At 48.0% G+C, this 1,111,247-nt stretch overlaps 4 protein-coding genes and 1 long non-coding RNA gene across 7 annotated transcripts; 2 read left to right on the top strand and 3 right to left on the bottom strand.

The window, feature by feature from the left end:
* Nucleotides 1-435: 435 nt before the first annotated feature.
* On the bottom strand, nt 436-57,668 carry tmem33 (transmembrane protein 33). Of its 2 annotated transcripts, none has more exons than XM_038791313.1 (8): nt 57,510-57,668; nt 54,348-54,401; nt 33,769-33,863; nt 27,512-27,699; nt 25,273-25,340; nt 12,989-13,122; nt 12,734-12,817; nt 436-1,778 (listed from the first exon to the last, which is right to left on the bottom strand). In XM_038791313.1, exons 2-8 carry the CDS (start codon nt 54,387-54,389, stop codon nt 1,649-1,651), a joined length of 741 nt encoding a protein of 246 aa, XP_038647241.1. In that variant the 5' UTR covers nt 54,390-54,401; nt 57,510-57,668; the 3' UTR covers nt 436-1,648. The 2 variants fall into 2 exon arrangements, with proteins under 2 accessions (XP_038647241.1, XP_038647242.1); XM_038791314.1 differs by having other exon boundaries at nt 57,486-57,648.
* Nucleotides 57,669-370,466: 312,798 nt separating this feature from the next.
* On the top strand, nt 370,467-373,102 carry phox2bb (paired like homeobox 2Bb). Its single transcript, XM_038793037.1, has 3 exons — nt 370,467-370,859; nt 371,721-371,908; nt 372,623-373,102. The coding sequence occupies exons 1-3, from the start codon at nt 370,619-370,621 to the stop codon at nt 373,100-373,102; spliced, it is 909 nt and encodes a 302-aa protein (XP_038648965.1). The 5' UTR covers nt 370,467-370,618.
* Nucleotides 373,103-450,250: 77,148 nt separating this feature from the next.
* On the bottom strand, nt 450,251-952,479 carry LOC119962960 (LIM and calponin homology domains-containing protein 1-like). 2 transcript variants are annotated; one of them, XM_038791315.1, is made up of 33 exons: nt 952,216-952,479; nt 766,946-767,016; nt 737,687-737,756; nt 705,215-705,321; nt 660,368-660,398; nt 653,480-653,590; nt 644,097-644,292; nt 633,596-633,848; nt 632,476-632,796; nt 624,591-624,899; nt 618,960-619,217; nt 613,609-614,004; nt 599,306-599,644; nt 584,911-584,946; nt 566,227-566,353; nt 562,914-563,068; nt 547,198-547,609; nt 545,994-546,233; nt 545,013-545,139; nt 541,867-542,039; nt 541,597-541,708; nt 525,039-525,113; nt 523,072-523,100; nt 516,813-516,926; nt 511,392-511,484; nt 508,337-508,516; nt 499,839-500,071; nt 489,938-490,056; nt 488,843-489,008; nt 475,769-475,852; nt 475,418-475,526; nt 461,754-461,856; nt 450,251-455,026 (listed from the first exon to the last, which is right to left on the bottom strand). In XM_038791315.1, exons 1-33 carry the CDS (start codon nt 952,315-952,317, stop codon nt 455,001-455,003), a joined length of 5,277 nt encoding a protein of 1,758 aa, XP_038647243.1. In that variant the 5' UTR covers nt 952,318-952,479; the 3' UTR covers nt 450,251-455,000. The 2 variants fall into 2 exon arrangements, with proteins under 2 accessions (XP_038647243.1, XP_038647244.1); XM_038791316.1 differs by lacking the exons at nt 599,306-599,644; nt 613,609-614,004; nt 618,960-619,217; nt 624,591-624,899 and having other exon boundaries at nt 952,216-952,473.
* A 74,812-nt stretch (nt 952,480-1,027,291) lies between these two features.
* Nucleotides 1,027,292-1,033,786, bottom strand: uchl1 (ubiquitin carboxyl-terminal esterase L1 (ubiquitin thiolesterase)). Its single transcript, XM_038791317.1, has 9 exons — nt 1,033,607-1,033,786; nt 1,033,500-1,033,511; nt 1,033,119-1,033,247; nt 1,030,748-1,030,898; nt 1,030,432-1,030,517; nt 1,030,273-1,030,320; nt 1,028,218-1,028,287; nt 1,027,918-1,027,976; nt 1,027,292-1,027,775 (listed from the first exon to the last, which is right to left on the bottom strand). Exons 1-9 carry the CDS (start codon nt 1,033,637-1,033,639, stop codon nt 1,027,689-1,027,691), a joined length of 675 nt encoding a protein of 224 aa, XP_038647245.1. The 5' UTR covers nt 1,033,640-1,033,786; the 3' UTR covers nt 1,027,292-1,027,688.
* A 59-nt stretch (nt 1,033,787-1,033,845) lies between these two features.
* LOC119962962 lies at nt 1,033,846-1,035,128 on the top strand. Its single transcript, XR_005459996.1, has 2 exons — nt 1,033,846-1,034,026; nt 1,034,705-1,035,128. It is a non-coding gene; the product is annotated as an uncharacterized LOC119962962 (long non-coding RNA).
* The last annotated feature ends 76,119 nt before the right edge of the window (nt 1,035,129-1,111,247 follow it).

Raw genomic sequence — 1,111,247 nt, forward strand, 5'->3', positions numbered from 1 at the left:
GGCTGCATGACTGCCTTTGCAGAGTCAGCTTTATGTAATCATCAGAAGTATCAGGATTTATTTTGTGTGTAGCACAGGGAGCCACAAAAGCTTTTAAATATGCGTGAATGCAATGGCTGTGAACAGCCTATAATAGGAGGGATATGGAGGTAACTGAACAAGCCAGTCAGAATAGAGATTTAAAAACAACAGGTCTGCTCAAAATATAAAAGGTAGGTTGAATGATCAATTTATGAAATATCAATACTCTTTCATGTATTAAACTGGGACATTCTAATTTGTGATCTAATATCTAGTGGCTGGCAACATTTCACTAAACTTAGTCAATACCAACTCAGTAGAAAAGCTTTCTCTCATCAAACTTTTCTGACAGAAGATAAGAAAATGGAGTAAAATAATCCAAGTACAAGAACAATATTTACATCACATGCAGCATTTGGGATTGTTGAAAATAACACAGACACTTCAGTGTTAAGCTTTATTAGGTACAGGAATTTGTCAATAAAATTTCCTACAATACATTCCAAAGCATAGATAACAGAACAAATCTAAAAAACACAAAGGTATCACAGTCATTTTTGTTTCATTTGTGGGCATGAGAAATTGTTTCCATAAATATTTAGTTTGTAAAGAAACTTAAAACATAATATTTTACAAAAGTTCTCTTTTAATTTACTAGCTAATTTAGCTTGAATTTCATTATTGTGAACATTCTGTACCAATACAGGTTCTCACAGGAAAGATGAAAATATTTGCAACTGTAAAGGAATTATTTCAGTGTAATCACTGGGACAAAGTTACATGCATTAAAGATAATATTCATTCATTCAAATATTGAAAATATGCCATAAATCAACATCAGACCTTTTAGGAAGATAATGTGAAATGCTTTGCCTAACACATTTCAGAATACACCTGGAAGTGTTCAATGCCCAGTTTATATTACACATTTTATTCTGCAAAGACCCCAGCATAAATTTAGTCCATACTCTAGTAATATTTACTTCAGAGTATTATCATAATCCGACTCTAAATTCATGCTATCCAAAACTCATTCTGAAACTATATATTGGGTATTTTGCTTGACTGGCAAACAGACATCCAAGAACAGTGCAACAATGCATCCAATGTCAGTTTACCAGTGCTTAACTCTGCATTTAGCACTTCAAGCTGCAGTCTTTGATCTTTAACCCAAACACTCAGTCAATTGGATAGTCCCTATTCCAGCCAGGTACCAGTACCGGAGGACACTAGAGTAGAAAATAACGTTTGGGTACAGATAACAAAATAGATCATGAACATCCAACAAGTGCACAACAAGACCTTTGCTGACATCGTCCCTTTTCCCTTACGTTGACTAAAAGTAAACTTCGATTTGATCATCAGTACCTAATTAAATCAGTCTTTTTTTTAAAAAGCCAATACTAACATTTTAGCTGACTATTTCAGTTAAGCAATTTAACTGAAAACCTTTAAAACTGAATTTCAGTTTTGTTTCAGTTAAAAGATAACATTTCATATGAAAGGGGTCTTATAAAAATACAGAGGCTTTTGGAATATATCTGGGATTGACAGAAACTAACATGGATACCACTTGCTCAGCATATTTATTCATCTTTCAGAGAGGATTTATCATTTCCAGTTCACCTCAATTTGCAGTCGGAGCCAATCGGCTTACAAAAGAAATACAGTTAAGACACATGTTTCGCAAAAATCCAGGGCAGGCAGGTTTCATAATTAAGTGTTGTAACAGCATTTTCAGCTCTGAAAAGAGAGTTCTGTATGCCAAAACACAATTGAGAAAGTTAGTTACATCTTAAATAGGAGTCAGGAATATTAAAAGTTCTATAGTTAGTAATAAAATTCAACAGTAAAAGTAAAAGGCTAGAAAAATGTCAAGTAAGAGCCTTCTTCCAACTTTAAAACAGTTACCCCCTCTGCTAGAATATGTGTTTAACTCTCATAGCAAATAAAAACAACATTGAGGACCTCCAAGGCATGTTTTGCAGTGACGGAGTGGGCCACCATTGGCAGGTGGCAGGATCTTCTGGTCTCACCACTGTCAACAGGGTTGCCTATCGTACGCAACCCTTCCGCTGCTGGTGGGAAGAGAAGATTCCACCAGCAGGAACAGGCAGAAAATTCCAGCCATTATAGTGATAGACATGAGTGACAGAAACCTCCTCTGAATAATGTTAAAAAGTTTAAATCAAGTTGTCTATTTACTGATGCCAGAACAGAATCTACATATTCAACTATCTAATAAACATTAGCAACATTATTAACTATATTAATCTTCAATTATGGAATGGATGCAGCACTTGGAAATTTCAGATATTATACAAATAACCATTATTCATGGAGATGATAAAAATTTACAGCAAAAATGAAGCTATTCTATGCTCCATGTCCACAATGGTTGAGAATGAGTATCACACCCACTTTCAATTTCTAGTTTTTGGTCCACAGTCTTTTCAGTCATGGTATTTCAAGTACTTGAAAAATGTGATGAGGGTTTCTGCAAACCACTTCTACAGTCAGTCAGTTTCAGATACTGTCCATCCTCTGGATGAAAAAAAAGTTCTCAACCCCCCCTCCATTCTACCATTGCCTTAAATCTAACCAGGGCCATAGTGGCCTCTCAATTGAATATTGTAATTTCTACACATTTTCCAGGACCCTCAGTTTTACACACATTAATTCAATCTCGTCTTAGCCTCCTCTGTTCCAAAGAACATAACCCCAGCCTACCTTTAGACCCCAAATTCTCCAATCCTATTAATGCCTGCCAAAAATCACATCTGTACCTTCCCTCATATGATCCTATCATTCTTGCAATGCAGTGACCAGAACGGTACACATTACTCTAACTGTAGACTAATTAACAAATGTTTTAGACAGTTCTACCAGAACCTACTCTTATATTCTATGCCTCAGCTAATAAATTAATGCCTCAGCTAATAAATTAAAATATCTCGTATGCCTTCTTAACCACCTTACCAACCTATCCCAATACCTTTGGGTATGGGGAATCTGTGGACATACACTACTGGGTCCCTTTGCTTCTCGACACTTCAGTATTCTACCATTTACTGTATATTCCCTCGCCCGTCTTCCACTTAATTAACACAAAGTAAAGATGGCAGGGCAGGTGATGTGCTGCGACTGAAAAATGTGGACGCCCCTAGACTCCAGGGTGATCCAAGTGTCTGCAGCTTGAGAGGAGCTTTGGCTCAGTGTCATTGAACTGGAGACCAAGCTGCAGACTCTGCAATGCATCACAGAGGGGGATAGGTTGCCTGGACACTTTGCATCAGGAGGAAGTCACACCCTTTAGGTTAGGGTCTTCTAACTTAGTCAATGGTCAGGGAATGATTGCAAGTGAGGCAAGTAGAAGGACTTAAAAGGTAGAAGTGGAAATGTCTCGACCTTTTACGATAATTATTACGAAGGAGGTAGCGTTGGGCAAGCTAATGGGGCTAACAGTAGACAAGTCTCCTGGCCCTGATGGAATGTATCCCAGGGTACTAAAAGAGATGGCAGGGGAATAGCAAATGTGCTCGTGGTAATTTGCCAAAATTCGCTTGACTCTGGGGCGATTCTGGCAGATTGGAAAACAGCAAATGTGACCGCCACTGCTTAAAAAATGAGATAGTCAAAAGGCATAACTAAAGCAGTATAGGGCTCTAAACTAAATAATGGGGGCAAGGGATCATGTTTGGGAAGATGTGGTAAATTAAATAGAGAAGTCAAGGCAAGAGAGCAAGGTAGGAATAAAGAAAATGATGTTCAGAGCATGGCAAGAAGGAACAGAGTGTACAAACCTAAGTGTGCACCAATTTATATGGCTAGAGGTTTAAAAAACAGTAAAGACAGAATGAAATGTTCTGTATCTAAATGCACAAAGCAATTGAACAAAATAGATGAAGTGACAGCACAAATAGAAATGAATATGTATAATCTAATAGACATTACAGAGGAATGGTTACACAATGACAAAGACTGGGACCTGAGCATTCAAGGATACAATACAGTTGGAAAGGTCAAAGCTTTCTGGAGGGGTAGCTTTGTTGATTAAGGATGATCATAGATATGGCGATCAAGATAAGAACTAGGAGCAGGAGTAGGCCATATGGCCCCTCGAGCCTGCTCCGCCATTCAATGAGATCATGGCTGATGTTTTGTGGACTCGGCTCCACTTTCCGGCCCGAACACCATAACCCTTAATCCCTTTATTCTTCAAAAAACTATCTTTACCTTAAAAACATTTAATGAAGGAGCCTCAACTGCTTCACTGGGCAAGGAATTCCATAGATTCACAACCCTTTGGGTGAAAAGGTTCCTCTGAAACTCAGTCCTAAATCTACTTCCCCTTATTTTGAGGCTATGCCCCCTAGTTCTGCTTTCACCCGCATCTATCCTATCTATTCCCTTCATAATTTTCTATGTTTCTATAAGATGCCCCCTCATCCTTCTAAATTCCAACAAGTACAATCCCAGTCTACTCAACCTCTCCTCGTAATCCAACTCCTTTAGCTCTGGGATTAACCTAGTGAATCTCCTCTGCACACTCTCCAGCGCCAGTACGTCCTTTCTCAGGTAAGGAGACCAAAACTGAACACAATACTCCAGGTGTGGCCTCACTAACACCTTATATAATTGCAGCATAACCTCCCTAGTCATAAACTCCATCCCTCTAGCAATGAAGGACAAAATTCCATTCGCTTTCTTAATCACCTGTAACCCAACATTTTGCGACTCATGCACTAGCACACCCAAGTCCCTCTGAACAGCAGCATGTTTTAATATTTTATCATTTAAATAATAATCCCTTTTGCTGTTATTCCTACCAAAATGGATAACCTCACATTTATCAACATTGTATTCCATCTGCCAGACCCTAGCCCATTCACTTAACCTATCCAAATCCCTCTGCAGACTTCCGGTATCCTCTGCACTTTTTGCTTTACCGCCCATCTTAGTGTCGTCTGTAAACTTGGGACACATTGCACTTGGCCCCTAACTCCAAATCATCTATGTAAATTGTGAACACTTGTGGGCCGAACACTGATTGCTAACCAGAGAAACATCCATTAATCCTATTAATTAACCAATCCTCTATCCATGCTACTACTTTACCCTTAATGCCATGCATCTTTATCTTATGCAGCAACCTTTTGTGTGGCACCTTGTCAAAGGCTTTCTGGAAATCCAGAAAATCCATTAGCTCCCCATTATCTCCCGCTCTGGTAATGTCCTCAAAAAATTCCACTAAATTAGTTAGGCATGACCTGCCCTTTATGAACCCATGCTGCGTCTGCCCAATGGGACAATTTCTATCCAGATACCTCACTATTTCTTCCTTGATGATAGATGCCAGCATCTTCCCTACTACCGAAGTTAAGCTCACTGGCCTATAATTACCCACTTTCTGCCTGCCTCCTTTTTTTAAACAGTGGTGTCACTTTTGCTAATTTCCAATCCACCGGGACCACCCCAGAGTCTAGTGAATTTTGGTAAATTATCACCAGGGCATTCGCAATTTCCCTAGCCATCTCTTTTAGCACTCTGGGATGCATTCCATCAGGGCAAGGAGACTTGTCTACCTTTAGCCCCATTAGCTTGCCCATCACTACCTCCTTAGTGATAACAATCATCTCAAGGTCCTCACCTGTCATAGCCTCATTTCTATCAGTCGCTGGCATGTTATTTGTGTCTTCCACTGTGAAGACCGACCCAAAAAAACCTGTTCAGTTCCTCAGCCATTTCCTTATCTCCCATTATTAAACCTCCCTTCTCATCCTCTAAAGGATCAATATTTACCTTAGCCACTCTTTTTTGTTTTATATATTTGTAGAAACGTTTACTATCTGTTTTTATATTCTGAGCAAGTTTACTCTCATAATCTATTTTACTCTTTATAGCTTTTTTAGTAGCTTTCTGCTGCCCCCTAAAGATTTCTCAGTCCTCTAGTCTCCCACTAATCTTTGCCACTTTGTATGCTTTTTCCTTCAATTTGATAAACTCCCTTATTTCCTTAGATATCCACAGTCGATTTTCCCTCTTTCTACCGTCCTTCCTTTTTGTAGGTACATACCTTTGCTGAGCAGTGAAAAATGGCTTGGAAGGTTCTCCACTGTTCCACCATAAAGTCTTTGCTCCCGGTCTACCTTAGCTAGCTCTTCTCTCATCCCATTGCAATCTCCTTTGTTTAAGCACAAAACACCAGTGTTTGATTTTACCTTCTCACCCTCCATCTGTATTTTAAATTCCACCATATTGTAATCTCTCCTTCCGAGAGGATCCCTAACTATGAGATCATGAATCAATCCTGTCTCATTACACAGGACCAGATCTAGGACCGCATGTTCCCTCGTAGGTTCCATTATATACCATTTCAGGAAACTATCACGGATACATTCTATAAACTCCACCTCAAGGCTGCCTTTACCGACCTGGTTAAACCAATCGAAATGTAGATTGAAATCCCCCGTGATAACTGCTGTACCATTTCTACATGCATCAGTTATTTCTTTGTTTATTGCCTGCCCCACCATAATGTTACTATTTGGTGGCCTATAGACTACTCCTATCAGTGACTTTTTCGCCTTACTATTCGTGATTTCCACCCAAATGGATTCAACCTTATCCTCCATAGCACCGATGTCATCCCTTATTATTGCCCAGATGTCATCCTTAAATAACAGAGCTACACCACCTACCTTACCATCCACTCTGTCCTTCCGAATAGTTTGATACCCGTGGATATTTAACTCCCAGTCGTGACCATCCTTTAACCATGTTTCAGTAATGGCCACTAAATCATAGTCCTTCACGATGATTTGCACCATCAACTCATTTACCTTATTCCGAATACTACGAGCATTCAGGTAAAGTACACTTATGTTGGCTTTTATACCTCTGTTTTGAATCTTAACAGCTCGATCAGTAACCTCTCCCAAGTTATATTTCCTCTTAACGTTTCTCCTAATTTTCCTTGTCGTTGAACCCATATCTTCATGTAACAACCTGCCGCGTTGCTTACCATTTATGTTTTTACTTCCCGTTTTATTCCTTTTAGTATTACTGAGCCTATTCACTGAGCTTCCCTCAGTCACTGTACCTTGTACTGTCACCGTTTTTGATTTTTGACTATGGGTTCTCTGCCTTACACTTTACCTCTTACTGCCTTTTGTTTCTGTCCCTGTTTTACTACCTTCTGAATTCCTGCATTGGTTCCCATCCCCCTGCCACATTAGTTCAAACCCTCCCGGACAGCTCTAGCAACCCCCCCCCCCCCCCCACCACAAAGGACAGTGGTTCCTGCCCTGCCCAGGTGCAGACCTTCCGGTTTGTACTGGTCCCTCCTCCCCCAGAACCGGTTCCAATGCCCCAGGAATTTGAATCCCTCCCTCTTGCACCATCTCTCGAGCCACGCATTCATCCTATCTATCCTGACATTCCTACTCTGACTAGCTCGTGGCACAGGTAGCAATCCTGAGATTACTACCTTTGAGGCCCTACTTTTTAGTTTAACTCCTAACTCCCTGAATTCAGCTTGTAGGACCTCGTCCCATTTTTTAATCTATATCCTTGGTGCCTATGTGCACCACGACAGATGGCTGTTCAAACCCCCCCCACAGAATGTCCTGCAGCCACTCAGACATCCTTGATCCTTGCACCGGGGAGGCAGCATACCATCCTGGAGTCTCGATTGCGTCCGCAGAACCGCCTGTCTATTCCCCTTACGATTGAGCCCTCTATCACTATAGCCCTGCCATTCTTCTTCCTGCCCTGCTTCGCAGCAGAGCTAGCCACGGTGCCATGAACCTGGCTGCTGCTGCCTTCTCCTGGTGAGCCATCTCCCTCAACAGTATCCAAAGCGGTATATCTGTTTTGCAGGGAGATGAACGCAGGAAGACACCTGCACTGCCTTCCTACTCTTGCTCTGTCTTTTGGTCACCCAATTTTCTATCTCCCTCAGTAACTTTCACCTGCCGTGTGACCAATTCGCTATCTCCAATATTTTATCCAATCTTCAAACCTGCTACTCATCTTTATGGAATCTGCTTTTTCTTTCAATTTGATACTATCTTCAACTTCTTTAGTTAGCCACAGATGGTGTCCTTTTCTGAAAAGTCTTCCCTCTTCACTGGAATGCATCATTTTGAATATTCTAAATAGCTCAAGTGTCTGCAGCAGCATCTTCACTGACCTATCCCTTAATCGATTTCCTAGTTCACTCTGGCCGGTTCGATTACCATGCCTTCAAAATTGTCCTTATTTAAGGTTAAAACACTGGTCTTAGATCATCATCTCTCCCCCTTTGGTAGGGAGAGAAAAGAGCTAGCGTTTCAAGTCCGATGACTCTTTGTCAAAGCTAACAGATAGAGAAAGTGGGAAATATTTATACTGTGGAGTGAAAATGAAAGATGAGTCATAGCCACAGAAACCCAGGGAAACCGGGTGCTAATGGTCACAGAAACCAAGGGAAAGAGTGCTAATGGCAGTCCCCAGAGAGAACAAAAGATGTGAAAGGTCAAATAGCAGGGAAACTATCAGAGGATGAACTGTAGATGTGGGGGGAGGGGAAGGGGGAAGCAAAGAGGAGAAAGGTGAAGGAAAGGTGGATAAGATTGGGGGGAGGGGGGAAAAATTAAATATATATTAAGAAAGAAAGAAATGGTAAAAGACAGTTAAAATGAAATGGGATGAAAACAAATGGGTCGAGGTGGGGTAGAGCTGATCATCTGAAGTTGTTGAATTCGATGTCCAGGCCGGAAGGCTGTAGCGTGCCTAACCGGAAGATGAGATGTTGTTCCTCCAGTTTGCTTTAAGCTTCACTGGAACATTGCAGCAGGCCAAGAACAGGCATGTGGGCATGGGAGCAGGGTCTTTTGTTAAAATGGCAAGCAACAGGAAGGTCAGGGTCCTGAATGTGCACAGGCCGAAGATGCTCAGCAAAGCGATCACCCAGTCTGCATTTGGTCTCTCCGATATAGAGACGACCACATTGGGAGCAGCAAATGCAGTAGCCCAAATTGGAAGAGATGCAAGTGAAATGCTGCTTAACCTGGAATGAGTGTTTTGGGCCTCGAATGTTAAGCATGGAAGAGGTAAAGGGGCAGGTGTTACACCTGCGATTGCATGGGAGCTGGGAGAGGTACTGGGTATGGTGGAGGAGTGGACAAGATTGTCTTGGAGGGAACGGTCTCTGCGGAATGCTGACAGAATGAGTGAAGGGAAGATGTGTTTGGTGGTGGCATCACGCTAGAATTGGCGAAAATAAAAGCAAATTACTGCGGATGCTGGAATATGAAATGAAAGAGAAAATGCTGGAAAATCTCAGCAGGTCTGACAGCATCTGTAGAAAGACTTGTGGAAGTGGTTGATAGGCCCTCTAAGAGAAACAGAATGGGGTATACAGGATGAAATAATGGGGGCTTGTGAGAAAGTATGGTGATAATCAGGAGTGATTTTAATCTACTTATAGATTGGACAAATCAAAAGTCACCAGGATGATGAGTTCATAAGACTGTTTCCAGGATAGTTTCTGGGGGCAGCACATTTTAGCACCAGCTAAAGAGCAAGCTACAGTAGATTTGGTAATTTTAAAATGTATTTACGGGATGTGGGCAGGTGCTGGCTAGGCCTGCATTTACTGCCCATCCCTAGTTGCCCTTCAGAATGTGGCGAGTTGCCTTCTTGAAAAGCCGCAGTCCTTCAGGTATAGGTACACTGTACTGTTAGGGAGGGAGTTCCAGGATTTTGTTCCAGGGACAGAATGGTGATATATTTCCAAGTCAGGGTAATGAGTGACCTGGAGTGGTGAGGTTCCCAGGTATCTGCTGCTCTTGTCCTTCTAGATGGTAGTGGTCGTGGGTTTGGAAGGTGTTGTCGAAGAAACCTTGGTGAGTTACAGCAATGCATCTTGTAGATGGTACACAAGGCTGCCACTGTTTGTTGATGGCGGAGGGAGGAGCAATCAAGCGGGTTGCTTTGTCCTGGATGGTGTCGAGCTTCTTGTGTTGTTGGAGCTGCGCTCATCCAGGCAAGTGGAGAGTATTCCATTACCCTCCTGACTTGTGCCTTGTGGGAGGTCAGGAGTGGAGTTACTCGCTGTAGGTATCGTAGCCTTTGACCTTCCCTGGTAGCCACAATATTAATGTGGCTCATCCAGTTCAGTTTCTGATCAATGGTAACCCCCCAGGATGTTGATTGTGGGGGATTCAGCCATGGTAATGTCATTGAATGTCAGGGGGCGATGGTTAGATCCTCTCTTGTAGGAGATGGTCATTGCCTGATACGTGCGTGGCGTGAATGTAACTTGCGACTTGTCAGCCCAAGCCTGGATATTGTCTAGGTCTTGCTGCATTTGGACATGGACTGCTTCATTATCTGAGGAGCCACGAATGGTGCTGCACATTGTGCAGTCATCTGCAAACATTCCCACTTCTGACCTCATGTGGAAAGCAGGTCATTGATGAAGCAGCTGATGGTTGAGCCTAGGACACTACCCTGAGGAACTCCTGCAGTGATGTCCTGGAGCTGAGATGATTGACCTCCAACCACAACCATCTTCCCTTGTGCCAGGCATGACTCCAACCTGTGGAGAGCTCTTCCCCCCCCCCCCCCCCCCCCCCACCCCCACCGGATTCCCATTGACTCCAGTTTAGTTAGGGCTCCTTGATGCCACACTCAGTCACTCTCACCTCACCTCTGGCATTCAGCACTTTTGTCAATGTTTGAATCAAGGCTGTAAAGAGGTCAGGAGCTGAGTGTGCAATGAGACAAGATTAATTAATTACCTCAGTGAAGGCACCCCGAGGTAGCAATTACCATAACGTGATTTGAATTTGATATTCAGTTTAAGGGAGAAAAGAATAAATCTAAGACTACCAACAAGCAATGTGGATAAAGGGGAAATCGGTGGATGTGCTGCACTTTGATCTCTAAATGGCATTTAACAAGGTGTCACATCAAAAGGTTATATAGGAAACAGTAGGTATAAATAGGTAATTTTCAGGTTGCAAGATGTGACAAGTGGAGTGTCACAGGATCAGTGCTGAGGCCTCAACTATTTACAATTTATATCAATGCCTTGGAAGAGACAGAATGTATGCTTGCTACATATGCTGATGAAACAAAGGTAGGTAGGAAGTAAGTTCTGAAAAGGACTTGAGTGTGCAAAGAGAGGGAGATGGGTTGAACGAGTGGCAAAAAAATGGGCAGCTGGAGTATAATGTGGGAAAATGTGAACCTGTCCAGTTTGGCAGGAAGAATAGAAAGCAGCATATTATTTAAATAGAGTGCGCAAAACTCTGGAGGTATCCTGGTACATGAATCAGGAAAAGTTTGTATGCAGGTACAGAAAGTGATTAGGAAGACAAATGGAATGATTTTTGCAAGGTGAATAGAATAAATCGGGGGCCGGTTTAGCTCAGTTGGGGGCAGCGGTTACCCCACCAGTTGGTTGCAAGGCCCATCCAAGCCCGGTCGCTCCAGAGGAAAGCTGCCAAAGGAGACTCGTGTCACAGGCAGGGAACTGCAGCAGACCGCCTCCACCCTGATGCACTGCCTCGGGACCCCTCAACGTGGAAAGCAGCCTATGGTCATCTAGGATTATGGGGACTTTACTTACTAGAAAAGTAGGGATATTTTGCTACAGTTGTGCAAGGCATTGGTGAGGCAACATTTACAGTACTGTGTACAGTTTTGATCTCCTTATTTAAAAAGGGATATAACTGCGTAATCAGTTCAGACAAGGCTCACTCGACTGATACCTGGGATATAGTGAGTCGGGGGGGACTTGTATTTTATGAGGAAATGTTGGACATGCTGAGCCTGTATCAATTGCAGTTTAGAAGTTTTGGAACCATAAAGCCCTGAGGGGGCTTTAAAGGGCGCTGAAAAGGATTTTTTTCTCTTCAGAGAGACTTGAACTAGGGGGACACTGTTTAAAAATAAGGGACCTCTCATTTAAGACAGAGGTGAAAAAGACATTTTTGCTCTGAGGGTTCTTTGGAACTCTCTTTTCCAAAGTGATGGAAGCAGGTTACTGAACATTTTTAAGGCAGAAGTAGATAGATTCTTGACTAACAGGAGAGTCAAAGGTTATTGGGGTGGGCACAATGTGGAGTTAAGGGCACAATCAGCCATAATCGTACTGAATGGCAGAGCAGGTTCAAGGGGTCAACTCATGCTCCCAAGTCTCATGTCTGTGAGTATATTACCCAAATTCATTACCCTACACTTGTCCAGTTGTATTTTACATACCATTTTTCAATCCAACTGACCAGTCCACATATTCATAGTCTCAGCTTCCTTCCTCACTATTCACCACATGGCCAATGTTTGAATCATCTCCAAACTTCTTAACATTCACTCAATAGTCTAAATCACGGCTATCTACCATGAACAGCAAGGACCTAATCCTATGGAAGAACAGTCAACAGCAATATTGCTGTTTCTAAAAAGCCAGAATTGCTAACCATGTTGGAATTGGCACTTTTAGATTAGAGTTAGAGACATTTTACAATGAGAATTGGGGTGTGTTTTGTATACATGCAAATAACTGCTCTGCTATTGGACCAAAATCAACACCCGTATTTGAAAAGAACATACAATTTTTACGTTTAAATATTTTACAGCCCATCCCAAGATTAATTTCAGGTTATATTTAGTACCTCAAGGTCTTTAGCCAACACATCTGTAAAGAACCGAAAATACTTACCGGCAGTAAGGATTTCTGTGAGAGGAGTATCGGAGTGCAAGGAATCGGTAGTATATGAAAGGCTGCAGCAAACTTCCATTCCCACTTTAAAAACGGTAGAATACAAAATTATTACATAGTACAGCATACTTCCCAATTACTTACTTCTATATTAAGCATAAGTGTAAATAGTTAGGATTGTTCAAATAGTAAATGCACTTAGAATTAAAATTTGCGGAGCTAAAAGCACACGGATGGGCCGACAAAATATATTACCTTAAAAGCATAAAGACTGTGGCTGGCATCAGAAAAATTTCATTGCAGGCAACAAACTTCAAAATGTTTTGCTGATTGGTTGAAATTTTATCCAAGATGGACCTTAGAAAAGCCAAACTGGCTGGACCCAGGATCTGAAAGGGAAGAAACAGAACAATGAATGAATATTGATTGCGCTCCAGCTAATTGTTGGCTGCAAATGGAAACTTGAAAGCCAATTTATGCAAACAACTCCAGCCTACAAGTATTTCAATACTCATTGGCTTAAATATATTTTGTTCAATAAAAACACGCTGTTTGCCTTCAGTGTTCATGAACCCCGGATCATGCTGTTGGAGAAATAAATAAATTGAACAAACTGCCACCAGCACCAGCAATCCCCACAAAGCAAGTGCTGCCTGCTTACAAAGCTACCCAAGAAATCATTACTCTATCTTCCACCCTCAAAACAACCTGAAAACAGATCTATTCAAGTTGCACCAGCAGATAGTCGCTCACCCTACACCCACCGTGTTCTCACAACCTGAAATACAAAGTGTTCCTATTTTCACTGAAGTTCCACTTACCTAGTTACAGGGAAATCACGCAGCTTTGCTCAAGTTTGTTGGTAATATTTCACTAAAAAGTGGGTTATCTGCACACTTTCAGCAAAGTCATATCAGCAAGTGGGAAGTAGAGGGAGATTACAGGTCAAAGCGATTTCACAGCCAGAGTTCCAATAATTTTTTTTAAAAATAATTTTTATTCAAATTATTCAACAACAAATGTTCCCCCAACAATAAAATAAACAAGGCGTAGAAAAAAAAGAGAAAGAAAAGCCCCTCCCCGCAATACAAAGCAATAAATTAATAACAAAAAAGTAAGTAACATATAGTTAACACTCTAACACTCCGCCAGGAAATCAAGAAAAGGCTGCCACCGCCAGAAGAACCCCTGCACCGACCCCCTCAGGGCAAACTTGACCCTCTCCAGTTTGATGAACCCGGCCATGTCGTTAATCCAAGATTCCGGGCTCGGGGGATTCACGTCCCTCCACTGCAAAAGAATCCTGCGCCGGGCTACTAGAGACGCAAAGGCCAGAATATCGGCCTCTCTCGCCTCCTGCACTCCCGGCTCCGATGCTACCCCAAAAATAGCGGGTCCACAGCCCGGTTCCACCCTGGAACCGACCACCTTGGACAAGGTCCCCACCACCCCCTTCCAGAACCCCTCCAACGCCGGACACGCCCAGAACATGTGGGTGTGATTCACCAGGCCTCCCAAGGAACCGGCTCAGCCTGGTCCCAGTCATATGCGCCCTATGCAGCACCTTCAGCTGAATTACGATGAGCCGTGCGCAAGAGGACGAATTCACCCTCCCCAGGGCGTCCACCCGCGTCCCCTCGTCGATCTCCTCCCCTAGCTCCTCCTCCCACTTCGCTTTCAGCTCCTCAACCGAGGCCTCCTCCCCCTCCTACATCACCTGATAAATTGCCGAGATCCTACCCTCACTGACCCACGTCCCCTAGAGCACCCTATCCTGCACCCCCCTTGGCGGCAATAGCAGAAACTCCGCCACCTGCCGCTTAACAAACGCCCTAATCTGCATATACCTGAAAGCATTCCCAGGGGGGAGACCCCACTTCCCCTCCAACTCCTCTAAAGTCGCAAACTTTCCGTTGAGGAAAAGGTCCCCCATCCGCCTGATGCCTGCCCTATGCCAACTTAAAAACCCACCATCTATTCTCCCTGATGCAAACCGGTGGTTGCCCCGTATCAGGGTCCAAACTGAGGCCTTCACTTCCCCCCCTATGCCGCCTCCACTGCCCCCAAACCTCGAGGGAAGCCACCACTCCTGGACTCGTAGAATACCTTGGAGTAGGAGCGGGGCCGTCACCAGTGCCTCCAAACTCGTGCCCACACAGGATGCAACCTCCAACCTCTTCCATGCAGCACCCTCCCCCTCCAACGAATCATTGCCACATTCGCAGCCCAGTAGTACCCACACAGGTTGGGCAATGCCAAACCACCTACCTCCCTGCCTTGCTCCAGGAATACCCTCCTCACTCTCAGGGTCTTCCGCGCCCACACGAACCCCAGAATACTCTTATTAACCCTCCTAAAGAAAGCCTTTGGAATCAAGATGGGGAGACACTGGAAGAGAAACAAAAACCTCGAGAGCACCGTCATCTTAACCGACTGGACCATGCCCGCCAAGGAGAGTGGCAGCGGATCCCACCTCCTAAACTCCTCCTCCATCTTCCACCAGCCTCGAAAAGTTTAGCCTACGTAGGGCCCCCCAGTTCCTAGCTATCTGGACGCCATAACATCTAAAGCTCCTCTCCGCCCTCTTCAATGGGAGCTCCCCTATCTCCCTCTCTTGGTCCCCCAAGTGCAGCACAAACAGCTCACTCTTCCTGAGCTTATAGCCCGCAAAGTCCCCAAACTCCCGAAGTATCCTCAACAGCTCTGACGGGCAGCCGGATCCCAGAGACTAACTGCCATCCGGACAGGTCTCAGGCTTTTGGAATCTTCACTGGCTCATTGACAGTGGAAATGCAGTTGCAGAGCCAGGGACTACATGATGGGTTGTCAGCGAGCATCCAGCTCCTGCAGGTGCAGTTGGAGAAGTCTAAACAACTGCAGGGGTAGGAGGCAGTGCAGACAATGCATGCTACCCAGGCCAACACCGCACGGGTAGCATCCACGGTGGAGGCCTTGGGGGTGAAGGAATCGGCCATGGGCCAGGATGCCCCAGATCTGGGGTACTCTGTGCGGGGGATGGCCGAGGCCCAGGACAGGGTTGCCCTGTCACAGGCAGCCATTTACCTGAGCCACCTGGACATTGCAGCGGCACTCCAGAGCGTGGCCCAGTCACATCGGGTCATGGCTAAGGCCAGCGACATTACCTAGGCACTGGCCGACCTGCGTCAGTCCCAGAGGGCGGTGGCCGGAAGAAGAAAGACTGGTTGATAAGGAGCAGGCCCCCAGGTCTGGCAGCCAGGTGGCTGGGGGGGCCTTATGGGTTAGCTCTGGCCACACCCCTGTCCAAAGGAGTAGCTTGGGGGGGGAGACAACATTGGGCAACCTGAGGGAGGAAGGGGTGAGGGAGCCCGTGCCGGTGACACCTGCAGGGATGGTGCCGGAACACCAGAGTACCTTGGACCCCCACTTCCTATCCCTGGCACGTCTGATGAGTGGTACCACACCAACTGGGACACCAGAGTGACTGCAAGGCCCATCCAAGCCCGGTCGCTCCAGAGGAAAGCTGCCAAAGGAGACTCGTGTCACAGGCAGGGAACTGCAGCAGACCGCCTCCACCCTGATGCACTGCCTCGGGACCCACCTAGACATAGTGTTCGGGTCCATAAGACTAGAAAGGTAGACACCAGTTAAGTTGGCACGATTGCAGCACATATTATAGCGTTAGGGGTCAGCCTGGTGGTGGTTTCTGGTCGGAGAACATTGGGGGGTTTTCTGAAAATATCTTATTAAAGCATTCCTAATTTAAAAAAAAAAAATTTAGAGTACCCAATTAGATTTTTCCAATTAAGGGGCAATTTAGCGTGACCAATACACCTAGCTTCCACATCTTTTGTGCGGTGGGGGTGAAACCCACGCAAACACGGGGAGAATGTGCAAACTCCAGAGCCGGGATCAAACCTGGGACCTTGGCGGCGAGAGGCAACAATGCTAACCACTGCGCCACCATGCTGCCCCATATTTATAATTTTTAACAACAATTTTTAAGAGGAAAAACAACAAAGTAAATAACACCTACCCAACCAACAACCAGACCCAGCCATCATGGCTTACATACACCGTTCCCCAGTCCCCCTTTCCCACTACTATTTCCCACCTCAACCAATCCGCCCTCCCTCCCTCTTTCCCTCTCCCCACCCCACTTCCTTTATCTTCTGACAGCTTAATTTTCCCCCAAAAAAGTCTACAAACGGCCACCACCTCCGGGCAAATCCTAACATCGATCCTCTCAGGGCGAACTTGATCTTCTCAAGCCAGAGAAATCCAGCCATGTCACTGACCCATACCCCCAATTTTGGCTGTTCCGAGTCCCTCCACACCAATTAGATCAGTCTCTAGCCTACCAGGGAGACAAAGGCCAACACATCAGCCTCTCTCACCCCTTGGACTCCCTGGTCTTCCGACACACCAAAAATCGCCATCTCTGGACTTGGAACCACCCGTACCCAGAACCACTTGTACCCTTAATACTGTGGACATGATGTCAACAAATCCTTGCCAGAATCCCCTGAGCTTTCGACATGCCCAAAACATGTGGATATGATTTGCGGGTCCTCCCGCACACACCTATCCTCCACCCCTTCAAAGAATCTGCTCATACATTGTGCTGTATCCCCTGGGGCGGTAGGTCGAAACCTGCCTCCATGCAAAGTCCCTCACCTGTGGGTAGCGGAACCCATTCCCGCCTGGTAGCTCAAACTCCTCTAAGTCCTCCAAGCATGGAAAGCTGCCGTCAATAAACCGGTCCCCGAACCGCTCAATCCAGCTCGTTGCCCCCTCCGAAACTCCCCATCTAACCCCCCACCCCGGCCCAAACTGGTGATTGCCACAAATTGGTCCCATACCAACGCTCCCTCCACTTCTATATGTTTCCACCACTGTCCCCACACCCTCAAAACCACCACTACCACCAGGCTTGTGGAATACCGAGCCGGCGAGAATGGCAGAGGTGCCGTTACCAGTGCCTCTAAACTTGTGCCCCTACATGATGCCGCCTCCACCCGCTCCCACACCGACCCCTCCCCCATTACCTGATCATTACTATGTTCACCGCCCAATAGTAGTTTCCGAAATTCGGTCGGGCAAGCACCCCCACCCCAGCAGCACCCTCTTTACCCGCTGGGTGTTGTCCACCCATACAAACCCAGAGATCACCGTGATCACCCTCTTTAAAAAAGCCTTCGGGATAAAAATAGGCAGGCATGAAATACAAACAAAAACCTTGGGAGAACTGTCACCTTTACCGTCTGCACCCTCCCCGCCAGTGTCAAAGGGAGCATATCACACCTTCTAAAGTCCTCTTTCATCTGCTCCACTAACAGAGCCAAATTCATCTTGTGTAGCTGCTCCCACCCCTGCGCCACCTGGATACCCAAATACCGAAAACTCCCTCCCACAACAGCACTCCCCCAATCTCTATTGTCCCCTCGCCTGAATCGCAAAGACCTCGCTTTTGCCCATATTCAATTTGTACTGCGAAAACCAGGCGAATTCCCCCAGGATCCCCATAATCTCTCCAATCACCCTCCAGCGGGTCAGAAATATACAAAAGTAGGTCACCGCATATAACAAGACCCTGTGCTCCACCTCCTCCCCCCCCCCCCCCCCCCCACCCCTGCACTATCCCCTGCCAGTCCTTTAACGCTCTCAGCGCCATCGGCAGAGGCTCTCTAGCCAAGGCTAACAACAGTGGGGAGAGTGGGCATTCCTGCCTCATCCCCGTGTAGCCTAAAATAATCTGAGCTCACTCAATTTGTCCGCACGCTTGCCAGCAGTGCCTGGCACAGCAGCCGGACCCAAATTCCTGCCCAAAACTCAAACCGCCCAAGGACCTCCCACAGATACTCCTATTCCATCCAATCAAAGGCCTTCTCCACATCCATGGAGACCACCACCTCCACGTCCCTTTTCTCGGGGGTTATCAATCACATTTAGCAGCCTTCTGATGCTAGCCATTAACTACCGCCCTTTCACAAACCCCGTCTGGTACTCCCTTATCACCCCGGCACACAATCCTATCCTCGAGGCCACGATTTTGGCTCACAGGTTGGCATCTACATTTAGAAGGGAGATTGGCCTACAACCCACATTTTTCCAGGTCCTTATCCTGCTTCAGGATAACCGACTCATACATCTTGCTATAAAAGTCCCTAAACACCCCATTCACCCCCCCCCCCCCCCCCCACCCCCTGCCCAAGATAGATTTCCCCGCTCTATTCTTCACTTCACTTTCCCCATCTCCCTCGCCACCTCCCATTTCCTTAGCTGGTGTGCTAGCAGCCTACTGGCCCTCCCCCAATATTCATACACTGTCCCTCTCACCTTTCACAACTAAGCCACCGCCTTCCCCGTAGATAACAACCCAAACTCTATCTGCAGCTTCTGCGCTCCTTCAACAACCCCGCCTCCGGGGCCTCCAAATACCTCCCGTCAACCTGGAGAATCTCCCTCACTAATCTATCCATCTCCGCCCACTCCACCGTCTCAGTGTGCCCGTATCGAGATACACTGCCCTCTCACCACTGCCTTCAGCGCCTCCCATACCGTAGCTGCCGAGACCCCCCAGTATCGTTGATCGCCACATGTCTCCAAATGGCCTCCCACACCCACACACCTCTTCCTCTGCTAATAGTCCGACATCTAACCTCCAGTGCGGGAGCTGGCCCAACTCCTTGCTCACCCGTAAATCCACCCAGTGCGGGGCATGATCTAACACTAATATCGCTGAGTACTCAACATCCACCATCCCCGCATTCCAGCATTTACTTCCTCGCTGAAGGTGTCCCGAGAAGGATGGATGAGCTGCCTTCTTGTACCATTGGTGGCTGATTCAGCAGAATGTAGTTAAGAATCAACTATATTAGTGTGGGTCTGGAGTCACAGATAAGCCAGACTGGATAGGATGGCAGGTTTCCTTTTCCAAGGGATTTCAGTGAACCAGTTGGGTTTTTATAATAAACTGCCAGCTTCATGTCCGCAGCTTATTTCCAGATTCTTAAAAAATGGGTTAAAATTCTCAAACTACCACTGTGGATTTAAACTCACGATCTCCAGAATACTGTATTAGCTTAGGCAACTGGAACATTAGTCCAGTAACATAACCACAACTGCATTGTATCCTGTAGAGGATTTTAAACTTGCTGAGCATTTTGCTCGATAATGCAATACTTCGCAGAAACAAAATAAAATTTACTGGATATCATGTTGTGCATATTGTGCCCTCTTTCCCTCCCCAAAAGGTTTCTGACTCCCACAGACTATTTACTCCATTCTTTGAAATCAATATAAAGCAGTCCACCCCCTAGTGAGAACAAAGAATAAGAGAAAACAGTGAAAAAGGGGAATGGCAAAAGAACACAGACGAAGAAAGGAGAAGTGAAAGAACTCAAAACATCAAGGAAAAAATCAAGGAGGAGAGAGATGAGAACGGAGAGATGAAAACAGAATTAAAAGAAACAAAAAGACAAATAAATAAAATAAATAAATGAGAAAAAACACTTTTTTGGCTGGTTTACCAGCAGCGGTTAACCAAGACAAGTAGAGATTGAGAAATTTTTTGGGATAGAGAGCAGGTAGGACACAACTACCATTTGATAACTACTGATACAATCAATAGAAGCCCTGATTAGAGAATACCAGAGGAACCAGAGGTAGAAAGCATTAAAAAAAACGGCATGCGGCGGGGTGTCTCAGTGGTTAGCACTACTGCCTCAGAGCCAGGGATCCGGGTTCAATTCTGGCCTTGGGGGACTGTCTGTTTGGAGTCTGCAAGCCCTCAGTGTCTGTGTGGGCTTCTTCCAGGTGCTCTGGTTTCATCCCACAATCCAGAGATATGCTGGTTAGGTGGATTGGCTATGTAAAAGTTGTCCCTTAGTGTCCAAAGATGTGGGGTTACAGGGATAGGGTGGGGAATAGTGCCTTGGGAGGGTGCTCTTTCAGAGGGTTGTTGCAGACTCAATGGGCCAAATGGCCTCCTTCTGCACTGTAGGGGTTCTATGGACATGTGGGAGTAAAAGAGCAAGCAAAAGCACAAAATTTAGTGTTTACATATTATGTAAAAATGTCCCGTGTTACTGTCAACTCCACGTTTTTTGTCCCTTTTTATTTCAGCACTGACTGGATTTTCCTCCACAATTTGGCAGAAGAAAACAAGTAAGGCAAGTATACTACCAGATTCACACCCTGAAACAGGTGTGAAGAACCATTCTCCCCCCCACAACCAGAGAACATGTCTGTCCAGCCTTTGACTGTCTTGCCAAAGCTAAATGATGGTGATGAAACAGATTCAGGCTTCCCTATCATGTAGCTCAAATATCATAAACCTCAGCTTTCAGCAGAACCAAGTTGACTATATATGCTCAGGTTGTGACAAATAACATGCTGATAAATTCACTGGAGATGGAGGGCCTCATGGGGCCACATCTCCCAGATTTCTGCACAATAATTACTTCAAAAGAGGCCTTAGGAAATGAAATGAAATGAAAATCGCTTATTGTCACGAGTAGGCTTCAAATGAAGTTACTGTGAAAAGCCCCTAGTCGCCACATTCCAGCGCCTGTTCGGGGAGGCTGGTACGGGAATTGAACCGTGCTGCTGGCCTGCCTTGGTCTGCTTTAAAAGCCAGCGATTTAGCCCAGTGTGCTAAACCAATGGATATCTTTCAACGAAAACGTTTAAAAAGAACTCCCACGGAGGTGGGTGGGGGGATTGATTAGTCGGGGATGGGGGGGGGGGGGGGGGGGGAATCCTGTGCAGGGCTGGGTGTTTAAAATAGTTCTGCTAAAATTAGAAATTCCTTCAGAGTAACTATTGGTGTAAATCTGGCAAAGCTATCCGAAGTTAGCGATTTAAAAACGCTTTGTCAGATAGCTCCCTGAGCAATTGTCATGGGAAGTAGCACTTCTGGACAATTGCCACATAAAGATTTATCTGGGAACTTCGGAGAATGATTCCCCAGCACATTTTGGGGGTTTTCCTCAAATCCAAAGCCAGAGAACCAGGACTTTACAGACCAATATGCCACCATAGTAGGTGCAGCCAATACCAGCTGAATCACAAACATTTCAACTTTCACACAGTATTACAGAAAACAACATGCTGAAATTGGGCACTGGTATTCCAGGTAAGATGTCACCAAGTGCTACGTTCACGTTTCAGACCCGATCCTTTTCCTTGCTTGCCAAGTGTCTACTCACTAGCCACTACACTGTAAAACGTTTGAGTGCACTGCTGTATAGCACCATAACGTAACTCAGTCTGTTTAAACCTGTTCCATTCTTCTGTTAGATCATAGGTGATTTGTACCTCAAATCCATTTACATTCCATTTGCCTTGATTTATCAAGGAAACCATATTTTAAATATTTCAGTTAGTTTCGCATTCACTGCATTTTAGTGAAGTTTCAGATTTCATCTATGCTTTGTGTGAAGTGCTTCCTGAGTTTGTTCCTCAATGGCCTAGCTTTAATTTTAATACTGCGATAAAAACCAAAAACGCTTGAAATATCTCTAACATTTTTTAAAATTTCAGATTTCCAGCATCTGCAGTAATTTGCTTTAAGACTGTGTCCTTGGTTCTGGATTGCACACCAGAGGGAACAATTTCTCTGTATTCTTCCTATCAAAATGCTCATCCTTTTAAACACTGCAGAAATGTAAGCTGCTGTTACAATCCTGCAAGTTTCCAGCCTTAGCCATGTTGTCAAAGACAAAAGATAACCAAAAGGAGGGAATCAACCACTGCTGCTACTTTAAAATACATCAGCATATTAAGAGCAGAGAAGACAATTTGGCTTTTCAAACCCGCTTCCGTATTCAACAAGAACATGGCTGACCATCTACCTCAACTCCACTTTCTCACATTATTCCATTCAATATCCCTTAATTCTAAGTAGCCAAATATCCATAGACCTGTGTCTTGGAATATATTCAATGACTAAGCATCCCCACACAACTCTCCAGGAGACAATATTCAAAATATTTGCAAGCCTTTAACTAAATACATTTCTCATCTTAGTCCTAAATAGCTGGACGCTTCTTGACACGTGAACCCCATATTCTAAATCTACTAGACAGGGGAAATATTTTCACAGCACAGTAGCGACCTTGTCAAGTTCAAGAATGTTATGTTTTAACTAGATTACCTCTCGATCTTCTAAACTCCAGGAATATGGGTCTTGTCTTCTCCATCCCTCCTTATAGGACAATCCCTCCTCCCGGAATATTTCAGTGAATGTTCTTTGCATGCTTCTCTAGGACAGTTGTCTCTTTCTTGGGTAACGAGAACAAAACTACAAAATCTTCCAAATATGGCCTTACCTGTATAATGTCCTGTATAATTATAGCATGTCTTCTAACTCTTTTACTCCACTCCCTTTGTAACAAAAGCCAACATATCATTTGTCTTCCTAATTGCTTGCTGTACTTGCATGTCAGTTTTCTGTGATTCATGTTCAAGGACACCAAAATCTGAATGCAAACATTTTCCAGTATTTCGACATCAAATATTCTTCTTTTTTATTTGTTTACCAAAGTGGATAACTTCACACTACAGCGCGCTGTATTCCACCTGTGATCTTCTCGTCCACTCACCAAATCTATCTGCATCCCTTTGTAGCCCGTTTGCATTCTCATCACTTACTTCCCCCATCCAATTTTGCTTCATTAGCAAACTTGGATAGATTACATTCAGTTTGCCACATCCAAGTCATTAATATAGAATGTTGGGCTTAGGCTCATGTCTTGATTCTTTTGGTGCTACACTAAGCCTGCAAACCAACAATGCCCAGTTTATTCCTGCTGTTTTCTGTCTATTATCTAATCCTGAATCTATGCAAATATTTTACCCCCAATCCCATGAATCCTAATTTTCCTGAAGATCTATAATAACCATAACATTAATAGAGCCCGGGAGGAAGATTGCTTTGCTCACTATTCAGAGATCAATGGTGCAGGGCAGGGGTGAAGAGACATGCTGTTGCATCAATACAAAAATCCTGTGATCTATGCCATAAAGCATGTTGAAAATGAAAATCGCTTATTGTCACGAGTAGGCTTCAATGAAGTTACTGTGAAAAGCCCCTAGTTCGCTACATTCCGGCGCCTGTCCGGGAGGCTGGTACGGGAATCGAACCGTGCTGCTGGCCTGCTTGGTCTGCTTTAAAAGCCAGCGATTTAGCCGAGTGAGCTAAACCGGCCCCTTTTTGCGAGTCAGTAGAAGAAATACCTCAGATCCAGCAAGTTGCATTCTGATAGGATTTGTTAATAATGCACAGTATAACTTTTACACATTTATAGATTATTGAAAGAAAAAAAACAGCAAGCCACATTACTGTCTCTTTAGCTACCACTAGGATCATAATCCTTTTTTTAATTCGTTCATGGGAAGTGGGCGTTACTGGTTGGGCCAGCATTTATTGCCCATCCCAGAGGGCATTTAAGAGTCAACCACATGGATGTGGGTCCGGAGTCACATGTAGGCCAGACCAAGTAAGTATATACCGTATATGTCACTCCACAGTTAAAATCAAATACTCAGTACAACCAATTTGAAAACTGCGCTATTGGTTACAATAACCTGTATACAACTAGTTGAAAGTAATTAAAATTTTAAAAGTTTTCCCATTAAGGGGAAGCCTTCAACTATAGACACAGTTGTGTCAATGGCACAGAAATGTGAACGGTGCAACTCAAACAATTTTACAAATTATCACCAGTTTCACAAAATTATGATACTGAGTGTTAGCAGTACCTACACCAAGTGCAGTACAAGAACAGCTAACAGTACATTTAAACATGTGAACTGAGTCACATATGCAAAATAAAACCAAAATTTGTTTAGTTCAATACGATGTTTATAGGAGAATTAATACTGCACGATATAGGTTTTACAATATTGGAATGGATTTGTTTATTGTCACGTGTGCCGAGGTACAGTGAAAAGTATTTTTCTGCGAGCAGCTCAACAATTATTAAATACATGGGAAGAAAAGGGAAGAAAAGAAAATACATAATAGGGCAACAGAAGGTAACGAGTATAAGTTCGTCCTTGCTGTGGGACCATTTACCGAAATCATGCCCATATTTTCCGGTCTTGATTACTACACACTGGGAGCGATGTTACCCATATTTTTAGCTCTTCATCAAAATCACTGGAAAGGTAATTTAATAATGTACTTTGTGCATACTACATAATAGTTTGCGTACAATTCTATTTTGAAAGTTAGCAACCAAAATTCCACAGTCCAGTAAATAAAAATGTTTTCTCTTTGGCTACTAAATTCTGTAACATGGGTCTCCTACAACACATATAAGCCTGCCCCATTTATTGGCTGGTGGCAAGGCATTCATGGAATGGTTCCATGGATCACATCCACATTTACTGCCATCTCTAATTAAGAAAAATGGCAAAATCATTTTTAAATGTAGTTTTTGAAGTTTATAAAGTTAAAAAACAAAGACATGTTACATATCAATAAAACAATAATAAATTTTGCCCATCGTAACATGCAGGCCAGGATGTCAATCGAAAGCACCAATACTTACATCAAAAATTTTCTTTGTGTAGGCTGTTGCATGCAGCAGAGAAAACAGGAAAACTGGAAAAATACTCACTAAAAGTATATAGTTAAGGAAGATACTATTCACTATAGTAAGAAAACTGCAAACTAAAATTATATATTAATGGACTTAAGCTAGAAATTACTATAAAACGGACAGCATGGTGGCGCAGTGGTTAGTGCTGCTGCCTCACGACGCCGAGGTCCCAGGTTCGATCTCAGCTCGGTGTCATTGTTCGTGTGGAGTTTGCATCTTCTCCCAGTGTTTGCATGGGTTTCACCCACACAACCCAAAAGATGTGCAGGGTAGGTAGATTGGCCATGCTAAATTTCCCTTTAATTGGAAAAAATTATTTGGGTACTCTAAAACGTATTTTTAAAAAATGACTTTACTATGAACCTGGAAATACTCTATATTCAGAAATGTTGCTATGAAGCAGAATTAATTTGCATTTTATAGCACCTTTTACATCCTCAGCAAACCCCAAAGCACTTTTTAGTTAGAGGATCACTTCTAAAACATATTGTTGTTATTGTTACATTAATGAATACAGCAACCACTTGGCACACATGGTTCTATGCAACGCAAATTAAGTGAATGAATGACCAAATAATACATTTTTGGTGTTGATGATTTGAGGGAGGAATGTTGGCAAATATCAAATTCGCAGATTTTCTCAGTATGCATCAATAGAAACTGAAATTATGGTGGTGTTTTCGGATAGTCAGGATTCGTCTTTCTTTGCTTTGTTTTCCAATATACTAAGAAAAGTAACATTATATTGACAGAGCTCCTATTTCAGACGTGTCTGGCTTTTGTTTAAATTTATACAAGAGTTCACACACTTGACCAGCAGTATCTGTATTTGTAGTTTGTTTGCTGCTGGTTAGCCAATATTAGAACCAATATTGCTGATAAAGAATGGGTTACAATTTAATGCTGCTGAAAGTTTGGTTAAAACCCTGTCCCAGCTGAATCAGTAGTTTAAGGATTGTGTAAATTTGTAATCCACATAAACAATAAATTTTGAGCATTTTATTAAATAATTAATGTTTGCTTTCAACAATTTTAAGTTGCCAAACTCCGTATAATTTGCCATTTTTTGTAATCTGTGCTTCTGGTACACTGTGGAAACTCTACCCTAGCCTTCTGCTTATTTTATTTTTATAAGATGAAAATGTACCTTAATTGCTTTAAGTTAGGTACAAAATGACAGCAACCAGCTGATAATGGGCAAAATGATGGTGGGGAACCAAAAATGCAAAGGGGTCGATGGGCTGATAAGTAACAATAATAATCTTTATTGTCACAAATAGGCTTACATTAACACTACAATGAAGTTACTATGAAAAGCCCCTAGTGCCACATTCTGGTGCCTGTTCGGGTACGCTGAGGGAGAATTCAGAATGTCCAAAAAACCGAACAGCACGTCATTTGGGACTCCGGAGCACCCGGAGGGTATCCATGCAGACACAGGGAGAACGTGCAGACTGAGCACAAACAGTGACCCAAACCGGATTCGAACCTGGGACCCTGGAGCTGTGAAGCAACAGTGCTAACCACTGGGCTACAGTGCCACCCTGATAACCTGGCTGCAGCTTGGGATATGCCCCTAATGCTAATATTAATCCTAATATCTGAACACACTAATTGTCTGAATTACCATTTCCTTTAATAGTCAATTTACCATGAACCACCTCACTGAAATATTTCCCAGACAAACATATACATTTGCAGTTCCTTTGGCAGCAATTTCCAAACCCACGACCACTACCATCTAAAAGAACAAGAGCAGCAGATAACTGGAAACCCCACCACCTGGAGGTTTCCCTTCAAGTCACTCGCCACTCTAATTTGGAAATATATCACCATTCCTTCAGTCACTGGGTCAAAATGCTGGAACTCCCTCCCTAACAGCACCCAAGGGACTGTAGCAGTTCAAGAAAGCATCTCACCACCACTTTCTGAAGGGCACTCGAGATGGGCAATAAATGCTGGCCAAACCAGCGACAGTTGCAACTGATCTTATCTAGGATTAACTCCTAAATGAGCAAAATGCATAAATCTTGACAATAAACTATTCTCAATAGAAACATTCAATTATTTCATTGACAGAAGTATAGTTGGAAACTGGCTTAGACTGTCAGAAATATTTAAAGTGCATAAAACTGTGTTGCATGGCAGTCTTAACTACATTGTGATGCATCCAATAATTAAAGGATACTTGTAACAGGATAGGAGTTGACGAATATCAACGAGAAAAGGAGATAGTGACAGCTGTCTTCTAATAGGGCCTGACTCAGAAAAGCACGGCTCAACTGGAAGTGAGGCAAACGTTGGTGCAATCGAAGTGCACTGGTAAGGGCATTTGCCAACAGGGCACGCTGGTAAAAGTTGGCAGCCTCATATAATCTGTAAAGACAAAGAAGCAGATTTTAATAAATACCTTCAACAATACCATTTTTTGGAAAAAAATAAAGGATTTATTTTCCTTCATATTCCAATTTGTGAAGGCAGTAAATTATTGTATGTAGAGTATCATTTGTACAAGTGATCAATACTCATTACAGGTCCATGGATTGAGTGTTCATCATTGTATTTCTTCATCAGAGTCACAACCTGATGGTGGAACCAAGTTAGCTGAAGAGAAAGGTGGAGGGGTTCAGGGAGGGAATTTCACAGCTTTGGCATCTAATGGTGGAACAATGAAAATCAAGGCTATGCCAAAGGCCAGAATTGGAACAGTGCTGAAATCTGAGAGGTCTGTAGAGGAATTATTAAACATGTAAAGGTGAATGAAAGGTGTTGTCATATCAGAGAATTATAGAAGTTACAGTGCAGAAGGAGGCTATTCGGCCCATCAAGTCTGCACAGGCCCTTGGAAAGAGCAACCTACTTAAGCCCACGTCACCACCCTATCCCCGTAACCCAGTAACTCTGTCTAACCCATTTGTTTTGGACACCAAAGGCAATTTTAGTATGTCCAATCCACCTAACCTGCACATCTTTGGATGTGGCAGGAAACAGTAGCATCCGGAGGAAACCCACACAGACACGGGGAGAAAGTGCAAACTCCACAAAGTCACCCGAGGCCGGAATTGAACCCGGGACCCTGGAGCCGTGAGGCAGCAGTGCTAACGTGCCGCCCATGAGAAGCTGATGTCGGTCAGTAAAGTTTTGGATGAGCTCTGGTTTATGGAGTGCACAAGGTGGGAGGCTGGCCAGGAGTGCACTTGTATAGTCAGGCACAGAGATAATGGCACAAATGAGGATTTCAACAGATGAACTGAGTGGCAAAGATGGGCTGTTTAATAAAAGTGGAGATGGGCAGCCTCAGCAATGAAGTTGACGTTGTGTTGGTTTCAGGTTGAATTCCCCCCGCGCACTGCAGTTTATGGGCCTGGGGCAGAGGAAAAACGGGTGACCGCAAGGTGGTCCCAAGAGAACTATGCAGGTAGTGCAGGAGACCCAAGGGGTCTAGCTCACACATCAGTTTTCTACTTTGGATGCTGGTGAAGACACTGGTTTCTCAGAGCAAAGTTGGTGGCACCACAAGTAGCCCAGCTATATAGGGAGGTAGAAGAAAGGAAAAATAGTGATAGAGATAGAGGGACTGACAGGTCTTTCTGTGGCCATAGACCAGGATGGTATGCTGCTTTCCTACTGCCAGGATCAATGATGTAACAGAGCAGCGGCAAGACATTCTTCTGGGGAAGGCTGAACAGCCAACTGTCATGGCCCACATTAGTACCAATGACTTAGATAGGAAGGGGGAAGTGGTCCTGCAATCAGAATTTCAGGAATTAGATTGAAAATTAGCAAGCAGGGCTTCAAACGCAGTAATCTCCAGATTACTCCCACTGTCACGCGCGAGTGAGTACGGAAATAGGAGGATATGACAGATGAATTTGTGGCTGGAAAGATGGTGCAGGAGGAAGGGCTTTACATTCCTGAGACTGGCTCGGGGGAGATGGCACTAGTACCAGCTGGACTGGTTGCACCCGAATTGCGCTGGGACTGCTATATATGGTAATGTAATCATACTGAATGGGATAGCAGGCTTAAAGGACTGAATGGCATACTTCTGCTGCTTGTTTTGCTGTTTCCACATGTAAATTCCCAGCACCACTCCTCCTTTTACCATCTTTTCACTATTTGTATGCCGATAGAAGGCTGTATCATTTATGTTGGCTGCCACTCTTCTCAAATAATCCCTCTTGGCTTTTCCAGTTTGTTTTTCACCTCTCCTCTGAACTTTCTGTAATTCTCTTGGTTCGCAACCTGACACCTGTCATAAGCACATATTTTCATCCTCATCTTAATTTCCATCTGCTTTTACATCCGAGGGATCTGGATTTGTTTGCCTTACCTTTCACTTTTAAAGGGAATGTACCGAACAATTTCATTTTTGAAGGTTCAGTTTTTCCTACCAACCTTTCATTCCAGTCCATCCCACTTAGCTCTGTTCTTGCTCATTTAAGTTGTCTGTCCCCCAGTTAATTATTCTTACTCTGGATTGCCCATTTCCTTTTTATCATCCGAAACATTGCGATACAATGATCACCGTTTCCTAAATGCTCTCCCCCACTGACCCTTGATCTACTTGGCCCAACTCATTTCCAAGAACCATGACCCTTTCTTTCTTGTGCATCCTTTCTTGTTCGAGTTCTGCAGAAACTTTTCCTGGACATAATCTAGGAATGTTTGCCCCTCTTCACCCTTTAAACTACTGCTATCCAGTCTACATTTCGGTAATTGAAGTCTCCCATAATAACTACTCGATAATGTTTGCAACCCTCTATAATTTCCCTGCAGATTTGTTCTTCTACATACTTTGCACTAGTTGGCGGTCTACAGACTACACTGAGCAATGTAATTGTACTCTTTTTGTTCCTTAGCTCAAGCCAAAATTATTCTGTCCCTGATCCTCTATCTCAAGGGCATATTCTCATGCTCTCCCCAAACCCCTTGATGCTATTAAAATCCCCCAAAAATCTTTCTTGAAAACATACACAGTGACATGGTGCCCATAACCTTCTGTGGTACAGAACACAGTGACTTGGTGCCCATAACCTTCTGTGGTACAGAATTTCACAAGTTCATTACCCTTTGAGTGAAGAAACCTTTCTTTGTCTCAGTCCTAAATGGTCTGCCCCATATCCAGAGACTGTCCCCACGGTTCTAGATTCCCCACAGAAGGAAAACATCCTCGCTGGATCTAGTCTGCCCAGCCCTGTTAGAATTTTATATGTTTCAATCAGATCTCCTCTCACCCTTATAAACTCGAGTGAATACAGTCCCAGTCAAACCAATCTCGCCTCATAAGACAGTCCTGCCAACCCCGGTATTAGCCTAGTGAACCTCCACCACACTCCGTCTATAGCAAGTCTGTCCTTTTGTCGGTAGCAAGACCAAAACTGAGCTCAGTACTCCTCAAGTGTGGTCTTACTAAAGCCCTGTATAACTGCAGTAAGACATTCCTAATTCTGAACTCAAATTTTCCTGCAATGAAGGCCAACATACCATTCATCTTCCTAATTGCTTGCTGCACCTGCCTCTCTCCACTTTCATTGATTGGTGTACAAGGTTCTCCCTTATCGATTTAAATAGTTACATCCTCAAAAACGGCAGTAGATTTGGGAAGCATGGTTTGTCTTTCATAAACCCGTGCTGGATTTGTCAAACCCCATTAATGCTTTTCAAATTTTCTGTTATCACGTCTTCCATAATAAACTCTACCATCTTCCCCATTACTGATGTCAGGCTAAGTGGTCTGTAATTCTCCATTTATTTCTCATTCTCCCTTTTTAAATAGTGGGGTTAGATTTGCCACCCACCAATCTGTAGGAAATGCTCCGGAGTCGATAGAATTTTTGGAAGTAGGCCACCAATGCATCCAATATTTCCAGGGCCACTTCCTTTAATACTCTGGGATGCAGATTATCAGGCCCTGGTGATTTGTTAGCCTTTAACCCCATTAATTTCCCTGCACCATTTTCCTTACTAATATATGGAGGTATGGATGTAGAGGCATGGCTGAGGTATTAAATTAATACTTTGCATCCACCTTTCCCAAGGAGATGCTGCCCAGGCCATGGTGACAAGACAAGGAAACTCTTCCCCTTGAAGAGTTCAAAAGCAAGAAGAAGGAAGTGTTGAATAGAATGTCAGTATTAAAAGTTGACAAGGCACTGGGACCGGATGAGGTGCATTGAAGGATATCGAGGGGGATGAATGGGAATTGCAGGGGTGCTGGCCATACTCTGATGTGCCAGAGGACTGGAGAATTGTAAGTATTACACCCCTGTTCAAAAAAGGTTGCAAAGATAGCCCCAGCAATTACAGACCAATTAGTTTATCACTAGTAGGCAAGCTTCTAGAAACAATTAGTCGTCACATGGAAACATGTGGGTTAATTAGGAAGACCCAGCATTGATTTCTGAAGGGGAAATAGTGTTTAACTAACTTTTTTTTTTTATAAATTTAGAGTACCCAATTATTTTTTCCAATTAAGGGGCAATTTAGTGTGGCCAATCCGCCTACCCTGCACATCTTTGTGTTGTGGGGGCGAAACCCACGCAAACACGGGGAGAATGTGCAAACTCCACACGGACAGTGACCCAGGGCCGGGATTCGAACCCAGGTCCTCAGCGCCGTAGGCAACAATGCTAACTACTGTGCCACCGTGCTGCCCCGTGTTTAACTAACTTGAAGTTTTTAATTGAAGAGGAACACAAAGGGTCGATGAGGGTATTGCTATTGCTGCGGCATACATAACCTTCAAAAGGCATTTGGTACATTGGTACAAAACAGACTTGTAAGGTTATAGATCGAATAAAAGGGACAGTAGCCACATGGATACAAAATTGGTTGAATAATAGGAAGCAGAAAGTAATGGTCAATGTATTTTTGGGGTTGGAGGAAAGTTTGTACTGGCTTTCCCCAGGGGTCAACTTTGTGACCTTTGCTTTTCCTAATATATATTAATGATCTAGATCTTGGTATGCAGGGGAAAATTGCAAAGTTTGCAAATGAGACCAAACTTGGAAGTATTATAAACTGTGAGGAGGACATATAGATCTTTAAACGGACATGGGCAAGTTGGTGGAGTGGCATAGTTGGCAGATGGAACCCAATGCAGAGAATCAGAAGGTGATTCATTTTAGTAGAAGGAACAAGGAGAGACAATCTCAAATAGGGGAAAAATTCTAAAGAGAGTGCACGAGCAGAGAGGCCTGGGTATTTATGTGCACAGATCATTGATCAGGAGAGGTGGAAAGAGCAGATATTAAAGCATATAGTATCCTGGGCTTTATCAATAGGGGCATATAATTCAAAAGTAATGAGGTTATGTTGAACTTATAGAAGACACTTGGTAGACTGCAGATAGAATATTACGCACGATTCTGGGTGCCGCGCTATAGGAAAGATGTGAACGCATTGGCGTGCAGAAGGTTTACAAGAATGGTTCCAGGGATGATAAAACTTCAATTATATGGATAGATTGAAGGTGTTGGGACTGTTCCCCTTGGAGAGAAAACGGCAAAGAGATTCGATAGAGGTGTTCAAGTTCATGAGGTTGCTGGTCGCCGCACTATAGGAAAGATGTGAACGCATTGGAGTACAGAAGGTTTACAAGAATGGTTCCAGGGATGATAAAACTTCAATTATATGGATAGATTGGAGGGGTTGGGACTGTTCTCCTTGGAGAGAAAACAGCAAAGAGATTCGATAGAGGTGTTCAAGTTCATGAGGGGGCTGGTCGCCGCGCTATAGGAAAGATATAAACGCTAGGTCAGAGTAAATGGGTAGAAACCATTCCCAATCATTAAAAGGATCAAACAAAAGTGCACAGATTTAAAGTGATTTGCAAAAGAAGCAAACATGAAGTGAGGAAAAATGCGTAGTTCAGGTCTGGAATGCACTGCCAAGAAATGCGGTGGAGGCAGGTTCAGTAGAGCATAACATGATTATTTGAATAGAAACAATGCGCAGGAGTACAAGGAAAAACCAGGGGAATGACAAAAGTCATAATGCTAATTTGGAGAGCAGTGCAGGCACAATGAGCTGAATGGCCTCCATCTGTGGCGCAATAATTGTGATTTATCAGGGCAGCACGGTGGCGCAGTGGTTTGCCCTGCTGCCTCACAGCGCCAAGGTCCCAGGTTCGATCCCGGCTCTGGGTCACTGTCAGCGTGGTGTTTGCACATCCTCCCCGCGTATGCGTGGGTTTCGCCCCCACAATACAAAGATGTGCAGGCTAGGTGGATTGGCCACGCTAAATTGTCCCTTAAGTGGAAGAAAAATCAATTGGGTACTCTAAATTTAAAAAAAATAATTGTGATTTATCAAAATCACCTCAATCCCAAAATATACTGATGCTTAATAGAAAATGTATTAAACACATACAAACTTAATGATATGCAATAGTAGTATTTATATATTTTTTTAAAGACCTATAATGTAACAAACAACACTTACCCCATGAAAGGAAATATAAAGAGGATGGAACAGTACACTGTGAAGAGGCGAGAGAGCCACATAGCAGCTTCCAGTTTGTTTGACATCATGAATTGCTGAAACACAAATGTGGAAATTAATTATGGACTATTATTAATAAAATACCCCGTGCCAAAAACTTGGTGATGAACATTTACCTAAAGAATATTTTCCAAAATCCCTAAAGATAATCAAGATTTACAGATCAATCATTTGCTTCTGAAAAGAATCCTTGCATTAGGCGAGGTGGTGTCAAACCAGTTTAAGAGAAACCGCACGCAATATTAGGAAAGTATATGTTTCTGCCAAATCACAAGATTTCCACTTGCTAATTTATTTATAGATCAATGGTTATTACTGAATAATTTCCTAATAACAAGTTCCTAGAAATTAGCAGTAGCTTTCTTCACAATGTATAACAAAGCGTTGCAACCAGTAAATTGAACAGGTCCAACAGCACCTGTAAAGGCAACAAACGGTTCATATTTCAGACGAAAGAGAAAATGCTGGAAAATCTCAGCAGGTCTGGCAGCTGTAGGGTCTGTAGGGAGAGAAAAGAGCTAATGTTTTGAGTCCAATGGGGCTTATATTTAATGAAAACTGATCCATACTTTTCATTTGTAGATGTAACAATTTTTACTGACTTGTGTGCAAAAACTTGAATTTCTATAGTACCTTAATGCCAGAGCAGCCAGAACTCTTTATTGGGAGGAAGACCGACGTCCTAGCCTTCCTAATCGCCTGCCGAAGAATCCTGCTCGGCTGACGATCAGCAACAGACTAAAGATGCAGACTGGCCGACCGACGTGTGTGAATTTCTCCAAATGGAGAAAATCAATTCACCAACCGGGGGTCTGAATAGGGCTTCCACAAGGCCATTCATCAACTTGTTTGTAGTGAACAGCCAATCGGCCAAGGGGAGGGGGTGTCCACAGCCACCAATGAAACAGGAGAGGGGGAGGAAAATAGGGAGGCACAAAAGCCGACCACCACTCCCTCTCCATCCCCCCCCCCGCCAAAAGTTTGTTAATACAGACAGCTAAATAAGAACCTACCACGATGTAACATATGTATCGCTATGTTACCTCACTACATATTGACAAAGCAGCGAATAAAGAAAACACGCCAGAAAGCAAGACAGGGAGGGGGTCTCAGGGAAATAAGGAGAGTTGGGGTTGGGAGACCAACTCAAATGTGGGCTTTTGTAAATTGTAAACTGTAACTGATGTGTACAGATTTATTACTACCTCCAGTAGTGAGATTCATTCACTGATGAACTGCATTCTAGAAAAGGCAGCACATAATAAGCCCAGAGGAGGCACAATTCGAAATTTAGTCTTCGGAAATAAAGCAGGGCAAGTGGATGAAGTAGCGGTGGTTAACCATTTTGGAGACAGTGATCTCATAATATGATTAGATTTAGCATCAATATGGACAAGGACAAACATAGAACAGGGGTAAAAGTTCTAAATTGGGGGTGGGTGGTCAAAAATTACAAAGCTGAAAGGTAAACTGGCAAAAGTGGACTGAATACAGCTATACAGCTTAGAAGGAAAATCAGTGACAAATCAGTGAGCAGCAGTCAAAAGTGAGTTCTACGGACACAGTGTGGACATGTCCCCACACAAAAGGGTGGTACTGCCAAATCTAGTGCCCCCTGGTTATCCAGAAGCATACAGCAACAAATTCATATACTGTAGAAAGCGGAGACGAGTACAGAAAGTACAGGGGTGGAGTAAAAAAAGAAATTTGGAAAGTGAAGAGAGGATAAGAAAAAATATTTGCAGGTAAAATCAAAGAAATCCCAAACATGTGTTATCAGCACATTACGGGAAAGATGATAACTAAGGAAAAAATGATGGAATAGAATCCCTACAGTGCAGGAGGCCATTTAACCCATTGAGTCCTCACTGACCCTCTGAAGGAGCACCCTACCTAGGCGGACTTCCCTGTCCTATAACCCCAGGATCCCACCTAACCTACACATCTTTTTACACCAAGGGACAATTTAGCATTGGCCAATCCACCTAACCTGCACATCTTTGGACTGTATGAGGAAACTAGAGCACCCGGAGGAAACCGATACAGGGAGAAAGCCACACAGTCACTCAAGGCTGAAATTGAACCCGGGTCTCTGGCACTATGATGCAGCAGTGCTACCCACTGTGCCATCATGCTGCCCACATGTACATGGTATTTTAAGCATGGTTGCAGAAGGTGTGGGCATGGTTCTTAATGAGCACTTTTGTCCTCACGAGAGGGATGGTGCAGACATTCTATAAAAGAGGAAAGTTGTGAAATATCAGATACAATGAGCATAATGAGAGAGGAAGTACTGGAGAGACTGACATCCTGGAAGATGGATAAATTACCTGGGCCAGATGGAATTTCTCCCATGCTGTTAAAGAAAGTCAGCGAAGAAATAGCGGATCCTGGAGGATCATTTTTCAACCCTTATTAGATACAGGTGAGGTACCAGACAATGAGAGATCTGCAACCTTGTACCATTGCTTAAAAAGGGTGCAAGGAATTGGCTAAATAGTTAAATGTCCATCAGTCTGACTCCGATGGCGGGCAAATTATTAAAATAAATTCCGAGACACAGGATAAATTGTCACTTAGAAAGGAATGGATTAATCAGGGATAGTCAGCATTCGCGTGGGACGGTGGTGCAGTGGTTAGCACTGCTGCCTACGGCACTGAGGACCCAGGTTCGATCCTGGCCCTGGGTCACTGACCGTGTGGAGTTTGCAAATTCTCCTCGTGTGTGTGGGTTTCACCCCAACAACCCAAAGGTGTGCAGGTTATGTTGCGCTAAATTGTCCCTCATTGGAAAAAAAATAATTGGGTACTCTACTTAGGGGTAGTCAGCATGATTTTGCCAAGGGAAGGTCATGTCTTTTGAGGAAACAACAAAGAGGGCTGATAGGGATCATGCAGTGGATGTTGTCCACATGCATGTTAGTGAGGCATTTGACAAGGTCCCACATGCAGACTGGTCAGAAAAGCCAATGGGATACAGGAAAACATATAGAGTTGGATCCAAAATTGGCTCTGCAGCAGGTAACAAAGGATAATGATCGATAAGATGTTTTTGTGACTGAAATGGTGTCCAGAGGTGTTCCACGGGGCTCAGTTTGGATCCCTTTCTGTTTGCGGTGGGTATTAATGATTTGGACTTAAATATCACAGGCATAATTGGGAAATTTGCAGACGATTCAAGAATTGGTCATTTAGTTGTGAAGATAGCTTTTGACGCCAGAATTATATCCATGGCTTGGTTGAGTGGGCGGGACTATGGAATTTGATACCGAGAAGTGTGAGGTAATGCATTTAGGGAGGGCACACAAAGCTAAGTAATATATAGTAAATGGGAGAATGCGAAGAGAATACTTGCATGTCCCTGAAGGTGGTAGGACAGGTGGATAAGGTGATAAAGAAAGTATATGGGATACTTTAGGTGTGTGAAGAGAAAAAGATTGGTGAGGACAAATGTAGGTCCTTTACAGTCAGAAACAGGGGAATTTATATTGGGGAATAAATGGTTGATCAACGAAATACATACTTGGGTTCTGTTTTCACAAAGGGAGACACAAATAATAGTGTTTAGTGAGGGAGGAATTGAGGGAAATCAGTATTAATAAGGAAATAGTGTTGGGGACATTTATGGGATTGGAGGCCAAAAAAACCCCAGGGACTACTACTCTAAATCCCAGAGTACTAAAGGAGTGCCCCTAGAAACAATGGATGCATTGGTGATCATCTTCAGAGATTCTATAGACTCTGAAAGCTACTACAAATTGGAGGGTAGTTCACATAACCCCACTATTTAAAACGGGAGGTAGAGAGAAAACAGGGAATTATGGACCAGTAATCCGAACGTCAGTAATGGATAAAATGCTAGAATCCATTATAAAAGAGTACTTGGAAAACAGTGGCAGTATCAGACAGAGTCAGCATTGATTTACAAAAGGGAAATCAAGGTTGACAAATCTACTGGAATTCCTCAAGGATGTAATCAGCAGAGTTGACAAGGGGGAGCCAGTGGATGTGGTTTATTTGGACTTTCAGAAGGCTTTCAACAAAGTCCCACATAAGAGATTAGTATGTCAAATTAAGGTGCATGGGATTGTGTGTAGTGTATTGAGATGGATAGAAAACTGGTTGACAGACAGGATGAAAGAGTAGGAACAAACGGTACTTTTCCAAATGGCAGGCAGTGACTAGTGGGGCAACGCAGGAATCAGTGCTCAGACCCCAGCTATTCACAAAATATATTAATAATTTAGATGAGGGAACTAAATATAAAATCTCGAAATTTGCAAATGACAATGCTACGTGGGAGGATGCAGTGTGATTTAGACAAATTTAGAGTGGACAAATGCATGGCAGTTGCAGTATAATGTGCATAAATGTGAGGTTATCCACTTTAGTAGCAAAAACAGGAAGGCAGGTTATCTCAATGACTATAATTTGTGTGTGTGGGGGGGGGGGGGGGGAATGTTCAGCGAAACTGGGTGTCCTTGTACACCAGTCACTGAAAGCAAACATGCAGGTGCATTAGGAGGGTACAAAGGCAAATGATGTGTTAGCCTTCATGAATTCAGGAGCAGGGATGTTTGCTGCAATTATACAATGCCTTGCTGAGACCACATCTGGAATATTGTGTGCACTTTTGGTCTCCTTAGCTGAGTAAGGATGTTCTTCGATAGAAGGAGCGCAGCAAAGGTTTACCAATTGATTTCTGGGATGGAAGGACTGACATACGAGGAGCGATCGAGGCGGTTGGAATTATATTCACTGGAGTTTAGAAGAATGAATGAGGGGGGAATGTTATAGAAATCTATCAAATTCTAACATAACTAGACAGGGTAGATGGAGGAAGAGTGTTCTCGATGGTAGGGGAGTCTAGAATCAGGGTCCACAGACTAAGGATACAGGATAAACCAGTTATGACTGAGATCAGGTGAAATTTCTTCACCCAGAATGGGGAGCCTGTGGAATTTGCTACCATAGAAAGCAGTTGAGGCCAAACTTGGGACTAAAAAGGATCAAAGGATAGAGGGGGAAAGCAGGAATAGGTTACAGAGTTGGATCAGCCATGATTAAAATGAATGGCAGAGCAAGCTGAAAGAGCTGAATGGTCTGCTCCTGTTTTTTGCATTTCCATTCTTTCCTGTATTGGATGAGGTATGGAATACAAAAGCAGGGATGTATTGCTGGAACTGTGGAAAATACTAGTTAGACCACAGCTGGAATTTTGCATACAGTTTAGTTACCACATTGCAGGAAGGACATAATTACTTTGGAGAATGCAGAGGAGATACAAGAATGTTGCGACGGTTGGAGAATTTCAGCTTTGACGAAAGATTGGATAGACTAGTGTTGTTTTTTCCTGGAGTAGAGGAGGCTGAGGGGTGACCTAATTGAGATGTACAAAATTATGAGGAGCCTAGATAGGGAAGACATGAAAGACCCATTTCTTCAAGCTGAGGGATCAATTATTGGGGGTATAGGTTTAAGGTGATTGGTCAATGGATTAGCAATGACATGAAGAAATACTTCTTCACCCAGAGGATGTTAAGTGCCCGGAACTCGCTGCCCAGTTTGATGGTGGAAACCCTCAACTCATTTTAAAGGTACCTGGATCTGGACCTGACCGACAAGGATACATTCCAGGCGCTGGTAGGTGGAATTAGAATGGACGGCCACTTTATTTATTTTTCAGCCAGTGCAGACAAGATGGGTTGAATGTACCATAACTTTTCTATAGTGCCATCACATCAGTCACTGGTGCATTCCCTAGAATTCATAAGCCTAAAGGGTGATCTGATCAAAGTTTTCAAGATATTATGGGGTAGAGAGAGAGAGAGAGAGAGAGAGAGAGAGAGAGAGAGAGAGAGAGAGAGAGAGAGAGAGAGAGAGAGAGAGAGAGAGAGAGAAACTATTTCTACAGGTGGGGAATCCAGGATAACATGAAGAAGCCTAAAAGTTAGAGTCAAGATTTTCAAGAATGTAGGTAGGTAACAATTCTACACACTGACGTTGGTAGAATCGAGAATTCTGAGATTGATAAATTATTGTTAGCCAAAGACATTAAAGGACATGGGCAAAAGCAGGTATATGGTGTATCTACCACATTCTCATTGAATGATACCGGAATAGGCTCGAGGGGCTAATTTTCCTTTGGTACTTTTAATGTTGATGGATCTGTTAGACATTTTTTCTTTGCAAACTGAAGCATCAGTATTTATTGAATCTAGTGCTGCTCGATTGCTGACATGAATTCCCAGAGGAATAGTTAGACCCTGGTAACTTAGTCTTTCTCATTGGATTTCTAAGTCTCCCATCACCCATACCCACCTCCTTTCTGTCTGTTACTTTAAAACCTGTCCACTGCCCTAGTTATACAATTGGCCAGGATACTGGTGCCAGTTCAGTTCAAGTGGAGCCCAACCCAATGGTAACAATATTTGCTGGATAAATTAGATCAGTCGAGCAAATAACCACATCTTCAAAGGCGTTTCCTTCACAAGATCTGATTTTAAAATTTATCATTTCATGGAATGAGGCGGTCACTGAATAGGCCAGCATTTATTGCCCATCCCTAATTGCCCTCGAGAAGGTGGTGGGGAGCTGCTTTTTCAAACCACTGCAGACTATGTGATGTAGGTACACCCACAGCACTGTGAGGAAGGGAGTTTCAGGCTTCGACCTTGCAACAGTGAAGGAACGGAGATAATCATATGGTGGGTAACATGGATGGAAACTTGCAGGCGGTGCTGTTCCCATACATCTGGCTGGTAAAAGTCACAGGTTGGGAAGGTGCTGCCTAAGAGTGTTGGTGAGTTGCTGCAGTGCATCTTAGAAATGGTACACATTGCTGCTACTGTGTATTGGCAGTGAATATGGTGAATTAATCAGTTCATGGGACACTGGCATCAGTACTCAGGGAAGAGTGAGCTATTCCGTTGGGCTCTACTTGAACTCGACTGGGACCAGTGACCTGGTCAATAGTTGACTAGGGCATTGGCCAGGGCTTAAGTAACAGAAGGGGCGGGGTGGATATAAGTGAAGTGAGACTTAAATCCAATGAGAAAGGCTAAGGTATCAGAATAGAATGGTGATGTGGGTAAAGACACGCAGAGTGGCAGGAAGGGCAGAGAGTTTAACAAAAATGTACATCAGTGAAAAAGGTAATTGCAGAGAAAACAAGTTAAAAAATGAAATTAAAAGACTTTTTTTCTAATGTATGAAACATCCGCAATAGGGTAGATGAACTAGTGGAGCAAATAGAGGTAAATGATTTAGATCTAATCACCATTACAGATCCGTGGGCATAAGGAAATTAGGGTTGGGAAATAAATATTCCACAATGCATTATTTTGGAAAGACTGACAGAATGGCTAAGGAGGTGGGCTAACCCTTAGAGTAAACAATAAAATAAGGACATGAGTAAGAATGGATTTGACCTCATGAAGTAAAATCAATTTAGATAGAAAATAGGAATAGCAAAAATACTGGTGGAAGAGGTTTATAAGCCCCCTAACAGTAGTTCAATCATTGGGAAGAGCATTACACAAGAAATTATTGGAGCCTGTAACAAAAGAATGTATTCATTCATAGGGGGCTTTAATGTTCATATAAATTGGCAAAAAAGGTCCAAAAAAAGTTTTCAGAATATTTTTCTGATAGTTTTGTGGAGCAGTAAATGGTGGACCCACCCAGCATTAAAGCTATCTTAGATCTAGTAGTGTGAAGTTTAATTACTAACGCCACGGTAAAAGGTCAACTGGAAATAGTAACCATAATACCATTAATCCCATGTTAAATTGAAAGTGATATATTCCAATTGCAAACAAAAATATTAAACAAAGATAATTACATTAGGTACGAGGGGAGAACTAGCTACGATTAATTGCTGAAAGAGGTATGGAAATAAATTGGGTGAAAGAGGTAAGAAGATAAATGGACAGTGGGAAACGCATTTAAAGAAACAATTCAAAATGTTCAAAAATAAATTTCATTGAGGAACAGAAAATAAGCAAGGAGGACCTTTCTATGGTTCACTCAGAAGTCAGGGATAGTATTAAATTGAAAGTTTACAATATTGCAAAAGACAGTTGCAAGTCTGAGGAATGTTCTAAAAACCAGAAAAGGACCACCAAAAACGTTGATAAGGAAAAAAAGAATGAAAGCAAACTAGCCAGAAATATAAGAATTGTGAAATCTTTTATAACAACATAAAAAGGAAAAGAGCAGCTAAACTAAACATTGGTCCCTTAGAAGCAGAAACAGAAAAAATCATGGGAATGAGAAAACGGCAGAAACACTGAATAAATGTTTTGTGTCTGTCTTCACAGTAGAAGACAAGTTTGGTACTATAACCTGGGGGCTAAAAAGTGTCAAGGAAATTAATATAAACAGATTAGGTATTGGAGAAACTTGAGGGACTATAATCCAACAAATCTCTAGGACCTGGTGGCCTATACCCGGGTTCTAACAAGAACATAAGAACTAGGAGCAGGAGTAGGCCATCTGGTCCCTCGAGTCTGTTCTGCCTTTCAATAAGATCATAGCTGATCTTTTTATGGACTCAGCTCCACTTACGTGCCTGCTAATAAGCCTTAATTTCTTTACTGTTAAAAATGTATATCTTTGTCTTAAAAACATTCAACGAGGTAGCCTCAACTGCTCCATCGGGCAGGGAATTCCACAGCTTCACAACCCTTTAGGTGAATTTCTAAAAGAGATAGCTGCAGAGATAGTGAATGTGCTAGATTCAGGAGTGGTCTTAACTAGATTTGAAGTTGGTAAATGTTACACAACTTTTCAAGAAAAGGAGATTTTTAAAAAGCTACTGAAGTACATGCCAGTCAACCAAACATCAGCTGTTGGGTAAAATCTAAAATCTATTAAGGAATTCATTTTTTTTAGAAAATATTTTACTGAGACATTTATAATTAACAATTTTACACATCAAATTTTCAACAAAAAACAACAACAATGTAACCAATAAACCCCCACCACACCTAGCACAAAACTCCAGCCAACATGGTTTACACAAACAGCGCCACCCTCCCCAACCAGCCCTCCGTTGGTTCTCCTGCCCATACTCGTCTCTCTCATGCCTCCCCTTTCTATCCCCCACCCCCTATTAAGGAAGTCTTAACAATGGACTCCAAAGAGTGAATTAGAACAAGTCAAGATAGTTTTACTAAAGGGAAACTGAACTGATTCAATTGAAACAATCAAGAGGGCATTATTTGATGATTATTTGAATAGAAATTATGTGGAGGGTTATAGGGAAAAGGCAGGAAAATGGCACTAAGTCACAATGCTCATTTGGACAGCCAAGACAGACGCAACAGGCCAAATGACCTCCTTCTACAACGTAACAATTCTGTGATTTAATTAAATCCTGTTTGACCAATTAATTGCGTGAATGTGTAACTAGTGGAGTCGAAGGTAAAGGAGAACCATGATAGGGTAGCTAGATTTGGTAAGGTGCTGCAGAGAAGATTTATAGGCAAGGGCTCATGGAGTTGGGGGTAAAATATTAGCATAGACAGAGAATTGGTTAACACGTAGGAAATATAGAGTGGGCATAAATGGGACTTTTTCAAGTTGGCAGGCAGTGAATAGTGGAGTGCCACAAGGATCAGTGCTGTGGTCTCAATTATTTACAATCCAGGGGCGAAATTCTCCCCTACCCGGCAGGGCGGGGGGTCCCGGCGTAGCGCCAACCAGTCCGGCACCTCCGCACCTTTAGGGGCCAAGCCCTCACATTGAGGGGCTAGGCCCGCGCTGGAGCGGTTGGCACCACACCGACTGGCACCAAAACTGGCAACGACGGCCTTTGACGCCGGGGCTGACCGAAAGGCCTTCGCCGGTTCGCGCATGCGCCAGTGCATCAGCTGCCGCTGACGTCACCACCGCGCATGCGCACTGGGGGATTCTCTTCCGCCTCCACCATGGTGGAGGCCGTGACGGCGGCGGAAGAAAAAGAGTGCCCCCACGGCACTGGCCCGCCCGCCAATCGGTGGGCCCCGATCGCGGGCCTGGCACCGTGGGGGCACCTCCTGGGGTCTGATCGCCCCGCGCCTCCCCCCCAGGACCGCTCGCGCCGCCGATCCCACCGGCACAGAGGTGGTTCAAACCATGGCGGCGGGAGAGGTCTCTCAGCGGCGAGACTTGGGCCCATCCGGGCTGGAGAATAACAGCAGCACAGAAACCCGTAGCCTCCCGCCCCCCCCCCCCCCCCCCCCCCCCCATTCTCCTGCTGGGGATCAGAGAATTTCGCCCCATATTAATGACTTTGCTGAGTTTGCTGATGATTCCAAACTAAATGGAAAAGTAAGCTGTGCGGAGGACACAAAGGTTGCAAAGAGAAGTGACAGGTTAGATGAATGGGCAACAAGATAGCAGATGGGAGTATAATATAGGCAAATGTGAAGTCATTCACCTTGGTCGCAAGAATTTTTAAAACTGGATATATTTGAAAAGGTGAGAAACTTGGAAGCCCTGATGTTCAAAGAGACCTGGGTATGCTTGTACAGGGAACACAAGTTAGCATGCAGGTGTAGCAAGCAATTCGAAAGGCAAATGGCATGTTGGCCTTTATTGCAAGGAGGGCTGGTGTACAAAAATAAAGCCTTTCTGCAGTTGTACAAGATTTTGTGTGGAGTTTTGGTCTCTACATTCAAGAAAATATATGTTTGCTTTGGAGGTGGAATATCAAATATTCATTAAACTGGTCGTTGGAATGAAGAGATTATCATATAATGAGAAGTTGAGTAAATTGGGCTTATATTCTCCGGAGTTAAGAAGAATGAGGGGCAATCTCATTGAAACCGACAAAATTCTGAAGGGGCTTGAGGGTGGACTTTGAGAGATTGTTGCCATTGGTCAGGGAATCTAAAACATGGGGGCAGTCTCAGGATTCCCGTACCAGCCTCTCCGAACAGGCGCCGCATTGTGGTGACAAGGGGCTTTTCACAGTAACTTCATTTGAAGCCTACTTGTGACAATAAGTGATTTTCATTTTCATTTCATTTCACATGGGCTGATCATTTAGGGCGGAGACGAATGGAAATTTATTCACTCAACGGTTGAGAATCTTTGGAATTCTCTACCCCAGAAGTTGTGGTGCTTCAATGTGGAATACATTTATGGCTGGGACAGACAGATTTTTGGCACCTCAGGGAATTAAGGGATACAGGGAGTGGGCAGGAAAATAGAGTGAAGCCCAAGGTTAGCCATGATCAGAATAAATGGTGGTGCAGTCTTGATGAGCTGTGTGGTCTATGCTTGCTCCTATTTCTTATAGGATGCCAATAAAGCTGGCTGCTTTGTCATAAAGTCAGAGTTTTACAGCACAAAAAGGAGCCCTTCAACCCATCGTGCCTGTGTCAGCCATAAAGCACCTATCTATTCCAATCCCATTTTCCAGCACTTGGTCCATAACATTGTATACTATGGCATTTCAAATGCTCATCTAAATGCTTAAGCATTGCTGTGAGGGTTCCCACCTCTACCACTCTGGCAGGCAGTGAGTTCCAGCTTACCACCACTCTGGTGAAAAAATCCCCTTGAAATCTCCTGCTGCTTACCTTAAATCTACACCCCTGGTTACTGACCCCCTCGAAGGGGAAAGGTTTCTTCCTATCTACCCTATGTTGCTCATAATTCTGCACACCTCAATCAGGTCCCCTCCTCCAGCCTTCGCTGATCTAAGGAAAGCAACCCCAGCCTAACCAGCCTCTCTTCATAGTTGAAACACTCCAGTCCAGGCAACATCCTGGTGAATGTCTTCTGCACCCTCTCCAGTATAATTGCATCCTTCCTATAATGTGGCGACCAGAACTGCACACAGTACTGTGGCCTAAAGTGTGCTTTATACTCTCATGTCCTGGATGATGTCAAGCTTCTTACTGTTGGTGGAGCTGCAGTCATCCAGACAAGCGCAGAGTATTCCAAAGCACTACTCACTTGTGCCTTGCAGATGGTCGAGGCACTTTGGAGAGTCAGGAGATGACTTACTTATTCATTGCAGAATTTCCAGCCTGGTCTAGTTCAAGTTCTGTTTAATGTTCATCCTCAGGATGCTGATCGTGATGGAATTTTGAACTTTCAAAAGATCCTTTGAGTTTGGTTATAATTGCAAACTATTTGCAAGAGTGAATAAATGTATCCTTTAAACTGAAATTCCAACAGTAGAATGGGACTGACTAAACTGCTCTACAGAGAGCCAGCATGAATGGCCATCTCCTGTGCCATAATCACGGTGTAATGATTTGTCCTGTGCTATTATATTAAGATTGTTACTAGGCTTTAATAATATTATTTTGAGTACAATTCCTTGTTTTGTACAATGTATTTAAGGTTCCAGTCAATCGGTTCTTGCTAACATAGTATGAGAATTAAATCATACCCAGTTAAAATCAACTACAGAAACATTACATCGTATTTACGGTATAGAAACAAGCCATCTGGCACATGATTCATGCTGGTGTTTATGGTCCACATGAGCCTCTTGCCATCTTTCTTCATTCAACACCATCAATATATCCTTATATTTCTTTTCCCCCCAATGTATTAATCTAGCTTTCCCCAAAATGCAACAATGCGAGTTGCCTCAATGCTCCTGTGCAAGTTCCACATTCCCAACACTTTGGAGGAAATAATTTCCGACTGGATTGATTAGTTACTATTCAGGTCAATAGTTCTGGTCTTGTTGCAAGTTGAAGCAACTTTTCAGTATCCAAGATGTCACACCCTTTCATAATCTTAAACATCTCTTTTCAGGCCACTCTGAAACCTTCTACATTCTAGTGAATGAAGCACCAGCCTCTTCAATCGTTCCTGATCGACTCAGTTCTATCATTTGAGTGAATATTTGTGCACCTTCTCTCGCGTCGCCCATCTCATTATCATGAGGACCAGAACTGCTCACCATACTCCATGTGGTATAACAAAGGTTCCAAACAAGTTTAACACATTTCTGCATTTTAATTCCACCCCTGTGGAAATGAACCAGGGTGCTTTAATTGCTATTTTAATAGCCTTATTAACCTGCACTGCTCCTTTTCTTGATTTGTGCATCTGAACCTTCTATTCCTCTATCCTATTTAGACACATTTTCCACAGAATATGCCACCATCTTATTTTGCCCAATAAAATGCATCTCAATTGAATTGGATTTGTTTGTCACGTGTACCGAGGTACAGTGAAAAGTATTTTTCTGCGAGCAGCTCAACAGATCATTAAGTACATGGGAAGAAAAGGGAATAAAAGAAAATACAAGGGATACAATGTAACTACATAAACACCGGCATCAGATGAAGCATACAGGGGTGTAGTGTTAATGAGGTCAGTCCATAAGAGGGATATTTAGGAGTCTGGTAACAGCAGGGAAGAGGATGTTTTTCTGTCTGTTCGTGCGTGTTCTCAGACTTCTGTATCTCTTGCCCGATGGAAGAAGTTGGAAGAGCGAGTAAGCCAGGTGGGAGGGGTCTTTGATTATGCTGCCTGCTTTCCCCAGGCAGCAGGAGATGTAGATGGAGTCAATGGATGGGAGGCAGGTTAGTGTGATGCACTGAGCAGTGTTCACAACTCTCTGAAGTTTCTTGCGCTACTGGGCCGAGCAGTTGCCATACCAGGCTGTGATGCCAGCCCAGCCAGCCAGATAGGATGCTTTCTAGGTTGCTTTCTATGGTGCGTCTGTAAAAGTTGGTAAGGGTTAATGTGGACATGCCAAATTTCCTTAGTTTCCTGAGGAAGTATAGGCGCTGTTGTGCTTTCTTGGTGGTAGCATCGGTATGGGTGGACCAGGACAGATTTTTGGAGATGTGCACCCCAAGGAATTTGAAACGACTAACCATCTCCACCTCGGTCCCGTTGATGCTGACAGGGGTGTGTACAGTACTTTGCTTCCTGAAGTCAATGACCAGCTCTTCAGTTTTGCCAGCATTGAGGGAGAGATTGTTGTCACTGCACCACTCCACTAGGTTCTCTATCTCCCTCCTGTATTCTGACTCGTCGTTATTTGAGATCCGGCCCACTATGGTCATATCGTCAGCAAACTTATAGATGGAGTTGGAACCAAATTTTGCCACGCAGCCGTGTGTGTACAGGGAGTAGAGTAGGGGCTAAGTACGCAGCCTTGCAGGGCCCCGATATTGAGGACAGTTGTGGAGGTGGTGTTGTTGTTTATACTTACTGACTGGTCTGTTGGTCAGAAAATCGAGAATCCAGTTGCAGAGTGGGGAGCTAAGTCCTAGTTTCTGGAGCTTTGATATGAGCTCGGCTGGGATTATGGTGTTGAAGGCGGAGCTGTAGTCAATAAATAGGAGTCCTTGTTGTCGAGATGCTCTAGGAGTGTTGGGCCAGGGAAATGGCGTCTGCTGTGGACCGGTTGCGACGGTATGCAAATTGCAGTGGATCAAGGCGTTCTGGGAGTATGGAGGTGATGCACTTGATCAACCTCTCGAAGCACTTCATTACAACTGAAGTCAGGGCCACCAGACGGTAGCAATTGAGGCACGTTGCCTGGTTCTTCTTTGGCACCGGTATGATGGTGGTCTTCTTGAAGCAGGTGGGGACCTCGGAGTGGAGTAGGGACAGGTAAAAGATGTCCGCGAACACCTCTGCCAGCTGGTCCGCGCAGGCTCCGAGTGCACGACCAGGGATCCCGTCCAGGCCCATTGCCTTCCCAGGGTTCACTTTCAGGAAGACCGATCTGACTTTGGAAGCTGTGATGATGGGTATGGGTGAGTTATGGGCTCCTGGGGCACTAGACAGCAGATTGTTGGTTACCTGCTCGAACCGGCATCGACTGCATCGAGTTTATCGGGGAGGGGTGCGCTGCTGCCAGAGACTGCTCGGCTTCGCTTTGTAGCCCATTATGTTGTTTAGTCCTTGCCACAACCGCCGAGAGTCTGTCTGTGACTAGTTGGTTTGATATTCTCGCTTGGCATAGAATTATATAAAATTATAGAATTTACAGTGCAGGAGGCCATTCGGCCCATTGAGTTTGCATCGGCTCTTACAAAGAGCACCCTACTGAAACCCACATATCTACCCTATCCCCGTAACCCAGTAACCCCCACTTAAGAGTTTTTGGACACCAAGGGCAATTTAGCATGACCAATCCACCTAACCTGCACATCTTTGGACCGTGGGACGAAACCGGAGCACCCGGAGGAAACCCACGCAGACACGGGGAGAACGTGCAGACTCCGTACTGACAGTGACCCAGCCAGGAATCGAACCTGGGGCCCTGGAGCTGTGAAGCAACTGTGCTACCGTGCTGCCCTATCCGTGCTGCATCTCGGATGGCTTTGCGGAGGTTGTACCTGGATTTCCTGTATAGGTCAGGGTCGTCTGACTTGAACGCCTCAGATCTGTATCTATATTGAGGTACATTTACCAATGGCACACCCATTCTGCAAGTTTATTAATGTATTTCTACATTTTGTCACGGTTCCCTTCTATATTAAATGAGTCTACCAATTTGGCGTCATTTGCAAATTTTTAAACTTCCTGATTCCCAAATTTAAATGGTGAACAATGGTCCCAGCTGCAATGCTTCTGGTACCCCACTTCATATCTTTTACCAGGCTGAATAATAGAATAAAAGATATGTAATTGTTCAAACATCTGTCAGCAATTAGAAAGGAGAAAAACAATTATTTGACCCACAAGAAATGTTCAGAGGGGAAAATGGATATTGGTAAAATGGCAGTGAATGATTTCAATTTCAGAGTACAGAACGATCCTGTGAAGAGTGTTTTGTGAAACTGCGAAAAGACTCCATTTATTCTCAAACAAGTAATATATATTTCCGACAGAGACCAGACTGCCAATCATGGTCATAACCCAGTTATTCGTCCATATCCCTCCTCACTGGGAATTTTAAGGATGTAGTTATAATACATGCGGAAGACAGTCTGTTATTTGGATTCTCACTAATTAAATAAATCAGATTGATATAGATCCTTCACTCAGGTGAATCTTTGGTGGTCTGAAAGTTTGGCTGGTTTCCCAGACACATTCACAATTTCTGAGCCGAGATGGGTACTTGAATCATGTAAAATAGGTCATCTGTGGGCTGCTCACAATTGAGTCAAAGGTGTCTTAATTTTCTAACAATCGAGGTATTATGACCAAAGTACAGTTCGGAAAGTATTAGAGTAAATGCAAGTCTTACAAGAACTGCATTTCCTCTGGAAAATCTGTGTGTAATGTGCATAAAAGATGCCTGTGGCATTGTGCACAGGTACTTCAGACCTGTTCAGGCTTAAATTGATTAATCTGCATATGGGTTAGAAACATTATGAGATTACGCATTCATTAGTCTTTTGGGTGAGGAATTAGATGTAATTAGTAATGAATTGAGAAAAATGAAGTGCTTGAATAAATGGATTAGTTAAATAAATGTTGACTTGTGGCAAAGTAATAAACTAAGAGATACAGAAATCAAATCTCTAAAGCAATGAATTGCCAAAGATTTTTCTTATCTATAAGTAAATTTAAATGTGGGATTAACATGATGGGAATTAGAAAAGAAAGAATCAGAAGGGGAATGGAGTGAAATCAATTAAACAAAATCAGGCTTATTGCCTTCTGTGAATTGACTCTTTGGCTTGAGTGAGAATTTAGATGAAAAATTATTTCTTAAATTAAGTGACATTTGTTGTTAGTTTACCGTAGGCAAATGTTAGCAGTAAGTAAGTTAAGGTTTAAGTGAGTGGTATTAAAGAAAAAAGATTAAAATAAGTCAAATAAATTGGGACAATGAAGTAGGCTACAGATAAAAAGATGTCTTTCAGAATAGGGGAAATTTGGTAATTAACTAAATTAAATAAACTCAGGAGAGGGTGGTGAAGAACGGGTGTGATAGGAGAGGAATGAGGAAGGCTAGAGGCACTTCAACCACATTGATATCTTGTCTCGGATTAAAATTTGTGTCACAGATGGCAACAGCTTGCAATGAAACCACTCCACCTGGCTATATTTCTTACCACATGTCCCATCCAAACCACCGTACTGGCAATATAACCCTCATCATCAAACTGCATCTGATACATTCATTCCTTGGACTCTACCACAACCCCAACCTCCTAGTTAACCTCCCTTTATTCTTCACTCAGCCTCTGCTCTGAACAATTTCTTACCTTTAGCAATGTCGAACAATCTCAATTTGCCTTGTTCTCTCCAGATTTTGTTGTCCTCCTATCCTCACATAACCTCTCCTCCCATATAAATTCCCATATCCATTTTCAGAACTATGCCTTAAAATTTACAATTTAATATCTCTACTCCTGTAATCTTGATTATATACACCGACTACCTCCAAGCACTCTCACACCGATCGCCTAATCCTTCTCCAACCTCACTTGCTTCTGCATCTGCCACTGTAAAAGAAAAGACTCTCTCCACCACATTAGCCTCCTACTTGTCATCACATTCAGCAGCTATCAATCTGCTCACCATTATCTTACTTTCATCTTTGATGCCCTAGTCTTTAGTAAATCTTTGCTATCTTCAATCATGGTTGTTCTTCTTTGTTTCACCTCCATCTCTGCTCAAATTCAAAGGTAGACCTGAGCACATCTGACATATAGCTGATTTAGTCACACATCATCAAAACCAACTGGATCACATCAAACTGTACTGGGTCGCTCTTCTTTGCCAAAACCAATCATGATCCCAGGATCATCCGAGAGTGAAGACAACTTAGTTTCTTCTCTTCACTCTCACCATGACAAACAAGTGCCATCAGATTATGGGCTGCTTTACCACTAACATCGAAATGACGTCAGCTGTGTCACAGTGGTATTTTGTCAGAAGATAGGGAATGCAAGCCCCACACTGGAGATTTAAGCACATAATCCAGGCTGACGCTTCCGTGCAGCAGAAGTAGCACTGCACTCTCTGGGGCTTAAAAGATCTTATTTAAAAAAAAAAAAAAAATTGAGTACCCAACTTTTTTTTCATAGTGAGGGGCAATTTAGCATGGCCACCTATCCTGCACATTTTTTGGGGTTGTGGGGCAAGACCCACACAGACATGGGAAGAATACGCAAACTCGACACAGATAATGACCCAGGACTGGGTTTGAGGCTTAAAAGGTCCGACTGCATTACTTGAACAGGGAGGTGTTGGTCAACACTGAACCTAAAAGCATGTTCTGATTAGTTATTTTATTACTATTTCTGGGACCATGCTGTGAAAAACTGACCTCCAGCATTTCCCACAACTTGGCTGTAAAGGTCTTTGTGACATCCGGCGGTCAAAAAAGACTGCATATAATAATAATAGCTTATTGTCACAAGTAGGCTTCAATGAAGTCACTGTGAAAAGCCCCTAGTCGTTACATTCCGGCGCCTGTTCGGGGAGGCTGGAATGGGAATTGAACCCACGCTGCTGGTCTTGTTCTGCATCACAAGCCAGCTGTCTTAGCCCACTGTGCTAAACCAGCCCCTCTATGCATTCAGCTGGCAAAGCTAGAATTTCCTACCCAAGTACAGAGCCTCCCTTTCTTTTTGAAAACCTTTTTTAAGCCCATCTGAAAATCCACCATCCGACCAGAGTTTTAGTTACTATTGCCAATACCTCTTCCTTTGATTCAACAATCATTTTTATCTTATTTTGCCTTAGTGAAGTGCCTTTGGATGTTTTCCTACTGCATACATATAAACTGTATTTGTTGCTCTGCTACCAAGTGAAATTGAAATGAGGTTGCACATAGATGCTGGCTTTAAGAGCTATATTAAGAACAATAGCTCAGAACTTTGATCTTGCAGTGTAACTTTTAACATTAAAAATCCAATCATACCCTCATTTTCGGGCGTGGCAGATATAACAGGTAAAATGACCCTGTTTAAATTAGGTTTTTCTTTGGAAACTCCTGTCAGGACTATCAATGCATTTTAAGATTAAATGTTATGCCCCATGCCCATGTAGTATTTTTGTATCAAAGGAATAGAAAGTGATGCAAGGCAATCTCCCTCAACATGTCTGAATGACAAAAATTAAGCGCCAAAGATGAATTAGAGAGGTTGCAATTTATATTGCACTATATTTGCTCCATTTCCATAACCAGCCAGCTTGCAACTTCTTTAAATCATCTTGCTAATGAATGCTCGATTAGGGACAGTTTTGTGTTTAAAGCAAATGTGCAACAGGAACTGGAGAGAGAATGCCCAAACCTATTTTGGATGGGAATGCCAATAGACAGAGAAAACTTTCATCCAACAGTCTGGTTAGATTTGAAGAGAGGTGAAAGTTATTATTTCCACTGTAGTGAGTCACTTCTCTTCCAATATTTAGATAAAACTGACTCTTTAAACAGATTATGGACACTTCAAGTAGTGATTTGGGAGCGTATGTGGGGCTGAGGGATGGGTGCTTTGTTATGAAGTGTTGTTTAACCAACAGCTAATGTTAAGTCAGTGGTTTTGGGCATTTGTTGCAAGTTAGGACACGGGCAGAGTTTCCGATGATTTCAAGTTTATGGAGAGTAGAGTGTGGGAGGCTGGCCTGGACTGCATTAGAAAAGTCAGTCAGAACTTAACAATGGCATGAATGAGGATTTCATAAGAGCTGAGGCAAGGGTGGAGACAGGTGATATTACAGATGTGGATATAGGAAATCTTCTTGATGGTCAGTTATGTGGTTAAAAGTTCATCTCAGGGTCAAATCTGACACCAGGGCTGCAAACAGTCCATTTCAGCCTTAAGCAGTTTCCAGGTAGTGGGATGGAATTGCTGACGACGGAGCAGAATCCGTGGCAGGGACAAAAGACAAGGGCTTCAGTCTTCTTGATGTTTAATTAGAGGAAATCTCTGCTCATCCAGGACTAGATGTCAAATAAGCAGTCTGACAATCTAGAGATAATATATGGCTTAAGAGAGGGAGTAATGAAGTAGATTGGATTATGTTGCTGAGGGGTGGCAGGTAGATGACAAATAGGATGGGGAGGCTACAATATGTTCAAACACTTGAGAGAAAAGGAAAGTTGAAGACAGTAGTAGTTTGCAAAGAAAAGGGGGTCAAGGTTTTTTTTTGAGGAAAGTGATGAGGCAGATTTGAAAGAGGGGAACAGAACCAGAGGAGAAGACATTAGTGAAAGGGTTACATTTTTATTACAATCTGACAGCCTCACATTCACACTTTAATTGATCTTGATGTTTTAATGTCCACATTTTGTTTTAAAATTGAATTTAAATTCTCAAATTTCTAAGGAGGGGATTTAAATTCATGTCTTTGAATACAATTTCAGGAACATATCTACTACTTTACCATATCCTGAACAAGATGTAGTGAGAAGAAGCAAATGGTCTGCATCAAAAAATAGGAAACCAATACTAGATATAGTTAGGTACTCCAACTAATATGGGAAGGTATTTGAGAAGACAAATCTCAGACAGAAATGCACATAGTTTCCTCAAAAACCACAATAGGAGAGAAAAGGATACATGCAAGATCAAAGCGGAGAAATTAATGGTTGTGACAATAACTGGTCATGAACTACGACAGTATTCAGCTGTACTCACCAAGATGCCACCCTGAGGGCCATTTCTAGTTGCATCTGCCATATCTGAATAATGCTAAAAGAAAAGCAAAATTTTAATTAAGACCAACATAAACTACAAAAAAATGCATTAACTGACCATTAATCTAATTACCATATGTGGGATGAATCCAGCACAGAAATTCTATACAATCTGCCACAGGACTTCTGCTTCATAAGGCAGCACGGGAAGCTCAGTGGTTAGCACTGTTGCTTCACAGCACCAGGGTCCCAGATTCGATTCACGGCTTCGATCACTGTCTTGTGTGGAGTCTGCACGTTTTCCCAGTGTCTGTGTGGGTTTCCTCCCACAAGTGCCAAAAGACGTGCTGTTAGGGGAAGTGGACATTCCAAATTCTCCCTCAGTGTACCCGAACAGGTACCCAGTGTGGTGACTAGGAGATTTTCACAGTAGCTTCATTGCAGTGTTGATGTAAGCCTACTTGTTTACTTGTGACAATAATAAAAATTATCAAGGTTCTTTTCTATGAATTATCCAGTAATTCGAAGTAATGTAACTATCAAAGCAAACTAAAAAACATTTTAATTGAATGAATTGATATTTTAAATTAGGCACTGTACATCACATTCCAATTACAAAACCACCAGTGAGTGTCTCCTCAATTGCATAAGCAGATCTTCTGCAATGTTATCTCCTCTTGCATTTTATGCAAGATTGGGTTTAAGAGTATTTACCATTGCAGAACCTCATCTGAAATACAAAAGAATTGATGCCCAGGGGTAATGAAGTAGCAGTGTTTACAATTCAAGAATGAAAGCTGCTTTTTGTTTTGTTCCTTAGTGGTTGACAAGCAAATTACAACATGTCAACTGAATATTCCTGTAGGAATTCCACTGGTCATATACTAATTTCAACAGTGCATCGTTTAATGGAAAATAGATTTTACAATTTAACCACCGAGGGGGGAAACGGTGTCAAAAATTTAAAGTAGACAAAGGCCCATAACTTTGCGGTTTCCTAGTGTCGCAGTTAGGGGTACCCCAATGATGCACTGGGGAATTCCTCAAGGAAGGTCCCACATAGGGGTTTAATGGGCAATTGCTCAAATGGGTTAACTTCTCCTGGAGTGGGAACCATCTGAAAAAATTGTTAACTTCGAGTGGTTCTGCCAGTTTTACCCAGATCATCACTCAAAGATTAGAAGAAAAAAAGAGTACTTCTCTTCAAAAAATCCTGATCGGCCCTGAACGGGACACTCTGTACACCCACGACCCCCCAAGGTGCCCCACACCACTTCCATCCCCAAGCCCACCAACCCCCAGTGGAACCCCACACCATCCCAACCAAGCACACAAACCTGCCCGATCCAACATCAGCCACCATCTTTCCTTCGGACCAACACCTCCAACTTCCACCCCTCTCTCCCAATTTCCCGGTCTGAAATCGAACCCACCCCCCCCCCCCTTTCCTGGTCCACTCCCCCACCCCCCCTTTCCCAGTTCACTCCCCCACCCCTTTCCCGGTTCACTCCCCCACCCGCCCTTTCCCGGTTCACACCCTCTCCTAGTTCACTCCCCACCCACCCAGGCATTCCGATGCCCCATTGGATCACCCCTGTCATTATGACCCTACCCCCACCACGCAAACAGGGTCTCCCCTTGCCATACCCTGCCCCAAACAGGGTCTCCCCTTGCCGTCCCACCACCTCCCCCCCCCCCCCCCCCCCCCCAACATTTGGCTGCCCTGGCTGCTCTGATGCCCCCCCCCACTCTGAACCCCACCACCAACCAACCACCCCCCCCAACCAACCAACCAACCACACCCCCCCCCCCCCAAACCAGGTCTTCCTTTGCCATTCCATTCTCCCCACCCATGTCTCCCATCTTTCCGACATCCCCCCCTCCTCCCACTTGCCCCGGGTCTTCTATTGCAACACCCCCCCCCAAAAACTATTATGTTGAGTTCTGTGCTGGTTATTGTGTTGAGTGGTACATTATTGAACAATTTTGATTTTGCCATCTGCTTCAAATTATTTCCTTGCTCTAATACCAAAAAAGACTGATATCACATGCACAAATTACACTTCTGGGAAATGAAACTCAAAAGCAGAGTGCAGCACATTTAAAACATGGCACATCAATGGAAGAAGCTCTTCTGGTAATGAAAGTCCAAAACTGGAGAATGCACTTGGCAGGGCAAATTTATCCACATACTCACAAGGGTGTTTACCTTATGAAGTGTAAAGTAGAACATAAGAATGAAAGATTAAACTTTCCAATAAATCGTAGAATTTACAGGGAAGGAGGCCATTCGGCCCATCAAGTCTGCATCGGTTCTTTGAAAGGTTACCCTATTTAAGCGCAGACCGCCACCTTGTCCCCGTAACCCAGTGACCCCACCTAATCTTTGGGATGTGGAGATGCCAGAGTTGGACTGGGTTGGGCAGAGTAAAAGTCTTACAACACCAGGTTAAAGTCCCACAGATTTGTTTGGAATCACTAGCTTTCGGACCACAGCTCCTTCATCAGGTTCACTCACCTGGGCAGGTGAACCAGATTAGGAAACCAGACCACCCAGAGGAAACCTACACAAAGATGGGGGAGAAAGTACAAACTCCACACAACCACCCGAGGCAAGAATGGAACCCTGGAGCTGTGAGACAGCAGTGCTAACCACTGTGCCATCATGCTGCCCAATGCATCAACTAAGCAGAAGAGTGCAAGCATTGTCATGTGCACACATGACAGGGGAGAATGGAGAGTTAGGCACCCAACTCCCCATTCATCATTGAATGCTAACAACACAGAAAATGGTCATCTGTCCATTGTACCTGTGCTGCTTCGGGGGGGGGGGGGGGGGGTGCCGAGGGGAAGGGGGGGGGTTTCAATCAGCTTGAACATCTCAGCCCAGCTGGGCCTTACAGGCAGAAGTATATAGGACAATGATTACTTTGCTCGCCACACGCAGACAACCGAACAGCCGAGCCCTGTAGCTCGATGCCGAGGGTTGTTGCAATGTCCCAGGAAGGGGCTCAGAGCCGCTCCCGGTAATCAGCTGGTGCATTGCCGCACCCTCTCCTTAGTCTGAAAATGGCGCTCCCCTCTGTGCCGGCGGCAGCGCTCTATCTCCGGCACTCTAGAATGTTCTACGCGACATTACCGGAGTAAGCTGGCCGGTTCCCACCTGTTCAGCCACAGAGAGTGAGGGTGGCGGGGCCGCTGGCAGCAGGAGGAGGGGGTGAGGGGAGGAAACTGACGCTCAGCTCCCTGTCGCTGTCGATCCCACCGGCTCAACTCCGCTTCAACCGGAAACAGCCCAAATTCCTCGGAATCACTTCCGCTGCCGGAAGACAACTTGGTGTGCGCAGCCGCAGTGTAAAGCTGCCTGCGGCCCCGCCTCCATTCCGCAAAGAGTTCCTGCTCTGAGCCCGCCCCGAGCAGGGAGTAGCACGTTTAAAGTAATGGCAGGGATGTGAGTTTAAGAAGAATGGTATTTGAACTGGGATAATTCGGCCCATGAAACCTGTGCTGGGTCTTTCAAAAAGTTATCTCGTTAGCAACACTCCCCCACCCTTTCTACAATATTTATCCATTTCCAATTTGAAGGTTACCAATTAATTTGTATCCATTACTCAATCGTTACCCATTAATCCAAATCCTAAATACTCACTGGAGAAAAGCTTTGTTCTGTCACCACTGGCTCCTTTGCTAATCATCTTAAATATTGTTGTCAAACTTTCCGCCGTTGGTGGCGTTGTGGTTTTGTCACTGGATTAGTAAACCAGAAACCCCGGGTAAAATGGGGACCCGGGTTTGAATCCTGCCACTGCAGATGGTGAAATTTTAATTCAATACAAATCTGGAATTTAAAATCTAATGATGGCCATGAAACCATTGCCGATTGTCGTAAAACAAAAACCACCCCATTCACTAATGTCCAGGAAATTTGTTGTCCTGCTGGGGCAGCAGGGTAGCATGGTGGTTAGCAAAAATGCTTCACAGCTCCAGGGTCCTAGGTTCGATTCCCGGCTGGGTCGTTCGATTCCCGGCTGGGTCACTGTCTGTGCGGAGTCTGCACATCCTCCCCGTGTGTGTGTGGGTTTCCTCCGGGTGCTCCGGTTTCCTCCCACAGTCCAAAGATGTGCGGGTTAGGTGGATTGGCCATGCTGAATTGCCCGTAGTGTCCTAAAAAGTAAGGTTAAAGGTCCGGTAACGTGAATTTGTCCAGTCATTCTGCCACAGTCGTGCCGGTGACTGGCAAATGCTGTCCTATGTTTGTTTAATACTGCCTTAACTTGTCTGTCCGTGTTTAGTGTAGTCAAGTCAAATGAATAGTCTCCTACTGCGCTAATCCTATTAGCGTAGTCTCCTACTGTGAGGGTAGCGGGTGCTCTGTCCGATCTTGCCATTCGCCAGACACACTGGTTCACTGGGTCGAACGACAGGCTATGGGCATTCATGAAATCTATCCCTAGGATGTGTTCTGCTGTCCGGGGAAGATTTACTAGAACAACGGGGTGTTTGGTGGAAATGTTCCCTAGCTGGATTGCTACGGGTGCTGTAATGTGTCCCTGCTGCGAGTGTCCTGTGAAACCGCTAAGTGTGATGGTGGAGGTGGTCGGCCACGTGTCTGCCTGTGCCGTGGTTGTGGAATTAATCGTGGTGCGGGACCCTCCTGTGTCCCAAAGTAACTCTATGGGCTTCCCTCTAACTTTAGCTGTGACTACCGGTCTTCCGGATTGATCCCAAAGAGTGTCACAGACCCAAGTGGGGGAGCCCGAACACCGTCAGTCCGTTCCGTCCACATTGGCCTCTTCTGACTGGATCCCTATACTATGGATCGGTTTGGCTTTATTCCTGTTCAGAGTGCCTGTCTGCTGGCCTCTCTGTGATCTCTGGGGTGCATTACATTCCTTAGCCCAATGTCCTAACTGGCCACAGTTGTAGCATTCCTGCGACTTCTGTGGAGGGCTGCTCTTTCCTTCATTCACCCACGCGGGGTTTTGGTGCGCTCTCACTGCCTGTATGTCCGCTGCAGCCTGAGCCTCTTCTGGGGATTTCACTTTGCCTCTGCCCTGAACTGATTGCTCCCAAGCGCGGGACAATCTTTTCAGGACCCACTTCTCATTATGGGCTTCCTCTGAGGGGTCATAGCTGTTGCAAGCGCTCTGTCCTGCATCTGTTGCATGGGAAATTATGGTGCGCGTCCATTTAACCATATTTTCTCGGTTCAAATGGGCTCTATTTAAATCTCCAAAAACTGCGTTAAAATGGATCCACAGCCTTCCTGCGAATGCTGTGGGGTGCTCGGTTTTCTTCTGTCGGCACTTATTAAGTCCTTCTACTGGGTCACCTCGATTATACCCTATGGCATCTAAAATGGAGGTGTGCATTTCCTCTAGGGTGCCTCCGCCAACGTTCTGTGGGTCGGGGAGGGCTGCTACAACCGATGGGTCTAAACTCAGAACTGTGAGTTTAACCTGCTCTGTTTCGTCCAGGCCGTACATGGTTGCCTGTTGCTTTACCTTTGCGAAAAACTGGTGGGGGTCTGCGGTGGGGAGAAACGGAGTGATCTTTTCACACGCGTCCCTTAGTTGGGTTACAGTTAAGGGGGTGGTGTAAGTAATATCGGGTGCGCCTTCTGTGGTCGCTTTCCTCTGGGTGGTGACTGGATTCATTGGGGCGGTAACTATCTGATCTGTGGGGGGTTGGGGTGCTTGTCTTTTCTGCTGCGCTGCTGGCGCACATGTTCCCTGAACATAACGCTGCGCTGTCTCACTTAACTCTTTCCAGTCTGGGGCATTCTCCTCATCTAACTGCGTTCCAAGGGTGCTTTGAAACCCATTTTGTACTGAAAGCAGCGATTGCAGCTCCGCAATCTGCTTCCTGCATTTCGCATGGTCTACAGTACTCTGTCTTTGTTCTGTGGTGGCAGCATGGAGTGCTCTCAAAGCTGCTTTAAGGTCAGAGCATTGCCTCTGCAAAGCCTCTACCTGCTTCTCTGATTCTTCTCTTATCAGGACGGCACGTTGCACGTCCTGATAGGCCTTTTCGTACTGGGTCTGGGAACTGCTGAGATGGGCTAGACAAGACTGATGTGCCCTCTTGGCATCATCCACCTCTCTACCTTTCTCTGCCAACTTCCCTCTAAGATCCATATTTTCCTTCTCGATGTCCCTGACATCCACTTTACTCATTCGATTTCTCTCCTCTAATTCTGCCCGGAGCGTCTGAACGACCTCCTCTGTGCCTCGCAATTGTGCCAAACAGGACACGATTGCCATCGGCTTGCGTGCTTTACTAAGGGTCTTCTTATGAATTTGAGAGAGGTTCTCCCACCAAGTATGTCCTATACTTCCGGGACCTGTCTCCTCATTCAAACAGAATTCTTTCCAAAGGGGCCATCCCTTTCCTTGCAGATACTTGCGGAGTTCCAGCTCCCACACGGGACACTGACCTACTCGGCTACTGCTGGTCGCTGCGACCACAAACCGTTCTGGGTTCATGAGGCGTTCCATTGCCTGCATGGCCATTTTCTCTGACTCACTTAATTTGGAACAGGGGGTGTTAAGGTTATGTCTCACGAAACGGGTAAGGCTTACGCTATGTTCCGTTCACAAAACTACCGAAAGTTTGTCGCAACAAAAATGCTTTCAGGTTTTCCTTACAACCCTGTTAGTACGCATGCACTAAACACACTTCCGAATTACGTTTATTCCTTTGAACACCTTGAATACTTGTGATTTCTTTCCTTTTTCTTTACCAGATTTCTAATTCAAATTTCAGGGTCCTCGACGGAGTGGGGGTACCACTTATAACCGTGTCCCGTCAGGATGTCGCCACTAAATGTTGCACGTTTTACTTGAGTGTAATACGCGTTTATTGGAGTGTATTAACACGCCTCCGTTTAAAGGCCGTGTGCTTAACACTGCTAGGCTCTGTATGTGTATTTTCAGCTCGGGAGTCGCCAGGTGTCGTATATAAACACCTCACAAATATTCCAAGGTCAGGTTCAAAGTAATAAAACTATACACCGATTAGTAAGTTCCAACGATCAATATTTATTATACAAATATAATAAATACGCATGCACACGCTAAAGACTAATACCTATTTCTGCTATTAAACGACTAAATACTTATCTAAGTGGGAATCAGCAAGGTCAGGGGACAAGGCCTTTGGTCCTTTCTTAGCTGCACCTTCTGTTCGTTCTTAGAAGAGTACTGTATAAGTTCACGTAGCGAGCGTCGTTTTGGGACTTACTGAACGATGGCTGGTGCTCAACGGCTGGTGATGGAAGACAGGATCTAGAGACTGGAGTCGAAGTCGAAACAGCAAGCCAGAGCAACAAAACAGCGGAGCCGGAGCAAAAACAGATCAAGCCGGAGCACGAACAGACAGGACCATGTGTGGGGGTCTATCTTTATAGTGGTCCCCAATGTCCGTGCCTTTTCGGGGCGGGCTTTACCTTCCATGCATTGATTGGATCAATTCTCAATCGATGTCTCACTAATTCCCCAATCTGAGGGTCCCTTCTCGATGGGTGGGGCGGTCTCTAGGGTCTTTTGAGATGGATACTTTTGGTGCCGTTTTGTCTGGGCCTTCACTTAAAGTATCTATTCAAAACCAAATGTTGCTATTGTGTGTGCCCAGATCTGGATTGCCTCATTAATATGCAAAGCGTTTTGCTATTAACACCTTTGGTTGAGATCTTCCACCTGGCCAGAAACTAGTTTTGCTGCGTGCAAAATGCTAATCAGTCTTTGCAGACTGCTTGTCTTGGCTAAACTGCTTTCTCCCTGCAGTCTTAGCAGTTCTCCATTTTGTTAGCCCAGTGTCCATCTTAGGTGGCTACAAGGGGGGGTTGTTGGGTTACGGGTATAGGGTGGATACGTGGGTTTGAGTAGGGTGATCATGGCTCGGCACAACATTGAGGGCCGAAGGGCCTGTTCTGTGCTGTACTGTTCTATGTGTGGGTTAGGTGGATTGGCTATGCTAAATTGCCCTTAGTGTCCTAAAAAATAAGGTTGGTTGTGGGGGGGGGGTTACTGGTATACGTTGGTGGATACGTTGACTTGAGTAGGGTGATCATTGCTCGGCACAACATCGAGGGCCGAAGGGCCTGTACTGTTCTATGTTACCTGTTCGGGCCTACATGTGACTCCAGACCCACAGCAATGTGGTTGACTCTTAACTGCCCCCTCAAGGCAATTAGGGATGGGCAATAAACCCAGCCAGCAATGCCCACGTCCCATGAACAAATAAAGAAAAGTCAAGGATGGTATTAAGTGGAAAGCAGAAACATACAATTCGGCAAAGGTTAGTGATAGGTCAGAGGGTGGGATAGATTCAGAATGCAGCAAAAATGGACAAAGAAATTAATCAGAAAGGAGATAAGAAACACAGAGGGCAAGCTCGCAAGAAACAAAACATATTTTGCTTTTAATGTACTTAAAAAGGTTAAGTAAAAGAAAGAGTTAAATAGATATTTTGCATCAGTCTTTACTGTACAAGATATTGCAAGCAGAAATAGTAAAACATACTGGGGTAGAATTAATCCATAAAATCCCAAGTGTAGAAAGAAGCCATTTGGTTCATTGAGTCCACAGTGACCCTACAAAAGTGCACTTTACCGAAGCCCACTCCCCCCCCCCCCCCCCCCCCTTAATCCCTGTAAATTGATCAGGGCTAGTCCACCTAACCTGCATATCTTTGGACTGATAGGAAACCAGAGCACCCAGAGGAAACCCATGCAGATAAGGGAAGAAAGCTCAAACCTCACACTGACAGTCATCCGAGGCTGGAATCAAACCTAGGTTCCAGATGCTGTTAAGCAGCAGTGCTAATCACTGTGCCACCCCTAAATACAGTCACCGTTACCAGAGCCAGAGAATTTGTTTTTGGAAAACTAATGGGGTTAATGACTGACAAGTCTCCTGGACCCGATGATTGCACCCCAGGTTCTGAAAAGGAAGTAGCTACAAAGATTGTGGATGCATTGATTTTAATTAATTTTTTCCATAAGAGGATGCTCATTTTCCAAAAAATCCTTAGGTTCTGGAACTGTGCCAAAGGATTGGAAAATTGTCAATGTGGTACCGTTTTCAAAAATGGAACGAGGCAAAATACAGGAAACTACAGGCCAGTTAGTCTAACTTCAGTTATGGAAAAATATTAGAATTGATTATTCAGGAGAGAATATTAGTTCATTTGGAAAGTCATAATATGATCATGAGCAAGCAAAGTCCGTGTGGTTTCACGAAGGGGAAATCATGTTTGAAAAATTTACTTGAATTCTTTGAGGAGGTATCAGTCAGATCAGAAAGAGGAGAACCAGTCAATGTTGTATATTTGGATTTTCAAAAGACTTTTGATAGTTTGGCACACAAAAGGCAACTGCGCAAGATAGGAGCTCATGGTGTTGAAGGTAATATTCTGGTACGGATGGAGAATTGGCTAACTAACAGGAAGCAACAAGTAGTGATAAGGGCTTTTTCTCAATTTGGTGGGCAGTAACCAGTGGAGTGCCACAGGGATCAGTGCTGGGACAGCAGCTCTTCATAATGTATATTAATGATTTGGAGGAAAAGGGACAGAGTGTACTGTGATCAATATTTGGGGGTGATCCAAAGGTGGGCGGGAAGGCAGGTTGTATGGAGGATATAAATAACTTAGATATTGACAGGTTAGGTGAGTGGGGAGAAAGTTGGCAAATGGAATTCAATGTGTGAAAATGGGAGATTGTTAATTTTGGAAGAAAGACAGAAGGCAGATTATTATTTAAATGGAAAGACACTGCAAAAGCTGCAGCACAAAGGGACGGGGGGGGGGGGGGGGGGGGGGACATCCTTGTTCATGAAGCCCAGAAAGCTAGCTTACAGGTGCAGAAGGTAATATGGAAGACAAATGGAATTCTGGCTTTTGTTTCAAGAGGACTGCAATGTAAAAGTAGTGAGGTGTTGCTTCTGCACAAAGTACTAGTGAGGCCACGTTTAGGATGCTGTATAGAGTTTTAGTCCCTTTATTTAAGGAAAGATGCTGTTACTGGAGGCAGTACAGAGGAGGTCTACTGGGGTGATCCGAGGTACAGGTGGACTGCCATATGAGGAAAGGTTACAGAGGTTGGGTCTGTACTGCTTGGAGTTCAGAAAGGAGAATGAGAGGTGATATGATTGATAAATATAAGATTCTTAGGGGGTTAGACAAGGTAACTGTTGGGAGAATGTTTCCACTCATGGGAGAGTTTGGGACCAGAGAGCAAAATTGCAGAATAAGGGGATCTTCATTTCAGGTGAATTTGAGGAAGAAACCTTGAACATTTCATTGATAGGTTTTTAAAATCGGGAGGGAAATTAAGAGTTATGGAGACAAGGCATGAATTTAGAGAGATTAGCCATGACTTTATTAAGTGGCATAATGGGCTCAAAGGGCTGAATGGCCTACTCCTGTTTCTATTTCTTATGGTCTTTATTTCATAAAATCCCTACCGTGCAGAAGGAAGCCATTCGGCCCATTGTGTCTGCATGGACCCTTGGAAAGAGCACCCTACTAAGCCCACACCCCCACCCCACCTAACATTTTGGACACTAAAGGGCAATTTAGCATGGCCTATCCTCCTAACCTGCACATCTTTGGACTGTGGGAGGAAACTGGAGCACCCAGGAAACCCACGTAGATACATAGAGAATCCACACCAACAATCACCTGAGGCCGGAATTAAACCTGGGTCCCTGGCACTGTGTGGTTTTAAACATATCTGTAAAATCTGTTAATCTTCCCTGCTCCAATGAAAACAAGCCCAATTTTTTCAGCTTAACTGGACTGGCCATATAAATAAATTGTCTATCACATGTTCTATGTTTTCATTTATGGAGCAATCTGCCTGGAATGTACGCAGAACAATACTTTTCACTGTACCTCAGTACACAGGATAATAAATCTACAAGAGCAAGTCAGAATCTGACAATTCTGTGGCGAGTAACTCACCTTCTGAATCCCAAAGCCTATCACCATCACAAAGCATAAGTCAGAAATATGATGGAATACTCTCCACTTGCCTGAAAGAGTGCAGATCCAACAACATTCAACATCACACCATCTAAGACAAAGGAGCACACTTGATCAATACCCAGCCACCACCTTAAATATTCACTACTTCTACTATCAATGCAAAGTTGCAGCAGTGTGTATCATGCAGATGCAGTGCAGCAGTTCACCAAGGTTCCTTTAATGGCACCTTCCAAATCCACAACCTTTACCACCTAGAAGGAACAGAATAGCAGACACATCTGAAGACTACCTCCGGCAAGTTCCCCTCAAAGCCACACACTATCCTGCCTTGGAACTATATCACCGTTTCTTCACTTGCTGGATCAAAATCTTGGAACGCCCTAATGGCATGGCAGGTATACCTATACCACATGTATTATAATGTCTGGAAAGGAGTCCACACCGAGCTGAACAAGGTTGAGTCAAAGGAAAAAGGTTTAATGCAACAGAACAAGAGTACAGAGCAGTTACTCTACTGCAGGGGCCAGCTCATAGTTCATGGCCCTGCGGTTTTTATGCAGGATGTAGAAGGGGTGCCCTGCCCCTCAGTATATCAATCCCTCAGTCCCATAAGTGTCCCATGACCTGCTTAATCCCAGGTTATGGCAACATGGACTTCAGTAATTCAAGGAGGCAGCTCTCCATCATTTTCAAGGGCAATTAGAAATGAGCCACAAATTCTGGTCTTGCAAGCATGCTCACATCCCATTAAGGAATTTTTAAAATTGAGACTAGTGAAAGATATATTCCATTTATTTCTCTGAGAGCTTCACATGAATTGTCATAGATCAGGAAAACCAAGGAAGCCAGCACCTCACAACCAGTAGCATTTTACTCTAGTCCTCCAAATTATTAGCTCAGATATATGTACCCTGGAGGTGTTTGAGAGAAGAGTGCACTACGTAAGTCACAGGGTACACTGGAGCAGGTGGTGGTCAGACCATAAGACACAGGAGCAGAATTAGGCCACTCGGCCCATCGAGTCTGCTCCGCCATTCAATCATGGCTGACATTTTCTCATCCCCATTCTCCTGCCTTTTCCCCATAACCCCTGATCCCCTTATAAATCAAAAAACCTATCTATCTCTGTCTTAAAGACACTCAGTGATTTGGCCTCCACAGCCTTCTGCGGCAAATAATCCCACAGATTCACCACCCTCTGGTTGAAGAAATTCCTCCTCATCCCTGTTTTAAAGGATCATCCCTTTAGTCTGAAATGGTGTCCTCTGGTTCTAGTTTTTCCCACAAGTGGAAACATCCTCTCCACGTCCACTCTATCCAGGCCTCACAGTATACTGTAAGTTTCAATAAGATCCCCCCTCATCCTTCTAAACTCCAAAGACCCAGAGTCCTCAACCGTTCCTCATACGACAAGCTCTTCATTCCAGGGATCATTCTTGTGAACCTCCTCTGGACACTTTCCAAGGCCAGCACGTCCTTCCTCAGATACGGGGCCCAAAACTGTTCACAATACTCCAAATGGGGTCTGACCAGAGCCTTATATAGCCTCAGAAGTACATCCCTGGTCTTGTATTCTAGCCTTTTTGGCATGAATGCTAACATTCCATTTGCCTTCTTAACTGCCGACTGAACCTGCATGTTAACCTTAAGAGAATCGTGACAAGGACACCTGTGAATTGCGCTTTCACGTATCTGATCGTCAGTCCAGAAGTAAAACACTCGAACACGTCAGTAACGAATATTCGTTTATTTACGGCCGGGACAAATCTCTAAGCAGTCGGGTAACCACCTTCGAGAAGTGCCAAAGTCCAAAATATGGACTGTCTCTTTATACAATCACAGCTTAGGGGTGGTCCCTTTAAATTCCTAGATACACCTATGATTTGGCAAGGATCCAGAACATGTACATATATGGAATTATTCTTCGAGGTCGGGAGGTTATTTTTGACATAATCATTAGCACAAGTCACTATTAATATTAATACAAAGGTTTTTGTATCCCATGGCCATCTGGCTTATCTCATTCCAAGGCCCTTCCTTTAACATTTCAATGTTTATTTGTTCCAACTGGTCAAACGAGCTTAATTATGTTATCTCTGCAATAAAGTAACGGTTCCCATTCATTCCATTCTTTGCCTTTTTGACCTCTCTGCTTTTACAGATACGGTCAGAACATTAATTAGTACCAATGCCACACTCCCTATATCCCATCCCATAACCTTCTGACATCTTTGCTTTTACAGATACAGTCAGAACACACTCCCTTTATTTCATCCCTTGACCTGTTGACATCTCTTTCACAGAGCTTTTCAGAACTGTTATATTAACCCTATCAGCGAAGTTCCAAATGAAATCCACTTCTACATTCCCCCCTTTGATCATTCCTTGATCACATAACACTCAGGATACTTTAGATGGAAATAAGAGCGAGGCGGAGGTACTCCTCCTCTACTAGGCTCCGGCAGGATGCCACTTCCTCATATAGGTCAGGGGTAGGTGGAACCAGTTTTTCTCTTTCGTCTAGGGCGGATCTCTGAAGCATCTGTGGTAATGCAGTGGCACCCAAACGGTTGCATAGGCATTTCACACCAGTAGCTATGATACAGAGCAACAAACAGATGGTAACGAAGATAATGAGCCCATGGAATAGGTAAGTGGCCCAAGAATTGGACCACATCCAGCTCCACCAGTCAGCCTGACCGGCGAGTCGCAAGCGCTGTACTCCATCTCTGATATGGGTTACCAGACGCGTGATATTCTCGGAACTGTCTGGAATATAACCCATGCAGCCGTCTGTTCGATCGAGAAAGGAACAGATATCAAGGGAACGCCTCCACGGGCATGGGTCGGGACCTGTGTACATACCCAGCAAGAGGAGACACCCACTTCCTTAGCACAGACATAGGACATAAACAGAAAAGAATTTGCCGTTACATGGTGCGTTGCCCGCTTCCTTCTGGAAGGCGAGTAGGGGTGAGTAGTCCTTGGTGGTAAAATTTGTACCCTGTCCTTATCAATGCACCGGTGGTTCCACCGGCATGTGCGGCGATCGTAGATCAGAACCATGTACGTAGTCAGGAATCGGGGCTTCTGGTCGTCGGGAGGACCGGTGGTTGGGCAGGTTTTGATAGCGGTGGTGATCCATCGGAGATCTGTCGTTGTTCCACATCGTGGGGTTCCTTCTCGGCACAGGGGTGGACGTCGGCTTCCGTACAGGCATCTCCTTCTTTCGGATGCAGCGAGAGAGAGCAGGGTGGCGAGTATTGTGACGGCGAAGAGGGGCCTCATCCTGGTACTCATGTTCCTAGGACTTAAAGGAAAAGTTTAGAACATCATGGATACTTAATTAACTTACAATGGTGCATATGTACCCATGCGTTCCGGCCCTCCACTTTTACTGCAGTGGGGGTAGTGAGTAGAACCTGTAGGGGACCCTCCCATCGAGGTTCCAAACCCTTACGTGTCCAATTTCGAATTAGGACATAATCCCCAGGGTTGATGGAGACGTCATGAGTAATGGAGGGGACTTCTTCCTGGGTGGCACGAACTCGGGAGTGTAATCCTTTCAAAATTCTAGTTAGTGTTAATATATAATTAGCCATCTCGGTAGTCATGTAATGGAATTGAACATTCCGTGGAACACTGCTGTCCCAAGGCGTTCGAAAGGGTCTGCCATATAGTATTTCCGCTGGGCTTAGGCGAGTTTTTCCTGCGGGGGTGGCACGTAGCTGGAAGAGTGCTAAAGGCAGGAGTTTGAGCCAAGTGGCCCCAGTGTCTGCTTGTAGTTTAGCGAGTTTAGTCTTTAGAGTCTGATTAGCCCTTTCCACCACTCCAGCGGCTTGTGGTCTGTAGGCACAATGAAACTGTTGCTTTATTCCAAGCAGAGCACAGAATTCCTTATTGATTTGACCTATGAAGTGGGGACCATTGTCAGAGCTCAGCCGGGCTGGAATTCCAAATCGCGGAACAATTTCTCGCATTAACACCTTAACTACTGTCGAGGCCTTGTTATCCGTAGTCGGGTAGGCCTCGATCCATTTGCTAAAAGTGTCCACAATGACTAACACATATTTATAGCATTGACATCTTTCCAACTCAATGTAATCCATTTGCAGGGTCTCAAATGGACCCTCAGGTAAGGGGGTTGTGCCAGGATCACAGGGGACGGCCTTACCGGGGTTGTGCTGTTGACAGATTAGGCACCGACTGCTAATTTGTTGGGCCATTTCTTGCAGTCGTGGGTGCCACCAGCTTTTTAACAATATGTCCCCTGTGGCACGAGCTCCACAGTGAGTTGCAAAGTGTACACATTCGGTCACCCAGGCTGCTAATGCATTGGTCATACATGTTTGTCCTACCGGGGTGACCCACAGCTTATTTTCGATATCATATATACATCCTAAGTTTTTCCACATATTTACAGCAGTTGCAGGAGCGTCCTCCTGCATTTGGATTATGTCAGCAATGGTTGGCATAGGTTTTTCAGAGGGGGACTTTCCCGAGGGGGTTTTAGTCTGCCTCATCATTCTAGGCACCATTAGTTTGCCCGATTTAGAAATTTCTTTTGCCTTCTCGTCCGCTCTCCTGTTGCCCGTTTCCACCAGTCCTGTGCCTTTTGTATGCGCTGCGCATTTTATCACCGCTATCTTGTCTGGGAGCATAAGGGCCTGCAATAACTGGGTTACTAACTGCTGGTGTGAGATGGGTGTACCAGCGGAGGTTAGAAATCCTCTGTTTTTCCATCACCGTCTTGATCGATGATTGCATAGCCAGATTGTCTATCCCCCCTTTCGCCGACGGAAGAACTTCCATCGGTGAAAAAGGAACAATCTGCACTTGGGAGGGGTATATCGGAGAGGTCGTCTCGAACCGAGGAGACTTCCTGCAACAGTTGCAGACAGTCATGAGTTGGGTCGAGCATGTCTGTGGGAGGATGCGTCAAAAAGTTAGCAGGGTTGATAGTGGTGCAGTGGGCAAACTGGACCTTTGGGTTATTAAGGAGAGCAATCTCATATCTATTCTGATGAGCCATCGTGAGATGCTGAGTCTGTAGCTGTCCCAAAAGGGCCGTAACAGAATGGGAACTATAGACAGTGATATCTTGTTGGAGGGTAATATTAGCAGCCGATAGCAGGCTGTTGTAGATAGCTGCAAGAGTTTGGGTACAGATAGGATAGCCAAGGGCCACCGGATCGAGTTTAGAGGAGTAGTATGCAACCGGGCGACAGCGGTCGCCGTGGCGTTGGGTCAGGACAGCTGTGGCGCAGTCGGCAAGGACTGTGCAATAGAGCTGAAAAGGGCGATCATATAAGGGTCGACCAAGGGCAGGGGCCTGGAGGAGTGCCTCCTTGAGGCGGTTCTGCTAGTGACTGTTTGTGATCTGCGGGCACTAGGACCCTGCGGAGCCATGCAGTGTCAATTTCAACGCAGCAGTTTCGAAACTGCCCAGCACAAATTCTTTATCTGTTTATTCTGAGACCAATGTAGTTCTGAACATACTGAGTTACTCATAATACTGATCACATTCCAGGGGCGGTGGCGGAGGTGGCTGTGGGGGCTGTGGAGGCTGTGGGGGCTGTGGGGGCTGTGGGGGCTTCTGACGTCCCTCGCAATTGAACAGATGTTCCTCATCCCCATCGTCCCCCTCCTCCCAACCTTGCTTCGCATTGCTGACCGGCGCCAGGGTAGGATTAGCATTCTTACGTCTCTTATATTCTTTACATTCCCTTTTTAAGACCTCTACTGTTTTAACAATTCCCCCTTTTGTGAGGCCAATACCCAATTTTGAGGCATTTTCCTGCCAGCTAGCCAGTATAGATGCATCTTTCATTAACTGACAGTATTCCCTCCACAAGGCAATTAATTTCTTTGCGGTGGGTTCTTGATAATACAGAAAAATGTGTCATTTGAAACATGAAAGTCTGGCAATATCTGGTTTGAGAGGGTACAGGGAAAGATCCCACAAAAGGTTAATAGCAGCTGCAAAGAGCAGGGTTATAAAATGCAGATACTTGCTCACAAGCAGGCCTCAGCAGACACACAGGCTTCATGTGGTAAGCTAAAACAATGGCTCACACCTTCATGGAATGTAACTATCTCAGAAAGCATCTGAAAAAGCATGGATGAGAGTTTCAATTGCATTAAGTGATGAATGTTTAAAACAGGCAAGTCTTTCAAGTCACAACCAAGTTAAATTTTAGCATACAGCTAAGGGCAAAGTTTCACACCTTAATTGAAATAAACTCTCTTAGTAAACAGCTGGAAAGAATGGAAGATGCGCAGTCGAATTTAGTGTCAATTTCAGGGGTAAAATTCTACGAACATCAAGTTAATTAAAAGAAAATTGGAGATGACCTGGCTACGAGAAACATCATTTAAGTCAAAATCAAAGGCAAAGTTATGAACTGGGGACAATTGGAAAATTAAACGATTTGAAACCACAGAAATAAAAGTTAACTATTGAAACAAAAGCATTTTTTAAAATCAGATCTGAGAGGAGACGATATGCCTGAAATGAATAATTAGTTGTAGTAAGATGTTTACATCAAAGATACTTTTAAACTATCAAAGTGAAACAAGCCCATATACAATACAGTCGTTAAAACTTAATAACTCTTCGAACGAGAATATAAACCCAGGGAGCAGAAGCACCAGCACTCTGCAACAGCAACAGGAGAGAGAGAGAGAGAGAGGGAGAGAGACGCAGCCTGCTGGAGAAAGACAAGGAAATCTGTAACTGACTTTGTAAGCAAATATCAACGATAACCCACTAGGATAGACAAGGAAAGCAGCCGAATTTAAACAGCTAATACAACTCAAGAAGACCAGATTTTAAGTGGTTATTAGCTTACTTCACTTCCTTAATAACACAGGACCCAGGACACCAATGCTATTAAGGGGTAAGTAGGTAAAATTCTTCGGTGAAGGTATGGGTTATACCGGGGGATAGGCTCCGAGAACCCCGCCCGTAACTTCCAGAGAACGCTGCCTGGAATCACGGCGGCAGTCCCGTCCGGAGCCCACAGCCCGTTAACCGTCCCCTAGCAATCCTGAGAACCCCGCCCGTAACTCCAGCGAACGCTGCCTGGAATCACAGCGGCTTCTCAGGCTGCCTCTAGCAGTCCTGGCAACCCCGCCCGTAACTCCAGCGAACGCTGCCTGGAATCACGGCGGCAGTCCCAGGCTGCCCACAGCCCGTTAACCGTCCCCTAGCAATCCTGAGAACCCCGCCCGTAACTCCAGCGAACACTGCCTGGAATCACGGCGGCTCCTCAGGCTGCCCCCAGCAGTCCTGGCAACCCCGCCCGTAACTCCAGCGAACGCTGCCTGGAATCACGGCGGCAGTCCCAGGCTGCCCCTAGAGACGATAACCACAGGGTTCACTCACTTACCCTCTTTAAAACGGGTTCGCTGGACTGACCTGGATCTCGCAGAGGCTTCTCGACAAACCAACGGCAAGGCTGAGCAACGATCAAACTAGTAGTAGGCGAATACCAAGGTGGAAAAGAAATTTTTACTCACGTTGGGGGCCAAATTCGTCCTCTACTTTGAACGAGCTCAGTCAATTACGCCGGTTAGTTGCGCAGACCCCTCTGGAGATCCCCGTACGGGCCACCAAATGTGAATTGCGCTTTCACGTATCTGATCGTCAGTCCAGAAGTAAAACACTCGAACACGTCAGTAACGAATATTCGTTTATTTACGGCCGGGACAAATCTCTAAGCAGTCGGGTAACCACCTTCGAGAAGTGCCAAAGTCCAAAATATGGACTGTCTCTTTATACAATCACAGCTTAGGGGTGGTCCCTTTAAATTCCTAGATACACCTATGATTTGGCAAGGATCCAGAACATGTACATATATGGAATTATTCTTCGAGGTCGGGAGGTTATTTTTGACATAATCATTAGCACAAGTCACTATTAATATTAATACAAAGGTTTTTGTATCCCATGGCCATCTGGCTTATCTCATTCCAAGGCCCTTCCTTTAACATTTCAATGTTTATTTGTTCCAACTGGTCAAACGAGCTTAATTATGTTATCTCTGCAATAAAGTAACGGTTCCCATTCATTCCATTCTTTGCCTTTTTGACCTCTCTGCTTTTACAGATACGGTCAGAACATTAATTAGTACCAATGCCACACTCCCTATATTCCATCCCATAACCTTCTGACATCTTTGCTTTTACAGATACAGTCAGAACACACTCCCTTTATTTCATCCCTTGACCTGTTGACATCTCTTTCACAGAGCTTTTCAGAACTGTTATATTAACCCTATCAGCGAAGTTCCAAATGAAATCCACTTCTACACACCCAAGTACCTTTGTGTTTCTGATTTCCTAAGCATTTCCCCATTTAGAAAATAGTCTATGCCTAAATTCCTCTTTCCAAAGTGATTAACCTCACACTTTTCGACAATGTATTTCATTTGCCACTTCATTGCCCACTCTCCTAGCGTGTCCAAATCCTTCTGCAGTCTTCTTGCTTCCTCAATACGTAGTACCTGTCCTTCTACAGATCTTTGTATCATCTGCAAACCTAGCAACGGTGCCCTCAATTTCTTCTTCCAGATCATTAATGTATATTGTGAAAGTTGTGGTCCCAGCGCAGACCCCTGAGGCACACCACTAGTCACCGGCTGCCATCCTGAAAAAGACCTCTTTATCCCCACCCTCTGCCTTCTGCCAGTCAGCCAATCCTCTATCTATGTCAGGATCGTACCCTTAACACCATGGGTTCTTAACTTATTTAACAGTCTCCTATGCGGCACCTTGTCAAAGACCTTCTGGAAATCTAAGTAAATCGTGTCCACTGGTTCTCCTTTATCTAACTTCCTTGTTACCTCCTCAAAGAATTGGTGGTGGAAGAGCAGCAGCAGCTGATTGGGCGAAGGTTTCTGACTTCAGTGCAATTGATTTAAAAAACTAGATAATTTCTGAATAACAGATTGCTCAAGTCAATGATGACTGTAATGCACTTTTCCAACAGGTGATAATTTAAAGGAGTTCACTGCCTACTTTTATGCTGTATAAATGCATTAAATTTAAATTATAAAGTGCACCATGGTGTGTGAGGCAATTCCAGGGACATCAGCCTCCACCGCCAGCACACAGTACCACTCCAGCTGTACAGTGGCCTGGGGCTAGTGAATCATTTTGTCAATACTCTCTGAGGGTTTTTCAAACTCAGGGTGGGTTGCGCGCGGGTCTTAGGAGGGTCGCACAGTGATCAGTGGTGGCGTTCCAAATCGAGGGAAGAAGTTCCAACAGCTGCAACTGGCTTCTAAGAATGCCAGCTGCGGGCAGTCCCCGATTGGTTGCGGCATTTGAGTGGGCGGGCGGTGCGAGCTGGGTTGTGTGCTGGTCACCACGTTCACGTGAGGGGGTTTGGGAACAGGGGCTGATGGGCGTCCATGTGGGCGCGCGATGCTAACAGTGGTGACCCCAGCTTGGAGCTCCGCTCTGTTGCTAGTGTCTGCATGCTGCTCGGCTTGTCCCCCGCCACCGATCGGCAGTTTGTGACCTGCGGCTCCATGGTCAAGCTGTTTAACGGCCTCACAACGTCTGCTCGCACTCCCACTGTTGCTCGTTATGCTTTCCTTCATTTGCTCTGTTTCTAATTACCTTTGCTCAAGAGTCTGATACCACCACAAGGTTCAAAACCGAATACTGATCAATGACTCGATACACCAGTTAGTAAGTTTTAAATCAATGCACATTTATTTACACACACAGTCAATTATTACTCATGCACAAACTCTACTCACTAAACTACAACTACTACTAAAAGCCTATACTTAGCTTTGGGCGCCCACTCAGTCAGTGGAACAATGGCCGTTGTCCGGTTCTCATACTGCTGGCTTCGAACTGGTAGTTCCTGAACTTGGTCCCAATTAATTGGACCATGTCCCAATCATTTGTATCGATTCTCTCCAATAAAGGGGACGTTGCTCAATCACTGAGCGGGCCCTAGGTAACCGTTGGCCTGCCTTTGTTTTAGTCTCCACTGGCGCTGGGGAGTCTGCCCTGGTACCGATTGTTTAAATGTTTCTCTTTTGTCCCCGGAGATAGCTCATTACTATGCTAATGGCTGATCAGTTCTGTCTGGGACCTGCAAGTTCCAATCCACAGGCAAACCTTGCACCTGCTTGTTTTTCTAGTACTGTCCAATTTTCCCTGTACTCTTTGCTAATGACTATTTTGTAATCGGGACGTGGCCACCCAAGGTGGCTACAATCCCTCCTTGTGATCCTCAACGCGAAGCATGAAGGATCACATTACTGCGATGTCTTTGTTCTCTGACCAAGCTGGGCACCCATGACTAGGCTCTACACTGACCTAAACTATGCAACATATTTTTACCTAAACGATTTTACATACACACATCATCAAAACTCTACGGGGCGCTATGGCATTAAGGCATGCATTACAAAATTTAAAAACTGGAACCTCTAACTATTCTTAATAAACTATCCTCACTCAAACAATTCAAATATATCCTAATATCTTAACTGTACAAAATAGCAGCATACAAATTTCTCTGGCTTGGCAGTCAAACACAGAGATTACACTTTTTATTGAAACAAACGAACACACACAAAACAAAAAAAAAACAGATGCACATTAATTCATGTCAAGGGGTTCGGGGGTCTGGTGGAAACCGAAGATAGGGGATCTAATTCTGTATACCTGGGTGCGAGAGCGGTAGGCTCTCCTTCGCCATTTCCTCATTCTAATGGTCTGCACGACACTGCAAAGTATCGCCAGTGCTAAAAGTGCTTCTGCGACATACGAGAGTGAATAAACTTATCACACCATGTTGGGGTACTGTTGACTGTTACTGGGCTCTGTGTACTGTGGGGGAGTGAATCATTGACGGCCTGTGGGGTGGGGGTGAGGGGGTTAGCGTTCACGTGCAACCAAAGGGATCCTGCTAGTGTCACTATAACAAAGATGGAGGTCGTCTTCATCTTTCCTTCTCTTCTCTTCTTTCTTCTCTTCTTGTCTTCTTCTGGAATCCTGTGAACACAAGCATAATATCTGTCATTATCTTGCTTAAGATCTCATGTGTTTGTCTGTCTGTCCCTTATTGTCAATTACCCTTTATAATTGGTCACCATCTGTGACTCCCTCATTTTTTTTAAAAGCCGAATTTCTGGACAAGACATTCTGGAAAAATACTGACACAGTGCGAGCCGTCTCGCAGCCTGTGCGATTTACCATCCCAATGTTTGAGGATGTAAATAGCATGAGGAAAGCAACCGAAGGGTCACTGTGAATCAAAACAAAAATCTTTTGACATAAAAGAGCCAAATTGAAGTGCGTATCGGCCGCGGCGGGTAAGAATTGGATGGAATCCCCGGGTACGACGGTATGTGCTCTACCCGAGCTTAGCTGAACAGAGGGGGGTCCTCAGGCAGGGCGGGGATAAGTGCCATTTCTCCACCGCCTGAGTAACCAGCAAGAACGGGTACAAATGTGGTCATCGTGGGGGGTTGCAGTAATGCCTCTTCTACCTTCAAATCAGAAGAGCAGTTATGAACCGGGGACTGGGCAAATTCTCAGAGGTATCTGCGGACAAGCTAGTCGGTTGGACAAACTTGCTCCATTAACTGCCAGGGGGCGTTAAAGGAGTGGTGGCGGGGTCTGTGAAAGCTGTATAAATTCTAAACATTGAACACTTAACAAACATACAAACGCATCAAACATCATGCAGGTTCCATCGGAAAGGACACCGTATCTCTCTATCGGTTCCTTTTTAAACCATCATGTGGACACCTCAGTTTTCAGTTGCGAATAGGGTCGCAAAGGGATTCGTCTGGTGTGAGTCAGACTCAATGTCATTATCTTCTCCCGGCTGCCATACTCTTGACTGTAGTAGCCTTGCCAAAGCTGCGTGGGGCGATTTAGGGTCCATCTCATCGTTCCTGATGAGCCTGAACGAATTGTCTCGGTGCTAGATACGTGTGTCAAGGTTTGAACTGTTGGAGTTCAGTCCGTAGTCGTCGGGCGGTGGGTCTGGGTCAGGGGCTTTGATGTATGTGATCTTAAAGGGATCACTTGAATTGTACTCAGAGTCGCTGGGAGTGGGTCCTGGTGCAGGGGTATAGTTGTAACGTGGTGTGCTGTGGCTGTTGTCAGTGCTCTCGCTGTCACTGTCGCTGTCGCTGCTGTTTGGGGGCAGGGAGAGGCGGAGTCATCTGTCAGGGGGCGGAGTCGAGGTCGAATCCGTGGATGGGCTGGGCGGGCTGGGGGAGGGTAGGAATGCATTTTCTGTGGGCGGGGCGAGCTCGTCTGCTGTTGCGAGCAGGATGTGGTTTGTGTGGCTATTCTGCGAGCCATAAGCCTTAACCTGGTTTATGTGAAACCACGCAGACTTTCCATTAGGGTATTTTATTTTGTAGACAGAGGAGCTTACTTTGTCCCAAATGGAGTACGGACCTGAGTATTTTGGTGAAAGGAATGTGCTTGAGTTGTATAAGGAAAGCATCACTTGCTGCCCTACTTCAAACTAAGTATGTCGTGTCGAAACAAGCCTTGCTCTGTTACTTCCTTGTTCCCAGTCTCACAGCTGCTGCGGGTTGGGATGATTTAACATTTTCTATCAACTTTTGCACAGCGTTTTCGTTTGTGAGGGCTGTCACTGCGGGCCTGGTCAGATCTAAACCTAATAAATATTCTGTTCCTTCATGGGGCGTCCGGTCATGAGGGTGTGGGGGGTGTATCCTGTGGACGTGGATACTGTGTTTCTCAAAAACATTAATGCAAATGGGAGAACTAAATCCCACGTGCTGTTATTCTGCTGTACCATTTTCCTACGGGTGACTTTTAGTGTCCTATTCATGCGTTCAATGATACCATTTGACTGGGGGTGGTATGCGATATGAAACTTTTGAATAATGCCGAAAATTGTGAGGACATTTTTCATAACTCGTCCTGTAAAATGGGAGCCTGTAAAATGCGGGGGAGTCCCCATCTTGTAAAGATGTGGTGGGTTAGTATTTTTGCCGTTGTCTTTGCCGTATTGTTGCGCGATGGAAAAGCTTCCACCCATTTCGTGAAGGTGTCGATGACCACCAACACATACCTATATCCGTTTTTGCAAGGGGGTAGGGGTCCTATGAAGTCTATCTGGAGATTGGTCCAGGGGCCATTAACGGGGCGGGTATGGCTGAGCTGAGCCTTCTTTGTGTATCTGTTCTAAGCAATTCGCTACGTAATGTGTCACATCGGCTTTTAAATTTGGCCACCAACAGAGCGGTCTGAGGTGGGCTAAAGTGGGTTCAATTCCCTGATGTCCGTGGTTGTCATGGAACTGACAAATGAGTTGGTTCCTATCATGCTCTGGAACTACACAAAGGCTGTCTTTTAGAATCACACCGTCATGTGTGGTTATGGAATTCTTGAATTTGTTATAAGGGGCTGGGAAGGTTTCCTTTAAAACTTCCCTGAGTTTCTCATCCTGTTCTGTGACTGGACTAAATCCTGTATGTTGGTCTGTGAGACCTGAATTGCGTGTACTGGGGCGCTTTCAGGGGGGTTCCAAAAATAACCATTTCTAGAACCTGCCTTTGCTAGGGCGTCTGCTTTAACATTTCCAGGTGGGGAAGAATGGTGGTGACTGCAAACTTTAACAATTCCGTATTTCCTGTCCTTTGCCTGCTTTAAAATATGGCGGAGTAATGGGGCTGATGGTAGGGGTTTTCCGTCTGCGGAAACAAATCCTCTTGTTTCCCACAGGGGTAGGAATTCCGTCAAACTATTGCAGACATACAAACTGTCTGAATAGATGTCTGCTGGAGTGGGGAACGAGTCAGGGTGGTCTACTATACACGCTATTGCTGCCAGCTCTGCTGCCTGCGAGCCTAAGTGTCCTGGCAACTTTAGGGATATCTCTTCTAGAGCACGTCCCTGCGCGTCCTCTACATAAATGCCGCATCCTGTTATACGTATGCCATCTAACACTGTGGAGGAGCCATCCACATAGATTTTTAGGGGTGCGCACGTGTCAGTGGGCTGGGGTCTCTGGGGTGAACTGCCTATTGTCCTGGGAGGTGTCTTTGGAATGAATGGGCCTGTGTTGTGCTGTGTGGAGATAATCTCACATTCATGAGGGGTGCCTGGGTACTGTAAATTGTCTGCAAGGAAAGTGTATGTCTTTGTGCGTTTTACCATGATGTCCCGTCCCTGTAAAAGAAGGGTCCAACGGGCTGCTCGGATTTGGCTGACTGTGCCATCTTTAAGTCGGCCGTCTAACAATAACTGTGTTGGGGGGTGTTCGGTGAGGTTGGTGATGGGGTTGAGTCCTGTGATGTATGAGAAGTACTGTACTGTCCAAAAAACTGCGAGCAGGTGCCTTTCACAGGCAGAAAATCCTTGCTCAACAGGGTCTAACACACTTGAGGCGTATGCCACGGGTCTTAACTGCTCATGGCGTTCCTGGAGGAGCACGGCCGAAAGGGTTCGGTTGGTGCTTGCTACTTCGATAGCATACGGGGATAGGAAGTCTGGGACCTGTAGTGCGGGGGCTGTGCTGAGTGCTCTTTTTAAAGCATCCACGGCATCTGTATGCTGTGGAAGCCATTCCCAAGGTGCCTTTTTCTTGAGGAGGTCAGAAAGGGGTGCTGCTTTGGTGGCGAAACTGTCGATGTGGTTTCGGCAGTAGCCAACCAGTCCTAAAAATGACTGGAGGGCTGAGACATTGTGGGGAAGGGGCAATTTGACAATTGAGTCAATTCTCTTGTGCTCGATTTCGCGTTTACCATGCGTGATAACTGTTCCCAAGTAAATCACTTTTTCTTCCAAAATCTGGGCCTTTTTGGGGTTAACCTTACAGCCAATTTCCTTTAAGAGTCCTAGGAGTTTTGCTAGAAGCGAAATGTGCTCTGCTTTTGTGTCTGTCTGTAGTAGCAGGTCGTCTACATACTGGACCAGACATTCGGGGCGGGAAAACTTTGCTGATCCATTTGCCAGCTGTCGGTGGAAAATGGAGGGGGAGTTGTGGAAGCCTTGTGGAAGGCACGTCCACGTATACTGCTGTCCTTTAAAGGTGAAGGCAAATTTGTACTGGCACGCTTTAGCCAATGGAATGGACCAAAAGCCATTACTAATGTCCAAAACCGTAAAGAATCGTGACTGGAGTCCCTGCTTGAGCATGGTCTCGGGACTTGTGGCTACGGTGGCGGCTGCTGCTGGGGTTACTTTGTTCAGTTCCCGGTAATCAATGGTCAGTCGCCGTGATCCATCCGGTTTCCTGACGGGCCAAATCGGGGCATTATTAGTTTAGGCTACTGATCTCGGTACGCGCTGGTCTAATAAGCTATCTATAACTTTCGAGTTTTCTCCCTCTGCTTCCTGAGGAAATCCGTACTGCTTCTGGGATCTGGGGTCAGGATCTGTAATCTGCACAGAGCCAGCCATTCTGCCACAGTCGTGCTTGTGCTGTGCAAATGCTGCTTTGAGTTCTTGCAGGACTGCCCTAACCTGTTTGTCTGCACTAATGGTTCGCGGGTCGAACCAGTAGTCTCCTACCGAACTAATCCTATTTACATACTCTCCTACTGTGAGCGTGGCGGGGGCTCGTGCTGCCTTTGCCATTTTCCAAACACATTTATTGACTGGATCGAATGAAAGGTTGTGGGAGCTCATAAAGTCGATCCCTAAAATATGTTCTGCTGTGTGGGGCAGATCAACTGGCACTATGGGGTGCTTGGTTGTTATATTGCCGATTAGTATGGGTACAGGGGCTGTGATGTGTCCCTGCTGTGAGTGGCCTGTAAAGCAGCTGAGGGTAATGGTGTCTGTCGTGGGCCACGTGTCCCCCTGAAACATCGTGGAGGAATTGAGTGTGGTGCAGGACCCTCCTGTGTCCCAAAGAAATTCAACGGACTGACCCCGGACTCTGCCTGCTACGACCGGTCGACCGGACTTATCCCAAAGGGTGTCGCAGACCCAAGTTGGGGAGCCGGAACACCGTCAGTCAGTGCTGTTCATGTCTCCATGGTCTGAACGGGCGCTAACACTATGTACCGGCTTTGCCCTATTTCTATTTAGGGTGCCTGTCTGTTGCCCTCTCTGTTGTTTCTGTGGCGTGTTGCACTCTCGTGCAAAGTGTCCTAACTGACCACAGTTGTAACACTCCTGTGATTTGGGCTGGGCTGTTCCTACTCTCATTTATTCATGCGGGGTTCTGGTGTGCTTTAACTGTATGCATATCTGCATCTGCCTGCTCTTCCTCTGCTTTCTTAAATGTGGTCTTGTTCTGAACGGATTGCTCCAAAGCGCGGGATAACCTTTTCAAAACCCATTTCTCATTGTGGGCCTCATCTGAGGGGTCGTAATTCGCGCAAGCTCTCTGTCCTGCCTCTGTTGCATGAGAGACTAAGATTCAAGTCCATTTCGCCATGTAATCTGGGGACATATGGGTGCGGGCTAATTCTCCAAAAACTGCTGTGAAATGAATCTGCAAGCGTCCAGCAAACGCTGTGGGGTGCTCTGTTTTCTTTTGCCTACATCTATTTAGGCCTTTTACCGGGTCTCCTCTGTTATAGCCGATCATATCAAGGATCGCTGTGTGCATCTCTGTTTGGGTGCCTCCTCCTACATTCTGTGTGTCGGGAATGGCTGCCACGACTGAAGGGTCGAGGCTCAAAACTGTCAGCTTCATCTGCTCTCTCTCGTCCAGGCCATACATGGTGGCCGGCTGTTTAACCCTAGCGAAGAATTGGTGGGGGTCTTAAGTGGGGAGGAACGGTGTAATTTTCTCACACGCGTCCCGTAATTGGGTCACGGTTAAGGGGGTTGTGTACAGAAAATCTGCTTCTCCTTCTGCTGCGGTCCTGCGGTGTGTGGTTACCGGGTTCATGGGGGTGTGTTCTGCCTGTTCGGTGGGGCGTTGGAGTGCTCTCCTTTTCTGGGGCTTCTCCTGCGTACATGCTCCATGTACGTATCTATGGGCTGTCTCATTTAATTCTTGCCAATCTGGGCCATTTTCCTGGTCTAGTTAGGGTCCGAATGTGCCCTGAAAGCCATTTTGAACAGAAAGCAGGGATTGCAATTCTGCAATTTGCTTCCGGCACTTTGCGTGGTCTACCGAGCTCTGCCTTTGTTCTGTTGTGGAAGCATGGAATGCTCGTAGGGCTTCTTTTAAATCATTGCACTGTTTCTGCAATGTCTCTTCCTGCTGTTCTGTTTCCTGTCTTACCAAGACCGCACGTTGTGTGTCCTGGTAGGCCTTGTCATACTGGGTCTGGAAGCTACTTAAGTGCGCCAGACAACACTGGTGTGCCCTCTTGGCATCATCCACCTCTCTGTCTTTTGCTGCTAACTTCTCTCTTAACTCGCTGTTCTCTCTCTCTATCTCACTCACGTCTACCTTACTGGTTCTATCTCTCTCCTCTATCTCTCTACGGAGCGTCCTAGTGACCTCCTCTGTGCCTCGCAATTGTGCCAGACTGGACACGATTGCCATCGGCTTGCGAGCTTTTCTCAAGCTCTTCTTGTGGATCTCTGTCAGGTTCTCCCACCAAGTATGTCCTATACTCCCAGGACCTGTTTCCTCATTCGCGCAAAATTCGCTCCAAAGTGGCCATCCTTTCCCTTTGAGGTACTTCCTTATTTCATCTTCCCAAACGGGACACTGTCCCACTCTACTGGTCGCTGCGACCTCGAATGCCTGGAGGTTCATAAGGTGTTCCATTGCCTTCATTGCCATTTTTCCTATCTCTGGGTTCGTTACTGAATTTGGAACAGGGGGTGATAAAGCGGTGATGTAAACACGGGTACCGCTTATTCTAATTTCCGGCCTACAAAACTCCCGACAGTTTTATGCAACAAAATCTCTCAGGTTTACCTTATATCCCTGTTAGTACGCATGCATTAACACACTTCCGAATTCTGGGGGCTTGATCAGTACTGTTTAAAAACTTGTGGTTCTTTCTGTTTCCAATTGGATTTCTAATTCAAATTTTGGGTTCTCTCGGAGTGGGGGGGCCACTTCGAAGTTGAGTCCCACCAGAGTCGCCGGTAAATGTTGATTGTTATGCTTTCCTTAATTTGCTCTGTTTTAATTACCTTTGCTCAAGAGTCGCCAGGTATCTTTCTGATACCACCACAAGGTTCAAAACCGAATACTGATCAATGACTCGATACACCAGTTAGTAAGTTTTAAATCAATGCACATTTATTTACACACACAGTCAATTATTACTCATGCACAAACTCTACTCACTAAACTACAACTACTACTAAAGCCTATACTTAACTTCGGGCGCCCACTCAGTCAGAGGAACAATGGCCGTTGTCCGGTTCTGATACTGCTGGCTTCGAACTGGTATATAATAGTAGCTAGGAGTGCCTATCTTGTAGCGTGTGTTGACCTTAGACTTACTTGGCTGGTGCTTGGCGGGCCTCTCGTCGCTGAGAGCCAAAGACCAAGGTGAAGAAGAAGAGTCCAAGAGTTCTTAAGAGAGCGCTCTGACCTTGGGGACTCTGTTTTATACCCCAAAGGGTTTCGCACCTTTCTGGGCAGTTCCTGAACTTGGTCCCAATTAATTGGACCATGTCCCAATCATTTTTATCGATTCTCGCCAATAAAGGGGTCATTCCTCGATCACTGGGCGGGTCCTAGGTAACCGTTGGCCTGCCTTTGTTTTAGTCTCCACTGGCGCCGGGGAGTCTGCCCTGGTACCGATTGTTTAAATGTTTCTCTTTTGTCCGGGGAGATAGCTCATTACTATGCTAATGGCTTGTAGTATCAGTTCTGTCTGGGACCTGCAAGTTCCAATCCACAGGCAAACCTTGCACCTGCTTGGTTTCCTAGTACTGTCCAATTTTCCCTGTACTCTTTGCGAATGTCCATTTTGGAATCGGGACGTGGCCACCCCAGGTGGCTACACTACGACATGAAGTACTGGTTGCGAAGTGGTCTGTGACTCGGGTGGATGCAGCTACTAGAGAGTGAGAGGGAAGCCAGGCCAGGTTTGTCGGTGAGGAATACTGATCAAACGAGGCCAGTCAATATGGCTGACACATGTCAACACTGGAAGAAACCTACAGTCATCACTTAGTGTCACCACTCTCTGGAAACCAGGAAGTGCTTTTGGTGAGAATGGAGAAGGAGATGACTTGGATGTTTTGATAGTGCAATGCAGTGGAGCCAGTAAGAAATATTGTGACATTGTGTGTGTTTGACAAGGTCCTTCATCTCATCTAAAGTCATAGCTTGTAAAACAAGGTTGTACTTTTTTCCATACCTGTTTACATTTCTGAAGTAATGGTAATATCTTACAAACAAAGTTTATGTGTAAATGTAAGGATGCGCATGTTCAACTGAAATTGTTTTAATTTTCAGTAGTAAAAGGTTGTAAACTTGGAAAAATCAGGTATTGGAAATAAAATTTCAAAGTAAAACAAAGAACGCCAGGCGCAATCGGTCTTTGAATATGAACAATCGAGTCTTTCCGCCAGAGGCAGCGGAAGAGAGAAGGTCACGCAACCAACACATACCCAACACCACGCGCCCTGTACATCCCTGATTTGGGCACAAAATCATGGAGGAGAGATTCCTCCATTTTGTAGCTGCCAGCAAGCAAGCAACAGGACTGTGTGCAGAACTGGAGATGGATTATTTTGTAATAAGGAAGAGAGGGCCAGAGACACAAACAGGCCAGAATCTCACAATTGAATCTGCAGGAGAGAGCTTCACAGGAGAGTCCACGGCAGGACAAAGCAGTGCTGGTGTGAGCTGTATCCAGAGCTCCTGGGCCTCTGGTGATCAAACAATTAAGAAATCAGGAACAAAGCAGTAGAAAGATGATTTCTTGAGGTATGGCTTTAATTGTGCCAATGCAAATCAGGATGCAAATCCCATATGTGCTATGTGCAGGGAAGTAATGGCAAACGAAAGTTTGAAACCCTCAAATCATCAAAGGCATTTGAAGACTAAGGATGGCATGTTTGCGGACAACGTCTTGATTTTTTTCAAGGGATGCAGTGAGAACTTAAATCACCAGTTGAAATCCTTCACAGAAATGTAACCTTGAATGACGAAGCAAGTGAGATCGTGAGGACCAAGCAGGCTCATCTGCTGCATTAAAGGTAAGCAACAATGGTGCGTTGCGAAGGTCGACTGGCGTGGGTCATTAAGGTCGGCCGGCGTGGGTCACCAAGGTCAGCCTGCATGGGTCGCTAAGATCAGCCGGCATGGGTCGAGACTGTCGGCCAGGCTGGGCCCCGAAGGTCTGCTCGTTGGTAAAAGTGGGTCCCGGGGGAAAAAGTTTGAAAAACACTGCTCTTTCTGATCTCATGAAGTCACTGAAAAGCAATATACAATCATTTTTTTCTCATCTTTGACAGGTTTTGTTATCATGGGGAGATACCTGCTGACAGGTGTTCAAATAACCCTTATTATTACATCAGGTCCACTAATGAGCTGATCAGTGGATCAGTAACATGGGCACACATGACATTTAAATTGGTTACAGTGCAGTCTATTGGGATGTAAATACACCCAAACCTTCTATTAGTCCCTTCTGATAACCACACATTTTCCTTAAAATAAGAAGAGCCAAGCCAACCCTGTATCTGTGGTAGAGGGGAAGCTTGCAGCTGAACTGCCTCAGTCCTTCATTCACAAAAGTAAAGCCCCATGTCAAACATGAGTTCCTTATGGAAATAAAGAAGCAACATCTATCACTGGGGAAGAATTCAATTGGGTTTTAGAGTGCATCAATAACACAACATCATGAAAGAGAAGCCCCTGCATATGAAAGCAATAATTATCGACACACAGCACATTAAATTAAATAATATTTGTTTGTACTGTAGCTCCACTATGTTTAAGTAAATACTCTTGTGTTGGCTAATATATCAACTGGTGACTTTAATGGAAACTTTGGTAGTTTATTAGAAAACCAGTACAATATTGGTAATACAGATGTTTTAATGGCCTAGTAACGTTGAAAAAAGAACTGTTTACGCAATGGTGAAGAGGAAGTCTCCACAACTGAGCCTGATGAACACCTCCAGCACCTAGCAAAGATGCAATCATCAGAGATAAATCAAAGGTGTAGGGACAGTCTAGGACTCTCAATAGCCATCTTACATTTGTTAATTTTTGGATTAAGTAAGGATTGCTTTAAAGCAAATACAACATTACTGTTATTTCAGAAGTCTTACACTTTCACTATCTGTGCATGTGAACCATGTTGAAGGACTGGTGATCCTTACCAGTTTTGAATGCTAAATTATTATGTTCAAGAGAATATTTGGGCACATCAATGATATGCTGGAGTTTAGAAAATCCCAGTAATTGGATTAAAATGTAGTGTCTTCTGACATTGTTGCCTGATGTCCATGGTGTAACCGAATGAGCCTGATACATTAAAGTTTAAGGTTGAAATTATCTGAACACAAACTCAAAGAATTCAATTAAGATGTTTGATATCCAAATTCAAAAATGGAATAGCTCAAAGCCCATGAGGCAAGTCCTTCTCAGCCACTGTCTCAGCGCAGTTGGGAAAAAAACAGTTTCAAAAACAAATTCAGAAGAAAACATTAACCTTGTAGGCACACCTATTAAATATATTTCATTGAAAGATAGAAAACGTGGAGGATGTATTTGTGCCGGTAAAATTAAGAAACTGTACTGATATAAGGGGCAGGAAGTTAATATTCACAACCAAATGACATTATTTATCCCACTTTACCATATTACCATTTATATACTGTATATACAATAGGAAACAATAACATAGTCATTGTTTTACACTTCTTGAATTACATGCACTGAATGAAATGCAAATATTTCGAATCTTAGGCTTTTATAAATTATACATGTATTTCTGAGGTAAAAAGTGTTCCAAGTGAAATGGACTGGATGTACTTACAAAATATTCTATTAATGCAAATGTATAAAATCAAATAATTTAAGTTGTGTTTTTTTTAAGCATTTTTAATATGGAGTACTAGAATGCTTTAGAACTGGTAAGCCTTGCAACTCTGTAGACTAGACCTATTGCTAGCTTTAAATAATTCATAGCAGGGATGAAGTAATATTCATTTCTTGGCTCCAGATACAACTTGGCATAACATGAATATTTGGCATCAACACTTCTATGAAACAAAACAAATTTGATTATGTTGCCAATTTCTTTTATAATTGAATGGAAATAAATGTTACTCATGCCCAATGTTTTAAGTAATTCACCTTAATAATTCACCTTAATAGGCTGGAGAAGTAGTAATGGGAACAAAGACATGGCAGAGGAACTGAATAGATACTTTACATCACTCGTCATGTTGGAAGATACCAGTGGCATACCAGAACTTCAAGAGAGTCAGGGGGTAGGGGTAAGTGTTGTGGCCATCACTAAGGAGAAGGTGCGGGGGAGACTGAAAGGTCTGAAGGTGGATAAATAACCTGGACCAGGTGGACTTTAGCCCAGGGTTCTGCAGTAGATAGCTGAGGAGATTGTGGAGGCATTGGTAATAATCTTTCAGGAATGATTGGAGTCAAGGATAGTCCCAGAGGACTGGAAAATGGCTAATGTAACAACCCTATTTAAGAAGGGAGGGAGGCAGAAGGCGGGAAATTATGTGCCAGTTAGCTTGACTTCAGTCACTGGTAAGATTTTAGAGTCCATTATTAAGGATGAGATTGCAGGGTACTTGGAAGTGCATGTTAAATAGGGATAAGTCAGCATGGCTTTATCAAGGGGAGGTCATGCCTAATAAATCTGTTAAAATTCTTTGAGACGGTAATGAGGAAGTTAGACAAAGGAGAGTCAGTGGACATGATCTACTTGGATTTCCAGAAGACCTTTGACAAGATGCCATACAGGAGGCTGCTAAAAAAGATACGAGCCCATGATATTACGGGCAAGGTACTGGCATGAATAGAGGATTGGCTGAGTGAAAGAAGGCAGAGAGTGGGGATGGAGGGGTCTTTTTCAGGATGGCAGCCAGTGATGTGTAGTGTTCCTCAGGGGTCAGTGTTGGGACCACAACTATTCATGATGTACATTAACAAAATGGAAGAAGGAACTGAGGGTATTGTTGCTAAGTTTGCAGATGGTACAAAGATACATAGATGAACAGGTAGTGCTCAGGAAGCAGAGAGGCTGCAGAAGGACGTAGACTGGTTAGGAGAGTGGACAAAGAAGTGGCAGATGGAATACAATGTGGAAAGATGTGAAGTTATCCTCTTTGGTAGGAAGAATAGAGGCATCGACTATTTTCTAAACGGGGAAAGGCATCAGAAATCTGAAGTACAAAGGGACTTAGGAGTCTTGTTAAAGATTCTATTAAGGTTAACATGCAGGTTCAGTCATAATTAGGAAGGGAAATGGCAATGTTACCATTCATTGCGAGAGGGCTAGAATACAAGAGGAGGAATGTATTGCTGAGGCTGTATAAGGCTCTGGTCAGACTCTATTTGGAATATTGTGAGCAGTTGTGGGCCCCGTATCTAAGGAAGGATGTGTTGGCCTTTTAGGCGGTCCAGAGGAGGTTCACAAGAATAATCTCGGGAATGACGGCATGTCATATTGTTAATGGGCGAGTGCATGGTCAATTCCAGCCCCACAGACCCTGGAGTCCCAGCACAAGTGAATTAACCAATAATTTGTATAAAATTCCCAAACTCTTTGGCCCTTGGCTGCCCAATAATTTAGTCACCAGGTTTGTAAGTTGAAACACAGTTAATGTTTATTTATAACAGAAATAAAGATGAAATATGCAGTGAATTTAATGGATTAATGGCAAGCTAACCTACTACTACCTCCCCTTTAATTGTCCTACCCTCTACCCACCCAGACACATGACAGACACACAGAGAGGGGAAAAAAGAGGTGAAAATAATAAGGGTAAAATGCAAAAGATAAGAGTCCTTGCTTCGGTTGATGATTTCTTCATGCACCTTCTTCCCGGGATGAGTGAAGATTAAATTCTCCAATGTTGCAGCCGCAAGGCTTTCCTTCAGTTTTTTTAAACATTGGACTCACACCTTTCCTGGAATAACAGAGACTTTGTTTCTTCAGACTTTGTTCTCAGCCCGTGGGTTCTCCTTCAGGTCCTTTTTTCAGGAATCAAACATTCACAGGCTTATTGGAGAGAAAGAGTTGGCTGGATCATTTCATGCAGATGCTTAGTCTTCATTTTTCTGGAGAGAGTTCAGCTGGATCTTTCACCTCTGCTGCCTGAATTCAAACTGAAAGTAGAAATGAGACCTCATGGCTCTGAAGAACATTCCAGAGAGGTCAGAACCCATCACCACCGTGTATCGGCAAAGCCCCACCTTTTTGAACCAGCTCATTGCTCGCCAACCAAGTCCATCAATCTGAGTCACCACTGATATCAGTCAAATCGTTCTGGAATCTGCTTGTTTGAAACAAAAGCATCACAACCCTTTAGAATCTGCTGATTTGAATTACAGGCAGCTTCATGCAGACTGCTTTGCCTTAGTGTCTCAGGTCAATCTTTAGTTTAAACCAGCTCAGGCTTCCACTCAAATTAAAGGCTTAGTCCATTCGATCCTTCATGGATAAAAAGGTAAGATGTTGATAGCAAAAATAAAATAACAGAAAGGGAAAAACAGTGAACCAACAGAGTTTAAACAGGAGAGTCCTTACAATATGAGGAGTGGTTGAGGATTCTGGGTCTGTACTTACTGGAGTTTAGAAGGATGAGGAGGATCTCATTGAAACTTGCAGAATACTTTTTAAAAATAAATTTAGAGTATCCAATTCTTTTTTCCCACAATTAAGGAGCAAGTTAGCATGGCCAATTCACCTACCCTGCGCATCTTTGGGTTGTGGGGGCAAGACCCACACAGACAAGGGGAGAATGTGCCAATTTCACATGGGCAGTGACCTGGGCCAGGATCGAACATGGGTCCTCGGCGCCGTGAGGCAGCAGTACCAGCCACTTACAGAATATTGAGAGGCATAGGTAGAGCGGATGTAGGGAAGATGTTTCTACTAGTAGGAGAGACTAGAACCTGAGAGCACAGTCTCAGACTGAAGACACAATCCTTTAAAACTGAGATGAGGAGGAATTTCTTCAACCAGAGGGTGGTGAATGTGTGAAACCCGTTGCTGCAGAAAGCTTTCAGGCCAAATCACCAAGTGTCTTTCAGACAAAGATAGGTAGGTTTTTGATTAAGAAGTGGATCAGGATGACAGGGAAAAGGCAGGAGAATGAGAAACATATCAGCCATGATCGAATGGAGGAGCAGATTTGATGAGCCTAATGGCCTAATTCTGCTCCTACATCTTCTTGTCTATGGTCTAATACACCAAGATTAGGCTTAGGAGAGAACAGTGATTTTCATCAAACTGTTAATCTGTTAAACAAATTTTTTGTCACAACTTTTTTATTTTGTAACCTCATTGAAACATCAATTTTAAAACTTTTGTTCTAGTGCTAAATAACCAGATTTACTCTTATAAGCGGCAATGGATTCCAATGAAAGCTGATCTTCTGATTACTTCATTGGCATTTCAAATGGACATATGTTTTGGGCATGTTTCGTGAAGCTTACCGAGTGCGGCACAAGAGGTTTTCCCCAGTGGCACATGGAATCCCTGCTGTGTCAGCAAGCCAAAGCCAGCTTCACAGTGGGAGTCCGAGCAACAACTTATTTGAGGATTTAGATTTATTTAATAACCATAATTCACAAAGGGGTCTATCCTCATGCAGAAGGCAAGCCATTGTACCCACTTCATTGTGCCTCTGCTGATGCTTGATCTGCTTCAATGGCAGCCACCTCCTTTCTACTAAAGCTGTCTTCATGGTGCCACTGTCATTCTTGCAAATGACCATGCAATGCCCACACTGCAAAAGTGACCAGCGGCCCTACCCACAGACCATGCTGAATGGAACCTGGCCGCTATCCCTAACTGGACAGCGCACTCTGAGGCAGCTTCACCATTGGCTGCTTCTGGGAAGAACCCGTCTGTGGGCCCACCAGAGCCACTTGTAGTTTCCCCACCTGGAATTCATCCAGATGTTGGGGTGAGACCTACCTGAAAATAATCAGCGCAATGGCACTGGATATTCATTTGTTACTTAAAACTTTTAATATTTGGCAGTTTCAGGAGAACAATGAAGGTTCAATAGCATGAAAATAAAAACATTTTCATATTCTTCCTCTTTTGAATGTTTATCAACCTGTGGATTTCAAACATATTTTTGGTGTTTTAAACCTTAAATCACACAAGACAAATATGACTTCAGACAGTAATAGTGTCCAAACATATGACATGTTTTTTTGGCATTACTTTGACCACTGTCTTGTGGAGGCATTAACCCATGCATTTTAAATGGGTTAACATCAATGTTAAAATGTCTTAAGTAAAATAAAGTCGCCATAGCCCCAGATGACCGTAGGCTGCTTTTGCCTTTGAGGGAAAGAGCTTACTGGTGATGATTTAACCTCAGGATCATTACACCACAGGCGAGGAGACAGGTTGACAAGGTCATGGAAGAGGTTGGAAGAGAGAATAACCCGGGTGGGAGGGGTCTTTGATTATGCTGCCTGTTTTCCCAAGGCAGCGGGAGGTGTAGACAGAGTCAATGGATGGGAGCAGGTTCGCGTGATGGGCTGGGCTGTGTTCATGACTCTCTGTAGTTTCTTACGGTCTTGGGACAGGCAATTGCCTTACCAGTCTGAGATGCAGCTAGATAGGATGCTTTAAATGGTGCATCTGTAAAAATTGGTAACAGTCAATGTGGACATGCAAATTCCTTAGTTTCCTGAGGAAGTATAGGCGCTGTTGTGCTTTCTTGGTCATAGTGCCGACATGGGTGGACCAAGACAGATTGCTGGTGATATGCGCACCCAGGAATTTGAAGCTGGCAACCATCTCCACCTCAGCACCATTGATGCAGAAGGATGTGTACGATACTTTGGTTCCTGAAGTTAATGACCAGCTCCTTAGTTTTTCTGACATTGAGGGAGAGATTGTGGTAGTTTCTATATCTCCATCCTGTACTCTGACTCATCGTTGTTTGAGATCTGACCCACTAATATTGTGTCTTCAGCAAACCTGTAGATGGAGTTGTAGCCGAATTTTGCCACACAGTTGTGTGTGTATAAGGAGTGTATTGTAGGGTGCTAAGTACACAGCCTTGCAGGGCCCCGGTATTGAGGACTATTGTGGAGGAGGTGTCGTTGTTTTTCCTTACTAATTGTGGTCTGTAGGTCAGGAAGTCCAGGATCCAGTTGCAGAGGGAGGAGCCAAGTCCCAGGTTTTGGAGTTTGGACATGAGCTTGGCTGGGATTATGGTGTTGAAGGCAGAGCTGTAGTCAATGTATAGGAGTCAATGACGTAGGAGTCCTTGTTGTCGAGATGCCCCCAGGATGAGTAGGGCCAGGGAGATAGCGTCTGCTGTGGACTGATTGTGACGGTATGCAAATTGCAGTGGATCAAGGCATTTTGAAAGTATTGAGGTGATGTGTCTCATGAAGCACTTCATAATGATCGATGTCAAGGGCACTGGACGGTAGTCAAAGAATCATAGAATCATGGAATTTACAGTACAGAAGGAGGCCATTCAGCCCATTGAGTCTGCACCAGCCCTTGGAAAGAGCACCCTCCCCAAGCCCACACCTCCACCACATCCCCATAATCCAGCAACCCCACCAAACTTTTTTGGACACTAAGGGCAATTTAGCATGGCCAATCCACCTAACCTGCACATCTTTGGACTGTGGGAGGAAACCGAAGCACCCGGAGGAAACCGACACAGACATGGGGAGAACATGCAGACTCCGCACAGACAGTGTACCAAGCCAGGAATTGAACCTGGGACCCTGGAGCTGTGAAGCAACAGTGCTAACCACCGTACTACCGTGCCGCACGTGGGTGGACCAAGACAGATTATTGTTGATGTGTACAACCAGGAGGCACGTTGCCTGGTTCTTCTTTGGCACCGGTATGATGATGGTCTCTTTGAGGAAGGTGAGAACCTCGGAACAGTCCTCAGGACAGGGAGAGGCTGAAGATGTCCGTGAACACACCCGCCAGTTGGTCTGTGAAGGATCTGAGTGCACGACCAGAGACTCCGTCAAAATCCGTTGCTTTGCATAAGTTCATTTTCAAGAAGGCCGATCTGATTTCTAAGGCTGTGACGGGAGGTATGGGTATGTGTGAGGCTATTGGGGCAGTTGACAACTATTTGTTGGCTCCTTAGTTAACACCTCATTTATTAATCTTTGCAATAATGAAGACTTGATTATTTATCTCACTGTTGTTTGTGGGGCCTCGCTGGGTGCGAATTGGCTGATATGTCTATCTAAAGTAAAATAGCAAGGCATACTGCAAAAGGTTCCAAGGCAAGGAGAATAAATGTTTTTGAAGGCGCATTTTCACAGCTTGATATTAATTTTTTAAAATTCAAGTCAAGAACTGAATAAGCACAGCTATAAATGTGACTCCGAAACTAATTATACAATCTTTATTAGTGTCACAAGTAGGCTTACGTTAACACTGCAGTGAAGTTACTGTGAAAATCCACTAGTCGCCACATTCCGGCACCTGTTCGGGTAGACAGAGGGAGAATTCAGAATGTCCAATTCACCTAACAAGCACATCTTTCGGGACATGTAGGAGGAAGCTGAAACACCCGGAGGAAACCCATGCAGACATTAGAAAAGCGTGCAGACTCCGCACAGACAGGGGCAGGATTCTCCAAGCCTGCGCGCTGAAATCGCATTCGGCGCGGCGGTGGAGAATGGGCGTTCGCGCGGGAATCATGGCCGGCCGCGCTGAAGTGCTCGGGGATCACGCCTCTGTCTACTCGGCGTGGCTAGGGGGCCATTGAGAGGACCCCCGCCCCCATGATTCACCGAGGGTAACTGGTCGAGTTCCCTACGGCGTGGTTCTAACTACCTATCGGCCGTCGGGTGGCAGCTGCGGACTCAGTTGGGGGGGATCCTTCACTGGAGGGGGGGGCCTCATTGACGGCCAGGCAAGCGATTGGGCAGCACCGATCCACGGGCGCGCGATCTCGGGGGGACCTACTTCTTCCATCATGGTCTGCGGTGGGAGTCCACCATGTCACACAGGGTGGCCGCCTCAGGCCGCCGCCGTGCGCATGCGCGGACTCCCGACAGGAAGTGCAGGGCCCCGTATCTGCAGCCAGAGCTGCGAGAAGCACTCCGGGGCCCTGCAAACCCCCTGCAGGTAAGAGAATCACTGGACTTTCTTAAGGAAAGTCCAGAGTGAAAGGCCAGCGTACAGCGCCCCATTTTTGGAGAATCCAGCCCAGAGAATCCAATCCGGTTCCCTGGTGCTGTGAAGCAACAGTGCAAACCAACTGGTTAAAAAATCTTTCTGCCTCAAATTCATGGACAGCTAATAGTGTGAGTGTTTCTAACCATCTCTAGTCCCTTTTTCCAATTAGTCAGATCGAATCTTACAGGCTGCAGGTGTGGCATCAAAATAAACGAGTTCTGATTGTCTGCAAACCCACCTTCAGACCGATTATTCCATTTTGACTGCCTCCAGTCTCAATGAAAATGATGATTTGACTTGTCAAATGCTAACAAATTGATAGGTGAATTGAAACATTTTCCACTTGACACTTCCGGTAGCAAAAGTAGAAGAGCAGCTGCACAGGAGTTGACTCCTGCCAGAGAACTCTTATTGAAGTCCATTTTGCCTGATTTTTGGGATAGAATTAGACTGGGTTAAGAATATCATGTCAAAGGGATGTCCAATAAATAAAAGACAAGCAGCAGAAAAACACAGAAATGTCATTAAACTCAGAAGCTCTGTCTGTGAGGCAAATGGCGGAGGCTCCTGGAGCGTCAGTGGCCACTCCACTTACCGCAGAGATGCTCACAGGCATCTTAGTGGAGTAGCTTCAGAAATTATGATGAGAGCTGCTGGAGGATCATGAAAGAGCAATTAAGGGGGCAATGTCCTTGATTCGAGCGACATTGGCAAAAGTGAAGGAAGTGGTAAAGGCGCAGAATGTGGAGCTAAATGTGGTGGATGTGGCTCTGACAAGGCAAAGTGCCCAGATTACCTCCCTGGAAGTGGAGATGCGTGAGTTGCCGGTGACAATAAGGCAGTAAGAGCCAAGGTGCACGATTTGGAAAATCGTTCCAGAAAACAGAAATTGAGGATGATTGGTTTGTCGGAGGGCTTGGAGGGCCCAAGTCCGACAAAGTTTATGGTGCAGTTGTTTTGGAAGATATTGGGTGAGGGGGATACTGCGCGCCTCTTGAGTTGGATCAGGCCCACAGGACTTTGAGGCAGAAACCTCATGCTGATTTTCAAGAGAAAGAAAGTGTTCTGCGGTGGGCAATAGATCATCAGGACTCCAGGTGGGAGGTCCATGTTGTGAGAATCTATCAAGTATTTGGAGCAGAGCTGGCCAGGAGGTGGGCAGCTTTCAACAAGGCCAAGGCAGCGTTTATCTGAGCACAGTTCGATTTGGCGTGGTTCACCCTGCGCGCCCGCGAGTGACTTATGACTCGAAAGATTATTACTTTGAAACTGGAGGAGGCTGAGGCGTTTGTGCAGAAGCATGGGCAGCGATCATGCTAACTGTGATTTATACTGGTGGGGAGATATATGTCTGAAGGTGGGAGTTTGAATTTTGGTGTTTTGGTGGGGTGTTTATTGGGTGTTTTTGGAGCTTTACCTGGATTTGTATTGTGGAGTTTGTGGGATGGTGTTGTTGTTCATGTATCTTTTTGTTTTCCTGGAACAATTAAAGTTGGATTTGGACAGGTGACAGGTTGCTTTATGGGTTTTTATTGTTCCCTTTTTTACTCTGTGTGGGGCCATCCTGCTAGCTAAATAGCTGACTAGTTAGTTAACAAGAGAGGAAGGATGGGCGTACTGCAGCTCATGCTGTGAGGGGTTACTTCAGCATGAACTTAGGCATTTGTTTCTATTTTGGTTGGGGTTTGGGAAGGAGAGGGAGGAACATGGGGATCTTTGTTTGTCTTGTTGTTCGCTGGGTAAAATTGGTGTCATATGATGGCAGACAGGGGGGGGGGGTAGTTCTCTCACAATGACTTTCTTTGTTCTATTTTGATGGGGAGGTATAATGGCCATCTTCAGTGGGCCTGGTATAGGCTCTCCTTGAAGAGCTGCTGGACTGTGGACTGTCCCACAGAGTGGGAATGGCTGACTCCGGGATGGGCGGGTGGATGGTGGGGGTAGACTGTCCCCTATATGACTGGTCACTTGGAATGTGAGGGGGTTGAAAGCCCAGTAAAAAAGATAGAGGGTGTTTTCACACCTTAGTAGTTTGAAGGCTGATGTGGTGCTGTTGCAGGAGACTCATTTGCGGATTAAAGATCAGGCGAGATTACAGAAGAGCTGGGTGGGGCAAGTATTTCATTCTGGATTTGAAAGTAGGGTCCGGGGAGTTGCGATCCTGATTAATAAGAAAGTATCTTTTTTGGAGGCTACGATTCTGATCGACCTGAATGGGAGGTATGTAATGGCCAGAGGGTCATTCGCAGATACCTCGGTGGTCATAGTCAATGTATATGCACCAAACGGGTGGTGCAGCATTTCTCAACAAATTGCTGACTTCTGTTCCCAATCTGGACTCTTAAGGCGCGATTCTCCGCCCCCCACGCCGGGTGGGAGAAGAGCGGTAGGGCCTCCCGACATTTTTTATGCCCTCCCGCTATTCTGCCCCCCCCCCCCATCACGACCGGCCTACGCCACAAATCGCCGCTCACCGTTTTTTACGGCGAGCGGCGATTCTCCGAGGCCGATGGGCCGAGCGGCCGGGCCTTCGCGCCCGTTTCAACACGGCAACAAACACACCTGCTTGCTGCCGTCGTGAAACGGGTGGCAGATGCCCATTTGGGGCATCTGGGGGCCCGATTGACATGGCAGTACCACGGCTCGGTGGGCACCGATCGCGGGCCGTGCGTCCGCAACGGACGCACTCTTTTCCCTCCTCCGCCCCGCAAGATCAAGCTGCCACGTCTTGCGGGGTGGCTGAGGGAAAAGACGGCAACTGCGCTTGCGTGGGTTGGTGTTGTCCAACCTGCGCATGCGGGCTGACGTCATCGGCCGCGTCAGCCGGCGTGACGCTTGACGTGCGGCCTTGACGACCATCATCAAGGCCGCGCTGCCGTGACGCACAGGACTGCGCTCCTAGCCCCGCCCGGGGGGGAGAATCGGCCCCGGAAGTGGGCGTGAAGGCTGCCGTGGGTCACGGCCTGTCCCACGGCAGCCATTACGATTCTCCGCATTTACGGAGAATCTCGCCCCTAGTCTTTATACGTCAAGGACCCCTGAGAATGGGTTGTCTATGTCAGAGTTTTTGGGTGGTATGTCTATCCCGGTGGGAGAACAAGAGAGAAAGGAAGAATTGGAGTCCCCACTAACACAAGAGGTCATGAAATGCATGCAGTCGGGTAAGGTGCCCGGACAGATTCCCGATCAAATTTATAATAGATTTGCGGGTCAGTTGGTCCCATTGTTGTGATAGATGTTTCATGACTCCATGTCTAGGGAGATGTTGCCAGCCACTTCAGCGCAGTGGTCAATTTCTCTGACTTTAAAGCAAGATAAGGATCCGGCAGAGTGTGAGTCCTATTTAGGGGTAGCACAAGTGGTTAACACTGTGGCCTCACAGCGCCAGGGTCCCAGGCTCGATTCCCCGCTGGGTCACTGTCTGTGTGGAGTCTGCATGTTCTCCCCGTGTCTGCGTGGGTTTCCTCCGGGTGCTCCGATTTCGTCCCACTGTCCAAAGATGTGCAGGTTAGGTAGATTGGCCATTGTTGGTCATTCTGGGTGAGTGTGCTTAACACTCAATTTGGCTCTGTTTCTTTACTTAGCTCTGGAGTCGCCAGGTGTCGTTAAGAGACCGCCACAAGGTCAAGGTGAAGTTCAAAGCAATAAAACCATACACCAATTAGTAAGTCCAAACAACTGAGTTTATTATAATACAATTATAATAACTACCCATGCACACGCTAAAAGGATTAAACTTATTCCTACCGCTAAATAAACTAATACTTATCTCGAAGGAACTGCTGTGTCAGGGAACAAGGCCTCTTGCTCTGATCTGGTCTGCAGACTTCTGGTTGGTATAAGTTAAAAGGGGTCAGGAGTGCCTATCTCTGGTAGCGATCGTTGTGAGGCACTTACTTGTTGGCGGCTGCTGTCCGAACCCTCTCCTCTCTCTCGTTCAAGATCGTCTTGGCAAAAGCTGGTCGAGGTGTTGGTCCACGGAGGAGTGTTGGTCAAAGAGAGAGAAGGGCTGGAGGGCTGGATCAGAAGACTGAACCATGTGTGGGACCTGTCTTTGATAGGTCCCAGGGGATCCGCGCCCCTTTGGGCGGACTCCCTTACCTGCTTGGAATCGATTGGGTCTCTTCCCAATCGATATGTTTGAATCCCCCAATAATGGGGCAGTTCCTCGGTCACTGGGGCGGTTCTTGGGACTTATTGTTTTGGGCTTCTCTGGCGCCGAAAGGTCTGGCCTTCCATTCAATGTATCGATCTGTGTTTAACTTGTTTCCATTGTATTTGGGGATCGCCCGGTATCGCCTCATTAGTATGTTAACTGGTTTCTTTTCACAGTGCTGTCTGGTTTCTGCAGCAGTCAAAACTGGTTTCTGCAGCAATCCAAATATACAAGCGCTTTGCAAGCTGCTTGCTTTACAACATGTCCATTTTCCCTGCATTCCTTGCAATCTTCCATTTTGTGTTGGGCAGTGGCCACCCCAGGTGGCTACACCATGCTAAATTGCCCTTAGTGACCAAAAAGGTTCGGAGGGGTTATTAGGTTAAGAGGATAGGGTAGAAGTGTGGGCTTAAGTGGGTCGGAGCAGACTCGATGGGCCGAATGGCCTCCTTCTGCACTGTATGTTCTGTGTGTTCTATTTCTTATTGAATGTGGATGTTGTTGGTGAAGGTTTTGGCATTGCACTTGGAGTCCTGCCATCCGGAGGTTGCATCGGAAGAACAGACTGGGTTTATTAAGGACAGGCAGTTGTCGGCCAATATTCGGCATTTGCTTCAAGTTATTCTGTCCATTGTCCAGCCCCTGAACCAGAGGTAGTTATTTCATTGGATGCTGAGAAGGCATTTGATAGGGTGGAGTGGGGGTATCTGTTTGAGATCTTTGGAGATGTTTTCGGACCGAGATTTATATCTTGGATCCAGCTCCTATATACAGCCCCACCACAAGCATTCATACGAATGCTTTGAGCTCAAAATATTGAGCTGAGGAGAGACAAGAGGCAGGAGGGTCCATTGTCCCTGCTGTGATGATATATGTCTGTGAATAAGATTGTATGCAAATAGCAATGCGACCTCCTACCAGCTGGTGGTCTCAGACCTTGGTCACGCGATGTGGCACACTCATCAGTTGGTAGTAAGGCATACACACAGACAGTCGCACATCGGGTAGTTCCAGAGCAACTTAGTTTGTACAGCATTCTGCATGTTACTGTGGTGAATGTATTACTGTGACCATTCACCATTGTATTACATTACATTACATTGTATTATGTTGGTGCCCTTGTGGGCTGCGCCTATGGCTCTGCCCCCTCGGGGGGAGGTATATAGATCTGCAGCCTGTAGACGGCACTCAGTACAGAGCAGTCGCAGGCAGATTCTAGATGATTAAAACCACGGTTCACTTCAACTGTCCGTCTCGTGTATCACGAGACCGCCCCAAAGGGCATGAAAACCCAGAGGAATAAGAAGACCTGCAAACTGAGAGATCGGCCTCTTTTGGAACGGCCTCTGTGCGACCAATTTAATCAGCTACAATATCGCTATGGAAGCAGCCCTCAAACCTGATCGACTGGAACTCGACACACGCGGACACTGGGAGAACGTGCAGACTCCGCACAGACAGTGACCCAGCTGGGAATTGAACCTGGGACCCTGGCGCTGTGAAGCCACAGGGCTATCCACTTGTGCTACCGTGCTGCCCATGCAATTGTGATCAACTTGGGGCACAGACAAGCACACAGCCTCTGTGTATTGTGCAAAGAAGCCAGACCTGACAGAAACTTGCACCTATTAAAGGTCAATCACCACTTCCCCAGGACAATAGAACTCGAATCAAGGAACGGCAACAGTAGCAGATTAACCGGTGCCACTTCTCCTTATTTTGAAAGGCATACGTTCCTGGGACAATGATAGCTAGGACCCACCCAGCCATCGAGGTATGCGCCCCCTAATTGACCAGGATCAGTGAGATGATCGAAACCCTATCGATCGATTTGGATCTGGAGTTAGGACTGCCCCAAAGGGCGCGAAAACCCAGAGGAATAAGAAGAACTGCAAACTGAGAGATCTGCCTCTTTTGGACTGACCTCTGTGCGATCAATTGCAGCATATCAACCAGCCAAGTTCAAGGATCCGCGATCGCTACCTGAAGGACAAGCCACAGCCGAGACGAACCTGACGACTTCCAACCGACCCACGTGGACACAGATAAAGGCCTTATCTCCCGCACAGAGCCGGTCACCCCAAAGTTAAGTAAAGGTCATCTTAGTTATTAGGCATAGTTTAGTGCGTAGCCGCGTGTATCGTTGCAAATAGAGATAAGACTTGTGCTTATTAATAAACTATCTTTTGAACTATGTGTGGTCATTTGGTCAATATAAGAAACAGCTTGTGGTTCACATAGAAATAAAGAAGTCAACATTGCCCAATTTGTTATTTTATTATTGGACGGCGAATATTGAGAAGATACGGGGGTGGTTTATGAATATAGAATCCGTGTGGTGACGGATAGAGAGGAGTGCCTGTAGAGGCACCGGTCAGAGATGCTTAGTTACGGCGCCTCTTCTATTTTGCCATGCAAAGTGGTCCTCAAACCCGGTGGTTGTGCCCACAGTTTAGGCAGCATTTCAAGCTGGGTGATATGTCGCTGTTAGCCCCATTTTAAAATAACCATTGTTTTGTTCTGGCAGCCTTGGGTTTGTCGTTATGGGTTTGGGAGGAGGAGTTGGAGCGATTTGAGGATATGTTTAGAGAGGGGATGTTTGCTGTTTTGAGGAGTGGTTGGGTAAGTTTCAGCTTCCAAGAGCGAATCTGTTTAGGTATTATCAGCTGCTTAATTTTTGGGGGTAGGGAGATTCCTTCCTTCCCCCAGCACCCTTACACTCGTTGATGGATGGGGTTCTTTCAACAGTTGAACTGGGGAAAGGGAATATATCGGACACCTATAGTCGACTGGTGTGGGTGGAGTTCGCTCCATTGGATGAGGCCAAAGGGAAGTGGGAGAGAGAGCTGGGTAGGCTTTTGTGGAGGGTGTGGAGTGAGGCTCTACACAGAGACAACTCCACCTCCTCATGTGCTAGACTCAGCTTGATTCGTTCAAGGTTGTGCATAGGGCACATTGACAAGGGCATGGATGAGTGTTTTTTTTCCGGAGGTGGAGGTGGGTGCGAGCATTGTTCACGGGGAGCCTGCGAACCACGCGCACAAATTCAGATCTTACTCTAAACTTATGTGGCTGGATTCTCCGTTTCTGAGAATCTGAGAAGTGTTGATGCCGACACAGGATTCATGGAGTTCCGCGTCAGCAAATCTGGTGCCGCACCTGGACCGATTCAGCGACTGTTATGGGGCTTGCACCGGCGCCACATGGAACACAGTCAATTCCTATGAGAAATGGTGCGGGATTCGCCAGTTTCACAATTGATGCTCAGGAGGCTGACAAGCTGCAGCCGCATATACACACTTCACTCCCCACACACACCATCCCAGCCAACAGGATGGCAGCAAGGAGAGCTTCCTGGATGACGTGGAGGAGAGGTAGATGACATTGTACCCCGGGCCTGGGAAGGAGGCTACCAGCCTCCACCATTCACCGTGGCTGGGCGCAGGTGTCAAAGGTGGTCAGTGCCGTGGGCAACACCTTCCAGCAGTGCCAGAAAAAACTGCACAATTGCCTCAGGGCAGCCAAGGTGTGCAGCACCGTGCCCCTGGCACTAACCCGTGTCCCACACACCCGCAACCCGCCCCCGGCAGAACCCCCACCCTGCACCGCATGCTGGCACCCATACCAGCTGCCAAGCCCAGGTGCCCTGGCCACTGAGGTCACCAGCGTCGGACTGTCTAACACTGTCATTTTCTGTTTGCGCCCCCCCCCCCCCCCTCCTTGCAGGAGAAGGCCACCATAACCGCCGGGAGTGGGAGAAGATTGGACGGAGACTGCCTGACCTGCAGCCCCTGACCATGGCAGAGCAGAGAGCCCTGGACGTGGTCGGCTGCCCGGAGGAAAGCGAGGTCGCCATGATGGAGTTCAGCCGCGGGCGAGGAAGTGAGACCCCGCTGAGTTGCGGTTTCCCCTGACACGTGTGTCAACGCTCCCCCCCACCCCCAACAACAACACCCCCACACCCTCACCATCACTCCACCTTCACCCCAACCCTCACAACCCCCTCATGTCCACCCTCACCCTCACTTCCACCCTCACCTCTACACTCCACCCCAGCCCATGGTCTACTCATGCGCCTTGTCTTGTGTCTTGCAGGACCAGTTGGTGATGGGGCGGGTCTATCCGGTGTCCCCCGCCCCAGCCACAACTGGGGCCCCTATGTTCGCTGAGCAATGACGAGGTGAGCAGCTCGGACGGCAGCCCTCAGCCCGAGACTCAGGAGACCCTGGAGCTCGAGTCTGAGGGTCACATGGATTTCCCATCACAGCTGTCTCCAACACCCTCCGCCATCCCAGAGACACTCACCTCGGTTGGGCACTTTAGTGAAGAGGCTTCTGGGATACTCTCTGGTGCTCACCATGCAGCTGACCCGGTACATTGGGTGGAGGTAGGAAGTCCTGAGGGGGCAGACGGTCGGAGGGGGGGTCGACCCTAGGGTCTAGCTGCTGCTCAGATGGGTTTTGGGCTTCTGGAACAGCCAGTCCCATTGATTGTGGCGATGCAGTCGCAGAGCCAGGGGCTACAGAAGGGGTTGCCAGCGAGCATCCAGCACCTACAGGTGCAGTTAGAGGAGTCCAATCGCATGCATGAGCAGGAGGTAGTGCCAACCATGCGTGCGATCCAGGTCAACACTGCACGGGTGGCGTCCGCGGTGTAGGCATTGGGGGCGACGGTTTTGGCTATGGATCAGCATGTCCAAGACCTGGGGCATTCTGTGCAGGTGCTGGCCGAGGCCCAGGCCGGGGTTTATGCCTCACAGGAGACCATGTTTCGGAGTCACCTGTAAATCGCAGCGGCACTACAGAATGTGGCCCAATCACAGCAGGCCATGGCTGGGAATGTCGACGACATGACCGACATGGTGCAGACAGAGAGGAAGGTGGCCCAGTTCCAGAGGGAGCTGACGCAGTCACTGGCTGATGTGACACAAATCCAGAAGGTGGTGGCACAGTCAATGGGTGATGTGGAGCAGCCCCAGACAGAGTTGGTCCACTCCTTATGCTCCAAAGTCATGGGCATGCAGACCCTGTCGCGAGCAGAGTGGGCCTCCAGGGCTAGCAGCGCCAGGTGGTGGGGGACCCTCAGGGGATAGCTTTGCTCTTCCCATGCAGCAGCCTGGGGTCCATCGGGTCCATTGGGCACCCCGGGGGAGAAGGTGATGGGGCCCATGCTGGTGACTCCTGCAAGGGAGGTGCCGAAACACTGCAGCACCTCGGACTCACCCCCCCCCCCCCCCCCCCCTCCGTGGCCCCATCCTATCCTTGGTGCATCTGTGGGCAGCGGGCAGAACAAGATGACACCACACCACCCGGGACAACCGAGCAGCAGGTGGGCCCGTCCAGGCGTGGTTGCCCCAGAAGATGGCCGCCAACAGTTACCCAGGTTGCAGGGCAGGAATCACAGCAGGCCACTTTCTCTCCTTTTCTTAAAAAATTTGGAGTACCCAATTATTTTGTTTTTCCAATTAAGGGGCAATTTAGCATGGCCAATCCTAACCTGCACATCTTTGGATTGTGGGGGTGAAACCCACGCAGACAATGGGAGAATGTGCAAACTCCACACGGACAATGACCCAGGGCCGGGATTCGAACCCAGGTCCTCAGGGCCACCGTCCCAGCGCTAACCACTGTACCACATGCCGACCTTAGGGCATCTTCTCTCCTGCTGTACCATCTGGGGTCCGCCAAGATGTGTCAAAGGGACCCGTTATGATGATATGCATAGGCAATCTTGTATATAATGATGTACATGACCTCCGAAAGCAGGTGGCAGTGTAAACCTACCATGTGACTCTGAGCCTTAGGACGTTGGGAGTTAGTCATGTTGGTGGATAGTCATAATTGCAGTAGCTCTAGGATGATTTGTTAGTGTTAATAGTTTGCAATATATTTCTTCCAGTTTCTTCCACGGAGAGGGTGCAGGCAGAGGTTGTGGCCAGGAATGGGGGTGGTGGTGGTGCGGGGATGGGATGCGTTATCCGTGTCCTTGGTCAGTGTCCCCCACTCCCCTCCCACAGTTGGTGAACCTGGAAGCAATAAGAGCATCCTGTGGCCTTGGCCCAGGCCCATATGTCGTGCGGCCTTCCATGCCTACCTGGGCCCCATGTCCTGCCCACCCTCAACCTCCAATGATGCATCCTCATCATCGGACGAGGTCTGGCCTTCATCCTCGCCCTTCAGCACATCACCTCTCAGCTGCGCGATGTTGTGAAGTACGCAGCAGGCTGATACAATGCGGCGACCTTCTCAGCGTCATACAGAGCGGTCCAGGCACCTGAACTGCATCTTTAGGAGGATGAAGCACCACTCAATCATGGACCTGGTCGCTGAATGGGCTTCGTTGTAGCAGGCCTCTGCATCGGTCTGTGGCCTCCGGATAGGTGTCATCAGCCACGACCGCATTGGATAACCCCTGTCACCCAGGAGCCAACCCCCCAGTTGTGGGGGGAGGGCATCTCGAACATGCCAGGAATCGTCAAGTGTGCCAGGGTGAAGGCGTCATAAACACTGCCCAGGTATCAGGCGCAGACGTATATGATGCACAGCTGTTGGTCACATATTAGTTGCATGTTCATTGAGTGGAACCCCTTTCGGTTCGTGTAGAATGGCCTGTCATCTGCAGGTGCTCATAGGGGGACATGCATCCCGTCGATCAACCACTGGACCTGGGGCATGTTGGCGATGGTGGTGAACCCCGCTGCTTGGGCATCCTGGTGGGCTCTGAAGGGAGGGGTTCAGCGATGATACCTCTTAAAACTGAATAGTTAGCATGCCACGAGAGTAGTTTTACATAAATCATTTAACTAAGGATTGAGATGAATTATAGGACTGAGTAATCATTATTAACCATTAAACATGTATTTTTAGGACATAGCAGTAATAAGTAATCAAATGGGATTTAGGATAGCTAACTTGACCAAAAGGACATTACTTCTGACACCGTGGGCGAAATTCTCCGACCCCACGCAGGGTCGGAGAATCGCCCGGGGCTGCCGAGAATCCCACTCCCGCCATGTCCAGAATTCTCCCACCCGCCAGAGGTCGGCGTGCCGCCAATCCCGCCGCCCGCCTCAGAGAATGGCTGTGGCCTGCAGTATGCAACGGTTTGATATGCTGCCGTTATTCTCCGACGTGGTCACGGGTCACGTCGGTGTTAATCAAAGTAGGTATTTAACGGCGTCAACCAGTGCTGATGGTTGACACCGTTCAGCGTGGAGGTGGGTGACAGGCCGGGGAGAGAGAGAGAACTGACAAACTGCGAGTGCCGGTGGGTTGTTTGGGGGGGGGGGGGGGGTTGGAAGAGAGAGAGAACTGACAAACTGCGAGTGCCGGTGGGTTGTTTGGGGGGGGGGGGGGGGTTGGAAGAGAGAGAGAACTGACAAACTGCGAGTGCCGGAGGGTTGTTGGGGGGGGGGGGGCTATTTATGTGATGTCTCGCTTGATGAAGTCACCCGACGTCAACCGACGCGCCACTTCCGCAGCGGGTGAAACCGACGTGAATTGCGTAACGCCGCTGCTGGCCCATTCGGGCCCGGAGAATACGCAATATTGTGCGGGGCCCAACGCCGGAGTCATCAGCGCCGTTTTTGGCCGCCATCCCAGGCATTGCGACAGACATCGGAGAATTTTGCCCCTTGTCTTTGTGAAACAATTCAGGGTTCTGTTGTTCTGCTTCTCACAAACAGTCAGCACAGGCTGCTGGGATTATACACAGCTGTCAGGATGAGGATCAATCATGCGCTGCGTGCAATTCTATTGGGTGAAGTTTAAACACTGCAATTCTATTGGATAAGTTTAAAAGTAGCAGCTTCAGGGATTGGATGGCTCCAACTGGGGTGGGCTATTGCTTTTTTGAACGTTGTATAAGTACTGTGGGTGGAATTCTCTGCTCCCGCGATAAATCGGGAAGGCCGACGTGAACTCGGACTAGTTCCACGACGGCCTCGGAGGCCGCTCCTCAAACCTAATTCACCCCCCACCCCCCGGAGGGGCTAGGAACGGCATTCTGTAAATCTCGGCCGCCGGCCCTTGACACTTACGTCAAGACGGCGCACTGAGAATGATGCGATGGCGGCGCCTATGTGACGTCAGCTGCGCATGCGCAGGTTGGCCGGATCCAACCCGCGCATGCGCGGCTGATGTCACGACGGCCGACGGCTCCAACCCGCGCATGCGCAGTTGCAATCTTCCCCACCGCTGCACCGCAAGACGTGGAGGCTTGATCTTGCGGGGCGGCGGTGGGGAAAGAGTGCGTCGCTTTGAAACACCGGCCCGACGATCGGTGGGCACCGATTGAGGGCCAGTCCCCTCCCGAGCATGGCCATGGTGCTCACCCCCCTCTCCGCCCCCCCACAAGCTTCAAACGAGCATTTGGCGCCCATGTTCACGACGGCAGCGACCGGCCCATCCAGGCCGGAGAATCACAGGTCGCCTTAAAAAACGGCGGACCAGCGATTCTTCCGAGAGGGGGTGGGAGAATCGCGGGGGACGCCAGGGGGGCGTGTTGTGAGTTGCCCGGCCCTCCCGCGATTCTCCCACCCGGCGTGGGAGCGGAGAATTCCGCCCTGTGTTCTGGTCTTTGTTCGGCAGAACAAGTCTTGACAGATATCCAGTCTGTTCTCCGTGTACATGTAAGAAGCTTGATTAAATAAGCCATCTTGTCCAGGTGGTCGTGTTTGTTCCTCTCTGTACTGAGTTGAGCCACAGGGAATAACCCCATGTGGAAGCTGACTCAATACACAAGTCTTGAAACTGCTCCTACATCAGGCTCGGTCCACATTGAAATGTATTGAGCCGCCTGGGCATATAGGGTCTCCACGCTGATGCACCTGTGCATTGTGGTCTGTGAGATCTCGGACAGGTCCCCACTTTGTGCTTGGAAGGACCCCATGGCTTAAAGGTTCAGGGTAACCATTATCTTGATGGCCACTGGGAGGGGGTGTCACTCCCCCATACCCCCGCGGTGCCAGGTGTGCCTTGATCTGGCAGTTATGTCGCACAATTTCTCTGCTCAGCTGGAGTCTTCAGCATGCCCAGCCCGAGGTCCTCGATTGACAGGTGCTGCCAGTTCACGCGGGGCCTCATGCAACACCTCCTTGGCACCCCAATTTTCTCCTCCACGGCTTGTTGGGCGGGCAGCTCTCCATCCTGGGCGACTGCCTCCTGTCCCTCCTGGAGCTCGCTCCATTGCTGCAGCTTCCTCCTCGAGTAGCACCAGCTCCTACAGCGCAGGGCAGCCCCAGAGCTGCGGCGACTAGCAGGAAGGCCATTATTGCTGGTTGAATTCCAATATCCATTGCCTGCAGGGGGTGGTAGGCTGACATGTTAGCATGGTGCGTACCCCCGTGTCCCACCTGATCTACCGGGCTACATGGTGGCCCCGATTGGCACTGTAGGCTCTGCCCCCACATCTTCGCACCCCTAGACCCGTCGTTGGCCGGCATCGTGGGGGCCTCTGGCCCTTGTGCCTGTCCCTGCTGCCATGGGTACTATCGGCTGGCGCTGCCAATGCCAGTGGTACACTTCGCGGCCTCCATCTGGTGCCCCCATAGGGGCTACAGTGAGCCGTTGTCCTGGGTGGTGTTGGCTGCATGATGCCCAGCAAGCAGGTCGTGGCAGGGTTTGGGGAGGGGAGGTATGGCAGAGGGTGGGGTTCCGGATTGGGGGCAGCAATAAGGCCGGTGTCACTCTGCAGACCAGGGTGCCAAGGAATTCTTGAGATTGAGTTGGAGCTGTACCCTTTTGTGGCTATCTTTGGATTCTCGGGCTAACTGGAGCTGCAGACGGTGCAAAGCTGGATGCCCTAGCCTTCGCCTCCCAAATAGCGCGAAGGCGAGTCCTGCGTGGGTGGAGGACTCCCGTTCTGCCCAGTGCCTCACTGTGGTTAAGTGACCTTATGGAGCCATTGCACTTATAAAAGGTCAAGTATACCATTCGGGGTTTGGCAGGAGGGTTCTATTCGAGGTGGCAGCCATTCGTTTCCCATTTCAGGAAACAGGTCAAATGTTAGGAGAAAGGGGGGTTTTCGGATTTGATTTGGGTTTTTGTCATGGTTGTTTTTTTCTTTGTGGGGTGGGAGGGGGGTGTTGAGTCCAGAAATGTCATTGTAATTGTTATGTAATTTGTTTTTTCACTATTAGGTTGAAAACAAAGAACAACATAGAACATAGAACAGAACAGGCCCTTCGGCCCTTGGTGTTGTGCCTTTTCTTAAACAAAATATTTTTTAAAACAGAAACATTTCCACTTCAAAGACTGATGGTTGTGATATAATTACAGTATTTACATTGCAATAATCTAAGAAGTTTCATGAAACCAACAATACCTGTAGAAGGAATATATACAGTAGCCTTTGCCAGAAAAGTCACAAAGCTTGAATACGAAAGACCAACATGTAATGGTGTTCCCAAGGTGTTTGATATTCTTTTATTCTGTAATTTATGGAGTAAAGCATTCCGTTAAATTGTAGCTATAATAATCTCAGTATCTTTAAAGACTCTTGGATAGATTCCAGCAACCAAGGGCTCAGTGCATGGTGCTCGACAAAGTTGTGTACAGGCCAAAATAAATTTATCAGTCTCCATAATGGCATATTTTCTAAGGGACCATTCAATTCTTTCAATATGTACCATATTTTGAGATTGAGGATTTCTGATCAAACCTTTCTGGCTATTGGTATCCAAACAATGGCTCTCCACATTAACCGTATTAACACAACATGAATTATTTGTAACTGTAGTACAAACTCATGCTGGGATTTCAAAATATTATTTGAGCCGCAATAATACAAGATTTATTTGCCCTAGAATCAGTGTTTAATTTTCAAGCCAACGATAATTGTTTTGATGGTGGAGGAAAAACCCTGGAATTATACACAGAAATATAGGACTCTGGAAACACCTGAGGGGCTGGTTTAGCACACTGGGCTAAATTGCTGGCTTTTAAAGCAGAGCAAGGCAGGCCAGTAGCACAGTTCAATTCCCATACCAGCCTCCCCGAACAGGCGCCGGAATGTGGTGACTAGGGGCTTTTCACAGTAACTTCATTGAAGCCTACTCGTGACAATAAGCGATTTTTATTTTTCATTTTCAGATGCAGACAACAAAAATGACTAAGAATGTACCACCAGCTACCGACAGAAATGATGGAACACCTCCCTGTGGTTCCATACAAGAATCCAAAGACTGATTACCATCTCTGGTAAAGGCAAAGGAACATAATGGCTACCTCATCAGAAGACCCTGGGTATAATTGTCTAGACTGACTAATAGACTCCAGATTGAATACACAAATACGGGGGTTAAAAGCTAGCCAAGAGACCTGTCCAGGATCGTCTGTCAGTCAATGGACATGTGCTGTGAGAAAAATAGCTGGGTGTTTGCCATATTGACAGTGATTCAGTAATCAAGACAGGGCTCTTGCAAAATAGCCAGTTTTTGCAAGAACTAAAACTGCCTCTCTGACTGTGAAAGTCAATCCAACAGCAGAAGGATCACAGCTGGACAAAGAACTGAATTCTCTCTGTCAAACTACAGACCACCTGAACTGAAGTGTCAACAACTAGAATCAACCTGTAATGGCCGCAACATGTCATCATCTACTCCTCGCAACTCAAGAACTGTTCTATATAACTTTTTATTTATATTTATTATTATTGGAGTCAATACTTACTTCTAATCCATATGCGATATGAGTGTAGATGCATGTGCTTTAACATTTCCCCTTGTGTTTTTGGTTGTTAATAAACTTATCCGCCTTACCTCAAGAAAGCCTGATTACTTTGACATTGAAAATGAAAATGAAAATCACTTATTGTCACGAGTAGGCTTCAATGAAGTTACTGTGAAAAGCCCCTAGTCGCCACATTACGGCGCCTGTCCGGGGAGGCTGATACGGGAAAAGGTATCCAAGGGAATCTTGTTAGATTAAACAGCTGTTGCTGCCAGTAGAGGACAGGTTGAATAAAGACACGGAGTCCGTCATCCTATTTATTCAGATTTGAACAATTTGGGCTATCTCAGATAGATAGTGTCATGTGAGAGTACCTGTAAGAAATGAGTGTTTAAGAAATGTACCTTTAAGAAATGGATGTTTATCAGTGATGTCAGAATGTGGGTGGAGCTGGGTTGTCTGTCAGCTTTTTACTTTTGTTCTAGGCTGCTTGCTGCAGGGTGTGTTTTAGTTTCGTTTTCAGAGCTGGATAGCTGCAGTCACAGTCAGAATAGGTATTAGTCTCTCTCTCTGTAATCTAAAAACTGTAAATCGATGCTGTGGTGATTTAAAATTAATAACTGCTCTCAGTAGTGACTTTAATATGATGTGCTTCTATTTAAAGGTTTTGTTTTAAGTCTTATGGATGTTAAAAGAACAACTTAAGGATTACTTAGTGTATTCTTTGAGGGTTGTATTTGAATTAATGGTTGCTAAGATGTTCACTGTATGTTTTAAAAAGGTTAACTTGAGTTCATAGAATAAACATACTTTTCCATTTCTGCTGTGCCACACCTGTAGAGTGGGCCGTGTGCTCCCCATACCACAGTCTATTAAAAGCTGTGGGTCAGGTGAACTCCATGATACACTTTGGGGTTCTCTAAAAACTGGCCCATAACAAATTGGGGGCTCATCCAGGATAAAAGTCTATCTATTAGATTGGCGTATTGAACTTAAAGTCAGTGAGGGTTGAGCATATTGTGGTTGCTTTTATGTGTGGTATTTTAGTTTAAGTAGGGAGTGTGTTGTGGACAATGGCTCTTTCAGAGGCTCAGAAGTTTTTGGGGGTAGAGACGGTCACACACAGTACCTTACAGGCAGAGACTAAAAGCAGGGTGTTAGATTTGGCAAAACCATTGCAGTTAACATTACCTGACAAAATGCGAAAAGATGAAGTAATTATGGTGGTGGCAAAGCATTTAATGTTGCATGGGATACAGTCTGCCTCATTAGAAATGGCAAAGATCCAGTTGCAGATTAAGCAACTTGAACATGAAAAAGAATTAAAGAGCTTGAATATACAATGAGAGAAAAAGAAAGAGAAAGGGAGATACAGATCAGGGAAAAAGAAAATGAGAGAGAAGAAAAAAACAAAGAAAGAGATAGAGAGGGAAAGGAAAGAGATAGAGAGGAAAGGGAAAAAAGAGAGAGTTTGAACTTCAGAAAATGGCTATGAAACATAACAGTCAGTTAAAATTGGCAGACATAAAGGGAAACGTACAGTTGGATGATAGTGATGAGGATAGTGAGAAAGAGCGACAAAGTGAAAGGCTTGGTGGGAATCTATTTAGATATAAGAACATAAGAACATAAGAACTAGGAGCAGGAGTAGGCCATCTGGCCCCTCGAGCCTGCTCCGCCATTCAATGAGATCATGGCTGATCTTTTGTGGACTCAGCTCCACTTTCCGGCCCGAACACCATAACCCTTAATCCCTTTACTCTTCAAAAAACTATCTATCTTTACCTTAAAAACATGTAATGAAGGAGCCTCAACTGCTTCACTGAGCAAGGAATTCCATAGATTCACAACCAAGGTTTGACGAGAAGAAGGTTGAAGCCTTTTTCAATTCATTTGAGGAGGTAGCTAAACAAATGAAATGGCCACAGGACATGTGGGTATTATTGATTCAAACAAAGCTAATAGGTAGGGCTAGTGAAGTGTTTGCATCACTACCAGAGGAGGTGTCTGGAATGTATGAGGAGGTGAAAAATCCATCTTAGGTGCATATAAACTAGTGCCTGAAGCTTACAGACAAAGGTTTAGAAATTAAGGAAAGAATTTGGTCAAACATACATGGAGTTTGAAAGGATCAAACAGAGTAATTTTGATAGGTGGATAAGGGCTTTGAAAATAGACCAAACGTATGACGCTCTGAGAAATTATTCTTTTGGAGGAGTTTAAAAATTCAATTCCTGGTGTAGTGAGAACTCATGTGGAAGAGCAGAGGATTAAAACTGCGACATTGGCAGCAGAAATGACGGATGATTATGAATTAGTTCACAAATCAAAGCTTGGTTTCCGACATCAGTTTCAGCCTGTGAGGGATAGAAACTTGGGATATGAGAAATACTCAAGTGGTAAAGGTAAAGGTGATCTGATAGGAGAAAATAAGGAGAGTGTATCTCAGATTAAAAAAGAAATCCAGGACGGTGGAGAAGAAATGAAAAATTTCAACTGTTTTCACTGTAATAAACTTGGCCGTATAAAGTCACAGTGTTGGTGGTTGAAGAAAAGCACTGGTGGTAAAACAGGATAAAACAGTGGGGTTTGTTAAAGTGGTAAAGGAAAGCCCAAGTGAAGCAAAAGATTGTACAGCCTGATCAAGAGGTGATTGATAAGAAGGTGCCAGATCTCTTTAAAGAATTTACTTGTGTGGGTAAAGTTTACTCATGTGTACGAGAAGGAGCAGGTAAAGAAGTTTCAATTTGAAGAGATACAGGAGCTAGTCAATCTTTAATGGTAAGAGATAAGGAGTTATGTAGTTTGGGAAGAATGTTGCCAGAAAAGGTGGTAATATGTGGAATTCAGGGTGAGAGGAGAAGTGTTCCATTATATAAGGTACGGTTGGAAAGTCCAGTGAAGAGTGGTGAAGTGGTAGTAGAAGTAATAGAGAAACTATCTTGTCCAGGAATACAGTCTATCTTGCGTAATGATATACTTGGATCGCAGGTGGGAGTGATGCCTACTGTGGTGGATAAGCCAACTGAAGTGTTGAAGGATGAATATCCTGGGATTTTTCTGGATTGTGAGGTAACAAGGTCTCCAAGTCACAGTTTAAGACAAGAGGAGAAATCAAAGAGTGAAGATGAAGTGGAAGTTCAATTATCAGAAACGAATTTTGATCAGATGGTGGAAAAAGAACAAGAACAGGTGAAGGTTGAGGCGAATATTTTTAGTTCAGGAAAATTGGCGGAGTTACACCGAAAGATATAGAAATAAACCGGATGTATTAGAAAGCATACACAGAAGAGGAATCTGCGTGTATACCAGAGTGTTATTACCGTAAAAGTGATGTCGAAATGAGAAAATGGAGACCTTTACATATGCAGGTAGATGAAAAGTGGGCAGAAGTTCATCAAGTAGTATTGCCGGTAGGGTATAGAAGGGAGGTGTTGCAAGTTGCACATGAGGTACCAGTGGGAGGTAATTTGGGAATAAGGAAAACTCAAGCTAAAATCCAAGACATTTTTATTGGCCTGGACTACATAAAGATGTAGTTAAATTTTGTCAATCATGTCACACATGTCAAGCAATAGGGAAACCTCAAGCAGTGATAAAACCAGCGCCCTTGATACCGATTCCAGCATTTGAGGATCCTTTTACAAGGGTCCTAATTGATTGTGTAGGACTGCTTCCTAAAACAAAAAGTGGAAATCAGTATCTTTTGACTACAATGGATGTGTCTACTAGGTTTCCAGAGGCCATTCCAGTACGCAATATTACAGCTAAAAAGATTGTGGTGGAGTTACTTAAATTCTTTACTAGATGTGGACTAACCACAGAAATACAATCTTATCAAGGATCAAATTTTACCTCAAGGTTATTCAAAGAAATTATGGATAGTTTAGGAATAAAACAATTTAATTCAACTGCGTACCATCCAGAATCTCAGGGAGCGTTAGAAAGGTGGCATCAGACATTAAAGGCAATGTTGCGGGCTTATTGTCATGATTCTCCAGAGGATTGGGATAAAGGAATTCCATTCGTACTGTTTGCAATTAGGGATGAACCTAATGAGTCAACCAAATTCAGTCCTTTTGAACTAATTTTTGCTCGTGAGGTAAGAGGACCACTTAAATTGATTAAGGAAAAATTGGTGAGTGAGAAATCGGAAATGTCATCATTGGATTATGTGTCAAATTTTAGGGAACGATTAAATAGAGTAGGGAATTGGCTTGATACCATTTAAAAGTTGTACAAAATGTGATGAAACGGGCAGCGGACAAGAAATCCAAAATTCGTAGTTTTGCAATTGGAGATAAAGTTTTTGTATTGTTACCAGTGGTAGGTGAGCCTTTAAAAGCATGGTTTTGTGGACCTTATCAGATTGAATGTAAATTAAGTGAGGTAAATTATGTGGTACAAACACCTAATAGAAGGAAGACTCACCGAGTGTGTCATGTGAATATGCTTAAAAGGTACTTTGAAAGGGGAGAAGAGAAAAAGGAGGCGGTTTTAATGATTGTAACTCAAAGTGACGAACCAAATCCAGATGACTGTGAATTTGACATTTAAAGCAGACCAAGCAGGCCAGCAGCATGGTTCGATTACCGTACCAGCCTCCCCGGACAGGCGCCGGAATGTGGCGACTAGGGGCTTTTCACAGTAACTTCATTGAAGCCTACTCGTGACAATAAGCAATTTTCATTTCATTTCAGTTTCATTAAATTGGAAAAAGAGGATGTTCTTAAAAATTGGGATACATTGTTGTGTTACCTTCCAGAAGAAAAGCAAACTGACCTGAAAGAGTTATTGATAAAGTTTGTGGAGATAAATTGGGAAGTACTAAAATGGCTATACATAATGTAGATGTGGGAAATGCTGTTCCAATCAAACAACATCCATACAGACTTAACCCTTTAAAATTGGCACAGGTTAACAAAGAGTTTGAGAGTATGCTTAAAAATGGCATAATTGAAGTGGGTTGTAGCCAATGGAGCTCACCCATAGTGATGGTATCAAAACCAGATAGTATCCAACGGTTGTGTGTGGACTATAGAAAGTTTAATACAGTTACAAGAACGGACTCTTATCCTATCCCACTTTTGGAGGATTGCATTGAGAAAGTGGGACAATCAGCTTTTATTTCCAAACCGGATTTACTTAATGTTACTGGCAGGTAATCGAAAGGGCGAAGGAGATTTCAGCTTTTGTGACTCCAGATGGTATATACCAATTCAAAGTTATGCCATTTGGCATTAAAAATGCCCCAGCCACATTTCAACGGTTAACTAACAAAGTTGTTTCCGGATTACCCAATTGTGCGGTATAGATCGATGATCTGGTAATTTTCAGCCAGACATGGAAAGAACATTTAAAACATCTGATGGAGTTATTCGATCGACTTCAGGAGGCAGGTTTGGTGATAAACCTAGCCAAAAGTGAATTTGGAAAAGCCAAAGTCACTTTCCTTGGCCATACAATCGGACGGGGTCGAATGGTCACACGTGATGTGAAACCAACAGTTATTAAGGAGTTTCCAATACCCTCAAGACGAAGGGAAATAATGCGATTTCTTGGCATGAGTGGATTTGATCGAACATTTGTGAAAACGTTTTGTAGCGTGATTGCAAAATTACAAAATTTCAGTGGACAGCGGACTTTCACAGGCATTTGACTGCCTGAAAGCTGTGATAACCAATGCTCCTGTATTGGAGAATTACAAGGGTCTCTGAGATCAGGTTGAACTAAAGTATCTTACTTTAAAGAGAAATGCCGAGGCGTAGAGAAATGGATGGATCGTGCAGAGACCTTCTTGTTCAAAGAGACTGCCAATTGAGAAGGATTCCAACTGGAGGAAGAAGAACAAAAAAATGGACTATATTATTATACCTGTTTGCATGTGTTGTTTTTTTGAAACAAAAAGTGCATTTCTTAAAGGATAGTGAAAAGGCGAAAAATGAAACCATCTTGAAGTTGATGGTTTATTTTTATTTCCTTGGGGGGAGATGTCATGTGAGATTATCTTTGAGAAATGAGTGTTTAAGAAATGTACCTTTAAGAAATGAATGTTTATCAGTGATGTCAGAATGTGGGTGGAGCTGGGTTGTCTGTCAGCTTTTTACTTTCGTTCTAGGATTCTTACTGCAGGGTGTGTTTTAGTTTCGTTTTCAGAGCTGGATAGCTGCAGTCACAGCCAGAAGGGGTATTAGTCTCTCTCTCTGTAATCTAAAAACTGTAAATCGATGCTGTGGTGATTTAAAACTAATAACTGCTCTCAGTAGTGACTTTAATCTGATGTGCTTCTATTTAAAGGTTTTTTTAAAGTCTTATGGATGTTAAAAGGACAACTTAAGGATTACTTAATGTATTCTTTGAGGGTTGTATTTGAATTAATGGTTGCTAAGATGTTCACTGTATGTTTTAAAAAGGTTAACTTAAGTTCATAGAATAAACATACTTTTCCATTTCTGCTGTACCACACCTGTAGAGTGGGCCGTGTGCTCCCCATACCACAGTCTATTAAAAGTTGTGGGTCAGGTGAACTCCATGATATACTTTGGGGTTCTCTAAACCCTGGCCCATAACAATAGTGACAAATTGAAGGGACTGTCCAAATCAACAGCTTTTGGGGATCTCACCTTGGACTGGTCGTAATATAATAAAGGAGTGCATTTATATAGCACCTTTCACATCCGCAGAACATTCCAATCTTCTTCACAGCCATTGAAGTGTTTTCAAAGTACTGTTTTAATTTGGACAAACACATCAGCCAATTTGCACTCATAAACACCACTGAGATAAATGATCAAAGATTCACATTTATTGGTGTTGGTTGAGACAGAAATGTTATCCTGGAAAGGTTTTGTCCTAAAATGTAATAACCTAGTCAAACTAGAAAGGGCCAACTTTATTTCCATGAGACAGCTAGAAATGTCTCAGGGAGTACCTGTCATTGGCAGAATTATCTACTCTGGAGGGCAGCACGGTGGCACAGTGGTTAGCATTGCAGCCTACAGCACTGAGGACTCGGGTTCGAATCCCAGCCCTGGGTCACTGACCGTGAGGAGTTTGCATATTCTCCCTGTGCCTGTGTGGGTTTCACCCCCACAACCCAAGGATGTGCAGGATAGGTGGATTGGCCACATTAAATTTCCCCTCTATTGGAAAAATAATTGGGTACTCTAAATTTATATCAAAAAAAGTAAGGCGGGGTAATTTTCTAACAAAATATAAACAGGAAATTCTGGGAGGAAAAAACTCAGCAGTTCAATTCAAAATTCAGCAGCTATGGACAGAGGAACAGTGTTAATGCTTCAGGTCGACTGTAAAAAAAAAGATTTTAAATCAGTACAGAGGCAGGAAAGGGGGATGGTGTTGGCAAAGGACAATAGGAAAGGTCTGTAGTAGAGTGGATTAAATAACTTCAAATTTCTGGCATCCACAGTATTCTTTTTGCTTGCTAATGTTTTGTCAAGGATCACACCCCAATATCCATATATTGTGACTTCAACTATAATGCAGTAGCTGACAGTAGTGAGAACAGGGATGCAAAGACGCACAGAGTGGCATTTCTTAACAAGTGAGATGAATATATTTTGATCAATTTATGACTGGCATTGTACAAGTGTCCTACAGTTGATTAACGTAGATAAATATAGCATAATGACATACTGATTATTTGGCAGAGATAATGTACCTATTGAAGGAATTTGGTGCAGTTAAAAAATGACTTTTGCTTCCTCAGTTAATAATTTAATAACAATTAATTGTTGCAATTGCAGCTTGGGACAATAATTACTGAAGATTGACAATCATTATGACAATTTAGTGAAAATCAGAAAATAAAAGATTTGATGTTATGGTGATCATATTACCAAGTTTCATTACCTAATAAGAGTTTCTAGAAAGGAATAATTTGATTAGGGATAGTCAACACGGTTTTGTGAAGGGTAAGCCGTGCCTCACAAACCTTATTGAGTTCTTTGAGAAGGTAACCAAACAGATGGACGAGGGTAAAGCAGTTGATGTGGTGTATATGGATTTCAGTAAAGCGTTTGATAAGGTTCCCCACGGTAGGCTATGGCAGAAAATATGGAGGCATGGGATTTAGGGTGATTCAGCAGTTTAGATCAGAAATTGGCTCACTGTAAGAAGACAGAGGGTTTTGGTTGATGGGAAATGTTCAGCCTGGAGTTCAGTTACTAGTGGTGTACCACAAGGATCTGTTTTGGGGCCACTGCTGTTTGTCATTTTTATAAATGACCTGGAGGAGAGCGTAGAAAGATGGGTGAGTAAATTTGCAGATGACACTAAAGTTGGTGGACAGTGCGGAAGGATGTTGCAGGTTACAGAGGGTCGTAGATAAGCTGCAGAGCTGGGCTGAGTGGTGGCAAATGGAGATTAATGCAGAAAAGTGTGAGGTGATTCATTTAGGAAGGAGTAACAGGAAGACAGAGTACTGGGCTAATGGTAAGATTATTGGTAGTGTGGATGAGCAGAGGGATCTCAGTGTCCATGTACATAGATCCCTGAAAGTTGCCACCCAGGTTGATAGGGTTGTTAAGAAGGCGTACGGTGTGTTAGCTTTTATTGGTAGAGGGATTGAGTTTCAGAGCCATGAGGTCATGTTGCAGCTGTACAAAACTCTGGTGCGGCCGCATTTGGAGTACAGCGTGCAGTTCTGGTCGCCGCATTATAGGAAGGATGTGGAAGCATTGGAAAGGGTGCAGAGGAGATTTACCAGGATGTTGCCTGGTATGGAGGGAAGATCTTATGAGGAAAGGCTGAGGGACTTAAGGCTGTTTTCGTTAGAGAGAAGAAGGTTAAGAAGTGACTTAATTGAGGAATGCAAGATGATCAGACGATTAGATAGGGTGGACAGTGAGAGCCTTTTTCCTCGGATGGTGATGGATAGCACGAGGGGACATAGCTTTAAATTGAGGGGAGATTGATAGAGGACAGATGTCAGAGGTAGCTTCTTTACTCAGAGTAGTAAGGGCGTGGAATGCCCTGCCTGCAACAGTAGTGGACTCACCAAAATTAAGGGCATTTAAATGGTCATTGGATAAACATATGGATGATAAGGAATAGTGTAGATGGACTTTAGAGTGGTTTCACAGGTCGGCGCAACGTCGAGGGCCGAAGGGCCTATACTGCGCTGTAATGTTCTATGTTCTCTTTTGCAAGTGGACTAAGAATACCAGTAAATGTGGAATATTCGGCCTTAATCATTGACCTTGTGGATTATTGCTTACTTCTATACCATGAAGTCAGTTTGCTGGGCTCATATGTTTTGGCTCTCGGGTAAAGAATGAATGCTTTTTGGATGATAATTTTTTGAGATCTGATAAGCTGACCTGACTGGCTTCTTGATTCAACAGTTCTGCTCAATTTCATTTGCTCCTCACATAGGACTGTTCTTTTAATAGAATCCTGCATGGAATCCCTACAGTGCAGAAGAAGGCCATTTGGTACATCGAGTCTGCACGACCCTTTGAAAGACCGTTCCTTTTAGGCCCACTCCCCTGCCCTATCCCCGTAATTCCACCTAACCTATACTAAGAGGCAATTTAGCATGACCAATCAATCTAACGTGCACATCTGTGGGAGGAAACTGGTGCCCCCACAGGAAACCCACTCAGACACAGGGAGAATGTGCAAACTTCCTACAGACTATCACCCAAGACTGGAATTGAATACGGGTCCCTGGTGCTGTGAGGCAGCAGTGCTAACCATTGTGCCGCCTTGCCTCCTTCATCCTGACTTTTTAAAAATAAATTTAGAGTGTCCAATTATTTTTTTCCAATTAAGGGGCAATTTAGCGGAGCTAATCCACCTACCCTGCACATCTTTGGGTTGTGGGGGCGAAACCCACGCAAACACGGGGAGAATGTGCAAAATCCACACAGATAGTGACCCAGATCCGGGATCGAACCCGGGACCTCGGCACCGTAAGGCAGTAATGCTAACCACTGCGCCACCGTGCTGCCCTCCTTCATCCTGACTTGATCATTCCTGTTATGCAACACGCCCCCAATGCTCTCTATCTTGAGGGTCTCCTGTCAGCAGTATGGACTTTCCTAATAACCCTGTTTCAATTCTGTTTGCCATTCTAGCTTGTCTCCTTGTGGTAGTATGACTAGGGAGATTACGGTACCCTAGAACCAAGCTGCCATTGGTGCAGAAGACTCGCTGCCCATTGGCCCAGGCAAGTCATGTGCCTCTCTGCCAATTGGCAGAGGCTAGTCTTGTGACTCCCCGCCGATTGGCGAGAAGTAGGTAGCTCCACCTACGAGGCGGTGTATAAGAACCCGTACCGGCTGGCAGTCGGCCTTTCTCTGTACGTCTACTGCCGGGCACATATCTAGTGTATTAAAGCCTGTCATTTGGAACTACCTTTCGCCTTATGTCTGATTGATGGTGCATCAGTCCTGCTGCAGTTCAGGCTTTCATCTCCAATCCTTTCCATTCCCATGCAATTCACCTTCTTCTTGTTTTTCAGATGCAGTCATCCGAGGTGGGATTCAACCTTCCTCATGCCTTCATGAGGAATTTCTGCTGTATTCTGATGTTCTGGAAAGGCGTGCTGTCAGTAATGGCTGACAAAGAATCCCACCTTCTTTTGTCATCTGCTATGGTGTATTGGGAGGATTAGCAGATAGATTATCAACCTTGGCCATTCCTGAACATTCCACCTGTGGACAACAATCCCTGGAGTTGAACTTGAATCCAGAGCTTCTGTCTCAGAGGCAGGAGCACAACCCACTGAGCTACACAACCTCCTCTCTTCCATCTTCATTTTCTTTAAAAAAAACACATTTAAAATATTGATTGCTTTAATTCAGGAAAACAGCAATGATTGAACCGCAATTATGCAGTTATGGCCTTTGTACATAACTGAATAACATGCACTTTGGTGGCTGTTGAATACCAAGCCAAACAATTTTGTACGGACTTCGGGTGTGGAATGTAGCGTACGCACCTGGAGACTCTCTGCGTTACCCCCAAACATTGCAGTGCAACGGTGACAGCCCAAACTTCAAAAAACCTAACTATCGCTGGGGGAATAGAAGAGCTAATAAACTTGCCCAACAAAAATAAGAAAAGGAAGGAGGGGGACTGCGTATGTTCCTCAGACTCTGCGGAATCACAAGAATTGGCGGGAGACAAAATGGCGGTGACAAGCTCCCTCTCCTCCCAGGAGGCTGCGTGGTTGTCGGCCAATGACATCAGCCACATCGTGGCGGCTGAGTTGAAGAAATACCACCAAAACTTGGCTGATGAAGTTAAAAGGTTGGTAGATGAGGCCCTGGCCTTATATTATTTGAATAACATCGAAGGTATGAATAAAATTCTGGAGGCAGGTGGGGAAAAAACAAGGAGGAGGCCGTCTATGATCATAGTGCTCGGATATCAGCCCTTGAAAAATACCTGCCTTCTGTAATGGAATCCACTAAATATTTAAAAGCCAAATTAGGGCAGCACGGTGCGCAGTGGTTAACACTGCTGCCTCATGGCGCCGAGATCCCAGGTTTGATCCCGACTATGGGTCACTGTCCATGTGGAGTTTGCACATTCTCCCCATGTTTGCGTGTGTTTCATCCCCACAACCCAAAGATGTGCAGGCTAGGTGGATTGGCCATGCTAAATTGCCCCTTAATTGGAGAAAATTAATTGGGTACTCTAAATTTTTTTTAAAAACCAAATTAAGTGACCTAGAAAACAGGTCCTCAAAGCAAAATATCCACCTCATGGGTTTGCCAGAGGGGATGGATGGCAACACCCCCATGGAATACGTGTCTGACATGCTGTCCAAAATGGTGGGCAAAGGAGTTTTCACATCCCACCTGGAGCTAGGTCATGCTCATCAGGCATTATCGAGACCTCGGGCAGGGGAACCCCCACATGTGATCATCACAAGATTTCACAATTTTGAGAAGAAGGAACGGTGCTTCGGTGGGCCAGGGTGCACTGGAATACAAAATAGGAAGGTTATTCGATCCAACTGTACCAAGGCCTCAGTGCTGACTTGGCAAAGAAGAGAGCGGCTTTCAACAGGAAGAAATTTTCTATTTAAAAAGGGTATTCGGTTTGGTTTATTGTTACCCAGCCTGCCTCCGAATTTCTGTCAGGGGGGGAAGGATCACTTCTTTAACTCCCCAGAAGTGGCAAACATGTTTGTCCAGAAGCGCAGTTTGAACTCTGTTTTATTATTTTTCTTTTATAAAGGTTGAAGTTACTGGGTGCTGTGGAGTTAAGTAGTTTTTACATTGTTGGTTTATACGAATGAATTATTGTTGGGGTTTTTTTTACAAGTGCTGTATATTTTTTTCTCGTTGTGTCATTATTATTGCTGTATTTTTACATCTTGAATTTTATACAAGTTAATAGTTTTTCTAATTTTTGAATATAGGGTTAGGCAGAGAGCCTCCCAGTTACGGATGAGATTAGCAAAGGGAAGGTATAAAAGTAGGTATACTGCAGCTCTTATTAGCAAAAACGCTTCAAATAGGAGCTAAGTTTTGCTAAGTTTATGCTTTGTATGTAAGACCATAAGATATAGGAGCAGAATTAGACAATTAGGCCCATTGAGTCGGCTCCGCCAATGGATCATGGCGGATATATTCCTCGTCCCCCTTCTCCTGACATCTCCCCATAACCCCTGATCCCCTTATTAATCAAGAAATCCTCTTATTAATCAAGAACACCAGATTTGTGCTTGAGGTGCTGTTACCTACAGGGCTACAGGCCAGGAGCTGGAAGGTGGACAGAATAGTTCTTTCATAGAACGTAAGTAAAAGGAGCAGGAGTAGGCAATTTGGCCTCTCGAGCCTCCTCCACTGTTCAATACAATCATGGCTGATCTCATCATGACCTCAACTCAACTGTCCTGTCCGTTTTCTGTAACCCTTCAACCCATTACTAATTAAAAATCTGTCTAACTCCTCCTTAAATTTACTCACTGTCACAGCACCCATCACACTCTGCGGTAGCGAATTCCAAAGAATCACGATACTTTGGGAGAAGTAGTATCTCCTCATTTCTATTCTATTCTCTATTCTGCTTTACCTGGATGGTTCGGATGCATAGTGTTGAATAAAGAACACAAAGCTTTGTTGACAAACAAAACTATAAATTTATTACACTACTAACTGAGATTTATTCACATTCCTAAAGTAGAAGGTTATTGTATAAAACTATGCTATCTCTAACTTACAGAACTCTCAAGTATACAACTGCTCTCTATTCGTGACACTCTTCCAGCCCTCTCCTAACTCTTAACTCCTAATCATCTTCTAATCCCAGAATCCCCTAGTCACGTGATATTTAGGTGACTGTTCTGTGGCCCCCTCTAGTGGTAAGAAGCATTATCTTTAACTCTTTACATCTCAGTCAATACACATATCATGACAATTTCTGTTTTAAATTTGCAACTTCTTATCCTGAGACTATGACCTTTCTTTCTCAGATGTTCCACAAAAAGCATCCACTCCACGTCTACTTTGTCCATACTTTTTCTCATCTTATAAACTTCAATTTGATCTCCCCTCATTCTTCTAAATTCTGAAGATTATAGGCCTAAATTGCTCAATCTCTCTTCGTCCAACAAACTACTCATCTTTGAAACCAATCGGGCAGCACGGTGGCACAGTGGTTAGCCATGCGGCCATAAGCCGAGGACCCGGGTTTGATCCTGGCCACAGGTCACTGTCCGTGTGAAGTTTGCACATTCTCCCCTTGCCTGCATGGGTCTCACCCCAACAACCCAAAGATGTAGCGGGTAGGTGGATTGGCCATGCTTAATTGCCCCGTAATTGGAAATTTACTTTTAAAAACATTTTTTTTTAATCTTTGGAATCAACCGGATGAACCTCCTCTGAATTGCCTCCAATGCCACTACATCTTTCCTCAAATAAGGGGACCAAAACTGCACAATACTCCAGGTGTGGTCTTATCAATGCCTTGTATGGTTGCAACAATACTTCATTACCTTTATACTCTATTCCTAGAAATGCCAACTTTCCATTGCTTTTCTTATTACCTGCTGTACCTGCATGCTAGTTTTCTGCAATTCACTCATGAGGACACCCACATCCCTGTGCACCAGAGCACTCTGAAGTCTCTCCTCATTTAGATAATAAATCGCCTTCCCATTTTCCAACCAAAATGGATGATCTCATACTTGTCCACGTTAAACTCACATCTGCCGCATTTTGACCATTCTCCTAACCTATCTATATCCATTTAGAAGGTCCTTATTTCCTCATTGGGACGGGCAGCACGGTAGCATGGTGGTTAGCATAAATGCTTCACAGCTCCAGGGTCCCAGGTTCGATTCCCGGTTGGGTCACTGTCTGTGCGGAGTCTGCACGTCCTCCCCGTGTGTGCGTGGGTTTCCTCCGGGTGCTCCGGTTTCCTCCCACAGTCCAAAGATGTGCGGGTTAGGTGGATTGGCCATGCTAAATTGCCCGTAGTGTCCTAAAAAGTAAGATTAAAGGGGGGGTTGTTGGGTTACGGGTATAGGGTGGATACGTGGCTTTGAGTAGGGTGATCATTGCTCGGCACAACATCGAGGGCCGAAGGGCCTGTTCTGTGCTGTACTGTTCTATGTTCTATGTTCTAAAATCACCCATGATTATTGCTGTATCTTTCTTACAAGCCCCCAGTATTTCCTTGTTCATACTGTGCCCCACTGTGGAACTACTGTTTGGGGGACGTATAGATTACTCCTACCAGGAGCTTCTTCCCTTTGCTATTTCTTTATTTTATGCAGACCAATTCCACATCTGGTCCCAATCTGGAATGTCTAGGGCATTAGCCTCTTTCATGGAACTGATTGGGGGGGGCTGATCCGTTGCATTTTCTGCATCCAAACAGGAAAGAATTGTCTTTTTTTTCTACATGTTCACCATGCCTACTCCCGAATTAATTTTTTAATTGTTAACAAATCCCTCCACCCCTCAGTGAGCGTAGCTGAATACTCGGCAATTGTTATCTCTGATCGTGCTCCTCATTTTGTTGATTTTCGCTTTAATTTTGGTCCGACCTGGAGACTAGGCGCGCCTTTACTTTCTGATGAAAAATTTTGTGAGTGATTGTTTGCTGCTATAGCAGACATTATCAAGCTCAACAAAACAGTGTCAATATCTCCTTCAAAACTCTGGGAAACCCTGAAGGCTGTCATATCTCATATAAAGCTCACATTGTGAAAACGGAGAGAGCGGAATGCAAAGACAAGTGAACTCCGTCTTGGAGGTTGACTGCCAATATTCAATTGCCCTTGCTGGATCTACTGATGCCCAAAATAAATTACAACTTAAATTTGAGTTGATTTCTACGAATAAAGTTGTGCATCAGTTACGACGTTCCGGGGCAATTTCTATGGACATGGGGAGAAGATGGGTCGTCTTCTCGCGCATCAACTCAAGAAACAGACTGCCTCCCAAGAAATCCCTCAGATTCGGAATAAGGAAGGCAACTTTGTGTCAGCCCCTATTCAGATTAATGTGACTTTCAGTTCGTATTACCTTGAGTTATATGAGTCAGAGCCTCCTCCAGCCACCTTGGACATGATGATGTTTCTAGATGGTCTATACATCCCGACCATTGAGGAAGGTATGAAATTAGAACTGGACTCCCCCTTAAACTCAGAAGAAATACAGAAAGATATTGGTTGGCTGCAATCTGACAAATCCCCCGCTCCTGATGGCTTCCCAACTGAATTTTAGAAGAGTTTCTCAGAGCAGCTTGCACCACTACTATTGGACATGTTCAATGATTCACTGTCTAAGGGTCACTACACCCCCCCCCCCCCCCCCCCCCCCCGTCCCTTGCCCAAGCCACATTCTCTGAGCTCCTTAAAGAGGGCAAGGACCCAATAGAGTGTGGGTCATATCAACTCATTTCACTCCTTACCCACACACATTAAACTACTGGCTAAAGACCTGGCATCCCAAATGGAACCCTGTCTTCTGGTTATAATATCGGAAGATCAGACAGTTATTGACCAATGTCCGATGTCTTTTGAACATTGTCCTTTCTTGCCTGCTGCTCAATAACCTGATGTCATAGTGTCTGTGAAGGCTGTAAAAGCATTTCATAGGGTAGAGTGGAATTACCTTTTTGAGATCTTGGGTAGATTTGGATTTAGCCCCAAATTTTCTTCCTGGGTTCATCTGGTGTACAATGCCCCAAAAGCCAACATCTGTATCAATACAGCTTCCTCAGAATATTTTCCGCTAGGCAGGGGCACTAGACAGGGCTGCCCCTTTCTCCATTGCTCTTTGTATTGGCCATTGAGCCTCTTTCAATAGTGCTGAGGTGATCAGATGGATGAAGGGGAATACACCAGTAGTGGAGCACAAAGTCTCACTCTAAGCTGATGATTTATTCATATATTACTGACCCAGCCACCTCACTAGACAACATAATGAAGATACTCATAATATTTGCCACTTTCTCAGGGTACAAGTTAAATCTGGATAAAAGTGAATGCTTTCCAGTGAACCCATCAACCAGAGGGGCTCAGCTTGGGTTGCTGCAACTTCGTCTCTCGCTCTCTAAATTTAGATACCTGTGGATCCGCGTAGCCCATAACTGGGACTTACTCCACAAACCGAATTTTTCAAGCCTCATCAGTAAGGTTAAAATGAACTTACAGAAATGGAATAATCTCAGTGGTTAGCACTGCTGCCTCACGGTGCCGAGGACTGGGTTCGATCCAGGCCTGGACACTGTCTGTGTGGAGTTTGCACATTCTTTCTCCCCTTGTGTGCGTGGGTCTCACCCCCACAACCCAATGATGTGCAGGGTAGGTGAATTGACCACGCTAAATTGCCCCTTAATTGGAAAAAAAGAATTGGGTACTCAAAATTTATATTTTAAAAAGAGGTGGAATAATCTTCCTCTGACTCTTGCAGGCAGGATCAAAACTGTCAAGATGAAAATGCTCCCAAGGTTTCTATTTTTATTTAAATCTATCCCCATTTTTTGCCCAAAGCATTCTTTATTACAGTTAACAAATTCATATCAGCTTTTATCTCGGCAGGTAAGAATCCCAGAGTCCGCAGCGCCCTGCTTCAGAGAGGTAGAGGACCAGGAGGCTTAGCCATCCTGAATCTCCTGTTTTATTACTGTGCTGCCAACATACAGAAAACACTGCACTGGCTTAGTAAACCTGTGTCGAGCTGGAGTAAAATGCAGACACAGTCTTGCACCACAACCTACTCCCTACACGCCATAATTACTGCCCCACTGCTCTTCTCCCCTGCAGGTCTTTCCTCTAGTCCTATGGCGATCTCCTCCTTCAGGATTTGGAAACATTTCTGACAGCGCTTCAACTTTCTCTCACTGCTTTCACTGGCCCCGATTCGTGACAATCACTTCTTCGCGCCTTTGAGCTTGGACCCATTGTTCAGGTCCTGAAGAACGGGAGGTCTTGTGCACTTTTGGGACTTATTTCGAGATGGAGGTTTTGCCAGCCTTGAGAAACTCATGGATAGATGCAGTCTGACTAGCTCTGACCTTTTTTGTTTCTTCCAAATTCGAGATTTCTCACGTAAATTATTTTCTTCCTTCCCCTTGGCCCCACTTTCTTCCTGCTGGAAAAGGTCTTGTCCTTGGCACAACAGAAAAGAGGGTCTCTCTCAAACCTGTACAATCTTATTCTATCTTCGGATCCTGCCACTTTGGATAGATGATTTGAGAAATGGGTGGGGGAGCTTGGCTCCGTACTGACTGAGGAGGCTTAGAGGGAATCCCTCTGCGGGGTGAATTCCACTTCATCTCCTGCCAAACTGAGTTTGATTCAGTTCAAAGTGTTACATAGAACACATTGGACAAAGGCAAGGATGAGTGGATTCTTTTTAGATGTGGAGAATAAGTGTGATCGCTGCTCACTTACACCAGCTTACCACATGCATGCATTCGGGTTTTATCCTAAGCTTGCTAGATACTGGGTTTCCTTTTTTGATATGATATCCAAGATTTTGCAGGTAACCCTAGAACCTTGCCCACTGATTGGGCAGACATTCTTGCTTTTGCCTCCTTCATAGCTAGGAGGTGAATACTACTTAACTGGAGATCTCCCTCACTGCCCAACATCTGCATGGGTGGAACATATAATATCATTCTTATATCTGGAAAAAGATTAAATAACCCGTTGGAAGCTTGGTGAGGCGGTTCTATCAGAGATGACAGCCATTCATTTCATTCTTTAAAGACCTGGACATGTTCAAGGGTTAGGTGGGTTGAGTTATAAGGGGTTAGTTGAGACGGTTTCTTGATCCATTATATTTATTCATCACTTTTTTTAAAATTCTGTATTGATTTATAATATGTGTATTTCTTTGTTAATATATTTGTTACTGTTTATATTTGATTATTTAATAAACATATTTGTAAAAATAAACATAATTTTGTATAAGTAAAGATTTTGAACTATCGAGGAATCATTAAAAGGACTGTTAGAGTCAATATAAAATTAATCCGAAAAGTAGAGAGAAAATTTATTTTTAAAAATAAATTGATGTGGTAATCAAACAAACTACAAACTACAAATAATTAGAATAGAAAATTGTGGGTAGTTTGTAATGTTGCATACATATTTATGTACTTGAGCAATAGTACCAAACCATAGCTAGTTTAATTAACAGGTAAAATAAATTCCTACAGTTACTGGTCTTCATTGAAAGTTCAGTGGCATTTTATCCTGGAAGAGAAAATAAGTATTGTTTCTTGGGAAATGAAATGACAGATATGGCTGCTTCTAAAATTGGTATTACAATTGGTCTAATAACAATTTGGATGCCACGATCATTAAGCTTTCAAAAGTTATATTTAAAAGTTGTGTAATATATATTTCAGGATATTGAATCATATTGTTTGGAAATGGCCACGAGCCTGGGAAGACCAGAAGTTGCAAGATATTGGAGGTTCAATAGCAATAGGCCAGTAACCACATTTTCACTTATTAGCCTACCTCTGCGGAAAGTCACGACCTAAGGAAAAAGTAATTGTTTTTATTATTTGTCCTGCTGTAAAATAATTTTGACATTGAACGAAGAAACCCACAATTTGAAGCCAAATGTCAACTGACTCTGTGGCCAATTTTTGTTTTTATTAATCTGAGGTTTGGATTGCCTAGGGAAGAAATGGAAACCAGACTATAAAATTCTCACCCACAGCATTCCAGTCTCTCACATGGCCCATTGGCCAAAAAATCACAAGCAGAGTCAACTCCAATATAGAACGGACTGGACTTATGTCCTGATCAAGATAAACCAGGAAGGATGAAGAGGAGGATGGTGGGAAACTAAGAGAAAACATTGTTTAAATTGCACATTTAATCAAAAAAACGATTTCAATTCTTTCCAATGCACAATACAGTTGGTATTGGTGTTCAGTTTTAAAGCAGCCCATTATACCAGGGTTGCTACTCTCAGAGCAATAAAGTTCAATGTGAGACTCATAGACATGCATTATACTGCCTTGATATATCTCCTTGCAGATTGTATGGAAACCAGTTAAAAAAGCACAGTCTGTACAGACTTTGATATGTGTGGTGTGCTCTGGTTCTCAAATGGCTGATGTTTAATCTTCTGAGGAAGTGTAGGGGAGCATTGAATTTTTTTAAATATTGGAGAAAGATAAAGATAAGCATAGTTTCCAGAAACTCTATTGGGCCATTTGGCATTTTGTCAAATATGGCTTCAGACCAGAATAAGAATATGTTGCACTGGGTGCCTAATGCAAGAAGTATGAGACTTGCTAATAATAGCAATCGGGCAGCACGGTAGCATTGTGGATAGCACAATTGCTTCACAGCTCCAGGGTCCCAGGTTCGATTCCGGCTTGGGTCACTGTCTGTGCGGAGTCTGCACATCCTCCCTGTGTCTGCGTGGGTTTCCTCTGGGTGCTCCGGTTTCCTCCCACAGTCCAAAGATGTGCAGGTTAAGTGGATTGGCCATGATAAATTGCCCTTAGTGTCCAAAATTTCTCTTAGTGTTGGGTGGGATTACTGGGTTATGGGGATAGGGTGGAGGTGTTGACCTTGGGTGGGGTGCTCTTTCCAAGAGCCGGTGCAGACTCGATGGGCCAAATGGCCTCCTTCTGCACTGTAAACTCTATGAATAGCGGTGGTCTTACTATTAATTTTGATTTTGATTTTGATTTATTGTCATGTATACTGAGGTTCAGTGAAAAATATTGTTCTGTGTACAGTCCAGCCAGATTGTTCCATACATGAAAAACATAGGACACGCGATAGATACACAATGTAAATACATGGAGATCAGGTGAAGCATACGGATTGTAGTACTACTCAGTAGAGAAGATGGGTGGAGAGATCAGTTCAGTCCATAATAAGGTCATTCTGGTAACAACGGGGAAGAAGCTGTTTTTGAATCTGTTGGTGCATATTCTCCTGCCTGTTGGAAGAGGTTGGAAGAGAGAATTCCTTGCTTTAGTACAGTTGGAGACCAGCTTGTCATACTAACCCTTGAGTTACACTCCTGCCTTCAAATCAAAGTGCAGTGGCAAGCCTAAAGAAACACAAACACCAAAAGAGAAGTTGCATTTCATGGCTGTTAACCCATTTCAATGTGAGGTACATAACTTTTTGGATCTAGAATAGATTTAATGTATAAATTGCAGGTCTAGTGGACACCTAGTTACGTCACGTGCTACTTGTCACATATATGATTCCCCTCCCCTCTTTAGCCAGTTCAGAATTCGTGTCCATTTACAATAGTAGATTATCAAATCATAAAATGATTATTCATACTCATTCACATCATGGTGGCACAGGGGTTAGCACCAGGGACACGGGTTCAATTCGGACCTTGGGTGACTGTGTGGAGTTTGCATGTCCTCCCCATGACTGTGGGTGCTCCACTTTCCTCCGACAGTCCACAAATGTGTACAATAGGTGGATTGGCCATGCTAAAATTGTCCCTTAGTGTCCCAGGATGTGCAAGTTGGGTTACCAGGAGAGGGTGGGTTAGGCGGAGGAATCAGCCTTGGTAGGGTTTGTCCCTTAGTGTCCCAGGATGTGCAAGTTGGCCCTTAGTATCCCGGGATGTACTCTTATGTGTAGGGTGCTCTTTCAGAGGGTCGGTGCAGACTTGATGGGCCAAATGGCCTCCTTCTTCACTGTAAGGATTCTAGGATCATTCATATGACACCATGATGAACTTTGATACTTCGACAAACTTGTTCCATAATAGGAAAAGTTAATACAACAGAGAAGGGTGGATTCGTTGAAATAATGTTATGTGTGGTTAATTTAAGGGAATTACCACAAGCCTACAAAGTGCTCTTAATACGACCCATTACGCTATTGTTCACCTCACTCCAGTCGAACACTTGGAGGAGCAAGGATGAAATCCATCCTGTCGTTTCAGTTTCACATTTTAGGTTTTTTTTCATGGGATTAGTAAGAACATTTAGACAAACGTTTATGTTACCATTTTGGTTTGAGCCGGACAAATTAATGCTGCTTTCATCCTGTTCAGCAGATAATTAGCAATTCTGTCCAGCAGCACCCAGTTCTGGCACAGCAGGTCCATTTGGGATGGGGGGAAGGTGTCAGGTCAGAGTGGACACCGTACTGTGTTGTAGAGTATTTACAAACACTTCACTTGGATGGTGTTAACGCGCAGGTAGCAGCTAATTTCCTCGTGCACTTTCAGAATTCTGGCCGCTTTCATAGAACATAGAACAGTACAGCACAGAACAGGCCCTTCGGCCCTCGATGTTGTGCCGAGCAATGATCACCCTACTCAAACCCACGTATCCACCCTATACCCGTAACCCAACAACCCGCCCCCCTTAACCTTACTTTTTAGGACACTACGGGCAATTTATCATGGCCAATCCACCTAACCCGCACATCTTTGGACTGTGGGAGGAAACCGGAGCACCCGGAGGAAACCCACGCACACACGGGGAGGACGTGCAGACTCTGCACCCTGCGCGAAAAGCGCTCAAAATATTTATTTATTGCCAGTTTATTGTAGATTTTAAAAAATATTGCAAGCTGACACCTAGATATGTTCACACGCGGAAGTTGCCAACCTCCTACTGAAAATTGAAAACAGAACGAGAAATGGTTTGGGTGTAACAAGTTATGACCTCTTTATAATAAGGGTTCTTCCGCATTTGTCGATGTTAGGTTTCTACTGCTTGATGACAAAGACCAGTTTGAATACGTGATGTGGAATGTAGAAGGAAAGACATAAAATTCAGCTAGGATTTAGAGGCTGATTACAGCAATCTATGCTTGAGATAATGAATCTGGATATTTGCTTTTATGATCAGTAAGGTCATTTTAACTGCAGTAAATAACACAATTTGATATGACAATAGTTGCAAAGCGACAACATTTCGTCTCCTTCCAGTAAAATAAGTCCCTCCTGCATTTCGGGGTGCCCCAAGCCGTACATATCAAAGTATGCATGAAAAACAATCGTTTAAGGGCCTGCACATAACACTATATCATCCGATGCAAGAGTGGCATGGCAGTGGTTAAAACAACGACCGGGTCAAGCAGTTTCTTCCAACTTTCAAGGATGTGAATAATACAATTGCTCTCAAGGTGTTAAAGGAGGTTGTGTCCACAGGAGGGCGCCCTACACTCTGCATTACAAGTAATTGACAGGGGCAGCAGTGGGTTATAATTAGTTTATCTGTTTATAATATTAGCCCGTGGAGTTGGTTAATAATCACAACTTATTGCCAAAGAAACAAATACCGCAAAAAAAGCGAATGTGTGTCAAAATGTAAAGTTGCGTGCTACTTTAGAACGGTGGGAATGTTTGTTTTTAAATATCCAATATGACGAGAAATAGCTTAACCATCAACAAAAATGGTAAGCAATGTAGAATCTAATTTTTCAGTTCAAAACTTAATTAGCCATTTTAAAAGGTTAACGCCAGCGCCTGAGACTGTTTTTTTGTGTAATAATCCTATTACTGATGGCTCATCATGTATAAAATGGTGCGGTATGATGCAAAAATCCCCACATTAGTTTATGTGTGGATTGTAACAGAAATATGTTACATATTCTACAAGGGAGGAAATGCAATAATTTTGAATGTAGTCGCTCACCCGCTCACTCTGTAAGTATTAGTACTTTACGCTTATTTGATCTTTTTTCTTCCTTATTCTTGAATGACCAACCTCAATGTCAGAGCAGCAAAGCTTTTACGAATTATTTTAGTTTTAGACCGCGATTGTGGCCATGATCTTTGTCTCGGTGTGAATCGGTAACATAAGAGTATGAATTCTCTGCTTTGAGTGTTTTATCCGACGTATGCAATATTGATATGGATTTGTTTCTGTTTATACGAGGCTTGTGTGAACAAGTGGAAGCGCATGAGAATGTGGATGTATTGTGCTCGCGTTTCACCAATAGAAAGAAATCCACTAGCTAAATATCTTTGATATTCCTTCTGTCTTTCGGGCATTGTTCCAATCATTCAGGTCCTGAATAAATCATTGCCGCGCGTTTATTGGGAAAATCAAAAAGCCGAAATTAGGAATGGGTGATTTTCTTTATCTTTTTGGGAGCCTTATCACAGATTCACGTTTGTTCTTGTGAGCTGGGTGCAGATTGCTAATGGCCCTGTTAATGATCAGCGGTCTTCATAGAGCTTTCCCGTCAGGGAGATTTGATTTGAAGTTTCGAATTTAAAAAAAACACTGACTTTTCTCATGTATCACTCTTGGAAATTTTCCAGCATTTTTATCTCATGGTTTTGAAGAAGATCATTACAAAATCGTGTTCAGCTTTTTCAGTGCCGAAAGATTTTTTTTTTCGCCTTGAACGGTTACTCGCAAGCAAATGTTTATTCGATGGAAGTGTGGATGCATCATTTGAAAGAGTGGAATGTTCGTTTTGTGTACGACGCTTTTGAAATGAAATGGATGGGGGGGGGGGGGGGGGCGCGGTTGGAATTCCGAGTACATTACTTTTTATCATCTAACCTGATCCAGCCTTTCTTTATGGATTATTACATAGCTACAATCCACAGCGGTGTCGAAAAGGACTCTGCAGAAGATTCCCCCCACATATTTTGATTAAAATTACAGTATGGGGATCGCTGTAATCTTACAAAATCAGAATCAATTTATGTTCCTGCTCAAAAAAAAATTGAAATCCTAGTGTAGCGCCAGATTGGTGTTATTTATCACCTTGAAAACAATAAAGTCAAACGTCAAATGCGAGAGAACATAGCAAAGAATATAATATCCTGTGGTAAAGCTAAATAATAAAGACTGCTTAGAGCGAAAATGTATTGCTCCGCATAGGTTGATGTAGATTCATATAGCGAGAGAGCTGACATGGTCTGTGTAATACATCCACTGTGCAAATTGGTAAAATACGGCTGTTACATCATTTTCACACAAAACAAAGTTATTTGGCAATTTTAAAGAAAATTGTTTTGTTTCTTGGTAAACCGGCCGCTCGATTGTAGTTTGGAAAATGCAACAAGGCTTATAAAAAACGTGGAAAGTGGGTGCATTTGAGAATAATTATACAGATTGATAACGTTTTTGTCCTTTAATCGCACATGTATATTTTTCTATAAGATTTTTACCTATACATATATAGAAAATATATATCATAAGAAAAGCTGTTTTAACCTGGGAACACTTCTGAATAAATAAAATCAAATAGTAACCGTAAATAAACTCCCTTTTCCCAATCTTTATTTCAAACCCCCTACTGTTATGATGCACCAACAACAAGCGAGGTATCTGCATTTTCACCAAAACAAGAGCAATTACTAAGGAAACCGGCTTCCCCAGTATTCGTTTCATTTGCTCCATTTTAAAGCTGATTCATCACTGGGTACCAAGCGTCTTCTGAAGAATTTCCTATAGAATATGTGGGAGGAGACAAAAGAAAGCAGCCCGACACGACTGACAAGAGAAGTCAAAGCCCGTAAATGGAAGAATCAAAGCTACAAAAAATGGGAATTCAGATGAAATCGAAAAATAAAAGGCTCCGATTCTTCTCTCAGCTGCAAAGAAACGTTCACCAAAGCAAACAGAGCGAAGAAAGAGAATCAGAGAATACAAACGAGAAAATAGAAAGAGGAGAAAAAAGGGGAAAGGAAACATTCTTATGAATACGTTTCCTTTGTGGGTGAATACAGTGGAAGTTAAAAACAAGAGCAGCAACCCCATTGGAAATGTCAAGATAGACAAAGTTTAATACAAACATGTCTTCTTAATGTTAATCGAATTATACACTTTAATGGGATTGTATCGGATTGATATCTTTTCCTCCTTTCTAACTATAATCAGCAAACGCCTCAAAGAAATTTCAACTGATAGCAGTTAATTACTTCACTAAAAGAAAATCCAGAACGTTTAGAAGGTCTTTTGTTTTTAATTCTTGCTGTTGTTTAGAATGGCACTGCAGCAGCGGTAGAGTGTTTGTCCGGTGTTAAATGTATCACTTATTCAAATTTGCCATAGACTTTCCCTCTGATTTAGGGATTTGCAACCTCAGTTGTACATTGCCCAGACAAGCAGCACAAATAATGGACTGATTGCAGTTCCAAAATGGGTTTCCACCGTAGTGTTCGATAAGGGAGGATAAAGAGGACGCCATGGTAAAAAGAGAGACATTTGTCTATTGTAGGCAGAGTGGTTTTGTCTGGTCTCTGCGTGTGTTCGGTAATGTGACAGGATTCCGTCGGGTTAGTACCCGGGCAGGTCGGATGAAGTCATGACCGTTCACTCGACAGGCCCTGATATTCCGCTGTTGCCATCCGGAGTCATGCTACTGAACAGAAATCATTTACAATGCAAGATTTTAAAAAAAGAATACGTGTACTGGACTGTTCAGTCCACGCAGATTGTGTAGATCCCAAACTATCGCTAATTGTCCAGAGTCGTTTGTTGAATTAAACCACTGTTCATAAAGCAGCAATCAGCAAGGAGAAGAGAGCAGGATCAACGTTAAATGTAGCTAGAGTTCTTCACACAGGTTTCTATTTCATTTTCAAGGCGCTGTGCATTTTACAGGACATATTTTACTGTATTTTAGCTGGTCATTCGCACAGCAGGATTCCCAAGGCTTTTTACACTTATGTGAGGAATAAAAGAATGACTAAGGTGAAGTTAGGGCCGTCAAGGACAGTAGTGGAAACGTGTGGATAAAGTCTGAAGATATTGGAGAGGCCCTAAATGAATATTTTTCTTCAGTGTTCACAAAGGAGAGGGGCCATGTTGTTGAGGAGGATAGTGCGATATAGGCTGGTAGGCTGGAGGAGGTAGATATTCGGAAGGAAGATGTGTTAGAAATTTTGACAAGCCTGAGGATAGATAAGTCCCCTGGGCCTGATGGGATATATTCTAGGATTCTTTGGGAGGTGAGGGATGAGATTGCAGAGCCTTTGGCTTTGATCTTTATGTCCTCACTGTCCACAGGGATAGTGCCAGAGGACTGGAGAGAGGCGAATGTTGTCCCCTTGTTCAAGAAAAGGAATAGGCATAACCCTAGGAATTATAGGCCGGTTAGTCTCACTTCGGTATAGGTAAATTATTGGAAAGGGTCCTGAGGGATAGGATTTATGATCATTTGGAAAGATACAGCTTAATCCAGGATAGTCAGCACGGATTTGTGAGAGGTAAGTCTTGCCTCACAAGTTTGATTGTATTCTTTGAGGAGGTAACTAAGTATATAGATGAAGGTAGAGCAGTTGATGTTGTATACATGGATTTTAGTAAGGCGTTTGATAAGGCGCCCCATGGTCGGCTCATGTAGAAAGTAAGGAGGCATGGCATAGAGGGATATTTGGCAGATTGGATCAATAACTGGCTATCACATAGAAGACAGAGGGTGGTGGTAGATGGTAAATTTTCATCCTGGAGCCCAGTTACCAGCGGTGTACCACAGGGATCAGTGCTGGGTCCTCTGCTATTTGTGATTTTTATCAATAACTTGGATGATGGAGTTGAAGGTTGGGTTAGTAAATTTGCTGATGACACCAAGATTGCTGGAGTAGTGCATAATGTGGAGGGCTGTTTTATGCTGCAAAGAGACATTGATAGGATGCAGAGCTGGGCTGAAAAGTGGCAGATGGAGTTTAACCCTGATAAGTGTGAGCTGATTCATTTTGGTAGGACAAATTTGAATGCGGATTACAGGGTTAATGGCAGGGTTCTGAAGAATATGGAGGAGCAGAGAGATCTCGGAGTTCATGTCCATAGATCTCTGAAAGTTGCCACCCAAGTGGATAGAGCCGTGAAGAAAGCCTATAGTGTCTTAGCATTTATTAACAGGGGGATTGAGTTTAAGAGCCTTGAGGTTTTACGGCAACTGTACAAGACCATGGTTAGACCACTTTGGAGTATTGTGTGCAGTTCTGGTCACCTCATTATAGGAAGGATGTGGAAGCATTGGAAAGGGTCAAAGGAGATTTACCAGGATGCTGCCTGGATTGGAGGGTATGTCTAATGAGGAAAGGTTGAGGGAGCTAGGTATTTTCTCATTGGAGCGAAGAAAGATGAGAGGTGACTTAATTGAGGTGTATAAGATGATGAGAGGGATAGATAGAGTGGACGTTCAGCGACTTTTTCCTCGGGTGGATGTAGCTGTTCCAAGGGGCATAACTATAAGTTTCATGGTGGAAGATATAGGAGGGATGTCAGAGGTAGCTTCTTTACTCAGAGAGTGGTTGGGGCATGGAACGCACTCCAGCTATGATAGTGGAGTCGGACACTTTAGGAACTTTCAAGCGGTTATTGGATAGGCATATGGAGTGCACTAGATTGATTGGGAGTAGGTTGATTTGATCTTAGTTTCAGACTAGTTTGGCACAACATTGTGGGCCGAAGGGCCTGTACTCTGCTGTACAGTTCTATGTTCTATGTTATAAAGTGGAATGGAGGGCCGCAAGGTGGCAAAGTGGGTTAGCACTGCGGCCTCACGGCGCTGAGGTCCCAACTTTGATCCCGGCTCTGGGTCACTGTCCGTGTGGAGTTTGCACATTCTCCCCGTGTTTGCGTGGGTTTCACCCCCACAACCCAGCAATGTACAAGCTAGGTGGATTGGCCAATCTAAATTGCCCCTTAATTATAAAAAATGAATTGAGTACTCTAAATTTATATTTAAAAAAACAAAATAAAGGGAAATAGTCCGCTATTTTCCTGAGCTTGATTTTTAATAGTATGTATGTCAGTGCTAATTTACAGTGTTGACTATGTGAGTGTTCCTGGCACTTGCCAATAGGTGTTTTACTATAAACAGGTGTTTATAGGTGTTTTACTTTAAACGTGGACAGCATAGTAGCACAGTGGTTCGCACTATGGCTTCACAGCGCCAGGGTCCCAGGTTCGATTCCCGGCTTGGCCCCGTCTGTGTGGAGTCTGCGCATTCGCCCCGTGTCTGCGTGGGTTTCCACTGGGTGCTCGGGTTTCCTTCCCCAAGTCCCGAAAGACGTGCTGTTAGGTGAATTGGACATTCTGAATTCTCCCTCTGTGTACCCAAACAGGCGCCAGAATGTGGCGCCTAGGGTCTTTTCACAGCAACTTCGTTGCAGTGTTAATGTAAGCCTACTTGTGACAATACAGATTATTATTATTATAGCAGTCCAATGTAAAGGTGTGCCTTTAAAAAAGACGAAACTAATAGAGTAGTGTAGACGTGGACTCACTCAGGAATCAGCAACTGAGCGGTATCGTGATTAGACAACCAGGAGAGGCGCTCAAAACATTGATAACAAAGGTGTGCCGGAAAAATAACCAGGTAAGTATGAATGGCGTTCTCCGTTGGAACCGACCGTCTCCGGCGGAAAATGACTAAAAGATAGTGAGAAGAAGGCGGGAGTTAATAGCAGGGATGCAGTGTACCAGGGCGGGGCTAGGTGGCGAAAACTTCCAGCATCCGACAACTCTTTACCATGCAGGAAAAAAATGGACAGTTTCAGTGGAATGTGTAGGCTCAAACGGTGAATTCAGCATCCCGTACTTTACCTAACCATATTGCAGCAGTTGATTCGACGGTAGTTCTTTATTTATTAAAACTCAATTTAGACATTTGTTGACAATCCATCAATTGGGGCATTCAAATAATACAGGGGCAATCCCGTGAAACTCAGAACCGGCCGTTCACTGTGAACCAAATAATAAGTTCGAAAACTCGTTGTTATGAGATCTGAGCTCCATACATTGGTCTCCGCTAATGTCCGGAAACAAATGGCATCTTGTCAAACACATGAGGCAGAAAGTAAGTTTCAGTGTTTAATTGTGCTTCATGAGTATTGTGACAAATAGTCAGCACTCACAATAGTTACTATTTGTTTGCAACATCGAACTTGGCGGGGAAAATGCTGAAATCCCCACCACCACGATCCACCCACCCACCGCCCACCAACTCCTTCTCCTACATCAATCAATTGATTTAATTTCAAGGTCGAAAACCAGATCTCGAAGATATTCAGGTGTCCCTGATCTGAAGACAGTGCTGTTTCCTCTTACCCTGCGTCTGCACTCGGTTTACTTTATCGCTTTGAACTAATTTGTTCAGATTACTGTTTATGGATTTACATGTTTATGTGTACCACAGGGCTGCATTCAAAAAGATCACCTCCCGTTCTAAATCAATGATGCATGTTTGTATTAAACGATGGAGAACTTAGAGCTTTGTGTGCAGCAAGACGTTTCTTGCCCATTTCTTTGTGTTTCATTGGGGTTTGGTCAGTCTCTCTAAAAATTGATTATTTTTCTTTTTTGCAAAGCAATGTGGAAAATTAATTGCAAGCAATTAATTATTAATAACATTTAAACAGCTTCATCATCTCACTTTAATGAGAGATATTCGCCTGTGTGCCCCCAGTGAAGAGCAAATGTCAGGCTCATCGTAATACTTATTGCTTTATCAAAAATAATCTGCAAATAAATTAATCAAAGTTAAATATACCATGCGTGCAGATCATTTGTCAGTAATAGATGTATATTAAGATTTGCCGATATTATTTTCTGTCATTCATTGTAACAAAGTGAACATTTATTGCATATATATTAAAAATTATCCCGTAATCGACTGTTGCCAGAATTGACGTTATTGGAGGGTTCCTTGAGGTGAAGTCCCGTTGGAATAATTCTCTGCTGGCGATTCCCTTCGGAAAAATGCTTCAAGAAGTGCTTCAAACCACCGCTAAATTGAGCTGTTTGACTAACAGTCTATCATCACACCATAAACAGTTTGAGTATGTAACAGACACGGAACTTTAATGTAAAACTACATTTGTTGTAAATGAGCCATACATTACATAAAGTGCACTTGACAAATTGCTGGGAGAGTGAACAGTGCAATCCTTGTTTGGTCGCAGGTTACATCACATTCCAGACCAGCACAAACTCCCATTAATACATAGGAAATATTGGTTCATAAACATGATCGGTTGGGCCCATAAGGGTGGCATTGTATACAGTTGTTGACCTAAAATTGGTCCTAAAATAGCCTGGGAAGTGGACAGGCATAAAGAAAAGCCGTTCTTTGTTTCCGGCCCCTGGCTGGATGAATGGGGAATGTCATGCAGATGATTAGTTTGTACTATTAAATTGTCAGAAAAGGAAGGATTTCTCTAATAATCACGTTTTTATGAAGAAATATGAAGCAAGAGAGGGAAGGAGACAGGGGTGGTCGGAAACGTGGAGGCTGAGAGGGGTAAAGGGAAACAAGGTGGCGAGGTGTGAATGTGTGGAGATGGAAGTTTAAAAAGTTATGAAGTGTAATCCAATTAAAACGCTGAGAGGCAGTTACAAGAAAATGCGATATGACAGGAAAGGTATAAGAGAATTGAAGAGGGAGAAACCACGGGAAGGGCGCCCGAAAGTAAAATGAATAGGATTATACACGGCAAAGGCAATAGAGAGTAAATCAAACTGACAGAGAAATATATACAATAAAATAAGCGAAGGTCTGGATTGCTCTGGAAAAAATACGAAAAAGCATTGGCGCTATATGGACAAATACTTGCACAGCTATTGATGATCTGGGCAAAATATAAGTAAAATGTTGAATTGATGACCCGGGATTAGCGAGCCGTGCACAATAGGATAACTGGATGGAGATTGATGGTGTCTCCAGAAGTGCACGACTTTCTGTCAGACCTGAGGCAATTACTGTCGCCTAATGGATGGACTGACCTCAGCACACTGTGCAACATGCCACCCAAATGATCTAATCTGTAATTTTCTGTATTTAACAGATATTGCACCCCAGAATATGACTGGGAAGTAAGAATATCCTGAGCTGTGTCCGAAGTCGTGTATCAAGTCCTGGAATCAGGGAGCCGTGTTTATTCAGATAGAGAGGCGGTGGCCGTTCATGACCCCACAGCAGGTGCATATAGACAGATTGTGCGTTGATATATTGTTACAACTGGTTTAATCCGATCAATTTAGACCTGTTCACTGAACTGACTCGAACTCCGCTCACTTATAGCTCGGAGTAGCTCACAAGCCTCCTAACGAAACGATTGCAGCTACACACGCCCCCCCCCCCCCCCCCCCAGAATATTACCGAGAAACATTGTAATAACAAGGTGTGTTTGTTCTGTAATGTACATTTATTTACACTCGAACATCAATATGTCGTGAGTCAAGCAAGTGCTTGATCACCTGTTAAGATGTTTTATTCCCATGGGGTTGCGGTGTTTTGAAAACTCATGAGCGATTTTCGTGTAATTTGTTTCAGGTTTCGAACTAATTGCTATTGTTACAGAATGTTGGGTTATAATTTTAGACGATGTTCGAATGGTCTTTTGCGTTTTGTTGTGTGATGTGTGAAACTCAATTCACAGACATGCCGTTGTGCGCTGTCATCCTTCAGGCTCCTGACAGCTTTTATCTCTTGTTAAGTTTTTACATCACATGTTAACAGGATGGAGCAATCCGTTTCCCTCCTATTATCAAATCAGTGTTGACTCGGACACTCGTCCTTTTTTTGTGTTCATTATGTCGCTGGCCTCACTTGACGATTTATGTAATTTTGATATTAAATTCCTTCATTCATTAAACTTGCTCTCTTGTTGACTTTTCTTGACCTTTGCCCCTGTCCCTAAACTTTCCCATATTTAATACTGAATCATTTTTTCAGTGTCATGCGCTTTGTTGCCTTCCAGTTGACTGCTGTTCCCTTTGGCATGTGCTGTTTGTTTTGTTCTTGAACTTCACAGGGTCACCTAGTCAATGTTGTGATGTTGCCTGTCCTCCCGTACTCTGAACCTTGCCTTCCCTCAGCGGTACCATGTCTAACAAGCCACTCTCCCCCCACTACCAGCTTCCTAATTAGTTAAACAAACACCTTCACTAATGATCCCCTAGGCCTCCTTGTCCCTCTGGGTTTTGTTTCGTTCAGTTCCTGGTGTATTTGTCGTCCTGCTGGCAACTTGGCCTCTCTGACCTGAGGCATCCCAGTTGTGCTCCTTGGAGCGGTGTCCCTTGTCCAATCCTCCCGGGCCAAAGGCCAGGACCATGGGAGCGTTGCATGCCACCAGCTGCTGGAGGTGACACTGGTCACAAAAGGACACGGGAAGGGGAGAACTTTTACTCGTAGATGATAAATAATGTCTTCATTCATCTTCTCTGGGACTTGGTGCGTGCCACAGCCTAGGAGCAGTTAGAATGAGGACATGCACTAAAAAGTCTTTGCATATCAGCTCTGGAGGGAACACATTCACAAATGGCCTCCTCGTAATCTGCTCAGCATCATTCGAATTTCCGGCTGTTTCTAGCTTTGGCGTTGCCTGTTGTTTTGTTTCTTCCATGGCTGTGTATTTGTGCCCTCGGGGTCCCTGTAAAAATTGATACTAATTGTAGGGGCCGCACACTGCTGCCTGCTCAACGCCCCAGGGCTGTGTGGACCTGCTTGTCAATGCCTTAATTGACAAGGGCTTGTCTGTATTTAGGAGCAGCTGTTCCTGAACATTGGCACACCAGCACACTCTTACCCTTAACACAGCACCCTCGCCCCGCCCGGAGGAGTCGAAGGGCAAAACTGGTTAAAACTTAAAGAAGATTTATTGAAACCCCTTTGGTAAAGTGACAAGAGACAGTCTCCACCCCCCCCCCCCCCCCCCTAGTAGGATTACATTCATCAACTTTTTACTCCATCAGTTTGTCTGGGAGATACTTTCCGTTTATTAAGAGGTGGCAATTTAGAACCATTAGGCAGGTGTCAATATTCTGCAGCAATACATCAAAGCAAACAAGACAAGACATGCACAGTAACGATTCGGCTAATCAGTGCATTAGCCGCCCGCCGAATAGTTTGCCTGCATGATGTACAGTATGAACTCTGACTTTTATTTTAGCACCCAAGCTCAAATGTCCCAGCGTTTCGAAATCTATTTTAATTCCTAAAACGCAACTTGTAGCTGAAGCTAAATAGAAGTTAAGGGTTTCAGGTTATCTTTGACATAACGTTTTCTCAAATGTTTAACAAGTTGCAGGTATATTACGTAATTCATTTTAGAAATCATCATCCTCAAAATTACAAAGCTGTTTATGCCCTTTTGTAAAAATGCCGATTAGGCGTTTGGAGAGAGGGTCATTGAAGAATGGCGGGAGGCAGTGGTTTATATTATTATACAGATGTCAATACGTCGAAGTTTGGGGTTGTATTTAGTGGTGGACGCTAGATTGCTTTGACCAAATGTGCAGACCATTGAGGCCCAAGTGTAACTTTACAGCGCCTCAGAGCGCCCAGCATCAATATGTGATAGGGTCTGATGTATGGTGCAATATTGCGCACGATCAGCCAATCATGATTTATGAAACGGCCTGTGGTCGATATAAAAACATTAAGCGTAATTATTATCATTTACTGCGACCCTTTTTGGTGTGGCGTTGTATCTAACCTCTCAGAAGCAGGAATGACCAATTGCAGAGAGAATAAAATTGAACCTAACAATTGTATTTCAATACATTCAGGAATTTCCTAAGGGAATAAGTGCTATACAATGAGAATAGTCACACATTCCACACACAAAAAAAATAGTCAAATTGTGTAAACCTGTTTACTTGCACGATAGGCAGAAATGTATTGGGAATACATACAGGGATTGTATGTGCCTGCGTGCGCGCGTGAGCATGAATAATAAACTTGTTACCTCCTTTTGAAAATTGTGGATTTTTAACAAAAAAAATCACTAACTTTTTACCCGTTTTCCACTTTTTTTTAACAGGGACAATACCAACATTGATGCACTCAGTTGGAGTTCCACTGCTGGGGATCTTTGGTGCCGTTTTAGGCGCCTTTAGATTTCATCAATCAAACTGACTGCAATTTTCCATAAAAATGCTGAATTTGGGTCAGAATCTGGGCAAAGCAGATAAAGATCATTGAAGCTGTCTTGTGAGATGATAAATGGAGCTCCTTTCAGGCAAATAAAGCAAGAGTTTTAGTTTGGTTTCACTTTCATTGATTATGGATATACTTGAGTCAGATATAAATATACTTTCTTTTGTAGGCTGAGCTTTGTGACCAGTGTTGGGCTCCACGAAGGCGTTTCAACGACCAGTGTTGAAGCCCCTCGCTCCCCTATTAGTGTATCTAATTTAGGTGTTAGAAGCTTTACTAACATTGCTTAACGTAATTAACATTTAACCGCGAAGTGCAGCCTGTAACTTTAAACCATTGGAATCGAGAGGCAATACTTGAACCAAACCTTCTCAAAATGGTTAGAAAGCGTGCATGAAAAGTTTTAGTCATTCTGGGGAGCTTCGTTTAAAACAAATCAATTGTATCTTATATGTGTTTAAATCTCCGCGAAAATAAAGAACAAAAGAAGCCCGGACGTGATGAATTAGAATAAAAGGGTCATCTTTTACAAAGTTTGAAACGATTACCACGGTGCCATAGATAATGACACACTATAGCAACACAGTATCAATGAATGTAATTCGAGCTGGAGGCTTGTATTATCTTACGTTATCAAAGCAGTTCAGAGAGAAAATGCCAATCGACTCCAATGCGTAAAGTGAGCCAGTATTCAATAAATCACATCCAGTCACCAAACTTTACTTTCTGAGAGTTACAAAGTGTTTTTGAGGATCTAGGGACACGTTAAACCATTGTGAAATGCGTTAACGTGATTATATTGTGCAATTGTAAAGAAGGTAGAGGTAAGATGGAAAGTGCAAGAGGATAAAGGGGGTGAGATAATGATCGAGGCACAAAACTAGGAACAAGTTGCGAAGGTGAAGGGAATGGGGTAATAGGCCATATGTGGGAGGGAAGTTGTGAACATGGTACAGTGCAATAAATCCACTTGGGGACTGCGGAGAGGGCAATTGAATAAAATCTGAAGGGATGCCGGGGAATCAAGTCACGAATCCAAATGGAAACCTGCCGAGTGAGAAAAGAAAACAGCATGACAATGACACGAAACCGATTGAAATAAATTAAAACCTTTAGATAATGTTTGCAAGAGCAAATCTTTAATGGGCTATGAAGACACATAGAGAAGCAACTCAGACCATTAGATGCAAGGCGCCAATTAAACTGGTTCGAGCAGCAGAGAGGATGGGAGAGGGGCAGAGAAAGAAGCAGAAAGTGAGCATTGATACGAGAACGCGAACGAAAATGGTCGCGCATAATGTGTAAAATAAAAAGGATTGAGAATTGTCGAGATACCGAAGGAAAAGAGAAGGGGAAAGGAGGAATGGAAAGCGGTGAAGTGCTTGGCGCAGCTCTTGGAAATGAGCTATTTAACTAGGAGTCTGCTGCCGCCGCCGAGGTGTTGAGGCAGAGGAAGAGCAGTCCTGGCCGGGGCACGTAGTGCCACTCACTCCGGCGGGGGGTGCGCAGTTCCGAGCTGCCCGGCTCTGCTCACTCTCAAAGACTCTTTGACCAGCTCTGCGGGCTCCTCACCGGAGGAGTCTAGCACAACATAAAAGAGCATTATGAAAATTATAATATTAGCCACAGAGCATGTCCATCTAAGCTGCTTTGCAGCTTTTATGCATTGACCAGAGTCTTCAGCTGGTTTTATTTGTAAATATCCATTTCAATTCATTGCACTGAATAGAGCAACAGTACTTTCTTTATACACAAACTTTTCTGCTTCGCGAGTCCCTTGATTTTTTTTTGCTTAGTTTCTAGCAGATTCGGTCTTTGTCACTGTAAAGCAGAGACACAGTTGTCATACTGCCAAACTATCATTGATGATAAATGATCTCCGTCTGTTGAGGGGATTTTTTGTGTGAAAAGTACTAGGTTTGAGCTACATAGAGGGAGGGGGAAAAGACGTTCAGTGAATACACCAAACAAAAGGTGAGTATCTTTACTCACTGCACGCATTTGCGTGAAGACGCTATTTTCAAATTCAAAGCTTTGTTTAAGTTACATTTCCACTCCAAATGTTTGAACCAGTGAGGACAACAGCGAAATGACTGAGCCAGCTTCATTCCCTTTACTTTGAAGTTTGACTGAGATAGTTTACACAATGCATTTTGCTTTCTCAAACAAAACAGAGCTTAGGTGAGTGTAGATCCCTAGAAATACAAGCTCAGATGAGGGATACATACTTAACCACATTTCATTTTCAAATTCTCTTTACTTAATTAAAAAGTTTGCGGTAAAGATAATAAAGGTACTGCCAGTGTTTTTAGAGATCTCTGGAAGTCCCGTGTACGATTAGACGATTGCATCCTCATGATTTAGGCTATTTTAAATGATTTGTTTTCAATTAAACAGGAGTAAATAATAACTTGACCGACACACTTTGTAAATCAAAGTAATAGAGGTGCAGTTGCTATTTACGAAGCAATTCAATTTTCGAACAAGTAAAAATAAAGGATGGATATGATTTTCTTTGGTGCATTAGTGGGAAATCTGTTGTGCAGGTGCATTGGGGGAACCTCCTCATACTGCACTGTTGTGTTTTTTTTTAAGAGGAGTGTGGTGGAAGCAGGTGTCGTGCTAAAAACAAAAGGGTTGTTGGGTTATATTTCGAACCATGAAGAATTGTTTAATTTGACGAGAAAGTGAAAGCACTGGATGTTCCTGTGAAGTGACATTTCCTGTGGCGAAGCCTGCATTGGCTGCTAATAGATATCTAATTGATGGGTGAAGTCCCATTTCCGCGCTGTTTGCTTTATTGCTCCATTCCGTCTGGTGGAAAATATAACGTTAATCAGATCTTTAATTCCTCCAGGATTTCGTGTGAGCTTGCTCGACAGAAAACGATCGTTATTAAAAACGTTTAACTGGAGACCCAGCTCCCCTCTTTTCTCCTCCTTTAATTTTGTTCGCTATTTCTTCGAAATTAGACACATCTTTGAGAGATCAAATCATCCTTATTAATGTAAACTTGCTTTCAATTAAAATGTAGATCACGTAATGAACCATATCAGGATTCGAGCGCTTACTTTTGAAGAATAGCCCTTGGAAATATCCAGAAAATACAATGGATTGTCATAAAGGGGAATAAGCTATAAACAATTGCAAACCGGGCGTTACAAAATGATTGAAGTTGATGTTTCCACTGAACTGCCAGTACAGGCTCTCACAATCCGATGATTTAAAGTTAGCCTCAGAGCCCGCTGTTATATAAACAAAATTGTACAGGGTGTTTGAAATGATTTCAAGGTAAGCTACCTGAAAGTTGCTTTGTCCACCCGCATCTGTTCTAACTCTGCTGTACGATGTAGAATTTTATTTGTGTCACTGAAAAACAATTGGTTCCTGCCTGGTTTTCGTTAACACTTGCAAAAAGAAATGTCCCATTATTTCAGAGAAAAGGAAAGGCAAACCCCGAACCGGCCCGTGGTGTACTTTATGGCAGTGTTAAAAATGACCTGCGAGTGGTTCAATATTTACTGTTGTAATTTACTCCAACCTTGAAGAAACTGATCAGAATGAATATGCCAGAGGGAAAAATAAAGTAATAATGAAAAGCATATTTTATTACCTGTTTTATTTAAGATTGAAATGATGAGATTGTTACATATTGACATTACATTTTAATTTATTCATTACAATTTGTTTTTATGGACCTTTTTATTGCCAGAAACGTCAAGCAATGAAACACTAAGAGGAGAAGTGTACAGGCATCCCGAGATACACAGCCCATTTCTGATGCGATTAATGAGGCGTGATTGTATGAAGGGGATCTGATCTAAATGATTGATGAAGCCCAGGGCAAGGCTGAGCCCTCGTCGGATAAAGCCCAATACAACCGCCTATAATGGATGCATACTACTTGGGCTGGACTGAGTCAAAGCCTCTTACCAAACTACATAGAGCTTAAACAGAGAGGGAAGGTGCTCAGTTGTTAGTTAATGATCTTTATGCATTGAGCCACCAGCCGTCTGCTACAGGAAAAGTAGTGGAGAGGAAGTAACTGGGGTGAAAGGGGAGAGCTAAGACATACTGTCCCTCCCCCAGCTACACAAGTGCACGATCTGTCCTCCAGCTGCCTGAGAACCCAGCATGGGGCCAAGACGCTTGTTACATCCATGGCAAGGCTAGAATGAAAGCATAAAGGGAAATAGTAGCTCTGTATATGGGGATCATGTTTCTGTACTTATGCCCAGTAGTACTACCTGGAACTGCTGCGATGCCAGTCGCAATCCATTTATATTGCTGCACGCTTTAGGATGAAATCTGCAAAATCTCTCCAATCCCAGTAGTCATAAATATCCAGATATGTAAAAATGAGCAGATTGCATCACTGCACATGAACTCGCTCTACAGTTGAATTGCACCAAGTATGACCCCTTCTGTAATGTAATTGATATGAGTCATCGGTTCTGTAAGGAAACCAGAAAAAGTTGCGATTTGAGCTGATGCCAATATAACCAGCAAAGATTTTGTCCACCAAATTAAACTGGTGGATATAAATTATTCGTTAAAAATCCAGATGTACATAAAGGTATTAACTAAACTAGGAAAAACCTGTCAAGAAACACAATGTGAAATTCACAGAATGGATAAATGAAGCCTAAACTCGATCACTTGTGCTGCAATATTATTCTCATGTGCAACACTATGGCAGCCCTTAAACCAAATGTGTAGAAAAAGCACACTGAAGTATCTACTTTGCTATGGGTGGGTGCATCCAGTGAATCTGATTTTCTGCTAACTCAGTCAAGTACAAGTTTCTGGGTGTCCATACTTACAAGGATATGTTTATTTGCTCAAGGAATGACAGGGGCCCAGGAATCTGTGTGTTGCGTGGAGTTGCAGTTTATGTAAGCATTCCAATTTAATTGATTTAAACCTAGTAAAAAATCTCCTCCTTGCTGCAGTACTAGTTTGGACTTGTATTGGCTCCAGTGTAAACTGGTAACTGATCCATCTTAGATCATAATAAACAATGGAAAAATCACAATGGTTCCTTTTTATATTAAATAAACAGTGTTCAGGAAATTGCAAGAAAGTGTGAACAGTGTAAATGAAAGCAAAACTGTTTGGTAGCTGGGGCAACCTGATATGGAGTAATTTGATCTCTTGAGTATGAATTGGGACAATTCCGTAGAAATTTAGAAGCGATGAGGAAAGAAACAAAGACTTGACAATGTTAATTTCTAACCAATTGAATAAATATCTATGTGAGAATAGAATTGAAGATGATAGAAACTAAATATAAATTAATATGATCAAACACTTCATGGAACATGGTGTTCATTGTGTTGCTGTTCTGAAAGAAACAGTAGGGGTTTAACATTGGAGATGTGTTGTTGATAGGTTAGCTGCAGTTTTGCGTGATTACCTGCCAAACTAGGAAAAAATGTTGCAAAACGTGTTTGCTCTCTCTTTTTATAGAACAAAGAACAAAGAAAATTACAGCACAGGAACAGGGCCTTTGGCCCTCCCAGCCTGCACCGAGCCAGATCCTTTATCTTAACCTTTCGCCTATTTTCCAAGGATCTACTTCCCTCTGTTTCCCACCCGTTTTATGTTGAATCAACTATACGTTATACCAACTTCCATAAAACTTGAAACTTTAGAACAAAAGAAATGGGAGTAGACCTTTTGGCTTGCACTACCATTCAATAGGATCATGCCTGATCTTCCATCTCAGCTTCATCTTCCCTTCTCTATCCCCATATTCCTTAGTGCCCAGAGAACCATCAATCTCTGTCTTAAAAATACTGAACAAATAGCACACACTGCCCTCTGGGGTAGAAAATTCCAAAGATTCACAATGCCTTGACGAAATAAATTTGTCCCTTTATCAGTCCTAAATGATTGCCTCCTTACTCTGAAGCTGTGGCACTAGTTCTAAACTCTTCTGCTAGGGGGAACATCCTCCCAGCAGTTACCCTGCCATGCCCCTTAACTATTTTATGTTTCAATTAGATCACCTTTCATCCTTCTAACTCAAGAGAATAGTGACCTAGTCTATCAATCGCTCTTCATAAGACAATCCCTTCATCCTTGGATTCAGTCTGATAAACCCTCCAGTTGAATAACTGTTTTCAGTTCAAACTAAATATAATCAAGTAATAGTGCTGAAGTGGGAAATGAGCAACACATAAATAGAAATAAAACTGACGCCACCATTCCAAGATATTTATAATCCACCCACGTCACTATACCTGTTAGAGTAAAACACAAAATTAGTGTTCACTTTAATTAAAAAAACACACACTCTTCATTACTTGATTACTCACTGTCCAGAGATTTCCAATAACTGCACAGAAAACATGTCTTTTTATAATAATAAAAAGTCTAACTATTAACTCTACCTGGATTGTAATAAATAATTACTTACACTGGTCAAAATAAGTTGTAAGAAATGCTGCCTTATTTAATTTAAGTTACATTCTGGGAACACACTGGTCAGGAATTGTATAGATCTAGGAAGTACAGGTCAGCCCTGTTCAATAAATAGAAAACACTTCCTAAATATATTATTTCACATTATAGGAATATCTATGTACCTGAAATTGGCATTAAAAGATGGCGAAGTGTGCTTTGTAGTATAATCATAGGTAGGATGGTTACTGGTTTAAATATATTTTTTAAATATACAGAAAGCTTTTTATGGCATTCTAATATTTGGATACTTTAAAACCCTCTTTATCCAGCAGGAATTGTAGGATATGCTTCACCATGGCATAACAAATGTTCAACTGAAGACATACTGAGCCTTGATGTACAAATCTGGTGTGGAGGTAGTGGGAGGAGAGTGTGGTGAGAGTACAGGGAGAGTAGGGTGCCCTCTTGATTGGGCCCCCAGGTTGCAAGGGCCGTGCCCTCAGAATGCCCTCCTCCCCCACCTCCTCATCAGGGCCTGTCTGATGGCCCTTGTCACCCCCAATTCCACTCACGCTGAATTCTAGGGTGACAGCAACGGCCTGCTCAAGGCTGAGTGCCAGTGGTTCTCATTCTCAGTGGTGCTACTGAGATCGAAGAACTACCAGCCCTCAGATTGGCTGGCAGATTTTGGAGGTGGACATAGAATTCAATTGGGGCCTCCAGAAACAGCAAAGGTGGGATTGTTCCTGGTTTTCTGTCCTGCTGTCAGGCGACTGTCATCCACATTAAATTCAGTTCACAGCACTGTCCTTGTTGTTTTAGACACTGCAGTATAACAATTTGAATATGTTGAAGATCTGGTGGGCTGGTATCTCATCGCAAAATATCTATAATTCTATGGGCAGTTCTATATAAGAGAATGACCTGTTTTGGTGCACAGTTTGTTTGTCCATACATATGTTCAAATAGTAATTTTAAAAATAGGCACAAAAAGACAGAAGAACAATATTTAATATTGTGGAAAGAGTAAGATATTCTGTACAGGCCCATTGGGTGACAAACCAATGTCCCCAAGGCAATTTCAAGAAAAAATAATATATACATAAATAAATCTGTCCAACCTAAATTTTTGTATGAACAATGATTGATTCAACATGTTACAATGCCATTCTAAACCACTGTCTGGTAAACCATTGGTGATTTCTATAATCAGATGGGCACATAGCTCAGATCTAAATATGAGTAAGTAGTCAAAGCGGTGCTCCCTAGATGCCTGTGTATGTTAAGAGCATCAAGAAACATGAAACAAGAACAAGCTATTGTCCATCAATTTATTCTGTCTATTGCTCAGGTACAATTGTGAAATTTAACTTATTTAATTTTCTGAAGACAAATTCTGTGTAATTTATTGTTGACCACCAATCATTAACATATAAATCTCCAGAATATTAAGTTATGATTGAAATTTTTACATCATTGAAATGAATCGTACTGTACTCTTTTAGTGAGATTCTCTGGTCTCATTTGTGGTGGGACCCGTTTGTGAGACAGGATGGAAAAATTGGCAATCCAGTCAAAACTCCATTCACTTCCAGCGTCACTGAAAATCCCAGCCATGAATGAGGACGGAGAATTTTGACCTTTGTGTTTAACTTTAAAACTTTGGCCCAGGTATTGCACTAGGAATTTCGTGAACTGTCAGCTTTTTTTTCTGGAACTGACAGCAATTTCTGGAGTCTTCACATGTGCAGCTAATTGTGGAAACCCTGAAGTTTCTACACTTTTCCATAGAGTGTAGTGTTGAAATCTCCACAGAGTGCTCTCAAATGGAAATCATTGAATAGACTGGAACTTTTACCCTATTAGTCTTGCTGTAAACAAACCCTTGAAAAAGTTACAAGAATAGCTAATGGTGTAGTACATTTATCTTCTACCTAAATTCCATACGTCCCGATCATTTATTTCGCTCTCAGAAAAATTTAATTAGAAATGAAGGATAATCAGTACATTTTCCTTCCTCGCTTGCTCTCTGTGAGAAAACCTCAATCCGATTAGCTGTGTACTCTGATTGGCTACTTACCTACATGCTACAAAGATTGCTAGTTCCTTCTGCGTAGCTTTCTTTGAGCTCAGCAACAAGAGCCATTGCTTCAATATTGACTGTGAACTCCAGGCCAATATGCTTCAATTTTAATTAAAGTTGTTATAAGGGACTGAATTTTTCTGGCTCTGTTATGGCTAGCTTGGAGCTGGGGTTGGGTCGGGAAAACGGGGAGTGGGGGGAAGCACCACGTTGGAGCCGCTCCCCAACACATGTCTGCTATTGGGAAAGTTTCCCTAAGGTCGGCTTTGGATGCAGATTAGTTGCCTGCTCCATGAAGGAGGGGAGGTAATTAAGGTAGTTAAGATAGCCAGTAGTTAAGGCCCAAATTAAGGCCAATTTTGCGGCCTTGCCAGCATTTTATGGGCATTGGAACATGCTCCTACTGTGTGTGGAGACCATCAGTTCAATGGAGGTAGCCTTCTTACTGTGGCCTGGGCGGATGTTAGTGCAGAGGATCAATGTCATATAAAGTGGTCTGCATGCATAAGTGGCTGAAATTGCAGCACAAATGATCCACCTGGAGGTGTTCCCCTCAGCTCTGAGGGGTCTACTGGCTTCACACCTCACAATTATTTACTTAATTTTGTGCCTCTGACTTACCTCAGCAGTGACATTTTCTGATGGGGCCACCAAGGTTCTGGAGCTAATGGCCTTCTGACTGTACCGCATTAGGCACCCACTCAGCAATCACAGAGGTGGCCAGTAAGGAGGCTGCCTCCGGGAAGATTGTACTGCCTGTCGCGATGCCAGCTTGTCCTAATATTGGGGTGCCAAAGTGTGTGGAAAAGTGCTGCTCATAAGGCATTTCACCTCTGATGGAATATTTTAAATGCAATTTATAGTTGCTTCCTTTTTGAGCCACAGTGAAAACTCTTTGAAGGCCTTCAAGAAAAATAAAGGATTTGGGCCAGCGTTATGAAATGCCCTGCAGTGCCATTTTCAGCAGAATGTTTAGAATATAAAACAATCCTGATAAAGTGTTATATTGAAACGGAATTGCATTTCAACAAGGCTTATCTAGCACAGGCATTGTCAAACTTAGGGGCGGGGTGAGTCGCGGCAGGTATCAAGAGGGTCACGGAGCCGTCCGTCACGGCACTCCCGATCGCAGCAAATTTGCGCACAGCAGCCAGCTTTCAACAATGCCGGCTGCGAGCAGTCTTCAAAATGGCCAGGAACAGATAAAAAAAATTGGCCGCACTGCGCATGTGTGCCCGATCATCGGTGCGCATGTGCAAAACTATGCACATGCGCACCGATGATTGGGCACGCATTAGCAGTGCGGCCGCATTTTAAAAATATGGTCGCAGCCTTTTTTTTCCAAGTTCGGGGGGGCCAAAGGGACAAAGGGGACCATTGGGGCCAAAGCAACCCAAAACCATTTCCTCCATTTTTGTCTGCAATAAACAAGATAAGAGAAAATGGTGGGTCGCGCAGGTCGGCCGGCGAGGGCCGCAAAGGTCAGCCAGTGTGGGTCACGAAGGTCAGCCGGCGTGGGTCACGAAGGTCAGCCGGCGTGGGTCACGAAGGTCAGCCGGCGTGGGTCACGAAGGTTGGCCAGTTGGTAAAAATGGGTGCCCGGAAAAAAAGTTTAAAAAACTCTGATCTAGCATATTACATATTGATGTTGTCAGCCTGGGTACATGGAGGCATATAAAGCTTCATCAGTAACTATGAAGTATAATATTCAATTAATAGCTACATATTAGTTAAATGGAGTATATCAGGGACCTTGAAACACATTATTCACAAAACTAAACAAAATCAGATTGTAGTTTTCTTGCACAGAATGCATATTGACTTTTCTTCTCATTTCTGTCAAAATTGGTTACCTTATAATAACAAATACCATTTAGTTAAAAGATTTATAAAAGGGATTATATTAGGGTCAAGTCTATCCAAAAATGTCGGAACAGCTGAGCCCATAGTGTACTTGTAAATGAAGGAGGCCTGTCGTTCAAGCACTGGCATCACTGTTTTTTGAACGCTCCAAACAAGAAATGAGGCAAATCACTTTTCAGCAATTAGAATTAAAGCGAAAAATTAAATGTTTACTTCCTCAGAATTTTCCAAATACTTACTTCTTTCTGTTATTTCATTGATAGATAGGTCTTAAATCAGAACATCAGCGGCACGGTGGTGCAGTGGTTAGCACTGCTGCCTCACGGCGCTTAGGACCCAGGTTTGATCCCGGCACCGGGTCACTGTCCGTGTGGAAGTTGGACATTTTCCTCGTGTTTGCGTGGGTCTCACCCCCACAACCCAAAGATGTACAGGGTAGGTGAATTGGCCACACTAAATTGCCCCTTTATTAGAAAAAAAAGAATTGGGTACTTTAAATTAAAAAAAAAATTAAATCAGAACATCAAGATCCTTGGTATTCACAATTTGAGAAATAAACAAACCAATACGAATATGGATTTCAACTTTCGGGCCTGCAGTACAAACCTGATTAGTCCATGCAGGCAAAAAGATTGTAAACTTCAGTACTCTCCCAAGCATAAAAGTGCGTCACCAAGATTCTTCTTTGTTACTCATTTTGTCAGAATTTTATTCTTGGGAAGATGTCGTGAATGTATTTTCCAGATTTCTAGATTTTTCGATGTGAAACAGGTGACCAATGATTTTTTAAAAACATATAACTTACTAAGATGTCTACAATCTCACAGAGCAATGTCCTATTTCTGTTCTCGTTGATGCAATCCCAATGCACAAACATAGTCACATTGCTTGCGACAGATTGAATCCGGTCTACACGGCTAAAGTAAAGACTCTTTTACTGGTGTCAAACCCTGCAGCAGAGATTACACCAAATAGTGTCATTAATAGTGCAGATTTTACTTACCAGTTAAGAAATAGCATAATCATTAATTTGCTCTTTTCATTAGAATTCCATCAGATAATGAATTAAATTATATTCTAACATGCAGCACATATATATTAATGGTCACAAAATATGAATTTTTAGACAGAATGCCTCTGAAAAGTTTAAACAGTTAAGATATAAGAAATAAAAACAAAAAAATACTGGAAATACTTAGTCTAAGAGCATCTATGGAACGAGAAACAGAGTTAATGGACGAGATTCTCGGGCTCCCCCCGTGGGGTGTTTCTCTACGTTGGGACACAGCCCGTCATTGGCCGGTGGCGGGATCTGTTGATCCCGCCACTGTCAATGGGATTTTCCGTTGATTCCACCCCACACTGCCAGGAAACCCGTGGTGGGGTTTCACTATCAGCGGGACCGGAAGATGCCGCTGGTGTGAGAAGCTGGAAGATCCCACCCAATGTTTCAGGTTAATGACCTTTTGCCAGAAGTATTCTGATTAAGGCCATTGATCCCAAACAAATACCTTGGGCGTGATTTTCCGGTCTTTCCCACCAGCGGGATCTTCTGGTCCTGCCAAAGGTATCCACTATGGTGGGATGGGTGAGCCATTCAATAAGCTATTGGCCTTGATGGGACCGAAGGATCCCGCTGTCAGCCAATAGTAAGCTGCCCGCCCATCGGAGAGTTTGTTGGAGTCCGACTGTTTCTCTTAACCGATGCTGCAAGGCAGGCTGGGTATTCCCCATATTTTTTATTTCCGATTTCCAGTATGTTTGCAATTGTCAGAACAGAAAAAGGACTGAGAAAAGGCAGGGTAGTCCATTAACTCGGTTCTTCCACAGACCATATACAGGCTACTACATTATGGGTTTCACTATTAAGCATACTAATCAGCTGAGTAGGAGTATTACAGAATGTCACTCTTTATCAAGAAGATTCTCTAGGAATCTTAATTTACTGTTTTAAATAAGTTGCAAATTTTTAATAAGCTGGTCACTGAAAATAGATAAAAAGGCTACCGAATATTTTTCCACTCTCAAAATGCATACTTCTCATCTTATCCTTTCTATTATAAAATGATCTGCAGAAATCTAATTCCAAACATCATGCGGTAGAATTAGAGAAATTTATAGAATTACAATAAGAATGTAATTTATTCTTTGATCTGAATTTATTTTTGAGAGCATTTGCAGCTTTGAAACAAGCCATTCAATTCTTCATGTCGACGATGCTGGTGTTATCCTCCACATGAAGCACTCAACCAAATTCCACCTTTCAGTTTGTTCCTCATATCCTTTCGTATTTTTATTTTCCAAACAATTACTATTTCCCCTTTAATATAATTCATAGGGTGTGCTTCAACATAAGTTTGTGGCACAGAATTTCACATTTAAACTGTCTTCAGTGTAAAGAATGCTTTTGTTTCAATCTTATGAAAACTGCAATCCTCCAAGTGTACATAAACATGATAATAAAGCCACTTTTTTAATATCTATATCCATTTCAGACATGCAAATGGATCTTCAAGAATCTTTTATCCATGATACTCACGTTCACATTTGTGAGCTGACATTTTTGTGTAGCCATCTTTTGAAACAAATAATATGAGTTTTATTTTAACGTATAATTCAAAATGATTCTATGTTCTTTCTCATTGTATACAAGGAATGAAATGGTACTTTGACTTATGTACTGCTCCCTTTCTTTTGCGCAGTGACTTCACTTGAGAAAGCTGACACAAAAACTAGACTCATCAACTATTTGTTTGCAAGACTGTGTTATTTATCCTTTTTGGGGTCTTTTCTCGAATAAAGTAAAAAAAAACTATACTTGGATAATACATATACTTAGAATGTATTAACTGTTACAAATTGTTTATAACATCACATTTACACAAAGCACAATTTCTAATATAAATGGAGAAGCTCTTATAGCTTTTCCAGCCAGAGTCTTTCTATGACTCTTTTCTTCTTTCCTGATGGGGCCACTTTTTTTCTGTGGTCAGTTATTATAAAAGAAAGCGCAACTTCATGGATGTTTCAAGAAAAGCTGCCTGTGGTTCCATTCAAATACTTTGTTACCCAACAGGCCGACAGACAGACCAGCCAGCTACCAGCAGGCAGACCTTAGCAGCCACACTTCAAAACTCCAGGAGCAATCAATAGATCCATAACTTTCAACCCTCCAGATATGGGGTCATGCTTCAATACTATCCCACAGCCATACATTGCGTTTGTCTTGTCCCACATTCATGCAGTTATGTCAGACCATGGGGCAACTATGTCTACAATAGCATAATACAAGCAATAATCTCTTACCCAGCGCCTCTATTTATTTAAGTGCTATTACACAGTTTCCTGCAGTAGTGGGTTGCTGAGAAGATACAAAACCATCCTATTTGTATATTTGAACCCCCACTTAGAGAGGCCATGTAGTTGGGAGCAGCATCCTTCTCATTAGCATTAAATATAAGCTGTGCCCATTGTTCATTGTGTCCAACATTATGTTAAATTCAGAATGCAAACAATAATTTAATGATATTTTCTTGTGTATATGGATATATATACAACACACACATTATTGCCTTGTTGCTAAACATTAGTATGATATGTATAAATATACTGCACAAAGACATTATTTGTATTTGTCAGTATTTTGTTTATCATGCATGTAATGCAGTATAAGCCTATTATTTCTACGTTAACCTCTCACAGCTTTTAAATGTCTTTTAATAAAATAATTTTGAAGGCCATCTCAATAGATTAATATTATCTACACCATGACTCTTTGAAATGTTCAAATAGTCTATGCATTTAATCCCAGTACAACTGTTTAAAAAGAACAGTGTAATATGTTACACTCAGATAGTGCCCACTTATTGAATGTACGCAAACATCCGCCTCCCAGAAAATAATTGTGAGTAATTTAATTTCAGATCCGATAATGGATACTCACATAAATAAAAGAATTCCAGGCAAATTTGTGCGAATGAAAAAAGATTTCCTGTGACATAATGGCATGGTGCAAGGCTGTTTGTAATGAGTTGTAATTTGTCTGAAACAGCATTTTAGAAGGTTTGATCCATCTATTGGAAGACCAGGGCCTGCTTTAAAACTGGAAGCAATGAGCCAGTCTGTGTTGTCTCTGAGGAAATTACACCACCAGCAGTCCAAATTTCTGACAACTTCCATAAATTATTTCGGATTTTCATATTTCAAATTTCATCTGCATTCATCAAGCAACTTTGACTGGAAAAGATGTCTAGGAGGAGCTATCCTAGCATTCAGTGCAGCAGCCTCGGGAGCCTGCCCTGGGAATAGATAATTGAATTTAGTTTTGATTAGATTATTCTTGCTGCAGTCTGCTGCCAATCTGAAGTATTGTGCCTTCTTCTCTACTTAACCTTCCTGCCCCATGCCTGCTCCAGCCTGCTTGGAGCTTTCTGTGTTGTAGAATATATTTGAACAATCAGAATTGGGAGTTATTATTTTCCTTTTCATCGTCCATCTCCATAAAAGCACATATCGTTCACTGGAAGCCTCGGAAGCCGTAAAATCTTTCCAGAGATTTGATTATTTTGCTTTTTTTGGTTTGTAATATTGTTTGCCATTTTCTGGAGGTAAAGGGGGGAGGGAGCCTTGTAATTTAGGTGGAACGTCAAAAATTGTTATTAACTCTCTTGGTAATGTAGACCGGCAAAACAAGGGTTACCGCTGTCTGTGTAGTGGAGGTGAATATTAGTAAAAGGTCTACAGGTATATAAGAAAATGCAAAGTCTAAGTAAATTATGTATTGGCACCCATCCTTCAAATGATGAACTGTCTCCTAAACTTACGTTGTCAACAAAAAGACTTAGGCTTAATAAAAACTCATAAACAGTGCCGCTGAAGTAACAATACATTTATTGCTCATAGAAAAAAGAATGCAAAGTATATTTAATACTTCCTTATTTTAATCAATGTAAACACAAAACAATAACACATTTCTTTGTGACCTTCACTTAAAGCCACATAGGCAATGTTGCCTCACATGTATAATAAATCCATTCATTCCTATATTTTGTGGCAACACTACAGGCTTTTTATTGTCACACTGACAAAATAAAACAAACAGATTGCTACAGTATTGCTTTTGGGTACAGAAATCCACTACACCTATAGTAATTTTCTTCCGTTAAAGATCTCTTAGCTAAAAACATATGAAGCAAAAAGAAAGTAAATTTATCAACCTATACAGTCTTGAAGGTAACATCTTACAATTTTCCTTTAATTACCTGCTTCCTCACTTCACAATGCATGCCGCTCTTTGATACGTGCCTGAGCTGAAGTCTGTTGGATCTTTATTGTTTCCATTGTGATGAAAACGATTGAACTAGTGTCTGCAATATTCAATTTTGTTCAATAAAATATACTGAAATCTGATTTTTTTTGTTAGAATCTATCAGTCAATCTTATATAAGAAAAGTAATAAGATACAAATATCAACAGGAGCTTTGCAAAGGAAATATTTGCAGACAGTATCCTCTGAAAACATATCAGGGATATTAAGCCAGTGCAAATGATCCCGGTTGTCTTTTAGATAAATGCAAAGAAGCCATGCTTTTCTTTGGCAAGTTTCTAACAAACACAAAATCAATTTACCAATAATTCAAAGTGAATTCAGATGTCAAGCTGTGTTAGAAACAATACTAAGAATGTGCATTGGTATTTACAGCGGTAGAAATGGGATGGCTACTTTGTGTCTTACTTTCAGGTTATATCCAGGGTCAAGTACTGAACTAAAGCAGTGAGTGAAATCATCCCCTGCCCAATATGTACAAATAAGATTAAAGCTACAATATCACTTTTCAAAGGAACTTTCTAGCCAATTTTACAAAATCTGCCACAGACAATCCAGTAATCTTATAATAGCTCTTATCAGCCCAAGTCTAGAAGATCTGTAGTTGTCTGCAACTAAAGTTGTGAATTGTTGAAATAATGATTTGATAAAGACATTGAAGCACAAAATATTCAGTTCTCTTAAAATGTTAAATATTTGCTTACAAACAGGGAGATAATTTCAGTGGTAGAATGTTGCACTCCTTAACTTAATGTCCCTCAATGGATGCATTTCCCTCGATGATATGCAGACCCTATGCTCATGGGGCACTGTCTCTTCATCCTGCAGAAGTGCACTCTTAATATGGTCATTCACAGAATGGCCTTGATAATAACCACAAGGACAGCAGCACTCAGTTCCACTTTGTTCCCTCAGTTCCCAGCTGAGTCTGGAAGAGTAGCTCCAGGATGTTAGAATGGGGATCCAAAGGATGAAAATAAAATAATGTATTTATAAAAAAGCTCTCTCTGCCCACAAACTGCATCCAAGTGAATTATTTTTTTCTTGGTTAAAATGTGCTTTTCTTTGACAGAAATATTTTCAGCCAAAGGGACTTGATTCATCTTAACAGAACAGGGCTGAAGGAAACAAACATCAGGAAAGCAACATTGGATAAAAGATAAGCTCCATTCTTGTCAGTAGTTTGTGTGAAATTATCGATGGGAGCCAAATATGAAAGCTTACAGAGAGGTAGATGTGTGCTATTCAGTAACGTCCCAATAAAGTTTATCTAACAGGTTTGCAGTAAACCGAAAAATATATCAGCAAGTGTGTGTTCAAAATCAAAATCTTTATGACAGGTTAGTGCTCTATCATTAAAGAAATGACCTATTTTCATAAGGTGTATGAATTGATTTGTCTTATGTATGGACTGAACATGAGGCGTGGTCTACCATCCATGTCCTGTCCAAACAGCCAGTAGACGCCGGGAGAGGTCTCTTCCGGGGTTTTCCCGGCTCGCCACGCCTCGGGTGATCTAATGGGATCTGTTGAGATGTCGCGATTTGGATCCCACCCTTTATGGGCAGGATTAGTATTTGGAAAATCTGCACAGTGGAATGAACAGCCAGTCTCACTCTAATAGCGCTCGCCTGATTTACCCGAGGCTTTGGGGTCTAACCCCATTCGCCTTGGAAACCTTAGGAGAGCACCATTCAGTACGGGCACCCACAAATGGGGACCGTGGGACAGCACTTGGGGGGAGGGGTATCTTGAGGATCGGAGGTCTCCGGGTGGTTGACCTCCAGGCAGGGTGGGACATCCTTGCACTGTTGGTGCCATAGATCATAGAATTTATTGAGAGTGCAGAAGAAGGCCATTCGACCCATCAGGTCTGCATCAGCCCTTGGAAAGAGCACCCTACCCAAGCCTACCCCTCCACCCCACCCCTGTAACCCAGTAACACCACCTAAGTCTTTTGGACACAAAGGGCAATTTATCATGGCCAATCCACCTAACCTGCACATCTCTGGACTGTGGGAGGAAATCGGAGCTCCAGGAGGAAGCCCACGCACAGAGAGAACGTGCAGACTCCACACCAACATGACTCAAGCCAGGAATGGAACCTGGGTCCCTGGAGCTGTGAAGCAACAGTGCTAACCACTGTGCCACCGTACTGCCCCAATGCCATCTTGGCACTGCCACTTGGCAGTTTAAAATTGGCACTATCCCCAGGCGATTTAAAAATGGCACCCATTTTACTCCTGCTCGGAGGAGTTCTGGCGAGCCGGGCTCCTCAGTGCATGAAATGCAACTGACTGCAGCCTCGGCAGGGCATTCCCAGGTGGGCCACCAAAGAAACCAATGCCATTAAATAGCGGGGTCATTGCCACTACTTGTAACACTGGGAATGATGTCTCGTTATCCGCCCAGAATAGACGCTGTTTTTTGGTTAGATGGTGCCCTTGAGATTTTACATCATATAAAAAGCGCAACAAAGCTACAAAGTAATACATCGCCATAAGCAAGGAAGGCAAAAACAGAAATGGCTTAACCTACATTACAGAATGGGAAAGGAGAATTATTTCACAACTGGCTTAATACCATCATCAGGCAAAACTAGATACCAACATCGCCCCACCAGAGACCGAGGAAGAAACAGGGTAAAATCATGAAAACATGACAAAATGGCAAAATGTTGCAACCCTCCCATGCCCCACAAACCAACAATTATCATGAAAAACCAGGATAAACTTCCTGCACCATGATCAGGCGCGCACCAACGTACATCCCCCTCAACTCTAGCAGCAGCAACAGCACCAATGACCCACTACAGCTATTGCATTCTGGATATTAGACACATCTGCACCCATGTAAGAGCCAAGAGTGGATTTGTCATACCAATCCTTGAAAAAATAAAAGAAAATACCTAGAAATCCTAGATCTAAGGTGAGGTACATACATCCTACTCAACACAATTAAACCCTAAAAACAGGCCGAGGGCAGAACCAATATCATTCCATACAACTGTGAAGGGAGGAGACCTATCCACCAAGAGGATAGAACCTGACCTATCACCAGGCCCTCTGTGTACCAGAGAGGCAAAGAAACAAAACACAGCCTCTCGGGAAGCCTCTCGCAACACCTTTGAAAAAGGACATCCCGAGCCTCTGCAGCAACGGGATAGCAGCTGCAACACCGGGTCTGGCCTAGCTCATTCATTTCCCTTCACATTTGAGTGACTTTAAGTAGCCAGCTGTGAAACTAACAGAGAACACTTAACTCTTTGATGTGGTCCAGGAGCTGTCATTCAAAGTTTGATTTTAAACATTGCGGGTAGTTTCACAGCTGACCACTTCAAAGTCACTCAAGGGTGAAGGGAGATGAATGGAACAATTCAGACTGCTGGGTGTGTGTGGAAGCTGTCAATCACAGTCTAGTAATATCAATATCAAATAGAAATAAACAAATGGCTTGTAGATCAAAGACCGTGAGGAAGCACGGTGGTGCAGTGGTTAGCACTGCTGCCTCACGGCACTGAGGTCGCAGGTTCGATCCCAGCCCTGGTTCACTGTCCATGTGGAGTTTGCACATTCTCCCCGTGCCTGCATAGGTCTCACCCCCACAACCCAAAAAATGAGCAGGTTAGGTGGTCACACTAAATTGCCCTTAATTGGAAAAAATAATTGGATACTCTAAATTTATAAAAATAAAGTAGATCAAAGACCTTGACAAATCTGTTGGAATTGCTTGAAGATGTAACCAGTACAGTTGACAAGGGGAGTCAGTCGATATGGTATATTTGGACTTTCAGAAGGCGTTTGATAAAGTCCCGCAGAAGAGATTATTGTGCAAATTTAAAGTGCATGGGATTGGGGGAAGTGTATTGAGGTGGATAGAAAACTGGTTGGCAGAGAGGAAACAAAGAGTAGGAATTAATGGGTCCTTTTCAAATTGGCAGGCAGTAACCAGTGGGGTACCACAGAGATGAGTGCTGGGATCCCAGCTATTCACAATATATATTAATGATTTGGATGAGGAGACAAAATGAAATATCTTAAAGTTTGCAGATGATACCAAGGGTGGGAGGGTGAACTGTGGAGAGGATACAGGATCCTACAGCATGATCTGGACAGGTTGGGTGAGTGGGCAAATCAATGACAGATGCAGTATAATTTGGATAAGTGTGAGGTTATTCACTTTGGAAGCAAAAACAGGAAGGCAGATTACTACCTGAATGGTTGTAAATTGGGAGAGGGGAGTGTGCAGCAGGACCTGGGTGTCCTTGTGCACCAGTCGCTGAAGGTAAGCATGCAGGTGCAGCAGGCGGTAAAGAAGGTTAATGGTATGTTGGTCTTCATTGCAAGTTGTTTCAAGTACAGAAGCAGGGATGTGTTGCTGCAGTTATACAGGGCCTTGGTGAGGCCACACTTGGAGTATTGTGTGCAGTTTTGGTCTCCTTTTCTGAGGAAGGATGTTCTTGCTCTCAAGGGAGTGCAGCGAATGTTTACCAGACTGATTCCAGGGATAGCGGGACTATCATATGAGGAGAGATTGACTAGGTTGGGATTGTTCTCGCTGGAGTTCAGAAGAATGAGGGGGGTCACATAGAGATTTGTAAAATTCTAGCAGAACTAGACAGGGTAGATGAAGGAAGATGTTACCAATGATGGGTGTGTCCAGAACCAGGGGTCGCATGCTGAGGATTCAGGGTAAACTATTTCCGACAGCGATGAGGAGACATTTCTTCACCCAAAGAGTGGTGAGCCTGTGGAATTCATTACCACAGGAAGTAGTTGACGCTAAAACATTGGACATATTCAAGAGGCGGCTGGATATAGCACTTGGGGAGAATGGGATCAAAGGGAGAAAGCAGGATTAGGCTATTGAGTTGGATGATCAGCCATGATCGTGATAAATGGCAGAGCAGGCCCAAAAGGCCTCCTCCTGCTCCTGTCTTCTATGTATGTATGTATCTATGTACCTGAGGGGATTTAAACCCAGCTGACTGGTTTTCTTTTTCCAGGAATTGACAGGTACTGCTTCCTCTGCCTGAGCCAGCAGATGAGTTTTAGAGCAGTGATTTATTTTCATTGCCTCTGTCTGGCCTGCTTTCTCGCTTGCAGACAGGCGGTTTCTCTTCTGGGGGATTTTCAGACAGGGGTCTCTGGTGGGGGTCTCTTTAATTAGGGGGTCTATTGTGGGTGCTTCTTTAATAAGGGGGTCTCTGGAGGTTCTCTTTAATTGGGCTCACTAGGGGGTCTCTTTAATAAGGGGGTCTTATTTAGGGGTCTCTTTAATTAGGGGGTCTTTGGCAGGGGAGCAGTGGGAGGGGTGGATCAGGCCACCCCCTGTACTGGAGACGAGGGGTGGGATGGGGCTGACCCAGAAAATCTGGGGGGGGGGGGAACAACCGCGGGACCTCACTATCGGGCCACCCACTTAAAACAGTGGCCTGATAGCGGGATCCCCTAGCATTCCACTCCTCACACACTCTCACACCAGTCAAGACGATGGCACCACGGAGAGCAGCCCTGAGGTTAGCAGACACAAAGCTGGAGATACTGCTGGATGCTGGAGAGGAGAGACGGGGCACCCTCTTCCCCGAAGTGGGAAGGAGGCAACCACCCGCCGAGGTCAAGTGGGTCTGGGCGGCGGTGGCAGAGGCTGTGAGTGCTGTTTGCCCCTCCATGAGAAACGACCAGCAGTGCCAGACGAAGCTGCATGACCTCCTCAGGGCAGCCTGGGTGAGTCACCACCTCCTTAACCCTGGCACCACCCCTGCCCACAACCTTCACCGTTCAGACCACAGCCCTCATGCAGCCCCGACCAGCTGGACAGGTAGACAGTGCTGCCTGAGGATGGTCAAACCCCCCCAGGGCAGCCAGGTTGAGTCCCCACCTTCGTGCCCCTGACACCACCCCAGTCCCACACTCCGCCCCCCCCCCCCCCCTTGAGCCCACCCACTGGCAGCTTGCTGCACACCACCCTGCACGACTTGCCAACACCCATACCGCCTGTCATGGCCGGGTATCCTGCACACACAGGCCACCAGCTGCGTGCTCCCGGTGCTGCCCATATCTGAGTGTCTTGGTCCCCCCAGGAGAAGCCACCGGGAGCGCAAGAGGACCAGTGGGGCCTTTAGGGGCTAGGGCCCCATTGATGGATCGGCTGCGGTCTGGAGTTTCCTAAGGGGGTGGCCTTGGACTGGTGGGGGGGGGACCCATATGGCCGGTGGTTCTCTGCTCATTTACAGGGCATAATGGGCAGTCAGTGGGCTGCACAGCCAGATGACAGTCTTATGAACTCTGGCAACGGGGGTCCGTGCCCGGACACCCCGATCTCAGGGAGACAACCTGGTCCCAGGGTCCATCTCGTGGTCGTCCTCCTGTTACTTCCCAAAGCCCAGGCAGACGGCCCCAACCAACTGTCAGTCCTCTTTTGTTGTTTTGGAAACTTTTCTTACCCGCTCTCTCTCCCTCAGCAGCCAGGGCTCCCAATCCCCGTTTTTAAATATCACAAGTGAACTGCGCTGGCGTGACTTTCGCCTGGCGAGGGCGGAGCATCGTGGAGGCCCGGAGAATACTGGATCAATCCATTCATGATATATTAACACATGCTACTGTGTATTTTGCATGCCCACACCGGCGTGGGGCGTGGAATGCATTCACACTGCCAGTGACGCACCGGAACAAGGTGTCCATTGGGAACCCGCCACTGACCTTGATTTTCGGCTGACGCACGATTCTCCGCCCAATCGCGATTTGCGATTCCGGCGTCACTGGATGGAAAATCCATCCCATAGCCCCCAAAACAGATAATCCTGCCCAACATCTTCAATAGAAGCCATCATCCGATTACCCCTGTACCACCAAGGTGAGAACCTGCTCAGCAGCAACTGCACCACTACAATGTGGGCCCCACCACAGCCCACTCCAACCGCAAGCAAAGGAGAATATTAGGATTTTATCTTGGCTTTCTCGCAAAAAAAAAAACAATCAGTGGGCGGGACTCTCCATTCCCCAACGCCAAATTCGTAATCAGCAATTGGGCGGAGAATCCCTTTTTATGTTCGAATCTGGGGTGCCGCCTGTTTTTGGATGCTCCGCCCCCTCTAAAATGGCATCACCGAGGAGCCTTTGGGACAGTGTCAGGACGTTACCTGAAGGCCTTCCCCCAATGCTCCGCACCTGATGGGCCGAATTCTCGACCACGCAGTTGACTCGTGGTCTCAGCGGTCAAAAACCCGGCGTGGCGGCTGCGGACTGTGTCCAGTGGGGCAACAGTCGGGCGGGAACCCTGCTGCTGGCCAGGGATGGGCTTCAGCAAGGGCTTGGGGGACTGGTGGGGGGTGGCCCGGGATGGCAAGGGGATGTCCAGGGGACTATCTAGCAGGTCGAGCCCACGCACGGCTGGCTCCATGTTGTACGACGTAGATGCACCTGTGCACTGAAGTCTGTGAAATCCCGGACAGGACCCCACTTGGTGCCTTGAAGGACCCCATGGCATAAAAGTTCAGGGCGACCGTCACCTTGACAGCCACCAGGAGTGGGTGTCCTCCCTCAATGCCCATGCTGCCAGATGCTCCATGATCCTGCAAATAGTTTGCACTGTTCCCCTGCTCAACCGGAGTCTTCGATGGCCTGCCCTGTCCAGTATGCCTTGAATGGCAGTCGGTGCTGGCACACACTGGGCCTTATGCGATGCCTCCTTTGAACCTCCTACTCCTGTTGGGCGGCCGGCTCTCGATCATCACCAGCTGCCTCCTGGTCCTTTGGGGCAGGCCCTGCCGCTGCAGGGTCCCCCTCAAGCAGCTCCTGCTCAACACCCTCAGAGCATCTCCCAGGGATGCGGTGGCCAGGACGAAGGCCACCATTCCCAATTGGATTCCAATGTTTGCAGGGACAAACATGTTAGCATGATGAGTACCCCTGTACCCAACCAAACACTGCAGACCCGGCCCCTGCATAACCCCCTTCCCCCCTCCCTCCTCCCCCATCTCCACACCCCCCCCCCCCCCCACCCCCCGGTCGTTCCTCCTGACACTCTCGCCTCCGCACCCTTGGCCCTGTTGGTGGCTGGCACCATGGGGGTCTCTGACCCTAGCGCCCATCCCTGCTGCCAGGGGTACCAATGGCTGGTGCTATCCAGGCCAGTGGTACGCTCTGCGGCACCCATCCACTGCCCTCCTGTAGGTGTTACTGTGGGCGTTGGTCTTGGGTGTGCCACATGTGCCCCGCTGATGGTTGGCGGCTGATTGGGGAGGTAAGTTGGTGGGGTGGTGTTTGGTGTGTGGGGGTTGTGGAGTGGAGGTGGGGGGGTCTGTAGGGTGGTGGGGTGCGGGCACCCATATGGCTGCTGTCACTCTGCGCAAGCAAGGGTCATGGTGGGCAGTCAGTGGGATGCGCAGCACGATGGTTGCCTTGCAGGCCACAGCAATGGAAGTCTGTGCCTGGATGCCCCGGTCCCATGGGGAGTCACGCCGACCCCACAGCCCATCCCTGGTCACCCCTGTCACCTCCCCTGGGCCTGGCAGATGTCCCCAACCCCCGCCTCCAAGCCCAGTCAGCCCTGCCAGTGTCAGGACCGGCAGCCCATGGCCAGCCGTGTCCTGTCTCCTCTCTCTCTCCCTCGGCAGCCATGGTGCCTATTTCCTGATTTTTGAAACAACAAGTGAAATCTACCGTTGGTAATTTCTTCTGTTGGAGGCGGAGGATCGCAGAGGCCCCACTGGCCGCGATTTTCGACTCTCGGGTTATTATCCGCCCAATCGCTTTTCCTGATTTCGGCGTTGGCTGACGGAGAATCCCATCTACAGTCTCCCAAACGGAGATCTTCGCTCCTACTCTTCCAAACTAAGAATTTCACATTTGGAATATTATTCACAGTACTGTTCTCCTTATGTAGAAGACGTTAAGTTTGTATCCACTGGAGTTTAGAACTGTAAAAGGTGACTTAATTGTCACCTTTATGATCTGAGGGGTCTTGACATGGTGGATGCGGAGAGGATGGTTTTCTCTTGTTAGAGAATCTAGAACTAGGGATAACTGTTTAAAAATAAAGGGCTGGAATCTCCGCTGGCGAGAGTCTCCTTTACGCTGGCAGTGCAGCCACGCCTGGGGATTGTCCGGCAGCATGGGGTTGCCCACAATGGGAAACCCCTTTGGCTGGCTGGCAGGATGGAGAAACCCACCCAAGGGCTCTTTCATTTAAGACAAAGACGAGGAGAAGTTCTCTCAGATAGTTGTGAATCTTTGGAACTCTCTTCATCAAAAAGGCAGTGGAATCACCATCTTTAAATATGTTTAAGGCAGAGCTAGATAGATTCTTCATTAATAAGGGGGTGAAAGGGGTAAGCAGGAATGTGGGGTTGAAGTTACAATCAAACCAACCTTGACCATACTGAATGCTGGAGCAGTCTCGAGGGACCGAGTGGCCTCCTCCTGCTCCCAATTCATATGTTCATATGGTAGTACGTAAGATCAGTAGAATGGCAATGTGTTCAATCCTTTTCAGGATTTGCACTGACTTACTATTTCGGTTATGTTGGGAAATCAGGGAAGCCCAGTAGGAATTCTGCTGCATGGCAAAGATTTATCACTTTTCTCCACCATTCCTGCACTCACCCACCCCCATTCCTCTCCACCACCACTCGACATCCGCCAGCCACACCCCAGCAATCTCTCAAGTCTAGGCAGAAGGCTGCTGGGAGACAAGTTAAGAAACTTAAATTCAGCTGTGCTTAAGGTCAACACCGCATCTGGCAGGCAGATGGAAGTCCTACCCAATTGCACTTAAGGCAATTTAACTATCCCAGGGAAAACCTAAGTCAGGTCATGTTCAGTTCTCTCAACCTATCTGCTAAATACATAAGCATGTAATCCTCAATTATATCCCATCACCATGTTCATGTTCAGAGGAAAATCGAGGCTGGTGTCAAGCACCCAACGGAATGCCCTGCTCCGGCATCCCAACAGCGGCGCGATTGCGTGGGCATGTAATTTGTACAGTAACTTCAATTAGCATATCATTAATGGGCCCGACTCGGTATTCTCCGGCCTCCCGCGATGCGGCGCCCCCCCCCCCGTTAGGCCCAAGCACCGCCGCCGTGGTTCACTTGTGGTATTTAAAATCGGGAACTGGGTGCCGTGGCACCTGAGGGTGTGAGAGGAGGGAACCCAAGTACCCAAAGGCACATCCATAGGCTGCCAGCCTGTTTCCGGCCGGGGTAGTGTCTGCCAGGGGTGAGGAGTTGTGGAAGGGGCGACCAGGTGACAGGCAGAGCACCATCAGCTGCATGGATACCCCAGGACAGATGCCACACCAGTGACATCATGGCCATCCCACCCCTCAGGAACACCTGCCGCCACCAAGCCACAGGGGCTACTAAGCATAACACTGGCAGGGGTGGGTGGCCAGGCAGGCAGGCAGCCTTGGTGACGAGCATCGGGGTCTTACCTGGCTGTCCCATGCCGATCTGCGTGTCTGTCCATCTGTCATCCCGCTGACCAGATCCAACGCTCTCTGCTTCGCCATTATGTGGGGCTGCAGGTCCCGGGGGCCCCCTCCAGTCTGTTCTTGCTCCCGGCGGTTCTGGGCCGTCTTCTCCAGACGGAGGACAAATAATATACAGTGTGAGACACTCGGAAGCAGGCAGCACAGGGGGTCCGCAGCTGGAGGCCTGTGTGTGCAGGGCACCTGACCATGGCGGGCAGTATGGCATGTGGTCAATGGTGAGGTGCGAGGGGGTTTCCGCTGTTTGGGGTTGGTCATTCTATGGAGGTGGAGTGGGCTGGAGGGTCGGGGAGTGTGTGTCTAGGGTGGTGCCAGGGGCACGGGTTGGTGGTGCACCATATTTGGCTTGGGGGGTTGCCCATCCTCATCCATCGCTGCCAGCCCACCTGCCAACTGGGGGCTGCATTGAGGTGCGCATGGGGGTGGAGAGGATCGGGGGTGGTGCCAGGGGCATGGGGGAGATGATTGACCTGAAACGCCCTGAGGAGATAGTGCAACTTGTTCCTGCACTGCTGCCCAGGCCTGGCGGCGGGGTCCACGGTGCTCACGACCTCTGCCACCTGCGCCCAGGCCCAGTTGACATCGATGGGTGGCAGACCCACTCCTGGGCCAGGGAACAGGGTGTCCCTCTTCGTCTCCACAGCATCCAGCAGCGTCTTGAGCTTTGCTTCGGCGAACCTTGGGGTCGCTCTTTGTGGCGTCATCTTCTTGGCTGGAATGAGAGTGTGTGGGGATTGGGTGCTTATATGCAGCTCCAGCTTGTCCGGCTCTCCACCGCCAATCCCGACAGTAGCAAATCCAATGCCGCTGTCGGTTGGAATTGCACTAGTTCCACGTGACACGGGTGCTGGCCATTTGCATGTCCTGAATTGCTCGGGGACCGTTGCTGCTATCGGGATCATAGAACACCACCAATTCAATCCCGGCATCAGCATTTAGTCTTCAGAACTATGAATCCACCCCAACATTTTATACATGCTTTGTGGGCCTCAAATGGACACAATAACCAACCTTGTAGCACAGACTATCGCCAAATCCCCAGAGTCTTTCAAGCCACTGATAAATGAGTGCAAGCCCTGTTTTGTAAAATGACTTTCTTGTGTTCATTTCCAATCCAAATTGATGAATTTGTTTACATTGGCCAAAAGTTTGTAATGTGCAAGCTCCAACTATTATATAGAATCCCTACAGTGCCGAAGGAGTCGATTCAGCCCATTGAGTCTGCACGGCCCTTGGAAAGAATGCCCTACATAAGCCTACAACTCCACCCTATCCCCATAACCTGACCTAACCTTTTGACTGTAAGGTGCAATCCAGCACAGCCAATCCACTTAACCTGCACATCTTTGATTGTGGGAGGAAACTGGAGCACCCGGAGGAAACCCACGCAGATACAGGGAGAACGTGCAGACTACACTTGGTCACCCAAGGTTGGAATTGAACCTGTGACCTTGGAGCTGTGAGGCAGTATTGCAAAGTACTGTGCCACCAAGCTACTGTGGGTTTTGCATAGCCAAACTGGGGTTATTCGGGCAGCATGGTGGCTCAGTGGTTAGCACTGGGACTACAGCGCTGAGAACCCAGGTTTGAATACCGGCCCTGGGTCAATGTCCGTGTAGATTTTGCACATTCTTCCTGTGTCTGGTGGGTTTCACCCCCACAGGGGTGAAAGATGTGCTGGTTAGGTGGATTGGTCATGCTGGGTACTTAAATTTAAGAAAAAATTAAAAACTGGGGGTATTTAAAGGGACCACTTGTGATGTTCAATATAGACTCAAAAGTTTCAGAATTCCTCTTTGTGAAGCCAGAAAGAGTCTAAGTGCTGCTTCTGTTTATGCAAAGGGGCATCCAATTAATCCATGCATCCACTCCATGGTCCTGCATTTTTTTCAGCCAAGTATTTCTCCAATTCTCTTTCTTGAATGTTCCCATTGAATCTACATCCGCCACCCTTTCAGGGAGTGCATTCCAGATCATAGCAATTCACTAGAGAAATATTTGTGTTTTCTCATGTCACCTCTGGTTCTTTTGCCAATTACTTTAAATCTGTCTCCTCTAGTTACTTCACCTTCTGTCATTGGAAAATGATTCTCCTGATCCATTATATCAAAACTATTCATGGTTTTGAACACTCTATTAAATCTCCTCTTATAATTCTCTGCCATAAAGAGAACAACCCATTTCTTCATTCTCTCCAAAGAATTGGCGACCCCCATAACTGGTGTTATCTTGTCTGCACCTTTTCCAAAGGCTTGACATCAATTCTAAGATGTAAATCCCAGAATCGAACACAATACTCTAGCTGAGGCATAACCAGTGTTGGCTCTGTAGTAACCTTGCTCATTGAGATCATTTGCCCACTTTTAATTTTGATAAAACCCAGTTTTGAAGAGTTGCAAATTAATGACGCATAGGATATTTATTGTATGATGAATGACAACGATAATGGACAATGGAATTACACCTCTCTTCTCAGACATGACAAGAATCAAGTTGTGAGCATAAATGAGCTACCTTTTCAATTGTAGAATGCAAAGATGCACATCAGCATGCCGTTTCCAACAGAGCAAGCGTGTAAATCATATGATGTCAAAATGATGTAGGCAGCCAACTTCTGATAAAAATGATAATATTCTCTTGTACTTACTGTTATGAAGCGTTATTTTATTATTTTGAGGCAAAATCCATAAATCACTAAAATGGAGCTTGGCTCAGTTGGCTGCATTCTCCTGATAAATTCAAAGTTTGTGAGTTCAGCTCCCTTGTAGATTGAATACATTGCCTGGACTGATATTTGAATAAAGCAGTACTGCGTTATAGGAGGCATGGTTTCAAACTCGCTGTTATCTGGAGGTAGGTTGGGAAAGTGACATTTGCACTTCTCCCAATCTTGGGCGTAAAGGGAGGGGTCCTTCACTTTAACGGTGCCCCATCCGCATCCCTACGCTTTGGTTGACCACATCTTCCCAAATCTGATTCCCTTGCCCCCACTATTTAGTTTAAAACCCTCTGAGGCAGATGGGAGAATGGGCCTCAGACTCAACATTCGGAAAACAAACTTTCTCTATCAGCCCGTTCCTGCCACACAAAGCTACCCCCTAATCATCAAGATCCACGGTGAGCCTGTGCACAATGTGGATAATTTCCCATACCCCGGGAGCCTCCTCTCGGTGCGACAGACATTGGCGACGAAATTCAACATCGACTCCAATGCGCCAGTGCAGTCTTCGGACACCTGAAGAACAGTGTTCGAAGACAAAGAACTCAAACCCAGCACCAAACTCATGGTCTACTGAGCAGCTGTGGTCTCCGCCCTCCAGTATGCATCAGAAACATGGACCGGGATTCTCTGTCCCACCGCAACAGATTTCTGGTGCGTCACTCGGGGTCCTCCATTTCGCCAGCTGGTCAATCGGGTTTCCCATTGCCTGTCGGGAAACCCCCAGACTGCCGGCAAAATGGAGAATCCCGACGGCGGAGAATTCAGCCCATGGACAATGCACAGCAGACACCTCAAAGCCTTTGAGAGATATCAACAATGCTGCCTCCGCAAAATCCTGCAAATCCACTGGCAGGCTAGATGCACCTATGTGAGCATCCTCTCCCAGGTCAATATCCCCAGTATCGAGGCACTGGTCATGCTTGACGAGCTGCGATGGATTGCCCGCATGTCCGATACAAGACTCCCAAAACAAGCGCTCTACTCAGAGTTCCACAATGTAAGCGATCACTAGGAGGGCAGAGGAAATGCTATAAGGACACTCTGATAGCCTCCCTAAGTAAACACCACATGGGAATTGCTTGCCTTAGCACGCACAAACTGGAGAAAAAAGCGTCTGTGAAGGCGCCAATCACCTTGAGCTTCATAGGGTGGAGCACACAGAGGCCAGTGGAAGGAGCGCGCAGAATCCAGAGTGTCCCACCCACCCACCTCATCAGCACCACCCATCAAACTTGTGGCAGAGTCTGCGGATCCATGATGGAAATTTGCAGCCACCGCAGAACCCACCTCCTCGGAGTGCAAGCAAGTCATCCTCGAATCTGAGGGACCGCCCATGAAGAAGAGAAGACTCTGTCCCTTTCTGTCATGGTCTGTTTATCATTTCCCATATTAATAACTTTCTCCCTTGTCTTGCCTCTATACTTTGGTTGACCACATCTTCCCAAATCTGATCCCGTCCCCCAATATTAGTTTAAAACCCCCTCTACTTCACTAGTTATGTAGTTTGCAAGAAAACTGGTCCCAACATGGTTTAGGTGCCAACTGTTTCAATGGTAGAGCCCCCATTTTTCTCAGTACTGGTGCCAGTGTCACACAAAGCAGAACCCACTATTCCTGCGCCAGTCTTTCAGCCACATATTCATCTCTCTAATATTATGTGTCCTATGTCAATTTGCATGTTGCTCAAGCAATAGTATGGAGGTGGCGATTTTCAGCCCGTGTTCGCCATCAGAGAGAATGGCGACAAGGGTGCAAACTCTAGAGAGAATCGGGAATCTGGATTCCATCCTTGACCTCGCATACCCCGATTCTGCCCACCCTCACCGGGGACATAACGTGATGTCAGCCTGCAAAGGGCAATGACCTCATTGTTTTACACTTGCATACATTTTAATATTATTACCGAGCCCCCCCTGACCACATTATTCCCCCCCCCACTTAATATTCATACATCTCAGCGAGACTTACAGCAGGTTTGGAAAAATTAGATTCAGTCGAAGGGATCCTTCTGGGGTTGCAAAGGAAAGTATAAGGGGTGGGGAAGGACATGCCTGGACAGTGCCCTAGCACCGTCCTTGGCACTGGCCCCAGCACAGGTTGGCACTGCCAGGTTGGCACAGTGATTTTCCGTTGACAGGAAGCCCCGATATTCTGGGGGCAGGGGACCGATCAGTTGCACTTCTGATTGGGATGCCCTTTAAAAACAGCACCCCAATCTCTGTGGAGCCGGGTGCCGGCTCTTTCAGTCCCCGCCCCGCCAGAGTGACGCCACAAACTACGCCCATTCCTTTTCTTTTCTTAAAAGCGGCTCAATATCTGGAGAGGAAACTGGTCTGTGCAGCTGGAGAGCTACACACCGGATGTCAGTCTGAGCCTGACACTTTGACAAAATATGGCAAGATTCTGTTTGGAGCTTATTACCTTTGAGCTTCGTTTTTTTATGTTGTTGCCTAGCTCCTCATACTCTCTATGCAGAACCTCCTTCCTTGTCCTACCTATGCCATTGGTGTGTAAATGCAAGGGTTAATCAAATGGCTATGTCAATCACTAGGAGAGCTAAATTACAACTATTTAAGGCATTGATGCTAAGCCTTGTGTGTGAGAGATTGAGGAGAAAGCTAGAGTACAGACTGCAGGAAAGATAGTGTGAGTCAGAACAGATCATAGTTAATGTAATAGTTTAGAGATTAGTAGTAGATGAGTGTAGACTATATGTTAATTATCAACTGTGTATTATATAGGAGTAAGTGTCAAATCCAATTAAGTAGTGTTCATAAATTTATAGCGTTGTTCAATTTAAAAGCTATTTGTGGTCTTTGTGAACACTAAGCCAGCCATCCTGAATTTAGCAACACAAAAGAACACCACAGTTGGTACCTACATGACCATTACAACAGGATCGTCTCTGATAGAAACTAACTTTTCTAATCAGCTATAATCATTAGAGTAAGGGGAGATGATAGAGGTAAAAGGATTAAATGAGAACGCATTAAGAATAATTAATTATAATCATATTAAGCATTACTTCAGTGCAACAATAGTTGGGAATCCACTAAGGGTTAATCCAGATAATACTCTTTAATTTTTAGGTTTCACATTTTGCAAGTTGCTTGAGACTTCAAGGCCAGTGACGTCAACTAGCTAAAAGGCCCCATTGTATGGCAAAAACTGGGCGGCTATGCAGTACAAGTAGTCCCATTTCTATAGTAACAGCCAGTCTAGGACTGATAATTTCTTAACGAAAACTGTGTTTTTCTAATTAAATTGGCAAGCGATGGAATGGGAAATTGGCACCAATATATTTAAATACATATGTCTCTTAAATTCATAGACAGACATTTTGGCCGAATTGAGTGAATTATAAATTAGTTAAAGCCAATCAGAAGTAAAAAGGCCAGACCTTAAGATAATAATCTCCTTAAGAGTCACTCACCGGGATGGAAAAACTCATTCCGGAATCACCCTATCTATATTTCTGAAACCTATTTCTTTGTTGCTTGCTTTTGCTAATCACCACCTTTCTTATGTTTAAATCACTTGGTTATGTTATCCTGTGTATTATGATTTGAAGAATTACCGCGATCTGTAATTGAATGAAAACTCAACCACTGTAAAGACAATCAATCTGACTAGCTTGCTAAAGGGCTAGTCGGAACTTCCTACATTTTGTATTGAAAAGAAGATTTCCAGTGGCACAGCTGACAAATAAAGTTCCAGTGGACTTTGCCAAAAAGTACAGACTTGACCTCTGTTATTTGGGAACTGAGAAGGGATAACGGATATCCAGGGTTCCGAATAGAACCCTGGATCCCGAACTGAATCCCGAATAGAGATCCATCACTCCCCCTCTCAATACAAGTTCCTCTCGGCCCTGAACAGATATCTCAAATCCTGGCACTGGGCAGGAAACACAGCCGTCCAAACTCTTGCTCTTTGTTGTCAACCCTCTTCACTATATGGTTTCCTACTATCACCACATTCCCTTTTGCTCCCCCCATTTGAATACCTTCCTGTAATATTATGCCATGGTCAGTTTGCTCATCCATTCTGCAGCCCTGCTCTCATCCAAACAAGCTGAGACACCTTCAGAAATATTGGACAATGAAAAAGGCGGAGGCTCCTGCACTCCCGCCCTCTGTCTCATTCGCAGTTACACTCTCCTGTCCCTGCTCACTGACCAAATCAGAAGACCGTGTCCTGTGTGGTGTGACTGCATCCTGGTACAAAGCAGGCAATCTTGCCCTCCATGAAGTGTTGCAGTGTCTGTAGTTCATTGAGCCAAAGCTCCACAAGCCTCAAACATTTATTGTCGACCTGTTTGCTTGGATCACACCAGCGTCGAGGTGCTCCTTCATACTGCAGCCTTAACACATCACCTGACCGGTGAACCTTAATGTATTTTACTTCATTACTTTGTTATATTATTCAATTTTTCAAGCCCCACAACCCAAAGATGTGCAGGTTAGGTGGATTGGCCACACTAAATTGCCCCTTAATTGGAAAAAATTAATTGGGTACTCTAAATTTATTTTTAAAAAAGAATTTGTATTGTGCTGACCAGGCATACAGGGCCTCCGTGACAGCACCGAGGTCTGGGAGATCCCAGACAGGTCCTCACTTGACACCTGGAAGGATCCCATGGCATAAGGGTGAATGCACCATTCCTAGTTGGATTCCAATAGCCATTGTCTGCATGGGTAAAAGGCAGACATGATAGTATGATGCGCACCCTCATGCCTAACCAGGTCCACTGGTCTATATGGTGGCACCGGTCTGTACTGCAGACACTGCTGTCACTTGCCCCCTCCCTCCCCACCCCCTCTTCCCCATACCCACCCCTGCCATTCCCCCGGCACTCTGTCCTCCCTATCCCTGGCCCCGTCGATGCCAGCCACCTTGGGGGCCTTTGGTCCTGGCGTCCATCCCTGCTGCCATGGGATACCATTGGCTGACGTTACCCATGATAGCCGTGCGCTCTGTTGCTGCCGTCCGGCACTCCCCTGCAGGGGCTACTCAAGATGTTGCTCTTGGGTGGGCCGTGTGGTGTCCCACTGGTGGGTAGAGGCCATTTAGGGGTGGGGGGAAGAAGTGGTAGGGTGGGATTGGTGTGCGTGAGCTAGAGGATGGGAGCTGGGGTGCGGGGTCGGTGGGATGAGGGCACCCATACTGCTGGTATCACTCTGCACAATCACGGGCAGTCAGTGGGGTGCGCAGCAGGATGGTTGCATTGCAGCAGCGGTCCATGCATACACACCTTGGTTCCATGGGGGTCACCCGGACCCCATGGCCCATCCCCTGGTCACACCCTGTCACCCCCCTTTGCTCTCCCTCCCCGAGCCTACCGAAGGCCCCCCCCCCCCCTCCCCACTCCTCCCAGCCAGCCCTGCCAGTGGCAAGAAAGGCTGCCCACGATCTTGCCTCTCCATGTCCTGCATCCTCTCTCGCGCTCATCAGCCATGGCGCCTGCTTCCCGGATTTTTAAAATCGCAAGTGAAACATGCCGTCGGTAATTCCCGCCAGTGGAGGCGGTGTAATGGAGCATCCCGGAGGCCCCCGGAGAATACCAGGTCAGTCCTGCTAATGATATGTTGATGGCGTTTACTGTACATCCAGAGTAAAACGAATTGACACCTCTGTCAAGGCAGCGGAGCATGGCAATCTGGCATGCGCCCATCGTCAGTCACGATTTTGGCCTGACAGCCAATTCTCCGCCCATTCACCCTGTACTTCTGCAAATTATGGGTGAACAGCCTGTAATTTGTCTTTGGAACCAAGAGAACGTAGACAGGTTGGTGGATTGTGGGACGTGTGATGGCAAGATTTGATGGTGAGAAGTGCAAAGTGACCATCCTGAAGAAGAATAATTGGGCTTGAAACATTATCTCTGTTTCTCTCACTACAGATGCTGTCAGACCTGTTGAGTTTTGCCAGCACTTCCTGTTTTCATTTAAGTGGAAGATGGTACATTTTAGTAGGAAGGACGATGACAGGCAATATAACCTGAAGAATATAGATCTGAAGGCATATAGAAACAGGGGGAAAAATCACATGGGATCTTGGGTTTTATAATTGGGGACATAGTATCCAAAAAGATGAAAGTAATATTGAATCTTTATAAAACACTGGTTTTCACGGCGCTGAGGACCCGGGTTTGATCCTGGCCCCGGGTCACTGTCTGTGTGGGGTTTGCACATTCTCCCTGTGTCTGCGTGGATCTTACCCCACAACCCAAAGATGTGCAGTGTAGGTGAATTGACCACGCAGAATTGCCCCTTAATTGGAAAAATTAAAAACAAACACTGGTTCGGCCACAAATCCATTTATTGTACTTTAGAAAAGGTGCTGGAGATGAGTGACTTTGATTACATGGATAGATTGGAGAAACTTGAGTTGTTGTCCTTGGAGCAGTGAAGGTTGAGAGCAGATTGATAGAGGTGTTCAAAGTCTTGAGTGGTCTAGACAGACTAAAGAAAAATTGTTCCCATTAGCAAAAGGACCGTAAATAGAGAACAGTGATTTGAGGGACTTAGCAGCAGAAGCAAAGGGAAACTGAAACATTTTCACACAGCCAGATGTTATGATCCAGACTGCACTGCCTGAAAAGATGATGGAGGCAGATTCAATGGAGACTTTCAAAAAGGAATTTGATAATTTCATGAAGGGGGGACCTAAAGAAGACTAGTGGAAAGTATAGGAACGAGCTGGAGTGTTCTTGTAGAGAGTTGGCACAGGACCAGCAGAGTGAATGGTTTCCTTCTGTACTGTAACTATTCTGTGACATCAACAAGCATTCTTGTTCTTTTGTGGGGATTTAAATGGTGAACGTGGAACTTCATTATCAGGTTCAAAAATAGGCTCAATATTTTCGATAACTATTAAATGGCGGCACGGTAGCATTGTTGGTTCACAGCCCCATGGTCCCAAGTTCAATTCCGGCTTGGGTCCCTGTCTGTGTGGAGTCTGCACATTCTCCCTGTGTCTGCGTGGTTTTCCTCCGGGTGCTCCGGTTTCCTCCCACAAGTCCTGAAAGTCATGCTGTTAGGTGAATTGGACATTCTGAATTCTCCCTCTGTGTACCCGAACAGGTGCTGGAATGTGGCGACTAGGGGCTTTTCACAGTAACTTCATTGTAGTGTTAATGTAAGCCTACTTGTGACAATAAAGATTATAATTATTAATACATGAGGGACCTTCAAATTAGGTACAATGACATCTGGGGCATTCTGTCTAAACACATCACCAGCTCAGGCCTATATTTATAGCCTCATCCATGTACACCTGCATAGTCCAGAAGAACCCGTTGTGATGATATCCATAATGTAGTTATGTACATAATGTTTATGCACAACCTCCAACCACTAGGTGGCAGTTTTTACCCACCACATGACTATGGTTCTGGGAATTGGGAGTAGATCGTGCTAGGAGACAGACGTATTTTGGTGTAGCACTACATTAATTCATTTTTCAGCAGTTTAGTTGTCTTAGTTATCTTAATCAAATATTTGTTAAATAATACATTATTTAAGTTCGATGTTCTGCAAGTTTATCATTTACTTCGGCCAGTCTACAGAACATGACATCTGTTTTCATTGCCTCTGCTTCACAAGACACAGTGGTACCATCTGCTGCAGGATGTCCTGCAGACAACAGCTAGAGTACTGTAGCAGTGGAGGATACCACAGCATGACGCTTACATTTCGTCGCATCATTTCCATGTTACCCGCTACAACAGATGTTCCGCTGTGTACACCTGTATCAAGCAAGTGACAAGAACTGTTCTTGCCAAGCAGACAGGATGGAGAGCTACCACTAGGAAATGCATTGTCCTCGGCACTGTGCATTAACATTCCTAATATCAACCCAATGGCCTATCTGGGCACAGAAATATCAGCCTGTACATCAATGTCCATCATTCAGGAAGCAGCTATTTCATCAGGAAATAAGGTTTGTACTGTTTCCAGTTTTGGAAAAAGTAACATTGCAGGTGGATGGGGAGAATAGCTCTGAGTAAATGTCTGATCTGCATTTATGGTCAAGGATTCTACTGAGAAATTTACCACCAGCAGAGAAGTATCATTGTTGGTCCTGTTTACACAAATGAATTGGGTTTCTACCATACTCTGATCATACATGATGAAGTTATAGTGGAACAGTGGCAGAACGTTTGAGCAAATTCAGAGTCAGCCATTCTTCATTGATAGGGGAATCAGGAATTGCAAAATCAGGAACTATCTGTTGTTACCTATTTTCAGCATCTTGATCATTTCCACATTAAGTTCCGATGGGGAAAGATTTCAGAACGTCTTCCACTCAACCACTTTGTCCAAATCTGCATTTGGAGGGGTTGCTGAGAGGGTGAGGAGTTCTCATCTTCTCCAGGCATGCTGCTGGAGAAACCCCTATTACAGCATTTGGTAAGTATGCATGTGAGCCCCACTGAGCTGGAAGTAAAGAAGTTGAAGAGTGAGGAAAGATTATTGAATCTCTGGCATATTCTGTCAGACTGGCCTATGTTCTCCCACAGAGCAGCACTGTGCCACTCCAGAATCCCAGCAGATCTACAGATTGGGCACTGCTGGAGAATCAGCACTATTGCAGGCACCTGCTCCAATCTATAAATGTTTGTATCCTGCAAATTTTCTCAATACAAATCCTGAAAGTCTTCTCAATACAAATGGTGAATTGTATCTTTTCTCAGGGTATAACAGTATTTCATTTTATTGTACAAAACAAGTGTACTAAACAAACTGAAAGATGAATTTAACAGCTGCATTTATTTGCATTTATATATCACTCAAGACATCTCCTAATGATGAACGGAAAACAGAAGCCAATGAATGAGAGATTAGAAGGGGGACCAAAATCGTAGCCAAACATGTGGAGGAAGAGGAGGGAGAGAGGGATGGAGAGGTGAAAAGATTTAGGAAGAAATGAAAAGAGGGGCGTGTATAAGAGGTTAGAGTCACAGGAAAGGGAAATTTGAGAGATATACGGGGCTGGATTGCTGTGTTTCTCGGCAGCTTGCTGTTCGCTGGAGGTGGTATTCTATCTTACTGCCACTTGTCAATGGGAATTTCCATTGAAGCCAGCCCAAGGCGGCGGGAAACCCATGGAAAGGGGTGCGCTGCCAGCGGGGAAAGAGAATTCCAATGACCAGAGAATTTCGGCCACTGTCTTTACAACACAAAAGCAGCTGTTTAACACTGGTGTTTATGCTGCACACAGACTCTTCCTGCTCTTCTTCATCTCACCCCATGGAACATACTTTTATTCCTATTCATAGGAGGGGTGCCATTGTAGGACTAAAGGACATTACAGGGATAGGAGAGACCATTGTGGGATTAAAGACAAGAACAGTTATTTGAAATTGGAAACATTGGGGAGGGGAGTCAATGTAGATCCAGAAGTAAGGGACTGATGGATGAACAGGACTTGATAAATTAGACATTAGAGTGCACAGATTGCAGTGGCTGTCCAGGAGAGCATTGCAATAACTGAGCCTGGAGGTGACCAAGTCATAGGGTGAAAGTTAGTTGAGGCAATAAGGATCCAACTCACCACTTTGAGAATCAGTGGGAACCTGCATCTCCTTCCACAGTAGACCTGATGCTATGTCAGTGAAATCAGGTGCTTAGTTGAACAGCATTGGGCCCCAAATGGATGGCACGACAGCACAGTGGTTAGCACTGTTGATTCACAGCTCCAGGATCTGAGGTTCGATTCCTGGCTTGGGTCACTGTCTGTGCGAAGTCTGCACATTCATCCTGTGTCTGCATGGGTTTCCTCCGGGAGCTCTGGTTTCCTCCCACGTATCCCGAAAGACATGCTGTTAGGTCATTTGTGTAGTGATATGTATATATACAGACAAGTAAAGGGTTAATGGTGACATCTCAGTGTAACACAACCACTAGAGGGCAACACGAGATCCCACTATAAATATGAGAACTCAAAGGATCTTGGGTCTCTTCCAATCAGGCGTGACTAGACAGCAGAGTGTCAGAAAGATCACAGAATAGTTAGCACGTGTAGTTTAAATTAGTTAATAATTTAATATAGATTACTTGATTACTAGTTATAGTTCTGTCGAGTGTGCAAACTCAATATTAATCAATTCGTTATTCATTAAATCAGTTTTGCTTTAAGTTAAAGATTGGTGGTTTTGTCAGAATCACACCATCAGACCATTCTGGATATTAAAGCAAAGAGTAGCGATATATTACCAAAGAATAATATAACAATTTGGACATTCTGAATTCTCCCTCTGCATACCCGAAAACCGGAATGTGGCAACTAGGGACTTTTCACTGTAACTTAATTGCAGTGTTAATGTAAGCCTACTTTTGACAATAAAGATTATTATTATTATAAGTCTCCAGTCAGGCGGGAAGTTTGCCCCAAGAGATGTCGGACAATACCAGGCCAAAATCTCTCCAGGAGCAGCAATGCCACCTGTAACACATTGAGGCCTTCCCTAGGGATCAATGCTGGATCCCTGGAGAGAGGTAAGTGGATGGGGGACACAAGGGGTGGGCTGCCAGCAAGGATGGATAAGGGGGTTGGATGCCAGGCAGGGGGATGTGTGTCTTTCAGTACTCCCGATGCATTGCCCCATGCTAGGTCCTTCAATTGGGAACTGGGTACCTGGAAAGGAGGGACTCTTCCAAAAGGCCCTAATAGGGATGGTTGGGCGGCTTTTCGGAGGAGTGGGAGATCCGGGTGAGTCCCATTAAATCCCTGAGCCACCATTAAACACCAGTGGGCTCAGCAATAATTTCTCAAAGGTGGCTCATCAATCAGCCTAATTAACATCCACAAACTGATGGGATCCCTGAGCCAAACATTTCCCATCCCTGACCACTAAAGTGGAGACAATGGGCTGGATTCTTCAATTTTGAGACTAAGTTCCGACGCCGCGTGGGAACGGTTGCGTTTTACGACCTGAAAAATGATGCAAAACGGCCACCGATCCTCTGTCTGGTGGGGGGATAGCAGGCACGCAGTGTAGAGCACCCGGCTCTAGCTGCAGATACGGCCAGAGAATTGACGGGTCTGTGGCCGTACATGCACACGGCGGCGGCTGCGCAGTGCAACATGGCACCGGCCAAGCAAGGACCCGGTGTGCCAAATAGTGACCACCCTTGGCCAGGTTCACCACCCCCAGACCACCCTCCACAAGTGCCCCCAACCCCCCCCCCCAAAGCCCCCCCTGCCCACGGATCGACACCCCCCACCGCTCCCCTCCCCCCGCCGATTGTGGCGACGCTGGACTTAATCCGCAGCTGCCATGGCAATTTCCCAAAAAAGAATACCAAACGCGACTGACGACGTTGGGAATTCAGCCCATCGGGGGTGGAGCATCGGGGAGAGGGCCTCAGATAACACCCTGAGGCCGTCCCGAGGGCGTGCGGCTTACTTCTAGAGTATGCAGCTTTGGAGGGGGCAGAGCATCGCAAAAGCGGCACCGCCCTAATTTCGACGCCAACATGGATTCTCCGACCGATCGCCAAATGCGATTTCGGCATTGGAGACCAGAGAATCCGCCCAATTTTTCCAATGCCAGGAACCAGAAGCTGGAACCAGACTCCTGTCCAATTTTCCTGGCTGCCTGTCATCATGCCTAGTCTGGCGAACTCCATCAATTCCCAACCATGACTGAAGGTTTCATCAGCAGATAACCTAAGATGTGGCAGAGACAGGCAATGGTGATCTTTATGACGGTGCTGTTATGGTGTTGGAAACTCGGCTTGGATCTAAAACAGGATAGCAAGTTTGCAAATAGTGGGAAAAGTGGTAAAGGTAGGGAATGGAATCAGTGGTGTGGGAATCGATTTTGTGGCAGGGCAGGAAATAATGACACTCCATCTTGCTCTTGATCAATGACACGAGAGATTCTTGAATAATTTTAGAAAATTGCATCCAGTACATGTTTTGTCTGTCATACCTGAGCATCACATCTTAGTGTATGCACAGTTTAACATATTCCATCCTTATAGCTGATTGGTTCCAATGCCATATCCTGATAACTGCACAAATATGATCCGAAGGGGTAGGAAACACGGATAACAAATGAGGAAGGCGGGTAGGAAAACTATCAGCGAGGAATTACCGAGAACCTCTGCAAGCAATTAATCAAGCATAAGCCATCAACATAACCTACGAACAAAACAAAGGTAAAACAAAGAAGCCAATTAAAATCACCCCAAATGTGTTATGAAAATCTTATTACTGGCATATTTGTTTTTCTTTAGTTGCTGAAGTAAATTGAGCTGAAAGTAAGGTTTTTAATTGGATTAACATTTAAAATGACAGATTTCACAACATAAAATTAAAATTAACTGTAAAAGTTCACTGTGTCCTTGGATGTCTTTATTGATATTTATGGTCAGAGACATGTTGATGTTTGGGAATTCAGAAGCCAGATTTGAGGTTGAATGTGCTGTTGATAATTTCTCCAGAACCTTTCAGTCAATCTTTCTGCTGTGGGACATGACCACTGGGCACGCATTGTCACCACCAAATGGTTTCCCACCCATGCACTTGATTTTTATTTGTCCTTTATTTGCAATTTTGTTTTTTATGTATTTATTCTTGGTAAAAAAAAAATGACAAGTCAACTAACTCAAGGATTTCACCTTCGAATCTCATTGTCCTTTACAAATCTCATCTAAAATTTAAGCACAGTGTGCTTTGTTTTCCCAGTGATGGAAGAGGTTGGTATCCCAAGGAAACTAATATTGATCAGGAATAGGAACTCAAAATGAACAGAAGCAAAATAAGATTAATGAAGAAAAGAAAACAATGGCACTAAAGAGGGGGAAATCCTCAGGACTAGAAGGTTTCCATCCCAGGATTGAAAGGATTGCGACTGCCTGAACTATAAATCTCCAAAGTTCTCTGGATTCGAGAAACATTCCTTCCGATTGGAAAATTGTGCATATCATTCTGTTATTTAAGAAAGGAGAGAGAGGGAAGTCAAGGAATTAAAGACCAATTAACGTAGCAACTGTTGTTGGCAAATTACTAGTCTATTGGTAAGGATTAATTGACTGAGCATCTTGAAAACTTTCAGATGATCAGAGATATCCAACATGGAGCTGTAGAAGGGAATTCATACCTGAGGAACCTAATTGAACCTAGATGTAGACAGGGGAATGTCTGTGGGCCTTATTTATATGTATTTATAGAAGGCATTCAATAAAGCTCTTGATAAAAGATTGTTACCTAAAGTTGAAATCTATGGAACGGAAGACAAATTATTGACTTGGTTAGGAACTTGTCTGAGGGGTACAGGCAGAGAGAGTAAGGATAATGGGTGGATACTTTAATTCCTAGGATACGACTCGTGGTTCCCCACTCAGATCTGTGTCAGGGCCTCAATCATTCACTGTATTTATTAACATGTTAGAGATGGGGTAAAGTGCCACGTATCCAGTTCACTGATAACATAAAGATGGAAGACATTAAGCAGCATCAATGGAAGCATAAAACTACAAAGCAATAACACCAGATAAGTGAGTGGGCAGAACAGTGTCAAATAGAATTCAGTGTAAGAAAATGTGAGGTCATCCTGTTTGGATCCAAAAACAAGAGAGCTAAATATTTTCTAAATACTGAAAAGCTGGAAACATTTGAGGTCCAAAGAGACTTTGGTGTATAGGTGCAGACGTCATGCGACAATTATGTCAAGCCCTGGTTAGACCACATATGGAATACTGTGTTCCCCAATTCTGGTGCCTACACCTTAGGAAGCATATATTGAAGTTACGAAGATAAGAACATAAGAACTAGGAGCAGGAGTAGGCCATCTGGCCCCTCGAGCCTGCTCCACCATTCAATGAGATCATGGCTGATCTTTTGTTGACTCAGCTCCACTTTCCGGCCCGAACACCATAACCCTTAATCCCTTTATTCTTCAAAAAACTATCTATCTTTACCTTAAAAACATTTAATGAAGGAGCCTCAATTGCTTCACTGGGCAAGGAATTCCACAGATTCACAACCCTTTGGGTGAAGAAGTTCCTCCTAAACTCAGTCCTAAATCTACTTCCCCTTATTTTGAGGCTATGCCCCCTAGTTCTGCTTTCACCTGCCAGTGGAAACAACCTGCCCGCATCTATCCTATCTATTCCCTCCATAATTTTATATGTTTCTATAAGATTCCCCCTCATCCTTCTAAATTCCAATGAGTACAGTCCCAGTCTACTCAACCTCTCCTCGTAATCCAACTCCTTCAGCTCTGGGATTAACCCTGTGACTCTCCTCTGCACACCCTCCAGTGCCAGTACGTCCTTTCTCAAGTAAGGAGACCAAAAATGAACACAATACTCCAGGTGTGGCCTCACTAACACCTTATACAATTGCAGCATAACCTCCCTAGTCTTAAACTCCATCCTTCTAGCAATGACCTGTTGCACCTGTAAACCAACTTTCTGTGACTCATGCACTAGCACACCCAGGTCTCTCTGCACAGCAGCATGCTTTAATATTTTATCATTTAAATAATAATCCCGTTTGCTGTTGTTCCTACCAAAATGGATAACCTCACATTTGTCTGAAACCTCACATTCACCTGAAGAAGGAGCCGTGCTCCGAAAGCTCGTGTTTGAAACAAACCTGTTGGACTTTAACCTGGTGTTGTAAGACTTCTTACTGTGCTCACATTTGTCAACATTGTATTCCATCTGTCAGACCCTAGCCCATTCACTTAACCTATCCAAATCCCTCTGCAGACTTCCAGTATCCTCTGCACCTTTCGCTTTACCACTCATCTTAGTGTCATCTGCAAACTTGGACAAATTGCCCTTGGTCCCCAACTCCAAATCATCTGTGTAAATTGTGAACAATTGTGGGCCCAACACGGATCCCTGAGGGACACCACTAGATACTGATTGCCAACCAAAGAAACACCCATTAATCCCCACTCTTTGCTTTCTATTAATTAACCAATCCTCTATCCATGCTACTACTTTACCCTTAATGCCATGCATCTTTATCTTATGCAGCAACCTTTTGTGTGGCAACTTATCAAAGGCTTTCTGGAAATCCAGATATACCACATCCATTGGCTCCCCGTTATCTACTGCACTGGTAATGTCCTCAAAACATTCCACTAAATTAGTTAGGCACGACCTGCCCTTTATGAACCAATGCTGCGTCTGCCCAATGGGACAATTTCTATCCAGATGCCTCGCTATTTCTTTCTTGATGATAGATTCCAGCATCTTCCCTACTACCGAAGTTAAGCTCACTGGCCTATAGTTACCTGCTCTCTGCCTACCTCCTTTTTTAAACAGTGGTGTCACATTTGTTAATTTCCAATCCACCGGGACCACCCCAGAGTCTAGTGAATTTTAGTAAATTATCACTAGTGCATCTGCAATTTCCCTAGCCATCTCTTTTAGCACTCTGGGATGCATTCCATCAGGGCCAGGAGACCTGTCTACCTTTCGCCCCATTAGCTTGCCCATCACTACCTCCTTAGTGATAACAATCCTCTCAAGGTCCTCACCTGTCATAGCCTCATTTCTATCAGTCACTGGCATGTTATTTGTGTCTTCCACTGTGAAGAGCGACCCAAAAAACCTGTTCAGTTCCTCAGCCATTTCCTCATCTCCCATTATTAAAACTCCCTTCTCATCCTCTAACGGACCAATATTTACCTTAGCCACTCGTTTTTGTTTTATATATTTGTAGAAACTTTTACTGTCTGTTTTTATATTCTGAGCAAGTTTACTCTCATACTCTATCTTACTCTTCTTTATAGCTTTTTTAGTAGCTTTCTGTTGCCCCCTAAAGATTTCCCAGTCCTCTAGTCTCCCACCAATCTTTGCCACTTTGTATGCTTTTTCCTTCAATTTGATACTCTCCCTTATTTCCTTAGATATCCATGGTCGATTTTCCCTCTTTCTACCGGCCTTCCTTTTTGTTGGTATAAGACTTTGCTGAGCACTGTGAAAAACCGCTTGGAAGGTTCTCCACTGTTCCTCAACTGTTCCACCATAAAGTCTTTGCTCCCAGTCTACCTTAGCTAGTTCTTCTCTCATCCTATTGTAATCACCTTTGTTTAAACACAAATCACTAGTATTTGATTTTATCTTCTCAGTCTCCATCTGTATTTTAAATTCCACCATATTGTGATCGCTCCTTCCGAGAGGATCCCTAACTATGAGATCATGAATCAATCCTGTCTCATTACACAGGACAAGATCTAGGACCGCTTGTTCCCTCATAGGTTCCATTACATACTGTTCTAGGAAACTATCGCGGATACATTCTATAAACCCCTCCTCAAGGTTGCCTTGACCGACCTGGTGAAGCCAATCGACATGTAGATTAAAATCCCCCATGATAACTGCTGTACCATTTCTACATGCACCAGTTATTTCTTTGTTTGTTGACTGCCCCACCATAACATTACTATTTGGTGGCTGATAGACTACTCCTATCAGTGACTTTTTCGCCTTACTATTCCTGATTTCCACCCAAATGGATTCAACCTTATCCTCCATAGCACCCATGTCATCCCTTACTAATGCCTGGATGTCATCCTTAAATAACAGAGCTACACCACCTCCCTTACCATCCACTCTGTCCTTCCGAATAGTTTGATACCCTCGGATATTTAACTCCCAGTCGTGACCATCCTTTAACCATGTTTCAGTAATGGACACTAAATCATATTCATTCACGATGATTTGCGCCATCACCTCATTTACTTTATTCCGAATACTACGAGCATTCAGGTAAAGTACACTTATGTTGTTTTTTTTACCTCTGTTTTGAATCTTAACTTCCCCAGTTTTATTCCTTTTAGTATTACTGGGCCTATTCACTGAGCTCCCCTCAGCCACTGTACCTTGTACTGTCGCCCTTTTTGATTCTTGACTATGGCTTCTTTGCCTTACACTTTCCCCCTTACTTCCTTTTGCTTCTGTCCCTGTTTTACTACCTTCCAACTTCCTGAATCGGTTCCCATCCCCCTGCCACATTAGTTTAAACCCTCCCCAACAGCTCTAGCAAACCCCCCCCCCCCCCCCCAGGGCATCAGCTCCAGTCCTGCCCAGGTGCAGACTGTCCGGTTTGTACTGGTCCCACCTCCCCCAGAACCGGTCCCAATGCCCCAGGAATTTGAATCCCTCCGTCTTACATCATCTCTCGAGCCACGCATTCATCCTATCTATCCTGACATTCCTACTCTGACTAGCTCGTGGCACTGGTAGCAATCCTGAGATTAATACCTTTGAGGTCCTACCTTTTAGTGTAACTCCTAACTCCCTGAATTCAGCTTGTAGGACCTCATCCCATTTTGTACCTATATCGTTGGTGCCTATGTGCACCACGACAGCTGGCTGTTCACCCCCCCCCCCCCCCCTCCCCCCCAGAATGTCCTGCAGCTGCTCCGAGACATCCTTGACCCTTGCATCAGGGAGGCAACATAACATCCTGGAGTCTCGATTGCGTGCACAGAACTGCCTGTCTATTCCCCTATCACTATAGCCCTGCCATTTTTCTTCCTGCCCTGCTGAGCAGCAGAGCCAGCCACGCTGCCATGAACCTTGCTGCTGCTGCCTTCCCCTGGTGAGCCATCTCCCTCAACAGTATCCAAAGCGATATATCTGTTTTGCAGGAAGATGACCGCAGGGGACACCTGCACTGCCTTCCTACTCTTGCTCTGTCTTTTGGTCACCCATTTTCTATCTCCCTCAGTAACTTGAACCTGCGGTATGACCAACTCGCTAAACGTGCTATCCACGACCTCCTCAGCATCGCGGATGCTCCAAAGTGAGTCCATCCGCAGCTCCAGAGCCGTCAAGCGGTCTAACAGGAGCTGCAACTGAACACACTTCTTGCATGTGACAGTTCCAGGGACAGTGGATGTCTCCCTGAGCTCCCACATCGCACACAAGGAGCATGACACGGGTCTGGGATCTCCTGCCATGCCTTAAACCTTAGGTAAACCTATACAACTACAATTTCAAAAAACGAAAGAAAAATAAATAAATTAGACAATGAAAAGAAAAACTACTTTCCAGTCACTTACCAGGGTTAAATGTACCTCCTCCCCACCCAGCTTCGAATTCCCCCTAGCTTCAAATTCCCAAACTCACTCTTGGTTGTGCATCACTCTGGCTGTACCTTCTCTGGCTCACTGGGAGAACTCACCCAGGGTCTCAGATGCTCTCTGGTTCTCTCCCTGCAGATTAAAAGTTACAGGCCAGAAGAAAGAGAGAGAACAAAACAGTAGAGAAAAAGCTCCTTCTCCCACTCTGCACCGAATTACCTCACTGCACCAAATTACCAAGTTCCAACTTCCCACTCTGGATGTGCCTCACTCTGGCTGTGTCTTTTCGACTTGCGCAAAGCTTACTGAGTGCGCTTTCTGTCTGTCTTTTATACAGACCTCAGCTAACCAGGATAACTCACTACCTAAAGTCCAAACAGAAGAATACAATGTGCACCTTTGTGCCCCTAAACAGGCCTCAGGTGACTGACAGATAACTGCCTCTCAGCAATTAGGGTGGGGGCAGCTTCAGCCAATCAGACACTAATCTACACTCTGCACTTTTACCTTGGAAGGAGTGCAACAAAGATTGACCAGAATGACATCTGGTTTCCAGAGGTTCCATTACAAGGAGAGAGTACACAAACTCCGATTGGGTTCTCTGGAATTAAAAAGATTAAGGAATGATTTGATCAAAGTTTTCACAATATTAAGAGAAACAGATAGGGTAGTTTGAGAGAAACTATTTCTGCTGCTTAGGGTGTCTACAACGAAGGTGCAGAGTCGAAAAACTGCAGTTAAACGTTTAGGAGTGAAATTAGAAAGCACTTCTGTCTGCAAAATATGGTAGATATTTGCAATTCTCTTCCAGGAATGGCAATTGATGCCAGAACAATTGAAATGAAATGAAATGAAAATCACTTATTGTCACGAGTAGGCTTCAATTAAGTTACTGTGAAAAGCCCCTTGTCGCCACATTCCGGCGCCTGATCGGGGAGGCTGTTACGGGAATCGAACCATGCTGCTGGCCTGCTTTGATCTGCTTCCATAAGCCAGCGATTTAGCCCAGTGTGCTAAATAGCCCCTAAAATTGTTAATTTTAAAAATGAGATTGATAACATTTTGTTAGTCGAAGGTATTAAGGGATATGATGCAAAGGTGGGTTTATGGAATCGAGCTTCAGATTAGCCATGATCTCAATGAATGGTGGAACAGGTTTGAAGGGCTAAATGATCTCCCCCTGTTCCTCTATTTCTAAGTTCCTGGGCGAAATTCTCCCCCCCCCACGACGGGTGGGAGAATAGCGGGAGGGCCTTCCCGACTTTTTTGACGCCCTCCCGCTATTCTCCCACCCCCCCCGCCGAAATCCCGACAAGAATCGCTGCCGCCGTTTTTTTACGGCCGGCAGCGATTCTCAGCTGTTAGAAGGGCCGAAGTCCCAGCCCTTTACGACCTTTTTACGAACGGCAAACACACCTGGTCCTGCCGTTTGTAAAAACGTCGTGACAAACTCGCAAAAAATAACCATGGCACCGATTGGCACGGCAGTACCACGGCCGTGCCAAGGGTGCCATGGGCCCGCGATCGGTGGGCACCGATGTCGGGCTGCTAGCCCCGACGGGGGACCAGAATCGGTCCCCCGTCGGGAAGGGGCGCGCTGCCGTAAAACCCGCCTGGGTTTTACGGCAGTTTTACGATTTCTCCCGTTTTGGGAGAATTTCGCCCCCTATTTTTAAAAGTGATCCTGCATTAATAAGGACACGCCAAAGTGATCATTAGGCAGAAATGTGACAGGAGGTGACCTTCCAAGTAAATACAGTCTTCTTTGTTATTTTATTCTTTTATTTTTTTCTCTGGACAGAGAAGGAGTGCAAAAGTACTGTTGACAAAACTGTACCCATTCAAAGGAGAGAAATACTGCACTATCTATGCACTAAACACTTAGCACTGGAGAAATAAATGTTAAAACTGGGACACAAAGCTCAAACAGATAAATAACCCTCTTGCACCAGAGTGTCAATATTTATTGTCAGGAGCAGTCCCTTGAAATTGAGGATGACCTGTTTCAATGGGTTCTAAAATGGTTGATAAGTCCAATATTCAATCTGCAAACTCTCCCACATGCGGGGCAGGTGGTGCTTGAAGGGTCAGGTAGATGGGTTGTTTGGAGGTTTGTGCGGGCACAAGGGTCTCCTACATACTGAAGCTCTATGACTGTAGTTGGAATAGTTTAGCTTTGGATTGACGGTAGCGTAAATCGAATAGTTTTCTGTATCCCTCATCTGGAAAGAGCAGCACATGCTGGGGGATCTCAGGGGAGCTGTGATCATGACTACTCAAGAAGGGTGACAAGTCTGATTGTGGTAGCTAAAGATGAGTGTCCGTGGCATCTGGCACAGGGAAGATCATTGCAAGGATCCTCCTCAACTGCCTTCTCCCAATGGCTGAAGATTGCTTTCCAAATCTCTGTGTGGTTCATACTTGCTAAGAGGTACCAGTGTGGTAAATTCAAACAACGTGCAAGGGACAGCGCCAGAAGCTATGCATGGTCTTTTTTGACCACACAAAAGTCTTTGACTCTGTCAACTGTGAAATCTTATGCAGTATCCTCCTCAAATCTGGCTGCTCTCAGAAATTCTCCACCATGTTCTGCCCATTCCACGGTGACATGCCTGTCCTGATCCTCACCAATGAAGAAGAATAGAATCGCTACAGTGCAGAGGGAGGCCATTTGGCCCATCATGTTTGCACCAACCCTGAGCACCCGATCTAGGCACATGCCCCCAACCCAATCCCCATAACCCAGTAACCCCACCTCACCTTTTGGCCACTAAGGGGCAATTTAGCATGACCAATCCACTCTTTGGATTGTGGGAGGAAACCGGAGCACCCAGAGGAAACTCACACAGTCAGGGGGAAAATGTGACATGGAGTGTTACCCAAGGCCAGAATTGAACTTGGGTCCCTGACTCTGCGAGGCAGCAGTGTTAACCACTGTGCCACCATGCTGCCCTATAGGGACTTTCACAAACTCTATCACAGTGGAAATGGGTCACACTAGGTTGTGTCATTACACCAGCTCTCCCCTCCATTTTCTTCATTGAAATACTAAACTTTGCCTCCAGCAAATTACCTATGGATAATCTACAGAACAGAATAATCTACAGAATATTAATATTGCAAGTGCTGAGATGATTTAGATTCTCGAACGCACTCCCTTTATTCCACTTTTCCAAATTTGTGTTCTGAGAGATTAGGAGCTGATTTTTACATTCTTAATTCTCATGTGCATCACTGGGGATCAGACCAAGTGTTTTGTTCATTGGGGCTAGATAAGCATAGAAAGAGCAACAGGACTTGGTCCGTGGTCAGGGACAGGAGGGTAGGTATGGGGATCGAGAAAGTAGGAGTGGAGGAGCATCAGACTTTGCAATTGCACAATAGCTTAAATATCAAGGTTCTTGCAGCTTTTATGGAAGAGAACAGGGACAGCAAGGTGGATGAACATACCGACTGTGATGCTGTGCAGGGACAGGGAGCCGTTCAATCGGGGGGTCTGTGGAGTTAATAGGAATGCAGTGCTAATGGGGAATTGCATAGTCGGGGATAGAGATGGTTCCCTGCAGCTGAGAGGATGTGTTGCCTTCCTGTTGCCAGGGTTTCACAGATCACAGAATTTACAGTGCAGAAAGAGGCCATTCGGCCCATCGAGTGTGCACCGGCCCTTGGAAAGAGCACCTTACCCAAGCTCACACCTCCACCCTATCCCAACAGTTCCACCCTATCCCCGTAAGTCGATCTTACCTTACATGGGCAATTTAGTGTAGCCAATCCACCTACCCCTGCACATCTTTGGACTGTGGGTGGAAACCGGAGCACCCGGAGGAAACCCACGCATACACGGGGAGAACATGCAGACTCTGCACAGACAGTGACCCAAGTCGGGAATCGAACCTGGGACCCTGGCGCTGTGAAGCCATTGTGCTAACCACTATGCTACCGTGCAGCCCACATCTGCTTGGGGCTGGAAGGAAAAGTGGGGGTGGGGGAGGATCTACATGGGTACTAATGACATAGATGGGACTAGGAATGAGGTTCTGCATGAGTATCTAGGGGTTGAATTAAAAAGCAGATCCTCAAAGGTAATAGCCTCTGGATTATTACCTGAGCCACAAGAAAATTGGTGTCGGGTAAATACGATGAGAAAGATGAACGTGTAGCTCAAAAGCTGATGTGGGAGAAATGGGTTTCAATTCATGAGACACTGGCACCAGCACTGGGAAAAATGGGAGCTGTACTGTTGGGTCTGCTTTCATCTGAACTGTGCTGGGACCAGTGTTCTGGCAAATCATATAACTAGAGAGGTAGAGAGGGTATTATACTATATTGTGGGGAAAGAGATCATGTGAGATAAGATGTGGTAAGTCAAAGGGAAACAACAAGGTGATAGAGCAAGATAACAACTTGGGTAATGATAATCAGAGTGTGGCAGGAAGGGACAGGGTGTACAATTTTAAGATTTCATCAGCAGATGAGACCAGAGATTGCAAAAATGATAGAAAGGCAGAGTTAAAGACTTTGTATCAGAATGCATGCAGCATTCATAACAGAATTTTCAGCGCAGATAGAAATCAATACGTATGAGCTCATAGTCATTACAGAGATGGGGTTGCAAAGTGACCAAGGATGGGACCAAAATACAGAAGGATATTTGACATTTCACAAAGACAGGAGGCTAATGTTAGACAGGAGGGGATTTAATTTAAAACAGGCCTGATCTCTCATCGCCAATTCGTAAACAAAGAACATAGAACAGTACAGCACAGTACAGGCCCTTTGGCCCTCGATGTTGTGCCGAGCAATGATCACCCTACTCAAACCCTCGTATCCACCCTATACCCGTAACCCAACAACCACCCCCCCCCCCTTAACCTTACTTTTAAGGACACTACGGGCAATTTAGCATGGCCAATCCACCTAACCCGCACATCTTGGACTGTGGGAGGAAACCGGAGCACCCGGAGGAAACCGGAGCACCCGGAGGAAACCCACGCACACACGGGGAGGACCTGCAGACTCCGCACAGACAGTGACCCAGCCGGGAACCGAATCTGGGACCCTGGAGCTGTGGAGCATTTATGCTAACCACCATGCTACCGTGCTGCCAGGTGTTTTCGATTTTTGATTTCCCCTCTTTATCAGTGTTGGTGTATTTTCCCCAACCCTTGAGTTTTGGAATTATCCAAGTCTTTATTAAGCTGCAAACTCAAAATAGGATGAAATCAGAGGGTTAGTTTATTTTACACACACTCAAAACGTGGGAAAATGGTTCGCAACAATCAAGGAGATGACAAAGAAAAAGGTACAGGGCAAAGACCACAGACAAAATACAAATTATTGTTTCACATGAGTCCGGAATCAAAAGCCCAATGGTGCATTCCTTTAGAGAGGTTAGCAGGCTGAAGATGCCATGGAGGTCATACACTTTTCCAGCAGCTCCAACTTCCATGATGGGAGAAGCATTAGAGTTAAATCAGTCTTGCAGTAGGCACTGGTGCAGAAGTTCAGGCATTCTAGTAGAAACAACATAGATATGGGCTAGGCAATTTAAACCTGAAAGAGAGCTTGGGTCATGCTTCTGTTTTATTTTTTATTTTTTTTAAATTTAGATTACCCAATTATTTTTTCCAATTAAGGGGCAATTTAGTGTGGCCAATCCACCTACTCTGCACATTTTTGGGTTGTGGGGGCGAAACCCACGCAGACACGGGGAGAATGTGCAAACTCCACACAGACAGTGACCCAGGGCCGGGATTCGAACCTGGGACCTCAGCGCCGTGAGGCGGTTGTGCTAACCACTAGGCCACCGTGCTGCCCATGCTTCTGTTTTATTAGCGGAAGATGGCTCTTTTACTTCACAAGGCAATATAACACAATTTCCCGCAACTTGGGAAGGGGGGTCATGTGACATAACTCCTATTTCCTCCCTTTTAATTGGACAAAGAATGTATATTCTTGGTATTCATTCTTGAGATGGCTAGTGCTTCATCAATTAATACGTTTACCAGGGGTTTCAGGATATTTTGTCCTTGCAGGTGGTCCAACTCCATTGGCCAGGGCTTTGACTCAGAAGTGTAAAAGGACCTTTGTGCTTTTTACAGTCAGAGGGGCATTAGTGCATCACTGGTGTCATGGGAGTGTTCCTTTAAGAAATGTTTTTGTCTTATCACATGGCTTCAGTGATGTTATTGTGTGGGTGAAGCTGGGCTGTGGCTCTGGGAGTTTTTAACTTTCGTTTTTGAGTTGGGAGCTGGCTGTGGATCTGGGAGTTGGTTTTACGTTTGCTTGGAGTTTGAACTGAGTTGTTCTGCACAGGTTCAAAAGAAGTGTTTCTGTATCTTCATTTTAAAAGCCGTTTCCAGACTGCTTGATAACTTAAAAAAGATAACTGTTTTCTGGAAGGAATTCAAACCTGCTGTTTTGGAAAGGAAGTAAGAGAATCCATACAAAGTCTTAAAGACAGTAAGAGTGCCGTGAGCTGGGCCACACCTCTGAAAAGAGTTTTTTTGTTTATGGGATCTTGTTATTAAATTGGAACAGTAAGGGGGATTCTTTAAGGGTTATACAATAGATTACTGTAGCTGTGTGGGATCTTTATGTTTGTAGTTGATATTAATTTTTATTGTGCGTGTTTATAAAGATGTTAACTAAATTTGTAGAATAAAGCTTGTTTTTTGATTAAAAGCGCCTAAGATCGCTGTTGAATAACACCTGGAAGGCAGACTCTTGTGCTCATCGTAACCAAAATCAATAAACAGTTATAGGTCAGGTGAACTCCATGATATACTTTGGAGTTTTCTAAACCCTGGCCCATAATACTAGAGATAACAAGGTTGCTGTGGTTTTCTGAAGGCTTCAGTCAGGTAAAGCCTTTGTTGATTATAGTTTATTAAATAATTTATAAAGTAGCCTGGATGATATAGGCATATATTTTCTCATGTCTTCTTGGCATGACAAACCCCCACTGTTGGAAAAAAAAAGTTCTATTTCATTATTTATGCATGTGGTCTTAAGAATGGAGTACAGTAAGTGAAGAAATATGCATGAATTTGCTCATTCATACTAGCACATCAGGTATACAACTAGCAGGGGAAATGTCAGTTCCCTGCTTCATTTTCTTTTTTTGAAGTTTAAACCCTGGACAAGGACATCTGCAAGGACATTGTCTGGTCTTGGGATTTGAGAATGTTTAGTTGATTTTGGAGGATTCTCAATTTATCTGCATGGGTCAATTTATTTGGTGCTAGAGTTCTGACCTGCCTCTGTTGGGGAGTCAGGCATACCAACCTCCCGATTAAGTATCCTCAAAATGATCTTGGGTTTTTTCAGGGTGGTTAGCACTCAGAGGAGAGTGATGGTCAAGCTTTCTCTGGGCAATCCACATCAATTGCTAGACATCTAATTCTGTGGGTGCTCAGCCCTGGGATACCAAGGTAAGCTGCTCTGGCCCAGCCTAGCTCTTGCCTGTCCTCTTGGGTAACCTAGGGTATCAACTATTCAGGTTCAGGAACTATGGGTAAGCTGAGGGCTATGTGAGTGTTGTCTTTTAAAGAGACTTTGGCCTCTTTAGGGAATTCCAGTTCAGGGTCTGGTTCACGTGCTAGCACAAATGGGGAGTCCCAGCTTCTGTTGTTTGGGGCTTTGGGTTGGCATGGAAACAGACGGATAGTTGGCTCTTCAACTTGGGCCAGCCTTTCTGAGCCTGGATGAATGGAAGTTGGCTTTCTGGCAGGAGCCTCTCACGCATCCATATCAGAAGGGGCTGCAGTGCTGTAGTCTTGTAGGAGTTTATGGATAATTTTTAATAATATGGTTAACCCTATCCGGTCACCTTGTGATTCTGCATTATGGTGGGTGAGCATGAGACCCAATCTGGTTAAAGTCCCTCTGCTGGTCAGTTGCATGGCAGGTTCTGTGTCTTGTGGGATACCTCTGCCCCCTGGTGGATGATCAGATCTTCTGGCACCTTTGGGTGGCTTTTCGCCTAAGTAAGGCATCACTCTCACTCTTTTGGACCAAATTAGGAACTTTTCTGGTCCACATTCAAATTTGCCATAAAGGTGGGCAGCAAGGTGGCACAGTGGATAGCTGCCTCATGGCACTGAGGATCCGGGTTCGATCCCGGCCCCAGGTCATTGTCCATGTAGAGTTTGCACATTCTCCCCGTGTCTGCGTGGGTCTCACCCCCACAACCCAAAGATGAGCAGAGTAGATGAATTGGCCATGCTAAATTGTCCCATAATTGGATAAAAATTGAATTGGATACTCTAAAAAAAAATTAAATTTGCCATAAAGCTGCCTGCCAAGCCAATCAAAGCTGGGGCTGTTGTCTTAGGAGATACTTGTTCCATATCCATAGCTACAGCTTTCAATTGTTCTGTGCTAAGTACTGCCAAACATCTAGTTAAATTCCCTTGCTAAACAAACATCTGGGCATCAAACGTTGCCATTTTCTTTGTGTTCAGGAAAAGGAATTTGCTGTGGTAAGTTACTTCTGTTTTAAAATTAGTTCCAGCCACAATTTTTCCGGTTAGTTTCCAATTGGCTCTTTTATATCAGATTTGGCTCGTCTCTTAACTTGGACTCTGTTCACATTCTAAATGTGTTCCTCCGAGACTGGAGCTCCCAATTTCTGTTACAGACAGGACGGGATATAAGTTAAAACAGGTTTGCTTTCCCCCCTTACCACCCATCTGTAAGCAGAAAGGTGTTTTTGATTTCCCTCTTTATCAGTGGTGGCGTATCCTCCCCAACCCCTCACTTCTGAAGTGATCTAATCCTCTAGGAATAACCCTACAGCAAACCCGAGATAGGATAAAATCAGAGAATTTGTTCATTTTGCACACACTCATAAAGTGGAAAGAGAGTTCACAACATCCACCCCACCACTCCTTCCATCACCCCCACCTCTTTTGGCATTCATACAATTAGAGAGGGTTAAGGGAAAAAAACAGGTACAGGGCAAAGACCACAGGCAAAATAAGAATTATTGTTTCATGTGAGTCCAGAGTCAAGAATCAATAGCCCATGGTGTATTCCTTTAGAGAGGGCGGGCGGGGGGGGGGGGGGGGGGGGGGGGGGGGGGGACTTTTCTGCAGCTCCACCATGAGAGATGCAGTAGAGTTGAATTAGTCTTGTAGTAGGCACTGGTACAGAAGTTCAGACATTCCAGTGGAACAATGTAAAGGCGGTCTAAGCAATTTAAACCTGGAGAGAGCTCGGGTCCAGCTGCTGTTTTACATAGAACATTACAGCGCAGAACAGGTCCTTCGGCCCTCGATATTGCGCCGACCTGTGAAACCCCTCTAAGGCCCATCTACACTATTCCCTTATCGTCCATATGTCTATGGCTATTTAAATGCCCTTAGTGTTGGCGAGTCCACTACTGTTGCAGGCTGGGCATTCCATGCCCCGACTACTCTCTGAGTAAAGAACCTACCTCTGACATCTGTCCTATATCTATCTTCCCTCAATTTAAAGCTATGTCCCCTCATGCTAGACATCACCATCCGGGGGAAAAGGCTCTCACTGTCTACCCTATCTAATCCTCTGATCATCTTGTATTTGTTGATGGAGGATGGCAGACCGCCTCTTTTAGCTTCACAAAGCAATATTACAGAGACCACAACCAAATCAGCCATGATCTTATTATATGGCAGAGACAGCTAGAAGGGAGGAATGTTTTACTACTGCTCCTAAGTTCTGTGTTCATATGCTCCTATGATTAACATATGTTCCTCTGATTAACACATTAATATTTCTGACTGTGGCATCGACCGAGCACATTTCACCTTCCTCATTGATCCCTCACTTCTCTGCCAAGGTTGCAAAGTGAGCTTCGTGGTCCACTAGCTGATTGAGTTCCTATCGCTAAACTGCATTTTGCAGGATACAACAGCAACAGATCATTTCCAATGTCATTATTTTAGCCCTATCTTCATATTTAGGATGGGTATGTTTACTATTTAAAACTGTAGGTAGTCCAATTGAGACAATAAAGGGTTAAATAAATGCTCCACTCCAATTTTCTTACCAAGCAGAATGAGTTAAAATTGGGACCAAAATGCATTTGTATATTTCATTAGTATTTGTCCAAAGTCATGTGTCTCATTGTAGCTTTTGCCAGCTATTGTTTAGGTTCCTGATTGTGCAATGATTCTTGGGGGGGGGGGGGGGGGGGGGGGGGGGGGGGGGGGGGGGGTTGTTGGTCCCCTGGAGGCTTCTGTGTGCCTGTTTCTTCCCAACAATTTGGAACAGGGGACTGCTGCAAAATGTAGACAGCATGGCTGCTGTTGGGGTATTACCCATTCACCTGCATTACCTGACTCCATCTCTATGTTGATGGAATGAAAGTCTTTCCTATTCACATCTGCCAATGAGTCATTGATAAAACCACAACACTTTACATCACTAAAGGAGGCTTCTCATAACATTGCGCTTTTTATGGCATTTTGGTACAAGAATCCAATATTAAACACACTGCCTAGCCTCTCCCTATAATGCTTCCTCTGTATCTTCCGCTGCTTCAAAGATTAATCCCATTTTTCATTCAAACAAATCATTGCCCTCAGTCTCAATGTTATAACAAGGCATTCCATTCTCCAACAGCCTGCTGCATCTTCTCATTGAGAACTGATGGTGTGAGATCAGCTGCTTTCATTTCTCTGCTCCGCTCACCTACTCGAACCTGTCTCCTTCTGAGCTTCCTGCACTCCGATCTTTAAATTCCATCCCTGACTTTGTTATCAAATCTGCTGGCAGGGATGGTTCTGTTGTTACCTAGCATACCGACCTCTACCTTGCAGAGGTTGAGTGTCAACTCCCAGACACTTCTTGAAATCTTCCCCCGGGCCATGACGCACCACCGAATATCAAACCATTGTTTCCAGGGCTGTCACTGACATAATATCCTCTGATCATCTTCCCTCCACAGCTTCTAACCTCAGTCTAACACTACACAGCCTGCAATTACCTCCTTCCCAAAATCCACAAACAGGTCTGCCCTCGTGGACCCTGTCTTGTTATGCTCTTGACTTAGCATAAACTGCTTCCTTGATGTGCCCTCTGACAAAGGGAGGTTCAGACGTGGAGATAGCTTGAACACATTTATTAAACTATTAACAATTCTCCTACTCGGATTCAGCTGTATTGTTAATCCTTCTACAGCTACTCAGACTGACGAACCAGTCTGCTACTATCCACGTGGTGGGTGTAATGTTCAATCAACCCTGTGTCTGTACTCACTGAGTGTCTCCACTGGAAAGAGGAAGATCATGTGTGCTCGGTCACGTACGATTCTGGCCTGCACAGGGGGCCAGCATGACGCTGGAGCGATTCGTGCCGCTCCAGCCTCCTTATGCAGCACCATATGGGCACTGTGCCAACCCACACATGCGCAGTTGGGCCGTGTCAACCTGCGTATGCGCGGGGGACTTCTTTTGCACACCGGCCCCGACCCAACATGGGGTCGGTGTTCAGGGGCCGACCACGCCAGGACATGGGCCCGGGTGGGGGGGGAGAGGCCGGCCCTCCAATCGGTGGGCCCCGATCGTGGGCCAGACCCCATCGGAGGCCCACCCGCGCGAGGGAGCCCTCCTCCACCCCCCACAGGCCGCCCCCTGAGCGTTCCCGCAAAGTTCCCGCCGGCAGCGACCAGAGGTGAACGGCACCGGCAGGACTCTGTTGTATCGGAGCGGCCACTCGGCCCGGCGCGGGGCTCGGAGAATCGCCCCCCACATTCTGCTATTTTGCTTTCAGACTGTGTTGGCCTTTATCTTGCTATTAACTCCTACTTTGGACCTAAGTTTTAGTTTGAAATGCTTTGTCACTTAATCTCTCTCACCCTCAAGCCTATCCCTGAACCTTCCATTTTGCTCCAGCTGCCGCTCCTCCCTTTTTCAACAGAAAAAACATCCATCACAGTTCTACCTCTCACCCGTTCTAACGAAGAGGTATATTGGACTTGAAATGTTAACTCTATTTCTTTCACAGATGCTGCCCAACCTTTTGGGTTTTTCCAACATTTTCTATTTTAATTTCAGATTTCCAGAATCCTCAGTAGTTTGTTTTAATTTCTGATCACTGCCTTCTATCACTCTCCCCCCACATCACGCCTCCCCCCTCTCAACTCTTTTTTCTATTGTGTCTTCCCTTGGAATGAACCCTCTCTCATTCCTTTGGAACTGAACTTTCGAGATCCTTTTGGTCTAACTTTAGGGATTTACGCAACACCCCTACACTATCACCTCTAGCTTTGATGTCTGAGACTCCATTGAAACTATTACTGTCTGTATCCCCAGTACAGCCCTCGACTCGCTTTCATTAAGTCTAAGTCAGGCATTGTCAAACTCAGGGGCAGGGCCGGCCCAAGGCACCGGCAACTCGGGCAGTCGCCCGGGGCACCATGTGCGAGGGGGCGCCAGAGACTCGGGTCCCGTGCATGCGCAGTTGGGCCGGTGCCAACCAGCGCATTCGCGGTGGCCGCCCTCCCCCAGGGCGGCCCACTCCGCCCCCGCCTCGGGCCCGCCCCCCCCCCCGCCTCGGGCCCGTCCCCCCGCCTTGGCCCCGTCCCCCCTGCCTCGCTCCCCTCCCCCCGCCTCGCCCCCCCCACCTCGCCCCCCCCGCTTCGGCCCCCTCCCCCCCTGCCTCGGCACCCTCAGCCCCGCCCCCCGCCTCGGCCCCCCCCCCGCCTCGGACCCCCCCCCGCCTCGGCCCCCCCCGCCTCGGCCGCCCCCCCCGCCTCGGCCCCCCCCCGTCTTGGCCTCCCCCGCCTCGCCCCCCCCCGCCTCGGACCCCCCCCCGCCTCGGCCCCCCCCGCCTCGGCCCCCTCCCCCCCCGCCTCGGCCCCCTCCCCCCCCGCCTCGGCCCCCTCCCCCCCCGCCTCGGCCCCCTCCCCTCCCCCCGCCTCGGCCCCTCCCCGCCTCGCCCCCTCCCCGCCTCGGCCCCCTCCCCCCCACCTCGGCCCCCTCCCCCCCCCCCGCCTCGGCCCCCTCCCCCCCCGCCTCGGCCCCGCCCCCCGCCTCGGCCCCGCCCCCCGCCTCGGCCCCCCCCGCCTCGGCCCCCCCCGCCTCGCCCCCTCCCGCCTCGGCCCCCCCCTGCCTCGGCCCCACCCCCCCCGCCTCGGCCCCCCCGCCTCGGCCCCGCCCCCCCTCTGCCCCACCCCCCCTCGGCCCCGCCCCCCCTCGGCCCCCCCCCGCCTCGGCTCCCCCCGCCTCGGGCCCGACCCCCCCCGCCTCGGGCCCGCCCGCCCCCGGCCCCGCCCCCCCGCCCCCGGGCCCGCCCCCCCCGGCCCCCCCCCCCAGCCCCGCCCCCCCTGAAGGGCGCCGAAGTTCAGCTTGCCCGGGGCGCCAGCAACCCTAGGGCCGGCGCTGCTCAGGGGCGGTACCCGCGGGTTGGTCGCGGGCAGGTGTCGAGAGGGTCACGGAGCCGTCCGTCACGGCACTCCCGATCGCCGCAAATTTGCGCGCAGCATCCGGCTTTTAACAATGCCGGCTGCGAGCAGCCTTCAAAATGGCCAGGAACAGGGCAGCACGGTGGCACAGTGGTTAGCATTGCTGCCTACGGCGCTGAGGACCCGGGTTCGAATCCCGGCCCTGGGTCACTGTCCGTGTGGAGTTTGCACATTCTCCCCGTGTTTGCGTGGGTTTCACCCCCACAACCCAAAAGATGTGCAGGATAGGCGGATTGGCCACGCTAAATTGCCCCTTAATTGGAAAAAACAATTGGGTACTCTAAATTTATAAAAAAAAAAGGCCAGGAACAGATAAAAAAATTTGGCCGCACTGCGCATGCGTGCCCGATCATCGGTGCGCATGCGCAAAACTATGCGCATGCGCACCGATGATTGGGCACACATGCGCCGTGTGGCCGCATTTGTTTTATATGGTCGCAGCCTTTTTTTTCGAAGTTCGGGGGGGCCAAAGGGACAAAAGGGACCATTGGGGCCAAAGCGACCCAAAACCATTTCCTCCATTTATGTCTGCAACAAACAAGGTAAGAGAAAATGGTGGGTTGCACAGGTCGGCCGGTGAGGGCCACAAAGGTCGGCCGGCGTGGATCGCGAAGGTCAGCCAGCGTGGGTCGCGAAGGTCGGCCAGTTGGTAAAAATAGGTCCCCGGAAAAAAAGTTTAACAAACACTGGTCTAAGTGATGCAGATTGAGCAGATATGGCCAACAATGGGTTTATTCATTCAGCTAGACTGACTGGATGATCAGGTCCTACATTTGTCCACCAAAAATGCTCACAATTCCAGGATCGTCCTGGAAAGCAAGAACCAAGGACTCAGCAGGGAGCATTGCAGCAAGGGGACTGAATCCAGGGAATGGTGACTTAGTCAGTCCGAAGGCTGAGCCGGGAACCCCACAACATGCAGCATAAAGACAGAAGATGGACAAAAGAGAGAGCAGGTTTATCAATTACCTATTTGATGACCTGAGAAGTTTAGTGCTGGTGACATGTCCTCTATTCTCCCATTGGCACTGCCACTGTTGGAATCCACTGCCCTCATCTGCATTAACATCAGAAAAACACTTCCCCCGTTTCAGTTTCATTGCAGTCTGTGATTATTTCCTCCCCCTAACCATGCAGCAGTATCCCAGCCGATATTGGTGCCTCCTTTGTTGCTCGTTTTCGATCCCAACAGCGTTGTCAATACTGTTGCTAATATTAATGATAATGTTGGTGAACCACAAGCCTTTCCCTTATATCGATCAAATGACCACACAACCAGTTAATAAGTTCAAAAGATGGTTTATTTACACACACAAGAGTTACCTCGACATGCAAACACAATATATACTACGACTTAAACTACACCTATCAGCTACAATAACCTATACTTAACTTCAGGGCGACTGGCACTGTGCAAATGGATAAGGCCTTTATCTGGATTTCACTTGGCTGGTTCTAAGAAAGTGGCTCTGTCTCTGCTGGGCTCATCCGTCAGGTAGCGATCATTGGTCTTGAACTTGGCTGGGTGTTGCTGCTACAATTGGGCTGGCACAGGCCGGATCCAAAAGAGAGCGAACACATGGCTGTGCTCTCTTTTATCTCTCTGGGATTTTGCACTCTTTGGGGCGGTCCTTAACCTTGGATCCAATAGTACAACAGGGCTCTGATCACTGTCTTCGATTTTGGCCAATAAAGGGCCATTACCAATTGGTGTCAGGTGAAACTATGCTTTTGCTTCTCAGGATAAGAGCCTCGGGATTCGGCCTTTTCAAAGAGAATGCCAGGGGCAGGCTGTCTGTGTAGGCTGCTCATAACAGATCCATTGCGTGATTCAGCTATCATAAGATGAGGGGCACCCTGGTCTGAAGATTGTATTGTAGTAAAGCAGCAGCTAAACACTTCTGATGACATAAATCCTCACAAAGCACCTAAAAGCACCAGAAACTTCATTAAAGTTTAACCCATGTACCTCCCACAAACATAATGGGTGTGGATCAGCAACCGTGTTCCTCCCAACGTGGATTGGGCGAACAGGGGGAGATGGCAAATCAAGGTTCGCGCCTTTGCGATTCACTCAGTCCGCTCCCGACGGCGAGATCTAGATCATGACCAAAAAATGGCGAGAATATCATTAATCCTCATTGGAATTAATTTCAACCTCATTAACGAGATTGAAGTTGAATGCAGTGGCCACTGGGGATTTACTCGACTCCTCAGCGGGAAGTCAGCCAGGCGTTGTTTGTTACACCTTTTCAAAAACGAGAACCTGGCGCAATGGCTACTAAGGGGAAGTGAGTAGTCATTTCCAGCATGCAGTTCAAGGGCACCGGAGCTGCTACCCCATTGCTGGGTTGGGGAGGGGTGGGGAACCTTAAGGGGGGTTGGGATTAGGGTTTGGTCAGGGGGCTGAAGCGGGGAGACCCATAACAGGGTCAACCACAGCTGCAGGATGTCCGTCCTACCAAACATTTTCAGAACAGAGCCCTGCTGTGGCTTCTTTACTGAAATTCAGTTTCACTCCCTTTGACTGTGAGCAGCCTCTAGATTCACAGATGAAGGCTATTTCAAATGAGGAATTAGCCTTGTTACTTGTGAGAATACCTCATGCCCCTCAACTCTCAAGTGCCTTCTCCAGGGCCCACGTGCCATACCTCAAAAGATGAACAGTGTCAGCATCAGAGGCAGCTGCCAACACAGCACGCTCACACCCATCACTCATCCTCTGACAGGGGCCTGCATCGGGAGCTTTTGATTTTGGGCCACTGTGTCTGGGAGTTGGGGCGATCAAAGGGCAACACGGGGCAGGGGTGGAGGCAGACCCACTGTGGGGAGACGGTAGCATAGTGGCATTGTCACTGGACTAGTTAACCAGAGACCCAGCGTAATCTGAGGATCCAGGTTCAAATCCCACCACTGCAGATATGAGATTTGAATTAATTAAAAATCTGGAATTAAAAGTCTAATGATGACCATGTGTCATAAAAAAACCCATCTGGTTCACTAATGTCCTTCAAGGAAGGAAAGCTGCCAACCTTACCTGGTCTGGCCTACATGTGACTCCAGACCCACAGCAATGTGGTTGACTCTTAACTGCCCCCTCAAAGACACTTAGGGATGGCAATAAATGCTGGCCCAGCTTGCTACGCCCATGGGCCATGAACGAATAAAGAAAATATTTTCAAAGATTAATGTGACAGGGGCTCCCTACATATGAGGTGTGACATGTTTTAATAGTGAACATTTCCCTGTGGCAGATTTCCATCCCCCCCCCCCCCCCCCCCCCCCCCCCCCCCCCGGCAGTGCCCACTCAGTGCTCCTCACTCTTCTTGATCTTCCGTGGCCTAGTGCAATGCTGAGGTGTGTCCCCAGGATGCACATCAGAGGTGGAGGCACCCTGCTGCTTTATTCGCCATGTGGCCTTTGATGCCATTGGTGGACGTCCTCTGGAGGTCCTGGAGCCAGAGTGCCCTGACTGACTTACCGGTGTCATCGCTGTCATCATGCCAGCCTGTTCTGCCTGCTGCCCTTGAGATGCGCTGGTGTCAGGAGGGGGGGATCGCTGGAGTGTCTTTTGCGGCAGGACCCAGATTGTCCTCCAGCGTCTCCTCCTCCCTGACGCTGCACGGACGGCCGTGGAAGACTCCCTGGGATGGAGGGGCCGCTGGAGTGATCTTTAGAGGCCTTTGAATCATCTGGCATTGCCAGTCCTGAAGGCTCCCCATTGTCTGGTATTGAGCCCTTCAGCAATGCTCCTCAGTGACTGGACCATGCTCTGTAGTGCCTCGGCAATGTCCATCTCTCAATGACTGGGATATGTTGTCAAGGCTCTCAGCCATGGTCATCACAGACTGAGCCATGCCTTGGACACCAGCACTCAAAACGCGTTCGTCGTGCACCAGGTTTTCCACAGCAGTCGCCACTCTAGCAGTGTTAGCCTCGGTGCCACACATTGTCAACACCATCTCCTGCAGCTGCAGCCTTTCCCGTACCAGCCTCCCCGGACAGGCGCCGGAATGTGGCGACTAGGGGCTTTTCACAGTAACTTCATTGAAGCCTACTTGTGACAATAAGCGATTTTTATTTCATTCATTCATTTGGGACTCCTCCAATCAGCCTTGCAGTCACTGGAATGTCGCTGGTACCCCCTCAAGAACATCACAGCTCAGTCCTACCATCTGCATCAACTCTGGGAGAACCTTGTCCAGAAGCTCGGCATCTGACTGGGACCCAGCTGAGCTGGGATCCAGTAGACCTCGGACTGCTGACTCCCTTGGATGTTCCTGCCTCCACATGATGAACATCAGCAGGTGTGTGGTGCTCACCAGATTGTGCCCCAGAATCCTTCCCACTAATGCCACCCACCAAGGTGTGTGTCTCTGCACTGGTGGAAGATGGGGTGATAGCTGTGGTGCCTCGCAGTGGTCTTCTTGGAGCTCTCCTCTGAGGTGATCTCTTGGGAGGTGTTGGAGGGGGGTGAACGACTCTGGATGGCCCGGCCTCATCTAGAAGATGGCGATACTGCGAAAGAATGGACATGTGGTCACTGAGAGATAAGGATAGATCCTTAGTTAGGCCACACTTGGAGTATAGTGTTCAATTCTGGTCACCACACTACCAGAAGGATGTGGAGGCTTTAGAGAGGGTGCAGAAGAGATTTACCAGGATGTTGCCTGCTAGGGAGGGCATTAACTATGAGGAGCGGTTGAATAAACTCGGTTTATTCTCACTGGAACGACGGAGGTTGAGGCGCGACCTGTTAGAGGTCTACAAAATTATGAGGGGCATAGACAGAGTGGATAGTCAGAGGCTTTTTAGTTTAGATGGGCAGCATGGTCAGCACAGGCCTGGAGGGCTGAAGGGCCTGTTCCTGTGCTGTACTTTTCTTTGTTCTTTGTTCATTGATAATTTTGTCATGAACAACTGACTTGAGACAATTCATCTGGGTGAAGGGGAAATGGATTCTCAACTCTCTGGTGCAGGCCAACCTCGCTGTCAGTGATTTGTCTGTCCTTGGGAAACCCCATGATTTCCAGGGCCTGTTCCTCACAGGGGATGAGGACTCGAATCTCTGGTACTCCGTACCCCCCCCCCCCCCCCCCCCCCCCCCCCCCCCGTTTTGGCCCTTTCTCATTAATTATGGGCTATCATCTCCTGCGGGGACAAAGAGAGGGCATTGTGAGCCGCACGGTCTTGGGTCAGGGGGTCTATAGCAAGTGGCATGTGTGGGCACTGCACCTGGATATGAAGGGGTTCTGCTGGTGGGTGCCAAGGTATTCAGAGAAGCAAGCACAAAGATCAGCTGTGGGATTCGCCATCGACGGGATCCTCCACTTGACCAGCAGCACACCGACGCTCGCGGGTTTCCCAGACGGCATGGTATGGCCACGAAGGGAAACCCTATTGGCCGTCTTCTGGAACGGAGAATCTCGCTGCCGGTGGGAAACCAGAAAATGGAGCTGGCAGGACGGAGAATCATGCCCAAGTATGGGGAGGGTGTGAGGTGTATGCCAGTCATTTGGGGAGAACAAGAGGGTTTTGGGTAATTTGAGGGGTGGCAAGCAGAACTGATGCCAGGAGAGAGGTGGTAACCTATCCTTGCAGCTCGTTGGAGGTCATTGGTCTTCTTCCGACATTGGATGCGTTCCTCCTGGTCATGCTGCCCGCACTGACAGCCACTGTCACTGCCACTGCCTTCCAGGCAGCACTGCTGACCCTGTTGCTGGCCCTCTGACCCCCTCGGGAGAACATGGTGCCCCATCTCTCATCCACTGTGTTGAAATACCTGGGAACACCACCAGCTGGAAGTTCCTCTCTTAGCCACTCAGCATCTTGACTTGGATATACTTCTCTTTCCTTCACTATCACTGGATCAAAACCACTGGAACTCGTTCCCTAATAGCACAGTGGGTGTACCTACATGGACTGAAGAGTTTCAAGGAGTCAGCTCACCACATCTTCTCAAGGGCAATTAGGGATGGCCAATAAATGTTGACCATGCCGGCAACACCCACATCCTTTCAATGAATAAAATGAAATAATATGTTAGATTATACTCCCACAATTCATTACATTCATAAAAATCCTTGGCTGTGCCCCAAAGACAACCAGCTAGTGATTTCCTTCCCTCAGCCCATGCAGAATCTCTAACATTGGCACATATACTGTCTAGAAGCTCCAACAAGAACACAGGGTCACAGGAAATAGGAGCAGAAATAGACCATGTGGCTTGCCGAGCCTGCTCCACATTCAATACGATCATGGCAGATCTTGGGCTTCAACTTCATCTTCCCATCCACATATCCCTTGGATCACTGCGCTACCAAAAATCAGTTGATCTCAGCTTTAAATGTATTCAATGATGGAGAACCTGCAACCCTCCTGGGTAGTGAATTCAAAAGATTCAAAACTCTTTGAGTGAAGTGATTTCTCCTTTATCTCACTATTCAAAGATGGTCACTTCTGCAGAGACTCTGCCTCCACATTTTAGATTCCCGGACCAGCGGAAACAATCTCTCTGTGTCTGCCCTGTCAAGTCTCTTCAGAAAATGTATGTTTCAATGAGATAAACTCTCATTCTTCTGACCTCCAGAGAGCACAGGCCTTACTTACTCAGCTTCTCATCGTCAGACATCATCCCCCTCTACGAGGGACCAATTTAATGACAGTTTGCTGTACAGCCTCCAATTTAAGTATATTCCGACTTAAATTTGGAGACCAAAACTGCACAGAATATTCTAGATGTGGTCTCACCAAATTGTTGCAAGACGTCATTATTCCTTTTCTCCAATACTCTCACAATTTGCTTCATGCCATTTTCCTTCCTACTTCTTGATGTACTTGTTTGCTAACTTGCGGCGTTCTTTGTATGAGTCAAGTCCTTTTGGGCGTCAACATTTACACCTTTAAAAAATATTCCGTTTTTCTACTCTTACGACCAAAGTGAATAATTTCATACTTCCCCATATAATACTCCATCTGCCATCTTGTTGCCCGCTCACTTAACTTGTCTATGAGCGAGATTCTCCGGCCTCCCAGCCGTGTGTTTCTCGGCAGCAGGAGGCGACGCGCCATTCGTTGGCGGCAGGATTCTTTGCTCACCCCGCGGTCAATGGGAATTTCCATTGAAGCCACCCCATGCCACCAAAACCAACGGGCAGGGGTACACTGCTGGCTGCAGAGAATTCCACTGGCAGCAAATGACTGGAGAATTCCAGCCTCTATCTCTTTGTACCTCTCTGAGTCCGCTCCACACTTACCTTTATAACCAAGCTTTGTAGCATCAACAAACTGTGAATCCAGAAAATCCCCTGTGATCAAGATGCCTGTGTGAGCTGAAGGCCCATCCCCACAACATTGTGCCAGCACAAGACATAAAAGGAAAGTTGGCTTGTAATATATAACTTTAAATATGTTTTAGTGCCATGTATAGGTCATTACGCATGATTAATAACTGATGGAGCATTGACAGTTTGAAGCAAAACAATCATATTCCAAGGCTAAATTCCCAAATTCACAACAGCTTCATCCATTACACGTGCATTAGAAATTCACACCAAATCATATTAAAAATCATGTGAGCACCACTCAAATGTCCAATATAATATCTCAGCAGGTGAAACTTTATTTCAGAGAATTTACAGTGCAGAAGGAGACCATTTGGCCCATCGAGTCTGCACCGGCCCTTGGAAAGAGCACCCTACCCAAGGTCAACACATCCACCCTATCCCATAACCCAGTAACCCCACCCAACACTAAGGGCAATTTTGGACACTAAGGGCAATTTATCATGGCCAACCCACCTAACCTGCACATCTTTGGACTGTGGGAGGAAACCGGAGCACCCGGAGGTAACCCACACACACACGGGGAGGATGTGCAGACTCCGCACAGACAGTGACCCAAGCCGGAATCGAACCTGGGACCCTGGAGCTGTGAAGCAATTGCGCTATCCACAATGCTACCGTGCTGCCCTTGGAGACCAAAACGGCACAGAATAGTCTACATGTAGTCTCACCAAAGTACTCTACAATTGTTGTAAGACGTCTTTATTCCTGTTCTCCAATCCTCTCGCAATTTGCCTCATGCCATTTTCCATTATGCATATCACCCATAAAGTAGAGGTGTATATTCATTTAGTCATACCTGGTGCACAGAATTTTTCAGATGGCTGTATTTTCCCCTCAACTGATCTGTTCCCTGTTAGAACACTGTTCACGCTGCCCTATGCTGCTCTTGCTCATGTATTTGCTTTGTTTGGCCTCTTGTTCGCATTGTAACCAACAACTGTTTGTCAATGTACTCTGTCGATTATTCTTTTTGTCTACTATGAACGTACTGTGTACGTTCCCTCGGCCGCAGAAAAATACTTTTCATTGCACTTTGGTACATGTGACAATAAATTAAATCAAATCAAATCAAATCCTGCCCTGCCACTCAAAGGGTTGGTGGAGGACACATCCCTGCAATCGCAGCAGCACCACAGTTACTTAATACTCTAAACAGTGCTAATTGGCTGGAGACAAGACTTCCACCTCTCCCTTGGGCAGAATCTCCCCTCAGAGAGCTGCTGTTCAATCTGAAGTGTCATTGGTGGAGGGGTTGAAAGTTTAAGATGGTGGATGGTGTGTTATTCATGCAGGTTGCCTTTTCCCAGATGGTGTCAAAATCCTTGAATTGTGTCTGGATGGCCGAAAAGCATTTCCCCTGCAAGGTCCTGTTTTCTCAACTCTCAAATGGCCAATATTCCAGGGAGGACAAGAAATGCTTCAGAGACACTCTGAAGGTCTTCTTGAAGCACAAATGTGTTGACATTAGTGACTGTAAAGCTTGCCACAAATCGTTCAAAATAGCAACAGCTTGTTGTTCTAGTTGCAACATGCTTTGTGCCACAATGTCTCAAAGATGAGCAACATTGTAGAATGAAAGAAAAGGAAGCAAATCGTACTCTCCAGATCCCACTGCCTCATGTGCTGAAAGATCTGTGGGTCAAGAATTGGTCTGTTTAGTCACATGAAGTCTCATTACAGAAATTTGTGACCCTGAGTTGACATCCTTCTCAAATTGAGGGACATTCTTAAATCCACGATGGCAAGTATCATGCAACATGCATAGTGTCATCAGAGGAAAGACAGGACTTTATCTCCATAAGGACCATGCAATGGCCACCCCGACCAATACTGTCATGAACAGTGGGCGAAATTCTCCGACCCCCAGCAGGGTCGGAGAATCACCTGGGGCCGCCGAAAATCCCACCCCCGCTGTGGCAGAGATTCTCCGCCACCCGGGAAGTGGCGGTGGCAGGAATCTTGCCACTCCGATCGGAGAGGCCCCTGCGGTGATTCTCCGGCCTGGATGGGCCGAAGTCCCGCCGCTGGGAGGCCTCTCCCGCCGCCGAGGTTTGAACCACCTCTGGAACGGCGGGATCAGCGGTGCGAGCGGGCCCCGGGTTCCTGGGGGGGGCGGGGGCGATCGAACCCCGGAGGGTGCCCCCACGGTGGCCTGGCCCACGATCGGGGCCCCCCGCTCAGACTCAGGGCCAGTGCCCTGGGTGCACTATTTCTCCTCCGCGGCCATGGCGGAAGCGGAAGAGAACCCCACATCGCGCATGCGCCGGCAGTGACGTCAGCTGCCAGCTGCCGCTGACGTCACTGCCGGCGCATGCGCCGACTGGCGAAAGACTTTTGGCCAGCCCCGCTGCCGGGGGCGCTGGTTTTTTGCACCAGTCTTCTGCTGCCAACCGCTCCAGCGCGGGACTGGCCCCCAAAGGTGGGGAGAATTCCCCACCTTTGGGGAGGCCCGACCCATGAGTGGTTGGCGCCACTCCCCTATGCCGGGACCCTCCGTCACGCCGGGTATGGGAGAATCCTGCCCAGTATCTGTGAACCCATCTGGCAGCAACACACTAAACCCTATGCTGCTCTTGCTCATGTATTTACTTTATTTGGCCTCTTGTTCGCACTATAACCAACAACTGTTTGTCAATGTACCATTTGTCAATGTACTCTGTGATGTAGATGCTGCAGACGAGGCCAAATTGTTTTTTCCTTGTGCTGTTTCTCTCACTTGTTGCAGGACCAAAATGGCAGCTATGCCCTTCAGGGCTTGCCAGATCAATCAATAATGTTGCTACTCTTGCTGATGATCATTAAAGTCACTCGCTCAGAGGATATTCTGTGCCCTTGCTGCCCTTTGTGTAACTTCCAAGTGGTGTTAATGTGGAGGAGTATTGATCCATCATTTTAGGGAGAACAGAAAGTGGTGGTCAGCAGGCCATGTGTGCTCTGATGCCTTGAGACTTCATGGAGTCCATGTTGAGTACACCCAGGGGAACTCCCTCCCCACTTTGTATCTCTGGTGGGTCTATTCTGCTAGTGGGACAGGATACACCCAGGAATGGTGATAGAGGAGTCTGAGACATTGGATGAAAGCTATAATTCTGTGAGTCTGATTATGTCAAGCTTCCACATGACTAGTGTGTGGGCCAATGTTAACACAAACCCCCAGATGTTAGTGAGGAGGACATGGCAAGGTTGACAGGGCAGGGTGGGTCTTTGTCATTTCTGACGCTGAGGTAAATGCCAGGTGTCAGAATGGTTTTATTCCTATTCAGCTTTTGTAGCAGCTTAATACAATTGAGTGGTTTGCTAGACCATTGCAGAAGGCAGCTAAGAATTGAGAGCCTTGCTGTGGGTCTGGAGTGACATGCAGGCCACACTGGGTCAGAAAGGCAGAATTCCTGTCCTAAAGGACAGCACTGGACCAATGTGTTATGTATTGTTGGATTGTTAAGTTTCAGTTTAATTTGAGTCAAATAAATATTGTTTACATCACTTCCCTGTCATGCCAATATTTGTGCACTGCCTGCCAATTGGTCTTTTCAATTATGATGAATTGTAAGACAAGACATAAAATTCAGTAGTGGGAGGCAGTGAATGGAATGCTTGTGTGATTGTGGGATTGCTTTGTGTTGGGGGAGGTTTGGGTGGCTAAGTGGGTTTAGTGTGTTGCTGTCAGATGGGTTCACTGGTGTAACCTAACAGAATCTCACCATTCTGAGAACAACCTGGGTATTCCAAACGGCAATGTGTACCACTGCAGTGGTCACACCACATTCCTCCTTCTTCTCTGAATAGACTCTGCTGTGATCCTTGAGGGTAGACTGGCACAGGATTAAGGTATTGGAATTTCCTGGGAATCTTGTGCACTCCAACATGATCATCTTGTTGTGGGTGTACATTAGTTGCACATTGATGGAACAGAAGGCCTTGCAGTTCACTAACACTCCTGGTTAATCCACAAATGTTTGGCTGGCTGTGTGTGGTTGAGGATGCCAAGAACCTGGGGAAAGCTAGCCAGAGACATGAACCTCAGCATGCACTTACACTTACTGGCATCGTAAATGGCAAAGTGTGCATAATTACCTGCTCTGGGAAACATGGCATTGGTCACCAGTGCGATGCATTTGTTGGCTGCCAACTGCAAGATCTTAAAAGTACCTCCAGCTGATCCCTGGTGGGACCATGAGGCAAAAATGTTGAGGATAATGGTGGCATTGCCAGTGATTGGTAAAGCATTGCCACCAGGTCCAAATGGCAGCACGTCTTCTTCCAGTAGGCTTCACCTGCCTGACACCACCTGACTTGTGACCCTGAACCTCCAGAGACACTGGCGTCCCGATGTAGGATTACAGAATTACAGTATTGTTATGGCACAGAAGGAGGCCATTCGGTCCATTATGTCTGCACACGTTCTCAGAATGAGTAATGTCGTTACTCTGCTTTTTCCCTGCAATCCTTCACATTCTTCCTTTTCAGATAACATTCTAATTCCCTTCTCAATGCTTCAATTGAACCTGCCTCCACCACATTCTCAGGCACACTTCAGACCCCAACCACTCACTGTGTGAAAGAGTTTTTCCTCATGCTGCTTTTGCTTCTTTTAAATCTGTGCCCTCTTGTTTTGATCCTTTCATGAGTTTCTCCCTATCTACTCTGTCCAGATCCCTCGGGATTTTTAATCTCTCTCTTCTCCAATCTAACTTCATAAATGGAAGCATCCTCCTCCCTGGAGTCATTCTCATGAATATCTTCGGCACTCTCTCCAATGCCTTCACATTATCTAACCGTGCCAGCTCTTTGCAAGAACAACCAAACTCCCCTTTCCCACCTTTTCCTGTAGTTCTATATATCTTTAGATAATTATCCAATTCCCTTTTGAAATCAATGATTGAATCTCCCTTCACCAAAGTGGGTGGTAGGATCAAGGGGAAAGTTCTCCATTGTATGGAGTGAAACTGAGTACAAAGGAAGATGGTTGTGGTTATATAAAATAATAGAGTCATAGAACAGCGACAACACAGAAGGACGTCATTCAGCCTGTTGTGTCTGGGTTGACTCTCTGTAAGAGTAACTCAGCTGCCTTTTCTTTGTAATCCTGCAATGTTTTCCTCTTTGGATAACGATCCAGATCTTTTTTCAAAGCCACAATTGATCATGCCTCCTTCGCACTCTCAGACAGTATGTTCCAGTTCCAGATTCCAGACCTAACCACTCGAGACACAATGCGGTTTTTCCTCAGGCTGCCATTACTTCTTTCGCCAATTATCTTAAATTGTTGTCCTCTGGTTCTTGACTCTTCCACCAGTGAAAATTGTTTCTCCCAATCTACTCTGCAAACCCCTCGTGATTTTGAATACCTTTATCAAATCTCCTGCGAACCTTGTCTTCTCCAAGGAGAATAGACCCAGCTTCTCCAATCCACCTATCTATAGTTGTTTGAGGCCAGTCATCACAATCCACAGCATTGCTGGAGAAGTGCCCTAGGACCAACAATCTTGAGCCGCTTCGTTAATGTCCATCCCTCCATCATTAGCTTGAAGTTGGGATGTTCACTGATGACTGCACAATGCTCCACAACATTCACAACTCCTCAGGTACATAAGCAGTCTAGCCAGGCAATCTCCATCTCCAGCAAGGTCAGAAATATGGACTTTTGCTGATTGTGCAATGTTACACCTCCTCACATACTGATGCAGTCCATGTCCATATGCAGAAAGGCCTGGACAACATTCAGACTTGAGCTGATAATTAACAAGTAACATTCACACCACAAAAGTCCCAGGCAATGACCATCTCTAACAAGAGAGAATCTAATCAGCTCTTCTTGGCATTCAATGGCATTACCATCACTGAATCCCCCACTATCCTGCGGGTTACCATTGATGAGAAACTGAACTAGACCAACCATATAAATTCTGTGATGACAAGAGCAGGTCAAGAGGCTGGGGAATTCTGCAGTGAGTAACTCACCTTCTGACTCACCATCTACAAGGCACTACTCAGGAATGTGATGGAATACTCTCCACTTGTCTGGATGTGTGCTGCACCAAAAACACTCAAGAAGCTCAACACTACCCAGGACAAAGCAGCCCGCTTGGTCAGCACCTCATTTACCACCTTAAACATTCACTTCCGCCATCACCGACTTAACAATGTGTGTCAAGAACAACGAACAATACAGCACAGGAACTGGCCTTTCGGTCCTCCAAGCCTGCATGATGCACTGCAGCAACTCACCAAGGCTTCTTTGACAGCAATTTCCTAATGCATGACCTCTACCAGCTAAATATATCTTGATGCCATGCCCCAGTTTTTACAGACTTTCAGTCAATACCTTTAAGACTGGACACAATCTGGCTTTTTAAATGACTGTTGCAAATCACGCCACATTTGTATTTGAGCTTCAGAAAGCCCCACATCTCAAAATTAAATATGGGCATTCACGGTCATCTGGGGAATCCACACATCTCCTAGTTTAAGAATAACCTTCTCAAATGATGTGATTCAATGTCCTTCCCTGAGATCAATTGAAAAGGCTATTGTCAGATTGAATAGACCATTCTAAAACAAAGACCTTGCCTGTCTCAGAATCTCAAAGGGTGTTAAACAACAACACAGGTTTTAAAAATTTTTTATAAATTTTATTTAAAATTTAGAGTACCCAACTCATTTTTTCCAATTAAGGGGCAATTTAGCCTGGCCAATCCACCTAACCTGCACATCTTTGGGTTGGCGGGGCGAAAGATGGAGGTTGAGGGGGGACCTGATTGAGGTCTACAAAATTATGAGAGGTATGGACAGGGTTGGTAGCAACAAGCTTTTCCCAAGATTGGGGGTGTCCATTACAAGGGGTCACAATTTCAAGGTGAGAGGGGAAAAGCTTAAGGGAGATGTGCGTGGAAAGTTTTTTACGCAGAGGGTGGTGGATGCCTGGAACGCTTTGCCAGCGGAGGTGGTAGAGGCGGGCACGCTAGCATCATTTAAGATACATCTAGACAGATATATGAACGGGCGGGGAACAGAGGGAAATAGACCTTGAAAAATAGGAGACAGGTTTAGATAAAGGATCTGGATCGGCGCAGGCTGGGAGGGCCGAAGGGCCTGTTCCTGTGCTGTAATTTTCTTTGTTCTTTGTTTGACACGGGGAGAATGTGCAAGACTGTGACCCAGAGGCGAGATCAAACCTGGGACCTCGGCGTCCTTAGGCAGCAGTGCTAACCACTGTGCCACCATGCTGCCCAACAACACAGGTTGTTGGAATCAACATTCACAGCATTTTTATTTTGGAAAAAATACTTTGAACTTATAAAAGTTTCATGATGTGGGATCCATCTTGTTGTCTGCTTTCAAAATCAGCTCGGAGCCTTTTACAGATGATGGGCTGAATTCTTCCACCCTGGTTGCCACAATAACTGCCACGGGCGAGAGGTGGACAATAGAGAACTCCATTGACCTTGGGCTGGATTCTCCGGTCGCCGGGCGGATGTGGCTGGAGAATCCCGCCCGATGTTTCACAAAAGCCCTTGAATTAGGTGCAAGTCATTCAAGCAACCAAGGTAATAGCAACACTTCGAAAGTGAGAGATCTCAACAGAAAGAAGGATCGCCCCAATCTGTTCCAATTAAAGTTCACCTGAGAACAAATCTTCTAGTAATTCAACTTTGAGAGACCTCACAATCTGCTAGGAATTTACACACATTATACAAGAAATTACTTTGCTTTACAAGAACCTTGCTTCAACTTTAAAGCACCAAAACCATCTAAGAAACTGCAGGCCTGCCATGAGGGGGACAGAGACTGTAAATCAGAGATAATCATAGTCTGTAACAGAGTAAATAATATTATTTATTTTAAAACTCATAAAAACTTACTGCTGGAATTATTTAACTTGTTAAATATCTGAGGTAAGAAAACACACAGCTCTTTAAATTTTGATATGACTTTGAGATGAATTTCACTGTAGAATCATTTGGTGTGTTAAATCTTCTCACTTATGTCAGATTGAGGAATGAAGCATAAACCTGATTGAATCAAAATGAACCCACAGATCACCAAAGATAGCTGAATTAATTCAAACCTTTCAGCACTGAAATCCTTTAAACCATAAATACATGTCATAACCACTAGAGGAGCTAATCTCATTATGTATTTAAAGATGCACTAAAGGCTGTTTCTAATATACCCCCTCTCTATAGTATGACACTTGGAGACGCCAACCAGTGTGGCTCCTGCCACAGCACCAGGAGAGGTGGAATCTTGACCACCACTGCAGGTTGTTTTTTTTTATGGTCACATTAATTTATCATTCACTTGCCAAGGTCAGGAGGCTTGGAAGGTGAGATGGAATGGTGCTGGGCTGGTGGGGGGACTATAGCAGAGCATTACCATTAACTCTATGACATGGCAGCAATTTGGTAATTCTTAAAAAGATATTTTACTCTCATTTTACTCTCAATATCATGGAATCATACATCACGGATGTGGCCCATTTGGTTCATTGAGGCCTATGCTAACTCAATTAGAGCTAGCTAATTAGTACCACTCCCCCCACTCATCCCTGCCCATAGGAACGTAAGAACAGGAATTGCCCATGTGGTCTGTCTTGCCTGCTTTGACATTCAATTATATATTATATGGTCGATTATCTATTTGAACACCACATTCCTGCACCATCGCCATATCCCTTAATGTATTAATATCCAGAAAACTATTTTCTGTCTTGAACATGCTCAATGATTGAGCTTCCATAAACCCAGGAAGTAGAGAATTCCAAAGGTTCACCACCCTCTGAGTGAAGAAATTCCTCTTCAGCTGAGTCTTAAATGGCCTTTGTCCTTATTGTGAGCCTTTGTCCCCTGGTTCTGGGCTCACCACATTTCCATCATCACATCCTATATGCTATATGATATCCACATTGCTCCATGGCAAGTATATCACTCTGCAAGTGCAAGTCACACTGAGACTTAGATGAGTCAGCTCTAGAAACCAGATTAACTAGTTAATTAACTAAATACAGCCACTCTCTAGTACAGGTGGCTCAGGATTGGGCCCGGCTCCCTAAATTGAATTTCACAAGTCTGGTGGGTCGGGTCAAGGCGGACCTGTTGAGATGGGACAGCCTTCCCCTATCATGGCAGGCCAGGTGCAGGCAATTGAGATGAATATTTTGCCATGATTTTTATTTGTGTTTCAGTGCCTGTCGGTCTTTGTGCCGAAAATATTTTTTATCGGGATGGAACAGCTAACCTCGTCATTTGTGTGGGCAGATAATGTGGCGAGGATTTGGAGGACGGTGCTTCAGAGGGGGCGGCAATTAGGGAGCCTGGCCCTCCCAAATCTGTTGTATTATTATTGGGCGGCGAACCGGGAGAAGGTGCGGGGCTGCTGCAGGGAGTCGTAGGAATTGTGGGTGAGGATGGAGGCAGGCTCGGGGCCGCAGGTGCTGGCAATGGCGTCGCTCCCATTTGCCCCAGCGAAATATTCGGGAAGTCCGGTGTGGTGGCCACGTTGAATATATGGAGGCAATTTCAGCAACACTTTAGGCTAGGGACGGGATCGATTGATGCTGATTCGAGACAGTCATGGATTTGAGCCAGCGAGGTTGGATGCTAGTTATCGGGGTTGTGAGGAGTGAAGGGTGATGAAAAGGATGGACTTATTTCTAGATGGGTGGTTTGCGGGTTTGGAGGAGCTGGAGGAGAAGTTTGGGATCCAGTGGAGAAAGACCTTTCGGTATATGCAGCTGCGGGATTTTGCGAAGAAGGTTTTCCTGACTTTTCGGCGATCCACGGGAGGATTTTGGAGGAGGATAGTGTGTCTCTGGAGGTGGTTATGGCCACGTGAGAAGAGGAGCTGGGGATGGCGCTGGAGGAGTGATTGTGGTGTGAGGTGTTGCAGAGGGTGAACGCCTCAACCTCGTGTGCGAGTTTGGGGTTGATCCAGCTAAAGGTGGTACATAGAGCGCACCTGACAAAGTCGAGGATCAGCCGGTTGTTTGAGGTGGTGGAGGACATTTGTGAACAGTGTGGGAGGGGCCCGACCAATCACTTTCTGTTCCGGCCCAAAGTTGGGAAAGTTTTGGAGGTCAATCGTCAGCACTATGTCAGCAATCGTGCACGTGGGAGCCATATTTGGGGTGCCGGACTTGCCGGAGCTGCAGGGGGCAGATGGTTTAGCCATCGCCTCGCTGATTGCTCACAGGCGGGTCCTGTTGGGATGGAGGTCAGCTTCTTCCCCCTGTACCTCAGTGTGGCTGGGGGACCGGTTGGTCCTGTTGGGATGGAGGTCAGCTTCTCCCCCCTGTACCTCAGTGTGGCTGGGGGACCGGTTTGAGTTCCTGTATTTGGAGAAGGTCAAGTTTGTCTTGAGGGGTGCGGGTGAGGGGTTCTACAATCGATGGGGTTTGTTTGTGTTACATATAAAAGAGCCGGTTACCGACAGCTGTTAATTGGGAGTGGGGGGCAAAGTGGGATTTTTGTTCTAGGCTATTGGATGGTGGAGGGGGAGTTCGGGATTTGTGTTGTTTTTGCTTTGTTATGTTGTGTATTTACAATGTTAAAATTTTAAAAACTTGAATGAAATTTTTTTTAAAAACAAGTAATTTTTAGTTAAACGCCAAATACAGACTAAATCAAAATAGAAGTCCCTCACTCACCAAACTCCCAGCTGCTCACTGTGTAAAGTTGCATGCTGCCCAATGTTTCTTTGCCAGCACTGGTTGAAATGATAATCGTTGGTGTCATTTAATTAATATCAGGCTGTAATGAGGGTCGCCTCTTTTGTTGCAGGCCTCTTGATCTGTCAGGAAAGATACAGCCAAAACTTTAATGGTGACAAGTATTTTTATGCATCCCATCTGTACAAAGCGGTTGCTGGTCCAAACACAGAAACCCAGGGAATGCAAGGTACAGCGGGGCCTTCTCGGTCAGAGTCCGGCCTTCCCTTTAAAAGTGCTTTTGTCAGAGCTAAATTCAGACAGAATCCTGCAGTCTGGGTGAAGAAATATGATAAATATGACACCCAGGAGGGATCATTACAACTTTGGGTGATGTGTAAAATGTATGATATTGAACCAGCCACCTGGTTTACATCATTGCTGAATTTCAATTCTGTTGAGTTCAATGAAAATTGGGAGAGGTGCAGAGTGGTCAGCTGAAATGATTTCATCTCACCATATCTCCCAAAGTCAAAATGAGACCTCATGGTTTCGTGCGCTGCTGTTTTAGACACTCCCAGTGTGGTGAGATAGAATTCCTTTATAGTTTCACAATAAATAATGGAACCATTCGGCACCAGCCCAACTTAAACAGCAGAAGTACAGCCAACCCAAGAGGCCATTGGATACAATCCTGGTTCCCTGTCCAGAGACAATAAGACGTTGGTGCAGAAGTAGGCCATTCGGCCCAGATAGCCTGCTCTGCCATTGAATGAGATCTTTACTGATCTGATGTGATAATCCTTCACTCCACTCTCCCGCCTTACTCCCATAACCCTTGATTCAGTTACTGATAAAAAAATCTGTCTATCTCCGCCTTGAACATACTTAATAACCCAGCCTCTACAGCTCCCCGGGATAAAGAATTCCACAGATTCACTACCTTCTGAAAGAATAAATTCCTCCTCTTCTCTGTCTTAAATGGACAACTGCTTAGTCTGTGATTACGCCCTCTGATCCTAGACTCTCCCATAAGGGGAAGCAACCTCTCAGCAACTATCTGCCAAGCCTACTGAAAATCCTATATGTCTCAGTAAGGTCGCCTCTCATTCTTTTAAACTTCATTGAATACAGGCTCAACCTACTCAATCTCTCCTAATAAGAAAATCCCTGCATACCCAGGATCAATTTAGTGAACCTTCTCTGGACTGCCTCCAATGCCAGTATATCTTTCCTTAGATAAGGGGACCAGAACTGTTCACAATATTCCAAGTGCAGTCTAACTAGTGCCTTTATAGTTTTAGCAAGACTTCCCTATTTTTATACTCCATTCTCTTTGAAATAAAGGCCAACATTCCATTTGCCTTCCCTATCACCTGCTGAACTTGTGTGCTATCTTTTTATAATTTATGCAGGAGGACCCCCAAATCCCTCTGTGCTGTAGCTTTCTGCAGTCTTTCCCCCTTTAAATAACATTCAGCTCCTTTATTTCTTCCCACCAAAATGCATAACTTCACATTTTCCTACATTATATTCCATCTACCTTTTTACCCACTGACTTGAACAGTCCATATCCTTCTATAGATTCTTTGGGCGCGATCCAACAGCCACGCTCTGCCCGAAAAGCAGCTTGCCGCGGCGCAGCGTGGCCTTGGAAGCTGGGTGACCCCGCTGCCAGGATCTACCCGGCTCGCAACTCCTTGCGAGATTCAATGCAAGTCATGGAGGGAGACCCTTCGAGACGTGGACAGTGTAATATCTTAAATAAATCTAATCTTTGTTTTATATCTGCTTGGTCAATGTGTCCTGCTTTAGCGGATTCCACAAGGACCCAATTCACTTTCCCATTTCACCCTCACTCCACATAGTGGGGAGTGATCCGAGTAGCCACACAGATCCCTCACCAGGGACAGAATCGTCTTCAGCAAGGAAGAAGGTGGCGCCAAACGAAAGGAAGGAATAACTACGCTAAAAGTCACAAATTTGAAAATACTTAAAAAGGCTGGAGTTGGACAGCTTTAATTTATCAACTAACTCACTAAAACTGGCAACCGCACCCCCCCCCCCCCCCCCCCCCCCCAATGCTCCAAACCCTTCTCCTTCAAAGATCTAAATGTTGGATCCAAATCAGAAGGCAGGAAAAGGTGATTGTTATAAATCGGGGTTGTGAAGACAGGGAAAGGAGCTTAAAGTGATGTCAAAACTGCTTCCAAATCCTATGAGAGCAGGCCACCACTGGGTTTGAGGAACATATAGCAGAGGAAAAGGGCAATGGTGGAGAGGAGAAATGGTATCGGGGCGCGTCTCCATTTGGCCCTAAATAGAATCAGGGTCACTGAACCACAACAGAATTCTTTGGGTGTTAGCAGCCAGCCCAGTAATAAAACAATAAATTGGGGAGGGCCAAACCTCCCTCTATGCCTATCTTGTTGGAGTAAAACGGGATGAATTCTGGGATTCTTACCCGCCCAAATAATGCAGATATCAATTCGTTAAACTTGGTTAAAAAAAAGATTTGGGCAGAAAAATGGGAAGACGTTGAAAGAAAAAGAAAAACCTTGTGAGTACATTAATTTTACTTTTAAAAGTGGGCAACACTGTCTAGTGCCCTTATTCAAGGGAAAATAATCAGAGTATAAAGTGCTCATTGAACATTGGCCAGAGGGGCATTATATAACAGGCAAATCCAAGAACAGACCAAATCCAAATCTCTCGAGAATCTCAAATAAATACTCCCATTCCACTCTGTCAAATGCCTTTTCAGCAGCCAGAGATACTATCGCCTCAAGTTCGGGGACTGGGGAGTGGGAAAGATGACATTTAGCAAGTGCTGTGTATTGGCCAGCAATTGTCAGCCCTTCACAAAGCCTGTTTGATCCTCCAAAATTATACTCAGGGCCAAGGATCCAAAAAGAGCGTCAGAACCTTAGCAAGCAGCTTGACGTACGCATTTAAAAGCAAGATAGGATGGTATGAACCTTACTCTATTGGGTCCTTGTCCCTCTTAAGGTGCAATGAAATAGAGGTTTGCGTGTGGGCCAGAGGCAGAGACCCCTGGGATACGGATTCATTGAACATGCCCAATAACAAAGGTGCAAGCTGCCCCGAGAACTTCTTGTAAAATTCGATCGGAAAGCCATCCGGACCAGGGGCCTAGCCAGACTGCATCAGCCCAGTGATGAGCCATCAATTGCACGAGAGACGAGTTGCTTTACAAAAGCTAGGCTTTAATAAGCTAGAACTTAGCCCTGCGGTTGTCTACAATAAAATGGACGACCGGCGGGCGTTTCGACTATTTATACCTCGGCAAGGAGGCGTGGTTAATTCAGCCTCTCGACCAATCGGAGATCTGTCACATGACTGGTCTCAACCAATCGGTCGAGAGGCACATGACCGACCAGCGCCAATGGTAAGCCGGCGTTCTTCCCCAATGGCAGACAGCTATGCAAATCATATCACCACACCAAGTATGTATTAAAATCACATTGGGGCGTAATGGGGAGTCCAACTCATTGCTCTTACCCACATCGACAGTCAGACATGGCCGATTTATTTGCAGGAGGCTCCAACCTATAAAGATCGCAATAAAAGGATTTAAAAGCTGCCTTGACCTGGAGAGGGGCGGAAACGAGATTGCCACCCGTATTAGGAGGATGCTTTATGTTTAAGTTGGTGGGCCTTGAGGTGACAAAGCTTCTCCCCATACCCATATGAAGTGCCCCTGCAGCATTGTAACTAACTTACAGCCTTGTTAGTGGACAGTAGCTCAAAATTGGTCTGTAATTTTTTTCCAATTTGCCAGTAGCTCTGGAGTAGGATCAAGCAAGTACTAGTGATCCACATCTAGAATGGATTCCATCAGCCTCTGCTGCTCCAACCTCGTTGTCTTCAACATATATGCTCTGAAAGAGATCATTTCCCTTCAGGACTGCCTTTGCAGACTCCTACAGTGTGGAAAGTGAGATTGAGTCAGACCTGCTTGACTTTATATAGTCATCTATAAAGGTTTGCAAACGCTCACAACTATTTCTATCCACCAACAATATAGTATCTAAACTTTAAGGTGGACATTGGATGGGACCAGACTTTAGCAAAAAAATCAATAAAGTGTAGGGCATGGTCAGAAATAACAATTGCCAGGGCAGCACAGTGGCACAAGAATCGCAACAGTGCAGAAGGAGGCCGTTCAGTCCATGAGGTCTGTACCGATCTTCTGAAAGAATACCCTACCTCGGTATACTCCTCCACCCTATCCCTGCAACCTGGCCCAACCTGTACATTCCTGGACACTAAGGGGAAATTTAGCATATCCAATCCACCTAACATGCACATCTTTGGACAGTGGGAAGAAATTGGAGCACTCAGAGGAAATCCACGCAGTCATGGGGGAAACGTGCAAACTCAGACAGTCACCCAAGGCTGGAATTGAACTCAGGCCCCTGGCGCTGTGAGGCAAAAGTGCTAACCATTGTGCCGCCTTGCCAGACTGTTCGAAAAAGAAAACACTGTGGGGCTATGGGGACAGAACAGGAAAGAGGAATTAATTGGAGGGCTGTTACAAAGAGCCAGCATAGGCTCAATGGGGCAAATGGCCTCCTCTGCATTGTATGATTCAATGATATTTTTTTATCACAATTATGTACCACCGATGAAGGTCATGAGTTCTGAGTGTTTTTCAGTAGCTGTCAGGTGCTGGGAAACATACTGTTTTGTTAATTTAATTAAAACATCACATGGCTGTCAAACTAATACCTCAATAGATTAGTAATAAAAATGAGAGTAATTGTGAAGTATCCTCGCGTTTCCCTTCAGATATGTCTGGGATATTATTTGCGGAAGCAGAATACATTCAGGGATAAATTTACTTCATGAATTGCTGCAAGTACGTCTCATTCATTGACAAATGGTTTTCTTTCAGACAAAATTAAAGGCATTGCTTTCAGAATTTCAATGCACAATGTTCTGCTTTACATAGCACAAATTTCTTACCCTACGTAATGCAATTTTTAGTGATTTTAATGAAAATGGATGATTTTGTACTGAGTAGCTATATTGGAAGATTAACAAACGTAAAGGCAATTAAATCTTGAGAGGCTACATAGACATATTGCATGATCATGTTCTATTGAGTAGATTCGTAAAAACAAAACCATGAGTAATGTTATATTCAATAGGTTTGTAACATCAAATTTTGAGTAATGTTTTGTATCTTCCACTAATGACCTTCTGGTAACAGAAGAAAGCTCCTTGGGTACATAGATTCAGGGGTTAAATTTTAAAAGACTCCTCTCCTGGTGAATCCAGGAATTTGAAGCGATTAATTTCAAAGATTGGAAAATCAGATCACAGACATCCAGTACCGATCCTTTGATCCACGTTGAGGAAGATTCTGCCCAAAGCCTGGCGTTCCCAACAATGTATCCTCACTATCAGCTCCATGGCCTCACTCCTATTTCTCTCTGCAATCTTGAACAACCATCCATTCCTCTCAGATACCTGCGCTCCTCCAGTTCTGGCTTCTTCCAAATCCTATTCATTCTGCTTCACCATTAGTGGTCATGTCTTCAACTGCCTAGGCCTGACATTCTGGAACTTCCTCCCTAATTCTCTCTGTATCCCAGCTCGCTCCTCCTTTCAGACATTCCTTAAAGGCTACCTCTTTGTCCAAGCTTTTAATCAACTGTCCTAATATCTCCTTATGTGGCTCGGTGCCAATTTCATTTTGCTTTGTGAAGCATTGGGGAACTTTTATTGCATTAAAGATAACTTGAAGATAACATATAAATAAATGCAAGTTATTGTTGTTGATGTGTTATAATATGGAGACATCACAGTGTTGTGCTGAGTTGGTTGTTGTCAGCCAAATTAATTATAGAGTGTTACAATTGGCCTCAGGATCCTCCCCCAGAAACAACAACAAGAAGTGTGATTCTCCAGAAAGATTTCTAAGTGTGGTAGCGAGCGGGAACTGCCCCGACCTTCCCGGCGCTCGGCCCGGCGAGGTCGGCAACGTTACTCAACGTTAATTGGACCACTTAACGAGGCCCCGCGCTAACAAGGGCGAGCAGCACTTAAATAGCACTTGTACAGTCAACCCCACTCAGCTCGCAGCCATGGCACCGAGAGGACCGGCCCCAAGATTCAGGGATGCAGACCTGGGGAGGCTCCTCAATGTGGTGGAGGCCAAGAGGGATGTCCTCTTCCCCCATGGGTCCTGGAGTGTGAGACACAGGGCAACCAGTGCGCCTGGGATGAGGTGGTGGCGGCTTAAGCTCGGGGAGTGTGACCAGGAGGACTGGCCTCAAGTGTCGCAAGAAGGTCAATGACCTACACACCCCAGTCCCCCCCAGACCTTTAAGCCCCCACGATGCTATCCACATCTCCCAACTCTCAATCCGGTCCAGCCCACCCTTCACCCCCTCCCTTCAATCCCCCCCAATCCTTCCTTCACACATCCCCCTCCCACCACTGTGAACCACGCATGCGGCTAACGATGTCCTCTCTGTGTCTCCTCAGGAAAAGCTCTCCCACAATCTCTGGAGAGGGGCCCCAGACTGGCAGAAGTGTGCCGACATATAATCCTCCCACCTTCGAGGAACAGGCCCTGGAGTTGACTGGGGGGGCCAAGGACAGAGGGGGTCACCAATGAGGGGGTTGGTGCACATCGCAGGGTGAGGATCCACTGGCCCCACCTGGAGCACCTATCAAACGTGAGGTTTTATGTCATACTGACTGACCCATCCGTCCCATTGACCACATGTCCATTCTCCCGCAGGTCCTTCAGCCGATTGCACCGGCAACATCCGGGTGAACCCTCCCTGCCTCCCAATGAGAACACCTCAGAGCAGAGCTCTGAGGATGCAACGATCGACATATTACAGCTGTCATCCCCAACCTCCACTAGCGCATAAACACACACCTCGGTGGGAAATGTTAGTGGTTAGGCTTCTGGGGCACAATCTGGTGAGCACCACACAGTTGCTGATGCACATCAGGTGGAAGCAGGAATCCCCAGGCTAGACAGGAGTCAGAACCAGCTGGGTCCCAGCCAGATGCTGAGTCTATGGAATAGGCATACCTGTAGCTGATGGAGACACTAGGAAGTGGCCGGAACATTCAGAAGTAGATGTCAGTGACACTCCAGCATGTCTCCAACTCCAACTTGCCTGAATCGTCTATTCTCACAGTGTCATCACTACTCAGAGGCATTAAAGTTCTAGAAACCCTAACATAGAACTGATTTTGTTTTGCTTTAATGTTTTGTTCCAATCCTTTGTGGATGCTATATACCAACTGCACTAGACCTAATTCTTCACAGTACTGATCACCTAATGTTGAATCCAAACCCTCGGATACAATACAGAATGGGACGGAATTAACTGTGTTCTTCACAACCACACTCAGGTCACAAGCACCGTAACATTTAATGCTTGAACCATTATAACCTCTCAGAGATATTTTGTGATTTATTCTTATCAGCTGAATGTTTAGGTTTTTTAAAATCAGTCATGCTGATTAAATTGGCTTTGGCACCAGTGTCTAACTTCAGTTGGACCACTGTACTGTTCATTCAAGTGGTAGCATTTATTTTAAATGGAGTGTCAGTTTACATTTTTTAAGTGCTGGAGAAGGTTTTGATTTCTCAAAAAATTCTTCTTCTCTGTTATTACACCACAATAATGATGTTTCATCACTAGAGACTGTGTCTTCCACTGTGCTGACTGATCTGGGTTAAGCTAGAGTAACAATTCTGAGCAAAGCGATTGTTTCCTTGTGTCTGGAACACAACTTGCCAACCGCTGGACACTGCCTTAATTTGTGTCTTTGACCACATCTTTTACACAGAAAACTTTGTCCTGATCTTTAACCTGTTTGTGTGGTGTGCGAGGAGCTGCAGGAACTTTTCTGCTTTTTTTGAGTTTCTCACCTTTTTGGGAAAAGGGCGACAACCGAGTGCTTTCCTCCAATAAGACACCGCCAATACTGAGAAACATTTTAGAATGATGTGCTGCAAGCCCGTGAGCCTGACAAATCTTAACTGTTTGTTCCAAAAACAGCTTCCGATTCCCTCAGCAACCATTCCTCAGCTATTTTCATTCACACTAAATACATTTTGGCCCCGAATCATGGAGATTCCACCGCAGAAAAATGACAGGGTTTAGCTTTTAACTTTAAATCAGTGATGAATGATCCATGGGACTCTTCTGTCTCCTGTAAACGTGATCTAAACACATAGGGTACTGGGGATGCAATGTGCATCAAATCTTCAAATTACTATCTTCATCGTTTGCAATATATATGTGTGAAACACAGCAATTGCTTCAAGTCCTGCCGTTGTTAGGAGTATTGCTACCTTATGGCAAATGAAAATGAAAAAAATGAAAATCGCTTTATTGTCACGAGTAGACTTCAATGAAGTTACTGTGAAAAGCCCCTAGTCGCCACATTCCAGCACCTGTACGGGAATCGAACCATGCTGCTGCCTGCTTGGTCTGCTTAAAAGCCAGCGATTTAGCCCAGTGAGCTAAACCAGCCCCTGATTGATCTCCTACATTTACTGCAGTAAGAAACTGATTAAAGTGTTGTTTAAACACAGGCCAGTTGCTGTCCACATTACCATAGAATCTGAGACTCATTGGTGGCTTCAATGACTCCATGTGGTTCATTCCTGTACCAGCCTCCCAAACAGGCGCCGGAATGTGGCGACTAGGGGCTTTTCACAGTAACTTCATTTGAAGTCTACTTGTGACAATAAGCGATTTTCATTTCATTCTTGCAGTCTGCAAAATCTCAGTGGATCATGTGGCTTCACTCGATGAGTGATAGTTTTTCCTCCGTGTTAATACCATCTAACCCTGGTACCATGTAGCATTCTTGTCAGATGCAGCACTCCCACCCTCCCCAACAAAATACACATGCTGCCCAGTGGTGATAGCCACATTGAGGACATTGAATCCAATGAGACAAAATTTTGGTTTAACCAAGATGTCCTCCATGGCCCCCATCTGCGGAATCACAAATTCCCACCAGCCATGGTTTATGCCACCTTTAACAAGTGGAGACAGGATTGGGGGGGGGGGGGGGGGGGCGCTAGCGGTCAGGGACATTTACATGGCGGGCAGCCTCACAACCCCCAACGAACTAACAGAAGAACTGGAGCTACTGGAAGGACAGAGCTCCGGCACCTTCAAATCAAACACTCAGTTGGTTTAAACCCCTAAATTGTCTGCATTGGGGCCTTATTTCTCCACCCAATTTCCTAATATCTCCGTTGTGTAACAAGCTTCAGAAATTAAGCTGGGAGATCTAGTAGGAACCATGAGAAAACAATTGAGGTGGCAATATTCCTCGATTCGAGTGGCTTGCCAAAGGTGACAAGATGATGAAGGTTCAGGGCGCGGTGCTGAAAGCGGTGGGGGTACCTGTGTCAAGACAGAGTGATCAATCACCTCCCTGGAGGTGGGGATGTCTCGAGTGGTGGCAGATAAAAAAGTATTAAGGTCCAAGATGGACAACTTGGGAAATCGGTCTAGAAAGCAGAACTTGAGGTTGGTTGGGTTGCATGAGGGTTTGGAGGGCCCAAGCCCCAAAAAGTTCATGTCGCAGTTGTTTTGAAAGATAGTGGGGGAGGGGAAAATGATGACCCCCTCCATGGTTGGATTGAGCCCACAGATCATTGAGGCAGAAGCCCCGTGCAGATGAGCCACCGCATGCGATCATTGTGTGCTTCCACAGCTTCTAGGAGAAAGAAAGAGTTTCCAGTAGGCAAATGATCATCGCAATTATAAATGGGAGGGCCATGCATTGAGAATTTAGCAAAATGTTGGAGCAGAGCTGGCCAGGAGGCATGCAGCATTTAACAAGGTCAAGGCTGTTTTGTATCGCAATAAGGTTCGATTTGGCATGGTTACTCCACGTGCTTCCGTGTGACTTACGAAAATAGAGACTATTACTTTGAGACTCCAGAGGAGGCTGAAGCGTTCGTGCAAGCAATGGCCTGTGATTGAGATAAATGTATTTTGTATCGGTTGGAAGAGGGTCGAGACGGGGGTTGGAGGGAGCATAGGGTGTTGTGTAAGGACAATTGTTGTTGTATGTGATGGACCCTCTAGCCAGTGCAAAGGAGATAATTAAGTTATTTGGAAGATTTGGGTCTTTCTCGGGGTATAAATTGAACTTGGGCAAAAGTGAATGTTTCTGATGAATCTTCCAGGGAGGGGAGCCAATCTGGGGTGGTTGCCCTTTCGCCTGGCCCGGTCTAGCTTCTGTTATCTGGGAATCTGAGTGGCCAATGATTGGAACTCTCAACTAAATTACGTCGAATTGGTCAATGCGGTGAAGGCTGATCTGAACATTTATAGTCGGCTTGTGTCGATGGAACAGGTTTCATTGGATGAGGTCAAGAGGAAGTGGGAGAGGAAGCTGGGCCAAGTGTTTGAGGGGTGGGGGGTTATGGAGTGAGGCTCTACGCAGAGTCAACTCCACCTCCTCGTGTACTCGGCTCGCCTGAATCAATTTAAGGTGGTTCATAGGGCACATCTGACCAGGGCATAGATGAGTGGGTTCTACTTGGAAGTAGATCGGTGTGAGAGGTGTTCTAGGGGTGCTGTGCGTCATACGGACATGTTCTGGTCTTGTTTTCAGCTTATGCGTTTTGGGTCTCCATCTTCAGCACCATGTCGGGAATTCTTGGGGTTGAGTTGGAACCTTGACCTTTGGTGGCTACATTTCGGGTTTCAGATTACCGGAGTTGTAGACGGGGGCGAAGGCAGATGTCCTCACCTGTGCCACATTAATAGCTCAAGGGTGAGTTCTGTTTGGATGGATGTCTTTGGTCCTGCTCAGTGCCCCAGCATGGTTAAGTGACCCAATGGAGTTCTTACATTTAATTTCACAGAATGTACAGTGCAGAAGGAGGCCATTCGGCCCATTGAGTCTGCACTGGCTCTTGGACAGAGCACCCTACCCAAGCCCATACCCAATCCCCATAACCCGAAACCCCACTTAACACTAAGGGCAATTTCGACCCTAAGGGCAATTCAGCATGGCCAATCCACCCAACCTGCACATCTTTGGACTATGGGAGGAAACCGGAGCACCCGGAGGAAACCCACGTGCACACGGGGAGAATGTGCAGACTCCACACAGATAGTGACCCAAGCCGGAATCGAACCTGGGACCCTGGAGCTGTGAAGCATTTGTGCTAACCACTATGCTACCGTGCTGCCCAAAAAGTTTAGAAAAAGTCAACATTATCTTGAGAGGGTCGATGGAGGGATTCTACCTGAGATGGCAGCTGTTCGTTTCCTACATCAGGGAACTGGTCACCATCAGATGTTAGGGGGTCTTTATTTTTGGTGGGAGGGGGGGGGGGGGTTGGTTTCGGGGGTGGGGGCTTGGGGGGTTAAAATATTGCAATTGTTGTATGAAGATGGCTGTGAAGGTGTTATATTGGAAAAACCTTTCTTAATAAAAATATATATATTTTTTAATGACTTCCACAAGCACCAAAATAATAATGAAATTAGCTGAACATGTGAAAATTGAATGGCACAGAATGACCAGTTGGACAATCATGTCTGCCATACTTGGGATAGCTGAATGATCAGAGCCAGGTACTTTCACACCCCAAGATCTTCCAGCCCTCAGCCACACAATATCTCTCGCCGGAACATACAAAGGAACAAAGAATAATCCAGGGCCAATAAAATAATAAACATCCTCAAAAATACCTCTCCGAGCTCCTCAGGCAATGAAAACCAATCCAGTAGATCATATGAATCGTGCACTGGTTTTTTCAATATTGTTTATTGAAGTATGCATTTTTGCAGATAGCAAACCATTTTATTGAATGAGTACAGCTTGACCAGCATCAGTGACAGTGTAGAGAGGGACTGCTTCACCAGTCCCTTGGATAGAAGGCAGTAGTTCCTTTCATATCCTCATGACGCCTGCAAAGCTTTACGATCAAAACATTACTTTTGTAATGCACACTCTTGTGTTGCAGATAAATGTAGAAGTTAATGTGTGCACAGCAATGTTCCACATATAGTTTTAATGTAATGTTTCTGTGCCTGGAAAGGTAAAACCTATGGTTAGATTCACGGACAAAGGTGTTTGTATGGGTGCAGGTTGGTTAATTCCAAATATACTTCCATTGTGCTTAGAGTGAGCTACGGTGTGAAATATAGCAACTTGAATGTTAAAAAGCATTTGTGTTTCAATTTAGGTAATTTGTGGGCAGTTGGAGACAGAGGGGTGGATTCTCCGTATTCGCGACTATGTCCCCACGCCATCATGAAAACTGTGGTCTTTTCGCCAAGAAAACTGGTGTCAACAGGCCACATATTCACAGCCTTGCAGGGGGCTAGCAGGGAGCTCTTGTGGAGCTTGAAACTCAAGCTGCCGATATGGCCCCCCCACACTCCCGGGTCAGAGGCCGCGCATGCGTACGGTGGCAGCCTCCAGCGGCCATGTCGAGCTCAATGGCGGACTCAGACCGCGGACCTAGACTGCGGAAATAGTGCGCCCGATTGCCCGACCTGGACAGCCCACAGAAAAAAACTGCAGTCCTGAATGAGGCTCCCCCACCCTCCGATCGGCCCGTCCTGACTGTGCAGCCGTGGCCTGAGTCCGCAGCCGCCTCGTGAGTTTCCCGAATGACAGGATCATATTAGAAATATGCCATTGGGAATTCAGCTGGTTAGGGATGGTGAATTGCGAGGTGGGCCTCAGCCAATGGCCTCAGGTGGTGGATACTCAACGCAGCGTACGTCCTGAACATCGCGATGATCAGGAAGTGGGTAGTGGTGGAGGGGTCGGTGTGGGAATGGTTGGAGGCGGCATCATGTAGGGGCACAAGTTCAGGGGCACTGGTCACAGCACCTCTGCCGTCCTCGCCGGCTCAATACTCCACAAACCCGGTGGTAGTGGCGGATTTGTGGGTGTGAGGAAGTGGCAGAAGCGTCAGGCAGTGGAGGGAGTGTCGATATGGGCACCAATTTGTGGCAGTCACTGGTTTGTGCCGGGGGGCTAGATGGGGGTTTGGAGGAGCCAGCGAGCTGGGATTGAGCGGTTAGGGGACCGAATATCGATGGCAGCTTTCCATGCTTGGAGGACTTGGAGGAGGTGTTTGAGCTGCCAGGTGGGAATGGGTTCTGCTACCCACAGGTGAGGGACTTTGCATGGAGGCAGGTTCGATCTTTCCGCGCCTACCGCCCAGGGTATACAAGACAAGGTAGTGTCGAAAACGGGAGTGGGGGAGGGGAAGGTCTCAGAAATGTATAAATAGCTCATGGAATGGGAGGAACCCCGATAGGGGAGGTAAAGCGAAAATGGGAGGAAGAGTTGGGCAAAGGACAGTGAGAGGATGCCTTGAGTAGGGTTAACACGTCCTCTCGTGTGCCAGGCTTAGACTGATACAATTCTTGGTGGTCCACAGGGCGCATATGACTGTGGCGCATATGAGCAGATTCTTTGAAGGTGTGGGCGGTGTGCGGGAGGGCCCTCGAATCATGTCCACATGTTTTGGGCATGTCCAAAGCTTAGGGTATTCTGGCAAGGATTTGTCGATGTCACATCCACTGTATTAAAGGCACGGGTGGTTTCGAGTCCAGAGGTGGAGATTTGTGGAGTGTTGGAAGATCCGGGAGTCCAGGGGGCGAGAGAGGCTGATGTTTCGGCCTTTGCCTCCCTGGTAGCCCGGAGACAGATCTTATTGGTGTGGAGGGACTCGGAACCCTGTAATTGGGGGAATGGGTCAGTGGCATGGCCGGATTTCTCTGGCTTGAGAAGATCAAGTTCGCCCTGAGAGGATCGATGTTAGGGTTTGCCCGGAGGTGGCAGCTGTTTATTGACTTTTTTCAGGAAAATTAAGCTGTCAGCAGATACAAAGGTGGGGGGGGGGGGGGTGGTCAAGGGAAAGAGGGAGGTGGGGGGTGGGGGGGGGGGGGGGGGGGGAGTTGTTTGAGGCGGGAAATAGTTAGTGGGAAAGGGGGACTGGGGAATTGTGTATGTAAGCATGATGGCTGGGTCTGCTTTAATAAAATATTTTCAATAAAAAGAAAAAATCTGCAAAAAGAAAGACTGGACAGAATGGGAGCTGCAAAATGGCTTATTTCCTAAAGTACGAGTTACAGTCCAGATAACGAGGGAATTGGGACAGAAGCCTAAGAAGCCTGGAGTTAAGTGAACAGAAACCAAGGTATTGTTCAGAAGAATTCAAGGAAGACCAGCCAAAGTGTTCTGAATTAGAGACACTACATGTCACATCCATAAAGTGGGACAGCAGACTTCATTGATAAGTGAAACGTTTGATATCATTTTAATACAGTCTGGGATTTGAAAGTTAAAGCAATTGTGAGCAGTTTGCACAGCAGTGGAGACAAAGACATCTGAAAGGGGCTGGTGTGAAATCTTGGACTGGATTTACTTTCAAAAGTGGAGCAAAATCTTTGTTTGGAAGTGTTATTTGTAAAACCTGGACTGGACTTTACAATGCAAACCATCGAGGGGAAGCATTATTATGGGAGAAGAATTTAATGAGTGTTTTGGGGAGTGGAGCTGGAAACTCACCTGACAATCATCTGGGGGTATTCTGGGGAGAAAACCATTGACACTAACTTGGGTTCAGAGCGGAGTGAGTATTTAACCACAGTCATCTTGTGCATTTAAAAAGGGGCTTTGTGTGTTAATGAGACCACTGTAGCTTAAAATGTACTTTGTAATCCATGTTAATCTTTAAATCTATGTGTATTTGTTAAGATATTATATTATAAACCAATTTTTCATGTTTAATAAATGATTTTTTCTTGTTGCTAAAACCATTTTGCAGCCCTGTGACTCTGGGAGGGATTCTCTGGGAATCGGCGCGATGGCCCAACGCTGGCACCAAAAACGGCGCAAAAAACTCCAGCGTCGGGCCCCTTGGAACGGCGTGAATTCTCCAGCCGGGAATGGGCTAGCAGTGGCGTGACGCCATTCGCGATGGCGTAACCCGTCATGGACGCGGCGCTGTCATTGACGCCACGCGGTGTCGCAGCACAAAAGACGGCCTCCCCCCAGAGACCCAGCAAAATGGCCGCCAGCCGCACAGCTCCGAGGTTCCAGGAGCGCGACATCGAGGCGTTCCACAACGCAGCGGAGCAGAGGAGGGGGGCCCTGTACCCTGGACACGGCCACAGGGTCGCACCATGCCTCAGCCGGCGCTTGTGGCGGGAGGTGGCAGATGCCATCAGCGCCGTGGCCGTAACAGCCAGGTTAGGCGTCCAGTGCCACAAGAAGGTCAATGATCTTGTCAGGGCAGCCAGGGTGAGTACCCTCCCCCACCCCCGATGGGCGGCACAGCCCAAAACAAAACCGATATGGCTCCACACACCCATGCAGGCTGCAGTGGCAGGATGGGTTGTGAACCTCTGCCAACATACACACAACAGCTGGTTCGCATGTATAACACTGTTGCCCTTTAACCCTGCCACCCCCCCGCACACCCCCCCCCCCCCCCCCCCCCCCCCCCCCACCCCACCCGAGAAGCACGCTCACAACAACCAGGAGAGGACCGGAGGGGTCCACCCGAATTGCGACCACTCACCATTCATGAAGAGAGGGCCCTGGAACTTGCAGGTGGACCCGAGGACCGGCAGGTTGCGGATGCAGAGGTCGGGGGCGCACCACCAAGTGAGATCCACCACTGCCTGCCCCCCTTTCCCCCAAATCCCCCTTTCCCCATATCCCCCCTTTCCCCATATCCCTCTTCCCCCATATCCCCCTTCCCCCATATCCACCCTTTCCCCATCCCCCTTCCCCATAACCCCCTTCCCCATATCTACCCTTCCCCATATTCCCCCTTTCCCCATATCCCCCCTTTCCCCATATTCCCACTTCCCCCATATCCCCTTCCCCCATCCCCACTTTCCCCATCCCCCCATGCCCCCTTCCCCCATATCCCCACATCCCCCATATCCCCCCTTTTCCCATCCCCTTTCCCCCATATCCCCCTTCCCCATATCCCCATATCGCCCTTCCCCCATATCCCCCCTTTCCCAGATCCCCCTATCTCCCTTTCCCCCATCCTCCTTCCCCATATCCCCCTTCCCCCATTTCCCCCTTCCTCCATATCTCCCTTTCCCCCCATATCCCCCTTACCCCATATCTCCCCTTTCCCCATATCACCCCTTCCCCATATCCCCCCTTCCCCCATATTCCCCCTTTCCCCATCCCCTAATTCCCCCCTGGCACCATATCCCCATTCCTCCATAACCCCCTTTCCCCATATCCCCCCTGCCCCCATATCCCCGCCCGCGTGTCTAACCATGCATGCTGTATTGTGTATTGCAGGACCAAACATCGACCCACCCGTCCCTGCGGGTGCCGACTGCCCGCAGGATGTGCCCGGGCGCCCACGAGCCAGGGACAGATCTGGAGCACCAGGCGGACGCCGCCCCCATCTAGTGCGAGTGCAGCAACGCCGGCGGGCCACACCCAGCGACGAGGAGGGCAGCCACAGCACCAGGCCACCGTCTCAGCCGACCCAGGACACTGACGCTCAGGACACAAGCACCCAGGAGAACTACATACAGGACACACCCACCCAGGATGCACCCACCCTGGACACCGACTCCCAGGACTCCGACACCCAGGACATCGACACCCAGGATACTGACGCCCAAGACACTGACACCTAGGACACTGACGGCCAGGACATTGACGCCCAGGACACTGATGCATAGGACACCTACACACGGGGGCCCTAACACACAGGACACTACCATAAAGGACACCGATGCCCAGGACACTGATGCACACGACACCCACACACAGGGGACAGATGGACAAGAATCACCACTCCAGGGGACCCCAGACTTCGGATCAGATGAGGAGCATGACACAACACCACTGATATCTCCTACACCATCCACCCAGGGCCGGCTCAAGGCACCGGCAACTCGGGCAGTCGCCCGGGGCGCCTTGTGCTAGGGGGCGCCAGAGACTCGGGTCCCGCGCATGCGCAGTTGGGCCGGTGCCAACCAGCGCATGCGCGGCGGCCGCCCTCCCCCAAGGCGGCCGCCCTCCCCCCCCCCTCGGTCCGCCCCCCCCCTCGGTCCGCACCCCCCCCCCCTCGGTCCGCACCCCCCCCCCCCCGGTCCGCCCCCCTCCGCCCCCCCTTCGGTCCGCCCCCTCCGCCCCCCCTCGGTCCGCCCCCTCCGCCCCCCCCTCGGTCCGCACCCCCTCGGTCCGCCCCCCCCTCAGTCCGCCCCCCCCCTCGGTCCGCCCCCCCCCTCGTTCCCCCCCCCCTTGGTCCGCCCCTTCTCGGTCCCCCCCGCCCCCCCCCTCGGGTCCGCCCCCCCCCCTCGGGTCCCCCCCCGAGTCCGCCCCCCCATCTCGGCCCCGCCCCCTCCCTCTCAGCCCCGCCCCCCTGTGCTCGCCCCCCTCGCCCCCCCCCCCCCCCCAAGGGCGCAGAAGTTCAGCTTGCCCGGGGCGCCAGCAACCCTAGGGCCGGCGCTGCATCCACCATCACAGAGACACTCACCTCAGTTGGGCACTTTAGTGATGAGACTTCTGGTACACTCACTGGTGCGCACAGCACAGCCGTACCGGTACAGCAGGTGGAGGCAGGAGCAGCTGAGGGGCCGGGCGGTTGGAGCGCAGCCCGGTGCAGGCAACTATCTGCCGCCCAGACGGGTCCCGGGTTCCTGGAGTTACCACACCCACCCATAGACCCGATGCAGTCACCGAACCAAGGGACGATCGAAGGGGGTGACAGCAACGGGTAACCCTTGTCGCCGAGCAACCAGCCCCTCAGCCGGGGGGGGGGCGTCCCTCGAACGTGGTGGGGATAAAAGATTGCGCCAATACGAATGAGTCATGTGCACTGCCCGGGTACCAGGCGCAGACGTGCAGGATCCTCATGCGGTGGTCACAGACCACCTGCACGTTCATGGAATAAATCCCCTTCCTATTCGTGAACACGGCCCTGTTATCCGCAGGTGGCTGCACGGCGACGTGCATCACATCGATCGCCCTGCTGACCATAGGCACCCTGATCACCACAGCGAAGCCTGCTTCCCGGGCATCCTGGCTTGCCCGGCCCACAGGGAACTGGATGTAGTGGCCCGCAATGGCATATAGGGCGTCTGTCACAGCACGGATGCACCGGTGCACCAATGACTGTGAGACGCCGGACAGGGCCCCACTCGGCGCCAGGAATTACCCCGTGGCATAAAAGTTCAGGGCCACCGTAACCTTGAACTTGAGGGTGTCCTCCCCCAGTGCCACGCAGTGCCAGGTGTGCCATCAGGTGGCAGATATGGGCGACGGTTTCCCGGTTCATCCGGAGTCTCTTCCTGCATGCCCGGTCTGTGCGGTCCTGGTACGACGAGCGGGGCCGGTACACACGGGGCCTCATCGGGCGTCTCCGTCGCCGTGGCACCACCACCACGTCCTCCTCCTCGTCCTGTCGGGCGTGCGGTCCTCCAGCTTGGGTGCCTGCCACCTGCTTCACTGCGGCACGCTCCTCTGCAGCAGCCTCCGCCGCCTCCCTGACACGCTCCTGCTCCAGCTCCCCCAGGGCAACATGTCGAAGTGTGGCTCCCGCCACGGCAGCCAACATCGCTGGGTGATGACCAAGCATAACGGGCTGCAGGGGATGGGGGGTGGGGATGGGGGGAGGACAGACGACGTGCCATCATTGCCCGTACCCCCCCCCCCCCTCCCACCGCAGCCAGGTTCCATGGGCTGCATGGCCGCAACTGTTGCCAGCTGGCACCTGGCCAGGCGAACACACCCCCCCTCCCCGGAACACACCCTCCCCAAACCCTCCTCCCTGATGTGTTGGGTATGTTGGGTCTGCGAGGACTGCGTTTACCAGAGCAGTGAGAGAGACAGGCTACCAACACTTGTAGAAGTACAACTCTATTTTATTTAACTATGAGCTGTTAAACATACTTGCACTGTGGGTCGACACTATGTTAGGTTGACAGGAGACCGAGGCTAACCTGACCAGACTAAACTGCTAGCACATGGTAGATGTTCGTGTTACTGATTACGGGCTCTGGCTGTCTCAGAGGCTGCATCCCGAATGAGCGGGAAAACTAGTGCCCTCTGGCTTTATCATAGATTATCATAGAATTTACAGTGCAGAAGGAGGCCATTCGGCCCATCGAGTCTGCACCAGCTCTTGGAAAGAGCACCCTACCCAAGGTCAACACCTCCACCCTATCCCCATAACCCAGTAACCCCACCCAACACTAAGGGCAATTTTGGACACTAAGGGCAATTTATTATGGCCAATCCACCTAACCTGCACATCTTTGGACTGTGGGAGGAAACCGGAGCACCCGGAGGAAACCCATGCACACACGGGGAGAATGTGCAGACTCCGCACAGACAGTGACCCAAGCCGGAATCGAACCTGGGACCCTAGAGCTGTGAAGCAATTGTGCTATCCACAATGCTACCATGCTGTATAGTGGCCGTGTCCAGTCTGGTGATTGGCTGCTGTGTTCTGTGTGTTGATTGGTCTTTCAGTGTGTCAGTCAGTGTGTGTCTATGCACCATCATATACTTGTGTGTATATTATGACACCCCCCTCCTCCCCAGCACGCACCCTCCCCAACCCACCCCCAACCCCCCCCCCCCTCCCCGGCACGCACCCTCCCCAGCCCCTCCCCATCCCCTGCCCACTCCCCAGCCCCTCCCCATCCCCTCCCCTGCTCCCCACACACACTCCAACGACTTCTCAGACCCTCCCCACCAACTGCGGCCATGCCGTCTCCTCTCCGGCAGCCGCCCCACGGCGACCCCTACCTCCTCGCTGGCCGGCGTCAACCAGCACGACTGGTTGCCGCCGTTAAATCGGTGGTTCGATTTACACCGGCGTGACCCATGGTCATCAACTGGGATCGTAACAATGGCAAAGTTCATGTATTAGCATTTAAAAAGATATCCCTATTATCAGCAAGAAAGACTGGACAGAACGGACTGGACTATCCCCTTATAAAGTCTGGACTATCTCCTTATAAAGTTCAATTTATCTGCAATAAATCTAGTCCTGTAGCTTGGCAAAGTTACAAATTTACAAATAATAGTGTCATATGTAGCATGACTGAAGGCAGCATTCAGATCTGTTTTAGGAAGCGTTGGGCTGGCTTCTCCTGTCCACCGCCGTGGGTTTCTTGGCGGTTCGCGTTCGCTGACGTTGGGATTCCATAATCCCGCTACTTGTCAATAGATTTCCCATTGTAGCCACACCACGCCGTTGAGAAACCCACTGGAAAAGAGAACCCCAACAGCCGGTGAATTGAAAAATGAATGCTGAAGAAGGGAGGCTTTAAATGCAACATTAGCAGGCCAAGAAAATATTTCTCACTGAGACATATGAAGCCGAGAGCTGAAAAGAATATCTTGTTGTGTACACCTCCACTCAGTGCACTGCAGTTCCCTGTTGTTTGAGTACGGTTTTAAATGCTTTATAATCACAACTTGGGCAGCGGATTTTCTTTTAGGTACATGCTGATGATAAATGGTCCAGTAATGCACCATTTGAGCATAACCAGGAGCACCGGGAACAAAGACATCAAGTTTGAACCTGTGCCATTAGTGACATCCCATGATTGTTTTACAAACTTGGCAATTGAGATTGAGAAATCTATGTTAAGGAAAGCACCAATCGTATGTTAAAAAACACTCCCCAAGATCGCATTACTCTCAGCACCATGCTACTGATCATTCCAATTGACAGTTTTAAAATACAGTTGAAATGTTGAAGAAAAATGATTTTGCAACATTATCCAAAACAGCAATACTGCGACCGGTTGGAAGATAATCATTGTAAGTTCTGCACTGTCTATCCATTTTCTCTCAATATTCTCAGCAAAAACCAGGTTATGACAAAAATGCAGTTGTAATAACCTTGAATGAAGTTTTGAAGATCGAGCCAGTACAATTCTTACACTTAGAATAGATCCAAAATTTATAATGATACCACGTTAACTGTAGGGGACCAGTCTGCATTCAATTATTGAAAAGAAGATGCAACGGGGAAAACGAAACATGGTCTGATGTTGATAAAATGCACAAAAGAACTCTCTCATCTTTGCTTAGTGTGACTTCCCCTCCCTAATATAGATAACTAACATTAGCAAGAAATGAATTAAAAACCATTTTTACTCCTTTAGGCCTCATTAAAGTTATAATGATGAATTTGTGCGGTGTTCCACAGCTGCAGATTCAAATCACAAAATGAACATTTCATTCCAGCTCCGTCCAGGAGTAGTGTGTTTAATACAGAGGAAGATTTGAAAGCAATACAACATTGCAGGCAAGACTATATTTATTGTCCATCTCTAGTTTCCTAAGAATGCGATGGTAGTCCTTCACCTTGCAACTACTGCAATTCTTGTGCGGGTGCTGTTCCCCCAATGGTGTTAGGTAGTGAATCCCACGATATTGGCCCAGGAATTAAGGAATATGGAAATAATGCATTGCATATACTGAAGCCGCCAATTTTGGACCTGAAAAGTGCCGAGTTAACTTCAAATTACCCTGGAAGGGTAAAGTATCCAAAAATTTGAGCAACAGCTGTTTCATGCTGCTGCTATGCAATAGCAACCGAATGGTACTCTCTGCCAACAGAATGTGTGTCAAGTCAAAAAGATGTTCTGCCCATCACACAAATGAGCAATGTGGTATAAGAGTTTCAGTGCAATTGCAATGCCAGGTACATAGGCCATATGTACCAATGGTTGGCTAATCACATCAAACAGCTGTTCACACTAGGCAGAGGACTTACTCAACCAACTTGTGCTGGCAAACTCAGAACATAATGTCTAGCATTAGATGTGATTGTACAATTGGCCAGGACTTGCTCATCAATCCCAAGTGTGCTAACAATTACACTAACTACCAATTTAAGATAATCGGTTGGGCTTGAAATGTATCACACTTATTCTAGAAGCTATTCATATGCAGAGACCTGTTCTCTACAGGCCAAAGGAACATGTCAAGGCATTGCACCTTTTTTGAAATAACAAAAGCATGGGGAACAATAACTCCAGGGTTCATTTGCCATTGCAATGCATCAATCAATTAAAGCCCACTTCCCAACTAATTAGCATTTCTTTCTCACACAGTATAAGTTGTTGTGTCCTTTGTCCTGATGAGTGCAAGGCAAAAAGCTTTGAGAGCTTGTCTTTTTATTCAACAATACAGCAATACTTGTCAATCAAAGTGATACGGTTGAATTGAACAGAACCAGTGCATAAAATGTAAAAACTTTAATTAAAATATATATTTTTTAAATGTATAAAATGTAAAAACTTTAATAAAGCTATTTATTTAAATGAATTGAATAGAACTGTTAATTCAGCAGAGGCTGATCAAATCAGGTAGGTAACCACAGCAGGAAAGGAAGGAATCCTTACATGGCTACGCCAACGGAAGACAATTTGAGAATACACTAACCAACTAACAGCTTATCATGCACCCAACGAACAAAACTACATTTAGAAAAGGATTGTGCATACGATCTTTTAAAAACTGTGAATTCTGTGTGGAAAATCCGGAAAAAGCCACTCACAGGAGTGTTCAAGGAAGAAGAAAGAAGGGACATACATATCAAGGAGAATCCCGGTGAACCAAGCAGGAAGATCTTGGTCAAGAGTCATTACTGGGCTCCCTACAGTCATCACAGATTGACCAGCTGAATCGCAACTGTATGATTTAATTGAAACTCTTTTGTTTAAAATTTTCGATAAAGATGTTGGATTTTGTATGAGATTGTGCCAATTTGAATTCTCAGTCTTTGAACTTAAAAAAGAAAAGAAAATCATTGGCAGCTTTCTTTCTGTTTGCAGGAGTTGTGAATGGAGCTGGCCACTGTGGAATCATCAAGGAACAGCTACCCTCTTGGTAAGATTACTGAACAATCATTTGAAAATGACTTGATGCACGGGCGGAACAGTGGTACGGTATGGTGGCACAATGGTTGGCGCTACTGCCTCACAGCACCAGGACCCAGGTTCAATTCCGGCCTTGGGTGACTCTCGGTGTGGAGTTTGTATGTTCTTCCCATGTCTGCGTGGGCTTCCTCCTGGTGCTCCGGTACCCTCATATAGTCCAAAGATGCAAAGGTTAGGTGGATTGACCGTGATGAATTGCCCCTTAATGTCCAGGGATGTGCAGGTTAGGTTATGGGGTTACAGATATAGGGCGGAATGGATTGGTGAAGGCTCGATGGGCCCAATGGCCTCCTCCTGCACTGTAGAGATTCTATGATACTATGATTCTGTACACTCTTGTTAATGTTTCATTATGTTTGAACAGTATCTTTAACATCTGTTACTTCCTTTATAGCCATATTTCATGATACCCTCTCATAGGTCATAGAAACCTAGAAGCTAGGCGCAGCAGCAGGCCATTCGGTCCTTTGAGCCTGTTCCTCCATTCATTATGATCATGACTGATCCTCGATTCCAATGTTATATGGGTGGCACGGTAGTACAGTAGTTAGCACTGTTGCTTCACAGCGTCATGATCCCAGGATCGATTCCCGCTTAGGTCACTGTCTGTGTGGAGTCTGCACGTTCTCCCCGTGACTGTGTGGGTTTCCTCTGGGTGCTCTGTTTTCCTCCCACAGGTCCTGAAAGATGTGCTGTTAGGTGAATTGGACATTCTGAATTCTCCCTCTGTGTACCTGAACAGGCGCTGGAATGTGGCAACTAGGGGCTTTTCACAGTAACTTCATTGCAGTGTTAATGTAAGCATACTTGTGACAATAAAGATGATTATTATTTTTTTTAAATCTTTTTATTGGTATTTTCAAGAATTATAAACAATTATGTACATTGCTGGTCGTGTTCATTACTGTACAATACAGAAAGGTTTGTCCTTCATTCCCCTGGGTTTTCCTATATACAGTCTGCCACCATCTGACTCGGCATGCAGTCCCTTCCGTCCCCTCTCATCCACCTAAACCTTTGTGAATACAAGCCCAGTTGAACCAGTATTTTTCCTGATAGGACAGACCCACCAACACTGGTTTCAGCCTAGTGAACCTCCACTGCATTCCCTTTATGGTAAGTATATTCTTTATTATTTAGGGAAACCAAAACTGCACACAATACTCACAAAGGCCCTGTACACTGCAGTAAGACACCACTATTTCTGAACTCAAATCGTCTTTCAATGAAAGCCAACATACTGTTTGCCTTCCTAATTGCTTGCTGCACATGCCTCTCCATTTTCATTGACTGGTGTACAAGGACATCCAGATCCCTTTATACATTCACACTTCCCAATATATCACCATTTAAATCAGTGTTTCTCAAACTTTTTTGCCCGGGACCCATTTTTACCAACCGGCCATCATTTGAGACCCATGCCGGCTGGCCTTTGCGACCCACGCCGGCCGACCTGTGCGACCCATGCCATCTGAACTTCGCTACTCACGCCACCCAAACTTCACGAGCCACCATTTTCGCTCAGCTTTAATGTGACAGGTGAACTGCTTGGTCCTGACGATCTTACTTGTTTTGTCATTCAATGTTACATTTCTGCTAAGGACCTCAGCTGATGATTTAAGTTCTCGCTGCATCCGTTGAAAAAAATCAAGAGGTTTGTCCTCAAACTTGCCATGCCTAGTCTTGAAATGCCTTTGAATTTTTGAGGGTTTTAATCTTTCATTTGCCAGTACTTCCCTGCATATTACACAGATGAACTTTGCATCCTGATCTGCAGTGGCACAAGTAATAAACCCATACCTCAAGAAATCATCTTTACACTGTTTTTTTCCTGTTTTCAGCTTCTTCTTCATGGGTTTTTCACCAGAGACCTGGAGCTCACATCAGCACTGCTGGCAGCTACAAAATGGGGGAATCTTTCTCAGGCCCAGAACACGTGATGTCAGTGTATTGACGTGACCTGCTCTCTGCTGTCACTTGTGGAAAGAAGACTCCATCGAGTGTTTAAAGGAATCTGTCCTGGGTCAGCATGCTGACGTCAGGAGGAGGCAGTTTGCCTTGCTGGGCTTCGGGCCTGTGCACTGCTGAGTGAGCACATATACGCGGGACGGCCAGCATTCTGAAAGATCCTCCCAAGTTGTCAGTGGAAGAGACAGAGAGGCGAGCACTTCTGATGAAGGAATGGTCACGCTATAAGCAAAAAGAACATGAAAAGGAAGCTGAAATGATCCAGTCCATGATTGAGGCACAGCAGCAGGCTCTGCAGGAACTGCGGCTAGAATCGGAGGACAGGAGTTGTACCAGGCTGCCATTAAATGGGACCAAGGACTGTTTCCATTGGAGTTACAGGGATGTAGTTTTACTCCACCCATAGCTAACTACGAAGCACCTGATGGGAAGTACAGAGATATCACAAAAGTGTATACACAGTGACACAGCTGAGACCCTGGCTGCTTTTTGTGTTGTCCTTTTTAAGCAATTTCTTTTCTAAATAAAGCGAATATTGACATGTAAATATACCACACAGCTGTAGCATGAATGTGTATGTCATGCATATAATATACAAATTTCCAGAAATTTTACTGGACTTTATTAAATGTCTTTAGTTAATTTTTTTGACTGTTGTCCATTATTGCATTGTGGTAATATACTGTCATGTGACCAGGTGCCTGTATTCATGGTGCACTTTGTGGCACAGTGGTTAGCACTGTTGCTGCAGTGCAAGTGACTGAGTTCAAATCTGACCTCGGGTGACTGTGTGGAGCTTGCATGTTCTCCCTGTGTTCTGCATGGGTTTTCTCTGGGTGCTCCAGTTTCCTATCAGTCCAGAGATGTACAGGTTGGGTGGATTGGCCATGCTAAATTGACCTTTGGGTACAAAGGTTAGGTAAGGGTTACGGGGATTGGACGGGGCATTGGTCCAGGTAGGATGCTCTTTCTGAGAGTCGGTGTAGACTTAATGGGCTGAATGGCCTCCTTCTGCACTGTACAGATTCTGATTCTGATGATTGAGGCTGGCATTTTAAAAGCTGGGCGCGGCCATTCGGCACTTTTTCCTGCGGTAGGGAATGCCGCAACCGATGGCCCCGCAACCCTCCCGACACCCGCTCCCGACCCATCCTCGGGTCGCAACCTTTTCTTTGAAAATGACTGATTGAAATAATACTCTTACTTTCTGTTTTTCACACTGAAGTACATTACTTCATTTAGCCACATTGTACTGAATCTACCATTTGTTTCCCCACTCACTCAATTTGTCTCAATCACTCCTTGCATCCTCCTCACAAATCTGCCCAGTATGTGATGTAGGCAAACTTGGAAATGTTACATTTGGTTTCCTCATCCAGTTCACTTATACATATCATGAACATCCGGGACCCAAGCACTGATCCCTGCGGTACCCCATTAGTCACTGCCTGCCACTTGGAAACAAACCCATTTATTCCCACTCTGTTTCTTTTCTGTCAACTGACTCTTGATCCATGCCAATACATTATCCCCTGTTCCGTGTGCTTCAATTTTGTCTACTAACCTCTTTATGAGGAGCCTTATCAAAAGCCTTCTGAAAGCCCAAATACACCACATCCACTGGTTCTCCCTAATCGATTCTACTAATTACATCCAGAGGCACAGTTCACTGCTACCTACTTTGTTGGAAAACACTTTGGTAATGAGGCATTGTAAAACCAAATATAAGGGACGCGATTCTCCAATAATGGGGCTATGTCCCCACGCTGGCGTGAAAAGCGGCACCAACCACTCCGGCGTCAACGGTCCCCGATAATGGGGAATGCTCCCCTTCCTAGGGGGCTAGGTTGGCGCCAGAGTGGTCCCCACAGCTCTAGCAGGCACGGAACGGATGGCGCGAGTTCACGCTTGCGCGCTACGGCTGGCATATTTCCACGCATGCGCGCTGCTGCTGGTGTATTTCCGTGTATACACGGAACGGCCGGTATGATTCCGCCATGCGCGGGGGTTCCCTTCTTTGCCCCGGGCAATATGGCGGAGCCCTACAGGGGCCCAGCGTGGAGTAAAATAGGCCTACGGAACCAGCGTGCCCATTGCTCGGTAGGCCCCGATCGCGGGCCAGGCCACCGTGGGGGCCCCCCCTGGGATCGGACCCCCCCCACCTCCCCTCCAGGACGGCCCCCGCAGACTCACCTTCCAGGTCCCGTTGTGTAGGACCTGAGTAACTCACGCCAGCGGGACTCGGCCAAGCTCTTGGCCACTCAGCCCATCGGGGCCCGGAGAATCGCCGGGGGGGGGGGGGGGGGGGGGGCACTGTCAACGGCCCCCAACCGGCGCGGCAGAATCCTGCGTGCGCCTGAGAATCGGCGGAGGAGAATGGGGAAGCCGGCGGTGGGGCACGATTCCCGCATCCCCTAGGGATTCTCCGACCCGGGAGAATCCTGGCCAAGGTATCTGATAAGCTTTCAAGGCAGCAGACATGTTGGCCTCCAAATTACGCATTAACATGGTCAAGGGGCACAAGGACTAATTTGATTACCTGATTTGATGTTTTACAGAATTGACTATTATATCCATGGAAGAAGTCACCATCACCATGCCGTGTTTCATCGTTCCTTCCATGTTTGTGGCAGATCACTCCATTATCCCTGAAATCATGATCAGTGAACACAGATATTGTACTTCCTCGCTGCTGTTCCTCAGTGATTCTTTTTTTCATCGATGGCCCTCAATATACAGCATCTGTCTCCAGCTAAGCAGAGCTTAGCGAGGGCTGTGCCCTCAAATATGGGCCTCCCACAGGTATCCTTGTCACCATCATCTGTCCTTTCTCACTTCTGCAGTGTGAGTCACCAGATGAAAATGTAACCATCTATCTAAATAGTCTTACCAAAGTGTGAGTATCTGAGATGGTGCATGGTGAGTATGATTCCTGTAACAGTGCACCCTCCCAGCTCCTCTTGGGATTGATCATCCATGTGGTCCATGGACTTCTGCTGTGTATATGAAGATCCTAGGAAAGCAAAATGATATTAATTAATAATGACAAGCAAAGTGTGTTACAGCATATGATTATGAATTTTGATTACTTGTGGGCCACTGATAATTATTTGTGTTACCAGGTAGCTAGGAGCATTAAATTACCAATGGTCCAGAATGCTGAATCACGATCAATACTTTCTCCTCTGCAGTTGTTAGCTGGGATATCTATGATGGACTCATTTGATTTCTCTCCTCCCCCTTATGTTCTGTGCCCTCTTCTATAATGGGGATAAGGTCGAACCTATGAATGATTGTCAGCCAATGAATATTGTGCAATTGGCATGGATGACTATTGGGGAGGGTCATCAAATTTCCTGAGGATCAGAGTGAGTGATGGATCAGTGAGGAGGTGAGGACGTTTGTAGAAAAAGAAAGGTGGATGAACGAGCAAAAGGTAATGAGGTGTGAGAGACATGTGATGGAGCATCCTTGACAAGGCAGAATGAGGGGTTGGGGTGATGCACACAGCTTGATGGAAGTGAATGTGCAATTTTGCTCAACTTGTCTGACCTAGGCAGACCATTAAAGTGCCTCCTTCACTGAATCCAGGAGCCTGCCATATTACACCTGCTGCTCACCTCCTGGACCACCTTGGCCAAGCATTCTGTTGGCAGCAGCAGGTTTCTTCTTCCTGCTGCTGTGAAAATATACCTCTCTTCTGCTCCTCCCACCCCTCAGCAGCACATGGGAGAAGCCACAAGAGAGCCACAATTGAAGCAGGACACCGTCTTTCACCACCCAGAACCAATTTTCACATCTCCTTTCTTGCTTCCAACTCCAAATTCCTCCAAATGCCTTCTTTGGGTCATAAATGCTGGAGTTGAGATCGCATCGTGGGGGTCCTCATCATGCCAGCTACTGGGCAATCAGCACCAAACCCCAAAGTAAAATGATAACGAGCTGGCTGCATTAAATGGCGATATCGGAACCCCTCCCCGCACTGCCCCACTACTCCCAACAAACCTGCAATTTAATATCAGGGCCAAGAGTTTTGCCTTTATAACAATTGTGACAAAATCTGCAGAAGTGTGGAATCCAAATCCCTTTTACCTGCCTTGTGCAGTTTTTCGAGAAAATAAAGAATGGATCAGACGCAATATAGGGTGCTGTTAGAGGGATTGTTTCTGTTCTTTGATCTGACAGCGAAGGGAAGTCGCTTCTGACGTGGGAATAAGGAAGAATCAAGTTACAGGAAGGAAAATTGTAAATCTATAATGCATCCAAAATTAGTCAGTGACTGAGTGAAAATATGATGAGTGGGATGTGCAAGCTCCAGCCCATTTGTGATCCTCTGAGTAACATTTCCTCAGCGAATGCTAATCTATTAGCAAATCTACCAAATAACGTTTTGTTTGTGTAATTCCATGCATTCATGAAGCTGCTGAATAACACTTGCTGCAAACTGGTTCAGTACAGTGCACTCTGTAAAAAACAATCCATTACTAATCCTTCTGCGTGGCATTTTTGATATATGATTGTATCCATTGGAGATCATACAGAACAGCATGCTCCCTCTCTTTTCCTGAATCTATCTCCAAGTGTTTTAAGTAACACTCCCACCTTTTGGTCTGACCGACTCTGCCATCAAGTCCCCACAGACATAGTTTACAGTGAGTGACTTGAATAAGAAATACAGCAAGGAACATTACAGTCTAATATAAGAGAGCCTGGAATATAGTCTGCATAAAATGAATAAGAATGATTACCATTTTAAAAGTAAATTTAATCTAAGAATACTTGCACTGCAATGGTTAACAATTCAAGTATTTCAGAAGTGACTTAGAGTGTGTTATCATGTTTCACATCCATAGCTGGAGGCATTATTTCACTCTCAAGGTCACATACTTTAAACCCCAAATCTTTCTCTGATACTTGATTTATTGTATCCTTAAATAATTTATTTCATACCGGACAATATTGTTTCAGTTTATATACCATACCTTGTGACAGTAAGGGCAATTGTTGCTATTTTATTGTTTGAAGATGTCACTCCTTTTTCTTGGCAAAATAGGACTGATTTTCCTGCGAATAACGCCCAGGAGTACTTAGAACATAGAACATAGAACATAGAACAGTACAGCACAGAACAGGCCCTTCGGCCCTCGATGTTGTGCCGAACAATGATCACCCTACTTAAACCCACGTAACCCGTATACCCGTAACCCAACAATCCCCCCATTAACCTTACACTACGGGCAATTTAGCATGGCCAATCCACCTAACCCGCACATCTTTGGACTGTGGGAGGAAACCGGAGCACCCGGAGGAAACCCACGCACACACGGGGAGGACATGCAGACTCCACACAGACAGTGACCCAGCCGGGAATCGAACCTGGGACCACTGGAGCTGTGAAGCATTGATGCTAACCACCATGCTACCGTGAGGCCCCGAATCAGATCAGATGGGTGGAAATTTGTAATGCTAGGTCAGTGTTCCCATTGTCCTGGCCTTTTCTGAGAAAGCCTTTGCAGCCCTGTGCCTGAAGGAGGCGCCGGGATTCAAATCAATTAACATTGTCATATTTATGACATAAGAATGACCTGCGACCTGATTTCCTGTCCAACGTCAGTTGCAGGTCATGTCCTGGCTGCCCCTCATAAATAGAGGCCACTGGAAAATAACAAAGAGCTTTCTGAGCAAAGTAAAGCCTGAGCCACCAAAAATGCTGAGGTAAAGGATCTTTAGTTACTGAGAAAATTTCATTGCATTGTTGCTGTTCGAGAGATAGAGGTTGAATTCTCATGAAAGTTCTCCCATTTCTGCCATTTTTCTGGAGTTTCCCACTGAAGATCTGGCGGATCATGGTGAATGACCACTGTGAAATTGAAACTTGGAAGCATCCCAAAAATGATTTAGATGCAGTGAAAATTATGGACTAAGGTTTAGGCTGAAGGTCCTATTTGGAGTTCCTCTGTCCTATCTCTATCTCACGTGATGAAGGAACCACGCTCCAAAAGCTCGTGAATCCAAATAAACCTGTTGGACTTTAACCTGGTGTTGTAAGACTTCTTACTGTGCTCACCCCAGCCCGACGCCGGCATCTCCACATCTATCTCTCTCTGGAGGAGGAGGAGGCGATTTTGGAAGAAAAGGAGGAGGTGCAATTTAAGCATGAAATTATTTTGGACATAACAGCAACAAAGCAGAACCAGAAGAAGAATGTTCAACCTTGTAGATATCTTGTTGGGTGGGTTTATAGATTCCAATGGACATCCCTGGACGTTGCTGAGAATAAATGATTCCAGTAACTATGGGCGAGATTCTCCGCAAATGTGGAGAATTGTAAAGGCTGCCGTGGGACAGGCCGTGACCCATGGCAGCCTTCACGCCCACTTCCGGGGCCGATTCTCCCCCCCGGGCGAGGCTAGGAGCGCGGCCCCGTGCGTCACAGCGGCGCGGCCTTGACAACGGTCATCAAGGCTGCACGTCAAGCATCACACCGAATGACGCGGCCGATGATGTCGGCCGCGCATGCGCACGTTGGACAACGCCAACCCGCGCATGTGCAGTTGGCGTCTTTTCCCTCAGCCGCCCCGCAAGACATGGCGGCTTGATCTTGCGGGGCGGCGGAGGGAAAAGAGTGCGTCCGTTACAGACGTACGGCCGGCGATCGGTGCCCACCGATCGCGGGCCTATGCCCCCCTTGGCACAGCCGTGGTACTGCCGTGCCAATCGGGCCCCCATATGCCCCAAATGGGCATCTGGTGCCCATTTCATGACGGCAGCGAGCAGGTGTGTTTGCTGCCATGTTGAAACGGACGTGAAGGCCCGGCCGCTCGGCCCATCGGCCTCGGAGAATCGCCGCTCGCCGTAAAAAACGGCGAGCGGCGATTCATGGCGTGGGCCGGGCGTAGGGGGGGGAGAATAGCGGGAGGACGTGAAATATGTCGGGAGGCCCTCCCACTATTCTCCCACCCGGCGTGGGGGGGTGGAGAATCGCGCCCTATGATTTAATAAGATTACCCGGAAGGTGAACCCACAGTCCTGAGCCTCGAACCCACTCACTGTAAGTGATAGTGAGATTAAGTATAGAACCCAAATTGGAAAGTTGTCCAAGAATGCATCTTCTGTGAATTACTATTATTGATTAGTATAAGCTTGCATGGTGCCTTCATTCTCACTCATTTGGTATTCAGTCCTTGATTGCACTAGGACAAGGGTAGAGGGGCTGATTGACAGAGGAACTGAGCTACCCATTGTGGTTAGTGACACTAGTATGAGCTCCACCTAATGAAGTGGAGCAGCAATATTATGATTTAGTTCCAGTGACCATTAAGAACACCATTGGCATTCAGAAGCAGAGTTTCTGATATCTGTATTAATAAGGTCCAGAGTGCTATATACATTATTAACTGGTCATTTCATCTGTCCTGCCACCTTCAATGATCTATGCACACACAAACACAGGTTCCTCTTCTCCTCTACCACTTTCAGAATTTTACTCCTTATTGTCCCTCCACGTTCTTCGTATCAAAATGTATCACATCACACATCACTTCATTGAACTTCATCTGTCATCTATCTACACACTCCACCAACTTGTCTATGTCCTTTTGAAGTTCTACGTTATCCTCTTCACAGTCTGCAATGCTTCCTTTTTTTATATTATCCGCAAACTTTGAAATTGTTCCCTGCACACCAAGATTTAGATCATCAATATATATCAGGAAAAACAAGTCTCCCAATACCGTCCACTGAGGAACACCACTACAAACTTTCCACCAGCTGGAAAAATATCCATTGACCATTACTCTCTACTTTCTATTATGCAGACAATTCCATTCCACAAGTCTGTTGTGTGGCATTGTATTGAATGCCTTCTGGAAGTCTACCTACACCACATCAACAGCATAACCCGCATCAACCCTTTCTGTTATCTCTTCACGATGCTCCAGAAAGTTAAACATGATTTCCCCTTTAGAAATCGATGCTGGCTCTTCCTAATCCACCCACATTTTTCCATGTGACTACTAATTCTATCCCAAATAATTGTTTCTATAAATGTGTCCACCACCAATGTTAAATGTCTGGCTAAAGAATCTGGAAAAATTTCATCAGGAAACCATCTCTTGACTTTGTCAAGAACAACACCTCCATTCCACCCCTGTCTCTGGAACATTACCTTTAATACTTGTTCCTGAGTCAGTTCTGCAATCTCTCTCATCATCATTTAGCTTTCTGCAATAAATATCTTCAACTCCCAGTAATATCAAAAATGCTTTAAGTGAAACATGTTTTTATCAGGAAAGTTTTTATTGCACACGCATCTAATTTTCACTGTCAACCGAATTCTTTCTTCCATGGTACTTCATCTTTTATGTACTATTAATTAGACTTTCTCCTAAGTGGTTTCCTTGAGATGGGAGAGGGCAGCAAGATAGCAGCAGTGTGCCATTTTCAGGGGGTGTGATCCAAGATGACATCTGGGGCGGGATTCTCCGACCCCCCGCTGGGTCGGACAATCGCCGGTGGTGGCGTGAATCCCGCCCCCCCACCGGCCACCGAATTCTCCGGCACTGGAAATTCGGCGGGGGTAGGAATCGCGCTGCGCCGGTCGGCGGCCGCTCGCAGCAGCCCCCCTGGTGATTCTCCGGCCCGCGAAGGGCCAAAATCCCGCTGGTTCTTTGCCAGTCCCGCCGGCATAGATTAGAATAGGTCCCTTACCGGCGGGACCTGGCGGCATGGGTGGGCTCCAGGGTCCTGGGGGGGGGGGGGGGGGGGGCGCGGGCGAAGTGGCCCCAAGGGGTGCCCCCACGGTGGCCTGGCCCGCGAACGGGGCCCACCGATCCGCGGGCGGGCCTGTGCCGTGGGGGCACTCTTTTCTTATGCGTCGGCTGTGTCAGCCTCCACGATGGCCGACAAATAGGTGAACCCCCCCCCCCGCGCATGCGCGGAGATTACGTCAGCAGCCGCTGATGCTCCCGCGCATGCGCGGACTCGCGCCGGCCGGCGGAGTCCCTTCGGCCCTGGTTGGCATGGCGCCAAAGGCCTTCCACTCCAGCCTGCGGGGCGTAAACCACTCTGGCACTGGCCTAGCCCCTGAAGGTGTGGAGGATTCTGCACCTTTGGGACGGGCCGACCCTGGAGTGGTTCACGCCACTCTGTCCCGCCGGGACCCCCGCCTCGCCGGGTACGGGAGAATCCTGCCGGGATCTCTATGTGTTTGCACACCACAAAGCAAAGCTACAGGCCGCAACTCATCCACTGATACAGGTTCAGTTTGGCGCTGTCTGTTTTCAGGCTCCTCTACAGCCAATGGCTAATGATGGATACTGTTGTGTCCCCCTCGGAGGTCACAGGATGTGCACCATCCGTTTCCTGTGACCACGTCGGAAGACGAACCTCCCCGAGGAATGGGGCGGGGCTTCCCGCTTAACGAGGGGAGCATCTCAGTATAAAAACCCTGATCTGGATGCAGGTCGAGGAGGGAGACCATTTGGGGATTGGAGGGATTGCTGTATGAGAAATAAATCTGTGTTCATTTTGCATCCCTTGTGGTCACTCCGTCGGATTGTACAGATACCACGGAGGCCATCTGGAAACAGAGCACCAACATCCAGAGTCAGTTCTAACTGTCCTTTTTTCCAGCCCTCTCTGTCACTGTATCTATAGATCTACGTGTAGTCAGCCTCCACGACACAGGGTGCATTATAAACCCTTTTCCTCCTGTTTTTAAGCTACACTTTCTAATAGCCTGCCCAAGTAGGCTGTCACAGTGTAACTGAGGGCCTGTATTATAGAAAGTTTAACATTCCTAATCAAAACGTAGATCCAGTCCCTTCATGTTTATGTTACGGGTGTGGTAATCCAGAGATATGGGGCCGGATTCTCCGTTTCTGAGATTAAGTGTCGACGCCAAAGGAAAATCCGTGACTCTCACATCAGAAGAATCGGAGCAAAACCCACACCATTTCTGCTACAGGTGAGGGGCTACCACCGGTGCCGTGTGGAACACCATTGAATCCCATGGAAAATGGTGCGAGAATCGCCGGTTCCATGATGGACACTCGCAGGGCTGACAAGCTGCAGCCGCGCTTAAACTATACACTCCCCACACACACTGATCGCCGCCGGAAAGATGGGCCAGGTTGTGCTGGAGCACCCATAAAGTTGATGGGTCGGCTGGGGTCAGAGGACACCCAGGGGGGTGCCCCGGGGGTCACCTATATGACCCAGGGCACCAGGTTTATAGCGGGCTGTCAGCAGCATGCGCAGCTGCATGGCTGCCTTGCCGGCTGTGGAAATGGCGCACCCATCCACCCCGACCCCATACCACCTCCCGGCAACCCCCACTACTCCCCCAACCCTGGCAGAAGTCCCCCAGCCAGCGGTACGGCTGTTGGCGATATATGGCAGTGCTGTCCGTAAGCCCTCTGTCTCTCTCAGCAGCCACCATGCCAGGTTAACGATTTGTGAGAGCACACGTGGGCCGTGCCGTTGGTAACTCGGCCCATCAGAGGCAGAGAATCGTGGATAGACCCACAAATGATATGCGAACGGTGTTTCAACTACGTACGACGTGCATTGCATTGATGCCATCTTCGAGGACGTGGAGCATCACGATTCACGTCAAACTGGCGCCTGCCGCGATTTCGGTGTCGGGAGTTACTCTCCACACGATCGCATGCCCGATTTCAGCATCAGCTAATGGAGAATCCTGCCCATGAGATATTGATCGCAAGAAATTAGTTCAAATCCTATCAAATTTGCTGGGGAATTTAACTTTGGAAGAAGGTATGAAATGGAAGCAGGAATAAGTAATTTGCCATCAATTATGAAAGTTGTCATCGTCCCAGAGGACCAAAGGCTGCTCTTCCATTTTGAAAGATAGATGACTGATGGTAATTTAACCTGAGGGTCACAACACCTCAGGCGAGTGGGAAGGTTGAGAAGGCAGGGCCTACATGGATAACCTCAGCCAGTACAAGAATTGAACCTGCGCTCTGCCATTGTTCCACATCACAAACCAGCCATCCAGCAACTGAGCTGTACCTTCCTGCATTTTCCCCAAGTTCATTCATTTCCACGGTACCAAAATATTTATTGGCCTTTGTCTTAAAGTGACTGAATGACCAAGCATCCACAGATTTCTGGGGTATAGAATTCCAAGATTCACACACTTGAGAGTGAAAAATGTTTTCCTCGTCCCAGTCCTAAATGGCTAACTCCTTATATTGAGACTCCAACCCCATGTTCTAAACCCATTTGGGGAAGTATTGATATGACACCCTGGGCTTGTGCACAGTCGATGTCAATCCCACAGATCCCGGAGAACCAACACAAGTGAATCAACCAATAATTTGTATATAATTTCTGAGACCTTTGGCCCTTAACTGCTTCAATGACTTACGAGCACCAGATTTGCAAGTGAAAAACAATAACTGTTTACTTATAACAAAAACTAGGAAATGGAAGATGAGTGTCCTTGCTTCAGATCATAGAATCCCTAGAGTGCAGAAGGAGACCATTTGGCCCATCACATCTGAACCGATCCTCTGAAAGAGTACTTCATCCAATCTCAGTCCCCCACCCTTTCCCAATAACCGCTTACTGAGGAGGAAATAGAGTCTCCAATCGGGTGTCTGAGAGAGGATCACTCTTTCAGGGAGAGAAAAACTCAAAAGAGTCTCCTCCAGCTCTGAATACGAAAGGAAACTAAAATTGGAAACACAGTCTTACAGAGAAAGGAACGTTCCAGAGAAAAACCTGGCCTATCAACATGATCCATTGATAAGGCCTGGCAATCTGAAACAGAACACTGGCCAACAGCCAAGTCCATCAAGGTGTCTCATCATTAATGTCAGATCTAACAGCACATTCTGCTGGAGGTTCGTTCTTTTTAAATTAAAGGTGAAGCCCATCTTAAAGGCATAGGAGCCATTAACTGTCCAGGTACAAAAATTGAAATAGCAGAATAACAAAAATTTAAAGGAAAAAGCAAGGGTCAGACAAGGATTCACAGGAGGATCTTTACAGCATTCTCTCAGCATTTACACTGTCAAACACTTAAAAATTTTCTATCAGCTCTCATTATTCAAAACTCCAAGGAATATAGGTCAAGTTCACTTAATCTCTCATCAGTAGACAATCCATTCATCCCAGGGACCAGTCTTGTGAACCTTTGTAATACTTTCCCGAGAGTTTTTCCTGAGATAAGGAAACTAAAGTGGAACACTACTCCAAGTAAGGGTTCATGAATAATTTATTTGTTCATGGCACAGAAGAAGGCCATTTGGCCCACTGAGTCCATGTCGGCTCCTGTAGAGTAATCCAATCAGTCCCATTTCCCAGCTCGACCTCCATAACCCTGCTTATTTCCTTCACTTGTCCATCCAATTTACTTTTGAAATCATTGATGGTTCCTGATTCCACCATCCTCATGGGCTGAAAGTCTCTTCCTCTTGAACCTCTTGACCAAAACCTTAAAATCTATGTCCCCTAGACCATGTCCATCAGCTATTTGGAACAGCTTTTCTTTGCCTACATTATCTAGACCTGTCATAATCTTGTATGTCTCTATCAGGTGTTTCCTCAGTCTCCTTTGCTCCAAGAAGAACAACAACAGCTTCTCCAGCTTAACCATATAGCTAAAATCCCTCATCCCTCGAACCATTCTGGTAAATCTCCTTTAATCCTCTCATGGACCCTCTGGTGACCAGAACTGGATGCAATACTCGAGTTGTGACCTGTAGCCAGAGCTTTATAAAGAGCCAAGCATAAGTTTAAAAAAATTCTTTCATGGGATGTGGTCTTCGCTAACTGGGCCAGCATTTGTTATTCATCCCTAATTGCCTGTTGATCTGAGTGTCTCGCTGGTCCATTGCAGAAGGGCAGTTAAGAGTCAACCACAATACTGTGGCTCTGGAGTCACATGTAGGCCAAACCAGGTGAGGACGGCAGATTTCTTTCCCTAAAGGACATTGGTGAACCAGGTGTGTTTTTACAACGATTGACAATGGTTTCATAGTCATCATTAGACTTTTAATTACAGAATTTTTCAAATTAATTTCACCACCTTCCCTGGTGGGATTCCAAACCACGTCCCCAGAGCATTACCCTGGCTCCCTGGATTATTAGTCCAGCGACAAGACCATTGTGCCACCACATGCCATGCCACTGCCTGTTTTTATACTGAGTACCTGTATTTATGAAGCCGAGGATCCCATGTGCTTTGTTAATTACTCTCTCAATACGTCCTCTCCCTTTCAAAGATCTATGCAAATGAAACCCAGCACTCTGATCCTGCACATTCTTCAGAAGAGTGCCATTATGTCTATGTGGCATTTCCATTTCTCTATATTAAACCCCATCTCCCACTTGTCTACTCATTCTGCTAGCCTATCTAAGAATTATTGCAGGTGAATTACATCCTCCTCACTATTTACCATGCCTCCACATTTGGTATCAGCAGCAAATATTGAATTTTTACTCTGTATTCCGCTATCCAAATCGTTTATATATGACAGAAAAAGCATCCATCCCAGCACTGACCTTGGGGAACACTCCTGCCAAACATCCTCCACTCTGAAAGATTTACCATGACTTGATGCTCATGTCCTTTAGCCACTTTTTAATCAAAGCTGACCCTGACCCCCCCCTATTCTATGAGCCACCATTTTGTGAACCAGCCTTATTTGTTAAATGCTTTCTAAAATCCAGGTAAACAACACCCATTGCATTTGCTTCATCAACCTCCCCTGTCACTTCATCATGAAATTTAATTAGATTAGTCAAGCACAATCTGTCTTTCACAAATTATGCTGACCAGCCTTATAATTAATCCAAGTCATTTGATGTGCCCGTTAATTTTCTTCCCTGATTATTGTTCCTAAAATATTATCCACCATTGATGTTAAACCAACTGGCCGGTAGTTACTGGGATTATAAACAGAAAATGCAAATCCACTTGAAACATTAACTCTGTTCCTCTCCACAGATGCTGCTGACTTGCTGGGTATTTCCAGAATTTCTATTTTAATGTCAGGTTTCCAGTAACTGTATATTTTTCTTTTGTTGCTGTGGTTACGAGGACTGCCCATACACTCTTTTGTGAATATGGATGACTTATTTGCCACTCTCCAATCCTCTGCCCAGGATCTGAGGAAGATTGGAAGATTATGTAGTTAGTATGGCATAGCACTGGATTTTCTCAACATTGACCCCATGAAGTCACATGGCATCAGGTCAAACAGGGCAAAGAAACATTGTATTGCTTACCACCTTCCAGCTGGTGAATCAGTACTTCTCCATATTGAACACCACTTGGAAGAAACACTGAAGGTAGCAAGAACATAGAATGTACTCTGTGTTGGGGACTTCAGTATCACCAAGAGTTGGCTCAGTAGCAGCAACTGTTGTGAGAATCAATAAGAGGGGAAAGACAACTTGGCTTTGTCCTCTCCAATCTATCTGTTACTGTCCTTGACAGTGTTGGTAGGAGTGACCAGTGCACTGCCCTTCTAGAGATAAAGGGCGCAATTCTTTGACCGCGTTACACTCTCACTTGAGCGCAACGAGGCTGCTGAATAGCGGGAGAGGCCGAAAATGAGAACCGCGCCAAACAGTTTGCGAAGAAACCGGCCTGCTCCGTAGGTGAAGTCAGGATCCCGACGTAGCATGGCAAGGGACCAATTATCACTACTTAAGCCCTATTTCCGTACAATTAACGGAAGCCACACCATATTCAATGGGCTCCCGTTATTCAACGGGATTCCCAACAAGTGGTCACACTGGTGGCGATTAGGACTCCTATTGAAAAACGTGAACCTGACCGAAGGGCTTCTGCGGGGAGCCACGTAGCCACCATTGCGCACAGGTAAGAACATAAGAAACATAAGAACTAGGAGCAGGAGTAGGCCATCTGGCCCCTCGAGCCTGCTCCGCCATTCAATGAGATCATGGCTGAGCTTTTGTGGACTCAGCTCCACTTCCCAGCCCGAACACCATAACCCTTAATCCCTTTATTCTTCAAAAAACTATCTATCTTTACCTTAAAAACATTTAATGAATGTTTTTTTGTTGGTATAAACCTTTGCTGAGCACTGTGAAAAATCGCTTGGAAGGTTTTCCACTGTTCCTCAACTGTTCCACCATAAAGTCTTTGCTCCCAGTCTACCTTAGCTAGTTCTTCTCTCATCCCATTGTAATCTCCTTTGTTTAAACACAAAACACTAGTATTTGATTTTACTTTCTCACCCTCCATCTGTATTTTAAATTCCACCATATTGTGATCGCTCCTTCCGAGAGGATCCCTAACTATGAGATCATGAATCAATCCTGTCTCATTACACAGGACAAGATCTAGGACCGCTTGTTCCCTCGTAGGTTCCATTACATACTGTTGTAGGAAACTATCGCGGATACATTCTATAAACTCCTCCTCAAAGTTGCCTTGACCGACCTGGTTAAACCAATCGACATGTAGATTAAAATCCCCCATGATAACTGCTGTACCATTTCTAGATGCATCAGTTATTTCTTTGTTTATTGCCTGTCCCACCATAACGTTACTATTTGGTGGCCGATAGACTACTCCTATCAGTGACTTTTTCGCCTTACTATTCCTGATTTCCACCCAAATGGATTCAACCTTATCCTCCATAGCACCGATGTCATCCGTTACTATTGCCCGGATGTCATCCTTAAATAACAGAGCAACACCACCTCCCTTACCATCCACTCTGTCCTTCCGAATAGTTTGATACCCTTGGATATTTAACTCCCAGTCGTGACCATCCTTTAACCATGTTTCAGTAATGACCACTAAATCATAGTCATTCACGATGATTTGTGCCATCAATTCATTTACTTTATTCCGAATACTACGAGCATTCAGGTAACATACACTTATGTTTGGTTTTTTTACCTCTGTTTTGAATCTTAACTTCTCCAGTTTTATTCCTTTTAGTATTACTGGGCCTATTCACTGAGCTCCCCTCAGTCACTGTACCTTGTACTGTCGCCCTTTTTGATTTTTGACTATGTCTTCTCTGCCTTGCACTTTTCCCCTTACTTCCTTTTGCTTCTGTCCCTGTTTTACTACCTTCCAACTTCCTGAATCGGTTCCCATCTCCCTGCCATATTTGTTTAAAACCCCCCCCCCCCCCCCCCAAGGACATCGGTAAACAGCCCGGGGGCAGTGGACTTGCTGCCCTAGTGCTCTGTGGGGGGTGTGAGGTGGGGAAAGCACCCTTGACTGAGATGGGCTGCCTTGGGAGGGGAGAGTGGGGCTGCTGGGGGGGGGGGGGGGGGGGGGGGGGGGAGCCGCAAGTGCGGCTCAACCATGCCAACCCCTGGATTGTGTGTACCCATTCTGGAGGCAATCCGTGTTCCTGCCTGTCTGCCCCACCGGCCACCCGTAACCCCCATTGGCCGTGGAGGCCTCTGACCACGAGGCTGAAGGCGATTGATGAATTGGCAATCATGGTTAAGTGAGAACCTCACACATGCCAAGTGGGTCCCCATGAGAGGGCGGGCCATAAAGCATGTGGAAGTCATTGTCTAGCATCCCAATCAGACCGTGATGCCTGGACACTGTGCCTGAGCACTGTGGGAGGCAACACCACAGACCCAGCAGCCAACACCCAAACACCCATGGGATGGGATATAGCTCCTGGGACATGTCCAGAGCCGGAAGGGTGGATGAGCGCTATGCAGAGGGGACCAGCTCCCGGTCCAGATGACGTTATGAGCGAGTGTCTGGGGTACAGAGTCTGGGATAGTTGAGGGGGACCGGCTGCGGCCGGGAATGCGAGGGCAGGGCCCTTCCACTGCTGCCCTTTGCCTTCTATGACCAAGCCAGTTCTGTATCCATCTTACCACCTCACCTCTGTTCCGGATGTTACATCACTCCGGGGTACTGGGACTGTGGCGGCACCATCCCCGGTTCACTGTTAAGGGCAGAGGGGTGATGATAACCGTCAGAGAACTAAGTGCCAGTGATCCTCAACCAATGCCAGAGGTTGGCGCCTGCCTGTCTGTTGAGTGCTCGCTCGCACCCATCACCTGCACGTGGTGTGCCCAGGGGTGGGGGGGAATACCTGGAGAGAAGGGTTCAGAAGTTGGCCTGCATTGTGGAAGAAAGTGACAGGCGTCATTCTGGTTGTGGTGCAGGGTTTTTAATGTTTCACAGGTGTCCGACAAAGCCCCGCTCTCCTGATGATGCCACCCACTCTCTTCCCCCACCCCTTCACCCCCGCCTCACCCCCTACCTGCGCCCCCTCCCCCTTCCCTAACGCCCTCAGTTATCCTCGATGTACTTAGCCCTCCTAGCTCTACCGCTACGTCTCGGTGTGTCCCCAGGATGCACATCAATGATGGAAGTTGCCAGCTGCTTAACATGTTCCATGGCCTTCGATGCCCCGATATGCATCCTCTTGGGCCTCTAGGGCGCTGGCACACCTGTTGGTGCGCACAGATGTGCCACCCTGTCCTGTGTGCTGATTGCGGGACGCGGCCTCATCAGAAATGTGGAACTCGGGGGAGCTGGTGGCCACCATCCCCACTCCATGGGCCAAGTTCGGGTTGGCACCCAGCGGCGTCCCACTTGGTGCCCATAGGGTCCCGGGGGCCACCTTGGGATGAAGGGGCAGCGGGTTCGAGCTCCGGATGCACCTGTGTCCTCTGGCACTGCCAGCCCTGGCGGCTCCCCGATGTCTGCACAAGCATGTTGATGCCTTTGGCAATGCTCCTCAGTGATTGGGCCATACACTGCAGCGCCTCAGTCATTCCCATCTGAGAGTGGAACATGTCCCACAGCACCTTATCAAGGTCAGCCTGGCACTGGTTCACATCCCCCAGCAAGTCAGACATTCTGCCATAGCCATCAGCCATGGCCTACACAACTGCACCACACCTTGGTCACCTCCACTAATGTTGCTGCATCGTGCACCGCGGTTGCCACTCTAGCAGTGTTGGCCTCGGTGTCACTCATTGTCGACACCTTCCCCTGCGGCCATTGCCTCTGGGACTCGTCCAATCAGCTATTGGACCTGCTGGTGTGTCACTGGGACTCAGCTGAGACCTGGGATCCAGCAGAACTCTGACTGCTATCTCCCATGGGCGTTTCTGCCTCCACCTGATGTACATCAGGGACTGTGTGGTGCTCACCAGATTGTGCCCCAGAAGCCTGTCCACTGACATTCCCCACCAAGGTGTGTGTCTCTACGCTGGTGGAGGGCGGGATGACAGCTGTGACGTGTTGATTGTGGCATCCTCGGAGCTCCCCCCCAAGGTGGTCTCATGTGAGGCAGGGGAGGGGGTCACCCCGGATGGGCTGACACTGTCGGCTCGAGAACCTGCAGGAGAATGGACATGTGGTCATAGGAGGAATAGGTCAGACTGTATGTCAATAACAACTCGTGTTTGACGGGGCCTCTGGAGGAGGGGGCCGGTAGATTCTTATCTCTGCGGGGTGAACCAACCTCTGCATTGGTGACCTCTCTGTCCTCGGCCACCCTAGTCACCTCCAGGGCCTGTTCCTCAAAGGTCGTGAGGATACTGATTTTTGGCACCCCTCCACCAGTATGGGCCGTCTCCCGGTGATTGTGGGAGAACGCCTTCTGTGGAGGCACAGAGTGGGCATTGTTAGCCGCAAGCATGGTTCCCAGTGATTTAGGGGGCTGTGCAGGAATGGTTGGGTAGGGGATTGAAGGGAAAGAGAGGTGAAGGAAGGCTATGCAAGTGCTGTTTAAGTGCTGCTTGACATTGGGGTTGGTGAGCACGCTCCTGGCGAATCGGTTGGTGAGTCTTCATTTGTGGTGAGAAGTCCGTGGGGCCCCGTTAAGTGGACTAATTAATGTTGAACCATGTTGCCGGCCTTGCCGGGCTGAGCGCCAGGAAGCTCACGGCAGTTCCCGCTCGCTACCACACTTAGAAATCTTTCCGGTGAACTGTGCCTAAAGTTATGTGTTCACAATGAGCATACCATCCATCGTGTTGTTCTTTATTAATTCAACTTATGTAGGCTTTGCTGGCAAAGCCAGCATTCATTGCGCATTGATCTTGAGAAAGTGGTGTTCAGCTGCCTTCCTAAACCGCTGCAGTCCCTGTGGTGTAGGTAAATCCACATTGCCGCGAGGGAGAGAGTTCCAGGATTTTGATCCTGTGACAATGAAGGAAGAGCGATATATTTCCAAGTCAGGATGGTGAGTGCCTTGGAGAGGAACTTCCAGCTGCAGGTGTTTGCATGTTGTTTCCTGCCTTTGCCCTTCTAGATGGTAGTGGTGATGGGTTTAGAAGGGGCTGTCTAAAGAGCTTTGGTGAGTGCCTACAGTGCATATTGTAGATGGTATACATGGCTGTTACTGTGTAACCATGATGGAGGGGCAGTAAATATTTCTGGATGGAGTGACAGTCAAATGAGCTGTTTTTTCTTGGATGGTAACCAGCTTCTTGAGTATTGTTAGAGCTGCACTCATCCAGGTAAGGGGGCAGTATTCCATTACACTCTTGACTTGTGCCTTGTAGATTGTGGATAGGTTCTGGGGAGTTCGACGATACGACCATAATGAAAAATGAAATGAAAATCGCTTATTGTCACGAGTAGGCTTCAATGAAGTTACTGTGAAAAGCTCCTAGTTGCCACATTCCGGCGCCTGTCCAGGGAGGCTGGTACGGGAATTGAACCGTGCTGCTGGCCTGCTTGGTCTGCTTTAAAAGCCAACGATTTAGCTGAGTGAGCTAGGAACAGAAGTCAGCCATTTGGCAGATTGAGTCTTCTCCACCATTCAATGAAATCATGGCTGGTCTAATATAACCCTCCACTCCACTGTCCCACCTTATTCCCATAACCCTTGCTTCTCTAACTGATTAAAAATCTGTCTATCTCAGTCTTGAACATACTAACAACACAACTCCTACAGTTCTCTGTAATAAAAACAATCAATTGAGTGACACTACCACTGTGCTCAATAGGATAGATTCAGAACAGATTTAGCAGTTCAAAACTGGGCATCCATGACGTGCTGAGGGCCGTCAGCAGTAGCAGAACTGCCACAATCTGTAAGCTCATGGACCGGCATATTCCTCACAATACATCAGGGAATCAACCCTGGTTGAAGGATGAGTTTAGGAGATCGTGTGAGTGCTGAGGCCAGACAACAGACCCCCCCCTCCCCCCCCGGCAAATAACACCCACTGCCCTGGGTTGAATCATTACTGTTTATTTGCTGGCTGAGTGGGGAGGGGGGGGGGGGGGGGGCATGATGTTGCCATCTCCATGCATTGCCTGTGCTACAGCACTTTGGTTTGGTGTTAGGTATTCCTGGTCTCTAGCAGTGGCCATCCTACATCTAACCGTGTTTTTGGTCAAACTGTGACAGTACAGCTATATCACTGACATCTACCCAACAATGTGGAAAATTGCCCACAAAATGGCCACAAAAAGCAGGCTGAATCCAATCCAGCCTATTACTGCCCATCAGTAACACCCAATCATCAGTAAAAAAAATTTAAAATAAATTTAGAGTACCCAATTTCTTTTTCCAATTAAGGAGCAATTTAGCGTGGCCAATCCACCTACCCTGTGCATCTTTGGGTTATGGGGGTGAGACTCATGCACAGACGGGGAGAATGTGCAAACTCCACACGGACAGTGACCTGGGGCTGGGATCGAACCAATCATCAGTAAAATGATAGAAGGTGTCATTGACAGTGCTATCAAGTGGTACTTAATCAGCAATAATCTACTCGCTGATGTTCAGTTTAGGTTTCACTCAGCCCCTGGCCTCATTACAGTCTGACATGGATGTGGTGATCGTAGATCTGAGTAGATGCAATACAACTGAGCAAGCACTAGAGGGAGCACGGGAGAGCTATATATTCACAGGGACAGGAAATGACAACACACTTCACGGAAGGCAGAACTCGTAGCAGGACAGACACACAGGCAGGCAGCATTTGAGGTAGCTGTAAGTTAAGCTCTGAAGAGAGAACAAATTCACAATAAAACATCTTCTCCACCATTGAGATAACGAGCTTTATTAAGACACGAGGAACAACACATGGTACCAAGAGTGGCTTCAGACGCTTACTACAGGACAACTCAGCTGCAGATACAGAAAGAACAAAATGGCATGGAAATCTTCTACTGGACATTCGACTTGGGAAGACATCACTAATTCGAGGATGTGGCTTGGATACCCACCTCAGCTGGACACGACTGGCAATGTAAGAAATGTCTGGAAAATGTTTAAACAATGGTTCGATTTATAAATCATAGCTAATGATGTAGCAGCAGCCTCAGACGAAATTAAAATAGCAATGCTCATTGCAGGACATGAAGCTAGGAAAGTATATAATGGATTTAAATACTCAAAAGATGAAGACAGCAACAGCTTACAAACAATACTAAACAAATTTGAAGAGTACTGTAAGAAATTTGAACAGCACGATATGCTCAGAGGCCAAACTGCACAGAGACTGAGTGATGCAAAACTCTATAAAAAGAAAGGGTTCAGTCAAGAAATCGCGAGTGGAAAGTACAGACCAAAAAGAAATAACTTGAATTTTTCACAAAGCCAAAATGCTGAAATCCAGTCCAGATCGAAAGGAAAAGGTAACTTACAACTTTTAGAAAGAAAAAACGCTGAAATCCACGATAAGATGGCGTCGGACCACATTTTACAGTCTCGGGCAGACAAAGAACTACAAACTGCATCTGCGCATGCGCAGGAAACGGAAGCCGCGCATGCGCATTGGACACAAAACCGCACAGTAAAGGAAGGCCGAATTGCGCATGCACAATTGCTTCCTACGCATGACGTCACGAGCGTCATGACGTCTGAACATCCAGACCACGCCTACTTAAAAGGGAAATGCCCGAAAATTGAAAACAAGATACTTAAAGTAGTAAAACCAAACTTTCTTGCCTCAGAAGACAAAAAAACGCCTGAACTTAAACCAGCAGTTGAAAATAACTCTCACAGCACCCTGGAAAAAGCAGTCTGCACCACCCAAAGTGAATAGAACAAAAAGAATTCCGAAACAACAAAAGATGATTTGTTTTTCGAGGATTACTACTCAGACATGGCTGAGTTATTCGGATATGCTGATCACAGCATCAGCGACACGGTCGCAAAGTTCAACATGAATCTACTTGTGGTAGATGAATCCAACACCATAGTGCCATGGCAGATCGTTGATACATTGGATGACAGCAATACCCAAGACGAAGATGACGCCACACAGAGAGCACAGAAAGACTCAACAGAGCGAGCGATGACAGGCTCCACAGTGCGAGTGATGAAAGACTCCAAAAGGGAAGCAAGCAAACACTCCCTGGCGAACACCATGCATGAACAAGACCATGAAGGTCAACCCGCCGTATCTGACCAACCGCAAGCAGACTATGAAAGTCTACCAAGCTCACATAATCAAAAAGAAGACAATGTACATCTACCCACTGCATGCGAGAACAGTGACAAGGTGATCACACTCGACGTACAGGATCACAGCGAGACTGACAGTTCTCAGCTTGTCTGTACAGAAGCTTAGAGTCGGGCCACCCAAGAGTCCAGAGAGACCACGCCAATAGAAACCATGCAGATTTTGACTCCAGAGGAGGAGCACCAAGAGTCCAGTGAGACCACGCCAATAGAAACCATGAAGATTTTGACTCCAGAAGAGGAGCACCAAGAGTCCAGAGAGACCACGTCAATAGAAACCATGCAGATTTTGACTCCAGAGGAGGAGCACCAAGAGTCCAGTGAGACCACGCCAATAGAAACCATGAAGATTTTGACTCCAGAAGAGGAGCACCAAGAGTCCAGAGAGACCACGTCAATTGTAATCATGAAGATTTTGACTCCGGAAGAGGAGCACCAAGAGTCCAGAGAGACCGCGTCAAATGAAATCGTGAAGAATTTGACTCCAGAAGAGGAGCACCAAGAAAGCAAAGATGAGGAATCAAATCCTCCACAAATGACTGATGTCACCAGCATCGATGCAACATCAGATCATTCTCACCATTCTCGAGACGAAACGTTCAATGACTCAAATTATCCACACTGGACACTCATTGAGCATAACAAGAAAAACAAAAGCCAAAAGAAGCACAGCAGAAACAAGAACAACAACAGCAAGAACAAAAGCAACATGAAGCGCGACAAGAACAACAAAAATCGCAAGAAGCACAGCAGAAACGAGAACAACAGCAAGAACAAAAGCAACATGAAGCGCGACAAGAACAACAAAAATCGCAAGAAGCACAGCAGAAACAAGAACAACAACAGCACCAACAAAAACTACAAGCACAATGACAAAAACTACAAGAAGAACAACAAAACCAACAAGAAGCATAACAAGGATAGTGACAACAACAAAGACAGAAACGACAAAAACAGCAACAAGAACGGCAACGAAAACAACAAAGACAGGACCGACAGAAACGACAGCAATGAAACAACGACTTGTACAAAATGGTACAACTCTGCACATGAAGGACAATGCCACAGCACACTGCAAAGCAATGACAAGACTACAAACATGCCATGGGATGACAACAAATCGCACAAACTCACATTTGCTCCGGAACAAGCAAGCACACCAGCTTTCAAGGCAGATGAAATACTAAATCGATACCACAAGCACAGAAAAAAGTCCATGTCAGTCAACATCAGTGGTTCGACCATGCAAAAACCATGGGATGACGTATTGGTTACTTAAAATAACAAGGAACACCGACAACATTCACAACGGAGTTGCAATATCAATATCACCACGTCAACAACAACAAAAGAAAAAACTCTGAACAAATTCATCAAGTTTGGACTCATAAATGTTTTTATTAAGATTGGACTCATAAATATAAATTGGCTTTGTAAAATATGCAATTGCACCATCACTTGTATAGATATACATACCATAAGTAACTGTTTTGTACAATTTTCTTTAACGATGTACAGAAAATATGTAAAGAAAAAAGGGGGATGTGGTGATCGTAGATCTGGGTAGATGCAATACAACTGAGCAAGCACTAGAGGGAGCACGGGAGAGCTATATATACACAGGGACAGGAAGTGACGACACACTTCACGGAAGGCAGAACTCGTAGCAGGACAGACACACAGGCAGGCAGCATTTGAGGTAGCCGTAAGTTAAGCTCTGAAGAGAGAACAAATTCACAATAAAGCATCTTCTCCACCATTGAGACTACGAGCTTTATTAAGACACGAGGAACAACACAATGGACAAAATGGCTGAACTCCAGAGGTGAGGTGAGAGTGACTGCCCTTGACAACAAAGCTGCATTTTACCAAGTTTATCTTCAAGGAGCTCTAGTAAAATTTAAGTCAATGTGAATCCAAGGGATAATTGCTCCACTGGTTCGAGCCTTACCTCGCACAAAGGAAGATGATTATGAAAGTTGGAGAGAAATCATCTCAGTCCCAGGACATCACTATGTACGTTCCTCAGGATAGTATCCGAGGTCCAACCTCTTCAGCTGCTTCATCAATGACCTACCCTCCGATATATGGTTAGAAGTGGGATGTTTGCTGATGTTTGCAGTTTTCATTTCCATTCATATCTCCTTAGATACTGAAGCAGTCTGAGTTGCATGAAGCAAGACCTGAACAAGATGCAGGATTGGACTATTAATTGGGAGTAAAATTTCCACCACACAAGTGCAGGCAATGACCATCTCTAACAAGAGAGTGTCTAATCATCTCCTTTTAACAATCAATGACATTATCATCACTGAACCTACCAAGATTGTTAGCTTCACCATTGACCAGAAACTTAACTGGATCAGCCATGTAAATGTGGCTACAAGAGCAGATCATAAGCTAAGTATTCTGTGGCAAATAACTCAACTCCTAACTCCCCATATCAAAGACATAAGTCAGGAGTGTAAGGAATACTCTCCATTTGTCTGGATGAGTGCAGCTTCAACAACACTCAAGAATCTTGACACCATCTAGGACAAAGCAGCCCTCTAGGCCAGCACCCCACTCCCACCCTAAACTTTCATTCCCTCTCCCACTGGCACACAGTGGCAGCAGTGAGTACCATCGACAAGGTGCACTGCTGAACTCATAAAGACTCCTTCCAAAGCACCTCTCAATCCATGGCTTTTACCACCAGCAGACACATGGAAACACCTATAATGACGTTCCTTCACCATTGTTGGGTCAAAATATGAACATGAGATATAGGAGCAGAATTAGACCACTCAGCCCTAGGAACTCCCTACTTAACAGCACTGCGGGATAACCTTTGTCACTCAGGCTTCAGCACTTCAAGAATGTGGTTCACCATTTCCTTCTCAACAGCAACTGGGGATGGGCAATAAATGCTGTCCTCACCACTGATGCCCACATCCCATGAAGATATAAAAAAAACTGGCAAGAGGGCCTCAACTGTGAAGCAGCTGTACCTGGAATTGGTACTTGTCTGCACAATTTCAATAGGCTCCATCAGCACTTTATACATGTGAAATATGTGCAACTCTACACTTATTGCCATGGTTCAAAATCTGCAGCGCATGCCTTTGAATGGGCTGAATTGAATGACCATGGTGGTGATCTCGAAGGTGGGTCAGAACATTAGGGGCAGCCCCACTATGGCCGTATTCAGAGACCCCTATATGATTCTCTGCACTCAGACATCAGCGGCAGGATTCTTCATTTCTGAGACTAAGGGCGCGATTCTCCGATGCCGCGCCGCATCGGGAAAGCCGTCGTGAACTCGGTCGAGTTCCACGACGGCGCGAAACGGCCCCGATCGCAATCGATTCTGGCCCCGGAAATGGGCTAGGAGCGGGGCTGCGCGAAACACGGGGGGGGGGTGACGTCTGAAGCCCGCGACGCCCGATTGAAGCCCGAATGACGCCGCTCCACGTCGTAAAAGTGCGTGGGCAACGATAACAAGGGAGGGGGTGAAAATGTCAGAGCCACGGAGGGCCGCCCCGAGACCCTCCTCGATGAGGTGGAGCAGCGCAGGGGCATCATCTGCCCAAGACGAGGGCATCGCCACCCTTCCAGCGTTGTGCGACGGGCCTGGCGTGAGGTGGGCACGGCAGTCAGTGCTGTGGGGCAGACCCCTCGGTCTGGGGAGCAGTGCCGCAAGACGCTCCACGACCTCACCAGGGCTGTCAGGGTAAGTGCCACGAGGGTGCCCCTGGGTCACAACCCCACCCCCAATGTCCCTCATCACCCACCTCCCCCCCGGGCACGTGGTTAACAAAGTTGTCACAGACCCACATGAGCGCTGCGACCCCCTGGAGAGATGCCATGGTGTAGCTGCAACTTTGCCCCCAACCTGTGCCAATATCTGAACGCCCTGATGATACCTGCCAAATTGTCTTGATCTATCTATGCCCCCCCCAACAGGACAAGACTGCTCACAACAGCCGGGAGCGCAACAGAACCGGAGGGGGTTCACCCATTATGCACCCCCGACAGTGTTCGAGCAGAGGGCACTGGACCTTGCTGGGGGACCTGGCACCCAGGAGGTCGCGCAATGCGAGGTTGGAGGTGCAGAACCAAGTGAGCCAACCCTGCATGACAACCCTCCCCCCCCCCCCCCCCCCCCCCCCCCCAGCCCATCCTCTGTCCCATCACACTCTACCCACTGGACTCCCCATCCTCTGTACCCTCACACTCTATCCACTGGACCCCCCATCGTCTGTCCCCTCACACTCTACCCACTGGACCCCCCCTCCTCTGTCCCCTCACACTCTACCCACTGGACCCCCATCCTCTGTCCCCTCACACTCTACCCACTGGACTCCCCAACCTCTGTCCCCTCACACTCTACCCACTGGACTCCCCATCCTCTGTCCCTCACACTCTACCAACTGGACTCCCCATCCTCTGTCCCCTCACACTCTACCCACTGGACCAACATCCTCTGTCCCCTCACACTCTACCCACTGGACCCCCATCCTCTGTCCCCTCACACTCTACCCACTGGACTCCCCATCCTCTGTCCCCTCACACTCTACCCACTGGACCAACATCCTCTGTCCCCTCACACTCTACCCACTGGACCCCCCATCCTCTCTCCCCTCACACTCTACCCACTGGACTCCCCATCCTCTGTCCCCTCACACTCTACCCACTGGACCATCCTACACCCGGCCGAGTGTGTCTAACTAACCCCGTAATATTCTGTTCCCTTGGGCGTGCTGACGAACGTCAAGGGCCATCTGGTGCCACACACAGGCGACCATCCATGACAACCACCGCACCCAGGGCCGCACGCCAGAGGGTGGCAGGAAGTCGGCCAGGAGTGCCATCCTCCAAATCTGGGATCCTCGAGCAGGACGCACAGAGGACGGCGACGCAGTCAACGGACTCACCTGACACAGAACCAGACATGGGCCGCGTGCGCCTTGCGCTGGGATATGACTGGGACCAGGACACTCCTGAATTTTTGACAGACGAGGACCTAGAGCTTGTGGCACTGCTGTCTCCCACCCCATCCACCATCCCAGAGACACTTACCTCGGTTGGGCAATTCAGTGATGAGGCTCCTGGGTCACGGTCTGGTGTGCAGCACACAGCTGAGCAGGTACAGCAGGTGGAGGTCGGAGCAGCCGAGGGGCTGGACGGTCGGAGGGCAGCCCAGGCCCAGCATCCAGCTGCCGCCCAGACGTTTCCCAGGTTCCTGGATTTACTCGACCCACCTGGACAGCCGATGCATTTTGAAACCCAGGGACACAATGACGGGATGAGGGCCGTCTTCCAGCAGCTGCAGACGCAGTTAGAGGAGTCAAACCGCGTCCAGGAGCAGGGAGCGGTGCCACTCATGGCAGCCACCCAGGCCGACACCGCACGGGTGGCGTCCGCGGTCGAGACAGTAGGTGAAATGGTTTCGGCCATGGGTCAGGTTCTGCAAGGCGTTGGGCTTAATGTGCACGCGTCATCCATGGCCCTGGAGAGGGTTGCCTTCTCACAGGCAACAATGCGCCAGAGCCAACATGACATTGCTGGCGCGCTATGGGCCCTGGCCAAGTCTCACCAGGTCATGGCACAGTCCCAGCAGTCAGTCGCGGGGAGCATCGACCGCCTCACGCTCGTGCTGGATGGCGTCGCGCACTCACAGGTTGAGGTCACACAGTCCCTGGCGGGAATGTCTTGCTCCCTGGACTCGGTCTCAGCGAACCTTCGGACCCTGGTCGGTACGGTTGCAGGCATCAAGGACTGGCAGCGCCAGGTGTCGGTGGGGCGACGGAGCACCTCCCCGCTCACACCTCCATCCCACAGTGAGGCCCGGGAGCAACCGGGCTCCCCGAGGGAGGAGGAGGTTCTGGGGCCCGTCCCATTAACTCCATCACGGGGCGTCCCTGAACGCTCTGCCTCCCCCCGTCCCATCCCTGGTGCATCGGGTGGGCAGCGGACAGAGCAGGGTGGCACCACATCATCCGAAATGCCCACAGAGCAGCCTGGCCCATCAAGGCCGGGTCGCCCTCGGAAACGAGTGCTGACGGGGAGACATGTCGCAGGGCGTGATTCTCAGCAGTCCGCCTCCACTCCTGCTGTATCATCTGGGGAATCACTTAGACGTAGTGGTAGGGCCTGTAAGGCAATGAAGAGGGACACATAGTAAGTTGGCACGGGTGAAGGGCACAGTTTAGTTGTAGGGGCTAGGGCATCTGTACTTAATATTTACCATTAAACTCATTGTTGCACCTAACTTGTAAGACTGTGTGATTTTTCCGTTGCCACGGGGATCGTGATGGTGACCGAGTGTTGCTGGGGTTGACGAGCGGTGAAACTTCGGTGCCGGGTGTGCAGTCCCTTCCCCCCCCCCAACCCCTCCCACAGCTAGCCCAGGCGGGCACGTGATGGAGTGTCCCTGATGAACACAGCGACCATCGAGATGGATGGTTCAGCTACTGCCATGAGTCAGACTCTGTCTAACGATTCTGAGCTCACAGCTCATCGCAGAGCGGGCTGTCATCATTCCACATGGCACTGATCACACCCGCTGACACAGCCATCAATGTCGTGCCATACCGTTGTGCCGCAGTGGTAAGGGTGATCTCGAAGTGCAGCAGTGTACACAGAGCCGGGGTGCCCGGGGGGGGGGGGGGGGGGGGGGGGGGGGGGTGGGTGTTTTGTGCTGACCGTCTGCACGACTGGCGATGCAGATGGTAGTGGTAATGTTCAGCGGTGCCGTCACACGCGATGTGTGAATCTTGCAGCCACCAACGCGTCGCATGCCTGCTGTCCTCGCCGGTGCCAACGTGCAGCCCCCTGGACATTATCAGCACCCGGGTCATGTCTGTATGCTGCGCCCCACTCACCACCAACCTCCTCCACCTCCTCCTCTTCCTCCTCCACCTCCTCCTCCTCCGTCTCTGTGTTGGCACCACTGCCACTGGCTTCTCCCTCCCACTCCTCCACCAGTGCATCTCCCCTCTGCATCGCGATGTTGTGCAGCGCACAGCATACCACAACAATGCGAGTGACCCTGTCGGGCTGGTACTGCAGGGCCCCTCCGGAGCGGTCCAGGCACCTGAATCGCATCTTTAGGAGACCAAAGCAGCGCTCCACCACACCCCTTGTTGCTGCATGTGCCTGATTGTAAAGGGTCTCCGCGTTGGTCTGAGGCCTCCGTATAGGCATTATCAGCCAAGACCTCAGTGGATAACCTCTGTCGCCCAGCAACCAGCCCCTCAGCCGGGGGAGGGGGGGGGGGAGAGGGGGGGCGTCCCTCATACATAGCTCTCTCCCCCCCACTTCTCCCTCTCTCCCCCCCTCCCAATTCTCCCTCTCTCCCCCCCTCCCACTTCTCCCTCTCTCCCCCCTCCCAATTCTCCCTCTCTCCCCCCTCCCACTACTCGCTCTCTCTCCCCCCCTCCCACTTCTCCCTCTCTGCCCCCCACCCCCACTACTCGCTCTCTCCCCCCCCCCCCCACCCCACTAGCCGCTGCGTTCTCGGGGATGCCTTCCCCAGTTTGCAGAGACTCCGGGACGGTCCGCCCACCTCCTCACTCCTCGTCAGCCAATCGTGTGGACGGCGACGGCATGCCGTCGGGACTTCGGCCCGGAGAATAGCGGGGGTGCCGGAGAATAGCAGGGGTGCCGGAGAATCGCCATTTTGGGTGCATCGGGCGATTCTCTGTGTTTTTGCGCGCGAAACATGATGGAACACATTTGGCCGTTTGGGAGAATAGCGGGAGCGCGTCGGACCAGCGTCGCGTGAAAAACTGGTGCGGCCCGCTATTCTCCCAACCAGCGTGACATTGGAGAATCGCCCGATGCACCCAAAATGGTGATTCTCCGTGCAGTGTTGACGATGGCGCAAGATTCATGGAGAACACGACTGCAAAACTGGCGCCCCACCTGGACCGATTCAGAGACTGTCAAGGGGCTAGTACTGGCGCAATGTGGAACACAATTGATTCCAGTAAGAAATGGTGCGAGAGTCACCAGGTCAGAGATTGACACTCAGGAGGCTGACAAGCTGCTGCCGCATATCCACACTGCATTCCCCACACACACCATCCCATCCAACAAGATGGTAGCAAGGAGAGCAGCTCCACACTTCACCGAAGTCAAGCTGGAGACCTTCCTGGATGCAGTGGAGGAGAGATGGTTGACCCTGCACCCCAGCCCGGAAGGAGGTCCAAGGACGCAGGTGACAGAGGCGGTCAGTGCCTGAGCAGAGCACCCTGGACGTGGTTGGTGGGCCAGAGGAAAGGGAGGTCGCAGTGGTGCAGGTCCGCCGCTGGTAAAGAAGTGAGACTCCGCTGGGTTGCGGTTCCCCGTGACATGTGTGTCAACCGACCCCCACACCACCCTTACCCCCACGCCACCCTCACTCCCACACCACCCTCACCCTCACCCCTACATCATCCTCAGCCTTGTCCTCACCCTCACACCAGCCTCACCCTCACACCACCCTCACCCACACCCTTACCTTCACCCACACCCTTACCTCACCCTCACCCCACACCACCCTCACCCTCAACCTCTCCACACACCCCACCCCTGTCCCACCACCGTCATCCCAGGGGCTCAATGGCACCGTGTGATGGAATGACCAGCTCGCATGCAGGGATCACCCAGGTGGACCGTGGAAAGTGCTGATGTAGGCAGGAGTCAGATGTTGTCATACGATGTGGAGCACCAGAGCTCATCGCAGAGCGGTTTGTCATCATCCTCCATCCCATAGACCAGACCTGCTGATAATGCCAACCTAGGGCCCGCACTTCTTTCTGGGACTGTTGTATTCATCACAGTGGCCAAGGCACCACAAGGATAAAAGAGTGCCCCCCCCCCATTTGATTAGTGAGCAGTTCTCAGAGGCAGGATCTCCATCCCCAGTTGCTCATCAAAGTACAAACATCTCTGTCCCTTGCTGGGCTCTTCCAAGGCCCCAGATTCTCCAGGCTGCTAAAGCATCTTTTGAGGCCTGCAGCAGTGCCAAAATTTCCAGTGTCCTCATTATTATGATCAGGAAGAAGCTATAGAGCCTACCTCCATAGCTGACACGATAAATTGTGCAGCATGATGAGATCAGTGGGGCTACAATGATATTTCTTTACTGCAACTTGAGAGGAGGCCCAACGAGTGTAAAATCCGCCAGAGAAACCAGGCAGGATGCAGCAGTGTGACATGGACAGGATAAGGTCAGCTAAGTTTTTAAATTTGGGAAAATTTCCTTAGGGGATAGGGAGCAGCAAGTGTCCTCTGCTGCACCTTGCAGAGAATCCTTATACCTCCTTTATCTTCATCGTTCCTCTCCATCCCACCAATGGCATCAGCTCAGCAAAACCGGCAGCCCCTCCCTCACCTGAAAATTTTCTTTATGCTGGGAACCACCCGGAGGATCTCCGGAGGTGTCCAGCTACTACTGTAATTCCTGCATCCGCCCTTCGGCCTTGACCTCATTCCCACCAATTTTTGGCGGGAGGCAGATGGCCATTATTAAAATAAGGTCTGGTGATTTAAATTGGTCATGCCTCTCTCTGCTCGCTCGGTGCTTTTATCCTCAATGTACCAATCCTGCCTCCAGCTAAAATTGATCTCGTCTGGGCCTTAGGTTAAACTGGGCAATGTCATCACAGTTTGCATCATTAGGTTGAGAATAGTTTTGTTCTGTGTTGCACAGCACAGCTTTTATTTTCAAATACTAACAGGAAACCTTGCATAAAATTTAACACAGACCAGCTTTTAAAAAAGGGAAATCTGTATTTTACTTTTATTATCAATAATAATAATTCTCGCTAATCCAATAAGGCACTAATCCAATCTTGGGGTTCAGATGACAATAAACCACTCAAATATCACTCTCAGGGGATTATGACATCACCTGAACCCCTGGATTGGATTACTGCCATGTAATTCATTTACAGCTACCCATTACGTCCTCTATATATAGTGCAAAAAGAAAGAGAGAACACATCCCTATTCAACCATTTTTATCTTTATTTCAATTCCCTTATAAGGTAAACCATGTATTTATAGGTTCTCAATATCTGAGCGGATATTTATCTAATTGTACTGTGTGTACAAAGTTGTGACTGAACCCTATGTGCTTGTCTATCCACATTGGGTAAGGAAATGTCAAGCAAAGAAAAATCCACTTGAATTGGGAATGTCGTCTGTATAATAAGGGTTAAAAGTTGGAGAATGAAGATAAACTGTTCAGAACTTGAAAGGCACATGGGCTGCTCAGATGGATGACGTCTGTAAGGCCCAGACCCCCTCCCCAACCCTTGGGGAAATGGAGGGCCAGGTGCATCTTTTTCTAAATCAAATTACCCACAAGATGCCACATCCAATCCTGGTAAATTGATGTGAGACTTTGTGCTGTCTATAGTGGATCTTACAGCAAAGGTCAATGCTGGTGTGTGCTCAGACACAACACATCAGCCTGCTGCATGGCAACACGTATAATGGAAGGAAAATATCTGAAAAAAATCCAGCAATCAGTAAAAACGGCCCTTGGAAAATTATGCCTGCAATTATGCAAGTCATAATACATCTTCATTAGGCTGTGGTATAACCTCCATATGTAGTAATTTCTGTACAATCATGTAGACTTACTGAGAAAGAATACAACATGCAAACAAATTTTAAAAATCAAAGACGGCTATGTTATTGCAATATGGTTGAAATCATACACTAATATCCTCAGAATATTTGTTTACATTTTTAAGGCAATGCAATCGCAATCTGTATCAGGCTTTCATTTTTTCTCCATTTCCTGTTTGCTTTATCACTTCGCTCCGCAATAAAATAAAACTTACCTTTTGTTTACTGCTTGAATCAAAAATCCCTTAAACTGACTTCAGATTTCCTCTATAAAATGGAAGTGATCTTGAAACACCTATTTGTGACGGATGCTGTCTGCTGACTATAATGTACTGCTTTCAAAAGGCGGCATTAAAATGAGAAAAATGAGTGTAGTGTTCACATCACTTGCCTCCTGTGTTGGTTCTTTGACTGAGAATGTGTGAACCGTTTAGTAGATTTGACATCTGTGCTGTAAGTCACATTGGCACAATTTAATAGAAATTAATTTAAATCTTGAATCCAATGGCATTCGTTCTGTAGTGAGTGCTGCAGAGCTCACTTCTCAATTTCTATTGATCCAGAAAGATTTAAAGGGCTATATTGGCAAAACAATTCAAATTAATAACTTTCATCAGAATATTAACTAGTCTGCAACTGCAGCATTTTGTAACCATGAGAAAAGAGTGGAATAACATTGTCTTATTAATTTTATAAATACATATTATGCAAGCCTTTTCCAAACTTTGGTTCTCAGAATCAAAAAATGTTGTGTTATTCTTGCTGTTTTCATACTTTTATGATGCGTATTTTGTGGCTTGTTGGTAAATTATGGATTTACTATTTAGGTTTGAAAGATATCATTAACAAACAATTTTATATTGGTTTGTTGCTCAATTATGTATATACTATTTACATTCTCAAACGTAGCTAACAAATATATTATTATATTAACAATTTTTTAATCTTTTTATGATTTTGGTCAGTGAAATAAATACATAATTTAATTGCTTCCATTTTGAAGTAATTTTGTAAAACATTGATGACTTTAATATGTTTATAAAAGCATAATTAACAAATCTGTGTCACACACATGCAATTGTATTTGTTAAATTATAGATTCCATTATTAATTGCTATGTTAAAGTAAGGCTTCCCAGTTAATCAGAAATCCTAAATTACAATATTTGCCTGCATCAATAAGCTTTTTGCATATCATCATTTGCTTTTTGTCATCTTCCACATGAATTCAATTGAATTTGGAGAAATTAAATGAAGCAGAGTTATAAATTATACCTTTCCAAGGCAAAGCTTTAAATGGTCACTGTAGAACATTCAAGAGTCTTTTGGGCAGCACGATGGCGCAGTGGGTTAGCCCTGCTGCCTCACGGCACCGAGTTCCCAGGTTCAATTCTGGGTCACTGTCCGTGTGGAGTTTGCATATTATCCCTGTTTGTGTGGATTTCGCCCCCACAACCCAAAAGATGTGCAGGCTAGGTGGATTGGCCACGCTAAATTGCCCCTTAATTGGAAAAAATGAATTGGGTACTCTAAATTTATTTTTTAAATTCAAGAATCTTTTAACCAATTCTTATTGCTCGGAATGTCATGAACTGAATTTCTCTTTCTGGTTCCTATCCTGAATCAGGCAGAATTGAGGTAAAATAAGACAGGAAAGCCCATTGCTGCATCTCTGCCCATCTCTCCCAGCCATCACTGGGATGCTTATTCCTTCACTGCCTGTTGCCTGCTAACCCAGGGAAAGGAAGAAAATAGGCTTTGGGTTAGCAGTGGCAAGCCCGCTGTTGAAAGGATGGACTGAGAGGCTCTAGCAGTGGACATTCTCCAAGGAATGTTATTATGGAATAAATCAGGTGGCACCACGGCCTCCACCATGGCGGAGACGGAAGAGACCCCTTCCACCGCGCATGCGCCGGTGGTGACGTCAGCGGCCGCTGACACTCCGGCACATGCGCGGACTCACGCGACCGGAGAAGGCCTTTCGGCCAGCCCCGACGCCGATCGGCATGGTGCCAAAGGCCGCTGGCGCCAGTCGGCGGAACGGGAGCCACTCCAGCGCAGGCCTAGCCCCTAAAGGTGCGGAGAATTCCGCACCTTTGGGGAGGCCCGATGCCGGAGTGGTTGGCGCCACTTCACTATGTCGGGACCCCCCGCCCTGCTGGGTAGGGGAGAATTTCATCCAATATAAGCCTTAATCACTGCCAAACAAGTTCTCTGGCACTGAAAATTAACTTTAGAAGTTTAGAGTCTCATTCCTTCAGAATATGGTTATTGTTGGAATTTCTTAAACAAAAAATTTCAATTAATTTTATTTTCTTTCTATCTCTCATAATGCCATCCAATTGCTCTTGAACTGAATAGCTGTTACTATTTGAAAATAAAAGCCGTGCTGTGAAAAGGGGATTCAAAAGGAGAACACTGAGTTCACAAGAGTTTGATTTGTCATCAAGAATGAACTTGTGAACTGGCTTCATGAGTTCCCTCTTGGAAGAAATGAAGCACCTCATGGATCTTTGTCTCAAACTGGTAAGAAGCCAATTCACCACCATGATCAGATGGTGATTTAGACATCAACCAAGGAAGCTTTCAATGCCGAACGTGACCAAGCTCTCTATGGAGTCCTGAAGGAGGACAAGCTTATTTTTCTTGTGACTTCAATGCCAAAGTCGGAAGAGATTCCAGTCTCTGAAATGGAACTATTGGCAAGGAAGGAATTTGAAATGTCAACTGGCATCCTGTTCCTTACCAAATGCACAGAACATTGGCTTATGATCACTAATACCTTGTTCCACTAGAAGAACAAGTACAATACATCATGGCAACAGCCATGGTCCAAGAACTGGCACCTGATCAATTACGTAACTGGCTGGGCCCGGAATTACAAAGTTGCCTGCACCACCAGAGCGATGACAGAAGCTGATAACTGCTGGACTGATCGCTGACTAATTCATTCAATTATGTCCATCATATTAACACCAAAATGATGGGTGCAACAAGAGAGATGCCCATTAATGATGAACGTCAAAGCTCTGAAGAGTAGGGCCCAATCAGAAGAGCCTAATTCCAAAAATGCCTTCAGGAGAAACTTTAAAACTTCAATCACGAACAGAAGAAGATTGTCCACAGTGCTTGGAATGGACGTTATTCCAACATCATCAGTACCTGCAAAGAGACATTTGGATTTTCTGCCAGGAAGCATCATGATCGGTTTGAAGAAAATGATCAGGATATCAATGAAATGATTGATCGCAAGTGCAAGAATTATTGCGTCTGGTAGAATGATCCAAACTCAAAGCAAAGGAAATTGGCTTCCCAACAAAAAGAGGCAGAGGTACAAAGGTACAGCCGAAACATGAAGAACATGTGATGGGCAGACAAGGCAAATGAAATGCAACATCTTTGGCTCACGGGAGTGCTATGGAGGGAGGGGCGCGGCTAGGAGGGGTCCTAGCCTGGGGGTCGGGGGGGGGGGGGTACCGGGTTGCTGCTGAAACGGTCAGGAAGGAGCTGGAGGACGCAGGGGGTGCTGGAGGGGGGGGGGGAGTTGCTGCCGTGGGGAACTGGCAGAGCGGGGGACGCTGGCCAGTGGTGGACAGGGGATGGGTTATGGCTAATCGGCAGGGGAGGGGGGCAGGGAGCCCTCTGATCCGGCTGATAACCTGGAATGTGAGGGGGCTGAATGGGCCGGTCAAACGGGCCCGGGTGTTTGCGCACTTGAAGGGGCTGAAGGCGGATGTGGCCATGCTCCAAGAGACACACCTGAGAGTGGTGGACCAGGTTTGGCTGAGGAAGGGATGGGTGGGCCAAGTATTTCACTCAGGGCTGGATGAGAAGAGTAGGGGGGTGGTGATCCTGGTGGGGAAGAAGGTGTCGTTTGAGGCGTCAAATGTAGTGGCTGACAGTGGCGGGAGATATGTGATGGTGAGTGGTAAGCTGCAGGGGGAGCGGGTGGTGTTGGTGAATGTTTACGCCCCAAATTGGGACGATGCGGGGTTTATGCGCCGTATGTTGGGCCGCATTCCGGACCTGGAGCCTGATCATGGGGGGGGGGGGGGGGGGGGGGGGGGGACTTCAACACGGTACTGGATCCCCCATTGGATCGATCCAAGTCCTGGACGGGTAGGAGGCCGGCGGCGGCTAAGGTGTTGAGGGGATTTATGGACCAGATGGGGGGGTGGATCCCTGGAGGTTTGCGAGGCCAAAGGCCAGGGAGTACTCGTTTTTCTCCCACGTGCATAAGGCCTATTCGAGGATTGATTTTTTTGTCCTGAGTAGGGGGCTGGTTTCGAGGGTGGAGGATGTTGAATACTCTGCCATTGCCGTTTCAGATCATGCCCCACACTGGGTGGACCTCGGGTGGGGGAGGAGAGGGACCAACGTCCGCTCTGGCGCTTGGAGGTGGGGCTGCTGGCAGATGAGGAGGTGGCCGAGAGGGTTCGGGGGTGTATTGAGAGGTACCTGGAGGCCAACGACAACGGGGAGGTCCTAGTGGGGATGGTCTGGGAGGCATTGAAGGTGGTGAATAGAGGGGAGTTGATTTCCATCCGAACCCATAGGGAGAGGGGGGAGCAGAGGGAGAGGGAGAGACTGATAGGGGAGATGGTGAGGGTGGATAGGAGATATGCGGAGGCTCCGGAGGAGGGATTGCTGGGGGAGAGGCGTAGCCTTCAGGCCAGGTTCGACCTATTGACTACCAGAAAGGCGGAAGCTCAGTGGAGGAAAGCACAGGGGGCGGTGTATGAATATGGCGAGAAGGCGAGCAGGATGCTGGCACACCAGCTCCGAAAGCGGGACGCGACCAGGGAGATTGGGGGAGTGAAGGATACAGCTGGGAAGGTGGTGCGGAGGGGGGCAGATGTTAATGGGGTCTTCAGAGACTTCTATGGGGAACTGTACCGGTCGGAACCCCCGGTGGAGGGGGGTGGAATGGGGCGCTTCTTGGACAAGCTGCGATTTCCGAGGGTGGAGGAGGGGCAGGTGGAAGGACTGGGGGCGCCGATCGAACTGGAGGAGGTAGTCAAAGGGATAGGGAGCATGCAGTCGGGGAAGGCGCCGGGGCTGGACGGGTTTCCGGCGAAGTTCTATAAAAGGTATGTGGACCTGTTGGGCCCCCTGTTGGTCCGGACCTTTAACGAGGCAAGGGAGAGGGGGGGGGGCTTTGCCCCCAACTATGTCACGGGCGCTGATTTCCTTGATCCTGAAGCGGGACAAGGACCATCTGCAGTGTGGGTCATATAGGCCGATTTCGCTGCTAAATGTAGACGCCAAGCTGCTGGCAAAGATCCTAGCCACAAGAATAGAGGATTGTGTGCCGGGGGTCATTCATGAGGGCCAGACGGGGTTTGTGAAGGGAAGGCATTTGAATACAAACGTACAAAGGCTCCTCAATGTTATTATGATGCCGGCTGTGGAAGGGGAGGCGGAGATAGTGGTGGCATTAGATGCGGAGAAGGCCTTTGATAGGGTTGAGTGGGAGTATCTGTGGGAGGTGTTGGAGAGGTTTGGGTTTGGGGAGGGGTTTGTCCGTTGGGTGAGGTTGCTCTATGAGGCCCCGATGGCGAGTGTAGCCATGAATAGGAGGAGGTCGGAGTACTTTCGGCTGTACCGGGGGACGAGACATGGGTGTCCCCTGTCCCCCTTGCTCTTCGCGTTGGCGATTGAGCCCCTGGCCATGGCGTTGAGGGAGTCAGGGAACTAGAGGGGCCTTTTGTGGGGTGGGGAGGAGCATTGAGTGTTGCTTTATGCGGACGACCTGTTGCTGTATGTGGCGGACCCGGTGGGGGGGATGCTGGAGGCGATGATGATTCTTAGTGAATTTGGGGGCTTCTCTGGGTATAAGCTGAACCTGGGCAAGAGCGAGTTGTTCGTGGTGCACCCGGGGGTTCAGGAGGCAGGGATTGGTAGGCTCCCACTGAAGCAGGCAGGGAAGAGCTTCAGGTACCTAGGAGTCCAGGTGGCTGGGAGCTGGTGGGCCCTGCACCAGCTCAACCTCACAAGGTTGGTGGAGCAGATGGAGGAGGAGTTCAAAAGGTGGGATATGTTACCGCTGTCACTGGCGGGGAGGGTGCAGTCCGTTAAGATGACGGTGCTCCCGAGGTTTTTGTTCCTATTCCAGTGCCTCCCCATCCTTATCCCAAAGGCCTTTTTTAGGAGGGTCAACAGGAGTATTACGGGATTTGTGTGGGCGCATGGGACTCCGAGGGTGAGAAGAGTGTTCTTGGAACGGGGCAGGGGTAGAGGGGGGCTGGCGCTGCCCAACCTCTGTGGGTACTATTGGGCAGCCTATGCAGCGATGGTGCGTAAGTGGGTAATGGACGGGGAAGGGGCAGCATGGAAGAGGATGGAGGTGGCATCCTGTGTGGGCACGGGCCTGGAGGCACTGGTAACGGCGCCGTTGCCGCTCCTCCCAACGAGGTATGCCATGAGCCCGGTGGTGGCGGCTACCCTCAAAATTTGGGGGCAATGGAGGCGGCATAGGGGAGAAGTGGGGGGCTCGATGGAGGCCCCAATACGGGGGAACCATCGGTTTGTCCCAGGGAGCATTGATGGCAGATTTCTGGGCTGGCACAGGGTAGTGGTTAGGAGGTTGATGGCCCTGTTTGTGGAGGGGAGGTTCGCAAGCTTGGGGGAGTTAGAGGGGAAGTTTGGGCTCCCCGGGGAACATGTTTAGGTACATGCAGGTGAGGGCGTTTGCCAGGCGGCAGGTGGAGGGGTTCCCCTTGCTGCCTCCACGTGGGTGTGGGACAGGGTGCTCTCGGGGCTGTGGGTTGGAGGAGGGAGGATTTCGGACACATACCGGGTAATGCAGGAGGTAGACGAGGCCTCGGTGGAGGAACTGAAGGGGAAATGGGAAGAGGAGCTGGGTGAGGAGATTGAGGAGGGGACGTGGGCGGATGCCCTGGAGAGAGTGAATTCCTCCTCTTCCTGTGCGAGGCTTAGCCTCATACAGTTCAAGGTGCTGCATAGGGCCCACATGACTGGGACAAGGATGAGTAGGTTTTTCGGGGGCACAGACAGGTGTGCTAGGTGCTCAGGGAGCCCAGCAAACCACGCCCATATGTTTTGGGCGTGCCCACCGCTGGGGGAGTTTTGGAAGAGGGTAGCAAGGACGGTGTCGAGGGTGGTGGGATCCAGGGTCAAGCCAGGCTGGGGACTCGCAATTTTTGGGGTTGCAGTGGAGCCGGGAGTGCAGGAGGCGATAGAGGCCGGTGTTCTGGCCTTTGCGTCCCTAGTAGCCCAGCGGAGGATCTTGCTCCAATGGAAGGATGCGAGGGCCCCAAGCGTGGAGGCCTGGACCAATGATATGGCGGGGTTCATTAAATTGGAAAAGGTGAAATTTTCCCTGAGGGAATCAGTACAAGGGTTCTTTAGGCGGTGGCAGCCTTTCCTGGACTTCCTGGCGGAACGGTAGGGAAATAGGCCAGCAGCAGGGGGGGGGGTTTGGTTCGGTGGGAGGGAGAACTGTGTACATGGGTTTGTGGGATGTGGCGGGTGTTATCTCTTTCCCTTTTGTTGTTTGGGTGTTTTTTTGTTTTTTCCTTTGTTTGCAGTTGCTTTTGAAGTTGGGTGGGTGTTGTTCTTGGGTTTTTACCGCGGTTGTTCTGTTAATATTGTTGTTATGTTTATATTTTGTAAAAACCTTAATAAAAATTAGTTAAAAAAAAAAGAAATTCAACATCTCATTGACATGAATAATATATGTGGCTTCTTCACTGCCACAAAGCCTATTTATGGCCCAAATACTCAAGGATCAGCTCCTCTAAGACCGGAAGATGGGAAGATCTGATCAAGAAAAGGGAAGTTGTGAACGCCAAAAGAGAGAGTATTTTGAAAACCCTTTCAATCAAGAATCGATTGTTGAGGAGTGTTTTCAACAACATCACACAACATCCAGTTAGAGATGAGCTCAGAACTGCGCCAATGCCTATGGAGGTGATGAAAGCCGAATCACAAATGAAGAACAGCAAAGCAAAAGGAAGTAATGAACTACCCACTGAAGTGTGGAAGAGAATGGAAGAAGGGAAATAACATTACAGCACCTTGCCCTTATCCTACAGATCTGGAATGAAAAAGGAAGTCCCAAATGATCTGTAGGCTGCCATGATTGTTACAATCTTCAAGACAGGAGATGAATCCAACTGTGGAAATTACAGAGGCATCTTCCTGCTTTCAATTGCAGGAAAGATAATTACAAGAACCTTATTTAGATTGCCTGTTAGATTTTTCAACCTTTAATCTTCTGGTACACAACTTGTTCTCTCTTATTAGCTTTAACGTTAATAGTTATTTGTTCAGCAACTGTTCTGTCCCAAAACCCTTGCTGTTTAACACCAAATTTCAAATGTCTTCTCAAAACATTTTTCTTCCTCTGCTCATTTGGCTCCATTCTCTAATTCCATTCTATGTGTTTTTGGCCTCGAGCTCAACATTCTTTTATGTTTTTTTCACTCTGTAAAGTGCTTTAAAATACAGTTCCAATTTTAGGAATAGGAAGTAATTTGTTTATTAATTCATGGGATTTTGGCATCACTTTCTAGGCTAGCATTTGTTGCCTATCCTTAAGTGCTGCTGAGAATATGATGGCGAATGTCTCCTTGGACTGCTGCAGTCTCTGATATAGGTACACCCACAGTGCTGTTTAGAGGAAGTTTGAGAATTTTCACTCAGCGTCAGCGAAGGAATGGTGATATATTGCCAAGTCAGGATGATGAGAGATTTGAGCGGGAAGGTGGTGCTTGCTGCCCTTGTCCTTCTAGATGGAAGAGGTCATGGGTTTGGAAGGTGGTACCTAAGGTAAGGGGAATATTCTTGCAAAAGGATGGTAATCAGGCACAGGGACAGTGACGCACGATAAACCTGTGTCCATTGTACTGATGTGGGCAGTAGTGACACACCCCAGCAGAGGACTTAAGATTGTGCAAAGCTAGCATCATTTATTGCTGGCGTGCACTTTTTAAAACTAACCTTCACTTTGAAAACGCAAGGTGCATTTTGACTGCAGTAGGAGCTGGAAATTGATGGGACAGAAATTATGAGTAAAAAGAGGAATGAAAATGGCAAAACCAGTCAGAGAATATGACCAAGACTTTTAATACAATACTGGAAGTGGCTGGTGCAGGAGGTGGCCGGGTGGAGAGAGAAGTCCTCTTTCCTTGGGGTAGGGGATGGGAGCAGGAAGCCCTCCATGCAGAAGGACAATATGAAGGCAATGGGGATAGATAGCCACTGGAGTCAATGCCAGCAGTCTAGCTCCAAGGAAGAAATGAAAAAATGAAAATGAAAATTGCTTATTGTCACGAGTAGGCTTCAATGAAGTTACTGTGAAAAGCCCCTAGTTGCCACATTCCGGCGCCTGTCCGGGGAGGCTGGTACAGGACTCGAACCGTGCTGCTGGCCTGCTTGGTCTGCTTTAAAAGCCAGCGATTTAGCTGAGTAAGCTAAACCAGCCCCTGGTTGAGGTCCCCTCAACAGCACTTAAGAGGATGCGATAGAACAAAAAGTTCAATAAACTCGCACACGAGGTCAAGGTCAGTGAATGCATCATCATATCCCACATCCTTACAAATGAACCATTAGCCTCATACACTGGTCAACGCACCACCCGTCCTTCACTCACCTAATACACTTTACCAAGCACAACTTATAACGAACCTTCATAAGCTCACTTCACCTACACATGCTTAGCAACACTGAAAGTCTCACACTTGCATTTCATAGCTTGCACGCACTGCCAGCTATGCAGCTGTGGTAGGTGCATCATTCAATACATTGCAGCACACTCTGTCACACGTCCATCTCTTTTGCAAGACAGCATTGTCTAATCAGTACAGAACAGACATGGAGGGCGATTTTGAGCCCGCACTCGTGGTCTGTGAGAAACGTGGTTCAATATCCGGAGAGAATTGAAAAACGCGATTGGGTGGGGGCCCATGACAGGCCAGACTGCAAGGGCAGAGTGGGGCTCTCAGGAATGGGTTTCATCCTCGCGTCATGAGGAACGGAGAACCTCTCACTTTGGGAAGCCAACTGAACGGTGAGTAGAACCACACACTCAGGCTGCACTTGGAGGACATTGGGGTTAAGCTTTATGGAAGTTCAATTCCACTTCTGCACAGTGGGTTAAACAGCTGGCTTGTAATGCAGAACAAGACGAGCAGCGTGGGTTCAATTCCCATACCAGCCTACCCGAACAGGTGCCAGAATATGGCGACTAGGGGTTTTTCACAGTAACTTCATTGAAGCCTATTGTGACAATAAGCGATTATTATGTTTGACTGTCAGGAATTAGTGCGTTGGGCTGTGAAATGGGAGAATGAGGGTGCTCTCTAGGTCTGTGTTTGTCATGCTAATTGCAGGCTTCACTCTAATCAGCTGTGACTCATCTGCCACAAGAGGCAGTCATTTGCATGATATGCAACCGAACCCTTCATTGACAAGTCAGTTGTGCCAATGAATTCTGACGAGCTAAACTTCACTGTCACTGATTGGAGTTCCAATCATTAAACTCCAATGCTCATACAAGGGTTAACCTCACACCTGATCTGCTGATGTGAACCCCAATGCAAGGCTTCATGGTGAATTTTATCATTATTCAACCCACCATAGGTCATGACGAGAGTATCTTGAGGGGCCCGTGAGAATGCAAATGTGCGTCCAATGTATCCACTCGATTGTCCTGCCATCTAACTCATATATTAGGGGAGGGATTGGGGAAATGTCAGGAGAAATGTGTCAGTGGGTTTCTTGAAGATCCTGGAGTCTAATCCTGGTGCAGTTGGGAGTGACAGGTGTGAGGACTGTTCAGTATGAGAGGAAAGGGTGTGAGGCTTAGTGGAGATGGTGAGTTCCAGAGGAGTGGAGACTGAGGGGCAGCTCTTTCTCAGGAATCCTCACAATTCACTTTGGTGTTCTCTTTTTAGTGCATGATTCTGGAAAATCATGTAGCCTGTCAAGATGGCTTTTCTACTACTAGCAATAGAGCAGTAGCAGAGACAGAGGGCGGGATTCTCCGATCCCCCGCCGGGTCGGAGAATCGCCGGGGACCGGCGTCAATCCCGCCCCCGCCGTGTCCCAAATTGTCCGGCACCAGAGATTCGGCAGGGGCGGGAATCGCTCCGCGCCAGTCGGCGGCCCCCCCCCCCCCCCCCCCGGCGATTCTCCGGCCCACGATGGCCCGAAGTCCCGCCGCCGTCAAGCCTCTCCCACCGGCGTGGATCAAACCACCTACCTTACTGGCGGGAGCAGGCGGCGCGGGCGGGCTCTGGGCTCCTGGGGGGGGCGCCGGCCGATCTGGCCCCGGGGGGTGCGCCCACGGTGGCCTGGCCCACGATCGGGGCCCACCGAACAGCGGGCGGGCCTGTGCCGTGAGGGCACTTTTGTCCTTCCACCATTGCCATAGTCTTCGCCATGGCGGAGGCGGAAATCATCCCCTCCGCTGCGCATGCACAGGGATGACGTCAGCAGCCGCTGCGCTCCGGCGCATGCGCGGACCTCCGCAGGCCGGCGAAGTCCCTTCGGCCTCAGCTGGCGTGGCGCCATAGGCCGTCCCGCCAGCCAGCGGAGCGCCAACCACTCCGGCACGGGCCTAGCCCCTCAATGTTAGGAGACTTCCTCACCTTTGGGGCGGCCCGATGCCGGAGTGGTTCACGCCACTCCATCACGCCGGGACCCCCCGCCCCGCCGGGTAGGGGGGGAATCCTGGCCAGAGACTTGGCATTGCATTTGGCCAGGACCAGTATCTCCCAGTGTGGTATCTCCCAGTCAGCCATGCACAAATGCATTAGGGAGGTACAAATTTAGGTGAGGACCCACATATATATCAACCAGAATAGCCAAGATGCCTGGGCCATGGGCTTTGCCTGCTTAGTTGGCATACCACAGGTCCAGGGTGCCATAGATTACATCCACGTGACCCTACAGGCCCAATGGCTTCATACGGTGCAATTCCACTCCCTCAATGTCCAGATTATCTGTGGCCACATGATGTGACTCATGTATGGTGTGTGCCCGTTTCCTGGGTGTATCCATGATAATTACATTATGCGAGAGAGCAGTGAGTGGAGGGATGGGTCCTCAGGGACAGGAGCATCCACTCAGGAGGTGGCTGATGATACCAGTGAAGAGTCCACAAACACCTGTGGATACTCAGTACAACAAGGCTCACGTATCAACACGCGTGCCAGTCGGGCATGTGATTGGGCTGTCCAAGATGCGGTTCTGAAGTCTGGACCAGTCGGAGGGAGCCCTGCAATACTGTACAACCCTCAGAGGGTGTCCCACATACTAATGGTCTCCTGTGCTCTACACAACCTGCTATTGCAAACGGGAGACCAGCTGGACCAGGAGGAGATGGAGGAACGCCAGATCTGAGGAGATGGTCGAGGGAGTGAGGGGCAAGTGCAGAGGAGGAGGAGGAAGGACCTTGCACCATGGCGAAGGCAGTATGAGCCAATGTTAGGGGCTCCCTCACAGCCTCTCGCTTTGAGGATGAACAGTACTCGGGGGTGAGGAGCCCTATCACTGTAGGGACTGTAATCTCATCATTACTGTGGTGCCAGCGGTACGTTTTTGTGACGATGCCCTATCCCATGGGCAAGACACTAAAGCCATTGGCAGGATTCTGCGGATGAATAATGATGACTTGCTTTGGGGACTGAGAGATGCTCCTCTCTCCCTCAGAGATATGTCTGACTCCTACCTGACAGAGAGCTGACCACGTCCTGCCAATAACCGGGCTCATCACGGGGTTTAGAGCTCTCATCTGCAACAGCCATCTTCCAGGTTGGGGATTCTGTTATGTTTCTCCAACTAGTCTTTGGGATTGGTCAGCGTCTACATTTTATCAGCCCATGGCATCCTCATCACTGGAGAAGAGTGGCTGCAATGAGAGGCCTGAGTGTTGATGCTGTTGGGGAGGAGGGGCGGGGGGCGTCCAGCAGCAGCGGCTCTTTACTGAACCATCAGTGTGGGAGGTGGGAGAGACACAGTGTTGCCATTCTCACTCTGCACAGGGATGAAGCACCAAGTGTGCCCAGAGGATTGCACAGCATGGCGCCATGGAATGACAGGGTGGAGGATCTGCTGGTGAACAAAACAATGTTTATTTACAAATGTTTTTTCTCAGCGATGACGTATCTTAACAAGTGTTAACCTATGTTCACTTGTGCCCACTAGGTGCCTATTGTTTGTTACTCTTCCTCACCCTCCCACTGCATCTAGGTGTAGCCCCAGGACCCACAGCTCAGGTTGAGGTAGTCTGCTGTCTTCCACACCATGGAGGTCATGAGCTGAGCCATGGAGCAGACATCCTCTGCCATGGAGTACACGTCCTGAGCCAAGTCTCCACTGTAAACGACATCCTTGCAATGCTAGCCTCATTGCGATGGAATGATGACATCATCTCCTCAGACAAATTGGACTCCTCCAGTTGGCCTTGCAGTCTGAGAATGGATGCTATCGTCCCTCCCTAATTCTCGCCACTCTGCCTTTGTAGTTCCATCAGCTCTGGGATGCCCAGGAGCATGTCATCAGTCAGGGGCTCAGCAGTGTTCTGGGCTCTGCCACCCCACCCGATGCTGGATCCCTGGGATGTCCCTGCCTCCATCTGCTGTGGATCATCTGCACGGTAGCACAGTGGTTAGCACTGTTGCTTCACAGCTCCACGGTCCCAGGTTCGATTCCGGCTTGGGTAATTGTGCGGAATCTGCATGTTCTTCCCATGTCTGCATGGGTTTCCTCCGGTGCTCCGGTTTCCTCCCACAGTCCAATGGGGTTAGGTGGGGTTACTGGGTTACGGAGATAGGGTGGAGGTGTGGGCTTAAATAGGGTGTCCTTTCCAAGGGCCAGTGCAGGCTCGATGGGCCGAATGGCCTCCTTCTGCACTGCAGATTCTATGATTCTAAAAAGGTGTAGACCAGTGAGTGACCCAGAAGCCTGCCTACTACTTAATCCCACCGTAACGTGAGTATCTGCTGAAAATTCCATAAGAAATCCTGCCAACATTTTCAGAGGGATTTTGCACCATTTTCCTGACTGGACCTGACACTTGCCATGTTTTGGTAAGTGTGTCCTCAACCTGATTGGGGGGGGGGGGGGGGGGGGGTGTTAGTGGTAATTATTGGTATGGCTACAACTGAGGACAGGGTTGGTGTGGCTGAGGATGATGATAGGTTCCTACCCAATCCGCCTTTCCACACCCCACTTCGCCCTCATCCCATCATCTCTTCACTTACAAGGTGCAGATGGGTAACCATATGCCCCATGCCTTCCTCCCTCAGCCCTCACCACAACCTCCTTCTTGTGCCTTATTCATCCAGATACCCAAAAACGGACACTTGTTCAAGAATTTGTGCAGGAGTGTGAAGCCCAAGAGGAACAAGGGATTAATGAAGAAGGCACACTATCAATCCAACCCCACACTCACAGCCACCAGCTCAGAAAATGGCTCAGAGCATAATTTAGATGGTAGCGTTGATGCAGCATTGGCAATGGGGAGTAACCGGGCACAGGTGAACTGCATGAGGAAGTTCGAGGAAATGATAGCCCGAGCATGAGGAAATGATAGCCCAAGTGCCAACTCCCCGGACAGCTAGGTCATACACAGGATTCCGATGAAGACTTCAATGGGCAATGTATAGAAAAAAGCTGGCGGGCATACACACAGAAATGATTGATACATTGGCAAGCCTGCTAGAGTGCCAGTTGACATGGTCAAAGAACATAGAGGAGTCCAGATCCAAGTTGGTACAGGGTTTTAATTCAGACCTTAAAGCTCATCCTTTCCAGAGCAAAAGTGATGGCCAACTCGACGAGAACAATTGCTCACTCAACTCTGATGCAGTATCGGATGGCTGTGCCTCAGGTTTCCATGCAGCACACACACAAATCACCCAATCTCTCAGTACTGTACTGGAAGCTTAGACTGAGGTGAGGAAATCTCAGTGTGTTGCCATGCAGGCTCATACTGCTGCCACCATGGCTGTGGATCCCAGTTCTCAAGGGCCTTCCAGGCTCCACAAGAACCCAGCAATCTGTGCTCCAGCAGGTTATTAGAATAGGTGAGTCACCCCACCCCAGCAGAGTGGCAGTGATCCTGTGAGGAATTAACCTGCTGTCCTCTCTCAGCATTCAGGCTTCCCCCACTATTGCTCTGCAGTGCCCTTGCAATTGTCTGTCTGCCAGCCCAGACTGATGCCACCAATGCCAAGCTGGTGCAGACCAGAGCTGCTCAATGGAACCCTGCAAGGTCAGCTGCAGCCTCCCCCACGGTGAAAGTGAACAACCCATCAGCAGACATGCTGCACCCACTGGGGTAGCTCTGCAGAGGAACAAGAGGCCAGGCTGAGGCACCAGCAAGACAAACACTAAAGGAATTGCACAAGGTGTGTATTTGACTTTTGTATGGAATAATGGATTTTGTTTGGTTGATGTTATGATGGTCAGTAACAGAGGGACGACAAAGATGTGCAACAATGAGAATTTCTAGTTCTTTTCTGAGGAAGCATGGTTCGATGAGGCAATCACGAAGAGCACAGCAGGAAGTGGATATATCCGTTGTCTTCTCTCTTCCCACATTTCTCCTCTTCTGCCTCCTCCTCCTGTACATCTTTGTTAACCTCCCATTCCTGCTCGTCAGTTACTCGCTGTATCCCATGTGGCAAGAGTTGTGCCCTCATGATTGTAACATTTTGGGGGATGGTGCAGACTAGTATGAATGAAGACACACGCTCCAGTGAGTGCCGAAGGACTCTTCCAGATTGGTTCAGGCAGTTGAACCATTTCTTCAACACCCCATGATACTTCTCATTGCAGCATGGCTCTCTATATATGCATGCTGACCACATTTTTTTTAGAATTAGAACAGTATAGCACAGAAGTTGGGTTGCACGGGGAATCATGAACTACTTGATCACATCGTCATCCAGTAGTCAGCCTCTGGTTTGATCTGGTGGCTCAAATACTGAGGGAACAGCAGACCAATGCATGATGGATGGCATGGTGTCACAGTGGTTAGCACTGTTGCTTCACAGCACCAGGGTCCCAGGTTCGATTCCTGGTTTGGGTCACTGTCTGTGTGAAGTCTGCACGTTCTCCCTGTGCCTGCATGGGTTTCCTCCGGGTGTTCCGGCTTCCTCCCACAAGTCCCAAAAAGACGTGCTGTTAGGTAATTTTGACATTCTGAATTCTCCCTCAGTGTTCCCGAACAGGCGCCGGAGTGTGGCGATTAGGGTTCTTTTCACAGTAACTTCATTGCAGTGTTAATGTCAGCCTACCTGTGTCAATAAAGCTGATTATTATTATTGTTATTATTATTAATGAAATCATCATGACTACTGCCAGGATAGTGGACCGTGATGTGCTGAATATAGTTACACATCAACTATACATTCAGCAAGTGGTAACTTTTGTAGTTTCAGTACATCTCAGCATTGCAATGCGGTGCCCACAAATAGCACCCTGCACCATGGGGTAGCCCACTATCCCAGGAAAATCACGTATAGGCTCTGTCTGCTTTTTTGTGGTTAGAGAGGCAATGAACTCCTCACTATGGACATAAAGAATGTCTGTCCCGGCTCTGATGCAGCAGTGGATGGCAAACTGGCAAATATTGCAGATATTGCCTAAACCAAACCTCAAGGATCCCGAAACAAAGAAACTCAGACCCAAAGTCAATTACACAGCCAATGGAAATGCAATCTTTTCCCAGCTCTGCAGTTGCAAGTCTGACTGTAAATGGTGGCAGAGTTCTGTGAGCGCTTTCTTCATAAAGTAGATATTGTATACATGTACTGGCTTAGGTGGGGTAAGAAAAAGGCTCCCTGAAGCCTCTAGGAGGCAAAGCCTCCAGTTAAGAGCCTTTCTTCGCCTCCTCATCCTCCTTCTGTGAGCAGCTTGTCTGCTTCTTTGTTGCCTCTGTGATATTTCCCTCTCATCCAGCAGCCCCAATGGAATTGTAACGTCACCACCCAAGGCCTGAGCAGAACTCTTGCCATCACAACCAAGGCCATTACCATTTGTGGCATCTACCCTGCTGACTTCATCAACTTTAACCAACTTTTCAAACCTCCAAGCTCTGCCCGAACTCAAACAGAGCAAGCAGAAATTAATCAGCAACTAGCCTGTTTATTGTTGATGAACCCTTTGAACAGCACAGGTTGGGAGTGCTTGCTGCTGATGAATGCATGTTCAATTGTGCATGTTTAAGAGAGGGACATAGCTAGAGCAGCAAGGCAGTAAATGGCAATGCTGGTGTCAAACCAGTGTTCAATGTTCATGATCTGCCTACTCACAACATTTCTGATGCATGCTCAAAACACCCATACTAACGGCCTCACCAAGATGGTGTTCAATGCGCACTACACCAGAAGTGTGCCCATACAATGTGGATGCCATTTTGCTATTCTTAGCACTGAAACTATGGGCACTGCATGACCCAGTTCAGTGGCCAATCTATTATTGTTTTGTTTGTAGCAACATTAATATTTTGTAAATGCAAAGTTAAATACCAAATATAAAAGACTCGCAGATATGCAGGTCAGAAGTCGACTCCAAATCCCTAAATAATAATACCTCTCACTTCAACGGCTGCCTTTTATATGCACCTTGTCATTAGTAGCTTGTGGGAATGGGCAGACATTTGATCAACGTTAATCTCAAAGATCAGTAAATGTTTTAAGGCACCAACAGTGGACAGAGGGAAAAGGGGGCCAGGTGATAATAGGTCATGAGAGCGGGAGGGAGTTGTTTGCAGCGTAAACACTGGATTGTCTAGTTGGGCACAAATGGCCCATTTCTGTGCTGTAGCTTTTTTATTTATTTTTTTAAATATAAATTTAGTGTACCCAATTAATTTTTTCCAATTAAGGGGCAGTTTAGTGTGGCCAATCTGATGTGTTGGGCAGGCTGGGTCTATGTGGACTGCGCTTGATGCAGTGTAGCCAGAGACAGACTTCCAACACTTGATGAGGTGCAACACGATTTTATTTAACATCTAACTATTTTCCATGTCCAACTGTGGGTTGACACTATGCTGACTTGACTGGAGACCTGACGCTAGCCTGACCAGTCTTACTGACTACCACATGGTGTTTGCACTGGCTATGCTCACGAGCTCTGACTGTCTCAGAGGCTGGATCCCGAGAGAGCGGGAAAACTGGTGCCCTCTGGCTTCATAGTGGTCGTGTCCTGTCTGGTGATTGGCTGCTGTGTTCTGTATGCTTACTGGTCATTCAGGCAGCACAGTAGCATTGTTGATAGCACAATTGCTTCACAGCTCCAGGGTCCCAGGTTCGATTCTGGCTTGGTTCTGCGGAGTCTGCACATCCTCCCCGTGTGTGCGTGGGTTTCCTCCGGGTGCTCCGGTTTCCTCCCACAGTCCAAAGATGTGCAGGTTAGGTGGATTGGCCATGATAAAAATTGCCCTTAGTGTCCAAAATTGCCCTCAGTGTTGGGTGGGGTCACATGGGTTATGGGGATAGGGTGGAGGTGTTGACCTTGGGTAGGGTGCTCTTTCCAAGAGCCGGTGCAGACTCGATGGGCCGAATGGTCTCCTTCTGCACTGTAAATTCTATGATAATCTATGATAATCCTGTGTGTCAATCACTGCCTGTCTGCACTCCATTATATACATGGATGTATATTATGACATCTCCCCCTTTTTTTTGAAGTTTGTGTTCAGATAATAAATATTAAGGTGCATGTGTGTGAAGATGTGTATGTGTACGTGACTATATCCAGAATATGCTAAAATGGACTGATATACATAGGAAGATATCGCTAGTGCAGTTATAGGGCAGATGAAACGGTAAAAAAAACGATATTTACAGATGTCAAAACGATGAGGTAACAAAATTGTGCAAACATTCAGTCTATAAGTTTAGGCTCTGTGGTGGGTGACGAATTCTGGTTGACCGAATGAGCATTTGGCCCTGTTGAGTCGGAGGCCCTGCTCGTAGATCCTGTGGAATACCTGCTTGAGGCGAGCGATGTGTTCTTGAGGAGTTGTGGACCAGATTATGACATCATCAACATACACGCGCACCCCCTCGATACCCTTATCATCTGTTCCATAATGCGGTGAAATACCTCTGAGGCAATGATGATGCCAAAAGGCATCCGGTTGCAGCAGTAGCGACCGAACGGGGTATTGAATGTGCACTGCTTGCGACTGGATGCATCCAGCTGTATTTGCCAAAACCCCTTGGAGGCGTCCAGCTTCATAAAGAATTTGGCATGAGCCATCTCGCTGGTCAACTCTTCTCGTTTTGGTATCGGGTAATGTTCCCTCATGATGTTGCTGTTTAAATCTTTGGGGTCCATACAGATTCGAAGCTCCCCTGACGACTTCTTGACGCAGATATGGAGCTTACCCTGTCCGTGGGTTTTGTGACCTTTGATATGATGCCCTGGTCCTGGAGGTCTTGGAAACTGCTGCTTGAGACGGTCCTTGAGGGGTCCCGGCACCAGACGTGGTGCGTGAACCACAGGGGTGGCGTTTGGTTTGAGCAGGATTTTGTCTAGGTATGGGAATGTGCCCATACCGTCGAACATGCTATGGTACTGCGCGATGATGTCATCAATTGGAGCCTGGAAGTTTTCATCAGGTGAGGCCGTCGCCTGTGAGGATGACATGGTGTTGGACTCGCTGAACCAGGTTCAGGGGTTTGCAGGCCTGAGCACCGAGCAGGGAAGCTCTGTTGGGTCCTACGATCTCAAATCGCAGCGTCGCTTTAAAAGACTTATTGGAAACTCTGGGTTGGCATGAGCCACTGGCGGCAATGGCATTGCCATTGTAGTCAAGGAGCTGGCAGGCCAGTGGGAGAATGCTTGGTCTGATGGTGTCGAGATCGGACTTCGAAATGAGGTTCGCTGATGCGCCGGTGTCCAGCTTGAAACGGATGCGAGCCTTGTTAACTGTGAGGACAGCACACCACTCATCGTCAGGGTCCACGCTTAGGATTGGGAGGTGTTTCACCATCTTTGAGAAAGGCAGCGCATGCTTTGTAATGATGCCCACCCGGAATGGGGATTTGAGGCACTTGGCGTCAGGATCTGTTGGGCTGTCGGGGTCGGAGTCTGACATGGCCTGCTGTATTGAACGGACGCTTCTGCGCCGTGGCTGGGATCGCTGGATGCTGGGCAGTGGAGCAGATCTGCAAAGGGCCGCGTAGTGGCCAAGCTTGCCACACTGTAGACACCGTCGTGATTTTGCTGGACATTGCCACTTTAAATGGACGGGGCCACAATTCTGACATGTCATGACGCCAACATCAGCGCATTCCGTGTGCCATCGTGCATGCACAGTGCGGTCGAATGACGTACGCACCTGCGCAGGCTGGTCGTCAGTCTCACCGTCCCATCGGTCGTGGCGCACATGCGCTGGAGCCCAGGAAAAGCGCACAAAATGGCCACTCTCATCAAGACTCAGGCCCTGCATTTGTGCGATGGCCTGCACCCATTCCACCTCGTGGGGGTTTAGCTTTGCCGTTTCTGCCGCCCTGATGTGGGAGTACCGATTGTTAGCATGCTCGTGGAGAACGCACTTTTCGATGGCGATGGTGAGGGTGAGCTGCTTGACTTTCAGGAGCTGCTGGCAAAGGGAATCGGAGTGGACCCGTAAATGATCTGATCCCGGATCATGGAATCAGCTGTCGAGTCATAGTTACATGACTGCGCGGGGATGCGGAGATGGGTCAAAAAGGACTGAAATGGTTCATCCTTACCCTGAAGCCTCTGCTGGAAAATGTACCGTTCAAAGCTCTCATTCACCTCGATGTCGCAGTGGCTGTCGAATTTCAGCAGGACTGTTTTAAATTTTGTCTTGTCTTCGCCTTCAGCGAATGTAAGGGAGTTGTAGATGTGAATGGCGTGGGCCCCGGCTGTAGAGAGGAAGAGTGCAATCTTCCTGGCATCTGATGCGGCCTCGAGGTCGGTGGCTTCGAGTTAGAGCTGGAACTTTTGTTTGAAGATCTTCCAATTTGCCACATCAAATCCGAGGTTGCCGGCGATGCAGAGCTGCGGAGGAGGGCGGACGTTTTCCATGTCACCGGATGGCTGTTTGCTGGTCAACGCTGATTCACTCAAGGCAGGTCTGTCAATTTTCAGCATCCATACCTGGTACCGTGATGTGTTAGGCAGGCTGGGTCTATGTGGACTGCGTTTGATGCAGTGTAGCGAGAGACAGACTTCCAACACTTGAAATGAAATGAAATGAAAATCGCTTATTGTCACGAGTAGGCTTCAATTAAGTTACTGTGAAAAGCCCCTAGTCGCCACATTCCGGCGCCTGTCCGGGGAGGCTTGTACGGGAATCGAACCGTGCTGCTGGCCTGCTTGGTCTGCTTTAAAAGCCAGCGATTTAGCCCAGTGAGCTAAATGAGATGCAACACAATTTTATTCAACATCTAACTATTTTCCATGTCCAACTGTAGGTTGACACTATGCTGACTTGACTGGAGACCTGACGCTAGCCTGACCAGGCTTACTGACTACCACATGGTGTTTGCACTGGCTATGCTCATGAGCTCTGACTGTCTCAGAGGCTGGATCCCGAGAGAGCGGAAAAACTGGTGCCCTCTGGCTTTGTGGTCGTGTCCTGTCTGGTGATTGGCTGCTGTGTTCTGTGTGCTTACTGGTCATCCTGTGTGTCAATCACTGCCTGCCTGCAATCCATTATATACATGGATGTATATTATGACACAATCCACCTAACCTGCACATCTTTGGGTTGTGGGGCGAAACCCACGCAAACACGGGGAGAATGTGCAAACTCCACACGGACAGTGACCCAGAGCCAGGATCGAAACTGGGACCTTGGCGCCGTGAGGCAGCAAAGCTAACCAGTGTGCCACCATGCTGCCCCTGTGCTGTCGCTTTTATGTAATTCTATGTAAAAGTCCCTCATTTTCAGGCTGGATGTGTGACAAGCGAATATTTCACACAGAATGGGTAGTCAGGGAAGTTATGCTGAACATTTAATGAACACTGTTTAGGCCACAACTGGAATATTTCATCCAGTTCTGGTCACCACATTTTAGGAAGAATGTGAGGGTCCTTGAGAGGATGAAGAGGAGTTCTACTAGAATTGTTCCAGGACAGGGGATTATAGCTACAAGGTTAGGCTGGAAAAGTAGGGCTCATTCTTCTTGCAGCAAAGGAGATTGAGGGAGATCTGAGTGCAGAAATTAAGGTCGACAAGTAAAGGTATTAGACAGTAGTATAAGGACTAGGGGAGACGGATTTAAGGTTTGGGCAAGAGGAGCAGGGGAAATCTGATGAAGAACAGTTTTATGCAGTGAGTGGTAATGGAGGCAGAAACAATCAATGATTCAAATCAATACTGGATGGACACATGATTGAGATAGAGCAGCATGGTAGCACAGTGGCTAGCACAGTTGTTCACAGTTCCAGGGTTCCAGGTTCGATTCCTGGCTTGGGTCACTGCCTGTGCGGAGTCTGCATGTTCTCCTTGTGTCTGATTGGGTCTCCTCTGGGTGCTCCGGTTTCCTCCCATAGTCCAAAAATGTGCAGGTTAGCTTGGTTGGCCATGATAAATTGCCCTTAGTTTCCAAAAAAAAGGTTGGGTGGGGTTACTGAGTTATGGGGATAGGGTGGGGGCATGGACTTAAGTGGGGTGCTCTTTCCAAGCAGACTTGATGGGCCGAATGGTTTTCTTCTGCACTGTAAATTCTATGAAATGAAGGGAATTCATCTGTAAGGTAATGGGAGTGAGCAGGAGAGTGGGACTGACTGGATCGACCAATGTATTTGCTGATATGGATGTGACGGGTTAAAGAACCTCCTTCTGTCACATAGGGCAGAATTCTCCCACCCCACCCATGGCGGGCTTGGTGGCGGGCAGAAGTGGAGAATCTAGTGGCAGCCAAAAAGTCAGAAACCAGCCAATGTAAAACCAGATCACAATTCTCCCAATGGAAAGTTTTTTTAAATTTAGAGTACCCAATTCTCTTTTTCCAATTAAGGGGCAATTTAACATGGCCAGTCTACCTATTCTGCACATCTTTGGATTTATGGGGGTGAGACCCACGGAGACACGGGTAGAATCTGCAATATCCACACGGACAGTGACCCAGGGCCAGGATGGAACCCAGGTCCTCAGTGGTGTGAGGCAGAAGCGCTAACTACTGCGTCACCGTGCCGCCCTCTCCCAATGGCAAGTTAATGACCGGTTGATCTTCCTGCTGACTGAGGGCGTGAACGCCATTTGCATTCATTTGCATGTCATGAATGCTCATTAAAAAGGTGCCCGCTGACACCCCATCAGACCTTCCAACTTTGCACATTGCCAGTGGGAAATTAGGTCGGTCTAAAACATGATTGCTGAAGATTGGTATGCTCAAGAAAGTCCTCAGTTCACAAGAGATTTTGAGGTGCATTATGTGTTACTGAAGTTGACAGGGCCTTGGTGAAACAACAACTGGAGTATTGCATGCAGGTTTGGTCTCCCTATCTATGAAAGGATATATTTGCCATAGGGGGAGTTCAGCGAAGGTTCATTATGAGGAAAGATGGGTTTGACTGGGCCTGTACTCACTAGAGTTTAGAAGGATGAGAGGAGATCTTATTGAAATGTATAAAGTTCTAACAGGGCTGGACAGACTAGATGCAGGGAGGATGTTTTCCCTGGTTGGGGAATCTCGAACCAGGGGACACAGTCTCAGGATACGGGTTAGTCCATTTAGGTCTGAGATGAAGAATGATTTCTTCACCCAAATGTTAGTGAACCTGTGGCATTCTCTACCACAAAAGGCTGTGGAGGCCGTCACTGAATGTATTCAAGAAAGAGATAGATATTTTTTAGAATTTAATGGCATGAAAGGGTATGGGAGGAAAGCAGGTGTATGGCTTTGAGATCGAGGATCAGCCATGATCATATTAAATGGTGGAGCAGGTTCAAAGGCTGAATAGCCTACTCCTGCTCCTAGTTTCTATGTGAGTGCAACAAAGCCTTTCTGCCATAGTGCTGCATTGTTCCTGATTTACTATTCCATACTCTGCCCAGACAGACTGGTTCCTGCCCTCCAATCTCCATGCTGAGCTGGTTTTCAGGAACAGCACGGTACGGTTAGACCGATGGACTCTCCTATGTCAACAAGTCAAGTCAGTGCTATTCCTGGGATTGGGGAGTACAGGGGTCTCCTTGCCACAGGTGCCACAGACCAGTGTCTATCTAGACTGCACTTTGCTGCAGGACTCAAGCAGCCACCACAACAAAAGTCCAAAGCTTGACCAAGGATGGAGTGTGGGGTGGCCTGGCGAAGACAAGAGTTGCAATGTGGAAGGAGGGCTGTGCAAAGTGGGTGGGCAGGGTGGAAGGGTGCGGACTCAGGCAGAGGGGAAAGGAGGTGGATGAAGAAGATGAACCATGGAAGGCAGAGGGGGTGGCATGTGGCACAGTGGTTTGCACTGGGACTGCGGCGCTGAGGACCCGGGTTCGAATCCTGGCGCTGGGTCAATGTCCATGTGGGTTTTGCACATTCTCCCCATGTCTGTGTGCGTTTCACCTCCACAACCCATAGATATGCAGGTTAGGTGGATTGGCCAGCCTAAATTGCCCCAAAAATCGGAAAAAATTAATTGGGTACTCTAAAAAAAAATTTTTTAATGGAAGGCAGAGGGAAGATGAAGGGGAGAGAAACTGAACCTTGACAAGGCTGCATGAAAAGTTCACACAAAAGGAGATCAAAGGAACACTGTTTACTGGAAGGGGAATCATGAAGCCTCCAGATGCGGTGGCTAGAGGTCCAAGTGTCACCCAGCCTACAAATGCCTCTTTCTCTCCACGTATTGAATCCATAGTCTATAAGACCTGGTAGGACATCCGTGCTGCCCTGAATGAGTTTAGATCTCCTTCTAGTTGATGGACCATCTGCCAAACTCTACACATATTCACAATAATAGGAGTTTTCACAGAGCAAAACCCAACCTAAAGTCTCCATAAAATAACAAGACCAACAAGGGGGAAACTGACTGGTCTGCTTCAATATCAAGCCAAATGGAAGTGGAGTCCTTTCTAACCCTGTCCCTTATAACCCGTTTTTAAAATTTAGAGTAACCAATTATTTTTTCCAATTAAGGGGCAATTTACCATGGTCAATCCACCTAGCCAGCACATCTTTTGGGTTGTGGGGGTGAAACCCACACAGACACAGGGAGAATGTGCAAACTCCTCATGGACTGTGATCCAGAGCCGGGATTCGAACCCGGGTCCTCAGCGCCATAGGCAGCAATGCTAATCACTGTGCCACCGTGCTGCCCTATAAACCTAAGATGAGAGGCTATTTGGTACAGCCTAATATTCGGGGGGGCCTTGACTCCCCTTGGCAGCTTGGTGAACTTTAAAGGAGGTTTCTTTGGATTCCAAATAAACAAGCTAATCAATCTATTAATCTCCTTTTAAGACTTGAGCAGACAACAAGATTGGCAGCATCTGCAAGGGATACAACAACGTAGGAAACATATTCATCTTAATCAAAGCAATCCTACCCAACCACTATACCAGTTGGGAGGATCAATGAGTTAAGTCCCACCGAATAATTGATGTGATTATCTGAGGAAATTTGGCCCCATTTATTTGTTTGAAAAAGAGGTAATTGCAACAACCAGGTAAGTGAAGCCTGATCGAGACCACCAAACAGGAAAACTAGCAAAGGGGGGAGGTGTTTGCCACTCCACTCTCCCACTGGCATAGCTTCCGACTTTGTAAAATTTATCATATAACCAGAGATGGTGCTAAATCTATCTACCACGTCAATAATAGCGGGAACTGAAACATCTGGCTTCGACCCAAACAACAGCATATTGTGAGCATAAAGCACAATCTTATGTTGCTTCCCCCCCACAGCACAGGCAGATATCAAGGGATCTTGCCTAATAGCCTCCACAAAAGGCTCTATGGACAGTGCGACCATCAAAGGGAACAGAGGACAGCCCTGCCTAATCCCTCTTTGAAGACTAAAATTCTCAGACGTTTAACCATTCATAAATACTGCCACCAAAGGCCTATGGTACAACACCTGAATCCACTTAACATATTCCTCACCCAGGCCAAATCGCTGCAACGCATAAATTAAGTAATTTCAATCCAATTTGCCAAAAGCTTTCTCCAAGGAGATTTTCAACCCATCCAAAGCCCGCTTCTGGAGAACTTGGATCATGTTCAGTGGCCTTCTAACATTATTGCTCGAAAACCCTTATGAACCCATTCTGGTCCTCCCAATGATCATTCGGAGAATTCTGTCTAACCAGCGTGCCAACACTTTAGACAACAATTTCAGATCAGTGTTGAAATGCAAAATTGGCCTATGGGAAGCATATTCCTCCAAGTTCTTGCCTGCCTTCAAAATCAGGGAAATGTTCATTTCTCAGAGCATTGGTGATAGCAGACATGTCTCAAAAGAATGGCAGTTCAAACCAACTAATGGATCTTTTAATAGGTGTGGTGATTGTAACTCTGTAATTCACACTGTGATATATATATGAGACCGTACGGTTGTAAGTGCAGTTGCGTTGCCCGACCACTAGGGGGAGTAGCTCTGGGAATGCTTAGGAGTTTGTACAGGGCTCCACCCTTGGCTCCGCCCACTGCTCCTCCCCCTGGACTGCTGTCTAAATATCGATGCCCAGAGCCAGCCGACCAGTTCATCGAGAGTTTAACGTGTAACAGGCTGGCTCTGTAGTAAGTAGATTAAAACCACTGTTCATATCTCAAAGCACGTGTCTAGTGAATTGATGGTCTCATCAATTTAATCTACTTACATAGAACATAGAACAGGACAGCACAGAACAGGCCCTTCGGCCCTCGATGTTGTGCCGAGCAATGATCACCCTACTCAAACCCACGTATCCACCCTATACCCGTAACCCCTTAACCTTATTTTTTAGGACACTACGGGCAATTTAGCATAGCCAATCCACCTAACCCGCACATCTTTGGACTGTGGGAGGAAACCGGAGGACCCGGAGGAAACCCACGCACACACGGGGAGGATGTGCAGACTCCGCACAGATAGTGACCCAGCCGGGAACTGAACCTGGGACCCTGGAGCTGTGAAGCATTTACGCTAACCACCATGCTACCGTGCTGCAGGCAGGATCAATCATGGAATCAGCCTTCAAGCCTGAGCGACTGGAACTCGACCCACAGGATGCAAAGGCAAAATTAATTTTTTCTCATTGGCTCCGGTGTTTTAAAGCCTACCTGGCGGAAGCAAGCACAGCCGAAACAACGGAGGAGCAGAAACTGAGCCTACTGCACGCGAGGGTGAGCCACAGAATCTCTACTCAACTAAACTGTGCCGGTTCGTATACTGAAGCCCTAACGCTACTCGACAAAATGTATGTGAGGCCTGTTAATGAAGTCTATGCACGACACGTGTTCACTACTCGCCGCCAGTGGCCTACGTAATCACTCGCAGAATTCCTGAGAGAGCTTAAAACTTTATCTAGTGACTGTAATTACCAGGCGGTTACTGCAGCAGAACATAGAGAACTTGCTGCACGCGATGCCTTTGTTGCAGGCCTTAGGTCAAATTACGTGCGCCAGCGACTGCTGGAAAACGGGGCCCTAAATCTTGAAGTGACTGTTGAACTTGCTACCACTATGGAGGTCTCCTTCCGCAGCCTCACCTCGTTCCCCGCGGACCCCGCGACCCCGTCATGGGCCCCCGACCAGCGACTCCCCCTGGCCTGCGCCGCACGGCCACCCAGCCACAATGCTGCCCCAGCCTGCCACTTTTGCGGCCAGAATCAGCACTCGCGGTAGCACTGCCCGGCCCGCAACGCGACCTGCAGCAGCTGCGGGCGAAAAGGACACTATGCCAGAGTGTGTCTGGCGAAGAAAGCTCCAGCCTCCAACCCTCCCACGGCTCAAAGCACTCATTCCCTGAATTCACAGGCCCGCAGGCCCCGAAATGCTGCAGCCTGTATGCCGACTCCGCCCCCACCCGACATGTGCGACTCATGGGGGCGGCCATCTTGGCAATCCTCCTCCATGCGGCCGGCCATGTGCGACTCATGGGAGCAGCCATCTTGGCAATCCTCCTCCATGCGGCTGGCCATGTGCGACTCATGGGGGTGGCCATCTTGGGATCCATCCCCTTCAAACTCTGAAACTCACCTGGACGACTACGAACTCAGAGGGCAGTCATCACGGGGCCACTCCAGCACAGCTGATCGAGCCGCCGACTACCCGCAACTCAGCGCAGTCATTCTGGACCAATCGCACTCGAAGCATCTGCTAAACTCGATGGCGATGGTCCAAATTAACGGGTAGAGCACGCCGTGCCTTTTCAACTCCGGGAGCACTGGGAGCTTCGTACACCCTGATCTGGTAAGACGCTGTTCGCTCCCCGTTTTCCCCGCGCGGCAAACTATCTCCCTCGCTTCGGGCTCCCACTCTGTCCAGATCCAAGGGCGCACCACCGCGACGCTCACAATCCAAGGCGCTAGCTATGCCAAATTCCAGCTCTACGTCGTGCCCGAACTCTGAGCCCCACTCTTATTGGGCCTAGATTTTCAGTGTAACCTCAAGAGTCTCACCCTCAGTTTTGGCGGGCCCCTACCCCCACTCACTGTCTGCAGCCTAGCCACGCTGCGAATCTCCCCCCCCCTCCTCTCTTTGCCAATCTGACCCAGGACTGTAAACCCGTAGCCACTCGCAGCAGGCGGTACAGCCTACAGGATAGGGTGTTCACCAGATCAGAGGTCCGAAGGCTTCTCAGTGAGGGGATCATAGAGGCCAGCAACAGCCCCTGGAGAGCTCAGGTGGTGGTCGTCAAGACCGGGGAAAAATTCCACATGGTCGTAGACTATAGTCAGACCATTAATAGATTTATGCTCCTCGACGCGTACCCCCTCCCCAGGTTTGCAGACATGGTAAATCAGATCGCCCAGTATCGGCTCTTTTCCACGGTGGATCTGAAGTCTGCATACCACCAACTCCCAATCCGCCCGGAGGACCGCCACTACACGGCATATGAGGCCGATGGCCGCCTCTTCCATTTCCTCCAGTTCCCTTCGGCGTCGCTAATGGGGTTTCGGTGTTCCAACGAGCAATGGACCGAATGGTGGACCAGTACGGGCTGCGGGCCACGTTCCCATACTTGGATAACGTTACCATCTGCGGCTATGACCAGCAGGACCACGACGCCAACCTCTACCGTTTTCTCCAGACGGCTCAGAAACTAAACCTCACCTATAACAAGGAGAAATGCGTTTTCCGCACGACCAGACTAGCCATCCTCGGCTATGTCGTGGAAAACGGAGTCCTGGGTCCCGACCCGGACCCTATGCGCCCCCACTTGGAACTCCCTCTCCCTCATTGTCCCAAGGCCTCAAACGGTGCTTGGGATTCTTTTCGTATTACGCGAGTGGGTCCCTCAATATGCGGACAAAGCCCGCCCACTCTTTAAGGCCACACTATTTCCCCTGTCAGCTGAGGCGTGCCAGGCCTTCAACTGCATCAAGGAGGACATCGCCAAAGCGGCCATGCGGGCGGTGGATGAATCCACCCCCTTTCAGGTTGAGAGCGACGCCTCAGAGGTATCTCTTGCAGCCATTTTAAATCAGGCAGGGAGACCAGTCGCATTCTTCTCCCGAACCCTCTCCGCTTCGGAACTCCGACACTCGGCAGTCGAAAAAGAAGCACAAGCCATTGTGGAGGCTATCCGTCACTGGAGGCACTACATCGCAGGTAGGAGGTTCACCCTCATCACCGACCAAAGATCGGTTGCCTTCATGTTTGACAACTCGCAAAGGGGCAAAATTAAAAACGATAAAATTCTGCGGTGGAGGATCGAACTCTCCACCTATAGTTACGATATTAAGTATCAACCGGGGAAGCTTAACGAGCCCCCAGATGCCCTATCCCACGGGACGTGTGCCAGCGCGCAGAGCGACCGCCTGAAAGTCATCCACAACGACCTCTGTCACCCGGGGGTCACCCGGCTCGCCCACTACATCAAAGCCCAAAATCTGCCTTTCTCCAACGAGGAGGTAAAAGCTGTCACCAGAGACTGCCCGATCTGTGCAGAGTGCAAACCGCTCTTCTATAGACCAGGCAGGGCCCACCTGGTCAAGGCTTTTAGGCCCTTTGAACGCCTCGCGATCGATTTCAAAGGGCCGCTCTCCTCAACTAACAGGAACGTTTACTTCCTAAACGTCATAGATGAGTTCTCCCATTTCCCCTTTGCTGTCCCGTGCCCCGATATGACCTCCCACACAGTCATTAGGGCCCTGCATAGTATCTTCACCCTGTTTGGTTTCCCCAGCTACGTACACAGCGACCGGGGTTCGTCCTTCATGAGCGACGAGCTGCGTCAGTTCCTGCTCGACAACGGCATCGCCTCGAGCAGGACTACCAGCTACAACCCCAGGGGGAACGGGCAGGTGGAGAGGGAGAATGCGATGGTCTGGATGACCGTCCTACTGACCCTTCGGTCCAGGAATCTCTAAGTCTCCCATTGGCAGGATGTCCACCCAGATGCGCTCCACGCTATTAGGTCACTCTTATGCACCGTGACCAACCAGACGCCTCACGAGAGGCTCTTTATCTTTTCCAGGGACACTACCACGAGGGTCTCACTCCCGGCATGGCTGAAGACACCGGGCCCAGTACTCCTGAGGAAGCACGTCAGGACGCACAAAACTGACCCCCTTGTAGAGAAGGTGTGCCTGCTTCACTCAAACCCCCAGTACGCCTTCGTAGAGTTCCCTGACGGCCGTCAGGACACTGTATCCCTCCGGGACCTAGCACCCGCTGGATCCAGCATCCCCACAATCACTGCAGAGGTACCCCTCTCTCTACACCCCATCCAGCCGCCCCCTCGCGCTCCTGAGCCCACTAGCTCGCTACAATTGTTTCGCGCACCCACACCGGCTAACCCCCAGCGACCCCAGACCCCAGTCGAACCAGACGGGTATGGAGCTCGGACAGAATCACCCCTGGAGTCCGCCATCGTACCCCAACCCACAACACCTATCCAGCCACCACAAGAGGCTGCAACCCCGGTGCTCCGCAGATCGCAGCGGACGACTCGACCACCGGACAGACTCAATTTATGAACCACCACCCCCGCCAGACTTGATTCTTTTGTCGGGGCTGAATGTGGTGAATGTAACTCTGTAATTCACACTGTGATATATATATGAGACCGTACGATTGTAAGCGCAGTTGCGTTGCCCGACCACTAGTGGGAGTAGCTCTGGGAATGCTTAGGAGTTTGTACAGGGCTCCACCCTTGGCTCCGCCCACCGCTCCTCCCCCTGGACTGCTGTATAAATATCGATGCCCAGAGCCAGCAGACCAGTTCATTGAGAGTTCAACGTGTAACAGGCTGGCCATGTAGTAAGTCAATTAAACCCACTGTTCATATCTCAAAGCACGTTTCTAGTGAATTGATGGTCTCATCAATAGGTCCTTAATTTCCCTGTAAAATTCCCACCCAAAACCATCTTGCCTCGGGGCTTTCCTCAGCTGGAACTCTCGAATGGCCACAGCCACCTCACTTTTACAGAAAGGAGCATTAAAGGCCGAAGGCTGATCCTCCAAAGCCACAGGTAGCTCGAAGGAAGAGAAGCAGTGTGTTATACATGTCAACACATCACCAGACTAAACTGATTGATATAATTCAACATAAAAATCCCTAAATGCCCAATTTATTTGCTCAGTTTTCATTACCTTATTACCCCTAGAGTTACACCCAGAGGGGACAGCCCTAGAGTTAGCCCTCTTCTTAGTTGGAAAGGGCAAGGGCTTAATCTCCTACCAATTCAGGCACTATAAGGGGCTAGCACCAGCGCCACGTGGAACATAATAAATTCCAATGACAAACAGTGCCGGATTCGCCGGAGTTGGGATTGACACTCATGAGGCTGACAAGCTGCAGCCGCACATACACACTGCACTCCTCACACACACCATCCCAGGCAACAAGATGGCAGCAAGATGCGCGGCCCCATGTTTCGCGGATGCAGAGCTTGAGACCCTCCTGGATGCTGTCAAGGAGAGGTGGATGACCCAATGGTTAGCACTGTAGCTTAACAGCACCAGGGATCCAGGTTCGATTCTGGCTTGGGTCACTGTCTGTGCGGAGTCTGCACATTCCTCCTGTGTCTGTGTGGGTTTCCTCCGGGTGCTCCGGTTTCTTCCCACAAGTCCTGAAAGACGTGCTTGTTAGGTGAATTGGACATTCTGAATTCTCCCTCTGTGTACCCGAACAGGCGCCGAAGTGTGGCGACTAGGGGATTTTCACAGTAACTTCATTGCACTGTTAATGTAAGCCTACTTGTGACACTAATAAAGATTATTATTATGATTATTATTATTCTGTTTTACTCCCACACCACCCTCACCCCCACCCTCGCCCACAGGCTGACCGCCACTCCCCCCCGGCTCGCGGTCTAATCATGCATCTTGTCTTATGTCTTGCAGGAGCAGCTGGACATGGGGTTGGTGCATCCGATGGCCTCCGCTACCATCCAGTGCCACAGCTGGAGATAGCAGTTCGGCCACCAGCCCTCTGCCTGAGACCCAGGAGACTCCGGAGCTCGAGTCCGGAGATGACACTGACTTTCCATCACGGCTGTCTCCAACACCCTCCACCATCACAGAGACTCATCTCAGTTGGGCACTTCAGTGAAGAGGCTCCTGGGACACTCTCTGGTGTGCACCTCACAGCTGACCTGGTACAGCAGGTGGAGGTAGGGGCTCCCAAGGAGGCGGATGGTCGGACGATCCCAGGGACTAGCTGCCATCCACACGGGTTTAGGGCTCTGGAACGGACAGTTGCATTGATTGCGGAGATGCAATTGCAGAGCTAGGGACTACATGAGAGGATGTCGGCGAGCATCCAGCACCTGCCGGCCAACCACGTGCAGCAGCAGGAGGTGGTGCCGTCCGTGCCTGCCAACCAGTCCAACACCGCATGGGTGTCATCCGTGGTGGAGGCATTGGGGGCACTAGTTTTGGCTATGGATCAGCATGTACAATGCCTGGGACATTCTGTGCAGGCACTGGTTGAGGTCCAGGACAGGGCTGCTGTCTCACAGGCAATCATGTCCCAGGGCCACTTGGAAATTGCGTGGCGCTCCTCAGCATGGCCCAGTCACAGCAGGCCATGGCTGGGAACGTCGGCTGCATTGCCCAGGAGCTGGCCGATGTGGTGCAGGCACAGAGGGAGGTGGCCCAGTCCCAGGGAGAGATGGCGTAGTCACAGGCTGATGTGACCCAGATGCAGAAGGTGGCAGCACAATCAGTGGGTGATGTGGCGCAGTCTCAGACAGAGGAGGTCCACTCCCTGTGCTCCATGGCCACGATCATGCAGACCCTGGTCGAGACCAGTGTGGGCCTCCAGGACTGGCAACACCAGGTGACGGGAGAGCCTCACGGTATAGCTCCGCTCGCACCCCCGTCCCATGGAGTAGCCTGGAGACCATTGGGCACCCCGAGGGAGGAGGAGGTGATGGTGTCCGTGCCGGTGACTCCCGCAGGGGAGGTGCCAGAACACCACAGCACCTCGGACTCCCCCTCTCCTGGCCCTGGTGCATCTGGTGGGTAGCGGGCAGAACATGACTGCACCACACCACCTGGCATTTCCAGGCCCAGTCACCCCAGAAGATGCCCGCCAACGGGGTGCCAGTTGCAGGGCAGGATTCACAGCAGGCTGCCTCCAGTCCTGCTGTATCACCCTGGGATCCACCTAGATGTAGCATTAGGGACTGTAAGGCCAGAAACTTAGCTACGTTGGCACAGGTGCAGGGTGCAGCTTAGTTATAGGGGCTAGGGCATAAATCTGTATATACTTTGTCACATTAAACACCTGTTACCACTGTTACAACCTGTCTTAGTGCTCTGATGGGTGTGAGGGGTGGGCTGGGCTGAGCTGTCCAGAGAGGGGGTCGGAGGCTGAGGGAGAAAGGGCGGACTTGTGGTTGGCCTGGGATCCCCTCACTCCCACTCCCTGGCCCCCGGCCCCCGACCTTCCTAACACCATCACCCCAGGGATTCGACAGGACCGTGTGATGGGCTGGCCAGCTCGCATGCAGGTATCACCCAGGCGGAAGATGCTACCGTGGGCAGGAGTCAAATGTCGAACGATGTGGAACACCAGAGCTCATCGCAGAGCGGGTTGTCATCATCCGCCATCCCATGGACCACACCCGGTGTTACTGCCAACCCAGGGCTCCCAGCTCGTATTGTGGCAGGTATGTATTATAATAAATAAATAATAATAAAATCGCTTATTGTCACGAGTAGGCTTCAATGAAGTTACTGTGAAAAGCCCCTAGTCGCCACATTCCGGCGCCTGTTCGGGGAGGCTGTTACGGGAATCGAACCGTGCTGCTGGCCTGCCTTGGTCTGCTTTCAAAGCCAGCGATTAGCCCTGTGAGCTAAACAGCCCCTATTACGGAGTGTGGTGCCCATGCCTCTTTGCCCCTGGCCATTCCCCCATTCCCCCCCCCGCCCCAAGTTGGTCAACCTGGAGGCGATCAGAGCATCCTGTGCACGTTATCCCTAGCGTACATGTCCTGCGGCCTCCAGTGCCTGCCTGGGCCCCATGTCCTGTCCACCTTCGCCCTCAGCCCTCTGCTGCTTGACGTTGTGGAGGAAGCAGCAGGCCACCAGGGTGCGGGCGGCTCTCTCAGCGTTGTACTGGAGGTCCCCCCTCCAGAGCGGTCCAGGCCCCTGAACACATCTTCAGGAGGCCAAAGCACTGCTCGATCACGCCCCTGGTCGCTGCAGGGGTGTTGTTGTAGTGGGTCTCTGCATCGGTCTGTGGCCTCTGGATAAATCAGCCATGACAGCAGTTGATAACCCGTTACCCAGGAGTTGGGGGCGAGGAGTCTCGAACATGTCACCAATCATCGAGTATGCAAAGATGAAGGCATCGTGCACGCTGCCTGGGTATCGGGTGCAGACATGTATGATACGCAGCTGATGGTCACATATCAGCTGCACGTACATCGAGTGGAACACCTTCCGGTTGGTGTAGAGCGGCCTGTTATCTGCGAACCCAGCTGCCTGGGCATCCTGGTGGGCTTGGTCCATGTTGGAATGGATGCATTGAGCCACCTGGGTATATAGGCCTCAGTGACGGCACAGATGCACCTGTGCACCGAGGGCTGTGAGATCCTGAACAGGTCTCCACTCGGTGCCTGGAAGGACCCCATCACGTAAAGGTTCAGGGCGACCATCACCTTGACAGCCACCGGGAGCGGGGCCCTCCCCCATTCCCCTGAGGTGCCAGGTGTGCCATGATCTGGCAGATATGTTGCACTATCTTTTGCTCAGTCGGAGTCTTCGATTCATGCCCAGTCCGGCAGGTCCTCAAATGACAGGCACTGCCAGTACAGACGAGGCCTCAAACGGCACCTCCTTGGCACCGCCTCCTCCTCAGACTGTTGGCAGTTCACTCTCCAAGCTGGGCGACTGCTTCCTGTTCCTCTGCTGCACGCTCTGTTGCTGCAGCTTCCTCCTCCTTGAGCAGCTCAAACTCGCACAGCTGCAGGGTATCCCCGAGGGCTGCGGTGACCAGCAGGAAGGCCACTATTGCTGGTTGACTTCCAATATCCATTGTCTGCAGAGGGTGATAATCCGACATGTTAACATGGTGCGTACCCCCGTGCACAACCAGCTCCACCGGGCTACATGGTGGCCCCAGTTGGCACTGTGGGCTCCGCCCTCGTGTGCCCCACCCCCTCCATCTCCGGAGCCCCGTTATTGCCCGACAGTATGGGGGAATCTGGCCCTGCCACCTGTCCCTGATACCAGGGATCCATCAGCAAGTGCTGCCCTTGCCAGTGGCATGCTCCACGGCCCCCGCCCGGAGCCCCCATAGGGGCTACAATGCATGTGTCCTTGGGCGGGCCACATGATGCCCCACCGGCAGGTGGCAGGTGGGTGGGGTGCGGGGGTGGGGGCACCCATGCAGCCAGTGTTACTTTGCAGAACCAGCGGCCAAGGTTGGTGGTCAGTGGGGTGCGCAGCAAGATGGCTGCCTTTCAGGCTGCAGCAATGGCGGTCTGTGGCTGGACACTGCCCCAGTCCCGTGGGGAGTCACCCCGGTCACACAGCCCATTCCCCCGTCACCCCTCCCCCTCACCCGGCCCTAATAAGGCCCCCCCCCCCCCCACACCAGTCAGCCTGGGCAGTGTCTGGCCTGACAGCCCACAGTTGCGCCTCTCTCGTACCACCTCTCTCTTCCTCATCAGCCATGACGCCAATTTCACGATTTATTAAAACTCAAATGAACCGCGCCATCGGAAACTCAGCCCATTGGAGGTGGAGAATCGCAGAGGCTGCAGAGAATACCAGGTCAGGCCCTCTAATGACAGGCAAATGGTGTTTACTGTACGTGCGTTCTAGAACACATTGACATCACTGTCGAGTTGATGGAGAATCGCAATTTGGTGCCAAAACGCGCCCGCCGCGATTTCGGCATCAGCCAATGGAGAAGTCTGCCGGAAGTGCTGACGCCGGGACTGAATTGGTGGTGTCTACAACCCTGAAAGCAGCGCTGGACCCAAAGAAATTCTGGACTAACACCGGCATCACATGGAACTAGTACAATTCCAAGGCAAAATGGTGTCCGATTCGCTGGGGTCAGGATTGGCATTCGAAAAACACTCCACTCCCCACACACACCCATTCCATCCAACAAGATGGCAATCTGAAGAGTGGCACCCCATTTCGCTGATCCAGAGCTTGAGACCCTGCTGGATGTTGTGGAGGAGGGACGGGGCACCCTGGGATACCCTGTTCACTGGGCATGGGCACAGGTGGCAGAGGCCATGATTGCCGTGGGTCCCACCTGCAAGACCGGCAGGCAGTGCCATAAAGATCTGCGTGACCTCATCAGGGCGGCCAGGGAGTGTAGCTTCACATGTCCCTGGCACCAACTGCCGTCCCATACACCCATAATCCTCTCCCCACCCAGAGGGCGCCCAAACCTTCCCCGTTGGCAGTCTGCTCGCATCCCACCCTGCACCACATGTCAATAACCATACAGCCCGCCATGGCCGGTTGCCCTGCACACACAGGCCACTGGCTGCCTACTCCCTGTGCTGCCCATGTCAGACTGCCTCACACTGGCCATTTTCAGTCCGCCTCCCAGGGGAAGGCAGCGCACAACTGCAGAGAGAGAGAGAGCAGACTGGAGGGGGCCTACTGGACCTGTGGCTCTGCACTACCACAGAATGCTGGGCATTGGACGTGGTCAGTGGGCCCAGAGAGTGGGCAATCATTGAGGCGGAGAATGTCATTGGGGAGCCAAGAGCCCCTGCTCCATTGCGATGTTCCAATGGCACCGTGTCACCACCCCCACACGACGACCACCTCCATACCCCCCCCTCCACGTCCCCACCCCACCACCTCCACACTGCTCCTCCCAGCCCCTACCCAGGATCCAACCATGCATCATGACTTCTGTCTTGCAGGATTACCTGACAATGAGGTCGGCCCTTCTGGTCCCCCAGCCCCCGACCAAAACACCAGGGCACGTTGAGTGATGAGGTGGGAATGGACTGTGTCGCCAGCCCCGAAAGCCAGCCCACGATACCCCGGAACACCGGGGACAACACCAACGTCCATCACAGATGTCTCCAACGCATTCCACCATTCCAGAGTCACTCACCTCATTTTTTTTCTTTTTAAAATTTAGAGTACCCAATTCATTTTTTCCAATTAAGGGTCAATTTAGTGTGGCCAATTGACCTACCCTGCACATCTTTGGGTGGTGGGGGCGAAACCCATGTAGACACGGGGAGAATGTGCAAACTCCACACAGACAGGGACCCAGAGCCGGGATCGAACCTGGGACCTCGGCGCCGTGAGGCAGCAGGGCTAACCCTCTGAGCCACCGTGCTGCCCCCTCACACACCTCATTTAACGAAGAGGCTCCTGGGGCACTATCTGGTGTGCATCGCACACATGTAGCGTTACATCAGGTCAGCCGAGGGGGTGGGTGTGGGGTTGGGATGGGATGTTCGTGCCGTTGTCGGCCAAGTCCCCTAGTCGGTGAACCTGGAGGCGAATAGAGCGTCCTATGTGTGGCGGCCCTGGCGCACAATTTGTGCGACTTTCTATGGCTGCCCCGGCCCTATGTCCTGCCCATCCTGTCTCTCCTCCACATCCTCCTTGTCTGTTGAGGCTTCACGTTCATCCCCCTACTCCAGCACGTTACCCCTCTGCTGCGCCATGTTGTGGAGGATGCAGCACGCCACCATGATGTGGGAAACCCTCCTAAGGCTATACTGGAGGGCTGCTCCAGAGCGGTCCTGGCATTTGAATCGCATCTTAAGGATGCTGTCGCACCGCTCGATCATGGCCCTTGTCACAGCATGGACATTGTTGTAGCAGGTCTCCATGTTGGTCTGTGGCCTCTGGATAGGCACATCAGCCACGATCACAGCGGATAACCCCTGTTGCCCAAGAGCCAAACCCTCACCTGGAGGTGTGCCGCAAAAATGTCAGGAACTGTCGAGTGTGCCAGGATGAAGGCATGTGCACGCTGCATGGATATCGGGCGCAGACGTGCATGCTGTGCATTTCAACCACATTAGTTCTGAGTTGACATTCCTCAACATAGGTGAGGACTCATACCGCCATAATATCATTACCATATGGAGGCAAACTCCTAAATAGAGAGGAGAAGAGAGGGTTACGTTAGGTGGGGTAGTGGGGATGGGGCGGAGTTGGCCTAGATAGGGTGCTCTTTCAGAGGACTGATGCAGACACGATGGGCCGAATGGTCTCCTTCTGCGCTATAGGGATTCTAAAAGCCAACAAGGGAATGGGAGCCAAATGTCCCTCCCGTAATTTGAACCCACCACCCATGAAATCCTAAACCTTCCACCCACCTCGAGGCAATGGCGCCATTTGTTCTGTCACGGTTAAAGAGAGGACACCAAACAGTCAGTATTACCATCATAAATACACAGAGAAGAAAAAAAGATGATGGATAATTAGCAGCTACCACGAATAAAAATCCCTGAGTTTTTTAAGGATGAGGATAAAACGTTCATCACAGTGCTCAAATATTAACACCACCCAATAAACAGGATGTATGACAATATAATATGAGCATGGTAGAGAGGCGCAGGCTGCCGCAGAGGGGCATGCCGCAGAGGGGCATGCGGCAGGTGCCCAGGCTGGAGGGCCACCCGCCCGACAGGACAAGGAGGAGGAGGAGGAGGGGGAGCACGAAGAGGAGGAGGAGCACGAGGAGAGGGTGGAGGACGTCGTGGCGCCACGGCGACGGAGACGCCCAAGGAGGCCCCGTATGTACTGGCCCCGTTCATCGTACCAGGACCTCACGGACTGGGAATGCAGAAGGAGACTCCGGATGAGCCGGGAAACCATGGCACACATCTGCCACCTGCTGGCACACTTGGCACCGCGTGGCACTGGGAGAGGACACCCTCTCCCCGTGTCCGTCAATGTTACGGTGGTCCTGAACTTTTATTCCACGGGGTCATTCCAGACGCCGAGTGGGGACTTGTCCGGCATCTCGCAGACATCGGTGCATCGGTGCATCTGGGCAGTGACCGACGCCCTTTATGCCATTGCGGATGGCTACATCCGGTACCCTGTGGACCGGGCGAGCCAGGATGCCCGGGCTGTGGGCTTCTCTGCCGTGGCCGGGTTTCCCATGGTCCAGGGCACGATCGATGGGATGCACGTCGCCATGCGGCCACCTGCAGATAACATGGCAGTGTTCACCAATAGGAAGGGGACCTATTCCATGAACATCCAGGTGGTCTGCGACCACCGCATGATTATCCTGCACGCCTGCGCCCGGTACCCGGGAAGTGTTCATGACTCATACGTTTTGTCACGGTCTTACATCCCCGGCATGTTCGTGGGACGCCACCCCCGGCTGAGGGGCTGGTTGCTGGGCGACAGGGGTTACTCGTTGCGGTCGTAGCTGATGACGCCTATACGGAGGCCACAGACCGATGCGGAGAACAGCTGCAATGATGCTCATGTACCGACAAGGGGTGTGATAGAGAGGTGCTTTGGAGTGCTCAAAATGAGTTTCAGGTGCCTGGACCTCTCTAGGGGGGCCCTCCAGTACCCGCCAGATAGAGTCGGCCACATCGTTGCGGTCTGCTGTGTCCTGCACAACATAGCCCAGCAGAGGGGCGATGTGCCGCAGTCAGGGGGCGACTGGGATGGCGATCTGCCAGCCTGTCCTGCCCGCTGCCCACCAAATGCTCCTGGGACGGAGGGGGAGTCCGAGGTGCCGCGGTGTTCCGGGACCTCCCCTACAGGGGGACCCGGGACGGGACCCAGCACCTCCTCCTCCCTCGGGGTGCCCGATGGCCCCCGGGCCTCTACATGGGTCGGGGGTGCGAACGGACCAGCCATCCGACGCCCCCCCGACACCTGGCGCTGCCAGTCCTAGAGGCCCGTGCTGATATCGACAAGGGTCTGTAAGTTTGCAGTCATGGAGCTCAGGGAGTTGGCCATCCCTGTCTGTGTCTGGGCTACGCCGGCCAGCACATGGGCAATGGCGCTGATGCCCTCAGCCATGGCCTGCTGTCACTGGGCCACGGCCTGCAGAGGCTGGGCTATGGCCTGCTGAGACTGGGCTATGGCCTGCAGAGACTGGGCCACGGCTTGCTGAGACTGGGCCACGGCCTGCTGAGACTGGGCCACGGCCTGCTGAGACTGGGCCAAGGCCTGCTGAGACTGGGCCACGGCCTGCAGAGACTGAGCCACGGCCTGCTGAGACTGGGCCAAGGCCTGCAGAGACTGGGCCACGGCCTGCAGAGACTGGGCCACGGCCTGCTGAGACTGGGCCATGGCCTGCTGAGACTGGGCCACGGCGTTGAGCGCCTCTGCCGTCTGCCGCTGGCTCTGGCTCATGGCTTCCTGTGAGAGAGAAGCCATGTCCTGGGCCACACACGCCACCCTCACGGAACACCCAAGGCCTCGCATCCTGCTCCCCATGTCTGACATCATCGCACCCATTGCCTCCACCGCGGACGCCACCCGTGCGGTTTCGGCCTGGGTGGCACGCATGACCGGCACCAGTCCCAGCTCCTTTACGGGGGCGCACTCCTCCACCTGAGTCTGCAGCCGCTGCAAGCCACCCATCATCCTCTTCCTTCGTCCCAGGTTTGGTGGCTGCATCGGGTCTATGGGTGGGTGTGGTAACTCCAGGAACCCGGGACCCGTCTGGGTGGCAGATGTTTGCTTGAGCCAGGATGCCCTCCGGCCCCTCAGCTGCTCCTACCTCCACCTGCTGTGCCGGTACGGCTGTGCTGTGCGCACCAGTGAGTGTACCAGAAGCCTCATCACTAAAGTGCCCAACCGAGGTAAGTGTCTCTGAGATGGTGGAGGGTGTTGGAGAAAGCAGTGGCGTTGTGGCGTGCACATGGTCAGACTCTGAGTCCATGGTCCCCTGGGGTGGCGCCTCGTCTCCACCCGTCCGCTGTGTGTCACTGTCCTGTCTTCCAGTGTCATGTGTGTCGGTGTCCTGGGTAGGGGTGTCCAGGGTAGGGGTGTCCTGGGTAGGGGTGCCCTGGGTAGGGCTGTCCTGGGTAGGACTGTCCTGGGTAGGGCTGTCCTGGGTAGGGCTGTCCTGGGTAGGGTTGTCCTGGGTAGGACTGTCCTGGGTAGGGCTGTTCTGGGTAGGGCTGTCCTGGGTAGGGTTGTCCTGGGTAGGAGTGTCCTGGGCAGGGCTTTCCTGGGTAGTGGTGTCCTGGGTAGGGGTGTCCTGGGTAGGCGTGCCCTGGGTAGGGCTGTCCTGGGTAGGGCTATCCTGGGTAGGGCTGTCCTGGGTAGGGGTGTCCTGGGTAGGGTTGTCCTGGGTAGGAGTGTCCTGGGCAGGGCTTTCCTGGGTAGTGGTGTCCTGGGTAGGGGTGTCCTGGGTAGGCGTGCCCTGGGTAGGGCTGTCCTGGGTAGGCGTGCCCTGGGTAGGGCTGTCCTGGGTAGGGCTGTCCTGGGTAGGGGTGTCCTGGGTAGGGCTGTCCTGGGTAGGGCTGTCCTGGGTAGGGGTGTCCTGGGTAGGGCTGTCCTGGGTAGGGCTGTCCTGGGTAGGGCTGTCCTGGGTCGGGCTGTCCTGGGTAGGGGTGTCCTGGGTAGGGCTGTCCTGGGTAGGGGTGTCCTGGGTAGGGGTGTCCAGTGTAGGGGTGTCCTGGGTAGGGAAGTCCTGGGTAGGGCTGTCCTGGGTAGGGCTGTCCTGGGTAGGGGTGCCCTGGGTAGGGCTGTCCTGGGTAGGGGAGTCCTGGGTAGGGCTGTCCTGGGTAGGGCTGTCCTGGGTAGGGCTGTCCTGGGTAGGGCTGTCCTGGGTAGGGGTGCCCTGGGTAGGGCTGTCCTGGGTAGGGGAGTCCTGGGTAGGGCTGTCCTGGGTAGGGCTGTCCTGGGTAGGGCTGTCCTGGGTCGGGCTGTCCTGGGTAGGGCTGTCCTGGGTAGGGCTGTCCTGGGTAGGGGGGTCCTGGGTAGGGCTGTCCTGGGTAGGGCTGTCCTGGTAGTGGTGTCCTGGCTCAGCTGTGACGGGGGCCTGTAGCTGCTCCCCTCATCGCTGGGTGTCACACGCCTGCATCGCTGCCCCCTGTTGTTCCAGGTCTCTCCCTCTCTCGTGGCCGCCCTGGGGCATCCTGCGGGCATCGCACGTCAGAGGGGCCAGGTCTCTCCCTCTCTCGTGGCCGCCCTGGGGCATCCTGCGGGCAGTCGGCATCCGCGGGGACGGGTGCCTCGACATTTGGTCCTGCAATACACAATACAGCAAGCATGGTTAGACACGCGGGCAGTGATCGGGGGATATGGGGGAGGGGGATATGGGGGGTATTGGGAAGGGGGGATATGGGGGATATTGAGGAGGGGGATATGGGGGAGGGGGGATATGGGGTAGGGGGGATTTGGGGAGGGGGGATATGGGGGATATGGGGGAGGGGGATATGGGGGAGTGGGATATGGGGGGTATTGGGAAGGGGATATGGGGGATATGGAGGAGGGGGGCTATGGGAGAGGGGGGATATGGGGTAGGGGGGATTTGGGGAGGGGGATATGTGGGATATGGGGGATATGGGGGAGGGGGGATATGGGGGAGGGTGTATATGGGGAGGGGGATATGGGGGATATGGGGGAGGGGGGATATAGGGATATGGGGATATGGGGAGGGGGGATATGGGGATATGGGGTGGGAGGATATGGAGGATATGGGGAGGGGGGATATAGGGATATGGGGAGAGGGGATATGGGAGAGGGGGGATATGGGGAGGGGGATATGGGGGATATGGGGAATATGGGAGATATGGGGGGAGGGGATATGGGGGATATGGGGTGGGAGGATATGGGGGATACGGGGGAGATATAGGGATATGTGGAGTGGGATATGGGGAGGGGGATATGGGGTAGGGGGGATATGGGGGATATGGGGAGGGGGATATGGGGGGTGGATCTGGGGGATATGGGGGAGGGTGGATATGGGGATATGGGGAGGGGGATATGGGGGAGGGGGGATATGGGGGATATGGGGGAGGGTGGATATGGGGGATATGGGGTGGGAGGATATGGGGGAGATATAGGGATATGTGGAGGGGGATATGGGGAGGGGGATATGGGGGAGGGGGGATATGGGGGATATGGGGAGGGGGATATGGGGGGTGGATCTGGGGGATATGAGGGAGGGTGGATATGGGGATATGGGGAGGGGGATATGGGGGAGGGGGGATATGGGGGATATGGGGGAGGGTGGATATGGGGGATATGGGGGATATGTGGGAGGGGAAAGGGCCGCGGGTGGCTCACTTGCTGGCGGGCCCCCGACCTCTGCATCGGCAGCCTCCCGGTCCTCAGGTCCTCCCGCCAGTTCCAGGGCCCTTTCCTCATGGACGGTGAGTGGTCTCTCATCAGCTGGGCCCCTTCCAGTCCTCTGACACTCCCTGTTGTTGTGTGCACGCTTCTCCTGTGGGGGGAGGGCGGGTGGGGGGCAGGGGTAAAGGGCAACAGTGTTAGACAGTTTTATGACTGCACGATAGCGGTTACGCGTATATTGGCAGAGGTGCGCAGCACATTAGGGTTAGGGTTGGGTTAGCGTTAGGGTTGTTTGCACCTGGGGGTGTGCCGCACATCGGGGGTGGGTTGGGGGGGGACTCACCCTGGTGGCCCTGACGAGGTTGTTCACCTTCTTGTGGCACTGGGACCACATGGAGGAGAATCAGGAGGGAGGACCACATGGAGGAGAATCAGCCGGGAAGACCACATGGAGGAGAATCAGCCGGGAGGACCACATGGAGGTGAATCAGCCGGGAGGACCACATGGAGGAGAATCAGGAGGGGGGACTACATGGAGGAGAATCAGGAGGGAGGACTACATGGAGGAGAATCAGGAGGGAGGACTACATGGAGGAGAATCAGGAGGGAGGACTACATGGAGGAGAATCAGGAGGGAGGACTACATGGAGGAGAATCAGGAGGGAGGACTACATGGAGGAGAATCAGGAGGGAGGACCACATGGAGGAGAATCAGGAGGGAGGACTACATGGAGGAGAATCAGGAGGGAGGACTACATGGAGGAGAATCAGGAGAGAGGACTACATGGAGGAGAATCAGGAGGGAGGACCACATGGAGGAGAATCAGGAGGGAGGACTACATGGAGGAGAATCAGGAGGGAGGACTACATGGAGGAGAATCAGGAGGGAGGACTACATGGAGGAGAATCAGCCGGGAGGACCACATGGAGGAGAATCAGCCGGGAGGACCACATGGAGGAGAATCAGGAGGGAGGACCACATGGAGGAGAATCAGGAGGGAGGACTACATGGAGGAGAATCAGGTGGGAGGACTACATGGAGGAGAATCAGGAGGGAGGACTACATGGAGGAGAATCAGCCGGGAGGACCACATGGAGGAGAATCAGCCGGGAAGACCACATGGAGGAGAATCAGGAGGGAGGACTACATGGAGGAGAATCAGCCGGGAGGACCACATGGAGGAGAATCAGGAGGGAGGACTAAATGGAGGAGAATCAGCCGGGAAGACCACATGGAGGAGAATCAGCCAGGAGGACCACATGTCGGAGAATCAGGAGGGAGGAGCACATGGAGGAGAATCAGCCGACCACATGGAGGAAAATCAGCCGGCAGGACCACATGGAGGAGAATCAGCCGGGAGGACAACATGTCGGAGAATCAGCTGGGAAGACCACATGGAGGAGAATCAGGAGGGAGGAGCACATGGAGGAGAATCAGCCGGGAAGACCACATGGTGGATAATCAGCCGGGAAGACCACATGGAGGAGAATCAGCCGGGAAGACCACATGGAGGAGAATCAGCCGGGAAGACCACATGGAGGAGAATCAGCCGGGAGGACCACATGGAGGAGAATCAGCCGGGAGGACCACATGGAGGAGAATCAGCCGGGAAGACCACATGGAGGAGAATCAGCCGGAGGAGCACCTGGAGGAGAATCAGCCGGGAAGACCACATGGAGGAGAATCAGCCGGGAGGAGCACATGGAGGAGAATCAGCCGGGAAGACCACATGGAGGAGAATCAGCCGGGAGGACAACATGGAGGAGAATCAGCCGGAGGAGCACCTGGAGGAGAATCAGCCGGGAGGACAACATGGAGGAGAATCAGCCGGGAGGACAACATGGAGGAGAATCAGCCGGAGGACAACATGGAGGAGAATCAGCCGGGAGGACAACATGGAGGAGAATCAGCCGGGAGGACAACATGGAGGAGAATCAGCCGGGAGGACAACATGGAGGAGAATCAGCCGGGAGGACAACATGGAGGAGAATCAGCCGGGAGGACAACATGGAGGAGAATCAGCCGGAGGAGCACCGGAGGAGAATCAGCCGGGAGGACAACATGGAGGAGAATCAGCCGGGAGGACAACATGGAGGAGAATCAGCCGGGAGGACAACATGGAGGAGAATCAGCCAGGAGGACAACATGGAGGAGAATCAGCCGGAGGAGCACCTGGAGCAGCATTTCAAGCTGCAGGGGGTCCACAGACAAGAATGCAAATGAGGCCGAACCATTCAAATGGTTTGTGTCTCTCACTGGACCAACATCTACCAAAGATCAACATCGAGGCATTCAGTTATAAAGGGGCACTAGAGAACTGAAAATAATTCATTTTGTTCTGGCAAAGAAGATAAAAAAAGAAAGATTTCCATTTATATAGTGCCGTCCAGGACATCCCAGCTTACCTCACATCATCCCAAAGCACTTTCCAACCAATGGAGTACTTTTGAAGAGTGGCCTTTGTTGTAATCTCGGAAACGTAGTAGTTAATTTGCACACAGCAAACCCTCATAATCAGTAATGTGGTAACAGTGAGATAATCTAGTTTTGTGCTGCTGACTGGGGAATAAATATCAGTCAGGGCTAAAGGGATAATTCTCATGTAAAAATAATAAATAAAAACAGAAAATGCTGGATAAGTTCAAGAGGTCTCTTCAAAAGTCATATGGACTCAAAATGTTAACTCTGTTTCTCTCTCCACAGATGCTGCCAGACCTGCTGAGTTTGTCCAGCATTTTCTGTTTTTGTTCCGATTTCCAGCATCTGCCGTATTTTGCTTTGACTTGAGATAATTCCCCTGCTTTTCTACAAATAATGCCTTGGAATCTTTTCTATCCCTTTGACAAGGCAAACATGACCTTAGTTTAGCATCTTGTCAGAAAGATAGTGGGCGGGTTTCTCTGTCGACCCACGCAAAATCGGGAAACGCGTTGGGGGCAGAATAGCCTCTGGTGCCAAAATCACGGAAAGCGCCAGTTTGACGCTAAATCACGATTCTCCGGCATCCCGAAAATGGTGTAAATGCGGCACACACTGTGCGCCGTTTGCATATTATTAGCGGGCCTGAAACGATTCTCCACCTCCGATGGGCCGAGTTCCCGAGGGCGTGGTTCGCTAGTGGTTTCAGAAATCAAAGAACCTGGCGTGGTGGCTGCTGAGAGAGAGGGAGAAGAGGTAGGACACGGAGAGGAAAGACGGCGGGCTGTCGAGCCCCGGACACCGGCTGTGCTGGCTGGGGTGTGGGGGCCACTGCCAGGGTCGGGAGAGGGAGAAACAGGATGAGCAGCTGGGGTGACCCCCCTATGGGACTGGGGCGGTGACCAGGCACCATCCGTCATTACGGCGGCCATCTTGCTGTGCACCCACTGACCAGCCACCCTGGCCCCTGGTTCTACACAGTGTCACCGGCCATATGGGTGCGCCCATCCCTGCACCCCAACCCCCTGCCAACAACCCCCCCTGCCCCAAACACCCCGCCCAACCGGTTGCCACCCACCGGCGGACCCCCAGGGCCACACACATGACAGACCCCAGTAAGGGCAGTGCCAGCCAACAGCACCCCTGGCATCAGGGATCGGAGCTAGGGCCGGAGTCCGCACGGTGCCGGCCACTGATGTGGAAGGGGTGAGTTGTGGGGGAGGGACATGCAGAGGCGGAGCCCGCACTCCGGGCCAACCGGGCCACTGTGTAGCCCATTGAACCTGTTTGGGCACGGGAGTACGTACCATGCAAACATGTTGGCCTTTCCCCCCTGCAGACAGTGGCGTTTGAAGTTTGACCAGCAATGGCGGCTAACGTGGTGGTCACCATAACTCTGGGGGATGCCCTGCGTCCATATGAGTGTGAGCCGAACAAACAGGAAATGGAAGCTGCAGCAGCGGAGCAGACTGCAGCGGAGCGGGCTGCAGACGGTCAGGTGGCAGCCGCACAGGCTGGTGGGTCGGCCGGCCAACAGGCAAGGAGGAGGAGGTGCCAAGGAGGCACGCATGAGGCCTCGTGTGGCCCCGGAAGCGCCTGACATTCGAGGACCCTCCGGTCTGGGCATGCCATCGAAGTCTCCGGCTGAGCAGAGAGACAGTGCAACACATCTACTATATGGTGGCACACCTAACACTGTGAGGGTTTGGGGGAGGACATCCGCCCCCGGTGTCCATCACGGTGACGGTCGCCCTGAACGTTTACGCCACGCGGTCCTTCCAGGCACCTGTCCGGGATCTCACAGACCTCGGCGCACGGGTGCATCCGTGCTGTCACAGAGGCCCCATATGCCCAGGCGGAACAATACATCCATTTCGATGTGGACCGAGCCCACCAGGATGCCCGAGCAGTGGGGTTCGTTGCCATCTCCGGGATGCCCCAGGTCCAGGGGAATTTCGACGGGATGCATGTCACCCTACGGGTACTTGCGGATAACAGGCCACTCTACACTACCGAAGGGGGTACCACTCAATGAACGCCCAGCTGGTCTGTAACCATCAGCTCCAATTTGTGCACCTCTGCACCCAATACCCGGGCAGTGTGTATGATTCCCTCATCCTGGCACACTCGGCGATTCCTCACACGTTCGAGGGGCACCCCCTACGGCAGACGGGTTGGGTCCTGGGTGACAGGGGTTATCCGTTGCACCCGTGGCTGATGACTCCGATCCAGAGGCCGCAGACTGACGTGGAGAAGCATCGAGCAATGCTTCGGCCCCCTGACGCATCGTTCAGGTGCCTGGACTTTGTACGAGGCTGAATGGGTCGCCTGGATCATGGCGGTCTGCTGCATCCTGCACAGCATCGCGCAGCAGAGGGGTGATGTGTTGGAGGAGGATGATGAGGAGGAAGGGCAGCCAATTCACCCTGGCTGCCCTGAGGAGGTTGTGCTGTTTCTTCCTGCACTGGATGCCGGTCCGAACAACGTTGCCCATGGCGCTGTACGCCTCTGCCACCTGTACCCAAGCATGCTGAACAGTAGCACCTGCCAGCCTTCCTCCCGGGCCGGGGTGTAGGGTCATCCACCTCTCCTCCAGTGCGTCCAGTAGGGTCTCCAGCTCAGCGTCCCTGAACCAGGGCACTGCTCTCCTGGCTGGCACGGTGTGTGTGGAGGGATGGATTGCTTAAGTGTGGCTGCGGTGTGTGAGCCTCCAGAGCGCCAATCAGGGACCCAACAAATCCAGCACCGTTTTTCGTGGAATTGAGTGGTTCCACGTGGCAATGGTGCTAGCCCAATTAAAGTAGCTGAATCGGTGCAGGCTTTGTGCCGCATTTTCTGTCGTAAAACTCCACACATCCTCCGCTGGCGTCAACACATAGCCTCAGAAATGGAGAATCCAGCCCAGCACCTGTGGCAGTGCAGAACTCCCTTAATACTGCACTGCAGTATCAGCCTAGATTCCTGGGCTCAAATCTTGGGAGTGGAACTTTAGCTCCCAACCTCCTGTCTCAGAGGAATAGGCAGAAACATTAATGGAAGCAAAACGGGTAATGACTTTTGAAATAAAAGTGCATGAATATTTGATTTCAAAAAGCATAGAGAAGGAGGCGACATTTGTATAGCACCTTCCACAACCTCATAACATCCCATGAATTGCTCTGTCAGTGAGCCAGCATAATCACAATGGGTCAAGTGGCCTTTTTCTGTGCTGTAATTCCATGGATTCAATTTTAACTTTTCAGAATTGACAGTAGTCACCACTGTTGTATTGTATATATCGCATATGAGGTGTATTACAGTAAGGATCCTGTACTACAGGTACGGGGTAGATCCCTGCCTGCTGGCTCCACCCAGTAGGCAGAGTATAAATGTGTGGGCTCTCCGAGCTGCAGCCATTTCGGCAGCAGCTGCAGGAGACTAGACATCTCTGCGTAATAATTCCTCGATTACTCTCTACTCTCGTCTCGTCGTAATTGATAGTGCATCAATTTATTATGCAGAGATTTTACAACGATGGATCTCCGCATCAAGCGTGATCGCCTGCGGCTGCACCCTCAAGCAGACAATGCCAAGTCGGCCTTCGCACATTGGCTAGCTTGCTTCGAAGCTTACAATGGATCTGCGACAGAACCACCCTCAGAGGCACAGAAGCTCCAGATCCTGTACAGGCGGCTGATATCTTTCCACTCATCCGGGACGTGCCTACCTATGCTGAGGCCATGGTGCTACCAAAGGAGAACTACACTCAGCAGACCAACAACATCTATGCCACGCACCTCCTGTCCATGCGGCATCAACTCCCCAGTGAGTGTGTGGAAGATTTCTGGGGTGCCCTGCACGCCCTGGTGAGGGACTGTGATTGCCAGGCCGTTTTGGCAGTTGAACATTCTGAACTTCTAATTAGAGATACGTTCGTTACAGGCATAGGGTCAGTTTATATCCGCCAGCGCCTCTTAGAGGGGACTACCCTCGACCTCGCGGTGACCAAGAAACTAGCGATCTCCCTCACAGTCGCCTCCCGCAATGTACAGGCGTTCGCCCCCGACAGCACAGCCCACTCCTCATGGGCATCGTGGATCCCACCAGCGACCGCCCCCAGCCAACCCCAGGCCTGCGCTGCGCGGCAGCCGACCAATCCCGGGAGACCCAAGTGCTATTTCTACGGACAGATAAAACACCCTCGGCAGCACCGCCCTGTGCGGAGCGCGCTCTTCAAGGTCTGCGGGAAGAAAGGACATTTCGCTGCTGTGTGCCAGACCCGCACGATCACCGTTACTGTCCCTGCACCCCCCACGTACGACCTGGCGGCGCTGCCATCTTCCTCGCCTCAGACCACGTGCGGCCCGTGGGCACCGCCACCTTTCCTGCCTCAGGACAAGTGTGGCCCATTGGCACCGCCATCTTTAATGCCGCCCGCCACATGCACCCGTGGGCGCTGCCATCTTCCCCGCCTCAGGACCCCTGCTTGTCGGGCAGCTCATCAGGCCGCTCATTGCCTGCAACCGCCGCCAACCAGCCGCGTCTCGCCTCCATCACCATCGACCAGTCCCGACCGCACAACCTTGTGACTGCATCGACGACAGTGAAGGTCGATAGGCATGAGACATAATGCCTTCTGGACTCCGGGAGCACTGAGAGCTTCATCCACCCCGATACAGTAAGGCGCTGCTCCCTCACAGTACACCCCATTAACCAGAAAATCTCCATGGCCTCTGGATCCCACGCCGTGGTGATCCGGGGATACTGCATCGCCACCCTCACCATCCAGGGTGTAGAGTTCAGCGGCTTCCGGCTCTACGTCCTCCCCAACCTCTACGCTGCCTTGCTACTTGACCTAGACTTCCAGTGCAACCTCCAGAGACTAACCCTGAAATTTGGCGGGCCCCTACCACGCCTTACTGTCTGCGGCCTCACGACCCTTAAGGTCGACCCGCCTTCTCTGTTTGTGAACCTCACCCCTGATTGCAAACCCGTTGCCACCAGGAGCAGATGGTACAGCACCCAAGACAGTACCTTCATCAGGTCTGAGGTCCAGCGGCTGCTGCGGGAAGGTATTATCGAGGCCAGCAACAGCCCCTAGAGAGCCCAAGTGGTAGTTGTGAAAACTGGGGAGAAAAACAGGATGGTCGTTGACTACAGTCAGACCATCAATCGGTACACGGAGCTCGACGCGTACCCCCTCCCACGCATATCTGATATGGTCAATCAGATTGCCCAGTACCGGGTCTTCTCGACAGTGGACCTGAAATCTGCCTACCACCAGCTCCCCATTCGCAAGGCGGACAGCCCGTACACTGCATTTGAAGCGGACGGCCGCCTTTACCACTTCCTTAGGGTTCCATTCGGCGTCACTAACGGGGTCTCAGTCTTCCAACGGGAGACGGACCGAATGGTTGACCGGTACCGACTGCGGGCCACCTTCCTGTACCTGGATAACGTCACCATCTGCAGCCACGACCAGCAGGACCACAATACTAATCTTTCCAAATTCCTCCATACCGCCAAACTCCTCAACCTAACCTACAACAAGGAGAAGTGCGTGTTCAGCACTAACCGATTAGCCCTCCTCGGCTATGTGGTTCAAAATGGAGTTCTTGGGCCCGACCCCGATTGCATGGGCCCCCTCATGGAATACCCCCTTCCCCACTGCCCCAAGGCCCTCAAACGATGCCTGGGGGTCTTCTCGCACTACGCCCAGTGTGTCCCAAACTATATGGACAAGGCCCGCCCACTCATTCACTCCACTGTTTTCGCCCTGACAGCCGAGACTCACCAGGCCTTCAACCGTATCAACGCCGACATTGCCTAGGCCGCGATGCACATGGTCGACGAGACCCTCCCCTTCCAAGTCGAGAGCGATGCATCAGATGTCGCTTTGACCACCACCCTCAACCAGGCAGGCAGGCCCGTGGCATTCTTTTCACGCACCCTCCACTCCTGCAAAATTCGGCACTCCTCCATCAAGAAGGAGGCCCAAGCCATAGTAGAAGCTGTGCGGCATTGGACGTATTACCTGGCCGGCAGGAGATTCACTCTCCTCACTGACCAACGGTCGGTTGCCTTCATGTTCAACAACACACAGCGGGGCAAGATCAAAAATGATAAGATCTTGAGGTGGAGGATCGAGCTCTCCACCTACAATTATGAGATTTTGTATCGCCCCGGTAAGCTCAACGAACCCCCCGATGCCCTATCCTGAGGTACATGTGCCAGCGCACAAGTGGACCGACTCTGGACCCTGCGCGATGATCTCTGTCACCCAGGGGTCACCCGGTTCTTTCACTTCATCAAGGCCCGCAATCTGCCTTACTCCATCGAGGAAGTCAGGGCTATCACCAGAGACTGCCAGGTCTGCTCAGAGTGTAAACTGCACTTCTACCAGCCAGACCGAGCGCACCTGGTGAAGGCCTCCTGCCCCTTTGAACGCCTCAGCATGGATTTCAAAGGGCTCCTCCCCTCCACCAACCGAAACACGTACTTTCTTAACGTGGTCGACGAATACTCCAGATTCCCCTTCGTCATCCCATGCCCCGATATGACGTCTGCCATCGTCATCAAAGCCCTCAACATCATCTTCACTCTTTTCGGTTTCCCCGCCTACATCCACAGCGACTGGGGATCCTCATTTATGAGCGGTGAGCTGTGCCAGTACCTGCTCAGCAAGGGCATTGCCTCGAGGAGGACGACTAGCTACAACCCCGGGGAAACGGGCAGGTGGAGTGGGAGAATGGGAGGGTCTGGAGGGCCGTCCAGCTGGCCCTACGGTCCAGGAATCTCCTGGCCTCCCACTGGCAGGAGGTCCTCCCCGTCGCCCTTCACTCCATTCGGTCGCTCCTTTGCACTTCGACTAACGAAACTCCCCATGAACCTCTCTTTGCCTTCCCCAGGAAGTCCACCTCCGGGGTTTCATTCCCAACGTTGCTGGCAGCTCCAGGACCTGTTCTCCTCTGCAAGCATGTGCGGCTCCACAAGGCGGACCCGTTGTTTGAGAGGGTACAGCTACTTCACGCGGGCCCGCAGCACACCTACGTGGCTTACCCCGATGGCCGCCAAGACACAGTCTCCCTCAGGGACCGGGTGCCAGCCGGATCCCCACACACACACACCCCCCCCCCCCCCCGCCCTGGCTCCACCCCCCCTCCCCCCAGCGCACACCACCACAGCCCCCGCTCCGGGACGATCCTTCCTCCCCTTGGTCCCACCCGGGGATGAAGATGATGTCGACACGCTCCCGGATCACCGACGACCGAACCGACACCTGCATCGCCACCGGGACTGCGGCGCTCGCAACGACGGATCAAGGCGCCCGATCGTCTGAATTTGTAAACTTTTCCTAAAATGTTAAACACCTGCATGTAAATAGCCTTCCAGCCCCCCCCCCCCCCCCCCCCCCCCCCGCTGGTAGTCACCATTGTTGTATTGTATATATCGTATATAAGGTGTATTACGGTAAGGCTCCTCTACTACTGGTACAAGGGTAGATCCCTGCCTGCTGGCTCCGACCAGTAGGCGGAGTATAAATGTGTGGGCTCTCCGACCTGCAGCCATTTCGGTAGCAGCTGCAGGAGGCTACACATCTCTGCGTAATAAAGCCTCGATTACTCTCTACTCTCGTCTTGTCGTAATTGATAGTGCATCATGCTGATGATTGACCAGCTGCCACTTTTATAGGGGCCTACTGTTAGGCGGCCGAAGCACCTGCCTACATTAGGAAATAGGACCCTTGTAATATGTCTGTGTCGTACATAGGAACACAATTGGCATCTTAGGATAGAACTAGCTATAAATGTGAGCCGTACACTCTTTAACCAGGTTCACTGTCAATACAGCCAAACAGGCCAATGAAAGGTAAGCTTTATGTTATTTGTGCGGAGCTGGAAGAAACAGGAGAGGGACACACAAAACTAATCTGAGTAGCTACAAACTGGGCATCCTTCCAACCCCTCCATAACTGTTACCACCCACCCTCCGCACCTTCACCAGACTTAGCTTTCTGCGGAATGGCCTGATATTGCACTGATCTGGATCAGACATCACAGCGCCGTCCTCCAGCTTAATATAAATGAGGCCTGGACCTTAAAATGCCTTTTTACATCTATGTTGTCCAAAGGTTAAAACCGACTTTCTATGATTCTATTATTTCTGCTTCCTCCTCCAGTAATCATGCATGTTAGAACTGGACAGCTTGGAGAATGTCTACTGTGGAATGAGAGCCTGGAGATGGTACAAATCAAGAATCATAAGAGGTAATCATAAGAGGAAATGTGGGACAAACAGCTGACAAATCTTGTTTGAAATTCAAATATCCTTTACCGCCAAAAGAATCCAATGATCAGTTTCTAAATTATTCACAGATCAAGGAAAGTCAGCAGAAGAAATGCTTTCAAACATGAGCAATTCAGAAAGACTTGGGATCGCAGCCAATGTAAACATACAGCGATTCACACAGTCAATAGCTTGGTTGCTGATGAACTGCTGTTGACCTTCCTTTGCTGCATTCTTTCTGTTACACACAACAGGGATGAGCAGCTAGCTACTTAACTCTTCATAACTAATTTTACTTACTTTACTGAAAGTTCCAGATAACAGTGCTGGGAGCAGGAGTCATGGCCTATTTAATTGGTGGGAATATGCCTCGGGGCAAAAGCTCACTGGTGCAGGAGAATGGAAGTAGTCAGGGACGTTAAAGTGATGTGATTTGCCACCTCATGCTCTGTGAAACCAGACGGCAGCATAAATAGAGTGGTTTCACGAAGCAGTTGGCTGGTGCAAAAACTCAGACTTGGGTCTGATTACAAGCACAGTGTTACTAGTTCTGGTTAGAATCCTCTCATGAAGGCAACCTCAGTAGATTGTGAAAAGTACTAATGGAAAAGTTAATCTATGGAAAATGCCATGAGTTACTTCCTCCTGTTAGTATAATGTCCTTTTGTCATGTTTTTGGTCATGTAGAATATACAGCATAGAAACAGACCGCCTGGGCCACCCAGCCCATGCTGGTGCCTGTGATCCACTCAAGCTTCCTCCCATCCTTCCTTATCTAACTCTAGAAGCATGACACTCTATTCTCTCCTTTATGTGCTTATCTAGATTTCCCTTAAGTGCACCAATACTTTTCACCTCAACTGTCTTTGAGAGTAGCGAATTTTACATCATCAACAGTCCCTGGGTAAAAGTGTTTCTTCTGAATTCCCTATTTGATTTCTTGGGAAACTCCTCCCTTGTTGACCTCTAGTTTTGCTCTTCCTCTCACTTTCTGTATCTACTTGATCATAACCCTTCACACCTCAGCCTTCCCTTTTCCAGACAAAAGGGGCCCAGCCTGTTCATTTGTTCCTAATAGGTATAGCCTTCTCATTGTGATCGCACCCTTGTGAATGTTTTTTTAGTACCCTCTCCCGTACCACCTTGTCCTTTTTATAATATGTTAAATAGAACTGCACAGAGTTCTTTTTTTAAAATATATTTTTATTCCAAACATTGCAAGAGTCTCACACACACCAATTAAGAGGCAATTTAGCGCGGCCAATCCACCTACCCTGAACGTCTTTGTGTTGTGGGTTGAGACTCACGCAGTCACGGGGAGAAAACTGCACACGGACAGTGACCTGGCGCCAGGATCGAACCCAGGTCCTCGGTGCCCTGAGGCAACAGTGCTAACCACTGCATCACCGTGCTGCCCAAAACACTCAAATATAATACAAACAGTTCATCATTTTTTGTTTTAAAGAGCTAACAGTAATAACCCCAAAAGCCCAAGACCCCCTAGTCCGACATCCCAGAATTCGCCACCAGTGGACACTGCTCCAGCCTGACCCCCACGATCTCCAACATGGTCTCAAAGAACGAAACCCAGAACTGAAACAATCCCCACACCCCCACTAATTCAAACAACCGCTCAACCTCAAACAAACCATTGTTTGCAGCAAACTACCCAGCCTTCAGAACAGCGACCACGACACCACACAACCCTGCCATGGCAATCTCTGCAAGACGCGCCAGATCATCGACATGATCACCACCATTACACGTGAGAACACCACCCACCAGGTATGCGGTACATACTCGTGTGACTCGGCCAACGTTGTCTACCTCATACGCTGTCGGAAAGGATGTCCCGAAGCGTGGTACATTGGCAAGACCATGCAGACGCTGCGACAACGAATGAACGGACATCGCGCGACAATCACCAGGCAGGAAATTTCCCTTCCAGTCGGGGAACACTTCAGCAGTCAAGGGCATTCAGCCTCTGATCTCCGGGTAAGCGTTCTCCAAGGCGGCCTTCAGGATGCATGACAACGCAGAATCGGCGAGCAGAAACCTATAGCCAAGTTCTAATGTGCTAATGCTCGCATTCTAAGCATTGCCTGGCATCTTTGAATGTGTCTATATGTTTCTGGAACTTACCTCTTCATTCACCTGAGGAAGGAGCAGTGCTCCAAAAGCTAGTGTTTGAAACAAACATGTTGGACTTTAACCTGGTGTTGTAAGACTTCTTACTGAAACAATTTAGGGTAGGACCAGAACATGTGTGAGTGGTTCGCCGGCCCCCTTAGACACCATTCACACCTGTCCTCGGCACCAGAGAAATACCCACTTGTGCGCGCTCTAGTCAGGTGCACCCTATAGGCTCCTTAAAATTGTAACAGGCTCAGCCTGGTGCAAGAGGAGGTGGAAATCACCTTATACAAAATCTCATTCCAGACCCCTCCCTCCAGCCCCAGGCCTAATTCCTCTTCCCACTTCCCTTTTATTTCCTCAAACGGAGCCTTCCCTGTTTCCAACAACCACCAATATATATCAGGGGCTGGATTCTCCAATTTTGGGGCTACGTCTGGAGGATCTGTGGAGTTTTACATCCCAAAAAGTGGCGCTATCCCAGCACCGATCCTCCGACCGGTGAATGGCAAGCAGCCATGCCACGTAAAACCCTTAGCCTCCATGATATAAACGGCCGGAGAATTGCCTGGTCCGTGGCTGAACATGCGCACGGCGATGACCTGCAGCAGGCGGCCGCAAAGCACCCCTTCGCCACCCCCTGGCCACACCCCACCAGTCCCCCCCAGCTCTCGCTGAAGCCCTCTCCCACCGGCCAGCAACACGGCTTCCGCCCAACTGTGCCGGCGCTCGACACAGTTCGTAACTGCTGATACCACACGTGCCCCGCGTGGTCGGGAACTCAGCCCATCGGGGTGGAGCATCAAGGGAAGGCCTTCAGGTGACATCCTGAGGCCATCCCAATGGTGTGCACCGCAGTCCTCGACTACGCCGTTTTGGAGGGGACGGAGAATGTGAAAACAGGCGCCGCGCCCAATTCCATCGTAAAAAGGGATTCTCTGCCCAATCGCTGATTCCGAAATCGGTGTCGGCCAATGGCAAATCCCATCCCAAATATCTTGTAACTCATCACAAGACAGCAACCTGTCCATCAGTGTAGGTCTCGGTAACAGAGGGAACAAAGAACCACACCTGCAGATACCTAAATGCGCTCCCCGTTGGCAGTTGTAATTTTCCCAGCATTTCCTCCAGTCCCACAAACCTACCTTCCACAAACAGATCCCTGAACCTCTCAACCCTCTCCCTCTTTCAAATCTTGTACGTTGCACCCATCCTCCACGGTGCAAACCTTTGTTTCAATAAACATTTTATTGAATTGTCAAACATAATCAGTAATATGCATATAGACAAAATGGGGATACGTTGAAATCGGAACAAAAACCTTGGTAGGGCATTCATCGAACTAGTTTGAATCCTCCAGCCAGAGTCAGAGGGAGATTATTTTACCTCTGTGGGTCCATTGTAACCTTACCGATGAGGCTTGAAAAGTTCAGTTTGTGGAGTAAAGCCCAGTTATGGGCCACACAGATCCCCAGATATTGGAAATTAGAGGGCGGGCGACGAAACGGCAGCGAACCAAGCTGAGCTGAGCTGTCAGGTTCACTGGAATCCACCCGTTAAGGTGCCAGAGTGTGGCGACTAGGGGATTTTCACAGTAACTTCATTGCAGCGTTAATGTAAGCCTACTTGTGACAACAATAAAGATTCTTAAAACACTCACTTTTACCACATTTAATTTATGACCTGAAAATGTGCCAAATCTCTTTCGTATCTTCAGGACGTTTTCTTTTTTTTAATTTAAAGTACCCAAGTTATTCTTTTTCCAATTAAGGGGCAATTTAGCATGGCCAATCCACCTACCCTGCACATCTTTGGGATGCGTGGGTGAGACCCATGCAGATACGGGGAGAATGTGCAAACTCACGTGGCCAGTGACCTGGGGGTACCCAGGTCCTCAGCACTGTGAGGCAGCAGGCAAACCACTGCACCACCGTGCCGCCCCTTCATGACATTTTCTATTGAGGAGATTGGATCCGTAATATATAAGAGTCGGTCATCTGTGTCTAGTGAGACCCGGTGCTTCACCCCCTCTCGGTGTATTCCCCTCCATTCCTTCTATGACCTCAATGCTATCGCCAGAGGTTCAATGGCCATCGCAAAGAGCAGTGGAGAAAGGGGACAGCCCAGTCTAGTGCCCCTGCCTAGCAGAAAGCATTCAGCGGAGGTCATAGTTTAAAAAAAATAAATTTAGAGTATCAATTATTTTTTTCTAATTAAGGTGCAATTCAGCATGGCCAATCCACCTGCCCTGCACATCTTTTGGGTTGTTGGGGTGAGACCCACGCAGACGTGGGGAGAATGTGCAAACATCGCACGGAGAGGAGGTCAAAGTTGTGTGAATGTTGGTTTTTGGAGCATTATACATTAGACAAAGCCAGAGGATAATTTAGGGCCAAATCCAAATCTGTCCAAGATCTGACAAGAGTAGTTCCACACCACCCTGCCACATGCTTTCTCTGCATCCAAAAAGTATTATAACTTCTGGTTCTCGAGCAGATAGAGGGGAAAAGGTGTGTCGTGAGGGTCTTGGCAGCTTGTAAAGGACAATGTTCAAGAGACATCGGACATTGGCCGATAACTGCATACCTTTGACAAACCCTATCTGATCCTCCAATATTATAGTTGGAAGCCAGGGCTCCATCCAGGTTGCCAGGACTTTTGCCAGTAACTTAACATCAATGCTAAGGAGTGAAATGGGTCAATAAGACCCAGACTCTACTGGGTCCTTACCCTCTTTAGGGAGCACCAAGGTTGTTGCTTGGGCGAGAGACTGGGAGTAGTGATCCCCTAGATAGTGAATCATTGAACAGGTCCAACATTATAGGTATTAGTTGTTCTGAAAACCTCTTATAAAGTTCAGATGGGAAGCCGTCAGGACCTGGGGCTTTACTGGATTGCAGCTGACTGATACATTTGTGTATTTCTTCTGGGCTTAAGGGGGATTCCAGTTCCCATTTCCTGCCTTCCTGGTCAGGATGTGTAAACCATCTAGAAACCTCATTATGTCTAAGGTACCTGCAGGAGGTTTGTGATTCATATAGCTGATGGTTAAAGTACAGAAAGACAGGGCAGCATGGTGGCACACTGGGTTAGCCCTGCTGCCTCATGGCGCCGAGGTCCCAGGTTCGATCCCGGCTCTGGGTCACTGTCCGTGTGGAGTTTGCACATTCTCCCCGTGTTTGCGTGGGTTTCGTCCCCACAACCCAAAGGTGTGCAGTGTAGGTGGATTGGCCACGCTAAATTGCCCCTTAATTGTGGAAAAAAAAATGAATTGAGTACACTAAATTTATAATTTTTTTAAAAAGTACAGAAAGCCACATTTACCTGGAGAGGGGCTGAGACTAGATTACCTTCTTTGCTCCGAATCTGAGGGATTTCTCTGGACGCAACCTGCTTCTTGAGTTGATGAACAAGAAGATGACCCACCTTCTCCCCATGTTCATAGAAGGTGCCCCTAAAACGTCGCTTCCGATGCACCACTTTATTCGTGGAGATCAATTCAAATTGAAGGTGCAAGTCTTTTCTTACTGAACTTTTCAGTAATTCCAGCGTTGGGGCAGCAGAATATTGGCGGTCAACTCCAAGATGGAGTCCACCAGCATTTGTCATTCCTCTCCCTCCTTTTTCACAACGTGAACTTTTTAATGAGACAATCTCCCCCCTTATGGCAGCCTTTAGGCTTTCCCAGAATGTTGAAGGAGAAATTGACTCTGTTTTGTTGAGTTTGATAAAGTCTGCTATAGCAGCAGACAATCACATAATTTGTCATCAGACAGTAAGTGGCGTGTAGTCTCCAAGGCGGGCGCTCAGGGAGGCTGGAATAAAAGCACAATTCATTAAAGTGAGGGGCATGGTCCAAGATGACAATTGTCGAGTACTCGGCTGCTCTCACTCAGGGGAGGAGGGATTTGTCAACAACACAAATATCAATTCGGGAGTAGGCACGGTGAACATGCAAAAAAAAGGAAAATTCTTTACTGTTTGGATGCAAAAAAATGCCACGGGTCACCCCCTCCAATCATATCCATGAAAAAGGTCAATGTCCTGGACATCCCAGTTTGAGGCGAGGATTTGAACATGGAACGGTCCATTTCAGAGTTCAGACACAGTTTAAGTCTACTCCTAGAAACATCCGATCGGGGACAATGTTCACTCGGGAGTTTATGAAGCTCGGGTCATCCCAATTGGGAACATAAATATTCACCAAAATATCTGTAATGTTTTCCAGTGAACCACAGACAATAATGTAGTGCCCATTGGGGTCATCCATAATCCACGAGGGAGTAAATTGTATTTTTTTGTGGAGTAGTATTGCTGTGCCTCTGGCCCTACCATTAAAGACTGATTGAAAGACTTGTCCCACCCAATTTTTGAAAAGCCTTATCTGATCCTTCACTCGCACATGGGTCTCCTGTAGGTACACAACACCTAGGTCCAAACCCTTCAAATGTGCAAAGACCCTTGCCCGCTTCACTGGTCCATTCAAACCCGTCATGTTCTAGGTTATAAGGAGAACCGATACCGCCTCTCCCCCTGGGGTCAGTCATTGCATCTGTAGTTCAGCAAGAAAGAAACTATGTAATGCCAGGGCAAGGAGATCCTACCAGGACAGTGGCCTGCTCTGGTCCAAGGACTGAACAAATACAAATTAGTGGGCAATGTCAGACTACCATCTATAACCCCCTCCCTCCCCCAATCCCTCTAACCTCACAACCCCTAACAAAAACATCAAATTTGTATAAAACCTGAACTCTCTAACACTATAATCTAAGCTCCCCCTCGCCGGGTGTTTGGGAGACGGTGCAAACCTATGGTTCCCATATGTTTCTGACCTTCGATGTAGTGTGTCAAAAAGAATGGAGATGCTGAAGAAGTTTGAATCCTTCTCAGGATACAAACTGAATGTGAGCAATAATTTCCCGGTAAACGCCCATGTAGAAAGCCTCAAAGGCACCATTAATCTTGTCCGGAGATTTAACCAGCCCTCCCCCTCAGCCATAACCAGGGCTATCTCCCCTGTGGCTGCTTGCCGCCTCTACCTGTGAGCCAATGGATGGCTAGCCTTCCCAGTCAATACCAATTCAAATTCCATTTGTAACCTCTTTCTCTCCGCTAACTGCTCCTTTGTTGGGGTCATGGTGTACTGCCGGTCCACCTCTAGAATGGACTCAACCAACCTCTGCCTAGCCACCCTCCCAACCTTGTCCCTGTGGGCCTCGTATGAGATTACCTCCCCTCTGATCACTGCCTTCAGCACCTCCCAGAACGTAGAGGGCGAAACCTCCCTGTTCTGATTGAAAACTACATTGTTCCCTCTGGCCGGGGCTACCTTCTCACACAACGCCTTGTCAACAAGAAGCGCCATGTTGAGCTCCACTGGGCTTGGCCCACCTCCAGCCTCACATACACATAATGTGGTGTATGGTCCGATATTACAATTGCCGAGTGCTCGGCCCTCACTATCCCTGGGAATACCAATTCCCTACCACAAAAAAGTCTACTCAGGAGTATGCCCAATGCACGTGCAAGAAGAAGTACTTCCTCTCCCTCAGGTGACTAAACCTGAGGCAGGTTTGGGGCAGCATGGTAGCATTGTGGATAGCACAATCGCTTCACAGCTCCAGGGTCCCAGGTTCGATTCCGGCTTGGGTCACTGTCTGTGCGGAGTCTGCACATCCTCCCCGTGTGTGCGTGGGTTTCCTCCGGGTGCTCCGGTTTCCTCCCACAGTCCAAAGATGTGCAGGTTAGGTGAATTGGCCAGGATAAATTGCCCTTAGTGTCCAAAATTGCCCTTAGTTTTGGGTGGGGTTACTGGGTTATGGGGATAGGGTGGAGTTGTTGACCTTGGGTAGGGAGCTCTTTCCAAGAGCCGGTGCAGACTCGATGGGCTGAATTGCCTCCTTCTGCACTGTAAATTCTAATTCTATGAAACCTCCACATGTTCCCCCACCCCCATCTACTCCATGAACACTGCCAGCTCTTTTGCCGTATCCCAAGTTCCAAAAGACTTAAGACTTGGGACTCGATCTGTCCATTCTCGGGTCCAATACACAGATACCTTCTCCCCCCATGATCAGCTGATGAGAGTCAAGGTCGGGGATGGACGCCAATACCTTCTTTAGAAAGTCTACATCATCCGCATTCAGAGCATATATGTTTCCTAAAGCTACCGGCACACCTGCAAAGCTCCACTCACCATCACATATTACCCCCCAGGATCCATCAAAATACTGGCTGCTGTAAAAGACACCCTCCTGTTAAACAGATCACCACCCCTCTCGACCTTACATCAAAATTTGAATGGAATGACAGTCCCACCCATCTCTTCCTCAGTCTCATCTAATCCCTTATCCTCAAATTTGAGGCCTGCCCCCCGATGCTCCGCCCCCGACTGGCCAAGATCCCAACAGCGTGGGACATGTGTGGTCTCACTCATTGGGAACTCAGCGTGGCGGCTGCAGACTCAGTCCAGCGCTGCCACAGTCGGGGGAGGGCGAACAGCGGCCAGGGGTGGCCGTATTCAGGGCTGGGGGCACTGTGGCGGGCAGTCCAGGGCGCGCGAGCCGGCCGAAGGGGGGGGGGATTATTTTGCAGGCCAGGGATGCGAGTGGCATCCGCCATGAAGCACGGCGTGGCCGCTGCAGGCCGCCGCCATGTGCATGCACGGCCACGGACCCGGCAATTCTCCAGGCCGTATCGGCAGCTAGAACCGGGTGCTCTATGCTGCCTTCCTGGTAGCCCGCAGCAAAACGGGGAATCGGTGGCCTTTTTACTCCAGTTTTCCTGGCGTAAAACGCCACCATTCCAGCGCCGGTGTGGGGACATAGTCTCCACATCGGAGAATCCAGCCTCCCGTGTCACCATCATTCTACTGTCCTCCCCTATCCCAATCAATTGGCTTCCTATCCACCACCCCTCCCCCTTCTCCCCTGTAATCAGTCAGCCTGCCCACCCAACTCCACAAAACACCCTCCCCCCCCAACCCACACAAAGAAAACCCAGCCAACCTAGGCATGCTACCTTGCCCCACAAACCAGACAGAAACCACCCCTCCCCCAGAGAACCAGCCACGGCCCCCTACCTCACAATGCTAGCATGGTGACCACCCCACTCTTGGAAAACAAGAAGAGAACCCAACCAGAAAAAGTCCAAACAACCCCATTCTTCACTCCCCCATCCAAAATGGGATATACCAGGAAGAACGAACCCTCCTCAATGGGACAAACTAACCCAAACTCCCAGAGGAAAGAAACATGGAACGCAGAATAATAAAATCATCAGAAATGGTAAGAAACAGACACATGCACCTGCAAACATTCAAAAACTTCATGACTTCTCAGAACCTCAATCAGTTCTCCCCCAGACCATTCTTCCTCACAAAGTCATTTGCCTCCCCCAGCGTATTGAAATAATGGTCTCTGTCCTTAAATGTGACCCACAGTTTCACCGGGTACAGCATTCCAAGCCATACTTTGCCCTTGAAGAGGTCTTAGCCTTGTTAAACCCAGCTCAATGTTTAGCCAGATCAGCCCTGATATCCTGATAAATCTGAATGGAGTAACACTCCCAGAGACATTCTCACGTGGCCTTTGCCCACTTTAAAATTTGTTCCTTATCCAAATACTTGTGTAGACTGATGATTACTGCCCGAGGCAGATCCCCAGATCTCGGCTTCTCACGCAGCGATCAGTTGGACCGGTCCACCTTGGTGGATTTCGTGAAGAACCCCTTACAAGCAATTTTCCAAGCAGCTTTGCCACGTACTCATTCGCGCTCTTACCTTCAATTCCCTCTGGTATCCCGACTATCCTCAGGTTTTGATGCCTGGACTGATTCTCCTGGTCGTCCACCCTGGCCTCCAAGACTTAGTAGGCCTCTGCCAAAATTGAAACTTCCGCCTCTAAAAAGACAACCTGGTCACTGTGGTCCGAGACCGCCCTCTCCACCTACTGAATCGTCATGCTCTGAGACGTCAATCGCTGCTCCACCCTTTGCATCACCATGTGAAGAGGAGCTACTGCCACCTCAATTGCCCCAGACACGTCTTCTCACATTACCTGCCTATGTTCCTGGAATTCTACATCCAGCACTTCGGACATCACTTCCGAGAATCCCTGCCAAAACCCCCTCAATCTTGGACATGCCCAAAACATGTGGACATGATTCGTGGGCCAGCCCACGCACAGCCCACACCTATCCTCCACTCCCGCAAAGAACCTACTCATCCTCTCTGCTGTCATATGCGCCCTCTGTACCACTTTGAACTGGATCAGGCTTAGCCTTGCACACAATGAGGAAACATTCACCTCCGCAAGGTCTCTGCCCACGTCTCGCGCCCCCCCTCCACCTCCCCTCCCAGCTCCTCCTCCCACTTGCGCTTAATACCCCCCACCAGAGTCCCCTCCCAATCCATCAACTCCTTATAAACATCGGACACCTTCTCCTCCCCTATCTTATCCCTCGACAGCACCTTGTCCTGCAACCCCAGTGGTGACAGCCCAGAAAAGGATGACACTTCTCTCCTTACAAAGTCCTGAACCTGCAGGTACCTAAAGCCATTCCCCTGGGGCAATCCACACTTTCTCCAGGTCCTCCAACTTCGCAAATGTACCCCCTATAAACAGATTGTCAAAGTGTGCCGTCACACCCGAAATGTCGCTTCCAGCCCCGCCAGTGCAAACCTACGGTTATCACAGGTCAGTGCCTACAAAGAGGTGCCCTCCAGCTCCCAATTCTGCCCCCACACCATAAGGGCGGACATCACCACTGGGCTCACGGAGTACCTGGCTGGCGAGAACGGTAGACGCCAACAACAAAGCCCTTAAAAATGTTCTCTTACACAGTGCCACCTCCATCAAGTGGGAGCCACCTTGTGTGCAACCGCTCACCTCATGGCCGCCATTGGCACTTGTACACAGTACCGTACACAGGCCTAATTAAGCTCCATGCAAGTACGGCATAACGTCTCTTTCAATTCTATCTCGAGAAATAAAATGGGCGATTCTCCACTCCGCGGACCAAGTGCCCGCGCCGTCGTGAACGCCGTCGCGTTTCACGATGGTGCGAACAGGGCCCGGGCATGACCTATTCTGGCCCCCACAGGGGGCCAGCATGGGGCGGAGCAGTTCACGCCACTCCAGCATCCTTATGCAGCGCCAAATGCGCACCGTGCCAACCCACGCATGCGCAGTTGGGGCAGCTCAATCCTGCGCATGCGCAGTTGAGCCGCGCCATCCTGCACATGTGCGGGGAACTTCTTATGCGCATCAGCCCCGACGCAATATGATGGGCCAAACCCCTTTGGAGGCTTCCTCCGGTGAAGGAGCCCCCTTTCCCCCCCACAGGTCATGCCCCAAGCGTTCCCGCAGAGTTCCCGCTGGCAGCGACCAAGGGTGGGTGGTGCCGGCGGGACCCTGTCGTGTCAGAGCGGCCGCTCGGGGGTCAGGGCGGTGTGGCACAATTCGCACAGCGACTCGGCGATTCTCCCTCCCGGCGGGGGGGGGGGGGGGGGAATGCTGCTCAATTCTTGCTTGGTATGCTTTTGGTATGGCCTTATTAATCTGTAACACAACTTATAATGATTTATGTATTTGTACTCCTCTACCCCATTTAGAGTCTATTGTGTAAGCAAATTCAATGCACTGTTAATCCTCTCCTAACTCCATGGGCTCCCACCTTTGCAATGATTGTCAAATTAGTTGACCGCACATTGCATGGTAGGATCGGTGTTGGACTAAACTGAAAGACTTTTGTAAGTCAGAAGATGCTGATCATAACCTTACAGATGGAAAAAGAGTTACTAGTAATAATAATCTTTATTATTGTCACTAGCAAGCTTACATTAACACTGCAATGAAGCTAATGTGAAAATTCCCTCGTCGCCACACTCCGGAGCTTATTCAGGTATACAGAGGGAGAATTCAGAATGTCCAATTCACCTAACAAGCATGTCTTTCAGGACTTGTGGAAGGAAACCAGAGTATCCGGCGGAAACAGACATGGGGAGACCGTGCAGACTCCTCACAGACAGTGACCCAAGCGGTAATCGAACCTGGGACCCTGGCGCTGTGAAACGTCAGTGCTAACCACTGTGCTACCATGCCGCTTGTGGGCACAAGTTTCCTAGTATGCACTCCTACTATGTGAAGCTCCCTGTCATATACAACCTTTAATACAATTTTCCTACTTTCAGCACCTTAAGGTCGAGCAAGTTTAGACAGCAGGGAAGCGAGAATAATTGGACCAAGGTGGAGGAAGGGAGTAGAAGATGCCAGAAGGAGGAATGTGGAGGGTGAGGAAGGAAGGTAGGGAGAGAAAAGGTAAATGGAAGGAAAGGGTAGGAAATGGTGAGGCTGCACTACTGCAATAATCACTCCAATTTTTTACAGGGCTAATCTGCCTGATGTTGTACTGCAGGGATGGGACTTCTGTCCTTCAGTCTAGTCCACCCTATAATGTGCTCATTTGAACACCCATTGATATTGGCAAATCACTGATATTGGCATAGCCTGTAAATATGTAAATAGTCAGAATGGTTAAAAATTTCAGAGTCAGGCTGGGGAGCAAGGCAAACAGTGTGCCTGTGGCATGAATGAGTTGTTTGATAGATAGCTGTAATAGATGGTTCAAATAAGATTTTGTGGCACTTTTAAAGAATGTCTTCAAATTGAGAGACAGACAGGCTCTCAGAGGGTGTAGAACAACGGAAAGCAGCACGAAGGAGAGTACAAAGTTTTACTGGGGTCAACTATCAGACATTGCTAGATGAAATGCAATATAGAAGACGAAGTTTGCTGAGTACCCAAGGGAGAAAATCATACTTTCTTGAAATGCATTAAAGCAAAAGTGAGCAGAAAATGTTAGTGAATAGAAGGAGAGGGGGAAGGACGAAATTCATCCTAATGGAGAATGTGGATGCTGATGAGCATAGGGGACTGAAGAGTATCTAAAGCAACATAAATGTAAAATACTACGGAACCGGCTCTTCAGACCATGAACTCTGTCCTCCATTTTGATATGTTTTCCCAACCCCTCCTCCCAGCAAGTCCGTAACTTGTTTTGCTTCTGCAGAGTGCTGACCCTTGTTCTGCAATTAAAACATTCTGCAACCTCACCTTTATACCATTATTAGCACCATCTTTAGTGCTTAACACAACCATTAACACCCCCTTTATCTTGTCAAGCTGTCCTGAGCTCCTATCTGTCTCTGACCTCATACCCTGTTCTTTTTCCACCCCCTCTCCAACTATAAAAATCCATCACATCACTGACCTCTTCAGCTCTGAAGAAGTGCCATATGGACTTGAAACATTAACTCTGTTTCTCTCTCCACAGATGCTACCAGACCTGCTGAATCTTTGCAGCATTTTCTATTTTTAATCCAAAGTAACATGTTTGCTCAAGAAAAGAGAGGATAAATTGGATAAGTATAGAACAGTTTGTCTAATCTCAGATGTGGGCAAACTCTTAAAATACTTGAACAAACATGGGAAACATTGAGAAATGCATAGGTTAGTTGAGCCAGAATGGATTTATTAAAACGTAAATCAACATATGCTGGAAAATTGAAATAGAAACAGAACTTGTGAAAAATATTCAATATCTACGGAGAGATAAACAGAAGCCAGGATTCTTCATTGACATGGAATTTACAGTGCAGAAGGAGGCCATTTAGCCCAGTGAGTCTGCACCGACCCTTGGAAAGAGCACCCCACTTAAGCCCCCATCTCCTCCCCATATCCATAACCTAGCAACCCCACCCAACCCTTTTGGACACTAAGGGCAATTTAGCACCACCAAACCTGCACATCTTTGGACTGTGGGAAGAAATCGGAGCTCCAGGAGGAAACCCACACAGACACAGAAAGAACATGTAGACTCTGCACGGACAGTGACCCAAGCCGGGAATCGAACCTGGAACCCTGGAGCTGTGAAGCGACAGAGCTAACCACAGTGGGAGACCTTGGGTGGATTTCTGGTGCAGCAGGCCATCAAGATTCTCCTTTTATCTGGTTGGTCAATGGGGTTTGTCATTGTGGGGCAGCCCCACGCCGTCAGGAAACCCCCGGGCTGCCGGAAAAATGGAGAATCTTGGTGGAGAATTCAGCCCCATGTTCTCCGAACAAAGGAGAATTGATACTGATGGGAGCGCAAATCACGATGCAATTCAGTTTCCCCCACCATGCAAATTTATGCAAGGTGAGGAATATGACCCATTATCGGGCTGCCATTTTGAACAGGTGGCCCAAATGGCGAAGTCCTGTGGCTAATCAACCTCCCCCACACTGCAAATATGCCCCCCCCTCACTGTAAATCAGTCCCACCCCCCTCTCATCTTCTTCATGGATAGGTGATTCTACGTTCTGTAACGTAGTGTCACAAACATCAACCACATCAAAGAGAGTTAAGTGCATTCCAATTGTGCCCCTTCACACTTGAGTTATTTTGAAGTGCGGAGCTGGAAATTGACAGCACTTAACTCTCTTTGATGTAGTTGATGTTTGTGAACATATTGGTTTCATCACTTTGACTTACTCATCCATTAAGAAGACGGATGAAGCAAGGCTCACGGTTGTTTTGTGGAAGCAGTCAATCGCATCCCACTACCAGTTAGAGGGCCCCTGTAGGTGTCCCGTTAGTTAGGAAGTCTCTGTGGGGGAGTTCCTTTAGTTAAGGGGTCCTTGGGGGGTGTCTCCCTATTTAAGGGGTCTCGAGGGGATGGTTGGGCGTGTCTGGTAGAGGAGGCAATTGTGCATTGTGGGGGCTGGGGGGGGTTGAGTGGCTCTCGGATGGTCTTGGCCCACTGCGAGGTCCACCTCGTTCAGGTACACATTTAATGATACCTGTAGTAATCCCCACCCACATGATTCCTGGCTCAGAAGACTTGAGAAAAGCAGGGGCCCAGAGAAACTGGTGCCAGGGCTGCAAAGTGGTTGCAAATAAGTCATCTTATAATCTTTGTTAGTGTCACAAGTAGGCTTACATTAACACTGCAATGGCATTACAGTGAAAAGATCCTAGTCTCCACATTACGGCGCCTGTTCGGGTACACTGAGGAAGAATTCAGAATGCCCAATTCATCGAACAAACACGTCTTTCGGGGCTTGTGGGAGGAAACTGTAGCACCCAGAAGAAATCCACGCAGACACGAGGAGAACATGCAGACTCCACCCAGACAATGACGCAAACTGGGAATCGATCCCGGGCCTCGGCACCGTGAGGCAGCAGTTCTAACCACTGTGCCATCATGCCACCCCGTTATGGATTTATTAATTGTATGTGAAACAAATCACAGAATCTTTACAATGCAGAAGGAGGCAATTCAGCCCATTCAGTCTGCAGTGGCTCTCTGAAAGAGCAGTATAGTAGTCCCACTCCCCCTGTAGCCTTGTACATTCTTTCTGTTCAGAGAGCAATCCAATTCGCTTCTGAATACCTCGAACAAACCTGTCTCCAACACCCTCTCAGGAAGTTCATTCCAGACTCCAACCACCCTCTGAGTGAAAGAAAAGTTCCTCACATCACTTCTAATTCTTCCCATTGTTTGGAATCTGTGCCCTCTAGTTCTTGATGATGAACAGTTTCTCACTATTTAGCCTGTCCATCCCCTCAGGATTTTGAATACCTCTCTGAAGTCTCCTCTCGGCCATCTTTTCTCAAAGAAAACAGCCACCATCTCTCCAATCTATCCTCATAGCTACAGATCTTCATCCCTGGAATTATATTCATAAGAAGTAACCAATCAGATGGCTAATGGAAATGCAGTGGATCCAGTGGAATTGCAGAAGGCTTCAATAAGGTGTTCAACAAGGAACTTGTCAGAGAAAAAATGAAGTATTTGACAGAACAGAAAATGTAAATGTTGGTTGCCAGACAGGAAACAAAGGGCTTGGGTAAATGGGCATTGCTTTGACTTAAAAAAGGCCAATAATATCCCCGTAACTCAGTAACCCCACCTACATGCTAAGGGTGATTTATCATGGCCAATCCATCTAACGTGCACATCTTTGGACTGTGGCAAGAAACCTCCCCCACACTGCAAATATGCCCCCCCCTCACTGTAAATCAGTCCCACCCCCCTCTCATCTTCTTCATGGATAGGTAATTCTACGTTCTGTAACGTAATGTTACAAACATCAACCACATCAAAGAGAGTTAAGTGCATTCCAATTGTGCCCCTTCACACTTGAGTTATTTTGAAGTGCGGAGCTGGAAATTGACAGCACTTAACTCTCTTTGATGGAGTTGATGTTTGTGAACATATTGTTTTCATCACTTTGACTTACTCATCCATTAAGAAGACGGATGAAGCAAGGCTCACAGTTGTTTTGTGGAAGCAGTCAATCGCATCCCACTACCAGTTAGAGGGCCCCTGTAGGTGCCCCGTTAGTTAGGAAGTCTCTGTGGGGGAGTTGCTTTAGTTAAGGGGTCCTTGGGGGGTGTCTCCCTATTTAAGGGGTCTCGAGGGGATGGTTGGGCGTGTCTGGTAGAGGAGGCAATTGTGCATTGTGGGGGCTGGGGGGGGGTTGAGTGGCTCTCGGATGGTCTTGGCCCACTGCGAGGTCCACCTCGTTCAGGTACACATTTAGTGATACCTGTAGTAATCCCCACCCACATGATTCCTGGCTCAGAAGACTTGAGAAAAACAGGGGCCCAGAGAAACTGGTGCCAGGGCTGCAAAGTGGTTGCAAATAAGTCATCTTATAATCTTTGTTAGTGTCACAAGTAGGCTTACATTAACACTGCAATGGCATTACAGTGAAAAGATCCTAGTCTCCACATTACGGCGCCTGTTCGGGTACACTGAGGGAGAATTCAGAATGCCCAATTCACCGAACAAACACGTCTTTCGGGGCTTGTGGGAGGAAACTGTAGCACCCAGAAGAAATCCGCGCAGACACGAGGAGAACATGCAGGCTCCACCCAGACAATGACACAAACTGGGAATCGATCCCGGGCCTCGGCACCGTGAGGCAGCAGTTCTAACCACTGTGCCATCATGCCACCCCGTTATGGATTTATTAATTGTATGTGAAACAAATCACAGAATCTTTACAATGCAGAAGGAGGCAATTCAGCCCATTCAGTCTGCAGTGGCTCTCTGAAAGAGCAGTATAGTAGTCCCACTCCCCCTGTAGCCTTGTACATTCTTTCTGTTCAGAGAGCAATCCAATTCGCTTCTGAATACCTCGAACAAACCTGTCTCCAACACCCTCTCAGGAAGTTCATTCCAGACTCCAACCACCCTCTGAGTGAAAGAAAAGTTCCTCACATCACTTCTAATTCTTCCAATGTTTGGAATCTGTGCCCTCTAGTTCTTGATGATGAACAGTTTCTCACTATTTAGCCTGTCCATCCCCTCAGGATTTTGAATACATCTCTGAAGTCTCCTCTCGGCCATCTTTTCTCAAAGAAAACAGCCACCATCTCTCCAATCTATCCTCATAGCTACAGATCTTCATCCCTGGAATTATATTCATAAGAAGTAACCAATCAGATGGCTAATGGAAATGCAGTGGATCCAGTGGAATTGCAGAAGGCTTCAATAAGGTGTTCAACAAGGAACTTGTCAGAGAAAAAATGAAGTATTTGACAGAACAGAAAATGGAAATGTTGGTTGCCAGACAGGAAACAAAGGGCTTGGGTAAATGGGCATTGCTTTGACTTAAAGAAGGCCAATAATATCCCCGTAACTCAGTAACCCCACCTACATGCTAAGGGCGATTTATCATGGCCAATCCATCTAACGTGCACATCTTTGGACTGTGGCAAGAAACCGAGCACCCAGAGGAAACCCACGCATACACGGGAAGAACGCGCAGACTCCACACAGACAGTGACCCAAACCAGGAATCAAACCTGGGACCCTGGAGCTATGACGCAACTGTGTTAAACACAGTGCTACCGTGCTGCCCCCAAATACCCTGATGCATCACGATATTTGGTAGTTAGTATAAAATACTTCAGGAGGAGTTGGGCAGGTTACTGGAAGTAATTTAATATGATTATGCAACAGTCAGCACAGTTATTAGATATAACCAGGCATAGTCAAAGAAAAAATGCCACATGAGTAACACTTGTTCTGAATTTCAAGAAGGCTGAATTTACAAAAATGGCAAAGGACTTAAACAGGTCATCTTTGGGTTAACTATAAAACATTACCAATATGGATGAATAATAGAATATTTTTAAAGTGGGTTCAATGCAAAACAAAAGTCACGTATATCACTAAAGTTAAAGTGGGGCACAACGTAGAATAAAGGCTAGCTGGTCAAATACAGAGTCAAATAAGATTAAACAGAAATAATTTTACAAATTTAAAGATAAAATCTCTCCAGAGGCCAGAGTTAAATACTTGTACTAAGCTTAAGGCAACAAAAATTGCTACCAGAAATGGCTGAAAACGTCTAATCCTGGAGGGAGTAAGACGTCTCAAATCAGATTGTGTTGCTGATCCAGACAACATTTACCCGAGGTTGCTCAAAGAAATGGGAGCTGTGCTCAGTGAGCTCCGTTTTCAGATATTTAATAAGTCACTGGTGCCTGGCATCATTCCTAATGACTGGAGAGAGGATCATTACACCATTAGTCAGAAAGAGCAACAAGTCAACATGGAAATTAAAGGCTTATTTGCTTGAAGTCAGTTTACAGAATATTTTTACAAAAGATCATTAGGATACTCCGCTATTACCTTGACAGAGAAGATGTTATTAAGGATATACAACACAACTTCTGAAAAAGAAGGTAGTGCTTTCCAAATTTCTTCAGGGATGAGGAACTTCAGTTATGAAGATAGGAGTAGAGGAACATAGGAGCGGAGGTAGGCCATTTAGCCCCTCAAGCTTTTCAACTGGATTATGGCTGTTAGTCTATCTCAACATCATTTTCCCATGCCATCCTCATATCCCTTGATGTTATCAGTATCTAGAAATGTATCGATCTCTGTCATGATTATACCCAATGGTTAGAGAAGGTAGGATCATAATTCCTTGGAGAAAAGAAAGGTGAGAGGAGATTTGATAGGGGTATTCAAAATCATAAAGGATCTGGACAGAGTTGATAGAGGAAAACTGTTTGCACTCATGAACGATTACTAACAAGAGGGCTCGGGTTTAAGGTAATTGGTAAAGTAAGTAAAGGTGACTTGAGGAAAAGCGTTTTCACTTGTCGGCAGAATTTTATGTTCAATGATCAGGAGCGTTTCCCTCTTCGCAGAAAGTATTATGTGGCGTGATGGTGTTAGGCATTGTTCCCGACATCATCGTACTGGGTTCACATGTGCAGCCAGGTTAAGAAGTCGGGAACTCACCCACATTACTCAAATATCAATTTAAATGCCTACTGACACAATTAACAACAGTCTGACTGAAATAATAGTCAGAAGACAATAATAAACCTTCAAAGTCATATCTGCATCAGGTGGGAACTCAGGTTTTTAAAGGTTAATTTGTTTGGGCGGGTTTTTGAACTATAGCTGAGAGCCTTGCAGTTCAAAGCCATGGAGTGCTCATTCATGAGGCACAGTAGAATTTCAGATATTTTCTCTTCAGAAGCACTCTCTTCTCACTAGAGGGGTCTTCTGAAAGCTTATTTAATATTCCGTCCATGGCCCAGTGGGAGTGATTTCAACTCACACACAGATGAGATTGTACTCTCATTAGGAGATGCAAACTCGAGTGAGGAGGATGGGGAGGTGGAGGAGGATGAGAGGACTAAGTAATCAGAGGGAGACCCAGGAGGCATTGGGTCTGCAGGATGGGGATGAAATAACACCGGGCCTCGGTGGTCAGGAGGAGCCTTGAGAGCCTTATCACAAGGCCACAGAAGACATTATGCTTACCAAAAATACACAGGCAGTGATTCGGCTACCTGCAAATGAATGAGACTCAGTGCCAAAGATGACCGAGGCTCTCAAGGGCCACTGTTGCATACCCTTGAGAGATGCTGGCTGGAGAGATTTTGACAAACTGCCTAGGGGACCACCTGATGCCTGTCGCCTGAAGGTCACAGTGACCCTGAGCTTTTTCATGACAGGCTTTTTCAGGCATTATCCGGTGACTATAATAATCTATAATCTTTATTATTGTCACAAGTAGGCTACATTAACACTATAATGAAGTTACTGTGAAAATCTTCTAGTCACCACACTCCGGTGCCTGTTTGGGTACACAGAGGGAGAATTCAGAATGCCCAATTCACCTAACAAGCACGTCTTTTGGGACTTGTGGGAGGAAACTGGAACACCCGGAGGAAACCCACGCAGACACGGGGAGAACGTGCTGACTCCGCACAGGCAGTGAACCAAGCCGGGAATTGAACCTGTGGCCTGGCACTGTGAAACAACAGTTCGAACCACTGTGCTACCGTGCCGCTCTGATGCTTGAACCATTCAGGAGATGCATTAAACTACTCCCCCTCATGGGTGCCCCTGATGCCCGTGGTCTGTTGTGCCCTATATAACATTGCAATAGAAAGAGGTGCAACTCTGGAGAATGAGGAAACCCCAGAAGGGGACAAGTCATCTGAGGATGATGGCAAAGATGAGGCCAGGGACACCTTACTGCAACAATGGTTTCTGTAGAACCTCATCTAAGTAACAATTTTCTTGAAATATATTCTTCCATTTTGCACTCACAGTGAGTGCGTCCTGAATCCCTTACATGCAATGCTTCTCCATTCACCCACCGGTTTACACATTTCCTCCAGCCCTCCCTCAAATGTTGATACCCTCCCTCTACCATCAGCCACTAGTCACACTTTCCACAGCTATCAAAAAGAACACAAGTATGAGGGAATGTGACTTTTGAGTTTAATCACAAGCCTTCAAGGCAAACAAGCATACTTAAAGAGAAATATCATCCCTGTGTCCCTATTCACAACTACCGTGAATATGGACCAAAATGTTTACGAGTCCGACGGCACAGTGTTTCCCCCTCATTTGTGGCTAAACTGGAGAGAGGTATCTGATCTGCCACCTCCTTTGTCCTGGATGATTATTGTGGGCCTCCTCTGCACAGTTTTTAAAAATAAATTTAGAGTACCCAATTATTTATTTCCAATTAAGGGGCAATTTTTGGCGTGGCCAATCCACCTAACCTGCGCATCTTTGGGCTGTGGGGATGAGGCCCATGCAGACTCGAGGCGAATGCGCAAACTCCACACAGACAGTGACCCGGGGCCTCAACGCCTTAGGCACCAGTGCTAACCACTGTGCTACCGTGCCGCCCCCATCCTCTTCACGGTTTAGGCCTTGAGTGGCTGGCCACTCTTGGAGACACTTGCATAGTTGCATGTGAGGTTTCAGTTGCCATGGCAATGTTCAAAGCCTTTGTCAATGGCTGAAGGATCGAGGAGATTCTGCTGACATCAGAAATGCCATGACACGAATTCAAGCTGAAGGCAGCTGTTGCTCATTCCACACCACTGGGACCGGTTGGGCATCCATGTCAACAGGAGAGTTTCCAGGAGCTGGGTGGATGACCAAGTTCCCAGTTCCCTTTCATCCTAGGCCTGTGACCCTGAGCTCAGATCTAGGGTGATGGGGTGCAGTCAGAGCACATCCCAACAATTGTGTCTACAATACACTTGGTTTGCTCCTCCAGGATAGTCTCAAGTCTGTTTATGGAGGAGGTTTGGTGCCCCGAAGAGTGGATGACCACAGTGCTCATGGCCTGGATGGACATTCTAGGCCAGAGCACGCAGCCCCTCTGGTATTCCTAGCAAATCTTCATAGGCCTTGCATTGAACCTGTAGCATCTACCGCCTTATGGATTACTCCAGAATTTAAACATCCAACTCAGAATCATTCTCTGGGTCACCACTGGACTCCTCTAACTGCCCGTGGCCTACTCCAGCACACTCTCCGGCAGCTGCACTTGAGACTGTGAAGTTCTCTCAACAGCGTGTGCATGAACCCTGTCCGATGCACCAAACCGGGGATCACATTTCTTTTTAATTTTATTTTAGAGTACCCAATTAATTTTTTCCCAATTAAGGGGCAATTCAGCGTGTTCAATCCACCTGTCTTGCACATCTTTGGGTTGTGGGGGCGAAACCCACACAAACATGGGGGGAATGTACAAATTCCACACGGACAATGACCCAAAGCTGGGATTGAACCTGGGACCTCGGTGCCGTGAGGCAGCAGGGCTAACCCAGTGCGTCACCATGCTGCCCCCGGGTATCACATTTCTCAGCCCCTAACACTGGGCTGACATATAGCTGACATGCATTAATGAACTCCGCGGAAACAATGAATCCCTGAATGAATCTGATCATGACACTTGTTAAGGTTCCAAAATGTGAGATGCAAATCACCAAACACCTTCCGAACCTCCAGTAAACCACACTGGCCGCTTAGCACCCAGTCTGATACTGTTGCCATCTCACCAGAAGCTGGCGTCTCGCCAATCTCGTCACTGCCTGTACTCCTGGTCATCACATTTTCCAGGAGGGGCAGCATTTGCTGCTCATATTGAGTCAGGAATTCCATGTGTGACATTCCACTACATGTACAGCCTTGCTCATTGTGGGCTCACTTCTCCTGAAAAGGTTTGACACAGAGTTGGGCACAACTATCTCAAATAGTCACATGTCCTGTCTCATTAGATCAGTGCATGCTCAACTAAAGACTATGCTCAGGCATCAGAGGGTCATCCTGTACCACCTGCCAGTTACATTTATAATTGCTTGGAATGCACAATGGCATGGTTTGGGATAGCTGTGTACTTGTGGAATGATGCACCTTAGGATGAGCAGATAATGTTGAATGCCTACTGCGTATGCATGCAAGCCCTGTATCACACTGGACAAATGTTGCTCACACTGATGCCATATTCCCTTTTTGCCAAGCCCATGAGGTTTGTGGCACTGCGACTAGGTCGTCCTCACCAATGTCCAGAATACACACCTCCTCAGCCACCTCCTCCCATGCAGCACAAGTCTGCCTGCTGTTCGTCCTCTTCCCACCATTCAAAATGAGCTGGTCATGTCTCCCTTCAACTGCATGAAGGAGTGCACCAAGGACAGCCTTGATAAACCTGGAGGCAACTTTGTCTTTTCTGGAGTGCCTCACCCCACACTCTGATGGTGCAGACATCTACGTATAGAACAATAAAAGCAATGTAACACGACTCAACGTCTAAAGCTGGTAGACATGCTGATTTATTAAAATTTGGGTAATGGTGAGGGTTCAATGACTGGCAGACATAAACACTAATTAAAATTGGCCTATCTAGATAGACTACAAAAGATACAACTGTAGAAAACCTCCTGCTCCTCTCATATAATCTGATAACTGTGCCTTATGCCAGGGGCCCTTTAAAGGGATGTCTGTGAATTTGTGCTGGATTATGGTCTTCAGGCTCAAAATGGACATCTCACCCTCCAGCACACTGGGCAGGATGAACATCTATCTTTTATTCGCCTTTGCTGCTAATTGGCAGACATTTGTGTATTATTGGGTGCAGGCTAACGGAGGACCCAGAATTCAGGAGGCTGGTGACTTCCTGCTGTGGAACCTGCCGATGGCGCAGAACCATATTATTCAGCCTAGTGAATGGTTCAGGTCTGGAATGGACTGCCTGTGATGGAGGCAGGTTCAATTGAGGCATTTGAAAGGGAAAAAATTATTATCTGAAACTAAAGAATGTTTAGGATGACAGGGAGAGGACGGGAGAATGGCACCAAGTAAACCAAGTAAACCAGTGCAGACACAATGGGCCAAATGGCCTCCTTCTGCACTGTAATCATTCTGTGATTCAGTGATTCTGTGGGTGAATTCTTCAAGGAAGTTCGGAGGTTGATGAATGACAGCATCCTTGTTGGACTTTCTAAGGTCATTGACAAGGTTTCACCCAATATCTTCCAATAGAAAATAGAGCCCCAGTGAATTGGAGGGCAATCTGGATCAGATAAGAAATGGACCAAAGGTTTGTCATCAATGGTGGCAGCTCAGCCTGAAGTCTGGTTATACCAGTGGAGCCTGTTTAAGTATCCTTAGCAGAAATTGAACTGCCATTAGCAGAGCAAACCTCATTCTATTCTGCACAATTATTGGGGCTGTGGGTATAAACCAGCTAGTGTCTGCAACCAAATAGGCAATTAATTTAGAAATGGCTTAAGGGAATGCCCACCTCTCATCCTCTCGTGTATAGACCCCCTGAAAAATAATCAGTATAGGCCCACAAAAATAATAACTCATTTTAAAATATCAGATTATCACAGGGAGTTGGGACCTTTTTACTATCGAAAATGTAGACTTCAAGGAGACTTGGATTAAAGTATTTCAAATGTTGAAGAGACTCGACAATTTACTTGTGGACAGGTTATTTGAATGAGATAAATCAGGGTAAACAATGGAATGTGTATAAATAATGCAAGTACAAAACTGGATTAGATGTTAAGGTGTTTTTCTTTTCAAAGAGGATAATTGGTTATTGGAATCAGTACCAGTTGATATACTGGGTGCAGATTTATTGCAGACATTCAGAGGGAACTGGAGGAGCATGATATTCCTGCATACAAAATGTAGCTAGAATGTTGGTTCATGTGTCGCATGGTTACTGTTATTCCTTGGAACTTACTTTTGAATGTTTTCTAGAATGAAAGGGGCATTTCACATAAATTATTTACCTAAGTTGGTCGAGAGTTATGTTGAATATGCCTCTCCCAGGATGCTGAAGAGATGTATTGGGAATGATCTTGCCTAAATGCAACCAGTTGAATGGGACAGAATCAATCGATCAGCTAATCTTTGCTATCTGGACTTTATCATTTGCGTGCTTGTTGTCTGAGGTAATGCATTTAAGCAAAATGGAATGGAAAGGAGCCAAAGGGTTTGGATGAGCAGAGACATAGAATTTCAAATTTAAATTTAAAGGCAACCTCACAGAATCTTGAGTTTTATAAAAGGATAGGAATGTAAGAATGAGGAATGAATAATGAATTGATAGGTTAGGACAGAGCCAGAACTCAGTTTGTAGCTTTGGGTGCCCTATATGAGAAAGGTCACGAAAGCAGCAGAGAGTTTACAGCATAGGTTCATCATGATGATGCTGAGGTGAGAAAGTCTAATTATGAGGAACAACTTGAGATATTAGCATTGCTTCAACTTGAACTGAAATGGCTAAGAACAGAACTAATCAAAGTGTTTTTTTCATTTGAAAGGGTTTTTATTGTGAATGAAGAAAAATAAATTGTTCTGGCTGGGGTGTCTGCGATGGGGAATCATCAATTTAAAATGTTCTCGAATAGAGTTTAGTGGTGTGGTGGCACAGTGGTTAGCACTGCTGCCTCACAGCGCCAGGGACTTGGGTTCCATTCTGGCCTTGGGTGACTGTGTAGAGTCTGCACTTTCTCCCTGTGTCTGTGTGGGTTTCCTCCGGGTGCTCTAGTTTCCTCCCACAGTCCAAAAATGTGCAGGTTAGGTGGATTGGCCATGCTAAATTGCCCCTTAGTGTCCAAAGATGTGCCAGTTAGGTGGGGTTGCTGGGATAGGGCAGGGAAGTGGGCCTTGGTATGGATGTTCTTTCACAGGGTTGGTGCAGATTCAATGGGCCAAATAGTCTCCTACTACACTGTAGAAATTCTGTGAATCCAGTGACAACCAGAAATTTATTTACACGGAGGATTGTCTGAGTTTGCAATGCTTTGCCACAAGGAATAGATGCGGCAGAGAAAATTGCACCTTTTATGGGAAAATTCAATGTAATATTTGAAGCAGAGGAAGGTACAACGGAGTAAGAAGAGGGTAAGGTTCATTTCCCAATATCCAATTTATCCATGTGTGCAGCAATATTAGCTACATCCTCTTTTGAATGTCTACAGTGAATCTGCACTGTGTGATGTGGTAATTGAACTAATTTTGGATTATCCTGGCAGAGAACAAGTGCCTGCATGTTGGGCCAAGTGGTCTCTTTGCCACTGTGAAGGCCTACCGTTGATTTGATATGATTTGGAAGAGGAGGAAATGGTGAGGATCAGGGAATGTAAGAGCAAGAGGCAATCCCACATTCCCATAACTCAGCCCATTTGATATCAGCCCAGTGTCATTTTATTCTCCCTCTTACGCACTAACTCCGATGTTATCACTGGAGTGGTGAAGTGGGAGTGGTGTGGTGGGGAGAGAGGGCTGAAGTATTATGTGATTAGGTGATGCCAGTGAAGATGCGGCATAACTTGATTCACCGAGCAGTGGGGAAAGAATGAGAATGTATCTGCTTCATTTTGGAGATGCAGAGTCGAGTGCCCTTGATTCTGGAGTCATGGAACCCATATGCCCTGTGTACTCAGCCACACCACTCCTATATGGGGACTTTGATGTTATACTCTGTGCCTGTTTGGCAATTGCCATCTGTGCAGCACACATCTGCAGAAACATTAGGGAAGAGCTTTCCTTCTCGCAGGTATCAGTGAAACAAGTGGTAGCATCAGCTGAGCCTGTTGGAAGATCCTACCTGGGAGATTACCTGGGCCCATTGAATGGCTTTGCCTGCATGGGAGACAGACCAGGCAACAACCCTGTTGGCTATGGGTAATAAGGTAGACAGAGACAGAACCTTACCTACGGCTTTCAGGTGCTTAGGGGTGGAGGTTGCTTCTATTCTTTGCAGACTCTCCTTTGACAAAGCTTCTGGTCGCCTGTCCTAATATCTCCTTATTAACTCAGTGGTACACTTTGTTGAAGAACACCCAGGGCTTCAGTGCTCTCAGGATCTGGTAACTGCCCATGGATCAGTGGACACGCAGGTGAAGATCATGGGTCACAACTTATATCATGGGGATGTCATGGACAACAGACAGAGTTTGTTGCACAGAAGCGGCACCATTCTCCCTCAAAGACAAGTTACAGAAATAGCTCCCCTATGTCTGAACCAGCGGGTTACCGACATGGAACAGTCAGAAACACAGCACCATGTACATGGAATGACGACACTCCTCTAACAATATTGTATTGACCAAAACCGGAGATTATTATTGAGCTAAAGGTTACAGAAGTGACCCGACTATTTTATGTAAGGCAAAGCCTGAGGATATTACTGAGTGTTCAAAATTACAGCCGGAATCTACAAGAGCCAAAGGTTCATCAACTGCAGCCCCAATACTGGAGTTCGAATTTGTTCTATTGTCCCCTTGGACTAAATTAGGCTATTCTCTGAATCGGAAGGTTCAGGGGTCTACAGTTTCTGATCAATGTGCCCGATAGAATATAGCCCAGTGTACTATGAGCGAGGAGGGCGATGTTTTCATCTGCAGATTTTTCAGCTCCTCACGTTCACCCTCACAGCCCAGGGATGTAATAATGTGAAATGTTCACACTTTGGAACAAGACAAGTTTGCCCTGTCATGGAGATTGCCCCGCTGGCGTTAAGATTTCCCTATCTGCCTACGCACCCATCCTCGGGCGTCTCATTCTTCACTTTAAAGATACTTCGATTCAGCGAGAGCTCGGTCTGGCTGGAGACTTTCTCCCAGCGGTGCTCAAGTATTAACTCGGGGTTATAGGAGCAAAATCGGGTTGGTAATGTTATCAGCTATGGCCCTGTCACAGAAGGCAGGCCGGGGTAGTATTGTGAGACTGTTGTTAATAGGAAACTGATTTCTGTGCCCATGTTCCACTTGCAGTGGTGTCTGATGTTTATTAAGAATAGTTGTACTGGGTTGTTTATCCCAATGTGCGGACTCTCACCAACATGGTGGGTGAATTTCTAAATTCATATTTACCTCTGCTGCGCCCAAATGCAGAATTTGGAAAGCATGGCTTAGTGGGTCAAAGTTAAGATCATTAGCCAAAGCAATGAAGGACAACAGACAGAGTTTGTTGCACAGAAGCGGCACCATTCTCCCTCAAAGACAAGTTCCCTCCCCCGTTCCCCCTACTGTGAACTCCCAGCTTTATTTAAATATTCGCTGTTATGTTAAATGAATGATTAAACAATCTCAGCAACTTCTTCAACTAGTGACTGGAGAAGAGTCGTTTAGTTAAACGCAAACTTCGTGTGTGCTGGATATTAGCCGCATGGATAATTTGTCATAGGGTTAATGAATCGGTTGATTAAAATCAGTGTTGATACGGCTTAAAACATACATGATTTACAGACACAATGCAGGAATATTAATAGCGCGGAGATACAAATGAACTAACATTACATCCTATAACAGGTTTTGTTTTTCAGGTATGTGGCGATTGAAACTTTTACTTACTGCTGTTACTCATTATTCACCACACAAAAAAAGGAAGCAAAATGTGGCATTGTCATAATTTGTTTACGTATCCATTTAATCTGCGCCTAAGGTTTACATTAAACGCCTCGCTATGAATTAAAAGTGACTATCATTTGCTTCGTCGTAGGCGGAACTCATTGTGTATGGTGACACTAATCAGTTAATTCCACTGAACCTCTGGATAAACAATAGCTGGTTGTTGAACAGTAATGGATGTGGCCAGCCCCGTGGATGTCCTTGCTGTGTGTGTATCCATACAGCTCTATGGCAGCCAGGTTGCCTGAGGGGTTGTACATGCAAAACTCAGGACAGAAGCTGGTTAATGAGGCTGACCCAGACTCCCCCAACAGCACTTCAATTGATGCTTAATAAAGATTTGACAGGTGATGTGAATAATACTAATAATAACGTCAATTACTAATACAAAGGCAATTTGACAGCTTTAGTGCTATAGAGACCCCGTGATCATATCTTTTTGCCCGTCTATCTGTCTGCCCTTCTGTGTTGTTAAAGGACATTTTTTCATGAGCAATCAATTTAATGTTCATAATTTAACAGAAAGTTAAAATAGAGTATGCTGAATCGTGTGGCCACAATTATATTGGCAAAGATAATTTTCAACAATCTTTACCTACATTTAGGTCCTACAGTTTTAGGTGTGCGTTCCCAGTTTGATAATATAACGTACTTGACATATAGCACCCTTCTACATACGGCTGAAAGTTATCCTTGAAATCTTGAATTGATTTCTTCTCAAAATTGTCTGCAAAGTCAACCCGTCTGAGATTAAGCAGTGCGTTCTGACTTTAGAAGATGTTTTTAATCAAAGCCACTTAAACGGGAGCGCTCCCTGTATTTAGTAATGCAGTGATACAAATATTTCTTTATGTGCTTGTGTACGCCTCTCATAAACAGATATGAAAAGCACCAATTTCTATTGAAGATCCAGCTGGAATAAGTTAATCCTTTTTATTCTTGTTTGTCATGTTCGCTGGTTTTGAAGATTGAGTGTCAGTGCTGAACCGTGTCACGCTATATATGCTTTAAATTGAAAGGCACGGCCACTTGAACCTTAATGTCTTTATCTTGGTGATAAAGGGATGGAACATCCAGCTCCGATTCAATTCGAAAGCATTGAAAACCATGTCAGTGCACGGGATGCTAAAACGCTGGGAGACTAAATGAAATGTTGACAACGGATTCCGTTGAAAATTAAATTCCATCATATTTGTGCAGTTTCTTATGAATCAGCCTTGTGTTTAGTACTGGCAGATTTAATGATCGCAGATTTTTATCTCTCTGCCTAAGGTCGATAGCAATTTTTGTTCTGTTAATGTCCACTAAAAGCTTCGGGTAATTTAGTAATTGATTCTAAGGACAGCGACTCTCCAACGCCCGGCCTACATTTGGGGTAATAACTTTGCTAATTTTATCTATCAGAATGAGATTACCATGCTAATTCACGGGCAGCTCTCGTCTTCAGGTCACAAAGGGGCACGGGGCTGCAAATTGTCTGATTAAACACAATTCTTTCGATGAGGCCGAGGAGAAAGAGAGAACTAAAATCTCAGATGTGACACAACATCTAACAAATTCCTTTACAAAATGACTGCAAATGTCTCGATATAGATCACCAACCCCACACGGCATCGCCAGCTTGTTAGTGGAAACTCTCTGCCCAATGCTGCCAGTATTCTTTGCATTGCAGCAACACATGCAGAGAATTGTATTGGTGGGAAATAATGGGCAAGAATTGCTGAGCCGTTTGTTATTACTGAAAACCACATTTTGGGAAGCGCATTGTTGTACAACATTTTTATAAAGGGTTGTTTCTTTCAAATCGGGGTGAAATTTACTGGCGGGAGGGGTTTATTAATGTAGACTCGATATTATAAAGACGAGCGTGATGCTGTAAACTCGATTGTATAAACGCCGTCCTATACTAGTCGGCAAAATCTCCAACTCCAGGCTACATAGATGGCCAACGCAAAGACAGAGAAATGGCAGCAAGGCGAGTTGGTGGGTGTGGGCCGCCAGTGTGTCGGGTTGATCTTACAGGTTTAGGAGCTGTTTCAAGGCAGCAGGCAAAAGGCCTCTCACTAATTGAATTTCCCTTTTCCTCCTTTGTCATGGGCAGATGTCACTTTACATCTGTGCTTCTGTTCAAACGCTCTGCTTCTTTAAGCTTAGCAGATGTTCCCTCTCTTATAGACACTGTGAGGCTGGCGGAGAGCCGATGCACAGCTTTTCCAATGTATTTGTAATATTAACCTGGAAAACATACTTCCAGAATGACTGCCAATAAGCTTTGCATTTGAACCTACCAGAGACTGCCCGCTATGTGCTCGTTTTTAAAACAAATTGTTGCCACTAGTAGATTAAACATGTATTCGCTAATCTTGGCCATATTATTTATAATCTTCCGGATCAGTATCAAAATGACAGGATTGTATTATTAAACATTGACAAGAACACCTTTCAAATGCTTGTGTAGGATTGCCCATAATAAAACAGCCTGATCAACCATCTCTCTCTCAAGTAACCATTCCAGTTGCAGGAAGCTTATCAGCTGTCTTGAGCAGCCTTTACATTTGGCGGGGCAATGTTGGTGAATCAAATTTAATTGAAGTAATGGGAATATTTTCATATAATTCTCACTGGGGTTAACACTATTCTAGCTGGTCCCACGATGTTGTGTTTGGCCTCGGGTGAGGCATCTCCTTAAAGTGAGACGTTATGCTATCTTTGACAAGGCGTTTTTCAGTCAATACACAGCCGCAATACAATGGCATTTTGTTACCAGTTGTTTTGTTTCGCTGTCTTTCAACATTCCAATCTCTTCTTACAAAAAAAAGGAAAAAGGGGGGGGGGGGGGGGGGGAAGAGAAAAATCTTTCTCCTGTTTACAATTCAGGCCTAGAATGGAAAGAATAATCGCTGGTGTTTGTTCCCTATTGGGGGCTTTAAAATCGCTACAAGCACCTCAACCGCTCACTGAAATGTCTCCACTCAAAACTGCAATTACATTGCTCAAATACTGCTGCTACTCCGTTGATTTATATATTTACCGTAATTGGATTTTTGAAACGTGTGGAAAGTTTTGCATTGTGTTTATAATTAGCCGAGATAGAATGTGAAATTAATAGACACGGTTCATTTTCCAAATAAAGTAAACCTCTTCAACTGATTTATTACTTGTAGTTTTCAACGTTTTCATTCACTTGTGGCAAGCAGAGCCGGCTCTGTTTTTCTTGTTGTGTGTGTGTGTGTGTGTGTGTTTCTCTGAGATTGCAGACAATATTCAGAGCTTGGCTCCCATTCGCGCCTTTAATTGTATTGGTCTCGGCTTAAAATTCCAAACGGGTGCCCCTGCCTTCAGTTCTATTAAATTATATTTGGGACGGTCTTTCCCCCACCCCCCTTCCCTCTCCCCAGACGCGTGGTGGATGCCTGCTGGAGCAGTTGGTCTATAGTTTTAATAATTGAATTAACCATTTGGTACAACTTTCAAGCCGGAGCCAGGTCGCCAGAAGCTCGCGTGGAGAGCGCAAGTTGAACAAAACAGGGGGCTGCTGATTGTCACAGACACTCGTTTATCCCACAATTAAATAAAACCTGGAGACAAAAGATGTTTTTTCTTTGCCTTTGGGGGCAAAACAAACTTACAAAACTAGAAAGGCAAGCGAGATGGAGAAAAAAACGCCTCCAATTGTGCAGTTGTACAGTTACTGCTTTGCTTTTATGTTTTACTCGATGTAAGAGGACTCCGTGACTTATCAGTTAAGGTCTGAAACGGATGGGGGGCGGGGGGGGGGGGGGAATCAATGTTTCAAATATGCAACCCCCAAACATTGCAATTTGCCTCAAGGATTTTATTTATCGGGCGATGGTGCACAATTAAATTCAATAATTACTCAATATTAAGAAGACACTGACATTGTTAGAAGAGGTGTGAGGAAAAGGAGAGAAGCGGTTGCGAATTTGATGTTATGTGACGGTCGGTAGTAACGGCATTGTTGTATTAATGTTAACTATATTTTGAAAAATAAGATGCGCTTCTGAACCTGCTCCTTGTCCGGTTACAGGTCAAGCGAAGGATTGATAAACCGTTTCACGTTTAGCTTTGAACCAGGGCGATGCATTGTTGGCCTTTTCTGCAGGAGAGGTGACATGTGTAAAGAATTTCCACCTTTAAATGGGGATTCAATCCTAAATCCACATCACCGGAATATATGGTGGCAGCCTTAGTCTCAGGACGCTAGTGTGCGCCCCGATACTCAGCTTTCTTCAAGCACCCTGTGCTGTCGGTTTCTATCGCACCTGTATGTTTAGAGCAGACAGTTGCTCAGAGCTCCCTTTCAATCTGTTTGCATCGGATACCGAGTGAGCCCGATACCCACCAGTGAAATATTGCTGTTTTCTGCCATTCGGTTGTTCCTGAGCATTTCCTAGACATTCAAATTACTTCAAACATTAGGTGGACGCGAAAAAAGTAAGAGATATTTGTAATATTAAAAGGTAGCATTTGGAATAGGAAAGTTTATTTTTTTTAACCCAGGCTGTTTTCGCATTGGTAGCCGTTGTTTATTGTTCCTCTGCGGTGTGAGGGGGAGAGAAAAGGCATTCATATTCATGAAAGCGCGAATAAATAAAGATAAATTCTTGTAATAATACTCAGATTCACATTCGTCTTTGCAGCTCTTTAGGTTTGCGACTGAACAGATTTGGAAGACAGATGCCTCCCTCGCCTTTGTCGTCTGGCTAAAGACTGATGACGAGAAAGCAATTTAGTGCAATGCGCAATTTGTTTCCCAATGTCACTGGTAACACTGTTTTCATTTGCCCGGTAAACAGAACCAAAACAAAAAAACAATGTGTACAAAGCACAGGAGAAAGTCCTTCTTTATCAAAACCACAACTCAACGCAGATTACATGGCCCATCATCAATAAAACTGCAGTCCTCCACAACCTACCTGCTTCCAAATCCTGCTGCCTTTATTTATAAACCGGGATACAGCCTCATCAATCCATGTCCAGCTTCTTTACGTATTGTTTGTTGTACAATACCTGCAAACGATTTTTTAAAATCCCCTTCTCTCTTTTACTTTCTGTCATATTTATCTTTTTTTAAAATCCTCTGGCTATTAATTAGACTACGCCTACACATTCGAATAACCGCAACCCTTTGTTAAAACAATCATTTTTACATTGTCATTTATTTGATGTTTATGTTATTTAATTAATGTAATTTCCGGTTTAGTGCAGGTATTTCTGTGATCTCTCAGTTGAGATCCGATAGATAGAAATCAATGCGTGTTTCATATATTCTACATTTGGAATAATGTTCTTCAATTTCGCTTGGTATTTAACGCATAAAAGGCTCATTGATGTAATTACCCTAATTTTCTAATTGTTTAAAATCACATCAACTGTTGCCTTATATTAGAGTGTTTCTGTGTAAAATGCATACTTCACAGTTGAAGGATTAATTAGGAGGTAAAAAATATCCCGTGGAGTGTTGGATCAAATAAAATTGCACTTTTGATTCATGTTTTGAACCGAATCGATTGCATTTATTTTAACCTTGTAAATTACCCGCTAGTGTACGAGAAGAATATGTCCACGGACTTATTTCACAGGTTCCTCGCGTTTTACTGCAGCTCATGTTTGTTCAAACGACATGAAATGATTACTGGACAATTTTGTCAAGAAATTGTTCCTAAACTTAAATATTTCAGTGCAGTCTCATTTGTTGTCTTTCTGGTATTGCAAAGTATCAAAATATTTCCCCCACTGATTGCACGAAAGCGGCAGAATCTGCTAATGGCAATAAATCGGCAATGTTCGTGTTTTATGTTTATTATTTAATATGTCAACAGATTAAAGCGACGCGAATATATTATTTCTATTTTTAAAAATCAGCGCATCACAGAAAGATTTTTAAACTGGTTACCCTTGAATGCACAATATTTGTTCATCGCCTTTTGCCGTGTATTTCCCAGCCAGGTGTGTTTAAGAAAAAAAAACAATATGTTTGTTTCTCTTTCTGTGCTCGCTCCGTGCACGGTGTCAGCGTCCAGCCAATGTCCACCCGTGATAACATTTCACGCACAACAGGGAAGAGACTTGTTGTTAAATTGAGCGTGTAACATCATTACAAAAAAGGCGGACCATGACACCAGGCTTCCTCCCCGAAAAACAGAAAATATCTCAATTTGTGCCCGCGCTCTGATCGCTTCAAAAGCTTAAAAGCGCAGGAAAATTGGATCAGGGAGAATCGTCACCCAACTTTCATTATTTAAAAGTAGTCTGATTGAATTAAGGGCAGGGATATGGTTAGAGGGATGATGGAGGGGACTCTGTGCGTAATGGTGTGGTATTAAATTCTAATTAGAGATGCAGGAATCAATGATAGGGAGGTTGGCCAGCTCGGTCCCCCCTGTGCCAGCCCAATAGACTGATGAGTTATTGTCATGTAAAAGCGAAGGCAATAAGACCACCGCTTTGCTATTGTCCAAGTGGAAACAGCCAAGTTTATTATGAGGACTATATGCTCTAGAGACCTGAGGCAAGGCAGCTCATAGGAGGCATTTTGATAAAACTAAGCTCTCCTCTTAGAAAGAAGCCCAGTTGTATAGCAGGCTCTGTGCTGTGCACATCTACCCACCAAAGGCACCTTCTCTCTCTTTCTCTTTTCTCATTCTTTTTTTGGCCAGCTATCCAGAGCCTTTTCAATGTATAAAATGGAATATTCTTACCTCAATTCTTCTGCCTACGAGTCGTGTATGGCTGGTATGGACACGTCAAGCCTTGCTTCAGCTTATGCTGACTTCAGTTCTTGCAGCCAGGCGAGTGGATTCCAATATAATCCTATAAGGACCACATTCGGGGCCAGCTCGGGATGTCCATCTCTAACTCCAGGATCCTGCAGCCTTGGAACTCTTAGGGACCATCAGAGCAGTCCATACGCGGCAGGTAAGGACCTCTCGCAATCCTTTCCAAACAGTACCCCTTCTCCCCGCAACAAACATGTATATAGGAAGCTTGATTGCATTTGAAAATTGAAATGTGTTTAGTATTTACCAAACGAAATTTGCTTACACAAATGAAAGAATTTATCACGTTAGAAGCGATTGCAGGCAATGGATAATTCAGTTACAGGGTTACACTATACTAGTCACACCCGAACCGCCAACAAAATTATCTTAAGCTGCCAAAATGATAGGCATAATTTATTTACTTTGCGATGATACGTAAAGCTTAGAAAATCTGTCCTGGTGTAATTAAATAACCAAAGACTAAAGCTCATTACCAGAGTGTCTTTAAAGCAGAGTGGCTTGGACTTAATATGACGATCATTTTAAAACCTTAGGTAAACTTTAAGACACAAAACTTAGAAAAGGCAATTTCGAAACAATTTTTCACAAAAATAAATACACTTTAAGACAAATACAACAACATTAAAATGCGAATATAGCGGATTTTATTTCTAATTGCATATTTGCTTATATTTTGAGGGAAAATATTCTTTAATTTCTTCATTTTTTTCCACAGTATTCTGCGTTCTACTAATTACATATTAAATTAATCTCAGCTCTTGTCACACGCTTAACCACTTTTTAAATAGTTGGTTTCAATTCAGCGAATTTATGTCCGGATTGCGAGTTACCTCTTTTGCACCTATCTTGCGCTTAAGTACATTTCTCAATTCTACTTTTCCAGGAAGAGTTCATTGTGTTTTCCGCCTTTATTTTAAGGGTATTTTGCAAGCTATTTAAAAAAGAATATTGTACTGATTGCTGATCTTTCCTCTTGGTTCCCTTATTCCCCTGGCAGTCCCATACAAACTGTTCACGGATCACGGCGGCTTGAACGAGAAGAGGAAGCAGAGGCGGATACGGACCACTTTCACCAGCGCCCAGTTAAAGGAACTGGAGCGAGTGTTCGCCGAGACTCATTACCCGGACATTTACACACGAGAGGAGCTGGCTCTGAAGATAGATCTCACTGAGGCCAGAGTGCAGGTATTATTGGAACACTCATCTAGGACAGCAACATTTCCGATTAACACGAGCATTTTGGTCACCTTAATCTCGATAGTATCAGACAATAGATGGACATAACCTGGGAACGTGTTTAGACTCATGCATTTACTGTACATTCGGATAAAGCCTTCACCCTTGGTATGAATTAAGTAGCGAAATGGCCTTGTTAGAAGACAGTTATCGATACATATCTGTTTATCAGTGTATAAAATCATGTATTATTCGCATTCTGGTCATGTAAGTTACTGCAACATAGGATGGAAATCACATTAGAGAAATACTTCAATTTGAAGCCAATAACTGCGATAGTGGATGATTCAGGTACAATTCAGTATATTAGTGATATGTTCAGATAGATCGGCGCACACACGTGGATATATACAATCAATACAGAGCTCTAGGTATGTAGACTAATGCGAACCAAAAGTGAGCTGCTCAATTTGTGAAGCAGAAATGCAGCAGATCCTGGTTCACAACCAGCTCGCCCTGTCTTCCCGCAGCACCAGCAGATTCAACAGCATTTCCTCGCCAAGTTCCACCTTCGCCCTTTTCTTGTTTCTTTTTTTGGGAGGGGGAGCATTTTCCCATTTGTGGTCACGATTTAATGTTGGAATTTGACTCTATCTCTGCATTAGTGTTGAAGGTCTGTTTGAACGCCACACCCATCACTCTCTGCCCTCCCTCTTTCCCCAGGTTTGGTTCCAGAACCGGCGGGCTAAGTTCCGCAAGCAGGAGAGGGCGGCGGCGGCGGCGGCTGCAGCGGCCAAGAACAGCGGCTCGTCCAAGAAATCCGACCTGCGCTCCGAGGATGAAAACAAGGACTCGAAGCCGGCCGACCCTGACAGCACGGGTCCAGGCGGCTGCATGCCCGCCCCGGGCAACGGCGGCGGCGTGGCCGGCAACGGGGGAGCAGGAGGAGGGGGTGTCGGTGGAGGAGGAGTCGGAGGTGGTGGTCTGGGGGCCGGTGACTCCGCCAAGGCAGCGACAGCGGCGGCTGCAGCAGCGGCGGCGGCGGCGGCGGCTGCAGGGGTAGCGGGGACCGGCTGGGCGACGGGCCCGGGCGGGGTGAGCGCGGTGCCCGACTCAATAGGAGGCCCTTTCGCCAGTGTGCTGTCCTCTCTGCAGAGACCCAATGGAACCAAAACCACTTTAGTAAAGAGTAGCATGTTCTGAACCCCCCCCCCCCCCCCCCACCCCACTTCCAACACTGGGATTAGAAAAATGTAAAAAAAAAGAAAAAAAATCTTTTTGTGTGTCTTTCTACAGCAGTGTTCCGTGATTAAACTGTAAAAGTGTTATTCTCAGTATAAATTGTCTTCTTTAGGTGACCTTACGACTTTCCCCCCTTGTAATCCATATGGAGTGTGTTTATAGAGAATACAAAATTAAACAGATCATCACGGGTTGAGTTATTTTGTTTAGGTAAAAGGTGGATCATATAATAATAATAATGGTATATATTTTTGTTAAATGCATGTTGTCGTTTTTGTTTTGTTTTCTCTGTCCTGTTCCAAATTACGGTGAGCATAATCCTCATAAATTATGTTCAGGAGTTCAAAATTATTTATATGTGGTATAATGGATGCTTATATTTAAATAAGGGAAATATTTCTACGTGTGCATATAGTTTTCCAAGAGTGTACCGTTAACTTGATTGTTGATAATAAAATGCAAAGCCAAGGTTGGAATACGTTTGTGTTTTTTTTTGTTATTGAAGTTGTGGCGATATAATTTCGGAGCTGAGGGATAAAGTTAACCGAAAACAGGGTAGCGGCTGTGTGTGTTGTCAGCTTCAGGCTTACAGGAGAATGTCAATGTGAATTTCCTACATATTGTTTCCCTGCACAGAGTGAACATTATTCTAATATTCATCAACATCTGTTCGTCTTGTGTGAAGGAGCTCGGACACATTTTTAAGTGGAGTGGTTGGAATTGCAGCATTTTTGAACAAACTGTGAATGTATTCGTTTTCGCTATTTTTTAAATGTCATATTTGATGGAAATACCAGAGACGACGAAAGCAAAACTGTGAAATAATAAAAAAAAAAGACAAAACAGAACTGCTGGTTAAACTACATTTTGACTTTGTGTTGGCTACATATTAAATATCAACCTATGTAATAACACTTGTCCTCGAAGATCCACGTCTCAACGAAGATAAGAAATCCTCTATTTAAATAAACATATACTAGTTTTCGTTCATTGTTTTGTTAGGTCCCAAATTATGTTGGGTTTCCTTCAGTCGTATCAATCAAAACAATTTCGGATTTGTTGCAATGAAACATACTGATCAGAGCAAAACAATACGTTTTTGCAAGCTAATGTGTAAACCGAAGGAAGTAAAGAGGAAGAAACTTGCATTTATATAAAAGCTTTCGGGGGCCTTAAGATGCTCCGAGCCATTCACAGGCAATGAATTGCTTTTGAATTGTATTTACTGTTGTCATGTAAAACGTCGTGACAACCAAATCTCCCACAACAAGGTCCCACAGACGGCAATTAGATAAATGATCAGGTCACAAAAATAAAAAAACTGGAGGAGCCAGAAATCTGAAATAAACATAGAACGTGCTGGAAATACACAACGGTTCAGACAGCATCTGTGGAGAACAGAATTCCCCATAGATACTGAGCATTTTCAATGTTATTGTAAGCGATCAGATAACCTGTTTCCGCCCTCATACTGCTCCGAGTGAGGTCGATGCTATTTCACTTTTGATTATGAGACAAAACAAGTGCCAATTGGCCCACGTGAGTTATTTACTACGATTCAGAATTAACTAACAAAAAAGCTTTAAGCCATTTCCACTGACATATGAACGACACAATTTGCATGGGAGAGCCATGTGCATCGAATTAATCCTTTTCATTTTCTGGGCCTTTGTGTCACGCACACGTGAAGAACCACAAACCCTCTAAATCAAACAATTTGAATGGAACCCATGAAGAGAAAGGTCTCCCAACAATTTCCAAGTTCTCGTTATTAGAAGAGACGATTTCGGAGCTAGAAATGACAGATTTAATAATATTTCCTTCAGTGACGTGCAATCCTCAGATTCTCAACCTATCTTTATTCGCATGGCGACCAGTGTAAATAAGGACGTATTTGCACAAATTCTACAGATTCTTACTGATAATGTCTAAAATAACTCAAATAATGAAAGCAGATTTCCTCCTTTTTATCGAAAGTCATTGCTATATTTTTGGTGAAAAGCTGATCTGAAATCTTGAGCATTCAAACACTTGTAGTTTATACCATAAACGAAATAACATCAAACTTAAAATAGTTCCCAATATATTTCGTGACTGCAACCGATGATTATAAGTGGCAAAGGAGTTGTGGGTCCTTACAGATTGTTGCCAATGTTTCCTGAAATTACTATGCGAAATTCGCTTGTATCCCAATGTCCTCCGGAATACCTGTCATTGATATCGATACACAAATCCGGATTAAACAGTCTCGGTGTCACCCTCCGACGTTCTAATTGCGTTCCCATCGGGTGTCAATCTATGATGTCCCAATGGAGATTCCCATCAAATAGATGGGGAGTCAATCTCTGTTATACCGAAAGAATTCATATCAATAGATTTGGTGTCAGTGAGTGATCCCTAGTTCCCATCAAATAGACTGGGTGATATCCCAATAGGGTTTCAATCAACCATATTTGATGCTGGTACAAGTCCCCGGTGTCCTAACAGAGACTGCAATCAAATAGATGCACGATCAAGCACAATGGATGTCAATTCATGGAATACCAGAAGTCGTTTTAATCAAAATGAGTTGATTTCAGACCTTGAAGCTCCTATAAAGTTTCCTTACAATAAATGGGGGCCAGTCAGTAATTTGCCGCTGGAATTTCCACCAAACTTTGAACTCGACCCCAGTCAACCGCTGGAGGTTTCTACCAAGCAAATTGTTTGTCAGTCATTGGAAACCTCGTGGATTATGGTGATTCTGAATATGAAAGTAGAATTTAGTATGCCAGTAGAATTTCCCGTATAAAGCTGGGTATCACTTTTCAATATCTTAAGCTATGTCTTCATCAAACAGACTGGGTTCAACCCTTGCGATCTCAGTAGAGATTCTCCTCTCAAACTGCCTCTCCTATCAGTGATTAGTTGTCGTTAAGTTGGCAGCATTCTCCCCTCTAGTTAGAAAGTTGTGGGTCCAAATCTCACATGAGCACAGAGCTGTAGGCCGACACTCCAGATGTGTATTGCGTTCTTGGCGGTGCTGTCTTGCAGCTGAGATATTTAATGGAGTCCTTATCTACTCTCTCCAGCAAGGCAGTTACCCTCAGTGTCCCGGTCAATATTTATCCTTCAATCATCATCACAAAAACAGATTAGCTGGGCATTCACACATTGCTAATAGTAAGAGCCTGCTGTGCAAAAAGTGCCCATTTCCTCCATTGCAACGAAACTAATGCAACTCATTGGCTTTGAAGTGTTTTAAGACGTGTCCCTACAAATGAAAATCTTTCTTATCATCTTAGTAGATACTCAGTCCACAAAATCCCAATGATTCTCCTCAGACTGGGTTATATGCCAATAGGAATTCCAATCATAAAGATCGGGCACCAATCCTTTATATTCCGACATGGATTCCCAGCATACAGAAGGGATACCAGTCTTTCATCTCCCAACAGAGACGTTCATCATTTTCTGTAGTCGGTCTGACTATCAAAATGACAGCAAGTCAATTTCTGGATATCCCTCACGGGCTGCTCGAGTTTCTTCTCTTGCTTCAGTGTCTGTCGCCCTCTGCAGTGTTAATGGAAGATTCGGGAGCTTCCCAGCAGCGAACCGCCCAGGTTTTGTTCATATTTGTTTAAGCAATTAATTACTATTAACCAGACCAATTTCGCATCGAAAATGTAATGATATATTGTTTCCCGATGAAATTTAACGAATACATAAGGAAACGTTGAGCGTCTCTTCAAATAGTTATATATAAAAGTATAGTCAACCCTGGAAATATAGATGATGCAAAGAGCACGGACATTCTCAATGAAGAACTCATTTTTATATCCCCATATAAAAGTAGACCCCGTCCGGTTTTGAACTTTTGGCTATATGTAGTGGGACTACACACCATCTTTAAACATCCTTGGCCATTCTTGTAAGTGAAATATCTAGCGGTACAGATGTTGAGCCAGAACCACCCATTCAGTTGCTGCAAAGGGAACTTCACATTTACAGGTTAGACCTCATGCTGAGGTCTTTGAGACCTGCGATTCAATGCTCTTCCACTTTTAGGGAATTGAAATATTTCCAGTCCATGTGTACTTTCCAGGTGTGAAGTAAACCGCAGAATGAACACAAGCATAATTCAGTAGGGTTTCTGCCATGTTCTTCTTTCTTTGCCATCCTTTTAAATGGGAACAAAGGAAGCTCCATTTATTTCATAGAATTTACAGCAGTGCAGAAGGAGGCCATTCGGCCCATCGAGTCTGCACCGGCTCTTGGAAAGAGCACCCTACCCAAGCCCATATCTCCACCCTATCCCCATAACCCAGTAACCCCACCTAACACTAAGGGCAATTTGGACCCTGAGGGCAATTTAGCCTGGCCAATTTACCTAACCTGCACATCTTTGGACTGTGGGAGGAAACCGGAGCACCCGGAGGATCCCACGCACACACGGGGAGAACATGCAGACTCCACACGGACAGTGACCCAAGCTGGGATTCGAACCTGGGACCCTGGAGCTGTGAAGCATTTGTTCTAACCACTATGCTACCGTGATGGGAGAACTCTTAAATCACCGGTTTTTGTGGCCTTCACAAGTTGGTGTGATATTTTTATTCGACTTCTCATTCTTTTGCATTTTTTAATTAATTGTTTTTGTGAAAAATTGAGGTATTTTAATTCCTTAAAGTAAATTTGATTCTAAGGCACATTAAATGTAGTATTCCGCCATTTAGGTGGTAGAAGAAAAAAGAAAACATGCCAAAAAGACCAGCCCCATACCTACAGGACATGCGTAAGATCGTTATGAGTTAGCAGGGTAGAGTTTTGCAACTTGCAGCTAATTGTCAATATAATGCAGCACCATTGGTAGTTGGCAAGATTATTACTGCATTCAACAACCATGGCCGTGGTACAATCTGGGCCAGCACTGCAATATCAAATAATACTGTGCCTCAAGATGGATCAAACAGGTAACTCAGGCATTGGCCAGCATGGCTGGTACTTTCATCTCTTTTCCCATTCATTTGCATGACGCTGTTGCCCAAATACATTGTATGTCTGGCAAAGAATGAGTGGTTAGTAAATTGCAAGAAATTTGAATGTTGGATGTGTGGGAATTCATTTTTCACTGACTGAATCACTAATTTGGAATAAGGGATGAATGCTCTCTAAACTCAATGAGGTCCCACTATATGGTACTGTCTCAGCAAGGCTCAGTCTATGCAGGGAACATCTGTTCTGGATCTGGCTCTCTGACATGGTGAAATCAGATCATTATTCTGCTGACATGGGAACTGGCCTCAATTTCTGGGATTAGAGCTGCCACCAATCTTCAAATGTAAGGGAAGTGCATTATGAGAAAAGTTCAGAAAAGTGTCTGCATTGAAATGAGACAAATGAGAAGAAACCAGATGGAGGTAGAAAGATGCTTTTCAAAATAGTTAATCTTTATTTAAAATTGCTAATACCAACTGTCTAAACTGGGGCTTTGGTGGCTGGGAGTCGTCAGTGTCCTGGCGGTTTGGGGGGGGGGGGGGGGGGTGGGGTCAGTATCCCAGGGGTTAGGGGAGGGGGGTCAGTGTTTTCCAGGGTTTAGGGGAGGGATGTGTCCCAGGGGTTCAGGAAGTGTGTGTTCAGTATCCGGGAGTGGGGTTTTTGAATAGTTCAAAAAAGATTCAAAATCGGGGCCTCACGGTAGCATGGTGGTTAGCATCAATGCTTCACAGCTCCAGGGTCCCAGGTTCGATTCCCGGCTGGGTCACTGTCTGTGCGGAGTCTGCACGTCCTCCCCGTGTGTGCGTGGGTTTCCTCCGGGTGCTCCGGTTTCCTCCCACAGTCCAAAGATGTGCGGGTTAGGTGGATTGGCCATGCTAAATTGCCCATAGTGTAAGGTTAATGGGGGGATTGTTGGGTTACGGGTATACGGGTTACGTGGGTTTAAGTGGGGTGATCATTGTTCGGCACAACATCGAGGGCCGAAGGGCCTGTTCTGTGCTGTACTGTTCTATGTTCTATGAATCCAGCCCACTGATTCAAGTTTAGCCAGAAAGGTTGGTCAATGAGATGAGACAAGTTTGGGACTGATGTTAGGCAGCACTTCTTGACTGAAAGAGTAAATGCTGAAACAGTTGGCAGCTGTGAGGTGAGGATAATAGGTTCCAATGAGCTGGATACACAAAGTGGTTTTCCGGATCTGTACTCTTTTTATTGAATTTTTAAACATTTTCTACACTCTTCATTCGGTAAGGATAAATGCGTCGGTTTCAATGTACACATCACTTTCGTCTGTGCTGATACCTCCTCTCCCCCTTAGTCTCTCCATCCCCCCTGCCCCACTTCATTCATTGTTTCCGGGTCCTTTCCTGGGTCCCTGACTGGACAATGGGCAGTTATCTGCTATATAATGTGAGCAGTGCCGTCTCCTTCCCTTCCCCTCCTTTTGTCGATTGCCTCCCCTTCTCCCCTTCCCATATCATATTTTCAGCATTCCCTTGGGGGTTCCTTTTCATGTGGCCTTGTTCTAGACCTCCTAGCCTCTGTATTGGACATTTTCCAGCCTTCCCCTCCTTTCTCTCTACCCTCCCCGCTCCCAACCACCCATTCCTGTATGTTCCCTGTGGTCCCATTGGTTCCCGTGTGTAACCCCTCCCTGCACTCTATTGGCCATTGGCTTCGAACAGGTCCAGGAACAAGTTGGTGAATGGCCTCCATGCTTTGTGGAAGCCCCCCCTCTGGCCCTTGGATGATGAAGTTGAAGTTTTCCAGGTGTAGAAATTCTGGCAGGTCTGCCAACCATTCTGCAGCTGTGGGTGGTGCTGCTGATTGCCAGCCAAACAGGACTCTCCGGTGGGTGATTAGGGGAGCTAAGGCAAGGGCATCGGCCCTCTTCCTCATGAATATTCTGGCTGGTCCGGTACCCCGAAGACAGCCACCTTTGGGCACAGCTCCACCCTCACCCCCAGAACCTTGGACATTGCCTCGAAGAAAGCTGTCCAGAACACGACAAGTCTGGGGCAGTCCCAGATCATATGGGTGTGGTTGGCCGGGCCTCCCTGGCACCGTTCACATTTATCCTCCAACTCCGGGAAAAACCTGCTCATTCGGGTTCTTGTCAGGTGTGCTCTACGCACCATTTTCAGCCTTGGGAATGAGGAGGTGGAGTTGACCCTGCACAGTGCTTCACTTCAGAGTCCCCACCCTATTTCCATCCCTGGCTATTCCTCCCATTTTCCCTGTGTCTTATCCAGTGTCAAGTCATCCATATAGGTGCCCACAGTTTCCCCTCCCCAGACTGTCCCCGCCCAGTACCTCTTCTAGCATTGTGCTTCCCGGGGTCCATGGGTATGCTGTTGTCTCCTTGCAGAGAAAGTTTTTGATCGGCAGATGTCGAAGTTTGTTCCAGTTTAGTAGTTCCAGCCGGTCCGTCAGTTCCTCTAATGTCACTAATATTTCTTCAGGTGGCGTCAAGCATGGTTGGTGCGAACCTATGGTTGCCACAGATGGGGGCTAGAATGGACATTTTGGTCAGGCCAAGTGCTGCCTCATCTGGTTCTAAGTTCTCAGGGTAGCTCCCACCACTGGGCTCCTGAGTATTTTGCTGGTGGGATGGGAGCACTGCTGTAGCGAGGGACCAGAGGGTGGTTCCTGTACAGGAGGACTCCCCCACCCTCACCCATTCTGAGTCTGGGTTCTTCACCCATTCCCTCAATCTTTCAGCTGTGGCTCACCCTTCCACCCCCGGGCTTTCTGGGTCCCCCCCCCTCCCCCAAGTACGTGGTGACCTGACTCACCTGCCCCCCCCCCCCTCCCCAGAGACCCCTTGAATATGGGGAACCCCCAGACCTCCTGGAAAGAAGAACCCACAACTGACCTCCTAGATCAGCAGAAGCCCAGCAGAGACCTCCTAGATGACAAGACTTCCCCCAGTGACCCCCTAGACCGAATGGTTTATTTCATCTTCCTTATCGTACCAGTAACTCAATGTACTGTAACCACAACGTTTACAAACATCAACCACATCAAAGAAACTTATTTTTTCTTTTTAAATTTAAAGTGCCCAATTATTTTTTTTCCAATCAAAGAGCAATTTAACGTGGCCAATTCACCTACCCTGCACATGTTTGGGTTGTGGAGGTGAGGCCCACACAGACACGTGGAGAATGTGTAAACTCCATACATCAAAGAGAGTTAAGTACATTCTAAATACCCCTTTGTGCTGAGTGATTTTGAGGGGCTGAACCTTTTTTGGGGGGTGTCTGGGAGGAGCGGGAGGTGGTGGGGGATGTCTGGTAGAGGAGCGGTGGGCAAGTCGTGCATTGCGGACAAATTCCTTAAGGGGTTACTCTTGGTCCACTGCGAGGTCCACCTCGTCAGGGTCACGCTGGTAAATACCAGTAACGATCCGCGCCGACGTGATTCCCGACCCTGAGGACCGGAGAATTGGGAGGGCCTGGAGACTCTGGTGCCGGGCCCACTAAGTGGATGCAAATCGGTCATTTGCATCTATTAGTGTCTGCCCGCTGGTACACAGGTGTAAACCCCTATCCCAGTGAGGGGCTAGAGCACAGCGTTTGGCCGCCAGTGAGGGGCTAGAGCACAGCCTTTGGTTCGGCACCCGGCACAAACCTCGATTTCGGCTGGATGTCTGGTTCTCTGCCCAATCGCGGTCATGTTGCCAGCATCGCGGGTCTGAGAATCCAGCCCATTGTTCAGCATTACTTGCAGCATTTCAGATATTCCCTGGAAGGTTTTCCTCAGGATTGGAGGACAGTATTCCATCATTTGCAAGGCACTGTTATTTTGCACCTACTCCAATAGGGATGGTGGACTCTACTCGTGGGACCTCTCCGAAAAAGAAAGAGAGTGCAGAAGGGAGAGAATGTCAGATGAGAGCAAGCAGTCCCAGCAGAGACCTGAGAGGAGAGGCACGGGCTCAGTTGGTGCAGGGCCAGTAGGGAAGGGTATGGTGAGAGGGGTCGCCAAAGACATCACTACCCAGTGGAAAGAGCATAGAGGCAGCACACCAACTACCTGTAAATGTCTGAGGTTTGGTGCTGCAGGAGGCACATCCATCTGCAAAATAATAGTTCCTGAAACTGCCTCCAACCACGTGCAGATTGTGGAACGTTCGGTGGCAGCCATGGAGTGAGTGGTCGCACACGGGGCAGTTCCGGCTCGAAGGTGTTGGTTTGAACATTTTATACCCATTAGTGGGGGAGCTCCGGCAGGAAAGTGGTGCAGAAAGTGTAGAGGGAGAGGTTCTCCCCATGAGTGACATGTCTACTGGCTACCAGACCTGGCAAAAAACAGATAAAGACATGGCTAAATGCATGCAGCGCGGCGGTGCAGTGCTGCCTTACGTTGCTGAGGACCCAGGTTCAATCCTGGCTCTGGGTCACTGTCCATGTAGAGTTTGCACATTCTCCCCGTGTCTGCGTGGGTTTCACCCCAACAAACCCAAAGATGTGCAGGTTAGGTAGATCGGCCATGCTAAATTGCCCCTTGATTGGAAAAAAAAAGAATTGGGTACCCTAAATTTATATTAAAAAAAGACCTGGCTAAGGAGTTGGAGAGGACCTGTGGCACAGCAACAATTGTGAGAATGGCTGAGGGGGGAAGGGTTGTTGTCAATGGGAAAGCCCCAGATGGAGAGTTGATGGCCTTCATCAAGGAGTAATTTTGGCAGCACAGGAAGGAGATGCATGGCAACTGGCTGAAGGCCATTGAGGGAGCAGTGGGACCTCTGCGAGGATCGCTGGACCATGTGTAGAAGTCCCTTGAGGCCTCGAGGCGATGATATGTGAGGTGAAGAAGGTGGTGTCCGACCAGAGCAATTGGATCATGAGCCGGGAGGTGGAGGTGGGGATCCTGGGGGGATCGATGCAAGTCGCTGCGAGTGAAGGTGGAGAAGCAGGATAACAGGTCCAGGCGACAGGATTTGTGGTGTTTTTTTTGAAGGGAGTCATTTGCGATTTTGGCTGTTTTTTCTTCATGGGTAAGGGATGTTTGTGGTGGCATCCATTGGGTGGGGTTGTCGGCTGGGGGGGGCATTCAGGTGGGTAAGGGGCCACTGGCACAGGCTAAGGAGGGACTGGTGGGGGGGAGGGGCAGAGGGATGTTTAGGGGAGTGTCTGCGAGTGGAAGCTGCCACACTGCCAGGTAATGCTGGTGAACAGACGTGAGGTGCGGGGGGAGGCCGCATGAGATGGCCAGGTTGAGGGGGGGCGGAGTGGGGGGAAGAGAAGTGGCGGGGAGGGGAATTGCGACGTGGCAGAGTTGGAGACTGAGCGTGGTCATGGACAGAGAGGGGGGCCATATTGAATGGGCCTGGTTTAGGCTGATATCAGAGGAGGTAGTACCGGAGGGGGATGATGGCCGACGGTCGAGGGGAGTGAAGGCATAAGCCTCTGGTAGGAATTGTAACATGAAACGTCCGGAATTGTAATATGGAACGTCCGTGGGTTAATCAGGCCAATTAAGAGGTCTTGGGTTTTTGCATACCAAAGGAATTTGAAGGCGGATGTGATCTTTTTACAGGAGGTGCACCTCCGGGTGAAGGATCAGGTTAGGTTGAGGAAAGGGTAGGTGGGACAAGCATTTCATTCGCGATTTGACTCAAATTCGCTGGGGCTGGCCATTTTGTTGAACAAAATGACGGGGTTTGTGGGATCCAAGGAAGTGCGAGCCCCGGGGGGTAGATATGTGATAGTGAGTGGGGTGGTCGAGGTGATGCCGGTGGTGCTAGTCAATGTACATGCACCAAATTGGGATGATGTGATATTGGTGAAAGGTTTACTGGGAACGATCATGGACTTTGATATTCACCAGTTGAATATGGGTCGAGGTTTTAATTGTGTGATGGAACCGTGGGTGGACAGGTTGAGCCCCAAGTCAATGGGAAGGTTGAGGACGGTGAAGGAGTTGGGAGGGTTTCTGGGAACATATGGGAATGGTTGATCTGTGGAGGTTTAAGAATCCAGTGGGGGGGGGGGGGGGGAGCATTCCTTCTTCTCGCACGTGTATAAGGTGTATTTGAGAATTGATTTCTTTGTGGTGAGTAAAGCGGTGTGATGGGGGTGGTGGGGAATGCTGGAATTGTGAGTTTGGATCACGTGCTGCATTGGCTGGAGGTGAGGCTTAGCTTGGGGCAAGTACAGCGGCTGGGATAGAGGCTAGATTCTGGTCTTTTGGATGATAAGGGGTTTTACGAATAGGTGAGGTCGGCGATTGGGGATAACGTGGAGCTTAATCAGAATGGGGAGGTGTCGGTAGCCACGTTGTGGGAGGCTTTGAAGGCAGTGGACTGAGGGGAGATTATCTTGTTCAAGGATAGGAGGAGGAGGGAGGAGCATGGACAGTTGCTGGATGAGATAGTCGAGGTGGACAGGAGATACTTAGGAGCCCTGACTAAAGAGGCAGGCTGCATCTAGTGTAATTCTAAGAGTGCGAACAGAGAAGGGGCCAGGGAGGATAAATGAGGTGTTCAGGGGTTATTATGAGCCGTTGTACAGGGCTGAGCTGGTAGAGAGGGAGGGGATGGGTTGGAGTTTCCAAGGTTGGAGGAAGAGAGGAGGTAGGTGTTGGAGGAGCCGCTGCGGCTGAGGGAGGTGATTAACAGCATTTGGGTATGAAGCCGGGGAAGGCTCAGGGGCTGGACGGCTTTTTGGCGGAGTTTTATAAGGCTTTTGCAGCAGAGTTGGCACCACAGTTGTTGGGGATGTTTAGTGAAGCGTGGGGGAAGTGGGAGTTGCCAGAGATGCTGACACAGGTGTTAATCATGCTAATCCTGAAGACGTGGAAGGATATGTTGGAGTGTGGGTCGTATAGGCCCATTTCGTTGTTGTATACAGACATGAAAGTGCTGGGCAAGCTAGTGGTGGGGAGGATGGAGGGATGTGTGCCAGGAGTAATCGCTGAGGATCAAACAGATTTTGTAAAGGGCAGACAGCTCTCTATTATCATCATGAGGCTGGTAAATGAGGTTATGACTCCATCGGGGGGGCCGGTGAAAGAGGTTATTGTTTCTATGGATGCAGAGAAGACTTTTGGTCAGGTGGAGTCGAGGTATTTATTTGAAATCTTGGGTAGATTTGGGTTTGGCCCGAAGTTTGTGGGTGGGTACATCTCTTGTATGTAGCCCCGGTGGCAAGTGTATGAACAAATGAGATGAGCTCAGAGTTTTGGACTGCAAAGGGGAACGAGACAGGGGTGTCCACTGTTAATTTGGCGATTAAGCCCTTCGTTATGGCCCTTTAGGGGGGTCTGTGGAGTGAAGAAGATTGTGAGGGGAAGCAGGGAGCACCGAGTGTCATTTTACGTGGACAACCTGCTGTTATTCAAATTGGACCCTTTGGAGAGTATGGGTAGGATCATGGAAATATTGGAGAAGTTTGGGGGTTTTTCTGGGTATATGTTAAATGTCGGGAGGAGTGATGTTTCTCCGGTGAATGCGGCAGGGCAGGGGGCCAACTTGGGGGTGTTGCCGTTCAAGTTAGCTGAGGAAAAGTTTAGGTATTTGGGGATTCAGGTGACGAAGAAATGGCCTACGATGCACAGGTGAAATTGGACAATGTTGGCAGAGGAGATGAGGGGGGGGGGGGGGTTTAAGAGATGAGGTACATTACACATGACATTGGCAGGGAGCGTGCAAGTGATAAATATGGATGTGCCGCCAAATGTTCCCGTTTGTTTTCCAGACCTCCCGATCTTTCTCCCTAAGGCGTTCTTCTGGAAATTGAACACAGTGATTTCAGAGTTCATATAGGCAGGGAAGGTGCCAAGGGTAAAGAGGGCTCTGTTACAGAGGCAGAGACAGAAAGGAGGGTTGGTGCTTCCGAACCTGCTGCACTATTATTGGGCGGCGAATGTGGAGAAGGTGAGGTGATGGTGGAGGAGGCGGGGGGTGGGGGGGGGGGGGGGGGGGGGGGGGCTCTGCTGCCGCTAGCTCCAGGGAAGTATACAGGGAGCTTAGTGGTACTGTCGGTGGTCAGGGTGTGGAATCGGCTGCGGAGACACTTTTTAAAAGAAATTTAAAATACCCAATTCTTTTTTTTTTCTAATTAAGAGGCAATTTTAGCGTGGCCAAACCTGCAACCCTGCACCACAGTAGTTCGCACTGTTGATTCACAGTGGCAGCGACCCGGGTTCAATTCCTACTTGGGTCACTGTCTGTGCAGAGTCTGCATGTTCTTCCCGTGTCTGTGTGGGTTTCCTCCCAGAAGTCCCGAAAGACGTGCTTGTGAGGTGAATTGGACATTCTGAATTCTCCCTCTGTGTACCCGAACAGGTGCTGGAATGTGGCGACTCGGGGCTTTTCACAGTAACTTCATTGCAGTGTTAATGTAAGCCTACCCTAATAAAGATTAATATTATTATCTTGGTTTGTGGGGGTGAGACCCATGCAGACATGGGGAGAATGTGCAAACTCCACATGGACAGTGGCCCGGGGCCGGGATCAAACCCAGGTCCTCATCGCCGTGAGGCAGCAGTGCTAACAGAAACACTTTAAGTTGGAGGAGATGTTGGTGTCGACACCACTGTGCAGGAATCATAGGTTTAAGCCGAGAAGTTAATGGGATGTATGGGAAGTGGAGGGAGGTGAGGCTGATCAGGGTGAGGGTCTGGATGAGTTGCGGGAAAGGTTTGAGATGCTGAGCGGGAGTAAATTTAAATATATGCAGGTGAGGGACTTTGCGCAAAAGGAGTGGAGGCTGTTCCCCAGGTTGCCAGAGTTAGCTTATTGGAGCAACTGCTGCTCCTAGATGAGTTGGGAGTGGGTGGGATCGGGGACATGTATGGATGGTTGGGAGAGCAGGGCAAGGCACAGGTGGTGAGGATCAAGGACAAATGGGAGGAGGAGTTGGGAGGAAATAAGCCGGGGACTGCGGTTCGAGGCAATGCGGAGGGTGAACTCAACCTCATCCTGTGCAAGGATAAGCTTGATTCAATTGAAGGTGGTGCATAGGATACATATGATTCCGACGAGGATGAGTGGGTTTTTCCCGGGGGGGTGGCTGATGGGTGCGAGAAGTGTGGGCGGGGCCCAGCAAATTATGCGCACATGTTTTAGGGTTGTGAGAAGCTGGAGAGATACTGGGAGGCAGTGTTTGTGATGTTATCGAAGATAGTGGGGATGGAGGTCAGGCCGGATCCTATGGTAGTGATTTTTAGGGTATCGGAAGTGCCAGAGTTTCTGGAGGGGAAGGGTGCCAATGTTGTGGCCGTCGCTTCTCAGGTGAAGGATCCTGCTGAATGGGAGGTCAGATGCGCCACTGGGGGTGGTGGCCTGGCTGGGGGACTTGTGCGACTTTCTCCGGTTGGAAAAGATTACATTTGAGTTGAGGGGGTCATCAGAGGGCTTCGAGACACGGTGGGGTTGCTCATGACAATGCTTGAGAAACCAGGGGGGCATGGGGGCCAGGGAGTGGAGGGGGAGGGGAGGGTGTAAAAAGGGGGTAAAGTGTACAAACAATGGACTGTGAGTGTGTGGAGTGTGTTTTTGTATACTTAGATGTTGCTGGGGTTTTTTTTACACACGTTTGGGATAAAATTCATTAAAAAAAGAATGTGCCGATTGTCTGTGGCCACAGTGCACAGACTCTACAAGTCTGTATGATCCAGGGAGATCACACGGTTCATACCTCCTGTGGTGCTCCCAGGTATCATGGTTGTTTGTTACTCCTGCCCAATGGATGGATAGTTTCTGTGTGACAAGGGTTATCTCTTGAAGAAGTGGCTGATGGGAGATATAACACGAGTCGTGCTTCCACAAGTGTGCTGGAGAAGAGGACCATCGGCTGCTCAATATACGCTTCCAATGCCGTAACCGATCTGAGGGGTCATTGCAAACTCTGCGAGAGCATGTCTCCCTTATAGTTGTAGCCAGCTGCACCCTGCACAATCTGGCTCTGACAAGGGAGGACCCAGTAGATGCTGAGGAGAGTGAGGCAGTACCACAGGCCTGGAAGGATGACTCCTGTGATGGGTCAGAGGATGAGCCTGGGGTCACACAGGGTGCAGACATCGAGGCAGATGATGGAAATAGTCAAGGGACAAGGGATGCACTGAACCAACAAGTCTTCAGCTGGGCATCCAAGACATGGCAGCTGACTCAATCGAGTGGCAAGGTCTCATTCACAGTAAAACCTTCCTTGAGAGCCCAAGCCAGAATTCTTGCATCATACAAAGCCCTCCACTTACAAGTATGTGCAAAATCTGAACAATGTTCAAAGCATGCAGCCAACTCAACCCATTGAATTAAGGACAACTCGGGACTTTTTACAGTAACTTCATTGAAGCCTACTTGTAACAATAAGTGATTATTATTATTAAGGAGCGAGATCTTCCGGCTAACCATGCTGGTGGGATTTTCCAGTTCTGCCAATGGTGTACTCCCACCATGGGCTTTCCAGCGGCATTGGTGAACCAGAAGATCCCCCCGCCGGCCAAAGCCGGGCTGCCCTCTACCATCGAGAAACACGCAGTGCAGAGGCCAGAGAGTCTCACCCAATGTTTATGCATTAACAGAAAAATAACATATAAATATTCCAAAGCTAAAAGAAATATCAAAGTAATAAACACAAATAATGTCACTCATGACATGTCTTAAACACCTTGGTGCCCAAAACCCCTCACTGACATTTTAATTTAATTTTAATTTAAATCGCTTATACTCACAAGTAGGCTTCAAATGAAGGTACTGTGAAAAACCCCTAGTCACCACATTCCGGCGCCTGTTCAGGGAGGCTGGTACGGGAATTGAACCGTGCTGCTGGCCTGCCTTGGTCTGCTTTAAAAGCCAGCTCTTTAGCCCTGTGCTAAACCAGCCCCATGGACATTGGGAGCAGACTTCTGACTTTGTTGCCATGGTGACCATTTTAAAAATTCATTCATGGGATGTGGGTATTGCTGGCTGGGCCAGCATTTATTGCACATCACTAAGTGCCGTTTCAGCGGGCACGTAATAGTCAACCAGATCAGGAATCATATGCAGGCCAGACCCTCGTACTTGGGGGTGGGGGTATCCGGGAAATCTTGGGATTAGGGGCTGTTGTGCAGTGCGGTGGGGGGTTGGGGGGGGGGGGGGGGATTGGGCCGTAGATGGGCCCAAATGGTCGCTACCATCATGGCCCTAGATTGGTGAACCTCGCAATGGGCCAGGTCGGCAACATTGCCCCCTCGGCCCACTGCGAGGTTCATCACGCCTGGGCCACAATTGCAAAGACCACATGTGAACCTGACCGTGGGGACGGGGGATTCAGAGGAGGGTTGAGCGTAGGACACCAGGCCTGCTACATAGATGCAAATGGGTCATTACTCATTCACGCCGCCAGCAGGGGGTCGGAGCATGACATTCGGATTGGCGCCTGGTGCTGATCCTGATTTTGCCCCAACGCACGATTCTCCGTCCCATCGGAGAACGCATTCCAGGCATTCTGGGTCGGAGAATCAAGCCCAATATCTTTTCTCACTATTACGTTAATTTCCTCTTTAACTAGAAATGCAATCCCACGTCTTTTCCTTTTTGCCTGTCCTTTCTAAACACTGAATACCTCTCGACTGAATACCTCTCGACTCTTATACCTAGACTGGTACAAAAGGTGAAGTTACACGGGATCAGGGGTTAGCTGGCAAGGTGGATACAGAACTGGCTAGGTCATAGAAGGCAGAGAGTAGCAATGGAAGGGTGCTTTTCTGATTGGAGGGCTGTGACTAGTGGTGTTCAGCAGGGATCAGTGCTGGGACCTTTGCTGTTCGTAGTATATATAAATGATTTGGAGGAAAATGTAACTGGTCTGATTAATAAGTTTGCAGATGACACAAAGGAATTGCGGATAGCGATGAGGGCTGTCAGAGGATACAGCAGGATTTAGATTGTTTGGAGAGATGGCAGATGGAGTTTAATCCGGACAAATGTGAGGTCATGCATTTTGGAAGGTCTAATGCAGGTGGGGAATATACAGTGAATGGTAGAACCCTCAAGAGTATTGAAAGTCAGAGAGATCTAGGTATACAGGTCCATAGGTCACTGAAAGGGGCAACACAGGCGGAGAAGGTAGTCAAGAAGGCATATGGCATGCTTGCCTTCATTGGCCGGGCCATTGAGTATAAGAATTGACAAGTCATGTTGCAGCTGTATAGAACCTTAGTTAGGCCACACTTGGAGTATAGTGTTCAATTCTGGTCGCCACACTACCAGAAGGATGTGGAGACTTTAGAGAGGGTGCAGAGGAGATTTACCAGGATGTTGCCTGGTATGGAGGGCATTAGCAATGAGGAGAGGTTGAATAAACTTGGTTTGTTCTCACTGGAACGACGGAGGTTGAGGAGCGACCTGATAGAGGTCTACAAAATTATGAGGGGCATAGACAGAGTGGACAGTCAGAGGCTTTTCCCCAGGGTAGAGGGGTCAATTACTAGGGGGCATAGGTTTAAGGTGCGAGGGGCAAGGTTTAGAGGAGATGTACGAGGCAAGTTTTTTACACAGAGGGTAGTGGGTGCCTGGAACTCACTGCCAGAGGAGGGGGTGGAAGCAGGGACGATAGTGACATTCAAGGGGCATCTTGACAAATACACGGATAGGATGGGAATAGAGGGATATGGACCCAGGAAGTGGAGAAGATTTTAGTTTAGTCGGGCAGCATGGTCAGCACGGGCTTGGAGGGCTTAAGGGCCTGTTCCTGTGCTGTACGTTTCTTTGTTCTTTGTTCTTTGATGTTCAACTCCCACCTCTGGTCACCCTGCAGCCATGTCTCCATAATCTCTTTTTTTTAATAAATTTTAGATTATCCAATTATTTTTTCCAATTAAGGGGGCAATTTAGTGTGGCCAATCCACCTACTCTGCACATTTTTGGGTTGTGGGGGCGAAACCCACGCAGACACGGGGAGAATGTGCAAACTCCACACGGACAGTGACCCAGAGCCGGGATCGAACCTGGGACCTCGGCGTCGTGAGGCGGTTGTGCTAACCACTAGGCCGCCGTGCTGCCCTCATAATCTCTTTTTTTAAAGTATTTTTATTAAGGTTTTGCAGAATATTTCATAATAAAACAGTAGTAACCATAATAACCAAAATAGAGTGAACATTAACATAGTGCAAAAAGGGGCAGCACGGTGGCCTAGTGGTTAGCACAACCGCCTCACGGCGCTGAGGTCCCAGGTTCGATCCCGGCTCTGGGTCACTGTCCGTGTGGAGTTTGCACATTCTCCCCGTGTCTGCGTGGGTTTCGCCCCCACAACCCAAAAATGTGCAGAGTAGGTGGATTGGGCACGCTAAATTGCCCCTTAATTAGAAAAAAAAAATAATTGGCTAATCTAAAATTTAAAAAAAAACATAGTGCAAAAAGAGAATATACAATAACAATTAAATAGACATTACCCCACGCAACCCAGTCTTCCCACACCATCCCAATGAAGCACTCACCACCCCCCCCCCACCCCCGCACGGATTGCTGTAGCTGACATTTTAATTTTCCCCGAGAAAGTCGACGAACGGCTGCCACCTCCGAGAGAACCCTAGTGTAGACCCTCTTAAGGCAAACTTTATTTCTCGAGGCTGAGAAACCCAGCCATGTCGGTAACCCAAGTCTCTACACTCGGGGGCTTCGTGTCCCTCCATATTAATAAAATCCATCTCCGGGCTACAAGGGAGGCAAAAGCCAAGACATCGGCCTCTTTCGCCCCCTGAACTCCCGGGTCTTCTGACACTCCAAAGATCGCTATCTCTGGACTCGGCATCACCCGTGTGTTAAGCACCTTGGACATTGCCCTCGCAAACCCTTGCCAGAACACTCCAAGCTCTGGGAATGCCCAAAACATGTGGACATGGTTTGTAGGGCTGCCCTTGCACCTCATACAACTGTCTTCTACCCCAAAAAACTTGCTCATTCTCACTGCCGTCATGTGTGCAGGGTGGACCACCTTAAATTGAATTAGACTGAGCCTGGCACATGATGAGGAGGAATTAACCCTGCCTAGGACCTCTGCCCATAGACCCGCTTTCAACTCCTCACCTAGCTCCTCCTCCCACTTGCCCTTGAGCTCCTCCACCGGGGTTTCCTCCGCCTCCTGTAGTTCCTGGTAGATATCCGACACCCTCCCCTCCCCTATGCAGATGCCGGAGACCACCCTGTCCTGTATCCTCAGTGCCGGCAGCGTCGGAAAGGCCACTACCTGTTTTTTCGGGAAGGCTCGTACTTGCAGATATTTAAAGGCGTTTCCTGGCTGCAGATTAAATTTGTAGTCTAGCGCCTTCAAACTGGGAAAGCTTCCCTCTATGAACAGATCTCCCATCCTTCTGATGCCTGCCCTCTGCCAGCTCTGGAAGCCACCTACCTGGGACAAACCTGTAATTGTTGCATATCGGGGTCCAGACCAACTCTCCCTCCACCTTCTTGTACCTCCTCCACTGTCCCCAGATCCACACGGTCGCCACCACCACCACCGGACTTGTGGAGTAACGGGTCGGCGAGAACGGCAAAGGAGCCGTTATCAAAGCTCCCAGTCTAGTACCTTTACATGACGCCGCCTCCAGCTGCTCCCACGCTGCCAGCACCCCCCCCCCCCCCCCCCAATCGCCCACTTCCTAATCATAGCTATATTGGCCGCCCAGTAGTAATTGCGAAAGTTTGGCAGCGCCGCCACCCCCCCCCCCCCCCCCCACTCCCGACTGCGCTCCAACAGCGATCTCCTTACTCGCGGGGGCTTATTCGCCCACACAAAGCCCGTAATGATCCTTTGACCCGCTTAAAAAAGGCCTTAGGGATGAAGATGGGGAGGCACTGAAAGACAAACAAAAATCTGGGGAGGACAGTCATTTTCACGGTCTGCACCCTCCCTGCCAGTGACAGCGGGAGCATGACCCACCTTTTAAAGTCCCCTTCCATTTGCTCCACCAACCGGGTCAGGTTGAGCCTGTGCAGGGCATCCCATTTCCTGGCCACCTGTATACCCTGGTAATGAAAACTTTTCTCTACCATCCTGAGCGGCAGCCCCTTCAGTCTCTCCTCCTGTCCCTTGGCCTGGATCACAAACAACTCGCTCTTTCCCATGTTCAGTTTGTACCCTGAAAAACTAACAAAATCCCTCCTGATCCGCAGAACCTCCCCCATCCCCGCCACAGGGTCCGAAATGTACAGGAGCAAATCATTCGCGGACAGCGAGACCCGATGTTCCACCCCTCCCCCCCCACCCGGAACCAGTCCCCGCCAGTTCCTCAAGGCTCTCAGCACCATAGCTAGTGGTTCTATAGCTAGGGCAAATAGTAACGGGGAGAGGGGACACCCCTGCCTCGTTCCCCGGTGAAGCTCGAAGTACCCCGACCTCAGCCGGTTTGTACATACACTTGCTACAGGTGCCTGGTACAGTAATTTCACCCAGCCAATAAAGCCCTCACCAAACCCGAACCTCCCCAGCGTTTCCCAGAGGTACTCCCACTCCACCCGGTCAAAGGCTTTCTTTGCTTCCATCACTGTTACCACCTCCGCCTCCCTTCCCTCTGAGGGCATCATAATAATATTCAAAAGTCTCTAGACATTGGTATTGAGTTGTCTGCCTTTAAGAAACCCAGTCTGGTCATCCTCTATCACCCCTGGGACGCAATCCTCAATTCTTGTGGCCAGAATCTTAGCTAGCAATTTGGCATCTACGTTTAAAAGCGAAATCGGCCTGTCTGACCCGCAATGCTCTGGGTCCTTCCCTCGTTTAAGAATGAGTGAGATCAAAGCCTGTGACATTGTTGGGGGGAGGGTTCCTTTCTCTCTAGCCTCATTGAAGGTCCTCATCAGGAGTGGGCTCAATATTCCCGAATATTTCTTCTAGAATTCCACCTGGTAAACGTCCGGCCCGGGGCTTTACCCGATTGCATGCCCTCTATACCCTTAACAATCTCCTCCAATTCAATCGGGGCCCCCAGCCCCTCCACCAGATCCTCTTCCACCTTTGGAAACCTCAACTGGTCCAAAAATTGCATCATCCCTTCCGCTCCGGTCGGGGGCTCCGTATAGTTTACTATAGAATTCCTTAAAGACTCCGTTCCCACCCCCCCTGGATCCAAGACCGTGTTACCCTCCTTGTTCTTTACTCCCCCGATTTCCCTGGCTGCCTCCCTCTTTCGCAGTTGGTGTGCCAGCATTCTACTCGCTTTCTCCCCATACTCATAGACTACCCCTTACTTTCCTCAGCTGTGCTACCACTTTCCCTGTAGTCAGCAGTTCAAACTCCGCCTGCAGACTCCGCTGCTCCCTCAGTAGCCCTGCCTCGGGGGCCTCCGCGTATCCCCTGTCCACTCGGAGTATCTCCTCCACCATTCTCTCCCTCTCGGCTCTTTCTCTCTTTTCCCTATGGGATCGAATTGAGATGAGTTCCCCTCTGACAACTGCCTTCAGAGCCTCCCAGACCATTGCCGCTGCTACTTCACCCGTATTTTGTTTCCAGATAATCCTGTATGTTCCTGCTAATCTGCCCACAAACCTCTTCGTTCGCCAGCAGCCCCACATCCAGTCTCCAGAATGGGCGCTGCCGTCTCTCCTCACTGAGCCACAGGTCCACCCAGTGCGGGGCATGGTCTGAGACTGTGATTGCTGCATATTCTGTCCCCGCCACATTTGGGATTAACACCCTGCTCAAGACAAAGGAGTCTATGCGGGAATAAACCTTATGAACGTGGGAGAAAAAAAGAGCACTCCTTCGCTCTCGGCCGCGTGAACCTCCAGGGATCCAACCCCCCCCCACCCCCCCATCTGCTCCATAAAATTCTTCAGTTCCTCAGCCACTGCTGGTCGCTTCCCCCCCCATTCTGCTCCATATAATCCTTCAGTTCCTCAGCCACTGCTGGTCGCTTCCCCCCCCATCTGCTCCATATAATCCTTCAGTTCCTCAGCCACTGCTGGTCGCTTCCCTGTCCTGGACTTCGGCCGGTCCAGCTCGGGGTCAGTGACTGTGTTAAAGTCTCCCCCCATGATCCGGTGGTGTGACTCCAAGTCCGGGATTTTGCCTAGCATGCATCTCATGAATTCCACATCATCCCAATTCAGAGCATAGACGTTCACAAACACCATCCGGACCCCCTCCCACTTTCCACTCACCATTATTTACCTGCCCCCCTTATCTGCCACAATTCTCCCAGCCTCGAATGCCACACCCTTACGGATCAGAATTGCTACCCCCTGGTCTTCGAATCCAGTCCTGAATGAAACACCTGGCCTACCTATCCCTTTCTCAATCTCGTGTGATCTGTGAGCTTTAAATGTGTCTCCTGAAGCATTGCTATGTCTGCCGTTAACCCCTTTAGATGCACGAACACGCGTGCTCTTTTGACTGGTCCATTCAATCCCCTCACATTCCACGTGATCAGATTGGACGGGATGCTAACCTTCAAATACTCAAAGGGGCAAAACAAGAGCGACTTCCAGGCAGTCCTGGACAAATTCCAAGAATTCTGTGAAGAACATATGAGAAAAACAGTAAAAGATGTGCCAGTACTGACCACGAGGCGAAGGTAGGCTTTCCATTGCAGAAAACGGCAGTTTTGATTAGTGGCCACCTTGGAAAAGGTGCCGCGCATGCGCAGTTGAGAGAAGGGCGCAAAGTAAAAGAACAGCGATCCGCGCATGCGCAATCCATTCCTATGCTCTATGTCACAAGCGTCATGACGTCAGAGGCCCCGACCACGCCCACTTAAAGGGGAAATGTCCCAAAACATGAAAAAAACGTTTTAAAGCCGTAAAACCCGATTCTTTCACCTGGAACGACAGCACAATGCCTGAAATTCGACCAGTAGCTGAAAGTAACCTTCTACAAGCAGTTAGCACCTCCCAAAGAGATGATACAGTCCTTGAAGACTACGACTCAGACGAAGATTTCATCATTGGACGTGGCTACCCCAGTACAAATCCGAACCGCAACTGTTGTAGATTGAAGATCCTGACGATGAGTTCTTCAGATTGGGGAATCCTCAGCCCAGCAGATATGACATCCCGACTCGTGAGTGCAGGATTATACTGTGGCCTGACACCAAGAGACAGTGAGCGATACAAGCCCACGGAGAGTGGCCTGCTGCCACACAGAGAATGGTCCATGCACCGCGAAGAGTCCCCGACTCCACACAGAGAGTGGTCCATGCACCACGAAGGGTCCCAGCCTCCACACAGAAAGTGACTCTAGTGACACAAGCCTCCACAGCGAGCTCGTGGACAGCCTCCACGATAGAAGCAACGCAAGACTCCAAAGCGCAGTGTGGCAGGGGGATGGGAACCAATGCTGGAAGTTGGAAGGTAGTAAAACAGGGACAGAAACAAAAGGAAGTAAGAGGAAAAGTGCAAGGCAGAGAAGACATAGTCACAAATCCATAAGGGCGACAGTACAAGGTACAGTGACTGAGGGGAGCACAGTGAATAGGCCCAGTAATAACAAAAGGAATAAAACTGAAGATGTTAAGATTCAAAACAGAGGTAAAAAAACCAACATAAGTATACTTTACCTGAATGCTCGTAGTATTCGGAATAAAGTAAATGAGTTGGTGGCACAAATCATCGTAAATGACTATGATTTAGTGGCCATTACTGAAACATGGTTAAAGGATGGTCACGACTGGGAGTTAAATATCCGAGGGTATCAAACTATTCGGAAGGACAGAGTGGATGGTAAGGGAGGTGGTGTTGCTCTGTTATTTAAGGATGACATCCGGGCAATAGTAAGGGATGACATCGGTGCTATGGAGGATAAGGTTGAATCCATTTGGGTGGAAATCAGGAATAGTAAGGCGAAAAAGTCCCTGATAGGAGTAGTCTATCGGCCACCAAATAGTAACGATATGGTGGGGCAGGCAATAAACAAAGAAATAACTGATGCATGTAGAAATGGTACAGCAGTTATCATGGGGGATTTTAATCTACATGTCGATTGGTTTAACCAGGTCGGTCAAGGCAACCTTGAGGAGGAGTTTATAGAATGCATCCGCGATAGTTTCCTAGAACAGTATGTAATGGAACCTACGAGGGAACAAGCGGTCCTAGATCTTGTCCTGTGTAATGAGACAGGATTGATTCATGATCTCATAGTTAGGGATCCTCTCGGAAGGAGCGATCACAATATGGTGGAATTTAAAATACAGATGGAGGGTGAGAAAGTAAAATCAAATACTAGTGTTTTGTGTTTAAACAAAGGAGATTACAAGGGGATGAGAGAAGAACTAGCTAAGGTAGACTGGGAGCTAAGACTTCATGGTGGAACAGTTGAGGAACAGTGGAGAACCTTCCAAGCGATTTTTCACAGTGCTCAGCAAAGGTTTATACCAACAAAAAGGAAGGACGGAAGAAAGAGGGAAAATCGACCGTGGATATCTAAGGAAATAAGGGAGAGTATCAAATTGAAGGAAAAAGCATATAAAGTGGCAAAGATTGATGGGAGATTAGAGGACTGGGAAATCTTTAGGGGGCAACAGAAAGCTACTAAAAAAGCTATAAAGAAGAGTAAGATAGAGTATGAGAGTAAACTTGCTCAGAATATAAAAACAGACAGTAAAAGCTTTTACAAATATATAAGACAAAAAAGAGTGGCTAAGGTAAATATTGGTCCTTTAGAGGATGAGAAGGGAGTTTTAATAATGGGAAATGAGGAAATGGCTGAGGAACTGAACAGGTTTTTTGGGTCGGTCTTCACAGTGGAAGACACAAATAACATGCCAGCGACTGATAGAAATGAGGCTATGACAGGTGAGGACCTTGAGAGGATTGTTATCACTAAGGAGGGAGTGATGGGCAAGCTAATGGGGCTAAAGGTAGACAAGTCTCCTGGCCCTGATGGAATGCATCCCAGAGTGCTAAAAGAGATGGCTAGGGAAATTGCAGATGCACTAGTGATAATTTACCGAAATTCACTAGACTCTGGGGTGGTCCCGGTGGATTGGAAATTAGCAAACGTGACGTCACTGTTTAAAAAAGGAGGTAGGCAGAAAGCAGGAAATTATAGGCCAGTGAGTTTAACTTCGGTAATAGGGAAGATGCTGGAATCTATCATCAAGGAAGAAATTGCGAGGCATCTGGATAGAAATTGTCCCATTGGGCAGACGCAGCATGGGTTCGTTAAAGGCAGGTCATGCCTAACTAATTTAGTGGAATTTTTTGAGGACATTACCAGTGCAGTAGATAACGGGGAGCCGATGGATGTGGTACATCTGGATTTCCAGAAAGCCTTTGACAAGGTGCCACACAAAAGGTTGCTGCATAAGATAAAGATGCATGGCATTAAGGGTAAAGTAGTAGCATGGATAGAGGATTGGTTAATTAATAGAAAGCAAAGAGTTGGGATAAATGGGTGTTTCTCTGGTTGGCAATCAGTAGCTAGTAGTGTCCCTCAGGGATCCGTGTTGGGCCCACAATTGTTCACAATTTACATTGATGATTTGGAGTTGGGGACCAAGGGCAATGTGTCCAAGTTTGCAGATGACACTAAGATGAGTGGTAAAGCGAAAAGTGCAGAGGATACTGGAAGTCTGCAGAGGGATTTGGATAGGTTAAGTGAATGGGCTCGGGTCTGGCAGATGGAATACAATGTTGACAAATGTGAGGTTATCCATTTTGGTAGGAATAACAGCAAACGGGATTATTATTTAAACGATAAAATATTAAAGCATGCCGCTGTTCAGAGAGACTTGGGTGTGCTAGTGCATGAGTCACAGAAGGTTGGTTTACAAGTGCAACAGGTGATTAAGAAGGCAAATGGAATTTTGTCCTTCATTGCTAGAGGGATGGAGTTTAAGACTAGGGAGGTTATGTTGCAACTGTATAAGGTGTTAGTGCGGCCACACCTGGAGTATTGTGTTCAGTTTTGGTCTCCTTACTTGAGAAAGGACGTACTGGCACTGGAGGGTGTGCAGAGGAGATTCACTAGGTTAATCCCAGAGCTGAAGGGGTTGGATTATGAGGAGAGGTTGAGTAGACTGGGACTGTACTCGTTGGAATTTAGAAGGATGAGGGGGGATCTTATAGAAACATTTAAAATTATGAAGGGAATAGATAGGATAGATGCGGGCAGGTTGTTTCCACTGGCGGGTGACAGCAGAACTAGGGGGCATAGCCTCAAAATAAGGGGAAGTAGATTTAGGACTGAGTTTAGGAGGAACTTCTTCCCCAAAGGGTTGTGAATCTATGGAATTCCTTGCCCAGTGAAGCAGTTGAGGCTCCTTCATTACATGTTTTTAAGGTAAAGATAGATAGTTTTTTGAAGAATAAAGGGATTAAGGGTTATGGTGTTCGGGCCGGAAAGTGGAGCTGAGTCCACAAAAGATCAGCCATGATCTAATTGAATGGCGGAGCAGGCTCGAGGGGCCAGATGACCTACTCCTGCTCCTAGTTCTTATGTTCTTATGTTCTTATGAACAAGACCATGAGGGTCTAGCAACCTCCTCTGAGCAACCAGCAGCAAACAATGCAAGTCTGCCATGCTCAAGTGAACAACAGAAAGACTATGACAGTCTGCCATGCTCAAGTGCACAGCAAGAAGACTATGACAGGCTACCCAGCTCAAGGGAACAACAAGAAGACACTGAGGCTCTACCCACTGTACGTGCGACAAGTGACGATGGCATCCCACTTCCCATACCAGGTGTTCAAGGTGACAGACCTCAGCTAGTGTGTACAGAGGCACCTGACAATCACAGTGATACTACTGGTGACTCCGGTGACACCACATTACTTCAAACCTCATTTGCTCGAGCCTCTCCTCAAGCAAATGCATTCCTGAACTTTTTGACTCTGGACGTGGAGCATTAAGAAACCTCAGAAGGTGCAAGTGATCCTGAAATGACTCCTGACGGGGAGCACCAAGAAACCTCAGCTAACACAAGTGAACCTGCAATGACTCCGGACGGGGAGCAACGACAAGCCAAAACTGACTCAGGTGAAACAGACCAGACTCCAGACGGGGAGCATCGACAAGCCAAAGCTGATTCAAATAAGCCGGACATGACTCCAGACGGGGAGCGCCACGGAATCAGAGATGGCACGGTCAATGAAACAGCAGATGCCACAAAGGATGCTGACACAAGTAACTGTGTGAAGGACTCGTATAATCCACTCAGTGTGGTCATTGAGCGCAACAAACTCAATGACAAAATCTACACAAACAACAACAAAGACAATGACACAAAGTGTACCAGAGGCAACAACGTCGACAACAAGCACGACAAAAACAACAACAATGGAACTACAACTGGTATGACATTGTACAACACCGCAAATGAGGGACACTGTTACTGCTCAGCTCAGTACAATGACATGCCATGGCAGGACGATGCATCTTACCAATTCACGTTTGCTGCACTACCAACAGGCAACATGGCTTTCAGGACATATGCCATCAAGAATTACCACCACAAGCATCGAAAGAAAGAAAGAGTCCACCTCAGACAACAAAGTGATTTGACCATTTCTTGGTTCCGTAAGCACAGGGACATTGACGGCATTTACAAAGCAATGCCACCATGAACATCACCAACTCACCAACCAAACAAGAAAGCCACTCGACCATATTAATTCATGAACTATTGGACTCATAACTTTTATTTTGTATTGTCTTATAGTCAAAGTCATCGCAACTATTATTTGGTCTTGTATACTATTGTATAGTCATCACAGTCATCATAACTTGTACATAGCATCACTTATCTACCTGTTTTTGTTCAATTTTTTTTAACACTGCACAGAAAATATGTAACACGAAAAAAAGGGGGATGTGGTAATATGCATCACTGTAAATACACAAGGGGTTAATGTAAATACATGTAGACTAGATAGACACTAGAGGGAGCACCAGAGACATGACACACAGACATTCAACCAATAGGCCGGTAAGATAGGACATGACCAATGGGCATGCAAGACACTCACAGAGGTGACACTACCACAGGAGGGCATTACACCAACCCATATATAAGGACACAGCACACATGATCTTCCTCTTTCCAGTGGAGACACTTAGTGAGTACACAGGGTTCATTGAAACACATCACACTCAACACGTGGATTGTAGCAGACTGGTTCATCAGTCTGAGTAGCTATAGCAGGAATAACAGGAGAGTCGAATCCAAGTAGGAGAAGCGTTAACAGTTTAATAAATGTGTTAAAGCTATCTCCAAGTCTGAACCTTCCTTTTTCAGAGTGTACATCAAGGAAGCAACTTATGCTACGTCAAGAGCATAACAAAACACTCCCCACGTGAATAAACCAATTAAACTACCTCTCTAGTCCCAGTGAGTAAATAGTAATACGAAACAAAATATAAACTGAAGACACTAACATTGCCCCGTGAGGAGTCACTTGTTGAACCAAGGCTCCAACTTCCGGAAAATTCGCCCTAAGTACAGGGTCCCTTCCCCCCTTCGTATCTCAACTTTGCCGAAAACACTGCACCCTCCAGCCACCACCACAGCCCTTACACGCACCCAACATTGCATACAATCTTATATTAGAAACGGTACCGTGTTACCCAGCCCCACCGCTGCATTCCACCAAAGCTTAGCCATCCTTTAATTCGAGTCCAGCTTTCCTTGTTTGACGAATGACCACGCCTCGTCCGGTGTCTCAAAATAGTGATGCCGTTCCTTGTACATGACCCATAGCCTCGCTGGGTGTAGCATCCCAAATTTCATGCCCTTGCTGAAGAGGGTCGCCTTCACCCGGTTGAATCCAGCACGCCTCTTGGCCAGCTCCGCACCCAGGTCCTGGTAGACGCTGTTCTCCCACCTGCTGCTCCGTTCTTTTTTTGCCCACCGCAAGACAAGTTCCTTGTCCGAGAAGTCATGAAATCTCACCACCATGGCCCTCAGCCGTTCATTCGCCTTGGGCTTCCTTGCGAGGGCTCTGTGCGTCCAGCTCCAGGGGTCGAGGGAATACCCCCATCCCTATCAGCGGCTCCAGCATCTTGGACACAAATGCTCCCGCATCCGACCCCTCCACACCTTCGGGAAGGCCCCCAATTCTCAAGTTCTGTCTCTTGGACCTGTTTTCTTGGTCCTCCAGCCTCTCCTGCCACTTCTTGTAGAGGTCATCCAGCTCCTCCACCTTAAGGGCAAATACGACCAACTCGTCCTCATGGTCGGATAGCTTTTTCTCCATCTCCTTAATCCCTTTCCCTTGTGTTGCCTGAGTTGCGATCATTTGGTCTATTGATGCCTTCATCGGGGCCAGCATGTCCTTTTTAAGATCATCAAAGCAGCCCATAAGGAACTCCTGTTGCTCCTGTGCCCACTGCGCCCATGCACCCTGGTCGATACCAGCCGCCATGCCATGCCTCGGCGCCCGCTCCGCACGCTTCTGTCTGTTGGGACTTAAACGCTTCACCCGGCCACTCCTGGTCCAGCTATCCATACAACAGAGGGAATCCTTTTGGCAGTGTTCACTTCACCAATCTGCCCCAGTGGAAACGCCTAAAATAGGTCCAAGAGTCCGTTCCAGGTGGGAGCTGCCGAATGCGCGACCTACTCCTCCATGGCCGCCACCGGAAGTCTCGTCACCGCTTCTTCAATGGCCTTGGCGAGATCTTTTCACAGTTGTTCCCTCTGCTGCTAGAATTCTGCTTTAATAAAGGCCCTCAAGTCAGCTTGAAGCCTTTAAGCTTGCCCTTCCCCCGCCTGCATGCTGGAACAGGCTTTTTGCCTTTACTGCAGCTCCAGCCAAATCTTTCACCGTTTCTGCCGGGTCTGGTAACCAAAAGACATACCATTCCTGGAGGAAAGTACTCCTCCAACATTCACCTACATCTTTTCATCAAAATTCCACCCCGTAATGATTAAAAAAGAGCTCTTTTCTGTAACCTTGGACAGGAGCTGCCTTGTGTGTGACCACTTACTCCATGGTCCACACCGGAAGTCATGTCTCTATAATCTCGACTATACCACACCCGTTTACATCTATTTGCGCAATTAACTAATTCACTTTACTGGAAATGCTCCGTGGATTAAAACAGAAAGCCTTAAGACTTATCTTTTTAACATTCCTTTTTTTAAAATATAAATTTAGAGTACCCAAGTATTTACCCAAGTATTTTGTCCAATTAAGGAGCAATTTAGCGTGGCCAGTCCACCTATCCTGCACATGTTTGGGTTGTGGGGGTGAAACCCACGCAGACACAGGGAGAATGTGCAAACTCCCATGGGCAGTAACCCAGGGTCGGGATTCAAATCCGGATCCTCAGCGCAGTAGTCCCAGTGCTATCGACTGCGCCACCGTGCTGCCCCTATCTTTTTAACAATCCTTGTCCCTTCCAATTAGTTTTCACTGTGGCCTTGTTTGATTCTGGCCCTTGATTTCTCTGCCTATCACTTTTCTCATTGCCCTCTCTGTCTTGTTCTTGACTGTGTTTCGACCTCCTCTGATTCCTTATATAGGTTCCCAGCCCCCTGGTTTTAAACCTTCCCCAAGCAGAAGGCTATACCAGAAGGCAATAACAAACCACTGCAGTACTTCGCCAAGTTTAATCATGGACCAATCCAATGGAGGTCCATGGTGGTCAATGCCCTCGTAAGACATGGTACCTGAAGGAGGAGGAGGAGGTCGAAACAAAATATTCACACAAGCTGCCTGAGCAAGCCTATTTTTTGATTAGGATTGGTGTTAATTATAATGGAATGCATTAAAAATAATGAGCGTTGGGAGAGCACAGATGATCAAAATGAACGTACTACCCAGGTACCTCTTCCTATCAAGATCCATCCCAATCTATATCCCCAAGGGCTTTTGTAATGCACTGGGCAAGTTAATCATGGTGTTTGTATGGGGGGGAAAGAATGCTAGGATCACAAAGAAGGTCCTACAGAAAACAAAATCCAAGGGAGGGCTAGCCCTCCCAAACCTACAATTCTACCACTGAGCAGCAACAGCGGAAAGATAATAATAATAATCGCTTATTGCCACAAGTAGGCTTCAATGAAGATATCTGTGAAAAGTCCCTAGTCGCCACATTCCGGTACCTGTTCAGGGAGGCAAGTACGGGAATTGTACTGCGCTGCTGGCATTGTTCTGCAGTGCAAGCCAGCTGTTTAGACCTCTGTGCTAAACTAGCCCCTAAAGAGTGATGATCAAAGGAACCAGAGGCCGAGTGGGTACGTGCGGAGGAGGCCTCCTGCAAGGGGACCTCTCTCCAGGCCCTTGCCATGGCGTTACTCCCATCCCCGCCAAGAAACACTCCAGCAGCCCAGTGGTGATAGCCACCCTCCAGACCTGGAACCAACTATGGCAGCAATTTGGACTGACGGAAATGTCCGACAAAGCCCCCATCTGCAATAACCACAGATTCACACCATCACTCACCGAAAGGTGGAGACAGGACAGGGGGACATTGACAGTCAGGGACCTATACACTGACGGTAGGGTCACAACACTGGAAGAACCGACACAGAGATTCCAACTAGCTAAAGGCAACAAACTCAGATACCTGCAGCTTAAAAAGTTCCGACGGAAGGAGACAAGGACATACCCGCTACCACCACGACAGACACTATTAGAAGAACTACTGGACGCAGACATCCTAGGCAGAGGGAACTGTAGTGACATGTACGAGTGACTGCTAGAGAGGGCCGACACCGAACTGGACATGACAAGGAGGAAATGGGAGGAAGACTTGGGGTTCTAAATAGGGTGGGGACTCTGGAGTGAAGCACTACACAGGGTCAACTCTACCTCCACATGCGCGAGGCTCAACCTAACATAGCTAAAAGTGGTACATAGAGCAGCCCACTTGACTGGAACCCAAATGAGCAGGTTCTTCCCGGAGGTGGAGGACAGATGTGAACGGTGCAAAGGAGGCCCGGCCAACCATGCCCACATGTTCTGGTCTTGCCCCAGACTTGTGGGATACTGGACAGCCTTCTTCGAGGCAATGTCCAAAGTGGTGGGGATGAGGGTGGCGCTATGCCCGAAAGTAGCGGTCTTCGGGGTATCAGACCACCCAGATCTATTCCTGGGGAGGAGGACGGACGCCCTTGCCTTTGCCTCTCTGATCGCCTGCCATAAAATCCTGCTTGGTTGACGATCAGCAGCACCACCCAAAGCTGCAGACTGGCTATCCAACTAATCAGAATTTCTCCAAATGGAGAAAATCAAATTCACCATCCGTGGGTCAGAAGATGACTTCCACAAAACATGGGAGCCATTCACCCGACTGTTCCAAGACCTGTTTGTGGCCAACACATAAGTAAATAAATAGCCAGTAGCCAGGGGGAAATAGCCAGGACAAGACAGAAAGAGGGAAGCGAGGGAGGACCGGTGGGGAGGGGGGGTGGCGGTGAACAAGGTGAGTTGGCAAAACCCATTAAGAAAGAATGGGGAGCAGCGGTGAAGGGGGGGAGGGGCGGGGAAGAGGTTGGAGGGGGAATTGAAAGAGAACAAAAACGGGGGTGGGGAGGGAAGGGGGGGGTGGGGAGCACAGGGGAAGACAACAGTGGCAGCAACCAAAGCACAGCGAGCGAACGCAAAGACAAACAGAAAGGGGAAACGAGCAATGGCCCAGGTAGATGATCGGTAAAAGGGAAAGAATAGAAGCGAGGGGAGGAAAGACTCCTCCCATCCGGTTGTATTTCCTAGAGCCAGTGTGTTCTGCTTTGCAAGGTATATACCTGTATCCATAACTTGTACTTGTACAAAACTGTATTTTGAAACATTTATACCAAAAAATTTGGGAGGGCATCAGGAGGGAGGGGGGAGGGGGGGTTAGGGAGAGGGGAGCTGGGGGGGGGGGGGGGGTAGGGAGGATTGTACGCTGAGTCAGACGGCGACAGACTGTAAATAGAGAAACCTAAGAAGAAGCCTTTCTGTACTGTACAATAAATTAAAATGAATGGCAATATATATAATTTTGAAAATGCCAATAAAAAGATTTTAAAAAAACATTATGGGCGGGATTCTCCGTCAACTGATGCCAGAATCGGGAAACGCAATTGGCAGAAAATCAGTTGCGACGCAAAATCGTGGCAGACGCTGATTTCATGCAAAATCGCAATTCTCCGTTGCCCCGACTGTGGCTTCTATAGGTTCCAGAACACGCGTACACTAAACGCCGGTGGTATATCATTAGCGGGCCTGTCCCGGTATTCTCCGGTGCCTCCGCGATTCTCCGCCTCCAATGGGCTGAATTCCCAACGTCGCGGTTCACTGTGCTTTTAAAATTCATGAAACCAGCGTCGTGGCTGCTGAGAGAGAGAAAGGAGATAGGCCACAGAGAGGCACAACCTGGGGGCTGATCCTGACACTGGCCGCGCTGGCTGAGGTGGGGGGGGCGGTAGCCCTGCCAAAGCCAGGCGTGGGTGTGGTGACAGGGGAAGGGCAGTGGCGCCGGGGTGACCCCCGATGGGACTGGGGCCTGCAAGGCAGCTATCTTGCTGCGTATCCCACTGACCACCCACCTTGGCCTTAGTTCTGCAGAGTGACACCGGCCGCATGGATGCTCCCACCACACCATCCCCACCCCTGCACCCCACCTGCTGCATTCACCTCCCACCCCCCCCCCCCCCCCCACTCAGTCGCCACTCACCGGCACGGCATCAGGTGGCCCACCCAAGGATAATGCCCATTTTAGTCCCTACGGGGGTACCAGGCGGGGGACATGGAACACACCACTTGCATAGCTGTCTGCCATTGGTGCAGAACACTGGCTTACCATTGGCCCTGGTCGGTAATGTGCCTCTCGACCGATTGGTTGAGACCAGTCATGTGACGGCTCCCCGATTGGTCGAGAGGCTGAGTTAACCCCGCCTCCAGAGCGAGGTATAAATACCCAGAACGCCCGCCGGTCGTCCATTTACTGTAGTCGACCGCAGGGCTAACTTCTAGCTTATTAAAGCCTAACTTTTGTACAGCAACTCGCCTCGCGTTCGATTGATGGTTCATCACCCTGGCAGCAAGGAGGGGCACCAGGGTTAGAGGCCCCACGGTGCCAGGTACCAATGGGGCCCGGGGTGCAGAGAAGAGGAGGGAAGTGGGCAGGGTCCACAGTGTCAGCCGGGTCCACCATGTAGCCCGGCACTGGCTGCTGGTTGGGCACAGGTGTGCGACGATGCCAACATGTTGGCCTTTCACCCCCTGCAGACAATGGATATTGGAATTCAACCAGCAATGTTGACTTCCTGCTAGTCACCGCAGCCCTGGAGGATGCCCTACAGCTGTACAGGCTGGTGCTGCTTGAGGAGGAGGAAGCTGCAGCAGCGGAGCATGCAGCAGAGGAACATGTGGCAACCGGTGAGGATGGAGACCTGTGCCCAACAGATCGAGGAGGAGGAGGAAGAGGAGGTGGTGCGAAGGAGGTGCCACATGAGGCCTTGTGTCTACCAGCAGCTTGTCATTTGATGACCAGACGGACTGGGCATGCCATTGAAGACGCTGCCTGAGCAGGGCGACAATGCAACATATCTGTCATATCATGGCGCACCTAGCACTGCGGGGGTATGGGGAGGAAACCCGCTCCCGGTGGCCATCAAGATGATGGTTGAACGTTTAGGCCACGGGGGCCTTCCAGGCACTGGGTGTGGCCCAGTCCGGAATCTCACGGAGCTCGTTGCACTGATGCATCCATGGGTCATGGAGGCCTTATATGCCCGGTCGGCCCCGAGTTCAGGGGGAGAGCGATGGGATGCAGGTCGCCCTATGAGCACCTGCGGATAACAGGCCGCTCTACACAAACCAAAAGGAGTTCCACTTGATGAACGTGCAGCTGGTGTGTGATAATCAGATGCCCATCATATACGTCTGCGCCTGATACCTGGGCAGTGTGCACAATGCCTTCATCCTGGCACACTCAATGATTCTTGTGCCTCTTCCAGGTGACTCCTGGGCAACAGGAGTTATCCACTGCAGTCATGGCTGATGACACCTATCTGGAGGCCACTGAGGGCGCCGAGCCCCGCTACAATGAAGCCCATTCAGCGACCAGGGGTGTGATTGAGCGGTGCTTCGGCCTCCCGAAGATGCGGTTCAGATGCCTGGATTGCTCTGGAGGGGCCCTCCAGTATGGCACTGGGAGGGTTGCCCGCATCATGGTACGTCCTCCACAATATCACGGAGCAGTGGGGCTGGGTGCTGAGGAGGAGGATGAACATCAGTCCTCATCCAACGAGGAAGATGCAGGGGAGGGCAAGGATGGGCAGGGCATGGGTCCCAGGCAGACATGAGAAGCGCACGATGTGTGCGCGAGGGTCAACATGCACAGGACGCTCTGATCGCCTCCAGATTCACCGACTAAGGGGTGGGCGCACTGGCCAGGGACATGGATACCACATCCAACACCGCCCCCAGATGGGTCACCCAGCCCACCCACAACGCCCACCCAATTCCCCCCCCCTTGCCTCCTCTGTAGCCAGCCCAGACCAACCCACCCCTCACACCCATCAGCCAGAGCACCAAGACAAGTTGTAACAGTGTGAACAAGTGTTTAATCTGCACAAACATATACAATATGTGCCCCAACCCCTATAACTAAACTGTGCCCTGCACCAGTACTAGCCTAACTGGTGTCTAACTTTCTGGCCTTACGGGTCCTAACACTATGCTGAGGTGGTCCCCCAGACGGTACAGCAGGAGTGGAGGCAGCCTACTGTGACTCCAGCCCTGCAACTGGGTCTCCGCTGGCGCGTGTCTCCTGGGGCAACCTGGCCTGGATGGACCCAGCTGCTCCTCAGGTGTCCTTGGTGGCTTGGTGACCACCTGTCCTGCCCGCTGCCCACCAGATGTGTCAGGGACAGCAGGGGGGAGTCTGAGGTGCTGCGGTGTCCCGGCACCCCCCCTGCGGGTGTCACCAGTAAGGGTCCCATTACCCCCTCCTCCCTTGTGGTGCCCAATGGCTCCTGGGCTACTCCATGGGACGGGGGTGCGAACGGAGCCATCCCCTGAGGCACACCTACCACATGGCGCTGCCAGTCCTACCACATGGGTCTGCCTGCTCACGGCCATGGAGAACAGGGAGTAGACCATCTCTGTCTGGGACTCTGCCATATCACGCTGCGATTGTGCCACCACCTTCTGGGTCTGTGACGTATCAACCAGAGACCACGCCATCTCTCTCTGCGACTGGGCCACCTCCCACTGTGTCTGTGCCACGTCGGCCAGTGTCTGGGCAATACTGCTGACATTCCCAGCCATGGCCTGCTGTGAATGGGCCACACTCGGATGTGCCACTGCAATGTCTATGTGGCTCTGGCACATAGCTGCCTGTGAGAGGACAGCCCTGTCCTGGGATTTGGCTAGCATCTTCGAAGAGTGCCCAGGCCTTGGACATGCTGATCCATTGCCAAAACCATCTCCCCCAATGCCTCCACCGCATACGCCACGTGTGCGGTGTTGGCCTGGGTAGCATGCATGGTCGGCACCACCCCCTGCTCCTGCATATGGTGGACTCCTCCACCTGCACCTGCAGGTGCTGGATGTTGCCGACAATGCCCTCATGCAGTCCCTAGCTCTGCGACTGCCTGAAACCCATCTGGACGGCAGCTAGATCCGTGGATCGGCCTACCCTCTGACTGTCCGTTTCCTCGGGAGTTCTTACCTCCACCTGATGTAACAGAGCCGCTGAATGGTGCGCACCAGAGAATATTCCAGGGACCTCTTCATTGAAGTGCCCAGCCGAGGTAATTAGCTCTGGGATGGTGGAGGGTGTTGGAGACAGTTGAGACGGGAAATCAGTGTCACCCCCGGACTTGAGCTCCGGGGTGTCCTGGGTTTCGGGACGATGACGCCTGTCCGTAGGGATTGTGTGGGGGGGTTGACAGACTTGTCATGGGGACAGCAGCTCAGCGGGGTCTCACTTCATCACCCGTGGCGACTTGCCTTTCTTCTGGCCTACCGACCATGTCCAGGGCCCTCTGCTCTGCCACGGTGAGGTGCCGCAGGTCTAGCGATCCCCCTTCAGGTTTCTCCAGCTCCCGGTGGTTATGGGCGGCCTTCCCACTGGGGCAGAGAAACAGAAAACGACAGTTTTAGACAGTCCGACGCATGCAGCCTGGGGGTAGCTGGTAGCCTCAGTGGCCAGGGCCATGGCGGCCAGTATGGTTGCCGGCAGGTATTGAAGTGTGGGGGTTCGGCAGCTCTCCTAGTGAGGGCGGGTCATGGGTTTCAGGGGCGAGGGTTGATGCAAGGGGCATAGTGCTGCCGACTCACCCCAGCTGCACTGAGGTCGTGCAGTTTTTTGCTGCACTGTTGGTTGGTCCAGATAGTGTTGCTCGTGGCGCTGACCACCGTTGCCACCTGCACCCAGGCACGGCGAATGACGACGGCTGGCAGTCTCCTTCCCAGGCAAGGATACAGGGCACCTGTTTCTCCTCCACTGCATCCAGGAGGGTCTCGAGCTTGGTGAACTTTGGTGTCGCACATCATGCTGCCATCTTGTTGGCTGGGATGGTGTGTGTGTGGGGAGTCAAGTGTGTATATGTGGCTGCAGCTTAAGAGTGTCAATCATGGACCCGGCGAATCCGGCACTATTTCTCATTGGAATCGTTTGTGTTCCACGTGGCGCTAGTGCTAGCCCCTTAACAGTCGCTGAACAGGTGCAGCGCCAATTTTGTTGTTGTGGAAGTCCACGAATCCTGCCCCAGCGTCAGCACTTAGAGCGGGATGCTCCGTTGCCCGTTACCGATATCGTAATTGGCGATGGGGCGGAGAATCCCTTTTCATTCCGAAATCAGGGGTGGCACCTGTTTTCTGACGCTCTGCCCCCTCCAAAACAGCGTCATTGGGAGTATGGCGCATGCCATTGGGACGGCCTCAGGACGTTACCTGAAGGCCCTCCCCGATGCTCCGCACCCGAAGGGCCGACTTCCCGATGGCGCGAGGCACGTGTTGCTCTGAGTTTTTGTCAACCTCACGTGACGGCTGCGGACTGTGTCCAGCGCCGCCACAGTCGGGGGGTGCGTGGAGGAGCCATTCCGCTGGCTGGGAGCACTTCGATGGAGACTAGTGGCGGGGGGGGGGGGGGGGGGTCCGGGGTGGCGAGCGGGGATACAGGGGAGCACAACATGGCAGGCCGGGTCCACGTACAGCCGGCGCCATGTTGTACGCCGCGACCACTGCAGGTCGTCGCCGTATGCATGTACGGCCATGGACCCTGCAATTCTCCGGGCCGTTTATGTCGGGGACATCAGGAGTTTTACGTGGCGTGGCTGCTATCCTCCCACCTGGCGGAGCATTGATGCAGTGTCGCCGCCGACGGTTTCATTGTAAAACTACACACTTCCTCCGGACATTGCCTCAAATTCAGAGAATTCAGCCCTTAGCCTCAGGAATGGAGAATCCAGCCGAATGCATCTGGCAGAAGAGTTTGCAGGTACAGTGATTACACAATCAAACTACATCTGAGAATTCCATTGACTAAAATCGATGTGGGATAAGTTTGCTTCTGGAAACCATCCCACCTCCCCCATATTCCTGAACTTTGCATTGTCTTAAAATGTTTCTGGGCAATGTCAGACAGAATGATCAAATTAGCATTGCCGTGATTATCAATAATCAAGGTAAGTCAAACTGATGGGTCTGTCATTCTAGATTTAGGTGAAATCAATGGGAGATTTGTTTCTGTACCTCGTGAAATGTAAACAGTTGGGTCCCATACATTTTCACACTATTTTCAGCAGTATCTGACGCAGACTTGACCTGGACATCTCAACAGAGGGTGGATTCAAGGTGGGTTTCCGGGTAAAACAGTTGGTGAGGTACGGGTCCATCTGCATGCAGAGTCCACAAACTGTCAGATAAGGCTGTCAATGTTTTGATAACAAGAATAACAACAAAACATTTTCTGAAAGTACTCAGCAGACCTAAACACATTTGTGGAGCGAGAAACAGATTTAATATTTCAGGTTGATGATCCTTCATCAGAGTAATCCTTTATTTCCCTCCCTCAGATGCTGCAAAGCCTGCTGAGTATTTCTTGACACTTTCTGTTTTTATTTCAGATTTCACGTATCCACAGCGCTTTATTTTTATATTAATGCTTTGAAAGTATTTTCTGCCACCTGCATGAAAGTGGATTTTCATCATGTACTGGAATGAAACCCAAGTACAGTCAGCATCTTGTGTAGAAAACAGCTTATCACTCAAACCATCATCCATAACGCCAAACATTATGCACAAATGCCCAAACAAACAACGTCACCTGTCACATTAATGGTGAGGCATACTATTGAGGCATTGCTTAAGTACATTTTATTTTATCTATTTTGTACAATGCTTGAACATTTAAGGGATTGAAATATTAAACCGACATGTCGGTATGGGTACTGCGAGACGTTGAGAGCTCTGGAAGCTGATGTGCAATATGAAGTTTTGGGAACCACTTAGCTAGGGTATCAGAATGAAATGAAAATGAAAATGCAAATCGCTTATTGTCACGAGTAGGCTTCAAATGAAGTTACTGTGAAAAGCCCCCTAGTCGCCACATTCCGGCGCCTGTTTGGGGAGGCTGGTACGGGAATTGAACCGCGCTGCTAGCCTGTCTTGGTCTGCTTTCAAAGCCACCGATTTAGCCCAGTGTGCTAAACCAGCCCCAGCAATGCAAAAAGTACAAATTTATGCTTCAGCCCACAACATCATGTGAATTTAAGCACAGATGCAATAAATAATTGAGACTTATGTGCTTTAAGATTAATTGTTCAGCTCTGACTGAGTGCAGCGAGGAATGGCTCGTACAAAAAGGAGCCCTGGGCACATTGTGCTGACTCCACACTAATCTTCCACGGAAAAGTACATTAAATAATTAATATGAGCGCACAAGGTTTTCTTTGGCCTTGGAATCTGACCAAGTTTGACTTATGGGCAATTTGATCACTATCTACTTCTACATAGAGAAGAAACAGAAACATAGCAAAATAGGGGCAGGAATAAGCCGTTCGGCCTTCATTCATAATAATCATGGCGGATCATTCAACTCAGTAGCTGTTCCCACTTTCCCCCCATATCCTTTGATTCCTTAGCCCCAAGAGCTATATCTAATTCCTTCGTGGAAACATGTGTAACAGGTTTAGGGAGATGGTCACACTGCAGATTAAGTGCATTCAGGCAGAGAGGGAATGGGTGACCGCCAGGCATTCGAAAAAATCTAGGTAGGTAGTGCAAGAGTCCCCTGTGTCTTTCCTGCTTGCTAAACAATTTTCCATTTTGCTTACTAGCAAGGACGATGTTTCATCAGGAGAGTGAAGCCAGACCCAGGTTTGTGGCTTTCGGAGCGCAGCTTTTTCTTCACGTGAGAGCTAGTGATTCAAAACAAACCTGTTGGACTTTAACCTGGTGTTATAAGACTTCTTACTGTGCCCACCCCAGTCTAACACCGGCATCACCAGATATATGGCATAATTTAAAAAATAAATATATTTATAGTGCCCAATTCATTTTTTTCCAATTAAGGGGCAATTTAGCGTGGCCAATCCACCTACCCTGCACATCTTTGGGTTGTGGGGGTGACACCCACGCAAACACGGGGAGAATGTGCAAACTCCACACGGACAGTGACCCAGAGCCGGGATCGAACCTGGGACCTTGGCGGCGTGAGGCAACAGTGCTAACCACTACACTACCGTGCTGCCCTGGTGTGTGGCATCATGGGTGGTTCAACTGCACAGTGGGGGAAAAAGAAGAGTGGAAGACCAATAATGATAGGGCATTCCATAGTCAGTGGATCGGCCAGGCATTTCTGCGTCAGTAAATGTAACTCCAGGATTGTGTGCTGCCTCCCTGGAACCAGGTTCAAGGATGTCACAAAGCAGCTGCAAGATACCCTTCTGGGGGAGGGAAAACAGCCAGAGGTTGTGTTCCAGTGGCATAGGTAGGAAGTAGGATGAGGTGTTGAAAGTAGATTTCATGTAGTTCGGAAGAAAATTAAAAAGCAGGACCTCAAGAGTAGCGATCTCAGGATTACTCCCATTGCCACGGGTTAGTGAGGATTCAGCGATTGGACATATGGCTGGATGACTGGTGTCGGAGGGAGGGCATCTGATTTCTGAGGCATTGGGACTGGTTTTGGGGCAGGTAGAACATGTACAAATTGGACAGGTTACACCTTAACAGGACCTGATATCCTCACACGGAGGTTTGCTAGTGCTGTTGAGAAGGGTTTAAACTAGCTTTTCAGGGATTGGGAACCTGAGCAGTTGCTCAGAGAATAGAAAGGTGGAGTCGTAGTTAGGGAGAAAGTAATGAAGTCTAAATCAGGGTTATACCATGTGCATGTGAATGCATGGATATAGTAAATAAGATTGGGGAGTTACAGGCACAGATTGCCCTTTGGAATTATGGTGTTGTGGTGATAATGGAGACCTGGATCAAGGAAGGGGAGGACTGGGCATTAAATATTCCTGGCTACAAGGTGTTCAGAAACAACAGGAAAGGAAAAAAAGGATAAGGGGGGAACATTGTAGTGCTGACGGAAAAGGATGTGCTATATGGTTCAAGGACAGAATCTATTTCAATGGAGCTAAGGAAAAAAAAGAGATGCAATGACATTGTTCAGTGTAGTCTATAGACCACCAACAGGTGGGGAGGATTAGAGGAACAAATCTGAAGGGAAATTACAGAGAGGTGCAGACAGTTTGGAGTAGTTATAATGGGGGACTCTGATGACCCCAACATAGGCTAGGATAGAAACTGTAAACGGCAGGGAGCGGCAAGCATTAAAAGATTGTTTTCAGGAGAATTTTCTGCAACAGTCTGTGTCCAGTTCAACAAGAAAGCATTAGTGTTTACTTCCGGTGGCGGCTATGAGGGAGTAGGTCGCACATTTGGTGGCTCCTGTTTCGGTCGGACTTTTGGACCTTTTCCCCCGACTGTTTTTGCACTTTTGAGCTCGGAACTGGAAAGCAATAGTACTCAGGCACAGGACCCATACAGAATTGTATGGACCCAAGAAGCTGGACGGACCATAAACAGCAGAAGAGGTGGTCGGGTAAGGGCACAGTGGAGGCTGTGAGAGAGACCAGCATGGCTGGTGTTCACAGCAAGGAGCCGACAGCCCAGCCCACAATGGAGCAGCTGCTGCAGACTATGCAGGAGGGCTTTTTGGCTCTGAAGCATGACAACGTGGAGCCGTTTCAGAAGTCGATTGACCGGATGGAAAAAAGGCTGGATGATCAGGCTGAGAAGCTCCAGCAGTTGGAGAAGTCAGTGGAGCAGCAGACTGACTTTCAAACTGTGGCAGATGTGGAGATTCGGAGGCTGAGGGACCAGCAAAAAGTGCTTCTGGAAAGGCTGGAGAACCTGGATAACAGATCTCGTCGGAAGAACGTGAGAATCATGGGCCTCCCGGAGGGGGTAGAGGGGCTAGATGCTGCTGCGTACTTGGAGGGTATGTTTCAGAAGTTGCTGGGGAACGAGGTGTTCCCTCGCCCGCCGGTGGTGGACAGGGCACACAGAGTACAGGTGAGGCAGCCGCGACGAGGGGATCCCCCACGAGCAATGGTGATACGCTTTCACAGGTACCTGGACAAGGAACAGGTGCTGCAATGGGCATAGAGCACACAAAGCTGTATTTGGGACAATACCACCCTGTGTGTTTCCCAATATTTGAGCACTGAGGTGGCCAGGAGGAGGGGAGGCTACAGGCAGGTGAAGGAGATACTGTATAAAATCAAGGTGAAATTCGGGCTGCTTTTTCCGGCATGACTGTGGGTTACGTATAAGGGTCAGCACCACTATTTTGAGGAACCCGAAGAGGCGATGGACTTCATTAAGAAGCAAGGGCTGGCCCTGAGCTGACGGCGTTTGGGCGCATGTTAGAGCTTTTAGGTATATGTGGTGTCTCTCCCGTTTTGAAAATTGCCTGTATGCTTGGGTCCATTTTTGTTGTTTCTTTGTGTGCTTTTTGCGTGGTTTACCTGAACGTTTCCGTTTTGGGTTCTTTGATTAGTTGGAACTTGGCTGGGGGGGAAAAGAATAAAGAAAACAGTTAAAATGGTTGGGTTAAGAGGGATGCTTCTGGGGAACTTTGTGCAATCTTTTCTGTGCCTGCATGGGAAGGACTGAGAGTGCGTTATTTCTTATCACTTTCTTTTTTTTTTGTCTTGTTTAACTTGAATTGTGCTATTGTAGGGGTTGTTTATGACTTGTATAGAGTGTTTGCTTAAGTAGGGCTGATCTGGGGAAGTGGTATGGATGGGTCGGGGGAGGGGTGACTGGGAACAATGGGTGGGAGATGCGCTGGCGCCGAGGCTGGGAGCCCCAGGCTAGCTGAGTGGGGCAAGTCAATGGAAGCCGAGGTGGGGGGTGTGCATATAGTTAGATTAGAGCAGGGGTTAGGTGATAGGATGGTGTTGCAAGGGGTGGGGGGTGGGGGGAGTTGTTCTGCTGATGGGGATGGAAACTGGGCATGGCAACAGTGAGGAGGTCATGGGTGGAGCCGGTCAGGAGGCGGGCCAGATGAAGCGCGACACATGACTGGGGGGCTGGCCAAGGAAAGAGGATGGCTAACCGGCAAAGGGGGGGGCGAAGTGCCCCCCCAACCAGGCTGATCACCTGGAATGTTAGAGGGCTAAACGGGCCAGTGAAGAGGGCGCGTGTGTTTGTGCATCTGCAGGTTCTGGAGGCGGACATAGCCATGCTGCAGGAGACGCACCTGAAAGTGGCAGACCAGGTTAGATTAAGGAAGGGCTGGGTCAGTCAGGTCTTTCATTCGGGGCTTGATTCTGAGACAAGGGGTGTTGCGATCCTGATTAATAAGAGGGTACAATTTAAGGTGGAGGGCACAGTCGTGGATGGGGGTGGCAGGTTCTTTATGGTGAGGGGTAAGCTCGAAGGGGTGAGAGTAGTCCTGGTCAGTGTGTATGCCCCTAATTGGGACGATGTGGATTTTATTAGGAGGATGCTAGGGAAGATCCCCGACTTGGACTCGCGTAAGTTGATCATGGGCGGGGACTTTAATACAGTCCTGGACCCAAGCCTGGACCGGTCATGCTCAAGAACGGGCAGGTTGCCAGCGATGGCAAAGGAACTGAGAGGGTTCATGGAGCAAATGGGGGAGCAGATCCGTGGAGAATTAGCCGGCCGGCGGCGAGGGAGTTCTCATGCTACTCCCACGTCCACAAGGTGTATTCCCGAATTGACTACTTTGTTGTGAGTAGGGACCTGCTGGCCGGAATGGTGGGGGCAGAACACTCGGCAATTGCTCCGCATTGGGTAGACCTGCAGTTTTGTAAGGACAGCTTTCAGTGCCCACCATGGAGGTTGGAAGTTAGATTACTTGCGGACGAGGCGGTTTGTGAGAGGCTGAGGAAATGCATGCAGAATTACTGCAGGTGAATGATACTGGAGAAGTCTCGGCAGCGGTGCTCTGGGAGGCACTGAAGGCAGTGGTGAGAGGGGAGCTGATTTCAATCCGGGCGTACAGGGACAGGACAGATAGGGCAGAGACAGACCAACTGATTAAGGAAATTCTACGGACGGACAGGAGTTACGTGGAATCCCCGAGACCAGAGTTACTCAGGAAACGACAGAGACTGCAGGCCGAATTTGGGGTGCTGACAACAGGCAAGGCTGTAGAGCAGCTTAGAAAGGTAAAATGCGCGATTTATGGGCATGGGGAGAAGGCCAGTAGAATGCTGCGCAGCGACTGAGGATGAGGGAAGTGGCTAGGGAAATAGGGAGGGTAGTGGATGGGGAAGGTAATCTAGTGAGTGATCCAGCAGGGCTGAACAAGGTCTTTAGGGACTTTTATAGGAAGCTGTACACTTCGGAACCACCCGGGGGACCGGGGGGGGGATGAGGCGATTCCTGGTTCGACTGACCTCCCCAAGAGTGGGGAGGGGGTTGGTGGACGGACTGGGGGCCCTGGTCAGGATCAAAGATGTATTGGGAGGCCTGAAGGTTATGCAGTCGGGTAAACCCCCGGGCCGGACGGGTATCCGGTGGTGTTTTACAAAACATTTGCGGGATAGTGGGGCCGGTGCTGGTCAGGGTCTTTAACGAGGCAAGAGACAGAGGGATTTTACCCCTGACGATGTCGCAGGCCATCATCTCGCTTATTCTGAAACGGAATAAGGACCCGGAGGCTTGTGGGTCAGACAGGCCGAACTCTTTGATCAACGTAGACACCAAGTTACTGGCCAAGACCTTGGCGACCAGAATTGAGGACTGTGTACCAAATGTAATTGTGGAGGACCAAACTGGGATGGTAAAGGGGAGGCAACTGGTAGCCAACCTAAGAAGGCTGCTCAACATGATTATGATGCCCCCGGAGAGAAAGGAGGTGGAGATAGTGGTAGCCATGGATGCTGAAAAGGCTTTTGACCGAGTCGAGTGGGATTATCTGTGTGAGGTACTAGGATGGTTCGGGTTCGGGGCGGGGTTCATTGACTGGGTTAGGCTATTGTATCAGGCCCCGGAGGCGAGTGTAAGGACGAACAGGACGACATCGGACTACTTTAGACTGCACCGTGGGACAGGACAGGGCTGCCCTCTCTCCTCTCTGCTGTTTGCGCTGGCCATAGAGCCGCTGGCAATTGCACTGAGAGCTTGTAGGGGCTGGAAAGGGCTGGTCCGGGGGGGGGAGTGGAACATAAAGTCTCGTTATACGCAGACGATCTGTTGTTATATATATCGGACCCAATGGTGGGGATGGACGGGATTATGGAAATCCTGAGGGAATTTGACCGGTTCTCCGGATACAAACTGAACATGGCAAAGAGCGAGTTCTTTGGAATTCAGGCGAGGGGGCAGGAGAGTAGGCTGAAGGGATCGCCGTTCAGGCTAGTGGGGGAGAATTTCCGATATTTGGGGATTCAGGTGGCACGGGACTGGGGCAAGTTGCATCAGCTCAACCTGTCCCGACTGGTGGAACGAGTGAGGGAGGAGGTCCGGAGGTGGGATGCGCTTCCACTGTAATTGGCAGGGAGGGTGCAGACTGTTAAGATGACTATTCTTCCACGGTTCTTGTTTGTTTTTCAGTGTCTCCCCATCTTTATCCCACGGTCCTTCTTTAAGAGGCTGAATAAGATTATTCTGGGATTTGTATGGGCAGGGAATTCCCCGCCAGTGAAGAGGGTGATGCTTGAAAGAAGCAGAGGAGAAGGGGGCTGGCGTTGCCGAACTTCAGCAACTATTACTGGGCGGCCAACATAGCGATGATAAGGAAATGGATGGTGGGTGCGGGGTCGGTTTGGGAGTGGATGGAGGCTGCTTCGTGCAGGGGCACTAGCTTAGTAGCCCTGGTCATGGCGCCTCTGCCACTTCCGCTGGCACGGTACTCCACCAGCCCGATAGTGGTGGCGGTCCTTCGGATCTGGGGCCAGTGCAGGAGGCATGTAGGGGAGGTAAGAGCATCGGTGTGGACCCCAATCTGCGGCAACCACCGATTTGCCCCGGGGAACATGGACGGGGGTATCGACTGGGAGGGCGGGGATTGTGAGGATGGGGGATCTGTTCCTGGAAGGGAGCTTTCCAAGCATGAGGGCGCTGGAGGAGAAGTTTGGGCTGGCGGGAGGGAACAACTTTAGATACTTACAGGTGCGGGATTTTGTACACAAACTGGTGCTGTCCGCCGAAGAGGAGACAGGACAGGGTAGTTTCTGGGGAGAGGTGGGAGAGCGTAGAGTCTCAGACGTCTACAAGGAACTAATGGGAGCTGAGGAAACGCAGACCGAAGACCTGAAGCTTAAGTGGGAGGAGGAGCTCGGGGGGGAGCTGGAGGACGGTATTTGGGCAGAAGCCCTGAGCAGAGTAAATACGATTGCAACATGCTCAGCCTGATCCAGTTTAAGATCGTGCACCGGGCACACATGACGGTGGCCCGGATGAGCAAATTCTTCAGGCTGGAGGACGTGTGCTAGATGCGGCGGAGGGCCGGCTAACCATGTACACATGTTCTGGTCGTGCCCTAAACTCAGGGGGTATTGGCAGGGATTCGCAGATGTCATGTTCCGGGTATTGAAAACTGGGGTGGTAATAAGCCCTGAAGTGGCAGTCTTTGGGATTTCGGAGGACCCGGGAGTCCAGGAAGAAAGAGAGGCCGACGTTCTGGCCTTTGCTTCCCTGGTAGCCCCGGCGATGAATATTGTTAGCATGGAAGGACTCAAAGCCCCCAAGGGCTGAGGTATGGCTTTCGGACATGGTGAGCTTACTTGGCCGAGAGAAAGTCAAGTTCGTCTTGAAAGGTTCGCTATTAGGGTTCACCCAAAGGTGGCAGCCAGGGGTGGGGTGGGGGGGGGGAGGGGCTAGGGTAGAGTAGAGTAGAGTAGAAGGATATTGAGGCAGGTCGGTGTGTGAACATAGCCGTGGTTTGCACTATGTTTAATTTGTGTCTTGACTTCTTTTTTTTGTACTGTACAATGTCACTTTTTCTATATGCCTAAAATACCTCAATAAAATTGTTTGTTAAAAAAAAAGAAAGGAGGCATTGCTGGGCCTGGCTCTTGGAATTGAGGTGGGTCAGATCGATCAAGTGCCAATGGGGGAACATTTAAGGAACAGTGATGATTGTATCATTAGGTTTAGGATGTTGGTAGAAAGGGACAATGGGCAATCCAGAGTAAGAATACGTAACTGGGGGAGAGATGACTTCAGTGGGGCAAGAACGGATCTGAGCTGCTTATTATGGAATAAAAAGTTGGTGGGGAAAACTGTAACTGGACAATAAGCTGGGAGTTATCACAAAATAAATGGTTCCGGCGCAATAATCGTGGATTACTTCAGAAGAAAAAGGGAGGGCAAACAAATCCAGAGCTCCATGGATGAAAAATGAGATAGAAATTAAGATTAGAAGAAAAAGTGTGCTTATGACAGGTGTCAGGTAGAAAGTACAATTGAGATCCAGGCTGAATACAGAATGTTCAGAGGGGAGACAAAAAAGAAAATATGAGAAGCAAAGAGGGAAAATGAGAAAAGACTGGCAGATAACATAAATGGGAATCCCAATGTCTTTAATCGGCATATAAATAGTAAAAGGTTGGTAAAAGGAGGAGAAGTAAGGCCGATTAGGGATGAAGAAGGGAATTTACATTTAGGGGGAGGGGAATGGCTGAGGTATTAAATTAACACATTGCATCTGTCTTTACAAAGAAAGCAGATGCTACCCAGGACATGGTGACAGATGGGGAAACTCTGGGCGGGATTCTCCGACACCCCGCCAGGTCGGAGAATCGCGCGGGGGCAGCGTGAATCCTGCCCCGCTGCTCTGACGCCGGCTGCCGAATTCTCCGGCGGCAGTTTTCAGTCGGGGGCGGGGATCACGCCGCGTTGGTCGAGGGCCGTTGGCAGCGCCCCCGCCCCCGTCAATTCTCCGGTCCCCGATGGGCCGAGCGGCCACCCGTTTTCGGCGTGAAAGGGACATAGTCCAACCGGGCGGGACCTGGCTTGGAGGGCAGTTAGCGGGATCCTCGGGGGGGGGGGGGGGGGGGGGGGGCGCGGGGAGATCCGGCCCTGGGGTGGAGGGGCCTACGGTGGCCTACAGTGGCCTGGCCCGCGATCTGGGCACACCGATCTGCGGGAGGGCCTGTGCCGTGGGGGTACTCTTTCCCTCCGCGCCGGCCTCTGTAAGGTTCCGCGATGGCCGTCGTGGAAAAGAAACTCCCTGCGCATGCGCCAGAACATGCTGGCAGTGCCGCAAACAGACTTGCGAGAAAAGTTATAGCTCATGGAAGAAAAAGGAGCAGTGATAATGTGGCTGAGTAATAGGAGAAATGGTAAACTGATATTTTTCGGGCTGGCGGAAGTTTTAGCGTAGGGTTCCCCAAGGGACGGTATTGGGACGCTTGTGTTTCCTGATATATATTAATGATCCAAATCTTGGTGTCCAGGGAACAATTTCAAAGTTTACACAAAACTTGGAAGCATTCAGGTAGCACGGTAGCATGGTGGTTAGCACAAATGCTTCACAGCTCCAGGGTCCCAGGTTCGATTTCCGGCTGGGTCACTGTCTGTGCGGTGTCTGCACGTCCTCCCTGTGTGTGCGTGGGTTTCCTCCGGGTGCTCCGGTTTCCTCCCACAGTCCAAAGATGTGCGGGTTAGGTGGATTGGCCATGCTAAATTGCCCTTAGTGTCCTAAAAAATAAGGTTAATGGGGGGGAGGCTGTTGGGTTACTGGTATAGGGTGGATACGTTTGCTTGAGTAGGGTGATCATTGCTCGGCACAACATTGAGGGCCGAAGGGCCTGTTCTGTGCTGTACTGTTCTATGTTCTATGAATGTGAGGGCACAGATTTAAAGTGATTTACAAAAGAAGCAAATGTGATGTGAGAAAAACGTTTTCACACAACGAGTTGTTTGGGTCTGGAATGCACTGCCTGGAAGTGTGATGGAGGCAGCTTCAACTGAAGCATTCCAGAGGGCATTTAGTGATTTTTCTGAATAGAAACAATGCGCAGCTTTAAAAATATTTTTGATTCTAGGGTCCTGCTATTTTCGAAAGGACTCCATGAAATTATATGTAGGATTTGCTTATAAATGTTGTGAGGAATTTGAGATATAATTGTTAAGGGAGGTTGGTGGGTATCAGCAGAATATTTGCAAATTTCTCCATCACTAGGGCTGAGCTGTTGATTTTCTAAGATCCATGCATATTTATTGACACCCAGTACAAGAACTCAAATCATGCATTAAAGAGGAAATGCCTAACCAATGAACAGAAATGTCAATCCTTTTCAAAGATCTGCTATATTCCCAGCAGTGGTACCATTAGTAACAGCAGCACTGACATTGTGATTCTTTGTTGAGCTAAGGGAAGCTTTTTATATTGTTTCACCAACCTCGAGAACAGAAGACTGGCCATTTGCTGGGAATAGTATGCATTTCTTAAATTGCTTCTTAACCTCTTTACGTTGTTTCTCAGGTAATTTAATATGATTTCAGGGCATTAAGGCTCTTTGCTCTGTGGTAACTAAGTTTGAAAATGTTCTGTGTTCCACGCTTGGGAAGTTGTTAATGAAGAGAGAGCATTGATGCACGGTCAATTTGATCAATCAGTTAATCTGACAAAATTGTACACAAAGTGGTCACGAGCAAATATGATCCAATTATCTTCAATTGCGTCAAGATCTATTTCATTGGCTGGGACTGCCTTTGCTTCTATTCATAATTTTGATTTCATCGCAGGGCTCTGGATAACTTGAAAATGGGTGAACTGAGGTGGAACTCTCCTGGGGCAAGTGCTGATTCCAGAATTTGGTATATGTTGGTTAGGATTAAATGTACCATGACTTCCCCAAACAGGACAATACATAAATCTGCTTTTATTAGATTATGGTTGACATCTTTTTGTTTTTAAATAATTTTTATTGAGATTTTCAAAAAATATCAAAAACAGAAAATAACAACTAGAAAACAGTATTAACAACAAAAAAAGAGAAAAAACACACTAACCCCCAAAACCAACCCCCCCCCCCCCCCCCCCCCCCCCCAGCAACTACAAAAAGAAGAAATAGGTAAGCACCCGGCATAGAACATAGAACAGCATAGAACAGCACAGCACAGAAACAGGCCCTTCGGCCCTCGATGTTGTGCCGAGCCATGATCACCCCACTCAAACCCACGCATCCACCCCATACCCGCAACCCAACAACCCCCCCCCCCCCCCCCAACCTTACTTTTTAGGACACTACGGGCAATTTAGCATGGCCAATCCACCTAACCCGCACATCTTTGGACTGTGGGAGGAAACCGGAGCACCCGGAGGAAACCCACGCACACACGGGGAGAACGTGCAGACTCCGCACAGACAGTGCCCAGCTGGGAATCGAACCTGGGACCCTGGAGCTGTGAAGCATTTATGCTAACCACCATGCTATTCAATAAACACATGTACACATTTCTTCCCTCCCCCAAAACCAACCCCCCCCCCCCCGGGCCCGGGTTGCTGCTGCTGCCGGCCTCTTTTCCTACCGTTCTGCCAGGAAGTCAAGGAAAGGCTGCCACCGCCTAAAGAACCCCTGTACTGATCCCCTCAGGGCAAATTTCACCCTCTCCAATTTAATGAACCCCGCCATGTCATTGATCCAGGCCTCCACGCTTGGGGGCCTCGCATCTTTCCAGTGAAGCAAAATCCTCCGGCGGGCTACTAGGGACGCAAAGGCCAGAACACCGGCCTCTTTCGCCTCCTGCACTCCCGGCTCCACTGCAACCCCAAAAATTGCGAGTCCCCAGCCTGGCTTGACCCTGGATCCTACCACCCTTGACACCGTCCTTGCTACCCCCTTCCAAAATTCCCCCAGCGCTGGGCATGCCCAGGACATATGGGCATGGTTCGCTGGGCTCCCCGAGCACCTAGCACACCTGTCTTCACACCGAAAAACCTACTCATCCTCATCCCAGTCATGTGGGCCCGATGTATCACCTTGAACTGTATGAGGCTAAGCCTCGCACAGGAAGAGGAGGAATTCACTCTTTCCAGGGCATCCGCCCACGTCCCCTCCTCAATCTCCACACCCAGCTCCTCTTCCCATTTACCCTTCAGCTCCTCCACCGAGGCCTCATCCACCTCCAGCATGACGTGGTACATGTCCAAAATCCTCCCCCTTCCAACCCACACCCCCGAGAACACCCTGTCCCGTACCCCATGTGGGGCAGCAGAGGGAACCCCTGCCGCCTGGGAAACGCCCTAACCTGCATGGGCCGAAACATGTTCCCTGGGGGGTGCCCAAACTTCCCCTCTAACTCACCCAGGCTCGCAAACCTCCCATCCACAAACAGGTCCCTCAACCTCCTAATACCTACCCTGTGCCAGCCAAGAAACCCGCCATCGATGCTCCCTGGTACAAACCGGTGGTTCCCCCGTATCGGGGACTCCATCGAGCCCCCCACCTCCCCCCTATGACGTCTCCATTGCCCCCAGATTGTGAGGGTAGCCGCCACCACCGGGCTCGTGGTATACCTCGTTGGAGGGAGCGGCAACGGTGCCGTTACCAGCGCCTCCAGGCTCGTGTCCACACAGGACGCCATCTCCATCCTCTTCCATTCTGCCCCTTTCCCGTCCATTACCCACTTATGCACCATCGCTGCGTTGGCAGCCCAATAGTACCCACAGAGGTTGGGCAGCACCAGCCCCCGCCCTATCCCTGCCCCGCTCCAAAAACACCCTTCTCACCCTCGGAGTCCCATGCGCCCATACAAATCCCGTAATACTCCTATTGACCCTCCTAAAAAAGGCCTTCGGGATAAGGATGGGGAGGCATTGGAACAGGAACAAAAACCTCAGGAGCACCGTCATCTTGACTGACTGCACCTTGCTCGCCAGTGACAGCGGCAACATGTCCCATCTTTTAAACTCATCCTCCATTTGCTCCACCAGCCTAGTGAGGTTAAGTTTGTGTAGGGCCCCCCTGCTCCTAGCCACCTGGACTCCCAGGTACCTAAAGCTCCTCCCTGCCTTTTTCAGTGGGAGCCTACCAATCCCCTCCTCTTGATCCCCTGGGTGCACGACGAACAGCTCACTCTTACCTAGGTTGAGCTTGTACCCTGTGTGGTGAATGTAACTTGGTAATTCACACTGTATCTTTGTAAGCGCAGTAGTGTTATCCGACCCCTAGGGGGAGTAGCTCTGAGAATGCTCAGGAGTTTGTACAGGGCTCCACCCTTGGCTCCGCCCACGACTCCTCCCCCTTGTGCTGCTGTATAAATACCCTTGTCCAGAGTCAGCCTGCAGTTCACTGAGAGTTCATCAACGGGTAACAGGCTGGCTCTGTAGTAAGTAGATTAAAACCACTGTTTATCTCGGAAAGCACGTGTCTGGTGAATTGATGGTTCCATCAATTTAATCTACTTAAGAACAGTCAAGATCGATCATGGAATCAGCCCTCAAGCCTGGACGCCTGGAACTCAACCCACAGGATGCAGAGGCAAAAGAAATCTTCTCCCACTGGCTGCGGTGCTTTAAGGCCTACCTGGCAGAAGCGAGCACAGCCGAAATGACAGAGGAACAGAAGGTAAGTCTACTGCACACGAGGGTGAGCCACAGAATCTCTACGCAACTAAACTCGGCCGGTTCATATACTGCAGCGCTAGCGGTACTTGATATGTAAGGCCCATTAACGAAGTTTATGCACGCCATGTGTTCACGACTCGTCGCCAGCGGCCTACAGAATCACTCGCCGAATTTTTTAAGGGAACTCAATAATTTATCAAATGACTGTAACTATCAAGCGGTTACCGCGGCTGAACACAGGGAACTTGCTGTACGCGATGTTTTTGTAGCGGGCCTCAGGTCTAATTATGTGCGCCAACGACTGCTGGAAAAGGGGGCCCAAGACTTAGAAACAACTGTGGAGGCTGCTACCACGATGGAGATCTCCTTCCGCAGCCTCAACTCGTTCCCCGCGGACCCCGCGACCCAATCATGGGCTCCCGACCAGCGACTCGCCCAAGCCTGTGCTACGCGGCCACCCAGCCACCATGGTGCCCCAGCCAGCCACTATGCTGCTCCAGCCAGCCACTATGCTGCTCCAGCCTGCCATTTCTGCAGCCAGAATCAGCACCCGTGGCAGCACTGCCCGGCCCGCAACGCGACCTGCAGCAGCTGCAGGCGGAAAGGCCACTACGCAAGAGTGTGCCTCGCTAAAAGGGCCCCAGCTTCCAACTCCCCAGTGGCACAAAGTAATCGCTCCCCTCACCCGCAGGCCCGAAACACTGCGGCCTATGCCCCGACTCCGCCCCCTCCCGCCACGTGCGATCCATGGGGGCCGCCACCTTGGCAAACCCGCACCACGCGGCCGGCCACGTGCGACTCATGGGGGCCACCATCCTGGACGCCATCTTCCTCGCCGCCCGCCACGTGCGATCCACGGGCCCGACCTGCATCTCCACGCTCGGACAACTCATCGGAAGAGTACGACTACGAACTCAGAGGGCAGTCATCACGGGGCCACTCCAGCACAGCTGATCGAGCAGCCGACTACCCGCAACTCAGTGCAGTCACTCTGGACCAATCACGCCCGAAGCATCTGCGAAATTCGATGGCAGAGGTCCAAATCAACGGGTACAAAACGCCATGCCTCTTCGACTCCGGGAGCACTGAGAGCTTCATACACCCAGACCTGGTAAGACGCTGTTCGCTCCCCGTTTTCCCCGTGCGGCAAACTATCTCACTCGCTTCAGGCTCCCATTCGGTCAAGATCCAGGGGCGCACCGCCGCGACACTCACAATCCGAGGCGCTAGCTACTCAAAATTCCAACTCTACGTTTTGCCCGACCTCTGCGCGCCACTCTTATTAGGCCTAGACTTCCAATGTAACCTTAAGAGCCTCACCCTCAGCTTCGGCCCCTGCCCCCACTCACTATCTGCAGCCTCGCTACACTGCGAATCTCCCCCCCTCCTCTCCTCGCCAATCTCACAAAGGACTGTAAACCCGTAGCCACTCGTAGCAGGCAATACAGCCTGCAGGATAGGGTATTTATTAGATCAGAGGTCCGACGGCTGCTCAGTGAGGGGATTATAGAGGCCAGCAATAGTCCCTGGAGACCTCAGGTGGTGGTCGTTAAGACCGGGGAAAATTTCCGCATGGTGGTCGACTATAGTCAGACCATAAATAGATTTACGCCCCTTGACGCGTATCCCCTCCCCAGGATTGCAGACATGGTAAATCAGATCGCCCAGTACCGGCTCTTTTCCACGGTGGATCTGAAGTCTGCATACCACCAGCTCCCAATCCGCCCGGAGGACCGCCACTACACGGCATTCGAGGCCGATGGCCGCTTCTTCCATTTCCTCCGGGTCCCTTTCGGCGTCACTAATGGGGTCTTGGTGTTCCAACGAGCAATGGACCGAATGGTGGACCAGTACAGGCTGCGGGCCACGTTTCCGTACTTGGACAATGTCACCATCTGCGGCTATGACCAGCAGGACCACGACGCCAACCTCCACCGTTTTCTCCAGACGGCACAGAAACTGAATCTCACGTATAACAAGGAGAAATGCGTTTTCCGCACAACCAGACTAGCCATCCTCGGCTATGTTGTGGAAAACGGAGTCCTGGGCCCAGATACAGACAGTATGTGCCCCCTCTTAAAACTCCCCCTCCCCCATTGCCCCAAGGCCCTCAAAAGGTGCTGGGGCTTCTTCTCCTACTACGCCCAGTGGGTCCCTCAATATGCGGACAAAGCCTGCTCACTCTTTAGGGCCACACGATTTCCCCTGTCAGCTGAGGCACGCCAGGCCTTCGACGGCATCAAGGAGGACATCGCCAAAGTGGTCATGCGGGCAGTGGATGAATCCACTCCATTCTGGGTTGAGAGCGACGCCTCAGAGGTAGCTCTAGCAGCCACACTAAATCAGGCAGGGAGACCAGTCGCATTTTTCTCCCGTACCCTCTCCGCTTCAGAACTCCGACACTCCTCAGTCGAGAAAGAAGCACAAGCCATTGTGGAGGCTATTTGTTACTGGAGGCACTACCTCGCAGGTAGGAGGTTCACCCTCATCACCGACCAAAGATTGGTTGCCTTCATGTTTTTTTTTTCTTTTTATAAATTTAGATTACCCAATTATTTTTTCCAATTAAGGGGCAATTTAGCGTGGCCAATCCACCTACTCTGCACATTTTTTGGGTTGTGGGGGCGAAACCCACGCAGACATGGGGAGAATGTGCAAACTCCTCACGGACAATGACCCAGAGCCGGGATCGAACCTGGGACCTCAGCGTCGTGAGGCGGTTGTGCGAACCACTAGACCACCGTGCTGCCCTTTGCCTTCATGTTGCAAAGGGGCAAAATTAAAAACGACAAAATTCTGAGGTGGAGGATCGAACTCTCCACCTACAATTACGATATTAAGTATTGACCCGGAAAGCTCAACGAGCCTCCGGATGCCCTATCTTGCGGGACATGCGCCAGCGCTTAGATTGACCGACTGAAAGTCATCCACAATGACCTCTGCCACCCGGAGGTCACCCGACTCGCCCACTACATCAGAGCCCGAAACCTGCCTTTCTCCAACGAGGAGGTAAAAGAGGTCACCAGGGACTGCCCGATCTGTGCGGAGTGCAAACCACACTTCTATAGACCAGACAGGGCCTACCTGGTCAAGGCTTCTAGGCCCTTTGAACGCCTCGCGATTGATTTCAAAGGGCCACTCCCCTCAAACTAACAAGAAAGTTTACTTTCTAAACATCGTGGATGAGTTCTCCCGCTTCCCATTTGCTATCCCGTGCCCCGATATGACCTCCCACACATTCACTAGGGCCCTGCATAGCATCTTCACCCTGTTTGGTTTCCCCAGCTACGTACGCAGCGACCGGGGTTCGTCCTTCATGAGCGACGAGCTGCGTCAGTACCTGCTCGACAAGGGCATTGCCTCGGGCAGGACTACCAACTACAACCCCAGGGGGAACGGGCAGGTAGAGAGGGAGAATGCGACGGTCTGGAAGACCGTCCTGCTTACCGTCCGGTCTAGAAAGCTCCAAGTCTCCCAGTGGCAGGAAGTCCTCCCAGACGCGCTCCACGCTATTAGGTCCCTTTTGTGCACAGCGACCATTCAGACCCCTCACGAGAGGCTCTTCATTTTTTCCAGGGGCCTACCACGGGGGTCTCACTTCCGGCATGGCTGAGGACACCGGGCCCTGTACTCCTGAGGAAACACGTCAGGGCACACAAAACCGACCCCCTTGTTGAGAAGGTGCGCCTGCTCCACTCCAACCCCCAGTACGCATTCGTCGAGTTCCCTGACGGCCGTCAGGACACTGTATCCCTCCGGGATCTGGCACCCGCCGGATCCAGCGCCCCCTCTACCCCCACAGAAGGGCCCCTCACCCTACACCCCCTCGCGCTCCCGAGCCCACGAGTTCGTTCCACCAGTTCCGCGCACCTGCGCCGGCCAGCCACCAGCGCCCCCAGTCCCCGGTCGAACCAGGAGAGTATGAAGCTCGGATACAACCGTCCCTGGAGTCCGCCATCGTACCCCAGCACACAACACCCATCCAGTCACCGCAAGAGGCTGCATCCCCGGTGCTCCGCAGATCTCAGCGGACAGTTCGACCACCGGACAGACTGACTTTGTAGACCACTACCCCCGCCGGACTTGATTTTTTTGCAGGGGGTGAATGTGGTGAATGTAACTTGGTAATTCACACTGTATCGTTGTAAGCGCAGTAGCGTTATCCGACCACTAGGGGAAGTAGCTCTGGGAATGCTCAGGAATTTGTACAGGGCTCCACCCTTGGCTCCGCCCACGACTCCTCCCCCTTGTGCTGCTGTATAAATACCCTTGTCCAGAGTCAGCCTGTAGTTCACCGAGAGTTCATCAACGGGTTACAGGCTGGCTCTGCAGTAAGTAGATTAAAACCACTGTTCATATCGGAAAGCACGTGTCTGGTGAATTGATGGCTCCATCACCCTGAAAAGCCCCCAAATTCCCTAAAAACCTTCATCACCTCCGGCATTCCCCCCACTGGGTCCGCCACATATAGCGACAAGTCATCTGCATAAAGTGACACTCGGTGCTCCTCCCCACCCCGCACCAGACCCCTCCAGTTCCCTGACTCCCTCAACGCCATGGCCAGGGGCTCAATTGCCAGCGCAAAGAGCAAGGGGGACAGGGGACACCCCTGTCTCATCCTCCGGTACAACTGAAAGTACTCCGACCTCCTCCTATTCGTGGCTACGCTCACCATCGGGGCCTCATATAACAGCCTCACCCACCTGACAAACCCCTCTCCAAACCCAAACCTTTCCAGCACCTCCCACAAGTACCCTCACTCAACCCTATCAAAGGCCTTCTCCGCGTCTAATGCCACCACTATCTCCACCTCCCCTTCTACCGGCATCATTATAACATTCAGAAGCCTACATGTATTGGTGTTCAGCTGCCTTCCCTTCACAAACCCCGTCTAGTCCTCATGAATAACTCCCGGCACACAGTCCTCTATCCTTGTGGCCAAGATCTTCGCCAGCAGCTTGGCATCCACATTTAACAACGAGATCGGCCTATATGATCCACACTGCAGGGGGTCCTTGTTCCGTTTAAGGATCAAGGAAATCAGCGCCCGTGACATAGTCAGGGGCAAAGCCCCCCCCCTCCCTTGCCTCGTTAAAGGTCCTAACCAACAGGGGGCCCAGCAGGTCTGCGTACATTTTGTAAGATTCGACCGGGAACCCATCCGGCCCCGGCACCTTCCCCGACTGCATGCTGCTTATCCCTTTGACCAGCTCCTCCAGCTCAATCGGCGCCCCCTGCCCCTCCACCTGCCCCTCCACCTGCCCCTCCTTCACCTTCAGAAATCTCAGCCTGTCCAAAAAGCGCCCCCCCCCACCGGGGGCTCGGACCGGTACAATTCCCCATAAAAGTCCCTGAAGACCCCATTAATGTCCACCCCCCTTCGCACCACATTTCCTCTTCTATCCGTCACTCCACCAACCTCCCTGGCCGCGTCCCGCTTACGAAACTGATGGGCCAGCATCCTACTCGCCTTCTCTCCATATTCGTACACCGCTCCCTGTGCCTTCCTCCACTGAGCTTCCGCCTTTCTGGTGGTCAGTAAGTCAAACTTGGCCTGAAGGTTACGCCACTTCCTCAGCAATCCCTCCTCCGGAGCCTCCGCGTATCTCCTATCCACCCTCACCATCTCCCCACCAACCTCTCCCTCTCTCTTTGCTCTCCCCTCTCCCTATGGGCTCGGATGGAATTCAACTCCCCTCTAATCACCGCCTTCAATGCCTCCCAAACCGTCCCCATTATCATTGGCCTCTAAGTACCTCTTGATACACCCCCGAACCCGCCCGCCCACCTTCTCATCCGCCAGCAGCCCCACCTCCAGGTGCCAGAGCGGGCCCAGGTCCCTCTCCTCCCCCAGCTCAAGGTCTACCCAGTGCGGGGCATGATCCAAAATAACTATGGCCGAATACTTGGCATCCTCCACCCTCGAAATCAGCCCTGCTCAGAACAAAAATATCAATCCGAGAATAGGCTTTATGCACGTGGGAGAAAAATGAATACTCCCTGGCCCTCGGCCTCGCGAACCTCCAAGGATCCACCCCTCCCATCTGGTCCATAAACCCCCTCAACACCTTAGCCGCCGTGGGTCTCCTGCCCGTCCTGGACATGGATCGATCCAATGGGGGATCCAGCACTGTATTAAAGTCCCCCCCCCCCCCAGTAGCAGGCCCCCCGTCTCTAGATCCGGAATGCGGCCCAACATGCGCCGCATAACCCGCATCGTCGCAGTTTGGGGCATAGACATTCACCAGCACCACCTGCTCCCCTTGCAACTTGCCCCTCACCATCACATACCTCCCTCCACTGTCAGCCACCACCTTTGACGCCTCAAACGACACCCTTTTTCCCACCAGAATCGCCACCCCCTGATTTTTTGCATCCAGCCCCGAATGAAACACTTGGCCTACCCAACCCTTCCTCAGTCTAACCTGGTCCGCCACCTTCAGGTGCGTCTCCTGGAGCATGGCCACGTCCGCCTTCAGCCACTTTAGGTGCGTAAACACCCGGGCCCGTTTGACTGGCCCATTCAGCCCCCTCACATTCCAGGTTATCAGCTGGATCAGAGGGCTCCCTGCCCCCCTCCCCTGCCGACTAGCCATAACCCATCCTCTGCCCGCCCCAGACCAACGCCCCCTGCGCGGCCCGTTCCCCACGGCGGCAAACCCCCACCCCGGCCCCCCCCTGCATACTCCAGGTCCTTCCTGGCCATTTCAGCAGCAACCCGGTACCCCCACCCCCCCAGGCTAGGACCCCTCCCAGCCGCGTTACTCCCTCCATAGCACTCCCGTGAACCAGCTAACTTCTGCTGACCCCGGCGGCTCCCACCACACCTCCGACCCCTCCCAACGTGGGGCTACTTCTCCTCTCCCATATCCATCAGCAGACCCTCCTCCTCCCCCTCCCGCCCGCGTGCGGGAAAAAAGCCCACGCTTCTCGGCTCCGACCCCGCCCCCATCCATCCTCAGCGCGGGAAACAAAAGAAAAGCCCGCGCTTTCCCCCTGCCCGACCCCGCCTCCTCAAGGGTAGCCCCCCTTGTCGGCCCCCACCACCAGCTCACCACACTCCAAGTCTACCCCCCAACTCGAGCCCATCCACCGAGCCACGCAAAAAAGACACCGCCCCACCCGCCCTAGAAACAAGACACAACCAGTTTGAAACAGCATGAAACAGCATAAAACAGAGACCCTTCCCACCAAAAGTTAACACAGTTATTTACAAACCCCCGACCCTCAGTTAGAAGCCAACATCTCGGCCTGCACAAAGGCCCACGCCTCCTCCGGGGACTCAAAATAAAAGTGTCGGTCCTTGTAGGTGACCCACAGACGCGCCGGCTGTAACATGCCAAGCTTCACACTCTTTCTGTGGAGCACCGCCTTCGTCCGATTGTACCCGGCCCTCCACTTAGCCACCTCAGCACTCCAGTCCTAGTAGATCCGCACGACCGTGTTCTCCCACTTGCTGCTCCGCTCCTTCTTGGCCCACCTAAGCACGCACTCTCGGTCAACGAACCGGTGAAACTGCACCAGCACCGCCTGTGGCGGCTCATTCGGCTTGGGCCTCCTGGCCAGTATTCTGTGGGCCCCCTCCAGCTCCAGGGGCACCTGGAAGGACCCAGCTCCCATCAGGGAGTTCAGCAAAACGACCACATAGGCCCTCAGGTCTGACCCCTCCAGCCCCTCCGTGAGGCCCAGCATCCGCAAATGTTTCCGCCTCAACCGGTTCTCCATCTCCTCGAACTGCTGCCACTTCTTATGGAGTGCCTCATGCATCTCCACCTTTACTGCGAGGGCCGCGGCCTCATCCTCTCTTTCAGAGGCTTGTTGTCGGAGCTCCCGGATCTCCACCCCCTGGGCAGTCTGCGTCGCCAGCAGCTTGTCCGTATTAGCCTTCAGCGAGTCTAGCAGCTCCATTTTTAGCTCCCGAAAACAGTGCTGGAGAGTCTCCTGCTGCTCCTGCGCCCACTGCCTCCATGCCTCGAGGCCTCCGCCGGCCGCCATCTTTCTTTCATTATTCTAAATTCCAGAGATTACAGGGACAGTGTCTCAAATACAGTTGTCTGAAAACTGGTGATGTCTGAAAACCAGGCACTATTTTAAGCTGCCACACATGAATTTTAATTATTATTTATAAGTGACTTATTTATCTGGCACTTCAGAAAATGCCTTCTGTAAATCTAAATATAATATGTTCACTGGTTCCCCTTATCTACCCAACGATTTACATTGTGAAAAAGCTCTGATAGGTTTGCAAAAACCACGTTGGCTGTATGTAACCACGGTATGGGCCAGAATTCTCCGGCCTTTGGAACTTTCTGTTCCCTCGGGCAGCACATCCCCGTTGGGGTTCCCTGGTGGTGTGGGGTGGTTTCAATGGGAAATCGCATTAACAAGCAGTGGGAGTGGAGAACCCCACCACCAGCACAAGGTGCGCGGGGCTGAGAAACATGCGGCTGGGGAAATCGAGGAATCCAGCCCATGATTTCTAACTGTGCTATTAGCACGTTTCCAATAATAGACTGCACAATATTCCCTACTACTGATGCCAGGATAACTGACCTATCGTTCCTTGTTTGGTCACTCCCTCTTTTCTTGAATACTGTTATAATTGCTACCTTGCAATTACCAGGATCTAGGTAATTATGGAACTCAAAACCAATACATTGACTATCTCAGCAGCCTACTGTTTTAAAACCCTAGGATATAGACCATCAAGGCCAGGAAATTTGTTGGCCCTTAGTCCCATTAATCATTGTAGTGGAACTCCCAATCTAACAACACTATGGATGTTAGCTACACCACATGGACTGCAGCGGGTCTGAAGACAACTTACCATCGCCTTCTCAGGGCCAATTATTCTGGAACAGCTAAGTATCTCAAAAATGTAAACAATATGTTAAGTAAGTCATTTCACATCGCTACTACGCAGCGGTTAAGAGAATGGCATTGTCCATTGATAGAATACTGTTGTCAGTCCAAAAGGAGTCTCTGCCTATCACACAATTGAGCAATGTTGTGCAAGCAATATATCCCAACAAATGGAGGATCAAATCAAACAGCATGTTCCTTTGGTTGTTCACACTTGGCAGAATACAGGCTGTACTGAACCAGTCCATGTTTTCAAAATCGGAAACAACACCTCTACTGTTCAATGTAATTCCTGATTGGGCAGCACCTGCTGAACAATCTTGAGTGCATGAATAGCTACACTAACATCTAATTTAAGTTAATCAGTCCATCATGTAACATTGCTTATTTACAGTTGCTAGGAGTGAACATACATACACAGGAACCCATTCTCTTCAAACAAAAAGAATATGTTCAAGCCTTGCACTGATTTGAATTACACCAGTGCTTGGGGAACCTATAGTTCCCTACTGCTTTCACCATGATAATGCGTCAGCCAATTAGAATTGACTTGCCTCCCAATCAGCAGCCATTTCTGCTGTAGTATAAATTATTCTGATTGGGAATTTGAAATTTGCCATTCTTACATTTGTCCTGATGTGTGCAAGATGAAAAGCTTTGGCAGCATGTCTCTCTTTTCAGAAATATTCAAGTTGTGCTCTAGCATGCGACTATTTATACACTCAGTTTTTCCTCTTAATAGAAGAGGGGAAACAGTGGCATGGTGGTAAAGTCATTGGTAAGATTTTAGAGTCTGTTATTAAAGATGCGGAACCCTACGCACCTTCAGGGGCTAGGCCGGCGCCGGAGCGGTGTGCACCCCGCCGGCTGGCATGGAAGGTATTTGGCGCGTGCCAGCCGGGCTGAAGGGACTCCGCCGGCCGGTGCAAGTCCGTGCATGCGCAGGAGCGTAAGCGGCTGCTGATGTCATCCCCCCCCACCCCGGGGGGGGGGGGTGGGGTTCACCCACGCGTCGGCCATCGCGGAGGCTGACACGGCCGATGCGTAGGAAAAGAGTACCCCCACGGCACAGGCCCACCCGCGGATCAGTGGGCCCTGATCGCAGGCCAGGCCACCGTGGGGGCAGCCCCCCGGGGCCAGATCGCCCCACGACCCCCCAGGACCCCGAAGCCCGCCCACGCCACCAGGTCCCGCCGATAAGGGACCTAGTCTGATCCACGCCGGCGGGACCAGCGAAAGACCAGCGGGACTTCGGCCCATCGCGGACCGGAGAATTCAGGCAGCACCGGGGCCCATTGAGTCGGGCCGTTCCCCGCCATTCTCCGAGGCGGGAGGTGCGATTCACGCCTTGCTGATTTTTGGAGGGCCGGAGAATTCAGAGGATGGCGGTGGCAGGATTCACGCCGACCCCCGTCGATTCTCCGACCCGGCAGGGGGTCGGGAATCCCGCTCGAGATCGCAAAGTACTTGGTGTGGCTTTGCCAAAGGGTGGTCATGCCTGACAAATCTGTTAGAGTTCTTTGAGGAGGTAACAAGGAAGTTAGACAAAGGAGAATCAATTGACATGATTTATTTCGATTTCCAGAAGGCCTTTGCCAAGGTGCCACATAGGAGACTGTTAAATAAGTTAAGAGCCCATGGTGTTAAGAGTAAGATGCTGTCACGGATAGAGGATTGCCTGACTGGCAGAAGGCAGAGTGTGGGGATAAAGGGGTCTTTTTCAGGATGACAGCTGATGACTAGTGGTGTGCCTCAGGGGTCTGTTCTGGGACCACAACTTTTCACACTATACATTAGTGGTCTGGAAGAAGGAACTGAAGGCACTGTTTGCAGATGATACAAAGATCTGTGGGGGGGGGGGGGGCAGGTCGTATTGAGGAACAAGGGGGCTGCAGAAGGATTTGGACAAGCTAGGAGAGTGGGCAATGAAGTGGCAAATGAAATACAATGTGGAAAAGTGTGAGGTTATGCACTTTGGAAAGAGGAATTTAGGCATAGGCTATTTTCTAAATGGGGAAATGCTTAGGAAATCAGAAGCACAAAGGGACTTGGGAGTTCTTGTTCACGATTCTCTTAAGGTTAATGTGCAGGTTCAGTCGGAAATTAAGGAAGCAAATGCAATGTTAGCATTCATGTCAAGAGGGCGAGAAAACAAGACCAGGGATGTACTTCTGAGGTTGTATGGAGTATTATGAGCAGTTTTGGGCCCTGTATCTAAGGAAGAATGTGCTGGTCTTGGAAAGGCTCCAGAGGAGATTCACAAGAATGGTCCCTGGAATGAAGAACTTGTCATATGAGGAATGGTTGAGGACTCTGGGTTTGTACTCGTTGGAGTTTAGAAGGATGAGGGGGGATCTTATTGAAACTGATAGGATACTGCGAGGCCTGGATAGAGTGGATCTGGAGAGGATGTTTCCACTTGTATGAGAAACTAGAACCAGAGGACACCATCTCAGACTAAAGGGATAATCCTTTAAAACAGAGATGAGGAGGAATTGCTTCAGCCAGAGGGTGGTGAATCTGTGGAATCCTGCCGCAGAAGGCTGTGGAGGTCAAATCACTGAGTGTCTATAAGACAGAGATAGATAGATTCTTGATTAATAAGGGGGTCAGGGGTTATGGCCAAAAGACAGTACAATGGGAATGAGAAAATATCAGACATGATTGAATGGCGGAGCAGACTCGATGGGCCAAGTGGTCTAATTCTGCTCCTATGGCTTATGGTCTTATGGTCACTGGACTAGTAATCCAGTGAGACAGGCTAATGCTCTGGGGACATGCATTCAAATTCCCTGTGACAGTTGGTGTAGTTTATTCAAATGTCCTCATCCATACCAACCTTCCTGCCGTAGATGCTTCTGTCCATGACAGTATCGATAGGAGTGACAACCCCGCAGTCCTTATGGTATACATAGTCCTCTCTTCACATCAAAGTTACCCTCCATTGTGTTGTGTGCCACAACCACCATGTTAGATGGGATAGATTTTGAAGAGCAATGATCTAGCAATTCAAGACTGTGCATCCATGAGGCATTATAGACCATCAGCAGCAACCAATTTATTCAACCACAATCTGTAACCTCATGACTCGGCATATCCCCTACTCTACCATTACCACCAAGCCAGTGGATCAACCCTGTTTCAGGAGGGCATACCAGGAGCAGTACTAGGCATAGCTAAAAATGAGGTGTCAACCTGGTGAAACTATAACTCAGGACTACTTGTGGGTGAAACAGCATAAGCAGCAATTAATACACAGAACTAAGTGATTCCACAATCAACGGACCTGATCTACGTTCTGCAGTCCTGCCACATCCAACTGGGAATGGTGGCGGAGGCTTCACAAATATCCCAATACTCAATGATGGGGGAGCCCAGCACAGCAGTGCAAAAGACAAGGTTGAAGAATTTGCAGCAATCTTCAGCCAGAAGTGCCGAATGGATGATCTATTTGGTCTCCAGAGGTCCCCGGCATTGCAGATGTCAGTCTTTAGCCAATTCAATTCATTCCATGTGATATCAATGATGTGGAGATGCCGGCGTTGGACTGGGGTGAGCACAGTAAGAAGTCTTACAACACCAGGTTAAAGTCCAACAGGTTTGTTTCAAACACGAGCTTTCGGAGCACGGCTCCTTCTTCAGGTGAATGGAAAGGCTTGTTCCAGAAATGTTTATATAGACACAGTCAGAGATGCCCCGGAATGCGTGCACCTGCAGGCAATCAAATCATCAAAGATGCAGAGAGAGAGGTAACTCCAGGTTAAAGAGGTGTGAATTGTCCCAAGCCAGTTCAGTCGGTAGGCCTCTGCAAGTCCAGGCTTGTTGGTGGGGGCCGAATGTAATGCGACATGAATCCCAGATCCCGGTTGAGTCCGCATTCATGCGTGCTGAACTTAGCTATAAGTTTTTGCTCAGCAATTTTGCGTTGTCGCGTCTCCTGAAGGCCTCCTTGTAGAATGCTGACCCGGAGATCAGAGGCTGAATGTCCTTGACTGCTGAAGTGTTCCCCAACTGGAAGGGAACAGTCCTGCCTGTTGATAGTCGCACGATGCCCGTTTATTCGTTGTCGCAGTGTCTGCATGGTCTCGCCAATGTACCACGCTTCGGGACATCCTTTCCTGCAGCGTATGAGGTAGACTACATTGGTCGAGTCGCACGAGTATGCGCCGCGTACCTGGTGGGTGGTGTTTCCACGTGTAATGGTGGTATCACTGAAACGACTACACGATGACATCAATAAGTTCCATCCCACCATCAAACTCACCATGGACTATTCTCCAAATTCAGTTCCATTCTTGGACACACTCGTTTCCATCAAGGACGGTCACCTCAGCACCTCGCTTTACCGCAAGCCCACAGATAATCTCACGATGCTCCACTTCTCCAGCTTTCACCCGAAACACATTAAAGAAGCCATCCCCTATGGACAAGCCCTCCGTATACACAGGATCTGCTCAGACAAGGAGGAGCGCAACAGACACCTACAGATGCTGAAAGATGCCCTCGTACGAACGGGATATGGCGCTCGACTCATTGATCGACAGTTCCACCGCGCCACAGCAAAAAACCGCACCGACCTCCTCAGAAGACAAACACGGGACACCACTGACAGAGTACCCTTCGTCGTCCAGTACTTTCCTGGGGCGGAGAAACTACGACATCTTCTTCGCAGCCTCCAACACATCATCAGCGAGGATGGACATCTTGCCAAGGTCATCCCCACACCCCCACTACTGGCCTTCAAACAACCGCGCAACCTCAAACAAACCATTGTTTGCAGCAAATTACCCAGCCTTCAGAACAGCAACCACAACACCACAAAACCCTGCCAGGGTAATCTCTGCAAGACATGCCAGATCATCGACATGGACACCACCATTACACGTGGAAACACCACCCACCAGGTACGCGGCGCATACTCGTGCGACTCGACCAATGTAGTCTACCTCATACGCTGCAGGAAAGGATGCCCCGAAGCGTGGTACATTGGCGAGACCATGCAGACACTGCGACAACGAATAAACGGGCATCGTGCGACTATCAACAGGCAGGACTGTTCCCTTCCAGTTGGGGAACACTTCAGCAGTCAAGGACATTCAGCCTCTGATCTCCGGGTCAGCATTCTACAAGGAGGCCTTCAGGAGACGCGACAACGCAAAATTGCTGAGCAAAAACTTATAGCTAAGTTCAGCACGCATGAATGCGGACTCAACCGGGATCTGGGATTCATGTCGCATTACATTCGGCCCCCACCAACAAGCCTGGACTTGCAGAGGCCTACCGACTGAACTGGCTTGGGACAATTCACACCTCTTTAACCTGGAGTTACCTCTCTCTCTGCATCTTTGATGATTTGATTGCCTGCAGGTGCACGCATTCCGGGGCATCTCTGACTGTGTCTATATAAACATTTCTGGAACAAGCCTTTCCATTCACCTGAAGAAGGAGCCGTGCTCCGAAAGCTCGTGTTTGAAACAAACCTGTTGGACTTTAACCTGGTGTTGTAAGACTTCTTAATATGTGATATCAAGAAATGGTTGAATGAACTGGGCACTGCAAAGGCTATGGACCTTGACAATATTTACACAATAATACTGAAGACTTGTGTAAGGTTCCTACTGTTAACCCCTGCCTGTCCCTTGTTTCTCATTTCAATTTCTGTTAATCTGCTATTTCAGTATTTGTACCTGGACAATTAATGGGACCTATGACTTAAAAATGGACTTCACTTTTAATTTTTAAAAATTAACTCCAGCAGAATGCACTGTTCGGTCTGACGTCAGTGTTAACACCTCTTGATGAATTTGGCTGGCAGCCAATGAGCTGTTTTACAATTGCCAGGCCTTAGCTGATATTCAATGCTGATTGGTCCTGACCGTTCTGAAATGTTCCTTCCTCTATGAGACTGTGTTTTGCTTTAAGGTTTGTTTTGAACAGAAGTTGGAGGGTTAGGGTTAGGGCTGGGGTAGGATTAGCCTGTGAGATATGACTGAATGTTCTTGCCAAAAGATCCTCGTTAGCATTCCAACCTCTGGTTTCAATCACTCCACATCCTGGAAGGAGTAATAATAATAATAATAATAATAGCTTACTGTCACAAGTAGGCTTCAATGAAGTTACTGTGAAAAGCCTCTCGTCACCACATTCCGGCGCCTGTTCGGGGAGGCCGGTACGGGAATTGAACCCGCGCTGCTGCCTTGTTCTGCATTATAAGCCAGCTGTTTAGCCCACTGTGCTAAACCAGCCCAACAACTTCAACATCTGAAGCAAGGACACTCATCTTCCATTTCATATATTAATTCCTATTATTTTTACCTCTCCCACCTCTGTGTGTGTCTGTCTTGTGTGTATTTGGGTACAGGGTGGGACGGTAAAAGGGGGATGTAGTAGATTAGCTGGCCATTATTTTAAGTATTGCTTTTATAATCTCTATTTTTGTTATAAAAAACAGTTGTGTTTCACTTACAAATCTGGTGCCTGTAAGTCATTGGAGCAGTCAAGGGCCAAAGGTCTCAGAAACTTTATACAGAGTATTGGTTAATTCATGTGTGGCATGTCTGGGGCCTGCGGGGATGGATGTGGCCGTGCACTCACCAAGGGTGTCGTAAAACCTGTGCTCGAGGAATTTCCATGCCCTTAGTTAAGGGGCTGGATTCTCCGTCCGGCTGTGCCAAATTTTTTGTTCAGTACACCAGCGGGATGCTCCGTTTCGCCAGCTGGTCAATGGTGTTTCCCATTGTGGGGCAGCCCCACGCTGTCGGGAAACCTCCTGGCTGCCGGCAAAATGTGCATCCTGCCGGCGGAGAATCCAGCCAAGATAGTCCAGTATAGCAACAACACTGGTACCTACCCAGCAATGTGGAAAATTGTGCAGGTATGCCCTGTATACAAAAAGCAGGACAAATTTGATCCGGTGAATTACCATCCAATCATTAAAGAGATGGAAGGAGTCAACAACAATGCTATCAAGTTGCTCTTGCTGAGAAATAACCTGCTTGCTGATGCTCAATTTGGGGGCGCGATTCTCCGCACCCCACGCCGGGTGGGAGAATCGCGGGAGGGCCGGGTGAATCACGCCACGCCACCCTGGCACCCCCCGCGATTCTCCCACCCCTCCCAAAATGGCGTGTCGCGTTTTGCGACAGGCCGCTCGGAGAATCGGCACTCGCCGTTTCTCACGGCGACCGGCGATTCTCTGGCCCAGATGGGCCGAACGGCCTGCCGAACCCGACCGGTTCACGCCGGCGCCAACCACACCTGGTCACTGCCGGCGTGAACAGCGCGCGACCACTTTGTGTGAGGCCTGTGGGGGGCGGAGGGAGGATCGAGCATCACGGGCATGCTCAGGAGCTGTCTGGCCCACGATCGGTGCCCACCGATCGTCGTGCCGGCGTCTCTGAAAGACGCACTCTTTTCCCTCCGCCGGCCCGCAAGATCAAGCCGCCATGTCTTGCAGGGCAGCGGAGGGGAAGACAGCAACCTGCGCATGCGCGGCTGACGTCACTTCGGCGCCGCTGGCCGCGTCATTCCCGGCGCGCCGATTTGACGCAAGCGTCAAGGCCGGGCGCTCGGAATTCACGCGCTGCCACTCCTAGCCCCCTGGGGGGGAGAATAGGGGGCGACGAGCGGCCACCGACACGGGAGTGAAACACTCCGGGGTTCACTCCGGCGTCGGCTGTTTGTCTCCCTTTGGGAGAATTGCGCCCTGGGTTCTGCCTGGGTCACTCAGTTCCTGACCTCATTACAGACTTGTTTCAAACACGGGCGAAAGAATTGAATGCCAGAGGTGAGGTGAGAGTGACTGCCCTTGACATCAAGGCAGCATTTGACCAAGTTTGGCATCAAGGAGCCAGGGAGAAACAGGAGTCAATGGGAATCAGGGAGAAAACTCTCTGCTGGTTGGAGTCAGACCTGGCACAAAGGAAGATGGGTGGCGTTCAATGATCTCACTCAAGGACATCACTGCAAGAGTTCCTCAGGGTAGTGTCCTCGACCAAAGCATTTTCAACTGCTTCATCAATGAACACCCTTCCATCATAAGGTCAGAAGTGAGGATGTTCGCAGCTAACTGCACAATGTTCAGCACCAATTCCAACCCCTCAAATACTGAAGCAGTTCATGCTCAAATTCAGCAAGACCTTGTAGCCTCCTGGCTTGGCCACTTCCCGAGTTAAAATGGAGATTCGCAAAGAACGCAGGGAAAAACGGACAGTATCAGAAAACAAGCAGTTTGCAGAGTTCTTCTGTGTATTCGGTCTGCAGAAAGCAGACAGCACTGAAACCAGCAGCCATACATATTAAATGAGCAATTCCCGGGCACAATAGATACAATTAAGGATGACCAAGGTAAAGCCAGACTCCTCGGCGCCAGCAAGAGTCCAAGACAAAAGAGGCTAACGAGCACCCAAGGACCGCCCAGCGATCAGGAAACAGCCCCAGTATTGGGGAATTCAAACTGATCGATTGGTACGTGATCCAATTGATTGGAGTCAGGTACGGGGTCCGCCCAAAAGGGCGTGAAGTCCCTGGGGCCTATAAATTAGAGGCCACAAGTTCAACTCATCCTTCTTGGCAGGGTCTCTCAGCAGCTCGAAACAACCCTTGACAGAGACCTGCCTAGCAGCTGCACCAACAAGTAAGTGTCCAGTCAACGCCGCTACGAGATAAGCGCTCCTGACCCTTAGTCCGTACCAGTTGAAAACCCGCAGCCCCAGGATTGAACAAGAGGCCATTGTTCCCCGACCCAGTGGGTTCCTTTTCCAGAAGATAAGTATTGGCCTTTAGTGGTAGAAGTAGCTTAGTTTTGTAGTATTTATGCATGAGTAGCGATTGACTGTGTATATAATAAATGTGTTTTGATTTGAACCTTACTAACTGGTGTATTGAGTTATTGATCAGCACTTGAACTTGAACCTCGTGGTGGTATCATAAAGATACCTGGCGACTCTAGAGCAAGGTAATAAAACAGAGCCAATTGAGTGTAAAGCACACTCACCAAAACGAGCAACAACCTGGACAATATCCTGGCCTAGGCTGAAAAGTGGAAAGTAACATTCATGCCACACAAATGTCAGACAATGGTCATCTCCAACAAGAGAGAATCTCACCATTGCCCTTGACGTTCAATAATATTACCGCCACTGAATCCCCCACTATCAACATCCTGGGGGTTATCATTTAACAGAAACTGGTCTAGCCATATAAATATTGTGGCTACAAGAGCAGGTCAGAGGTTAGGACTCGTGCGGTGAGTAACTCACCTCCTGAATCTCTAAAGCCTGTCTGCCATCTACAAAACATAAATCGGAAGTGTGATGAAATACTCTCCACTTGCCAGGAAAGGTGCAGCATCCAACAACACTCAAGAAACTCAACACTAAAGCAGCCTGATTGATTGGCACCCATTACACAAATATTCACTCCCTCCACCACCGCTGAACAGTGACAGCCGTGTGTACCATCTGCAAGATGCACTGCAAGAACTTACCAAGGCTCCTGAGGCATCAACCTTCTAACCCACGACCGCTACCATCTAGGAGGACAAGGGCGGAAGACATATGGGAACACCACCAATTGGAAGTTTCTCCCAAAGCCACTCACCATCCTAACTTGGAAATATATCACCATCCCTTCACTGTCGCTGGGTCAAAATCCTGGATCTCCCTCCCCAACAGCACTGTGGGTGTACCTACACCTCAGGGAATGCAGCAGTTAAAGAAGGCAGCTCAACACCACCTCCTCAAGGGTAATTAGGGATGGGCAATAAATACTGGCATAAAATAAATAAAGAATTCTGTAATATAAAGCTAAACCATGTCAACTGTCATTGGTTCACTAATGTCCTTTAGGAAAGCAATACTGCCATTGCTATACTATCTGACCAGTATGTGATCCAGACCTACATTAATGTGGTTTACTCTTAGCTGCCCTCTGAAATGCTCTAGCAAGCTAATCAGTTCAAGATCAATTAGGGATGGGCAAACAATGTGAGAGAAACCCACATCCCAAAAGAAAATCTGTTTTAGCAACAAATGCTCAAAATGTACAAATGTACGTGCTGTATGAATATGAGTATTGAGATGACATTACCCAAGGACAGTGTCTATTAATCATTTTTATTTACTAATCAGTCATATTTAAATTGGCAATTTGTTGCAAGTGGCAAGTGGCTAATATATTGGATGATATGGGCCTAAACAATACCAGACTGAATTTAAAGCTGCAAATACAAATTAAACATTCCCTCTGAAGTGAGATGATTGGGAATGTTCTGAGAAATATAAAGGGGAAGGGGAAAAATGGCTGGGATGGTACTGATCCTGGGAGGCAGGTTGGGAGGTGCAGGGGCTGGAAAAAGTCATGTGATCAAATGTGGAGAGGCTGCCCACCCCAAGGAGGTAGGCAGCTAATTTACATAAAGGAACAATTAAGGGCAACTTAATTGTTGCCATTTTGCTGATAATGGGGCGTGGAGTGGCTGGTCAGTAAATGAGGAGGCTTTCTTGTCACAGTCTGGTGGTGAGGGTTGGCGGTGTGTGCTGGTTGTGGAAGACTCCATGTGCTGAACAAAGGGCCATTGGCAGGAAAGGCTATGCCTGCAGCCCCAGAAGCCTTCCTGGAGAGGTTTCCCCTCTGACACTCGGCCCCAAGATTTTTAAAAAATCTTACATTTGGGAGGCTGCAGGTCTCCTAAATACCTCAGCATCAATCACCAACCAGTGTTCCTGATGGCGCAGCTGAGGCTCAGAGTTGCTGGCCACTTAGAGGGATACCTGTGAAAGAATTGCTATGCAGGTCTCGATTCTACTCCGACATTGGAATCCTGACATCCCTTGTAAAATTCAGTCTAATGGTTTACTTGTACTTCTTTCAATTAAGCATACTGTATTCGCTGCCCTCCATATCTCCTCTACATTGGCGAGACCAAGCAGATTGGGTGCCTGCTTTATGGAGCCTCCTTTCAGTCCACAAGTGTGACCCTGTGCTTTCAGTTGCTTGTCACTTTAATTCCTCTGTCTCCTCTGACCTCTCTGTCTTCGACCTACTTCACTGTTCCAACCAAGCAGAATGTAAGCTCGAAGAACAGCACCTCATCTTTCAGCTGAGCACTTTACAGCTTTCCAGATTTAAGATTGAGTTCAACAATTTCTGCTCATAATATCTGCCCCGATCTTTTTCTCATCGTAACTTTTTGTGTTTTTTTTCAGACCAAGCTGTTAGTGATAAATCTGCTTTCTCATTTACATCACCTCTAGGTCCATCTTTTGTTGCTATACTTGTCTCATTTCCATCTCCTTTTAGAACATAGAACATAGAACGATACAGCGCAGTACAGGCCCTTCAGCCCTCGATGTTGCATTGCAGCATCAACTCATTGTCATTTAATTTCTCCTCCTTTTCTATCACAGGCTTTCCATCCTGGACCCAGTGAGGTGGAGGAAAGATAAGGGAAAGGTACAGTGCTTCCATAAGGGCAGGTGGCTTTTAATTGATGAGCTCCCTCTTAGCAGAGCTCCCCCCCCCCCCCCCCCTGAAGAGGCCTTAAACTGCCCTCAATTGGCCACAAAGGCCTCAATTAGTCTCTTGGCAGGAAGGCCATCTTCGGCCTTCCCCCATCTCTGAGTGAATTGGACAGAGTCAGAAAGGTGATGGGCATTCCATTCCTGCGTTATCCCTCCCGATTCCACAAACACCTCTGCCTCATACATTGGCCACGCTATCATATTTACCACTGCTAAGAACATAGCTGTTTGATTTGGTCCTAGGTCTGGATGTAAGCTGTGCATCATAGATCCTCAAATCATGCATATTTTTTTTTATTGTTGCAACAAGTCATGCTGCTGCTCTGCATTGCACTCTGTTCATGTATGATCGCAAATGTTGAACTCTACTCATATGTGGCCAAATGCTGGATAAGTTTAGTGTTTGTGAATGAATGACAATGGGCTGTAACTTCTGATGGAGTGGCAATTGAGTTGGATTGCCACTCTGCTCAAATGCTCTTATCTTGAAATCCAGGTGATCCTATCTCGCCCAACCTTTTGACCCAGGCTGGGTAAGATTTGAACAGTGCTGCTCGCTCCTGAGGCCTAGTGTCAAGGGCTGTAGAGTTGGAGGCAAGTAATAATAATAATCGCTTATTGTCACAAGTAGGCTTTAATGAAGTTACTGTGAAAAGCTCCTAGTCGCCACATTCTGGCGCCTGTTCGGGGAGGCTGGTAAGGGAATTGAACCCACTGTGATGGCCTCGTTCTGCATTACATGTCCACAGCTGTTTAGTGATTTTGCTCACTTTGCAACTGAGTTATATTTTCCTCAATGTAAAAAGTTAAAATAATGACACATCATTTTTTAAAATTTAGAGTACTCAATTTTTTTTTTCCCAATTAAGGGACAATTTAGCATGGGCACTTCACCTACCTGGCACATCTTTGGATTGTGGGGGTGAGACCCACGCAGACACGGGGAATTATACATAATATGGTTTCAATTTTGCTGTGATTAGAGAAGAAACAGTCCCTTTTAAAATGTATTAGTTCACAGGACATGAGCATCGCTGGCTAGGTCAGCATTTATCGGCCATCCCGAACTGCCCTTGAGACAGTGGTGGTGAGCTGCCTTCTTTAACCGCTGCAGTCCACCTGGTTTAGGAATGACCACTGTTCACCTTGTATACAGTTCTCCACAAATCTTTAGTGGGTTTTCAGTGGAGTTTTCCTGTCTTCTGGTGTCTGTTTGAATTTGGCAACCTCTAGGGGAATCTGTGGCATCTGTGGACATGTCAACCAGCATGGAAGTTGTACAACCAATCAGACTGAAGAATCCTAACAATACGCAGATAGCAAAGCAGGAAACAAAAAACAGGAAATTTTAATTACGCCATCCAGGAAACTAAATAAATATGGGGATGTACACATATGATTAAGGAAAATACATAACAGAACAAAACAGGAAAATTTGAAAAAATGAAATTTCTGGGCCAGCTCACCTGCTATAGTGTTAAAAACTCGTGATTAAACAAGCCCTAACGTCATCCATTTTTAGGATGAAGAGAGTGGGTAATAGGAAAGAAAAAAAGACTGCATTTATATAGCACAACCACCAAACATCACAAAGTGCGTTTCAGACAATGAAGTATCTTTGAAGTTTAATCACTATCGTGATGTAAGAAACATAACAGCCAATTTTGTGCACAGCAACTCCCACAAATAATAATGTGACAATGACCAAATGGTTTGTTTTTGTGATGTTAATATGAATGCGGAATACAGGGTTAATGGTAGGGTTCTTGGCAATGTGGAGGAGCAGAGAGATCTTGGGGTCTATGTTCATAGTTCTTTGAAAGTTGCCACTCAAGTGGATAGAGCTGTGAAGAAGGCCTATGGTGTGCTAGCGTTCATTAGCAGAGGGATTGAATTTAAGAGCCGTGAGGTGATGATGCAGCTGTACAAAACCTTGGTCAGGCCACATTTGGAGTACTGTGTGCAGTTCTGGTCACCTCATTTTAGGAAGGATGTGGAAGCTTTGGAAAAGGTGCAAAGGAGATTTACCAGGATGTTGCCTGGAATGGAGAGTAGGTCATACGAGGAAAGGTTGAGGGTGCTAGGCCTTTTCTCATTAGAACGGAGAAGGATGAGGGGCGACTTGATAGAGGTTTATAAGATGATCAGGGGAATAGATAGAGTAGACAGTCAGAGACTTTTTCCCCGGGTGGAACACACCATTACAAGGGGACATAAATTTAAGATAAATGGTGGAAGATATAGAGGGGATGTCAGAGGTAGGTTCTTTACCCAGAGAGTAGTGGGGGCATGGAATGCACTGCCTGTGGTAGTAGTTGAGTCGGAAAAGTTAGGGACCTTCAAGCGGCTATTGGATAGGTACTTGGATTAGGGTAGAATAATGGAGTGTAGGTTAACTTCTTAAGGGCAGCACGGTAGCATTGTGGATAGCACAATTGCTTCACAGCTCCAGGGTCCCAAGTTCGATTTCGACTTGGGTCACTGTCTGTGTGGAGTCTGCACATCCTCCCCGTGACTGCGTGGGTTTCCTCCGGGTACTCCGGTTTCCTCCCACAGTCCAAAGATGTGCAGGTTGGGTGGATTGGCCATGAAAAATTGTCCAAAATTCTATGATTAACCTAGGACAAAAGTTCGGCGCAACATCGTGGGCCGAAGGGCCTGTTCTGTGCTGTATTTCTCTATCTATCTATCTAATTGGAAGATAAATATTCACCAGGATACCACCCCTGCTCTTCTTTCAAATAATGGAATCTATCACATCAACCCAACTGGGTAAATTGGTCCAGGCATCTGAAAGACAGCACCGCCAACAGTGCAGCACTCCCTCCATTACTGCACTGGAGTGTCAGCCTTGATTTTTGTGCTAAAACCCTGGAATTAGACTTGCACCTGAAACCTTGTGATTCAGAAGCACTGAGCAGCGACTGACACTACTCATTAACCTATTTCATGCTGGGCAGCACGGTGGCCTAGTGGTTAGCAGAGCTGCCTCATGGCGCTGAGGTCCCAGGTTCGATCCCGGCTCTGGGTCACTGTCCGTGTGAAGTTTGCACATTCTCCCCGTGTCTGCGTAGGTTTCGTCCCCACAACCCAAAAAATGTGCAGAGTAGGTGGATTGGCCACACTAAATTGCCCCTTAATTGGAAAAAATAATTGGGTAATCTAAATTTATAAAAAAAACAAAAACCTATTTCATGCTGTAATATTAATTTCTGTGCAGATTACACAGTGAAGAATGCAGCAGTGCAGCTTGTGGAGAAGCAGGGTTTTACTGGCAACAATGTTTAGATTTCTGTGTTTAGCTGTCCATGTGTGGATTTCAGAAGTTGCTGTCAGTTTTACCCTGTACAATGGCGAGTGCTGATAGCCTCAACATTATTAGTCAGGCAAAATACAGGCCATTATATCTTAAAATGCTGAGTGAATCACAACAGCCCATTTCCAAATCATTTAAATCTTTGAAGTGTCAATATTTATGAAGTGTTGAGCCCTGAATTCTTTCACAGGTAATTTACCAGGGTGTGTTGCATTCTTGAGGAATTTCAGGACAACATTATTTTCCTTATTTTTGTGCATTTAATTATTTATAAATAGCTAATTCTTCAGTAGTTTGGGCAGCAGAGAAGTCAAGTTGATCAGACCGTTGGAGCTTCTCTGCAGTGGAGGCTGAAAATCAGGGAGGCCTGAAGTACTATAGCACCACCATTGGCTAGAAGCTGTAACTCCACCATTAAAAATATTTCCACAGAATTTCCAATTTAAATGTGTACAGGAATTTATCAAAAAGCCTGTGCAGACATAGGGCTTCATACATTATATAGGCATGCATGTTAAAATGTTCTAAGGCTTTATCTGTAGAAAATAAAAGCCTTACACGGTTGCATATTTATTTTTTATTTATAAACAACATACATTTACTAGAAAAGCCGTTGCATTATTTGAACGCATTGTATTTTTTCCTCACAAGGCAAATCACAATACATTTAGCGCAATGGTTGAACTGTAGCATATACCAGACAATTTCAATTGTTTATTAGCCCCAGCTACAATCATTCACTGAAAAAAAGCACCAGACCAAGTCCAAATTTGGTTAAGCATGTTTTGGAGCAATGTTGTTAACTGTATACAGTCAGATCTAACAACTCACTGCACAAATGTTAGCAGATGGTGGTATAGCTTCATAGCATGCTACTTTAAGGATACTGCATCCGACCGTGCAAATAAAAATGGACCAGTCTCACAAACAAGCTGAGAAGAGTGAACACAATAAGTACTTTGATAAAGCTTTAATGATTTATGAACCAAATATGGACTTCCCAAAGTCAGCAAAGTCAACCATACGCATAGTGGAACATTTCAACACAAAGTATAATTTCCAAAAACAGAATTACACTTATTTTAATTTTACTATTTTGTTACTGAGGCTGTGTTTTCATATTGTTGGTGCTATACAATTTGGTTAAGCAAAATGTTCATCTCTGGTATGATTGACAGAAGTTCACTTCTGTGAACAGCTAAATTAACATATTAGATAAGGACTTACTATTGATGTTGTTAGTGGATGAATACAATGGCTGGGATTTTCCAGCCCCGCCCGTTGCAATGGACTTTTGACTGACATGCCACATCCTATGTGAAGTGTCTGTCCATGGCGGGCCCAGAAATTCCCGATCAACGTATTTTATGGAGTTCCCCTTCTTATTTTAAATGAATTAATAGCTCCTTTAAAATAGTGGTGATGGTGTGTTACAATCCACTCAGCAAATCTGAGTTGTTATGGGAACATGCATATTTACATGCATGTTACCGCCTGGAGCCATGGATAATGATGGTAGACGCTCCAACTATTTTTCCATCACATAGCTGACCAGGGATGTCTCCCATGCTTACCACCTGCCGTTATCATGTGTTGGAAAGATTTGTAGGTTGATAATCAACCTGTTTGGTCACATTATGAACACACCTTCCATGGCCATCAAGTCCTGGGGTGGGACTCGAACCTGGAGCTTCTGGCTCAGAGGGAGAAACACTACCCACAGTGCCACAAGATTGCTTTAAAATAGTAAACAGAGGAATATAACTTAAACCTGCAATTCATTCATGCTCAATATTGCCAATTGTATTTTCCAGTCCATATTCTGTCTTAAGTACTAGCATTCATTGGTTTTGAATATTAATGTTTAATAGTGTATTACATATAGTGTCTGTATTAAAACAGTTTACTGTACAGGCCAAGAAATTTCAATGTTATCACTTAAATGCTTAATGAATTTGGCCCTTATTCAAGTTGGCGCCACTTCAAAAATGTTTTAAAAATAAAGAGAATTGCAAATGGGGCTCTTGGAACAGGTATAGAATGTGCTACTATACATGTTCAATGTTCCTCTGAACTTGTAATTTCTGAGGAGAAAAGGAGTACAAGAATATGTAAAAAGTCCTCTTTAAAAATATTTTGGGTGCTGAAACATGTATTTTACACAATAGATAAGACTGCAAGATGAACATCAGCCTTTGCTGAAACCATGCAGAAGATTAGAATTCAGTTTAATATGAACTGGTCACAAGAGATAAACCGATTAGACCTCAGCTTCATGTTTAACTCATCTCCCTTGCAGTATCCCTTACACCCAGCTTATTTGAGAGCTGACAGGTGTTTATCAAGCCAGATACCAATTACTTCACATTCACTGCAGACGCTCAACACTTTTGACCATCTATGTGCAACAGCCTGCATTTTCTAAGGCACAGTTTTAACGTGAAAGAGATAAAGTATTCTTCCAACAGATTGATGCAACAATGGTTACAAATAAAAATACAGCAAACAATTGTCATATAATACCTCAGCATAAGGACTCAACCAGCATGCAAAACATGTTTTTATCTATTTCAATAAATAAATGTCAAGTGTGTAATTTTAAGAAATAATTATTGTTGAGCTAAAGAAGAGATTTATTTATTTGCGTACTCTTTAACACTGTTGTTAAATGATTATGGACTACACTTTAATATTTATCCTACAGTATGGAAATCATAAGCCTCAGTGAGTAGGGGTTGATTCTGTATTGCTGTGGTTTAAGGCAGAGACAATGCAATTGGCTGATTAGGTGCTTTCAGGTCTCCATAGATTCCCTTTGCAGATATCTGCTTGTGATATAATTGGTTTGCTAAGCAAGGGAACATGGCATATCTCAGGTTTGTTGTTTGGCTATCCTCATTTAGTTCCAAATCAAGAAAAGTGACATCTTGAAAGTTTGTGGTAAATATAATGATATTTCAGTAAAAAACAAAACAAATGCAAGACTGCAGCTGATTCTTTCATTAATGTATTCGCATTTTCGCAGTAATTTAAAATAAAACCTTCAGCAGCCTGGTGGAATATTCCAGCAGTGACTTGAGATGGACTTAGAAATAATTTTAAAATGATGAATGTAATCAAATTATTTTCCTGCTTGGAAAGTTTGACTATTTAAAATGTTTCATAGTTTTAATGTTTTATAGTAGGTAGAATGCTTTATAATAAAGGTATAATCATCTACAAAATAATTTTACTTACTTGTTGTTACCTTAAACAGGTTCTGACACTTTACAATGTACAGGAATCCTGGCATTTTGGAGAGAATATTTGAACCAGTTTGCGGCAAAAATGTGAGACTTCAAACTTGCTGCGTAATGGGTTTTGGCCATCTCCAAAATAGATGGTCTGAGTTCCAGAATTTAAAATGGTGGCGCAGGCCATCTTTACAATTCAAAATAGTAAGGGTGAGCATTTGAGCACGTGCAGGCATATCGCATTGTATTTACTGAAATTTCATTATTTTAATACTTGGTTCATCTTGATTTACAGGAACTATACCAAATTTACAGGAGATAAAAATCCATATCGAGAAAACAAAGTAAACACTGGGTCAGCAGGAAAATTAGAGCCTGGTTCTGTATTATACAAGAAAACCTGAACAAAGTGAGGAAGAGTTAATTCCTTCTCTTCGTGACCCTGAATATGAATTACAACCTGGTTGTTGATTACTTCTTAATTATTAAGTTGCAGAAAATGTTGATCCAAGTTCTTCTTTATCATAACTTAGATCAATTAGATGAACAGTAGGTGAGAGAGGTCAGTATTATACATTCAGAAAATCTGGTGCAATGTAACAGCCGTTACCTGTACACATTTGAGAACAGGCTTTGATTGCCAATTGTGTCCTTTCTGGTGTAATAAATCTCAGGATTGGAGTATTTCCCTAGATGGGCAAGCATTTCCGCTTTTCTTTTTAGTTTCTGATACATTAAGAAATTGTGCAGTTATTGTCCAATATCGAAAAACTCCGTTATTGTCTCGATCATGATCCATTTATTCACATGCCAGATTGTGAGGTGACATTCTTGCATTATGAATAAAAACATCTGCGGTATTTAGCAATTTAAAATATCCGAATGAATGTAAATTTAGAATTAACTCTACATTCCATCAATGTTGCACAGATGGCTCAAGTTAGTTCCAGGAAAAGGAAGAAGTCAATTATTATCCACTACATAGGACAAACATAAGGTAGAATCCCGCAGAGGCAATGGATAGGGCCAGGGAGTTGGAGGGGGTGGGGGGTGTTTAGACCACAGCCACTGACTGGAGAGCCAGTGAGACTCCTGCATCATTTATTTTTAGGGCCTGCCATATCTTCTGCCACTTAGGCATTTAACAGGCCAGTGACGGCCTTCTCCCAGGATTAAGGACCCTGGGATTGAAAGTCTCGCCTGCTGAGAGCTCTCCACTAACCAGAGGCCAGCAAATCTTCTGTACGCAGCAGTGCTACCTGGAAGGTGTTTGCTGCTGCTGCTACAAAACACACACGAGGCCTTGGATCGAGGAGGGACCCAGGCGCTGGTGAATGATGGTGGGAAGGGGGTTGCGGGAAGAGCATCTTGGGGAGGGAGAAATCAGCAACAAGGGAAAGGGGAGTTGTCCTCAGCACGTGTGTTCTTTCCCAATGCCAGGCCTGTCGATCAGACACTGAGTGCCTTTGAACGAGGGTCCCCCCTCTGAGAGACTGCAAGCAAATATGCCTTGGCTTGCTTGTCATGCTCCCTGTGTGGCGAGCCTCCGGCCCCTGCTGCTGGGCTAATACTTAAGGACCTCATTTGGCAGCAGGAAGGTGGTGGGGTCCCCACCTGCCCCCATCCCAGCCCATTAAATACCACCTCCACCACCAAGGAAAGGCACAAGATTCTGCCCTAGTTTTATTCAATTACTCCAATAATCATTGCACCTTTATGTTTTTATCATAAAGTAGGCGTAGGCAATAAAATAAATTACATATCGCACAATATTAATTAAATACATGTTGAATCCAGTAAAAGCTTTTATTCAACAGCAAATATATGCTACTTTTGTAACTATAGGCACAAAAGAATGGTGGTTTCGCTAGGTATGAAAATGATCCAAGGTGTGGACTGCCAAGGTAACAATGCAGGTAAAAGCTGTTTTGGAAAATGATGGTTCTTCTAATGAGAATGCCAGAGAATGACAGGTTCTATCCGCGATTGTCAGTCATCACTAGGATCAGCATTGAGCATCGGGGCCACCTGTGTTCTATCCGACTTCCAGTTGCTGTTGCTGATTGGCGTGTGGCAAGGTCATAAAGTGGTGGGCTGTCCGGCAGCTAAAAAAAACAGGTAATCTTGGTATGGGCAATATTTAATTATAGTGCACCTCAGTTTGTAAACGTTGCAATGCTGCATAGATTTATAGGAGACTAATACCAGCATGGAATCACTCAGTTGTTTTATGTTCAGTTGACATTCTTAAGCAGATCTCTTTCTAACATTGACAGGACTGTAATTTTCGAATTGGGCCTCCAATAGGCCACCCAGGCTTGCATATGATATGGTGATAGTCATACTATTATGGGCCGTTTTATTTTTTTACTGATTTCCTTCTCATCATTTTGAAACTCAGATTTGGAAATTCAATTCAGGATTCTTTCAAAAGGTAACTAAAGAGCTGATTTTTCTACTGATGATCTCCTGACATATACCTGGTATATATATTGTCAAATTACATACTTCCAGCTCATACTTCCCCATTTATAAAAGTTGACGAATGCAAAATCATGAGCTGACTTTCCTGATATGAGCCAGAAGCAGTACGAGAAATGTTTGATCCTAAATTAGAGGAGAAAAATTGTGTATTTAAAAATCCAAGTAATGAATTTACCGCTTATATAATGTCCACTTGCAAATCAGTTAAAGGCTAAGGTTAAAGGAATAAATGCGGAATCTAGATTAATTTAAAAATGGCTTAGTCACAGAAAGCAGAAAAGAAAAATTTAATGTAATGAACTTTAAAAAAAATAAATTTAGAGCACCCAAATATTTATTTTTCCAATTAAGGGGTAATTTAGCGTGGCCAATCCACCTAACCTGCACATCTTTGGGTTGTGGGTGAAACTCACGCAGACATAGGGAGAATGCAAAATCCACACGGACAGTGACCCAGGGCCAGGATTCGAACCCGGGTCCTTAGCGCCGTAGGCAGCAATGTAATGTAATGAACTCTGAACCAAAACAGTGACTAGTCCATTTCTGGAGAAATCTGTTCTGAATCCATACTATAAATGCCAGACATGAAAATAGTAGGATGTTTCCCATATTACTAAAACCCTATTATTGACAGAGGAGGAGGAGCAGTCTCTGGGTGAGTATAAAAACTCACTTTAACCCGGGGATCGAGGCCTAGTTTCGGGAGCCGTTCAGAGGAGGAGGAGCAATCTCTGGGTGAGTATAAAAACTCACTTAAACCCGGGGATCGAGGCCTAGTTTCGGGAGCCGTTCAGAGGAGGAGGAGCAGTCTCTGGGTGAGTATAAAAACTCACTTTAACCCGGGGATCGAGGCCTAGTTTCGGGAGCCGTTCAGAGGAGGAGGAGCAATCTCTGGGTGAGTATAAAAACTCACTTTAACCCGGGGATCGAGGCCTAGTTTCGGGAGCCGTTCAGAGGAGGAGGAGCAGTCTCTGGGTGAGTATAAAAACTCACTTTAACCCGGGGATCGAGGCCTAGTTTCGGGAGCCGTTCAGAGGAGGAGCAGCAGTCTCTGGGTGAGTATAAAAACTCACTTTAACCTGGGGATCGAGGCCTAGTTTCGGGAGCCGTTCAGAGGAGGAGGAGCAGTCTCTGGGTGAGTATAAAAACTCACTTTAACCCGGGGATCGAGGCCTAGTTTCGGGAGCCGTTCAGAGGAGGAGGAGCAGTCTCTGGGTGAGTATAAAAACTCACTTTAACCCGGGGATCGAGGCCTAGTTTCGGGAGCCGTTCAGAGGAGGAGGAGCAGTCTCTGGGTGAGTATAAAAACTCACTTTAACCCGGGGATCGAGGCCTAGTTTCGGGAGCCGTTCAGAGGAGGAGGAGCAATCTCTGGGTGAGTATAAAAACTCACTTTAACCCGGGGATCGAGGCCTAGTTTCGGGAGCCGTTCAGAGGAGGAGGAGCAGTCTCTGGGTGAGTATAAAAACTCACTTTAACCCGGGGATCGAGGTCTAGTTTCGGGAGCCGGTCAGAGGAGGAGGAGCAGTCTCTGGGTGAGTATACAGACCTAACGGTAACTTCCTGTTTTCCACTTTTTTTTCAAAAGTGACGTCAGAGGGAAGCTGTGATCTGATTGGTTGATAACCAATCTGCCCCAAATTTAAAACTCGTAAACTTAAATTAAACAAATTAATTAATTAGAGATGGCTGGTCAGGTGATGTGCTTAAGCTGCTTGATGTGGGAGCTGGCAGATCCCATTGCGAGCTGCAGCGACCACATCTGCAGTAAGTGTTGGCTGCTCGAAGAACTTCGGCTCAGAGTTGATGAGCTGGAGTCTGAGCTTCACACACTGAGGCACATCCGGGAGGGGGAGGCTTACCTGGACACTTTGTTTCAGGAGGCAGTCACACCTGTCAGAGTAAATAGTTTAAATCCTGCCAGTGGCCAGGGACAGCAGGGTGTGACTGCAAGTCAGGCAGGTAAAGGGAACCAGCAGTCAGGAACTCAGGAGCTTCAGCCCTTGACCCTGTCCAACAGGTACGAGGCAATTGCTCCCTGTGTGGATGGCGAACAGGGCTGCAGGAAGGATGAGTCAGCTGACCAAGGCACCATGGTTCAGCAGGCCATTCAAGGGGAGGAAGTAAATAGGCAAGTTGTAGTTGTAGGGGATTCTATTATCAGAGGGATAGATAGTATCCTTTGTGAGCAGGATAGAGGGTCCCGCATGGTATGTTGCCTGCCCGGTGCTAGGGTGCGGGACATCTCTGACCGGCTTGAAAGGATATTGGAGAGGGAGGGGGAGGATCCAGTTGTTGTGGTCCATGTCGGTACCAACAACTTAGGCAAGTCTAGGAAAGAGGACCTGTTTAGAGATTATAAAGAGTTAGGATTCAAATTAAAAAACAGGTCCTCAAGGGTCATAATCTCCGGATTACTGCCCGAGCCACGTGCAAATTGGCATAGGGAGGCAAGAATAAGGGAAGTTAACACGTGGCTGAAAGAGTGGTGTGGGAAAGAGGAGTTCCTTTTCATGGGACACTGGCATCAGTTTTGGGACAGGGGGGACCTATACCGTTGGGATGGTCTCCACCTGAACCAAGCTGGGACCAGTGTTCTGGCGAAAAGAGTAAATAGGGTGATCAATAGGACTTTAAACTAGAGATTGGGGGGGAAGGGAAAGTCAGGGAACCAAGAGGTGAAGGAATCAGTGGGAAGCGTAGCTGCTTAGGATTACAAAAAATCACGAAAAGACAGAGCTCAGGAGAGGTTACGATAGTCCCCATCTCACAAAATATGACACAGTGTATGGAAAGGCTCAGTAAACCAAGGTCCACCACACTAAGAAAACAAAAAGGGACAGTCAATAGGGAATTAAAGGTGCTATATTTAAATGCCCGCAGTGTACGGAACAAGGTAGATGAGCTTGTGGCCCAGATTGTGACTGGCAGGTATGATGTGGTAGGCATCACAGAGACGTGGTTGCAGGGGGTTCAGGACTGGCAGTTAAACATCCAGGGATTTACAACCTATCGAAAAGACAGAGAGGTGGGTAGAGGGGGCGGGGTTGCCTTGTTAATTAGAAATGAAATTAAATCAATAGCACTAAACGACATAGGGTCAGACGATGTGGAGTCTGTGTGGGTAGAGTTGAGGAACCACAAAGGCAGAAAAACCATAATGGGAGTTATGTACAGGCCTCCTGACAGTGGTCAGGACCAGGGACACAAAATGCACCACGAAATAGAAAGGGCATGTCAGAAAGGCAAGGTCACAGTGATCATGGGGGACTTCAATATGCAGGTGGACTGGGTAAATAATGTTGCCAGTGGACCCAAAGAAAGGGAATTCATTGAATGTTTAAAGGATGGCTTTTTGGAACAGCTTGTGATGGAGCCCACGAGGGAACAGGCTATTCTGGACTTAGTGTTATGTAATGAGCCAGAATTGATAAAAGATCTTAAAATAAGGGAACACTTAGGAAGCAGTGATCATAATATGGTAGAAGTCAGTCTGCAATTTGAAAGAAAGAAGGTAGAATCAGATGTAAAGGTTTTACAGTTAAATAAAGGTAATTACAGGCGCATGAGGGAGGAACTGACGAAAATCGACTGGAAGCAGAGCCTAGTGGGAAAGACAGTAGAACAGCAATGGCAGGAGTTTCTGGGAGTAATTGAGGACACAGTGCAGAGGTTCATCCCAAAGAAAAGAAAGGTTATCAGAGGGAGGATTAGGCAGCCATGGCTGACAAAGGAAGTCAGGGAATGCATCAAGGCAAAAGAGAGAGCCTATAGTGTGGCAAAGAGTAGTGGGAAGTCAGAAGATTGGGAAGGCTACAAAAACAAACAGAGGATAACAAAGAGAGAAATAAGGAAGGAGAGGATTAAATATGAAGGTAGGCTAGCCAGTAACATTAGGAATGATAGTAAAAGTTTCTTTAAATACATTAAAAACAAACGGGAGGCAAAAGTAGACATTGGGCCGCTCCAAAATGACGCTGGTAATCTAGTGATGGGAGACAAGGAAATAGCTGAGGAACTTAATAAGTACTTTGCGTCAGTCTTCACAGTAGAAGACATGAGTAATATCCCAATTCAGGAAAGTCAGGGGGCAGAGTTGAATATGGTTGCCATCACAAAGGAGAAGGTGCTGGAGAAACTAAAAGGTCTGAAAATTGATAAATCTCCGGGCCCAGATGGGCTACATCCTAGAGTTCTAAAGGAGATAGCTGAAGAAATAGTGGAGGCGTTAGTTATGATCTTTCAAAAGTCACTGGAATCAGGGAAAGTCCCAGAGGATTGGAAAATCGCTGTTGTAACCCCCCTGTTCAAGAAGGGAACAAGAAAAAAGATGGAAAATTATAGGCCAATTAGCCTAACCTCGGTTGTTGGCAAAATTCTAGAATCCATCGTTAAGGATGAGATTTCTAAATTCTTGGAAGTGCAGGGTCGGATTAGGACAAGTCAGCATGGATTTAGTAAGGGGAGGTCGTGCCTGACAAACCTGTTAGAGTTCTTTGAAGAGATAACAAATAGGTTAGACCAAGGAGAGCCAATGGATGTTATCTATCTTGACTTCCAAAAGGCCTTTGACAAGGTGCCTCACGGGAGACTGCTGAGTAAAATAAGGGCCCATGGTATTCGAGGCAAGGTACTAACATGGATTGACAATTGGCTGTCAGACAGAAGGCAGAGAGTTGGGATAAAAGGTTCTTTTTCGGAATGGCAACCGGTGACAAGTGGTGTCCCGCAGGGTTCAGTGTTGGGGCCACAGCTGTTCTCTTTATATATTAACGATCTAGATGACGGGACTGGGGGCATTCTGGCCAAGTTTGCCGATGATACAAAGATAGGTGGAGGGGCAGGTAGTATTGAGGAGGTGGGGAGGCTGCAGAAAGATTTAGACAGTTTAGGAGAATGGTCCAAGAAGTGGCTGATGAAATTCAACGTGGGCAAGTGCGAGGTCTTGCACTTTGGAAAAAAGAATAGAGGCATGGACTATTTTCTAAACGGTGACAAAATTCATAATGCTAAAGTGCAAAGGGACTTGGGAGTCCTAGTCCAGGATTCTCTAAAGGTAAACTTGCAGGTTGAGTCCGTAATTAAGAAAGCAAATGTAATGTTGTCATTTATCTCAAGAGGCTTGGAATATAAAAGCAGGGATGTACTTCTGAGGCTTTATAAAGCACTAGTTAGGCCCCATTTAGAATACTGTGAGCAATTTTGGGCCCCATACCTCAGGAAGGACATACTGGCACTGGAGCGGGTTCAGCGGAGATTCACACGGATGATCCCAGGAATGGTAGGCCTAACATACGATGAACGTCTGAGGATCGTGGGATTATATTCATTGGAGTTTAGGAGGTTGAGGGGAGATCTAATAGAAACGTACAAGATAATGAATGGCTTGGATAGGATGGACGTAGGGAAGTTGTTTCCATTAGCAGGGGAGACTAGGATGCGGGGGCACAGCCTTAGAATAAAAGGGAGTCACTTTAGAACAGAGATGAGGAGAAATTTCTTCAGCCAGAGAGTGGTAGGTCTGTGGAATTCATTGCCACAGAGGGCGGTGGAGGCCGGGACATTGAGTGTCTTTAAGACAAAAATTGATAAATTCTTGATTTCTCGAGGAATTAAGGGCTATGGGGAGAGAGCGGGTAAATGGAGTTGAAATCAACCATGATTGAATGGTGGAGTGGACTCGATGGGCCGAATGGCCTTACTTCCACTCCTATGTCTTATGGTCTTATTGTTCGGCTTTTGGCCACATTCTGAGTATAAACGGGACAATAGCCCTTGAAGGATCTGTTTCAATTAAGTTGATTGGCTAAGAATGACCAAAGAGTTTTGATATTGTCAGATGCTGAATAATGCATATTGGAATACTTAGGTAGGAATTTTCTGACTTTATTCGAAGCGTCAACGGGGACGGGAAAAGCGATGTGTATCTTGCCAGCTACGCTGCTGGCTTTTCATGCCGAATATTTGAACACTTTGGAAAAAGAACAGAAGGCAGGTCCCGTGGCGTCATGCTGGTGGAGCAGGCTCATTTGCCAGCAAATTAGTTTCCTGAGAGAAAGGGCACCTTGCCATCAAGAATATTTTAAAAAACAAATCACCCCAGGGACACAGAATCCCGTCAATCCACCAATGGAAGCCCACCCATCTGGTACAGCCCTGGCACTGCCAGGGGGCAATGGCAGGGCAGTGCCAGGGTACTGTCTGGCCAGCAAGATTTCCGGCCCCACTGAATCAATGGGCTTTTAAATGACTCACCACAGTTTACGGCCCAGTCCGTACCATGACGGAGCTATAAAATTCCACCCAGGAAATATTTTACAAGAAGCACAGTGCTCAAACGCAACTCACTTCGGGACCTGATGTAGCAATCATTACAATTGAGAAGTCCATTGCGGATCCGCACGTCTGTCCCAGTTGTTGCATCTCCAAGTTGTCCTTGACAGATACCACACTGTAATATCATAAAAACATTGATTAGCCATTTCAGTTCAACAAACAAAAATTATAATAATGTCTTGTCAATTTATCTGCATAAGAAATGATCAGGAATTGATCGTGGACCTTTTGTGTCCTTGTTTTAGACTGCAACATCTACTTTCAGCCACATTCCTTCTGTGAGCACACAAGAATTGATTCATCTTTTCTGTTTCTCTCATTTTTAGCTCATACATTTTTCTCATGTCTTCACCAAGTAAAAGATTTTGGTGATGCAAAAGAGGACTTAGCATAGCTCTAATGAAGCACTCCTTTAAAATAACATATGAAAATAGCATTCATAGAATCATAGAATCCCGGACTTCCGGTGGCGGCCATGGTGTGAGTGTTCGTGTATTTGGCAGCTCCAGCTTGAGGCTGTTTTTTTTGGACCTTTTCCCGTTTGTAGGGTGATGTTTTGCAGCAAAAAGGTGCAGGGCTGACTGGAGGACAGTTTGACTCCACTGGTGGGGCTGGTGGATGGATCCATGGACCAGAAGTGGGTCGAGAAGAAGGGAGCAGTTGGAACAGGAGAATTTTCGTGCAACACAGGTCAGGATGGCAGAGAGTAAAGGGTCTGCCTTGTCTGTCCAATGGTCGACAGACCAATTGGTGATCTTTTTAAATGAAAAGATTAGCCGACAGAGGGAAGCCCAGGAGGCCCTAGCCAAGGTGGGGGAACTGTTGAATGCGTGAATTGACCGTGTGGAGCAGAAGCTGGAGTCCCAGGGCCAGGCAATTTGGAAAGTGGAGGAGGCGGTGGGGGAGCATCAGGAGCAGCTTGCCTCATTGGTGGCTGCAATTGGTGTGATGCGGGAGACTTAGAGCGGTTAAGGGAGAAGGTGGAAGACCTGGAGAATCACTCCAGGAGTCAGAATGTAAGAATCGTGGGGATGCCTGATGGCTTTGAGGGAGCGGATGCTGGCTTGTATGTAGCCAAGAGGCTGGAGACGTTGATAGGGGTGGGGGCCTTTGACCGGCCCCTAGAGGTTGACCGAGCACACAGGGAACTGATGGGGAAGCTGCAGGTGAATGAGCCGTCGAAGGGTGATGGTGCTGCGTCTTCACCGGTTCCTGGACTAGGAGAAGATATTGAGATGGGCGAGGCAGACGAGGAGATGCACCTGGGAGGGGAGCAAGCTTTGGGTGTACCAGGACCTGGGGGCGTACCTGGCGAAGAGGAGAGCAGAGTTTAATCGGGTGAAGGCTGCCGTCTTTAAAAAGGGGGTGAAGTTCGGGATGTTGTACCCGGCTCGCCTTTGGGTGACTTTTAACAGAGAACATTATTTTAGAGCACCAGAGTAGGTGATGGAGTTTTTAAGAGACAATGGACTGGCAGGAGAAGGAGGACATTGAACTGATGAGGGGGGGTGAGGAGGTGGGTGCTTTTTTCTGTTTTTTCCTGTATCTTTTGTTTTGTCAGTTGTTGGTGAACGTTTCTCCTTTGAGATGTTCTGTCGCGATTGAGGGTGAGTGCACCTTTTTTATCTTGTTGCATTGTTGGTTGTGATGTGTGTGAGTGGGGAGGGGGGAATGGAATCTGCGGGGTGGTAGGAGGCTTAGGCGCCTTGGGCAGAGGCTGCCAGGCTAGCTGGGCGGGCTAGTTAACGGGAGCACAGTTGGGGGGGTGGGGGGGAGCAGGTTGTTTGTGTAGTAGAGGGGGATAGGGTAGTTGTTCTGTGTATGGGAAGGGGGGAGGATGGGTGCTGCTGACAAGGGTGTTGTTGGTATGGCATAGAATGGGAGGGAGTGATGACGGTGGACATCTGAGGGTGGGCCTGGAGGGGTGTGTGGCAGGGGCTGGGGGCTGGCCTAAGACAGGGCCACACTGTGGGAGGCACTCAAGGTAGTGGTTAGGGGGGGAGTTTATATCGATCCGGGCGCAGAGCGAGAAGGAGCGAGCAAAGATGGCAAGGTTGGTGGACGGAATCTTGCGGGTAGATAGGAGGTACTCGGAGGCCGGATTGTTGAAGGAGAGGCAGACGCTTCAGATGGAGTTTGGGCTGGTGTCCACGGGAAAGGCAGTAGGGCAGTTGCGGAGAGCCAGAGAAAGAAGGCTAGCAGGATGCTGGCCCACCAACACAGGAATCAGAAGGCAGCGATGGAGATTGGTAGGGTGAAGGACATTAAGGGTGGAGTGGTATTAGACCCAGTCAGGGTGAATGAGGTATTTGAGGAGTTTACAGGAGGCTTTATGAATCGGAGCCCCTGACCGAGGGGGAGGGAATGCGGCGATTCCAGGACGGCTGGAGTTCCCCAAGATGGAGGAGAGTCTGGTAGAGAGGTTGGGAGCACCCATTGGACAGGTGGAGGTGATGGTGGGTATGGGGGCGATGCAGGCAGGGAAGGCCAAGGGCTCTGTTGATTTTCCAGTGGAATTTTATTAAAAGTTTTTGGGTGACCTGGGGCCCCTGCTGGTAAGGGCATTTAATTAGGTGAGTGAGAAGGGGGACTCCCCCCACGTTATCGCAGGCCTCAAAATCTTTAATTTTGAAGAGGGATAAGGCAGTGTGGGTCGTACCGCCCAATATCACCGCTGAATGTGGATGCCAAGTTGTTGGCTAAGATCTTGGCTTCACAGATCGAGGACTCTGTGCTGGGGCTGTTGGGGAAGGATTATGCTGCAGCAAAGCATTCAGCACTGTCTGCCTTTTGTTGGACTTGTTCTTGTGTATTGAGATTTTTAGTATTTTGTGCATGGCAAGTTGCTGATAATATTGCAGTGAGGGAAATCGGACATCTGGGGCTGGAGTGAAGAGGGAAATGAACTATATCTCCTTAACCAATCTGATTGAAGGATTGAGCAACACATAGGCGAGGAGAAACTATGCATTAGAGTTATTTCAATGCAAAATCAGGAACAGGAAAAGAAATAAAGAGAGGGAAAGAAAAATTGGATTAAAGGAATGAGAACAGACATATGGCGTGATCCAAAGGCCATGTTGCGCCGGATAAACAGCTTGGCCCAGCTTAGTATGGCCGATAAAAGCCGGGAGATCTTGCTTTCGGGATCCACCAATCGGAAAAAGACGCATTTATTGCAAATTTTTGCTTCTTGCCTGCGAACCAGCTTTCTACCCATCTCAGGACAATACCCCAACCCCATGCACTTTTAACTTTACACAGTAATCTGCTATGTGAGGCCTTGTTAAAAGCCTTCTGAAAGTCTAAATAAACCACATTCACTGGGTCTCCATGATCAATTCTACTAATTGCATCTTCAAAGAATTCCAATAGATTTGTCAAGCATGATTTCCCTTTTATAATCCATGCTGACTTTGTATGATTTTACCACTGCTTTCCAAATGCTGTGCTATGAAATCCTTGAGAATGGACTCTAGCAACTTCCCTATTACCGATGTTAGGCTCACTGGTCTATAGTTCCCTGTTTTTTCTCTACCTCCCTTTTGAATAGTGGGGTTACATTCGCTACCCTCCAATCTGCAGGAACCATTCCAGAGTCCAAACAATTTTGGAAAATGACCGCCAATGGATCTACTATTTCTAGGGCTACTTCCTTAAGTATTCTGGGATAAAGATTATCAGACCCTGGAGATTTATCTGCTTCCACCCCATTAATTTCCCTGAAGCTATTTCTCTATTAATACTAATTTCCTGCAGCTTCAGAAAGCAGGTAGAAAGCGCTGCCATCTTCAAATTATTAGAGTTTCATGACACAGTAACTCATCCATTGATGGGATCATTACATTAACAATCCTGTGCGGCACGGTGGCGGAGTGGTTAACACTGTTGCCTACAGCACTGAGGACCCAGGTTCGATCCTGGCCCCGGGTCATTGTCTGTGTGGAGTTTGCACATTCTCCCCGTGTCTGCACAAAGATGTGCAGGTTAAGTGGATTGGCCATGTTAAATTGCCCTTCATTGGAAAAAAAAATTGTGTAGTCTAAATTTATTAAAACAAAATTAAATTAACGATCCACCTATTCATTTGTGAATTTTTCCAGCCTGATTCCTTAGTTGAAAAAAAAAGTCTTTCTCATTGGTTCAAATTGAGGTTGCTTGAGGCTCAATTTTAAGTTAATGGAAACTCTGGCCAACTGCACTTCTGGATATGTAACCTTGCCATGGAATTTATGAGTTAGGTAACTAAATATTGTGCAGAAGGAAATTTATTTCTGTATTAGTTAACGGAAGTATTATTTGATTACAATCTGGTTAGGAACTGTTAACATTTAAAGAAGAAATCCAAACAACCAGCAATTAATTAACAGAACTACGCGGCAAGGGTCAGGATTCTCCAAACCCCCAGCCATGTGTTTCTTGGCAGCACGCCATTCACTGGCAGCAGGATTATCTCTTCCTGCGTCTTGTAAAAGGGATTTTCCATTGAAGCCACACCACACCGTTGGCAAACTTTTGGGCGGGGGTGCCCTGCCGTTGGGAAAGCAACTGGAGAATTCTGGCCAAGATATCATAGGCGGGATCTCCATTCCTGTCGGACATGAATTGCACTAGTTTAATGATAGCTTTGTGGTCGTAAAGCAAGTGGCAATTCTGTATTCCTTATCATGCAAATTTATGCATGGCATGGAAGACAGCGTGATTCCCAGCGGATCCTGATATCAGGCTGCTACCATCTTTTTTTGTAGAAAATATTTAATTGAAGCATTTGCAATTTTCACAATTTAACATGTTGACATTTCTAAAACAGTGCGAGTCGACGCGTAAAATACCCCCTAAAATAACAACAAACAATAAACCACTTTATTATTTACCCCTCTTCTCCCGCCCTATCCCCATTTACCCGTATACTAAGTTCCCTGTCCTTATTTAACATTACCCTGCCTCCTGTTTTCCTACCCCCCCCCCCCCCCCACTTTTTCCCTTTCCCCCCCTTACTGCTGACGTTCAGTTTTTGTTAAAGAAATCGATGAACGGCTGCCAACTCCGGGCGAATCCCTGTATTGATCCTCTCAGAACGAACTTGATTTTCTTCAGACTGAGAAACCCTACCATATCGCTGACCCACACTCCTGATTTTGGGGGCTCCGAGTCCCTCCATCTCAGCAAGATCTGTCTCCGGGCCACCAGGGAGGTGAAGGCCAGGATATCGGCCTCCCTCCCCGCTTTGCGCCCGGATCCTCCGACACCCCAAATATTGCCAATTCTGGACTCGGAGTTACCCTACCTTCCAGGACTTCTGACATAACATCCGCAAATCCCTGCCAGAATTACCTCCGTTTCGGACATGCCCAAAACATATGAACATGGTGTGCCGGGCTACCCCCACACCGACCACATCTGTCCTCCACCACCTCAAAGAACCTACTCATTTAGGCTAGCGTTATGTGGGCCCTGTGGACTACCTTGAACTAAATCAAGTTGAGTCTAGCACAGGACGAGGATGCATTTACCCTTTTCAAGGCATTTTCCCACAGTTCAGTTTCCAGCTCCCCTGGGCTGCTACCATCTTGAGTGGGCAGCCCAATACCAGAGTCCCGTGGCTGGCAACACCCCTGCACTGCAAATCGACCACAATCCCCCCCACCCCGTCACCACGTCGTACCGCACATTGGCCACGATCCCCCCTCGCACCACACGGCAACCCCCCATCCCAAGATCTCCTGAGTGCCCCCTAAGCCCAAGTACGGGGGTGACCCACCCGCCCGCATGGACCATTGTAATAGGGGGACCCCACCATGGACCCCTGTAATAGGGGAAACCCCTCAAAGGGATCCCAGTAATAGGAGCCCCCCCACAGGGACCCCTGTGAGAAGGGCCCCCCACAGGGACCCCTGTAATAGGCGGATCCCCCCACAGGGACCCCTGTAAGAGGGGACCCCCAGGGAGATCCCTGTAATAGGGGAAACCCCCCACAGGGACCTCTGTAAGAGGGGGACCCCCCACAGGGACCCCTGTCAGAGGGGGACCCCCAGAGGAATTACTGTAAGAGGGGCTCTCCCACAGGGACCCCTGTAAGAGGGGATCCCCCACAGCGACCAATGTAAGAGGGGGGACCCACAATAGGGACTACTGTAAAAGGGCCTCCCCCACAGGGACCCCTGTCAGAGGGGGACCCTCCCATAGGGACTACAGTGAGGGGAACACCCCACTGGGACTACTGTAAGAGGGGACTCCCAAGAGAGATCCCTGTAAGAGGTGGATCCCCCACAGGGACCACTGTAAGAGGGGAACCCCCCACAGGAATCCCTGTAAGAGGGGAACACACCCACAGGGACCCCTGTAATAGGGGAAACACCACATGGCCCCCTGCCTAAAGGAACCCTGACACACAGAGACCCCCCCTCACAAAGACCTCCTCCAAAAAAAGACACCATTTGGAAGCTAGTGAGCAGTCCGGACAGGGTCTGTGGGAAGCATTATAGCTGTAATACTAACCTTGCAGGTCCTCGAGTCCATTCCTTGAAGGTGAGCAGCTGTGCCTACGTCTGGTTCTCACAGATACACTGGGCGCGATTCTCTGGCCTTGTTGCGCACTCGCTCAAGCGAAACGAGGCCAGAGAATCGCGCTCAGTGTATCTGTGAGAACTTAAGCCCTATTTCCAGACAATTAACGGGAGCTACCCCATATCCAACGGGTCTCCCGTCATTCCTCGGCCTCCCCAGCAAGTGGACACGTTGGTACCCATTAATACTCCATTTGAAAAGCGTGAACATTGCGGAAGGGATTCTGTGGGAAGCCGTGGAGGTGAGTAACCATCTTTGCTCACAGGCAAATGACCCACGGTGCTGGGCTTGCCACCCCAGTGTGTGGCAGGTCAGTGGGGAGGCACCCTCCGGAGGGTGGGCCACCATGGGACGGGAGCGGGAAGGAGAGTGGGGGAGGTGCTGGGGGGGCAATCGCATGCAGCACCAGCATGCCAACCCCTGCATCATATGTTCCGGGACAACCCCAGCCCCTGCCCGTCTGCCCCACTGACCACCCATAACCTCCACCGATTGCTGAGGCATCTGGCCGTGCGGCTGAAGGCTATTGCTAATAGGGAATTGGCAACCGTGGTTAACTGAGCACTTCACACAATCCAAGTGGATTCCTGTAGCCATGTAGGAGTCATTGGCTAGCATCCTGATCACACCTTGATGCATGAACACTGTGCTTGAACACCACACACGCAGCAGCCAACATCTGAACATCTAGGATATGGGACACAGCTCCGGGGACATGTTCACGGACGGAGGGTGTGTGAGTCCTATCAGGCAGGGAGAGATGCCTGGTGAGATCGGCTAAGGGTTCGGAGGTCAGGCCGCATTGAGGAAGAATGTGACTGCGGAGTCCTACTGGTTGTGTTCAAGGGTTTTTAATGTGTCACGTGTGTCAGACAATTCCTCACTCCCAATGGTGACGCCCCATTCGCCCCACCACTCCTTCCCCCTCACCGCCTACCTTCCGCCCCCCCCCCACCCCCACCCCCTCCCCCCTCTCCCAGTGCCCTCAGTGATCCTCTACGTTCTTCACGTTCCTAGCTCTATCGCTACATCTAGGTGTGCCCCAGGATGCACATTTATCATAGAATTTACAGTGCAGAAGGAGGCCACTCGGCCCATCGAGTCTGCACCGGCTCTTGGAAAGAGCACCCTACCCGAGGTCAACACCTCCACCCTATCCCCATAACCCAGTAACCCCACCCAACACTAAGGGCAATTTTGGACACTAAGGGCAATTTATCATGGCCAATCCACCTAACCTGCACATCTTTGGACTGTGGGAGGAAACCGGAGCACCCGGAGGAAACCCACGCACACACTGGGAGGATGTGCAGACTCCACACAGACAGTGACCCAAGCCGGAATCAAACCTGGCACCCTGGAGCTGTGAAGCAATTATGCTATCCACAATGCTACCGTGCCGCCAACTACTTACCTCCTCCCGAAGTCTTCTATGCCCCTGGGAGCTCTGGGGCCGGAGGGCTCCTGTGCACTTGTCGGCGGTACATGCACAGCCGTGCTTGCCCTGCCCCGTGTGCTGACCTCCGCGAAGCGGCCTCATCAGAGGTGTGGAACATGGGGGTGGGGGGGAAGGGGCACCATCCCCACTCCATGGGATGGGTCCGGGTTGGCACCCAGTGCCCCCAGTGCTGCCCCACCGGGACGTCAGATCTATTGCAGGTGGTGGCAGAATGGTATACAGTTGCGAGAGACTGGCCGTGAGAATTTCCAACGTGGACTTTGGACCCCATGAAATTTCATTGATTTATGTCAAACATGGGCAAGGAAATCGCCTGCTGATTACCACCTACCACCCTCCATTAGCTGATGCCAGTGCAAAATACATCTTCAGCCAAAGGTTCCGAGTGAATGATCCTTCTTGATCTCCACCTGAGGTGCCCAGCATCACTGATGTCTGTCTTTAGCCAATTTCATTCAATCCACGTGATATCAAGAAATGAATGAACATACTGAATACTGCAAATGCTATGGGCCCTGACAATGTTCTAGCTATACACTTGTGCTCCGGAACTAGACAGGCACCTAGAAAAGCTATTTCAGTACAGTGGCAACACTGGGATCTACCTCACAAAGTGGAAAATTACCCAGATGGGTCCTATGCTGAAAAAGCTGGACAACCCAGTCTTCAAGTTACCACCGTCAATCATCAGCAAAAAGAAGAAAGGTGGTGTCAACAGCGCTATCAAATGGCACTTATTAGCAATAACCTGCTTATTGATGTTTAGTTTACATTTCATAAGACCATAAGACATAGAAGCAGAATTAGGCCACTCGGCCCATCGAGTCTGCTCCACCATTCAATCATGGCTGATATTTTCTTATCCCCATTCTCCTGCCTTCTCCCTATAACCCCTTATTAATCATGAACCTATCTATCTGTCTTAAAGACACTGAGTGAATTGACCTCCACAGCCTTCTGCAGCAAAGAGTTCCACAGAATCACCACCCTTTGGCTGAAGAAATTCCTCCTCATCTCTGTTTTAATGGTCATCCCTTTAGTCTGAGATGGTGTCCTCTGGTTCTAGTTTTTCCTACAAGTGGAAACATCCTTTCTATGTCCACTCTACCCAGGCCTCGCAGTATCTTGTAAGTTTCAATAAGCTCCCCTCTCATCCTTCCAAACTCCAACAAGTACAGGCCCAGAATCTTCAAACGTTCCTCTACGACAAGTTGTTCATTCCAGGGATCATTCTTTTGAACGTCCTCTGGACTCTTTCCAAGGCTAGCACATCCTTCCTTAGATACAGGGCCCAAAACTGTTCAGAATACTTCAAATGGGGTCTGACCAGAACCTTATACAACCTCAGAAGTATATCCCTGGTCTTTTATTCTAGCCCTCTTGACATGAATGCTAACATTGCATTTGCCTTCCTAACTGCCGACTGAACCTGCACATTAACCTTAAGTGAATCGTGAACAAGGACTCCCAAGTCCCTTTGTGCTTCTGATTTCCGAAGCATTTCCCTATTTAGAAAATAGTCTATGCCTAAATTCCTCCTTCCAAAGTGCATAATCTCACACTTTTCCACAATGCATTTCATTTGCCACTTCATTTCCCACTCTCTTAGCTTGTCGAAGTCCTTCTGCAGCCCCCTTGCTTCCTTAACACTACGTGTCCCTCTACAGATCTTTGTATAATCTGCAAATTTAGCAACAGTGCCTTCAGTTCCTTCTTCCAGATCATTAATGTATATTGCGAAACGTTGTGGTCCCAGCACAGACCCACTAGTCACCGGCTTCCATCCTGAAAAAGACCCCTTTATCCCCTTTATCCCCACTCTCCGCATTCAGCCAGTCAGCCAATCCTCTATCCATGCCAGGATCTTACCCTTAACACCATGAGCTTTTAACTTATTTAACAATCTCCTATGCGGCACCTTGTCAAAGGCCTTCTGGAAATCTAAATAAATATCTCCACTGGTTCTCCTTTGTCTAACTTCCTTGTTACCTCCTCAAAGAACTCTAACAGATTTGTCAGACATGACCTCCCTTTGACAAAGCCGTGCTGACTCAGTCCTATTTTACCATGCACTTCCAAGTACTTTGCAACCTCATCTTTTTTTAAATTTTATTTTATTTTTGAAAATAAATTTAGAGTACCAAATACATTTTTTCCAATTAAGGGGCAATTTAGCTTGGCCAATTCAGCTATCTTGCACATCTTTGGGTTGTGGGGGCAAAACCCACGCATAAAACAGGGAGAATGTGCAAACTCCACACGGACAGTGACCTACAGCCAGGATCGAACCTGGGACCTCAGCGTCGTGAGGCAGCAGGGCTAATCCACTGCGCCACCGTGCTGCCCTGCGACCTGATCTTTAATAACAGACTCTAAAATCTGACCGAAGTCAGGCTAACAGGCCTATAATTTCCCTTCTTCTGCCTCCCTCCATTCTTAAACAGTGGTGTTACATTAAACACCTTCCAGTCCTCTGGGACCCTTCCTGTCTCCAGTGATTCCTGAAAGATCATCACTAATGCCTCCACAATTTCCTCAGCTATCTCTTTTAGGACCCTGGGGTGTAGACCATCCTATCCAGGTGACTTATCCACCTTCAGACCTTTCAGTTTCCCCAGAACCTTCTTAGTAATGGTCACTGTACTCACCTCTGCCCCCTGGTTCTCCTGGAGCTCTGGCATCCCACTGGTGTCTTCCACCATGAAGACTGATGCAAAGTAACTATTCATTTAGTCTGCGATTTCTTTGTTTCCTATTATTACTTCTCCAGCCACATTTTTCAGTATTCCAATGTCTATTTTTGCCTCTCTCTTACCTTTTATACATTGAAGAAACCTCTTCCTATCTTTGTTTATATTACTAGCTAGCTTGCACTCATACTTCATCTTCTCCCCCCCCTTATTGCTTTTTTAGTTGTCCTCTGCTCGCTTTTAAAGGCTTCCCAATCCTCTGGTTTCCCACCAATCCTCGCCACTTTGTAAGCTTTTTCTTTAGCCTTTATGCTGTCCTTGACATCCCTCGTCAGCCATGGATGCCTTTTCCTCCCCTTACCATGTTTCCTCCTCCTTGGGATGAATTTCTAATGACCCCCAAAAACTCCTGCCATTGCTGCTCCACTGTCTTCCCTGCTCGGCTCCTTTTCCAATCAACTCTGGCCAGCTCCTCCCTCATGTCTTTGCAGTTACCCTTATTTAATTGTAATACCTTTACATCTGATTGCAGCTTCTCCCTCTCAAACTGCAGGGCAAATTCTATCACATCATGGTCACTGCTCCCTAAGGATTCCTTCACCTTAAGTTCCCTAATCAAGTCTGCCTCATTACACATCACCAAATCCAGAATTGCCTGTTCTCTAGTAGGCTCTGTCACAAGCTGCTCCAAAACACCATCCCTTAGACATTCCACAAATTCAATTTCTTGGGATCAACTACCAACCTGATTTTCCCAGTCCACCTGCATATTGAAGTCCCCATGATTATTGTAATATTGCCTTTTTTACATGCCTTTTCTATTTCCTGATTTATTTTCAGCCCCACAGCCTGACTACTGCTAGGGGGTATGTACATAACTCCCATCAGGGTCTTTTTACCTTTGTGATTCCTCAACTCTACCCACAGAGATTCTGTGCCTTCGGATCCTATATTGCTCATTGCTATCAATTTAACTTCATTCCTTACTAACAAAGCAACCCTTCCCCCTTTGCCCATCTGCCTGTCCTTTCGATAGGACATATATCCTTGGATATTTAGATCCCAGCCTTGATCCCCTTGCAACCATGTCTCTGTGATGCCCACAACATCGTATCGGCCAATTTCAATGTGGGCAACATGCTCATTTACCTTGTTCCGTATACTGCGCGAATTTAGATTCAACACCCTCAATCCTGCATTGGCCACCTCCCTTTTCACACTCTCGTCAGTCACTGTACCCTGTACTGTGGCCCTTTTTGATTTTTGACTATGGCTTCTCTGCCTTACACTTTCCTCCTTACTGTTTTTTGTTTCTGGCCCCGTTTTACTTCTCTCCGACTTCCTGCATCGGTTCAAATCCCCCTGCTACATTAATTTAAACACTCCCCAACAGCATTAGCAAAAACCCCCCACCTCAGGACATCGGTTCCAGTCCTGCCCAGGTGGAGACTGTCCGGTTTGTAATGATCCCACCTCCCCCAGAACCGGTTCCAATCCCCCAGGAATTTGAATCCCTCCCTCTTGCACCATCTCTCAAGCCACGCATTCATCCTATCTATCCTGACATTCCTATTCTGACTAGCTCGTGGCACTGGTATCAATCCTGAGATTACTACCTTTGAGGTACTCTGCCAGGGTATCTCATCTCCTGACCTCATTACAACCTTGGTCCAAACATGGACAAAATAACTGAACTTCAGAAGTAAGGTGAGAGTGACTGCCCTTGACAACAAGGCAGCATTTGGTTGAATGTGCCAACAAATGGATCTAACAAATTTAAGGTCAATGGGAATTAGGAGCCTGCAAAAGGAAAGATGGTATGGTCATTGGAGGTCAATCATCTCAGTCCCAGAACACTGCAAGAATTCCTCAGGATAGTGTCCTTAGCCCAGTTGTCTTCAGCTGCTTCATCAATGACCTTCCCTCCAACATTAGTTCAGGAGTAAGGTTATTTGCTAATGATAGCACAGCGTTCTCCACCATTCACAACTCCTAAGATACTGAAACATTTTTTGTCCACAAACAGGCAGGATCTGGACAATGTTCAGGATCTGGACAATGCTTGGGCTGATATGTGGCAAGTAACATGCACTTCATACAAGGACCAGGCAATGACCATCTCAACAAGAGCGAATCTGACCTTCTCCCATGCTATTCAATGGTATTACCATTGTTGTAGCATCATCATAGTGGTCACCATTGACCAGAAACCTATCTGGATCAGCCATTTACGTACTCTGGCCACAAGAGCAGGTCAGAGTCTGGGCATTTTGCAGAGAGTAACTCACCTCCTGACTCCCCAAAGCCTGGCCACAGTCTACAAGGCACAAGGCAGGAGTTGCCACTTTCCATTACACACCATTCAAGGAGCTGAATACTATCAAACACAAGGCACACACCTAATTGGCAACCCATTCACTCCCTCCATCACAACTCACAATGGCAGCAGTGTGTACCGTACATAAGGTGCGCAGCAGCAACTCAACATGTTTCCTTTGATAACATCTTCCAAGCCCATGGCCTCTGCCATCTAAAAGGACAAGACAGCCACATGGGAAACCTACCACCTGCAAGTTCCCCTCCAAGCCACACAAGATCCAAACTTGGAAATACATTGCCGTTCCTTCCCAGCCATTGGATCAGAATCTGGAGCTCCATCCCTAACAGTACTGTGGGTGTACCTACATTAGGTGGACTACAGCAGGTCAAAAAGGTGGCGCACCACCACCTTCTGAAGAACAATTATGAATCTCATCCCATGAGCAAATAAAACAAGGAGCTACCTTAATGGGCCTGTCGATCGTTCTCTCTTTTTGAGATGATTAACTCGACAATAATTTCTACAATAATATTTTCATACACAAATATATTGCCTTTATCCTTGTTTGTGAAAATATCTGGTCACCGTGACAATTCAATTGTGTGCAGTGTTTTGAACGAGGTCAGGTAGATGGTCTCACCGTGAAACACTGAATATGGAAGTAAAGACTGAGTGTTTCGATGATCATGGCTGCGCCTTTTCCAAGAGGAAGCCCACAAGTTGTGCACAGCTTCTTCCCACTGACTGACCTACAAAACAAGGTAGAGAAGCAATGATCAAAGCCGCGTCTTCAAAGAATGAAACATGATAGGTCTCTTTGTTGGCTATAATATTGACCATTTACTAGATAAATAATCAGTAGATACACATCTGCACCTCCATATTCCAAATCAGGATTAAACCAGTATCAGCACACCTTTATGTTTATCTACTGACACACTTTAATTTAGCAGAGGCTGTTCGTGCCACTGATCCATTTTGTGATGCCCACCTGCTGGGTGACTGGAGCGGAAGAGGAGACGAGTGTGGGAGAGGCAGAGATTGGCCTGACTGTAAGTTTTCATGAGATCCAGACCTAGGAAAAGAACAAATATTCAAAAATGTTGACAATAGCCATTATTACAAGATTAATATCCAGTTTACGGAATATTGCAGGGTAGTCTCCTCGCAGATGGGGGCACCATTTTGGAAGCCTGCCATCCCATTTCAGGCCCCCAAGTTTTGACCCCCCCATCCCTCACCAACCTTCGGGAGGCCCCCTGAAACTCTCCATCACCTCCCTCTACTTGATAAGGCCCCCCAGGCCTGATCCCTGGCAGTGTCAACCTGGCACCCGGGCATCCCGGCAGTGCCACCTGGGCACCCTGGCAGTTCCAAGGATGGCAGTGCCAAGGATCCGGAGTGCTAGCGGGAGTGCCAGGGTGCCACCCTGCCCTGTCCCCGACCAGGTCTCCAATGGCCTTGGAGGACCCCTTAGATGCTGCTATGCCCGGTCCATATTTGTGTGGACCAGTATTAAATGGCGCCCTGGCGAGATCTCTCAGGCGCGGCCGTTGAGTCCCGGGGGCTGGGAGAATCCGGCAAACGTATATTTAAATGAGCCAAATTATTCATTTGAGTAAGATGTTTTGAGCATCAGAAATCTCACGAGAGACTTCTAGAATCCACACATGCTCAGTTAAATGCAGCAATCCAGAAGTTGCTGTCAGTATTTTTTTGCTTCTTCACTGCGTGTGCTTTTGAAGTTCTCACAGATTGAAAGCCATCACTGAACAAATGGGAACTTGCCCATTTGTGACATTGGCCTCATGGTAAAAATCCTTGGAAATATTACACATCGGCCGGAATTCTCTGGCCATTCACTGGTGGTGGGATTCACTGGTCCTATCCGCAGCGCATCTCTGCCCATGGGCTTCCCAACAGCATGGAGTGGCTTCAATGGGAGCAGGGAATCCTGCTGCCAGTGAACTGTGCACCACCTCCTGCTGCCGACAAACATGTGGTTAGGAAACTGTAGAGTCCCTCCCAATGTTGATGAAATATAATTGGATTTTTCATGGTTTTCTAAGTTCATAATTGCTGCTGAAAAACCTTTCTCGGGTTGGTAAATTAATGTTATATTTATGAAATATTGGGTGGTATTTTCCACTCCAGAAACTGTGCGGTGCTGGGCGGGATCAGCACGGGTTTGCCACTGATCTGTGGGTCACATCCCACGCCCTGTCTTCTGCTTCAACCTCATTAATGTTTCTTTAAAATAAATTTAGAGTACCCAATTCATTTTTTCCAATTAAGTGGCAATTTAGCGTGTCCAATTCACCTAGCCTGCACATCTTTAGGTTGTGGGGGTGAAACCCACGCAAACACGGGGAGAATGTGCAAACTCCACATGGACAGTGACCCATAGCTGGGATCGAACCTGGGACCTCGGCGCGTGAGGCAGCAGGGCTAACCCACTGCGCCACCGTGCTGCCCTTCAACCACATTAATTACTCAGAAGCAAGCAGTTGACTGAAACACGTGACAGGGCGGGTACGGATTCGTCTGCCCCCGTTACCTCATGGGGTTGAGGTTCCTGGCTCCATACTTAAATGCCAGTCAAATGCACACATTAGCGATGGGATTCTCCAAAAATGGGGCTATGTCCCCACGCCCGCCGGAAAATGGACGCGAATCACTCCAGACTTTTTTTGAAACGTCCGGAGTGATTCTGCGCCATTCAGGGGGCTGGCAGGGCCCTGGCATGCTCCCCGCAGCTGCTACTGTGGATACGGGGCCCTGCGCTTCCGGCCATCGGTCCGCGCATGCGCGCGGTGGCCGTATTCGCGCCGGCCCCCGCGCAGCATGGCAGATCCCTACAGGGGCCCGGCGCAGAGGAACATTGGCCGCCCCCCGGAATGAGCATGCCCGCCGATCGGTAGCCCACGATCGTGGGCCTGGCCACTGTGCAGGACCAACCCGGAGTCAGATTCCACCCCCCTTCCCCACCAGGACGGCCCCGCAGCTGCGATGCTGAGGTCCGGCCAGGTGGGACCATACGCGAATGATGCCGGCTGGACTTGCCAGAATTTGGCGGGCACTCAGCCCGTCGAGCGTGGAGAATCACCGCGTGGGCCACTTTCAACGGCCCCGACTGGCGGCGCGTCGATCACGCGCGTGCGACTAGCAACGATTCTCCGGTCCCCGCAGAATCGTGTGCCGGTGTGGGAGCCTATTTTGGGTTATTCTCCACCCCCGCACCGAGCGTAATTTCAGCATGGAGGATCGGAGAATCCTGCCCAACACCTCTGCAGCCTAACTGTATGATCGGAACTCTCGAGATGCCCCCAAGGAACAAGAAGAGTATACCAAGGTTTAGTCACTATGTCTGCCAGCTCTGGGGGGTTCTTTTCCCCAGGGATTGATGTAGGAAGTCCAACAGCCTCGCCTTGCCAGCCTGGAGGTAGTTGTGAAAGTGGTCAGCTTCATGGGCAACGGCTAGAGAAATGCCATCCAGTGCAGGAAGAGAATGAATGATCTCATCCGCACCACCAGGGTAAGTCAACATTCAGCTACTCCAAATTCATACACTCATCATGGCATTATGCACTCAAAGCATGACACAGCTCAGGGATTTCCAACAATATTAGCGGGGGAGATATCAGCATTGAAAACCTGTTCACCAGCATCTCATCTATCATGCTGCACAAATAGCATCTTCAGCTCTTACTGTGGAAGATTCAGCACACACAGCAGGCATGCATGCTTCCCAACCTCTGCTCTATCCCTCTCATCACATCCATCCATTTGCCTTCATGCCAAGCTTGACCACAACAAGAGGGAGAGATCCCAGACTGCAAGAGGGATGGCCAACATCCAGGAGCTCTCCAAATTTGAGGATGATGTTGCCGAGTTGGCAGGAGAAGACAGAGATCACTCCCGTGGTGAAGGTGAGATCGGCCTCTCTCACCAAGTCAGTATGGATGATCCCTCCTTGAGTTGATCACATCTTGACATTCACAATGAGTGGCATGCAATGTTGTATTCAGCCTGTTCATAAGCTAAGTCTTTCTTCTCTCTTACAAGCAGCAACAGGGCCAGACAACATAAGCCCTGCCTCCAGACTATGTCAGAGGAGAATGCCGAGGAGCCATTTGAAGAAGACCTGTTCCAGAGTCCACCTGCACCCTCCACCAGTGCAGAGACACGCACCCAAGCTAGTCCGAGATGTAAAGTAGCCTTGGGGTCACATTCTGAGGAACACCTCATTGACACATCTCCACAGCATGCAGAGGTACTGACAGTCCAGGTCTCTGGCACTCGGACGACGGATGGAGAACAGGCATCCGCTGAGTCTGAGTCTGGTGATGACCCTCAAGAAGCACCTGTTGCAAACATGCTGGAGATGCAACTCTCAGTGGTGGTATATCAGGTACTGTTGTGGGAGTCCGTCAATAGACAAGAGCAAAGGATGGAAGAGACCGTGGCTCTGACATGCGAGTGTCCCGAGGTCTCCATGGGACCAGTGGCGGCCACCTTGGAGACCGTGGTCCAGCAGTTTCTGTCAGATTTTCGCTCTGACCTTTACTCCATCACTCTAGGCGCTGATGGGATACATCAATGGTTATGCAAGAGAGGGGCTGGGAACCTCAATCTCCGTACAAGTGCTCCTTGCTCCTCCTACTCAAGGAATCAGTTGGGGGCCATTGGACAGGGAGCAGGACAAGCAGCTGGACACCCCAGGGCATCCATTCAGATGATGACTCCCCGAGTGTTCAGCCAATCCCAATCCACTCTGCCTGTGACCGCCATCATCTCCACCTGTACAGGTTGAGGAGGGTGAACCTGCCTCGCAGCAGGAGACCCAAAACAGGCCAGGGCCCTCCAGGCCACATCCCTCCAGAGGCACCTGCCAAAATCATCAAAGACAAAAGGGCAAAGCAGTGAGCATCTCTGCTGCAGATGTCGGGGATACAGCAAGACATAGTGGCAAAGGTAGAAAGATTAAGAATCATTGATGTCACTTTTTGGTGATGGGTATTCACTCACTGTATATGTCATGCACCTTCATAAATATATTTACTGTTCATGACAATGGTCTCAGTGTTTGAATGTGTTGTGCATATGCATCTACCTAGCCTCTTAGTGCAAGGGTGACCCAAACTCCACTGTGTGATTGTCTCCTTTTGTGAGGTTCACATTCATGTGAAGTTGAGCATGTTAGTTAATCATCCCTTGCCTAATGTCAGGGAGATGTGTCAATGTCTTTATTGAAAGTGACAGCAAATTACTTTAGAAAGTGATCTTCAATAAAATACACCAGGAGTTATGCATGCTCAAAAGCATTGGTAGGTTACCACTGATGTTGCCTCATCATCAAATAGCTGCCTTCATTATTTGTGCCAAAGTACAACACCTGCAGCCATGATGGTGTCTCTAGCCATGTGAACACCTCTGTGGCAGCAAGACTTGTCTCATTCAGGAGGGCACTTGAAGCAGGCTTGGTGCTGGTTAGCTGTCTTTCAGTTCCCAGAGCAGCTACATACAGCTTTGGCTGCTGACCTTCCCAAAGATTAGGACCTGGTGAAAGATGAGGGTTGGAGATCCAAGGCCCAATGTTGACCTTTCCTTCAATGTTATGGCTTGCAAAGGCCTTTCAGACCACGACTTGCTACAAAGAGACAAGAGAAATTTGCTTGTGTTCCCTTGCTTGCATTTGACGCCTTCTGGAACCTAGTGGCTATCAGAGTGTCAAAGGCACATCTTCTGCATTTTGTGGCTTTAGCTTAGGTGGGGTTACAGGGATAAGGCAGGGGAGTGAGCCTCGGGAGGGTGCTCTTTTGGGCAGTCGGTGCAGACTCGATGGGGGAATGACCTCCTTCTGCACTGTAAGGATTCTATGGAATTGCATCCTCAGGCAGATACTCCACATCATCGTCTTCTTCAAGTGTTTGTTCTTCCAGATCTTCATCACCTGAGGAGCTCTCAGGCCTCCTCCATGTCTCCCTGTGGCAAGTGATATCCCCTTTGAAGCTCTATGTTGTGCAGGATGCAACCATGGTGATGCAGGACACCCTCTCTGGAGAGTACTGCAGAGCCCCAGTTGAGTGGCCCAAGCATCAGAAGCACATCTTCAGGTCTGCTATATGATGGATCATTTTGAATGAAGCACTGCATTGTATCGTTCTGGGAACCTATGCAAGGAATCAGAAGTGGGGGAAACATGGACAAGAACAAAAGCAGAAAGGGGAATAAGAAAAGTGATAGATGGAGAAATCAAGGGCCAGAATCACCCAGGGCCTCAGTGAAAAATAATGGGAATGGGATAAGGAATGTTAAAAAGACAAGCATTAAGGCTTTCTACCTTAATGTCTGGAGCATTCGTAATAAAGTGGATAAATTCATTGTGCAAACAGGTTCAAACGGTTATGATACGGTTGGAATTTGGGAGACATCAGGACTCACATGATGAAGGAGCTGCTCTCTGAAAGCTAGTGATTCGAAACAAACCTGTTGGACTTTAACATGGTGTTGTAAGACTTCTTATTTTGCCCACCCCAATCCTACGCCAGCATCTCCACATCATGGCTTAATCTGCATATAGATTTGGCAAATCAAATTAGTAACAATACTGTAGAGGAGAAATTCCTGGTGTGGAGATGGGTTGGTTTTCTGGGCCAATACATTGAGGAACCAACTAGAGAACAGACCATCCTAGATTGGGTATTGTGTAATGAGAAAAGAATAATTGGTAATATAGTTGTGCTTGGGGATGAGCAACCATAATATGACAGAATTTTTCACCAAGATGAAGACTGACGTAGTTGATTCTGAGATTATGGTCCTGAATCTAAATAAAGGAAATTACGATGATGTAAGTTGTGAATTGGCGATGATGGATTGGGGAATGTTGCTTAAACGGGTGACAGTGGATGGGCAATGGCAAACATTCATACAGAATGTGGAGATGCCGGCGTTGGACTGAAGTGAGCACAGTAAGAAGTCTTACAACACCAGGTTAAAGTCCAACAGGTTTGTTTCAAACACGAGGGTTCGGAGCGCAGCTCCTTCCTGAACACCTGAGGAAGGAGCAGTGCTCCGAAAGTTCGTGTTTGAAACAAACCTATTGGACTTTAACCTGGTGTTGTAAGACTTCTTACTGGATTCAAACAGAACACAGGGGAACTGTAACAATTGTTCATTCCTGTCTGAAGCAAAAGTAAAACCGGAAAGGTGGCCAAACCATGGTTTACAAGGGAAATTAGAGATAGTATTAAATCCAAGGAAGAGGCATCCAATTTCCCAGAAAAAACAGTAGACCTCAGCATTGCGAGAAGTTTAGAATTCAGCAAAGACAAAGAGATTGATTAAGAAGAGGTAAATAGAGTACGCTTGCTGAGAGCATAAAATTAATTGTAAACGTTTCTGTAAATATATGAATAGCATAAGATTGGTGAAGACAAATGTAGATTCATTACGGTCAGAAATAGAGGAATTTATAATGGGGAACAAAAAATGGCTGACCAACTGGATATATATTTTGGCACTGTCTTCACAAAGGAGGACACAAATAAAATAGCAGAAATGTTGGGGATAGTTTAGTGAGAGAGATGCATCTGTCCAGGACAGTATCGGTAGAAGGGACCATCGCACAGTCCTTATGGAGACAAAGTCCCGTTTTCACATTGAGGATACCCTCCATCGTGTTGTGTGGCACTACCACCGTGCTAAATGGGATAGACTTTGAACAGATCTAGCAACTCAAAACTGGACATCCACGAAGTGCTGAGGGCCATGAGCAAAATATTATTCAACCACAATCTCTGGCCTGGCATATCTTCCAATCTACCATTACTACCAAGCCAGGGAATCAACACTGATTCATTGACGAAGGCAGGAGAGCATGCCAGGAGCAACATCAAGCATACTGAAAAATGAGGTGTCAACCTGGTGAAGCCACAACACAGGACTACTTGTGTGCCAAACAGCATAAGCAGCAAGTAATAGACAGCTAAGCGATTCCCCAACAAATGCATCAGATCTAAGCTCTGTCGTCCATGTTTGAACCAAGGCTGCAATGAGGTCAGGAGCTGAGTGACCCTGGTGGAACCCAAACTGAGCGTCCATGAGCAGACTATTATTGACTATTGCCACATCCAGCGTGAATGGTGGTGGGCAATTAAACAACTCACTGGAGTTGTTTAACTGTTCACACATATCCCCATCCTCAATGATGGAGGAACCCAACACGTATGTGCAAAAGACAAAGTTGAGGCATTCGCAACAATCTTCAGCCAGAAGTGCCAAGTGGATGATCCATCTCAGTCTCCTCCAGAGGTCCCCAGCATCACAGATGCCATACTTCAGCCAATTCGATTCAACAAGAAACGGCTGAAGGCACTGGATATTGCAAAGGCTTTGGGCCCTGAAAATATCCCAGCAATAGTACTGAAAATCTGTGCTCCAGAACTTGGCGCACCCCTCACCAAGTTGTTCCAGTACAGCTACAATACTGACATCTACCCACCAATGGGGAAAATTACCCAGGTGTATCCTGTACACAACAGGACAAATCCAACACAGCCAATTACCGCCCTATCAGTCTACACTCCATCATCAGCAAAGTGATCGAAGGAGTCATCAACAGTGCTATCAAGTAGCACTTACTCAACAATAACCTGCTCATGGACGCTCAGTTTGGGTTCTGTGGTGAATGTAACTCCGTAATTCACACTGTATTGTATACACATGAGACCATGCATTGATAAGCGCAGTTGCGTTGCCCGACCACTAGGGGGAGTGGCGCTGGGAATGCTTAGGAGTTTGTACAGGGCTCCACCCTTGGCTCCGCCCATGACTCCTCCCCCTGGACTGCTGTATAAATACCAATGCTCAGAGCCAGTCGTTCAGTTCATCGAGAGTTCAACGTGGAACAGGCTGGCTCCGTTGTAAGTAGATTAAAACCACTGTTCATATCTTAAAACATGTGTCTAGTGAATTGATGGTTCCATCAGGTTCCACCAGGGTCACTCAGCTCCTGACCTCATTACAGCCTTAGTTCAAACATGGACAAAAGAGCTGAATGCCAGAGGTGAGGGGCGGAATTCTCCGCAACGCCCTACGCCGTCGTGAAACCTGGAGTGTTTCATGACGGCGTCGGAGGCCGCTCCTCGTCCCCTATTCTCCCCCCCCCGGGGGGCTTGGAGTGACGTGCCGTAAATCTCGGCCGCCGGGCCTTGACACTGGCGTCAAGGCACGGCGTGCCGAGAATGACGCGGCGGTGACGCCAAATGACGTCAGCTGCGCATGCGCAGTATGGCCGGCGCCAACCCGCGCATGTGCGGTTGCCGTCTTCCCCTCCGCTGCCCCGCAAGACGTGGCGGCTTGATCTTGCAGGGCGGCGGAGGGGAAAGAGTGCGTCCCTTGGAGACGCCGGCCCGACGATCGGTGGGCACCGATCGCAAGCCAGTCCCCTCCCGAGCACGGCCGTGGTGCTCACTCCCCTCTCCGCCCCCCACAAGCCACAAACGAACCTTTGGCGCCATTTTCACACCGGCAGTGACCAGGTGTGGTTGCCACCGGCGTGAACAGGTCGGGAACGGCAGGCATTTCGGACCATCCGGGCCGGAGAATTGCGGGTCGCCATGAAAAATGGTGACCCACGATTCTCCGAGCGGTGTGTCGCAAAACGCGACACAGTATTTTGGGGGGGGTGGGAGAATCGTGGGGGGTACCAGAGCGGCCCTCCCGCGATTCTCCCACCCGGCCTGGGGAGCGGAGAATCGCGCCCGAGGTGAGAGTGGACTGCCCTTGACATCAAGGCAGCATTTAACCGAGTATGGAATCAAGGAGCCCAAGCTAAACTGGAGTCAATTGGAATCAGGGGAATCTCTCCGCTGGTTAGAGTCATACCTGGCACAAAGGAAGATGGTTGTGGTGGTTGGAGGTCAAAAATCACAACTCCAGGACATCACTGCAGGAGTTCCTCAGTGTAGTGTCCTAGGCCCACCACCTTCAGCTGTTTCATCAATAACCTCCCTTCCATCATAAGGTCAGAAGTGGGGATGTTTGTGGATGACTGCACAATATTCGGTGTCACACGCAACTCTCAGATAATGAAGCAGTCCATGTCCAAATGCAGCAAGACCTGAACAATATCCTGGCTTGGGCTAACAAGTGGCAAGTTACATTCGTGCTTCACAAGTGCCAGGCAATGACCATCTCCTACAAGAGAGGATCTAACCACTGCCCGTTGACATTCAATGGCATTACCATCGCTGAATCCACCACAATCAACATCCTGGGGATTACCATTGATCAGAAACTGAACTGGGCTAGCCACATTAATACTGTGGCTACCAGAGCAGATCAAAGGCTAGGAATTCTACAGCGAGTAACTCACCTCCTGACCCCCAAAGTCTGTCCACCATCTACAAGGCAGAAGTCAGAAGTGTAATGGAATACTCTCCCCTTGCCTGGATAAGTGCAGCTCCAACAACACCCAAGAAGTTCGAGACCATCCAGCCCACTTGATTGCTCCTCCTTCCACAAACATTCAAACCCTCCACCACCGACGAACAGTGGCAGCCGTGTGTACCATCTACAAGATGCACTGCAGTAACTCACCAAGGTTCCTTAGTCAGCACCTTCCAAACCCACGACCACCACTATCTAAAAGGTCAAGAGCAGCAGATACCTGGGAACCCCACCAATTGGAGGTTCCCCTCCAAGTCACTCACCACCCTGACTTGGAAATATATTGCCGCTTCTTTACTGTCGCTGGGGCAACATCCTGGAACTCCCTCCCTAACCGCACAATGGATGTACCTACACCTTAAGAACTGCAGTAGTTCAAGAAGGCAACTCACCACCACCAGGGACTGATAATCCACATCCAGAGTACTTAAGGAAGTAGCTCTAGAAATAGTGGATGCATTGGTGATCATCTTCCAAGATTCTATAGACTCAGGAACAGATCCTACAGACTGGAGGGTAGTTAACATAACCCTACTATTTAAAAAGGGAGGTAGAGAGAAAACAGGGAATTGTAGACCAGTCAGCCTGATGTCGGTAGTGGGGCAAATTCTAAAGTTCATTGTAAAAGATTTAATAGCAGGGAACTTGGAAAACAGTGACAGGATTGGATGGAGTCAGCATGGACTTACAAAAGGGAAGTTATGCTTGACAAATCTACTAGAATTCATTGAGGATGTAACTAGTGTAGTTGACGAGGGGGCGCCAGTGGATGTAGTTGATTTCAACTTTCAGAAGGCATACGATAAAGTCCCACAATAGATATTAGTGTGTAAAATTAAAGCGTATGGGATTGGAGTAGTGCGTTGAGATGGATAGAAAACAGGTTGGCAGACAAGAAACAAAGAGTCGGAATAAATAGGTATTTTTCCAAATGGCAGGCAGTGACTAGTGGGGTATCGCAGGATCTGTGCTAGGACCCCAGGTGTTCACAATATATATCAATGATTTAGATGAGGGAACTAAATGCAATATCTCCAAATTTGCAGATGACCATTTGGTGGGAGGGTGAGCTGTGAGGAGGTTGCAGAGATACTTCATTGTGATTTGGACCATTTGAACGAGTGGGCAAATGCATCGCAGATGCAGTCTAATGTGGATAAATGTGAGGTAGCAAAAACAGGAAAGTAGATTATTATCTGAATGGTTATAGATTGAGAAAGAGCAATGTGCAACGAGGCCTCGGTGTCCTTGTACACCAGTTGCCAAAAATAAGCATGTAGGTGTAGCAGTTGGTAAAGAAAGCAATTAGCTGGCTTTCATAACGGGAGAATTTGAGTACAGGAGCAGGGATGTCTTGCTGCAGTTGTACAGGGCCTTGGTGAGACTACACCTGGAATAGTATGCAATTTTGGTCTCCTTATCTGAAGAAGGATGCTCTTACTGTGGAGGGAGTGCAGTGAAGGTTTACCAGATTGATTCATGGGATGGTGAGACTGATATGTTAGGAGAGATTTTTTTGGACTTGGTTAGGACTATATTCGCTGGAGTTTAGAAGAGTGAGTGCGGATCTCATAGAAGCCTATAAAATTCTAACAGGACTGAACAGAGTTGATCACAAAGATTGTTCCCAATGGCAGGGGAGTTCAAAACCAGGGGCACAATCTAAGAATACAGGTAAACCATTTAGGACTGAGATGAGGAGAAATTTCTTCACCTAGAGAGTGGTGAGCCAGTGGAATTCGCTACCACAGAAAACAATTGAGGCCAAAACATTGTATGTTTTCAAAAAGGAAATAGATATAACTCTTGAGGCTAAAGGGTTCAAAGGATATGAGAGAAAGCGGGAACAGGTTACTGGGTTGGATAATCAACCATGATCAGAATGAATGGTGGAGCAGGCGCATTAGATCAAATGGCTTACTCCTGCTCTATTCTTTATGTTTCTACAGACTTTGAAGATGGCGCATGTGTGTCATAAACCATCATTTCAGCATGTACCCCTTATCACCCAACAGCCAGTCCTGTTAGCATCGTGGCCCTGTGAGTATCTGAGGCATCTGGGAATGACTCAGGATTTTTGGGTCATGGCAACTCCAAGGATACCTGGCACTAATGTGCATGATGTACTTCTGATGGCCACACCAGCTGAACGTTTTGTGAGTGGAACCCTTTCCTGTTAATGAATATCAGAGCTGCTGCTATGGAGCTCTCAAAGCCACATGTGTGCAATGGATCGCTCACCAAACTCTAAGCAATGCAGAAATTGCCACGAAACCCAGAAATCTAGCAGCCTGGCTAGCTTGATCCAGTGTGAACTTTACACAATGATGTCCCTTGCTGCAGACAGCATCCATTTCTTCCTTGTTACATTTAAATTTGGTTCCAACTCCATCTACAAGTTTGCTGACGATACGACCATAGTGGGCCGGATCTCGAATAACGATGAGTCAGAATGCAGGAGGGAGATTGAGAACCTAGTGGAGTGGTGCAGCGACAACAATCTCTCCTCCAATGCCAGCAAAACTAAAGAGCTGGTCATTGACTTCAGGAAGCAAAGTACTGTACACACCCTGTCAGCATCAACGGGGCCGAGATGGAGATCGTTAGGAATTTCAAATTCCTAGGGGTGCACATCTCCAAAAATCTGTCCTGGACCACCCACGTCAACACTACCACCAAGAAAGCACAACAGCGCCTATACTTCCTCAGGAAACTAAGGAAATTCGGCATGTCCACATTAACCCTTACCAACTTTTACAGATGCACTATAGAAAGAATGCTATCTGGCTGCATCACAGCCTGGTATGGCAACTGCTCGGCCCAGGACCGCAAGAAACATCAGAGTCGTGAACACCACCCAGTCCATCACACAAACCTGCCTCCCATCCATTGACTCCATCTACACCTCCCGCTGCCTGGGGAAAGCGGGCAGCATAATCAAAGACCCCTCCCACCCGGCTTTCTCACTCTTCCAACTTCTTCCATCGGGCAGGAGATACAGAAGTCTGAGAACACGCACAAACAGACTCAAAAACAGCTTCTTCCCCGCTGTTACCAGACTCCTAAATGACCCACTTACTGACTGACCTCATTAACACTACACCCTATATGCTTCATCCGATGCCGGTGCTGATGTAGTTACATTGTAAACCTTGTGTTGCCCGATTATGTATTTTCTTTTATTCCCTTTTCTTCCCATGTACTTAATGATCTGTTGAGCTGCTCACGGAAAAATACTTTTCACTGTACCTCGGTACACGTGACAATAAACAAATCCAATCCAATCCAATGTGTTGAGGACTGAGAGATGCCACACAGATCCCATGTGGATCCATGGAATGACCCGCTAGCAAAACAATTGAGAGCAGGGGTGACCTTCAGGGACACTGGCAGGGTATGTTCTCCCAGTTCATGCAGCATCATCTCCTCCTGCAGAATATGGCAGGTATGATTCACCACCTCTTTTGACAAGTAGTGTTCAATGTATAAAGGAAAATCAAAGCTTCCCATTTTATACTATAGGATTTACTGCCAGACCAATGTGGTACAAGGTTCACAATGTCAAATTCAAATTGCAAGAGAAATCTAGCCAAACAATTTGACTCCTTACCATTTCTTTCTGTCCATCATACCGGATTGAAGAGCCCAGTTTCTGTCCAGAGACCCAGTCTTCAGTCCATCCTGAACTCCCTGTTGTTGCTTTCTCTGAACTTCAAGGAATGAAGAAAATTCCTGTGTATTCCAAGATCTGCCTGTAATTACTGGGGACCTTGCAGCTGAAATTGACAGAACAAAATGTGTGTTTTAAATAAATGAGAGTCCTATGAATTAATTGTCATCAGAATACAGTCATTCATTTCCGAAGCTACAAAATAATTTCATCTCAATTAAGTGAAACTGCTGGTTTCAGAACTAAAGGAGCCAGGAAACAACAAAATGGGGGGGATCCAATCCCATCAACATCCAGTGTGACCGGTAGTTGTTGAGGCAAACTACCTTGTTCTTCTTTGAACTGGGAGAACATACCCTGCCAGTGTCCCTGAAGGTTACCGCTGCTCTCAATTGTTTTGCTAGCCGGTCGTTCCATGAATCCACATGGGATCTGTGTGGCATCTCTCAGTCCTCAACACACAAATGTAACAAGGAAGAGATGAATGCTCTCTGCAGCAAGGGGCATCACTGTGTAAATGATTATGTTATGTTAGTCTTCTTGAAGCAGGTGGGGACCTCGGAGCGGAGAAGTGAGGTATTGAAGATATCTGTGAATACACTTGCCAGCTGGTCAGCGCAGGCTCTGATTGTTCACCCAGGACTCCGTCGGGGCCCGTCGCTTTCCGTGAGTTTACTTTCAAGAAGGCAGCTCTTACCTCCGAGGCTGTAATAGTGGGTATGGGTGTGTCCAGAGCTGTTGGGGTGGGTGGCACTGATGTATTGGCTGATAGTTCTAAGCGGGCATAGAATTTGTTCAGTTCACCAGGGAGGGATGCTTCAGCATCAGAGATTGTGCCTGGCCTTGTTTTGTAGCCTATCTTGTGTAAGCCCTGCCATATCCTGCCACAGGCCAATGGCAGGCAGCCCACTCTGCCGGAAAATATGCGTGGGGGCGGGAGCACAAAATCCCGCACAGGGTTATTTTTGGAACGATCTGGTGCTTCAAAAAAAAAGAAAAAGCATAAATTGAGAAGATATGTCAAAGAAGCCCAACCTTGAGCTGGTAGTTGCTGGTGACCTGAGGAGGGTGTTTGCCAGTCTGTCTGGTTCTGACTTTCACTAACAGCCTCTTTGTCCATTTGGAAAATGTCTATTTCAGACTGGAGGTTCAACCTGTTGGCACAGAACTCAAAATGTTACTGAAAATTATTTTATATTTCCAACATTGTTCTCTTCTCATATCTTTCAGAGGTAGATTAGTGACACAATGCATTATGAAATGTATTGTCATGAGAATGTCGCTTTAAGAAATGTTTGGCTGTTCATGTTACTACAGTGATGTCAGAGTGTGGATGGAGCTGAGCTCTGGTTCTGCTTTTTAGTTTCACTTTGAAAAAAAGCTTGGGTGTGTCTGTCTTTTTGGTTTTGTTTTTCAGTGTGTTGCAGCTGAAGTCAAAGCAGCTGTACTGCTGTTCTCTCTGCCAGGAAAGACTATCTCTGGATCATTTGGTGAATTCAGAATTATAAATGTTTTCAGTAGTGAATTTAACCCCTGATGTGCTTCTGTTTAAAGGTTTGTTAAGTCTTCTGGATGTTAAAAAGGAAAGCTTAAATGATTACTTAGTGTTGTATTCTTTGGGGGTTGTATTTGAATTAATGGTTGCCAAGATGTTCACTGTTGGTTTTAGAAACGTAAACTTGAGTTCATAGAATAAACATTGTTTTGTTTTAAAAAATACTTTTCCATTTCTGCTGTACCACACCTGTAGAGTGGGCCGTGTGCTCCCCGTACCACAATCTATTAAAAGTTGTGGGTCAGGTGAACTCCATGATACACTTTGGGGTTCTCTAAACCCTGGCCCATAACAGTATTTAGGATAACATCTTCACGTGGCCACTCTTAACCTCCATTCTTTGGGGATGGGAGATATTAAGTGGTGTACAGAAGTCTTCTGGTGCAGTGAGTAGGGTCCCTGCCTCGGAGCTGAGAAATTCCGGTTTTGAGTTCCACTCCAGGAGTTGATGGACGAGGAAGGTGCATTCATAACCCAGCCAACAGGTTAATTACCAGCCTGCAAACCTTTCCAACACACACTAATGACAGGAGGTAAGAGTTGATGAGATTCTGGGTTGGCCATGTGATTGAAAGAAAATTGGACATAGATAGAAATAGGGATATGGTCCTGTAGTCAAAAGTTTGGAGCTAAGTAGGAAATTAGCAAGCAGGGTCTCAAAACTGGCAATCTCCATGGGCGCGATTCTCCGTAAATGCGGTGAATCGTAAAGGCTGCCGTGAAACTGGCCGTGTTTCACGGCAGCCTCCGCGCCCCCTCCCGGGACCCGATTCTCCCCCCGGGCGGGGCTAGCAGCGGGGCCCCGTGAAGCACGGCATCGTGGACTTAGCGACGGTCGCTAAGTCCGTGCGCCAAGCGTCACGCCAGCTGACGCGCATGATGACGTCAGCCGCGCATGCGCGGGTTGGACGGCTCCAACCCGCGCATGCGCTGGGCCGTCATCTCCCTCGGCCGCCCCGTGGACTGATCCTGCGGGGCGGCGGAGGGAGAAAGAGTGCGTCCGTTACGATGCCCACCGATCGCGGGCCCATGCCCCCTTGGCACGGCCGTGGTACTGCCATGCCAATCGGGGCCCTGGATGCCCAGAATAGGCATGTTGCGGCCGTTTTGTACGACGGCAGCAAGCAGGTGTGTTTGCTGCCGTAAAAACGGTCGTAAAGGCCTGGGCACTCGGCCCACGGCCTGGGGAGAATCGCTGTTCGCCGTAAATAACGGCGAGCAGCGATTCGTGTCGTGGGGCGGCCGTGGAGGGGGCAGAATAGCAGGAGGGCGTGAAAAATGTCGGGGCCTCCCTCCCGCTATTCTCCGACCCGTCGTGGGCAGCGAAGAATCTCGCCCCATATTACACCTGGCACCACGTGCAAGTGAATTTAGAAATAGGAGGATAGATCTGGTGAATACATGGCTGAAGAGATAGTGCATGAGGGAGGGCTTTGGATTCTTGGGACACTGGGACCGGTTTTGGGGGAGGTGTGACCTATGCAAAGCCCGTAACAATTTCTTTTTTTTAAATGTTTTTATTGGCATTTTCCAATTATTACAGTATAAACAAGGGCTGTTTAGCCAAGGATAATTCGCTGGCTTTGAAAGCAGACTAAGGCAGGCCAGCAGCATGGTTCAATTCCCGTAACAGCCTCCCCGAACAGGCGCTGGAATGTGGCGAGTAGGGGCTTTTCACAGTAACTTCATTGAAGCCTACTCGTGACAATAAGTGATTTTAATTTCATTTTCATTTTTCAACAGTTTAACATATAATGCACCTGATATTTACATGTTATGATGTTTCTTATTTACACATTTTACATACATTCAGTCCATCGGCCTCCCCCCCCCCCCCCCCCCCCTGCTCTCCACCCTCTCTGCTCCCCCCTCCCCCACCTCGATAGTCAGGCTCTTTCCTGGCATCCCCTTTCGACCTAGGTGTCGCATTGCAGTACTTTGCTCCTCTCTTAAGCAGTGTCTATTGTTGTCTTTGTGGGTTCTCTGGGGGGGGGGGGGGGTGCTCCCTGCAGCCTCCTCTCCTTTTCCCTCTTTCTCTAGTCACTGTTGGCTTCGATTAGGTCTTGGAAGAGGCTGATGAATGGCCCCCGCACTTTGTGGAAGCCCTAATCTGACACTCGGATGGTGTATTTGATTTTTTCCAGGTGGAGAAAGTCTGACAGGTCTGCCAGCCAGCTTGCAGCCAGGGCCGGCTCAAGGCACCGGCAACTCGGGCTGTCGCCCGGGGCGCCATGTGCTAGGGGGCGCCAGACTCGGGTCCCGCGCATGCGCAGTTGGGCCGGCGCCAACCAGCGCATGCGCGGTGGCCGCACTCCCCCAGTGTGGCCGCACTCCCCCAGGGCGGCCCCCCCCCCGGTCCGTCCCCTCGGTCCGCCCCGCCGCTCGGTCCACTCGCCCCCCCCCGCCTCGGGTCCGTCGCCCCGCCCCCCCCCTCGGGTCCGCCCGCCCCGCCCCCCCCTCGGGTCCGCCCACCCCCCCCTCGGGTCCGCCCGCCCCGCCCCCCCCTCGGGTCCGCCCCCCCGCCCCCCCCTCGGGTCCGCTCCCCCCCGGGTCCGCCCCCCTCTCGGCCCCGCCCTCCCTCTCGGCCCCGCCCCTCTCGGCCCGGCCCCGCCCCCCCGCAGCCCCCCTCGGCCCCGCCCCCGTCTCGGCCCCCCCCCCCCAAGGGCGCCGAAGTTCAGCTTGCCCGGGGCGCCAGCAACCCTAGGGCCGGCGCTGCTTGCAGCTGTGGGTAGTGCTGCTGATCGCCAGCTGAGTAGGATTCTTTGGCGTGCGTTTAAGGAAACAAAAGCCAGGGCGTCAGCCCTCTTCCCCATATGTAGTTTTGGCTGGGCTGATACCCTGAAGACTGCCACTCTCAGGCATGGCTCGACCTTCATCTCCACAATCTTGGACATCGCCTTGAAGAAGGCTGTCAAGAACCTGACAAATGTGGGGCATGCCCAGAACATGTGAGTGTGGATTGCCTCCCTGGCACCATTCGCAGTTATCCTCCACCTCCGGGAAGAACCTGTTCATTCGGATTCTAGTTAGGGTGTGCACCACATTTAAAAAAAAAACATTTCTTTTATAAATTTAGAATACCCGATTCATTTTTCTTCCAATTAAGGGGCAATTTAGCGTGGCCAATCCACCTTCCCTGCACATCTTTTGGTTGTGGGGGCAAAACCCACGCAGACGCGGGGAGAATGTGCAAACTCTACACGGACAGTGACCCAGAGCCGGGATCGAACCTGGGACCTCGGCGCCATGAGGCCGCAGTGCTAACCCACTGCGCCACCGTGCTGCCCTCTCTGTGCGGCACTTTAAACTGCATGATGCTTAGCGTTGCGCAGTAGGAGGTGGAGTTGCTCCTACTTAGAGCTTCGCTCCAGAATCCCCAGCCCACTTCCGTCCCGGGTTCATCCTCCCATTTCTGGCTCGCTCCGACCAGTGGTGTTCTTGCCCTTTCCAGCAGTCTTCCGTAGATGTCCCCACAGTTCACCCTCTCCTTACTGTCCGTGCCCAGTAGTTTCTGCAGTAATATTGAAGAGTGAGTTTGGGAATTTGAAGTTGGTGGGAATTCAAAGCTGGATGGGTGGAGGTGTTTTTTTTAAATCCCTTGATATGTTGCACAAGTTTCCAGTGAGTGGCCTTGCCCTGCTGCAGGTGACTACAAGGGAGAGAGCTGATTGGTGAGTTGCAGGTGAGGCAGGTATGTCCTTCATATCGGGAGCGGAGCAGAGCGGGAGGAATCGGGACTGCAGTCTGAGAAGGTAAATTGTATTTGTGTCTGTGTCTCTGAGCGGGAGAAATCGGGACTGCAGTCTAAGCGCGTCAGTGAAATTTGTGTCTGTGTCTCTCTGTATTTTCAAATTGTGGAGGGGTGGGGAAACAAAGAGGCATCACAGTAAAGCTGTGACCTTTTTGAATCTGTGTTAAATTTGAAATAAAAATATTGAAAAAGCTAATTAAAACTAAGTACTTAACTTGGTAGAGGAGTAACTAAACCTGAAGGCAGAGATTAGTATTTAGCATTTAATTTTACAGTAAAAATCTAGAGCCAGAGACCATATAGTTAATCGTAACTTAATCGAATAACGATTTGAGTCATTTTGGATTGCGGACCCTAAATTGCCCCTTAATTGGAGAAAATGAATTAGGTATTCTAAATTTTTAAAAATGTGTCACTCAGCAGGGTGTAGTGCTCTAACTGTGAGATGTGGAAATTCTGTGACGCTTCCAGTGTTCTGGTCGACTTTGTCTGCAGGAAGTGTAACCAATGGCAACTCCTCACAGACCGCGTGGTTAAGTTGGAGCAGCAGTTGGATGCACCTAGGAGCATGTAGGTGGCGCAAAGCATCTTAGGTAAGAGTTGTAGAGACGTGGTCACACCCAAGGTGCAGGCAGACAGATGGGTGACCGCTAGAAAGGGTAGGCAGTCAGTGCAGGAATCCCCTGTGGTTATGCCCCCTCTCTAACAAGTATACCGTTTCGGATACTGTTGGGGGGATAGCCTATCAGGGGAAAACAACAGCAGCCTGAAAAGTGGCACCACAACTGGCTCTGTTGCTCAGCAGGGGAGGGAAAAGTGGGTTTCCTCCGGGTGCTCTGGTTTCCTCCCACTGTCCAAAGATGTGCAGGTTAGGTGGATTGGCCATGCTAAATTGCCCTTAGTGACCAAAAAGGTTGGGTGGTGTTACTGGGTTACGGGGATAGGGTGGAAGTGTGGGCTTGGGTAAGATGCTCTTTCCAAGGGCTGGTGCAGACTCATAGTCATCCGCATAGAGTGAAATTCTGTGCTCTCTGCCTCCTTTTCGGATGCTCTTCTAGCCTTTTGCGTCTCGCAGAGCAATCGCCAGGGCTTCGAATGCGAGGGCAAACAGGAGCGGGGACAGTGGGTATCCCTGCTTTGTGCCTCTGTGCAGCTGAAAGTATTCAGAGCTGGTGTTTTTGGTCTGAATGCTCACCTTGGGGGCGTTGTACAGGGGTTTCACCCACAAGGTGAACTTCGTCCCCAGCCCAAACCGTTCCAGTACCTCATTGAGGTACCTCCACTCGACACTGTCAAAGGCCTTTTCTGTGTCCAGAGAGACAATCACCTCTGGTGTTCTCTTCCCAGGCGGGGTCATTCATCGGCCATTTAATATTCCGTACCAATTTCTTGCTCGTACTGTTTGGGAGGGTGTGATGTCCACAAGACATGGAAGAGACCATAAACTGTTGAATCAAACTTTACTTTCTGCTTATTTAAAAATGGACTTTGCTGGACCATTAGCATAGCTGCTACAGACCATTTGATTTCAAGCTGGATAAAGTTCTGGAAACTTCCAAAAGTAATTGCAGAACAAAGCTCAAACCACTGCCCTGTGAATTTCACATCTATCGTTGTGTGAACTCATTACAATCAATGAAACTAGGGAGCAGCAGACAGTCTGTCATCCCAGCCTCTGCTTATAACAAAGAGAGGGAAAATATCATCAAAACTCATTATATCTGTGGAGGTGCTAATAGCCATCATCTATCACCTAAAGTGAGCAATGGATTTTGACCAAAGACAACCCGAAACTGACTCAGCAATGGGTATCACCACATACCTTAAGTTCCTTTGACCGTTAGAAAGTTTTGGTAGGGGCTTTTAAATGTAACTTCATTGAAGCCTACTTGTGACAATAAGCAATTATTATTATTTTCCTGTTAGATTTCTGGGCCGGGATTCTCCCCTAGCCGGTGGGGCGGGGGGTCCCGGCCTGATGGAGTGGCGTGAACCACTCCAGCGTCAGGCCGCCCTAAAGGTGCGGAGACTTCCGCACCTTTAGGGGCCAAGCCCTCACATTGAGGGGTTAGGCCTGCGCCGGAGTGGTTGGCGCTCCGCCGTCTGGCGGGAACGGCCTTTGGCGCCACGCCAGCCGGGGCCGAAGGGACTTTGCCGGCCGGCGGAAGTCCGCGCATGCGCCAGAACGTCAATGGCTGCTGATGTCATCCCTGCGCATGCGCAGGGGAGGTGGTCACTTCCGCCTCCACCATGGTGAGGACCATGGCGAACGTGGAAGGAAAAGAGTGCCCCCACGGCACAGGCCCGCCCACCGACCGCTGGGCCCGATCGCGGGCCAGGCCACCGTGGGGGCACCCGGAGCCCGCCCGCGCCACCTGCTCCTGCCAGTAAGGTAGGTGGTTTGATCCACGCCGGTGGGAGAGGCTTGACAGCGGAGGGACTTTGGCCCATTGCGGGCCGGAGAATCGCCGGGGGGGGGGGGGGGGGGCGCCAATAGGCGCGTTGCGATTCCCGCCCCCGCCGAATCTCTGGTGGCAGAGAATTCGGGACAGAATTCTCTGGGGGGGGGGTCGCAGAAACTCGCCCAAGGTCTCGAAGGGCAGTCTGCTGTTAACAGCTAGACTGTCAACATCAAAGCGGAGCTCCAGGATGACAACAAAGTCTGCCTTACATCTAAACCTCCTTGAAACCTGATTATTTGGAGGATTCTTGCCATTGCTTGTAGAGTGGGCCAAGGCTCTGGATAGCAACCTCATCTTTTTGCATCATCATCAACTTTAAAGGAATTCAATAACTTTCAGCTCGCTGAACCTATCTGAACGTTAATTCCTACTTTAAGGAATCCTCATTGGACTCTGATGTTCTGGACTCTGACATTCAAGTGAATTAATAACCACGGGCAGGATTCTCCATTCCTGAGACTAAATGTTGACGCCAGCACAGGATTTGTGGACATTCACAACAGCCAAACTTGCTCCGAACCTGGACCGATTCAGCGACTGTGAAGGGGCTAGCCACATGGAACACAATTGATTCCAATGAAAACGGTGCGGGATTCGCTGTGTCTGTGATTCACACCCGAGAGGCTGACAAGCTGCAGCCCCGCTTGTACACATTATACACACGCACACACACACACACACATCCCAGCCAATACGATGGCACTGGTTGTGCTGGAGCATGCCCATACAGCTGATGGGTCGGCTGGGGCCAGAGGGCACCTAGGGCAGTGGCCTGGGGGGACACCTAAATGACCCGTGGCCCTGGAAGTTCAGTGGGCTGTCAGCGGCCTGCGCAGCTGCATGGTTGCATTTCAGCTCTCCAACTCTTGTAGTGACAAATTATAGAATCATAGAATTTACAGTGCAGAAGGAGGCCCATCGAGTTTAAGGGTCCCTGGATGGGGAGAGTAGGAAAGGCCTGGGGGCGGAGGGACTAGGGTGGGTTGGGGGAGGGGGTTGCGGTGCATAGGCGGCAATCAGGCTGTCAGGGAAAAGACTGGGGTGGGAGGGGGATCCAGTGGCTGCTGAACCTTACGGGGGTTGGGGGGTGGAGGGGTGCTGCAATCAGAAGGTAATTTCTGATGGAGGTTCTCCACCCATGATCTAGGCCCGTCCTTTATGGGCTTCCCCCATGCCAGATAGATTCACCTGCCATCATACAAATTGAGGTTGGGCGGGAAACAATTGGGGCGAGGGCGGGCTTCCTGTCCAAGGCCCTGCCTGCCCCAGCATAAATTTACAGTATTGTGCGGACAGATGGGAATCTATAGGGAATCCAGTTCCTTAATTTCATGACTCCCCCGCTCCCCCACCTAAAAGTCTGCTGGCGGGGGAACATGAAATTCTGGTTCTGGAAATGAGGTATAAAGGAAAGAGGTTAATGGAAGAGAAGGCAAATGGATGGCCATATTGATTAAGGGAAACATTGCTGTACTGGAGAGAGAATATCCCAGAGGGGTCAAGGACAGAATCAATTTGCCTCGAGCTAAGGGACAAAAAAGCTGCTATCACATTGCTCTGTATAGTCTACAGCGTGCCAACAAGATGCTCAGATGCAATGAAATTATATTGATGTGTGAGAATTATAGAGTGGTTTTAATGGGGGAATTTAATTATCTGAATATAGACTGGGATAGTAACAATCCAAAGGGCAGAGAGGGGAAAAAATTCCTGTAGCGTGTTCAGGAAACCTTCAACAGGAATATGCTTCCGTCCAATGATGAAGGAGGCATTGCTGGACCTGGTATATGGAATTAAATGAGCCGATTAGATCATTTAAGTAGCATTTAAGGAACAGAGATTATTGTATCGTACCGCTTAGGTTGGCTACGGAACAGACATCGACAAAAAATAATTCATTGGGGGAAAGCCAACTTCAATGGGGTAAGAATGGATTTGACCCAGATAAATTGGAATGAAAGATTAGCAGGCAAAACTGCAATGAACAATTTTGAGAGCCTTTGAACACCAGTCAGTGTGTGTGGCACTATCGTACTGAAAAATCTTCACCCGCCTTTTCAGATTTCCAAATCTTAAAATTTTTTTTATGAAGGTCTTGTCAAGGGAAGGAATGTTAGAATTGGGACAAGGATTACTTTGGACATCCAATATCAGCATAAGATATTCATCAGATATAACACAGTGAGGTGCAGAGTAAGGTTTTTCGTACTTTGTCCCAGCAATGACCCTCAATTGCAATCTCAGAACAGCACATTCTACTTTACCAGAATGACATGTCATGTTTTCTATAGTAGTCATCCCCTGGTCTCTGAGTGAGATTCCCTATCAGTGCTGAATTAGGGGCAATCTTACATAGTGGCCCTCCATGAATTAGCTGAGGATAGTCCAAGCTCATTTTATAAAGGAGGGCCTGCAGTCAAAGAAGATTTTTACTCATTATTTAATAATTTCCTAAATTTAATTCAAGCTTGATTATTTGATCTAATATTCGTGAATGGCAACATTTCTTGTCTTCAATCTTCAACATTGATCAATTCTTAAAAATGTTAATTTTGCTAGACTTCACTCATAACAGGCAACGTTGCCCAATGTGAGTGTAGATTGGAGAATCAGGTGCAGAAGCCAGCATTTTGCAACTTACTTAACGTTTCAATCAGTAAATTCTCAGAGGCTTTGCATCTGCTGTGAGTCGTGCTCAATGGCAGCACAGATTGGGGAATTGTGCACAGAGAATAACAGTCTCAAATTGAAGTGCACCTGATTATCAAGTCATTATGTATAAAAACTATGAAAAGTAGTTTAAATAGTCAGAAAATTAGGTTTATCACACTTTGGAATCACTGTCCTCTAATCCCTGTTGCCTGCAAGTGAGACCATATTGAAAAGAGACTCAAAAAATGTTTTGCCTTTGGTATCACTAGATTACTTGGCTTTGAGCTGATGTGACAGGTTCAAGATGATTGGTATGTCAAAGGGCGGTGAATTAAAAATATATCATTGGACCTCGTAGTGGCAAATAAGTAATGATTTGTTATAAACAATAATCCAGCATTTTAATGTTCCTGTTTTATAACTAATGTAGCAATAATGTGAAGAGTGGGACTACAATTACTGTACAAAATGAGAGGTAAGAGGGTTTGTGAAACTTATTGTTTTACTCACACGTACCTTTGCTCTTCAGATCCCAATTGTTTGGTCTCCTGCCAGTGCCATTTCTCCAATTTGTTCTTCTCAGTTTCATCCCTGTTTTCCTGCTGTCCATCCTCATCTTTTTTGAAGCCTAGTGTCTCTTTTTGCTCCCATGTCAACTTCTGCTGTCCTCCCTTCTGCCACTGCTGCTCCTCTTCTTCTTGCATTCGTCCCTTGCCTTCTGCCTGCCAACTTTCTGTTTCCACCAGATTCTAGCAGTTGATGGCATGATTTGAGTTTATAGATCAAAAGAGTATACATCATTTGTCTAATACAAACATAAAATACCATGCGTGCTGAAAGTCTGAAATAAAGATAGAAAAGCCAGTTCTGGCAATCATCTGTGGAGAAAGAAATAGATTTCAGGTTTTAAGTCCATGACCTTTGATCAGTATTGGAAAAGGTTAGAGATGTAATGGATTTAAAGCAATAGAGAGGGAGGGAATGGGCGATGGAGGAAAAGGACAAATGACCTGATCTGTGTCAGGGCGGAAGATAGGTGAGATTAAATGACAAATTATATGATGCATCAAGGAAAAGCTGCAGTGGTGGTGGGGAGAGTGGGGGTGGGGAGGGGGCTGGTAAAGAGGCAGCTAAAGAAATAAAAGATGTGTCTAGAGGAGGTGTACGTGGAAAATCAGTATCAACAGCTGCCATCGAAAAACAAACAAACCAAAACAAAAGGGAGCAGAGGTTATCACCTGAAATTGTTGAACAAAGTATTAAGTCTGGAAGGCTGTAAAGAGACTGATCGAGAAATGAAATTCTCTTACTTGAGCTTCTGTTGAGTTTCATTGGAACAGTGTGGGAGGTCGCGGACAGAAATAGCAGAGTGAGAGTGGAGGAGAGAATTAACACAACAGGCGTCTGGAAGCTCAGGATCTGAAAGGCTCAAGATGACTGGTATATCAAAGAATGGATGAACTGAATAGAGGTGCTGTGCAAAGTGGTAACCCTGTTTATGTTTGGTATCTCCAAAGTAAAACAGACCACGAACAGTGAATGCATTCTACCAAATGGAATGAAACACAAATAACTTCATCTGCAAGGCATGTTTGGGGCTTAGTACATTGAGAAGGAAAAAGGCCAAAGGGCAGGTACAGCATCTCCTACACAGGTATGAGAAGATGTGGTGGGAAGGGGAGGTTGTGTTGGTCGGTGACAGTGCAGAAGGTCAAGATATCATGGAACGAACAGTCCGTTGCTGAATGAGAATGGGACGTGAAGATGTGTTCAGTGGCAGCATCACATTGGAGGTGGTGTAAATACCAAAGAATGATGTGTTGAATGTGAAAGCTCCAATGTGATGGCACCATGCTTGCTTTAAACCTGCTACATTTTGAGCTACTCCCACCTCTGATTAAAGGCCATCAACCTGAAATATCAACTGTCTCCACAAATACTGCCAAACCTACTGACTATTTCCAGCATTTTCTGTTTTTATTACAAAATTTATCTCTTGACAGGTAAAGTCTTAGCAGAATAACAGACCAAGCTAATTATCTGTGTTGCATGCCAATTGTCAGCATTTCCTTCGTATTGTTAATTTGCCAGCAATATAAGATTAAAATTTCCAAAAAAAAAACAAAGTTACTGGAAATCTGAATCAGAAAAGAGCAAAGGTAATAAACAGAGAGCAAACCTGTCAGCACCTATGGAGAGAACAAATAAGTCAGCTTTTCAGGGTTAACCTTAATTAAAACTGTCTTGAGGCCATGTCAAAATGTTACTGAGTAAGACTTTAAAGTACTCAAAGCCCATCTCACACTCCACTGGAGTGCAACCCACAAGAAAATATGAACTATCTACATACGTACAGAAGCATGGCTACAGGAAAAAGACTTGTGGCCATGTTTTTCTCTCTTGCTGTTTGACATCCTTGTTCAGTTTTGAAACTTATGCTGCATATGAAAAATCTGGCACGGAGTGTAACTTCTAGAAAGTTAAATCAGAAATACTGCAGCTACATTAAAATGCAAATAGAATGGAGACACTGGGAGTGACTTTTCACAGACCCCCCCTGCTACGTTGCTGTATGTTTGCTGGGAAACCCACCCACAAATGTAAATGGGACTTTTCCTAAAGTTAGGATAGTGTAGCCAGAGAAATCCTGAGAGAATTCCCCTCCACTGAGACAAGATTAACTTTCACCACTGCCATTAATATAGAATGTATCTGCGATAGTTTCCAAGGACATTATGTGATGGAGCCTACGAAGAACAAGCGATCCTAGATTTGGTCCTGTGTAATGAGACAGGATTGATTAATGATCTCATAGTTAGGGATTCTCGCGGAAGGAGATATCACAATATGGTGGAATTTAAAATACAGATGGAGGGTGAGAAGGTAAAATCAAACACTAGTGTTTTGTACTTAAACAAAGGAGATTACAATGGGATGAGAGAAGAGCTGGCTAATGTAGACTGGGAGCAAAGACTTCATGGTGAAACAGTTGAACTTAGAACATAGAGCATACAGTGCAGAAGGAGGCCATTCATCCCATCGAGTTTGCACTGACCTACTTAAGCCCTCACTTCCACCCTATCCCTGTAACCCAATAACCCCTCCCAACCTTTATGGTCACAATCCACCTAACCTGCACGTCTTTGGACTGTGGGAGGAAACCGGAGCACCCGGAGGAAACTCACGCAGACATGAGAAGAACGTGCAGACTCCGCACAAACAGTGACCCAGCAGGGAATCGAACCTGGGACCCTGGCACTGTGAAGCCACAGTACTATCCACTTGTCCTACCGTGCTGCCCAAATGATGAGGAACATCAGTTGAGGAACAGTCGAGAACCTTCCAAGTGATTTTTCACAGTGCTCAGCAAAAGATAATACCAACAAAAAGGAAGGATGGAAGAAAGAAGGAAAATCGACCATGGATATCTAAGGAAATAAGGGAGAGTATCAAATTGAAGGAAAAAGCATACAAAGTGTCAAAGATTAGTGGGAGACAAGAGGATTGGGAAATCTTCAGGGGGGCAACAGAAAGCTACTAAAAAAGCTGTAAAGAAGAGTAAGATAAATTATGAGAGTAAACTTGCTCAGAATATGAAAACAGATAGTAAAAGTTTCCACAAATATATAAAAACAAAAAGAGTGGCTAAGGTAAATATTGGTCCTTTCGAGGATGAGAAGGGAGTTATAATTATGGGAGATGAGGAAATGGCTGAGGAACTTAAAAAGTTTTTTGGGTCAATCTTCACAGTGGAAGACACAAATAACATGCCAGTGACTGATAGAAATGAGGCTATGACAGGTGAGGACTTGAGATGATTGTTATCACTAAGAAGGTAGTGATGGGTAAGCTAATGGAGCTAAAGGTAGACAAGTCTCCTAGCCCTGATGGAGTGCATCCCAGGGTACTAAAAGAGATGGCAAGGGAAATTGCAAATACACTCGTGATAATTTACCAAGATTCACTAGACTCTGGGGTGGTCCCGGTGGATTAGAAATTAGCAAATATGACACCACTGTTTAAAAAAAGAGGTAGGCAGAGAGCAGGAAATTATAGGCCAGTTAGCTTAACTTTGGTAGTAGGGAAGATGCTGGAATCTATCATCAAGGAAGAAATAGCGAGGCACCTGGATGGAAATTGTCCCATTGGACAGACACAGCATGGGTTCATAAAGGGCAAGTCGTGCCTAACTAATTTAGTGGAATTTTTTTAGGGTATTACCAGTGCGGTAGATAACGGGAGCCAATGGATGAGGTATAACTGGATTTCCAGAAAGCTTTTGACAAGGTGCCACACAAAAGGTTTCTGCATGAGATAATGGTGCATGACGTTAAGGGTAAAGTAGTAGCATGGATAGAGGATTGGTTAATTAATAAAAAGCAAAGAGTGGGGATTAATGGGTGTTTTTCTGGTTTGCAATCAGTAGCTAGTGGTGTCCCTTCGGGATCAGTGTTGGGCCCACAATTGTTCACAATTTACGTAGATGATTTGGAGTTGGGGACCAAGGGCAATGTGCCCAAGTTTGCAGACAACTCTAAGATGAGTGGTAAAGCAAAAAGTGCAGAGGATACTGAAGGTCTGCAGAGGGATTTGGATAGTTTAAGTGAATGGGCTAGGGTCTGGCAGGTGGAATACAATGTTGACAAATGTGAGGTTATCCATTTTGGTAGGAGTAACAGCAACAGGGATTATTATTTAAATGATAAAATATTAAAACATGCTGCTGTGCAGAGGGACCTGGGTGTCTTAGTCCATGAGTCACACCATGTTGGTTTACAGGTGCAACAGGTGATTAAGAAGGTGAATGGAGTTTTCTCCTTCATTGCGAGAGGGATGGAGTTTAAGACTAGGGAGGTTATGCTGCAATTGTATAAGGTGTTAGTGAGGCCACGCCTGGAGTATTGTGTTCAGTTTTGGTTCAGTTTCCTTAACTGAGAAAGGGTGAACTGGTGCTAGAGGATGTGCAGAGGAGATTCACTAGGTTAATCCCAGAATTGAGGGGTTGGATAACGAGGAGAGGTTAAGTAGACATGGACTGTACTCGTTGGAATTTAGAAGGATGCGCGGGGACCTTATAGAAACATATAAAATTATGAAAGGAATAGATAGGATAGATGCAGGCAGGTTGTTTCCACTGGCGGGTGAAAGCAGAACTAGGGGGCATAGCCTCAAAATAAGGGGAAGTAGATTTAGGACTGAGTTTAGGAGGAACATCTTCACCCAAAGGGTTGTGAATCTATGGAATTCCCTGCCCAGTGAAGCAGTTGAGGCTCCTTCATTAAATGTTTTCAAGCTGAAGATAGATAGTTTTTTGAAGAATAAAGGAATAAAGGATTATGGTGTTCGGGCGGGAAAGTGGAGCTGAATCCACAAAAGATCAGCCATGATCTCATTGAAGGAGGAGCAGGCTCGAAGGGCCAGATGGCCTACTCCTGCTCCTAGTTCTTACGTTCTTCGGTTCTTTTGTGCTTTAAATATAATGGTCAAACATAGCGATTGAAACATTTAGAAAACTAAAATGGTTGCCTTAATACTGTAATGTAAAATAAAGAGTAAACGTTTTGAAAAATGCATCTTAAAAATGGAAATGCCAGGAATGGTCAAACTGTTTTAGTAATTCCAAAAATGGCAGGTTTGTGTTTTTCAGGATTCAGATTCAAGAACACACCCCATCTCTTAACTATGAAGATAATGCAATGTAATCTGATTTTAAAAAATGTATTCATTCACACGATGTGGGGATCATTGGCTAGGCCAGAATTTATTGCTCATCTGTAATTTCTTTTGAAAAGGTGATGGTGAGCTGCCTTCTTGAACCGCTGGATATGGTGTAGATAGTCCATATGGTGTAGATTGACCCATAGTGCTGTTAGGGAGGGAGTTCCAGGATTTGACCCAGCGACGGTGATATAGATCCAAGTCGGAATGTGAGGACATAGAGGGCAACATGCAGGTGGTGGTGTTCCCATCCATCTGCTGCCCTTGTCCTTCTACGGGATAGAGATTGTGGGTTTGAAAGGTGCTGTCAAGGGAGCCTTAGTGAGTGCCTATATTTTGTAGATGATGCTGTGCGTCGTGGTGGAGGGAGTGAATGTCTAAGGAGAATATTTTATCACACAGCTGACTTGTGCCTTGTAGACTGTGGACAGGCTTTGGGGAGTCAGGAGGTGAGTTACTCTCTGCAGAATTCCCAGACTCTGACCTGCCCTTGTAGCAACGGTATTCATATGGCTGGTCCAGTCTATATATTATACACATATAATTGTATAAATGTGCAACATATTGGACAATCTTTTCAAACTAACACAAATAGGTTAATGCCTCCATTTGTACAGCAGAAAGGAATTTGTTATAAATGACTAAATTGATCAATGTGGTAAAGACACATCATTCATATACTTATATTTTAGTTTTAATTATAATTGATTAAGAACTGACATGTACAGCTGCAGTATGTAATCCACTATAATAACAGAATCATGCAGCATCCCCGAATGTCACAAGTGCTTTTGTTTTGTTGGGTTCTGCTATGTTTACTCAACTCCTGACAGCCTTGGTTCAAACATGGACAAAAGAGCTGAACTCCAGAGGTAAGGTGAGAGTGACTATACTTGACATCAAAGCAGCATCAGGGAGAAAGTCCTCCAATGACTGGAGACATATCTGGCATGTAAGAAGATGGTTGTGGTGTTGGGAGGTCAAGATATCACTGCAGGAGTTCCTCAGGGTAGTGTCCTAGACCCAACCATCTTCAGCTGCTTTAACAATGACCTTCCTTCCATCATAAGGTCAGAAGTGGGAATGTTTGCTGATGATAGCACAATGTTCAACATCATTTGCGACTTCTCAGATGCTGAAGCAGTCCATGTTCATATGTAGTAAGACCTGGATAATATCCAGGCTTGGGCTGACAAGTGACAAGTAACATTTGAGCCATGCAAGTGTCAGGCAATGAGAGAGGGAATCAGACCATCACCTCTTGACATTCAATGGCATTACCATCACTGAATTCCCCCACTATAAACATCCTGGGGTTTACCATTGTCCAGAAACTGAACTGGACTAGCCATATAAATACTGTAGCTACATGTTCAGAGGCTAAGAATTCTGCAGCGAGTAACTCACCTCATGACTTCCCAAGCCTGTCCACCATCTACAAGGCACAAGACAGGAGTGAAATGGAATACTCGCCACTTCCCCAGATGAGTGCAGCTCCAACAACATTCAAGAAGTTTGACAACATCCAGGACAAATCAACTCGCTTGATTGGCAAACATTCACTCCCTCCACCACCGCTGAACAGTGGCAATGTGCACCATCTACTAGATGCACTGTAGGAATTTGCCATGGCTGCTTGACAGCACTTTCCAATTTCGATTCCGGCCTTGCGAGGCTGTGCAGAGTTTGCACATTCTTCCCACGTCTGGGTGGGTTTCCTCCGGGCGCTCCGTTTTCCTCCCACAGTCCAAATATCTGCAGGTTAGGTGGATTGGGCATGCTGCAATTGCCCCGTTGTGTCCAAAATATTAGCTGGGGTTACTGGGTTACAAAGATAAGGTGGGTGAATGGGCTTAGGTGGAGTGCTCTTTCAGAGAGTCGGTGGAGACACGATGGGCCGAATGGCTACCTTCTGCACTGTAGTGATTTTACGGTTCTCGGACACTTCCTCTGGTTGCTATATATACATAAGGGGTGATTTGCTGTTTCTAGTTTTTTTAATAGAAATATGTTTAACAATTTGCCTTTTAGATAATGACAATGCGTCCACTGCTGTCATAACATGGGCAGGCGGAGGAAAGTGGCTCGTCCACTTTTTCACCAACTCTGGTAAGCGTGTATTGTCAAACATAAAGTGGTGGAAGGGCCTGATGTTGTCACTTGCCAGATCTAACCCCCAGACACGCAGAGGATGGCCCTGAACACAAGCCATTAAGCTGCCACACCCTATATTGTGCAAACGATAGACAAGCAGAGCCATCATAAATCCAGAAAGGCCTAAAAAAATAGGAAGACAGGCTGGTCCGAGCAAACCCAGATTGTTTGGCCACCATGGTTTGGGGGGAGCCAGGAACATCCAATCCCACCCCCTAACATGGGACCTCATTTTGTGCCACCAGCTCCCCTCCCACCGAGCCTCCAATCAGTCTGGCCGTCAGCTCTTCAGGGCAAGACTTCCTTTCCCTGAGGGGAGGGAGTCCCACAATGTTCTCATTAACGACACCCCCAGTATATTAAGGTTGCGGAGCAGCCTTATTTAAAGTTGGTCAGTTTGCGGTCTACCTACCTATTGGGTCGGGGTGAGCAAAAGAGTCCCCCTAAAGTTCAGCCTCTTGCAGTGGTGGCACGGTGGTGCTGAGGACCAGGGTTCGATCCCGGCCCTGGGTCACTATCCGTGTGGTGTTTGAACATTCTCCCGATGTGTGCGTGGGTCTCATCCCCACACCTAAAGATATGAGGCGGAATTCTCCTGTGCGGGAAAACCGGCGCGATCCACTTCGGTGCCACCAGCCCCCGAAAGTGTGGAATCCTCCGCACTTCTGGGGGCTAGGTGGACGCCGGAAGGGACGCCACTGCGCCAGCTGGCGCCGAAGGGGCTGCGCGAGTTAGTGTATGCGCCGAAGGGCCGGCGTGATCTCGTGCATGCACAAAACCGCCGATCGGTGGACCCCGATCTCAGAATTGTCGTGGGGGGGCAGCTGCCAACGGCCCCTGACCGGCGTGATGTGAACCCCGCACCCGCCCGCAAACCGGCGCCGGGATTCGCGCCGCCCCCCCGGGAATTCTCCGACCTGGCGGGGGGATCAGAGAATCCCGCCCATGCATTCTAGGTGGATTGGCCATGCTAAAATTGCACCTTAATTGGAATAAAAAAAGAATTGGGTACTCAGCTTTTTGTAGAAGACTGGAACCAAATGGAGAGTTAGGTATTTCTGATAACAGTAACACTGTATAACAATTAGAATTATATTTACAGAATTTAAATATTTGAACAGACTCTAACAAAACCAACTTACTGTTTGTGTTTGCAATTTGACCAGCTTGTTCTCCCCATCTGAGGAGGGTCCATCAAGGGGCTCCGAATTCCTATTTTCCTCAGTTTTTGCTGGGGAGATCCACTCATTGGGAAGATGGATGGACAATGCTGGTGATCGTGGAGTCAGTGGAGCCACCGTTTCCTGAATGATTTTACATTCCTGGGAAAAGGAAAGTTGGAAACAAATGAATCACAGTTGCTCATAAGTTCAGACAAGTAATTCAAAAAAATCTTTGCAAATAATTAATTGGAGAAATGTATTCTGTAGGATTTATGCTCATCACTAGGTGTCACTTTCACATTTAGGAAAATTATAACATTCTGGACAGAATTCTCCATTCAGGAGATAAGTGCTTCCACCAGATTAGATTCGCTCCAGGTCTCTGCTGGCGCTGTGAGCCGGGCCCAGTGTGTGCAATTCCCTCTCCTTTGCCATGCAAATTTGTGCATGGTGGGGAGTGGAATCCTGGTATCGGGCCGCCATTTTGAATGGGCAACCCTGTACCGAGGTCTGGCAGTGTCTCCCCTTCCCCACAATGCAAATCCTGCCACTTCCACTGACAAGTAGGGGCAACCACCCCCACCACAGGAATAATGGGTCACCCTCCTCCCACATCATGCATGCATGAGGGTGACCCAACGTTCCCCCCCCCCCGCACTGACCCCCCCCCAATCGGACCCTAACAGGGACCCCCCATCAAAGCCACCCCCATCAGACTCCCAACAGACCCCCAATTATAGAGCACCAACAGAAACCCCCACATCAGAGACACCTGAGTTAGAGATCCCCATCAGACCGTCAGAGACCCCAAATAGAGACCCCTATCTGAAAGCTAAAGTGCAGCCCAGGCAGTAGGTTGAAGAATTATTGCATTTTTCACTCAGCCGTTGCTAACATCTGCTGCCTCAGATAGAAGTGTTCAAAGCAGCAGCTGTTACAAGTGTCTGAGGCTTACTCAAAAGCCCAGACAACTTCAAAGGGCATGAAATCCTTGACGGCCTTTTAAATGCAGATCTTCTGTTCACCTTCACACAGCAAAACATCGCATTAGCCAGTGATTGACAGTTTGATTACCTCAGAGACATCTTTCCCTGCGCACCTGAATGCATCTCCATTACCCTGATTTGATGTTGACCACAATATTTCTAAACACCCTTGCTATGATTGACAGCTCCTTGCCACATCAAAGGCAGCTAAGTGCTTCCTGCTGTGAAAAAGAGGAAGTCAAAGCACCAATTCAGTTTTTAACCCGATGCAAATTCTCTGCCGGATCAGGAATGTCGCTATCGGCAGCAGGAGGCGGAGAATTTATTCCTATATATTGTAGTCAAAGCATTTTACAGGGATTGTAGGGGTAATGGTGGCAAAATATCAGCTTTCTCCATCACCCCTCCATCAAAACAGACTACAAATTCAGAGGTCTGCAAATGGGCAGGATATCATGGAATCCAGAATTTGCTGGTTAGTGATTCTATGCTTTTCCAGAGAATGTGTTGTTGAGGTGCTGACAGACCGGCAACCGATAGGAAATCAAGAACTTGCAGTCTTAAGTTGTTAGTCTCACTGGTAACATTTTGAATGAGATGTAACTGGATTTTTATTTGCGATGTAACTGGGTTTTCAATGGAGTACTGCTCCAGTATCATAATTATTGCTAAACATCCTCACTGGCCCTGAAAAACTAATTTTGTATTTGCAAAATGATAAAAACATCTATATATTGCTAAAATAATAAAATAACATTTTAAAAAAGTATTGTATTTTAGTTTTTTAAATAAGTATTGATATTTTAGTTTCTATCTAAATCTAATCATAATTTATTTCACTATCTAAAACTTTAGTTCAACAGTGAAGGACAAGAAGCTTTTAATTCCCTAGTTTGTTGTTGGTAGGTATACTTCAACATGATTGACTGCTTTCCATGCTAGCACCACTGCTGCTGCATGACTTGGCACCAGAATTAAGCTGCTGTCAGTAAGGGAAATTCCGCTATTCCTTTGTCACTGACTTCAAAACCTATACCATTATCTGTGTACACACCTCCATCATTTTTAATTCTGGGGATGGTAGCATAATGGCAATGTTACTGGGCTAGTAATCCTGTGCCCCAGATACAGTCCCAAGATAGGAATTCAAATCCCACCACAACAGCTGGGAGAATTTAAGTTTTATTCATTCATAAGTTTTGAATAAATGAAAGTGCTAATTTCATTAATAATGATCATGAAATTACTGAATTGTTGTAAAAATCCATCTGGTTCATTAATGTCTTTCAGGAGAGGAAATCTGCTGTTCCTATCTGATCTGGCCTACATGTGACTCCAGAATCACAGCAATGTGGTTGACTCTTACCGGTCCTCTGAAATGGCCTACTAAACCAATCCGTTATAGATGGCTCATCACCATTCAAGGTTGGCTTTGCCAGCAATGCTCAGATTCCAAGGATAAATTAAAACAAAATCAATCATCAGACTCCTGAAAAATTAGCCATGGGAGTCTTTTTCTTTCTTTTCTTCTGAGGTTACTGACTCATGCTGCAGATTGGTTCACGAGCACTGGCTGCTTTCCAGTGCCTCTGCTGAGTATCCATTTCTCAAATGCCAGCCTCGAGATTAAGCATCAGCCGATTTTTTGACTCTGAGGCACGTCACAGCCAAACACAATCTAATCCCCACAAGAGATGATCATCAAAGGGTCATCAAAGAGGTTGCTTATGTCATGGAATCTTTGTGAGCTCACATCCCTACTGAGATGATGGGGAAACAATGAGAAGCTAATCTGGTGGTCTCTTTATCTCCATATTGCATTGTCAGTGAGGATAACTACCCTACTGGTGTTACCCTGTCCACATGTAGGAACAAGAGCTTAGACACTGTTCCTTTGTGCCACACCACACAGCTCATGGAGGAAGTACAGGTCATTAATCACATCATCAATGGAATTACTCACAGAGACTGATCTTTTATTAAAAGCAAAGTGATTTTAAAATTGACAGTGTAACATTAGATCACAAATCAGTTGATTCCTTTCTTGCCTCCTCATGATATCGACGTTCATCTTCCTCAACCTCTCTTTGCGCTTTCTCCCATTCAAGGCGGAGTTTTTCTTGCTCTCTTCTGTACCTCTCCTGTCATTGAGTGAAACACTTGTGTCACTTATCATTGTCAGTCAGTGAGTTAAACCTGAAGGAACAGATCAGCCACTAAGCCTTCCTCTCAGAGACTCATGCCTTCGTCTCTTTTGGTGAAAACTGTCATTAGATTAATTATTAAGTGATCTCCTTGTTGCTTGAAATGAAATTAATGGAATTTTTACCAGTTTGTTGTTTTCCCAATAATTGCATTCAACATTTCAGAGCAAGCCCAGTCAAGCTAGACCACTAAATATATTAAAAAATTATTAGCTAGAGTGAGAATTCTAATCACAGTCAATCTTATTGCCACCACCAAATTTAAAATACATAATATGTAAGATATACTTACAAGTACAGGTACAGTCCACCCTAAAATAAGTTGAGTACTCAGAAAGTATTTAAGAACAACATTTACACAACTTTACAATTATGTAGTTAGAAAATATTGCAGTGAAAGACCCCACAGAAAGTTTTCCTGTGATGTTTACCTTCTCAGTTAGCCCTGAATATCCCCATATTTAAAATCAGACTTGGAATTTGGATCAACTGGAAATATATACGTCTGTTGTCATCAACCCACATCCTAACTCTCCGATCTTAGTACAAACATTTGATATCCCACTGCCTTATTGGAACATCATGATCACAGACCAGCATTAATGAGTACCAAAGTTTATGTCCTACATGATCAGCACATGCATGGCTGTTAGCAATCAGCCTGCTTCATCAAATAATTCCATGCTCTAGAAAGATTTGACTAAATAATGACATAATTATGATTAATTAGAGTCTCTCATAGGAGGTGGTTAATATTTCCTGACAGTTGAGAGAGGAAATTCAATTTATGGAGAACCTTGGATGGAATCTCATGTTTTAGCATGTGTCATGTCAATTTTATACTGGGATAATTGTGTCAAATTTACATGAGTACTATGATGAATTCAGCATGAAAATTTTCATTTAGACCACCTGAATCACATTTATTTGACTTCTCCATTGTGGAATAACATCATGCAAAACTGTGGCATGGTGGTTAGCACTGCTGCCTCACAGTGCCAGGGACCCGGGTTCAATTCTGGCTCGGGTGACTATGTGGAATTTGTATTTTCTCCCCATGTCTGTGTGGGTTTCCTCTGGGTGCTCCGGTTTCCACAGTCCAAAGATGTGCAGGTTAGGTGGGTTGGCCATGCTAAATTGTCCCTTAGTCCAAGAGTGTGCAGGTTAGATGGGGTTACGGGCATGGGGTGGGAACTACATAGGGTGCTCTTTCAGAGGGTCGGTGCAGCCTCAATGGGCCGAAAGGCCTCCTTCTGCACTGTAGGAATTCTATGGTTCTATGATTGTTGGCTTCGCAATACAATGGCAGAGTGCAAGCTTCAATATAATAGCTGGAGATAGTTGAGTGCCTCAGAAATCCATTTATTTCATGACATTGCCCAAAATGCCTCACTTGTGCCAGCACGCTCCACACAAGAGTATTTAATGAAGTTAACACTTTACTGTTATCAGTACACTCATAGCCTGGAGTGTTAGCATCCTTTTCAAAGTTTGCATTGGTATATCAATGTTAATTCTTCTTCTCAATGTGTCCCAATCTCCCTGCACTTCTAAAAGTGCTTCATGGGTTCCAACTGCCCTCAGCACCTGAACCAAAGAGCCTCAAATATGGACCTAACCAATTGAGCATTGCAGATAGCTCAATTTGACCTCACATGTGGAGTTGTTACTAGATAGTAAGAAGGAATGCAAACCTTCACTAACTTCTCCCTGCTCCAGGTTGGTGAGGATAATTATAGCACTACATCAGATGTCAATTAACAGCCACACCCGGGATCGTAGCTCTGAGTTTCTTGTTCTATTTGTCTGAGTTTGATTGTTAGATACTTATATATTTTTAAAATATATTCCAAAAGCTTCCCTTCTCAACCCTTTGTGTTCCTTTCAGTTCTCATGAACACTACCGGGCTAAGTTGACCCTAGAATACGCTTTGAAACCATTATAGGCTTTGGGATAACAGCTTACAATTAATGTCCCATATCTGTGAGAGTCATGGTGTGTCCTCCGCAGAACTAACACCTCAAAGGATGAGGTAACTCCAGATTCTGACCACTTTAAAGTATTTGGGGTTTATATGTTCAGGTGGACCATCAGCCCACATTCCTTTATTTTTATTCACACTCAGGATGTGGGCATCACAGCCAAGGCCAGCATTTGTTGCCCATCCCGTTTTACTCTGTGAAGGTGTTGTTGAGACTTCATTGCGAACCACTGGCAATTTTTCTTTATAGTGATTTTATACAACTGAGAGACTTGCCTGCACAAATCAGAGTGTGGTTAAAAGTCAACTATGTGAAGGATCACCTTAATTCAAGCAAGTGCAATAAATGCATATGTGTAATATTGCAAAAGGTTTAATTCAAGCAGCCTCAGTAAATGTTTGGAAAGCAAGTGCTCAATCATTCTTTCAGTTTGGTTTCATTTTCACTAATCCACAGGCAAGCAGTCATGCTATTGCAATGATAACTAAGGTTTCAGCACAACAGTCCATGCTATTCTTAACCATGGTGTCTTACCTGTTGAAAATCAGGAGCAATTATTTAATTCACATAAATTGATGCAAGCCAGTTGTTCTGTATGACTGATTTAAAAAAGCTCACAGCAGCTCCCACACACTGTCAATCGTGTCTACTGTTGAGTTAACGAGGGGCATGCAGACATTTACATGGACTGAAGAAAGTGAATATCAAGAAAAACATGCTCCCTCAGCTGGGTTCATTGGTTAGATAGTTTAACCTCTTGTAAGAGTGTCATACACTATGCAACACTTTCCAGAAATATTAAGCAAAGATGACGGCCACGTAGCACAGATATATTTTGCGTGAAAAAGAATGAAAGCTGGGATCATGCAGAAAATCACAATTTCACCTGCCACAACTTCCATCACCTCATACAGTGCTTGGCAACCACTTTTTAACTATCGATCCCACTGAATCAGCATTATCAGCCTTTTCTTTATAGAAAATTAGTCATTCACCTTCCTAATCATTTGCTTTCTGCAGTAGTCAGCAAATTACTGTTAATGTGAAGCTTTGTACTTCTAGGCATTACAGCTTTGTATTATTAGGAACATTACTGCAAGAGACACGATAGTGTCAATGGACTAGTAATCCAGAGACCCACGGTCATACTCTGGGGACCCGGGTTCGAATTCCACCACAGCACATGGTGGATATAGTTGTAAAACCATTGTCGATTGTCATAAAAAAAACCCGGCTGGTTCACTAATGTCCTTTGGAAAAGGAAAACTGTAGTCCTCAGCTGGTCTGGCCTACATGTGACTCCAGATCCACAGCAATGTGGTTGACTGCTAAATAATAATAATAATAATCATCACTTATTGTCACAAGTATGCTTCAATGAAGTTCAATGAAAAGCCCCTAGTCACCACATTCTAGCGCCTGTTCGGGGAGGCTGGTACGGGAATGCCCACTGAAATGGTCCAAATAACCCACTTCGCTGTATCAAACCGCTACCCTGTAACATCCTCCTTACATCTAGTGCTTGTGCCAAAGGTGGGAATATTGTCCCTTAGACTAGTCAAGCAACAGTCTGACATAGTCATAGTCACAGAATGATACCTTACAGACAATGTTCCAGACACCACTAACACCATTCCTGGGTATATTCTGTCTCACTGGCAGGACAGACCCAGTAGAGGTGGCAGCACAGTGGTATACAGTTGGGAGGGAGTTGGTCTGGGTGTCATCATTATCAACTCTGGACCCCATGGTATCTCATGGCTTCAGGTCAAGCATGGGGAAGAAAACCTCCTGATGATCACCACGTACCAGCCACCATCAGCTGATCAATAAGTACTCCTCCATGTTGAACACTACTTGGAGGAAGCATTGAGGGTGGCAAGGGCACAGAATGTACTCTAGGTGGGGGATGTCACTGTTCATTACCAAGAGTGGCTTGGTAGCACCACTACTCACAGACTGAGCTGGCCGACTCCTAAAGGACATAGCTGCTAGATTGGGTTTGCAACAGGTGGTGATGGAACCAACAAGAGGGAAAAATATATTAGACCTCATCCTCACCTATCTGCCTGCCACAGATGCATCTGTCCATGGCAGTATTAGTAGGAGTGACCACTGCACAGTCACTCCCCACCCTGACTTGGTAATGTATCATCGATCCTTCACTGTCGCTGGGACAAGATCCTGGAACTCCCTCCCTAATAGCACAGTAGGTGTACCTACATGACACGGACTGCAGCAGTTCAAGAAGACAGTTCACCACCACGTTCTCAAGGGCAATTAGGGATGGGCAACAAATGCTGGCCTAGCCAGCGAAGCCCACATCCTGTAAAATAAATTCTATAAAAGAACGGCGAGAGTATGAATAAAATGGATCCAATCAACTACATTCAGTTTTGAACAAAGGAAGATTTAAAAATATATATGTTGGTGCAATTTATTTTGCAAATCCTCACTGAACTGAGTTAATTCCTCACACTCATGTCTTTCTTGGTCAAGAAGACAGGTCCGTTGAATCAACGGATGTGCTTGTGAATGCTATCAGCCACTTCTTACAGAAGTCATAAGTGACATTCCCATTGAAAAAAATTAGTTGTTACATGCAGCCAGAGTTTTCAGTGTGACTCTTTCCAATTCAATATTAGATAGCACAGAATGTCTGACTGGTCTCCTAAAAGCTGCTGTGCAGTGGTGCACCAAGCAACCTAGTGGGAATGTTGGTCAGAAGATGTGAACAAAGTTTGTTTTCTATTCCCTGGGAGATCCAGTCAGTACAAGTGTTACGTCATCTTAGGGGAGTTAAGAGTTTGAACATATGCAAAAACTGACAGTCAAATGGAGGTGACCTAGTCCAAAGGTCAAGAAACCTTCCGAGGAATGCTGATCTTCAACAACCACCAGAGAAGATAGGCCGGATTGAATAATTTCATAACTGCAGGTAGGATCAATCTCACCTCAACTTGCACCAAAATCAAATTTCAGAAATATACTTGATTGAATTACAGTAATTTGCTCCCTACTGTAGCAATCTTATAATCCTTTTTCATTTCAGTTTCTCATGGTTCCAATTTGCCTAGTATGACAGTGATGCACTGCATCTCTTTCATTACCATCTTCTGGTTGGCTAATCAGAACCATGTTTGTGAAAAAAAAAACACATATGAAGGATTAGTGCTGAGAGCCTTAACTGAAGGTGCACCATATTTACCCAAACCTATATGACAAGCAGCAGCAGAACAAGCAGTTTGGAGCAGAGGGTCAATGCAAGTTGTGTTAATGTACCTGGAGCAAGCGTTCCTGCTCTTTCTGCCATCTTTCCTGACGCTTGCGTTCTTCTTCTGGGTCCCAATACCAGCGGTCAAAACGCTTAGGGAGATTTAAAGGAGCAACTGGGATCTAACAATCCACATCAAGAAAAAGTTGTGTGACAGACTGATGTTATTTCATGATTTGAAAAATTTCAATTGAGGTGCTGTTTCCAGTAATCAAAAGTACAAATGACAGCTATTGAGGAAGGCTGACAAAAAAGATTACAGCAGGGTAGGACAAATTAAATTGTCATCAAAAAAATTAAGTCAACAGTTTCTTAAATATGAGGAATATGAACAGATTATTTTTACAATGAAATATTTTAGCCATGAAATCTGCAGTATTCCTGATTGTTATGTCTGAATTTATGTTCTAGTACAATATTGCTTAGCAGATGTATTTAGAAAAGAGGAGCTTTATGAGCACTGATGATCCTTATCCATTTGTCCCCACTTTTGAAGTGGTTACCTTCCTTTGTCCTGGGCATAGGCAAAGGAATTGGGATATGACATGTGCCAGGATCTCCAGCAGCTTAGGAGACACAAAAGAGAAACAAGGCATGATTCATTCAATAACTTCCCTCCCATACCTCTGGTTAGACAGTTAAGCTGTGCACGATGTCTCTGCTGGATGGCACACTTGAGATTTGGCACTTTACTGAAAATGATATAAGGCACGATTCAGTGGACTCTAGTTAAAGTCCGCTGAATAGCTCGTTTAGCGGTGTGCTTCTCAGCAGCTGCAGCGCCAAGAAACAGGTCATTATCAAAAAGGCTCTTTGCCCCTTTTTTGGTCTCGGTAAGTTTCTCCCCACCGAGGCCACATTTAGAGGGATTTCCTGCTGGCGAGCCTTTGCATTTCGGGGCGCCATTTTGTCTGGCTGCCCCGATCTTTCCACACACCCCTCTTTTAGGCCCCTCACGCTTTTGTGACTTCTCCTCACTCCCGAGCCTTGGAGAGGCCTCCGGAAACCCCCCCCCCCCCCCCCTTCCCCACGTTAACTTGGCAAGGCTCCACCAGGCATGACCCTTGTCATATCCAACCTGGCACTTGTGCACTTTGGCACTTCCAGACTAGCACGGGGCCGTGCCCTGGCACCTTGGCAGTGTCAGGATGGCACTGCCAGGGTGCCAGTCTGGCAGTGCCATGATGCCCAGCTGCCAGGGAGAGTGCCATGGTGACACCATGGCTTGTCCCTGACCACCTGGGGTCGACAATGGCCTGGGAGACCCCCCAGGTGCCATCACGCCTGGTCCACGTTTGTGTGAACCAGTACTAAACAGCGCCCTGGCGATGTCTCCCAGGCACGGTCAGGGAGTCTCAAGAGCCGGTGAATCCGGCGCCTGGGTATTTAAATGAGCCGTGGAGTGAGTTGGGTGACTCCCACGAGGTTTTGCGGCTGGTGCGGAGCCCGATTTGGGGCTCAGGCGTGATTCACCTGTTATTCCTGGATCTGCGCCAGGCACAATGCAGTTGCTGAATGGCGACCATGGAATCTATTGAAACAGACCACTTAGCCTAGCTAGTCTATGTCAGCGTTCTAAGTCCATCCGGGTCTCCACACACTCTTTTATCTCTTTGTCTCTTCTCTGTGGGTACAGCCTCCCTCTCCCTCAAATCTACTGGCATTGTCCATCTCCTCAATAATCCCCCGCTTGACCCCTCTGTCCTTGCAAATGATCGCCCCATATTCACTCTCCATTTCCTCTCACAAGGTCTCAAATGTGATGTTGTCTTCGAAAGCTATTCCCATCTTTCCCAGAAATCTACCTGTGAATCTCTCCAATCTGGTCTCTGCCTTTACTACAGTACCAAAACGTCCTTTATCATAGTCATAAATTACATCCTGTGCGACTGCAAGGTAATCCATCCTCTCCAAAACTTTTGTCTGCAGCCTTTGACACCTCTTCCAACGCCTCTCCATTGTTGCACAAGTGTGTTGAACTGCACTTGCCTGGTTCCATTCTTATCTATTTAATCAGTCAGAGAATCTATTAGCTTCTCTTCCTGCTCCTACCCAGTTACCTTTGGTGAGGCCAAAGATCCGGCCTTGGCCACCTTTCATATTTCACGACATGCTTCTCTCAGCAACATCATCTAAAAACACAATGGCCTGAATTTTTGCTCACGGCAGTTGTACAGAGTTGGGAAAATTCCCAGCTCAGTGAATCTGACTCCAGATCTGACAGAAGTTTGGATTTTCATTTTGGGGTGGGGTCTTTTCATTCTGTGCCTACTGCCCTTGGAAAGATTCAATGTGCAGACATGAGGGCTGCTGGGCGCAAAAGCAGGCTGGGCAAAATGCCCGCCTCAGTGCTCTGGCACTTTGTCTCCACCACCCACACACTCTCCATGCCCCCAACCACCTCCACGGCACTTCATATCCTCCATGTCAATCTATGCCCGTCCACCCACCCTCATACACTCCAATGCCAACCTAAGCCCCTCCACCCTCACCCCATGACCCTTCATAGTCCCTGACAAATTTGAGCTCACACATGCCAACCCATTCTCCACACCCACCTCCCATTTCCCTGACACACTCCATGTTAACTCAGCCAGTATCCGCCACGGGGAGACCTCAAGATCTATGCTGAGATTGTATACAGTTCTTAAGTGATAATTGGTGAATTTGTTACTTAAAAAAATTCTCATTGATAATAGTAAAAGATAATTAAAACCAATTCACTACATTTAACTTCCTTTAATCCTTCATAAGAACACGCATTTGTATTCATCGACCCACTTCAGGGATTTTCTCAGCATCAGTTGTGAACTGACAGACACCCCGCTATGATAAGGGTTTTGTCAACAGATAGCCTAAAATATAAAGCACTGATTTTTTTTCCATACAGCAGACCAATTTTTCACATATTTAAAGGGCAGCAGATTTAAATGCCGTAACAGCTTCACAGCTCCCTTTGATAGTTGCAATGAGCCACACAATGACTTTATGCACATTTTACGCACATTCATGTCTATTTTCAGTATCCCAAAGGGCACTTGATCTCTTCCAAAGGGCACTTTATTTCTCCCAAAAGACATCCGACCTTTAATGAAGGTGTCCCGGGACCATATGCAAAAGGATACCTTGCCATTCCAAAGCACTCTGGTAAATTTATATCATTATTACCAGGTCTACTCTGCACAAATTATATTTTCCACTTCCTTCTTACAAAATTAAGTGCAGACTGAAAGCAGCTGCACATGTTTGGATGTGCAAAGTTTGGCCCACACCCATTTCACACCCCCTGCAAAGCTGGTGAGGAGCATGTTCAGTGGCTGGGACTACCAGACTTAGGCCTCCAGTGCCATTTTTGCAAAGATGGAGAGCCTTTTCACCTGCGCAAAAATTCAGGCCATTGTCAATTTCCACGTCTTATAATTCATTCACCTCCCTGGCCCCTGACTCTTTGGGAAGGATTTTCAAATTGGTTGAAGCTGAGATGAGAGGCAGGCAGGCGTGCGATTTTAAGTGACGGTGGCTCAGACTCACAGTTGGCCAACTCAAGTGAATAGATGTTAATCATGGGGTCTATTAAGACCTATTTATGAGCAGGCTGAGGTTTTCAGTTGACAGTGTTGTGACCTGCATTAGCCTGGAGCATGTGTAGCCCAACATGGTGGGTTCAGGTTGGAAAATGTGGGTGTTTGCTTAATGAATCATAGGAGAGACAGCCCTGTAGACCCATAGCTGTTGCCAGATGACAGCTGCAGCCTCTGTCCATCCCCTGGAGGATTGTCTCTGAAGGATTGTGGCCTATTAAAAAATGAAAATAACCTAGTGTGGCAGAGTGTCCATGCCGTCGTAAACGCCGAGGCGTTTTACGACGGCGTGAACGGGCTGCTGCCAAGAGTAATTCTGGCCCCTACAGGGGGCCAGCACGGCGCTGGAGCGGTTCGCGCCGCTCCATCTGCCGATCCTGGCATGAACTGTGTGTCACAGGATCCACGCATGCGCAATGGGCTGGCGCCAAAGCACACATGCGCAGTGGCACTGGCGCCAACGCGTGCATGCGTGGTGGCCTCCTTCAACGCGCCGGCCCCGACGCAACATGGCACAGGACTGCAGGGGCCAGCGCATAGGAAAAGAGGCTGGGGGACAGAGGGGCCAGGCCACATCGGAGGCCCTCCGCGGGGTCGGAGCCCTCCTCCCCACCCCCCCCCAGGCCGCCACTCGACCCTTGCGCGCAGAGCCCCTGCCGGCTGCGAGCAGGTGTGGACGGCGCTGGCAGGACTCAGTGTTTTAACTGCGGCCACTCGGCCCATCCCCGCGAATTAGCGGAACGGCCGCGTAGAGCAGCCTGCGACCGGCGCCGCGCCAAACACGCGAGGTGTGGCAAAATATGTAAATCACGTAAGAGGCCTCGCGCGAGCTTTCCCAGTTGTGTCGCACCCCGAGTTGGGCGAAGTGTGACCGTTAGATCGCACCCTGAATAAGACTGATGAGTAAACTAGGAGAATAACTTGAAGTTAAATTGTTTTTACTTCAGTTCAAGTTTAAATTGGTGAAGGTGAATTTAGGATTGAAGCCAGAAGGAACATTTTCCTGCACTCAGCTACTAAAACCAGGAACAGATTGTAAAATAGAGGAGATAAAGCAAGTTGGATACTGTGATGTGGAGAAGAACTGTAGGTTTTTCTTTCAGAATTGGAAAGCAAAGATGAATTTTCCTTATCTTGTGAGCGTGACTTCTGTTACAGATAAGGCGACTGTAAGCCAATCATCCAAATAATCAGTATTCTGAGAGTGCCATCTCCAATGAAGAATTTTATTTTAATTCAAATGTATCACAATTTCAAAATTTCAAAACCAAAATTACTTAAGGTCCACTTAAGTAATGAGGAAATATATTCTGCTTCTATTCAATGTAGATAATCTCTGAATTCGGGATGAGAAGAAACATGACTTACAAACAGAAATAGTGCCATTCTGGTAACAACTAAATATGATGCAGAGTATGGTAGCGTTAATGCATGTGCCATGGAATAATAAGGTAAAATTTCCATACAGTGCACCATTATAGCAAGTGGGTTTATCATGGCGATTCCCCACTGTGAGAAAAAGGAGGGAAACCTAGAGGTTTCATCCCAGAGCATCCGGGAATGGGCCTGTGACCTGGTAGACAGGACTGGTTCACGTAACACCTGGAGACAAAATAATGTCCGTGAAGAAATGGTAAAATAACTATCTGCCACTCCATTGCTGAAACTTGCAAAAGGGCCCTATATGAAAGATTTTCAGATCCTTAACTTTTATTAAAGCTTCAATTTAACATTATTGCCTTGTCTTTGAAAGATATCAGTTTTCACATTGCTACTGTTAAAATTGTTTGAATATTCGGCAACTTGGGGAACAAATTTAAAGAAAACACTGAACATATGGGCCGGGGATTCTCCTTTCCGGGGACTAAGTCCCCACGCTGGCGGGAAAACTGGCGCCAACAACTCCTGCATCAACTCCGGGCCCCCATGGTGAGATATTCTCACCTATCTCGGGGGCTATGTGGATGACGGAGGGGTTGGTGCCGCTCCAGCCGGCGGCGAAGGGACAGCGCGAGTTCGCGCATGCGCTAAATGGCCGGCGTGATCTCACACATGCGGGGAACCGTCAGCGTGGTTCCGTGCATTCGCAGAACCGGCCGTCGTATTTTGGTGCATGTGTGGGGGTGGGTTCTCTTCTCCGCGCAGGCCAAGGCGGAGCCCTACAGGGGCCGACGCAGAAGGAAGAAATGCCCCCACGGAACAGGCTCGCCCGCAGATCGGTGGGCCCGAATTGCAGGCCAGGCCACCGTGGAAGTCCCCCCTGGGGTAGGATCCACCCCGCCCCCCCTGAGGACCGCCCCCATCGACTTACCTGCCAGGCCCCGCCGTGTGGGACCATACGTAACCCACGCCGGCGGGACTGGCCAAAAATGGACGGCTGTTCGGCCCATCGGGGCCAGTGAATTGATGACACGACCGGCGTGGCGTGAATCCCACCCCCGCCCGAAACGCGGCGCTGGAGAATACGGCAGCTGGCGTAGGAGCGGCATGGCGGGATTCGCGTTGCCCCCTGGGGATTCTCCGACCCATGGTTCTCACTGATTCTGTACTGACCAAGGTGATTTTTCATTACAATGTTGAAAAGTAGTAACACACAACACTACACTGAAGATGTTAGCTGCCAGGAAGAACTGTTGCTCTTTCGAGACCATATTACACAGATAAAACAATAACGTTATGTACTTACATGTGTATTTTCATTGCTTTTCACTTCTGCTGAAAGAGAAAGAAAAAGTATTTTATATAGGATCAACAATCATGGTTTGAATTTCCACCAGTCCATGGAGGTGACCTACACGTAGTGGCAGTAACACTGGAAACATTTTCCAAAATGTTTTATTAATTAATTTGCTCTAATATGTTGATGCCCAACTAGACTGCCAAATGCAAGCAGCTTCAACAAAGAGCCAGCAATCAGCACTGTAATGCCAGGCCAGAAAAGATTATTTAGAAATTATGTCACATTCTTGAAATGTGCAGATGCATCAATTGAGGTTTTTTTTTTGGAGCTTGCAATCAATATCATGATAAGCATGAACAAAGATGTTGAAAGATCAAATAAATATTATCATTTATCCATAATTAGTGATGCCAAATAAAAAGAAAAGCAAGACATATATTGACATAGTGCCTTTCAGGGCCAAAGACATTCTAAAGCTCTTTACAGCCAATGAAGTGCCTTTGAAATATGCTTATTGTTGTAATGTAGGAAACAGAGTGATCAGTTTCCACGCAGCAAGTTACGACAACCAGCAGTAACATAAATGACCAGATCAGCTGTTTTTAATATCAGCTGAGGGATAAATATTGGCCAGGACACCAGCGAGCACTCCATGTTGCTCCCCAACTGTTGAAACCATCGATTGACAGGTGGAGTTCCAGGCTTACATAATGAACAAAAGGATGTAATGATCAGGTAATTGGACATGACCCACCACCAACAAAATGATTTCCAAAAATGATGGCAGAACCGCAAGATGGTAGAGGAAGTGAGCCACAGAGCTGGGATTTACTATCTATACTATTGGTGGTATCCAGAAGCTGCTAAATTAAGTAAATTTAACGCATAGTTGAGGTTTGCGGAGAACTTGTGCAGCAACACCATGCTGTTGTGATTCTTTCTAATTTTCAACTCTTATTATTTGTCACCTGAAATAGGGAAACAGGCAGATTAGTACAGAGAACACATTTGAGTCCCAAGGATTTGCAATGTACATAGTTGCCAACCCTACCAATTTTAGGTACAGTTTTCTGGGGGCATCAGACTGGCATTTTAAGTAAAGACAAATAAGTTTATTAGATGGAGAAAGTCTTAGAAATGTATGCAGCTATTAAACAAATTGGAGAAAGAAACAGTTGTGATGGGGAAATAGTGTCACCTTGCCCATATCCGCAGGAGAATGGTTCTGAATGTTGTTAATGTTGGTGTTCAGCATATATTCGCTAAGATTACTTTTAAAATTTGTTATTTATATCATAGCTAGCTTTGGCCAGGTCTTAAGATTCTCCGTGAGCCCCGCTTGCCTAGAAATACTAATTGTTACTATTCTTAATAAGGGTGTTCATGTGGTAGTTACAGGCCAGTAGTCTCATGGTAACAATTATGGCCAATTTGTGATAATAACATTTTTGTTCAAGCATTATATTCAGATTGTGGCATATTGAATGGAATTGTAAGATCGCTGAATCGTTTTTTAAAAGTGGAGTTCTAATTACAATGGTCAATTTTTAAATGAGTTAAAGAGAGACCAGTTGTTGAAGTCCGGTGTAGCTGATCTCTCCGCATTCCCTGTACCGTGGAGGTTCTTATTTAACTCCAACCTACTGTATCCAATGATGTAAAGCACTATTTTTTAATGTCCTTTAGCTCTGACCTAATCCTAAGTCTCCATCTGTGGAGGATCTCACAAGTTTTGTCAACTTACTGGAATTCCTAAGTGTTGACGTTCATTTTGAAAGGAAACCTTTAATGAACTACTTTCACAGTTGTTTTTTTCCCCCACATTGGCATGCTTTGGCAACTATGCATCACATAATGAGGTCAGCAAATCTAGAAAAGCAGGGAATGACTCATGTGATCATTAGTGTGTCCCAAAGCACTCCCAGGTTCAGGAAGCAAAATAGAAGGAGGAAATTACTAAGCACAACTTTTACCTGGCTGTGAGAAAAATTCTGAGCGTCGCCAGGAGTTCCGAACTGTAACCGGAACACTGGCAGTAATAGGTGGTTCTAAGGTAGGTAGCAGAGTAAAATGAAAAAACAGGAAACAGAAATCATAAAAAAATGACTGACAACAAAAGTATATTATTTAGGTATTTATTACAATCGCAAAATAGGTTTTTTTTAAAGATAACAAGTACTTACATATATAAAAAAGTATGTAACATTAACAAAAAAAATCTTATATCTGATTTTGACAAGTGATTATTTACTGCTCCAAAGATCCTTCTACAGACTGTAATCCCATAGAAGTAATTGGTTTCCTGATATTTTGCATGCAAATCTGTGAATATTTTACTCCTATGCCACAGAAATGCCATTTCTATTTCGGTGCTTACCCTGTGAGTTACACCACTGTCTCAACTAAACACACTCAGATGGTATAAAATCTGAAGGTAGTATGCAACAGATTTTGTGATGCATATTTAGTAATTAGTGTTGTATTAATACCATGGGCGGGATTCTCCCATCTGACGGCAGAATGTTGACGCCGTCGTAAAAACTGATGAGTTTAACGACGGCGTCATCGGACCGCTAAGTGTAACGATCCTCTGCCTAACAGGAGGCCAGCATGGCACTGGAGCGACCCATGCCGCTCCAGCTGCCGATACCGCTGTCAAATGGATGCCGCGGGTCTGCGCATGTGCGCTGCAACTGGCGCAAATGCACGCATGTGCGGTAGCCTCCTTCTCCGCGCCAGCCCCAATGCAACATGGCGTAGGGCTACAAGGGCCGGCGCGGAGCAAAAGAGGCCCCCACCAGGAGAGGCCGGCCCCCCCTGCCCCCACCAGGCCGCCCCCGACAGGATGGACGCCGAGGTCCTGCCGGGTAAGACCAGGGGCGGGATTCTCCCCTACCCGGCGGGACGGGGGGTCCCGGAGTGGCGCCAACCACTCCGGCGCCGGGCCTCCCCAAAGGTGCGGAATTCACCGCACCTTTAAGGGCCAAGCACTCACATTGAGGGGCTAGGCCCGCGCCGGAGCGGTTGGCACCACGCCGACGGGCTCCAAAACCGGCAACAATGGCCTTTGACACCAGCCCCCCGGCGTCGGGGCTGGCCAAAAGGCCTTCGCCCGCTCGCGCATGCACCACCGGCGCATGCGCGCTGGGGGATTCTCTTCCGCCTCCGCCATGGTGGAGGCCGTGGCGGCGGCGGAAGAAAAAGGGTGCCCCCACGGCACAGGCCCACCCGCCGATCGGTGGGCCCCGATCGCGGGCCTGGCCACAGTGGGGGCACCCCGCTGGGCTCCGATCGCCCTGCGCCCACCCCATGACCCCGCTCGCGCTGCCGATCCCGCCGCCACCAGTGGTGGTTCAAACCACGTCGGCGGGATTGGCCTCTAGTGCAGCAGCAGACAAAGTCAATATGTTAAACTCCAATGATAACTCTATAATGAGAACTAGAAAGCAGATTTTGACTTCTTTGACTCGAAGTTTATTGTGTTCTGCAATCTCCAACAACACCACAGTACCATGTGTATCCCCTTTATATTTGAGGTGGTCTATTAAACAATGAGTGCAATCTATTAAACAATTAAAACCTCAATTCCAACTTAAGTACCATGGAACATTAACTCTTTCCTAACACAATAGTGTTGAATTATATGACTGAAATAATAAAGCGTGAGTCAGATAAATTTGTGAACATACTGTGTAGCTATCTTGCAAGAATCTCCCTTAGCTGGTGGGTCCACTGCTGATCATAGAGAAATGAAGACAATATTCTGGCATGGAAGCAAATGCAGGGAAAAAAACATGAAACTGACCCCTATTTTCAAGTATCTGAATTACCTGGAAAGGTTAGGGAAACTTATCGAAAGGATACATTTGAGATGTGACCTAATGAATGAATAGAATGAAAAACAATAAGAGAACAAGTTCAAACTAATGTAGGACTGCTATCAGGAAGAGCTACTTCATACAAAGAGTTATTAACAGTTGAATTAACTTCCGTATAGATCAGTGAAAGTAAAACATCAGATAATTGAAAAAAACAATTTTGATGTGGCAATGGGAGGACTGTAGGGTAATTCTGGTTAAATGAATCATCCTTCGTTTTGTTGTGACATTATGATTACAATCTAGTTAAGATGTTTGGATATTCAACAGATGACTTCATAAGTGTACGACAAGCAATTTGCAAGTTATTGAGTTCCACAATTTCTAAATCTTCTGAGTCAGAAATTATTTCTTAGATTATCCAGATTTATCTTCCTTTGATTACCTCTATTGTCTAAGCATGCTGCATCCAGTGCCATGAAGTGATAATGCAAAAGACATGGGAGCAACTCGCTCACCCCCACAACACCCACACCCCTCCATTGTTCATGCTGTGCTGCTGAGCTTTTTGGACACAAATGACTGAATATATCCATCATAGAATATTTTCAGCCATTTCCTTCTTCACTGTCTGGTCGATAATAGGCTGGATTTTCCTCCTCAAGGCGGATAGTGGGAGTCGGGAAAATTTCTGGCTCGACCTGCCCACCTCAGGAGAAAGTGATCGCAATTAGAGGGGTTTCATTCCTGGGGAGCGGATTCAGGATGCAGTCGGGTTTAGCTGACCTGAGAAAAAATTCAGAGGCAGCTCGAGGGGCTGTCTGGTGCAGAGGCAAGTTATTTAAAAGGCCCTGCTCGGTGCTGTAGTTATAATAAAAACAGAAAGGCACTCAAGCCCTTCCTCCTCACAGCTCTTCATCCCCACTCACTCCCCATGCCCTATCCATGCCACTTCATTCTCTCCACCGGCCTCTATAGCCTCCCTGCCCTATGGCCCCTCAGGCTAAGCTATGACATTTACGTGCCCATTCACCCACTGTAAACCATATAGAACCAATGAACTCTACAGTGACAGCAGGATGAGTAACAAAATGTGTTTAAAAAGTCATTGATAACTTTCCGGAAAAATAACCTTTTTATTACAGAGGAATAAAATGAGATCAATCATCCAGACCCTTTAAATATCAGTTGCTGAAACTGCAAGCATTTGAAACCTCTTTATGGAGGAAATATCTTCAGGTTTTTAATAATGGGAAAGAAGACATAAGGGGACAAATTTAGCCTGTGTTGGCTGTCAATGAGAATGGTGACGCGGGTGTAAAATACGGCAAGTATTGTGAAACGTAATTCTCACCAGCAAGATCAGTATTCCACTTTTCCAGGACACTTGCAGGTGGCAGAACCAGAATCCCACCTCGGAAGGTCAGGAAGCTCACTTAAATACATGAGCATCCAATTAGCGAGCTCTCCTGCAAGGAGACACCCCCTCACTGAATGTGCATTGGATGTCAGCATGTTGACATCCCAGGGTGATTTACAACAGCTGTATAAAATGAGAACCTAGCGACCCCATCTTTTTTTTTTAAATAATTTTTATTGAAATTTTTCGATACAAACATTTACCCCTATTACATTTTAAATTATAACACTACAAGTCCCCCCTGGAAAAACCTCCCCACGCCCTCCCCCGCGCGCACCCCCCCCCCCCCCCCCCCCCCCCCCCCCCCCCGCGCTATCAGTCTAGCAACCAAACCGCTTTTCCCTTTCTGCCGATGGCCTCGGGCAGTCATTGCCCGCGACCCCCCGCTGGCGTGCTCCCTTCATTGCCATCCCCCCCCCCCCCCCCCTCCCTTCCCCCCCTTTTCTCCCCGGGTTGCTGCTGTTTCGGCCTCCAGTTCCTATCTCTGATCCAGAAAGTCAAGGAAGGGCTGCCACCGCCGGAAGAACCCCTGTACCGACCCTCTCAGGGCGAATTTGATTCTTTCCAATTGGATGAAGCTTGCCATGTCGTTTAACCAGGTGTTAACACTTGGTGGCCTTGTGTCCCTCCACTGAATCAAGATCCTTCTCCGAGCTACCAAGGACGCAAAGGCCAATATTCCGGCCTCCCTTGCCTCCTGTACTCCTGGCTCCACCCCAACCCCAAAAATCGCTAGCCCCCACCCTGGTTTGACCCTGGTTCCCACCACTCTCGATACCGTCCCCGCCACCCCCTCCCAGAACTCTTCCAGTGCCGGACACATCCAGAACATATGTACATGGTTCGCAGGGCTTCCCGAACACCTAACACACCTGTCCTCACCCCCGAAGAACCGACTCATCCTAGTCCCCGTCATATGGGCTCTGTGCAGCACCTTAAATTGGATGAGGCCCAACCTTGCGCACGACGACGACGAATTGACCCTCTCTAGGGCATCCGCCCATGTCCCATCTTCTATCTGCTCTCCCAGCTCCGCTTCCCACTTGTCTTTCAGCTCCTCTATCGGTACCTCCTCCACCTCCTGCATTATTTTGTAGATGTCCGAGACCTTCCCTTCTCCGACCCAGGCCCCAGACAGCACCCTATCACTCGCCCCTCCATCGGGAAGCAAGGGGAATCCTTCCACCTGTCGTCTGGCAAATGCCTTCACCTGCAGGTATCTAAACGTGTTCCCCGGGGGGAGCTCAAATTTCTCCTCCAGCTCTCCCAGGCTCGCAAACCTCCCCTCTATGAACATGTCCCTCAGTTGCCTGATGCCCGCCCTGTGCCAGCTCTGGAATCCCCCGCCAGTGTTCCCCGGGACAAATCTGTGGTTCCCTCTCAGTGGCGCCGCCATCAGACCCCCCACTTCCCCCCTGTGTCGCCTCCACTGCCCCCAGATTTTAAGGGTGGCCGCCACTACCGGACTCGTGGTATACCTTGTGGGGGGGAGCGGCCATGGTGCCGTTACTAGCGCCCCCAGGCTTGTATTGCCGCAGGACGCCCTCTCCATACGTTTCCAAGCTGCCCCCTCCCCCTCCATCACCCACTTGCGCACCATCGATGCGTTCGCCGCCCAGTAGTATCCGGAAAGATTGGGTAGCGCTAATCCTCCACTGTCCCTACTCCGTTCCAAGAAAATCCTTCTCACTCTAGGGGTGCCATGCGCCCACACATAGCCCATAATGCTGCTAGTTACCTTCTTGAAGAAGGCCCTGGGGAGGAAGATGGGCAAGCACTGGAACAGAAACAAGAACCTCGGGAGGACCGTCATTTTAACTGACTGCACCCTCCCTGCTAGCGACAGCGGTACCATGTCCCACCTCTTGAACTCCTCCTCCATCTGCTCCACCAGCCTTGAAAAGTTCAGCTTGTGGAGGGTCCCCCAGCTCCTTGCCACCTGCACCCCCAAGTACCTGAAGCTCTTTACTGCTCTCCTAAAGGGGAGCCGCCCAATTCCCTCCCCCTGATCTCCCGGGTGTATCACAAAGACCTCACTTTTACCCACATTTAATTTATATCCCGAAAAGTCCCCAAACTCCGCTAGTATTTCCATTACCTCCGGCATTCCCCCTTCCGGATCCGCCACATACAACAACAAATCATCCGCATAGAGTGATACCCGATGTTCCTCCCCTCCCCTTGTCAGTCCTCTCCAACCCCCTGAACCCCTCAGTGCCATCGCCAACGGTTCGATCGCTAATGCAAATAGTAAGGGGGATAGGGGGCATCCCTGCCTGGTACCTCGATGGAGCCCAAAATACTCCGACCTCCTCCCGTTTGTAACCACACTCGCCATCGGGGCCGAATACAGCAGCTTCACCCACTTGATAAATCCCTCCCCAAACCCAAACCGTTCCAGCGTCTCCCACAGGTATTCCCACTCCACCCTATCGAATGCCTTCTCCGCATCCAGTGCTACCACTATCTCAGCCTCCCCCTCCACTGCTGGCATCATAATTACATTCAACAGCCTCCGGACATTTGTATTAAGTTGTCGTCCCTTTACGAAACCCGTCTGGTCCTCATGGATTACCCCTGGCACACAATCCTCTATTCTGGTTGCCAGGACCTTTGCCAACAGTTTGGCATCTACATTCAAGAGGGAGATAGGCCTGTAGGACCCGCACTGTACAGGGTCTTTGTCCCGCTTCAGGATCAAGGAGATCAGGGCCTGTGACATTGTCGGGGGCAGAGCCCCCCCCTCTCGCGCCTCATTGAAGGCTCGCACCAGCACTGGGCCCACCAAGTCCACATACTTCTTATAAAATTCCACCGGGAACCCATCCGGCCCCGGCGCCTTCCCCGCCTGCATCTGGCCTATCCCTTTAACTAGTTCCTGCAGCTCTATCGGCGCCCCCAGCCCCTCCACCCGTTCCTCCTGGACCTTTGGGAACCTCAATCTATCGAGGAAGTTCTCCATTCCCCCCCTCCTCCTGGGCGGCTCAGACCGGTACAATTCCCTGTAGAAATCCCTGAAGACCCCGTTCACCTCCTGCCCCTTCTGCACTACGTTCCCTCCCTTCTCTCTCACTCCCCCAATCTCTCTGGCTGCATCTCGCTTGCGCAGCTGGTGTGCTAGCATCCTGCTCGCCTTTTCCCCGTACTCATAGACCGCACCCTGTGCCCTTCTCCATTGCGTCTCCGCCTTCCTAGTGGTCAGTAGGTCAAACTGGGCCTGTAAACTGCGCCGCTCCCTCAACAGCCCCTCCTCTGGTGTCTCCGCATATCTCCTGTCCACTTCTATAAGTTCCCCCACCAGTCTCTCCCTCTCCTGCCTCTCCTTCCTTTCTCTGTGTGCCCTTATGGAGATCAGCTCTCCTCTGATCACTGCTTTCAGGGCCTCCCAGACTACCCCCACCTTCACCTCGCCCGTGTCGTTCGTGCCCAGATATCTCTCAATGCCCTTCCGGACCCTTCCGCACACCTCATCGTCCGCCAGCAGCCCCACATCCAGGCGCCACAACGGGCGCTGGTCCCGTGCTTCCCCCAGTTCTACCTCTACCCAGTGTGGTGCATGGTCCGAAATCGCAATGGCCGAGTACTCCGTGTCCTGCACTCTCGAAATCAGCCCCCTGCTCAGTACAAAAAAGTCTATTCTGGAGTACACCCTGTGGACGTGGGAGAAAAAAGAATACTCCCTCGCCCTTGGCCTGCCAAATCTCCAAGGGTCTACCCCCCCCATCTGCTCCATGAACCCCCTTAGCACCTCCGCCGCTGCCGGCCTCCTATTCGTCCTGGAACTCGATCTGTCCAGCCCAGGGTCGAGCACTGTGTTGAAGTCCCCCCCCATGATCAGGCCTCCTGCCTCCAGACCCGGAATGAGGCCCAACAGGCGCCTCATAAAACCCGCGTCATCCCAATTCGGGGCATATACATTTACCAGCACCACATTCTCTCCCTGCAGCCTACCCTTCACCATCACGTACCTACCCTCCTTATCTGCTACCACCTGCGCCGCCACGAACGACACCCTCTTTCCCACCAAAATCGCCACCCCCCCGGTTCTTTGCGTCCAAGCCTGAGTGGAACACCTGTCCCACCCACCCCCTTCTCAGGCGCACCTGGTCTACTACTCTCAAGTGAGTCTCCTGCAACATTGCCACATCCGCCTGCAGTCCCTTTAGGTGTGAAAAAACCCTTGATCTCTTGACCGGTCCGTTCAGCCCCCTCACATTCCAAGTAATCAACCGGGTCGCGGAGCGACCCGTCCCTTTCCCCTGTCTATTAGCCATGTTCTGTCCCCTGTTCGCCCCGGGTCGACCCTCCCCTTCTGACCCGTTCCCCATGGCGATGGCCCCCCCCCCCTCTCTCCTCCCGTTCTTCCCTTCCCGTCCTCAGCCTTTCCAGCAGCAACCCGGTATCCCCCCCTAACCCCCCTTCCCCCCCCCCCCCCCCCCCCCCCCGGCTAGGACCCCTCCTAGCCGCGGTGTACCCACCATCGTACTCCCGAGAGTCAGCTGGTTTTCGCTGACCCGGCTGCCCCTGCCACACTCCGACTCCTCCCGATGTGGGGGGGGAGGGGCCTCCCCCCCCCCCTTGCCATCCCTCTCTGACCCCGGTTCAGCGCGGGAAAAGCCGCCATTGCTGGCCCCACCCCACTCTTCTCTCCTCCCCCTTCCTCCGTCCCGCGCGCGGGAGACAGGGGAGAGCCCGCGCTTTCGCTCGGCCACACCCTACCCCGCCATCTTCAATTCCACCCCCGTCCCCATCCACACCGATAACAAAGCCCCCTTAATACGAGAGGAAGAAAAAAGAGAAAAAGAAAACACGCATAACCCACTTGCTCCCCCCCCGTCCCGCCTCCCCAACTTAACAATATAACAATATAAATAACAAATCGCAAACAAATACATAAATACATAACTATGCCTGCATAACTAAATAACTAAATAACTCCCCAATAATAACGTACTTAACCAACAGTAACCATAACCCTTAAAGAACAGATCAAAAAACAGTAAAAAAGCCCCCCCTACAACAACAATAATTAAGGGAAGTTGGCAACGGGAAGAGACACACAAAAAGGAACAAAGAAACCCCCCATAACACAAGTTTCAAAGAAACCAAACGATCCATCAACTTTAACCAAGTTCCGACCTGGCCTAAGAAAGACATGGGCCACTTGATCAGTCAAGGGTACTCGGGCGGCCTCGACCGCCGGCGTTCCCAAGTTCTAGTTCAGGTCCAGCTTTTCCTCCCGAACAAAAGTCCATGCCTCCTCTGGGGTCTCAAAGTAATGGTGCTGGTCCTTGTAGGTGACCCACAAGCGCGCTGGCTGCAGCATTCCAAACTTGATCCTTTTTTCGTGCAGCACCGCCTTCGTTCGGTTAAACCGGGCCCGCCGCTTTGCCACCTCCGCACTCCAGTCCTGATATATCCGCACCGTCGAATTCTCCCATTTGCTGCTTTTCTCCCTCTTGGCCCACCTCAGCACTTTCTCCCGATCGCAGAGACGCTGGAACCGCACCAGCACCGCCCTCGGGGGCTCGTTTGCCCTAGGCCGCCTAGCCATGACCCGATATGCTTCTTCCAGCTCCAGGGGCGATGGACCGGCCCCCTCTCCCATCAGGGAGCTCAACATCTCCGCTACATATTTCGGGAGATCAGGCCCCTCCAGGCCTTCTGCTAGGCCCAGGATCCTCAAGTTCTTCCGCCTCATTCGCGTGTCCAGCTCCTCAAAGCGGCTCTGCCATTTCAGGTGGAGTGCCTCGTGCACCTCCACCTTTCCCACGAGGACCGTGGCTTCCTCCTCCCTCACCGCCATCTCCTGCTGCAGCTCTCTTATCGACGCCTCTTGGGTCGCCTGGGCCCCCATCAGCCTTGTGGTCGTCGCGTTCATGGACTCTAAAAGTTCCACTTTCAGCTCCGTAAAACACCGGAGGAGAGCGGCCTGCTGCTCCTCCGCCCATTTTCTCCAATCTTCTAGTGCGCCCCCGGCCGCCATTTTGGTCCTCTTCCCCCGCTTTTTTTGGGGAGCTGCTGCCGCTTTTTTTGTCGCCCCTCTCCGCGTACCGACCATAAAGTTGGTCTCACTCTCCTCAGGGAGCCTTCCCCCACCGGGAATCGTCTTTACAGTACCGTCGGGGCCCTCCAATCGGCCCTTAAACACCTTTGTCGCAGGAGCTGCCAAATGTGTGACTTAGCTGGTCATAGCCGCAACCGGAAGTCCAGCGACCCCATCTTTGAAGGTGATATCCGAGGTGAGCGCTCCGGTCACCATCACCCTTCAGAGTGCCAATTGCAGAGGGGCAGCCGGAGAGGACGCGGGGGACCCAGACAAATGCAACCCAGAGCAGGGTGTGGGGGATCCAGACTCGGCAGCAGCTGCTCACAGGCCTTAACAGCCCTTCATGTCTGTGAGCCTCCTGGTTTAAAGGAGTCTGGCAGCTGGTTTGCAGACAGTGCTTCCTGTGTCCTTATTGCTTGGGCTTGTGGCAATATCACTGCTGAGGGATTGCCCTTCCAAAGTAGCAGCTGGAAAGTGGGTGGCAGCAGCTGAATCCATAGGGTCAGCAATGGGGGTGACAGTGAGGTCCCTGGGTGGGGTCCTGTGAGTTGCCAGCCTACATGGGCAGAGTAGGGGACTCTGACAAGGGGTGGTTTCTTGCCTCATGAAGGCAGAAGGCCCTCACACAAGGGGGAGGATGGGTGCAGTCAGAATGAACCCCACGCTTAGGCTGCACTTTGAAGCTGGAGAGAATGAGATGTCTGGAAGTTCAAGGCCATTGGTGATGGAGGAAAGGCTGTCAGGGATTAGTGTACGGGTGGCTGACTGTTCAATTTGGAAGGTTTGCTTAATCCACAGCCTAAATGAGCTGGGGGAATGAGGGTGCCCTCTAAGGATGAACCTATATGCAAATTGCAGTCTTCACATGTATCCGGTGCACCTTGCCTGCCACAAGGTAAAGCCTGTTGCCTAATCAGCTCTCTGACTCTTCCTTGATGAGTGATTTGTGCCAATTTAGTCAGCTTTGCAATGCATGATTGTGCCACTGATTAGCACCCCTTTGGAAACCTAACCCCCAACCATTGAACTGACCCCCAACCATTGAACTGACCTCACTCCTCACCCTTGGCGGAGTCACATGGTCTACTGAGGCTCTCATGGATTCAAGGACATCATTTGGGTGGAGTTGAGAGGGCCACAGTGATGAAGAGACTATTGTGTGATAGGGGAAGAGAGAGGCTCAATGGGAACAGGGGGATTGGGGGTGGGGTGGTGAAGGGCACCATGAATAGTGTTGTGATTCCGTGAGGTGGCTAGGTGCGAGATCACCGTGGAGGTGTGAAGGGTGTGTGTAGGGGTGCAGCGGGAGACATCAGGAGGCAGACCTACCCTGGCTGCGTGAAGAAGGTCATTCATCTTCCGGCACTGTAGCCCTGACCACTTATGCAACAAGCTGGCACCCACTGCGGCATCCACTGCCTCCCGGTGGGGGTGCTGACCTTGATTGATGGATGTGAGTGGGAATGCGGGTGGAGGATGTCACAACCTTTGCTCCACACTAAACAGGAGTTTAGTGAAGTCTCCCTCTGAAAATCTTGGTGCTCTCTTCCTGGCAGCCATCAGCCGACTGGACTTGGGACAAGTTCTGGGGAGTTTAAAAGGAGCAGCCCCCTGATTACAGAGATTAACAGTGGGATTCACCATACCTGAGACTAACTGTTGACGCCGGGACAGGATTCGTGGACTTCTATGACAGGGAAACAGATGCCACACCTGATTCAGCGACCACTGAGGGGCTAGCACTGGTGCCATGTGGAACACAACCAATTCCAAAGAAAAACGGTGTCTGATTGACACTCAGGAGCTGACAAGCTGAAACTGCATATACATACTTCACTCCCCACACACACCATCCCAGCCAACAAGATGGCAATGGTTGCGCTACAGTGAGCCCATCCCATTGATGGGTGAGCTGGCACCTGAGGGTGCCTAGGGGGTGGCCTGTGGGGAGCACCCAGACGACCCATGACACTAGGTTCACACCAACCCCAACTCCACAACCCACCTCCTGGTCATGCCCCGCTACTCCTCCCGTCCCTGGCAGAACCCCCCCCTGGCCAGTGGCACAACTGTCAGCACACTATAGCGATGTTGGACACTTTCCATTCTCCCTCTCTCCCCCTTAGCAGCCACGGCGCCTGTTTCACGCTTTTTTGAAAGCACAAGTGAACCTCATGGTCAGGAATTCCCCCTGGTGGAAGCGGAGAAACGCGGAGAGGAATAACGGGCCAGGCCCACTAATGATATGCAAATGGCGTTTAGTGTACGTGCAGAGTGGGACACATTGGGTGGGATTCTCCGGTCTTCGACGCCAAAATCGCGTTCGGCAATCGGTCGTAGAATCCACGTTGGCGTCGAAATTGGAGGCGGTGCCACCTTTGCGATGCTCCATCCCCTCCAAAATGGCGTACTCCAGTAGTACCACACGCCGTATGAATGGCTTCGGGACGTTACCTGAGGCCCTCCCCCCGATGGGCCGAGTTGCCGATGGCGTTGGTCGCATGCGGTATTTATTTTCGGGAACTCGACGTGGCGGCTGTGGACTACGTCCAGCGGCGCCGCAGTTGGGGGGGGGGGGGGGCTGGAGCCGATCCATGGGCGGGGGGGGGGGGGCTTTGGAGGGGGCTGGGGGCACTGGTGGGGTTGGTGCACCTGACCAAATGGGGTCACTATTTGGCATGCCGGGTCCGAGTGCGGCCAGTGGCATGTTGCATGGTGTGGCCGCTGCAGGCTGCCGTCGTGCGCATCCGCGGCCACAGATCCGGCAATTCTCTGGCCGTATCCATGCTAGAGCCAGGGGCTCTATGCTGCGTGCTTGCTAGCCCCCCACCAGACGGACGATCGTTGACCGTTTTGCGCCATTTTTCGGTCTTAAAATACCACCGTTCACATCTGGTCTCAGAATCGGAGGATCCAGCCCAGTGATGCCGCTGTTGAGGCACTGGAGAATTGCGATTTGGTGTGAACCCGGTGCCCGTCATAATTTTGGCGTCAAAACCAATTCTCCGCCCGATCGCCTTTCCCGCTTTTGGCGTCACCCAGTGGAGAATCTCGCCCTGGGTGAGATTCTGCCCTACCTTTCACAACCTCAGGATATCCCAAAACGCTGAACAGCCAATTAAGTACTTTGAGCAATCACTGTTGTAAAGTAGAAAGTGCGGCAGTCAAACTGCACGCAGCATAGCCCCATTAACACCACTAAGATAATGACCTAAGGATTTTTGTGATGATGGGTGAGGGAGAAATATTGGCCGGGACACTAGAGAGTGATCCTGGGCTTTTGTTTAATGCAGTCATGGGAATTCTGAGGCCCATCTAAAAGTTAGAAGATTAAAAGCCAGAGAAGGAGGCAGTAATAGATCTTCTCTCAATGTATTGAAAGCTTGTTGACTGTATAACTTTCTTCATAGTAAGTTCATAGTAAGTTAAAATTGCAGATTATTTTGAAATTATTCGCTCCATCCCAGTATCTTGATTTTGTGATGCACAATTGTGAATGGAAGATCATTGTTAATCTTGTTTGTATCAAGTTTATCTGATAGTTGAATGGTGATACATTAGACTCCCAGACTCTTCCTTTAGAAGCAGTTATTGCCAGATGACTCTGTAATTACCGTGAAATTATGGAGTAACGAGATGTGATAGGAGTTCCATTGATAGATCATCACTGCACTTACCTGGTTTTAACTTGTATCCTATGCTTCTATCACATTACTGAATGTTTGCACCATTAGTGTAAAGGAAAGTTCACACAAACTTAAAAAGAAGCAATGAGACAAAGGATGGTTAAAATATTATTGAGCAAAATATTGAAGTTATTTCCCTAAAGACTAAATCATGGATTTTGAGATCATAATGATCCCAAAGTTGACAGCATTTGCAGTCATTTCACCTCAGAATTTCTGAGTGCATCCATCGTTAAATGATCCAGGAGTTACTGTCAGTGATTCTGTACAATTCCACAGCGTTTGCTGCTGAACTCTCTGGTGTTTAAATAAATACAGAAATCAACAGTCTGACACAAACTAATTACTCATTTCTCAGAAACATTCTTTGCTAAAAATGTTTCGAGCTTACATGAAGAGATGCAGGGGGGCAGTATTGAATAGAGGAACAGGCATTTTGCCCACTGACTGGAAAGTGAGCGAGAAGCCTGTGTTGCCTCTGTTAGGGAAGGTCTGCTGAATTAAGTGTCTCTCAGCTACCTGGACAGCAGAGGTCCTGTCCCAGGATCAAAAACCATGGAGCAGAAGTCCCACATGCCAACAACTGCAGGCCATTTAGAAGTGAGCGTCTTTATGAAATGACAACGGCACCCGGGAGGCGGTGGCTGCTGCCGAGACTACAGCCACCCAAGGCCTGTCACTGTCGCTGGCTCCTAAGTCAGAGGTGTGCAATGGTAGAGGGGAGGGTGGGCGTGAAGCACTGAGAAAGCAGTCAGGGGATTGGTATCAGCAGGAACAGATCCAGTAACTGTTAGAATTCTCAACCACGCGTCAGGGGTTCATTTTTCAGAACTAGCTGTCACTTCAATCTGTTCACCTCAAAGTTAGGATTTTGCTTTAATTGTCAGATTACCGGTAAGTTTTTAGGTCGTGTTTCTGATTTGTGCGCAACTGGTGGATTAATTGTGCCCAAAATTGTGCACATTTTGAAGTGTTTAATTGTTTTGTGGTTCTGCTCAAACTAACTTTCATATTGCCACAAATAAACCCACCATGAGCCTGAACAATTAGGCTGCGTTTTAAAATATGACTTTTTAAAAAATCAAAATCTGCTTTAAAAAGTATTCCAAGATATATTGAAGTGGCAATGGTTGGATTAAAAATTTTAAATCACGCTTTCAAGCCACCATTTATTAGGAGTTTAGGTGGAGGATTAGGCATTTCAGCCCGTTGAGCTAGCTCGGCCATTCAAACAGATCACGACTGATTGTCTACCTCGACACCATTATCCCCACTACCTCCATATCCCCTGATGCCATCAGCATCCAAAAATCTACTGATTTCTGTCTTGAACATGCAGAATTTTTGAGCTTCCACTGCCCTCTGGGTACAGAATTCCAAATGTAACAAAAAATCTGAAAATAGTTAAGACTGGGTACAGTAGAAAAAAAAAAGAAAATTTAAAAAACATATTTATTACTGCCCTTGCACCCAGAGCATCCACCTTAAACTTTGGAACCTCGTCAAAGGCTTGCAAACAAATGCTTTTCGCCATCCACATGGATGGGCGATAAATGCTGGCCCCAGCCAACGACGCCCACATCCCATGAATGAACAAAAAAACTCCCAATGGTGATTCATTCCCCCTGGGGCCATTGTCAGTTTTGTGAATGGGCCCTGCTTCGCGCATGATAGTTTTCAAAACTGCGCAAGCGATCACACAAACCCGTGCTGCACTGAGCACAATTTGTGCTTAAATGTGTGCGCTTTAGTGTGGGTTATCGGGGCAATTGTGCTGAAACAATCAGTGCTATCAAGTCGATGTTCTACTCCATGGTCTGAATACATCCCTGCCAACTCCAGCAGCCATATTACACTCTAACGAGCATTGATTGGCATAAGGTGAGAATTCTGCCCCTCACTTGGGGCAAACTGATTGGCCGGCAGCTCTTCAGTCCCTCCAGGCAGGCGCTGCAGTGGCTGGAAGAGGCACTAGGTCACGGGAACCGGGAGACAGTTAAGTTCCAGGGGTACCAGGGCAGAGAGGGTAGCGAACATGTGAGGGGGGGCGATCGGGGTCTCAGGGGATAGGTTAGCGGGAAAGGAGTTTCAGAGGTCAGCAGGCATTAAGGAGAGGCCACCTCTAGTCAGAATGGGACTTCTGATGGAGGCGCCCTTCCCACCTGAGATCAAGCTATGTATATTTATGCATTTCACCCCTGAGCTGTCATCCATCTGCAAGCCTAAAAATTGACTCTGGGCAGGATAAGGTCATTAACTGGCTGTATACGAACCTTAATTGGGGCAAAGGCAAGCTTCCTGCCCAAGGCCCTGCCTGCCCCAATGTAAAATCACTACCAGACGGCATCTCGGAGGGAATTCTGATCCAATTTTACACTAACCCCTTCCCGTCTTATCATTCGCCGGGGGCTGTAAAATTCTGTAAAAGTTGGAGGTTATGCACTTTGGAAGGAGTGCACTTTGGAAATGCTTAGGTGAGTAATTCACGCCAGCAGGATTGGCCAAAAATGGACGGCCGCTCGGCCCATTGGGGCCCGGAGAATCGCCGGGGGGGGGGGGGGGGGGGGGGTGGGGGGTGGGGGTGGCCGCTGTCAACAGCCCCTGACCGGCATGGCGGGAATCCCGGCAGCCGGCATCAGGGCGGGATTTGCGCCTCCCCACCGGGGATTCTCCAACCCAGCGGGGAGTCAGAGAATCCTGGCCATCGACCATACAATACAGGAGGAAGCCATTCGGCCCATCGAATCTGCACCGACTCATTTAAGCCCTCACTTCCACCCTATCCACGTAACCCAATAACCCCCCCCCCCCGACCCCAAACGTTTGGTCACTAAGGGCAAGTTATCATGGCCAATCCACCTAGCCTGCACGTCTTTGGACTGTGGGAGGAAACCGGAGCATCCGGAGGAAGCCCACGCAGACACAGGGAGAACGTGCAGACCCAGCACAGACAGTGACCCTGAGGGGAATCGAACCTGGGACCCTGAAGCTGTGAAGCCACAGTGCTATCGTGCTGCCCCTTGGAAAGGGTCCAGAGGAGGTTCACAAGAATGATCCCTGGAATGAAGAACTTGTCGTATGAGAAACGGTTGAGAATTCTGGGTCTGTACTTGTTGGAGTTTAGAAGGATGAGAGGGGATCTTATTGAAATTACAGGATACTGCGAGGCCTGGATAGAATGGATGTGGAGAGGATGTTTCCACTTGTAGGAAACACTAGAACCAGAAGACGCCATCTCAGACTAAAGGGGCGATCATTTAAAACAGAGATGAGGAGCAGACTCGATGGGCTGAGTGGCCTAATTCTGCTCTTATGTCTTATGGTCTTATGGCCCATGGCGTATTGATGAAGGTGTAAGTTTTGCAAGCACCGTTTGAAAAACAAAGCGCTATTTTATAACGCAACAGTGCATCCACGCAATTTGTTTTGTATTTGTTCATTACACTATTTTTAGTCAATGTTCACAGCTTTGGACATGAAACATTACTGTGTTACTTTTTAAAGCCAACTGCATCTCACAATGCAACAGGCATGTTCTCTGTGGTTTGGATCTCTCACCTGGCTGATTAATAGCACCCGCAGGCTGACTTCCCTCCACAGACTCTTCCTCCACAGTCTCTTCCTCCACGGTCTCTTCCTCCACAGTCTCTTCCTCCACTCTGCTTATCTTCTGAATGGAAACAAACACATCTCCTGTTTCACCATGTTGAAATGCCTCTGGTTTTAATGCCTGTTTTGTGTTAATATTGCAATGGTGCAGTAAATTTAATATACAAGGAAAGAAGTGAAACTTTTGAAAGCAGTGTGCAAGATTAAATTAATGGCTACCTCTTGTTTAAGCTGTTCCTGTGCACTTTCACTGGGCTCCTCTTTCTCGGGTTTTAAGCAGGCTCCATCAATGGTTAGAAGTTTGGAATCAACTGTGTTCTTGGTGCCCTGTGCCACACTGTTTGAGAGGGCAATGTGTACTGTCGATGTTTCTACATTCCAATGGTGATCTTCTTCATAGTTTTCAAGAAAATAAAAGTTGAATTTGTGAGTAAGTCTTTCAAAGTAGACAGATACTTGTGACCGGAACACAGGACCAGGGGTAGACCATTCAGCCCCTTGAGACTGTTCTGCCATTCTATGGTCTTTAGCAATTAGTAACAATCTAACAATTATAGTGGGACATGATGAGGTTCCAAATTGGGTTAAGTGTCTTTGAATTCTAGCCGTACTGGCATAAATGAACAGTCGGCTAGTGCACAGATTCACAGAGATGACGTATTCTCCGATACAGAGGAAACATTTTCAAGGAGGCCTATTCCTTTCTGAACATAGTGACCTCTGGTGCTGGACCATTGTCAATTGTAGTAAAGGCTAATCCGGCCTTCTTGGGCTCGATTTAATGGCGTAGTCGCGACCGACTTGGTGACTTGGAGGCAGCTTGCGAGATATGCGACAAAAGATATAACAAGATCTCGCGAGATGTCGAGATCTGGATCTCGCCCTCGCTGGGTGAGATCCAGGTTAACATACTGAAATGGGCCATGAGGCCCATTTAAATATGCCTGCTCCATATTCTCCCGGGGTCAGGGAACTAATAGCCTTGCCTGTGAGACCTCGCCTGGGTGCCGTTTAGCACTGGTCCACGCAAACGTGGACCAGCTATAATTGCACCTGGGGGGGGATGTCTTCCAGGCCATTAGACCATTAGAGACGCCCGGATAGCCAGGCTCTGGGCAGGGTTGCACCCTGGCACTCATGCTATCACCGGGGCACTGCCATCGGCACTGCCAGGCTATCAGGAGCACCTCAGGATGATAGGTTCACAGTGCCAAGGTTCCCGGGTGCCAGGTTCCTGTTCCAGGGGTACGGCCTGGGTGTGCCTTATCTTTAGGAGGAGGGGTGAGGGTGGGGGGGGCTCGAGGCTCCCCTAAGAGTTAATCTGGGTGGTGCCCCGATTCGCAAATACTCTTCTTGCAGCTTGTCAGTGCAGGAAAGTAGGTAAGTGCGGCCTTGGCGGGGCTTCCAAAGCGAGGCCAAAAGAAATGGCAAAGTCCCGTAAAATAGCAGTGTTGTTCTTGGTGCTTCAGGAATCGAGAAATACCCGGTAAACGTACCCAAAAGTGGACTCTGTTTTTGTCCCGTTAAATCGTGTCCTTTTTGCCCTGTCAAAAGAGGTTCAGTGCACATGGGATAGAAAAGCAACATAAGCTTAAAGCAGAGAATTCAGGCAGGAAAAGTGATAAACATATGAAACAAAGAGTGAAGGAACTGGAGTTGCATCAGGCATCATTTCTTTGATCATAAAATTATATTTCTTAAAAACTCCTCCACTTATTCCATTTTATTCCATTTATAGGGTATGGCTATCGCTGGCTGGGCCAGGGTTTGTTGCTTATTCCCAATTGCCTTGGAGGAGATGGTGGTGAGCAGCCTTCTTAAACTGCTGCAGTCTGTCTGGTGTAGTTACACACCGCGATCTGTTAGGGATTTGGTCTGGATCCCCAGAGGATCAGGGAGCGGGTGTAAAAGCAATTTTATAGCTGGCAAGCTGAACCCACGATAAATACTTTTTTTTTGTGCACACATTTTCACTAAACCTTTTGTATTTGTATATAATCGGCGCGATCTTACCAACACAAAAACTGCGTTCATTCTGAGCAGGAATCAAGGGGTTATTCACGGTACTATAAGCGGTGGGAACAACCTGTTAGAGTATCTAACGGCAGCGGGTACGGAGGCAGATGTTGTAGCCTTCACCTCGTTGATCGCCCAAAGGCGGATCCTGTTAGGGTGGAGATCAATCTCTCCACCCTGTGCCCTGGCGTGGCTGGGGGACCTGCTGGAATTCTTGACGCCTGTAAAGGTCAAATTTGAACTGACGGGAAGAATGGCGGGGTTCTACAATTCATGGCCGTTATTCATTATGCACTTTCGAGAATTGGATTATATCGAACATTAGTGGGGGGTGCTGGGAGGGTTGGGGGGAGGGAGACTGTATGTGTTAATGGGGACTATGGGTGATTCCTGATTCCTTTTTGTCATTTATTTATGTTAAAATGCAGGCTAATTTTTTGGTGTTTGGTGGGAAGATGGGATCATTGTTATTGATATGGGGATTGACATTGCACTCGTTACTGATTATTGTTTATTGTTGGGTGTAAATTTGGGAGAAAATGTGAAAAAGGAGAATAAAAATATTTTTTGAAAAAAGAGTATCTAACGGCACTCTTTGTTTTGGTGGCCCAGACAGGAAGGTGTCCCCCCTCCCCGGGGCTGTGCTCAGTCACATTTCCTGCACTGAGGGACTTCGCTCGCCGGAAATCCTCAGTGCAGGAGGAGATCTGGGCACCATTTTAAACGGCACACTAATCTCTTGACCCCTTGAATGCCCTAACTCACCTATAAGGGAGTCCTCAGGACCCCTGGCACCCCATCTCACACAGGCAGCACACTCCCGGGTCTGAACCCAACATGGGTAAATCACCCAGTTGGCACCACCAGGGTGCTCAGGCAGCACTGCCAGGGTGCCAGTGATAAGGTGCTCAATTGGCACCAGCTATTCTAGGGTGCCACCCTGCTGAGAGGCCAAGCACCTGGAGGCCTCTGATCTCCTGCATCCCCCAATGCCATCCTGCCTGGTCTCCATTTGTGGGGACCAGTACTGAATGGTGCTCGCCTAAGGTCTGTGAGGCATCATGCGAGATCCCTTTAGATCTCGCGAGGCGCAGCCAGCTGGGTTAATGCTGGAAGAGGCCTCTCCTGGCATCTACCAGCCATGTCACACCCAGGTGCGGGTGAGACGTGGCTGGTAGATCGTGCCCAATGTAATTACCAAGTCACAGTGCCATTTTATTCCCATTGAACCTCTCACTTGCAAGATTTGAAAACAACAAACTTTAGGGAAGTCTAACACCTGTAATATCACAACAAGACATAAGACTGAGCTGGAGCTTATTGCTGCATGTTTGAATTGAGCCTCACACCTTCTTGTGCTGCATCTTTCACTGTCTCTTCAGCACTCTCATTGCAGCAGGATTTCAAATCCGATTCTTCCTCTGTACTTGGCCCTTGGCAGGTGGGAATGGTGATTGACATCTCAATTTGTTCCTCCTACAGGAAAAAGAAGCCACTGATTTATTACAAAGCACCACCGTCGTAACGGCATGTGACTACCGGATAACATATGAGCGCTGATATTGAAGAGCATGATGTCTGTGGGGAGTGTTATGAGGCCCAGGCCATTTTCGCTCTTAGGCCTCATTTAAACATTCCAAACATGACGCCCTGTCAAATCTCCCAGCAATGATGTAAAGCTGACAGTCAGGAGTCAGCCAAGTGCGGGAGGAAGCCATGGCCACGGAGTGCCTAGCTGTAACGGTCCCAAAAGTCAGATAAATGATGTGGTGTAGGGATGTATGAAGTCGGTAGCCATGACAACTAAGAATTCCTGCTCATTTACCTCCTGGTCCACAAGGAAATCTCCTGAAGATTAATTATTCATATCCTCAGGGCTTGCTGCTCCCACTGGGTTTCTCAAATCAAATCAGAACTTTGTGACACAAAATTAACACAGCATTTGAGTCTGACTAAAGTAATCAAATGCAGAGTTTTACATTTTAATTAAGTCCTCTTCTGCCATCTAAAAACCAAGAGTAAGTTGGTCAACGTGAGTGCAGTAACACGTCAGAGGGCAAGATCCCGGTCTCTATTTTAACCCCTACATTTTATTTTTCTTTCTCATCAGACTTGGTGGTGGGGGGATTAAAATCAGCATCTCAAGTGGATATTTATCACAAGGAACACTGACAGAAAATAACATGAAGTGAGAATGTATTAACCACCTTAAATATCATGTAGAACACATACAAATATTGTGCTTGAGAATAACCTTTATCCAGCATTGTGGTAAAGGAACCAGTGGCAGTGCAGGGTCATGAACCCATGGTTACTAAAGCCGTACATACCTGCACTGTCTCCTCGGTCTGCCGGTCATTTATGGTTGAAGAAACCACCTGTTCAAGTCCGGGCACATGGCTGTAGGTATCTGTCTGAGATTTTAATGGAGGATTGTCCACTTTTGCTATACTTTCAAACATCTGTGATGTTGTAAGGGTTGGGGAAGATACTGCAGGTGTGTACTCCTTGTCTTCAACTCTGGTAAATGTTGGGCTGGTCCCTCCATTTATTCTAATCTTTCCATCTTTCTACATACGCACATGTATATCAGAAAATAATTCAAATCAGAGGTTAATTGTAATTTTCAGTTGAAACACAAAAGTAAACATTTCTATATGTGTCACTGTGGAAAAAAAACATTCAAAGCAATGCAGATAAAAACCCATTGGGTATACAGAATGTCATGTGGGATTTTACAGAAAATCACATTAATTATTTTACCAAAAGAAATATAAATTATTTATTTTTGAAATCCAACTAACAGTAATGCTCAAAAGGCACGAAGGACTTTTAAGACATTTTTAAAAACATTTAGAGTACCCAATTATTTTTTTCCCAATTAAGGTGCAATGCACCTACCCTGCACATCTTTGGGTTGTGGGGGTGAGACCCATGCAGACACTGGGAGAATGTACAAAATGTGCAAATTTTTAAGACATTCTGACATCACTATAAAAGGCAATTTAGCATGGCCAATCCACTATCCTGTACATTTTTGGGTTGTGGGGGGTGAGACCCACACAGACATGGGGAGAATATGCAAACTCCACATGGACAGTGACCCAGGACCAGGATCGAACCTGGTCCTCGCCATCATGAGACATCAGCACTAACTACTGCCCCGCCATGACGCCCTTAAAAACCCAGTCATGATTTTGAACACCTCTATCAAAGTCCCCTCTTAATCTTCCCTGCTCGAAGGAGAACAACAGGATTTCCACATAACTGAAGTTTCTTATCCCTGGCACCATTCTAGTATAACTTTTCTGCCCACTCGCCAATGCTTTGATATCCTTCCCAAAGTCTTGCAATCAGAACTAAACACAGTACACCAGTTAAGGACTAAGCTCAAGAAGGAATCTTCTCTATGGTTTAGTGGGCATTGACTGATTTGAATAACTATTTTACATGACTTAGCAACTAATATCTGAATAAGTAGTCATTCCATCAGTTTAAAGATCAAAGACATGGGCTTTAATAGTTCCTTCTTACCTTAAAAGATTTCAGCACAGTCTGTGAATCTTTTGGTTGTGAATAAGGCTTGGGGGTCAACATAGGCACTGCCTTCGAGGCAACAGATCTGGTTGGTGATGTTATAGTGGCAGAAAAGTTAGTCTGGGACTGGCTGCTTGGAATGATTATTGCTTCAACCGTGGCAGTATATTTTTGGACAGGCAATGATTGCTGTCGTAAGTATTTAAGTGAATTGGGGTCTTTTGTTGGCGAGGATGGAGTATCTGAATCCACAGATTGACTTCTCTCCAGGAATTTTGGCATCACCAAGCTTTCAAGAACAGGTTCGCTGATGATAAACCTCTGTGAAAACTTTTTCAAAATGTCTTCAGCTTCTTCTGGGGTACTTGCTTCCTTATATGCTTCTTGCAGTGCATGTTCTCTGCATTCCCTGAGATTCAAAAAATATAGTAATGAACCATAGCACAAGGTTTGAATATTTTAACTTAATAACCAGCTTTTCTCAATATCTATTTTGATGTATTCAATGAAGCAGGTCAGTTTAACATAAGCTGCCCAGCAGGAACAGGAGAAATTTGGGTCAGGTGCCCATTTTACATCCCATGTCTGATTTTACTATCTGTCAACTTTAATGTCTTCATTTAAAGTTTCCCACCACCTTATCCTGCAGCAAACAAAATACTGTAGGCATTAAGTCAGGGAAAAAAAGTTTGATTTTATAGTGGTAAGTACAGTCTACAGCAGCGTTATAAAGGTATACACCTCAGTGCTTTGTCTTTATGACTCACTGGGTGTATTTCAGATTTTGCAGTGGTTTTGGAACCAAGCTCATTCCAGATCGTTGTAACAAGGCCTAGGATGATGTAAAATTCACTAAACTAAAGTAGAATAGAAAAGACGTTTCAGACTGTAAGATGGTGTTCCCCAAGGGTCAGTGCTAGGACCACTGTTCTTTTATATATAGGATTATGGGATAAAATTTCAAAATTTGCCTATGATACCAATCTTTGAGGTGTGACAGACAGCGAGGGTGACAACAACCGACTGCAACAGGACATAGACTTGCAGAATGACTGAAATGACAAAAGGAAATTAAGTTTGAATTTTGGCAGAAGAGATAAAGAGGGACAATATAAACCTAATGGCACAGTTCATAAGAGTGTGGAGGAATGAAGGGATCTCGGGATTTATGTCTATTAATTTTTGAAGATAGTAGGACATATTGAGAGAGTAATTAGCAATGCATATGGCATTTTGAGCATTGTAAATTGAGGTATTGAGTTCAAAAGCAGGGACGTTGTGGTTGACCATTATAAAGCTCCAGTTAGGCCTGTGTTCAGTTCAGGGGCGGGATTCTCCCCTACCCGGCGTGACGGGGGGTCCCGGTGTAGGGGAGTGGCGCCAACCACTCCGGGGTCGGGCCTATCCAAAGGTGGGGAATTTGCCGCATCTTTGGGGGCTAGCCCCGCACCGGAGTGGTTGGCACCAGAAGACTGGCGCAAAAAACTGGCGCCAGCGGCCTTTCAGGCGCGCTGCCCGGCAGCGGGTCTGGCCGAAAGGCTTTCGCCGGTCGGCGCATGTGCCAGCGGTGACGTCAGCGGCCAGCTGCCGCTGACGTCACCACCGGCGCATACGCGATGTAGGTTTCTCTTCCGCTTCCGCCATGGTGTAGGCGGAGGAGAAAGAGTGCACCCAGGGCACTGGCCCGGAGTCTGAGCGGGGGGCCCCGATCGCGGGCCTGGCCACCGTGGGGACACCCCACAGGGTCCGATTGCCCCCCGCCCCCCCCAGGACTCTGGTCGCGGCGCCGATCCCACCGCCACCAGAGGTGGTTCAAACCTCGGCGGCGGGAGAGGCCTCCCAGCAGCGGGACTTCGGCCGGAGAATCGCCGCAGGGGCCTCGTCGATCGGAGTGGCGTGATTCCCGCCCCCGCCAATTCCCGGGTGGCGGAGAACCTCTGCCACGGCGGGGGTGGGATTTTCAGCGGCCCCAGGCGATTCTCCGACCCTGCTGGGGGTTGAAGAATTTCGGCCCTGGTCAACACATGTTAGGAAGGATGTTGGGCTGGATTCTCCAATAATGGGGCTATGTCCCCATGGCAGTGTAAAAATGCTGGCGCTTCACTCTGGACTTTCATAGAACATAGAACGATACAGCGCAGTACAGGCCCTTCGGCCCACGATGTTGCACCGACATGGGAAGTCAAAAACTAAAGGCCATCTAACCTACACTATGCCATTATCATCCATATGCTTATCCAATAAACTTTTAAATGCCCTCAATGTTGGCGAGTTCACTACTGTTGCAGGTAGGGCATTCCACGGCCTCACCACTCTTTGCGTAAAAAACTTACCTCTGACCTCTGTCCTATATCTATTACCCCTCAATTTAAGGCTATGTCCCCTCATGCTAGCCACCTCCATCCGCGGGAGAAGGCTCTCACTGTCCACCCTATCTAACCCTCTGATCATTTTGTATGCCTCTATTAAGTCACCTCTTAACCTTCTTCTCTCTAACGAGAACAACCTCAAGTCCATCAGCCTTTCCTCATAAGATTTTCCCTCCATACCAGGCAACATCCTGGTAAATCTCCTCTGCACCCGTTCCAAAGCTTCCACGTCCTTCCTATAATGAGGCGACCAGAACTGTACGCAATACTCCAAATGCGGCAATACCAGAGTTTTGTACAGCTGCAACATGACCTCATGGCTCTGGAACTCAATCCCTCTACCAATAAAGGCCAACACACCATAGGCCTTCTTCACAACCCTATCAACCTGGGTGGCAACTTTCAGGGATCTATGTACATGGACACCGAGATCCCTCTGCTCATCCACACTGCCAAGAATTTTACCATTAGCCAAATATTCCGCATTCCTGTTTTTCTTTCCAAAGTGAATCACCTCACACTTCTCTACATTAAACTCCATTTGCCACCTCTCAGCCCAGCTCTGCAGCTTATCTATGTCCCTCTGTAACCTGCAACATCCTTCCACACTGTCTACAACCCCATCGACTTTAGTGTCGTCTGCAAATTTACTCACCCAACCTTCTGTGCCCTCCTCTAGGTCATTTATAAAAATGACAAACGGCAACGGCCCCAGAACAGATCCTTGTGGTATGCCACTCGTAACTGAACTCCATTCTGAACATTTGCCATCAACCACCACCCTCTGTCTTCTTTCAACTAGCCAATTTCTGATCCACATCTCTAAATCACCCTCAATCCCCAGCCTCCGTATTTTCTGCAATAGCCGACCGTGGGGAACCTTATCAAACGCTTTACTGAAATCCATATACACCACATCAACTGCTCTACCCTCGTCTACCTGTTCAGTCACCTTCTCAAAGAACTCGATAAGGTTTGTGAGGCATGACCTACCCTTCACAAAACCATGCTAACTATCCCTAATCATATTATTCCTATCTAGATGATTATAAATCGTATCTCTTATAATCCTCTCCAAGACTTTACCCAGAACAGACGTGAGGCTCACCGGCCTATAGTTACCGGGGTTATCTCTACTCCCCTTCTTGAACAAAGGGACCACATTTGCTACCCTCCAGTCCCCTGGCACTATTCCTGTAGCCAATGATGACATAAAAATCAAAGCCAAAGGTACAGCAATCTCTTCCCTGGCTTCCCAGAGAATCCTAGGATAAATCCCATCAGGCCCTGGGGACTTATCTATTTTCACCTTGTCCAGAATTGCCAACACTTCTTCCCTACGCACCTCAATGCCATCTATTCTAATAGCCTGGGTCTCAGCATTCTCCTCCACAACATTATCTTTTTCCTGAGTGAATACTGACGAAAAGTATTCATTTAGTATCTCGCTTATCTCCTCAGCCTCCACACACAACTTCCCACCACTGTCCTTGACTGGCCCTACTCTTACCCTAGTCATTCTTTTATTCCTGACATACCTATAGAAAGCTTTTGGGTTTTCCTTGATCCTACCTGCCAAAGACTTCTCATGTCCCCTCCTTGCTCGTCTTAGCTATCTCTTCAGATCCTTCCTCGCTTCCTTGTAACTATCAAGCGCCCCAACTGAAACTTCACGCCTCATCTTCACATAGGCCTCCTTCTTCCTCTTAACAAGAGATTCCACTTCTTTGGTAAACCACGGTTCCCTCGCTCTACCCCTTCCTCCCTGCCTGACTGGTACGTACTTATCAAGAACATGCAATAGCTGTTCCTTGAACAAGCTCCACATATCCAGTGTGCCCAACCCTTGCAGCCTACTTCTCCAACCTATACATCCTAAGTCATGTCTAATGGCATCATAATTGCCCTTCCCCCAGCTATAACTCTTGCCCTGCGGGGTATACTTATCCCTTTCCATCACTAACGTAAAGATCACCGAATTGTGGTCACTGTTTCCAAAGTGCTCACCTACCTCCAGATCTAACACCTGGCCTGGTTCATTACCCAAAACCAAATCCAATGTGGCCTCGCCTCTTGTTGGCCTGTCAACATATTGTGTCAGGAAACCCTCCTGCACACATTGTACAAAGAACAACCCATCTAATGTGCTCGAACTATATCTTTCCAGTCAATATTTGGAAAGTTAAAGTCTCCCATAACAACTACCCTGTTATTTTCGCTCTTTTCCAGAATCATCTTCGCCATCCTTTCCTCTACATCCCTAGAACTATTAGGTGGCCTATAGAAAACTCCCAACAGGGTGACCTCTCCTTTCCTGTTTCTAACCTCAGCCCATACTACCTCGGCAGAAGACTCTCCATCTAGCATCCTTTCCGCCACCGTAATACTGTCCTTGACTAGCAGCGCCACACCTCCCCCTCTTTTGCCCCCTTCTCTGAGCTTACTAAAACACCTAAACCCCGGAACCTGCAACAACCATTCCTGTCCCTGCTCTATCCATGTCTCTGAAATGGCCACAACATCGAAGTCCCAGGTACCAACCCATGCTGCCAGTTCCCCTACCTTATTTCGTATACTCCTGGCATTGAAGTAGACACACTTCAAACCACCTACCGGAACACTGGCACCCTCCTGCGTAGTCAAATATGCGCTCCTGACCTCTATACTCTCAATCTCCCGGACCCCAAAACTACAATCCAGGTTCCCATGCCCCTGCTGAATTAGTTTAAACCCCCCCAAAGAGCACTAACAAATCTCCCCCCCCAGGATATTGGTGCCCCTCAGGTTCAGATGTTTTCCTTAACAAAGCCCTGAGCGATTCTTACCTGCAGGGGGCTGGCAGGGCCAGCTCTGGCTCTGGCTGCGGATACAGGACCCCGCATGGCCAGTCGGGAGTCCGCGCATGCGCAGGCCGCCCCGTGGGACATGGCGGATTCGGACCGCAGAGCGGCACCAAAAATATAGGCCCCTCCGACAGTGCGTGCCCACGGGTCCGTGACGCCCAATTGCTCCCCTGACCGTCCATGAGGATCCCCCTGGTGATCGATCCCCCTGCCACCCCCCCACCAGGGCGGCCGCAGACTGAGTCCGGTTTCCTCCCACAAGCCCCGAAAGACATGGGGCAGGATATTTCCGACCCCCGCCGGGTTGGAGACTCGCTGGGGGGGGAGGAGGAGGGTGGGTTGTGAATCCTGCCCCCACCGGCTGCCAATTCTCCGGCGCCGATGGCCGACGTGGAGATGAACCTCCCTGCGCATGCGCTGAGATGACGCCAGCCCACGCTGGCGCTCCCATGCATGCGCCAACTTGCGTCGGCCGGCGAAGGCCCTTCGGTGCCAGTCGGCACAAACCACTCCGCCGCTGGCCTAGCCCCTGAAGGTGCGGGGGATTCCGCACCTTCAGGGCGGCCCCACGCTGGAGTGGTTAATGCCACTCCTTCACGCTGAAGTTGCCCGCCTCGCTGATTCCCAAAACCCCATCCATGCTGTTTGGTCATTTGGACAGTTTGAATTCTCCCTCCATGTCCTCGAACAGGCGCCAGAATGGGGCGACTAGGGGCTTTTCACAGTCACCTCATTGCAGTGTTAATGTAAAAAACTTGTGACAATTATTATTATTATTAAATCGTAGCAGAGGTGATAAATGATTACATGGGTACAGAGATAGACAAATTGGATTGTTCTATGAAGAGTCAGAATAAACGTGATAGATTGAATGGCCTCTTTTTGTGCTGCAATAACTCTATTGGCTGGAATTTGCTGTCCCAACACAGGGACCCTGAGTCGAGGGGGTAAAAATAGTCAGGAGATCGAGAATTCTGAAATTGCTACCTAATTCCTGCCAGTCGCCATTTTAATCACGTGAGAAACATGGTGGGATGCAACTCAGTGAAAATCAGATGTTGGGAGTTCTAGTGCTGCTGCCGACCTCAATTTTGTATTTCCTAGAGTTTGAAATTTTTGGTGAGGCAAATGGGTTTCTGAAGCCTGTGTGAAGCACGTCACATAAACCATGGGGGAAGCCTGTTGGAGTTGGGAATCTTTTGATAGGAAAGGGTGAAAATTAGTGGCATCTTCATGCATCATAATTAGATGCTTTATGATAGTTTAAGTATGTTTTCATGCACTGATTGACATGGGCTTTGTTCTTAAATGTTCAGCAACCATTAAATTGGCCAGTATTAGGAATGTTCAGATGTATTAAAGTACATTATTAACTGAATAAAGTGCTCTTCTGTATTGAACAATATTGATATTCCAATTTTAATGTGTGAAGTGGACCCTGTGCTTTCATCTTTACATGAATTCACAGTGCATCCATCTCTTGAGTCTTTGAAGCAGAGGACCAGATAGCCATCTGTTCCACTAGTTTAAAAGTTTTAATATATTTAGCTGCTGAAAATTGCTATGGAGGGTGTACAGCATAGGTTTACCAGGCTGATTCCTGATATGGCTAGACTGGCATATAAGGAGAGAATATAATAGGATTATATCCATTGCCGTTTAGAAGAGTGATAGGGGATCACGTAGAAACTTGCAAAATTCTAACAGGATTAGACAGGTTAGATTCAGAAAGAATGTTCCCGATGGTGGTGGAGTCCAGAACTAGGGGTCATAATTTGAGCATATGGGATAGACCATTTAGAACTGAGGTGAGGCGAAATTTCTTCACCCAGGGAGTGGTGAATCTGTGGAATTTGCTACCACAGAAAGTAGTTGAGGCCAAAACATTGTGTAATTTCAAGAAGGAATTCGATGTAACCCTTGGGGCTAAAGGGATCAAGGGATATGGGGGGAAGACGGGATCAGGGTATTGAACTTGATGATCAGCCATGATCATAATGAACGGCGGAGCAGGCTCAAAGGGCCGGATGGCCTCCTGCTGAATCTATTTTCTATGTTTCTATTGTTGAAAAGTGCTACATATTGCCAAAGCTTTTCATCTTGCAATCATCAGGCCAAATGTAAGAATGCCAATTTTCAAACGATCGCAACAATTTATGCAACAGCTGCTCCTAAAGGTGCGACTTGGAAATGCTTCAGTAACATTTCTCTTCTCAATAATGTTCAGTTCTGCAGGCTGTGCTTATTCAGTTGTGCAATGGAACTGTTATAACCCGCATAAGATCTAAAGGGTAGAAGCAATCAATCACCCTGTGAGCCTCGATAAGTACAAGCTCCCCCGCAGAGGGGCGGGGAGCCCATGGACACTCTAATAACTTGTAATATAAAGGTCGGCCAGGTTTGGAACCGACTCCTCAGACCTGTCTGAGATCTAGAGAGTATTGTACATACCATTACCTCATAATAAAACTAGTTTCACTTATCTATTCGTCTCGGACTTATCTGTGGTCACGAAAGGAACCCAATTATGAATGTTTGGCTGATACTAATGGATTCAGTTTGACAGGGATTGAGAATACTGTTGACAAGTGGCCTGTGAACTTTGTTTTGATTGACAGTTTCACAAGCAATTAATAGGATTATGTTCTTTTCAAGATGTTTTTGAATGGCTGTTTATTTATTTTAACAAAGTTATGAGCACTTAAGAAGATTATTTTTTCAAGCAGCGTTTGAATGGCTACATGTTTGATTGACAGTTTTATGAGCCGCTGAGGAGATGAACATATTTTGAAAAGGTTTTTGGGTGACTATTTGTTATGTTGATTGTTTCATGAGGATATCAAAGATGTCCCTATGTTATTAGAGGGCTCATGGGTTCCATCTGTAGTAGATAATGGGTGAGTGGGCATGAAGGGAGGAGAAGACATATTGGGGTGAGTGGTGTTCCTGAAAGGTGAGGGCTAAGGTGCCAAACATTCATGTATAAAATATGGTGGTGGTATGGGTTCAAGGTAGTAAGTTGACAACTTTGACTTTAACTTTGCAGACCGCCTGTTGCTGCTGGGTGTTTATAAAACTTGCTGCCAGATCAATTGAAGATGTTGTCAGTTTTACCAAATTATGGAAAACAACCAAAGACTCCGAAGATTCAAAAACTGAAAAATTTGTAAGAACTAGCCTTGGAGAAAATGTCTCAGTAAGCAAAGGCAGCCTTCTAACCACCCCACCCTGGCATCCATCTACCTCCATCCCAGGTTTACTTTCAGAGGTAAGGCTCCTTACTCAAGCCCGGCCCCGTCACCAGATGAGTAATAGTTTGGGCAGGCATTGCTACTCGGGAATTGAGTTCACAATGGCAGGAAATGGTTTGGCTTGCGATCCCACCTCCAAGGGAAAAATTAGATCCTATGACATAAGGGTAGATGGTGGTGTAGTGGTAATATCAGTGGACTACTAATCCAAAGGCCCAGGCTATTACTCTGGAGACACGGGTTCAAATTTCATTACAGCAGTTGGTGGAATTTGAATCCAATTAATTTTTAAAATACCTGGAATAACTAGTCTCCGTAATTGTGACCATGTTGTAAATATCCATCAGGTTCACTGACGTCCTTCCGGAAGGAAATCGGCTGTTCTTACCTGGTCTGGGCCACATGTGGCTCCAGAACCACAGCAATGTGGTTGACTCTTTCACTTCCCTCCGAAAGCGGGTGGCCAACCGTTGAGTTCATGGGCAATTAGCTAGGGGCAATAAATGCTGGCCCATGAAAGAATGAAAAAGATAGACTGGCTAAATAATTCGATATCACCACTATTCTTTACTTCATTTATGCTGCGTGTCTCTCAGTAATGCATTATTAGGCTTTTTAAATACTTTTAAAGATTTATTTCAAGTTTTGAAATGGTGAGACAATAGTCGGATATACTTCAGTGGGATATTTGAGGGGGTTGGCTTTTTTATAGGTGTCTTGACTGCCCAGCAGATGGCACTGCTAAATATGGTGGCAGAATTAGAACAAGGCAGTATGTAAATCACCTTGATTTTAACTAAACTGGCTGGTCTGTTGCTAAAGGGTAGAGAGTGTTTAAAACCTCCTGTAAGGTAAAATCAATTCAAGAAGTTGTGACTGGAACCAAAGAACATAAATTGTGGGAAAGTGCCAAAGACGCAGAAGAATCAAAATGCTAACTATTTGAAGAATTGGGTTTGAAGAATAGCAGCCCTAGATTTTGAAAACAAAAAAGTGAGTTAATCCTCCAAACTTCTAAGCCTGTAGGACAGTTTACCCAATAAAGAACATGGAAGGGAATAGTTGAAATAGTGTCTGTTGAAAATAGTTTAAAATGTTACAACTGGATCATCATTGTCTACAGCATAATGTTATATTTTTTATCGAACTGTAATACAATGCTCACCACTACTTCCATTTATTAAAATATTAACCATTTTCTGCCACTGACTTAATAATAATAATCTTTATTGTCACAAGTAGACTTACATTAACACTGCAATGAAGTTACTGTGAAAATCCCCAGGTCGCCACATTCCGGCGCCTGTTCGGGTACACAGAGGAGAATTCAGAATATCCAAATTACCTAACAGCACGTCTTTCGGGACTTGTGGGAGGAAACCAGAGCACCTGGAGGAAACCCACGCAGTCACGGGGAGAATGTGCAGGCTCCACACGGACACTGACCCAGGCCGGGAATTGAACCTTGCACCCTGGACCTGTGAAGCAACAGTGCTACCCACTGTGCTACCGTGCTGCCCTTCCTGGCTTTATGACATTGCTACACAAACTAGTTTCATTGAGATGAACCTAAACCCTTTGACCCGCCAGGCCTGGGAAGGTAGTCAGTGAAGGGTAAGCAAACCGGAGGACAGGGTTCTCCCCACACGCTGTGGAGATTTTTGAAAGGTTTGGCTTCCAGTCGGCCAGCGAGCACTGAAAAAGTTACGTTGCAGGATCAGTTGGGAGGGTGATCCATTCCTGGAGTCAGGGGCCCGATATCAGGAAATTTGATGCTCCACGATTCACGTACCGGAGTCAAGAAATCCAGTCATGGTGGGGGTGGGGGAGTGAGATCAAGAAAAGTGTCGATGGTGAGCGGGACTTAAGCCCTGTGAGGAGCATTGAGATTGTGGGAAATGGAGGTGTGATCTCAATGGGAGTTGGAAGGGGTATATTGTCAGGGATGTTAAACCTAAGAGATTGGAGGCGTTGGGGTAGGAGAAGAGGGGAAGGGGAGATCAGAGGCCTGAGGAATGAGAGGTCTCAGGGGCCTAGGCCTTAGAGTGGGAGAAGATAGAGGTATTAGAAAATAGAACGATACAGCGCAATACAGGCCCTTCGGCCCACGATGTTGCACCGACATGGGAAGTCAAAAACTAAAGGCCATCTAACCTACAATATGCCATTATCATCCATATGCTTATCCAATAAACTTTTAAATGCCCTCAATGTTGGCGAGTTCACTACTGTTGCAGGTAGGGCATTCCATGGCCTCACCACTCTTTGCGTAAAAAACCTACCTCTGACCTCTGTCCTATATCTATTACCCCTCAATTTAAGGCTATGTCCCCTTGTGCTAGCCACCTCCATCCGCGGGAGAAGGCTCTCACTGTCCACCCTATCTAATCCTCTGATCATTTTGTATGCCTCTATTAAGTCACCTCTTAACCTTCTTCTCTCTAACGAAAACAACCTCAAGTCCATCAGCCTTTCCTCATAAGATTTTCCCTCCATACCAGGCAACATCCTGGTAAATCTCCTCTGCACCCGTTCCAAAGCTTCCACGTCCTTCCTATAATGAGGCGACCAGAACTGTACGCAATACTCCAAATGCGGCCGTACCAGAGTTTTGTACAGCTGCAACATGACCTCATGGCTCCAGAACTCAATCCCTCTACCAATAAAGGCCAACACACCATAGGCCTTCTTCACAACCCTATCAACCTGGGTGGCAACTTTCAGGGATCTATGTACATGGACACCGAGACCCCTCTGCTCATCCACACTACCAAGAATTTTACCATTAGCCAAATATTCCGCATTCCTGTTTTTCTTTCCAAAGTGAATCACCTCACACTTCTCTACATTAAACTCCATTTGCCACCTCTCAGCCCAGCTCTGCAGCTTATCTATGTTCCTCTGTAACCTGCAACATCCTTCCACACTGCCTACAACTCCACCGACTTTAGTGTCGTCTGCAAATTTACTCACCCAACCTTCTGTGCCCTCCTCTAGGTCATTTATAAAAATGACAAACGGCAACGGCCCCAGAACAGATCCTTGTGGTACGCCACTCGTAACTGAACTCCATTCTGAACATTTGCCATCAACCACCTTCTTTCAACTAGCCAATTTCTGATCCACATCTCTAAATCACCCTCAATCCCCAGCCTCCGTATTTTCTGCAATAGCCGACCGTGGGGAACCTTATCAAACGCTTTACTGAAATCCATATACACCACATCAACTGCTCTACCCTCGTCTACCTGTTCAGTCACCTTCTCAAAGAACTCGATAAGGTTTGTGAGGCATGACCTACCCTTCACAAAACCATGCTGACTATCCCTAATCATATTATTCCTATCCAGATGATTATAAATCGAATCTCTTATAATCCTCTCCAAGACTTTACCCACAACAGACGTGAGGCTCACCGGCCTATAGTTACCGGGGTTATCTCTACTCCCCTTCTTGAATAAAGGGACCACATTTGCTATCCTCCAGTCCTCTGGCACTATTCCTGTAGCCAATGATGACATAAAAATCAAAGCCAAAGGCTCAGCAATGTTTTCCCAGGCTTCCCAGAGAATCCTAGGATAAATCCCATCAGGCCCCGGGGACTTATCTATTTTCACCTTGTCCAGAATTGCCAACACTTCATCCCTACGCACCTCAATGCCATCTATTCTAATAGCCTGGGTCTCAGCATTCTCCTCCACAACATTATCTTTTTCCTGAGTGATTACTGACGAAAAGAATTCATTTTGTATCTCGCTTATCTCCTCAGCCTCCACACACAACTTCCCACCACTGTCCTTGACTGGCCCTACTCTTACCGTAGTCATTCTTTTATTCCTGACATACCTATAGAAAGCTTTTGGGTTTTCCTTGATCCTACCTGCCAAAGACTTCTCATGTCCCCTCCTTGCTCGTCTTAGCTCTCTCTTTAGATCCTTCCTCGCTTCCTTGTAACTATCAAGCGCCCCAACTGAAACTTCACGCCTCATCTTCACATAGGCCTCCTTCTTCCTCTTAACAAGAGATTCCACTTCTTTGGTAAACCACGGTTCCCTCGCTCTACCCCTTCCTCCCTGCCTGACTGGTACGTACTTATCAAGAACACGCAATAGCTGTTCCTTGAACAAGCTCCACATATCCAGTGTGCCCAACCCTTGCAGCCTACTTCTCCAACCTACACATCCTAAGTCATGTCTAATGGCATCATAATTGCCCTTCCCCCAGCTATAACTCTTGCCCTGCGGGGTATACTTATTCCTTTCCATCACTAACGTAAAGTTCACTGAATTGTGGTCACTGTCTCCAAAGTGCTCACCTACCTCCAGATCTAACACCTGGCCTGGTTCATTACCCAAAACCAAATCCAATGTGGCCTCGCCTCTTGTTGGCCTGTCAACATATTGTGTCAGGAAACCCTCCTGCACACATTGTACAAAGAACGACCCATCAAATATACTCGAACTATATCTTTTCCAGTCAATATTTGGAAAGTTAAAGTCTCCCATAACAACTACCCTGTTACTTTCGCTCTTTTCCAGAATCATCTTCACCATCCTTTCCTCTACATCCCTAGAACTATTAGGTGGCCTATAGAAAACTCCCAACAGGTGACCTCTCCTTTCCTGTTTCTAACCTCAGCCCATACTACCTCGGATGAAGAGTCCCCATCTAGCATCCTTTCCGCCACCGTAATACTGTCCTTGACTAGCAGCGCCACACCTCCCTTTCTTTTGCCCCCTTCTCTGACCTTACTAAAACACCTAAACCCCGGAACCTGCAACAACCATTCCTGTCCCTGCTCTATCCATGTCTCTGAAATGGCCACAACATCGAAGTCCCAGGTACCAACCCATGCTGCCAGTTTCCCTACCTTATTTCGTATACTCCTGGCATTGAAGTAGACACACTTCAAACCACCTACCTGAACACTGGCACCCTCCTGCGAAGTCAAATCTGTGCTCCTGACCTCTATACTCTCAATCTCCCGGACCCCAAAACTACAATCCAGGGGCGAAATTCTCCGCGGACCGACGTGACGCCCACTTCCGGTGGGAAAAAGAGGTGTGCATGACTCCGGCGTCCGGGCCTTCTTTTAAGCTGGCAATCCCGGAAGGGCCAGCAGCTGACTGACGTGATACGCGTCAGTGGTGAGACCCGGCGTTTTTTGGAGGAGGAGGAGAGAGACAGACCCGGCATTTGGGGGGGGGGGGGTTCCGGCATTGGGGGGGGGGTTCCGGCATTGGGGGGGGGTTCCGGCATTGGGGGGGGGGGGGGTTCCGGCATTGGGGGTGGGGGGTTCCGGCATTGGGGGGGGGGGGTTCCGGCATTGGGGGGGGGTCCGGCATTGGGGGGGGGGTTCCGGCATTGTGGGGGGGGGGTTCCGGCATTGGGGGGGGGTTTCCGGCATTGGGGGGGGGGGGGGGGGGGGGGGGGTTCCGGCATTGGGGGGGGGGGGTTCGGCATTGGGGGGGGGGGGGGTTCCGACATTGGGGGGGGGGGGTTCCGGCATTTGGGGGGGGGGTTGCGGGCAGCGGCGTGCAGAGAGGGGGGGCGACGGATGCCCGGGGCCAACGCACCGTTGCCCCCCCTCTGTACGCCGCTGCCCCCTACCCCAACCCCCCCCTCACCACCCCTACCTCCCTCCCCACCCCTACCTCCCTCCCCACCCCTACCTCCCTCCCCACCACTCCTACCCCCTCCAACGCCGCCCCCCATCTCTCGCAACGCCGCAACCCCCCCCCCCCTCAACGCCGGTACCCACACCCCCCCCTCCCTCTGAAGGCCGGTACCCACACTACCCCCCCTCTCTCCTCCTCCCCCCCTTCCTTCCTCCCCCCCCCCCACTTCCTTCCTCCCCCCCCTTCCTTCCTCCGTTAGTGGGGGGGGGTGCGGCGTTAGTGGGGGGTGGGGGGTGGGGGGGCGTTGGAGGGGGGTAGGGGTGGTGGGGAGGGGGGTAGGGGTGGTGGGGAGGGGGGTAGGGGCATTGGAGGGAGGTAGGGGTGGTGAGGGGGGGTGGTTGGGGTAGGGGGCAGCGGCGTACAGAGGGGGGGGCGACGGTGCGTTGGCCCAGGGAATCCGTAGCCCCCCCTCTCTGCACGCCGCTGCCCCCAAACCCCCCCCCGATGCCCCCCCCGATGCCGCAACCCCCCCCCCCCCCCCCGATGCCGCAACCCCCCCCCCCCCCCCGATGCCCCCCCCGGATGCCGCAACCCCCCGGATGGCGCAACCCACCCCCCCCATGCCCCCCCCCCCGATGCCGCAACCCACCCCCCGGATGCCGCAACCCACCGGATGCCGCAACCCACCCCACGGATGCCGCAACCCACCCCCCGATGCCGCAACCCACCGGATGCCGCAACCCACCCCCCGATGCCGCAACCCACCCCCCGATGCCGCAACCCACCCCCCTGATGCCGCAACCCACCCCCCGATGCCGCAACCCACCCCCCCTGATGCCGCAACCCACCCCCCCATGCCGCAACCCCCCCCATGCCGCAACCCCCCCCATGCCGCAACCCCCCCCATGCCGCAACCCACCCCCCCAATGCCGCAACCCACCCCCCCCCCCATGCCGCAACCCACCCCCCGACACTGAACGGCGTCAACCATCATCAATGGTTGACACCGTTTTAAAGCAACTGTGATTTTCGCTGACGTGACCCGTGGCCACGTCGGCGGGACTTCGGCCCATCCGGGCCGGAGATTTGTGGACACTAAAAAAAAAATGAAATCCCGCCGGCGCCAGCTGTTTTCAGAGGCTGCCGGCGGGATTTGCACAACGCCGGTTTTTGGCCGGTGGGAGTTTTAAAAACCCGGCGGGAGCGGAAATAACGCCGCTGCCCGCCGATTCTCCGACCCTGCGTGGGGTCGGAGAATCCCGCCCCAGGTTCCCAATTGTAGTATTGGGGGTGGTTGGAGAAAATTCTGAAGTAGCAAGGTGTGTGCCCAATTGCGGGGGTTTGGTGAGGCAGATATGCTGGAAATATTGTAATATTTAAATTTTCCACTTGCCTCCTGCAAATGTGTTGGTCGCTGCCCTCATCCCAGTCCCATTAAGCCAGAAGTGGGCAAGTTGGAGGAGAATTGCGGTTGGGATTTAGAGTTTTAACACTTTAACCTCCCACCCAGCCTCAACCTACCCTTTTTGAAGGCTTAAAATTCAACCCTTCATACCAATTATTTGAAAGTATGCTTCACAATGAATGGAAAACACAATCAGTTTAGAACAACATTATGTCCAAACTTCATACTTTTCCTCTACAATTTCTCTGTATGTTTTAATGCTCTTCCGCCTTTCTGAAATGGGCTCTCCACTCATGACCTTTTCCACAATATCTCGTTCTTCCTTCCTTTTGATAAGATCCTGGGAAGCACTCCTCCTTCGACTTTTCCAACGAGCCAGGTCCTGCATAAAAATAAAATTTTCCTTCAAATTGTACCACGTGGAATTTCAAATGTCAATCCTTTGTGACAGAAACGATTGAAATTTAATTATGTAACATCTTTATTTTGAAAAAAACCCTACAAATTGCTTTACAGAAGCATGGGAAATAAATGAATCCTAAACCAAAGAAGTTATTGTCCTGATATTGAAATGATAGAAAACATGGTGAAGAGGCGAGGGGAAGATTGGTTAAGGCTGGCAAATGGGTGTATTGTCTACAATTTCTCTGTATGTTTTAATGCTCTTCCACAATTATCCATAATTTCTCTGTATGTTGTAATGTTCTTCTACCTTTCTGAACAAGCCAGAGAGTAGGCTCGAAAGCTGTCTGATGCAACACTGGAGGTCTTGTTGTAAGAAAGAGGGGGGAGATCCTCCATCATGAGGAGGCCAGGAAGTCCTCAAGGCAGATATTACAAACACAGTGGGAACAGTTATCTTTCACATCAATGCCTGCAGCCTGGCATTAAAAACATGAACTCAGTGTCGCAAGATTTCACTAATATCACATGAGTCAACAAGATCAGTGAAATCATCGACAAATGCCTTACAAATGAATCACCAGTCTTACACTCTGTTCAATTAATCATCCCCTTCTGTGATGGTCCTCATGAGGACCTCGGAGATCAATTGATTGATCTATAATAATAATCTTTATTGCCACAAGTAGGCTTACATTAACACTTCAATTAAGTTATTGTGAAAAGCCCCTAGTCACCACATTCTGGCACTTGTTCGGGTACACAGAGGGAGAATTCAGAATGTCCAAATTACCTAAAAAGCACGTCTGTCACGGCTGGTGGGGGAAACCGGAGCACCGTAGGAAACCCACGCAGACAGAGGGAGAACATGTAGACTCCACACAGACAGTGACTCAAGCCCGGAGTCGAACCTGGGACCCTGGAGCTGTGAACCAAATGTGCTAACCACTGTGCTACCATGCCACCCGGTAGGGCTTCTGAAAATACGAGTTCCCGTCGTGAGCGGGCAGACGCCCACCCAGCTGTAGCTCCTTAGTGGGATCTTTAAATGTAGCTCCCAGATCCGCACCAGAAGTTCCTGATAGTCCTGGGCTGGGAAGTTTGTTTTGAATATCGCTGTAGCGACTTTATTTTCAGTCACAAATAGACCAGTTTGGCCTTTCACTCTGCGTCTCCTGGAAAGATCACACATTCACTCATCTACTACAAGCTCCATCTATCATGACATTCGCCGAGAATTCATAATCTCACTTCACCCTCACACACTTAGCGCTGCCACAAGTCTTACACAACTCTCAGCTTGCACATACCACCAGCCATTCAATCATGACATCTACACCATCAAAAAAGATTGTACCCCACTCACTGACACAGATTCAGGGCAAAATGGTGCAGAATCCCCAGCAGCAGCATCAACAACAGCAAAGACCTCTATTTATGAAAAGTCTCAAGACGTGTTCATAGTAGTATCATAAAACAAAATAATAATAAAAATAATAATCGCTTATTGTCACAAGTAAGCTTCAATGAATTTACTGTGAAAAGCCCCTAGTCGCCACATTCCGGCGTCTGTTCGGGGAGGCCGGTACGGGAAGTATTAGGTCAGATGACCAGAACCTTGGTCAAAGATTAGGTTTTAGGAAGTGTCTGAAAAGAGACAGACCATCCCGTTCTGTGTTGCCCACAGAGGCCCACAGGGGATCGCTAATTGATCTCTCCATGGGCTTCATAGAATATGAGTTCCCGTGGTGAGCGGGAGAGGTGGAATGGTACACTGAAGGTATTGTAGAGCCTGGGCTGGGATAAATAAAGGTGCAGCCACCAATGGTGTAGCATTTATAAATGAGGTACTTAAAAGGCCAGAACTGGAGAACACAGATGACTCGGAGGGTTTCTGGCTAGTGCAGATTACAGAGTTAGCGGCCATGAACAGATTTGGAAGCAAGGATAAGAATTTTAAAATCAGGAAGTTGCTTGACCAGGTGCTAAGTAGGTCAATAAGGACAGCAGTGACAGGAAAATGGACCATCCTGCAAGTTAGGACATAGGTAGCAGTTTTGGATGACCTCAAGTTCATGTGAAGAACAATCACGTCCAAAGGTAACAAAGGCAGGAATGAGAGCAGCTGAGCTGAGACAGGGGTAAAGGCGGGTGACGTCATGGAGGTGGAAATAGGTGGGTCATAGTGATGGGGGGGGGGGGGGGGGGGGGGGAGTGGCTGAGTATATTGAAATGAATTAAAATTTATTAAAATCAGGGTCACGCCCTTTGTGGACACCCTCGCCATCGATCCCACAGACGGCGATGATGGCCTCAAAAATTCTGCCCATGGTAATCTTTGCAGTTACAGTACATCACAGAATTTAGATGCGGTGCCTGCAAAGCCATGTGTGTGCAGTTGGTGGCATCTGTACCATGGACAAGCTCCCAATCCTGGCTAATCCAAGCTATGTTCCACCTGTTTCTCTTGAGTCTCATGCTCGACATAAAGAGCATTTACCCTCTCTCTGATGTAGCAGTGAATGGTAAACTGGGAGATATTACAGACGTTGCTTGCTCCAGCCTGGAAGGGTCCAACACAAAGAAAATCAGTGAGAAACCAATTTTGCAGCTGTGAATTTTGAATGGGGTCTTAGGGGAGCAGCAGCAATTTAAGGGAGGCAATTTAAAATCATGAGGCCTTGGTCGCTGAAGGCAAGGCAACCAAGTGAATGGGGGTGCACAAAAAGCCAGAGTCAAAAAATAGAGAGCTCACGTGGGTTAGTGTTGGGTGGGGTTACTGGGTTATAGGGATAGGGTGGAGGTGTTGACCTTGGGTAGGATGCTCTTTCCAAGAGCCGGTGCAGACTCGATGGGCCGAATGGCCTCCTTCTGTACTGTAAATTCTATGATAAGACTGTAAGAGGTTACAGAGATAGGGATGGGCCAAGACCCTGGATGGATTTAAATATCAGGAAGCAGATTTTAAATTTGAGGCATTGGCAGATCAGGGCGTAACGAGAGGGGTGATTAGAGAATGGGGTCTAATGAGAAATCAGGTTTGTGGACAGATGAGACAAGGGGAGATCCGTATTGTGGCAGTTTGTTGAATGATGTATGTGAACAGCAATGTCAAGCAGTTATACTTTCCACTCTTACATCTTGCCATTTGTCCTGCTCTTCACGGAGTCGACTGTGAATGTTGTGTAGCTCTTCATGGCGCGTTTTACTGTGAGGCTGGTTTGAAACATCTTCTTCGGGTCTCATATCATTCATACTGACACTTCTGTAATGCAGGTGGATAGAAAATAAGTGAGAATGCTTTTACTTTTCCTCTGAAAGAATGTTTAATTAGGGTCTATTCCTCCTCCACATGAGGGTGCTAGAATTCATCAAATGAAAACCTTTTCAGCTGTTTCTGCATGAATAATATAAAGTTTACCCATGGGATGGGCTATACCACACAAGAGTTCTACAATAATCAACCGGAGAGGAGAGCCAAGTTTTATAATCTCTGTTTTTAACACAAACCCTTTGTCATTCATTTGGGATTAAGCAAGTATCTGACAAGATTTAAGAAAAATGACAGGGAAAAAATGGATTCAACTTAATTTATAGATTTGCCAAACTGCAGTTCTAAAACAAAGTACTTTGATCTGCAGTTTATTTCAAATGGCCAGGCTAATAGCAAGTAGCAATGACAAAGAACAGTCAAAGCTTCCGACAATCTGGAAACACTTATCTGAGATTACAAGCCTTTTTTTTTAAGGTTATGTAAAGTGTTATTTGAGTATTGGCCAAATCAGCGCAGACAATCCTGAGGTTAGAACATTTTCCTAGTTTGCAAAACTGAGAGTTTTATTTTATCCTTACATCAATCTTTATCATTCAATAATATCCTATCTTTTAAAGAGAAAGTGGATTTCAGGGAGAAAAATGTTTAGGATTGCAAAATTGTGCCACGGGATCTCACTCAAAACTTTTTCCTTCTTACAGGATGCTCCTGGAAAGGAATTACGTTTGAACCAAATGAACTAACCACAAAGCCACTCGACAAATGTATCCATGACCTGACTTCACTGATGTTTTCAGTTAAAAACAGATGGGTAAAATGTTCATGTTCAAAGTATTTTTCCTTATTATTCGGTGTGATTTATGATTTGGAAAGGGAATGAAATGTCCAACTGCAAATGCTGCAAGTTTTGTTGGCCTTACTATATTCTCAGAGGTTTAAATCCACAATAGGGAATGATCATGCGTAATGTTTTGCATTGAATCTATTAAAATAAAATAAAATGATACAAGCCATGCAGTTTAATAAAATGTGAACCAAAGTAAAAAGAGACAGCACCATGACAGCAGCAGCACCTTTTTTTCACATCAATGCAAGATTTAGCTACTATCGAGTAAGCCAACAGAAGATCAGCATCCACTTCTAACCCACACTAAATGTGCTGCCACACAACATATGGGATAACAATAACTTTGTAGTGCAGCAAAAATTTACAGAAGCATCTATCTTTGTAAACACCCATAGAAATGTGCAATACATAAGACTAGTGACACTAAAGGATTTTGACTGAATGGTCAATTAGTCTGCACGTAAAGGGATCCACAAATGGAACCTCACCAGTCTGACGGAGGAAGTAAAAAAGGACCTGCAAAGATGGAACACACTCCCATTCTCCCTCGCGGGGAGAGTCCAGATGATCAAAATGAACGTACTGCCCAGGTTCCTCTTCCTGTTTAGATCCATTCCGATCTACATCCCCAAGGCCTTTTTCTTTTTTTAAAATCATTTTTATTGAAAAATTTTGTGTTTATACAACAACATCGAACCATAATAAAATACCAACAGTAACAATAATAATAGCAATCATAAACATTTGCCCCTCCTCAATGAACAACACAACATATTAACAACAACTTAAATTAACACAATGTTAAGTTACATAACCATAGAAAAAAAAATAGAAACTACAATAAGGAACACCCCCCCCGGGTTGCTGCTGCTATTGACCAAGATACCTATCCCTGAGCCAGGAAGTCCAGAAAAGGCTGCCACCGTTTATAGAACCCTTGTATTGATTCTCTCAGGGCAAATTTGACCCTCTCCAATTTTATAAATCCCGCCATGTCACTGATCCAGGTCTCCACACTTGGGGGCCTCGTGTCTTTCCACTGCATCAAGATCCTCCGCCGGGCTACTAGGGACGCAAAGGCCAGGACACCGGCCTCTTTCGCCTCCTGCACTCCCGGCTCCTCCGTGACTCCAAAAATCGCGAGTCCCCACCCTGGTTTGACCCTGGATCCAACCACCCTCGACGCCGTCCCCGCCACTCCCTTCCAGAATTCTTCCAGTGCCGGGCATGCCCAGAACATATGGGCATGATTCGCTGGACTCCCCGAACACCTGGTGCACCTGTCCTCACCCCCAAAGAACCTACTCATCCTAGTCCCGGACATGTGGGCCCGGTGCAGCACCTTGAATTGGATGAGACTAAGCCTTGCACATGAAGAGGAAGAGTTGACTCTCTCCAAGGAATCCGCCCAAGTCCCGTCCTCTATCTGCTCCCCAAGTTCCCCCTCCCATTTAGCCTTCAGCTCCTCCACTGACGACTCCTCCACCTCCTGCATTACCTTATAAATGTCAGACACCTTCCCCTCTTCGACCCACACCCACGAAAGCACTCTGTCCATCGCCCCCTGTGAGGGCAGCAAAGGGAACTCCTCTACCTATCGCCTAGCAAACGCCTTTACCTGCAAGTATCTGAACATGTTCCCTTGGGGGAGGCCAAATTTATCTTCCAGTTCCCCCAGGCCCGCAAACCTCCCACCAATAAACAGGTCCCTCAGTTTACTGATGCCCACCCTATGCCACCCCCTAAATCCCCCATCAGTGTTCCCCGGGATGAACCGATGATTTCCACCTATTGGAGCCTCCATCGAGCCCCCTTGATTCCCCCCTATGCCGTCTCCACTGTCCCCAGATTCTTAGGGTCGCCGCCACCACCGGGCTCGTGGTATACCTCTTAGGAGAAAGCGGCAACGGCGCCGTTACCAAGGCACCTAGGCCCGTACCACTGCAAGACGCCATCTCCATTCTTTTCCACGCCGCCCCCCCCCCCTCCTCCATCACCCATTTACACACCATTGACATATTGGCCGCCCAATAGTACCCCAAAAGGTTGGGCAGCGCCAGCCCGCCTCTATCCCTCCCTCGCTCCAGGAAAACCCTCTTCACTCTCGGAGTCCCATGTGCTCAAACAAAGTTCAAAATACTGCTAGTCACCCTCCCAAAGAAGGCCCTGGGGATGAAGATGGGCAGGCACTGAAAGAGGGACAAGAACCTCGGAAGCACCGTCATTTTGACGGACTGCACCCTCCCCGCCAACGACAATGGCAGCATGTCCCACCTCTTGAACTCCTCCTCCATCTGATCTACAAGCCTGGTGAAATTATGCTTGTGAAGAGTCCCCCAGTCCCTGGCCACCTGCACCCCCAGGTACCTAAAACCCTCCCCTGCCCTCCTAAGTGGGAGCCTACCAATTCCTTCCACCTGGTTTCCAGGGTGCACCACAAACACCTCACTCTTGCCTAGATTTAGTTTATAGCCTGAAAAGGTCCCAAACTCAGCTAGCAGCTCCATCACCCCCGGCATCCCTCCCACCGGGTCCGCCACATACAGTAACAGGTCATCAGCATACAACGACACCCTATGTTCCTCCCCACCTCGCACCAAACCTCTCCACCTCCCTGAATCCCTCAACGGCTCGATTTCCAATGCAAACAACAAGGGGGACAGGGGGCAACCCTGCCTGGTCCCTCGGTAAAGCCGGAAGTACTCCGACCTCCTCCCATTCGTGGCCACACACGCCATCGGGGCCTCATATAGCAGCCTCACCCATCTAATAAACCCTTCACCAAATCCAAACCTCCCCAACACCTCCCATTCCACTCCACTCCACTCTATCGAAGGCCTTCTCCGCATCCAGCGCCACCACTATCTCAGCCTCCCCCTCAATCGTCGGCATCATGATGACATTCAACAATCTCCGCACATTTGTGTTCAGCTGCCTTCCCTTCACAAAACCTGTCTGATCCTCGTGTACAACCCCTGGCACACAGTCCTCTATCCTGGTGGCCAGGATTTTTGCCAGCACCTTGGCATCCACATTAAGGAGAGATATGGGCCTGTATGAATCACACTGCTGGGGGTCCTTGTCCCTCTTTAAGATTAACGAAATCAGCGCCCGCGACATCGTCGGGGGCAAAGTCCGTCTTCCCACGCTTCATTAAGTGTCCGCACCAGCAAGGGGCCCACTAGGTCCACAAACTTTTTATAAAATTCCACCGGGAACCCATCCGGCGCCTTCCCTGACTGCATCTGCCCGATCCCCTTAACTAGCTCCTCCAGCTCAATCGGCGCCCCCAACCCCTCCACCTGCTCCTCCTGCACCTTCGGGAAAGATAGCCCGTCGAGAAACCGCTCCATTCCCCTCCTCTCCACCGTTGGCTCCGACCGGTACAGTTCCCCGTAAAAGTCCTTGAAGACCTCATTCACCTCTACCCCCTTCCGCACCACATTCCCACTCTTGTCTCTCACTCCAGCAATCTCCTTAGCCGCATCCCGCTTGCGGAGCTGATGAGCCAGCATCCTACTCGCCTTTTCACCATGTTCGTACACTGCCCCTTGTGCCTTCCTCCACTGTGCCTCAGCCTTTCTAGTGGCCAGCAAATCAAATTTAGCCTGCAGGCTGCGCCTCCCCCCCAACAGTCCCTCCTCTGGTGCCTCCGCGTACCTCCTATCTACCTCCAACATCTTCCCCACCAGTCTATCCCTCTCACTCCTCTCGCTCCTCTCCCTGTGTGCCCGGATGGATATCAGTTCCCCACGAATCACTGCCTTCAGGGCTTCCCAGACCATCCCCACCTGGACCTCCCCCGTATCATTCACCTCGAGGTACCCCTCAATACTTGCCCGGACCCTCCTACACACCTCCTCCTCCGCCAACAACCCCACATCCAACCGCCACAACGGGCGCTGGTCCCGCACCTCCCCCATCTCAAACTCCATCCAATGCGGAGCGTGGTCGGAGATTGCAATTGCCGAATACTTGGCTTCCTCCACTCTCGGAATCAGTCCCCTACTCACCACGAAAAAGTCTATCCGAGAATAAACCCTATGTACGTGGGAGAAGAAAGAGTACTCCCATGCCCTCGGCCTCATAAACCTCCATGGATCCACCTCTCCCATCTGGTCCATAAACCCTCTCAGTACCTTGGCCGCCACCGGCCTCATACCCGTCCTAGAGCTGGACCGATCCAGTAAAGGATCCAACAGCGTATTGAAGTCCCCCCCATGATCAGACCTCCCGCCTCCAGATCCGGGATCCGTCCCAGCATACGCCTCACAAAGCCCGCATCGTCCAAATTTGGGGCATACACACTAGCCAGTACCATCTTCTCTCCCTGTAGCCTGCCCCTAATCATAACGTACCTACCCCCCTTATCCGCCACCACCTCAGATGCCTCAAACGACACATTTTTCCCCACCAGAATCGCCACTCCCCGGTTCTTCACATCCAACCCAGAGTGGAAAACCTGCCCCACCCACCCCTTCCTCAGACGGACCTGGTCCGCCACCTTCAGGTGGGTCTCCTGAAGCATTGCCACATCTGCCTTTAGCCCCTTCAGATGAGCAAGTACCCTCGACCGCTTCACCGGCCCATTCAATCCCCTTGCATTCCAGGTGACCAACCGGATCAGAGGGCGTCCCGCCCCCCTCCCCCTTCGACTAGCCATAGCCCGTCGACTGCCCGCCCCAGGCCAGCACCCCCCGCCCGACCCAGTCCCCACAGCGACAACACCTCACCTCTGTCCCCCCGGCCCCCACCAGCTCCTTCCTGACCCTACCAGCAGCAACCCGGTATTCCCCTTTCCCCCCCTCCCTCCCCCCCCAGGCTAGGAACCCTCCTAGCCGCGAACCGTCCTCCATTGTACTTCCGTGGGTCAGCTAACTTCTGCTGACCCCGGAAACTCCCGCCAAAAACCCGACCCCTCCCAAAGTGGGATCATCCCCATCCTGTCCCTCCTCAAGGCACCGCTCCAGCGCGAGGAAGAACCAGTTAGCCCCCCCCTCCCGTCATCGTCTCCACACCCCAGCCCCGAAAAGCGGGAAACCAGAGGAAAGCCCGCGCTTTCACACTGCCCCACCACACCCTTCTGACGCAGCTCCCATCCCCACTCCATACCCCCAACCCGATATAGAATACAACAAACCCTCCCAACACTCTCCGCAAGATACAAAACTCAAACAATGCCCCCCAACAAAAAACAGAGCAACATCCCAATAAATAACTATATCAAAATTACAAAACAACAGAAAAAGAGAACACAGCAGCAGAATCCAACAATAAGGCATTTCAACCGACCCCGCAACCCCCAACCCCTAGTTCAAGTCCAGTTTCTCCGTCCGCACGAAGGCCCACGCCTCCTCCGGGGAATCAAAATAATAATGCCGGTCCAAATAAGTTACCCACAGGCGCGCAGGCTGCAACATTCCAAACTTTATCACTTTATCTTCTTCTTGTAGAGCACCTCTTTCGTCCGATTAAACCCGGACCGCCGCTTAGCCACCTCCACACTCCAATCCTGGTAGATCCGTACTACCCCATTCTCCCAATTGCTGCTCTTCACCTTCTTGGCCTAGCGCAGCACACACTTCCGATCACTGAACTGGTGGAACCTCACCAGCACCGCACGCGGGGGTTCGTTCTCCTTAGGCCTCCTGGCCAGTACCCTGTGGGCTCCCTCCAGCTCCAGGGGCAGATGGAAAGATCCTGCCCCCACTAGCGAGTTCAGCATCGTGGCCACGTAGGTTGTCAGATCCGACCCTCCAGCCCCTCCGCAAGGCCCAAGATCCTCAGATTTTTTCCGCCTCATGCGGTGATCAAGCTCCTCAAAGCAGTCCTGCCACTTCTTGTGGAGTGCCTCGTGCCCCTCAACCTTACTCACGAGGACCACGGCCTCCTCCTCTTGTTCAGTGGCCTGCGCCTGCAACGCCTGGATGGCAGCACCCTGGGTCATCTGAATCTCCGAGAACTTTTTATTTGTTTCCTGCAGAGAGCTCAGCACCTCAGCCTTGAAATCTGCAAAACAGCGCAGGAGAGCAGCTTGTTGCTCCAGGGCCCACTGCTTCCATTCCTCTGGTGCTCCGCCGGCTGCCGTCTTGGAATCCTTCTCCCGTTTTTTTCTGGGGAGCTGCTGCCGTTTTTTCCCCCTTTCCACTCCGAGTTCGAGTCATGAAATGCGGAGAAAGTCGATCAGCACACCTTCCCACACCGGGAGACGTCGAAAAAATTCCGTTTTGGGCTCTAAAAAGAGCCGAAAAGTCCGTTTGAATCGGGAGCTCCCAAATGTGCGGCTTCCTACGTCATCGCTGCCACCGGAAGTCCCCAAGGCCTTTTTCAAAGCGTTGGACAAACTTATCATGGCGTTCGTATGGGGGGGGGAGGTAAAAATGCTAGGATCCCAAAGAAGGTCCTAGAAAAAACAAAATCCAGGGGGGGGCTAGCCCTCCCGAACCTACAATTCTACCACTGGGCGGCAACAGCCGAGCGAGTAAGGGGATGGATCCAGGAGCCAGAGGCCGAGTGGGTGCGTGCGGAGGAGGCCTCCTGCATGGGGACCTCCCTCCGGGCCCTCACCACGGCAGCACTCCCATCCCCACCCAAAAAACACTCCAGCAGCCCAGTGGTGGCAGCCACCCTCCAATCCTGGAACCAACTGCGGCAGCAATTTGGCCTGACCAAAATGTCTGAAAAGGCTCCCATCTGCAACAACCATAGGTTCACACCAGCACTGACTGACGCCACCTTCAAAAGGTGGAGGCAGGACGGAGGGACACTGACAGTCAGGGACCTATACACGGACGGCAGGATCGCAACACTGGACGAACTGACAGAGAAATTTTGGCTAGCCAGGGGGAACGAGCTACGGTATCTGCAACTCAAAAACTTCTTACGAAAGGAGACAAGGACGTACCCACAACCGCCATGACAGACACTACTGGAAGACCTACTGGACGCAAGTATCCTAGAGAAAGGGAACTGTAGCGACATGTATGACCGACTGGTAGAAAGGGATGACACCGTACTGGACGCAACAAGAAAGAAATGGGAGGATGACCTCGGGATTGAGACAGGGTGGGGACTCTAGAGCGAAGTACTGCATAGGTTCAACTCCACCTCCACGTGCGCAAGGCTCAGCCTGACGCAACTAAAAGTGGTACATAGAGCCCACTTAACAAGAAACCGTATGAGTAGGTTCTTCCCGGAGGTGGAGGACAGATGTGAACGGTGCCAAAGAGGCCCAGCCAACCACGCTCACATGTTCTGGTCTTGCCCCAGACCTGTGGAGTACTGGACAGCCTTCTTCGAGGCTATGTCCAAAGTGGTGGGGGTGAGGGTGGAGCCATGCCCGATAGTGGCGGTCTTCGGGGTTTCAGACCAGCCAGATCTATTCCTGGGGAGGGCGGATGCCCTTGCCTTTGCCTCCCTGATCGCCCGCCGTAGAATCCTGTTTGGCTGGCGGTCAGCAGCACCACCCAGAGCTGCAGACTGGCTGTCCGACCTCTCGGAATCTCTCCAAATGGAGAAAATCAAATTCGCCATCTGAGGGTCAGACGACGGCTTCCACAGAACGTGGGAGCCATTCATGCAATTGTTCCGGGATCTGTTTGTGGCCAACGAACAAGAGGAAGAATAGTCGGGTGGCCAAGAATCAGGGGAAAATGGACGGGAATCGGGGGAAGGTAGCGGGGCGGGGGGGAGGGGGGGGGGGGGGCGGCTACTGGTTCGTTATAGGGGTTTGTTCTCATGGTTTTCGCTTATTTCTTTTTCTTGTTAATTTATTGTTTTTGTATTGGACAGGAGGGGTTACTGTTTTTCTCTGTTGTGATAAAATTTGTTGGTGAAAACTTGAATAAAAATTATTCCAAAGAAAAAGGAAGGACAAAGCCGCAAGCGACGGTCTGATCGCAAGCTAAGGCCCAAAACCAAATTGTAAATAAATGCCTACAAACATGTGCCTCGGCCATATTGGGGAATGTAAAATATGTATGCCGGTTAAAGGGGGTGGCCACAGTTGTTATTATGAAGATGCTTACCTGTAAATATACATGTTAATTTTTGCATGTGTGTTTTTTTTTTCTAATAATTTGTAATTTGTTGGATATAAAATATGAAAACTCAATAAAAAACATTTCCAAAAAAAAAAATTAGTCTGCATGTGATTATATGAAAACAGTGGTATTACAAACATAATATAGTTCACATATTTATTGTTTGACTGAAAAGTTCTGATAACTTCAATATAAATGCTAGATCAGTGGTTGATAGTTGTTTCTTTTAAAAGCATAAGCACCTTGTGAAATATATCTGTGTGAGAGCTGATGTACAGTACAGATGTGCAATTATCACTGACATAGAGCCCTACAGTATTACAGAATAGAATTTCGCAAACTAATGTCATAGAGTCAAAGATGTCTATAGCACAGAAAAGGCCCTTCGGCTAATCACATCTGTGCCAGTCAAAAACAACTACCTAACTGTTCTAATCCTATTTTCCAGTACTTGGCCCATAGCCTTGTATGCCTTGGCATCGCAAGTGCACCTCTAAATACTCCTTCATTGTTATGAAGGTCTCTGCCTCCACCACACTTGCAGGCAGTGAGTTTCAGACTCTCACCACCCTCTGGGTGAAGACGTTTTTCCTCACATCCCCTCTTAACCACTTTCTTTCCTTTTATCCAAATCTGTATATCCCTCGATATCCAGGATTCACTGGATTTGTTGGTACCACACGTTTTTGTATTATGATGACCCTGTACTCTCCCTATTTCCTCCAGGAATGCACCCCACTGTTCTGTCACAGATTTACCTAAAAGTGTCTGCTCCCCGTCCACTCTGGCCAAATCATTTCTTCAAATCTTATTTAAATTGGCCTTCCCCCAGTTTAGAACTTTGATATCCTTGGTAAAAATATGATAACGTGAGCAATGCTGGAAGCTGAACTATCCTTTTATTCTTGTTCACTCAGGAGCCCATTCTGAATCAGTGCCGTCAGCTACTAAACTGGAACACTTACGTTTGGAAATTCACCTATAAATTAAAGATTGATTGTTTACTCCATTGATTAAACAAACTTATTCTCAGAGCCACATCGAAAGCTCCTTTCTGATGTCCCCAATTAAGGGGCTATTTCCCCTCCCCTGCATTTAACTGTTGCAGCTTTGATTGTGTAAAACGTCAAACATAATTCCCCAACATCTGTGCATTCTAATTTACAGGAAGTAATCTAGTATTGTCACCTGGATTAGAATTATAAAGCGTAAACCCAATTGCTCTGAATAGACTATAAAGGTTTTGTAGATAAAGCCTCCTCCAAAGCTGTCACTGATGTAAGATTTGCTCCCACCCTGTGTACTTGTCACCTCATCCTGCCATTCAGCAGCTTTTGTTCAGTCCAAATGATTTGTTTCCATCTCCCATTGAAGTCTTATCTTCTCCTGACTGCAACAGAGAATGCAGTCGCTGTCAGGAAGCAGTGCATTCTGCATGTTTTGGTCATAATTTAGGTCAATATAGTTCTCAAATACTCACCATCACCAATTTCTTAAAAAGATTCATTCTTTCCTCAGTGTCAATTTTCTGATTGTGGCACGGTACACTGCAACATGCTATCTTCTATATGATCCAATTCCATTCAGAAATTTTTAGTATTCTTCCCCAGGTGCAATTTTAAAATTATCTGCCTGAGGAGTGTTGAGCTCTAATTTAAGCCAGTCCGCTTCATTCAATATGTACTGAGATGGATGAAGATAAAACACACTGTGGAATTTCAATCTAGATGCTCTCAACTTCCCACTGTTCCCCTGGCAGATGATTGGTGGAAACCTCAGAGAAACAACATAAGTTGGCATGTTTCTAGCTCCTGATCGAAGTGCATCTTTTACAAGTTGGCAGCTGCTACCTAGTGCTGTTCAAGTCCTGCAAGTACAGGAACCGAAGCGTACCTTTCCTTCTAAATTAAGAAAATATTGTGCTAAAAGCAGAACATCTGAAGCGCCACTCATAGTAAATTAAATCCTATACTGTTTTACATAGATGGTCATTAGTCAACTGCGTAGATTGTGTGGTGTCTCTTTAAATCCACAAAATATACAATAAGTAAACACAGTTTGAAGTCAAGTCGCATCCCATTGCAGATTGGAACGATCTTTCTAATTTCAGGTTCTGGATCAATGACCTTTCTTGCATAAAATTTTATGGTACAGAAATAAACCTTGCAACCCAACAGATTTATGCTAATGTTTATGTTCCACAAAAGTCTTCTCTCACCTTCAACTGAGCTTACCCATATATCTTCCTATTCCTTTCTCCCTCATGTACTTAACTAGATTTCTCTTAAATGCATCTATGCTATTTGCTTCAGCTACTCCATGCGATCCGGAGTTCCAAATTCTCCCTGGGTAGAGATGTTTCCCTGAATTTCCTATTGGATTTATTAGTGGTTATTTTATATTGATGGTCCTTAGTACTGGGACCGGATTTTCATCTTCAGTTCAGGAACCAAAGTAGGGTCATTTCTGTACATCGCAGTCCTTACCACTAAAATGCAGCCCATTTTGTGTCTCTAGTAATCAGGTGTGGGTTGGAGTTGGAGCTACCACCTCTCAAGGCAGGGCAAGGCAACAATGAAGACAAGGAGATGGCATGGCCAGCAGGTTAGAAGTTCCACCTCAAATTACTGGACATGGACCCAATGCTATAATAGTTGTTAGATCTTCTAGCACTCAATTCCCCTTCAACTTCCACCAACCCCCTTGCCCCCTCCATGCTCACTCACCCAGTATACACTGGGTACACAGCCAATAAGCCAAATAACACTGGCAAGCCTTTGAAATTCCCCTGAAATAAAAACAATCAGATATTCAAAAATCACTTTGAACACAAATTATTGTAAAACAGTCAATCAAACAAGGCAGTGAGAGTCTCATGGAAGGAACCTTTGATCCTCTCAACAACTATTAATCGTGTTCAAATAAACACACAGGCATTTAAAAACTGCTTTAAAGAAAGATAAACTGATTGCAAGTTAATAAAACTGACACCCAAACAAAGATTCAAGTTAGCTAAACAACCTACCACAGGGCTGAGTGCATTAGTCAACCTTGGAATTCGGCCAAGTAGTCATAATAATGGCCAGTTGGCAACTGTGATATTCAACAAGTACACATCCTTGTAGTATAATTTTTCATAGATTATTGGAATCAGATTTGATTAAACTCTAAAATCTCACTCTTTAAATAATCTTTCAGAACAGATTTGGTTTTAATTTGTACACTATTTGTTTTAGTTTATCATGCTTCTTACTCTCAAGCAATTTCCTTTGTTATGTTTAGTGAAATTGCAAACCTGCATTTAAAGAATTATATTATAGTTATGATTCTTATAATTCTATTTACGACTTTTTCCAAACATAAGTCACAGGCAAATCTTTATTGTTTGTTACATTTTTTTGTCACCAGCTATTTGCTATAACATACATAAAGTTATTCATTCAGAAATTTGAGTAACTCAATGACAATCTTCCTGGTTTCCCTCACATAGAGCAACATTTTAAAGCACAGTACAAGGGGAGGATACAATGCCAATTTGGAAATGGGAAGCTTAAGAAGAACTAGAAAGCTAAATGCACAGTCAAGAAATATGAGAGAAATATGAGACACTCTTCTCAACATTGTTGCTCAAACTCATTGTGTTATGTTATTTATCTTGGCTTTTGGCTGTTGTGTCAAATTCACTTCAACTGGGATAATAATAACATACTCCAAGCAATAGCACTTTGCATCACACCCATTCGAAGTTGAACAGTTAGTATTCCAAATCGTCACTTTTTCATGTAACACTACCGTATTACCGTATTGTAACACATTTCCAATGCATTTGTGCTTCTAAATGATTCTACTCCACCACCACCTCCACTGATTCATATTGTGCTTTGAACATTTCCGTGAAACTGTAATGTGATGATTATATCAAAGTATTGGCAAGAGCTCATAGCTTTGATTTCAATTTCACTAGAACAGTCGATCACGAATAAACATCAAACAGTTTACTCTGCATGCAAAACAGCGTCAACCAAAATCACATGCACCAGCAGAGAAAAAATTAGGCAGTCAAGAAATGTGTTTTTACAACTCCCTTAATGCTAGAATACCAATTTTTATTTCACAGAAGCATGCAGCACAGGAGGCCATTCAGCTCTTCAGGATGATGGAAGAGCTGTCTTATTAATCCTGCTGCCTGGCTCTTTTCCTATCGCCCTGGAAATAAGAAACAGGAGCAGGAGAAGGCCATTTGGCCCATCGAGCCTCCTTTGCCATTCAATGAGAATAAATTGTTCGGCGCTGATTTCCTTGATCCTGAAGCAGGACAAGGACCCTCTGCAGTGTGGGTCATATAGGCCGATCTCGCTGCTAAATGTAGACGCCAAGCTGCTGGCAAAGATCCTAGCCACAAGAATAGAGGATTGTGTGCCGGGGGTCATTCACGAGGACCAGACGGGGTTTGTGAAGGGAAGGTAGTTGAATACAAACGTACGAAGGCTCATCAACGTTATTATGATGCCGGCTGTGGAAGGGGAGGCGGAGATAGTGGTGGCATTAGATGCGGAGAAGGCCTTTGATAGGGTTGAGTGGGAGTATCTGTGGGAGGTGTTGGAGAGGTTTGGGTTTGGGGAGGGTTTTATCCGGTGGGTGAGGTCTATGAGGCCCCGATGGCGAGTGTAGCCACGAACAGGAGGAGGTCGGAGTACTTTCGGCTGTACCGGGGGACGAGATAGGGGTGTCCCCTGTCCCCCTTGCTCTTTGCGTTGGCAATTGAGCCCCTGGCCATGGCGTTGAGGGAGTCAGGGAACTGGAGGGGCCTTGTGCGGGGTGGGGAGGAGCATCGAGTGTCGCTGTATGCGGACGACCTGTTGCTGTATGTGGCGGACCCGGTGGGGGGGATGCCGGAGGTGATGAGGATTCTTAGTGAATTCGGGGGCTTCTCTGGGTATAAGCTGAACCTGGGCAAGAGCGAGTTGTTCGTGGTGCACCCGGGGGATCAGGAGGAGGGGATTGGTAGGCTCCCACTGAAGCAGGCAGGGAAGAGCTTCAGGTACCTAGGAGTCCAGGTGGCTGGGAGCTGGGGGGCCCTGAACAAGCTCAACCTCATAAGGTTGGTAGAGCAGATGGAGGAGGAGTTCAAAAGGTGGGATATGTTACCGCTGTCACTGGCGGGGAGGGTGAAGTCCGTTAAGATGACGGTGCTCCCGAGGTTTCTGTTCCTGTTCCAGTGCCTCCCCATCCTTATCCCAAAGGCCTTTTTTTGGAGGGTCAACAGGAGTATTACGGGATTTGTGTGGGCGCATGGGACTCCGAGGGTTCGAAGAGTGTTCCTGGAACGGGGCAGGGATAGGGGGGGGCTGGCATTGCTCAACCTCTGTGGGTACTATTGGGCTGCCAACGCAGCGATGGTGCGTAAGTGGGTAATGGACGGGGAAGGGGCAGCATGGAAGAGGATGTAGGTGGCGTCCTGTGTGGGCGCGAGCCTGGTGCGCTGGTAACGGCGCCGTTGCCGCTCCCTCCAACAAGGTATACCACGAGCCCAGTGGTGGCGGCTACCCTCAAAATTTGGGGGCAATGGAGACGGCATAGGGGAGAAGTGGGGGGCTCGATGGAGGCCCCGATACGTGGGAACAATCGTTTTTTCCCAGGGAGCATTGATGGCGGATTTCTGGGCTGGCACAGGGTAGGGGTTAGGAGGTTGAGGGACCTGTTTGTGGAGGGGAGGTTCGCGAGCTTGGGAGAGTTAGAGGGGAAGTTTGGGATCCCCCCGGGGAACATTTGTCGGTACATGCAGGTTAGGGCTTTTGCCAGGCGGCAGGTGGAGGGGTTCCCCTTGTTGCCCCTACATGGGGTATGGGACAGGGTGCTCTCGGGGGTGTGGGTTGGAGGAGGGAGGATGTCGGACATATACCAGGTAATGCAGGAGGTAGACGAGGCCTCGGTGGAGGAACTGAAGGGTAAATGGGAAGAGGAGCTGGGTGAGGAGATTGAGGAGGGGACGTGGGCGGATGCCCTGGAGAGAGTGAATTCCTCCTCTTCCTGTGCGAGGCTTAGCCTCATACAGTTCAAGGTGCTACATAGGGCCCACATGACTGGGACGAGGATGAGTAGGTTTTTCGGGGGCGAAGACAGGTGTGCTAGATGCTCGGGGAGCCCAGCGACCCACGCCCATATGATTTGGACGTGCCCAGCGCTGGGGTAGTTTTGGAAGGGGGTAGCAAAGATGGTGTCGAGGGTGGTGGGATCCATGGTCAAGCCAGGCTGGGGACTCGCAATTTTTGGGGTTGCAGTGGAGCCGGGAGTGCAGGAGGCGAAAGAGGCCGGTGTTCTGGCCTTTGCGTCCCTAGTAGCCCAGCGGAGGATCTTGCTCCAATGGAAGGATGCGAGGCCCCCAAGCGTGGAGGCCTGGATCAATGATATGGCGGGGTTCATTAAATTGGAGAAGGTGAAATTTGCCCTGAGGGGATCAGTACAAGGGTTCTTTAGGCGGTGGCAGACTTTCCTGGACTTCCTGGCGGAACGGTAGGGAAATAGACTGGCAGCAGCAGCAACCCGGGGGGAGGGGGGTTTGGTTAGGTGGGAGGGAGAACTGTGTACATGGGTTTGTGGCATGTGGCGGGTGTTATCTCTTTCCCTTTTGTTTGGGTGTTTTTTTTTGTTTTTCTTTTGTTTGCAGTTGCTTTTGAAGTTGGGTGGGTGTTGTTCTTGGGTTTTTACCGCGGTTGTTCTGTTAATATTGTTGTGATGTTTATATTTTGTAAAAATCTTAATAAAAATTATTTTTTAAAAAAATAGAATAAATTGATCTTTTTCAAATACATATATGATTCCCTTTTGAAGGTTTTCACAGAATTATTGAGAATTCATTTTTGTGACGATGCAAGTTGGAAATGGAAAACATAAGTTACTGGGTGTAAAATGCCCAAACCCAGCCAAGAAAATACAATAATGTGTTCCAGGTACTGGTACCATGCCTGATCCGTTCCTCCTGCCCAACTCTTCCCCCAGCAACTATCCGAGTCTCCTACCACAAACCTTTACTACTTTTCAGAATGGCACGGGCTTGCATTATGGAGGTAGTTGATGTTAAACCTAAATATTCCAGTTGCTTAAGTGTGTGGCTTGCAAAGGTCTGTAACTATATAGACATAAAATATACATGGGAATATAGGAGTAAGAGAGAAAGCTAGCTAGAAATACAAAAACAGATAGTAAGGGCGGGATTTCCTGTGCTCCCCACTGGGAAATCCACAGCTGGGGGGGGGGTCTGGAATGGCCAGAAAATTCAGGTCTAAGAGTTTCTACAAATATTTAAAAAGGAAAAGAGTTTCTAAAGTGAGTGCTATTCCTCTTGACAGTGATTAGGAAGGCAAGTGGAATGTTGTTATTTATTGCAAGGAGAATGAAATATTAAAGTAGGACCATTTTTCTACACTTGTGCAGGATTTTGGTGAGACTACGGGCATGATTTTCCTATCGCGTTGCGCCTGGCACTGATCCTGTTAGGCCGTGAACATTGCAAGAGAGGCCCAAATTGGACTTTCCGCCGTGCGCAAAACTGCGGGCCAATCACCAAACCCATGGCACCCAGGCGGGCAAGATCCAGGAAATTATATTAAATATGTATTGCCAGGTTGAGGCCTCATTTGCCCGGCTCCCAGGAGCCACCAGCCGCATTGGTGAAGTCTCATCCGGGCATTGATGAGAGGCCAGTACTCTGTCACCCAGAAACACTGGCAGTGCCAACCTGGCACTGGGGGATTCTCTTCCGCCTCCGCCATGGTGGAGGCGGCGGAAGAAAAAGAGTGCCCCCACGGCACTGGCCCGCCGGCCGATCGGTGGGCCCCGATCGCGGGCCTGGCCACCGTGGGGGCATCCCCTGGACCCCCCCTCCCCAGGACCCCGGGGGCCCACTCGCGGCGCCGATCCCGCCGGCACAGAGGTGGTTCAAACCACGGCGGCGGGAGAGGCCTCTCAGCGGCGGAACTTCGGCCCACCAGCCGGAGAATAACACCAGCACAGAAACCCGTAGCCTCCCGCCGGCCCCCGCCATTCTCCGAGGCGGGTGGTGGGATTGGCTGCACGCCGACGTTTTGCGGGTGGGAGAATTCTGGACATGGCGGGGGCGGGATTTTCGGCAGCCCCGGGTGATTCTCCGACCCTGCTGGAGGGTCGGAGAATTTCGTCCCTGGTCCCCACAACCTGGGACCAGATGGAACAACATTCTTGGGAGTTTCCCAGGGGATTGGAGGACCCCAGCTGCATGCCCTTTGGACATTGTGCCCTGACATTACTGGTGCCACCGGGTAACCCTGGCAGTGCCACCTGGACTCCCTGGCAGTGCCACCTGGGCAGCCTGGCAGTGCCTGTCACGTGCTGTGGCAGTGCCACCTGGTGCCAGCCTGGCACTGTCAAGGTGCCCAGGTGGCATGGCCAGCTGGAATGGGCACTGCCAGCATGCCAGGTTGGCACTGCAAACTGGCATCTTTTGAGCTTGTGCGATCGGGCTGGGGTGCCTGGCGTGGGTGTTGGTGGGGCTGGGGACCCTTCCATAGTGCATTTGATTTGGGGGGAGAGGTTAGGGATTGTTTCGGGGGCCTTGGCGATTAGGGCGCCATTTAAAAATGGCGTCCTGATCTCTCGCTACACTGGGGAGTTCCGGCAAGCAGAGCTTTCCACTGTACAAAACGGGGCTAGGTGCAGCCTGGGCTGCGAGTTCCCTGCTGAGGCCCATTATATAGTGCAAGTAGCGTTAAACAGCCATGTGTTTCCCGGCACTGCAAGCGCCGGTAAACATGCGGCTAAATGCTCTCGTTTGGGGACTTTATTCCCTTTTGGGTGAATCACGCCCGTAATCATTTTTGGGGAGAATCGCGCCCCACATCCTGACGACTGTCTACATTTTGGTTTCCTTACTTAAGAAAGGATATAATTGCATTCAAAGCAGTTCAGAAAGGGCTCAATCGACTGATTCCAGAAATGAAGGGGTTAACTTATTGGGAAAGGTTAGACAGGTTGGACCTGATCTTATTGAAACCCTAAAGATCCTGAGGGAACTTGATAGGGTGGATGTTGATAGGAGTTTCCATTGTGGGAGAGACTAACTAAGGGTCACAGTTTCCATCTCCCATTTAAGATACGGATGAAGTGAATTTTTTCTCTCAGAGGATCGTTAGTTTGTGGAATTCTCTTCCCTAGAGAGCAGCGGAGGCTGGATCTCTGAATATTTTTAATGCTGAATTCATTAGATTTTTGATTGACAAGAGAGTCAAAGGTTATAGGAGGTAGACAGGAATGTAGATTTGAGGGCATGATCAGGTCAGCCATAAATGGTGGAGCAGGCTCGTCGGGCCAAGTGGCCTACTTCTGTTCCTAATTCATATGTTCTTAAGTTTTGCAGTAGTCTAATAGTCTAATAGTCAAGAACTGAAATTTTGAAAGATCATTCCATTCCCAGTGCTCCCTGAATCTGGTGTAATATTTATAAGTGAAATTCACCTAATTTTTATAAAATGTTTTGTCAGTAATCCCTATATGTTAAATATAGTTAAAGTGGTTAAACACGCAAGCCTCGAGAAACTCATTATTCTTGGTGGTTTAGTAAGCAGTTGCAAATACTGATCAAGCACATGCAGCTCCACAATTTTTAAACACAAGATACCACTTACCCTGTATCATCAGACAGGGCATCTGTAGGACTGTATCTACAGGACCAAATATAAAAAAACACATAGAACATTTACAATGAAACATAAGAAACATCAATATGCATAAAATTGAGATTTTCAAAATGCAGAATGGAAATTTGTTTGCATAACAGGTGTTTGATATTTCAACTGATGACAGGTCCAAAATTTAAATCTCCCTGGGACAGTAAGTCACTGTACTGGTTCAAAATGCTGCTCAGATAATAGGTATAAGTTAATTATTGTAATATTTATTCCACAATATAAAAACAAACACCTAAAATGTTTCCCTATTTTCTCTCTCTTCAATATATATATATTTTAAAAATTCATTCATGGGATGTGAGCATTCCTGGCTTGGCCACCATTTGTTGTCCATCCCTGATTGCCCTTGAGAAGGTGGTGGTGAGCTGCAATCCATGTCTAGGAAGGGAGCTCCAGGATTTTGACTCAACGAAAGTAAAGAAACAGCAATATATTTTAAAGCCAGGATGGTCAGTAGCTTGGAGGGGAACCTCCAGGTGGTGGTACTCCCATGTGTTTGTTGCCCTTCCCCTTCTTTATGGTAGCAGTCATAGGTTTGGAATGTGCTGCCGAAGGAAACTTGGTGAGTTCCTGCAGTACACCTTGTAGATGGTACACACTATTAACACTGCATCGGTGGGAGGAGGAGTAAATGTTTGTGGATGGGGTGCCAATCAAGTGGGCTGCTTTGTCCTGGATGGCATTGAGCTTGTTGAGTGTTGTTGGAACTACACTCATTCGGGCAAGTGGAGGGTATTCCATCACACTCCTGACTTATGTCTTGTAGATGGGAGGTAGGCTTTGGGGAGTAATACAATTGCATGTCAGGGGGCAATGGTTGGATACTCCCCTGTTGGACTGGTGATTGCCTGGCACTTCTGTAGCGCAAATGTTACTTGCCACTTGTCAGCCCATGCCTGGATATTGTCCAGGTCTTTCTGCATTTGGACAGGGACTGCTTAAGTAGTTCTCCTAATTGGCCACTGTAAGGTTAACAGAAGATGAACAAATCCTCATTTACATTTCCACCAAAGTTACTTGGCCAACAGGGAGAAGCCCAAGGAAACTCGTGCTTTATGTTAATGTAGGCTTTTTCTTGCTGAATTGCTCTATTCTGATGCATTAATGGTTTTACTCTTTTCATCCTGACTTATACCATGCCATTTAGAGGTGGCTATGAATTCCACAACATTGTTCTTTTAATGACAGAAAACTATTTGCTGTAATTGCTGATTTTCTAGACAAACGAAAGCCAAAGCATTTTGGAATGATTTGAACTGGCTGCTCATTGATGTTGGAAAATGTAAAGCAAGAAGCAGCTCTACCAAATGTCTTTTAAAAATTCTTTCATAGGTTGTAGGTATCACTGCCATTGCCAGAATTTGTTGACCTTTCCTTTGAACAAAGGGCCATTAAGAGCACATTGCTGAGTCTGGAGTCACATGCATCCAGACCAGGTAAGGATGGCAGATTTCCTTCTTCCCCTAAGGGTATTTGTGAACCAGATGGGTTTTTACAGCAACTGCCAATAGTTGTCATAGTCACCATGACAGAGACTGGCTTTATATTCCAGATTTATTCATTGAATTTAAATTCCACCAGCTGCCAAGGTGGGGTTTGAATCCTTGCCTCCAGAGCATTTGGTTGGCCCCTGGATTAGTGGTCCAGTGATATTACCACTACGCCATCTACACAACCATTGGCAATTTCTGAAGTTCAGCACCCAGCAGTGGAACTAAAACATTGAAAAAGGATTCATTTTGGCAGCTGAATCAATGTATATATAGTTAATACAAGAAACAAGATGTAAAATTTATTTTAATAAATATCTCAAGGGCGGCATTATGAGCAGTGTGGGAGATCAAAATAAAGGGAGGAAAGAAATTGTTGGAGGACTGATTAATCTTAGCCAAGTGGGATGGTCTCAAAGATTCGGACCAACAATCAAAAAGCAGGACATCTTCCCTTCTGTTTTCTTTTTAAATTTAGAGTACCCAATTATCATTTTGTTTTTCCAATTAAGGGGCAATTTAGCATGGCCAATCCACCTGACTGCACATCTTTGGGTTATGGGGATGAAACCCATGCAGGCACGAGGAGAATGTGCAAACTCCACACAGATCCGGGGCCTGGATCAAACCCAGGTCCTCAGAGCCATAGGCAGCAGTGCTAACCACTGCATCACCGTGCCACCCCATCTTCCCTTGTGTGAGATAAGAGCAGAACTGGATAATAGAAAGAGGAGAAAAATACTTTGGCCTATACTTTCCCATCCCTAAGCTGGGTTGACATGAATCAGGAAGGCTTTGAAAATGAACCTGAATCAAAATATTCCTGATGTTGACAACTTTCATGCCATTATCTTGGCAGTGCCATCGTGGAAATTGACATTTCAGACCTTGGGCAAAACCCATGGGCAAAAATCTTACTGTAACAAACTGACTAAAATTAATATAATTCAAACATGAATGAACTGGTGAATCCTTCTCTGACCCTTTTAAATGATCTGGTTGGCGCTGGCAAAACTGAAACTGCAACAATATGGGTCTCGTCCATTCCACAATCCCCTCTCTCCCTTCCTTCAGCTCCCTGTATACCACACAGAGTATTACTGTTTTATTCTGAGAGTCTTTTCTTTGCGTTTATCACCAGGATATGTCATGAACTGCATTTTTTGATTCCAGCTATAATTTGATCACCCAATTAGCGGCTTACTAACCCTCTATTTTTTAACTTTCATCCTTGTGGCACCTCCGATCACATGGACATTTCTTGGAACAAAATGCTTGCCAGGAAGTCCCATTTCAGCCTTTTCTGAATACTCCCTAATTCACCTTGTAATTAAAATACATTGACAAAAGAAAAAACAAAGGCTTTTACCCAAGGCAAAAATGTAATCTCAAATGACTGATGATAGGACTTAGTTTTGAATAGGTAAGTGATACTTAAATAATGTGGTATCCAGGTTGTAACTTCTGAAAGCTGACAAGCTGTCAAGGGACTGAGCAGCATTATGAAGGTAGAGATGTCTTCAGCTGCATTATCATGCATTATCTATTGGATAAAGTGCTACATTACACAATGTGTCCTTGACTTTAATTTCTCCTCAAAACTCAGCTTAGCCATCTGTTTGGTTGTTTAAAAGTTTTAAGACACTTTCAAAGGTCTTAATGGTTTCAGCTCAGTAATTCTTGTTGATGCAGTGGTTCAATGGAATCTTACTTTGAATGTTAGGTTGACTTCAAAAAACATTCATGGATTTAGTTTGGCAGGAGTTGTAGTGGAATCCCCTTATGAGTGCTTGGTTGATTTCCAAACCTTAACAAAGCTGCTATTCAGGGTTGTTGACAAAGCTGTTTATCGGTTTGTTTTGACATATCTATGAGCTGTTAAGAGAATAATGTTATTTTAATGGGTATATAAGTTATATTTGTTATTTTGACAGATGTATGGGCCGTAATGATGAGAATGTTGTAAAGTGGATATTCAAATAATGTATACGAGTAATGTTTGTTGATTTTCACAGATGTATATGGGCTGCAATGAGGACAATGTTGTGAAGTGGATATTTAACTAATGTTTATTTCAGCAGATTTGTGAGCGTCTCAAAGACTTTTCAATATTATTGTAGGTCTTGTGAGTTCTGCCGAGGCAGATACTTGGAGAGTGGGTTGGGGGGTTTGGGAGGATACGAGAATGAGGGGAAAAGGGGGTGGGCGAGGGGGCCAGCACAGCGCTGGAGCGGTTCACGCCGCTCCAGCCTCCTTTTGTGATGCCAAATGGGCTCTGTGCCAACCCGCACATGCGTAGTTGGGCCACACCTACCTGCACAAGTGCAGGAAACTTCTTTAGCGTGCTGGCCCCGACTCAACATAGAGTCGATGTTCAGGGGCCGGCGCGCCAAAAAATAGGCCCGGGGGGAGAGGCCGGCCCCCTGAACGGTGGGGCCCGATCGCGGGCCAGACCCCATAGAGCAACCCCCCCTCCCCCCCCACAGGCCACCCCCCGACTGTTCGCGCAGAGTTCCCGCCGGCAGCGACCAGGGATGAACGGCGCCGGTGGGACTCTGGCGTATTGGCCCCGCCGATTCCAGCGGCCCGCGCCGTGCCAAACGCGCCTGCGCAAATGGCGCCGATTCTCTGCACCTCGGAGAATCGTGCGCCAGCGCAGGGCGTCGTGGCGCGGTTGTGGCGATTCTCCGGCCCGGCGCGGGGCTCGGAGAATCGTCCCCAATATTAGCCTTTTTAATTAATTTACGGAATTGCCGGCTTCACTGGGATGGCCAGCATTTATTGCCCATTCCTAGCTTCCCTCGATAAAGTGGGAGTGAGCTGCCTTATTGAATCGTTCCAATCAATATGAAGGTACTTTGACAACACTGTTAGATCTTGAGTTCCAGGGTTTTGACTTAGCGAAGATGACGGTTCAGCAGTATATTCCCAAAGCAGGTGAGAGACTAGGAGAGGAACTTGTATATGGTGGTGTTCCCATGTGCCTTCTGCCCTTGCTTTTCTAAACTGTAGAGGTTGCAGCTCTGGAGAGTGCGACTGAAGAAGCCTTGGTGAGCTTCAGTAGTGTATGTTGCAGATTATACACATGCCAACCAGGAAGTAGTAAATGTTTAAGGTGGTGCGGTGTGTCAATCAAGTGGACTGTTGGCTCCTAGGTTTTGTTGAGCCTTTTATATGTTGTTGGAGCTGCACTCACCCCAGCAATGAAGAGCATTTGATCGTCTTTCTGACTCATGCCTTGCAGATGGTGGACTGTCATACCCCTTAGGCTAGGTACTTAAGATTTGGTCTGTGCGGCCAATATAGCAATGATTAGGAAGTGGGCGATGGGCGGGCGGGGGGGGGGGCAGCAGCTGGAGACGGCATCATGTAAAGATACCAATCTGGGAGCTTTGATAACGGCTCCTTTGCCATTCTCGCCGACCCGTTACTCCACAAGTCCGGTGGTGGTGGCGACCGTGTGGATCTGGGGACAGTGGAGGAGGTACAAGAAGGTGGAGGGAGAGTCGGTCTGGACCCCGATATTCAACAACCACAGGTTTGTCCCGGGTAGGATGGATGGTGGGTTCCAGAGCTGGCAGACGGCAGGCATCAGAAGGATGGGAGATCTGTTCATAGACGGAAGCTTTCCCAGTTTGAAGGTGCTAGACGACAAATTTAATCTGCCGCCAGGAAACGCCTTTAAATATCTGCAAGTATGAGCCTTCCTGAAAAAACAGGTAGTGGCCTTTCCGACGCTGCCGGCACTGAGGATACAGGACAGGGTGGTCTCCTGCACCTGGGTGGGGGAGGGGAAGGTGTCGGATATCTACCAGGAACTACAGGAGGTGGAGGAAACCCCGGTGGAGGAGCTCAAGGGCAAGTGGGGGGAGGAGCTAGGTGAGGAGTTGGAAGCGGGTCTGTGGGCAGAGGTCCTGGGCAGGGTTAATTCCTCCTCATCATGTGCCAGGCTCAGTCTAATTCAATTTAAGGTGGTCCACTGGGCACACATGACAGCAGTGAGAATGAGCAGGTTTTTTGGGGTAGAAGACAGTTGTATGAGGTGCAAACCACTTCCACATGTTTTGGGCATGCCCAGAGCTTAGAGAGCTCTGGCAAGGGTTTGCGAGGGCAATGTCCAAGGTGCTTAACACACAGGTGGTGCAGAGCGTCAGAAGACCCGGGAGTTCAGGGGGCGAAAGAGGCCGACATCTTGGCCTTTGCCTCCCTAGTAGCCCGGAGACGGATTTTATTAATATGGAGGGACACGAAGCCCCCGTGTGCAGAGACTTGGGTTACCGACATGGCTGGGTTTCTCAGCCTCGAGAAAAAAAGTTTGCCTTACGAGGGTCTACACTAGGGTTCTCTCGGAGGTGGCAGCTGTTCGTCGACTTTCTTGGGGAAAATTAAAATGTCAGCAGCAGCAGCAATCTGTAGGGGGGGTGGGGGGGGGGGCAGGGGGTGGTGGTGAGTGCTTCATTGGGATGGTGTGGGAAGACTGGATCGTGTGAAGTAATGTCTATTTAATTGTTATTGTATATTCTCGTTTTGCACTATGTTAATGTTCACTTTAGTTTGTTTTGTGATTATTGTTACTACTATTTTATTATGGAAAATTCTGCAAAACCTTAATAAAAATACTTTAAAAAAAAAAGATTTGGTCTGTGGTCAGGGACAGAAGGATGCCACTGTAAGAGAGACAGGCATGGGGGTCCAGAGGTAGCAGTGGAACAGCCTCATCCCTTGCAATTGTCAGGTTCAAGGTATTTGCAGCATAGACAAGAGCAGGGATCAGAGGGAGAATGAGCAAACTTACCATGGCACCGTGGCACAGAAGGCAATTCAAATGAGGGGAGCAAAAAGCAATATAGTTGTAGTAAGCGACAGTATAGTCAGGGCAATAGACAATCGTCACTGTAGCTGAGAATATGAGTTCAAAGGCTATGGTGCCAGGCTTAAGGATCATCGCCTTGGGGCTGGAGAGGGGAAGAATCCAATTGTCATGGTTAACATGCATACCAATGATTGAGCAATAAGAAAGAGGTTTTGTTGAGGGAGTATGAACAGCTAAAGAGTAATGTAAAAAGCAGAATGTCTGGGTTACCTGAGCCATGAGAAAACTGGCACAGGATAAGGGCTGGATTCTCCCCTACCCGGCGTGACGGAGGGTGCCGGCGTAGGGGAGTGGCGCCAACCACTCAGGGGTCGCGCCTCCCCAAAGGTGGGGAATTCTCCCCACCTTTGGGGGCCAGCCCCGCGCCGGAGCAGTTTGCACCAGAAGACTGGCGCAAACACCCGGCGCAGTCGGAAGCGGGGCTGGCCGAAAGGCTTTCGGCGGTCGGCGCATGCGCCGGCAGTGACGTCAGCGGCAGCTGGCCGCTGACGTCACTGCCGGCGCATGCGCGATGCGGGGTTCTCCTCCGCGTCCGCCATGCCGGAGGCCGTGGCGGCGCGGAAGGAGAAAGAGTGCCCCCACGGCACTGCCCCGCGGAGTGAGCGGGGGGCCCCAATCGCGGGCCAGGCCTCCGTGGGGGCACCCCCCCGGGTCCGATCGCCCCCCCCGCCCCCCCAGGACCCCGGGGGCCTGCTCGCGCCGCTGAGCCCGCCGTTCCAGAGGTGGTTTAAACCTCGGCGGCGGGAGAAGGCCTCCCAGCGGCGGGACTTCGGCCCATCCGGGCCGGAGATTTGAGGTAAGTTTAAAAAAAATGAAATCCCGCCGGCGCCAGCTGTTTTCACAGGCTGCTGGCGGGATTTGCACAACGCCGGTTTATGACCGGCGGGAGAATTCAAAAACCTGCGGGAGCGGAAATAACGCCGCTTCCCGCCAATTCTCCGACCCTGCGTGGGGTCGGAGAATTTCGCCCAAGATCAGAGACCCTAATGTGTGGTTCAAAACATTGATTGGATTGGATTTGGGTTTATTGTCATGTGTACCGAGGTACAGTGAAAAGTATTGTTCTGTGTACAGTCCAGACAGATCATTCCATACATGAAAAACATAGGACACGCGATAGATACACAATGTAAATATATAGACATCAAGTGAAGCATATGGAGTGTAAGTCAACTCAGTAGAGAAGATGCATTTAGGGGCAGCAGGGTAGCATGGTGGTTAGCATAAATGCTTCACAGCTCCAGGGTCCCAGGTTCGATTCCCGGCTGGGTCACTGTCTGTGTGGAGTCTGCACGTCCTCCCCCTGTGTGCGTGGGTTTCCTCCGGGTGCTCCGGTTTCCTCCCACAGTCCAAAGATGTGCGGGTTAGGTGGATTGGCCATGCTAAATTGCACGTAGTGTCCTAATAAAAGTAAGGTTAAGGGGGGGCTTGTTGGGTTACGGGTATAGGGTGGAGATGTGGGTTTGAGTAGGGTGATCATGGCTCGGCACAACATTGAGGGCCAAAGGGCCTGTTCTGTGCTGTACTGTTCTATGTTCTATGCATGGAGAGTTCAGTTCAGTCCATAAGAGGGTCATTTAGGAGTCTGGTAACAGTGGGGAAGAAGCTGGGCGCGATTCTCCGCTGCCCACGACGGGTCGGAGAATAGCGGGAGGGCCTTCCCGACAATTTTCACGGCCTCCCGCTATTCTCCTCCCCCCCCCCCCCCCCCCCCCTCCGGCCGCCCCCCGACACGAATCGCTGCTCGCCGTTTTTTACGGCGAACAGCGATTCTCCGCAGGCCGATGGGCCGAATACCGCGGAGTTAATGGCCGTTTTCACGGCCGCGATCACACCTGCTTTCAGCGTTCGTGAAAACGGCCGCAAAGTGCCGTCCCGGACAACCATGGCACCGATTGGCACGGCCGCACCACGGCCGTGCCAAGGGTGGCATGGGCCTGCAATCGGTGGGAACCGATCGTGGACAGCGGGTCTGATACCCGCGCACTATTTGTTCTTCCGCCGCCCCGCAGGATCAGTCCGCGGAGCGGCTGAGGGGCATGATGGTCCGCGCATGCGTGGGTTTGACGCGTCTGTGTGATGATGTCATCCGCGCCTGCGCGGGTTGGAGTCGTCCAACCCGCGCATGCGCGGCTGACGTCATCGTGCGCGTCAGCCGTCGTGACGCTTGGCGCGCGGACTTAGCGACGGTCGCTAAAGCCGCGATGCCGTGCTTCACGGGGCCCCGCTGCTAGCCCCGCCCGGGGGGGGAGAATTGGGTCCCGGGAGGGGGCGCGGAGGCTGCCGTGAAACACGGCCAGTTTCATGGCAGCCTTTACAACTCGCCGCATTTGCGGAGAATCGCGCCCGCTGTTTTTGCATCTGTTGGTGTGTGTTCTCAGACTTTTGAATCTCCTGCCTGATGGATGAGGTTGGAAGAGAGAATAAGCCGGGTGGGAGGGGTCTTCGATTATGCTGCCCGCTTTCCCCAGGCAGCGGGAGATATAGACCAAGTCAATGCATGGGTGGCAGCTTCGTGTGATGGACTGGGCTGTGTTCATGACTTTCTGTACTTTCTTACAGTCTTGGGGTGAGCAGTTGCCTTACCAGGCTGTGATGCAGCCAGATAGGATGCTTTCTATGGCGCATCTGTAAAAATTGGGAAGAATCAATATGGACATGCCGAATTTCCTTAGTTTCCTGAGGAAATATAGGCGCTGATGTTCTTTCTTGGTCTTAGCATCGGCGTGGATGGACCAGGGCAGATTGTTGGTGATGTGCACACCTAGGAATTTGAAGCCGTCAAACACCTCCACCTTGGCACCCCATGTGGGTGGAATGGGATTTGATGCATGGGATACTGGCACAGTACTGGGGCATGAGGGAACTGGAACATAAAGACGGCCTTCACCTGAAACACATCCAGTTATAACTAGTCACCTAATTAACTCCCCTGCAGGTGCTGCTTGACAGTTTGCTCTTTGCCATGTTGCTCGATCATCATTCTTATAATAATAACCACTTATTGTCACAAGTAGGCTTCAATTAAGTTACTGTGAAAAGCCCCTAGTCGCCACATTCTGGCGCCTGTTCAGGGAGGCCGGTACGGGAATTGAATCCGCGCTGCTGACATTGTTCTGCATTACAAGCCAGCTGTTTAGCTTCTTCCTTAGATCAAACATTCTTGAACAATCACTTCCAAAATCGCTTTATACAAACTTGAGCCCCTGCTGGACCATGCAGACACTCAATGGCGCATTTCACGTTGTGCTGTACGCCACAATCACTAAATTAGCAGAATCAACAGGCAGCACAAAGTTTGTGCGCTACATGCATTGCACTGAATAAGCGCAAGTTAATCACGCATCATAATTACCTCACGGATTTTCAGGAATCATCAATGTTTTAGCCTTTAGTAGTTGGAGGAAGCAGAGGTGGATTACTCGGAACTAGGCATTAATTGACTAAAATATTGCCCCACAACAGACGTAATGCTTAATGTCCACTGAGCATAATTCTAATGGACTTGGAATTAAAGATTCAGTTTTAATGATCCCAGAACAAGAGCCGGGATTCTCCCCTACCCGGCGGGGCGGGGGGTCCCGGCGTGTCGGAGTGGCGTGAACCACTCTGGCGTCAGGCCGCCCCAAAGGTGCAGACGTCTCCGCACCTTTAGGGGCCAAGCCCTCACATTGAGGGGCTAGGTTTCCACTCCGCCGCTGACGTGAACGGCCTTTGGCGCAACCCCAGCCGAGGCCGAAAGGACTTCGCCGGCCGGCGTACGTCCGCGCATGCGCCGGTGCGTCAGCGGCTGCTGACGTCACACCGGCGCATGCGCAGGGGAGGGGGTCTCTTCCGCCTCCGCCATGGTGAAGGCCATGGCGGGGGCGGAAGGAAAAGAGTGCCCCCACGCCACAGGCCCGCCCGTGGATCGGTGGGCCCCGATCGCGGGCTAGGCCACCGTGGAGGCACCCCCCGGGGTCAGATCACCCCGCGCGCCCCCCAGGACCCCAGAGCCCGCCCGCGCCGCCAATCCCATCGGTATGAGAGGTGGTTTAAACCACGCCGGCGGGAAAGGCCTGTCAGCCGCGGGACTTCGGTCCATCGCGGGCTGGAGAAACGCCGCGGGGGGCCCGCCGACCAGTGAGGGGGGCCCACCGACTGGCGTGCGCGATTTCCGCCCCCGCCGAATCTCGGGGGGCGGAGAATTTGGGACACGACGGAGGCGGGATTGACGCCGGCCCTGGGCGATTCTCCGACCCCTGTGAGGAACTGGAGGTCGCAGGGTGGCTGAGGACAGAACAGTGACCACCATAGACGTCGGCGCATAGCACAGACGATCCACCAGCCCCCATCCAGATGATCTGTCAAACATGAGTTGTTACTGCTGTACAGACTGATCCACCCCTCCCACATGTTGTTCATTCTCCCGCAGGACCCGCAGGACCTGCAGGACCCACAGCAGATGGCGCCAGCACATCCGTGGCAACCTCAGTGGAGAATCTGGTGTACGAGTCGGTAGCATGAGTGGAGGTGTCAAGGTGTCATGCAGTCGGTGACGGCCATGGCTGAGCACCTCGACAGTATGCCCCATTCACTGGGAGACATTACCCAGTACCAGGAGGACCTTGATGAGGTGCTGCAGAGCATGTCCTAGTCCCAGGTGGCATAGCCAAGGCACTGCAGAGCATGTCCCGGTCGCTGGGGGAATGACAGACTAGGCCACATCCTATGTGAAGTGGGCGAGGATAAGGGCATCATTGGCCCTCCGGGCTTGCCGGACCCTTGCCGTTCCTGCCTGTCCTCCATTCTCTGGCTGGTCCTGCGGGTCCTCCCCGGGCTTGTTCTCCAGCCCCTCCTGGTCCGGCACCTGCTCGTCCTCCTCCTCGAAGATGGGCACATATTCCTCCCCTCCACCTCCAGCACATCGCCCGCTGCTGTGCCAGGTTGTGGAGGACACAGCAGACCACCACAAAGCGGCCAGTCCTCTGGGGTGCATACTGCAGTGCACCACTAGAGTGGTCGAGGCATCAGAAGCGCATTTTAAGGAGTCCAATGCACCACTGAATGACAGACTGGGTGGCCGCATGAGTCTCGTTGTATTGGGTCTCCTCATCGGTCACCTGCCTTCGTACTGGCATCATTAACCAGAGCCTCAGCGGGTACCCTTTATCCCCCAAGAGCCAACAAAGAGGTCGGGAATGTCTGACTGTCCCTGGATGAAGCTGTCGTGCACACTCCCTGGAAAGCGTGCATCCAGGTGCATGATCTTAGAACATAGAACATAGAACAGTACAGCACAGAACAGGCCCTTCGGCCCTCAATGTTGCGCCGAGCCATGATCACCCTACTCAAACCCACGTATCCACCCTATACCCGTAACCCAACACCCCCCCCCCCCCTTAACCTTACCTTTTTAGGACACTACGGGCAATTTAGCATGGCCAATCCACCTAACCCGCACATCTTTGGACTGTGGGAGGAAACCGGAGCACCCGGAGGAAACCTACGCACACACGGGGAGGACGTGCAGACTCCGCACAGACAGTGACCCAGCCGGGAATCGAACCTGGGACCCTGGAGCTGTGAAGCATTTATGCTAACCACCATGCTACCGTGTTGCCCCACGTAGCCCATCTTCATGGGCTACATGGCCACCAGAAGCAGATATCCTCCTGCTGCTTGTGGTGCAAAGTCCACAAGGACATGGCACAGGTGCTGCACCGTCGACTTGCTGAGGGAAAGTCTCGTATGGCACACGCTGTCTGTCATCTGCTCGAAAGACCAGTGGTGCTTGTACACCTTGAGCCGTCGCGGGCCTCTCCCTCTGAGTCCTTCCCTGGCCGAATAGGCGGCCGTGTCCTCAGGTTGTGGGGCAGGGCCCTGCACAAGTACTGCCACCTTGAGCCTCTGTCGGCGCTGCTGCCACTGTGTCCTCCAGCTCCTGGCCTCCTGGCCTGCCAGCAGCACTACAAGAGCAAGTTCCTCGGGTTCCAAGGTTTCATCCATCCCATGCAATATTTGTGAGGAATTGGTGAGGGTGGGAGACTGACAACTAGTGGTATCATCCGCCCCTGGACCTCCAGTCCCCCATTGCTCCCCTGCCCCCATCTGACACACCTTGCCCACACACCTCCGGCAGCAGCGGGGGTCCTTGCTCACCTAACCGCAGACAATGTTTCCTAGACACCTGCACTTAATGTTATCTGGACTGGGTGCTGGTTCCCTCCCTGGAGCACACACCCACACTCTGGATGCCGATATGTTCCTGGTGCTGGGGCCCAGCCCCTAGGTGTTTGGATGTCGGACGCTGCGTTCGTGGTGTAGCCTCCTGCAGTGCTCAGGCACAGTGTCCAGGCATCACAGTCTGATAGGCAATAACTCCCACAAGCTACCCATGGGAATCCACTTGCATTGTGTGAAGTACGCACTTAACCACGAATACCAATTGCTATTAGCAATAACCTTCAGCTGCAAGGCCAGAGGCCTCCGCTCTCAGTGGGAGTTATGGGTGGTCAGGCAGGGGTTGCCTCCGGAATGGGACCACATAGTCTGGGGTTGGCATGGTGGACCCGCGGGCGGGCGCCCCCCCCCCTCCCCCCCTCCCAAGCCACGCACAGGCCATCCCTTTCCGAGCTGGCTGCTGGGTGGCTCCCCCACCCCCTCCCAAGCACAGGGGCAGCAACCCCAGTGCCCTTGGATGTATTACCTGTGAGCGAATATGGATACTCACCTCCTCAGGTCCCAACGCCAGCTTCACGCTTTTAAAAAGGTGTACTAATCGGCACCTGCGTGACCACTTGCTGGGAGGCCATTAGATCACGGGGGGCCACTAGACAGGGTATAGCTCCCGTTAATTGTATGGAGGTTGGGTTTAAGTGGTGACAATTGGTTTCTTGCCATGCTACAATGAGATCCTGATTTCTCCAACGTAAACAAATTGGTGTCGGCGTGGTTCTCGATTTTGGCCTCTCCTGCGATTTAACTGCTGCGCTCTCGCTTAAGTTCAACATGGCCATTAAATCGCACCCAACAGTTCTGCCTGAATTAAAACTTTTCCCTCTTTTGTCGCATCCTCTTTTAGCAACTTATGATTATAATCAGTGTAGAAACAGAATGCACCATAATAAGATTCCAGTAGTTTACATCAAAGAAACCACTCGCAACATCAGGTGACATTAAATCAAACCTGTGACTTTGGTGATTGGGCTAAATTTCAAATGCCCACTGCTGAACAACAAGAAGAGTACAGCACTGGAACAGGCCCTTTGGCCCTCCATGCCTGTGCCGATCATGATGCTTGTCTAAACTAAAATCTTCTGCACTTCCAGGGTCTGTATCCCTCTATTCCCATCCTCTTTATGTATTCAAATGACATGCGCATTATCTCATTGACAAAGAGATCTGTGTGATTATCCTTAAATTGTCCTTTGTTATTTTGTTGTGTGCTTCAGAAATGCTGGTTAGATCTGTAATAGAATATTTTGCGGAGAATGCTCCTGCATGTGACAGTGGACCCAAGGCAACACATCTATTCCTGATGTCAGCAAAGCAAAACTGCTTTATGTTTTTGGACTGACGACATCATATCAGGTTAAAGCAACTGCCCATGTATTCAAATTTTAACAGTTCTAGGACAAAGCAATTTCCACTGTGCAGAAGAAGTACCACAAACTGGGTGTTAAGACATAACAAGCTGTCAAACCGAAAAAAAAAAAGTGATTTCCACTGTTATCGCTAGGACATGAAAATGTTAAAAATGCAGTGCTGTTTACCTTTGATATTATTTTTGTAATTATTTCTATATTGGCAATGAAACAGTTCATGATGAGTCAATGTGGCACACAGACAAGACAAATTCAAACACATGCTAACTGTTACTTGTTTCAACACAGGCATTTCCACACTTGCAGTCAGTTCAGTTTAAGTGCACTTCAGGCTCCAGCCCACAGCAACTGTTTAGTTAAATGAAACAAAACAAAAAGCTCACGTCCACGGAGATTCCTCCTCGGGTTTGTTCATTTTCTTTGCAGCTTTCTCACATCCGTCATTGATTCCACTCCCTGACTGGCCTTGCTGTGAACTGGGGGCCGGGAGGAATTTATTAAAGACAGCGCTGCTCTGCATGGAGGTGGCTTTTATCCGCCTGCTCATCATGTCATCTTTTTCTCGATCTGGGGCCCTCTTCTCTTCATCTTCAACTTCCTCACTGGAATCGTGACTGCTTTCACTTAGAGTTATAGTCTGGACAGCCAGGACAGGAGAGGGGGTTCTTCGAAAATACTCAGCTGTGCATGTATCACTAAGGAAAATTTCTTCCGGTTTACAGCTATGGAAGAAGAGGTAAATTAAGAAAGGAACAAAGAACATAGAACATACAGTGCAGAAGGAGGCCATTTGGCCCATCGAGTCTGCACCGACCCACTTAAGCCCTCACTTCCACCCTATCCCCGTAACCCAATAACCTCTCCTAATCTTTTTTTTTGGTCACTAAGGGCAATTTATCATGGCCAATCCACCTAACCTGCACGTCTTTGGACTGTGGGAGGAAACCGGAGCACCCGGAGGAAGCCCACGCAGACACGGGGAGAACGTGCAGACTCCGCACAGACAGTGATTTAGCGGGGAATCGAACCTGGGACCCTGGCACTGTGAAGCCACAGTGCTAATCACTTGTGCTACCATGCTGCCCAAGGCACTAACTAATGGGAAATAAGGAACAACAATAAGGTTAGATCAGACATAAAACATTCACTTCATGTTTACATTCTACTGCGTACAACTTCAGTGGGTAAAGACTTAAAAAAAACAAATTTGTTCTTTTAACATGTCCTGGGAGAAAGAATGCTGTTTAGACATATCTATGGCTATGGTGGGAATGGTGGCCATCTCTGTAGTTACAGGGCTAGGTCCAGAACTGATCTTAAACCTCAATACTAACCCCTACCACAATGAGCAGGAGGGAGATTGGATCTGGTGGACGGGGGAGGGGGGAGGCACCTGTGGCATAATGTGAGGTGTACATATGTACCATCTTGGGCAAAATGAGACTTTGTTGTCACATTTAAATCAGGATTCCATGGTGCAATTGGGAACTTAATTGAAATTTAACTGCTGCTGGCTGGGTTTCCTCGAGCTTGGGAAACATGGCAGGGAAATGGAGGCAGGCTCCGGAAGGTCGTGCCTTTTAAGCAGCACTCCATGTAGCCCAGGAGGAACAGGAGAGCACCCTGCCCCTCAAGAAAAGCTCCAGCCTCCCCTCAGTTGATCAGGCCTTCCTCCAAGCCCAACCCCGTGAACACAATTGCAGACCTCCTGCCATTTGTTTTCCCATCCGGTGGTTTGGTACGGTGCCAGGCAGGAAACAGAAGAAATAAATTATAGCAAGGCCATTAAATACAACAAATCTCCAGATGCTGGTGGCATTGTGGTAATGTCACTGGACTAGTAATCCAGAGGCTATAAGTTAACATTCTGGAAAAGAAGGGTTCAAATCCCACACAGGTCAGATGGTGGAATTTAAATTCAATTAATAATGTGGAATTGAAAAACTAGTCTCAGTAATGGGGGCCATGACAACTATCATTGATTGTTGTAAGAAAAACAACTGGGCCGGGATTTACCAAAATCCCGCCAAGTGTTGACGCCGGCGTAAACACCGGAGTGGTATATGCGGCGTCAATAGGCCTCCTGGCCCAGAAATTCATCAATCTAGGGGCTGGTTTAGCTCACTGGGTTAAATCGCTGGCTTTTAAAGCAGACCAAGCAGGCCAGCAGTACGGTTCGATTCCCGTACCAGCCTCCCCGGACAGGCGCCGGAATGTGGCGACTAGGGGCTTTTCACAGTAACTTCATTGAAGCCTACTCGTGACAATAAGCGATTTTCATTTTTCATTTTTCATCTTCAGGCGCCTAGCATGGCGCTGGAGTGCTGCGCACTGCTCCGGCGCTGAAAGGCGGCCCTCCACGGCCGGCGCGGGTCCGCACATGCGCGCGGCGGCTGTCTCCGCGCTGGCGCATGTGCGTGGTTGCTGTCTCCGTGCCGGCGCGGAGCAACATGTTGGGGACCTTACAGTGGGCCGCGCGGAAGGAGGTAGGCCCCCTCCAGATCACGGCCGCCAGGCGATCAGAAGCCCCTGATCGCAGGTCTGGACCCCATGAAGGTCCCCCCCCGGTGTCAGATCCTCCCACCCCCCCCCCCCCCACCGCATCCGCGTCCACCGCGTCCGAGCTCCCGCTTGGTGGTACCATGTTGGAACCACGCCGGCGGGAATCAGCAGAACTTGGTGGGCGTTCGGCCCATCGCCCACGGAGAAACACCACGGGGGCCTATTTCAGCGGCCCCCGACTGGCTCTGCGGCGACCGCGCGGGCGTGATCGGCACCGATTCTCCGGTCACCGGAGAATCGCGTCCTGGCGTGGCAGGAATTTCCTGCACCCCCGCGATTCTCCAATTAGAAAGGAACAAAGAACATACAGTGCAGAAGGAGGCCATTTGGCCCATCGAGTCTGCACCGACCCACTTAAGCCCTCACTTCCACCCTATCCCCGTAACCCAATAACCCCTCCTAATCCCGCCCCAGGTTCACTAATGTCCTTTGGGGAAGGAAATCCTTACCTGGTCTGATCTACATGTGACTCCAGACTCCAGCCAGTGATTGACTCTTAACTGCCCTCTGAAATGGTGTGGCAAGCCACTCTGTCCCAGAACAAATAGGGATGGGCAACAAATACTATCCTTGTCAGCAAAACGTCCCATGAAAGAATAAATTTTGAAAACTCCCCATGCCTTGTCCCGCACAACTAAAGTATACTTTCACTCCCTCGTGTTCCCATAAATATCGGGGCTATATAGTCTTTTGGGTCTAATGTAAAAGAATGTTTTCTCTGATATGCAATCACACAATGGCCAATAACGACCAAGACTGTCCCACAGAAAGAAGTCAATGCATTCAGAAACAGAGAAGTTGGGGAGGAAGGAAAAGTATAAAAATAGCGGATTCAATAAGAGGAGTGTACAATCACATGAATGATAGAGTCTAAATTGGTCCAGTTCTTGGTTTTGGAGAGGTTGTTGCTTATGGACAATGGTTCATTTGATCCTTGAGTATCAGATTGTCAGGGTTTACCCTCAATACAAGGGAATGACTTTTTTTTAATGAGACTAGATCCGAGTTTAGAAATCTTATGGCTGCAAATACACTTGGGTTACAGGGAGATTTGCTGATTGGTTGACCACGTATTACTCCCTTAGAGTCAAGGGGCTGGATTCTCCCCTACCCGGCGGGGCGGGGGGTCCTAGCGGTATGGAGTAGTGTGAACCACTCTGGCGTCGGGCCACCCCAAAGGTGCGGAATTTTCCGCACCTTTAGGGGCCAAGCCCTCACCGTGAGGGGCTAGGCCCGCGCTGGAGTGATTGCCGTCCCGCCGGCTGGCATGGAAGGCCTTTGGCGCCACGCCAGCCAGGACTGAAGGGACTTGGCCGGCCGGCGGAAGTCTGCGCATGCGCGGGAGCGTCAGCGGCTGCTGATGTCATCCCCGCGCATGCGCAGGGGAGGTGATCACGTCCGCGTCGGCCATCACAGAGGCGATGGCCGACGCGGAAGGAAAAGAGTGCCCACAGGCCCGCCCACGGATCGGTGGGCCCCGATCACGGGCCAGGCCACCGTGCGGGCACCCCCCCCCGGGCCAGATTGCCCGCGCCCCAACCAGGACCCCGGAGCCAGCCCGCGCCGCCAGTCCCGCCAGTAAGGGAGGTGGTCACGCCGGCGGGACAGGCATTATAGCAGCGGGACTTCGGCCCATCGCGGGCCGGAGATTCGCCGGGGGGGGGGGGGGGGGGGGGGGGGGGGCTGCCGACCGGCGCAACTCGATTCCCGTCCCCGCCGAATCTCCGGTGCCGGACAATTCGGTGGCTGGCGGGGGCGGGATTCATGCCAGCCTCCCCCCCGGCGATTCTCCGACCCTCCCATGGAGTTTTATGATTTATTCTACTAACACATTGCTACACCAATTTTCCGTAAGCAACTGTTAGCTATTCGTATTTTCCAAAAATTCTGTTTTTAAGACAATGCTGCTGCTTGAAGGAAATATTGGTCAGAAATTATTTTTATTGGTCTTCGATTAATTATAACACCGTAGTTTTTTGGAATTATGAAACTGCATAAAATTGATATTGATGTACTTAAATAAAAAATCGGCCAAAGTTTATTTTTTTTAATAATATCCCCCTCGTACAGCAAGATATACAGAATGATTTGAAATACCAACTCAATTCCTCTCAAAAAAAGATGTACATACTAGGGCCGCACGGTAGCACAGTGATTAACACAGTTGCTTCACCGCTCCAGAGTCCCAGGTTCGATTCCAGCTTTGGTCACTGTGTGGAATCTGCACATTCTCCCCGTGTGTGCGTGAGTTTCCTCCAAGTGCTCCGGTTTCCTCCCGCAGTCCAAAGATGTGCAGGTTAGGTGGATTGGCCATGATAAATTGCCCTTAGTGTCCAAAAAGGTTAGGTGAGGTTACTAGGTTACGGGGGTAGGGTGAAGGTGTGGGTTTAAGTAGGGTGCTCTTTCCGAGAGCTGGTGAAGACTCGATAGGCTGAATGGCCTCCTTCTGCACTGTAAATTCTATGATGATTCTATGTTAGACATGCCTAATGAACCTAATTAACGTGCAGCCAATGTGTTAGATGGTAAGAAGGGGGATGGTAAGAAAGCAGTGCGCGATAGGAATTAGCTGGCAGGTTTTTGAGTTGTGAGGGTAGTAGGATAGGATGGTAGATTGCTAACAGTGACTAGGGGTTCTTCTTTGACTCACCTTATAAGTAGGGCTGGTGGCCATCTTGGGTGGGCCTCGGTTCTAGAAACTTGGAAGAATGAGGGGATAATCCCTCATGGTGGAAATGGCTGATGTGAGAGGGAGGGGAGGTGAAAGACCCCCAATCCGACTCGTGGAACATCAGAGATTTGGGAAGTTCAGTGAAACGAGGTTTCTCTCATCTGAAGAATTTAAGGGCCAATGTGGCGCTTCTGCAGGAGACCCATCTGCGGGTGAGGGATCAGACTAGACTGCAAAAGAGCTGGTAGAACCAGGTGTCCCACTTGGGCTTTGATAGCAGGGACTGGGGCCTGGCAATCTTAATTTTAAAAAGGATCCGTTTTCTGACTGAATGGGTTGTGGCGGATCAGGGAGGTAGCTCTGCTATGGTCACTGGGATGCAAGAAGGTAAGTTAGTGGTGTTGGTGAATGCGTACACCCCAAACTGGGATGATGTAACATTCATGAGGAGATTGTCGGCCGCAATACCAGAATTGGACACTCATCAGTTGGTCCTGGGGGGAGACCTACATTGTGTCTTGAACCTGAAACTGGACTGGTCGAAGCCAAAGTCGTTGGTCCCTTCGGGGGTGGCAAATGTGTTGTTCGCATTTATGAAGGAGATGGTGGTGGTGAGGGGAGGGGGTGGAGATCTGTGGCAGCTTAAGCACCCCAGGGGTAAGGAGTTTTCATTTTTCTCTGTAGGACATAAAATATATTCAAGGATAGATTTTTGTTTTATGATAGTAAGATTTCTTATGCCTGGCGTGAGGAAGGCTGCGTACTTGGTGATAGTCATCTCAGGCCATGCTCCACATCTGGTAGATTTGGTATTAGAGGTAGGTTCTGTTCAGCCCCTGGAATGGAGGCTGGATGTGGGGTTATTGGTAGATTTGGGGTTCTGTGGACGGATATCGAGGATAGGATGATAGACGAATATGTGGGACTTAATGGGAATGGATTGGTCTCGCCCTGGGTTCTGTGGGAGGCTCTGAAAGCAGTGATTAGAGGGGAGATAGTTCCACACAAAGCGCATAAAGATAGGGAGGCTAGGGAGAAATGCCAAAGGTTGGTAGATTACATCTTTGAAGTAGGCTGCAGGTATTCGACTGACCCAACTCCAGAACTCCTGCAAGCAGGAAAAAGCTGCAGATGCAGTTTGACCTGTTATCCACACATTTTTTTTTTTTATAAATGTTTTTATTCAGTTTTCATATTTTATATTGAACAAATTACAAATTGTTAGGAGAAAAAAAAACAACAAACAAACACGCAAAACTTAACATACATATTTACAGGTAAGCATCTTCGTAGTAGTAACTGCGCCCGCCCCCCCCCCCCCCCCCCCCCCCCCCCCAACATGTTTATTTAGTTTGGTTTTGGGCCTTAGCTAGCCATCGAACCCCCGTACCGAACCTGTAGCCCCTCCCGCTACCTTCCCCCGACTATTCTTCCTCTTGTACATTGGCCACAAATAGGTCCCGGAACAGTTGCATGAATGGCTCCCACGTTCTGTGGAAGCCGTCGTCCGACCCTCGGATGGCAAATTTGATTTTCTCCATTTGGAGAGATTCCGAGAGGTCGGACAGCCAATCCGCAGCTCTGGGCGGTGCTGCTGACCGCCAGCCAAACAGGATTCTACGGCGGGCGATCAGGGAGGCAAAGGCAAGGGCGTCCGCCCTCCTCCCCAGGAATAGATCTGGCTGTTCTGAAACCCCGAAGACCGCCACTATCGGGCATGGCTCCACCCTCACTCCCACCACTTTGGACATAACCTCGAAGAAGGCTGTCCAGTACTCCACGAGTCTGGGGCAAGACCAGAACATGTGGGCGTGGTTGGCCGGGCCTCTTTGGCACCGTTCACATCTGTCTTCCACCTCCGGGAAGAACCTACTCATACGGGTTCTTGTTAAGTGGGCTCTATGTACCACTTTTAGTTGCGTCAGGCTGAGCCTTGCGCACGTGGAGGTGGAGTTGACCCTATGCAGTGCTTCGCTCCAGAGTCCCCACCCTATCTCCATCCCCAGGTCGTCCTCCCATTTCCTTCTTGTTGCGTCCAGTACGGTGTCGTCCCTATCTACCAGTCGGTCATACATGTCACTACAGTTCCCTTTCTCTAGGATACTTGCGTCCAGTAGGTCTTCCAGTAGTGTCTGTCGTGGCGGTTGTGGGTACGTCCTTGTCTCCTTTCGTAGGAAGTTTTTGAGCTGCAGGTACCGTAGCTCGTTCCCCCCAGCTAGCTGAAACTTCTCTGTCAGTTCGTCCAGTGTTGCGATCCTGTCGTCCGTGTATAGGTCCCTGACTGTCAGTGTCCCCCCGTCCTGCCTCCACCTTTTGAAGGTGGCGTCAGTCAGTGCTGGTGTGAACCTATGGTTGTTGCAGATGGGAGCCCTGTTCGACATTTTGGTCAGGCCAAGTTGCTGCCGCAGTTGGTTCCAGGATTGGAGGGTGGCTGTCACCACTGGGCTGCTGGAGTGTTTTTTGGGTGGGGATGGGAGTGCTGCCGTGGCGAGGGCCCGGAGGGAGGTTCCCATGCAGGAGGCCTCCTCCGCACGCACCCACTCAGCCTCTGGCTCCTGGATCCATCCCCTTACTCGCTCGGCTGTTGCTGCCCAGTGGTAGAATTGTAGATTCGGGAGGGCTAGCCCTCCCCTGGTTTTTGTTTTTTGTAAGACCTTCTTTGGGATCCTAGCATTTTTACCCCCCCATACGAACGCCATGATGAGTTTGTCCAGCGCTTTGAAAAAGGCCTTGGGGATGTAGATCGGAATGGATCTAAACAGGAAGAGGAACCTGGGCAGTACGTTCATTTTGATCGTCTGAACTCTCCCCGCGAGGGAGAGCGGGAGTGTGTTCCATCTTTGCAGGTCCTTTTTAACTTCCTCCGTCAGGCTGGTGAGGTTCCATTTGTGGATCCCTTTCCAGTCATGGGCTATTTGGATCCCCAGGTAGCGGAATTTATGTCGGGCTTGATTGAACGGCAGCCCCTTTAGTGCTGCCCCCCCCCCCCCTTGCGGGTGTACTGGGAAGATCTCACTTTTGCTCATGTTGAGTTTGTAGCCCGAGAAGGCTCCAAACTCTTTCAGGTTGTTATCCACACATAAGGAGGTGCACCAGTTGCGGCGCTCGAGGGGGGGTTACGTTTGAGTATGGGGAGAAGGTCAGACATCTATTGGCTTGTTAGTTGAGGTGGCAGGCAGCCTCCCTATCCAGGTTAGAGACGCAGGTGACAGACTGATGTCTGCTCCAGACAAAGTTAATGTATCGTTTGAAACATTTTATAAGAACCTATTGGTTGGAGCCGCCATGACGGAGGTCAGTTATATCGGAGTTTTGGAAGAACTGGAGTTTCCAGAGCGGGAGAGGAAGAGCCTGAAGGGCTGGAGGAGCCATTGGGCACAGAGGAGGTCCTGACAGCAATAGGACGGACGCAGACAGGTAAGACCCCGGGGCCAGACGGGTTCCCGGTGGAGTTTTATACAAAGTTTGTTGGACAGCTGGTGCCATTACTAGTGAGGATGTTTGTGGACTCGGTAATACGCAATTCTCTGTCTGAGATATCAATGCAAGCATCAGTTTCACTGCTACTAAAAAGAATAAGGACCCCGTGGAATGTGGGTCGCACTGCCCTATTTCTCTACTTAATGTGGATGCAGAGATACTGGTAAAGGTGTTAGCACTCAGACTGGAATCATGTCTTCCTCAGGTCATTGGGGAAGATCAGATGGGTTATGTCAAAGGCCGGCAATTGTTGCCTGACAGTTCCTATAGCTCAAGTACACCATGAGGGGTTTTACCGAAGGTGGCAGCCGTTTGTTATTTATTTTAAGGAGATAGTCGCTGTTAGTTGCTAAGGAGGCAAAGGGGAGAAGGAAACGGGAGAGGGGTTAGATTGGGTGAGGAGTTAGGCTATGTTTTGGGGAATAATGTTTGTATTTGTGTTTTATTCTATTCTGTATTTAATTTTTTTTCCCAGTTTTCTTCTGTTCTCTTATTTTAAAAAGAATTTCCAATTAAGGGGCAATTTTAGCATGGCCAATCCACCTACCCTGCACATCTTTGGGTTGTGGGATGAGACCCATGCAGACACAAGGAGAATGCACAAACTGCACACGGACAATGACCCGGAATCAAACCCGGTCACATATTTTAAAATTAGTTTAACTGGGGTCCTGGGGGCGCAGGGTGATCTGACCCCGGTGGGTGCCCCCACAGTGGCCTGGCCCGCGATCGGGACCCACCAATCGGCAGGCGGGCCTGTGCTGTTGGGCACTCTTTTTCTTCCGCCTTCGCCATGGTCTTCACCATGGCGGAGGTGGAAGAAACCCTCTCCCCTGCGCATGCACCGGTATGACGTCAGCAGCCGTTGATGCTCCGGCGCATGCACGGACTTACGCAGGCCGGCGAAGTCCTTTCAGCCCTGGCTGTCATGGCGCCAAAGGCCTTTCACGCCATCCGGCGGAGCGAGAACCACTCCGGCATGGGCCTAGCCCCTCAATGTGAGGGCTTGGCCCCTAAAGGTGTGGAGACGTCCGCACCTTTGGGGATGCCCGACACCGGAGTGGTTCACGCCACTCCAACACGCCGGGGCCCCCAGCCCTGCTGGGTAGGGGAGAATCCTGGCCAGTGTGTCTGCTGATGTGTAATGGCATATCCATATTTAACGATGTCCCGGATCAGGCTTTTACCAAGAGGAAACCAGCACCCCCCCCCCCCCCCCCCCCCCCCCCCCCCCCCCAATACAGCCAAGCCCTGTGGCAATTGGCGAGAGGAAACAGGGACAGGACCGTGAGATCTAGATGTTCCTAGCTTCAGATCAGCACATAGGTGGTGGAGATTGATTTGGCCATCTCACTGTTGGAATAGGAACAGGAGAGAGTTTTGGCAGCTTTCTTCACAACCAAGGAGGCCCTGAAAAGGAGCTTGAGAAAGGAATACGAGCAATCTAGAGACCAAGGACCGACTCCATCTCTCAGAAACACCTGCCAAGTGTGCGGTCCAACATGCGGCTCTAGGTTTGGGCTCATCAGCCATGCACGCACCATGACCAGAAATAGGGAGTTTCTTAGGTGGACACTCATACTCATTAGTGAGTGATCACTGAAGAAGAATAAGATTTTCTTCTGTAAAATTTTAATTGAAAATGAAAAATTCAGTACATTTTTGCTTCCTGCTTTGCTGTCAGTGAAAATACTTAAATGTGATTGGATGCTTTCCCTACTTGATGACATAATTGCTGCTGGACACCTGTATAATCCCTTGCCTTGATGCCAGAATCAACATGACGTTGAGAAGGTGTCACGTGAGAGTACGTTTAAGAAATGGGTGTTTATAAATGGGTGTGCAGGTGGGTATCTGTGGTGAGAGTACCTTTAAGAAATGGGTGTTTACTATTGCAGTGATGTCAGAGAGTGGGTGGAGCTGGGCTGTCTGTCAGCTTTTTACTTTCATTTTTGAGCAGGCTGCAGGGTGTGTTTTAGTTTTGTTTTCAGTGTTGGAGCTGAAGCCAGACCAAGCAGGTGTACTGCTGTTCTCTATGCCATCCAAAAGACTATCTCTTGATCATTTGATGAATTCAGAATTATAACTGTTTTCAGTAGTGACTTTAACCTGATGCACTTCTGATAAAGGTTTTGTTTTTAAGTCATATGGATGTTAAAAAGGAAAGCTTAAAGGTTTACTTAGTGTTGTCGTCTTTGGGGGTTGTATTTGAATTAATGGTTGCTAAGATGTTCACTGTATGTTTTAAAAAGGTTAGCTTGAGTTCATAGAATAAACATTGTTTTGCTTTGAAAAGTAGTTTTCCATTTCTGCTGTACCACCCCCGTAGAGTGGGCTGTGTGCTCCCCATACCACAATCTAGTAGAAGTTGTGGGTCAGGTGAACTCCATGATACACTTTGGGGTTCTCTAAACCCTGGCCCATAACAAAGGGGAAAATCCACACACAGATCACTTGATGCTTGTGGGCAGCTTTCTTCAGTAGTGAATGCTATAATTTCACTACTGACCATGAAATCTGGGCGACACTTAATTTAAGCTGAACCAGAAACAAACCTAGAGTCAGACTCCCTGGAGTAGTTGGTTCAATCCTGACACGATATTGCACAAGTTCAGTGCAAGCAAAGACATAATTTCTCTGTACAACTAGTTTAAATATACCTGAGAATAAATACAATGGGCAGAATTTTTCATTCTATGCCTAAGTCCCAGGGTGAGGATAGGAACTAGGAGTGTTTCCTGCCACAGAGACCAGTGAAAATTTGTGCCAAATTGCGCGATTCTGGCCTAATTAAATATGCAGCCTAGGATTTCCGACATATTGTGCAGCAGAACAGGCTGGATGGCAAGCCCCTGCTGTTATATCCAGTCTGCATACTTAAAAGGCGCCTGGATCAATTTCTTACCCACCGTTGAGGGAGGAAATCGCTCAATGATCCCAAGGAGCTCGGTCTCCCAAATTTGATGGACACTTCCATCAATGTGCCACTCAATGCTGTGGAGACCAGAAAGGGCACCCCTTTCCCTAAAGATTAAAAGAGGAGGCTGGACTGTATGACCAACCCTGAATGAGAGGAAGTCATCAGGATGGTCAGTGCCTGGGGCCTCCACCAGAGGACTGTCCTGAAATGCAGGAAATGGATGAATGACCTCATCCGCACCATTAGGGTAAGTACACCTTCAACTGGTCACACTCAACTCACTGAATGGTGTAGGCGACATGGACTTCAGTGGAAAAGGCACCATCCATGCAGCCCTTGCATAAAAGCGCACACAACGTGATACGGTGATGCCACATAGCCTCACTGCAGTCCATCTAATTTAGTGCATCTAGTAGGTCCCTGACCCTTCGATGCAGAGAGCTCAGATGTGGACTGGGAGTGGGGGGCATGACTGTTCTGCAGAGTGCAGCCCCAAAACCCTTGAGGACAACCTGCAGTCCATCAATCACATGGCACAAAATACAGTGGGTTATTAGTAAGACTCGAAGCATCAGAAAGATACTAGAAACCCAATAGCTCTCAATCCCAGCTTCTCTCATTGCGAAGGAAAATCGGTCGCTCACTACTGTCTAACATTCGATGGGCCCCGTTCCCGTCGGGTGACGTGTCGTAAGTGATGACTAGATGTTTACCCTAGTCATAGTGGGTCAACACATCCAATGAGGATAGTTGCTGTTTGACACGATGGAAATCCGCCTCTTGGGCATTGCCCCAGAGCCATTCCTAGTGTTTCTCCAACAGGAGGTGCAGAGGGGCCACCACCATTGGCAGGTGCGGGATGAACCAAAATCAGCAACTGTTCACCACACAAATTGAGATGGAGCCGACGTCAATGTCCGGACACCTTGAGGGATTTGGTCGAATGTGCCCTGGCCTATGACCGGCACTGCTGCCCCAGTGTCCAGCTCCATATGCAGCCAATGTCCATTCACCTGCTCAGGGATGGGGACGGGGGCTACACAGGGTACCGCTAAGCAATGAAGTTGCGCCATGGCCTCTTCTTCGTCCGGAGCATCCAAGTGGCAAGTCTAATCTCTGGCCGGCGTTGACCCCCACCCGGGTGACGGAACCTCAGGGTCCTAGCTGTCTTTGGCCACCCCGACCCTGGAAGCCGCATACCGCACATGGAGGTATGTTGCCCGCGAGCGGACCAACAACATGTTCTGGCTATGGAGGGCGGAGCAGCGATCCCTGCTCGACTGGGCAATGAGGTTGCCGCATAGTGCCCTGTATCCCAGGGCATTGACCTCCATGCCTTGGACTTCCCGGATGCCATGTTCCTGGGACAGGGCAATCTGCAGGATCTGCTGGAGCATCAAAGTGGACCCATCCAGGAACCAATGCTGGGTCTTAGCGTTGCCCATGCCCCAGACAAGGTGGTCCCGCAAAGCATCATCTAGGGATGCCCCAAACGCACAAAACTCAGCAAGGTTCCGTAATCGGGTCATGGAGTCTGCCACTGACTCACCTGGGGGGGGGGGGGGGGGGGGGGGGGGCGCGGCGCGCGCTCTGCTGCATTCAGACAGTACCGTTGGACAATTATAGAGGGAGGGGGGCTGAAATGTCGCCCAACGATTTCCACCAGCTGTTTGAAAGTGTGGGTGCCTGCCGCAAATGGATATGTGAGGTCACGGATCATCCCGTACATTTGAGCTCTCATGTCATCAGTAATATTACTGTCCACCGCTCATCATCCATAATGTCTTGGCGTGAAAGTAATGGTGCATGCACTCTACATAACAGATTCATGTTTCAACTCTGGCATCGAACGCATTCAAATGGCTGAATAAAGGCATTGCAGCGGACCACGGGTCCCATCCTGCACGGGAGGCCCAGGAGGTGCTTCAGGAGGAAGGTCAATAGGGGACTGTTAGTTTTATTTTTTTCCTCGTCTCCAGTATCGTAACCGTCCCCAAAGGAAGGAGGTTTATTTAAGTTGGTTACAGAGGCTTTCATGCAAGCTACTCCTCCGAGTGAGTGCCAGCCGGTTCTGAGTCAGCCGGCTTTATACCAGAAGTCCTGGGAAGCTCCGCCTCTTTAAGCAGGGGACCGAGTACTCTCCGAAGGCTTCAAGGAAAACCAGATCCCCGACTCCGCAGGCTTTTGTCGGGCAAGGATATGGCATGAGTGTTCTACATATTTAAGTGACAGAGATGCCTGTCCAACAGGGGTTTCCTGCGCACATTAGATCATGCATGGGTTTAAGGCAGAGACTGGTGGGTTCCTGCCACCCACACAGAAACCCACCCACCTTGAAAAGTTACACTTCCTTCCAACATCTTTAGTCTATTTTCCTTGAAGGTTGTTGTGGAGGGTGATTCTACCTCGCACCTAATTTTCTGTAAGCTTGTTAATCAGCTGCGTTGCGAGTCATTTATATAGATAAGTATTTGAAATGTGAATATTTTTACTGTCCACAACCAGAGTTATGAATATGGTGATCCAAAAGTTGCAAACGGTACCAAAAGGAACCAGAGCAAATAATAATCCTGAACCAATATTTCCTATTATACAGCAATGTATTTTCTAATATTGTAGCTTCTCTAATATTAAAGAAAGTAAGTGTCTCCCAATCGTACCAGAAAAAGAAATCTTTACAGCTTGGCAAAAGTGAAACATAACTAAACTGTTAAGGAAACGTGCATTTCTAGTGATTAATACTAACAACTGAACCCTCAAACAGCATAAATGACCAATGAACAATGTTTAGACTACTGCATTGTCCATTTTTGTGTCTATTTTATTATTAAAATACACACCAAACTATCTATATTACAAAAGGGGGAAGTCTCAATAAAACAAAAGCTATTTATAAAGCTAGAATTCATGAGCAAAGGAGAGTTATACAAGATAGGAGACCTCAGCCCTACATTGCAAACACCATACTTTATTAAGAGTTCCAATCACACCATGCAACTGAAAATGTTCAACCACTCTTGATCCAGACTTACTGGAGAGGTGGCAAGATGTACCTGAGTTCAATTTGGGAGTGAAGGCTGACCTCGCTGCCAGAAATGACTTGAGATTCACCTCTTATTATACTGTCCTGTGAGTTGAGCATGACTGCTGAAGCTACTGATGGTAAGAGATGGCAGGTGTAGGCTTTGATAGTGCAACTATCTTCCCCTTCCTCTGACTCACTGTCTTGAGCAGCCCCGGCGATGCTTAACTTCTCCCAACGTTGCTGATCTATTTCCGTCACTGGGCCAAAGTGCACAAAGCGCTGGCAGCTGCCTGAAGCACTTCTATTGCTTCTTGCCTTACGACAGGCAAGGTCATCTTGAGCTGCTCTTTCTATTTCACTTTCAGACATTGGCTTCATTTCAGAACAATTTCTAATTGGCTTGGAAGTCTCCTCACTAGAAGAACTTATGGAAAATGGAGAAAAAAGAAGATTAAAGGCAGAAACAGATCACTATTTCCCTAGTTTATACCAGTTAAAAGTAGAAATCACTCTATTAACAAACATGAACAATGTACTACTAACTACAAACATCTACCAAGTCTATTTGTGAGAACATCCAGTTTATTATGTGAATTTTTCAGCCACTTTGTTAATAAAAATAAAATTGAAAGCGTACGGAATTGGAAGCTTTGGTAAGGAATTGGTTAAGAAGTAGCAGAGAGAGGCTGGAATCTTGTTGCAATATCGAGTGTCCTGATGGCGGGACAGGAAGTGTACGGGACGTCTGCTTGCAGGTGGCCATGAGCAATCAGGCGCCGCTTAACCAATGAGATATTAATGGAAGAGATGCCCGGCCAATTTTGTAGTGTGGGATAGCAGGAAATCAACGACCCTGCCATTCCCTCACAGGGTCGAAGGTCCAGGCACCATACTTGAAGGGCACCTGGACATGCATTAATTTACTGCAATGCAGTAGCATTGGTCTGGCTGTGACACCTTGAGACTACAGCTGCTGCCAGAATCTTCTGATCTCTCCCCTCCCCCCACCTGTATAAAATCAACTGTTGCTACCATCTTCTCACCTCCCCTACTTACTCCTTGGGAGTGATGTTGAGAACAGACAGTGAGTGGCCCCAGTTTAGTGATGCCTCTCTGCGGGTTTTCTCAGGCTAGTTGATGACAGTGGGATGACCTATTTCCCAGTGATGGTAGCAGCAGCCGTGAAGGATAATGGATAAATACTCAATCGGCAGGATATGGTGATCTCTCCCCACCCCCCAGCGCTTCCCCCCATCCCCCCCACGCCCCAAAGGAACTGTGTTCGGACCACAGCTTTTCACTATGTTCATAAATGACTTGAAAGATGGAATAGAGATCTGTACATCCAAGTTTGCTGATGGCACTAAGTTAGGTAGCACAAAAATTGTTGAAAGTTGCAAAGGGACTTTGATTGATTAAGTGAGTGGGCAAATCCGTGGCAGGTTGGAGTTCAATGTGGAAAAGGGTGAGGTCATCCACTATGATCATCAGAAAGATAGATTATTTTCGAAGCTGTGAGAAGCTTGGAACTGTAGATGGGCAGAAATACTCAGTGGCATAAAAGACAGAAATGAATAAAAGCCAGTGGACAGGTACAAAAAATAATTTAAACGGCTAATACAATGTTGACTATTATCTCAAGGGGACTGGGATACAAGGGGTGGAAGTTTTGTTCCATTTCCACAGAGTTCAGAAGATAGCCCTTTGGAGTATTATATGCAGTCCTGAGCACCACACCTCATGAAAGTGTTGGCGGGAGAGCAACACAGATACACCAAAAGTATACTGGGGCTATAATAAGGGTAAGTTAGGAGGACAGGCTGCTGAGGCTAAGCTTGTATTTCCTCAAGTACATAAGTTTAAGGTTTGACATAATTGTGATGCTTGAAATGATTAATGTATTTGATTGGGTAAACAGGGACTACTTCCCCTGGTAGGGGAGACCAGAGCAAGGGCATAACCGTAACAATAGAGCTGGGCTATCCAGTGGGTGATGTCCAAAGCACTTCGACATGCAAAAGTCAGTAAAAATCTGAAACTCTCTCCCCCAAAGGCTGTGTTCACTGACTGTGAAAATGCTGACGTAATGGATAGTTTTAATGCAAACTCCTCAGGTCTACATTTGTTTGAAGAATATCACTGAAATTAAATGCAAAGATTTATTTCTCTGCTGATAAACATCTGCTGACAGGTTGTAAAGAAGTCTAAAGGCAGGCACAAATGGTGGCAAAATGTGGAAGGAAAATAAGGAACTGTATCCTAGAACTGACTGACTTCCTTCAGGAGAGAAAAAAAGAAGGAATAGAAGAAAAATTAGAGATAAATTTGGCGTTGAACAGATCTAGTAAATCTCCTCGTAACTGTTGCAACAGTGACCAAATCTGGAAGCTGGTCTCAGTTACCCAACTGCCTTCTTGATTAAATCTGTCCATTGTCTGAGGAGATAAACAGGAAAATTAACTTGGAAGCTAAAGAATACGCACACCCAGGAATAGTCTTTTTTGTGCAAGGGGGTGAAATGTGCATATAATTAATATAAGGGAGACAACATTTTTATCCTTCACTAATTTCGTTAAAGAGTAGATACAAGTAGTCACTTACATAGAAAAAGGCAGGAATTTTAGTCTGCTAGGAAATTGAAGTCTGGATAGGTGTGCTTATTTTTGCAGCAGACCGGGATAAAAGAACACTGAAGGTAACATGCTTAAAGGTAAAAGAGAATTTACCCACAATAAAGTTGACTATTTGATCACTATTTTGTCACTGAAAGGGGCATCCCAGGTGGAGAAGGTAGTCAAGAAGGCATACGGCATGCTTGCCTTCATTGGCCGGGGCATTGAGTATAAGAATTGGCAAGTCATGTTGCAGCTGTATAGAACCTTAGTTAGGCCACATTAGGAGTATAGTGTTCAATTCTGGTCGCCACACTACCAGAAGGATTTGGAGGCTTTAGAGGGTGCAGAAGAGATTTACCAGGATGTTGCCAGGTATGGAGGGCATTAGCTATGAGGAGCGGTTGAATAAACTCGGTTTGTTCTCACTGGAATGATGGAGGTTGAGGGGCGACCTGATAGAGGTCTACAAAATTATGAGGGGTATAGACAAACTGGATAGTCAGAAGCTTTTCCCCAGGGTAGAGGGGTCAATTACTAGGGGGCATAGGTTTAAGGTGCGAGGGGCAAGGTTTAGAGGAGATGTACGAGGCAAGTTTTTTACACAGAGGGTAGTGGGTGCCTGGAACTTGCTGCCGGAGGAGGTGGTGGAAGCAGGGATGATAGTGACATTAAAGGGGCATCTTGACAAATACATGAATAGGATGGGAATAGAGGGATACGGACCCAGGAAGTGTAGAAGATTTTAGTTTAGACGGGTAGCATGGTCGGCACAGGCTTGGAGGGCCAAAGGGCCTGTTCCTGTGCTGTACTTTTCTTGTTCTTTGTTGTTCTTTGATCACCGAAATTCATTCTACTTTGTTAACATTGAAACCATTTTTATTTCAGGGCCGGGATTCTCCCCTACCCGGAATTCTCCGCACCTTTAGGGATCAAAGCCCTCACATTGAGGGGCTAGGCCCGCGCCGGAGAGGTTCCCACTCCACCGGCTGGCGTGAACGGCCTTTGGCGCCACGCCAGCCGGGGCCGAAAGGACTTCGCCGGCCGGTGTAACTCCGCGCATGCGCCAGACCGATCGCGGGCCAGGCCACCATGGAGGCACCCCCCCGGGGTCAGATCCCCCTGCCCCCCCCCCTCCACCCCCCCCCCCCCCCCCCCACCCCGAGGACCCCGGAACCCACCCGTGCTGCCAATCCCGCCAGTCAGGTAGGTGATTTAATCCACGCTGGCGGGAGAGGCCTGTCAGAGGCGGGACTTCGGCCCATAGCGGGCTGGAGAATCGCTGCTGGGTCCCGCCGACCGGTGTGCCGCGATTCCCGCCCCTGCTGAATCTCGTGGGGCGGAGAATTCAGGACATGGCGGAGGCGGGATTGACGCCGGCCCCGGGTGATTCTCCGACCTCCCCGGGGTCTCGCCCCAGGATCAGCACGAGTGGAGGGAGTGTGGATTCTTAACATCACTCCACCAACCCCACCACCATTTGATGGCTTCAGTGAATTAAGTCGGAAGTAGTCACAAGAGAAGGATACTCAATGACAGAGATCACTACAGATTTCACCAACACATATGGGCTTAAATATTGACTTTTAACAGTGACAAAATAATTACAACTTGATACACTTGGAGGTAAGGAATTTTTACTCAAGGTGATTGCAGTCAATGCTGTAGGATCGAATGATTTGCTGCCTTATTTGTTTAGGTTAGGTGCAGTAAAGATTAATATAAAGCATAGCTATTCCTAATCTTCCTTAACATTATCATTTAACCGCAGTTCATCAGGGCACCCCTATTACATTTGGGTTATACAACAGTCATCTGTTTCAACCTCTCTCTAACATTGCCAACTTATTGTCATCCAAAACTGTTATGGATAGTTTGTGTTGGATTTCTTTTGTAAGGGGTAACGAAGAGTCCACACCGAGTTGTAGAGAGAACAAAACTTCCTTTATTTAAGACATTAACTATTATGTTTAGTTCCAGTAGTTCCTGACTGAGCCTTCTCTGGTCAGTGCCTTACTGGCCAACTCTATTTATGAACCTCGTTAAGGGTTAAGGGGACATATGAACCTCGTTAAGGGTTCCCCGCCCCCTCATCGGCGGAGCTCATATTATGCAAGCTCCACCGGGCAGTGGATCATCCCTATCCCATAAGACCCGGTCGGAATATAACAACTTCTAAACATACAAAGAATATTTTTGGGAATGACCACATCCATTTCATTTAGCATCCTTAAAACAAGCACATGGATGAGGCCTTAATGCCATCAACATGCCTGGACTGAAATGGTGATCCCAGGATGAAAAGGCAATAAACTAACCCACAGCAACACAGTCTCCCATAGGTCACTTGGTTTAATTACTGGTAATTTTGTTACTTTTTAAAATGCAGGTTCGGTATTCCCTTAAGAAAAATTTAGGTTAAACAACATAATATGATGCATGACGAATGATAACAAGCTATGTCGTGATTTGATTTGCTTCTTTAAGGGAAGAATAATATATTGGAAGGAAGTGATGCAAACACAGTACCACCAGTATTGCACAATGATATATGGAATTTGGTTGCATTAAATTAAAAACAAGTACTTCAACAATTGACTGAGGTTCTTACACGGACAGTTATTTTTTTTTCAAGCACTATTTTAAATATATGTTCAAATTACAAAAATATATATAAAAAATAAGATAGAACAGGAAAATTTGAAAGAGCAGCTTTCTCTATGATACGTTCTATACGAAACAACAAGAAGACAAGACCAGTAACAACCTGGTGTCAGTGGAAAGTTTTAGCCTCTGCCATATTTCCATATCAGCTGATGTGATAGAGGAATGGATGAAGGTGTGAGAACTTTGCCGACTGGTAAAGCCACCCAGGACCTTTCGCCGAGCCAGATCATCGCGCTCTATGGCTGGGGCTTTCAGCTGTTCTTCCGCTTCGGGCTCATTCTGCTGCTGTGACTTCAGGAGCACACTTGCTTTTTGTGGGACAACCACCTCACCCTCTGTAACCTGAATATGACTTTGGCTGAACAATTGTACGCAGGTCAAAGGAGGAAAAAGCACAGAATATCAAGTGAGAGGAGAGAAGACAAATAGGAAAATAAGTGAAGTTTTGCAGTAGGTGCTGGTGTGGCAACAGATTAGTAAGGTGAACTGGGAACTGGGGGAAAGGTGGCAGTATAGGTATTTCAGTGCACATTGTTAAGAATGAAGTTATATGAGGTTGGATAGAAGCAGGAAAATTTGTCAAAATAAATCAGGTTCATAATTCTATTAAAACAAAATTCTGACAGCACGGTAGCACAGCGGTTAGCACTGTGGCTTCACAGTGCCAGGGTCCCAGGTTCGATTCCCTGCTGGGTCACTGTCTGTGCGGAGTCTGCACATTCTCCCCGTGTCTGTGTGGGTTTCCTCTGGGTGCTCCGGTTTCCTCCCACAGTCCAATGACGAGCAGGTTAGGTGGATTGGCTATGATAAATTGCCCTGAGTGTGCAAAAGGTTAGGAGGGGTTATTGGGTTAAGGGGATAGGGTGGAAGTGAGGGCTTAAAGTGGGTCGGTGCAGACTCAAGGGCCGAATGGTCTCTTTCTGCACTGTATGTTCTGTGTTTTATGATGGGAAATTCCAGAGCAAGGGGACTTAACCTTCAGAAGTATACTTCGGCATGCCATTTCGGAATGAAATCAGGAAGCCCTTGTTCACACAGAGGACACTGAGAAGCTGGGAAACTCAGTCCCAGAAGACTGTGGGTGCTGAGTCAATTTTTCAAGACTGCAATCAATAAATTTTGTTAGCTAAGGGTATCAATAGATATAGGATAATGGCAGGTAACTGGAGTTGAACCACAGAACAGACATAGTCTAATTGAATGGAACAGACTCAAAGGTCTGAATGGCCTCTTGTTAATCTGTCCCGAACCGTGAAAACTGTAAAAGCTGAATATTCACACATAAACTGTAAACTAATGTGGCTTACATTTATTTGCAATAATTTAAGATATTCTATCTGAATTTAATTCTGAGCAGCACTTCAGCCAACACAAGCTAGCTCGCAACATTAGCGCCCACGAGACCTTCCCAGGATTCGGGGATGCAGATTTGGGGTGGTTCCTAGACACAGTGGAGACCTAGAGGGATGTCAACTGTCAGTCGGGAGAAGGCCAGACTGGGGGTGGGGTGCCGGACATAAGAATCATCACCACATTCGAGGATCAGGCCCTGGAGGTGACTTGGGTGGCTGAGGACAGAGTGATCACCAACCCGAGAGGCTGGTGGATGCTGCGAAGGTGAGGATCCACGAGGCTCCACCTGGAGGACCTGTCAAATGTGAGTTGTCATTGCCTTACTGACTGACCGCATGTCCATTGTCCCGCATGCCGACGGTGCTAGCCGATCCTGGGTGGCCCCTCTCCTGCCTCCCAGGAGAACACCTTGAAAGGGAGCTCCGAGGAAGACACGATCGAGGCATCACAGCTGTCAATCCCACCCTCCATCAGCGCAGACAAACGCGCCTCGGTGGGAAATGTTAGTGGTCAGGCTTCTGGGGCACAATCTGGTGAGCACCGCACTGCTGCTGATACACATCAAGTGGAGGCAGGAACCCGCAGGCGAGACAGTAGTCGGAAGTCTGCTGGATCCCAGAATCCAGCAGGGTCTCAGCCTGATGTTGAGCCTGTGGAAGAGGACATCCCGGAGCTGATGGAGACAATAGGGAGCGGTCAGGACATTCAAAGGGGGATGTCGGGGGGGGGGGGGGGGGGGATGTCACCAGTGCCAGACTGACCTTGGTGAGGTTCTGCAGAGCTTGTCTCAGTCGCAGGTGGGCATTGCCGAGGCGTTGGAGAACATGCCGCACTCACTGAGGAGGATCGCTGAGGGCGTCGCCACGATGGGGCAGGCATCAGGGAACTGCCAGGACTGGCAGGGCTCCCGCCAGGGCTTGAACCAGCTGCCCCTCCAGCCCAAGTTAAGCCCCAGGGCCCTATGTGCACTGAGTGGGAGGAGGAGTGCTGAGTGCCAATCCGGTCCCATGGAGTGGCAACGGTAGTCACCTGCTCCACCTTTGTTCCAACCCCTTTGATGAGGCCGCCTCTCACAGCTAGCACCCGGAACAGGATGTCACGGCTGTGCATGTGCCGCTGACGAGTGAGCGGGGGCCCTCCGGCCCCAGACAACACCTGCCAGAGGCATCGAAGGCCACGGGACGAGTTAAGCAGCTGGCTGCCTCCACCTCAGATGTGCAGCCTGGGAACACACTTAGTCCTAGCGATATAGCGAGGAAAGCATTGCAAAACGAGGATCACTGAGGGCATCGGCAGAGGGTGGAGGGATGGGAGGGTAGGTAGGGGGTGAGGGGTAGGGGGCGCGGCACCTTCGGGAGAGTGGGGAAATGTAAAACACAATAAATATCCTTGTGCACAACCAGTATGATGCCTCGTTACTTTCTTTCGCAATGCGGGCTGCCCTCCAAAACCTTGGCCCATCACTCCACGCATCCCCCTCCCCCCCCCAGGGCACACCGCATGCAGGTGATGGGTGTTGGTGAGCACTCCGCAGACAGTCAGGGGTCAGAATATGGCATAGACTGAGGTGCAATGGCGCTCAGCTCTCAGTGGATTATCATCAACCCCTGCCCTCGACAGTGACCTGCTGATAGTGCCGACACAGTCCCAGTACCCTGGAGTGATGTAACAAATACCCTGGGAGGGTGGGAAATGGCAGTAAGGGGTGACAAACCAGGCCACGTCCTAAGTGAATCGGGTGAGTATGAGGGCTTGCCGGACTATCGCCAATGCCACCTGTCCTGCAGCCTCTGGCTGTTCCTCAGGTTCATCCTTGGCCTCATCCTCCAGCCCCTGCTGGTCTGGCATTGTCTCATCATCCTCGTCCTCCTCCTCAGAGATGGCCACATGTTCCTCATCCCCCACCTCCAGCATGTCCCCCACTCCTGTGCGAGGTTGTGGAGGACAGAGCAGACCACCACGAAGTGGGCAACCCTCCGGGGGGTGTACTGCAGTACACATCAGAGCGGTTGAGACATCGGAACTGCATTCTGAGGAGTCCGATGCACCGCTCGATCACAGCCCGAGCGGCTGCATGGGCCTTGTTGTACCGGATCTCCGCTCCGGTATCCGGCCTCCATTCTGGCGGCATTAGCCAGGCCCTCAGTGGATATCCCTTATCCCCCAAAAGCCAGCCGCCCATCCTGGGCTGTTCCTCAAAGAGGCTGAGGATGTCTGACTGCCCCAGGATGTAGCTGTCAGGCACACTCCCCAGGAAGTGTGCATACATGTGCATGATCTTCATCTGATGATCTCACATGAGCTGCATGTTGAAGGAGTGAACCCCTTTCTGTTAAAGTAGGGCACTCCCAGATGGCCCGGTGAGTGGAGGGCAACATGTGTGGCATCTATTACCCCCCTGAACCTGGGTCGGCGTGGCGATGGCGGAGAAACCTGCTGCTCGGAATTTTGTTGGACTTGGTCCATGTCAAAGATTATATAGTGTTCCGCCCGGGCAAACAGGGCATTGTGACCTGTCGGATGCACCTGTTGGATGTGCCTGTGAGATGCCACCCAGGTCCCCGCTTGAGCCCTGGAATGAACCTGAGGCGTGAACGTTCAGAGCTGCAGTGGCCTTGAGGGCCACCGGGAGCAGGTGTCCTCTTCCTCCATGTGGTGCCAGGTCCGCGAGGACATGGCACAGGTGCAGCACAGTGTTCAAGCACAGTATCCAGGCACCACAGTCTGATTGATATCCTAGGCAATGCCTTGTTGAAGCGGAGTCTCTTGTGCCACATGCTGTCCATCACCTGTTCAAAGGACCAGCGACACCTGTACATCCTCGGCAGGACGGCAGGGTCCTCAGGTTGCGTGGCGGGGTTCAGCAGATGGTCCGCCGCCTTGAGCATCTTCAGGCGCTGCTGCCGCCATCTCCGGTGTCTGGCTGCCCAGCCTTGCAGCAGCACCACAAGGGCAAGTTCTGCTGGGTCCAAAATCCCTGCCATAGCGTTCAATGTAAGGTATTGGGAGAGGGTGTTAGACTGACAGACAACGGTGGCTTCCACCGCAGGACCCACCATTACCCCATTGACCCCCCATCCCTCCTCATGCGGAACGCCCTACAAATGCACACCTGGCAGCAGCGGGCCTCCATCAACGGACGCCAGACCCTGTACCCTATACACGCTCTCATAGAATCACCTGGACAGGGCGCTGGTCCCCTCCCCATAGCACTCACCCACCCTCCGGCCGTGGACATGTTCCCCGGGGGTTTGGATGTTGGCTGCTGCGTGTGTGGTGTTGCTTCCTGCAGTGTTCAAGCACAGTATCCAGGAATCACGGTCTCATTGGTATGCTAGGCAATGACTCCCACGTGACCCGCCCACCCACGGGAATCTACTTGGTTGTGTGAAGTGCTCACTTTACCACGATTGCCGATTCCCTATTAGCAGTAGCCTCAGATGCACGGCCAGAGCCCTTGGCAGTCGGCAGGGGTTATGGGTGGTCGGTGGGGCAGATGGGCAGGGATAAGGGTTGCCCCCGGAATGGCTACACATGATCCACGGGTTGGCATGGTGGTGCTGCGTGTGGCTGCCCCCCCCCCCCCCCCAGTGCCTCTCGCTCACCCTCCCATGGCAGCCCAATCCTGCCGAGAGTCCCCACCCCCAGCCGAGGGTCCTCCATCTCCGCTGAGTACTGGGGTGGCAAGCCAGCATCGGGCGCTCTTTGTCTCTGAGCAAACTACTCATCTCCTCGACATCCCACAGAAGCACTTGCGCCAGGTTCACACTTTTAAAATGGAGTACTAACCGGCGGCAGCATAACCACTTGCTGGGAAGGCCGATGAATCATGGGAAGCCACATTACAGCGAGATCCCGATGTCGCCCACGGGAGCGGGCTCGTTGAATCTCAAACTGTTTGGTGCCTGGAGCAGTTCAAGTTTTCGGCCTCTCCTGCTATTTACCTGTCATTCTGCTTGAGCGAGAACGCAACGAGGCCGGAGAATTGCAGCCAAAGTAGAAGCAATAATAACTAACAAGGTTATAAATAAGTAAATATTCAGTCACAAAGTTCTATAGAGGACTCGTGTGTCACTACCCCTTACACACCTCCATTGTGTTCTCTGCTAAATATCTCTCCAGCTAGCTCTTGAATTTGCTGAAACTGGATGGTAAATATGGACTGATGTGGATTTCAAGCAGCCAGTCAGGGGAGTATACCCATTGGCCACCCAATGGTCCCAATAAGAATCTTGGTTCATTTTGACAGCCGGACCTCATTCCAACTTGGCCAGAAAGTTGCGAACAGAAATGTTAAGTAGGTTGTAGGAAAGGATAGAAAGCAGTAAATAGTTACATAGACAGAAAGATATCTATTTGTAGGTAATATAATGCACACCTGTCCATTTTCTGCTCTTTACTTTGTGAAGCTCCAGCAGCTTTATATGTAGATTGTTTAATACTCTGCCAGCGCTCCCTATCCTTTTTCGTGCATGGGCCAGGTAGGAATTGATTGACAGCAATTTTGGACTTGGACTGATGCATCTGGGCCTTCCTTAAAGCGAGGTCATCTTTCTCAATATCTGGAACTTTTTGTTCCTCCTCAGACTCTGATTCGCTGTCCTGATAGTTTGTCAAGAACGTATTCTCCCTGCGGAGGATAATATCTGGAGTGGTTTGCCCACAGTTTTCGCCTTGTTGTTTTTCTCTACCGTAAAGAGGCAAAAGTTGTAAAAATACTTGTCAATCAATGGAAACAGTAGCATTTTTCAACTTGGCAAACGTCAGGCTGTGTGTTGTTAGCAGAAAAACCTCCATACTCAAGTGCTATATATGCAACTGTGAGTATTCCTTTAATTTATAGTTAGATGAGTTTTTCTCCATGCCTGTTTCCACACACAGTCCTTTGCAACTTTCATTCCACTTCCATGCACATGCCATTTTATCCCACATTGGCAATAAAAGAACAATTTTCCAAGATGATCCCAGCAGACAATGCCTTGCACGAAGACAGGCATTTAGGAGAACCCCAGGATAGGTCACTTGTGATTCGCTGTCTCTTAACTGTGTTAACTGTTAACTGGGCAGCACGGTAGCACAACTGGATAGCACTGTGGCTTCACAGCGCCAGGGTCCCAGGTTCGATTCCCCGCTGGGTCACTGTCTGTCCGGAGTCTGCTCGTTCTCCCTGTGTCTGCGTGGGTTTCCTCCGGGTGCTCCGGTTTCCTCCCACAGTCCAAAGACGTGCAGGTTAAGTGGACTGGCCATGATAAATTTCCCTCAGTGTCCAAAAAGGTTGGAGGCGTTATTCGGTTAAGGGAATAGGGTGGAAGTGAGGGTTTAAGTGGGTCGGTGCAGACTCGATGGGTCGAATGGCCTCCTTCTGCACGGTATGTTTTATGTTCTTAACTGTTAACTGTGCTCCTCCAATTTTATGCTAAGCTGTTTGCTGCAAGTGATGGCAAAACATTTTGGAAAAGTTTCTATTGCATTGTTTACCACGCATCTCAGCTAAATCAAACTAAAGGAGTCGTTGTTAGAGTTGGTACAATGTTTAATGGCAGCCACTGTCAATCGTTTAGAAATGTACGAAATAAATACAAGGGAATTTATTTCCCTACAACCATTAACAAACTAAAGCCCCTTATCAATACAGTACAGTTCATGTGATCCAATGTCGAAGTCATGTAGTGCAATATCATCTTATACTGAATTGTGGGGCACAGAAATGTGATCTCGTCTGAAAACAAGAATGTGGAAGACAGGGCAAGGGCTGTGTGAGCCTGTTCATGAGGACACAAGGTGAAATTTATGCGTGCAGTTCATTATTATGAGTCAGGTGTGCAGCCAGCATTATCCATGCTGTTTATAGAATGCACGTCTGTTTCAGAGTCAGAAAATTGAGTTTCTGTTGCCACTTTTCAGGATTTCTTAAACAGGAGGTGCACCATGGCTGGAAGCAGCAGGAAAGCTACAGAAAAATGGCTGCAAGACGTCCAGATAAGGTAGTCAGGTTTTCAGAATTGCAGGCCTTGATAAGAGTGGTGGACAAAGAAGAGCGATCTTATTCACCCTGGGTACAGTAAGCCCTCCAGGCAACATCTCCACTGGCATTGGGAAGGTGTCGCTGCAGATATCAATTCCAGAAGCTTAGCACACGGGACAGTACCACAATGCTGAATGGAGCTCAATAACCTTGTCAGAGTTGTCAAGGTAAGAATACTGCTCTCTACTCACACTTCAGCCTTCACTACTCATTCGATAAGAAATAGAATCATGAGTAAGTCATTCAGCCCATTGAGCCAGCACCGCCATTCAATAAGATAACAGCTGATCTGATTGTGGCTCTAAATCCACTTTCTTGCCTGTCACCCAAAAACCCTTGATGCCTTTGCAGATTAAAAATCTCTTTAACCTTGCATCGATTATATTCAATGATTCAGCCTCCACTGCATTCTGTGGAAGAGAATTCAAGAGACAAAAGACCCTCTGAGAGATAAAAATTCCTCCTCATCTCCGTTTTAAATGGTGTCCCCCTTATTTTATCCTGTTCTCCCTTGTTTTTCATTCCCCACGAGAAGCGGGGGGTGGGTGGGGAGAACATATTCTCAGCATCTAACATTCTCAGGTTAAACATGGGGGGCAAAGATGCATGAGGCACACCGAAAAATGAGATGGCAATCTGGTGAAGGTACAACACAGGGCTCCTTGTGTGCCAAACAGTAAAAGCAGCAAGTGAAAGACAGAGCTAAGCAATTCCTAAACCAATGGATGAGATCTAAGCTCTGCAGTACCATCCACCATCAGCTGATGAATCACCCTCCTCTGAGTATGGAGTGAGGCACTGCGAAGGGTAAGCAGGACCTCCTCTTGTGCAAGGATGAGCATGATACAGTTTAAGGTGGTGCACAGGGTGCATATGTCTCGGGCGAGAATGAGTGGGTTCTTTCAGGAGGTAGAAGATGAGTATGAGAGGTGTGAGCGGGGGCCAGTGAATCACGCGCACAAGATTTGGAGTTGCGAAAAATTGGGAAGATTCTGGGCGGGAGCGTTCGCGGTCTTCGCCAGGATAATGGAGGAGGAGGTGGACCCTGGCCCTTTGGTGGCGATATTTGGTGTTTCGGCGAAGCCAGAGCTCATGGAGAGGAGGAAGGCCGATGTCGTGGCCTTCACCTCTCTGATTGCACGGCGACGAATATATTGCTGGAGTGGCGGTCGGCATCGCCACGGGGGTAGCTGCATGGTTGGGTGACCTGTACGACTTCCTGTGATGAGAGAAGTATGAGTTAAGGGGCTCAGCGGGGGAGTTTGAGAAAAGGTAGGGGATGTTTGAGGAGCTATTCGGCGTTGGGGGGGGGGGGGGGGGGGGATGCGGTGTCAGTGATGTGGAGAGATGGGGGGGGATAAAGGGGAAAATCTGTGCAGACTGTATAGTTGATTGTTGGGAAGTATGTTTCCTGGGTCGTTTACTTGTTGCAACCTGCTTTGATACAAGTTTGTAATAAAATATGTTTTTTTTAAAAAGTACTCCTCCATGTTGAACACCACTTGGACGAAGCACTGAGGATGGCAAGGGCACAGAATGTACTTGGGGGGGGGGGGTCCATTTATGTGTAATATACTAGACCCCATCCTCACTAGGCTGCCTGCCGCAGGTGCATCTGTCCATGACAGTATCAGTAGGAGTAACCACCGCACAGACCTTGTGGAGACAAAGTGCCGTCTTCACATTGAGAATACTCTCCATCGTGTTGTGTGGCACTACCACCGTGCTAAATGGGATAGGCTTCACACACAGATATCGCAACTCAAAATTGGGCATTCATGAGGCGCTGTGGGCCATCAGCACAATTGTGCTGAGCCACAGTCTGTAACCCCATAGTCCGATATATGCCCTGCTCTACCATTACTACCAAGCCAGGGGATCAACCCTGGTTAAATGAAGTGTGCAGGTGTGGCACGGTGGCACAGTGGTTAGCACTGCTGCCTCACAGCACTGAGGACCCAGGTTCGATCCCAGCCCGGATCACTGTCTGTGTGGAGTTTGCACATTTTCCCTGTGTCTGTGTGGGTCTCATCCGCACAATCGAAAGATGTGCAGGGTAGGTGAGCTGGCCACACTAAATTGCCCCTTAATTGGAAAAAAAAATGAATAGTGCAGGTGCGCATGCCAGGAACCACACCAGGCATACCGGAAAATAAGGTGTTGACCTGGTGAAGCTACAAAACAGGATTACTTGTGTGTCAAACAGTAAAAGCAGCAAGTGATAGACAGAGCTAAGCAATCCCACAACCAATGGATGAGATGTAAGCTCTGCAGTCCTGTCACATCCAGCCGGGAACTGTGGTGGACAATTAAACATCTCACTGGAGGAGGAAACTCCACAAATATCCCCATCCTCAATGATGGAGGAGCCCAGCACTTACTGAGCAATAACGTGCTAACGGACACTCAGTTTGGGTTCCGCCAGGGTCACTCATTTCCTGACCTCATTACAGCCTTGATTCTAACTTCAGCAAAAGAGCTGAACTCCAGTGGTGAGGTGAGAATGACTGCCCTTGACATCAAGGTAGCATTTAATTGACAATGAAATCAAGGAGCCCTAGCAAAACTAGTCAATGGGAATCAGGGGAAAACTCTATGTTGTTTGGAGTCATACCTGGCACAAAGTAAGATGGTTTTTGTTGGAGGTCAGTCGTCTCAGTCCTGGAACATTACTGCAGCAGTACCTCAGGGTAGTGTCCTAGGCCCACCTAAGTTCAGCTGCTTCATCAATGATCTTCCTTCAACATAAGGTCAGATGAGGGAATGTTCACTGATGATTGCAACATATTCACCTCCATTAGGAACTCTTCAGACACTGAAGTAGGCCATTTCCAAATGCAGCAAGACCTAGACAATATCCAGGCTTGGGCTGACAAGTGGCAAGTTACGTTCGCGCCACACAAGTGTCAGGCAATGACCATCTCCGACAAGAGAGGATCTAACCACTGCCCCTTGACATTCAATGACATTACCATGGTTGAATCCCCACAATCAACATCCTGGGGGTTACCACTGATCAGAACCTGAACTGAACTAGCCATATAAATACTGCGGCTACAAGAGCAGGTCAGAGGCTGGGAGCCCTTATGGCAAGTAACTCACCTTATGACTCCCAAAGCTTGTCCATCATCTACAAGGCACAAATCAGGAGTGGAATGGAATACTCTCCACTTGCCTGGATGAGTGCAGCTCCAACAAGTCAAGAAGCTCTATACCATGCAGGACAAAGCAGCCCACTTGCTTGGCACCCCCTTTACAAACATTCACTCTCTCCACCACCGATGAAAAGTGGCAGCTGTGTGCACCATCTACAAAATGCACTGCAGTAACTCACCAAGGCTCCTTAGGCAGCACCTCCCGAACCCACGACTACTACCACCTAGAAGGACAAGAGCAGCTGATACCTGGGAACATCACCACCTGGAGGTTCCCCTCCAAATCACTCACCATCCTGACTTGGAAATATATCGCCGTTCCTTCACTGTCGCTGGGGCAAAGTGCTGGAAATCCCTCACTAATAGCACAGTGAGTGTTTCTACACCACATGGACTGCAGCAGTTCAAGAAGGCAGCTCACCACCACCTTCTCAAGAGCAACTATGGATGGGCAACAGATGCTGGCTTAGCCAGCAAAGCCTACATCACATAAAAATGAATTTTTAAAAATCTCGTGTTCGGGATTTTCCCACAATATTGTCATTTTGGGCACACAAATCGAAGCGAATTGTGCTGACTGTCCCGGCATGATTCCCATCGTCATCCTCCTGCATTTAGACATTTGGTATGGGGGCGGGGGCGTGATTTACACTTGCATTGAGAGGGGTGGGGCCTAAACGCACTGGCAGGTCTGGCTCCTCAGCCCCCATTTCAGAATAATGCTACAGAAACCCCCCTTCTAGCTGACACAGGCCCCCCCCCCTCAAATCGCTGGCATCAGACGCCTCCCGATCCCAGGTGAGCGACACCCTGTTATGGGGTTGCCAAATGCAACTTCGGGTTTCCTCCAGGTGCTCCGTTTTCCTCCCGCAGTCCAAAGGTTAGGTGGATTAGCCATGCGAAAATTGTCCCTTGGTGTCCAGGGATGCAAAGCTTAAGTGGGTTTACGGGAATAGGGCGGGGGGAGTGGGTCTAGGTAGGGTGCTTTTTCAGAGGGTGCAGGCTCGATGGGCCGAATGACCTCCTTCTACACTGTAGAGATTCTATGATTCCAAGACTAAGCTTGGCGTGTTTAAGGACAAACGTCTTGATTTTTTTCAAAGGATGCAGCAAGAACTTAAATCATCAGCTGAAGTCCTTAGCAGAAGTGTAACATTGAATGCTGAAGCAAATGAGATCGTGAGGACCAAGCAGGCTCACCTGTTGCATTCAAGATTAGCGAAAATGGTGTGTCACAAAGGTCAGCCAGTGTGGTCGTGAAGGTCGACCAGTGGGGTTGTGAAAGTCGGCCGGCGTGAATCACGAAGGTCGGCTGACTGGTAAAAGTGGGTCCCGAGAAAAAAGTGTGAAAAACACTGCTTTAAAGAACACGGCTGCAGGGTCCTTGCTGACTGTTACTGGCATGATGTGCTGGGTGATTTTATCAGATAGCAAGTCAGCCACTGGGGTTCATAAAAGAGTTCTGCAACAAATGTAGGACCCTAATATAAATATTAATTAGATCAGCACATCCTAACTATGGCACTTCTGACACAAAACAGCACCGCCATTTTGGATCCTTTGCTGCCCATTTCATGACTAATGCAGCATGATCTTATTATATGGTGCAGAAAGCCAGGAACTCTGATGCCATTTTCTTGTAAGAAAGTTGTGTTTGACTTGCAAATATAAATAATTTTATAGAGAATAACAGAATAGGGAATAATAGAGAATAAGGAGGTTTAAAACATGGGGTCCAAAATACTATGTGTAACAGGTCAACACGCCGATTGTGTAGTAATAATATTGGATTATAATCTCTACAGAGTCTGCTGCATGCAGTGAAGTCAAATCCAGGATTACTATAGTTCAAACCATATGACCCAGTGAGAGTCTGCCATGCTGATATGTGCTGCTGGGAAAATGAAAATCCTTGAAAAGTGAAAATAATCAATATGCATCTATGTATATTGACACTTCAAGGACAAAATCATTTCAGTTTCATACTGCATGTTACTCTATGGTGGATTTTCCAATTTTGCAATCCTACAGGAAGCTTCATGTATCAGTGGATGTGTGACACAATTTAACCACATGCAGCTCAAAGCTAGTCCATCTCCTATCAAATGAGGCTCTCATTAGTCATGATGAAGATCGGAAGTTATGCAACACACATTTATTTACCTACTCCTATTTGTGATATCACTTCCCTCCACATATCACTCTATATTGTAACGCACATTTACCTATATTAAATGCAATTTTATACGTGTGTGCCACACTTGTCTGCTGAGAAAACATAGTGGGAATTTGAGCTCATGCTCCTCATGACGTTCTATCTATTAACATTTCCAATATGCATTTTGGTGATAAGGTTATGTGCTGGGAAGAGGAGCTTCTAAAATCATCTCTATCATCTCCTCGACATAACAAACAAGAGAATGTTCATTATTTGGTGACAGGGTTATATTACTACGTTTAGGCTTGAGTACTACAGTGACAAAAATTTCCAACATTTCTATCAAACTGTTAGTTGTACAAGTGCTGCCATGCTAAGGTGAGTAACTCAGCACTGCCATATAGATAAACACACAGCAACATCTGTACCACGTATCCATTGTGATGCAAATATCAAACACAGCACAAGAGTTATTAACTGAGAATTTTTCCACATTAATGCAGTTAATATTGCTTGATGCCAAGGCAAAGTGAGCATCAGTCAGCACCAGCACACTTAGATTATACTGACACATTCCCCAACCTCATCACTGATTCTTATTATACCATGTCAAAATCAATCATTCAAAATCATTAAAAGCATCATTCAAAACCAAAATCCTTCAAATGAATTATCATTTTCCATTTTAAAAGCACATTAATTAACTGTCTTCAAATTTCATTAAAATGAAATCAACTTGTGCTTAAATATTTTCTCTGATCAAAATTAACCTCACGTTCAGTTTAAATATTAGTCATAATTTACAAATGTCTCACAGAACACCATGGTATAATAAAACCCAATAAAGCAACAACACATTGAACTTCAAGGCAGAATCTCATGCCTTTATTTCACCTATATGAGAGCTCAACACCATATTGCTGACCTGCAGTATCGCTTAGACGCTGACATGACCGTGATACCAGCTTTCTGAATTCTTTTCAACTTTTTAATTTCTTCTTCATTCTTCCTCTCCCATTTTGCACCTTCTATGGATGCTCTGTGCCCTTGGTCTTCCATCACACAAACGTGCAACTGTGTCTTGAGACCATCAGCATCTCCAATAGGAGCTGGTTCACATTTCTCTGCTGTCTTGGAATCATCAATTCCTTGAACTTTGAAAAATGTAGACTGTCTCTCAGCAAAATCTTCATCCTGACAGGATTCTTCATTTTGTTCTTCTTCTATAGTCTCAGGGTGACTATGACTAATGAGTTATACAACATATATTAAGGCAAAAAAGTTGTAGATCTTACACAAACACCCAGTTTACATTGTAAGCAGTGTTACAAGTCATTTGTATTCTTCAGTGGGATCAAGTACCCTGTCATCGGAGAGGGGCAGAAAAGCAATTGAGGGAATCTCTTACACCGTTGTTAAGGCAGAATTATTACCTTAGCTAAGTGAAGCTCAGCTACAACCTTTTCACAGGAGCATTTTCAAAATGCTGTGCAGTGTGACCTGGACTTGGATGTTTCAAGCTGAAGGCTGCCCTGTTTCAGTACAATCAAATTAACATTGCTGAGACTATTGCACCCTCCTCCTTCATGGCCAGCATACTTTACATTAAGGATTTTTCCTCTCACAAGCCGGGATTATTCAATATAACCAAAGAAGGTGACAATAATGTCCATTCAGCAGACCAATAATTTTACCACAGCTGACCTATTTACAAATGCAGCCATGTTGGTTCTCTTTATTGCGATTCAACTCTGTGAATCTCTGTGTCCAAATGCATGATGATGGCAAAGTCATTTTCATGAGACAATAATGTAATGTGTCTTCTACTGAGCAATAACTGGTAGCAACGGGCTTTGCTAGGATTGGAGAGATGGTCCAATTTAATAAAGCTATCCAATTCACAACAAAAACTATTTCCAATCATATCAAAATGTCTAGATTAATCACATTACATAGGTCCATAATTGAATGTAAAGGCTTAGGTCACATGTGAATGTTACTTAGTACCGGTCATTCACAAAACATGACCTAATGAGGTGACTTACCTGAAAGGTCGCTCTGCTCCTACAGGTGAGGTAGTATTACTCCAACTCTTCCGATAATTTTCCCCTCGTTCTGCCCGCTTTTTACGAAGAGGTGCTGGCATATAGGCTGTATGGTTGCTCTTGTTGGGTAGGTACTGGTTAAACGGTAAGGATGATTTGGGTTCACTACCGGAAGCCCGTCTTACAGACATGTCGTCTCGCTTCACATCGGGCGCCTTCTGTGTTATATCTGATTCAGAGTCACTGCCACGACCTTGCAGAGAGTATTCAACAGAAAATTGTCAGAAAATGACGCGTCAATTAGTTGTGACACATTTAAATAAAATTACAGACCAGTGGTACTGAAAAGGTCATTTGTCTCTTTTTCACAGATCTCATGTTCTGACCATTCCTGAGCCTCCACTCACACACTCTCCACACTCAGTGAAATGTGCAATCAATCAGGACTGTTCTGTTTCCTTTCATTATCCTGTCTTCTACGAAGAAGTGGCAAAGGAATGATATCAAGAAGCAGGGTAATCCCAACTTTTATACAGCAACTGAAAGTGTCCTAATTAAAAATATTTATTGATCCAACATGTCCTAATATACCCACAATGCAGCATGTCACTGTATTCCTGAAAGTGGCCCCTGTGCAAGATACTCATTAGTGCAATGGCCCTTGTCAAAGCATTTGCAACATACATCATGAAGTGGGAAGTACATTCCACATTTAAAAGCCACTTTATTTTCTCTCCTATCCCTTAAATTTCTGTACAGAAGAACAAACCTTCTATAGAAAGCCATACTCAGACCACCAGCACATTTGTACAAAGTAACTTTGTGCTCCATGTGAATAGCCTGAAATAAGTATGTTTCATTATTTTCCAAAGTGCATGTTCTTACCACTACTCAAACCTTTTCACACAAGCTGCTGTTTGCTACGTTAATTTCCTCCAAAAGCTGAAAAAGAAACCTCCCACTGTCATCTTTTCATTCTCACAACCTCTCTGGAAATATTGGGTGCAATTTAACCATTGTGTTGTGCTCGGCGTGGATCTGAGCGTGCCAGTTAAATAGCGGACAAGTCAAAATCGAGATTTGCACCAGGCACAAATCAGCTGCCATCTAACCGGTCCGCTGCTGATGGCGAGTTCCAGATCTCGCCCAAATACGGCGAGCATTTCATGCATCCCATTTTGCATCAGCTTCCATCTCATTAGCGTGATTGAAGTTTAATATAATGGCCTCCCGGGAATTAACTGGCTCCCCAGCGAGAAATTATGCGGACATCGTTTAGGACACCTTTTTAAAAATGTGAGGCTTGCGCAATGGCTGCTGAGAAGGTGAGCAGCCATTTCCATTTTCGGGCATGCATCTCAAGGTCTCAGATGCCCTGTAGGCACGGTCATCCGACTTTATCAACTTTGAGCTGGACCAGGCCCACCAAGGTGCCGAGGCTGCAAGATTCTCCCCCATTGCCGGTGTGGTGAATGAGATTCACACGATATTATAATCTGTATATATATGTATCAATATTGTTAGTGCAGTTGCACGACCTGACCACCAGGGGGCAGTAGCTCTGGGAGTACTCGAGAGTTTGTACTGGGCTCCTCCCTTGGCTCCACCCAGGACTCCTCCCCTGGAGCTGCTGTATAAAGATCCGTGCCACAGGGTCAGCCGGCCAGTTCACCGAAAGTTCAACGGCTAACAGGCTGGCTCTGTTGTAAGTATATTAAAACCGCTATTCTAATCCTACAAGCACGTGTCCGTAGAATTGTTGGTTCCAACAGCCGGGTTGCTCCAGGTCCATTGAGGCAACAGGGAGTGCCCTTCATGAACAGGAAGGGGTTCCACTTCCTGAATGTTAACTTGTGTGCAACCACCACCTCTGGATCATGCACATGTGTGCAAGCTTCCCAGGGAGTGCGCATAACACTCGGAGATTCCCAACATCTTTGATGAGCAGCCCCGGATGATGGGTTGACTCTTGGAGGATGAAGGGTACCCGCTCAGGTCGTGGTCGATGATGCCAGTACGGAGGTCAGAGACCAAGGCGGAGACCCGATATAACGAGGTTCATGTTGCACTCATGCTGTAATTAAGCGGTGCATCAGACTGCTCAAAATGCGGTTACGATGTTTGGACCGCTCTGGTGGTGCACTGCAGTACCCCCCAGAGGGTCTCCCACTTTGTGGTGGTCTGCTGTGCCCTCCACAGCCTGGCACAGCAGTGAGGCGACATGCTGGAGGAGGAGGAGGAGGAGGGACATGTGCACTTGTCTGAGGAGGCGGCGGAACTCAAGGATGAGCCCGGGAAGGATCCACAGGATGGAGGATAGAGTGGATGGCGCTGAGGGTGATGCCTGCCTGGAGGACCAAGGAGGCGCTCATCCTCACCCGATCTTCATAGGACCAGGCTTAGTCCGTCAGCTCACCTCTCCCCTCCCCCCCCCAATTCTCCTTCCTCTCCCTAATTCCTCTCCTTCCTCCCTCCTCATTCCCCTCCCTCTTCCTCCCCCATTCCCCTCTGTTCCTCAACCCCCCCCCCCCCCCCCCCCCCCCGGCTACCCTGTTCTATCCTCCAAGGGCCTGTGTACTATCACTCCGGGTTGATCAGAGACTGGAGTATAAAAGCAGAGAAGTGTTGTTGCAATTGTAAAGGGTGTTGATGAGGCCACAAATGGAGCATTGTGTCCAGTTTTGGTCTCCTTATTTGAGGAAAAAAGCGGTGACATTGGAGGCAGTACAGAGGAGGTTCATCAGATTGAATCCGGGGATGAAAGGGTTGACATATGAGGAGAGATTAAACAGCTTGGGTTTATACTCACTGGAGTTTATTAGGATGAGAGGGGGTCTGATTGAGTTACATAAAATTCTAAAAATGTTTGATAAAGTAAATGTAAACCAAATGTTCCCCCTTGTGGGGCAATCTAGAACGAGAGGTCACAGATATAGGTTGAGAGGCGGTAGATTTAAAACTGCGATGAGGAGGAACTACTTCTCGCAGAGGGTGGTGAATTTGGGCAACGCGCTTCCCCATAGTGTGGTGGAATCTGAGTCATTAAATGGTTTCAGGATGGAGCTAGAAATATTCTGATACAAAAAAAGAGTTAAAGATATATGGGGAACAGATAGGGAGATGGATTTGAGACCAGGTAGGCGTGTCCTCAGGATGCACATCAAAGGTTGAGACAACCTGCTGGCTTTCACAGCCTGTGACTTTAGATGCCCTTGCTGGACATCCTCTGGAGGGCCTGGAGCTGTAGGGACCTGGCCAACTTACCGCTGTCACTGGCTTCGCCATGCCACCCTGTTCTGCCCGCTGCACTTGAGATGCGCCGGTGTGGGGAGGGTGTCAGGGATTCGGATGAACTGGAGACCGCCGTCGTCTTCTTGGTGGCAGGCCCGGGGTTGGCCTCCAGCATGCCCTCCTCCCGGAGGGTGCCTCTATGGCTCTGGAGGCCACCATGGGATGGAGTGAGCTCCAAGGTCCTCTGTGCCACTTGACTCTGCCAGTCCCCAATCGTCTGCACCATGGTGTTGATGCCCTCAGCAACGTTCCTCAGTGACTGGGCTACACTCTGCAGTGCCTCGGCAATGTCCATCTGCGTCTGGGACATGTCCCTCAGCGACTGACACATAATCTCGAGGACCTCAGCCATGGTCCTCACAGACTGAGCCACGCCTTGGACACCACCACTCAAGACACTGACCTCGTGCTGCCGGCTTTCCATTGCAGTCTCTGATCTAGCAGCGTTGGCCTTGGTGCCATGCATTGCCGGTACCATCTCCTGCACCTGTAGTCTTTGGGACTCCTCCAATCGGCTATGCACTCGCTCGAATGTTGCGAACATCCCCTCCTGAATATCACTACCATATCATAGCATCTGCATCAACTCTAGGATAATCTTTTTTTTCTTTCTTTTTTAAAATAAATTTATAAATTAATTTTTTCTTTTTTTTATAAATTTAGTGCACCCAATTCATTTTTACCAATTAAGGGGCAATTTAGTGTGGCCAATCCACATATCCTGCACATCTTTGGGTTGTGGGGGAGAAACCCACGCAAACATGTGAAGAATGTGCAAACTCCACACGGGCAGTGACTCAGATCGAACCTGGGACATCGGCGCCGTGAGGCAGCAGTGCTAACCGCTGCTCCTCCGTGCTGCCCTTGTTTTGGGATAATCTTGTCCAGAGGCTTGGCATCTGACTGGCACCCAGCTGAGGCCTGAGATTTAGCAGACTTCTGACTCCCTCAGATGATCCTGCGTTCACCTGATGTGCATCAACAACTGCATAGTGCTTCCCAGATTGTGCCCCAGAATCCGGCCCACTAATGTCGCCCACCCAGGTGTGTGTCTCTGCGCTGGTGGAAGATATGGGTGATAGTTGTGACACCTTAGTTGTGGTCTCCTCGGAGATTTCCTCCGGGGTGGTCTCTTGGGTGGGGGTGCGGTGGCAGGGGGAACAAATCCGGATGGCCCAGCCCAATCAGATGGAGATCCTGCGAGTGAATGGCAGGTGGTCAGTGAGAGTTAAGGAATATTTTGTCCGACCTGCACATCTCACTTGGGACAGGTCATCTGGGCGAAGGGTGGATCCTCACCTCTGAAGAGCAGGCCAATCTCGCTGTCAGTGGCTGCTCTCTCCTCGGACAACCTCATGATTTCCAGGGCCCATTCTTCATGGAGGTTGAGGACTCGGATATCTGGTACTCTGCCTCCATCTTGGCTTTCCTGCTTATTATGGGCTATCTTCTCTTTTGGGGGCAAACAAAGGACTTTGTAAGCTACATGCTTGATAGAGTCATAGAATTTACAGTGCAGAAGGAGGCCATTCAACCCATCGAGTCTGCACCGGCCCGAGGAAAGAGCACCCCACTTAAGCCCACACTTGCACCCTATCCCCATAATCCAGTCGCACCACCTAACCTTTTTGGACACCAAGGGTAATTTAGCATGGCCAATCCACCTAACCTGCACATCTTTGGACTGTGGGAGAAAACCGGAGCACCCAAAGGAATCCGACACAGAATCGGAAAGAGCGTGCAGACTCCGCATATACAGTGAGGCAAGCCGGAATCGAACCTGGGATCCTGGAACTCTGAAGTAACAGTGCTAACCAATGTGCTGCCGTGTCACCATGGAAGAGGGGTGTCGATAGAATGTGGCATGTGTGGGCACCACAACTGGACAAGAGGGGGTTGTGCTGACGGGTGCCAGGTGATGCTGAGGAACAAGCACGAAGATCAGATGTGAGGAGAGTGCAAGGTGTCAGCCAGTGAATTGTTCGGGGACAGAGAGGGAGTTGGTTGGGAATTTGAGGGGTGGCAGGTGAACTGATGCTGGGAGAGAGGTGGTAACTTACCCTTGCAGCTCGGTGGAGGTCGTTGGGATATCATAGAAACCTATATAATTCTAACAGCACCAGACAGGGTAGAAGTATGGGCGGGATTCTGCCAGCCCTGGGCCAGGCCGGAGAATCCCCGCGACCGGGCAACACCACCCCAACGCTAGCACGTGATTGGTGTAGCGTCGGTCGCGGGCCGCTCTACGCGGCCGGTCCGCTGATTCTCGACCCGGGATGGGCCAAGCGGCCGCAGTTGAAACGCTGAGTCCCACCGGCGCCATCCACACTTGGTCGCAGCCAGCAGGAACGCTGTATGCAAGGGTCGGGTGGCAGCCTGGGGGGGGGAACTCTGAACCCGGGGAGGGGGGGCATCCGATGCAGCCTGGGCCACGATCGGGGCCCGCCGATCGGCAGGCCGGCCTCCATGTCCCCTGGCCTCTTTTCCTATGCGCCAGCCCCTCTGCGCCATGTTGCGTTGGGGCCGGTGCATTGAAGGAGGCCACCGCGCATGTGCGGATCCCACGGCGCACAGTTAGCGCCTGGATCAGCAGCTGGAGCAGCGCAAACTGCTCCAGCGCTGTGCTGGTCCCCTGTAGAGGCCAGAATTACTCCTGGCAGTGGCCGGTTCACACCGTCGTAAAACGCGACGGCGTTTGTGACGGCGTGGACACTCTGTCGCGGGATGGGAGAATCCCGCCCTATGTTCCTGATTGTGGGAGTGTCCAGAACCATGGGTCACAGTCTGAGGATATGGGATAGACCATTTAGGACTGAGATGAGAAGAGATTTCTTCACTCAGATAGTGGTGTGCCTGTGGAACTCGTTACCAGAGGAAGTAGTTGAGGCCAAAACATTATGGGAGGATTCTCCATTGGCGGGATCCCCCGCTTTGTTGGCAGTGTACTTGGGGATTTCCCAATGCCATGGGTGTTCCCACAATAGGAAACCCATTGGCCAGCTGCCAGGACAGAGGATCCCACTGCCGCACCAGAAAATGGATGCAGTAGGATGGAGAATCCCTCCCTGTATGTTTTCAACACGCAGGGGCAAAGTGGATCAAAGGATATGGGGGAAGGAGGCATTAGGCTCCTTGGATGATCAGCCATAATCATGAATGGCAGAGCGGGCTTGATGGGCCGAATGGCCTCCTCCTGCTTCTATTTTCTCTGTTTCTATGTTTCTTCTATACATTGGATGCTGGTCCTCCTGGTCATGCTGCCTGCACTGACAGCCTCTGCCACTGCCACCCAGACGGTTTTGACAACCCTGCTACTGGCCCTCCGACACGATGCTCCTTCTCTCATTCACAGCATTGAGAAGCTTGTCCAAGTCGGTGACCCAAAGTGAGGAGCAGATCTGTGTGCTGCCATGCTTGTAAGTTGACTGGGAGTGAGTGGTGAGGGAGTGTTAAAAGCAGCTCCCCTTTTGTTAGCTGCGAGAAACTTAGGCACAAGTCTGGCGAATCAGTTGGCGAGACAGAGATCACAGTATCACAGAATAGTAATGTGCATAAGCGGCCCTTCGGCCCATTGATACATGAAAGACCTTGACCTGCCCACCTAATCCCATTTGCCAGCACTTGGCCCATAGCCATCTACCACCTTCCCAGTCAGTGCATTCCAGACCATCACCACTCTCTGGGTAAAAAAGTTCTTCCTCAAATCTCCTTAAACCTCCCAATCCTCACTTTGAACTTGTGTCCCCTTGTAACTGACCCGTCAACCATGCCCCTCATAATCTTGAACACTTCAATCAGGTCGCCCCTCAGTCTTCTCTGCTCCAGAGAAAACAACCCAAGCCTATCAAACCTCTCTTTATAACTTAAATGCTCCATCCCAGGCAACATTCTGCTGAATCTTCTCTACCCCCACTCCAGTGCAATTACATCCTTCCTATAAGGACCAGAATTGCACACAGTACTCCAGCTGTGGCCTCACAAAGTTCTGTACAGCTCCATCATGACCTCCCTGCTTTTGTAATCTATGCCCGAAAGATAAAAGCAAGTGTCCCATATGACTTGTTCACCACCCTTTTATAATAATAATAACAATCTTTATTTGTGTCATGAGGAGGCTTACATTAACACTGCAAGGAAGTTACTGTGAAAATCCCCTAGTCGCCACACTATGGCGTCTGCTCGGGTACACTGAGGGAGAATTCAGAATGTCCAATTCACCTAACAGCACGTCTTTTGGGACTTGTGGGAGGAAACCGGAGCACCCCGAGGAAACCCACACAGTCACGTGGAGAACGTGCAGATTCCACACAGACAGTGACCCAAACAGGGAATCGAACCTGGGACCATGGCTCAGTGAAGCAACAGTGCTACCCACTGTGCTACCGTGCCGCTCTATTAACCTGCCCTTCTGCCTTCAGAGATCTATGGACAAAAATGCCATGGTCCCTTTGATTTTCAGAACTTCCTGGTGTCAGACCTTTCAAAGTATACTTTGTTGTTAAATAATTCTTTCCAAAGTGTATCATCTCCTTCTACTCCTTATATATCTATGATTGTGTGGCTAAATTCCCCTCCAACTCGATTCTCAAATTTGCTGATGACACCACCGTAGTGGGTCGGATTTCAAACAATGATGAGACAGAGTACAGGAACGAAATAGAGAATCTGGTGAACTGGTGCGACGACAATAATCTCTCCCTCAATTTCAACAAAACGAAGGAGATAGTCATTGACTTCAGGAAGCGTAGAGGAGAACATGCCCTTGTCTACATCAATGGGAACGAAGTAGAAAGGGTCGAGAGCTTCAGGTTTTTAGGTGTTCAGATCACCAACAACCTGTCCTGGTCTCCCCATGCCGACAATATAGTTAAGAAAGCCCACCAATGACTACTTGCTCAGAAGACTAAGGAAATTCGGCATGTCAGCTACGACTCTCACCTACTTTTACAGTGCACCATTGAAAGCATTCTTTCTGATTGTGTTACAGCTTGGTATGGTTCCTGCTCTGCCCAAGACCGCAGGAAACTACAACAGGTCGTGAATGTAGCCCAGTCCATCACGCAAACCAGCCTCCCATCCATTGACTCTATCTATAATTCCCGCTGCCTCAGAAAGGCAGCCAGCATAATTAAGGAGCCCACGCATCCTGGACATACTCTCCTCCACCTTCTTCCGTCAGGAAAAAGACACAAAAGTTTGAGGTCACGTACCAACCGACTCAGGAACAGCTTCTTCCCTGCTGCCATCAGACCTTTGAATGGACCTACCTCGTATTAAGTCTTTTTCTCTACATCCTAGTTATGATGCAACATTACATTCTGTAGTCTCTCCTTTCTTCCCTATGTACGGTATGCGTTGCCTGTATAGCATGCAAGAAACACTTTTCACTGTATACTAATACACGTGACAATAATAAATCAAATCAAATCAAATCTCACACTTTTCAGGGTTAAATTCCATCTGCCACTTATCCGCCGATTTGACCATCCTCGCTATTTCTTCCTGTAACCCAAGACACTCAACCCCAGTGTTAACCACCAGACCAATCTTTGTGTCATCCGCAAACTTACTGATCCTTTCCCCCGCATAATAATCTATGTCACCTATATAAATGACAAATAATAAGGAACCCAGCACAAATCCCCCTGGTACGCCACTGGTCACTGCCTTCCAGACACTAAATCAGTCGTCTATCATCACTCTCTTCTCCTGCCACAATGCCAATTATGAATCCACCTTATCAAATCACCCTGATCCTATGTGTATTTGCCTTCTTCATAAGTCTCCCATGTGGGACCTTGTCAAAGGCTTCCATGTAAACTACATTAACTGGGGCTGGTTTAGCTCACTAGGGGCTGGTTTAGCTCACAGGGGCTGGTTTAGCTGGGGCTAGTTTAGCTCACTAGGGGCTGGTTTAGCTCACTGGGATAAATCGCTGGCTTTTAAAGCAGACCAAGCAGGCCAGCAGCACGGTTCAATTCCCGTACCAGCCTCCCCGGACAGGCGCCGGAATGTGGCGACCAGGGGCTTTTCACAGTAACTTCATTGAAGCCTACTCGTGATTGAAAGCGATTTTCATTTCATTTTTAACTGCAGTACCCTCACTTGGTTATATGCTCAAAAGATTCAATCAAATTTGTTTGGCCTTCCTCTGACAAAGCCATGCTGATTATCCCGGAGGGATTAAACCTTGCCTCTCCAAATGGAGATAGATTCTCTCCACACGTGAGACGCCTGTGGGGGCTCATTGTCAGCATTAGGTGCCGTTAAAGATGGCCCGCAATCGCGCTAACACGGCCATCGGGATACACCCCACAAATTGCACCCAAAATCACACTTAGAAATTTTTCTGTTAAATCACACCCACTATCTAGGACAAGAGCTGTATAGCTTCATTTCCCAAACTCAATCATTTTAAGTGTGTGTTTTCTTTATTTTCATTAGTTAAGATTATATACTTTGCATTTGTGTCTCTGCTTTAAAAAGTCTCACTGGAATCTCTGTTTTTCAGTTTAGTGCTTTTACCAGACTTGCTTTTGTAAAGTCAAAAATTGTCATAATTGATAAAGAACATTGTAAACAGCAGGACAATTCATTTAGCTTTTTGTCAATGGTTATTCAATCACATACAGTTATTGTCAAATATCACCTTTCATAGATTAGATTCACATGCATATCACATTAATAGGTCAGTTATATTTCTATCTACATCAATGTAAGCTGTTTGGCATTGTATCAATACAAGCTTCAGAGTGTAATTTGGTGCCAACCTGCCCAGATTTAACTTAGCAAAGTAGTATGCAGCCTCCAGGAGATTGTCTTATATTACTCCAGTTTCATTCTTCTTGGTGTACAATTGAAGCCCAATGTGAAGTATTGTTTAGAATTTGTTATGTTGGCAAAGATTACAAGCTGCCATTTAAACAGCATTCTAATGGCACCGAGCAGATTTCTGTGTATTTATACGGGTATACTATGTGTTCAGCGCAGAATTGTCCCGCGTCTGAGCGGTATACGGAAGCTGCCTGTATAACTGAGTGCTGCTGGCACCAAGTAACACCAAGTACAGTGATGAACTATAGCCCCATATAGCGACTCACATCATTCTAGATTTATGCTGTGCACTCATAGCGGTAAACAGTCCCAGGCTTTTAACCACGGCTGGATTTGCATGTAGCAGATACCCTCCTGGGACATTATCACGACCTACCGTCACTACTTCCTCTAAGTATCACCTCTGGTGATGGAGTCTGCTGTGACCGTGATCCAAATGAATCCAGACTATCAAAGGAATCATCCCTGGTATGTCTGGGAGGCGAGAGGGAGTCACTGCGTTCAGAATCCCAGCTGTCAATGTAGCCACTGTCACGGATGCTTCGTTTTGGACTGTCTGTGTCCTCCAGCTCCTGGTGATAGGCAGAATATGAAATAACTCATTATGAAAGACATTGATTTTTTTTTAGAAATTACTTACCCCAGTCTCCAAGGGTTAAAAGTAGGAAACAAAAGCATTGACTCAGACACCGTCTTCCATTTGTGTAATATGGTCCAAAGATTACATTGGCTGTGTACTTTCCAACTTCATCGTTCTCCAACTAAATTATCCTTTCGTTTTCAAACAGCTCTCCAAATAGTGACAATCGAGTTGTGCCCTTCACCCATTCACACAAACCCTGCCTGTGGGCATTCCCAAGGTAGAGTGACAATTTGTGGACTGCAATGCAACAGAGTTTGTGCTCAACTTTCTCGACAAAATAAATTCCTGAATTAAGGAGAAATAGCTTTCAGAGGTAATCAGCAATGAAAATATGCAAAAGCTTTTCCTCTTCCCTTATAAAAAAATCATTCCAGCACTTTGCTGCTTGCCAGCTATTGGCTTTGAAGGCTATGAACGCACTTGCATCTGACGCGCATGGTCGGAGCTTTGAGAACAATCGCTGCCTTTCACAGTCCCTGATTATAAATTCTTTCCAAGGCAAGGAGCACATACTAAACACTGAAACTCTAGCCCAAGGAAAGGTCAATGGAAGCCATCCTATGCTACACTCAGCCCAGGACTATAATATATCCCTTGTCTCAATTAAAGACCACTTTAACGTTAATTGCTGTAGCAAATAACCGATCAGCACGCGTATGTTCAAAAAAGGCCTCAGTTTCATCTTACAAAAGTATATGATTTTGGATTACTTGTGACAATTTAATCATGGCATTTTCCTTGACTGGAATCAAAGTTATGCCTGATATCTCACCACACCGGTACAAAGCTAACAAGCAATTTAGAAACTGCACACGATTAAAATACAGTAGTGGTCTTGTTCACTTCTCTGCTCATATCACATGGGTTCAACGATCTAGTTCTTGTCCCATTTTGTTCCAGTCATTATCTACCTCACAAATATGTTTATTTTATTTCTCAGATTAAGAAAGTTAGAATTATACCAAGTGATGAAACTATATCATTGTGAACATTTGAAATGTTTTTAATAACTCACTCAGTACCTCTTTAAAAAAAAACATGGATATGAATGAAGGCAGTATTTGCCAAATTTACTGTTATTCAGTGTTGGGAGTGAAACAACTTTCACTCTCCCACCAATTCTCGGAAAAGCATTCAAAAATAAAAAAACTGGTGTTAAAAATGTTGAAATCACTGGAAGTATTCATCATGTAGGTTCAAAACTAGTTACATAACAACCTTGAAATTATTTTTGGGGATATTATTGTATGAACACCTGATAGGTTTGGATCAAATTCTTTAATCCACTATTTTAATAGAAGTTGCTGTACTATTGCCATGGTTACATTTGATATGATTGAATTTGTGATGAATACATCAAGAATCTGTGAAATAATATCATACAGCATCTTTTCCACACCTGAATATTTTTCTTCCTCTATAATATTAATTTAAAAAGTTTTATATGAACATTTCCCACATTGTTTTAATAATATGATTACACAAATGAAAATAAGCAGTACATTATGTAAAGTTAATAGTCCTGTACAGTAATTGTAACAACGCTTGGCAGTACAAACTTCCAGCATTAAAGAAAAACATACATGCACGCACACAGTTTCACTCACACACACAGTCTCACTCACAGAACCACACACACTAGTCACACATACACACACTCACAGTCTCACTCACACACACAGTCTCACTCACAGAACCACACACACTAGTCACACATACACACAGTATCACTCACAGAAACACACACAATCATACATACACACACAGTCTCACCCACACACCCACAGCATCACTCACACATAGTCTCACTCACAGAAACACACACACAATATCACTCACACACACAGTCTCACTCACAGAAACACACACGGTCACACACACACACACATAGTCTCTCTCACAGACACACACACACAAAAACAGTCTCACTCACAGACAAACACAAACACAGTTTCACTCAGCCACACACACACAAACACAGTTTCACTCACATACACACAAATATATATTCTCACTCTCACACACACACACAAACACACAAGGCACGATTTAGCCACTGGATTGCCCCCGACTCTGCAGGTGAATGTTGTGAGCTCCCCAAATTGGGCTCCGTGTCGGGCGCCGAGCTGATCACGAGACACTCGACTCACTCTGCCTGGTGCAATCTGGAGCACTCCCTCGCTGGGAGTGATCCAGATAGATATTACCCGGATGCCGTTTTCACTCGGCGCCAGGGAGTCAATGGCTGCGCCTGCGAGACCTCAACCGGGTGCCGTTTAGCACTGGTTTCCACAAACATCGACCAGGCGTGATGGTATCTTGGGGGATCTTGTATGCCATTAGAACCCATGGGTGGTCGATGACAGGGCAGGGTGGGACCCTGGCACTCCCCCTGGCAGCCATTGGCACTTCCACCCTGGCACTGCCAAGGTGCCCAGATGATAGTTCCAAGGTGTCTCAGTCGACCCTGGAGCGACCCTGCAAATGGAGGGAGGAGGGCAGTGAGGGGGATTTCAAGGCGCCCTAAAAAGGTTGGGTGGGATGAAGGGGGGATGGGGGCCCTGAAAGAAGGGAGGTGGGGAGCCTGTAAAGGAGGGTGGGTAGGGGAGGCTGCTGTTCAAAATGGTGCCCTGATCAAAGAGGATCCGGTCCCGCTGGCAAACTCAGCTCACCAGTGCAAGAAATCAGCCTATGAGTGGCCTCGATGTGGAGAAGCTCCTTCAGGCCCAAAAAACTGACAAAGTGCCTGTGACTAGCAGGGTTAATCTCGGTGCTGCAGTCGCTGAGACACACCTGCCAAACAACTTAGATTTATTTCCACTGAATTGTGCCCACAGTCTCACACACAGTCAAAAACACACACAAACACAGGCCACGACATGGGAACAGACTATCTTGAGGCAATAAACGAGAATCTTGCCAGGTGAGATCTTGTTTTCTGATTATCCACCCATCACCCTCCCCTGATGCTTCGCCCCAATGGGCCGACTTCCCGACGACGTTGGTTGCATGACCTCACAGTTTTCAGGGCCTAGCCTAGCGGCTGCGGACTGTGTCCAGCGCCGCCCCAGTCAGGGGGAGCTGTTCCGCTGGCTGGGGAGGCTTTGGCGGGGGCTGGGGAGACTGGCGGGGCAGTGGTCCGGGGCTGGCAAGTGGGGGGGGGGTTACACGAGGTTACAGGGGGCACGATCTGGCAGACCTGGTCCGCGTGCAGCTGGTGCCATGTTGTACGATGCCGCCGCAGCAGGTCGCTGCCGTGCGCTTGCACGGCCACGGACTCACAATTCTCCACCGGCAGGTAAAGCCGGGCTTACATGGCGTGCGCCCCCCCACCGGACGGAACATTAGTGTGGGGGTGCCACATACCTTTTCATTGTAAAACTAGACACTTCCTCTGAACATAACCACAAAATCGGAGAACTCAGCCCTAATTGTAAACGCTGGTGCAGAATTCGTGGAGATCTACGACAGCAAAACTGGCGTCACACCTGGACTGATTCTGCTACTGTCAAAGGGCTGGCAGCGGCACCACGTGGAACACAACTGATTCTAATGGTGCCGGATTTACTCAGACGCGCAGACGTGCTGCAGCTGCATATAAACACTGCACTCCCCAGACCATCCCAGCCAACAAGATGGCAGCGAGGAGAGTGGCACCCTGTTTCACGGATGCCGAGCTGGAGACCCTCCTGGACCTGGTGCAGGAAAGGCAGATGACATTACACCCCGGCCTGGGAAGGACACTCAGCTGGGCGCAGGTGGCAGGTGCGGTGAGCGCCGTGGGCAACACCGTCCGGACCGGACGGCATTGCAGCAAAGAAACTGCACAACCATCTCAGGGCGACCAGGGTGAGTCGGCAGCACTGTGCCCCTGGCATCAACACCCGTCCCACACACCCATAACCCTGCCCCTCCCCCAACCTGGGGGGCCGAACCCCCACCCTGCACCACATGTCACTACCCATACCGGCCACCAATGCTGGGTGTCCTGGCCACTGAGGTCATCACCTACCCACCTCCTGGGCTGGATGCGTCCGACTGTCTAACACTTCCGTTTTCTGTTTACCCCCCCTCCCAGGAGAAGGTTTCCCACAACCACCGGAAGCAGGAGAAGGCAGAAGGGGGACTACTGCACCTGCAGCCCTTCACCATGGCAGAGCTGAAGGCCCTGGATATGGTCGGGGGCCTGGAGAAAAGGGAGGTCGCCGGGGTGGAGGTCGGTCATGGGCGAGGAAGTGAGATCCTGCTGAGTTGTGGTTCCCTGTGATATGTGTGTCAACACCCCCCCACCTCCCAAAACCACCCTCACAACACCCTCACCCCCGAGATGTCGCCAGCAATGCGTGGCACCAATTGCCAGAATCTTCTATTCTCACAATGTCATCACTACTCAGAGGTGGTAAAGTTCCAGACACTCTATCATAGAACTCCTTTTGTTTTGCTTTAATGTTTTGCATTTCCTGCAGTACCACTGCATTCTCCTCCTTCTTTGCCAAGTATGGAAGTGTGGTACACAACCTTCAAGTCATGAGTAACTCTGCTGGCGATCTACCATGTGATAATGGTAACGCTTTGTAATGTGATTTCGCGAGATATAAATCAGATTGCGTGTCCACTGCTTTCTGTAATGATTGTTTTACAATATGTACACTTATTTCATTAAGATCTGTGGAATCTATGCATATATAAGCATCGCCATTTCTTTATTTCACATGTACCATGGAATTGGTAGGTTCTTCCACCTTCTTGATAACTTGTATCTGAAACGGGTGGTAGGTTAGAAATGAGATTGATATGCAGATCTACATCTTCAGCAATTTACCTACTAATAGTTTGTATCGGTGCTTTAGATAATACATCTTCTTTAAATTGTATTTCGTGGGAAAATGGTGGTGCACTAAAACTAGCGAACACATCGCTGAATTTGCTGATAATGTTCTCAGAATCATTGGAGAGTTTATCCAATCCTTTGTGGATGCTATATACCAACTGCACTTGACCAATTCTTCACAGGACTGATCACCTAATAATAAAACCAAACCCTCGGACACAATACAGAATGGGACGGAACAAACTATATTCTTCTCAACCATACTCAGGTCACAAGTACTAAAATATTTAATGTTTGAACCATTATAATCGCTCAGATATTTTGTGATTTCTTCTAATCGTCTGAATTTTTAGGTTTTTTAAATCAGTCATACTGATTAAATTGGCTTTGGCACCAGTGTCTAACTTTAATAGGACCACTTCAAATGTAGCAGCCATTTGTCTTCATCAATCGCATTTTTTAAAAATGGAGTATCAGTGTACATTTTTTTAAGTGCTGGAGAATATTTTGATGTTGCCAAAAAATTATTCTTTTCTGTTATTCATCCAACAAACAATGATGTTTCATCACTGTTTTCCACTGTGCTGACTGATCTGGGGTTGAGCTTAGAGTAACAATTCTGAGCAAAGTGATTTTCTTCTTTGCATCTGGAACAAAGCTTGCCAAACGTTGGACACTGCCTTAATTTGTGTCTTTGACCACATCTTTTACACAGAAATACTTTGGCCTGATCTTTAACCTTGGTGTGCGAGGAGCTGCAGGAACTTGCCTGTCTTTTTTCGGAAGTTTCTCACCTTTTTGATAAAGGCGGCAACCGGAGTGCTTTCCTGCAATAAGATGCAGCCATTACTGAGAAATATTTTAGAATGCTGTGCTGCTAGCTCGTGAGCCTGACAAATCTTAACTGTTTGTTCCAAAGACAGCCTCGATTCCCTCAGCAACCATTCCCTCAGCTTATTTTCAGTTACACCAAACATAATCATGGAAGTTTCCACCACAGAAAAATTATACGTTTTAGCTTTTAACTTTAAATCAATGATGAAATGATCTATGGACACTTCTGTCTTCTGGAAACGTGATTTAAACACACTGTGCGGGATTCTACGGTCGGAGACACCGAAGTCACAACTGCAATCGGCCAGAGAATCCCCATTCACGATAATCCGTCAACTCAAAAGCGGTGTACTTGGAGAGTGCGGCGCGCGCCGTAGTGACGTCTCAGGACATTGCCTGAAGCCCATCCCCGATGCTCAACCCCCTACTAGCTGAGTTCACGACAGTGTCGGTCGCGTGTGGTCTCATCCGTCGGGAACTTGGCGTGGCGGCTGTGGACTCAGTCCAGCGCCGCCACAGTCGAGGGAGGGGCGATCCACGGGCATGGGGTCTTTTCCAGGGTCTGGGGGCACTGTGGGGGGTCCTCTGGGGCACGCAAGCCTGCCAAAGGGGGGGCACTAATTCACAGGCCGGGTCAGCGAGCGGCCGGTGCCATGTTGCACGGCGCGGCCGCTGCAGGCCGCCACCGTGTGCATGCGCGGCCATGGACCCAGCAATTTTCCAGGCCGTATCGGTAGCTAGAGCCGGATGCTTTATGCTGCCGGCAGGCTAGCCCCCAGCCAAACAGGATCAGCGGCCGTTTTACACCACTTTTTCTTTTGTGAAACGCCACCACGCCCACGCCGGTGTGGGGACATAGCTTAAAAATCAGAGAATCCAGCCCATAGTGCTCATAAATGTCATTCTTTCTGAGGATGCAATGTGCATCAAATCTTCAAATTACTTTGTTAAAATATTTACTATTTTCATCGTTTGCAAGTTTGAATTTATTAAATGCAGGAATTGCTTTGGGCCCTGCTGCTGTTAGTAACATTGCTCCCTGACGTGAATCTCATTGATCTCCTACATTTACTGCAATAAGAAACAGATTAATTTGTTGTTTAAACACATGCCAGTTGCTGTCCACATTACCATGAATATCAGATTATTGGTAGCTTCAACAATTCCATGTTCTTAACTCTGGAAGTCTGCAAAATCTTCAAATCTCTGTGGACAGAGCTGATAGTTTTTTTTCTCAGTGTTTAAAACCACCCAGACCAGGGGCGAAATTCTCCGACCCCCAGAAGGGTCGGAGAATCGCCTGGGGCCGCCTCAAATCCCGCCCCCGCCGTGGCAGAGATTCTCCGCCACCCGGGAAGGGGCGGCGGCGGAATCTCGCCACTCCAATCGGAGAGACCCCTGCGGTGATTCTCCGGCCCGGATGGGCCGAAGTCCCGCCGCTGGGAGGCCTCTCCCGCCGCCGAGGTTTGAACCACCTCTGTAACGGCGGGATCAGCGGCGCGAGCGGGCCCCGGGATCCTGGGGGGGGGGGGCAATCGAACCCCGGTGGGTGCCCCCACGGTGGCCTGGCCCGCGATCGGGGCCCCCCGCTCAGACTCTGGGCCAGTGTCCTGGGTGCACTATTTCTCCTTCCGCCTCCGCCATGGCGGAAGCGGAAGAGAACCCCACATCGCGCATGCGCCGGCAGTGACGTCAGCGGCCAGCTGCCGCTGATGTCACTACCGGCGCATGCGCCGACCGGCGAAAGCCTTTCGGCCAGCCCCGCTGCCGGGGGCGCCGGTTTTTCGCGCCAGTCTTCTGGTGCAAACCGCTCCGGCGTGGGGCTGGCCCCCAAAGGTGGGGACAATTCCCCACCTTTGGGGAGGCCCGACCCTTGAGTGGTTGGTGCCACTCCCCTATTCCGGGACCCTCCGTCATGCCGGGTAGGGGAGAATGCCGCCCCTGATACCATGCAATGTGCTTGTCAGATGGCCTGATTTATATTACAAGAACACTTATAGCTAAAGCTGTAACTGATTTATTAACATTAACTGTGGGTCAAATATATACAAAACACAGATGAATAACAGAATGATCATGCTGTAATCTCTCTTCCAGATCTCAAGTCAGTCTGAGGTCTCCTGGGCGGAATTCTCCACTCCCCACGTGGCTTGGGAGAATCGTGGGAGGGCCTCATGACATTTTTTACATCTCCCTGGCGCCCCCAGCGATGCCCCCCCCCCCCCCCCACGCGCGGAAAAATCGCCGCTCGCCGTTTTTCATGCCGAACGGTGATTCTCCAAGCCCGATGGGCCGAGCAGCCGGCCCTTCACGCCCGTTTCACCACGGCAGCAACCACACCTGCTCGCTGCCGTCGTGAAACGGGCGCCAGATGCCCGTTTGGGGCATCTTGGGGCCCGATTGGCACGGGAGCACCACGACTGTGCTCGGGAGGGGACAGGCCCGCGATCGGTGCCCACTGATCGTCGGGCCAGGGTCCAAAACGGACGCACTCTTTCCCCTCCGCCGCCCGGCAAGATCAAGCCGCCACATCTTGCCGGGTGGCTGACGAGAAAGACGGCCACCGTGCATGCGCGGGTTCGTGCCGTCTGCGCTATGAAGTCATCCACGCATGCGCGGGTTGGAACCGGCAATCCGCGCATGCGTGGATGACTTCACATTCTTGGCGTGACGAGGTCGCTGCCGATAAAGACGGAGGCCCGCTCCTAGGCCCCCGGTTAGGGGTGAATTAGGAGCGGGGAGCGGGCTCCGAGGCCGTCGTGAACCTCGGCCGAGTTCACGACGGCCTTCACGAATTCGGCCCCCTGCGGAGAATTCTGCCCCCTGCGGAGAATTCTGCCCCCTGACTCTAACATTCACTTATATACTAATGAAACTCCTAGTGGTCAGTCGGTGAATTGCAACACACCCATGATATCACCACAGCTGTCTCACTCTACTGTGCAGATTTTGAAAACACTGATCCCGCCCACAATGGGCGGGAGTCAGAGCACGACATCTCGTGAGATCGCAATAGATCTGAGAGGCGTGGGGAGCCGAGTAGATCACGGAAGAAGAATCTCCCGGCATTTACCGGCCACGCCGCCTTTCAGGAGCAATGCAGCCGGTAGATCGCGGCCACTGTCTCTCACACACATATACATAATAATAATAACCTTTTATTGTCACAAGTTACTGTGAAAAGCCCATACACACACAGGGCAGGATTCTTCTTCTGGCACACTCTTTTTCACGTGTGACCCGTCCTTGCCTGCAACGGGGTCCTCCTTCCTGGCAGCGGGCCAATGGAGTTTCCCATTGTGGGTTTACCTATGCCATCAGGAAATCCACGGACGTGAGTGTGCTGCTGGCGACATGGACGAACCGGCCAACGGAGAATCCTATCCACAGTCTCTCACACCGTCACACATACACACATATACAAACATAACTGAAATTTAAAATTTATTACCTTTTGGATCAGAGACAAAAGTCCTTCAAATTCTTTCAAGTTCAGTGTCGGTCCATTGTAGGACGTGCAGCTGTTTGCTGTTTTTCCCAACCAGTAAATAGTAATCAGCACCTAAGGGGTATAAATGATTTTAGTGAATTATGATGCACAATTTTAGTAATGTAGTAATGTCATGGGGCAAGATTCTCTGGTTCAGAGACTAAAGTGCTCCCGCCAGCAGAGAATCGCTGGGAGCATGAGGGAGACGCAATCCCATCCATGCAAATGGGCCAGCATGCAGCCCCTGTGCATCCCACTGTGTCCCAGTCCCCCAGGCGTGTGATTCGCTAGGGTCATGATTCCCATTGTGAGCCTGACAAGCTGAAGCAGCTTTTGATTGCTCCACGCACCTCAGACTCTCATTCAAACACCACACTTCCTTGATGCGGACATTCACAGAATGTTGGACGCTGTTGAGGAGGGACACCCTCTTCCCCAGGGTGGGGTGGAGATACCAGCCAGCTATAACGAATCAAGCATGGGATGAGGTAGCAGATGCAGTGAGTGCTGGCAGCTTCACCAAGGGGACCAGCATACAACGCATTAAGAAGATGAATGACCTCCTTTGAGCAGTTCAGGTGAGTAACCACCTGTGTGATCTGGCATCGCTCCCAATCCTTGACATTTGACAAATGTCGCCAAACCCTTATATGCCAGTAACACTCCACTGTCCAGCATGTCCCACAGAACCCACCCTCCCGGAATCCCCAGCACATGTTCTGCCCTCCTTGGCCAGGCATCTTGTCCACATCTGCTACCAGATAAAAACTCTCCCCTAAAACTGACATGCTGGCATCTCACTGTATGCTTTCTGTGTCCCCAAGGATAAAGAGGGCCATAATCGAAGGAAGCATCAGAAGACAGGCGGGCATGTGCATGATATGGCCCACACTCCCTTTAAAGAGAAGGCCATGGAACTCGTGGGGGAGGCCGAGGAGCGAAAATGGCTGACATGGAATTTTGCATTCACAAAGAGGTGGAAGCCCAATGCAATTTTATCCAGATGTCCTTTTCCAAGTGAGTCTTCCATCCCCCACAGCCTGTCTTTCCCAAGATCTGACTCTGTGGCCTTTATCTTCCAGGATCCCTATCAGACGAGGTCGGGCTGTCCAGGGTCACAACCCTCCATCCAGACTCTCACAACATCCCGGACAAGATCTCCAGGAAAATCACCGAATTCCGGTACTGCTTTCACTAACACCATCCACAGTGCGTAGACTATCATCTTGGTGGAACATGTTAGCAGTCAGGCACCTGGGTCACCTCTTGTGAGCACCACACACATGCTGCAGCACATCAGGTACCACACATACCAAAAGGAGGGGCTGGTCGGATGGCTGCCTGATTCCAGGGAACAGCTGCCACCAAGACAGATGTCGCACCTCTGGAAAAGATTATCCCATCACTGGCGCAGATGCAGATTCAGAGATGGAATTTACAGGAGTGGGTGTCAGCAACTTTCCAGCGCCTGCAAGTACAACTGAAGGAGTCCAATCGCCATCAGGCACAGGTGATAGTGCCGACATTGCGTACCACTAAGGCCTGGGGTGGCATCCACAGTGGAAGGCCTTAGGCAAGAAGTCCAAACTATTTGTCAGAACGCCAAAGGCTTGGGTCACACTGTGCTGTCCATGGCTGAGGCACAGAGCATCAGGATCCAGCCAGTCTGCCTCTCATTGTGGTCCCAATGGGTGAGAAGGTTGGGCTGGGTCTTGGGCTGTGACAATGAGGGCGGAGGTACGGGGCGCATTGGACACGTGGACTTCCCACACGCATCCACCTTTACTGAGAACTGACAGGCCATGGGAGTCCACAGTTTGAGGCAGCCTAGTGTGACAGCATCCCCAGTCTATGTCCCCAATGTTTGCTCCATCTCGCCCCCCTCCCCAAAATAATGTGGCCCATGAAAAGGAGTCCTTATCGCACAACCAGAGATGGACATCTGGGTGGACAGTGCTATATCATCTAAAAAAACAGAAGTCAGACTTTGTCAGAGAATGAGGAGTACCAGGATATTGGAGTACCAGGAGTTTCAAGGATATTGGCAGCAGTCAAAAGTTTAAATAGTCAGGAGCCTGTAAGTAACACCGAACATGTGAGTTGCTCACCTTTTACAGCAGCAACGGCATGTTCAGCCATATTCTCCGATCCCGAAGGGGACACCCAAATCCACATATCTGGCACCAAGTCAGTCCCCAAAAGTCCCTGAGCTCCAGACGTACCTCCGCCCACCCCCGCAAGCCCTAAGACAATGAAATAAGCATTTACCTCCTTGCTCCTCCTCAAAGTCCATGGCACCAGGACCCTTTTTGTAAATACCTGCACCAAATCATGCTCACGTGATCTTGGAGGGGTAGCATAATTGGGGTGGGGGGGGGGGGGTGGAGATTTTGGCTCCCAGCCCATTAATCACATTCAAATGAATATATATGAGCTGTTTGCATGTTCCCGCCGACACGGGACAGGGAGCCTGCAATGGCCAGCGAGGTGAGACCTGAGACTGGGGCGGGTCAGATGCCCGGCGCCGATCAGGGTTTTAGCTGTGGGAACAGAGAATTCCGCCCATGGTCTCATTAAAAGAAAGTGATGTATTTGGAAAATGTTCTTTCCTGCCATAAAACAAACATTTTCAATGACAGCTAGGATGAAATTTATTTGAGGGCAGTGGGGGCTAATGCCCACCCCAAAACTGGTGGCCCCCCCACCAACCCAATTTCCAGGAGCCCTGAGAGAACTAAGTTCGTAATTGGCAGCAAGGACCCTATCACAGGGGCTCCCAGCTCCATGGAGGGCATTTAATTGCAGGATTTGTCCCGGTAGAGTGAAAACTCCACCCTTAGAGTGGTAGCCGGTCCTTCAACGGGGATCATTGTAACTGTGGAGAAAGATAAATGGGGGCAGGATGGGGGTTGAGGAGGAGGGGCTGAATCACTGGTGAGAAGGGAGAGAGGGATCTCAGGAAAGGTAAGCGAAGTGGCAGTCTTAGGATGGGATGGATTGATCAAACATGAAAGCTGACGAAAGCAGTTTGACATGAAGTGGGGTGAGTGAGGGGTGTAGTTTTGCCTGATATTGAGAAACCATTGCATCTCCCAGGATGCTTCAGCGGTGCCCGGTCCAGCGTACCCTTAGAAAGCACAGCATCCCGTAGCTGCTCTACCCATGGTGCACCAGGCTTCTCACAGACTGACGATCATACTGTAAAAACATTTTCAGTTCTCAAGTGGCGCCTTTGTCCCTGATGGATTGACTACCTTAATACAAATTTGGGGCTTTTCTAAAGAACTCAACAGGATTTACGCCAGCTTGTAGCTGAGGTCTATGAACAGACAGAATTCTCAAGATATCCCAGAAACTTTCTCAGATATACCCACTTGATGGTGGGGTGGAAGGTACAAAAGATCCACCAATTTTTGTCCTCCCAGAGGAGTTTAATAAAAAAGAGGCATGCAAATGAAATGGAATCTTAATTTAACCAGGTCCGTTCCCAATTCCTGCATTCCAAGACATTGGAAATATTCTTTTTCACACTCTGTAATACCAGGAATTTTAGGATTTGTGTTCTGAGCTAAATAAAGCAATACACAAGTTGAAATAATATTTGATTTAACAATCAATCAGTATTACTGGAACAGGGGCATTCTTGTCAATGAGTTATTTAGTTAATTGCAGTGCTTGGCATTGACTATCGCTGGTCTAAGGTAATTTTGGATAGAATCAACAATCAAAAATGCAGAAGGAGGCCATTCGGCCCATTGAGTCCACATCAACCCTTGAAAGAGCACCCTACTTAAGCCCACACCTCCACCCTATCCTGTTGATGTGCACACTAATTATGGTATTTCCTATAATCCCAGTATTCAATTGTGGTTTATACTGTAATGATCACCCAGCAAGTATTGATCTTCAGTGGGAAATTGGAATGGGAGGTCTTGGGATGCATTGGTAGCTTCCCTTCCTCTGACCCACAAGCTCTGAGTTCAAGTCCCATTCCATGACTGGATGGCCATCGAAGGTGCATTCGTAACATGGCCAAAGAGGTTGCTTGCTAGCCTGTAAATCATTCCAATATGCCTACTGCAGGTGGCAAGAACAGGAGAGTCTTCTGGTCAGCCAGAAGCTGCAGAAGGAAACGGCAAACCACTGCAGTACCTTGCCAAACATAACCGTGCACCAACATGTGGTAGTCCATTGTTGTCAATGCCCTCTTAGGGCACAGTACCTGAGGAGGAGAAGGGATATTGGACGAGATTTGCTTCTACCGCTGCAGCATCTGCCAGTGGGCCAGAACTTTGTTGTGGGTCTGACACAGGTTTGTGGTGGTTGGCTGAACCCAATTATGTGGTCGCAAGCTCATTAACAGGGAGTGGTAACGTTGTGGTAATGTCGCTGGACTAGTAATGCAGGGACCCAGGCTAATGCCCTGGAGACACAGGTTCAATCCCACCACAGCAACTGGTTGAATTTAGGGCACAATTCAGCTATTAGGCTCATTAAAATATCCAGATACCGCTTCCACCTGGCGCCCGGGAGTCAATGGCCGTACCGTGGGATCTCACCGGGTGCTGTTTAGCACTGGTTTCCACAAACATGGACCTGGTGTGACAACACCAAGGGGGTCTCACAGGCCATTAGAGACCCCAGGGTGGTCGGAGACAGGGCAGGGTAGTACCCAGGCACACCCCCTGGCACGCGGACACTTTGGCACTTTCAGGAGTACTACCAGGGGTTGGGCCCAGGGGAGCCTTGACCATTAGAGGGGGAATGTGAGGTGGCGTTCTAGTGGCTTCGAGAAGATTGGTGGGGGGGTGAAAGGGGACCATAAAGCAGGAGAAACTCCCCGATGCCTAAAAGAACATCAAAGTGCCTGTGCCTATGGGCAGCACGGTAGCATTGTGGATAGTACAATTGCTTCACAGATCCAGGGTCCCAGGTTCGATTCCGGCTTGGGTCACTGTCTGTGCGGAGTCTGCACGTCCTCCCCGTGTGTGCGTGGGTTTCCTCCGGGTGCTCCGGTTTCCTCCCACAGCCCAAAGATGTGCAGGTTAGGTGGATTGGCCATGATAAATTGCCCTTAGTATCCAAAATTGCCCTTAGTGTTGGGTGGGGTTACTGGGTTATGGGGATAGGGTGGAGATGTTGAATTTGGGTAGGGTGCTCTTTCCAAGAGCAGGTGCAGACTCGATGGGCCGAATGGCCTCCTTCTGCACTGTAAATTCTATGAATAGCGGGGTGAAGCTTGGTGCTGCAACTACCAAGAAACACCCGCAAAACATGTCTGAGACAGCATTTTAAATTTTTCCGCTGAATATGAAACTCATCTCAGTAATAGTGACTTCAAAACTATCATTGATTATTGCAAAAATCATCTGGATTACTCATGTCCTTTAGAGAAGGAGATCTGCCATCCTTATCCGGTCTATTCGACTGCAACTCCAGATCCACAATCTGTCCTCTGAAATGACCGAGCAAAAATGGCCCACAGCCCATTAAATAATAAAATATGTGAACTTACTGCTGTTTTGAATCACACCAGAGGAGGTGGTCCTAATGTCAGGTTGACTCCATCATCTGATGGCTGTGTATAGCTTGTACCATATTTAGAGGGCAGCCAGCCCTGTGTTTGAATTAAAAATCATCTTACAGGCTTTTTAAGAAAGCTCTCTGCACTTTAAATCTTCAGCATTTGAATTTCTGTTGCTCCAGCACAAAAAGACATAAAGATGCCCGGGAAGAAGTCATCACACAAGGTCATTTGGCGGTATCCATCGAATAAACTGAGGTCTAAGACTTTACAGTCCAGCCCCTAACCCCTTCATCGCCCAAGGGTGAAGAAGGACTGGGTGCATGATCCTCATGCTGTCACTAGCTCTCCATTTCCTTTCATATAGTCTCCTAAGTGTACTCCCTTTAGATATGTGGTAGCACTTTAAGGAGTGGCCCTCTGCACCTCAGTTGTATACTGTCCCGTTAAATAAGAAATCTGAATTTCCTCCGAGGCTGCAGCCCTCAGAGTGTTAGTTAAGCAGGTTTTTGCACAGCGAAACAACAACACGATCAACCCAGTGCCCTGTGACTCAGCCTCCTGGAAGTGCAAAGGGCTTTCACAGTGAGTCAAGGAAGCCACTTGTGTAAGTCACCAGCTTTCACTGACTGGGTTACTGAAGGCACATGTACATTCCACTTAATTAAGCAGGCAGGATGAAATCCCACCAAATTGCGTGTAAATCAAGTGAGTCATTGAGCACATCAGTGAGTTTCCGTTTTGTTATCTTGTCACCGCTGACTTAACTTCCTGATGGAAGTTTGATGCACAGCCTCCCATGCAATTCACTGTGCCCACCGCCATCTTGCCTGCTCCAACGAGCTCCATGTCCAGCCCACTCTCTGACCATTCATCAGTTGAACAAAATAGGCCCAAAGTAAAATATTCACACTTCCTCCCAGACTCTTCACATATCTGTAATGTTAAATATGGGATACATGAGTGGAACATCATGGGCGGGATTCTCTCAGCCCGGGGCCGGGCCAGAGAATCCTCGCGACCAGCGCGTTTCGCGCCACGCCGTCCCGACACGCAATTCTCCGCAGAGCGGAGAATCGGCGCCATTGGTGCCGGTGTGGTTGGCGCGGCACAGGTCGGGGGCCAGAATTGCTGATCCTGAGGCCGTGTTGACGCCATCGAGAAACGCAACAGCGTTTCTGACAGCGCCAACACTTAGCCTCAGGACCACAGAATCCCACCCCATGGGTTTACATTGGCATAGGTTTTGGCACAAAATCATGAAGGCAGTTTTTCTCTTTTTTTAATACAAATAACCCATAAAAATAGTTAGAAAAGGCACTTACGTTTTTCATTTTCCTGCTGAACTCTGATACCCTGAGTTAACAAAGAGACAAAATGATTAATTAATATCCAAAATGTGACATTACTCACCTATTAATAATTTTGTTGGTCATACAGTTTATTCAAATTTGAACCAACAACAATTATTTTTACAGGGAAAAGCATATTGTATTGCTTCTATTTCTTCTAACAGTTTTTTAAAAATAAATTTAGTGTATCTAATTCATTTCTTTTCCAATTAAGGGGCAATTTAGCATGGCCAATTCACCTATACTGCACGTCTTTGGGTTGTGGGGGTGAAACCCATGCAAACATGGGAAGAATGTGCGAACTCCACATGGACAGTGACCCAGAGCCGGGATCGAACCTGGGTCCTCGGCGCCATGAGGCAGCAGGGCTAACCCATTGTGCCACCGTGCTGCCCGTCCTCACTTAATAAATAAAACAACTTGCTTTTCCTGGAGGGATATTTTTGGGCAAGTGTTCCCCTTTGTTCATGAAATGCCGCCTTGCTTCTTCTTCCTCTGTCTGACTTGATACCTTGTAACTGGAGTTCAGGTATGTGAGATGGTCATTAATAAATTCATTAAGGAATTCAGATGGAACCTCTTTACTCCGAGTGTGGTGAATGTTTGACTCACCACCACATGGAGTAGTTGGGGCAAGTATCGTATTTAAGGGGAAGCTAGAAAAGCCACGACGGGGAAAGGGGTGGGAAAAGCTCATGCGGAACATAAACACCAGCACAGATCTGCTGGGCTGAATGGCCAGTTCCCTGACTGCAAAGCTGATGCAATTCCATGGATGGGCCATCAGGGTTTGAATTATTTTTCTTTTAAGATCATTATATTACAAACAATTTTGTATGAATTATGACCATGCATTTTAAAATGCAAACTTTGGAGACCCTGCTGTTCTAATTTCCTTACAGTTAATGAATGATGCATCTTTAAGACTCAGTCGCAAGTGACTAATTGCAATATTTCAACCATAACCATAGTTACCCTATTCTTAATGTCTGGCACACATGAAGCAAAGTTTTGCATTTGGGTTAAATGCAGGAGCGGACTTTCATTTCAGCATCATACAATGTGAAATATCTTTCCCTCATTAATATTTATGATATTCTAGCATGCCGCAGGTTCAGTCAAGCAGGAACTAGGGAATTAGACTTATTATCAGAAGAGGAAGAATGTGCAGGTTTATGGGAAGAAAGCAAGGGAATGGCATGAGGCGGGTTGCTTGATGGCATAGTCAGCACAGACATGGCAGGCCAAATGGCCTCCTGTGCAGGAACATTTCTGTGTTTAGATTCCATTCATTATATATTAACAAGAAAGAAGATAGCACCATTCGTGGGGAAATGTCAAAAGGATAGAAACTGTGTCACCTGATATAAATATATAAATAACCAAAGAGGTAATTCCATGAATAGAATATCATTGAAAGATAGTACACCAGTTAACCATGCTTTAAGTCTGGAAAACTGTAGTATCTTGAAAGACTGGCAACCACAAAGTAGAATAATGAATTAATGGTTTATTAAGGCAAATACCTATGAACAGAGAATGAGATAAATATGACTATTCCACGATATCGGACTCCAAACTGCAAGGGAAAACCCGTGCTTGTAACAGTATGGTTATTGTATGGGAGATGCACATACATCTTACCACCAGATGGTGATCAAGACCAGTCACATATATATCACGTGCCAACCCTTGATTCTGAAAGTAGGCGTGAGAGAGTAGTTGCAAATTTTAGAGTTCTGTAGAGATAGTTATAGCATAGTTTATTTTAACAACCTCGTACTTGAATCTAGTTTAAGTAGTGTTAATAAATCGACTTTGTAATTTACATAGCTTGATGTTCTTTGTTCAACACTACGCATTCAAGACATCAGACAAAGAAAACAGAGAACATCACAGCGCCCAGTCCCAGGATTTGTGCGCTCTAGCCCGATAGGCTGAATAGGTCACATGACCCTCTGAATACTTGCCCCTTCTTGAGCAGTTTGTGTATGGGTGCCAATAATGTAGCAAGATTAGGGATATATTTTTCATAATAATTCATAAATAATCCATAAATAAGATTTCAATTCTGATGTATTACTGGAGTAATATATGCTTAATTGCTTTCACCTTCACCTCCAAATGCATCAGCTCGAAACCCTAAGCATGTCACTTCCTGAGCTTGGAAGCGCATTTTTCCTTTTTCAGCCTTACTCCAGCCTTCTTAAATCTTTAAAAATTTTGTCGAGATTCGCTAGGTGCTCCTCTTCGTACGCTCCGATTATCAGTACATCGTTTAGATAGAAAACCAAGTTGGGTATCATAGAATCACCACATTGTAGAAGGAGGCCAGAAGGACGGATCCTGTAATAAGCTTTCCATCGTGCTCCGGAGAATTACACATACCGATGAGACACTGAAGGATAGCCGGGTATATTCATATAGGCTTTTGTTGGTATTTATAGTATTGGCAGACGGTAATCGAGAGACCCAGCACAATGGTTTTGAAACCTGGTTCAAATCCCGCCAAGGCAGATGGTGAAATTTGAATTCAATAAAAAAAATCTGGAATTAAAAGTCTATTGATGGCCATAAAATCACTGTCGTGAAAATTTAGTTGGTTAAATGTCCTTTAGGGGAGGAAATCTATTGTCCTTACCCGGTCTTGCCTGCATGTGACCCCAGATCCACAGCAATGTGGCTGACTGTTAACTGCCCCCTCAAGGGCAATTAGGGATGGACAATAAATGTTGGATCACATCCCATGAGCAAATAAACGAATTCCTAGATGCCTTGTCTAATCAAAATTGTTGATGCACATGGCTCACATCAAGTTAAATCTTTAATTGTTAGTATTGGTTATCAGTCCACGGTTAATTTGTAGTCCCTACATATCGTACTGGTTCGGTTTGGCTTAACCACTGTCACAATGGGAGCTGCCCCGTCCAAAAACTGTAAAGGTTGATGATGCCTAATTCTTCTAGCTGCTCGAGTTCAGGCTTAACATTCTCATGTGAGGCATAGGGGACAGGTCAGGCTCTGTAAAACATGGGCATGGCCTCAGAATCCACATAAATCTTTGCTTTCAGGCTCTGTGTCTTTCCTAATTCATCTTAGAAAGCCTCCTGGTACTTATTTAAGACGTCATGAAAATTTCCTTCATTAATTTTGAAGATTTCTAGACAATTTAATCTAATTTGGTGAAGCCAATCTCATCCATCAGACATGGCCCTTGGTCCCCCATTATTATTAGAGGCAGTTGGACTGACTGGTGTCAGTAGCTTACGGGCTTTGTGGTTGTTCCTCAGATCCTTAAAGTTTCCCCAGTATATGTAGCTAGCCTGACTGTTGTGCTTCTTAACTTCAGGGCTGGACTCCACCTTGCAAATAACGATATTTCTATTCACCTAAAAATGTAGCAGAGGCACCCTTGCCCACCTCCATTTTGAGTGGCTAACTATTATCAAATATACAATCCTAATTGGGGTCTTCTTGCCCACCTTAATGTTATTTAACCTGTATACTTCAGAGTTATTCTCAGCATGGGAACTGGAGTCAGATTTTTAATTTTTGTTGACCCCCGGTAGGCTCTGCTTATTCTTGCACTTTCTCCTAATGTGCCCCATCCTATTGCAGGCATAACATACAGCTTCCTTGAATTTATATCTCCCTCGAGCAGGATTTCCCCCACACCAGTAGCATTCTTCTTAATCCTGGTCTGTGGACCAAATTCCCGACTCCTCTGCACTCTCTTTAGCTCTGAGCATCTTTGCTGGTTGCTTTCTGCGCCTTCAGCTCTGGTGCCATGACTGTCAGTGGCTTCCCACCAAACTTGGTGGACATTGCCTGCTTTCACACTTCGCAGTTCCATCGTTCCTCCCCGCCCCTCCTTCTCGGCACTTTCCACACTCTGGGTGACCTCCAATGCCTTATTTAAGGTCATCTCTGCCTCTGCTATCAATTTTGTTTGTAGGGCCATGTAGTTAAAACCACAGACTAACCTGTCTCTCAACATCTTGTTGAGTGCAGACCTGAACTCGCACTGTTCAATCATTTATTTTAGGCACGCCATGAATGCCACTATCATTTGCCCTGTGGTCCTTGTTGTCGAATTAAATTTGTATCACTGCATTATCACCAAAGGTTTCAGGTGATAATGTCCCTTGACTAATTCCATAAGCTCCTCAAAAGCTTTGAAGTTGGAGGTTTCTGGAAAAGTCAGACTCATCAGGTTATAGATCAGTGCCCTGCAGGCTTTTAATAAGATTATCCACTGCTTCTTTTCCCCATCCCTCAATTTCATTGGCTTAAAAGAAATAGCACAGATATTTGGCATGTTGCACCCACTGCTCTGTGTTAGGATCAAATGGCTCAAGTTTCCCAAAAAGGGGCATTTTGACACTCACAGACTGATGGACAGGTTTGCTTCAAAAACATGGGGCGCGATTCTCCGCCCCCCACGACGGGTTGGAGAATAGCGGGAGGGCCTTCCCGACATTTTTCCCGCCCTCCCGCTATTCTCCCCCCCCCCCCCCCCCCCCCCCCCCGCCCAACTCCCGACACGAATCACTGCCGCCGTTTTTTTACGGCCGGCAGCGATTCACAGCTGATAGATGGGCCGAAGTCCCAGCCCTTTACGCTGTTTTTACGAACGGCAAACACACCTGGTCTGGCCGTTCGTAAAAACGGCGGGAACAACTCGCTTTTTATAACCATGGCACCGATTGGCACGGCAGTACCACGGCCGTGCCAAGGGTGCCATAGGCCCGCGATCGGTGGGCACCGATCGCGGGCAGCGGGCCCGATGCCCGCGCACTATTTCTCCTTCCGCCGCCCCGCAGTATCCATTCGCGGGGCGGCTGAGGGGCATCCCGGCCCGCGCATGCGCGGGTTTCGCGCAAATGCGCGATGACGTCATCTGCGCATGCGCGGGTTGGAGTCTTCCAATCCGCGCATGCGCGGCTGACGTCATATGACGCGTCAGCCGGCGCTAACTCCGGCAAGCGGGCTTAACGAAATTCGGTTAAGCCCGTGATGCCGGAGCTTACGGCATCGGGCTGCTAGCCCCGACCGGGGACCAGAATCGGTTCCCGGTCGGGAAGGGGCGCGCTGGCGTCAAACCCGCCCGGGTTTGACGCCAGCCTTACGATTTCTCCCGTTTTGGGAGAATCGCGTCCATGGTTTCCACACGAGGTCTGCTCTCCTGATTCCTGCATCAGTAGGAAAGGCACTCCAATTGATTCTCATTGTCAAATGCAGTATCTTGAAAAACTGGCATCTCCCAAGTAGATTAACAAATAAGTGATTTATCAAGGTAAATAGCTATTTGCAGAGAGAGAGAGAGAGAGAGTTAAATGTTACCGTACGCCATGTCTCCAAACTGCCAGGAAAAATCCATGCTGAGTCCCAATATTCGCATAATCTGGCCTGATTGTTCGAATGGGTCGCATGGCCCTCTAAGAACTTACCCCTTAAATGTGCTCGTGACAACAAAAATCTTGTGAGTTAAACGACACAAAGGCTTCAATATTAGCCAGACCCCACACCTCCCCCCCCCCCTCCCCCCCCCCCTCCCCCCCCCCCCCCCCACAAAAAAACAGGTAAAGAGGGTTTTGAGTTGGCTGATAAATCCAAGGCACAATCTGCAGAGTCTGCCATATGGGAGGGCATGTGGTGCTTGAAGGGTCAGGTAGATGAGCTGTTGGGAGATTTGAGCGTTCTCTTCAATGTTTTGGTTTGCCTGTGCATGTTCCCGCTTCGTGATCTGCTCGGGTGCCTTCCCAAATGAACTTGGGTCAGTCACAAACTTGAGACTTTAATTACTGGGAATGTTTAACCTTCTCAGGAAGGGCTTGAGGACATCCCCATATTGTTTACGCTATCCTCCTGGGAGTCTCCTGCCTCAACCGAATTCCAAGTAGAGCAGTTGTTTCAGGTGCCTGGTGTCAGACTTACTTACGAATAACATATACTGCCCAGGAGAGCTGATTTTGAGAGAATAGCACCTCGATGCTAGGCACGTGGCTTGGAAGAGGACAATGTTGTTGTCTTGCCTTTCTTGCCACTGGATTTGGAGGATCTTGTGAAAGCTACACTCCTGGTACATCTCCAGCATTTTGAGACACCTTCTGTAAGTTGCCAAGTCTCCAAAGCATATGGGAGTACAGGAATCATCACTGCCCAGTAAACAATGGTCTTGAGAACCTTGTCCTCAAATACCCTTTTCCTCAGTCGGTGGAAGGCTAAGCTAGCACATTGGAGGTCATGATGGGGACTGCCCCACCCACTCACATAACTGGTTGGCAGTTAAGTGTAAGTCACCTTAATCTACTCTGATCGAAAAGCAGGTGGGGGGGTGGGGGTGGGGGGAGAGGAGTCAACTCAGGCCAATTTAAAAGAGCAACTTGTAACTCACTGCCAGTGAGTTCTCCCAGTGAGCCAGATAAGACACAGCCAGAGTGAGACACAGCAAAGAGTGAGTTTAGGAATTGAAGCAAGGTGGGTATTCGAAGCTTAGGGGGGAGTAGATGATTTTCATCCCTGGTAAATGACTGGTAAGTAGTTTGTCTTTTTTCTTTTTCTTTTCATTGGTATATTTCTTTATTTTTTCTTCATTTTTTTTGGAATTGTAGTTGTTTAAGTTAACCGAAAGTTTAAGACATGGCAGGAGATCCCAGACCTGTGTCATGCTCCTCGTGTGCGATGTGGGAGCTCAGGGACATGTCCACTGTCACTGGCTCATCACGTGCAAGAAGTGTGTCCAGATGCAGCTCGTGTTAGACCGCTTGACAGCTCTGGAGCTGCAGATGGACTCACTTTGGAGCATCCGCGATGCTGAGGAGGTCGTGGATAGCACATTTAGCGAGTTGGTCACACCGCAGGTGAAAGTTACTGAGGGAGATAGAAAATGGGCGACCAAAAGACAGAGCAAGAATAGGAAGGCAGTGCAGGTGACCCCTGTAGTCATCTCCCTGCAAAACAGATATATCGCTTTGGATACTGTTGAAGGAGACGGCTCACCAGGGGAAGACAGCAGCAGTCAGGTTCATGGCACCGTGGCTGGCTCTGCTGCACAACAGGGCAGGAAGAAGAATGTCAGGGTTATAGTGATAGGGGACTCAATCGTAAGGGGAATAGACAGGCGGTTCTGCGGACGCAATCGAGACTCCAGGATGGTATGTTGCCTGCCTGGTGCAAGGGTCAAGGATGTCTCGGAGCGGCTGCAGGAAATTCTGCGGGGGGGGGGGGGGGTGAACAGCCGGCTGTTGTGGTGTACATAGGCGCCAACGATATAGGAAAAAAAACGGGACGAGGTCCTACAAGCTGAATTCAGGGAGTTAGGAGTTAAACTAAAAAGAAGGACCTCAAAGGTAGTAATCTCAGGATTGCTACCAGTGCCACGAGCTAGTCAGAGTAGGAATGTCAGGATAGATAGGATGAATGCGTGGCTCGAGAGATGGTGCAAGAGAGAGGGATTCAAATTCCTGGGGCATTGGAACCGGTTCTGGGAGACGTGGGACCAGTACAAAACGAACGGTCTGCACTTGGGAAGGACTGGAACCGATGTCCTAGGGCGTGTGTTTGCTAGAGTTGTTTGGGAGGGTTTAAACTAATGTGGCAGGGGGATGGGAACCAATGCAGAAAGTCGGAACGTAGTAAAACAGGGACAGAAACAAAAGGCAGTAAGAGGGAAAGTGTAAGGCAGAGAAGCCATAGTCAAAAATCAAAAAGGGCGACAGCACAAAGTACAGTGATTGAGGGGAGCTCAGTTAATAGGCCCAGTAATACTAAAAGCATTAAAACGGGAAGTAAAAACATAAATGGTAAGTGATGCGGCAGGTTGTTACATGAAGATATGGGTTAAACAACAAGGAAAATTAGGAGAAAAGTTAAGAGGAAATATAACTTAGGAGAGGTTATTGATCGAGGTGTTAAGATTCAAAACAGAGGTATAAAAGCCAACATAAGTGTACTTTACATGAATGCTCGTAGTATTCGGAATAAGATAAATGAGTTGATGGCGCAAATCATCGTGAATGACTATGATTTAGTGGCCATCGCTGAAACATGGTTAAAGGATGGTCAAGACAGGGAGGTAAATATCCGAGGGTATCAAACTATTCGGAAGGACAGAGTGGATGGTAAGGGAGGGGGCATTGGGACCGGTTCTGGGGGAGGTGGGACCAGTACAAACCGGACGGTCTGCACTTGGGCAGGACTGGAACCGATGTCCTAGGGGGGGTGTTTTCTAGAGCTGTTGGGGAGGGTTTAAACTAATGTGGCAGGGGGATGGGAACCAAGGCTGGAAGTTGGAAGGTAGTAAAACAGGGACAGAAACAAAAGGAAGTAAGGGGAAAAGTGCAAGGCAGAAAAGACATAGTCAGAAATCCATAAGGGCGACAGTACAAGGTACAGTGACTGAGGGGAGCACAGTGAATAGGCCCAGTAATAACAAAAGGAATAAAACTGGAAATGTTAAGATTCAAAACAGAGGTAAAAAAACCAACATATGTGTACTTTACCTGAATGCTCGTAGTATTCGGAATAAAGTAAATGAGTTGGTGGCACAAATCATCGTAAATGACTATGATTTAGTGGCCATTACTGAAACATGGTTAAAGGATGGTCACGACTGGGAGTTAAATATCCGAGGGTATCAAACTATTCGGAAGGACAGAGTGGATGGTAAGGGAGGTGGTGTTGCTCTGTTATTTAAGGATGACATCCGGGCAATAGTAAGGGATGATAACGGTGCTATGGAGGATAAGGTTGAATCCATTTGGGTGGAAATCAGGAAATGTAAGGCGAAAAAGTCACTGACAGGAGTAGTCTATAGGCCACCAAATAGTAACATTATGGTGGGGCAGGCAATAAACAAATAAATAACTGATGCATGTAGAAATGGTACAGCCGTTATCATGGGGGATTTTAATCAACATGTCGATTGGTTTAACCAGGTCGGTCAAGGCAGTCTTGAGGAGGAGTTTATAGAATGTATCCGCGATAGTTTCCTCGAACAGTATGTAATGGAACCTATGAGGGAACAAGCGGTCCTAGATCTGGTTCTGTGTAATGAGACAGGATTGACTAATGATCTCATAGTTAGAGATCCTCTCGGAAGGAGCGATGACAATATGGTGGAATTTAAAATACAGATGGAGGGTGAGAAGGTAAAATCAAATACTAGTGTTTTGTGCTTAAACAAAGGAGATTACAATGGGATGAGAGAAGAGCTAGCTAAGGTAGACTGGGAGCAAAGACTTTATGGTGAAACAGTTGAGGAACAGTGGAGAACTTTCCAAGCGATTTTTCACAGTGCTCAGCAAAGGTTTATACCAACAAAAAGGAAGGACGGTAGAAAGAGGGAAAATCGACCGTGGATATCTAAGGAAATAAGGGAGAGCATCATATTGAAGGAAAAAGCATACAAAGTGGCAAAGATTAGTGGGAGACTAGAGGACTGGGAAATCTTTAGGGGGCAACAGAAAGCCACTAAAAAAGCTATAAAGAACAGTAAGATAGATTATGAGGGTTAACTTGCTCAGAATATAAAAAGATAGTAAAAGTTTCTACAAATATATGAAACAAAAAAGAGTGGCTAAGGTAAATATTGGTCCTTTAGAGGATGAGAAGGGAGATTTATTAATGGTAGGTGAGGAAATGGCTGAGGAACTGAACAGGTTTGTTGGGTCGGTCTTCACAGTGGAAGACACAAATAACATGCCAGTGACTGATAGAAATGAGGCTATGACAGGTGAGATGATTGTTATCACTAAGGAGGTAGTGATGGGCAAGCTAATGGGGCTAAAGGTGGACAAGTCTCCTGGCCCTGATGGAATACATCCCAGAGTGCTAAAAGAGATGGCTAGGGAAATTGCAAATGCACGAGTGATAATTTACCGAAATTCACTAGACTCTGGGGTGGTCCCGGCGGATTGGAAATTAGCAAACATGACACCACTGTTTAAAAAAGGAGGTAGGCAGAAAGCGGGTAATTATAGGCCAGTGAGCTTAACTTCGGTAGTATGGAAGATGCTGGAATCTATCATCAAGGAAGAAATAGCGAGGCATCTGGATGGAAATTGTCCCATTGGGCAGACGCAGCATGGGTTCATAAAGGGCAGATCGTACCTAACTAATTTAGTGGAATTCTTTGAGGACATTACCAGTGCGGTAGATAATGGGGAGCCAATGGATGTGGTATATCTGGATTTCCAGAAAACCTTTGGCAAGGTGCCACACAAAAGGTTGGTGCATGAGATAAAGATGCATGGCATTAAGAGTAAAGTAGTAGCATGGATAGAGGGTTGGTTAATTAATAGAAAGCAAAGAGTGGGGATTAATGGGTGTTTCTCTAGTTGGCAATCAGTAGCTAGTGGTGTCCCTCAGGGATAAGTGTTGGGCCCACATTGTTCACAATTTACATAGATGATTTGGAGTTGGGGACCAAGGGCAATGTGTCCAAGCTTGCAGACGACACTAAGATGAGTGGTAAAGCAAAAAGTGCAGAGGATACCAGAAGTCTGCAGAGGGATTTGGATAGGTTAAGTGAATGGGCTAGGGTCTGGCAGATGGAATACAATGTTGACAAATGTGAGGTTATCCATTTTGGTAGGAATAACAGCAAAACGCATTATTATTTAAATGATAAAATATTAAAACATGCTGCTGTGCAGAGAGACCTGGGAGTGCTAGTGCATGAGTCGCAAAAAGATGGTTTACAGGTGCAACAGGTGATTAAGAAGGCGAATGGAATTTTGTCCTTCATTGCTCGAGGGATGGAGTTTAAGATGAGGGAGGTTATGCTGCAATTGTATAAGGTGTTAGTGAGGCCACACCTGGAGTATTGTGTTCAGTTTTGGTCTCCTTACCTGAGAAAGGACGTACTGGCGTTGGAGGGTGTGCAGAGGAGATTCACGAGGTTAATCCCAGAGCTGAAGGGGTTGGATTACGAGGAGATGTTGAGTAGACTGGGACTGTACTCGTTGGAATTTAGAAGGATGAGAGGGGGATCTTATAGAAACATATAAAATTATGAAGGGAATAGATAGGATAGATGCGGACAGGTTGTTTCCACTGGCGGGTGAAAGCAGAACTCGGGGGAATAGCCTCAAAATAAGGGGAAATAGATTTAGGACTGAGTTTAGGAGGAACTTCTTCACCCAAAGGGTTGTGAATCTATGGAATTCCTTGCCCAGTGAAGCAGTTGAGGCTCCTTCATTAAATGTTTTTAAGATAAAGATAGATAGTTTTTTGAAGAAAAAAGGGATTAAGGGTTATGGTGTTCGGGCCGGAAGGTGGAGCTGAGTCCACAAAAGATCAGCCATGATCTCATTGAGTGGCGGAGCAGGCTCGTGGGTCAGATGGCCTACTCCTGCTCCTGGTTCTTATGTTCTTATATTCTTATGAATTTTGTTATCTCTGTCTGCCTTATAAAGGAGGCTTCCAAGATATGGGAAATTTTCCACATTTTTCACCATTCATCCAGAACACACTATTTATCTGAAACGACAGGGAGAGTTGTGTTATAGGAGTCAACAATGACTTGGAGCACAGTTTCTGAGTGAACACACGTATACAACTGTCATTTCTATACTGGAGTTCTGTGACTTAAGTTGAAGTGGCATAGGGTAAACAGTTTAATGTCTGTTCTATAGATTATCTCCATGCCTGTGGGTAGTTTGCTGGCGGTGAGGTGCAGTATTGTAGTGAGGAAAATGAAGAGGGTTAGTGTGATGACAGTCTTGTTTGACCCCAGTCTTTACTGAAATACGGCCTGTGGTGATTCAGTTGAAGAGGATCATGGCTTTCAAGGAATAATGCATGAATGGAAACTATCACACTAGCTATATACTTCGTGAATAGCACATTTGTCATTCAATCTTGACATTTTCCAAAGGCATTCTACTGCTACTAGTACACTACTGTAAAAAGGAAGTAGCCTTTGGGCCTATTTTAAAGGGAATTAAGAGCTGAAAAAGCAGTTTATGCTGAGCCTTAAACTGTGAAGGAAGCTGATCCATTCAAAGCATTAAGTAAAGAGTTATGACAGCTTGAGTTGCATTGATAGCTTAGAGCAAATATTTTTTCTAAAGCCAAGGGTCACCTCAAAGAAGTGGACAATAGCTTCTGTTCGGGATAAGTGGGATTGCTCAGCACAGCATGAAAACATGCCAAGCCTTTTCACTATTTGAAGCCTTTTCGATTTTGATCAACATTTTTATACAATTGTTGCAAATTTTTTCTTCCAATTTTCTCACTTTTTCTTTGTTTTAAGGTTGCGATGGAAAATGATTCCATGTTCCCTGGTGGCCTACATCAGAGCAATCCGTTCTTCTGCTATTATTGGCAGAATGTGGAGGTGATCACACAGCCAAGCCTAACCCCATCTTCACCTTATGTCCCCAGGAAATGGTTGATATTTTTTATCCTTTACCCAATGGTACTGAAACAATTGTAATTTTCCCACCATCACACCAGCTCAGATCAACTACCCTACACAGGGTGCCAATCCAACCTGGGATTCCCAGTTTTATCAACTCAGGACAACACACACAAGCACATTGACCCGTCAGCCATTAGCAGAGTTCTTGTCGGCTTCAGAAAAAATGAATACACATTTTAGAAGGGGGATTAAATCTTTTGTCCATAATTTTACCCAATTTGCCAGTGTGAGCAGGAAATGGAATGTCTTTATTATTTATACTTTGTTTTTGCTAAAATTCAGAAAAAATATCTTTTTTTTTTACCTCAAAGTATGCGGGGTTTGGAATGATTCATGTCTGTTTTTCAACATAGGCTCCTGCGTTGTAAAAGTTATGTTCTGATTATGATTCATAATAAAACTGTGATATAATTCATACACTGGGGGTTTTAAATTTTAAAACAAAAATTCTGTAATCATTGAATATACCGTGGCTGCCATCTTTCCCTGAATCTATTCAGTGCAGCTGTAATAATGAGGTTACTTGGCATCTCCCCAGGGCACTGGACTACATTGGGAGTGATGCCAAACTGCATCCTTAGTGAATGAGTTAACTGAATGGCAAAAGGGACTAATGAAGTGTAGAAATGCTGTGTTATTGCATTCTAGATCAATTATGTAACTGTTCTGCTTTTTCTGTTGATTATTAACTGCATTCCAATATAAAGGAAATCTCACAGACTTCTGATTTCATGGACTCCACTTAAGCATCAAATTCAATCATGACACACAGTCCAATCAATTTACAAAGTTGTTCTTACTAAATTCTGAGGACTTCCCCAGAGCTGAGCGAGCTCTCTCATAAACAACAGATACATACCAACAATGTCCTAACTATTTAAAAAGGTAATTCAAACTTCTAGTTAATAGTCAAAACGATAACACAATGTGATTTCACGTTTTAAGTGTTTAACAACACATTAAAAGCATTATTGACTGAGCACTATATTTGTTGCCAATTTACTCTTTAAACTACATATCAGACCATTTAACACAACCAAAAAAAATACCACAATATGATATATGTTACACTGGGCGGAATTCTGTCCCCCCACGCCGGGTGGGAGAATCGCTGGGGCGCCGGGTGAGTCCCGCCACGCCGCCCTGGCACCCGCACGCGATTCTCCAACCGCCCCCCAAACCGGCGCGGCGCGATTCACGGCTGGCCGCTGGGAGAATCACCGCTCGTCGTTTGTAACGGGCGAGCGGCGATTCTCCGGCCGGATGGGCCGAGCGGCCTACACGACAGGTTCCCGCCGGCGCCGTCCACACCTGGTCGCTGCCGGCGGGAACAGCGCAGGAATGCTGGGGGGGGGGGGGTGGCGGCCTGTGGGGAGGGGGAGGGGGGTTCTTGCACCAGGGGGGATGCCTCAAAAGGGGTCTGGCTCGCGATTGGTGCCCACCGATCGGCAGGCCGGCCTCTCTAAAGGAGGACCTCCTTTCCTCCGCCGCCCCGCAAAATCAATCCGACATCTTCTTGCGGGGCGGCCGCAGAGAGGACGGCAACCGCGCATGCGCGGGTTGGTGCCGGCCAACCTGCGCATGCGCGAGTGACGTCATTTACGCGGCGCTGGCCGCGTCATTTAAGCGGTGCCGCTTTTATGCGGCGCCAAGGCGCGGTGCGCGTAAATGATGCGGCGCCGCTCCTAGCCCCCCGGTGGGGGGAGAATAGGGGGCTGGGAGCGGCCTCCGACGCCGGAGTGAAACACTCCCTTGGTCCTTCTCTCCAGGTATCTCCCCTTCCCCGTGGCACCCACCCACCCTCCGGCCATGGATATGCACCCAGAGCTCTGGGTGTTCGGATGTTGGCTACTTTCACTCCGGCATCGGGACTTAGTCTCCCGATGGGAGAATTGCGCCCACTATCTTTGAAGTTAACATTCAATTCACTCAGAATTTATCCAAAATCATTCTTAGCTTCCAAGGGTTTACTTCCAATCTTTTCCTTTTCCAGCACAGAAACTTTTAACTCCAGAGCTGTCTTTCATGGTGCAAATCTTCCTGGAAACTTCCCCCCTCTAGCTAAAGCTGGGCAAATCTTATAGCCTCATTTTAGTTCCACACAAAATTGACTTTTCCGATCTGAGTGTGAGCTCGCACCAACATTCCTGCATGGTGAACCATCAATACTATCAGTCTCTAGTTGCTCTCTCTCTTCCGGACCCTGGAAAGTAACCTTGGGCGGGTTTCTCTGTTAGCCGATGCCAAAATCGGAGTGGGCAATCGGGCGGAGAATAGTTCCTGATGCCGAAATCATGGCAGGCGCCGATTTGACACCAAATCTCAATGTTCACCTCCTCAAAAACAGTGTCAATGCGACGCATGCCACGCGTATTTGAAACACCGTTCGCATATCATTTGTGGGCCCACCCGCCATTCTCTACCTCCAGTGGGCCGAGGTGGCGACGGCGCGGTCCAAGTGTGCTCTCACAAATCGTGAACCTGGCATGGTGGCTGCTGAGAGACAGAGAGAGGGCTTACGGGCAGTGTCCAGCACCGCCATCTTTCGGCAACAGCCATGCCGCTGACCGGGGGGCTTCTGCCAGGGCTGGGGGGAGTAGTGGGGGTGGCCAGGAGGTAGGCTGTGGGGTCAGGATGGACGGGTACACAACACTATTATAGCAGCTGGCAAGGCAGCCATGCAGCTGCACATGCTGCTGACAGCCCGATTTAAACCTGGTGCCCTGGGTCGCATAGGTGACCCCCCGCCCCTGGAGCAACCCCCTGGGTCCCCTCTGGCCCCAGCCGACCCATCAGCTGCATGGGCGCTCCAGCACAACCTGTACCATCTTTTCGGCAGCGATCAGCGTGTGTGTGTGTGGGGTGTATTGTTTAAGCGCGGCTGCAGCTTGTTAGCCCTACGAGTGTCCATCACGGACCCTGCGAATCCTGCACCGTTTTTCATGGGTTTTGATGGTGTTCCATGTTGCACCGGTGCTAGCCTCTCACCGGTAGCGGAATCGGTGCAGTTGTGGCGCAATTGTTCTGAAGTGAAACTCCATGGATTCTCCGTTGGCGTCAGCACTTAGACTCAGAAACGGAGAATCTAGCCCCTTGTGAGTTTTGGGGGATATCTTCAAAACTCTTCCCCTCTCAAAGCTCATTTCCATGGCAACGTGAACCCTGTATCCTGGTGGAAATGCTGATTGGCTATCCTTTATTACTCAAACCTCTTTCATCTTGGAATTAAATGGACACTTTAAAACATGACTGTTTACAACCTGACATTCTCAATGTCCTTCTGGGATGTTAGAGACTCTTGGGTGCGATTCTCCAGAAAAAATTCTAAGTGTGGTAGCGAGCGGGAATTGCCGCAAGCTTCCTGGCGCTCAGCCCAGCGAGGACAGCAATGCAATTCAACATTAATTGGTCCACTTTGGAGGCCTCATGGGCTTCTTGCCGCAAATGAAGGCTCGTCAGCTGATTCACCGGGTCCCTGCTCGCCAACTCCCCGCTAACAAGGTTGAGTAGCACTTAAGCTGCACTAGCTCAGCTTAAGGAGGTAGGTTGGGGGGTGGGGTTGTGCCACCATGGGGAGAGTGGGGAATTGTATTACACATTAATCACCCTTGTGCACAACCATTTTGACACCTCTGTCACTTTCTTCTACAATGCAGGCTTACCGATCCCTTGGTCCTTCTCTCCAGGTATCTCCCCTTCCCCGTGGCACCCACCCACCCTCCAGCCATGGATATGCCCCCGGAGCTCTGGGTGTTCGGATGTTGGCTACTGCGTGTGTGGTGTTGCCTCCTGCAGTGTTTAGGCACAGTGTCCAGGCATCAAGGTGTGATAGGGATGCTAGGCAATGGCTCCCACATGCTAGGTGTCCCTCCCACCCATGGGAATTTACTTGGGATGTGTGAAGTGCTCACAACCATGATTGCCAATTCCCTATTAACAATAGCCTTCAGCCGCATGGCCAGAGGCCTTGGCAGTCAGTGGGAGGTATGGGTGGTCGTTGCGGCAGACAGGCAGGGACAAGGGTTGCCCCAGGAACGGGTAAAAGATCCAGGGGTTGGCATGATGGTGCCGCGAGCAGTTGTCCCCGGTTCACCCACAACGCCTCCCCCTCACCCTCCTATGGTGGCCCACCCCTGTGGAGGGTCCCCTACCCACAACCGAGGGTTCCCCACCACCCGCCGTGCACTGGGGTGGCAGGTCCAGCACCCCCGGGCTCTTTGCCCGTGAGCAAAGACGGCTAGTCCCCTCCTCGGCTCCCCACAGAAGTCCTTCTGCCAGGTTCACGCTTTTCAAAAGGAGTACTAATCGGCGCCAGCGTGAGCACTTGCTGGGGAGACCGATGAATGACAGGAGGCCGTTGGATATGGGGTGGCTCTCATTGACTGTATGGAAATTAGGGTTTAAGTGGTGATAATTGGTTTCTCACCACACTACGGTGAGATCCCGATTTCGCCTACGGTAGTGAGCTGGTTGCATCGCAAACTGCAACCCCCCCCCCCTCACCAGCCTCAATCACAGATATTGATTCCACTTCAGGCTGCTCAATAACAGACAATAGTACTGAAAAACAGATAAAGAGAGAGACCCAAGTGAGGGGAAAAGACAAATTTGACCAAAGAAAGAGTCAAATAGAACTCAGTGCTCCCCAAGTTAATAAAAGTCAGTCAGGGCCGATGAAGGATAAAAACACGGGTACTTAAACTCAAATCAAAAAGAAACAAAAGAGAAAAACAAAACCCGAAACGGATCAGCTCTAACTGGGAGGACTATCCTCAATCAAAGCGAGGATGAACTAATCCTACCATCCCCAAGCTTCCAACCCTCCCCTAACTCCGGCTCCATTCATCTTTCCAATAAATAATGGGGCTGGCAGTGCACCAGCCGGCGCCGAAGGGACTGCGCGGGTTAGCGCATGTGCAGAACCACTGGAGTGGTTTAGCACATGCGCATACTGGCCAGCGTATTCTGCCGCATGCGCAGGGGGCTGTTTTCTCCGCGCCGGCCATGGCGGCGCCCTACAGAGGCCGACACGGAAGGAAGGAGTGCCCCCCACGGCACAGGCCCGGCCGTAGATTGGTGGGCCCAATCACAGTCACAGACCAGGCCACCGTGGGCCCCCCCAACCCCGGGGCCAAATCCCCCCACGAGGACCGCACCAGCCGGCCTACCAGCCAGGTCCGGCATGTGGGACCATGACCAAACCACGCCAGCGAGACTGGCCAGAAACTGACAGCCGCTCGGCCCATCGGAGCCCAGAGAATTGCCGGGGGGGGCCGCCGCTGCCAACAGCCCCCAACCGGCATAGAACATAGAACGCTACAGCGCAGTACGGGCCCTTCGGCCCTCGATGTTGTGCCGACCTGTGAAACCATCTGAAGCCTATCTGACCTACACTATTCCATTTTCATCCATATGTCTATCCAGTGACCACTTAAATGCCCTTAAAGTTGGCGAGTCCACTACTGTTGCAGGCAGGGCGTTCCACACCCCTACTACTCTCTGAGTAAAGAAACTGCCTCTGATATCTGTCCTATATCTACCACCCCTCAATTTAAAGCTATGTCCCCTCGTGTTGGTCATCACCATCCGAGGAAAAAGACTCTCACTGTCCACCCTATCTAACCCTCTGACTATCTTATATGTCTCTATTAAGTCACCTCTCAGCCTTCTCCTCTCTAACGAAAACAACCTCAATTCCCTGAGCCTTTCCTCATAAGACCTTCCCGCCATACCAGGCAACATCCTAGTAAATTTCCTCTGAACCCTTTCCAAAGCTTCCACATCCTTCCTATAATGTGGTGACCAGAACTGCACGCAGTACTCCAGGTGCGGCCGCACCAGAGTTATGTACAGCTGCAGCATGACCTTGTGGTTCCGAAACTCAATCCCCCTGCTTATAAAGGCTAGCACACCATATGCCTTCTTAACAGCCCTATTAACCTGGGTGGCAACTTTCAGGGATTTATGTACCTGGATGCCGAGATCTCTCTGTTCATCTACACTACCAAGAATCTTGCCATTAGCCCAGTACTCTGCATTCCTGTTACTCCTTCCAAAGTGAACCACCTCACACTTTTCCGCATTAAACTCCATCTGCCACCTCTCAGCCCAGCTCTGCAGCTTATCTATGTCCCTCTGTATCCTATAACATCCTTCAGCACTATCCACAACTCCACCGACCTTCGTGTCATCTGCAAATTTACTAACCCATCCTTCTACACCCTCTTCCAGGTCATTTATGAAAATGACAAACAGCAGTGGCCCCAAAACAGATCCTTGCGGTACACCACTAGTAACTGAACTCCAGGATAAACATTTGCCATCAACCACCACCCTCTGTCTTCTTTCAGCTAGCCAATTACTGATCCAAACCGCTAAATCACCTTCAATTCCATACTTCCTTATTTTCTGCAATAGCCTACCGTGGGGAACCTTATCAAACGCCTTACTGAAATCCATATACACCACATCAACCGCTTTACCCTGATCCACCTGTTTGGTCACCTTCTCAAAAAACTCAATAAGGTTTGTGAAGCATGACCTACCCTTCACAAAACCGTGTTCAGTATCGCTAATCAACTTGTTCTTTTCAAGATGATTATAAACCCTATCTCTTATAACCTTTTCCAACATTTTACCCACAACCGAAGTAAGGCTCACAGGTCTATAATTACCAGGGTTGTCTCTACTCCCCTTCTTGAACAAGGGGGCATGGCGTGATCTCCGCCCCCGCCCGAAATCTGGCGCCGGAGAATACAGCAGCCGGCGTCTGAACGGCAGGGTGCGATTTGCGCCGCCCCCGGGGATCCTCCGACACGGCGGGGGGTCAGAGAATCCCGCTCCAAGGGCGAGATTCTCCGCAAATGCGGAGAATCGTAAAGGCTGCTGTGGGACAGGCCGTGACCCACGGCAGACTTCACGCCCACTTCCGGGGCCGATTCTCCCCCCCGGGCGGGGCTAGGAGCGTGGCCCCATGCGTCACAGCCTTGACGACAGTCGTCAAGGCCGCACGTTAAGCGTCACGCTGGCTGACGCAGCCGACTTCATCGGCCGCGCATGCGCCGGTTGGACAATGCCAACCCGCTCATGCGCAGTTGGCGTCTTTTCCCTCAGCCGCCCAGCAAGACGTGGCGGCTAGATCTTGTGGGGCGGCGGAGGGAAAAGAGAACGTCCGTTATGGACGCACCGCCCCCTTGGCACGGCAGTACCACTGCCCCCAGATGCCCCAAACGGGCATCTGGCGCCCGTTTCACGACGGCAGCGAGCAGGTGTGTTTGCTGCCGTTTTGAAACGGGCGTGAAGGCCCGGCCGCTCGGCCCATCGGCCTCGGAGAATCGCCGCTTGCGTGGGTCGGGCATTGGGGGTGAATAGCGGGAGGGCGTGAAAAATGTCGGGAGGCCCTCCCGCTATTCTCCCACCCGGCGTGGGGGGGCGGAGAATCGCGCCCCATATCTTTCAGGAGTGAAATTATAAAATACTTCTGCACACAAAGGGTGGTAGAGGTTTGGAACTCTCTTCCACAAACACCTGTTGATGCTAGATCAACATCAATGCTAGATCAGTTGCTCAATGTAAATATGAGATTGAGATCTGAAGTAAAAAATGCAGTGACTACGTGGTTAAAATCTTCCAGCATTGTGCATAAGCGATGGAAACACACTGGTTATGATCTCACCAGTCTGCAGAAGGCATGTTCAGTGTGATGCTTTTAGTGTGCAGACAAGTTTTTCAGTTATTTTGAAAAATACCTTTGTTGCTAACTTATGCGTGTTGTTTTCTTCTGCCAAGTTAAATATTATGTACCAACGCCAGTATCTCCACATCACAAATATTATGTAGTCCAGGAAATGTTTTAAATTTTAGAGTACCCACTTATTTTTTTCCAATTAAGGGACAATTTAGCGTGGCCAATCCACCTAACCAGCACATCTTTGGGTTGTGGGGGTGAGACCCACGTAGACAGGGGGAGAATGTGCAAACTCCACATGGACAGTGACCCAGAGCTGGGATTCGAACCCGGGTTCCCAGCGCCATAGGCAGCTGTCCTAACCACTGCGCCACCGTGCCACCTTTTGTCTAGGAAATTATCGAGTTTTGTGGCTTCAAGTTTAATGGAAGGGTGATGATTAGTAAGGATATTGATGTATTCTTCTCATTCTGCTAAGTCTAAATAGTCCATGGGCAAAATTCTCCCCTACCCAGCGGGGCAGGGGGTCCTGGCGTAGGGGAGTGGCGCCAACCACTCCGGCATCGGGCCTCCCCAAAGGTGCGGAATTCTCTGCACCTTTAGGGGCTAGGCTCGCGCCGGAGTGACTCCCGCTCCGCCAACTGGCGGCAAAACTGGCAGCAACGGCCTTTGGCGCTATGCCGCCCGGCGTCGGGGCTGGCCGAAAGGCCTTCGCCAGTCTGCGCATGCGCCGGGGCGTCAGTGGCCGCTGACGTCACCACCGGTGCATGCACGGTGGAGGGGGTCTCTTCTGCCTCCGCCATGGTGGAGGCTGTGGCGGAGGCGAAAGAAAAAGAGTGCCGCCATGGCACTAGCCCGCCGGCCGATCGGTGGGCCCCGATCGCGGACCAGGCTCCGTGGGGGCACCCCCCGGGATCTGATCGCCCCCCTCCCCAGGACCCTGGGGGCCCGCTCGCGCCGCCAATCCCACCGGCACAGAGGTGGTTTAAACCACGCCGGTGGGAAAGGTCTGACAGCGGCGGGACTTCAGCCCATCGTGGGCCGGAGAATCGCGGGGGGCACGCCCATCGGCGGGGCGCGATTCCCGCTCCTGCCGATTCCCGGGTGGTGGAGAATTCCGGCCACGGCGGGGGTGGGATTTACGCCGGCCCCGGGCGATTCCCCGACCATGCGGGGGGTTCGGAGAATTCCGCCCCATATGTCAATGCAAATACAGACGGTAATGTTACTACTTGACAGCATCATTGAATAAAATAGTTAGTGAGAATGAAAAAGGAGCCTTTGAAAACCGAACCCCCGCTCCCTAAATCAAACAGTGGCCCTTCAGAAAATCTCAAGAAGTTTACTGCAAAAATATATATTTTGGCCCCTGAAATGGATATTAAGCTTCAGGGTAGGGTGCCAATCAAACAGGCTGCTTTTACTTGGGTGGTATCCAGCTTCTTCAGTGTTGATGGAGCAGCACTCATCAAGGCAAGTGGTGAGTATTCCATCACTCTCCTAATTTATGCTTTGTAATTGGTGGGAAGGTTTTGGGGAGTCAGGAGATGAATTATTTGCTGCAGAACACCCAGCCTCCAACGTATACTTGTACTTATATTCCTGGTTCAGTTAAGTTCCTGGTGAATGGTGACTCCTCAGGATGTTAATGGGTGGTTTCAGTGATGATAATTCCATTGAATGTCAAGCTGAGGTGGTTAGAATTCTCTCGTGTTGCAGATAAGTACCTGGGAAATAGGACCTTTAGAGAACCATTTGGCCCTTCAAACCTGTTCCACCATTCAACAAGAAAATGGCTGATCATCTAGTCTACCTTTCCATATTATCCCTTAATTCCATTTGTACCCAAAATTCTCAGTCTTGAATATACTCAGTGCCCCACCATCCACAACTCTCAGAAGTAGAGAATTCCTAAGTTTCACACCCCTTTGAGTGGAGAAATCTCAGTCCAAAATGAGGCTGTGACCCCTGTGTTCTAGATTTCCCTGCCAGTGGGCTGGTTTTGCCACATTTAACCTGACAAACCCCTTACGAATTCTATGTTTCAATTAGATTACCTTTTATTCTTCTACACTCCAGAGAACATCGGCCGAGTCAATTCGATCACTCCTCATAGGACAAGCCTCTCATCTCATGGACCAGTCAAGTGAAATTTTGTTGCTCCCCCTCTCGGGCAAGGTTGTCCTTCGTTAGGTAAGGAGACCAAAGATGCATACAGTACCCCAGCTGTCTCCTCAAAAATGTCCTGTCCAACTGCAGTAAGATTTCTTTATCCTTACATTCTCTACTTTAACTGCACTCAACCAGAAATGTCAAGTGGATGATCCTTCTTAGTCTCTTCTTGAGGGCAGCACGGTAGCATTGTGGATAGCACAATCGCTTCACAGCTCCAGGGTCCCAGGTTCGATTCCGGCTTGGGTCACTGTCTGTGCGGAGTCTGCACATCCTCCCCGTGTGTGCGTGGGTTTCCTCCAGGTGCTCCGTTTCCTCCCACAGTCCAAAGATGTGCAGGTTAGGTGGATTGGCCATGATAAATTGCCCTTAATGTCCAAAATTGCCCTTAGTGTTGGGTGGGGTTACTGGGTTATGGGGATAGGGTGGAGGTGTTAACCTTGGGTAGGGTGCTCTTTCCAGGAGCCGGTGCAGACTCGATGGGCCGAATGGCCTCCTTCTGCACTGTAAATTCTATGTAAAAAAAAAATCAGAGATGCCAGTACTCAGTCTTCAGGAATGGCCTCACTTCTCTAAAATGGCTGCCCGCTGTGCAGTCGCCTCATCTCTTTGGATGTGTTGTTGACCCAATGTGTTTCCCATGCATCTTGCATCACAATCTCAAGGGCTCATTAACTGTCTCAACTGATAACTTGCCACTTTTAGTGGGTTGCCATGACCCCCAAGAAGATATCTCCGCCAAACGATTTGAACAGATAGGTGTTTGATTGCTGTCACGATGGGTAGAAGGGCCTCTTTCTGTGCTGTAAAACACTGACTCTAAGACTCTAAAATCACTGGGAGGTAGGAAGGCCTTGTGAACATAGAACATAGAACATAGAACAGTACAGCACAGAACAGGCCCTTCAGCCCTCGATGTTGTGCCGAGCAATGATCACCCTACTCAAACCCACGTATCCACCCTATACCCGTAACCCAACAACCCCCCCCTTAACCTTACTTTTTAGGACACTACGGGCAATTTAGCATGGCCAATCCACCTAACCCGCACATCTTTGGACTGTGGGAGGAAACCGGAGCACCCGGAGGAAACCCACGCACACACGGGAAGGACGTGCAGACTCCGCACAGACAGTGACCCAGCCGGGAATCGAACCTGGGACCCTGGAGCTGTGAAGCATTTATGCTAACCACCATGCTACCGTGCTGCCCCCGTGAAACCTGCATGCCGTTCACCACTGCAATGTTCTCAACGTGCCCGCCACCAAACCTACCTCTGCCATTCGATGAAAATTCAGCTCTCGGACGAGGGAGCAAGGATTAGAGACATAACCTCTCAGGAATGAGATTACACATGATGGGCTGTAGAAATTTGGAACACTCTTCCACCAATGGAAATTGATGACAGATCAATTGTTAATTTTAATTCTGAAGTTGATAGATTTTTGTTGACAAAGATATTAAGAGATATGGGAAAAGAGCAGGTAAGGTGAGACAATGCGGTAGCACAGTGGGTAGCACTGTTGCTTCACATCTCCAGGGTCACAGGTTCGATTCACGGCTTGGGTCGCTGTCTGTGCGTATTCTGCATGTTCTCCCTGTGCCTGCGTGCGTTTCCTCCGGGTGCTCCGGTTTTCTCCCACAAGTCCCGAAAGACGTGCTGTTAGGTAATTTGGACATTCTGAATTCTCCCTCTGTGTACCCGAACAGGCGCTGGAGTGTGGCAACTAGGGGCTTTCACAGTAACTTTATTCAGTGTTAAAGTAAGCCTACTTGTGACAATAAAGATTCTTAAAAATAAAATTAAGATCCAGTTGAATGGAAAGACAGGTTTAAGGGGCGAAGTGGCCTACTCCTGCTCCTGTGTTCCTATAGTACGATTCACAACCTCAGGATATCCCAAAGAACTTTACGATCAATTAAGTAATCTTGAATGGCAGTCACGGTAGTGATGTAGGAAATGTGGTAGTTAATTTGAGCACAGCATGGTTCCACAAACAACAATAGGACAACGTGATCATTTTATTTTAGTGATACTGGAGGAAGGATAAATATTAGTCAGGGTACTGGGGAAAATTCCTCTGATTTGTTTTTTCATCAATCACCTGAGAGGGCCACAGTTTAATGCCTCATCAGAAGGAAGGAGTCTGCAAAGGTTCAGCATTCTCTCAGCTCTGCCTGGGTTAAGTCTTTGGAATGGGCCTTGAAGCCACTGCCTTCTAACTTTGAGGCACGACTGTTACCAACTGATGCAAGGTTGACACCTTGTTTGGTCAGATATACCTATAAGTAGTTTAGCTCATCAGAGAAAACACCATCTTAGATATGAAATATTTTGTAAAATACAAATCATAGTAACCTGGTCCAATAAAAACATCAATTAAACCTTAGCAACATCACTTGAAGAGAGCAGCCAAGCTAATGCTGACAGGCTCTGATTGGTTAGCTAAGTATTTAGGATGAAAGCTCAACTGTTGCATAATTGATCAATGACAAAGTAAACAGTGAACGAGAGCTTCAATTTGAGTCTTATCAGAAAATAATGAAATCCATGGACAATCTGAATGTTAGATTTATATCCTTTCACATGGATAAGTTGATTGTTCTTCCTTACAATCTCTACTTCATGGGAAATATGTATTTGAAGGTACGAATGAATAAAAACCATTCACTCTACCTAAAGGGGAAAGCTTCCTGTTTAATGGCACTTGGCCAAAGCTTTATTGATAGGGCAGCATATCAGGGGTGATTCTGAAATCTGGTATTCCCAATCTAGAATTACAGTCCAAGGCACTATAGGTTAGGAAATCATGGACAGACAGACAGTCATATGTCATGAGTACTTGGTTGAAGACCACAGAGAGGTTGAGAAAGTGAAGAAGTGAAAAATAACATACAGTGACAGCCTTAAAGAATTCCAGCAGTTAATTTGATCAGGTTTATGCGCTGGAATTTTCCCGACAGTTTCTTCAATGGTGTGCCACAACTTCAGTGGGAAATCTATGGGAATCCCAGACAAGCAGCATAAATGTCAGATGATCAGGATGGCTGATCACAGAAATGAATGGGCTATGTCCCAGTTATGTGAATATGCTGGAAACACAACAAAGGTATTCAAGGGGTACATAACAGACGCTTAAAAAATAAGAAGAAATTGGAGAGGGGAAGGTGGTCAGAGAGAATGGAAGAGATGTGGGTAGTTTTTTTAAGCGGTTTTGTTTGATGGAATAGTGCTTCAGGAGAAGAAGCAGCTAACAATATCAGTGGGCACTGAGACAAAAAGGATTCTTTAGTAATCGTCAGCATCTAAGTGCCAAGCCAAGTGGGGTAGATAACCATGGTTTTCTAAACTCTGATCATAGAATCATAGAATCTCTACAATGCAGAAGGAGGCCATTAAATCCATTAGGTCTGTACTTACCCTGCAAAAGAGCACCCTTCCTAGGCCCACACCTGAGCCCTGTCCCTGTAATCCCGTAACCCCTCCTAATATTTGGACATTAAGGGACAATTTAGCATTGCCAACTCACCTAATGTACACATCTTTGGATAAAGCAACAGTGGATGACCTTGTTGTTGGGGTTGTGGTGAACAAAGAACAATACAGCACAGGTACCGGCCCATCGGCCCTCCAAGCCTGTACCGGTCGTGATACCACCCTTGGCCCAAAACCCTCAGCACTTCCTAGTGTCGTATCCCTTTATACCCATCCTACCCATGTATTTGTTGAGATGCCTTTTGAACGCCATTAATGTATCTATTTCCACAACTTCCCCTGGCAACGCGTTTCAGCCACTCACCATCCTCTGTGTAAAAAAACAGTCTTTAATGTTGTCTAGCTGCTTCCTTCACTGTCAGTTCCTTGCTCTTCTTCCGTTAAGGCGGTGGTGATGGGTGACGATTAGGCACTCCATGGGTAAGAATTCCATTTGCCTTCTGTCATTATTATTTAAGAGTTCTTTTGTTGTTCCAGCTCATTCAATATTTCTTCCTGCATTCATTTCCCTGTCTAGCTTACCCTAAGGATCCTTTTTAAGCAGCACATTTTGAAGCTGCTGGTTTTCTTTTCTTCCTCTTTCCCAATGCTCCAAACTTCATATTATCATTCATTACTTTCATTCATTTATTTAGTACACAGATTCTTGTTCGAAGACTCAAACTGACATTTTGTAGAATGTTGTTTAATTTTGTAAAAACACTTTTACTTATCCAATCCTTTTTCAGATTTCTGTCCTACTTTAGACATTGGGGACGGTATTTTCTCAGCCCGGGGCGGGCCGGAGATTCCCTGCGACTGGCGCGAATTGTGCCACGGCGCCCCGACGCCGGATGCGATTCTCCGCTGCCATTTGGGCCAGAGTGGTCGGCGCGGCGCCAGTCAGGGCCGCTCTACGCACCCCCCCCCCCACAGATTTGCGGCCCGGGTTCGGGCGAGCAGCTGTTACAAAAAGCCCGAGTCCCACTGGCACTGTTCTAATCTGCTCTCAGCCGGTGGGATCTTGGCATGGAAGGGTCCGGGGGCGGCCTGTGGTTGGGGGGGTGGGTTCGACCCCAAGTGGGGTCTCCGTTGTGGCCTGGTCCACAATCGGGGCCCACCAATCGGCGGGCCGGCCTCTCGGGCTGGGGGCCTCCTTTCTTCCGTGCCGGCCCCTTTAGACCTATGCCATGTTGCGTCAGGGCCGGCGCGGAGAAGGGAGCCACTGCGCATGCGCGCGTTGGCACCGGTGCCACTGCGCATGCACGGGCCCCACGGTGCCCAGTTGACGCCGGGATATGCAGCTGGCCCCCTGTAGGGGCCAGAATTTCTGATCCTGAGGCCATGTTGACGCCGTTGAGAAACGTGATAGCGTTTCCGACGGCATCAACACTTAACTTCAGGATCAGAAAATCCCGCCCTCAATGTTACTGCGCTTCCCAGATAATTGATCAATTGACCTATTCTAACTTGCCTCCATTTATTGTGATGTTGCATACTGAAATGTCCTTCTTCTTTGTCCTTACAGTAGTGTACGTTTTGTTGTGGTTGAGCGTCAGCTCGTATCTACCACTTTCATTTATGAATGCATTGAGTACTTATTGCAAACCTTCTCCAACTGTAGCTATCTTAAGTGGTACGACCTACATTGGTTGCGAGTTAAGTTAAAAAGTGGTGGGATCTCATGAATGGGGATCAGCTTTTAAGTCCTGGGGCACAAATTTGAGATAAAATGCAATATTATGGGGCAATATCCCCGGTGGACTGGAGCAGCAGAAAGGACAAAGATGCTTGAGCAGTCAAGTGGACAGCATCAATTTTGAATTCAATCCACAAGTTCCTCAAAACTGCCACCTTTCTAGCTTTCGTTGAACTGTGCTTTAATGTTCTAATGTCTTTTTCTCGACACAATTATCCATACTTGATATGATTTCTAAGTGTCGTCTTACTAATGCTTTAAAAAATATTGCGTAGTCCTTATCCAAAATATTGCATCAGTCCTTATACACCATAATCTTTTTGCTGGGCATGTTTTAGAAACATAGGGCGCGATTCTCTGGTCTCGTTGCAATCTCGCTCAAGTGTAATGAGGCCGGTGAATAGCGTGAGAGGCCAAAAATGAGATCTGCTCCAGGTGCGCCAAACAGTTTGTGATGCAACCGGCCCGCTCCTGTAGGCGAAATCGGGATTTCGCCGTAACGTGGCGAATAACCAATTTCCCAAAAAAGCCCAATTTCCATACAATTAATAAAAGCCATCCCTTATCCAATGGCCTCCTCTGATTCAGTGGCCTCCCCAGCAAGTGATCATGTTATAGAACATAGAACATTACAGCGCAGTACAGGCCCTTCGGCCCACGATGTTGCACCGTCCTGTGAAACCCTTCTAAAGTCCCTCTACGCTATTCCCTTATCGTCCATATGCCTATCCAATGACCATTTGAATGCGTTTAGTGTTGGCGAGTCCACTACTGTTGCAGGCAGGGCATTCCACGTCCTTACTACTCTCTGAGTAAAGAACCTACCTCTGACATCTGTCCTATATCTATCTCCCCTCAATTTAAAGCTATGTCCCCTTGTGCTGGACATCACCATCCGAGGAAAAAGGCTCTCACTGTCCACCCTATCTAATCCTCTGATCATCTTGTATGCCTCAATTAAGTCACCTCTTAACCTTCTTCTCTCTAATGAAAACAGCCTCAAGTCCTTCAGCCTTTCCTCATATGATCTTCCCTCCATACCAGGCAACATTCTTGCAAATCTCCTCTGTACCCTTTCCAATGCTTCCACATCCTTCCTATAATGTGGCGACCAGAACTGCACACAATACTCCAAATGCGGCCGCACCAGAGTTTTGTACAACTGCAACATGACCTCATGGCTCCGAAACTCAATTCCTCTACCAATAAAAGTTAACACACCATACGCCTTCTTAACAACCCTCTCAACAAGGTGGCAACTTTCAGGGATCTATGGAGATGGACACCGAGATCTCTCTGCTCGTCCACACTACCAAGAATCTTACCATTAGCCCAGTACTCTGCCTTTCTGTTATTCCTTCCAAAATGAATCACCTCACACTTTTCTGCATTAAACTCCATTTGCCACCTGTCAGCCCAGCTCTGCAGCTTATCTATGTCCCTCTGTAACTTGTAACATCCTTCTGCACTGTCCACAACTCCACCGACTTTAGTGTCATCTGCAAATTTACTCACCCATCCTTCTACGCCCTCCTCCAGGTCATTTATAAAAATGACAAACAGCAACGGCCCCAAAACAGATCCTTGTGGCACACCACTAGTAACTGGATACCAGTCAGAGCATTTCCCATCAACCATCACTCTTTGTCTTCTATCAGCTAGCCAATTTCTGATCCAAACTGCTAAATCACCCTGAATCCCATGCCTCTGTATTTTCTGCAATAGCCTACCGTGGGGAAACTTATCAAACACTTTACTGAAATCCATATACACCACATCAACTGCTTTACCCTCATCCACCTGTTTGGTCACCTTCTCGAAGAACTCAATGAGGTTTGTGAGGCACGACCTACCCTTCACAAAATCATGTTGACTATCTCTAATCAAATTATTCCTTTCCAGATGATTATACATCCTATCTCTTATAAACCTTTCCAAGACTTTTCCCACAACAGAAGTAAGGCTCACTGGTCTATAGTTACCGGGGTTATCTCTACTCCCCTTCTTGTACAAGGGGACAACATTTGCTATCCTCCAGTCCTCCGGCACTATTCCTGTAGACAAAGATGACTTAAAGATCAAAGCCAAAGGCTCAGCAATCTCCTCCCTAGCTTCCCAGAGAATCCTAGGATAAATCCCATCCAGCCCAGGGGACTTATCTATTTTCACACTTTCCAGAATCGCTAACACCTCCTCCTTATGAACCTTCTAGTCTCGTAGCCTGAATCTCATTATTCTTCTCGACAACATTGTCTTTTTCCTGTGTGAATACTGACGAAAAATACTCATTTAGCACCTCTCCCATCTCCTCGGACTCTACGCACAACTTCCCACTACTGTCCTTGGCTGGCCCTACTCTTACCTTAGTCATTCTTTTATTCCTGACATACCTATAGAACGCTTTAGGGTTATCCTTGATCCTACCTGCCAAAGACTTCTCATGTCCTTGCTTGGCTCTTCTTAGCTCTCTCTTTAGAGCCTTCCTAGCTAACTTGTAACTCTCAAGCGACCCCACTGAACCATCACGTCTCATCTTCACATAAGCCTCCTTCTTCCTCTTGACAAGTGATTCAACTTCTTTAGTAACCCATGGTTCCCTCACTCGACCACTTCCTCCCTGCCTAACAGGTACATACTTATCAAGGACACGCAGTAGCTGTTCCTTGAACATGCTCCACATTTCAATTGTGTCCATCCCCTGCAGTTTTCCTCTCCAGGCGATGCATCCTAAGTCTTGCCTCATCGCATCATAATTGCCTTTCCCCCAGCAATAACTCTTGCCCTGCGGTTTATACCTATCCCTTTCCATCGCTAAAGTAAACATAATCGAATTGTGGTCACTATCACCAAAATGCTCACCTACCTCCAAATCTAACACCTGTCCTGGTTCATTACCCAGTACCAAATCCAATACGGCCTCGCCTCTTGTTGGCCTGTCTACATACTGCATCAGGAAACCCTCCTGCACACATTGGACAAAAACGGATCCATCTAAAGTACTCGAACTATAGTGTTTCCAGTCAATATTTGGAAAGTTAAAGTCCCCCATAACAACTACCCTATTATTTTCACTCCTATCCAGAATCATCTTTGCAATCCATTCCTCTACATCTCTGGAACTTTTCGGAGGCCTATAGAAAAGCCCTAACAGAGTGACCTCTCCTTTCCTGTTTCTTAACTCAGCCCATACTACCTCAGTATTCGAGTCCTCATCAAATGTCCTCTCAGCCACCGTAATACTGTCCTTGACTAACAATGCCACCCCTCCCCCTCTCTTACCACCTTCCCTGAACTAAATGAAATATCTAAACCCCGGCACCTGCAACAACCATTCCTCGCCCTGCTCTATCCATGTCTCCGAAATGGCCACAACATCGAAGTCCCAGGTACTAACCCATGCCGCAAGCTCACCCACCTTATTCCGGATGCTCCTGGCATTGAAGTAGATGCACTTTAGACCACCTTCCTTCCTGCCGGTACACTCCTTCAACTTTGAAAACTTACTCTACTCATGACCTCACTACTCTCAGCTTCTTGTGTACTGGATGTTGGCGTGGATTAGTGCTCCTTTTTAAAAACGTGAACCTGGCGGAAAAGCTTCTGTGGGGAGCCGAGGAGGTGAGTAGCCATTGCTGCTTACAGTCAAAGAGCCTGGGGCTGCTGGGCTTGCCACCCCAGTGTTCGGTGGAAGGTGAGGGGCCCTCGGCTGGGGTGGGCCGCCAGGGAGGAGTTGGGGGTGTGCTGGGGAGGGGGGGGGGGGGGGGGGGGAGGGGGGGGGGGGGGGCAACCAGGAGGCAACCACTTGCAGCATCACTGTGACAATTCTGGATCGTGTGCACCCATTCCGGGGCAACCTCTGTCCTGCAGCCTCATCAGAGGTGTGGAGTTCTGGGGAGCTGTTGGCCACCGTTGCCTCTCCATGGGACAGGTCCGGCTTGGCACTCTGTGCCACCTCCTTCCAATCGGTGTCCATAGGGCCCTGGGATTCACCTTGGGATGGAGGGGCATCTGGTTCGAGCCCCGGCTGCTCCTGCATCATCTGGCTCTGCTAACCCTGGTGGTTCTCCATAGTCGGCACCATAATGTCGACCCCCTCAGCGATGCTCCTCACTGACTGGAAAATGCTCTGCAGCGCCTCGACCATGACCACCTGCAACTGGGACACGCTCCACAGTATCTCGGCCATGCCCATCTGAGAGCGGGACATGTCCCGCAGAACCTCATCAAGGTCAGCCTGGTACTGGGTGACATCACCCAGCGAGTCAGACATTCTGGCCGTCACCGACTGCATGACGCCTTGGACATCTTCACTCATGGTGCCGATATCATGCACCAGGCTCTCCACTGCGGTCGCCATCCTTGCAGTGTTGGCTTCGGTGCCACTCATTGCGGGTGCCATCTTCGGCCCCCCCGTAGCCTCTGGGACTCCTCCAAGTGGCTATGGATCTGTTGGAGTGATGCTGACATCTCCCTCTGAACTTCTAGGTTGGTTCCTATCATCTCCACCAGCTCTGAGTACCTCTGTACTACAGGCTCAGCATCAGGCTAGGACCCAGCTGGGTCCTGGGATCCAGCAGCCCTCTGACTGCTGTCTCGCCTGGGAGTTCCTGCCTCCACCTGATGTGCAGCATCAGCAGTGTGGTGCTCACCAGATTGTGCTCCAGTAGCCTGTCCACTAGCATGTCCCACCGAGGTGTGTGTATCTGCGCTGGTGGAGGGTGGGAATGACAGCTGTGCTGCCACCACAATGGCATCCTCGGAGCTCTCCTCCGATTTGTTATCCCCGGAATCAATAGAGGGTGCTGCCCAGGATGAACCGCGCCGTCGGCTGGAGTACCTTCTGGAGAATGAACATGGGTCAGTGAGAGGGATGGGCCAGTCAGTAAGGCAATAACAATTCATGCTATTGTGGAGCCTGGTGGCTCCTCGCCTCTGCGGCATCTGCCAGTCTCTGAGTGGCTGACCGATCTGTCCTCGGCCACACCAGTCACCTCGAGGGCATGCTCCGCGAAGGAGGTGAGGATTGTTGTTGCCACCCCACCGCCAGTTTACACCCTCTCCCGACGGTTATTACATAGAATTTACAGTGCAGAAGGAGGCCATTCGGCCCATCGAGTCTGCACCGGCTCTTGGAAAGAGCACCCTACCCAAGGTCAACACCTCCACCCTATCCCCATAACTCAGTAACCCCACCCAACACTAAGGGCAATTTTGGACACTAAGGGCAATTTATCATGGCCAATCCACCTAACCCGCACATCTTTGAACTGTGGGAGGAAACCGGAGCACCCGGAGGAAACCCACGCACACACGGGGAGGATGTGCAGACTCAGCACAGACAGTGACCCAAGCCGGAATCGAACCTGGTACCCTGGATCTGTGAAGCGATTGTGCTATCCACAATGCTACCGTGCTGCCAAAAGCTGTTATGGGACAGTTTTTCCTTAGAGACACAGAGAGGGCATCGTTACCCTCACGCGTGGTTCACAGTGGTGGGGAATGAAGGAGGGGTTTATGGGGGGATAGGGTTGATGGGGGTTGGGAGTGGAGGAAGGGCTTGGGGAAGCATTGGGAGTTGGGGGTTGGATACTCCCTTGGCGGGGGTGTGTTGGTGTCTATTCACTCATGCTGCCCGGTGTAGGTTGTTTTGGCACTGAAGGCCAATCTTCCTGTCATACTCCCCGACCTGACAGGTACCGCCACCTCATCCCAGGCCTTGTGGCTCACCCTCCAGGACCCTCAGGGGAACAGCACATCCCTCCTGGCCTCCACGGCATCTGGCAGCCTCCCCAGGTCAGCATCTCTGAATCTTGGGGCCGGTCTCCTGGGTGCAATTATTGCGAGCTGGCTGGGGTTGGCTGAGCAAGTGCAGCTTAAGTGCTGCTAGACTTTGTTAGCGGGAGCCTGGCAAGCGCGGTCACGGTGAATCAGCTGGCGAACCTTCATTTGCGACAAGGAGTCCGTGAGGCCTCATTAAGTGAATTAATAAAGTTGAATTGCGATGCCGGCCTCGCTGGTCCGAGCGCTGGGAAATTCACGACAATTCCCGCTTGCTAGAATACTTTGAAATTTTTCCAGAGAATTGCAGCCATGAAAATTAGTAGCAAGAATAGGCCATTCAGCCCTTCGAGCCTGCCCCTCCACTCAACATGATCATGACTGATCCTCTATCTCAATGTCATATTCACGCTTTCTCCCCATACTCCTTGATGCCATTAAAATCTAATAAATTGTCTATCTCTTTCTTGAATACATTTAGTAACTGGGCCGCGATTCTCTGGCCGCGTTGCACTCGAGCGAGAGCACACAGCGTCCGGAGAATCTCCGGAGAGTCTTCTTGTGGGCTTCCCGGCAGCCTCCGTGGCTCACGGGATTCATCCAAGTACCACGAGATTTTGGATTTGTGCCTAAAACGGGCGAGACCAAACAACACTCATGGAAGTAGGTCGTAAACCTACTTAAGGCCCCCCTATCCAGGATACAGTGGCCTTCCCAAATTCTCCGGCCGCCCCAGGGGGGCTGCCTGGACAAGGCGTAACAGCATCTGGGCATCTCCCAGTTCATGGGAGGCTCCTGGGTGATCAGAGTCAGTGCAGGATGGCTCCCCGGCCCTCCCCTGGAACTTGGACACATTGACAGTGCCTAGCTGGCACCTTGGCACTGCCACCCTGGCACGGCTCAGCTGCCCATGTGGCACTCTGACTGGAGCACTGCCTGGTGCCAGGGTGCCAGTGCAATGGCACCTGGGTGCCAGGGTGGCACTGCCAAGGGTCAGGGCTTGAGGGGGGCCAAGCCCATGAAAGATTATCATAGATTATCATAGAATTTACAGTGCAGAAGGAGGCCATTCGGCCCATCAAGTCTGCACCGGCTCTTGGAAAGAGCACCCTACCCAAGGTCAACACCTCCACCCTATCCCCATAACCCAGTAACCCCACCCAACACCAAGGGCAATTTTGGACACTAAGGGCAATTTATCATCTCCAATCCACCTAACTTGCACATCTTTGGACTGTGGGAGGAAACCGGAGCACCCGGAGGAAACCCACGCAGACACGGGGAGGATGTGCAGACTCGGCACAGACAGTGACCCAAGCCGGAATCGAACCTGGGACCCTGGAGCTGTGAAGCAATTGTGCTATCCACAATGCTACCGTGCTGCCCTGTCACCCTTTCAAAATGGATGAGTGCAACGCGGCCAGAGAATCGCGGCCCAGTTACTAAATGTATTCAAGAAAGAGATAGACAATTTATTAGATTTTAATGGCATCAAAGGAGAGTGGAGGGGTATTATTTGAAGAGTGGGTAAGTAGGGGCCTCCAGGAGGTTGGGGGCGTGACCCGGGAGGGAGGTTTCCAGCTGCTGCCTTTCGTCATGCCTGGGCGCAGGTGGCAGAGGCGGTCAGCGCCACCAGCGGCCAGCAGCACTGGAAGAAACTGCTCAACCTCCTCAGGGCAGCCAGGGTGAGTAGGTAGCACTGTGCCCCTGGCACTATCCCACGTCTCACACAGCTATAAGCGTAGCCCCCCCTCTGTGGCTGAGCAGGGAGTCCTGGACGTGGTCGGTGTCCCGGGGGAATGGAAGGTCACCCAGGTGGAGCTCGGTCGCTGGCGAGGAAGTGAAACCCTGTTGAATTGCGGTTCCCCGTGACACATGTACCAACCCCCTCCCAACCTCTCCCCGCTCCACCCTCATCACCACACCGCCCTCAACCCAACACCACCCTCAGGCCAACACCACCCTCATCCCCACACCACCCTCACCCCAACACCACCCTCATCCCCACACCACCCTCATCCCCACACCAACACCCCCCACCTCCACCCACCACCGACCTCCATTGCCCTACAGCCCGCAGTCTAATTATGAATCTTGTCTTGTGTCCTGTACGACCTGCTGGAGATGGGATGGGTCCATCTGGCATCCCCCGTCCCCAGCCAGTACCACAGCCGGAGGAGCCTCCCCGTGAGCTGAGCAGTGACGAGGAGAGCAGCTTGGACACCAGCCCTCCATCCAAGGCTCAGGAGATCTCGGAGCTCGTGTCAGAGGATGACAGTGATTTCCCATCACAGCTGCTCCAACACCCTTCACCATCCCAGAAACACTAACCTCGGTTGGGCACTTTAATGAAGAGGCTCCTGGGACACTAAGTGGTCCACACCACACAGCAAACCCAGTGCAGCAGGTGGAGATAGGATCATTAGAGGGTGACCGTGCAGAGAGCAGGCCGACCCAAGGAACTAGCTCCCATACAGAGGGTTTGGAGATTCTGGAACAAACAGTTATATCTATGGTGAAAACACAGCCACAAAGTCAGGGACTACATGGGGGGTTGTCGGAGAGCATCCAGTACCTGTAGGCACGGTTGGAGGAGTCCAACCGCTTGCAGCAGCAGGAGGAGGTTGGAGGTGGTGTCGACAATGCGTGCCACCCATGCCAACACCGCACAGGTGGCGTCCACGGTGGAGGCATTGGTGGTGACGGTTTTGGTTAAGGATCAGCATGTCCAAGGCCTGGTGCAGTCACTGGCTGATGTGACACAAACCCAGAAGTTGGTGACACAGTTGCAGCGTGATATGGCGCAGTCCCAGACGGAGGTGGCCCACTCGCTGTGCTCCATAGTCCTGCAGACCTTGGTTGAGACCAAAGCAGGCCTCCAAGACTGGCAGCGTCAGGTGGCGGGGAGCCTCAGGGGATAGCTCACCTCGCACTCCCGCCCCATGGGATAGCCCAACGGCCACCGGACACCCCGAAGGAGGAGGAGATGATGGGGTCCGTGCCGGTGATTCCTGCAGGGGAGGTGGCGGAACACTGCAGCACCTCAGACTGTCCCCCTCCTGTCCCTGGCTCATCTGGTGGGCAGCGGACAGAACGGGCGGCACCACGCCACCCAGGACACCAGAGCAGGAGCCGGACCCATCCAGGCCCCGGTCGTGCCAGGACACGCCTGCCAACGGGGTCCCAGGTCCCAAAGCAGGAATCACAGCAGGCCCCCTCCACTCCTGCTGTACTGTCCGGAGAATCACCTAGACGTAGCATTAGGGCCCGTAAGGACAGAAACTTAGACACTAGCTAAGTTGGCACAGATGCTGTGCACAGTTCAGTTATAGGGGCTAGGGCACAAACCTGTAAATATTTGTTCACATTAAACACCGGTTACTACCTCTCTCATTGCTCTGTCAAATGGGTGTGAGGGATGGGCTGACGTTGTGGGAGGCCTGGGCTCCCCACCTTCCCCCGACCGTCCCCAGCACCGCCACGCCAGGGATCCAATGGGACCGTGTGATGGAATGACCAGCTCGCATGCATGGATCACCCAGGTGGACGGTGGAAAGTGCTACCATGGGTAGGAGTCAGATGTTGTTAAACAATGTGGAGCACATCATAAAGCGGGTTGTCATCACCCTACATCCTATGGACCAGACCCGCTGTTACTGCCAACCCAGGGCCCGCACTCCGTAGCGTGACTGGTACGTATCACGGAGGGAGTTGCACGCGGGGTGTGATTGGTAGGGGTTGGGATTCAGTGTCCGTACCCCTGGCCAGTCCCCCTGTCCACCCCACCCTTTAGTCAGTGAACCTGGAGGCGATCAGAGCATCCCGTTAGCCTTGGCACACATGTCATGCGGCCTCCCATGCCTGCCTAGGCCCATATCCTGCCCATCCTCACCCTTCACTGCATCCTCTTGATGGTCACATATCAGCTGCTCGTTCATCGAGTAGAACCCCGTTCGATTTGTATAAAGTGACCTGTCACCTGCAGGTGCCCGTAGGGCGACATGTATCCTGTTGATCACCCCTTGGACCCGGGGCATGTCGACGATGGCGGCGAACCCCGCTGCCGGGGCATCCTGGTAGGCTCGGTCCACATTGAAGTGGATGTATTGGGCCACATGGGCATATGGGGCCTCCGTGATGGCGTGGATGCACCTGTGCTCCGAGGTCTGTAAGATCCTGGACAGGTCCCCAAGTCGCGTAATAGTACAGGGCAACCTTCACCTTCATCGGGAGCGGGTGTCCTCCCCCATGCCCCTTTCCTCCTCCTCCTCAAGCAGCGGCCACTCGTACAGCCACAGGGCATCGCCCAGGGCTGTGGCGACTAGCTGGAAGGCCGCTATTGCTGGTTGAATTCCAATATCCTTTGTCTGCTGGGCGTGAAAGGCCGACATGTTAGCATAGTGTGTACCCCCGTGCCCAACCAGGCCCAATGGGCTACCCAATGGTCTCAGTTGGCACCACCGACTCTACCCCCGCATGTCCCTCCCCCCCATGCCCATCAATGGCCTCTGCCCCTGGCGCCCGTCTATGATGCTAGGGGTACTGTTTGCTGGCATTGTCCTCGCCAGGATTATGCACCGTCGCCCCCGTAGGGACTACAGTGGGTGCTGCCCTGACAGGGCCGCCGGTGGGTGGCGGCTAGGTTTTGTGGGGAGAGGCACCCATACGGCTGGTACCACTCTGCAGAATCAAGAGCCAAGGTGAGAGGTCAGTGGGTGCGCAGCAAGATGGCCACCGTAATGGCGGTCCATGCCTGGGCACGGCCCCAGTCCCGTGGAGGGGTCACCCGAGCCACTTGGCCTTTTCCCCCCATCCCCCCTCTCCCCCAGCCCTGGCATGGTCCCCTCACTCCAGTCAGTCCGGCCAGTTTCCGGCCCAGCAGATTGCTCCTCCAGTCACTCCTCTGTGTCCTATCTCCTCTCTCTCTCCCTCAGCAGCCGCCACGCTGGTTTAGCGATTTTTGAAAGCACAAGTGAACTGCACCGTAGGGAACTCAGTCCATCGGAGGAGGAGAATCGTGAGCCCCCAGAGAATACCGGGTCGGGTCTGCGAAGTATATGCAAACGGTGTATACTGTACGTGCGTCCCGAATTGCATTGACACCGCTGTCAAGGAGGCAGAGAATTGCGATTTGCTGTGAAATCAGCGCCTACCGTGATTTTGGCACGGAACCGATTCTCTGCCTAATTGCGTTTCGCAATTTCAGTGTCAGCCAGCAGAGAATCCTGCCATAAGTATTTGAATGTCTAATCTAGAATCAATTAACTCCCTTTTTATAAAAAAAAGTCAATTTGCTGTCACTACTTTGAATGGCAAGATGAACGATGGTAGTCAGGTTCGTTCTCTTCATAAACAAAATAGATTTTCTAAATTCCGGCTCTGTAAAGTCACCATCTGTTCTTGGTTTAGTTGTGCACCACAAAAATGTATCAAGCAGAGGGGAGAGAGCCAAAATTCAGTAAAACCAGAAAATGTCAATAAGGTGGGAGGTGGGATTTATTTTACAGCAGCATCATTTCTAAAGACATATTTACAGCACTGTCCTAGGCAGTGGGCAGAACAATCATTCCCCCTTTCAATAATCATTCCCCCTTTCTTACCACGACTCAAATGCAACAGAATTTGATCCATACTGCTGTAATGTGATAATTATAGGGTTGACATCCGGAATTATTCTTTTACACAGAGAGTGATCGGCAGCTTGAACAGATTATCAGGAGGTGTTGGTTGAAGCCAGAACATGGAACTCACTTGAAAAACAGTGAGGTGCACCAAGTAAAAGTGTATGAGATGGTGTTTTGGAACGCTGAGGTCAAATGGACTGAACGCCACTTCCATCCAAATTTATCCTGCGACATTATGATTGTGTGATGAAAATAAAGTTACATTCAGTTGCAGTATGTGACATGTTTTAAAATCAAAAAAATTAATTTGTATAAACTCTGCTGCGCTTATTTATTTCCACAGTTTCCTTAATGAAAAGCCTGATTTCCTTTGACACAATGATTATACTTGTTTTCTTTTATGATTTAAATGCCATTTCTTAGTTGTATTTGGTCAAATATAAATAATAAAACACAGTAACTCAAAAAGAATACTGGTGTAAAAAGTCTGTCGAAGCTGCATCTGTTAAGCGTGCCAAAACAATTTGGTATTTTATTTCAATTAATTCAGTGAGAATTACAGAAATCTTGAAACAAATTCCAGATGTCTGGCAATTTTGAAGATATGATCGGCTCAATAGTGCCCATATTTTGGGGGCTATGATTGCCCTTTGAGTTCCAAAATGGTGTCAACGATGTGTCTACACAATTGGAGGGTGAGTTGAGCAAATTCCAGATTGGTGCTGGCGTCAGAATGTGCAGAATGAACATTGCCAGAAGTATGCATTTGCCATTTTGAAAGAAACAAAAACATACATTTATGTGATACCATTCATAACCACAGGATGTTTCAAATCACTTTACAGTCAATAAAGTACTTTTGAAGTGTAGCCACAGTTGCAGTGGAGGAAATACAGCCGCCAGTTTCTGCATGAACAACAATGTGATAATGACCAGATAATCTGTTCATGTTGTGTTAATTGAGAGTTAAATATTGCCCAGGACACCAGGGTAACACCCCAGCTCTTTTTAAATAGTGCCATAGGATCTTTGACGTTCACCTCAGAGGGTGGACAGGGCCTCTGTTCAACACTTGTTTTCAAAAGACAGCACCGCAAATGGCGTAGCACTGCAGTGTCAGTCTTAATCCTTGTGCTCAAGCCATGGAGTGTGAATTCAACCCACATCCATTGTGCACGATAGCATTGTGGATAGCACAATAGCTTCACAGCTCCAGGGTCCCAGGTTCGATTCCGGCTTTGGTCACTGTGCGGAGTCTGCACATCCTCCCCGTGTCTGCGTGGGTTTCCTCCGGGTGCTCCGGTTTCCTCCCTCAGTCCAAAGATGTGCAGGTTAGGTGGATTGGCCATGATAAATTGCCCTTAGAGTCCAAAATTGCCCTAAGTGTTGGGTGGGGTTACTGGGTTATGGGGATAGGGTGGAGTTGTTGACTTTGGTTATGGTGCTCTTTCCAAGAGCCGGTGCAGACTCGATGGGCTGAATGGCCTCCTTCTGCACTGTAAATTCTATGATCCTCTGTCACAGGGGAAAAGTAATACCAACTGAGCCACAGTTGACACATTTACATTCCAGCCAATGTCATTTTGCACAGTTGAACACACATCCTGAAGCAAAAAGAATGTCTAATGAGCAGTATTTAACGGGATCATCAACTCCAGGTTAGTTGCTTTTTTTCTCGCTGTTGTTCCAACTCTACAAGTGTTTGTGTTTTCCACGGCTGTTTCAATTTGCAAAAGTCTACAAGGAGTGGGTGGCAGGTGCTAAAGGAAATTTACTGACTTTAAGGCTTCTGTTCATACCCAGTTGCTCACAGGCATGGGTATGCTAATAAGTATTCTCCTTGGAACACAACATGACTTGGAGAATGAACCATGCAGAGCAGGACAAGCTTCTGGAAGAGGGAGGAGATGAAAGACAACGAGAAGGACTCTCAACCGAAGGCCATAGCCACCAAGGGTGTTCCTGTAACAATTCCTCTCACTGAATCTCAACTAAGAACAGGGTGTGTCTGATGTCTGTGTTTCAGTCAGAACATCTTCAGTGAAATCTGTCACTAACTGTAGCCATAATCTCAGAGCAGGATAAGGACTGGATTCTCAGTGCCCGCAAACATCACTAGTGCAATAAACTTGTATTCGCCTGTCGCTGTCCAGGGTCATGTTGAAGATGTTTGGAACATCTCCCATTTTACTGCCTGGTGCTCTGTAAGGGAAGTCACTGAGGCTTCTATTTAAGGAGAGATGAAGACATATGTTTCTCTCTTACCAGTGTGACAAATGGAGGATTTTAAGAATATTGGATTCCAAGTATTGGACAAAGTTAACGGTTAAAGTCTGGGCGTCAAGGTACCACAGTGGTTAGCAGTGTTGCTTCACAGCGCCAGGGACCCGGGTTCGATTCCCTGTCTGTGGAGAGTCTGTACTTTCTCCCCGTTTCTGCATGGGTTTCCTCCGGGTGCTCCGGTTTCCTCCCACAAATCCCAAAAGATATGCTGTTTGGTGATTTGGACATTCTGAATTCTCCATCCAAACAGGCTTCGAAGTGTGGCGACTCGGGGATTTTCACAGTAACTTCATTGCAGTGTTAATGTAAACCTAATTGTGACACTAATAAAGATTATTATTACTATAGCGTGGTCATGTTTTTAAAAAGAATCCTGTTTTGCAGGACCGGGGAGCTTTGAGGAGCCAGAAGATGAAATTGACCAGAGGAATGTGCTTTCAGTTTGGGCTAATGTACTGTGGTTTGACTGGGGATGTCCCTGGGGAGTAAATGTGCTTTCAGTCTGGAAATAATGTCCAATGTCCTGGCAGCAGTCACAATGGCAATCTGTTGTGCCAGTTGCATTTAGCCACCTCAGGAAACCAAAGAGTGGGTGCTGTGTAACAAGGTCTTCTGCTTTTGACATGGCTGATGATTTGGTGTGCAACCCACAAACAAGTGCACAACATATATAAAATGAAAGCCATGCTGACACAAAATGTGATACAGCAGTCCACTGGCATCCTAAAACAGCACTTCTGCTACCTGTTCTGCTCTGGAGAAATCCTGCACCATTGCATCAGCATGGATATCGAGGTTCATGATGGTCGGCTGCATCTTGCACAAATTTATCCTCATGAGGATGCAGCCCTTGCTACCAAGCAGCTGAAGAACAGGAGCATGAGGTGGAGAAGGAACAGGAAGGGAGGAGGTAACTCAGATTGCCTATTCGACTGAGCTACCTGTGAACAAGTTATCCAACTGCAGTTATCAAAACCTCATATGCTCAACTACCAGTAACCCCATACTTTGCCTCCCCTCACATCACAATATGCGCTTGGCCACAATGCAAACATTAAGCCACTACAAAATAAGCATTCCAAACTAAATTTATAAATGAATTCATGCACTATTCCTTAGTGCCTGTATTCTTAGTGTATTTGCTTATCCCAGTGCCCCAAAACAATGTTACTCCAGTGGTTGCAGGATGATTGGCAGAAGGCTGCTGACTTTAAGTGGGGACTGCAGCTGGAAGGTGACCACAAGCCACTCTGGGTCCTATGGGCCCAGCTGCAGACAGCACCATCTCAGCATGGGAGGCAGCAGTCTGAGAGAGATAGCCTAAGTAGCAGGCAATAGGAAGGACACTGACAGAGTGGCAGTGATGGGAACATGAATGTTCTCATTGTGAGAGAGGATAGCAGGTTCATGCTCCATAGAGTCACTGCCACTCCCCTGGAATGGTGCCTCAGCAATCCAGTAATCTACTGAAGGACAAATTGCTGGACTGCTGTAGTGCTCTGCAAGCACTGTAATCCACAGCCATGGTGACAGCAGTCTGAGCTTCCACTGCAGCACCCAGATATTGGGTACGTGCTCTGTGTGCTCTAATGGGAGCTGCAACATTAATTATTAATCATTGCATTAGGTACGGAGTTGGCTACACTTCCACACAGGAAATGATGGACTCCAAGCTCTGCGCAAAGCCCTGTGCCATGTTGGTGACCAACTCCTCCATGCTTCTCGGCATTGACTGCTGGCTTTCTGGCCGGCCTTCCATTGTAACAAGTATTTCTCTGCATATCCATCAGCCTTTTTCTATACACTGCCCCAAGAAGTCCTCATCTGAATCCTTTGAAACAGAACTCATGTGCAATCCTATCCTCTGGCAAGTTGGCAACTGGGCCATCCTTTCCCTCAGCTCTGGCTGTAGCCCACTCATGCCCACTGTCTCACTATGTGTAGATTCTGCCTTTAAACTATCCATTAAGATATGTGCAGGGTCAGTAACTGAGCTGGTCACTGTGAATGTGCAGTCAAATGATGATGTGGTGTCCTCATCATCAATGTCCTGCCTGGACAGTTGGATTTCTTAGACACCTGAGAGGAAATATGGGATGTGAGAAAGAGGATTAGGCATGAGGATACTGTCACCTTCAGTGGTTTCAGCCCCACCACTGGTCACAGCTTTGTTAATAGGTGTCCCAATAGTGGCCAGCGTTGTGTCCTCACACCTGACCCATTGGCCAGCTATATGTGAAAGCTGTGGGATGTGGGTCTGAGACTTACAGTAATGTGTGAGAGTGAGGTGAAGCTATGAGTCATTAATATGGATTGGTGACAGGTGAATGATGGGTATTTTTTGATTTGAATAATAGCTGAGGCTAATGATGCAGTTGGTTGGACATGGCAGTTGAAGATGCATTCACTGACCTTAACCACTCATGAGAGGTCACTGAACTCCTTGCTGCGCTGCATTGAGGTCTTCGGGGCTTGTATCCTGGCATTGACTGCCAAGGCTATCTGCTCCCACTGCCTTTTGTTTCTGTAGCCTGGCAATTCCTTCCCTTCTGCAGATACCAGGCATGCCTCCTCCTTTCCACCACCTCCACCAAACCTCTATTACAGCAACTGAAAAGCTTGGAGCCTCCTCTCTCCTCCGATGTGCCAATCCTCACTCTTTCCCAAGTCAGATTTTCTTCAACCCATGATTCCCAACACCTACTCCAGCCCTTTAAGAGGTGCAGGCTAGCTTTAAGCAGTACAAGTTAGTTTTAAACAGTGCTAGCCTCTCACAATATTGACCCCTAGAAAATGAATATCACAGTTACCACTTTCTGAGCTATCTGATTTAGACTCCGATATATTTTGTGAGTAAAAATGTATAGGCCGGGATTCACCGAGCCCGCGCCAGGTCGGAGAATTGCCCGAAGGGGGGGGGGGGGGGCGAGAATCCAGCTGCTCCGACACCGGGCTGCCGATTCTCCGGTCACCGGAGAATCGGCGGCAATCGCGATCGGGGGCTACCGATTGGCGGGCGTGCTCATTCCAGCGGGAGGCCTATGTTCCTTCGCGCCGGGCCCCTGTAGGGATCCGCCATGTGGTCCGGGGGCCGGCGCGGAGACGGCAACCATGCCCATGCGACGGTGTGGAGACGGCCGTGGCGCGCATGCGTGGACCCGCGCCGGCCACGGCGCGCATGTGCGGACCCGCGCCAGCCATGTAGGGCTGGCTTTTGGCGCTTGAGCAGTGCACAGCACTCAGGCACTGTTCTAGCTCCGAAGAAGAGAATTACTGGGCCTGGGGGCCCGTTGACGCCGGCGTCGCTCGTGCCGATTTTGACGCCGGCGTCAACACTTGGTCACTATATCGGTGAATTCCGGCCATAATGTGCTGCAAACAGAATGAGATGTTGTTACATACAGGCTGAGGATCAATAGATCAGGAGGGGGGGAAATGGCTGCTTACAACCATCCTGTACAGAGCTGGTTTGATTGCAGCCAAAATTGGGTGTGGTAAATATGTGGATTTATCAGGATATTTGTAAGTATATTTATTTTATTGTATGCAAATAATCTAAATTTATGTATTGCCAGAACTGAAAATGAATTGAAAGGAACTCACTTTGAAATCCTTTCACAATTTGCATCAGCTATTTTCTATATATTTACAACAACTGGTTATTTTTTTACTTACTTGATTGTTGCCCTGTTGGTCACATCTTGAAGATCACCGGGGTCAAAAAGCTGTGATCCCTTAAGTCCAAGTTCTTCACATGCTCTCAGAAACAATGTAATGTTGTCCTATTAGAGATATAAACACATTAATGTGATCAGGTCGATTGACTATATCAGTGCTTTCCATGCAAGTGCAGTGTTATTTATGATTTCATTGTCTTACACTAATTGTCTGTTATTTTATAGCCTATATTGCTGCTGTTTTCCTGCACAGCTCAAATGAAAGGAGTCAAATGATATTTTATCCTGCAGGTATGTCATATAATATTTAATCAACATGGCTCCTTATGTGACTGAATGGGTCAATTCTCAGCCCACAGACCTTTAGGAACTTGAGGTAGGTAGTGGGATCCAGAGTGAGGATTTGTTTCCTTCTCTGCCACCTCTTTGCCTCATTGTTAAGGAGCGTGATGCAGCATGATAGCCAAGTTGCCGCCATTCTGAACGATTGGCAGCAGGCTCCTCTCAGTCATTAATGTCAATGCTGCCGCACCCCCAAGAGAGTTTCTGAGTGTTTTTTGAAGTGTTTTCTTTGACCTCCCCTGGCCATAGTGCAGTACAGTACCTTTCAGAAACAAAACTGGTGGTTGACATGGGTTGGGGCATTGAGTATAAGAATTGGCAAGTCATGTGCAGCTGTACATAACCTTAGTTTGGGCACATTTGGAATATTGCATACAATTCTGGTCGCTACACTACCAGAAGGATGTCGAAGTTTTGTAGAGGGTCCAGAAGAGGTTTCCCAGGATGTTGCCTTGTCTGGAGAGTATTGGCTATGCGGAGAGGTTGAATAAACTCAAATTGTTTTCACTGGAATGAAGGAGGTTGAGAGGTGACCCGATAGAGGTTTCCAAAATTATGAGTGGTATAGACAGAGTGGATAGTCAGATGCTTTTTTCTCCCAGGGTGTAAACATCAGTTGCTAAAGGACATAGGTTTAAGGTGCAAGGGGGAAAGTTTAGAGGAGATGTGCAAAGCAACCTTTTTACACAGAGATGGTGGAAGCAGGTACGATAGCGGAGTTTAAGAGATATCTTGACAAACACATGAATAGGATGGGAATAGAGGGATTCAGACCCAAGAGGTGCAGAAAGTTTAGTTTAGACATGGTTGGCACAGGACTGGAGGGCCGAAGGGCCTGTCCCTGTGTTGTACTGTTCTTTGCTCTTGACACGTTCACATGATGTTCTTATTTTAACATATGTCATAAAATCATTACAGCAGAAAAGGAGACTATTCTGCCATCAAGCTCTCTGCAGACAGAGCATTCCAGTCAGTTCATTTCCCCACTCTATCCACATAATCAAGTAAAAGTATTTCCCTCATGTGACCATCCAATTTCCTTTGAAATCATTGATTACCTCTGTCTCCACCCCCTTTGTGGATGAGTTCCAGGTAATTATAAATTTACAATCAGGAAAATACAAGTGACTTGATCCTGAGACCACTGCACTTTTACAAGAAAACACAATATTCCGTCTGCCCTAGAGGTCCAATGAGTCCCATAGTTAGTCGTCGAGGATATATTTGCTGCAAAGTCTTCCACAGTTGAATGTCCAGTCTTCTCTTTTTAGAACATAGAACATAGAACAGTACAGCACAGCACAGAACAGGCCCTTCGGCCCTCGATGTTGTGCCGAGCAATGATCACCCTACTCAAACCCACGTATCCACCCTATACCTGAAACCCCCCCCTCCTTAACCTTACTTTTTTTTAGGACACTACGGGCAATTTAGCATGGCCAATCCACCTAACCCGCACATCTTTGGACTGTGGGAGGAAACCGGAGCACCCGTAGGAAACCCACACACACACGGGGAGGACGTGCAGACTCCGCACAGACAGTGACCCAGCCGGGATCTACCTAGTTCTGTTATAGCCACTCGACTGGTACCATGTTTTGTTAGCTGCGTGGTAGGTAACATGTGCTACTCAAACCTGGGTTAGTGATGAGGTATTCTGAATCCCGATGAGGAAGATTCGAACTCTTCCAGTAGTAACAAAAGTTTTATTGAGTAATTACAACAATATTTACATGAGTTCTTTACTTTAACTTTGATACTAGTGATAATGTTAACAAGATCTAACTATGGTAACTATACGTAACTCCACTAGCCATCTAAACTAGTCTGCTGTTGCTTTGATCACAGTGCACCCCAGAGAGAGAGGCCCAATGTGGCTGCCTTTTATACCCCTGTTGGCCCGGCTCTCTGGTGATCATGTGATGCTACTGATGACACATTAACCCCTTGTGTACATGCACATATAGAGATCACCACACTGAGAGCTGACTTATTTTTTCTATTTAACAACCTGCACAGGTTTATATCCTTAACCCTGATTTACTGAGCTCTATATATTCAATCCCTATTCCTTGGCATTCCCACCACATTTATTGGCTAACAGTTGCTACTATCATTTGTGGTCATGTGTCACTTCTGATTATTCATTTGCAATTTACAAAAGATGTTTTGCAATCTATTTCCAAATAACACTATCAATGTGATATCCCATGCTGGGAAAACTGGACAGGAGCAGACCTTGATTGTGCACTTATCTTATTATTGCTGTAGGGGACATCATAAATATTTCAGCACTGTGGAAATTGGGTTAAGTCAAGCTGTTTACAAGTCATACCAACAGTTCAAACAAAGAAGCAACCTATCCTTTGTAACATTTATGAAAATAAATTTATAGATATGTTTATCACCTACAGAAAAGTTTGCTGAATAACTTCCTTAAAACAAGGTAGATTCTGCCAGCAGGAACACAATGGGCCAAATGTCCTCCTTCGGTGCCATTATGATTCTATGGGCTGGGTTTCATGGGGGTGGCTGGGTCCCCACCCTGGCATCTTGAGGGGGAGGGGGGAAGCTCTGATGTTTACTGGGGTCTTGCAAAGGACGTATCCTCACCCTCCTTCACTGGTCACCAGCCTAAGCAGTGAACGATACCAGGCTTCACACTTGGAATGGGCTTCATCCATTGCAGCTTACATCCCAGTGGTGACAAAACAAAATAAACGAGTGGGGCTGTAGGGATAGAGTGGGGAAATGGACTGACTGGATTACTCAACAGAAAGCCAGTATGGAACCAATGGATGAATTGCCATTAATTGGTTCTTTAGAGCCCCAACTGGTCATGGGTGGGCAGGCCTCCAGGTAATATTGCAGCTGAGTAGTGGGGGGGGGGGGGGGGATATTAGCCATAGAACCCGAACAGGAGAGACAACAGGAACACACGGTAGAGTACAAATGAATGACTGGTTTATTACGGTACACACAAAAAATACCAACTCCTCTCCCCGAACGGCCACCCGCCCTGACCTGCACCCAGGCCAGGGTTTTTATGCTGAGTAGTTTCCCCTTGTTAAGGGAAAATCCTTCCCCCAATTATCGGGGGAGTTCCGACACAGCTGCGTAAGGGGAAAATCGAATGGAGCACTGTCCTTGGTCCCCATAGGGGTCATAAAAGTTGCCAGGCATGGGGCCTTTGGCATCGTGCCAATCTAATGACCCATCCCCCTGCCTGCTGGCCCCCCTAAGGGTCTTAAAATCCAGCCCTATGACTATGATTTTAAGCTAGTACTGTGTTGTCATTACTGCCACATATAGTTTTGCCCATTATAATTGTGCACATATTATTACATAGGTGGAGTGGAGCCATTTCAAGTCACAGATGAGGGGTAGTTAATACGTTGAACAACATAGTTTATCCACTGTAGGTGTTATTTTACAGTTGGTGTAAAATTAAATAATAAAATTACAAACAAAAAACTGAAGTAAGAGCCTCCTAAGTTCCCTACATCTTTTCAGAGAGATGGTCATTCCTCTGTGGCCTGACTAAACCTGGCATCTCAAGCAGCTGATGAAAGAAGAAAGACGCCATAGTCCCAGAGGACCCGAGGCTGCTTTCCCCTTTAAGGGGGAGAACTGGATGGTGGTGATTTAACTTGAGGGTCAGCACATCTCGGGCAAGGGGCAAGATTGAGAAGGCGGGGCCTTCAAAATTAGAGTCAACTTGTGGTGAATGTATAAGTACTGTTAATTCACCAGTATACTGTGTTGCATTATACCATGCTATAATGAACTCCAATTAGTTTTATTGGTTGGCCAATTGGAGTATGAGCTCCCTCAATGATAGCTCATTGAGGGGGCCCATATAATCACCTGTGTAGGCTTTGTGAGCCAGTCTTGAGTTGACTGGACTGCTAGCAGCACTGTTTGTAGCTGCTCCTGTAATATCGTTATTATAAATAAATATTGGTGTGGTGACGGAACTCCTGCCTCCCGTGGATTACTACACATGCTATTAACCCTGTGGGCTCCATCTATGGCCCACTGTGTGGCTTCACCCACAGGGGGAGATGTGGAGCATAGCTCCGCTCCTTATAGGAAGTATAAGAGCAGCAGACCTGCAGGACCGCCTTCAGTAATGTACCAGTCGCAGGCAGGCAAAGTTGTAAGCTGATTAAAACCACTGTTTACTGCGACTTGAGTCTCCGAGTGAATTGATTGTTGCATCAACTGTTACGGGAATTGAACCCACGCTGTTAGCATTGCTCTGCAGTCCAGCCAACTGAGCTAACCGACCCCTGCCAACAAAAATATCCAATTCAGTCATTTGGTTCAATCTAATTACAATCCTGTAAGATTACTGGTGTAATGCCAGAGGAAAGTGTCTAATCTACCAAACAAAACTTCCTAAATACTCGTCCACTGATAAAGAATGCTTGGTCCATCCCCTCTTTTGCACATAAACACTGTTATAATTGAATTGTTTCAGTATAATCTTTCAACTGGTGTCGGATAGAAAACAGAAGGCTTCAAACACAGCAATGTATTGTAGGCATCACAAAGGGGCTGCACATGGAGATATTCAGGTCCTGTGTTTTTGTACTTAAGGCTTAAGGAGGCTGTGTTTTACTGGCATTATTGTCCAAGCTGAAAAAACGAAATCCTTTGTGTCCCTGTGGTTCTGGTTTAGCGATGAATGATCATATTGTGTGCACTGCAGCTAGGTGGAGCCCAATGTCTTCAGATAAACAGCACACGGCTGCCAATGTCTGGCCAAGGCTGTAACTAAGGTTTGGCTCCCAGACACAAGAAGGAAAATAATTCTGCTGCCAAAGAATTTGCAATCCTGTATACTGTTTGACCCCAACTAAAATACAAACCAACTTCTCTCTTTGTTTGCTTTAAGGTGCTGAACTCCTTCATGCATAACTGAACACTCTTTTAAAAGTCCAGGCTCTTTAAAGTTTACTTCAAAATGAAATGTACATCTTTATTAAAATCAAGTACAAAATCCATAGATTTCCTGAAAAATTAGTTACAAATATAATTAAATCTTTTTTCTTATCATTTGATTTCCAGTATTAATTCTTGGAAGTTTCAATTGTGCAGTCTGTCAATTAATATTGTAAATATTGTTTGTCTTTCCACTGTTGTAGAAGAGTGATTATATCATTTAAAAGAAACAGATTAATGCTGCCTTTAAAATAGCACAGATTTGGTTTTGATGCAAAACAACTTTCAGATGTTAGCATCACCAACAGCAATTTCTCCAGCCAAGGTAGTCCTGTAAACAAATTATTCAATGTCCTATGAATTACAGCTCCTGGTCTCATGATGTTTAATGTTGAGGAATATAATGCTATCACAGGGCACATCAGTTGCAGGGCAATACAGAGCAATAATAGGTATGCTTTCAATGCATGCAATAAGAACTGTATGCTCTAGTCAATGGCATATCCATCACAATCACAGAAAATAACTCACAACTACATACAGGTTATTGATTCAAGCCCTCATAAGAACTGCAGAATATCATCTCAGTTAGCACTTTGGCACAGCATTGAGCGAGTGCCACATTGTTAGAGCAGAGACCTTTTGGATAAGACTTTAAAGAGAGGATCTAACCTTGATATTCAATGGCATTACCATTGCTGAATCCCCACAATCAACATCCTGGGGGCTACCATTGATCAGAAACTGAATTGAGCCAGCCACAGTAATACTGTGGCTACGAGGGCAGGTCAAAGGCTAGGAATCCTGTGACAAGTAACTCACCTCCTGACCCCCCCAAAGATCGTCCACCATTTACAAGGCACAAGACAGGAGTGTAATGGAATACTCTCCACTTGCCTGGATGAGTGCAGCTCCAACAACACTCAAGAAGCTCAACACTATCCAGGACAAATAAGCCCGCCTTGATTGCTCCTCCTTCAACAAACATTCACACCCTCCACCACAGACGAACAGTGGCAGCCATTTTTACCATCTACAAGATGCACTGCAGTAACTCACCAAGGTCCCTTCGACAGCACCTTCCAAACCCGCGACCACTACCGTCTAGAAGGACAAGAGCAGCAGATACCTGGGAACCCCACTACCTGGAGGTTCCCCTCTAATTCGCACACCACCCTGACTTGGAAATATATCACTGTTCCTTCGCTGTCGTTGGGACAAAATCCTGGAACTCCCTCCCTTTCAGCACAGGGGATATACCGCCACCTGAAAGACTGCAGCGTTTCAAGAAGGCAACTCACCACCACCTTCTGAAGGGCAATAAACGCTTCCTAACCAGCGACGCCCACATCCCGTAAAAAATGAATTAAACAAAAAAATCCAAACACCTGCTCAACTGAGCAATAAAGACCATTGTTTGAAGAAGAGTGGATTTTCCCCAGCTCTTTGCCAATGTTCCTACCTCAACCAACACCAACAATAAAATTATCCCGTCTTCCATTCATTTGTTGTTCATGATCTTATTGCGTGTAAACTGGCTGCTGCATTTGCCAATGTGACTCCAGTGAGAGGGCTTCCATTAGTTTAAAAATGTGTTGGGACATCTCAGAATGTGATAAGTTCTTTCTTAAACAGTGATTGCAACTGTGCATCCTATTGTATGTGAGAATGCTGCAACTGCAAAGAAATGCTCTGTGGACAGCTATGAATAGTAACATGGCAATTGCAGAAATTGTTAATGGTCCCCTTGTGAGGATTCTAAGCTGGTTTGTTTTGGTTTGAAGACAACTATGGGAAATTGAAAGGGAATAACCTTTCACAGATGTATTAAAAGTTACTCTTCACAGATGGCTGACCTTCTGAGGGAGAGAAATTAGATGAAAATGAAATGAGCCAAATCTCACCCATAATTTACAGCATGCATTCACAAACTTTGCTATGGCTATGGAAGCCAAGCAGCTCCCCTTCCGCTTGGTTCATGTCTTTGTGTACAGTGAAGTGCAATAGGAAACAGAGTACAAAAATGTTTGAGCTTTGGCAGAGCTACAGCATAACACCCTCTGATTTGGCCAAATATCTGAACTTTGCTTCAACACCCTCAAGGTATATTTAAGAAGAATCCTGGTGTCTGCATGTGCTTAATCATATCTCACTTCTAAACAGCTGTTTCAAGGAAGCCTAAGTCAGAGGTGGGTATTGTTGCTCTTTAAGAAGCAATTTGTTATGTCTTCAAATTTTCACCCCCAAAATGCCTGCCATTGGTAATGCCCCTAATCAGCAAATCAAGACAAATTAATGATGGGGTTGATTTTTACAGTATTCCATTCATGAACTGGTACATGATAAACAAAAGAATGCAAGAGAGATAATCAGGTACCAGAAATGAAGTGAGGCCACCTGCCCTTTTTGCCCACAACTACATCTTCAAATCTATGCACATTTACCTGGGAACAATCAAGTGAATCCAATCCTACAGGAACCAAATTAGTAGGGAGTCAACTGTAGATTTATACTGCCTACTACAAGGTCACCTGCACCATGGGAACAACAGTGCAAGCAGCGTTTAAGGTCACCCTGCACTCAACGTTTCATTTTTCACTGTAGCTTTCAGTCTGCAGCTTTCAGACCATCATAGGGGTTACCACAGTATTAGCTAATGTTCAGGTGACAGAAGCATTCATCAGCATGTCCAGCACTTTCACTTCTTTTCTCAGTGAGTAACAACAGCAACATGACAGAGCCACCAACCATCACAGTGCTGCTCCAAAAGCACCTTGCACTGTAAACAATCAGTACAACCCTCATACACACTCTGCCTGCTAGGCTGAGTCACGATGGAATGAACTGAAGCTGTCTCTCTGTGTAAAGGTAATCTCAGTGATATTCTTTGTGTAGCAGTGTACTGCAAACGGTGGGATACTGCTTAGATCTCCAACAGCAGGCTGCAAAGATCTAGACATATAAAAATTAAGGATCATCACCACCTTGACAGCCACAGGCAACATGGTCCTTGCCTTGCTTTCAGGTTTCAGTTCTGGTTGTAGTACGTGTCCATTTTCACTCGCAATTTCTTCAGTGAAGCAAAGTCTGCCTCGTGTATGGTCCTCGCTGAAGCTGAAGCAAGTGATTTTTTTCCCCTCTAATGTCTCTCTGAGTATGATATTCTGTTGGGAGCCTTTCTTCCCTTCCACCTCCTCCCCATTCCTGCAGCTTGTCCTTACATGCATGGCCTCTCTTCATTCCCCAAGTCACGCCCTGTTCCTCAAGGAAAGGACGATCATCCAGGCCGCCCACGTTTGGGAGAAAGTTGCTTCAGCACAAGCCTTTAAATTAACCACAAAAAGTATCCCCAAAAATGTACCTGTGCACTTCTGAATATCTGGACAGGTTGTAGGAATGCTCCAGAAACACAAAATTTCACCAATAGCCAGCTTAATCCAGCAACAGGTTGTTCAGAACACCTTTAAATTGCATTGGTGGAGCGGGGCACAGTGGTGTCCTTTCTGTCATTTGATTTCATGTTCAAGACTAAGACATGGCATAGACTGAAATATGGCATTCAAAAATGGTAGCACTGGCACAAAATCAGTTTTGAATACTGATTAATGTCATAATTTACCTCTCTGCATGCTGCCTGTGGTTGATAGGTGTGTGCGCACCAGATGCCATTTGGCACACTTCCCAGCAACAGTGTGCGTGCGAACATTATCAAGCATTAGAAAGTCATGTGGAACTGGCTCTTATTACCATCCCAGAACAGACCCCACCATTGGCTCGAAAACTGGACCGAAACCCCAATATTTAATTTTACTTTGTAAGATAGTGTGGAAAGAATACTTCGCTCCAGGAGTGATCGCAGCAAGAAATAGAGTTTAGGTATTTAAAAACAAAACTTTATTATTAACACACTATTAAACTCTTTAACATCAGACCCCAAAGTAGCTTTCAATTACCTCTTAAACAATACTACTCAATACAGTAAATACAATACCCTTAATTTAAAAGCCTTAAAGGGCAGCACGGTAGTACAGTGGTTAGCACAGTTGCTTCACAGCGCCAGGGTCCTAGGTTTGATTCCCGGCTTGGGTCACTGTCTGTGCGGAGTCTGCACGTTCTCCCCGTGTCTGTGTGGGTTTCCTCCGGGTGCTCCGGTTTCCTCCCACAGTCCAAAGATGTCCAGGTAAGGTGGATTGGCCATGATAAATTGACCTTAAGTGTCCGGGGAAAAAAAGGTTAGGTGGGGTTACTGGGTTACAGGGATTGAGTGGAAGTGTGGGGTTAAATATTAATAATAATAATCTTTTATTGTCACAAGTATGAAGTTACTGAGAAAATAGGGTGCTCTTTCCAAGGGCCGGTGCAGACTCAATGGGCTAAATAGCCTCCTTCTGCACTGTAAATTCTATGGAAATTTCTATCTCTATTCCTAATTAATCAACAAGAAAGGAAAAATATACAGCTCTCAACCCATCCCATATCCCAATGGCTCAGAGGAATCCTTGTTTTCAAGGGCAAATTTGGCTCCTGTTAAAACCCCTGCAGACTTTGGCTGGATGTCAAAAACACTGTTTCAACTGGTTTGTTTCAACTTTCCCTTTGTCCTCAGACAAGTCTGCCCTGCTTTAAATAATATGACTCTTTTTTTTAAACTATCCGACTGTGAGAGCAAAAGACTTTACTTGTGATCCAAAAGGGTAGTCAGATCAGAACTCAACTCAAAATATTTTCTCAAAATGTTTGAAAAACCTAGCGCCATCCAGCAATGACATCATCTCCCTAAGATGAAAACAAATTAATTCCACAGGCTGAAAACGCATTGAGCTGTATTCTTCATCCCGATGCTCGGATCCCGTTCCCCAATGGGACAGAGAATTGGACATCAGGGCAAAATCGAGGTCCATGCCGTGCGCCAGCGGGAACATGCAAATGGGACTAAATAACACATTTACATCCATTTAGCGGACCTGGCACCCTATGCTCTGACACTCCACGATTATCCGGTCCTTATGGCCGGGAATCACGTGGGCGTGGACCACTTGTTGTCTCTGCCAGGGTGGGACTTGCATGGTGGACCTCGCCGTGGGCCAAGGGAGTAACCCCGTCTCCCCCAAGGAGTTACCCCCTTGGCCGACAGGGCCCTCTGGTAGTGACCATCCGAGCTAACCCCCCAACGCTCCCCCCACCCCACCACGCACAGGCTATGAACACCCTTCTACCAGAACACCTCCCCCCCCCGGGCCGAAAAAAAATCGGCATTGACCCCTCACCGATTCAGGACCGGTGAAGGACTAGCAGCGGCGTCTGGTGAAACCCCCGGCTCCTGCGCTGAAAACGGCCTGAGAATGGCCGGATCCCTGGCCGCAAGGTGATGATCGGCAGCAGTCGTGCCGTAGAACATGGTGCTGGCCGTGTGCAGACCTGACTCGCCATCCACGACCCCACAGCCCACCCCCTGGCCACCCCCCACGCAGTCCGCAGCTACCATGCCAGGTTCCTGACTGCTGAGACCACACATGTCCCGCACGATCGGGAACTCGGCCCATCAGGGGCGGAGACCATGGGAGGGCCTGCGTGATGCGCCAACGCCCTTGCAATGGCGCAAGGTACGCGATTTGGGGGCGGAGCATGGATACCGGCGCCGGCCCCGATTTGGGCGCGGAGTCAATTCTCCGCCCGATCGCCAATTACAATATCGCCGACGGGCAATGAAGAATCCCATCCATAGGGCTGGATTCTCCGGAGCCCAACGTCGAAATCATGATCGGCGACGGGGCAGAGAATCCAGTTTCACGCATGAAATCGGTACCAGCCCTGGTTCTGCGATTCTCCGCCGCCTGAAAAGCGGCAAACCCGGGGAGTACGCCACACCGAGTATCCACCACCTGAGGCCATTGGCTGAGGCCCGCCCCGCTATTCTCCATCCCCGAATGGCCACATTTCCGAAGACGTATTTTTAATGTGATCCTGCCATTCAGGAAACCCGCCAGGCCACTCGCTACAGTCAGGGGAAGGCCGATCGGAGGGCAGGGGGGGCCTCATTCGTGACTGGGGTTTTGTGTGGGCAGTCCGGGTCGGGCGAGCGGTCGATCGGGGGCATTATTTCCGCCAGATTTGAGGGCTGAGTCCGCAATGGAGCACGGCGCAGCCATTGGAGGCAGCTGCCGTGCGCATGCGTGGCCTCTGACCCGGAAGTGTGGGGGGGCCGCATCGGCAACTGGAGCAGCATAGTCTCCCAAATGGAGAATCCACCATTAGCTCCCCAGGGACTTCCCCTAGTCAAACCACATTGCATTATCCCAGGCCCTTAACTCTGGTCACTTTCACCTCTGGTTCCGAAAAACGTTGTCTTGCAAAACAAGGGGCTGGATTCTCCATTTCAGGGACCGTGTCCCCACGCCATCCTGAAAACTGTGGACTTTTACGCCAGAAAACTGGGGTCAAAAGGCCATATAATCACAGCCCTGCAAGGGGCTGGCAGGGAGCCATCATGAAGCTCGCCAATATAGCCCCCTGCACTTTCGGGTCAGAGGCCACGTTTGTGCACAGCGGCGGACGCCGTGCTCCATGGCGGACTCAGACCGCGGAGCTGGACCGTGGAAATAGTGCCCCCGATTGGCCGCGCACCTGACCCGGACCGCCCGCTCAAAAATATCCCAGTCCCGTATGAGGCCCCCCTGCCCTCCGATCAGCCCGCTCCCGACCATGACGGCCGCAGACTGAGTCCACAGCTGCCACACAAGTATCCCGAATGGCAGGATCAATTAGATCCACGCCGTCGGGACATCAACCGGTCGGGGACGGAGAATAGTGGGGCGGGCCTCTGGCAATGGCGTAGGTGGGGGATACCCGGCGCGACGTACTCCCCGAGTACGCCACTTTTCGGGGCCTGGAGAGTCATGGAACCCGTACTGGTCCCGATTCCATGCATGGAACTATAAGTCTATTTGTTTAAAAGCTACAAAACAAATAGACGCGAATTCGGCGTCGGGGTGTGGAGAATCCAGCCCGATATTTAAAACAAAATATAACTCCTACAGCCAAACACACTGTAACCACAAGCTTTTAACCTTTAAATTGCCAGATGTTTATAATCGAATATATCTAAAATCCTGCATTTATCACACACTCTACAGAGCCCAATTTCTCTCCCTATATATTTAGTTATCTAACTTTTCAAGTGGGGAAGAAATAATAAGATAAAGCAAATTACCGCTGGAGTCTGAAACAATCAAAAAATGCTGGACAATCTCAGCAGATCTGACAGCATCTGTGGAGAGAGAACGGAGCTAACATTTTAAGTCTGGATGACTCTTCGCTAAAGAGTTTTAATAAGAGTTGTATCCAACGTTAGCAATTTTAGACATAATATTAATGTGCAGATATGCAACCAAATGCTCAAAAGAAATCAATCTTTGCCTGTTTGCGAGGTCCCAGCTACACAATGGGAGTAGATATAGTGGAGATATAGTCGAGATACCAGAAACAGGACCAGGAAGAATTCCAGTGGCTAATGCCATCCCACTCACCAAACCAATCTTGGGCAAACAAATAGATTTTTGTTTGAGGGGATTTTAGTCACCACTTTGGGCGAAAACCCAAAAATGTATCATGGGTTCAGTCTGAGCAAACAGCCAGAGAGGCAGATGGAATTGAGGCCAAAGTTACAGAGGTTTCAGGCAGAGGTCAAGTAGGGTGGCAGTTGTTCTGATGTAAGTTCATCAGGGTAAACATTAATTTCCTTTCTCTCTCCATAAATGTTGTAAGACCTGCTGAGCATTTCCAGATTTTCTGTTTTGATTTCAGATTTCCTTATTTTTCTTTTGCGTTGTGGCATTGGTGGGGTTGATGTTCAGATGGAGAAAGTTTTCACTCATCCAGAGCAACACAATGCTATTTGCTTCATAGAATCCTTATAGTGCAGAAAGAGGCCATTCAGCCCATCGTGTCTGCACCGACACTCTGAAAGTGTACCCTACCTAGGCCCACGCCCCCACCCTATGGTGGTTAGCATAAATGCTTCACAGCTCCAGGGTCCCAGGTTCGGTTCCCGGCTGGGTCGCTGTCTGTGCGGAGTCTGCACGTCCTCCCCGTGTGTGCGTGGGTTTCCTCCGGGTGCTCCGGTTTCCTCCCACAGTCCAAAGATGTGCGGGTTAGGTGGATTGGCCATGCTAAATTGCCCGTAGTGTCCTAAATAAGTAAGGTTGGGGGGGGGGGTGGTGTTGGGTTACGGGTATAGGGTGGGTACCTGGGTTTGAGTAGGGTGATCATTGTTCGGCACAACATCGAGGGCCGAAGGGCCTGTTCTGTTCTGTGCTGTACTGTTCTATGTTCTATGTTCTATGCCCGTAACTACACATAAGCTTTTGGACAATAACGGGCAATTTAGCATGGTAAATCCACATAACCTTCACATCTTTGGAGTACGGGAGGAAATCGGAGCACCCGGAGGAAACTCACACAGATACAGGAGAATGTGCAAGTCACCCAGGGTCAGAAACAAACCCAGGTCCCTCGCACTGAGAGGCAGCAATGCTAACCACTGTGTCACCCAGACACAATTGTGTTGTACAATCAATCATTCATGTAAATATGAACCAAAAATCTTCAGGCTATCCAGTACCAAATGGCAACCTCAGGCACTGAGCAGGTCGAGGTTTGTTGGTTTAGGGTATGTGATCTGTTAGGAATATTCTGGAATGGCTCTGGAGCCACAAAGGGAGCATTTTGAGTGCCCAACTGCTTGAGGGGACTGGAAATTCTTTGGAGAATGCAAAAGCTGGAAAAGAAGGGTATCAATACCTCACCCCATGGAGAGTTACTAAAATGCCCTATTGATCCTTTTACAGGGAACCATCAATGTTCACATGGAATTTCTGAAGTGTTTGGGCGTCTAGAAGCCTGGCTTTCACAACTAAGGCACAGAACTTGAGTTTGGACAATTTCCCGACTCAGCACACCCGCTTCAGTTTAAAAGGCCCCATGAGATTCAAATTGTCACTCTGGAAGCTGAGGGTGGGATAGAGCCGGGCCCGCTGGCCCCAGAAGCAGATCCAAACAGCCATGGTTAGGAGGCTGGTTAGAAACCCGCATCAGTTCTCTGGAACTTCATCCCAGTTGTTTTAGAAGGTGTTAGGCCCTCTATCGCTCAACCCCCACCCAACATCCACATCCCCATCATGCTAACCCATGGCCCCCCACCCACTCACCTGCCCTCTCATACCCCCACACCACCTCCATGCAACTCCTGCCTGCTGTTCTGACCACATGAGGGATAAAATGAGGGCAGCACGGCAGCATGGTGGTTAGCATAAATGCTTCACAGCTCCAGGGTCCCAGGTTCGATTCCCGGCTGGGTCACTGTCTGTGCGGAGTCTGCATGTCCTCCCCGTGTGTGCGTGGGTTTCCTCCGGGTGCTCCGGTTTCCTCCCACAGTCCAAAAGATGTGCGGGTTAGGTGGATTGGCTATGCTAAATTGCCCATAGTGTCCTAAAAAAAATGTAAGGTTAAGGGGGGGGGGTTGTTGAGTATAGGGTGGATACGTGGGTTTGAGTAGGGTGATCATTTGCTCGACACAACTTCGAGGGCCGAAGGGCCTGTTCTGTGCTGTACTGTTCTATAAAAAAAAAATTGACTCACCTATTCTTTTTTTAACAAACAATTTGATTGAGGTATTTTAGGCATACAGAAAAAGTGACATTGTACAGTACAAAACAAAGTCACAACACAAATTAAACATAGTGCAAACCACGGCTCTGTTCACACAAGGACCTGCCACAATATCCCTCTACTCTACTCTACCCTAGCCCCGCCCCTCCCCCCCTGCTGACGCTTACTCTTCTGCGAAGAAGTCAATAAATGGCTGCCACCTTCGGTCGAACCCTAATAGCTAACCTTTCAAGGCGAACTTGACTTTCTCTCGGCAAGAAAGCTCGCCATGTCCGAAAGCCATACCTCAGCCCTGCGGGCTTTGAGTCCTTCCATGCTAACAGTATTCATCGCCGGGCTATCAGGGAAGCAAAGGCCAGAACGTCAGCCTCTCTCTCTTCCTGGACTCTCGGGTCCTCTGAAACCCCAAAGGTTGCCACCTCAGGACTCATTACCACCCCAGTTTTCAATACCCGAGACATGACATCCGTGAATCCCTGCCAATACCCCCTGAGTTTAGGGCACGACCAGAACATGTGTTAGCCGGCCCTCCGGCGCATCTAGTACACTTGTCCTCCAGCCCGAAGAATTTGCTCATCTGGGCCACCATCATGTAGGCCCGATGCACGACCTTAAACTGGATCAGGCTGAGCCTGGCGCATGTTGCGGTTGTGTTTACTCTGCTCGGGGCTTCTGCCCAGATATCGTCCTCCATCTCCCCCCTGAGCTCCTCTTCCCACTTAAGCATCAGGTCCTCGGTCTGCGTATCCTCAGCTCCCATTAGTTCCTTGTAGACGTCTGAGACTCTACGCTTTCCCACCTCTCCCCTAGAAACTACCCTGTCCTGCCTCCCCTTCAGCGAGAGATGTGGTAAGGATGGAAACAGTCTGCGTACAAAATCTCACACCTGTAAGTATCTAAAGTCGTTCCCTCCCGCCAGCCCAAACTTCTCCTCCAGCCCCCTCATGCTCGGAAAGCTCCCTTCCAGGAACAGATCCCCCATCCTCACAATCCTCGCCCTCCTCCACAGTCCATATCCCCCGTCCATGTTCTCCGGGGCAAATCAGTGGTTGCCGCAGATTGGGGTCCACACCTATGCTCTTACCTCCCCTACATGCCTTCTCCACTGGCCCCAGATCCGAAGAGCCGCCACCACTATCGGGCTGGTGCAGTACCGTAGTGGCGAAAACGGCAGAGGCGCCGTGACCAGGGCTGCTTAGCTGTTCCCCCTGCACGAAACAGCCTCCATCCGCTTCCAAACCGACCCCGCACCCATCCATTTCCTTATCATCGCTATGTTGGCCTCCCAGTAATAGTTGCTGAAATTCGGCAACGCCAGGCCCCCTTCTCCTCTGTTCCTTTCAAGCATCACCCTCTTCACCCACTGAAAACGAACAAGAACCGCGGGAGAATCGTCATCTTAACAGTCTGCACCCTCCCCGCCAATGACAGTGGGAGGGCATCCCACCTCCGGACCTCCTCCCTCACTCATTCCACCAATCGGGACAGGTTGAGCTGATGCAACTTGCCCCAGTCCCGTGCCACCTGAATCCCCAAATATCGGAAACTCTCGCCCACCAGCCTGAATGGCAACCCCTTCAACCTACTCTCCTGCCCCCTCGCCTGAATTACAAACAACTCGCTCTTTGCCATGTTCAGTTTGTATCCGGAGAACCGGCCAAATTTCCTCAGGGTTACCATAATACCGTCCATCTCCACCATTGGGTCCGATAAATATAACAGCAGATCGTCTGCGTATAACGAGACTCTATGTTCAACTCCCCCCCGGACCAGCCCTTTCCAGCCCCTAGAAGCTCTCAGTGCAATTGCCAGCAGCTCTATGGCCAGAGCAAACAGCAGTGGGGAGAGAGGGCAGCCCTGTCTTGTCCCACAGTGCAGTCTAAAGTAGTCCGATGTCATCCTGTTCGTCCGTACACTCGCCTCCGGGGCCTGATATAGTAGCCTAACCCAGTCGATGAACCCCACCCCGAACCCGAACCGTCTTAGTACCTCCCACAGATAATCCCACTTGACCCGGTCAAAAGCGACCAGCATCCATGGCTACCACTATCTCTACCTCCCTACTCTCCGGGGGCATCATAATCACGTTGAGCAGCCTTCTTAGGTTGGCCACCAGCTTCCTCCCCTTTACAAACCCGGTTTGGTCCTCCACAATTACATTTGGTACACAGTCCTCAATTCTGGTCGCCAAGATCTTGGCCAGTAACTTGGTGTCTACGTTGATCAAAGAGATCGGCCTGTATGACCAACAAGCCTCCGGGTCCTTATCCCGTTTCAGAATAAGCGAGATGATGGCCTGCGACATCGTCGGGGGTAAACTCCCTGTCTCTTGCCTCGTTAAAGACCCTGACCAGCACCGGCCCCGCTATCCCGGCAAATTTTTTATAAAACTCCACCGGATACCCGTCCGCCCCGGGGTTTTACCCGACTGCATAACCTTCAGGCCCCCCAATACCTCTTCGATCCTGACCAGGGCCCCCAGTCCGTCCACCAACCCCTTCCCCACTCTTCGGAAGGTCAGTCAATCCAGGAATCGTCTCACACCCCCGGTCCCCCCGGGGGGTTTTACAGCTTCCTGTAAAAGTCCCTAAAGACCTTGCTAAGCCCTGCCGGGACACCCACTAGATTACCTTCCCCATCCACTACCCTCCCTATTTCCCTAGTACTATTGCTTTCCAGTTCTGCACTCAAAAGCGCAAAAAAGTCAGGGGAAAGGTCCAAAAGTCCGACCGAAACGGGAGCCACCAAATGTGCGACCTACTCCCTCATAGCGGCCACCGGAAGTCGACTCCCCTATTCTACCAATCTAGGTCTGACTGCAAGTTTCTTTTTGTAAATTTAGAGAGGATGTTGTCATGTTCTGTAGACTGGCCGAAGTAAATGATGAACTACAGAACATCTAGTTTAAATAATTTATTATTTAACAACTGTTTGATAAACTAAGATAAATAAAATAATAAACTGCTAACAATAAATTAAAATAAGTCTGCAAAATACATCTGCAAAGTACGTCTGTCCCTTAGCACAACCGACTCCAAACTTCCCAGCCACAGGGTCACGTGGTGGGTTAACACTGTCACCTAGAGGTTGGAGGCCACAAACCTCGGAGGCCGCAGACCACAATCAGTAAGAATAAACAACAACAGCTCCTCCACAATAGTCCTCAATGCAGGGGCCTCACTAGGCTGAATTTTTAGCCCGATACTATACTCCCTGTACACACATGACTGCGTGGCAAAATTTGGTTCCAACTTCATCTACAAGTTTGCTGACAACACGACAATAGTGGGGCGGATCTCGAATAACGATGAGTCAGAATACAGGAGGGAGATAGAGGACCCAGTGGAGTGGTGCAGTGACAACAATCTCTCCCTCAATGCCAGCAGAACTAAAGAGCTGGTCATTGGCTTCAGGAAGCAAAGTACTGTACACACCCCGTCAGCATCAACGGGGCCGAGGTGGAGATGGTTAGCAGTTTCAAATTCCAAGAGGTGCACATCTCCAAAAATCTGTCCTGACCCACCCACGTCGACACTACCACCAAGAAAGCACAACAGCGCCTATACTTCCTCAGGAAACTAAGGAAATTCAGCATGTCCACATTAACTCTTACCAACTTTTACAGATGCACCATAGGAAGCATCCTATCTGGCTGCATCACAGCCCGGTACGTCAACTGCTCGGCACAAGAAACTTCAGAGAGTCGTGAACACAGCCCAGTCCATCACACAAACCTGCCTCCCATCCATTGACTCTATCTACACCTCCTGCTGCCAGGGGAAAGCGGGCAGCATAATCAAAGACCCCTCCCACCCGGCTTACTCACTCTTCCAACTTCTTCCATAGGGCAGGAGATACAAAAGTCTGAGAACACGCACGAACAGACTCAAAAACAGCTTCTTCCCCGCTGTTACCAGACCCCTAAAGGACCCTCTTAGGAACTGACCTGATTAATACTCCGCTCCTCTATGTTTCACCCGCTGCTGGTGTCTATGTACTTACATTGTGGACCTTGTGTTGCCCTATTATGTATTTTCTTTTTATTTTATTTTCTTTTCATGTACTAAATGATCTGTTTGAGCTGCTCGCAGAAATAGTTTTCAATGTACCTCGGTACATGTGACGATAAACAAATCCAAAGGTGGTGCATAACACTATGTACAAACTTGATTTATGCATATCATCACAGATGTGTTTTGCCAATACTACAAGAGCACAACTATGTACAGGGCAGCACAGTGGCACAGTGGTTAGCACTGCTGTCTCACAGCACCAGGGACCTTGGTTCAATTCCGGCCTCAGGTGACTGTGTGGAGTTTGCGCTTTCTCCCCGTTTCTGTGTGCGTTTCCTCCCACAGTCCAAAGATGTGCAGTTAGGTGGATTGGCCATGCTAAATTGCCCTTAGTATCCAAAACGGTTAGGTGGGGTTACTCGGTTACGGGGATACAGTTGAGATGTGGGCCCAGGTAGGGTGCTCTTTCCAATGGTCGGTGCAGACCTGATGGGCCAAATGGCCTCCTTCTGCACTGTAGAGATTATATGATTCTATGTACACTTTTAGATCAGAAAGAATTAGTGAAACAGGTTTTCTGAGGTTAAACAAAGTACAAAATAAGTTTATATAATAATAATCTTTATTGTCACAAGTAGGCTTACATTAACACTGCAATGAAGTTACTGCGAAAAGCCCATAGTCCCCACATTCCGGCGCCTATTCGGGTACACAGAGAGAGAATTCAGAATGTCCAATTCACCTAAAAGCACGTCTTTCGGGACTTCTGGGAGGAAACCGGAGCACCTGGAGGAAACCCACGCAGACACATAGACAACGTGCAGGCTCCACACAGCCAGTGACCCAAGCGGGAATCAAACCTGGGACCCAGGAGCTGTGAAGCGACAGTACTAACCACTTTGCTACCGTGCCACCCGCTATTGTTATTGTTATAGTTATTGAACCTACTTGTCGAATTTTAAAAACTCTGTCAATAACAACCATTATTCATGCCCCACGCACATTCCCTGGGCCCATACATACACTAATACCGATGGTCTCATACCCACCATGCCACCTCCACAGTCAGTCACCCAGTATCTACATGGGTAGATCTCAGGAACCAAGTAGAGATTTAAAAAAATACTTCGAGCAATCTAACACAGCTCTCACTCATACACACTTGATAGTGAAAAGTCTTCCATTCATGAATGCCATTCAGAACATTAAAATCTAAATGATCAATATCCCATTAAACAAATTTTAATTAAAATCAGCCAAAGACAACTAACCCTTTAATAGCCTCTTTAAACTGCCAAACAAACTGTGAGTTCAGAATCTCCTTTTTGAATAAATGTAGCTTTTGAATCACAGCCAAGCTTTTCTAACAATGTAATAAAAGCCCTTGGTAAATGTCAACAAAGACCAAAAATGCTCAAACAGATGGCAGTGTGTCTCTCAAACTTACACCAGATGATCGTCAGTCAAAGGAGTCTAGCTGAGGGTTTTTCTAACTTTCACTGACAGCTCCGACTGATATATATATTTATATATATGTTATAGAGCAAGGAATAAAAAAAATCAGATCATGATTCTAATAGACCTCCTTTCAAGAGCATTTATGTCCACTCCAACAATTTGTGATTTCCACACAGAATCAGGGGCTTGTTTAGCACAGGGCTAAATCGCTGGCTTTGAAAGCAGACCAAGGCAGGCCGGCAGCCCGCTTCAATTCCTGTACCAGCCTTCCCGAACAGGCGCCGGAATGTGGTGACTAGGGGCTTTTCACAGTAACTTAATTTGAAGCCTACTTGTGATAATAAGCGATTTTCATTTCATTTTCACAGGATTGTTATAGTGCTGAAGGAAGCCATTCAGCCTATCATGTCTTCACCAACTCTCAAAATGGCCAGGGTCTTAGTACGAATCCCTTGCCTTCTCCCCATGCATATTCCAACTTTTCGGATAACAGTCTAATTCTCTTTTATATGCATTGATTGAACCAGCCTCCATTTCACTCTCAGGCAGTGCATTCAAGATCCCAAATACTCGCTGAGTAAAAACATTTTCTCAAGTTACTTTTGCTTCTTTTTCTTTTTCATCTTAATCTCTTTCTCTTTTGTCATCCAGAGAGCTGTAGATTTGTTTGTGCTACCTTCTCTTTTGTCATCCAGAGAGCTCTGGATTTGCCTGTCCTACCTCTTCCCTTTGTGGTAATACACCTTGACTGTGTTCACTTCACTGAAGTTGTTCCGTACTGTTTTTCCTGTTGACTTTTGTGTCCAATTTATTCTACCGAGATCCATTCTTACCACATTGAAGTTGGCTTTCCCCCAGTGATTTATTCCTACTCTGGATTGCTCTGTGGGTTAACGCCCTTGGACCAATGAAAATAACATCTGTTTGAACTGTGCGCAAAGTTCAAATGATGCTGCTGGATGCAGGCTTCATGCCTGTGTGATGCCCTCTTCCCTTTCCTGGGGAAAATAGGACCTGCTGGATGTGGGGGCAGGACTTCTGCATATGGGTTACGCTTGCCATTTTCAAAGTTTTGCAGAGTCTTACTGACTCCACAATAATCCTGCCCTTGGATACCATCGGTGCGATTCTTCGGAAGATTTCTAAGTTTGGTAGCGAACGGGAATTGCTGAGGGAATTGCTGAGGAACAGCGAGGCTGGCAATGCTATTCAACGTGAATTGGTCCACTTAACGAGGCCTCACATGCTTCTCTCCAAAGATGAAGGCTCGCCAGCTGATTCTCCGGTACCGCGCTCGCCAGCCCCCCATGAACAAGGTCGAGCAACACTTAAACAGCACTTGCTCAGCCAACTCCAGTTAGCTCGCAACAATGGCGCCCAGGAGACCAGTGTTGCTCGTTATGCTCTCCTTAATTTGCTCTGTTTTAATTATGCCTGCTCAAGAGTCGCCAGGTATCTTTTCGATACCACCACAAGGTTGAAAACCGAATACTGATCAAAGACTCAATACAACAGTTAGTAAGTTCGAAATCAATGCACATTTATTTACACACACAGTCAATTATACTCATGCACAAACTCTACTCACTAAACTACAACTACTACTAAAAGCCTATACTTAGCTTCGGGTGCCCACTCAGTCAGAGGAACAATGGCCGTTGTCCGGTTCTGATACTGCTGGCTTCGAACTGATATAGAATAGTAGCTAGGAGCACCTATCTCGTAGTGTGCGTTGACTTTAGACTTACTTCGCTGGTGCTTGGCGGGTCTCTCGTCGCTGAGAGCCAAGGTCAAGATGAAGGTGAAGAAGAAGAGGACGATCTGTCTTAGGGGCTCCTTTTTATACCCCAAAGGGGCTTTGCGCTCTTTTGGGCGGTTCTTGAACTTGGCCCCAATTAATTGGACCATGTCCTAATCATTTGTATTGATTCTCTCCAATAAAGGGGTCGTTGCTTGATCACTGAGCGGGCCCTAGGTGACCGTTGGCCGGCCTTAGTTTTAGTCTCCACTGGTGCCGGGGAGTCTGCTTAAATGTTTCTCTTTTGTCCCCGGAGATAGCTCATTACTATGCTAATGGCTTGTAGTGTCGGTTTTGTCTGGGAGCTGCAAACTCCAATCCACAGGCAAACATCGCACCTGCTTGTTTTCTTAGCACTGTCCAATTTTCCCTTTACTCTTTGCAAGTGTCCATTTTGAAATCGGGGCATGGCCACCCAGGTGGCTACAACAGCCCCAAGATTCAGGATGCTGACCTGGGAAGTGGAGACCAGGAGGGATGTTCTGTTTCCCTGAGGGTCCTGGAGGGTTAGCCGTAGGGCAGCCCGTGCTGCCTGGGATGAGATGGCGATGTCAGTGAGATCGGGGAGTGTGACCAGGAGGACTGGCCTGCAGTGCAGGAAGAAGATCAATGACTTAAACTGGGCAGCGTGAGTGGGTAGACACAAATTGCCCCCCCCCCCCCCCCCCCACCACCACCACCAACACCCAAGACCGTTCTGTCCACACAGGAGCAACTACCCCCTCTCCCTTTAGCCCCCCAAACTTTCCTCCACCCCTCCCCCTTCACTCCCCAAGCCTTCATTCTCAGCAGCCCCCCCCCCCCCACCACTGTGAATGACGCGTGTGGCTAATGATGCCCTCTCTGTCCCTCCTCAGGAAAAGCTCTCCCACAATCACCGGGAGAGGGCCCAGACTGGCATTGGTGTGCCAGACATAGGAATCCTCACCACCTTCGAGGAGCAGGCCCTGGAGGTGACGGGGTGGCTGAGGACAGAGTGGTCACCAATGCGGAGTGTGGCGGACGCCGCAGAGGTGAGGAACCACCAGCCCTCACCCTAAGGACCTGTCACATGTGAGTTATTATTGCCATACAGACTGAGCCATCCCTCCCAGGAACTGGTACACACAATCCAGGGGTTGGCATGGTGGTGCCGTGAGTGGCTGCCCCACTGGTTGCCCCCCCAGCAAACACGCCCATGCTTCCATGGTGGCCCAACCCTGCGGGTGGTCCCCACCCGCAGCCGAGGGGTCCCTAACACCCGGCAAGCACTGGGGTGCCAAGGCCAATGCCCCCGGTCTCTTTGTGTGTGAGGAAAGATGGCTACTCCCCTCCTCGGCTCCCCACAGAAGCCCTTCCGTCAGAGTCACGTATTTCTTCAGGAGCACTAATCGGTGCCAGTGTGACCATTTGTTGGGGAGGCCGGTGAATGCTCGGAGGCCATTGGATATGGGGTGGTTCTCTTTCATTGTATGGAAATGGGGCTTATGTGGTGATAATTGGTTTCTAGCCACACTACGATGAGATTCCGATTTCGCCTATGGGAGCGGGATGGTTGCATCGCAAACTGTTTGGCGCCTGGCGCGGTTCTCGTTTTTGGCTTCTCCCACTATTCACCGACCTCATTTTGCTTGAGCACAAGTGTAACAAGGCCGGAGAATTGCACACCATTTCTATAGAGTAAATATATCTCCCTCAGCATTGCAGTAAAATGTAATAAATGAAGAGCTGGACTTCCCTCATATGCTCCACCTGTCTTCGTACTACAATTTCTGTTGGAAGCTTCAAAATAATGAACAAAAACTTTGCTCAAATTCCACCATTACTGAGGCAGAGTTCTCAATATCTAATGGCAATTATCAAAATAATGTAAATGAAAAATCAAGCACACAATACATTTTTATTGAATGGGTATGCGTTTCAGACTGCTTTTACCGAGCAGTTTCTGCATTGCTAAAACCTTGCAACAGTCACCTTTCTCTGCCACATGTCAGCTACATATGCTGTTCAAGACAATTCCAGTGTCTCCAATGCTTCGATAACACTCTTCAACTTTTGTGCCATTCAAAATATATTGAATCAGATCACCAGGTGTAATGACTATAGGACGAAGGAGAATGTTGTGTTGTACCTATGAAGGTACACATAGAACACAAAGAAGTTATTGCTAGAAGTATTTATTCTTGACACACTTGATGGTAACCATGCATTTCTATGTACAAACAATTCCGTCTACGTTACTGTTGAACTAAGGAGGGAGATGACTGACATCTTGTCTGTCCTAGTATCAAGTGCCCGCCTCCTGTCCGTCCCCCGATATATATATATGTCTGTATGGGTGTCTGGTTCCACCTGCTGGTGGGAGGTCATACCTGTTCCTGCGTGTATTGCTCAGTGGCTATGTACACTGATGCTGTTATATACAAATATATACATTGATGCAGCTATTTGCAGTTATAAATAGATATGCCTATACTCATACAACATTAAATGTGTCCCAGTCCATTGAACCTAGCAGCAAAACTGTGAGAGAGTATCTGAGGGGAGGAGGCGCAAGGATGCCTGATGCATGGTGGTAATACCAACAATGCAATGCCATACTAAAACAAAGATTCACAATACAATCAATTCCGTTTGCTTATAACAAAGAGCTTCATGATAACTGAGCAAAAGCTGAGTCTGTGGCTACCCATATTGCAAGCAGTGTATGCCCAATGCTTGCTATTGGTTTACACTATTAACAGCATGAATGAATTCAAGAACACAGGCAATGAACAGCAAAGATGTTCGTGCATCAATGCGAGAAATCTCAGAAACCAGCAATATGATTTGCAGGATGGACGTATATTGACAGCAAAAGCAACAGACAGAAGAGTATGGGTTAAATGCAAAGCGCAGTATAGCCTAATAAAACTGATTGCAAAGCAGGAAAATTTAAAATATTCCTTATTCAATTGACAACGCAGGCTACACTAGTTGCAATTGCAGATTCTCAAACCCACCCAAGCCAAAATATTGCCGTAACCAAGCACAAATTATATAATCAGGCCAATCCTAGTAAGCTCAATGGGTCAGAAAGCAAAACTTATAGGAAACTCCAAGCCAAATAGTAGAAGAAAAAGTGACACCAAGAAAAACAGCAAGATTACAAGGATCACAAACACTGCTGGGAACCAATCCTTTCAACATTTGCCCCAAGAAGAGTTCTGAAACCAAGAACAGAGCCAGAGAGAACAGAGTTGGAATAAGGACAAGTGGTGCTTTCAATCATGGTAAATCTGTTAACTTACAGTGGACGCAAGATTGCTATTGTCTCACTGAAATATGTAATCCTTTAGACATTCTCTGCGAGCTTAATGTTTCCTGTATGCCTCTGCTCTCTCACAAAACAACAACAGTAACAAACTGCCTTAGTTGATTAAGCCTGTAGGATCCTTTCTTTCCCAGGATCCTGTTGTGTTTACTGAAAGCATTCATGCTGAAACTCTGAAGGTTGGTCACCAAGACTTCCTAGTATTATAGTCTGCTTGGACTTTGTGTCTAAAAGGTCCGAACAACCAACATTACTTGCAATTGATTTAGTGATAGATACTGACACCACATTGTTTAGTTAATGATCTCACTTCCTCAACCATAAAGTAAAAGGTAAAATCATCAAATGGCTGTGCTGTGAACAAAATATTGATCAGAAAGTTCTATTTAAAGGTAAATGGCCATTGTAAATCTTTCATAATTTTAGCACATTTATAGTAATGTATAAGTGCAATGATGTAATCAGTTACATTGGGCTAAAATTGATTGCATCCAGCATTATAATTTCTCCATGCCTGAAGCTCCATAATTCTTTCTCTAAACTTCTCTGCCTGTTCACCTCTCCATCCCTCTCTCCTGCTTCTTTGTCTGACATCAGTTCTTGTCCGATCATGCTCCTGTGAAACATCTTGGAATGTTCTTTCACATTAAAAGCAAGTTGTTGTGAACCACTTTCAATTGTAGCAGGTGTCAGTGTCTGTGCAACATATATTTACTTCAATAGCAGACATGGTGGATAGTAGCAGAGTTCACACAGCCAATGGTGCAGGAGCTACTATTTTGTGAAAATTCCCTATTAAATGATAAGGGTATCGCAACCCACAAAGACAAATAAATCAGAAAATCAGAAACAAAACCATGTATCATTATTCCAGCTCACGTTCCATTAGAAAGGCACAAGATGTCATAAAAGCTACAGGAGGTGGACTTGATGTTCTCCAGGGTGGCTCTGCTTCATTCCAGGGATGCATATTTGGAAAATCAGTCAGGTACTGGAATAGTTATGTAATGATATGTATAGCGTCAGTGTGGTAAAGGGATAATATCTGAATCTATGTGTAAATCAAGCACTGGAGGGCGTTACTAATTCACTGTATATAAGACAGCATCTCTAGGAATTCTGGGAGCAGCTGAAGAGAACAAGAAGAAAGCAGAGTGAATGTTGAATCGAGAAATATAGAACAAGGTCGAGTCATAGTGTAGTTTAATAGTTAGATAGAATATTGAATACTGTACGACAGATTCAGTATCATTAGTTTATTATCTATAACTCAGTGGAGTGTGCGAACTTCATTTTAGTTTAGTTGTGTAAAAATAAATTAGTTTTGATTCAATCTTCTTATTTGTATATTCTTTGTCAACACTACATATCTTGATATCTTGGAGGAAAAGGCAAGGAATGTAACAGGTTATAGCATATTGAACTCTCAGAGCTCAGTATTGGCACCGGATTTGTAACTCTGTGCACTGATTTATCTCTAGCTGGTGCCTATGACATCCAGACGAAGGGATTGTGTTTTTAAAAGGAAATAATGTGTTTATATCACACTATTTGCAACCTCAGGTCATCCCAAAATACTGTACAATGACATAGGGCTGGATTCTCCGATCGGGTGGAGAATGGATTCTGACGGCGGAATCGGGGCAGGTGCTGGTTTGAGTCCGGTTTGCGATGCTCCACCCCTGCAAACCGGCGTCATCGAGACGCACGATGCGCGCAGTCGCAAGGCCATTTGCACATCATCGGCCGGCGCACCCGATGGGCCAAATTCCTGACTGTGTCCAGCGCCGACACCACCGTCCGGGACCCGTGCCACTGGGTGGGGGCTTCTGCTAGGAGCACTGATTGGGAGTGGGCGGGTTAGGGTTCCAGCATAGCCGGTGCCATGCTTGTCCACGCAACCAATGCAGGCAGTCAGCCCTGTGCATGCACGGCCCGCGAACCGGCCATTCTCCGGCTGTTTTCCCGCCCGATCCGCAGGTGATTAACATGGTGCCGGTGCTAGCCCCTCACCGGTACCGGAATCGGGGAGGGATCATGCCGCTTTTTCTGTCGTGAACCACCCACAGATTCTTCGTTGGCGCCAGCACTTAGCCGCTGGAATGGAGAATTTCACCTGCAGTTTTCAAAGTTCTGACATAGAAAATGTGGCAGCCAATTTGCACACAGCAAGACTCCAGAAACAACAATTTGATAATGACCAGATAATCTGTTTCAGTGACGCCTATTCATCAAACCAGCACCTTTCCCGATTCCGGCGTCGGAATCCATTCGCCACCCAATCGCCAATCCCAATTTTGGTGTCGGGCTATGGAGAATCCAGCCCGATACTATGATGCATGAGAAATACTGGACAGAAGACCAGGGAGCACTCCCCAGCTTATCATCAAAATGATCTTTCACTTGAAGGCGTTAAGGTCTGGCTTTTTAAAAAAAGACATCTGGAATAATGGTTACTCTCCTGTGAACTTCATACTCTCAGTACAACACCAGCTGGTGAGAAACCTTGAGCCTCTTCTTCGTGAAAACAGCACAATTTGCTGACCTTTGATACTCAGTGGCCTGTTTTGTATTAAAACTGTGTGAACTATGAATTGAAACAAGAGCTTTTCATGCTCACGCTGCGCTCACCATATTCGTCAGGACAGTGTCAAAAACAAAACACAACAACCTTCGGGAGACATTCTCAGCATCCTGCAAGTTTCTTACAGCTCCGGTTAAAAACAGGCACACAAAGGCACAGGTTACCATAACATCCGGCCTTCCAAAAAAAAACATGGCTGAAACTGGAGGGAAGCAAATTGCAGAAGTAATATCTCTGGCCTGGTCAGAGAAATGATGAGTAATGGCCATTTTAACTGGGTTATTAACAGAGAACATGGGCTGGAGTCTCTTCTTTGTGACAAAGTATATTTTGGATCGAGCCTTCTTCCCGATCTGTGATCATTTACAGCTTAACCTTAATAGCGCCGATTCTTCGCTCGCATGCCGGCGTCGGGGTGGCGTGGCGCAATTCGCGGTAGTCGCGGGGATTCTCCGGCCCGGCCACGGGTTGCAAGAATCCCACCCTTGATGTCTGGAAGCTGTGGGCGGGATTCTCTCAGCCAGGGGCCAGGCCGGAGAATCAGCGCGACTGGCGCGAATCACGCCACGCCGCCCCGATGCTGGCACGCGATTCTCCGCAGAGAAGAGAATCGGCGGCATTAGCGCCGGCTGGTGGTTGTGGCGCCGGTTGGAGGCCACTCCACGCGTCCGGCCGGCCGATTCTCGGCCCGAGCGGCCGTCGTAAAAACGGCCTGTTCCGCCGGCGCCTTCCACACTCGGCGTGGTATGGTCGGGGGGGGGGGGGGGGGGGGGGGGGGGGAGCCTGTGGGGAGGGAGGGGGAGTCCGACCCCGGTGGGGGTCCTCCGCTGTGGCCTTGTCCGTGATCGGGGCCCACCGATCGGAAGGCCGGCTTCTCTAGCTGGGTGCCTCGTTCCTTCCACGCTGGCCCCTGTAGCCCTACGCCATGTTGTGTCTAGTCCAGCGCGTTGAAGGAAGCCACTGCGCAAGTCCCGCGGCGCCCAGTTGCCGCCGGGATCAGCAGCTGGAGCGGTGTTAACCGCTCCAGTGCCATGCTGGCCTCCTGTAGGGGCCAGAATTGCTGATCCTGAGGCCGTGTTGACGCCGTTGAGGAACATAACGGCGTTTCCAATGGCGTCAACACTTAGCCTCAGAATCACAGAATCCCGCCCCAAGTGTCTGTCTGCTGCCACCATTTTGTTTCTGTGGCATGGAACGCACAGAAAGGGTGAAGGTAAGGTGACCCATTACCAGTACTGGAGAGGGGAAGCGGTGGCGGACCGATTTGAACGAGCAACTTGCTGAACGTCTTGAAGGAATCCTTTTCCAGATTTGTGGTAATTTTATTGTATTGTATTGACTGTTTAGCGTTTAATGTCTGAAAGCCCTGCTGATTGCTGGTGACTTTATTGTACTGTTGACGGTTCAAAGTTTAATGTCCAGAGCAATAAGTTTGTGTTGTTCCTGGCAGCTGTGTGCTTGTCTGATTCCACTCCTCTTGCTTCTGTGGCTTGGGGCAAAAGGAAGTGTGGCAGTAAGATGACCTAGTACCAGTACTGGTGAAAGGGAAGGAGGCTCTTTCATTCTTCTGCCGTCCTCTGTGTCAGTGTGACATTCTGGTGTTTTGTTACACTCCGCTCGAGAGACATGCCACTGATTGAAGGTGGAACTACGGGAGGGGGAGAGAGTCATTGTACTGTTGACTGTGTAGCGTTTACTGCTTGGAGGCTGTGTGTTTGTCTGCTGAAGCCCTTTCTATGGCCTGGAGTATGGAACCTACCGCCAGTGGTGGAGAGGGGCGCTCTCTCACTCTTCTGCTGTGCTCCGCGTCAGTGTACTTTTCCAGTGTATTTCTACGCTACCCTCGAGTGGCTTTCACTGATGCGAGCCTACTGCTGGAAGCTGTGGGAGGAGAATTGAGCAGCGGGTCGGTTTAGATGCTGGTGACTTTGTTATACTGTTGACTGTTTAACGTTTAACGTGTATTTGATTTTCTTCATAGCACTGTTGTAACTTTGTTTTTGTACCCATATTCTGCAGCGAAAAGGTGCCCATGTGTGTATAGCACACTGCCATTTCTTTGTTATTTAATGATTATTGTGATATATGGACTGTTAAAGTAGTTTGTTTTTGTGTAAAGATATTGTTGACTGTTCAATAAACAAAATATTTTAAAGTGGATTCCCGAGGGTATACATGCCATGTCTCAGACAAGTGTTATTGCCCATCATTCCAATCAAACTGTGAGGTTTGGACACTTTGCCTGAACCCTGAGGGCACCGACAGGACAGAGGCAGCAGCCAACTCTTCCTGATCACATATGGTCTATCGCTACGTCTGTCTCCGCTTATCCACCGGATGGACCCTGTGCTTTCAGGGGCGAAATTCTCCGACCCCCCGCAGGGTTGGAGAATCGCCCGGGGCCGGCGAAACTCCCGCCCGCGCCGTGGCCGGAATTCTCCGCCACCGGGGCGGGAATCGTGCCGCGCCGATTGCGTGCCCTCCGCGCCGATCGACGAACCCCTGCGGCAATTCTCCGGCCCGCGATGGGCCGAAGTCCCGCCGCTGAGAGGCCAATCCCGCCACCGTGGTTTCAACCACCTCTGGTGGCGGCGGGATTGGAGGCGGGAGCAGGCCCCCGGGGTCCTGGGGGGGGGGTGGGGGCGGGCTGATCGGACCTCAGAGGGTGCCCCCACAGTGGCCAGGCCCGCGATTGGGGCCCACCGATCGGTGGGCGGGCCAATGCCATGGGAGCACTCTTTTTCTTCCACCGCCGCCACGGCCTCCACCGTGGCGGAGGCGGAAGAGAACCCCCCTACCGCGCATGTGCCGGTGGTGACGTCAGCGGCAGCTGACGCACTGGCGCATGCGCGAACCGGCGAGGCCTTTCGGCTAGCCCTGACACCGGCCGGCCAGTGTCAAAGGCCCTTGCCGCCGGTTTTGGCACCAGTCGGCGTGGCGCCAACCACTCCAGCGCGGGCCTAGCTCCCAAAGGTGCGGATAATTCCGCACCTTTGGGGAGGCCCGACGCCGGAGTGGTTGGCGCCACTCCGCTACGCCGGGATCCCCCACCCTGCCAGGCAGGGGAGAATCCCGGCCCAGGTCTTTAAAGTAAAGTCACCATAGTCCCAGATGACCATAGGCTGCTTTCCCCTTTGAGGGGGAGAGCTGACTGGTGGTGATTTAACCTGAGGATCACTACACCTCAGGCGAGGGGTAAGTATGTGAAGGCGGGTCCTTCATGAAAAACCTCAGCCGGTAACTGGAATTGAACCTGCGTTGTTGGCCTTGCTCTGAATCGCAAGCCAGCTGTCGAGCCAACTGAGGCTATTAATTGACCAGCCGCTGTGTGATTGCAGGTAGCCAGCCGCATTGCCCTCAGAGGACAATGTTACCCACTTCCACTTAGGGCTGCACAGCAGCACAGTGGTTAGCACTATGGCTTCACAGCGCCAGGATCCCAGGTTCGATTCCCGGCTTGGGTCACTGTCTGTGCAGAATCTGCACGTTCTCCCCGTGTGTGCGTGGGTTTCCTCCAGGTGCTCCAGTTTCCTCCCACAGTCCAAAGATGTGCAGGTTAGGTGGATTGGCCAAGCTAAAATTGCCCCATTGCAGGAATAGATCGTGCGAGGGGGCCTAGGAAGGGTGTTCTTTCAGAGTGTCGGTGCAGACTTGATGGGTTAAATGGCCTCCTTCTGCACTGTAGGGATTCCATGATTCTATAATTCAAATGTCACCATCAGCACAAAATTCACCCTTTGCTTTCCACACAACCTGGCTGAGTTTAATACCCAGCCACAGAAGGTATGTGAAAATGGCTGGCAATCTCAGCCACCAAGGCCAAGGCACTGCAATGGAACAAACGACGGAAAACTACAGGAATTACCCACGAGCCTGGGGAGCCTACAGTTCCTAGTTGCTTTCTCCATGGCAACATCTCAGCCAATTAGAATCAACTTAGAAACCAATCAGCAGCCTTTTCGTCTCTAGTACAAATTGTTGTGATGGTTTGAAACTCAGCATTATTGGGTTTGCTCCGATCAGTGCAAGGTGAAAAGCTGCAGCAACATGTTCCTCTCTCTTTTCAGCAATAATCAAAGCATTGTTGGTTCATACAAATCTTGTCATTATTCAAACATTTGCGTAAAAGAATTCCCTGACACGAAAGCAAATGGCGGCTGAGTCATCTCAGACTTGAGCCCAAGAAAGAGGTTACTGAGCATGTCACAGTTAAAAAGAAAGACTTGCATTCATATTGGGCTTTTACTGACCAGGATGGATTTGCTTAAGCAATAAGATTCCGTTTTCTGCAAATAAAAGCAATTCATAGTGCAAGGTGTTTCATAAACGAGCTATGTAGGTAAAGATAATAATGAGAACCCAAGACTCACCAATCCTGCGATGGGAGTCGGCAGCCGATTGATCTTCTTCACAGCTCCAGGCTTTATGGCATTTAATAACCTGGGAGTAAAAAGCAACAAAAAACAATAAGAATCCCCCAGATTTATACAGTTTGAAATATTTTGACTGAAGTTAATCGAATCAGGTTTATGTGAAGTCAGACAGTGAGACACTCTGGTCACCAAAGGAATGTCAGTCATTGCTGGAAACTAATCACTTGAACTGGTGTCAATTTCGAAGAGACATTTTACCTCCTTAAATACTTTACCTCAGGAAACTAACATCACACCAAATGAATAAACCATCTTTGCACAGCTCTGTCAAATATTCGCCAATTTCCCCGCACCAAATTTACACACCTCGTGTAAATACAACTGACAATTCATCTTATTTTACTGTAAAGGAGAGTTCAAAAATATTCATTTGAATCATTGCCCCAGAGAGACAAGAATCCAGAATCCAGAAAAACACATATTTCTTTTCCCTTGTGGTAAAATTAATAATAAATGCAATGAGATAGGATGGAACCCTGCCCTTAAAGCACCTTCAAGACCAATGGTCCTAGGAGAAAAATGCTTTTCACACAAAGTTAACAGTGTTTCTGCGTCATTAGCTAATTTGGCAAATGGCAGTCTGTACCAGTTAAAAGGAAATTTGGCTGCAGATTCTCAATATTATGTTAACTTATGGATGTGATCACATGAAAAGAGCATTTTATAAATAGTTACAATTTTGTAACAGTGTTGGCATGCCTAAATCATGCACTTGTAGCTGTTGATCTCAGATATTTTTCCATTGAGCTTAAATTAGTCTTCTTTCTATCTCTCAGTTGCTTCAAAGTCAGAATAATATATTAATTTATGGCAAACAAACATAATTAACTGATGGAAATGCAACACTTTCTATAGTGCACCATGGGGTGCTTTGTCGACTCAGGTTTTGGCAGCCATATGAGTTTATATTGGCTCTTCACATTGCTGTGGAATGCAGAGCGAAAGCAACAGTCTGTCCATGTGGATTCAAACTCACGAACACTGCTTCCTGACCTCTGGTTGTTTGCACTGATTGGAAAGAGCAATGGAATAACCAGTTCTATCATGATCATAGGGCGCTATTCTCCGCACCCCACGCCGGGGGGGAGAATCGCGAGAGCGCCGGGCAAATCACGACACGCCGCCCTGGCACCCTCCACAATTCTCCCACCCACCCCAAAATGGCGTGTCGCGTTTTGCAACAGGCCGCTCGGAGAATCGCCGCTCGCCGTTTCTCACGGCGACCGGCGATACTCCGGCCCGGATGGGCCGAGCGGCCTGCTGAACCCGACTGGTTCATGCCGGCACCAACCACACCTGGTCGCTGCCGGCGTGAACAGCACGCGACCAGTGCATGTGGGGCCTGTGGGGGGCGGAGGGAGGATCGAGCGCCACGGGCATGCTCATGTGATGTCTGGCCCGCAATCCGTGCCCACCGATCGTTGGGCCGGCGTCTCTAAAAGATGCACTCTTTTCCCTCCGCCATCCCGCAAGATCAAGCCGCCATGTCTTGCGGGGCAGCGGAGGGGAAGACGGCAGCCGCGCATGCGTGGCTGACGTCACTTAGGCGCCGCCGGCCGCGTCATTCTCGGCGCGCCGCTTTGATGCAAGCGTCATGGCCCGGCGCCCGAGATTGACGCGCCACCGCTCCTAGCCCCCCCACTGCAGGGGGAGCAAGGGAAGAGCAGAGTACACCCGAAACACTCCGGGCGCAATTCTCCGCACTCACGACGGTGCGGAGAATAGCGTGGCTCGTAAAATTTTACGGCCACGCTAGTCCGACGCCCTCCCGCTATTCTCCCCCCCCCCACGCCCGACTCCCGATACGAATCGCTGCTGCCGTTTTTTTACGGCCAGCAGCGATTCTCAGCTGTCCGATGGGCCGAGTTCCCAGCCCTTTACGGCTGTTTTTATGAACGGCAAACACACCTGGTCTGGCCGTTCGTAAAAACGGCCGTAAAGTCCTGATTTTTAAAACCATGGCACCGATTGGCACGGCAGTACCACGGCCGTGCCAAGGGTGCCATGGGCCCGCAATCGGTGCCCACCGATCGCGGGCAGCGGGTCCGATGCCCGCGCACTCTTTGTCCCTCCGCCGCCCGCTGTATCACTTCGCGGGGCGGCTGAGGAGCATCCCGGCCCGCGCATGCGCGGGTTTCGCGCAAATGTGCGATGACGTCATCCGCGCATGCGCGGGTTGGAGTCTTCCAATCCGCGCATGCGCGGCTGACGTCATATGACGCGTCAGCCGGCGCAAACTCTGGCAAGCGGGCTTAACGAAATTCGTTAAGCCCGCGATGCCAGGGTTTACGGCGTCGGGATGCTAGCCCCGACCGGGGACCAGAATCGGTTCCCGGTCGGCGAGGGGGGGCTGGCGTCAAACCCGCCCGGATTTGACGCCAGCCTTACGATTTCTCCCCCTCTGGGAGAATCGCGCCCTCCGGGTTTCACTCCGGCGTCGGCTGTTTGTCTCCCTTTGGGAGAATCGGGCCATTATGTCTGAACAGTGAATTGTGGGAAATAATAGGGTGGATTGTCCATCCAGCGACGCTGGAATCGCAAACAGGCAGTGAATTGGACCTCAATGGAAAATAAAGGTCCATGGCGGCATGGCTGCGTTCCACGCCCATGGTGGCGTGGGCATGCAAAACATACACTAGCATTCGTTAACATATCATTAATGGGTCCAACTCAGTAGCCTCCAGCCTCCTGCGATGTTCCGCCTCAACCAGGCAGAAATACCATTGGCAAGGTTCACGTTTTGTATTTAAAAACAGGGACTGGGTACACTGGCAGCTGAGGAAGAGAGAGGGGGTTATAATGTTTCCAAAGGCGCAACGGTGGGCTGTAAGTTGTGCCGCAGGCGAGTGAGTGTCTGCCAGGGCCGGGGGGGGGGGGGGGGGGGGGGGCAGGGGGGTGGAGCAGCTGGGGGTGACCAGGAGATAGGCCGTGGGTCCAGTGTGCGTGTGTGTCCCAGGGACTGGGGTGCCTACGCATGGACAACCATTGCTGTGGCCTGCAAGGCAGCCATCTGACTGCGCACTTCACTAACTGCTCACTATGTTCTGTAAATGTGCAGAGCGCCACGGGCCAAAAGGGTACCCACCCCCGCCCCTTCCATGCAAGGCCAACTGCATAGGAACCCCCGGACCCCAGCTGACACATCGATGCACTGGGCATGGTCCAGCATAACCAGTGGCCCACCTGGTGCCAGCACTCCTCAGTGCACCCATCCAAGGTGCTGCTCCACTGCAGGGGGAGCAAGGGAAGAGCAGAGCACACCCGAACAGCGGACACATTCACCGTGGCCTTTGCCACCCACCCTGGGACTCTGCCCCCCCCCCCCTCCCCAAGGTGGATACCCCACCAGTAGGACTATAAACTAGCCCAACCTGCAGGACCACCGGCCGTCACTAAGCCTGCCCACTGTGCCCCTGCTCCCATCCATCCCGCCTCTGGACAGATAGGCACAACTCATGCATCGGAAAGACAACCCATGGCTCACCATAGCTTCGGCCCCATCCCCTTCGCCCAGCCCCATTCATTGGCCCTGCCTGCAGGTGTGCCACCAAGCATGGCACCGGTTGGTGACTCTAGGTGCCTCACCTCCCCTCACCCCACAACCAGGTGTAGCCCTGCTGGCGGTGTACCACACGGCCCACCCAAGGAGGACACCCTCAGTAGACCACACAGGAAGCCACAGGACAGGGGCCGTGGAGCATTGTGCTGGCATGGGTAGAGCCAGCCACCGATACCCGTGCAGGCAGGGGTGGGTGGCAGGGTTAAAGGCGGCACTGACGGCTCCAGAGGCACGGTGTAGAAGGCAGGGTGTCAGGGGAAATGGCCGTGGCTAGGAGTGGGACATGCAGGGGCAGTAGTGCAGGCCAGGGCCACCGCGTAGCCCGTTGGACCTGGATTGTATGGGAGTACACATCATGCGAACATGTCTGCCCTTTACCCCATGAAGGCAATGGATTTCAGACTCCAGCCAGGATTGGTTGGCAGCCCTTGCAATGAGGCTGCATGAACCGGAATTTCTCGGGAGGACCCCGGCAGAACAGGAGCCTGCTCCAGAGGATCAGGAGCCAGCCGGTGACGCTGGAGAGCCCGCTGTCCTTCAGGCTGAGGAGGAGGTGGGAAGGAGGCATTGTATCTGGCCCTGTATAGGAGGCGGTGTATGAGGCCCTATGAAGGAGGTGGTGTAAGAGGCCCTATGTAGGAGGCATTGTATCAGGCCCTGTGAAGGAGGCTGTGTATCAGGCCCTGTGTACATCGGCAATGGCTATCCTTCGAGGGCCTTCTGGAATAAGCGTGTCGCCGACGACTGCGGTTGAGCAGGGAGACTGTGTGACATCTGTGCGAGATGATGACGCACATGGAACTGCGGGGTTATGGGGGAGGATACCTGCTCCCGGTGGCCATCAAGGCGATGGTCACCCTGAATCTCTTGCCAACGAGATCTCGCAGACATACATTCACATGTACATCCACGCTGTCAAGGATGCCCTATATGCCCAGGTAACACACATCCCCCTACTAGCAACAGCACATGAGAGGGTGCCCTTCATCAATAGGAAGGGCTTCCACTCAATGAATGTGCAGTTGGTGCGCGCCCGGTATCCAGGCAGCGTGCATGAGGCTTTCGTCCTGACACACTTGTCGGTGTCCGACACTTTTGAGGCGCAACCTCGGGTGAGCGGTTGGTCTTGGGTGACAGAGCTTATCCACTGCAGTCTTGGCTGATGTCATTGAGTGGTGCATCAACGTCCTCAAGATATGGTTTAAGTGCCTGGACCGCTCTGATGGGGCCTTTCAGTAGGGCCCCAGGAGGGTCTCCACATTGTGGTCACCTGCTGCGTCCTCCACAGCATCATGCAACAGAGGGGCAACATGCTGGAGGAGAAGGAGGACATTATGGGGGTGGTGAGCGGTGATGGGTCACTCACCGGATAGGCCCAACCACAGGGTGACCCCACATCATCGGCCTCCCACATGCACCCCTCAAACCCCGGCACAGACTCTGCAAGCCATCCCTCCCACTCTTCCGATAGAGGACCGAGGCAGTTCAGAACGTTGGTGCAGAGGTGTTTATTTGTGACTCTGCTATGTACAATAACCCTGCCCGAGCCCTAATGCTATCCTATGTTATGCATCTCTGCCAAGTTAACTTTTGGCAAACACTGACCACATCAAGGAGATGTGAGTACATTCCAAACAGTAAGTGCATTCCAGCACTCAAGCGTGTGATTTCACTGCACTTACCTCTCTTTGATGTGATCAATGTTTACAAACATTGGTGTTTCATCCATTAGGCCACTGAACCATGAAAGAAAAATGGATCAAAACCGCAGATGGTTTGTAGAAGCGGTCAATCACAGACTGCTACTGGAAAGCTATGAATGGCTTGCAGCTAATAGATCTGTGGAAACCAGACTCTCCTTCGAGGACTGGACACATGGAGCTGCAGGAAGCTATAATGCTTCTCACTGCCTCTGTCTGGACTGTTCTCTAGCTTTGAGGCTAGAGGAGGTGTGGGCTGGGGCAGGCAGTGCATTGTGGCAATGCATTATTAGGGGGGTTGGCCCTCAGTTGGGCTGGGATAGTCGCTCCCAGTGTGACACTGGCATCTTGGACCACCACGTCAGAACCACGCTGGTAAAAACCACACGTGATCCGCGCCCGTGTGATTCCCGGCCGCAGGGACTAGAGAATCATGAGAGGCCAGAGCATAGGGCACCGGGCCAACTAAATAGATGCAAATAGGTTATTAACATCCATTTGCATTTATTTTCTCCCTCCCCCCACCGCGGGCACGCATCATGGACTTGGTTCACGCCACCAGTGGGTGCTCGGAGTATCGGTTCCAGATGGCGCTTAGCACCGATGCTGATGTCCCCGACGCCCAATTCTCGATCCCATCGGGGGACACATTCCGGCACCCCAGAACGGAGAATCCTTCCTAAAGTCTCTCAACGGAGATTCCAGCCCAATGCTTGAATTTCAGGACTTTTCTTTGTGGTGAACTTTGCAGCAACTGGGCAGCAAGGTGGCACAGTGGTTAGCACTGCTGCCTCACGGCGCCGAATTCCCAGATTTGATCCCGGTCCTGGGTCACTGTCTATGTGGAGTTTGCACATTCTCCCCATGTTTGCGTCGGTTTCACCCCCACAACCCAAAGGAGGATTAGCCATGCTAAATTGCCCCTTAATTGGAAAAAATTATTTGGGTACTCTAAATTTTAAAAAAACTTTGCACCTACTGCTTTTAGGTGATCTGTCTATTAGTGCACGGTTTTGTTAGTTAGCTTCAAAGTGAGATCTTGGCTTCAAATTAATAACCAAGAAACCACTACAAAGTAGTAGAATTAAAGTTTCAAATGCTTTGTAGTCTGAACCCACGTTGTGGAAAATGCATTAATGCATAACATATTGCACCAATGTTCAGTTCAGTCCTATTAATCAGGAATATGTTCCTGTCTTAATATTGTCAGTCTAAGAGGGCACAGTTGATGAATAACTTAGAACACAGTTGCACAACTATTTCTGGAAAAATTCTGTTCTGTCACAGTGAAAGGATAGATTATGTACATGATGCCTGCATCAAACACATTGCCTCACACAAGTAGTTGTGTTTAAAAAACTTGATTTAAAACATATTTTTCCTTTGTTTGTTAGTTCCAGTGTTCACAGCCATTTTTCCACTCATTTTCCCTGATTTAATGGGTTTCAGGCCAAGCACTTTCTAGATCAGCTCACCTATAAAATCTTCAGGTCAACAAAAATAAGATAACATAGAGATGGAATGAATCTTCTTAGCGTAATATCCTTCACTGTGATCATGAGCATAGGACATAAAAGAGTGGGAATACAAGATTAACTATGGAATCAAAACTGTACTGGTAAAATCCAAATGATACTGTGTCTAACTGCTATTATAGTCACAGAGTGAGATTTTGTGGATCGGTTCGCCACGGGCCAAAATCTTGTAATGGCCGCTAAATCTCGCGAGAGGGCCGTAACGGGATTTGCGTCAGTGAGATCTCGGTTTGAGTTCCTCCCTGCCCCCTGCCGGTGCCGTGATCAGGTTCATGGCCCTTGCATGGTTTTGAAGTAATTTAAATATAGCTTTACGCCATAACCCCATGGAATGCTCCTCCCCTGGTGGTGTGATGTAACGACAGTACGATTCGCGAATGATTTTGAAATTGAAAACCAGTCATATTGACCAGGTCGAGGGTGCGGAGGCGCGTGGATGCCCGGGGGTTAAGGGCCATGGCTAGGCATTGTGTTATGGGCCAGGGTTTAGAGAACACCAAAGTGTATCATGGAGTTGATCTGACCCCCAACTTTTAATAGATTGTGGTATGGGGAGCACACAGCCCACTCTGCAGGTATGGTACAGCAGAAATAGAAAAGTATTTTTTTTAAGCAAAACTATGTTTCTTCTATGAACTCAAGTTAACCTTTTTGAAACATACAGTGAACATTTTAGCAACCATTAATTCAAAAACAACCCCCAAAGACTACAACACTAAGTAATCCTTTAAGCTTTCCTTTTAACACCCAGAATATTTAAAGCACCTTTCACCAGAAGCACATTAGGTTAAAGTCACTACTGTTATTAATTTTAAATCACCAGGATCAATTTACAGTCTGGAGATTACAGAGAGAGACTCATACACCTTCTGGCTATGACTGCAGCTATCCAGCTCTGAAAACGAAACTAAAACACACCCTGCAGCAAACAGCCTAAAACAAAAGTAAAAAGCTGCCAGACAGCCCAACTCCACCCACTCTGCGACATCACTGCATGGTAAACACCCAATTCTTAAAGGTACTCTCAGTACAGATATTTATATACACACCCATTTATAAACACCCATTTCTTAAAGGTACTCTCGCATGACAATTGTCCCTGGCACCCTGGCAGTTTCCCCTGGGAGCATTGCCAGGGGCACTGAATTTGGTACTAAGAAAGAATTAGCTGATCTTAATGGTTCGGCAGATATGTGTTCAGAAGTTCACCTCAGTGATCAAATGTAACATCAAGGTTGGGAACAGTTTGGTTTCAGCTCAGTCAATTGTCAAGGAGAAAGATGAGTCAACTCAAGGACATTTTCATTTCATTTCATTTCATTTATATGCCAGGCTCAGCCTGATACGATTTAAGGTAGTTCACGGGCACACATGATGGCAACCTGGATGAGGCTGAGGGGTGACCAGCTGTAAGTTTATCAAATTATATGGGGTAAAGATAGGTTGAACAGTTGGAGGCTTTTTCCCAGGGTGGAATGACAATTACAAGGGGGCACAAGTTCAAGGTGAGGGGGGAAATGTTCAGTGGAGATGTGCGGGGGAAGTTTTTTATACAGAGGGTGGTGGTGACCTGGAATGCACTGCCAAGTGAGATGGTTGAGGCAGATAAGTTAGCGTCCTTTCAGACTTATCTGGATAGGCACATGAATAGATGGAGTATAGAAGGATGCAGGCGGTTGGCTACATAGGACACATGATCAGCGTAGGCTTGGAGGGCCGAAGGGCTCGTTCCTGTGCTGTATTGTTCTTTGTTCTTTGTAAAACCAGAACCAATGGCATAATATCTAGTCTCCTCCCTACTGGCCTCCATGAATAACAATCCAAAAAAAGATAGCATCTCACCCACACTCCCATCACCACCTTTGTCAAGGTTCTGTGACAAATACCCCCAAGAAAAAGAAAACAAACTTGCTTTAGTTTTAAATCGGAGCTTGAAGGCTGGGAACTACAGTTGCTGGTGGGCCTGAGGGTTTCTGTGCATACGCCAACCATAGAATTGCCACACGTTCGCAGTTTGTGAGGGTTTTTTACATTTTTGGGTCTTCTGCGCATGCGCCCGGCCAGAGAATGGCCCCACGTGCACAATTAGTAGATTTTCTTGTCTTCAGGCTGGGAAATGGCCCTGCGCACATGTGCAATTCAAGCATTTATTTCTTCACACAGGTACTGGCCTGTGCAAAAAGCACAGAAGAAAATGAAGAAAAGTGGAACAGTGCAAAACTGAAGGTCAGGTGGCCTGAAGTGGAGCACCATTCGAGAGAAGATGTCCCAGACAAAGAAGATCCTAAACCAGAGAATGGGGATGAAAGCCATAAGGCAGTCCAAGGTAAAGAACAAAGGAAGATATCAGAAATAGACGCTGTTGAACAAAGTTGAGAGAAAGGAGCTGAGCAAATTGGCTCCAAGTTAAAGACAGGGAGCAGACCTGAAATAAAGCAGGCTTGAAAGAAACCAGAATATCAAAGGACACAGCCAAAGGTTGGCAACTTCTTACTGCGGGCCTATGGAGCAGTGGTGTTCTGCTTGGCACGGCTGAACATCTATATGTGTGCTTGAAAGGTGAAGCTTGTGGGGTAAGGGACATTGGAAGGCGAGATTGAAACAATAGAGGCGAATCCTGGTAGAAATTACTCAATTACAATTGACATTTGGAGAAAATTTCAAGGTGGGTTTTAAAGTGTGGAGATTACGGGCGGGATTCTCCGAGCCCCACGCTGGGCCAGAGAATAGCCGCAACATGCCAAACCGCCCCGACGCCGGCACGCGGTTCTCCGAGGAGCGGAGAATCGGCACCATTTGTGGCGGCGCTTTTGGTGCGGCGCCGGTCATAGGCCGCTGTCCGTGGCCAGGCCGCTGATTCTCCATCCTTGATGGGCCGAGCGGCTGCTCGGAAACAGCAGAGTCCCGCCGGTGCCGTCCACGGCTGCTCGCAGCCGGCGGGAACTCTGCGCGCAGGGTCGGGGGGCAGCCTGTTGGGGGGGGGGGGGGGGGGGGGGGGGGGGCTCCTTCACTGGGGAGGGGGGATCCAATGGGGTCTGGCCCGCGATCGGGGTCCACCGATCGGTGGGCCGGCCTCTCCATCCCCAGCCCTATTTTGTAACACGGCCGGCCCCTGAACCCCACGCCATGTTGCGTCAGGGCCGGCACGTTGGGGCCGTCCCCCGCGCATGCGCGGGTTGGTGCAGCGCCACTGCGCATGCGCGGGTGGCGCCACACCACAGTGCATGAATGGGTTGGCCAGAATCGGTAGCGCCCGCACCCATGACGGCGCGGACACTCAGCCCCCGTTTCAGAGAATCCCGCCCAATATGCCCTCATGAGAAAAGCAAAGTTTCAGTGAGACAAGCTGGCTGATGGTGTAGGTGGGGGGGGGTTCACTGAGAAATCCATGGAATCTGCTTTAGTGACATCTGTCACTCTTTTCGAGGTGTGTTGTGTCCTACCACGGTTTGCCTATTAGTTACACGTACCGCATACTTACATATCAGAGTTTAAGATAGATATTATAAATTGTGTACCTTTACAAATTTGTGTATATTTGTAAAGGTATATAGTTGGCGTGAAGGAGTAATGTGATTTGACTCATTTATTGCCATTGGTATTGAAATCTTTCCTACTTTTTGCCTCGTGTAATATAGTTCATTTTTCTTGTTTAATAAACATTTTATCCTTTGTGGTAGCTTCCCAGAAAACCTACATCTTACCATTTTTCCTGCCACTTGGTGTGCACACTATAAAATATTCTGCCACATATTTTTTCAAAAGAAGAGTGCTGTAGAAATGCAAATGCAATGCTCTTGTCAAAATGTTCCTAACTTTGTCTTGCCGGTGAGGATTCTCACACCCCTGCCTGGATATTCCAGCAGAAGTTGCACACAATTTCCTGACAACAAAGTTAAATGGTCAGCAAACCATGCCGAGCCTATCCCTCAATCTCCCATGCACACTCTTGGTGGGTAGGTGGAAGTCAGAAAATGATGAAATTTGTGTTGAAAGTAGCTCGCTTTGAAGATATATTGGTGTGGCACCATTCAGTTGCACAGTGCCCTGTGTTTATAGAACTACATTGCTGTCAATCATGCTATACACCTTTGTGATATCAGGCCCTTTGCTTCTTGGTCACAGAACCGGCAATTATATTGTTACAAGGTCAGTTGTACTGGGCGGCATTGTGTTTAAAAGCAGGAATAATTAAAGCATACTCAACATTGAATTTTTGGTAATTCCATTTCATGAGGAGTTTCAGCATGGCAAAACACTATGTGGCAGAGTCGCTGTTTGTTTCATAAACGTCTATTTCACTCATCTTTCTTTGAAAACGAGAACATTTCTCATTACTGTGGGGCACCATTACATTAACAAGGTCCTGGTAATGAAAATGAAAAAATGAAAATCGCTTATTGTCACGAGTAGGCTTCGAATGAAGTTACTGTGAAAAGCCCCTAGTTGCCACATTCCGGCGCCTGTTCGGGGAGGCTGTTACGGGAATCAAACCGTGCTGCTGGCCTGCCTCGGTCTGCTTTCAAAGCCAGCGATTTAGCCCTGTGCTAAACAGCCCCTAATCTGACTGGCCACACTAAAAACTTACAAGGTAGGTGAAATCCAAGGCTTCCAAACCTGGAAGTGGAACTACCTGCTGCCCACAGTAAAATCCAGACGTTGACGGGTTCGATTCAACTTCCTGATGCACTTGGAATCTTAACCCAGCTAACAGCCACCACCCCTGCCACTCACAGCCAATCGCACCCCTCACCCATGTTAGAATTCCACTCCCCTCCAGTTTATAAAGGCTCCTTAACCCATTATATAATAATTAATTACAATCTCCGCATTAATGATCACCATAATAGGAGAAAATCTCAGGTTCAACAAGCTTATATAATGAAGAGATTTATTATATCATCGTGCTGAAGCACAAATAGGATTTCACATCACAATTATATTCCTCTTTTTAAAAGTTATTATAAAATAGGTACTGGTTTTAAAAATCACTCAGTTATTCTCCCCTTAGATAGAAAACCAAGAAAACTCCCTTTCCATCAAATTCATCATCATTTGGCTATTTCACTCAGATGGGGAAATTCTTTTGAGGTTTTGACTGAGGCATATTTTTGTGGCAAAATAAATTGAGTTTTACTCTGCAGAAACATAGTCAAAATTCTTCTTGTCTGTTCCAATCAGTCTGTAAAAAAACCCAGCGAGTTCTTCTGATGTCCTGACTATCTAACAAACTATCACCACTGAAAAACAGATCAGCGGGTTATTCAACTGTTTGTGGGATATTGCTGACACAGAAAGGCTGATGCAGTTGCTTAACTTGGTATTAGTCATGCACTTCAACAGTAAGTGTTCACATGTTAAAAATGTTCAGATAATGGAAGAATCTGAATTGATATTGCATCTTCATGATCTCAGGACGTCCCAATGTGAATTACTTCTTAAGTATAGTCACTGGAGGCTTCCGGTGGCGACATGTAGGTGGAGATCGCTAGAGTTCTCGTTTGTTGGTCCTTCTCACCCAATTTTGGAGGGAAATTTTATATGAGTTGTCTTCAGCAAAGTTGTGAGAATTAGAGGATGTCAAAATCCCAAAGAAAGAATAGGAACAAGCGCTAGTTCACCTGGGGGTCTGAGTTCGATACAGAGATCTATAGGAGGAAACATGATGGGGGCAAGCTCACTGGGCAGGGCTGTGCCCTTACAGTGGTCACGCTGGCCGAGGTGATGGTAGTGGAGTTCGAACCGGAAGTTTGCCAAGCATTTTCAGCGACATGGGAAGGAGATGGTGGGAATGCTCAAAACAGTTGGTGGGGGATACGCTGGCCTAAATAAAGGAGGCTCTTGGAAAAACATCGGAGACGGTGCGGGAGCATGATGAGGTGTTGACGGGGGTGAAGAGGCCTTTTTGCGGCACAGCGATCAGCTCGCCTCCTGGGAGAGGAGCTGCGGAAGATGAAGGAAAGTAATAAAGGGCTGAGAGCCAAAGTGGGGGACCTGGAGAACAGGTCACGGCAGCAAAATCTTCGGATTGTGGGGCTGCCTGAGGGGGTGGAGGGCCCAAGGCCGATGGAGTGCTTTTTGGGGAAGTTTGCCAAGTTGAGGAGAGCACCTCCCCCTTTAAGCTGGATAGGGATCATTGGTCGCTCTGGCCGAAGCCAAAGGCGAATGATCCACCAAGAACTGTAATAGCCTGTTTTCACAGTATCAGATGAAGGAGAGGGTCTTGTGATGGGCCAAGCAAAATTGAGAGGTGAGGTGGGAAGAAACAGTGGTACTCATATATCCCAGGATGTCATGGTGGAGCTGGCAACCTTCGACGAACACGGAGACAAGGCTGGCCGTCTATTGGCTCACCAGCTGAGAAAGCAGGCAACCACAAGGGAAATAGCGCAGGTAAAGGATAGCAGAGGCAGACTGATAACAGAACCAAAGGAGGTCAATCGGGCATTCAAGACCTTCTACCGGGACTATACACCTCTGAGTCCCCCAACGAGGGACATGGTGATGAAACAGTTCCTAGACAGACTGAAACTACGAGTGGTGGGGGAAGACAGACGGGGGAAGAAGAAGGACCAATAGATCTGGGAGAAATCATGTAGAGCATCAGCTCCATGCAGGCGGGGAAGGCAACGGGACCCGACGGGTTCCCGGTGGACTTCGACAAAACATTTGCACCAGTCCTGGCCCCACACCTAAGGGACATGTTCGCAGACTCACTGGCAAGGGGCACCCTGCTCCCCACACTAGCGCAAGCCACAATCTCGCTGATACCCAAAAAAGATAAAGACCTGATGATGCACTATCAATTGCACAAAAGACTCAGATTGGTACAACTGCGGCTTTATTACAGTCAATGCGTGGCCTCCTACTGCAGCTGGCGAAATGGCTGATCAGGAGGAGGTCATGCATATTTATACAGTGGCTTGTGGGCGGAGCTAGTCAGCAGGGGCTACAGGCGAACCTGTAGTGTAGGTCCTACCGTACATCGCCTAATACAGGTGCACACAGTTAACACAGTGGATTACCACATTCACCCTCTGTTAAAAATGAGTCCGGCGGGGGTGGCATGGAACTATATACAGATTTGCGAATAATTTACAGAGGGGAGGGGGGAAAAGTATATGTCCATCTTGTAGTCTGGTGCCCGTCAGAGGTTAAACCTGTCCAGTGGTTTGACGGTTCGCTGGGAGCAACGTAGCGGTGATGGCGATGCTGGTGGTGTTGGCGTTGGCGGTGTTGGTGCTGGCCAGTAGTTGGATGACTCCGGGAGCGTGCCGAAATCTTCCTCGTCCTGTAGTGTGGGCAGGGGAAGGAGGGATGGATTTGGTGGGGCTAATGCTGGGAGCGCTGGGGGAGGGGAGGGTGGCGTGTGGGTGGGGAAGTGTGTGGGAGTGGAACCTGAGGGAACCAGGTCCCTGAGTGAGACCGTATCCTGGCGGCCGGCGGGGAACTCCACATAGGCATACTGGGGGTTGGCGTGGAGCAGGCGTACCCTGTCCACCAAGGGGTCCGCCTTGTGGAGTCGGACATGCTTATGTAGAAGAACCGGTCCTGGAGCTGCGAGCCAAGTCGGGAGCGACACCCCGGATGTGGACTTCCTAGGGAAGGTAAAAACATGTTCATGGGGTGTGTTATTTGTGACGGTGCACAGTAGAGACCGGATGGAGTGCAGTGCATCAGGGAGGACCTGCTGCCAGCGAGTGGCTGGGAGGTTTCTGCACCGTAGGGCCAGCTGGACGGCCCTCTAAACCGTCCCGTTCTCCCTCTCTACCTGCCCGTTTCCCCGGGGATTATAGCTGGTCATCCTGCTGGAGGCGATACCCCTGCTGAGCAGGAACTGATGCAGCTCATCGCTAATGAATGAGGATCCCCTGTCGCTGTGGATGTAGTCGGGGAAACCAAACAGAGCGAAGATGGAGTTGAGGGCCTTGATGACGGTGGCGGACGTCATATCGGGGCAATGGGATGGCGAAGTGGAACCTGGAGAATTCTTCGACCACACTGAGGATATATGTGTTGCGGTCGGTGGAGGGGAGGGGCCCTTTGAAATCCATGCTGAGGCATGGATTTTCATGAATTGTTGTATAAGAAAGCAAGGGCGAGCATACCTACGAATGAGGTGAACTCGGGGTATTTTCAGTTGCACAGGGGAACGAGGCAGGGGTGTCCCATATCCCCTCCTTTTATTTGCGTTGAAGAGAGTGCCCTTGATCATTGTGTTGAGGAGCTTGGATAAGTAGAGGGGGATATTAGGGGGGGGGGGGTGAGGGGGGGGGGGGGGGGGGTGTAGAAGGTGGAGCACCAGGTTATGCTGATGATCTTTTGTTTATATTTCCAACCCAGTTCTCACTTTAGGTATCTGGGGATGCAGGTGGCTCGGGATTGGGCCTGGCTCCAAAAGTTTAATCTTACAAGCCTGGGGGATAGGGTCAAGGCTGATTTGTTGTGGTGGGACAGCCTCCTCCTATCATTGGCGGGCTTGGTGCAGGAGGTAATGATGAATGTTTTGCCATGGTTTTTGCTTTTATTCCAGTGTTTACCGGTCTACTTCTGAATTCTTTTTTTATGGGAGTGGAACGGTTGATTTTGTCGTTTGTCCGGGCAGGGGAGGTAGCGAGGATTCAGAAGACGGGGCTTCATAGAGGTTGATAGTCAGTGGGTTTGGCTCGGTCAAACTGGATATATTATCATTGGGCGGTGAACGCCGAGAAGGTGCAGCGCTGGGGGAGGAAGCTGGAGGCAATATGGGTGAGGTTGGAGGCAGGCTCTTGTTGGGGATCCGAGCAATGCCAACAGCGCCACTTCCATTTGCCCTGATGAAATATTCAGGTCGTCCGGTGGTGGTGGCCAAGCTGAAGATATGGAGGAGGCAATTTCGGCTGCATTTTAAGTTAGGGATTGGGTCAATGCTGATGCCGATTCGAGAGTGAGCCGTCGAGATTGGATGCTAGGTTCTGGGGATGGGATAAATGGGGGGATGGTGGAAATGAAGGGTTAATTCTTGGAAGGATGGTTTGCGAGCTTGGAGGAGTTGACAGAGAAGTCTGGGAATCCACGGGGGAGGCCTTTAGGTGCACGCAGGTGCAGGATTTTGCAAGGAAGGTTTTTTCCAATGTTTCCAGTGACACCACCCTCCTCGTTGTTGGAGGGGGTGCTGTCGGTGATAGGGTTGGACGGAGATCATCTCGGCGATTTATGGGAAGATTCTGGAGGGGGAATTGGCATTGTTTGAGTGGGTTAAGGTAAAGTGGGAGGAGGAGTTGGAAGTGGCGCTGGAGGAGGGGTTATGATGTGAATTGTTGCAGAGGGTGACTGTCTCGACTTTGTGTGTGAGACTGGGGCTAATAGTTAAAAGTGGTGCACAGGGCACATCTGACCAGGCCAAGGATGAGCCAGTAGTTTGAGGGAGTGAAGGACACTTGTGAGCGGTGTGGGAGAGATCTTGCCAGAAGTTGGAGAAATTTTGGAGATCTTTTTTGAAGGTCTTATTTCAGCATCATGACGGCGATCTTGCACTTGGAATTGGAGCCTAGTCCCCTGGGGCCCATACAATTAAAGGTGGTGCACAGGGTGGACCTGACGAGGTCAAAGTTGTTTGACGGGGTGGAGGATACTTGGGAGCAATGTGGCAGAAGTCCAGCCAACCACTTTCTGATCCGACCCGAAGTTGTTGAAATTTTGTAGTCTTTTTTTCAGCAATATGTGGGCAATCTTGCACTTGGACTTGGAGCCCAGTCCCATGGGAGTGATATTTGTGGTGTTGCACCTGCTGGAGCTGCAGACGGGGTGGGGACAGATGTTTTAACCTTCGCCTCGCTGATTGCTTGCAGTAAGATCCCATTGGGGTGGAGGTCAACATCCCCCACCCCCCTGTGCCTCAGTGTGGCTGGGGATTTGATGGAGTTCCTGTACCTTGAGAAGGTGAACTTCACCTTTTGGAGGGGGTTAAACGGTTCCGTAAGAGATGGGGTCTTTTTATTCTTCACTTTAAAGAATTGGTTACCGTCAACTGGTAAGTAGGAGGAATGGTTCAGGAGGGAAGTTGGGATGGGTGGGAGTTTTCTTTGTGTTAAATGCGAGTTGGTTGGTAGAGGGGGAGGTTCTTTTGTTTTTTATTCATTGTGGGGAATGGGGGCGGACACCTGCTCCCGGTGGCCGTCAAGGTGGCGGTCACCCTGAACCTTTATTTGACAGGGTCCTTCCAGGCACCGAGAGGGATTTGTCCTGGATCTCACAGAGCTCAGTGCACAGGTGCATCCCCCAGTTGGTACAATACATCCATTTACATGTGGACCAAGCCGACCAGGATGCCTGGGCAGCAGGGTTCACCACCATCACCGAGATGCCCCGGATCCAGGGGGTGATTAACGGGATGCATGTCTTCCTACGAGCACCTGCAGTTGACAGGACACTCTACACAAACTGAAAGGGGTTGCAGTCGATGAACGTGCAGCTGTTGTGTAACCATTCCTGCTCGTCTGCGGCCGATGCCCAGGCTGTGTGCACGACACCTTCATCCTGGCACACTCCACGATTCCTGCCCACCAGATGTGCCAGGGACAGGAATGGGAGGGCGGAGTCTGAGGTGCTCAGGTGTTCCAGTGGGAGTCGCCGGCACAGGCCCCATCACTTCCTACTCCATCCTGGTGCACAATGGCCCCCGAGATATTCCCTGAGGCTCCCCCGCCATCTGCTGCTGTCAGTCCTGAAGGTCTGCTGCCGTCTCAACCAGGGTCTGCATTCCCGCAGCCATGGAGCACAGGGAGTGGACCATCTTTGCTTGGGACTACGCCACATCATGCTGTGACTGTGCCACCACCTTCTGGGTCTGTACCACATGAGAATGTCGCTTTAAAACATGTTTGGCTGCTCATGTTACTGCAGTGATATCAGAGTGTGGGTGGAGCTGAGCTCTGGTTCTGCTTTTAGTTTCATTTTGAGAAAAATCTTGTGTGTGTCAGGTTTTCAAGAGAGCTGCAGCTGAAGTTAAACAAGGAGCTGTCCTGTTGATCTCTGCCATCCAAAGACTATCTCTGGATCATTTAGTGAATTCAGAATTATAAATATTCACCTATTTAAAGGTTTGTTGGATGTTAAAAGGACAGCTTAAAGGATTACTTAGTGTTGTATTCTTTGGGGGTTATCTTTGAATTAATGGTTGCGCAGATATTCACTGTTTGTTTAAAAAAGGTTAACTTGAGTTCATAGAATAAACATTGTTTTGTTTTAAAAAATACTGGTCCATTTCTGTTGTACCACACCTGTAGAGTGGGCCGTGTGCGCCCCACACCACAATCTATTACAAGTTGTGGGTCAGGTGAACTCCATGACACACTTTGGGATTCACTAAACCCTGACCCGTAACACCAGTGAGTGAGCCATCTCCCACCACAGCGTCTGTGCCACATCGGCCAACACCTGAGCAATGCCGTTGACGCTCTCAGCCATGGCCACTCTCAAGAGCGCCGCTGCAAAGTCAAGGTGGCTCTGGCACATGGCTGCCTGTGAAAGGGAACAGAAAAAGAGTAGGTGGGGAGAGTGGGAGGGGGGTGAGAGTGGGGGTGGGAGGAGAGAGTGGGGGAGGGGAGAGTGGGGGAGAATGGGGGGGAGAATGGGGGGCAGGAGAGTAGTGGCGAGAGTGGGGGGGGAAGAAAGAGTAGGTGGGGAGAGTGGGAGAGGGTTGAGAGTGGGGGCGGGAGGAGAGAGTGGGGGAGGGGAGAGTGGGTGGGAGAGGGGAGAGAGTGGGAGAGGGGGAGTGGGTGGGGAGAGTGGGGGAGGAGAGTGGGGGGGAGTGTGGGGGAGAGTGGGGGGCAGGAGAGCAGTGGGGAGAGTAGGGGGGGATGAGGGGGGACAGGCCGGGGGAGGGGGGTTAGTGAGGGGGGAGTGGGGGGGGGGCAGGGATCCCAGGCCAAGGTACTGGGTCGCCCACCTCTCTTGCAGGGCATCTAGCAGGGTCTCGACCTCAGCATCAGTGTAACGGCCAACAAACTGCAGCTACATACACACACTTCACTCCCCACACACACCATCCCAAGATGGCAGTGAGGAGAGCCCGCAGTGCTAACCACTGTGCTACCGTGCTGCCCTATGGTACACCTACCTAGACCCATGCCCCATCCTATTCCCCCATAACCCAATAACCCCACCTAACACGTTGGACACTAAGGGGTAATTTAGCAATCCACCTAACCTGCACTTCTTTGAACTATGAGAGGAAACCGGAACACCATGAGGAAACCCACGCAGACACAGGGGAGAAAGTGCAAACTCCACACAGTCACCCAAGGCCGGAATTGAACCCAGATCCCTGGCGCTGTGAGACAGCAGTGCTAACCACTGTGCCACTGTGTCGCCCCAACGTTTCATCTCATGGGTAATCGAGAACTGGGGGCATTTATTAAAAATATGAAATCATCTATTGAAGATAGAAATGAGGAGGAATGTATTCTCTCAGAGTGTCATTCATGTGTGGAATTCTCTTCCCTAGCAAGCTGTGGAGGCTGAATTACTGAGTATAATCGAGGCTGAGTTGGACAGATTTTGATCTACAAGGGAGTCAAGGGCAATGGGGCAGGCATGAGAGTGGAGTTAAGGCAACAATCAGAAATACCATGATCTTATTGGCAGAGAAGGCTCAAGGTGTTGAATTGCCTACTCTGCCTCCTATTTCTTCTGTTCTTGTGTTAATGTTATCTCTCAAAATGTGCAGACTGTCCTGATGTAACCTTTTGAGCGATGCATTATGAATTCTGCTCCAAAATTGTGTTACTGATAAGTGTCTGTAGATATGTAACTTAATTTGACGGTCCTCTTCTTAATTAATCCTTTAGTGAATTGGTGCTTAAAGTTAGAAAATGTCAGCAATAAAAATTAATCACTTCTTCACTTTGACACTCAGGAGCTTAATTTCCTCTGTGTGCTAATTTTAGCACACTAGTTAATATAAATCCCTTATTTTAAACCAGAACTATTAACTTATTTCAAATAATGACTCTGGTATAATGCCATGGAGAAATTGGGGCAATAATCAACTGGTGCTATGAGCTCATTTGAGACCTGAAGGGGTGATCACCCCGGCTTAGTTGCCCCAGGCTCAGATTGGGGTCGATGATCAGGGTTAAAAGGCCAATGGTGGAACCAGTGAATATTTGATGGTGATATGAGAGCTAGAAACTCAAGGGACAATGGTTGCTTACAGATGGAGGAGGGTCCTCTAGAGGGAGGAATCGTGTTTCCTTTAAGCACACGAGGAAGCCAACAGGAAATCACCTTGTGTATTCCTTACCCTAGTCATATTGCTCACTGTAGTTGAAAATGGCAGTCTATTCCAAGCAACTGATGGGGGAAGTGCAAGGTTGTGAGGCGTGGAGGATGAGCAATCCTTAGAGAAATCATGACTACAAATAGTCAAAATGCTAAAAATAAAATGCAAAGTAAATTACACCCTTGAGTGGCCACATCGAGAAACCCACATTGGATATAACTATATGCAGAACAAAGCTCCTTGTGCACTATCCTCAAAAATATAGCAACTTTAAAGGAGCACCATGCATTGTACTGGTCCAGCATTTCATTTTCCAGTTCCTTAAGGCATTTCTGAATGAATACATCACTTTAATGCCAAATTATGGATGAATTTCGCTTGTGGATCTGTGCCCATTACTGACTGAGGCTTACACAAACTAATTTCAATTTCTAGGCCTTTGAACTGTTAGTCATTTATACTGGAAAGCCCAGCACCAAAGGCCAAAGAGCACTCACCTCAAGATGGATATTGTCATGTGAGAGTACCTTTAAGAAATGGACACTTAAGAAATGTACCTTTAAGAAATGAGTGTTTATCAGTGATGTCAGAGTGTGGGTGGAGCTGGGCTGTCTGTCAGCTTTTTACTTTTGTTTTAGGCTGTTTGCTGCAGGGTGTGTTTTAGTTTCATTTTCAGAGCTGGATAGCTGCAGTCAAAGCCAGAAGGTGTATGAATCTCTCTATGTAATCTAAAGACTGTAAATCGATTCTGATGATTTAAAACTACTAACAGTACAGTAGTCTCCCGTTATAACGCGGGTGTTGGGGTCCAAGACAGCCACCCGCGTTACATCCGAGCCGCGGATATCCACGATGTGAAATGTCCAATCAGCCGGCAGTGTCAATTTCAGCGGCCGGCTCACTTTGATCCGGAGAGGGAAGCTGACAGCACCCGGCTGTACAGATTAACATGGTGTTGGTGTGAACAGCATTTGTTATAGTTTCCAGGTGACAAGAAAAATGCTTTTGCTTCTGCCTCCACTTTATTGCAAGTTGCTCCCGTTTTCCAAATTGACGGTGGGAGCCAAGAATTAAAGGTAAGTTGGGAAAAGGTTTTACAAAGTCTACTTTAACGTCCAAAAGAAATTTAAAATACAGTATAGACATAGTTTAAAAGTGCAGTAAAATTAGATGAATAAAAATAGGAACTGCAGGGAAAGAGATTATAAAATATACAAAGTGTTTAAATATTTTATCACCTTATGTTGTACAATACAGACAGCAAGAATGCTCGCGCCTGTTTGGCCAAGGCAACTTGGGCTTCACGCCGACGCTCCCGGGGTGCAAGGACTCCACCTTGGCTCCGTGACACCACCCTCCCACCCCAGGCTACATCCACACATATCGGCAGCCTATTCCTCTGCGTTGCTGACGGTGCTAAGGATTCTGGTCTTGAGGAGCTAGATCGCTGCGCGGGACGATCCATGTGCGGGACGATCCAGGGGCTGCGTTTCCCATTCCCTCCTCCTCCCTTGCACTGCCCCACCGCCCGTCCCGGGTCAAGCTGGTGAATTGTTCCGGCAGAGGTGGCGAACTTCAGCGGCCGAGTAAGTTGGGGTCCATAAGTCCCCCCGCTGTATATCGTGAACCGCGGTATTGCGGAGCGCGGTATAACGGGGGACTACTGTAGTGACTTTAACCTGATGTGCTTCTGGTAAAAGGTGTTTTAAGTCGTATGGATGTTAAAAGGAAAGCTTAAAGGATTACTTAGTGTTGTATTCTTTGGGGGTTGTATTTGAATTAATGGTTGTTAAGATGTTCACTGTATGTTTTAAAAAGGTTAACTTGAGTTCATAGAATAAACATTGTTTTGCTTTAAAAAATACTTTTCCATTTCTGCTGTACCACACCTGTAGAGTGGGCCGTGTGCACCCCATACCACAACGACCAGCGACCCCAACCTGGATGCGGAAGAGGCCAACAAGGAGGCCCAACCCCAACCTCACCTGGAGCTCGACCCGGCTCCTAAAGCTCCTGACCCGACTCAGTGAGAGACTGTTGTTTGCTCTGTTTCACAGGGATATGGCTCACTCCTGCCTCACCGGACTGTGCCATAAAACCAAAGAGCTACTCAATTCACCAGATAGACTGCATGGTCTGACAACTTAACAGCTTAAACAACTTAATAGGCTACAGTGCAAAGCCGAGTAGAATTTCTGGCAACAGAGCACCCGCTGATGAACTCAATGCATTCTATGCTTGTTTTGAACAGGAAGCCAACGAACCGCTGACAACTGTCCCAACTGCCTCGAACACACCCATACCTACCGTTACAGCCTCAGAACTTAGATCGGCCTTCTCGAAAGTGAACCCATGCAAAGCAACGGCTCCTGACGGAGTCTTCGGTTGTGCACTCAGTTCCTGTGCAGACCATCTGGCGGTTCTTTTTACGGATATCTTCAGCTTCTCTCTTCTCCATTCCGAGGTTCGCACCTAATTCAAGAAGACCACCATCAAAGAAGAACCAGGCAACATGCCTCAACAACTGCCAACTGATGTCCCTAACATCTATGGTTATGAAGTGCTTCGAGAGGTCAGTCATGAGACACATCAACTCCATCCTTCCAGATTGCCTTGATCCATTGCAATTCGCCTACCATCACAATCAGTCCACAGCAGATGCTATCTCCTTGTCCCTATACTCATCGCTGGAGCATCTCAACAACAAGGACGCCTACGTCAGACTCCTGGTCATTGACTACAGCTCCGCCTTCAACACCATAATCCCAGCCAAGCTCATATTCGAACTCCAAAACCTAGGACTGGGCTCCTCACTCTGCAACTGGATCCTCGACTTCCGGACCCATAGACCACGATCAGTCAGGATAAACAACACCTCCTCCACAATAATCCTCAATACCAGGCCCCGCAAAGCTATGTACTTAGCTCCCAACTATACTCCTTATACACACACGGCTGTGTGGCAACATTCGGCTCCAACTCCATCTACAAATTTCCTGATGACATGACCATAGTGGGCTGGATCTCAAACAACAATGAGTCAAAATACAGGAGGAAGATAGATAGACAATCTTTCCCTCAATGTCAGCAAAACTGAGGAGCTGGTCATCGACTTCAGGAAGCAAAGTGCCCTCCACGCCCTTGTCTGCGTCAATGGTGCCGTGATGGAGGTGGTTGACAGCTTCAAATTGCTGGATGTACGCATCACCAACAATCTGTCTTCGTCCACCCACGTTGACGTTACATAGAAAATAGAAAAATACAGCACAGAACAGGCCCCGACCAAGAAAGCACAACAACACCTATACTTTCTCAAGAAATTAAGGAAATTCGGCATGTCCACAATGACTCATACCAATTTTTACAGATGCACCGTAGAAAGCATCCTAGGCTAGAATCTCCACCTCGCCACACCACTTTTCATTCTCGACCCACCGGCGGGATTCTCCGTTTAGCTGGCCGGTCAATGGGTTTCCAATTGTGGGGCAGCCCCACGTCGTCAGGAAAGCCCCGTGCGCCAGCAAAACGAAGAATCTCGGCGGCGGTGAATCCCGCCCCCTATGTGGCTGCATAACAGCCTGGTATGGAAACTATTCAGCCTAAGACTGTAAAACACTACAGTCATGAACACAGCCCAGTCCATCACGCGGACCTGCCTCCCATTCATTGACTCTGACTACACTTCCCGCTGCCTTGAGAAAGCGGGCAGCATAATCAAAGACCCCTCCTACCCGGGTTATTCTCTCTTCCAATCGCTTCCATTGGGCCGAAGATAAAAAAGTTTGAGAACACACACCAACAGATTAAAATACAACTTCTTCCCCGCTGTTGCCAGACTCCTGAATGGCCCTCTTATGGACTGAACTGATCTTTCCACGCATCTTCCTGACAGTTGTAGCACTATATTCTGTATGCTTTAACCAATGTCTATGTCAATGTATTTACATCGTACATCGATCATAGGCCCTATGTTTTTCATGTATGGAGGGATCTGCCTGGACTGTACGCAGAACAATACTTTTCACTGTACCTTGGTGCACGTGACAATAAATCTAAATCTAAAACCTAGGTTAAGATGCATACAGACAGTAAGACTGTTAGAGCACTGATTAGGGGGTTGAAGAAGTGAAGTAATCATTGATTTTGCAAGTGAATTGTTCTGCTAATAGATTTAAGAACCATTTACTTGTTTACAGATATCTAGCTGATGGAATATTTTTATGTTTAAAGGAATGATGGGGTGCAGATAATTTATGAGGGGTATTGTGTTTGGCCCTGGCTAAACAAATCAAGGGACATATTGTGGGAGGAGACTGAAGAATGCCTTATGCTCTGGGTAAAGATTATGAAATTAAGAGAAGTGCCAGGTCTGTCTGAAGGATTTCTTCCTAGGATTTTAATCTGAACCGGAATGTTTCTGTTTTGGTCCTTTAAGGTTCTCTCTTCAAAGATCCTGTACAGAGAAAAGCAAGTAAAGAACCTGTGGTTGTTCATTTTATTTCTGAGTACTATTTTAAGGGGTATCACGGTGGCGCAGTGCTTAGCGCTGCTGTCTCACAATGCCGAGAACTCGGGTTCGATGCCGGCTCTGAGTCACTGTCCGTGTGGAGTTTGCACATTCTCCCCATGTCTGCGTGGGTCTCACCCCCACAACCCAAAGATGTGTAGGGTAGGTGGATTGGCTACGCTAAATTGCCCCTTAAATGGAAAAAAAAAGAATTGGCTACTTTAAATTTTAAAAAAATGAGTAGTGTGTTAACCATATTGGTTTGCTTAATTAGATTATAGTGGCAAGTTTAGGATTTAAGTTAAGGTTTTCTCTTTTACTTAAGAACTGTTGTGACTGATCACTGTAAAGGGGTTCCTTTGTTGCTAATATGGTGAATTCTGTGTTTAAATTGCAGTCGTGTAACACACGGTAGCACAGTGCCAGGGTCACAGGTTTGATTCCCAGCTTGGGTCACTGTCTGTGCGGAGTCTGCACCTTCTCCCCGTGTCTGCGTGTGTTTCCTCCAGGTGCTCCGGTTTCGTTCCACAAAAGACGTGATGTTAGGTAAATTGAACATTCTGAATTTTCCTTTGTGTAGCCGAACAAGTGCTGGAGTGTGACGACTGGGGGATTTTCACAGTAACTTCATTGCAGCATTAATGTAAGCCTACTTGTGACAATAATAAAGATTATTATTATTGTTTTTACATTATTGTTTTTATTGTTTGGTGGGCAGCACGGTAGCATTGTGGTTAGCACAATTGCTTCACAGCTCCAGGGTCGCAGGTTCGATTTCCAGCTTGGGTCACTGTCTGTGCAGAGTCTGCACGTTCTCCCCGTGTCTGCATGGGTTTCCTCCGGGTGCTCCGGTTTCCTCCCACAGTCCAAAGATGTGCAGGTTAGGTGGACTGGCCTTGCTAAATTGCCCTTCGTGTCCAAAATTGCCCTTAGTGTTGGGTGGGGTTACTGGGTTATGGGAATAGGGTGGAGATCTGGACCTGGGTAGGGTGCTCTTTCCAAGAGCTGGTGCAGACTCGATGGGCCGAATGGCCTCCTTCTGCACTGTAAATTCTATGAGATTCGGCATGAAGATACCTATTGGTCAGTGTTATCACTCCTATGGTGCAGTAACATTTCCTCACAGTTTTACAAATCGCAAATAGTTGGTTTCTTGTCCAGGATCCTAACAGAACCAACAAGTCTCATGCTATGTTGTTTGCATGGACTTCAGTAAAGCCTTTGACAAGATGCCTCATGGCAGACTGGTACAAAAGGTGAAGTCACACAGGATCAGAGGTGAGGTGGTAAGATGGATACAGAACTGTCTTGGTCACAGAAGGCAAAGGGTAGCAGTGAAAGGGTGTTTTTCTGAATGGAAGGTTGTGACTGGTGGTGTTCCACAGGGATCTGTGCTGGGGCCTTTGTTGTTTGTAGTGTACATAAATGATTTGGAGGAAGATGTAGCCGGTCTAATTAATAAATTCGCGGATGACTCCAAGGTTGGTGGAGTGACAAATAGTGTTGAGAAATGAAAAATGAAATGAAAATCGCTTATTGTCACAAGTAGGCTTCAAATGAAGTTACTGTGAAAAGCCCCTAGTCGCCACATTCCGGTGCCTGTTCAGGGAGGCTGGTCCGGGAATTGAACCGTGCAGCTGGCCTGCCTTGGTCTGCTTTAAAAGCCAGCTCTTTAGCCCTGTGCTAATTGTCAGAAGATACAGCAGTATATAGATAGGTTGGAGACTTGGGCAGAGAAATGGCAAATGGATTTTAATCAGGACAAATGTGAGATAATGCATTTTGGTAGGTCTAATATAAAAGGGAAATATTCCATAAATGGCAAAACTCTTAGGAATATAGAAAGTCAGAGAGATCTGGAAGTGCAGGTCCACAGAGCCACAGATCTTTGAAGGTGACAACAGAATTGGACAAGGTAGTCAAGAAAGCATACGGTGAACTGTGCCGTCGGGTACTTGAGCAATCGGAGGAGAATCGCGGAGGCCCCGCTAATGGCATGCAAATGGTGTCTACTGTATGTGCATTCCGGAACACATTGACACCACTGTCGAGGTGATGGAGAATCACGATTTGGCATCAAGCCAGCGGCTGTCGCGATTTTGGTGTTGGAACCGATTCTCCGCCCAGTCGCCTTTCCCGATTTCGGCTAACGGAGAATCCCGGCCAAGATGTATTCATGAACTGACAAACAGGAGAACACTTTAGAATTTAAGGTTTAGATGGTGCGTTGCAGAAATTTACTTCGATATAACAATGAATTGAATCTGGCTTCTACAAAAAGACAATGGTTGAAAGCACAGATTAGGTAATATTTCCGGCAGAAGCACAGATATTCTTTGTAATTGATGTTAAAAACTTCATGAAACCTGTCATTTCCTGTCAGTGTCTGCACAGTGTTCTACCTGCGTCTGCATCACATGGTATTTTAGGACATGTGCCAAATCTGACTGATGACTCCAAGCTGAGTTCTTGAATTGGATTCAGAAGTGCTTGTTCCTTTAATGAGATGGCTGCAGATGTATGGGCGATGAGTCTGGATTACATAATTTCATCCCATTAGAGACACGACCCCTGACCTCACCTCGCATTCCCTCCCTGTTTGAACTTTGGTCCTTTGTTGCGGTGACTGATTGAGTCCCACAGCACAGTGCTGTCCAGAGAGACACTGGTGTGTAGCACTTGGGGGAGGGGGGGGGGGGGGGGGGGGAGGAAATGCCTCTGCTCCCAACACCAGATGCTGTACTGATCCACGCTGGTGACATCGGAGGGTCAATTGGTCTAGCAGCGTGGGGGGGAGGGGTAAGGGGCGAGGGAGGGTACTGATGACAGCGCAGGCTGGGGGAGAGGGGGGATGGTGTTCCCCCCCAATACCCCTGTGGGGGGAGTCACCCCAAAGCTTGTGAGGGTGGTCCTCCATGCCTGTGGGAGAGTTGGGGGGAACGTATTTTAAACGCAGATCGGGGTGACCTTTAAAGATGGAATCCCAGTCTCTGTGGAGCAGGCCTTGCCTGCTCTTTCAGGCCCAGAGTGATGGAACAGACCACACCCCCAGATTCTCTCTGCACTGAGTGCCAGAAAGAAAATCTGGTCTGAAAACTCGGCTGTGTTTCTGGAGAGACTATGTTTTCAGTCACACCCTGACACTGCCATTTTTTCAGAAAGTTCCACCCTAGGTTTTTCTGATGCTTCTTTTAGATGACGAAAACCAAGGTTTATAAGGCTAACTTGATCTTAGGGGTTCTTGTCATTGCACTAACTTGTTTTACCTGTTCAGGTGCTACACAGCAGTGCCCCTGTTGCACTGCCAGAATTTTCATTGGAGCAGTGACGGGCACCTGCTGCGAGCAGATGTGTTGCTAGGCGACTGTGTGCCTGTTATATTTAGTGATCTTCAACTCAATTAACCAGGTCGCAGATATGGCAAAGACAGTACTGCCCTGACCATCTTTCAATGGAAGGAGAATTCAGGCTAAATTCTTTATAAAATAAGCATCATATGATTGCAAAAGTTTGTCAACAACATTCTCTTAGCCTGCTGTCGAAATGCATAATCCAGGTTTTAGCAATCTTTGCATTGATTGGCCCTACATACACAAGACGACACAGCATTTAATCTGTTACATATTAGTTTGCCCTTTGTTAACAACTAATTCTTTAAAGTGCAGTCGATTCATCATCAGGTTAACAGAATCTGTTGAAAAATTCTGCAAATATACCTAATAAACTATTGGTGCACAAGCAGTGCTCACATCGTGCAAATAAGCAATTTGATTGGCTCATGGTCAAGCCTGTTTGCAGTAAATATTCTGTGGCTTAATTATGTATACACCATGTCAGGAAATTGCAGGATTAGTAAATAATGTGAGCTATTAGAATAATTACTTTTTCATGCATGTTGACCAGGCTCAAAACATCCTTGCATTACCGACCCTATAAATATGGTCAACAATGCTCCGATTGGTGCAGCAGTATCAGCATTTGTTAGTGTCAACACAAGTGGAGTTAGGATTAAGATGCAATTACATAGAAAGGCTCCTCGCCAGGCACCGAATCACTGCAACTGTTCTTTTGCAAACACTACCACTTTTAAGAAGATAGCTTTCTGCCACAATACAGGCGGAGGGCATAACCATATGACTTCTCTCAGTCCCGATTGTATATTTGTTCCAGATAGTGGAACACAGTAAAATCAGGCTGTAAATTCCTTTTCTGACAGATATTTTACACAAGGTGGCTTCTGCTTAGAGACACCATTATTACATTATTTATTAAAGGTCAACTAACAGAGTCACTGCACCCTTTGGCTGGAGCCTTATTTAGCACAAAGGAAAGCACATCATTCTTGTCAGTAACTGACCTCACCAAGCCTAACTTTCTATTCAATCAGAAATGGGTTCTAATTATTTCAAATTCAGCATTGCAAGTCATAAATAACTATGTTCAGTTCATATAGTAAAAACTTATTATGCAAAATTCGGACAGGATGCAAAAGCTGTGAATGCAATTATATCAGAGCTCTGACTGCAGCCAACAGCTAAATCAATCCCAGCGCCCCAGGCGAATGATATTTCTCACTTTATTTGGTTTGCTTGTTTTACAAATTTATTGGAAAAGAAGCATTGATTACTTACTCGCAAAGTAAGATTCCATTTTCCAAACCTGTTCGAAAGTCCTTATCTCCAAAACTTCTGCCTGTTACTTGCTGCAAAAGAAGATAAATGTTTTAGTAGGAATTATGGGGAAGAAACGCAATGTTATAGAATCCCTACAGTGCAGAAGGAGGTAATTCGGCCCACTGAGTCTGCACTGGCCCTTTGAAAAGAGAACCCTACCGAGGTCCATGCCCCCACCCTACCTCCGTAACCCTGCAATCCCACTAACATACTAAGGGAGAATTTAGCATGGCCAATCTACCTAACCTGCACACCTTTGGACTGTGGGAGGAATCTGGAGAACCTGGAGGAAATCCAGGCAAACACAGGGAGAAAGTGCAAACTCCACACAGTCACCCGAGGCGGGAATTCAACCCGGGTCCCTGGTGCTGAAAGGCAACAGTGCTAGTTAATAACAAGTGAATTACAACAACATGTAGGAGCATATACATTATCAGCCCTGGAATAGTCTGTTCATTTCTCAATACATGTAAAATAAATTCAAATGGCAACCTGTAATTGACAAAGACCTTCAGCTGGATTCTCCGCACCCCGATGCCGAAATCGCGCCCAGCGGCAGGGTGGAAAATCCATTTCTGCGCATGGAATGGGGACCGGTGGCGGTTCCCCGAGTCTCCGGGCCCCGGAAAGCCGTGTACTCTCTGAGTAGGCCACGACGTGTATCCCCTATCTACGGCCATTGCTGGAGGCCCGCTCCACCATTCTCCGCCCCTGACCGGCCGAATTCCCGATGACGTGGATCTAACATGGTCCTGCCGGTCGGGATACTAGCGTGGCAGCTGCGGACTCAGTCCGTGTCTGCCATGGTCAGGAGCAGACCGATCGGAGGGCAGGGGGAGCCTTATACGGCAACGGGCTAATTTTGAGCGGGCGGTCTATGTCGGGCCCGCGGCCGATTGGGGGCACTATTTGGGAGGTCGAGCCCTGTGGTCTGAGTCCGCCATGGAACACGGCCCCCTGTAGGCCCGTGCGGGGGCCAGTATCAAGTTTTTCTGTTGTGAAAGGCCACACTTTTTACAACAGCATGTTGACATAGTCCCAGAAACAGAGAATCCAGCCCCTTACTTCCTAAAACAAAGTTATGCTTCTAATGTTAAACGGTGCAGATTACAGGTGAGGTGTGTCACTTCTCGAATGATAATGATTCCTTCTCGTCAGTGCAATTTTGCACCCAACACATCGTCGGGAGAAACATGAGAAAGGTCTGCAAATTGTCGACATTTTCATTTCTAACCAAATGTAATATTGGCCAGGATTCTCCAACCCGATGTCAGGATAGAGAATTCCTGTAGGGAGGCAAGAATCGCGCCACGCTGTTGGCATCCCCATTCTCCGGCACCGATTCTTGGGCGCCCGCGGGTTTACGCCGCGTCGGTCGGGGACCGTTGACAGCAGCCACCTCCCCCTCCGGCGGTTCTCTGTCCCCGATGGGCCAAGTGGCCGACGAGTTTGGCCGAGTCCCGCTGGCATGGGTTACTCAGGTCCCACACAGTGGGATCTGGAAGGCGCGTGGTCCCCCCATGGTGCCCTGGCCCGTGATCGGGGTCTACCGATCGGTGGGCAGGCTGGTTCCGTGCGGGCCTATTTTACCCCGTGCCGGGCCCCTGTAGGGCTCCGTCATATTGACCGGGGGCTGGCGCGGAGAAGGGAACCCCCATGCATTCACGGAAATACGCCGTCCGTTCCGCGCATGAGCGAACTTGTGCGGGCCGTTCCGCGCCAGTTGGAGGTGTGGGGACCACTCCGGCGCCAACCTAGCCCCCGAGCATTCCCCATTATCGGCGACAGTTGACTTCGGAGTGGTTGGCGCCGCTTTTCATGCCGGCGTGGGGGACATAGCCCCATTATTGGAGAATCCCGCCCACTGTGTTTGATCTTGGATGCATAAGAAACACAAACTTGAAAATTTGTGAAACACGTGAACTACTGGTTCAGCTTTTACTTGTTTTCATTTGAAATCGTTCATACATTTTAAAATTCTACCTTTACCCCTTTGGGGCTGGTTTAGCACAGAGCTAAAGAGCTGGCTTCTAAAGCAGACCAAGGCAGACCAGCAGCACGGTTCAATTCCCATACCAGCCTCCCCGAACAGGCGCCGGAATGTGGCGACTAGGGGCTTTTCACAGTAACTTCATTTGAAGCCTACTTGTGACAATAAGGAATTTTCATTTCATTTCATTTCATGACCCACACAAGCCATCTCTTTTAAAAACTTTCCCTCATTAAGGAATACTAGTGTTGGAAAAGTGAAACTTCCCCCTGATAGTCATCTACCGTTAGCATCAAATACTCCCAAGTCAGTGACTGCACAACTGGATTTTTAAAAAAGCTACCCTTCCTCTGTTCTAACATCAACCATAGAAAGCACTCCCGACTACAGCAGTTCAGCCATTTTGTCCCCACAGAATAGTCATTCCACCTCCTCTCCAAGCTAGAGTTGCCAATTAGGATCATGGTTGAGATTTTCCAAACTAATGACCTTACCGCCAATATTTAAAGGAGAATTTCAACCCATCCATCTGGGCTGGATTCAAACACAGTGTAGTGACCGCTGTAGGTGCATGCACACAAGGGGTTAATGGATAAATAACAGCACCATGATCACTAGAGGGCTGGACCAACAGGGGTATAAAAAGCAGCCACACGATTTCTCTCGCTCTCTCGCTCGTGGGTGCACTGTGAACAGGGTAACATCAGAATCACATAGATAGTGGAGTTACGTTTAATTATTATTGTTAAATCTTTTTAACCAATTCCTAGTTTTCATGTTAAGGTAAATAACTCATGCATTAATAGTTATAGTTACTCAATAAATCTTTGTTGTTACTGGACGAGTTTGAGTCTTCTTCAACAAGATTCAGAGGACCTCACCATCAACCAATGATTGAATAACACATGTTATCGACCACGCAGGTAACACAACACCCAGTTCTCCCACAAATGTCACTCCTTCGCCTAAAAGAGCGATGGCTAACGGTGACATAATGAGACCAGTTACCAGGCAGTACATGATTGCAGTACAAGATCTTCAATTGCTCCCAGAATAGGTCTGCCTGAACATAGAAAATCATTATCTATATTGAAGACTTTGGAAGCTTGGAATATGAGTTACTCTGGGATAAATCTAACATCAAATCATTTGGATCAGTCTACCAGGTTCACACATCAGAACTGCTTCAAAGGAGAAATAACATTTTAAAAATGGTTTATATAGTCTGCTTAAAATTATGTTTCATATGAACTACTAAAACATTCAAGCAATTTAAAATATAACAGCAAGTGGACTTTAGTATTGTTATTTTAAAAGATTCCAAAATTTAATTGTACAAAACTATCTCTGAATAACAAAACAGTAGCAAAAGAAAATGCAGCAACGCTCTTATCTACACACAAAAAAAACTGGGTCAGTATTAAAGATTAGATCCACAGTGTTTTCAGAGGAGACTGAAACTCAGCTGGCTGCTGAACATGGTTTAGAATAACTGGGTCATTGTCCTTCCAAAGGAAAAAGGTGCTTTATCATTTTTCACAATACCTTTTACTAGAGGTCTTTTGGTCAATTTTCATTTAAATGAAGGATGCACTAAAATAAACCCAATTCAACAATAATCCTCAATCATTTGCTAAATTAATACCAATGATTTTGACTTTAGTCTCAAAAGTTTAATTTTTGGAAAATGTCAGCATTAGATTGGGAAAACCAAATTAGTAACTCTGCTGGATTCTCCGATTTCGCAGCCACGTTTTTCTCAGTGCTACTCCGTTCGCTAGCGGCGGGATTCCCTACTCCCGCCACTTGTCAATAGGATTTCCCATTGAAGCCACCCCATGTTGCTGGGAAACCATGGGGTTTGGGCGGGGGGGGGGGGGGGGGGGGGGGGGTTGCCGGCGGGAACAGAGAATCCCAACGGCCAGAGAATTCCGACCAATACCATAGAGGAGGAATTCCTGGAGTGTATACGGGGTAGTTGAGGAACCAATTAGAGAACCGGCCATCATAGACTGGGTATTTTGTAATGAGAAAGGAATAATTGGCAATCTAGTTGTACGAGGCTCCTTGGGGAAAAGACCATAATATGATCGAATTCTTCATTAAGATTGAGAGTGGCGTACTTGATTCTCAGACAAGGGTCCTGAATCTAAATAAAGGAACCTATGATGGTATGAGGTGTGAGTAGGCTATGATGGATTGAGGAAGATTACTAAAAGGGACAATGGTAGATAGTCAATGGCAAACTTTCAAAGAGCGCATTTGTGTGCTACAACAATTATTGATTCCTGTCTGGCACAAAAATAAAACGGGAAAGGTGGCCAAACCACGGCTTACAATGGACATTAGAGATAGTGGGCGAAATTCTCCGACCCCACGCAGGGTCGGAGAATCGGCCGGCAGCGGCGTTAATCCCGCTCCCGCCGGGTTTTTTATTCTCCGACCGGCCAAAAACCGGCGTTGTGCAAATCCCGCCGGCAGCCTCTGAAAACAGCTGGCGCCGGCGGGATTTCATTATATTTTTCTTTCCCCAAATCTCCGGCCCAGATGGGCCGAAGTCCCGCCGACGTGGCCACGGGTCACGTCGGCGAGAAACAGAGTAGCTTTAAAACGGCGTCAACCATTGATGATGGGGGAGGTTGCGGCGTTGGAGGGGGGTAGGGGTGGTGGGGGGGGTTTGGGGGCAGCGGCGTGCAGAGAGGGGGGGGCGACGGATGCCCGGGGCCAACGCACCATCGCCCCCCCTCTGCGCGCCGCTGCCCCCTACCCCAACCACCCCCCCTCACCACCCCTACCTCCCTCCAACGCCCCTACCCCCCTCACCACCCCTACCCCCCCAACCACCCCTACCCCCTCCAACGCCCCTACCCCCCTCACCACCCCTACCCCCCTCCCCACCACCCCTACCCCCTCCAACGCCGCCCCCCATCTCTCGCAACGCCGCAACCCCCCACCCTCAACGCCGCAACCCCCCACCCTCTCAACGCCGCAACCCCCCCTCAACCCCCCCTCATCGCCGCAACCCCCCACCCTCAACGCCGCAACCCCCCACCCTCTCAACGCCGCAACCCCCCCTCATCGGCGCAACCCCCACCCTCAACGCCGCAACCCCCCCCCCCCCCCCCAACGCCGGGTCTCTCTTCCTCCTCCCCACCACACAAACGCCGGGACTCGCCACTTCTGCAGCGGGTGAAACTGACGCCGATCGCGTCAGTCCGCTGCTGGCCCTTTCGGGGACGGAGATTACCGGCTTAAAAGAAGGCCTTGACGCCGGAGTCATCCGCACCGCTTTTTCCCGCCGGAAATGGGCGTCACGTCGGTCCGCGGAGAATTTCGCCCAGTATTAGGTTCAAGGAGGAGGCATACAAATTGGCCAGGAAAAACAGCAGACCTGATTGGGAGCAGTTTACATTTCAGCAAAGGAGAACAAAGGTATTTGTTAAGAAGGAGAAAATCGAGTACGGGAGTAAGATTGTGGGGAACATAAAAACTGACTGTAAAATGTTGATAGGTATTTGAAGAAAAAATGATTGGTGAAGACAAATGTAGGTCCCTTACAGTCCCCTTATATGGGAATTTATAAAGGGGAAGAGAGAAATGGCTGACTAACTAAATACATATTTTGGTCCTGTCTTCACAAAGGAGGCCACAAATAATATACCATAAATGTTGGGGAACACAGGATTTAGTGAGAGGGAAGAACTGAAGGATTTCAGTATTAGTAGGGAAATGATGTTGAAGAAATTGATGGCATTGAAGGCCAATAAATCCCAGGGCCTGATACCTACTGTTGTGACACCCTGGACAAGTGCGGGGTCAATTCCAGCCCCATTTGTCCCAGAATCACAACACAAGTTAATTCACCAATAATTCCGATAAAAATACCCAAAGATTTTGGCTGCCAATAATTACAGTCACCAGGTTTGTAATTCTAAACACAATTACTGTTTATTTATAACAAGAACTATAATGAATAATGCAGTAAATACAACTGCTTAACTATTAGATAATACCTAACTCCCCACTTTAACCCCTTCTGCACGTAGAGGCAAGGCAGAAAAAGACAAAGGAGTAAAAATAATAAGCAAAAGGAATAAGAGAGTCTTTGTGCTCAATTCTGTGGCCACGTTGTGCTCGAGTGAGAGCACAACGCAGCCGGTAGATCTTGGGAGAGATCTCTCGCGGGCTTCCCAGCAGGCTTCACGCCTTGTGGGATCTACCCCAGTCTCGCTAGGCGTTGGAATCTGAAGCATGACCAAAAGGGGCGTGACCAAACCGTGCACGCCTATATAGATTTTAAAACTTCGTAGGCGTGCTTACCAGGGATCTGCTGGCCTCCCGACATCTACCAGACCCCCCTCAATTAGGCATAGCTGGGTGCCATTAACTTCTGGTCCACACAAACATGGACCAGACGGAACGGCACCAGCGGTCTCCCGGACCATTGGAGACCCCTGGGTGGTCAGGGATAATGCAGGGTGGACTCCTGGCCCTCCTCCTGGAAAGCGGACACCTTGGCAATACCCAACGGGCACATTGGCACTGCCACCCTGGCACTGCCAAGGTGCCCGTGTGCGACTACAAAGCTGGCAGGAGCATTCCATGGGTGTGAGGGTGGCAGTGCAAGGGTGCCCAGGTGCCAGAATGGAACTGTCAAGGGTCAGGGCCTGAGAAGGCACCATGCCCATGAAAGGCGGTGGAGGGGGGGGGGGTTTGAAGGGATGGGGGAGTGTACAGCAGGTACGTAGAGGCCTCTGGGAGGTTGGGGTGATGGGTAGGGATCCTGAGGGAGCCTGTAAGGGGGCGTGGGAGGCCCTGAAGAGGGGGGAACCCCCAGGGACCCCATAGCAGAGTGTTCTCACTTGGGGGGGTGTGGGGTAGTGCGCATGTGTGTGAAGGGTGATATTACCCATGAGTGGGGGAGGGGGGGGTGTGAAGCTCACTTCGAGAATGGGGCACCCTTTCAAAATGGTGGCCCAATATCTGATTTAGCTCCCGAGTGCTGAACAGGGCAGCATGGTAGCACAGTGGTTAGCATGGTTGCTTCACAGCACCAGGGTCCCAGGTTCGATTCCCGGCTTGGGTCACTAGATTTAAAGCTGAGATGAAGAGGAACCACTTGGTGGTGAATTTGTGGAACTTGCTGCTCCATAGTGCGGCGGAGTCCGAATCATTAAATGGTTTCAAGAGGGAGATAAATATATTTCTGATTTAAAAAATGGATTAAAGTGACAGGTAGAGGGTTGGCTTTGAGACCAGGAAGAGGTCAGCCATGATCTAGTTGAATGGCGGAGCATGTTCGAAGTGCTGAATTGCTTACTTCTGTTCCTAATTCCTATGTTCTAAATATTTTTTTTAAATAGTGAATTTGATTTTAGAATGGACCATTAATTCAGCTTACAGGTGGGCAGAGTGACTGAATGCAGTAGTGAGCTTTTGCCATATACGTCCTCAGAATTGGGTCAGAATCCATGTCTGCAGCACGGCTGCAGAGCTACAATTCCCTCGGCTGCAGCTCAGATATAAAAATACCCCTCCACTTGACACTGAATATCAATTTGAAAAGCATTTCAAATCTAAAAAAGATATGAAGTCATGATGCTACAACTAAATTTCAAAACTACTGCTTCCGATCTGAAGTGCTTCACCGTTTACTGAAGTCATGTTATTGTTAGGGGCCAGGGTTTAGAGAACCCCAAAGTGTATCATGGAGTTCATCTGACCCACAACTTTTAATAGATTGTGGATGGGGAGCACACGGCCCACTTTACAGGAGTGGTACAGCAGAAATGGAAAAGTTTTTTTTTAATGAACAATTTTATTGAGGCATTTTTGGCATATAAAACAATGACATTGTATAGTACTGTACAGAAAGAAAAGCAAATAACATATAGTGCAAACCACGACTCCATTCCCGCAAGGACCTGCCTAAACCACCCCCTACTCTACTCTACCCTAGCCCCCTCCTCCCCCCCCCCCCCCCCCCACCCCTGACGATTAATTCTCCGCGAAGAAGTCAATGAATTGCTGCCACCCTAAAAGTAAACCTCTCAAGGCGAACTTAACCTTCTCTAGACGGAGAAAGCTCGCCATGTCCGATAGCCATGCTTCGGTCTTCGGGGGCTTTGAGTCCCTCCATGCCAACAGTATTCGTCGCCGGGCTAACAGGGAAGCAAAGGCCAATACATCAGCCTCCCTCTCTTCCTGGAATCCCGGGTCCTCCGACACCCCATAGATTGCCACCTCAGGACTCATTACCACCCCACTTTTCAAAACCCGGGACATGATGTCCACGAATCCCTTCCAGTACCCCCTGAGTTTAGGGCACGACCAGAACATCTGCACGTGATTAGCCGGCCCACTGGCGCATCTGGCACACTTGTCCTCCAGCCCGAAGAATTTACTCATCTGGTCCACCGTCATGTGGGCCCCGTGCACAACCTTAAAATGGATCAGACTGAGCCTGGCGCATGCTGCGGTCGTGTTTACTCTGCTCAGAGCTTCTGCCCAAATACCGTCCTCCATCTCCCTCCCGAGCTCCTCTTCCCACTTAAGCTTCAGGTCCTCAGTCTGTGTATCCTCTGCTCCCATTAGTTCCTTGTAAATGTCTAAGACTCTACCCTCACCTACCTCTCCCCAGACTCCAGTCTGTAAGAAGCCCGACCAAAGTCACCTGGTTCTTGTCCTGCTCGAAGGATGCAGTTCTGGCTGCATGGGTGTTAGTTTTCAGTGAAGACATGAAGGGTAGATGTTTAACATGCTGATTATCATTGAGGTCCAGGTAGGTGAGTTGCAATCTTAACACCCTGGGTGTTGTGCATTGTGCTGAGAGTTATTCTGCCCCTCCTCCTTTTTCTAACAGATTGCCCTGTTCTGTTTACCCTCTGCTCATTTGCCTGGTCATGCTGTAGTTCAATGGGAAAGCAAACTGTTGCACCCATGCCAGGGGATAATCGATTCGTGCAGAATCCTTGGAGTCAGGTTAAATTCTGAAAGCATGTGTCACACCACTCGCTGTAGACTTTAGCAGCTTCAAACGAATCCAGAAACCACCAAGTCCTCTAGAATCACGCAGGACCCAGTCGACATTGACCAACTAACTTGATTGGTTGATGATCCCTCTAAGTAGCCCTGATTGGTTAAGTTTGGGGGTCCTTCGTGCTGCTTAACACACGTTCTGCTGTGTGAGATTAAGAGACAGCAGTAGCAGGAGTATTGCGATCCAAAATGACAGCCCTGGTGCCAAAACAATGTTGCTGATTGACAGCATAACCTGCTTATTCTACATATCTCTGGGAACAGTCCCTGAGTGTACACTAACACCCTCACCAAAATGGCATCCAATGCAGCTTGACCCAGAGGTGCGCGTGGATGCCTCAGTCACCATTTTAGAGATGAAATAACACTCATAAAGATCAAAATTTTGCAGTGAATTTATTTTTTTTTAAAGCTTTGATTATCCCAGCACCTGAGGCTGGATGTTTTCGGCCTGAATTAGGCCGGAATGGAGGTGGGCAGGGAAAGGAATGAGAGTATCATTATACGGTGTAAGATCTGCCTCTATTTCTGACATTGGGTAGCACAGGTAGCATGGTGCTTAGCACAATTGCTTCACAGCTCCAGGGTCCCAAGTTCGATTCCCGGCTTGGTTCACTGTCTGTGCAGAGTCTGCATGTTCTCCCCGTGTGTGCGTGGGTTTCCTCCGGGTGCTCCGGTTTCCTCCCACAGTCCAAAGATGTCCAGGTTAGGTGGATTGGCCATGCTAAATTGCCCTTAGTGTTGGGTGGGGTTACTGGGTTATGGGGATAGGGTGGAGATGTGGGCTTGGGTAGGGTGCTCTTTCAAAGAGATGGTGCAGACTCAATGGGCCAAATGGCCTCCTTCTGCACTGTAAATTCTATGATTCTATGATCAGCAATTTTAATGAAGGTGGGGGGAACGTGGTCCTCCGAACTCCACTGCGCTTATTAACAGGTCAATTAAAATACATAGAAGGACTTTCCAAAAGGCAGACCTTGGTGGAGGTGGTCAGACTTGAAGAGTCCTCAACAATCAGACACAGCAAGTGCAGGCATGCAGCAAGTCGGAGGCAAGTCACGAGAGAAGAAAACTTCATGAAGGTTAGTGGCATGGTGTAAGATGGTGTATTACCTCCCTTATTTAGAGGAGTACATAATAAGGACAGGGTAGAAGTTCTGTTGAAAGTGGCAGGTAGGGCAGGCTGAGAGCCATTCATGTGGCGGTAAATACATAGAAGAAATAGTAGTGATGTCCAACACACAAGGATTGCATTAAAGATCCAAGATACAGGGTGCACAACAATGTTTTCTAGGATACACCTGGTACAGTATTTCTCAGCTGGTGCGGTTTCCCACCATGCCATCCAAAGGGTCAGTGGGAATGCACCCCAACTATCTCATGCAGCCCCACAGCCATTTAACTCACCAGGGAACATCAATTAGCTGGAGACAGGACTTCCACCCTACTCTCGGGCGGCACGGTAACACAGTGGTTAGCAATGTTGCTTCACAGCTCTAGGGACCGGGGTTCGATTCCCTGCTTGGGTCACTGTCTGTGCGGAGTCTGCACGTTCTCCCTGTGTCTGCGTGGGTTTCCTCCGGGTACTCCGGTTTCCCCCCACAAGTCCCGAAATATGTGCTTATTAGGTGAATTGGACATCCTGAATTTTCCCTCAGTGTACCCGAACAGGCACTGTAGTGTGGCAACTAGGGGATTTTCACAGTATATTTTTAGAATCTTTTATTGTCACAAGTAGGCTTACATTAACACTGCAATTAAGTTATTGGTACCACCCGGTGGGAGCTCGGATCCGTGGCCACGGTGGCAGTCCTGGTGGGGGCCGGCGGGAATTTGACTCCAGGGGGGCCTCAGCAGTGGCCAGGCCTGCGATCGGGGGCCACCAATCGGCGGGCCATCACGATCTGGGGGGGACCTACCTTACTTTGCGCCGAAGTGGCCCGCCCTGTGCATGCACGGACCTGCTTGCTGCCGCCGTGCGTATGTGAGGCCGCGCGGTCTGGCCCTGCTAGCCCACTGGAAAACAGAGAATCACCCCGGCCTTTTGAGGAAAAAGTCCGGAGCGATTCTCGCCCATTTTCAGGAGGGCTTGGGAACTTAGTCCCCAAAAAGGAGAATCCCGCCCAGTGTTCTGGTTTAAGACAGTCAGGGATTGGTTCCTGCAAGATGCTTCTGAGAGAGCTGGGCAGAAGTGATTCGACCTTGAACGGAGAAAGAGACAGTCTCTCTCTCTCTCTCTCCCTCATTGCTGAAGTAAAGAACTGCTCCATTATTCTAAAACCAGAGAGTGCCTGACACAACTTTACTATAAAGTTGAAATGATCTTGAATCTACAGAGAAAGTAGACAACCTTGCCAGAGAAAACCATCTGAAGCCTGGAAGGAAGAAGTACCGGAATGAAAGCTGAACTCCAGAAAGACATTAACCGATCCTCATGCATCAAAGATACTTTATCCTTTTATTTTTATTGATATTTTCTTTACCTCTCAACCACCCTTTCCCCTCTGTGTTGTTGATGTGTGTGTGTATGGGAGAGGGGGAGTTGGGAAAGGGATATTAGATAATCAGCTACAGTTTTGCCAGTTTAATTATCTTACTGTTAAATAATTAAAGGTTATTTGGGTTTAAATTTGGCAAACTCGATGACTGCAATTTGTTGGGCTCAGCAAGGTCCTCAAGTATTTTAAAATACCATCTAATTTCACTTGTGCTGTGACTCAGGATCAAGGATCAAGTGGGGCTGAAATTGGCTGGCAGGTTTGTGTGGTGTCGTGGTCGCTGTTCTGAAGCAAATTACCCAGCCTTCAGAACAGCGACCACGACACCACAAAATCCCACCAACTGTTCTGGCTTGAGACAATTCACACCTCTTTAACCTGTGATTATCCCTCTCCCTGGATCTGTAATGATTTGATTACCTGCAAATGCCTGCATTCCAAGCATTGTCCAGCATCTCTGACTTTGTCTATATAAATGTTTCTGGAACATACCTCGCCATTCACCTGAGGAAGGAGCAGTGCTCCGAAAGCTCGTGTTTGAATCAAACCTGTTGGACTTTAACCTGGTGTTGTAACACTTCTTACTGTGCTCACCCCAGTCCAACGCTGGCATCTCCACATCATTAATTGTATGGAAATAGGGCTTAATTGGTGATAATAGATTTCTAGCTACAGCAAGATCCTGATTTTGCCTACGAGAGCGGGCCAGTTGCATCGCAAACTGTTTGGCGCCTGCCACAGTTCTCATTTTCGGCCTTCGCACTATTCACTGGCCTCATTACACTTGAGTGAGAGCGTAATGAGGCCAGAGAAGCGCACCCTTAAAGAAGAGACACTGAAGAAGTGAAAATCAAATCCTGGTGAGGAAAGGGTGTAGGTCCAAGAATGGGTTCTATGCCTATCGCTATATAGACTGTGTTCAACAGAGGGCAGACTCTGACTAGGGGCTTTGCATTACATGTTGTAACATTCAAAGACAAGCAGAACATTCGCAAAATGTTTGATACCTAAGTTACATATGTTATTTGTGGTAAACTCAATGTCATTGTCATCTGGAATTGAATAAAGAAACTGATGCAAGTAAACAAAATATTTTTTCCTTAAATATATTTTACAAACATAAATCACAGTATTTCAGTGTCCTTACAGCACGAACTTTCTTAAAATTACTATCTGCCTTTTAAAAGAAAACCAGCTTTAATGACTTCCATATCTGCTTTCAACTTAAACTTCTCCAGTAATTTACTGCTTTACTATGCCCATTGATCTAACTGCTAACTACTACATAACCAACACACTAACAGGGTTTCATCAATAAATTTATCGTCAATTTAATCCTGGTCATTAACTCCAGCCTCTTCAAACACATGCAACAACCAAAGCTACTGATTATTGTAAAACATGGCTTGCTGTTGAACTGCGCTGCACAGATGTATAATTTGCAAAAGCTCCATTATTGTGTATGACTAATACAAAGGCCCAACATTGAAATTCATTTCTAAGGATGTACATGTGCAAGATGGGCACAGATCGGCGGGTGCAAAAACAGTTGAGCACTTACATCATTGCTCTTGACAGAGGAGTGTTTGTTCTGAATGGGCTGATGCTTCGAGGTATGAAACAATAGCTTGAGCTGGTTTCCTCTCCCTTGTCAAAACACCTGCTAACTGCATCAATCCACTTCATCCATTATGCAGCAACGAGAGAAAGGAGCATTCCAGCTTGTTTTTCCCATCACGATACTATCAATAAGACCCTTGCAAATTGAGAACTCCATAATGCCAACTGGCTTGTCTCATCATTACTGAAACCTAAATAGGCTCCAAGTACAATGTCTACACTCCCAGTTAGCAGCCTTTGTCTTTTTATTCGCATTGCACTGGCATTTCTATTTAACTGATCAGTAGTTTAGGAAACAAATGCTGAGGGACTACATTTTGTCATCTATGTTGCATGCCTCGGAGACATAGACAACGAACAAAGAGACTATTGATAAATTGAATGCATTCGAGATGTGGACATGTAGGAGGATGTTCTGCATATCCTACACAGACAGAAAGACCAATGAGTAAGCGCTGGAAATGGCTAGACGAAAGAGCAAATGAGCATAATATTAAAGAAAAAAAGATACAGGTGAAAAAATGAAAATCGCTTATTGTCACAAGTAGGCTTCAATTAAGTTACTGTGAAAAGCCCCTAGTCGCCACATTCCCCCGCCTATTCGGGGAGGCTGGTACAGGAATTAGGTTAGGATTTGCCGACGGCAGAGGTGGCCTACCATTGACTGGCAGCAGGATCTTCCAGTCCCGTCGATGTCTACAGGGTATTGCATACCCCGAACCTTCCACTGTTGGGGAACACTCCACGGGGGAGTCGCCATCTTGGACCGGAAGATCCCGCCAGCGGAAAGTGCCAGAAGATTTCGGCCACAGTATTTTGGTGATGCCATTAAGGCAGACAGAGGCAATTATTAGAAAGAAAGTTTGACAAAAAATATATGCAAGGGAAGCAGAGGAGAAAATGGATGACGGACAAAATGGACTGGATGCAGATGACCTATGTGGAATGTGCCGGGAGGGGCAGCACTGGGCTGAGAGAGGTGGAGATCCAAGTCAATCGAATTTCTGGGAAGATGACACCAAAAAAATGAAGGAGTCTATCTTAATTCACAAAATCACTGCACATGACAACAATAAAATATTTTCCACAAGGATCAAATATTTAAGATGGACTAGTATTCCTGTGTGTGTTTTATTAAACGGAGTGAACAACATTTTCTAATGCTGCCAAAAAAAACTTGTTTCACATCGTGGCTCATGGGGTTTGTATATGTATGCATTGCAGGGCGGGGGGGGGGGGGGGGACTAGATGCCTTGTTGCCTTTGCATTTGAGGACCTTTATATTCAGGTTGACACATAATCGCAGTAGTTTTGGAGGTGGTGTTGCTTCAGATTCTTTGATTTGTGCAAATCTGGACATGCATCCAGTGATACTATGTCCTTCCTTTATAAAGACAATGTCACCTCTCTCAAGATGCTGAGAACACAGGCCTTATAAACCATCAGCTCGATCCTAAGAGTTAGCTTGGTGTTTCCCCATGCACGTTTCACAATTATTCCAGAGGTGATAGCTACTTTCTCTATGTGTGTATTAAGCTCTGCATCAAAGGACAGATTGTCTATGAGCAGGAGGTGACATAATTTTCTAACCATTTCCAGTGAAATGTTATTTGGAACAAAGCAAGTACAGCACAGGAACAGGCCCTTCGGCCCTCCAAGCCTGCGCTGACCATGCTGCCCGTCTGAACTAAAATATTCTACACTTCTTGGGTCCATATCCCTCTATTCCCATTCTATTCATGTATTTGTCAAGATGCCCCTTAAATGTCACTATCGCCCCTGCTTCCACCACCTCCTCTGGCAGCGAGTTCCAGGCACCCACTACCCTCTGTATAAAAAACTTGCCTCGTACATCTCCTTTAAATCTTGCCCCTCGCACCTTAAATCTATGCCCCTTAGTAATTGACCCCTCTACCCTGGGAAAAGTCTCTGACTATCCACTCAGTCTATGCCCCTCATAATTTTGTAGGCCTCTATCAGGTTGCCCCTCAACCTCCTTCGTTCCAGTGTGAACAAACCAAGTTTATTCAAACTCTCCTCGTAGTTAATGCCCTCCATACCAGGCAACCTCCTGGTAAATCTCTTCTGCACCCTCTCTTAAAACCTCCACATCCTTCTGATAGTGTGGCGACCAGAATTGAACACTATACTCCAAGTGTGGCCTAACTAAGGTTCTAGTCGCCCTTCAGAAGGTGGTGGTGAGCTGTCTTCTTGAACATCTGCAAGTTCATGTGCTGTAGATGCACCCACAGTGCTGCTCGGGAGGGAATTACAGGATTTTGACCCAGCAGCAGTGAAGGATATATTTCCAAGTCAGGTCATGTGATCAGGGGATGAGATGCAACACTTTGTCCCATGAGCACAGTTTTCTTGATGCGTCTAGTCAGGGAGAACAAGTGAGAAGCATGGAAGAGACAGGCTATGAGTCTTTGTAGCTGAATTTCCATGTGGGGGATGCGAGCAACATCATCAGCATAGAGCAGTTTGCTGATCAGGGCACAATGTGATGTCTTCACTTTCAGTCTGGATAGACTATGGAATTTTTTTCTTTACAGGATGTGAGTGTCCCTGTCTAGACTAGCATTTATTATCCATCCCTAGTCACCCTTCAGAAGGTGGTGGTGAGCTGCCTACTTGAACATCTGCAAAGTTCATGTGCTGTAGATGCACCCACAGTGCTGCTAGGGATGGAATTCCAGGATTTTGACCCAATAACAGTGGAGGAACGCCGATATATTTCCAAGTCAGGCTGGTGAGTGACTTGGAGGGGAATCTCCAGGTGTTGGGGTTCCCAGGTATCTGCTGCTCTTGTCCTTCTAGATGGTAGTGGTTGTGAGTTTGGAAGGCGCTGTCTAAGGAACCTTGGTGAGTTACTGCAATGCATCTTGTAGCTGGTACACTCGACTGCCAATGTTCCTAAGTGGTGGAGGGATTGAATGTTTGTGGAAGGGGGAGCAAATAAACAGGCTATTTTGTCCTGGATAGTGTCGCGCATCTTGAGTATTGTTGGAACTGCACTCATCCAGGCAAGTGGAGAGTATTCCATTACACTTCTGACTTGTGCCTTGTCGATGGTGGGCAGGCTTTGGGTAATAAGAAGGTGAATTACTCACCACAGGATTCCTAGCCTTTGACTTGTTCTGGTAGCCACACTATTTATATGTGCTAGTCCAGTACAGTTTCTGGTCAACAGTAATCCCCAAGATGTTGATTTAGTGAGATTTGCTGATGGTAATTGAATGTCAAGGGGCAATGGTTAAATCCTCTCTTGTTGGAGATGATCATTGCCTGGCATTTGTGTGGCACAAATGTAACTTGCCACTTGCCAGCCCAAGCCTGGATATTGTCCAGGTCTTGCTGCATTTAGACTTGACCTGCTTCAAGATCTGAGGAGTTACAAATGGTGCAGTCATCCGCAAACATCCCCACTTCTGACCTTATGATGGAAGGGAGGACATTGATGAAGCAGCTGAAGATAGTTGAGCCAAGGGCACTACCCTGAGGAACTCCTGCAGTGATGTCCCAGGACTGAGATGATTGACCTCCAATCAGCATAACTGACTTCTTTTGTGCAAGATATGACTCCAACCACCAGAGAGTTTTTCTCTGCTTCCCATTGACTCCAGTTTTGCTCGGGCCCCTTGATGCCATTCTCGGTCAAGAACAATCAGTCTCACCTCAAGACTGGCATTCTTTTGTCCATGGTGAACCAAGGCTGTAATCAGGTCAGGAGCTCAGTGAACCTGGTGGATCCCAAACTGAGTGTTGATTAGTAGATTGTTGCTGAGCAAGTGCTGGCTGACTTAGTGTGCAAGTCAACTCCTTCCATATCTACAGGGAAGTCAAAGGTCGAGAGCACAGAGAAGAAGATACAAAACAGAGTGGGGCTCAGGCACAGCCCTGTCTTACTCCATTCTTCACTCTGATACTATCACAAGTGGAGCCATCGAACAGTGTGGTGCATGTTCTCATGGAAGGAGTGGATTAAGCTGAGGAGCTTTGATGGACTGCCAAAGGTCCACTAATGCCGTGATTTTAACATTTGCATCTTTGTTTTTTAAATTATTACCCGCACAGACTCCTCTAGCTCTACAATTTACAAAAACTCATAGAATAAAGAGAACCATCTCTGGGGTGGAACTGTGCTGTGGTTGTCCTTGACTGGCCAGCTCAGAGACAGTTAAACAAATCAAATTTCCTACAAGACATATAAAGAGCCATACAAAGATAAATTTCTCATACCCACATCAGCACAAAGGTTGCAATTTATGTCATTGCTCTGGCGAGCAGTGACAAAAATTTTTAAATATCAGCTGGAGGTGTAAACTGCATTATTATTATTTTTTAAGGTAGCACTAAACACATAGTGCAAGTTAAACTATTGAACGAGGGGAACAAGTAATATCACATTGAGATGTAGCAGTACTGACGGATTGATATTTGTGATGATTAACTATGCTGAGAGCACTAATTATCCTGAATACAAAAACCTATGAGATCTCCCACCTGTTAAAAGCACTTCTTCCTCCGACCAACCTCTGCAACAAACACCTGGAATCGTCCTAATGGTCTGTTAGCAGCTGAATAATTATTGTCTCTGCAGGCTGGTACATGTAGGGTGAAATCTAACGGGCATGTCACGTCCGACTCAGGACCCAATGTGGCCGGTAAATCTCACAAGAGGCCTCTGGTGGCCGGGCTCTGGGCAGGGTGATACCTGCAATCTGACATCCTTCCCCACCCAAACCCTATCTGCTGCCATGACTTTCATATTCTTCTTCCCAGATCAGCATCTGCTCCCTCAGACCACAATCTGCCTCCCATCCACCTTCAGAACCTCATGCAATGATTAGAGCCTTCATCAGGTTGCCTGCATCCCCTGACAATCAGGCAACGCCTTGCCCCATCATCTGCACCCTACCCCCCCCCCCCCCCAACATTAAGCATCATTCCCCCCCACACCACACCATGTAGTTGCACAATGCCAATATCAAACACCACCCTCACCCACAAGTTCTTCCCAGCCACCCAATAGACAAACCCCACCTGTTCTCAGCCCTGCTTATCCTCGGCCTAATGCTGCAAGCTTTTCTGCTCGAGTAGCAGCCAGCTTCCAAAGCCAAGCTGGCCATAGGTGAGAAACCCAAAAAAAAAATGTAAAGATAGCCATGTGAGAAACCTGTACTTCCGGGTTTCCCCGCCTCAGAATGGCAGCCTGACTCCCTCACCACCTCCAAACTAATGTGCAGTCCATTTTCCCAAATACCGTCAGGAAGCTGGCTACTCTGGGGGTAAGTTTTTTTAAAATGCGGGTGTAATATTCGCAATCCTCCAGCCTTCTTACATTAAACCCATGTCCAAGGGAGATTGGAAGATTGTTGCTAGAATCTACCTTACTTCCCTCAGTAATCTTGGATGCATCCCATCTGGATTGGATGGCTTTTCTAGTTTGAGGACCACCAACTTTTAAATATAGTGTTAATAATAATCTTTATTGTCTCAAGTAGGCTTAAATTAACACTGCAAAGGAGTTATTGTGAAAATTCCCTAGTCGCCACACTCCGGCGCCTGCTCGGGTACACTGAGTGAGAATTCAGACTGTCCAATTCACCTAACATGCACATCTTTCGGGACTTGTGGGAGGAAACTGGAGCGTCCGGAGGAAACTCACGCAGACACAGGGAGAACGTGCAGAATCCGCACGTTCAGTGGCCCCAGCCGGGAATCAATTCTGGGCCACTGTCACTTTCATTCTATCCAGTAACACTACTGTTGTCTCCTTCATTGGCAGAATTCACTTTTCTCAGGTACAAGGCACGTATTTATGCCTCTGCCGCCATAAGACCTACCCTTTGGTCCCTAAGTGGCCTTACCCTTCCTTTGAATACAGCGTTACTATTTATGTGTTTCTGAAAGACCTGTGGGTTCCCTTTTATGTTGGCCATAAAATGCTTAATGTACTATTCTTAATGTAATTTCTACTGCTGCACAGCCCTTTGTGAAGATTCCGCAAAGGTTTTTTTTGCAAAGATAGTCTATTAAGAAAGGCTAAGACCCAAAGCAGCCCATGAGATCAAATCCGTATAATTATGTATGTGCATAAAGATGATATAGAAACAGAAATGTCTCTGAAAACCTGCCGGATTTTTAAATAAAGCTTTATTTCTGTATAACTACTGTACTTTGGAACATGGGTCTGACCAAGACTGCTGTACTTCCTGTCTAATTAAAGAATCAATTGAATACTGGGATAGGAAAAAGCTCATTAAATACACCCACTATGAAGTGAGACTTGAACCCAAGTCAAATCACAATTGATACCAATGTAATTAGTACCAGCATGTTGTGATTTTGAATGTGATTATAGCTTTCATGTTAATATTTATTTTGCATGATTGGACTATAATGTGGTTGGTCCATTCCAATGTGTGTCAGAGCCCTCTTGGATGTAGTCACAGGAGTGGGGCCTCAGCCCAGCAAGAATGAAGAGCCGCTAACACTCGGTCTACTAGCCTAACACCCGCTCCTCGCCCCAACTAAAATCGGGAATTCAGGATCCAAATCAATGTTAAGAAACCTAATGAATCAGTTCCAGGAATGACTTTTGTAGTTCTATTCTTTTCCATGCAGGCTCCAGGGCCACTGGAACATGCACCACTTTGCCAGATTTTGTGCTTTGATTTTTACAAGCTTGCCTCCATCCCCCATGTTTTTATATCCTTTAGTCATTAAACTTCAGTCACTGAAACAATTAGTAGGTCATCCTACTTCTCTCCTGTATGTCTATATTTATGTTGCCATCTTCCTTTTTGTTTTAATCCTTTTTTAAACTCTGTTCACCTGCCATATCTTCCAATTCTGATAGAGTCCGCAGTTGAATTGCTAGTTCCTCCATTTTCACAAAGATGTTGCGTGTCCTGTTGAGTTTTTTTAACATTCTTTGCTTCAGGTTTCTAATATCAGCAGCTTATTTACATTCCATGCAACGATGCTATAAACTTAAAGCTTTCAGGATTATCTGATCATTAGCACCTTTGGAAAATGGAGGAGTTAGTGTGAGGCGGAATTCTCCCAAGTCTCCTCCAGCAGGTTCAATGACGGGCACAGGGGGGAGGGAGGGAAGGGGGGGGGGGGGGGGGGGCGGTCCATATTCTGGCCTCAGAGTACTCCTGGAAATCTATCTTTATTTTCAGGAGCAAAAGCAAAATGCTGCAGATCCTGAAATTAAAACAGAAAATGCTGGAAAAACTCAGCAGGTCTGGCAGCATCTGCGGAGAGAGAAAATAGAGTTAATGTTTTGAGTCCATCTGACTCTTTTTCAGAGCAGAGTCTTCTGAAGTAGTGTCATCCAGACTCAAGAGTAAATTCTATTTTCTCCCTCCACAGATGCTGCTAAACCTGCTGAGTTTTTCCAGCATTTTCTGTTTTTATTTAATTTTCAGGAGGTCCACCTTCTTTCTTCAATTGTGGGTCTGTGGCATTGGGTGCCTTTTCAATATAGCGTCCAGATAGAACGGTGGACTACGCGCCATCGGACCTGCCCCTCCATGGAATACGGCTGAAAATCCCGGTTGCATAATTAATGAGGTGGGGCAGGACGTTTTGGCATGTTTTCCCACCGGCCTCCACTGTGGGAAATACTCCAGGTTTCTACCCCCGCCACAGAACTTCATCCCAAATGGGTGAATTCCGGTCATGGACTCTGCCAGACTGCAGGACTATGGGTGCGATCTACCAGCCTCGGCTCACCCGACCCAGTGATGCGACAAGGCCACTAAATCTTATGAGAGACCTCTCGCAAGATCTACGATGCTCGTTACGCCTCGCGATATCGAACGAGGTCTCACGAGGTGTCGCGATCTGGATCCTGCCCAGCATATTCAAGCGAGTAACTAACCTCACTTGGATATGTCTCCACCGGAGTTACCCAAGGCGCGAGATCGAACAGCCTCACCTCGGAAACCTGACCGCAGCACCATTTAGCCCTGGTTTCCACAAACGTGGACCAGTCATAACAGGACTTGAGGAGGTCTCCCAGACGATCAGAGCCCCATGAGTGGTCAGGCTCTGGGCAGAGTGGGACACTGGCACTCCCGATGCATGGGCACTGTCAGGGTGCCAGGCTGGCAGTGCCAAGGTGCCCGTGTGCCAGGATCAGGTCCGGCGGTACCCTACCCTCATGAGGTGGGGGTGTGTAGGGGGGGCCTCGAGGACCCACTAATTGATAAATCGGAGCATTGAAGCTGCAGCGGTGGGGGGGGGGGGGGTCCGAGAGATTGGGATGTTATTTTATGAGTTCGCTAGTGCAGGAGACGCTGCCTCACCGAAGCCCGATAAAGAAGCAGAGTCCCATTTCATAGTGGGGTCGTTCTTGGCGTTGCAAGCGCCGGGAATCACCCTCCACTAAATGCGCCCAAAATCTGGGGCGAGATTCTGTGATCCTGAGGCTAAGTATTGATGCCGTCGGAAACACCTTCACGTTTCTCGACAGCGTCAACATGGCCTCAGGATTAGCAATTCTGACCCCTACAGGGACCCAGCACAGCACTGGAGCGATCCACGCCACTCCAGCTGCTGATCCTGACGTGAACTGAGCGCCGCGGGGTCCACGCATGCGCAGTGGCATCGGTACCAACGCGTGCATGAGCAATGGCACCAGCGCCAATGCGCGCATGTGCAGTGGCTCCCTTCTCCGCGCTGTCCCCGACGCAACATGGCGCAGGGCGACAGGGGCCGGCGCAGAAGAAAGGAGGCCCCCAGCCAGAGAGGCCGGCTGATCGGTGGGCCCCAATCGCAGGCCAGGCCACATCGGAGGCCCCCCCTACAGGCCACCTCGGACCCTTCTACGCCGAGGTCCCGCCAACTGAAAGCAGGTGTGAACGGCGCCGGCGGCACTCAGGTTTTTTACGATGGCCGAGAATCGGTGGGGGGGGTCGCGTAGAGCGGCCCCCGACCGGCGCCGCGCCTATCACTCCAGCGCCAATGGCATAGATTCTCCGCTTAATCGCAGCAATTCTCGGCCCGGGATGGGATGTGGGGCCTTTAGTTCTCTTTAGGGTCTCAATCAGTGTCTGAGGAAGACAAAAGCCTGCCCACTCCAGATTTAATCAGGTGGAGGCAAAGAGGTAAGGAGGTCCCCACCCCTCACCCTCAAACCCAATTAAACAGACCTCCACCTCCAAACTCGCCTCCAGCGGGGGCGGCAAATTCCACTCTGTGGTCTTGTGTGTGTATCTGTGCCGGTGACTACATCAAGTGTGAGTGGTACATATTGTTGCTCTTGCAATTGCTGCAGGGAAACTTTCAAACCATGACGAGAGAGTACAGGAATCAGATAGAGAATCTGGTGAGCTGGGGCTGTGACAACAATAATCTCTCCCTCAATGTCAACAAAACAAAGGAGATTGTCATCGACTTCAGGAAGCGTAGAGGAGAATATGCCCCTGTCTACATAATAATAATCACTTATTATCACAAGCAGGCTTCAATGAAGTTACTGGAAAAGTCCCTAGTCGCCTTATTCCGGCGCCTGTTCGGGGAGGCCAGTACAGGAATTGAACCCGCACTGCTGGCATTGTTCTGCATTACAAGCCAGCGATTTAGCCCTCTGTGCTAAACCAGCCCCTCAATGAGAACCAAGTAGAAAGGGTTGAGAGCTTCAAGTTCTTAGGTGTCCAGATCAACAACAACCTGTCATGGTCCCCCCATGTCGACACTATAGTTAAGAAAGCCCACCAACGACTCTACTTTCCCAGAAGACTAAGGAAATTTAGTATGTCACCTACGATTCTCATCAGCGTCTACAGATGCACCATAGAAAGCATTCTTTCTGGTTGTATCACAGCTTGGTATGGAGCCTGCTCTGCCCAAGACCGTAGGAAACTACAAACGGTTGTGAGTGCAGCCCAATCCATCACACAAACCAGCCTCCCATCCATCGACTCTGTCTACAATTCCCGCTACCTCGGAGAGGCAGCCAGAATAATTAAGGACCCCACGCACCCCGGACATACTCTCTTCCACCTTCTTCCGTCAGGAAAAAGATACCAAAGTTTGAGGTCACGTACCAACCGACTCAGGAACAGCTTCTTCCCTGCTGCCATCAGACCTTTGAATGGACCTACCTCGTATTAATCTTTTCTCTACACCTTGCTGTAACTGTAACATTATATTCTGCAGTCTCTCCTTCCTCCCCTATGTACAGTATGCGTTGTTTGTACAGCATGCAAGAAACAATACTTTTCACTGTATACTAATACATGTGACAATAATAAATCAAATCATATCAGAAACAACGGTGTTCTGCAAACACATAGGAAGGAAGGACGGAATGAAGCTCCTACTGCTTTGTAAAGAGAGCAGCAGGTACATTATGAACAAGTAAGCATCTAACAATGTTATTGCATGGTCTATATTGTACACAGCAGAAAGAAAGGATAACTGAAAGGCAAATAGTCTTATAAAGAGAGACTTTCAACTTGAGAGGTGGATAAAACAGTTCGCCCGTTATGTCGCCCACTCAATTTCCCTTTGGATTCACCACTGATGCCACTGTCAAAGCTGCAAGTTCACCCTGTATTTTTAATCCTGAGAAGGATTGAGTTAGAATAGCGAAGAGTGAATGGCAGCTGGGCTCAGTGGTAATATTCTTGTTTCTGAGTAAATAGGTTGTGGATTTATATCCCACTTCAGCAGTGCAGCACATAATCTAGGTCACCACTTTTGCGCAGTACTTGTTGAAGATTGTCACTGCGTTGTCGGCGATGCCCTCTTTCAGAGGAGACTTTGGAAGGTCCTGCTCGCCTGTTCCAGCGGATATAAAAAATTGATACTCTAATTTTTAGAAGAATGCCCTGGGGTTCTGATCAATGTACCTTCTTTAACCAACATCTGTGGAACAGATTATTGCTGCTTGTGGAATCTTAAAGCAAGTAGAGTGGCTGCCACATTTGCCTCCAAAACAGCAGTGACTACACTTTGAAGAATAATAACTTGCCTGTGAAAGATCTGAAGATGTGAAAAGCATTAGATAAATTCAAATTTCATGTCCAGAAAGGATGCAGAGAAGACGTGAAATGTGTAGACCAAGGTGCATAAATCACTTTAAGAAAATAACAAGATTCTGAAGCAATGCTTGATAATCAACAAAGAATCCGTTCTACAAAGCAATGCAGTTATAAATTATCAGCACGAGGGAGAGAATTTGAATTTATATCCAGGACATAACAATATAGGAGACGGGATAACATGTGAGATAACGCATTATTTCAATGGTATCGAAACATTCCGACTTTGTCACAAATTATATTTTCCACTTTCCAATACCAAAAAAATGTCACTGGAAAGTCATTTTTCTGACACACCTAAATGTGGCATTCAGATGGAATGATTGTAGACCAACACCAGTATTTTACGGCTCTCTGTGGATCCCATTTCTTAAGCAAATGTCATTTCATTGGTTTCCTTTAATCAGCTGGTCCTGTATCAATAAGAAACACACAGGTTTTCCTTCCTCTCTGAATTGTCTGTCCATTGTCCAACCTGGAAAACCAATGAAAGTTTGAAAAACAAAATAAAATTTCTAAACCTGAAATTGCCAAGCTTGTAAAATGAAATCAAGGAGTTTATTTCAGTTTCATTTGCAGCAGTAAATGCATACCATGAGAGATGTCAAAGTTCCTGAGGTATAACTTTTTACTTTTCATTATTTATTTCAGTTACTTTTCTTTGCTCTATGTGAAGACAGTAATCTATGAGGATGGTCTACTAATCTGGCAAGGTAGCGAAGTCAGCTTTTCTTTTTTTAAATAAATTTAGAGTACCCAATTCATTTTCTTCCAATTAAGGGACAATTTACGTGGCCAATCCACCTACCCTGCACATCTTTGGGTTCTGGGGGTGAAACCCACTCAAACACGGGGAAGATGTGCAAACTCCACACAGACAGTGACCCAGAGCCGGGATCGAACCTGGGACCTCGGCAGCAGTGCTAATCAAAGACAGCCTTTCTAAAGCTGTGCCAACAGATTTGTCAAATAGCAGCATTTTGAACAAGTGAGTGCTGGTGGCAGCCTCAAATCTGGTCATTTGGCCATATAATTCACCTAACTTGGATGGAGTCCCTGGGCGCGATCTACTGGCCGCTTCCCACCCAAATGGGGCGCCGAGCAGCCAGTAGATGCCGGGCGACGCCTCCCCCTGGGCTTCCCGACAGCTGGTACACAAAGAGTAGGATCCAGTCTCACACGGCAAAGTAGGTGTAAGAACCCACTTAACTTTGCTGAAGCTGAACCGAACCGGTTCCCGGCATCTACCGGCCTCACCAGGGAGACCCCAGCCAGGTGCCATTTATTACTGGTCCACGCAGGTGGAATGGCACCTGGGGGGTCTCCCATTGGAGGCCTCTGGCTGGTCAGGGACAGAGCAGTGTGGCCTCCTGCTCTCCCCTGGCACCTGAACACTGCCAGGTTGGCACCTTGGCTTTGCCCCCTGGCATTGCTAAGGGTCTGCGCCTGAGGAGGGAAATGTCCTTGAAAGGACAGATGAAGGGAGGCATGAAGGCTGGAAGGATAAAGGAAGGGTATGAAGGGGCCTCTGGAAGTTTGGGTGGGATGAAGGGGGGGTCCTGGAATGGGGGGGGGGGCTGAAAGGGGTGTGAGAAGGCCTGAAAAGGGGGAGCCCTCAGTGACCCCATAGCGTGGTGTCCGCAGTTAGGGGGGCAGGGGTGTGTGAGATAATGTCCATGTGTTGGGGGATGATATTGCCCATGGGTGGGGTGTTGGGGGCCCTCAAGCTCACTTAGAGATCGGGGCATTCTTTCAAAATGGCGGCCGATCTCTGGGGAGCTGGTCTAGCCAGCATGTTCAGCTCTCCAGTAATGAAATAAATTCGAAGGGCGCGATCTATTGGCCGTGCGGCCGGCAGATGCCGGGAGATCCCTATTCCGGGATCTGCCCAGTTCGTCAAGTCTCACGAGATCTAACACGATCCTGTGAGAAGTCGCAAAGTGAACACCATCCATTCTGGGTGGGATCATTTCTGAGCAAATTGGTATATTAGCACGATCTGCCCAAGGCATGGGATCTAACCCCCTCGCCTTGGTGATCTCGGGCAAGCACCGTTAAGTAGTTTCCACAAATGGGGACTGGGTGGAAGGCACTCCCTCAGAGTCTCCCAGGGGATCGGATCCCAGGTGCTTGCCTGGGCAGGGTGGCACGCTAGCACTGCTGGTGGGACCTTGGCACTGCCAGTCCTGCACCCTGGCAATGCCATCTGGATGCCAGCATGGCACTGCCAAGGTTCACAGGTGGCACTGCCAGTTGGCAGGGTGCCAGGCTGGCAGAGCCAAGCTGGCATTTTCCCTGCAGTCTGATTATTTGTGCCCACTCAGATATGACAATTGGGGAAGACCGTGTATAGAGATTTAGGTAGAGAGAAAGAGGGGGAGGTATCTAGTGGATACTGAAGCCTCTAGAATGGCAGTGGACATCCCAGATCTCACACTGTCACCCTGGCAAAGCAGAACTCCCGGGGCTGGCTACTCCATCGGCAGGATCCTCCGTTTCGCCGCCAGTGCACTCACGCCCGTGGATTTCCCGACGGCGTGGGGGTGCCCACAATGGGAAACCCCATTGGCCTACTGTTGGGATGGAGGATCCCGCTGCCGGTGGGGGCACACTGCACCAGAAAACAAAACGGAGAATCCCAATGTCTATGTTTTAAAAGGATTTATAGGATACAAAGAGGCTGGGGTGGTATGAAAACCTCTGAATTTTTGGGTATAGGACCCTTACAACCTAAATGAAAATACACACTTCTCAGCTGGGATTAGCCTAGTATGTGTATATAGGGATCAGATTGGGTGTTAGCCCATTACGTGATTTAGAAATAATATAATGTGGGAAATAATTACCTGTAAGTTGCAATGAATAAAGAACAACATATTATGGGACTGTGTGGTTATGTAATGCCATACATGTTGAACGGGTTGCTTGTGGTTGAGTACAACGTACCTTAACTGCATTGAAAATTTATCTTTTTACTTGAAATACCATTTGCCTGTTAATTTACATTTGTTCTAGTTTTTGTCAAAGTGGAAGATATAAAAAGTGAACTTTTCTTGGTAATTTCTTCAGTTGCGGATCATTTAACAAATTTGGTGATTTTGGTTTACCGTTCCTCCCTGGGATCAGAACAATATTGTTACATCATCTCAGGTTGACCACCTGAGGGGTAACTGTATGATTTAATTTTATCGACTTGAAGAGTCCAAATGGGAAGATCTGATCACAGATCACTGCTAAGTGACATACAGTTATCTGAGATTGACCATCTGGGCTGGATCCAACATCTGAGTTCATTGAAACTGTTTTGTGTAAAATTCTCAATAAAAAGTGTTGGATTGAGATTGTGTCAATCCTAATTCTCAATCTCGGAATTTAAGAAATAGGCAAAATCACCAACAGCTTCTCATGCAGGGCAGTGGCAGTGTTAAAGATCAGCCCCTGGAGTGCCATTGGCTTCTTGGGAGAGGATAACATGCAGGTCTAACTGCTCCCCTAACAATCTCGGAGCCAGCATTCCTACTGCTGTGAGTTTGCCCCATTTTTAAGGCTGGAAATCTGCAGCTTCGTTTTCAACAGCCAAGGCTCCTAAAGGTTTCCCTCAACAACTATCTCACACCCTCCACGGAGCTTAACTTCGGTAGTAGGGAAGATGCTGGAATCTATCATCAAGGAAGAAATAGCGAGGCATCTGGATAGAAATTGTCCCATTGGGCAGACGCAGCATGGGTTCATAAAGGGCAGGTCATGCATAACTAATTTAGTGGAATTTTTTGAGGACATTACCAGTGCGGTAGATAACGGGGAACCAATGGATGTGGTATATCTGGATTTCCAGAAAGCCTTTGACAAGGTGCCACACAAAAGGTTGCTGCATAAGATAAAGATGCATGGCATTAAGGATAAAGTAGTAGCATGGATAGAGGATTGGTTAATTAATAGAAAGCAAAGAGTGGGGATTAATGGGTGTTTCTCTGGTTGGCAATCAGTAGCTAGTGGTGTCCCTCAGGGATCCGTGTTGGGCCCACAATTGTTCACAATTTACATAGATGATTTGGAGTTGGGGACCAAGGGCAATGTGTCCAAGTTTGCAGATGACACTAAGATGAGTGGTAAAGCGAAAAGTGCAGAGGATACTGGAAGTCTGCAGAGGGATTTGGATAGGTTATGTGAATGGGCTAGGGTCTGGCAGATGGAATACAATGTTGACAAATGTGAGGTTATCCATTTTGGTAGGAATAACAGCAAACAGGATTATTATTTAAACGATAAAATATTAAAGCATGCCGCTGTGCAGAGACCTGGGTGTGCTAGTGCATGAGTCACAGAAAGTTGGTTTACAGGTGCAACAGGTGATTAAGAAGGCAAATGGAATTTTGTCCTTCATTGCTCGAGGGATGGAGTTTAAGACTAAGGAGGTTATGTTGCAATTGTATAAGGGGTTAGTGAGGCCACACCTGGCGTATTGTGTTCAGTTTTGGTCTCCTTACTTGAGAAAGGACATACTGGCACTGGAGGGTGTGCAGAGGAGATTCACTAGGTTAATCCCAGAGCTGAAGGGGTTGGATTATGAGGAGAGGTTGAGTAGACTGGGACTGTACTCGTTGGAATTTAGAAGGATGAGGGGGAATCTTATAGAAACATTTAAAATTATGAAGGGAATAGATAGGATAGATGCGGGCAGGTTGTTTCCACTGGCGGGCGAAAGCAGAACTAGGGGACATAGCCTCAAAATAAGGGGAAGTAGATTTAGGACTGAGTTTAGGAGGAACTTCTTCACCCAAAGGGTTGTGAATCTATGGAATTCCTTGCCCAGTGAAGCAGTTGAGGCTCCTTCATTACATGTTTTTAACGTAAAGATAGATAGTTTTTTGAAGAATAAAGGGATTAAGGGTTATGGTGTTCGGGCAGGAAAGTGGAGCTGAGTCCACAAAAGATCAGCCATGATCTCATTGAATGGCAGAGCAGGCTCGAGGGGCCAGATGGCCTACTCCTGCTCCTAGTTCTTATGTTCTTATGTTCAGCAGCCAAGCAGTAGCCACGGCAAAGCCACCTCAAAGGAGCACTGGATATGTAACAAAGTGCACAGGACGTTTATTACGGCATTGTACAACGGTGATTTATGGCTTGGCATGACTTGCATAAGCACATGTCCAATCAAGAATCAACTATTTTAGAGTAGACAAGTAAGACGTTTTGCTTTCGTACAGATATAGTTCTTCAGATTGTTCGTGATATAACAGGAACGCCTATGAAGTTGTACATGTTGAGGACACTGATATGGTGGATGTCACGACTGGGTCAGATGGAAGGAGGGACTGTTGTGCTCTGGGGAGGGGAGAGATGGTTCAGATGAATCTCTTCTCAATATTTTCTACTTCACCACTCTAGCAGCTCTCTGCATTGCTGGCTGTGCTCCTACTCTTCATTCTTCAGTTCCTCATCCCCCATCTTCCTCTCTCCACTTCTTCCTCCACGGACAGCTCTGCAATAATTGTCCTTTACATTGCAAGATTTTCAAGGATTCTATAAATGATTATGAATCCTGGGCTATGCTAAAAGACTCCTCTATAGCTGCCCAGACACTGAGAAATTTGTTTCAAGATGTTAGTGATTTGCTCAGTCAGAAGACGTCTTGCTGCATGGCTCTCATTACAATCGGCACTCTGCTTCTGTGCCCAAGTTCCTGAGAAAAGCTCTGAGCCAGATGCTAAGAGGATAGTCTTTGTCCCCAGCAGCTATTCTACTACCCAGAAGAACAGAGAGGGGATTTAGGGCTGATGTAGTACGAAAGCGGCATGAATACTGCCTGTAAATTGGGTACAGACCTGCATAACTCGCTGCCTGTGCCACAAGTAAGTTGATCACTGAGTGAATGAAAGCCCTTCCTGTTGAGAAGCAGCACTGATTCAAGATGGGGGGAGCGGGGGGGGGGGGGGGGGGGGGGGGGGGGCACATAGGGCTATGTGCGAAGTCAGTCTATGATGCACTGTACATACAGGAATCCAGCAATTTGGGCAATTCTGAGTGCTCTTTTGCCTTGCTTGTTATGAAAGCAAGTTCCTGCTTCCTTCCTCCATGGGAATGTTAATGAATAGTTGTCACCTCACAAACTGAACATAAAGTGACCTTCCAGGATGCCATGTGCACAGCACGTTTACCGATGTTGCAGATGTCATCTAAGGTAGTTTGGAACAAGCCAGAGGCATGAAAGGTAGAACTACTGGGATCTACACTGTCAGATACAGTATAATGTAATCCCTGGTGTTGTCCTCCACTTTTCATTCCAATGAGTAGAATAGGTAACTGGCCAGATTCCTGTTAAAAAGCAGTAACTTTATACAATGCTCCTCTTCGAGGTTCAGGTATGATGTTTTCTTTCTGAAGACCCATATACTCTGCTCTTCCCGCCTTCGCTCTCTTTCTGCAGCGGCTGTAGGTCTTTGCTGTCTTCCTTTGCTATTTTTATCTTCCAGATTTGAAAGTCCATCAGTATTCCTAGGTCCAGCAATTCCAGCAAAACCTGAAACTGACTCCAGGATTCTGCGCAAGCACTCTCTTCCAAAGTATTTAACAATCAAACTGGAGAAATACAGATAGAAGATACCCTGAATTGTATAATGACAAACCATAGATTTAACTTAATGGAAATGTGGATCCCTTTGTGAAAGCTGTATCCTGATTGTTCCTGTTGTTATGGGTCGGGTCAAGAGAGAACTAAACCTTTGCACTCTTTCCCTTACTGCACTTAATCAGTATAGTTTTGGAAAGGAAAAGGTGTATGTTTCATTCCCCCTGAATGTGTGCAGTCAGTTTAAATAACAGCAGCAAGTATTTATGGGTTTAAATAAAGACAATTATTCATTCATGAATTCATCCTGAAAGTCTGAATGTCAGTTGCACACAAAGAAACAGTTGAAGAGAATGGCACACTTTTACAAGCTGTAAACAAAAGAATAGTTCATAATTCGTGTTTTGGCTCGTCGTAGGAAAAACTGACATTGGGGCCCATTTTCATACCAAAAGGGTAGTTCAGGTGGTTTCAATAACTGTGTTTGTATATCAGGGATTGCTGTAGGAATAGATGAAGAAATAGATGTTCAGCAGGTCAAAGATTTAGTCACTTATAATTTCCTCTCAACAGAAGATCAATTTTCTGCATAGGTGGACTTGGAATAGAAATCAATCTGCGAGACTCTTCAGACGTAACAGTGTCCAAATTAAAAATTCAATGGTGCTGGTGTCTTGCAGCTGGTGGTCTGTGTCAAGTGAATGACTAGTTTCTCTCTGGCTCTTTGAATTTTAAAGGACTAGGTATCAGAAGCTAGTTTTGGTCACATGATGGCAAGTTTCAGTGCCTTGCATTGACCACATACTGGGTTGGAGGCAGGGTGATTAAAATAAAATGGGCAAATGACTGCTAACTTATCAATATACCAGTTACAATGAGTTCAGAAGAATTTATTTGATGTTCCATCCTCAGGGCTCCAATATGTCTGGCAGCCACTGTTTGTTAAATCTCTTCCATTGCAGTGATAAGTAAGACCATTTGCATTTGAGAAACCCATTTGCATGCAAGAACTTTCCAGAGGCATTATCAGATGGGGTTAATCCTTTGTGCAGAAATGGCAAAAAGTTGCCTGGCCCTTGGTAGCCACATTCCATTCATTTTCAAATAAAATACATTTGCAGAAAATTATATACTGAAGCAGTCCATGCTGAATGTGAATAGGATCTGGCTTCACTTGGCATGACATTGCTATACTTTTCTGGACAGACTTGAAAGTATGAAAGCTGACATAGTCTTCCTCCAAGAGACACACCTGAAGGAGAAGGACTAACTGCGAAGGAAGGGCTGGGTGGAGCAGACGTACCATTCCTGCTATGGGATGAGAGCTAGGGGGGTAGCTGTACTGTTGAATAAGAGGATGATGTTTACTGCGACAAGTACGGTTACAGACCCAGGGGGCTGGTACATCATGGTCAGCGGTGTCCTGGACGGTTCACCAGTGGTCCTGGTGAACATATATGCGCCCAACTGGGACGACACAGACTTTATAAAGAAGACCAGGGCGAAAATCCCTGGCATCAACACACACCAACTGTCCATGGGGGAGAACTTTAATTGTGTACAAGACCCTCGGGCAGACAGTATGAACCCCAAAACGGTGGTGACCTCCAACATGGCGAAAGAACTCGGCATATTCATGGAGCAGATGGTGGCTGTGGACCCATGGCGGTTCACCCACCTTGGGGAGAAGGAGTTCTCCTTCTTCTCCCAGGTACACAATGTATATTCATCAATTAATTTCTTTGTAGTGGGGAAACCAGTGCTTCCAGAGATAGTAAGAGCAGAATATTCTGCGATCGTGATCTGAAACCACACTCCACATTACATGGACGTGATGTTCGACACGGCCCTCCTGGCCGTTAAGGCATTCTGCGAGAAAATATCACAGACCATGAATGAGTATGTTACTAATAACCAAAATGGGAATGTCTCACCCTCCATTCTCTGGGAGGCGCTGAAGGCTGTGATCGGGGTGAAATTATTGCTTACAAAGCACAAAGAGACAGGGAAGAGAGGACGGCTAAGCAACAGCTGGTCGACTCCATACTGGAGGTAGACTGGCGATACTCCCAGGCCCCTACCATGGAGCTCCGAGCGGAGAGGAAGAAGCTATAAATGGACTTTGACTTGCTCTTCACGAGGAAAGCAGTGCACCAGCTTCGCCAGGTGATGCACTATCAATCACGCAAAGACGAGAGTGGAATGTAATCAAGGCTTTATTACACTGAGATGTGTGGCCTCCTACAGTAGCTGACGAAATGGCTGCTGTACGGGGAGCACACATATTTATACTCCGCCTACTGGACGGAGCCAGCAGGCAGGGATCTACCCCCGTACCTGTAGTACAGGGGCCTTACTGTAAAGCACCTATAACAACATCCTCGATGTACAATATTTACATCAGTGGTGACTACCACACCAGGCACGGAGGTCCCTGTACGAGCATGGGGACAAAGCTCACCAGCTGAGAAAGCAGGCAGCCATGAGGGAAACAGCCCAGGTTAGAGACACAGAGGCAAACTAGTAGCGGATCCGGAAAAGGTCAACAAGGCATTCGAGGCCTTCTAACGGGGGCTGTAAACCTCCGAGCTTCCCACAGGGGACTTGGGGATGAAAGAGTTCCTTGATGGACTGGACACACCAGTTGTGAAGGAGAAAAGGAGACGGGAGTTGGAAGCACGACTAGAACTGGGAGAAGTCATGGAGAGCATCAGCTCCATGCATGCGGGGAAGGCGCCGGGATTCCCAGGCAGATTCCCAGCGAACGTCTATAAAAATTTGCATCAGCAACTTACCCCGCGCTTGTGAGAGATGTTCACAGACTCGCTGGCAAGGGGCACCGTGCCCCCTATAGTAGCACAAGCCTCAATGTCGCTGACACCCAAAAAGTACAAAGACCCAACAGAATGTGGGTCCGACACACCCATTTCGCTGCTAAACGTAGACACAAAGATATTGGTCAAAATCTGAGCCAAGCTACTGGAGAACTGCGTGCCAGAGGTCGTGGCAGAAGTCCAAGTGGACTTTGTCAAAGATAGACAGCTAACATCGAACATCAGGCACCTGCTGAACGTGATCATGACCCCATCCGGGGGGAGAACACCAGAAGTGGTAATTTCCCTTGACGTAGAAAAGGCCTCTGACAGGGTCCAGTGGAAGCACCTCATTGAGGTACTGGAGCAGTTCGGAATTGGAACAGGGTTCACCTTGTAGCCACCTGGAGTGGCCACTTCCAGATTCCAAAATGGATGCCCGCTAAGAATGCAGGGAAATTCAGCCAGGCACAGGGAAACAAGCAGGCGCAAGGTTTCCTGTGTATTAAGACTTGCAAAAACCCAGACAGAACTGAAACCAGCAACCATCTGCATATTAATGAGCGATCCCCAGGAACACTTGGATACATTAAAGTAATCGAGACCAAACCAGACTCCCCGGCGCCAGCGGGAGCCTGGACAAAGGAAGGTCAACGGACACATAGGAACCGCCCAGCGATCAGGGAAAAGCTCCAGTATTGGAGAAATCGATTCAAGCGATTGGGACTTAGTCCAATCAAATGGAACCAGGTACGGGGTCCGCCCAAAAGGGCGCAAAACCCCTGGGGACTATAAAATAGAGTCCCCAAGTTCAATTCGATCTTCTTGGCAGTTCTCAAAGAACTCTTGACCGTGACTCTCAACAAGGAGAGACCTGCCTAGCAGCTGCACCAACCAAGTAAGTCTCCAGTTAACGCACTCTACGAGATAGGCGCTCCTAGTCCATACCAGCTTTGAAGCCTGCAGCCTCAGAATCGAACGAAAGGCCATTGTTCCTCTGACCTGGTGGGCCATTTCCAAAGCTAAGTCTAGGCCTTTTAGTGTTGGAGATAGTCTAGTAAATAGTGATTGACTGTGTATAATAAATGTGTTTTGATTTGAAACTTACTAACTGGTGTATTGAGTTATTGATCAGCACTTGGCTTTGAACCTCGTGGTGGTATCAGAAAGATACCTGGTTACTCTAGAGCAAGGTGATTAAACAGAGCAATTAAGTAAAAACACAATTAGCTACAACCTCCTGGGTTAAACTCCGGTACAGCGCTATTTTGGTGAACATACGGATGAACACCACCAGCTCTAAGTACTTCCAGCTGCACAGAGGCACAAGGCACAGATGCCTGTTGTCCCCACTGCTGTTCACCCGACCGATAAAACCATTAGCAATTGCTAGCACTGGACCCATGGCAGTTCACCCACCCAGGGAAGAAGTCAAAGAATTGGAAGGGATCCGGAGAGGAGGCAGAGAGCACAGAGTCTCCCTCGACGCAGGCGGCCTGCTCCCCTATGTCACAGACCCACAAAGCAGCAGAGGGAATCATGGCGCTCTTGAAAAGTATGGAACCTTCTCGGGCTACAAATTCAATCTGAGCAAAAGTGAGGTCTTCCCGGTGAACCCGCAAGGGGGATGGGCAGAATGGGAGGGAATGTCATTTAAACAAGCCCGACACAAATTCCGCTACCTGGGATCCAAATTGTCCATGACTGGACACGGATCTACAAGTAGAACCTGAGCAGCCTGGTGGGGAAGTAAAAAAGGATCAGCAGAGGTGGGACACACTCCCATTCTTCCTGGCGGGGTGGGCGCAGATGATCAAGATGAACGTACAGTCCAGGTTCCTCTTCCTCTTTAGATCCATACCGATCTACATCCCCATGGCTTTTTTCAATTCAGTGGAAGAATTGATCATGCGTTTGTGTGTGTGTGGTGTGTGTGTGTGTGTGTGTGTGGAGGGGGGAGGGGGGAGGGGGAGGGGAGAACCCTAGGATCCCCAAAAAAGTCCTGCAAAGAACGAGAAGGTTGGGGGGCCCAGCTCTCCCAAACGTGCGGAATGATCACTGGGCAGCAACAGCAGAAAGAGTAAAGAGATGGACAAAGGAATACGGAGGCCAAATGGGTGAGAATAGAGGAGGGCTCCTGCATGGGTACCTCCCTCCAACCCTGGTATGGCAGTGCTCCCATCCTCAGCGACCAGACACCCAATGAACCCAGTGGTGATCGCCACACTCCGGTCATTGAATCAACTATGACAGCACTTCAGTCTGACCTAGATGCCCACTAAGGCCCCCATCTGCAACAGCCACAGGTTTTCCACAGCCAAAATGGGCGACACCTTCAAAACGTGGAGCTAGGACGGGGAGGACGTTGGCAGTTAGGGACTTCTACAGAGAGAACAGGCTGACAACACCAGAGGAACTGACAGAGTAGTTCCAACTGACCAGAGGAAACAAATTAAGATATATGCAAGTTTGGGAAGCACGGTGGCGCAGTGGGTTAGCATTGCTGCCTCACGGTGCTGAGGTCCCAGGTTCGATCCCGGCTCTGGGTGACTGTCCGTGTGGAGTTTGCACATTCTCCCTGTGTTTGCGTGGGTTTCGCCCCCACAACCCAAAGATGTGCAGGGTAGGTGGATTGGCCACACTAAATTGCCCCTTAATTGGAAAAAAATAATTGGGTACTCTAAATTTTAAAAAAAGATATATGCAAGTCAAAAACTTTTTACATAGGGAAGTAAAGACATAACCACGGCCATCGCAACAATCGCTATTAGAGGGCCTACTGGACAGGGACATCCTAGGGATGGGAAACTGCGGGGACCCCGTATGAGTGACTACTGGGAAGGGCACATTCTCCACTAGACAAGACAAGTGAAGAATGGGAGGAGGACCCAGGATTTGAAATAAGGTGGGAACTCTGGAGTGAAGCACAGCACAGGGTCAACTCCACCTCCATTTGCACGAGGCTAACCTTAATGCAGCTGAAAGTGGTACACAAAGCTTACTTAACCAGATCCAGATTCTTCCCAGAGGTGGAGGACAGATTTAAACGGTGCCAGGGAGGCCCAGCCAACCACACCCACATGTTCTGGTCATGCCCCAGAATTGTCAGGTTCTGGGCAGCCTTCTAAGGCGATGTCGAAGGTTGTAGGGTGAGAGTGGAGCCGTGCCGAGAGTGGCAGTCTTCAGGGTATCAGAACAGCCAGATCTCTTTATGGGGAGGAGGGCTGACACCCTTATCTTTGCTTCCCTAATTGGAGAATCCTGCTCGGCTGGTGATCAGCAGAACCACCCAAAGCTGCGGACGAGCTGTCCGACCTATCGGAATTTCTGCAAATGGAAAAAATCTAATTCATCATCTGAGGGTCAGAAGAGGGCTCCCACAAAACATGGGAGCCATTCACCAATCTGTTCCAAGACCTGTTTGTAGCCCACAGCCAATAAGCCAGAGGGAGAAGGGTCCATAGGAGACCCACAGACACAAATGAAAAGGGTGAGGGGAAGAGGAATGTGGGGAGCAAGGGGGAAGGAGGGGGGAAACAAAGAAGCACAGAACTCAACCTTACCTGACACAAAACAGTATACATAGCACCATGCCACCCCAACAGGTCCAGGTTGGACAACCCAACGAACAAAAAAGGCATGCCCGATGACAGGAAAAGGAGGGGGTCATGAAGAAAGGGGGGGAGTTGGGCACAGGATGTCTAGCCAAAACTAGGCACTTGCTGAGAAATATAAACTGCCATTGATGTATATAGTGAATTCTAACCGATGTATATAGTTTCTGTGTATGCTCACGCTCACCTTTGCTTTCCATAAAAAGAAAAACCCTCATAAAAATATTTTAAAAAAAGATAATTTCCTCAACGGGTTTAGGATGAGACATTTCAGACACGCATTGCCACTGATTTCATGAAATGGTACCAATTCCTGGCACTATGGGCGGGAATCTCTGAACCCGGACCGGGTCGGAGAATTGGCGGGGGGGAGGCGCGATTCATGCGCGCTGCTCTGACGCCGGTCCTCCGATTCTCCGGCGCCCCCCCCCCCCCCGGCAATTCTCCATGCGCAATGGGCCGAGTAGCCGCCAAGATAGGCCGAGTCCCACCGGTGCCGTTCACATGTGGTCCTTCCTGGCGGGACCTCGGCATTCATCCCGTGTCCGTGTGGGTTTCCTCCCACAAGTCCCGAAAGACGTGCTGTTAAGTAATTTGTACATTCTGAATTCTCCCTCTGTGGACCCGAACAGGCTCCAGAATGTAGCGACTGGGGGATTTTCACAGTAACTTCATTGCAGTGTTAATGTAAGCCCACTTGTGACAATAAAGATTATTATTATTAATTAGTTCAGGCAGCCACCTATTTATCAAATAAACCAATGTGTTGTTGTTGGGTGGCATTCTAACATCATTATGATGGGAAAAGCTGCACTATTGGGGAAACGGTAATGTTGGGGTGACTGGCAATGTCTTGGGGACAAGGGTTCAAATCCCACCACGGGAGCTGGTGGAACTTAAATTCAATTAATAATCTGGCATTGAATAGCTAGTCTCAGTAATGGTTACCATTATCGATTGTCATAAAAACTAAATTGGTTCACTAATAATAATAATAATAATAATCGTTTATTGTCCTAAGTAGGCTTCAATAAAGTTACTGTGAAAAGCCCCTAGTCGCCACATTCCCCCGTCTGTTTGGGGAGGCCAGCACGGGAATTGAACCCACGCTGCTGGTCTTGGTCTGCATTACAAGCCAACTATGTAGCCCACTGTGCTAAACCAGCCCCTAATATCATTTGGGGAAGGAATGCTGCTTCATTACCTGGGGGTCAGGCCTATATGTGACTCTAGGTCCACAGCAATGTGGTTGACTCTTAACTGCTTTCTGAAATGGTGTGAAAAGGCACTCAGCTCAAGGGATTATTAGGGATAGAAAACAAATGCAGACCTTACCAGCGATGCCCACATCCCATGAAATAATGGACACGATTATCCGGCCACGCTGTGCCGGAAAAGCATCTCACCGCGGAGCAGCGTGGCTGTTGAAAGCCGGGAGACTCCGCTCCCAGAATCTACTGGCTCACAACACTTCGTGAGAGTCAACGCAACCTTGTGAGACGTTCAAGAGGAATCCTGCCCAAAATGGGCGGGATCACTTTTTAGTAAATCTGCATATTACAGCAAGGCAATAAGCCTTCATTCTAATGTGCAGATTCCCAAGATACCTGAGGCTTTGGAATTCAATCCCTTCGCCTTGGCGATCTCGGGCGAACGCCGTTTGGTACTGGTCCCCACAAACAGTGACCAGACAGAACAGCACTTGTGGCGGTCTCCAAGGAGATCTGAGGCCCCCAGCTGCATGCCCTTTTGGCAAGATGATGCCCTGGCACTGCTGGTGCCAATAAAGATTATTATTATTACCAGTGAGCCTTCTGAAAGGCTCCTTTGAGAGTTAGGTAATTCATGGTAAAGTCTGTGTCTTGGAGGAGATGTCACTGACTTGTCAGGTGAGTGGAAACTCTGTCAATGTTGCCCAACGGTTAACTAATCCAAGAATGGATGGCCTATCATGGGCTTTTCCTTGGAAAAATGTCATTGTTGCTGCTTATTCACAGGGTACTGTAATAATGTAATGTTCTAATTAATTAATAATTACCTTTATTGTCACAAATAGGCTTACATTAACACTGCAATGACGTTACTGTGAAAAGCCCAGAGTCGCCACATTCCGGCGCCTGTTCAGGTACACAGAGGAAGAATTCTGAATATCCAAATTACCTAACAGCACGTCTTTCAGGACTTGTGGGAGGAAACCGGAGCACCCAGAGGAAACCCATGCAAACACGGGGAGAGCGTGCAGACTCTGCACAGACAGTGACCCAAGGTGGGAATCGAACCTGGGAACCTGGCATTGTGAAGTGACAGTGCTAACCACAGTACAATTGTGCAATCCACTGTACTGAAACACTGAGAGCATGGTGTGGGTTCACAAGACACAGCCATGGAAATAGCATCATCCTGACACCACTACCTGGTTAAGATAATCTGCAGTAATGCAGTTAGCTGCACTGCCTCAGTGGATGAATGATGGATAGAGCCATGGTCATTATCCAATCCACTTACCCTTTTACCATCCATCAACCAGGATGTGCCTACACAATTGACCCTTGACCAGAGCCCTCTCATTTGCACACTGTCATAGCATAACAGTGTGACTAAGAGGGAGAAAACCAGTAAGGCTGTAAGTGGTCCCTCAGCACGGTATGTTACCTTGGAATGAGAGTTCAACATCAATGGTCCCATGTATTTGTGCTGAGCCATTTTCTCCTCCACATCTGAACAGTACTCATTAATGATATATTGATAATGGTTTGTCCATGAAAGCTCACACAAAAAAGCCCTGTAAGCTTAATAGTTGACAATCCTTTTCACCTTACATGTGTAAAGATAGAATGTCACACAGACGAGGTGCTGGGGAAGGGATGGTTGCAGCTGCCCCATGCTTCACAGATCAGGACCATTTTAGTTGAAAAGGTCCAGAAGAGGAGAGCAGTCCTGCACCCTACAGGCTTGAGTAATCCTCCAGACTCCTCAAATAAGGGCTGGAGAGCATGAAAGACCTTGGATACAGCGTTGAAAAGATTCACTGACCTGCCTTGTTCCAGCAAAGTGAATAACTTGGCTCATCCATACAGAGGTCCAAGCAAGGGGTCACATCTGCACACTGCAGCTCAGATGTGAGACATGATGCAGCATTGAGGCTTGTACCCGTAAAGAGCTCATGAGGGTGCCCACAGAACAGATGTGAATGAGCGCTGTGATGCACAGAATCAGTGAAGACATTTATCCCTGCAGACACTATATATCAGGCTGACATAAATTCATGGTATCTTTGCAGTCACAGTGGGCGAAGAACGTCAGCTGGGTGAAGAATGCCACAGTGATGGCCTAGACGAGGGGTGGCTCTGCCTTGCTGCAGTCAATTCAGTCAGTGGAACAGATGGTCAAGGAACTAGCCAGGGTGTCTGAGCAATTGTCTGTTGGTGATGATGGTGAATTCACGGTATCAGGTGATAAATGCACCTTGTACATGGTGGTAATGGTGAAGATCATAATCTCAGTGCATAGAGCACAAGGGGGCGTTGGCATGGGAGGGAGTGCAAGACCGTACATTAGACTGTGTCTTTACAATATGATGGGCTTTATCTAAATAACTACTTTTGTTTCTCAATAGGATGTTTCAGAATCAGAGACATCTGTGCACAGTCCCCCTAAGAGGAGGGAGGAGAGTCATAATGATGCTCTAGTGGACAGGAATGTGGCTTTCAGGAGTCACCTTCTGGGGAAGTGTCTAGATAATCAGCAGCAGATGTGTGGGCATCCGGCGGAGTTTCCTGAGGCAGTGGGAGCTCTCGGACTATGAATGGAGGAGTCTATCACTGTCATGAGCTCCATATTGTCTCAGTGGAATTCAAGCGTATGAGCTCTGACTGTGAGAGATTGGCCAATCTCATGGAGAGACACCTGCAGCAGCATTCACAGTGGATACAAGAGCAGTGTTTCGGCCAGAAAGTACGCAAATCTCCCTCAATGGCCTGGATCAGTCCACTCAGAGAATGAGTTCTGACATCCATGGAATACACGAGGAGCTGTGTATCCTGAACAGGATGTGGCTGTGTGCTGCTGACTGGTATATACCAAATAGATATCCTGAAGATCCCCGGAAAGATCCTTCGGCATAAAAATTGAGAGTGACATTTACTTTTGCAGTGATTGGCAGGGCATGGGGATCAATAGAGTGGGTTTATAATTGTTGCTGGACCATGTAACATATAGAAGTGACCACTTCACGGTTTAACCTTTGTCACCTTCAGCAATGGTTCTCCCTCATATTGAGGTATGACATCCGAGGTCGGTCCATCCTTCCCACAGGGTAAGGCCTGGGAATTGGCCCTCGTCCAACTGGTGAGCATGGTGTTGCATCTTCCCCCTGATCTTGTGCCCTTGCTCAGGCAGCCATTGCTCACATTGACTTGGTTCTATGGTATCTATGTGTGAGGGTGCCATGCCAATCATGTATCTTCCTTGACACAGAGTGCAGTGCGCCCTTCTCAAGCACAGCATTCTTCCAAGCACCTAGATGCACAAGTCAGTAGGGGCAAAAATAATTGCCCAGCAAGACAACAGCCCCATTCTCCTATCCTTTGGGTTAAAGTCAGGCAGTTGGAATTGGGTTTTTGCCAATTCTGGGGCAGTTCATGTAAATTTAAAGAAAATTTCAAAGGGGTCACTGCCCTCTCCAAAAGGGTACCCTGGCTATCCAAATAAATAAATCCACAAAACTCTGACTTGCTCCTATCTGGTCTAATGCATCTGCCACAGCTGCTGATTTGAATGGGTAGTTGCCGGCAGGAAATACAATCCCTCCTCAGTCCCATCGTCATGAATATGGTGGGTGCCATGGGATCATCTCTATCGTTGTGAAAACTTAGGACCTTATTATTATTTTTTTACTCCATTTCTTGCCTGGCATTGGCCTGATTGTGATGTTAACTGGCTGCCTGGCGAGAAAGCCGGCAGTAGAATGTCACTGCCTGAGACAACAGGGTATGGTCTGGACTTATCGGAAACAATCGAGGCAAAGTGAAGCTGGTGGGAGCTCGGCAAGTGGCAGAGGGGTCAGCAAATTAGCTGACTTATTAACATATTCTAATCATGGAGCCGCCTCTCCAGAGTTCCTTGGTTTACTGAAACGCTTCCCAACCCAATGTGGTTCAATGGAAGTAGGTCTGCTCTCTGTAGAATGGGGTCAGATTTTGCATTTTTACCCATTTAATTCTCCCATTCAAAATTAACCCCAATGTTTATGCATAATATAATTTCTATTACAATATACTACTGTAATTGAATGATTTGGTGCATGATATTAAAAGATTTTAAGTGGACTGATGTTGTTCCAAACAATTTTGACAAGTATAACAAACTATGCAATACTATTTAATACATTATTCTGTCAGCAGATGCACTAACCAGACTGTTAACTTGAATTTAAGTACCTCAGATTTGTAAAAACTGGACTGGCAACTTTATTGTACTAGTTAAATCTGAAAGATGATATTTTATCATGGCTGAAGAAACTTGCACATGTAAAGCCTGTTGGGCATACAATTATGTGCAAACATTCAACTCATAAATTAAGTATGAAGCCTTAAGATCTCTACTTGCAACAAAAGGAGTGAGGTGGTTAGCACTGCTGCCTCACAGCAGCAGGGAACCGAGTTCAATTCTGGCCTTGGATGACTGACTGTGTGGAGTTTGTACATTCTCCCCGTGTCTGTGTGCGTTTCCTCCGGGTGCTCCGGTTTCCACCCACAGTACAAAGATGTGCAGGTTAGGTAGTTTGGCCATGCTAAATTGCCCCTAAGTGTCCAGAGATGTGCAGGTTAGGTGGGGTTACAGGGATATAGTGGGGGAGTAGGCTTGGGTAAGGTGTTCTTTCGGGGGGGGGGGGTACAGACTTGATGGGCTGAATGGCCTCCTTCTGCGCTGTAGGGATTCTCTGGTTATAGAACATAGAACACTACAGCGCAGTACGGGCCCTTCAGCCCTCGATGTTGCGCCGACCTGTGAAACCATCTGAAGCCTATCTGACCTACACTATTCCATTTTCATCCATATGTCTATCCAGTGACCACTTAAATGCCCTTAAAGTTGGCGAGTCTACTACTGTTGCAGGCAGGGCGTTCCACACCCCATACTACTCTCTGAGTAAAGAAACTGCCTCTGATATCTGTCCTATATCTATCACCCCTCAATTTAAAGCTATGTCCCCTCGTGTTGGTCATCACCATCTGAGGAAAAAGACTCTCACTGTCCACCCTATCTAACCCTCTGACTATCTTATATGTCTCTATTAAGTCACCTCTCAGCCTTCTCCTCTCTAACGAAAACAACCTCAATTCCCTGAGCCTTTCCTCGTACGACCTTCCCTCCATACCAGGCAACATCCTAGTAAATCTCCTCTGAACCCTTTCCAAAGCTTCCACATCCTTCCTATAATGTGGTGACCAGAACTGCACGCAGTACTCCAGGTGCGGCCGCACCAGAGTTATGTACAGCTGCAGCATGACCTTGTGGTTCCGAAACTCAATCCCCCTGCTTATAAAGGCTAGCACACCATGCCTTCTTAACAGCCCTATTAACCTGGGTGGCAACTTTCAGGGATTTATGTACCTGGATGTCGAGATCTCTCTGTTCATCTACACTACCAAGAATCTTGCCATTAGCCCAGTACTCTGCATTCCTGTTACTCCTTCCAAAGTGAACCACCTCACACTTTTCCGCATTAAACTCCATCTGCCACCTCTCAGCCCAGCTCTGCAGCTTATCTATGTCCCTCTGTATCCTATAACATCCTTCAGCACTATCCACAACTCCACCGACCTTCGTGTCATCTGCAAATTTACTAACCCATCCTTCTACACCCTCTTCCAGGTCATTTATAAAAATGACAAACAGCAGTGGCCCCAAAACAGATCCTTGCGGTACACCACTGGTAACTGAACTCCAGGTTCTATCTACTGAATGTTAAATATTGGTATGCTGGATTGTTTCTTTTGTTCAAAACCTGTATATAACAAGCTGATACAAAAAGATTTGCTATGGCGATTGGCATCTATGCTGTCATTTCAGAAACAGAAATTTCTTCTTTTTTTATAAATTTAGAGTACCCAATTCATTTTTTCCAATTAAGGAGCAATTTAGCGTGGCCAATCCACCTAGCCTGCACATCTTTGGGTTGTGGGGACGAAACCCACGCAAACGCGGGGAGAATGTGCAAACTCCACACGGACAGTGACACAGAGCCGGGATCGAACCTGGGTCCTCGGCGCCGTAAGGCAGCAGGGCTAACCCACTGCGCCACCGTGCTGTCTCAGAAATTTCAAACTGCCAGTGCTTCTTTGCCGACTTGTAAATTTGGTGCCCAGTGATTTACAATCAAGTCAATTCAAAACCGTGTCTGCCATGTTCAGCAGACAGGAAAATCCTAACTGATTTCATACAATGGATTTGAGTTTGCCTCTCACGATCTTGCTCGATTTACACAACAAAGAGGAAGCATACCATTGTACTCAAAGTGCAAGTGAGACATTATAAAATACTTCCCTTGAAGGGATCATCATTGAAATATTTAGGTCCCAATATCTCAACAATTTACAGCAGGAAACTTAAAGCAGAAATCAGAGTGTCTCCATCCTCATGTCTTCATACAATCCCAAAGCAAATTAAGGCTAAAAATCACTGAGGCAGTTGTACCTTGCTGAAATGATGCAAAGTTTATTGAGCACACAAGGTACAAGGCAAAAAAAAGCATTGAGAGATAAATATCACGCCTCTAGAATGCAGGTTTCAAGTCCGGTGCCTTCGCCACATTGTGGGGCAGACTTTTACGGCCTCTCCCTGACGGTGGGATTTTCTGGTCCCTTCGAAGTCAATGGACTTTTCGAAGGCTTGCCACATTTTCTGGCCCCGCTCCTGCCAGGAAGGGGGACATCAAATTCCACCAAAGAAAACTATGGAAAGTCAAAAACCAAATCTGAATTTCAAAGCCGAAAATGGTAATTGCAGGAAAAATATCAACATCTGGATTATTAATGATATGAATGATGGACTTAGATCCATTATTTGAAATCTGTTAAGATATTCTATTCTGTTGAGGGCACTACTTTGAATTTCCTTGTTCGTGACTCATTTGGCAGCATCCTTTCATCACTTTATATGCAGGTGCTAAAACCTGCCTGCACAGTGATAATGGTGATGTTTGACGCATAATTTGACAAGAATGATGTCCCACTAGTACATCTCTGTGATGTGAACGTCATTCTACACAACTATGAGAATTGTTCAGTTCAGGAACTGTACACTAATTCATATTAATGGTCATTTCAAAATATCAAGCAGTGTGTCTCAGAGAAAGAGGGAGAAGTGTAGAAGTGTCCAATGTAAAAACAATATAGCTATGTCTCTTAATCCCACAAGCAAAGTGTTAGCCAAGATTCTGGGAATTTTGGAATCAATTCTTGCATGTCTCGAACTTGAAAGAAAATCAAAAATACCTGGTGCCTGCTTTAAATTTCACTGGACCTGCAATGAGCGGCAGGGTGTGGTAATACAGTTGTTATGGTACAAGACGAATAAACCAAACACCCCAAGTTTAAGTTCTACTGTGGCAAGTTTTAAAAATGAACTGCCACCAGCAAAAGTTGCAATGAAAGCTGCTGAATTATTGCAGAAACCAAGCAAATATCAGCGGGGGCTCAATTAGGAGCTTACCTCGGTTCATTCTGGGACTTGAGCACACTAATAAAAATTAACATTCCATTATTGTACTGAGGGAGTGCTGCACTTTTGGATATGCTGTCGCTTAGATGAGACATTAAAAAAACTAAGGCCCTACTTGGGTGGATGTAAAAGATTCCTTTGTACTATTTTGAAGAAGAGCATAGAGATATCTCTGGTGACCTGGCGAATATTTATCCTCACATCACAAAAAACAGATTATCACATTGCTGTTTTTGGGTCTTGATGAGCACGTATTGGCTGCCATGTTTCTGACATTGCAACAATGATCACCCTTCAAAAATTACTTCACTAGCCGCGAAATGCTTTGAGACATACAGTGAAAAGTGCTATATAAATGTCAGGAGTTCACTTTTAGTTCATTAACATGCTTTGGGGCTGTGAATTTGCCATTCATTCGCAGTTTGTTTTAATTAAGCACACATTTGAACAAACAATTTCTGCCGAAAAATGAAGGAAGGATGGGTGGAACAGTAGCACAGTGGTTAGCACTGTTGCTTCACAGCGCCAGGGTCCCGGTTTCGATTCACGCCTCGGTCACTGTCTGCGGAGTCTGCACGTTCTCCCCGTGTCTGCGTGGGTTTCCTCCGGGTGCTCCGGTTTCCTCCCACAAGTCCTGATAGACGTGCTGTTAGGTGAATTGGACATTCTGAATTCTCCCTCAGAACAGGCGCTGGATGTGGCGACCAGGGGATTTTCACAGTAACTTCATTACAGTGTTAATGTAAGCCTACTTGTGACAATAGTAAAAGATTATTATGTAATCAATAATTATGTAATCAATTTGACTGTGTCACATCCTGAGAACAAATAAAAAGATACCATTCATGAGTTCTACAAAGTAATGATCTGGCATTCTGCAGGCAGCCTGTTAGGGCACCACTGGTCCTTTCCTTTGTACTGGTAGCTGTGCTGAAGTCAGCAGAGATGGAACAAACCAAAGGGTGGAGCTCAGTGATATATATAAATAGGTTAAAATACCGTACAGAATTATGACCATTAGTGCAATGGCCACTACTACAACAACAGCTATTTATGTCACAGGGAACATGTTATTCAAGCTACAGTGGCATGTAACATTTTATTTTAATAGTTGCCATATTGGACTGTACTTTATTTCTTCGATAAGTTTAGACATTTACAAATCTAGACATAACTAAAACAGCCATGCTGTTTAAGAGATCATTTAGTGAATTTCGACTGTTTCTTCGGAATTACAATCATTATGGCAGCCATTCCCATCTAAAGCTGTCTGCTTAACTATATTCTGCTGACAAGGCTGGCTATTCAGTTTTGCGGTTGTTTGTGTTATAAAACTATTTGGGGGAGTTAGGGGAAAACCTGACAATTAAAGACATCTACCCCTCTCTCAGCCAGCTGTCAACTTCCACCCTTAAAATGCATAAATATTAGTGCCTTAGTGTTGCCAGAACTGATAACACTATCTTGGTTTGTGTTGAACTAACCATTCTACAGTATATGGTCCAATGCCAGATACAAAAATATATTAGTGTTGGTGACATTGCACTAAGGTGAATGCTCTGCCCAGAAAATAGAGCTGATTGTGCCACATCAAACCATGATTTACACTGAAATGTAATTCCATTGCCACCGTGGGTGCCAGCACAACCTGGTAACTGCATCACAATGTCCCTGATCTAGTTCCCTCGGTTAGAGTCACTCACTGGCACAGAGCACTTACTCATGAATGATTTATATGAACCACAAAATGCAAAAGCATACATATGAATATGTTCAGCGTGCACTTTTGTACATTAGAGAAGAATCTGAAGGGCCCCAACACCCAGACAGTCAGTTGTCACTATAAGTTATAAGAAACAAAAACTAAAAATGCCATTCAGTTCACACGTCTCAGTGCAAAAATGTCACTGTAGGTTGTGGAGAATTCATTATCCAACCAGATTAGCTGGAGATGTCAGAGATAATGTTCATTCTTTCTTTCTGCTTTCACAGAATGTGGCTTTATTTCCTGGAACAAAGTGGAATTGTTCTGTCAGAGAAGAGGGAAACTTGTTATTCCGCAAGGCTGAAAAATGCTTGTTTTTGTGCTGGATTACACCATAATGCAGGCAGCTGCCTGCAGTGAGAAAAGCAAACTGAACTTTAAGGAGAAATATTTGAGCATTTAACTACATGTATTGGCTCTAATATAAAATAGAACTGAAATATGTGACTGAGTCTTCTGTACTGTTACGATGCCAATTGATGTTATAACTGGATGGGAAGATCCCAGAATGGAACTCTGGCTCAAAAGACCAGGGGCAGGATTCTCCGTCGGCCGCGCTGGAATCGTGAAACGTGATTGGGTGGAGAATCGGTTCTGACGGCAAAATCAGGTCGGGCGCCAATTTCACACCAAATCGCAATTCTCCATCGCCTCAACAGTGGTGTCAATGCATTCCAGAATGCAGATACAGTAAACATCGTTTGCATACCATTAGCAGACCCCGTCTCCGGGGCCTCCGCGATTCTTCGCCTCCAAATTCCCGACAACGAGTTTCACTTGTGCTTTTAAAAATCGTGAAACTGCCGTCGTGGCTGATGAGGAAGAGAGAGGGGTACGGAAAGTGTCCCATATCATCATAGTTTGTTGATAGTTGTGCCATTGACTGGGGCCAGAGGGAATAGTGAGGTGGGGGTGGCCAGGAGGTAGGATGTCGGGGTGGATGGGCATAGAGCACCATTGCCACGGACTGCAAGGCAGCCATGCAGCTGTCCACGCCACTGACTGCCCACTCTGAACATACAAAAGTGCACGGCACCCCCTTACATTACCTCTGGCCCCAGCCCACCCATCAGCGGTATGGCCATGTTCCAGTGTAACGAGTGCCAGGTTGTTGGCTGGGATGGTACGTGTGGGGATTGTAATGTGTACATGCGGCTGCAGATTGTCAGCTTCCTGACTGTCAACCATGGACCCGCTGAATCTAGCACCATTTCTCATTGAAATTGAATGTGTTCCACGGGGTCCCGGTGCTAGCCCCTCCACAGTTGCTGAATCAGTCCAGGTTCGGCGCCAGTTTTGCTGTCGTGATAATCCACGAATCCTGCCCCAGCGTCAACACTTAGGGCGCGATTCTCTGGCCTCGTTGTGCTCTTGCTCATGTGAAACGAAGCTGGCAGAAGGGTTTCTGTGGGGAGCCAAGGAAGGGAGTAGCCATCTTTGCTCACGGGCAAAGAACCCGGGGGGTGCTGGGAGTGCCACCCCAGTGCTCGGTGAGGGAGTGGGAGACCCTCTGCAGGAATAGCTCCCAATGGCGAAAACACGGCAGGCGCCAGGTTGGCTCTAAATCATGATGCTCTGCCTCCCCGTAGTTGAACCAACATTCGAATCTCATTAGTGGTCCCAACCGCGATGCTCCGCCTCCGATGAGCCGTGTTCCCGATGACGCAGTGCACGTCTACTCTCACAAATCGAGAACCTGGCGTGGTGGCTGCTGAGAGAGAGAAAGGGCATACGGACAGAGTCCAACACCGCCTTACTTTGACAGCAGTCATGCCACTGGCCGGGCTTCTGCCAGGGCTGGGGGAAAGTAGTGGGGACGACCAGTAGGTGGGCTGTGTGGTCAGGATGGATGGGTACACAACACCATTACCACAGCTGGCAAGGCAGCTGCACATGCCGCTGACAGCCCGCTATAAACCTGGTGCCCTGGGTCGTATGTGTGCCCCCCCCCCCCCCCCCCCCCGGGACACTCCCTGGGATCCCTCTGGCCCCAGCCAACCCATCAGCTGTATGGGCGCTCCAGCACAATCTGTCCCACCTTTTCGGCTGCGATCAGTATGTGTATGGGAGTGTATAGTTTAAGCGCGGCTGCAGCTTGTCAGCCCTGTGAGTGTCCACCACAGACTCGGCGATTCCTGCATCGTGAGTTTTTCTGGTGTTCCACGCGGCACCGGTGCCCACCCCTCACTAGTAGCGTAATCAGTGCAGGTCTGGCACCGATGTTTCTGACGTGAAACTCCACAGATTCTCCATTTGCGTCAGCACTTAGTCTCACAAACAGAGAATCCAGCTAAAAGAGTACCAGACATTATACTATGGAGGATGGCAGGATTTACTTATTGCCATTTATAAGATCTGAGTTGAAAGTATAAATTTTCTACAGAAAGATTTAACATTGACCACATGTGTTTCTATGGTGCAAGGAAGGTACAACTATACCATGCATGGAAATGGTCAGGCATGCAGTACAGCCATAAACAATAGCCGCATAGAATGATCGATAGAATGTAAGACAGATAAATTATGGGATTGCAGCTTCCCAGAATCCCAGATGTAGCTATCATTCTTCACACACTCATGGGACAAAATTCCTCTTTTAACAGAAGCAGGAATTGTCCTTCTCCACAGCTAATCGTTCAGCAACACAGTCACACTTTATAAAATCACACATTGTAAAGCTGTACATTCCCATAACTGTTAACACCAGATACCCTCACCCTTTACACAGGAGGAGGGTTTTCATCCCAAAGTTTTTTTTTTTTTTTTTTATTCAGTTTTCATGTTTTATATCGAACAAATTACAAATTGTTAGAGAGAGAAAAAAAAACACGCAAAAATTTAACATATATATTTACAGGTGAGCACCTTCGTAGTAATAACTGTGGCCTCCCCCTCTTTGCCGGCATACATATTTTACATTCCCCAACATGTTTATTGGCATTTATTTAGTTTGGTTTTGGGCCTTAGCTAGCCATCAAACCCCCGTAACGAGCCCGTAGCCCCCCCCTCCCCGCCGGCTACCTTCCCCCGACTATTCTTCCTCTTGTACGTTGGCCACAAACAGGTCCCGGAACAATTGCATGAATGGCTCCCACGTTCTGTGGAAGCCGTCGTCCGACCCTCGGATAGCGAATTTGATTTTCTCCATTTGGAGAGAATCCGAGAGGTCGGACAGCCAGTCTGCAGCTCTGGGCGGTGCTGTTGACCGCCAGCCAAACAGGATTCTACGGTGGGCGATCAGGGAGGCAAAGGCAAGGGCGTCCGCCCTCCTCCCCAGGAATAGATCTGGCTGGTCTGAAACCCTGAAGACCGCCACTATCGGGCATGGCTCCACCCTCACCCCCACCACTTTGGACATAGCCTCGAAGAAGGCTGTCCAGTACTCCACAAGTCTGGGGCAAGACCAGAACATGTGGGCGTGGTTGGCCGGGCCTCTTTGGCACCGCTCACATCTGTCCTCCACCTCCGGGAAGAACCTACTCATACGGTTTCTCGTTAAGTGGGCTCTATGTACCACTTTTAGTTGCGTCAGGCTGAGCCTTGCGCACGTGGAGGTGGAGTTGACCCTATGCAGTGCTTCGCTCCAGAGTCCCCACCCTATCTCCATCCCCAGGTCGTCCTCCCATTTCCTTCTTGTTGCGTCCAGTACGGTGTCGTCCCTATCTACCAGTCGGCCATACATGTCACTACAGTTCCCTTTCTCTAGGATACTTGCGTCCAGTAGGTCTTCCAGTAGTGTCTGTCGTGGCGGTTGTGGGTACGTCCTTGTCTCCTTTCGTAGGAAGTTTTTGAGCTGCAGGTACCGTAGCTCGTTCCCCCCAGCTAGCTGAAATTTCTCTGTCAGTTCGTCCAGTGTTGCGATCCTGTCGTCCGTGTATAGGTCCCTGACTGTCAGTGTCCCCCCGTCCTGTCTCCACCTTTTGAAGGTGGCGTCGGTCAGTGCTGGTTTGAACCTATGGTTGTTGCAGATGGGAGCCTTGTCCGACATTTTGTTCAGGCCAAATTGCTGCCGCAGTTGGTTCCAGGATTGGAGGGTGACTGTCACCACTGGGCTGCTGGAGTGTTTTTTGGGTGGGGATGGGAGTGCTGCCGTGGTGAGGGCCCGGAGGGAGGTCCCCATGCAGGAGGCCTCCTCCGCACGCACCCACTCGGCTTCTGGCTCCTGGATCCAGCCCCTTATTTCATCCCAAAGTTAATGATCTCAACCATACTAATGTGAGAAAATCATGCATTTTTTATTCCAGACCACTCCAGTTTGCCTTACCAAGGTAGTGAAGTTATGCTAAACCTATATGGAACCTTGGTGAAGCCATATTAAGAGTACTGTGTATAGTTCTGGCTGCCGTATTGTAAAAGGATAGAGAGGCACTGGAGAAGGTGCAGTGAAGACTTACAAGGATGATACCAGAAATGCGGGTGTATACATATCAAGATAGGATTGACAGGCTGGATCTCTTATCTCTTGAAAAAAAGACGGAGGGGTGACCTAATAGATGGCATTAAAATTATGAAAGGTTTTATAGCAATAAATTGTGGGGAAGAGGATAACTGGAAGCCATCAATACCAGATCATTACCTGGAAATCCAACAGAATGGTCAACATGTGGAATTCGATACCACAGAGTCGCTGATAAGAATAGTTTTGATATATTTAAGGGTAAGTTGGATAACAATCTGAGGGACAAGGAATTGGAGGTTTACGCTGATAGATTTCGATGAGGAATGAAGGGAAGAGACTTGAGTGGATCATAAACACTGGCATGGACTGGTTGCGCCAAATGGCCTGTTTCTGTTACATATATCCTCTGTGTTCCCATGTAGTTGGAAATATTGTGGAGAGCTAAAGGATGGCGTAAGAAGATTGAAGTAAGAAGGTAAGAAACTATCTTAAAGAAGGGAGGCTCAATTTCAACTAAATTTAAAATTGCATATAGATATAGCGAGGCAGAAGGATACAGATACTCGCAATAAAAGCATAAGAAGCAGGAGTAGGTTATTCAGTCCTTCGAGCTTGCTTCACCATTCAATAAGGGTAGAACAGCCTTTCTATTTCAACTCCACCTTCCTGTACTAGCCCCATACTGTTGATTCCCTTATTATCTAAAATCTACCAATCTCTTGAATATACTCATTAACTGATCATCCACTCTCTCCAGGATTCATAAGTATTTCAGTTGACAAGGTGCCAAGTTCTGAATTTCCTCCTTACATTTCTCTGCCTTTTTCCTGAACTTCCATCTTTTAGCACACTCCTTAAAGTAAACCTCTTTGACCAAGTTTTTGATCATCTGATCTAACATCTCAATGTACCTCTTGGTGCCATGTTTTGTTTTATAATGCTCCTGGGGCAATTTTTTAATCCTCAAGGTGCTACAAAAATAACTTGTTGCAGTTGTTATTGCATCATAAACTTTCCTATCAGAAAACATTAGGGTTCTTATTGATATTGCATCTGGCCATGATAGACTGTACCCACTGGGCTTGTGATTATTAGTTGCTGTGGGCATTCCTGGGCTATTTGTGTTCAGGGTGAGTGCTGAGCCATTGAGAGCTGTTGAATGGGGAGGATTCATGAGTCTTCTTCTGATCCAGAGCTGGCCACCCCACCCTTCATAGACTCCATCACTTCACGTCTTCCTCAATCCCTCCCCTCATTCAAACACCGACTGACCAGGAGAGAATTTTCTCAATTCTCTCCTGCTCCCACAATTTTAACCAATTAATCCAGGGGAATAGACAGGCATTTCTGTGGTCGAAAACGAGACTCCTGAATGGTATGTTGCCTCCCGGGTGCTCGGGTCAGGGATGTCTCCGATCGGCTGCAGGACATACTGAAGGGGGAGGGTGAACAGCCAGTTGTCATGGTGCATATAGGCACCAACGATATGGGTAAAAAAAGGGATGAGGTCCTACAATCAGAATTTAGGGAGTTAGGAGATAAGTTAAAAAGTAGGACCTCAAAGGTAGTAATCTCAGGATTGCTACCAGTGCCACAGGACAGTCAGAGTAGAAATTCAAGAATAGTCAGAATGAATACGTGGCTTGAGAGATGGTGCAGGAGGGAGGGGTTCAGATTTTTGGGACATTGGAACCGGTTCTGGGGGTGGTGGGTCCATTACAAACCGGATGGTCTACACCTGGACAGGACTGGAACCAATGTCCTAGGGGGTGTTTTTGCTAACACTGTTGGGGAGGTTTTAAACTAATGTGGCAGGGGGATGGGAACCAGATTAGGAAGTTAGAGGTCAGCAAAGAAGCAGCAACTAACGGCAGTAAGGTACGAGATAATAAACTCAATGTGACTAAGGGGAAGAGTAGACAGGGACGTGTTGATGAACGCAAAGGGACAGGTGGTCTGAGGTGCATTTGTTTTAATGCGAGAAGTGTAGCAGGTAAGGCAGATGAACTTAGGGCTTGGATCAGTACCTGGGTATATGATGTTATTGGTATTACTGAGACTTGGTTGAGGGAAGGGCAGGATTCACAATTGAATATCCCAGGGTATAGATGCTTCAGGAGGGATAGAGAGGGAGGTAGAAGGGAGGGAGGAGTTGCATTACTCATCAGAGATGATATCACAGCTGTGATTAAGGAGGGCACGATGGAGGATTCGAGCACTGAGGCAATATGGGTGGAGCTAAGAAATAGGAAGGGTGCAGTAACATTGTTGGGACTTTACTACAGGCCTCCCAAAAGCGAGCATGAAGTAGAGGTACAAATATGCAGACAGATTATAGAAAAATGTCGGAGCAATAGGGTGGTTGTGATGGGAGATTTTAACTTCCCCAACATTGAATGGGATTCGTGTAGTGTTGGGGCTGTAGATGGAGCAGAGTTTGTAAGGAGCATCCAGGAGAGTTTTTTAGACCAGTATGTAAATAGTCCAACTCGGGTAGGAGCCATACTGGACCTGGTATTGGGGAATGATCCCGGCCAGGTGGTTGAAGTTTCAGTCGGTGATTACTTTGGGAATAGTGATCACAATTCCGTAAGTTTTAGAATACTCATGGACAAGGACAAGAGTGGTCCGAAAGGAAGAGTGCTAAATTGGGGAAAGGCAGAGTATAACAAAATTCGGCAGGAGCTAGGGAATGTGGATTGGGAGCAGCTGTTTAAGGGTAAATCCACATTTGAAATGTGGGAGTCTTCTGAGGAAAGGTTGATTAGAGTGCAGGACAGACATGTTCCTGTGAAAATGAGAGATAGAAATGGCAAGGTTAGGGAACCATGGATGATGGGTGAAATTGTGAGACTAGCTAAGATGAAAAAGGAAGCATTCATAAGATCGAGGCAACTCAAAACTGATGAAGCTTTGGAGGAATATCGGGAAAGTAGGACGAATCTCAAACGCACAATAAAGAGGGCTAAAAGGGGTCATGAAATATCTTTGGCTAACAGGGTTAAGGAAAATCCCAAAGCCTTTTATTCGTATGTAAGGAGCTAGAGGGTAACTAGAGAAAGGATTGGTCCACTCAAAGAAAAGAGAGGGAATTTATGCGTGGACTCAGAGGAAATGGGTGAGATTCTTAATGAGTACTTTGCATCGGTATTCACAAAGGAGAGGGACAAGACATATGTTGAGGGTAGGGATGGATGTTTAAATACTCTAGGTCAAGTTGTCATATGGAAGGGGGAAATTTGGGGTATTCTAAAAGACATAAAGGTGGATAAGTCCCCAGGACCGGATGGGATCTATCCCAGGTTACTGAGGGAAGCGAGGGTCGAAATAGCTGAGGCCTTAACAGATATCTTTGCAGCATCCTTGAGCACGGGTGAGGTCCCGGAGGACTGGAGAATTGCTAATGTTGTCCCTTTGTTTAAGAAGGGTAGCAGGGAAAATCCAGGGAATTATAGACCTGTGAGCTTGACGTCAGTGGTAGGCAAACTGTTGGAGAAGATACTGAGGGATCGGATCTATTCACATCTGGAAGAAAATAGACTTATCAGTGATAGGCAGCATGGTTTTGTGCGGGGAAGGTCATGTCTTACAAACCTAATAGAATTCTTTGAGGAAGTGACAAAGTTAATTGATGAGGGAAGGGCTGTAGATGTCATATACATGGACTTTAGTAAGGCGTTTGATAAGGTTTGCCATGGCAGGTTGATGGAAAAAGTGGTCGTATGGGGTTCAGGGTGTACTAGCTAGATGGATAAAGAACTGGCTGGGTAACAGGAGACAGAGAGTAGTGGTGGAAGGGAGTGTCTCAAAATGGAGAAGGGTGACTAGTGGTGTTCCACAGGGATCCGTGCTCGGACCACTGTTGTTTGTGATCTACATAAATGACCTGCAGGAAGGTATAGGTGGTCTGATTAGCAAGTTTTCAGATATACTAAGATTGGTAGAGTTGCAGATAGCGAGGAGGACTGTCAGAGAATACAACAAAATATAGATAGATTGCAGAGTTGGGAAGAGAAATGGCAGATGGAGTTCAATCCAGGCAAATGCGAGGTGATGCATTTTGGAAGATCAAATTCAAGAGCGGACTATATGGTCAATGGAAGGGTCCTGGGGAAAATTGATGTACAGAGAGATCTGGGAGTTCAGGTCCATTGTACCCTGAAGGTGGCAACGCAGGTTGATAGAGTGATCAAGAAGGCATATAGCATGCTTGTCTTCATCGGACGGGGTATTGAGTACAAGAGTCGGCAGGTCATGTTACAGTTGTATAGGACTTTGGTTAGGCCACATTTGGAATACTGCATGCAGTTCTGGTCGCCACATTACCAGAAGGATGTGGATGCTTTGGGGAGGGTGCAGAGGAGATTCACTAGGATGTTGCCTGGTATGGAGGGTGCTAGCTATGAAGAAAGGTTGAGTAGATTAGGATTGTTTTCGTTGGAAAGACGGAGGTTTAGGGGGGACCTGATTGAGGTCTACAAAATTATGAGAGGTATGGACAGGGTGGATAGCAACAAGCTTTTTCCAAGAGTGGGGGTGTCAATTACAAGGGGTCACGATTTCAAAGTGAGAGGGGGAAAGTTTAAGGGAGATGTGCGTGGAAAGTTTTTTGCGCAGAGGGTGGTGGGTGCCTGGAACGCTTTACCAGCGGAGGTGGTAGAGGCAGGCACGATAGCATCATTTAAGAGGCATCTAGACAGGTATATGAACGGGCGGGAACAGAGGGAAGTAGACCTTGGAAAATAGGAGACAGGTTTAGATAAAGGATCTGGATCGGCGCAAGCTGGGTGGGCCGAAGGGCCAGTTCCTATGCTGTAATTTTCTTTGTTCTTTGTTCTTTGTTCATTCGCAACTTCTGAAGCTCAGTCCTTCCCAGGGCTCTGAAATCATGGCCCAACTCAATGCTTTCAACTTTTCCTACTGCATACAACTCACTTCTGGACACACCTCCTTCTCCCCTTGTTCAAGTTCGCTGGTCCTCCAACCAAAACTGTACTTCTTCTGGTCTCCATCCAGCCACTTGTGCTTTTAATGTTGGGATTGAATACTCAGTGCCACCCCACACTCGAGTAAATTAACCTGGCCATTTTAATATAAGATGCACTCCAAATAGCACCTTTAGGAGTAAAAAATGGTCCCAGGATCATTGTAAAACCAAAACATGACACCAAGGTACATTGGGATATTAGATCAGATGACGAAAAGCTTGGTCAAAGAGATTCACTTTAAGAAGGTCTTAAAGAGCACATTGCTCCCCATTCAAGACAGTAAATCTCCCAACATCATCCCTGTCAAGCCAATTGAAAAGTTTTAATTAGATCGCCACTCAATTGTCTAGCTTCAGGAAATACGGAACACTGTCCTCACAGGACAATCTCCTCAATCAGGTTTGGGATCACCAAGGCACTATTTAATTGCAGTAAGGCTGCTTTACTCTTTTATATAATGTAAGATTAAAAAAGATAAAATGCTGGAAATGCTCAGCAGGACTCATAGCATTTATGGAAAGAGAAACAGATTTAAGGGCCTTTCATCAAAACACTTCACTTTGTGGGGGCAATTTTGTGCTGGTGTTCGCTGCGAGTGTAAAAATCCTATGAGAGTCAGGAAACGAGATTCTTGTCGGCAAGATCTAATTTCCCGATTTTCCCCTCCCCTTGCCTGTGATGTAATGAAGTTCCTGCCCACAAAGGGTGGGAACCTCATTTACATTTTTAATGCATTAGGTTATTATTAATAGGCCTCCCTGCCAGAGGATATCCCTCACCAATCCGTCACGTGGGTGAGGCTTTCAACAGCTTCAGAGGAACGGCAATCAATCAAGGGTATCCTGCCGGGGGTGCCAAGGTGAGTATAGTTCCCCCCCCTCCCCCCAGAGGCAGGAGGTGGGGAGGGAAACATGCCTCCTGGCATCATAGGTTGCCAACCTGGGAATGTCAATCTGTGCACCTGCTAGGAGCAGATCCACTGTTCGGGTACAGAGGGAGAGTTCAGAATGTTCAAATTACCGAACAGCATGAAAGGGCGATGCCATCAAGGGGGGGGGGGGGGGGGGGGGGGGAATGGTTTATAGGGCGATACCACCAAAGGGAGGAGGGGGTTTAAAGGACGATGCCATGAAAGGGGAGGGGTTAAAGGGCGATGCCATCAAAGGGAGGGCCAACGCCAGCGAATTGGGCCAGTGGGATTTGCCCTTCCAGCATTCTCCAATAGTCAGCTGACTGATCGTGGACATTTACCCCACAAACTCTGCTTTATCAAAATTCATGGATGAATAACAATATAAACTGAACTTACACACACACAGATAACTGAACAAATTTGTAACCTGCAGTGCTTTGCTCCATGAAGTACATAACATTTGCAGAAGGTCCCCTCCACCCATCACAATGTCTGTCCATAATGTTAACTATAATCTTTAATTGGAATAAAAATCATGAGAAATACATGTCGGGATTCCAGATACTTTCTGTAAGCAGTTAACATCAGTGTCAATTTGGACAAGTTAAAACTTATTTATTATGTAACTGTTTTTAAATTTAAATAAGTAAAATAAGGAAGTAGCACAGTCAAAGCAATCAGTATTTTTGCCTTGATAAAAGTAATAACATTTTTACAAGGGCAAAATATTAGTTCTTACATTGCAGACTGTGTTTTTATTTTCCTAAATATAGAACAAAAGGTACTAACATATTTATAAAGAAACTCAATTCTCTTCATATCAATATGCAAGAAAGCATACTGATCACAATGTCAAAATATGTGCAAAATAAGAAAATAAACAAAATAAGAAGTGATTTTTAAAACATTCAGTTCTCCTTCAATGATCTGTGACATACTCTGCACTGGAGGTCGAATTTTAACTGCTTGGCCCTTGATTTGAAATAGATCTCTATAGCTTTGCTATTCACTCAGGTTGATAGATGGGAGTGATAGTGAGAGCGAGGCAAGGTGGGGCGGAGAATCCTGCCCCTGATCACCACCAAAACGTGATTGGAGGTGCAGTAATTGACAGTCTATGATATGTACTGCTCTTCCCTAGATATTTGCACCAATCTATTTCAAGACACACTGCATATAATTAGAGGGATAGTCCTAAATTATATATGCAAACCAGGGCTATGCTTTAAAGGTAACCAGATTAGTTAAACTTTAATTCATTCCATTCATTCACAGGATGTGGATGCTGGCAAGGTAAGTATTTATTGTCATCCCTAACTACCCTTGAAAAGATGATGGTGAGCAACCTTTCTGAATAGCCTTACTAAGCTGAGTTAACCACATTGCTGTAGGTCTAGATAACAGGGAGGCCAGACTGGGTCAGGATGGCAAATTTCCTTTTCTAAATTATGCCAGGAAACTAGATGGGTTTTTACAACAACCCAGTGGTTACCTGGTCACTGTCGTGTTGTTCACCCTGGGGTAACACGGATTGCACACTATGCAGTTAACTGATCAAGTATACACCAAACAAAAGCGTTGGTTCAAGATAATATTTATTGAACTCTAGCAACGAAACACACAGCTGCCTGTGGGTTGACTCTCTACTACCCTAAGTAAACTAAAGTTAACTATCTAGACCAGGCTAGCTCTGATCCATGTGTAGGAGGTGTTGAATGATTTGTACACCCTGACTATCACTACAGCTATCACCAGTGGAAAGAGGCAGAGTGCTGATGCCTCGTGTGTTTTATAGGTGTAAGTCCCCCTCTGGTGTCCTGCCTTGTGATTGGTCGTGTTCTGTTCTGTATATCGATTGGCTCACCTGAGTGTCTGTCACTGCCTGCTTTTACCTCATGATGTGCATGGGTGCATATTATGACAGTCACTATACTGATACCAGCCTTTTAATTAATTGATAATTAAATTTCCTGGGTGTCATGATGCAATTTTAACTTCTGTCCCTGGATCATTAGCCCAGGCATTACCAAATTTTATCAGTGTGTTTCAGGGACTGTATTCTACAATTCTGTATTTTGACTACTAAAGAATTTGGACAGAAACTCATTCATGTGAAGCAGCACTACATAGACCCAGGGGTTAATTTCCTGGAAGAATTGATTCCCCTGCGGTTCACTACCTGCTGACCCCTGCATGTTTCCTTATTAACATCACTGAAGAAACCCCAGCAAAGTAATCCAATGCTTGTGAACTGCTGTAAGATGTTCTGAGGATGTGGCAATAAAGAATATACCACATGGACCAAACATAACTCCCTTGTGTTCACAGTGTACGGCTGTTATGCTCACGTTTACCCTCCTGTGCAGCCAAATTTTCATTCACACGTGTAGAAGGAGTTGGCATTATGAGCCTCAAGCCTGCTCTGCCATTCACTGAGTTCATTGTTGAACTTTGACCTCAACTTCACCTTCCCATCTTTTCTTCCTGAGCTCTCTGTCCGAAAGCAAGTTCTTCCCTCCAGTAAGAACAGTGTTTTTGTGGCATTTTTAGTGCAGTAAAAGTTTGGCCCAAGGGCATGGGAGCTGTTTGTTAAATTCAGCAGTAGAGTTATTGCCTGGGTCTCCTGCCATTTTACATAGTTTGAATAGATTCCAAAAAGGTTTTCAAAATTGAACTTGACTAATGTTATGCCACCTTTCGAAAGGGAAGCACAGATCTCTAAACATTTCTGTAAATTTCGTCAAACACGTTCTGGGGGTGGGGGTGAGGGTAGGGGTGGAGTGATGCTGGTGGAGTGGTTTTCAATTGTCACACAGTCTGGGTTTTTTTCAGTGTTTTATTGGGTTTTCACATCTTATATTTCACAATTTATTAGTTACATATTATATAATCGCTTAAAAATAAAAATAGACTAACCAAAATCAGCACATATATTTAATCTTTTTCATCTTTATTAGTGTCACAAGTAGGCTGACATGAACACTGCAATGAAGTTACTGTGAAAAGCGCATAGTCACCAAACTCCAGTGCCTGTTTGGGTACACTGTGGGAGAATTCAGAATGTCCAAATTACCTAACAAGCATGTATTTCGGGACTTGTGGGAGGAAACAGCAGCACCCGGAGGAAACCCACGCAAACACGGGGAGAACATGCAGATTCCGCACAGACAGTGACGCTAGCTGGGAATCGAACCTGGGACACTGGCGCTGTGATGCAACAATACTAACCACTGTGCTACCATTTACAGGTAATTGTCTTCCCTCCCGTTGTGGCCATGGTCCCCCTTTAGTTGGCATACATCTGTTATGATCCTCAGTATGGCCAGAGCACATATTTACAGGTGTCTATTTACAGTTTAATATGGGCTTCAGCTAGCCCTCAAACCAGTCCCCTGCGGTTATGTCCCTTGTCTCTCTCATTTCTTTGCGTGCCTTCACTCCCTCTCCCGCAACCCCTTTCCTTTTCCTCTTTGTCCCGTGGCTCATTTGTGTCTCCCCCCCCCCTTCCTCTATTAGTTGGTGTCTATGAACAGATCTTGGAACAAGTTGGTGGACGGCTTCCACATCCTGTGGAAACTCTCTTCCGACCCCAGGATGGCAAATTTTATTTTCTCCAACTTGTGAAATTCCGCCAGGTCGGCCAGCCAGTCTGCAGCTTTGGTGGTGCCACCGATCGCCAGCCGAGCAAGATTCTCCAGCGGGCTATCAGGGACGCCGGCCCCACTTCCCACAAAGAGGCTGGACTGAGACCCTGAAGACCGCCACTTTTGCGCGTGGTTCCACCCTCACTCCCACAACCCTGGATATGGCCTCAAAGAAGGTCGTCCTGTACCCGGCAAGTCTGGGGCAGGCCCAGAACATGTGGGTATGGCTGCCTGAGCCTCTCTGGCAACATCCACATTTGTCCTTAACCTCCGGAAAGAACCTGCTCATTCGGGTTCTGGTTAGATGCGCTCTGTGCACCACCTTTAATTGTGTTAGGCTGAGCCCTGCATGTGGGGAGGTGGAGTTCGCCCTGTGCAGTGCTTCGATCCCAAGCCCCCCCTTCCCCCCAAATTTCTATGCCTATTCTTCCTCCTATTTTTCCCTTGTCTCACCCAGGGGGAAGCGTACCTCCTCCAACAACCACCCATACAGGTCCCCAGTTTTCCCTCGATCACCCGCATTCAACAGTTCCTCGATTAGCGAATGTCCGGGAATCTGGACACAGTCCGTTTATGAAAAATAATGGGGAAGCCAGTTACATTAAAACAAACATCATCAACCCAATAGCCATCTGATGTGATTTTCAAGCAAGCTGACAATCAGGCAACCTGAGTAACAGCCAAAAACAGGCAGAAGTCTCTTTGACTTTGCTGGTCATAATTTCCAATTTTCAGTGTCAAAGAGAAGAGCATGCACCATGCACCATGCATACTGTACCCATTGATACTCGACCTTGAACAGCCAGATGAAACAACTGGTAAAATTGTACCTGTTATTCTTGCAGAATTCTTGCTCCTCTTAGCTTCACAACAATACTGTGACCTGATTACAGAAAGTCAATGGACTCCCCAGCGAGCCTCCCCCTCCCCATTTACAGTTTTCATCTGGCTTGTTTCTGTTCCGAAACTGCCGGATTTTCCTGTCACTCCACCCCTCCCCCAAAACCCCTGACCTTGTTTGGCAAGCTGCCTGTCAGTGTTTATTCGGTGCTCAACATCTTGTTGACCCAATACATGCGCATCCAAATTTGAAAATGATTCTGACCTCATGCCCAATATGGACGAATACTGATAAATGCCACTTTACATTCTCTGCAGCTTGCATGGTAAAGGGCACAATAAATGATGAATGATATGCTCACCAATAATGGTTTCAATGGACGTGGCATAAACATTTCATAACTTTGGAATTACATGACGTGAATATAGTGCACGCAATGGGCTAGATTTAGTCAAGGCAATAATGGCCCCAATAATAAGCCAAGTAGCCAGGGACAAAGCCACCTGGTGGTTTGGGGAACTCCCCGCTAGATTTTTCTACCAATCTTACAGCTGCTGAGCTACTGTCGGAGCTCCAGTCCCTTCAAGGGGCAATTGCCACTTACACGAGCTGCTGGCCAATCGAAGTGCCAGCAACTCAGCAGCATCGCTGGAAGCAGTGGCCATTGCTGGGACTGTACCCGAACAGGTTTCATAGCAAGGACACTGCCCTTGCATCACGGTAAGTGTGGCTGGGAGTCGCCGGGTCAGTCAGGCAGGTCCCGGCAATGGGGTGGGGTGGTTGGTGATTGCGTGGGTGGGTGTTCCAAACGGTGAATGAAATGGTTTCTGACCTCAAGCCTTTATGTACCAAGGATGACATCAGAGGTCACATGACTATGGAATGCCATGTTGCTCAAAGGCACGTACAGAATCTATAATGAAAATCTTCTTGCATATGTAGAAAACCTACCATTCTAGTCTGATGGCACAGTCAGGGGCAGCATAGTATGGGTGACATGGTGGCACAGCGGTTAGCACTGCTGCCTCACAGCACCAGGGACCCGGGTTCAATTCCAGCCTTGGGTGACAGTCTGTGTGGGCTACACATTCTCCTCGTGTCTGTATGGGTTTCTTCCCGGTGATCAGGTTTCCTCCCACAGCCCAAAGATCTGCAGGTTAGATGGATTGGTCATGCTAAGTTTCCCATAGGGTGGGGTTGCAGGAATAGGGTGGGGGATTGAGCCTAGGTAGGATGGTCTTTCAAAGGATCGTGCAGACCCGATGGACTAAATGGCCTCCTTCTGCACTGTAGGGATTCTATGGTCCACTTAAGTCTGTCCCTACACACACATTGCACAAATAATACTTAAAGGACTCGGTCTTCCAATGGTAAATGTGCGGGTTGTTACTCTCTTTATCTAGTGTCTGCTCTTTCCTGGGGTGACGTTGCCTCTCAGGGGAATTTCACTGCTGTGGTAATTGTTGCTGCTGATCTGTTGACTTTATTGAGGAATGGTTGACCTCTGGGAGTGATGGTCATTCCTTGTGTGATTGGTGAACTCACATCTTCCTCACAGCTGTCTGGCAGGAAGGAGCAGCTTCTCTAGTTCCACGTATGTCTATGGTTAGGACATTCATTTTCACCATGTACATATCTCTAAACAGGTTCCATGTTGCCAAGTAAGTTGACTTTTGTTGAGAGTTTTGAATGTTTGCACTTTGACTGGCTCTCGAATTCTCAGCTCTGGCAATGATTTGGCAGCTTTATTAAAGTGAAACTTGTCTTTCTGTCATTTCACTTTGATTTTGTCACTCACTTCTGGCTTTGGTGGTGGTTTTAGCTTTTGATCGAGTAGTTTAGGTGCATTTGTGACATTAGTTGTCGAACTGGACTCCTTTCCATGCCTTCAGAGGGCACATTTTTCCAAACTAAGATTTCCTTGATCACATCTGTGCTCAATCTACTCAATTCTCTGATTATCCCTTTGGCAATTTGCACAGCTGCCTCAGCCTTTCCATTTGATTGGAGATAACGTGGTGATGTTTTGTAATGCTGTATTTCTCAATTGCTGACGAAGTGTTTGAATTCTTCACTAGTGAACTGAGGGCCATTGTCACCCATCATAATGTCAGGAATGCTGTGATGGGTGACAATGGCCCTCAGTTCACTAGTGAAGAATTCAAACACTTCGTCAGCAATTGAGAAATACAGCATTACAAAACATCACCACGTTATCTCCAATCAAATGGAAAGGCTGAGGCAGCTGTGCAAATTTCCCGTCATTGGTAAAAAGGCAGAGGGAAAGTGACGGGCACTCCCTCGCCCTTTTGTCCTGATTTTTCGGACCCCTCTCATGCTGCACCAGCATGCCCCACCAAATTCAACCCCAAGTATGGATTTACTTATAGATCTTACTGCACTCGATTACTGGAAGACAAGACCATTAAGTATTTCTCACTTGATGTATGGAATTCAAATTCATAGGCTGCTCATAAAAAAACTGTAGTAAAAATTTATATTCCATCTTTCGCAATTAGCAACAAATTTAATTAAGTGGTAGAAATGGGAGAGCAGATCGTTATTTAAAATGGTAAATAATCCTCATGTGAACTGTACCAAACTTGTTCAATCCAACAAATTAAGTGCATGCGTCTCAGGCAGGAAACCAATTAATAACTTCCAAAGGACAATAAAACTTTAATATGTCAGCTGCAATACTGGGGATGGCTTGATAAATTGGCTGGTAGTTCCGTAATTTTGACCACTGGGATACAAGTAAGCAGCCACAGAGATGGCAATAAAAATGATTTAAATTGATGAATGATTCAGGAAGTTGTGGCCTAGTTTCTACTAACTATTGAGGTACATATATTGATGCTGCTCCTTAACATGTCAGTTAGAAATATTCCCATAAAGATATGCTTTCACTGAAGTATTAGAAATAGCTCAGTTGGCTGGACGGCTAGTTCATGATCCGGAGTGTTGTCAACAGCACGGATTTAATTCCCATACTGACTGAGCTTATCCATAAAGGCCCTGCCTTCTCAACCTTGCCCCTGGCCTGAGATGTGGTGGCTTTCAGGTTAAATCACCACCAGTCAGCTCTGGTGGTGATTTAAGTGGGGGAGTAGCCTATGGTCCTTGGTGAATTGCATAAATATAGAGTAACAAGGATAAGATGAATTCAACCTTTCCTCCGTAACACTTTTAATGCCTATTTGGTCAAAGTAGATAGCAATTTCAGCTTTTGGGCTTTGAGCTCAGAATTTACTTTCCGAGCCATTTCAGTGCTGTGCTGCATTGTCCATTTGATGGGGCATTAGATTAAGGTCAGTTGGCACAACTGGACATTAAAAACTCCATTGTATTCGAAAAAGAGAAGGAAATGAATCTCGGGCAGGATTCTCCGACCCCCCGCCGGGTCGGAGAATCGCCGGGGGTCGGCGTCAATCCCGCCACCACCGTGTCCTGAATTCTCCGGCACCAGAGATTCGGCGGGGGTGAGAATCGCTCCACGCCAGTCGGCGGGCCCCCCGATGGGCCGAAGTCCTGCCGCTGTCACGCCTCTCCCGCCGGCGTGGATCAAACCACCTACCTTACCGGCGGGAGCATGCGGCGCAGGTGGGCTCCGGGGTCCTGGGGCGGCACGGGGCGATCTGGCCCTGGGGGGTACCCCCACAGTGGCCTGGCCCGCGATCGGGGCCCACCGATCGGCGGGCAGGCCTCTGCCGTGGGGGCTCTCTTTTCCTTCCGCCTTCGCCATGGTCTTCACCATGGCGAAGGCAGAAGTGACCCCCTCCCCTGTGCATGCGCGGGGATGATGTCAGCAGCCGCTGACACTCCGGCGCATGTGCGGACTTCCGCTGGCCGGCGAAGTCCCTTCGGCCCCGGCTGGCATGGAGCCAAAGCCTGTCCACGCCAGCCGGCGGAGCGCCAACCACTCCGGCGGGGGCCTAGCCCCTCAATGTTAGGGCTTAGCCCCTAAAGGTGCGGAGACGCTGGAATGGTTCACGCCACTCCATCACGCCGGGACCCCCCGCCCCGCCGGGTCAGTGAGAATCCCGGCCCCCATGTCCTTTCCAAAATTGCTGAGCCAACAAATGAGACAAATGAAGAGGAAGTGGTAACAAAAGCTCACATTTATATACAGGCTTTAAAGGAACATTTCAATAAAAGAAAGTAGGTCATAGGGATAATTCACAGTAAGTAATCGTGATGAGAGGTGACTGACAGCTTGGTCGGTAAGACAGGTTTCACAAAGGATTCCAAAGGTGAAGAGAGAAGTGAAAGTGAGGGCTGCACAGAAAGCCAGAATCATGTCTGGTGGGTGAGAGGATTAAAGGGAGCAGAAGTTTGCAGAGGGATAAGCACACACAGACTTTAAGACAAGGAAAAGGGGAAACTGAGTGAGATAATGATTTGGAATAAGAGACCATTCAACATTGACTGCTTTTAACACTGCAAAGATAGAGGCCTGGATACCCATAGGGGCAGGTCCTGTTGGGGGGGAGTGAGGGGGGGGAAAGTTGTTGCAGGGGTGGGTTCTGACAGAGGTTTGGAGAGGAAACTCAGAAGGTTTCCCCTCACACTGTGGAGTTCAATCTTCAATCACAGTGGTTGGATCCAATTTCCAACACTTTGTCGGGGAATGGGGAACGGTCCAATCGCAAAGGGAAGTTCCAATCCCTGACTCTGGAGGGGGGATCTTTGTATCAGGGGACTTTTGTGGTGAGGGGGAGCTGTTCACCTTTTCCCCAAAGATGCCCTCAGCTCCTTTCAGCTATCAGGATTCCCAAGATCAAGGAAACCTAGCCACCCACAGCAAAATCCGCGAAGATGCTGCCAGCCTCATTAAGATTGTTAAATTGCCAATCTGCCCCTGACAGCAGGTTTGTTGCTGACTGATGTCCCATCTCCGTTATCTCAGAGGGGGGCAGGTTAGAGTCGGCTTTTACTCTTTAAAAACTTTAACATCTGATCTGACCCCAAGGCGTTCACTTTTGGGTGTTCAGATTTATCCAATCAACAGGGAATAGAGGAAGTCGAACAGCTTATTCTGTAAATCAGAAACTTCAGAGTACCACTGACCAAGTGCACATTGATAAAAGAAAGATGGAAAAGATTGCAATGGCTGAAAGCCAAGAATGAGAGATGGATGATGTACCTTTTTTTTTAAATGTGTCCAGCAGAATAAAGGTTTCATTTAATGATAGCATGGAAGATGACCACAGGATTACTGCATGCGTGAATCCATTCACAATACTACCGTGTGAAATTACTTCCTGGATTCTTTGTGCTGTGTGTCCAGTTAGAGCTTTCTGCAGAAAGTCTACTGAAGGTGACTTCAAGGTAGATTGCTACCAAATGTTCAGTACCATTCACGATTCCTCGTCTATTGAAACAGTCTGTGTCCATATGCAGCAAGTCCTGGACAATAGTTAGGCTTGGGCTGAAAAATGGCAAGTAACATTTGCACCACACAAATACCAGGCAATGGCCATTATTCCCCATTATTACAAATATGATATTCAGTTACATTGCAATCGCTGTATTCCCCATTATCGACATTGTGGTGGTTAGCATTGACCAGAAATTGAACTGGACTAGCTGTATAAATACTATGGCAACAAGAGCAGGCCACAGGTTGGGAATTCTGTGGCAAGTAACTCCCCTCCTGGCTCCCCAAAGCCTGTCCACCATCTACAAGGAACAAGTCAGGAATGTGATGGAATATTCTCCATTACCTGGATGAGTGTGGCTCCAACAACAAGAAGCTCAGCACGATTCAGAACAAAGCAGTTCACTTGATCTACACCCCATACACCAACTTAAACTATCACTCCCTCTATCACCAACACACAGTGGCAGTGGTACGTACCATCAACAGGATGCACTGCAGCAACTCACCAAGGCTCCTCCAACAGCACCATCCAAACCAGTGACCTCTACCACCTAAAAGAACAAGCGCATCAGATGCATGGGAACAAAATCACCTGCAAGTTTCCCTCTAAGCTACACCATCCTGACTTGGAGCTGTATCGTCATTCCTTCATTGTTGCTGGGTTAAAATCTAGAATTCCCTCCCCACCAATACTGTGGGTATAACTGCACCAGATGGACTGCAACAACTCAAGAAGGCAGCTCAACACCATCTTCACAATGGCAACCAGCTCTGCTCTATGCGACATGTCATTTGTCTGCCTGACACCAGACTCCCGAAGAGACTGCAGAACGAGAATTGGACTTACAGCCATCTCAGAATCTATCAAATTGGAGTGGAAGATAGTCATCCTTGACCCCTAGGGTCAGCCTAAGAAGATCCAATTGAAGTCCCCATCTAAGTCCTGTGCAGAAGAATTCATGAAAGACCTCGCCCTCCAATGAGCTGGCAACTTGGACCTCTTAACTTGTACCTCATCAAGTGCAGATTCTACCTCTAATCTACCTCTATGACAGTAACTGAGCTCATAGCTTCTTTTTTATTCGTTCATGGGTTGTGTGCCTATCTGGCTAGACAGCATTGATTGCCCATCCCTAATTGCCCTTGAGAAGGTGGTGATGAGTCGCCTTCCTGAACCGCTGCAGACCACGTGGTATAGATACATCCACAGTGCTGTTAGGGAGGGAGGGAGTTCCAGGATTTTGACCCAGGAACAGTGATAAAGTTCTAAGTCAAGTTAGTGATGTTCTCACATATCTGCTGCCCTTATCCTTCTGGACGGTAGAGGTCGTGGGTTTGAAAGATGCTTTTAAAGGAGCCTTTAAGAGTTTCTGCAGTGCATCTTGTAAATGGCATACACTTCTGCTACTTTGTGTCAGTGGTGGAGTAAGTCAATGTTTAAGGTGGTAGATAGGATTCCAATCATGCAGGCTGCTTTGTCCTGGATAATGGTGAGCTTATTGAGTATAGTTGGAGCGGCACTCATCCTGGCAAGTGGAGAGTGTTCTCTCACACTCCTGACTTGTGACTTGTAGATGGTGAACAGACTTTGGGGAGTCAGGAGGTAAGTTTCCATTCTCGGACTGAGATGATGGATCTCCAACAACTCCAACAAATTTCCTTTGTGTGACTACAGCCAGCAGATACTTATCATCGGGCAGCACGGTAGCATAGTGGTTAACACTATGGCTTCCCAGGTTCAATTCCCGGCTTGGGTCACTGTCTGTGCGGAGTCTGCACGTTCTCCCCGTGTCTGTGTGAGTTTCCTCCCGGTGCTCCGGTTTCCTCGTACTGGTCCCGAAAGACGTGCTGTTAGGTAATTTAGACATTCTGAATTCTCCCTCAGTGTACCCGAACAGGCGCCGGAATGTGTGACTAGGGGCTTTTCACAGTAACGTCATTGCAGTGTTAATCTAAGCCTATTTGTGACAATAAAGATGATTATTATTATTATTATTATTATTATTAATTTTGCTTCCACTGTTTGGCACACAAGTAGTCCTGTGTTGTAGCTTCGCAAGGTTGATACCTCATTTTTGGGATATCTGGTGCTGCTCCTGGCATGCCCTCCTGCACTCTTCATTGAACCAGCATTAATCCTCCTGCTTGATGGTAATGGTAGAGTCGATCTGGAGCATAATGTTACAGATTGCAGTTGTATTTTATTCTGCTACTTCTGATGGCCCACTGCACCTCATGGATGCCCAGTTTTGGGTTTTCAATCTGTTTGAAATCTATACCATTTGGCACGGCAGTTGTGCCACACCACATGATGGAGGGTGTCCTCAATGTGAAGACAAGACTTTGTTGCCACAAGGACTTTGCAGCAGAGACTCCTACCAATTCTGTCATGTACAGAAGCATCTGCGACAGGTAGATTGGCCAGGTCAAAGCCCAGTAGGTTTTCTCTCTTGTTGGGTCCCTCACCACCTGATGAAGATCCAGTCTAACAGCTATGTGTTTCAGGAGTCAGCCAACTCGTTCAAAAGTGGTGTTTTCTTCCCATGTTTTAACTGATGCCATGAGACTTTGTTAGGCCAAGATTTTATGCTGAGAACTCCCTCCTTATTGTATACCACCATGCCGCCACCTCTGCTGGGTCTGTGCTGCCATGGGAAAAACCCAAGGATGGCGATTGTGATGCCAAGACATTATCCGTAAGTATGATTCCATGAGTCAGTCTATTGCTTGTCTCGGTCTGTGCACATTCAGGATCCTGACCTTCCTGTTGCTTGCCATTTTAACAAAAAACCCTGCTCCCATGCCCACATGTCTGTTCTTGGCCTGCTGCAATGTTCCAGTGAAGCGCAACGCAAACTGGAGGAACAACATCTCATCTTCCGGTTTGGCACACTACAGCCTTCCAGCTGTTTTCATTTCATTATAACTGCCTTTTACCATTTCTTTCTTTCTTAATGTACATTTAATTTCCCTCCCCCCCAATCGTATCCACCTTTCCTGCACCTTTCTCCTCTTTGCTTCCCCCTTCCCCTGCCCCCAAACCTACAGTTGTGATGTTAGTTTCCCTGCTGTTTGATCTTTCACATCTTTTGTCCTCTCTGGGGACTGCCATTAACACTCTTTCCCCTTGGTATCTGTGGCTATTAGCACCCAGTTTCCCTGGGCTTCTGTGGCTATGACTCATCTTTCATTCTCACTCCACAGTGTAAATATTTCCCACTTTCTCTGTCTGTTAGCTTTGACAAAGAGTCATCGGACTCGAAACGTTAGCTCTTTTCTCTCCCTACAGATGCTGCCAAACTTGCTGAGATTTTCCAGCATTTTCCCTTTCGTTTCAGATTCCAGTATCCGCAGTAATTTTCTTTTATCTATCGCTTATCTAGTCTCTGGGACAGCTGTCTCAATTTTGCACAAGCCCCCGGATGATAGTGTGGAGAACCTTGCAAAGTCAACAAGGCGGTTATCGTTTCTGATAGCTTGGTTGATGGTAGTCTGTCCGATTTCATTGCTTTTAAACTTCCTAGTGGTTTTTATGCAACTGAGTAGCTTGCTCGGCCATTTCAGAGGACATTTAAGAGTCAACCACATTGCTGTGGGACTGGAGTCCTGTGTAGGCCACACCAGATATGGACAACAGACTTACATCCCCAAAGGGCATTAGCACACCTTTTTACAACAATTAACAGTGGTTTTGTGGTCTCCATTCATTTAGCTTATATTTCCAGACTTAAATGAATGGAATTTAAAATTCCACCAGCTGCCGTGGTGGGATTTGAACCCATAATGCGACTCTAGTAACATTACCACTATGTCACGTCCCCATACTCGCTGTGAGTAAGCAAAGGAATGACAGTGTTTCTTCATCATCACTTGCACTTGTTGCTCTTTCACCACTGCCTAGCAAGGTTGCAGTTCTTAGATATCAGAACGTTATTTTCCGCAGTGATAAATATTGTGGGGATGCATGTAGATTGGTGGAGTGTGGGGCTAACTGAGTTGTTCTTGCAGAGAGCCAGCATGGACATGACAGGCCAAATGATCCCCTTCACCACTGTAATCTAGCTATAATTCTATTCAATGAAAGGAGAAAGGCACAAGTGTAGGATTATGGTGAGAGGAATGCAAGCTGCTTACACTGTCTATTGCATCCATATCAGAAGAAACTGTGTTGAGGAGAAAGTAGGATGTGGGAAAGATTCATGGCCATTTTGGACTTACAATCTGTGCGATCTAGATTTATTCTGTAGCTATTTGGAAACTCACATATGTAAACCAGGAATAGTGGACAATAAGCAAAGTTAAAAATTGAAATGATTCCAATTACTCTGTGTTCACATAGTGGTTCATCAACACCATTAAATGACTTTTGAACTAGACAGATCAAATACTACGAATTCAATAAACTCCACTGAAACACTTTATCTGGAACACATGTAAATTCTGCACCAACAATCAACATGCTGCTGTTTAAATTGCAATTTAAGACATGGATTAGCCTCAGCCCTCCCAAAAGTGTTAACACCCATTGAAATAGTTTATGAGTTCTAGGTCACATTCTTCATAAGATAATGTTTCACTCAAAGACCATGAATTCAAAAACAGGATGCAAGCTAATGTGCCCAAGAAGCAAAGCCCCAAAACACAGACTGAGTAGGTTTTTGATCTTAATATATACAGAAGAGTGGATGCTATAGCTTTTGAGGTTTAAAACTTCCTGCTTAAGGTTTCCTTACAGATACACTAGTATTTGGGCACATCTGCTACAAATAATGAATGACTTAGTCAAAATTGAAATAAGCACATTAGATCTGTCAACATAAAAGGCATCTGCATATTTCAAATTAGTACAAATTACCAGCCTTCAAAAATGTATTATATGACCTGCCAACCATGTCTGGATACCAACCCTTAGTCAAGTGGTCTGAACCTAGTGAACAACCAATGACAGGGTGAGATCATAGCCAAGCCTGATCTTTTCATGCACATTTCATCACTTTTCACGAGTAATCAATAATGATCAAGAAAACATTCTGGATTCCCCCCCCCCCCCCCCCCCCCCCCCGTTCCTACCTTAGAAGTGCAGAGGAAAATTATAAAGGCCCAAATGCCACTTTGGCTCAGATCAATCAATGCAATGGAGATTGGAATTGAACCTGTAGCTTTCCAAATCCATATTTCTCAGTTATATATCGGGCGGTATTTTCCAGCCCTTCGCCAGAATTGTCTGGTCCTGCCAAACATCAGTGGATGTTTGGCTGGATTATCAAATCTCCCGGAGCAAGTCCTGCCATGATGGAGCCAGAAAATCCTTGCCATTACCTTTCTCAAAAGAACCATTAGCGAAGTGTAGATAAATGCGTGAGCAAAACTGTAACAGTAATTTGCACAGACAAAATGTCCAGTGAGTTTGAAGAGATGATGGATTGCAAGATACTGCAGAGTTTAAAATCAGATGAGATTACAAAGACAAGATTAGTCATTTAATAATATCATTGCATTGCTAATTGCATCCAGCACCATACAGTGTGGAATGTGTTTGAAGCAGTAAGACACAAAGGATTTGAGATAATATAAACTAGGCAAGTAAATTGCAAATCTTTAATGCTTTGTGGTTAGGAACAGGCAGAAACTTAAGTTGCAAAAAAATACTGAAGTGCCATTCTTTGGAGAAATTATACAATGTAATTGGAACTATTGGAGTACAGACAATATGAATAATGGAGATAAAACAAAATTCAAATTAGACACTGGAGCAGGAGTTCCAATTTTATCAGGCACAGAACAGTACCTAAAGCAAGGCTTCCTCCAGCCACAGACCATACAATTCCGTGGCAGAGGAGATATTCACCTAAAGGTCAAGAGACAATTGACTGCTACACTTCAGTATAAAGGAAGAGAAATCACAGACACATTATATGTGATCCAAAACCAAAACCTGTTAAGCCAAAAACCTTGTGAAACCAAGACAAACCAAAAGAATTCAGGACAGTATTTCCAAACTTATTTCTGGGTGCTCTGATATGGGAGGTTGGGTGGGGTTACTGGGCTATGGGGATTGGGTGGAGGTGTGGGCTTGGGTAGGGTGCTCTTTCCAAGGGCCGGTACAGACTCGATGGGCCCAATGGCCTCCTTCTGCACTGTAAATTCCATGATTCTATGACCCGGTTTCAATTCAAGCGTTGCGTGACTTTCTGTGTGGAGTCTGCACATTTTCCCTGTGCCTGCATGGGTTTCCCCCAGGTACTCAGGTTTCCTCCCACAGTCCAAAGATGTGCAGGTTAGGTAGATTGGCCATCCTAAATTGACTCTTAGTGTCGAGAGATGGGCAGGTCAGTTGGGGACATGAGGATCAGGCGGGAAAGTGGGCCGAGGTAGGGTGCTCTTTCAGAGAGGGTCGATGCAGACTCAATGGGCGAATGGCCTTCTTCTGCACTGTAGGGGTTTTATAAATGCTACTTGCTTAGCAGAAGCCAGTCAGACAGACAGTTAGAATGGCCCATGGTAATTACCCACAACGGTCTCACTGAATTCCATCATGGTTCAAATCTTAACTTGCTGTTCCATTCAGGCGAGAGGGTCACCACCAGAAACCAGCTTGTAAATCTGCAGGTTGGGATTTAACCAGAGATCTTGCACAGGGAAGCCATTGCGGCTTTCCCACCAGGTCAACCTAGTGAGGAGAAGAATTGGGACCAGCTTAGAAGAGGCTCAAGAAGATCAAGGGGGGAAGTTTGTTTGTGAAGCACCTCTTTGGCCACTTCAATCTCTGTGGGTAGGCAGCATCATGAAGCAAGACATCCCTGAATGATCCATGCAACACCTTCAATGATGCCAATTCAGAATGCTCAGTGGGCCATGCTGGTCACAGCCAACAGCACTGTTTGTCCTGGGAAATCAGCCATTTCACAAACCAATTTATCCCCCTAAGTATTTTTATATTTTTTGACTTTCCTTTTGAGGTCAACAGGGGCAGGTGTATCTCTCCAATGCCCCAAGAGGAAACTTTAGGAACATCCACCCTAAGCTTCCTCTTCCTATTCTGAACCGAAAGCCATTTCCTTGCTGATCTCTCTACCAGCCACTTTCCTGAGCGTCTTGGGTAATGCTCTTGTGGTAGCCTCATGTCTGGTCCCACCCACGAGCCAGCAGCTGTGGTGTGAGAGTTAAAATATCTCAGGCCTTACAGTGCTGAGCTCGGGATGTTAGGACCTACCTCGGCCCACTCCCACCCCACATGAGAGTTAAAATTTTGGCTAAGTGTTCTGTTCTTCGAAATTCATTTTATTTAATAAGACAATTCTCAGTTTAGATTTTAAGAAGCAGCAATCCTGCTGCAATGCTTTTATTGCATGGAAAATGCACCCCTTTTTGGCCACCATGAGCAAATTCCTGATATATGTTTCTGCCACATAAAACCTTTGCACCAGAAGCATATACAACATACCCTGATATACATGTGGTATTGCCAACCCATGCTCTAACACTGAAGTAATCTATTGCACATATGCAGACTCCCATAAATGTTACAACTTGTAGAAACTTGTTGAAGTAAATGCACCTCATTTTGGGGATTCAGTTTATTTGTATACACCAACTCAGATTTTCTCACAAATCTGCTATTACTAAAGGTGTAATTTAATATTTTTACAAAAGTAGGTCAGACTGGTGCCTGTGAATAATAAAATGTAGCATCCGGCTGAAGCAGATACCTGAGCTGCCATTTCCAATTCTGTGCCACGCACACCTCCAACATAAATTACAGTTATGACCTTTCAAACTCTAAATTTTTTTTAAAAATTCATTAACGGAAGTGGGCGTCGCTGGTTAGGGCTGCATTTATTGCCCACCCCTAGTTGCCCTTCAGAAAGTGATGGTGAGTTCCCTTCTTGAACCGCAGCAGTCTCTGAGGTGTAGGTACACCCACAGTGCTGTTAGGGAGGGTGTTCCTGGATTTTGGCCCATTGACAGCGAAGGAATGACGATATATTTCCAAGTCAGGGTGGTGAGTGACTTGAAGGGGAACCTCCAGGTAGCCGGGTTCCCAGGTATCTGCTGCTCTTGTCTTTCTAAATGGTAGTGGTCGTGGGTTTGGAAGATGTTGCCTAAGGAACATTGGTGAGTTACTGCAGTGCATCTTGTAGAGGGTACACAAGGCTGCCACTGTTCATCGGTGGTGGAGGGATTCAATGTTTGTGGAAGGGCTGGCAATCAAGCAAGCTGCTTTGTCCTGGATGGTGTTGAGCTGGGCTGTCAGAGCTGCACTCATCCAGGCAAGTGAAGAGTATTCCATCACACTTCTCCCTTGTAGATGGTGGACAGGGTTTGGGGGGTCAGGAAGTGAGTTATTCAACTTCGGATTCCTAGCCTTTGACCTGCTCTGGTAGCCAAAGTATTAATATGGCTCATCCAGTTCAGTTTCTGATAAATGGTAACCCCCTAGGATGTTGATTGTGGGGGATTCAGAGATGGTAATGCCATGTAATGTAAAGGGGTGATGATTAGATCCTCTCTTGTCGGAGAAGGTCATTGCCTGGCACTTGTGTGGCGCGAATGTTACTTGCCATGTGTTAGCCTAAACTGGATGATGTCCAGCAGTAATTCAAGACTGCATTAAAGAGAAAACATCTAATTTATTGCCAATTCCATTCATTCACTGTTGGTATGCCACATTGGGTCACTTATTTTTTAAGTGGATATTTATTCTGGACCCTTAGGGCCTTCGTAAAGCAATTTCTGCTTCTTCACAACACTAACCTCTAGAATAACTTTACATAATGTGTCGCTACCTAAACCCTTACAAAAGCGGTTTGGGACCCACTTGGGTTAGGCTTTGGATGGCATTAAACTCACGTGTGATGTCAGTCATAATATAAAAAGTGCAAACAGGTGGGGGGATTCTCCTCTCCCACCCACTGAAATCAGGAATCCTGATTGGGCAGAGAATCCCAAGTTGGCCCAAAAACAGGGCAGCAGATCCGTCTCAAGTCTCTGGACAAAATGCGAAATTCTTTCTGCTGTTAGACATGAGGAACTGAAAGCACATAACGTTTTTGAAGTGGCCAACAGCTGTCAATCAAAACAAGCATGTTTATAAACATCGGGGTTAGATTCAATGTGGGGGGGGGGCATACTTCAGATGCATTCAAGCATGAAGGAAAAGATAAACAAACAAATGACTTGTCTGCTGTGTTTAAACCATTAAGCTGTCAATCAAAGGCTAGTTAAAGGTGCTGCACTGGGAAGCTAAATTAATACAAAGCAGTTCAAAGGATCTCATGGGATTTCAAAGCTATCTTGGAAGGCTCAGTAACTTCAAAACGTTGCAGTGTTAAAAGCATGGGGCTGAGTGAGCCAATGTGAGGGAGGGAAAGTAATTGATGTTTCCTGGCTTGTATCTTCAATGGACTATCTGGTCTGCTCATCAGTTGTCAGGCAGGCAGAGCTGTTCAAAGTGAGAAGACCACTTCAGAGTTTACACAGTTCACGGACAGGGATAATGAGAGCTGTCTGAGAACAGTATGTAAAGAGTGATCAGCAGGTTGCCCAGGGCGAGAAGGGACAGTCCAGACACGGGACCCCCATTCTGGGGGTGAGTCCCGACGTCACCCCCTTACCCCCAGTCTGCGCCCACCCAAACCCCAGGACCCTTGGAGAACCCTTCCTCTGCAGCCTGGCAGCGGCAGAGGGACACATGAGCAATGGATTTACCTCCTTAACCCCCCTCGGGGTGCAGAGTGCCAGTGAAGAGTGTCATTTCCAGAGTGTCAGTCCCAGGGTGCCAGGGGGAAGTGCACAATTTACAATGCCACGGGGTGGGGCCTAAACAGAGCTGGGTAGGAGGGGGAGGTTTGGGTCACCGGGCGTGATGTGTGGAGTGCGTGATCTGTTATTTCCATGGTTGGGGGGATGATGCCCCTCGAGTCTGAGGCTTGTGGGTGCTCCCTCTGTCAGCAGGGGTCACCATTTCCATTTTGGGGGAAAAGGGATGCTGGATGCTGGGATCGGTGCGCCTGTTAAAAATGGCCCTGAGATCGGTAAGTGCAGGCCAGCTGGCATGGTAGTCTGAATAATTTATAATAGTTAAGGGGCTGGATTCTCCCAAAATGGGACCATGACCTCACGGCGGCATAAAAACGCTGGTGTTTCACTCTGGAGATTCCTGTTAAAAAGATCTGCTAATTCAATACCTTGCTAACAGGGACAGAGTAATTCACGCAGCTTTAACTGCGGATACGGGCCCCTTCAGCCCTTCAGGTTTTGAGTCCGTGCACGCGCACAGCGGCGGCCTCCAGCGGCTGCGCCGAGCACCATGGCAGTCATAAAAAGTTAGATCCCCCGATCGACCGCCCGCCCGAGGATCTGACCCCGCAGATATAAACCCCGGCCCCCTGTAAAGTACCCCCCCCCCCCGGTTTTCAAATCCCCCCACGCCCCCCACATGCCAGCATCCCGACCGGCAATAGGTGGTTAGTTCCACGCTGTCGGGAACTCGGCCGGTCAGGAGCGGAGGATCGCTGGGCGTGCCTCTCTGTCAATGGGCCCCAGCCATCCGGTGTAGTCCGTGATCACACCGATTCTCGAGTCCCGGAGAATCGCCGGACCGGCGCCGGGCCCGATTTTGTCGTGAAATTGGATTCTCTCTGCAAAGAATCCAGCCTACGGTCAGAGAATTCCCATCTTGGCAATGCTCCTAGTGCTAGTCGGAATCACTCCGGTTTTCCGGCTGGCAGGAGGGCTTAATCGCAAAACCAAAGATTCATGCCCTGTGTGTTTCAATCCAGACCTGTGAACACCAGTTTCTACCACCCTCAGAGAGGAGACATTGTGTAAGATTTCCCTAAGCTCAGCAGGGCATTGTGTGGGAATGTTACTGGAGTTTACTGTAGATTAAAATTTTATTTTGGTGTGCGGCCAAACATATACCGAAGATCTTATCCTATATTCTCGTGGGCTGTATGAGCAATTACTACATGGGAAGATGTGAGCCATATTACCATGTTGCCATGGCCTTATCCTCATCTCCCTCATTCCCCAGCTTATCTGTTGATACATGCGGAAGCACCAAGTTTAATGATTAAGCTGAACCAACTGCTTTGTTGTTCTCGTCTTTTTCTGTATTCATGTATGCCGAGATATCTATGTTGTGCTGGGTACCAATCCTGAGGATTTGTTGCATTGTTTGTAAAAATGGAAAAACTTTAATAAAAATATATTTCTGAAAAAATCTTATGAGGACTGTTGCCATCAAAAGGAGGTTTAGCTTTGAGTTTATATAAGGCAAAATCTTGTAAAGTATTGTTCACTGTGTAAAGGTGTTATTGTGTTTTAAGGGTTAATTTTCTTTTTGTTATTTTTGATAAATGTTTAACTTTGATATATAATATCACTGGAATTAATCTGAGAGTCACGTATCTTGACTTCAGATAACTTCTCATAACACACAAATTTCTAAATCGTTGTACCAATTGATTCAAGTTTCCCTTTGGGATTTGGGCAGCTTGGCATTAACCATTTGCAATCGCTATTACAGCCTACAATATAAGGTATCATATATATTGTGTAAAAGTGGGTTAAAAACTGGAAGTTTTTTTAGCATGGTAGAATTTGTATTGAGAGTGTTAATGCGGATGTGGGGTAGGGTAAGGTGATGGAGTAGATCAGCTGAAGAGTCGGACTATCTGTTGGTAATTAGCTCAGGCAGAAGACTAGTGCTGGCACTCTCCTGCTTCTGTTCCATTCTCACAATCATCTATATCTTTATCAATATTTTGCAGCAGGTTTGTCCTGCGGTAGCTGTGTTCCACAGCAAGGTTCAGCAGATTGCAGAATCCCTGGAGACGGTACTATGGAAAACCCAGGGACCTGTTAAGGCAGTGCAAGTGTTTCAGTACACTGATGGTGCACTCTGTGATGACTCTTGTGATAACTGGACCTTAGTTATTTCTCTGTTCAGTGCGTGAGTTACGTACTGGTGTCATGATTCGTGTGTGCGGATGATAATCCTGTCCCAAAGCAGCTAGCTTTTGAATTAATGAACCAGGTCAAATAGTGTGGGAATGGCGGATTGGCACAGTTTGCAAGTGTCATGACAACTGCTGGAAAGCCAGGCACAGATTTGCCAACAGTGATTACTCACCAGCTGAATATTGATGGAATGATAGCCTTCCCTGTTCACAAATTTGTGTGTGTCCGTCATTCTTCGTATATCAAAAGTGTTGTGAAGGAAAATTACCAATCCGGATGACTCTCTCCTCTACAGGAGGGATAAGTCAGAAGATCAAATATCCCAAGCTATTCATACTCATCTCCTAATGATCAACTCAAAAGCAAACTATCACAGTTATATTCTCCGTAAATCACTGAAAAACCATTACTTCACTCTGGTAACAGTGACGTTAAACTTTTATGCTGCCAGATGTATCAGAGGGATTTGTAACAGTAAAGCATTGTATTCATTGGCTTATATCTGGTGGCAAATCATAAGGGGGACAGTAAGCATGATCGGCAACCCGTGGAGAGGAGTCCAGCTGCCAGATGTCTGGCTGTGTTTGAGAATTGTTGAATATTCCTTCAGGTCACACAAACTGTAACAGCTGAAGTCATCCCTGACGTCCACAGCAGGTAAAAGGGTTCTTACAGAATAAGCACTGGTCCACAGTACGCTGTAATATAATACAACCACACAAAGAACGAAAAAATATAACATTTGTTTTTTTTGATCATTTAAAAGACAATAGTCTAAACACGATCAACAAAATGAATTGCTAGTTAAGAGTAATCTATGCTCCATCAATTTACCATGGCACCTATCCATGATTAGGTCTGGCTTAGATAGTTTGTTCAAATCATTAAACTTCCACTAGGACCTGATTTATGAAATGCACATTTTGCTGCAGATGTAAGTAACAGGATGTGCAGAATCACCAGATTACATTACTACTGGCACTGTCTCCAAAACAGCCGTTCAAGTCAATGAGGAAATTCCTGTGGAATGTGCACAGTTTAATATGCCTTGTGTGAAGTGAAGGCCAGTACATTAACCCTTTGAATGCAAAACTGCTCTTGCACAATGTCCATATTAAAAGATTAAATATTTTCTTAAGTCTATCTTATTAGGACTGTTATTTGATATATATCCACCTTAAGTCTTCAATTAGTTTTATTTCATGTTAAAAATATGATCGAGTCATTTCCCCAATACATCTTCTTATTCTGATCTGTCTGAAGGCTCCTGCCAGGCCACAGTTAAGCAGAAAACCTGCATGTGACCATAGTCAATGATTGTGTGCAGGTTATCTGAATAGGGAATAATTTCAGCCCAGTCTGTGTTTGTCCTCATTCACCCAAGTAAATGCACATCCAGCAGCATGCATGAGACAGTGGTGAACATTGGAAATCCTGGATCAGGGGACACAGAGGCTAAATGTAGCATTATAGGAACAGGAGTAGGTCATTTAGCCCCTTAAGCATGTTCCACCATTGAACTTGATCATGGCTGATTCTGTAGCTTACCTCTTATCCAACCATCCACAGTAGCTGATTATTGTTTTCAATAATTAGGAAACTGCTTCAACAGGAACTACTGCCAAAAGAGATTCATTTTCATTTCACAGTTCCTTTTAGGAATGTTCATCTGCTCTACCAGAATTTTTAAAAGACAAAACTAATGACCTTTTAAAGTTTAACATTTTTTAATATTAAATGGGACTTGGCTATTCCAATACACTACTGACTGGCTCCCACATTTTACCCTCTGTAAACTTGAGGTTGTTTAAAATCCTGCTTCCTTTGTCCTAGCTCACACCCCAAGTCCTCTTCACCACCACCACCATGGTTGTTCACCTACATTGGCTCCCATATAAGCTACTCCTCCATTTTAAAATTCTCATCCTTGTTTTCAAATCCCTCCATGGCCTCACCCCTCCCAATATCTGTGATATCCTCTAGCCCCACACACCTCTGAGGTATCTCAGCACATCAAATTCTGGACTCTTGAGCATCACCACTTTTAATTGGTTGTGTCTTCAGTTGCCAAAGCCCTCAGCACTGTAATTCCCTCCCTGAATATTTCTATATATTGTTCCTCCTTTAAAATGCTCCTCGAAGCCCACATCTTTGATCAAGCTTGAGGACATCTTCCCAGTAGCACAGTGGTTAGCACAGTTGCTTCACAGCTCCAGGGATCCCAGGTTTGATTCCCAGCTTGGGTCACTGTCTGTGTGGAGTCTGCACGTTCTCCCCGTGTCTGTGTGCGTTTCCTCCAGCTGCCCCATTTTCCTCCCATAGTACAAAGATGTGCAGGTTAGGTGGATTGGCCACGATAAATTGCCCTTCGTATCCAAAAAAAAGGTTAGGTGGGGTTACTGGGATGGGGTGGAGGCATGGGCTTAAGTGCGGTGCTCTTTCCAAGGGCCGGTTCAGACTCGATGGGCCAAATTCTGCACTGTAAATTCTATGATTCTAATATCTCTTTATGTGGTTCAATTTTAAATGATGTTTTATAAAGCACCTGTGAAGAAATCAGGGATATTTTATTACATTAAATGTAATGTAATGTATGTAATGTAATGTCTGCCAGATAAATCCAAGTTGTTGTCATTTAAATAGAAATTAAGGTTAAACTCAGTGACCTCCTAGCCCACTCTTCCAGTGAGCGCTCATACCTTAAACAGTTTGAGATAGTGGTACAACATTGCCGCAGTGCTCTTTGTGTGTGACTAATCAATGGGAGCATGGAACTTCTGAATTTATCCTTTGATTTTGAGATTGAAATCACATTTTATGCTCACAATTGTGCTTTAGATTTGAATGGTAGACCACCAAGACTGAGGGACCTAGAGAACATACAAAATTGGAGCAGGAGTAGGACATTTGACTCATCAAGTCTTCTCAACCATTCAACAGAACCATGGCTGATCTGATTTTGACCTCGTAACTCCACGTTCCTGACTATAACCTTTGACTCCCGAGTGGATGAAAAATCTGTCTAACTCAGCCTTAAATAGATCCAATAACCCAGCCTCCAATCCTCTCAGGGGGAAATAACACCAAAGATTAGCAATCAGATGAGGCAGAATTCCTCCTCATCTCCATCTTCAATGTGAGACACCCTTATTTTGAAACTGTGCCCCCGGTTCTAGATTCCCCCACGAGAGGAAATATCTTCTCAGCACTGACCCGGTCAAGCTCCCTCAGAAACTTGCATGTTTCAATAAGAGAGCAAGTCGATTCTTGAAAGAAATAAGCATTGCCATGGTTCAAGGAATTACAATCATAATGCCAACTCCCTGGGAGCTATCCTAATGCAGTAGGAATGTATTAATGAACTCTCTTGATTACAAATAGCCTCCAAATATGGGTGGGTAAGGAAAAGAAATTGGGTGTAATTGATCTTCTAGCTTTTAGAAAGCATGGGAAAAAGTGCAGAAACTTGAAGTATGGTCGTTGGCATTGTCAACAACAATTAGTAACTCTAATCAACAATAGCAAGTCAAATAAGGAGACATTAAGAAAGCGCAGGAAAAAGCCTTGAGGGCCTTTGTGACATGCATAGGCAGCTTGATCAATTGAATGCAAAAAGCTTCGATTTGAAATTTAAGACATAAAAAGAGGGAATTCAACACTCCTTCTCAGTCTGTCTTCATGCTTTTCAGATACCCTGGCTTTTCTTTATAGTTAGAAGATTTTCTCAGACAGAAATAGGAAGATAGAGTTGATGAACACTTGGCTGGAGAGATGCTGCAAATTACCAAGACATTGGGCATACTTCGGGGGAAGTTGGGGCTTGTACTAAAGAGATAGCTTGCATTTGAACAAGGCCAAGAACTCCTAGCAGGAGGTTTTACAAGTGCAGTCGGAGAGGGTTTAAACTAGCTTAGTAGGGGAAGGGGAACTTGAGAGCAAATTTAGAGAGGAGAGATAAAAACTGAAAATGGAAAGCGGAAAATCAGTGAGCCTGTTTGAAAGGAATGAAGAACAAACATAGGCAACAGTGCCAAATGACATTTACTTCAATGCAAGAATTCTAGAGAATAAGAATAGAACTGAGAGCACAGCATGACACATGGTTTATGGTATTATAGCTATTACTCAAGAGATGGTTGAAAGAAGAGTAGGAATGGCAGCTCAATATTCTTGGCTGCTAGGTTTTCAGTCAAGATAGAGAGGGGAGTTAAAAACAAGAGAGGAGATTCACAATATTGATTAAAGAAACAATGGTAGCTATGAGGAAGGATGTTATGGTAGAAGGATCATCAAGTGAGGCCAAATGGGTTGAACGGAAGAACAAAAAAATTGCACTACCCAAACACTCAGAGAAATAGAACAGCACGGTAGCACAGTGGTTAGCACAGTTGCTTCGCAGCTCCATGGTCCCAAGTTCAATACCCGGCTTGGGTCACTGTCTGAGCGGAGTTTGCACGTTCTCCCCATGTCTGCATGGGTTTCCACCGGGTGCCCCAGTTTCCTCCCACAGTCCAAAGATGTGCAGGTTAGGTAGATTGGGCCATGCTAAAATTGCCCCTAAGTGGCCAAAGGTTAGGTGGGGTTACTGGGTTATGGGGATAAGGTGGAGGTGTGGGCTGACGTAGGCTGCTCTTTCAAGGGCCAGCGTAGACCCGATGCGCCATGAGGCAGTGTTAACCACTGCACCACCATGCCGCCCTTGCTAGGTTGTTTTTACGCTACACCAAGATTTACTCAGATATTTCATAGAATTATAGAAGTTAAAATGCAGAAGGAGAGCCTAAAGTGTAAAATAACTATGTGCAAGCATGTATCATCCAAATATCTACTACTATCAATCTGGCAGTAACACTCACTGCAGCTATCAATTGCTGCCACAATATGTATTTATTATGAAATGAATGGTTTGATGGGGCAGGTCTTTGGTTTTGCATCTTTGATTGTAAAACATGATTGGTGTTGTCAAATGCTGCTGTGAAGCAGACAAAAGTTATAGCAGAAGAAAGCCAAAATTTCCCTATTAATATCTGAGACAAATTTGGGCCCAATTCGAACTCTGCGTGAGTCCATGGATTTTGAGTGAGTTCAAATCAGGCCCAAAAATACGTATCAGGATAAAGCCTAGAATGCCTGAACGATATAACTGCCCTTTTGTCCTTTGACAACACATTTGATGCCATTGGAACAATTGTTTCCAAATACACTGCCAGCAAAATTTAAATAGATTTCTTGGCCTGGTAGTCGGAACATGCAATCACTTCAGCCTTTTTGGTATCTTCCATGATATCTTTCCAAACAATGCTCTGTTAGTTATTTATACCTGTCTGCGGTAGCAAGAATTGGGGTTAATAAAAAATTATCTGCATTTTAGATATTATCATGTATTTTCAATTATTTATTCTACTTGAAAATGTACGCCAACTGGCATCAATGGAATTCTCCGTCGGCGGGATCCTCCGTTGCGCGGCAATGCGTCCACATCCGCGGGGTTTCCCGAGGCCTGAGGTGGCTACAATGATAAACCCCATTGGCCGGCTGCAGGAACGAAGAATCCCGCTGCCAGCGGGGATGCATAACGCTGGAAAACGCGGCTGGTGGACCAGAGAATCCCGCCCCGTAACTTTTATTTTTACAAAACGTGGAGGAAACGTCACAGGACTCCTAATTAGTTTTAACAACAAGCAAAAAGAACATTTATTAAATATGAAAAAACAGATTATAGTACAATACTAATTTACTCCACCCTTAGGTTAACAATTACACACAGATTTAACGGTTAACATGAGTGCCACAGTCCATTTGAAGCTACAAGGGTCTCATTGACACGCAAAGTCCTTTTTTAAAACACACAGACTGATTGTGGTCAAATACACTCCACTCTGAACCCAGATTTCTCTGAACATGTGGGTTTCTCCTCAGAAACCCCCCAGATAGGGCGATACGGTGGGGCAGTGGTTAGCACTCTGCCTCAAGGCGCCGAGGACCCGAGTTCGATCCCGGCCCGGGGGGTCATTGTCAGTGTGGAGTTTGCACATTCTTCCGGTGTCTGCATGGGACTCCCCCTCCCCAACAAACCAAAACAATGTGCAGGGTAGGTGAATTGGCCAGGCTAAATTGCCACTTAATTGGAAAAAAAGAATTGGGTACTCTGAATTTATAAAAAAAAAAGAAACCTCCAGATGATTGCAATATGCCAGTTTCCAAACTCCATTTCTAAAATCATTAGAGCAGCAGAATTGCATACAGCATTAATTTGTAATCCCATGACCCAGCATTTCCTTCACTCTACCATTACAATCAAGCTTGGGGATTCACCCTGGTTAAATATGCACTGTAGAATAGCATGCCAGAAGTAGCACCAAGCATTCCTATTGATGAGAACCCAGTGAAGCTATAGCACAGGACCACATGCATATCAAACATCAAATGCAACTTTCAGAGCTAAGCAATCTCACAAGCAGCAAATCAGATCAAAGCTCTGAGTGGTGGTGGACAATTAAATAAAATAACTGAAGAAAGGGGCTCCACAAACATCCGCATCCTTGATGTTGGGAGGGCCCAAAACAAGGTTGTAAAAGACAAAGCTAAAGCATTTGTAACCATCTTCAGCCAAAAGTGCCAAGTTCATTATCCATCTCATCATTCTCCTCACCACCAGCATAGATGCCAATATTCAGAAAATTCAATTCACTCCTTGATATCACGAAACAGTTGAAAACATCGGATGCAGCAAGGCTCTGGACCTCGACAACATCCCTATGGCTAGTGTTAAAGACTTATGCTCCATGAGTCGCCAAGCCCCTCGGTCAAACTGTTCCAGTACAGTTTACAAGACTGACATACGCCCAACAAGGTGGAAACTTTCCCTGGTATGTCCTGTCTACAAAAAGCAGGATAAATCTATTCTCACTAATTATCACCCCTTCAGTCTACCTTCAATCATCAGCAAACATAATAGATGGTATTGTGCTATCAAGCAACAATTACTCAGAACCAGCTCACCAATGCTCAGTTTGGAGGCCACAAAAACGACATGGTTCCGGACTGCATTACATCCGTGGTCCAAACATGGACCAAAGAAGTGAATTTCGGAGGTGAAGTGAGAATGACTGCCCTTGAGATCAAGACAACATTTGACCAAGTGTGGCGTCAAGGAGCCCTAGCAAATCTGGAGTGAATGGGAGTCAGGGGGGAAACTCTCCACTGGTTGGATTCATACCAAATAATTATAATCTTTATTATTGTCACAAGTAAGCTTACATTAACACTGCAATGAAGTTACTGTGAAAAGCCCCTAGTCACCTCACTCTGGCATCTGTTCGAGTGCACAGAGGGAGAATTCAGAATATCCAAATTACCTAACAGCACGTCTTTCGGGACCTGTAGGAGGAAATCGGAGCACCCGGAGGAAACCCACGCAGACACAGCGAGAAAGTGCAGACTCCGCGCAGACAGTGACCCAAGCCGGGAATCGAACCTGGCACCCTGGCGCTGTGAAGAGACAGTGCTAACCACTGTGCTAGCACAAAGGAAGATGGTTGTGCATGAGGTTAATCATGTCAGTCCCAAGACTGCTGGTGATCCTCCGGGTAGTCTTGGAAGCCCAACCAACTTCAGCTGCTTCATCAATAATCTTCCCTCCGACATAAAGTCAAAAGTGGAGATGTTCACTGATGATTGCACAATGTTCAATACAATCTGCAAATTCTCGGATACTGAAACTGTCTGTGCCTGTAAGCAACAAGATCTGGACAACATTCAGGACTGGGCAGATAAGTGGCAAGTAACAGTGATGCTAACAAGTGCCAGACAATGACCATTTCTGACCAGACAGGGCCTAACCATTGCCCACTTGAGACCCAACAGAATGACCATCACAAATCCCCCACCACTTCCCAACTCTCCTGTCCACCATCTACAAGGTGCAAGTCAGGAGTCTGATGGAATACTCTCCACTTGCCTGGATGAGTGCAACTCCAACCATACTGAAGCAGCTTAATAACAATGAGGACAAAGCAGCTCCTTCAGCAGCACCCCATCCACCACCTTAAACATTCAGAGTGCTGCAGCATATTGTTCAGAAGGAGGGAAATTAAGATTTAAAGAAAAGGAAAAAATGAAGTAAAACAGGAAGCTGATTAGAGGCAGACGTCTGGAGAAATGATGAGGTGCAAATTTATCTATTTGTGGAAAACAAGTATTTTACATATGCGATTAGAGAAAACAAATAGAGGTGGTAACTTCAAAGTGGAGAGATAAGGAAATGGACACGTACCTGCCAAAGGCCACAGGGTGAACAACATCAAAGAGAAAGAAACCGTAGAACTATAAAACTAACTAAGGAAAGAGGAAGCAAGGTAGCTAACATCAGAACTGCATCAAGTTCCAAATACAGTCTCCAGAGAGAATCAGTCATTTTCCACCTTTGCTGAACCTGAAAACTATTTCCCAGATGTGGCCACCTTAACCTGCTTGTGGTCATTATTTGCTGGAGTCAGTTCATAAAATTACTTAAAAATTGGATGTTGTTTGGGAAAAGGGGTGTCTCAGAATTCAGGTAACATAGGTATGGGAACCAAGGGATAATTTCATATAATATTCTGTGTGTATAGTCATCAGTCTACTTAAGTGTCAAAGTGTATTATAGCCCTTCTTATAGTGTGTGTTTTTGTTTTCCTTTTCAGTTAATACATTGTCTTTTTTTTCTTTAAATTTAGATTACCCAATTATTTTTTCCAATTAAGGGGCAATTTAGCGTGGCCAATCCACCTACTCTGCACATTTTTGGGTTGTGGGGGCGAAACCCACGCAGACACGGGGAGAATGTGCAAACTCCACACGGACAGTGACCCAGAGCCGGGATCGAACCTGGGACCTCAGCGCCGTGAGGCGGTTGTGCTAACCACTAGGCCACCGTGCTGCCTCAGTTAATACATTTTCATTATTAATTGTTCACACCACGACTGGACTGTTCCTCATTCGGTTTTACACCATTTCTCACATTATACTCGGAAAAAAACACATACATCACTACAAACTGGAGTTCCAAGTTACCCTTCCAGGTTTTGGGATACCCTCGCATTCAACATCAGCATGCTTTGTAAACAATATATCCATTACAAGATTTACAGCAGCAACTCACTAAGGCTCCTTCAAAATCATCTTCCAAGCCCATGACCTCTAACACCCACTAAGTTCCCCTCCAAGCTCACACCATCCTGACTTAGAACTGTATCGCCATGTCCTCGCTGTCACTGGGTCTACATCTTGGAACTCCCTCTCTAACAGCACTGTGGGTATACCTACCCCATATGGACTGCAGAGGTCCAAAAAGGTGGCTCAACACCATCTTCTCGAGGACGATTAGGGATGGGGAATAAATGTTGGCTTTGCCAGCACTTACATCCCAAGGACAATTTATTTTTTAAATTAGTCACAATTTGAAGCCAAGGAATGTTTCCGAGAAGGTAACATTTGGTCATTATTGTTTGCAGTCGGAAAATACTCGGAAGCGCATGGTATTTTTGGCATGAGAGTGTCACATGAAAATGAGATAATGTTTTTAGAATGCGAATGTCATGTGTTGCTAAATGAAGAAGAGAATTTTTTCCAACTGGGAAAGAGATTCATGATGGTTCTTTAAGAACATACTAACCGAGTGACACTGTGAGACAGTGCACTGTTGTATTAAAAAAGTGTCAGAAACGGGAAGCAGTTCACAATTATTTGTATGTCAGATTCTTTACATTGGTGGAAGGTACAAAAGCTAATAACTTATCACAGGGATTGAGGGAAAGCCAAAGGACAACTAATTAAATCAACGAGTTGGAAAAAATAATACACGTTGAAAATAGGGAGATGGGAAAAAGAACTGGCAACTGGTATCACACTAGGATCGGGGGAGTCCAGAAATACAGTGCCAGTTAATAATCTCTGGTTTTGGTCACCATTCTTCACGTGTCGACAGTCAGTGTAGTTAATTGTACCACCGTAGGTAAGTATAAATTCTGTACAACATCATGTAATATAGTTTTGGGGCAGCATGGCGGCACAGTGGTTAGCACTGTTGCCTCACAGCGCCAGGGACCCAGATTTTATGACTTTGTGTGAAGTTTGCCTGTTTTCCCCATGTCTGTGGGGGTTTCCTTCGGGTGCTTTCGTTTCCTCCAAAAGTCCAAAGATGCGTAGTTTGGGTGGATTGGCCATGATCAGTGTGCGGGGTTACGGGGATGGGGCGGGGAGTGGGCCTAAGCAAAATGTTCTTTTGGAGGCTAGGTGCGGACTTGATGGGTAGCACAGTAGCACAGTGGGTAGCACTGTTCCTTCACAACTCCAGGGTGCCAGTTTCGATTCCTGGCTTAGGTCACTGTCTGTAAGGAGTCTGCACTTTCATTCCGTGTCTGTGTGGGTTTCCTCTGGGTGCTCCGGTTTCCTCCCACAAGTCCCAAAAGACATGCTTTAGGTAATTTGGACATTCTGAATTCTCTCTCTCTGTACTCGAACAGGTGCCGGAAAGTGGCCACTATGGGCTTTTCACAGTAACTTCATTGCAGTGTTAATGTAAGCCTACTTGTGACAATAAAGATTATTATAACAGCCACTGTCTGCACTGTAGGGATTCTAGATCTTGGAAGGTTTTATAATAAAATTCCAAAACATTTGGCAGGCTGGCTTCAACTTCAGAAAACGGGAACCACAATAATAAAATTAAAATTATCATTTTAAAAGGCTCGGGAAGTGGAAAGGGGGCGGGATTCTCCGACCCCCCCCGGCCGGGTCGGAGAATTCTTGAGGGGTAACGCAAATCCCGCCCCGCTGCCCTGTCGTATTCGCCAGCGCCGTTTTTTGGGCCATCCGTTCTTGGCCAGTCCCACTGGCGTGGGTTACGTATGGTACCTGGTACCTGGCAGGTAAGTCGGCACGGGCGGTCTGAGGAGGGGTGCGGGGGGATCCATCTCCGGGAGGGGGCCACCATGATGTCCTAGCCCGCGATCGGGGCCCACCAATCTGCGGGCGGGCCTGTTCTGTAGGGGCACTTCTTCCTTCCGCGCCGGCTGGTGGGAAAAGAGAACCCCCGCGCATGCGGCAAAATACGACGGCCGGTCTGCGCATGCGCGGAATCAGACCGGCGGTTCCGCGCATGCGCGAACTCGTGCAGTCCCTTCGGTGCCGGCTGGAGCGGTGCCAACCACTCCGGCGTCCACCTAGCTTCCTAGACAAGTGAGAATTCCTCACCTTGGGGGCCCGAGTCATTGACACCGGTTTTCCCGCCAGCGTGGGGACTTAGTCATTTACATAAGTGGATCAGTCCTGTACTTTACTGTATATATGTTACATATATTAATATAATCATACTTATTAAGATTTGTTAACTCACGGATACATGATAAGTTTTCTGACTTGATATCCTACCCACATCATGCTGTCACTAAAAGTAACAGATTACTTATTTGGTCACTTCGTAAAACGTCTCTTAAAAAGGGTACCATTTTATTGGAGCTGCTGGGGAGGGACTTTCATCCAGCGATCACCGTCAGAGAGAACGGTAACGTGGATGAAAAGTCCGGAGAGATCACGTTTCCCAACATCACAAAGGGTGGGAACTGTATTTAAATGGATTAGAATAAATGTTAATATTATTAGCGGGTCTCCCCACCACATGATCCCCTCCTCACTAAATATTCATATGTCGGCAAGGTTCATCGTAGCTTTTTAAATACGGATTCAGTCGAGGGGATCACTCTGGGTGCGCAAAGGTAAGTATAACCCCCAGGGGGAGAGGGACATGCCTGTGCACTGTCCCATGGCACAGGTTGGCACTGCTAACCTGGCACTGCCAACCTGTGCCAGAGGCAAGTCCTTGTAGTAGCCCCACAAGGGTGGGAAGGTAGTTCCATTTATGCGTGGTTGGTAGGGGGAGAGCGGGCAGTGAGGGGGGGAGATAACTTATAGGCAAGGGGGTGGTGACCACTGAGGGGAGTTAATGTCAGCGATATTTACGTGGGGGTATGGGGATCCCCTCCCCAAATCCAAAAAATCCAGCCCATCTCACCAATGCCCCTGTAAAGGCACACCAATTCAATTCCACAATCTTTGCAAAGACATTGATCTGGACTTAAACCAAGAAGTGAATTCCATGTCGGAGGTGCTAAGGGAGGTCCGTGAACTGATAAAAACAGGTTCCCCGAGCATCTGGCAGCTTTTAACTGCAGGACTCCTTTGGGCCAAAGCCTGCTTCACACAGCCACAGAGACAAGTGCAGCTAGATGCAATGGGGGAAGAGTTCATGGGGGAAAGAGGCGTCCCAATTTGCTCAGGCGGGGAGGCTGCCCCAATTGCAATGGGGCGTTGACCAGGAATTGTCCGATGGTTGTCATTGGAGTCAGTAAGTGGCTGTTTGAGGAAGATGTGGATGGATGGGATTAGTGAATGGTCAGCAGGAATTCAATGGCAGTTAGGGGAGTGAGCAGGCGGTGCTTGGGGAAGAGGAAGCAGATGGTGTTGGGGGTGAGTCCAATGATGGAGAGTGGACAGGTATTTATTATGTAATTTGTTGAGTTCAGCAAAGTGACTCATGCTTCTCTTGGTCCACAAGCTGAGCTTACCTTATGGATTCAGCACCTCTCACCTCCTTGCACCTGCCAGGATTCCTGAAGCCTGGAAAACCCAGCTGAAAGGACTTTAAATAGAATGATAGTGAAATGAAAAGAGGCAACCTCATTGTGATATTTAAATGACCAAGACTCTTCTCACAGGTGGATTGATCATCTGCTTCATTAGAAACAGAACTGGGCAGCTTCAAAGAAGGGGTTGGTTCGTGTTTCAGAATGTTTACATTTGAATCTCTAACACAACTCCTACTCGCCTGCTTTGGAAGTTAAAATTCAGCCATTACCTTCTTCAACCATTCCAGTTCATATACTTCTCCTCCCACATCAATTCAACCAATACTCTTCTCAACCTCCAAACAACTTAACATGGTACTCGTTTCGCACTTTCCCAGACATCATGCTAATACTCTCTTGACCCTGCTCAATCTATGTTGGCACTCTTAACATCCCCTTTCCATTTTCTGTTTTTGTTCTCAATTTTCACAACTTTTGATTTTAGTCGCTGAAAAAAGACACATGTCAAAGCTTTTCATCTTGCATCATCAGGACATTCACAAGAATACCAAAAGTAAAGGGAACCGCAATTTCTTCTTCCTGAGAACTATTCAGCACTCCCTTCTTGTGAAGTATAAATTGTTGTGCCCTTCACATTTCGTATTCTTGCAAGCGTCCTGATCAATGCAAGACAAAAAACTGACATGTCTTTTTTCAGCGATATTTGTGATTTTCTTTCTCTTCTCACCTCATGGGCTTATGGCCTGCTTTATGATGCTCTCCAAGCCACTGTTTTCATTCAGTGAAGAATTAAATGTTGGTACTAAGGTGACAGAAATTACGTGAAACAATTTTTGCAACAAACCTACTGCTTACTTTTGAAATCAGTGTAATTTCGTAAAAGGTTGCCTGTGGGATTTTAGTTTTTGAATGGCAATCTTTCCTCTTTTGTCCCACCCAAGTGTCTCCTAACTTACCGCAGTCAGCAGAGGCTGCAGAAAACACAAATGTCCTGCAATTGGCCTTTAGATTACAGACTCTATTGACGCCAATGATAAGAAGCAGATCAGATCCAAAGAATCCTTTTCATTGATGTCTCCCTAGTTTGGCTCCTCCACTCCTCACTGAATGCAATTAATGTCGAGAGAGCAGCCTTGCAAAGGCAAAGATTTTTAATGTATTTTCCATGGAAATTAAATTGTGGAGATGAACTCCGAGGATGATAAACAGCACATACCCATAAATTCAAATTCTGCTTCAAAAATATTTTCAGTTACTTCTGCAAGAATAATTTTCTGGCAGCCGTATGAGAAGCAGGGAAAAGAGCAGCACACATTACCATTAAAATCTGTTGTTGGAAATACAATCAAGCATTTTTGCCACAGATTAAGAGTAATTAAATAAATAAACTATTACATATTTGCCTTGTTAATTATTCGCTTGTTGCAATTATAACTGAACACAAACAGTACAGACCATGACAAGGAAGCCTTTGAATCTGTGAATTCTTAGGGAAATGCACCATTTATGAATATGCAAAATCGTAGGAAACTTGGAACCCAGGATGAGTGACTTCCCACTTCTCTGTTAGAAGCGTGGAAGGGTGAGATTTCCATTCACTGCTTTGACCATCCCAAATTAGAGGGATAGTGTCAAGTCAATATTTGTGGTGGCCATTTCACACCTGTAGAGGTACCCACCCTGAAGAAGTACCAGAACAGCACCCTCTCATCGATGACAGCAAGCTCAAGGCCTGCCTGAAGAAATGTTCGGAAACTGGGAAGACAACCTGGCATTCCGATGGGGAGAGTCTGAGGTACTTATCACATCAAAGAACTATAATAACAATAGCATTTTTCCCCACAGGAACCTAGAGACTCCATTCTGAAGGTAGCCATTTCAGTGGGCTGAACTGTCCCCTCTTCTAAGCGTGCTGCATTATTCTGCAATCACTGCCAATAGTGGAGCAGCTTGGAGGAATTCATAATATATTTAAAGGGTTATATATTCAGGGATTAAATTTAAAACTAGAAAATGTAAGTATAAAATGAATAAAGTTAAAACATAACCTTTCCTCAGGAGATTAACAATGGGCCACTCAAGGGACATCATTGTGCCCGCCATGGTGTTGGGATGAGGCCACTGAATGATGGGAGGGATCTCTTTCAAGATTTGCGATGCTCAAAACGTCTCACAAGATTCAGCGGAATCTCATGGCGCGATGCGATCTGGGTCTCACTCTCACTGGGTGAGATGCAGCCACGCATATTTAAGTGAGCTATTAGGCACTCACCCAATTCACTCTGGGCCCGGAATTCACCAGCCTCGCCAGCGAGGGACGCTTGCAGGGTGCCCGACTGGCAGTCCCAAGATATCCAAGTGCAAGGCAAGGGGTCAGGCTCGAGGACCCAGAAGGCGTAAACTGAACGAAGTGGGGTTGGGGGGTTGGGGGGGGGGGAGTCCTGAGGTCACGGTGGGGTGGAAGAAGGGGACAAAAGATTAGGGCTGCCTTTAAAAATGGTGCCCCGATCTACGAGTAGGCGTCCTGCACTGGCGAGATGGGGAGTTCTTCACCAAGGCCAAATGCAATGGGGAAGTGCCATTAAAAAGCGGGGTCGCGGCGCCGAGAAACACCCCGCTAAATGGGCTATTCAGCGGACTTTAACTTGAGTCCACCGAATCGCGCCCAACATTTATCTACAATAAATAAATTTTATGTCATCTGATGATTATTGGATTTGATTGGTCAAATAACAGTTTCTTGTTCCATGCTTTTTTTTATATATCTCGCCATCTAATAGAGAGGTATACTTTAGGAATCCTTCACTCAATCTTCCACTTCAGATGACTAATTTAAAATGCCTTCCACTAACCAAATAGACAACAAGGTATTCAGCAATGGATAAAAACACAAGGCAGTATTTTTTACAATCCAACCCATCAGAGATAAAACAAATAAGATATATTCTACAAGTCAGCATTCCCCTTCTCTTGGAGGATATACTGAATGGATAACATTATCATTATAAGGCCATGCAGCTCTTCATAAGGGAAAGAGAGCAGGGATTCTGTAAGTGCTCTAAACTGTCAGAGATAATTAAATGGTCCACTGGTCTGTCAGCTGGGATTTCAATTTTTATTCTGTGAAGAATATGTTGTAAATCTTTTGATACAAAATCCACACTGCGGAACAATGACTTGGTCCGGATTAAGCTTTGCCAGAAACCTTTTTGTCACATCTGGTTTACCATCTAATTTATCTCAATGTTGATTTGTTTGTCATTTTTATCAGTATACAAAGTCAAAATACTGGACATCTCTTAGACTATGTTCAAGGTCGCAGACACCACATGGCAGGTCATGTGCCGCAGGCTAGAATACTTTAGATGCCATTCTGTCTAACTGGTGGTTACTGTCCACAGAGCAATAACATACCAAGAGAATTCCAAACAAAAACAGATTTTGTAAGCAAACACAAATCAGGTTTAGAGACAACAGTTTATCTAGTGTGACAGTAATTCCTTATGGTTTCCTCAAGATCTGCGCAGCAATACTGGAACAATTGTGCACTAAAATTTAAAGAATTGCAAAATATTTCTGATAGATGCCACATTGCCCTTTTTTAAGTGTCAATTCTCGGAGAAAATGGAATTTATCACTGCACTGAAATTAAACATTGTTTTGATGGAGTTGGAATCAACATGCATTAGCCTTCACAATGAGGGCCACGGACTAGTCTTCTAATTTGCAACGTGATTCAACATATTCTCAACCAGCATTTTTTATCCCTTTCTTTTAAGTATTTGTTATGAATGGTTACTGTAACCTTAACACCATGTAGGTGATGCCCCTTTAAGACCGGGTTTGGAATCCTGGGGGACTCCGCCTCTGGCTCCGCCCACCAGGGAGCAGTATATAAGGTGACGCCCTGTAGGCGGCACTCAGTAAGCGTACGTCTTGGTAACTGGTTAGTTCTCTGCTTATTAAAGTATTTAAAATTAAAATAATTTCCTTAACCCACAGGTCTTCATGAAAGCTATACTTATTGGTCAAGAAACTACAGAGTCAAACTTCCCCATGGACACTGTTAAGGCACAAGTCTAGTTAACATGAAGGCATCCTTGAGTACTGTAAGGAATTAGAATTAGAATTAGAATTAGAACAGTACAGCACAGAACAGGCCCTTCGGCCCTCAATGTTTTGCCGAGCAATGATCACCCTACTCAAGCCCACGTATCCACCCTATACCAGTAACCCAACAACCCCCATTAACATTATTTTTTAGGATACTAAGGGCAATTTAGCCTGGTCAATCCACCTAACCCGTACATCTTTGGACTGTGGGAGGAAACCGGAGCACCCGGAGGAAACCCACGCACACACGGGGAGGACGTGCAGACTCCTCACAGACAGTGCCCCAGCCGGGAATCGAAACTGGGACCCTGGAGCTGTGAAGCATTGATGCTAACCACCATGCTACCATGCTGCCCATCATTTGTCAAATTCAATTTTTTCCCCAAAAGCTTCAGCTTCTCTTCACCCCTCCGCTCCAATTTACTCCTCATCCTGGAAATATTCAAATTTTATGCTAATTTGTAGTCAATGAGCAAGAAATCCAGGCCTCTATTCCCACTCTAAGTATGATTATATTTTCTCGTTGACAAGTCTCCAAGTTCTGTGGAGGTTCAGGGTTTACCCACATAGTACCTGCTTTACAGGTAAATTTCCCACACAGAATAACGGCGACTTGATTTATACTGAATAGTGGGTTTAGCAAATAGTGCAAAAATAGCTAGGTGAGGGAGCAAAAGGCACAGAGAGAAGTTTCAAGACAAAGACATTTTGGAATCACTCCAGAGAACAGAAAGCTGAACGTTCTGCCACCAATGGTGGAACTGTGAAGGGGCGCTGGGGGATGGTGGGTCGGGGGGGATTATGCAGAGAGGAAACCTAAAGTCTGAGAAAACAGGCAGATAGAGCATCCACAGGTGGACTGCATTGACTATGGTGTGGTGGAGGACAAGAGCTAATAGAAGTTAATGAGGGCAAGGATCAGCAGTGGCTAAGCAAATTTTAAGCCAAGTGGTGAACCCCATCCCAGCCCCCACACCCACCCACCCCCCTTCCCAACCATGGGCGAAATTCTCCGACCCCACGCAGGGTTGGAGAATCGGCCGGCTGCGGCGTTATTCCCGCTCCCGCCGGGTTTTTTATTCTCCGAGCGACCAAAAACCGGCGTTGTGCAAATCCCGCCGGCAGCCTCTGAAAACAGCTGGCGCCGGCGGGATGTCATTGATTTTTTACTTTCAACAAATCTCCGGCGAGGATGGGCCGAAGTCCCGCCGACGTGACCCATGGCCCATGACGCAGTAGCTTTAAAACGTCGTCAACCATCGATCAGTGACCGAGGGCGAGTGCGGGGGTAGCAGCGTTGGAGAGGGGTGGATTGGGGGGAGAGGGTGGATTGGGGGGGGGGGGGGTTGCGGCGTTTGGGGGGGGGGCTTGCGGCATTTGGGGGGGGGGTTGCTGCGTTTAGGGGGGGTTGCGGCGTTTGGGGGGGTTGCGGCGTTTGGGGGGGTTGCGGCGTTTGGAGGGGGGGTTGCGGCGTTTGGGGGGGGTTGCAGCGTTTGGGGGAGGTTGCGGCTTTGAGTTGAGAGGAGAGGAGAGGGGGGGGTACCTACATTGAGAGGTGAGGGGGGGTACCGGCGTTGAGAGAGAGGGGGGGTGGCGTTGGAGGGGGGTAGGGGTGGTGGGGAGGGGGGTAGGGGCGGTGGGGAGGGGGTTGGGGTGGTGGGGAGGGGGGTAGGGGCGGTGGGGAGGGGGGTAGGGGCGTTGGAGGGGGTAGGGGTTGTGAGGGGGGTAGGAGCGTTGGAGGGGGTAGGAGTGGTGAGGGGGGGTTGGGGTAGGGGCAGCTGCGTGCAGAGGGGGGGGCAACGGATGCCCAGGGCCAACGCACCGTCGCCCCCCCCCGCACGCCGCTGCCCCCTACCCCAACTCCCCCCTCACCACCCCTACCCCCCTCCAACGCCCCTACCCCCTCCAACGCCCCTACCCCCCTCACCACCCCTACCCCATCCAACGCCGCCCCCCTCTCTCTCAACGCCGGTACCCCCCCTCTCTCTCAACGCCGGTATCCCCCCCTCTCCTCTCAACGCAGGTACCCCCCCTCTCTCAACGCCGCAACCCCCCCTCTCTCCACTCAACTCAACGCCGCAACCCCCCCTCTCTCCTCTCAACTCAACGCCGCAACCCCCCCCCCCTCTCTCCCCTCTCAACTCAACGCCGCAACCCCCCCCCCCCTCTCCTCTGCTCTCAATGCCGGGTCCCCCCCCCTCCTCTCAACGCCGGGTCCCCCCCCTCTCTTCTCAACGCCGGGTCCCCCCCCTCTCCTCTCAACGCCGGGTCCCCCCCTCCTCTCCCCCTCCTCCCCTCCTCTCCCCCTCCTCTCAACGCCGGGTCCCTCTCTCTCTCTCTCAACGCGCCACTTCCGCAGCGGGTGAAACTGACGCGTATCGCGTCAGTCCGCTGCTGGCCCTTTCGTGAATGGAGATTACCGGCTTAAAAGAAGGCCCCAACGCTGGAGTCATCCGCACCGCTTTTGGCCGCCGGAAATGGGCGTCACCCAGGTCTTCGGAGAATTTCGCCCCATGTCTCTGCCTCTCACCTAGTTGTGTGCTCCCTTCTTTTGTAATTAGGTATCAGAGAGGTGTGAGTATTCATCATGGCTTGTGTGCAGGGGAGAAAGGACACCACTTTTGGAGGGTGACTGTGAGATATGGACAAGACAGGGCAGTAGATGGATGGTGAGCTGTTCAAACAGGGATGTGAGGTACCCAAGAGAGAGAAATTAGTACAATTGTAAGGTGTGTTCCTGAACCAACAGCCCTGATGCTACTGGAGCAGGGGACTGCAGTCGTGGCTGGGGGAAATCCAGCAATACCAGGCACACTTAAATTCAGCAGGACCTCATTATGAAATCCATGTTCCATTAACCACTCTGCAGTTGGGGCCAGATTGGGAATGAATACTTTTAAAAATAAATAAAATTTATATGTATTCTTTGTTCACGTTTTTGTAACGAGCACATTGCTTCATGGATTTCTATAGTCACCACTTGTGCTACACTTAATTATTTCCTTTCCAGTTCACTTACTTTTACCCTAGAGACCTTCACATGGTCCAATTTTTAATTTAACTGTTAATTACATTAATTAAAGTCAGATTTTACTGCCAATGAAAAACGCAATATCCAGGTTTTATTTTCAGTTTTAGAAATGAGACAAAGGGCACGATTCTACAACCACGTTGCTCCTGGCATGGATCTGGGTGCAACAGGTGAATTGCGCGAGACCCAAATTGGGTTCCGCCTCGTGCGCAAAACCTCGCATGAAGCACTCAACTTGGTCTGCCTGGCAAGAACTGGATCGCGGCCTCGCTGGGCGAGATCCAGATCTGAATATATAAATGGACCTAACGGTTCATTTAAATACCCGGATGTCAGATTCACCGGGCACCCGGTACTACCGGCACGCCTGGGAGACCTTGCCAGTTTAGTGCTGGTCCACACACACATGTGGACCAGGTGTAACGGCACCTCGTGGAGTCTACAGGGCCATTAGAGAGTCCTCGGTGGTCGGGCACAGGGCAAGTGGAAAGTATACGAGTAAGATTGGGACCACCAGATAAAATGGTGCCCCAATCTGCGAGGGGACGCTAGTCAGCGGGAAACCCCTCTAAGTGTGGCCTCGGCGAGGAGAAACTTCCCAAGGCCAAAACAAAATGGCAAAACTCCGTTGGATTGCAGGATGTTTCTCAGGACTGCAGCCATCGAGAAACCCTCCATTAAACTTACCGTTCAGCGGACTTTATCTTGAGCGTGCTGAATTGTGCCCACACTCATTGGATTCAAAAATAGATCAGTAACAAACCTGAGACATTTGGAGTAAGTCAATAGGAGAAAATGTTTTCATTTCCAACACCGCTAAAACTCGTGAATTAAGAACGCAAATGCATTGTAATGTCAGTCAGCTTTGGATTGATGATTCATGTCTTCAGGACACTACCAGTGTGGTAACAACATCAAAGCACGCTTCCACATCTAACTACGAATAAACAGGTGATTACTGCATCATAAATACACAGAGATTCTAAGGCAATTTCTCCTTTAAAAAAACATTACCCAGTCTTCATTTCATTTCCTGCTCAAAAAGTGAGTCATCATGACATCCCCATATATGCTGCAGCATGCAATAACTTGGCATCATAAACAACGGGGATTTGTTATCTTCTTTCCTGAGATGTAAGCACACTGGTCAGGTCAGCATTTATTGATCATTCCTATTAGCCCTTGAAAAGGTGATGGTTACCTGCCTTCTTGAACCATTGCAGTCCATCTGTTACAGGTATACCCACAGCGCTGTTACAAATGGTGTTTCAGGACTCTGACCCAGTGACAGCGAGAGAACGAAGAATTATTTGAAAGTCAACTTGGTGTGTAGCTTGGAGGGTAATTTGCCAGTGGTGGTGTTCTCGTGCGTCTGCTGCCCTTATCTGTCTAGACTCTAGGTGATAGAGGTCGCAGGTTCAGAAGGTGCTTTTGAAGGAGCCTTGGCAAGTTACTGCAGTATATCTTGTCGATCAGACATACTGCTGCCACTGTGCATCAGTGGTGGAGGAAAAGAATGTTTAAGGTGGTGAATGGGGTGTCGATTGAGTAGGTTGCTTTGTCCTGGATGGTGTCAAGCTTCTTGAGTGTTAGAGCCTCACTCATCCAGGCAATTACAGAGTACTCCATCACATGTGTGATTTGTACCTAGTAGATGGTTGATAGGCTTTGGGGAGTCAGGGGTCAAGTAATCAATGCAGGGGCCGGTTTAGCTCAGTTGGCTGGACAGCTGGATTGTGTTGCAGAACAGGGTCAACAGCGTGAGTTCAATACTAACTGAGGTTAGTCATGAGGGTTCTCCTTGTCAACGATGCCTAGCTGATCCTGAGGTTAAATCACCACCAGTCAGCTCTCCCCTTCAAAGGGAAAAGCAGCCTATGGTCATCTGGAACCATGATGATTTTACTTTACTTACTGTCACTGCAGAATGTGTAGCCTTTCACCTGCCCTTGTAGACACAGTAGTCGGGATTTTCTGAGCCCGCGCCGGCTCGGAGAATCGGAGTTGACGCTGAGACGGGCCGCAACGCCAGTACGCAATTCTCCGGCGACCGGTGCCTGTCGGGGCCGTTGAAAGAGGCCACCGCAGCGATTCTCCGTGGTTGACCTGCCGAGTTCTAACATGGTTCCACCCGGCGGGAGCTCGGACCCGTGGCTGTGGTGGCCATCCTGGTGGGGGCGGCAGGGAGATCAGACTCCGGTGGTGGGCCTCCATGACGGCCAAGCCCCGCGATCGGGGGCTACCGATCGCCGGGCGCGCGCGATCTGGGCGGGGGCCTACCTTCTTCCACGTCGGCCCGCTGTGTGGCTCCATGTCGCGCAGGCCCAGCGCGGAAACGATCTCCACACGCATGCGCGGACCTGCGGCCGGCCGTCGCATGCATGCGCGGACCCGCTGCCGGCAGTGCAGGGCCACGTATCGGCGCCAGCGCTGCATGGAGCACTCCGGTGTTTACGCCTGCGTCTACACTTAGCCGCCATATTGCAGAATCCCGGCCAGTATTTATATGGCTAGTCCAGTTCAGTTTCTGATCAATAATAATCCCAGAGTGTCCACAGTGGAGGACTCAGCAATGGTAATGCGAGAGGTGCTCTAGGGGCCCGGTCCATCATACACACATGTTCCGGTCCTGTACAAAGCTTATGAGTTTCTGGGTCTCCTTCTTCAGCACCATGTCAGAAGTTCTTGGGTTGATTTAGAACCAGATTTACCAGAGCTACAGGCAGGGGTGAAGGTGGATGCTCTTGCCTTTGCTTCCTTAACAGCCAAAAGACGAGTTCTGATTGGTTGGAAGTATTTCGTCCCGCCCAGTGCCGCAGTGTGGTGAAGTGTAAATGTAATGAGAGGATCGGCTGAAAGGTTCTACCTGAGGTGACAGCCGCTTATTTCCCATTTCAGGGAGTTGATCACCATCAGATGTTAGGGGGGAAGGGGTGTAGGGGATTGGTTGTTGTTTCTTTTGGGTTCTGGAGGTGGAAGGGTTGAAATATTGTAAATTATTGTATGTATGTGGATGCAAAGGAGTTATATTGAAAAATTTGTTGATAAAAATATTTTAAAAAAAGGAATGTCAAGGGCTGATGGTGAGATTCTCTCTTGTTGGAGATGGTTATTGCCTGGCACTTGTGTTGTTAATGTCATCAGCCAGTTATCAACCCAAGCCTGAATATTGTCTTGGTCTTGCTGCATATAGGCATGGACTGCTTTAAGAACAAAGAACAAAGAAAATTACAGCACAGGAACAGGCCCTTCGGCCCTCCCAGCCTGCGCCGATCCAGATCCTTTATCTAAACCTGTCTCCTATTTTCCAAGGTCTACTTCCCTCTGTTGCCGCCCGTTCATATACCTGTCTAGATGCCTCTTAAATGATGCTATCGTGCCCGCCTCTACCACCTCCGCTGGTAAAGCGGTCCAGGCACCCACCACCCTCTGCGTAAAAAACTTTCCACGCACATCTCCCTTAAACTTTCCCCCTCTCACCTTGAAATCGTGACCCCTTGTAACTGACACCCCCTCTTGGAAAAAGCTTGTTGCTATCCACCCTGTCCATACCTCTCATAATTTTGTAGACCTCAATCAGGTCCCCCCCTCAGCCTCCGTCTTTCCAACAAAAACAATCCTAATCTACTCAACCTTTCTTCATAGCTAGCTCCCTCCATACCAGGCAATATCCTGGTGAACCTCCTCTGCACACTCTCCAAAGCATCCACATCCTTCTGGTAATGTGGCGACCAGAACTGCACGCAGTATTCCAAATGTGGCCTAACGAAAGTCCTATACAACTGTAACATGACATGCCTACTCTTGTACTCAATACCCCGTCCGATGAAGGCAAGCATGCTGTATGCCTTCTTGACCACTCTATCAACCTGCGTTGCCACCTTCAGGATACAATGGACCTGAACTCCCAGATCTCTCTGTACATCAATTTTCCCCCAGGACCCTTCCATTGACCATATAGTCCGCTCTTGAATTTGATCTTCCAAAATGCATCACCTCACATTTGCCTGGATTGAACTCCATCTGCCATTTCTCTGCCCAACTCTCCAATCTATCTATATTTTGTTGTATTCTCTGACAGTCCTCCTCGCTATCTGCAACTCCACCAATCTTAGTATTATCTGCAAACTTGCTAATCAGACCACCTATACCTTCCTCCAGGTCATTTATGTAGATCAAAAACAACAGTGGTCCGAGCACGGATCCCTGTGGAACACCACTAGTCACCTTTCTCCATTTTGAGACACTCCCTTCCACCACTACTCTCTGTCTCCTGTTGCCCAGCCAGTTCTTTATCCATCTAGCTAGTACACCCTGAACCCCATAGTATCTGAAGAATTACAAATTGTACTGAACATTGTAGAATCATCAGCGAACATCCCCTTACAAACCTTATGACAGAGGGATGGTTATTGATGAAACAGCTCAAGATGGTTGGGCCTAAAACACTACCCTGTGAAACATTTCAGTGATGTCCTGGAACTGAGATGATTGACATCCAGCAATCACAAGCATCTGTCTTTGTGCTATGTATGATTCTGACCAGTGGAGAGCTTTCCCCTGATTTCCATTTACTTCACTTTCTCCAGGATACCTTGGGCGGGATTCTCCGAACCCCCGCCAGGTCGGAGAATCGTCGGGGGTCGGCGTGAATCCTGCCCCCGCCGGCTGCTGAATTCTCCGGCACCGGGGATTTGGCGGGGGCAGGAATCGCACTGCGGTGGCCGCTGGCAGCGCCCCCCCCCCCCCCCCCCCCCCCCGGCGATTCTCCGCGATGGCCCAAAGTCCTGCCCGTTCTATGCCAGTCCCACCGGGTTACATTGGAGTTGGTCCCTTACCGGCAGGACCTGGTGGCGCGGGCGGGCTCTGGGGTTCTTGGGGGGTCACGGGGGGATCTGGCCCCGGGAGGTTCCCCCATGGTGGCCTGTCCCGCAGTCAGGGCCCACCGATCCACGGGGCGGACCTGTGCCGTGGGGCACTCTATTCATACATGCCGGGCATGTATGCCTCCGCAATGGCCGGCGCGAAGGTGAACCCCACCCCTGCACATGCACGGGGATGACGTCAGCAGACGCTGATGCTCCCGCGCATGTGCAGACCCGTGCCGGCCGGCGGAGTCCCTTCAGCCCCGGCTGGCGCGGCGTCAAAGGCCTTCCACACCTGCCGGCGGGGTGCCATCCACTCCGGCGCCGTCCTAGCCCCTGAAGGTGCAGAGGATTCCGGACCTTTGGGGCAGACCGACATCGGAGTGGTTCCCACCACACCAGCGCTGTTTCTGCCCACCCACCGATTCCCGGAGAATCCCGCCCTTGATGCTGCACTTGGTCACATGCTGCCTTGATGTCAAGGGCAGCCATTCTAAGCTCACCTCTTGAATTCAGCTCTTCGGCTCACATTTGAACCAAAGCTGTAATGAAGTCAGGAGCAGAGTGCCTAATCCTACTCCTATTTCTTATATAAGGGACAATTACTTCTCCTCTCTGAAATTAATAAAAAGGTGCATGAATTTATCATTTTAAATTAGTAAAAACTGATTTTGATTATCCCTAATATTAGCCTGAGCAATGGGAATCTCCAAAATGGGGCGAATTAACGAGGAAAGGATAAATTATTATTCAACAGTTCGAAGTTCACATGGCTCCTGCCTCAAGAGACAAATAAACAAAAATCAGATATGAGAGATTCCAATTAAGGGATTTTGAAAACACAAGGTGACAAAGTGAAAATAAAAATAAATAAAATGTTGTTGGTGAGTTCATACTGTACTGCATATTTTTTGAAAGCTTTACCAAGTACATTCTACTAAAAACCAAGAATACACTAGCCAATAATGCAATTCCATGAATACAAAATTGAGGAAAAATTGAATCTGAGAAAAAAGGCATTTTCAAAATCCATAAATAACACACAAAGTGACAAAAGGGAATTTTCTACACTTGAGAAAAAGATATGTAGGAAGACAAAGATAAATATTAGATAAAACTATCAAAGGTTCTAAAAACAAATAGTAAAGGCACACAAGTAACAAAAAGATAGTTGAGATAATGATAAGGCCATCAAGGCAAAATAAACAGACAGGAGATGATACCAAAATCGCAGAGATCCTAAATGGATTCTTTGCCTCAATTTTCACTTTAGAGACTAATAAAGAGGAAATGACCATTGTTGAAGTTAAAGGAGATATCACAATAGTTGATAGATAGAAAGGAGATAGTAGACAAACTGAAGGAGGAGAAAATCATTGTTTCCGATTGAGTGCACTTGCGGATATTCAAAGTTTCACTGGCAAGTGGAATACTGTAGTGCCTTATAGACATCAAATTATTTTAATCTCAAAACAAAGTTGGAGCTAAGCCACAAACTTTCTACCACCAAATCCTTGTCGCCCGGTGAAGTCCATACACATGGGCGCGATTCTCCCGCAACTGGCTGGATGGCCTGACGCCAGCGCCAAGAGCGGTGCAAACCACTCCGGCGCCGAAGGGCCGCCGTGGGTCGGTGCGAGTTGGCGCATGCGCAGAACAGCCAGCGTGTTCTGTCGCATGCGCAGGGGGGTTTTTCTCCACGCTGGCCACGGCAGTGTCCTACAGAGGCCAGTGCGGAGGAAAAGAGTGCCCCACGATCGGGGGCCAGGCCACCGTGGGGGCCCCCCGGGGCCGGATCCTCCCGCAGCCGGCGTCGGAGCGGCGGGGCGGGATTCACACCCCCCCTGCCAATTCTCCGACCCGGCGGAGGGTCAGAGAATCCCGCCCAAGATTTCTGGGTTGACTTTAGCTGCACAATATGGTATCCAACCAACTGCTAAAGTTGCTCTCGTTATTTTCTAACAAGCCTGGCATGTGTAAGCAAGCAAAACAAGATAATGATGAAGAAATTGAAGCATTTTCCATTACGAAATAGAATAAATGGGCTTTTATGAAGAGAGTGTATTGATTCGATAAATGCTAAATTGATAAATTGATTCAGCAGTAGCATGTCATATAGTGGCGGCACGGTGGCACAGTGGTTAGCACTGCTGCCTCACAGCATCAGGGACCTGAGTTAAATTCTACCTTGGGCGACTATCTGTGTCGAGTTTGCACATTCCCCCCGTGTCTGCGTGGATTTCTTCCGGATGCTCTGGTTTCCTCCCACAGTTCAAAGATGTGGATTAGCCACTCTAAAATGTCCCTTAGTGTCAAAATGGTTAGATGGGGTTACAGGGATAGGGCAGGGGAGTAGTGCTCTTTCAGAGGGTCGGTGTAGACTTGATGGGCCGAATGGCCTCCTTCTGCACTGTCGGGATTCTATGTAAGCCAGCAAGATAAAAGAACATTGAAGAGATCAAAGTGTTTTCCATTATGAGATGGAATAAAAAGGATAGATTGATTTAATTAACATTATTTTCAACAGCCAGCTTAATTATGGCTAAATTTGACAAGCAGTGCTATCAGGATGTTCATGACTTCCTGTGTTTGGGTGTCACAGAATTTCATTACTGATATGGGACAGAATGGTAACGGTCATTATCCTGATACACAGGTCGTGGTTAGACATTTTAAAATATCGAAAATGAAAGAATGTTCCGGCTTAATTTTTAAATTAAGAACTTGCCTTTATGTTCACATATATGGCAATAAAAAAGTTTTTCTGCAGATTCCAATTTGGTCAAACAAATAATGCTAAGCGTTAATAGTTATCAGTAATTCTTCAGAAATAAGTCATACCTGGATGAACATTGGTGAGCCATAGGACAGCCAGTGCTGCCTGGGATGAGGTGGCAGCAGCTGTGTGCTCGGGGAGTGTGAGCAGGATGACTGGCCTCCAGTGCCGAAAAAAGGTCAACGACCTACACCGGGCAGTACCAATGCGTAGAAACCAATGGCCCCCACACTCCCCCAAGGGAGCAGCCACCCCCCAACTGCCCATGCAACCCCCAATCCCCTCCCTCTAATCCCCCACCCCCACCCCACCCCAACCCTTCCTCCACACGCCTCTCCCACCTGTGTCTCCTCAGGAAACGCTGTCCCATAATCGGCGGGAGAGGGCCCAGACTGGCGGTGGGATGCCGGACTTAAGAATCCTCACCTCCTTCAAGCGTCGGGTTCTGGAGTGACCAGGGTGGCCGAGGATAGAGCGGTCACCTACGCGGAGGCTGGCAGATGCCGCAGAGGTGAGGAACCACCGGGCTCCACCCAAGGGACCTGTCAAACGTGAGTTGTCATTGGCTTACTGACTGACCCATCCCTGCACTAACCACATGTCCATTCTCCCGCAGGTCCTCCAGCCGATGGCGCCGGCTCATCCCGGGTGCACCATCTCCTGACTCCCACGAGACCACCTCGGAGGAGAGCTCCGAGGATGCAACCATTATAGTCGCAGCACAACTGTCACTCCACCAGCACAGATACACACACTTCGGTGGGACATGTTAGTGATCTGGCTTCGGGGTACAATCTGGTGAGCACCACACCACTGATAATGCACATAAGGTGGAGGCAGAAACCCCCAGGCGAAACAGTAGTCGGAGGGCTGCTGGATCCCAGACTGATGGTACGTCTGTGGTACAGAGGTACCTGGAGCTGATGGAGACGATAGGGAGCAGCCGGGAGCATAGGTAAGAAGGGTGGGGTGAGGTGCCATAGGTAGAGTGAGGAATTGTATTGCACATTAAAAACTCTGGTGCACAACCATTATGACACCTCTGCCACTTTATTCTGCAATGCAGACTGACCTACGATCCCTTGGCCCATCTCTCCCGGCATTTCCCCCTCCCCATGGCATCCACCCACCCTCTGGCTTTGGACATGTCTCTGGAGCTGTGTCCCATCTCCTGAGTGTTCAGATGTTGGCTACCGTGTGTGAGGTGTTGCCTCCTGCAGTGTTCAGGCGCAGTGTCCAGGCATCAAAGTGTGATTGGGATGCTAGACAATGACTCCCACATGCTACATGGCCCATCCACCCACCGGTATCCACTTGGGATGTATGAGGTGCTCACTGAACCATGATTTCCAATTCCCTATTAGCGATAGCCTTCAGCCACATGGCCAGAGGCTTCGGCAGTCGCGGGGTTATGGGTGGTCGTTGGGGCAGACAGGCAGGGACAAGGGTTGCCCCCGGAACGATCCAGCGTTTGGCATGGTAGTGCCGCGAGTGGTTGCACCCCCACCGCACCTTCCCATCACCCTCCGATGGCGGTTCACCCCAGCCGTGGGTCCCCACTCCCCACTGAACACTGGGGTGGCACATCACCCCCGGGCTCTTTGCCTGTGAGCAAAGATGGCTACTCCGTTCCTCGGCTCCCCACTGAAGCCCTTCCGTGAGGTTCACGTTTTTCATAAGGAGTACTAATCGGCGCCAGTGTGACCACTTGCTGGAGAGGCCGCTGAATACAGGAGGCCGTTGGATATGGGGTGGTTCTCGTTCATTGTATGGAAATAGGGCTTACGTAGTGATAATTGGTTTCTCACCTCGCTACGGTGAGAACTTTCTCCTACGGTAGCGAGTCGGTTACATGACAAACCGTTTGGCACCTGGCGCGGTTCTTGTTTTCGGCCTCTCTCGTTATTCATCGGCCACGCTTCGCTTGAGCGAGAGCGTAATGAGGCCGGAGAATCGCGCCCTATGTATCGGCCTCTACAGCCACAATAGAAAATTTTCAAACTATGGGTCTAGTCGGGCGACACGGTGGGACAATGGTGAGCACTGCTGCCTCATGACGCAAGGGGACATAGGACATACAGTGCGGAAGGAGGCCATTCGGCCCATCGAGTCTGCACCGACCCACTTAAGCCCTCACTTCCACCCGATCCCCGTAACCCAATAACCCCTCCTAACCTTTTTTGGACATTAAGGGCAATTTTTTAGCATGGCCAATCCACCTAACCTGCACACCTTTGGACTGTAGGAGGAAACCGGAGCACCCGGAGGAAACCCACGCAGACACAGGGAGAACGTGCAAACTCCGCACAGACAAACCTGGGATCCTGGTGCTGTGAAGCCACAATGCTATCCATTGTTATACCGTGCTGCCCGGTTCAATCCCGGCCCCGTGTCACTGTCTGTGTGGAGTTTGCACATTCTCCCTGTGTCTGTGTGGGTCTCACCCCTGCAACCCAAAGATGTGCAGGTTGGGTGGATTGGCCATGCTAAATTGCCCTTTAATTGGAATAAGAATTGGGCCTAGTCCATCATCTCCTGAGACAGATGGATGCCATCATAGTTTACATGCAACATATTAAACTAATTTGGTGTAACTGTTAGAAAGTTGTAAGTCACATCTGGCATGTTTCAGAAGTGCTCAGTTGACTAGATGACCAAATTATTACCTTGAAGTGATATATCTCTCAAACAGGAAGCTATTCCAGCTAACACAAAATTAAAGTATCACCCAACACACAAGAGTTCCATCTGTACTATTGTTCACAGTTTTCTTCTAAAATCAGGCCAATTTTTAAATAGCTGATGGTAAGAAGATGGTAAGAAGACTCTGGGAACCTCAAGCGTGGAGTATCGGGCATCATCACATGAATGGATCTTTTATGAGGAGATTATTAACATTATCTGAGGTTTCTGTTAAGTGATGGGATGTTAATAGCTGACTAATAAGGCAGAGCACAAGATGAAAGGCAGGATAACCTATCCTGGACTCAGTACAATCTAAAGCCAGGAAAACGATATACTGAATGAGCTGGATAATGATGGCCAAGTGCAGAATCCATCTACAATATCACTCACGGTGATGAAAGTTTGAATGAGTGGCATATTTGGAGAGAATGTGGTGCTTTCAGATGCTCAATTATTCCAGTATTCTCTCGCTGCGTTCCATAAACTCCAGTCTACTCAAAACACTGCTCCTCATATCCAATTCTGATTCAAGTTTAACATTCCCATCACTCTTGTTTTTACTAACCCACCTAATTAAGCAATAAGGGTCAAGACTTACCTAATTAAGCAATAAGGGTCTGAAGGCAGAGCTGGTGAAAGTGAACTCAGAGACTGGGGGTGTGACCTACCACCACGTTGCGCCTGAAAGTCAGCGCGCAGCGGCGCGGCCAGTAGATGCCAGGAAAACCCTCTCCCGGGTTCTACCCGTCTCACTACACCTTGCGAGATCTAATGCCATCTCACAATACGTCGCAATGTGAATCCCGCACACAGTGGACGGGATCACATTTTGGCAAATCTGCATATTAGAGCGATACAGATAGTCTCACTCTAATGCACAGGTCCCTGAAGTAACAAAGGCATTGACATCCATCGCCTTTGCCTCAGAGACCTCGGGCGAGGGCCGTTCAGTACTGATCCCCACAAACAGGGACCAGGCGGAATAGTACTCGTGGGAGTCTTCCAGGGGATCGGAGGCCCCCAGGTGCTTCCCCTCTGGCCAGGGTTGCACCCTGGCATTTCTGGTGCCAGCCAAGCACTCTGTCAATGTTGCACTACCAAGGTGCCCAGGTGGCACTGCCAATGTGCCCAGATGGTACTGTCAGCTGTCAGGGGTACTGCCAGGGTGCCAGGCTGGCACTGCTAAGGTGTCAAGCTGTCATTTTTTTACTGATGGGGATCAGGCCCGGGAGTGCCATGTGCACATGAGATGGGGTGTGGGGTGGCCCGAAGTCCCACTTATAGGTGAGTTGGGTTTTGGGGGGGTTCGGGGTCGTGTCGGGGGCTCGAGAGATCAAGACCCTATTTAGAAGTGGCATCCTGCTCTCTCCCTGCACGGAGGAGTTCCGGCGGAAAGGGTTCTCAGTGCAGGAAATGGGACTAAGTACAGCTTTTGCTGCTCAGTCCCCACTGAGGCCTCAAATCTAACCAGAGTCGTGTTAGATAGTATTGTTTTTCTCAGTGCTGCGAGCGCTGGGAAACAGACGGCTAAACGCGTTAGTATGGGACTCTGTTCCCATTTGGTTAGATAGGTCAAACAGGAGGACAGAACAGATGTAGTGGCAGATCTTTGAAGATACATTTAGTAACTTTCAGCTTGGATTTGTCCCAGTGAGAAAGAAAGACTCTTTGAGAAAGATGCATCATCCATGGATCAATATGGAAGTTACGGGTTTCATGAAATTGAAGGACAAGGGCAGTAGATACATGGGAACACCACCACCTCCAAGTCACTCACTATTCTGAATGGGAACTATATTGCCATTCCATCGCTGCCCGGGAACTCCCTCCCTAACAACACTGTGGGTGCCCCTACACCAAGGGACTAAAGCGGTTCAAGAAGGCAGCTCACCGCCACCTTCTCAAGGGCAATTAGGGATAGGCAATAAAAATGCAAGCCAAGTGAGTGAGGCCCATGTCTCACGAAAGAATAAAAGAAAGCACTGTACAAATCTGCAAAGTTTAGAGGTAGTAAAGAAGATTGGACAGATTTCAAGAACCAGCAAAGAATGACTAAAATAAAAATACAGAGGGAGAAAGCACAGTATGAGAGAAAGCTAGCTATAAATATAAAAACAGATAGGAGTTTCTACAAGTGATTAAACTGAGAAACTAAAGAGAGTAGCTAAAGCTAGTGTTGGCCCTCGAGAGAGTGAGTCTGGGGAGTTGATAATGGAAAACAAGGAAAGGGCAGAGGCATGTGCCTGTCTTCACTGAAGACTTAGGAAACTTCCGAGGCATACAAATCAAGATGTGAAAGGGAAGGAGGATTTTTTAAAAGTCAACATCAAGATGCTGGGGAAACTAATGGATCTAAAGGATGACAAGTCCCCAGGACCAGATGGCCTGCATCCCAGGGTCATAAAAGAAGTGGCTGCAGAGATAGTAGAGGCACTACTTAGATTCCAAATGGGTATCAACAGATTGGAAAAAGAGCAAATGTAACACCTTTATTCAAAGGAGGAAGACAAAAAGTTGGAAACTACAGGCCAGTTAACCTAACATCAGTCATAGGGGAATTATTAAAATCCATTATTAAACAGGTTATAAATGAAATGAAATGAAAATTGCTTATTGTCACAAGTAGGAGCCAACCACCCAGCCTGGGGGGGGTCTTGAACATGTCAGGAATCATCGAATGTGCCAGAATGAAGGCGTCATGCACACTGTCGCATAAAGGGTGCAGACGTGTATGATGCGCAGCTCATGGTCGCATATCAGCTGCTCATCAGCCAAAAATGCCGGTTTCATGATTTGTAAAAGCACAAGTGAACCCTGTCATTGGGAACTCGGCCCATCAGAAGCGAAGAATCGCCGAGGCCACAGAGAATGCCGGGTCAGGCCCGCTAATGATGTGCAAACGGTGTTTACTGTACATGGGTTCCGGACCCCATTAACGCCACTGTCGAGGTGGCAGAGAATTGTGATTTTGCGTCAAATCAGTGCCCACCACCATTTTGGCGTCGGAACTATTCTTCATCCAATCACGTTTCCCGGTTTTGACGTAAGCTGAAGGAGAATCCCGCTGAAATGTCAGTGTCCCTTGAAGAAAGATTTAGTCCCTTATCATGTCACTTGCAGCACATTGGGCTGTGGGGGTGAGGTGAGAGAGGGTTTCAGTTTCAATTTGACTTTTTTGGGCAACTGAAGGAGAAAGAAGTGTTTTTTCCCTGTCTTTCTATGTTTAAATTTTAAAAGCTGTTCCAGTAAAAACCACGTTGGTTGGGGCTAAATGCCTTTGTAACTGTAAAGATATTGTTTGCTTTCCAGAAGGAGGTTGAATCTGTTGGTTGAGGCTGGATCAGAATCTCAGGGAAAGGGCCGGTCCCATTCAAGTGAGAATACAGTGTGCTGGGCCACGTCCTTGAAAAGGGGTTTGATTTATTGGATTTTGTTATTGAATTGGAACAATTAAGGGGGAATTCAATTAAGTGTTATATACAGAGATTACTGTAGCTGTGTGATGCCTGTTTGTTTGTAATTGATAGAAATTCTTGCTCCAGCTGTCAGGCTCTTCGGCACTAACTCCAGCCCCAGCAGTTAGAATGCCAACTGGACCAGGAATTGCTCGGAATTCACGCTAGTCTATTGGTGATCCATTGGCAAGTCCTGAATTGTTCCAGAAATAGCGACCCAACAGGAACGCGAACTAGAAGCAATTCAGTCCAAGTCTCAATGCATTTTGGGATTCTCCATCCTGCCAGCCCTGTTTCCCGGCATGGTGCATCAGCGCCGGCAGCGGCATTCTCCGTTCCCGCAGCTAGCCAACGGGGTTTCCCATTGTAGCCACCCCCACGGCATCAGGAAACCCTCGGGCATGAGTGCGCTGCCGGCGAAGAGGAGATCACGCCGACGGAAAATCCCACAGTTAGTCTCCCAATCAGAGAATTTTGCCCAACATCTCCATTGAGAGTTGGTGCAAGAATGTTCAAACAATGACAACAGTAACAATGCTTTCTACTACACAGTGATATTATTACATTAATGCTGACCTAAGTGTTTGGACAAAAGGCTATGAGGCACCAAGTGGAGAAAGCAGTCAGCAGTTTTACAACTATCAGTCTCTTCAACTCAGCAACAAGTCAACCGACATATAATAATTTTGAAAATGCCATTCCCTATAAAGATTTAAAACTACAGCATACAAGTATAACAATATATAACAAAGACTGATAAACAGCTGACAGTGAGCTTCAAACAGTAACTCAGTCCTACAAACTTATTTTGATAGAAATAGACTGACAAACTACTGCTTTGCTGACTCGCAGAAGCCCCTAACCTATATTTACACACATGTATAGATTTGAAGCACATTACTTTTTATTGAAAGCTGATTTGAAAAAGTAGTTTGAATGCTGCAAACAGGTAAAATTAACATTTCATTACCTGCTGCACATTGTCTCAGAAGCTTGGTCTATAAAAACCTTATTGATGGAATCAAATGTTAAAGATAAAACAGATGCAGACAGATTTGACAGACCGCGTATAGGTCAAGTTTACAATGTTTATATATGTATCAGAAACAATTAAAGTAAAATATGTTCACAATCATATTTAATCAGTGAACACCCTTGAAATTGTAATGCTGTTCTGCCTCTTACGCAGTTTCACTAGAGAAATTTGCGGTCTAGTCAAAGTCCATTAAGCTTAGCCTTTATGGACATCTGCATGTGATCACAGACAGACAAAAGTTCTATTCAGGCTCAGTCACAAGAAAAAGTATACTATTTATGTAACTAATTTAAAATGTTACTGCTTGCTGAAAGGGACAGATTTATTTTCTCAACTTAACAGAAACTACTGTGTTCTTGAATAAATAAACAAGTATAGACATAATTCATTTATGTTATTTGTATGCAACATAATACAGATTATATTGTGTAACCAAATCAACTACTTCTAACCTTTAAATTAAATTGTGCAAACTCATACGCGCATTAAACGTATTCATAATTAATTTTTCAGTTGGCTGTTTTAAAAGAAGCATTATTCATCTATTTAAAATAGTAAACAGGGCCACTTAATTCAAATGTACAATACTGAACAATCAAATGATAATACTGCACAGTTCAATATCAAGATTAATGTGATATGAGTTTATTATAAAGGATAAAGCTGAGTTAAGACCTTAACTTAAAATTAAGCATTTAATGATAATTAGTTCTCCAGCATTAATGAGCAGATAGATGTGAGCACAGTTTCACCATGGTCAGGTTGTGAGTCCATTTTTTTTTTTTAATATAATTTTTATTGGAATTTTTTACAGAAAATATAAAACATGACAAACAATGAAATGCAACAAAATAACCCATAATAACTGTGACACCCCCAGACCGTATCGGCGCATGTATCACATCCCCCCCACCCCCCAACCCCAATGAACAACAAAAGAACTTAAAAATATATTAAAATTAAATAAACAAACATAGTCATTGTCGCCCCCCCCTTTTCCCTCCCCCCCCCCCCCCCCCCGGGTTGCTGCTGCTACTGTTCCTGTACCCTACCGTTGAGCCAGAAAGTCGAGAAAAGGCTGCCACCGCCTAAAGAACCCTTGTACCGACCCTCTCAGGGCGAATTTGACCTTCTCTAGCTTAATGAAACCCGCCATGTCATTGATCCAGGTCTCCACGCTTGGGGGCCTCGCATCCTTCCATTGTAGCAAGATCCTTCGCCGGGCTACTAGGGACGCAAAGGCCAGCACACCGGCCTCTTTCGCCTCCTGCACTCCCGGCTCCACCCCAACCCCAAAAATCGCGAGTCCCCATCCTGGCTTGACCCTGGATCCCACCACCCTCGACACCATCCTCGCCACCCCCTTCCAGAACTCCTCCAGTGCCGGGCATGCCCAGAACATATGGGCATGGTTCGCTGGACTCCCCGAGCACCTGACACACCTGTCCTCACCCCCAAAGAACCTACTCATCCTCGTCCCAGTCATGTGGGCTCTATGCAGCACCTTGAATTGGATGAGGCTAAGCCGCGCACACGAGGAGGAAGAATTAACCCTCTCCAGAGCATCAGCCCATGTCCCGTCTTCGATCTGTTCCCCCAGTTCCCCCTCCCACTTAGCTTTCAGCTCCTCTACTGACGCCTCCTCCGCCTCCTGCATAACCTTGTAGATATCGGATATCTTCCCCTCCCCGACCCAGACCCCTGAAAGCACCCTGTCGCTTACCCCCCTCGCGGGAAGCGGAGGGAATCCCTCCACCTGCTGCCTAGCAAATGCCTTTACCTGCAGATACCTGAACATGTTCCCCGGGGGGAGCCCAAATTTCTCCTCCAACTCCCCCAGGCTCGCAAACCTCCCATCAATAAACAGGTCCCTCAGCTGTCTGATGCCCGCTCTGTGCCAACCCTGAAATCCCCCATCAATGTTCCCCGGGACGAACCTATGGTTCCCCCTTAACGGAGCCTCCATTGAGCCCCCCACTTCTCCCCTATGTCGCCTCCACTGCCCCCAAATCTTGAGGGTAGCCGCCACCACCGGACTCGTGGTATACCTCATAGGAGGGAGCGGCCACGGCGCCGTTACCAGGGCCCCCAGGCTTGTATCCCCACAGGACGCCCTCTCCATCCGTTTCCATGCTGCCCCCTCCCCCTCCATTACCCACTTGCGCACCATCGACACATTGGCCGCCCAATAATACCCCGAGAGATTGGGTAACGCCAGCCCCCCCACCATCTCTACCCCGCTCCAAGAAGACCCTCTTCACCCTCGGGGTCCCATGCGCCCAAACAAAGCTCATGATGCTGCTAGTCACCCTTCTAAAAAAGGCCCTAGGGATAAAGATGGGCAAACACTGAAAAAGGAACAAGAACCTCGGGAGAACCGTCATTTTGACGGACTGCACTCTACCCGCCAACGATAGCGGCACCATGTCCCACCTTTTAAATTCCTCCTCCATCTGCTCCACCAGCCTGGTAAAATTAAGCTTATGGAGAGTCCCCCAACTCCTGGCCACCTGCACCCCCAGGTATCTGAAACTCTTCACTGCCCTCTTAAATGGGAGTCTAGGTTGTGAATCCATAAGTGCACTTTGGAAACATGCTCTGGAGGAAACTGCAGGTAAAATAGAAAATAAATGAAATAGAATAATTGGTACATTCAGCTCAACACCAATATTCCAAAACTTTAATTTTTTTAAGCTTTGTGTGACTAATATCAGGATCTTTTTAGTATTATAAGCATAGGGTAATGCGAATGAAGAAAACTGAAGAGGTCCAAGAAAATTGCTAATCGAGAAAAGAGCCCAGTTGTTGCGTTCATATTTCGCCTTCCTCGAAGCACCATGTCCATGACCTGTGAGAGAACTGGATCATTTCTGGTCTGCTTCTTAAACTGTCCTGCGGTTACAGGATTCTTATCTACTTGATTGAAGTAGAAAACCTTTCCACGCAAATGGTTTATAGTCAAACTATTTGATGCAAGTAGTCAGGAGAGTCCATCTGCATTCCGATGATGGTCTGACTGATGATACTTGATTGCGTATGAATGTGCTGACAAGAGCAATGACCACCCCTGCATTCTGCTCCCTGCCATTGATGGTCCGTCAATAGAGTGAAGTTCCTCCCATACAGGAGTTGGTAGAACTGTTTATGCCAAAAATGAATCCTTGGGCTTCTTTCTCTACTTGCGATTAATTGCTTTTGGCTTTAGTCAAGGTCCTCAACGCAAAGGATTTTTAAAAATAATTTTTATTGAAATTTTTTACAGAAAATATAACAACCAAAAATGAAAAGCAACAATAAAACACCATAATAACTGTAATACCCCCAAGACCGTAGCAACGCATGTATCTCGCCCCCCACCCCCCCCAAACCCAGTAAACAACAAGAAAACTTAAAAATAAATTAAAATTAAATAAACATAGTCAACGCCCCCCCCCCCCCCCGCCTTTTTCTGCCCCCCTCCCCCCCGGGTTGCTGCTGCTGCTGACCCAGTACCCTATCGCTGAGCCAGAAAGTTGAGGAAAGGTTGCCACCGCCTAGAGAACCCTTGTACCAATCCTCTCAGGGCAAATTTGACCTTCTCCAGCTTAATAAAACCCGCCATGTCATTGATCCAGGTCTCCACGCTTGGGGGTCTCGCATCCTTCCACTGTATCAAGATCCTCCGCCGGGCTACTAGGGACGCAAAGGCCAGAACACCGGCCTCTTTCGCCTCCTACACTCCCGGCTCCACCCCAATCCCCAAAAATCGCGAGTCCCCAGCCTGGCTTGACCCTGGATCCTACCACCCTCGACACCGTCCTCGCCACCACCCCCTTTCAGAACTCCTCCAGTGCCGGATATGCCCAGAACATATGGGCATGGTTCGCTGGACTCCCCGAGCACCTGACACACCTGTCTTCGCCCCCAAAGAACCTACTCATCCTAGACCCAGACATGTGGGCCCGGTGCAGCACCTTGAATTGGATGAGGCTAAGCCGCGCACATGAGGAGGAAGAGTTAACCCTCTCCAGGGCATCAGCCCATGTCCCATCTTCGATCCGTTCCCCCAGTTCCCCTCCCACTTAGCCTTTAGCTCCTCTACTGACGCCTCCTCCACCTCCTGCATTACCTTGTAGATATCAAATATCTTCCCATCCCCGACCCAGGCCCCCGAAAGCACCCTGGCACTCACCCCCCTCGCGGGAAGCAAAGGGAATCCCTCCATCTGCCGCCTAGCAAACGCCTTTACCTGCAGATACCTGAACATGTTCCCGAAGTGAGCCCAAACTTCTCCTCCAACTCCCCCAGGCTCGCAAACCTCCCCTCAACGAACAGGTCCCTCAGCTGTCTGATGCCCGCTCTGTGCCAACCCTGGAACCCCCCATCAATGTTCCCCGAGACGAACCGATGGTTCCCCCTTAGCTGAGCCTCCATCGAGCCCCCCACTTCCCCCTATGTCGCCTCCACTGCCCCCAAATCTTGAGGGTAGCCGCCACCACCGGACTCGTGGTATACCTTGTAGGAGGGAGCGGCAACGGCGCCATTACCAGGGCCCCCAGGCTTGTGCCTCCACCGGATGCCATCTCCAACCGTTTCCATGCTGCCCCCTCCCCCTCCATCACCCACTTGCACACCATCGACACATTGGCCGCCCAATAATACCCTGAGAGATTGGGTAACGCCAGCCCCCCACCATCTCTACCCCGCTCCAAGAAGACCCTCTTCACCCTCGGGGTCCCATGCGCCCAAACAAAGCTCATGATGCTGCTAGTCACCCTCCTAAAAAAGGCCCTAGGGATAAAGATGGGCAAACACTGAAAGAGGAACAAGAACCTCGGGAGAACCGTCATTTTGATGGACTGCACTCTACCCGCCAGCGATAGCGGCACCATGTCCCACCTTTTGAATTCCTCCTCCATCTGCTCCACAAGCCGGGTAAAATTAAGCTATGGAGAGTCCCCCAACTCCTGGCCACCTGCACCCCCAGGTATCTGAAACTCTTCACTGCCCTCTTAAACGGGAGCCTCCCAATTCCTTCCTCCTGATCAACCGGGTGCACTACAAATACCTCGCTCTTGCCCAGTTTCAACTTATAGCCCGAGAAGCTCCCAAACTCAGCCAACAGCTCCATCACCCCCGGCATTACCCCCTCTGGGTCCGCCACATACAACAGCAGGTCATCCGCATACAGCGATACCCTATGTTCCTCCCCACCCCGCACCAGGCCTCTCCACCTCCCCGACTCCCTCAGCGCCAAAGCCAGAGGTTCTATCGCCAGTGCAAAAGCAAGAGGGACAGGGGGCACTCCTGCCTGGTCCCACGGTAGAGCCTGAAGTACTCTGATCTCCTTCCATTGGTAACTACACTCGCTATCCGGGCCTCATAGAGTAACCTCACCCATTTGATGAACCCCTCCCCGAATCCGAACTGCTCCAGCACCTCCCACAGGTACCCCCACTCAACTCTATCAAACGCTTTCTCCGCATCCAGCGCCACCACTATCTCCGCCTCCCCCTCCACTGCCGGCATCATAATAACATTTAACAATCTCCGCACATTTGTGTTAAGCTGTCTTCCCTTGACAAATCCTGTCTGATCCTTGTGTATCACCCCTGGCACACAGTCCTCTATCCTGGTGGCCAGGATCTTCGCCAGCAACTTAGCATCCACATTGAGGAGCGAGATTTGCCTGTATGATCTACACTGCAAGGGGTCCTTAGCCCGCTTCAGGATCAGAGAGATCAGCACCCGTGACATCGTCGGGGGCAAAGCCCCCCCCCTCCCATGCCTCATTGAAGGCTCACACCAACAGGGGGCCCACCAGATCCGCATACTTTTTATAAAATTCCACCGGGAACCCATCGGCCCCGGCGCCTTGCCTGACTGCATTTGACCAATCCCCCTGACTAGCTCCTCCAACTCTATCGCCGCCCTCAGCCCCTCCACCAGCTCCTCCTGCACCTTTGGGAAGCGTAGCCTGTTCATGAAGCTCTCTCTCTCTCCCCCCCCCCCCCCCCCCCCCCCCCCCCGTGGCTCCAACCGGTACAGTTCCTCGTAAAAGCCCCGTTCACCTCTGCCCCCCTTCCGACACCACATTCCCACCCTTATCCGTCACTCCACCAATTTCCTAGCCGCTCCCGCCTGCGGAACTGATGCGCCAACATCCAGCTCGCCTTCTCCCCATACTTATATACCGCGCTTTGCGCCCTCCTCCACTGTGTCTCCGCCTTTCTGGTGGTCAGCACTTCGAATTGGCCTGCAAACTACGCCGTTCCCCCCAGCAACCCCTCCTCCGGGGCCTCCGCATACTCCTATCCACATCAAGGAGCTCCCCACCAGTCTCTTCTCCCTCTCCCTCCTCCTCCCTCCTTTCCCTATGGCCCCGGATGGAGATCAGCTCCCCCTCGGATCACTGCTTTCAGAGCCTCCCAGACCATCCCCCACCCGGACCTCCCCCATGTCGTTGGTCTCAAGATACCCCTCAATACTTCCCCGGACCCTCCTACACACCTCCTCATCAGCCAGCATCCCCGCATCCAGACGCCACAGCGGGCGCTGGTCCCGCGCCTCCCCCATCTCCAGATCGACCCAGTGTGGGAGCATGGTCTGAGATTGCTATGGCCGAATACTCGCATCCTGCACCTTCGGGATCAATCCCCTGCTCAGGACGAAAAATCTATTCTGGAGTAAACCCTATGCACATGGGAGAAAAAGGAATACTCCCGCGCCCTCGGACTCCCAAACCTCCAGGGATCCACCCCTCCCATCTGGTCCGAAACCCCCTCAGCACCTTGGCCGCCGCCGGTCTCCTACCCTCCTTGAACTGGACCGGTCCAGTGGGGGATCTAGCACCGTGTTAAATCTCCGCCCATGATCAGGGACCCCTGCATCCAGGTCCGGAATGCGGCCCAACATACGCCTCAAAAAGCCAGCATCAGCACAATTCGGGGCATATCACATTAACCAGACCACCTTCTCTCCCTGCAGCCTACCCTTCACCATAATAAATCGCCCTCCTTGTCCGCCACCACCTCAGACACCTCGAACGCCACCTCTTCCCCACCCGAATCACCAACCCCCCCGGTTCTTCGCGTCTAATCCTGAGTGGAAAACCTGCCCCACCCACCCCTTCCTCAGACGACCTGGTCCTCCACCTTCAGTGGGTCCCTGGAGCATAGCCGTCCGCATTCAGCCCCTTCAATGAGAAAAAATCCGAGCCAGCTTAAACCGGCCCATTCAGCCCCCTCACGTTCCAAGTGATCAGCCGGATCAGAGGGCACCCCCCCCCTCCCCCGCCGACTAGCCATAGCTTATCAACTGCTCGCCCCAGGTTCAGCACACCCTGCCCGACCCTTTCCCATGACAATACCGCCTCCCCTCTACCCCCCCCCCCCCCCCCCCCCCGGCCCACACCTGCTCCCCCTGCCCTTCCAGCAGCAACCCGTATCCTCCCCCCCCCCCCCCCCCCCCCCCCCCCCTAGGCTAGGACCCCTCCTAGCCGCGACGCACCCTCCATGGTACTTCCGTGAGTCAGCTGACTTCTGCTGACCCCGGCAGACTCCCGCCAAAACCCGGCCCCTCCCGACATGGGTCATCCCCCCTCCTGCCACACCTCCTTGGCGCCGCGTCAGCGCGGGGAAAAAAAACAGTAGAGGCCACGCCCCCACTGCCAGCTCTACCCTCCCTGCCCAGCAGCGCGGGAAACCAAAGGAAAGCCCGCGCTTTCAACCTGCCCCACCCCACCCTTCTGACGCAGCACCCAAATTCCAGCTCCACCCCCATCCCCCAGCTTCCGTACAGAATAAAAAACAAACCCCCAACATTCCCCACATAACACAAACCATACCCACAGACCCACCCGGAAACAGAGCAAAAACAGCATAAAAAAAAACCACATGTCAAAATTACAAAAACGCAACAGCAAAAACAGCAACGACTGTAGTACACCGGACCCCCGCAGCCCCCATACCCTAGTTTGATCCAGCTTCTCCGCCTGTACAAGGCCCACCTCATAGAACATAGAACATAGAGCGATACAGCGCAGTACAGGCCCTTCGGCCCTCAATGTTGCACCGACATGGAAAAAAACTAAAGGCCATCTAACCTACACTATGCTCTTATCATCTATATGCTTATCCAATAAACTTTTAAATGCCCTCAATGTTGGCGAGGTCACTACTGTTGCAGGTAGGGCATTCCACGGCCTCACCACTCTTTGCGTAAAAAAACCCACCTCTGACCTCTCTCCTATATCTATTACCCCTCAATTTAAGGCTATGTTCCCTCGTGCTAGCCACCTCCATCCGCGGAGGAGGCTCTTGCTGTCCACCCTATCTAACCCTCTGATCATTTTGTATGCCTCTATTAAGTCACCTCTTACCTTCTTCTCTCTAACGAAACAACCTCAAGTCCATCAAGCCTTTCCTCATAAGATTTTCCCTCCATACCAGGCAACATCCAATAAATCTCCTCTGCACCCGTTCCAAAGCTTCCACGTCCTTCCTATAATGAGGCGACCAAGAACTGACGCATACTCCAAATGCGGCCGTACTAGAGTTTTGTACAACTGCAACATGACCTCATGGCTCCGGAACTCAATCCCTCTACCAATAAAGGCCAACACACCATAGGCCTTCTTCCACAACCCTATCAACCTGGGTGGCAACTTTCAGGGATCTATGTACATGGACACCGAGATCCCTCTGCTCATCCACACTACCAAGAATTTTACCATTAGCCAAATATTCCGCATTCCTGTTATTCTTCCAAAGTGAATCACCTCACACTTCTCTACATTAAACTCCATTTGCCACCTCTCAGCCCAGCTCTGCAGCTTATCTATGTCCCCTCTGTAACCTGCAACATCCTTCCGCACGTCTACACTCCACCGACTTTAGTGTCGTCTGCAATTTACTCACCCATCCTTCTGCGCCCTCCTCTAGGTCATTTATAAAATGACAAACAGCAACGCCCCAAGACAGATCCTTGTGGTAACACACTCGTAACTGAACTCCATTCTGAACATTTCCCATCAACTACCACTCTGTCTTCTTTCAACTAGCCAATTTCTGATCCACATCCTAAATCACCCTCAATTCCAGCCTCCGTATTGTTCTGCAATAGCCGACCGTGGGACCTTATCAAACGCTTACTGAAATCCATATACACATCAACGGCTCTAACCCGTCTACCTGTTTAGTCACCTTCTCAAGAACTCGATAAGTGTTTGGAGGCATGACCTACCCTTCACAATACCATGCTGACTATCCCTAATCACATTATTCCTTATCTAGATGATTATAAATCGTATCTTTATAATCCTCTCCAAGACTTACCCCCCACAGATGTTAGGCTCACCAGCCTATAGTTACCGTGGGTTATCTCTACTCCCCTTCTTGAACAAGGGACCACATTTGCTATCCTCCAGTCCTCTGGCACTATTCCTGTAGCCAATGATGACCTAAAATCAAAGCCAAAGGCTCAGCAATCTCTTCCCTGGCTTCCCAGAGAATCCTAGGATAAATCCCATCAGGCCCCGGGACTTATCTATTTCACCTTGTCCAGAATTGCCAACACTTCTTCCCTACGCACCTCAATGCCATCTATTCTAATAGCCTGAGTCTCAGCATTCTCCTCCACAGATTATCTTTTTCCTGAGTGAATACTGACGAAAAGTATTCAGTTAGTATCTCGCTTATCTCCTCAGCCTCCCACACAACTTCCCCACCACTGTCCTTGACTGGCCCTACTCTTACCCTAGTCATTCTTTTATTCCTGACATACCTATAGAAAGCTTTTGGTTTTCCTTGATCCTACCTGCCAAAGACTTCTCATGTCCCCTCCTTGCTCGTCAAGCTCTCTCTTTAGATCCTTCCTCGCTTCCTTGTAACTATCAAGCGCCCCAACTGAAACTTCACGCCTCATCTTCACATAGGCCTCCTTCTTCCTCTTAACAAGAGATTCCACTTCTTTGGTAAACCACGGTTCCCTCGCTCGACCCCTTCCTCCCTGCCTGACTGGTACGTACTTATCAAGAACATGCAATAGCTGTTCCGTGAACAAGCTCCACATATCCAGTGTGCCCAAACACTTGCAACCTACTTCTCCAACCTACACATCCTAAGTCATGTCTAATGGCATCATAATTGCCCTTCCCCCAGCTATAACTCTTGCCCTGCGGGGTATACTTACCCTTCCATCACTAACGTAAAGGTCACCGAATTGTGGTCACTGTTATCCAAAGTGCTCACCTACCTCCAGATCTAACACCTGGCCTGGTTCATTATCCAAAACCAAATCCAATGTGGCCTCGCCTCTTGGTGGCCTGTCAACATATTGTTTCAGGAAACCCTCCTGCACACATTGTACAAGAACGACCCATCTAATGTACTCGAACTATATCTTTTCCAGTCAATATTTGGAAAGTTAAAGTCTCCCATAACAACTACCCTGTTACTTTCGCTCTTTGCCAGAATCACCTTCGCCATCCTTTCCTCTACATCCCTCGAACTATTAGGTGGCCTATAGAAAACTCCCAACAGGTGAACCTCTCCTTTCCTGTTTCTAACCTCAGCCCATACTACCTCGGAAGAAGATTCCCCATCTAGCATCCTTTCCGCCACCGTAATACTGTCCTTGACTAGCAGCGCCACACCTCCCCCTCTTTTGCCCCCTTTTCTGAGCTTACAAAACACCTAAAAACCCGGAACCTGCAACAACCATTCCTTGTCCCTGCTCCATCCATGTCTCTGAATGGCCACAACATCGAAGTCCCAGGTACCAACCCATGCTGCCAGTTCCCCTACCTTATTCGTATACTCCTGGCATTGAAGTAGACACACTTCAAACCACCTACCTGAACACTGGCAACCCTCCTGCGAAGTCAAATCTGTGCTCTTAACCTCTATACTCTCAATCTCCCGTACCCCAAAACTACAATCCAGGTTCCCATGCCCCTGCTGATTAGTTAACCCCCCCCCAAAGAGCACTAACAAATCTCCCCCCCAGGATATGGTGACCCCTCAGGTTCAGATGTAGACCATCCGGTCTATAGAGGTCCTACCTTCCCCAGAAAGAGCCCCAGTTATCCAGAAAACTGAATCCCTTTGTTTGACCTCATACACTACGGCTCCATTGTCACATCAATAAACCTGGGAGCCCTCTCTCTTGGCTTTTTGCTCCTTTTGGAGTGCTTCTCCTTGCAATCAAGTTTACTCACAGACAGTAAGAGGGCAAAGGGTGGGGCTGTGGTTAGCTCACTTGGCTAGATGGTTGGCGTGTGGATCAGATTAATATCAACATCACAGCATTCAATCCCTGTTGGGCTGAGATAGATTTGTGGTCTACCTCCTTGGCCTACATGTAGTATAGAAATCACACGTTATTTACTGTGGTTCAGCGAATAATCACCAAGGACCTAGCTTTGGGCAAAGTACCCAAGAAGAGGTCAACAGCAACTTCCTATAGTAAATGCAGTTCTGCAGAACTGAAACAGATTGCTCGCCACAATTGCTGGACCCTCTGCTGCGTATGCAGCCAGCCACAATAATGATAAATGAATAGGCATTTCCAGTACAGCAATGTGATTGGACACAGGCTATCACGTTACCACAGTAAAAGCCAAACACTTTACTTTTTTTGGTTATTTTCTGGATGACTCCCTGGAGGGGTTGTCAAGGCAGATTGAGGTTTTCACAACGGAGCTGGATGAATACCCAAGGGGAAAACATTGCAGTGCTACAGGGAAAGGGTAGAGGAATGGGACCAGCTCTTGTTGAAAGCCAGCAAGGACACAATGAGGCCAAATAGCCTCCAATATGAATCTAATTATTTATTTCAGTTTCAGTCACGGTCATTTTCATTTACAGTTCAAAAACAGCCAGATTTATTATTTTAGTCATCTGTGCAAAAAAATCAACATTTCATAATTTTGATAAAATAAGCACAACTGCACATTATCTCTTCTAGAACATTAGCTACAGCCTTGCTTTGTTGTTGACTCTGAACCTCTTAAGAGTACTCAATGATTTATTGAGCTGGGTTGCATTTTGCAAATATCTGACTATCCAAACAAAATACTTTTATTTTTCTTCATGCCAGTTTCAACAAAACAGTCCATGGGAACTAGCATCAGAAATTCTAAACACTAGACGCAGATAATAACGACGATATCAATGCAGTTTCTGTTCCCTTCACAACCTCTCCCGACTCAAGATGATTTTTACAATCAACAATCTGGCGCATCTCAGTGAATCTATTGTCAGTCAGGAATAAGTGTATTCTATCCCAACAGCATCCTCAGTGCAAATCATGCTCTTCAATGAAGATGATGAAAAGTAAATTGAGGCCAGCAATCTAAGGCTGGGAATAAGAGGGCATTCAAATTGGATATTTTTATCCTATCTATCACCGTGCTAACCTCAAATTGTTTAGCCCTTCCTGTCCTTTGTGGGTTTCTCTAATTAGTGTGTGTGGAGCCAAAAGCTTATTCAGACCTTATAAAGATTCTCTTATTTCTTTAAAACATAATCCACATCATACTAAAGTTGCATTGCTTGTCGTTTCTTGAGAAAATACCTTATTGCATTGACTGAAACCAAGCCTCAGGGTGCTTTGTGACCATGAGGACATCATTCAATTCTGGTCACTAAGACACAGAGCAGATAGTAAGCTATGAAAGCAGTGCAAAGAAGCACTGGGCTGATCCTTAGTGGTAGAGGTCTAAGCAGTGTAGAAAAGACTGAGAAATCCCAGAAAAAACCTTAATAAAGGGCATTGGAAAAGACCTTGAGCGGGATTCTCCTTTCGCTGACATGCCGTGAAAATCACATTCGGCGATCAGCTAGAGAATCCATTTTACACCAAATCATGGGCGATGCTGTTTTTTCCGATGCAATGCCCCCTCAAAACAGCCTAACTCGAGGAGCACGCTGCACGCCGTCGGGATGGTCTAAGAACAGTCCACTGAGGCCCTCCCCGATGCTCTGCCCGGATGAGTTGACTTCTCAATGGCGTGGGACACTTTTCTAAACCTGGCGTGGCAGCTGCGGACTGTGCCCACAGTCGGAGGAAGGGGGAAGCCGTCCGCTGGCAGGGTGGCTTTCGGCGGGGGCTGGGGGAACTGGTAGGGGGTGGTCCGGGGTGGCGAGGGGGGGTTTCAGGTGGGAAGGTTTTGGCAGGCAGGTCCGCACGCGGCCGGCGCCATGTTGTACGATGTGGCCACCACAGGACCCGGCAATCTGCCTCCGTATTGGCAGGTAAAGCCACGTGGCGCGGCTGCTAGCCCCTCACCAGTCCTGGAATCAGTGAGCGTTCGGCGCCGATTTTGCGATCGTAATACCACCCGAGAATTCTCCGTTTGAGCGGCACTTAGCTTTGAAACGGAGAATCCAGCCTTCATCAAAGGTATCCAAGATAGTACAGGTTTAGAAATAAAATCTAGAGGTGTACATAAAATAAATTGGTAAGAGGTAGGAGTGTACTGAGAGGACACAAGTTCAAACAAGTAAAAGACAAATTTGATGTCTGATGCCAGGAGGTTTTCCTCCCATGAAGAGATCTCAACCAATGAATGGCTTTGGGTACAATAGTGAAGGAAAACACATCAGCATTTTAAGAACTGATGGATGGAGTGACAAGTTGGGGGAATTTCACATCCTAATAAACCACAAACGTAATGACAGAGAAGGTGCCATTCAGCCCACATCAGTCCCAGCAGATAAGAGCTACCCAGTCCAATCCTACTTCCCAGCCCTTGGTCCAAACCCTGGATTTGGGTCTTTCCACATCGCGACTTAAAATGGACTGAACAATCTTCATTATCCATAAATGTTTTGTGATCTTGATGACAACTACCTCGAACAATGAAGGTGTAATCATTGTGATACAAAACTGTTCTATAATGCGGTTGCTGACGTAAATAATAAAACTGTTGTTACATTTCAAAAGGAAATGGATATTTAAAACAAATGTATATCTTTTACAATCAATTGCAGTCTTGATTCCCAAGGGAAAAGACTTCTTAAGTTAACACTGGAGTTACCAAACTTTGTTCAATTCCAGTTCCCACCACATCGACACGCATGATCTGAACTGGTTTTTATCCAGGCTTTTAAACAAGGGAGCCAAAGTTAAATGTATCTGGAATGGGACAGCAATAAAAAAAAGGCTGAATCATAAACTGGAGGTAGACCTCAAAGAAGAATAAGCACAGTAAATGTACTCCCAACATTATGAGTATGCAACATGCTGGTTTTCCTGACTGAAAAACAACTGGTGAAACATCTGTCCAGCTCATTGTATATTAATTGTTGCTGAACTGGATGGGGAATTAGACATTCTTTAGGCTATTAATATAGCTTGAATTTGACCGGAGGCACAATATTGCCAAGAACTTTTTCCAAAGCAGCAATTTAGAGCATATTCTAGCGGACACTGTTATACTAATAGTGTCCACCATGAAGTGTCAGTGAAGTTCCTGCATAGTCTGTGTAGCTATGGCATAGTACTGAGCAGTGACGAAGCACCTCCTTACTGATGAAGGAAAATGGAATGGAGTGTTGTCCCTGACCTGCTCTCTTGAGTTGGAGTAGCATCGGTGGAGGCCTCAGAGCCTCTGACTCAAGGATGATAATGACCATCGAAAATGGGGGATGGGCTGGGGAAACCCAGTTTTATATTCTCACTAAATTGAGTTACTTCCAGGCTACCTAATAGAGAACTACTGTATAATTGTTCTGCAGTGATGATTTCACTAATACTCTCGCACTATTTGACACTGGATACCCATGTTATGATATTAAAATTTTGATTGCCTAGTTCTCAGCACCATTTGAATTCAACCAACCTAGACAGAAGGTAAGGGTCCAGGAAACAGCAGTGCAAAATTACCAGTGTAGGAAAATATCCTGAAAATAGAATGACCTGAAATCACGGCATAAACAGTCATGGCATTTGAGAAAGGATCACTCGACCAGGGGTGCAACATTTTTGGAAACGTCAACTGAAATTGTTTCCCATTGATGGGCGCAGGCATCAGTACTCATAACTGCACAGAGGTTGTAGAAAGAGACCCTCAAATGAAACCAAACCCATGAGCCGGCGTAGAATTATTGCCACTGCAACAATTAAAAAATTGTCACCACTTTATTCATCTTTCTAACCTTTTTGTTAAGTTGAATCGTTGAGATAAGTGGTGAAGATTTTATAATGTACACAATAACTATACCTGATTGAATTTTGGTATCAATTCCCAAAGGATAATTAACTCTTCCATGTGAAACCTCACTTTGATCTGCAAATAGCTCCACAATACATCAACATCATTCAATGCATTTTCCACTAGTTTTGTTTCAACCTGCCGACCCACAGCGAAAACCCAAATAAAACACCAGACCATGACCGAACAGCTCTTTGCTTTTGTCTTTTAAATCCCAGTGGAGGAAGTTCAGTTGCAATGAGCTCGTTTGTCCTTTTACAAAAGATGGTTTTCTTTATTTCATTAAAAAAGATCATGAATAAAACCTTATAACATCGGTCAAGAAAGAAGATGGTTATTTCCCAACCAACACAATTGTACTTGGCCAGTAATGGGGAACTGCACTTCTCCAGGATGTTTTTATTGTAGTGATAAACCAATATAATTACAATTATAATTATACACTGATCCAGCAATTTCCCAGTAATTATGTTACAATTAAATTGTTAATTTGTCTGAGTCAACATCAGCACCCATTGACTGCAAGAAAATTGTGATTATCAGAGTCAAACGTGGCACCTGAGAGCAGCAGAAGAAATGCATCTAAATTGGAAGTAACGGGAGGTATTCTCCGCCACCCCCGCCGGGTGAGAGAATCGCCGGTGGTCGGTGTGAATCCCCCCCCCCTGCTGTCCTCTCAATTCTCCCGACCAACAAAAACCAGCCCGGCGTGAGTTGCGCCCCCCGGCTCAGAGAATGGCGGGGTCCAGCGCGACTCAATGGGCGCAGGGACCGCCCGAGTTCTCCGGCTCACGATGGGTCGAAGTCCCGCCCGTCTGTAGCTGGACCTGCCGGCGTAAATCAGAGTAGGTCCTTTACCGGCGGGACCCTGGCAGCGCGGGGAGGGCTGCGGGGTTCCTGGGGGTATCTGGCCCCGGGAGGTGCCCCCACTGTGGGCCTGGCCCGCGGTCGGGCCCACCGATCCGCGGGCGGGCCTGTGCTGTGGGGCACTCTGTTACTCTGCATCGGCCGTTGTGGTCCTCCGCGATAGCCGATGCGGAGACGAACTCTCCCGCACATGCGCGGGGATGACGCCAGCACGCGCTGGCGCTCCCGCGCATGCGCCAACTCGCACCAGCCGGCGGAGGCCCTTCGGCTCGGTTGGCGATGGCACCAAGCCCCTATCCCACCAGTCAGCGGGGGCGCCAACCACTCCGGGGCGGGCCTAGCCCCTGAAGGTGCGGAGGATTCCACCAGCTTTGGGGCGGCCCGACGCAGGAGTGATTCACGCCACTCTGTCCCGCCGGGACCCCCCGCCCCCACCGGATACGGGAGAATTCACCGCCCAACATGTTCCAAGAATTTCACACATTTAGGACATGACTCTCCGGCCTCGTTGCGCTCTGGCTCAGATGAATAGCGGGAGAGGCCAAAATGAGATCCACGTCAGGCGCCAAATAGTTTGCAATGCAACTGGCCCACTCCCATAGGCGAAAGGCATGGGCGAGAAAAACTGATTATCACCACTTTAGCCCCATTTCATACAATTAATGAGAGCAACCCCCATAGCCAATGGCCTCCCGTCATTCACCAGCCTCCCCAGCAAGTAACCACGCTGGCGCCGATCAGAACTCCCTTTGAAAAACATGAACCTGTGTGTGTAAGCCAGTTGGTTGGGTATAGTTGTTGATGGGAGGAGTGTTAGTTACTGAGTTTTGTTACATTTGAAATTGTTGTTATAAAAATCGCAAATGCCTCAATTAAAATGTTAAACATGAATCTAGCGGAAGGGCTTCTGTGGGGAGCCGAGGAGGTGAGTAACCATCTTTGCTCACAGGTAAAGAGCCCGGGGCACTGGACATGCCATCTCAGTGCTCGGTGGGGGATGGAAGAACCCCAGTTGGGTGTGGGTGAACCTCCGCAGGGGTGAGCCGCCATGGGAGGTTGGGGGGGGAGCACTGGGGAGCAACCGGGGGAGTTACCGCTCTCAGCACCACCAATGCAAGCCTTGGACTGTGTGTACCCTTTTCGTGGGCAACCCCTGTCCCTGCCCATCTGCCCCAACGACCAGCCATTACCCCCACCAACCGCTGAGGCCTCTGGCTATGCAACTGAAAGCTATAGCTAATAGGGAATTGACAATCCTGGTTACGTGAGCACCTCACACATCCCAAGTGGATTCCAGTGAGTGGGCGGGCCATGTAGCATGTGGGAGTCATTGCCTAGCATCCCAATCACACCTTGAGTCTGGACACTGTTCTTAAACACTGCGGGAGGCAGTGCCACACACGCAAACAGCCAACATCCAAACACCCAGGGGATGGGACACAGCTCCAGGGACTTGCCCACAGCCGGAGGGTAGGTGAGCGCCATGGGGACGTGATGGGATGCCTGGAGAGATGGGCAAAGGATCCGGGGGCCAGCCTGCATTGCAGAAGAAAGTGACAGGTGCATCATAATGGTTGTGCAAAATGGTATTTAATGTGTTGTACAAACCCAACTCACGATGGTGCTGCCCTGGGATTCACCTTGGGATGGAGGTTCAGCTGGTTCAAGCCCCAGCTGCCCCTGCATCAGCTGGCTCTGCCAGCCCTGGTGGTTACCCATGGTCTGCACCATAGTATTAATACCCTCAGAAATCCTCAGTGACCAGGGCATACTCTGCAGTGTCTCACCCATGCCCATCTGTCACTGGGACAAGCTCCGCAGCGCCTCAGCCATTCCCACCTGAGAGCGGGACACAGAATCATCAGAGAATCATATAGTTTACAGTGCAGAAGGAGGCAATTCGGCCCATCGAGTCTTCACCGGCGCTTGGAAAGAGCACTCACTTTAAATCCCCGACTCCAATTCTGTCCCCATAACCCCACGTAACCATTTTTGGACACTAAGGGCAATTTAGCATAGCCAATCCACCTACCTGCACATCTTTGGACTGTGGGAGGAAACCGGAGCAACCTGGAGGAAGCCCACGCAGACACGGGGAGAACGTGCAGACTCCACACAGTGTCCCAAGCCAGGAATCGACCTGGGACCCTGGAGCTGTGAAGCAACTGTGCTAACCGCTGTGCTACCATGCTGCCCTATTGACCCGCAGAACCTCATCAAGGTCAGCCTGGTAAATTCCCCAATAAGTCGGACAAGCCCCTCAGCCATGCCGTCACCATCTCGTGACGCCTTGGACACCTTACTAATGGTGCCGACGTCGTGCACCAAGCTTTCCACTGCGGTCGTCACGCTTGCAGCGTTAGTCTCGGTGCCAATCATTGCCGGCGCCATCTCCTGCACACCTAGCCTCTGGGACTTCCACATGCGGTTATGGATCTGCTGGAGTAATGCTGACTTCTCCCTCTAAACATCCAGGTTGGTCCCTATCGTCTCCATCAGCTCCGGATGCCTCTGGACCACAGGCTCTGCATCAGGCGGGTACCCAGCTGGGTCCTGGGATCCAGCAGACCTCCGACTGCTGGCACGCCTGGGGGTTCCTGCCTCCACCTGATGTGCATCACCAGCAGTGTGGTGCTCACCAGATTCTGCTCCAGAACTCTGTCCACTAACATTTCCCACCGAGATGTGTGTATCTGCGCTGGTGGAGGGTGGGGATGACAGTTGTGTTGTGATTACGGTTGCATCCTTGGAGCTCTCCTCCGAGGTGTTCTCCTCGGAGTCAGGAGAGGGGGCTGCCTGGGATAGGCCGTGCCATCGGCTGGAGGACCTGTGGGAGAGTGGACATGTGGTCAGTGAGAGGGGTGGGTCAATCAGTAAGGCAATAACAACTAATGTTTGACAGGTCCTCCGGGTGGAGCATGGTGGTTCCTCATGTCTACGGCGTCCGCCAGCCTCCGCGTGGCTGACCGATCTGTCCTCGGCCACATCGGTCACCTCCAGGGCCCGCTCCTCGAAGGACGTGAAGATTCTAAAGTCCGGCACCCCTCCCCGATTACAGGAGAGCTTATCCTGAGAGACACAGAGAGGGCATCAATAGCCATACGTGTGGTTCCCAGTGGTGGGGAGAGGCTCTGTTGAAGGAGAGGTGGTTGGGGGGGGGGGAGGGGGGGGGGGGGGCTTTGAAGAGGAAGCGGTGTGGAGGGAGGGCTTGGGGATGGCATGGGGAATTGAGGGTGGATGTTCCATGGTGGTCTACTCACTCGTGCTGCCCGGTGTAGGTCTTTGACCTTTTTAAGGGCTGAAGTCCAGTCATCCTGGTCACACTGCCCGAGCTGGCAGCTGCTGCCACCTCATCCTAGGCGCACATGGCTGCCTTGTGGCTGACACTCCCGACCCTCAGGGGAACAGGGCATCCCTCCTGGCCTCCACAATGTCGAGCAGCCTCTCCAGGTCAGCATCTCCGAATCAAGGGGCCGGTCTCCTGGGTGCCATTGTTGAAGCTGGCTGGGGTTGGCTGAGCAAGTTGCAGCCTAAGTGCTGCTCGACCTTGTTAGTGGGGTGCTGGCGAGCGCGGGGTCCCAGCGAATCGGCGGGCGAGCCTTCATTTGCGATGAGAAGGCCTGTGAGGCCTCATTAAGTGGACCAATTAACATTGAATCGCCTCGCCGGCCTCGCTAGGCAGAGCACCAGGAAGCTCACAACAGTTCCTGCTCGCGGCCATACTTAGAAATTTTTCTGGAGAATTGCAGCCATAAAAAGCTGGTGGTGACATCAAAGCTTTTTTAATCATATATCTGCAAGCGCCCCTTCAAATCCTAGCTTTTAATCCAACGGGTATTCATAATTTTCAGTGGGATTAGATATCCTATTGAAATTGTTTTAATCACACTACTTAATGCATTTCATGTAAACTCCTGTGTGCCATTAATTTACTTTGTAGAGATGGGTTAATGGCTATGTTACATCAATGCACAAAGAGATTTTACGCTATTTAGAATTTTAGCTCCTCTACATTATGCATCACAAATATAATTTTCAACAGCCAACTGTTTATATGTAAACTAAACCCATTAATACCGCAGTGTTCTCAACAGCACATTACCTCAGGAAATAGAAAAGGATGAAAAATAGTCCCACAAGGACCATAAATTTATAACAGAAGTGACCTCATTTACCTCAAGCTTTTTATAAACATTAGTGGAAAAGGGAGCCTTGGTTAGATCACACTCGTACAATGTGCAATTCTGGTCTTGATGCTACAAAAGGAAGTTGAAGGACTGGGGCAAGTTACCATTGTTCAGAAAATGTCTATCAGGAAAGATTGAGCTGACTGCGGACTGTTAAACTGAGGAGACCTGACAGTGGTCTTTAAAATTATCAAGGGTTTCAAAAGAGTGGATGTGAAGAAATGTTTTCCACTTGTGAGAAAGTTCAAACAAATGGCTAAAAATGTAAGGCCACAAAAAGGATCAAATAATGTACATTTAGAAGGAAATGCTTTCAGGGAGTGTATGAAGGAACTATGGAAACTTGTAAATGGAGTGATTGAAGCAGATAAAAATTGGCAAGCTTAATGGGAGATTGGAGCATACATGAAGGGCAAGGTAATAGAGCCATGGATGTGGAGATGCTGACGTTGGACTGGGGTGATCACAGTAAGAAGTCTTACAACACCAGGTTAAATACCAACAGGTTGTTTTTGAATCACTAGCTTTCGGAGCACTGCTCCTTCCTCAGATGAATGAAGAGGTAGGTTCTAGAAACATATATATAGACAAAGTCAAAGATGCAAGATGATACTTGAATGCAATGTCTGGTTTCTTTGCACCTTGTAGAAACTTAATGTCAGTGTCTATATGCGCGATCGTCTTGGAGATCCCTCGCTTCAAAGTATCGTCTTGCAACTTGACTTTGTCTATATATCGTTTCTTGAACCTACCTCTTCATTCATCGGAGGAAGGAGCAGGTTCTTCAAAAGCTAGTGATTTGAAACAAACCTGTTGGACTTTAACCTGGTATAGTAAGACTATACCAGGTGAAGCCCCTGTCACGGTGGGCCTGCCTGCACCCACAGCCTCTGTGCCCTCTGCTCCTCCTGCCCCTGGGCCAGAGTCATCAATCCTTCTGATTTGTAAATTGACCCGCTGACAGTGCCCAAAACAGGCTCATCACCCTGAGGTGATGTTATACAGACCCTGGGAGGGTTGGAATGGAACAGGGTAGTCAGGGAGGGGGGGGGGGGGGGGGGTTGAGGCATTTGGGGGGGGGGGGGAGAGGAAGGGGCAAAATTGTGTGAAGGGAAGGCAATGGGGTGGAATGGGGTGGTTCAATGGGCGGGGAGGCGAGTGACTGGACGGACGGGCTGAGCTAAAGGAACACAAGCCTCGTTGTATGTTGACGCGGATGAGGATGAGGGCCTCCCTGTTCCTCATGCGGCCTGATGCTCTCCCGGGTTCCTCCCCAGCCTCGTCCCTCCAGGCCTTTCCTGGTTCAACTTCTTCTCATCCAACCTCAAAAAAGATGCAAGTCTCTCCTCCTCCTCCAGCATATCACCCCCTCTTGTGCCAGGTTGTGGAGGACACAGCAGACCACCACAAAGCACGAGGTGCTCTAATGGGTGTACTGCAGTGCATCACCAGAGCAGTCCAGGCATCGGAACTGTATTTTTAGCAGTCCGCTGCACCGCTCAATGACACCAAGGGTGGTAACATGTGCCTCACTATAGCGGGTCGCCACATCTGAATCCGGCCTCTGCACTGGTGTCTTCAGCCAGGACCTCAGCCCTTATCCCTCAAGAATGAGCCGTCATCCTGGAGTGGTCCTTGAGACGCCAGGGATCTCCAAGTGTCCCAGAATGTAGCTGCCATGCATGCTCCTTGGGAAGCATGCACACATTGTGCATGATCCAGAGCCCTGGTCGCACACGAGTCAGTGAATGGAACCCTTCTGTTAATGAAGGGCCACCCTGATGCAACAGTGTGTGCAACGTGACATGTGTGCCACCTATTACCATCTGGACCTGGAGCCATCCGGTGATGGCGGAGAATCCTGCTGCACGGGCAACTTGATGGGCTTGGTCCGCTGAAAGTAATATAGGCAGCTGCCCGGACAAACAGGGCAGCCATGACTTCACAGATGCACTATGAGCTATAACTTCGGGTATACTGCCCAAGCCCCGTTCGAATCCTGGAATGAACCTTACATGTCCCGCTTCTCTCAAGTGCATCCAGCAAGCCAGGGGAGACGGTGGCGTAGTGGGGACTAGTAAACCATACCCGGAGTAATGGTCTTGGGACCTAGGTTCAAATCCTGCCACTGCAGATGGTGAAATTGGGTCAATGAAATCTGTGAATGAAAGTCTAATGATGTCCATGAAACCATTGTTGATTGTCATAAAACCACATCTGGTTCACAAATATCCTTTAGGGAAGAACAGTCTGCCATCCTTACCTCGGTCTGGCCTATATGTGACTCAGACCCACAGCAATGTGGTTGACTCACAACTGCCCTCTCAAGGGCAATTAGGGATGTGCAATAAATTCTGGCACAGCCTGCGACGCCCACAATTAATTTTTTAGAAAGTAGTGCTGGAGAACTCCTCTCTGCACACTCACCCCCGGCCATAGCAGGAGCCACTGGACCCTGGACCGCATACCCTGCGGGAACATTAGGAGACCGTGCTCAGGTAACCCCCCTCCCCACACTTACCCCCTGCTCGCAGGTATATCCCCAGTGCTGAAGCCCAGCTCCAGAGTGTTTGATTGTTGGCTGCTGCCTCTGTGGTGTCAGGCATTGTGTCCAACCCTCACAGTTTGATCAGAATGCGAGGCAGTAACACTCATCTGCGATATGGATATACCCACAGGAATGCACTTGAGAATATTTTGTTCATTAAACGATCAATATCATACAAAAGGATAAAAAAAATAAAAATAATTACTTATATCACAGTAACCATTAATCGACATTCGCTATCGGTATAAAACAAAGCCCCCAGTGAGCATTTTACAAAGAAAACCAAATACACGGTAAACAATAAACAGTCAGCAGTATATTAAAGTTCTCAGTTGTCTGCAAGAGTATGCTCGCAGTACCTGCAGCAAGCTGCTCAGTTGGATCAATCTGCCTCATTCTCTCCCTCTCGCAGTTCCAGCAGAACTTCAAAGTATCGTTCCAATGCCTCCATCAAGGTGTTAGTCGAGTCCACCTTCGGGGCTGGCAGCACATCAGCCCACATCTTCCGGATCTTCAGTCAGGCCACAGAAGCAGAAGTGGCGGCAGCAAACAAGCACATAGGCTTCAGGCAGTGGCAGCAACCAGCAGGAGCGAGAAGCAAGTATAGCCTACAACCACTTGGAATGCGCTTGAGAGCTGTGAGGTGCTCGCATAATTAGCATGCCATTTCCTTCTTAGCCATAGCCTTCAGCTGTGAAGCTAGGGTCTGCTCACAGTCAAAGGGAGCTAAATTGACAATCAGCATATAATCACAAACAGGGCTCTGTCCTGCACGTTTTTGGTAAGTTTTTGGTAAGACAGACAGACAGCAGCTGTAGTTGTCCTTGTTATAGGTATACACAATATTAGAGGATAGTCCGTAGTCCCCTCAGATGCAAAGTCCCATGCCACCCCCCCCCCCCACCCCCCACCCAGGGGCAAACCTCAACCTATGGAGCCCAGCCCCATGGCCAGGCCCAGCCCCTTCCCCCTCCCTCCCCCCAAGATGTTCCCCCATCTCCTCTGAGTACTGGGGCAGCAGTTCCAGTAACCCTAGGCGACATGCTTGGGAATGACAATGGCTACTCACCTCTGCAGATCCCCTCAGCAACCATTGCGCTAGCTTCCCATTTTTAAATAGGAGTGCTAAGCAGCGCCCACGCGACCTCCCCGTGCGGAGCCGGTTAGTTCCCAGGAGACCGTTAGATTAGCCTTACAACTTGCTAATGAAATGGAGATTGCACTTAATTGGTCTTAATTGGTGCCTCGCCTTGGCGGGATCCGGAACACGCCAACAGGAGCGGCCCGTTAGATCACAAACCTGGAATGGATCCCGATTTTGGCCTGTCCCACAATTTAACCGGCTCACCCAGATCTGTGCCGGGCATAATGCGGCCATTAAATTGCGCCCTACATGTCCCCACATCTCTGGAGTAGGGCCTGAATCCACAATTTTATGCCTCAGGGGTGAGAGTGTTACCAATAAATCACTGCAAATACTCTCATAATTTAAAAGGAGGTCACATCCTTATACTTTGTAATCTTGTACCTTGACTCAGTGATTTACCATTGATATCTCATTTGGTTCAGTTGATAATATTCATGGCCCCTAAATTCCTCAGGCAGCAACATAAGGAATTAGATAAGGATTCCCTCTGCCAGGGGACCTCACCATTAGCCTTACTGGAATATACCAGTCTCATCATTTATGTACCAATGCCGAGAACATTTGGGTACCACAGAAGCTGGAAGATCCGGCACCTGCTACCATCAGGGAAGGGGTGCTGGGTTTCTAGGGTAAGAAGATTTCAAATGGCACTTGTCTTCCATTATAAAAAGACTAACAATAGTAATGCTGAAAAAAAAATTTGCATGACTAAGAATTGGGAGTGGCTTCCTGATTAGTAATGTCAGCGTGAGCGTAAATCAAGTGCAATTCAGCTCCAGTGGAGATGAATGGAACAATGCAGACAGCTGGGTGTGTGTGGAAACTGTACATCACAATCTATTAAAATCAATACAAAGAGAAATGAATAAAAGGTTTGCAGAAGACCTGAGGGGGTTTAAACACAGCTGACTGGTTTTCTCTTCCAGTAACTTGACAGGTGGTGCTTCCTGTGCCCGAGCTAGCAGGTGTAATTGCGCAGGTGAGCGTTAAAGCAATAATCTTTTTTCACTGCCTCTGTCTAGACTGCGCTCTAGCTTCCTAACAGGAGTCTTTCTTCTTGGGGACTTCCTGACAGGAGACTCTCTTCTGAGGGAAACGTCCTGACAGGAGCCTCTCTTCTGGGGGCTCCCTGAAAGGGGTCTCTTTCTGGAGGTCTCTGGGGGTATCTTTAATTAGGGGGCCCCTGTGGAGGGTCTCTTTATTTAAAGGGCCTTAGGGGGATCTCTTTATTTAGTGGGTCCCTGGAGGCAGTCTCTTTATTTAAGGGGTCTGTTCAATTAGGGGTCCCTGGTGGGGGTGGGGGTTTGGTGGGGATGGAGTGGGCAGAGGGAAGGCTGCCCTCTAATGGATTTTGAGGGCAATTCCTGTAAAGTGTTACCCGCTTGGCCCACCGCGAGGTCTACCACGTCAGGTACTTGTCGGGACCTGCACCAATTCTCTCCCATGTGATTCTCGGCCCAGAGGACTGGAGAATCACGAGGGCCTGGCGAATGGGCGCGATTCTCCGCTGTCCACGACGGGTCGGAGAATAGCGGGAGGGCATTCCCGACAATTTTCACGACCTCCCGCTATTCTCCCCCCCCCCCCCCTCCGGCCGCCCCCCGACACGAATCGCTGCTCGCCGTTTTTTACGGCGAATAGCGATTCTCCGCAGGCCGATGGGCCGAATACCGCGGAGTTAATGGCATTTTTCACGGCCGCGATCACACCTGCTTTCACCGTTCGTGAAAACGGCCGCAAAGTGCCCGTCCCGGACAACCATGGCACCGAGGGTGGCATGGGCCTGCAATCGGTGGGCACCGATCGCGGGCGCGGGGTTGGAGCCGTCCAACACGCGCATGCGCGGCTGACGTAATCGTGACTCTTGGCGGGCAGAATTAGCGACGTTCGCTAACTCCCGCGCGCCGTGATTCCCGGCCCCGATACTAGCCCCGCCCCGGGGGGGGGGGAATCGGGTCCCGGGATGGAGCTCCGAGGCAGGCATGAACACGGCCAGCTTCACGCCAGCCTTCACGGCACGCCGTATTTGCGGAGAATCGCGCCCATGGTGCCTGGCCCGTTAATAGGATGCAAATGTGTCTTAATGATTCATTTGCATCTTCCCATTGGCGCAGGGCCCCAAACCTCGATCCTGATGCCAGCAGGGACCGAGCATCGGAAATGCCCTTTCCCGACGGACAATTCTCCGCCCCATCGCGAACTTCACTACCGCAACGCACGGCAGAGAATCCAGGCCCGTTAACTCTGTTTCTACCTCCACAGATGCTGCAAGACCTGCTGAATTTATCCAGCACTTATTGTGTTTTTGAAGTTGGGACTGCAGTTACCAGAAGTGAACTATTAGTTACAAGATTCCCCCACATAGAAAAGTTTGAAAACCACTGACCTACAACACCAGAAGAGAGCTTTGAGCAGAATGTGGGACTGTCTTGTGTAGTCAGCCATCTGAACTGCATTACAAAAAACTAATCAAGGTACCAACAGCTTGTTTATCGACAAGTTTATCCAACTGGAGTAACTAAGCCATACCGATCAGGGAAGGTTCCAGGTTCAATTCTTGGCCTGTGCTGAGTTAACTGGCTCAAGGAGATCAATAGTTAGCTTTAGGAAAGAAAAGTGTCCAGGAGTTTACATAGAATTTACAGTGCAGAAGGAGACCATTCGCCCATCGAGTCTACACCGGCTCTTGGAAAGAGCACCCTACTCCCTACCACCCTATCCCCATAACTCAGTAACCCCACCCAACACTAAGGGCAATTTTGGACACTAAGGGCAATTTATCATGGCCAATCCACCTAACCCGCATATCTTTGGACTGTGGGAGGAAACCGGAGGTAACCCACGCACACACGGGGAGGATGTGCAGACTCCGCACAGACAGTGGCCCAAGCCGGAATTGAACCTGGGATCCTGGAGCTGTGAAGCGATTGTTGCTATCCACAATGCTACCGTGCCGCCCATAGCTTCTCATGCCTATTTCTAATGACTCCCTGCTGGAAAATATGTTGGTATAGCTTAAGTGAAACATGATCAGGCTTTGTTATGTGACGCTTCTGAAACAAATAGTGTTACTGAGATGTACGTGAAAAATAGACACCTAAGCAAGGCATTCAAGAGCAGATAGCATCTAGCAGACTGAACCACAATGTGGGGAGTAGAATTCTGCCGGCTGTGCAGCAACAGAGCAGATAGGCAGGTAAAATGGAGTGACCCCAGTTAGTTCCTGATGATTTCTCATTTTAATGCCACTGGCTTTGGTGATGGATGTGATGCTGATGAGAGTCAGGCAGGAGCCTCATGAATAAATGATGGCAGGGATCCTATGACAACAGAGTACCTTGATACCATTTAACAGGGGCTTGAGTGAGGAAAGCTCAAAGTTAAATGTTGCCCAGGAACACAATGGTGTGAAAATTGGCAGACAGAATTTAAGAAAAGAAACAAATCTTTCTAGCATATGTCATATGATGCTGTCTCATTTTAAAGATTATTTCCAAATATAATTAATGTAGGGGATAACTCAATTTTTGTTGGTCTTCCCAATATTAACTGGATGAACTGTGGCTCATCCAAGAGGACACTTAGATGTTTATCTCATTTTACAAAACATTTAAAGATTTAATTTTAATTCCAATGAGTAGTCTTTTAAATTTTAATGTTTTGTAAGTTGTTTCTGGATTGGACAGTAGCTCATCCAGTAAATTTGAACTACTGCAGAGTTTTGCTAACACCCATAACAGACCTTTGCATTGCCAATCCATATAGTGGTTTTCCAAAAAAAACATGCAGTGCTGTGCTGTAACATGATTCATCTCTGATTTCCCTGAAGACTTCGGCAAGAGACAATCACCAGTGACATTTCCCAGGGTTTAAGCCAAACCTACATTTACCTGCCAGCATCCCATTTGTAACGCAATGGCTTCTGCCACAGGAGAACCATTGTTTACCACAGATCCCTCACCTTAAAGCAAAGGAAATCTGTCATTGTCCATCAAGCAGCCTTTGAGCACTGTAATAATATTAGATACTGCAATATTATTCCAATTCAGTAAAACCCTCTCCTTGCCGCGTGGACTCGAGTAAGGCCTTCTGCACAAGTACATTATCATTTTAAAGAGCAAAAACACAGCTCATCCTGTCAAAACTGCACAGTTTGCAGTCAATTACTAGCAGCACAAATGTCAGTTTCAAATTCTAAAGGGGAAAACTCAGAATTCAGAAACAATAGAAAGTGCATGACTTACGTAAAGAAACAACAAGCTAAAAATGCATTTGAGACAGAGCACGTTATTTGGATCCAGATAACTTTGTTAACTGCTCTCACTTCACTCTCGCAACCGAAGCCTTCAGTTCCTCTTGCATTGTCAGATTAATGACTGTGGGATCATCAGTTTGCGTACAATTATTTCCTCCGGAAACCTGGACACTTCCCTATCATTTTAATTCCATTTTTGGGTAACCTGTCAATATCTGGTAGATCTTTCTTAAAAATATAGGTCATTTAGGACCTCTGCCTGCTACTATCTCCTTCCAGTATTACAATTCCCTTATCCATAAGCTATCCTATTCTCATTTGCTCCTCTGAGGAATCTACAGTAATTAAACACAATAAAGTAAATGTGCTGGAACTACTCAGCAGGTCTGGAAGCATCTACTGAGAGAGAAACAGAGTTAACATTCAGGTTGTTGACCTTTGATCAGAACTCGCCTGTTACTCTGTTTCCCTCTTCATAGATACTGGCTGACTAGTTGAGTACTTTCTTGCATTTCCTAGTCTTTATTTCAGATTTCTAACATCTGCAATATTTTAATTTTGCGGAAGTAGATACAGGTCTCTCCAAAGTCCCCCATTTATATTTAATTTCTTTATTTTTATGCTGAATAAATACTATAAGCATAATACAACATTGTCCTTATTGAGCACAGCTTACATGAAATGATATATACAATTTTTGACGATAAGCATCTGGTGCTACGTGAGGTTTTAAGTGCATGATTACTGTAAAGTAGAATAATCACTGTTTAATTTGCAATGGAAAGTTGCCAGAAATACCACTCATTTTCCCCATTCAAACTTTCAAACATATTGGGCGGGATTCTCCGACCCCACGCCGGGTCGGAGAATCGCCGGGGGGGGCGGCGTGAATCCCGCTCCCGCCGGCTGCCGAATTCTCTGGCGCCGGAGATTTGGCAGGGGCGGCAATCGCGCCTGTCGGTGGCCGCTGGCAGTGCCCCCCCCGGCGATTCTCCTGCCCAGGATGGGCTGAGTGGCCACCCATGTTTTTGCCGGTCCCGCTGGCGTAAATTAGAACAGGTCCTTACCGGCGGGACCTGGCGGCGTGGGCGGCCTCTGGGGTCCTCGGGGGTGGTGCAGGGGGATCTGGTCCCGGGAGTTGCCCCCATGGCGGCCTGGCCCGCGATCGGGGCCCACCGATCCGTGGGCGGGCCTGTGCCGTGGGGGCACTCTATTCCTCCGCATCGGCTGGTGTGGTCCTCCGCGAAGGCCGACGCGGAGATGATACCCCCCCTGTGCATGCGCTGGGATGACGTCAGCACACGCTGGCGCTCCGGCGCATGCGCCAACTCACGCCGGCCAGCGGAGGCCCTTTGTGCCGGTTGGCGTTGTGCCAAGCCCCTTCCCCGCCAGCCGGCTGGCACGGCCACAAACCACTCCGGCGCTGGCATAGCCCCTGAAGGTGCGGAGGATTCCGCACCTTTGGGGCGGCCCAACACCAGAGTGGTTCACGCCACTCCTCGGCGCCGGGACCCCCCGCCCCGCCGGGTAGGGGAGAATCCTGCCCATTGTGCGGGATTCTCCGGTCTGCCGGCTGTGTGTTTTTCAGCCGTGCATGTTCGCTGGCAGTGGATTCTATCGTCGCGCCGATTGTCAACAGGATTTTCCATTGTAACCATCCAACGTCATCGCGAAACCCGCTGGCGGGGCTGTGCAGCCAGCAGGAAAATTGAATCGCAACGACTGGAGGATTCCGGCCCTGTGTCCTTTTCACTGAATGGTTAAAGTTTGTAGCAGATCGATAGAAAAGGAAGAAACTTATTGAAGCTGCTGTGTACATCCTATAATTTCCCTTAAGTCTAAATGGCAGATCCTGGTGGGCTCAACAGGAGGCTCTGAAAGCCTCTGGGATTTTGAAGACCCACCATGTCGCAATGAGTGACAGAAGGGGCTGGATTCTCCGCACCCCGACGGCAAAATCTCAGCCTGCGCGGGGGTGGAGAATTAATTTTCCCACACGGAATCGGGACCGCCGCTGGTCCCCGATTCTGCGGGCCCCGAAAAGCGGTGTACTTGGAGAGTACGGTGTCAGTGAAACGGACACAGTGGCCGTGCCGCCTAGGACCTACGTGGGGCCATTGCCAGAGGCCTGCTCCGCCATTCTCCACCCGCGACCGCCTAAGTCCCGACAGCGTGGATCTAATGTGGTCCAGCCGGTCGGGGAACTAGCGTGGCGGCTGCAGACTGAGTCCACGGCCACCCTGGTCAGGAGCGGGCCGATCGGAGTGCAGGCGGGGCCTTATATGCGGCCGGGAATGTTTGTACAGGGTCAAGCGCGCGGCCGATCGGGGGTCTATTCGCAGGGTCCAGCTCCGCAGTCCAAGTTCGCCATGGAGCACGGCATGGCCGCTGGATGCCGTCGCCACGCGCATGCGCGGCCTCGACCCGGAAGTGCGGGGGCCCATATCTGCAGCAAAAGTTGCTAGATTTATGCCGGGTCCCTGCTAACCCCTGCAGGGCAAGGAATATGTGGCCCAAAACTGGCGTGAAACTCCACAGTTATGACGCCAATAACTGTGGAGTTTCACATAGTCCCAATAACATAGTCCCAATAACAGAGAATCAAGCCCAAGGTATAAATCCATTTAAACAAAATGAAATGTATTTAACCAATGGAGTGACATTCAATAAAAAGCCTACATTTAAATCAAACTTTTGTTCAATGAGCGAGACTTCTCAGGATCAGTTTTTAGTGCTAACCAGCTAATTAACAGCCAACTGGTGGGACCCCTGGTGAATGATAGGCCCAGAGTGGGTTGGAAGGGAGGGACAGGGTTGGGTACACAGACAGACGCAACTGCCAACAGATGATGAAAGGGTTGCTTGCAGTCTACAGTACAAGGGAAGGCCTGAGGGAGACGTGTTGAGCACAGTCCAGGGACAGGCACTGACGTTCAGAGGCAGGCAGAATGCTCCTGAAGCACTCAAAACCACTGGTTACTGAGGACAAATCTTCACATCCCACAAGGGCTTGGGGAAAGACAACCAAACCATCCAATCAGCAGCAATGTTAGACGAACGCTCACTGATGACCAAATGGTCGAATTATATCCCCCTGCATGTCATCCTCCAGGCTGTTACCAAATGGCGGGAAAATTTCCCATAAGATGGAAATTGGAGGTACCCATATCGGATCAAGAAAGCCTGGATGGAGGTCAATGCCAATAGCCATGGGGCTGTCCATAAGTCATGGCTACAATGCAGCAAAGGGGTCACTGAATTTCTTCTCCATCAGAGTGAATGAGGATTGAAACTGTCATTGTTCCCGCACAACAATTGGAGGGTATGCTTGTGGCGCACATGGGAGTAATCACAAGGGGTGCAGATGAATAATCCACACACACCCACAATGCTAACTGAAGGGATCTCAGCATCCTGCAAGATTCAGGGGGGTTGGGAAATGATGGCTTGGAAGGGGAACTTCAAAGTGAACAGCGCCATGATGCGTAATACAGGCACACTAGAGATTGGGGGTGTCTACCTCTGATATGGGGCTCATCATTCTTCCATTGTCTTTGCAGGAGATGGAGGAGTTTAAAACCTAGCCATGCTAATGAACCTGGAGGAGGACTTCCTGGATCTGACCAATCACAGGGAGCCAGATGGGTTAGAAGAGGAGAGGCCTGAGTTAGGATTGGCGATGAATATCCTTGGAAACCCGTATCAGCACGAGGGGTGAGGGAGTGTCACTGGGACAAAGGATGCATTGGGGTATGTGTTGTAATGTGTGGAAATGATCACATCTGTAACAAGTGTGACATGTTGTCGGTTTCTGTCCAAGGTGCAGTTAATTTTACTGTCTATCTCTTCATTGTTCATTAGAACACATTTGTGTTATTGTCCAGAGAAATGTGCGAGACCTCGAAGATCCTGAGCCCTAGGCAGATGATGAACCTCTGGAGTCATCTATGAGGTGTCAGATGTTGAATGTCCAACATAAAGGAGAGCATGAAGACCTGGCAGAGCATCCAGAAGTTCTGCACCCCCTGGCAAGGGCAGTGGAGCAGTTCTTCCAGGCCATGGGCATAGCAATCTTGCTCCCTACTGAATTGATGGCTTCCTCCATCGAGAAAAAGGTGGCTGTCATCAAGGGCCCAGATCCAACAACTCAGTCAGGGGTTTCTGGGTACGTGTTCAAGCCTGCTACCCTGGCACGGTGAGAGATGGAAAACTCACCCAGGGTCTCTACTATGTCCAGATTCGCCTCAGGTAAGCAGCGAGGGCCAATTGTTCATCACACTAACAGATGAACAGCAGTTGTCTGTTACCGGCAACTCTCTTCAGGGCACCTTAGATGGTGACAGCGCCATCTTTGCCTCTCTGCCAGTGTCTCAGGATACCACGGTGAAAGAGTCACTATGTAGAAGACCCCTACAATATCAGGGTCTTCATGGCTTCAGGCAGCCACAGAACACCTGCCAAGATCATTCAGGCCAATGGGGCATCAAGGTCAGCAGGCTGCCTTCAGTGCAGCTGGCAGCGATGGTGGAGCAGCACGGTACAGCACCCATAAATTAATGAAGAAGACACTACAGACACCGCTATGTCATCACAGGTGATTACTGGGCATGTATTGCTGAGTCTCATGTTATATGCACGTTATTAAATGATTGTCACCTTTTATGGGTGTCTTTGCCTCAGAGCATGGATCCCTGATGACCATCATGAATGACCTCTTTAAAGGGTAGGTTAGTCTCCTATTAACCAGACATCTATTTGCACTGGGGACCAAACAGCTGTGGCGTTTGGGTGTACCTCAGGATATAAGCATCATGCCTATTCCCAGGGTACCACATACATAACCGCAGGATGCACAGACAGTGATCACATACTATCTGCACACTCAGGAAACAAAATTCTTTCCATTCACAAGCATCCCTGGCTGGTTCCCAGCTGCCTTAATCGCCACATGAAGATTGCTCTTTAGGAAATCGTGCAATGGCTCCTAAGTCTCTTGTTCTTTTTGGCTAGCTTTCATCATCAGTGGTAAACGTTATGGAGGTTTCCACTCTCCTGAACAATGCATCTGTTACTATTTTGATTCAATGGTAAGCTGATGATTGCAAGATCTTGATCTGCTGATTCTTGAAAGGATCCTGAGGCACAGAGATTTATGGCAATCATGAACTACATTTGCCATAGGCATTGGTGACCACCCATGACGTTGGAACTTATCTCCCTTCTAAGCATCTTACAAATAGTTGTAACCGCATCTATTGGGAAATGTTGCCTTCGACAATACTGCCGTTCTATCATCTGGAGGTAATTTGAGCACTGCCTGCACATCTTTCTTTCTGAGTAACATCTTCTCCATGAGCAGCCCGGCCCACGCTCCTCTTGCAGATCTTCTGGTCTTTCAAAGTCACCATGATGCACATGATTACTGATGCCCCTGGCCCAGCTTCCCTCCTCCTCCTCCCTTAAGGAGCCTCCACTGGAATGGACTGTTCCCCTGACTCCAATGCCCCTTTTGTTTCAGCCTACACTGTGATGGTCCCTCCTTGGTTCAAGTCCCCCTTCCCAATAACTCTTTAATTGAACCCTTCACTAGCTCAACCGCAGCCATTTGTTAAAAATGCTCTGAGCACAACGTCTCTCACCTTTCCTCCAGTCTCAGCTGCAATCTCCAACTCTTCACTTTGTTCTTCTGCTGATGTTTTTTATCCTAGCTTGGTGCACTTTTCACCACCTACTCATAATTTCTGCCCACCCTTGAAGCCTGTGCATCAACCGTTCAATTGCGTGGGCTCCAAAAAATAGTGTTAAATTGATAATTAAATTGCCTCAACAAGGTGATACCTGGCCTGACTTGGAAGGTAGATGGACTTCTGATTTTTGGCCCTGCTCATCTTCCGTAATATCAGGTTCAGGTGTTAGGACATTGGGAACCTGATTCTATCGTCACCACATGCAATTTTACGGCTGACTGGGAGGAACATCCTCACGCTGCCTGAATGTAAAATTCTGTCAATTGTTTATTCAGCCATATGAATATTCATAGCATCTAATGGTAACCTAAACCAATTGCAGTGTCATTTGTCAAATTACTAATATCTTAATGCTGGGTGTTGTTGAAAACACCCAAATCACAGCACAACATGTTGAAATGGAACTGGATGAAAAAAGCCGTGTCTGAGTCACCTCATAACAACTTCCATTTATGTAGTAAACTCAAAACAAAAGTCTCCCAAGGTGCTACCTAGAAGATATATGGGAAAGGAATGTGAATTCAGGAAAGAAAATATTGAGAAAGGTGACCTAAAGCTTGGTTGAAGAGGTGGGTTATAAGGAGGTTTACCCTGGAGGAAGGTGCAACGGAATAGACCGAGGGGCTAAGGGAGTTCATTATAGATTGCTGGACCCAGGCAGCTGAAAGCTCTGCTCCAAGGGTGGGACAAAGGAAGAATGTTGCGCTTGACTTTATGAAAAAATGAGAAGAGATCAAAGAAGGCAAAGAGAGATAATGTATCACTGTCACAGTTGCAGAACCATTCATGATTTTGGTTGGGGCAGTTCTGTTGGGGTGGCACCTTGGCACAGTGGTTAGCACTGCTGCTTCACAGCGTCAGGGACCCGGGTTCAATACCGGCCTTGGGTGACTGTGTGGAATTTGCCCTTTCTCCCCATGTCCGTGTGGGTTTCCTCCGGGTTCCCGGTTTCTTCCCACAGTCCAAAAATAGATGGAACGGCCATGCTAAATTGCCCCTTATTGTCCAAAGATGGGCAGGTTAGGAGGGGTTGTGGGGATAGGTAGGGTACTCTTTCTGAGGGTCGGTGCAGATTGAATGGGCCGAATGGCCTCCTTCTGCACTGTAGCAATTCTATGGTTCTATAATCCTGTGCAAGAGTTTGAAAACTAGACAAGAGGAATTCAGATTGGAAGGTGCAGGAAGGATTGTAATAGAATTGGAATGGGAAGTCTTGTGTGCAGTTAGCAGCATGCTTACTTCTGAGTTAGAAGCTCCAAATTCATGTCTCACTCTAAGATTTGATGGCCACTGAAGGCGTGATCATATCATGACTGTATGGATGGGTGGGCAGTGGGAAGAAGTGATCAGAGTATAAAGAGGCCTGTTTGGAGTATAAAAACCACATTAACGCCAGTTGGCTAAATGCCCATTTCTGTGCTTTAGCTATTGTGTAAAGTTTGCTCCAGAGCCATTTGTGGCATGCATACTCAAGCTGTGTGAGTGGTACATCATACACTGAAGTAAGCCTGCTTTGGCCATTTCTGTACCAAATGTCAGGTTGGTAACTTAGACAGCATTAAACGTGGCCACCAATTCATGTTGGAATACCTCAGTGCTAAACATTGTTGAGACTGCTCTGAAATACCATTAAAAGACAAGAGAAGCTTCTTCACACTCAGCCTGTGCAGCAGCATATTCACCAAGGATCCACGAAGAGTTTGGATGCTGTTCTGTTTCATCACTTTTCCAGTCACAACATGGCCTTTAAAAAAAATTAATTTACAGGATGTAGGCGTCGCTGACTGGGGGAGAATCTTTTGCCCACCCCTAGTTGCCCTTCAGAAGGTGGTGATGAGTTGCCTTCTTGAACCGCTGCAGTCACTGAATTGAAGGTACACCCACAGTGTTGTTACGGAGGGGCTTCCAGGATTTTGTTCCAGTGACGGTGAAGGAACGGTGATATAGTTCCAAGTCAAGATAGTGAGTGACCTGGAGGGGTATCGCCAGGTGGTGGGGTCCCAGGTATTTTCTGCTCTTGTCCTTCTAGATGGCAGTGTTCATGGGTTTGGAAGGTGCTGTCTAAGGAACCTTGGAGAGTTACTGCTTCCACCTATACCTTGCCGGTCATTGATTTTTCCCATACAGCTTTAAAGATATTTTCCCAATGTCCAGGCAGCAAGATAGCCTTTCGTAACTTATGGTTAACGAGTCACATAGTTTTACCTAAATTATTTCACAATGCAATTTTCCAATCTCAGCTGGTGATGGGGCACAGTCAATATGGGTCAGGAATACATCTGCAGAAACAAGATCACCCAACCACAGGAAATATTGTGATGTCACCTTAGACCAGAGTAGCAGATATAAGCCCCCTGTGTACCAATTCCACCCCTTTCACACTCAGAATAGAAAATTAATCCTGAAAGGTTTGCTCATTTGGAGTGAAAACCACTGATTTTGGTTTGAAAATATCCACACTAATTGCACTTCACTCTTAAATGTAGTTCCAATGGGGTGCTCATCTTAACTGGGAGAGGAATTTTGCTGTAGAATCTGCACTCCTGGCTCAGCAAGTTAAAATATCTTATATAGTCCCTGAGGCTCTACGCATTGCATTCCCAAAAGCAACGGAATCTGAACCAGCATTTTGAAGCTTAACCCTTCTCGCTTTAACAGCAATGGACATCAAAATTGTACCAATTTAATCCCAGCATTGCTAGGAGTTGCAATTGGGATTCTTAAAATCTAAGACTGAATTGTGAACCAACAGATTTACTAAGGTATGAAATAACTTTGCACAGTGCAACAATCATGAACTCTTTTATGCCTACCAGTTTCAAGTTACCGAGTATGATTATTTTCAGTCCAGTCCTAATGATGCCTAATTGAATCAGTCAGTTTCTGATTGCACAGTCAAAGGGCTGTTGGGAAAATGTCGCGTTCATTCTACAACACTAGCACCAACTCTCCGTCCCGCTCTGAATGGTGCTTGAGTGCTGAAATTATTGTCTGTAATTTAACACGCACAAGGTGATATGTGAAATATTGTCACTTACTGAAGCAAAGGCATCTGTAATATATCATTACACACTCTATTACAATTACCTCTCTTATATGCAATTGTATCCATTTCACCTTTGGCCCATAACTTTAAACAGACAGGTCAGTGATTTACACCAGTAATAGCCAGCAATGAGTAATGTTACCAACAGCTATTGACATTCTACATAGACAGTCCTGACCTGTTTTGAATTTTCACTGACATACTAATTGACAGATAACTCAGAATAGGAAGACCATAATTACTAGCCAATTACAGCAAAAAAAACTGATGGAGGAAGTGCATTAGGACTTTAATTTTGAATTCTTCAGACAGGCCAGCCATACATTTGACTGATGACCATTGATCCTTTTTTCTAATTTATTCTTCTTTTTAAATATCCCCTATTGTATCTTCTCCAATCAATGAACGGCAATGGAATACAGTTCCACCAACACCAAGCAACCAACCTTCTGATTCTGGACAGTGACTATCAACAGGCTGTCGCTGACAGGTCCACCCCATTTCCATATCTACACATGCACATGCATCTTCTAACGTGGGTTATGGGATACAAATCTGGAGTGTGACCCTTGGCTAATTTTTTTCTTTTTATTCATTTTCAGGATGTGGGTCTCACCTATACACACTTTTTCATACAGCTGAGTTGTCTGTTATGTCGTCTTAGAGGGCAGATAAGATTTAACCATATTATTGTGGGAATGCAATCAGGATCAGATTGAACAACAGATTTCCTTGTTGAAAGATGTAAGAGAATCAGGTGAAGTTTTACAATAGCTCGGCAACTTCATGATCACTTTTACTGATGCCAACTTTTTCTTATTACAAGATAGTAAGATTCTACAACTCCAGGCCTCAGGTTTACCAGTCCAATTACTCAACCACTACACTGCCATACCCCATAGCCCAGGGATATACACCAACAGTAGTCAGCTTAACCCAGGATTGACTAAGGATTGAGATTGAAAGCTTTCTGATCTGTATTTGACATTGTGCTGCACTTGCACAATAATGAATTCCTGCCAATGCCCTTCCAAAGGGTAGCTAGCATGAATGTTTGGGCTGGATTTTTATTCTCTAGTTGGGTGGCAGGAGTCAGGAAATTTCCTGCCTCAGTGCAACTGCTTCAGCAGAAATTGTCAGAAGAGGCAAGTTTTTTGTTTCGGATGAGGGAGGGTTTGCCGGGCGTGTGGTGTGTACTGGAGCCAGGCCCATTTGACAATAGGATGCATTAAAAGAAGCTTTAAAAAGTAATTCATTCATAAAAGTTGCTTTCACGACAGCCCAATAAAAGTGTCAAACATTCAGACCCTATAAAATATCGACAGCAGAAACCGCAAGCAATTTAAATCTCTTTATCTTGTGAAAGTAAGTTATTTGAAATTGACAAAAGAGTTCAGTAAGCCAGAGTTGTCAATCAACCAATGTTTTTCTTGGGTACAGCTTCTTCAGCACTCTAATGGATAAACCCAAATATCCATGAACATCGTATCATAAGATTTAGATTACTAATGGAGGAGAGCACGGATCAATCTAAAGCAGAACGTCTGAATTAGAAGTGGAGCCAATTTCAATGTGATGAGAAGGAATCTAGTCAGGATAAAATGGAACCATAAACTGGCAGCAATAACTCTAACGGAACAACAGGTTTCTTTAAGAAAGAGATGCTTCTGACATTCCAACAAGGGTAACAGGTTGGGGAACCAAAAACAGGACTCCTTGGATGGTGAGGGAGATAAAGATTATATTGAAACAGGAAGAGAGGGCTTTGAATGCATGTCAGATGTATTCTCCAAATGAAAACTAGATCAAATCAATAGGTTGAGAAGAAAAGTGAAGAGGAAAATAAAGGTGGTAAAGAGAGTATGATAATAAAATGGCTGTCAACATAAAAGGAAACCCAAAAATCTTCTACAGGCAGGTAAATAATAAGTAGGGAGGAAAAGGTGGAGTGGGTCCTATTAGAGACAAAGAGGGTGATATATACTTCCAGGAAAAAGTCCTGCCCTTGGGAGCTGCCACCTTATGCAGTCCCGGTGCCGTCAGAGTTCAGCAGTGGGCACTGTCGAGACTGCAAGCCCCGGATTCAGGTAAGTCAGGGCAATTGCACATGGAGGGATCAGGCATCTTAGGGAGTGGGGTGAAGGTTTGTGGGTTTTGCTGTGCAGATGGGGAGGAAGGAAGGTGGGGTACTATCTTCCGGGACTGCCCCTGATCCAGAAAGGACACCCCATCAATGATGGTTACAAGATCAAGTTCGAAAAGTCGTGGTTGCTCTCCTTAGAGCAAAGAAGATTGCGGGAAGATCTGATAGAGGTGTATAAGATAGGAGCGGCATGGCGGTGCAGTGGTTAGCACTACTGTCTCATGGTGCCATGGTCCCAGGTTCGGTCCCGGCCCCGGGTCACTGTCCTTGTGGAGTTTGCACATTCTCCCCATGGCTGCGTGGGTCTCACCCCCACAACCCAAAGATGTGCAGGGTATGTGGATTAGCCACATTACCTTGGCCCCTAATTGGAAACATTTAAAATATATATATTTTTAAAAAGAGGTGTACAAGGTTGTGACAGGCTGGGATAAGGTAGACAACAAAAAACTTGCCCGTTAGCTGATAATACAAGGATTTAGGAGACACAGGTTCAAGGTCTAGGGCAAGAGATGCAGGGGGCATCCAACAAAGAACGTTTCATGCAGAACATGGAAATGAGCTGGAACGTGCTGCTCACGGATGATGGTGGAAGTGGAAACAATCATTGATATCAAAAGGAAATTGGATGGGTACTTGAAAAAGATAAACTCGCAGGGCCATAGGGATCAGACGTGGGATTAACTGGATTGCTCCACGGAGCGCCAGTGTAGATTCAATGTGCCAAATGGCTCCCTTCTGACAGCAAAGTAACCCCAATGGATATTATGACAAGGCGATTCAATCACTCTGCTCATCTCTCCTTATGCTGCCATCAACAGTGTATCTGTTCAACTTTCCAATTATATATATATTTTTAAAATATTTTTATTGAAGCATTTGCAAAATTTTTATGAAATAAAAAAAATGAAATGAAAATTGCTTATTGTCACAAATAGGCTTCAAATGAAGTTACTGTGAAACGCCCCTAGTCGCCACATTCCGGCGTCTGTTCAGGGAGGCTGATATTGATAACAATAACAAACAAAACAATAATAACATAAACATCAACATGGTAAACTAGACATTTCCCACCCAACCCCTTCTGTACATCCCTTAGCCATATTACATCTACCCATCCCCCCTTCTTCAATTATATTTTTTAAGTGGTATGATATGCCTCTGGCATCTGTAATAACCGATTTTTCCTCTCAGATCTCCCACCATGAACTATTGATCAGGAATGTTTGTATTTGAGATCTTTTCACATCACTGTGCATCAGTTGGGAACCCAATAGAGCAGAGGATAAAAGTTGCACCCCAACACTTATGTGCACTGTCTCAAATTTACTCTGAAACCTTTCAATTTTGTTCAGTGTATGCTATAGAATGGAACACTTTCCCAGTTTAAGCATCCAGTATTTATATCAAATGCTGGTGTGCAAGTTATTGCAGAGCCAGATGAACAGTAACACTCCTTCTACTTTGCCTATCACTGTGTCTAAATGCCAATCTTAGAAAAGTTTGTGATAGTGTCAGTTTTTGAACCGCGCATGCACAAAGGCTAGAGGCATGTAGCTTGTGTCGGAAAATTTCCTGACTCGGCAGACATGCCTGAATATAAAGGGCTATGTCATACACAGGCAGGGATGTGATCAAGTCAGGACTGCACTCTGTCTCACACGCTTGATGCAGAAAAAAATTGTCATTCATGGAAACCATTCAAAGATTTTAAATCCCTTCAATTGGTCAGTCTGTTGTAAAAGCAAACAAACATCTATTCAGTATTCCTTTCCCACCATCACCCCCATCATCCCCACACAACCTCCAGCTGAGATAAGTGGTTTTTGGACCTTTTGAAATTCAGCTAAGCATTTATAATAAGCTCATCTGTAATAACAGTCCTTGGGAGATGTCAACAATGATGTTTACCGACACAACAGGAACCTGTAATGTTTCTTTCTGAGCTATACCAGGTGGCCTGTCAATCAATGCATTCCAGCTTGTGATTTTCTACTCTAACAAATAGCAGCAGCCTAGACTTCTTTTTTTAAAGGGTAGGTGATTTAAATAGCTTTAGATAATGACACTTAAACAGAGGTTATCCTCCCTTCAAGAACACTTACATCTCCTCCAAAAATCTATTACTCCTACACTGTGGATTAAGGCACTTGGAATAGCAAAATTAGGGGTTGTTTGAACAAAGCATTACTTCAAATGTCCCAGCAGATTCACATTTCACATTTGCACAATTCACACCTCATCAGCCTTCTGCACATCTCTACCAACACTGCCTGTTCCAAAGCCATTTGACACGCGACAAGCATTAATTGGCTGGAGGTGAGATTTCTGTACCTCACTAGGGCGGAAGTCCCACCTCAGAGAGCAGCCAGCCAATCTGTTTGACCAGCAGGTCTCTAGTCCCTAAGGCACCAGAAGCTTGTGTTGACAGGACTGGGACTGCAAGCGGTCCCCAGAGCCTATGAGACTCTCGGGGGAAGTAAAGGGGGGGTGACGCTCAGAGAGGGCAGGCTGGGGGTGGGTTGTTTCTGCAGAGGTCAGGGGCAGAGGAGAACCTGCAGGGGCCGGTCCTTTTGTGGAGGTGAGGTTGCATTATGTTAAAAAGAGGCTGCTGTTGGGGACATCCCATCACCCCCCCCTTTCTGCCCAAGGCGTGAACAGAGTTACTTTATGAATTTCCCGCCCTGCCCCTGAATTCCTCCCACCAGCCTGAAAATTGATTCTGGGCAGGAAACAGCTCTTAAGTGATCAATAATTGTCCACTTAAGGGCCTTGGCTGGGTTAAGAGTGGGTGGGCCGGCCTGCGCCTCACTTGTCCTAGCATAAAATTGAAGCGATGTCGGAGCAAGCGCGAATCTAGGGGGAGGCTATCCGAGGAATTTTACAGCTGTCCTTCCACTTGCCAGAGGGTGAAGGTAAATTTCTGCCCATGACTATTCTACTAATCTCCATGTGCAGTCCGCTGAAATTTAACACAATGAATATATTTAAGGTGTAATGTTCCGCCCTGGAACTCAGCTTCCTACGGCGGGTATACCTACTGGGAATTAGGGTTGAGAGATTAGCAATCACCACAGAATCTTTCAGTCATTAATTTTAAGGGATGAGAAATCCTATGGGGCCTACTGCTAACTTTGTGGCAAAAGAGGGGAGAAACTACCCCAGCCTTCCAAAAAAATAAAGATTTGATCTGGGCAAACCTTGCTAAAAAGGTGTCTGGCAATGTTCATACAATACAGCTTCCTGCTGTACTCTCATTGGGAAATACAAGGCCATGTCCACTTCTGCCACTAAACGTCATGCTGGTTTTATTAAACTGAATAGGTAGTCCAGGTGCTCCGGTTTCCTCCCACAGTACAAAGATGTGCAGGTTAGGTGGATTGGCCATGATAAATTGCCCTTAGCGTCCAAACCTTACGTGGGGTTACTGGGTTACAGGGATAGGGTGGTGGCATGGGCTTAAGTAGAGTACTCTTTCCAAGGGCCAGTGCAGACTCGATGGGCCGAATGGCCTCCTTCTGCACTGCAAATTCTATGATTCTATGAATTATCATATCAACATAGAATGTTAAGTAATTTATGCAGCGAATTATGGACCTCCTCAAAACTTCACTGCAAGTCTTTGGAGCCTTGTCTACCTCTGAAAATTAGATTTGTACAATATGTCAGAACTAACAGTGCATTAGAGTAACTCTTACTGAAGTGAAGGAAATATGCCATTCTTGCCTCTGCAGCAGTTTAAAACAAAACACATGGGAGAACACTTGTTCAATATACAGATTAAAAATTGAAGAGTTGCATGACATCAATCCAAGAACATAGTTCAGCTGGTCTGAACAGATTACTTTATAGAGTTGCTTTTACTCATCATAAAACCAAAGTACTTTAATTAATAAACATCATGCACCTTAATCACCCAAAAATCTCTATAGATCCAGGGCAAATAAAGTGCGGAGTAAACAGACAACATTACTAATGTGTCTGATTCATAGAATTGATGGAAACCACCAGTAGCATTTGTATTCATAATTGAAAATTACTGTATCAAAGTGGTTGTGATGGTACAATTTATAGAGGTAGCATGATAGAGTGTAGCCAAAAACAACTAACAGGCATAGACATTCCACAAAACTGGCTTGGTGGTTGGAGGAGAACAAAAAGACTTGGGGAAATTATACTGAGGTCCCAAGAGGCAAGTCACAGGGCAGACTACTACAGAGGTGCGGATGGTGCTGGAAGTAATGCCGAAGGGGAGCTGACCTGTTCCATGTCAGCCCACCCTGCAGCTAAATTAGAGCAATGCGAGACTTCTGTCCCCTAACTGGGGAATTAGATTGGCAGCAGCTCCATCAGTCCCATGGATCTCAGAGCCAGGTAAGTCTAGGATCTTGGACAGGGAGTGTTTGAGCAGTCTAGGGAGTGGGGGAGCAAGGTGGAGCAGGCAGATAGGAAGAAAGGGGTTGTTATCCTTGGGGGCTTCCCCCTGAGCCGCAAAGGGCATCCCAAAATGATTGTATCTGCACCCCCTCTCCTTTTAAGATAAAAGTAATCTTTATTGTCACAAGTAGGCTTACATTAACACTGCCATAATGTTACTGTGAAAAGCCCCTAGTCACCCCATTCTGGCGCCTGTTCGGGTACACAGTGGGAGAATTCAGAATGTCCAATTCACCTAACATCACGTTTTTTTTTGGGACTCGTGGGAGGAAACCGGAGCGCCTGGACGAAACCCACGCAGACACGGGGAGAACGTGCAGACTCCACACAGACAGTGACCAAGCCGGGAATCGAACCTGGGACCCTGGGCCTGTGAAGCAACAGTACTATCCACTGTGCAACTAGCCCAGTGGGGGAATAGAAAATGCAATTGATAGATTTCTCATAATCCAATGCGTGCTCCTGATGTCTTCAACTGACCATAGCCCAATAAACTCTCATGTTCTCAATTTCCGTTCAAAGTTCAAGAAATAAAGTTCCAATGATTCTACTATTTCACAGCGATCTGTAAAGCTTCAGAAATGGTCTTACTTTCTGTCTTAATTCAAAAGACTGAAGTGCAGCCACAATAGTTGTTGTTTTCGCTCATGGTACGGAACAGTGCGGGTTCAATTCCCGTATTAGCTGAGATTATTGATGAAGACCCTGCCTTCTCAACCTTTCCTATCGCCTGAGGTGTGGTGACCCTCATGTCAAATCACCACTAGTGATCCCTCAAAAGAGAGAGCAGCCTAAGGTCCTCTGGGACTGTGACAACATTTACATTTTGTGCTTCTGATATAAAAGATGGTTTCAGATATACTCAAGCAATACTTCCACAGTTCTCGAATTGTAATCATTGAGTAGGCTGGTAATCTGAATCTTTCCCTCTGATCTGAAGAGAGAGAGAAAAAGAAAGACAGAGTTCTGGCATAGGAAAGACCAGCATCTTCGAAATCTACAATCTATACAACTTTCTTCCCATTGAATTCAGGAACAAGAGGTAAAAGTGTTATTTTTAGAAATTCATACTTCCAGTCTTCAGGTGCAAAATCTAATATGCATCCCAGGAGGTTTTTAATTTTTTTATAAATGCCCTTAATTTTAATTACAACCCACTCAGTAAAACTACATGATTCAATTAATGAACACTGTGGAACACTGGCTTAGTTGACATTGTCACATTGTCCTACATTTGTGAGGCCAATGGAAATATTCCTGGGATAACGATAGAAAAAGTCAGGAAATTTCCCAACTTGGCAGGTCACATCAGTTTAAAGGACCCTATTAGGCCTAATGTTTTCTCCAGAGACATGCAGGTGGGGACAGAGTAGAGTCGTACCCACTGGCTCACCAAAGATGTGCAGGGTAGATGAATTGGCCACGTTAAATTGCTCCTTAATTGAAAAAAATAATTGGGTACTCTAAATTCATTTTTTTTTTTAAATGGGGTCTGTTTAAATGGCTCTGCTGAGCTTGGGTTTCCCATCTCTGTGAACTGCCAGTAAAAATTGGATCTGTCGGAAATGGGGGACAGGACTTCACATCAAGAACCCGTCTGCCATTTTTAAAGGTCCACAGTGTCTTCCTGAGTCTCTGAAAATCCAGCACATTGAATCAAGGAGCCATCTGCCTGTAGATATAAAATGCCTCACGCTGTATTCAAGAAGAGTTGAAGACTTCTGCTGGTGGTCTCGCCAACATTATTCCCTCAACCAAAAGTAGATTAGTGATCAGTTTTTGGGTCTGCTATTGTGAAAAGTTGATTTACACAAATTTACTGACACATTTCCCCACAAAATAAAACTACACTTCAAGAGCAATTCATTTCCTAAGACGAGCTCGGAAATATTCCTGCCCTGCTTTCTGCAATTCTATCATCTGGTTAAGACCACATTTCCTTATTTCAATTCCATATGTTAGTACGTTTGCCATAATTCTCGTCTGTGGTATTGTCAGTTTCTTTGAAAGTTTCATATACTCCATACTTATATAATTTCCTTCATCTGTTCTGCCTTATTTATTCAATAAAAATGCAATAGGTTGACTGTTTGTAGAGGAAACCTTCCAACAAGATAATAAGAAAGAAGCTGAAAATATTAGAAATACAAAATAAAAAAATAATGCTAGAAATAGCATTTTTACAGCACTATCCAGACAAAAATGGGGTAAGGAGAGCAACAAGTAGAAGTACAAATATCCTAACTGCTATTACAAAGACGAAACATAAGGCTTAGAAGTCTAATTCTGACAAAGATATCCATTCAAAATGTGAACCTACCTCTGTTGGTTCATATGCTAACCAATGCCATAATTATGGAGAAGCACTGAATTACGTCCGCAAATAATGAACTTTGAATAAGACCTGTGAGTTTATGTAAATGGACATACAAGCCCAAGGTGGCTGAGGATGTAAATTCAGGCAATGGTTAAAAGTTTTCTGCAGGTATATCTATCGCTCCGATTGTTGAAGTAAGCCGAGTCAGCAAAAGACCACGGGCTGGATTCTCCAGTTCTTAGGCTTTGTCCCCATGCCGGCATGGGAATAGTGGCGTTTTACGCCAGAGAAAATGGCATAAAACAGCCACTGATCCTCCGTTTGGCTGGGGGCTAGCATGCCGGCAGCGTATGGTCAGGAGAATTGCCGGGTTCGTAGCCGCGCATGCGCACGCTGGTTGCCTGCAGCGGCTGCGCCATGCTACATGGTGGAGACCGTTCGCGAACACGGCCCACAAAATAGTGACCCCCCTTTGGGCGGCTCGCATGCCCTGGATCACCCCCTCACAGTGCCCCCAGCCCCTGATAACGATCCCCCCTGCCCACGGATCAGCCCTCCCCCGACTGTGGTGGCGTTGGACTGAGTCCTCAGCCACCACGTTGAGTTCCTGATGGATAAGACCACACATGACCAATGCTGTCAGTATCTTGGCCAGTCAGGGGCGGAGCATCGGGGGTGGGCCTCAGGCAATGTTGCTTTGGAGGGGGTGGAGCATCGCGAAAGCGGCGGCGCCACCGATTTGGTCGGGAACTTTGATTCTCCGGCTGATCGCTGAACGCGTTTTCGGCGTCGGTGACCGGAGAATCCAGCCCCACAGCTGGAAAGAAAAAAGGGAAGCTTCTCAGCCAAACTGCAGAACACTGCAGTCTTGCAGCCAACTACTCGCCTGCTGAAGTCAGCGTTATTGGAATATGGGCCGGGATTCTCCCGCAATCGGCGGGGCGGCCTGTACCGGCGCCAAGAGCGCCATGAACCACTCTGGCGCCAGGCCGCCCGGAAGTTGCGGAATCCTCCACACTTCCGGGGGCTAGGCCGGCGCTGGAGGGGTTGGTGCCACGCCAACCAGCGCCAAAGGGCCTCCACCGGCCAGCCGGAGTTGGTGCATGCACAGGACTGCCAGCGCATTCTGACGCATGCGCAGAACCGCCAGCATGTTTCCTGCGCATGAGCAGAGGTTTTTTCTCCATGCCGGCCATGGCGGAGCCTTATAGAGGCCGGCACAGAGGGAAAGAGTGCCTCCACGCACCGGCCAACCCGCAGATCGGTGGGCCTGATCGCGGGCCAGGCCACCGTGGGGACCCGCACCAGGGCTGGATCCCCCCCCACCGAGGACCCCGCTAACCGCCCTCCAAGCCAGGTCCCGCCAGTGTGGACCATCTCCATTTTACGCCTGCGGGACTGGCTGAAAACGGGCGGCTGCTCGGTCCATCGGGGCCCGGAAAATTACCAGGGGGGCCACTGTCAACGGCCCCCGACCGGCACGCGCAATCCCCGTCCCCTCCCCAAAACCGGCGCAGGAGAATTCGGCAGCCGGCGTCGGAGCGGCGGGATTCACGCACCCCCTCCCCCGGTGATTCTCCAACCCGGCGGGTGGTCGGAGAATCCCGCCCATTCACCTGCTGCTGGCAGCGCTACCAAAATCACGAATCACAACATCCACAATGCATCATCATCTATACGCCTCACAAGGACTGTTTTGTTTTTTTTTTTACTTACTCTTTTTGAACTTAATTCTCATTTCTGATCTGTATGAATATATATACATGTTTTTTTATCATTTTCATTCCTTTAGAACATAGAACATAGAACAGTACAGCACAGAACAGGCCCTTCGGCCCTCAATGTTGTGCCGAGCCTTGATCACCCTACTCAAACCCACGTATCCACCCTATACCCGTAACCCACAACCCCCCCCTTAACCTTACTTTTTTATTAGGACAATACGGGAAATTTAGCATGGCCAATCCACCTAACCTCCACATCTTTGGACTGTGGGAGGAAACCGGAGCACCCGGAGGAAACCCACGCACACACGGGAAGGATGTGCAGACTCCGCACAGACAGTGACCCAAGCCGGAATCGAACCTGGGACCCTGGAGCTGTGAAGCAATTGTGCTATCCACAATGCTACCGTGCTGCCCCAATTGGCTCCTTCTAAAACATAAATATTGGCATTGGCATCCTCTTTTGATTAATCTTATTTCAATCAACAGAGAGGGGTTGAATAAAGAAAGGAAGCCAGTTCATCCTTCCTCACCCTGAGCAGTACAATTAGGAGGCATCCCAACTGGATATCCTCGTCCAGGTTTTTAACACATTGTGGACTAGTGCCAAAATAGATCCCACCAAGGTGACGGAGGATAACAAATTGAGGGATCTTGACCGGGTTATCAAATTTCGGGAAGCTCACCTGGGATCGGTCTTAACACCATGCTGCTGTACACTTTGATGCTTGAATCTTAAATCTTTAATTAAATTAAAAACTGATAATTTTAGTTTACAACTTAAATTTGCAAATCCAGAAAGAAAATAACACGCCCAATATTTCAGTGAATGGTAATACTGAGCTCATTTAATCCTTCTGAAAGCCCCATGTTTTGAGGACCAACTAAAGTCACAGTATGTAAAATCTGAAAAAAAATACCATGTCAGGAAAATAAAATGAAGTCAAATGATTCAGCTGTTTTATATATTTTTTTCATCTATTTTATTACTCTTTTATGGCTTTTAATGTTTATACACTTATGCCAAATGTTCTCATTTTTATGTAAACAAGGCCACCCAACATCACCTCTTTCTTGGGATAGGAGTCCAAACCATACAACATAAACAACTATGTGAAGGCCTGTGACTTCCCCAAAAAGGTCACCTTCAGCAGCTTCCAGTGATGTATTTCATCACTCTTCCTTCTAACTTCAACAACATATGGATAATAATAAAATGTTTGTTAAACGGTCACAACCTTCTTGGACAAAAACCATGCACAGTGATTTTTAACTACTTTCTTCTCTACACCCCACCACCGACAGTCCTGCCCCCCCCCCCCCCCCCCCCCCCCCGCACCCCGTCCCCGTCCCCCACCCTCAAGCAGACTGGAAAAGAGGGCAACAGGTAATAAAACCTATTGGGGGGGTGGGGGCTTCCACTTACAGAGGCTGGTTTAGCAGACCAAGGCAGGCCAGCAGCGAGGCTTCAATTCCCGTACCGGCCTCCCCGAACAGGCGCCAGAATGTGGCGACTAGGGGCTTTTCACAGTAACTTCATTTGAAGCCTACTTGTTAGCTACGTCAGCATCACAAACTAATATCTGTATTCCGTCAATGTTTATATACGTTCCACTAGCCAAACCAGGCATGACCTGTTGAAATGGTAATCGTGATAATGAAAACTTTTCGATGGAAATAACTTAAAGATGTCGTCTTGAAGTGATAAGGCTGTGACAATTTCCTTTACCAGCTTGTTCCATTGTGGGATTGCACTGCCCACGTGCGAGTTGAAAATTATCTCCCATGTCTCCATGCTGCAAGATGCAGAAAAAGTGCAATGTTATCTGGACAACTCACCCAGAAAAACTATTGCAGCTTTCCCTGCCTGGATTGATAAAATGCTGAATGTTTAATTATGAAGAGTAGCAATGCAGCAGAGCAAATCTCTCCCAGTTAGCAGCAAGAGGTTTCCATATTTGTGCTTTCCTTTTTTTTTTTCTTTTTTAAATAAATTTAGAGCACCCAATTATCTTTTTTTCCAATTAGGGGGCAATTGAGCATGGCCAATCCACCTAACCTGCACATCTTGTTGTGGGGGTGACACCCACACAGACACAGGGAGAATGTGCAAACTCCACACGGACGTGGGGCCGGGATTCGAACCTGGGTCCTCAGCGCCGCAGTCCCAGTGCTAACCACTGCGCCACTGTGCTGCCCTTATTTGTGCTTTCCTAATACACATTATTCCACCTTTATAAAGAAATATAATGCTGCCAGATGACCCTGCAACTGTTTTATTTATAACCCATGCTGTCTGGCGGCTGCTGTGACATGTCCAGCTGCAATGTGCCAATCTCCACAGTTCTTCAAATGCCAGGAATCCCTGAGGACAGCTGCTAGCTCCCATTTTAGAAGTGTTCTGCGTACTTTGGTGGTGTTAGAGGCTAGTATTGGAACATTCCACCATCCGCATGCTCTGTCAAACATACACCAGACAAAGAGAATGATGCAAAGCTATGGAAGCTGCATAATTCAGAGTGAGTTACATAGAAGGGCTAAAACTGCACCCACTTCTTCACGACCCCCTCCATTCTTCAACTGTTTCACATAATCAACTGTCAACTGTCATAATATACTCACAAGTATATGATGGAGTGCAGACAGGCAGTGATTGACACACAGAATGACCAATGAACACACAGAACACAGCAGCCAATCACCAGACAGGACACGACCACTATAAAGCCAGAGGGCACTAGTTTTCCCGCTCTCTGGGGATGCAGCCTCTGAGACAGTCAGAGCCCGTAAGCAGCAACTAGAACATCCACCATGTGGTAGTAAGATAGTCTGGTCAGGTTAGCCGCAGGTCTCCAGTCAACTCAGCATAGTGTCAAACCACAGTTAAAGTATGTATGACAGTTAAGAGTTCAATAAAATAGAGTTGCATTTCTTCAAGTGTTGGAAGCCTGTCTCTCTCATTGCTGCAGTAAACGCAATCCTCGCAGACCCAGCCTCCCCAACACATCATGGCACCAGTGAGTTATGTTCGAGTTTGACGGACCTACCTTGAGATAGTCTGCCTTTGACCAGCGATCAGCCGTCCGGTAACATGGACAGCGCCCGCCCTCCCCGCCGCTCCGCATCGCTGGCAACCTCGGTGCAAACTGGAAGATTTTCAAGCAAAAGTTCCAGCTGTATCTTGAAGCCACCAACTTCGAGGCCGCATTGGATGCCAGGAGGATTGCTCTCTTCCTCTCTACAGCAGGGGACCACACTATCCACATCTTTAACTCCCTCACCTTGGCTGAAGGCGCGGACAAGACAAAGTTTAAAATAGTCCTGCTGAAGTTTGACAGCCACTGTGACATCGAAGTCAACGAGAGCTTTGAACGCTATGTGTTCCAGCAGAGGCTTCAGGGTAAGGATGAACCTTTTCAGTCCTTCTGAACCCATCTCCGTATCCTCGAGCAGTCCTGCAACTACGGCTCCACTTCCGACTCCATGATCCGCGACCAGATTGTTTTCGGGGTCCACTCCGATCCCCTTCGCCAGCAGCTCCTTAAAGTTAAGCAGCTCACCCTTCCCATTGCCATCAAGACCTGCGTCCTACATGAGCACGCTAATAACCGGTACTCCCATATCAAGGCGGCAGAGACGGTGCGGCAAGGCCCCCATGATGCGGAGCGGATGCAGGCCGTAAAACAGATCCAGGGCCTGAGTCTGAATGAGGGCGGCCATTTTGCGTGCTTTTCCCAGGCTCCTGCGCATGCGCGCAATGACCAAAGGGACGGCGAGGCTGACGACCGAACTGCGCAGGTGCGAACATCGTTCGACCGCACTGCGCATGCGCGGTGGCACACGGAGCGTCCTGACGTCGGCGCCATGACGTGCAACAACTGTGGCTCCGCCCATTTAAAGCGGCAATGTCCCGCGAAATTTCGACGCTGTCTCCAGTGTGGCAAGCTTGGCCACTATGTAGCCCTGTGCAGATCTGCTCAACTGCCCAACACACAGCGATCCCAGCCGCAGCACAGAAACACCCGGTCAGTACAGCAGCCCGTTGCAGACTCCGAACATGGTTCCAGATCCCGACACCGAGGGCCTCACATCCCCATTCCGGGTGGGCATAATCACCAAGCATACGATGCTTTCAGCCAAAAAGGTGAAACAACTCCCAGTGATGAGCATTGATCCGGACGACGAGTGGTGTGCCATCCTTACCGTCAACAAGGCTCGCACACGCTTCAGGCTGGACACCGGCGCTTCAGCGAACCTCATTTCAAATTCTGACCTTGATACCATCCGCGTCAAGCCAAGCATTCTTCCACCAGCCTGCCAGCTCCTCAATTACAACGGCAATGCCATTGCTGCTAGTGGTTCATGCCAGCTTGCGGTATCCCATCATTCTTCAAAAGCAACCCTGCATTTTAAAATTGTAGGATCCAACAGAGCTTCCTTGCTCGGTGCTCAGGCCTGCAAAATCTTGAATCTTGTGCAGCGAGTTCACACCATGTCGCCCGCTGAGGCAGCGGCCAAACCCAATTAGATGACATCATAGCACAATACCACAGCATCTTCGAAGGTATGGGCACACTCCCCTACCGATACAAGATACTACTGAAGCCGAATGCCACACCTGTGGTTCATGCACCGCGTCGGGTGCCGGCACCCCTTAAGGACCACCTCAAGCAGCAGCTGCAAGACCTCCAGGACCAGGGCGTTATTTCTAAGGTCACGGAACCCACGGGCTGGGTTAGCTCCATGGTTTGTGTCAAAAAACCATCAGGGGAACTTCGCATTAGTATCGACCCCAAAGATTTGAACCGTAACATCATGAGGGAACACTACCCTATATCTAAACGAGAAGTGCTCACCAGCTAAATGGCTCACGCCAAGTTTTTCACGAAGCTGGATGCCTCCAAGGGATTTTGGCAAATTCAGCTGGACGCGTCTAGTCGAAAGCTGTGCACATTTAACACCCCATTTGGTCGTTACTGTTACAACCGGATGCCCTTTGGCATCATCTCCGCCTCGGAGGTGTTCCACCGAATAATGGAGCAAATGATGGAGAGCATCGAGGGGGTGCGAGTGTAAGTCGATTATATCATTGTCTGGTCCATAACTCCTCAGGAGCACATTAATCGCCTCAAACGAATGTTCCATAGGATCCACGAGCATGGCCTCCGACTCAACAGAGCCAAATGCTCTTTCGGTCAACCAGAATTTGTCGCCCGACACAGAGACTGAATTTATAGACTGAATGTTGCATTACCTTGTAATCCATTTACACATCTGTACATATTGTTTCTTCCTAATTTGTTGTCTGCCCTCTATCTGTACTAGACACCTTCCCATGTAAATACGTTCACATACTTTGTATATAGTCAGGCTCATACACACACACTCACTATTTATTGACCTATACACATTTTTTAAAAGTAAAAAAAGGGGGGAGATGTCATAATATACACACAAGTATATGATGGTGCACAGACAGGCAGTGATTGACACACAGGATGACCAATGAACACACAGAACACAGCAGCCAATCACCAGACAGGACATGACCACTATAAAGCCAGAGGGCATTAGTTTTCCCGCTCTCTTGGGATGCAGCCTCTGAGACAGTCAGAGCCTGTGAGCAACAACTAGAACACACACCATGTGGTAGTAAGATAGTCTGGTCAGGTTAGCCTCAGGTCTCCAGTCAACTCAGCATAGTGTCAACCCACAGTTAAAGCATGTATGATAGTTAAGAGTTCAATAAAATCGAGTTGCATTTCCTCAAGTGTTGGAAGCCTGTCTCTCTCACTGCTGCAGTAAACACATGATGTGGAGATGCCGGCGTTGGACTGGGGTGAGCACAGTAAGAAGTCTTACAACACCAGGTTAAAGTCCAACAGGTTTGTTTCAAACACGAGCTTTCGGAGCACGGCTCCTTCTTCAGGCATACCATAACCTCTGCTGCTGTGCACATTAGTCATTACTCCTCAATATTAGGGGGAAAAACACATCTTTTATACTGGACAAAGTATTGTTCTGTGACCCCTTGCCCCTTTTGTCAGGAATAGCTCTCAGGTTATGCAGATAGAATGTGATGTGAAGTGATCTACAGCCTAGTAACAGCTACAGTGAGCAGAGTAATTGTAGCTATTTTATGCTCACCATGACCCTTTCTCACAGTGCAATATGACACAGACTCATCCTATATTGCAGTGTCATATTTTCTGCACTGCTCATTCGACACAACTGACACTGACTCTGGGAGCTGACTGAAGGGGCGAGGGGATATGGAATAATACTGTGACAGCTATAAAAAGAGTGTTTCAAGTGTTTTTTTTCTGTCACTGAGGAGTAGCAGCCAACATGCATATTAGCAGATGTTATGATGGAAGGGATGAAGCTATGGCATTTGATGTAATTTTTTCAGTCCTTCTGTACCCTTATTTCTCTCTAACTTCCAATCTTTTGAATGAGATGTCAAATAAAAGTTCTGTTTGCCCATCCGAGTGTATATAAAATATCCATGGCACTATTTTGAAAAGGAGCAGGGGCGTTGCCCCAGTATCCTGGCAATTAATCCCTCAACCAACATCACTGAAAAAACAGATTATCTGGTTATTATCACATTGCTGTTCGTGAGTCTGTTTTTTCAAAATTTGTCTGCTGTTTCCTGTATTACCAAAGTGACTACACCACTAAAATACTTCATTAGCTGTAAAATACTTTTGTATGTCCTGATGAGTTTAGTCTTTCTTTGCCTACAGGTCCCATTTATTCCAATTATATTCTTTCCTTAAATGAAGATGCTTTTAGGCAGCACGGTGGTATAGTGGTTAGCACTGCTGCCTCACGATGCCAAGGACCCGGGTTCGATCTCAGCCCTGGGTCACTGTCTGTGTGGAGTTTGCACATTCTCCCCGTGTCTGCGTGGGTCTCATGCCAACAAACCAAAGATGTGCAGGCTAGATAAATTGGGCAGGCTAAATTTCCCCTTAATTGGAAAAAAATAGTTGGGTACTCTAAATTTATTTTTAAAAATTGAAGATGCTTTCTTTCCCATTTTGGGACATGAATCCATAGATCCCCCCCCTGTAGGATGGAGGCCAATTTTGGCATGCACTGAAGTTTTCAGCACCACAGTTAGGGTGCGTGATTTAACTAAATAAATCTGCTTCTGGTTTTGGGCACGTTTAGCACGGTGATTCTTGACGCCTGCAGCGCCGACAAACCTCAACAGCACTTTGCCACTTTTTTGAAACATGAAAACACTGATGGATTTTTATGAGTGAACATAATTTAGAAAACAATAAAATCCAATGATGTAAAATTTAGCAGGAATTCTACCGGGCTATTAAACTAGCTGTGACTATCCTGAATTTATTTTGATGTACTATGTCACCGTCGCATGATTAGCATCTGAGGTATTCTTAAAGTTGTACCTGTCTGAATCGAAGTGACATTTGCAGCAATATAGACCTAACTAACAGTTGACACCTCATCTTTCATCATGATGCACATTTTATGTCAACTGAACATAAGAAATAGGAGGAGATTTAGGTCATATGTCCCCTCAAGTTTGTTCCATAATTCAATATAATAATGATTGACCTTTGATCTCAACTGCACCATTCCGCACTATTCCGAGATCCCTTGATTTCCTTCAGAGTCCAAAAATCCGTTGAGCTCAGCCTTGGATATTCTCAACAACTGAGTATTCACAGCCCTCTCTGTAGTTGAGAATTCCTAAGATTCATGACTCATATTTCCCAAATTGCTACAGGTTTTGCTTTATAATTATTTATAGTTATAAAGAGCTCTAGTTAACATCAAATAATATAAAATCAATTGTTAAATTATGATGTTAAAATGGAAACTGAATCACATTTGTATGTTCTGGTCCAATAATTCATTGCCCTCTATCCCCACTTCACCAGAAGACAATCTAGATCCTTGGGTGATCAATTAGTTATATATTCTACAATGTATAAAAGGAAATAGGTGTGGTATGAAACATTTTACAGCTTTAAAAACATTTGAGACCTCGCCAGTTCCTTTTTGAAGTGACAATTACTTTGGTGAAGATTAAATCTGTTTTCAAATCCTATTTGCCATAAATTGTAGCTACTTGGTGAAAGATGATTTAAATGTAATGAGACATGACCTAGCACATCAAGAATATCAAAGTATTCATATCATCTTGATATATTAGTGTGGATTTGTAATTAGCCATCCCCACCTAAAGATTTCAATGCAGATTAGCAGCCCATTAAAGAAACTATCTGACTTTTCCTTTGATTCAAATCTAGCTTTGGGATAACATATCAAAGAATCCAATTCAAGCTACGCACAAATGAACTCAACGGGTAAGATTTCTGCTGGATATTACAATTTTTAAGATGTCTGCTGTTTTCTTATTTTTAATGAAATTCTCAATGGATTCTTTCCACACATGTTTGTGATCTCTCTAGAAATCATGAACAAAGAAAATCTTCACAAGTGTGTTTGTGACATTTCTATGTATCAGCATCATCTGTGGTTCAACGGTATCGCTCTCACTGTTGAGCATGAAGGCTGGGAGTTCAAGTTACACTCCAGAGACTGTGTTGTCTGTGATTGTGGCCATGAGAGAAGAAAGGTCAGCTGAGATGGCATGGTCAAGAGGGTGTCAGTGAATGTACACAGGGGAGTTTATATGGGTGGAAAGATAATGACGTGACAGAAAGACAAGGAAAACATAGAAAGGCAAGGTGTGCTCAGATGGAGTTTGAAAGCACCAAAGATGAAGAGGTATTCAGAATAGAGGCTGAATGGGAAAAAGAGGAATGATATCTCAGTGAGAAATGTACAATGAGGCTTAGGAACACAGTAGCAAATGAGGATTTTTAGGAGATATAAGGGGTGGAAGAAACTGAGTGCTTGAGGCAGGTGAACAGAAGACAAATACATTATTTGGCGATAAACCACACCACCAACATGCCTATGTGTGTACGGCAAAGAAGATAGTATAACCTAGCAGAACCCTTCAATAAGGGGCAAGATGTTGCCATCCAAGAGCCTAACATTTGTCAAAATCATGTTGTTCATGTAATTATCCACAATAACGCCATGGATGGGAACAGCTTTGCTTTTGAGTAGCTAGACATTCTTCAGGGAAATGTAGCGGGTAGGTGGTGATTGTTGATTTGCTGGCACAAATGAATAGAGGGGCCGGGATGTGAAAAGCTTTTGGCAGGTGGGTGAGAGGGAAGGATGAGGCGGTTGAGGTTGATGTTCATAAGGAGACAGGGACCTGATGGGCTCTTCAGGATGATTCAACCCTAAATAGGAGTAGGAGAATAGAAAAGCAGAGAAACAATGATGTGTTGGTGTTGGGTTTGTCGAGAGGGGAAAAATGAAAGGCAACTGGGTGACAGGAAGAGGAGCAGAAAGGAGGTCATAGCCCAAAAGGAATCAAGAGCTAAAAGAAAGGAAATTAACTTGGATTCACAAGAGTTTCCTTATTGGAAAGTAGAGATCCAAAGAGACAAGATGAGTTAACCAGAAACTGGCAGACATTGGTCCAGCAGCAGGTTAGGCGCCAACCGAGGTGAGTCATGGCCATTATAATGGTGAGTGTCATGAGCCTCACTGTTATCAACATTGCAAAATCCGCACCAAACAGCCTGTGAATGCTTTGCAAAATCATATTACCATGATATGAACAGATTTATTGGTTAATTCTTTCAATTATTAATTTTCAATTGGAAATTTCAGTTAAATGTTATGTTTTCAAAAAGCTTATAGATTATATAGCAGTCAACCGTCAGACTTCTTCAAACATGAGCAGCATTTACTGCACCCAAGTTGAACAAATCACTGCCAACAATGTGGTATTAAGTCAGAAAATAAATGCTGATTATTATATGTGTTGACATTTTGTGGAACCTAATGTTGTTTGGTGTCAATTTTGTTTGACACTGCTCCTATGACATTTTACTACATTAATGGTGCAACCTATACACAATTTGTTGCTATTATCGTTGATTCAAACATGAGGATTTCATTGGGGATGACATTACTCTTAAAGGGAAACAAGAGAATGCATTTATCGTTAAGTCCATGCTATCAAAATGTAATTCATAGAAAATTTCATATTCCAAAGCTGCATGACCAAATGTTCATGAGCATGTCATAACTCGTAAAGAAAGACATTGAATTGCCTATTTTCATCAAGAGAGAAATATGGGGTCAATGTCACAGTGCTTTTTAAAAGTTCCTTCAAGCGATGTGTTATTTTATCCTTGCATGCACAGCCTTAAACAACTTAAAATTTGTTGCTGTATCTTTTTCCTAAAGATTAATGTGGTGACTTTGATCATTCAGGTTTGTAGGAAGAGCCTGCTTTAAAATATTTCAGAGCCACTTTGCCAGTGACAAGAATAGCTCATGCAGTACTTGCAGTAACTGCTGCAGTGACACCATTTCCTGCCGCAGTTTTGAGCTACTTTGATAATGTTTTCTCATGGGATCTTTTGGTAAATGTTTAATGACATTTTGTTCACAATGGCACAGCTGGTGGTGTGATGACACAATAGTATCACCAGTTGCTCCACCAGCTCACACTTTTAATAAAACACTTACTATTTAAGCGAAATAACAATTGCCGTCTAAAAATTATAACTTTCAACAATTATATAACAGGACCACCAGTGGATTATGTAAAGAGACGCTGAAACACTCATATGTTTATCAATGGTCCTGTAGAGGGTGAAGTTAGGTTTAAAAATCTCATTTCTAATTTTTTATTCCCCAGTAGCAGTGCAGCACATGCAAAAATAGTATTTTTATGTTTGACTGTATAATCAGGAAATAAAGAACTTAATTTACAACAGGAAACATAAAATGGCTAAAAAATTGTAACATTTTTTTATTGGTGACTGGGCTTTTGCCCAAAACTTTTTCTTTTACAAGCAGTTTGATAAGCACTTCCCGTAAACAGATTAAGCCTCTTATGAAGTAAATCTGCAAATTTAGTTCTTTGGATTATTATAGTCCAGGCCTAACAGTTAATCCTAATCACATTAAATTGCATTCTGGCGGATAGTAGGAAAGCCATGAAATCTCCAAAACATCAAATGACAGAAAATACTGGACCACATGGCCACTTTATACAGGCTAAATAACTGCTCTGGATCCATTTACAAGTAAAGTGATATATAAATATGGAAATATATACAGAGGATACCATACAGTATCATTACAAACTGCAGACAATCCACAATGTATTAATATATATTTATCTTTGAAGTCACTCTGAATATGTTCCTTGAGCTGCACGGGCAAAAGATCCTCTTCTTGTGAAGTAATCTACAGTCTTTCAGGCTAAGAAATTATACATGAAATACATGTGATTCCAGACTCACAGGGCTGAGGTGCATCTGCTCACCACTTAAAATTTCCTGTCCTATACAGCTTAAACCTTTGGAATAAAAACTGTTAATTATACACAACAGCACAATACTATGAAAATGATTACAGGAAATGCTAATGAGAAGTTAAATCTACATCATCCAGGTCGCAGTCATCTACAAACGTTACAATATACAGTTCAAATCTCGTGGACCCAGTAAAGGGGTATCCATTCTTTTGTCAAAGACAGTGTGGAGAGGTGGAAGTCATGTGTCATGGGTGACTGGCTGTGGAACCAGTAATATTGCCTCATTAAACTTTGAATCTGGACTCTGGAAAATATATGAAAATATATTTATTTCCTTTGTGGTCTCTGCACTGTGAATTTATCTTTTCTTCATTCTTCTCTTTACTATCTGAAGGTGAGGGGGTGCGTTGTGAACCTTCAATTCATGTTTTGAGTGTATGCAAACAAACTAACCCTTTAAGTTCATCCTATTTGTAGTTTGCTACGGGTTAATAGAAAATTGGATTGCACCAAAACCAAGGGGTTGGGAATTACAGCACTGTTTATGAAGAGGGAAACAAATCAAGCACTTTTCTGCTTATGGACAGATGGTGAGAGGAGAAATTAGTGCTGGTCAACCCTCCTCCTATCCGTAACCAAAGCAATAAAATTAATTTCCTGACTAACAGCCTAGTGCATGCAGAAGGTCATCTGCCTTTCATTTAGAAACATCGTGAAAGCTCAGCCTCCAACTAAAGAGACAGCTAACTTACAGTATAGTAAATAAGAATATGTTTCAAGTGCACAGGGACATTAGAAACAAAGGAATAGTAAATGGTCAATTTCACATACAGAGACCCAGAAGATTTGATTAGGCAATAAAAATGCTGCGTTGGTTCCCTGCCAAGATTGAGGATTTAAATACATTCAACTGAAATTCCTATCTTCAGAAATTTTAACCACAAAATTGCTATAGTCACAATGACCGCTTGCTTAAATGGGTAAAGATAAAAATTGCATGGCTACAGTTTAGACAAAGAAGAGGACAGTTGACTATTCTATTGTAGGTGGTATTGTGGGGGTCTATTTATCACAGTAGCATTCAAGCAACATAATGTGACATCCCATGGCACTCACTCAGAGCTCATGCATCACTGCTATGGGTTCTTCCAGGGGTTGGCAGACAAGTGTGAGAAGTGTGGGCGAGGATCAGCAAATCACACACATATGTTCTGGGGCTGTGAGAAGCTGGAAAGATACTGGGAGGGGGTGTTTGAGACTTTATTGAAGATAGTCGGGTGGGGGCCAGGGCCAGACGCTTTGGGGTATCGGAAATGCCGCAGCTGATGGAGGGAAGGAAGGCCGATGTTGTGACCTTCGCCTCTCTAGTCGCCCGGCGAAGGATTCTGTTGGAATGGCGGTGGATAATGCCACTGGGGATGGCAGCCTGGCTGGGGGACCTGTACAACTTTCTCCAGCTGGAAATTATTACGTTCGAATTGAGGGGTTCAGCGGAGGGCTTTTAGACACGATGGAGACTGTTCATGACCATGCTTGCGGGGAGGGTGGGGGGAGAGGGGGAAAATGTGCAAAACTGTGAACTGTGAACTGTGAGGTGTGGAGAATGTTCTTTGATTTATTATGTTTTGTACCTTTGAATATGTTTGGAATAAAAAAAACATTTTTTAAATGTACCACTGCTATGGCCAACTTCAAAGTTTATTATTGATGTCTCAAATCAAGGTCTTCTTAAAGAGTAATTTAAAGACTGTGGGTATAATTTTCACCCCAAAAAACAGGTGGGTTTGGGTCAGGTGGCTGGTTAGATATCTTTATTAATAATAATAATAATAATAATCTTTATGTGTGTCACAAGTAGGCTTACATTAACACTGCAATAAAGTTACTGCCAAAATCCCCTAGTCGCCACACTCTGGTGCCTGTTCTGGTCAACAGAGGGAGAATTCAGAATGCCCAATCCACCTAACAAGCACGTTTTTCAGGACTTGTGGGAGGAAACCGGAGCATCCGGAGGAAATCCACGCAGACACGAGGTGAACGTGCAGACTCCGCACAGACAGTGACCCAAGCGGGAATCGAACCTGGGACCCTGGTTTTGTGAAGCAACAGTGCTAGCCACTGTGCTACCGTGCCGCAGGAGATTTACAAGGATGATATCATACATGTGAGGTTGTACTGTGAGAAAAGGCTGAACACATTGTGCCTTTTGAAAAGAAAAAACTGAGGGATGACCTGTTAGATGTTCTGAAAATTACGAAAGAGTTTGATAGAGTAGTCAGAGAGAATAGTTCCACTGGAGAGTAAGAGATAAACTAGAGGCTATCAATGCAGGATAGTTACCAAAAAATCAAATACAAAATTCTGAAGGAACATCTTTACCAGAGAGTGTTGAAGTTGTGGAATTTGCTATGATACAAAGCAGTTGAAATAGTATTGATTAATTTAAGAGGAAGCTAGATCACCATTTGAGTGAGAAGGAATAGAGGATTACACTGATAGATTTTTTTAAATTATTTCACGGGATAAGGGTGTCGCTGGCTATGCCAGCATTTATTGTCCACCCCTTGGGACAGTGATAGTCAGCCGCATTCGTGAACTGCTGCAGTCCACATGGTGTAGGTGTACCCACAGTGCAATTGGGAAAGGAGTTCCAGTTAGCTGAGGAAGGGTGGGAGATGTTTGACTGGAGTATAAAAAACAGCATGAACTATTCATACTGAGTAACTTTATTCAGTGCTTATTGTCACAAGTAGGCTTCAATGAAGTTACTGTGAAAAGCCCCTAGTCGACACATTCCGGCACCTGTTCGGGGAGGCTGGAACGGGAATTGGACCCGCACTGCTGCCATTGTTCTGCATTACAAGCCAGCTGTTTAGCCACTGTGCTAAACCAGCCCCTATCCCATGTAGTTCTGTGTATTCCTTGTAATTCTTTATGTAATTCTATATATATTCTGTGTAGTTCAACGTGCGTTCCACATTTGAACTTTATCTAAATAAAGAGATTGTTGACTAAACGCTACTTAAAGGAGCAACACCTTTATTTACTTGTCCAGCCACGCTAGATAATTTGTGCTGAAATACATCACTTGTCCATTGATTAGCAGGTCATTCCAACATGAAAGAGATGCAAATTGCATTTTCCCTCAACCAAATTTACCTAAGTTTTTCTTACCCATTTAACACAGTCTACCATCATTGACAAGTTGCATTCAACTGATTTCATAATTTGTCCAGTAGGAAAAGATGCAAACCTGCCTATATTATGAGTGCGGTCCTGAACCTCTCACTGACCCTATAAAAAAAACTGTAGGCTTGTTTATTGGGATACAGCAGCAGATTCACTTCTATATGGATTCATTTGAATCAAATTTATTATAATTGGCAAGAGAAATAAAAAGAATCTCTCCAGTGCTAAATGACATATTTATATTTGAATAAGACACATGCTCTTTTCATATTTCGTTGGCAAAAACAGATTTCCTGTAAATTTCCTTCACAGCAACTTATAAAATGCAGAAATGCAAGCATTCTTTGTTTATAATCATCCCTGAATAAATCAAAATATTGCTGACTTGAAAAGTTTTCATTTTACTGCAAAGAAAATTCTGCCATTGCCCCCATTGCGTGAGTATATTATGGAGTTCAGATGTCAGATGACTTGGTGCAGTTTATTCTTCAGCAATCTATGTCTCAAGTATTTATTCAGTAGGCCCCACACCATTCACTTAAGAATTACCAGCAGCTGGTCAAGGAGAAATAAAGAGCAGAGTATAAACCACAACCAGGTACAGAAAATATGTGGAATTAAATATTTGGCTGCCTGACTAGGTCATTACCCGCACCCACGTAATTGCACAATAAAAGCAACTCCTTTCAGCCACCAGCAGTTTTCTCTTTATGAACAAAGTAAACCAATAAGGAACGCAGAAGTGTGTCTGAAATACATTGCGAGATTGAGGCATTTTGTTATATTGTTCTCTCTGCTGCCCTCTCTGGTGAGGTGTAAAAAATGTTAGTTCAATGATGGCTGCCGGCAGCAGAGCATGTGTTAGTCTTACTCAGTGCAATACACAACAGAAAATGATGATGAGGCTGAGATGGAAATTTAATTTGAGAAAGTAAGGACTGAAGAATATTGTGGCATATTTTTGGAACTCCCAAAGTTGACGTTGAGAAAGTTGGGAGATTTAAAGATTGTTCTGTGTGCACATCATATTCAGGTGCCCAGTGAGTCAACGGTATGCAATTTAAAAAATGGCACTCAAAGCATATTTAGAGACAATGGAGGATTCACAAAGAGGACGGGTGTAATCACAAACTAACGATTACCCATTTGGCTGAAAGTGAACAAAATAGTAGATGAGGATATGGTAAATAATAGAACCAGATGCTTTTGAGGTGGTGTTTAACCAATATTGTCCACGAGACCCTGGTATTATTACTCTTCTGAAACTAATGAGATTCTGGACTTATATTATGGACCAACTGAGAATGAGAAAGAGATTACACCGCGTGTTGCATTGCATCAAAGATGCAGTTGCCAATTGAGAATGTTGCAGATTATACCCTCGAATTAAAGAAACTCTCTCGTCACTATGGGTATATCATGAACTTAAAAATTGACCTCAGAAATCTAAAGGTGGCCTCAAGACCAATAAGATCCAGGCCAGTTTTTGAGCAATAAACATAACCTCACATGACAGGTGGTCTGCAGTGAGGCCACCACCATGGAAATAACAGAGAAAGATTGTTGGAAATTGCAAGGGAGTGCTAATCCTGAGCCGGCTAGGGTGGTTCCCTGGCTTTCAGTGAGATCCAGACCACAACAGCCAAGTTCACCGCCTCAGTGTCAGAAAATACAGATGCTACTGTTGCCATAGTAGCCACCAGCCTTGTAAATACCCCCATTTGCAGTCAAAGTGGAAAGTCCAGACTGTGGGGAAGTCAGTCAAATACAGACAGCATGCAGGAATAGAGGTAACAGTAATGTCTAAGGTGGAAGCCAGGCACCAGGTCGAGGTCATGGTAGATCCAAAGCTGGTTCAGGTGTCTAGAAATCCGCAAATGTGCAAATGATAGATGTGGAAACAGAAGTTGATGTTACCAAGCAGGAAGATCAAGAGTTATACGGAGTCAGAAAGCAAGAAAACAACACATGGAAAAGATTGATAGGGCTGAAGATACAATTGCTACACCCACAATAAAAATGAAAGTCGGAGTTTCACAATTTCCTTTCAAAATGAAAATGGAAATGAAAATCGCTTATTGTCACGAGTAGGCTTCAATGAAGTTACTGTGAAAAGCCCCTAGTCGCCACATTCCGGCGCCTGTCCGGGGAGGCTGGTACGGGAATCGAACCGTGCTGCTGGCCTGCTTGGTCTGCTTTAAAAGCCAGCGATTTAGCCTTGTGAGCTAAACCAGCCCCTGTTTCATTGTAAAGTGCTGCAAAGCTGTAAAGTGCTTCACTGTAACTACTGCCGAAAGTCAGGAAGTCAGCTCCCATTACACATGTGCAGTTACGCCAACCACGTACGTCATCCCGTAATTTAAACAACAGTATCCTACCTCCCCCCCGCCGTTCTCCACATTCCTCTCACCTTGGCTTGCCATTCTCCCATTCCCATTGCCTTCTCCCCATTCCCCCTGCTATTCTCTAAACTGCCACACTCCCCCCCCCCCCCCATTCTCCTTGCCACTCTCCCTGTTCCTTCGCCATATTCCTTGTTTCCCCTTCAGCTTTCCCTGCTACCCTCACCATTTTCCTCACTTCTCCCAATGCTGTCCATTCCAGGGACAAGCCAAGAGTCAGGGTGCTGGGGCAGTCGAGGGGCGGGGGGAATGAGATATGAAGAGAACAGCAAGGGAAAGAGGGAATGTAGCAACAGGAATAGGGGAAGCCGAGAGAGGAATAGGGAAACCGGAGAGGAGAATAGGGAAGGCGGAGAGGGAAATAGGGGGGATGGAGATGGGAATAAGAGAAGCAGAGAGGGAATAGAGGAAGCAGAGAGGGCAAATAGGGGAAGCAGAGGGGGGGGGGGATAGGGGGAGAGGGGAATAGGGGAACGGAGAGGAAATTAGAGAAGCAGAGAGGGGAATAAGGGAAGCTAACAGGGGAATAGGGGAAGTGAAGAGGGGGGAAGCGAAATAAAATAAGCGAAGCAGAGTGGGGAATAAGGAAGCAAAATGGGAATAAGGGAAGCGGAGAGGGGAATAAGGGATGCAAAATGGGAATAAAGGATGTGGAGAAGGGAATAAGAGAAGCAAAATGGGAATAAGGGAAGTGACTAGGTGAACAGGGGCGGCGGCCGGTACATTTTTAATTCATAGGGAGGCATGGTGGCGCAGCAGTTAGCACAGCGATCTCACAGCGCTGAGGGCCCGGGTGGAGCTTGCACATTCTCCCCGTGTCTGCGTGGGTTTCACCCCCACAACCCAAATATGTGCAGGGTAGGTGGATTGACCACACTGAATTGCCCTTACTTGGGGGGAAAAATGAACTGTGTACTCCATTGATGAATTATTGGACATGTCACTTTAAGACAAGAAGCCTGTACCTTTAATTCAAACAAAAGTATGCTGTTCTGGTCTCCACTGGTGTTTGCAGACTGGCCGGTATCAGTGGAGACTCAGTTTGATTGATTGGCTGGTGGCCAATCAATTGGCCCAAAAGGCTGTTTAATGTTCCCGGTAACAGGTGGTGATTGGGTCTGTTCCCACTGGGATGTTTTCAGAGTCACAATGTTTTCGTTTTCGTTTGTCTCCTGCCAGCTCAGAGAGAAGACCCACTCTCCCTCCTCTCTGTTTTTTCTCCAAAAATGCTGTGTTTCTAAACTGGCAGAAAGCCTGCATGAATCTGTTTACAGGAGAACCATTACAGGCTGTGCAGGTAGGCAAAGTTCAAAATCTGCTAACTCTCCCCAGAAAGACTGGGGTGAATCGACGATTTTTCTCCAGAAGGCCTGCTGCCTGGAGTACGGCATTTGCTGAAACTACAGAGGCCTGAAGGCAGGCCACGAACTGAAAGCAAAGTTTGAAGAACCATGGACTCTGTCTCTCCAAGGAAATTGTGAGTACAGGCTGCAAATCCAAAACTGTTATCGACAAGCTTATTGTGAAGAAAGCATGCTGAGAACCATCATCTGAAGCAAAGACTCTTTTCTCTTTCGCCTACATTTTCCCCCTTTTCCACCCCTCTGTGTTTGCCTGTCTGGTGTGTGTCTGTAGAGTGTGGGAAGACAAGTTAAAGTAGGAGTTAGGAACTTAATAATATTTAACCAACTGTATCTGCTGCGTATTTCATCATTATTTGTGTTATGAATAAACAGTAATTGTGTTTCAACTTACAAACCTGGTGACTGTAATTGTTGGGCAGCAAAGGACCAAAGACTTTGGGTAGTTTGATAAGAATTATTGCTTAATTCACATGTATTGTGACTCCGAGGTGAGTGGGGCTGGAATTGACCACACACCTGCCCAGGATGTTGAAGCAAGGTAATATTCTGAGCTTGCTGACAGCACAGAATCTCACTCACGTGCAGCAGTACCACACCCATAATTTTCCAATAGATGCTGGCGGTGGGTAAAGCTCCCTTCCAACAGCATGCACAGGAATGTTGCCCCAAATATATACCTGTCTACCTCCAAAGGGCAATACTCCAGTTCAGAAGGAAGGCCACAGACATTTGGCGAAATAAAGTCAGACATTGATACATTTACCCAGGACAATCAAGAACAATGGAAGGGCTGTCACTTCAGTGAAGGAGCTCCCAACAAACACGGGCAATGAAGGGGAATATGAAGTCCCTTTCCATTGACTATATCATGAAACTGTTTTCAAAGGGAAGGGAGGAGCACAATGGCAGATTTTATGAGTATCTTTTCAGGCCACTCCTTCGACAGAGGGAGAGGGAGAGGAATGTCAGGGACCAAGTCTCAGCTGCCTGTAGGAAGGAAAATAGCAAAGGTGGCAAGGGCAGTCAGGCTATGGTTTTACTGAGGAGAGGAAGGTAAAAAGCTTAGAGGATTGATGTGATATTCCATGCCCTGAATTTATTAGCGCCTGAAACTGAGCACAATTCCAGCAGGGTGCCAAAGGCCCAAGGCATTCCTAATGTTTTCCTTGTGCCATAAAATATTAATTCAGGTGAGATTGGGCATTAATCCACTTGTCTGATGCAGCATGCCTGTAAGGGCTGTGCCAATTTTGCTCCCCGCTAAGGTGCACAGATGTGTCCAAAAAGAAAAATGGCAAATAGACCAGGGCAGCAAGAGAGGTTGGCAACCGCTCACAGTTGTTTTGGGGAGGACTCCAGTTTCTTCCAATTTCTCCAGAAACTACGCTCCTGCACAAAAAAGGTGGCTTTTTTGACTTCCCTCCAGCAATCCCATTAAGGAACATTAAGGCTGCCCATGACCTAGAAATACTAGCTGAAGCTTGGCCATGGCCAATTTTGCAATAGCTGGAATGTCTATGCAGATCGACCACAGTCCTCTGCTCTTCTAAGCTGGTTATCACTGTGACCGGTTTGGACTCTTAAAATGGTCATATCAATATTATATTTGGACCCTATCATTTAGGTCAAGCAAAATTATCTAACAATGTAGGGAAGCATGGTGTGTTCTTTGTTTTGCATCATGATGCCAAGATAAGGTACCCTGCTTGAACTAAGTGCATCAGATTAGAACTATTGTCCTGTATGTTCACTGAATGTGAAATAAAGCAACTTAGAATTCATATTAACATTTGCCTTGTAATGTGTTTGTTCGGTCCATCTTCAGATTGAAACAGCGATTATGGAAGACATAGGTCACAAGGGGAATTACAGACTAGGGTACATGATCATAAAGAGAAGTATGAGCCATCCCTCACAAAAAACAGACTGCCTATGGGAAGCTCCTCCATTGTGCAGTATGCACAATACGTGGGCGGCACGATAGCACATTGAGTAGCACTGTTGCTTCACAGCTCCAGGGTCCCAGGTTTGATTCCTGGCTTGGGTCACTGTCTGTGTGGGGCCTGCACGTTCTCTCTGTGACTGCGTGGGTTTCCTCCGGGTGCTCTGGTTTCCTCCCACAAGTCCCAAAAAATGTGCTGTTAGGTGAATTAGATATTCTGAACTCTCTCTCTGTGCACCCGAACAGGTGCCGGAATGTGGCAACTAGGGTTTTTTCACAATAACTTCATTGCAGTGTTAATGTAAGCCTACTTGTGACAATAAAGATTATTCTAAATGACAGTATCATTGTTCTAAGTGACAGAGGCCAGGGCAGACCTAGCAGCCCAAAGCTGGGCCTTCATGAGGTATTTTGAATGCCAAGAAACTTGCCATTCTGAGCCAAGATGGAGCCCAGTGTAGAAGTGCAAGAGATATGGCTTAGGTTTTTTTCTGCAGTCTCTCGTATGTGTTTTGAGCTTTAAAACTTCCATTATATCAATGTCTTGCTGGAGTGGGCATTACAAAAATGACCTGCTTCTGAAAACTGTTGAACTATCTATGAAACTGCCAAGCCACCCCAACACCCAATTGCCCCAGATTACAAAGAACTAAAGTAGTTAATTTAATTGGCACAGAATACCAAGGTAAGTAACTTTATCCATTTTTCTCATGTTTTTTTCTTGAAGATACTTAGGTTCTCATAAGACATCATGTCAGTTTAGAACATAGAACGTACAGTGCAGGAGGCCATTCAGCCCATCGGGTCTGCACCGACCCACTTAAGCCCTCACTTCCACCCTACCTCCTTAACCCAATAACCCCATCTCACCTTATTTTGATCACTAAGGGCAATTTATCATGGCCAATCCACCTAACCTGCACGTCTTTGGACTGTGGGAGGAAACCGGAGCACCCGGAGGAAACCCACGGAAACCCATGGAGAGAATGTGCAGACTCCACACAGACAGTGACCCAGCGGGGAATCAAACCTGGGACCCTGGAGCTGTGAAGCAACTGTGCTACCCACTGTGCTACCGTGTTGCCCCATCTTGTCTGCTCTTATTCTACATTAATTAGTTTTCCCCGGCACTGTCCCGCATACAAATGGAGTTCCCAATGGAAATTCACCAAGCTGAAGTGACTCATTTGAACTAACTATATAAACTCAAAGTTGTTGATACTGTTTGGAAGAAGAGGACTTGTAGAGGAATGCCAGGCAGGACAGACCACACAAAAAAAGTATCTGTGCTTCCCCCATTGTCCGTATATTGTGAGAACTCCCCTGTTCTGTTTCAAATAACAGCATCTGAAGAGGCAGACTGGGCCTCAGTTTAACATCTCGTTCAAAAGACATGACTTCTGCAAACAATGTACATTACATTTCCATCTAGCTGGTTGTACTCCTGTTTCTAGAGGTGGGGTTGACCTCTCCTAACCTCGTGGTCTGATGTGGAGATGCAGGCGTTGGACTGGGGTGAGCACAATAAGAAGTCTTACAACAACACCAGGTTAAAGTCCCAACATGTTTGTTTCAAACACTAGCTTTTGAAGCACTGCTCCTTCCTCAAGTGAATTGTAGTCTGAGGTGGAGAATCCTAAAACTCAGCACTGCCCTACAGTTCAAAACAACCATGCATACATGTTTTTAAATCACAATTGCCCGATATGTAATGACAATGTTGCTTTTTCACTGTGACTTCCACTGAGAGCTTTGAAACCAATAGGGAGCAAAGATTTGCCACAAAGCGGTTCACTAATGAGCCGCCCTAGAAATGTGTATTTAACCAATGCTATTTATGCTTTTAGAAGCAGAGAGAACAGTTTATTTTTGGAATGATACATGAAGATAGCACATTATCTTCCGTCGACTCGTCTCGCTGCACAATGCTGAAACTTGCCTCGGGCCAGTTTTCAAGGGAGGTCCAACATGTTCGAGTGGGCGGGTTAGGGAAACTTCTCCACTGCAAACTCCAAAACAGCCTCCAATAGCTCACTGCGCGCGGTGTGTCAGTCCCCAGCCCCGGGGGCGGGGGATCCCGCCGATCCCCTCCACCTCCTCCCTCTTCTCTGTTACACAAGAAATCGCTGAAGTGCTCGGACACCCGCAGATCCGGCAGATACTTTGCACTGCCTGGGTCTGCGGCAAATCCACCAGACTTGGCTGGGAGCCTCAGATATTGCAGAGTCCGTGCTGTCGCCAACAATGTATGCAGCTTCCACCTCCCAGCAACATCACCCTAACAAAGCGTTTGAGCATCAGTCCATCGCCCGTGATAATCTGCTCGCTTCCTGGGAGATATCGTGCATCGACTGCAACAACAAAAGAACGGCCCATTGGTTGCAAACGCTAGACGCTCGGTTTGCTACCATATTAACAATTTGCAAGTGCCTGTCTGTGACAAGTGCAAACAGCATGGTTATGTGTAAACAGCCTGACTTGCTGGAAGCAAGACACCCTAAAATATCATCTAAACGCCGCATGCACCCTAGCTCGCCACTCTCCCAAACTTCCACTCGCTGTCATTGAAGGAGCGTTCAGTCAGTGAGATCTCTCGCAGGGTAACATTAGTAAAGGGCTCCATTACAGCAAGTGCCAAGACCGTTCTCCTTACTCAAGGTTACCGGTAGGATTTTTTCCCCCAAAAAAAAGTACACTTGAAATCGAGGCTACTGTAAAACTCGCCACGAAAAGCACTTTCCGCCAGCCCGGCTGGTTTTCATATAACAGTTTCTGTTTTTGCAGCTGCCTTGATACAGTAAATGCATTTTTATTTCGGGCGCGCGTAAGCTTTTAAACACGGGGTGGTGAGCACCAAGGGGCCACTCAACCTCCACTTCAAATGCAGAGCCATCAACTTACTTCTATCCAGTGTTGGGCTTCAGTGAAAGCTGGAGCTGGACCCACATCCTGCGGCTGGTTCTCAGCTGCCCAGTCCACGTCTCTAGCGCTGGGACTGGCCATTTCCAACCGCGCAGTCCTCAAAGCACTCCTCCGGCTGAATCAGAATTAGGCAGATCCCAGTGACACGACTGCTTCACACTGGCTTTTCTCTGAAAGGAGGGTCGAAAGCCGCGTTGCTTGTGTGTGTGTGTGTCCGTCCCTTAGCTTGAGCAACGCTGTGCTGATCAATCAGATCCGCTATAGAGAGATTGGCCGCTGGGCGCCGTACACTGAACCAGTGCTAAAAATAAACAGGGCAAATCCAGCTGCGGCGTATCCAATACAAATCCAGGGCCACCACCTCCGGCACCGAGAGGGGTGGCTCTTCCAGGACCTCTAGTTCATACAGTCAAGGCAGGTCGCCAGGAATGTTATATGTCATGGAGCCCGATGAGGGAAATACTCAATGAGATTTAAAAGCAGATTGAGGCTTCCATCGGGCTGTGAAAAGCTGGTGTTCTCATTGCTTGTGTGTGTGGGAGAGAGGGGAGGGCGAGGTGAGATGCCAACAAAACTGCTGCAAAGGCAACGCACTAAACATGAATTCTAGGTGTGTGGTATTAATGGAGTGAAATAGTGATTTATGTCAATTATCAGTTAGCTGATGTGGGCCTTGCTTTGTCCATCGGAAATGCCATGTTTATCATGCCACGATGAAGATCTTTCGATTTTTCGCACGGTTTACCACAAGTAAAACAACTGACAAACTACCTCCCCATCGGGTATATGTCCAAACACACACTGGATTGCTGAAATCAGAGGCGACACCGTTCTGCTTTGTCCCCAGCGAGCTCGGAGCATTGACAGAAATTACGATTGTGTCAATCATTTAAACCGTTATGACGCCCGGAGGTGCATAACTGAAAACTCAAAGTACCTTGTAGCATCATTCAGCGTTTGAGTATCAAATGAAATATTTTTTTGCAGGTACACCGAGTATCTCGCTGCACGCAGTCCTGCACCACGTCTCCATTGTATTGCTATTTGAAGGGTTAATTTGTGAACGTATTTACAAACACTCAAACATGCAGGCACGAATGACCACTGATGCCCCATGATAAATATTGAAATGTAGTTAATTCCCTGTATAAACTCCTGGGCAGTAAAGGGTGCACAGTCGAAAGATTGGCGTATCTGTCTGATGTCCAACATTCGTGAATTTTGTTAATCAAGTGTCAATAATTCTTCTCATCCTGACAAATATGCGTGAGGAAAATATGGCGCCAATCCGCTTAATGTGAAATGTTATTGCCACTCCTGAGGGCTGTTGTTTCTTCAGGCATTAGAGAACCAGACTGACCCTGTCTGCGCTTCTCTCTCACCATGGCAACAGACCTGTTCAGTATCTGAGTGAAGATTGCCCCCTGCTTGTGAACTAGTAACATCAGAGTCACCATCCCGCCCTCTAGGATCTCTGTTTCCAGATAGAACATAGAGCATACAGTGCAGAAGGAGGCCATTCGGCCCATCGAGTCTACACCGATTCACTTAAGCCCTCACTTCCACCCTATTCCTGTAACCCAATAACCCCTCCTAATCTCTTTGGACACTAAGGGCAATTTATCATGGCCAATCCACCCAAACTGCACATCTTTGGACTGTGGGAGGAAACCGGAGCACCCGGAGGAAACCCACGCAGGCACGGGGAGAACGTGCAGACTCTGCACAGACAGTGACCCAAACAGGGAATCAAACCTGGGACCCTGGCGCTATGAAGCCACAGTGCTATCCACTTGTGCTACCGTGCTGCCCTATGTTTGGCTTTTTAAAAATTTGGACGAATTTCTCAGTGACAATCAAGGAGAAAAGATGTGTTCATGGAGTGAAAGAGGAAGGGGAAATTTTGATTTTGAAAATCTCAGCAAGAATGGGGATAAGCTGAGCAGAGACACTTAAGGTGACTCCCCTCCTGGGAACTCAAAATTAGGCACTTTTAACCCAAAATAGGCCGCTTAACCCGGAAAAAAAATCTCCCCCCCCCCCCCCCCCCCCCCCCCAACACCACCACAACAAAATAAACATGCCAAACAACAACAACCCAAGGAGCAGAAGAGGCGACAGGGGCAGAAAAAGCTGGGAGTGAAAGACCAAGGTGATGGCGATCTCACAAAGCAATGAGGTACTGGCCACACCTACATCCCGATGAATGATTGGAGGGATTTCCTAACACAGAAACTCCAAGAGCTAAAGGATGGCATCAAACTTGAAATGATGGCGACGGTGAAAGTGACGGTAGCGGTCACCCTGAAGCAGCACTGGAAAAGATGGAACGGCGGAAAGGAGACGATGATCAGAGTGTTGGAGAAGTCGGCGACCGACCAAAGCGACCGGATCGCCTCACTGGAGATAGAGATGGCAAGGTTGCTGGCGAGGCAAGGGATACTAAGGGGGAATGTCGAGGACCAAGAAAATCGATTGCACCGCCAAAACCTCCGCATTGTGGCCCTGCTGGAGGGCACCGAGGGTCGGAACCTGCAAAGTACGTGGCCCAGATGCTGGACAATCTGGTTGGAGGGGATAGCTTCCCCAAACCTTCAAAAATGGACAGAGCCCACAGGTCACTCTGGCCAAAAACCAAGGCCGAGGAGTAGCCACTGGCCTTCATTGCGAAACTGCACTAGTGCCAAGGCAGGGAAAAGATCCTGAACTGGGCAAGACATACAAGGTTCTGTATATGGGAGGGACACACGATTCGGATGTACGAGGACTTGCGGCAGATCTGGCCAAAGCACCGGGCAGAATGTGACACAGCCAAGGCGGCCCTTTATAAGAACAATGTGCGGCCCTTTATAAGAAGAATGTAGCACCCTGCCAAGCTCTGGGTGATTTTCCAGGGAAGGGAGTACTATTTCACCACACCAGCGGATGCAGATGCACAAGCATGGGCTGGGAAGGCAACAAAGCCAGCAGTGAACCAAACACTTAATTGTATCAGTCAACAACAAAAAATGTAGAGGTTATTTCCGTGGGACTGAACCACCTCATCTTCAAATCTGACATTGAATTCCAGAAAGGAGGGGATGAGAGCAGTAAGACGAAGGAGGGAGTGAAGAGGACGAGGCAAGGGAGGAAGAGATACGCATCGGTCGGGGGAAGGTGTAGATCGACCATAGTGGGGGGTTCCACCACACTAGCGTGTGAGCTAGCACAAGGAAGTACGAGGGAGAGGAGGGGGGGGTTGGGTTGTGACACGGCTCCCAACGGGATCTGGTGACAGGGGAGAGAATACTCTAGATAGGGCGGTGGGTAAACCGAGGGGGAAAGGCTGGGGGGGGGGGGGGGGGGGGGGGACTCATAGGGACAAGGTGGGGGGGGGAAGGGGGACAGACCCAGGGGGAAAGCTGAGGGATGGGTGTGGGAAAGGGCAATAGGCTGGCTATGCCAGAACACACATGGCAGCAAGGATAACAAAGGCATCGCAAATAGTTGCTTTGGAGGGCCCTCAAACAAAGGGAAACCATGGAGTGCAGGGGCTCATCCATATGGCAGACACATAGATGGCGGCTATCTTGTGTGGCCCCTGGACAAAGGGAAACCTCGGAACGCAGGAGCAGAGCCACATGGTGAGGACAGTGATCACAGCCATCTTGGATGGCTCCCTAACAAAGGGCAAACCCGGATTGCAGAGTGCATCCACAATGTACGTATGGTAGTTTCCGTGGAGGGGTGGGGACAGAAACCCCAGTCAGAACAGTCACATGGGAGGTCAGGCCTCTTAACGGCCCAGTGAAAAGATCCAGAGTCTTTGTCCATCTTAAAAGCATAAAAGCCGACATAGTTTTCCTCCAGAAGACCCAGCTGAGGGAGAAGGACCAACTGTTATAAGAAAGAACTGGGTGGACAGACGTACCATTCCTGCTATGGGATGAGGGCTAGGACGGTGGCCATACTGCTCAATAAAAGGACAGCATTTACAGTGATGAGGTTGGTTATGGACCAAGGGGGACGGAATGTCATGGTTAGTGGATGACACAGAATTCATGAAGAAAACCATGGTGGAAATCCCCAACATAGACACACACCGACTCATCATGGGGAGGACTTTAACTGTGTACAGGACCCACGGACAAAGAGATCAAACCCCAAATCGGGGAAAAAGTCGAACATGGTGAAGGAATTGGGCGTGTTCATGGACCAGATGGGAGCAGTGGACCCATGGAGGTTCACACACCCAAGGGAGAAGGCTTTCTCCTTCTTCTCTCAGGTACACAGGGTATATACTCGGATCAACTTCTCTGTAGTGGGAAAGCGGTGCTTCCAGGAGTGGTAGGAGCGGAATACTCCACGATTCTGACCTCCGACCATACTCCACACTATGTGGATGTGAGGTTGGAGAGGGGCCGGGCGAAGCTGATCATGGCCCTCCTGGACAATAAGGAATTTTGCGAATGGATATCACAGGCCGTAGATGGGTACATTACCAACAACCAGAATGGGGAGGCCTCACCCTCCACGTTCTTGGAGGTGCTGAAGGTAGTGATAAGGAGGGAAATTATTGTGTACAAGGCACACAAAGATAGGAAGGAGAATGCGGTTAGGCAAGTGCTGGTTGACTCCATACTGGAGGTGAATCGGCGGTACTACTCGGCCCGGACCGTAGAAATACTGACGGAGAGGAAGAAGCTACAAACAGACTTTGGCCTCTTCTCCACGGGGAAAACAGAGCACCAGCTCCATTGGATACGGAGGACCTTCTGTGAACATGGAGACAAAGCCAGCCGCCAGCTGACTCACCAGCTGAGAAAGCAGGCAGCCACGAAGGAGATAGCCCACGTTAGGGACAGTGACGGCAGGCTAGTCGCCACACCAGAAAGTGTCTACGAAGCCTTCACGACCTTTTACGGGGGGCTGTACACCTTCGAAACATCCAAGAAGGACTCGTGGATGAAGCAGTTCCTCGATGGACTGGAAATGCCGGTTGTCGGGGAAGAGAAGAGACGGGGCCTGGAGGTACCATTAAGACTGGGAGAAGTCATGGAGAATATCAACTCCATGCAGACGAGGAAGGCGCTGGAGCATGCTGGATTCCCAGCGGAACCCCACACCTTCCCAAGTGAGGACACCCCACTATGTGGTCTTCAGCCCCCCCATTCCAGAACCCCCACCCATCACCCCCTCAACCACCCAGAGGCCTCTACCTGCAATACGCCCTGCTCCCCTTCAAACTCTACCTCTACCCTCCTTTCATGGGCATGGCCCCCCTTGGGCCCTGACCTTGGCAGTGCCACCTGGGCACCCTTGCACTGCCACCCTGCACTTGGGCAGTGCTCCTGCTAGCTTGACAGTGCCACCTTGGCAGTGCCAGGATGGCAGTGCCAAGGTGCCTTCATTCCAAGGGGAGGGCCAGAGAGCCACGCTGCACTATCCCTGACCACCCAGGAGTCTCCGATGGCCCGGGAGACCCGCTAAGTACTGTTGTGCGTGGTCCACCTTTGTGTGGACCAGTAGTGAACAGTGCCCAGCTGCTGCCTCGCTGGGGGGGGGGGCTGGTAGATCTCGGGAGGCCGGTCGAAATCGGGTGAACTTACCCAAGTAGGTTTAAACCCTACTTAGGTGCACGCCATTTGATCACACCCCATTTGGGCGTGCTTTAGATCCTGATGCCTCGCGGAACTTGGGTAGATCCCCTGAGGGTGAAAGCTGCCGGAAGCCTGCGAGAGGCCTCTTCTGGGATCTACCTGTCACGTTGTGCTCTCAGTTGAGATCAGCGCGGCCACAAAATCATGCCATCTATTTCTTTGAAAGGTCCACCCAACCCTGTGCTCTACACTTCTCCTTCCACAATTATTGCATATATCAGCTTTCACTTCTCATCTAATTTCTACACTCCCACTTTCTCCCCAAGGGTGGATGCCAGGAGACCTGAACATAATTTCCCCTCCCACAGCCAATTAGTTTCTCTCATCCCTTGTCCTTTTCTATTTGTTCCCTCAAAACTTTGTAAAACATTATCATATAAGAGGGGGGGAAATCACATGTCTTTCTCTCTGTTGAGACTCTCTTTGTGTCTGTGTCCCAGAAGTGTCAGGAATTATAACTTCTGTCTCACTGTTGCAAAACAGTTTGCAATAAGCTTTTCAAATCAGCAGGTGGAGGTAATTAGTTGTCTTCTTTTTTTAAATAACTTTTATTGAAAATTTTTTACAAAATATATAACAACAAACAGTAACAAACAATAAAACAACATAATAAGCATAACACCCCCAAAACCGTAGCAACGCATATATCGAGCCCCCCCCACCCCCCCCCCCCCAAACCCAGTAAACAACAAGAGAACTTGAAAATAAATAAAATAAAATAAACATAGTCAACACCCCCACCCCCACCCCCGCCTTTTTTCCCCCCCTCCCCCGGGTTGCTGCTGCTGCTGACCTGGTTCCCTATCCTGAGCCAGAAAGTGGAGGAAAGACTGCCATCGCCTAAAGAACCCTTGTACCGACCCTCTCAGGGCGAATTTGACCTTCTCCAGCTTAATAAAACCCGCCATGTCATTGATCCAGGTCTCCACGCTTGGGGGTCTCGCATCCTTCCACTGTAGCAAAATCCTCCGCCGGGCTACTAGGGACGCAAAGGCCAAAACACCAGCCTCTTTCGCCTCCTGCTCTCCCGGCTCCACCGCAACCCCGAAAATCGCGAGTCCCCAGCCTGGCTTGACCCTGGATCCTACCACCCTCGACACCGTCCTCGCCACCCCCTTCCAGAACTCCTCCAGTGCCGGGCATGCCCAGAACATATGGGCATGGTTCGCTGGACTCCCCGAGCACCTGACACACCTGTCTTCACCCCCAAAGAACCTACTCATCCTAGTCCCGGACATATGGGCCCGGTGCAGCACCTTGAATTGGATGAGGCTAAGCCGCGCACATGAGGAGGAAGTGTTAACCCTCTCCAGGGCATCCGCCCATGTTCCATCCTCGATCTGCACCCCCAGCTCCCCCTCCCACTTAGCCTTTAGCTCCTCTACTGACGCCTCCTCCACCTCCTGCATTACCTTGTAGATATCAGATACCTTCCCATCCCCGACCCAGACCCCCAAAAGCACCCTGTCCCTCGCCCCCCTCGCGGGCAGCAAAGGGAATCCCTCCACCTGCCGCCTAGCAAACGCCTTTACCTGCAGATACCTGAACATGTTCCCTGAGGGGAGCTCAAATTTCTCCTCCAACTCTCCCAGGCTCGCAAACCTCCCGTCAATGAACAGGTCCCTCAGCTTTCTGATGCCCGCTCTGTGCCACCCCAGGAACCCCCCATCAATGTTCCCCGGGATGAACCGATGGTTCCCCCTTAGCGGAGCCTCCATCGAGCCCCCCACTTCTCCCCTATGTCGCCTCCACTGCCCCCAAATCTTGAGGGTAGCCGCCACCACCGGACTCGTGGTATACCTCGCAGGAGGGAGCGGCAACGGCGCCGTTACCAGGGCCCCCAGGCTTGTGCCTCCACAGGACGCCATCTCCAACCTCTTCCATGCTTCCCCCTCCCCCTCCATCACCCACTTGCGCACCATCGACACATTGGCCGCTCAATAATACCCCGAGAGGTTGGGTAACGCTAGCCCCCCACCATCTCTGCCCCGCTCCAAGAAGACCTTCTTCACCCTTGGGGTCCCATGCGCCCAAACAAAGCTCATGATGCTGCTAGTCACCCTCCTAAAAAAGGCCCTAGGGATAAAGATGGGCAGGCACTGAAAAAGGAACAAGAACCTCGGGAGCACCGTCATTTTGACGGACTGCACTCTACCCGCCAGCGATAGCGGCACCTTATCCCACCTTTTAAATTCCTCCTCCATCTGCTCCACAAGCCTGGTAAAATTAAACTTGTGGAGAGTCCCCCAACTCCTGGCCACCTGCACCCCCAGGTATCTAAAACTCTTCACTGCCCTCTTTTTTTTAATAAATAATTTTTATTGAAATTTTTACAAAATATAAACATCTTAACTCTATTAACAAACAACCGCGGTCACACCCCATGAACAATACCCCCCCAACTTCAAGAGCAACTTCAAACAAAAGGAAAAAGGAAAAGAAAAACAAAAGAGCACCCAAACAACAAAAGGGAAAGAGATAGCACCCGCCACATCCCGCAGACCCATGTACACAGTTCTTCCTCCCCCCAATCCAGACCCCCCCCGGGTTGCTGCTGCTGTCGGCCTATTTCCCTACCGTTCCGCCAGGAAGTCCAGGAAAGGCTGCCACCGCCTGAAAAACCCTTGTACTGATCCCCTCAGGGCAAATTTCACCCTCTCCAATTTAATGAACCCCGCCATATCAGAGATCCAGGCCTCCACGCTTGGGGCCCTCGCATCCTTCCACTGGAGCAAGATCCTCCGCCGGGCTACTGGGGACGCAAAGGCCAGGACCCCGGCCTCTATCGCCTCCTGCACTCCCGGCTCCACTGCCACCCCAAAAATTGCGAGTCCCCAGCCTGGCTCGACCCTGGATCCCACCACCCTCGACACCGTCCTTGCTACCCCCTTCCAAAACTCCCCCAACGCTGGGCACGCCCAAAACATATGGGCGTGGTTCGCTGGGCTCCCCGAGCACCTAGCACACCTGTCCTCGCCCCAAAAAAACCTACTCATCCTCGACCCAGTCATGTGGGCCCTATGCAGCACCTTGAACTGTATGAGACGAAGCCTCGCAGAAGGAAGAGGAGGAATTCACTCTCTCCAGGTCGTCCGCCCATGTCTCCTCCTCAATCTCCTCACCCAGCTCCTCTTCCCATTTACCCTTCAGTTCCTCCACCGAGGCCTCGTCTACCTCCTGCATTACCCGGTATATGTCCGAAATCCTCCCTCCTCCAACCCACACCCCCGAGAGCACCCTGTCCCGTACCCCACGTGGGGGCAACAAGGGGAACCCCTCCATCTGCCGCCTGGCAAACGCCCTAACCTGCATGTACCAAAACATGTTCCCCGGGGGGAGCCCAAACTTCCCCTCTAACTCCCCTAAGCTCGCGAACCTCCCCTCCACAACAGGTCCCTCAACCTCCTAACCCCTGCCCTGTGCCAGCCCATAAATCCTCCATCGAGCCCCCCATTTCTCCCCTGTGCCGTGTCCATTGCCCCCAAATTTTGAGGGTAGCCGCCACCACCGGGCTCGTGATATACCTCGTTGGAGGGAGCGGCAACGGCGCCGTCACTAGCGCCTCCAAGCTTGTGCCCACACAAGACGACGCCTCCATCCTCTTCCATGCTGCCCCCTCCTCGTCCATTACCCACTTACGCACCATCGCTGCGTTGGCAGCCCAATAGTACCCACAGAGGTTGGGCAACGCCAGCCCCCCCCTATCCCTGCCTCGTTCCAGGAACACTCTTCTAACCCTCGGAGTCCCATGCGCCCACACAAATCCCGTGATACTCCTGTTGACCCTCCTAAAAAAGGCCTTCGGGATAAGGATGGGAAGGCACTGGAAGAGGAACAAAAACCTCGGGAGCACCGTCATCTTAACGGACTGCACCCTCCCCGCCAGTGACAGCGGTAACATATCCCACCTCTTAAACTCCTCCTCCATCTGCTCCAACAACCTTGTGAGGTTGAGCTTGTGCAGGGCCCCCCAACTCCCCACCACCTGGACCCCTAGGTACCTGAAGCTCTTCCCTGCCTGCTTCAATGGGAGCCTACCAATCCCCTCCTCTTGATCCCCCGGATGCACCACAAACACCTCACTCTTGCCCAGGTTCAACTTGTACCCCGAGAAACCCCCGAATTCACTAAGAATCCTCATCACCTCCGGCATCCCCCCCACCGGGTCCGCCACATACAGCAATAGGTCATCCGCGTACAGCGACACTCGATGCTCCTCCCCACCCCGCACCAGGCCCCTCCAGTTCCCTGACTCCCTCAATGGCCAGGGGCTCAATTGCCAACGCAAAGAGCAAGGGGGACAGGGGGCACCCCTGTCTCGTCCCCCGGTACAGCCGAAAGTACTCCGACCTCCTCCTATTTTCGGCTACACTCACCATCGGGGCCTCGTAGAGCAGCCTCACCCACAGGATAAACCCCTCCCCAAACCCAAACCTCTCCAACACCTCCCACAAATACTCCCACTCAACCCTATCGAAGGCCTTCTCCGCATCTAATGCCACCACTATCTCCGCCTCCCCTTCCACAGCCGGCATCATAATAACGTTGAGGAACCTTCGTACATTTGTATTCAGCTGCCTTCCCTTCACAAACCCCGTCTGGTCCTCATGTATGACCCCCGGCACACAATCCTCTATTCTAGTGGCCAGGATCTTTGCCAGCAGTTTAGCGTCGGCGTTCAGCAGCGAAATCGGCCTATATGACCCGCACTGCAGAGGGTCCTTGTCCCGCTTCAGGATCAAGGAAATCGGCGCCCGTGACATAGTTGGGGGCAAAGCCCCCCCCCCCCCCCCTCCCTTGCCTCGTTAAAGGTCCGGACCAACAGGGGGCCCAACAGGTCCACATACCTTTCATAAAATTCCGCCGGAAACCCGTCCGGCCCCGGCGCCTTCCCCGACTGCATGCTCCCTATCCCCTTGACCACCTCCTCCAGCTCGATCGGCGCCCCTAGTCCCTCCACCTGCTCCTCCTCCACCCTCGGGAATCGCAGCTTGTCCAAGAACCCCCTCAACCGGGGGTTCAGACCGGTACAGTTCCCCATAGAAGTCCCTGAAGACCCCATTAACATCTACCCCCCTCCGCACCAGCTTCCCAGCTCCATCCATCACTCCCCAATCTCCCTGGCCGCATCTCGCTTCCGGACCTGGTGCGCCAGCATCCTGCTCGCCTTCTCCCCGTATTCATGCACCTGTGCTTTCCTCCACTGAGCTTCCGCCTTTCTGGTAGTCAATAGGTCAAATCTGGCCTGAAGGCTACGCCTCTCCCCCAGCAGTCCCTCCTCTGGGGCCTCCGCGTATCTCCTATCCACCTGCACCATTTCCCCTATCAGTCTCTCCCTCTCCCTCTGCTCCCCCTCTCCCTATGGGTTCGGATGGAGATCAATTCCCCCCTCATCACCGCCTTCAATGCCTCCCAGACCGTCCCCACTCGAACCTCCCCGTTATCATTGGCCTCAAGGTACCTCTCGATACACCCCCGAACCCTCTCGGCCACCTCCTCATCTGCCAACAGCCCCATCTCCATGCGCCAGAGCGGACGTTGGTCCCTCTCTTCCCCCAGCCCGAGGTCCACCCAGTGCGGGGCATGATCTGAAACGGCAATGGCGGAGTATTCCACATCCTCCACCCTCGACACCAACCCCCTGCTCAGAACAAAAAAATCAATCCTCGAGTAGGCCTTATGTACGTGGGAGAAAAATGAGTATTCCCTGGCCCTTGGTCTCGCAAACCTCCAGGGGTCCCCCCCCTCATCTGGTCCATGAATCCCCTCAGCACCTTAGCCGCCGCCGGCCTCCTATCCGTCCGGGACTTGGATCGATCTAATGGGGGATCCAGTACCGTGTTGAAGTCCCCCCCCCCATGATCAGGCCCCCCACCTCCAGGTCCGGAATGCGGCCCAACATACGCCGCATAAACCCCGCATCGTCCCAATTTGGGGCGTAAACATTCACCAAAACCACCCGCTCCCCCTGCAGCTTGCCACTCACCCATCACATATCTCCCGCCACTGTCAGCCACCACATTTAATGCCTCAAACGACACCTTCTTCCCCACCAGGATCGCCACCCCCCTACTCTTCTCATCCAGCCCTGAGTGGAATACTTGGCCCACCCATCCCTTCCTCAGCCGAACCTGGTCCACCACTCTCAGGTGTGTCTCCTGGAGCATGGCCACATCCGCCTTCAGCCCCTTCAGGTGTGCAAATACCCGGGCCCTTTTGACCGGCCCATTCAGCCCCCTCACATTCCAGGTTATCAGCCGGATCCGAGGGCTCCCTGCCCCCCTCCCCTGCCGATTAGCCATACCCCATCCCTTGCCCACCCCCGGCCAGCGTCCCCCGCTCTGCCAGTTTCCCACGGCGGCAACTCCCCCCCTCCTGCACCCCCTGCGTCCTCCAGCTCCTTCCTGACCGTTTCAGCAGCAACCCGGTACCCCCCCCCCCCCCCCCCCCCCTCCCCAGGCTAGGATCCCTCCTAGCCACGCCCCTCCCTCCACAGCACTCCCGTGAGCCAGCTAACTTCTGCTGACCCCGGCAACTCCCGCCCTACATTCGGCTCCTCCCAACGTGGGACTGCCCCTCCTCCATTGTGCCCGTCAACGGGCCCACCCTCCCCACCGCTCTTGCGCGGGAAAAGAAAACAGCCAGCAACGACCCGCGCTTCTCAGCCCCAGCCCCGCCCCCACCATCTCACAGCGCGGGAAACCCGCAGAAAGCCCGCGGTTTCGCCCTGCCGGGCCCCGCCTCCTCCAGGGCCACTCCCATTGTCAGTCCCCCCCCACCAGCTCCCCGGACTCCCCGTTTACCCCTCTGCCCGAACCCGTCCACCCGACCCCTGCTTAAAAACCCCTATAGAAAAAACAGTACGACATTCTTACACTAAACCAAGCAAATGCAAATACAATATTATACAATACAACGTCCCCCATCCTAGACCCTCAGTTTGAGTCCAATTTCTCGGCTTGCACAAAGGCCCACGCCTCCTCCGGGGACTCAAAATAGTGGTGCCGATCCTTATAGGTGACACACAGACGTGCCGGCTGCAACATGCCGAACTTCACACTCCGTCTGTGGAGCTCCGCCTTCGTCCGGTTAAACCCGGCCCTCCGCCTTGCCACCTCCGCACTCCAGTCCTGGAAGATCCGCAAGTGTGGCGATCCTGGTGGGGAAGAAGGTGTCGTTTGAGGCATTAAATGTGGTGGCTGACAGTGTTCTCCCACTTGCTGCTCCGCTCCTTCTTGGCCCACCGGAGCACACACTCACGATCCACGAACCGATGAAACCTCACCAACACCGCCCGCGGCAGCTCGTTCGGCTTGGGCCTCCTAGCCAGAATTCTGTGGGCCCCCTTTAACTCCAGGGGACCCTGGAAGGACCCAGCCCCCATCAGCGAGTTTAACATGATCACCACATAGGCCGCTAGGTCCGACCCCTCCAGCCCCTCCATGAGGCCCAGGATCCGCAAATTCTTCCTCCTCGACCGGTTGTCCAGCTCCTCGAACCGCTTCTGCCATCTTTTATGGAGCGCCTCGTGCATCTCCACCATCCCCGCCACAGCCACGACCTCGTCCTCCCTTTCGGAAGCCTGCTGCTGCAGCTCCCGGATCGCAGCCCCCTGGGCTGTCTGGGTCTCCATCAGTTCCTTGTTGGTTACCTTGATGGACTCCAGCAGCTCCAACTTCAGCTCCTGGAAGCAGCGCAGCAGAATCGCCTGCTGCTCCTGGGCCCACTTCCTCAGCTCCTCGAGGCCTTCGCCGGCCACCATTTTTTCTTCCTGCCCCCGTTTTTTCAGAGGCACTTTCCTCGGTTTTCTTTCTGCCCCGCTCCTGGTCCGGACCATGGGACCGTTGGGGTCGACTCCTGTCTTCTTCCCCCGTTGGGATTCGCCACTGCAGCTCCGTTGGGGGCCCTGAAAAGAGCCCCAAAGTCCGTTCTCCGCGGGAGCCGCCGAATGTGCGGCTTAACTGTTCATTGCCGCCACCGGAAGTCCTTCACTGCCCTCTTAAACGGGAGCCTACCAATTCCCTCCTCCTGATCACCCGGGTGCACTACAAACACCTCGGTCTTACCCAGATTCAGCTTATAGCCCGAGAAGCCCCCAAATTCAGCCAATAATTAGTTATCTTCTGAATACAACTGGCATTTTTAAATTGAGAGCATTAAATGAAGAAACACCTTTTTTCTTTTTCACATTCTTCCGTAGCTCAAACCTTTCTTTCTCTCTCTTAATAAGACCACAAGATGTAGGAGCAGAATTAGGCCATTCAGCTCATCAGGCCTGTTCCGCTGATAGATCGGGGGCAGCATGTTAGCACATTGGTTAGCACTGTTGCTTCACAGCAGGTTTAATTCCTGGCTTGGGTCACAGTCGGTGCGGAGTCTGCACATTCTCCCTGTGTCTGCGTGGGTTTCCTCCGGGTGCTCCTGTTTCCTCCCACATGTCTCGAAACACTTGCTTGTTAGGTGAATTGGACATTCTGAATTCTCCCTCAGTTACCCGAACAGGCGCCGTAGTGTGGCAACTAGGGGATTTTCACAATAACTTAATTGTAGTGTTAATGTAAGCCTACTTGTGACACTAATAAAGCTTATTATTGTTTTGTTTTTTTAAATAATTTTTATTCACATTTTCACATTTTCACAAAAAAGAAAACAATAACAGAAAATTCTAAGAACAAAAAAAACAGAACCCCCCCCCCACCCCCACCGTAAATACAAAAGAGAAACAATAAATTAACACCCGTCATTGGCAAAAAATAGATATTCAACCCAAAACAAAAACAAAGTGACAACCCCCCTCCCACCGGGTTGCTGCTGCTGCTGACCTTTTGCTTTTACCGTTCTGCCAGGAGATCTAGGAATGGTTGCCATCTCCTGAAAAACCCCTCCACTCACCCCCTTAGGGCAAATTTCACCCTCTCCAATTTAATAAACCCCGCCATATCGTTGACCCAGGCCTCCACGCTTGGGGGCCTCGCATCCTTCCACTGAAGAAGAATCCTCCGCCGGGCTACTAGGGACGCAAAGGCCAGAACACCGGCCTCTTTCGCCTCCTGCACTCCCGGCTCCACTGCAACCCCAAATATTGCGAGTCCCCAGCCTGGATTGACCCTGGATCCTACCACCCTCGATACCGTCCTTGCTACACCCTTCCAAAATTCCCCCAGCGCTGGGCATGCCCAGAACATGTGGACATGGTTTGCTGGACTCCCTGAGCACCTAATACACCTGTCCTCGGTCCCAAAAAAACGGCTCCTCCTTGTCCCGGTCATATGAGCCCCATGCAGTACCTTAAACTGTATGAGGCTAAGCCTCGCACACAAAGAGGAGGAGTTCACCCTTTCTAGGGCATCCGCCCACGTCCCCTCCTCAATCTCCTCACCCAGCTCCTCCTCCCATTTATCTTTCAGCTCCTCCACCGAGGCCTCGTCTACCTCCTGCATCACCTGGTACACTTCCGAGATCCTCCCCTCTCCAACACATACCCCTGAGAGCACCCTGTCCTGGATCCCACGCGGCGGCAGCAGGGGGAACCCCGCCACCTGCCGCCTGACAAACGCCCTTACCTGCATGCACCTAAAGGTGTTCCCCGGGGGGGAGCCCGGACTTCCCTTCCAGCTCACCCAGGCTCGCAAACTTCGCTTCTACAAACAGGTCCCCCAACCTCCTAACCCCTGCCCTGTGCCAACTCAGGAACCCGCCATCAATTCTCCCCGGAACAAACCGGTGGTTCCCCCGTATCGGGGACCCCATCGAGGCCCCCACCTCCCCCCTGTGCCACCTCCATTGCCCCCAAATCTTGAGAGTAGCTGCCACCACCAGGCACGTGGTATACCTCATTGGAGGGAGCGGCAGCAGCGCCGTTGCCAGCGCTTCAATGTTCGTACCCACACAGGATGCCATCTCCAGCCTCTTCCATGCCGCCCCCTCCCCATCCATTACCCACTTACGCACCATCGCTGCGTTGGCAGCCCAATAATACCCACAGAAGTTGGGCAACACCAGCCCCTCCCATCCCTGCCCCGCTCCAAGAACACCCGTCTCACCCTTGGAGTCCCGTGTGCCCACACAAACCCCGTAATGCTCCTGTTAACCCGCCTGAAAAAGGCCTTCGGGATAAGGATGGGGAGGCACTGGAACAGGAACAGAAACCTCGGGAGCACCATCATCTTGACTGACTGCACCCTACCCGTCAAAGACAGCGGCAGCATGTCCCACCTCTTAAACTCCTCCTCCATTTGCTCCACCAGCCTTGTGAGGTTTAGCTTATGCAAGGCCCCCCAGCTCCTGGCCACCTGAACCCCCAAGTACCTGAAGCTCCTCTCCGCCCTTTTCAGTGGGAGCTTCCCAAGCCCCCTCCCTTCTGGTCCCCCGGGTGTACCACAAACAGCTCGCTTTTAAGCTTATTATTGTTATGGCTGATATGTTCCTCATCCCCATTCTCCTGCCTTCTCCAAAACCCCTGATTGTCTTACTAATCAAGAAATATCCTTATTAATCAAGAACACCAGATGCCTGTTTGAGCTGCTGTTACCAAGAGGGCTGCAGACCAAGAGCTGGAAGATGGAATTATAAAAAACTCGGAGCAGGAGTAGGCAAGGTTGCCTCTTGACCCTGCTCCACTGTTCAATACGATCGTGGCTGATCTCATCCTGGCCTCAACTTCACCGTCCTGCCCGATCTCTGTAACCCTTCAACCCATTGCTAATTATCATAGAATCATAGAACTTACAGAGCAGAAGGAGGTCATTCAGCCCATCAAGTCTGCACCAGCCCTTGGAAAGAGCACTCCACTTAAGCCATGCCTTCAACCCATCCATGTAAACCAGCAACTCTACCCAACCTAAGGGGTAATGCATCATGGGCCAATCCATCTGACCTGCACATCTTTGGACTTTGGATTAAAAATCTATCTAACTCCTCCTTAAATTTACTCACTGTCCCAGCATCCACCGCACTTTGGGTAGCAAATTCATCAGATACACGCCCTTTGGGAAAAGTAGTTTCTCCTTTTCTCTGTTTTCAATTTGCTACTCCTTATCCTGAGACTGACTTCTCATTCCAGAATGCCTCACAAGAGGAAGCATAGACTTCATCCATACCTTTTATCATCTTGTGTAACTCAATTTAATTTCCCATCATTCTTCTACACTCTAGAGCAGTGTTCTTCAAAGTCAGGGGCGCGACCCGCAGGTGGGTCATGGGCGGGTGTCGGGAGGGACGCGGAGCCGGTGTCCGCGGCGCTCCCGATCGCGCAAATCCCCGCACAGCAGCCGGCTTTTCATAACGCCGGTTGCAATTGGCCGGAACATATAAAAAAAACATTCGGCAGCATTGCGCGCACGATGATCGGCGCGCATGCGCATTCTGCGAACATGTCCAAAAAAAAAAATCGGGCGCATTGCGCATGCGCGCACGATGATCAGCTCACATACGCATTCCGCAAACATGTTTTAAAAATTCGGCCGCATTGTGCATGCGCACACGATGATCGGTGCGCATACGCATATCAGGCACGCATGCACAGTGCGGCCACTATTTTTTTTTGAATGGTTGCAGCTTTTTGTTTTACAAGTGCTCTAGTGGTTTTCATTGATTTATTTTATTTTTATTTTTTTCATTTATTTTATTCATTTTTTTTTACAAATGAATAAAAAATTTTTTACAAGTTTCATTAATTTTATTCTTTTTTTTACAATTTAGGAGGGGGGTTTATTCATTTTATTCATTTATTTTATTCATTTTATTTTTTTTTACCAGTTCTGGGGGGTTTTATTCATTTTTTTCATTTATTTTACTCATTTTATTTTTTTACAAGTTCGGTGGGGTTTATTTGTTAAAATTTTACAGGAAAAAAAATTCAGAACTTTGGACAGATGGAGACTCCATACTTTCCGACACTGGAAGGCTTCACCTTCATCCAACATGTTCCATTGGAGGAGCGTGTACGAGGGCCAAAGGGACCCAAAACCATTTCCTCCATTTTTGTCAGCAGCAAACAAGGTAAGAGAAAATGGTGAGTCGCGCAGGTCGGCTGGCGTGGGTCGCGTAGGTCGGCCGGCGTGGCTCGCGAAGGTCGGCCGGTTGGTAAAAATGGGTCCCCGGAAAAAAAGTTTGAATAACACTGCTCTAGAGTATAGGCCTAAACTGCTCAATGCCGTTCCATAAAACAAACCCTTCATCTCTGTAATCAATCTAGTGAACTCCCTCTGAACTGCCTCCAATGCCACTACATCTTTCCTCAAATATGAGGACCAAAACTGTGCACAATACTCCAGGTGCGGTCTCACCAATGCCTTGTATATTTGCAACAACATTTCCTTCCCTTTATACTCTATTCCTTTAGTTATAAATGTCAATATTCCATTTGCTTTCTTTATTACCTACAGTACTTGCATGTTACTTTTCTGTGACTCATGCACGAGGACCAGATCCCTCTGCACCGGAGCATCCCACAGTCTCTCCCCATTTAGATAATAAGTCGCCTTTCCATTTTTCCGACCAAAATGGATGACCTACACTTATCCATGTTAAGCTCCTTCTGCCATATTTTGGGCTACTCACCTAACCTTTCTATATCCATTTGTAAAGTTCTCATTTCCGCATTACTCTCCCACCTATTTCAGTGTCATCTGCAAATTTGGCTAGAGAACGATCTATCCTTGTATCCAAGTCCGTTAATATAGATTGTAAATAGGTGGGGCCCCAGGACCGAACCCTGTGGCACCCACTAGTTACATCATGCTATCAAGAAAAAGACCCATTTCTCCTGACTCTCTGTCTTCAGTCTCCCTTCACTCTCCCTCTCTCTTGCTTCCTATCTCTCCCTCAGAAATACAAAACAATACCATGGGCACAAGCCAATGGCCACGCTGCTCCCAAAAAGCAGCTCGCTGCAGCGTAGAGTGGCTAATGAAAGCTGGGAGACCCCGCTCCCAGGATCTACCTGGCTCGCCTCGCGAGATTCAACACAATCTTCGCCACAATGGGCGGGATCACCTTTTGGCAAATCTGCATATTAGAGCAAGGCAGTAAGCCTCACTCTAATGTGCAGATTCCCAAGGTACCTATGGCTTTGGGATTCAATCCCTTTGCTTCAAAGACCTTGGGTCACCGTTCAGCACTGGTGTCCACAAATGGGGGGGGGGACCAGATGGAATGGCACTCGTGAGGGTTCCCTAACGAATCGGAGGCCCCCAGCTGCATGCTCTTACGGCAGTGTGGTGCTCTGGCACTGCTGGTGATACCTGGGTACCCTGGAAGTGCCACCTGTGTGCTAGGCTGCACTGCTAAGGTGCCCAGATGGCATTTCCAGCTGGCATGGGAACTGCCAGTGTGCCAGATTGGCCATATAATGGAATTTGCAATGGACTTGCTTGAATAGTAGTCCCGGCAGCTCTGCTCCTTCCCCCTTTCTTATTCACAGGGAAGACTTCAATCTTGCTCAGGTTGAGTTTGTAGCCCAAGAAGGCTCCAAACTCTCTCAGAAACTTCATGATCCCTTCCATGCTGTCTTGCAGGTCTGAGATGTAGAGGGGCAGGTCATTCGAAAAGAGAGTGACTCTGTGCTCTCTGCCTCCTCTTCGGATTCCCTTCCAGATTCGCCACTCTGAGGGCGAACGGCAACAACTTAATTGCCAGGGCAAATAGGAGCAAGGACAGCCTTGTGCCTCTGTACAGCTGGAAGTATTCAGAGTTGGTGGTCTTGGTCCATGCACTCGCAATAGGGGGTGTTGTATAGGATTGTCCCCAGCCCAGACAACTCTGGTAGCTCGATGAGGTACTTCCACTCGACTCAGTCGAAGGCCTTTTCTGCATCCAGGGAGGTGATCAATTCTGGTGTTCTCCCCCTGGTTGGGGTCATTATCATGTTTAGCAGTCGCCTGATGTTCGTTGTTAACTGTCTATCCTTAACAAAGCCCGTCTGATCTTCTGTGACCACCTCTGGCCCGCAGTTCTCTAATTGCTTCGCCAGGATTTTACGAGTATTTTCGCATCCACTTTGAGCAGCGAAATTAGAATTAGAATTAGAATTAGAATTAGAACAGTACAGCACAGAACAGGCCCTTCGGCCCGCGATGTTGTGCCGAGCAATGATCACCCTACTCAAGTCCACGTACACCTATCCCAGTAACCCAACAACCCCCATTAACCTTATTTTTTGTTAGGACACTAAGGGCAATTTAGCCTGGCCAATCCACCTAACCCGCACATCTTTGGACTGTGGGAGGAAACCGGAGCACCCGGAGGAAACCCACGCACACACGGGGAGGATGTGCAGACTCCGCACAGACAGTGACCCAGCCGGGAATCGAACCTGGGACCCTGGAGCTGTGAAGCATTTATGCTAACCACCATGCTACCGTGCTGCCCTTGATCTGCAAATGGGTCTGTAAGATCCACTTTGGTTGCGTCTTTGTCTTTCTTGGGTATCAACAATATAATAGCTTGTGTTAGCGTTGGAGCAAGGTGTCCCTTGCTGGTGAATCTACAAACATCTCCCGCAGGTGTGGGGCCAGTGCTGTCGTGAATGATTTGTAGAAGTCCCCTCGGAACCCATTGGGTCCCAGCGACTTGCCCTTCTACATGTGGCTGATGCTGTCCATGTTCTAGTGGTGCTTCCAGCCCCCTCCTCCTATCGTCCCCAATGACTGGCATGTCAAGTCCATCGAGGAACTGTTTCATCCCCTTGTCCCCATCAGGGGGCTCGAAGGTTTACAGCCTCCGGTAGAGGGCCTTGAATGCTTCGTTGATCTTTTTGGGATCGGCTACCAGTCCGCCTTTGCTATCGTTCACTTGCACTATATTCTTTGTGGCTGCCTGATTTCTCAGCTGGTGAGCTGGCTTTGTTGCCATGTTTGTAGAAGGTACCATGTGTCTGGCAGAGTCGGTGCACTGCTTTCCTGGTGGGCAGCAGGTTAAATCCCTTTGTTGCTTTTTTCTCTCTGCCAGAAGCTCTACGGTCGGGGCCTCAGAGTATCTTCTTTTTCCTCCAGAATAGAGTCGATCAGTTGTTTTTTCTTTATTTTTATTATTGTCACAAGTAGGCTTACATTAACACTGCAATGAAGTTATCGTGAAAATCCCCTAGTCCCCACACTCCAGCACCTGTTCGGAGAAACAGAGGGAGAATTCAGAACGTTAAATTCACCCAACAAGCAGATCTTTCAGGACTTCTGGGAAGAAACTGGAGCCCCCAGAAGAAACTCACGCAGACACGGGGAGAATGTGCAGACTCCTCACAGACGGTGACCCAAGCGGGAATCGAACCTGGGACCCTAGCACTGAGAAGCAACAGTGCTATCCACTGTTCTACCGGGTCACCGAGTTCCTAGCCACCCTCTCTTCCCTGTCCATGCGTGCCTTGTAGGTGATAAGCTCTCTTCTGATTATAGCCTGCAGCGCCTCCCAGAGTGGTGAGTGAGACCTCCCCGTTCCGGTTATTAGTAATATACTCATCTATGGCCTGTGATGATTTCTGGCAGAAGACTTTGTCATCCAGGAGGGCTGTGTCCAGGCTCCATGAGGGGTGTTGGGCACGTCCCGTCTTCAACCTCACATCCATATAGTCTGGAGTGTGGGTGGAGATCACAATCGCGGAGTAATTTCGCTCTTACTATCCCTGGAAGCACCAATATCCACATTACAAAGAAGCTGATATGGGTATCAACCTAGTGTGCTTGTGAAAAAAATGAGAACTCCTCACCTGGGTGCATGAACCTTCATGGGTCCACTGCTCAAATCTGCTCCATAAATGTCCCTAGTTCTCTCGCCACGTTGACTGTTTTCTCCGTTTTGAGGTTTGACCTGTCCGTCAATGGGTCCTGTACACAGTTAAAGTTCCCCCCGCCCCATGATCAGTCGGTGTGTATCTAAGTTGGGGATTTCCACCATGGTGATTGTTTTAAATAAATTTAGAATACCCAATCATTTTTTTTTCTCCAATTAAGAGGCAATTTAGCATGGCCAATCCACCTAACCTGCACATCTTTGAGTTGTGGGGGTGAAACCCAAGCAGACATCGGGAGAATGTGCAAACTCCACATGGTCAGCGCCGCAATCCCAGTGTTAACCACTGCACCACATTCTGCCCTTGCCATGGTCTTCTTTATACATTCTGTGGCATTCCAGTTTGGAACGTACACATTAACAAGGCCATCAGTGCCCCATCTAGGACACCACTGACCATGACATACCATCTCCCTGGGCTCATAACTGTCTTCATCACGTTAAATACCGTCCTCTTACTCAGTAGTATGGCTACTCATAGTAGCACTCGTCCTGTCAATTGAATGGTACGTCTGTCCCATCCACCCCTTTCTTACCTGCAGTCGGTCCTTCTCCCTCAGGTCTCTTGGATGAAGACTATATTGGCTTTCATACTTTTCAGGTAGGCAAAAGCTCTGGATCTTTTCACAGGGGCGTTAACTCCCCTGATGATCCAGGGTACTATTCTGATGGGATGTTTCTGTCCACCCCCTCCTGCAAGATCAACCATACTTACCCTGTGGATGTGCCCATGCACTCCGGGGTTTCCCTTTGTTAGGGGGCCATCCAAAATGGCTACCATCACTGTACTCACTATGAGGCTGGGTCCCTGCGTTCCGGGATTTTCCAGCCAACATACCACGCCATGTGGATGAGCCCCTGCACTCTGGGGTTTTCCTTTGTTCAGGGATACTCCAAAATGGCTGCTCTGGTGACATCTTATTCCACGTTCCCACGTTGAAGCTAGTCTAGAGACCTTCTCGCCCTGTCATTTTGTTGCCTCTGTGGTTTTGTTCCCCCCCTCTTTCTGCTACCCCCTCATCCCACTGTTGCCCCCCCTTACTTTCCACTCCCTACTTGCCCCCTGGATCCCCCCCCCAATCACCAGGCGCTCTCTCCCCGGTGGGAGATGTGCCGCGCCCTCCCCCCCTCACTCATACCTCCTGGCACTAGCTTTCCTGCTATTGTGGTGGACCCCCTCCTGGGGTCGGTCTGACCCCCTCCTACAGTCGTTATGTCGGTGTCCTCCCTATCTCTTCCTCACCCTCTCCTGCGCTCTGCTGCACTCACCCCCTCCTTTCTGCAAACTGGTTCCCTGTTCAGAACGAGTTGGTACCATCCCACGCAAATTGTTCATTTGTTTTCTCTGCCTCCTCAGTGTCCGCCTCATCATTGCCAACCTTGCTGCTTATCCAGTCTGCTCTTTTGGACAAACTCGTCTGCATGTGCCAGGGCAGTACAATAATGTTCTCTATTCTGGTACGTTACTCAAAGCCTGGTTGGGTACAACATCCAAATTTGATATTGTTCTTGTACAGGGTCGACTTTGCCCTGTTAAATTCTGCCCTGCGCTTTGCCAGGTTGGCCCCTATTATGTCTTAATAGACTCTCACCCCGTGTCCTTCCCAGCAGCAGGCCTTTGTTTGTCTGGCCCAGCGAAGGATCTTTCCCCGGTCCTGGTATCTGTGCAACTTGGCAATGATCGCTCTCGGCTGCTCCCCTGCTTTGGGTTTCGGCCGGAGCGACCTATGGGTCCTGTCAATCTCCGGTGGATTGGGGAAGCTGTCTCTCCCCATTCAGTTCCCCAGCACCTGGGCCACGGAGTCGTTTGGGTCCCTGCCCTCAATTCCTTCTGTCAGGGCTGCATTGTCTTGACCAGTTTTCCTGGTCCTCCACCTTCCCTTTCAGGGTCTGTTGATCGCTACCAACCTCTTCATTTCGGCCTCCTGGGTGATGATTCGGTTGCTCTGATCTATCTGGGCTGTCTCCAGTTCCTTTCGCGTGTTCCCTGGACCTCCAACCTCTTTCCCATTTTGTCGAGGGCTACCTGCATGGTGGCCAATGTTTCCATCACTGCCAATTTGATCGCCGCCTTGATTTCTGCCTTTAAGTTCTCTTTCATCTCCTTCAGTTCCCTATTGAGGAACATTTTCCATCCATCCTCTGGTGGGGGGGGGGGGCTTGTTTTTCGGGACGCTGGTCTCCCTCTCTCGGGTGTGGCCGGGGACCCCTCGTCTTGTGGGTCCACTGATCCGTTCGCTCGCTGCTCCTCCCCATCGCCACCGGTTCTGTTGTCTCTGTGGCCTCTGTAACTGGTGCCTCTTGGCATCTTTGCCATTCTTTGTATTGTTGAGATGTTTTAGTCCGGTTTTTGTGGGCTAATTTTGGCTACAAGTGCCTATTTTCTTGTCTTTCAGAGGAGAACCACCTGATGTGCATCATCAGACGTCCCTCTTATACATTGTGATGATAGAATTCACAGAGGATGGAGGTGCTGTCTCTTAGTAACCTCAGTGAATACTGCAGCACGTCATGTAGTACCAACGCAAGAACAAAATGCTGCAGCTACTGTGAGCCGAGGATAAATGGGGTGAATATTGAGTCCAACAGTCGGTGCATTGATCAAGCAGGCTATTTTATCCTGGCTGGAATCGAATTCTTGAGCATTGTTTTAGCTGCACCCATCTCGATGAGTCACACATCTGCATTGAACTTTATAAACGATGGTGAAGTCCTGAAGGATACAGAGATGACCCACTCATGACAGACTATTGAGTTTCTGTCATGCTTTTGAAGCCACAGTGTTGATGATGGGGAGGAGCGGGGGAAGGGGGTGGGGGACACCGAGTCATAGTGGTGCCACTGATGCTTAGGGAGAGATGATTAGCCTTTCTCTGATTTGAGCTGGTCATTATCTGGCATTTAAGCGGTGTGTCAGCCCAAATCTTAATATGATGCAGTTCTATTGGAAGTGGCCCTGGGCTGCTTCACTATTGGAAGATTTGTAAATGATGTGTAAATTGCAAAATTCACTTCAAACTGACCACTGGGGCCTCCCAATTTTCTTCTTTTGCACCAAGAATTATACTGGTACATTTTAATTTGACTAATATTCTAAGACAATGCCTTGTGCCGAAGAAATGACAAATTCAAGATTTTACTTCAGAGGGTTACTACCAAAGTCATAAAAGTGTTTTTACTACTTGACTTCCCCCCCAAATAGTTCTATTTATCTTTGGAGGAAAAACACAAGTTACAACATGTTTGTGCGTAACAGTTGTTTTGTATTTGAAGAGTGCAGCATTACACAAGTGGAAATGATTGCAACAGGCAGTTCTAGACCTTTCAAGTGGTATTATTTCTGGGGGGATATTACAGTTCCAATGCTAAGTAATGCAATTTCCACTTGCGCAAACCCACCATTAAAATGTCAGCTTTTAATAGGCCTTACTATTGTTTAATTAGTGTCAAGATATTTGCTCAACTGTCTAGCATACAAAATTATCTTGCAATGTCAGAGTGACAGATGGTAAAGGACAACAATTGGCAGCTTCATGAGTGCCAGCTGCACTATGATTGGATAACCAACTCAATTGTTAGTCACATGCTGGGGATTGATGACAACATCAGGTAGCTGGGGTAAGGGTAAAAAAAGAACAAGACAAATTGGAATATGGGGACTAGGGGAGTGCACTGCACTGATGGTTCTCAAATAATCTATGTAATAGTTCATGGGCAGCCAGCCTTGGATTGAGAAGAAATTAAACTTTGGTCAGTCTGGGCTTTTCACAGTAACCTCATTTGAAGCCTACTTGTGACAATAAGCAATTTTCATTTCATTTCATAGTGACTGAGCTGACATTGTCCAAATTAATTGTGTGTAGTACACATCAATCTTGACTATATTCTAATAAACATTCCAAACATGAAAGGACAGCGTGCTTCCACAGTGCACTAATTAATCCTTAGCTATTTGATCAGTTATAGCCAGGCTTGTCTACAACATTCAATCTCTTCCGTAAGCAAATGATTCAATATTGTTTTCTGGGCAGTTAGTCGACATTACATGATTTTATAATGGGAACTTATTCAACATCCCATTGCATTTTAGCAATTAAAACTTAGATAATGTTCCCTCTTAGACTTACTTTACTTATTTCCTTTCAGAGATCAGTTGATCTAATTTTGGCAGAATTGGAAGGAAGTTGGCCAGGATACTTGGAGAACATCTGGCCCCTTTTAAATGGTGAATGATGCAATTAAGATCACATAAGGAATGGACTTCCGATGGCAGCCATGGAGAGAGTGGTCGCACATTTGGCAGCTCCCGCATGAGGCAGTTTTTCCGGTCCTATTCCCCCTGTACCTGCAGATGCTTTGGTGAAAAAGATGTAGAGGTGGTGGAGGAAAGTTTTACTTCACTGGTGGAGTCAGTGGATGGAGGCGTGGACCAGAAGTGGATGGAGAAAGAAGGAGCTGCTAGCACAAGATGCTCTTCGTGCGGCACAGGGGAAGATGGCGGAGGGTAAAGGGTCGGCCCTACCAGCCCAATGGTCGATGGAATAGCTGGTGGACTTCCTGAATGAGAAGTTTAGCCAGCAGAGAAGGGAGGCTCAAGAGGACCTGGCGAAGGTGGTGGATCCGCTAAAAGCGGGGATTGATTGGGTGGAGCTGAGGCTAGAGATCAAGAGCCAGGTGATCCAGAAAGTGGAGGAGGAGACTGGAGCACAAGGAGCAGCTTACATCATTGGCGGGCAAGATTGGGAGACCCAGAAGCGGCTAAAGGAAAAGATGGAAGACTTGGAGAACCGCTCCCGCAGACAAAATTTAAGAATTGTTGGGATGCCAGAGGGCATTGAGGGAGCGGACGCTGGCTCATACATGGCCAAAATGTTGGAGCAGCTGATGGGGAGGGGGCCTTCGATCAGCCCCGGGTGCATTGGTTGTTGATGAGGAAGCCACAGGCGACTGAGCCACCGAAGGCGATGGTGGTGAAGCAGATGAGGAGGTGTACCTGAGAAGTTAATGAGCTCTGGGTATACCTTGGTGCTGAATGGGCCAAGAAGAGAGCCGGATTCAACTGAGTCAAGGCTACCCTTTTCAAGAAGGGGGTGAAGTTTAGAATGTTGCACCTGGCCTGCCTCTGGGTGACACAATGGCCACGAGCATTATTTCAGGACACCAGAGGAGGCAGCGGACTTTTTGAGAGACAATGAATTGGCAGGAGGGGGAGGACATTGAACTCTGGAGGAAATGTGAGGCGCTGGGGGTTTTCGCTGTTCGTTCTTGATCTACTGGTTTTGAGGCAATGGTTAGCGGAGAACCCCTCTTCTTTGAAATGTTTTGGTGGGGTTCTGTGCAGGGATGTTGAAGGAACATGGAGGAGGAGCGCACCTTTTTCTTACTTTATTGTTGTTTGCACTCTTGAAGTGTGTGAGTGGGGGGAAAGGAATCACTGAGGGATAGGATATGGTTCATCAGCAGGGGGGGTGAAGGGGGTGGGCTGGGGCGGGTGGGGGGGTATGCCCCCTGACCAGGCCAGTCACATAGAACATGAGAGGGCTGAAAAGGCCAGTCAAACGGTCACGTGTGTTCGCGCACTTGAGGAGCTTGAAGGTGGACGTGGCCTTGTTGGAAGAAATGCACTTGAAGATCAGGGATTGGATTAGACTGAGGAAAGGGTGGGTAGGGCAAGTCTTCCATTCAGGATTAGATATGAATAAATAAGCAGGCAGCGTTTAAGGTGGCGTATATAGTGGCGGACCCAATGGGGAAGTTTTGTGATGGTGAGCAGGAAATTGGAGGGGATACTAGTGATCCTGGTGAACATTTATGCCCCAAATTGGGATGATGTTGAATTCATGAGGTGGGTGTTGGGGAAGATCCCGGACCTAGACTTGCACCGGTTGATTATTGAGGTGGGGGTCGGGGGGGGGGGGGTCTTCAATACGATCATTGAGTCAAGGTTGCACCGATCGAGCCTATGGTCAGGAAGGGTGTCAGCGGTGTGGAAGAAACTGAAGGGATTCATGGAGTGCATGGGGAAAGTGGGCCCGTGGAGGTTTAGGAGACCAAGAGCGGAGAGGTTTTCGTATTTCTCCCATGCGCACAGGATTTACTCGTGTATTGATTACTTTGTGGTGGATAAGACTCTGCTTACGGGGTGGTCGATTCAGGCTACTCGGCGATCGTGGTCTTAGACCATGCGCCACATTGGGTGGATGCATGTAGATGGGGGGAGATGGCTAGGTTGGTGGAGGAGACCTTATGGGTTGACAGGAGGTATTCAGAGGCCCCAGAGGCAGGCTTGTTGAAGAAACAGCAGAGGCTCCAGATAGAGTTTGGATTGGTGTCGATGGGAAGGCAGTGGGGCAGTTGCGGAGGGCCAGAAGGGCGGTATATCAGTACGGGGAGAAGGAGAGAAGGATGTTGGCCCACCAACTCACGAAGAAGGAGATGGCGAAGAAGATTGGAAAGGTGAAAGATGGGAGGCAGGACCGGTGGGGGTGAATGGGGCCTTCAAGGAATTTTATAAGAGGCTCTATACCCCGGCCCGGGGCGGGGGGGGGGGGGGGGTTTGGAATGCAGTGATTTTGAGATGGGCTGGTGTTTCCCACGGTGGAGGAGGACCTGGTACAGGGACTGAGGCCCAGATCGGTTCCCGGTGGAATTCTACAAGAGGTTCTCTGGGGATCTGGGACCCTGCTAGTAAGGGCAACTTTCAAGGCGAGGGACAAGGGGAAGCTTCCCCCTACAATATCGCAGGCTTCGATATCCTTAAATTTGAAGAAGGATAAAGACCCGGAGCTGTGTGGGTCCAATCGCCCAATATCACTGCCAAACTGTTGGCAAAGATCTTGGCCTCGCGGATTGAGGACTGTGTCTAGGGCTGATAGGGTAGGACCAGAGGGATTTGCAAAGGGGAAGCATCTGTCAACTGATGTTCGGCGGTGGGTTAACACAATAATGATGCCCTCGGAGAGACAGGAGGTGGAGGTGGTGGTCGCGATGGATTCGGAGAAAGTGTTCAACTAGATGGGAAGTGCTGGGACGGTTTGGGATCGGGCAGGGGTTTGTGGTTTGTGGATTGGATCCAATTGCTATCCAGGGCGACGGTAGCGAGTGTCAGATGAATTGGATGAGTTTGGGGTACTTTGGACTAGACCATGGGACAAGCCAGAGTTGCCTACTCTCCCCATTGCTTTTTGTCTTGGTGATAGAGCAACTGAGAATGGTGCTTAAAGCGGCATGGAGTTGTAAAGGGATAGTGTCGGGGATGTGGGGGGGGTGTGTGGAGCATGAGATCTCGCTATATGGCGACGATCTGCTGCTTTACATATCGGATCCGCTGGAGAGAGGACACGGCGGTGGGGGTGGAGGCTGGTCTGGCCCTCCCAAATATAATGAACTATTACTGGGCAGCAAATATAGCCATGATTAGGAAATGGGTGGTGGGGGATGGGTCAGTGTGGGAGCGGATGGAGGCAGCTGCTTGTAAGGGCACAAGTATAGGGGCATTGTTAATGGCACCTCTGCCCTTCTTGTTGGCCAAGTACACCCGAGCCCTCTGGTAGGGGCGGCCCTGAGGGTGTGGGGGCAATTGCGGCCTCATCGGAGGTTGGAGGGTGCCTCGGTGTGGGCATCGGGAATTATAGATTTGTACCAGGAGGCTTGGACGTGGGGTTTTGAGGGTCGGAGCGGCAGGGATTGAGTGGTTTGGGGACCTTTTTGTAGGGGGCAGCTTTTCAAGTTTAGAGGAATTTCAGGAGTATGAGCTGCCCAGCAGGAATGGGTGCCAGTGCTTACAGGCACGGGATTATGTGGTGGTCAACTGGGGGAAGGGAGGGATGGGATGTCCATGCCGCTGGCCAGGTCCCCTAGTTGGTGAATCTGGAGCCGATTAGAGCCTCCCGTGCACATCGGCCCAGGCACACACATCGGCCTGGGCCCCGTGTCTTGCCCATCCTTGCCCTCCCCCACATCCTCCTCGTTGAACGAGGCCTGGCATTCATTGTCCTCCTCCAGCAGGTTGCCTCTCTGCTGCACAATGTTGTGGAGGACACAGCAGGTCACCCTCAATGTGGGAGGCTCTCTTAGTGCTGTCCAGGAGGGCCCCTCCAGAGCGATCCAGGCATCTGAACCACATCTTCAGGATGCTGAAGCACCCCATCCCTGGTTGCGGCATGGGCGTCGTTGTAGCGACTCTCGGTGTCGGCCTGTGGCCTCCAGATAGGCTTCATCAGCTACGGCCGCAGTGAATAAACTCTGTCGCCCAGGAACCAACCCCCCAGCCGGGGGTGCACCTCGAAGAGGTCAGGAACCATCACATGTGGCAGGATGAAGGCGTCGTGCACACTGCCAGGGTATCAGGTGCAGACGTGCCTGATTCGCAGCTGATGGTCATACACCAGCTTCCCGTTCATCAAGCGGAAGCCCTTTCGGTTTGTGAAGACCATGCTATCATGGGCCAGTGCTCATAGGACAATCCGTTGGACCCGGGGCATCTCGGTGATGACGGCGAGCCCCGCTGCCCGGGCATCTTGGTGGGCTCAGTCCACATTCAATATGATGTATTCTGCTGACCAGGCATATAGGGCGGATGTGTCGAGGATGCACCTGTGCACCAAGGTCTGTGAGATCCTGGATAGGTCCACACTCGGCACCTGGAAGGACTCCTGGGTGTAAAACTACAGGGTGACCGCCATCTTGGTGGCCACCGGGAGTGGAGTCCTCACCCATACCTCCACGGCGCCATGTGCGCCATGATCTTGCAGATATGTCACAATGTCCCTCTGCTCAGCCAAAGTCTTCGGTGACATGCCTGGTCCGCAGATCTTCGAATGACTGGCACTGACGGTACACACGAGGCCACATGTGGTGCTAGCTTTCCACCTCCTCCTTGGCCTCTTGGGCGGCTGGCTTTCCATTCTCACCGGCAGCCTTCTGTCCCTCTGGGATATGCTCCGCTTTTGCAGGGTCCTCCTCAAGCAGCTCCTGCTCGTACTGCCTGAGTGTATCCCACAGGGCTGAAGAAACCAGGATTAAGGTCGCCATTCCTGGTTGGATTCCGACAGCTTTGACAGAGGGTCATCTGGACTCGAAACATTAGCTCTTTTCTCTTCCTACAGATGCTGCCAGACCTGCTGAGATTTTCCAGCATTTTCTCTTTGGTTTCCGACAGCCACTGTCTGTAGGGCGTAAGAGTCAGACATATTAGAATGGTGCCAACCCCCGTCTCCAACCTGGTCCAATGGGCTATGTGGTGGCCTCGCTCTGCACTGCAGACCCTGCCCCACATGTTCCCCCACCTCCTTCCCCATCCCCATACCCAATCCGGCCATTCCCCTGGCACTCTGCCCTCTGCACCCCTGGCCACTTCGATGTCTGGCACTGTGGGGGCCTCTGGCCCTGGCACCCATCCCAGCTTCCAGGGGTGCCGTTGGCTGGTGCTACCCATGCCACCTGTATGGTCCACGGCCTCAGTCTGATGCCCCCCTGCAGGGGCTACTGTGGACGTTGTCCTTGGGTGGTCCATGTACTGTCTTGTTAGCTGGTGGTGGTAGGTTGGGGGGAGGCCGGGTGGGTGTTGGTTGTTTGGGAATGTGGTGTGAGAGGGTGCTGGGATGGAGAGTGGGGACTGGAGTGTGGGGTTGGTGGGGTGGGGTGGGGGCACCGATACGGCCTGTGTCACTCTGCACAACCACAGGTCACGGTGGGAGGTCAGTTGTTGGAGTAATGTTCTTTGATTGGGCTGATGTTGAATTTTGATATTGTAGTGTGAACAAAGATTTAGATGTTGTTTTATACACAAAGTTATTTATTACTAACACTACACTAACAAATTACGATAATATCTAAGATTAATACAGTTGGAAGTAATAGTCTAACATTAACTTACACAAAGATATTACAGAGCTACTCTAATATGCGACTGCTACAAACCCCTGACTAACACCTTCTCCTGGAACACATGGGGCTGGATTCTCCGTTTCAGTGGCTAAGTTACGGCTGAAACGGAGAATTCCCGGGAGTTTTCTGACGCCAAAGTCGGCGCCATACCGTAAGAGCTTCTCATGCTCACACTGCGGTCACCATATTCGTCAGGACAGTGTCGAAAACAAAACACAACAACCTTCGGGAGACATCCTCAGCATCCTGCAAGTTTCTTACAGCTCCGGTTACAAACAGGCACACAAAGGCACAGGTTACCATAACATCCGGCCTTCCAAAAAAAAACATGGCTGAAACTGGAGGGAAGCAAATTGCAGAAGTAGTAATGGCCATTTTAACTGGGTTATTAACAGACAATATGGGCTGGAGTCTCTTCTTTGGGACAAAGTATATAATGGATCGAACATTCTTCCCAACCACGTGATCCGCTAGCAACGGTGGCGGGTAAAACTCCCAACTCCCACTCTAAAAACGGCTGGAGAATGGCTGAGTCCGTGGGCGTGCATGCGCATGGCAATGACATGCAGTGGTCACGCCGTACAACATGTTGGCGGGTGTGCAAGGACACGACCTGCCAAATACAGCCGCACAGGCCACCCCCTGGCCACACCCCACCAGTCCCCCAGCCCTCGCAAAAGCACCCCCCACCTGGCCAGCAGCTGGGTCACTGTCTGTGTGAAGTTTGCACATTCTCTCCGTGTTTGCGTGGGTTTCGCCCTCACAATCCAAAGATGTGCAGGGTAGGTGGATTGGCCACGCTAAATTGTCTCTTAATTGGAAAAAATGAATTGGGCATTCTAAATTTATTTTTAAAAACCTGTAGTCGGGAATCCGGACCATCGGGGGCGGAGCATCGTGGGAGGCCCTTCTGATGACACACCAACGCCGTTCCAACAGCAATGCGACGCGCGAAGCGATTACGCCATTTCGGAGACTCGAAAATCGGCGTCAAACCAGCACTGCCCCCGATTTTGGCGCGGAAGGGATTGTCCGCCCGATGGCCGATTATGATTTTGGCGTCGGGCAACGGAGAATCCCGCCCATGGTGTGTCCGGGTAATGTGTCTGCATACTCACACCACCTGGTGGTCGAATACTGGAACTACAACAGTTTTACATATATTATTATTTACATACAGATGGTAATACAAATGAGAATGTATTTATCATCGCAAGGTGCGCAGTAAGATGGCTGCCTTGCGGGCCCTGGCAATGTCAGTCCATGCCTAGACACCCAACCCCACGGCCCATCCCCTGGTCACCCCTTGCTGCCCATGTGACTTAAACCCTCATCTAATCATTTGGGTGTCTCAAGGCTCACCTTCTCCAATGCTGTTCTTTCTGGCCACACAGAAAGTATTCCTTCATCTAGAATTCTGGTACTGATATCTCATTTTACACTAACATGACTGACTTCTATTGTTCCTATTCTCCATCCTAACAACTTTGAAATCTTTGTTCCTGTTGTTCAATTTTCTGTTGTCTCATTCCATTCAACTTCTTTCTTTTTTCAAACCCTCCTTCCCAGAACATAACCATTGCTCTTCTGTTTCAGATTTTTTATTTATCTTATCCCTTTTCATTCTGCTAGCAGAATTCCCAGACATTATTGGCCTATACTTATACACTTTCGGATGGAATGTTCCGGTCCTGCCAGCGATGGGTGTTATAGCGATCGAAGCAGAAAAGTTGGAAGGAGGCAAAAATCGGCTTCCCGCCAGTGGGAAAACAAGTCGGAATTTTCCCCTCAATACTATTATGGGAGCCTAACGGCTGGTTGACTCTCCCTCTGCTCCAAGCTGGGAACCCCATTTGCGTGCATATCCAGAAAAGTCAGTAAAAAGGAGCTCACTGGAATCACCACCTCCCTCCTAATTACATGACACGCCAGTGGGAAATTAGACTGGTCTGGTCCATGAGCAGATATCAGTGGAATGAAGCTGAGGGGGTACTGCTGGTTTGGCAGATGTGAACAGAAGTCAGGCTGGCTGCCCTGAGAAACAGTTTGGAGGCAGGCACAGGGGCTGACGAGTGCCAAAGTGAGTTGTTTAAAAGGCCCTACTCGCTAATTTGGAAGGCGGCCCACCAGCTCCCCCCCCCCCCCCCCCACACACACACACACATTCCTCATCCATGTTCACTCATACCACCTCATGCCCCCACTACTGATTGCCTCGTAACCCCTTTGCCTACCTGTGTCCCTCTACCCATTCCCGTGGCCCTCTATAGGCCCTATGCCAACTTAGTTCCAGCTAATGCCAACCTATTTATCCTCAAAACCCTTTATAGCCCTGATGCCAATTTAACATCAAGATCACGAGTTCAAGGTGAGAGGGGAAAAGTTTAAGGGAGATATGCGTGGAAAGTTCTTTACGCAGAGGGTGGTGGGTGCCTGGAACGCATTGATGGCGGAGGTGGTAGAGGCGGGCACGAAAGTGTCATTTAAGACGTGTCTAGACAGATATATGAATGGGCAGGGAGCAGAGGGATACTGATCCTTAGAAAATAGGCGACAGTTTTAGATAGAGGATCTGGATCGGCGCAGGCTTGGAGGGCCGAAGGGCCTGTTCCTGTGCTGTAATTTTTATTTGTTCTTCTTTGTTCTTATGTCAGCCCCTGCCTCCCCCATCCACCACTCTTTTCCCTTAAACCCTCCATGCCAGCTCACCCAGTTCTAACTAACTATTACCAATATCACTATATTGAAAATACTTGCATAAAGCCTATTGACTACACTTCAATCCCTTTAAATACTTAATCCCTTATGAAATAAAATTTATTTCAAGTACTTAATATATACAAAGACCCAATATTTGTATTCATAGTCCTACATCAAAGACAGCTAAGCTATTATTATTACTTGGAACTGTCAATTGAATTGTGAATTTAAAGAACCCCCCCCCCCCAGTGATAATTCCAGTTTATGGAAGCAGTCAAGCAACACTCACTCTGTGATGAAAACCCGCAAACAACAGACTGTATATTTTATTTTAAATATAAAGGGTTATAGATTTAAATGACTTGATCGCTTACCAATTCCCCAGAGCTTATCCATTGTTTACACTTATTCATGACTTCCGCTTGGCTTTGACATTTTCCTCAAACTTGTAAATCCCATGAATCATATTTCTTAAACCTGGGCGACCTAAATTGCTTCTGTTTGAAAAACGTTGAACGGTTCTGTGAACTGGGGATGTGTGAAATACATCTAACCACTGTTACCCCAGCATAAATGATGGAAGTAGGATCTCCAGATTCAGGGCTCCAGTGCCGTTTTGGCTAAGGCACGGAGCCCTTTGACTTTACAAAAATCCAGACTCTTAATTCTGTTTCTCTTTCCACAGATGCTGCCAGACCTGCTGAATATTTTCTGCTTTAAAAAAATTATTTCAGACATCCAGTATCCGTGGTATTTTTCTTTTTAATTAAGCGCAGGACCTTGAAGGAACTCTAAGGCTAAAGTTGTTACAATTTAGAGAAGAACCAAGCTCATGAGAAAAATAGAGCATGAAATCATGCTACAGGATGCAAACATAAAAATAGAAAATGAAATATTGGAACTCGCTCTGCTATTTCAACAAAAACATTATCCCTTTCATATTAAACATATTAACGGCTTAGCTAAAATAGTGGAAAGGATGAACATCTCAGCATTCTAGCATTAATATTCCAGGGCATTACAGGGTCATACTGTTGTGAAAGATGCAACTTTTCACAGCAATGGATATATTCAACTATAGAAAGGTTCCCACATTGGGTGACATGCCAAATAATCAGAATGGCCAAGACCAAGACTGCTCTGCTGCACCATGTTGATCAGCGGAAGTGTATTGTGGGATGATCGCAACACCATTGTGGAATAATTGAATTCCCATTGTTTTCAAGAAATAGTTATTAAGCTGAGGTGCTACATTTCCTGCGTTTACATAAACATAATAATAATCTTTATTGTCACAGGTAGGCTTACATTAATACTGCAATGAAGTTACTATGAAAAGCCCGTAGTGGCCACAGTCCGGCGCCTGTTCGGGTACACAGAGGGAGAATTCAGAATGTCCAAATTCCTAATAGCACGTCTTTTGGGACTTGTGGGAGGAAACCGGAGTACCCAGAGGAAACTCACGCAGACACGGGGAGAATGTGCAGACTCCGCACGGACAGTGAATCAAGCCGGGAATCGAACCTGGGACCTGGCGTTATGAAGCCATAGTGCTACCTACTATGCTCCCATGCTGCCCCTCCATGTGCCATGGAAAGGGGGTGGAGTGTTGAGGTAATTCTGGAGTGAACTAGGGTGTCACGGAAAGAACGGTCCATCTAGAATGCTAAAAGTAGAGGGGAGGGGAAAATGCTTTTGGTGCTGGCATGACACTGGAGACGGCTGGCATGGCAGAGGATGGCCTGTTGAATACTGGGGCTGGTAGGGTGGAAAATGAGCGCAAAAGAAACCGCATTATGAACTCCACCACCTTCTTGAAGACTACCAAAGGAATCACAGGGGGCATGAAAAGGCCATCAATCTCCCAAAGAATTTTCAACAAAAAATATTGGGAACCTCTGAACTATAGGAATGACTAATTCTAGAACTCATTGCTATTCACACACTCACACTTGTCAAAACAGAATGAAATTGTTAAAGATTGATGCTGCATGATAGTTCTGTGACATTATAGCTAAGACACTCTAGATTAATTAAATGCAACTTGCCAGCACCTCCTACTGTTTCTATTTTACGCACATTTTCTAACATTACATATTACATAATCTGAGCAAAAAGGCGTTCAGGGAGCAAAAAGGAATGTGTTCATTGCAATGAATACAAGTATATGGAGAAATATGCAAAAAGAGACTCAGGCCTAAATTTTCCAGTTCTGCCTGCCAAGGGAATCATCATGGATGTGATGGTAAATATGGATAAGTAAAAGGTTCTGCCCTTACATCAAATGCTTAGTCCAGTACTTCATCACTAAGACGACAATCAGAGGAGAGGACGGAACCATAAAAGATACAAATAGACTCAAATCAGAGGACCATATATTAGTAAAAAAGTTTGTGTTGGTTTTGATAACCTTTGCAAGGCCATGATCCCTTTTTGTATCTCTGACTATGTTTAGCACCCTTTGCAATTCTTTGTATGTTCCTCATTTGCCAGGATCTGTGTTATTTTTTGCACGTTTGTAATTCTTTTTTATGTTTCTTCTCTTTGATTTGTCTATGCCAGTCATTTTGGGCAAGTTGAGCTCTTCCCTCTTATTATATACACTGATTCTGTATCACACTAAATTCTTTCCTTCCAAAAGTCAGAAAATAATACATTGGTAGGTTAATATGAAAAGGTTTTATTTATAGCTTCAGGAATAGATAGAAGCAAGATTCTGAAACAGCATAATAATTATTTCAAACAATATAATTAGAATCAGTCCATAAGGGGCATTTTTGAGACATTTTTCTTATAGAGGCTGATAGGCATAAGAATTTTTGGAAGTCACAACAGGACTGCCTTTTACAGAAGATTCAAGATGCAATATTGTCTGTGGATTATAGCAATTTCAGTTTGTTCGTGGAGTTTGAATAATTACCATCACTAATCACGACTGGAAAATCCCACAGCTCTTTTTCAGTTCAAGGGCCTTTGAAGTCTACACTGTCAATGACTCAAGATCAAAACACATATTAAATCAAGGAGTCTGTGTGTAATGCAAATGAGCATTTCAAGCACATTTCCAGGGGTCCAGACACCTCTTCATGTCCCAGCAGCCTGAATTTTACATTGATCATATGTGTGCGTGCCAGACCCGGAATCACGTAAAATTGTGCGAGAAGCTGTTGGGCTCATACCCCGACATCATCGCCCTTGCGAGCAACATTAGAGTCAGCGTGCCAGCCAATAATTATGCAGCTAATTAAGCCAAGAGGAGGCAATTATCAGCAAGGTTACGTGGCCAGTCCACTTTTATGGCTGGTGGAAGGACCAATCAATCAAAATGTCACATTTTCGACACAAACTTGATCCAGGTGGGAGAAAATGTCTGGGGGTCAATAAAATGACCGAAGATATTTGAGGGATGAAGTGATATGAGGTCTGCTGTCAAGTGCTTTAATTTGCAATATTATCAGAGGTTTGAGCACTTCTTTGCACTCATTTCATTTGTACAGTACTGCAGTCTCCTGAGGTAGCTCCTGAGGTAACTGTCAGCTTTCAGGGAGCTCAGTGTAAGTGTCTGCCTGCACCCTCACCCCTCTCAGCGCCTGCCCTATTCCTAACCCCACCCCCACAGCAGGACTGAACCTTTTTTTAAATTTAGAGTACCCAATTCATTTTTTCCAATTAAGGGGCAATTTAGCGTGGCCAATCCGCCTATCCTACACATCTTTGGGTTGTGGGGGCAAAACCCACGCAAACACAGGGAGAATGTTCAAACCCCACATGGACAGTGACCCAGAGCTGGGATCTCAAACCTGGGACCTCGGCGCCGTGAGGCAGCAGTGCTAACCACTGCACCGCCGTGCTTCCCTCTGCTGAGCCTTTTTAAGTACACATTTTGGGTGCGATTGTCTGGCTACGCTGTGCCCGGCACCCTGCCCACCTTTTCCGATAAATAGCAGGAAAGCCCCTAAATAGGGTCCGCACTGGGAACCGAACCGATCGCGATGCTCCCAACCCATGGCGTCCAATACGATCTAGCTCGTGCCCAGGCTCGCATATGTTTAAATTCATTTAAAGTCCTGTTTTGGGCACCATTGATGGGGTGTTTTGTGATAACTGCATTGGTGAGATTGCGGCTCGTATTCAGGGCCACTTAGCGTCACAAATAAGCCCCCACAAGAGTCTCGACATTACTTCTGCCTCGCCATCTGATTCACTCAACCTGCACCTCAGCAGCTCGCTGCTAGCAAGCGGGGGCTGCTTTTAAACACTCCCTCACCACTCACTCCCAGTCAACATACAAGCATGGCATCGCTTTGGAGATGCTGACCTCCCAAGGCTTCTCGACACTGTGGATGAGATGTGGGCACCCTGTGCCCCCGAGGGAGTTAGAAGACCAGCAGCGGGGTCAGCAATGCCACCTGGGAGGCAGTGGCTGTCAGTTTGGGCAGCATGACAAGGAGGACCACCGTCCAATGTCCGAAACAGACCAATGACCTCCAAAAACGTGGAAGGGTAAGTTGCAACCTCTCTCCTGGCATCAGTTCCGCCTGCCATCCCTCAAATTCACAACCCCTCCCCCGCCCCCCCAATACACTGGCTGACACCTCACATCCTTCCCACATGCTTGTTACTCAGCACCCCTTGGCACCCACCAGCAAAACCCCTTTGTGTCCAGGTGTGGTGCACACACATGCCACCTGCTATACACCCCCTGACTCATCTCATATAGTGGCTCACAATGCCCTCTCTGTGTCCCTGAAGATTTCATAGAATTTCATGGAATTTACAGTGCAGAAGGAGGCCATTCGGCCCATCAAGTCTGCACCGGCTCGAGGAAAGAGCACCCTACCCAATTTCAACACCTCCACCCTATCCCCATAACCCAGTAACCCCACCCAACACTAAGGGCAATTTTGGACACTAAGGGCAATTTATCATGGCCAATCCATCTAACCTGCACATATTTGGACTGTGGGAGGAAACCGGAGCACCCGGAGGAAACCCACGCACACACGGGGAGGATGTGCAGACTCCGCACAGACAGTGACCCAAGCCAGAATCAAACCTGGGACCCTGGAGCTGTGAAGCAATTGTGCTATCCACAATGCTACCGTACTGCCCCAAATAGCCAATAATAAGCAGGAACGGGCCAATATGGGGGTGGGCGGGGGGGGGGGGGGAACAAGAGTCTCAGCATTTCAAGTCCTCACCCCCTTTGAGGAACGGGCCCTGGAAATCTCAGGGTTGCCCGAGGAGAGAGCAGTCACTGGCAGCGAGGTTGGCCTGCGCCAGAGGGGTGAGGGTCCATTGCCCCTTCACCCAGATGACCTGTCTCAAGTGAGTTGTGATGAGACAAAATGATCCTTCCCTCTCATTGACCACATGTCCATTGTCTAACAGGATCTATATCTGATGAGGCAGACCACCTGGAGCCGTTCCCTTCCTGCCACCCAAGTGAACACCTAAGAAGTGAGCTCCAAGGAAAGCACTGGCGAGGCATCAACAGCTGTCACCCACACCTTCCACCAGTGCAGAGACACACACCTCGGTGGATAACATTAGTGGACAGGCTTCAGGTGCACAACCGAGTGAACACCACACAGCAGCTGATGAACATCAGGTGGAGGCAGGAACATCTAAGGGAAACAGCAGTCGAGGCCTGCTGGATCCCAGGGCTCAGCTGGGTCCAGCTCGTGCCGAGCCTCTGGACAAGGCTCTCCCACATCTGATACAGATGATAGGACACAGTGTGAGATTCAGGAGGGGATGTCAGTGACATTCCAGCGATTACAAGACCGATTGGAGGAGTAACAAATGTTGCAGGCGCAGGAGATGGTGCTGACAGTGCGTAGCATTGAGGCCAACACTGCAAGAGTGGCGACCACAGTGGAAAACCTGAAGCACATCCGGGTCTTGAGTGGTGATGTCCAAGGCATGGCTCAGTCTGTGACGACGATGGCTGAGGGCCTTGACATCACGTCCCAGTCGCTGAGGGACTTGTCCCAGATGCATGTGGACATTGTCGAGGCACTAATAGAACCTGGCCCAGTCACTGAGGAACATCGCTGAGGGCCTCAACACCATGATGTAAACAATGGGGGGCCTCCAGGACAACCAGAAGACTGAGATGCCTCTGGAGCAAGAAGATGAACGACCTACTCAGGGTAGCCAGGGTGAGTACCCAGCACTGTGCCCATGGCACCTACCCCCCCCCCCCACACTTGTGACACCGCCCCCCCTCCCCAGGAGGATGGTACAACCCCCGCAGTGACCCACATGGCTGCACCCACCCATGCCAACCGCATTCGCTTGATGTTCTGTGCATCTATGCCAACATGGACCGAACTGCCGGGCTGCATGTGTTGGACCGCCAAACACTGCTGATGTTTGTGTGCACACCCCCCCCCCCCCCCCATAACCACCGAGGGCGGGAGGAAACCGGAGGGGGTGCATGAACAGAGAGCAGTGGACGTAGCTGGCGGTCCCGACCGGGAGGTTGCCCATGCCGAGATCGGGGGCATGCCACCAAGTGAGGCCCCTCTGCCTGGCCCCAGCCCCTCACCCCACCCTCACACCCCACCCCCAAACCCCACACCCTCACCCCATCCCCTCACCCCATCCCCATACCCCATCCCCATCCCCTCACCCCATCCCCATACCCCATCCCCATCCCCTCACCCCACCCCATATCCCATCCCACACCCCACCCCTACACCCCACCCCCACACCCCCCCACACCACACCCCTCACCCTACCCCAACACCCCACCCCAACACCCCACACCCTCACCCCATCCCCTCACCCCATCCCCTCACCCCATCCCCACACCCCACCCCCACACCCCACCCCCACACCCCACCCCCACACCCCACCCCCACACCCCACCCCCACACCCCACCCCCACACTCCACCCCACCCCCACACCCCATCCCCTCACCCCATCCCCTCACCCCATCCCCACACCCCACCCCCACACCCACCCCCACACCCCACCCCCACACCCCACCCCCACACCCCACCCCCACACCCCACCCCCACACTCCACCCCACCCCCACACCCCACCCCCCACCCCCCACCCCCACCCCCCACCACCACACCCCACCCCCACACTCCACCCCACCCCCACACCCCACCCAAACACCCAACACCCCACCCCCACACCCCACCCCACCCCCACACTCCACCCACCCCCACACCCCACCCCCACCCCCACACCCCCCACACCACACCCCTCACCCCACCCCAACACCCCACCCCAACACCCCACCCCAACACCCCACACCCTCACCCCATCTCCTCACCCCACCCCCCGCATCCCACACCCCACACCAACACCCCACCCCAACACCCCACCCCAACACCCCACCCCACCCCCGCATCCCACACCCATACCCCACCCCCCACACCCACCACCACCACCACACTGCACCCCCCACACCCACACCCACACCCCACACCACACCCCCTCGGCCTGTCTAACAATGCATGCTGTATTGTGTCTTGCAGGACCACCAGGCATCCGACCCGGCCCACCAGACGGACACCGCCCCCAGCCAGTGCCAGGACTGCCACCCCCCAAGGATCGACCTGGCCCATCAGGCCTACCCCACCCTCAGTCAGTGCCAGGGCGGCCACCCCCCTAGGGACTTGAGCAGCGACAGGGTGGGCAGCCGCAACAGCCCTCAGGCCCAGTCGAACCTGGACACCACGACCCAGGGGACGGAGACACAGGGTACAGGCAGACGTGACATGACAACCCAGGGAACCAGCACACAGGGGACAGAGAGACATGTCAGAACAACCCAGGGGACCTCGGCCTTCGGATCCGGTGAGGACGTTGCCTTTACACCTGATGCGACCATCAATTCACACGAGACAGAGAGTTGAAGTGAACAGTGGCTTTAATCAACTAGAACAGTGCCTGCCTGCGACTGCTCTGTACTGAGGGCCGCCCACTGGGCAGCTGCTCTTTATACCTCCCCTCAAGGTGGCGGAGCCAGGGGCGGAGCCCACAAGGGCACCAACATGACACAATCAGTGTAGTACAGTACAATGGTCCATAGGTGGAGCCCACATGGGCAACAGCGTGATACAATGTAGTACAATGGTAATGGTTACCATAATAGGCTACCATAATAGGTTACCATAATACCATAATACGAGTAGGCTTCAATGAAGTTACTTTTCACAGTAACTTCATTGAAGCCTACTCGTGACAATAAGCGATTTACAGGGGCTGGTTTAGCTCACTGGGCTAAATTGCTGGCTTTTAAAGCAGACCAAACAGGCCAGCAGCACGGTTCGATTCCCGTACCAGCCTCCCCGGACAGGCGCCGGAATGTGGCGACTAGGGACTTTTCACAGTAACTTCATTGAAGCCTACTCGTGACAATAAGCAATTTTCATTTTTCTCATTTTTCATAATACGTTCACAACATTCACCCCTTGTTAAAAAATTGAAGTCCGGCGGGGGGTGACGGACTCACAGGTTGAGTCTGTCCGGCGCCCTGATCATGCGCTGCGATCGCCTGAGCTCTGGTTTTGCAGCGGGCAAGGGTGTCGAACTCGTCGGTGCGGGCATGGGTGGTGAACTCGTCGATGCGGGCACAGGTATGGACTCTGGGAGCATGTCTTCTGGAGCTTCATCCCTGTAGGTCGACGATGGGGGGGGGAGGGTGTATAGGAGGGGGTGTGGAGGCCATGTAGGGGCGGGGGCACTGTTAGGTGCAGACTGGGGGGAGTAGACTGGGTGATGGTAGGGGATACTGCAGGTGCCAGGTCCCGGAGGGAGACCGTATCCTGTCGGCCGTGGGGTGCGCTATGTATACATACTGGGGGTTGGTGTGAAGGGGCTGGACCCTCTCGACCAGGGGGTCGGACTTATGGCTCCTTACGTGTTTCCGGAGTAGTACGGGCTCCGGTGTCTTCAGCCAGGATGGAAGCGAGACCCCGGAGGTGGATTTCCTAGGAAAAACAAACAGGCGGTCATGAGGGGTCTCGTTCGTGGCTGTGAAAAAAAAGTGACCGAATGGAGTGGAGCACACCGGGGAGGACGTCCTGCCAGTGGGAAGCTGGGAGATTCCTAGACTGTAGGGCCAGGAATACGGCCTTCCATACCGTCACGTTCTCCCTCTCCACCTGTCCGTTTCCCCGGGGGTTGTAACTGGTAGTCCTGCTCGAGGCGACACCCTTACCGAGCAGCTACTGACGCAGTTCGTCGCTCATAAACGAGGAGCCCCGGTCATTGTGGACGTAAGTGGGGAAACCGAACAAGGTGAAGATACTATGTAGGGCCTTAATGATGGTGGCCGCGGTCATGTCGGGGCAGGGGATTGCAAAAGGGAAGCGGGAGAATTCGTCAACGACATTGAGGAAATACGCGTTGTGGTTGGTAGAGGGGAGGGGCCCTTTGAAATCGATACTGAGGCGCTCAAAGGGCCGGGATGCCTTCACCAGGTGGGTCTTATCCGGTCGATAGAAGTGCGGCTTACACTCCGCGCAGATTTGGCAGTCCCTGGTCATGGCTCTGACCTCCTCGGTGGAGTAGGGCAGGTTGCAGGCCTTGAGGTAGTGGAGAAGCCAGGTGACCATTGGGTGGCAGAGGTCATCGTGGATGGCCCGGAGTTGGTCATCTTGTGCGCTGGCGCATGTGCCTCGGGACAGGGCATCTGGGGGCTCGTTTAGCTTCCCAGGACGATACACTATATTGTAATTATAGGTAGAGAGTTCGATCCTCCACCTCAAGATTTCATCGTTCTTGATCTTGCTCCGCTGTGTATTGTCGAACATGAAGGTTACCGACCATTGGTCGGTGACGAGGGTGAACCTCCTACCAGCGAGATAGTGCCTCCAGTGCCGTACAGTTTCCACGATGGCTTGAGCTTCTTTTTCAACTGAGAAGTGTCAACTTTCGGAGGCGTTGAGGGTACGGGAGAAAAATGCTACTGGCCTGCCTGCCTGGTTAAGGGTGGCGGCGAGGGCGACCTCTGACGTGTCGCTCTCCACCTGGAAGGGGACAGACCCATCCACCGCGCGCATCGCGGCTTTGGCAATATCTGCCTTGATGCGGCTGAAGGCCAGGTGGGCCTCAGCCGCCAGTGGGAAGATGGTGGCTTTGATCAGTGGGCGGGCTTTATCCGCATAGTAGGGGACCCACTGGGCATAATAGGAAAAGAACGCGAGGCACCTTTTCAGGAGCTTGGGGCAGTGGGGAAGGAGGAGTTGCAGGAGGGGGCGCATACGGTCAGGATCGGGCCCTAGAATTTCATTTTCCATGACATAGCCGAGGATGGCTAGTCTGGTTGTGCGGAAAACACATTTCTCCATGTTATAAGTGAGGTTGAGGGCTTGGGCGGTTTGGAGAAACTTCTGGAGGTTGGCGTCGTGGTCCTGTTGGTCATGGCCGCAGATGGTGACGTTGTCCATGTACGGATATGTGGCCCGCAGCCCGTATTGGGTCCACCATTTATGTCCATCGTTCTTTGGAAGACCAAGAAGACCAAGTTGGTGACATCGAAGGGGACCTGGGAGAAGTGGAAGAGGCGGCCGTCTGCTTCAAAGGTCGTGTAGTGACGGTCCTCCAGGCGGATTGGGAGCTGGTAGTATGTGGACTTCAGATCTACCGTGGAGAATACCGGCACATGGCAATGTGCACCCCATCGATTGCCCCCTAGACCATGGGTATCCTGGCAACCATGACGAAGCCCGCTGCCCGGCATCCCGGTGGGCGGGGTCCACGGGGAACTGAATGTAGTGCTCCGCGATATTATACAGGGCGTCAGTCGCTGCACGGATGCACCTGTGCACCGCCCCAGCGAGATGCCGGACAGGTCCCCACTCGGCGACTGGAAGGACCCCATCGCGTAGAAGTTCAGGGCCACTGTCACCATGACGGCCACCGGGAGAGGGTGTCCACCCCCAGTCCCACGCTGTGCCAGGTGTGCCATCAGGTGGCAGTTATGGGCAACGGTTTCCTGGCTCATCCGGAGTCTCCTCCTGCATGCCCTGTCTGGGAGGTCGTGGAAGCACATGCGGCGCCAGTACACACAAGGCCTCATCAGACACCTCCATGGCCGTAGGACTGCCTCCTGCTCCCCCTCTCCTCCTCCTCCTCCCTGTCTCCTCCTCCTCCTCGGTATCCTCATCCCGTGGCTCCTTCTCGTCGGGTCCTCCTCCTGCGCCTGAGCGGCTGGCACATGCCCCACTGCAGGTCGCTCCTCTGCTGCAGCATCCGCCGTCTCCCTGTGATGCCCCTGCTCCACCTCCCACAGGGCTTCATGCAGGGCAGCAGGCCTCACCACGGCGCATATCTCCCTCCACAACAAGGTGCCATGGGCTACATAGTCGCCCTGGTTGGCAGCTCACGCCCTCGCCAAGCATGCCCCCCATCGCCGCCCGCCCCCTTGGTGCCCCGCACCTCTCATCCGTTCCTCCTCCCAGGGCCATCGTCTGATAACACTGCCCCCACCGGAGGCTGCCATGGGTGCGGCCCTGGATCTACCCACCGGTGGGTGCCCCCGGCTGGGTGAGGATGGGGCCCCGTGGGGGCTCTGGCATTCATCCAGACAGCCGGGACGCCTGGGCTGAGCCAGCAATTGGGGTGGGGTGCCCCATCTGCGTGGTGGCAGTCATGGCGTCCGTGGCATTGCCTCCGCCCTGTCATGGCGGGCTGTGTCCGCCCGCCACGGTTGTCTACCCCACCCCCCGGCACCTGTCCCCCGACCCTGGGGGGCCTCCCCCCCCAACCCACACAGCCACGGCCATACCGTCTTGCCATCCTGGGGTCCTCCCACGCCGACCCCCGTGATGTGTTGGGCCGGCTGGGTCTATGTGGACTGCGTTTGATGCAGTGTGGCGAGAGACAGACTTCCAACACTTGATGAGATGCAACACGATTTTATTTAACATCTAACTATTTTACATGTTCAACTGTGGGTTGACACTATGCTGACTTGACTGGAGACCTGAGACTAGCCTGACCAGACTAACTGACTACCACATGGTGTTTGCACTGGCTATGCTCATGAGCTCTGACTGTCTCAGAGGCTGGATCCCGGGAGAGCGGGAAAACTGTTGCGTGGGCTCGGAGAATCCGGCATGGTGTCTGTCAGCACATGGAATGACCAATGATGCCTGTATACCTTGGGCCAACACTGGCCGCCCCCCCCTTCTGGGTCCCTCCTCAGCCTGATGGGCAGCTAGGTCTTCAGGATGCGCAGCGGTCCCCTGCACATGTGGTGCCACTTCCAGCCTGTGTTGGCATTGCTGCCGTCTTTAGCGTCTGCCCACCTTGGCTGCCACAAGCATCTCGAGGCAATCTCCATCGGATTGACTCCAGCAAACATCGTTATATCGGAAGGAATTGGAGAAGGAGGGAGACGGACAAACCCTTACATCCCCCTCCGCCTCCCCCACCCTTACATGTTCTGTATTCTCCCAGAATGCCATCCAGCGAGCCAGTTGTACTGGTAAACCTGCTCTACACATTCACCCCGGCCACATCAGGAGCTTCGAGACGCCAGACCCCAGACCTCTGTCGGAAAATTAGGGAGACCTTTCTCAGATGCCCTCCCCTGATCTACACACTTACCCTTTGGCTGCTGGAAGGTCCACGGTGGTGAAGCCCTGCTCTTTAGTGTTTGATTGTTGACAGCTGCCTCGATGGTGCTGACCTCCCAGAATTCAGGCACATTGTTCAGGCTTCAAACGTTGCTGATCGTGCAATCATCCTCTGAGGCACAGCAGGCGTGCCCTCAAGGAGGCACATGAGAGTTGAAGAGTGTGAAGTACTCACACAACTAACAAGGCTAATTTCTCATTTGAAATAGCCTTCAGCTGTGAAGCTAGAGGCTGCTCACAGTCAAAGGGAATGAAATTGACTTTCAGGGTAGGATAGAAGCCACAGCAGGGCTCTGTCCTGGAAAAGTTTGGTAGGACAGACAGCCTGCAGCTCTGGTTACCCCTGTTATAGATCTCCCAAATATTTGAAGATGGCTTGAAGGCCTCACAGTCACCTCACCTCCTACTGGAAAATGGAAATGGCTACTCACCTCTCACTTCCCCTCAGTACTCATTGTGCCAAAGTCACATTTTTGAAAAGGAATACCAAACAACGCAGCCATGACTTCTGGTTGTGAAGTTGGGTAATTCCCGGAAGGCCGCTGTATTCAACTTCAATCTTGTTAATGAGATTGAAATGAATGCAAATAACGGTAAAATATATTCTCGCCATTTTTGGGCGTGACCCTGAACTCGTCATCAGGAACGGGGTGGGTGAATCACAAAATGGTTTGCGCCTGTTACGAATCTCAATTTTGCCCTCTTCCACTATCATCCAGTGTGCCCCATCCACGCTGGGCGCAGTGCGGATGCTAAATCGTGCCCCTGCTTTCCAAAAGCGGAAACCATATGCGATTACCATGCTGGGGGGCTCAGAGTCCATGGGAATCCCCGGGGAGTTGGGGACAGGGGAGCCCCTGACACCCAGACAGTGCCTACATGGATCCCTAGCAGTGCCAACCTGGCAGTCACTGCCCAGGTGCGAGGTTTGTACTGCCTATGTGCCAGAGGCAGCAGAGGATGCATAAAGGAGGGTGCGAAGGGGTATGAAGGGTGGGGGAGAATAAAGGGTGTGTATGAAGGGGGGGGTGAAGGGGATACAAAGACTGAGCCTGTAGCAGGCACATGGTGGGGGGAGGCTGAAAGTGGGGGTAGGGCTGAAAGGGGGGGGGGGGCTGAAAGAGGGATGGGGGTTTGAAAGGGGTGGCCCTGAAGATTGAGGGACCCTCAGTGACCCCATAGTAGGGTATGCTTTCTTGGGTTGGGGGGGGGGGGGGGCAGCGATGCCCCGATGCCCCGATGCCGGAAAGTATTGATGGGGGTGGGGCCGGGTCACCTTGATACCTAGGTGGTGTGGGGGGAGATGATGACATGGACATTTAGTGATGGGGGAGTCTGGAGTCAAGGATTGGGGTGTTGACCATGTCTGTGGGAGTTTGCGATGTCCGTGGATGGGAGGGGTGGAGGGCCTTTATCTTAACTTTGAGATCTGGGCACCCTTTATATCTCTGAGGAGCTGCTCCTGCCAGCATCTTTAGTTCACCACTCCAGAAAAAATTCTAAATGCGGGATATTTCCGTGAGAATTTCTCCATTTCTAAAATATGGGTGAATTGCAATCTGGATCCCACCCATACACCCGGCGGAAATCACCCCACAATTCCTGCCCAAATGGCACTTGTTGTTTCTGGGGGAGAATTCAGCCCAATATGCTGTCTGCCAGGTAATTGGCCAGCCAGCATGAAATTGCAGTTGGGATCCGATCACGGCTGGAAGCGCATGTCGTGCGCACGTGCACCCATAAGCACAAGAGTCAGGCCATAAAATTCATTTTTCATTTGGAACAGATTGACTTAATCTTTACTAGTTTCCAAATCAATCAACCTTAACTGGTTCCTGTATGCAACCTGGCCACATCCTCCAATTTGAAACTTGGTAGAGATGAGAGATTCTTTAACGCTATCTAGTGGGCAGCACGGTAGCATTGTGGATAGCATAATCGCTTCACAGCTCCAGGGTCCCAGGTTCGATTCCGGCTTGGGTCACTGTCTGTGCGGAGTCTGCACGTTCTCCTCGTGTGTGCGTGGGTTTCCTCCGGGTACTCCGGTTTCCTCCCACAGTCCAAAGATGTGCAGGTTAGGTGGATTGGCCATGCTAAATTGCCCTTAGTGTCCAAAATTGCCCTTCGTGTTGGGTGGGGCTACTAGGTTATGGGGATAAGGCAGAGGTGTTGACCTTGGGTAGGATGCTCTTTCCAAGAGCCGGTGCAGACTCGATGGGCCGAATGGCCTCCTTCCGCACTGTAAATTCTATGTCTATGTCTATTTCAAAAGTGTTTGAAAGAGCCGGAAATTCTTCTTTTACATGCCGTTTCAACCAATGTCTTCAACGTTGAGTAAATTTGACATCTGATGCAAGCACTAGTTTCCACAATTAATTGCACACCTTCAGGTATTAACATGAGGCCTGCACCAAGTTTGCATCTTGAGTTAGCAGAAGAGTTCTGTGATTTAAAAAAATTCATTGGATCTTCTGTGCATCTTGATCTTCAGATTTCCACTGATTTTTGGGAATTAGCGCCGCCACCATAATTATTGCAACAAATTAGATAGAAGTACATTTAATACCAAGGAACAACCCCAGCAATGGAGCAAGTGGCAAATTCTCACCTGTTTTAAATCTAGGTCTGGGTCTCAAGTCCACAAACAAATATGAATGCTGATATTTGCATCAGTATTCACCATTTTGCATCAGTATTCACCAAAGAGAAGGAATTGGTGAATGTTGAGTCTGGAGAAGGGTGTGCAGATAGCCTGGGTCACATTGAGATCCAAAAAGACGAGGTGTTGGGTCTCTTGAAAAATATTACAGTAGATAAGTCCCAGGGCCTGATGGAATCTACCCCAGAATATTGAAGGAGGCTAGAGAGGAAATTGCTGAGGCCTTGACAGAAATCTTTGGATCCTCACTGTCTACAGGTAATGTCCCGGAGGACTGGAGAATAGCCGATGTTGTTCCTTTGTTTAAGAAAGGTAGCGTGCAGCACGGTGGCACAGTATGTTAGCCCTGTTGCCTCACGGCGCCGAGGTCCCAGGTTCGATCCCGGCTCTGGGTCACTGTCCGTGCGGAGTTTGCACATTCTCCCCATGTTTGTGTGGGTTTCGCCCCTACAACCCAAAGATGTGCAGGTTAGGTGGATTAGCCACGCTAAATTGCTCCTTAATTGGAAAAAATTAATTGGGTTCTCTAAATTTAAAAAAAAAAGAAGGGTAGCAAGGATAATCCAGAGAACTACAGGCCGGTGAGCCTTATGTCAGTGGTAGGGAAATTACTGGAGAGAATTCTTCGAGACAGGATCTACTCCCATTTGGAAGAAAATGGACTTATTAGTGAGAGGCAGCACGGTTTTATGAAGGGGAGGTTGTATCTCACTAACTTGATAGAGTTTTTCGAAGAGGTCACAAAGATGATTGATGCAGGTAGGGAAGTCGATGTTGTCTATATTGACTTCAGTAAGTCCTTTGACAAGGTCCCTCATGGCAGACTGGTACAAAAGGTGAAGTCACACGGGATCAGGGGTGAGCTGGCAAGATAGATGCAGAACTGGCTAGGTCATAGAAGGCAGAGAGTAGCAATGGAAGGGTGCTTTTCTGAATGGAGGGCTGTGACTAGTGGTGTTCCGCAGGGATCAGTGCTGGACCTTTGCTGTTTGTAGTATATATAAATGATTTGGAGGAAAATGTAACTGGTCTGATTAGTAAGTTTGCAGATGACACAAAGGTTGGTGGAATTGCGGATAGTGATGAGGACTGTCAGAAGATACAGCAGGATTTAGATCGTTTGGAGACTTGGGCGGAGAGATGGCAGATGGAGTTTAATCCGGACAAATGTGAGGTAATGCATTTTGGAAGGTCTAATGCAGGTAGGGAATATACAGTGAATGGTAGAACCCTCAAGAGTATTCACAGTCAGAGATATCTAGGTGTACAGGTCCACAGGTCACTGAAAGGGGCAACACAGGTGGAGAAGGTAGTCAAGAAGGCATACGGCATGCTTGCCTTCATTGGCCGGGGCATTGAGTATAAAAATTGGCAAATCATGTTGCAGCTGAAAAGAACCTTAGTTAGGCCACACTTGGAGTAAAGTGTTCAATTCTGGTCGCCACACTACCAGACGGATGTGGAGACTTTAGAGAGGGTGCAGAAGAGATTTACCATGATGCTGCTTGGTATGGAGGGCATTAGCTATGAGGAGAGGTTGAATAAACTCGGTTTGTTCACACTGGAACAACGGAGGTTGAGGGGCGACCTGATAGAGGTCTACAAAATCATGAGAGGCATAGACAGAGTGGATAGTAAGAGGCTTTTTCCCAGGGTAGAGGGGTCAATTACTAGGGGGCATAGGTTTAAGGTGCGAGGGGCAAGGTTTAGAGGTGATGCTTTTTTACACAGGGTAGTGGGTGCCTGGAACTCGCTGCCGGAGGAGGGGGTGGAAGCAGGGACGATAGTGACGTTTAAGGGGCATCTTGACAAATACATGAATAGGATGGGAATAGAGGGATACGGACCCAGGAAGTGTAGAAGATTTTAGTTTAGACGGGCAGCATGGTCGGCGCAGGCTTGGACGACCGAAGGGCCTGTTCCTGTGCTGTACCTTTCTTTGTATTTTGTTCTTTTTATTGACTGAGGTTCGGGTTTATAAGGTTTCCATGGTGATTTTACTATTCTTACAATTTTACTTTACTTTTGAAAGCAGAAGGCATTGTCAATTGCGAAGTCTTTTCTGGAAAGGGAACACTTATCCCGGAGTGATTAACCAAGGCAAGCTAAATTATATTAACAGAAATGTTAGAGTAACAAACGGGGCAAGGAAAGCAGTAATAATTCAGGTAATTGAGGTTGGAAGATGAAAACGTTAACTCAAATAGCAATTCAGTTGAGTTAGCTCAAATTCAATTGCAAATGAAACAGCTTCAAATAGAAAAAAAAATGGAAATCAAGAAGCTCCAGTTGCAAAAAGAGAAAGAGTGAAAGAAATGGAAGGGTAAAAGCTTAAGCTCGAGTTTCAAAGAGATGTGGAAATCAGATAGTTTGATCTGGATAGAGAAAAGCTTATGTTACGGAGCGAAAGACGGTCTAGTAGTTCAGATGAGGAAACAAGCCTCATTTGGAGGTTTGATATAGCAAAGAGTCTTTTGGCGGGATTCTTTGTTAGTCGACGCCGAAATCGCAATTGGGCAGAGAATAGCTTCTGACGCCAAAATCGCGGTAGGTGATGATTTGACGCCAAATCGCGATTCTCTGTCCCCTCGAAAACGGCATCAACGCGTTTCACTCCTCACGTACAGTAGACACTGTTTGCATATCTTTAGCGGGCGTGACCCGGTATTCTCTGGGCCCTCCGCAATTCTCTCCCTCCGATGGGCCAAGTTCCCAATGCGCAGTTCACTTGTGGTTTTAAAATTGTGAAACCGGCGGGGCGATAGTGGATGTATATTTCAGTCTTCAGATTATGAGATAGTTAAAGCTAGGGCTGGATTCTCCGCACCCCCACGCCGAAATTGTGTTTGACGACGGGGCGGAGAATCCGTTTCCCTCCAAAATCTGGACCGGTGCAGGTTCCGCTATTCTCTGCCCATCGAAAAGCAGCGTACTCAGGGAGTACGCCACACCGCGTGTCCACCGTCTCAGGCCATTGCCTGAGGCCCACCCAGTTATTCTCCGTCCCCGACCGGCCGAATTCTTGATGGCATGGTTCTTAATATGCTCCCCTGCCGTTCGGGAATCTCGTGTGGCGGCTGCAGACTCAGTCCGTGGCCGCCACAGTCGGGGAAGAGCTGATCGGAGGGCAGGGTGGGGCTTAATTCGGGACTGGGGGATATGAGTGCGGGCGGTCCGGGTCGGGTGAGCAGCCGATGCGGGGCACTATTTTGCCAGTCCAGGTCCACAAGCTGAGTCCACCATGGAGCACGGCGCAGTTGCTGGAGGCTGCCACCGTGCGCATTCACGGCCTCTGACCCGGAAGTACAGCGCGCCGTATCGGCAGCTGGAGCTGTGAGCTCCACAATAGCTGCCTGCTAGCCCCCTGCAAGGCTGTGAATCTGTGGCCTTTTGACGCCAGTTTTCACGCCGGTGTGGGGACATAGTCCCAAAAACGGAGAATCCGGTCCCTGATGCTTAATGCTTATGAATTTGTGCCTGAAGCTTATCAGTTGAAGTTTCAAACTATGCAGAAAACAACAAATGAAATATTTGTAGAATTTACTAGGCAGGACTGTGGGAGTGGTTTAGATCATTATGATTAGAACAAAATTTTGAAAATGTGAGAGAGCTAATGATATTGGAAGAATTTCAAAATAGCATCCGAATGGCTACTAACTCACACTTTGAAGACCGTAAGTATTCCAATTTACAATAAGTGTCAACTTTGGCTGATTTTTCACATAGACAGTTACATGTGGGTAATGATGTGTTGGGTAAGCTGGGTCTGCGAGGACTGCATTTACTGCAGCAGTGAGAGAGACAGGCTTCCAACACTTGAAGAAATGCAACTCTATTTTATTGAACTCTTAACTATCATACATACTTTAACTGTGGGTTGACACTATGCTGAGTTGACTGGAGACCTGAGGCTAACCTGACCAGACTATCTGAGCTCTGACTGTCTCAGAGGCTGCATCCCGAGAGAGCGGGAAAACTAGTGGCCTCTGGCTTTATAGTGGTTGTGTCCTGTCTGGTGATTGGCTGCTGTGTTCTGTGTGTTCATTGGTCATCCTGTGTGTCAATCACTGCCTGTCTGCACACCATCATATACTTGTGTGTATATTATGACAGGTAAATGTTCATATGGGAATCAACAGAGAAACTGGAGGAACAGGAAAGAGTTTAACTTTAAGGGGAAAGCAAAATATGTTCTTCTCAAGAAAAATGATAGTGTAAAGAATAAAAGGGGTGAAAATGATCCCGTGTGCTTTTTTGCCATTGGATAGGGCATCTCAAAGTCCATTGTTGGAAGCTAAACCCTAACCACCGAGACGACCCCCCCTGCCCCCCCCCCCCCCCCCCCCCCCCCCCCCCCCGGGCTGCTGCTGCTGCTGGCCTCTTTCCCTATCGTTCTGCTAGGAAATCTAGAAAAGGCTGCCACCGCCTGAAAAACCCCTGAACTGATCCCATTAGGGCAAATTTCATCCTTTCCAATTTGATGAATCCCGCCATATCATTGATCCAGGCCTCCACGCTTGGGGGCCTCGCATCCTTCCACTGAAGAAGAATCCTCCGCCGGGCTACTAGGGACGCAAAGGTCAGAACACCGGCCTCTTTCGCCTCCTGCACTCCCGGCTCCCCTGCAACGCCGAATATCGCGAGCCCCCAGCCTGGCTTGACCCTGGATCCTATCACCCTCGACACCGTGCTCGCTACCCCCTTCCAAAATTCCCTCAGCGCTGGGCATGCCCAGAACACATGGGCATGGTTCGCTGGGCTCCCCGAGCACCTAGCACACCTGTCCTCACCCCCAAAGAACCAACTCATCCTCGTCCCGGTCATATGAGCCCTATGCAGCACCTTAAAATGTATGAGGCTGAGCCTCGCACAAGAAGAGGAGGAGTTCACCCTTCCTAGAGCATCCGCCCACGTCCCCTCCTCAATCTCCTCACCCAGCTCCTCTTCCCATTTGCCCTTTAGCTCCTCCACCGAGGCCTTGTCCATCTCCTGCATCACTTGGTATATTTCCGAAATCTTCCCCTCTCCAACCCACACCCCCGAGAGCACCCTGTCCTGGACCCCACGCGGGGGCAACAGCGGGAACCCCGCCACCTGCCGCCTGGCAAACGCCCTCACCTGCATGTATCTGAAGATGTTCCCCGGGGGGAGCCCGAACTTCCCCTCTAGCTCACCCAGGCCAGCAAACCTCCCATCTAAAAACAGGTCCCGCAACCTCCTAATACCCGCCCTGTGCCAACCCAGGAACCCACCGTCAATATTCCCCGGGACAAACCGATGGTTCCCCCGTATCGGGGACCTCATCGAGGCCCCCACCTCCCGCCTGTGTCGCCTCCACTGCCCCAAATTTTGAGGGTAGCTGCCACCACCGGGCTCGTGGTATACCTCGTTGGAGGGAGCGGCAGCGGCACCGTCACCAGCGCCTCCAGGCTCGTGCCCACACAGGACGCCATCTCCATCCTCTTCCATGCTGCCCCCTCCCCGTCCATCACCCACTTACGCACCATCGCTGCGTTAGCAGCCCAATAGTACCCACAGAAGTTGGGCAGCGCCAGCCCCCCCCCCCATCCCTGCCCCGCTCCAAGAACACCCTTCATACCCTCGGAGTCCCATGCGCCCACACAAACCCCGTAATGCTCCTGTTGACCCTCCTGATAAAAGCCTTCGGGATAAGGATGGGGAGGCACTGGAACAGGAACAAAAACCTCGGGAGCACCGTCATCTTGATGGACTGCACCGTGCCCGCCAGCGACAGCGGTAACATGACCATTCTTTTAAACTCCTCCTCCATTTGCTCCACCAGCCTAGTGAGGTTAAGCTTGTGTAGTGCCCCCCAGCTCCTGGCCACCTGGACTCCCAAGTACCTAAAACTCCTCTGCGCCCTTTTTAGTGGGAGCCTACCAATCCCCTCCTCCTGGTCCCCCAGATGCACGACAAACAGCTCGCTCTTCCGCAGGTTGAGCTTGTATCCTGAAAACTCCCCAAATTCCCTAAGGATCTTCATCACCTCCGGCATTCCCCCCACCGGGTTCACCACATACAACAATAAATCATCGGCATAGAGTGACACACAGTGCTCCTCCCCCCCTCGCACCAGTCCTCTCCAGTTCCTCGACTCCCTCAACGCCATGGCCAGGGGTTCAATTGCTAACGCAAAGAGCAGGGGGGACAGGGGACACCCCTGCCTCGTCCCTCGATATAACCGAAAATACTCCGAATCGTGGTCACGCTCGCCATCGGGGCCTCATATAATAGCCTCACCCATCTGACAAACCCCTCCCCAAACCCAAACCTTTCCAGCACCTCCCACAAGTACTCCCACTCAACCCTATCAAAGGCCTTCTCCGCGTCCAGCGCCACCACTATCTCCGCTTCCCCCGCTACCGCCGGCATCATTATAACATTCAAGAGCCTCCGTATGTTGGTGTTCAACTGTCGCCCCTTCACGAACCCCGTCTGATCCTCATGAATGACCCGTGGCACACAGTCCTCTATCCTCGTGGCCAAGATCTTCGCCATCAGTTTGGCGTCTACATTTAAGAGTGAGATCGGCCTGTATGACCCACACTGCAGGGGGTCCTTGTCCCGCTTAAGGATCAGGGATATCATCACCCAGGATATAGTCGGGGGCAGAGCCCCCCCCCCCCCCCCCCCCCCACCCCCCTCCCATGCCTCGTTGAAGGTCCTAACCAAGAGGGGACCCAACAGGTCTGCATACTTCTTATAAAATTCGACCGGGAACCCATCCGGCCCCGGCGCCTTCCCCGACTGCATGCTTCCAATCCCTTTGACCAGCTCCTCGAGCTCAATCGGCGCCCCCAATCCCTCCACCTGTCGCTCCTCCACCCTCGGGAATCGCAGCCGGTCCAAGAAGCGCCCCATTCCCCCCCCCCCCCCCCCCCCCCCCTCCGCCGGGGGCTCAGATCCATACAGTTCCTCATAAAAGTCCCTGAAGACCCCATTGATGTCTACCCCCCTTCGCACCACATTTCCTCCCCTATCCTTGACTCCACCAATCTCCCTAGCCGCATCCCGCTTGCGGAGCTGATGCGCCAGCATCCTACTCGCCTTCTCCCCATATTCATACACCACTTCCTGTGCCTTCCTCCACTGAGCCTCCACCTTTCTAGTGGTCAGCAGGTCAAACTTGGCCTGAAGACTACACCGCTCCCTCAGCAATCCCTCCTCCGGAGCCTCCGCGTATCTCCTGTCCACCCTCACCCGCTCCCCCACAAACCTCTCCCTCTCTCTCCGCTCCCTCCTCTCCCTATGGGTTCGAATAGAAATCAACTCCCCTCTGACCACCGCCTTCAGTGCCTCCCAGACCGTCCCCACTCGGACCTCCCCATTATCATTAGCCTCCAGGTACCTCATGATACCTCCTCGAACCCGCCTGCTCACCTCCTCATCTGCCAACAGCCCCACCTCCAAGCGCCAGAGCGGGCGCTGGTCTCTCTCCTCCCCCAGCTCGAGGTCCACCCAATGCGGGGCATGATCTGAAATGGCTATCGCCTAATATTCGGCGTCCTCCACCCTCTGAATCAGCGCCCTACTCATAATGAAAAAGTCAATCCGGGAATAGGCCTTGTGCACATGGGAGAAGTATGAAAACTCCCTGGCCCTTGGCCTCGCAAACCTCCGAGGATCCACCCCTCCCATCTGATCCATGAACCCCCTGAACACCTTGGCCGCCGCTGTCCTCCTACCCGTCCTGGACCTAGATCGATCCAGTGGCGGGTCCAACACTCTATTAAAATCCCCCCCCATTATCAGGCCCCCGGTCTCCAGATCTGGAATGCGGCCCAACATGCGCCGCATAAAACCCGCATCGTCCCAGTTCGGGGCGTACACGTTGCTGCTCTTGTACCCACTGCCTCCATGCCTCCAGGTCTCTGCCGGCCGCCATCTTGTGCCTCTTCCCCCGCTTTTGCTTTGGCGCTGCCACCGTTATTTTACTCGCCCCACTCCTGGTCCAGGCCATATACCGCTGGGGGAATGTTGTTATCACCTTCCCACGTCGGGAGCCGTCGACAAAGTGCCGCTGGGGGCCCTAAAAAGAGCCCAAAGGTCCGTTCCTGGCGGGAGCTGCCGAACGTGCGGCTTAGCTCCGCATAGCCGCAACCGGAAGTCAAGAGAATTCTTCCTTGATGACTGCTAAAGGGAATCAGGCTACTGGAAGTTCTAGGTGTTTGTCTCAGAGGAAGAAGTGTTCCCTTTCTCCTCCAACAAGTAAACAAATTAATACTTTGAAAGACACGGGGGCAGATCAGTCATTGATGGTGCCAGATGAAATTTGTCTTTCAGGTAGTTTCATGACGGAAAAAGTATTAATAGGGGGTCTCTGTTGGCTTTGACAAAGGGTCATCTGGACTCGAAACGTTAACTCTTTTCTCTCCCAACAGATGCTGCCAAAACTGCTGAGAATTTCCAGCTTCCAGCTTTGTGCTTATGAACCTGTTCCCTTGTGTAAAGTTAATTTACAATGTGACTTAATAAACAGAATTGTTAAAATGGGAATTGTTCCGAGATTCCTTATGGAGAGGGGAGATTTTCTATTGGGTAATGCTTTGACTAACTGAGACAGTAACATGGCGATAACTGAATTACAGCAGACATTTGATCATGCTGATCTGACTTAACACTTGTGCTATGCTTCTTCATGGAGCATAAGCTGCTTCCTTGATGTATGTTCTGACAAAGGAAGGTTCAGACTTGGAGATAGGTTTAACACATTTATTGAACAGTTAACAATTTTCCTACTTGAGTTCAACTCTCTTGCTAATCTTGCTATAGTAACTCAGTCTAACTAACCAGTCTGCTCCAAGCCATGTGGTGGGTGTGATGCTTCTGATCTGCCCCTGTCCTTCTCCCTGAGTGTCGCCTGTGGAATGGGTTGCCCCCTTGTGGTAGTGTCAGCTCTGGGTGTCTTGACTGCCCATTGGTCGCGTCCTATTCTATGTGTTCATTAGCTGTATGTCTGCATGTAATTATGTCTCTGGTGCTCCCTCTAGTGTTTACTTAGTCTTAGTGTATTTACATTAACCCCTTGTGTATTTGCAGTGATGCATATCACCACAACACTAAAAATGGCTGTGGACAAACATGAAAAGCTGATTGCCAATAACAGCAATTGAAGGAAACACTGAGTGAAATCTTCCAGCCTCGTTACAGTCACACTCATGCATAACGAGGCCGGTGAATAGCGGCAACAGTCAAAAACGAGATCTGCACCAGGTGGCAAACAGCTTAATTTGCAACCAGCCCGCTCCCATAGGTGAAATCAGGATCTTGCTGTAGCGTGGCGAGAAACCAGTTATCACTACTTAAGCCCATTTCCATACAATCAACGAGAGTGGCCTCCTGCCATTCATCGGCCTCCCATCATTCATCGCCCTACCCAGCAAGTGCTCACGCTGGCGCCGATTATTACTCCTGTGGAGGCTTCCGATTAGTACTCCTGTGGAGGCTTCCGATTAGTACTCCTGTGGAGGCTTCCGATTAGTACTCCTGTGGAGGCTTCCGATTAGTACTCCTGTGGAGGCTTCCGATTAGTACTCCTGTGGAGGCTTCCGATTAGTACTCCTGTGGAGCCGAGGAGGGGAGTAACAATCTTTTCTCACAGTCAAAGAGCCCGGGTGTGCTGGGCTTGCCACCCCAGTGCTCGGCGGGGTGGGGGACCCTCCGCAGGGGTGGGCCGCCATGGGAGGGTAGGGGGGAGGCGCTGGGGGAGTAACTGGGGGGGGGAACGCTCATGGCACCACCATGCCAAACCCTGGATCCCAACCCCATTCCAGGGGCATCACTTGTCCTTGCCCGTTTGCCCCACCGATCACCCATAGCCTCTAATGACCACTGAGGACTCTGGCTTCACAGCTGAAGGCTATCACTAATAGGGAATTGGCAATTGTGGTTAAGTAAGCACGAGACACATACCAAGTGGACTCTGTGGGTAGGCGTGCCATGTAGCATGTGGGAGTCATTGCTGAGCATATCAATCACAACTTGATGCCTGGGCACTGAGCATGAACACTGCAGGAGGCAGCAACACGCATGCAAAATCCGACCACCAGGGGATGGGACACAGCTCCGGCGACATGTCCACGGCCAAAGGGTGGGTGAGTGCCACGGGGAGGGGGTTGGGGGTGATGCCTGGAGAGATGGGCAAAAGGCCCCCATTGTGGAAGAAAGTGACAGAGGCATCATAATGGTTGTACAAAAGGTTGTCAATGTGATGTACAATACCCCGTTCCAGATAGTGCTGCCCCCCCCAAGCTCCTCAGCCCCCGACCCCAACCCCTCCCCCAGTGCCCTCAGTAATCCTCTTTGCGCTTGGCCCTCCTAGCTCTACCACTACGTCTAGGTGTGTCCCCAGGATGCACATCTGAGGTAGGCAGCCATCTGCTTACCTCGTCCCATGGCTTTCGACGCCCCTGGCAGGCATCCTCTGTGGGCTCTTGGGCCAGATGGCCCCAGCTCACTTGTCGGCCCCACATGCACAGCTGTGACGCACTGTCCTGTGTGCTGACCACGAGACGCGGCCTCATCTGATGGGTGGAACTTGTGGGAGCTGATCGCTACCCTCGCCACTCCATGTGATAAGTCCAGGTTAGCATCCAACGTCCCCTCCTCCGATCGGTGCCCATCGGGCCCTGGGGTTCACCTTGGGACGGTGGGTCAGCTGGTTTGAGCCCCGACTGTCGCTGCATCGTCTGACTCTGCCAACCCTGGCGGTTCCCCATGGTCCGCACCATTGTGTCGACGCCCATGACGATGCTCCTCAGAAACTGGGACATGCTCTGCAGCGCATCGGCAATGCCAATCTGAGAACAGGACATGTCCCACAGAACCTCATCAAGGTTAGCCTGGTACTGGGCAACATCCCCCAGCGAGGCAGACATACTGTTGAGAACCTCAGCCAAGGCCGTCACTGACTGTGCGACGCCTTGGACACCGAGATCGTGCACCAGGCTCGACACTGCGGTCGCCATACTAGGAGTGTTGATCTCGGTACCACTCATTGACCGTAGCCTCTGGGACTCCTCCAAGTGGCTGTGGATCTGTTGGTATGATGCTGACATCTCCCTCTGACTGTCCCGGCAGTTCCCTATCGTCTCCATCAGCTCCGGGTTACCCACTTTCAGAGGCTTAGCATCAGGCTTGGATCCAGCTCGGTCCTGGGATCCAACTGTCTAGCCTGTGGATTCCTGCCTCCACCTGATGTACATCCGCAGCAGTGTGGTGCTCTCCAGATTGTGCCCCAGAAGCCTGACAACTAACATTTCCCACCGCAGTGCATGGGTGGAGGGTGGGGCTGACAGCTGTACTGTGATTATTATGGTGGCATCTTCAGAGCTCTCCTCTGAGGTGTGCTCTTGGGAGTCAGGAAAAGGACCACCAGGGATGGGCCAGCGCCGTCAGCTGGAGGACCTGCAGGAGAATGGACATGTGGTCAGTGGGGGGGATGGGTCAGTCAGTAAGGCCATTACAACCCATGTTTAATAGATTCTCTGGCTAGAGCCCGGTGGTTCCTCACCTCTGCGGCGTCCACCAGCCTCCACGTTGGTGCCCCTTCTATGCTCGGCAACACCAATCACCTCGTGGCCCGCTCCTCGAAGAAGGTGAGGATTCTCAAGTCCTGCACCCCTCCACCAGTCTGGACCATCTCCCGCCAATTGTGAGAGAGCTTTTCCTGAAGGAGGGCATCGTTATCCACACGCGTGGTTCAGTGGTGGGAGAGGGGGTGTGAAGGTGCGGTTGGGGGGGGGGGGAGGGGAAAGGACGGCTGAGGTCACTTGGAGAGTTGGGGGGATGGATGCTCCCTTGGGTTGGGGGTTGGGGGGCGTTGGCATCTACTCACTCGTGCTGCCCAGTGTAGGTCATTAACCTTCTTCCTGCACTGCTGGCTAGTCCTCTTGGCCATACTGTTGGAGCTAACAGCTACCGTCACCTCATCCCAGGCAGCACTGGCTGCCCTGTGGCTCACCCTCCGGGAACCCCGGGGGAACAAGACAGCCCTCCTGGTCGCCACCGCGTCTACGGGCCTCCCCAAATCAGCGTCCCCGAATATTGGGATTGGCCTCCTGGGCTGGGGTTGGCTGAGCAAGTGCAGCTCGACCTTGTTAGTGGAGGGTGGAGCGGGGGGGGCTGGCGAGCGCAGTCCCAGCGAATCGGCTGGTGAGGCGTTATTTGCAGCGAGAAACCCATGATGCCTTGTTAAATTGACCAATTAACGTTGAATTGCGTTGCCGGTTTCGCAGAGCTAAGTGCCGGGAACCCACGGCAATTCCCGCCTGCTACAACACTTGTGCCCACTGATTAGCGTACAGAATCAATTTTCACACGTGACAGATGAGTTTGCTGGTGAAAAATAAGAGTTGGTGAGAACACTTGAATGCAGGAAATAGAACACTTGAATGAGGTAATAAAATGTCTAAATAAGAAACTTGTAAAAGCAAATTCAACAAAGTTAGATCTTCAATAAAGCCTGATGAACTTCAAGTATCAAAGGTTTTTGAAAGTATTGTGAAAAACACCTTGGGTGGGATTCTCCGTTTGTCAATGCCGGAATCACGAAACGCGATTGGGCGGAGATAGCTTGCGACACCGAAATCGGGGTAGGCGGCAGTTTCACGCCAAATCAGGCTGCTCCGGCACACCGAAGGCGACGAAAATGGGTCGCTCGCCATGCGGGGTAAAAGTACAGTAGGCACACCATTAGCGGGCCTGACAATCTATGCTCCGGGGCTGCTGACCCGGATACCAGCCACACCGGCAGCAGCGAGGGGGGGGGGAAGCAGGCAGGGGTTGGGGAGGCGAGGGGAGGAGGGAGGGGGAGGGGGGGATGGGCCGAGCAGCCGGGGTACCCCCCCCAACAGGACTGGAGCGGTGCCCAGACATCAACCACTGTCTTGCTGAACACCCACTGCCCACAGTGACTGCTGTATGGGTGCACCCCCCCCGCCCAACCACGCCCCCCCCCCCCCCCGCCCCGAATTCCCTGCCCAACCGGCAGCCACCCACTGGGGGACCACCAGGACCACACCCAAGGCAGCCCTCAGTGCGGGCAGTGCCAGCTAATGGTGCACCTGGCAGCCGGATCGGGCGCCAGAACCTGGGCACCGACGGGGCCGAATACCGATGGGGCAGGGGTCTGGGTGTTGAGGGGGGGGGGGACATGTGTGGGTGGAGCCCACGGTGCCAACCAGGGCCACCATGTAGCCCATGGTACATGTTGGCCTTTCACCCCCTGCACACAATGGCATCTGGACACCAACCCAAGATGCTGGCCACTGTGGTAATGGCTGCAGCCCTGCGAGATACCCTGTGGCCACATGAGCGAAGGACGCTCAGAGAAGAGGGGGAAGCTGCAGTAGCGGAACGGGCTGCAGAGGAACGGGCTGCAGGGAGCAGGTGACGGACACTCAGGCTGGAAGGCCGGTTGCCCTACAGGCCGAGGAGGAGGTGCCAAGAAGGCGCCGCATCCGGCCCCGCCTGTACCGCATGTCATTCGCGGACCTGCTGGACCGGGCATGCAGACGGAGACTGCGGCTGAGCAGAGGGACTGTGAGACATATCCGCCAGATGGGGGTATGGGGGAGGCCACCAGCTCCCGGTGACCGTCAAGGTGATCTCACAGGCATTGGTGCACAGGTGCATCTGCGCCATGACGGCCGCCCTACATTCAAACGCGGACCAGTACATACAGTTCCATGTGGACTGCACCCACTATGTTGCCCGTTCAGCGGGGTTTGCTTCCATCGCTGGGATGCCCGGGTCCAGGGGGTGATCGACGGGATGCATGTCGCCCTATGGGCATCTGCAGATAACAGGCTGCTGTACACCAACAGAAAGGGGTTTCACTCCATGAACATACAGCTGGTCCGCGATCAATAGATGCGCATCATTCACATCTGCACCCGATACCCGAGCAATGTACATGACACCTTCATCCTGGCACTGTCGGTGATCCCCGACATGTTCGAGGGGCACCCTGCCCCCAGTAGTGTTATGGGCCAGGGTTTAGAGAACCCCAAAGTGTATCATGGAGTTTATCTGACCCACAACTTTTAATAGATTGTGGTATGGGGAGCACACGGCCCACGCTACAGGTGTGGTACAGCAGAAATGGAAAAGTATTTTTAAATCAAAAAAATGTTTATTCTCTGAACTCAAGTTAACCTTTTTAAAACATACAGTGAATATCTTAGCAACCATCAATTCAAATACAACCCCCAAAGAATACAACGCTAAGAAATCCTTAATAACTTCCCAAACAACATCCAGAAGACAAAAGAAACACCTTTTAACAGAAGCACATTAGGTTTACATTCACTACTGAAAACATTTATAATTCTGAATTCACCAAATGATCAAGAGATAGTCTTTTCGTGGCAGAGAGATCAACAGTACACCTGCTCTGTCTGGCTTTAGCTCCAGCACTGAAAATCAAACTAAAACACACCCTGCAGCAAACAGCCTAAAATGAAAGTAAAAAAGAAAACAGACAGCCCAGCTCCACCCCATCTCTGACATCACTGCAGTAATAAACACTCATTTCTTAAAGGTACTCTCACTACAGATATTTATATACACACCCATTTATAAACACACATTTCTTAAAGGTACTCTCATATGACAGTAGCACAGACCGGCTGTACAACAACGCCCTAACAGCGACAGGGGTGTGGTTGAGCGGTGCTTCGGCCCCCTCAAGATGCGCTTCAGGTGCCTAAACCGTTCTGGAGAGGCCCCCTAGTATGAGGCTGAGCGGGCGCCAGCATCGTGGTGGCCTGCTGCAATCTCCAAAATATAGCACAACAGAGGGGCGAAGTGCTGGAGGAGGAGGATATGGAGGAAGGGCAGGCCTCGTCTGACGTGGAGGATGCGGGGGAGGGGGACGATGAGCATGACATGAGGCCAGGACAGGCACGGGAGGCCACACAACACCATCGTCAGGGCCAGCACGCACGGTATGCCCTCACCATGACACAATTCGGCGACTAGGGGAGGAGGGGGGTTGCTAGCCAGGGGCACGGACACCACCATCCCAGACCCACACCCCCTCACCTCTCACCCCACCAAATCGCCCACATGCACACCCATCCATGACACATACCTGCGGCGCGACAAGCTGGGGGCACTGGGTTGGCAGTGACAGCGGGTCTGGTCCATGGGTTGGAGGCTAATGACAACCCGCTCTGCAATAAGCTCCAGTTCTCCACATCGTATGACAGTGTCTGACTCATGCCCACAATAGCACCTCCCACCTGGGTGATCCCTGCATGCGAGTTGGCCAGTCCATCACATGGTCCTGTCGAACCCCTGGAGTGGGATGCTGGGGACGGTTGGGGAAAGGGGGAGGGGGGGGTGCAGACGGTACACCCGCGGGGCGTACCGTGACTAGTGTTTATTGTAAAGAAATATATACAGTCTGTGCCCTAACCCTTATGACTGAAGTGTGCCCTACACCCGTGTCAACCTAACTAGTGTCTAACTTTCTGGCCTTACGGGCCCTAACACTACGACTAGGTGGTTCTGCAGATGGCAAAGCAGGAGTGGAGAAAGCCTGCTGTGGCTCCTGCCCTGCAGCAAGGGTCCCTGTTGGTGCTCGTCTCCTGGGGCGGCCGGGCCTGGATGGGCCCAGCCGCTGCTCGGGCGTCATGGGTGGCATGGTGCTACCCTGTTCTGTCCACTGCCCACCAGATGCATCAGGGACAGGAGTGGGAGCGAGTCTGCTGTTCCCGGGCTACTCCATGGGATGGGGGTGCGAGCGAAGCCATCCTCTCAGGCCCGCCCGCCACCTGGCGCTACTAGTCCTGGAAGCCCGCTCTGGTCTCGACCAGGGTCTGCATGTTCGCGGCTATGGAGCACAGGGAATGGACTTCTCCGTCTTGGACTGCGGCACATCACACTGCGACTGTGCCACCAGCCTGAGGGTCTGTGTCACATTAGCCAGTGACTGGGTCACCTCCCTCTGGGACTGGGCCACCTCCCTCTGGGACTGGGCCACCTTGCCCAGTTTCTGCGCAAGGCCGGCCAGTGCCTGGACAATGCCACCAGCGTTCCCAGCCATGGTCTGCTGTGACTGAGCCATTCTAAGGAGCGCCACTGCCAAGTCCAGGTGGCTCTGGCAGAGGGCAGCCCTGTCCTGGGCCTCGGCCAGCGTCTGCACAAAATGTCCCAGGCCTTGGACACACCTTGGGCACACCTTGATCCATAGCCGAAATCGTCGGCCCAATACCTCCACCGTGGATGCCACGCATGCGGTGTTGGCCTGGGTTGCACATATGGCCGGCACCACACCCTGCTCCTGCACGCAGATGGACTCCTCCACCTGCACCTGCAGGTGCTGGAGGCTTGCCCTCTTGTGGTCCCTGACTCTCTGACTGTATCTGCACTGTGGCTGGGACTGCATGTTCCAAAAGCTCAGACCCATCTGGACGGCAGCTGGTTCCTGGGGGCGGTGTGTCCACCGTCCCGTCCGGTCCCTTGGGTGCTCCTATGTCCAGCTGCAGTACTGGATGCGATTTGCGATTTGCGGTGCACACCAGATAGTGTCCCAGGAGCCTCTTCACTAATGTGCCCAACCGAGGTGATAGTCTCTGAGATGGTGGAGGGTGTTGGAGACACCTGTGATGGAAAATCCTCCGACCCGAGCTCCAGGGTGTCCGGAGTCTCAGGCACAGGGCTGATGTTTGGGCTGCTCTCCACGTCAGTGCTCGGCCGTCTGGGGGACCACCGGTTCTGGAAGTGGCCAGGGGCGGGGACCGCCGGATGGATTGGGCCCATCACCGGCAGGTCCTGTAAGACGGCATGAATGGTTAGACAGCAGGCCAGGGGGGAGTGGTAGTGAGAGGGATGTGGGGGTGCCGGGGGAAGGGTGTGACGTGGGACGTGGGTCTCGACCCACCTTTCATGGGGAACCGCAACTCGGCAGGGTGTCACCTGCTCGCTAGTGACTGCACTCCACCCCAGCAATCTCCCGTTACTCTAGGCCACCGGCCATGTTCAGGGCCCTCTGCTCAGGCACGGTGAGACGCTGCAGTTCTTATTGTCCTCCTCCGGTCTTCTCCCGCTCCCGGCCGTTGTGCGCGGCCATATCCTGGGAGTGGGGGGGGGGGGGGGTTGGGGCAGGGGGGAAACACATACAATGACACCATTTAACAGTACGATGCATGCAGCCCAGGGGTTGAGTGGATGGTGGCCTCAGTGGCCAGGGCACCCGGCCATGATGGATGGCATGGGTTCTGACATGTGGAGCAGGGCGCGGGTGTGACCGTTTCGGGGTACATCCATAAGACAAAAATCCTTTTTACAGAAGAACATCAGGTTTAAATTCTCTACTGAGAGCAGTTATCACTCTGAATTCACCAAATGATCTAGAGATAGTCTTTAGATGGCAGAGAGATCGAAATTAGACCTTCTTTGGCTGGCTTCAGCACCAACACTAAAACAAAACCAAAAAACACAGACAAACCCAAGCTTTTCCTCAAAGCAAAACTAAAAAGCAGAGCCAGAGCTTAGCTTCACCCACACTCTGACATCACTGCAGTCACTTTTAAAAAATACATTTAGAGTACCCAATTCATTTTTCCAATTAAGGGTCAATTTAGCGTGGCCAATCAACCTAGCCTGCACATTTTTGGGTTGTGGGGGTGAAACCCACACAAACACAGAGAGAATGTGCAAACTCCACACGGCAAACTCCACACTCCATGCGCCGTGAAGCAGCAGGGCTAACCCACTGCGCCACCGTGCTGCCCCACTGCAGCTGCTTGAGCAGACAAACATTTCTTAAAGTGACATTCCCATGACAACGGTCACGCCTCTCCGTGTCCTACCTCCTCTCCCTCCCTCATCAACCACGACGCCGGTTTCACGATTTTTAAAAGCAAGTCTACCTCACCGTCGGAAATCCGGCCCTTTGGAGGCGGAGAATCGTGGAAGCCCCGGAGAATAGCGGGGCGGGCCTGCTAATGATTGGCCAAAAATGTTTACTGTACATGCGTTCCGGAATACATCGACGCCACTGTCGAGGAGACGGAGAATTGCAATTTGCCGTGAAATCGGCACCCACCGCAATTTCAGAGTCGGAACCAATTTTCCGTCCAATCGCATTTCCGATTCCGGCGCTGGGCATAGGAGAATCCCGCCCTTAGTCTCTGAAACAAAGAATCCCACTGGAGATGTGTGCTGCGGAAGAGCAAATCCAGACTTTTAAAGTAGATAAGGAAAATGCAAAGAAAAAGATTGAGGTTCTGACAAGTGAAATGAAGAAACCGAAAGAGCAGTCTGTAGCCATGGAAGAAAGATTCTGAAATGGGGACTTCAGGTGGCGACATGTAGAAGGAGGTCGCACATAAAGTAGCTCCTGCTAGAGTCCTTGGTTTTTATTTCTTTTCACCTGGTTCCTGGGGGTGATTGGTGGACAGACTCGTCCCATTTGATAGCCTTTTGTGAGAGAATGTCAAAAGGCGCAATAAAGAATATTGTGAAGTTGGGGCAGCGCGGTGGCGCAGTGGTGAGCATTGCTGCTTCATGGTGCCGAGGACCCAGGTTCAGCCTGGTGTCCATGTGGAGTTTGCATATTCTCCCCCTGTCTGGGTGGGTCTCACCCCCACAACCTAAAAAGATGTGCAGTGCAGGGTAGGTGAATTAGCCATGTTAAATTGTCCTTAATTGGAAAAAAAGAATTGTGTACTCTAAATTTATTTTTAAAAAGGATTTTGAGAAGAAAGGTGTGAGCGGTAACCCTTCTGAGGAGCTGAGCAAGGTGTGAAGTCTTGTGGGATTGAAGATGGTGGAGGCAGACTCATCGAGTGGGGTTGTATCTATTATGGTGGATAAGCTGCTGGAAGTAATGGCTGTCGAATTTGAAAGGCAATTCGGCAAGCACTTCGAGAGGCAAGGGAAGGAGTTGCTGGAGACCCTCAAAAGGTCAGTGATCCCGATAAAAGAGGCATTGGGAAAGACTTTGGAGACAATGCGAAAGCATGGTAAGGTGTTGAAGGAGGTGGACGAGACACTGTCGCGACATAGCAGAGGATGGAGGACAGGAATAAGGGCCTGAGGGCTAAGATCGAAGACCTGGAGAATAGTTTGAGACAGCAGAATCAGGATTGTGGGGTTGCCTGAGAGAGTGGAAGGTCCGAGGCCGACTGAATATTTCAAGTCAATGTTTGCGAAGTTGATGAGCAAGGAGGATAAGAGCCCCCCCCCCAATCGAGCTGCATCGGGCCCACAGTTCGCTCCGGGCAAAATCACAGGCGAATGAGCCACCATGGTGGACAGTGAGAGCATGTTTTCACAGCTATCGGATGAAGGAGAGGGTTGTGAAGTGGGTCAAGGAGAATCAGGAGATCCATGGAAGGCAGCAGTCTTCGTATATACCAGGATGTCGCGTAGGATTGACAAGGAGACGGGCACGTTTAATAAGGTGAAGTCAGCACATTTCAAGAGTGTTGTGCAATTTGGTATGGTGTACCCAGCGAGACTGAGGGTTACAAATAATGGCAAAGACCATGGACTGGATCCTCCATCGGTGGGATCCTCCGCTTTGACGGCAGCGCACTCATGCCCGTGGATTCCCCGACGGGATGGGGTTCCCACAATGGGAAACCCCATTGGCCAGCTGCCGGGACAGAGAATCAGAGAATCCCGCACCATTTATTTGAGACGGTGGAGGAAGCGGAGGCTTTTATTAAAGCTCAAAGACTTAGACTGAACTGAGGGGGAATGGGACTTTGCTATTGGTTGGGACGGGTTTGTATAGGGACGTTGTTGTAAAGTTGTGTGTATTTTCTTGCATTTTCCTTATTCCCCCTCTTCCTTTATTTCCTTTTTCGTGAAGGGCTGTTGTTAATTGAAATTGCTGTGTCTTGGTTGGGGGGTTTCCTTTTTTGTGTTGTCTCTTTTTGGAGGTTGTTTGTGGGTTGGAGGGATTATTTGGCTTGGCAGAGGGGGAAGAGGTGTTGGGCAGTTTCAGGTTTGAAAGAGGGGTGGGAGAGGTTCAGCTCTTGGGTGTGATGCTTTGGGTTCTGGTTTCTTTCTTTGATTCTTTATTTCTGTTATGTGGGGCTGGATTCTCCGCACCAACGTGCCAAAATCACGGCCCGCGCGAGGGAGGAGAATCCATGTTCCGCAAGAAACCGAATAATGACCCGGGGTTTGGGGGGGGGGAAGAGTGGAACACAAGGTGTCCTTGTACACTGATGATCTTCTTTTGGATGTTACCAATCCAATCCCCTTGATGGGTGATATTATGGCATTTTTAAAACATTTTGGGGGGGGGGGGGGTTCTGGGCATAAATTGAATTGGGAGCAAAGTCAGTGTTTTCTGGTCACTCCACCAGGAAGGGAAGTAAATCTGGGGGTGTTGCTGTTCCATTTAACTGACTCTCATTTTAGGTCTTTGGGGATGCAGGTAGCTCTGATTGGGCCCAGCTTTGGAAGTTGAATTTTATGAGCCTGGTGAGGAGGGTGAAGGCTGATTTACAGAGGTGGGATAGTCTCCCTCTGTACTTGGCGGGCAAAAATCAATCGGTAAAGATGAATGTTTTACCATGGTTTCTGTTCCAGTAATTACCAGTTGGTTTTTTTTTGGAAGTGAGATTTGTGAGCTTGGAGGAGTTATCGGAGTAATTTGGGCTTTCGCAGTTGGATACATTTAGAAATTTTCTGGTTCGCAATTTCACCAAAAGATCTTTTGGATATTCCTTGTGGTGTCGCCATCCTCGTTGCTGGAGAGGGTTTTACACTGGCAGGGATGAAGGAGAGGATTACCTCGGGGATTTATGGTAGGATTATTACAGAAGATGCTGTGTCTGTGGAGGGGGTGAAGGTTGAGTGGAGGAGGAGTTGAGGTTGGAGCTAGTGGATGAGGTGTCAGGAACCGTCGAGTGTGCCAGGATGAAGGTGTCGTGCACATGCATGATGCGCAGCTGATGGTCACATATCAGCTGCATGTTCATCGAGTGGAACTCCTTGCAGTTGGTATAGAGCGGCCTGTCATGTGCAGGTCGATCACCCCCTGGACCTGGGGCATGTCGGCAATGACAGTGAACCCGCTTCTCAGGCATCCTGGTGGGCCTGTCTGCATCAAAATGGATGTATTGAGCTTCCACGACGGTGCAGATGCACCTGTCCACCAAGATCTGTAAGATACCAGGCAGGTCCCCACTCAGCATCTGGAAGGACCCTGTCGCATAAAGGTTTAAGGTGACCGTCACCTTGACGGCCAACGGGAGAGGGTGCCTTGCCCCATATCCCCACGGTGCCAGATGTGCCATGAGCGGGCAGATATGTTGCACTGTCCCCCTGCTCAGCCGGACTCTTCGACGGCATGCCCGGTCCAGCAGGTCCTCGTATGAAAGGTGGTGACGGTACACACCGTCATGACAGCCTCATGCGGTGCTTCCTTTGCACCTCCTCAGGCTCTCCATCCCGGGCGGCTGCCTCCTGTTCCTCTGTGGTATGCTCCACTGCTGCACATTCTGCTGCTGCAGCCACCTCCTCGAACATCTCCGGCTCATCCAGCCACAGGGCATTCCCCAGGGCTGCGGCAGCTAGGAGGAAGGCCACCATTGCCAGTGGTATTCCAATAGCCATTGTCTTCAGGGGGTGAAAGGCTGATTGGATAGCATGGTGCATAGCCCTATGCCCAACAAGGTCCACATGTTGGCCCTGCAGGCTCTTCCCCCTAATGTCCCGTCCCCCCCCCCCCCCCCCCCCGCAATCCCCATCATTGCCCCACACTATGCAGGGCCTCTCCCTGCTGCCAGTGCTACCCAAGCCAGCGGTACGCTCCACAGTCCCGCCCCGTACCCCTGTAGGGGCTGCAGTAGGCATTGCCCTTCAGTGGGCCACGTGATGCCCTGCCGGCAGGTAGCATCTGGGTGGGGGACTGCTAATGACAGATGGTGGGGTATGGGGGTGGGGACACCTGTACAGCCAGTGTCACTCTTCAGAACCAAGGGGCCAAGATGGGTGGTCAGTGGGGTGCGCAGTACGATGGCTGCCTTGCAGACTGTGGCAATTATTGTCGGTGCCTGGATGACACCACCCCCACCCCGTCAACGCACAGTCGCACCTCACTGTATAAGACCTCTCCTCACTCTCGCATCAGCCACGATGCCGGTTTCACGATTTTAAAAGCCGAAGTGAAACACGCCATTGGAAACTCAGCCCATCAGAGGCATAGGCCCCAGAGAATACCAGGTCAGGCCCACTAATGATATGCAAACTGTGCTTACTGAATGTGTATGCCGGACTGCATTGACTCCGCTCGAGGTGACAGAGAATTGCGATTTGGTGTCAAATCAGAACCGATTCTCCGCCCAAGTGAGTTTCCCCGATTTCGGCATCAGCCAACAGAAAATCCCACCCATGGTTATTGAAAAATGTAACTCCTATTCGCCATCCCTATACATCAACTAACTTTTACATTCTAGGCAGCACCCTAATTCAGCAAGGTTAACTGATCTTGACAGCTTTTTACTAGTTATCCATTTATGCTTTAATACAACAATGGCTCCCCTTTCAGGCTAATCATCATTACCCAAGAAAAATTATTGTACTCGGCTTGTTTCTGCTGAAATAAAACACTTAGCAAAGTAAAACAAACATTTCTAATTGCCGACAGATTCAAAGCAAAGGGGAGTGGTATTAGAATAAGTAATAAACCAAAATCTGAATCTATGAGAACATGCTGAATCAAAGGAGGAGGTGCTTTATTTCCATCAGATTTTTTTTTGGCATGGCCACTTTTGATAAAAAAAATTTTGTCCTGCACTGGACCATCTAACCTGTGTTCAGTCAATCCAATAGGAGGAGCATCATAGAGGTCCATAGTAGGACTGTACAATGGTGCACTGGTTAGCACTACTGCCTCATAACAGCACAGAAAAATTCCTTCGGCCCATCATATCTGCACTGGTCAAATATAATTGCCTAACTATTCTCATCTCATTTTCCAGCACACGGCCCATAGCCTTGGTATCGCAAGTGCACATATAAATACTAAATGTTATGAGGATCTCAGTCTCCACCACCCTTCTCAGGCAGGGATTTCCAGACTCCCACCACCCTCTGGGTGGAACCGTTTATTCCTCCCCACATCCCCTCTAAACCTATCTTAAATCTCTTCTCTCTCCTCTCTTTCTTTCTCTCTCTCCCCCCCCCCAGGTCATTGATCCTTCCACCAAGGGGAAAAGTGCCTTCCTGTCTATCAATGCTGCTCATGTTCTCTCTCTCCTCCCCCCCCCCCCCCCCCCCCAAAACCAGGCTCCAAGGAAAACAACCAGTCTCTTTGAACTCTGAACCCTTTCCAGAACTTTCACATCCAGTGCCCAGAACTGCATGCAATTACTTTGGCTCATGAACAAATATAGTATAATAAATTGAAAGGCCAAGTAAATTGCTGTTTCATCTATAATTTCAAATATACTTTGTTGGGCCAAGGTTGTCAGTGCCATAATATGCACTGTAAGGAAAAGGGATTCACATAAGGAGTTACAAAGAATTGAGAGCTGAAGGATAATAACAGACGAGGACTGGATAAGGATGTTAGGCAAGACAGGTGATTGAAACAAAGTAGGGGACGATTGCTATTTTGGAAATGTGGGTTGATTACATTTGGGTAGAGGTGACAATACCTTAAGGATCTGTGCTCCAAAAGCTAGTGATTCCAAATACACACCTGTTGGACATTAACCTGGTGTTGTAAAAAACATTGTTCCCACCCCAGTCCAACACCAGCATTGCCACAAGTAAAAGGGGCAAGTCCCAAGGAGTTTGGAAAAGGGAGGAAAAAAATGAGATCAATTACAAGTGACTACAGTTAATGGCTGAAGGAGTGGAATAGAAATACCTGTGCCCATGGGTGACAAAGCAAACAGATGACCAGAGATTTCAGTAACAAAGGGCCTCCACAGTAAAGATGAGGGAGACAACTAACAGCTGCACATGAACATAAACAAGTCAAATTCACATCCAGAGGATGATAAAGAATGCCACTTACAGGAGCTAGTAGAATATATAGAGTCCATAACCAGGATAAATAAATAAAAATATTGAGCAGAATTAGGAGAGGGAGGGAGTATGCACAGTAAGGGGGGGACAGAACACACTTGAGAGAACAGCAAAATGAACAATGGACCAAAAAAAAAAAGGGCAAGTGAGCACAAGAGATTTGGAGCAGCAGAGATAAATAGGGAAGCAAAAATCAAATTTAGAGAATTAGGTGATAAAACCAATCAGTAACTAAGATACAATAACAAATGTTTAAAACCAGATTGAAGGAGATTGTCGTGCAGGTAGTACAGCAGAGAGCTTCACCAACCCTATCTGCAGTATTTGTACATTAAGGCTGAGCTGTGGAGCTGGACTAAGTGTTTTATTAGGAGCCTTCAATCCAGAAAGAAAGTCATGCTGGCCTGGCTCATGGTCATAGAGCTTGTGACAGTTTCACATGTGCAGCACAGAGCCCTTTGCCCTTAACCAACAGATACAAGTTTTGTACTGCCTGTATGGCTGTGGACAAAGTTGAGGTTGGTAACATTGACCATGGTACAGAAGAATAGTGGAAGGAAGGAGGGATAATGTTGTTTGCAGCCACAACAGTTGGAGGTTGTTGCATTGGTCACCCTGTACAATGTTCAGGAAAATGGTCTTTCCCCGAGATGGACATCATTGACAAGGTGATCATTTGCTACCAAAGCTGCAGTTTGCTAGGCCATTTCAGAAGGCAGCCCAGAGTTAAGCCACATTACCAAAGCGAGATGAAAGGATAGCAAATTTGTCCCTAGACCTCTATTAGCCCAATATGCTGAATCTAGAAGAATTGCTGAATGGTTAAGGAGATTCACTAGGTTAATCCCAGAGCTGAAGGGGTTGGATTATGATGAGAGGTTGAGTAGACTGGGACTGTACTCGTTGGAATTTAGAAGGACGAGGGGGGGGATCTTATAGAAACATTTAAAATTATGAAAGGAATAGATAGGATAGATGCAGACAGGTTGTTTCCACTGGCGGGTGACAGCAGAACTAGGGGACATAGCCTCAAAATAAGGGGAAGTAGATTTAGGACTGTGTTTAGGAGCAACTTCACCCAAAGGGTTGTGAATCTATGGAATTCCTTGCCCAGTGAAGCAGTTGAGGCTCCTTCATTACATGTTTTTAAGGTAAAGATAGATAGTTTTTTGAAGAGTAAAGGGATTAAGGGTTTATGGTGTTCGGGCCAGAAAGTGGAGCTGAGTCCACAAAAGATCAGCCATGATCTAATTGAATGGCGGAGCAGGCTCGAGGGGCCAGATGGCCTACTCCTGCTCCTAGTTCTTATGTTATCTGAGCCATGTGGAAGTTGGCATAGGGACAAGGTTGGGCACCAACACCAGAGGATACTCAACCTGCTAAAATCAAGGAGATATTCAAAAGCAGGAGGGGCAGAGAAAGGTCATTATTTAGAGTGGAGCAATGAAGTAGAGGCCTGGATTTACTCTAGCACCAGGAACAGACTGTTCTATTGCAGAAACTGGGACTGTTCTAGGTCGTCAATCTAGAAATGTGCAGCATTTTAGCTGGAATGGTTAGGTTAAAAAAAAATCCTTGCTGGGATGTGGCAGGGAATGAGAAATGTCAAATTAAGTCAGCTTTCAGTTGAAGAAAATTGAATCTTTGGCTTGTGAAGTGGTGATGCACTTCCAGCCCATCTACAAAAAACTGTAGCAAAAGGATGCAGTTACTATTACTATTGGTTCAGAATGCACAGACAAAATGTTGCTTCACCAATAAATTTTATTTCAGATTACAGCCAACATGTTACAGGAATAGCTGTAAAATATAGGCACAATGTGGAACCAAACAAACTTCTACAAACCTCTGTAGTTAAGCCTTCAAGTTAGCACAATGCTGTGATCTGGTTGCAATGTTGCAATGTAACAGGATGGACATTAGGAAACAAATTTTATCTAAAGCAAATACTAGTTTACTGTCCACAGGAATGTTGCTAAAGGTCTAGTGCAGAAATGCCATCTATTAAAACATCCACACAGCAAGTGTTTTTTTTTTGGTGCCCCAATACACAAACTTGTTAAGCAAAGCATTCTGAAAGCTTTCAAACACCACATTTAAGCTGTGGGGTTTTGTGCACTTGGGATGCTGTTTCGGAAAATATTCAAGAGGCTTTGCAAAGGGCCACAGCAGTGAAGCGAACTTCTCCTTGGTCACGTTCCATAAACTGTCGGCATATCTTTGCTGAATCCTGAAAATGTGATACCATGAGTTAGCAGATATCCATTAGTTGCAATAAAAAAAATTAATCTCTAAAGTGTTTTTGACAAGTCTTCCCTCAACAGGAGGGAATAGAATGAACAGTCAATGTTACAGGAACAGTCTAAGCAAACCTGTAATAGTGCATCATTTGATGTTTCTCCTTGGTCAATAGGGAATGGCATTCTTCCATCTTAAAAAAAGAGAAAATGTTATATCCAGTGTAAGAGTGCACAGGCCTGAAGATATACATGCGCACAGCATGTATGTCTAGTAACATACAAGATGTGCCATCCATTATACTAAATATTAAAACATCTGTAAAGACAACTTGTACATGAACAAGTACATTAAGTTATCCTTAAAAGGACAGACTTGGGGAGTCTTTGAAAAAAAAAAAAAAAGAGTTTGGTATGGCAGTCAAATAGTATTACCTAGTTCATAGAGATGCCCATCCACACCAACTAAGGTGATAAAATGGAAGTTTGTACCATCTTCATGCACCTATAAATGAATCAGATGCAAGATTACTTGTACATTTGAGGATTTAAATCAACAAGTAAAAACTATCTAGGTTATGGTTTTAAGTTTCTCCTGATTGAAGTGAAGGTCACAGATGTTTTCCTAATAGTTACCTGCCTCGTTGCAAGTGGCAGAGAGCCCCTTTCTAATTAGCACCATAAGGGATAGGGTGGAGATGTGGGCTTCAGTAAGGTGCTCTTTCCAAGGGCCAATGCAGACTTAATGAGCTTAATGTCCTCCTTCTGCACTGTAAATTCTATGAGTGCTATAGGAATCTTCCATCCACTGCCCAAAATGCTTAACAGAATGTAGAAGTTCAGCAGCCATTGCTTATTGAAAGCTCTCAACCACCCAAAAAGGAGGGTGTGCACATATACTCTAGGACAGCATGGTGGCTCAGTGATAGCACTGTTGCCTCAGTGCTGAGGCCCCAGGTCACTATTGTGCGAGTTTGCACAATCGCCCCCCCCCCCCCCCCCCATGTCTGCATGAGTTTTCTCCTTTTTGGAAAAGGATTGGGTACTCAAACAACTCATCAATGGGTCAGTTGTGTGCATGACTGCTGCAGTTATGTTTTTTAAATTCCTGGTTTGCAAAGACAGCTAGACTTGAGCCAGAGGTGTAATTAAAGCATTGTAAAATCTGTGCTAATGGATTAGGGTTCCCCGTTAGGCAGCATTTAATTCAGCAAGATGGGAGGAGCCAGGGGGTGAAGCAGTCGAGTGTTGAGTTTGTTATTGACTGGAAGGTGAGCGGATTCTGTATTATTCGGACAGGGTCAGGTCTTAGTCTAAATATCTTCTCAAGTGGAGTATTCAAGACTAAGCATTAGTGAGTGTCAACTGTATTTAAGTGGATCGGGTTTGGACGTGGTTTTGTTTGATGGAAATCACCAGAGCAAGGTTTAATTTCTTGTCTTTGGTGTTTCTGTCCAGTATCCGAGCCACTATTTGGGCCTGGTGCAGGACTGTAATAAGGTTGACGTGGCAGGGATTGAGACAGGCTTTAGGTCCAAATGTCAAATAAGCAATTTGGGTGATGGTATTTGAAGCCTGCCACAACCTCATGCAAGAACAGCAATTGGTACATTCAGTACCTCAAATTTACTGTTCTTGATTGTGGGAGCAGGTTCACACTATCCTAGTTAGGCATGCTGGATGAAGTCAACAGCTTTCTGCCAAGTGAGACTGTAGGCTACATTGTGCAAATGGGCCTTGGGAGGTTACCAAGCAAATGGGTCTGTGCATGCATTTTAGGATAAAATCACAAGGACAAGGTGGCAGCAATACTGCTGGACTAGTAATCTGGAGACCTGGGTTTGAATCCCATCAGATGAATTTGAATTCAATAAAAATCTAAACCATGAAAGATTAATTATGACCATTTAATCTGCATTGAAGATGGCAGAGAATTCTGGCTTTTGTTGGAGCTGTTAATAAATAATGTCCCATTTAAATAAGTGGTTCATCAGCACCAGAATTTATTTCAATAAAATGGGGCATTTCCCATACAAACATTTTCTGGTCATTTGTTGCATTGTAGTTCTTGGATCACAAAGTACTATGGCACATACCCATCAAAATCTAGAGGTCATCAACCCATCAAAATCAAGAGGTCACCCATTGTCCTAGTTGTTTATCCGTCATCCCATGCACAACCTACAATTGTCAATCAAAACCTGGATTCTCAAATCCCTTCTCCACCAGCAATCTTCTTGTATCCCCCAAAGGGATACGTGCATTCTGAATTAGTTGGTTGTGTGTTCAGCTATGAAATCTTCCACAATCCACCCCTTGGAGTTATAAAAAGTGTCAGTGGTTATACACTGTTGCACAATGATTTAGATACCCCCTGCCTCCAATGCAGTAATGAAAGTATTTTAACCAGTTGATGAACTGATGGTTTTAGGGAGGTCATAGGTGACTAGGCTATACATGTTTAGTCCATACAAAAAACAACAAACTTACCCGGCACTCTCCCTCCTCTGCAGTAGCATCATGTGCTGCACGAATTTTCTGTGACAAAAAAAATTAAGCAACCAAGTGGAGTCAAAGTTACAAGAATTTGTTTGAATACCAAGAACTAACATGGAGTACAGAGAACTAAAAGAATCAGGTTCTTCCCACCTCATTTTTTTCCAATTGTTTGGCTCTTTCCTCTGCCGAGAGATCAATGGTCTCATTCAGAAACTTCTTTAATATAGAGCCCTCCACTGCAAGAGAGGAGAAAGATCAGTTGTCCAAGGAAAATGCAAATTTAGTGTGCAGCAACTAATTCTACAAATAAGACATCCACCTGGTCACAAAGAATGAATGTTTACCCAAGACTGCAATTGAAGCAATTCAGTCAAAAAAAATGCAAGTAGATTGGAAACAGCTGCACAAGCAAAAGCTACTTGTAACATTTATCCTGTTAAAGCAACATTCTATTCAACTTGCTTACCAAAGTCAAGTTTATCTTGATTGTTGGCAATAGTGTTGATAAGTCCAACAGTTCCACAGGAATTTGAAATAGTCTGCCTCAAGAAGTAGATTTTAGAGTCAATACCCTTTCCACTCAGTTCTGATGTTTGTCGCTCTCTGTGGGATTCATGCTGTTGTGGGGGTTGGAGAAAGAAAAGTATGAATATGACATGCAACTAATAAATCAAGTGCCTTTTTGTAATGGGCTCAATGAAGGAATGTGTTTTTCACTAAGTTATTGCACATTTTTAAATTGAAAAATGTAAAAAAGCTCCTCATCTATGCAATGACCAGGCTACTCTTGCTAGCCAAGGGTTGGAGATTGGAGGCAGCACTTCTAACTCCCAGGTTTTGTACTCTTAGTATACCATTTCGTAATGGAGGGAAAGTACTAGGCCCAAGTTTAAACGAGGAAGACTCTTTCACCATACCCATTAACACCACAAGTTGACACAAGTAATACAAATCCATCAGTGTCATGCACCAAGGCAAATTCCACTTGTTGCAACAAATGATCAGAGCCAAGGAATCAAACTTAAATATGCAACAGTTTGTTTTTAAAACCAAAAACACATCCAGAAAAAAAAAGTGTTCATTTTGGCCCATGAGGTCAATAAGTTACTGTCCTTCACACTTCAGAACAGAGGAAAATGCATTGGGAATAATGAGCAGCATGAAGGTTTCTACAAAAGGCTAAAAGTTATAATGGGACAGCAGAGCAGGCAAGTAAGCAAGAGGCAAATAGGATTTAAAATTGTTTAACCATTGGAAGTGCTGTAGAATTTTGTCAAAACTAGTTCCAGGAGTGATCCTTTACCTGTTCCAGAGTTCAAAACGTTTCAGATCATGCTTGCTGATTGAATGCAGGGTGTTCTGCAAAGCAGCCATCAGTGTCTGGTCTCCTCAAATTTGAGAGCACAATGAGTATACCAAATGGAAAAGTTGCTGCACAAATATAAAAGTCCAGACCCAAGTGTACAAAGTGGGCTGCAATTTCAGACCTCACCCTGGTTTAGTTACCATGGTTTATAGCTTGGGTAGTCTCAAACAAAAAACTTCAGTAGCCTTTATGTGCTAGTTTTGCTTAAGGAGCCAGTGCTCAAATCAGATTGTAGGGAGTGTTCACTTGGGAACCATGGTTAATTCTTCAATTCCAGAAAGGGATGTTCCATTGTACAGAAGCTACACATGCTGTTCATTTGAATAATCATTAAGTATTTAACCAATAAGTATTGAACCAATCTGAAACAATGGCAAATTCAAGGACTTCACATTAGTTACAGCAAGAGAATTTCAGACAGTTTAAGATCTGTTGGAGAAAAGATTAAAGCCTCAAAATGGTAGAAGTATCCCAAGATAAATTGGGCTTTGGAAACAGCTTAAAAATAGCCAATGTTGCTTGTGCTATGAGCAACATAAAAAGATCAGCAGGCAGAATTGCAGTACAAGTCAGTTAAACCAAAATATAATGCAGGAGGAATTGGAAACACCAGGTTTAGTATAGTATAAAAGGAGCTCAGATGCAAAGAGGTCCAGAATAAAAAAGAAATTGCTGTTTGCCAGGCATGTATTAGGGGAAATGGCAAGCTGATGACACGAGGGACACAAGTACAAGACTCAGACAAAAATGGCCCCTTAGTGGGGCTGGTTAGTACAGGGCACCTATTCCAGCAGAATTAGTGGGGAAAGCAATGACAAATTGCCAACAGCAATAATCAAGTCAGGGACCCACCTTAAAACACAACACTGATGTCATTATGGATTATTATTAGATATACTACATTCAAAAACAGAAGCCTCCACTGATGCATAATTAAACTAGAGGATGTCATATCACCAGGTAGCCTGCTTAGCCTTGCCACAAGGGACAAGTCCCTCCCCATTGAGACAGATAGAAATAAGATTCAACTGTACAGAATTACACTAAAGGGAAGGAAAGTCAATGTCAGTATGGAGCATCGAAATAAGATTCAACTGTACAGAATTACACTAAAGGAAAGGAAAGTCAATGTCAGTATGGAGCATCGCCCCAGTTTTACATAGGAATAATTCCATCAGAATTACATCCAAGCAAACCAAGTGTAGGGCACAGCAAACAAATCTTTACTCATTTTAAACAAGAATTACAGAAGAGAATGACAAACTATGCACACCACCATCAAGAGTAATGCCCGAGCTTCACATCAGCTACAGCTTTAAAGGGCCCGACCAAAGCATGACTCAGCATATTTTAATTCGCCAAGAAAAGCAAGGATGTGATACAGGTTAACGTTCACTGGTCACCATACAGCATCAATTTTGATCAGTTTTAAATGGGGCGAGCTTGCTTCATCAAATGGATCGCGCCCTACCTGTTGACTTAGAGGAAACAGCAACATTAAAGCACACACTGGCGATGGCACCATGGACAGGGATTCGTTTTCCAGACCCAGAACATCCACGAACTTCCAGCTCGATGCCACACCCAGACGCGACAGGCACTAACAAAAGAGGCAAGGATTTTATTGAAACGCCATCTCTTATATGCGATCATTTAATCCAAGTCAACGTGTTTAAAAGCTAATGTAATAAATCTTTAACGGTGCATTAATAAGTCGACAGAGGGGTATAGGACCACACCCTTAATCTATTTAAAGATAGAACGGGGCTCGCCGAGGCGTAGAGTAACTTAACTCAGGGACCTTCCGAATAAATATTTGCTGATAAAAGGTGAATCGGCGTTGCGCACTTACTTTGTTCAGCATCTGAAACGAAAACAAAATAAGAGTGGTTAAAACGGGCCAAGAACGACATCAAAAGGCCGCTTTCAACAACACAAACAAAGGGTTTGGGTTACTACCTCGGGGTTGATTTCCATGGCTTTCCATTCCATTGTTGCCGCGTTTCGGATCGTGTGTTTGAGACCTGTCTTCAACCGCACGCTGTCTCTGTGTGTGGAAAAAGAGAGTCTGTCAGGACCCGGCAATAGGCGGGGCTTTATAATCACCCGGGAGTGAATCACTCTGAAATGGGGGGAGCGGGCAGGCGGAGGGGCGGGGAGGGAACCATCAATCCCCTCATTAAATCATCCCCAAAACACCTGGAGCCGCTCCTTCCGTCAGTGAACTTGCGGGTGAATGGGAACAAGAGAGGAAGGATTTCAGTCAAACCCTTCGCTCCATGTTGAACGCTGGGCAAGATGTACAGTAGCACAGTCCAAGTCTCCTGATCCTGCTGGAAGCCGCCAGCAAACCAGTTCAGCAGGTTTCAAAACAGAGAAGTACCTCAATTTAAATGTCTTGGCCGATTGGGCATAGGTTTCCCAGAGAGAAAGTTGTAATGACTTTTTCTGCCCCCCCCCCCCCCCCCCCCCAGATGTTACTATAACGATATTACGCAATGCGCAATTTATAATCACTGAATTGAAAGATCTGATAACGAAGAGATGCTGACCACTAGTTTTCAAAATACATGGGATTCACAGCGATTAAAAAGGAGCAGTCAAATGCAAAAAAGCCTTCCTTTGTGAATTAACAATCGCCATTTAATATAACCTGCATTGTAGGCTAGATTGCCCTACAAGTTAATTTGTAAATTACATTTGTATTTATTTAAGCTCGGTTGCCACTCCACTGCTTTATATTCAAATATATTTGAGGCAGGTCTTGCAGTAATTGAGGGAATTTGCCCATGGCCAGCAGCGTTGCCAACCCTCCAGGATAACTGGGCTGGAGTCTCTGGGAATTGAAGATCAATCTCCAGGACACTGCTGTGCGCAATCCAGGTGGAAAAATCACCGGGATGGCATATTAAAAAAGATAGTTTTTTTTAAAAATTCTTTGAACACTTCTCTTTACCAGATATAAAAGTATTGGAAATTGGAGAAAAAGGCTGTTTGGGTGACAGTCAAACATCATTCCATTTGGTAATGAGTCTTCTCCTTTTCCATTTGGTGCAGGAAGGCCAAACGTCACAAGGATGGATGTGTTGACTAATGGCTAGAGTGTGGGGAAAAATCATGCGACGAAACCGCCAGGAATACATCTAATCAGAGTTGGCAATCCTAACAGCTGACATTAAAACTGAATGTATGCAAGTGAAAAGCTGTGAACCAAAAATGTTTGTGTCATTTCATGACCTTGTTCCCACTTCAATGCCGATAAGCAAATGGTAAAGTGAAATTAGATGCTTGATGGTTATGATTTGTTTGCGTGACCATAATAAGAAATAGTATTTATATCATTAAATTGAAAATGTTTTATGTGCAGAGAAGAAATTTGACGACCTGATTTCTGAATTTAGTACCTGTTTGAGTCTATGTAGTGGCTATTTTATATTCAAGATGTACATGAAGCTGATTCATTAATATACATCTTTGCAACTAAACCAAGATCATATGCCATTTATTTCCAAAGGAATTTCATATTTTTTTTAAATTTCCAATTAAGGGGCAATTTAGCGTGGCCAATCCATCTGCCTTGCAGATCTTTGAGTCATGGGGGTGAGACCCACACAGACACGGGGATAATGTGCAAACTCCACATGGACAATGACCCGGGCTGAGATCGAACCCAGGTACTCAGCGTCATGACGCAACAGTGCTAGCCAGTGTGCCACCGTGCTGCCCTTAGGAATTCATTATTTTATGAGCACTTTGATTTCAGATTGCAGATTTAAATCTGCAAGAACTTGAAGGTTTCGCGGTGAGACATACAGTCATTTCCATGTACATTCTCAATTATTGCAGTTGATGATAAAATTGTACTAAACTATTTAAAGCCAGTGCGTTTGCAAAATAATTGATCATTTGATGCTTATACTCATTGAATGTTATTTTTGAAATATAATCATTCTGTTAAAAAATTACTGTCACCAAAATTGGCATTTCCTAATGTGAATATTATTTGGAAAAGAAACACTGACCGTGGCTACACATAGCTATTGCTTTGATCTAACACAAAGCAGAATTTCACCCATGGATCATTGTTCAATAACATTTCAAAAATTACATACCCATCACAATGATCAGACTTCAAAGTATTAAAATTAGGTTTTTAAAATGTATTCTTTTATGGGATGTGGTTGTCATTGGCACAGCCCCCATTTGTTGCCCATCTCTAATTTCCCTTGAACTGAGTGGCTTGAAAGGCCAATACAGAGGGCAATTAAAATTCAACCACATTAGGGTCGCATAGTGGCGCAGTGGTTAGCACTGCTGCCTCATGGCGTCGAAGACCGGGGTTCGATTCCGGCCATGGTGTGGAGTTTTCACATTATCCCTGTGTCTGCGTGGGTCTCACCCCCACAACCCAAAGATGTGTATGGTAGATGGATTGGCCATGCTAAATTGCTGCTTAAATAGAGAAAAAAGAAGAATTGAGTACTCAAACTTTATTTTTTTTTAAAAGAATCAGCACATTGCTGTGAAACTGGGCAGCACGGTAGCACAGTGGTTAGCACCGTTGCTTCACAGCACCAGTGTCCAAGGGTCGATTCCTGGCTTGGGTCACTGTCTGTGCGGAGTTTGCATGTTCTCCCCATGTCTGCGTAGGTTTCCTCCTGGTGCTCCAATTTCCTCCCACAGTCCAAAGATATGCAGGTTAGGTGGATTGGCAATGCTAAATTGCCCCTTAATGTCTCGGGAGGTGCAGGTTCAGTTACAGGGATAGGGCAGGGTGGATGGGAGAGTGGGCCTAGGTAGATTGTTCTTTTGGTGGGCTGATGCAGACTTGATAGGCTGAATGGCCTTCTGCAATATTGGAATCGATGATTTTCTATTCTATGTGGTCATGCTGTTCGGTGGTAAGATCAAGGATTTTGAACCAGGTCAGGCGTTTCCTCAGACCAGAGCTAGTGGAAGAACTGGATGGCAAGTAAGGCAAGTCGAACTGGACCCTGTGGTCCACTTTTGAGGAGCAAGATGATTATTTCTCAGTGGTTCCAGGGTCGCATCATTCCTCTGCATCCTCCTCCAATACAGATATGTTCACCTCACTGGGTCTACGGTTGCAACTCGATTTGGAAATCTCGAGCTGCTGAGCATATCACAGATATGCAGAGGCAGCAGGCTGTGACAGTGGAAAGCTTTGACTGTTGGAGGCTAGGCCCATGCTGAGCCACAAGCTGATGATAGGCCTCTGGTGTTGGCAACCAGCTCGAATTGCAACATGAAGTAAGTGATCCTCTGGAGGAGCTCCCAGAGGCTATGCGCAGCGACGTGTAGATGATGAAAGAATCCATCCAGTTCTGCCATGTCTCAAGTGTGTGAATACATGGCTTCCTCCATCAAGAGATTTGTGACCCTCATGGAGAGCCAGATTCAGCAGACCACTCAGTGACTTCCAGAAATGCAAGCAGACGTGCATACCATTGCTTTGGCCATGAACTCTTGGCAGCTGTGGCCTGGTAAGAGGAGAATTAGGTTCATGGACTCCCCTCCGGATGCCCCTCCATCTCTGGTAGACTTGGAATTACCATTGTGCAACGGGAAGGTGGAAGTGCTGCATCCTGACACATCTGGGGTTCCTCACAAGGTTCTCTGAGGGTGAACATGCATTCCTCAGCTCATCTACAAGTGACCCAATGTCTCCAGTAGTTGTGACCACAAACAAGAAAACTACAGCTGTGCAGGAGCTGCTCAGTCAGCCAGGGCTCTCCATGCTTCAGGCAGCCAGAAACAGCACAATCAGCAGCCTGCTTCCACTTCAGCTGCTGATTCCATGGTCACATTTTAATGGAGCACTCAAAAACACCTAAATGCACCATGTTGTGTTTCAATAAATAGTGTTTGTGCATTGATTTCGGCATCCTTCATGCAGTCATTGGCGTTATTTCATATGCTACAGTCCCTTATAGTCTGAAACAGGAGAATATATAATAGAGAACAAGGAAATGGCAGAGCAATTAAACAACTACTTTAGTTCTGTCTTCACAGAGGAAGACACAAATAACTTCCCAGAAATGCGAAGGAATCAAGGATCTAATGAGAATGAGGAATTGAAGGAAATCAATGGGACTGGAGAATCAGGGTTGGAGAAATTAATGGGACTGAAAGCCAATAAATCCCCAGGGCCTGATCATCTACATTGCACAGTAGTAAAGGAGGTGGTCATGGGAATAATATTTGTGTTGGTGGTCATCTTCCAAAATTCTGCAGATTCTGGAACATTCCCAGCAGATTGCAGTGTGGCAAATGTGACCCTGTTATTCAAAAGAGGAGGGAGGGAGAAAGCAGGTAATTACAGACCAGTTACCCTAACACCAGTAGTAGGGAAAATGCTAGAGTCTATTATAACAATGCGATAACAGGACACTTAGAAAATATCCACGGGATTGAACTGGAGGGTTTGGTCTGGCGGGGGGGAGGAGCACCGTGCCTCAGTATACGCGGATGACCTGCTTCTGTACATCGCGGATCCGGTGGAGGGGATGGGGGAGGTCATGCAGACCCTTAGGGAGTTTGGAGACTTCTCGGGATACAAGCTCAACGTTGGGAAGAGCAAGCTCTTTGTGGTGCATGCGAGGGACCAGTAAAAGAGGTTGGAGGAGCTGCCGCTCAAGATGGTAGAGAGGAGTTTTCGGTATTTGGGTATCCAGGTGGCCAAGAGTTGGGGGGTCTTGCATAAGCTCAATCTGGCGCGGTTGGTGGACCAGATAGAGGAGGGCTTCAGGAGGTAGGACATGCTGCCACTCTCCCTGGCGGGCAGGGTGCAGTCCGTTAAGATGATGGTCCTCCCTAGGTTCTTGTTCGTGCTTCAGTGCCTGCCTATTCTCATCCCTAAGGCCTTTTTCAAGCGGGTGAGCAAGAGTATTATGGGATTTGTGTGGGCGAATAAGACCCTGAGGGTTAAGAGACTGTTCTTGGAGCGCAGTCGGGGGGGGGGGAGGGATGGTAGGCTGGCGCTGCCGAACTTGTGCAGCTACTACTGGCCAGCAAACGTGTCGATGATTCGGAAATGGGTAATGGAGGGAGAGGGGGCGGCGTGGAAAAGACTAGAGGCGGCGTCCTGTGTAGGTACTAGCCTGGGGGCACTGGTGACGACACCGTTGCCGCTTCCGCTGACGCGGTATACCACGAGCCCGGTGGTGGCGGCGGCACTGAGGATTTGGGGGCAGTGGGGACGGCATAGGGGGGAGATGGGGGCCTCAGTCTGGTCCCCGATACAGAGCAACCATAGGTTTGCTCCGGGCAGGATAGATGGTGGGTTCATAAGCTGACACCAGGCGGGAATTAGAAGGATGGGGGATTTATTCATCGACGGGACTTTTGCCAGTCTGGGGCGCTGGAGGAGAAATCTGGGTTACCCCCGGGAAATGCCTTCAGGTATATGCAGGTTCAGGCGTTCGTCAGTAGGCAGGTAGGGGAATTCCCGCTGCTGCCTGCCCAAAGGATACAGAACAGGGTGAAAGCTCTCACTGGAGCCACCCAACGAGTGCCCTCCACCTACATCTCGCCACCCGGAGAAGCAAAGATTTGAGAAACAGCAAGGGCCACAAATCAAAGAAAATCAAATTGACCAATCAGAGCTTGCTCTCTGAGCATTTGCTTCTGATATGCTGACTCATTATTGGCCAATTTGATTTTTTTTCTGTTGCTGGGTATAAATGTGGCTGAGTACGTGGAGCAGAATAGCAGATGAGTACTCCTGCTAAGAGAAATTGTTAGCAAATAAATTAAATGCTATGTGAGGGGGCCATAGATGGAGGGCTTTGGCAGGGGATTCATATGTGGTGGGCTTTGGGAGGGGATTCATAGAAGGGGAACATAGGACAGGGGCTTTGGCAGGGGAGTCATTTGAGGGAGCTAAAATGTATCGTTGACATGATCAAAATGTTTTGCATTCCCTGATGTTCTAGGGATGTCACTAGGGGTTCTGTGGCTGGAAACATTTGAGAAAGTCCAAAGGTGTGTAGGTTAGGTGGATTGGCCATGTTACATTGTCCCTTAGAATCCAAACGATTAGATGTGGTTAATGGGTTTCGGGGATAGTGTGGGGAGTGGGCCTTGGTCGGGTGCTCTTTCAGAGGGTCGGTGCAGATGCAATGGGCTGGATGGCCTCCTGCACTGTAGGTATTCTCTGATTCTATGAAACCCTAAGGTAAAGGATCAGCCATGATTATGTTGAATGATGGAGCAGGCTTGAAGGGCCGAATGACCTACTCGAGCTCCTATTTTCTATGTTTCTATGCTACGCGAAAACTTACCACCCTCAACTGCCTTTCTGCAGGGTGGAAGATGGAGCCTGGCCTTCTCCATGTGGAGAAGCAGGGCGATGAACTTTGGTTCTTGGTATCGGTTGTCACTTGATTCGAGTATGATGCCTATTCAGGGTTTCAAGTTTCTGTCATGGATCTTCATGTGACTGAAGAGGCCGATTTTTGACCCACAGATCTTTGGGTACATCGTACAGAATGTCCCATGAGATAGTGGGATGCAGAGTGAAGGATTGACTTCCTTTAATTATCTTCTCCGCTGCATTCTTGCCGCATCGTTAAGGCATTTAGACTCAAAGCATGATGCAATTTGACAGATACGTTGTTGCAATTCTGAAAGATTGGAAGCAAGTTTCTCCTACTCATCAGTATAATTGCTGCTGTTCCTCAAGGACGGCTTCAGCGTTTCTTTGAAGTGTTTTATTTGTCCTTCCCAGAACCTTGGCCATTTAAGAAGTTAAGAAAACCGTACCTGGTGGGGCAATTTGTAACCACACAGTACCCAGGGAATTATCAACATCCTGGGGATCACCATTGACCAGAAACTGAACTGGATTAGCCATATGAATACTGTGGCTACCAGAGAAGGTCAAAGGCTAGGAATTTTGCAGTGAGTAACTCCTCTCCTGATGCGCCCCCCACCCCCACAAGCCTGTCCACCATTTACAAGGCATAAGGTGTGTAATGGAATACTCTCCACCTGCCTGGATGAGTGCAGCTCCAACAAAATTCACGAAGCTTGACATCATCCAGGACAAAGCAGCCCACTTGATTGCTCCTCCTTCCACAAACACTCAATCCTTCTGCCACTGACAAACAGTGGCAGCCGTGTATACCATCTACAAGATGCACTGCAGGACTCACCAAAGTTCTTTGGGCAGTACATTCCAAACCCACGACCACTACCAGCTAGAAGGACAAGAGCAGTAGATACCTGGGACCACCACCACCTAGAAGTTCCCCTCCAAGTCACTCACCAACCTGACTTGGAAATATATCACCATTCCTTCACTGTTACTGGGTCAAAATTCCTAACAGCACTATAGGTGTACCTAACCTCAAGGACACCAGAGGTTCAAGAAGGCAGCTCATCACCACCTCCTGAAGGGCAACTAGGGATGGGCAATAAATCCTAGCCAGTGATGCCCACATCCCGTAAATGAATTAGAAAAAGTCCATCAAAGTTGATTTTGTAGGAGTTCTAAAGATGAGTCATGTTGGACTCAAAATGTTAACTCTGTTTGTTTCTCTCTCCACCGATGCTGCCAGACCTGTTGCGTTTTCCCAGCACTTTGTGTTTTTACTTCAGATTGGCAGCATCTGCAGTATCTTGCTTTCATTTTGATTTTTCAGTTTAGCTTGAATGTTTATGGAATTATCTCCAAATAGGACACTCATATTTGTTTATTGCTCCTACCATTGAATCTGGAGGATGCAACAGAGATATTTTTTTAAATATTTTTATTGCAGACATTATTCAGTATAACAAAATAAATACACACTAAACAACAAATACATAAAGGTACGATGCATGAATAGCAAAATCAATATTTAACAACCCCACTAAACCCAACCCTTCAACATTTCACTAAAAAACCAGACTAATACCACCAGTTAACAGCTGATGGTGACCAATTCGCTGAAAAATGAAATGAATGGCTGTCATCTCAAGTAGAACCTTTCTACCGACCCTCTGATGGTGTACTTGACCTTCTGTAGATATCGGAACTCCATTAGGTCACCCAACCAAGCAAAGGCAGTGGGCAGAGTAGGAGATTTCCACCCCAGCAGAACACACCTCCCTGCTAATATCGAGGCAAAGGCGAGGACATCAGCCCCGACATGGTGTGAAAGAAGGAGGCCCAGAAGCTTACAAGTTTAGGACACAACCAGAACATATGGGTATGATCAAACCCCCCCCCCCCCCCCCCCCCCCCAGAGCAATGTTCGCAACTATCCTCCATCTCCGAGAAAAAACTATATCTTGGTCAGATGTGTCCTGTGCACCACCTTGAACTGAACCAAGCTGAGCCGAGCACAGGAGGAGGTTCAGTTGAACCCTGTGAAGAGCCTCACTCCACACCCCACCATCAAAAACAGGACCCAGCTCACCCAAAATCTTCCCCACACCCAACTCGGCCAGAAATAAGATCCTATTCAAGAGGGAGGGCAAAGGTGCCAAGGGAAATGAAGAAATTGCGAAACTGGAAACATCTAAATAAATTGGACCTCAGGAGTTGGAATTTGTCCAACGCTTCCTCAAAACCAACAAACCTATGCTCCACAAACAGGTCCCCAAATCTCTCCAGACCCTCCTACCCACATGATTTGAATTTGACGTCTAAATCCACTGCCGCAAAGTGATGATTTCTACAACTAGAAGTTGACAATGGCATGGAGCCAAGCTTAAAATGTTGTCTAAACTGCCTCCAAATCCTACCGGACTCGAGGTAAATTTTGCAGGGAAGCAGAAGCGAGGCAGTTCCCAAGGCCCCCAAGTAGAACGATGACAAGAGCTTGTCCCCATATGAAATGTGGACCATACGCCACCCCAGTACTTTTTCAATATTAGCTGCCCAGTAATAAAATAACAAATTAGGTAAAGATAAGCCACCCAACTTCCTTGCTCTCTCTGAAGAAACACCCTATAAATCGTTGCAGTCTTGCCTGCCCAAATGAAGGAAGCTAACATCTTGTTGACTCTAGTAAAGAACAATTTGGGGAGAAAATTGGGGAGAAACTGAAAAAGAATTAAAAACCACAGAAGGACATTCATTTTAATAGTCTGAACTCTGCCCGCCAAGGACAGGGGGAAGTTATCGCACTTCTGCAAGTCAGATTTAACCCCATTCACCAGACTAGCATAATTTAACTTAAAAAACAAGAACAAATCGTGGACCACCCAGATAACGAAAGTGAGATCATAGAATCATAGAAAAATTATAGCACAGAGGAGACCATTCAGCCCCTCTTGTCTATGCCAGCCCGTGGACACCCATGTTCCCTTTCTAATCCCCCCTCCTGCACCTGGTCAATAGCCATGTCATTACTTATAGTGCAGATCCAGATACCTTTTAAAAGAATTTAGGGTCTCTGCTTCCACCATCAACTCGGGCAGCAACTTCCAGACTTCTACTACACTCGACATATAAATTTTTTCCTCATGTCCCCTCTACACCTTCTGTCACTTACCTTGAATCTACGTCCCCTGGTTCAAGAATTCTCCACCAAGGGAAACAATTTAATCCTGTCCACCCTTTCTTTCTCTCATAATTTTGTACACTTCAATTAAGTCACTCCTCAGCATTCTTTGTTCCGAGGAAATTAACCCCAACCTGTCCAATCGCTGCTCATAGCCACACTTTTCTAGCACTGGCAGCATTCTTGTAAAACTGTTTTCTACAGGATCTGGCAAGGCGAAAGGCAACATACCCAAATCAGCTCCCCTCCCTGTGGGGTTCACCAAAAATATTCGCTGTTATCCAAATTCAACTTATAGCCCGAGAAGGAGCTGAAACTCCTAAGTAGGTTCATTATCGCATCCATGGTGGAGACTTGATCCGTAATATAAAGAAGAAGAATACACTCTATGCTCCCGCCCTCCCCGCTTTGTTTTCCCCACTCAGTGGAAGATCTTAACGCTGTGCCAGTGGTTTAATTGGCAAAGCAAACAGAAGCAGAGACAATAGACTGCCCTGCCTCATACCACTTTTACCTGAAAGTAACCCGAGCTCAAGGCGTTTGTGCGAACATTTGTGGTGGGGGCCCTATACAAAAGATTAATCCAAGATATGAACTTTGTGCTGAAACCAAACTTCCCAAGAATCTTAAATAGATACCCTTACTCGACCCTATCAAACTCTTTTTTGGCGTCCATTGAGACAATCACCTCTAGTTCGGCCGCCGGAGAGGGGGAAAGGACGATATTTAATAACCAGCACATATTGCACAACAGAAGACGACCCTTGACAAAACCTGTCTGTTCTTCTGAGATCACTTCTGGAAGGCAGGGCTCCAGCCCATTGCCAGCACTTTAGCAAGCAACTCAGCATAAGCATTCAACAACAAGGTAGGCCGACATGATTCACATTCTGTAGGGTTCTTATCTTTCTTGAAATGTAACTGGCAGTATCCCCAAGGACAAGGAATCATTAAACGTATCTGATCGCAGTGGGATCAACTGCCCTGCAAATGTCTCATAGAATTCAATGCAAAATCCATCTGGGCCCGGAGCCTTACCCAACTGCATTAAACCAATACATTTCAGAATTTCCAGGAGCTCAATGGGGATAACCACTCCACCGTTCTCCACTTCTCCACCACCAGGAAAGACAACCCTGCCAAAAACTGCATCCTGGGCAACCTCTCCTCTGGGGGCTCTGATCTATAAAGACTTCAATAAAAGGCTTTAAATACAGCATTAACCTTCAATGGGGCGGAAACTAACCTGCCACCTGAGTCCCTTACCTGCACAATCTCCCTGGAGGCAGCCTACCACTTGAGCTGGTGCTCCAAAAGGTGACTGACCTTCTCCATGTGCTCATAAAATGTCCCCCAAGAGCGTCGCAGCTAATTCACCGCCTTACCTATTGAGAGTAGCTCAAATTGTGTCTGCACATTTTTCCTACTCGCCAGCAACTCTGGAGTAGGAGCAAGCGAGAACTGGCGGTCGACTTCCAGGATGGAATCCACCAGCCTCTGCTGGTCCACCCTCCCAACCATTTCCTTATGTGACTTGAAGTAAATAACCGCCCCCCCCCTAATGGCCGGCTTAAGGGCCTCCTATAATTTAGAAGGTGAGATAGATACTCTCTTCTAAATGTAATGTACTCCCCAATGGTGTAAGATATGCGCTCACAAAATCCTTTGTCTGTCAACAACGCTGTATCCAATCTCTAAGGCAGCGTTGAGAAGGACCCGGCTTTAACACCAAATTCACAAAATGTGGCATGATCTGAGATAACAATTGCCGAATACTCCACCCTTTTCACCCCAGGAAGGATAGACAGATAGACCAACTCATCACAAAAAAGTCAATCCGAAAATAAATCTGACGGATATGGGAGAAAAAAGAAAAGTCCTTATCACTCAGATGCAAAAACTACCATGCATCTGCACCCCCCCCCCCCCCCCCCCCACCACCCCCACCACCCCCACCCCCACCCCAGTCATCTACTCCATAAAGAACAATTATGCCTTTGCCACCCCTTATGGAATCAGAGACTTTGGTCAAGAATGGTCCAATTGAGGGTCTACAACACAATTTAGGTCCCCAACAAAATAAACTGGCGTAAGTCCAAGTCAGGAATAGAAGCCAGTAACTTGTTAATAAAAGCCGTATCCAGGTGGCACGGAGGCGCAGTAGTTAGCACTGCTGCCTCACGGCGCCGAGGTCCCAGGTTCGATCCTGCCCTGGACCACTGTCCGTGTGGAGTTTTCACATTCTCACCATATCTGTTTGAGTTTTGCCCCCACAACCCAAAAGATGTGCAGGATAGGTGGATTGTCCACGCTAAATTGCCCCTTAATTGGAAAAAAAGGTAATTTAATGTGCAAAATTTATTAAAATTAAATAAATTACACTTCCGGTGGTGGCCATGGAGTGAGAGGGCGCATATTTGGCAGCTCCCGCTCATGGTGGTCTTTTTGTGGCCTTTACTTCAGTTTGTTGCAGGAATTTTGTGAGAAAAAGTTGCAGAAGTCAGAGCAGAAGTGAGTGGCCCCTAGTTTATGGAGCTGTGGCCCAAAAGTGCCGTAAACAAGTGGGTTGAGGCAAGCGAGAAGTAGGCAATACACGCAGAGAAGGTGGAGGTTGAGCCCTGCATGCTCAGTGGTCAATGGGCGAGTTGGTTAGCTTCCTAAATGAGAAGTTCACCCAACAGCGGAAGTAAAGTCCGGAGGACCTGGCTCAGGTGGTGGACTCAATCAAGGTGGTGTTTGACCACGTGGAGACGAGACTGGCAGCCCAGGGACAGCTGATCCAGAGATTGGAGGAGCAGGCGGGGAGCAGGAGGAACAGTTCACCTCAATGGCAACAGAAATTTGGCGGATCCGTGACAGGCAGAAGAGACTGATGGAGGAAGTGGAGGACCTGGAGAACCGTTCTTGGAGGCAGAACATCCAGATCGTGGGTCTGCCAGAGGTAATCGAAGGATCGGATGCGGGTGCGTATGTTGGGAAGATGCTGCAGAAGCTACTTGGGGAGGGTGCATTTGACCGGCCTTTGGAGGTGGATCGGCCCCACCGAGTACTGATGCGCAAGCCCCAAGGGATCAAGCTGCTGAGGCCGATGGTGGTGCGATTGCATCGGTTCCTGGACAAGGAACGCATCATGAGGTGGGCTAGGCAGACTTGGCGATGCACCTGGGAGGACTTTGAGATTCGGGTGTACTAGGACTTGGGGGCATAGCTGGAGAAGAGGAGGGTGAGCTTTAATAAGGTCAAGTCAGCCCTGTACAAGAAGGGCATAAAGTTCGGACGACTGTGACCGGCCCGCCTCTGGGTGACCAATGGGGACTGGAAGTTGTACTTTGGCTCGGCGGAGGAGGCAGAGGACTTTATGAAGGAGAATGGACTGGCAGGAGAAGGATGACTTTGAACTTTGATTGAGGAGAACTGAACTATACTGTGAAAAACTTTGGGTTTATGTTATGTGGATTTGTTTTGTTTGTTTTCTCCATTTTTCAGCTCTGGTTGGGGTTTGACCGGTATACTGTGCTTTGTTAAGGGATGAGGGGTGGATTTATGTGTTCGGACCTTGGGAGGGATTGTTTGGTTGTTTTTACTTCTTGCCTTTGTTTTGAATGTTTGCACTAAGAGCAGGAGGAGGGGAATCAGTGGGGAGCAGGATGCCAGGCTAGCTGGGCGGTCTAGTTCATGGAAGCAAAGTGGGGGGTGAGCTGAAGATCGAATTGGGGGAGGGATGGGAGTGGCAGTGGGAAGGTTGGGTGGGGGGGGCTTTTGAAGTGGAGGAGGAGGAGCGTCGATGGTGGTAGTTGCCCGAGGACGTGCCAGGGGAAGTGCAGGACATGGGACGCAGACTGGCCTAGGAGAGGTTATGGTTGATTGGCAGGGGAGGAGGCGGGCTTCCCCCTGACCAGGCTGGTCACGTGGAACTTTCAGGGACTGAATGGGCTAGTCAAAAGGGCCCGTGTGTTCGCGCACTTGAGGCAACTGAAGGCAGACGTGGCTATGTTGCAGGAGATACATCTGAAAGTGGGGGATCTGATTAGGTTAAGGAAGGGATGGGTTGGGCAGGTGTTCCATTCAGGGTTAGACTTTAAAACGAGGGGGGTCGCGATCTTGGTTAATAAGCGAATGGCATTCGAGGTGGGGAATATAGAAGCGGACCCGGGGATGTAGATATGTTATGGTTAGTGGGAAGCTGGAGAGAATGGCTCTGGTATTGGTAAATATATGTGCCCCAAACTGGGAAGATGTGGAGTTTGTTAGACTGGTACTGGGGAAAATCCCAGGCTTAGATTTACATCGACTGATTATGGGGGGAGATTTCAATATGGTACTGGACCCAAGGTTGGATCTGTCGAGTTCTAGATCAGGGAAGATATCAGCTATGGCAAAGGAGCTTCGGAGGTTCATGGAGCACATGGGAGGGGTCAATCCGTGGAGACTTGGGAGGCCGAGGAGGAAGGAGTTTTCATTCTACTCCCGTGTGCACAAGGTGTATTCCCGGATAGACTTCCTTGTGATGGACAAAACCCTGCTGGCTGAGGTGGTAGATGCTGAATATTCAGCGGGGGGTGCCACCACGGTGGCCTGGCCCGCGATCGGGGCCCACCGATCGCCGGGCACTCTTTTTCTTCCGCCTTTGGCATGGTCTTCACCATGGCGGAGGCGGAAGAGACCCCCTCCCCTGCGCATGCGCCGGTATGACATCAGCAGCAGCTGACGCTCCGGCGCATGTGCGGACTTACGCCGGCCGGCGAAGTCCTTTCAGCCCCGGCTGGCATGGCGCCAAAGGTCGTTCACGCCAGCTGGCGGAGTGGGAACCACTCTGGCGCGGGCCTAGCCCCTAAATGTGAGGGCTTGGCCCCTAAAGGTCCAACACGCCGGGACCCCCCGCCCCGCCGAGTAGGGTTGAATCCCGGCCCTGGTCTCTTACTACCTGCTCGTGGCTGTAGTGGCTTGGGAATAAAGGATCCTGTATGGTGTTTGGCTGTAATGATCTGGTATTTGTGTGGGGTACCTGCGTATTGTAAATTGCTAAAAATGTGGGGTCCTTGGTGCACTTTACAAAGATGTCCCTGCCTTGCAGTAGTAGTGTCCAGCGCGCTGCTCTAACCTGGCTAACTGAACCGTCCTTAAGAATGCCATCTAACAGAAGCTGAGTCGGGGTGTGCTCAGTGAGAATCGTGAACGGGTTGAGGCCCGTAATGTATGCAAAGTATTAAACTGCCCAAAAGACTGCAAGCAGGTGCCGTTTGCAGCTAGAAAATCCTTGTTCTACGGCAGGGGTGTCAAACTCAAATACACCGTGGGCCAAAATTTAAAAATCAGGACAAGTCGAGGGCCGGACTGGTTCAATGTTTTTTTGCAAAACTTATTGAAATGAACTTATTGAACCTGGAACTAATAAAGCTTAGGTTATTGCCTATAAAAACAACATTAAATATTAAATAAATAAAAAAATTAGTTGCATTTATTTCTTATTGCTTTATCTGGAGCTTTTCCAGAGTAATTTCTAATGAAAACATTTTCCACAGGCCAACACTTTGTGATTCACACTATACCTGAATAAACTCGGCATCAGCCATATCATACACCATAGGCGCTTCAATTGCTGGGGCCAGCTTTAATAGTAATTAGATATTATTAGGGCAGCACGGTGGCCTAGTGGTTAGCACAACCGCCTCACGGCGCTGAGGTCCCAGGTTCGATCCCGGCTCTGGGTCACTGTCCGTGTGGAGTTTGCACATTCTCCCCGTGTCTGCGTGGGTTTCGCCCCCACAACCCAAAAATGTGCAGAGTAGGTGGATTGGCCACGCTAAATTGCCCCTTAATTGGAAAAAATAATTGGCTAATCTAAATTTTAAAAAAAAGTAATTAGATCTCGCGGGCCAAAGATAATTCCACCGCGGGCCGGATTTGGCCCGCGGGCCTTGAGTTTGACATATATGTTCTACGGGGTCTAAAACTCTAGAAGCATAGGCTACTGCTAATCTGTCATGTTGTTCTTGAAGGAGTACTGCTGAAAGGGTTTGTTCCATGGCTGCTACCTCAATGGCATATGACAAGTCAGGGTCAGGAACTTGTAAAGCACGGGCTGTTGCTAAGGTGCGCTTTAAATCATTTACTGCGCCTGTGTGCTGTGAAAGCCAATTCCAGTAGGCGTTCTTTTTTAGAAGTTCTGAGAGCTGCTTTGGTGGCAAAACCATCAATATGGGACGGTATTCTCCGCTAAGGCCAAAAATCGCGGAGGCCGTCGTGAACTTGGCCATGGTTCACGACGGCCTCGGGGCCCGCTCCCCGCACCTAATTCACCCCCACCCGGGGGGCTAGGAGCGGGCCCCCATCGTTCCCGGCCACGACCTCGGCCGTCAGAAATAACGCGCGAACGGCGCTTTTCATGATGTCATCCGCGCATGCGCGGGTTGCCGGTTCCAACCCGCGCATGCGCGGATGACATCACCGCGCAGACGGCACAAACCCGCGCATGCGCGATGCCGTCTTTCTCCACCGCCGCCCAGCAAGACGTGGCGGCTTGATCTTGCCGGGCGGCGGAGGGGAAAGAGTGCGTCCGTTTTGGACGCTGGCCCGACGATCAGTGGGCACCAATCGTGGGCCTGTCCCCTCCGGAGCACAGTCGCGGTGCTCCCATCCAAATTGGGCCCCTAGATGCCCCAAACGGGCATCTGGCGCCCGTTTCACGAATGCAGCGACCAGGTGTGGTTGCTGCCGTGGTGAAACGGGCGTGAAGGGCCGGCCTCTCGGCCCATCGGGCTCGGAGAATCGCCGTTCGCCGTGAAAAATAGCGAGCGCCGATTTTTCCGAGAGGGGGGGAACAATCACGGGGGCACCAGGGGGGCGTAAAAAATGTCGGGAGGCCCTCCCGCGATTCTCCCAGGCCGCGTGGGGAGCGGAGAATTACGCCCATGTTTCCTGCAGTATCCTACCAAACCTAAGAATGAACTGAGTTCACTTATATTCCGGTGGAGGGGCAATTTTACAATGGTGTAAATGTGCTTCTGCTCAATATCCCTTTTGCCATGGGTGATGGTTGTCCCTAAATAAAGTACATTATCTCTCATTACTTGAGCTTTCTCTGGGTTTACCTTACATCCGATAGAATAGAGCAGGGCTAGCAGTTCGGCTAGCAGAGCCACATGCTCGTCCTTGGTGTCGGTTTACAAGAGCAGATCGTCTACATATTGTCCTAGGCATTGAGGGCGGGAGAATTTGGAGAGACCAGCAGCTAACTGTCTGTGGAAAATGGACGGGGAGTTGTGAAAACTTGTGGGAGACATGTCCACGTGTACTGCTGACCTTGGAATGTAAAAGCAAATTTGTATTGGCAAGCTCGGTCTAGAGGAATGGACCAGAAACCATTGCTAATATCTAGCACGGTGAAATATTTCGCTTGCACTCCCGGTTCAAGCATGGTCGCAGGACTTGTCACAACAGTGGGGGCTGTTGAAGGAGTACCGTTATTCAATTTGCGATAATCAATCGTGAGGCGCCATGAGCCATCTGGTTTCTTAACTGGCCAAATCGGAGCATTATTGGTGGTGCTACGGGTTGAATTACACCTTGCTTTAATAGACTGTTGATCACCATGGAGATTTTTTTCACAGCATGCTGGGGAAAGCTGTATTTTTTCTGCAGTTTAGGGTCTGGGCCTGAGATCATGACTCCCCCTGATATCTGCCCACAGTCGTGATTATGCATAGCAAAGACACTTTTGTGTTTGGTGAGCACCTCCCTGATGGTCACTTCAGTGCTAATCGTTAAAGGATTAAACCAGTATTCTCCCACTGAACAGATCGTATTTACATAATCACCTACTGATAGCGTTACAGGAACCCTTGTTATTGTAGACATCTGCCATACACACCTATTTAAGGGGTCAAATGAGAGGTTATTTAGAGTTCATGAAATCCATGCCTAAAATGTGCTCTGCGGTGGGGGGGGTAGCTCAACCAGAATGACAGGGTGATTAGTGGCTATAGTTCCAACATGGACAGGTATAGGGGCTGTAATGTATCCTTCCTGCATGTGCCCAGTAAATTGCTTTGTGTGATGGTGTCCTTAATTGGCCAGGGGGGTTCGAGGAACAGGTTGGACGAATTTAGCGTGGTCCAGGAACCTCCTGTGTCCCAGAGAAAATCAACCGACTGACCCCAGACTTTGTCTGTGACTACCGGCCTTCTGACATTATCCCAGCGTGTATCACAGACCCACATTGGAGAGGCTGGACACCGTCAATCGAGGGAGTTATATACAAGATTATCTACGCGGGCGTTTACAGTATGCATGAGCCGAGTGTTGCCTTCTAGCTGGCGTGGTTGGCGATCGTGGTCGGGCCAATTGTTTCTTGGCGGGGGGTTAGTGTGTCCCTGTGGTCTTTGGTATCGGTTGTAAGGTGGCGGATGTTGTCTACATTCACGGGCGACGAGTCCCAATTGGCCACAATTATAACATGACCCTCGGGACGCGTGAGGTGGACCCGGTGCTCTGGTGTATTGCTCTCTGGGATTTTGTTCCCTTGGATGTTGTACCTCTCCTTTGCCCTCATTTATCCATGCGGGTTCCTAACTAGTCCTAACTGGGTGCATGGCACCTTCCAAGCCATTCTGTTGTATTTGTTCCTGCAGCGACTGTTCCCATGCCCTAGATAGACGTCTAAGTACCCATGCTTCATTTTGCGTCTGCTCTGCTGGGTCGTACTTTGTGCAAGCCTTCCTACCTGCTCCTGTGGCATGTGAAACTAAAATGCGGCACCACTTAGTGGTGTCTTCAGCATCTAAGTTAGCACGGTTTAAATCTCCAGATACTGCCCTAAAATGTATCCAGAGGCAACTGGCAAAGGCAGTCGGATGTTCCCCTTTCCTCTGTCTGCATTTATTCAAACCCTCTACGGGATCCCCTTTATTGTAACTGATAGCAGCTGGTATGGCGTCCCTCATTTCGTCTAGATATCCCCCTCCTACATTTTGAGGCTCAGGTAGAGCTGATCGTACGGATTGGCCAAGGCTCATAACTATTAACTTCACCTCTTCTCTTTCATCTGGACCATTCATAATTTTCTGTTGGCACACCTCTTCAAAGAAGCAATGCGGGTCAACAGTGGGTTCAAATGTTCTGATTTTGTTCCACGCATCCCTTAACTGAGTTACCATGAGTTGGGTGGTGCAGGTAATAGCAGGACCTGGAGTATTCCCTATTCTTCTTTCTGTAGTGACCAGATTTATGGGTGCCGGGCAGTTTCACTACTCGCTGGGGTTCGTGTGACCTATGCAACCGGGCCTGCTGGTGCGGCTGGTGCATTTATTACTGGGGTTGGTGGCGGTTGCCTTCAACTTTCAGTTCTAGCTACATAAATCTGTGCGCTTTCCGGAACTCTTTCCAATGAACCATCTCTTCTTCCTCTGTCCCTACTGTCCAGAAGGTACACATAAATCTGCCTTGAACTGAAAGTAATGCCTGTAATCTCTCTATCTCTCGCTGGCATTTGGTGTGGTCAGAGGCACTTTGTCGTTGCTCCTTAGTAGACTGGTGGAGCGCTCTGAAAGCTGCCTGTAGATTGGCACATTTATTCGTTAACTTCTGTTCAGTCTCCTCTCTTACCAAAATAGCACGTTGTGTGTCCTGGTGGGCCTTGTCGTACTGGGTCTGGAAGCTGCTAAGATGGATTATACTGGACTGGTGGGTGCGTTTAACATCCGCGATTTCCCTATCCTTAGCGGCTCCCGGAGTTCCTCATCGTTTATCTTACTCTCCTCCTCCTTCTCTATTAACTGACCGCAGAGCGTCTCCACGACCTTCTCGGTTCCTCATAACTGAGCCAAGCAGCACACTATGGCCATTGGCTTTTTGAACTTCGTTGCATTTTTCTTATAAATCTTACATAAATCCTCCCACCAAGTTTGTCCTATCTTCCCTGGACCTGACTCAGTGTTTGCACAAACATTTGCCCATAGGGGCCATCCTTTCCCCTTTAAGTATTTCCTTAGTACATCCTCCCATATGGGACCTATCTCTGACATGTCGACTACTTTTTCCTCGTTTGCTGCTGCGGATTCATCTTCCTCTCTATCAATTGTGCTGCCATTTCCTCACTAGTTTAATTTGGAACAGGGGAATAGCGAGTCGATAAAACAACGTGTACGGCTTATGACAAGGTTAACACACTGATCTCTGGGTTTCTATGGGCAGGGAAGACCCCGCAGGTGCAAGTATCTGTGTGGGTCTGGTTTCCTCTGCACAATACACAGGGGCTGTGTATCGTCTGTGTCCCAACCTGACAACAATTCCCATTATCCTTTGCGGGTGGCCATTTTAGATGGCCACAGCTTCATAAACTAAATTGGGCAGGTTGATTGAGCAAATGAAAGGGGACCTCCGTAGGTGGGACGTGCTCCCGCTGTCATTGGCAGGGAGGGTACAGACTGGGAAAATGACAGTCCTCCCGAGATTGCTGTTCGTGTTTCAGTGTCTTCCAATCTTCATCCCAAAGGCATTTTTTAGGGAGATGAATGCACCGATCTCGGGTTTTATATGGGCTGGAAAGGCCCGAGGGTGAAGAAGGTCCTTCTTGAACGGGGGCGCGGGGAGGGGGGCTTGGCCCTTCCAAACTTTATTAATTACTACATGGCGGCTAATATATCAATGGTTAGGAAATGGGTAGTGGGTCGGGGTTGGAGTGGGAGCAAGTGGAGGCAGCAAGGGACGAGTCTGAAGGCTTTCTTAACAGCACCTCTGCCATTCGCGCCGGATCAGTACTCCACAAACCAAATGGTAGCGGCAGTCCTGAGAGTGTGGGGGCAATGGAGGCAGCACATGAGACTGGAGGGGGCGTCAGTCACCGATCTGTGATAACCACTGGTTCGTTCCGGGGGGCGGGGGCTGGGCGCCGGCTTCAGGAGGTTGCAGCTTCAGGAGGTTGCAGCGGGCAGGGATTGAGAGATTTGGGGTCCTCTTCATTGAGGAGGGCTTCCCAAGCCTGGAGGAGCTAGAGGAGTTTGAGTTACCAGGTACCTGCAGGTACGAGATTTTGTTCAGAAGAAGGTCCCGAGCTTTCCTCTCCTCCCACTAAGGAGGCTACAGGATAAGGTGTTGCCTAAAACAGTGGTTGGGGAGAGGAAGGTCTCGGAAACATACAAGGAACTGTTGGAGTGGTAAGGGTCCCAATCGGGGAGGTGAAGAGGAAGTGGGAGGAAGAGCTGGGAGGGGAGTTGGAAGTCGGGTTATGGGAGAAGGTCCTGAGGAGAGTCAATGCATCCTCATCATGTGCAAGGCTTAGCCTGATCCCGTTCAAGGTGGTTCACAGGGCTCATATGACTGTGGCCCGGATGAGTAGGTTTTTTGAGGAGGTGGAGGACAGGTGTGGTCATTCTGGGCGTGTCCAAGACTGAGTGGATTCTGGCAGGGATTTTCAGATGTCATGTCAGAGGTCATGGAAGGGAGGGTGTCTCCGAGTCCAGAGATGGCAACATTTGGAGTATCGGAAGATCCGGGAGCCCAGGGGGGGAGAGAGGCCGACATTTTGACCTTTGCCTCCCTGGTGGCCCAGAGATGGATTTTGCTGGGATGGAGGGACTCGGAGCCTCCAAAGCCGTGGGTTTGGGTCAGTGACATGGCAGGGTTTCTTAAACTAGAGAAGATTAAGTTTGCCTTAAGGGGTTTGTTACAGGGGTTCGCTTGGAGGTGGCAGCCGTTCATCGACTTCTTCAAGGAAAATTGGCCGTCAGCAGGGGGCGGGGCGGGGGGGAGGGGGGGGGTGCGGTGGCGGGGGGGGGGGGTCATGGAAAGGACGGATAAGGGCAGGGAACCTAATGTATGTGTAGTTAAGGTTTAGGGATGGGGGGGGAGTTGGGTGCGTTATTGTGGGGTTCTTGCGTGTGTTGGATCTCTCTGTTACAAATGTTAAATATGTTAAAATTATAAATGCCTCAATAAAATATTTTCTAAAATAAATAAGTAAAAGGTGCATCATCCCAATTTGGAGCATGCACATCAACTAGGACCCCCGAGGTACCAGCCAAAGACCCACTCATGATTGAGTCTTCCAAAATGTTAGCAGTCGAAAAAGGAACCCTTTTATTAATCAAAACTACAGTCCCAGGCCCTACCATTGAAACCAGAGTGGAATACCTATCCCACTCTCCTGCAGAAACACATCGGCATTCAAACTTTTCAGGTGAGCAAATATGCGTAACCTTTCTACTTGGCTGTTCAACCCCCTTACCAAGTAACCAGGCAAACTGCCCTCCACCCACACACCCGAGTCAGCTATTTCCACCAAAAGGGGTAATCCAATTTAAAGAGTACAGGCTCAAGGTGGCCACCAAACCCTCCATCAAAGCAAATCAAAGAACAAGCTGTACTCGCCATCAGGAAACTGTCCACCCCCACCCCCACCCCCCCCCCCACCCCAATCCCGCTACCGCCTCACAACAATATCACATCCAAATAAACCATCAAACTGCAAAAAGGGGTCTCCCAACCCCTACCTCAACTACCCTTAATCCCAAACAAAACAAAATCTTCATTTCATTATCTAAAATTGCAATAAAATGAGCTGTAGTTACCCCCACCACTTCATTCCCATTAGCTAACACATCAGCTAGCAACATGGCACCTGCCAGAAGTAAAGATAAATAAGTAGCCACAATAACCAGCAAACCACCCAACCCTTCTGCAGCCTGTCTGGTCCCTGACCTATAAATGAGTCTCCTGCAGAAACACATCGGCATTCAAACTTTTCAGGTGAGCAAATATCCGCAACCTTTTTACTTGGCTGTTCAACCCCCTTACCAAGTAACCAGCTGAATCGGGGGCCTTCCAACCCATGCGCCCCCACACCCGAGGGAGCTATTTCCACCAAGAGGGGACCACCTTGCAGCCTTCTTATGCCTTCACAGCCAGTGAAATTCATAGTTTCCTTCGCCTGTTCTCCCGATGAGGATTTTTTGAACTGTACTTTGTCTGGCACCTCCCTCTGACCTTGTTGCCATGGTTGGCCCTACCAGAGTGAGGTCCCAATGGTATCACGAACGGGATAGTCAGAGTGAACAATCCTCAACACATTAAGGTGGTGATCCACAGAGAAAGTATGTAAGGCTGGTATGTATTAACTGTAAGATATAGTGGCAACATGACTTAGTGGTGTTACGTCGAGAGCATCTTAAGGGCATCCCAAGTGCATCCCAACAGCATCCTGGCTGTGACGGAGTGCTTCAGAGTCTCTTGTGCATTACTCCATAACTCTTGCCTCTGGTATGAACACCTTACCTGCTGTTTTGTTTGATCTGCTATCTCATCCACATCCTCTTCATAAGATAAGGAGTATGGCTAATCCAAGTTCTCTAGCTGCAGGGCCTTTCCCCCCCTGTGAGCTATGTTTTGCAGAGCACAACAGATGACACTGCCAGGGGCTTACTGCAATGTACCAGCCTTGGCAACAAAATCCTAACCGCAGCTACCCAATTGTCCACTTGACGGAGCCCAGGCCAACTTGTGGCAGGCATTTTACAGTTACTCAGTTGAAATACAAGGTTTCCTCACTGGTGCCATGAACCGTGTCCAAATTTTGAAAAATGTTTGCACACTCATCAATTGTGTATTTGCACATCTGTTTTCTGTACTGTTATGTGTTATTTTGCCAGTACTCAGCCCATCAGTTCATCCTGATTCAAAGGTAAAGCCAACGAAAGCTGCAGCCCAGTAGGGCATTTGAAAATATGGTGCACAATTAAAAATCCCCGATTGTGTTACCGATCCTCTTTGTAACTGTTTTTCTCTGGACTTCCACATTTAATATCTACATATAGAACTTCTGCTTACGGTTTTACGATAAATATAATTTTAACATATAATCGCAATTTATTGATCCGGCATCACCATAGCTATATAAGTAGCCAGGAGATTAAAATTTCCATGTCTGTCATTTTTCTCAGTATGTTTTGACGCCTTTAACCCATTATTATCTCTTAAAACTGTTTAAGTTGGACATTTTCTTCTTCTTTGCTGATTTAAAATACAATGCTGTACTATGGCAGTTTTTAGAAGTTGTTAATATGGGGGGGGATTCACCGACCCCCGCCGGGTCGGAGAATCGCTGGGGGGCGGCGTGAATCCCGCCCCCGCCGGCTGCCGAATTCTCCAGCGCCGGAAATTTGGCGGGGGTGGGAATCGCGCCGCGCCGGTCGGCGGGCTCCCCCCGGACGTTCTTCGGCCCGCGATGGGCCAAAGTCCCGCCTGTTCTATGCAGGTCCCGCCGGCGTAAATTGGAGTTGGTCCCTTAAAGGCGAGACCTGGCAGGGCAGGCGGACTCCAGGGTCCTCGGGGGGGGGCACGGGCGATCTAGCCCCGCGGGGTGCCCCCATGGACGCCTGGCCCGCGATCGGGGCCCACCGATCCATGGGCGGGCCATGGGGGTACTCTATTTCTACGCGCTGGCCCTGTTAGCCTCCGCGATGGCCGGCGCGAAGGTGACATCAGCAGCCGCTGACGCTCCCACGCATGTGCGGTCTCGCGGCGGCCGGCGGAGTCCCTTTGGCCCTGGCTGTCGCGGCGGGGCGCAAACCACTCCGGCGCTGGACTAGCCCCTGAAGGTGCGGAGGTTTCCTCACCTTTGGGGCGGCCCGACGCCGGAGTGGTTCCCGTCACTCCACTGCGCCGTTTCTGCCCGCCCTGCCGAATCCCGGAGAATCCTGCCGATGGTTTTATTTATTTTGATATTCATGTAGCTAACATTGTCATATCTTCGTCTCTGTAAGGAGATTTTCATGATCTTTGTGTTGAAACACTAAAATAATTTAAAGTAGGAAAGAAGCCTTCCTTTTTTTGTTTTACTGTTTCCATGCATCAAGGAAGCTAAATAAAGCTATAGCAGTTATATCAAAATATTCCTTTTGAACTCTTCGGTTCATAATTCTTTTCTTGTATTCTCTTCAGTTCTTGGTCGGCATACATAATTCTTAGGAATATGGGCAATGTTAGAAATCATGCATATAGTTGGAAACATAATCTGTAAATTGATTTAAGGACACAGATAATATAACTGATGTATGTAAGAAAGAGAATATTGGATATGTTCAGTCATCATTCATTATCCTAGGAAAGTATTAAAGACCAGAGCAGATAGCATGTTACAAAATGGCTGCGTGATGCAGTGACTCAGCAACCATTGCAGTTCAATCATTTTTTTATATATATCTCTGAGCTGTTCTTCCCAAACATCAGTAAGATAATGATGTATAAGCATTGTTGTTAACTCACTGATCACTGGTGAAGAACTTCTACCCGATAGATAAATGAAATCTGTTTTTTTTCCTGAAGTGTGCCATAATGAGAGATACACTTAACTATGTACTATGTACCTTGTTGATGTACCATCAATTTGACTCAAGACACATTTAGGATCCGAACTGTGGCTTTAATCAGTTAGTTGTTAGCCCGGTGGTCGACTACAGAGAATGGCCGACCACCGGGAACTCTGGGTACTTACGCCCTGCCTCGGAGGCGGGGCCTACTTGCCTCTCGACCAATTGGAGAGCAGTCACATGACTAGTCCCAACCAATCGGACGAGAGGCACATGACCAGCCAGAGCCAATGGGAAGCCAGTGCTCTGCACCAATGGCAGTGCTCATATCCATACCACCACACTTGTGCAGATGTAAGATCGTGTACTCTTGAAAAAGAGTACTCATGCAGGAAAGTTTATACTACATCTGGTGAAAGATTTGGGTCTGGATTTTTGGGAGCCAAGTTTGGGACAGAATGGAGGTGGGTGTTTGGGAAAAATGGTGGTGATGTTGTGCATCTGGATGTTGTACATCCGTTTCCAGCATCATTAATGTTTGGAGGGCAGCAGGGAATGCGGGCCTGTGAAAGTGCCTGCCCTCCTAAACAGGCCAAATAATATCATTAAAGGCTTGTTAAAAACCTGTCTCTGCAAAAATTTCAGGTTTTCCTGGTTGCAGTTGGCATTCAGCAGCTGCCTGCCTCAAACCAGATGAAGGCAGGCCAGTACCATGTTGTGGGCAAGTCAATGGAGGCCAGAAAAGTTCCAAAAGATAAGTGTGTACATGCTTGTCATCGGTTAAAGGGCTCACCCCTTTGAAATTAAAGTTGCAGCAACTCATTACAGGTAAGGATAGAGGTCAGCATTAAGAACTTTTCCAGTTCAAGGAGGCGTAACCATCCTGGCATTGTATGGGCATCAGGGCAGAGGGCAAAGCTGTTTGGAGTCGACCTCTGCATCAGTAAAGGTGCTACACCCTCAGAAATTGAGGCCACTGGAGGTTAGGAGCAGCAGATTGCAGGGAAGGACAGAGCGCCAAGCATCTGGAGGCAAGAGAAGAGGAATGACGAGCATAAAGGAGAAGGAGATACTACCCTGAGCACAGCATATCCAGGCAGAGGTGGGGCTACCTAGTCATGACTGAACCAATGCTGATAAGACTTGGATTCTCTCTCTTCTTCTTCAGCAGTTCTTCAGGATTGAGGATTATTTTCTGTTACTCCAGTTCACTGCGTTCTGAGATGGCTGATAAATCCAATGCACAATCTGCTTGAAAGGTTAGATAGATAAGTTGATGGGAGGTTTATGTGTTTTCTCCAATGCTTCGACTTCCCCGTGTGTTCACTGTGAGTTCTTTCCATGTGTCCGGTACCTTCCATAATGAACCTTCTCCATTTTGGTCAGTTGCAAGCCAGGGACTCCCATGAGTCTTCAGGGATGTTTCTGGAAATGGTCGAGTGCTGCCTTACAATACCCTCTTGCAGGATTGTTGGTCATTGTGGTTGTCTGCTGTGCTCTCCATAACATGTCCATCCTGAGAGATGTGGACCTTGAGGACAGTGATGCCGCGGAAGAAGACAGGTAATCAGGAGAGGGGCAGGAGTGGCTTCCGGTGGCGGCCATGGAGTGAGTGGTTGCACGCAGGGCAGCCTCCGGTTCGAAGGTCTGGATCTGAGCTCTATTTACCTGTAAACGGGAGAATTGTGACAGGAAAGTGCAATTGAATGTGTGGAGGACAAGTTCCCCCTGAGAGTGGCATGTCTGCTGGTTATCAGACCCGGCAGAAGAAGGTTAAAGACCTGCCAAAGGTATTGGAAGAGACCTGTGGCGCATTAGCAACTGGAAAGATGGTGGAGGGGGAAGGGCCGTTGCAGGTTGGATGCCGTTTATTAAAGAGGAGTTTTATCAACAAAGAAAGGAAATTCAGGAAGACCAATTGAAGGCCATCGAAGGAGCGATTGCACCACTTAAAGGCTTGAAGCAGAGAGTCAAGAAGTGTTTGTAGGCACAGAGGTCGCATATCCGGGAGATGGAGAGGGTTATGTTGAACCACAGTGATCAGGTTGTGGCATTGGAGGTGGAGGTGGGGCTCATGGGCGACCTTCACAAGTTGTTAACAGCAAAGGTGGACGAGCAAGAGAATAGGTTGAGAAGGCAGAACCTGCATATCGTTGGCCTGCCTGAAGGCGAGGAAGACACAAGTGCCATGATCTCAAGGGTGTTGGCAGGGCTGGTGGCGGAGGAGGTGCTGGACAAAGAGGTGGATAGAGCTCACAGGTCTCTAGGGCAGAAGCCTAGAGCAGGGGAGCTGCCGCGGGTGGTGATTGTAAGCCTCTATAAGTTTGTGGAGAAGGAAATGATCCTGTGGTGGGCTCAGGAGAAACAGAACTGTGAATGGGAGGGGAACAAGGTCTGAATATACCAGGACATTGGAATGGAGCTGGCAAAAAGGCATGCTGGGTTCAACAGGGCCAAGGCGGTACTCTATCAATGGCAGATCAGGTTTTGGGTGCTCTACCCAGCGATACTGTGAGTCACATTTGAAGCCGTGGACTACTATTTTGCAATCCCAGAGGAGACCAATGACTTTAATAAAGAGCGTAAACTGGAGGAGAACTGAACTTTGGGAGACGGAGGAGTTGGCACAGCGGAGTTCAGAGGACACGGGTAGCATGGGGTTTGGAGGGTGGGGGGGGCTTTTCTTTCTTCTCTTGTGGGGGGATTTCATTGGCATGACTATTTATTAAGGGGGTAATAAGTTTGTAAGGGGGCAACTGGCCCTGCCCCTCTCCTGCCACCTGTGGTGGTGTTTATTTTATGGAGGAGGTGACCTGTGGTTTGGATGCATCTTTGCTTGGGTGGGGGAGGGGGAGGACCACAGAGAGCCCCTTGCACAAATCAAGGAGGAAAAGGTGAGGGGAGGGGTGATAGGAGGAGTCTTCAAGCAGGAGCTGCCATGCTGGCAGGTAATGCTGGTGAACGGAAATGGGGTGTGGGAGATGGCCGCGAGGGTTGACCGAGGGGGAGGGAAATGCAATGTGGCAGTGCTGGAGGAGAAGCGTGGTCATAGGTGGAGAAGGGGGCATCTTAGATGTGCTCGGTTTAGGGTGAAATTAAAAGGGACAGAATCGGTAGGGGAGGATGGCAGACAATAGAGGAGAGTGGAGGCGCAAGACTCCGGTAAAGCTCATAACATAGAACGTGCGGGGGCTGAACGGGTCAGTGAAGAGATCTCGGGTCTTTGCGCACTTGAGAAGTTTGAAGGCGGGGTTGGTCTTTCTGCAGGAGACGCACCTCCAGGTGAGGGATCAGGTTAGACTGAGAAAGGGATGAGTGGGTCAGGTATTTCACTCCGGGTTTGACTCAAAGTCAGGGAGGTGGCCATTTTGTTGAGTAAAAAGACTGGGTTTGTAAGTGCTAGGGAAGTGCGGGATCCGTGTGGGAGATATGTGATGGTGAGCGGGGTGTTGGAGAGGACCTGTGGTTTTGGATGCGTCTTTGTTTGGGTGGGGGAGGGGGAAGGCCGGTGGTGCTGGTGAATGTATATGCACCAAATTGGGACCATGTGAGATTCGTGAGGGGGTTGTTGGGAGCAATTCTGGAGTTGGTTATGGGAGGGGACTTTAATTATGTGATGCACCATCAATGGACAAGAGACGAAGATGAGATCCAAACGATAGGCTTTAATGCACAAGATGTGTGCCCAGCAGCAGACGTACAGAAGAAAGGCCGACTGCCGGGAAGCACGGGTTCTTATATCCCGCCTTGTAGGCGGAGCTAGCTGAGAGGCACATGACTTACCCGATTACCCGGTCCCAATTTGGTGCATATACATTCACCAGCACCACCGGCCTTCCCCCTCCACCACCCAAACAAAGACGCATCCAAAACCACATGAGTCCTCTGCACCAATAGCAGCTCACTTCCAAGGTACCGTAATACACCTAGTCATACTACCACATTTACCCCTTGTTGAAAACGAAGCGGGGGGGAACGTGGGCATGAGGGGGGGGGGCGTGTCCCGTGAGTACATGAGACTGGTAGTATGACTAGAGATGTTTAGGTCGTACCGTTGCATCGATGGCTGCCCACTGACCCGCAACTTATGTGCAAAAGGAAAAAACAACAATTATGTACAGTGTATAAAATTAGGGGGGAGGAAAAAAATGGGGGAACAGGTAAGGCACAAAAGAAAAAAAACACAAGAGTCCTTCCGCAGGCAGAAGTCCACCAGTAGATTACATCGATTCAATCAGTCGAATGGGCGCCTTTGATGTCCTGCTTGACCTGCGCAGCTGTGCTGGCGACGTCGGAGCGTTGGTCGCCCGTGACTCCGGGAGCGACGATCCTGTTCCTGTGTACGTACCCCTGGTCGGGGCTAGTGGGGGCCAGGCCGGGGGAGGGGGTTCCTGTCCGCTGGGCCATGGGGGCGTCGGTGCTGGGGGCAGTTGGGGACCGGGGGGGGGGGGGGGGGTGCTGGTGTTGGGGGGGGTGGCCGAGGTCCGGCGGGTGCCAGGTCCCGGAAGGAGACTGTGTCCTATCGGCCATCGGGATACTCCACACATGCGTATTGCGGATTTGCATGGAGTAGCTGGACTCTTTCGACCAACGGGTCCAACTTGTGCACCCGCACGTGCTTCCGGAGCAGAATGGGCCCGGGGGTAGCCAGCCAGGTCGGGAGCGGGGTCCCTGAGGAAGACTTCCTGGGAAAAACAAGAAGACGTTCGTGAGGCGTTTGGTTAGTGGCGGTACAGAGGAGTGACCGGATTGAGTGGAGGGCGTCTGGGAGGACCTCTTGCCAGTGGGAGACTGGGAGATATCTGGACCGTAGGGCCAGCAGGACGGTCTCCCAGACCGTTCCGTTCTCCCTCTCGACCTGCCCGTTACCCCGGGGGTTGTAACTGGTCGTCCTGCTGGAGGTGATGCCCCTGCTGAGCAGGAATTGAAGCAGCTCGTCACTCATAAATGAGGATCCCCGATCGCTATGAATGTATGCGGGGTAACCGAACAGGGAAAAGATGGTATGCAGGGCTTTGATAATGGTGGTCACGGTCATGTCAGGGCAGGGGATGGCGAAAGGGAAGCGGGAGTACTTGTCAATCACGTTGAGGAAGTACGTGTTGCAGTTGTTGGAGGGGAGGGGACCTTTGAAGTCCATGCTGAGACATTCAAAGGGGCGGAAGCCTTTATCAGATGCGCTTGTTCAGGGCGGTAGAAGTGCGGCTTGCACTCCGCGCAGATGTGGCATTCCCTGGTCACTGTCCTGACCTCCTCGATGGCGTAGGGCAGGTTGCGGGTCTTTATGAAATGGAAAAAGCGGGTGACCCCCAGGTGGCAGAGGTCCACGTGGAGGGCTCGGAGGCGGTCCACTTGTGCGTTGGCACAGGTGCCGTGGGACAGGGCATCGGGAGGCTCATTTAGCTTCCCAGGACGATACAAGATGGCGTAGTTGTACGTGGACAACTCGATCCTCCACCGCAAGATCTTATCATTCTTTATCTTGCGCCACTGTGCATTATCAAACATGAAAGCCACTGACCATTGATCTGTGAGGAGGGTAAACCTCCTGCCGGCCAGATAGTGCCTCCAATGTCGCACAGCTTCAACTATGGCCTGTGCTTCCTTTTCGACCGAGGAATGGCGGATTTCGGAATGTGGAGGGTACGGGAGAAGAAGGCCACGGGTCTGCCCGCTTGGTTGAGGGTGGCCGCCAGAGCAACATCCGATGCATCGCTCTTGACTTGAAAGGGGAGGGACTCGTCGATAGCGCGCATCGTGGCCTTTGCAATGTCTGCTTTGATGCGGCTAAAGGCCTGGTGGGCCTCCATCGACAGGGGAAACGTGGTGGACTGGATGAGGGGACGGGCTTTGTCGGCGTAATTTGGGACCCACTGGGCGTAATATGAAAAGAAGCCCAAACAGCGCTTGAGGGCTTTGAGGGAGTGGGGGAGGGGGAGCTCCATCAGGGGGCGCATGCGTTCGGGGTCGGGGCCTATCACTCCATTACGCACTACGTAGTCGAGGATGGCTAGACGGTCGGTGCTAAACACGCACTTATCCTTAGTGTAGGTCAGGTTAAGGAGTTTTGCGGTACGGAGGAATTTGCGGAGGTCGGTGTCGTGGACCTGCTGGTCGTGGACGCAGATGGTGACATTGTCGAGATACGGGAAGGTTGCCCGTAAACTGTGTTGGTCGACCATTCGGTCCATCTCCCTTTGGAAGACCGAGACCCCATTTGTGACACCGAAAGGAACCCTTAAAAAATGGTAGAGTCGCCCATCCGCTTCGAACGCAGTGTACTTTCGGTCACCCGCGCGGATGGGGAGCTGGTGGTAGGCGGACTTAAGGACCACCGTGGAAAAAACCTTGTACTGCGCGATCCTGTTGACCAAGTCGGAGATACGTGGGAGAGGATACGCGTCCAGCTGCATAAACCTGTTGATGGTCTGACTGTAGTCTATGACCATCCTATTTTTCTCACCGGTCTTAACCACCAGCACTTGTGCTCGCCGGGGGCTGTTGCTAGCCTCGATAACCCCCTCCTTCAGAAGCCTTTGCAATCCGGGGTGAGGTTTACAAACGACAATTGGGGGATCGACCTTGAGGGACGCGAGGCAGCAGGCAGTAAGGGGGGGGGGGGGGCATAGGGCCGCCGAATTTGAATGTTAAGCTCTGGACGTTGCACTGGAAATCTAACCCCAGGAGTGCTGCCGCGCAGAGGTGGGGTAGGACGAAGAGCTTATAGTTTTTAAACTCCCTCCCCTGGACCGTGAGGTCCGCTATGCAGCACTCTGTGATCTGGACAAAGTGCGAACCGGAGGCCAGAGCAATTCTTTGTTTCACCGGGTAAACGGGAAATGTGCAGCATCTTACCGTGGCGGGGTGGACAAAACTTTCTGTGCTCCCGGAGTCCAGCAGGCAGCTCATCTCGTGGCCGTTGGGAAGGATCTTCGTGGTCACCATGGAAAGCGTGCGGGGCCGTGACTGATCCAACGTCACTGAGGCGAGTCGTGGCAGGAACTCCGAGTCGTCATCCGGCAGCAAGTGGTCACTTGCGGGGTCCTCGGTGCCGATCCACGATGGTGGCGCTGGTCGGCCGCACGTGGTGGGGGGGTGAACAAAATGGCGGCGCCCAGGGGTCGCACATGGAGTCGGGGACCCAAATTGGCGGCGCCCGGGGATCGCACGTGGCGTCGGGGGCCCAAAATGGCAGCGCCCGGGGATCACTCGTGGCGGTGGGGGGTGGGGGCAGCGAGGTCCGCGGGCCACGTGGGGCCAATGAGGAGCGCGGCGGGGGACCCGCGGTCACTGCTCGGGACTGCAGCGACCGCCTTGGACTGGCAAACGGCCGCAAAATGGCCCTTCTTGCCGCAGCCTTTACAGGTTGCGGCGCGGACTGGGCAGCGCCGGCTGGGGTGCTTGGCCTGGCTGCAAAAGTAGCAGCGGAGCCCCGTGGGTTTATCGGGGCGCCCTGCGGCGCAGGCCTGAGAGGGGACCGAGTCTGCGGAGGTGAGGGGGGTCGTGTTCCATGCTGCCCAGCGGGCCGCCGCGAGGTCGGGAGCGTACACGCGGGCGTTGCGATTAGCGACATCTAGAGAGGAGGAGAGGGCCCGTGCTTCGGCGAGCTTAATGTTTCTTTCTCTAAGAGTCTCTGGCGGATCTGGGAAGATTGCATACCTGCAACAAAAGTGTCTCGAATTAAATGTTCAGTGTGCTCGGCCGCAGAAACATGTGGGCAGGCGCAGTTTCTCCCCAGAACAAGGAGGGCCCGGTAGAATTTGTCTAAAGACTCACCAGGGAATTGCTGTCTCGTGGCCAGTTAGTGCCATGCGTAGACCTGGTTCACCGGCCGAATGAAATGTCCCTTAAGCAAGTCCATGGCTGCGTCGTAGTCTCTTGTGCCCTCTATGAGCGTATACACGACGGTGCCAACGCACGAGTGGAGGATGTGCAGTTTTTGTTCCCTCATCGGGCGGTTTTCGGCTGTGCTCAATTAACTATTGAAACATGCCAGCCAGTGTTTAAATGCAGCTGTTGCATTTGCTGCGTGCGGGCTGAATCGAAGGCACTCCGGCTTGATACGAAGCTCCATCCTTTAAAACTTGTGCATTAAATTGATGTTCAATCAATGACATGAGACGAAGATGAGATCCAAACGATAGGCTTTAATGCACAAGATGTGTGCCCGGCAACAGACGTACAGAGGAAATGCCGGGTAGCACGGGTTCTTATATCCCGCCTTGTAGGCGGAGCTACCTACCTCTCAGCCAATCGGCTTAGAGGCATATGACTTACCCGGGCCAATGGGCAGCGAGTCCTCTGCACCAATAGCAGCTCACTTCCAAGGTACCATAATACCCCTCGTCATACTACCACATTATGTACTGGAGCCAAGGGTGGACAGGTCGAGCCCCAGGTCAATGGGAACACTGCGGATGGCGAAGATGCTGGGAGGGTTTATGAAAAGGATGGGTATGGTGGACCTGTAGAGATTTAAGAACCCGGAGGGAATGGAGTACTCCTTCTTCTCGCACGTGTACAAGGTATACACCTGAATCAATTTTTTTTGTGGTGAGCCGTGAGGAGTTGGTGGGGGTGGTGGGAGCAGAGTACGCGGGAATTGTAATCTCGGACCAACCTTTGCACATGTTGGAAGTTGAACTTAGTTCGGCTGGGATTGAGGTTAGGCCTGGGGCTGTTAGCAGACAGGGGGTTCTGCAATAAGGTGCAGTCGGTGATTAAGGAATACCTGGAGTTGAACCAAAATGGGGAAGTATCGCCGGCTACATTCTGGCAGGCAATGAAGGCAGTGATTCGGGGGAAGATTAGCTCATTCAAAGTGCACGGAGACAGGAAAAGGAGAGAGGAGTACGAATGATTATTGGGCGGGATAGTCAAGGTGGACAGAGAGTATTCAAGGGCCCACCGTGGAGGGATTGGCGTAGAGAAAGAAGTTACAGGGACAGTTTGATAGGCTGACGATGAGAAGGGGTGTTGGGCAGCTGAGGAGGGCGATGGGAGTGCAGTACGAATATGGAGTGAAGGTGAGCCGCATGCTAGTCCACCAGCTACGGAGACAGGCCGCGTCCATGCAAATCTTGAGGGTACGGACAGGGAAGGGGGAAGTAGTGTCGGAGACGGGGAAGTGAAATGAGGCATTCAGGGAATATTATGAGGAATTGTACAGGGCCGATCCGGGGGAAGAGGAAGGGAATATGGGGCGGATTTTGGATGGATTGGAATTTCCAAGATTTGATGAGCAGAGGAGGAAGGTGCTAGAGGAGGCTCTAAGGCTGAGAGAGGTAATGGAAAGCAAAAGAGGGACGAAGGCCCCGGAACCAGACAGTTACCCAGCGGAATTTTATAAGGAGTTTGCAGCGGAGCTAGCACCACACCTATTGGGGCATTTAGCGAGGTGCTGGAGAAAGGGGAGCTGCCGGAGACAATGACAGGCGATGATTACGGTAATACCAAAGAAAGGGGAGGACTCGTCATACAGGCCCATATAATAATAATAATAATAACAATCTTTATTGCCACAAGTAGGTTTACATTAACACTGTAATGAAGTTACTGTGAAAAGCCCGGAGTCGCCATATTGCGGTGCCTGTTCAGGTACACTGAGGGAGAATTCAGGATGTCCAATTCACCTCACACCATGTCTTTCGGGACTTGTGGGAGCGAACAGGAGCACCTGGAGGAAACCCACGCAGACACAGGGAAGATGTGCAGACTCCGCACAGACACTGGTCCAAGCCGGGAATCGAACCTGGGACCCATATCACTGTTGAATACATACTTGAAAGTGTTGGCTAAGTTAGTGGCAGGGAGGATGGAAGGATGCATTCTGGGGGTGGTTGCAGAGGATCAAACGGGCTTTGTGAAGGGCAGGCAACTCTCGAGAAATGTAAGGTGACTATTGAATGTGAGTCCATCGAGAGGACGGGTACCGGAGGTGGTAGTGTCAATGGACGTGGAGAATGCATTTGATCGGGTGGTGTGGTGGCGCATGTTTGAGGTCCTGGGAAGGTTTGGGTTTCGGCCAACGTTTGTTGCATGGGTGCGTCTGCTGTACGTGGCCCTGGTGGCGAGTGTACGGATCAATGAGATGAGCTCACGGAGCTTCGGGTTGCATAGGGGAACGAGGCAGGGGTGCCCCCTGTCACCGCTGATGTTTACGCTAACGATAGAGCTCTTGGTGATGGCCCTTAGGGGCCAGCAGAGTGGTAGGAAATTAGGAGGGGGAGTAGGGAGCACCGAGTGTTGTTCTACGCAAATGACCTGCTGTTATATGTATCAGACCCGCTGGGGAGGATTATGAGCCTATTAGAGAGGTTCAGGACTGATATATATTCAATTCACTGAGCGGCAGAGAGAGCGAGTGAACAGTAGGCTATATTAGTCATGAACTTGCCTAGCCAGAGTCGGTTGTACAGATGAATGCGCCCAGAGGCGGCCGGTCCATATATGGCCGGTGAGGGCGGAGCCAGAGGCGGAGCCCTACCGGGGTTACAGTACAGTACCTGGATGCAGCTCATATCACCACTTCCAGATCATAGGTCATAGGTTACAGTATCATACATGCATTATGATGAATACATACACCACATTCACCCCCTGTTAAAAAAATCAAGTCCAGCAGGGGTGACATGGGGTCATTACATATTCAGTCCATCTGGAGGCCAGATCATTCTTTTCGACCTCCTCAGCTCTGGCAGTGCGGTGGGCACAGTTGTCGCAGGTGGTGAGTCCAGCGGCGTTGTGTCTGGAGCTTGAGCCTCAGTCCAGTGTGTCGGAGACAGTTGGGGTGTGGGGGTAGGCAGGGGGGTGATGGGTGGCGGCAGTGCCGGCACGGGACAATGCAGGAGACTCAGGGGACCGTACAGGGCACTGTGGGTGGCGGCGGGCAGGGGGGGTATGTAGGCAGGGGGGGGATGTAGGCGGGGGGGGGTCGCTTGGTCAGGGAAGCCACATGGTGCCAGGTCCCGTAGGGAGACCGTATCTTGCCGTCCTTCTTGGTGCGCGATGTAGGCGTACTGGGGGTTAGCGTGGAGCAGCTGGACCCTCTCGACCAGAGTGTCAGTCTTATGGCTCCTCATGTCTATGGGTCACTGTCTGTGCAGCGTCTGCACGTCCTCCCCGTGTGTGCGTGGGTTTCCTCCGGGTGCTCCGGTTTCCTCCCACAGTCCAAAGATGTGCGGGTTAGGTGGATTGGCCATGCTAAATTGCCCGTAGTGTCCTAAAAAGTAAGGTTAAAGGGGGGGTTGTTGGGTTACGGGTAGAGGATGGATACGTGGGTTTGAGTAGGGTGATCATTGCTCGGCACAACATCGAGGGCCGAAGGGCCTGTTCTGTGCTGTACTGTTCTATGTTCTATGTTCTATGTTCTATGTGCCTCTGCAGAATGACTGGTCCTGGAGTTTTCAGCCAAGATGCAAGCGAGACCCCGGAGATGGACTTCCTGGGGAAGATAAACAAACGATCGTGAGGGGTCTCATTTGTGGCTGTGCAGAGGAGTGATCTAATGGAGTGGAGGGCGTCAGGGAGGACCTCCTGTCAGCGGGGGATCGGAAGACTTCTAGACCCGAGGGCCAGATGAACGGCCTTCCATACTGTCGCGTTCTCCCTCTCCACGTGCCCGTGTCCCTGCAGGTTATAGCTCGTAGTCCTGCTCGAGGCGATGCCTTTGCTGAGCAGGTACTGACGCAGCTCATCGCTCATGAACGATGTGCCCGGGTCACTGTGAACGTAGGCGGGAAACCGAACAGTGTGAAGATGCTGTGCTGTGACTTTATTACAGTGGCTGAGGTCATGTCGGGGCCGGGGACAGCGAAGGAGAAGCGGGAGTACTCATCGATGACGGTGAGGAAGTATATATTCCAGTTGGTGGAGGGGAGGGGGCCTTTGAAGTCAATGCTTAGGCGCTCAAAGGGCCGGGAGGCCTTTACCAGGTGGGCCTTGTCTGGCCAGTAGAAGTGCGGTTTTCACTCCGCGCAGACTTGGCAGTCCCTGGTCATTGCCTTGACCTCCTCGGTGGAGAAGGGCAGGTTGCGGGCCTTAATGAAGTGGGTAAGCCGGGTGATCCCTGGGTGGCAGAGGTCATTGTGGATAGCCTGAAGTCGGTCATCTTGCACGCTGGCGCGTGTGCCACGGGACAGGGCATCTGGGGGCTCGTTGAGCTTCCCAGGATGATACTTGATATCGTAATTGTAGGTGGAGAGTCGATCCTCCACCTCAAGATTTTATTATTTTTTACTTTGCCCCGTTGTGCGTTGTCAAACATGAAGGCGACCGATTGTTGGTCGGTGACGAGGGTGAACATCCTACCGGCTAGGTAGTGCCTCCAGTGCCGCACGGCTTCCACTCTCTCTGCCGCTCACTAAATTGAGGGCATATCAATTTATTAGTCATGAACAGCAGTATGGAAGCCACTCTAAAGCCGCACAGGCTCGAACTCGACACCCGCGCGTCCGAAGCCAAGGCAATATTCGAACATTGGCTCCGATGCTTCGAGGCCTATCTTGATTCCTCCACAATGCCTCCCTCAGAGACTCTCAAACTGCGACTCCTCCACGCTCAGGTGAGCCATCGAATCTCAGTAATGATCGAGAAAGTAGCCATGTATGAGGTGGCGGTCACAACTCTCAAGGCACATATCGTGAAGCCTGTAAATGAGGTGTTCGCCAGACACCTCCTCACTACTTGCCGTCAACGCGCCGGAGAATCGCTGGACGAGTATCTGGAAACCCTGACCCCACTGCAGCTATCGAGATGTGACGGCAGAGAAACACATGAACTCACAGATCCGGGGGGGGGGGGTCCGCTCGAACTATATCAGGCAGCGTCTGGTGGAAAACGGGACCTCCGACCTGCGGGACACGGTAAAGCTAGCTACCTCACTAGAGGTGGCCTACCAGAACCTCAGTGCATTCCCCGCGGGCCTGGCGAACCCCTCGGGGACACCCTCATCGCGGCCCCGTCAGACCCGACTACATCGCAGGCCTTTGCCGCGCATCTGCCAGCCCAGCCCGGGGAACCGCAGTGCTACTTCTGCAGCCATGGTCAACAGCCCCGGCAGCGCTGCCCAACCTGCACAGTGACGTATAGCAATTCTGGGGAAAAGGGGCATTTCGCTAGAGTCTGGGCCGGCCTAAGGCCCAGAAATCGCAAACGCACCAGGCCCAACCCATGGACTCGCAGCCCCACAGATCCCGCAATGCGGCTGCTTGCCTGCCCGGAACGCCCCCGTCAGATGTGTCATCGGCATCGTAAAACTCATGGAGGGCCGCCATCTTGTTCGCCGGCGCCGGCACCAACCAACACATGCAACCGATGGGGGCTGCCATCTTGGTCGCCATCTTCACCCCAGCCCGACATGTGCGACTCATGGGGGCTGCCATTTTGTGACTCCACCGACCACACAGACTACCCGCAGCTGAGCGCAGTCACCCTCGACCAGTCACAGCCAAAACAGCTGAAGAACTCCATGATGTTCGTCCGGGTCAATGGGCACGAGACCCCCTGTCTTTTCGACTCTGGGAGCACGGAGAGCTTTGTTCATCCTGACAATGTAAGGCGCTGCTCCCTTCATATGTACCCCACATCTCAAACAATCTCTCTTGCCTCCAGATCCCATTCGGTTCAGATCCGGGGGTACTGTATCGCTAACCTCGCGATGCAGGGTGCAGAGTAGGCTCGTTTTAAGCTATATATCCTCCCCCACCTCTGCGCCCCCCCACTGCTTGGATTAGACTTCCAATGCAGTCACCGAAGCCTGACCCTACAGTTCGGCAAACCCTTATCCCCCTCATGGTATGCAGCCTCGTAACCCTCAAGGTCAACCCCCCTTCCCTCTTTGCGAACCTCACTCCCGACTGTAAGCCCGTCGCCACCAGGAGCAGGCGGTACAGTTCCCAAGTCATGATTTTTATCAAGTTGGAGGTCCAGTGATTGTTGAGGGAAGGGATCATTGAGGCCAGCAACAGCCCCTGGAGAGCACACGTGGTGGTCGTCCAGACCGGGGAAAAGAATCGGATGGTTGTGGACTACAGCCAGACCATTAACCGGTTCACGCAACTGGATGCGTACTCCCTACCCCGCATATGTCAATGGTCAATCTGAAGTCGGCCTACCACCAGCTCCCGATCCAACCGGAAGTGCCGGACTGGCTCGCATCAGTGGAGATCTGCGTCTCCTTGGCAGGGTGGAAGAATGCCAATACTGGGACCTTGGTGAGTTTCGCCCTGAGTTCACGCCACTCTTTCTCGTGAGCGGGGAGCCACTAGAATTCGGTGTTTTTCTTCACTAGATTGCAGAGAGCCGTGGTGTGAGATGCAAGGTTGAAAATAAACTTCCCGCCCAGCGAACCACGCCCATATGTTTTGGGCGTGCCCAGCGCTGGGGAAGTTTTGGAAGGGGGTAGCAAGGACAGTGTCGAGGGTGGTGGGATCCAGGGTCAAGCCAGGCTGGGGACTCACACTTTTTGGGGTTGCAGTGGAGCCGGGAGTGCAGGAGGCGAAAGAGGCCGGTGTCCTGGCCTTTGCGTCCCTAGTAGCCCGGCGGAGGATTCTTCTTCAGTGGAAGGATGCGAGGCCCCCAAGCGTGGAGACCTGGATCAATGATATGGCGGGGTTCATCAAATTGGAGAAGGTGAAATTTGCCCTGAGGGGATCAGTACAAGGGTTCTTTAGGCGGTGGCAGCCTTTCCTGAACTTCCTGGCGGAACGGTAGGGAAATAGGCCTGCAGCAGCAGCAAATCCCGGGGGGGCGGGGGGGGGGGGGGGGGGGGCGGTTTGGTTCGGTGGGAGGGAGAATTGTGTACATGGGTTTGTTGGATGTGGCGGGTGTTATCTCTTTCCATTTTGTTGTTTGCTTTTTTTTTTGTTTTTGTAGTTGCTTTTGTAGTTGGGTGGTTGTTGTTCTTGGGTTTTTACCATGGTTGTTGTGTTAATATTGTTTTGTTGTTTATATTTTGTGAAAATCTTAATAAAAATTATTTTTTTAAAAAGAGAATAAACTTCTCCAGGAAGTTGACCATTCCCAGGAAGTGGAGGACCGCCTTTTTGTCCTCCGGTGTCTCATGGCATTGATTGCCGACACCTTGTCTACATCCGGCTGCACACCAATTTTAAAATAATTTTGTAGGTGTATGAGAGTGTGCCCATGCCCTCGAAGTCGCCGTGGTATCGAGTGTTCTTCAGTTGTGTCTGAAAGTCGGCGTCCGGCGATGCTGAAGCCTCAGCGGGTGACAAGGAGTGAACCCTTTGGACGAGGTTTAGGATCTTGCACGCCTGAGCACCGAGCAGGGAAGCTTTAGTGGACCCTACAATCTCGAAGGGCAGGGTGACCTTTACGGAACGGTGAAACACCACAAGCTGGCATGAGCCACTGGCAGCAATGGCATTGCCATTGTAGTCGAGAAGCTGGCAGGCGGATGGAAGGATGGTCGGCTTAACGTGGAGGTTGTCCAGGTCAGAATGAGGTTGGCTGAAGCGCCGGTGTTCCAGCCTGAATTGGATGCGAGATTTGTTGACCGTGAATGTGAAACACCAGTCATCGTCCGGATCAATGCTTATCACTGGGAAGGGCTTGGCCTTTTTCTTTTGAAGCACCGTGTGCTTGGTAATGATGCCCACCCAGAATGGGGATTTGAGATCCGCGGTATCAGGGTCTGGAACCATGTTGGAGTCGGAATCTGTGACCGGTTGTTGTGCGGTTCAGATGTCCCTGCGCTGCTGCTGGGAACGACGGGAGGCAGGTGTTTGAGCAGACCTGCACAGGGCTGCGTAGTGCCCAAGCTTGCCACACTGGAGACATCTCCAAGGTTTCATGGGACATTGTCGCTTTAAGTGGGAGGAGCCACAGTTGTTGCACGTCGTGATGTCAGAACGCTCAATGCATGCGCGGTGCGGTCGTATGTAGTGCGCACCTGCGCAGTTCGGTCTTCGGCCTGGCCGTCCCCTCGGTCGTTGCGCGCATACTCGGGAGCCCGGGAAAAGCGTGCGAAATGGCTGCCCTCATCCAGGCTCAGGCCCTGGAGCTGTTTTCGGCGCGCCGTCTCTGCCGCTTGAATGTGCGAGTATCGGTTAGTGTCGTGCTCATGCAGAACGCAGGTTTCGGTGGCTATAGGGAGGGTGAGCTGTTTCACTTTAAGGAGCTGCTGGCATAGGGGGTCCGAGTGCACACCGAAAATGATCTGGTCGCGGATCATTGAATCGGAGGTGGAGCCGTAATTGCAAGATTGCGCGAGGATGCGAAGATGGGTTCGGAACGATTGAAAAGGTTCATCCTTACCCTGCAGACACTGTTGAAAGACGTAGCGCTCAAAACCTTTGTTGACTTCGATGTCACAGTGGCTGTCGAATTTGAGCAGGACTGTCTTGAACTTGGACTTGTCCTCACCTTCAGCGAATGTGAGGGAGTTAAAAATGTGGATGGCATGGTCCCCGGCGGTGGAGAGAAATAGAGCAATCTTCCTGGCATCTGAGGCAGCTTCCAGGTCGGTGGCTTCGAGGTACAGTTGAAACTTCTGTTTAAATATCCTCCAGTTGGCACCGAGGTTGCCGGTGATGCGGAGCGGTGGGGGAGGCCGAACGCTGTCCATACCACCGGATGGTTGATCGCTGGTCGAAGGCAGATTATCTCAGGGTAGGTCCATCAAACTCTAACATCATGTACTGGTACCATGATGTGTTGGGTATGCTGGGTCTGCGAAGACTGCATTTACCAGAGCAGTGAGAGAGACAGGCTTCCAACACTTATAGAAGTACAACTCTATTTTATTTAACTATGAGCTGTTAAACATACATGCACTGTGGGTTGACACTACGTTAGGTTGACTGGAGACCTGAGGCTAACCTGACCAGACTAAACTGCTAGCACATGGTAGATGTTCATGTTGCTAATCACGGGCTCTGGCTGTCTCAGAGGCTGCATCCCGAGAGAGCAGGAAAACTAGTGCCCTCTGGCTTTATAGTGGCCATGTCCTGTCTGGTGATTGGCTGCTGTGTTCTGTGTGTTGATTGGTCTTTCACTGTGTCAGTCAGTGTCTGTCTATGCACCATCATATACTGATGTGTATATTATGACAACATTCACCACAAGAACGTTCTTGGATTAAAGGTTGTACGTGGAGAAAAGCGAGGTGTTCACGGTGAACGAGTTGGGTTGGGGAGTTAATTTAAGGGGTTGCCATTTAGGGTACCTCGGGATAGGTTTAGGTATCTGGATATCCAGGTTATGGGGGTGTGGGCGACATTGCACAAGTGGAACTTAACAAAGTTGGTGGAGGATATAAACAAGGATTTTAGGAGGTGGGATACAGTGCACCTGACGTTGGCGGGGAGGGTCCAGGTGGTGAAAATGATTGTCCTGCCATGGTTCCTATTTGTATTCCAGACACCCCCAATTTTTATTCCGACGGCCTTTTTCCGGAAGCTGGACGCAGTTATTTCAGAGTTTATATGGGTGGGGAAGGTGCCAAGGGTAAAGAGGCTAAATAGGCAGAGGCAGAAGGGGCAGTTGACGTTACCGAACCTGCTGCACTACTATTCCGTAGCGAATGTGGAGAAAGTGAGGCGATGGTGGGAAGGAGAGGGGTCGGAATGGGTTAGGATGGAGGAAGAACAGGGCGGCATGGTGGCACAGTGCTTAGCACTGCTGCCTCACGGCACTGAGGACCCGGGTTCGATCCCGGCTCTGGATCACTATCTGTGTGGAGTTTGCACATTCTCCCTGTGTGGGTCTCACCCCCACAACCTAAAAGGATGTGCAGGGTAGGTGAATTGGCCATGCTAAATTGCCCCTTAATTGAGAAAAAGAATTGGATACTCTAAATTTATTCATAAAAAAAGCATGGAGAAAGTGTCTTGCAGGGGGTCTAGCCTCAGAGCCATGGTGACAGTGGTGCTACCGCTGGCACCGAGGAGATATACGGAGAGCCCGGTTGTGAGTCCATGATTAGGGTGTGGAACCAGCTGAGGAGACACTTTTTAGGATGGTGGCGATGTTGGTGTTAACACTGTTGTGTGAGATCCACGGGTTTAAACCAGGGGAGACGGATGGTTTGTACAGGAGGTGCAGAGAGGTGAGGTTGATGAAGGCGAGGGATTTGTATTTGGAGGAGAGATTTGCTAGTCTGGAGGAGCTGCGGGGAAGGGTAGAGCTCCCGAAGGGAAGTGAATGTAGATCTTTACAAGTGAGGGATTTTGCACGGACGGTGTTGAAAGGGTTTCCCAGGTTGCTGAAGTATGCCCTATTGGAACGTTGCTGCTTCCGGACCTGGAAGGGGTGGGTAGGATTGGGGACATATACGAGTGGCTGAGGGAGCAGGGGAGAGTGCAAGTGGAGGAGGAGTTGGTGGGGGTGATAGTTTGGGGAGTGTGGAGTGAGGCATTGCACAGGGTGAATTCGACCTTCTCGTGTGCGAGGATGAGTTTGATACAGTTTAAGGTGATACATAGGGTACACATGACTTGGGCGAGGGTGAGTGGGTTCTTCCAGGGGATGGCAGACGAGTGTGAGAAGGGTGGGCGAGGACCAGCAAACCACGCGCATATGTTCTGGGGCCGTGAGAAGTTAGAGAGTTACACTGCAGGGGTGTTCAGGACACGAGCAAAGATTTTGGATTGGAGGTCAAGCAGGACCCGATGGTGCTGATTGTGATTTGGGGGATATCGGAAATGCTGGAGCTGAGGGGGGGAAGGCCGATGCCGTAGCCTTTTCCTCTCTGGTTGCCCAGCGAAGAATTTTGCTGGAATGGTGGTTGACAACGCCGCCTGGGTGGCAGCCTGGCTGGGGGACCTGTATGACTTCCTCACGTTGGAGAAGATTAAGTTTGAATTGAGGGGGTCAGCGGAGGGCTTTGAGGCACGGTGGGGATTGTTCATGGCCATGTTCGAGAAATTGTTCGTTGCGGGGGAGGGGGAAGGGGTGAAAAAGAAGGAAGACTTGTACAGACTGTAAAATTATGAGTTGGGGAGAGCGTTCCCCAGATTGTGTATGTTTTTGTATTTTTGAATATGTTTTGAATAACATTTTTAAAGTGTAAAAATGGAGAGGGGCAGGAGGAGGAATTGGAGGTGGAGAGAGATGACGCAGAACAGAGAGGTGCCCCTGATGTATGATGAGGTGGCGTGCTGCTGCCACCCTCTGGGAACAGGTCCTCCCACCTCTTCGTCATGGGTGCCAGGCTTCTGACTGTCGTGACATCTCACTTCCCTGTGATAGTGGTGAAGGCTTTGGCATAAACCCTCTCCCTCAGAACAACCAGCTGCCTCAGTGATGCCTGCCATGGGATGTCTCAATGATCCACCCCATATCAGCTCACCCATTCCTGCTCCTACCAGGTTTAATTGGACAGGAAAACCATTTTCCTATCAATCCTGAGTTCACCCCGACAGCAATCAACCTTCAGTCAGTTTCGCACCGCAGGCGAGTTTCCGACACAGATACAAACCAAGCTCCTGTTTCCTGAAAGCCTGGCAAAAATCCAGGCCTCGATCCTGAAAGGTTTTTTTTTGAACAATAAAAGATTTCCTGTTGAGTCAGAATATGCCACTGCTACAAATCTGTGTATGAAAGATGTGGGAGCAATTCTTTATTCTTCATCCACTCACAGTTTGGCTGAAAAGTGTGTAAAATGTAAGAATAGATTGTAAAAATCTGAATCTTTCTTTATCTGTGCAGATAAAATACAAAAAATCATTTTAAAATAAACATGTTTAAATTCAAGCTGTTTATTTAGAACCTCCCCGCAAATGATTTGGAACATACGGACAGCAATTGGCCAAGCAGCCTTCTGAGCCCGTTTCGCCATACTAGTAGATCATGGCAGATCTGTATTTCACGTCCATTTATCCCAATTTGATAAAATATCACTTGATATTTTTCCTCAAAAACAAAGTATCAATCTTAGACTTGAAAATCTCAATTGACCCATCTACAGGTAGGGGGTGAATTCTAGATTTCCATTACCCTAAATGACCTACCTCCTAAAAGAAAAATGTGCAATTATAGAACCATAAAACCATAGAATCCCTACAGTGCAGAAGGAGGCCATTCGGCCCATCGGGCCTGTACTGACCCTCTGAAAGAGCATCCTACCTAGGCCCACTCCGCTGGCTTATCCACGTAACCCCATAACCTCACCTAAACTACGCATCTTTGGACTTGGGTAGCATCTTGCAGAAGGTCACCCCGAAGCAATTTACAGTCAATTACGTACTTTTAAGGTGTAGTCACTGTTGGGTTGTAGGAAATACAGCAGCCTCTGCCTATGCTCCCCCTGCCTACTCCACCTCCCTCGCCCCCTGCCCACCTGATACCCCCACTGACCTTCTTTCCCATTGTCCATCCCCTTCACTGACCACCGTGCCACTGACCACACCTCCACTGACCAGCCCTTTTGACTACCTGACCCCCCTCCCATTGACCAGCCCCTTGACTACCTGACCCCCCATTGACCAACACTCCCACTGACCATGCCATCTGACCAGTCCTCCACTGACCACCTAGCCCCCCACTGACCACTCCTCCCAACCACCCAATCCCTTCATTAACCAACTCCACTGACCACCTGAATCCTCCACCGACCACTGCTCCCACTGACCACCCCTCCCCCCACAACTTGACCACTCCTTCCCACCCCCATTCCTACCCATTTACCTTACACACTTACCATCTTCCTGGCTTCTCAAATGGCTGGAACTTTACACTTAACTTTATTACAGCAGCTAGTGCCATAAAAATGAGGACATGTCCTCCTTACCTCTGACTCAGATGCCCTCGACAGAAAGCCTCGGAGACCCACTGCATTACACTGTTCTTGTCTGGCCTGAGTTGGAGGGTCGGGAGACAAAGGGAACTGCTGGATTCCAATGTAAAAAATTAGGAGCAGGTTGTCACTCCACAAAAGTTGGGCCCAGCATCTCTAACAGTGATGCATTATCTCAGGACTGCATTGATTTTTGTGTTCAAATCCTGTGTTGGGACCTGAGCCACGATCTTATGACTTAGATTCAAGAATGCTACCAACTGAGTTATGTCTGATATAGTAAGAAGTCTTACAACACCAGGTTACAGTCCAACATGTTTGTTTCAAACACTAGTGTGATGAACGGTATTAATAACTGCCGTAAACGGTACCTGACCTTTAATACCTTGCCCCTTTAAGAGGCTTAGAACCCTGGGGGACTCTGCCTCTTGCTACGCCCCCAGGAAACGGTATATAGGATAAGGCTCCATGTGGTGAGCACACTTCTCTCGGATGTTGTTCAGTTCTCGGTAGATTAAAGCCTTTTGATTACCGACCTCGCTGTCACGTCGTAATTGAGGGTGCCTCAACTAGCTTTCGGAGCACTGATGAAAGAGCAGTGCTCCGAAAGCTAGTGTTTGAAACAAATATGTTGGACTTTAACCTGGTGTTGTAAGACTTCTTGCTGTGCTCACCCCAGCCCAAAGCCGGCGGCGCGATTCTCTGCCCCCCACGCCGGGCGAAAGAATAGCGGGAGGGCCTGCCGACATTTTTCACGCCCTCCCGCTATTCTCCCCCCCCCCCACGCCCGACCCACGCCACGAATTGCTGCTCCCCGTTTTTTACGGCGAGCGGCGATTCTCCGAGGCCGATGGGCCGAGCGGCCGGGCCTTCACGCCCGTTTCAACACGGCAGCAAACACACCTGCTTGCTGCCGTTGCGAAACGGGCGCCAGATGCCCGTTTGGGGCATCTGGGGGACCGATTGGCACGGCAGTACCACGGCCGTGCCAAGGGGGGCATAGGCCCACGATCGGTGCCCACCGATCGCGGGCCGTACGTCCGTAACAGACGCACTCTTTTCCCTCCGCCGCCCCGCAAGATCAAGCCGCCACGTCTTGCGGGGCGGCTGAGGGAAAAGACGGCAACTGCGCATGCGCGGGTTGGCGTTGTCCAACTTGCGCATGCGCGGCCGATGTTATCGGCCGCGTCAGCCGGCGTGACGCATGATGTGCGGCCTTGACGACCGTCATCAAGGCTGCGCCGCCGTGACGCACGGGGCCGCGCTCCTAGCCCCGCATTTGCGGAGAATCTCGCCTGGCATCTCCACATCATGTCTGATATATGCCCACTTGTTCTGGATTTCCCCCACCATAGTAAACATTTGTATCAAGCCTGTCAAATGCCATTCTCATTTTGAATGCAGTACTCCAAATGGAATCTGACCAGGACAACTGAAGCATTTCAGATCCACCAAAGCCTACAATTCAATTTGCCTTTGTGATTACTTCCTGTCCCGATGAGCTGGCACCAACAACATGGCTAAACCACAAATATTTTTTAATCTAAAGTTTGCTCCAGCAATCCTGGTCAACCAATTAGTGGTTAGTTCTGCATTTGATCTTCCCAAGACAAGGGGGTGACAATGCTCTCATGGAGGTTTTAATAGAGTCAGGTTTTTAAAAAAAGATTGACTTGATTTAGCTTTTGTACAGTTTTTGTTTTTGCAATGCCCAAGTTTGACCAGACGTTTGACATTGAACTAAGTTTTTAATTTGTTGCTGGTTTTTGTGATCTTATTTTAATAGTTTGATTAAGATTCCAAATTTGATAGTCTCAAAGGTGGAGTGAGAGTTGGATAACTTTACCCTTAAGGCAGAATTGGGGTCATTTGCAGTCATATTTAATTTAGCTTTTAGTACTTGCCTCAATGAAATTGATTGTCTTATCCAAGTGTTGCATGTGAAAAATTGGTTGCATCAGATGGTATCACATGAACATTTTTGCTGACTACATCATCGTGCTTCAAGGTTTGGTGGATTTGATCCAGCTCTGCAGGGCTAGGCAGCTTATTAGAAAATATAGACATTGCCAAGCTGGAATCTGCAAGCATCCATTTTAAACCAGCACTGCAGAATTTTGCTTCCAATTAGCTTTCAGGAAGAACTAATATGTGTTTAATTACTCTTTTGGCAGCTACACTGCTTCATGTCTCTTCCCCTTATATGCTGATGAATAAATTATTGATCCCATGACTGGAATGTGATTTTTGCCTGAGATTCTTTGGCTGTTTGACAACATAGTTCCATTACTCTTCAATAACCAAGGTTTAAAAATAAACAGAATTAAATCACACAGTATTTTCGAGGGTAGGTTGCCTCATGTGCTGAGTTTGAGATGATTGAATATATGATAACTGATCCTGAAATGGTGCCACATATTGCAAGTCCAAAATTACTTCTAATATAGGTTGTTTTTTTAACTTTTCCATTATGTACCATTTCCTGGGTAAGCAAATAGGCAGCTGATCACATCCCCAAGCTTTCGTAAATGCTGCTTCTGCAGCCAATAGGAGATACACAAGGATGGCCAAAGAAAACTTGCTGCTTTTCTCTTTGTGGGGAAGCAGCTAAAAAATATTGACATTGTCAGAAGAGATCTTGCTGAAGCGGCACAGAGAAGCACACAGCATCCATGCACTACTCCCTTCTCCCACACCCCCACTCACTGCCAATTACCTTGACTTTCCTTCTGTACTCTAGCATTCTTACCTAGGTCCACAAGAGGCTGGAGAGCCAGGATGGCTCTACCTGACTGGACATCCTCTGGATCTACACAATTAGTTGCAAGTGGAGATACAACAGCAATTTGTGAGTTCTGGGTTTTGGCTGATACTGGCTCTCTGGAAGCAGTACCCATTCTATTGAAAATTCGCAGGAGTTTTGACTACACTTCATGATAATTTTTTAAAGAATGCATTTATATAGCATCAGTTTTGACAATAATGCTTTCATGTAATTTTATATCATCTGGTTCACCAGCTTGTTAACTTGTGTGCAGAGAAGACTCCATGGTTTTTATAGTACTAGCCATAGTATTTATTAGGAATTTATGTTTAAATTTTAAGACCTGTCTTAAGTTGTTGGTGGGGCTTCTTCTGTTGAGTATTCTACAATGATCATGCTTTCCATTATAGGCTGCAGCTTAGTAAACTGTCATGCAACTGTGCATCAATGTGAGTTATGAACATCTCCATAGACACACGAACTGTTTAGGCTGCTCACCCATCTTCTGGTCTTTGTCAAATGTTCCCAATTACAACTAAACCAACTGATCTCACGGTATATCAACATTTGCCAATGTAGAAGTAAATGTTGTAGGATACTGTGAGAGCTCATGTAACATTGGACATTAAACTCTGTCACCCTCCTTGGCAGTCAAAGAGTAAAAGAATATTGCATGTGGTAAAATGTTGATAATAAATCAACACTTGAAACAGAGCTTGAAAGGTAAGACATTAGTTTGTTAGGCTGCAATACACACATTTTATGCCAGGGCTCGTTTAGCTCAGTTGGCTGGACAGCTGGTTTGTGACGCAGGAAAAGGACAACATCGTGAGTTCAAATCCCGTACTGCCTGAGGTTATTCATGAAGACCCCGCCTTCTCACGCATGCCCCTCACCTGAGGTGTGATCCTCAGGTTAAATCTCCACCAGTCAGCTCTCTCCCTCAAAGGGCAAAAGGAGACTTTGGCAACTTTACTTTTTATACTTATTCAGTTACTCATTAATGATAAAATGGGGAATGAATAGCAAAGCATGATGCCAGCCAATGGTGTGGGAATCTTTTCCATTACCTCTAAAACCAGGGGCGAAATTCTCCGACCCCCCGCAGGGTCGGCGAATTGCCCGGGGCCGGCATTAATCCCGCCCACGCCGTGGCCAGAATTCTCCACCACCCGGGTATTGGCGGGGGTGGGAATCACGCCGCGCCGATCGGCGTACCCCCCGCTCCGATCGGCGTGCCCCCTGTGGCGATTCTCCGGCCCGCGATGGGCCGAAGTCCCACCGCTCAGAGGCCAATCCCGCCGACGTGGATTCAACCATCTCTGGTGGCGGTGGGATTGGCGGCACGAGCGGGCCCCCGGGGTCCTGGGGGGGGCGCGGGGCGACGAACCCCGGGGGGTGCCCCCACTGCGGCCTGGCCCGCGATCGGTGCCCACTGATCGGCAGGCGGGCCAGTGCCGTGGGGGCCAGTGCTGTGGGGGCACTCTTTTTCTTCCGCCGCTGCCACGGCCTCCACCATGGCGGAGGCGGAAGTGAGCCCCCTTACCGTGCATGCACCGGTGGTGACGTCAGTGGCCTCTGACGCACCGGCGCATGCGTGAACTGACGAAGGCCTTTCGGCCAGCCCCGACGCCGGGCGGCGGGTGTCAAAGGCCATTGGCACCGGTTTTGGCGCCAGTCGGCGTGGCGTCAACCACTCTGGCACGGGCCTAGCCCCTAAAGGTGCGGAGAATTCCGCACCTTTGGGGAGGCCCGATGCCGGAGTGGTTGGCGCCACTCCGCTACGCCGGGACCCCCCGCCCCGCCGGGTAGGGGAGAATCCTGGGCCAGATCTCTGAGTTAGGTAGGGTGTGTTAGACAGATTATTGACTGACAAAGGAATCAAAGGGTATAGGAGATGGACAGGGAAGTAGCGGCCACAATAAGATCAGCCATAGTTTTATAAAATGGCAGAGAAGGCTTGGGAATTGCCTGCTCCTGCTCCTAATTCCTATGTTTTTATGTCCTTGTGAAAAGATGTGATGATTTTCTTCTGTCCACCAGCACACTTGACCATAATGTAGAGCAATGGAAAATAGACAATAAGAGAATTCGAATAAGAGAGACATTGGGCGCGATTCTCCAATCCTAGGGCTAAGTTTTGACTCCATCGTAAAGGCTGGAGTGTTTTACGACGGCATCATCTAGCCCCCAGGAAGGCGATCCTGCGCCACACAGTGGGCCAGCACGGCACTGGAGCGCTTCACCCAGCTCCAGCTGCTGATACGGGCGCCAGCACGGCCGGCGCGGGTCCGCGCATGCACACCAAGGCTGGTGCGAGTCCACACATGTGCATGGGTTGCCTTCTCTGCGCCAGCCCACGGGCAACATGGCAGAGCCCTACAGGGGCCCGGCGCGAAGAAACATAGCCCCCCCCTGGGATTAGCCCGCCCAGCGATTGGTAGGCCTTGATCGCGGGCCTGGCCACCGTAGAGGCCGCCCCCCCCAGAGTCGAATCCCCCCTCCCCCACACCAGGATGGCCATCGCAGCACGAACACCGAGGTCCCGCCGGGTAGGACCACACGTGAATGACGCCAGCGGGACTCGGTGAAACTCGGCGGGCACTAAGCCTGTCGAGCGCGGAGAATCACGGGGGGGGGGGGGGGCCGCGTTGAGCGGCCCTTAACCAGTGCCGCGGCAACCGCGCCTTGTGCCATTGGCGCCGATTCTCCGGTCACCGGCGCGAGGTCGGAGAATCCTGCCCATTGCATTGAATGAGTGGAAAGGTGTCTGAACATATGACATGCATATAGCTTGAGGGGATGGGCAGTTGATTAAACCCTCACTTGGGGTCAGTGTGCCAGTTTCCAACGCAAAATCGACAACTTCAAAGTTTTAAAGGCTGCAATGGAAGGTGCAAAAAGCAACCCATCCAGATTGCTTAAAATATTTTGATCAGTTAAGCTTCTTAAGGAGCTTGTCAGCTCAATGAAGAACGATTTTGAGTTTTCTTTTAAAGGTGCTGGATAGAAGGTTGTGTCGTGGATGTGGAGAAGGAGTTTGATTGTGTGGAATGGAGCTCTTTGTTTATGGTGGAGAGGTTTGGGATTGGGCCGACGTATGTGGCATGGGTGAAACTGTTGCATAAAAATCCAATGGCATCTGCACGCATAAATTAGATGAATTTAGGGTACTTTCCGTTGCATAGTGGAACGAGGCAGGGGTGCCCCATGTCCCCCCTTCTATTTGCGCTGGCGATAAAGCCCCTGGCGATAGTGCTGAGCTGCTCGGATAAATAATAATAATCTTTATTAGCGTTACAAGTAGACTTACATTAACACTGCAATGAAGTTACTGTGAAAATCCCCTAGTAACCACCTTCCGGCGCCTGTTCAGGTACTCAGAGGGAGAATTCAGAATGTCCAATTCACCTTACAAGCACGTCCTTCAGGACTTGTGGAAGGAAACAGGAGCACCCGGAGGAAACCCACGCAGACACGGGGAGAACGTGCCGACTCCGCAAAAACAGTGACCCAAGCCAGGAATCAGGCTACAAGTTAAAACTTGGGAAAAAGTGTGTTTCGTGGTGTCTTCTCCAGGGGCGGGAGTCAGGGTGGGGGGTTGGCATTTCAACCCACTTTAGGCGTCTGGGAGTGCAGGTGGCTCGGGTCTGGGCTCGGCTCCGTAAGTTGAACTTCACGCATCTGGTGGACAGGTTCAAGGCAGATTTGCTGAGGTGGGATAGCCTTCCCCTAGTACTGGCAGGCGGTTGAGATGAACATTTTGCCAAGGTTTTTGTTTTTATTTTTATTTTTATTTCAGTGCCTTCCAGTCTTTTGCCAAAATCATTTTTTATGGGGGTAGATAGGTTGGTTTTGTCATTTGTGTGGGCAGGTAAGGTGGCGAGAATTAGGAGGACAGCGCTTCAGAGAGGGCGACAGTCGGGGGGCCTGGCCATCCCAAACCTGTTATACTGTTATTGGGCGGCAAACGGCTGAAGGTGCAGGGTTGGAGCAGTGTGATGGAGGCTTTGTGGATGAGGATGGAGACAGGCTTTTGTAAAGGGTCGAGGATACGGGTGCTGGCAATGGTAGTGCTTCCATTTTCCCCAGGGAAGTACTCCTGTGATGGTGGACATACTGAAAATGAGGAGGCAGTTTCGGCAGCACTTTAAGTTGGGGGCGAGGTTGAAGTTGATGCCGATCCGAGGGAACCATGGGTTTGAGCCAACGAGGATGGATGCGAGGTTTCGGGGCTGGGAGGAACGATGGGTGATGGAAATTAAGAATTTGTTTTTAGAAGGGCGGTTTGTGAGTTTGGAGGAGTTGGGGGAAACGTTTAGGATCCCACGGGAGGGAGGTTTTCAGATAGATGCAGGTGCGAGATTTCACGAGAAAGGTTTTTCTGACTTATCCGATGGCACCGCCTTCCTCATTGCCGGGGAGGTTGTTGTCAGTGATGGGGTTGGAGGGGGGGGGGTCATCTCGGCGATCTTTGGGAGGATTTTGGAGGAGGAGAAGGTGTCTCTGGAGGGAGTGAAGGCTAAGTGAGAGGAGGAGCAGGGGATTGTGCTGGAGGAGGGGTTGAGCTGTAACAATGTTGAGGGTCATCTGAGGATTAGCAGGAATCATCACCATAGCCTTCCCATGGCTCCAAGTGTCACTGTGGCCTTGCATTTCTTGGAACTGGCTCCTTCTAAGAAACAGCAACAGACAATAGTGGCATCTCACAGGCAGCAGCACATTGCTGCATCACAGAGATAACAGATGCTCTGTTCAAGAAGGTAAGGGATTACATTGAGTTTAAGTTGGATAGCAATACTCATACTCAAAGGGCAGTGGAATATGTCTCTCTTGCGGGATATCCTCAAGTGCAGGGGATCATCAATTGCATCCATGTGATCATCAAGACACCAACTGACCAGCCTCATCTGGACGGGATTCTCCTTCCTAAACATCAGGCTGCCATGCGGCTAAGGCAAACAGGTGTGTGCATGCTTTCCCGAAAGCTGTGATTGCACCTTTATTCTCCGGCACATGCATATGCTGCAGTTTTTAATGAAGCCATTGGAGATCTATGAATAGATGTCAGTGGATAAAGCTTATCTCTTGTAGAGATGGCTGACTCCAGTGCATCACCCTGCCATGGAGACTGTGAACTTCTGCAACTGATGCCATCTGAACTCGAGGGTCATGAGTGAGCATGTCACTGTCCTTCTGATGATGAGGCTTGGGTGCATTGACCAGTTGGCAGCAACTAGTCAGTACACTCCCTCCAGGCTCTTGCACTTTGTGGTGGTCTGCTGTACTCTGCCACTGCTTTCTCTCCAGAGTGATGTGGACTTGAAGGAGAGAGAAGCTGTGGGAAATGATAGCTCCTCAGAGGAAGAAGAAGAGAAGGAAGATGAGGAGGAGGCCGAAGGAGAACTGGAGAGTGGACATCTTGCTTTGAAGGAATGCCACCCTGAGAGGCTCAGGAGATAGAGTGCTCATTTGAACGCAGGGCACAAGGACCATTCTATTGTAGAGAAATTGGACTTGTGCAAAACAGTCATCAGGAAATTTAGAGAGCAGCCTCTCCTTCAACTGAGCGAGAACCAACATTGATTCATGGCAAATTTTAACAACTTTCCTTTGGCATAATCACTGCAAAGCTGTAGAGTCTTTGCCTACCACACTCTTCCTCATCACGCTCCATTGCTTTAACAACCCCTACCTCCCATTCCCCTGAATCTTGCCACATTGAGATGGAAACTCATATATCTGTCTGAGTGCAATAAATGTCTCAGCATTTTATCACTTACCAGTCACTACTGTTTACATCAGAAACACTCGAGGTGACCCACAAAGTAACATTACTGATGGTGTGACCTGCACTCATACCCCTCCTTTGAGTTTCCTCCCCTTTCACCTGTGTAAAACCATTCTTAAGAGCCCCATAGCAGTATCATGAGAATACTGAGCATGTGTCTAATAGGTGTCTCGGGTATCCAGTGTTCAAATCTATCAAATTGCAGCAAATAATTTGAAGGATATTTTACCATTTTTAAAAATTCATTTGTCATAGAATAATGCTCCACCAACCTGCCTGAGCAACAGGAATTGGAAGGCATATAGAAAGAGGCATGGAACAATTATACAGTTAAATCTGCTGATATATCAATGGCGGCCGTGACTTTGAAATCTAGGTTAATACTTCAGGAGAGAAGGGAAGAAATGTTGCAACTATATTCTAAAAATGGAAAGTTTACCATGTAATTTGTGGTGTTTACATAACACGACTGAAGTCATCTTGAGTGCTTTGTCAATCGAATGGTTTAATAATCCTTTGTAACTTGCATGATATTGTCATATAACAGCAGCATAGTGTTAAAGTGCCACTGGGTGGCGCTGTGGAGGAAAACTAGAGAATCCCACTCATGCTGTTCATGAGATCCATTGTTCTGAGCAAGATGTCAGGGAGATAGACGAAAAACTCAATATTATGAAGAGCTGTCCTCACAAAAGGAAAGAATTAAAGTAAAAGGAGGGAAAGATATTATGCTGAAATAGAACGGGAAAATAATTAGAAACCAGAACATTGACGTCTGGTGGCTGCCATGTTGTGACCCATCGCACGCATGGTGGCTCCTGTGTGGAGGTGGAGGTTTTGGAACTTTCTGCCCATTTGATTGGGCGATTTTTGGTGACAAATCGTGAGGTGAGAAGAGGGTGGTGGAGTCTCCCCAGCGTGGACGACGACGGGCTATCCGACCAGATTAAAGTCAGTAAGAGCCCTTGCCCAGGAGTTGGAAGACCCTCGTGGCACAGCAGCAGTGGGAAAGATGGTGGAGGCGGATGGGTCATCGTCGACGGCCAATTTGCAGATGGAGCAGTTAATGAGCTTCATCAAGGGGCGGCACAGTGGCACAGTGGTTAGCATTGCTGGCTCACAGCGCCAGGCACCCAAATTCGATTCCGACTTTGGGTGACTCTGTGGCGTTTGCACTTTCTCCCCGTGTCTGCGCGGTCTCCCTGTGTCTGCGCGGTCTCCCCGTGTCTGCGCGGGTTTTCTCCAGGTACTCTGGTTTCCTCTCATAGTCCAAAGTTTTGCAGCTTAGGTGGACTTGCCGTGCTGAATTGGCCCTTAGGGTGGGGTTGCAGGAATTGGGTGAGGGATTGGGCCTAGGTCGGGCGTCTGCACCGACTCAATGGGCCAAATGGCCTCCTTCTGCACTATAGGGATTCTATGATTCTATGAAGGGGGAATTTAGACAACAGTGAAAGGAGATGCAGGCGGACTGGTCGGTGGCGGTTGAGGGTGCAGTGGCACCCCTTCGCCGTTCCCTGGAGTGAGTGGAGAAGCGGCCGGAGGCACAGGGGAGACTTTCAAGGAAGTGGAGAGGATGATATCAGATCAGAGCGATCGAATCATCTCATTGGAGGCCGAGATAGCGATGATGGGGAGATGTGCAAGGTGCTGCGGGCAAGAGTCGATGACCAAGAAAATCGGTCAAGGCAGCAGAACTGGCATATTGTAGGGCCGCCAGAGGGAGTGGAAGGAACGAGTGCCACCAGCTTTGTGACAAAGATGATCGGGAAGCTGGTAAACGAAAAGGTCTCTGAGAGGGCCCCTGAAGTGGATCGGGCCCAGCGGTCCTTGAGACAGAAACTCAGGGCGGAGAGCGTCCCTGGGCTGCGAATGCACAAATTCAAGGAGAAGAAGATCCTGAGGTGGGCCAAGGCGACTCCGGACTGTAGCTGGGAGGGGAATTGGGTCGTAGTGTCTCACTATAAAGCATGACAAATAAAAACATCTGGTCGCTGTCAGCATTCTAACTCTCCACCCCCACCCCGGCTCCCGCTCCCCTAACTACCAACCTGACTCCTTAATGGCAAATAGGGATGGGCAACAAATGCTGAGCTTGTCAGTGATGCTTACATCACATGAAAGAATAAAAATAAATTGATGTGGAGAGGGAATATATTCTAGGAAGTGGGGAAAAAAAACAAAAAATCATACTGAGGCAGCCTCAAGGGGCTGGCTTAAAAAACATTAATGTGCTCGGGCCAGGAAATCATGTCCCAGCAATTGGGAGATGTGAATTTCTCAACAGCTTTAAAATTAATAGCTTTAATAAAGTGATATGGAAGAAATATTTTCTCTGCTTGAGGTGCAATGATGAGGGGTCATCAGAGGAGTTAGGCGAAATGTACTTACGGAGAGGTGTTAGAGTATGAAATGATATACCAGCAGGACTCCTGAAGGCAGAGTGCATTGTATTTTTAGAGAAAAAATGCATAAACATTTGAGGCAGAAAATACTAGACCACTAGAGAGAATATCAGCCAGTGAAGTGAGTTTTAGATTGCAGCCACATAGTCAATACAGGCATAATAGGAAAAATGTTGGGGTTCTTTGGGTTAATAAGAAATATCAGTCAAAAAGGTCTTTTTGGACTTCTGGTGACGGTCATGGAGCGAGTGGTTGCACATAATGTAGCTCCTGCCTGAGGTTGGATTTTTGGCTGTTTTTGCCCATTTTGCGGGGCTTTGGTAGGTGGAAAAAGTGAGAATTTCAAAGATTAAGGTATTCTCCTTCAGTGAACAATGTCGAAGAATGACCAAACGAGGAATGCTACGAATAAGGGGCATCAATCAGACCAGGAGGACTCGCATGGCGCAGCAGGGGAGAAAACGACGGAAGGACCAGTGGCATTGTTGTCCACACCATGGTTGACAGAGCACATGGCAGAATTCCTGACCGCCGAATTTAAGCAACAAAGGAAGGCGGCTCAGACGATTCAGCCAAGGTGGCAGAGCCAATTCAGGTGGCCCTGGAGAGAGTGGAGCAGAAGCTGGAGGCGCAGAATGCATCGATCCAGAAAGTGAATGAGACAGTGGCTGACCATGAGAATGGTACTGCCTCGTTGGAGGCTGAAATGTTGATTATGTCAGAGGACCAGAAAAGATTGAGGGAATAGTCCAACGACCTGGAGAATCGTTCAAGCACGCAGAACCTGTGGATTATAGGGCTGCCTGAAGGGATCGAGCAAACACAGGCCACAAAGTATGTGGCCAAGATGTTCGAGCAGCTAGTGGGGGGAGGGGGTCTTTGGTCGTTGAGGAGGAAGCCGAAAGCGGAAAGTTGCTGAGGGCGATGATCATGAGGCTGCATCGGTACTTGGATAAGGGGAGGATTCTGACGTGGGCGAGGGAGACGCGTGAGTGTAATTGGGAAGGTCATATGGTCCATATCTACCAAGACCTGGGAGCAAGTTGACCAAGCAGGGGGCTGGGCTAATAGGGTCAAGGCAGCCCTATTCAGGAACAAGGTGCAGTTTGAGGTGCTGAACCCTGCTTGTCTGTGGGTCACGTATGGGGGACAGGAACATTATTTCGATACACCGGAGGAGGCGTGTAAATTCTTAAGAGACCATGGATTGGGGGACATTTGAGAACTGTGGATTTTGGTTGGGTTCACTTGCGTAATGGACTGGAGGTGTTGAACTCCGGGAGGAGGGAACTGTATGTTTTTCCATGGGATTGCTATTTTGGGCTGTGTTTTTATTACCCACTCAGTATAATTAATTGTATAATAGCGTTTTGTAACTTTTTTGCTTCTCCATGTTGGGGACAGTGATGCTTAACCTTAATGTTGGAGGTGGGGGAAGGGTCGGGGTGGAGGGACTTGGTGTGGCACAAGGGTTGGGTGGGGCCAGGGAGATGGAAGGGCGGTAGCACAAAGGAAGTTGGTCTTTTGCTTTGGGTGAAGGCCATCCTGCAAGCAGGTAGGCTAGTTAACGGAAGTGATGTTGGGGGAGTGGTGGGGGCAGGGAGGGTTGGGGTTTTGGTGGTGTTAGTTTTTTTGTTTGTGGTTTGGGTGGGGATGGTGGGCCTGGGGAGGTGGAAATTTTTATGTTTGGGATGGGGGAGTGGTTGGGGGAGGGTGAGTTTCTGACATTGAAGTGAGTGTGCTGGAGCAGTTGGCTGGGGGGTGTATGGTGGGGGCCATCTTGAGGGGACCTGGGAGGTAGGTGGGGCCTGGGCCTGGAAGATTCCATTGAAACAAAAGAGAAAATGCTGGAAAATCTCAGCAGGTCTGGCAGCATCTGCCGGGAAAGAAAAGAGCTTGTGTTTCAGGTCCAATGACTCTTTATCAAAGCTAACAGATGGCGAAAGTGGGAAATATTTATACTGTGGAATGAAAGATGAGTAGCAGTACTTCGTCAGGGTAGGCATTCCTGGAAGAGAAGTGTCAGTGAGTTAAACGCTGGATAAAAGCAAATTACTGCGGATGCTGGAATCTGAAACGAAAGAGAAAATTATGGAAAATCTCAGCAGGTCTGGCAGCATCTGTATGGAGAGAAAAGAGCTAACGTTTTGAGTCCAATGACTCTTTGTCAAAGCTAACAAATAGAGAAAGTGGGAAATATTTGGGAAAGAGATAAGTGGGAAAGAATCCATTGAAACCTGGATATGGCGGATCTGGGGGTGTGGGGGTATGTGTGGAATGGAGCCCTCCGACCAGACTGGTCTCTTGGAATGTCAGGGGACTGAATGGGCCAATCAAGAGGTCCCCTGTTTTTGTGCACTTAAGGAGTTTAAAGGCAGATGTGGTGCTTATTGCAAGAGGTGCATCTGACAGTTGAGGATCAGATGAGATTGAGGAAAGGGTTAGGTGGAGCAGGTGTTGAATTGGATTGGATTGGATTTGTTTATTGTCACGTGTACCGAGGTACAGTGAAAAGTATTTTTCTGTGAGCAGCTCAACAGATAATTAAGTACATGAAAAGAAAAGGAAATAAAAGAAAATACAGAAAAGAAAATACATAGTAGGGCAACACAATGTGCACAATGTAACGACATAAGCACCAGCATCGGATGAAGCATACAGGGTGTAGTGTTAATGAGGTCAGTCCATAAGAGGGGCGTTTAAGAGTCTGGTAACAGCAGGGAAGAAGCTGTTTTTGAGTCTGTTCCTGTGTGTTCTCAGACTTCTGTATCTTGCCCGATGGAAGAAGTTGGAAGAGTGAATAAGCCAGGTGGGAGGAGACTTTGATTATGCTGCCCACTTTCCCCTGGCAGCGGGAGGTGTAGATGGAGTCAGTGGTGGGAGGCAGGTTTGTGTGATGGACTGGGCGGTGTTCACGACTCTCTGAAGTTTCTTGCAGTCCTGGGCCAAGCAGTTGCCATACCAGGCTGTGCCATAGCAAGCAGCCAGATAGGATGCTTTCTATGGTGCATCTGTAAAAGTTGGTAAGAGTTAATTCGCCTTCATATCTAACCCTGAATGAAACACCATTATTGAAGATGTTCAACGAGTTGGATGATGCGGGGGAGCTTCCGCCTACATTGAAACAGGCATCAATTTCACTCAATTTGAAGAGGAATGAGGACCCAGAGGAATGTGGATCGTGGCATCTGATATCATTGTTGAATGTGGATGCGAAACATTTGGCTGAGGTGCAGGCGACGCACATGGAGAATTGTGTGCCGGAGGTGATAGATGAGGAACAAACGGGGTTTGTGAAGTGGTGACAGCTGTCGGTTAACATTAGAAGGTTGTTAAATATGATCATGATGCCTTCGGGGGGGGGGGGGGGGGGGGACAAGGCGGCGGACGAGGCGGCGGTGTCCATTGTCTCTGTTGCCTTTGGCGATAGGGTCTTTGGCAATGGGGCTTAGGGTTTCCGGGTTGGTGTGTGGGGGTGGGGGGGGGGGGGGAGGGGGGAGGGGGGGTGGGGGGGGGGGGGGGGGGGGCGGGGGGGGGTGGTGGAAGGATATTCAGGGGGCGGGGGATAGATCACTGGGTCTCGCTGTATACGGACAACAGACTGTTGTACATCATGGATCCGGCGAAGAGTATGGATAGGATTATGGGGATATTGACAGAGTTTGGGTCGTTTTCGTGGTATTACCTCAAGGTGGGAAAGAGTGAAGTGTTCCCGGTAAATGCTCAGATGCAGGGGAAGGTTTGAGAGAAGTTACCGTTTTAGCTAGTCAAGTTGAGTTTCCGATATGAAATGAAATGAAAATCGCATATTGTCACGAGTAGGCTTCAATGAAGTTACTGTGAAAAGCCCCTAGTCCCCACATTCCGGTGCCTGTCCGGGGAGGCTGGCACGGGAATCAAACCGTGCTGCTGGTCAGAAATTTAGTCCAGTGAGCTAAACCAGCCCCTGGTTTATTTGGGTATACAGGTGGCGCATGGTTGGGCCCAACTACATAAGTTGAATTTGGCAAACCTCGTAGAGGGGGTGAAGGAGGATTCCAAGAGATGGGAGATGCTGCAGCTTTTGCTGGCTGGGAGGGTGCAGACAGTGAAGATGACGATTCTACCGAAGTTGCTCTTTATGTTCCAGAACCTCATGATTTTTGTGCCCGAGTTTTTCTTTGGAAGAATTAACAGGATGATTTTGGAGTTTATTTGTGCAGGTGAGGTAACCCGGGTTAGGAGGGTGTTTTTGGAGAGGGCCAGGAGGAGAGCGGGGTTGGCGCTGCCAAGCTTCTTGAGTTATTACTGGGTGGCAAATGTTGAAAAGGTCAGGAGGTGGGCTGTGAAGGAGAGGTCTGTGTGGCGCAGATGGAGGAGGCCTCATGTAGCTTGATGGCACTATTACTGGCACCTCTTCTGTTCTCGCCGGCTAAATGCACGATGAGCCCGGTGGTGATTTCATCAGTGTGGAATCAGTGCCGGCAACATTTCAAGATAAGGGTATGTCATTGTGGGCGCCCATCTGTGGCAATCATAAGTTGGTCCTGTTAGGGTTGGATTCAATGTTCAGGGTGAGGGGGCAATGTTCAGAGTGAGGGGGTGAGTTTGAAGAGATGGGAGAATTGGAGGAGGAGTGCCAGTTGCTGAGAGGTAATGGGCAGCATGGTAGCACAAGTGGATAGCACTGTGGCTTCACAGCGCCGGGATCCCAGGTTCGATTCTCCGCTGGGTCGCTGTCTATGCGAAGTCTGCACGTTCTCCCCTTCTGCGTGGGTTTCTTCCGGGTGCTCCGGTTTCCTCCCACAGTCCAAAGACGTGCAGGTTAGGTGGATTGGCCATGATAAAGTGCCCTTAGTGACCAAAAGATTAGGAGGGGTTATTGGGTTATGGGGATAGGGTGGAAGTAGAGCTTAAATGGGTCGGTGCAGACTCGATGGGCCGAATGGCCTCCTTCTGCACTGTATGTTCTATGTCTATGTCTACTTGCAAGTCAAGGATTTCATGAAGAAGGATCTGGCCTCGTTTCCGAGGTTACTACTCCCGTTGTCGCATGAATAAATTCTGTCTGAGGATGAGATAGGGGAGGGTCAGATCTCGGACATCTACGGAGAGTTGATGGAAAGGGAGAGGGCCTTGGTGGAGGATATAAAGCACAAGTGGGAGGAGGAGTTAGGTGGGGTAGTGGGAGCGAGGTTATGGAATGAGGCCTTCCGAAGAGTAAATTTAACCTCCTCATGTGCGAGGCTAAGCCTCATTCAGTTTAAAGTGGTGCACACGGCATACATGACTATGTCATGGATGAGTCAGTTTTTCCAGGGATAGAGGATAGACGCGGGCAGTGCTCGAGGGGACTGACTAACCACACCCATATGTTCTGGGCTTGCTCAAAGTTGGAGGAGTTCTGGAAGTCTTTTGCGAGGACTATGTCGGAGATTCTGGGGGTGAGGGTGGCTCTGAGCCAATGGGTGGCGATATTTGGGGTGCAGATGGGAATAGAGGCTGACCTTTGCCTCCCTGGTAGCCCGGAGGTGGATTTAGTTAGGGTGGCAGGATCCAAAGCCGCCTAACGTGGAGGAGTGGGTGAGTGACTTGGTGGCATTCCTTTATTTGGAAAAACTTAAAATTTGCCATTCGAGTGTCAGAGACAGGGTTATTTTTGAGGTGGCGGCTGTTTCTCGTCTTCTTTAAGGAGCGGTAAATGTCAGCTTGGGGCGGGGTGGGGTTCGTTTACTGTGTTGTGGGTTATTTCCTCTTGTGTTTTTATTATAATTGGGTTTGGACATGAGGGGGGTTTGTATTAGTGTAATGGCTTGTGGATGATGGTTACTTGTATTCTCTGCTTTGTAAATCATTTGAAAATGCCTTGAATAAAAATATTTTTTTTAAAAACAGGTCCTTTTGATTTTGTTTCACATAGAATTTGAGGCGAAGCTTTACTCAGAAAGAGGAACAGCACACTGATTAAAAGCATAACCCAGACTTTATATGACTTATACAGGTCTAAATTTACAGGGACCATTGTGGAAATAAAAATCACGAAAGATGTAAAACAGGCTATTGATTTTCTACCATTTGATTTACACCAGTGCACAAAGTCAAAATCTACCCGGCAGAATTTAATGCACCTCATGAAGCATGCAGGATAAATCATGGAGCTGACACAAATTATACTTTTTTTTTAAGCTCACGGTCACTTTGATGAACAGGTATTAGCTTTGAAAGTTGGTTGAACAATACCTTAGTGTTTACAAGCAATAACGAGATTACCACTTGGTGAAATTTGATGAGTTAGCTAACTGTATATTATCTGGATCTGGGCCAATGAACATTATTGTTCTTTTCTTATTAAAAGCCTGCAAACATCTCCCTGCAGCATTTCCAAATTAATGCATTAATAAGCTGGCATATGTGTTCCCTTCAAGAACAGTAAAATAGCTTTTTCTCCAATAAAAAAGACTTGTCAAAGCTTTTTGTATTGCACTCATCAGGACAGAGGAAATAATGCCACATTTCAAAGGGAACAACAATTTATACTGCGTGAGAAAGGGGGTACCGATTGGTTGGCAAGTTAGGTCTGATTGGCTGAAATATTGCCACGTTGAATGCAATCGATAGAATCACCTCTAACCTCTACTCATTGCATATTTCTGATATGTAGACATCACGTTTGCGATCTTTGAATCTGCAGTTTATTTCGTTACCAAACCAGACCCCAACATTTACTAGAATACCAGACAGGAACCCCAATCACTTTTTTTTTTTAATTTGTAAAACTGTGAGGAAAGGATACTTTACTCCAGGAGGGATTCCATGCACAAATAGGGATATGGTATATTAAACCAAATGTTATTATTAACACAGTATTGAACCACCTTAATGTCATAGAAATATAGCTTAGAATTGCCATTTACAATGCTTAACAATAAAATGAAGCACTTTAACGCCTAACTGATACCTCCTTTATCTCCAATCAAACAAAATTCATCACAGGTCAAAAAACACTTTTAAATAAAGTTATGAAAACACAGGATTGCTTGAAGAGAGTGAGAGCCTTTCAGTAAACAAACTGCAGCACCCTGTCTGTCAGATTAATGTTGAATCTGACAGCTTTCTGTAAAAGCTGTTCTTTAGTTCACAGCTTCCAGAAACTAACTCAAATCTAACTGCTACATACCTGGCTCCTCCCATTACTACATCATTCCATTACCTAATTATTTAAGTTTAAATACAATGGGTGCGATTTAACATGCAAAAAACAGAGTCCCGCTTTGGGGGCATAGAGCGGAGTCTTTCTCAGTGCCGCATGACCCCGCTATCTAACAGGACTCTGTATTTATTTTTGTCGTCGACAAGGAACACCACGCCGAGGCTGCACTTACCTCACTTTCTGCACTGACGACCCCCCTCAAAATCCCCACCGTGGCCACTGGACCCCCCCCCCCCTCGCCCCACTGCCTCAACTTACCTCTCAGTGGGTCCTATAGATCCCCATACCCCACCTGGAACCACCAGGCCCAATCCCTGGCATAGGCAACCTGGCACCAAGGCAGTTTGCTGCCAGCCTGGCACTGCCACCTGGGCAGCCTGGCACAGCCAGGGCTGCACTGCCAGAGTTCCCAGATGGTAGCACCAAGGTGTCCAAGTGCTAGCAGAAGTGTCAGGGTACCACCCTGCCCACAGCCCAACCACCCTGGGCCTCTGATGGTCTGGGAGATACTTCCACCAGGTGCTGTTACGCCTGGCCCACGTTTGTGTGGACCAGTATTAAACTGCACCATGGCGCATTCGTCCAGGTGCAGGCGTTAGTTTCCGGCCCACGGGAGAGTCACGCACAAACATGTTTTAAATGAACCTAATAGCTTACTTAAATATGTTGATCTAGATCTATCTCAGCAAGGGCGAGATCCAGGTCGAAATCTCGCAAGGTGTGCCGAGAGGTCATCTTGCGAAAGGTCAAGTCTGGTGCGATAATGCCATTAAATCCCGTCACTATCTCTAATTATCTACTCCTCAGAAATCATAACAAAAAACCATTAGGCCTTTCCTTGTAAACATAAGCATGGTTTGAAAGAATGATGATCTCAAAGTTACAACATCTTAATTGCACTTTCTGCAGCCACAAAGTCTGTCTGACTCTTAAACCAGGATTTTAAAAAATATTCTTGCAGCAGCACAGTTAGCACTGTTGTCTCACAGTGCCAGGGACCCAAGTATGATTCCGATCTCGGGTGACTGTGTGGGGTTTGTACATTCTTCCCATCTGTATAGGTTTCTGGTTTCCTCCAACGGTTTGCAGGTTAGGTGGATTGGCTATTCTAGATTGCCCCTAGGTGGGATTGCGGAGATAGGGTGGGGAGTGGGTCTGTGTAGGATGCTCTTTCAGAGGGTCTGTGCAGATCCAATGGGCTGAATAGCCTCCACGTGCACTGTAGGGATTCTATAATTCTATGATTCTAGCAGATATATGCACACCGTAACCCAGGCATTTAAAACCATTACTGCACAAACGTACGAAGGCTCCTCAACGTCATTATGATGCCGGCTGTGGAAGGGGAGGCGGAGATAGTGGTGGCATTAGACGCGGAGAAGGCCTTCGATAGGGTTGAGTGGGAGTACTTGTGGGAGGTGTTGGAGAGGTTTGGGCTTGGGGAGGGGTTTATCCGGTGGGTGAGGCTGCTCTACGAGGCCCCGAGGGCTAGTGTAGCCACAAATAGGAGGAGGTCGGAGTACTTTCGGCTGTATCGGGGGACGAGGCAGGGGTGCCCCCTGTCCCCCTTGCTCTTCGCATTGGCGATTGAGCCCCTGGCCATGGCACTGAGGGAGTCAGGGAACTGGAGGGGCCTGGTGCGGGGTGGGGAGGAGCATCGAGTGTCGCTGTACGCGGACGACCTGTTGCTGTATGTGGCGGACCCGGTGGGGGGGATGCCGGAGGTGATGAGGATTCTTAGGGAATTCGGGGGTTTCTCGGGGTATAAGTTGAACCTGGGCAAGAGTGAGGTGTTTGTGGTGCATCCGGGGGATCAAGAGGAGGGGATTGGTAGGCTCCCATTGAAGCAGGCAGGGAAGAGCTTCAGGTACCTAGGGGTCCAGGTGGCGGGGAGCTGGGGGGCCCTGCACAAGCTCAACCTCACAAGATTGGTGGAGCAGATGGAGGAGGAGTTTAAGAGATGGGATATGTTACCGCTGTCACTGGCGGGGAGGGTGCAGTCCGTCAAGATGACGGTGCTCCCGAGGTTTTTGTTCCTGTTCCAGTGCCTCCCCATCCTTATCCCGAAGGCCTTTTTTAGGAGGGTCAACAGGAGTATCACGGGATTTGTGTGGGCGCATGGGACTCCGAGGGTTCGAAGAGTGTTCCTGGAACGAGGCAGGGAGAGGGGGGGGCTGGCGTTGCCCAATCTCTGTGGGTACTACTGGGCGGCCAACGCAGCGATGGTGCGTAAGTGGGTAATGGGCGAGGAAGGGGCAGTGTGGAAGAGGATGGAGGCGGCGTCTTGTGTGGGCACGAGCCTGGAGGCGCTAGTAACGGCGCCGTTGCCGTTCCCTCCAACGAGGTATACCACGAGCCCGGTGGTGGCTACCCTCAAAATTTGGGGGCAATGGAGACGGCACAGGGGAGAAATGGGGGGCTCGATGGAGGCCCCGATACGGGGGAACCATCGGTTCGTCCCAGGGAGCATTGATGGTAGATTTCTGGGCTGGCACAGGGCAGGGGTTAGGAGGTTGAGGGACCTGTTTGTGGAGGGGAGGTTCGCGAGCTTGGGGGAGTTAGAGGGGAAGTTTGGGCTCCCCCGGGGAACATGTTTCGGTACATGCAGGTTAGGGCGTTTGCCAGGCGGCAGATGGAGGGGTTCCCCTTGTTGCCCCCACGTGGGATACGGGACAAGGTGCTCTCAGGGGTGTGGGTCGGAGGAGGGAGGATTTCGGACATATATCGGGTAATGCAGGAGGTAGACGAGGCCTCGGTGGAGGAACTGAAGGGTAAATGGGAAGAGGAGCTGGGTGAGGAGATTGAGGAGGGGACGTGGGCGGATGCCCTGGAGAGAGTGAATTCCTCCTCTTCCTGTGCGAGGCTTAGCCTCATACAGTTCAAGGTGCTGCATAGGGCCCACATGACTGGGTCGAGGATGAGCAGGTTTTTCGGGGGAGAGGACAGGTGTGCTAGGTGCTCGGGGACCCCAGCGAACCACGCCCATATGTTTTGGGCGTGCCCAGCGTTGGGGGAGTTTTGGAAGGGGGTAGCAAGGACGGTGTCGAGGGTGGTGGGATCCAGGGTCGAGCCAGGCTGGGGACTCGCAATTTTTGGGGTTGCAGTGGAGCCGGGAGTGCAGGAGACGATAGAGGCCGATGTTCTGGCCTTTGCGTCCCTAGTAGCCCGGCGGAGGATCTTGCTCCAATGGAAGGATGCGAGGCCCCCAAGCATGGAGGCCTGGATCTCTGATATGGCGGGGTTCATTAAACTGGAGAGGGTGAAATTTGCCCTGAGGGGATCAGTACAAGGGTTTTTCAGGCGGTGGCAGCCTTTTCTGGACTTCCTGGCGGAAAGCAAGGGAAATAGGCCGATAGCAGCAGCAACCGGGGGGGGGGGGGGGGGGGGGGAGGATTGGGGGGAGGGAGAACTGTGCACATGGGTTTGTGGAGGGTGCTATCCTTCTCTTTTTTGTTTTGTTCTTTTTTCTTTTTCTTTGTTTTTGTTCTTTCCTTTTGTTTGAAGTTGCTCTTGAAGCTGGGGGGGTATTGTTCATGGGGTGTTACCGCGGTTGTATGTTAATAGAGTTAAGATGTTTATATTTTGTAAAAATTTCAATAAAAATTATTTTTTTTTAAAAACCCATTACTGCACCAGTTGCATTTAATACAATATATATACCAATTTCTTACATTCATCACAGATTACATGTAAGAATTTCCTGACGCAAATAAATGCATTCCAGTTGATGTTCAGATACACCTATGAAATGGAGCAGTCTAACCAGTTCTCTTTCTTCAATAAGTTAGTTGAGAAATCCATTAATGGGTCTCTACTACTGTCTACCTCAAGCCTAATTTCACCATTCAGTATAGTAAACGCCTTGGAACTCAAAATTTCCTTGTGTGATTCTTCCAGTCACTATCAGTCTTTATTGCGATTGTCATAATATCTGCAGCACATTTTTTGCATGCATTGACACCAATGGCTGAAATGTTAGTGTTTCATATTGTTATTACTTTCACCATGAATGATATTGACAGGGTATTGAAATTGCAAAGGCATGAAACAGATGATTGTGATTTATGCTGCAATAATGGTATGTGATATCAGAACAGAAATACTGACATCCTTCTGCATTGAACAGAAACTATGATGTTATGCCAGCTATAAACTGAAAATAGCACATCAGGATACAGCAATGATTAGTTCTGCCTCTTTTCAGAATGGCTGTTAGGATTCTCAAAGAATCTTTGTCAAACAGCTGAACCTCCCTATGGGCCGTGTGCAACTATAACAACAAAACTGACCTGGTCCTGAAAATCTGGGTGGTGATTTTAATGCTACTTGTCCGTGGTGAAAACTGGGCAGGTGGGCAGTTAAAATGGGAACTTCACCGGATTCACTGGGCAGACAGGAAGGACACTGCTGAAAGCCAGCAGGCTTTTCAGTATCTGCCTGTTGGATGTCGACGCTGTAATTGGACCCAACAGCAATACATACTCTGAGACCTGAGCGAGAAATAGGAGTAGGCTTTTCTGCCAGGGCAACCCAGTGTGGGAAGGGATCGGAGTCAGGAGAACACAGAAAAGGTAACTTTAAATATTTTGAGAATTTCTTCATAGGACGAATAGGACAAAGAGGTGTCGTGACCTTGCCCCTCTGCCCATTGAAATGATGTTCCTCAGCAATCTCACAGATTTGCTGGGCAACCTCCTGGAAATCGCCTGGCAATGTTTAAATGAGATGCTGCGTAAAAATGTCCAGGGTATCTATTTTTGTTTCAGATTTGAAGCTTTGATCTGACATCCATTGAAAACTGGCCTCCAGTTAAAGCCAGTACTAATGTCTCATAATTAGGTGCATGGACGAAGTGCACAAGAGAGAGATGCAGCAACTAGAGATAGAGACGAGGAACACATGAAGAGATGGAGCTGAATTGCTGGTAGGTAAGTAAAAGTTAAATATAGTGAGTTAAAAGCATCATGATGGAAGATACTCGGGGAGAGACAAAGAGACATCTAAATCAAGGTTCAAAAGTACAGGCTGAGGGAATAAAAGTTTAAACTGCTGTTTGATACAGATTTATACATTTATCTCCTGTAATTGGTATTTTGCACACCAGAAATTTAATGGTTGCCTTGTTTCCACATTTACATTTATACAGTCACACTCATTCACTAAAGGGAAAGAATTGGTAAAAAGAAATAAAGAAAATATTTTTTAAAAGTCCAAAGAAGGAGAACATAATTCCAGGGGAAGACAGAAGCTGTTATTTACTTCATAGCTAAAGCAATGGTCTTATATACAGAAAAAAACCAGACTTTTAATTTACCATTCTCTTGACTAAAATAGGCAGTGTATATTTACTTGTATGTCACATGTATGTACATGCACAGTGTAGGTTTCTGTCAAGCAATAGAATACAGATTAAGCTCTCAGATGACACGAAATGTCAGAGTGATGCATTTCCCATGTCAAAAATAGAGGCTATGTAATAGGGAAGCTTGTAACATCTATTTATAATTTACTGATGAGGATAACATTTTAACTTATAAGCATTGGTTATACATGAGATATACAGTGGGATTGCAGAATTTTTGAAAGAATTATTCCAATTAAGGGGCAATTTCGCGTGGCCAATCCACCTGCCCCGCACATCTTTGGATTGTAGAGGTGGGACCCATGCAGACATGGGAGAGAATTTGCAAACTCTACATGGGCAGTGACCTGTGGCCGGGATTGAACCCAGGCCATCAGCGCCGTGAGGCAGCGGTGCTAGCCATTGCGCCACCGTGCGGCTCAGAATTGCAGAACTAATGCCGTCAGCCCACTTCAACCTGCAAATTGAGTGTTACACCTAATAGAAAGCCAAGATTATCATCCCATTAGTCTGAACTATTTGTAGTTCTCTCCCACAAAAGGCTGTTTTGGTCTATTATTTGATTAGACCATTTGTGAGTCCTCCATGTCATCTTAAGGATGGTCTGATGGCACCTTTGACTGCATTAAGAGTCCTTTCATGCTGCAGTTTGTAGAGCTGCTTTGTGAATGTTCACATGGGCTCAATTTAACCTAAGATCCCTACAGGCAGCAAAGAGAAAAACATTCTCTCCAACAAACTGGATTTGAAACCAAATTTCAGAGGTGACAGGAGCATGTGTTAAATCACTGTATTTCTTTCTGCATTAGTAGATATTGCCCCATAGTTCACCATTCATGCATTTTTATGTTGTGCTTAAATGTGCTTCTAGCAGGTTAATGGTTAATAGCTGAGGAAAGAAAAAGTAGGTTTGCCAAGTAACTCTTTATTAATGGAAGCATTCATAAGATCTACATGTACACTTTTTGTCAACATAATTTTGTCGACACGCATGTTTAAATAGAGATAAGGATATATTACTTGCTTTCATAGGAGGAAGAGGAAATGACAGTATTCGTTTCCTGGGGAAACAATCGTATTAATTTCCTCCGATGAAATAAGCTGCAGAAATCTTGTGCTGCCAAAATAGACAGCTTGACTTGAAAGTTAACAAAATGAAATTAATGATTCAAACAAACTTTGCTACAAAAGTTTAGAGAACCATGTCCAGATGGTGTCCTTTATGGTCTGTAACAAAACAAAAACAGGCCAGTGAATCCTGGTTTGGGTGAGTTTGTCAGCTCTGATGCAACTTGTGTTCCTCTGTAGCAGCCCAACAACTCTCCCTGGGGGTAGTTTGTCCTCTTTTTCACTACCAAGTTCAGGTAAGCAGGACACAGATGAACAAATCAAAAGCAGTTTACAAAAACAAGGGTGGGGAAGGACAGGCTGTCAATCAGTACAACTTAGACAACAACTTACATTAAATTCACCATATAATTGCAAGTGTCCAAAGATACTTCATGGGGGCACAATGAGACAATATTTCACACCAAGCCACATAGAGATATGAGGACAAGGCATACCTTGGTCCAAAAGATAGATTTTGCACAACATAAACGTGAGGCAGAGAGCCTTAGTAGGGTAATTCCAGAGTTTAACACTTGTACAACTGAAGACATGACCCTTATTCATGGAGTAAGTAAAAATCACCAACATGTAAGAGGCCAGAATGGGAGAGATTTCAAAGGGTTTTCTGGCTGGAGGAGGTTACAAATGTGAGCCCATGGAGGGATTTGAACACAAGGATAAGTTTAAAATTGCTGTGTTGCTGCACCAGGAGTCATTGTGGATCAGTGAGACAGATGTGTGAATGAACAGTCTTAGCGTACGTTAGGCAGCAGGAATTTGAATGAGCTTAGCTTATGGGGTTCAATACAAGTCAACAAATGAGATTTGATGCAGGGACCACATTCCTTACCTTAACTGCACAGATTCAATATGACATACTATGGGCGAGATTCTCCGCACTCCCGACGGTGCGGAGAATAGCATGGCTCGTAAAATTTTACGGCCACGCTGTTCCGACGCCCTCCCGCTATTCTCCCCCCCCCCCCACGCCCAACTCCCGACACGAATCGCTGCCGCCGTTTTTTTACGGTCGGCAGCGATTCTCAGCTGATAGATGGGCCGAGTTCCCAGCCCTTTACGGCTGTTTTTACGAACGGCAAACACACCTGGTCTGGCCGTTCGTAAAAACGGTCGTAAACACTCGCATTTTTTAACCATGGCACCGATTGGCACGACAGTACCACGGCCGTGCCAAGGGTGCCATGGGCCCGCGATCGGTGGGTACCGATCGCGGGCAGCGGGCCCGATGCCCGCGCACTATTTCTCCTTCCGACGCCCCGCAGTATCCATTCGCGGGGCGGCTGAGGGGCAACCCGGCCCGCGCATGCGCGGGTTTCGCACAAATGCGCGATAACGTCATCCGCGCATGCGCGGGTTGGAGTCTTCCAATCCGCGCATGCGCGGCTGACGTCATATGACGCGTCAGCCGGCGCTAACTCGGGCAAGCGGGCTTAACGAAATTCGTTAAGCCTGTGATGCCGGAGCTTACGGCGTCGGGCTGCTAGCCCCGACCGGGGACCAGAATCGGTTCCCGGTCGGGAAGGGGGGGGCTGGCGTCAAACCCGCCCGGGTTTGACGCCAGCCTTACGATTTCTCCCCATATGGGAGAATCTCGCCCTATATGTTTCATCAATAGGTTGTTATCCTAAAATTAGATAACTTTCAAACTGGCTCCAGGAAACACAAATCTCTTGAAATCACTGATGTTATGAAACAACAGTCTAGAATGATAGATAAGGGTCTGCGTTCTCTGATTTTGAGGCTATGTCTGGAGCATGAGTCTAGTCTTACGACCAAAATTTACCGCCACTCCCGCACCGATGCTGTGCCCGGTGGGGGGGGGGGGGGGGGGGGGGGGGGGGGGGGGTTAGCAGCCGCACCACGTAAAGCTCCTGGCTTTACCTGCAGATACGGATGGAGAATTGCCGTGTCTGTGGCCGCGATTGCGCACAGTGATGACCTGCGGCCGTCGCGCCATACAACATGGCGCCTGCAGTGTGCGGACCCGGCCTGCCAGATAGTGCCCCCCTGTAACCCCCCCTCACCACCCCTGGACCATCCCCCCACCTGACCCTCCGCTGAAGCCCTCCGGCCAGCGGAACGGCTCCCCCTCCCGACTGCTGGATACAGTCCGCAGCTGCCACACATGGTACTGAGAGCACACACGTCGTCGGGACGTCGGCCCATTGGGGGCTGAGCATCGGGGGAGGGCCTTCAGGTGATGTCCTGAGGCCGTCCCAACGGCATGCGGCATACTCAGCGACGATGCCGCTTTGGAGGGGGCGGAGCATCTGAAAAACGGCACCATCCCCGATTTCGGTGTCAAAGTGGATTCTCTGGCCAATCGCCGAATGCAATTTTGGCGTTGGCAATCAGAGAATCCCGCCGAAGGTGGGGGGAGACCCCTCAGTCGAGGTTAAAGAAAGTCTGAAAGTTTTTTAAACATCAGAGCAAATGTTAACAGCAGTGTTTTGACATTTCTCATATTAAGTCTGAGGAACATTTCTATAACGATAGGAATATTATACACGATATGATCATATAATGAGTAGAGTGTTGCATTTCAGTAGATCCTTCCTAATAGATGTAAAAAGGAAAGCTGTACGCTGCTAAGATGGAGTTTTTTTATCAACTGACCTTACCATGTAACAAAGTGTCATTTCCACTATTGGCAGCCCTCCCTTCAGCTGTTAAGGCCCACCATTCTAGATTCATTCCTGAAACCTCCCCACCTTTCAATCTCTTATTTCCACCATTGAGACACTGTTTAAAACCTACCTCTTGAATTAAGGTTTTATTCATCTGCCCTGACATTCCCTTAAATTTGTTAATGCTCCTGTGTAGCACCTTATTATGTATTGCTACATTAACGGTGCTAAATAAATGAAAGTTGTTGTAATAAACAGAAATCTAATGAATCTGCTCAACTACTTCTTGCCTTAAGTAAACACTTTCTGAGGTTAATTAGTGACTGATTGCCATTGCTGCTAAAAGATGGTCTTGTTAACTACCCCACCCCACCTTAAGTATCAATTTCCCTTGCTCCTTAGTGTAATAAATCTCCTAATAAATACATTGGCAATTGCTTCTGTGGTAGCATAGCCCCTTTAAGGGGCGATGCTTCACGAGCAACGTGAAAGGCCCAGTGCTGATGTGATTGGAGCGCATGAATGTTAGTCTATCAGGGGTTTGGGCACGGACCTGGCTGTTGGGCTTTGGTCAGAGTTAGGTTGGGAGTGAAGGGAACAAAACCTGTGTAGTAGTTGCACTGTTCTGTAAAGTTCTTCTTATTTAAATAAAGAACTCCCTCGTTGTTTGCCTCACAATACAACATTGGCAAAGAGAATAAATAATCTTTATTAGTGTCATAAGTAGGCTTACATTAACACTGCAATGAAGTTACTGGGGAAACTGGGCCTTACTAGTCGCTACATTCCGGCACATGTTCGGGTACATGGAGGGAGAATTCAGAATGTCCAATTCACCTAACAGCACGTCTTTCAGGACATGTGAAGGAAACCGGAGCACCCGGAGGAAACCCACGCAGACACGGGGCAAATGTGCAGACTCCGCACAGACAGTCAACCAAGTGAGTATTGCGTTGAGACGCCTCAGGTTACCGTTCACCAGATCAGTCTGTCTGCCGAATTCCTAACTTTGTCACTGCCGTCGTTATCTTCAAATCTTCAGCACTCTTGAACACACCAGGGGCTGGTTTAGCACAGTGGGCGAAACAGCTGGCTTGTAATGCAGAACAATGACAGCAGCGCGGGTTTAATTCCCGTACTGGCCTCTCCGAACAGGTGCTGGAATGTGGCGACTAGGGGCTTTTCACAGTAACTTAATTGAAGCCTACTTGTGACAATAAGCGATTGTTATTATTATTATGTTGTGTTCAGTGTTCGATATCTAGCAAGGAATCTACCAAACTACTTGACTTATACAAACCAGGATCTTTATTGAATTACACGTGGTAAGATAGTGATCTGTTACAGAGCAAGTTATCATGGAGTTTCTTTGTACTCCTCTGGAACTACACCTAACACGACTATTCACCTGTATGTCTTACTACCATCTACTGCAACCTATCTGGTGATGGCCGGATGTGCCCCACTTATATTAGAGCCCCTGGTCACATGACCACTGTCTTGAGACCGCATAGTGTGTCTCCACCACCACCTACTAGTTGAAGGTTGCACACCATCCAGCTATGATATTGCTAACAGGCATAGAACAGTACAGCACAGTACAGGCCCTTCAGCCCACGATATTGTGCCGACCATTTATCCTAATCTAAGATCAACCTAACCTACACCCCTTCAATTTACTGCTGTCCATGTGCCTGTCCAAGAGTCGTTTAAACGTCCCTAATGACTCAGACTCCACCACCTCTGCTGGCAGTACATTACACGCACCCACCACTCTCTGTGTAAAGAACCTACCTCTGACATCTACCCTATACCTCCCTCCAATCACATATCACCACAGGGTGCACATCAGAGGTGGAGGTGGCCAACTGCCTTCCATGCCCTGTTGCCTGAGATGTCCTTGGCGGGTGTCCTCTGGAGGGCTGAAACCCAGAGGGCCTTGTTCTACTTTTGGGTCACACTCGTTTTGTATCACCCTGTTCTGCCCACTGTGCCTGAATTCACTGAGGTCTCAGGAAAGGGGGATTCAGATTAGCTGGGCATTCCCTGGGTCTCTTGACTGAAAGACTCAGTTGTGCTCCGGTGGATTCTCCTCCCTCCGGGTGCTCATGGACCCCTGGGTTACTTCATGGGATGGAGAGGCAGCTGGAGCGCATTCCAGAAGCCTCAGCATCATCTGGTATGGCCAGTACTGGAGGTCCTCCATTGTCTGCACCATGCAGGTGAAACACTCAGCCATGGTCCTCAGGGACTGAGCTATGCTTTGGAGTTCTCCTGCCATGGGTCTGACTTTGGGCACCAGAACTTCCACTGTGGACACCACTCTTGCTGTGTTGGACTGGGTGCCATGCATTGCCAGTACCATTGCCTGCGACAGAAGGCTTTGGAACTCCTCCATTTGGCCTTGCAGTCACAGGAGTGTTACTGACAACCCTTCCTAGTATTTTCGGCTCTACCTTTGCATCTCAAGCAGCTGAAGGATTAAGGTGTCCAGATGCATGGCACCTGACTGGGGCACAGCTAAGTCCTACAATCTAGAAGACCTCCGACTGCCTGATCCCTGGAAAGTTCCTGCCTCCACCTGATGTGCATCAGAATCATCTTAATGCTAACCAGATAGTGACCCAAAAGCCTGCCCGCTAAGATCTCCCACCAAGGTGTGTGTCTCTGTGCAGGTGGATAGTGCACTGAGTTTTGATGCTTCTTCGGTCTCTTTCTCCGATGTCTCCTCAGAGGTCGTGTCGAGGGTTGGCGGTGGGACCCTGTTGGTAGATGGGCCAAACTGATCAGGTGATGTTCCTGCAAGGAATGGAACATGATATTAGTACATGACCAGGGCAATAGTCTGGGATACACAGAACTCACATGAGTTTGGACATTGGCATGAACGTGCAGTGACTCCTCACTTTTCTCTCCCACCTCGTTCTCAACATAGGTTCACTCCTGTTCCTCCCCTCCAAGTTGCAGGTTTCTCTCCGCAAAAGGAGTCAGGATCTTCAGCTCTGGCATCCCATTGCCTGTCTTCACTCGCTCACAGCAGTTATGAGTAGGCTTATCCTGCTGGAATGTAAGTGGGGATGACATTAGCTGGACGCCGGGTGGGTCACATGTTGATGAAACCTGCTATGTGTGGGCAAAATGCATGAGCACATAGGAATTGTGAGGAGAGGAGACCAGGGGTGTGTGAGGAAGCTTGTGGGAGGTCAGGTGCTGGGGCCCCTCTAGGTCGCAGTGATCGAGGTTACATTCCGAGAGGTGACGGCAATGTGGAGTGCAGGGAAGATACAGAAACCACTTACCTGGCAGAATGGAGTAGGTTGTTCACCTTCTTGCAGCATTGCATTCCTGCCCTCTTGTGAAGGGTGCTGGCACTGACTAGTGCTACCACCATCTCTCTGCTGGGTTTGTTTTCTTGCTGGAGGATCACCTGCCAACCTGAGGATAGATTGTTCTCTTTCTCTCCTCTATGGCATCAAGCAGACGGACCCCCCTCCATGAAGCAGAGAGCTCGCTTCTTCACTGTCATCCTATGGCTTGACTGTGAGCAAGCATTGTGGAGGTGAAATGCAGCATCCCAGTGATAGAATTGGTCAGATGATCCCTGGCAAGGGCAAATTAGATGCTTCGTATGGGGAATTATTTTTCCAAAAGCACTTGAAAATTGCGCTTGGAATGTGTCACTAGGGCAAACGGGATTTGTACCTGCTTTTGCACCAAAACCGATACTTAGCCGAATTTTGGGAAACTTTGACCCAAATGGTCAGCTAAATGAGGACAATCTTACCCATTCAATCACTGTGATCAAGACTATAACAGAAACCTACATAAACCACTGGTTTATTTCAATTAATAAAATGTTGAGCTAAATCAATGAGCACATGGAAACGGTCACTTATCTAAATTTCCTACCCAATGTTGATGAGGTCCCTCTTTTAGAGGTCCTTCTGTGAAAGTTAGTTGCAAGTGTTGAAGCACAACAATCTCTGCAAATTCATTTTGTGCATGTATTGCTATATTAAAATACTGAAATTCTGAAGCTGATATTTGCTCAAATATATTTAATTTGTTTGAACTTGAAGCAGTGTATTGCAATGCCCGGTGAAGGGATGTCCTATTCATAACATCAAACATGGATTATATTCCTGGGGGGAAGCTTTTGGTACTGTCTTTTATCATTTAAAATGGGCATTCACAAGATGTTTAAAATGCCTGCCCAAGAGTCAGACGACCTTTGCAACTTCAACACAGTATATCTCAAGCTTCTTGAAAATTCTAATTGAATCACCCGGGTGGGGACCTCCCCCTGGAAAGGACATATCAAGGTCAATGTTATCTGTGAATTTCCATATGCTGTTGCTTGTAACTTTCCCAAAATTTAAAGTTAAGTAGATCTCTAAACTTCTTGTCTCGAAGGTTAATGTAGGTCGTTAGAGAGCTGAAGAGACCAGTTGTCCATAAAATAAGTGTGAATGACCACCCACCTACTCTACATCAATGGTCTTTTAGTTTCAAGCCAATGTGGGTGGATTCTGCTGTTGATCATCTGATTGAAATTGACCTCTGATACTGGAATCCTTTATTATTCCAATACCCAGGAAAAGGCCAGGCAGTTTGTAGAAAACAATGAAAGATCTAGCAATTGCAGAAAACGTAGTGCCATTTTTGTCTTTTAGAATCTGGGACCTGTTTTTCTAAACCTCCCAGCCTGATTCCTAAATCCAAGTCCACCTGTAATGAAATTGGACTTCATGGTACAAAAACCAC

The sequence above is a fragment of the Scyliorhinus canicula genome, chromosome 3, assembly GCF_902713615.1.
Source record: "Scyliorhinus canicula chromosome 3, sScyCan1.1, whole genome shotgun sequence".
Classification (NCBI taxonomy): Eukaryota; Metazoa; Chordata; class Chondrichthyes; order Carcharhiniformes; family Scyliorhinidae; genus Scyliorhinus; species Scyliorhinus canicula.

What these genes read in the sequence shown, in the direction of transcription:
- LOC119962960 (XM_038791315.1), bottom strand. Translation starts at nt 952,317, where the DNA reads ATGGCCAGTCCCAGCGCTAGAGACGTGGACTGGGCAGCTGAGAACCAG. An exon ending in GCCCTGTCTGATGATACAGG is followed by an intron (nt 566,354 to 584,910) that starts GTAAGTGGTATC and finishes CCTGCATTACAG; the next exon opens with AAGTGTCAGTATGAATGATA. An exon ending in AGGAACAGCTTAAACAAGAG is followed by an intron (nt 541,709 to 541,866) that starts GTAGCCATTAAT and finishes GTTTCCATTCAG; the next exon opens with AAGATAAGCAGAGTGGAGGA.
- phox2bb (XM_038793037.1), top strand. Translation starts at nt 370,619, where the DNA reads ATGTATAAAATGGAATATTCTTACCTCAATTCTTCTGCCTACGAGTCG. An exon ending in GAGCAGTCCATACGCGGCAG is followed by an intron (nt 370,860 to 371,720) that starts GTAAGGACCTCT and finishes TTCCCCTGGCAG; the next exon opens with TCCCATACAAACTGTTCACG. An exon ending in TCACTGAGGCCAGAGTGCAG is followed by an intron (nt 371,909 to 372,622) that starts GTATTATTGGAA and finishes CTCTTTCCCCAG; the next exon opens with GTTTGGTTCCAGAACCGGCG.
- uchl1 (XM_038791317.1), bottom strand. Translation starts at nt 1,033,639, where the DNA reads ATGGAATGGAAAGCCATGGAAATCAACCCCGAG. An exon ending in TGTTTCCTCTAAGTCAACAG is followed by an intron (nt 1,030,899 to 1,033,118) that starts GTAGGGCGCGAT and finishes CCCCCACAACAG; the next exon opens with CATGAATCCCACAGAGAGCG. An exon ending in TCAAGATAAACTTGACTTTG is followed by an intron (nt 1,030,518 to 1,030,747) that starts GTAAGCAAGTTG and finishes CCTCTCTTGCAG; the next exon opens with TGGAGGGCTCTATATTAAAG.
- tmem33 (XM_038791313.1), bottom strand. Translation starts at nt 54,389, where the DNA reads ATGGCAGATGCAACTAGAAATGGCCCTCAGGGTGGCATCTTG. An exon ending in TTTATATTTCCTTTCATGGG is followed by an intron (nt 27,700 to 33,768) that starts GTAAGTGTTGTT and finishes TTGTCTTTACAG; the next exon opens with ATTATATGAGGCTGCCAACT. An exon ending in ACAGTCTTTATGCTTTTAAG is followed by an intron (nt 12,818 to 12,988) that starts GTAATATATTTT and finishes CCGTTTTTAAAG; the next exon opens with TGGGAATGGAAGTTTGCTGC.